General features: G+C 41.3%; 8 protein-coding genes and 4 long non-coding RNA genes across 48 annotated transcripts in view; 9 read left to right on the forward strand and 3 right to left on the reverse strand.

Annotated features, from left to right (window-relative positions):
* The window catches only part of ANK3 (ankyrin 3), a 198,239-nt gene extending 115,694 nt beyond the window's left edge, over nt 1–82,545 (forward strand). The window contains exons 21-47 of the mRNA XM_069019101.1: nt 1–44; nt 3,061–3,133; nt 3,325–3,387; nt 10,999–11,122; nt 14,050–14,152; nt 19,507–19,613; nt 26,476–26,700; nt 29,795–29,949; nt 36,709–36,920; nt 38,506–38,713; nt 39,236–39,332; nt 40,477–40,705; nt 41,258–41,383; nt 42,143–42,265; nt 42,761–42,787; nt 44,518–44,599; nt 47,853–55,544; nt 56,182–56,256; nt 57,126–57,257; nt 58,261–58,404; nt 61,257–61,926; nt 63,850–64,228; nt 67,877–67,975; nt 75,910–75,993; nt 76,118–76,177; nt 77,984–78,076; nt 81,138–82,545. The exon at nt 1–44 is cut by the window's left edge and continues 52 nt beyond it. Coding sequence (XP_068875202.1) covers nt 1–44; nt 3,061–3,133; nt 3,325–3,387; nt 10,999–11,122; nt 14,050–14,152; nt 19,507–19,613; nt 26,476–26,700; nt 29,795–29,949; nt 36,709–36,920; nt 38,506–38,713; nt 39,236–39,332; nt 40,477–40,705; nt 41,258–41,383; nt 42,143–42,265; nt 42,761–42,787; nt 44,518–44,599; nt 47,853–55,544; nt 56,182–56,256; nt 57,126–57,257; nt 58,261–58,404; nt 61,257–61,926; nt 63,850–64,228; nt 67,877–67,975; nt 75,910–75,993; nt 76,118–76,177; nt 77,984–78,052 — 11,402 coding nt within the window. The 3' untranslated portion in view covers nt 78,053–78,076; nt 81,138–82,545. The remainder of the gene's footprint in view (nt 45–3,060; nt 3,134–3,324; nt 3,388–10,998; nt 11,123–14,049; nt 14,153–19,506; nt 19,614–26,475; nt 26,701–29,794; nt 29,950–36,708; nt 36,921–38,505; nt 38,714–39,235; nt 39,333–40,476; nt 40,706–41,257; nt 41,384–42,142; nt 42,266–42,760; nt 42,788–44,517; nt 44,600–47,852; nt 55,545–56,181; nt 56,257–57,125; nt 57,258–58,260; nt 58,405–61,256; nt 61,927–63,849; nt 64,229–67,876; nt 67,976–75,909; nt 75,994–76,117; nt 76,178–77,983; nt 78,077–81,137) is intronic.
* Nucleotides 82,546–90,907: 8,362 nt separating this feature from the next.
* Nucleotides 90,908–142,110, forward strand: CCDC6 (coiled-coil domain containing 6). Of its 2 annotated transcripts, none has more exons than XM_069019102.1 (9): nt 90,908–91,234; nt 110,674–110,823; nt 117,955–118,083; nt 122,563–122,666; nt 124,369–124,529; nt 127,041–127,197; nt 130,389–130,489; nt 134,191–134,315; nt 136,619–142,110. In XM_069019102.1, exons 1-9 carry the CDS (start codon nt 90,923–90,925, stop codon nt 136,808–136,810), a joined length of 1,431 nt encoding a protein of 476 aa, XP_068875203.1. In that variant the 5' UTR covers nt 90,908–90,922; the 3' UTR covers nt 136,811–142,110. The 2 variants fall into 2 exon arrangements, with proteins under 2 accessions (XP_068875203.1, XP_068875204.1); XM_069019103.1 differs by lacking the exon at nt 136,619–142,110 and adding an exon at nt 134,666–136,595.
* Nucleotides 142,111–159,911: 17,801 nt separating this feature from the next.
* On the forward strand, nt 159,912–178,446 carry SLC16A9 (solute carrier family 16 member 9). 4 transcript variants are annotated; one of them, XM_069019105.1, is made up of 7 exons: nt 159,912–160,000; nt 164,097–164,154; nt 165,580–165,808; nt 173,615–173,758; nt 174,630–174,725; nt 176,302–177,210; nt 177,537–178,446. In XM_069019105.1, exons 3-7 carry the CDS (start codon nt 165,613–165,615, stop codon nt 177,713–177,715), a joined length of 1,524 nt encoding a protein of 507 aa, XP_068875206.1. In that variant the 5' UTR covers nt 159,912–160,000; nt 164,097–164,154; nt 165,580–165,612; the 3' UTR covers nt 177,716–178,446. The 4 variants fall into 4 exon arrangements, with proteins under 4 accessions (XP_068875206.1, XP_068875205.1, XP_068875208.1 ...); XM_069019104.1 differs by lacking the exon at nt 159,912–160,000 and adding an exon at nt 160,161–160,866; XM_069019107.1 differs by lacking the exon at nt 159,912–160,000 and adding an exon at nt 160,161–160,810.
* An 8,131-nt stretch (nt 178,447–186,577) lies between these two features.
* Nucleotides 186,578–303,853, forward strand: FAM13C (family with sequence similarity 13 member C). Its single transcript, XM_069020359.1, has 24 exons — nt 186,578–186,755; nt 187,103–187,158; nt 189,815–189,871; nt 190,190–190,364; nt 190,577–190,786; nt 192,529–192,712; nt 197,735–197,870; nt 219,528–219,574; nt 257,081–257,119; nt 262,008–262,064; nt 263,747–263,945; nt 268,484–268,605; nt 275,704–275,767; nt 281,410–281,560; nt 281,933–281,998; nt 287,185–287,395; nt 288,359–288,497; nt 289,848–289,929; nt 291,723–291,934; nt 296,544–296,627; nt 298,911–299,006; nt 300,234–300,433; nt 301,416–301,517; nt 302,293–303,853. Exons 1-24 carry the CDS (start codon nt 186,578–186,580, stop codon nt 302,414–302,416), a joined length of 2,991 nt encoding a protein of 996 aa, XP_068876460.1. The 3' UTR covers nt 302,417–303,853.
* Nucleotides 303,854–303,937: 84 nt separating this feature from the next.
* Nucleotides 303,938–432,663, reverse strand: PHYHIPL (phytanoyl-CoA 2-hydroxylase interacting protein like). Of its 5 annotated transcripts, XM_069019112.1 has the most exons (6): nt 432,550–432,663; nt 432,261–432,424; nt 314,910–315,106; nt 309,852–310,026; nt 308,786–308,903; nt 303,938–305,285 (listed from the first exon to the last, which is right to left on the reverse strand). In XM_069019112.1, exons 3-6 carry the CDS (start codon nt 315,072–315,074, stop codon nt 304,751–304,753), a joined length of 993 nt encoding a protein of 330 aa, XP_068875213.1. In that variant the 5' UTR covers nt 315,075–315,106; nt 432,261–432,424; nt 432,550–432,663; the 3' UTR covers nt 303,938–304,750. The 5 variants fall into 5 exon arrangements, with proteins under 5 accessions (XP_068875213.1, XP_068875214.1, XP_068875212.1 ...); XM_069019113.1 differs by lacking the exon at nt 432,550–432,663 and having other exon boundaries at nt 432,261–432,508; XM_069019111.1 differs by lacking the exons at nt 432,261–432,424; nt 432,550–432,663 and adding an exon at nt 429,809–429,822.
* A 6,692-nt stretch (nt 432,664–439,355) lies between these two features.
* Nucleotides 439,356–531,278, reverse strand: BICC1 (BicC family RNA binding protein 1). Of its 2 annotated transcripts, XM_069019114.1 has the most exons (21): nt 530,934–531,278; nt 497,563–497,609; nt 485,313–485,382; nt 461,953–462,032; nt 460,640–460,798; nt 459,637–459,690; nt 458,626–458,820; nt 457,461–457,712; nt 456,046–456,177; nt 454,940–455,126; nt 453,376–453,534; nt 452,809–453,005; nt 452,372–452,513; nt 451,263–451,419; nt 449,742–449,907; nt 448,497–448,536; nt 447,697–447,851; nt 445,816–445,969; nt 444,030–444,190; nt 443,479–443,578; nt 439,356–442,350 (listed from the first exon to the last, which is right to left on the reverse strand). In XM_069019114.1, the coding sequence occupies exons 1-21, from the start codon at nt 531,133–531,135 to the stop codon at nt 442,220–442,222; spliced, it is 2,940 nt and encodes a 979-aa protein (XP_068875215.1). In that variant the 5' UTR covers nt 531,136–531,278; the 3' UTR covers nt 439,356–442,219. The 2 variants fall into 2 exon arrangements, with proteins under 2 accessions (XP_068875215.1, XP_068875216.1); XM_069019115.1 differs by lacking the exons at nt 485,313–485,382; nt 497,563–497,609; nt 530,934–531,278 and adding an exon at nt 467,691–467,771.
* Nucleotides 531,279–537,518: 6,240 nt separating this feature from the next.
* CCSER2 (coiled-coil serine rich protein 2) lies at nt 537,519–679,548 on the forward strand. 16 transcript variants are annotated; one of them, XM_069019120.1, is made up of 12 exons: nt 617,958–618,036; nt 618,722–618,906; nt 629,812–631,285; nt 632,189–632,391; nt 645,933–646,023; nt 648,931–649,093; nt 649,702–649,888; nt 655,206–655,289; nt 656,072–656,158; nt 657,651–657,749; nt 665,955–666,039; nt 674,308–674,450. In XM_069019120.1, exons 3-12 carry the CDS (start codon nt 629,851–629,853, stop codon nt 674,400–674,402), a joined length of 2,529 nt encoding a protein of 842 aa, XP_068875221.1. In that variant the 5' UTR covers nt 617,958–618,036; nt 618,722–618,906; nt 629,812–629,850; the 3' UTR covers nt 674,403–674,450. The 16 variants fall into 16 exon arrangements, 6 of the variants coding, with proteins under 6 accessions (XP_068875219.1, XP_068875218.1, XP_068875221.1 ...); XM_069019121.1 differs by having other exon boundaries at nt 632,192–632,391; XM_069019116.1 differs by lacking the exon at nt 665,955–666,039 and having other exon boundaries at nt 674,308–679,548.
* LOC138112291 (protein NDNF-like) lies at nt 553,022–557,476 on the reverse strand. Its single transcript, XM_069019122.1, has 3 exons — nt 557,289–557,476; nt 555,450–555,583; nt 553,022–554,540 (listed from the first exon to the last, which is right to left on the reverse strand). The coding sequence occupies exons 1-3, from the start codon at nt 557,474–557,476 to the stop codon at nt 553,189–553,191; spliced, it is 1,674 nt and encodes a 557-aa protein (XP_068875223.1). The 3' UTR covers nt 553,022–553,188.
* Nucleotides 679,549–687,932: 8,384 nt separating the features above from the next.
* Nucleotides 687,933–692,227, forward strand: LOC138112803 (uncharacterized). 3 transcript variants are annotated; one of them, XR_011151848.1, is made up of 4 exons: nt 687,933–688,038; nt 688,422–688,830; nt 689,661–689,791; nt 690,096–692,227. It is a non-coding gene; the product is annotated as an uncharacterized lncRNA (long non-coding RNA). The 3 variants fall into 3 exon arrangements; XR_011151846.1 differs by having other exon boundaries at nt 688,422–689,791; XR_011151847.1 differs by having other exon boundaries at nt 688,422–689,791; nt 690,263–692,227.
* Nucleotides 692,228–705,370: 13,143 nt separating this feature from the next.
* Nucleotides 705,371–794,129, forward strand: LOC138112292 (uncharacterized). 9 transcript variants are annotated; one of them, XR_011151652.1, is made up of 11 exons: nt 705,371–705,555; nt 731,673–731,762; nt 773,624–773,770; nt 775,284–775,468; nt 785,948–786,105; nt 786,922–786,968; nt 790,415–790,996; nt 791,918–791,993; nt 793,149–793,229; nt 793,441–793,603; nt 793,693–794,129. It is a non-coding gene; the product is annotated as an uncharacterized lncRNA (long non-coding RNA). The 9 variants fall into 9 exon arrangements; XR_011151654.1 differs by having other exon boundaries at nt 793,441–793,588; XR_011151655.1 differs by lacking the exon at nt 775,284–775,468.
* Nucleotides 794,130–813,984: 19,855 nt separating this feature from the next.
* LOC138112294 (uncharacterized) lies at nt 813,985–1,110,222 on the forward strand. 3 transcript variants are annotated; one of them, XR_011151665.1, is made up of 6 exons: nt 813,985–814,054; nt 849,749–849,810; nt 972,326–972,449; nt 1,076,597–1,076,680; nt 1,076,754–1,076,911; nt 1,110,054–1,110,222. It is a non-coding gene; the product is annotated as an uncharacterized lncRNA (long non-coding RNA). The 3 variants fall into 3 exon arrangements; XR_011151666.1 differs by lacking the exon at nt 813,985–814,054 and adding an exon at nt 840,524–840,700; XR_011151664.1 differs by lacking the exons at nt 972,326–972,449; nt 1,076,597–1,076,680; nt 1,076,754–1,076,911; nt 1,110,054–1,110,222 and adding an exon at nt 902,165–912,230.
* Nucleotides 827,935–833,824, forward strand: LOC138112296 (uncharacterized). Its single transcript, XR_011151672.1, has 3 exons — nt 827,935–828,001; nt 830,225–830,301; nt 831,447–833,824. It is a non-coding gene; the product is annotated as an uncharacterized lncRNA (long non-coding RNA).
* Nucleotides 1,110,223–1,110,582: the final 360 nt, after the last annotated feature.

Consider the following 1,110,582-nt stretch of genomic DNA (forward strand, 5'->3'; position numbering starts at 1 on the left):
TTGACACATTGAAGGTGGTGACAGAGGAGACCATGACTACAATTGTAAGTACAGCTTAGTTCGGTAGCGAAGGGAAGAATTTTTCCAAAGCCAGAGTGTAACTATAACTAAACTTTGTGTTCTGAGATTCCAGTCACCTGTTTCCTTTTAGCAGTGTAAAGTTGATATTAAGTAAAGCATGAGCTGTCTATTTTTAAGGTAGCAGGCACTGTGAGGATGTACACAGAAAGAACACCAACTGAGCAGAAAACGGCCAGTGTAAAGGACTGGTCATAACTGCAGTGTCTCTCCACACAGTGTTTATCCACACATCTTGTTGTTTAGGGAACAAGTTTGCAGCTGAAAAGATGTTCCTACAAGCTTGTGTAAACAGAAGCTGCTGCTGTCCTTGGAGAGCATTTCCCAACAGTCTGATGCTTAATGGCTTGAATTTGCCCTAAGAGAACCCATTCCAATATAAAAAAAATATTGGAATCTACTTTAAAGCACCTCATTGTGTGGTTTCTGGCTCCTTGCATAGGAGGGTGAAAGGCTGTACTCTGCAAGCAGCCACAGTCAGCGCCTGCAACCCCAAATATCCATTCCCTGATGTGGATGTGAACTCCAGCTTGTCTGTTGTGCCCCTCAGGAAGCATTAGCCAGGAGACACTGAAGGGACTAGCACTGGTCAAATATTGCCTGCTGTCAGAAAAATTCACAGAATCCAAAGTATTTCTCAGAAGGATCTTTTGTTCACTAATGTTTTGCCAAATTGCTCTCTGAAGAAAACAGTTTTGTGAGGTGAGACACCTCCTTGCACTACCATAGTAAAAAAGCCCAAATTGGGTCTGAAGAACATAAATTAAGAATATTGGCTCCAAATTAGCTTTTTCCTTTCAGCAACTATTTTTCTTCTTCTGATTGAGAAGATGAAAATGCACATGTATGTGTTTTTAGACATATCAGGGGTGGAAAACAGTTACCATGTGTGCTCCATGTTTTGTCATCACCCCTTTGTGTGGTCTGTCTGTGCAAGCAGGTGGTTGCAATATGATGATGAGCTTTTTGGATGACAGGCAGATTTTAGTTCTGTCACTGCATGCACCTTTTCTTCCTATGACTTTCCTGGCTGTGGTTTCAGTAGTTTACAGAAAATCCACCACACAAAAGACAAATTTCAGAACAATAAAATGTAAAGGAATATGCTGAGAAGTGCTACTGATTTTTTTTTTTCCTTACACATTTTCTCCATGTTTTCTCAGGAACAAGTTTCTCCTCATAAAGATTTCAAAACGTTCTTCCACACTGAAAAATTTGATAGAGAATATTATACAGGATAGCAAAACTTGAACGACTGCCTAGTACACAACTAGGTAGCTGCAGGAAAATGACACCTTTATGCTAAAAACTCTCAATATCACAAGGTTTTTCTTGGCTTTTAGAACCAAGAGGATGGGTGTGTTTGTGCTGCATAAAGTGACTGACCAATTATCTTCTGTAGATGAAGAGTAGAGAGATGGTGGTTCAGGCTGTGAATTGTGCTGGAGGAAATGTTAGATGCTGAAAGATCTATGCAACCCCAAAAACCTACTCTCAAGAGAAGGCCAGAAATAATTTCCCTTAAAATCAGAATATGCTGCTTATCAGTGTGTCATTTTGAGACTTTGGAAGTCTAGACGTGAAATCTGATTTACAATTAAGGGCCTTAAAAATTCAGTTTGACTGCTGAGACTTACATTTTTGAGGCTTGTGGCTAAACAACTCCCAAAGCTAAATGTAAAGGAATCAGGGGTGAACATAGCTAATTTTACTATGATTTATACTCAAACACCAATTTAAAAAAATCCAGTAGTACCTGAAAAAAAGTCCTGTGATTCTGCTGGTTTAACAATGTGTTAAGAAGCTTTGCAAATAATTCCCACAAAATGAATTGCATGAGGCTTTTTATAGGTTTTGTAATGTTTGAGCATGCAGGAGCTCTTCTGCTTATATCAAGTGATGGCAGTAGCCCAAGAAAAGTGAAATGCCAAGTGAGTATTCATACGGCCAGAGAAAAACTGAAATCTTTCAAAGTAAATGAAACTAGAAAGGCTCTTTCGCCCTCCTGAATCTAATGATTTCTTATTTGTGTAAGAAGCATGAGAAGTAATGGTGGTTAAAAAAATACAATATAAACCCCCCATAAAGATGGGAGTGGGTTTTGGTTTGGGTTTTTCTGTTTTGTTTTGATTGGTTTTGGTTTTAATTCCACTGCACTCCTTGAATGGTAACTCTGCAGAGTCTCTTGTCTGACCCAAACCTTTACCAGTGGTTGTTGTGCTGTACCCCAGCACAACAAGTGTGAAAGTAAAACGTGCGTGTGTATGTCATTCATGGGGTGCAGGTATTCTAGGAACAGATTTCAGGCATTCAGAACCCTTTTTTTTCCACTTTCATTTTTTTTATAGTGGTCTTTGAGTCTGAATCAATACAAACATTGAGATGAAAGTCATCCAACCACTTCTGAGTGTCTTTCATGCACAAATCCCTTCAGGGATGTCATTTAGCCTGCATGTGGTTACAATTGTTCTCATTTGTGGGAAAAACACACAATTCATGCTGAGGCACCTCTGAAAAAAATTCACATAGGTTCAGCCTGCTCCCAAATTGCAGAAGTCTTCTGATGTCAAAGGAGAAAATGTTCCCTCAGAAAGTTTGGTTTTATTAGAGATGGCATATTCCTTGCTCAACATTTAGATGACTCCTTAACTTAGAGTTCTTATTAAACCCCCTAAAATGAAGTTCATTTCAGTATATTTGATTCTTCTTTTGATATCATCATCTAAGCTTTCAGCTCAGGCTTTTTCTGCTATGACAATATGAACAGTTTAAAAACCAAATACAGCCTTGCCTATTTCTGTAGGCTTTTAAATGTATAGTTCAATGTATCTTTAAAATAGAAAGTGAATAAGAAGCTAAAAAATTAAGTCTTGCTTTTCTAACTGCAGATAAAAATCTTACCTTGCATTTAATTTTGAAAATAACTAGAATTGTAAGAAAAACTATGCCTGCACTCTGAAATTACTTTTTTTTCTATTACAGACTGTTACAGAAAAGCACAAAATGAATGTACCCGAAACCATGAATGAAGTTCTTGATATGTCTGATGATGAAGGTATTAAAAATTTTAAAAAAAACCTTTACACTCTTTGTGGTTGCAACAAATGTCTGTTTAAAAAACCCAAAGCTAACACCCATTATGAGTTGGATGTAGTCATTACACATTTGTTATTGTTTACATTGATTTTGTTGACACATCGATCGTCTGTGCTTTTTTTAATTATTTTGTTTATTTAAATCATGCAGTTCGTAAAGCCAATGCCCCTGAAATACTCAGTGATGCTGAATATTTGTCAGATGTTGAAGAAGGTATTTGTGCATTTTTGTATTGCACTGATATTTAACTTAAGCCTCTTCCTTTTATTTCATCCGTCTGAAAATTAATCCTTTCAGATAATTTTCTTATTATCCCACTAACAATAGCTTCTGCTTTACAACTAAGAACGCTTTCAAAAATTCTCTGGGCTATTGCTGATAATCCTCTAACTTTTTTCTGAATTTCTTATGATTTTTAAATCAAATTACCTTCACTTTCCTGGAATAATCATTTTGCTGCTGCTTCTGTAAAGTGAATAACTGATTGATTAAGTGAATAATTTATTGTTTTAACTGAAAAATGAAATACAAAAGAGACAAAAGGGTAAAATAGCAAAACAGTTTGGAAGAAATGGCTGATAGTGGAAGTAAATGGCAGAAAGGATGAAGTTCTTGGTTTTTTTAAAAACAAGTGACCCTGTTGATTTTCTTGGTTTTCTTTAGTCAGTCTCTCTCTCTTCATCCCTATTGATGTATTTACTTTTAATTTTCATAGCAGTCAAGCAGCAAGGTGTAAAAGATATTTCAGTTCTTTGTGTGCAGCTCTTATTTAATTCATGCATTGAGGCTTTTGGTTTGTTTCCCATCTGTCATTGTGTTCCCAGCGCTGCAGTTCCAAATGGATCATGTTCTTACCATACATGTGTGGTTTCCAAATAGCTCTCCTAGGCCATTGTACTGCTCAAAATACTGCATTGTTTCAGCTGACAGGAACACTGATGCATAATAGTGAGTTAATAGGGCAGGAACTTGTTGTGTCCCACTGCACAGTGAGGTACAGATGAGGAACACCCCTGTGGGGGCCTGGGTGCTGGAACTAAAGATGTAAATTGAGTCTTCTAATGTATGGGATCATTTGTAAGGCCAGATCTGCAGAGGGTTTTTCGAGTCCCTAACTCTCAGTTTAACAAAAACCAAACCATCAATTAGGAATGCAGGTAATACAATTGATTCCTTGCATATTGCAGTCTGCATTCCACAGTTGTTGTTGCCAGGGGAGCTGAGAGACTCATTTATACATAAACAGTCCTGCTCTGCATCCTTGTGTCTAAACTGGAGAGATTTGATGGATGGACAACTCTGTGGATAAGGAATTGGCTGGATGGGGCACTCCAAGAGTTGTGTTCAAAGGCTCAATGTCCAACAGAGACCAGTGATTTGTGCCGTTCCTCAGGGATGGGGATTGGAACTGGTGCCATTTCACATCTCTTTTGGCAATGTGCACAGTAGGATCAGTGCACCCTCAGCAGGTTTGCTGATGACACCCAGCTGTGTGGTGTGGCTGACATGGTGGAGGGAAGGGATGCCACCCAGAGGGACCAGGACAGGCTGGAGAGGTGGGGCCGTGTGAAACTCATGATGTTCAGCAAGGCCAGGTGCAATGTCCTGCATCTAGATCCGGGCAGTCCCAAGCACAAATATGGGCTGGGTGGAGAATGGATTGGGAGCAGCCCTGAGGAGAAGGACTTGTGTGTATTGGTGAAGGAGGAGCTCAGCATGACCTGGCAATGTGGTCTCACAGCCCAGAAATAGCTAACCATGTCATGGTCTGCATCCAAAGCACCATGGCAGCTCTCACGAGACCCCACCTGGAGTGCTGCATCCAGCTCTGGGTTCCCAGTGTAAGAAGGACATGGAGCTGTTGGAGCAAGTCCAGAAGAGGCCACAAAGATGATCAGGGAGCTGGAGCACCTCTCCTGTGAAGACAGGCTGAGGGAACTGGGGTTGTTCATCCTGGAGAAGGTTCCAGGGAGTCCTTAGAGCACCTTCCAGTACCTAAATGGGACCTATAGGAAAGCTTGAGAGTGTTTTTACAAGGGCATGTAATGACAGGACAAGGGGAATGGATTTAAGCTGAAAGAGGGTAGGTTTAGATTCAATATTATGAAGAAATTCTTCACTCTGAGGGTAGTGAGACACTGGAACAGGTTTCCCAGTGAAGCTGTGGATGCTTCATCCCTGAAAGTGTTCAAGGCCAGGCTGGATGTGGCTTTGAGCAACCTGGTCTAGTGGAATGTGTCCCTGCCCATGGCAGCAGAGTTGGAACAAGATGATCTTTAAGGTCCCTTCCAACCCAGGTCATTCTGTGATACTGTGATGACAGGGTCTTTTTCAAACCCAGCACTGAAAGGGAGCTCACAAATCAGATAACAGGCATGTTACTAATCTGTGCTGAGCATTCCAGTGTGCAGGGCTTGTGATGAATTACAGGCTACATAACCACTGGCCTGTCTCTCTTTCCTGACTTGCACATCTGTAAGGACAGCTCAGTGACGCCCATCCCAACTCCTCAGTGTTAGTGGGGTATTTATATACAATGCATCCACTTATACCAGTCGAAACAAATATGTTCAAGATGGTAAGGCACTCTGACAAATCTCAGAGCCAGGGAGATGATTTCCAAGTGGGAGAAAGGCACAAATTTAGCAAACGAATCCAAGCTTTCCCTCGCTTGGCTGGCATTCATGTCATCAGCCAGAACTCTTCAGTGAGACAGACTTGTTGAACGGCTTCTCAATGAGCCACAACTGTGGCTCAAGGTTTCTCTCACAAGAGAAATGGAAGACTTGGAAAGTAGAGGCTCAGAGCTCAGGGACAAATGTCAGGAAACCATTTCCTTGTGTTTTGTGTCTTGCTGTGCCCACTAAATAAGTATTTACATGGGCATTGTGTAATTTCTCTTCCCTGCTGAGGACAGTTTGGTTTGGAGTCAAACTGGTTGAGAGGAGAGATTTTTAATTCTTTTTCCTAGACTACTCTGGCAAATCTGCCCATATGAGGTTGAGTGCTGGGAAACTGCTACACCACAAAAAAAGAAATGGTGTTTTTTTTTAAAGCCATGAACGGGATTTTGTGGGGAAAAGAAATGAAGGCTCACCTTCATGCGTAGCAGAGAGTTGTACAAGAATATAGAGACATTCTGAGGCAGAGAGTTGTACAAGAATATAGAGCAATTCTGAGGCAACCAAACATGTGTTGTGCTTTTATTTTTAAAGAGACTTCAAATCTTCTAAATGTGAAACCTGAGTCTGGGAGAACGTAGTCTTTCCTCTCGCTATCTCCAGCTGTGGACTCGCTCCCCGTGCCGCTGGGAGTCCCAGCCCTGTGCCCATGGCCGTGGGGCTGGTGGGCAGCCAGAGCTCAGCCGTGGTAAAGCACAACTCCAGTTGTCTGCAGGAGGCCTGGAAGGAATCCCCTCCTCTGCAGCGCATGCTCATCCTCTCAGCATCCCTCTGGGCAGCTGCAGGAGCTTTAATCTGGTGTAGGGAGCTGGAGCCCTGCTGCGACTGCCACAACCCTGCCATGAGCTCTGTCACAACAGCCCTCCCTGAAGCTGCTGCTGCTGTCCCAGAGGTGAAGGGACAGCAAGCAATGGGAGCTGATACAAAGAGGAGAGAGACTGTGAGCAGTGAAGGGCAAAAAGAATCCAATCCATAAACCCGATGAGGTGTGGAGAGTTTAGACAGTCATTGTCAAAAATCAGTTATTCACGAGCTTTTAATTTTTTTTTTTATTTGGCCTTCAGTAGATAACAAACTTTTGGGTGTAAACCAGGACACTGTTTTAAACCCATTTAATGGAGATTCCTGCCTCAACAGGAATAAGTATCATGCTAATCAATCCCTGGAAGATTAGACAGGTGTCCTAACAGAACATGAATGCACACTGCCTGATCCCTGAGTAGGTGCTAAGATACAGCAGTTTAAGTGCTTTTAAGACAGGTCAGCACATCATCACCATGCATGAAAATCTGGTATTGGTCATTTTGGGAGGGGTTGATTTATTAGATTTTTAAACTCAGTTTTTAGAGTTCCTTTGGCTCCATAGAATTTCACAGGTTCATAAAAGTTTCACTGGTTTGGTGTTGGCTTTTCTCCATACTTCTGTGAGACCAAAACCTTGGCTACAACTTAAAGCATCCTCCTTTTCCCTGTGGCTCTGCCTCTTCTGCCATCAAGACTGCTCTGGACAGGCTGGGATGAAGGAGTGGCAAAATCCTCAGGTATCTTTAGCAAAGCCAAACGACAAATGCTCATCTGGATCCCAGCCTGTGATTAAATTTTGTCTGGGACTTTACCCAAGCCACATGATGCCTTCTCTCCTGCTGCCAAAGAGCCTGTATTTCTCACTGGCCTCTAAAAAGAACACCTGCCCTGTGCTCCTGCAATTCTCAGCTGTAGGAGACGTTCTGGGGGACCAGAAAAACGGGGGAAACTTGGCATGAGAAAGGTGATAAGAGGTAAGGAAAAGCTTCTTGGGGAGAAAAGAGTAAAAACAGTTGAACTTTCTATCCTAGAAAATAAAACCAACAAAACTGCATGAGGGATGAGCTAGAACGTATAAAATAATGGGTAGAAAGTGAGCAGCAATGTCTTCCGCCTCTCCAGAAGTTTAAAAATAGGGGGCATCAGTGAAACCAGCAAGAGGCAGATCCAGCTTAAAAGGGCTGTTCCTCCTGCACCAGGTAGTTGACTTTTATGACTCCTTGCACGGGCCCTCGGTGCGGGGAGCGTAAAAAATTTATACAAGTTCAAAGTGTAACTGGAAGAATTTAAATAGGAAAAAAAAACCAAACCTGTTTGTGACTATAAAACCTCTTTCAGGTTAGAAAATATGTGCTCAAATCAGTGCCAGCCTAGAAAAATGTCCTGGAGGACTTCTGTAGGTCCATGTTCCCATAGTGTCCTGGGAAGTGTGGCTGCTGTCAGAGACAGAGTGCACTAGAACTGATGGGCCCTTGCTTTGACCTACTGCCGCTGTTTTTCCCTGGACTTTGAGCTGTTTCCTCCACTTGTGATAGCTGTGTTTACCCGCTGTTAGCAGGGATATCACCTTTCTTCGACATGGAGCATACTGTGAAGGGAAGGATGGCAAAGGCAGCAAAGCAGTGCAGTATCCTTTGGTGATTTTTCATCGGTGCCTCATATTTGGGCATTTCTCTATTGATTGTGTTCAGAGATGAGTCTTATCTTCACTCTTCCTCTCTGCAGGAATTCCGTGTGCTGTGAGCAAACACTGCTCACTGTTACCTGAAGCGCAGAGGATTAGGCTGCAGCACCTAATTAAACAGAGTGGGATTGCTGAAACGTGCACCACCCATTTTGCTCCAGCCTCCCACGATCACAAAACAATGTCTGGAATTCTTTGAAATTACCACTCCTAGATGCAGCTTTTCCTTTGATGAGAGCATTTCATCAGAGTAATCCTGCCCTGGCTGGATTAGCTGCAGAGCAGGATAACATCTAATGTGTGTTACAGCTCGACGGAAATTATTTTTTATCATTCTCCTTGCCTTTGACAAACGATGCTCTTAAAGAAAATGCCTCCTCTGCTCCTTACAGTGGCGTAGCGCTTGTCTTCAGGTATTGTAAGGGCAGAACTTTCCAAATTTAGTGTCCCAGTTCGTCGTTGCTGAAAGTTGCCCGGATCTCTCGCCCTCCCCGGGCCGCTTCCTCGCCTCCTAGGCTTCGGTCCGGTTTTGTCCCGGGACACCAGCCCCCCACAGGAGGGCGGGGAGGGAGGGTGTGCTGAGGGTGGGCTCCCCCAAGCCCCGGGGCAGCGGAGCGGCCGGGGGTGGGCGCGGGGGAGGCGCCGGCCCCGGGCGGGGAGGGCGGGCGGAGGCAGCGCCTTCCCGCAGCCCCGCGCTCCCTGCGCAGCCCCGGCATCGAGTTACAGAAAAACTACACCCTCGCAGCACCCCTATTTACATACAAATAACTGGAGTGCCTGCATTTATGTCGCCATTCAAGAGGCTTGCCAAGGGAGGCTGTGATCCAATCAGCAGAAGCTTTAAAGGGATGTCTGCAGAGTGATTAAAAGGGGATTTTTTTTTTTTTAAACTTACTATTTTTCGTTTTGTTTCATATTTGCCAAGAACTTTAATCTGACTTGAGAGGACAAAGATGCACATGTCCTAAAGTACATACGAAGAGATCAAGATGTTTAGAAGATCTCAGTTGTTGTGTGGAAAGCGAATATGACCCACAGGGATTAGTTTGCTTGTGCTGGTTTGGAGATTAAGTCTAAATCACTGCTTAAGGACTAATAGGACTAATAGGAATTCTTGGAAACACCAGGGAAAAAAATTCTTATAGACCAGGCTGGTGAAAATGGCTTTCCAAAACAGTAAGACTTTTTAAAGTTTCACTTGATGTATGATGTTTCTGTTTCGGGTTTTTGAATGCTTTCTGGTGTATTGTGGACATTTTAGGTTTTTAACTGCTGCTTAAAGTACTGGTTGTTGCTGGGCTGGAGGAGAAAGTTGGTCTGTTTGTTTGCCGTTCGCAAAGCAGTAGCTGAACGGGTATTTTTAGACTTGATTGTTGGTTTAAAACCAGAGTTCGCCTGTGGTTTCCTGAGTTTAGTGAATGGAAACTAGTCTAAACTCCTTGAATGAAAGCGGGAAGCGTGAGGCTGGGCTTGGGAGTCACTTACCTTCGGGAACGCGCTGTTGTTAAACTTCTCTGTTGTGCAGTTTAAACTTAACACGCCTAAAACGCGTTCACAACAAAGGAGGAGAGTGAATGTCGGCAAGCCATGAGTTTACAGGGAGCGCTCTCTGCTCTGCGCGGGTGCGGGAACGGGGGGGGGGGGGGGAATCCAAAAGCCGCAAAAGGCATATTTTGGACTTGCTCTGTCAATGCAGGAATGTAGGTTTGCATGATGTAATGGCATGCAAATGCTCCCCGCCGGGCAGCTGCTCCGTTAACCCTTTGTGGCGCCTGCCCGCCTCTCCCAGCACCTCACTTTCCTTCCTCTTGGGGTTTTTTTGATGAATAGCTACGGCTGTCCTTGTGTGCGGATGGCCGGTCCACGTGTCCCGGCGGTGCCCGGGGTCCCGCCCCGCTCCGGGGGCTCGGCGGGCCCGGCTTCGTCCGCGCCGCGGGGATGGGGCTGCACCGCCCTCGGTCCCGGCTGCCGCGGGGAGGGAGAACAGGCTTCGGGAAGCACGGACCTTCGGAAATCAACCTGGAGTGCGGAGCAGTTCATTAAGAAAAAAAAAAAAAACAAAAAACAAAAAACCAAAAAACATCCCGTCTTACATTCAGACTTCCAAAAGGTAGTGAGAAATACCCAAGGTGGAAGGCGGGCCTCTTCCTTCCCTCAGCCTCCATTCAAGCTCGCTGCACTTCTCAGGACTGGTGGGCAAACAGGCTGTCTCTCACAGCCAGGGGTTGGGTTGGTTTTGTTGGTTGGTTTGTTGTTTTGGTTGGTTGTTTTTTTTTCCTCGCACGGAATGATTCAACTTTGTCAGCTCGGGCTTTTTTCCATAGGGAAAGCAAAAGTGAGTGCAACGATGCAAAGTACAGAAGAACTCTTTAGCTTGCTGAAAGGATTGGGCAAAAGTCATCCCTTGTATAACTTTATTGGGTTTACGTCAAGGTGGAGTTTTGCTTCTTTCATTTGCCCCCCAATAAAGTTATTTTCTCAGGCACATTCAGAGGGTGGATAATTAACATAGGACGTAGAAAGAGCCTTAGGGAAAGTGGGGGTGACTGGATTGATTCCTTTTTGGCGAGCAGGGCAGGGCGTTATGAGTTACTAAGTACACAAACATCTGCCATACGTGTAGCTCTGATTCCAGCCTGGCTTTTGTCCTGGCAGGTGAGGATGCAATGACAGGCGATACAGACAAATACCTCGGACCCCAGGACCTGAAAGAGCTGGGAGATGATTCTCTGCCTGCTGAAGGATACATGGGCTTCAGCCTGGGAGCCCGCTCGGCCAGGTATTGTATTTGCTGTTTCTCGTGTTCGTGTGTCACCAGGGGTACAAGGTTTTACAAACCAAGCGCACTCTTCCACACAGCACTGGAGTCTGTTCTGAAGTAGGGGGGGTGTACTTCCTTTGAAACATATGTTCATTGCAGTTTTATTTCATATTCTTATTCATGTTGGCTTCTTATGGCAATGATACAGAAAACTTAACTATTCACTTTTTCTGGTCTCTGTTCATGCTCTGAACATCTCCAAGGTGCCTCTTTGCTAGCAGTCTGCAGCTGGTCTAGAAACTGATCTAGGCAGCCAGCAAAGCCAGGTTTCTTTTGACTACTGCTGGTCAGACTGATACTCACAGTAGAGGGTTCCTTAATGGGTATGTTTTGCTGAAGAATGTAAATGCCAGAAAAACTGAATTACAATCATTTTGCTATTTGGTGCTTTTATTTCTTTAAAGGTGTTAGTGAGTAATCCAACTGAGAAAGACAACATTAAAAAAAATGCTCCTCCCCGCCTCAAGAAAGAAAGAAGAAAAAAAAGTCAGGTTGCCCCTAAATTTGTTGCAGGATTTAATTTGACAGGGAACAGATTACATGCTACAAAAAACAGTCCAAAGTTTCTGTGAACCTGATAAAACATTGTAAAATGAATGTGTTGTCTGACTAATGTTAATTTCAACGCAGGTATTTCTAGATCAACATTTTAGATTTCGTTTTTGAATGTTGCTAAAGCTTGCAGTGTGTGTTGCTCAAAACAGTTAAAGCTGTGTGAGCAGAGATTACTTCCATAGTTGTGGATTTGCAGTGTAGTTACTGACAGTTGAATTGTACGAAGCTAATAATTAAACCTCATAAGCTGGAGCCCTGAGGGCTTTTTCCTATGCTGTAGTTAAAAGATCTGTTTTAAAAAGTGAGTTCATTGTCTAACAGCAAATGGCAACTCCCATAAGGTAAACCCTAGATGTCTACCCTTCAGTCTTGTTTGTTATGGCTGCAGTAGAAATGCAAGCATGCAGTGGAAATTTGCTCTTTAGTAGTCCCCAGCCCTGTTGTGCTTGATTTACAATTTTTAGGGAAGTTAATAAGTATTTATGAAATAATACATTCATGAGAAATACCAAAATGCTTTTAAATAGTCCATTAGCCAGAAAGTCAGCAAATTAGATCTGAAGGGAGAATCTCATGTCATTGTAAACTGAATTAACAGAGCTGACATGCTGCTTTCAAATCTGGTGTGAGCAGGGTGATCACACAGTGCTGTTGCTCTGGTCAGTGCTGGAGCAGGGCAGAGATGGGGCAGAAGGAGTGTGCTCTGTGTGCAGAGCCCAGCACTGATTTACCTGACACCTTTCATGCCTTGCAGCTCCCTTCTTGCTCAGAGTGCTCCCTGTGCAGGTGGGAGAGCAGAATTCCTCAATCACAATCTGTTAGGGAGATCTGAGGGTTCAACCCCATGTTATCTTTTCTTTGAGAGAAGTCTAATATTCCCATGCTTCTGGTTTTAGCAGTGCCATTACTATTTGTTGCTGCGTAGCTCATTTTTTGCATTGCCCATGTTATGCTCAGAGGAGACAAATACAGTGTTTTTTTCTGTGAAGTATTTTATTTAGCAAAAAAAGTATTCTGTGGATGTATCTTACTGCTGATTCTGAGTGTAACATTAAGAAATGGACACATTAAATGTATAAGCCATCCAGCCATAACATCTTGCTTTTCCTGTCTGATTCTTTGCTTTCTATTTCTCCTGTTTCTTTTCCACTGTAAATTGCTTTAGTCCAAAAGTCAGGTAAGAAGGCATGGCATCGTGTTACATCTCTGTCATCTTTCTGCTGCTGCCATTGCTCATCTTCATTTTATTCAGCATTGGAAAGTGACATGCTTTTATTTTGGGGAGCAGGGGGTGGGTTCAGCCCTAGAGAATATCCCTCTGTTATAACAAATATAACTTAAATTCTTTATGCCCTTTATCATGTAAAAGTCTGCTTAACATATGCCTACAGTGTGTAATTAAAATCCCAGTTCTGCTTCCAGCACAAGAAGGAACGTGTGCTAAGGGATTAGAGAAATTCAATTAGCAACTACTAAATGCATGAAACACATTGTAGAGTTTTGAGTGTGAAAAGTGTTGCTAGTTCAAAAGTGTAATATGTTGGTGGATGTTGCTTTGTATTAATTCACCTTTTTTACTACTTTATTTTTGTCACGTAGCAAGCATGTCTAGGCCTGCAGCATGTTTTTAGCACATACCATAATGTACCTTCCAGGGTTAAATGTAAAACACTCCTACGTTGGTTTAATTGCAACATGTTAAGAGTGATTATAGTTATTTCTAAATAGTTTAACGTGCACAAAATAATTCCCAGAACATCAGCATCTGTACTTAGTTGTCAATAAAAATTTATTTCTCCTTTCATTTCAAACTTACTATCCTTTCCTTTCTAACTATAGGGAGAACTGTGGTGTTTATAACAATGTCAGAAGTGGTTCAGCCACAAAGAGAATGACATGACATAAAACTTGCTCTTAGTTAAACCTGCTTCAGCAACCTGAGCTGTGTGGGCAGGCACTGTGACCTACCCACAGCTCCTCTGGGACCTGCCCTCGTGGGTCGCCTTCAGGATTAGGGCATGGAGATGTTTATCAAAGTTCATCTAAATACTTGAATACACTTTTCTGGATTTATTCTAAAACCACAACATTGCTGCCAAAGCAGTAAGCATCTGGTGAGATTTTGCTTATGCATATTGTAGGGAAGGGAAGATTTAACTGTAGCCAAATACTTTTTATTCCATTTTCCTCCTTGTATTTATTTCACAGATTATGTATATTTTGCCATCTTATGCTATCCCTGGAAGTTGCATGTATTAATTTTATTATTTTTATTTTCTGTTCATCTCATTGTCACCCGCACTTTCTATGATAAATGGTAAATACAACAGCCTCCGCTCCTTCAGTTCGGATAGGTCCTACACGCTGAACAGGAGTTCCTATGCCCGAGACAGCATGATGATTGAAGAGCTGCTGGTCCCAGCAAAGGATCAGGTATGTGCTGTGGCTCTGCCACCAGCTAGCTGTGCTTTGTTTTTGCAGGGGGTTGCAGTGTGGAGCCCTCCCTCAGCTGTGCTGCCAGAGACTATGGCTGCTCTCTTAGCTGGTGAAAAGGGGCAAGAACGGAGCTGTGAGCAAGAGATGGTGGGGTTACCACTTTGTGGGTTTGATCCTACAAGGGACAGGTGGTGGGGTCCCAAACCAAAGTAGTCTTTAAAGGACCAATGACATTTCTGAGTGTGGGGTTGGTTATTGGCCGAGGTCAATGGGTGCTCCTGCAGGCCTCATGTATCTTTAGAGTGCTTTGATAAGCTGGGAGCAACGAGTTTTACCTTAGCAACCTTTGGACTGCATGGACTGGGAATTACTTTGGCCTGTTCTGTCCACATGGAGGGGACTCCAACTGCTGTCCTTGTTTTTCCACTCTTGGGAAGAATTTGGCCTTGTAAAGATTAAGCTATTATAGACTCTTCAGTTTATGTATCTTCCAAACACTTGTGCAATGACTAGTACAACAAAAGCAGCATCTTTTGACCTGATTATAGCGTGGGAAAGTCTTTCCAAAAGCTGGGGATAATGGAGTACTGTATGCTTTGTTTGTGAGTTCCTCACATTTTCCTTGGTAGACTTGCTTCAGATTTCCAAATCTAACTGAATTACTCAAGAGTTTCTTGATACACAGAAGTCAAAGATCTGCTAGGAAGCTGAATAAAAATTCACATAAAAATCCTTACTTGGAAAGGACTGTGGAGTGGAACTGTTGTTTATATCCTGGAAGAGCATAAGGTGGATTGGAATGAAACAGAGGTTTTCTGCTGCTGCTTTCACAGACCTTTCCTGCACTGGGGGTTATTGATCTCAGAGGATATTTTCATGGGGAAAAGGGTCCACAGAGCAGGACTTGTACATTTTAAACCTTGATTGTATTAGTCTGTAAATTCTGGTGTGGTATAAGCTTTTTTTTACTACAGCTTTTACACACAGTTCTGGTAGCGTTATGAGAATGGCAGAAATTGGATTCTGCCTTTAGCAACAGAATGTTTATTATTAGATTGTTACTTTTAAGCTAAATGCTGTAAACTTCCAATAACCATAATTTGCAGCAGCCATCTAAGGGGGAGTTTCCAAAGCTTGAATAGCAGTGATTTTGTGGTTTTGTTTGGTTTGAAGTCATAAAACAAAATCTGCAGCTACTGGCACTGGGCACAAGAAATTCTGTGTCAGGGCTGAGAACCTAAAGCTGCTTTGATGCCTCCTAATACTAACACTTCTTTAAGAGTTTTTGATATGATGGAAACTTCAGAGGAGAGGAGGACTCCTTAATGTGAGAATATATTGCATTGTTGTATGATTCTGGCTACTTTTGTGATTCCCATTAAAGTGGATGGCATGGATTTAGCAGCTAGGGTGCAGCTTGTCACATAACAAGACTTAAAACTAGCTCTATGCTTAACAAATCTCAAAGAATGTGGTAGTGGGAAAAAATGTCAGTCCTGTCTTGAGAGGTTAGTAAAGCTGTGATTCTGTGCAAAACAAATGTGAAAGTAACAAACTATCTTCATGAGAAGTGGAGACCAGCTAAAACTCTCTGCCATGGCTTCTGCAAACCTCCATGTCCTGAGAAAAATATATCCATCCTTGGAATTGCTGTGGTTTTCTGCCCAGCCCTAGCTTTTGGCTGAAGCAGGAGAACTGCATTTGGGAGATGGAGAATATCCCTGCCCCTCTTTCTCGTTCCTCTGTATGTTAATGGGCTCCTAGATAATCTGCTGTGGCAGTAGAAAGCAGGGGAAAAAAGCAGTAACTTGTGTTCCACCGATGGAATTCACAGGAACAAAGATCACTGTGGGTTGAAACCAATATTCTAAAAGTCCATCTGGGAACTGAGAGGAGTTAAGGCTATTTTGGGAATCCCACTACTTTGAAACAGAGCGTTCCATTGCCTGTCTGTATCTGCCATTTCCTCTCCTTTTGTACAGCACAGACCTGTCTGGAGTTCATGGCAACAGCAAAGTCAGTTATTGGAAATTAATTTTATCACAGACATTGGTATATAGAAGAGTAAGGAGCATTTGCCAACCTCTTGGTCAGGTTAAGATAGAAGATCCCGTGGCCACCTCTCCCCAGGATCCCTGGTAAACTTGGGAGTCTAGAAATAGTCAAATGAGGATGATTGGAAACCATTCTTTACTGAACCTCACTGCCAGCATAACACATGGAGTGTTAGAGGAGAGTTTCTAATAGTTCCTTAGAAGTCCTAATATTCTCCATTGTTTGCCTTTGGTGGTTTATTGCTGACCCTGTTCACAGGGAATTCTGAATCCAGGCCACACTGTACCTCATAACCTGGCTGGAGCAAAGTTAAAATTTCTGTGTCCTGGTGTGTTACCTTGGATGCAGCAACTCGGACTAAGTCCAAATGACTTCTCCATGGAATAATTTGCATCAACCTCTGAATTTAATCATCCAAAGGGAGGATGACTTGGGCTGTCCATTAAATACCAGCTTGCTGAATCACTTCAGTCTGGATAAATTCATCTGGGAGGAAGCATAAATTCTTCTGTTTGCTGAACTCTGATATTACACAGCCTGGATATTCAGTTACGCAACTAGCAGGATCCTTGCCAGCAGAGCCCTCAGTATTTTTATACACTCATTTGCATCTCAGCCTGCCACACCCTTTAGCAATGCATTTTTAATCTCCCTCAGTCCAGGGAGGGAACACTGGGACCTGACCAAACACAGAATGGATCCTGTGATTTGATGTTACTGACAGTGTACTATCTTCTGGACTGCTTATATTGCAACTTACACAGGAACATTTTTTTTTTTTTTTGCCTGCATGGAAAATCCAGCACCTCAACAGCCTGGAAAAATGAGATCCACAGATGTGTGCTGTGTGTAAGAGGAGTGTGTCCAGCTATCAGCTTTTCCTACTCTGCTTCTGCGCCAAAATCATTGGCTGCGGGCTTTGGGCTTTTGCTAGCTCTAAATATGTCCAAAAGATCTGGTTGAGTGCACTTGGTCAGAGAGGAATGCTCTGAAACAAAACAGTCACCTGGTGTACAGACCATGTCTGAGGACAAGGAACTGGACTGAGGAGCCTCACCTACACGTGTAGGAAAACCTACAGCACATCCGTCAGTGCAGTGGCACCTCTGTCTAGCACAGGTTATTTTGGAGTGGTGGTATCTCCTTGGAATTTATATGGTCCTATGTTTAGTTTTCTGTATCCCAGTGCTAAGGGAGCATAAGCATTTTTCCTCTGTTACAGGAAACCTGACCCCACATTTCTTTGTTGATGTGTGTCCTGGTGCATGCCTGGTGCAGTGACGCTGTTACAGCTTAGCCTGCCTTTCAAGGACAAACACCAAACTGTGTTGTTCCTTTTGGCCTGTCTCTTATGTTCCTTTACTTAGGCCTATTTTTGATGATAAAGTTTACCACTGAGCAAAATAATAGATTTATTTTTGCTTATCTAAATTTTTACAGTGCCTGAAACAACCTGTCTGAATCTCACACTGTTTGGTATCAAAAGTAATAACGTGCTCAGTATGAGCTCTTATAAATCACTTGGAATAGCAGAAATCCACAGTGATGGCTTTCCTGCCTAAACCACAGGCTCTCCAGGAAATGCTGGAGAATCCCTAGTATGTTACTGGAAAGAGTAACAAAACTGTCTTCATTAAACTCAGTTACAATACATTTTTCAAATGGTGCTAATTAAGTCCACTTCGGTGGCTTAATTGTCATTCTTTTGACAGCATTCATTGTCTCTTTTATGTCTGATGGTGTATTTTGCTGTTTAACCATTCAAGTTTGGCCTTCATTGTTGTTGTCTGTGCTTGAACCATCAGGCCTCAAGCACATCTGTTACAGCACAGAGTTTAACAAAAGGTCCTTAAATAGAAGTGTTGAGGTAGGGAAAGGAGGAGGCATCGAGCCAGGAGGTTGGACGGGTGGCAGAGCAAAGCTGCACTCTGCAGGGATTTCTGTCGATGGGCAGTAAATTACAGTGTCAATAGTTTTTGGAAGGCAACCTGGGATCCTCATCTCTAATAAAAGAAATGCCTAAAGAGTGCAGTTTTTTGGAAACCCCAGAGTGATGGGAGTGTTGCACATTCTGGCCAGCAACACAGCAACTATCTGACTGCTTATCTTGTGGAGGCTACTCAAGAGAAGTATTTTTGTGTGTTTATGACTGAATTTGCCAGATCTACTTCTAATGCTGATATTTCTATTCAAAAGAATTAATCTGCACTACTGACATGTGTCAGCGTGGAAGAAAACCCCAGTGGAAGTAATAAGATTTCCCCATGTAGAAGCGTGTGCTTGGCTCTGCTCTAACTTGAACCCACTGAATTTGATTTGAAAACAGCCCATGAGATTTTAGTCCAAACAGGCTGCTCTCTCTAGCTGCATTTGCCTCTTAAGCAGCAACCAACCTACTTACAGGAAACACTGACATCTTTAACACCATCTTGGGTGAAGATTGTGTGTGTGTGTTGCTTCTTGACTTAGTTTTGTTGATGTAACTTACGATGGGGCTTCTTAAATTGTGGAGAAGGTTTCACATCCACCCTGGAAATAGGGGAAAACAATATTTGAAGTTTAGTTGGTTTAATTACCTAAGACAGGAGAAACAAAAGAAAAAGAGCGTTTTGCAGGAATGGCTTTGCTGCCCAGTAAGAGGATTTACAGCGTCAGGGATGTTGTGGGGCACAGGATGCATGAATGTCCATGTGCGTGGGCAGCAGGAGAAGCAAATCACACCTCAGTGCCTGTCCGAGGGGAGTTAATTATAGCCTCACAGGGTTAAAGCTATTTCTGTCCAGATGAGTAGGAACAGTGGCACTCCACAAAACAGTGCCCATGTTGGTTGTGTATAAAGACAAACCAACCCCCTCCTGCCTTCACAGCCTCCATGAAACTCCCAGGGAAGTTTTTCACAGGTTCTGCTTGAATAAGGATCTGTCCAATGGCATCGTCTGAGGGGGGGTGTTACACTGCCTGGCTATATGGTGTATGACTGCACTACAAATGGTAATTTTCTTTTCCAGTCTTTTTAACCTGGCACATAAAAGTAAGTAAAGACTGGGGACAGACATACTTGAAACTGAAGGAAGTGCCAGAAGTGGACAAAAGGAATGTTTGAAGAAACAAGAGTTTGTGTGTGTATTTCATGCTTCTGTTACAGGATTTTCAGCAATTTAACTCTGGAGATATCAGCACTGTTAAATGGAAAGAACCAGGTCTAAATTTAATATAATTATATTAACAAGCTTATATTTAAGACAAGTGTTTCTAATGTTAATTTTAAATTTCAATTTATCTGTTTTGTTTTGAAGCACCTGACGTTTCAAAGGGAGTTTGATTCTGATTCTCTCAGGCACTACAGCTGGGCTGCAGACACCTTGGACAATGTTAACCTTGTTTCGAGTCCCATCCATTCTGGGTAGGTCACTTAACAGTTTTCCTTTATCTTTAGATGTGGAACTGTATTGTTAGCTGCAGAATACAGCCTGCTGTAGTGGCTGATAACATGTCTGTTCCTGCTCCACTTGAAGCCAGTGACAAAATTCACACTGACTTCAAGGAGGGTGCTTAATAACAGGAGTTAGTTTAAATTCTTGCATATCAAACCAAAAACTTGCTTCTGCTCTTAATTTTCTGAATGCCAAAACACTGTAATCTGACAGGCTTCTCTTTAAGAGCCCTGTTTTGCTTTTTCTGTTGCTTATGCTTTGCTTTAAGTGTCATGAGATGATTTTGTTTGCATTGTATTAAATTATTTGGAATATGCAATCAGAGATAGAATGTTATACTTTCTGTTCTTTCATAGAGGAAAAAATGGGGGGCTTTAATTTGATTTCTAATTTTATTTATACCTTCAAGCTCCTGCCTAGTCTCCAATATCTGTAGTTTGATTTTAGTGGTGCTATTTGTTTACTTATGAGTCATCTCTGTAATTTAGGTGCTTCTTGACAGTGCCACACAGACTTGATTTAAATGCAGTAGTAGTGATGTCTGAATGCATATTGTAAAAATTTGCAAATGAATGCGTAAGTAATCTTTGCATATTATTAGATTGTCTAGTGTAAATATTTGTTGCTTAGTTTTCAAGATCAGGCCGTAAAATCTCATATCCGTTTTAATTTACTTCCCCATTTTGTGACTAATTGCCTTCTTATCATAAAAATGAGTGTGACATATACCAAACAAAATATTTCATTTCCAATACAGCAAGCCCCACAAATCTAAAGCTACAGTCCCACAATACACATAAGCACCTGCTGAACAGATCTATATGACAGTGGATTTCTAGGTCCCAAGCTGATAAAACACTGCACGTGTCAGTGCTGGCATTAAAATCTCAAAAATTGCAGTATGTAAAGACTATTGGTTGTCATGGAGTGGTGCATTGGCACAGGACCTCAGAGAGCTGGTAGCCCATCCCCTTGCTTTACTGTAGGATAAAATGTTGTCAAGGAATTCCTGAAATACATTTAATGTCCTAATAATCACTAAAAAGAAGAGATTCCATAGGCTCCCAGCTTCAGGAGTCAACTGTCTTTTGTTACAGTATTTCTTCCCCTGATAGTCAGCTTGACATTTCGTTACTGCAGACTAAGCCTGTTTCATGTCCTATCCATAGTGGTCATGGAGAACAGTGTCTTCCTGGTCTCTTAACAGCTGTTTTCTATGTCAGAAGGCATGTAATCCTGTCTTTTAGACTAAAATGCCCCAGACCCTCCTAGTGGTGCTTTCTGCATTTCAGCACATTCCTGCTGCTCTGGCCCAGCTCTCCCCTCTTCAATGAGAGCTGTTTGTAAGCCAGGATCGCCACCTCTTTGGTCTGACACAGTCCCGTAATGAGAGTTATCCTCTTGGTAGTTTCAGTTTCTGTTGGTGGATGTTTGTGATCTGCTACAATTTCTTGGCTCTCTTCTGAAATCCTGAAGTTTGGTTATTTTTTACTGGAGTTGTGCTTAAGTGTTTGGTGTCTCCCCTCAGTTTGCATTTGTCTCTACAGTATTTCAGTTTGTTGGTTCCAGCCCCTTTTTCCGTTTTTTAGCAAGAGAGCTTTTAATTCTGATCCTGTTTTCCAAAGACTTTTCAGACCTTTTTTTCTGTATTGAAATCATGAAGACATTAGCCTAGTACCTGTGCCAGGACAAGTTCCCTTTCCCTTTTAAGCTTCCCTTTCAGGAAAGCTCTGATGGTATCTCTTTTGAGGTAGCTTCTCAGGTGATCCTGCACTTACCTTATCTGTACTATACCTCCATTGCTTGCTGAGGTACCAAGGCAGTACTTCCACACATCAAAGAAGGAATTAAAATTCATTTGACATTAATTGCTCTTGCCACTTATATTTTTGGTTTGTTTTTATTTTGAGGACTGGTGGTAGGCAAGGTGTAATATCTTGATTAATTACCTTGATCCTTTAGGCGCTTGTAGAATGATGATTAAATAATTTATTCCTGAATATTTCCTGGTAGTCTGGGTTAGACTGATTGGTCTGAAATTTTCTGGTTTCTTTTCATCCTGATAGAAGATAAGCCTGATGTTTTCATCCTGCCAGTCCTCTGGGACAACACTTGCCTGCCCTTAGGTCTTCAGCATGCTCACCAGTGGTTCCAGCCCTCTAAACATATATTCTGTGGACATGGGAGCTTTCACACAAGATCTGCTCCCTTGGTACATGAGCCCTCTCTAATGCAGAGGTGGTCTAAGATTTGCCCAGAGGGGAGCAAACTGCGGGGCTGCGTGGCAGGGAGAGGACAGATAATGCTCCAAACAGGCGTAGCTCTCCAAATGGGCGTAAATCAAAATACTCTCCAAACATGTAGGGCTTTTCTGACCCATTACATTTCTTGTTTGACATAGAAAGTGCATCAGAAATGATGCTCTGAGGAACTCAGTTCATGTGTTAGGAAAAAACCCCCAAACCTTACTTGTTATTTACTTTTCAGTTGTGGCCCCATATATTATAATATGATCCTGTTTGATTTTTCTCAGTTATATTCACCTAGAGGCAATCAACAGATGTTCTGCTCTAATCTTCCAGTACCTCTGATATAGAGGATCATGACCTTTCACATCTCTTCTGCCAGTCTTTTCCTGAAAAGCAAATCCTTTTCTGCTTGTTTGGGGTGTTTCATCCCTGTCTTTGTCCCCAGTTCTCTCTGTGGCTGGGGGCAGGGGCTGTCAGTCCTCATGGTGTGGTGGCCCTGTGGCCAGGCTCTGACTCCGCTGCTCTTTGCCATTTCCACCCTCACAGGGCTCCCCAATGTGCCGTGCCAGGAGCTCCACTGCTGCCTCAGGTCACTCTTTTCCCCATTTGCCCACTGTCAGAAGAGAGCATCAATACTTGTTCTCATTTCTTAACCCAGGCAGAAGGGCAGTTCTGGGAGCAGGATGTGGAGATCCAGCAATGTATCAGTGAAAGGAGAAGAAAGAATAAATTGTTGGCAGTGATTTCAACTCTTCTGGTTTTTCCTTTTTTTAAGCCAAGATAATGTTTTATGTTTCTCTTCTTGAGTTCAGATAAGCTGTTTTGCCAGCATATATTTTGAACAGGGTCCATTGTAAGCAGTACACTGAAATGCATCATGAATCTTGAGGCCTCTGGAAGGGTAGAAACCCTCACCAAAATGACCTTCAGCTGTCAGATGTGAGCTTACTCCTGCAGCTTTCCCAGAGTAAAATGTGGGTGTGCTCTCTTTGTGTTGCCTTTTTTAACTCCTTCGTTTCCTTAGCTGAAAGACAGAAATGAGTGTGCCACACTGCCTTCCAGTACTGAGAAACTCAAAAATACTGGATGCAGTCTTGCAAGGTGGAATAAATCAGCTTTCTTGTTGTTGACTATATTTTAAATTGTATTTACTCTAGTTTACGCCCACCTGCTGTACCACAACTCATTTTTGACAGCAGTGCAATGAGTGGCATGGACTGGTACTCCTTTCAAGCATCCTGCCATACATATGTTTATGCATTATGCTTTGGAAAATAAACTGCTTTAGAAAAGTGCAAGACTGGTTTTCCATGGCACAGAGGAGCATGTTTTGGGAATTCAATGAAGAACTTGTGTTGCAATAAATTCTCTGCTGACTAGGTAAACTGCAAATGCTTTTCTCCATGGGCTTCTGCATTTTCCAGAGGAATTATGGAGTTGTGCTGACTAATTAAATGAACACTCCCTTTCAGATTTTTTTCCTTGTGTAGCATATTTTATATGGTATGTCACAATATGTGAAGCAAAAACCAGATAATTTCTAAAGCTGGCCTTCAAACATGTTGCTTTTGTTATTTTTCTGATTGTTACTTTTTCTTTGCACTTATTATTGATATTTTTCTGTTGCTTGCCTCTAATTATCTTACATTAATTTTCCCATTTGCTTTCTAAATTATTTTGCAGCTATTCCTCTCCACTCCCCCAGTATGATTCAAGGTGATAACTCTGTGCTTTCTGTGAATCCTCATTTTATTTTCTTTTTTTGAACTTTTTTTCCCACAGAGTGTGTGTAGATGTTTGTAGTGCATCCAACCACATCCTCATCCCTTCCATGTATTCAAGTAGAAATGCTCATTAGCTTTTAGCATTGTGTTTTAGAGGTCATACTGTAGTTTCCATTATTAGTGCAACATTAATTTAGGTAAGCATCAGCTACTAATGTTTTTAGATAGAAAGTGCATGAAATGCTGTTTGGAGTTGTTCCTGTTTTAAACGGTAAGTTACTAATCAGAAAGTTAAACAAGGAAATAATTCATTAATGTGCTGCTGACACTGCCTTTCTCTGGGAGCAGTGTGCACAAAGGCTGATCTGCTGCAGGTTTTGTCCGTGCTGGAGGCTGCAGTGTGGTGCAGACACCAAAGCTGGAAGGGGCTGGCTCCTGCTCTGGGGCACAGGCTCATGTCAGGGGTTATTTACCCTTGCTGTGAGCAGTGTGCAGTAGCAATGCTAAGCTCTGGGTTGCCAAGGCTGGACTGACCTTCAAATCTACAGCCTAAACATCCCTGGTAACTCAGGGACTGATTTTTGTAGGTTTTTAGTTTTAACTTCTACTGAGTATTTGTCTTAATTATTAATTTAAAACAGTTGATTTATGTGCCTAGAGATTTTTGACAATTCATTTTTACATACTTTTCATCATTTAAATAGTTTGGGTACATAAGAGAGTGTCTTATTTGAGTGTAAGTTTTGGCATTTTTGCATTAGATGAAAGCCCCCTTTCCATTATTCATTCTGAGGTGGCTTAACAAGCTGGTAACAGTGTACACGATAGGCAGCTCTCCAAAACATTGCTTTGTGCTGAGCCATCAGGTCAAGCCCAGCCTTGCCAAGCTCCCCAGGTGGCTCCTGCATGGAGCACTGACCAGCTGTGCCTCCCTGGAGCTGCTGCAGCTTCAGCCCTGGGGATGCTCCAGCCAGGCATCCCTCCACCCTGCACACTTCCAGTCTGAAATGGCCCCATCTCCTCTACAGACAGAAACCATGCACATTTTTAAAAGGCCAGCAAAGCATCCATAAGTGCTAAGATTATAATCACTTATAGAGTATATAATTTAAAGATTGAGTATATTGGTTTTGACACAGGTTTAATATTTGTAGAAAGTGTTTGGTTAGTCAAGATCCTGTCCTACTGAAACAATTCCTCTTGTGTGGAGCTGGGATACCCTAGTGGCAGCATTTGGATTTGTTGGAGTGTACAGTGCATTTATCTAGGAGAGAAATATGGAATGTGGATACAGTTTTTCTGTATGAAAACCACAGTGAAATATCATGCCTCAGTATTGTAAAGTGTCTGGGGCATGAGAAATTATAAATTTGGGCTAGGGTAATCTCAGAGAGCAGTTTTACCCCCCCATCTTTACTGATGGATTTTAATTTGAAGAAAGGCAATGTAGCAATTTCTTGATCTGGAATTCAGCTGGACAACATTTCTATCCTACTTCCTGTATTTTATGGCTTGTGTCCTTACTCACCTCTTTCCTGCAGACCACTAAATACCAAGTGTTGATTTCCCTCCTGCTTTTGTGCAGATTTTTCCCACCCATGTTGGCCAGACTTCTGAATGCAGCTTATTTGCAGGCCTGGCCAGCGCCTGGCAGCTGCTGCTCTTGGTGTCCAGCTGGTCTCAAAGCAAATGGGGCTGTCTTGCACAAATTCCCAGTCACACTTCAGAGCACTTGGGGGCTTTTTTTCAAGAACCATCACAATCCCCCTGGATTATTGACTTACACCCTTAGTTCAGTTTACTGTCAGGAGCCAGGAAATCAAATGGATTCACATTCACCTGTTAGTCATGTGAAGGTGTAGTTCTTAAAAGCTGGAAGTTTTGGCAACAGCCTTGAAAATAGTGAAGCCACATGATAGATGTGTCAGCTATGTCAATGTCTGCCTGTCATACAGGAGGAGCAAACAAAAGCTGTACTGGCTTCAAGACTGAGCTGGTAACTTGTGTCCCTCTTGATACCAGCCTGTCATTGCATCTTCTACCTGAAGCTATTCTAATTTTAATTGTTAATTTTAATTATTCTCTTGCTAATGGAAAGGATTTTATTCAAAAACATACCACTCATCATTTACAAATATAATTTCTTACCCCTGTGTTATAAAATGGAAAATTATGCATTGGAATGACACAAGCAAGTGCAGTTTTTCTTTAATGTCCCCTTTTCTTGCTAATGAATTTTAATCTTCAAAGAGAAGTAATGGCATGATTCCCTCCAGGGAACCAACAGCCTGAAGGAAGTTATGTTCTTGGTAGTCATCACTTACCTTCCCCATCAGTGGAAGCCCTTAGTAGCCTGGACTGACTGTCACCCATGGTGCTGGCACTTGCTCTGGCAGCCATCAGGAGTATTTGCAAATGAGACAGTGAGGAGGTTTTAAAGACTGAGGTTCCAAAAATAATAAGCATTTTTGATTCTTCTTTTTCTACACTATCTGGTTGCTTTATGCATGTGAGGCTAATTACTCTCATTTGTGGACAGTAGAGCTAACAGCAACAAAGGGATGTTTTAAAATTCTAACAAACCACTACTAATACCCTACTTGTGTACACTTTTAATCCAAATTTCTCAGTAGAACCTGGTCATTTCACCATGATGTTGCTAGAGCTTTAGCAATTCCTGCTTTTGATAACCAATAGTTAACATGTAAGTATAAGTGTTAAAAGGATCTTCATGTTCTTTTTAGTTTAGCTGGGATCGGGATGACTTTTCTAATGTTTTAAAGTCTGTGTCTGTTAATTTTTTGCTGATGTGCTTGTTTTGTGACCATTTTAATTGATGTGCTTTCTTTTTCCTGCAGTTTCCTGGTTAGTTTTATGGTGGATGCACGCGGGGGTTCGATGAGGGGCAGTCGGCACCATGGCATGAGGATAATCATCCCGCCGCGCAAGTGCACGGCGCCCACCCGCATCACCTGCCGCCTGGTGAAGAGGCACAAACTGGCCAGCCCACCACCCATGGTTGAAGGAGAAGGATTGGCAAGTCGGCTTGTAGAAATGGGGCCAGCAGGGGCACAGTTTTTAGGGTGAGTTGTTCTGTGAGTTTAATTGTTTACGCTCATGTCGCACCTTTCATTCCCTCTATCCTGTGGATCTAAGTAGTTAAACATTGACTCTACCTCATCTGAGCATGTAACAAAGGCTACTTAACTTAAAACATTAAAAAATGCCAACCTGCTATTCCTTCTGGAAAGAATCCTTGCATTTTAAGGAGAGTTTTGCCTCTTTGATGACTGCAGGAAGGAGATGAAGGTAAGGAAAGCCATGGGAAGGCCAGGTCCCACCCCCATCTACTCATGCAACCTGCCTTGGAAGTCAGGAGTCACACTCTGAAAACCCTGAGCCAGTTTTGACCCTCTTGCTTGTAGAGTATTTAGAGCAACAGCACTGTCACAAAGAATCGTCCTAAGGACACCCACAGGGACCCTGATATTGAGCTCTGTTCCCAGCATATGCAGGGCTCCCTCTGGAGTTACTGGGAGCTGCCTGTCACCGTCTTGTGGCCCAAAACCACTTGGAGTGACAAGTGACAGTAGGTGGAGCACCTACTGCAGAGTGGTGGTACAAGCAGTACCAGTGCTAGGAACTGACTATTTTTAAAGCTTACAATAGGGGAAACAATCCACTATGATGTGGCCTTTTTTTTTCTCCTAATTATAAATTTTGTTCATTACCGTGAGTGGCACCCTGGTGTAAACTGCTGGTTCTGTCGGGAATGACAGCTTGTTCCTAATTTCCCCTTCTCGTTTCTCTTCCTGCTGCATGGATGTTATTCAGTAAACTGCATCTTCCTAAAAGTTCTCCCCCTCTAAATGAGGGTGAGAGCATGGTTAGCCGAATCCTGCAGCTTGGTCCACAAGGAACAAAATTTATTGGGTAGGATATGTACGGAAAAGATACAGAATGTCTACAGTTTTTCTTTTGTTTCCGATTTTTTTGTTATTCCCATTATTTTTTTTAAGTTTCCTGAAACTTTCAGTTGATTTACGTCACTGAAAGGAAATCATAGTGGCTTGATTTAATATAGCTCTGCTACTACCTTGTGCTTATAGGCATGTAAAATTCACTGCCAGCATTCTGCTTTCATAACTTCTGTGCTTTTGTAATTTTTTAAATTTGAAGTGTTTCTACTGCATTAAATACATTTTAATACACAGTGGCAGTCCTTTAAGTTCAACCCTGTGGTAGAGAAGGTATTACAGGCCTCGAGTGAGACTGTTTTGGGAAGAGCATTTGTAAAATGTGATTGCATAAAGTCTATTATTTATGAAAGATTATTTAGGAAAAAAATGTTATCAAGTGAATTAATTGATTCAGCAAGATTGGAGAAATACTAACCTTTTCAACGTTCAAGAGGCATCTTGTTAAAATAAATTTATGAAGCCAAGTATGCTACCCAAAGGAACTGCAGTGTATAGTCTAAACATGTAAGGATGTTTCCCTATGTTTTTGACTGTTGTTTTCAAACCATATTGTGAAATTTATTGCATTAGGTTTTCAAAATATTGGTGAGTGTTTGGTGTTCCAAACCTGTTCAATACCTTCTCACTGAGTATTCTCGTTAAATGTCATGCACAAAATTGTGTGGTTTCTAAATATTTACAGAGACAGTATCTGAAATATTAGCCTGCAAAGATTGTACTACAGCGTTAGTTTTCAGCTTGTGCTCTTTTTGAACTGGAGTGTAAATATCTTAAGCAATGTATTTGAATTTTTGGTATTTTCTTGCTGTGCACAATGGGAGAGAGCAGCTACGTTCCTGATTTTTTGTTGAAGGGACTTGAGACTAGAAAAATAGACTGGGTGTTCCTAAAAGCATCTAAAATATATATTAATTAAACTCCTTTTATCATTTTCATGGGGAAAAAAAAGACTAACTCTTCTCCCTGGAAATTTAATGTGCAAACTGGGCTTCCAGCTAGTTTGTTTTTCCCCATGATGGCTGTTGTGACTTCATGCTCAAGTGATGGATTGGTTAATGCACCCAACACCTGGCAGGTGTACGGTACCCCAGAAATGCTGCACACTTCTCCCATCGTGCGGCGCTGCTTTTAACCAAGTTGTTACAAAGCAGTCAAACCCTTTACAACCTCTGTAGGAAAATAATGATACTGTCTATTTAAATGTCTTAAAGCTGCATAATCCATAAATGTTCACTTACTGTGTGATTTCAGTCGGTTTGTCTTAGCATACCTTAAAATGCATATCCTGCCTGTGAAGTGTTTGGCAACAGTGTCTGTTATGTTGAGGAATGGCACATGAAGTGAATGGTGGTTTCTGTTGGTTGTTCATACAAACTGTTCAGTGATGCACTTGCAGTCCTCTGTTGAAGGCACTTTGTCTGGTGACATAGGTGTATTATTAACCACCTTCTCATTCCCTTCCCTTCCCCCAAAAATGTTTGACAGTAACTAATATAAATGTGGTCGTGATGTTGTTCAACCCAGAGAAATCCATTCTGAAAGGATCTAACGATTCCCCAGTGATGTTTGCTGTGCAGAGGTTGCAGCTGTGATGCTGGGCATGAGAACCAGAAAGCGGAGCTAAAGAAAAACAGTCTCTCTTATTTCGCAGGAGCTGCATCCACAGAGAGCCAGGGAGAGCTTTGAAAACTCTGGAACTTAGTTTGAAGTTCAAAATCTACATAATTGCATGGTTCCTGTTGCAGTCAGTGGCTGTTGCATGCATTGGGATAGCCAGACTGCTTCTGAACTGACTTTCTCCCTTCAAACTCTCTGAGCCAGATCCAAATTTTGACTGTGCTAATGCCACTTAAAAGTCAGCAGTGCTGCGTGTGCTGGAGGCAGGTTGGATCACCTAAACCCCAGGATAAATGAACAGGGAGAACTCTCCTTACTAGAAGTTGTCACTATTTTTTTCATGGTGGCAGGTATTTCAAAAGATTTGCACAAAAAATGAGGTATATATTAGTATTTTCAATTTATCCATTAGTTATAGTTTCAATGATAAAGGATTGTGCAGCTTTGGCAATTTTAAAAACATTTTTACCGTAACAGTGTTAACTGTTTAAAATGACTGTAGTTTTCTTAAGGACCCATAGGAATTTAAGGGCAGTGAGGAAATATAGGGTTAAAAATAACATGATTGCTTTTTCTCTAGCCCTGTCATAGTGGAAATCCCACATTTTGGATCAATGCGAGGCAAGGAAAGAGAACTGATTGTACTCCGAAGTGAGAACGGGGAAACGTGGAAAGAGCACCAGTATGACAGCAAACATGAAGACTTAACTGAAATACTCAATGGCATGGATGAAGGTAAATATTATCTCAAAGCTTTAGCAAGCTTTGCCTTTGTGAAGGCTTGCTAACACGGGCTGACTAAAGCAAACTAAAGTAAAACAGTGCAGGGGATATCTGACTTCAGGGAATACAACGTGTGTTCCGTATTAAAGTGATGGAAAGAGTGTAAGGAGAAATTGTTCCGCAGTGGCCTGGAGACATCCTGGAATGAGTGGTGAATTTTGGTCTGAAGTCTTGCCAAGTTGAAGCAGAGTTGCACAGTTGCTTTACAGCCTGAATTTGAGAATAACGCCCAGCTGGAGGTACACGTGTCTCTGCTGCTCAGGCAGGGCCACGGGAAGGTCGTTCCAAACCAAGGATGAAGTGTAAATATCAGCTCTGTCAGGCTTTCCCACAGACACAGACCTCGGCCCGTAGAGCATTCTTATTTCAACTGGTGTTGTTAGAGACCGCCTCCCACAAGTACACAACCTGCCTTCCTGATGCCCATCTGGGAAGTCTGGCTCCCTTGTTTTGCTTGAACATTGCTGTTTATGTGAGAGTCCCTCAAGATGAACTGTACAACTCCATCAGAAGATGCTGTCACAGATGGTCCCTGAAGACAAATAGTGGGCAAAGCCAGGCTGTGGGGCTGCAGTGATTCCTTGGCACCACTGCTTTCTTCTCCTAGCAAGCGTTTTTCAATACTTGTGCTGATAAACTCTTGCTTGAGCTCTTTGCATCTGAGTGTGAATGAAACAGTTTGTGGTGTGAACTTTGGCTTTCTATAAGGGTTTATCCACAGGATTTTCTCTGGAGAGCCTCCTACAGAAGGTCATAGTGTGATAGGGCACAAGCTGCAGGAAAGTTCTTTCATTATCTGCGAGAGCCTGTGAAGGAAATGATGTGGCTGTGGATGGCAGCTCTGAGAGGTGTTGGTGGGGGAGCTCTGCCTTTGATTTCAGCCTCTCCTTGTTTGACAAGGGCAGCCTCAGGAAAAGGCATTCCTTGGGAACGTGGAGAGTTGTGCTGTTGTGAGGCTCTCCCTGGGCATCTGAAATTCAGCATTTTTACTGATTTCCTGATCATCTGGGAATGGAGACAGCAGGATAGGCTTGACTTCAAAGTATTTGAACTGCACCTGAGCTTGTACAAACACAGTGCAACAGCAAAGATCTGCTTGTTACATGATGATCTATTGGAGCTATTTATTTCAAAATAAACATAATAGAGCCAACCAAACAGGAGAGCAGAAACACTGCAAGTGTTTGTCAGTGGGTTTGGAAAAATAAAATAAACCTCATCACTGAAGGATACCGAAAAGCAGTGGAATGGGCAAGAGATGGACATGGGCCAGGATAGTATGGCTTGGGGAATTATGATTGCTGCAGGATTGAATGCAGTAGTTGCAACCTTTCAGAAAGAAAAATCTCACCTCTGCCCCTCCTTCTCTGCACACTGGTATGAGATCAGAAGTGATGATTTGGTATTTAGGTGAAGTAGTGGTGCCTTGTCAGGGGTGAGGTAGTCAGCACTGATCAGCAGCTTGCTTATTTGCTTCATGTGCTTTTCAAACTGAGCTCAGTTTGATTTGGGGATAGGAAATCTGGGCACAGAAATACTGTTGTGAACTGCTGCAGCTTGCAACACTTAGGAAAGAGTTTGCATATGGATAAATTGACATCTTACAGAGATGAGCTCAATAAATAAAAACACTTTGAGAAAGGTGGGCATGAAGCCCTCAGTGCCCTCAGGGCCTAAAATAATAAGCTTCACAATGTAGAGCTGCAGGACAACTTTCTGATCTACTGAGCGTTTCAGGTAGCTCTTTCCTCCTGGGGAACTGCTCTTTGAGGTTAGTGGGTATAAGTACAGCCAAGTAATCACAGAAAGTATGATGGACATTACTCTGTTAGAGTGAAAATATTTGACACCTTAAAAGCCAAACCTCAGGAATGGCTTTTACAAATCCAGGCAATCATTTGTGAGAGGAAAAGGAGAAAAAATACTGCAGACACATCCACTGTGTTGATTATTTGTTCAGTTCATTTTAGCTTAATCCTTCTCTAGCTAGGAAAACAAAAAACAAACACAACCCACCCTGCCCTAAAATAGTGCAAGGGTTTTGACAAAATTCCACTCTAGTTAAATGACACCTTTTCAGTGTAAAAGGTCTTCAAGCAATGACAAAAAAATTACAAATTTGTAGAATTGAGTGGGTTGGGATCTTTTTCATCTGAACTTTTACTGGTTTGTTACAAAATACCAATTAAACTTGGCTCCGGGGGAGTATCTTGCATCTCAGAAGCCCTAAGTTTGGAAGAAGTTTTATTCCAGGTGTGAACTCTGGAGGCAGAAGCAAGCTCTAATTTCAGTAAAAAGCAGCCTCATATTAATTTAGAGGAATTTAGTGTGTCTTTGTAAGAAAACTCATCTGCATAATCATCTCTAAGTGCCAGGAGGTGCTGCAGGAGTGGCCTTTTTCTTTTAGAAGCAGCTGGTCCGTTCTCTGCCAGACCTGCTGTGATCACAAGTCCTTTCCTACCCATGTAGTGAAGGAGGGCAATCAGACCTTTATTCCCAGCTCCTTAACACGCCGAGTTTTAACGATGCAGTTTGCTCCTCTGTTTTGTCGTGCCTGTTTTGCTCTCCCCCTTAGCGGGCAGGGATGAGAGCAAGGACATCCTGGCTCCTGGCCCTCCGTGGGGAGTGCCGAAAACCTGCTCTGTACTGGAAGCAGCACCATCTGCTGGGAAACCTCGTCCTAGACCCAAAATAATCCCGAGCAGGAGGCACTGCTGCAGGGCTAATGCAGGATTAAATAACAGCAGAACTTTTGGGTTATTATCATGAGAGAGCAATGAACATGATGTAAAGAGCCCGTTTTTCTTTGGTGCAATCAGGCTTCTGCCTAAATAGGTTTTATTTTAAGGATGGTGCTGTACTTAGGCAAATACAGGGCTGAGGGAATACAGGGAACTTGGCATTTTTAGGAGTAGGAGGAGTGTGGCTCCAAACACAAGGGTAGCAATTCACAGCTCTTGGCCATGTTACATTTATTTATACTTGAATCAAATAAAATATATGTATTTTTTGGATTTATTATTTTTCTAGGAAGAAGCTCTCTGCCTTGTAGTTGGTAAATACATTACATTTTCAGACAGGCTCCTTTTAGATACAACTTGTGTTTGCTTTTAACATTCCTGCACCCTTTAGAGATACCCTTAGACAAACTTTGGGCACAAATGCACACATTGGGGTAGATAATCTTTTAATAGTCATTTGCCAACCAGTTAGTGAGCCAAGAAATGCAAATGTTTGTGGATACAGTACGCTTGCAGCTGCACATTGTGGTTTCAGATGGGAAGCAGGAGTCTTTACATAACTGAATCGACAGATCAAACCAGAGTGTGACCTTGTTTATACTTGAAGTTTAAAATACCACGATAAATTACTCGGCAGTGATTTTGCCACATTTCCAAGAAAAGTTTTTGAACATTTTGCTGTTAAACTGTACATTGTGAATGGCAAGATAAAAGACTGCACAAAAATAGACATAAAGGACACTGGCTTATTTGAGGGTGAAACATCCCTGTGGCACTGGGAGTGTCTGGTTATGTATGTGGAACACTGAGGCTGGGAGGGTGGGTCTGGTTACCAGCATCTTCCTGTCCTCAGCTTCTCCTTGCCCCTTGCCATGTGCTCTCCCTGCCTCCATCCCTCTCCTGTATTTTTATCCATGTGGAAGCTGCCTCCTGCATGCCATGCTTTTAGTGCAGCAATTCCTTAATGAGCACATCTCTCTGTGGGGAAAATGGGGATCCTGTGCTCACCCCACCCTGTGGTGCACGGTGACAAGGTCAGCTCTGCTCCAGCCAGGACTGAGGGAGGGTTGCACAACTCTCTTCAGGCTGGGAAGTACAAGTGAGATTTGCTTTTTCAGCGCTGGCAAAATTCTTTTGAGGCCCCAGCAAGGGAAACCAGATACCAGATCACACAAAGACACCTTGAAGCTCGTGAAACAGCCAGGTGTTCTGTGACTTGTCTAGCTCCATTTCCAGTCAGAAGATTCTCATTCAGTATTACCTTATCTGAAAGTAAAAAAAGAAAGGTATTAGATGTGGATGAACTCAATCCACAACTGCCTGTCACCAGACAGAACTGGTGTGATTGCTTTCCTTGACCTGAGACAGCCTGTGTGAGGTCCCTCTCTGCCCTTGGAGGACATGGCTGGGTTTCTCTTCTCCTGTTCAGGAGCCTTAACATTCATGTGGCAGCATGCACCAAAGGGTGGGGAGGTGTGATGTTCTTCTCCTCCCTCCTTCTCCTCTCTCCATGTCCTCTCTCCTCCATCACTCCCCCCAAAGCATCGCAGTGCACCATACACATGCGTGACAGGAGAAGACGTCTTCTCTGTGCACATTATATTCACAGTACCTTCCTCCTGACTCCCTAAAGCTGAATGGCTGTAAGTGTGCTTGGGCTGTAAGCACAAGCCTAGGAGACAGTGACATTGGGAGATTCTTCCCAGTTCTTCCTCTAACCCTTCTGCTTTGCCTGTCCCTGCTTTGCTATCCCTGTCTGTAAGATGGGGTGCGTAGCACACTTCTCTGTGGCTAAAACCCCCTTCCCTCCAAACCCCAACCATCTAACCAAAAATGCTTCGAGGTTTATCAGTGAAACACTTTGCCCAGGAATGAAGTGTCAGCAACTGAGGAAAATAGTAATGATGATATCTCCCTCTGTAAAATGCACAAGGTGTGTTCGGGAAACGTGAGCTCTCCCAGGACTAGTTTTCCCTGTTTCATTACTTCTGTCATGCTAATGCTGCATTTCTCAGGGTAGTAAGAGAGGTGGTTTGATTGCTCATCATCTTTTTCTGTTAGAGGGCAACTTCATACAGAAGCTTGCATATGTATTATCCAAACATAACCTCCCTGTATATAGTCCAACTCCTCTCCATGCCTGACTGCTGCTCTGCCACTCTAATCTTCACATCTTTTTCCTCCTCTGAAGGAGAGTGCCTGCCAGGCTCAAAGGACTTTGAAATGTTTTTTTATAAACCACTGTTTTTCTGCTTCAGGAGAATTTTAATTATCCTTCATCTCTGTGAGCATTTTACAGTGGTTTTTTTTTTCTCTAGCAACAAACAGGAGATGATTAGGATTTACCAGTCAAGATTATACCTGCCTGGGAGTTTAAGAATCCAGTTTGTCTCCTGCACAAGCCATTGCTTCCAGGGGCTGCAGGCAGAATGCCTAACTCATTAGAGGGCTTCAGATACCAATCTCTGAGTCAAAGTAAATGGAAGCTGACATTATGATAAGAAATTATCCACTTCTGGTAGGTACATATGATCCACAGCACCACTGTGTGATTAATCCAAACTACCTGCTGAATGTTTTAAAATGGAAAACTGACATTTTACCAAATTTACATCCTAATTCTTTTGGAACTGTAATTGAGCTTACACATTTAGAGGAGGAAAATGTCTCAGTCACAAAGTATTTTACAAGTGTCTTTTGTCTTATTATTGTCCAGTATTATTTCTGGTCTTCCTGCTTTCTCTTGCTGGATCTGATAAAAATGTCATCTTTGGAGGAACAAACTTTATTTAGAGGTTCCCTTTTTAAGGAGGAAAATAAGAGCTGAAATTTGTGGAGTGCTGAAATGAAGCCAAATTACAAGAGATTAAAAGGCCAAGTGCAAGAAGTTACAAGGAGAAATGCATGACAGTTACATAATTATCTCCATTTGTGTATAGTGTTTATATCACAGGGATTTCACCAGTGCATTTGGGGTTTCACTAGTGCAAATATATATATTTATATACACACATAGTTGCAAAAGTAGTTATATTTTTGTTGTATCGCAGAGTTTTCCCCAGTGCATATATGGGGAAAACTGTCATGTACTTAACTAATTAATAGTACTCTGTGCACCTTTCTGAGCCCTGGTGACCCTACAAGCTGGGAATGTGGCTGAGAGCACTGATGGTTGATGACCTGATTCTGTTTCAGTAGTGTCTGAAGATGCATTAAGGTTCCCTGGGAACTGAGGGGCACACTGCAGTTGTTTTGGGGCAGATGACCAAATGGCTGGAAGCCTGATGTGGAAGGGAAGCTTGTTATTGCTTCAGCTCACTGGTAGTGGTGGGAGACAAAGCCCTGTCACTTCCACAGTTTCATGGAGAATGTAGTCAGGATTTTTTGGATGCCAGTCTGGGAAATAACTGTCTCAAGTGCCTTAGGTGGCCAAGCTCTCGATTGCACACCTGATGTGAAGGGAGAGAGTTCATGAACCGACGCTGATCTCCTGTGGTTTTCTGTATGTCAGTGCTGTATGAGGGAAGAGGCTGGGAATAATTTGAAGGAGTGCACAGAAGGATCAGTGCACTTGAGTGCTTTTAGGTAGAAATGAGAGAGGGAAGAAGCTTGACAGTCTCCTTCAGCCCTCCTTGGACTTCTATGCTGTGTGACAAACCTGCCATTCTGTGGCAGCTGCTACTGCAGAGACTGTCACACACAAGTACTTAGGTGTCCTAGCAAGTCTTTTTGTCTGTTGCTGTTGGCCCTTATTGTCAAGATTTATGCAAAAATTCACAGAAAAAACAGAGCTTGATAATCGATACTACTGAATGGCTTTTTTTTTATCTCCTGTAGTAAATAAATAATAATAAAACCCCCTAACCTTCTTAGGCATTTTAAGGCTTATTCAAAACCTCACATCACAGATGTGTGTGGGATGAACCTGGGCAGGGGATGCCTGAGCATTTTACCTGTGTTGTGCCCCCAGAGCTGGACAGCGTGGAGGAGCTGGAGAAGAAGCGGATCTGCAGGATCATCACCAAGGACTTCCCCCAGTACTTCGCAGTGGTTTCCCGGATCAAGCAGGAGAGTAACCAGATCGGGCCCGAGGGCGGGGTGCTGAGCAGCACCACGGTGCCACGTGTCCAGGCCTCCTTCCCCGAGGGGGCTCTGACCAAGAGAATCCGCGTGGGGCTCCAGGTAAAGATGTTCTGGTGTTCATACCTGCAGCATCTCTAAAGTGCACCTGTCTCGATGCACAGGACTGGAAGCTACAGAGCTGCAGCTCCTCAGCAGTGGGCTGTGACAAGGGGCTTTTCACACCTCAGGTCTGAGTTGGCACCTGTCTGGCACACTCAGTGTCCCCCAGGCACAGGTGGTGCACAGTCCTCCTGCCTGTGGCAAAAGCCCAGTATTGCTTGGCACCCCAGGAATGGAGAGGGGAAAGCAAAGACCTGGAGCCATCACAGCCCCAACAGCTCTACAAGCACTGTGCTGTCCCTGTCTCCTGTGGCAGAGCAGCAGCCTGTGGACAGGGTCACTGGGCTGCCCTTTGCCACAGGAATGTGTTTGGTAGGGATTACATGCAGCTGTTTGACAGCTGTTACTGGGTCAAAAACCTCCCATGCACATCTGCTGTGTCTTAGGACATTCACCACTGGCGTTCCTAGGGATGAATTCTGGGAAGAGCAAATAGCTTAAACTGTACTTAAATAAACTGCACAGAAAGTGCAGAAATATTCTGTAGGAATAGGAGGCATCTTTGAGTTCAGTTAGTTAACACTTAAAATTACCTTAATAGCATGACAAGTCTGGTGGGTTCATGAAAAAAGAGGTGCTGGTTTGGATTGCAGTGCTTTACATTCACTCTGAAACATTTCTGACAAAGATACTTTATATCTCAAGATGATTAATCGTAAGAAAATTGAATTTCTGCTCTTCAGGTTATCCAGTTTCCTTCCCAGAGCTCTCCACCATGAAGGAAATATGACATCTCCACATGCAGTGTTGTGACTGCTGAGACTGCAGTGTAACAGCTTGTTCTCTGCATATCCGAGCACGCTGCAATTTGAATAATAGCAAGTCATGGGTCAGCCTGATTTGAACAGACTTGAAAGCTTAAAAAATTTAAAAATAAAAAAGGCAAATGGATGCAAACTCCTATTACCACGTGTGTTACTTTTGACTGTAGAATATGGGAAATCTACTTACAAGTCTTCTATAACTTCATGATTCTTTATGATTTGGACCCAAACAAGTATTTATATATGCTATATATATTTATATATGCTATCACAGGTGGCACTGAGTACAGAGGTCAGTCAGAGTGCAGTGTTCCTCAAGAGCACGAATCTGTTTGGCAGAAATGTACGAATCATCCATCACCTCCAGGAGACAGTGTCTAGTTCTCACTGCTCAAGTGCAAAAGAGGCCTCTTTTTGCATTTTGAAATTGTACTTCATGTCACTGATCACTGTAAATTAAGAGCAAAACCAAACATGCTCTAAAAAACTTTCAGTAAATACTGCAGAGAAGCTTCTGAGATTTAGCTCCACAAGTTAGCTGTTAGGAATTCAGAAGTAGGTTTTTGAATAAAAGATAAATATGAATTGCACTAATAATCACCCTTGAGAGTTGTAGGAGAAGGCTTCCTGGGAGAGAAAAAAAAAAAGAAATAAAATTCTACAGAAAATATAAAGAAAATAGAATTATCATTTAGAAAATAATTCTGCATGTCTGTAAACAATTTGTAGCTCTAGTTTAAGTATGTTCCCTGTGTTGACAGGCTCAACCAGTTCCAGAAGAGATTGTCAAAAAGATCCTTGGAAACAAAGCAACATTCAGTCCCATTGTCACTGTGGAGCCAAGAAGAAGAAAATTCCATAAGCCAATAACCATGACAATTCCTGTGCCACCTCCGTCAGGAGAAGGAGTAACCAACGGGTACAAAGGAGACACGACTCCCAGCCTTCGACTCCTATGTAGCATTACAGGTTAGAGCAAATCCTGCTCTTTGCAAAGGTTTCTGTGCTCACTCTCACAACTCCTGCCTTCCAGTGAGGGAACCTTGCTGTGCTGGGCCACGGGTTCAGAGCAGCTCTCCTGAGCAAAGGCAGCTGAGGTTATTTCCAAGGCTCTCACTGATTCCCTGAGCTTTGTATCTGGTCCCATGCCATTGTAAAAGCATTGATTGAACACTATTTTATATTTAGCCAGTATGAAGACTTTCAGTCTTGGCTATTAAACATGGATGTCAGTAAAAGTAGTTTGCAGGAGTAATTCTGTCCTAGCTGATAACCAAGGGGGATTGCTGTTGACTTGTAGGTATGTTCTTTGCTTACATCATTGTTTTTTGTTGTGGGACATGTGATGCCACGTGTAACATGGAGCTCAGCTGTTGGAGAACATTAATGTCTAGGTTCTCTTTTTACGTGTGAGATAGAGATATTCTGTATGCAGTCTGTGTGTGCTCAGTGTTTGAAAGGAAATCTCCCTGGCGTGTGTTGTTTGCACAGGAGGCACTTCACCTGCGCAGTGGGAGGACATCACGGGCACCACTCCGCTGACGTTTTCCAACGACTGCGTCTCCTTCACCACCAATGTTTCAGCCAGGTATGGGAACAGACCCTGCCAAAGGCAGCTCGGGAGTGGCTTCCCTTGATCAACACTGTGCCTGGTTGTGGGGTTGTGTTTTGGCTTTCTGGAAGCCTTTCACAAGGCTGATGAAGCAGAAATGGCCCAGATGCTGCTTTGTCACTGCCTGTCAGCATCCCACACACCCAGGGCTGCACACAAAGCTCTGGTCCAGCCTGTGCTGCTGTGCTGGGGTCTCCTGGCAGGCACACAGCCTGTTCCTCTGAAGGCTGCCATGCCACACAGGGCTTTGGTTTTCCTGTAAATGGCAACAGAAAGGGAAAGCTTAAAATGTTCATCCCTTTAAAAAAATGGGGGGGTTCATAAAAATGTATTTGTTTAAAGATTTAAAGACATTTAAGTTCTGGCTGTGGGTTTTTTAGTTGAAAATTATATTATATTGCTCTCACAAAAATATCATTTGTGATATGAAATTAATCTTCATGGACTTACCTGCCGATTGGAGGCATTTAACAGGATCTGTACAAATCACACATTCTAGTGAGAAAATTCATGGTATAGCAGGTAGAGAGTTTATCATTCCATAAACAGCATTGCAACTATAAAAACCTTCATGAAAAGAGGGTGAATTGCTAAAAAACCAAACAGATCAGGGCTGAAATATTGTGGGAAAGACTGATACACAGTATAAACTATTTATAATTTGTATCACACTTGTCTTCAAGCTCTTAATCATAAGATGAGAAAAATAGCAATATAACACCTGTCTCTGTGAAAGTTCACTGTGGGCATATTTGGTTCAGCCTAAATGGGAGATGCAATTTTGCTTTGTGTTTTATAAAGGTGTTTGTTTTAGCAAATCAAATGTATAGTGAAGCATCAGCACATTACAATATATATTGTTTGTGGTCACAAGAAACTGAACTTGCCCACTTTGGCTTCAAATGAGCCTTCAGATAGACAGTTTTATGAGATGCCAGTGTGGGGTCAGGTAAGTTTGTCAGCATTTCATTGCCAGGTATTCCGATTTTGGATGGTTAAAGCTGTAGGACAGTACACATGCAAATGACCAAGGGTACAGGACACAGTTTCTCTTCAAAGGCTGAAGCAATGTTGGAGCACAATGAAAAGTTGATTTACTGGTTTACTTTTTCCCACTCAGATTTTGGCTCGCAGACTGCCACCAAGTACTAGAGACTGTTGGGCTGGCAACACAGCTTTATAGAGAATTAATATGTGTTCCTTATATGGCAAAGTTTGTGATATTTGCCAAAATGAACGACCCCGTGGAATCCAATTTGCGCTGCTTCTGCATGACTGACGACAAAGTGGACAAAACTTTGGAGCAGCAAGAGAACTTTGAGGAAGTTGCAAGAAGCAAAGACATTGAGGTACATTCCTTGCAGCTGGCTTCCTCCTTGTTGGGTGGGCAGTGTGTTTTCCAAGTAGCAGCAGGGCCTGTGAAGGCCATGACAAGCCCTGTTAAATAAAGGTTCATAGCAAAGCTGTGTCATGAAACTTCTCAAAAAGGACAAAACAGGGCAAGACTGGAGGAGCATGAGGACATGTGTTGATGCCCCAGTGCAGTCTGCAGTGGGGTTTGCACTCGCTGCTGCCAAGTAGCCCTGGTTGGGCTTTGCAGACAGCTGGAATTCCTTCTCATTGGTCCTACAGGTCATGAGTAGGACTGGCTTGTGGTGAAATCATGGTCACCAACTTACTGTTTCTTGAAGAAATCTACCTACTCTTACTCTAGAAAAATCAGTCAGGTGCTCATAATACCGTGCCATAATGCACAGGGATATTCTGATTTGTTGTTGAGTGTAACCTGAACGGGGACTTGTGTTAAACTCAGGAACTATGTTGGGGGAAATCATAATACTTACATGCATGAATCTACTGTTAAAAGAGGTTTTATTGACTTCTATTTCTTGCTTTGATAGGTTCTGGAAGGAAAACCTATTTATGTTGATTGCTATGGAAATCTGGCCCCTTTGACTAAAGGAGGACAGCAGCTTGTTTTTAATTTTTATGCTTTCAAAGAAAATAGACTGCCATTCTCTATCAAGGTAAAAGAAAGACAAACTAAGTGGTCCTGCTGATTTCCTCCCTTCCCACACTCCCTCTGCCTATTTTCAGCCATATAGGACTAACTTGCCCCTGGGATGTAAGTGTAGGTTTTTAATACGTGAATTACACGGAGAGGCTGCTTTGCTTGAGGCCACAGCAGAGCTGCTGGCAGATCTGGGAACAGAATACCTGTGATAAGGATTCACAACCTTTTACTAAAACCATATCTCAAATTGGAGCCCTGATATACTACCAGTAGATCACAGTTTCTGAGGGATTAAGCACAGGAGATCCATTCAGTAATGTACTGTACTGCAGAGCAGCCTTCAGAAGGTGTGTGCAGACTGCTTATCTCTGAATGGCCAGGAATGGGTGCCTGCTTTCCTTAGCCTTGTCACAGCTGCTGTGCTGAAGAGGTTGCAAAGCTTTTTGGTAAACACAAGGGCAAAACATGGCAGAATAAAATGCAGGTGAGCAGGCAGTGCCTGGCAGTAATATCCCAGTATGAAACTGTTGGGTTGGACTCAGCACCTTGTCTTGCATGGATTTGCCATCAGAGAGCTTTAGGCTGACATAACTCTTTCACAGTGATGCATTTTCTCCTTCCGCACTTCAGGCTGAGCTCCAGCTCGGTATTATTGGTCTTTACACCCTGGAAAGCTCCTTGTAGAAAGAAATTCTGAGACACATTCCAGAAACCTCCTGTAGGCCTCTGAATTACTCCGTATTACTACCGTGTTGCAAAATTTATTTTCTAGGTAAGAGACACCAGCCAGGAACCCTGTGGTCGATTATCATTTTTGAAAGAACCAAAGACTACAAAAGGACTGCCACAAACAGCTGTTTGCAACTTGAATATCACTCTGCCAGCACACAAAAAGGTATTTGTTAGGAAAAGTAAACATTTTCCTTAGGGTTGGGTTGGATTTATTTTTGTTCCTTTAGTTTTTGTCTCTCTTTTTTCTTTTTCTTTCTGGCTAGTCATAAAGAAACCCTGTGAATTGTCAGTAATGAGAATGCTTTGGAATATGATAAAGGCTTTTAAAATGTATGTTTTATTGGTTTCTTGTATGTAGAACGCTTTTAAAGTCTCTTGTTACTGTGGTGTTGAGTTCCTGTAATTTTTACGATTCTGTTTACAGCTCATGCTTCAGCCTGCAAGTCATAGGTTTATGCTTTCAGTAATGTCACGTGTTTATTTGCTTTGGATGTAAGATTATTTTTTTTCTTTTGTGTTGACATTTTGGATTTGCTTTGCCTTATAAATCAGCTTGCATTTTGTGCTCCCAATTTGGTCCTTTTCATATCCTGATATTCTTTTCCCTGCTGTCCATTATAATATTCCTTGTCTCTGCAATGCATCTTGGGACCAAAAGGAAACAGAGTCAGATCAAGATGATGAGGTAATATAAACACTGTCTTCTGTTTTTATTTCCTTCAGATTTAGTGAAGAAAAGTAGTGTGTTATAGAAAAAAACAAACAGCTATTTTTAACTGTGGCATTGAAATGATACCTACAGAAAAATATAAATATCCTCGACTCCTCACAGTCTGTTGTAAAACAGTAGAAGTGCACAAATGTGGAAAAACCCATGATTATTTATTATGAAATTAAATCAAGCATTGAATAAAAGCAGTTTAAAATTTAACTGATTTTATTCTGAAAAAGAATATATTTATGAATATCAGACCAAGTCAAATTTTGGCAAAATCAAGAAGAGTTTAATGGATAAGATTTTACCTCTTGGAGTAACACTGACACTGCTATGGTAACTTGTATTTCTGAGAAGGAAAAGTGTACTGTTGAGGCCACCATAGTGGCCTTTAGTATCTTACCTCTGTAAATAAACTGGATTCTTTCTAAAAAAGTAAACTAGCCAAGAGCAATTTCTCAATATTGTGTTCAAATCTATTTTCAAATAAAGCTCAGATATTTGCGGCTTAAAAATCCTCTGTTTCATGGAAACTGCAACATTAGATTGTCAGAAAATTGAGTGGGTTTTACTCGTTAGAGGTAGTTACAGATGAGATCATCTTATAAAAGAAACTACATAGATGTTTCCAATTTACCTAGCAGCAATTTCTTTTTTTCTCTTCCTGGTGGCAAATAAATAGCAGTTGTCACCTGCTGGTTAGAATAGCTTAAAAAAAACCCCAAACAATTCAAACCAAAATATCCTTACATGTTAAAAAATAATAATAGCAAAAACATCACTTGGTCTCCACAGCATTTGTTCCTAGTGAGCTATTATATAGCTGTAACAATAGTTTTCTTTCTAAACAAACCATATTTTTAGCCACATATTGAAGTGAGGTGATCTCTGAAGGACTGTTAAAATTTAAGACAGCGCACCAGCAGCTATGCCACTCAACACAGCGACTTACGAGGCTATTTATTAGTTAACAAGAGTAGTCTGCTTTCTAATCCACATCTTTGCATTTTGTGCATATTAAAAAATCCCCTCCCATGCCTTTTTTTGTCTTTAATGTATTCACTTTAAAGCCAGTTGTACATTGTGGTGTATGTGCTTTCGGGACAAACTAATCTGGGGCAAAATACTCAATTGGTCTAAGTTGCACTTTTATGAATGTTTTATGTCTGTACCTGTAGTCTTTTGTGTTGACCTCCTCTTTCTAGCCAAAGGTGGTTTGTTTTACCGAGATTGAACAGTATCACACCATTTCTAGTAGTGTGAGCAGTTTATTAGATGATAGTGGGATAATACAGTATCATGATACTTTAAGGAAGGATAATGAGCTGCTTCTGCTACCTAAGCTCTTCTACCTCCTAAGCAGAGGAATGAACCTGAGGGCTCACTCTTAGGGCTGCAGTCCCTTCCCTGCTTGCTCTGGAAGGGTGGTCACCCACAGCAGTTTCTGTGCAGCCACGCTCCCTGCTCGGCAGTGCCTGACACTCATCACACAGGAGCAGAGACCAGCTCTGCCCCCTCCCTGCCTGCTTGCCCAAATTCGGCTTCAGCATGCCATCCTGAAGCTGAATGGAAGCACCCATTCTCCCCTGTGAGGTTGTGTGCCATGACAAGCGGCCCATCCTGCTGAGGTTTGAGGACTGGTCTGTTCAGATGGGGGCAGTGATGCCCAAGGCCCTAAATCCTGCTGTGTTTTGTTGCAGACGGAGAAAGCTGACCGGCGCCAGAACTTCGTCTCCCTTGCTTTACGTAAGCGCTACAGCTATCTGACTGAGCCTGGAATGAGTGAGTTGCTCTTACCAAAGTACTAAACCATATAGATGTGATTTTTCATAAGAAGAGACATTTTTTCTATAAATGTTGTATTTCGTGTCACTCTGGGAAAAAAAAAAAAGAAAAAATCAAAAAAAAAGCTGTCTGAAACAAAACTCTTGGATGGTCTGTGAACTCTTGTGTTGTGAGAGCTTGAAGAATCCTGACTGGCAAATGATGTATGTTAGTTAAGTTAAAATATAACAGTTTTTAAAATGCCTTGTAGCTCCAGAGTAGGAGGGTTGCAAATTGCTTTCAAAAAGTCTCTTCCTCTCCTCTTTGGAACATTAGAGAGAGGTGCTGTAGAAGGGAATGTTACACAAAAAGTTCAGAAGGCCTCTCAGATAAGTGCTTAAATGTTTAGATGCTTAGCCAAAATAGACTCTCTCATATTTTATATTTTCCCTCTTCTTTCTCCTCCCCTTCCCTTTTTCCTCTGTTACCTGCAGATGCTTTTTATTCCCTGCCACCACACATTGCTTCCTTTTAAACTTGTGTTCCCCTTGATCAGACCTGTGGCATTCCTTTCCTTCCCAGTTAAATACAATAATGTATTTGGCTTAGCTTTTCTTCCTCACTTCTCCTCTCTGAGGTCAACTGCTACTGTTCCCCATTTCCAGGCTTTTTCTTGCCTTTTTTTTTTTTCCCCTTTTGACTCCTCAGTTGCTACCCTGCAACAGACCCTTTGATATAATTCCATAAAATCCATAGACAAACTTCATCGGGTCTTGGGAGTTCCCACTGGATGGCTGCTGCTTATTTATCCTATAAGATCTGTGGCTTCTTTGGATCAGATGTGCTCCAGAATATATTACACTTCTCAGGCCGGGAAGAAGACTTCAAGCATATAACATCTGAAGAAGCTATCAGATCTGCTGAGACATCTTGATGGACTGTTAAGGTATTGTCACAGGCTTGATGGGAACTGAGAGAGAGGGAAAATGAAGCTGCTGGAAAGAAGGTTGATGACTGTGTATATCGCTCACAATAAATTTTTCGGCCCTCACTGGGGGGGAAAAAAAGTCTTATTTATTCACCAGAGGTCCATTAAGTCTCATTTGCAAAAAAACTGGCAGACAGATTTTTTAGCTCTCCAACTGCAAAAAGGAGCACAGAAGCGGCATCTTAAATGTCTCTGAATCTGTGATTTGACAGGCAAAAAAGAAGTTAGGAGGGCAGCCTGTGGGTTTGCTTGTCTCACTAGTCAGTTGTGACAGACATCACAGTGCAGTGGGGTTCCTGTAAAGATATGTCCTAACACTAACTGCTGAACGAGTTATTAGTTCTTTTCAGAATCATTTTGGGGTTTGTTTCTTGAACTCGAGACTGTATGAACTTTTGGTGAATGTTAGCAGCTACTGCTAATTAAATCTCCATAATAAAATCTAGTACATTTAATGAAGTACACTATGGGGGATTTTTTCAGGTGGGGAGAAAGAAGTATATTTGTACTTAAAAATAGTGTAGTGAGGAAAAGTTAATTAGTCTGTGCCAGTCAGGCCTAGTACTCAAGCTCTCTTCAACATAAATGTTCTTATGCAATATCACCAGCCATCCACACTGACTTCTGGGCTTGGATTGGCTCCTATAGGACCAGCACATTTGTCCTTGCAGGATATGGATCTGTGGTACACTGAATACTCACTATTTTGTAGGAGTGTGTGTGCTTTAACAGTTCAGTGTTGGCCTCGTTGAACTTCTTTCACTGTGAATTACCATCTGTCTATAAGACAGATCAAGCAGGTTTGACAAATTATTAGTGTAACTTGAGAGTAAGGTATGTTGAATAAATTCTTTGGATATTTTAGCTCAATTTCTAATTCCAACTTCAAAGAAAAAAAAAAAGTCCTCAAAGTTGCTTTCAATGTCAACTCTCTGAATGTTATTGCTGTATCAGAGGATATGTTTGTGTAATGGGATTCCCAGAAATACTTCCTGACATGAATGCCTCCTGTGATGCAAAATGTGGTTGATGATGATTCTGTTCAAAATGCCTATGAATGAGCTGAGAATTCTGGGGGATGATAACATTTAACAGGTTTGTCCTTGCCAGGAATTTATTTCATAATCTATTTTTCTTTGACTGCTTTTCTAATGTTACCTTTTGAGAACTGTAAAGTTGAACAGGTCTGTCTTTGAGCTGATACAAGAAATCTCCTCAAAAGGTACCAAGACACTACATCTTGTAGAAAAAGTGTACTCTTCTTTTAATGGCCTCTTGTGAAATGATTTTGTAAGGTTTACGTATTTGTGCTTAATACACCCTACAAAATGTATTAATCTGTGTGCTCGTTCTGACATGACATTTGTGCATGAATAAAAACTGATTCAGTTGCTTTGCCTGCTCACGACTATCATACATCATACTTGCTGTATTTCGTTTATGACATATGCTTCTTAAAATCATTTCATGAAAAGTTTTACTTTAATTTTTACCAAACAAAAGGAATATTGCATGAGGGGAAAAAAATGCATATGTTCCTTTCTTTCTTTCTTCTTTTTCTTTTTTTTTTTAAAATATTGACTCAGAAAAGCTCTTGCTCTTATTGGCTTTGTGAGTGTGAAGCATATCCGAATTGTGCATGGAAGATATAGATTTGAATTTATTCCAGTTGCTTCACAGTTTGCACATCAATTGCCTGTCACTTAAAGGAATTTTGGGTTCTGCATGAAATAGTTCTGAAGTGGTTTAAAAAAAGATTTGAGCTACATATGTCATTTTACGCAAGTTTATATTTTTGTATAGGTTCAAATCTGAACAGAACAACAATAGAAATTATTAAACGGATAATTCTAATAGTTGCACAAAGCAGAGACATACCTAAACAGGCAAAATAAAGCTGATATGAATATTTCAGAAGTAGCACATCAGAAAGTCAATAGGAAGTAAGAGAAGAAATTTTGATGTGGCTTTATTTTTACCTTATGGATTCCTTTTGTGTGTTTTCTGTTCCCCATTGTTTGCAGTTTTGGTTGCTATGTGCTTTCTGTCTTTCATTTCATGTTGCTTTTTGGTTTGGACCAGTTACCAGTATATGGCTCGTTCCTAATTTTTTTCTTTCCTTTTTTAAATCTTCTTTTGCCTCCTTCATCCCAACTCATGCAAACAATTGTACTTGCTTTTTGTAATATTACAACGTTTACTGACCAATTTTCTTCTCTGGTCTCTCTGTTTTTCAACCATTTTTGTTGATTTTTATGTTTGATTTTAATTTAACAATTTAAGAAACAGTTGAACGGAGTGCAGGAGCAACAAGATCCCTACCTGCTACTTACTCATACAAGCCATTCTTTTCAACACGGCCATATCAGTCATGGACAACAGCTCCAATTACAGTGCCTGGGCAAACCAAATCAGGCTTCACTTCCTTATCAAGCTCTTCCTCTAACACTCCTACAGCTTCCCCATTAAAATCAATATGGTCTGTTTCTTCTACTTCTCCAATCAAATCCACGTTAGGAGCTTCTACCACATCTTCAGTTAAATCTGTTAGTGATGTAGCATCTCCAATTAGATCGTTTCGGACAATCTCTTCGCCAATAAAAACTGTGGTCTCACAGCCTCCCTACAACATGCAGGTTACTTCAGGCTCTTTCGTCAGAGCTCCCGCAGTCACAGAAGCTGCCGGTCTCAAAGGGCTGGCCTCCACTACCACATTCCCCTCTCGGACATCTCCAGTGACGACAGCAGGATCTCTCTTGGAGAGATCGTCCATAACCATGACGCCTCCAGCATCCCCCAAATCCAACATTAACATGTACTCTTCGAGCTTGCCACTTAAATCGGTCATCACATCAGCATCTTCACTTTTATCGTCCCCTCTAAAGTCAGTGGTGTCACCTGCTAAGTCAGCAGTTGATGCTGTTTCATCCACTAAAGTCATGATGGCCTCGTCTCTCTCGTCACCAGCAAAACATGTAGCTGGGCACACAGATGTACCATTGCTTAATGGGTCTGTGTCACCTCTGAAATACCCATCTTCTGCCAACTTAATAAATGGATCCAAAGCTGCAGCTGTTTTTCAAGACAAGATCACTGCAGCTGTACATTCTGCAACTTGTGCTGCTAATGCAGTTGCTGACACGGCTGAGAGAGTGTTTTCAACAGCTACAACAATGTCATTTTCTCCACTCAGGTCATTTGTGTCTTCAGCACCATCAGCTTTCCAGTCAATGAGAACTCCTCCTGCAGGTGCTTTGTACACAGCCCTTGGGTCAATATCTGCAACTACCTCATCAGTAACTTCATCAACAATAACAGTGCCGGTATATTCTGTAGTCAATGTTTTGTCTGAACCAGCATTAAAGAAGCTCCCAGAGTCGTCTTCACTTACAAAATCAGCCGCTGCGTTACTGTCACCTATTAAAACATTGACTACAGAGGCACGCACACAGCCTACCTTTACTCGAACTTCATCTCCAATAAAATCATCCTTGTTTTTAACACCCTCTGCTCTCAAATTGTCCACACCATCTTCCTTATCCTCCAGTCAGGAGATACTGAAAGATGTTGCTGAAATGAAAGAGGATCTGATAAGAATGACTGCGATATTGCAGACAGATGTCGCAGAGGAAAAACCGTTCCAACCTGACATACCAAAAGAGGGTAGAATTGATGATGAAGAGCCCTTTAAAATTGTTGAGAAAGTAAAAGAGGACTTAGTAAAAGTTAGTGAGATTCTGAAAAAAGATGTGTGTTTAGAAAGTAAAGGGTCGGCTAAAGTATCCAAAAGTGATCAAGGACACCTGTCTGAGGATGACTGGGTAGAGTTCAGTACAGAGGAGATTGATGAAGCGAGACAGCAAGCTTTGACAAGCCCTCCTATATCTGTTCCAGAGAAGGTCCAGATTAAAACTAAAACCATGTCGGAAAAGGATTATAGCTTGTCAAAAGTTATTGATTACTTAGCAAATGATATCGGTAGCAGTTCATTAACAAACATAAAGTACAAGTTTGAAGAGGGGAAAAAAGAAGGTGAAGAGAGACAAAAGCGCATTTTAAAACCAGCCATCGCTTTGCAGGAACATAAACTTAAAATGCCTCCAGCCTCCATGAGGCCTTCAACATCGGAAAAGGAGTTATGTAAAATTGCAGACTCCTTTTTTGGAACAGACACTATTTTAGAGTCTCCAGATGACTTTTCTCAACATGATCAAGATAAAAGTCCCTTGTCTGACAGTGGCTTTGAAACGAGAAGTGAAAAGACACCTTCTGCCCCACAAAGTGCTGAAAGCACAGGGCCAAAGCCACTTTTCCATGATGTGCCCATCCCTCCCGTCATTACAGAAACTAGAACTGAAGTAGTTCATGTCATCCGCAGCTACGAACCATCTTCGGAAGATATTCCAGAGCAGAAGGCAGAGGAACTACCGGCCTCAAAGCCTACCCCAACGTTTATGGAGCTGGAGCAAAAACCTTCTGGGTCTATTAAAGAGAAGGTTAAAGCTTTTCAAATGAAAGCCAGCAGCAGTGAAGAAGATGACCATAAGTGCATCCTTAGTAAAGGTGTCCGAGTAAAAGAAGAAACTCATATCACTACAACAACTAGGATGGTTTATCATAAACCTCCATGCACGGAAAGTACCTCTGAAAGAATCGAGGAAACAATGTCTGTTCATGACATAATGAAAGCCTTCCAGTCTGGACGTGACCCTTCCAAAGAACTGGCAGGTCTGTTTGAACATAAATCATCAGTAACATCCGATGTTAGCAAGTCTGCTGAAACTTCACCACAACATGCAGAGAAGGACAGCAAAATGAAACCCAAACTGGAGCGAATAATAGAGGTCCATATTGAACAAGGTAATCAGGCTGAACCTACTGAAGTCATTATTAGAGAAACAAAAAAGCATCCAGAAAAAGAAATGTATGTGTATCAGAAAGACTTACCTCGGGGAGATATTAACTTAAAAGAGTTGGAAAAACATGATGCTTTTCCTTGTTCAGACGAACAAGGTCAGCAAGAAGAAGAGGAGCTCACGGCCGAAGAGTCACTTCCTTCTTATCTGGAATCCTCTAGAGTTAACACTCCTGTGTCCCAGGAAGAAGACAGTCGCCCTAGTTCTGCTCAACTCATGTCTGATGACTCTTACAAAACACTGAAGCTTTTGAGTCAGCACTCAGTAGAATACCATGATGATGAGTTGTCAGAACTAAGAGGGGAGTCTTACAGGTTTGCTGAGAAAATGCTTCTTTCAGAAAAGCTAGATGTGTCTCATTCTGATACTGAGGAGTCAGTTACTGACCATGCTCTACCCCTTAGTGCAGAGTTACAGGGGACTGATAAACGATGCAGAGAAAAAGTAGCTACTGCCCCCAAAAAAGAGATTCTCTCCAAAATCTATAAAGATGTATCTGAAAATGGTGTAGGTAAAATGTCTAAGGAGGATCATTATGATAAAGTGACAGTGTTACACTACACTGGAGATGTTAGTAGTCCCAAACATGCGATGTGGATGCGCTTTACTGAGGACAGATTAGACAGAGGTAGAGAAAAGTTGATATATGAAGACAGGGTGGACAGGACTGTTAAAGAGGCAGAAGAAAAACTGACTGAAGTATCCCAGTTTTTTCGGGATAAAACAGAGAAGTTGAATGATGAGCTACAGTCTCCAGAGAAAAAGCAGCATAAAAAAAATGGCAAGGAAATACATTCTAGCCAGAGCTCTGCCAGCAGCAGCCCTGAGAAAGTTCTGCTCTCTGAATTGCCTTCATCCGGGGATGAATGGAGTAAGGTGAAGCAGTATGCACATGATGGGAAGTGCTTTCCCAAGGTGGATGAAAGAAAAGCATCCAGTTTGCCCAGCAGTCCTGAAAAAAGGATATATGTGCAACCTGCAGAGGACTCTAAACGAACTATGGAACACAAAGGAAGTGCTCAGCAGGCTGGAGTACCTGAGACTGGATTTCAGCTGAAGCAATCAAAGCTCAGTTCCATTAGGCTTAAATTCGAACAAGGTATAAGTCCCAGGAGTAAGGACGTAACTCAAGAAGAAAAAAAGCTGGATGGTCAGTCCAAAATTCCAGTAAAAAAATTGCAAGAAAGTAAGTTACCAGTGTATCAGTCCTATTCAAGAGAGAAACATGCAAAGCAAGTAGAGGTCATTGATGTGAGCACAGCTTTACAGAAAGAGGTGAAAATACAGGAAGACCTTGTTCCAGGTAAAGGGAAAGCTGTCGAAGACTTTCGTGATTCAGATGCACAAAAACAAAGAACTGAGATGAGGAAAGTCGTGCCAGAATGCTTTTCAGAACCACGGGCAAAAGACCTGGCATATGGCTCAGATGCAACGACAAAGGGACACTGGGACAAAAAAATCTATAGGACGTGGGAAAGTCCTGGAACTTCTAACCATAAAACACAGAAGGAAAAGCTTTCACATGTGCTGGTTCCAGATACAGTAAAAGAAAACCACGTTGATCATGCTGAATCTAAAACTGACCAAAAAAGTGAATTTATCACTGTGACAGAGCACAAAGTGGCCTCAAATGGAATTCATTCAGAAGAAGTGAAGGAACTGACTGTAAAATCTCCCTCAAAAAGGGTTTTATACAGAGAATTTGTTGTCAGGGAGGGGGAACGTAATGGTGAAGTGGCTGATAAAATATCCAAAAGGAAAGAAGAAATTGCTGTGTCCCATATTCCAGTCAGAATTGTTGAGGAGAAGAGAACCATGCTTGATGGTGTCTATGAACTTTCAGCTAAAGTATCCCAATCAGCTGTGATTCAGGAGAAAGTTGAAAGACAGATTGATTATGTGGAAGATGAAAAAGTAAAGCATTCAGAAATCAGAAAAGTTACCAAGCAGCAGAGCTCAGTAGGTCTAAGTCCTCCTGCTGAGGAAGCAGAGCTATCCCCTAGCAAATCACCAGATTCTTTAGAATGTAGCCCAGGAAAGGAATTTCCTTCAAGTGATGTAGTTGACCCCGGTGCCAGTGATTACGTGGATAAAGTTGCTCCACTAGTAAGCACTGAGGGAGTAAAAGAAATTAAGACCTTACCTGTTTATGTCAGTTTTGTTCAGGTAGGAAAGCAATATGAGAAAGAGGTGCAACAAGGAAGTATTAAAAAAATTGTCAGTCAGGAGAGTAAGACAGTACAAGAGACGAGAGGGACATTTTACGCAGCTAGACAGCAAAAACAACCTCCTTCTCCACAAGGTAGTCCAGAAGATGACACGCTAGAACAAGTGTCCTTTATAGACAGCTCTGGTAAAAGCCCTTTAACACCAGAAACACCGAGTTCAGAGGAAGTGAGTTACGAGTTTACATCTAAAACACCTGACTCACTAATAGCTTACATCCCAGGCAAGCCCAGCCCTATACCCGAGGTATCTGAGGAGTCAGAGGAGGAAGCAGAGGCTAAGTCAACATCTGTGAAACAGGCAGAGGTTGAGGAACCACAGATTGACAAAGTGGTACCCAATCTTATAAATAAGGACTCTAACAAAAGACCCAAAGGTAACAGAGTTGCCTATATTGAATTCCCTCCTCCTCCACCACTGGATGCAGATCAAGGCGAGTCAGAAAAGAAGCCTCATTATTCCACTGAGAGTGAAATGGAGATGACTGAAGTGAACTTGCAGGATGAACATGACAAATGCCAACTGGCTGAGCCTGTCATCAGAGTACAGCCACCATCTCCTGTGCCACCGGGAGCAGATGTCAGTGACTCCAGTGATGATGAATCCCTCTATCAACCTGTTCCACTTAAAAAGTACATGTTCAAACTGAAAGAGCTGGAAGATGACCAGAAGGAAACCTCAAAACCCAAAGCCCCTGAAAAGATTGAGAAACAGAAAGAGTTAGGACATCCCACTTCTGGGAAACCCAATGAGTTTGACACTGGGCTTGATTCACCCCAGAATGATGTAGTGCAAAATGGGAGTAACAATGACCAGTCTGTCACAGAGTGTTCCATAGCAACCACTGCAGAATTCTCCCATGATACTGATGCGACAGAGATTGACTCTCTTGACGGTTATGATTTGCAAGATGAAGATGATGGTTTAACTGAGAGTGATTCTAAACTTGCAGGTCCGGCAGTTGAAACCAAAAAGGACGTATGGACTACAGAAGGCATTCTAAAGCAGACTGATCGCTGCTTTAGCCAGAGTAAGCTTGAAGTCATTGAGGAGGAAGGCAAGGTAGGCCCTGAAGAAGACAAGACACCTTCAAAAGGTCCATCTTCTGACAAAGCTGGAGATAAGAGCGATAAGAAGTCAGGGGCACAGTTTTTCTCTTTGGAAGGCAGACACCCTGACAGGACTGTATTTCCTGACTCGTATTTCAGTTACAAAGTAGATGAAGAATTTGCAACACCTTTCAAAACTGTGGCCACCAAGAGTCTAGATTTTGACCCGTGGTCCAATAACCGAGGTGACGATGAAGTGTTTGAGACTAAATCAAGGGATGATGAGGCTAAGGCATTTGGTCTGGCAGTGGAAGACAGATCTCAAGCAACAACACCTGACACTACTCCAGCCAGAACTCCAACAGATGAGAGTACGCCAACTAGCGAGCCCAACCCCTTCCCATTTCATGAGGGGAAGATGTTTGAGATGACTCGCAGTGGTGCAATTGACATGAGCAAGAGGGATTTTGTTGAAGAAAGACTCCAATTTTTTCAGATTGGTGAGCATACTTCTGAAGGGAAGTCAGGGGACAAGGGGGAAGGGGATAAAAGTACAGTCACTGCCATCACACAGCCACAGGCAGGGGACAGCACTGTAGAAACAAACCTAGAGAGACCAGTAGAAACAACAGCAGTTGAAAATAAGCCCGGCAACCAGGCCAGTGGAGATTGCATGGAACAAACACTTGGTAGTAACTCACTGGAGAAATCATCGGCAGCAGTAAACGCTTCCAAAGTTGATCCCAAATTGCGCACACCAATTAAAATGGGAATTTCTGCTTCCACCATGACTCTGAAGAAAGATGGCCCTGGCGAAGTGACAGATAAGATAGAAGCTGTGATGCCAAGTGGTCAGGGATTAGAAAATGAAACTGTAGCAGTGATTGCAAGTTCAGCTTCTAGCCAGACGAGCTGTAGGCAAACAGAAAACACTGATTTTCCAAAAGATAATTTTAATAACAACAACAATTTGGATTCATCTGCAGTCCCTACAGATGATATTACCTGTAATGTAGTGCTAAAAGAACATTTGGAACCGAAATGTTCCCTCCAGAAAGCTAATCAAGCAAAAAGCACTTCAGGAAAAGGTACAGGGACAACACAAGGACAAAGAGTAAGAGATAAGCAAAAACCACATGGAGAGCAGCAAAAGTCGACAGAGTTGGTAGGGGCTAGAGGAAAATCAAAGCTTCCTGTAAAGGCCAGCTCAGTAAAACAAGTCTTTTCACAAAATAATCTCCAAAGCAATACAGGGAGTAAAGTGAGAGAGGCTAGTAAGCCTGACAAAGCAAAACAAAATAATTCTTCTCCCTGTCTAGAAGCAAGGTCTAGGATTCCTGTAAAAAATACACATAGGAGTAATCTAGCTAGAAGAACTCCAGCCCTGCCAAAACAAGAGCAGGTAGAGAAAGAAAAACCAAAACAACTTCCTTCTAAATTACCGGTAAAGGTAAGATCTACCTCCGTCACCATGACAACAGTTAAAGTAAAGAAAAATCAGCTTAGGGAGGTATGTAAACATTCTATTGAATATTTTAAGGGAATTAGTGGTGAGACATTAAAGCTTGTGGATCGTCTTTCTGATGAAGAGAAAAAGATGCAGTCAGAGGTCTCTGATGATGAAGAAGACAGTACATCAAGGAACACGTCCTTATCAGAAGCTACTCAAGTTTACCAGCCTTCCATTACACCGAAGTCTGCTAGAGACATGAGAACAGAGGCAGCATCTATAAAATCAAAGATTGAAAAGGCCGACAGTGAGAGGAGGAGGAGTAAGAGGACTGGTGAGAATGAAGGCAGTCAGGTTTCTGGAGCTCTCATGGCTCACCTCGTGGAGATCAAGCCTAGTTTGTAAAACTTTCAACTTGTTGATCCTAGTGCATGAACTGTTGTGATTGCCTGTGGAGTGACTTAACTGTAGTTTTCATTCTGTCATTGTCATCTGTATGTGCTGTCTTATTCTCTTTTTTCTTCCTTCAAACAAATTCTGTACTGTAGAAAGCTAGTGAAGCATGCCAAAGACATTCATGTAACTCAGAAATTGATGTAACTCAGAAATTGAAAGATGTCTTTTGTGACAGCAAATTTGTTCTGTCGAAGTAGAGAAAATAGGCAATATCTGGCCTTGGTGGTTTTCACCAGTAATTGAACAACTTGTCTACAGTCTAACAGCTAGATTGTCAGCATGTTTGGTTTCATTACACGACATCATGTAGTTTTACATTTTGGCTTTACACAGGTGAAAATCTAAAAGCTGTGAAAAAATTTTGTTTTGTAGGTTATTAGGTCACACAACCATTCTAGTAAACAATATAAGCACTGTCAACTTAGTCAATTAAAGCTATTATTTATAATAAACTATTATCCGGTATTGTGGTTTTCTGTGCAAAACCTTTTTAATTGAGAAATTGTAAATCACAGGTCCACAGAGTCCATGTGAACGGACAGATATAAGGATGGCAATTGTAGCTGATCACCTAGGACTTAGCTGGACAGGTAAGCCTTTCTGCTTTAATACTGAAATCACTCTCTGCTATTGCGTTTTTAGGTATTCTTTTACCAAAAGATGCAGCGAGACTACATCAGGCTCTCCCAAATTCACAGCCAGGCCAGCTTCCCAAAACGTGGAATATATTGCTGGGCAAAGATGCCTAATGGGAAATGTCTTGCAAATGTCTTGCAAGAAATCAAAGAGAAACTCACAGGGAAAATAGCTAAATGGCTCTCCTCTCAACATGTTCCCCCAAGGAGCTGAGAGGCTCTACCTGCTCGGGCTCAGGGCTGCCTCTGGAGTATCTGCAGATCCTGGACAGCAGTTTCCCCCAAGCCCTGGTTGCAGGGGGCCCAGCAGTGCCCCAGCAAGTCAGAGTTGGAGGTGTTCTCTAACTGTGTGCCCATCCATAGCCCCGTATGTTGGTGGGCAGAGCTGCCCTTCCTGGGCTCACAGCTGCAGCAGCCAGCTCTGCCCAGGCTCAGGTGATGACAGCACCAGTGCTGAGCTGCACAGGGTGCTCCCAGGGGAATAACAATCAGCGGAAATAAACAGAGTTTATAAATTAGCACTGATGAGGCAGTCTCCAGGGAGGGCTTTTTCATCATGCTTAAGTGGCTTACTGAGCATAAGTGTGATAATCGCTCCCAGCGATGATTGAAATTCAAAATGATGTCTTAGGAAATTAAAGCATGGGGATTTAATGCCATGTTCATTGTTATCTGTAAAGTTTGTGTCAGGCAGTTTGGTTGGCATCTCTGTGACCTATGAAAGGTAGTATTTTTAAGCTTGACAAGACGATTGAGAGATTTGTGCTTTCTTTGGTGTTTTGGGGTTTGTTTTCTTTTCTCGTTTGCTTTTTTTGTCTTTGTAGAACTGGCAAGAGAACTGAATTTTTCTGTGGATGAAATAAATCAAATCCGAGTAGAAAACCCAAATTCTCTTATTGCTCAAAGCTTCATGTTATTAAAAAAATGGGTTACCAGAGATGGGAAAAATGCTACAAGTAAGTCAAGTAGTTACTTTTGTTGTTTATGAGTTTTAGCTCATTGCATCTGTTGCCAAGTTGAAGAAAACATTGTGAGTGTCCTTCACAAACCATCAATGAAAAAAGAAGTTTCAGTTATATTTTTACCAGGTGTTGGAAATATGTCATATTTATTCGCTCTATATGCAGAAGGAAATGATCCATTCTCCAAATCCATAATTGATGGGACGAGTAGTGAACTTAAACTCCAGTAAAGAAAATAAAAGGGAAAACTTTCCAATAGCAAGGAATGTGAAACATGGAAAATGACTGCCTGGAAAATTTAGGTAGTCTCACAGTATTGCAGGCCATAGGAAAAGACTAAACTTCTTCCTGTAAGGAGTGATGATTCTGGGCTGATACTTCTGAGTTTATCTGTGGATTTCACTTGAATTGCTCAAACTGAAGGAGTGGGGTTGATTTTTGTGTGGGGTCAATGGTGTTGCTACCCTTCTCTGTTCCACAAACTCCTACACACCATTTGAGTCTCCTTTGATCTTTTTCACTGTAAAAGTAATTTCCAGTGTTACTGTGTTCTCACAACAGGATTATTGTAAATGAGATTTCATGATGTACTGCATTAATAGCCTTATATGCATTATTACCTACATGACTGCCTATTCTGTTGTTCCTCAAAACAGAATGGTAGGATTTTTACACTTCCTTTACACTCCAGTAAAAGAATATTTTGTATCAGTAGTAAGTAAATACGTTCTTCAAGAACTATCTGACCTTGTTCTTTGTGCCTTTTGTGTTGTAATACAATTATACTTTGAGAGTGTGTAGACTCTTAATAGATATATATCTTGAATAAGTAGGCAGCTGAATGACTGCTCAGACAGGTGCTGGGGTTTGCTGGAACCAAAGGCATTGGGACATTCCCGCAATTTGTAAGTAATGCGATGTGAATGTAACTGAGAAAAACAAACACACAGTTCTGCAATGCTGAACCTTTTTCTGATGTGTTTTATTTTTTTTTCAGCTGATGCCTTAACTTCTGTATTGACAAAAATTAATCGAATAGATATCGTCACCCTGTTGGAAGGACCAATATTTGATTATGGAAATATTTCAGGCACCAGAAGTTTTGCAGATGAAAATAACGTTTTTCATGATCCCATTGATGGTAATTGAATTCTGTAGTCATATTTAATTCAATGACATGTCCAATAATACAATAATGTTGTATAAACTAAACTTTAAAGAAAGATTGTAAGTTCTACAGAAACAGTAATTTTAAATGTGTGAAGGGGTTTTCCTCTCCTAAAGCATGATACAATAGAATCACAGAATATCCTCAGCTGGAAGGGACCCGCGAAGATCATCAAGTCCGACTCCTGGCCCTGCACAGGACACCCCAAGAATCACCATGTGCCTGAGAGCATTGTCCAAACACTTCTTGAACTCTGTCAGGCTTGGGGCCGCGCCCACTTCTCTGTTCCAGTGCCTGACCACCCTCTGGGTGAAAAACTTCTTTGTAATATCCAGCCTAAACCTTCCCTGACGTAGCTTCCTGCTGACTCACATTCAACTTCCCACTGGCCAGGACCCCCAGGTCCCTTTCCACAGGGCTGCTCTCCAGCCTCTCATTCCCCAGACTCTACACACAGCCAGGGTTGCCCCATCCCAGGTGCAGAGCCCAGGACCTGTCTTTGTTAAACTTCATGTGGTTGGTGATTGTTCAGCCCTCCCTGCCTTGGAGGGTGTCCACAGCTGCTCCCAATTCCGTATCATCAGCAAACTTCCTTAGTACACCTTCAAGTGCTGCATCCAAGTCATTTATGGGGATATGTAGGTCGCACATTAATATCTCAGACAGTAAGCCCAGAGTCCCACAAATGTGTGCCTGAGTAAACTTGTTCCCACCAGCCTCGGTGTCAGTTGACAAGACCAAGCTTTTCTCCTGCAGCAGTTGTCCTTTGAGGCTTGCCCGTGTCTATTTTTTATGTACTTGGTATTGCATGCTTGACAATTTACCTGGAAATGTGTGTATTCTTTGGCTTCCTGTCTAGATATGTAGTAGTAAAAATTCTTGCAGGAGAAAAAGAAGGAAGAAGAAGGGGAAAAAAGTACATAGTATTTGCATGGAATAAATTAATGTGCAATTCACTACCAAGCCTCTTTGAGACCCGTGAACATCGATTGCTTTATGATTTTCACTTGGACCATTTCTACAATGGCAGTAGAAAAATAAGAAAATGTTTTATTAGTGCATGAGTGAATGTCTTTTTCAGTCTGCTAATGGGTAAAAATTGTGTAATAATTTTCACATGGAAGCTGTGTCAACTGAAAACAGAACTGTGAAGGTTAAATTTAAGTCAGATTAAAAGGATAAATGAAATTCTCCTTGTAAAACAAAATTTCCATAGGGATGCTTATTATTTATCAGTATATTGAAGATGCTAAATGTTGGGTTTTTCTTGTTTTAAATGTTAGATAACAGGCACTGGATTATTACTTTGATTTTACTCACTTGTATTATAAATAACTCCTTAAATAAGATTTTTTTTTTTTTTTTGTAAGTAACATTTCCTTTGGGTTTTGTAATTTGTTCAATTATGTTTTGGCTTTCTCTGTATTTTAGTATGTTTTTTTTCTTTTCTTCAGAGCATATGAGCTCAGTGTACCTCCATTATTGAGCAGCATTGCTGGTCATTGAATCATTGCACTACAGAAATAGTTTTCTGTTGACATTTTAAGAAAGTTGCTCTTGAAATGTTGCTTGCGCCTTTTAATAGTAGCATCAGTGTTTTTATGAAAAAAGCGCTTCTCTGCGGTTGCTTTGTGTCTCTCCTCTTCTCTGAACCTTCCTCAAGCTTCCTTTCCTCACCAAGACCAGACCACCTTTGCCTTTCTCTCGGCTGGTTCAGGAAACAACCCCCCTGCCAAGCCCTGTTGATGCACTCCCCTTGCAGGCAGCACAATGTCCAGTTAACCCCACAGCATGTGTTTCTGCCTTTCCTAGGTTGCCCAACCTCATTTGCCAGAATGCAAACTTAAGGTTCTGTTGCCATTTTTTAATGTGTGTATTCAGTTTAATCTTTTTGTATGGGTTGGGTTTTTTTTTTTCATGTTTTCATCAATTTTTCTTTTCTCTTTATTTGATCAGTGTATCTGATTGTACCAATGTCACCAAGATCACCTCAATCTTCAAGATCACCAAGATCTCCTTACTCACCACAGTCCTCTCACCCGTATAACTTCACTGTACCTGAAATATTCATATAGCTCTCCCTTGTGTTTCTGTTCTCTTATCCCTTCGTTAACTTCCTTACTTTAGTTTTTTATCCTGCTGTATATTTAGATCTACTATCTTTTAGTATCCTCTTTAGGATCCATTTCTGTTCTTCATTCTCCAACTAGTCCATTATTGTTCTCTGTGGTTAAATTGTACATATTAGTAACACTGTATTTCTGGTATTGTGTATTTTTATATAAAAGCATTTTAAAAATGTGGACCTGTTTTAGAAATAATACCTACTGACAAAAAAAAGTGGCTGTCCTATTTTATGATCTACTGCTGTCCCTAAAATCTGTTAATTAAACATTCAAATTAAAAAAAAAAAAAACAACCCAAACTTGGAAATAAAGACTTAGACAATATGGCTGCAAGAGATTGTCTTGTATGTAAAGGGACAACCACCCTTGTCCACATTTGATTCATTGCATGCTCATAAGACAATCTGCTATAGCTTGAAAATGTTTAAAGTGGCTGCAAAAGCAATTGCTGAAAACTTTACAGACTATTAAAAAATAGTCAGAAGTACTGGCTTCACTGTACTATTCATGGGCAGTACTCATTCTTTGTTCCATCTCTGTAGGACCAAGTAACAAAATCTATCAGAACTGCATTGGTTCTTATACACCTGCACCTCCTCATATGTTTCATACTATATGTAACCCATGAATCATTTGGCATTTGCTTATTTGTTGCTCCATGCTTCATCCTAGTCAGTCCAAATGTGCTGTCTTCCTTAGGTTATCCCTCCATTCAAGTGGAACTGGAAACTCCCACTGGGTTGCGCTTCGTGCCGCCCACCCCTTTCCACCAGGACGATTTCCTTAGCGACACCTCTAGCCTAGAGTCACCCCTTAGAACTCCCAGTAGACTGAGTGACGTGTTAGTGACCTCCCAGGGACACGTAGATGGTACAGCAGCACCGCCAGTGGTGACTGAAGAAGACACTTCACTGGATGACAGCAAAGTTGATTTCTCAGTGCCTAGAGAAGGAACACCTAAAGATATTTCCGTAGGCGAGAGCCAGTTGGAGGAAGTGGACCTTAAGGATTTTCCGCGGTATCTTGGTAGTTATGGTGGGATATCCAAAGATGCTAAACAAAGGCAGAGTGAAGAGACTAGTAAAAGAGGAGTGAGGACTGAACAGCCTGAGAGAGAGAAGTCTGGTACTGATGAGGAGATGACGGCAGAAAAGTTTAAGTCTCTGTTTGAGGACATCCGTCTGGAAGAAGGAGCTGAGTCTGAGGAGATGACGGAAGAAAGAGTATGGTCAATTCTTAAAGGTGTTCAACAAGCAGAACACGAAATGTCTTCAATTACAGGTTGGCAGCCTGACTCCTCCAGCGTCTCCGAGGCACCGACGTCGGGGCGCAGGATAGGCGGCAGCTTGCTGGATCGCTTGGACGAGAGGTGAGCACCTCTGTGTTGCAGTGTGCGTGTCAGCAGGCTTCCCACGCCGCCTCGGCCACCAGCAGCAGGGCAGAGGCTGTTCTCCGCTCTGTGAGAACAAATGTGTGCACTTATATATACATTTAAAAGAGAAACTTGATTTGGCCTCAGATATATTTGTCTTTAAAAATGTGTATTTATCAGGTTTCATTCTCGATCTAGGCATTTGAGAAATATTTCGTATTATCTTCAGCAGGTAACACTGCTTTTCATGGTCTTTATCTTGTGTATTTCTATTTTCATTTAATCTAAGTGGTGTGTAGATGTAGCTGGAATCAAGAACATTACCTGAAACTGGGATACTACATTACTCTTACTTTTTGAGCACCTTTTTAGCAGTCATCCTTTCCATTTGCATCTCTTTGCCTTCCGTCAGATAGTTGTTACTTTCCCCATAAGCCAATTCTTGAATTGTCACTTTTTATAACACTTGCTTCAAGCCTATTACATCATGCTAATTTACTGGACTTTTAAAAAGCTAAGGTACGAGGCAGAAGAAGGTAAGAATGGTGATACCAAACCCACCTAGTCCTGGATGTTGGCTCCCAGCAGTGACTGCAGAGGATGCTCAGGGAAGGAGAGTGGATGTACGTGCTGTTTTCCCCCTGCACTCCCCCAAGCTTCCCTTGTCTTTGACATAATGACCTGCTGAGAGGGATGCTTTCTATATATTTATCCTCAGTGCATTTCTCTTGCATGAGCTTTTCCAGCCTGCCCTTGGACCTCCTTAAGCCTTCAACATTCACAGTATGTGTTGTCCTGTTCAGCCCTTCTGGTGCCCACTGGGAGAGGGGCTCCTGTGATCACTAATTGAAGGAGCCAGGTCTGCAGGAGCTTTAAAGCAGCACAGAATGATTATCTGCACAGTGATCATTTGTCTGTCAGCAGTTTACATCCTTTTGCATCTTTGACTAAGGATGTTTTAAGGTTCAAGGTAGCATTAGATACTCTCTTACCGAATCCAGTGGGAATTTGGTTGTTGATTTCAGCAAATTCATTGTCTTTCAATAGTGTAAAGCACTTGAACTACTACTGATGTGATTCCTGTTGTTAAGCAAGTGTCGTTATTCTGCATTTTATATTGTGTTAAATTAGTAAAATAGATCACTTTTGGAAGTAAAAGGGCTTCCTTAAAAAGATACCCGTTTCTAGCTGGATGAGTTTACTTTGCTGTCTTTCATAAGAGTTTTGCCAGCAAACAGCTGGCATATTTTCATATGTCAGCATTACACAGTCATAGTGTTTATCAGAAAGTGAGCAAGAATACAAAGGAAAACTGTTTATCAGAAGTGCAGGTTAAACCTGTCCATAGGTAATCTGAGGCAAAATTCTGGTCAGCTTTCTATCTTTTTGTAACCTTGCTTGCCTTTGGCTCTTCATAGTATTGAGACTCTGCAGTGTCTAAGGACTTACTTGCAGATAACAGTATTTTTTAAAAGCATGACCTATCTGGAGTACAGATATTGTACTTTGGGGGGAAAGTAACTGGTAATTGCATGGTAACAGATACTTTCATCACTTCTTTGGTTAGAGAGCGGTTTAAAAATTAGTGCCTTGAGGCTTTAGCTCGTGATTATACAAGAGAACTGGTAGGTTTTGTGTATTGTTTTTTGTCTTTTTCCTTCCCTTCTCCAAGTGGAAGGAGATTACCATAAAACATTTGTCCTTGTTTCCAATTTTCATTGCTTCTGAAATGATGCCATGATGCAGAAGACAAGGTTGTTAAATAGAATGATGTCTGCAAGTGCAGTCTAAAATTTTACTTTTCTCTGTGTGCAACGTATGTGCTCAGACTGAAGGCTCAGTGAGAGGCTTGGTGCTTTGCCCTTCTGCCTGTGATTTAAGCCCTGAACAGCTGTCTGTTGCTTCTGCTTTTTCTTGTAGTTTGGACCAATGTCGGGATTCTGTTACCTCATACGTCAAAGGAGAAGTAGGGAAGCCAGAAACAAATGGAAGCCTATCCGAGTCCACATCAGAGGCAAAAACTAAATCCTACATCCAGGAAGCTTTAAATGATGTGGGAAAACACAGTGACAAAGAAGCCCTGAAAACAAAGTCCCAGATCTCAACTGGTACTGATGAGCAAACATTATCATCAACAGCATATCAGAAATCTTTGGAAGAGACCAGCAAGCCAACAACAGAAGGCAGCAAAACATCTGTGCCTGTCAGTGTGAAGAAGATGGGCTGGAGTACTTCTGAGGATGGCAAGCCAAGAACAAGCATCCAAGAGGAGGAGGGAGCAGTAATGTCTGAACAGAAGGTACAGTATGTCCTGTAATAATTAACAATGTGAGGAGTCCCTGTTGCTTGACATATTGGTTGACAAATTTTTTTGTATGACTTGTAATGTTTGTGACAGGGTTAGGTTTTGGATTTTGTAATCCTTTTTAATTCTTTTTCAGTTTATTACTGACTTGAGAAAAATGGAAGTTACTGGAAATTTATATTTGTGTTGTGAACACAATACAATGGGGTGGAGTCAGGATAGGCAGAGGAGCCAAGCAGGGCTGCACAATCCCCTCCTGGCCTGGCCCTGAGCCCTGGAAGAGGTTAGACAAGCTTCTGGGACCACTGTCCTGCATCACTGGGGGACAGGCCCTTCCCTGCCACACAGCACCTATGCAAACGGTGCCAAACAGCTCAGCTGTCCTCCATCTGTTTCCACTAAGGTGTTGCCACTGGTTTCCCACTCTTCCTGTGGCATTGAAGCAAATGCTAGGAGCAAAGAAATATAGGGACCCTTCAGGCTCTGTCCTGCTCTTTGTCCCCAACACTAACTGCAATTTTTTTTACTCTGTTATTTGCAGAAAAAGAAATTTTGGGTGACATTTAATCTCCTCCTTACGTTTTTTCTTTCATGGCCTTGTTCATCCCAACTGCAAAGTCCATCCAGCTGAGAGGGATCAAAAGATTTCCAAACATGTTAAGCATTTTTCCAGGTGGTGGTTCTTTCTCCTTAAAATACTGCCAAGGGGCTTCTCTTCCTTTCTACCTTGCCTGACTTGTACACCCTTAGCTGCAGATCCCCAGTTATAAGCTGCTTTCTGACAGTGAAGATTCTGATAGCTTTCTCAGTTGCTTCTATTTATTTACCAGAAGCTTAGAAGTAAAGTTGGCTCAAGGAATGGCTTGTAGCCCAGTAGCTGCATGCACCTCACACCCCAACAGTGCGAGGGTCGCCACAGAATAGACCTCAGGGCCAGCAGGGAATCAGGCTGAAAAGGGGAATTGCAGAGTTTCTTCCACATTATTCTCTCTGCTGAGATTGTCTTTTCTTGGGCATTATACAGGAGGAGATTACAACTTTTGGAAGCAAGATATTTCGGTAGAATTGTTTCCACATGATATCGTTTTTTTTTTTATTATAGCACAATAAAAATGTTGGCTGTGGTGGGCTGCAGTAAATCATGCAGGTTTAAATTAGTTCATTTTAAACTATTCTTTCGATTATACAACCAAGAATTCTTTTATTAGATGGTAACATAATCAGTCTCAGCAGTTATGCAGCATATGATTGTTATTATCTTGTTATTAGTTCGTGACACAGTAAGATCTTTCTTAATGTTCACTAATGACTGGAATACTTAAAAAATGTAGGAGCCTTTGCCTTCTTCTAAGGCAGTTAAAGGCAGATGGCAGTGTTCCTCAGTGTTTGTATGCTTTGGGCAGGCCTCAGTCTGGTGGTGCCATGCTCTGATTAAGTGCATGCGTAGATGCACGTGCTGAGGGTGTGCTGACGCGCTGCACTAACCCCTCTGCATTCCCAGCAGTGGGAAGAGAAGTTGTCACCCACTTTTGTGTGCTCTTTACTGTTGGATATCCCATCTGGATTGAGAAGAATAAGCAAGTGCTTTCCTTGGGCGTGCTCTCTGCACCGCTTCGCTTTATTGGTAAAGGCTGATAATCTTATCTACTGAATAACAAGTCTTTTTATAGGCATGATCTTTTAATAAACTGGTATCAGAAAATAATGTCATTTCAAAATGTGGGTCTCTCACCAAGCCTGAGTGGGTAAGAAACTAGCATCTGTTAGAATGACAAGAACTGCTTCTATTATTTTGTTGCTATTTCTTCAATAATGCCTTCTTATCTAATTGAAATACCGTCAGTTTAATTACTAGCGCAGTCCAACTCATGGTGAGATACATCATGTGCTGTCATGAAAACAGAAAGAAAATTTCAACTGCAGTCTTCTGCAAGGCATTCTTCAGAAATGCTCCATAAGGAGAAAAGTATGGAAGAAGCAGATTTATTTCTGTGAAGAAAAAGGGAGAACAAACTAAAACAACTTGCAAAAGGAAGATATTTTATCCGTGACCCATTTGGAAAGAGCCAGAAAGCAATAGTCACCCACCTGCAAGAGAAGGGCTGCAGCAGAAGCAGTGTTCTGGCACAAAGTTTGCACCAAGAGATAAATGCAGACAGTTGATACTGGTCTGACGCCTGGTGACGTGGATGAAACAAATCCTTGGCTTCATCCCAAGACCACGTAAACATTTACAAAAGCAGTGCAGTAATGGTGTAGGTCATATAATTCTTTGCAAATGCTCAAGCATCAGATTCCAGTGATCTTTCTAAATGAGAGGAGCACAGCACAGTTGCTCTGTTGTTCCAGAGAGGATGATGTCCAGCACATGGTCAAGGTGACTCTCAGTGTCAGAATTCCATCACAAATAAACCACTTAAAGCTGTTTATTAAAAATATCTCTCCCTCTAAAGCCTTTGTGCCCTCTGGAAATCTTCTGCTTTCTTGTTACTTCTTCAGGAGAGGATTGGTTTATAATTTTTTGTATCTATATTTGACTAGTGCCAGAGGACTGCAGATGAATTCTGTCATCCTGCCCTAAATGCTTTTTGTTAATATAGTTCTTTTTCTCCTCCACCCACCTATGCCCACTCTTATTTTGCACATAATTTCTGAGAAATGCTTCTTGTTTAGGATGTCTTGGGCCAGATTCAAAAAGAGAAACAGATATGCAGTTCTCAATATCCACTCTTGATGATTTTAAAATCAGTTTGGGGGGCTGTCATTGAGTAACATAGAGGAAATTTTCAAATTTCTCTGCTCAGGAAAATATCAGCTGAATATCATGGGAGGAGGATCTCTGCCTTGCATCCATCACACACAGAGGTCTGAAGCCCTTTGTCAGGCACATGCACACAGAGCTGCTCAGCCCCAAAGCTGAGCTCCTTGGGGGTCAGAGGGGAAACACCAGGGCTGGCAGAGGGTGCCAGGACAGAGTAGACACCTGTGGTACCTCCCAGCACTGGGCTGTGCCCCCTGGGCTGAGCTCTGAAAGCTCCCTTCTTGAAAAAATGCAGAATGGTTGTGCTTCACACTGCAGTTTTGCCACTTACAAAAGCAGATAAATACTGAGCAGGAAAGCCATTTACATGGAGAAGTTCTTCGGAAGGGCTATTTTAAACCTTCTGTGTGGAGGTGCTCCACTGAGTCTTCCTTGTAACTGTCTTCTTTTTATTTATTAGGGAATTCACTTCCCATACCTTGTGAATCTGTAAAACTTGTTTGAAAGAGTAATTTTTATGAGAAAAAAAATTCAGTTAGTTATGACACGGTTTAGGGGGCTTTTTAACACAAAATTTAAAAGAATTATATAAGGTTTTGAAATTTCACAGGTCAGATGCATTCCAAATACCATTTTCTGAGACTTGAGAGCTGCTGAGATATTCCATAGCTGGTGTAATTACCAGGTTACAGCATGCCAAGGAGCAAAAGGGCCTCCTCCCATCATGTACTTCAGCAGTGAAACTGCGAGTCATTATGTACATAACAGAGACAGGGAAAACACTCTGTCCGTGATAACCTCTGTTTCCTTCTCCTAGTCCTGATCAGCATGTTCTGTCTTGCAAACATGCTGTTCAAATGTACTAAAACTGCATTTATTAGGAATTTAGTGACAGTGACAGTGAGACTGAGAGTGCTTCAAGCTCAGATGAAGAGCAGAGAATTACTACAAGAGTTTACCGACGGCGGTTGATTCTGAAGGTACTTTGTGATTTGCGTTCTTGAGGCGACGTTGGCATGGACGTGGGTTTGGTCTGCTGTGTCAGAATGGCAGTTTTGGCATACTGAAGCCCCCCTGGTAGTGTGCTTTCCATTGCCAGTATGGATTTATAACGCAGTGCTAGGTGGCCTTTCCTCGTTTAACACAGGTTTATGGGTGTCTTCTGCTGGAAAACAGCTGTGCTGCATGGAGTGCTGTGTCCTTCACTGCCACTGTAGTGCATGGCATCTTAAAGACTGCAGCTAGATGCAGCATGTTGGTCTCCTGTAGAGCAAGTATGAGCCACAGACAGAGATGGGTAACAGTATTTTTTTTTCCCCTGTTGTCTTTAAAGTATTCTAAGTTACAAGTTAAACATTTGCAGGAATACACGAGTGGGATACAGGAAGTATGAAGCACGTACTCTGGTTGAGACTTGTGGTCCTAAGTGCTTAATGTTTTCTGGAAAACCTCAATACAGCAGATGATCCTCATTTTAAACCTATCAAAGTTAAAAAAAAGTCTTTGCATTGCCTTCAGTGGGCTCTATTTAGTATATTTATTTACAGTTAGCCCTTATTTACAGCACAATATACTTTATATACTGATAACATAATCATATAAATAATTGCATTTGCCGTTACAATATTTTTTATGTGGTCATACAGTATGGCATTATTTTCCTGCAGCATGTAGCATGAGGAAATAATTCTGTATCAGAAACCATTATGTAATTCCTCAGTAACTTACAGGATTTATTAGATTCTTATTAGAAAATCATATAGTCAAGCCATGAAAAAAGAGATGGGCACCTTAGTGCTATTAACAGCACTAGTGCAGTTTGCCTAAGCTGTAATTGTTACTTCAGGAATAATTTGTGACATTTCAATTGCACATATCTGTATCACTGTTGCTTGCATGCTTTGTGGAGAGGAGTCTGCACACCACAAAAGGGACTGCACCTTTTGTGTAATGTGGGTGGCAGATAGGCTGCTCTGCACAGCTGCCAAACAGTCCAAGGTGCAGATGCTCTTGGAAGAGGCAGGGTGACTTTTCTGGCTGCCTTCACCACGATTTCCTCAGTATACCCGTGGTGCTTCCATTCGGGACAAGCCAGGAGTGGCAAAACTGAGCTCAGCAGAAGTGAGTATTTTGTCCTATCCCCCATCTCCCCAGGCAGAACCTGCTGCCTTCAGTGAAAGGCCCTGGGCAGGTCAGGGTCTAACCCTTCCTCAGTAATTCCCCCTGCAGATAAGCCCTGAGTGCTCAGCCTTAGGAATGTGGTTTCTGTTTTCAAACGGGGCAGGCGGCCTGTGGGCGAGTACAGCCCCTCCAGTGCTGCAGGAGTCTGGTAACACACAAAGTGTGAGTGTGCTGCAGTTTCAAAGACTGCATAGTTGGCCTGTGGCTAAGGGCCCCCACCCAATTTATGTCTGAACTATTTTGGTGTCCGTTGGTTTGCAGTCAGGAAATGTTGGAGTAGAAGAGGGGAAAGTGTGTCAAAGGCAGCTTTCTCTTGCTCTCCAAGTACAGCCCCTGTGTTTAGAGAAAGGCACAGAAAATTGGTTTTAAGTGTGGTGATATAATTTGGAATAGGACTTTTAATGGAGCCATGATAAAGCAGCATATTGAGTGTTGGAATCTGCAGCTGGTGCAGAGCCGGTGGGGAGGGTGTGCATGGCGAGTGGAGGCGGCTGAACCCGCGCTCTTGGGAACGTGTCTGATCTCAGATGGATTAGAGCTGTACCTGTCTCTTGATTAGAAAATACATGTGATTCTGTGGTTATTTTCTGATCATTTATAGCTTCTTTTTTTAGCCCCCACTCTGCATCTCAAGACAAGCTTAAAGGAGAACAAGAAAAAGTTTGAAAGCAACAATCATCAGGCCTTTTAGAGAAAGAGTTTGATGGTGGAAACAACTGTTTTGATCAAGTAAAGTTTATGAAATGGTGGTATGAAATGGAAAAATCAGGATTTAACATTGGTAGGGATCGGGACTTTTTTCTGCATGTTCACTTTGGGTGAACTGAAATCTTTGTGAGAGCATGTGCAAACTGAGGAACAGCGCCTTGATCAGGGAAGAGGTCTCAGGATGTAGTGCTCAGAGGCCTGCAGCAATGCTCTGAGCCTGCAGAGAGAAAATAACTCACACTGCTGCCGCAGGGCCCCCAGCAGTGGCTGGGAACAGCAGGTTCTCACCTGCCAGTGCCCCAGTGCCTGGCAAAGTGGGTGCTGTGCCTGACTCCATAGCCCCGGAGCCCCTCTCTGCCAGCTTATGTCCAACAGCAGTGGGGAGGGGATGGGGGTGTGCTTGGAGCCTCCACTGAGCAGAACTGCACGTGGGAACTGTGTTGTTTTACTGTGGCCTTTATTAATAGGATCACAGAATGGCTTGGGATGGAAGGGACATTAGAGATTGTTCAGTTCCAACCCCCTGCCATGGCTGGGACACCTACCACTAGACCAGGATGCTCAGAGCCCCATCCACCCTGGCCTTAAACATTCCACAGGTGGGTCATCCACAACTTCTCTGGGCAACCGGTGCCAGTGCCTCACCACCCTCGCAGTAAAGAATTTCTTCCTAATATTAATTGCTCTTCCTGGTATTCATTACTGCCTGCTTGTTGCATTAAAAGCAACAGAGGTACTCACACAGCCTGCAGGCATAAAGTTTGCTGACACCAAAACCTTGAGGATAAATTGAGTCCCGTGGAAGAAAGGCTTTGCCATGTGCCTCCACAGGTACTGTCAGGGCTGAACTGCTTCATTAGCTTTGCTCTTCTTTCCCAACTTGTTTTTGCTTTCTCTGTCACTCTGCAGTATTGCTAACACTATTACTTCCGTTTAACTGCTACCTTCGCTCTCTGTCCTGGCCCAAATATGGGGAAAGGCTTTTCTCTCCCACAGAGGTATTTTCCTAGCAGTCCAAGAGCTGAGTCCTGTCAAGTGCTCAGCACTCTAGAGCACATTCCCATGGGATTTAGCACTTCAGAGGGCTGAGCCCATAAAACCAGACAAGCAAGGACTGATGCCCATTTCCACATGTAATAGGATCGTATTCTAACCTCAAGGTAGTGCAGATGTTTTTGTTTTTCTTCCCTTCCCCTCTTGTGTTCACATGGTAGATGGATGGGATGAGGCATTGCAAAAGAAATGGGTTTATGGTAGTGCAGGAATGTGAGCAATTAGCACACAAGGGAAAAATAAGAGTGCTTGCCGCAATGTGCACATTCAAAGCCTGATCCAAAGCTCCTTTCATTCAGTCATGGCAGAAATCAGTGTCCAATTTTTCCTGCTTTTTCAGAGGTTGTTAAATCTTTCATGGATACAAATTTTTGGCTAAAGCTGTCATAGTAAGACTGCCAAAAGGTTTATGGTAGAATGTAATGGAAAGTAAAATATATTTCTAAGCAGTGGTTATTCAAATCTGATGTAATTTGGTATCTTGTACTTTCGCTATTTCTTGCCAATTTTTATGAAAGTTTTGTCCCTTTCCATGCATTTTGCCCATGAAATGCCCCATTACTGATCGTGGAGGGTTTGGTTCAGCCTGCACAGGAGAAGTGGCCTGAGCAGCAGTTAGTCAAACTGGAGCCAGCAGCTCCCATGGTCTTGCTATTAAGAGGAAGCTTATTTATGGAAAATGAAATGTGGCCATCCTGTAGTTGATAAGAATTAAGTGCCTGTGCCCTGTGTGGGGAAGATGGGAGGCATTTCCTTTTGTGTAGTCAGCTGGGCACAGCCTCTCCACTGCAGTCCCTGTCTGGCTGGGAGAGCTGCAGGTGAGTGCTCTCACCCTGTCCTGCCCCATGAGAGCTGGAGCTGCCGGCCTCAGTAAGACAAGAGGAAGTAAATTAAACCCCAGACTGCAAGTGCTGTTCTGAGGGTGCTCATCACGTTGTCCTCCATGCCACACATGCCAGACCTGTGCCCCAGCTCCCAGTAGGGGACTACACTCTGTCCCAGTTGCAGCACCATTTGCTCTCAGGTCTCTCTGCCTTGCCTGTTGTTTTGTTGGGATTTTTCTCCCCCTCCTGTGGCTTTAGCAATACATCTGCAAACAAGCAGCTACAGACTCAGCATGGGCGCAGGCGGAGAGTTGTGGCGTCTGATTAACAAGGTCTCCCTGAGAGGCAGAACTCACTAATGAAAATGACCTTAATGGAAGATGTTTGTTTCTCCTGCCACTGCCACAGAGGCTCGAGACCCCAAGGAGACTGAGGCGCAGCTGCTCTTCATGCATTACAAGAATGTGATCTCGAGGCTGAAGGGATTATGTCCTGATGCTGGCTTAGGCCGGTGAGGGAAGAGGCCTGAGCGCTCTGTACAGCTCCTGATCCCATTGCAGCATTGCCTCTGGCCCTTGGCAAAATTAAATATTTAGGATTTTTCCATCTTGCTTATTTCCGCCTGCCTTTTTATCCATGTGGGTAAGACACATCCAGCTGCACCTTTTTTCTCCACTGTTACAACAATACTAGATGTATGGGAGGAATAAAAGGGACTATTATCCCTCTAGTAGCAAAACAAACATGAAAGAAAACCAGAGCTCTGACAAATCTACGGTGAACTTTGGCACAATACTGCAGCACCGACTGTATAACTTCATTTATCTGGAGGTCCCTGGGAACACCCATAATGTGCAAATAACTGCTAAGAAAATCAGTGGAGCTGGCAGAAGACTTTGAGGAAACTGCTCTTTGCTTCTCCTGCCCTGGAGAGCAGCAGAGAGAGGATACCAGCTGGTTTTGGCAGGACTACACTCCAGTGAGCAGGGTGACATTAAAGCACTCTGCTTTGCAAAGCTTCCTGGCATGTTCTGGAGCTGAGGCTTGCAGACTGCAGCCTTTGTATGCTTTAGTCCCAGGGATATAACTGGGCTTCCAGTAATCACGGTATTAAGTTTTCTCCCTGCCTTTCTAAAGCTTTTGGTATTGTGACAGTGATTTTGACTGGTCAAGGGTAAAATGAAGCCCACATAAGTATGATGCAGCGGAAAGAATTTTGTTCTTTAGCTGTGACGCAGATGCACCAGCTTTGTGTTTAAAAACAGCTTTTGTTGACAAGGTCATCTAATGTGCCTTTCTAACCCAATGCTGGTTTGAGATCTTACAACTAAAACTGCCAGTGGATAGGGATTTTTTTCCTAGCAAACATCCATCTTTATAACTGCATAGGATTAGGAAAGTCAGTAAATCAGATCTACCTCCTGCCAGTTGTGAGCCCTGCTGCAATTTGTTTAACTACCCACCAGCAATAGAATTGTGAAAGCTGGATTTCACGCATGCTGACTGCTGAGTATTTACAGCATTTATCCTTAAATTGTGCTTAAAGGAGCGTGTAGCTAATTAAAACCCAAGATTCACCACACCTTTAAAAGTGCATTTTCTTTCAAGAGACATCTTTCAGTGCAGCATCTTAAAGCTGAACATGGTAATTCTCGCTAGGTTGTTTTAAGGGATAACCTTGCTCATAGCTGCTGTAAGGAGTCAAAGAACCAGTACACGTAGGTGGTGTTGGTGTGCCAAGTAGTCTGGTGACCTTGCTACTCACCATGTTGTTTTATTTCTGGTTGTCATGGGTTTTGTTGTAGTGCCTTTGGAGATCCTGCTCATGAGAGGGATCCTTTGTTCTCCATGGGATGTCTGAGCCAGGGTTCCCTCTTGCTCCTTAGGGCCCTGTGTTGGAGCCCACTGGGGAGTCTCTGAACCCACATGTGGAAGGCCAGGAAAGAAACTGTGCAGCTAGTTCCCCATCTGCTATGCATCTGATTAAAGTATGAAGTCTCCAGAAACAGTCTTTCCCCCTCCCATCTCTCTGTGAGTAGGAAACCCCACAGGTTTCAGTTCCCAAACCCTTTACCCAGTCACTGCCCCCTGCCTCGCAGCAGTCCCGTCCCGTTCTTGTTTCTGCCGCCTCGCTCATGAGAAAGGAAGCAGCCGGCTGCTGCTGGGGCCCCACTCGCCGCAGGGACCAACCTCGCACTTCCCTCCTCCTGCACGGAGCCTGGGGCAGTGCTTAGGCAGGTGTGTCATTTCTCCTTCTGAGACCCCTCCTCAGAGACCCTCTGGGGAATGAATTGTTCAGGCTCCATCTGAAGGCTTCAGTAGCTGTTTGTTCTGCCGTGCTTTTGTAGGGATGCCACCGTTCCCTAGCCTGGGCACCTCAGCTAGGTCCCCGCAGCCCCAGGTGTGTCTCAGGCACAGGACATCATCCTTATGTCCCTATGCAGTGCAATCTACCTGGCTGTGGAGCCTGCCCTTCTCTTGGCAATGCTTCCTGAAGCACCAAACTTCAGCAAGTTGTACAGTTTGCTAACAGCCTGTGAAAGCCTGGGGAAAAAGATGTGTAAAATGTCTGAAACCATTCCATTGCTTAATTATCGAGTGGTGACTTCAGTACAGCTTTCAGTGTGAAACCAGCAGAAATTCTGTACTTGTGAAGAACGACAAACGTGGCCGGGGCTCTGCTCTGCAATACTCCCCCCTGGCTCCTGCCCACTGCAGTCCTCCCCAAGCAAGGAAAATGGAAAAGCTTGTCTAGAAAAGACCACAAATGGCTTGTAAACAAAAGGAAAGGTTTGTTTTACTTAGAGCTTAGAAATAGCATACAATCCTAACGTTACAATGTACATATTGAAAAAGATGCGTTAGTAGGGAAAACAGTTTTAAAAAAATACACATGGCATCACTGTTACTTGTTTGTTATAGAGCAGTGCCAGGAGCTTGTGTAGACAACTGTGTAGTGTATAGACTACAGTAAATAGAAACTGTATTTGTCCTGTGCTGTTCAGTACGTGGAAGCATTACAAAAGCTGTAATAATAGTCTCCTTTCAAATATTATTTTGTACTTAATATTGTTATAACATGTTTTATACAATGTTTCTTTCTGCTTCCTCCCTCTAGTTGTAATTTTTCCATAGTGGGTTGAGGGTGAGGGGAGAAGAAAAGTTTCAAGGACTTTTTTGTTTGTTTGAGTTATTCATTTACAAGTGGAAATTTTTCATATGGCCAGCTACATTATCATTATGTTTGCCTTATATGAAAGATATAAGCACAGACAATGAATGTTTTTGAAGCATGAAAAGAAGTGCTTGCTTCAGCACCCAGGTTTGGAAACATGACTTTGTGAGGTGAAGTTAGCAAAGTTCTTCTGGAACATAAGCTCAACTGCCAGTTAGGCTCAGACTCTAAAGTCATGTCATTTATTTATGATTTGAGCAATAATTCCTTAAAGTGGAACTAAGTCACTGGCATAGCAGTTAGGAAACTGCTTTTGCATTTATTTACACTGGTCTTATAAATTGCTGGTACTACGAGAAGTGATGGATGGAGTGCTCCTGATCTCAGTAAGTCATGGACCGAGCTGCCGAGGCTCTACGGCACGGTGGCACCGTGCTGGGCAAAGTGTCACGTAAGATAACTTCCTCCATTTTGTAAGTGCTGAGAAGTCTTGTCTGTCTTCTGTGTGTGTGTAAGACCTCGTGTTTAGCAAGCTGTAGGCAGAGCTGTCTTTTTAAGTCCCAAACTTCCCCCATGTTAGACCATGTTTCTGTGTGTGCTGGGCACTGAGAAACTGTGAAAAGCTAAGGGATGTCTGATTGGAGATTATATCATCATGAATTTCTGCCTCCATCTCATAGGACTCAGACTGACCACTAGATTTTGTTGCCTAGAGAGCTTCCTGACATGCATTAGTTAATAGGAGCATTGTGCTAGAAGCTCCCTGCGAGCTTTAAGGAAACATTTTGTAGAATAAATGCACAGATATCAGCATTGCTAAATGATCAAGGCTTTCATACAATTCGTGTGACATAAAGCAAACTGTTACATAAAGTTGAAGCTAGCATGTGCTTGTTGCTTGGATTGGTGTGGAAATATGTGTGGGTTTGACCGAATATAGGCTCTATTGCTAATCTTATAACACGTTCTTTAGGGTGAGGAAGCAAAAAACATTCCTGGTGAATCTGTAACAGAGGAACAGTTTACCGATGAAGAAGGCAACGTCATCACGAGAAAAGTAATCATGAATTACATCACTGCTCTGAGTCTTTGCATTCAAGTAACTTCTTTTAACATACTTTCTCCCTTTAGAATCTAGGAAAAAAAAAAAATCTATGCTTTTCATGTATTGCTTCCCACAGATCACCCGGAAGGTAGTAAGACGTGTTGTTATCCCCCATGAGAGGAAAGTTGGTGAAATGGTAATGCAACGGGGACTACCAGGAAATAACAGTAGGCGCAGAGGGTTGTGTTGACTGCTAGAAAGTGCTGCTAAAGGGCTGGAGGTTTGCATTTAACAAGAAGCCTTGGCAAAAAGTGCAGTGCTTGCAGTTATTGGCAAGTTGTGTGTTGGGGTCACGGGGCAAGGGCGGTGTCGGGGGCCTGGCTGAATTCTGTCAGCGCAGGGCATCAAGGCCTGTTTCTGTACAACAGGCAGCAGGCCGAAGCCGCGGGTTTGGGGCCTGGCTTGTGCCATCAAGTTGAGCTGTGTCTGTGTGTTTGGTTAAGCCCTTGCAGAATCTGTGCCTTACAGCTGCAGGTGGATTGTGTGGCCTTTCCACCAGCCCAAAGGAGTGAGCTGCAGTCTGATCCCAGTGGCCTCTCACTCACCTGTGTGATACCCCTGGCACTGGGGACTGAGAATTTGCAGGATTCAGGGCAATGGGAACATACCCAAGCCTTGGTATCCTTTCCAAGCAAGCACCAAGACAGGATTTTGTCCCTGGTGATCAAAATTGGAAGCCTTCTGCAGGGCTGGACTATGTCCAGCTTTATCACCCTGAAAAAGAAAGGACAGTGGGAAGAGTAGGACTGTTGTGTGCCAGCACACCCCAGCCCCTCTTGCAGAGGGCTTCAGTGGCAGGGGCAGGAGTGGGGAGGCTGTGCCTCAGCTGTCCCAAGGAGGCCTTGGGGGAATGGGTATCACCTCTGGAAACAAATGGCTTCAGAGGAGCTCATGCTTTCTTCGCCAGCATTTGGCCTTCAGAGGTCTCTGTTCCAGTAAAACTGTCATTGGGGCTAATGAAATTCTTGTCTGAGTGAGAACAGATTCAGAAAGGAAGGTAACAAATACTCTTTATCTTCTGGTAATAAATAAATAAAAGAAAAAAAGAAAGCCGGGCACACACACATGTCACAGAAATAAGAGAATGGAAACAAACTTACTTCCATTCCCTCTCTCCTAGCTGTTCATGAGGAAAAAAAAATCCTGCCCAGCAAGGGGGAAACATTTTCAGTGTGCTGCACCAGATTAGATTAGTTGGAAACTACAAATAGTCACAAATACATCAATGCAGATCACCTGAGGGGTAAATTCTGCCCATAGCCACACATAAACTGATGGCTTTCTCTGATGTGAGTGAGGCTTGTGATTACTGGAGAATTTATTTTTAGATAATTATTGAGCTACTTTTAATGAGCAAAGATGAACTTTATTTTGGGGTTTGCTGTTTTAAGGACTCTGAAACCTGCACTGCTCGTCACTGTCATTGGTTTTACTTCTGCGCTGCTTCAGTGGTGGATTTTTGCTGGCTTTCTTCCTCCTCCCTTTATTCTGTTACTAACCTGCTCACTTTAAAGCACAGACGTTGTGAAACATCATAAGAGCAGCCACAGCCTCTGCTGTTGGGAATGCCCAGCAATCCAGCTGACCTGGGAGGACGGTTGGGAAAGGTGATTTTTCCTTGTCAGTGGCACCAGCTCCCGCTGCAGTTGGCAGCAGGGGCTCAGCCAAGGACTGACTGCCAGCCAGGCACCCCAGCCCAAGGGTCAGGCTGAAATTGTAGAGCTGTGTTTTCTCCTTGAAGATGATATTTCAGACCTGTGCTTTTGCAGCTCAGCAGAGTGGATAAATAGATTGTGCATATCTTTGAAATGAAGTGTTAATGTGATTTAACTGCTTTTTACTTATCCTGTTACAGCAAAATGTGGAGCCTGTTTAGGAAGCAGGTTTACAATTACAAGTGCTCTCTGTAGGCTGTGTTAATGTTTATACTTTTTTTTTAAAGCAGGGAGAAGCTTATAAGGTTAAGACAAAGAAGGAAGTCAGACACGTGGAGAAGAAAAGTTACTCATGAAAGCTGAAAGCCGACCACTGAACGGTCAGTGTGATCAATTTTCTTCCCTTGTTGAAGGCTTTTGCCAGCATGGGGAACAGCACCTGGGCTGCACAAAGGCTTGCCTTTGCTACCCTGACTTTGCTTTTCAGCTGCAGAGCTGAATAGCTGGCCCTTGATCTTGTGAGCAGAAAATGACCTTGTGTTCATGTATAGAAATTAAGCTTTACTTCTTGGAAAATAAAGCAAAGCAATACTCAGGCATGTGCAAGATTTCTGGGAATTATAAAATGTCTAGTGTTTGTAATCCATAGAACTTTCTACCTCTAAAAACTTAAAAACAAATAGTAAAGGAGCTGCGCACAAATAAACCTGCTAGGGGTGAAATGCTTCTTCCACCGTCAGATGTGATTTGAGGGCAGTTATGCAAGTCAAAGTCCTTTTAAGTGAAGTGTCTCAATATTTGCCAACAAATGAGCCCTACCAACTGTTTCTTGTGAATTTTATTGATCCAGCCCTAACGATTGTAGCAAGCCAGCAGCTGATGGTATAAGGGCTTCCCAAGCTAAACCCAAATGCACAGACTACGACACCCTTGCAGGGGGCTCTGTGAAGACATGATAGAGCACCATGAAGCCACAGGCTGCTTTGTCTCGATGACACAGCTACAGTCACAAGGAGATGTGCCTGTAAATATGGGAGGAGCCTATCCACATCTATCAATGCTGGTCCATCAGTCATGGCTCCAAGTGCCTAGGTTTACCATATAGTCATGTCTTTTTTCTGCTCAGAACTTCTCTCAGCTTTGTTGGGTTTCAGGAATTGGACAGAGGATGAGTTTAGGAAATGCTAAACTCATTGTGTTGTCCTTTTACTGTACGTATGGTGTAGGGCTGACTGTAGGATTTAAGAACAGGATAAACAGGACCTGGCAAATAGACCAGATAGTGAGGAAAAGGACAGACAGAAGCAGAGTCTCTCTGAGTCACCAGTCGCTTCTGACTGAGGTAAAGTAAGGTAGCCCCTGCAGCCCCCTGGCCCTATAGGCTTTCTGTGCATGTGAGCAGTGCCATTTGAAACAAACAGCACTTGGTGTGTGGGATCTAGCTGAGGGATTTATGGGATCAAGGCCCGAGGAGCAAGCTCTGTGCAGTGACTGGTGTGATTTCAGTATCTGGTAAGCACCTACTGCATCCCCCTGAATTCTTGCTTTAACTGAGAGCCCTCCCATGTGTGTTAATAGAATAATACAGCTTCATGTGGCTTGCTGCTCAATGTACTCATCAAATATTTATGATTTGGAAAAGGGAGGTGATTCTTTTGACACAGCTTTCCCCTTTATGGAGTTCAGGGATATGGGAATAAAGCAAGCCAAAGGGATGGCACTCCTTGTATGAAATTGTGCCCCATGTTGGGTCCCGTGCTGCTCCACTGTCAATCTGCAGGGGCAAAGCAGCAGAAATGTGTACATTCAGGCATTGAACCCCATAAGCAGTGCAGCTAAAGAGCCTACCAGCATACAAGTTTGATGCAAAAGACACCAGGGATAAGGGAAAAGCATTTCATTTTAAAATGAAATGACATAAATAAGGCAGCCTTTGCCTAACGTGTGAAACAGTCTGACCTTCAGCAAGCCAGAGTCAGAGTTCCTCAGAACCAGATTTGCTCCCATGACTGCTGATGCATTTCTCCTGGGATTTCCAGTAGGCAAGTCTTCCATGCTAGAGCCCCTGAGGAACTCGGAGAGTCTGCCTTAGATAATGAACCTTGGCTCAGGGGGAAACTTTGTCCTGTAAGATGAATCTCTGTGCTCCAAACTTTGATAGGATAAGCATGACCAAATGTGCACTAAGTAATTGTGAGCCTGGTCAAGAGTCCATTGAGAATGTTTAGTTTGGGTGCAAAAGTGGATGTATTTGCACAGGCAGGGGATTCTACAGAAAAACAGTTTGTTTTGTAATCACAAAAGACGAAAACAATCCTGTTGAGGAGGCAGAGGTGGTTCTTTTCTTTGGAGTGTTTGAAAAAAATCACGATGTTAGCTAGGTTTTGCTGTGAAAATGTCCTTGTCACCATTGCAAATAAGCCCATGGTGAAGCCTGGGTTGAAAGGAGAAGCCAAGAACTCTTGTGTGCAGTTCTGCAGGACAGCTCGGTGTGAGCTGGTGTGACTGCTGCAGTGGGAGCAGGCGGCTCTTAGCAGCAGGACAGATTTATGACAACTGTAGATGTGGGCAAGGACAGGTTGCTTTAGCGTGGAAGGAGACATGTGAGTGCTCCTGGACCTGTGACCTGATGAGTAACCAGGCATGTCCGTGCCAGCCCGAGTGCCGCTGGCGCCGCGCCAGCCACGCTCCCGAGCAGGCTGCCCCGTGCCCAGGTGCCGGAGAGCCGCGGGCCTTCCAGCTCCCACTCGCTGGTGTGGTTGTGTTTCTGCTTCCTGCCCTCTCTGCTGTTGTGCAACAAATGTCACAAACTTGCTGTCTTTACGTGCATGGCTCTGGTTTGAGGGCTGAGAGAGCAGGAGCACGACCCTGTCTCCTCCGTGCTGCCCATGCAAGCCAGGCGGGAGATGGATGGGGCTGCTCCTCGTCCTCGCTTTTGTCCTTCACCAAGCCTCCTAAAGGCTGGGCTCTGCGTTCCTGGCTCTGCCAATCACATTCCCTGAGCAACTGGCAGAGGAGAATGTGCAAGGAGAGCAGGTTTTCCATCACTGTGGGGATGCTTGCACACAATGAAGAAAAACGTGCCGTGGAAGCAGCAGCTCTCTCAGTCGGGAGATGATGCTGTTCCTTCCAGGATAAGAGAACCTATTCCTTGTCATCATTGGATCCGATGAGCTGGTGCCGTGTCCAAGGTGATGAAATGCAGTGTGCTGCAAACGTATTTGTAAAGCAGTTCACAAGCAGTGTGGACATCTGCAGCTCCATTTTCCCCTCATGCGGGGAGCTCAGCTAATGTCATTGCCTACCTAGAAACTGTGTGATTTAGCCTACTGCAGAATTCCATCATGCCAATTACAACTTTTCTGTTTAGTCAGGGAAAGGCATGAAAGAGATTCTTAGGAGATATTCTTAAATGATCTGTTCTCTGTTTTCTTTCCACAGAACTGTGTGCTTTTACTGCCAGTATTCTAGAGGGACACTCACGGAAGAAAAATCAACAGGAATTAAACATTCACCTATAAAAGTGTGTGTGTGTTTGCTGCTTCCCCACATTAACCGCATGGTTTTTATGCAAAAAGAAAAAAACAAACAAAAAAAAAACCCAAACAAAAAAATTAATTTAGCATGAGCCAATTTACAGAGCATGGAAATTCACGTTCATTCACGGGATTGGAGGGTGCGCAGTTACCAATGCAGTGTATATACAAGATGCCATGCTGTTAACAGCTTCTCTCAAGCAGTTTGATGTCATCTCAAAATAAATAAATTCCTGTGGCCAGAGAGGATGTGCGAAGACAAAATGGTTAAACCATGGAAAGACACTAAAAATACTAAAATCCACAACAGCTCGCCTTATTTTTCTTGGACCCAAACTGTCAGGGTATAAAACACTATTTGTTTCTTTTTTAAACATCAATAGTTTTGCTGTAAATAAATAACACTGTATAAATTCTAACAAAATAGAATAAATGTTGATAAGGCACTGCCTTTTCGATCACAAACAGAATATTGCAAATGCATTGAGCAGGCTAGGTGTCTCAAATGGCTGCACCTACAGGGATATTCTGGGTGTATCTTCACAGATTCTTGTATATTAGCAATTATAATGTTTGTATATGCAAAAACGCTAGCTTGATTTTAAAAAAATCTTTAAAATCTGCTGCAAATTTAAATGATTCCCAAAATGAGGAATTCTGTAGTTCTGTGAAAATTTTTCTTCAGAGTACTAATATTTTGATGCATGTGTTTCACCTTATTTTGATTAAATCTTTTCCAGTTTTGCAATCACTATACCGCAACATGAAAAATAAGATTTTATCTGTAAACACAAAGCCCTTCATCTAATATTTGTTGCTGTTGCCAATTTTTCAATGAAATGACCTAAGACCCATAACATATACAGTAGTTGCATTATGGGGAGGGGGGTGCTATCTGTTCTCGCTTTATAATGGGGGTAATGCTTGCAGCTTTAGAAGTGGGTTGGTGCTCTAAGGAGCACAAGTTTGGGATATTTTTAAATGAACTGAAGAGAAATTATTAGCTAATAGACTGGCAGCACGCTGTAAAATTATTACTGTATTGTGTACTGGCTATAAGATGTAGAATCTTTCAGTAAGCCAATCATCTGTAATCATCCTAGCAGTGTAATATTAGGTTGTTAAGGCTGCTGTGTTTTAAAGGGCATTTTTATTTGGGTTTTGGTGAAATACTTTAATTTGTTGATTATATTCATATGGAAACAGCATTCATTGATAATAGCTCTAATTACATATGTATGAAAACAACAAACACTGGATGATCTAGTTGATTATTTAAGCATAAAATAAATTGTGTTAAAACTCTTGGATAATGTGTATTTGGCAGTGTTCTTGTACCCTACAGACATGAGGCTTCGCAAGGCCAGCTCTTAACTGCCCCTGGCTTTCAGCTGCTTTTCCTCTCTGTTTTTTTTGTCTGATCCACTTCCTCATCTTCCCAGTGTGACAGGCCATCGTTTGGCAGGCTCTCCCCAGGTCGGGGCAGCAGGGGGAAAACACAGCAGCCAGCAGCACATGCCCAGCAAAGCTAAGGAAAACCCATCTCCCTGGGTCAGAGATGTGGGGAAAGGGCCAGTGCAACAGGGGGATGTGCAGCCCCTTCTCCAGCACATGTGATCTCTGGACTTCCTGTAAATTCTTTTGCCCTGTCAAGAACCAGGGGAAGCACTACCAAAAGCAATTTTCTTCCCAGTGTGTGTAAGTCAGAGCAGTAACAGACCCGCTACCCATGAGGACATTAAAATGTATATGCCCTGTATATTGCGTGCACTTTGTGTATTATGGGTGATGGAGCACTGCGTAAGGGATGTGGCCAAAACAAAGGTTTGTAGGCAGCAGCAGTACACACACTGCTCTGAACTGCAGGCTTCTGCTCAGGTGCAGTAAATACAGTCTATTACTCAGGGATCGGTTTTACCTGGCTTTTAAGGCAACATGAAGATGAGGTATTTCACCCCAGCTTTGGCACCTGAGGAATCACCACTGCTACAGATCCACCTTGGTCTGCTTGTTGTTATCTGCTGGTCCCCACAGGAAGTGGTCCTCACGTGGGGTCAGTCAGTAAAGCTCTCCTGACTGTGATGAACAGCACTTGGCTTCAGGAGAATCTAACAGGTTGGTTTGTCAGTGTCTCTGAGTTACTAGGGCTGCCGCCTTTTGAAGCAGTGACAGTAAATGAAGTTTTCATCATTTCAGCAGCCAGTCTGTGTTGCAGTGCATGTTTTACCTAGGTCAGGATACTGCTGGTACAGTGCTGATGGCTCAGGTCCTTATGCCAGAGCTTGGAGGACAAATGCCACTTACAGTACCACTGGAGAACAACCGCGTCTCATCGCAGTTCACGGTCCAACAGCAGTGATCATCCTCCTGCAGATCTCGCCATCCGAGTGCCTCCCTCCCTCCCTTTGAGTATCCAGACCAGCTGAATGAGAAAGAGTGTTTTCAGTAAATGCTGTGAGATGTATGTATTTAATATTATATCATGACTGTACGCTTGGGAGCAAAGGCTGTGGTCACAACCAGCAGGAAGGCAGGACTGTAGAAGAGCCTCGCTTCAATCTCTAGCAGAATCCAAAAGGCAGCATTTTGTTTGACTCATCCCTTCCTCTGCCTGGTGCTGGTGTGGAAAAAAGCTGTGACTGTACCTGGAGTGGCAGGTCTGGCAGGCAGCAGCGCTCTTTCTGTAGACAGAGAATGAGGCTGCCTGTGCAGGTAGCAGAGGTGTGTAGGTGAGTCTCGACAGCTCTCCTGCCGCTGCTGGTGGTTTGTGTGGCAGCTGCGAGCTCGAGGAGCGGGTCTCGAGTGTGACAGCACACGTGGGTAGCTGCCGGCTCAGCTCGGGGCTCCGAGGGTGCTCTTGCAGCACGGCCCTGTCATGGGCAGCGCTGGGTGTCCGAGCAGGCTGTGACCGCGGCAGACGCCTCTCCTGGGCCAGCACTGAACGTGCCCAGCAGGGCAGCCCCCACCGCTGGCAGGTCCCAGTCCCCAGCTACTGCTGCACGGGCACCTGTGTCACAGCTTGCTTCTCTCTTTGATACAGAGAGACAACAGAGAACAGAACTCTGTAGCTAAATTCACAGAATTTAAAATTCCGTATTAAATGCTGCACAAACAGGATTTTCTGGGTGTTGGTTTTGTTTTGCACGGAGTGGTTCCAACAGTAGCTCAGGATATCTGGGAAAAACATGGTTGAAGTGTAAATGGTCGTTTGAGAAGGGAAACAGAAATCTTGCCAGAACTAACATACAGCACAGACAGCTCTGGAGTAAGTGAGGACCGTACCTAAATGTGCACTTTTGTCTTTTTTTTTTTTTTTTTTTTCTTGTTTTCCTCAGTGAGAACATTCTCCTTAGAGGCAAAATTTTAAGTCATGGGACTCTGATTGCATCTATTAAAATAAACTTGATTGCTAAATACAGCGTTATTTGCATCCTTTGATATTTGATTTAGCACTACTTAATAATGCTCCAGAGTATCCTACCGTACTTTTTCCATTTCTGGAAGAATATCAGTTGCATTTTATTTGTGGCCAATAATAATTTTAATGTCAGAAATTCTAAGAGCTCCCATAGTGCAGAGCTGACATTAGTGGGATAAGTGGCAGTCACTTGCAGGATTGCAGCACCCTGCTAATTAATGCTCATTTCCTGGGGGGTTGTTTAACACAGGCTTTGTCTGTAGCACACAGTGTGCAGGAAATCGAGGTGCTCTGCTGGGGAGGTCACTGCAGCCTGGGATGTGTGGCACATGCTCCCAAAAACCTCTCCATGCCCTCTAGGGAAGGAGTTTATAACTGGGGCTTCTTTGAGCAGCACCAAGTTAAGAATAGTTGATGAAGATCATTGAAGCCCATCAGTGGCAATTTTATCAAATGTTTATACAAACCCAATGTGAGCAGCTTGGCCTGGAGGAGCTGTGCCAGCCTTGCGTGGTTGGAGGGCTCTGCAGGGGCAGCACGATGGCTTTGGGCCAGCCCTCTCTCCCCAGAGAGGGGATGCAATCCAGAGGGCTGGGACTTGCCTGGCTGAGGCTGGTGCAGGGATGCTGGGCAGGGTATTGGCAAGGGGCTTGGTTGTTGTCCTGACCACTTCATGATATATGCAAAAGCTGCTGCTGATCCATTGCATCCTTGGCCTTGGGGTCATGTGTGGGGATTGCCAAGGGACAGGAGGAGGGGGGAACGCAAAGAGGACCTCTGTTTTCAGGACAGATCTTACCAAACTGGGGCTAGAGGAGGAGGAGCTCCTGGTTCAGCTTGCCTCTAACCCCTGAGTGAGCAAGGTAGGGAAAACACAGTCATAGTGCAGAAGAAAATATTCCTGCGTGGTTGAAAGTACAACAGTTTTCTGATGGAGATGTCGACCCTTTAGACCCAGTCTTCTACAAAATGCTTGACAGAAAAAGTAGTCCATTATTGGGAGAGGAAAAGGTTAGTGAAGGACAGAAAAATGAGCTGCTCAAGGCAAATCTATGTATGTGTCATATTTTTCATAACTGCTGATGCTAAAAACAGCATGCAAATTGTGCATGTCTTTATTTATTTGACCCTGAGTCCTGGAGGATGACAAAGATTTATAATAAAAGTTTTATTGGTACTTTTCCCACCACGGTAATGTTCAATTATTGAGAGCTATTTGGGCTATAAAACAGCAAAGTACAGCAATCCCCTTCAATTCACCAACTTCCTTGGAAGGCTTCCAGGGGCTGGATATCATTATGACATGGCCAGACCAACAGAACCAACCTAGTACAAACTCTGAAAAAAATACCCTGGGGAGACCAAGGATACAAAAGCAAAGGCCCAGAGCTGAAGATGCGTTAGCTACTGGTTGGCTACCAGAGAGCACATTTTCATAGATACTACATCCTACCAAGAGACTTCTTTCCTAATACATCATTCTGATTAAGTAATTGTTGGTCAGCAAAGCAAAGCAGCATGACATTATTTTCATCTGAATTGCTTGTTAGGAGACATGTTTGAACTTGCATCAATTGTTGCCTTAATCCATGATAGTAGTGATTTGGGTTTCTTCTGCTCATACAAATATCTTTCAAACCAAGCTTTGTCCCTTTCTACAACCTCTCCACATATGCACTCCATTTCCCCCTTTTAACCTTCCCTTATGTACAGGTCACATTCTTTTTAATGCTACTTCGGTTTATTTTCCTAGCAGTATTTGTCATTAATTGCATTTCATGCAACTTTGTCTTTCCATTCCCTCTTCCCCCCCGTTTCAGTCAGGTACTCTGAGTACCATGCAGACTTTTTTCCCTTGGGTTAATTAGCTTCAGTTGGCCTTTTCCTCTTCAGTCTATAACTACTGAATATTTTAATGAAATTGTATTCTTATAGAAGGCCTTCCAGCTGATTAATGGACGTCTGGAATTATATTAAGGATTACATTAAATCTCTGAACATACCTCTTCTGACCCCTCAGACCTAGAAATGTGTTTTATACAATATTCCTACTGTTGATGTGAGTTTATGGAACACTCTTTCTAATTGCCCATTGCCTCCTGTAATGATATTTTCTGTGAATAAATCCCTGTTTTATTATTTCTTCTTCTTGATTGGTCTGCTCTCCTACTCTAAGGGTGCTGGTGACATTTTCTTATTCTTTATTTCAATGAGCACTTTCCCTGCATTTATTTTTTGTGCAATAAAAAGATACTGAGGCAAGGAGGGTGGGGACCTAGTCCTGCAGATGCTGTGGTGGTGGCAGGCTGGTTGTGGTGGCTTTTCCTGTGGTGCAAAGCCCCTTGCTGCCTGCAGTGGGGACCAGGACCAGGGGCACCTGAGCAGCCCTGTCAGTGGGGCAGCCTCTGCTGTATTCAAAAGGTGGTTTTGCTATTTTTGGTTATACCATATATTTATACTTTTTAATTGGTTTGGTTAACATCCTACAGATGTGAAAAGCATGTGATTTTTTATTTTTTGGGGGTGCTAATTAGGACAACGTTTTCTCTCCCTGTTTAATCTATTAATTTGGAGTAGTTGGCTGTAATTGTAATTACATATACAGGTGCTATTTTTTAAATGACTGAAATGCTGTTGTGACAAGAAAGAAGCCACCTCAGATCCAGGGCCCTTGAGTTTCCCTCCCACTCCTCCACTGACTCAGTGTTTGTCATTGGGCAAGTAACTCAGCTTCCTACCTCCCTTCCTTGCCTTCCAGGGCTATTGTGTGAATTAGATAATGTTTCAGCATGGCTTTGAACTAGAGAGAGCTACAGAAGTGCCAAGTTATAATTTACTGTTATGAAAGTCAGCGTGCTGGCTGGGAGTGAGACCTCTGATGCCAGCCCAGCAGAAAGAGAGAGGGACGGTGAGGCAGCCGGGGGAAAGCTCCCCTCTAGCCTCAGGATCCCGGATCTCCATAGCTGCTGTCTGTACCACTCTAGAAATGCTCTGCTGAAGGCAGCACCAGCAGCTGCCTGGTGTGCTTCCAGGGATGCAGCCGCTGGCTGAGCCAATCCGGCCCAGTTGCTGGGTTGAGGATGTTGTCTGCACCTGCCTGTCTGTTTTCAGGCTAATTTTGGTGTCTGAAGGAGCAGAGGACATGTCCTCTGGAAAATTATAGCGCTCCGAATCAGCAAAGCACTTAAGATTAACACTGATAGGTCTGAAGAGTGGCTTAAGGTTAAGCACGCCGTGGGGCTTGCTGGGTAAGATTAGCCTGGAGCAGATGCGTGTTTTGCTGATTCAGGCTTTCAAAATATTTAGGCCTTGATTCAGCAAGACACTCAAATGTGAGCAGTCCTGCTGAAAGCAGTGGAGATAACTGGCTGATCAAAGCTGGGCAGATGGATGGAGAAAGAACATTAAGTCACAAACCTGCTTGTTTGGAAATGAGTTTGATTTGAGGAACACATGTGCGTGTGCACAGAGACAAACCAGCTTTCCAGCTATCGCCTGTGCCGTGGAGGACGTGCATGAAATAACATTTCCTCGTGACCCAGCAGTGTCCAACCAGTTTCCCAAATACCAGCAAACCTACTTGAAAGCAAGTCTGGTGAATTGCAACTGCCTGTCCAAAACAGTGCTCACTATATTTTTTAATCCTATTTTAATCCCTCAGGGTTTTTATCCCACAGCCTATGCTGGTGGAAAGGCTCAGCCTGGGCACAGCTGCAGGGCAGAGGAGCTGGCAACTGCCCCAGGTTGGGCTTGTCTGGCCCTGCACACCCAGGAGTGCCCAGGGGTTGCTGCAGGGGCGTTTTAGGACAGCACTGAAAAGGTCTCACAAGGCCTCATGGACATCATCATCTGATCTGTGCATCTATGGCAGCATCTTTTGATGACAACGCTCTTATGTTTTGGGAGAAATCCCACCCTAACAAAGCCCAGAGATGGGAAATCCAGCTGTGGGGCAACAGCTGCCAAGGTGGTGCTGAGGGTTTCTCACTGGCTTTATTACATTTTAATGTCATCACCAGGATCAGTATGGAGGTAATGGGATGCAGGTGTGCGGCTCAGTTTCCACAGGGTTGGGTAGGGGATGCAGGACCTTTTCTAGCCTGAAAAGCCCTGAACTGATGCCTCCTGATGGGGCTGAGGCAAAGCTGTGGGTCTCTGCTGGTGCTGGATGAGGACTCCTACTTGACCCCCCCTCCATTCTGAGCTGTGTTGGAGGCAGCATCACATGCCAGGGACAGACACACGGACAGAGATCCCAGCAAACAGTTCCCACTGCTGAGGAGTAGGAACAGCCCTTTTACTGCTTTTCTTGTGATTAAGAGACCAAAAATAAAATGACCTGCACTTATATTCCCAGGCAGGCGAAAAGAATAATTACTTTACAGAGATGGAATTCCTTCATATATTATAGCCATTAAAAAGAGTAAAATTTGAAATTTACTATGGCATGGAACAAAAAGGTAGTGCAGTTAGAGATAATGAAATCCTTACTTGCCATTAATGGAAGAATTACTGTTGTTAAAAGACCCCTGCATAAATAATTGAGAAACCAATTATACAGTCTTGGTGACTAATTTATCCAGGAGCAATACAGACCATGTTTTGCCATAGAATACATGGCACATATTCTCCACTGTAGCTCGTTGCTACTCTGCAAAGAAATAATTTTTTTTTTAATTAAAAAAAAAAAGGGGGGGGGGGGAAGAAACTAATGCACCTACTAATCAGGAAATACATTATCAGTAATGAGAGATGGGTGTCCATATATCTTAATTTGAAGCGGTTTTGCTGATGTATGGAGGCCTGAACGAACACGCCAGCTGGTCTCTGTGCTGTGAGGGGAGCGGGACTGGCGGCCGGGGCTGTTCCCCCAGACCTCGAGGCCAGGCGGGTGGGGGTCCCTGCTCCGTCTGCCCGTGGTGGCCAAACGTGGGGGGCTGCGAGCTGTTCCAGGGAAGGGGCCCGGGCCGGGGGTACAGCCCGGGCAGCGCTGCGTGCGCCCGAACGCCACCTCGGTACAAATACTCTTTAACTAAACAAGGTTTGGGGCTGTTTGGGTCGTGGGTAGCGAACCCCTGGGCTCCCCCACAGCGCTGTCGGGCGAGTCCAGGGCTTCCCCTCACGGGTTCTGCGACACAAGGAGATGACCCCCGCAAACGGGCTGCTCCCCGCGGGTGCCCCGGTGTGTAACAGATCCCCCGGGCACGTCCCGACACCGGCTTCAGTGTGGAACGGAGACCTCCCGGGCACATCCCGGATCCAGGATTCGGTGTGTAGGGAGCCTCCCGGGCATATCCCTCGGTCCCAGGTTCTGTCTGTCCCGGATCCCCGCTCCCGGCACATCCCGGTCTCGGTCCCGGTGTGTCCCGGTCCCGGTCCCGCTGCGTCCCGGATCATCGCTCCCGGTGTGTCCCGGATCCCCGCTCCCGGCACATCCCGGTCCCGGGTCCAGGTGTGTCCCAGATCTCCGCTCCAGGCACATCCCGGTCCCGGGTTCCGGTGTGTCCCGGATCCCCGCTCCAGGCACATCCCGGTCTCGGTCCCGGTGTGTCCCGGTCCCGGTCCCGCTGCGTCCCGGATCCCCGCTCCCGGTGTGTCCCGGATCATCGCTCCCGGTGTGTCCCGGATCCCCGCTCCCGGCACATCCCGGTGTGTCCCGATCCCGGTGTGTCCCGAATCCCCGCTCCAGGCACATCCCGGTCCCGGTCCCGGTCCCGGTCCCGGTCCCGGTGTGTCCCGGATCCCCGCTCCCGGCACATCCCAGTCCCGGTGTGTCCCGGATCCCCGTTCCCGGCACATCCCGTCCTGGTCCCGGTGTGTCCCGGATCCCCGCTCCCGGCACATCCCGGTCCTGGTGTGTCCCGGATCCCCGCTCCCGGCACATCCCGGTCCCGGGTCCCGGTGTGTCCCGGATCCCCGCTCCCGGCACATCCCGGTCCCGGTCCCGGTGTGTCCCGGATCCCCGCTCCCGGCACATCCCGGTCCCGGGTCCCGGTGTGTCCCGGATCCCCGTTCCCGGCACATCCCGGTCCCGGTCCCGGTCCCGGTCCCGGTCCCGGTCCCGGTGTGTCCCGGATCCCCGCTCCCGGTGTGTCCCGGATCCCCGCTCCCGGCACATCCCGTCCTGGTCCCGGTGTGTCCCGGCCGGCGCGGTGCCGGCGCGGGCCGCCAGGCGGCGCTGTGGGCGGGCGCGCGGCCCGTCTCGGCGCCGGCGCGCGGCGGGCGCCGCCCCCTGCTCGGGCGGCGGCGGCGGCGGCGGCGCGCGCGGGGCGATGGCGGACAGCGCCAGCGAGAGCGACACCGACGGCGGCGGCGGCAGCGGCGGCACCGCGGGGCCGCTGTCGGGGGGCGGCCCGGGCGCCGGGCCCGGCTGCGGCGCGGCGGGCGGCGGCGGCGGCTCCTCGGGGGGCGGCAAGGCGGGCGGGATCGTGATCTCGCCGTTCCGGCTGGAGGAGCTGACGAACCGCCTGGCCTCGCTGCAGCAGGAGAACAAGGTGCTGAAGATCGAGCTGGAGACCTACAAGCTCAAGTGCAAGGCGCTGCAGGAGGAGAACCGCGACCTGCGCAAGGCCAGCGTCACCATCGTGAGTGCGGGCGGCGCCGCGCCGGGCCCGGCGGGCGGAGAGCGGGGGTGTCCCCACCGCGGGGTGTCCGCGCAGGGCGGGCCCGGCCCCGGCCGCGGCCTCCCCGCCGCCCCCCCGGCTCCCTCCCGGCTCGCCGGGACGAGTCACCTCGGGCGGGCCCGGCTGTCACCGCGGCCCGGCCGGCGGGTGCGGGGGACACGCACAGGTGGAGTCGCCCCGCGCCTTTCGCGCCTCCTTCGGCACCGGGAGGGCGCCGGGAGCGGAACCGGCGAGGAGCCGAGGCGGTTCTCTCGCCCGGACCCGCGTGGCCGCCCGGCTTCCCGCGGGGAGGCGGCCCCGCCGACCCGCCCTGCCCGGTGTCCGAGCGGCGGTGGCTCGGGGCCGGGCAGGGGAAGGGCGATGCTCTGTGTTCGTTCCCCTGAAGTTTCTCAAAGTAAAGATTTTCTTGGAGTTTAAGTGATCTTCGGAGATTACGGATTAGCTCTTCAGCCGTCACCTCTTCGGCCACTGTGCAGAAGCGGCGAGCTGCAGGAATAGCGTCTTGGTCATGAGGAAGTGTTTGATTTGTCTGTCATGTTATGTTAGCTGTGGTATCTCAAGTTATTTGAAAACTCATTTAAAATAAGACTTAAGAATAATGCGAGTAGCACACACAGCACTCTGTCCCGGCAAGAGCTCAGCTCCTGGTTTATGAGCGTTCTGAGGATAACTTGGAGTTTAGCACCATTTTATGTGATGCTGTTAGGCAGGAATCCTCAGTAAAGTGCATATCAAAATACTACGAAAATACTGTTGTATTGTTCTCTGTGAGTTGGGGAGTTAGGAGTTTAAATTAGGGGGATTTTTGCTAATTCAGTGGCTAGAGTGATTGTTTAGGTGTTGTAATGGTCATGGCCTGCATGCAGAGTAGGTAACTTGCTAAAGACCGATTAAAGGTAACTGATACTGTCCTGTACATCCTTGCCAGTGCAGGTCGAGACATTTTAGGAGAGACCAATCCCACCTGTGTGTGCTCACTCTCATCTCATCTGATTTTTCACAGGGGGCTCTTCGTTATGAGTGTAATGTCTGTTTTACTGATACTCAGCTTTTCCATTGTCAATACATCTAGCCAAGAAATGGAGCTTGCCTAGGCATACCTCTCATCTACTCCCAGTAGTAAGCATTCAGCGTCTAGCAGGATGTGGGCCGGAAGAGTGCATGAAATACAGTACAGAAGTAATTTATTCAAGGATGACAAATATAGTGCTAGTCGGGGAAGTGTGTGCTTTGTTAATACTTTACGAGAAGAGAATGTGCCTTAATTAGGTAGCGGCGGAGTGCCTTCTAATGTTGAAAGGGGCTAAGGCACCTTGTCAGTCAGACATTTTCTCTCTGCCTGTTAGAAAAGCACAGCATCTTTCTGAACCCCTGGTAGGTATACTGTTTGTAAACAACTTGGCAAAAATGCTTGTGTGCATTAAAGTTCTGGCACTGCCTCTAGGGACTGATCATCTTACATTTTCATCAGATTTTAATTTATAAAAAGGAGGTATTTTCCTTAAATCTGAAACTCTGTCTGTTTTTGACATCTTGGATAAAGAGAGGAAAGGTGTTAGACTTTGATGGCAACCTGTAGGGTGTCTGGAAAACTGACATCTTTACGTGATGCTGTGGCTTTGGTATGCTAAACTGTGTGCACAACTGAGTAAACCACTTCTAATTCAGCAAGTGGCGAAATAATGAATGCAGAACATAACTTTTTTTCAGGCCACTGAGACCTTTTGCTGTGGTTTACATAGTCCATAGTAACATTTGCAGTCAGAATACTTTGTTGTGTGGCTCTAGTATGCAGGTGACTGGAGATGAACTTTATTGGAATGTTGAAATGTGTGCCATCTGCATGTAAATGTAATAGGAATAGAAAATTTTCTGATTGTCTCCACTGTGATTCTAAACCTTTGTCAATTTGCTCCTCCACCCGCCAGCTTCGGCTCCTCGCAGTGTTGCTGTGCTGACAGACGGGTGCTGTGTACGTTTCCTGTTGTGGCCATTGTAATGACACAAATCAGCTTTGATTTTTATCAAGTGTTGAGGACAAGCTGTGAAGCACAAATGGAACTGACAGGTAGCCAAAATAGCAGGTGAATGACTAAACCTGTAGGTGAAGGTGACTCCTCGAACCACACAGCTCTTCACTGCAAACCTTTCACTGATCCTGTTGTTTGAGTTTTGTTGTGCAAGGCCACAGAGACTCTTTGCTTTCTGCAGCTCCCACCATTGTCTGTAATGATTTTGAATATTTTCCCTTTAAGGTTTGCCAGTTAGAAGGTGATGGTCTTCCACCTTCCTCTTGTGTTCATGCTGGCGTAAGTGTTAATATGACATCTCTTCGTGTTTGCAGTATTGTTGGTGTCAGCATGGATATATTCAGTTTAGGAATTACCTAAATTGCTTGCCACATAGGATCATTAGTTCTATTTTGTAGTTAACCCTTGTGTCATAGGGTTGAAAATTAGCTTTAATTGAGTGTAGGAGACTTACATTAAGTAGTTGCATTTGGAAGACTGAGAAAAGGTGTTGGCTTGGCAGGCTTGTATGCTCGCTAACTTCTTATGTACTCTCATCTAAAACATGTGAAAACAAATTCTGCTTTCAAGCTGAAATTGGTAAAGCCAGCTTGGACTAAGTGTACGTCCAAAAATATGTGTGAGCTGTACTCCTTCCAGTAGGCTGAAATGCAAATGAAATTATGCTGCTATTCATGTGCAAGGCTGTGAAAGTAAGTAAATATATGTGATTACTTTATCTCACCTGCTATTATTGGTAACGAAGGGTGAGAGGGAGCAAAGCAGGGAGAAAGCTGGGGATATTTCAAGTGTTCTCTGGCAGTGCAAAAGCATTACATCAGAAGATGCAAAGTTTCAGATCAGATATTAAGAAGAAATGACTAAGATCACTCGAGCCATTTGCAGAGGGTTCATTTATATGTATTTAGCAATCTCTATTGTATGATCTCATGGTGTATTTCTGCAAGGTCTTTTTTAGGAAATGGAACGGCTGGTGCCTAGGTTGGGAAAAAACAGGCGCCTGGAGATCTGATATGCTGTGTGTTTGAGATGAGAAATAGTGAGTTTTGGTTATAGTGCTGCACCACCAGAAGTGGATTTCCTGTGTGAATTTGCATAGTTTTTTGGTGAAAAAGGTCTGCCAAGGAGATGTTGTATTTAATGAGCTAAGCCTGGGACAGTGCAACTTCCCTAGTTAAATAAGAGTACCTTCAAACCTGGGTGGTGGGGTGACTGCTTTTCAAAGGAATGAATTGCTGCATGTAACAAAAGCTGAAATACTTCAGTTAGGTGTAGGTATGTCTTGGTCAGGAAGTTTCTTTTGAAGTAGGTAGAACTTGGATTTCTAGCTCCTTTTTTTCTACTCTTCAGTGTTTAACCAAGCCATCCTATTTCAGTGAAAGCCATGTAACCTTTAGCTGATACTGAAAGCATTTTAGTTTTCTTTGTTATTGTTTTGAACTGACAGGCCTCATACAAACGGAATGCTTCTAAGAACAAAAAGGGGTTTAGCCCCTGATTGCTACATGCTTACTCCAGGATATTAGGTTCGGTAATTTAATTCATGTAAATTGTCCTACTATAGTTGGACATCTTCTGTGGAGTGAGAAAATTAAGATGTAATAAACCTTATTCTGTTACTTAGTTTTTTAACTGAGGTGAACATAGAGTTTTTGAGAAGCATTAATTTAAAAATGTTCCCACTCCAAAATGTTTGATGTTGCAGTGTTAATGCATTCTAACATTTTACAAGAACATTTCTCTTTCATTTTCCCCAATTTTGCTATGTAGGTAACGGCATTATCCTAGAAATCTCGATTTGTGGTGCGGTGTGGATCCCCAGCAGGATCATCAATTCAGATGAGCCAGTCTGATCCGAAGTGCTGATGGCATATGCTGGCTTTTGTGAGCTTGCCATGAGTTATCACTGTCTGGTAGCGCCTGCTGCAGCACTTGCTGCCAGGGAACACTGGCACATGGGCCTCCTGTGGGTTGTGAGTGGCAGTATTTTACCGTGAGACCTCTGCTACCCTTTTTTCTGTAGCTAAACCTGCTCTCTGCCCCTTGGCTCCCAGCTTAACTCTTCTCATTCCCTGAATGCTGGCAGAGGGCAGTTGCATTTCCTGGCTTCTGGCCTCCTCTGCGATTCTGCAGAGCCTCGTGAATAGCCTCCCACCTGTTGGGAGGAACAATAGAAAAAAAAAGCCTTACTCAGCTCCTATTTCCTCGCCCCCTACTTAAATCCTGAAGAAAGTTGTTGCTTTCAATAACAGCCATCTCCTGAAAGCAGATAGGATTTCTGGGACTTGCAGATCAGAAAAATCCTGTGTGTTATTGTAGACTTGTTACAGTTTTCTCAATAACAACCAGATTTGGATGCTGGAAATAAATACAATTTTGCATTTTGTCCTCAATGAAGTGTGCGCAGGGATTTGTGTGTGTGCGTGAGATCTGCTGTCATGGGTCTTCATGGAAAATGTCAGCCTAGACAGATAGTTTGGGGAAATGAATGGGTGTGCTGTATTGTCAAAAATCTCCTGAAAAAATGCTCTTTTCTTTTCTGGAGTTTGCACCAGAATTTCAAAGCAGAACACCTGTTCCAGTACAGAATGTGTCTACTAACAGTAGGAGAAAAAGGGCAGGACAGGCTATCTGAACTGAAATAGGAGCCTTTAAAAGGTGCTGATAAGGGCATGGGGATGAATGAAAGAAACCAATTAGTAGCAGATAGAAGTAAAAACCAAACCAAGAAAGCAAAAATATTAATATTTTAAAGTGTACCTGTGAATCTGTTATTTACTCTTGATTTTGAAGTAGGTCTTGCTTGTGTGAAAAATACTCGCAGTTCTGTGATGTCTTTTGTAGGTGTAAGAAACCTGCTTGGGGCTTTTGTATCCAGCTGTGTCATTTATCACTCCAGTTTGTAGCTGGACTAAACTGAAAGTAGCTCAAAAATAATTTAGAAATGCTTTGCTTACCTGCTTTTTAGAGTATAGACAGCATTGTTGCTAAGATTAGCAACTTCATGCACCATGAAGGTCCATCCAGAATTTTTCAGGCATGTTTTTCCAAGAGCCAACATGTAAGAAATGACTGTCTTATATTTCAGTTTTACATTTGCTGCAGATTCTCAAGAAGTTTCTGTTAACTTCTACAAAATGTCTGTAAAGGAAAAAGGAAGTTTAGTAATGCCCTTTGGTGTTAGCTGCCTCGGCCCTTAGGTTAGCATGGTTGGAGCAGTGCTGCTTTTGCTGCATGGATGGTGAGCCTGTAGTAGGAAAGTGTAGTAGCATCTACTTCTCTTTGGTAGTTACACACAGCCAGTGGCATATCAGGTTCCCAGGGAAAAACATTGTCCATGTGCTGTTAACAGAACGTAACTGGGGTGTATTGTAGACCTTCCTCAGTGGTGGTTAAAATGCAGGCAAACAAAAACCACAGAAAAAGTGAATGTTTCTGAACTTAATTCAAATATTAATCAACAGGAATGCTTGTAATTTCAGGGAGTTTGAGGCTTCAGAAGTTTACTTAATCATCTGCTTTGATTTTTGTTACATGGTTTTGTGAGTTGTTCCCACACTGAACCTTGTAACTAACCTTGAAATGTGTCTTTGGGAAGGGTATCCAGTTTTAATTTGAAGACTCTTGAAGGTGAAGAATCACTCTGCTTGGAAAAGCTTTGGTGTCCTGCCCCCTGTTCTTCCCCATCCACTTCATCAAGGCTGAGCTGTTGGTTCCTGCTGTGCCTTTTGGGTGGGTTAATGAGTGTTCTGGATCCTTTTCTTTCTCCTCATGAAGATACAGGCTGTAACAGGCAACTTCAGTTTAAATTGACAAACTAAACTAAGCTCTCAGGCTCTGAGATGGTGGGAATCCAAAGTGTTGAATTACTACGATGCACTGGTCTAGTCTAAGCATCTTTTTCTGCTTCAAATTTGCACAAATGTTTCTAATAGCTTAATTTGGAATTTTACTTATTTTTATAATTTTTTTTTCATCCAATGTGGTCACTTGTCTTTAATGAGGTTGCTGCTTTGTGCTTTGGCTAATTTGGCAGAAATACAGTTGCACACCTGTGCCTCGTTCAGGTCTGATTTGTACTGCTGGGTTGTCCAATAGCACTTGATTTTGTTCAGAGAATTAATTAATTGTGCAGGGAATATTTTAAAGATCATCCTGCTTAGTAGATATTGGTGAAATGGAATTTCCCACTGATGAGTATTTTTGAGGTCAGTAAGCCACTTTGGAAATCCTGATGTATACTTTATTTTATAAACATTTAAAAATAATGTTTGGTGTGTATTACTAAATCAAAAACTCATATGGTGCCTTATACACACCCCACACCTTTGTGGTTATCTTTATTACAAATAGTCCTTGGTTGAAAGATGAATCTTTGCTTATCTGCCACAACCTGTTCTCTATAAAACCATGCTGAATGACCTGTTTAATATTTGTATCCTTTATACAGTAAATTAATTTGTTTGCAGTGTTGATGTTGGGTTGATACCAAACTCTGATAACCACCTAGTTTTGCTTGCCTTTAAATATTATACAACAACTATACCTTTTTTATCAGTTACTTTATTGATGTTCCCATATTTAATAATGGTGGAATGGCTTCAGTCCGTAGGAATACGGGTATATTGCTCTGAATTACCTTAGGGATGAAAGTGAAATAAGAACTGAAATTTAGAGTATGTTTGGGAATTTTTAATAAGGCAAAGTTCTTGGTATTTCTGTGGGCTTGCTATTCTGCATAGAAAGTAATTTTGCTTCTCTCTTAAATGAACTTTCTCATTGAGGTTGTATCATGAATTCTGTGTTAGAACTGGTTTGTAATCAGCTTTTATTTTAAGAATACTCTTTATTGTCAGGTTTGAACATTTACTGAGATAAAGGGCCATTCTTTCTTAATCTATCTCCAGTGACTTAAAAGCATTTTGAAGGAGAGAGTTGCTTTGGTTTTTACTGCACTGTACACCTAACAACAGGTTTGCTTTCAACTGAAGAAAAAATAGTCGTATGTGCTCCTGCTGTATATCTGCCAGACATTTTTCACCTTCTTTTTAGTCACTTGCCCAAATGACTATTGAGTTTTACATTATTCACATCAGCTGATTTAGTAAAACACTGGAGTTTTTAGAGCCTCTAGTGCTGTTGCTGATCCCAGTATTAGAAAGCTAGTATAGACAAGATTTTAGAATAATTTTCAAATCCTGGAAGTTCTGTACTTCATTTTAGTTGTGGTTTTGACTTTAATGGAGTTTGAATTTTAATACTGATTTCAAAGGATGAAGGAAAATTATTTTACTTTATTGAACTCTTTCTTTTTCCAGAGTAGGTACGTGGTCATCTGTGGTTTTCTTGCACTTGTTAATTCTGTTTACTTGTTCTCATTTGCTTGTTTCCATCTGCTGCTGATACTGGCTTTAATGTTGAAGCTGTTGTTTTCCAAGTTTTTAGTTTTAAATGTTGGTATACATGGGGTGTATTTTCAGGCACAGACTGTCAATGCTAAAGCTCCTTGTAGTAATTGAGCAAATAATACTGATTTGTGGCACACAGATATGGTGAGCAAGCTTATGCATCTGCTGGAGACTTCACAAGAGATTTTCTGTCCACTACACCTCATAAGGCGTGGGTGGGATTCCAGGTGGGGACTGGAGGCATTGGAAGCCATTGAAATGGCCACTCTGTGGCAGCTGCAAACAAGACTGATGAGGCAGCTTGTGGGGTGCTGCAGGAGAATGGAATGCCAATGTCTCACAAACAGACCTTGAAATGTGATTGAAATGGAGAAATGAGACAGTGCTCTCCTTCACAGAAATGAAAATTGTCAGCAGTAGACATCTGATGTATTTCAGCACAGCCTTGTAAAAACAGTGAGAGAAACAGTTGCTTTGCTGCTCTTTTTTGGGCCAGGGGGTAGGAGGAAGTTGCTGAATTTAGCAGGAGAGCAAGAGGTGAATCCTTTCTGTCTTCCTCTTAAAGAAAAAAAAGCCACAAAATGGAGGAGGAGAATAGGGACAAAATGTACAAATTGAATTATGCACAGGATTTGGGATCCAAACAGAAAGAATGGAAGAAGAGAGAAGAGAGACAAAAAATACAATATAAAGCAAGCTCCCCTGGATGTGTAACAGAAAACATTCTTGTGATGTCTCGCTTCCAACCCAGCAGCCTGGGGATGTCCAGAAGGGTACATCTCAAGTTCTTCTTCTCCGTCAGGTCCTTCTCTCTGACTGAAGATGTGTCTTGACCTTAAAGTAGGTGGTCTGTTATTGTCCCATTTCAATGTATGGGATGGAGAGCGAAGTAGAAATTAAGGCAAGATAGTTGAGGTGAAGTATTCCACAGTAAAAATGTAAGTGTCTTAAGTAGGGAGCTCCAAATTACAGATGTGCAAGTTTCACATCTCTTTCTGTGGGGTGCAAGGGTTACTTGGTGAAAGCTGAAGCAATTTTTACAGAAATATTGAAGCAGTTTCTTTCTAATCCTGGCACTTGAGTTGTAATTCGGTTAAAATACAGGCATTGTAGGCTAATTGGTGCCTATGGGGACTATCCTTTCAGCTCCTGAGAGTCCTCTATCCCTTCATGCATTCCCTTGCAGCAGTTTTTTTCCTGGAAAAGAAGGTATTCCTTCAGCTCGACTGATAGTCTAATTGATGGAGAAACTCTTCAGATAAGGTTTTTCTTCTTCTCTCAACTCTGAATTTTACTCAGTTTGAAATTTCTAATATGACACGCAATCTGGTCTCAGTTTGGGGAAGGTTTAGTAAGGTGGGTGAGCATCTGTTCAGCCCTGCTTTAGATGGAAATGGCCTAGCAGTGTTTCAGCTATCTGTAAAGTTTCCTCATATGCTTTAAACTGCCTAAAATATGATGTTTCTGCTTATTACTGTAAAGTTAAGACCTTTTTAGTTCCTTGGTGGTGGTGGTGGTGATAATCATACTTAAAACTCCTACCACATACACAAATAATTCCCACAATGATATGCTTGGTCCTGAGAGAAAGTATAAATGTTTCTTAACAAGTCAGAAATGATACAACGCAGCAGTGTTTAGCATGCCACGGTATGAAGTTATGCTTCTTTCTGTGACTTTCAGTTTAATTTCTACTTTCACCAGGTAGTGGGATTTCCACTTTGTTTTGCTTCATTTTCAAATAAACAGCAAAAGCCACTGTTACAAAATTTGCAAAATGTAGTGTTTTAACCACCACTTTTGCAAGAGCTTTAAAGGGTACATGTTTTTCACGTCTGTTAAAAATGAACAGTAGAAATTTTGTTGTGGCTAGTGTTGCCAGGGATTATTAATTAGGCAAAACCTCTGTGCTTACAGGCCCTGAAATCCTGATTGGGTCAAGAAGAGGGACATTCCCAAAGTCCGTTTCAGAGAGTAAATCAAACCTGAAATGTAGATCTGCAAAAAATCCCTTTTCTCTGAATATTGAGACATGTAACTCGAATGTTCTTGCTCTGTGAATGGAAGGGTGGGTAGCCATTTCCTAAAACTTCCTCTGTGTTAGACCTACTTCTCCAGTTCTGTATAGGATGAATATTCAAGGATGATTGCATTCCCCCACATCCTGCAAATCTCTGTTTGTAGGGGCCAGAGACAGAGAACAGAAAGGCAAAGGATGTATTTTTTCGTATTTCTCATCATATTTTCATACACAACATTGATAAACTTGTTTCTCATGTTGAAAGCCTGAAAAGAGATTGCTCTTTGGAATACTGTGATATGTACTGTAAGATCTCCAAACTGTAGAGAAGGAAAAAAAACACAAACAAAAACCTACCCACTGACTCCTAGGAGGGGTAAGTAAAAACATTTGTTTGCTGTGATGGAGCTCAAGCTAATGTGCCTTAACAGTGAGTTGGACAGTGTTGTGTTTGCTTTGTGAATATGTTGATTTGGTTTAGGACAAGGTATGATGGTAATTAATAACAAGTTTCATCTCCAGCTCTTGTTGATCACTGTGAAAGTGTTTCTCTGGAAAGTCAATGTGTGTGAGAGGAAATTGGGGGGAGATTTTAACCCTCTTAGGAGGTTATTTGTATTGAGTGGCTAAGGACACCTTGCTATTGTGGGGAAAAACATTGCCATCCATAATGATTACCTAAGCTGTATTTAAATTAGTCATATAAAACAAACAAAAACCCAACAATAATCCCATTTCCTGCCCTGCCCACCACCAAATAGAAAGGGTTTAAGGGTTTTAAAGAAAATTAAGAAACTACATGGCGAGCATCTACAGTTTGAAAACCCCATAAATGGATCTTTATCTGGTAGTCTTCATCCCTAGTTTTAAAAAATTTAAAGGAGGACAGGTTGATTGATGTAGATATACCAGAGGTTTTACACACTTGAAAGAAGGATCTACAAGTGCTGAAAGCCACTTTTACTTAGAAGGGAAGGTTGATGAATACACAGGCAGTTGGTGCTCAGGACCCAGTCGAAATGAGAAAATTTCTGCCTGGGAACAGGTAGAGTTGCTGATAATACCTGTGGCATGCTGGTGGCACTGCATGGCATGTGCCATGCAGCAGTGGTCTGGCACCTGCTGCCTGGAAAAACTGGGTATAACAGAATTACACCTCAACTCTTATTATGTACTCTGAAGAAAAACATGCGTTTCATATTTACATCCTTGAAATTAGTTACCTGGACTGCATGAACTGAAGTAAGAATTTCATGAAGGTGTCTGTTAAATCTCTGTTCATTGCTTTTGTTTGTGCCCTTTTGTCTTTGAGTAGAGAAACAGTTGTGGCTGCAGAACTACTTGTAACGGGAGTTTGCTGTGGTAGCGTTTTGAGCAGATGTTTGTTATTTTATCACACAACTCAGTGCTTGTTAGCACCCACATACCTCTGAGCAGAAGCTGTGTATTAAGTTAGTCACCTAACAGTCTACTCTGCTGCTAAATCTTTTGCTGTTCCTACTCTGAAACTTTGGGAGTGTGCAGTTTTGAGTTTGCTGATTGGTCTGTCCAGCAAAGTAGACTGGTTAATATGTGGTTACGTTGAAGATAAATGTTGATTTATCAGTGGGCAGAGAACAGACTAAAAAACATTTAAAATACGTTAATTTAAGAAGTGTTTATGCGTTAGACATCCGATATCACAGAGTAATTTGGACTGGGGTGCTACATTCCTTGTCGGTTTTAGTACTAATGGTGGTGTTGCTGAGATTTGACCTGTTGTTGATTATTAGTTTCTAAGAAGCATGACAACCAGATTTTGTTAAATTTAAGTATTGTAGATGTAAGTTAAACAAACCACTGCATTTTTAAAGGATGGTTATTCCAGTGATCACACAGCCTGTGGAAAATAATTAACACGCACCACCTCCAACAAAGCAGTATATGCTGTTTAAATTAGCTATGAGCTATAAGCAATATGATCTTTTTTCTATCTTTCATTTTGACAAGTCTGTGCATTTGAAAATTGAGACAAACGCAACATAAAACATAAAACAAATCTCATTATGTGTATATATGCATCTTTGTGATGTTTTTCAGCAATTTTTATAGAGGCTGAGCAAAAGCAAAACCTGTTCCATGTGCTTCTGTTTTCCATTTGTTTTACACTATTGATTAACCAGCAAACTATTTCCAGTACGAAAAATCCAACAGTAAAACAGCAGTGCCACTAGAAGTCAAAGGGTGAAGCAAAAATTTCTTTCTAGTAGTCATCAGTAAAGGATAAATAGAGAGGTATTTCAAACTTTGATTCAGAGTTTGATACAACAGTGTAGCAGGATTTTCTGTATTGGCTGTCTTTGTCAGTGTAAATCTTTAGCTGGGTACAAGCTAGCAAACTAGCAAAGATGTCCCTGGCAAAGCACCCCTCATCTCCTGGAGATGTGTTGCCAAAGCTTTGCGCTGGGAATGGTCCCTTGCCCGTGCTGGACTGATGAGGGAGTTGTCTCACATTCTTGGTGCTGTCCTGGCCGTGTTTGCATGTGCAGTCATTTTGAAGCAGTATTTTGCTTGTATGCAATAAACTTGAGGACTATGGGGCAGTGGGTTTGTTGGTGCTTATATGCACTATACTTACTTTACACATGCACTGGAAATCAGTGCTGCTGAACATGCAGCAAGTGTAGGAAATGTGTGCTGCATGTGCAGCCTTGGGATGGAGGAAGGGCCTCATGAAATAGAGCTGTTTGGAAAGGTCTGCGGGCTAGATTTAATTTTCCTGCTGGGTCATTCCTGCCTTGGCCTGTGACTTCTGTTGGCTCAGGTTACAGCTCTTGTATGCTGGAAGCAGAGACTCCAGCCCTGATAACCGTCTGGGAGCTTGTTCTACATGATGATGTTTAAGTGAATGAAAAATAAGAGCTATAAAGCACGTGTCTAATGAATAGTCAGATTCTTGAGGTTGTCATGCTGTGTGTTCAAAATAGGAAGTGTTTAATGTGTGCCTGTACAACCCTGCTACTTTTTCCTTTATGGTGCTTTACTACCATATTATTTTTAGTTACATTAAGACTTGCATAGCAATATGTGGTCATGGTTAAACTGTTCAATAAAAGTTACTGATACAGTTTTCTAGGCCCTATCTTGACACTTTGTTGGTCATAGAAAATGTGTTTTTTTCACAAGCTGCATGTTTTATTAACTACTTAATGCCAGTATTTAGATTTAGTAAAAACCCTTGAAGAGACTGCACTATGTTTTTTCCTGTTTTGAAGAAAGCTGTTTAAATTCATTTTCAATTATGTAAGTAAATTCAGGAATTGATTGTATTAATTATGAAATCCATATGGCTTGTTACACTTCATTTGTAATTAGCCAAATGCATTCATTTTATAAATATTTATGCATGTCAGATGAGCTTGTTTTCAAAACTTGCTTATTTTTACCACTTGTGTGTTTCAGTTGTGCAAGGCTTTCAGGTCAACATCAAAATGCAGAGAGAGAAGTACATACAATGGGATTGCATACCGTCAAACAATTTACTTCATTGCTGATGTTAAGAGATTACTTGGCATGAAAGAAGACCAGTGACTTTTGTGTCAGTTCTGAGGGCTTTTCTCAAGTTCTCTTCCCAAACCACAAGATGTATGCACCTGAGTTTTTGCGAGAAGTTCCCATAAGGCTGCATGAGCGATGTCGAGCTGAAAACATTGACTGTGGTTAAAACTGACTTGGGAGAAAAATGTATTTCTAGTGTTGTTTGAGTCAGCTCATTTCTCTAGTCAGTCTGCACCCGTTGTGGATTTGTGTGGCCATATGCTGCATCACTTGGTAGGCATCGAGGGAAAAACTTGCTGTGCCTGGAGCTGGCGGCAGGAGTACTGTGACAGAGGCGTTTTGACATGTCTGGCCAAAACCTAATTGACCTTTTAAAAAGGAGCAGGGTGGGGGATGAAGGGGACAGAGAATTTCCAACTATAAATGGAAATTAAAGGAACTGTATTTTAGTACTTCAAATGGCAGCTTATCATAAAGTTATTCCTTTATTATTATAAGAATAAATTATGTTGTTATTATTATATTAAAAACCAGGTATCTTTTTTGTCTCCTCTTGCAGCAGAACTCATCTACTGAATAGTTGAAATATAATAGTACTTGGGCTTTGAAGCAATTCTGCTTCAGTGGCTTTATGTTACACACATTTATGTAATGTTACACGCTAGGTAATGTTTAGAGTAGCTGAATTTCTCAGGATAAGTTCAAGTAATGAATTTCTTTCTTCCTTAGTGTATTTTGAAAAGAACTTTCGGTAAGCCTGTAAGTTTGTGATTTTTTGGGGGGGTGTGTGTGTGTGGGGGGTCTGTTTATTTGTTTTTAGAAGCCAACCAACCAGAAAAATGCTTTCCTCCTACACTGCCAGGTTTGTGTTTAAAATAAAACAAAAAAACATCCCAGCAGCTTGGGGTTCTGAAGGAACCATTCAAAGGTATCACTACTTGTTTGGGGCTTCTAGGAGATACTGTATGCCCAAAGATAAAAATGCACAGGGGAAAAGAAAACAAAGAAAAAAGTACTTTCATGTCGGAGCAGAGGAAACGACCCTGGGGGTTTGCCATAGATTAGACAGGAAATCACACTACAAATTGACCCCAGAACTTGAATTCCAGCTCACCACTTCAACCACAAGAGCGATCGCTCTTTTCTCTGCAGACAGGCCACCCAGCTGAAAGAAGTACCTTTGCTTGGGTGGGAGGAAAGCTGTACCCACATCGTTACTGGGGCTTGGGTGGGAATTCCTTGTCCTTCAGCCCTTACAGCCAGGAATGTGCTGCTGGGCAGTCGCTACAGCTGGCAGTAGTGGGAGTTCTTTTCTGAGTTGCTGCTGACTTCTGTTCTTGTGGTGGTTCATGTTTCTCCTTGTCTGAAAGGCACGTTGCATGCACTTTGGTCATTTCAGATGCAGCTGGAAGGTTTGTAGGAAAAAAATAGCTGCCCTGTAAAAGTTTCTCCTGTAAGGGAACAGTGTCGGTTCACTGGAATATTTATTGCATTTGTAGATCAGTAGTTTTCGGTGTCGTTTTAACCTGGTGCTAGAAAGTATGGCCAGAGCAGTCACTTGAGTCAGTACTGCTAGAAGAGGAGTGTGCACTTCAGGAGAGCTGGGAAGCTTTGATTTTATTTTATGCAAGAACTGCATATTCTAAAATCATGTCATTGTAACTTTCTGCACTTCTCACCCTGTTTACCTCATCCTGTTTAGTAGGACTTTTGGGAGGGCTGCTTTCTGAAGTGACAGCTTTACTTCAGTGTAACATGTGCAGCAACTGAGATCATCTCTTCCTGAAGCTGTCCCAACCCTTCAGTCTATATTCAGTAGCAAAGATTGAGTTTCTTGTGTCAGATTAAACTGCTCTTCAGCTCCATCTACAGGGTTACATTGTCCACAGGGTCCTGTCAGCAGGAACTGCACCAGGAAAAGACGTATGGAAGGTAAAGAGGTCATGGTGGCTCTTGACATAAAGAAAAAAGACCTTCAAGGGTGGCTTAGATCAAAACAATGCTTGGTAGGCTGTTTCCAACAAGATCCCCTGAAATCTTGTGTCACCTCTACCCTGGATGCTACTGGAGACAGGTGATGTTTGTCAGCGTGCAGCTGGGCATGCTTGACATGTGCCTTGCAGGTGGTCAAGTGTAAGTGCCTGGAGCAGTTTGTGAAACATTTGCTACTGAAATTGTCTGAAATGACACCTGACACTAAAATGCAAGAACATGTTCATGTCAGGTCAACTGATAATGTGCTGATACTGACTATAGAGTAGGTATTAATTGGATTGCTGAACTTGCTTGCTGTGCAGTAACAGGAAGACTTGTGAGGCTTTTAGAAGAGCTAGTGGGGGGAAAAAGGGATTTTTTAAAGTTTGGGATGTTTTTTGTGTTACAGTTTATTTTTTTTATTTGACTGTGTTCAAGTTGATGCCTCATCAGAAGTACTGGATTTTGCTGTTTTATATAATACAGTGCCACTAGAGCAGTGTGGTTGGTGTATGGTGCAGTGGTACAGAAAAAGAGCATATGACCAGAAACAGAAGCTGCTGCTTGTGCTAGAACCAAAACAGCAGAGGGAAATTCAGCAGGGCGAACCTAGTTTCCTAAAGGTGTGTTCACAAGAAGAACTGAGAGAAGGAAAGTACGTTAACAGCAAACCTTTCAGTTTATGGTAGTGTATGCAGCACGTGGAAAAAGAGCTTTAGTGCAATTCACTTCCTAATATGATACTATGTAAAGTTTAGGACAAATATGTTTCTTAGTTCTTTTAAAATTACTTGGATTTTAAGCTCATGAGGACAGGTTTTTAGTACACTTCATGTATATCAGCTCTATTAGTGATCAGGATTTCACAAGCTTCTGCAATAGAAATAGCAGGATTTTTCGTCCTCAAAATATAAGAGGTTTTTCGTGGTTTATATGCATGAGGTGCTTTTTACCTCCCTCTATTCTTGATTTCCTGTGAAGTAACATGATAGCCCTTGCATTTATGGTCTTGACCACAATTACAGATTTTTCTTAGTGGATGCATCTATGGAATGCTCCAGGTTAGCTATGTGTGGAGTTTTGAGACACAGGAGACAGGTGGATATGACTGTTGTTATGTAGAAAATCTGTGGTGAAAGTAGATTGCTTGTTTCAGGTTTCCAGAGACTGACTGATAAGGTGTTATCATTTTGTAGCACTCAGTGCCTTAGCAATTTATTTTGTAATATGGTACACAGAACAGAGTAAATGGCTGTCAGTATTTTGGATGTTGAGTGTGATATGGATAATAGAGGAAAACCAAGAACTCTATGCCCTCATGGAAGACAGTGTTTCTGATTTCTGTATTCTGTTTCCTTTTTCTGCTGATGATATCAAGCCTCTTTTCAAATACAGATACTTAATAAAAAGACAAGTTATCCCTTTGGAAAAACAATTTATTCACATCCAGAAAAATCAGTTTGATTATGGGCTAAATGAAGAACAGATTTCAAGATTTTAGGCAATATTAAGGTAAACATGGATTATTCTATTACTTGAGATAATTGAACTATCACCAAATAATGAGTAACAAGATGAAGGGCAAGTTTCAGAATGAAATTTAGAAGCAATATGGTAATGAATTATGTGCTTTGTCTTAATAACTGTATGATATTTTTCAGCTAAAATGTTTGTGTTGAAAGTGCTGACCCTTGGGTAATTAAATGGACATTCATTATATTCAATATGCTGTGTGGATATTTGGGGCTCACAGTTCATTTGTAGATGTGTAGGGTTGCTGCTGTTGAGTTGAGAAATGCATTCTTTGTGTAGGGGAGGCAGATAAAATCCTACCCAGCTTTTCCCGTGAGCCACTCACGTGTGGGCCAGGGTCCTGCTCGCTGTGGGCGCAGGGGTTGTTGTAGGGCAGTTCTTGAATGGGTGAACTGGGGCTGCTCGTTCCTGTTTCCTGCGTGCCAGCACGCTGCTTGTGTGGCACACCAGCCTGGGAAGCAGATCCAGGAAAGGAAAACGGGAGGAGGAAAGGAAAGGCTTGGTTTCTGGGTGTCTCCTCAGCCCGTGCTGGCCTGCTGCCTGGCCGCATGAGCTCCCGTGTGGGCACAAAGGAGGGGCATTGGCCGGGACAGGGATCTTGGCAGCCTGCGCTCCTCTTGGCCTGGGCACCCATCGTTAATGTGACACCAGGATCTGGCTAACAGTGTTGTGCAGGCTCGGTGCTATAATAATGTGATTTTAGAGCTTTTGACTGGTGCAAAGCATGAGCAGAACAAATCTGTGCAAGTTCCAGATGAATAGAAATCAAAGCAGAAACACCCTCATTCTTTTGTTTTTCAGAACCAAGTGCTTTCTGATTTAATTTTAGGTAAGCTTGGTCTGTGTTACTGTCTTTTATTTTCTGAACCACCGAAAAACAGACACAAGCAGAAATCCTAAGTAGTGAAGGCAGTGGAGGAGTTGATTTTGGAACAGTATGCATGAATTTTAATGATTTGAGGACAATGAGCCCTTGCAATTTGACTTGTTTACTCTGTTCCAGAATGTCTCTGAAGACATAAGATGGTTAGTAGCTCTAAGTAAACCACATTTAGAAGCTGATAGATTATGTTATTCAGATCAGTTAGATTCCAGGAGTTTTAATCCTCTGAGATGTGAGCTGACAATGTAACATTTCTTCAGACCTTTTGGACAACTTCTTATTTTCTTGCTGTGACAGGTAATAATACCACTGCTGAACATTCTGGAGTACCTGTTCTCTGCTATGGAGATGCAAAACATTAGAGAGGAGGTGTTGTGCAGGACCTAAGCTGCTAAGTCAGTAAAGGCTGCCTGATCTTGCTTTTTCTTTTCTTTTTTTTTTTGGTTTTTTCAGGTTGGGGTTGTGCCAGCTCTGGTGGTGACAGGGAGAAGGGAGCTGGTGGCAGATAGATAGTAGGAAAGGGCCATGAAAAGAAAGCAGTAGAGATGGGAGAAGACACAAGAAGGCAGAGACAAAGATGTGAAGAGAAGGACTTGATGGAAGGTGGACTCAACTGAGACGTTTCCAAACCACTGCTTTAGATTTTATGATACTGGTGATATCATGAAGAGAGTTTGCAATTGTCCTATTGTATCACCAAATTGAAAGACAGTTATACTCTTTAATTAACTTTTCTCCTAGACATTGAAGGTGTCTAAATAATTGGCTCTTGTGCCGCTAGGGAATGTATCATTTCAGTTAAAAGATCACTGACATAATGCAATCTTTCAAGCATTTTCTAGTGTAAAATAAGTATAAAGAGATTGTTATTTTGGCACATTTTGGGCAGAAGATTATGGAAAATAAGCTTTCAGCAATGTGTCTGTTTCAGTTCTCAAATTTTCCTCTCTCTAATTTTACTGAAATAAAGCTTGCAGAATGTTTACATAAGGTATAAGCTGGTATAATTTTATTAGAATCAGGGCAAATCACATATGTGAAGTTCAAGTCATGGATTTTTTTGCAGGGAATAAAACTTTTCCTAACAGTATCCTGCCTCATTTGTTAAATGCAGTATTTCTGTCATTCAGTTGTTCCAGGCTTTGGACTGTGGTATTAAGAGTTGGCTCTACAAATTTGTAAGCTGTGATCTTTCATTTGCCTATATGAAGTACTCTTCATGGTCTTTTAGAGCAGGCTTTCAAAAGATCACTTTTATTTTCCCTTTATCAACTTTATACTTAAAAAACATACAAACATCTGAACTATAGGGAATGCAAGAGTGCAGTCTCCCTGGCTGGCTTTCTGTGGAGCAGTGTGGGGTGCTAGCAATAAGCTGAAATGGAAATTGTCACCTCTAGTAATTCTGCATGGGCAAGATTTCCCGAATAGCTTGGGGTAAAGCTACCCCATGGCATTTTTGTGAGTTGCTGCTGGATATAGTGGAGTAGCAGTTGTGAGGAGTAACATACCTGTTTTCCTGGTGGTGGGGTAGGAATTCCTGTGAGAGGAGCCGTGCTGCCTGTGGCTCCACGTACCTGGGTGAAAGAAGGGGAGCATTATTTGGCTCCTGGAAAGCAGAGCTCAGTCTAAGGGATCTGAAATAGAGGCATGCAGCAGTCTGAGCTGTGCTTCAGCTTGTAATGGAGAACACTTAGACAGGAGCTCCTTTTTAGGCATAGAGTAGGTAAAAATAGGTATCTGAATCTGTAATGCTTTTACAAAGTTTATAAGGTTGGGGAGTTTGTTGGTAGGAGGCCACTTTAAAGCACCAATGTGGTTTCTCACATTGAAAGGTTGAAAACAAAAAACGAAGAAGGGTGCTATAATGCTATAAAAGGGAATGGTAACAGCACTTAGATCCAGCCTACAGGCCTCCAGGATGTTAAGCGTTTAAAGGGGAATGGAATAATTGTAGCTTTTTTGAAAGGAAACTTGTTCACTTTTTTCTCAAAACTTTTGTCTTTATTTCACAGCAAGCAAGGGCAGAGCAAGAAGAGGAATTCATCAGTAATACTCTATTTAAGAAGATTCAAGCTCTGCAGAAAGAAAAAGAAACACTTGCAGTAAACTATGAAAAGGAAGAGGAATTTCTCACTAATGAGCTCTCAAGAAAACTGATGCAGGTAATTGGTGCCTTTACTGATGTTTCTCCCAGGAGCCTCAGGACTAACTGGTGACTGAACTTTTGTGTTTGTATGACTGCACTCTGAGAGAAATGGTCAGGTTGGAAAGCTGACACTTGATAAAAGCAAAGTACAAGAAGTGTAGTGAGTGACCTTTTTTTTAACATGTTGCTTTAAAGTTTGCATCTGTGAACTCAGCTTTGAGAACCTGAAAGTTTGTATACTGATGCAAAAAATGGGTGTAGCTTGCAGTAAATGTTAACTGTCTTCCAGACAAGAGTTACTGATTAATTTAAAATGTTAGTGAAACACACTTTTTTTTCTGAAGTCTTTGATATTTAACAGGAATCCTGAAATATTAAACTTTATATACAAGAATGTGCAGCGATGCTTGAAGGAGGCTTTTTCTGTAAGTTTATCCATACTTGTAACAAAACTGTTGCTTCTATTGAATTAAAACACATCAGTTTGATGGCTAAAGTAAAAAGTTGAAGGTGCTGGGACAATTTGTGGCAGAGAAACTTCTTTCATTACCCAAGTTGCTAATTTTTGGAAAGTGGCTAAGTATTTGTTGAAAGCGTTGTTCATGGTTGCTGTGTTCTCACAGTCTTGCCTAAATACCTGCTCTTGGCCCCTGCAGGAGACAGGATACTAAAGTTAGGGGAATGTTTAGTGTGATCTGCCTGAGCTTTTTTCATGCCATTAGTTCTAAGCTATGTCATGAAAAACTAGGCACTTTAAAAGAAGCTAATTTGTATGTTGTAAGCATTGCTGTATTCTGCAGCTGGAGACTGAAGGCATGTTTAGCCCTGCAGTTAGGAAATACAGTGTTTGGAAACACCACTAGAGCTAATCCCATCTGGCGCTTTTGTTACTGAAAACTGGGCCTTCTCTCACTTTGTCTCTTTGGTGCCTGTTATCATACAGGAAGCTCAGTAGCAAGATAAAATATCCCTTACGTGGTATTACTATTTCCCCTTGCTGTTCTTGAGGACTGACAAGAATGTTTCTGACTAAGAGACATGTTTGCTTTCTAAGTCATACATTTTCATGAAAAACACAGAAGCAGATGGCAGTAAAATAGGGGTATCAACTGTTCTTTTCTAATTGAAGTAAGATGTGGATATCACTATAGAAAAAGCTTTCCACTGAAGTCTCTTGCAGTAAAGGGAGAAATGGTACATTGAACAATGTTGTTTAATTGAAAGGGAGATGTAGAAATCTGTTACAGAACCAGGTTACGTGGGACTGTACCATACACTGTAAAGAGGAAACTAAAACTTACTTTAAAAGTAAAAGCATGAATTACACCTGATTTGTTTGAAGAGTTTTGAAGTCGTATGATGACCTTGCACACAAATTTGTACTGCAAAGTTCTGCAGCAAGTAAGCTGTTGTATCAACTAATTGCTTAAAATATGCTTAGCCTTTTCCCTAGAATTCATGAGATTGTTTTAACAGGTTTTTTAAAGTATCTTTTGCATTCTTAAATTGCTAAAATGATGCAAAATAGGTTCAGACATTACAAAGAGAAATATGAATTTCTTGTCAACCTAAAAGTACAACTATTTTTATTCTTTTTTGCTATGGACTTTCAGAAACTACCCTTTGACTGTTGCATCAAATTAAAGAAAAAGGTAACACTCTACTGTTGTGAAAATATCCAAGAGGGTGCTTGTCTTGTAATGTATGCAACAATGCAATGGCATTGTGCTGTTTGTCTCTTGGAAGCCCTTAATAAGTGCAACTTCATTCTCATTTGTGAAAGATTCAGAGAACCATCTGAAACAGAATGCAGACATAAACTGGAAGTTATTCTCGCCTTTTGTGCAGCATTTGGAGAAAATCCTCAGTTTTGGATTCAACATCATTCCATAAATATTACCCAGCTTTCAGCAGGCAAACTGCAGGTTTCTGCTGAAAGAAAAGCCATAACTTACAAGAGTATGGAGGTAAAATTCTGACCACCGCCTGTTTTTATTAAACAGTATCTCAACCTGCAGCCTTATATTTCATTCCATGTGACCTTGCAGTAAGCCTCATTTAGCCTTTGATAAACATGGTTATGTCAATCAGAAGATTTTAAAATATGGCAGTTCATAAATGCACCTGTGTTCCAAATTGTTAGTCCTGAAGCTGTGTCGTTTCTCTCAGCACCATTAGGTAGCAATTTTTTAAAGTAAACTGTGAGTTTGTCCTCTCTGTGAATTAATAACCCAGGTAACTTGAAAAAGAGAACAGCTGTCAACATGCTGGTGGTGGTGTTGGTGGTTGTGTCTGTGAAGGGTGAGTGGCATGGAATTTCTTGCTTAGAGGTTCACCTGAAAACTTCAGTGCACAGAGGCGATAAGGGTTATATGAATGTTCCTCCACAAGGCCAGAGCTGAAACCTTTGTGCCTTGTGCATAGGCACCAGTGGTGTTTCTGTTTATGGCATATGCTGCAAATGCTATTAACCCTTCCCTTACTCTGGTCTGCAGGTTTTGTTGTCCATGCTTCTGGATGACTTTTCATACCTTTACAGTGGCTCAAGTTATGCAGTGTGGGTGGAGGACTTGTTTTAAAGCAAACAGTTTAATACTAAAACTATTTTTCTGTTTGTGTGTATGCTGAATGCAAATCTCATTTCAAGGCTTGATTGTATCTTTGATTTGATAAACTTGCTGTGAAATGCAAAACCAGAATATTGATATATTCTCCTAAACACCAGTAACATGCTTGGAAACTTACAAATGGTACACAGGAAATGGTCCCTTCCACTAAAGAGCTTACCTGTGGAATTAGGGAACATTTGAATATTACTGTATGTTTCTGTGAAAGTAATTTTTCATCTCTTCAGAGTCTTAGTAAGTTGACATTAGAATATCGATGAGTTGCAGGCAATTTTCTTAAGTAGCAAAGAACTGCAAATAATACCTAATGGTTTTTGTTTGCTGAAAGCTTATCCGTTGTCTGAAGGTTTGATTCTTCAGTTGTGAATCCTGGGAATTAAATCCATGTAGACCAACAGATTAAATATTGCAGAAGAGAAACTCCTGATTTTACAAATAAACTCATTTTTTGGAAAAGGGGGCATTACTGGCACACATCACATGGTCAGTTTAGAGTTTATTACAGTATCTTTTCTATAATCGGATAGTCTTCCCATTATACAGGTGTAGTGCTACATTCCTGGCTAATGTTTTTTAGACCAAGAAGTTAAGATAATCACAATTTCTTTTTTTTTAATTTTCTGAGATTTGTGAGTGCCATACTCATGCTAGAGTATAGTACTCATACTACAATACACTGGAGTGTATTGTAGTAGCAATTCTGTCTTCATTAGGAGAATAATGAACTCAATGCCTGCTTCCATTTTTGGCATCTTTGCTCTGGAGGGAATTCTGGTTAAATTAGATGCAGACTTTGGATGATGACTTAACCAGGAATACAGTAGTCTCCAGTTGGTTGCTTCACCGTTCTCTGGAATTAACTCTTAATGTCTGTGTTCACCAGGCAATGTTGGTCTGACCTGGAATGAAACTCTCAGCATTCCTGCTGTCAGACATTGTGCATCAAATGGCTTCCTGCCTTTTGGATGAGTAAGGGAAAAAATTGCATATGAATCTGTTGTTTTGTCTAAAACTTCTCATTTTGGAACAGAGGAGAGGTACTTCTGCTCAACTGCATCTCATTTTCACTCTCAGTTTTTCAAATATTTACAGCTCTATGCCTGTGTCACAATTACTGCCGTATTATTCTGTTGAAAGCCACCCAGCAGAGGGACTTTTTTCATGGTGCCTGTGTGTTTGTTGCTTTGTCAGACCTTTGTTTGTCACAATTGTAGGGGCTTATGCCTCTCATTCAGCCTGGCCTCTGGAATGAGCTCCCAGAATGTTAAAACATTTTAAATGTGGGAGCTGCCTGCCTGAGCTGCAGTGCTCCTCCTAACAGCCAGCAGGAATCTCCCAGTTCAGCACCATGTGCATTCCTGTTATAAAACACAGACTGACATCAGGTTTGCAATGTCATAAGAAATTAATTTTGAAACCTTTTACTATTTGCCAGACTGAGTCTAAACAGACACAGTAGCACATAAAAGGTGGTGTTTCCACTGGAATAATACTGTCCTTCTGGTGCCATAACATTGCTTAATAATACCTTTTTATAACTGTAACTTTCCCTGCCTCTACAAGCCAAATGAATAAATACACAATTTTATTAGATGCATTTCATTTGTTTAGCATCATTATTAATTTTCTAGGTTGAATGTTGCAGGAATGAAGGAGCACATGCACCTCACCAGAGGTCTTACAGTAAACAAAAGCTTTTTATCACATACATCCTTGACAAATTTCTTATAAGCCTTATATCAATTTACTATATTTTCCCGTGTACTTCATGTAATTATATTTTTTTTACCTGATGAAGTCTCTGGAAAGCTTGGAACAATATTTTTATAGCATCCTCAATCCTTAGTCATTATTGAATGGTAGCAGTATTTTGCAGAGTGTCACTGGAAGCATTTTGATACAGGCTCTGTTCTTGCAGCGGTGGACATGGACATTTGAGTTACTGTTTTGAAATTGAAAGTAGTAAATCTTAAAAATTAATCTTTGGTGAAACAGGGCTGCTCCACAGAGAAATTTATTTTTAATGTTGTTTGATCTTACAAAGTCAGTTACTTTAAGTTGTGCACCAGTCCTTTTCAAAATCAAATTCAGATTTTTTTCAACACCAAATTGCAAATTGGTCCAAGTATCTGTCCTTGAAAGTAAGATGTTACAACATACCAAGATAACAGCATAATGTGTAGTCAGGCAAGTGAAGTAATTGGATGTCTGTACAGAAATGTTTCTTACATAAGTCTGATTCTTGACAATTCTTAAAAAAATTATAAGTCTGTAAACATAAGCTATTACTCTTCCTGCTCTCCAAAATATGATGTGTCAGCTCAAGGATGCAAATGGGATTGTGCAGAATAAACAGAGCCAGCTCATCTGTCATTTATTTGATGAACATCTGGACACAAAGAGGAGGTAGACTGCTGATACAAAATTGTTAATAAATAGGACTTTCAGGATGCAGTGAAGGAAGAAGTGGACAGCTTTTGAGGGCCTGGAATACCTAAAAATAGACTGTACCAGGTCACAGTGTGGGGGATAAATGAGGGTCGTTTTTTTAAGGGGGAACTTGATCCATAGGCTCCATTACTTCATAAAAACACTTCCCACTGTCCCAGAAGTAAGCCAGTACAGTAAAGAAGGAAGGTAAATGTGGTCCTACATTGTATCAGGACACTTGTTCCTACAGAGAGAGTATTACTGTAGTTGTTTAGAACTTAGGTGGACTAAGGCTCACACTCCTGCTGCTAAGCTTTGTGTTTGACAGCCCCACTCTCACTTCAAACTAGTCACTGTCTCTCTTGCACCAAGCCCATCTCTAATCTTACGTAGCTGAAAATTCTCCTTCAGTTTTCATACACAATTCAAGGTCTGTAACACATTGGCATCAAGGTGACACGTTCTAACACATTTTTTTCATTCTCTTTAGCTGGCAGGTGTAGACTGTTGTTACTAGAACTGCATATAATTAAAAACAGTTGGAAAAGACTCTCTTACTTTACTAAGTAAAAGAAATACTATCCACCTGTGTTTTACCAGGGGATATTTTCTCATTGTTAGCAATTCTGTTCTTCAGCATTAAGGTTTCAGCAATAACTGGATTTTGGTTGTTTTGGTTTGGTTTTGTGATCAAAAGAAATAAAAGGGAAAAATTATTTTACCCCATATGAGTGACAGACACCACTCATGTATTTTGGGGGTGTTAGTAGTGTTTTTCTTTCTCTTTGTAAAATGAAGCCAATATTGTCTATTCTAAGAGTTTCCTATTCTGGTCTTTATTTTAAATTGTGAAAAATAAAATCTCAGCATTGACAGGCCCTGCAAACACACTTAACCCCCAAACTTTTCCCATATGTGTATTGCCAAGTTGCTGTCTGCCTGGTGCTCTTCCTCCATGAGCCTTTTGGCTCTGATCTCTCTGCCAGGCTGCACTTACAGACCATTTTGTCTCTACATAGCAGCAAAAGGAGCTGATTCAATGAACGAGCAATTTTAGCTTGTTTTAAAATCAAAGTATATTCCTTCACTGTGGATATCCAGCAACCTTGATTTGTGTCCATGACTGCGAGGTCTCTCTCCATGTCCTCAGGTTCTCCTCACACATTTAAGCACATTTAAACCTTACAGATTATGTGCTAGCCAGAAGAACTGGCATAGAAAACAAAATAAGCAGGTGGGAAAAGTTGCCTGCAGTTTCAGTGGATGGTCAGAACACAATGTAATTACACCGTTGTCTTTCAGTGACATTTGCTTTTCCCTGAGTCAGGTTCACGTGTTTGTACCATGGTGGCAGTCACACTCTTTTATCCACAGGAAGATTTGGATCCTTGTCACAGAGGGACTCTACTCCAAGCCATACTTCATGTTAAAATGAGGGGGTTTTTTTGTTTCTATCTGCTTGAGAGCCTTGAGAGTTAAAGATTCTTTTTTTTCATTGGATATACTAAATGAAAAAAATTCCCTTTGGTATTAAGAAAGTGTATAACATTGATTTGAAATAACCAGTATTTTTTTGTCATCTGAGCCGTTTGATTTTGATAGCATAGGAATAGAAATTAATTTTTTTTGGTTGTTGTTTGTAAACTCATTGCACAGCAATTTCATTAGTATGAGTTCAGTCACGATTTTCATCTTTCAGTTGCCTGGGAGAAAGAAGTGCTAAGACCTACATTTTGTGCTTTGGGTGCTCTTGAGATTATGCATTTAGATTAAAATTTTGTGGACATTATGATAGATTTTTTACTTTTGAAATGTCTATAATGCATTATATATAGCAAATAAAATAACCTATTTTGATTTGACTTAATAATTAGAAATGTAATTTTATCTGCTTTGTAAATATGCAGCACAGTTTAAAATGCTCCTTTTTGAAAGGCTTTTGGGTGGGTTGTACATTTTGAAGTCTTTTGAGAAGCATCAGTAGAGAATTTAACGTGCATTAGGAATAAATGTGTAAATAAATGTATAAAAGGTGCCTAAGTTTATGCTTTTGTGTGTTTAAAATATTTACATGTCTCCTAAATTTTTAGCTGCAACATGAGAAAGCTGAACTGGAGCAGCATTTAGAACAGGAACAGGAATTTCAAGTGAACAAACTGATGAAGAAGATTAAAAAACTGGAAAATGATACAATTTCAAAGCAGCTCACCCTGGAGCAGGTAATTCCTTCATTTCACCATTGTGTGACTGAGAAAAAAACAAGTTCTTCTGTTGTATTAGATTTGACTTAATTTTTTAAGTATGTAAGCAACTGGGCAGTATTGAGGTTATAGAAAAGTCAGTTTGACTTTCAAAGCAATAGAAAAATAACATAATTTCTTACGAGAAACTTGGATTCGTTTTTTTTTATGGCCTTTATAACTTTTAGTAGTCTTTCTGTTGGCCTTCATGTCTGCTGGACAGCAGTGACCTTTGCAAGTGCAGCTACCGGTTTTGTATGATTCTCCTTTTTCTATTGACATGAAAAAATTAGTTAATGGCTATCTAAATGATCAAGTGAGTTCTCTTGATTCGCATGGTAACATTCTTTATGGAGAGACCTGTGAAACAAATTGAAAAGTAAAAAGGTGGGGAATACGTCGTTGCCAGCAAATCCTTACCCAGCATGGAAATTAGCATGAGGTTGAAATAACTCTCTTAGCCACAAGGTGGTGGTGGCTGCCACTTAATCAAAATGCAAAGTAAGCTTAACATACTAAGCCGTTGTAGTCTTTGAAATGTTAGCATGAGCCACAGCTGAAATCTTCATGATATTATTTTTGTCTTATTGTTCTGGACAGACAGACTTGTGAAATCATAAAATTTGAAACTTGTTGCTACATCTAAATGTCAATGATGTCTTGTTCAAAAAGCTTAGATGTGCAAAGGTCTTTAGTATCTGGCTTTGAAAACTTTGTGAAGATGTTAAAATTTGGCTGGCGGGCTTGCTTAGAAATTACATGTGTATTTATGTGTGATCACCTCATGCCTTTGTTTTCTCTCACAGTAAGGTAGAGTAAATCTCAGGTTACTTTGGGCTTCAGCATGCTTTCCTCCCTCACACGAATTCAAAGTGCTGATTGTGCTAATTAACCAGCTGAAGCAGCAGCCTGGGGCAATGGGCAGGATATAGCAAGAAGCAAACAAAGTTGTGAGGAGAGCCACTTTGCCTTTATTGCACACTGAGGAATTAAGGAAGAGGGTTTGCCATGATCTGCAACACAACCTTCAGAACACCTGTTAAACAGGGCTTGGAAGGAGGACTCCAGCAATGCTTTGAGCTGGGCTGCATTGGGATCTGTCACTAATCAGTGAGCAGATAATTACAGCATATGTTCACTGAACTGTTGTTTTTAAAATAGAGAGCATGAATTATCTGTGCTTTGTGTTCTTTCTTTCTCCTTTGCTTTTTTTCATCTGAACTGCTTTTGCCACAGGTGATCAGTAGGTAGCTGATTTATGGTAGTGGTGGCTGCATAGAATATTATTCCATAATAAAAAGTTAAGTTGGATCTTAGGGTTCAAATGTGACCTGAAATAATTTCTTAAGTCAGCTTGAAGTCACCAGAGCATTCTTCTCTGAAGGCAAATGGTGAAGAAATTTGCAGCATGTGACTATTTCGTTAACTGCATGCCTCACTTAAAACGAGCAATAATGTTCTGTGTTACAGTTTGGTGGTTTGATAGGAAATAAATAGCTGTCAGTATTGCCCTACAGAGACCAAGTGTGTGTAGACTTGCTGTTATTATTTTTAACTGCTTTCCTATTTCATACAGTATAGTGAGAAACTAGAATTGATGCAGTTAGGAGTTAAGAAATAACAACTAAACTGCTAATAATCATCTCCTATGTCTGCTTTGAAAGGAGAAGAGATGTGTAAAATCTTCAGGAAAGGTCTTCTTGGAGAGCAACAGAATTAAAGCTACAAAGGGCAAGGTGGAGATGAGAAGCAGAGAAGTAAAATGTAGGATAGTGGGTGTAGGCAGAGATCAGCATATTCAACTTTGATTTGGAAGACCTCCATTTCAGGAGGGAACAGTTGTGCTTGTTAATAAGTTGGCAAGACAGTTGACAACGCAGTGATACAGGAGTACACACACAATGGATATTTTAGCTGCATTTTGAAGTAAAGTAAGTGCACGTGTGAAGGAGTGAGAAGAAACACAAATGGGTGGTGAGGAAGGTTAAAAGGAATTTTAATCTTCCTCTGAAGGGAAGTTAAGGTCTGAAAAGCAAGCAATGCTTCCTTGTTTCCCTGTTTTAATGGTCAAAATTAAGTGATGTTTGATTGGAATGTATCCATGAACCCATGCTGAGTGACACTAGTATTGACAAAGCTGCTGGCTTGGTCCTGAGCATAATCCCATCCTGCTTATTTTAGTTCAGAATATTACCACATTTCTAAAAAATTCACTGACTGGAGTACCTTTCAAAGTACACCTAGTACCAAACCACATATACTAATGCTCTGAATTCACAGCTCTGAACAGGATGCTGCAGTTACTTCTGCTGTAGGTGCCATTCAAGGTGTTCTTCCTCCAATCTTTGAAATCCTGACAGTGGGAGAAACTGGCATGATGCTCATGACTAGGAAAGGAGGATCCTTGTTTCCAGTATGTTTCATAATGCTGAAAATGTGGAATTCTAGATCTGTTTCACAACCTGGTTTCTTTGGTGTTTTGTCAGAGCAGCTTCAGGGCACAACACAAGGGTTATTTGTCTATTGTTGCTGATGGTTTGGCTGTGCCATTGTGCATGCTCTTCTATATGCAGATTTATAATTAATGGACTCCACTGCCTTGGTGATGGCTGCTATAATACTAAATGTAATCTTAGATTTTTCAGATACAGATTTATAAATAATTAACTCTGTCTTTAAATTCCAGTGTGCTCTTCTTCCTACCATTAAAAGATAGGGATTTCTTTTCACCTGTATGTTCTTGTGGTTTTGTTTGTTGCTAGATCAAAACATAGTTGTAAAAAGACTAAGAGTGGGTGACTCTAAGCCATGCTGCATTGAAATGATGCAAAAACCATTGCTGCAGAGGTCAGGACCTGCATTCACACTTTTTTCATCATGTGATTATCTAGATAGCTGTGCAGTCTGTCTTTGGTAGTGTTAGAAGCACAGTGTGCAGATTGCGAGGACATTTTCCGTAGTTTCTTCCCTCTGGATGTTCCCAGCCCCAGGCATTGGCCAGACTGGCTAAGGAGCCCTGAGGCAGAGTGCCCTGTGCTCCTGGGGCTGAGCCTTTTGCTTTCCTACCTCTCCAGCTCCAGCCATGTGGGGAATGAAGTGTTGGTCAGGATCCAAATTCTCATCCACGTGGGGAGGCTGAAGCATGTTGCTTCTGACTTCTCTTTTATTGAAATTTAAGTTCCCTGAGCTGTTACGGTACATCTGGAAACTCAAACATGGAAAGATTTGCTAGACAGTGTTTCTCTTTCTAAGTATGTTCCCTATTACTCATCAACATATGTCTGCTTCTCACAGTAACTAATTCCTCTAACCTTTAAAGGAGAAAGTTGTACATTTATTAAACTTGCACTGGTACCTGAAGTGTGTAGGTTTATTTTTTTGGGGTTTCTCAGTATTAACTTGGTGGTTAGCACTAATAGTTTACAGATTTAGATGCTGCAACAGCCCTTCAGCCAGTGATGTACTAAATGGAAATAGTTTCTTTCTGGTTTTGGTCTTTCCATTTTCTAATGTGAGATCATTTGCCCAGCAGAAAAGTGGTGTTAATGAAGGCTTGGCTGGGAAAAATGCTTCCATGCTATTTTCCACCTGTAAAGGTGTTGATCTGTTCCCAAATATTTCATTATTGCCAACTTTTTGTGTTCAGCTACGTTGCTACTGAGTAAGATCAGCTGTGCCTCTTAAAATTCTCCTGTATTAATAATACTTATATTGTATTTCTACTTAAACACTAATAATAGATTTCTTCATGTATGGGTCTACATTATATATTTTATTAACTTTAGAGTAGAAGGTTCTACATTGTATCTTTTATTAACTCGTAGTAGAATCAAGAATGTTTGTTCACACAGTAAGTGAACATTATTAATGTCAAGCTTTTACTTTTATAAAGCCCTTGCTTCATAAAGACAGAATTACATTTGTTTTGCTAGTAATGATTGATAAAGTAACATTTAAGGCAGTTCACATAACTTTTTTTTTTACTATTTTTGTTATGTCCTTTATCTAACACAAGGCACACAAGGCAAACATGGCTTCTCTTCCATTTCTGGATTATTTAACTATCATTCTTCCACTAAAAAAGTCTAAAATTATCCAAAAGAATTGTTGGTGTAGTGAACAGTAAATTCAGTTTGAATTTCATAGATTTATGGAATAGGACATGTCTTTGAATAGGTTTGTCACGTCATCAGTGCCTGCATGTCCAGGGTTCATGCTCCTCCTTATTGGCCAGAGACAAGTTCTGCGAGAAAAACTTGGGTTAAGGAGATAACAACTGTGCAACTACTGAATCTCTTGATTTTTCCAGTGCACTGTGCCTGAATTTTGTCTCTTCTTCCCCTTCTCCTTGCTCTTGTAGAGCATTATGTAAAATGGGGTTGTTGGAGTTTTCCTGATGCCAGTTTCCTTGCAAAAAATACAGGCCCATCATTTCTTCTAATTGTTTTTCCTCTCCAGTTAAGACGTGAGAAGATTGACCTTGAAAATACTTTGGAACAGGAGCAAGAAGCACTAGTGAATCGTCTCTGGAAGAGGATGGATAAGCTTGAAGCAGAAAAACGGTTTGTCTTCTTGCAGTGCACTCCCTACTGTGGGAGAGTTTTAATACCTCATGTTCTGGATTAAATATGTTCATCTCTGTCCCACAAGAGTTGTCTGATCTGTGAAAACCTGGAAGATGAAGCAGTTGTAAAGTTCCTTGTTTGCATGATGGCATATCATTGATTGCTTAAAGTGGATACAACTAACCAGTCTAAGAAATTACCTGGGAAAGCTTGAAGGAATTTACTGAATTATTTCAACTGCTGATAGCGTCTTTCTAAAGCTTCTTGTTTGTGGTCAGCTTTAGGTTCATGGTGTTTTACTGTATTTATTATACGAGAAGCTCTTGGTTTTTCCCTGTCTCCTTAAAGAAAACTTCAGCTTTTTACAGTGGTGTGCACTCATGTCATTGAGACTTCCCAATGCTTCTTTAGTAGAAGTTAAGACAGTGACTCTTTATATTCCTGGAACAGCTACAATTTAAAATATATATGAAAGCAACCATCTCTTACGTGTTATAATACAAAAACTCTGTTTGGGGAGGAAGTAGGAGAGAAAATTGATTAATGATTATTAATACCTATTTTTTAATGTGTTTAAATATTGTTACATTAGTGTGACCCTCTAAATCTTGGCTGGGGCCTCAGAAAACACCTGAGCCTGAATGAACTGCAGGTTTTGTAGTTTTATTTTACAGAGCCCTGCTGTGTGGAGGGTGCTCTGAAGAGCTGCATGTGATATTCAGCAGTGGTAAATCCATAGCAGGATGAGCCTTTGGTAGGATTTTTGTGTATCTTAGATTTAAAGCCTTCTTTAAGGCAAACCATTTCTGGTTTGATTTTTCTCAGTCTGTGCCCCTTCCTATGAGGAGCTGTGGTGGAGTCAGACCCTGCTTTAGTACACTTTGTATGGTACCCGTAAATATTATACCACACAAAAGGTTGTGCTTGCATGATGCTGCCCCTGCTCTTCAGGGCAGAGTTGGATCTGGCCTGTCAACATGTTCCTTTTAAAGTTTCATGCTTTCAGGCTGGAAAATCCTCCTATGTTACCTCCAAAAATCATCATTTAGAAACTATAATATCTACCATGTGCTTATTTCATAACAGGAGTTCATTAATCCTGAATTTACTATCAGTTATTTGAAGTGTTTGAAACCTTGATTATATGGAGCACCTTAATACCTTTCTGTTTGGAAATCAAAAAAAAAAGGGGGAGCCTATTTGACTGTCCTTCAGAAAATGTCTATGAAATTATTTTGGTAGTGGTGAAATGCAGAAAAACCTCTGTTTCAGCATTGACATACTTTACTCATCATCAATCTTCACTATGTGTCCTTTCTCTAAGAACATAAATGTAAAAACTCATTAAATGAATTTGCTTAGCAAAGATTTTGTGTAGTAAGTAGCGTTTGAGTACAAAACTGAGATAACTATTTATAGTCTAGAATTTGTTTTTCCAGAACCATATGTAGTAATATTTCGAAATGTCAGTGTCTGAATATGTTAGAAAATTCATCTGTACTAGGACAACAAATTTTACTTTTTTTATTTTGAGTTAGAGACTAAACATTATAACTTCTCCCAAATTTATCTGCCCCAGAACAGTAGTTAAAAAAAATTCTACATACCTGTCAGAATCCGTGCAGTGGCCTACTGGGGGATATAAGAGGTTTTCATTTCGTTAGAATGGAAGGTAAAGTTTGCACTATTTCTCATATAGAATTTTGCAGGAGAAATTAGACCAACCAGTATCTGCTCCACCATCACCCAGAGACATATCAATGGAGATAGACTCTCCAGAAAATATGATGAGACATATCCGGTTTTTAAAGAATGAAGTGGAGAGGTTAAAGAAACAACTGAGAGCTGCACAGTTACAGCGTGAGTAAACAACTTGTTTCAAATCTTCTAGGGTTTGTGTAATGTAAGATTTTTATATGTACTTTCTTGAGTTTGAATTTAAGGTGGAGAAAAATGGGGCAAGTTTGGATGACAACATTTTCATAATTGCAGTGTTATTGCTTGTTGATGTATTTATACTGTAGTTAAGGGGGTTCTTTAGGTTTACTAAAAGGATGACTGAAAGAATCAAAAAATAATCCTTGAATATTTTGTGCCAGAAAAAGATGTATCTTTTTTTCAGAAACTTAGCAGTATTTCAACATACTAATTTTTCAAAACATTTATAGCCTACTTTGTAGGAGTCGTTGCAAATTGAGAATTACTCAAAAGAATTAAGAGCTAGCAAAATAAAGGTCAGCTGTATGTAAGAATTCCACTTGTTAATGATTGTGGCAACCTGAGGCAGCTGTTGCACAGTATAGCAAGAGTAATTTACTGTGTGCTTTCCTATGTAAGATGGCTTTGAAGCATGAAGAGCTGTGTAGAAGTGATCATGTTCCTGTTGTGCAGGGCTGGGGCCCCTTGCCCAGCAGTAGGACCTGCATTTTGCCCTGCCTTCCCAGGAAGAGACTGCACTGAGCACATGGGCTCAGCTGCCAGGAGGCTGCTGGCACCTTCCCTTGGACTTTGCAATGCCAGTCCTTTGTTCCTTCCTGCTGAATCTAAAATTCCTGTCTGAGAGTCAGCAGTTGTGCCTAGTTCCGAGTCAGTAGCTTTACACTGCAGCTGATAAGTGAGTAGATACCTCACCACATGGCCAGAGGAATTTGGGCAAATGCAGAACAGGCAGTATTATCCTCTGCTGGCCAGCCAGGCTAACTGGAATATTTCAACCTCCATTTAAAGAAGGAGCTTGCTAGAAGCAGCAACCTTCCTTCAAGACAGAGATGATGGATCGAGAGTGCTCTTTTGCAGAGACCTTGTGCACAAGTTTGTAGCATTAATGTGGCTGTTAAAAGAAGATAAGGACAGCTAATCTTTGTACTTGAAAATTCTGCACTGCAGCCGTCACTTACTAAAGTTCAGAACAAGAGCAAGGCCTTAGATTTAGAGTAATCTTTGTGCAAATCCAGCCTAATTAATTTCATTTCAAGTATCTTCTATTTTTAAAGTGGGTTTTTTTTGAACTACTGTGGTTTAGAGTAAAAACATGGAAAGCATATCAAGTCAAATTCTCATTGAAGAGCTAGGTTTAAAAGAACTCTCCCTTTGTGAGCAGGTTAAACAGAACTGCAGTACAAATGGCAGAGCTTATAGGAGTGGTGGATGTGCCAGCCTGCAAGCAGAAGATGAAACTGAAATACAGTTTTCAGATTGGTGTTTGCAACACATGGCCATTAGAGAACCTCTAGTATTCTTAAGTATTTAATGAAATCTGCTTATGGAATTCTGATACTTGTATTACATTTTTTATTTCTGAAGCACTTCTAGGAACTGGTTGATATGATAACAGTGTAAAATAAGTGACACTGTTACATTTAAAAGTGGTATTTCCACAGAAGAGAGATAAATCCCATGTTGTTAATAGTTTGGGAACAGGTTTCTAAAACAGGAATATTCTTTTCCTTGAAGGTTGCTGCCTAGAGGAGTGATGACAAAGCATGATGAATTGTTTTGGGTTTTCTTAATGTCAGGGATTCAATGTAAACTTGATCAAACATTACAAAATCTCACAAGATACACTATGTGTGTCATAAATCTTCATCAGTATTCAATTTTATTTAAGTAATCTGTCACAAACCTTCATAACTTTTCATAATTTGACTTTATCAAGTTGAAGTAATCCGTGATACCAGACCATTTAAGTGTTGTTTGCTGAACTTGCTTAGAATTGACAACTCAAATTGCCCTTTGATATACAGAGTAAACCTCCTGTTGACTTTTAACATTAAAATTGAATACAATTTTAATATTAATATTTTTCAATTGGCACATGTTCTGCTGGACAGTTGCTATGATAAAATGTGTAATTGAAAGAGTGCTGTAGAATATATATAAGGTAGCAATTTTAATACAAGCTTGAGTTTGGAGTTTCAGAACTTGTGTTGTGCTTCTTCCTTCAAAATGAAAATACACCTGTAAAATAGTTTCTTCTGTGTGTTGCAGGAAGATTTTGCAAATGTGGAATAGTATTTTAATGGAGCAGGAAACAGTATTTTTTCTCAATGGTTTTACTAATGCTTTCTTAATGAATTTTTTCTTTCTTTTCAAATTTATTTAAATAAGTACTTTTGCTTCATGGTGGGGGTTTTTTGTTTGTTTTTCTTGTATTTTATTTTCAAACTTGGTGTCAAGCAATAGTTTATTTTAGTAGATACTGTTCTGAATTAGGCTTTGAACTAATGACTTAAAGGTGAAAATTTTCAGTGATCTATCCTGAGCATTTTCTACACCGTCATCTTGAAGTGTTGGAGTAAACTTAGGCACGACATACCTGGCTGCCTGAGAAATTGGATTTTAATCAACATGTAACAAAATGATGAATTTCAGATTCAGAGAAGATGGCACAATATTTAGAAGAGGAGCGACATATGAGAGAAGAAAACTTGAGACTTCAGAGAAAATTACAGAGGGAAATGGAACGTAGGGAAGCTCTCTGCAGACAACTGTCAGAAAGTGAATCCAGCTTAGAAATGGACGATGAAAGGTTTGTATTCCTTTAGCCATCCAGATGTGTGGGACTTATTTATCAGTATTTGTACTACTTTTTGAATTTTTTTAGGATAATTATAGAAGCAACTTGCATGTGGGTTTAATATACATATCAAATTTCAGCATAGTCCAGCAATTGTATCAAAGTTGTATAGAAATTGCATTAGTTTTAACAGTGAGGAAGAAAATATTTATATCTGAAGATTGTTTAGGGTTTTGGTAATATATATTGAAATAAATACAGCTGTGGAGTTGAGAATCAGGATAATTTGATCACAATACCTTTGTTTTGCCCCTAACTTGGTAACTGCAAGGAATTCTGTGAGGTAGGGACATCATCTTTACTTGGGGCTGATTTATGCTCTGCAGAAAGTAAAATATTTTCAGCCAAATACAAAGGGATACTGTGCAAAACCTTTGAGAGAGGAAGCATTTCCAGAGCTGTTGGGTTGTTCTTGATGTCCAAACCACAACATCCTTGATTTTTTTTTCTCCATTGCAAGCTGCTTTGCTTGCCCTGACCTTACAGATAGTCTTGTGTTTTTCATGGTTTTATATCATGCCTTTTAGTGTTTTCTCACATCATAGAAATATGACAGTGTTATATCTTGAAAGAGGATTTTAAGTACATTTTTAATAAAACCTTCTTATTTCTTACCAAATGCTCATTATTTTGTTGTGTTGTTTTATATTATTTTGGATTTATGGTGGTCCTTTAGAATAACTAAAAAAGTTACCCTGTGCTGTGTATTCTTCTGATACTGAGAGATTTCTTCTTGGGTTGTCAATATATTTGTTATGAGATGTAATTTACCAGAAACAAAGAACCAGATATTTTGTGTCAAGGAGTATCCTTAAAGCTCAAAGCAGTGTGTTCATTTTAATGAAGCACTAAGACAACTTGACCTATATTGCATTAGCATCTGGTATTAAGATGGAGTGAATGCTATATAAATTAAATTGATAGAAATACGGGATTCTGAGTTTGGAATTTTTTCTTATTAGGCTTATATTTTCTTCCACTATTTACAGTGTAATAGAAATACAGTCAAAATCTAAAGCTGTGTGAATTACCAGTACGAATCTAAAATTGTAGAGTATCCTCATAATTTTTTATCACCCCCTTGTAAGTAGTGGTAACCAGGAAATGCAGGAAAATTTGATTAACTATTCTGTACTTCTAAGAAATGGTCATGTTTGATTTTTTTGGTATACAAAGGCCTGACAAAATAACTCCAGATCAGGTATTTGCAGTGTAAGTAATACAAAGCAAAGTGAAGGACAAAGCAGGCATTAGTGGTTAGCCTGAGAAGACAAAATATTTTAGAACTATGTGCAATAATGATTTTTAAATGTCAATTTTTGTCAGCTTACATCTTACTAAAAATAATGGTGGCGATGGATGAGATACCCATTTTTTTCAGTTGCATTCTGTTAGCTGATGATAGTTATTGTTTGTAGCTGAGGGTAGGTGAAGATGCTTTCCTGGATGCAAAATACACAGCTCTCCCAAAGCCTCTTTCTCCAGACTAGCAGTAGCTTTGTCATATCAATCCTCCATCCTATTCTTTGGAGCAGCAGGGTAATACCTGAAAGCAGGACGCATGGTAATGGTGTGCTGCTGTTCCACATCACCTGAGCCAGGCAGTGGGATGGCTTACAGGAAACTATTTGTGTAGAATACAAGGGGGTTAAATCACAGGGATGCTGCCTTGCTGGAACACACACACTGGTCTGCATTAGAAGCTACTGTGTGTTGCAGAGGTAGCTTAGTTCAGTTTCACTAACCTTGCCACTGATAGCTCTTTAAAAACTTGTATATTTATTTAAACCCTAGTTTTTCAGTTTGTTAGTTTTCTGTTGTTCTCTATTGCAGCTACTTTTATTACCTGGTCTATCCAAATTCAAACCAGCTTTGGTATCATTACAGTGTAGCCTGTGCTAGGGCATGTGGCTTGTTAACTCTGCATATCCTGGTTAAAAAGCAGCAAGATGCAGTATCCAAATATGTTTCAAATAGTTTAGGAAGAGACCTCAAAGTAGTGAGCTCCATCAAATAGGAGTAATTTTAATGCTGTTCCACGTTACTGTTTTTTTTCTACGATGGGGAATTGAATGCAGCTACTAAGAACTTGTGAGAACACCGTGGTAGAAGAGGAGACAAGTAAGAGTCAAAGGGCTGTTAGGTAGCTAATTTTGCCTGCTGCTTTGCTGTGGCCAGTAAAGAGACACAGCTGAATCTAATTATATAAACCCACCTGCACTGATTTGCAGCCACATGGTGAGCAGGGGGGCGTCTAATCTAGAGAGTGACTGAAAAATCTAAGTGGAGAGTGCATGAGCAACTCAACCTGAGGCTGCCAGCCTAGTGCTGTGGGGAAAAAAAACCCATAAAATCTCTCTTGAGGTAAAACCAGTAAGTGGCAAGTAGGAGCAATTGTTATTATTTTTATCCTTTTATATAGCACTGGATATCTGTGAAGAAGCTTCACTATAGTCAGTGAATGAAGGACAAATAAATATCACTAAAATTATTACAGGTGGGGAAAAATGCCTTGCCTCAATTTCTGATCTGTTCAGTTTATCATAGTCAAGAGTGGGAGGTGTCTTGCAACACAGCCTAAAAGTACCTTTAGTGAGACAGTCCTGGGTTGAAAGTGCCTCTTTAGTCCAGTGGCAAAAGACAGGATGAGCAGATACCTAAATGTTGAGACCAGAGGGGTTCAAGTAGGAAACAGGACATGTTTTTAATGCTATGGCTGATCAGCTGTTGGAACAAATTATTAGTACTTTAATGATTTCTTCCCCCTTTTTCAGGATTTCAGATTAGTGCTGAATGCCTTTCTGGAAGATACACTCCAGCCAGCCAAGTTACTGAGTTCAATGTAGAAATGATGTGTGAAGTGCAAGAATGTAGAATGGGTCAGATTGGATGACATGGTTTATATCTCTGACCTTAATATGTACTATTCAATAATATGCAACTTGTACGGTGTTAACTGCAAATGCCTAAGATAAGTCCAGCTGTTTTCATGGAGAGTTAAGCCAGTGTCAGCAATGATGGGAGTTCCTGTCATGGCTTCCTAATGTGGTTCTTATGGGAATTGAAAAAATCACAGTGAAACATTTAAAACATGGCACATTTTAAAAGGTTTGATCTAATTATTCTTTGCCTTTTTTTGTTAGATATTTTAATGAGATGTCTGCACAAGGATTAAGACCTCGCACTGTGTCCAGTCCTATCCCTTATACACCCTCACCAAGTTCTAGCAGACCTATATCACCTGGTAAATATTTAACCCAGTTTCTAAAATTATTGTATGCATCACATAGTAACATGCCCTATTAATATATTTAGGTCAGTAGCCTTTCAAAGCTAGTTTGGAGAAAAAATCCTGCATCATAAATGCAAGAATAGTTTTGCCTTAGGTGTCTTGTAGTGCAGCATGTTCTTGGATGGTGACCAGATACTCTGTATTTCAGATCTGTGGACAGATATTGAAGATCAGTTAAGTAGCTGTCACTTGAACTTTATTTCTTTTTTGCTCTCTTTTTCTCTCTTGCTGTCTTTTTTTTTTCCCTCTGTTCCCACCCAAGTTGCACAACAGGACACATAATTTAAATGGATTTCTAGAGTTTGGGAAGAACTAGTTATGAGACTACTATTGTGCTCTGAGTCAAAACTTCTTAGAGAAGTTTTATCTTGAACATGTTGGAAAAAAGTCAATTTTCATTTTTCTTCAGTAGAAAAATGGCTTTTGTACTTCTACTGTTTTCTGTTATTAAACAATAACTATAAAATTAAGAATTCCTGTCTCACATTTTGTATAACAGAGGCAAACAAACAAATTTTTCTGAGTGTCTAATTACTGAATATATTTTAAGTCAAATGAAATGCATTTGTGTTACTAACACATTTATTGACTGAAATTTAAAATCCCTTAAAATTGCCCTTGGACATTCATTAGAAGTTGTTGGCAGTGGGTGTTACATGGTGCTCACAAACACTTTGTACATAAAGAAGCGAATGGAGCATGCCCGGCTTTCCCACATCCCCCTCTAGCACCTGCTGGACAGATGAGATGTGCTCTGTGTTGACACAAGGTGGGAATGAGACGTTTTATTACACAGGTCTGCTAGAACATATAAAATGTCTTTAGATCCTTTAATTTTCAAGGTTGACTGTGGTTTCTCAAAGGACTATAAATAGTTTTCACCCAGGTGTTGCACGTGTGAAAACCAGCTATGGCTGTATGCCATGTTCTGGTGCTAGAGATGAGCAGTGTGACTATGAGTTTTCTGAAATGAGCCAAATGACTTGACTTTCAGTGTTTTGCAAGGCGTGTTACCAAGAAAATGATATATATTTTCTTATCCCTTTCCTGTAACTGTGTGTACAGAAGTGTAGTTGGCCAACGGCTGCTCTGGAGTAAGGACTGGGCGTTGGTGGTTCTGTGTGTGCAGCCTTTATGACAGTACAGTATCCAGCTGCAGGTTGGATCTGCAGTCACACGGGGGTTATAACTACAGCTCTGTGGGGGACAAATTACCTGCTGACTTACAGGCTTGCAGCTTACATTCCTTAGCCATGCACCCTGTTTAGATGCTGATGTGTCAGTGCAGAACTGTGTCAATTTATTCCTGCACTGAGACTGAAGCGCATTTCTTGTTCCCTGTGGACTTTACTTCCCATCAGGAGTTGATACAAGAGTGGGAATTTTATCCCACAGACATGGGATGCTGAAACACTCTGAAGCACAGCTGAAATGATAATTTCTAACAGAGTTCATGGGTTTGGAAATGGGTGTGGTAGATGTTCCAGGCTAGCTCGTCTGCACAGGCAGCTGCATCAATCTCCTTTTCATCTGATTAATTAATACCAGCAGTTGGGAAGTTTCAGACTTCAGAAAAATAGAAGCAGCAGTTTGTTAGAGAACTAATGAGATCAATAGGGAATTTTGTAGAGCTGTCTGGAATATATGGATGCCGTAATGGATGAAAACAAATAATTTTTGACAGTATTTTGTATCTAAAGTAGTACAGTAAGATGATTTCAAAAGTATCAGCACAGAATAATAAAAGAGCTGTATGTTGCATCAGGCATTTGCATGACTTGGCGTGTTTCATTTGGGAAATGATGTCCCTTGATTTTGTGGAAACAGAATTTGTAACCAGTTAGAAATGCTATGGTTTTATATGGATAGCTGGTCAGGTTTAATGGATCAGATTCTGTCTTCTGAATCCCAGAGTCTTTTGTGCCTGCATGGCTTGGCATGCTACTTTTGAAGACTTTGAAGCTGAGATACTGCTGAGATTTTTAGCACCGTGCATGGAACTTTGAAGATAGTGTAATTACTGCTGCTCCTAGACAGCTGGGGATTAGTTGTTCTAATTACCAGTTAGTCTTCAGTGTAGATAAACTGTTCTGTGCTTTGCAGCTAGGTTTGGGGCTGCAGAGATGAGCTACCCTGTGAATGTATGTGCACTGCTCATATTTGGCTGCCATGTAGACTTGCATTTGTCAAGCTTGTGGAGCTGGATTATCCCAAAGGAATTCAAAATTGTCATGTTACAAAGGTGGCTCTGTTTTGCCCATTATTTCTAGGCTTTTACCTTTGACTGGCTGCCATGTCACTTGCCTGGACATTGACTTGTTTCTATCCTTGTGCTGGCTGACAAAAGCACTTACATACAACACATGTGCTCTACAGCTAATTAGATTGTGTAGCCAAAAGGCAGATTAATTTTGTTGTTACTCTTGTAGTGGCAGGGATTCCAGTGGAGTAACTCGTAATTTGCACCAGACATACACTGAGGCTGTAACAGAACCAAACAGAACTGAAAGAAGCAAGGGGAGTCTGTTTGTATGACTTCATTAGTGATCTGAGGTTTGGTCTGTTTTCTCCCCAAGATCTCGTCTCATCTCTTGTAGGCAGAGACACAGATGTGTGCAGTCAGGGGTGATGCTGGGTGTTGGTGCAGGGACACTGATCTGTGTTGGTTTAGTGTTGAAGTGTGAAAACTGGTGTCATAAAAGTTTAATATGCCTTCAGAAGTGTTTTTCAGTCATTATTCTCCAAAGCAGTTGCTTGAGTCTAATTGTAAACAGCTGAGAAAAGTCCTGTCTCCTTCCTTATGATATTTTTGTCAGAAAGCAGAAAGAAGCAAAAGGTTTTGGAAAATGCGCTCTTTTGAGAAACTCTAACTGTTCAGTACACTTTAAGGTCTGAACTTGAAGCATTTGGCAGTTGCTGTTTCAGTTTACCTTGGTTAAATAGAGCTATATGGGAACTCTGCATTTTTATAATTGAGTTCTTACAGGAAGGGAATATTTAGATGAAAGAAGTAGATATTTGGAATTTTGAATAATAGGCTTTCCTTAATGTAGATAAAACAAATTGTAATTTTAAATGTTATTTGCTAGCCTAGTCCAGCTAGTAACATTTCCTTCCCAGCGTGTTTTAATTTCCCATCCCCAAAGGTCTTTAAAATGCTGAGGCTGAAAAAGAGGAATCCTCGGTGCAGATCTGGTATGCCTTGGAGGAGCCACCTACATCCAGTTTTTTTGTGGAACCTCGTTGTGGCCCAGTGCTAGATGGCTTCTCCAGGCACAACCTCTTTGCTTCTTCAGACTATATGTAGTTCAGGGAGCCATTTCCTCTCTGGAGAAGTGGAAGGCTGAATAGAAATACTTACAGACTAGAACTAAGCTACCGTGGGAGCCTCACACCATTTATCTTAAGTGAAAAGTTATGTTTAACACTGTGTAATGTATGTTTGAAACGTATGGTAGTATGCTACAGGAAAAGAAAATAAATTTGCATCACACTTCTCAGTACAATTAGTATTTTCTAGATGTCTAATCTGCAGCATTTACCAGTTTTTAGACTATCACTGATTCAGAACCAAAAAATCTAAAAAACCCCCCACACTTCAGTTTCTAATATCAAATGAGAATGTTGATGTTGCCTTGTTTTACCAATTTTAGGTCTGTCATATGCAAGTCACACAGTTGGTTTCACACCACCAACTTCACTGACTAGAGCTGGAATGTCTTACTACAATTCCCCAGGCCTTCATGTGCAACATATGGGACCATCCCATGGTATTACAGTAAGTATTTAAAATAGTAAATACTTGTTACCAATATAGTTTGGTTTTTGGAAGTTATGATTGGTTTTCCTTAAGCTTTTTTGCAAAACATTTTTGTAAATGTTTGTTTTTGTCTCCTTACTCCAAGACATCTATTGCTGCTTTCTTCAACCCTGATTTTCCTCTTCACCCCTCAGAAACTGATTCTTTTTGGAGAGCCTTGTTTTCTGCAAAAGAATAGGATGTATTATCATCTTAAGGACAGTAATAGGTATCATCTTATGGATCAGCAGGCAGGGTGTGAAAAGTGATGTTCTAAGCTACTAAGCCTATCCCAGGAAGTAAAAACATTGCTTTCATTTTTCTCCTAGTCTCCACCATCTGACGGATGAGTCATCTGAGGTTGCTTCAAGCTCAGGTTTTCTTCAGGATGACACACAATGCTACCATCATGTCACTGTAACAGGCAGTTAACTCTTATTTTCTATTCTCATTGGCAAAGAAGAAAGTTAATATAAACATTTGTTAGGGCAATTTCTCATATCTTTCAACTGAATTTATTTCCTTTTTACCTGCGATGTTTGATGCATTTCCGCTTCATCGTGTTTCTTCTAAATATTTGTGGAGTTTATTGAGCAAACAGAGCTTAAATATTAACCATTTGGCAAAATACCTTATGGTTGTTGTATCAAGACCATTTTGATTTTTCTCGGCAGGTATGGAAGTATGTAAATATTCTTCAAGGTTTCCGCTTATATTTGTCATTCTCAGATGTAAAAGAGTTATTTGATAGAATTTTTAGTCCAATGGTAAAATATAGCTGCTTCTGGTTTAGGTGAGTGTGTAATGGTAATTGTTACAATCTCCCTGAGTAAAGGTGGGTGGGAACACTATAATGGTAGATAGAACAGAAAGGAAGCTGGAGCTCAGCAGGAAAGTAGAATTCTGGTCAGGGTTCAGCCTGTGGCTGTGTGTCACATGAGTTAGTCACAGGAAGATTCTTTATGCTTCTGGAAAACATGGAAACTAATTTTATGAATGAGTTTTTCAAGGAACTTGCTCTCTTCGGTCCCTGTGGAATACTACTCTTTCTGCAACTGTAAATGAATTGAGTCATTATGAAAAAGCTCATCTTCGGGACAAAATACTAATTGTTCAGAGAAAGGTGTCGACCAGCAGCTCTTGGCTTTGTCTCAATGCTGATACCAGGTCCCCTTATATTATTAGATGTATGCAAATGCAATAAATGATATTAAGTGTTTCAGAGGCATCAGTCAGTTGTCAAGAATCCCTTGGATTTTGCATAGAACTTGAATCTATTGTACATAGTTGTGCAGAAAAATAGATACAATATATTTGATTTACTAAACTGCAGTTTCATTCTTGACTCTTCATTTTTGATCTCCGTTACAGAATAAATTTGACTTTACCTTTAGTACATTTGGTATAGAACTGTAATCATGCTTTTCCCCAGAGCTGACCACCTGAGATTGATTATTAATTATGGGTGGGTGGTTTGTCTTGCCATGAGGTTCTTGATTAATGCTAATTGGATTGGTAAGTAATAAGCGTTTTTATTTCAAAAGTGCAGAAGTTAGAGTTGTGCAGTGTAATTTATATTTTTGCATTGTTAACATTAAAGATCATCCTTCCCCTCCTGCCTCCCATTTTGTAAAGATAAAGTGGGGTTTTAATCTTTCTGTTTAAATGTACCAGTTGTTGAAAATCTGTGGTTTCTGTTCAGGGGGTCTCTAACAAATGCTTCACTCCTGCAGTGTTCTGCAGTTTTTTGTTCTCCAAAGAGCAACTTGTATTATGCTTTGGTTTTGCTCCAGTGTGTGGGCTAGAGCTTCTGGGCGGAGTTCAAAACATTCCCACCCACGCTCAGGTACCACATACTTGAACCTCATGTGCCAGCAGCATGAAGTTAAAGCTTATCGGCACCTACTGGTTAGGCAGGCACAGCTGGGAGGTGCTGTGCCTGCAGCATCTCATTTCTTTTTAGGTTGCTGGTCATCATGGGTAAACATATCTGCAGGACATGTCTTGTGTTCATTTTCTGCAAGCTAACAGGAAGGAATGCATGTTCTCTTTGACGTCAAGAGTACTTCCCCTTTCCTTTGCTGCTCCATTTCAGAGGAACATTTATTTTATGTAGAAGTTGTATTGTGACTCCTGCAATGTTTTGAAATTTCTTCTTCCCGCATAATTGTTCAGACTTTTTTGTGTGATTTTTTTTTTTTTGTCCTTTGCCAAGATTAGAGGACTTGCACCTAACATTGTTGTGGAGTGTGTTAAACATAATTTCAATATTTGTTCTGCAGAGGCCTTCACCACGAAGAAGTAACAGCCCTGACAAATTTAAACGTCCCACTCCTCCTCCTTCTCCAAACACGCAGACCCCCGTGCAGCCACCTCCGCCACCACCTCCACCTCCTGTGCAACCTCCGGGCCAACCCGCAGCGTCGCAGGCAGCCAGTTTTCAGCATTCAGTGCATCCCTCCTCTCAGCCTTAGTGCATGTGCTCAGCAGTCTCTATGTCAGAAGTGGACTCATAACACGGAGCAGTTTACTAAAAGCCAAAGGCTTACTTGGCATATTTGGATTTGACTTATTTGCACTGAGGTTATATAGGCTTCACTGTTAATTGTGTTGTAAACGTTTGTATAAAATGCAGCCAGTGTTGTGGGTCTACAACACTAACTTAACAAAGTTTTCCATCAGTGTTTACTTGAACTACATGTATGTCCATTCTCTGGCTGGAACATTTGCTACTCTGTTTGGTAATACGGCATTATGTCGTTTTGCTTGGCTCCAAAGCTTCATTTTCCTGGCTTTTAGGTTTGTAAAATTAAAGGGATACCTTTTTATATTTTTTCATGACAATTTGCAGAAAATGAAAGGCACGATGGGCTACATCATAAATTCTGAAATATTACATTGTTTACCAAGCTTATGGGAAATCAGCACTATGTTTCAGTCATTTAAAATATCAGCTTCTAGTGCAAAAGTGAGTCAGACACCCTAATCAGTGCCCAAGACACAAACTCTATGGTATTACATAGCAAATAAGATTAATTCACAGAGGACACATCCATATTTCTCCTGTTTAGAAGCACCTCAAACGTATGGTACAGTCAGGACTTTACACTGAGGGAACTGGCTTGTTGGAGTCTGTGGAATGTACAATTCGTGGCCCTTAAGATTTGATGATGTCACTTGACATTTCTGTTAACCTGTAAGCTGCCCATACCGTGTGCCCTGTCACAGTGACTGTCGGGAAGTGTGGTCCTGCCCACAGGTTACTGAGAGCTGATTCAAGTGTGTGCTCTTGGATTTTTTTGCTGCAGAAGGCAATGTGATTGTAGAGAACAACTGATGATAATTTCTTTCTTGTTAAAATATATTCATTGTGATTCCCCTGAAGCAAAGTTTGAACAGGTATTTTAAATGTTCAAAAGTCTGTTAGAAATGAGCATAGAGGAGTATATTGGCATAACAGCCAAAACTTTGTATTGCTTGGTAGAAACAGAGTACAAGAAAGTAGCACAACATGGCACTAATGAATGCTTATTTAGCAGCCTAAGCCGGTACAATGTATAAAGAAATGTATTCTGAATACATTCTTTCCATTCATTTAGCACAAATAAATTGGTTTCACTTTGCAGTGGAACAAAGCGTCACTTCTTGATATTGACATGTTACTCGGTTACATTTTTCCTGAGGTTTATATATTATTGATAATTTTAAATGGTTTACCTCATATATATGGATATGTGGGCCATGGAAAATGACAAGAGAATGTTTATTTTATGAGAATATGTATCTGGCTATAATCAGAGCAGAACATGAGTAATTTATCTTTTGTTTACAAAAGTTTGTTTGACATGCCTAATGCTTTATTAAGGACATTTTTAAGAAGGAAGTACAGCATTCTGGTAGTATACTAACACTTGTACATATATTGTCATTTTTGCCGCTCACCTATTCAGTCAGAATTGCAAACTGAAAATCTTTATGAAAATAGTGCTCTAAATCAAAGTTGTAAGTTAAAATAAAGTTGTAAAATGTTCTGCTTAAGGCAACATTAGAATTTCTTCACTGTAGTTATGTAGTTTCAGCTCTGAGAGAATTTAGAGAAATGCATTTATAGTCTATTACACTTCTTAAACCAATATGGGATCAAGTGCATTATCAAATTACATTAATTATTGTAGTGACTCTCTGGTCAAGTGATTCTCAAGATTGTGGCAGACCTAAAATTTGACCGGTGCTTCCATTTGAAAATAATTGACCATAGCAGATGGTCAGCTTTCCATAGAGGAAACTCAGCTGTGAGCATTATAATTAAACAGAGCTCCTGAATCAGTGAAAGGATTGTGTGGGAGACAGTGACAGGTAGTCCAAGGTGGGACTAAGGTCAAGACAGGATCAGCTCAGTTTGATGCTTGTCCTTTTGTAAACATAAGACGAAGAAAAAAATATATTCTTTATTAAGCAGGATTCCAGCTCAAGTATCCCAGATTTTGAAATTGTGCCCTCCTTTCTGAAGTGCTTTGAGATCCTTGGATGTACGGCTCTACAGAGGGCAATCTCATGGTGGTGGTAGCACAAATGTGAGTGGAAAAGGAAGAGCCTTTGACGGTGTTTTAAGATCTCAAAATGAAAAATTGCCTAGAATAATTTACATATGAAGCATATTCCAAAACTGAATTTGCATAACCCAAGTTCAGCTGCTGTTATAAAGTGTCTTAGAGAACTCTCCTTACTGTTCCAGTGGGACTGTTACCAGAAGGAAGTAAAGAACTGACAAATGTATACTAAACCTTGAAAGTGTAACAAGGCACTAAGTTGGCCTTACCAAACTGAGAACGTTGAACAAACATTTGCTTGCAATCAGAAGTGTTAAACTCTATTTGTAGACTTTTTGAATAAGATGAGAAATTGTGCACAACCATCTCCTAATAAATGTAAATGAATTTTCAGTTTTCCTTGTGAATGATAGTCATGAATTATGATTCTGCAGCTGTGATTTTATCAGATCTATAGACTGGAGAAACTCACTTGACAGTGAGGTCCAGCTCACTCTGAGGGCTTAAGTGCTTTGTTTGTCTCAGAAGCACATGGGTGGGTTTCTGTCATCCTTTTCATCACTAATGCCTCTCAGTTGCACACTGCATTGTCACTAGTTGTGTAGGGCCACAGAAGCAATTTTTAGCTGTGTGTGGAGCATTTTGTGAGCGTACCCCTTTACAGCTAAAGATTAAAAAAAAAAAAAAAAAAAAATCTACCTTTTAGCTGTTTCACCAGTGCTTTCCTCTCTGACAATCAAGCAGCTTTCTTTTTGTATTTTCTCTCAAGGGATCTGGCTTGGACACTGGAATGCAGCTGATACTCTGTAGAACATTAAGAGTTTATTTTATCCACTATTTGTTCCACAGAAGTTCTTTGGAAGAAGATGTGGGACTGTTTGGAGATAGTCTTGCAGTCAAAAGCCAGATAAGACTGTTTTAATTACATGTACTCTTCTGAGAGCATATTCCCAAGGGCAGAAAGTACATCAAGAGTTTTTCCAGAAAGTGTTAGTGCTTTTCTGTTGGCAATCACTGTACTGGAGCTGAGCAGAACAGGATTCCTTTTCTGTTAAAATGTTTTCATTTAGGAACCCAGCTGCCTGGGTGGAATCCCTATGCACTTCAGCTGAATGAAAAATGCAGTCTTGGAAGCAATGAAAACAAGAGAACGCTTCCTGGGATCTGTGCAAGTTGCACTGCTGACAGGAGAGTATATGGACTCTGTATATTTTGTTAAATAAATGGAAACTGATCATGGAGACAAATAAAAGCCTTGAGTAGTTTGTCAGTCAAAGAAACATGGTCTCTCATCCTCAGTATCGATTATTGCTTGCTAAGAGGATGCAGCCAGGGACCTTGATTAAGTTTTACGCTGTTTTTTCTGATCCTAATGCTTAGTTTTACAAGCAGTACAAGTTCTAATGCTGTTCAACTCTTTTTGATGTTTCCTTTTTTTCAGTCATGGCAATCTATTTCTTTTTGATCCTTGGGAGTCTACAGAGCATGGACTATGCAGAACATATTTCTCCAGTTCAAGCCATCTCATAAGAAACCAGAAGGTTTATGAGTGTAAGCTATAAAACTATAATACATGCATATGTTACAACAACCTCCTTGAGAGGAAAGATCTCTTGTCTTGAAGAGAGGGCAAACAGAGTCCCTAAATACCAAATGGACTATATCCATAGAGACAATCTGGTTTCCTCAGTTCCCTGAGAAGCTGAATTCCTCTCCCAGCATTTTTTTTTTTTAAATTTGGATTAAGGTTCTTAAAATTTTAAATTATTTAGAATTCCACATCTCACTATAATAAGTACTCAGGATCCTTCATGTTCCTTTTGGGTTACAACCATTAGCCCCAGTACAAGCAGAGGTTGAGTCAATGCCACTTGTAGACAGGAGGAAGTCACTGAATATGCCAGACCGTGGCCTTTATGATGCAGTTAAAGTGGGAGTGTGTGCTCATATAATGATTTATTTTTCTAAGCAGCTGGTTTGGGATTAGAGGTGTATCCTGAAGAGGAGATAAACTGTGGAGTTTGGCGCTGATTACAGACAGCTGCTGCTACTTTAGGGAGAAGAGTGCTTGTGCCTGTTCCACTAGTTGGGCTCCAAAGAAAAGTACTACCTCATCTTTCAGTTGGGATAATGTGGCCACAGGGTCAGCAGAAATGTTGTAGCTGTGTTAGGTTTTGTTCTGCATGTATTACCTGGGTGGGAGCCTTTCCTCGCTGGAATGGGGCTCCAGGGATTATAAAGCTTTTGTAGAGGAGGAGTGAAGAGTTAGGACAGATGGCTGAGGGTTGAGTTTGTGAAAATTGTATCCCTATAGTAAATAGCTGCTCAGAGTGCTCTTTGTCTAGGCCCAGGGATTGCCTGTACTAAAACTATTTTGGGGAGGCCTTTTTTTTGGTGTGATTTCCTTTGAAAAAATGCTGTGTTGCAGTTCTTTAAGTTCATGGCATTGGTATCTAATTAAAATACAGCAACAACAAAAAACTACAAAAAGCATTTCCCCTTTCCACAGAGCTATTGGAAGTAGTCTTCTATGTGCAAAGGTGGGTTTTCTCATGATAAAACTTAATGCTGTATCTATAAATTGAGATGTTTTATTCTAGTGGTAAAACCTAAGCTGTCCAAGGCACTTTAGTTTGTGATTGCTGACTTTTGTTTTGGCAGGTGTTTCAGATGAAATCTAAGCCTCCTGTGGAGGAAGAAAAAAATCACCTGACAGCTGTAGACTGTTCCTTTCCTGCAGAAATACAGCAATTTCCTCAAATGCAAGTGGAACAAGCATCCTTGAGCTTTTCTGAAGCTTATATTTAATTTCAGTACCTTGGTGATTGCTCTTGTATATTTAGAGAATCGATGAAGCCTCATTATAGGTTGGTTGGGTGTCTAGCTGTTTGTTCCTATGTTTTTCTGATCCTAGGGAAGGAAGCTTGTTTGAATTTGGATCAAACAATGGCCAGAGTGCAGATTTGTTGAGCATGAATTCAGGTGGTGACTTTAAGAGCGTTAGACTGTGTTGGTGTGGATCAGAGCTTATTGTAAGAATCTCAGATATAAAGAAGTTTTTTTTCTTTAGCAGGTTACATTTTATTCCTGTACTAGCTGTATTATTGCTTTTTTTGTATATCTCAAGGTGTTTACATATATTTGTAATTGTTACAATGTGTCTGTAATCAAGCTCATCTGTGCCTTCATGCAGACTTCCAATAAACACTTGATTTTTTTTTGTATTTACTCGTATGGAAGACTACTGGGTGGATGTATATTTCCTTCTCTCTGTCAGCCTGTCATCACTGGGAAAAAGAGGAAGAAAAATGAGAACTGGGGGTCAGAGAAAGATACGTGTTTGTCTTTGTTTTTGCTGTCTTTGATTCTAGTTGGGCCATTCCTGTTTCGATGTCTGTGTGTAACCTGGGGAATAACCTGTTCACATAATAAAGTTTGCATAGGAGGTGCTCCTCACTTTGAATTAGGTGGAGATTCAAAGTACAATGCATGCTTGACTCCATCAGTTTTGCTTCTGTCTTGGAAGAATGTAGCTATATTTCTTAAATTATTATTGTGGGGAAATTCCAGAGTACTTGTCTGAATTAAACATGCCTGTTTAACCTCTAACAGCTGCCTTCCATAAGAGTTCAGGCTTTTTATTGCCACAGCAAAAACCTGCAGTATTTTTGGTCTTTTTACCTTGAGGGTACTTTTCCTTGGGACGGTGGAGGGGGTTAGGAAAAGAACAGAGTTTCATCTTTTTACCATTTTTTCTCAGTTCATAGGAACTGAGAAATGTATAGAGATGTGTATTTGTACAAAGTTATAGAAAAACATCCTATGTGTTCTGAGTCAAAAGCAGTATATGGCAGGACAGCTATTTTTCTAATCTGCTATCAACTGTGAGAAAGAGAGAAGGCAAAAAATGTTTCCTTGCCTATGCTAAGGGGTGTGCTGTATATTCTGTAGCTGAGAAAAGAGTGCTTTTCCTATGCCTTTGTAGTAGTAAAGGTCATGGGATCAGGTGCTCTTTTTCAGCTTTTCATGATTGTCTTGTAATCACACCTGATTGTTCAATTAAGTCATTCTATGATTGATGGATTCAGTTATTTCCTATTAAGAATCCACCATAATTCTTGCTGTTTTGACATATTTTCTTACTAAAACTTTAATCAGTTATTATACTTAATGATTTTAAAGCATGAACCAGTTGTAAACTTTAAATTGTATGTATTTGTGTAAATTCTGTGAGTACTTTGTTGTGCCATCCCTTTTGATGTTTCTGATTTTGTCACATTTTTATTATGTGCTTTCATTCGTCAGCTTAGCACAGAGCTCACCTGTGATATACTCAGTAGCTTTTCTAAGTATTACTTGCTGTATCTGGCTGTTTTGCCAAGTTTCTGGGGTCAGATCTGAAAGTCTCAGCGCTACTTAAACTTATCCTGCATTCAGTGTCTTGAGTGTTGCTAAACTTGTTGGTTGAATCCACTTGTGTCTGTCTTGCTCAGCTGCCACTCTGGCCTCTCTCTGTGACTGCTGCTCTGCTCAAGTCAGCACAGGCCTCAGCCTGCAATGGAGAGCATGCTCTTCCACTTTGACCAGTAAAATCCTTCTATTCTGATGGCTGCAAATTCCTGGGTGCCAGGCCACGGGTGTATTTCAGCGAATGCTAACCTAGCTGATCCGTCTTACTCTGTTCTTGGAACACAGGCAGTGTTTCTTAAAAAGCCTTTATTCTCCTCACTCCCTGCTGCAAATGCTGAGCAAGCACTTGTCCTGCCCGTCTGTGACTGCCATGGCTGGTGGGTCTGTGGACTGGGGGAATGAGCTGTGCTGATGCCGTCTGTCTTTGTGCGTGTCCTTTGTTTTCTGACATTTGTCTGAACAGAAATGAGCCACTTGGGCACTTTAAGAAGAGCAGAAGAAAAGGGAAAGATGATACATGTGATTGGTTTAAATTCAGGTTGCCTTGTCCAGATGCTCTCCCCTTTAGATGGTTCTTTTTTATTTCTTCTAGTGCTTGTACCCCTTTATAAAGGAAAATATGTTCCCAGCATTGCATGGGTTAACTTAGAAATCCTGGTAAACTGCTGAGAGTGAGAGAAAGAATGATGCATTTCACGGCAAGCAATTTTAATAAGCCTAATCCTTGCTGAATGTAAAGGTGCTGGCTTGGATCTCAGTCTGTTTCACGTGCTTTTGAGGCCATTCCATACCTTTCAAAGCACACAGTACAGCCATGCTACAGAAGCAAAAAGAAGTTGAAGTCAGTCCTGCATTTCCCAGATGGAGACTCAAGGTATGTATAAAGACTGTTAGTTCACTTGGATGCAGAAAACACTATTTTTGCGCCTCAGGACTGTGGATGAGTCCTCTGTGTTCCAAATCCTGGGTATTAGTGAAAATGCTCTGCACCACGTCCTGTACTTTTTTTTCTCTTAAGCCTTGAACATAGCCTGGCTTGTGAATTTAATGAAACCAGAACAGGGATCTGTGGGAGTCTCAAGTATCTGTGGTGTGACCATCTGGCACTTTTGGGGCTGAACTTAGGAAGTAGACGCTGCTACCTCCTTTCTCCCTCAGTCCCTATAGTCACACTCTGGCTTTCCTCCTGTTGCTGAAGGCCCCCTCGATCTGGTGTGAAAAAGCAGTGTTGTGAGCTGGGCTCTTGCCATTCTGGATCTGAGTGCTTTTTGACAGTGCTGAATGAAACAGGTTGTACTTCTGTAGTGAATTTTAACGCTATCTTGGCTGTCAACAGCAAAAAATAAATGGAGAAGAGGTCAAAAATAAATGCTTCTATCTTTCTGCCTTGAGATGGGAATTTTAGATCTGCTGTGACAACTTTGTTTTTCCACACTTCATAAAAATCATCCTAATTTTTCTGTACCTCTTCAACACTGATACCTACTTCTGCTTATTTCTTATCCTTGCTAACCTATGACACAGAGGAAAGAATTAAAACTAATAAAAAACTAATAATAAAACTAATAACATGAAGCAGTTTTGCAGTTTAGCTGTGACTGATACCTGACTTTCTTTGGAATATGCAGATTGCTAATCTGCATCACCACATTAGGCAAATTGTTTTGCATCACTTATAAGTGAATTTTTGCACTTGTTTTGATGTGAAAAACACTGGATGGTTATTGGAAAGATACAAAGCTATTGGAAAGTGTCCAAGGGAGGGCTGTGAAGGTGGTGAGCACCTTAGAGGGGAAGCCATGCCAGGAGCAGGGCTCAGGTCGCTTGGTCTGTTCAGCCTGGACAGGAGGAGACTGAGGGGAGACCTCACTGCAGTCACAGCTTCCTTGTGAGGGGAAGAGGAGGGGCAGACACTGATCTCTGCTCTGTGGTGACAGTGACAGGAGCTGAGGGAATGGCCTGAAGCTGAGTTAGGGGAGATTTAGGTTGGATGTTAAAAGTTTCTTTCCCCAGAGAGTGGTCAGGCACTGAACAGGCTCTCCAGGGCAGTGGTCACAGCCCCCAGCCTGACAAAGTTGAAAAAATGCTTGAACAATGTTCTTGAGCACAGGATGTGATTCTTGGGGTGTCCTGTGCAGGGCCAGGAGTTGGACTTGATCCTTGTGGGTCCCTTCCAACTCAGAATATCCTATGATTCTAAATTTTTTTGTTTTTTAATTAACTGCCCTCTGGGTGTTGTTCTTCCCCTTCCAGGGTACCTGCCTGCCATGGGGCAGTGGCACCATGCTCAGTTACCCCAAGGTACCCACAGGGTGGATCCGAAGCTGTGGGTGGAGCAGTGTAACGGGGCCTTCTTCCATCCACACTTGTAGCTGAGTGTGGGTAAGGTGGAAACTGGAGCAGGCTTGGCAGTAGAGAAATTAAGCTCCTAATATGATGAAATCTCCAGCTGCAGTGGTATATATTTGCAAAATCTTGACTTCCACAGAAACTGTAGCTAGAAATGAGTTTCTGTAGATGAATGATTAAAGTGATTGCAGCTTTTAAACTTAATATCCTCTGTGTTGCTTTTGGTAACTGGGACATGGTTCTGTATCATTTTAAAATTGTTTAGTCACTTTTCCTGCACACAGATTTTTACACAGCATACATAGAGACCAGTAACTCTCGTAAGTTTTATTTAAAATATTTTCTTGGGTTTTCTGTCCAAAACAAGTGTTAGCCATGATAACATACCAAGGCATTAAACCTGTTAAAAATTACTGCATTCCTCATACTATTAAGGAACTCAAGGATTAGTCTAGCTGTTGTCTTGAGTGTTAATGAAGCATTTTTAATGCTTTTAGTTTCTGAAGGTAATTGAGGGGTTTCAAGTTAACTGTTTCATATTTTGAAAAGACATTCCATTTCTTTTAAAAACTTCTGTCTGGACTACAGCATCCCCTACTATTAAATATATATGTATTGACACCATGCAACTGAAATTAATGTCTGAATTAAGAGGGAAACCTATCTTTTTTGATTAACCATTTCAAGAACTTCCCAGAGATGCTCCCAGGAATTCTGTGCCCTTGTCGCAGCAGTCTCCCTGATTTAAGGGGCAATTTATTGCAAGAACAATTTGTGTGAGTCAAGATTGCATGGTAAAGCTTTGGCTTCTCTTTTATGGTATATTTTAGGAATCCACCTAACCGAAATGATGGCCCTTTGCACTAAAATTTGTATTAACTGTAATTCCAGCTGAAATCTTACTTAGATTCGTGGGAACATGTGGTCTCTTGACAGCAATAACCTTGCTGAGCTTGTCTGGAGCATAATCTTATTTTTTTTCTTCTAGAGATTTTTTTTTCCCCCTGGGGCAATCTCTATACATGTGCAAATGGGGTTAGAAATACCATTAATGTCCTACCAGTTGATTCAAATAATGAAACGAATCATTATGGCAATACATGAAGACAGTTTGGGTGCACGAGAGGGATAACAAGGGTGAAGAGAACACAGAGTGAGCAGAACACTTGTTTTTGCATGGCCTAGCGTGAGCGGGAAATTCAGCTTGTTTTCTAACAGGAAAGGGGCCACATTGCAGTACTTGTGTTACAGTTAGAGCTTGGGTTTTTCCAAATACTTTCACTTTACTCGGTCATTACAGAACTCTCATCCTGATTCTGAAACTATTTCTCAGTTTCATGTTTCTGTTAAAAAGGTTTCTGTTTTCCCAGGTTGCCTCTTGGAAGACAACTTTAAAAGCAGGCCAGTTTCTTTCCCCAAAAGTACTAATGTTTGATTGATTAGTCAGGATGCCTCGTGATAGTAATAAAGTTTGCTCAAGATTTGCTAAAGATTTACTAGCTCGAGCCATTCAATGTTGAATAAACTGTACACTGTTACAACTGCTTGTGACTGAGATAGTCTTTCAGGCTGCAAAATTCACATCTTGAATAGTTTATACTGTCATGAAAAGATATTTAATCCTCTTGCCTTCATTATTCAGTTTGAGTGTTTCATTGTGATGGTTGGGGTTTTTTGGGTGGGTTTTGGTTGTTTGGGGTTTTTTGTTAACATGCTGCCAGTTTTATTTGCTTGCTCCTTGCTTCTCTTACAAATATTGCTCTTTGGTCCATATTGCATTTTAGCAATGTCATAAAATCTTTCATTTACCAGTGCAGAACTAAATTTTACGGTTTTAACTTTAATGGTACAAACAGCCTGTAATTTACAGATGATAATGAACTTGAGAAGGTTCTACTGTCATCTGCTGCTGACAGTACAACTTCCATATTCACACATGCTTTTCAGCTATTTCCTTTCTTCCAAATTCCTGGTTTAAAACCTGTTCTGGAGAAAAAAAAAAGAGCTTGTAATGTTTTTATTTTTTGACAGCACTGTCACTTGCATTTATGAATTGCCACCTGATTTTACTTAAAATTTATTATTGCAAGGAATCTGTTATGATGTGATTCAGCAAACATCGGTCAACCTTCGGTAAGTTTTCCAAAATACTTGGATATGTTGAGGGCTGAAATTAGCCCTTACCTTGACACTGTGGGTCAGCTGTTGTTCCCACGAATGAAATACCTACAATGAAGTTGTTTGGGACTTAGAAGGGCAGAAATGATGACTGAGTTTGGTTGCAAATTCCAAATGGATGAGTGGGCTGTGAAATTAGCTGACATCCACACCTTTTTGAAACTGTCACAGTGGTTTCTAAAGTGAACACTTCCTCCAAGCCCCAGATCTCCGAGTTCAATGAAAGGCACAGCACCCTTATTCCCACAGGGGAAGAGGGAGCCAGGGAATTGTTTTCCTGGCAGTTATGCTCTCGTATTAAAGTTGCTCACATGGTGTTCAGGCTTCACTTTCTTCTTCCACAACAAATCCCCAAAAATAGAATAGACACAGAAAGCCTGACACTTGCTGCAGCTTTCCAGTCCAAGTTGGCCTAAGGCTGAGGTGGGGGAAGTCTCAACAAAGAGCAAGGATTCAGCAAAGACTTTTTTGTTTGTTTTTCCTCTCCCAAGTGCTCTGCTCAGAAGCAGGGCTCCTGGCTGCTCCTCTCCCGTTTCCAGAGCAGTTGCATAATTACTGCACGACTTCAAAGATAGGTTAGCGGAAGCCATTAAGGATGTTTTCCATCTCTGGACTGTAGAAACTTAAGGTGGTTTGTCAGCCTACCCTAAAGAAGAAAACGTCCCTTGGAGGGAAATAATTATCTTCTGCAAATGCAGCTTTAATTCACTGTTGACATATTCAAATTTGCAATTCATCTTTGTAAATCTGTTTTGCTTCAACTCTGTTAACTAAGGTAAATCTCCTCTAAGATTATTCTCCTTAGTGGTGGATATATAAAATAATATTTAAGAAAAAACATTTCTGCAACTTGAAGCAATGGCATTCCCTATGAAAACCCCAACCTGGTTATTAAGATGCCATCTTATTGCATATGAAATCTGTGCCAGTTGGATTTTTTGTCAAATTATAGTGACTGCCTTTAATGACCATATGGGGAGGTCAGAGAGGAGAAAACAGCAGTAAGAAAATGGACGAGGAAATGCAAGTGTCAGTTTGCACAAGTATTAACTGTACAGGAATGCTTTGTGTGTTAAAAATAAATTGCAAGCCCTTGCAGAGATATTTAAAAGAAACTTTCTCCAGTGTTTCAACTACTTCTGAAGTGCACAGATAAGTATAACCAAGTAAGGAAGGTCCTTTTCTCTTTGGTCAAATGAACACTGTTTTCTCTGCCTCAAAGACTCTCAAATCCTTTTAGTATCCTTGCAGATCCTGTGGCTCTTTAGAGGGACTTTCCATTACCTAAAAGTAATCCCCATGAGTCAGTGAGGGAATAACCTTTCTCTGACGCAGGCTCATCCCTAAGAGAAGAATCTGAAAAGCTCACTCCAAGCCCACCCTTAACCCTCTGAAAATCACACCCCATTGCTGAGCCTTGGCCTTCGGTCTCATGTCGTGCTCTGACTTTGGCAATCCCACAGTTCAAGGCAGGACTGCTTCCTTCCAGGAAGCACCCTGAATTCCTGCTGAAAATGGTTGGTAGTTGTCTTTAGTACATGAGTTAGCTCAGAGAAAAAAACAGACCAACCAGCTGAAACAACAGTAGCTTCTCCAAAGCCTTGTGAATCCAAGGTAGAGGTGGGCTAATTTCTAACCAAAAAGCAAAAGCTTTTCAGGTTCAACTGTTGTAAGGGGCAAGAGGATCAAAGCAACCCCTAGTCAGAAACTCTCCAAATGAGTTTAGACTGGACACGAACATGCTACAAGATTTCTGAGGCAGACCCGTCTGTGCCTACCAGAGCGAGCCAGTTGCAAGTTCTCCAGTGGCATTGTCTGAATGCCATCTAAATCAGTGACTTGGGGCTCTATGTGTGTGAGGGCACTGGGTTTTCTGAGATTGAAGTCACTGGGCTGGTGGTTCAGCCTCTCTCCTGCTCTCACTGTCTTGGGGGTTTTTTTAGCCTGGAGAAAAGGAGGCTCAGGGAAGACTTTATTGCTCTGAACTTCCTGAAAGGAGGCTGTAGCAAGGTGGGTGTTAGCCTCTTCTCCCAGAAAACCAGCAGTAGGATGAGAGGACATAGACTCAAGCTGTGCCAGGGCAGATCCAGGCTGGATATGAGGAGGAAGTTCTTCACTGAAAGGGTGGTTAAGCATTGGAATCCTGGGATGCTCAGGGACATGGTGGAGTTGCCATCCCTGGAAGTGCTCAAAAAACAACTGGACGTGGCACTTAGTGCTGTGGTTCAGTTGACATGGTGGTGTTTGGTCAAAGCTTGGACTCGATTGCGGAAATCACTTCCAACCTTAATGATTCCATGATTCTAAGGTGGGATTGCATGGGCTGAAACATGCTGGTAGGAATTTGCTGTTTGATGTCTTACTTGGATGTGTGATGCACAGACTTTTTCATCCAGTGTTTCTGAGCCGAGGGATTCCATAGGTTAAAGGAAACCAGTGCATGAAAGATGCACTTTGCACTTTATAACCTTCAAAGGGGAGTGTTCTCCTTGCCTTACTCATGCATCTTTTTGGCCTGTTGTAACAGCAAGTCTTATGACCATCCCTTGTGAAATAAGGATAACACCAACTGTCGAGGGCTCAAATGCTATAAAGAAACTTTTTCTGTCTTGTTCAAATATTGTATTAATGTTTCTAAATATTGACAGCAGTTATGAGGAGCTGTTCATCTGACTGACTGTGGTGCTCCCACATGACTCTAGCTGCTGCTAGCAGGACACATCTGATGCCTGATTTGTGCTCAGCAGCAGATGCTCTCTAAGACTGTCAAAATGTCCCAGCCTGACCATGTTGGGTAAGGAGTGTTATTTGTGACAAGTTTCTGGAGTCTTCCTCAGGTAGGGAAAAAGCCACAGACAATGGCAATTGAAAGTAAATGAAATCCTGGTGCTCACAAAATGGTACAGGAGTTCCATAGGGCCTTGGACATGACCTGCTGTGTGGGTATGTGGCATTAGAAGCGTCACGTGAGAGTAAGGAACCTTCCTTGTCCTGTTTTCAGGTCAGGGATGTAACACACATTTATCTACTGAAGATTTGTTTTTATAATTTTTCTAGTTGTTCCATTACTTGCTGTAATGATTATTGGACAAGCTGGAGTACTTCACATTGAAGTAGATAGCAAGGGTTTGGAAGCTAGATCTTGTTACATAAGGCAGTTGATGGAGGCTGGATGTCAGAGTTGAAAGCCCCTCTAAGTCCAGCTATTACCATGAGGTTTGCAACCATCCCAAATGCTGGCCCTGCACAACTCTGCCTCTGGGTGAGCACAGGAGCACAACCCTGACACTTGGGCTGCAAACCTACTGTAACACAGCATCCTGAGCCTTCTGGCAATCTTTGCTGTAAGCTCTTTAAGTGGCAGAGCCCAAAATCCAAATAAAGTTTAACATAGGTACAGTTAAATATTTATGTCTGGTTTACAGTAAAGTTACAGAGGGGTTCCCAAGTTGTTTCAGTAAAGACAGTTTTTTGTGTTTGTACTTTTTTGGTAAGGAAGCTCCAATAATCAGTAAACAGACAATGGTTTCCAGTTCTCTTCACAGTCACTGGGGAGATGATTCACATAAACTTGGAGAGAGTATCACATTGCAGTGGTAGGACACACCGGATATGTTTACATTGTAGTTGTCAGAGCAAGCAGGTTTTCAGCTAATTTATTGATGGTAAGTTATCCAAGCTCTTTGCAGATGCATTGAGTTTACCAGGCCTTGAGACAGAGGGTGCAGCCCAGCACAGTGTTTATGCTACAGAATAAAAGGATTGACAACTCAGAGGCAGAGCAAGCAGAAACAAGAGGAGGACAGGAGTAAGCAGGAAACCATGGTATGAAAGCCAGGACTTCTGAGTGGCAGAACAATGACCCACACCTGCCCAGCAGAGGCTGCTTCCTGCATTGTCACCTGTGAGCCACTACAGAGGCCCAGGAGCATGTTTGCACAGCCCAGCCTGTTCTTTGCAAACCATGGCAAGTAAAGGAGCTGGGACTGAAAGCTGCAGCCCCTTGATGACATTGCTTCTCATCTTGAGAGCTTGGATGTCAAAAGTGTGATGCCAACAGCAGGAGGCAAGCTTTTCTTGGTTAATGATTCTCTTTGGAGGCATAAACCTACTAACAAACTATTTCTTCAGGAATTGGTTATGATTGAGCGTTACTGTGGGCCTGGGTGTGGATGCAAAACTTGTCTGTCATTGCTGAGTAACTCTGCATGTGTCTGTACTAAACACAGATTAAGGGTGTTTACAGTGGACAAATCTATATTTAGACAAGCCCTGGGTGTCATCTTGACATAAGCTTAAAATAACCTTCTCCCATTGTGGAATCTTGCTTTCCCTTTTTTTCCTCCACTAAGTTTGTCTTGGCAGTCAAAATTAAGAGATGTGTGTTTTTGGGGCTCTTTACAGACATTTGGAGTGATTAATTGTGAACTGTTTTAGCACAGGCTGCATTGCCAACAGATCAATGCATGAGCATAACCAGAGAATTGGAGTGTAATTTGGGATCGTGGTCTCAGCCTGTGAGGATTCAACGCTAGGGTAAGGGCAGCATTAGAAACAATGCTACATCTGAAGTGGCAGGACTGCATTATACAGAAAAAAATGACAGCATTTGCACTGAAATAAGAGAGCAATGAGATGAGTTTGGGTTTCTGGCTCTTTCACACTGCTACTATTATCCTCTCCATTAAATTGACAGAAAATAAATGCCTTCCTTGATACTTTAATATGGTTAAATAAGAGAGGGGGAAGCTAACTCGAGTCTAGTAAATGAACTTAGTACTCAAGCAAGATGAAAAGAGTATGTCTGTACTCTGCAAAGTCTCACAGGAATGCATTATGCTGCTTCCTGCCCTGGTAAATGTGTGCCATTAAACTTCAGTACCCTCTGTTGGCAAGAAATAGATGAATTGTCAGCAGGGGATAGGCAAACGTTATTCCTGAGGAGCTGTCTCCAGGATTCATGCTCTACCTGGTGTCCACCTCAACAGAAATACTTGCCTTTGATTTGTTGAGATTGTAAACGAACAGATGACTTCAGCTCCAGAGCAAAAACATGTCAAAGTCTTTTTTCTATAGTCTTTACAAAGACTAAAACCTACCCACGGAGGGAGAACTGAGGATTCCTGGAGCATCAGACTGTCAGTTGTCATACATGAAATCCCTAATTAGCTTGGTCTTTGCATGTTAAGTGCCTTAATTAGTTAATTTTGAGTTAAACAGTTCTTTTAATTGAATGATAAAGTTGACCCATCAACCCAGGTACAAAAATCAAGCTTTATTATTATGGTTTTCACTATCAAGCTTCATTATTAGTGTTTTCACTTGTTCAAAACAGTGTATTTGCACTAGTCCCAGTTAAAATTCCCAGTTAAAAGTTTCCTAGTTAAAAATCCCTTTTTTTCAAACTTTAAACCACTTGTACACTGTAAGAGTTGTTTCTCCTATGTTCATTGTCTGCTTTTGTGGATGTTTTGGGAGGTATTGGATGTATTTTAATGTGTTTTTTGAGGGTTTTGCTTTGCACTTTAGTCTCGGGACTAACTCCAAAACCCCAGTCCTAACAGCCAATTGCTATTTTTAGCCCCATAGCCCTTATTCTGCAAGTAAGCTCCATAGCAACCTGAATCTTAATGAGGACATGTTACCACCCTTACTTCAGCTGTTCCCACCCCCCTGACAACGAGGAGCTATTGGCAGACAGAGATGATCTGTCAAAAGGAAAACACCGATCACTTTGGACCAAAGGGATGTGCTATGGGCGGGCTGTGGGCGGGCTGTGGGCGGGCTGTGGGCGGACTGGGGCGGAGCAAAGGCACTATAAAAAACGATGCACCCCTCAGAACAGCGGAGAGACCTCTGCCCATTAGTGGTAGGGGATACCAGTGCTGGGTACTTAAGCCTTACTCCTTTTAAGGAGCCTTTAATAATTTTTACCTTTGACTTTTGGATTAGCTAAAAGTCAGCCCAGCACTGCAAGTTCTTCCACCAGAGGTCCAGTGCTGTCTAAGCCTGAAGATCTCTAATCCCTGCACTCCTGGGGCATACCTCCTGAGCCACTAGGATCCCAAATTTTTTATTTTTCTAATTTCTGTAATTTTTCAATTTTTCCGTTTTAATTATTTTAATTTTTACTAAGAGTTGTCTCATTCCTCACACAGTCGTGAATGGTCCAGTCCCACTGGAGGATCAGTAGTGTGTGGTGTTGGTAACAGCCCCCCTTGTCATGTGCTCAACAGGCAGAAGCTGGAGATAATCCTGTGTAAAACAAATGAGTCATTATTTTCTTATAGGACGTTCTTTAATGCCTTTCAGTCACCTCACCGTGCCCTCTGCCACAGCTCTGATTGCTGCAGCCTTCACCCTGGGGGTTGTGGTGTGGGACATTCTGGTATTTGCCTTTTCTAGATCACAATGCTTTTCAGCAGTACTAAGGTTCCAGTTCTCTATTTTGTGTCCATCCACTGCTTAAAGTGAACATATATTTAACCATTTTGTATCATATTCTTCCATAAAGGTGGGTTATTCTAGCCCATTAAAGCAGGAATAATACAAAATAGAACTCAGAGGAGAAATCTGATACTCTGGATTAAGAACAGAAAAGTAGAGCTAGCACAAACCAGTCTGCCTCCCTCTAGTTAAACAAGCACTTTATGTGCCCTAAATACAATAGGTCAGAAAGGGTGTGATGGAGAAAAGGGAAAGATATGTTACTGAGTTATTTTCTGAAAAAGTAATTTATTTATGTACTGTGATTTTTTTAATATGCTGGTATTTTTTCTGTCATCTGGTTCTCTAATGTAGCCATCCCTACTCGTATATACAAGATTTGCTGCTATATGAGATGGCTCTGACTCTTGCCTTTGTCTATAAGGGATCTTCTGATCTTCTGAAGGAGATGGAATTTTTTTCCTAAAACAGTGAGTGCATTCTGAGCTGTCCCAGCATGATGCTGCCCCATCTTAATTGGGGATTAGCTTTACTGTGAGTGGCATGTAACAGGATCAGGAAAGGGAGGACAGCATTGAGCAGCAGAAAATTTGTCCCAGTAAAAATCACATTTGTGGTTTGTACTCGCATTGATCTTTGTGAATTTATGGCTAACCTGAAGGTCATGAGGGACCTATGCCATAATAAAAATATACTGCTAGATATTTCCCGAAAGAAAATAGAACTGATAAATTCCATTGCTTAGAGACACAGGGCTAATTTTATTTCCATTTTACACCCTTAGCAGATGTGATTCATGCTGTCAGCACTTACTTACCATTACATGGTGCACTTTTGTATTTTAGTTGAAGTATACGTGATTTTTAAAATAGCCTTAAAATAATGTGATTTTCCTTAATGTATGAATATGGAAAACTTCATTATTTACCAAGCCCAAATAGTTCCTTTATCAGTTTAGATAATGCAAATATATGCAGCAGATTCAGAAGATTATGTTATATAAAAATTGTTACATTTCCCTAGTTTGTTACAACAAACTTTTACTGGGAAACTGTACCTCTGACATCTTCAAAAAACACTCCTTGCAGCTGCATTGGTGGATTGTGCTGCATAGCAAGAGCATTTAAGTGAGAAGCAAGTTAAAGTTACTTGATTAGATAGCTTTTCTCTCATTTGGTAATACCCTCATGAGGACATACAGGTAATGTCCTACCTATATGGGTAGGTAAAGAGAACCTAAAAAACCCTTCATCCATTCAGTCATGTGAAAGTAGAGAAGCAAAAAAGAAGACATTATAGACTACAATTTTTTAAACCTAGATGACTGCTGCTTTCCTGTTGTTACAAGCTTTGCAGAAGGTTTGCATGTGGTGTTTATTTTGCACATATGTAGGCTTGAAGACTAACATGGAAAACTGATTTGCAAAGCAGCATTTGAATCATAGAATGGTTTGGATTAGAAGGGACCTCGTAGATCATCTAGTTGTAGCTCCTCTGCTATGGGCAGGGACCTTCCACTGGACCAGATTGCTCAGAGCTCCATCCAGACTGGCCTTGAACACTTCCAGGGCTGGGGCATCCACAACTTCTCTGGGGAGCCTGTGCCAGTGCCTCACCACCCTCACATTAAAGACTTTTTTCCTGATACCTAATCTACCTCTGCCCTCTTTCAGTTTAAAGCCATTTTGCCTTGTCTTGTCACTACATGCTCCTGTAAAATGTTCCTCTCCACCTCTCTTGTGTGCAGCTGACCAGTTTGTCAGACATGGTTAGACTGGGGACACAGTTCATCTGAACACAGACTTCAGGCCTTGCCCATGTTATGGGACTTCTGCAGAAGAGGGTAGTGTGGAAACCTTGGATTTCATCTTATTAGTGACAGCCAGACTGTGTGAGAGACAATCCTGCCACTACATCTGCACCTCCCCAGACAAAGTAGGCAACATTCCCTGTGGTGTCACCAGGGAGCTTTGTCGTACTTTATTGGCATTTTCTAGGAAATCTCTGTTCTTTGCAGCTGGAACAGTCTTGTTCCCTTTCACACAAATCTGGGAGAAATTGTAGTGACCCTGCCTAATGTGGTCAAATAGCACTTGACAAGCCTCATGCTTCTCACCTCTCACATGAAGGGTTAATTTATAACCACGGAATTGTTGCCTTCTGTGGCTGCTGAAGACAAATGAGTGTCCTTTAGACTCTGCGAGTGCATCAATATTTAGTATGTCTGCTTAAATTAAACTCCAGTCAAACTACTGATTGTTCTCCTCACCTTGTTCCCCCTTCAATCATTAATGGACATTTTCCACAAGCAAGTTAAGAAACACCTAAGACAGACTTTGCCCATATTAGCCTTGCCCTTTCATTCCAGACTCTCTCCTCCTACGCTCATTGCATAAGGCCTGCAAAAATACAAAAGGATGCTCCCCAGTCTGGACCACAGTTTAAAAAACAGTATTTGATAAAATATTTAGAATTGGGTTATATTTTGAGATTTTCCTCCATTGCAGAATCTGGACCTTCTTTAAAATCAAACAAACAAACAAATAAAACCCCAACCAAAACCTGCCAAACCTGCCCCCCCTTTACCCAGGGTGATAATTGTTTTGATCAGATTTATGGTGTTCAGCACCAGCTGCATTCCTTGCTGGGAAGGACCCCTTCTAAGATGGCTGTATGAATATCCTCTAATTTTCTTCTCTGTACCTTCAGGAGCTGAGCTGCTGCTGGTGCACTGTCTGTGAGGTAGAGAACATTCCTCAATCATCTGTTTGCTGGTACAGCTGCGAGTGACCCAGAACTGCACATCCTGCAACCATGGTGTACCAAAAATCAGGTAAATTTTTAACTAGGATCTGCTCTCATCCCTGGTTATGCTACATGAGTACCTTTATCCTTTGGATTCTTAGACCCCACAGGCAGGGGGGAAAAGTGGCTTATAGGAATTATTCAGTGTTTTACTTCATTTTCTATTTTAAAGTGAGGATTTAAGAATTCTGGTGATGTGTGGGATGAAAGTGTAATGGTGCAGCTATGGCACTGTTATAATTCACTAGGCTTTGGAGGGCCATGTAGGAAGGGTTTCTGAAGAGAAGAAATGAGAAGATTAACCAGTGATCTGAAATCTAAGCCAAGTGGCAGTTGCCAAAATACTGTAGGCCAAGTGAGCAGAAACCTAGACTTGAACAGAGCTGCATTGCTTGTTATGAAACCAGGGACAAAGGAGACATGGAGGAGGGACTCTTCCCTCTAACCCTGTGTTGCTGTGGCTTGTTTTCCCAGTTCTGTCTCTTGCCAGCAAGGCTGCCCTTTCAAAATTATGGTATGCACTTGACTGGCATATTCATATTAAGAATGGGTTTAATTAAAACAGGGGACTTGTCATCAGGAGGACATCCAGAGATGCTAGAGTAAAGCAACTAGGGTCAAGATATATTCATTTAAAGTGCATATTTATTCTCAAGAGGTGTTTCTTGTTCAGTTCCAAAGCTGCCTATGATCTGAACTGAGTCTGGTTTACATTGGACTGGGTTTGCTTCCTGTGCATAAGGATGCAGTGTGTGTCAATGCACTTTGTCACTGATGTGCCTTAACTCTGGCAGGTGTTCCTGTACAGCTAAACCATTGTGCATCTGTGAATACACTAATTTTTTCAGATGCTCATAACCAATTTTGCTAATTTTAGCCCACAAGGTTGTTTTTTAAGCTTCTATATCATCCACTGTAATGGGAACTGGAGATTTATATGCACTTGTCTGCAAAAAAGTTTTGTATTGAAGTGTAGAAAACAGCACATCTTGAGCAGTTAATTCAGAATTGTTGTTTCCCAGCCATTTTTTTGTGGCTATGGATAGATTTCAGTCACCCTTTTGATTTCAGCCTGTGTTCTGAAGCCCAAGAAGCAATCAGAGTAAACAGCGGCTGTTTACTGTCTGGGCAGCTGTCTTCAGTCATTTGTTTCAGCAACCCCAGTGCACGTGTTTCCAAAATGCTGGGCTCTCCCAAAGAAATCTCTGCCAGCAGCAAGCTAGCCTAGCTTTTCCTAATATCTGTAGGAAAATATCTGTAGCGGTTACCTGGCGATGGAATTTAAGCCTACTCACCTCTTTTACTTGTCTAATGTATGTGCAGAACAGTTCCTTCCTTTTGCTTCACAGTAACCTCTTACAGTTCTTGAAGAATGCTATTACGTTTCCCCTCTGCCTTCTCTCTAGGTTAAATGCCATTTATTTCAGTTCTCCTCCCTGGAACAGTTTTCTAGAGCTCTCGGAGTTCCTGTTCTCCTTTCTTCCCCCCAGCCCCCTTCAGCTGGCTGCCCTTTTCTACATGAGATACACAACACTGAACCGTATGCCAGCTGAGATGTCTTAGAAGTGAGGCTTGAGTTCACGTCATTCTTGTGTCAGTCCTTCCAGTAGCAAGTATTAATTTTGATGTTTACCTGAACACTGTGAGGTGCGGATCAAGACACTTGAAGTTCACAAACCTTTGTAAATATTGCATGAAGGAGAAAGTCTGGACTGCAGGTCTGAAAAGGGGAGTGGTGCCGTACCTGTAGGAACTGCAGAGGCTGTGAACATCTGAGGTTTCATCGGAATTTCAGGTCTAGGAATATTTCAACTCTCAGAATTTCATTCAACTTTGGGAATGTTTGTATTTCCACCTGCAGTGTATCGTTACATGAGCTCTAATTGGGCAGAGGTAGCAGCAGAGCTGTCAGGCTGAACACGCCGGGGATAGAGGCTGATGCTTGCTGAGTGTTCAGTCAGCTTCTGCAACAGCCTTTGCAGTCTGGAGGGTGAATATCGCAGGTGGCTGAACTTGCACGCCTTGACGACTACCATGCCGTATGTGTGACAGCGCTGGACGTGCCATGCACACGGATCCGGGTCAGGCCTGTGATGAGACGGCCTCTAAAGGCAGTGGGTGTGCTGATACACGAGTGAATTGTCTCTCGAGTGAATTGTCTCTCCCGAGCTGGCAGGCTGGGGTTGCAGTGCTGCATGTGCGCTGCCTGCATCGCTGTCTGCAGCTCAAGTTTGCGGCCTTTTGGCATTCCTGGTGGCGGGAGCCAGCGCCCATGCCCGTCCTGCGGCCGTTCCGCTGCCCGGGGGACCCGGCCAGGTTCGGCGCCGCGGCGGCGTGCCCAGGATAGCCCGGCCCGGCGGTGCCGCGGCGCCGGTGCAAGTAGCAGGGGGATGGCGGCAGGGGGTCACCGTGCCTCGGAGCCGGGCCCTCGCCGAGGGTGGCGGGGCTGCGCTGGGGACGGGCAGGGGCACCCGGCGGGACTCCGCGGTGAGCGCCGCTCCTCCGCCGCTGCGCGGGGCACGGGGGCGGCTCCCGCACGGCTCCGCTGCGGCCGCCCGGCCCCAGGCTGGGGACGACCCTCGGCCGGGGGACGCGCGTCCGGCTGTCCCCGGGGAGAGCCGGGCAGGGGGAGGCGGCGGGGCGGGGGTCTGCCCCCGGAGCAGGGCAGCGCAGGGGTCCGCGGCAGAGGTGAGTCAGAGCCGAGCGGCGGCCCCGCCTGCCCGGAGGGGCGGGGGTCGGGGCGGCCCCCCCCCCCCGCGCCGGGGCTGCGGGCGGAGGCGGTGGCGGCCCCCGGCAGCTCCTCCCCCGCCCGAGTTACAACCGGTTCGTGCCGGCCGCGGCCCGCCCGCCGCGCCGCGATGCGGGGCTGCCCCGGCTCCCCGGGGGCGGCTCCGGGCCCCCGCCCCACGGGCCGCCCGCCCGCAGGTAACGGGGCCGGGGCCCTCGGGGGGACCCGCGCTTTGGGGGCGGGGGGCGCGGGTGGGGGGAACGGGGCCGCGGGGGGCGGCCGGACGGAGCCCCCGCAGCGGCCGCTGCCCCCCGGTTCTGCCCGGCCCGGCCGCGCTCTGCGGCGAGAGCTGCCCCGCGGGCTGGGGGTGGCAGGGCCGGGCCGGGGGCCCGGGAAGACTCTGCGCGGTCTCCGGGGAGAGGCTTCGGGAAAAGGAGCAGGAGCGGATCGTGCCGCCGGCCCGGAGCGGCCGCATCTCTTGCTGTGCCCGACGACGGCCACCCCTCGGTGTTGGCTGTGGTGCCTCCTGCTGTGCCCTGTTGGCATCCGGTGGGCGCTAGGCGGTGTGCGACATCAAGCACCTGCCACGGGCACATGGCAGCGGGCGCCCGTCGCCATCGGTGCGTGCCCATTGCGGGAGCTCATCGGCCTCGGCGTGTGCCCACTGCGGGCGCCTCGTGGCACCTCGGCGGCTGCCCCGGAGCGGGGCTCTGTGGCTCGACCCTGTCTCGCCGTGTGTGGCGTAGGGACGGCGAGGGCGACCTTCAGTCACCTCTTGGTGCGCGTCACTGCGCGGATGAGCGCTTCCCGTCGAAACCGGCCTGGAGATGGAAGGCGTCAATGTGTAACGCGGGGCTGCGGGCTGGTCCCCCGAGGGCGTGGGGAGAGGCCAGGCGAGCCAGGGGCTATAAGAGGCCATCCATCCCCACGGAGACTCTGGCCAGGGAGCACGGACGGACTGAAGGAGCAGATGCCGGAGGGAGCAGATGCCGAAGGGACCCTCGCAGGTTGTGATGCGTAACGCGACACACATGGTGCTCTCGTTTTGCAGAGGAGATACCTGGTAAATCGTGTTCGCTGGTGGTTTCTAGCAGCGCCGGCTCACATCTGCCTGCACGGATGCGTGCTAGTGTCCGACAGGCAGTTATACTTGTGGGGGGGTTTCCATCCCGTCTGGAGCAGTGAGGCTCTGGAAACAGGTAGGACTGGTTCTGCTGAGCTGACAGATTTGTACAAAGATGGCTGGTTTATGTGCTGCCCCACTGATGCTTCTTAATGTAAACTAATTTTGCACAATAGAAGAACATTATTATATTGTTGGTAAGTTTTGTTCTGGTGTTTTTGTTTTGTTTTAAATGTCACACTTCTTCTGTCATCCGGCAGAAATAGAAGGAAACATTGATATCGACAAGCCTCTTGCTTACCTTACAGAAGGGCAAGTAGAGAAGTGTGAGAACTAGGCAGACGAGAATACTGAGAAGTAGAAGTGAAATAGATATGTTCAGTGTCACACAGGAAGCTACTGTAGTTAGAACATCAGTTAAAGTCGGATGTCATGGGAGTAGAGATGCATTTGCAGTGATTTTAATGCAGTGCTTACACTGTCACGTCAGTACATATGCAGGTGTTTGGATATGATGAGTATGTTAAAAGCAAATATAATGCACCGCTCTCATGCTCAGGGTGTTCCTTGCAAGCTAAGGGTAGCAGAAATTTCAGATGGTAATTGCAAGAACTCGCCTGAAAAATAAACAGAATGTTAGAAGAAATCTGGTTCAGCTTAAAATGAGGGATGTTACTTTTCTGGCTGGTACCGTCTTGATCTGTAGCAGTGCCTTGCAAAACTTGACTAGCCCAGTGTTAATCACGCAGTGTTTCTGCTGACATCGGCTTTCTTTGCAGCCATGTGCTGCTCGCAGAAAGCAACACACTTGCCCAGGCTCCGGCTGCGCGCAGAACAAACTGGAAGCAATCGTTGCTACTGTCTTTCTCAAGAGTCCCTTTGCCATGGATTCATACAAGTTGCTGTGCTGAGGGCTAATGTTCCAGTGGTACTCATGTTCTTTTTTTGTGCTCATCTGTCATCTTTAAGCCAAATTCTAAGATTTATAGGAAGGGAGTTCAGTATTGTGGTACTGCTGCTCAGAGCAAAGCAAATAGTTGCAGCCAGACACTTCTCTCTTTCCACATTGAAACTGTTGTTCAGTTTGTTCTCTAGGGTTTCTTTTTGTTGTGGTTGGTAAAGGCGTTCATCAAGCAGCTCTCTTCCTCTGATTCTTATTCGCAGTGAGTACAACTCACTGAAAAGCTTTTTCTGACCAAATTTCAAGTTAGTGTTCAATTCTTTGTGCTTCATGTCTCTATTTCAGTATTTTTATGTAATTTGGTTTCCTAGAGCCTGAAACAATATCCCTAGGTTTAGTGAACAGTAAGGTTTGTGAGACTGTTCCCACCTGAATCTTAAATGGTTGTTTGTCTGTTACCAGGATCACACAACTCTTCCGGGCTGGTTCTGAGAAAAAAAACAAAACTATTGATCACTCCCCTCTGTGTGGGCTTCTGCTTCTTTATTTTTGGTGTCCACAGTTATCTGTACAGTTTGTGTCCTCCTTCTGTACAGACAGAAAACAGTAAAAGGCACTTTGGATCCCTCCCAAGTTGATGCAGAGATTTGATGTCCATGCAAGTGAAGGTTTAATTCTCACTGTCAGTTCTTTTCCCTGCTACCAAGCTATTACAGTATAACTTGTCACCTTCAGGGAAGCATTAAATACTGTGCCAATAGAAAGTGGATTGATACGGTCCTAGCAGTGGCTTTGTTGTCCAGGACATCTTTAACTATCATAGCAGAGGGCTCTGGGGAACAGGCTCCTCATGCAGGTCTGTCAGCTCCCTGCTGTCTATGGCCTTCAGCCTTCAGGGGAGTTAGAAAATACATCTCATTTTAGGTATCAGGCACACAGCAGTGTGGGGTGAAGGAATAACCTGCAAAAAAAGGGAAGGGAAGCCAGGTCATTAAAAACAGCCCCTGGGATTTTATAGATCTGTTATTCCTCTGAGGATGATTTCTGGGGGGAAAATGATGGTGTTTTTTACTTTTCACTTGACACTTGCAGACTCTAAATGGCTTGGCACATTTAGAAAATAGAGATGGTTTTGATGCCTAAAATTTTGTTATTTAGCTAAAAGAGGTGAAAGAGATGTGTGATACAAAGTAGGAGTTGTCAGGATGTAGAAGGTTGCACTTCTGCTGCTGTAAATTGGGAGCAGTTGGTTAAATTCAGTTATGCTGTGCAGCATTGCATCAGGTGCCAAACTAATCCAGAGGTTTTTAATCTTTCTATAAGAAAAGACTACGTGACTTAAGACTACAAAATCTTTTATCATCTCCTGCCCTGTCCTTGCTTCCTTCCCATCAAGTGTTTAGAATAGCAGAGCTGAACTCAGTTGTCTTTGTGCCAAATTTTAGGGCATCAATATAATGGAAATCAATATAACAGCTAAAATGTGTTTGTTTTCTAAAGTTTATTTTTTAAACAAATATGAGTTGGGGTTATTCACTGTCTACCTCCATTATTGTAGAGTTTTTCTGAAAACTTCCTTGCTTTGTCTCACTGTCTGCTTTTAAAGCTGTTACTTATTTCCACTATTTTTTCCTCTAGGCAGGGACGAAACAAGCCAAGCGATAATTACTTAACTCATGGAGAGATGCATAGGTCATCTCTTGGTGGCTGCATTCACATAGCTCAAATATTTCATGTAGAAATACGGGGATCCCCTTTTGTGTAAAGGATATTGTTATAGGAAAGAGCCTATAAGCAGCTTTTTAATGCTTTGGTACCTTATGGTAGGGAATGACTTCTGTCTATCCCAGCTGCCACCCTTGCATCTCATGGGATCATGGGACATTCACCCGGCACTGGAGTGAGTCAGAGCTTACATTTGTAACTGAAACAAATAACTTTGTAATATTTGTGCCTGGGAATGTTGTATCTTCAAGGACAGTCAGTATGTTAAAATTGTAAATCACTCCCAAAGGACCCAGAAAGTCAAAATGTATTTTACATTAGTGGGCAACGTTTTTGTTATTTGAGGGCTCAAGGCTGCTGTCAGATGGTAATTAATTGCAGGGGATCAGTACTTCTCCACTGAGATAACTTGATTGCTTCTGAAGTTCCTCTGAGAAGATATTAAAAAGAAGAAATTTCATGTGAAGCCACCATTTTTTTCAGAGTTGTGTTAACTGCTGCAGTGATACTTTGGCTGAAAACTTCCTTTGTTCTTTTTCTGCAGGTAGTTGTCACATGAAGGTACAGTTATAGGAAGCTGACGGACTTTTTTTTCATCATCTGTGAGTATCTACCCTCAAAGTAACATTTAAGTGCATCTGTAAGGTACAACTGGCCTTTTTCATGTCTCTATACAATTATTCCTCAAAATTTTATACTGTAATGTTTTTGGTAAGTTTTCCATGCAAATTCTTTAAAATTGCCCAAGAAAATTGAGGCGCTCAAATGGGAATTCTGTTACTGTCTGCTTGTTTTCCCCATTGCTTTCATACAGCAGTATTTTTTTCCATTTCCTCTGGGTTATAAGTCAAAAAGGCAGTGCAATGCATTTATTTTTCTGCTTTGCCTCTTGGGAGACTCCCAGAGCAGAGTTGTTACTGCAGCACTCTTAATGCTTAAGCTGCAGTGTGGAGATGATCCTTGAGAATATTTCATGAAGAAAACAGGGTGAGACCTTATCTCTTTCTATCTTCCAGGATAAAGGAAATAAAACTGTTGAGAATCTTATGTCTGGTTAGTGTCAGAGCCGGGAACAGAGCATGGGTTTTGTGATCATCACTTGGGCAGATTGCTCCCTGCAGAGAGGGAGGGCAGGCTGGTTGTGTGCACAGGGGGACTCCAAAGCAGTGCAGCCTGGAAAACCTGTAAATTCTTTGCTAGATTTTAGAAGTATTGATCCCTACATTCACCTTGAGAAGGTGCGAGGGTGGTGGGTTATTTAAAGCCATAGATGCACAGGTGACGGATCGTGCCATGCAAAGGAGCAAGGTGGTATTTCTGCAGTCCAGGAAGGGATTGCCAATTTGGGGAAGCGCAGAGGGCAGACACTCTAACAGGTTATAGCAGATTTTTGTGTGCATGTTTACTGCTGTCATGTCTTGGCATATAAGCCACACCTGTACCCAGTCTTAGAGCTCACTTCACTAATATATACAAAGTGATTTTTGGGTACAACACTCTACACATCACTTTGTTTACAGAGCAGAGTACTAAACTGTTACTACTGCCCAAAATGTCAGTCTTCCTCTTGGTCTGCCCCTCCCAGAGTGCACTATCTGGTGGCAAACACCCTAATAAGTGGCAAGATACTATGCTGAGATGGGAACCAAGCAGAGATTTTTTTTACTCCTTTTTTGATACTCATGGTTTTAACAGAAGGTGACCATGAGGCATCTTTCAGATGTTACTGCCTGAGGTTTTCACAAAGCCTGTTTAACACTCAGCGCATTGAAGGTTTCTCTGTCATACAGTGCTGGTGTACGTACAACTTACCACGCTTTGGGCACTGTCTGTGTCACACAGCAGAGGTGGAAGTATGGCAGTTCTAATTTTCATGGCCTGTCTGCTGTGCTGCAGCTGTTCCTTGAAGGCTGGCTGAACCCAGCCTCTGTCTGAGTGTGCGCTTCTCTGCACAGCTCCCTCGTGTTCACAGACCTCGCTCAGTCACACTTCTAACGCTCTGTTGTGTTTGGGCTTTGTTTGCACAGGTGCTGCCCCTGCCTCTGCACCCAGCTGACGAGATGGCATTTCGGAAGCCACCAGATGGTGGTTGGGGCTGGGTGATTGTTGTCGTTTCCTTCTTCACCCAGTTCCTGTGTTATGGATCACCACTGGCGGTGGGAGTCTTGTATTTGGAGTGGCTGGATGCTTTTGGAGAAGGGAAAGGCAAGACTGCTTGGGTTGGATCGCTAGCAAATGGAATTGGATTGCTTGCCAGTAAGTGCAGAAGCAGTATCTATCTTAAATTGAAACATTTCCAACTGATGCTTTCATCTGTGTGTGCTCTTGGAATTGTATCAGAGACAGCTGCAAATGAGGGTGCTGCATTTTTGTTTTAGGTCAAGATGAGTAAGAAGATTACATTTATATTTTCACTATGCATAAACCAGAGCAATATAGCAATAAAAGAGCAATAAAGATATTTCCTTTAGAAAATTCAAAATAATTGTATTTGAATAAAGCCACACTCTGGGAAGCTGAATGGTAATTTTGTTGTAATTTTTTTTTTTAATGAGACTTTAAGACTAACATTTACATTATTGTCTTAAAATCAGAGCAAACTTTTAATCTGAAATGGTTCAAATGCTTTATGGAAAAAAATTCAATTAATAAACCAGTTACTAATTTTTCAGCTCTAGCAGTAAACCTACCAGTTAGGGCTGGTGGGGGCTCCTTTGCACTCTCTATTTAAGAAAAAACGCCCTTTGAAGGCTAGAATATTGTGGCTAAAAGTAGCTTTAAATAAAGCAACTTGACTGGAAGCTTTTCTATAATAAGACACTGTCACTTGGAGAGTAATGGCAGAGTTTTAGGGAAATAAAACCCCACCTGAAACTTCCCAGGTTGTTGTTGTTTTAATATCAGGCACGGGTATTTACTGGATCATATAATTAACTTCTGTTTTTCAAAGATTCACCATGGGAACTATTATCTATTTGCTGAACCTGGAAAAAATTGCCTGTCAGCAGGGTAACTGCTACAGGCAAAAACAATAATGTGGTTTAATGGACAAAATGCAGCTCAGGATCCTGAGGAAACTCCTTAAAAGAAAGCTGATATTCCAATAGCAATACAGACCTGAATAAAGAGCACTGCTTTGTATGGCACCAGAACTGAGCAAATACTGGCAGAAGAGAAATGGGCAAGGGCAGGTGGATCACTAAGCACAAGAAGACATATTCAGTCTCAGGGTGTGAGTAAAGGACTGTATATTGCTCTTCCATCACACTTTTCTATTTTTCTGTATTATGGGTATTAACTCCTGCTGTTAGTACATCAAGACCTAAATAAATGAGTGAGAGAGTGAAGTGGGAGGAAAATAAGGATAAATAAGGTGACTACTGAAGGAAAAACTAGGCAGAAAGAAGTTGCAAGAGAAGAACACCCTCTTGTAGGAGATAAGAAGTCTCTGGCTCTGTTAAGAGCCTCAACCCCCTTTCCCTTATGTCAACACTGTGCTGGTTTCCAGATTTCTTAGTGCCCTCTGTCTTGCTACTGTGAGCAATTGTTAGCAGCATGCTTTGTGGCTGTGCTGGTTTTGGCTGGGGTTAGAGTTCATTTTCTTCTCAGTGGCTGTGTTTTGGATTTGTGCTGAATGCAGGGTTGATAATGCAGAGATGTTTTTGTTATTGGTGAGCAGGGCTAAGAGAGCCGAGGCCTTTCCTGCTGTTCCTGCTGCCATGCTGGCCAGGAGTCTGGGGGTGCATAGGAAGTCAGGAGGAGACACAGCTGGGACAGGTGACCCCAACTGACCAAAGGGATGGCCCATGCCATGGGACATCATGCTCAGTATATAAACTGGGAGGAGAAGGAGGAAGGGGGGGATTTTCTGAGTGATGGCATTTGTCTTCACGAGTAACCATCACATGTGATGGGGCCCTGCTCTCCTGGAGATGTCTGAACACCTTTTTGCCCAGCCATGGGAAGCAGTGAACGAACTCCTTGGTTTGCTTTGCCTGCATGCAAAACACGCTTTGCTTTCCCTATTAAACTGCCTTTATCTCAACTCAGGAGTTTTCCAGCTTTTAGCCTTCTGAGTCTCCCCATTCCTGCTGGTGGGGGAGTGAGCCAGTGGCTGACTGGGCTTGGTTGTGGCTGGGGTTAAACCATGACAGCAGCAAATGGAAACTTCTGTGACTGAGTAATAAAAATCAAACTGATTTTGGTGTAGAATGATTAAATGAAGTTTTGACAGGTTAGGAGGAATGGTGTCTGTCCATGTGATTTTATTCTTTCAGTTTGATACTCAGAAGCTTAATAATCATTCCTACCTTTTATGCATTCAAAGGAAAGTACAGGGAAGGTCTTTTAATTACATTGATGTTATCAGAGTTGGCGGAAAACAAATTCTATGTTTCCAGCTTTACCTGAAATGAAAGATCCCGCTGTTTATCAAGGTGGATAATGATAAATATACTAAATTTCCTCCTCGAAAGTATGCAATCTTATGATACAAGTTGTTTAATTTTAGTTTTTAGCTGATGAATAATGTTATCTTTAAGTGGTAGGTTTTGAAGTGCCCCTTGATTAGTGTGAGGGATGTCTAGTGCATTTAATCAAATTGCTTCTAAATATTCTTTAAAACCTGTAACTTGGTACAGTCTTTTTGTCATGGTACAAAAGACTCACACACTTTTATTTAAGGCTCTACTGGAGAGCCATTTAGACTCTTCTGTGAGCTCTCATCAACTTAACATCACCTTTGTGAAGCTGTAGATGCCAGTCTGGATGGGTACTGGATGCCCGTATGGCAGTTATGGTAGATAAGCAGCTACAGACAGGAAATAAGTCTGTGTCCATTTTCTTAGGAAGGCTTTTCTCTTTGATAGCACTGGCAGTCATTTTCACCAGCTTCTCCAACAGAAAAAGTTAGGGCCAGTGACTCTGCTGTATTAGTACTGTCATTTCACCAAACTCAGGAAAACGTGTATGGCATCTGGCACAGAAGAAGGTTCTGTGTCTTCTCCCCTTCCTTCTGTACATGTAGTCTGAAACATTTTTTTAAGCAGCTGATGCTGGTGAGCACTTTCATGTTTGCTGCACTGGTATACTTTCTGAAATGTTTACTTCTGACTTATGTGAGAGCTAAACTTAGACTGGAGACATAGAAACCCAGTACAGCACCTTGTTTATTTGGATTCATTTCCTGGGCACCTGGTGTTCGATTTCTGTCCTTTTGCTCGCAGCACAGACAGTGTTGCTAAGGCCAGTGTCCAGCCGAGCCGGACTGTTCACGTTGTCAGCTGGAGAAGGGAGCAGGGCAGGGACCTGGCTGAGATCTTCCTTGTAGGATGACTTGGGTTATGGCTTTCTGTGATGAAACCTTGCAGAGCATTGGAAGAAATGTGCCTAGAACAGTGAAAGACAAGCATCAGTGTTATTGTAGAGGGTAGAGGTGAGAGCTTCTCTGCAGAATTAGGTGTTACAACATCGATCAGGCTATGGCAGATGTGGCATATGGCTCCAGGGCTTGTTGCACAGGAAGAAATTGGAAAAGCTTAGTAGGTTTCCCTTACTAAAACAGGCCAGAGGAGGATATTTATGTATATTCTTGAACATCATGTGTTTCTTCTGCACCAAGTGTTCTTAATTTTGCATCCATTTGGAGCCTGAAATTAAATTTGATCCATGTTACACTTGTTAAAAGCAAAACAAAGACCTTGGCGCCTGTAATAGGCACCACAGCTGTTTATAGTAAGAGTTGACTTCACAGTCCTTGGCACAGGAGGAGACACCAGCAATGTCTCCATTCCTACTTCCCCTCATTAATGGAGAAAGAACAAAGGGAGGATCCTCTCTTGAAAGGCATGCCTTGATAATTTGATGGGGTGTTTCTGCTGGTCTGAGGCATTCAGTGCTAGATGTTTAAAAAGCTTAATTTTGTGTTTGCAAGCAACAATTTTACTTCTCTATAACTGCCTTTGCAGCATCTACATATTTTTGGACAAAACCCTCACACATACATAGCCTCCACTGTACAGTATGGAAGCTGTAAATAGCTTGTGTGTAGGGGAGAGGGTGTCCCCAAGATTGCTCTGAAATCAGCCCAGTTCATATGACAAATTTTTTTAGAAGGGAACTGTCTTTCCAATCAGCTGGGAGTGGGTTGCTGCCCAGTATAAAAAGCTTTTTTTTCCGATCTATATTCGTATCCAAAGTACAGGCATTTGGAGAATATTGTATTTATTATAACCAGCTTTTAGAAATGCGCTTAATATGCAAAAAATATTCTTGTGTTTTGTCCAGTGGATTTTACATGCCAGTCCATGACCATTTTTTCTACTCTACAGTTTCAACAGGCTTGGACAGATACCCAGGTAGGGTGGGTCAGATTAATGCAGGTGATAAGAAACAGAACTCAGCTGTCCAATACTGCTTGTTTAGCAAAAGGTTTTGTGTTGTGTGTGTGAGGTGAAGGAGGGAGGACCCTTGAGATGAGTGAATGGAAGGAGGGAGTGTTGTTTTGCAGAATTGTTTTCACTTTATGTGAAAATATTGAGGAAGAAAGTGCTAGTTCTTGATGTCCATAAAACAAAACTTTGTACTTGTCAGGAGGTCAGCAAATTGCAGTAGGTTTAAGTTCCTGAGTGAGCAGCAGGTGGTTTGTTTTCGTGTCTCAAGAAGGACTCACTGCCACATCCAGGTCTCACTGAGGGTAAAGTATTTAATTCAAAATAATCTTAATAAAAATGCCAGTGTACAAATGATCCCTTCTAGGTGTTCTTCCTCTTTGGTCTCTCTGTATGAAGATCTGCTGTGAAAACCAATCTTCCTTCTGCTGCTGTTTCCCATTTTGTCTGGGGACCCTGTTGACTGCTGCCCTGATAATTGTGTTGCTGACTGCGACCCGTGACACGTCGTGTGCAGAAGAGCAATGTCTGCTCCTGTGCTCAGTCTTTCTTCCTAGAGTTAGCTGTCATTCCTATAAATTGAGCTGGTATCTTTTTTTGGTAGAGTTTGGTCTAGTTTTAAGAGACATCATTTGGAAAGGAAAAAGCCCTAGGGATTTTATTTGTAAAAGAAGTAAATATTTATCAATGTCATCAAATATTGTACTAGTTCCAGTGCTAACCCCCCTGGAGCTGCTGGCAAACTGAACAAAATGCTGGTTCTTAAGCTATTTTTCGTGCTTACTATTGAAGATTGCCACTGTGATTTTTTTTTATGTTGCTCATATTACAGTGAGAGTCAGCTAATGAAAACCCTTATGCTGCCTGAAGAGCTGTTTCCTGTGTGGCTGTATGCAGACTCCTGCATTCCTCAGAATGCCCACTTCGAGCAAAATCCACAGGGCAGGTCTGAGTCGCACTCTGTGAAAGTTGGATTTTTAGTAGAACTTAGTGCCTTGAACCCATAGTGCTTCAAATATTTGTAAAGAATAACAAGTTTGTGTACAGTCAACTCCTGTGCAAGTACCATGGTAATAACTGAAGGTGCTGTGCTGGGTGAAAAAAAAATGCCAGTGTTATGGGAAACAGAGAAAGGGAAGCAGTGCGAGGAGGCAGGAAAGGACAAAGATGCTGGCTGTCATGGGGATTTTCTTTTGTGACTAATTTTCTAGCAGTGTGATGAGTGTGAAAGTTGTGCCTAGTGTGAAGGGGAAGAGGGAGCTGTATTTCTTCTCAACCCAGAGACCTATAATAACTATTTTAATACTTATATTGGCACTGCTTCTTATAAACAGGGCTGTTGCTGAGCTGCCAGATCTCTTGCTGTGTGAGATGGCAAATTGATACTGAGCTAACTGGAGCAGGTTCTTCAGTTTTGTGCCGGTTGTTTTCCATGTTAGAGCAAAAAGAACTCTTTGTACTCTTTGTTCTCCTTTGGGATTAGATTTTGTAAGTGGGAGAAGCTGAAAGAGCATCTCCTTGGACCCTGTCAGGGATGGTTTTGATCATGTTCCAGTGGAGATGTCCTTGTCAGGTTATGAAGACACATCTTTCACCTGTGTGTCTCTCTTGCTCTGGCTTGGGGTCAGAGGGTCCAGTTTCACCTTGGATGCTCTAGCAGGGGTCAGTGACGTCTGTACCAGCACCACCACTCCAGACTGGACAGAGACCTTCTGAAAGTAGCTGTGTCAAAGTACAGAGAGCAGGCTGAAGGGAAATGCTGTTTGTTTTAGCAAAGTAGTGGGTCAGAAATAAAGAATAGAAAGAGTGCAAATTCCTCTGCTTAATTGAATTATATTAACACTACCTTCTGTTCTTTTAGTGTAGAAGAATTCTTTATGTAATACAGAGTCAATCCTTTGTTTATTTTCAAATCCCGTGGTTTTAGGAAACATACCAATCTTAATTTGTCAGTTCTAGCAATTAATTCTGAGAATCAGCAACAATCTAATGCTCTCAGCTTTTGTTCTCAGCATGTTACTCTGCCCAGGTTACACTGGTCAGCTTTCATTCCCACAGCATGCTGACTCTTGAGAAGCAGCAAGTGCTTAGATCTTCCTTTTTCATTGCTTCCAAAAGCCAATTAAACCTTCCTTTCCTGGAATATTTTCTTGATTCCTCTGTAACTCTGACTCTTTGCCTGGATAAGCCCCAGCTCAGACTTGCCCCCCCTTTCTATTCCCTGGGCAGATAGCTCTAATGTGGGGCAAAATTCTGACCTGCCCTGTCTTTGAGGATGGTTTCACCTGCTGACGTATCTCTGCTCCTGCCTGCCAGAACTGCTTGTCCCATGGCTGGCAACCACAGGAAACCCTTGCCTGCATTCCCAGCTGCTCGCTCCTGTCTGCAAACCTAGGCAAGCACCATGCCCAGGCTCCAACTGTTGACCTCCTATCACCTTTCTGGGCTCACCTCCCTTCTGCTGGGAATCTCAGTTACGTGAGTCAGGGAGCACTAACCTTGACAAGTGGCAGACTCCAAAATTACTGGTTTTGCAGATTGAACTGACCATGGTATGTGTGTGTATCCCTTCAAATGAGATGCAAATGCGATGAGGTGGTTTGGTGTGTTTGTACTAAATAATAGCATTCATGGGTGTACCTAACTTCTAATCTCAGAGTTGCTGAGTGTAGGAATGGGGCTAATATCTAAGTTTATGAATGAATGTTTGGAACTCTGCTGGGTTTCAGATAAATTGTCTCTGCAAACCAAGTCCCTTGCTGGTTGATTACTTATGCAGGGCACCAAGCCTGCATGCTACTTAAGACTAAAAAGTGTATTCCAGGTCACACAACTGAAAATAAGTGCTTGTTTTACAATTTCTGTGTGGAGAGAACTGGCTGAGTAGAGGAGAGTATGAATTCTGCCCCACTTTGTTCTTGTTTTGAAGAACTAGGAGAACTAAGAACTGAGAAATATTGGGGAATAACCCCTCCTGAACTTGAATTTTGCTTGGCTTTTCTCAGTAAGTGACTTTTATTTTCTGTAGTTTTACAGGAGAAACTGGAATAGGTAGTAAAGAGTTATTTGTGGGTATTTAATTCCCTTGCAAATCAGGGAGGAATGGTGTTTGTCTGGTATACCAGCAGATATTCCCTCTGTGTAAGCACCAGGTGGCATTCTTACCATGACTGCGATCCCAAGTTACTGTTTCTCCATTTCAGTTTTATAAATTGCACACCAAGGTACTGCCTTTCTGAAACACAGTTTTTGTGCTCCATCAAAAAACACTTACTTGCTCAAGGCCTGGCTGATGGTCTGTCTTGGTTTGGTGACTCAAGATGAAGATCCTTTCCAGAACCTTTGTACACCTTAGCTGTGTAGTGGCAGTGTTACAGTCCAGTATGTTTTGTATCTTCCTATGTTTCACTTGCTCTTTCCATCCAGCCCGAGGACCCTTTCATGGCCTTGATGTTCAGTTTCTCCTTGAGCAAAAATTTTACAAGCCTGACCTTGAATGTTTTTAAAACTGTTTTAGAGAACTCTGTGAAAAAGAGTACTGTGAATGGTCATTTAATATAATTATACATTTAAATCGTTACCACAAGAAACATTTCCAAAGACAGATATTTTTTAAGAAGTTTTCCTGGTGCTGGTGTTTATTAGGAATGTTTTTCCTGTGTTTTGCTTCTAGGTCCTGTCTGCAGTATATGTGTATCATCTTTTGGCGCAAGACCAGTAGCTATCTTCAGTGGCTTTATGGTGGCTGGGGGTCTCATGATGAGCAGTTTTGCACCTAACATATACTTTCTTTATGTTTCATATGGAATAGTTGTTGGTAAGAAACAGCTTCCCTTCATGTTGAGACTTAGTCTTGATTATTTTGAGTCTTGGTTTATGAATATGAAATGGGAAACTGATTCACAGAGGCAGTGGTAGTCTGGGACTTGATTTATCAAGGAATACTTCACTTTTGGGCAGGGAGGGAGGGGTGTTGCACGGGCAGGCTGTTGCCATGTAATAAAAGATAAAAAAAATGTAAATGTTCATGAGGGATTGAAAACAGTTTGTCCTCTGTTGCCACAATTGTTAAAGATGGAGAAGATGAGGTTTTACCTAAGGGCTGGAATCAAGCAGGTCTGCTGGCATGAAATGCCAATCTTAAAGGAATACTAACTCTCTCTTCTGGAATTTTGTCACATGCTCATTCTAATTTGATAAATTAGAGATCATTAGGGAGCAATGTTGTTCTCCACATTACTGGATTGAACCTAAAATGCTGTACTAGAGGCATGAAAATGCTGTTCTCCTGGCAGGTGGTGACCTGCCCCTCTGTGCTGCTGTGGGTGGCTTATCAAATTAACTGTGTCAGGAATTTGGGCACCTCACTGGCCAGCAGGGCCCTGGCGTCCTGCTGGCCGGGCGTGGAGCCATGGGGAGGCAGCTCCACTGAGCTCTGGGGCCAGCCCTGGGCTCAGAGCCCTGGAGCCCTCCCACAGAGCCCAGAACTGTGCTGGGGAGCTCCTCAAACCCAGCCAGCTGCACTCAGGCTCAGCAGCCAGGGGAGGGAGGCTGCTCACCCTGTGCTGAGCCAGGGTTCAAATGTACCTCCGTACCCAGGGTGCAGGCAGCATCACCTGGGGGATAACAAAGGGCCATTCATTTCCCAGAGGATGGAGCATGCTTTATATCTAACTCTTCTTATGCAGGTCTTGGATGTGGCCTTTTGTACACTGCAACAGTTACCATCACGTGCCAGTATTTTGACAAACGCAGAGGCCTTGCACTTGGTCTGATTTCAACAGGTAGGACTTTTAATTGTCATTCTCTCCAGCTTTTCAACTCTGATACAGCCACCATTACCCTGGCAATAAAAACCAGGGGATTATGTTTTTCTCAGTTACTTCCCAGTAACTTAAGAAAGTTATTAGTTTCTTAAATCAAAATGTCAGTAGCAGTGAAGAGAAAAACTCAGGCTTCAGATAAAATAGTCACTACACTTGCAGGTGTATGCTATGGGTCATTAATATAGATGAGGAAAGGATATTCACTGAAGTGAAAGCAGACTCATGTAGCTTGGGCTGCATGCCATGGATAATGAGAGGAAACATTCCACAGAGTCCTCTTTTTTCTCTTTGTTCTTACCCGGGATCAGAGGTGAGAAAGAGATTGGAGATGCAGGATATAAATGCTGCATCACCACTACCTGACATTAGCTGTACTTTTACACTTTTTAATGGCCCAAGTAGGAATGGTTACAGATGGCTGCTGTCCCATGCCTTGCTTTCTGTGTGCCATGGAGTGTCTGCTCTGACCTGTTTTCTCAAGTGGCTGTCAGTGAGGAGACAGGGTCAGTATAATCAGTGTTGTGAGATACTGATACCACATCCTCACAAGCTGAGTAAAGGGGAGCTTCTGCAGAAATGTTTCTTGGGATCATTTTCAGTGGCTTTTGTTTGGATTCCAGGTAGCTTGCCTTAAAGCCTGACCTTAACAAACTGTACTTAATTTTAGTACCTGGAAGAGAAAACAAGCATGAATTTTGTAATTGATTTTTCCTGTGTTTAGCACTGAAGTATATATATGGCTTATATATAACCTAGAGACTGTCTTCAGGAAATAATTTTAAAGTTTGTCATTAAATTGACTTGAAAAGCAATGCTCTGTGTTTGTGAGAGGACATCCACTAATTACAATGGATCTGTGCTCACTTCAACCAAGAGCTTTTTCTTTTAATTATTGATATTGCATTAAATGCTTGTGTTCATAGTAATTTCTTACTCTTCAGTGTTTTCTTCTGAATGGCCAAATTTCTCAGATGCATTTTTAGTCCTGTAGAGCTTCAGAAATGCCTTTGGAGTAAACTCCCACCCGGCAAACCCCGTTCCTTAAACACCAGGCAGTCAAGGGCTGCTTCTAGGAGGGGTCTTGGTGAACCCCTGGTCTGTTCCTGCTTGAGAGAAGGAAGGTGGCAGCGAAGAGGAGAAAGCAGAAAATGTTGGAGTCTGAAATTCAAACTGTGCTAACTGAAAATGGTACCTGAAGGGATACATGCATGTGAGTGCAGGGCAGAAGGGTGGCTTAATAGTTCTCTGATGTTTTTCATTGGATATAGTACAGGTCCTACTTGTTTCTAAAGTGTCTGCTAGTGTTATTTGTCACAAATTGTTCAGATATTTTGAGATTTTTTTAATTTTATGGCTACTCAATACTGTAACTTCAGGAGGGATGATGACTTAGCAGTTCATGAAAGTGGGGAGAGAGGAGCACAAATGACCCTTCCTGTGACTGAATTCATACCTGCTGAATTGTGGAATTTTGTTAGAGTTGAAGAATGGTCTTGGTTCTTCAGTTTAAACCAAACTTATTTTTCTTTTATAGGATCAAGTGTTGGACTCTTTATATATGCAGCGCTGCAAAGAGAGCTCATTGAGCTGTATGGACTGGATGGGTGTCTGCTAATAGTCGGTGCCCTGTCTCTAAATATATTAGCATGTGGCAGCCTAATGAGACCTTTGGAATCATCCAGTTCTCCTCCACCAGAGAAAATGTGTGTAGACAAAGTCCCAGACCAGTATTTTGTTTACCATGAAAAGGAAAAGACTGTTGAAGAAAACATTAGCATCCTTGAAAAGGGTTATATTGATGAAAAATGTGTGAACAATGTGCCTGATTGCAAACAGGAGAGCATTTTGAGTAAGAATGTATTGAGCTCAATAAATGTAAATGAGAAAGACACTTACAAAAAGAAAGTTGTCGAACAGACAAACTTCTGCAAGCAACTTGCCAAAAGGAAGTGGCAGCTCTATTTGACCTACTGGAAGGAGACCATAGTTCTTTTCAAGAACAAAGTATTTTCAGCTCTCTTTGTTGCCATCTTGCTCTTTGATATAGGTGGATTTCCTCCTTCTCTGCTCATGGAAGATGTAGCAAGAAGTGCAAACATCAGAGAAGATGACTATTATATGCCCCTTATTTCCATTATTGGCATTATGACGACTGTTGGCAAACTTATTTTAGGAATACTGGCAGATTTTAAGTGGGTCAACACTTTATATCTGTATGTAACTACCTTATTAATGACAGGAGTGGCCTTGTTTGCAATTCCATTTGCCAAAAGTTACCTTAGCTTAGCGATGCTTTCTGGGATTTTGGGTTTTCTAACTGGGAACTGGTCAATTTTTCCATATGTAACAACAAAGACTGTGGGGATTGAGAAACTGACTCATGCCTATGGGATATTGATGTTCTTCGCTGGACTTGGGAATAGCCTCGGACCACCAATTGTAGGTAAGGTCAAGGTGGACAGTATAAACTGAATGTGAGCTTGTCACAACCAGACAGAATTCTTTTGCATGTCTAATAATAATGGAAAGATGCAATCAAAATCTGCAACAAAAAATAAAGTCTGTTAGGCTGATTTTGTTCATAATTTGGCTTTGAGGAAAAACACATTTCATGTCCAAGAGGTCAAATTGTACTGTAGGTTTGGCCTATTTTATTTCATTTTATTTAGTTGTTTGGGGATTTTAATTTTAATTTATATGATGTTTCTCTAAGTTACCAGTGCTGTGTTACATTTCACTGATGGTTTTCTCTCTTGTCCCCACCCTCAGGCTGGTTTTACGACTGGACGCAGGAGTACGACACTGCTTTCTACTTCAGTGGCTTTTGTGTCCTGCTGGGTGGATTTCTCCTGCTGTTGGCAGCACTGCCCTGCTGGAATGCCTGCACCAATCAGAGCTCCAAGCTGCCTCCAAATACTTACTCCTACAAAGTTGCATCTAATGCTTAGGTGACAACTGGAAAACACTCTGCGCCTTTTTATATTATATAGCAAAGTATTTTAGTAATTTTCCACTTATTTATGAAGCCCACAAATCCTCTTTCCACTAGAAAAATTCCATTGTTGCTTGTTTTTCAGTTCCTTTTTCTTCTTTTATTTCTTTTTTTTTAATTTTATTTTTAAAAACAGTCTTATTTTGTCTACTATGCACCATGTTTTCAGCCTTTGTCTACTGTAATTTCCTTTCACCCTGTAAAGGAGATGTTCTGATGTACTATCAGCTGTGCTTCTTTTTTAAGGGGGGGTTCATATGGAGGGGTGAACACTTTGAAGCAAAAATGAAGGCCTGTTCCTCATAAGAGAAGGCAGGCATTTCTGCCACCTTCTATAGGTCTCCAAGTTGCACAATTAGGCTTTACAAAACAAGAATTTGCCTTATAAAAACATAATACTGTGGCAAGGTGCTTTTAACATCATGCTTAGATTAACTTTTTTTGTCTTTTTTAAGTTTCTCCAATTTACAATTAAGTGCCAATTGTGGGAGGGAGAAGAGGGGAAACAAAATCATCCTTGTGTTGCATAACTGAAGAGAACATTATGATGAAAGTAAAGATTCTTACTACCACTGCGACTAAGAACCATGTTTATAAATATTGCACATTTTGTGAAGTCTGTTTATAAAACTGTTGAACCAAAACCTTTTAAACCAAGGAATAAATGTGATTGTTGAAACCATGAAAGGAAGTGCTGCCTTGGTTATGCAAGTTCATAGTCTCTTTATCAAGGCTGGAGAGGTGCTCGCTGAAGCCCACAGGTGAGTGTCTCTAAGCAAGTCACTCACAGTCTGGTGGTACTGGGGGCACACAGCCACAGTTCAGTAGGTTGAACCTGCTGCAGAGAGCTTAATCGTAGGGCTTTCAACAAAGTAGACCTGATTAAAAAGGGAAAATGTGTCAGCAGTGTCATCTCTGCTGTCCTTTTTTGGTATGGATACAGCAAGGAGAAAAGTCAGTAACAGAAAACAAGAAAAAGCACGGGGGAGGGTTAACAGAAGAAGTTCAGGGAAAGCTGATGGGGAAAGAGTTGCAACACTTGAACACCAAACAAGTCAGTGAAGAGAGAGCCCTTGAAACCTCCTGCCTCTCTAGCTGCAGGCTACCCCTGTGTGGGTGTTGGGTTTTCCTGGCATGGCTGGGGGAACAGTGTGTGATGTTGAAGCCCTTCCTGAGCCAGGCAGGTACAAAGACAGGGTGACTTGGCTGACTCTGCGCTGCCCTGTGTGCCCTGTGCAATGGCTTTTGCTTACAGAGCTGCTCCCGTGCCAAGCCTGTGTCTGGTTGCTCTTGTGTAGCAGTGACAGAAATATATCCATGCCACGGGTGGCATGTCCTGGGTGCTGTGGCTTCTTGCTGTAGGTTTGAAGTTCACTGGAGCAGGTTGCAAGGCTTGGGTGAGGTAAGAGTTCTGAGTCCTGAGTTACATCCTGCATGGCTGCCTGCAAGTGCCCCAGTAGTTCTCAGCAGTGCTATGGGCCTCAAGTGTCTAATGTGATTCTGGCTCATTAATAATTCTCAAGATAAAAGCCAGGCATGTAACGAGCACCCTGTATTGTCCAAGGGCTGTGCACAGAGTTACTGTGTTTGCACACCCCACTAAGCAAGAGGGAGGCAACATCTGAGTGGGACAGACATATATGCAAGCAATGTTCCCTCTTCTGGTCCAAGGCAGGAAAATCCAGCTTGGCTTCAAATAGTTTTTGCTGACTTTCTGGGATTCACTTTTTTTTTTTTTTGTATTAAAACATGACAAGGATGCTGTTAGTTTGTCTCTCTATTCCTTTCTCTGCATTTGTCAGCCGGGTGTAACTACTGTGTGAGTTTTCTTCCTGGATTGCTTATTCAGTGCATGTGGAAAGAATATTCAATATTTTGGGTAGCCATAAATGCAGCTCCAGTCCTAAACTGGAGTTCAGGGTATCTGATAGGGATTTGCACCCAGTTTATGTGCTCTTCTGGCAGCTGTAGTCAGATTTCACCACGTGTATATGAAAGTAATGCCATGTTTTACACATCTTAAAGAAAGTGCAGGGATATCCTGGGTACAATCAGGGCATGTGTGCCTTCAGGTTAATCTTTTAAAATCTCACTTCCTGCCAGCAGTATGTTCCAAGTTCTTTAAATATGAAACTGATGTTAAATTAGTGGTTGGTCTGAAAAAATGCAGCTGGAATTAATGCAAATGACTGGGTGATATGTAGCACACTTTTGCAATGGAAATGGAGTCTATTATTAGGCAGCCTGATATATGTGGAAATATGGCTAGTGATCTGTAATAGTTTCCTGGTGTAACCCTACCCACCAGTGAGGAAAGAGCCCTGACTGTTGAAGAATTTTATTTGCCACTGCAGGCAATATGTGCTAGGACTCCTTGCCCCAGCCAGCTGAGCACTGTGACTTTATTAATCTCTTTAATTGGTAAACAAGACCTAAGATTTTAAAGTTTTACATTTTACTTTTCTAGTTCTGCAGGGTTCCTTTCCAAGAAGATGTTTCCAGAGATGCTGCAACTTGCATATTATCTGAGAGCCTTTCCTTCTGTCTTCATTCTTCACTCAAATCATGAACCCCTAGGTTCAAATGTTCTTTAGAAGGTGGCAGGAGAGGTACAGTGTGATAATCTGTGCCTTATTTGCTTCAAAAGTAGGTCATCAGCATTGAGAGAGTGGTAGAGTAGGTAGAGGTAGGTAAACACTTCTGCCATATAGAATTCTGGATTTGAGTTTTATAGTCCCTGACAAACAGATCTGGAACAGATGGAATGAGATGCTTAAGTAATTACACATTATTGTACAAGTAGAAGTTATTGTTTATTGCATAAATTATTCATTTACTGTGGAGTCAGTCATGAATAGAACATTTATCTTCTTATTTGCAGATCCTGTGAAAGTTTATGGTAGTTGCCAAAACACAAGACAAACTGTGAAGTGTTATTAGATTTAAAGGGTACTCTGTGCCTTGCTGAACTGATGGGCTTTATCATTAGCTGCAGAAAGAGATTACATTCCTTTGGTAGCTGTTAATTTGTCTACATCATGCTGATCCTGGATTCCTGCATCCAGCACTGACATTGAACAATGTGCTGAGTAAGGGCTATAAAATTGATGGAGATGTTTGCATAGCATTAAACTGACACGGAGGTATTTTTTTATTGGAGAGATATTTCACTTCAGGTCATTCAGGAGGGCCTTTCACATATACATATGGTGAATATGTTGGGCTGAGCCAGATGATACCAGCCAGATTTAAAATGGCGAAATTATAAATTATACAGAAATCCAATTGAACAGGATGGAGAAAGCAGAAAAAGCTGATTTCCTATGAAACAGAATTTCTCAAACTCAGAGGACTCATTTCAGTAATGTTTTGCTGTAGACTCAGTTATGTTGAAGAGCCAAGTTAAGGACTTGCCAGTCTTCATGCAAGACACAGCCTTTAGATGTGTCAGTATGCTCTCTGATTACCAAAATCCATTTAGATTTTTTTTTAACAAAGGTATTTGTTCTTTTAAATGTTGGCTTTTAAACAATCAAAACACCTCAGAGGCAATACACACATGCTCATCTTGAACCGTGCTGTGTCATGTAATGAATTTGTTGCAGGAGCTAAGTCACAGAATCACAGATTTTCGCTGAAACAGACCTTTAAAGATCATCTAGTTTAAACTCTCCGCCATGACATAGTGATTTCAAGTTTCTCAGAGTAGCTGCTGTTCCTGGCTTGCTGTTGCTTTCCTGGCTCCATGGGGAAGGCTTAACTCCTTTGTTTTATGTCCTCATTGGGTATGTCCTCACATTTTCTGCAACAGCACCTTCTGTTAGTTTTCTTTAGTGTGTCCATAGCTTCTCACAACAACTTTGTTGGTCAGCATTAGCCGTCCATGTTCAGTGTGTGGAGTGCTTGCTTGCTTGGGCTTTTTTCATTAGTATTAAAAAATCACATCAGTCCAAGCAGACTTTATTAGCCCTAGTGTCATATTATGTTGTCAGAAACTAGAGGCCCAGATGAGCAACTTGCTGAAATTCTTGGCCAGGGCTCTATAAAGAGAATAAAATATGGCTGGTATGCACACAGATTTCTCTACTCCACCTGCAGATGCTCAAGGCTTCGTTTACTGAGGAAGGGGAGTCTTGTGCATGTGTGATAAGGAAGAGCTGAGACAGGACAGATGCCATGTGTTTGGGGTCTCCCTGCTGTGATTTCTTCTCTTTGGGTCTCCTGTGTCAGGTGCAGGTGTTGTGCTGTGTTTGCTGCAGTTTTGTGAGGGGGAGGAGGACACGTGGCTGCAGTGTGAGGTTGAGCACGCAGCCCCCTCCAGTCTGTTCCCTTAGTGCGGAACAAGGAACATCATGGAATGCTCAGTAGTTTAACATGTGCCTCAGGAGGCTTCAGGGGAGCTGCCCTGCACCCATTCCTCACTGAGCCCCCATGCTGCTGTACAGGGATTAGATAGAGTTGTTTTCCAGGCCGTAGTTTTAAGTAGTGTTTTCTGCCAGGCTAAGTGTTTGCTTAAGGCATCCAACTGCATCACTGGGGGTGCTTTGCTGTAAACGCACTCACAATGCTTTTTTCTTTTGTTTTACCCAAGATGAGCTGGATGTTTCTGTGGGGTGAGCTCAGGTGTAGCTGCTGGCGCAACGTGCTGTAGTGTGCTGCATGGCTGGGAAGGAGCTTGCAGCAATTCCTGTGTGAGCTGCCTTTGCAGTCATGGCCCTGTGCAGTGACACTGCAGCAAACATTCTTCTCCCCTGCCTTTGGCTCTAACCTTAATTTTCCCTGGTCACAGTTAAACTTGCAAGCTCAACTTCACTTAATTCAAATTAATGTTTTTTTCCTCCCCAGTTTCTCTGGTTGCAGGCTGCAAAATTATCTGCCTAACCTCTTCCCTCCTTTCCCCATGTCACAGCTCATGCTGAAAAGTAAACATGTTTTCAGTGATTAGCAGCAAAGACTAGATGCAGCTGAGTAACAAGAGGAATACCTACTCCCCCTGTTTTGTAAATGGTCAGAGCTCTGACCAACTCTATATTTACAGATCGTATCTAAATTGTGTGGGTTTTTGTGGTTATAACTTTAAATTTTGATATATGACACACATATCAGGTTGGACTAGGTCACGCCATCTTCTGTTGGAATCAAATTACTTTGCTTTTTAATTAAAATGTCCCTGGGTTGGAGTGACTGTGCCCCTGCTTTGCATTATTTAGGGGACAATCCTCCCAAATCAGGATAACTGAAATCATCTGGCATGTCTTTCTGAGATTCTGTGAATTAAAATAAATACTTTGTATGAGGTTATGCAAGAGATCAGAAAAATGCTTCATTAAATAACATTTGCTTCAAGTTAAGCAGAGTCATGTAGAGGTGATGTGAAGAAGTAGGGAACAAAAAAATATATTTGTGAGACTAGGTTTGACAGCCTGGTGCCTCCCTGGTGTATCCATTACATGAAACAATTAAGTAGTCACTCTTCTGAGTGTGTGAGTAACCATTTTAGCTACCAGAAAGATTCCTGGGAGAGAGAGATGGGAAGAAGGAATTCCCACTGGGCAGACCATTACCTTGTTGCTTTAGAAACAGGAGACCTGAATTTGCACAAGACAGACTCAATTACTCCAAACAGAGTTTCATCATCTCACCTGAAACTGGGAAGCTTGATGGAGATGCTGCTGCCATCTCAGTTCCTGTGGGGGGAAGGTCTCTGTTTTGAGGGTCTTTTTTTGAGTTTTCTCTAATTTTGTTCAAGAAGTAGTATCACACTGCAGAAGGCAGAGATAACTAAACATAACAGGAGCAACTCTTTTGAAACCATGTTGAACCAATAAGGAGTAGTTCTATGTCACTGGAGAAATACAATTGAAAAACTGCATCTGCCTGGCTTTTACACAGGGTAGGGCAGTGTCTGTGGTGCAAGAGGATGCTGAAGCCTCTACTTATTGTCGTCCTCCTTTCTCTTTTTTATCCCCACCTCAGGTGCTGTGCAAGCTAGAGGCAGAGAGGAGGCAAGGACTAATCCTGTCTTACTTCTTTACAGCTCTTCAAGGAGGCAATATTGTGTTGCAACTGTATTATTTAGGAAAAATGGTAGCATATGGTGCCAGAGATAATTGCTGCAGCAAGAGATTCATACGCCATGAGCTGTCTGGAGCTGAAGCTGGAAACTGAGTTTCCCTTCAGCTGTGGGAAGGTGTCAGAAACCAGCAGCAGTTTGTGGATGGAGCCTCCTGGGAGGTCTGTCTTCCCGGGAGGATGATTTGGGATGCAGAAACTGGCCTGGTACTTGCAACTTTTGCTGAAAGTAATCCAACATTTCAAATTCCCTTTGAAAATGAGCAGACAGGGAACAAACCATGATTGCAGAAATTTTGTGTTCCTTTGTGTTTTTCTTTTCATCTTCCTGTTTCTTGGAGAAGTAAACCTGGAGTCAGCAAATTTCATGATATAGACTGAAAACATAGACTTCAAATAATTTGCAGGGCCTGAAAAAGAGCTCTACTTACTTCATTACAATAGTTTTCAGCTTGTGGCTCTTTTTGCTGATGTTCTGGTCTTTAGCAACAACAGCAAGGTAGTGCCTTTAGATAATGAAGCAATACTGCATTTTGAATGCTGACTTGTTTTCCCTGGAACAGCATCAAGAAAATGAAGAGGTTTAAGTGCCAGGTGGAGATTACAGGAAGAAAATGAAATTCAAAACAGGAAGCAGAGAGAGGAAGGCTGCAAAACAACCTTCATGAGATTTCACTCCAAGAGAGGAGTATTGACAGTTATTGATCTGTCGCCTGCCAGTCACTTTCAGTTCCACAAAACTGCCAAGGAATTGTGCAGCTTTCTGCAGGCTTTTCAAAAGCCTTTAAAAGAAAGATGATGCTAGAGGGTTTAATGGACTGGGAAGACTAAAAGAAAAAAAAAAAAAGGCCAGCAAGCAGTCTGAGCATTTGCCTCCCACTGTTTCATTGGGCAGTTCTCCACATGCCTGTAATTCAGCTGCCTGGAAACAGGCTCTGCTGAGCCACCTCAGGACACCAACACATCCCTTGCCAAAGATGGGCTCAGATAGAGAGAAGCAGCTCCAAGCCTGCCAGGTGCTGTGTCTGCAGCAGGAAGGAACCTAGCCGTGACTCAGGGGATATCTGCTCAGGCACAGCTCTGGGCTCATGTGTGCCTGGCTGCTGGAGAAGGGGCAGCTCCCGTGTGCCTGGCTGGCACTGGCTTGCAGACATACCCATCTCTGTCCCCAGAGGAGATCACCTGAGCAGCTATGAGCAGAAATGGAGTTAGAGGGGACGCTGCTTGGCTGACAAGGGCTTGCCTGGCAGGAGATGTTGGGGCCTGTGTGCTCTTCCCATAGGCACAGCAAAAAGCAATGCAAGTAGCAGCAGGGGAGAGCTGCTTTCTTGTCAGGACAGCAACTCTTCCTTGCTGATAATTTAACTTGGCAAGTAGGCATGGTTGGCAATCAGATTGTTGTGATGAGGGACGTGTGGCAACCAGTCCTTATGTCTGTGCTATGACTTTTACCAGCTAAAATGCAGGAAAACTTACAGTGATACCGTAGCAATCAAGAGAGAGATGCCTCATTTCTTGCCAATGATTACCTAATATGAGATGCATTTTTCCATGTCTACTCTGTCTTGGTTGTAGCTCTTATTGCCATTTTTTCCTTTTGTTTGAGAAGCCCTATAGTTTATCTACCAAGTCCATATACTATAAAATGTGCAAATTTTCAGAACTTACTGAATTTATTGTTTAGAGAGGCTCACGATGAATTGGAATAAAATATACAGATGCTGTGTGTGAGATTAATACCTGCTTTGAAAGCCAGTAAGACAGGTTTGTGTGACGGAATCACAGCCATGTGTATCAGCCCAGACTGTTTTTCGTGATAATTCAGGGATGCTTTTATGGGCTTAGCTCCCAAGGGTTCTCAAGGCTGAGGTGGTGCAACTGATGTATCACAGTATTGACAGTGCCTTCTCAAAGCCTGCAGCTGGCATCAGCAGGGCTGCTTGCCCCGGTGTTTGCCTCTAATCCAGAGCCACCAGTGCCTCTCCAGCTGGATGTGGGCCACGGCAGGACTGCCCACGCCACACTCCACCGCAGCCTCCCTGCACACACTCCCTGCTCGGCTCTTGCCCACCAGCACGGGCTTTCTCGCCTGCTTGGCTGGGTGCTTGCAGACTCCTGAAGCTGAGACACAGATCACCAAGTTAGCAGAGCAGGCTGCTTGCAGCTTTGAAGGAAAACTTCAATGAACTCTGAAGCCTCAGTTAATTATTTTTCTTGCTGCTATTGTTTTTTACTGCTGCCGACAGTGGACTTACCTCACGATCCCTCTCTCGGAGGGATCCTGCTGTTCCTAATGCCGCTGTAAAAAACCTTGTTTCTAAGGAGTAAAACTAAACTTTTCTGTTTTCCTTTCATGTTTATCCTTTCTCTATCTTATTGAAACATCAGCAACCCTCACAAGTAGCCCATTCAGCAGCTGGAGGCCACGGCCCCAGTGAAGAGAGTACAAAGGGAGTCCCTGGTGCTGGTCCAGCCCCTCACACGCCCAGGCTGGGGCACTGCCTTTCCTCACAGCCCTTCCCCTAGGCCGCAGAGTGCTGGCAGACCAAAAGCTTTGGTTTTAATTTAGACGTGGCCCTTGAAGTCAGGCTGGCTTCTCAAAGCACCACACATCCTTTTCATATATCTCAAGTCCTGCTTTGATCCAGAGGTTGTGAAGGAAGGGTTGGAATTTCAGCTACACAGTATGAGCAGTTATCTGTTTAATTTGTGCTGCCTGCAGCCTCCTGCTCTTTGTACAACTGCGATGCGAGGAGAAATCATCCCTCCGACCCGTGTTGTTCGGCACAAAAGGAAAACCCTGCCCGGGGCTTGGGGCTCCTTGCCGTGTCCGCGGTGGGGCTTGCAGGACCACCTCTCTGGCAAGCCTCGTGTGCCCTCTAGCTGCTGCGGGCTCCCAGGGAGCGGCGGCGACCGCGTCCTCCGTGAGCCTCGCTGGAGCGGGCGGGCAGGACTTGAGAGCAAATTCCTCAGTAACTGAAGTCAGAGGAGCAGTTGAGACCAAGAGGTTGATTGCAGTGGCTGCTGCCTTGTTTGCCCTGTGATGAGCCAACAGATAAAATTTGTGTTTGCTGCTCAGGTGCAGAATTTGTTGCTTTGGAAGGTATTTGCCTACAGGTTACATGTTCAGCTGAAGTGGGGAGAGTGACATATCGGCAGGATGACTCCCGCGGCATCTAGTGAGACGGAAAAGGGAAATGTGCTGTGGGGCAGGAAGCAAAGAGTTAGAAAGTTGACAATTTTTTGCCTTAATTTTGTAATTTTCGCACAGGCCCTTTTGTGATGTGTTTCTCTGCAGAGGGAGATTGCTGCAGGCTCACCGGTGTGGTTAGCTACGCTGACTGAATGTGTCGTGCTTTTGTCTGTCCCAAAGAGACCCAGCAGAAGTGGGGGAGCTGCTCGTTCTCCAGCCGCCTTGCAAACACAGCGATAAAGGGTGTGAAGGCAAGGAGGGTGGGGAAGCACCGCTTATGGTGGCTGGAGGGCAGAGGATGTGAATGGAGCAGGGAGGGGATGTCACACCAAAATGCCCCCTGGACCCTCTCAGCCACGAGCACTGAACACCACGCTGCTGTGAGAGGGCATTCACACTGCTGATATGGGAGGGAACCCATTTTCTTGTCTCTTTTAGCAGTCAGTGTTGGGAATACAGCACCATCAGGCCCAGGAGCTCCTGTGAGCACAGCAGCTTGGACAGGCTGAGCAGCCACAGCTGTGGTGAGGGGCACAGGTGGAGCTTGTCTGCAGAGATGAGGCCAGGCTGAGCCTGGGGGGTGGTGAGGAGGATGCTGACTCTGCTGGGGTCAGCTTAGTAGGTAGAGAAAGAAAGCCCTAAACCACGGCATTATTCAGACCTCATCGTGGGATCTTGTGGAGAGGTAAGCGGGCTAAAATTCTGCACTAGTTTTTAAGTGATATTCCTTCTGGTGAGGAAGAGGGAATTATCTCCGCTATCTATGCTGCACCAGTGTGGTGTTGGAGTAGCTGCTGCTTTTCTAGTGCTCCACCTAGGGGGTCTGCCTCAGCACCTCTACATTTTTTTGCTTTGTGTGTTTTGCTTTTGTTTCATGTGTACCTACTAAGTTTGTGTTAAAATCTCCCCCAATTACATTTTACTGCAACATTACTTCCTTCTTTATGGCTTATTTCCCAGGACAGGCTTTATATGTGAAAGAATTATAAAAGGTGTTGGGCTTAATTGCATCTTCGTATTCTAAGAACTGGATGGGTCCTTGCCCATATGTTGGCCAAAATTATTGTGTGTGTGTTACATAAACAAGTAGCTATAATGTGTATGCTGAGGGCCACCTCATAGTATTTTCCTTGCTGCTGTGGCAGGCGGGGTGGACAGCAGGCAGTAGGAATATCTGCAAACCTGCACTGCAAAAACCCACTCGAAAACAAATATCAGGCCCAGGATCAGTGTGCCTCAGGAAGCTGTGGCATTGTGTCTGCTAGGTGCCATGGAAACATCTCCTGGTGGTAACACAGCCCTCAGCTTGTGTACGGTGCCTCCAGAGGGAAGTGCTGGCTGCAAGGAATCCACTTTTACTAGGAGTTAATTTCTACCTTCCACCAACTCTGGAGGGAAACCACTGATTAAGATGATGCCTAGCAATTATACTACGATAAGTTAAATACAGAGTGGCTGCTGTTAGCTTTGGCCAGGCTGCACGGGTTTGTGGAGGGGAAGAAAGGTGATGGTGTCTTGCAAGCTGAAATACTGGCACTCTGCTGCAGTCTAACATGGGAGCAGGCGCCTCCCTTTCCATCTGCGTAAGTGAACTTAAATCTGGCTTCTTCAGTCCTTTCTCACACCCTTCCTCCTTCCTGAGAAGGCTGACTGTCTGCTGCATCGGAAAAGGGAAAAGGGAGGGATTTAGAGTAATGGTGCACAAAGATTTTAGAGGTTTTTTGTAACACCTTGCAGCTCATATATAAAAACGCTGTAAAATATGTTTGGTACATGCTGATATTAGTTCCTTTTAGGTAATTATTTATGCTTTAACACTAACATCACATTCTAAGCTTGCCTATGTACCGAAAGAGCAAAATGGGCTCAGGTGTTTCGAGTGCTGTGTGTGCTTTTGCCATGGCAGCAGGGCTGGCCTGGAGTTCCAGCTCATGGCTTTGCTGCAGGCGTGTGTGAAAAGCAGCTTCACTACAGCAGTTCAGCTTCAAACCCATAGGAAAATCTTTCCTCTTCCTGTCTGAAAACATAGTAATAAAAGCATTTAAGAAGAGGCTGGTTTCCCAGTGCAGTGACATAGTGCTACAAAGTGAAAAAAATTAAAAATGCCCCCCTTAAAATGAGATGTAGATACTGTGCAGAAATGGTCAATCCAGGTGCTCCTGGTTTGGACTTCTGCTCTCATTTCCTGGTAGGAACATGAGGACAAAATGCAGCAGGTGCTGTGGGTAATGTCACCTGCCTGTAAGGCGAGCAGGGGGCTCAGGGGAGGCGGGGAAGAGGCTGGGGCAGCCGCGAGTCCTTTCAGAGTGCCGGGCAGAGTTTCCCCTTTCCTTAAATATCCCTGAGGGATATTATTCTTAAATACATATTTAATATATATATTCTAAATGTATCTAAGCATATATTTAGATAGGTATTCCTAAACACCCGCCCCAGGCAGTCCTGCTGGGGCTGCAGAGCCGGCTGTGCCCACCTGGGCAGCCCCCTGTCCTCACAGGGCCCCTCGGCCGCCCTCAGGGACAGGCACCCCCTGCCAGAGCCCACAAACTTCCCAGCTCACGCTCTGGGCAGCCTCTGCATCCTGGCAGGATGACAAAACAGCTTCCTTCATCAGACAGGATGAAAAGTGTAGGTTGTTTGTGATTTCTTATGTTTTTGCATCTGTTGTTGGGGTAAGAAATTTGGAATAACTGGGTGAGCAGACAGGAACCCCTTCTGAGGCTTGTAACAAGGCTGCTGCTTAAATTCTTCTTCTGGTTCCTTCATGAATACTGCATTTTCCATCCTCAGGAATTAGGTAGAAATTCACAAATTTCATGGGGTTGGAAGGCTGTGCACCAGCACAGGGTAAGCTTTTTCCTGACTTCTGGGGCTTTTTTTGAGGTGTAGTGACCCCTCCCTTTCCTGAACAGCACATCTGCCTCAACATGAGGCCCTATTTTCCCTGACTGTAGGTGTGAGGGGGCTTTACAGGAGTTTACCCCATCACAGGTTTTGTCTCAGCTAAACAGAAGAATATTAGTATTTTAAGAATATACAGTAGGAATAAAATTTGTACTAAGATGCTACGAGGAAGACAAGAATTTTACTGAAGTAGTAGATCTTTGGAGGGTAAAATAATAAAAGCCAGTCACTTTTTATCACTTGTCTGTTTTTATTCCCCAGAAATCATTCTCTTCTATTCAAGTTAGGCACACAACAAATAAAGTTTCACCAGATCTACAGTTTAGTGGAGAAAGAAGCACATTTGGTGTTCCTCTGGAAACCCTTGTACAGGATGCAAAGCAATGTGGGGTTCCTTCTCTTGTGACACAGATGGTGGAGTACCTAGAGGCATTTGGTAAGTTCATATTTTTCCTGCTTGGCTTCTGAAAGCTGGTATCCTTTGTTTAAGCTGTACTTTTCAGCTGTAAATGCTGAAAACATTACAATTGTTACAGTTTTTACAATTATTGTGCTTTCTTAAAGGAGCTCTTGCTTTTTGAACTCCAGTTCTCATCACAAAGATGTGGTAAAGCAACCACTGTTTACTGTTCTGCATTTCTTACACAGGTCTGGAGCGGGTTGGTATATTTCGAATTGGTGGCCCAGCAAATAAAATAAAGGAATTGAGGCAGAAGTACAATCAAGGGGAAAAAGTAGACCTTATTAATGATGGAGATGTCGATTCTGTGGCCAGTCTCCTGAAGCTCTTCCTGAAAGAACTACCAGTGGCTGTTTTTCCAGACAATATTTGTTCTGGCTTGCTAAAAACTTTCCAAGGTACAGAACAGGCACCTTCAAGCTTCTGTCCTTTCTCTGACAGTGACAGATAATGTGTTCATTGCACCTTCTGTAAGCAAGGTTTTGTGTTTCCTTAACCTGAGACTGATGTTTAATTGCTTTGGAGGGACCAGGCATCTATGACCTTGTCTTTTTTTGATTTAATTAAGTCTTTTGGATTCCCTTCCTTCTCGTGGCAATGCATCCTGCAATCCAATCCTGCATTCTTTGAGAAAGCTCCTCTTCTGCATGCTGTCTTCTTAAAATTGTATACCTTACTAGTTACTGGGATAACATTTTTTGCTTTTTAATGTACTCACCACCTTAAAGCTGCTTGTATCTTTACATAGCCACTGCCTCAGTTCTCTCTTTTCCAAGCTGAAGCCCTCTTTTTTATTTAACCTTCCCTGGCACAGGAGGTTTTCTGTACATCCCCGTTCTTATTTAGAATTTCATTTTTAGTTAGCATTTATTTTCCCAGTCCTCCTATAATCTTCTTGGACAGCAGTGTGTGGAGCAGCACGACGCTTTCAAAATGCAAAGCCAAGATGTGCACCCACAGCCGTTCCCTGCCTGGCTCCCCATGCATGCCTGTAATGGCCGAGCTAATGCTCTCAGCCTGCCCGGTGATTTTGACTGATAACTAATTCACGTGTTTGCATACAAATGAGTGGGGTTTGTGGGTTACTTTGCAGGCTGCTTTTGTTCAAAATGCCCGTGTAGGAGTTTACAAAGAAAGAGAAAGGAAGCAGTTTCACGAACTGTGAAAGTCTCCGAAGAAAGACCTACGGGGCTTTTGCAAGCACCTTGTTTTTTCTACTCTGAACAGTCTTGCTGTCCTTTTTAAAAATTATTTTTTCCTCTCTATCCCCGTTTCCATTTCTCTCATTAATCAGTTGTGCCCCACGGGCCTTGACCCGCACAGAATGTATTTTTTAGGGCTAAAATTACCCTCAAGGGCATGATTTGCTTACAAACAATGTCAAAGCTACGAAGATGTGTCCTGGTGATCTACGGCAAATTTGAGCATCAGCTGCCATTTATTGAGCAGTATTTTCATGTCAGTTCTGATAACCAGGAGACTTTACCCTACTGATACTGAACTGCTGATCAAACGGAGTTGCTTGTGAACCCGTTTTCTGCCTTGTTACCCTTCTCTGAAGAATGAGAACCAAGAAAATGTTAAGTATCCCCAATTTAGGTTTTTAAGCATCTCTTGTGTAACTACAGTTGCATATTTATAGAGCAAAGATGTTTTGAATCTGAGAGCTACCAATTAGTCAGGAAATGAAGATGATGTGGGGCTGAAAGGGTACAATTTCTCGTTCCTCTTAATGAGAGCCATAGAGCATGTGTAAAATCTCCTGGGAGAGTCAAGGCTGACAACCTTGTACCATCTTTAAAGGCAGTTTTGAGGATTCAGGTACATGACTCCTGCCTGCAATTTCATTAAGAAAGCAGCCAGTGCTGGATGATTTTTCCATAACAGGAAGAATATCAGAAACTGTGTGTGTAAAACTCGATATCCAAAAAATCCATGGTCCTTAAATATTCATATGTGAAAACTGTTGTCAAAATTTAGTGTATAAAATCCTTGTTTGGGATGTATTTATTCTTCAATTTGTTCTAACATATTTTAAAACTTCCCTTCTTTCTTATATCTAATGCCTATGATGAAATTGTGTTGGTATGAGGAATATCTGTGTCATAAGTTTGGGTTTGGTGGTTTTTTCCCCCCTCAGAGCACAAAGTCAACACAACAGAATGCATAGAGAACCTGAGACAATTGCTCAGCTGCCTGCCCAAAGCCCATCAAAACCTTCTTCAGTTCCTGTCTGCTTTCCTGCTGAAGGTAGCAACCCACAGTGCAGTGAATTTCATGACTCTGGAAAACCTGGCCATCGTGTTTGGACCTGCTCTGTTCAAGTGAGTCCCCTCTATTTAGCTACCTCACACAGCACAGCAAGATCACACCTCACAGTGAGGCTTTCTGTCGTAACTGTGTGTGTCCAGTAGTCAGTGGAGCATTTTAAAAGTTAAATGTTTATATGGTAAGTTATGGGCAGATGACAGGTGACAGGTTCTGAGCTGATCACTTTCATTCTGTTGGGCACTGACTAGACAGGTCCAGCCTCAAGTAAGAAACCATATGAAGAGGCATGAGGGATAGAGAGCTGTTTAAGGAGAACTGCTTCTCTTTTCTTAGCCAAGCTAAGTGCTGGCTGTGGAGGCTTCTTAGTTGTTGGATTTGATTCTGAAAAGCTCACCCTCACTTTGAGTTTGTAATGGCATTTGATATCAGAGAAATGAATCCCTGTTATCAAGAAAGAGAAGCAACTCATTCTGCCCTTGCCACTGAAATTCAAGTTGACATCCAAGCAGAGCCAGCTGAGCTTGCAAGCAGTGAGTGCCTGGCTGCTTGGGGTGGGTGATGGTGAGTGGGCACAAAACTGGAACCTAAAAGGGGAGTGGGACAGCATGTCATGCAAGTCAACGTGGTAAGAAAGAACAGCCTAGTGTGATCAGATAATGGGGGATTTCCCCCTTCATTGTTGACACTAGAGGATGTTAAAATATTTATACCTGTTACAATTTGTAAAGCTTTGTTTTAATGGATCATAGCCGTGCCAGCTTAATATGAACTATAAGCCAATGTCACTTTGCAAAATATATATGTTAACAATTAATATCTTCTATGCAGTAAAAAAGCCTTGTTATTCAGTTGGGTGTTTTTGTTTCTTTTTTTTTGTTTGTGGCAAGCCAAGTTCATTTTAAAAGTAGATATTCAACAAATTTGATCAGCATCAATGACAGGCTTTATTTTGGGGAACTGTAATTTTAAACCTTGCTGCTGTTTCATAGGTCTCTGTATGTGGTCTCTGTTTTCCTGCACTGTGGGTTTATTACCATGTGTACCAGCATTTGACCTTTGCAGGTGATAAAAGTTCATATCTTTAGCAAAAGTACAGCAAGGGAAACGAATCTAACAAGATGTGGTGTGGTTGGAGTTATGCCACTCTGTCCTCTGGGAAAAGGCCTCACCATGAAGGGTATTCAGCACTGGAACAAAACAGTTTTGCAACCAGACCCCAAGTTCCTTAATACCTTCATACTAAAGTTAGTAAATGAGTGGAGACAGAGGAGGTTTATTTATCAGTGTTTGGATTACTTGTGTGGTGACACTCATCAACATTGGCTGATGCTTAAAGGCCTTCACCAAGAATCTGTCCCTTGGCCCCCACACGAACTCAAAAAGCACTTCACTGACTGTCTCTCTTCTGCCATCAGGGGATATTTGCTGTCACCTGAGGCTTTAGTGCGTGCACACCTATGCAAGGAGACTTTGTTCCTTTATCTCCACTCCCCAATTATCCCAACGCGTGCCCACCGATTCCTGTATCTGCACATAAGAGTCCCATATGCTCTCTTACTGATTGATGAACTGCTTCAGTTTTTAAATGTCCCACTCTGCTGGGACATGGCTCAGCTGCTTCTGAACATGTGCCTTTGCCTGGTTTTTAAAGTACATTCAGTGCTAAACTGAGTGCTTGTGGCAATGACCTGTCTGAGAAGCCTTGAAAGCAATCAGCATCGGGTTTCCCTGCCAGTGACCTGTCAAGACAACAGCTCCCATAAATAGAAGTATGTCTGCACTATAAATGTTATCTTCACCTTGTTACAGTCATTCTGATCTCACCAGCTCTGGGAGACAACCCAGTAAATCTGGAGCTCATTTTTTCTTTGTAAAATATTTAACTGGTGCTGTGCTTGGTGAGTTACCTCCTAGGTTTATGAAAAATCACCTTTTTGGTAGTTGGGCAGAGAGGAGAGCCTTGCAATTTTGGCACTGTCAGTGAGATTGCTCTATACCACTTCCTGCTGAGTGACCTGAGGCCTTCAGTGTTTCAGAATAAATCATTTGTGTTATCCTGTACAGCAGTGAAATTCAAGGTAGTCAGCTGTGGCAAATCATATCTGCTGACACAGGGGAAAAAGCCATAAATATCCTTTATGTCTTTCAGAGCAAGAATTAGTGCAATTATCTGGCACATTATGAAACATTTGGCAGCCAGAGTGAAGGAAATTGAGACATGTTGGGTAGTACTTGCTATAGTTGTTCAGTGTAAATGTGAAGGTTATGGAAAAAAACACTTCTAATCTGCAGAAATGTGTGCTCTGTGCAATTGCTGGAATTAACCTTCTGGAGGTAATGTCAGCTCCACTTATGGCACAAATTCATAGCAGGTGTTAAAACTGTTCTTCATATATTCCGGCAATCTGCATTTTTGTGAAATTACATCTTCCCTCTTTGACATTAAACAACTAAACTAAGTTGTTCATGAGCCTTTTTACTTTAAATTTCATATCTATTTATATTTGAGTGTAAATTCTGTCTATGATTATCACCTATTTCAATCTTTTGGCACTTTTATTTGTGGAAACCTGTCATACTTATAGTTCCACTGAAGTGATCAAGTAGGAATATTTAGTAGTTGGAACATGGAACCAATATGAGCCTTGGGAACACAAAAGTAGAATATTAAACTTTGTACATTGTAAGCCTAAACTGCGCATACTTGGTGATTAGTAGCTATTGTTATTGTAACACAAAAATTGTAAGGCTTAGTACAGGTATTATATTGAAAGTCTAGTTAGAGGATCGTGGAAAACTCCTGGTTTTGTCCTCCTAGTATATGTAAATGCCTATGAGAAGGTGTTGCTATACTTTTGTCAGAGATTCAACTGATGTTATTTAAACTTCCATGGATACTTTGTTATGCTTCATCTTGGTAAAGAGATTTTTGGTACTGGTCTCAGAAAGTAATTCTTGCATGAGTGCACAAGGACTCCAGCCAGCCAGCTGTTTGCTTCTACTCGCCTTGACTCATTCTTTCTGTAAATTTGCCGCAAGCCTGTGGCAGCAGGGAACCTTGGCAGACCTCCTGGACAGAGCCAAGGCAGGGGACTGTGTGGACTTTTTAGCCTGTGCTATGTGGCAAAGCAACTTTGAAAGGTTTAGGCTCACTCAAGAAAACCAGTAGCTAATTCCTGATGGTCAAGTTTTACTCGTTTCTTATTCATAGTGAGTGTTCTCCTGTGATTTGTAATACAACTGATTACAGGGCTTTTATGGGGAAGTGCAGAATATGCCTCAGTAGCTCTGCTCTTCCTGGGATCATGTGCCTGGATTTAGCAGTGTGGGAACCTGGTTCCCCTTTACTGTCACCCCAATAATGCAGTTTCTGCTAGCGGGCAGAAGTATCTGAAGAGGCAGGAAGTGATTATTTTGCAAAATGAATTGAAAATCATTGTGGAAGGTGGCTGCAGAGAAAACCAAAAGTGTATTCTCTATATTTGGAATGCACAACTGTTGCCACCCATTAATGTCTGCTGATGAGACATTGATATTTGGAGTCAGCTGTCTCATCCCAGTCTATAGCTTAGATCTGTTTTAGGATGAAATGGGAACTGGGCACCCAAACAGGCTGCTAATCAGGGAAAGGAGGACTCAATGAGTGGGCTGAGAGCCATTTATCTTCCTGCTTGTGCAGTGGTAAGGAGTTAACAGCTGGTAGAGGTGGGTTTGGGAGCAGATGTCTAAGCTAAAGAAAGAAGCTGAAAAAGAAGACAAAGCACTAAAAGTATTGCTTGTCTGGCCTGTGAGCTGAGGGTGTTGATGTTTGGATAAGCAATGAATAATCTCTTAGGACTGTTGTGTGCAGCAAAGGCTATTGCTCAGTCAACCAGGTTTTACAAGCAGCCTTGTTCTTTGTGGAGAAACTGAGTCTGTCCCAAGAAAAATAGGAATCCAAGAAAGAGAAATGTTAGCTAATCCTAAAGAAGGAGCTGATGACACAGTGGTTCATCCTGTAATTCTTTCTACATTGTACCTGGCTATAACTCTGCTTAAACCTTCTGCCTCTAAACTCTAACCTAAACTCTTCTTAAACCTTTCAAAAGGAGCCCAAACTCAAGTTCTTACAGAAACAACAGTAAGTTTACAAAAGAGGAACATGAATGAAAGCAATTGGACTGGGTCCAATGTGTATATTTGTACTTTAAAATTGCAAATGAATAATGAATGTACTCATTTGGCAAACAGAAGACTGGTGTATTTATGCTCCACATTAGTCTCCAGAGTTTATTAATTTCTTGTTTAAATATTAATATTGTCCTGGGTGGAACTGAATTGGTGCAGCATGGCTGGAGAAGCTCCATTAAGGCCACAGCATTTATGTAAATGCTCTCCAAGCTTGCAAACTGTTGTCACAGGTCCTTCAGGGGTTGAGATTAGAGTCTTATATAAAGAATCCCTTCAATTAAATTATTCTGACTTGACAGGGATAGTACAAATTCAACTATTATTTATAAAAAAATGAAAAACCAAAAAATCTGGGGAGAGCAAGCAAGAAAGAAAAAAACCCAACCCAAACTGAACGTGGTTAATGGGAATATCTGGAATTTCCACTGCATGATATGTCTGTGGATTTGTAAATTAATACACTGAAGCAGTTTGTTACCTAGGTTTTTTTCCCAGAGAGTTCTGGTAATAAGACATTCTAGTCATCAAAGTTCACCTTCATAAACGAAGGTAGAACAAAGCCACTCTTTCCATCCCAATGCCAGTGAGCAGTGGCAGATGGGGCTTTTTTTGTCTGTCCTTTTCATCCTTGATTTGGAGAATCTCATGTGCGAGTTCCCGTCAGGTTCTAACCATTGTGCTGTGCTGCCACAAAGAGTCATTGTGTTGTGAACCATTGCAGCAAAGCTGGGGCTCTGTCACTGTGGAGGTCCTGGTGTTGTGAACCCACCAAACTCTGGTGGTCACTGTCCCAGCAATTTCTGCTTTGCTGAATTGTCTTGGGTACTGGGAGGGCTCCCCGTGTGACTCCTGATTAGCCCCTGATCTGAGAGCTCCTAATCTTAATCCATCTCCTCTTCCCTCAGGATTCCTGTCAGTCCCTTGGCTTGTGAAGAACAAAGGCTTTACAATGGCCTCCTGCTGTATTTGCTTCAACACCAGGAGATGCTTTTTGTTGACCTGAACCCTTGTTTCTCATGGAGACGTGCAGATGGCCTTCAGGTAAGAAAGTTACAATAATTGATTCAGCAAGTAATCAAAAGTGTTTCATTAGGTTGAAATCCAGAACTGGAAAAGAATTTGCTTATACACAGTTTAATTAATGACTTCAGCTTGTAGCCAGCAATGTAAATATTCATGATATACCTAAGCTGGAGAGGAAACATGAGTGTTAAAATTCTAATTATGAAAAAAATGCAAGTGCAAAAGCAAAAGGTCAAGAAGAAAATCCCAAGCTGTTCCACTTTAAATATATTAATGTCAGGCTGTGTTAGATCAAAGCCACTGGATTTTTCCCCAAGTGAAGCACTTTTTATTTTATGTGTGTGTTTGTCTATACATTGGTGATGCAGGAAAGCAAAATCAGAGGTTTGAAACCCCTCTCTTCTTTTTTAGAACTCACTGTATATGTTCCAGCCTCTCCTTGAGCATTTTCTTTTCTAAAACATTATTAGCACTTTGATTCCTTTTTTGCCTCTTTGCTGAAAACCTCCTGGTGGAAGAAACATGATAGACAAATCCTGGTTTAGAGAGAGGGTCAATATAAATCTTGTTTTCACTATGTGATGTGGTGTATCATTGCTGCTTAACTTGAAATTGATTTTTGGAAAAAGACATGAAGGAAATGTTATAGCAAACCCTGCAGTTTAATACTGCACAGTGCAGTTTTGTGATCCTTGTGGCTCACAACGAGGCTGGCAGCAGTGTGCCAGGTCAAGTGATGGACTGTGGAGGAGATTTGCACTGCATGTAAATGTGGATGATGCTGTTTGTGTTTATGACTCCTTAATTTTCTGGCTTCTTTCTCCAAGTATCCCTGTTAAGGAAAACTAGCAGACTTCTAATACAAAGTCAGATTCAGTATTTAGAACACATTACATATCCCAAACAGAATATTGGGGCTGTAATGCTCCTTGGAAGCTTTCTTGGAAAATAAAACCCATACAGATGCAGGTGAAGAGAACAGAATATACTGATAAAAGGATATTTCTAAAATATTGCTTCAATTCCACAAGACACAGCTCCAAATCTAACACTAGGATTGTTTCATACTGAGACAGTGTTGGAGCCCACACTCCCAGCTCCCCTTTCTCTCTGAAGAAGTCCCATGTCACTACCACCTCTGGGAGTTTCTGAAATCAGTACTCAAATGAGCACACAAAATCAAAATATTAGCTGTCCCAATATATCTGCTTCTGTTTGCAAAGCTAGAGGAAGCATCAGCAGCTAAAAGAAATTGGAAAGGTATTAGAGAAGCCAGGAAACCTGGCTTTCACTTGCAGTGCTTTTGTTTTAGAACCAGCTTCACTCCCTGTTAATTGTGCAAAATGTCACAGTCTGTCTGGATTTGTGGTGATGTGGGAAAGAATTCTGCTGAAAAGCTCCTTTCAAGTTCTTTAATAAAACCTCAGACAAGGCATAGCCATGGGGCACTCTCCTGCTCTGAGGTAAGCTTATGAAGGAAGTCCCATCTGTGGGTGAGAAGGGAATTCAGTATTCTGTGGCTGATCTTGTTTTTGTAATTTTTGGCAGGAAACCCAGCACACTGGATAGGTACCCTTCATCTTTCATAATGTAACAATTGCTCAAGGTCCACTAAACTAGAAACATCAAAGTTAGGTTTACAAACTAAACATATTAAAAGTCCATGCTTTTCTTCCAGTAAAACAAGCAAAAAGTGAAATGGCAAACCTGGCTCAGATCCCTTGTTGCGTCCTGGAAATGGAACTTGTTTTCATTGGCTTTTACACAGATACTTGCATTTGGACTACTTAATTCCTCTGATTTTGTTGTTGGGGTGTCTTTTTTTTTTTGGTTTTTTTTTTGGTTTTTTTTTTGTTTTGTTTTGTTTTCTTGTTTTGTTTTGTTTTGTTTTTTTTTGTTTTCCACTTCAACATTTTAAGTTAACCTGAGCTCTGTCAAATTAAAGCCATGCCAATCTGGCAGGCATGCCATACAGCTGGCAAGACCTAACCTTCAGTTGTGTTGTTTGTGGGCTGAAGTGGGCAGATTGATTGTTCTGAGCAGAGTTCTTAGTGTCTCGAAGTGCCAGGAGCCATCCCACTTACTCTGTGTGTGCTGGCTGAATCAGACCAACAGAAGAATTCAGACTGGGAGAAGAATTTGCAAGTTTTTGAAAGGCACCAGTTTAATAGCTCAGAACTATTACCCTGGTCTGGATAGGAGACTATTCACAACCACCAATTCTATCTAAACATAGTGATTAAAAAGTTATATCCCAGCCATGATGTATTTTAACATGTCCTTTTTTCCTGTGTGTTGTATATATTTCTTTTGTCCTTTAAAAGAGAGTCAGAATGCTGTAAAATCCTGCCAGGCTGGGGTTTTGTGTCTGTATTTTTTTCTTAATGCATTTTATTTGAATTTTAATTTTATCCCCCCTCCACTCCACCACTCCTGAGAGTTCACTAGCATTAAAGCTGTCCTATAGCCTTCTGTCCTAGCTCAAAAGCTGCACTGGTACTAACCTGATTTTCATGTTTGGCTTAAATAATTCTTTAAAAATAGGTTAGGCACTGTGGTGTTTGTTTTTACCTGGGGCCTCTCTAGATAACTGTGTTTAACCCAAGGAATATCACTATCTGTGTTGGAGGTGTGCAAGATTATCTTAACTTCTGTAGTATAATTTAATTATGAACCTTGCTAATAGCAATTTGTCATCTCTGAATTTTACATTCCAGATAAAAGTTGAACATGGATTTTTTTTTTTTATCTAGTCCAAGAATGTTGTTCTGTATCTTTTCTTTGTACAGAAGTCATAGATAAATCCTTCCTGATTTATGCACAGTACCTTTGTCTTGCAAACAAACAGGAGCATGACTTTCTGGGTACCTACAAGCCACTGCTTGTCTCTGCATTAAAGCATGGGTTTGGTGAGAAGAAATGCCTACACCCTGAGGAAAGGAGTCTCATTTCTTGTTCTCTTCTCTTCCTTTGTCCTCTTATGCATACGTCACTATATATCAGCAAGGCTGCTCTCTACAGTCTTAGAGGCCTTTCATGAAGGGATTGCAGAGATCCAGGGGGATGGGGAAGTGGAGCTGGACAGTATCCTGGACTTGCAGGCTGACCACAGACAACTCAGAAAGAAATTCTGAAACTGTAGTGTGGTTTGGAGCTGGTCAGAAGAGTGCAACTAAATATTTCATGGATACTTTATCTACTCAGTTTATGGCTTTATTGGGAAGGATTTTGTGGTCTGGAGAGTTTTGTCAATCTTGTGGGTTTAGCTTTTTTCCAAGACAAAATGGATGTTTCGGCATTAACTCTGTTCTGTGAAAGAAGTGTGGTGCCTCACTCGCATGTGAAGTTGTCATAAAACAGAATTGTGGTCTCTCAGATGGAATCTCCTTAATGTGGAGGACAGCAATAATTTAACTGAAGTTTTACTTTGCTAATCCCATGACAATTCTTGTTGAATTAACTGAAACCTTTCAGAACAAATGAACAACCAACCAACCAACCAGACATTATCTCATTATCTGAAGTTTCCAGGTTAGACTAAATTGTCTTGTCAAAATACTTTTTCCTGGATAGGGGAACATAGTTCCACTTCCTATTTGTGCTCTTAACGATTTTTCCTAAATTTAAAGTGGTAGAAGTGTTGATTACTTTCTTTCATTTAAGTTTTTTCCTTAGCAATGGTATGTTTTAGTTGGTTTTATGTGTGAACATAGCAAGTTCTGCATTTACCATGTGAAGTGCCAGGAGATTTGTCAGTGTTTCTGTAGGGATTGCTGTTACATTATAGAAGGACTTCTTAATATTTCCAGTTCCACAGAAAAACTCTTTCCCCTAATCTTCATAAATTTGCTAAAATATGGACCCATTAAACATTACATTTTAATTTTCTGTTTGGGTACTGACCAAACCAGAAAACTGGATGAAAAATGCCATTCTTAGAGATCAAAGTAGGACCTATACCCCCAAAAACATTTTGGCCAATAAATTGTAAAGATGTATTTCTTCTCTTCTGGAAAAGCAGAGCAGAGTATGTTGCTGACTGTAGGTATAAGGATTTGATGAAAATCTGCTGTAGGCTGGGGAAGTTTGACTTGAAACAGCTCAAGTGGATGTGGCTGGAGTACTCATTACTCCTTCTAGGTGTTCAGTGCCAGAGCCTTGCTGCTTGTGGGTGGAAGGAATAGAGCTTTTCTGTGCTGTGCCTGTGATGTGCAGCAGCCCGGCCTTTGTACTGGAGATCTGTAACTTGGAAAGGACAAATGTGCCTGCTCTCCCTTTGTGGGCAACTGCAGGGTGTGGAGGAAATGTCACTGGTTTAGTGTTTGCTCCAGCACTGCTGGGGCTTTCTCTTGGCTTGCTGGACCAGTGCTCTGGGACACTGCTGTCACACTTCAGCCCCCCAGGTGGGTTGTGCTGCCCTCTTTCCCTTTTCTCTCTTTCCCCTCCCCAGTACATAGAAGCTTTGGGGTTTTTTTTTGCCTGGGTAAGGCTGCACTAGGAGGGTAGCTCGGCAGGAGAGGGTGTGCACTGTGTGACAAATGAGGACACTGCTGGCTGTGCTTTACTGTAACAAGCAGCTTGAGCACAGGGGAGGGGAGCTGGTCAAGCTGAAATGCTGAGGCTTTACTGCAGTCAGTGGTACAAGAGCAGAGCTTGGGCAGTCCCACGAGCTGGTTACGCTGATCGCTGGCTGTTATTTGATAAGGATATGAAGTGTGGGAGAAGGGAAGGTCTTTCTAAAACTGGTGACTGATACAGGACTTTCCTGGCTTGGAAAATGGTTTTGAAGGCAGTGTGGGCACAGAAACCAGCTCGGTGGGCTCTCACCTTTGTTACTTAGTCTGTGAATGCCCATTTTCAGTTTGGCTGAGAATGGAGCATATCAAAAGCTCCCGCTATAGACTCACAGAACTTGTATAGATTACAGATTAAGGATGTTTATCTGCAGTTTGTGAAGGGCAGCAATACCTGATGTGTTCACAGCAGCAGCCAGTTGCTTTGCTTACAAACATCAGCTACATTACAAGGAAGAGGATTGTAATTAATCTGCTGGTGTAGCCACCAGAATAACACGGATCTCTGCTTTCAGAGGATCTGTGTGGCCTTCCTCTGATGTTTAAATCATTTACCACAGCCCCTGACCCAACTCTTAAGGTTTTCAGGCATCTCAAGGTAGCAGCAGAGGAAGGAGCCAGCAGCGTTTTCTTCCACGTGGTGTCAGCATTGTTCTCTCTCACTCCAGAGCTGTCCTTTCCTTTGAGCGTAACCCTTTAATATGTTCTGAGAACCTGTCTTAAAATTAGGTAGTACATTTCTATTTTTGTAGTGTATCAGAGCATCAGCCTGTTCCTTCCTCAGAAAATTAATTGATATCAGAGAGGCATGAAGGAAGGGTATGAATTCACCTCCAAGCCATTATGAAATGCAAGCCTTTTTTATTTTATGCTTGTGTCACCTTCCTTACCTGAGCAGGACTGCCAATAAAATCTCTTATCACTCTTGTGTTCCTTTTCTTTGGTGAGCCTGGGCAATTTGATTTGTTTGCTGATGATAAAGGCTTATTGAAGGAAACATCAGAAGTGAAGTCTTTGATAGGAATATCAGCCCTTGGGAAATAAGAAGTATTTGTACTGAAAGGCTTATGATATATAAGCATCAAATATTTCAGCATTTCGACTTGTCTTTGGCTGTAACAGTAGGGTTATTTTAAACCCTTAGTGTCTTTTAATTTCATGCAAGGTTAGGGTCTGAAGTGAGAAATGTTTTCAGAAAAAAAAGGCAAGAAATGTAGAGTAAAAAGCCTGAAAAAATATTCACTGCCAAAAAAAAAAAAAAAGGAAAATAAGAAAATCCAACTTTTCTTTTAACAGTAGTTAATTGTGTTCATTTAACTCTAGTTAGTTCCGGAGCTGTGCAACAGTGAATTTAATATGCATGTTCTGAAAGCACAGTTTCCCCTCACGCTGCCTCTCCCACACCCGCCGGTTCCTAGACCGCTTTGTTCCTCTTTAATTAGTTTATTTCACCTACTCGAGCAAATACGCAAACATCCTTAAGCACTTAACGCCAATTGAGAGAAGAATAAGGCTGGCACTTATCGCCTTGCATGCAGAAAGGCTCGGCTGAATCTTGAAAGGATATTAGCATGTTAGAGCCTAATGCAGTTTCCCTCTCTCCCAGTTTATTTGGTTTTCTGCTGTAGAGTGGAGCCTGCAGGGTTTAATTTATTTGCTTCAAGTAAAAATGGAAATGCATGTTCGTGAGTCAGCGTTTTTGCTAGATAGTTTCCAGAACTATCAAATACTGGGTACCCCTTTATTCTGTTATGAGAAGGAAAGGGATGAAATATGCCTGTAGTAAAAATACAAGTGCAATTGAGCCAAAGAATATGAGAAACAAGGAAATGTGTGGTGAAGTTGCGTGCTACACCTGTTCTCTGGGGTCTGTGGTTAGAAAAGTTGAGTCCAAGTTGCTTTGATTTACTGATACATCTTCTTAAAAGAAACTGTGGAAAAAAACTGGGGAGGAATAAGTGAAAAAAGCATTCCAAGACCATTTTTAATTTAAGGGAACATTATTGCAGTTGGCTTTGCATGCATGGGTTGGCTTCTGTGGCTGGTAATTCAGATGGATGCTTGAAGCCAAGGTTCTGCCAGCAACTTTAATCCTGACCTTTGAATTTTCACTGACCATCTGCTTTAATTAGATGTTGCCCTATTCCCTGTGGACTGCAGATGTGCTCACAAGGATTCTGGCTGGTGAAGGAATCATAGTGTGGGCCTTAGGCTGTTCTGCCAGGCGCTGGGGTTGTCAGCTGTGCCTGGAGATGGTTTTGCAAAGAATGCTGCTCAGGACTGAGATTTTCTGGAAGCTGCTAGGAAAATGAAATTCTCGAGGGGTTGATGCTGTTTGATCCACTGTTGCTTCCAGTATGCAACTGGAACTTTGCCTGGGAGCTGCTGGTGTCACTGGGTGCATGTGAGAGCAGCCACAGGAGCTCAGCTTTTGGGTAGCTCTTATGCATGGGAAGCTGAGCAGAGAGCCAGATCTTCTACAGCTTCAAACTGGCCTCTGCTCCTTCTTGCCTGTGGAGGGGCTGAGAGAGGCTGAGGTTTGCCAAGATGGGCAGTGTTGGGACCTCTCTTCTGCCTATGCCAGGCAGGGGTCAGGGAAAGGCTGGTCCCTGTGCAAACCTTGCAGCCAGGGCAGTGGGAAAGCTGCACAAGTAGAGGTCTAGGTAGAGGAGGACAGAAGATGTCGTAGGGAGTCCTCTACAGGCCCTAAGCACTGTAGCTTTAGGAATTTTTGTGTGTTCTTTTACCCTTCACCAAAGCCATTAAGCTGAATGGGACTACATTGAAAAAAAAAAAATTAAAGTAGAAAAAAAGAGAAAAGAAATAAAAAAAAATATTTTGGTCTATTAGTGATTTATACAATAGCTTTAGTGTTTTTGTAGAGTTGTAGTGGAGACCAAGTGAAGAAATTGTGACACATTTTAGTTCCCTGATTTCTAATTTTATTTCCAGACTGTCTGGGAATTCCATGGATAGCCTTGACCGCCATAACTTTTTCCTTGGTCAATACAAGAGGACCACACAGCAACAATAGAGAGTGAGCTGGATTTGGATATAGGGAGAGCACTGCATCTCAAAATCATAGAGAAGCTATAAAAATATGTTTGTCTTTTGCATATTTTCACTAGGAAAGTATAGCAAGCAATCTACCACTTAATTACAAGAAATGATGGATGAACAAAATATTTTCTTGGTTAAACATCTGATCTGCTGCTTTACTTTTCTTCCAACTCTTTCTTTGATGTCGTTAATGTTTAGTTTAATTCCTGGCTATTTTGCTGATCATTTATATTCCATGATGCCTTCCAAGCTTAACCAAAATGCTGGTTGGGGTGGAAGATGGGAGAAGACAAAGACAAACTCTGTTTAAAATTAGTAATTAATGGACTGCAGAACAGTAAAGAGCTGTATCTGTTTAATTATCCTTTGCAACTACCAAGCACAGTTCATGTTGGAAGCCTAAAGAACTTGTGAAAACTGCTGTTTACAGATCTGCAAGTTGTTGTGTTCTAGATAATCAGTGAGTTGAGCCTTTCTCTCCTCAGTAATTTGTGTATTTTACCAAAATCTCCTTCTGGATCTGTCCAGAGCATGAGTTAAATATTAGCAGCAGCAAACACTGTTGACTTCTTTCCCAGTGTTTCTTATTCCCTGCATTCTCATGGTAACAGGCATTGCACTTGCTGACCAGGGAGAGCATAAGTAGATGAAGTCTAAAGCCAGATCCATGAAAATGTCATTCCTTATAAAGTCTCTTTGTTTCCGATGTCTTCAGCAAATCCAGATCCATGTAATTGTCATTCTTTATGAAGTCAGTTTGCTTCATTATAGCAAAACAGGGAGGTGCTTAGTTCATTTGTACGCTTAAAATTCACAGGTATGCTGTTTCTGAGAAGTGTGCTTAGGGATCTGCTAAACCATGATTTAGAAAAAACCCAAATCAATCAACCAAACAAAACCCCAACAAGACAACCAACCAAAACCCCCACACAAGTAACTTTGTGAAGCTTTGCTCTGATTTCTGTTTTCAAACCCTTTGCTGAGAACTTCTACCTGAGACACACATTTCTAAGTTATTCTCATGTTTTCCTCCAGTGAAGCCTACTTTACCTCTTTAAAGTAGAGAAGTTCATATTGAGTCAAAATCAAAGAAAAAAATAAAGAGACAGTTACGTGCAGCAAAGGAGGGCAGCACTTTTTATATTCTTATTAAGCTGTCTCTCCTCAGGAGCTTGGCACTGCCACAGACACTCCAGAAAGAGAAAAGAAACTCTTCAAAGTGGGATATGGTAACTTCAATTACAGGACAGGTCAGCTCCTAAGAATACTGAGGGGAATGATGGATCTCTTCAACTTCTTCCCACTTAATGGATTCTACAATATGTAATCTTTCCTACTTTGAAATCTTTGTATAGCTTTGGATTTCTTTTTTTTTAGTCAAAATGCACCTCAGAGTTAAAGGGTTGCTGCTGTCCCTGTATACTTTTCAGTTGTGGCCTTTCAATTATTGAAAGGGAGAAAAAATGGAAAGTAATGGAAAACAGATGGAAAAATTAATTCTTTGACACCAACCTACACTGCAGTGAAGAAGCTGAGAGTGGCATCCTCATCTCACCCTGATGCAGCTTTTCCACTCTGAACAAAATAGTAATTCTGGAAACAAGGTTTTTAGGTATTCCCTTTTCCGTTTTCTCTTTTGCCCCCTCTAGCAATCCTTCTTCTTGAAGCTCAGTGTGTTATATACCTCTTAGAAACCACTGATGCTACAAAGTAGAACAAATGCTGGGCACTGGGGACATTCTTCATTTTTATTCAGAGAGGTTTTTATTTCCTGTTCCTTGTTAAATTAAAACCAATGGGAGGAAATTTTAACTACTCCTACTCACTTCACACATCATAAACTATTGGTTCTTGGTCTAAAATGACACTAAAGCAAGGAGAAGTCACCTATCTCTAAATTAGGTTTTATACTGATGGAGGTGATGTATATTGCTCCTTATAGAGAGGGATGGCAAAATTTCTTCCGTACTTCAATGCATCTCAAACTGATTCTGCAGGTCTTGTTGCAAAGCATGGGGGGTTTTTTTGGTTTTGGTTTTTTTTTTGTGTTTTGTTTTTTTTCCCTAGGAAGGGAAGCCTGTTCCCTTCCACTTTGAAGCCATTCCCCCTTCTGCCCTATCACTACTTGCTCTTGTAAAAAGGTTCTGTCCGTTTCTCCTTCAGGTATGGGAAGGCCGTAATTGGGTCACTGCAAAGCCTTCTCTTGGCAAAAAAGAACAGATTACTGCTTTCTTCTGCTCAGCACATTCCACTGGGAAATTCCCACCACAGCAGAAGCAGAGCACAGGTTCCATTGTGAATAGAATCACAGAATCATTCAGTTTGGAAAAGACCTCGAAGATCATAGAGTCCAGCCTTTAATAATGTTATGCCTGCCTCACCACTCTAGGTGGTGCTTAGATATTATCATGGGCAGGTGGAATGTCTTCAGTGAAGCGGAACACGTATTTGAATCACATAACAGTGACTTTTTGACATTTTCACAGGGTGTCTGCATTCTTTCCTCAAATAGACAACAAGTCAACAAATTCCAGCCAAAAATGCTCACCGTCCAAGCAGAACTGCATGAGGGCATGGTTGGGCCAGCCCAAGAGAGGTGTGTTATTCCACAGTGATCCTTGGCACACCTTGTGAATTAACCATACATTGGGTTAATTCACCAAATAATAGTGTAGTAGGGGTGGTGCTGTTTTTCTTTCACGAATCTGATGCTCACAGATGCTGTGCAGAGCAGCCCTGAGCTGTGCAGTGGTGCCAGTGTTACTCATGAGAGGGTTAAATCATGTCAGACTATCTATTTTATTAATGTGGCTGTTAATTAAACTGCTAATTTAGCTAATGTAACAGCTTTCAGTTGTTCTGATAGTGTTCTCCTCACACTGGATACATACATGCTCCTCAGTGTGCTATGCAAGTACCAGTTGTTTTTAAATGATGAAGTAAAACAAATTCAGAGCAACCAACTGCACTAGAGATGTGGCCTCTCTTTAATGACTTTTTAAAAATTATTTGTAAGTAAGGTGGACAGGAGTTCAAAAGGGTGACTGCAGTCTCAGCTGAACCTTTGAATAAAAGCCACAAAGTGCCAGGAAAAATACTGGATGAGGTTTCTTTGATATATTCTTTCTTACTGAAGAGAATATTTAAAAGAGAAAAGGGAAGAAAAAAGGTCTGTAGTGCTTAAAAAATTCTTCTTAATCTTGCCCTCGCTCTTTTGGAGACTTATAACATGATCTGAGGCATAATCCAGAAAAACACGTCAAGAGGATTTGTTCATAAGCGTATGGTGTGTTGACATCAGCAAACTCTTATTATGGCTGTCATGTTCTCTATCCTGAAGCCTCGTTCTAATCTCCTGGCAGCATTCGAGCTCAGTGCTTTCCATTTTGATTGAATTAATTAGTGGAGTTTAGATGATTGCCCGATTCTGAAATTGTCAGAATTTTTATAGCAGGGTGTTTTTAAAGGCTATTTTTGCCCTAGTTAATAGCAAGTAGGACATCTGACTGCATATCTGTATTGTCTAAATTGAAAATACATGGCCCATTTGGAAGCAGAGAAAATGGTAAACGAGAGCTATATTTATGTACTTATCTTGCCTTTAAGTTAATCTCCTGTTACTAGTCTTGAGCCTTTCAGGTTGCCATAGAAACTGCCACAGCCTCCAACTGTGCTTCTCCCAAGACTTAATTGCATTCTGAGTTTCATGCGCTCTCTATTAACTGCAGCACCAGCAGACACAGGCACGCTGCAGAACGGGCTGAATTAATGGTTCAATATGATGTATGCATTTTTTAATACTATGTTTCTATATCCCTTTTCAAGTTTTTCTTCACCAGCTGGTTAAATTCTTCTGTAACATTTAGTGATACCACAGGGATGGATTCTCTTTGCTGCCACTGTATTCTATGTTTTCCAGGCTTTGATGCCATCAAAGTTAGCTGCAAGAGTCATTAGCTTTAGGGACTGGTTTCTTTTTCCCCTTGGAGAAGTCAGATATTCCTGAACTACTTTATCTCTGCTGAAGTTTTTCTGAGTCTTCTCCTTCACCTCTGAAGGCAGCATTGAAGTGCATACCTGCTGTCTCAGTAGCTCTGGTAAGCTTTTGCTGACTCAGTGCTCTTTAAGACATGATTTTTCTTGTTCAGTGTGGGTCAAAGGCAGTTGTTCAGCCAGGCTTGATTTTAAGTGAGGAATATAAACTCATTAAAGTAGAAAATGAGTATGTCTGTATGCAAGGTTTGATAAGGCTTTTCTGGGAATTATTTATTATTCTTGATGAAATTTCTTATCAGAAGTGGACTGATAATGTGTCTCATTCAACTAGCAGAACAACATCTCAGAGATTTGGTTTCCCGCTTGGCTCTCAGCACAATGCTGCTCTCAGTGCAAGTACAGTGTTCTTACAGATGCCATTCTGCTTTCAGTGAGCATGAATTTGGGGAACCAGTGGTTAATATGACTTTGTGCTCATTGGATTTAAATCCAGAACTGCATAACTAAAAAAGCAATCCCCACTGTTCTTGTCTTGTGAAAAGAGAGGAGAGAAAACTTGTCCCTTTGTTAAGCCCTCTGCCTCAGCTCTGCTTTGCTTGTGTCTGGTGGGTAAGAGATGGGGAAAAGGACAGACATCTCCATGCACTGTTGCTCTTGGACCCAGGATGTTTCTTTACTTGTATTAATGCAGGCTCAGAGATGTGCTTTTATCCTCAGTAGAAAACACCCCACAGCTGGTGAAAGAACAAAAGCAGTCATGCTGAGAAACATGGCAAAGTGAAGATTTCACCAACATGTCACTTGAAAATGCTCATGCACATTAAGTTACGCTTTTAGACACTGGCCTTCTAAAGACAGCTCAGATATATCCATTGTAACTTTTAAATGTTATAAATATCCTTTAAAATCTGACCTTTTTGCTTATGTTTTTCATGTGGTTCGTATTTTTTATTATTTTTGTAATTCTCCATAAGTGCTACTTTTCTTGAATTAAGTATTGGTGGTCCCCCATAAAAATTTTTGTAATTAAGTAAGCCAAGCTAGCTTGTCTGGCCTCAGCCTTACTACCAGTATTTCTCTGTGAATTTGTGGGGTAATTTTAGCTTTTTCAACCAGAAAGAAGAATTGGGTAAAATATGAAATTATGACAATATTGCCAGGATCAATCTGAAAGCGTGAAGACAGTTTTCCAGCACTTCCCCCCCCGCATTCTCTTTGTTTTTTTCCCCAGATTCCTTTTTGCATTAGCTACCTATTTTATGCTTCTTGCCACAACAGAGTGCACATTCTGTCTCAGAATTTAAATCTCTTCCAACCCATCTCATCTTTTCTTTTTATCTGCTCTGTGAGCTTGCATGTAAAAGAGTGCTGGGTTTCCCTGCCAGCTCTGCTCAAGTTACATTTCCTGGATTGCCCTACAGAATGCCAACATACATTCTCAAAATCTGTGTGTGCTGGAGATCTTCCTCAAACATTCTAAAAACACTTGCTTTGGGATGGGATTCATTGGGATTTGAATATAAAATAAGTATTGTTTGTTGGCTTCTTGTCATTCTTGAGAAGCCGAAGAGTTGCCATGTCTCCAAGTTGTCTGTCTCCACGAGCTGCTTTCCAGGCAGTGACAGCGCTTCCTTTGCAGGAAGCACTGCTCGCACTGTCTCTGCAGGCATTCAGAACAAAGACCTTGCCCATCAGCTGGACAGCCCAATGTGTGAGCATGTGGAAGGCTTGACACCAGTTACATGCAGCTCCTAGAAATCCCAAAAGAGAGAAAAGACTTTTTAAAAGTCTGAGATGTGACAATAGCAGCTTGGTTTACTCCACCGTGGAGTGTGTTGCAAAAGCTTTTTCACATGAGCCCTAATTTCTTCTGATTTCTGTAGTTCACAGTAATTTTAGGATGCTCCCAGAGTGTAGTGTGTTGGCAGGCTTTTCTACAGGCACATGGCATCTTTGGAGTACAGGTGGCTGGATATTCAGGGCATCCCTGGGGCCACATCAGCTCATGCAGTTCCGGTTAGGGATTGCCGCACTTCATTGCAGAGTTGCACTTACTGTTGTACTTTGCTTCTCCTGCCTTGCCAAAACTTTTCTTCAGGTACCTCTTGCTCATCCTTCCTTTCTTCTCTTGAGTTTGTATCACTTTATTTTTTGCTTTGTTTAGTGCAGTAAATATAGATTTCCTCCAGCTTGTACTGAGCAAGATGGGAGGTGATGCTGGGTAGAATGTAGGCTCTGTAGGGCTAAACTTTTAAAATTCTTGAAATCTAGACCTATTATTCCCTTTCAGTGTGATTTATGTCTCTCTACTCCTCATTTGTGCCTCCAGAATCAATCCCCAGTGAAAATTCTGCTTTCTGCTTTACCCCTGCTCACCTCAGTGGCCACTTAGCAGAAGGTTTCACCTATGAGTTAACTAAATGGGGCATTTTGTGTGTCCTTGCATGGCACGCAGTGGAAACATGCATGGGCCCTATTAATATCTGTTCTTACATAAACAGAACCAATTTTATTCAGTTCTGCAGCTAAGGAAGCACTGTGGGAACAAGACAGCCAAAAGCTTGGGAATTACTCTACAAGGAAGGATCTCAGTGTTTCTTGGCAAAAGATGCTTATGCTCAAGGCTTTCTTGGTAAGAGCCAACAGTAACAAGGTCTTATTCTGAATAGGAGTCTAAATAAACAGAATTTTTCTGCCTTTTTTGAAAGCTCACACACAGAAATCCCAAAGTTTATTTCAAAGAAGGGTGATTTTTTATCTAGTTATAGCCAGATACTCAATTTTGAGGAGGGGTTCTAATGAAAGAAAAGAGGAGTTGGAGTCCCAAATGGGGACTTATGGAAAATTCTCTTTTCTTTATTTACTTCCAAATACTGACAGGATGGAATTTTTTTTTCCTCCATTCTCTGTCTGTTGGTTTCCTTAACATAGAAAGACAAAACTGAAAGGCATATGGTGACTTACTTAGCAATAATTGGATTACTAGCATCAGTTGCTATCAGAATTTTATTACAATAGCTACAGAGGTGGCTGAATTGTTGTAGATGGTCATAAATAGAATGCCTTTTTGGGGGGTGATGGAGACTGTAATAGAGGCATTAGATGGCATTAGATTCACAATGTCATAACTTCTAAATGCCTTTGAATTTTTTTTTTTTTTTGCACATGTATATTGAATTTAAATGTTAAATGAGAACTTGTGGCTGGAAGGTCAGTATCTGCAATGCTGTGTCGTGCACACAGGTGCACCAGGGAATGTGGGGAACTCTCTTTGACAATGGTTTCTTAGCTGGGCTGAACACTGATAGCTCTATGACTGTGATATCAGCACCAGAGACTCTGCCTGTTAAGCTGGCACCAGCACAAATGCCATTTGATGCTGGTGCTTTGTCTCAAGGGGTGCTATTTCAAAGGTGTCTCTGGTTTCCAAAGACTGCCTCTGGCTGGATAATATTTCAGTGTAAAGATAACATCATCAGAGATAAGAATAAGGAAAAGATGAATGATACTGTTTATTCTTGGGTTATTGCTGTTTGTTTTCCCTGGGCTGGAAGATACAGTTAGGAGGAAATTCAGAACGAAATCTTGCATACTGAAAGCTGCTGCAGAGCTGGCAGGAACTGATATGAGAGGGCAGGGCTCTGCCTTAAATCCTTCTCCTTTGTGCATTATTCTCCCCCTTCCTTCATGAAATCCTGTCTTCAGCTACCTCTAGCTTTCTGTTCTCATAACATGCTCAGACTGATGGGGAACATGTGACCCAGTGTATCTGTGCACTGCAGAGGAAGAAGGAGCCTGTTCCCCTTGGCCTGTTTTCCAATTGCCCGTTCCCAATATGTCTTCATGTTATCTGTGGAAATATTTGTAGGAAACCAAGCAATCACTACTGAATGCACTGATCTTCAAATAAATCAGGATAGCTGCTCAATCTTTTGCATTCAGTGCACATTGCAACAGCTGATGTGCAACAAGGCCATTTGCTGAGACCTGCATACAAATGCAACAGTAAGGAGACACCAATCTGCAGAACAAAACTGAAAAAATTCACACCATATGTTCAGCACCAGTGATAAAAGTGAGCCATTTATTCCCAGGTCCAAAAATAAGTTTGTAACTCTATTTATGAACTTGTTTTTCTGGATCCAAACATAATAGAATGCAACCCATAATTTCTTAACTGCTCACAATTGCACCTGACCATCTGAAAGATATTTCTGAGGTCTTGGAAAAGCCTGTAAGAATCAGAGAAGGAACAAAAAAGCAGAAAGAAAATCACAATAGTAAAACAATTAAAAGGCAATAACTTTTAAAATAATTGAGGAAGTATTTAAATTAAGAAATAATCTTGATTCCCATTTCCTGGGAATGTGCACTGTGCAAGGAAATAGAAGGTAATTATGCTAAGAAGACCTGTGGTAAAATCTTTAATTATAATCATTCAGAGAGAAGTTAATTAAAAGCACATCTTTAATGTAGCAGAATGGTTTTCCCTACATACCACCATTTGGGACTGACTCTCTTCTGCCCTCTCTGTTATTTAGCTTAAATAGTAACAAATAGCTGTGAATGCAGTTCTAATTTTCTCTTATCTGCTGAATAATGGGTTATGTTCCAGGAGGGGTTGTGCAGAAGGCTGTAGTCTTTCTGCAGGAAAAGAAATAGCCCCTCTCAGTCCCTATTGCTGTGTAAAGAAGTTACAAGAGTAACTGCAAAATTTGAATTTATGAGTTTCCTGGGAGGTGGCTTTGGCCATGCTCCCTTTTTGCTCCTGTTTTCCACCACCAAGTGGGTTCCAGGTGTGCTGGGCAGTATTGATATCCCTGTTGGTGGTCAGGCCCCATAAGCTGCTGGTCTGGCACTGCACTCCCAGCAGCTGCCAGCCTGCCTGAGCTCCGTGGGGTGGGATGATTGGCCATGGAAATAATGTAAGGAAGTAGGAGGTGGAGATGTAAACATGGCCATGCAGTTGAAGTCTGGTGATAAAGGTGGTTTTTCAAATGCCCAGCAGGTTGACACTGCTTTTCTTTAAAGAGGGAACTTTGTGCCTACCTGAATGGCGAGCACTGTCAGGCTGCCACAGCCTTTTGGTAATTAATCACAGCTTAGGAAGGAGAGCAGAGGAGTTTTTTTCCAGAAGTGATTTAAAAGTTTCTCAAAAGGTGAGGAAATTGACCTTGATATGATGCCTTGAAAAATCCGTGGGGTAGGAACACACTCCTATTCCAGACTCTCTTCTCTATGATGTGTCAGTGCCCAAATACTTGGAAAGTATGTTTTGGTGTTTGGTGGTTTTTTATTTTTAAGGCATGAAATTTGTTTCCAAATAATTTCTATGTCTCTTTCCCCAGCTGGGCTGCACTAAATGATTGCTAACAGGGGTAAAGTTTGATTTGGCTGCAGGCTTCCCAAATTAGAGTTTAGTTTATGGTGTTCAAAACCAAATCAGCCCCAACACTGTTGTAGCTGTCCATGTTTCTGGCTTACAAACCCCACACCAGCAGTGAAATGCATCCTCTTTCTGCTCCTTGCCCCCAAAAAGTCAATGCTAATGAACACAATAAGGCAAATCAGTTCTGAAGCTTCTAGGTGAGACATTAGGAAGAACTTTTGAAAAGAGGCTGGCTGAAAGAGAAGGGCTAGCACTCCTGCGTCTTCAAAATGTTTGTCTATCTGGCAGGCAGTGTTCCAAAGCAATTGTGTGCTCTGAGGCCATGTGTCAGCTGAAATTTGAGATGGGCGGAAAGCTGACTGTGAGGCTGGCTTGAACGGTAAGTGAACAGGACAAACACTTCCACCCTGCACAAGTTCTCCTTTCAAGCTATTGTGCAGCAGATGCTTGAAAGCTGCTCATGAGAAGTCTGTGAAGAGCTGGAGGTTCTGGGATGATACAATCCATTGATTTTTTTTTGGCAAAGCAAACCCTCTGAAGATGCTTTCTGAGCACCAGAGTGAAGTGGCATTGCAGGGCTTCATGTGGCAGGTCTGAGATGGGGCAGAGAGGGAGGAACCAGGCCAGAGCAGTAAGGTAACATGTCTAAACTGAGGTTTTAATATGCATCAAACAGCACAAATTGAAAAATGACTAGAGACACATTTAATCAGGGTAATTGGAAAGCCTTTTTAGGAGTTTAGTTTGTATTACCCAGCTCAGTGTACAGAAATGATGAGTTCACATTGTATCAGTTTCAAGAGTTGATAATGCAGTGAGTGATTGCCTAGTTTTTATCACCTCTGAGTGAAATTTTTCAATTTAAAAGTTGCTGTTTCCGTTAAAAGAACAAACATTTAAACATTTAGGCATGTGGCAGGTTCTACAAACTGTCCACAAAATTAAAAATAACAGTATGTCATCAAATTTCTATCAACTGAGATAACCGCAGGCTGCTGGAAATTTCTGATCTAGAAAAGTTGGACTAATATGTTCTGGCCATAGAAAGAGAGAGAAGGCCCAGTCAAAACCTAACGTTTCTGCTTCTACTAATTTTTAATATTTTGTACAAAAGATCCATTAATAAATTTTGAATTAAAGACTTAACTAATTGTGATAGTGAATACTTAAATATCTTCCATTTCAAGATATTTTTTTACTAATCTGTTTCTATCATAGGGTTTTCCTTTGGTAAAATAATGTTTATCAATATTATATATATTCCTTAAGGGTAAAATCATGGATATCTCTGCTCCAAATCTCCTAGGTTCTGTCTACAAGGTGAACTCTCAACAGCAAATGGCACACTAATTTTTCATTCTGCTTAAAATGCAGATAAAATATTGCAATTGAGTAATAAAGGTATAGGTTACATTTGTAAGATATACCTTAGTTCCTTTCATGCTAAAACAATTCAGCTCAAAGCATCTTGCTGGCGCACCAGCAAGATATTTATTACCATGGCAAATTTACTTACTACCTTCTTGATGTTACATGACCTCAGATTATTAAATGACTATCAAACATAATAATAGCTTTCAAAGAGCATAATAAAACTAAACATCTGTACAGTGCTGCGGAGTACTGCAATATAATCTCAATTAAAAAAAGTAAAACTGAAGTCTACAGGGATTCCTGTATGTTGTATACTCCGAGAAGAGTATATATATTGTTGAGCTCTGTTCTTCTTTGGAATGCAAATTCCTAGTTCTTGGAAGTGCCAAGGTAGCTGCAGAGTAGCTGAACCTATCAGTGCCAGATATTGACTCAGATTTGCTGTACCTATAAGAAGCCTGTCTCTAGCAGGTGATCTCTCAAAAGCTGTGTTTTAATAAATTATCTCACAGCAGTTCATTTTGCTGGGAATTTTGAGATACTATATTCAGAAATGTGTGCAGCCTTTCTTCAAGGCTTGGTGTTATATCTTCTCTCCCAACAGTGCTTTGATAATTCTTTAATAGGAAGCCAGAAAAATATTTGCCATAGCAAAGTTTAGCAGAACGAATTCAAGGTGTTATGTCCAAAACACCATTGGGAAGATTTTGGATTATAATGTGCACTTTTAAAAATACTGGCTTTTCTTTAAATAGTCCTGCCACTGAAGACGATGAATTTGAGGCTACAAGCTGGTGTTTTTGTATAAGTAGATGCTAGAAAAAAGTGTCCTCAATGCACTGTATTGATTGAAGTCCTCCTCTTGCCTTGCAGTTTTTTACTTAAAATTTACTGTCAAACGAACGGCTTTTCTTCAGCATATTTTACCCTCCATTCAAACAGCAGTTTGGCAAAATGCAATAGCCTTGTGAACCATCCTGCAGTGGATTAACCATTGGTGAAAGAAGTAAAAAAAATTAGACCCAAAGCCCAACTTTAAAATGGAAAGAAAAAAAATCGATGTATTTGTGGGTCTTTATCAGACACAAAATGTTTATTTTGCAGACTTGTTCTGTCTGTTCTGTGGCTCCAGATTCCTTGGCTGCAAGGGATGTATTTTTAAATTTTGAATGAGTTGTTAATTAGAGCAATTTCTTACACTAATTAACTGCAGAGATCCCTGGAGAAGTCTCTGTTCTTATGCAGAAATCCATGTGAGATTAAAAAACTGTGATGTGTATTTAGGGTGCAGTGACAGAAGCAATGAAGCTGTGAGTGCTGTGTGCTCATAGCTGCACCACTTCCACAGAGAGTGCATTTTCTTTGTTAGTACTGTAAAGTTCAGGAAGCAAACGCTTAGCGCCTCTTGTTGAAAAGGTTCCAGTGAAGACCATGCAATAATTAAAACTGATTTTTCTAGAGGGAATTTGAACAAAAATAATGCTGACTCTTTAACCTAGGGGTACTGCAGGGGAAAGCGGAAGCCTAGGTTAAATCCCAGATGTTTAACAAAACATTGGAGCAAGCCCAGAATAAAATAAGGCAGCTGGATGGGGTGGGATTAAATGTACTCACTCACTGGAGTTTGCAGGGGACGTTCCTAGGTTTATGACTGTAGAATAACTCAAGATAGAAGAGACCTCAGGAATTCCTGAGGAGGAGTTTTCCTTGCCCCAGAGTGTCTGCAGTGCTCAGACAGGTGTATTGGCTGGTAAATCCAGCCCACTGGGATGCTGGAAAGTGAGAAGTAGTACTTTTGGGCAACAGGATTAAAAAATTGCAATTTCTTATTTACAGTCAGGAAATTTATGGTGAAACTGGAATTTTTTAGCATGTATTAGGGCAGAAGATCAAAGAAAGCATGTGAAGAGACTTGGGGTCACAGGTGGGCATTCTCACGTGCCAACCCATTGATCTGAGAGCTCTTGAGCTCATTATCTTCCTTTTCAGCTGAGCATTATCAGCATTAGGGTTGTAAGTGAACGGAAATTGTGTAGTTCAGCACTGTGCATGAAATTCCTCTTGGCAGGCACTGAGTGCTTTGTGTATGTGTAAGATTTGGGTCTTGCTTTATTTAACAAGGCACTTCAGTGCTTGCCAGCCTGCTTAGCATATAGAAGCTCTTAGAACTAAGCACATGCATGTTTCCCTCACTTGGGACTAAACCAGAAGTTTTGTGTTTTCATTATAATTATTCTAAGGTTACTTGAGGCTCGATCAAGGTTACTTGATCACTTTTTGTGCTTGACAGGTTCCTCCTGGGTAGCTCTGATTAGGTAAGTAGTGGCTGTTTCACTGCTCCATGATAACCACGACAGATGTAATTGCAATAACACTTTTGTGTCTGTACTAAAAACTGGTGAATATTTGGAATTTTCTAATTTTCTAGTTGAGGCAGGAAAAAATCACAAGGAACAAAAGGATAAAAAGTGAAAAGGGTATCAAAACTAGAACAGCTTTTCCAGTCTCCATTTTACATTATTAACTGTCTGGGGTCCAGATAATACAAGATCAGATTCAAACCTCTGTTATCTCTAAAATTTAAAATAGCACCACTGAGGTCTTTCAAAGGTAAAATGTAGTTCAATTTTAAATGGCAAAAGCTCCAGCTGGTTTGGGGAGAGATTTTTAAAATCTTTCCCATTTGGCTACTTTGGTGTTTCTTGTAAATGTCTCCTGTATTCAACTACGAACTCTTGCTTCCATTTGTCATATATTTACCAATTACAGGGTTATCACAGCTCTTATATTGTGTAAAACTGTGGGTGCCCTGCACAGAAGGAAATTTAATACATGGAATACATGGCATTTTTGATGACCTCTGAGCCTTTGGATGCCTTTGAGTGACCGCTTAACCTTTTCTGTTACCTCTGACCACATGGGTGACCTTTGAGCTCTGGAAGACCTGTGACCTTTTGGCAACATTTTGAGCTCATCATGACCTTTCAGTGACCTTTGACCCTGCAAGACCATTTGTCCTTTTGCAATGACCTGTGTCCCAGGATGACATCAGAACTTTGGGAATGACCTCTGGTGTGTTTTCTGTTTGAATTTTGTTAGCATTTGTAGCTCCCTCACCAGGGCTATGCTGAGGTCTTGACTACAAGAACATTGCAAATGCTTAGAAGAGCAAGAAGTGCTGTTTATCCTCCCAAAAATAGCCCAGAAAGCACAAGTGAGCAGTGATCAAACTGGTCTGGAATTGCAATTCAGCCTTGTACATTCTGTTTCTTCTCTCCACAGGCAAGCAACACAGAGGATGCCGAAAGAGACAGACTCACATTGCTAAGGTAGGATGAAAACAGCCCTTATTCAACTGCTTCATGGAAACTTTTGATATCTCAAGAGAAATTTGTGTACTATACTACTCTAAGGTAATGACAGTTGGTTTGTTGGAGATTTGCTGGAGGAATAACCTAAACAGTGAAACTTCTCAAAGTCTTAATGCTGATGTGTATCAGCTGTAGACAGATAAATGCAGGCCATTGTCACCAGCTGACTCCCAAACAAATGTATTGTTGATTCCTGGGTGGGTGGTTTGTGTGGGTTTTTCCTCAGTATTCCTCTAATGTTTTATTTTGCTAGTAAATCCCTACATCGTGGGTTGTGTGTTGGTGTGACCTGAGGGGCCAGGAGGAACTGCCTGGTGTCAGAAAGCATTTAATGAGTTTGCACTCATGTGGAGTTGCACCAGTTGGCAGATTTACAATTAGTAAATATAACAATAATTGAAATCCTTTGCTGTGTTTCTGTCAGAAAGACTTGGCTTTTATGAGACTGGCATTTCTCTAAGCAAACACCATTATGTTATGCCCCAAGACTAGATTTCCTTGCATCATTTCTCCAGCAGACTTGTCTGATTTACCATAAGGCCATATCTCAGCAAAACAATTTCTTATGAGGAATATTTTTACTCATAAAATTCTAGATCCACAGTAATATCTTGCACTCCATTTGCATTTTGGAGTAAAAATACGTGGGCTAAGCTAATAGCCACTGGAAAATCATGGTACAAATTCCAGTCTAAGATATTGAGATGTTGTGAGACCAAGTTTACTGAATTCTACAGTAAAACAGCTGAGGAAAAATGTCATGGCTCAGAACAACTTCAAGTATTTCCCAAATATTTTGCACTGCCAGACGCTGCTGAAGTATCCCACTTAATATTCTGTTTGCTTTGCCAGTAATGCAGCAGATTAATAAACCACATTAGGTAGGAAATAGCTTTTTGAGAGAACTAGGAAAGATAATTCAAGGTTTTAGACAAAGCTATTGAAGCAGAAACAGGCTGGCATTTCCCAGAAGCTAATCAAATACTAGCAGAGCAACGAGGGAGCATAACACATCATTTGTAAGTCAAAAGTCAAGAGAGAAGATTTTAAAAGATACTTTAGAAAAATACAGTTTCCATTTGCCAGCAGACAGTACCTCTCCAAGTCAAGCCTCTATCACTATAGAAATCACCAAGCCCTGTTGAAACGATCATCTGTTCTGTGAGGGAGCATCTTCTAAATCACAGTGATGGTTTAGGACTGGTGGAGGACCTGCACAGGCTCCTCACTGCTGGATCTGAGACATGCTGTCAGGTTCAGTAGATAATAGAAATTCTGGGTGGTTTATTTCTACATTTTTTGATCACAGTCAAACTACTGGCAATTGTTTTTTTCTGGTCACACTGAATTTCAGTTCTTCCTGCCATGCACTGTTGATATGTAATGCTTTGGATGTCCATCTGGGTTATAGACAACTGAATTTCAGTGGCTGCAGTGAAAGGAGAAAAAAACAAACCAAAACTGTGTGTGTAAATGTGTTTTATAAACACATGGAGTATACCATCAGGGAGACAGTGAACACTCAGCTTCAACTCTAGTGGACCTAGGGCATTCTTCTCAGGGATTTAAGATCAAATCCCTTTGGATACAGAGTAGAATTAAAGCCAAATTTTCTGTCTTGAGTTTGTGCCATATTTTGGATTTTAAAAAATCATTTAATTCTCAGATATTTTTTGGTAAATTTGTGCGCTATGATTTTGTCTCCCTAACTGAAATTTGTGCAGGACCTTAAGTTCTGTATTCTTGAGACATCCAGATTGACATTTCTCAGAGAACTTCATGTTCACTGGTGTGCATTCTTTTACAACCAAGATCTGGTGAAGGTCAGCAAAAGGCTTTTTTTTCCCCAGGGACTCAACTCGAATATGCCATTCTTGAAAGCAATGCTTTTTTATTTGTTTAAGAAGTACTGTCAAGTGGGCTAATTGCTGATGTGAACTTTCTGACTTGTTTGTATTCATTTCAACAAAACGAAGTAAATGCCATTGGTAAATACTCACTCGGCAAACCCTTAGGCTGGTCAATAAAGCTGTAACCCCAGCCATCTGTTACTGTCACTCTGCTGAAGTGAAAATGCACAATAATTTGTTTCTAGCAAAATAGGATGAACCAATCACTTGGCCATTTAGTTTGAGGTAGTGTCTTGTCTGAGCAGAGAAGGGAGCCCTTGAATGAAGTGAGCTCACCTCCAGCAAGCAGGGGCATTAGTTGCCTTGAGATCCACTGCGGGTCTAAAAGTATTATCCAATGCCAAGGTCACTTCTGAGAACAGCTTTTAGATGTGACAGTCTGCTCCCTGAAAGGTGTGTACTGCACAAAGACCAAAACCCATGGAATAAATGTGTAGGAGAGAGAGCTGTAGCTTCAGTCTGCTGTGATGGGAATAAGTATTGCAATCAAGAAGCTGCTGGGTGTATTGTGAAGCCTCCTGGTTCTAAAGCAAAAACTTGGTGTTTGGTTGCCATAAAATCACCTTTTCCTTAAGTCTAAGCACAAGGAATTGCTGCCCAGTTTCTCAGTAAATACATAAGTAAAGAATGATGCTCTCAAGAGTACATGATTGGGAAAGGACAGGAAGTCTACCTCTCCCAAATTGATGGCTAGTTCTGAACTGAGAGCAGGGCTAATTACCATGCACCTTCTTTCACATCCCTGACATGGCATATGTTCTTTGCTGTTTGAAATGCATTTGTGCTGCTGCTTTTATAATACAGCAGTTTCTGAGCAAATGGGATGATGCTTCCCTTTTCCAGTTACTTCATGTGCTCTTGTATTCCAGAACTGAAACTTGTCCCAGTAATTTAACATTTATCAATTTCCTTTTATCATGAAAAAGTGAGGACAACTCACAATTTAGGCTAGCAAGTTACAGACTTCTGTGACTTTAATTTTGTGTAACAATTTTTGTTTTTCATTTAGTGTTACACCCTTTTAAAGCAAATCAGTGTGATACCACAAGATCCCTGTCAACTGATTTTCTGTTTTGTTTCATAGAGGCTTAAGTTCGTGGTATATACAAATCTCTTATCTTAGGAATCTGACATACAGAAGTGTGTTTGATACATGTCTATCAGTGTGCTTAGCAGGCAGTTTTAATCCCTACATTAAGTTAGTTATTAAGGGCAAATAAAAGTGCTTGTCTGGGGGACAGACTATTAACATATACAGGAATCTCAAAATGTTGCAGGATATTTTTCTTTTCGAAAAAAATAATTAAGGCAGATCCATCCTGTTGGGCTTTGGTTTTTATTGTTTCAGTGTAAAAGCTAATTATTAAATCTAATTAGATTTACCTGCTCTGCTGGCTAGATTTGAGAGTAACTGGAGGTACACCCTGTGTCTCTGTAACCAGGACGGTGTCACCAGGCTGGCTGTGCACTCTGCTAAACGCTGCTGAATCCAGCAGGCACAAATAGCACTGTTGTTGTTATGGGAAAGTGGTCTTTTGTCCTGCCTGTTCCAATGCCAGTACAATCCTGCTGCCTTTTGGAAAGAGAAGTGCAGAGTAACCAGAGGCCTTAGAATATAAAATATTAGTGATACAAAGCTGACATACCTTGTCACATCTATCAAGGATATTTTGTCAGAAAGTGCCTAGGGATTAACAAACTAGCAGGTCCACAAGACAAGTCTGAAATGGATGAAGTGTGTTTTGAAGGAAGGGATCACAAAGCTGATGTTTCACTTCTCCTCCTTTGCTCTCCAGATACTCTTTTCATAAAATATGCAGAGGCGCAATGGTAATTTGTAGTGAAGACCAAACATGGCAAAAATGACAAGCAATGGCAAGTGTGTGATAAAGCTTTTCAGGGTAGTTTTTCCTCTCATCTGATATTTTGTCTGTTCATACTTTATATTTTAAACAGCTTTTTATTTTTTCCTCGATTCAGAAGAGTTGATCAAGGTTTGGAAATCTGTGGTTACACAGTAAGCTTGAGATACTAATGCCTCCCTACAATGGGATTACTTTTAGGGTTTTGCTTGTTTGTTTTATTTTGGTTTTTCTAATTTTTTTTTATCTTTTCACATACAAAATATAGTAAATTAAAAATCTGGTTTTCAGATTTTTCTTGGTAGTGAGGTCAATGGGGAAGACTTATTAATCAGTAAAAGCTCTTGGCTTTGCTTTAGTCTCCCAAAACCACTTTTTAAATTTTCTAGGTGAGAATTTTAGAGAAATTCACTGTTTTGTATGTTTGTCCACATGCGTAGTCATGTACACAGGATTACCTTGGTGTTAGTTGAACTGATGTAAAATTCTACGTGGAGCTTTCTTTCCTTTGGTTTTAAGAGTAGGTTATTTGACTTTTTTTTCTGCTTGGTATGAATTTAACTAAAGTAAACCTGACTAAAGGGCAATACATCCACATTATTTTGCACTAGCTTGACTAAATCAGCTTAATATTCCTTCCCCATGGTGTGCCAGCACTGCCTTACTGCAGAGTGATGTGTAATGTGGTGTGATAACACTCTGTTGGCTCCCTCACATCCATTTAGGATGACCTGTTTCTATCACTGCCACTGCTACTCCACTGCTTACATTGACCTTTTGAAGTTTTGGGACTTTGTTTGTTTGTATTTGTTGTGTGGTGGTTTTGTTTTTCCCACAGTAATGTTTGTAACAGGATTTCTTTCTGTTTATGCAATCAGGCTGGTCAGGAGAAAGCGAGTGCAGTCCTTTTTGGGCACTGCCTGTGGGCATGGAGGGATAGATCCAGGCTAAGCAGACACAGTCACATCTCCTCTGATAGAGCCCATGAATGATTACAGGGAATGTAATCCACTGTCCAGAGCCAACTCAGCTCTGCTGGGTACTAATACAGGGAATTTTTCAAGTGGTTTCAATGGGGATGCAGACAGAAACTATGGAACTACACTTTCTAAGTAGGCATTGTGCCAAAGGTCAAGGTTTCATTTCTAACTTTCATGTTACGATAGAAATTAGAAAAAAAAATATTAGAAAGGAAAGAACTTTTGAGTATTTTTCAACTTAAGAGAATAGTTTTCATCCAGTAAAATAAAATCCAGTAACAAGTGACATGTGCAAAATCCTTGGAAAGTGTTGCTGGCAATCATTGTAAATTGTACCTCAGTGGAATTTTTTTCCAGCTTTGAGAGTTTGAGAGTAAAACCCTGCAGAAATTTTAGGTTACCATATTTTAATCTGCAAGTACAGGTCTCTGAATTTCCCCCATTTTCCCTTAACAGCAGTCATTAAAATTTGCTAACATCTCACCCTTTCTTCAGGGAGCATGACAGACTGAGGAAATAGCAGTTTTCCAGACTTTTTGCCAGAGCAAAGTTTTACCTTAATTGCTGTCAAGCAGTTTGTTTCTCTCCCAGCAGTAAAGCAGGTGTCTGTATCTCAGTAGAGCAGTGCCATGGTAAATTGAACGAGGCAGGCACTAAAATATATCCCTGAGAGCTGAAACTGCTTTGAACATCCTGAGTCATTTCAGCTGTGTGGCTGGAGCTGAACAAACAGAATTACAGAACCTGTTTTCTTATTGATTTCTTATGAAAATAGAACTTATGTAACTCAAGATCTTTGGGTAGTCTATATAAAAAGAGAAGTCAGTCCAGTTTACACCAGGGACTATTTTGAGCTAGAAAATTCATAATTTCTCCCAAGTCTGAGGTTGGGCTTGCTTTGTCTCTCCTATCAAACAGCAAGGTTTCATTGCTGGCATAGCCGTGCACCTGCCCAAACTGCTCTGGAATAACAGGGCTGCATTTTTGATCCAGCTGGTGACGTATCTTGACTGGGAACAGAGTAGAATCACCTTGGGCAGTAGATACTTCAGGGGTGAAAGGTGTATACAGCACCACAGGGAAGCATTCTGTAGTGTGGCTGTCCCTCAGGCAGTGATCTTTCACCCAGTGTGCAAGAAGCAATCAACCCACTGAGCTGTTTGCTTTCACTGCTATTCTGCAGAAGGGGTGCCAGGAATCACTCATTTCTGGATGCAAGCACAGCCTTTTATACAAAAAGCTAACAAATAATGATACAGAAATGAGATTCTCAGAATCCAGAAATGGTCACTCACGCTTACACAACAAAATTCACAATGTGCATGCAGTGGTCTGGGTCCAGTTCATTATACTATCATTTGCACATACAAATTTCCTTAGGAGTGTAATTTTTAGCTTTATAAATGTCTAAGGTAACTTGAGATCATATTTTCATCCTGTCTCCTCCCACGAAGTTATTATTTAACCTTATGCTCTATTAGAGTTTTGGCTTGAATCTATTAATTGTCAATGAAATAAAGATTTCCAGTACTCTGTTCCTGGGGGCTCTTCATTGCTCTGTTGCTCTGGCACCTTATTCTCATGGTTTCAAGACCAGCTCACAGTCCCTGTGAACTTTTTGTGCATTTTTTAACATCATGTGACATCAGTATAAACCCAGGGGTTTTTCCTAACTGGAGTTAGTCGGTAACTCTCATTTGAGTTTTACTTTTGCCAAGTGTAGCTGCTGATCATATTTCTGTTCAGAAATATTTTATGATGGCATGCAACTTGCTAAGATAAAGTTGCATTTGCTCTTAGCTCTTCATAGTTCCTATGGGATAAAATTCTCCTCCAGAGAAACCATAAGCCAGTTATGTCAATGAGGGAAAAAATTCCAGAGAAACAGGGTCAAGAAGCACATTTCCAAGTCAGAGACCTTGTTGAGGAGAATATATTTCAAACGTGTTAAATACACTCTAAATTACAGACTTGGATTCCTCTGGAACTTCAAATACCTTTGAGCCTTTTTTTCTTTTAAATTTTTCATTCTTTTACTGTTGCTGAATCAAACAAAATCTGCCCATGGTGGGAGAATTGCTAATTGGGCTTTTCAATTACTATAAAATTTGTCAGTGCTTTATGAAGTGTGTTGCTGTTATGTGCTGTAGTGATAGTGTAATTAAAGCAGACGCAAAATATACAAGAAGCCGTCTCTTCCTGCATGTGCCATTGCTATGGGCTGTGTGTGGAGCAGCCCTTGGCTCCAGGGAACGGGGTCATTCTGATGTTAATGGAGGCACATTATGCCAGCGTAAGCAGCTGTGGGAATGCAGCCTGGTACTGGGCTCCACTTTTGGAGCTGTTCCTCAGCTTCAGAGGGAGTTAGTGAGCAAATCGTTCTTCACACACAGAGGGGATGAAAGAAAACGTCTCAAAGCTGATTTTATTTGCTGCTGAAACAAAGTTAGAAAGCAGAACTCTTCAACTACTTGAATTCATTTTAGCTTTCTACCCTAAATTTAGCATTTAGCGTTTTTCATGACTCAGACTGCATGGGAAAGATGGAATGCAAAGATTGTTTCCTCAAATGAGAGCTGTCAATATGGAATATTTTAGGTTTTGGATTTGTTTTTGTTTTTATGGTCAAATAGGTTTTTATTTTGCTCTTTGTGGGATATATTATTGTAAGCAGTATTGAAGAGCTGTGTTGTCCATTGACTTTGTTGCTCTCCTGCAGATACATCTTTTAAAATGGCCTAGCCTGGGAAATAACAGATAATGATTTTACAAACTCCTTTCTCAGAAATGGCACTTAAGATCTGTGGTTCTCTTCTAGTGTGACATTAATGCTGTTTGTGGCACAGGAGGACTGTCAAGAGAATTTGAAAATTAGAGATATGAATCATCATAAAAACAGTGGTAATGTTGTTTTCCATGACTGCTGGTCTGTGATGTAACTCTGGATCAGAGCGTGCTTTATTACTGAGAATAGAAATTCAGTGGGATGAGAAAGAAGTTCCCTGATCCTCCTTGATGATTTCTTTGGTACCACAAGCCATCTAGCTGTTTAATTCCATTTAATTATTTCAGAGTAATTTAGTAATTGAGAGTAATGGCACAAAAGCCTCTCTGCACAGGAGGATGAGAATGCCAGTTATTTATTGCAAAAAATTGCAAAATATTTCCAGAGAGGATGGACATGGCCAGAAAGGTGGTTCTGTTATTTCTCTCAGATTGCTGAAGAGGGAATTATTAGGCCAATAAATTAATTGCCAAGTTTCACGAAATATTCTGAATCTAGAGTCTGAAGGCACTTTTACAACACTAGCAATATACAATGCCTCTGATTTTGCCTTATATTTTATTAAATAATTAATAATTTGCTCTAGTATTTCAACATCCCTGGATCTCCAGCATACTGGTTGGAAATGCTGTCTGTTTTCCTTTGGCTTTCTTGTGATCTGAAGATTCAGGTATGGTTAACTTCAATGAATGAACTCAATTAAGTTTTTGGCTCTTTATGAAGTAATGAAATAATTTTGGTGGCCAACAAAAATAATATTTGGCATTGCTTTTCACTGTACACAATACTGTGAATATGTGATAAAATATTTTTGGGAGTAATTAAAGGGATGAAGCCTATAAGGTTTTGGTATGACCAGTGGGGAATGCTATAGAGGCCCTCCCTAATTAACAGGGCAACATTTTGCTTTTACCAATCAGCTGGTTTGAAGGCAAAGCATTTATTCTGCAGAGAAGGCTCAGAAAATTTTTGTTACTAAGTAAAAGTCTCAATAACCTTTCCTCACATACCACAGGCTTGTGCCTGGATGGAATAAGGGAAAGCATTAGTAAAAGCCCAGACTCCTGGTGAGGAAGAAGGAATTCTTCCTTTCAATATGACTTGTGCATGGAATACTTTAAGTGTTGTTTTATTATTTATGGTCAAATGCGTTTTGCATTTTATGTAGTCTATAATTCTGAGAAACAGCTGTGAAACCTTTCTCACATATTGCCAATATCATCAATTCACTAGAAACTGCTCCCTTAGATACCATCCAGCATCTGAGTCCTGCCTGTGCCACTCCAGTTGGAGCTGGTTGTTGTGTAAAGTCACACCAGCATAGACCTGTAATGGTGGACAAGTATACACTAAAATACCCTTTCCAGTTTGTTTGCAGCAGGAGGAAGATTTGATTTTGGTTTAGAAGGGCAATTTTGTTTACTGCTTGGATTCTGAAAATGTTCATGCTCTGTGGTTTTTCCTTGAGGCACTTTGCCACTGAGGAAGCAAACATGGACTGCAGGCTCCAAAGTGGCACCTGGACTGCTGGTGGGCAAGGCAGACACATCCCTGGCAGGGCAGCTGTGGCTGATGAAGGCTCTGGGTGTGGGGATGGTGTGCCCAGGGCCCTGGATCTGAAAGGGGTTCAGACCTTGTGGCCAGGGCAGGAGGGACACCGAAGCATTCAGTGGTCACACCTGGCTCAGAATGCTTTGTGTGTGAAGGGTGGGTGGTGTATCTTGGTCCATCAGCAATTTAGTAGTTAAAGTTCTTGTTTTTTTCCACGAGTGCTTGTTATTTTCCCTGATACTCTGATGATTTCTGTATGAAACACTGACACTCATTTGCCACCACGTTTCCCAAAGAATGTTCCATTTTCATTCAGGGCTTCCCAAAGCTTTGGCATTTTTGTGTCATATATGTTGCATACAATTTTTTTCCAAGTAATACAGAGTTGTAATGAAACTAGAGTATCTCTCAAAAACAAAGATTATTTGCCTTCCATGTCCTATAACCAGGGCTTCATAAGGAATAACATATTTTTAAAAACACCCCCAAAGTGGTCTTCTTCCTACTACTTCACACTATAGCTGCCAAAAAGTGAACTTTCTAAATTTCTGTTTTGGTTTTAGTGTAATATGATGAAATTGGTATGTCAGCAGTGGCATTTTTCTTCCTAGGTTTGAAGTCCAGTAGTTTTCCAGACAAATAGGATATTCCTGAGTTATTGGAAAATTCATGCTGAGGTACTTCATACTGGCTAGCTTTGCATGTCACCTCTCATGTTTCTGTTGGCTGGCAAAAAATGGCTGTTATTTGCTATTTCTATTTTCTATGCTATTATTTCTACTTCTTTGACTCTTTCTCTGCAAAACACTAACTCTAGTAGCCTGTAAGTGGGAGACTTTAAATGTTAAGAGGAAAAGACAGCTGATAACGTTCAATGCAGGCAAACATCCAATCATGCTCCTAAGATGTTTAAAATCAATTGTGATATCTAACTCGTTTTATGATTTTGAGAAATATTTTTATCTCCCTAAGACTGATAAGTGGATAATTTTTTCTTTTGTGAGCACAAATGAACAAATGCATTTCGTATTTTTTATCTTGGCAGTTCTATGAAGCAGAAAACACATGATTACAATCTTGTTGGGGTTTAGATTCAGTGTGAAAAACCTAAGGTGTCTTCAGAGAAAGCTCTGAAAAGTTTGCTGCTTATGCTTTTGACTTGTTTGTCCTAGAGACTATACTAAACTGGTTACAGAAAAGAAAATATCCTCACTGAAATTCAGATCCTAGGTTTATTTTTGCTGGCTTATGACTATGTAGTCTTTCTTCACAAAATAAAATCTGAGAGTTTTAGTTAAGCCCTTACAACTGTCAGCTTTCATCCTTTACCATTTGCAGGTTAAAAACATAATTTAGTGACACAGAATCTTATTAAAACTGTATGCTGCAGATGTTTTCTCACAGCTAAATCTTTCCAGTAAAATCCTCAATGTGCCAAAATATTGCTTTTTTAAAGCTCCTCCCTTAAAAAATCAAATCAGTGACTCCTTCACCGTCTGTCCTGAAGAGAATTAAATTGACAGAGGTTTTCAGAGCTACTGCTCTGAATGCCCTTCTCTCCCCCAGTTGTGTTTTGAATTCTGTATATTGTATTTCTTTTTAATTCTTTGATGCAGAAAGTTTACTACTTTTTTTCAAAATTACAACTTTGTATAAAAAGTACTTCAATTTTTCTCAGCTGTTCAAACAACTGCATCCCTTCATAGTCCATAGCACCCTGTGGGAATGGTCTGCATCATGGTTTCCAGTTTTTCTTGTGAGTTTTACTTTAAAGGATTTGTTCAGATGAGCAAGGACTGCCCTGAAAGGTGGTAACAGAGTTTTAAATAAGCTGTATCTAATTAAAATGGTAAGTGGGAAAATTTGGTGCAATGTTTTTTGAGAATATTTTCAGGCCTCAGTCTGGTCATATCTGAGCACCTCGGAAGATTTTACCAGGCTTGTAAAAGTGTAACGTGGCTCTGCTGGGAAAGCAGATGGTGCAGGAACGCAGTGGGTGGACTTCTGGATAATATCCACCCAAAGCACCCAGCCTCAGGTGTCATGGAGCTCTAGGGAAAACACAGGGTGGTTTTGCAGTCATACTGGTGGATATTTTTGGGCTGCCAAGTAAGGGGTAAGTTTGCACCTCGTTCCTGCCAGGGCTGAGATGAGGTCAAGGAAAGGCTGCATGAGCCAGAGGTGCATTGAATTTATGGGTTCTCTAAGCACACATGCTCCAGGAGGAGAGGAGGTGCCCTTGTCCTCCAATTTAATATGTGATGGACAACTTGTTTAGTCTCCCTTCAGTGGAACTGAAAGGTATGAGGCAAGTTAATGAAAATATTATGAAGGGGTCACCAAGGAAATATGATCTTCTTAATACTTCATTCTCCCTCTTTGAATTAGATTCATTTGTCCATTTCAGTCTTTTTCCAATGCGTTTGCTCAGATTGATGACAAAACAAGCTTCAATTTAAAATACATCTTGAAAGCAGCAAGGCATTTTTTCTTATTATATATTTATAGAGTGCATCCATGACTTGATTTACATGAGATTTTTTTTTCTAAAGGTTTCTGTTCTATGTGTCCACTTGTCTGCTGCCGTCTGGTAACTGGAACTGCTGTGAAATGAAAGGAAAAGGGCAGTTTAGGATTAGTGCAGCAGAGACCTACACAAGTTATAAATATCAAGTTAGGAGCTGATTAAATACTGAGGAAAGCAGCCCATGCTGAGCTCTGGCCTCACTACAGCAAAGAAAGAAGTGACTGTGGTTGTGTTAACGAGTTTAAAATTAACTTTATCTACACACTGCATTAGAGTTGCAGCAGTGACCACAGCAGATGTGGTTGCAGGTTTCCAGGTATGCTAGGAATACTTGAAAATGGCCAAATTAGGAATCTTTATGTTTATTTTTTTGTATTTTTCTTTAAAAGATTGACTTCTTGTGTCAGTCTACAAATATTTTTACATTAATTGAGCTAAAGTCACACATGTACCAGTAACACAATTTTCTCTGCTTCACAATGCTGATACTGAATTGAAAGCAGCACTCTGACAACACTTGAGAGGGTGGTAAACTTTCATTTTGAGAAAGCTAATTACTTATATGTTGTTTATTTTGTTAGCAGCAGTCTCTCCCAGTTCGATTTTAAATTGGCCAAATTATATTAGTTCTTTATTGCCTGGTCATCAGGCTGAGATATTCATGTTTATCTGAAAGCGAGTACTCATGTGAATATCCACTTCTAGATAAATATACTTTTATGAGAAAGTTGCCATTTTTGCTTAATTTTAGGTGGACATTTGAGACATTTGATGCCCAGGCTGTTCTTTGTCATCTGAAATGCTACTGGAATACCCCTTATGTCCATCTTACTGTCCTGGTCAGCACAGGCACCTGAGCCAGTCACTGACTGCTGCTTTTCTCCCTCTGTGCTTCAAACAAGGATGTTCAGGGGAATTAAAATTTCTCATGAGCAGATGGCATTTTTGTTTCTCAATAGCCAGATATTTCAAAAGTCTACTAAATCTTTCTTTCTGACTGCAGGGGAGCTCTGGGCTCTTTCTAAAGTCTCTCTTTCATATCCTGACAGAGAACACAGCGATAGATTTATCCATCTGTGTCTACCTTGGACTTCTTGTTTTGTGTGTTCTTAATGTTATTACATCTTGCTGGTCAGGACAAAAACAGGTTTTTTTTGCAGAGAGATTCTTTCTCATGTTCCTGCAGACAAGGAAGGAACTGTTCTATTGGGGAGGGAGACGTTTTCATTGTCTTTTTTGCCTAATTTGAGGGATGATATTGACATTTCTGAGTATTGATCAGTTCTGCCATTTGTTATATTATTGTTCCTAATGTTAAATACTGGTATTTAGACATATGTCAATACCTTCAGTTTATTTGCAGCTTTCTCTTGTGTATGTTAAGGTGGAGATAATATTTCAGCTTTTAGTGAAGCCTTAAAAACAACTGTTTAGTTGTTCAAGCCATGTTTTACTGTGGCATCTTTTCTAATGCTCTTAACATTGTTGTGGTTAGCTGAAGTACAAATTCCATGAAGAACAACAGCAGAGTCTCCCCCAGCAAAGAAAGGTCTGTTCCAACCTCAAGGAGCTTACAACCTTCTGAAAGTTTCTAAAGTGATGTCTAAAACTAAGGCAATAAAACAGGTTCTCATTAAAAAAATAGACATGTAGTAACACAGTGGGGCCGGAATGCCTTATATTATAAAGGTCTGTCAATTGGAGGCTGTTAAATCTCTCTTGATATCAAAAGGTGCCCAAAATCACTGAATTAATGAGAATCATCTCAGCATCATCAGGCCACACACTCAGGAAGTAAGTGTCCCTCACTGAGCCAGGCTGGTGAGTGACAATGATTTACCACTGCACATTATTCTCTGACTCCCTGCCAATGCAATTTCAAGAATTATTTAGTACATGCTATCAATTATTGTATTTCTGTCTTGCTTAAAAAGGAAATACAGAGGCCAACTTAATTTAGCCTATGAATTGCCCAAGACAAGCAATGAAAATGATATCCCAGCTTGCAAATAAATAAATAGAAAACAGGAGGCTGAAGCCACAGGGGTTGTCAGCACTTTCAGAGGAGCCTGCATAAACCCATGGCCTGCTGTGGGCTGCTTTGCTGAAGGGTTGAGGTGCTGCAGATACATTGGTTGGGGTACTTATTGGGAGATATCCCTCAGAAACAAAATGAAAAATTTTTACAGTGACTTTCTTTAAAGATTATTGGGTTCAACATTGTCATATGAAGTTTTTTTCTATAATATCAAATATGGCGATAACTACAAAGATTCTCAAAAGAAACATGAGTGAGAAGGTAATTTTCTATACTTTTCAAAAAGCAAGAGTCAAAATGCATTGAAATATTGTAGTAAATTTCAGTATGATGTGTGGGATGTAATAAGCAGATTAATACTTAAGAATTAAGCTAAAACAAATTAACAAGTGTAGGCAAAATAAAAAAATAAAACCACCCAAACTTACAGACTTGAATTCTGTCAAAGCTAGGGCTGCCAAAAGTTCTATTACACATACATATATTTTATCTGTACATTACTTTTTCTTAGTGGTTGCTCCTCTTTTATTCTTTTCTCGATTTGAACACAAGGCAAATTGAATTACAGGTTTTTGACATAAGAACTCTTTTCTTATTTCCTTGACCCATTTTTCAGTACTGCCTTGGGTTAATGGTGGGGTCTTTATATGTGCTAACTTCACTGTAAATCTCACTCTTTCTTGAGATGAGGTGGGTATAAGTTGGCTGAATCATAATTAACGAGCTGTAAAATTAACAAACTATAAATTGCTTCTTTAAATTTGGGATACAATAAACCCCTCAATTTATCTATAATAAATATAAGATAAGGAAAAATGCATACCTGTACACATGTTGTCCTGGCTTGTCCTCAAACAGTGCATGATTTCTAGTTTTGGTAAAACTAAAATACCCTCAAGGCGTGTGCTTTTTACTGAGAATCACAAGTGCTGTCACTGAACAACAGATAATTCACGTTGGGATTGTTTCCTTTGTCATTTTATGCTCCTTTTCTACTGATTTCTGAACACTTCAGTGTCTTGCCAGGTGCATTGCTCACATAGAGACAGCAGCCTGTGCAGGGGACTAATGGAAAAATCTAGAGTAGTAGTGATGGCATGGGAGAGTCTTTGCCCTGGAAACAGGAGGGCACAGCTCCTGTAGGAATTGTATCTAGGTGGTACTTTTGCACAAAGAACACATGAAAAACAAACTGGTATCAACAAATGCTTCTATAGTTATTGTAAACATATTTTGTGCATACACTTGCACTCCTGTATTTACACAGAAATGAAATTGATTAAGGGCCAGAATGGGAACATGTAAAGGTCAAATTCAGAAAATGTCAGTTTTCAGAAACTGCAAGGAAGAAGAAATTTCTCAAATAGTTTAGGACAGCTCGTTTTGCTTGGCAGAGGGAGTTATTTTAAAGTGTGTTTATTGTTTTGTCTCATGGAAGAATTGGTGAGACTGTAATTGTATGACTGCCACCATTCTGGCTTCCACTTAAAGCAGAAAACATTTACTTTCTTCATGGTACTGGTAATAGAGAATGAGACACTTTTTGAAGTGTTTCACATTTTAAATACAGCAGTGATTTTTCTTCTCCACAAAAGAAAGTGATTTATTTCTAGTGTCACATTTCACGTTCTCTGGTACAAATATGAACACTAACAAGCTGAGGGGTGCATGCAAGACTATCACAAAGTATCAGTGAGATATAAGTAAAGCCTGATTTTATTAGGTCAGCCAGAGATAAATGACTCCAGGACAACTGCAGAGGTCTCAAGATGTCAATACTTATTCTTTTTTTAAAAAAAATGAATAGAAAAAACTCCAACACCAAACCATAAAAGACAGCACTGCTGCAGTTCAAATGTTTTTCTTTGTCTACTTTTAAGGAGAGGCATTGTGGCAATACTTATAAATGTGCAAAACAAATATCTGCATAATTCTGGATGTAGATTTAGACAATTGAGATACTCTAGGAGTCCCATTATTTTGCTTTGTTATTATCTTTGGCATAAACCCTAACATCTGAGTTGTGTGACAACAGGACATTCTTGGAGTGTGTCCCTATTGTTTAGGAAATCTCAGATTATTTTGCCACTCATCATGAATATTGATGTACTATAGAAATAACCGTACTTTTTCCCCTATAGAGTTTAGCTCCACTGATCAGCAGCACAATGTTTTCCCAGATGTTATCAAATACAGTCAGGTAGAAAACTATTGCCTTGTGCCTGAAGAGCTTTCCAAGGTCTGAAGTACTTAAAAAGGCATTGGTGATCTCTTGAGATCTTCTTTCATTTGGTTTGCATGAAGTCCATTAAAATAATTCTCTTTTGCTGAGAATGTGATGTCTGTTGTGAGGTAGTTTTATGCAGTCAGAGAACAGTTTAGGTTGGAAAAAACCTTTAATGTCATGAAGTCCAACTGTTAACCCAGCACTGCCAAGTCCACCACTAACCCGTGTCCCTAAGCACCACATCTGCACGACTTTTGAACACCTCCAGAATGGTGCCCCCCCCCCCCCCCCTGCCCTGGGCAGCCTGTGCCACTGCTTGACAGCCCCTTCTGTGAAGAAATTTTTCCTAATGTCCAACCTAAACCTCCCCCGGGGCAGCTTGAGGTCGTTTCCCCTTGTCCTGTCACCTGTTACTTGAGAAAAGGAACTGAATCCCCCTGGCTATGCCCTCCTTCCAGGGAGCTGCAGAGAGCCATAAGGCCCCCCCTGAGCCTCCTTTTCTCCAGGCTGAACACCCCCAGCTCCCTCAGTCACTCCCCACCACACTTGTGCTCCAGACCCTTCCCTAGCTTCATTGCCCTTCTCTGGACACACTCCAGCCTCTCAGTGTCTTTCTTGTAGTGAGGGGCCCAGAACTAAACACAGGATCTGAGGTGCCTCACCAGTGCTGATTACAGGGGGACAATCAGTGCCCTGGTCCTGCTGGCCACACTGTCTCTGATACAAGCCAGGATGCCATTGGCCTTCTTGGCCACCTGGGCACACGCTGGCTCATGTTGAGCCACTGTCCTATGGATGTTTGCTCTCAGGTTGCCTTAGGACTCTGGTGTGCACAGTGACACACTATAGCAGGTCATTTCTTTCAACATTTTCCAAAGTACTACTGTAAAATGTTACATATAGAGGTATTTAGAATCCAAAATCTTAAAGATAGACCAAGAGATCTGAAAATTTCACTCATGAGCTACTGTATTTTATGTCACCTGCTGTGAAGCTCTTTGATCTTAAAGGTACTAATCACTTGAATAATTTTCTATCCTGAATTCACTTATATGCTCCAGTGATGCAAAACTCAATGAGAAATAAATTTTATTCCAGCTGCAGTGAGGTAGCACAGGTCCTACTGGTGATCATTGTAGCTTTAAATGAAAAATTAGGGAATAAGTAAGCAGAATAGAGCTCTGAAGTTCTGCTTTATCAGTGGGGTTAAAAAAAGAGCATCAAAAAAGCAGGGAGAATACATATAAGAAACCTAAATATATATGTGTGTACACATAAACAAAAGAATCTAAACTTTTGGCTTATTAATATGATGCCAAAGATACTGGGATGAATTTCCTGAATAATAAAATAATTTTGGTCATTTTCTTGCAGTCTTAGGAACTTGCATTCTGTTTTCGTTTGGCATTATGCTTTTAGGGATTTTATTTCATGGTGTTCAAAGAATTACCTTATATTACTGTCTGTTAGAATGCCATCTATGTTCCTTTTCAAAAGGGACTGTTCTACATTTTATGTCTCTTCAGATGAGAGAGATCTTAAATATTGCTGAAAACAATTGCTCCTAAAGCATTTTTGCCTTTTATTACATTTATAGTAATAGTGACTGTCCAGATATGATGCTGGTCACAGATTTTGCAACCCAATCTATGCCAAAAACTCCCTAATTTTTTCAAAGAGCTTTTATGAAGCTTTGAAATTCTTGGGAATCAATTGACCTAAGTCTTGAAAATGTGAAAAGTAATAAAACCTTTCTAATATTCATATTAATGAAACATAAATTGCACAATAGATTTTGCATCTGTTGGTTTGACAAAGCAGCTGTGGCTTTGACCTCTGCTGCCCACTCTGAAGCATGGCAGGACTTCCCTTAGTGCAGCATGTGCCGCTGTCTTCTTCCCCCAACATTTGGGGCTAATCAGCTCTTACAAACAGAAACAAGACTCTCCTAACACAAAGGAAATGTACACTGCTGCTCTGATCTGACAGTTCATAATGTTTCAGGCAAGTGCTCACTTGAAAGCCAAAAGAGTAAAATGCAAGTACAATCTTGTTTTCTTCTCTCTGAATTGCTCCTTGTTTACTTCTCTCGGTATGTCAGACTATTTTTCTGTTTCATCAGCTGCTGTTTATTTGAGATGTATGGTAAAAGAGGGGGAAAAAAGCCTCTGGAAATACTTTATCTTGTAGTTTTCCTATCACATTTCAAGCCATATTTTAGGTATCATTGAATGAATAGTTTCAGGATAAGGAATTACTTTAAAACTTTCCCATTTTCCCCCAAAGTGCACAAGGATTTCAGTATCAGTTTCTGTCTGCCTGCTCCCCAAAGACACTGCCTGTCTGTGTCTCTGGATTTCTTGCTTGCACAGAGCTGTATGTTCCTGTAGCAGGTCTGCTGTGGGTGCCAAAAGGGGAATTGAAAACCTGTTTCTGACCTGGAAATACTGGGCAGTGAGGAGGTGATAAAAATGAATGCCTGGCTTTCATGGAGTTATTACCATCCTTTAGCTTCTACTAAGGGAACTTTAAAATAGAAAACATCATTTTAGTTTGTATGGTGACAGGATTTTGAGAAGAAGTGTAAGTGCCCCAAAGCAGAACAGAACAGAAAAAAAGATTTAATACATTGAATATCTAAATCTCTCCTTCCCACAGGTTTTTGCACAGATGGTCTTGGGGCAGTGCCAGGAACCTGCAGGTGCAGAAGGCCTTCCCTTAGTCCTCATTCCCTTCAAGCAGATCTCAAACTCACAACTTTTTGAACCCTGAAAGTACATTGCTTTTTCCTTCTCAACAGATGAGGTACAAAGGTTTTGCCAGCCAACTAGAAAGCCTGTTGCTTGAAACACTTTGGAACACTTTGTCTTACCCTGTAAGATACAGCCAGCTGAAGAAAAAGATGTACAAGTTATAGCAAGACTCAGAGCTGTTACCAATTGCCAGTGCTCTGCCCTACAGAAGGAGGTGAAGCAGCTCTGTGGTGTTGCTATAGAAGCTGCAGTTCTTGAGCATCATCCTGAGAGATACAAGGGCCAGGAAGGCTACTGTAAGACAGTGATTAATGCTGCTGTGTTTGTAAACTGATTCCTCACTGATCCCAAGGAAGCCTCTGGAGGTCATCTAATCCATGCCTTTGCCTGAAGGAAAGGTAAACTACACTTAAACCATTCCTTGCAGACATTTGCCTAACCTGATCTTCCCACCACAGATGGAGATTGGGCAACATCCCTAAGGATTTACTCCAGCACTTAGCTAATTTGTGTCTCTCTCTCTTTAATCTTCAATTGCACATTGCCTTTTGTCATCTGTCATAGTTCCTTAGCTTTTGTGATGTCCTTATTTATAAGGCTTGAACTGAAAATAAAACAGGGTGATTTGGACCTCCTAGATTAATTTAATATATGAAAGTGAGGGGCAAAAGAAAATACTTATTTCTTTTGCTTAATATTAACCAAATGATCTCTGCTAGTGTGTGGAATGGGTTAAATAGAGCTACTGTATTTCCAACTACCTAAAGAGATATGAAAAAATTCTGCTTCTGAAGCAAATCATGCTGAATAATTTAGGGACTCTGGGACTGCATACTGTCCATAAAGGTATTGCAGGGCATAATATATCATTAGCATGTATAGAGTCTCTCTGTAATTTGAAATAGAAAATATGTACAGTATCCTAGTAGGAAATACTGTATGCTTGATGAAAATTTCCTCTCTGAGAATTAGGGTCTTTGTCAAAATGACAGATCAAAACTCTAATGTGAAATTTGTGTTTCAATAAAATTAATGGGGCCCATCACTAGGACTTGAGAAAACACCTCCTGATGCTCTGATGGTGTAGTGGTCATAAATAAGTTGGATCAATTTCCCAGGGAACATCTAGACAGGCAGAACAAGTCTGCATTGCAGCACCTGGCAGCCTGGAGTGTGCTGGGCACGCTGGAGCCGAGGGGCCTGGCAGCAGCTCTCTGTGGCTCTGGGGGATGTGCAGGCACACATTGCACGTGGGATGCAGCTCTTAATGCCCAGAGCTGCACAGCTTTGGGCCTGAGCAGTTTCAGCTACCCTGCCATGGCCCACTGTGGCTGTGCTGGGCACAGCTTGCTGGAACTTTGAATGTTTTTAGGCCATGCTGCTTATGGTTTCATTATTTTCAACAAATATTCAGTCAAAAATCTTTATATCTGTTAATAAGCAAATCAGTTTTGTGTTTCTCAGTGCTCGTTGCTTGTAAGAGTGTTTTGTTAAGGTTTTTAGTAGGCGCTGGGAAGATGAGTCAAGGTTTTCCATGAGGGAAAATCAATATGTGATTCATGTGATTCATCCATCTCAGAGGAATTATGAGTGAAATATTGAGTGAAAATGTGTATGGGACACCAGGTAGGCAGAACATCTCATTTATTTAACTCACTGGGAATAAACCATTCACCAGCACTTCTGACTTACTTCTGTTAAAACTAAACTTCCATCCTGAGCTGGTTCTCACTTTATGGCCCTTCTGTTCATTGATCTATGCTAGATTTGCCCTAAGGTTCTTTATGCACAGTGCTACTGATCTCCGTTAGAATTCTAATGAATACTGTAAAATTACTGGTAAAATGATGTTGGTTCTGAAAGTTACTGCAAGTAGTCAGAATATTAAACTCATTGCCACTGAGTTCTGGTGCCAGTTTAAATCTTTGATGCTTTTAATGGCAAATATTAGAAAAATCGGCTGCATCTATATTCATACCTATTTTTGTGACATTCTCTGTGCTTATGCAATGAACTGAGCAGAAGCAACACAATTCCACTGGTAACCTGGGCTTATTACTACTTTCTATGTGACACCAATCTAAATAAAGTATTTCACTCAAATGAAATTATAATGCAGGATTTCTCTGCAAAATACTGTACAAATATCTGTTTAATAACCTGCTGAGGGAGGCATTGGCTGCTTTGTGCTGTCTCTGTTGAATGGCACTGGGCTTTTCATTTTGTCTAACAAAGTTACTGTGGAAAAAGGTTGGCACGTTTTTGTCTCATCCTCGAGAAAAGTATCTACTTGTTTCACGGGTGTGGTAAGACTAGGATGGGAGCTCAGGGCATGACTTTCCCCCCTCATGAGTGATGAACACATTTATTGAACACACTTATATGTCAGGATGCCTTCAGAAAGCAGGAACAGCACCTGAGCTCCTGAATAACTCTTTCAGTTCTAGGTCATCTCCAGCCAGGGGATGACTTGGCTGTGTTTCTGTTCAGCAATGTGTGTCTTAGAGCTCGACTGTGCCTTGTAAAAAGAATGAGAGACTGACTGAAAAGTGCAGATTTATGCATATTGCATTTGGTGAAAAAATGAGCCCCTAACTTCCCAAGTAATTTTTCTTTTCCAAGATCGTTGAAGCATTTCTGTAGTGTTCGTGGGCAATTGGGTGTCACTAAACCAAGAGATGCCTCTAGAGCCCTAATCCTCCCTTGTGTTGAATTAGGTTACAAACTGGAGCAGTTTAACAGGAGAGGTCAGGAGAGATGAAATCTCTGCAGCCCAGAGTTTGGGGTGAATTTGGAGTTAAACAGCTGAAGTTTGTATCCACACTCCAGGACAGACAGATTGAACTGTGGCTCCTGATATAATTTGTGCATGAATTATGGGAATGGTTGGAGGTTGAGGGGCTGAAAAGAGAGGGGAAGAGGGTAAGAATATATTTTCTTACTTTTTCCTTGTAAATCCCTGCATGAACAATTTCTTATTTTTTTCTCTTTAAAAAATCTGCAAATGGAAATGTTTTATTTTGGATAAAAATAGGTACTGTGTTGGTACTTTTCACTTCTTTTTTCATCAGTTTGTCACTGATGACTAAGTGATAGAGTTCTGAGAAGTGTGGTTTTAGTTTAGCTCTAGAAACCCATGCAAGGTTTTCTCTTAAGCAGGTAACATCAAGGCATGATTTATTTCTGTCCCCTGGTTTCATCTGCCCATCTGTCCTATCTGTTTAGCCTCTATCATTGCAGATATGAATTTCTTCCAAACATTGAACATGCCAGAATTTCTGCTTCTGTTTTAGACTGAAAGCCTACAACATCTGCAAATTAGAGCTGGCAATAGGAGAGAATGAATTAAAATGAAATTCTCTCTGTGGCTGATAAAAATCACAGTATAACTCTTATACCCATCTGAGGTAGTTGTACATGAAAAAGTCTTCATGCAATCCTGTTAACAAATTACTTTATTTTTTTTTAAGTCAAACTAGTTTTTATCACATCCAGAAAGGAAAATGGGTGCCAAAAAAAAAAGGTAATTTTAATTTTAATCTGAATTCTTATCAATGCTGTAATTATTTCTAATTGTTTCAAACTCTCAGAGGTTGTTATAAACTCCATAGAATATTCTCAACCCTAGAGTACTAGCAAACTGCCAGAAGATCAAAATAGGCACAAGAAAAGAAGTCAGTTTTCCATACAACTGGCATTAGTTTTATCACGATTTGATGCAAATAAGAATGGCATACATAATTATACATGCATTATACAACCAACTGATCATTTGCACATACAGAAATGCACTTTGATGAAAACAAAAACAAAGGAGAAATGCAGATTGTGTTTTCTTGTTTGCATTTGTTGCTGTCTGTGTATCTATTTCCTAGGCTTGGAGTCCTCACTCTCTGGGGTGCTGAGGTTAAAGAGCAGCCCCTGGGCGCTTGGCTCCATGGTTGGAATTTCCAGATGGCTTTTTATGGTCGAGCATCAATTCAATGAAAAAGATGGCATAATATCCCTGATTTTTTTGAATGGAAGGCAAAATAAATCAAGCATATTTGCCAGCCCAAACCTCTGCTTGGAATAATTACGTTTGCAAATTTTCAGAGATCCTGAAGCCTATTTTTAAATGTAGCTGGAAATGATGTCAAGCAGGGCAGTGTCTTTACACTGCACAGTAAGAAGGGGTCACTCACAATATGTCTTATCTAAACAGTTTGGTTTGCAGGACTTTATTACAGGTTTTGGAAAAAAAATTGATTTCTCTGTGTCTATAAATACTGGAAAGATAAATTACCCTGGCTCTTATCAGTACTTTTTATTCTAGTCTAGTATTTCTGTTATCATAATTAATTCATTCTGTGCTTACAGGAAACTTATCAAGATTCAGTCTTTTCATTTCTCTGTCTCCTCTTTTTCAAGCTCAACATCAGACTGATTTCCCTCTCCTCTGTTTTCTTTCAGTGCCTCTCCTCACTCCACTTGACCAATTCAGGTTCCATCAGCCTTCTTGACAACCATGACCTGAGGTACTCGTGCTCTTTTCAATCTTTCAATGGGTTTTATTCCCGCTCACGCTCAACAATTCATTAACTTTTAATTTTTTTCAGGTGTAAGAGCAGTGCTATTTCTCCTTTCTTTATCTTGTCCTTAGCCTGGCTTTGATTCCACATGTCAAAAGGCTTTTTAACATGCATGGTGTGTGGAACAAGGGGGGCTTTAGCAGGTTGTTGACCTGGTATCAGTAAACCAGAGAGCGTCAGCATTTCCCTGCCAGGCAGCCACCTTTTTTTTTTGTCCCCTTCAGTTTTCTTAGACTGATTTTAAAGGAAGCAACACCACTTTCTTCATCCTTTCATTTATGACTCCAGTTCTTTTCATTTTGATCTTACTTTGAATAGGAACTGGAAAAAAATCTTCAAGCTCATATTCAATGTCTAGGGATTTAGCAGAGTCATGTTAGAAACAGTTCAAAGCAGCTCTACACGAAGTTAAATTCAAATAGTGCTGATATATTTTTAATTTGTGTTTGTGTGAGTAATAGAAGGAAGGCACTTTGCTATGCAGATGCTGGTATCTGAAATGGATTTACATGGATGTTTTATTAGATTAATGACAGGTTTTGAGATACTCATAGCTGTTTTTAATGTGGTTGTTTTTAATCTTACAACTGGATGAATTCTGAGGTCTTGCTGACCTGAGCAGTAGCAAAAGTTATATTCTGAAAACTGTGCACTGTGGAACCTTATATAGAAACACAGATGTCTGGATGGTGGTTTGAGTTTTGGGAACTATGTGGTTCTTCAGATTCCTAGGGTGTTTCATGGCTTAGATGGCTGTTCTGCAGCAAGAAGTGGACTGTGCTGTCAACATCAATGATGCAATGACGATTTAAAATGATGGCAGTGATCCTACACAGGAAGCAGACTTCGTGTTTGTCTCCTTAACACTTGTGGAAGAACCAGGCAGTCTGCTTATAGATGAGAAGTTTTGAGCCTTAAAATCCTTAATTACGGAGAAGACACCTTAAGTAACAACTTCTAAGATTTGTCCTTCTGAGTGCCTGAGGAGACCAGCAGCTTTGCAAGTGGGAGATGAGGTGGGTGAAGAAAATACAATGACTGTGTAGGAGACAGCAAGGCAAATTCAGGATATCTGTACAGCACAGCAGAACTTTCTGTCGCAGAAGGTTAATTCAGCTCTGCGTCTCCTGGGAGCTCCATGGTGAGGAGTCTCCCATCTAATACATGTATGATTCAGCAGCTTTCCAGGGAAATGCCTGGATGAGGCCTGGGACTGAGTGTTTCTGGATATTCTGTGCACATCTCAGGCCTGTGCTGTGGGAGCAGGGGAGCTGCACTGCAGGTGGTGAGTTCCTGTGTAACTCTGTGCGACAGAGATCAAGAATTAAGAGCAAGGGTAGCTGCTGTGACTTTTCCTTTGCACGTTTGCAGACTGTTGCAATGCAGCCAGGTAATAAAAGCCTGTCTGGGTAGTTGGCTGAGGTCCGCAGGAATTCCTCCTTATCTCTCTGAAATTCGTAGTAATTCTCTCGTACGCATGTACAAAGTGTTCTGTGTGTAATCTCACTGCCATGGGAGGGAGCGTGTCCCGACCTTATTCTGGTTCTGCACTTGTGTTGCTGTGAAAATAGATTGCTGCTGATAATAAATATTTCATTTTGTTAGGACTACTTTTAAACAACATCCAAAAAGGGCACTATTTTTGAGATTATATCTGAGACATGTGCTTCCAGTTTTGTCAAACTTTTCCTATTTAAGTGGAAAGTTATTTTTTGCACACAGCAGAGGACATTATGAAAAATGTTGGTGATTACTCATTTCAAGTGGCATCAATGTTGTGACTCACTCTTTCATGGGCATCCTTCCCTACATTCATAATGGATTTTGAAAATTGGAACTGGCTTCTGCCAACAAAATGAAATATTAATGAATGCAGGGTTGCATAATACAGTTTTTGCATAGTGTAATTTTTCCCAGGAAATGAAATGACCACCTCTTAAAAATAAACTGGGGGAAATGCTTTATAGTCTTATTTTGCTGTGAGCCAAAAGGTATTTGGGTGAAACCTTGAATATCTGTGCATTGGCGTCTTTGTTGTATACAGAGGCTCTGCATCAGATTTGATGCATCAGATTAAATGGTTCATTACAATGACTGCTGCATTAGCTGTAATCATTTAATCATCCTTTTGAGTATGGAACAGTTCCAGATCTGTCTAAAAGTATACACTGCACAAGCAAGGGAGTGAGGATGCTGAGGACAGTGGAAAACCAGGAGTTCATCAGCACATGTAAGTAAACAATTTCTGGAAAAAATGACGTGGAAACGTTCTTCCAGACAGCAGACAGAGATGCTTGACTGATCCCTCAGCTCTTGTCAATCAATCCATGAATCAATCAAATTGTACTTTATGTATGGATTAAATTTAATCTGTCCTTGGTTACTGCCTAACCCTTGAAATGACAGCACAAACCTTTTGTTGTTACCTAAGGCTGTAAGTAGGGATTTGGGTCAAGGCCTTCAACAACAACTTGGGGAAAACAACTGGATTTTCCACAATCAAGGGAAGGGTAACAAATAATAGCAAAGCCCATTAATCCTCTTTTCCATTAGTGGCAATGTCAGATAAAGCTGCTTAGTGACTCTTGAGGAATGTTACATGGATGATTTATTGCATGTGTAGTTTTAGATGTAAGTGTAATTTTGAAACGTGGTACCTCTACAGACTCACCAAGAGATAGAGTAGAATAGCAGATGAATTACAGCACCATATAATGGGCAGTTTCTGTACCTCTCTTCAGCTGATTTCCCAGCCTTTTCAGTTAGTTCTGGCTCCTTTGGGTGGATATGAGCCTCATTTGCTGCAGAGGCTGACAGGACACTTTGTGGTAACTGATGAAATTAAAAAAACCCTTTCTTTGATGATGCACTTGGAGAATGGGTTTCATTTGGTTACTTTTCTCCTGCCTATTTCCTGTTTGCTATATGACTGTTTATAAGAATGAGCTAGTAATAAATTAGTCTACACCACAGCACAGATGTAAAGAGTAGTTATGGTTTTATAAACATTTTTAATACTGGGGATTCATTTAATGGCATATAAGGAGGAGTACTTACCCTGTATTGAAGAGTGGGCTGATAATGAATGAACTCTAAACTTCCATCTCTATTACAAATTTAACATCCCTATTGATTTAAAGATGCACACTGCTTTATGCCAGGAGATGACTGTTCCTCAAGCTCTCCTTAAAAGCATTGCTGTTCCTGACCCCAGCTGCATTTGCTTCTGGGGGAGGCCTCAGCTACTTTTTCATTCTGCTGGAAATTCACTGCGCAAAATGAGGATGTGATGGAGCGACGAGCGTCGTGCACCTGCAGGCCTGGTGCAGGCACTTGACAGCAGCATGACTCAACCCTCCATCCTCCCAGCTTGGCATTCAGCTGGATCTGCCTTATGTTTGACTAAGAAATAATCTTCTAGGTTCTAGACAAATGCATCTTCCTAACACTTATTTACTACGTTTTATTTAAAGCTTTAAGATACATTTATGCATCGTTGTGGTTTGCTTAGATCTGCACTGTGATTGTGCTTTGGTAATCACTTTAAAACTGTGCAATGCAAGGCAATTGAGGAAGAACATGCAGAAAGGATTTCAAAACTGGTTCTTTTTAAAAAGAGAGCTGTTAAACAGGTTAGTCAGAACTGTGAGTCACCCCAATTGAGTCATGCTTACTTTTTGGTGGCTATAGATTATCTGGTTTTCCTGTTTCTCCACGCAGCTGTGAGTAATGCTGTGGTAAGAACTGTACTGCTTTGGAGAATGGGTTTTCCCTGCTCTGCCAGAACACATTTATGCATTGGGCAGTTTATAAAGTCATTCTTCGGCCCATTCTCTCAAAACACTTGAGGGGCTGGTTGCAAGATACAAGTGATGACAAATGGGCCAAGTGTGGCATTGAGGGGAGAGAAAAGAGAGCAAGGGCCCTCACTACCAATCCATGATTGCCACCACTTCTGTGGGGTTAGTAGGAAATACTAATAGTTATCCTGGTTGGCATTATCCCTTTTGCACCCACAGGAACTTTGGGGTAGTTAATCAGAACAGAGAAGATCTGTGAGGAACAGAAAAAACGAGGGGGTGGGAGACAAGAACAAATATGCCCTGAGATGGTAACTGGGTTGGTGTCTCAATAACTGTTGGAGCTGAGTTTGGGTATGTTGGAGGATTTTTTTTCTATATTTGTAGTGAGCATGCATCAACACAGCTGTAGTGTTAGGCATAATCCCAGAGCCTTTACAACCATCATCCCAGACACTGAATTAGCAGTGTATGTATTGGCCAAGTGCTTTCAGCTTGGTGGCTACCTAAAATTAGTCTGAAACTGTGTAGGTGCTTAAATGTGGGTTTGAGAGCCTGGATTTGGGTTGGAAAGTGTAGGCTGTAGTTCTTCAAGCTTCAGCATAGAAAGGGAAGATACTGTAGCTCTGAATATTCCTGAATATGCCTACATTTAGACTACAGTATTCATTGCTCTTTTTTAATGAGTACTGTCAGCATTTTTGTTAACATAAAAGCAAGATATCCTTTTCTTGTAACCTTTAAAAAAAAAGATATTACAGTCAGATTTTAAAGGATTATTTATTATTTTTCACTGGCTCTGCTTCTGAGAATTTTTGTAAAGACTCTAATTCTCTCTAAAGATGGATAGGTCACCTAGAAATAGAACTTTTTTCCATGATTGGTATGTTTCTGATTGATGCTGCAGAACTGCTAGATGGAAAATATTATTAAAATTAGAATGAAAATGTCTTTCTTGTATTTACAACTCTCTCTGAGTAGTGTAAAACCAAACCCAATTTTCTCTATCAAAGGGTCAGGGGACTTACAATTTGAGATAGAAAATGCAATCATGTCATTAAGAACACTCAATGTGCTTTACAACAAAGGATTTAAATGCTTTAAAAGGGAAAAGTAATTTACTCTGCCCTTTTGCAAAAGATAGCAAAGTGGTAAAGCTGCTTTCTGCATAAATTTCTTTCCCACATAGTTCTGTTTCCTTTCAGCAGATCTATACTGGAAATATTCAAGTCACAAATAGTTTGCATTGGGACCAAATTTAGGTGAACAAGGTCATTTGTTTGGTGTCAGTAGTTGTTGTGAAGTTGCACAAGGTCTTCCCAGAGAAAATTATTGCCTTCGAATTCTTTTTGAATCCTAAAAGCTAATCTGGGATGAGAACATATTCAAACAAATAACTGACTGAAAGGGAGAACAGTGCATTTTATAACTGAAGGGCTGAGTGCTGCCCTCTGTGTGTGCTACAGCCCTTCAGTGAGCTGATTCTGGACACCCCTGTGAGATGCTCTGAGTCAGGAGAAGAAAGCTCTTCTGCAGAGTCTTGTTAAGTCAGGTTTGTCCTGGTCCCTGGAAGAGGACCTCCTCTTAGGAGTTGGAAACAACTACTAAATTAGTTGCTGGGAAGAGAAGTGGCTGTTGTAGAACCTTTCTGTGGTGCCATGGACAGTAAATGACCTTTGGCCTGGCTATGTCAGGACTCAGATCCTGGGATCTGGGGCAAGAGACTCCGTTGCCTGAGGAAAGGGGATGTCCCAGCGGCCCTGGCACAGGACGTGTCTGCAGACAGGCTTGGGCTCGGTGCTATCTCAGGACGCCCCTGAGCAAGGGAGCCAAGCCAGCCCACAAGATAAACACACACACACACATTTTAGCAGGAGGCAGTGCAGCAGGAGAAAAAAAAGGCAAGAGCACAGATGGTGTGTGGTTATGGGGATATTTCCTCGGCTTTGTGAAGAAATTAGGTCCTGTGTTCCAGTGATTGCCACAGGTTCATCTCCTCCCCAAAGTACCACTATACAAAAGAAAATCCTTCTAAGTAATGAGAAAATAAATTTGAATATGTGTATAAGACATTTATGCTTCATAACACGCCATTTTCTTGTATTTTCACTAGGGTTCTGGTTTTATGCCACAAAGTTGAATATTATGTAAGAAGATTTTATTATTTAATTTCTGTAGAGTGTTGTGACCAGTCCTGGATGTTTTACTGTGTTGAAAAACACAATGTGCTGGGAATGTACATTTGGGTGAAATACAATTTCCTCTGTCTTTCCCTCAATATAAAAGAAAAAAAATACTTTGATTACTGGAAAAAAAACCAACCCAAAACTAAATCCAACAAAACCAAAGCAACCCAAAATATGTTGAAAGTTAAACATATTCTCAGACTTTGGAAGAACAAATTTATATTTATGCTGAGGAGCTATGGATTGCCCTGGTAAATTAGAATAGTACATGATAGGACACAAGCACAGATCATGAGCCTGGATAGAAATAGAAGCCAAACAGAGGAGGACTACTTGCTAGGAGAAGAAATTAAAACAAGGTAGAAGCTGAGCAGGAATTGACCACTGACTGTGGCTGCTAATATTTGGTGGCTTATTCACAGCATTTTGGTGAAATACAAGTGCAGGGGAATATAGTATAGCTGCTGAGACTTTTCTGATGTCAATGGATCATGATATTAGAAAAGGTAATGGTCTGAATCAGTGGGTTTCAAATGTCACTGCCTACACATTTTAGTAAATAGTAATTCAGAAAACAGCTTGGAAAAAAAAAGTAGTATTCGTTACCATGCACTTTTCATGGCAGAAAGGAGAATGAGCAACTGGAGATTTATAAACCCCCACAAAAATGGATGAGCTAATGCCCAGAAGACCTCCCTCAGCTGCCCATCATAACTGTGTTTTACATTGGGGGGACTGTTTGCTTATATTTGATGGATTTATTCTGGATTTTTCTTGTACCTTCCTATTATGTTCCCCAACATGAGTTTCCTTTCTTTTGTCTATCACATTACTTTCTTTTCTGACATGTGGACAGCTTTTCCTCTCTATGAGATTAAGATAGCTGGGAAGAAATATTATGTCTGAATTGACAGCCAGGAGTAAGTTGACTAAATTAAGCTCTTTGTAGGATTTTTCCATGGCTCAGAATGAACTCCAGAGGGGCCTGTGAAAAGTTGGATCTGTCTCGGGTTTATTTATATTTATATTTATATTTATATTTATATTTATATTTATATTTATATTTATATTTATATTTATATTTATATTTATATTTATATTTATATTTATATTTATATGATGCACATAGCAAGTTCAGAAAAGAGCATATAAATAAACACATTACATCAATTTTGACTTAATGACATCAGCTTCTTCTCTGACCATACTTGCCCTTGAAATTAATAAGCACTTGGCAAAGAAGTAACCAGATTAAAATGTATAAAAGTACTGACTGCAGTGAATGGGGTTAAAAACCTCTCTGTGGAATCCCATGTCTTGTACAGTTGCATCTGATGTGTGCAAATGGAGATTCCTTGCTTTTCCCTGTTTCTCATGTAGGAAGTTAAATTCACTGCTAATCATCCCTGTGTTACTGTTCTTTTTCCAAAAGAAAAGTAGTTTTGGTTATTTATTATGACACAGGAGACTTAAGTTATGGGTTATACTTTTGTAACTGCATTTATTGCTATTCTCTTTCTGAACTTCAGTCAGCATTCCCAGTGTCACACAAACAGTAGTGGGTATTCAGAGTTCTCTAAATGTGATCTAAATACATAAATAGAAAGTAGTTTGTTAAGTGGCATAAGCATCATATAATGGTGTAGTTTTACATTTCATGTTTTGGGTTATTTTATACATTAATACTTCATAATCTGTCTGTATCAGATTTTCCTGCAGTGCAACAAAAATAGAAAATAGGAAGTAAGCTCTTGAGAAAGAAATATTCAAGGGCTTGGATGTTCTGTCTTCATACCCAAAATTCAGGCACATCAGGTCACAGGGACCACTCCTATTGGGCTATAAATACTGTGGGCAACATCCTTGGGCGGTGTAATCAGCAAAGCTTTGCACGGCCCTCTGGTACAGCTGCCCAGCCCTCTGAGAGCAGCCTGTGGGTGTTTCCTGCTGGTGGTCAGAGGGTAGAAATACCCAAGCAGGTTTTGTAAACTAGAAAGACGCTTACAGTGGATTCATTGCAAATCTGTCTTTCATGTTAGCTGACCTGTCCCTTAGATATCAGTAGGACTAATCAGTGAGGGTCATGTGGTGCACAGTAACGCCTAGGGGGGAGGTCAGGTGTCCTCTGAAAGCACGTAATTGCTGATAATGGACAATGCTAATTAAAGAGGTGCTTCTATATGTCGCTGAGAGTAAGCTCTGAAATTAGACAGCAGTTGCTTTAGGTTGGTTTTGATACATGTCTTCTAGATTGGTATTGATTTTGTTTTGTATCATTCTGGCTTCTCTGCTGCTGGGAAGATAAAGCTCCAGGTGAGGCAAGGTAGTATGAGCTGGTCTGCTAGTTGTGAGGAGAGTGAGCAAGATCTGCAAAGTACCTCATAGGTGAGTGCATTACTACAGGCAGATGTGCAAAAACACAAATACTGAAGTCTTTGAGGTTTATGATTCTGTGAATGGATGTTTGGAATGAACATAAACATAAAAATTAAAGATATGTGTGTATTTTTCCTCATCTTGCAATGTTCAGAGGAAAAACTGTTTATGAATTAGTTCTGTATTGAGTCTAGCCTGACTGGTGTAAACCTACTGGAAATAGTTTTGTCATCTGTGACGGTATTAAACTCCCTGCAGCTGAGTAGTAGCTCAGTCAGTAGCACCACTTAGGCTGGTACAGCTGGGCTTTTCATGCAGCCCTGTGAGTGCTGGATAATGATCCTTGGGCATCTTTACAGGGATTTTCAGCAGAGCTGATGGGACTTCATAAAACAACTTGTTATTTAATAACAACATTAGAGGCCCGGTTCTGTATTTCCAGCTCAGCACTCTTCCTCAGACCAGAGGCCTGTATGAAATCAGCTGATGCTGATTGAGCAGGGAACCAGGAGTGGTGTAGCCTTCCAGCAGAGCTTGGTGTGGGCTCCCTGCCCCAGCAGTTGCCTGTGCTGGTGGCAGCTCTCCCACTGCCACTGTTGGTGCTTGCTCAGGTATGTGCACCTGGGCTGCAGAAATGTAATCCAGTGATGGGACTGTAGTAGTCCACAATCTGCACAAAACTGTGTAGCTCCATGGTAATTTTCCCTTTAAAAGAGCAGGGATCTGTACCTTTAGAGCTACAGGGTAGATGGGCCCCCCTCAGGGCAAACTTGGGTGTGCTATGGGAGTGTGTATGGGATTCATGGGCCTGCTGCTTAGGAGGCTTGAGCCAGGAATTCTGTACAGTTTGATTGCTCACTGAAATCTCTTCAGAAAATATATATATTCACAGCCCTGAAGGTCTGTGCAGGTGCTCAAAGTTTTACCCAACCCAACAGAAAGGCACCTTATGGGTCTTCCCTGGATTGGATTATGACAACTGTGTCTGCACCTACGCTCAGCTGGAGTCTCTTCCTGTGTGAGCCTGTCGGCTCATTTTAAGACACACAGCAAGATCAACTGAGTGCTCTTTCCCCCAGGCTCCCCCCTCTCAGATGATGTCCTAATTAGGTCACTAAGAAAATCAAAGATGTAGAAACTGGATTGAGGGCTCACAATCGGCTCCTACGTGTAATTGCTGTATTTTAGTTTAATTTCTCCTGAGATGTTTGCTGATGTCTCAGAGAATGTTGCCCATAAAAAGGCAGGCTGCTTGTCAGGAAAGCAAGTTGGTGAACACATGAGTATTTTGAGCCGCAGCGTGTAGCACTCAGTATTTATCACTACAGGAGAGAGCATGTGACTCCTCTCTCACATGGCAGCTCCTTGGTTTATGCCTTACAGATTGGAAAATAGCAAAATACCCTGCAGGATCACTTTTGAAGAAAGGGAAAGGCACTGGGGCGATCCACAGTGCTAATGTTTTGCTGTGGAATGATTCCTGCCCTTATCCTTCAAGCAAATCCTGTGTGTGGGAAGACAACAGACTTGCTGAAGTCAGAAATGAGTTCCTGCTAAACAAAAGTCAGGAGCGTGGCCTCAGAAGTAGCAGTGTGACCTGCCAAGGAGGCATATTCAATCTGCTCCTCAGAGCAGTGGAGCTGACTGTGTTCTGTCCGTGGCAGCAAATGCTGTGCATGCAGGCAGGTGGGACTCGGTGCACCTCCTGGTTGGTACAACTGGAGAGGGGTGAAGGACAGCTGGAGCACTTCAGGGTATTGTTTCTTGGCAGGAGCACCCATGATCCAAGAAAAACAAATTTGCTCAATATTTTTATGAGTCTCTGAGCTCAGCTGGGTCTGGCAGGGATGACTTGACTTCATCCAGAAAGACAGTAGTGGGGAGATCATTCCAAGTTTCCCTTTATTTGGGTAGTGGAACATGAGTAACTTCTTCCCCGAGCTGGAGGGCGTTGCCCTGGGCTCCTCATCCTGCAGTGTGCATCACACTGTGCCTCTCACATCCCTCCAGGGTGCCCGGGGCAGCTCCCTTGTATGGCCTGACTGCACTGCAAAATATAATTGCCTTTGATGCAGCAATTCCAGCACAGGCACTCTGGACTCTGTGGAATAACAAATAATAATAATAAAAAATAGTCTGGCAATAAATGCTAATCACACCCTGTAGGCTTGCCGAGTTTGTCATTAGGTAGTAGATATTACATGCAGAAATACTAACTTTCCCAGAACATTAGAGAGTGTAGAGTTCTTTGTAAATGTAATTTCCCCTTTAAAATTCAGTTTATTTCCCAGTACAAATTCTTCATTATTCTGTAGTTAAGGTTGAAAGGCCTCATCATTTGTCTGAGTCAGAAATGCCCTTGAGAGAAAACAGTCATTTAGTGAAATGAGCAAATTCTGGAAACTCAGGCAAAGGTTCTGTTCTGCAGGTGAACCCAAAGAGCCACAAAACCTGCAGGGATGTGGGCGTGGGGGGTGGGTTTAGACACTTTTTAGACAACTGCAGCTTGGAGAACTTCACTATTCCTCCTTTTTTAATGACATTTTGCTTGTTGTGCTCTCCTGCTCTGCTGAAGCCAGAACTGTTTCTGCCCACTTTTGTCTCACTACTTCTCTCTCCTTTTGCCGTCTTTGTAGGGCACTCACTGCCAGCTAATGCTGTTCTGAGCTTGTGAACATATAATTTATGTTGAATATTGTGTCTGTTACTTGCAAAACCAAGCTGGATGCTGTGATTCCTGTTTCATTCTTCTTCCTGACCTAGCAGTACTTCTCCTGATGATACCAACCAAATAAAGAATGGAATTTCTATGCCAATCTTTTTCAGCCATAAATAGGCAATATATTAGGCAAACTTCCAATTTTAGTGAACAGCAACATATTTCTGAATCTTGGTATCTCCAAAATGTAGGTAGATGTTTTCTTTGGGGATCTCTGACATTTTTGTTGTCAGCTAAGGGCTGTCATGTGATGTTTACATTGGCTTGATCAACATTTGGCAAAAGAGGGTAAGAACAAAACTGGGTATAAAATGGGAAGCTTTTCCACAGAAAAAGTGTTTTTTCATAGACAGGATTTGCAAAAATATGAATCACTAAAACTGTTCAGTAGAAATAAGGAAAAACTGATTTTAAAGCCTTTATTTTCAGAATTTCACAAATACGTATTCTAATGAATTCAAAATAAAAAAATCCTTAAAAGTTTATCTGCTATTCAGTGGGGAATTTCAAAGCTTACTTCACACATAGGTGTAGCTTTATTTTCCTTGAGACTTCATGATGATGACAAGCCTGGCATATCATCTGAATGTGGTGATGAAATACATCTGGCACTGAGAATTTCAGTGTGCTAAAGAGTGATGTTTCATAGCATTACAGCCCTAAATGGCTTGAATGTCATTACTGAAGAAAAGGAGGTAACAGCAGTTTTAGGCTTTCTCTGTGCGTGGGACTTAGAAGGAAGCAGAGATAAAGGTTCAAGCATCTTTGGCTCTCCCTTGTGAGGCCAGAGGCTCTTTGCCTGCTCTGGTCTCACCCCAAGTATGTGGATGGGAAGCACGTGGAAGGAGCTGGGGTCAGCCAATAGGGCCCAAGCCAACATCACTGTTGAAATGAGTGTTTGCCCCTAAAGACAAATTATTTCCTTCTGGTAAAGGAAGAAAAGTAAAGTTATTGTGAGTCTACTGCAGTTCCTCTCTTGTGTTCCCCAGGAGCAGGGTGGCTCCATTTATCTGACTGGGGCATTACTCTGAAACAGGTTCCTGAGCTTGGCTGGACTTTACTTTTGAGCATTTGTTAGTATTATTCCTGTTTGACATGAAATTTGGTTTTTGTTGAATGGTTTCACACCCTCACAAGAAGAGACTCTTCATTTACACTGATCAAGTGCTATCTTTAAAACTAGTGGAAATCTGTGTAAAGAGCTTCCCTAAAGATAGAGCAATCACTGCTCAGCACCAAAGTCTAGACAAACAACAGAAAAGTGATGATGCTTTAAACTTGGTCTCAGTCCAAAGCATCCCTGTCTTACAAACTAATCTTCAATCATGTTATCAGTAATAACATCAAAGCCCTGCAGTGTGTTTGCAATGAATTTGCAGAGGAATAGACCTTAACTTATGCACCCACAAATGGAGAAGTCGTGTTTGTAAGAGCACTCTCCGTTCACTCCCTTTCTTGTGTGAGTGTGTGTAGGTACCCAGTCCTTCTTTAAATTCTACTCTAGCCAAGCAGTGATGCTTATCAGTGTGATTTTGTGATAAAATGTAGTGATTCCTCCATTACACACTTGAAGTGCTAGCTGTGAACCTAGCCTAACCACTGAAAATCAATGGCCAAAAGTCAGGCACTTAAACATTCTGAAATATATAAAAATAATATCACTTATTTTTAATGACACTACTTATTGACCATGTAAATTGAGCTTTTGATTCCCACAACCTCTAGAAGCATACCTTTGTTCAGTTGCTGTCCTGCAAATAGAAGAGCAAATTTATATTTATATATAAATTTATATTTGTATGGTCAGAGCAAAGGAACTGGAAACAGGAGGAGGAAAAAAAAAATTGAAATTTAAGTTTTAAAGCAGGATTTAACTGTTAACCATTAAATTTAGCTTTTCTGTTCACTCTTCTCTCACAAACCCTGCTCTCTGTAGGGCAGAAGTCCCTGCAGACTGGCTGTGATATTCTAATCCCCAGGTAATTCATGCCATTAAACACATTGACAAATATGTACCAATATAAGAAAGAAAATAGCAAGCAGTGTGTGCGAGCAGGTAGGGAGGCTGGGACGAGGTGAAGATGCTTTGTTAGTGCTGTTGGTGAAAGAAAAGCGATTGTCAGGGCTGTGATTCCTGGCTGCCACTGCTGCCTGGGAATGTGTGTCAACACCACGCAGAGGCACAAGCTGCTGCTGCGGGGAGGAGGAGGAGGAGGAGGTGCCTCTCTTTATCCCCGCTCCGCTTGATGCTGGCGTCTCAGAGATGCCTTTATCACAAACAGGAGTGCTCACAAGGCGTTGTTGTCTGCATTGCTTTCTCTCCCCCAGCCCAAACAACAACAACAAAATCCCATCTCTGCTATGTAGCAGTGCGATTATTTGCTGGTTGGTTGTTTTTTGGTTTTTGTTTTTTTTTTTTTTTTCTTTTAATTTTTGCTGCTGTAAGATTTCAGGATGATCCAAGATTGTATTCACTGGATTTGAGGGGTGTTGTTCCAGGGGGAATTCCACTGCTGCCTCAAACCCAGCAGTTTGCAATATCCTGAGCTGACCCTGCTGAATGTATTACATCAGGTCAGAAACACTTTGTTGCAGGAGCACAGCAGTGTATTCCTTTCACAGGAATGGTTTTATCTACTGCTTGCTGTTAGCTTCATAACCTTTTCCTACTTGAACTGTCCTTTCCACCAGATTTTTTTTCGTAGAATGTCTTGGGGTTTGCCCATGAGTAGAGTATGCAAGAGACCACTAAACAAGAAAACCTCCCGACAACTTAGCTGGGCAACCCTATTTCAGTAATAAAACCCCGTGTTTGATGAGCCAATTACGCAGAGCAAACATTTAAAGGATAGAATGCCAAATGCTTGTTTGTAAACCTAAGCTTTTTTTAGCTGCATTGTTACAGCTGTAAAAGATCGTGATCTGAGGTCTACCTGCACCCCTGCCTGAATTCTGAGCGCTGCTGGATGGGCTTTGTGAGTGTTGTAGGACTAATCCCTGTGGTTCCTTGATTATGAGCATGTGCAGAGCAGCCCAAGGTAGAGCCGTGCATGTAGAGCGAGCACACAGAGACGTGCTTAGCAATGCCATGTTTGTGCATGTGTTCCTACAACTGAGGAGGATACAGGGAGCCTGCCTGCCTTGCTGATTTATCTGATGTTTTCTTGTTTCTGTTTCAGCATTCAGGATAAGTCCTTCAACACGACAGCTTTAGCAGAGTAAGTGAACACTTTAAAGATGTCCTTATTTTTAAACAAGAACGATGAGTTTAGGTACTGTACAGAATAATTGTAAGTGGTATGTGAGAAGTCCCAAGCTATCTGTCATATATTTTGATTGTGTTTTCTGTAATCTAAATATATTATTGACTGTATGGGAAGGATTGCATAAAGCAGCTGTCTTTAAATGCTCTGTGACCATTTAGCAGTGAAATACCTTTCTTGGGAGAATATATGCTGGGTGCACATCACACATGTTTAAATGCATGATTTTCAGTGTCGGATAAACCTCCTGTTAAAATATTGCTCCTTGCTGGTACTGATGATCCCGTCAAACACAAGCACGTCTGTTTTCTAAGGACACATGGTCTCTACTTACCACAAGCATTTTTAGGAAAAAAAATTATCAGCAAATATTTAAAAATATATTATTTACACAGGCCAAGTACCAAAGACGTCATTTCTTTGTAATCAATTACATAAACTCTTTAGAAGGCCTTTTGTATATATCATAATCATAAGGATGTATGTGTTGATTTTTCTTGTTGTTTTACAGAGACAACAGAACAGAACAAGGGAGGACATTAGAAAGTTAGAAAGGCAAAGGCTCTAGGAACTATTGCAAATGAAATAGTCTTTGTCTTATTTTAGTCTAAACCACTTCAATATTGGTGTTCTGTCTATTATTATTTTGCATGCTTTTGATTGTTTCAAAAGCTTTTGGGGAGGATTCTGCAGCAGTAAGGTGCCAAGCTGTTTTTCAGGAGGAAAATGATGTATGGATTTGTTTGTATATTAGGTGAGTTTTACACTGCTAAAATGCTCCTAATCTAAACCACTCTGGCTGGACAGTGAGCTGTTTGCTGAGTGCTGTGGGAACAGGGTACATTCTGAAAGCAGGCCAAGTTGTAATCACCTGAGCCATCCCTAAGTGTTGTCATAACCACTACAGGAAAAGTAATATTTCAAAGGGATCTAAGGAATTTCCCTCCCTTATGCTGCTTTGGTTTATTTGCTTATATTTCCTTGTTTTAATTAATATTTAAATTTAGTCACACTTCTTGTGGGACTTGTGATTGGGGCAGATATGGAAAGATTGCACTGAAACTAATAAATCATGGAGGGGTTTTTGTTTGCTTGTATGCTTGTTTGTTTTCATTCCCTGTGTTCCTGTTAGTTAAGTGATGCATTGTGGTCTGTAAAATTCTGGGTTGCTCCCCCTTCACAGAGAAATAGCCAGACAACAGGTAATACATTTTTCATATTTTTTTCTTCTTCCCTTTTCTCTGCCCCTAAGTACATCCATTGTTTCCTGTAGAGATTCCGCTGGAGCGGCTCCCAGGCCTGCCTCATCCCTAAGGTTTCTGGGATCTGAGGGTGATGGCTTTTCTCTGTGGGGGCTTCATGTTAAACCCAGGAGGGTATAAAAGCTAGGAGTGTGATGCCAGCCCTGCCTATGGGGAGATGGAGAGGGGTGCAGGGTTAGAGGCGGCAGAGTGGCAGAGCTGGGCTGGGCCAGGCATGAGGGCTGGATCTCCCTCATTTCAGCTGTTGTTGGTTCTGGTTTGTGGGGTTTTGTGTTTAATCTTATATTTCCAAACAAAGGGGCAGAAGCGTGCTTTTAGAAAACAAAGCAAGTGAACAATGACATCTGAAAAGCGTTGTCCAGTTGAACAAACTTGGTTTCCAGAGTTGCCCTTCCTAGGACTCGTTTGGAGCCTTCCCCCAGATCTTGTTTTTGAGAGCTGCTGAGGATACACAATTCTTACTGATTTCAGCACTCATTGTTTGTGTTGGCCATCTCTGAACACAGATGAAAACAGATTTACTTTTATTTAGCAGAAGAAAGAGAGAGCTTGCCATGCAAATTTAGACATCTTCATTTAACAGTTTCTATCTTTATTTGTGGCAAAGGCAGGGCTTCATGAATGATGTAAAGCCAGTGGCACAGCACTTTCAGGAGCATTTCTCCAGCCAAGGCGAGCGAGTGCCTGGGGGTGCGAAGCTCCCAGCAAGCCATGCATGCAGCCTGGTTTGGGAGCTGTTCACGTGAGCAGCTGAAAGGTCAAATCAGCAAAAGCAAGCAGCTTCCACACTGCTCTGAAATGGCTCCTATGGGAAGGTGAAAATGGAAGAAAGTTAAAGAAGCTGATGCCATTAACCCAGACACCCTGGAAGAGACACAGAGGCAGTGCTATCCGGAGGCAGAGCAACACTCCATCTAGGCTGGGATCCCACCTCTGCCCCAGCTCTGGCCCATGCCATAAGATGGATAATGGATGTGTACTTACTTTTAAGAGCCATATCCATCAGTCAGTAGCTGGATTGGGCACTGAAGGGAAAGGATTATCATCACTGGTTTTGTCAAAAGACAGCTCCTACCCCACGTAAGCTTCAACCCATTTGGATTTCTGACCTGAAGCTGTTGTGGCATATTCTTGGATGGTTTAGGAGTGAGGAAGATGCTGCTGCAGTTTTTTGGTTGGTGGGAACTCTCTCTGCTACGCAGCCACACACTACCAAAAAACCTGCCAAACTCTTGACCATCACCCTATCAATTAAATACAGCTACAGCTGGACAACAAGACAAGTTATTGGTGAGAGGAAAGGAAGGTGTGGATGTTTGTTGTGATATGTGCAGACAAGTGGCATGAACACAGAAGGTGCATTTCTTTAAGAAACCAAGGTAAAACCACTCCATGTTTTAATGATGGATATTTGCACTATATCAAAAATTCATCTTTTTAAAGGTCCTGCTGTGGTCCTAGCCTCAAGCACTCTTGTGTGAGTGAGCTCTCAGCCTCCTGGTTATTATTTATTCTTGCACAGACAAAAATGTCTGTTGGAAATTTTAGAGTGTGTTGCTTCTGAACTTCCTCATGATCTTTTAAATTTTGTGATGGTCATTGTATTCTCTGATTCATTATTGCTTATCTTTCCTATCTACTGCCATCCAGTTACTCAAATACATTTTGTCAAACTCACTTATGTTGTTTATAAGTTGTGTCTTGTTTTATGACTTCTATCAGTTGCTGGATGCTGAGTTAGGACTTCTGCTTCTCGAGATCACCTCCTTACAGCCAGCTCAGCTCCCCCAGTTAAGGAGTGTGCTCACACAGACTGGGCTGCTGGGCTTGTGCTCAGCCATCCTTTGTTCCTCCAGAGAGTGTTCCCCATTGCCAAGGTGGTCCTTCAGCACTGAAGGCTGCCAAGTGAGGTGACTGGTGAGAGGAGGGGGGGAGGGAAATTGGTGGCAGAGCTGCTTCCTCCCACTTCCTCTCTCTAAAGCACACGCAGGAGGGAGAGTCTGTCCCTTTAGGGAATCCCTGGACTTTGCTGGCCATGGCTTGGCCCATGGTGCACACCCCACCTGGTGGCACCTTCCCCTTCTCCCGTGTCTGTGCTGGGAGCTCTGTCCATCCAGCTCCGACCTTGGCACTGTCTCCTCACAGTGCATTTTTTTCTATTGTTTCCTGCCTCTGAAATATCTCATCTAGTTCTACAGCCAGGATCCTGGTTCCTTCCACCCTGGGCTTCCTTATTCATACCCCAGTGTGTCCTGTGCTCACACCTTGCAGGGATAGGCCAGAGGGGAAGGTGTGACTGACATCCAGAGGCAACCAGATTTCTACAGGGAGTTTATCCATTTTGCACATCAACCCCTGTCTTCCACCCATCTCCCCACTTTGCCATGTGGGGAAAGCTGCACTCATGGCAGGAATATTGTGTGATTAGAGGGATCTGCCACTGTTGTTCTATGCTCCAGTTGTGAGCAGCAAATTCTTTCATGCATATGCTGATGTATTCAGGAAGTGTAAACACTTGAGTGGCCCTTTAAATATTTTCTGCTGCAGTCTGGCTTTTGATATAGACACCAGCAGAAGACTGGTGGGAAAGAGGAATACATTAAAACTCTTGCCATCAAATTGTAATGCAGAGCTATGAATGTGTCACTTAATGTACTGTTCTAAGTGGGGCAGTTCTCCCAAAATTTAACAAGTCAGCGAAAGTACAGGCTGCTTCGCCCATAATGAAGAGATTCCTCTGCCAGAAAACTTCAAGGGATCCAGGCCTCCTTAGTGTCTGTGCCCTGTGAGTATGAACTGAGGGTGAGGAGAGGGCCCCAAATTTACCCCAGCAATATCAGGCTGGGTGTTGGCATATTTTAGGAGTGCATGCTTAAGGATGCATGTTTGATTGAAGAAAGACTGCTCGTGGGCTTTGCAGGCAAATCATCCTGCAAAGTTCAGCCGTGCAGCCACAGTGTCATGTTCAGCTCTCACTGGTCATGCTTTAGCATATTTACTCAGACTTCTTTTGATTAGGCAGCCTTAGGACAATTCTGTTGTTTGTAACTCAAGGGGATGTAATTGGTTATGATTGTTCAGGCATCTTAAAAAGTACTGCTAATTCACTTTTTAAGACTAGCTCTCACTTCATAATTTACTTGGGGATTCTTTTTCCTGCTGCACAAAGGGTGACTGCTCTATGATAGTTAATATTTTTGTGAGTTTGAGAGAAAAACATCCTTATTTGTATCTAATTATTTTTGTATCTAATTATTATTATGTGAAGTATACTATAAGCAATTAGAATACAGAATTTCTCGTAATTTTACCATACTTTTTATGGTAACATCTGAACTCCTTGTAATTATTTCCATTTGTCTGAAAATGTTATACCAAACTGTGCACACTTAACATCTCAAACCCTCTTCTTCCTCTGAGATTTAGATTATCATGGAGCAGCTATGGCATTAAATGACCCTAACTAAGCTGTGAGGAGAAGAAGAAATGTGTTTATACTTTGAGCTGCACTGTCATGTTATTAAAAGCTACATTTCTGCAGCTGGCAGAAAATGAGCAATTATCTTGTATTCATTTTCAAGGTGTGACGGGTATTCAGACTCTGTGCATGAAGATCAAGCAGGCAGTTCCAGTCCCAGGTATTCTCCTGTAAACTTTGTCTGAAATCCATTGGCAGCAAATGAAGCCGTGACTGCTTCTGTTAAATCATTAGAAAGAAACCTTTCATCTCAAGTGAATGCAGAATTTCTGGGGTATTCCTGCAAAAGCTGTTAGTATTTCTGGGGAATGCATAGTTATCTTGTATACTTTTGTGTGATCAATATGATTAATTACTGTTGTTATTATATAAGTAAATATATTATGGTCTTTATTCTTAACTTCACATCATACTCCTGTCATTCAGATGCAGCTCTTACGCTTATGCACTGGATTTTACTGTACAGCAGCTGATACAAAGCAGTAATAAGCAGAGTTTTGCAACTGTGCAAGGATATGCTCATTGCTGAGTGTGTCTGGGAAAACAAATCCTTCCAATTGTAATTTAACAGAAGTATTCTTGAGGCATGCCTCTCTCATGGCCATGTTAGCACATATTGATTGCTAGGGTATGCAGCTTAACCTTTCAGGAAGATTTTAAAATCAGATTATACCTTAAAATTAGCAGAACTTTTGCACATTGTTGGAGTGCCCATGGGCTTTAAAAGCTGTAACTATAACAACTGCCTTGGGGCACACTTGGAGAAGGCATGGGCAGCAATGGTATTCAACTCCATAGGCACCCTGCAAGCATCCATCTGGATGCTGATGGGCCACAGATGGAAAGTGAGTTTGGCAGCTCAAAATCGTTAGGAGAAAACATTGAACTAACAAGTTATGCTTTCTGAAAAAAAAAAATCTCTGGGGGATTTAATTCAATGGCCCTTGACTCCCTCAGCTGTGGAAGTTTCACACCAGGAGAGAGGTCATCTCTCAGCTAACCCTTAGGATGTTGCCAGCTGAAGCTAACATCTGAAATCCCACCTGAAAACTGAGCTATGGCCAGGGATTTTGGAGCAGCAATGCCGCCCAGCTCGTGCTGCCAACTCATCAGGCAGCCTTGCCTTCTGCATTGCGGTAACTTCATGGCGCCGTGGAGATGCTCCCGGCAGAAGGCACGAGACCAGGCTAAGGCTGCAGGGACTGGGTGTGGATGAGTCCCCCTGGAAAGACCTTGTACCTTGTAGTCTGGGTGGGGATTGAAAATACCTGTCCCAGATCCCCGATTAAGCATCCATGAGGAACAGTGTCTGTTTAAGCCACCAGGTGTGCTCTTACACAGGAGGAGGTTTTCTCCAAGCTGGGAGCATGATACTTGTCCCTTCCAGCCAAGCACATCTCCGGCTGTTCAGACCATACTTTGAACGGCTCGCTCCCTCCTTTTGTCCAAGGGCCCTCAAAGCCAGAGACTGTCAGAAGGGAAGTGTGCTGTAGGGAGGATTATTCTATGTGATGATATTTTTGTGAGATTATAGTTTACTGTGAATCATTGGGTGGGGGAAGTCTTGTGCATGAAGAAGACAGTTTCAGATTTTATTTGGGGAATGTGTACTGTGGGGCTCTAGCCCAAGAGTGCCTCTAAAGCTAACATTTAAGTAGCTCCACAGTTGAATGTGTAATAATGCTAACACTAGTTTAGATCCATTACTGATGTGTAGACCACTAAACTTAGTAAAAGCAATACGCCATGAATAGCTAGGAACTTGTTGCTCTTCTTCTTTCATAATGTTTTGACAGGTGTCTGAAATCTTGCCTGATGCATTTCAATTTTATTTTCTTACAGAGACGATGATAACAAAGAAAATTACCCGGACAACTCTGCTGGCTTAGAGGAAAGACAGCTGCCTTTGCAAGACACCCAGCAGCACAAGCAGCAGGCTGTAATTGACTGCACTCTAAAGCCTGAAATGGGCAACTTAAAGCTGAGGAAACCGAAGCCCATTGCAAAGCTAGAAAATGGAAAAAGCCATGAGGAAAGTCAGGTAAAGAATTAAACTTAGCAGGGATCGGTTTGTGGCACAATGTCTGAGCAACTTTTGAAATGCAAAGATGGACTCCCTGGTAATTCATGTGATTTGAGACCCCACAATAATCTACCCTGATTTCCAGGGACCTGCAGACTGGAACCTTCCTGTAATAACAGACAATTTCTTCCAGCCAGGGAATTGCAGGGAGGGTTGTGTTGCAACTGCTTTCAGAAGTGAATGGAGAGCCTAGCTGAAGATGTGCAAATATTTCTCTTTAGTTTTCCTGTGTTTCCTTGCACCAAATATAAAAACTTGGTAGCTGCAGCACTTGATTAGACAGCTTCTGTTTTGTTTGTTTGATCAAGGATCTCTTGCACTGGCATTTTGGCTGCCAGTAGAGAGATTTTATAGTTTCCCTTCATCTTCTGTTTTCTCATATTTAAATAGTAAGTCTGTAGCAGTGCTCCCCGCCCCCATCTTCCTAGGCTGAGTTGCAGGGAGCAGAACCATAACTTTTGTAAAGGGTGTAAAGGAAGAGTAGAAATGAGGAAGCTTCTGCTGCTGTCTCTGGAAACACATTTGCAGTGTTGACTCTAGAATTACCCCTCTCAGCAGCTGCTGAAAATGCCTCTGTTCTTCCCTGGTGCTTCCCAAGTCATGTTGGATGTGTGGTGTAAGGGGTAGAGCTCTGATTTAACCCCTCAGCTGGAAACATTCTCATATCCAATATTAATGTTGGTAGATTTGTTGTTCAGCAGTAGGCACAAGGCCTGACATCTGTAAGTACAGATGTCTGTGTTTACATAAAATTGTGCATACCCAAATACAGATGTCTGTGTTTCCAGCTCTTTGATGTATGATGTATGTGGCTACTTTTTGTCTCTCCTCCCTTCTCAGTTGTGGATAGAAATTTACAAAGCTCTTTCTGAAGTGCTTCAAAGCCATCATAGACTAGGATTTATTTTGGACCAAGTTTAGAATGGGATTTCATCATTTTAGACAGAATGTCTTACCTTCTAAGTGAGAGCTATCCTTTTGAATCCCTGAAGGAAAATGAAAAGCAAATGGCATCCCAATGGCATCACAGTCTCTTTCAGAATATCAATGTCAAACTCTTGCCCTAACCTTCCTGCCTGTTCTTCTGGAGCTCATCCCAGAGACGAAGCAATAACTGTTTGGTTCTTTTTTTTGCAATTGTACTGCATTACTAGGAAATATTATTTAACCTGCAGAGAGATGAGGTGTGCATGTTTATGAGCTGAACAGAAAAAATGATGGGAATTTTGCCCTGTGAAGAGCAAGTGGAGGCAGATCAGGAAGAAGAGTCATGAAGAAGAAGTAAACAGGGCAAGGTCTGTCTCGTAGGTCATCTGTTGCTTTTTCAGCCTCTTCAGAGCCTCCTGTGTATGTCTTGCCTGTACCCCTCATCCAATGAAAGCCAACACAGCACAGATTTGCTGCTCTGTGACATTTTACATGGCCCCAAGGGGTTAACTGGAGATGGTGATATTCTTTCATGGGAAACTTTTTGAGTATATAATTAGACTGCCATAAAATACTAGTGCAACTTAGGTATGCAGCCTCTGGAAGGAAAAACAGTGCCAGGCAGATAATTTTCACATGACTCAAGGGCTTGAATTAGGAAGGACAGAAGTGATGGAACACTGTAACTACATGAACCTTCCTTGGTGAAACCCCTTGCCACCAAGCAATTTGCAGGGATAAATGATGTGCTCCCACGCAGCTGATGCCCATGTGACAAACAGCATTTGATGAGCACATGCATTTATGAAAGAAAAGCATGATGCACTGTACATCATGATTAAACTGTTCATCCTTGTTTTCCTGGGATTATTGACAGAGTGCTTTTCCAGCAGTCTCCTACTTCCCCAGCCAGACTTCTCAGTGGCATCAGAAACAGGGACACCAGAGCAGTGACAGAGTCTCTGATAAAGGTGTTGCTGATAAGCCAAGGAACTGTTTGCTATTCACTCCTATGTGTTACAAGCCCATGAGTTGCTTTTACAGAGAATTGTCCCTTTAAAATTGGAAGAGGCTATGGGGAGATGAGTAAGTTTGCTGCATGTGTTGGAAGGATTAAAGTCTGTTTGGATGGGAACCATTTTCCTGTGCCTTTCAGTTGTGAGAATCCAAGGGGTTTCCATTGCAGAAAGGTCCCTGAGGGAACAGAGCACTGTGATCAAGTAGAGGAAGGATGGCCATCTTGGGGATTTTGAGCTTCACAAGGCTTTCAGTCAGCTGAAGTGTGATTCCTGTGCCTCTGATATTTTTGGCACAAGTGTAGCACTGTGCTCATGTGCCCTAGGTCTTCATGAAGAAAAGGTTATTAGATTTACACTGATGATTAACAAACCCAAGTGTAATAAAAGAGCAGCATCAGGTGACTTCACTTGACCACTCATCAGATGGCAAAATGCCACCAGAGTAAAGCTGTACTTTGCATGTTGCCTGCAGTTATTTCCATGGGGGCAGGAGCTGGCTCTGGAAGCACCTGTAACCTTTCCAAACAAAGTATGGGAAGAGAGGGGGCTGCTGGAATGCGGCTGCACCGCTGCACTCCAGCTATTTGGTTTCATCTTTCCCATGCTTCCAGGAGCTTCCTTAGCAATTCTGTAACACTAATCTATAGAAAATCAAATTAATTAGGATTTATTTGACTTCAAGAGGTGAGGAAGCATATGTCCAGAACATACTCCAGGGAGTCAGGGTGAAAACAGATGGTAGGGAATAGGAAGTCATGGTCAGGAACAGAAAATCTGCTTTCCTTGCCCAGTCCTTTCTCCTGTCACTCACCTTTGGTGCACAGTCATGAACATAGATTCTTAAATGAGTCATCTTCAAATTCCCTATTGATACTGAGACATATTTATAAAAGGACACTAAACTAATAGCTAATAGGCAGAGACAGTAAAAGTTCAGTTTTAAGGTCTTATAATCAAGGTAAATAACTACAAAAATGAAATGGTGGCTTGACAATCAGTGCCTAGAGATGAGAATGCTGAAAAGTGCTGAGTTAAGTTTAGTGTTTTGAGTATAAATGAGTGGGAAAATTGCTTGGGTGTCAAAGAACTTCCAATAACTTGACACTAAAACTGTGATTTTAAGTGTACAGTAATCAAAAACTGGAGGTGATGTTGACACATCAGCTGCACAAACCCGTGAACTCATCAGGCAGTCTGCAAGTTTTGCTTTGGATTCTGGGTATACTCTCTTTATGTTTGTTATGATGCAACTTCATTGTAGAAGTCACCCTCTTTAGTGAAAAAGAAACAGAAATGCAGTAGAAGATGGGACTCTGCTGCTGGTGCCTGTGACACATCAGAATTTCACTGCTCTTTAGAAAGAGGTTCCATCGAGGGTGTTTCCCTGGTGTTACTGGTTAACACCCTAATGACATGATTTATCAGCAGCAGCAGGGACATAAAAGAGAAAAAAAACAATACATAAGCAACCCGAAACCACCCAAGTCCTCAAGCATCAAGCCTGCAAGCAAGGGTTCATTGCCAGCACATGCTCTTGTCCTCAGCTTTCCCCATCATCCAGCAGAAAGCACCTGGAATTGCCCTGTTCTCTCTGCCCTGCAAGTTCCCATCTGAACAATCCTATCCAAACTTCTGACTTCCATGCATCCAGCAAAGCTTTGGAACTGCAGCAAGGTCAGGAACATTGCTTTACCAGGGAAGGGAAGTCTGTTGTTTCGCAGAGCACATTGGGTTTTAATTTTTTTAACTATTAGACTAAAATATTGGATTACAAAAGTTAATAAAGATGTAGGGAAAAAGTCTCACTTTGATTATCACATTTTCAAAGATCTCCATTAACTTATTTCATTGCAATGCAAGGGAAATATTACAGCCCATTCTATAGGTAAGGAAATTAGGATGTGCCAAACGCATCTTGTCACAGCCCTACAACTGGTTTTCAAAAGCTTCGAGTTAAATGGATACTTTTTGCATTCCTATTCTTTTACTCAGTTTTTTGGACTAAATTGCCTTTTTTATTTTCTGTGTAGCAGATTGGGTGATGTGACTTTTTTCCCCCTCACTGCCTTTCTCTCCTCCCAGAGTAACACTCCATTCACAAAGCTACACATATTCTAGGGAAGGGAAAGAGGAAAATGGTTAAACTTTACAAATCTTATTTAAGTGAACTGCATTTGCCTTTGTCAGCCAGAATTTTTTTTATGATACCCAAGTAATAAAATCTTACTGACATGTGAGTAAATAATTTCTAATGTATTCTGTGTATAGAACCTCTTAGCTCTGAAGCTGACATCTGTTATTTAAGTAATAAACAGAAAATGGGCTACAGTCTGCTTTTGTTTTCCAGTGAAATAACATACTACTTTGCTTAGAACCTTTTATCCTCTGTGTCTTCCAGTTGTTTCCAGATTATTACCAAAAAACAGCAAGGATCCACAATCAGTATCTGGTCTCACAGAACAATTTTTTTCTGAAGCAAAATATTCAGCTAAGATTGGATTGGTACTGACAGGGAACATTCAATTTTTGTTTTTTTTCCTCTTTGTGCAGGAGCTGGAGTGTGCATTGCCAGGCCTCTCAGAGTGGCAGGGGAAGGCTGCATCCTCAGCTAATAACTATGCACAGAACGTGGCTTTAAAATGCCAGGAAGCAGTCGTGAGATTCCAACCAAGGTAAGCCTTGGGATAACACAGCACATTTCACTTCTGATTAACTGTAGGAAAGGCTAATTCATTTGCTGCATTCTGCATAAAATATTCAGACTCCTGGCTCTCCTTGGCACTTGTATTCTATATTTATATGTCTAGGACTGTTTGGAGAAAGAGGAAGGGATAAAGATAAGAATGCAAATTTCATCATTCTTTAAACCCCTTACATCTGAAGCAGAAAGAACATCCTCAGTTTAGAAACTTCAGTTCCTCTGTGCCAAGTTTCAGAAATACTTCTCCACATCTTTTCTTTTCCCTCCAGTGCTCAATTGCCTCTGTTTCTCAGAGCTGCATTCTCATTGTGAAATGGGAATGGGAACCTTCACACCTGATTATATCAAGGGTGTCTACTGATGTGTAGTTTAGAACTCTGGGTGCTTTGGCAACTGTGCTTGTTCCAGGGCTGGGAAGGGCACCGTGTGTTCAGATCAGGCATTAACCAAGTCCTGATGGCAGGTAACACAGCTGGTGATGAAGTAACTCAGTTCTGGTAAATATTGGAAGTCAGAATTTCTATCCTCATCCTTCATGGCCATGCAAAAGGCTAAAAATGGGGTTTCAAATCACTCAGCTGACCAGTGAAGGTGTGTCCTAAAAAATCTGGGGGCACTGCCTTACAAATTGCCCATGCTCAGGTGCTGGTTTGGCTCTGCTTTTCTGTGCACAGAGTTTTTGTCAGGTGAGCCAGGTCTCTGCTCTTTGTCATCTGTCTTGAGGTGCATGACAGCCTTGGTACTCTGTGGCAGTCTCTGGCTCCCTTTGGAGGGTCTGGAGCAGCAGCAGTCCATCCCAGGGATGCTCAGTGGCTCAGGGCACAGCTGGTTGATGGCTAGAACTCGCTGGCTCCGAGGTTTGTTTGCAGTCAGGACTGGGACAGCAGTGACAGCTGCTGTCCAATGGCACTTTGGTGCTTTATGTGACATGTACTGGTTGCCTTCTCCACAGCTTTTAGGAGGCAACATTATAAATGATCTTAATTTGTGCTCTCAAAGGAAGGTCTAGCAGAATGAAAAAGCATTTAATTAGCTTGGACAACGAAGTGCTTTTGCCCTCCAATGCTTGTATGTGCAGTGGGGACTGCATCTCAGGAAGTGTTTCTAATTAGGAAGCCTGCCTTCTCTTTTTTTGGCATTCCTCATGTGAGGAAAGAATCCCACGGATTTCTTGTGAAGAGGAGTTTACTGAGTGTGGTACCAGAGAGTCAGACCTCCCCAGTGGCTCTGCTGGTGGGATGTTTGTGTACGGGTAGGTAATAAAATAACGGGTTAATTTTGAAAGGAACGTGATAAAAGCACACGGACTTAAACACTAAGAACCAGAGTGGGGTGTGCATGAGTAAAACAGCAACCACAGCAGAGCTCCCCTGTCCACTTCAGCAGTTTGGCCTTTGCAGTTTGCCCAGTATTAAACTATTGTTTACTATGCTGTTTATTCTTGTTTGACACCACGGTAGCTCCTTAGAAAGCCTGCTATCCACAAGGGCGAAATCTGTTAAATAAGGAACTTTAAACATAGAGTAAACAAGCAATAAGGCGTGGTCTCTGGCCTCACGTACACAATGCACTCTTTATTTATTTCAGTTGTCTTAACTGTCCTTGAAAGGACACTCCCACCACCCAGCTGTGGCAGGGCACTTCGAAGTACCCGTGCTGAAGTTCCCAGTTTCAGTCTGAGGGTTGCTGTGTCTGGTAACTCCTCCTAAGGGTCACCACCAGCTGCCCCCTGCCTGTGCTCTCAGGTGGCTTTGGCAGGGCCAAAGGAGAGGAGGAGAGGGGGACACTGCTGCAGGGGTGCCCCTGGGCAGGCTCTCTCTGTATATCAGATGTGTAGGCAGAGGACAGGAGAAGAAGGATTTATTTCTGTCTCAGATGAAGGATCAAGGTTGATTGTTTGTAGTGCAGCCTGTTGGTACTTCTGCTTTAACTTAGCTTCTACAGGGGGCTACAACCTCTGCCATTTGTCTCATTGGGTCTAAAGGTCTCAATACCTCCAAACTCTACAGAGGTTTTTTAAGAAATCTGTTCTGGTGAGTGTGAGGCAGCTAAAAACCAGATCATTTTAACTTGTCTAAATATGGATTAAAGACTGCTGAAATACGAAAAACCTTTCAGTACAGTCCCTGTTAAGCAGAGAAATCTAAGTTTAGGGTACTCTAACAAGGGATGCTCATAAACAGATGTGTGACAGAGAACAGAACAGGCCATGTAAGAGCAACAATCCACAAAAATATGACTTAGAAGTGTGGATTGTTTCTTTGAGGGGGTATTTTGATTTTGTGGTAACCACTGCAATAATAAAGGAAAGATTTTGTGGGATTTGAGGAAAATGGAAGAGTAGACTTGGTGAGGAGATTTGCAGCCAGAAGAATGAGGGAATAGTGTCTTGTTTTTGGCTGAGCTGTACCTGCCTTGTGAAGCAAGGATTTCAATCTCAAGAGGTGTTTATCATGTATCAGCATCAATTTAGTAGATGAAACGTCATCTGCATGGAAGGAAACATTTTCATTTCATTTCCAGAACATGAATTTCTAATACTATTGCCAGTGATTACACTGAATACCACTCTGGTCATTGTGTGTAGCTGGGTTTGGATGGGAGTGCAGTATAATCTGCACCTTTGGTAGATAAAAGTTATGTGCAGGTCCTGGGAACAAATAAAGGAATTGCATTTTTTTTTTAAAGAGACTAGAAAAGCTGGTATGGAACAATACACATGATTACAAACAGCTGCTCCTGCCAATTCCCTTCTGAAAGGCAATCAGCAAAACTGGAGTGGGCTGCAGGCTGTGTGCAGTTACCTGAGCAGAGCCTGGTGCTTTCCTCAGATGCCTGCTACAGAGAGAGGAGGCTGAGACAAGGCACTCCTGGGCAGTGGGAAGGTCAATGCTTCAGCGAAGGCTGCATTTCAAGTCAGTGTGGAATTCAGAACTACACTATGGGGTGAAGTTTTCTGCCAAAGAAAAATTCCTGCAAGTTCCCCATCTTCACCATTCCCCAAATAAATTGGGAATGAAGTGGTTTCATTTAACAGGACTTATCTGGTCCCAGGGTTGATTCCTATTCTGTGATTCTGTAATTCTATTTTTGGCAGAGGCTGTAGAGTGGCAATTATCAGACCTATGATTGTTCTGTAGGAGAAGTGGAAATGCTGGTAGCTCTGGGCTGCCCTGGATCTTGGGGTCAGCCAGAGTCTCCCGAGGTTTCTGTGCCTCCCTGAGGGGAGGCCAAGCTCTAGCAAGGCTTTCAGTATTTAAGTTTGCAAGTCAAGTATCTTTTGAGACCACAGTTCAGGTGGGAACTCTGGTGGTTTCCAGGCTTTCTGCTGAACAGCTACAACTCAGGAATGAGTGGGAGGCAGCAGGGAAGCAGCAGAAGTGCTGATGTCCCCATGCAGACCCACGTGGGTTGAGAGGCTGCATTTCCTCACCTGCACAGGCAGCCAGGTGAGCAGGGAGAAAGCTGGGAAATGATTGACTGGTTCCTAAGAGCAATTTCTTCAGAAATGTTGGCATTAAAATACTGGTATTTATGGTTCCAGTGTTACTTGTATCAAGGCGTGGAAAAGTCTCTGAGCAAGCTTTTGGGCTGAAATGCAATTAAAGAAAAAAAAGCAAAAGGGGGGATGGGGAGAGGATAGAGGAGCAAGAAAAGAGCAGCTCTTGCTGCAGCCCCAGTAAGGACTGTGCCTGCTGAGTACGAGAGCGGCTCATAGTAAGAATAACAAGTGCTGGCTGGGTTCCATAAGGGCTGGGACTGATGGGATGGACACTGCTACACTGGCTCTCTGTCTGACTTCCTATTCCAGCATTCAGGGACTGCCCAGGGAGTACCCCTGGGCCCTTCAAGGTGGATTTTTCATTCCTTGCAGGTGTGGACTTTATGTTCACCCCAAAGCCCATTGCAGTTCTGTATTGCTTTCTGAGGAGTCATAGATGTGCTTTTGAAGCATCCACCTGCAGCCTTGTATTGAGGTGTTTGTAGTTCATAATGCTTTTTGCCATTTGGGAAGGCCTCAGAAAGGAGCCTTCTGTTTTCCTGGTGCTGAGATGTGCTGGTTGTGGGTTCTGCCTTTCTGTGAACTCATGTGGTGTAACTCTGGACAGGCTGAATCAGTCCCCTGGCAGGGAACTGAGACCTTCTAGGTCACCCTCATGGTGGAAAGGGTGGAACTGACTCCTGGACTGGACACATGGGAGGAGTATTGGGCCAGGATAGACTGAAGGTGAATCTGGAAAAGCAGTTTCATCCCACAGAACAGTGTGAGGTTGATGGGCAGGAGCACTCGTGGCATTGTGGTGCATGAACACAAAAATTTCGTGGGGTTGGGGTTAGTGTGATCAGAGCTGGACTGGAGTGACATTTGCAAATTGCAGAATGCAGTGCTCCTTTCTGGGCTTCACAGAGGAAATGGGATGTGAATTTGCTTATGTTATCTTCAAACATTTTTCCTAGCTCTTAAAATGATGTGGTTTTATTTGCATTTTATACAACTTTAAAAGTGGTGTTATGCATAATTAAAAAATTCACGTCCCGGTCTGTTTTTTAAACAGCACAGTGCTCATGCAAATTGATCTCCCCCTTGAAGTCTGGTAGGAGCTCTGTTATGATAATTAGTATTTAAATGGGGTTTTTTTGTTATGTCCACAAGCCTCAAATGTGCACATTGCTTATTGCATCTTTGCCATCTCTGTCATGGAGAAAAGGATAATTCTGCCAAAGCCAGAGTCTATAAAGGAGGGTGAGAGACATATATTTGAGTAGTAGCCACAGAGAGAATTTAATTTTCATTATTTTACAGGATGTAAATTATACAAGATAAGGGTGCCTGCAATTATTCAAAATTTCAGCTAAGGCCTGAAATAATTTTAATGTACTCGGCACAGATGGAAAACTAGGGCTTGTTCCTGCTGCTTTTGAAGTTAATGGATATTTTGTGATTGACTTTTAATAAGAGTAGGATCCAAACCATAGTTATTAATTTGTAAGCCCCGTGTTTCCTGGTGACAATCAGAAAACCTGCATTTGCCTAGCAGAGCAATTAATCTTGGTGAAAATGAAAAAGCACACCCCAAAACTCTCTGTATAGAGTAAGATCAGCTCAGCACACGAGACTGAAAATGTAAATGCTTGTCACACAGAAATATGAAAGCGATTACTCACCTTAATGATTTCAGTATCTCCAGAATCCAATGAATGCAGAAAGAAGAGCATCTTACTCCAGTGTTTTTAGTGTGAAAGGAACAGTAAAATGAAAGATTAAATACATCCCTAAAACAGCAAGCAAAAACATCAACCTGAACAAGAGAGAGGTGGTACTTCATGGCTGCTGTAAACCTTTCTCTCCAGAGTGCAAGACTCATGAGTGATACAGCTCTGAAAGATGTAGAACTTAGTACAGTTCCTGTACAAAGTGTTGCTAGCATTTACTGTTTCTTTTTGTCTTTTCAAAAAATTAGTTTTGTTTTTATTTTATTAAGGAGAGGTGCTATTTGCTGTTTTATGCACCCTGGAAGATGTCATCCAAATGAGTACCAGGAGTGTACAAATCTGACAAGTGTTGTTTTCATCCTTTCCTTCCTGTCTAGCTCCAGTTCAATGCAATAAATCACCCTAAATATTTTTTCTTCATTAGTGAATTAGTTCTTCAGCTGTTTGTAGCCTTGCAGCTGCCTCCTTACATGCTATCAAACCAAACTACAAATACTTCACTCTTTCCTATTAAATTAGTCCTTTTGCTGTTCTCATGACTCATTTCTGTTCCTATGTGAATTGCACATCTTGGATCAGATTTGGAGCCAAGTGCTTGTTCATCCTGGTGTAGCTGTGTCTGGTTTGCTAAGAGAAGTGGCATAGCCATCATTTCAGTCTTTAAATGTCTCATAAATCCAGGAGGAACTACAAAAAACACCTGTGCATTTGTCTGTACTGGTTTTGAAGTCTCTAGAGGCATTTACAGCTACTTGTTTTTGCTGGGATGACTCTGAGCCTGGCAAAATATGAATTATTTTGTGCAGAGGAGTCTGGGTTTTGTGCTGGGTTTGACCACATCTCTGAGTGAGTCTCTAGGGGCCAGCAAACTTCACCACCTTTTCAGCACTGAGAAATCTCATTCTCTGAGACAGGTGCAGTTTTCTTGCTTCCCGTGAGTCGAGAGTCAGCTTGTGGTGCACCCATGTCAGGCTCTGACATCACGTGTGGAAAGCCTCAGCTCGTTTTGGGGAAGCACAGAGCAGTGGTGGGAGGCTATGGAGGTTGCTCACTTAATCTGTGGAAAGCTGATTTTAGACTTCAGTTTCATTCCTTGGTGTAGTGAATTGGTAAGTAATGCTGACACTGGGAGCTGTGTGGGCCACATCTGCCTGGATGGGGCACAGCTCCTTGGTGGCCACAGTCAGAGGGAAGAGATTTGCCCCTTACTCGTGCAGGGCCTTCCTTTCCTCTTCCCACGTGGAGAAGCAGCAATACACTGAGAGAAAACCAGGGGTGTGGACATCTCTGATGGCAGCAAAGTGACAATCACTAGAAAATGGGGACATCTCTCTTGCAGGACTTCCAGGCACCTGGGGCCCTTCTGAAATTTGCAAAAGCAGAAAGCTGAAGACTGGGAACCTGAAATACCATCAAATTGAAATATGAAAAGATTTGTTCTATATGGCTGTGATATGGGAAAACTCTTGTTCCTGATTTAAAGCATGTGGGACACATTCTGCTTAGATTTAAGCATATGTTTGAGCTTTTTCTTGGCTTTGACCCTGTTAGCTCACCAAGACACTGATCATGCATCTGTAGAACTTTTTGACATGACAGAGTGAGCCCAGATATTAATGTCATAGTTTCCAGGACTTCATTAACAGTTTAAATGTATTATTTAGGATTCCTGTAAAATCATTGTTGTTTTGAATGGGCTAGAAAATAGAGATGTTACTTTAATAGAAATGCTATTTTTTTACTAAAACAAACTTATTCTGTAATTTATAAATTATATACACACACAATGAAAAGTTTGAGATATTTGCAGCACAGATAAGCAATCAAATTAATTTTTTTAAATTTTGTTTTGTAGAATAGATCAGAACACAAGCATTTCACCAAAAGAAGCAACTGATCAATTTAACAGCTTAAATGAGGTAAGCTTAACCAAAAATTGAAATATGATGTTATAAATTTTGAGTAGATTTTTAAAATAATTTTTTGGTCTTGGAATAATGTAATTGCTTAATAATCCCAGGTTAGCTTTTCAATGGATCATTGTAGTCATGTTTTTGGAGAGAAGCTTAAAAATGTGATAAGAGACTGCTAGAATGGTTTAAAATCTTGAAGCAAGATATTTTAAAACTTTTTAAAGCCAGCTTTAGGCTGCTTTCTGTTTGTGCTCAGAAAAGAATCAGTCAGTATTGACTGAGTGAAAGAACGTCTTTCAAGAACGTTTGATTTTTTCCTCGTATTACAGCTCAAAAGGGTTCATCCGTTAAATATGTTTTGTTTAAAAATAAGGAGTTCTCAAGGTTGCTACATCCTCCATAAATAAACTATGAACAGCGCAATGGAGGCTGAAAGGTGCTCAGGTAAGATGGAAGGAGGGGAGAACTGAAGAGGGGAAGCAAGAGAAGCCAAATAATACCTGAGACACTTGAAACAAGCTGCTTTCCCAGGGATTGTGCCAGGAGCACAGTGTGAGGGAAGCACAACAAAGCTGTTTGTGTGATTAGGCTGAACAATGGATGAGCCTGGGCGAGGTCCTCTAGGTCGGCAGTATCGCGGGAGGGGCAGGGGGTAAAGCCAAGCTTTGCAGTTATGCAAAGTGGGAAACCCTATAAAACATCTCCCCACACCTGAGGAATCTGCACCCCGGCACAGAGTCCACTCACACTGCAAGGGCAGTGGAGGACACCGGATTTACACAGGGAGCAGTAGAGATTTTTAGTGTGGGCAAAGACAACACAACAACAGAAGCAGTGGGAGAAGAGAGCTGGGTGAAGAGAAGCCCGTTTCTGACAAATCCTGGGAAAGAAAGCTTTGTTTCCATAATGAGCCAGAGAGCATCTGTGTCTATTAATAGATGCCTGACTTTCATTAGGGGAAGACCACAATGCGTCCTTTTAAAGGAATTCAGACCTAATCTTCTCCTTGAAATAAATGGTTTCCTCTGCATTTGTGTCACTGTTGTGCAGCTCACTGTAGCAGATCTCAATGCTGACAGGCAGGGCACATTCAGTGACCAATACAGGGGAGTACACTCAGCCTCTGCCGAGCCACCTCAGGCCCTGGGAGAAATCATGAAGTTATTGTTTCTTTTGAGAAGCCCCTCTCAAATATTCACAGAAGTTTCTGCTTGAAAGCTTCCATTTAAAATCCTTGCAAAAGATTCCTTAAAGGCTAAGATAAAATACTGTGATAAATAAATCAGCATAAAATATTAAACCCGAGGATTAGATCAGAAATTAAAATAAATTGTTAATAACCAATGAGGAATAAGCAAGGGTTATAACCTGATGCTTTCTTTAGCAAAATCTTAGATTGTATTGTGTCTCAGGTCTGCTGCAAACCCAAATGGACCAGTGCCATAAGAAAATAAATCCTCTTTCTGGAGTAGAGAAAATGGTGTCTCTCTTCACTGCTCACCCGTGGCATTATGCAGACCCAGGGCATATCTTGTTCTATCTTATTGTTGCTTGTTTGTTCCCCATAAAGGAAGTTCTGAATTGAAAATGTCACATGCCTCAAGGCACAAATATTGCCTTAACGGCTACTGCAGAGATTTATTTATGTCTGCATAAAATGTGCCTATCTTATTTTAACCTGAACTCTCAGATTAAAAAGCTGTTCCAGTGTGACATATAAAAGCATTAATTTCCTCAGAGTGAGAAAACTGAAGGGGGTGAAATTTGCTCAGTTTCTTTCCAATATGAATCCAATATGAATCACTTCAAAGGCTATTAAATGCTGAAAACTTGGATTATTCTCCTTCTTTGCCCCAGCCTATTTCATAAATCCAGTAAATCCGTCAATAAACTATAATAGAATAGCTGCCTTCCTGTCTGGGAGGTGCAGGAGCAGGCCCAAGGGCAGGGTACAGGCATCCTTTTTATTCAGGAACACCGTGTGTGGGTCAGGGTGAGATCAGTTTATGCAGAAAGCACCAAGCCTGGGCTTTGCTCCTCATCCCTGCTGTCAGCCTCCTGCCCGAGACTGGGCAGAGCTCATGGCTGGGGCACACCTGGGCCTTTTCCCTTTCCCTCAGTTCTTACATTTATCAAACCTTTGGATGTCCACAAGGATGAAACAAAGGATGCTGATAATAGCAATGCTTTATCAGGGAAATAAATTCCTTCTAAGGGCAGGGTCTCTCATTTGTCACATTGTCTTCTGTCAGGCTGTGGCCTCCTGAACATGCTGACCAACACATCCCACAGTGTTGATCCTGCTGGGCATGGCCCCATGCCATGTCAGGGTACTGCCTCTCATTGCCACAGCATTTTGGTGATGAACTGGGAGAATTTGTTCTTTCAGTGTCCCATTCCCCAGGGGGATTTAGCAGTGTGTGGCATTCATCTCTAGATGTAAGAGATTATCTGTTATCTCAGTAATTCCTTACCCTGGGGCCTCCCCTCTTCATTTTCAATAATCACTGGTTTGAAGGAGCGATGGTCAGTGGAGTCCAGGCTTAGCTGTTTGTGGAGAAGGTGTCTCTTATTACAGGTTGAGCTTCCTCTGGGAGTGGCAGTCCTTTTGTACTCTGCTTTCTCCAGCAGCCAAAGGTGTGACACTTCAGTGACTGTGTTTTCTTAAAGCATTATCAAAAATAACAAATAGGTGAGAAGGACCACACTGTTTCTCTTCCCATCTTCCTCCAGCTTCCTATGAATATCCTTATTTTACCATTATTTGGAATAATGTACAGTGCTTTTTCTCTAGTAGAATTGGTTTAGCTGAAGATCTTTGAATTGTCAGTTGCTCTAAGAGGACATGAGAAGAGATAAGAAACCTTCATTCAAGACAATTATAATTGTGTCTTTTTCACACTTTCAGGGTACTCTTCTTAAGAGAAAACAATATGGTTATTTTCCCAAGGCAATTTATGCATCCATTTTAGATATTAATATGTCCTTTCATTTGAATTAGCATGGATCAGGAATTACTGCATCAGAAACACTCGTGCTAGGCACCAGAGTGAAGCTGGAATGAGCACCAAATCTGAAGTATTTGAACTGAGCTCCTTAGCTGATATAGAATGCCATAGCTTAAATTACTTCAGTTACACTGGATTTCCATGGGGAGCTTTCTCAAATTGATGATGGTGCCCACCACAGCCTAACTGTTCCCTCTGTGTATTTCAGCTGCTTGCACTGGATTCTAACTTGTTTAGCGACTTCTTTTGACCAGCCACGAGCAGAGGTGGCCCAGTTGAGATCAGGTCTGGCCATGGGAGAGTTGTGAGCAGTGTGTGCTGGTTCTGCCCCAGTGCAGATGTGCTGGCCTTTGTGCTTGGCCTTTTCTCTAAGCTGTGTCTCCTGCCATGTTTTCCTGTAAATTTGTGGTGACTTTTCCTGGATAGTGCAATGTGGCAGTGCCATAACACTCAGCTGTGGTTTAGGAGTAAGATGGAGTTGGTGGCACCCTCCAGATTCATCTTCTCCCTGGTGACATCAAAATGATCAAATCTACTTAGTGTTTTTCTCCCTACACTAAATCCCTGTCAAGGGCACACTCATGAAAATAGATAAGGTATTTCTATTATTATTATAATAATATGATTTTTTAATGTTTTGGCAGTGGCTGGAAATTTGCTATCCACCCACCTTCCCCAGATGGGTGAAAAATATCATTCAGAGCAACCGAATATAAACCAGCTGGTGAATTACAGCATAAGCATTACTGAAGTATAATGCTTAACAATGCAGTCTCTCAGAATGCTTTTACACTGAACTTCCCATAAATATTAATGTATCATAAGGAATAGTGATACAAAGTGAATGTATTTTCTTGAAATGGGATTTTTCTTGTCAAATGCTTGAAGTAACAGTCCGTGAAGGTCAAGTCCTTTTGTCAGATATTCACTTATGTTTTCCTTACTGGCACATTCTTATGGTTTGTCATCTGTGTTCTCCCTAATTTTCATCAGCTGTTCTCATGATAAGGTCCAGGCTGGGACCAAGAGTCCTCACTGATTTGTAACTAGTATATTCATTGTTTGCTAGATGACATTGATGACTGTAAAATTCTGAATTCTGCCTGTCTGTGATAATTCCACAGCAGCTTTGTTTGGGTTCAGCTGGGATGAGATACAGTGGGAAATGAGGCCTTCCCAAAACAGTGCCATGTGTACGATGCAAGCCGGCACCCTCCCACCCTCCTCTTGACAAGGAAATTCACTGCTGCCTGAAAGATTTTAGGGGCGAGAAGGTTTCTTTAATTTTCCTGAATTCTATAAAATGAATGAAAAGATAAAGGCAGAAAGTCTTCCCTGCTGTTCTCAGACAAACTAGTTTCTTTTTCTTTTTTTTTTTTTTTTTTTTTTTTTTTAACCTAAAGTTATCCTGGGGTTTATAAAAGGAATGCCTTACAATAAAAATAATGCAAAGATGTATTAAACCACTCATTACATAGGTAATATATCGTTACACAAAGGAAATCAGGCCAATAAATGAATTTATTTTTCATTAAATTAATCAATATATTCGTTTCAGGTATTTGACAGAGTGGGGAAAGGAGTTTTCAAGGCATAAATTTGAGGAATTGTTTTTCTCTTACAATGCAGATTATTTTCTTCAGAAAATGCCCTTCATAAATATGTACCACTAGAATGACTTAATGTTATAAGTACATTCTGTGTGTGTGAGCTGTGTGGTTATTAGGACTGCCTTGTGTGGTTTTGTTTTATGTTTTAAGCTGTATTTCCCTTGAGATGGGGGAGCTGAATTCGTGGGGTGTGGGGAGTGACTCATTTTGCCCAGTCAGATGGTGATTAGGGCTTTCACAGCATTTATATCACAGCGAGATGCTTGTGTCAGATCGTGCAGCTCAGTACTGCATGCAGCATTAAAAATTCAAATCAGAGATGGACCACATGGCACAGAGGCTGGAAGGGATGTGATAGATAAGTGTCACTGTCACTGACTTGCCTGCAGCCAGTGACAATGATGTGTTGATTTCACCTTTGCAGCCAGTGACAATGATGTGTTGATTTCACCTTCGCAGCAGATCACAACTGATCCACTGCCCTGTAGAACCGGCAGCAGCCTACATAAAAGCCGTGTCTACATAACGAAGTATCTCTAAAGCAGCCAATTAAAAGATCTCTCTCCCAAGAATCCCATGAGTGAGCGTGTTCTCAGTAACTCTTTGTTCACTGCTGTGTACTGCTCTCACAGGCTGGAGAGGGAGATTTGATTTTTTATGAATGGTAAATGGGGAGGGACATAATGTCATCAGATCGTGATGTCAGCCCAATGAATGAAATACTTCCTTAATGTATTGCTTCAAGCCCAAGAAGAGGGACACCATCTCAGTTTGGCTTTCTAGAATAAATCGTCTTTTGCTGACAAAGTCGTCTTTCCCACGTGCCATGAATAATCCATGTAAATTGGGACTTAAATAACCAGGAGTCAAGAAACTCGTGGAATAGTGCACGTTTGTTCTCCCCACGTCCTCCTGGAGCTGGCAGTGGAACACCCCTTTGCAGGCGCTGCCGATGGGCTCCAGGAGTTGAAGAGCAATTGCTGATCCCTGTTGTTCTCTACCCAGCCCAATGTTCTGCTTTTGTCTGCAGAATTCTTTGTTGAAGCTGCAAGCCCTGGAAACCGATCTGTGCTCTGCGTTTCTGCCAGCCCAGGAGGAAACTCCCCAGCTGCCGGCACCCAAGGACACAGCCCTTTCTCCAGCCCAGAGCAGCGTGCAAGCTGATGGGGCCAGTTGTGGAGGTAAGCGAGCGTGCCATGATGTGTTCTCATTTGCAATTATAAAAAAGCCTTGTGACTTGCACTTTAAAATCAGGCTTGCAGCCCTCTGGGAAACAGTGCAGAGCTAATGCAAAGCACCATTTCCTCCTGCAAACGCTGTGTAATGTAAAAAGGGGTGATACCTGATAAAAGAACGGAAATTAATGGCTGTAACCCTCTGGTTTTCTGAGAGGGAATTTTCCTTTTCAGACAGGTTTTAAGAATCCCAATTCTTTTGTTTTTAGTTTTAATCTATTATTTTTTCCCAAGTAAATTTATGCTCTTCCTATGTCTGTATTGTGTGAGATCACCTGCCATATCATGTAATTCTATTTTTGTCATTCTTTTTGTCAGAGCAATATCACTTCATTTCTCCTATTATTGATTTTAATTTAATGCATCAGCAGAGAGATAGCGAAGGTGAGTTTTACAGCATGTGGATTTTAATCATTCATGATCCTGTATTATTACCCAGCTGGGCAAACTGTGGTGTGTTATTTCTCCCTCTTCCCTCAATATGGAAATAAATAGCCCTAAGGCTCAGCACTATTTTTGTCAATTCATAGCTTGTAGTCACAGGGCTGGCAGAGTCGTGATGCTCAATAGAAGAGGAGTCACTGCTCGTGAAAAATAGGTCAGAGACAGTATGACTAATACATCTCACAGACAAGTGACATGAATACACAAATACCTAAATCGTGCACCATGTATGGTTCAAATGAAGGCAGGTAGGTCAGTAATCCCTTCACAATTGATGTTTCATATAACATATAAATAAGAATAAGAATAAAATGTGGGTTCAGAAGAACTTATTTTAGGAGCTGCTTGCTCAGCATTTTCAGCAAGAAATAAGATTGAGTTATGTATCCAAAAAAAAAATTATCTCACAGATGATAAGTGTTCTACTAAAAAATTCCAAAGTTGAAGCTGGCATTGTAAAATTAAGGAACAATGTATGGAGAAGTCAGATTATTGTAAAGATGAAGGATTGTAAAAATGCTAACGGTCCTGGGTTTTAGTTAAAAAAAGAGAATGCTTTAGTCCAGCCAGGTAAATACCTTAATAGCTCTTGGATACAGGTATGGAGCCTGGACTGGGGCTAACCTTGGTGTGGATCTGAAGCAGAGACAGGTCTTATTTGTGTGCTGCATAGGCAGAGACATTCTGCAGCTCATCCAAAATCTGCACTGATTCCTTTCCTTTGTGGCAGGGTGGGGTTTTCCTCCTTTCCCAGTAGTTTGCTGCGTTATTTTGTTCTGGTGGTTTCATAGGTCATTGTTAGGATGGTTCCTAATTGTTCCCCTTACTTACTTTTTGCTGTTTTGATTGGAGATTTTCTTTTTATTCATGCTGGTAATGACCCCTGCTTCCAATGCCCTCTCTACTCCCATTTCCCCTCTGCAGCCACATGGGGAAACGTTGCATGATGTAGCATTTCTCTCACACTGTTTCAGAGCATGCTCTACCACTCAGCAGTCCAAATTCGTGCTTCAGTTAAAGCTTATCTATTTAATGGGTTTTAATCTGCCCTCATTCCTGCTAACATCTGCTTTGTGGTTTGTGGCATTTTTACTAACTTGCCATTTTGCGCAGACAGAGCTGGTCCTAATTCTGTCTCTAAAATTACTACTGAAATCTTCTGATGCATTGAGCTGTCACATGGGACTATTGGCTGTTTGAGCTCCACCTTGGATGGAAGTCCAGGGATTTGTACCAGGCTGAGAAGAGAGTTTCTAGAGGATGTACCATATATGCTCCATCTCTAGTTACCAGCTTTTCCTCAGTGAATCAGGCAAAACAAACACAATTCTTTTGTTTGCCTCCCAGTCAACAAAAATTAGAAAAGTGTACATCATATGTATGGAGAATGAAGACAGAACAGCCCAGTAAGATGACAGGGTGCTTCAGGATGCAGATTTTAAGGGGATGAACAGTAACTTATCTCTGAGCAAAGTCAGCAATTTCCAGTTTACTTTTGAATATGTGAAAACTGAATTAAAATTGCCAAAGTGAGGTCATAAAGAATTGTGAGGGGTGCCTAAGCTAGTTTTTTAAAAGGGTAAATATAGAAAAGTAGGGTGTAATTTCTGTAACTTTTGGATAGGAAATTACATCAAATATGTGCCTGCAGGAGTGAGCTTCTGAACCTGACTACAGGAAGTTTTAAATTACTTTTAAATTTAAAATCTTGATAGAGGCAATCATGTAATGCGTTTAGGGCTGAACACACTATATCTGCTTATTATTTTTTCTATACAAGAAATTTGTATGTATTATTGTTTTACTTGAGGAACATCACAGACATAAGTACAGACTTGTACCATAGGACTTGCTGTCATATGAAGTCCACCTGCTGAACCATGCTGCAGATCATCGGATACTAGAAGTTGACTTTAATTCATGTGGTGGTCTCCTGTCAGTACTAAGCTGGATGGAGTAGATGAGATGGAATAGATGTTATGGGACAACCCAGTGGCTTGGGTAGAGGTGGCTTTAATTTCCAATTTTGGCAAAAATAGAGGCTAAAATTAGACCAGACACATGAAGACAGGTAGAACTTTGGTCAGTTCATGGGCTACTCGTAGGATAATGTTGAGTGTCTTGTTTGGGATCTACACAGAACTAGAATCAGGATGATGGCCTTAAGTGCTAATAAAAATGGGGTTTGTTAGAACTTGTCATCACCCTGAGGTGTCCCACTAGTATGGTAATTGTGCCACTGAAAAGAATCAGTCTGAATTATTTGCTGACCACTTCTGACCATTTGGTAGTAAATTAACACACTTCTAGTAGGGTTGGAACTAAACCCTTTCCTGGGATACACCAAAATTGCACCAGTGTTCAAGCCTTGCAGAGTTTTCTGTCAGAAGGCCCTGGTGCCCAGGAAATGGAAGTGCCCTGCCCTTTGAGAAATATTCCCAAATTTATACATCATGCAGGTTTTCTCCCTTTCGTTTGCTAGGAGAATAAATGAACCTCCTTGAACTTTGTGTGCTTGGTTTTACACTGGAGCTGCAGCAGCCACTACTTGTCCTTTGCATTTAACTTCCAGGAGTGCTTAGTCTTGAATGTGTGCATTTCTTCCATTTCTGAGACTGGGCTGAGCCTATAAAATTGTCTGGTTGTAGATGGCAGGGGGAGCAAATATCTGTGGCCATATGGTTTATCAGTGGTACAGCCTGTCTCCTGCAAGAAGAGCATTTCTAGGAAATCAGAGTTCAAATGTTGGAAAGTTATTTCCTTCACCTATCACACACAGACTGCCTGATCTTTTTAGCACATTGTTTTCCTTTCACAGTGAGGGCACTGTTACTTAATATGACTATAAAATAATTTATTCCTTGTAATAACAGAACATGAAAAACTCTGTAACTGTTCTTAGTCAACCTATTTCACAGTGATTATGTGTTTCTTGAAGTTCAGAGATGGTCAAATTAAAGCAAGGGAAGCCGGGTTCTTCTCACTGACAATATGTTCTTCAGAAAAAAACCAGCCCAGCAACAACAGATCAAAACCCAATCAAAGGTATTCATTTTTAAAAGTCTTACAGGGTAAGGAAAGAGTACTTTCCAAAAAGAGAGAACACTTTTGTTTGCAGAACATCAATTATTCTAGCCATTGTCACTCCCAGGACTTGTCAGTGCTCTACCCATGCTTCTCCCAGGTGCCTGCCTGGGGGTCTCTCTGTGCGAGGATTTGAATCTCATACAAGATTTAGGAGATTTGGGTGCTGCTCCGGTATTTTGGAGAGCTGAATTTGACCTACAGAGTATGAAGTACTCAGAGGAAGGATGCAAGGTTAGAATTAATAATCAACTAGATTGTTAGAATTAATAATCAACTAGATTGTCTCATTGTGAAAATGCTTAACATAATTATAATTGGTGATGCTGTTAAAAGTAGATGAGCTTATAAATACAAGAGTCGTGTAAATTTTGCTTGACAGACTCAACTGTGATTATACAATATAGAATAGGATTTTTTTTGTTGTCTGTAAAGCAAAAGCAGTTGGATAGTGCCCAATAAAATTAAATTTAAGCCATTGTAACTACTATTTTTTAGATAAACATGGGGTTTTTTGTTGCCATTCAGAGCTGTTTTTTCCCCACCGTCCCAGTGCACCAATAGGGATTTGCAGTTTTGGTATCAGTTGGGAAGAGGGCAAATAAAATGTACTAAAATAAAATGTACTAAAAGGCTCCATTAAAATCCTGAAAGAAATACTCACTCAGCATGGAAATATCATGTCCCATGGGCAAAGGAGAAAATCGAAAGAAAGTGAAGGTGAAAGAATTTACCTAAACCTGCCAGTTCTTCTGAGAGTAAATCCATGTACAGTTGTTTTTCCATGCAGTTTTAGACTTTCAATGAATAAAAAGATTCTGTGAAATGTATTAGGATGCATGACATACAGCAAATATAATACTGGTTAGAACGGACACACATGCTGCCTGGAAATGCAAAATAATAGATATGAATTAAATGGTTGTATATATGAATGGGTTTAGAAAAAACCAATAACCTAGCTGGTGTAAAATATTATGTACTGTGGAAACTGCTGTAGGGGAACCTGAGTCAGAGCAGAAACTTTGCTTTAGCAAAGCAAGAGAGAGAACTTTTGGAAAAGAATTTTTATGAGATTGTGGAGTTTCTCCCTAGAAAGTTTAATCTGTTTTAAATCCCAATCATCTGATAGCAAAAATATTGATTAGGTTAGATCATCCTCATCCATTTCAACTACTGAGGGTGAGGAAGAAGATTCAATGAATATTCTCTTCAGTGTGCTCAGGTACAGCACAGTGAACATGAACCCCTGATATTCTGTAGGTAGGCAATGTAATGTGCCATTTTTTTTTCATGCTTCCCATAAACAGAACCTGTGCAATGAGGCTCATCACTTCCTACCTTTTCTAGCTTGACCATTACTATAAAACAGATGTTGCCTTTTGAGGCACCTGAGGTGAGGTTTGCATTTGCAGTCTAAGACATTGTTGACATTGTACCACTCCTCCAAGGAGCAGCCACTGCCCACAACCTCGAGTAATAAATTGAATGTTCTTGGTGGTGGTTGTTATTTTCATAATTTGTGTTCTTTGAGCCAAGGGTCTGTTACTGCAAAGCTGAACAAAATCCTGCAGGATGCTGCAAGCAGCCCTGGAGGTTCTTAGCACCAGGACATATTATATTCTTGACCTTCCTTTCTCTTTACCAAGGGAGTAAATAATAAATCACAAAATTAAACTTATTGTGGACATTCATTGTCTTCTTCAGGAATGTGGCTTTCAAAAGCAAACAGATCTATGAAAATATAAGTAATGCTTCTATTCTGGGAAACTCTCCATCTTTACTTCATAGTTTATAAATACACTCATCCACCTCCTCCTTGGAACTCAAAAAGGATTTATGTTAAGCCAGTGACAATACTTCTATTTTCTCATCCTCAGTGCTATGTCCACCCTGCATGCAACACTTTGCTGATCTGTTTGCTGTTCACTTTGAATACTTATGCTTGGAATACTTTTGTAAGGACAGATTTTTATTGACCTAGGGAGCTCAACCCCATGTGAGTGACCCTCAGTCCACACTGATTTATACTTTCTTTCTAGAGCCTGTGCCAGCCCACAGGGACTGGCAGAATGACATGGAGAGCAGCCCACAGGAGCATCACTCCCTAGGGACCAGCCGACTGCTGTATCACATCACAGATGGAGACAATCCTCTCTTGTCACCACGCTGCTCTATCTTTAGCCAAAGCCAGAGATTTAATCTAGACACAGAGTCTGCCCCTTCTCCACCAAGTGCTCAACCTTTCATGATGTAAGAAAATCTATTTTAATTATTATGTATTTTTAAACCTTTTTCTGCAGTCCACAACCCTCTACATGGGGCATTTTTAGTCATTGTTGCTTCATAAAAAGGAAATTTTCATATTGTGGCATATTTTGACACAGATAATTTGCAGCATCAGAAATAGGAACTAGTTTTTCCTCAGTTATAACAGTGTACAATATTGTTTAAAGTCTTTGTTAATTATAGTTAGCAAAGACAGTTTTAAATGTCAGTTAGTAATTAGTATGATGAGTGAACAGAAGATAGACAGGGCTATTAAGGTACAATACTGAAAAATTCAGCTGTAATTGAACTATAGCTTGAGTGACTGATGAGAGGTGACAGTGTCATAAATCATATGAACAGTCCATGTATGCAATTTCCAGAAACCAAGTTTGAGTTTCAGAGAGAAATCAAACTTCCTTAAAAGCTTATATACAGAGCTTTAGCTTCAGCTGCATATGGATAATAATCAGCTCTATTGACTTGCAGCTGTAAATAATCAGAAATCAAACTGTCTTCAAAATGATAATGTTTATTCCCAGTAATGAAAAACTCCCTGAGCTTACTTCTACAAATCATGTCACCACAGTCTCCTGTTGCACTTGGAAGACTTGTGAATAAAGGTGTGGGTGTTAAATGTAAATACTGGATCAGGCTTTTGCCTACTAGATTAATTTTTTGAAATATATTCAGAGATCCCAAATTTAATTAAAAAAAAGATAAAATGAAAGACAGATGGTGAACCCATTAGAATACCCTAGGGGTACCTTCAAGCAAAAGCAATTATTTTATGCTTACTTTGTAAAACTAAGCTGTCTCTATCCTGTGAAAGAATAGAATAGCCATGAATTCTGCAGTGCTAACTAAGCATTAAGCATGCCTGAAAACAAGGCATAGTCCATTACAGCCAGCTCTTAGATCCCACAGCTTTGCTTTTGGCTTTTGCAGGCCAAGAAGTTCTTCTAGATGTAGCTGTGAAGACTGCAAAGAACCACAGACAGTAACACAACTTACCAAGCATCTTCAGAGCCTCAAAAGAAAAATTAGGAAGTATGAAGAAAAGTTTGAGCAAGAAAAAAAATACCTGGTAAGACAATAATTGAAAAGGAAAATACTCTAAAAGGGAGGCAAGGATCCCAGTGTATTTAAACATTCAAAACAATGTGAGATAGGGTATTTCTGATAAAATGAAATAGGAAAAACTTCAACGAGGGAATAACTTTTCAGCATCTTTCAGTGTATGCAGTAGTTCTGAGACTCTAATTTACATTTTCTTTGGATTACCCTTGTTGCAAAATACCCATCTTTGAGAAGTGTGAATCAGTGAAACACGGCTGACCGGCTTGTGAGATAAAATGGTGCAAAAGATGAAAAGCTACTTATTGGCTTTGTAGGAGTCATTTGCTTGGAAACTTGTTCTGCTGTGCAGATTCCTTCATTCAGGCAGACTCCTGTAAACCTCCAAAGCCTGGGGCTCAGTTGAAGCTGATGGCAAAAATCAGAGAAATAAAACTTGTGGGGGTTATTTGAGGTCAGTGGTGAGCGCTGTGCTGGGAATTGTGCAGTATAAGAATATCAAAATGTGCCTGATGCTCAGGATATGTACAACATTAAACAGGGAAGTTTGTGACATTTTCTGACTCTATTAAAATTAAGCCAATTATATATTACCTTGTAATCCCATTAATAACTGAAAACTTAAACTTGTGAACTGTATGGCCCTGTGGTCATCATATGCTCCTAGGAGCGCAATTTCATGCCTAAACAACCCTCTGACTATGGCCAGAAAAGAAATTATTTCAGAAGCTTGATTTTGCAAAACTGTTTTGCCATTTTAATGATCTGAGTTCTGAAGATTCAGTGTAAATTCACTTTAATTTGGAGTCAATTTCTAAATGCAAAAAAACCCCCTGATATACAAAGCCTTTGTTGTTTGTTTCTTTTGAAATCACTTTTGCACGGGATTTTTCATTTGATTAATTAAGCAGGTCAGTTAAAATTTTTAAAATGCTGTTTCCCAAGAGAATCCCTGTCCTAAAGCAAGGGCTTATTCCTGCAGAAGACAGAGAGCTTCAGTTACCATCCTGGAAATCACTTAGGAACTTGACTAAAATTAGGTATTTGATCAATCCTTTTGAAGTCACTGAGATTATTTATCCAATTAGTCAGAGATTGAAACGTTCATTGCTGAGTTTTTTTGGGGATCAGAGATATGACACTGAGATCCTTGTAGCACTCTGTCACAACGGGGAGAGCTAAGCCATGACAAATTAATGCCATGATCAAGCCAGATGCTCTGCATGACACTGATAGAGTGCAGTTGGAACTACGGACATTTTGTAGCACACTGGGGGTAGGGAGGGTTTTATCTGTGTGATCTTTTTACTGGCAGCTCCTTCTGTTTCTTTACATTCTTTCCATTTTCCTTTGCGTTCAGCCTTCGCATGGTGACAAGACTTCCAATCCTGAAGTTCTGAAGTGGATGAATGCTTTGGCCAAAGGTCGGAAGCAGCTCAAAGGTACATAATAGCTGGTTGTGTCCCTTTGTTGCTGAAGCTTTTGGAAGTGGGAGTGTGCCTGGAACATTTTAAAGTCAGTTTTGTAACCTCACTGCTCTGCTTATTTTTCACAGTGCGCGGCAATAAGTGTCCCAATGGCAACAAAGATATTATGTGATATGACTTACCTTGATTCCTGAAAGCAGGGATTAAAGTGAGCCAGTTCAGCCTTCATACCAAGGCTAGAAAGGGGAAGGGGGAAAAGCCATCGTCTCTCCCTCATCACTACAAACATTCATGCAAAGGGTGATGCTATTCTGTCTACTTTTATGAGAGTCTGAAACACAGAAAAGTTTCCTTGTAATAGCACAAATGTAGGTGCAAATCTTTCTTTAAAACTGAGGATACACATTTTTAAGGATTTTATTGATTTTGATCATAAAACCAGATCTTTCCTTGATATTAAATTTGGCCTTGAGGGTCAGGTTTTGCCCTTGACTGTCTTCATACCAGTCCATTAACGTCTGTGGGTGTGTTACATGCTTTCCCTTGGGGAGTCTGTAGCCAAGACTGATTGATTATTTTTAAAGGCTATTTATAATTTATCTAAATTTTTTTTTGCCCTGTTATAAATGGATTCTCACTACTAAATAAATTGTAGTATTATCTTTCATCTCTGTTCTGGATACAGCTAATAATGTCGATATAGAGGATGTGATTGTGGTAAATAAAGAAATAGAAACCCATCTTTCAGTAAATTTCTTCTGGAAAGTTCTCCCTTGAGTACTATCCTGTATGATTACTAGATGAAGATGATGATTATTATTACTACAAGTATTATTTCCCCTTGAACTCTGAGTTGCAAATTGAGGAAGGGCAAATGAGACGAAATGGCCAATACACATGGTTACATTTCTGAAAATTATATCTCTGACTCAACCATTGCTTCTCCTATCCAGAGGGTCTGGCTTTCATAGATCAGCCTCACCTTCACACCCCAAATGCCTCAATCCTGTGACAACCCTTGATTTTTATTATCCTGAATAATGGCACTGCTTTCAAGTGAAGCCAGATCCATGAGGTTCACATGACAAGTACAATTGCAATGGAAAACACTCAGATGCTTGTAGGTCCTTCTTCAAGTATGCAAACTCTATGGGTTTACTAAAAATTACTGGTTTTCACCCAAAACTGGCCTATATCCTCAGACTGTCACAGCTAAAAAATTATGTTACTGTTTCTGCATGGATTCCAACAAATTTAACACAGTTGGAGACATCAATCTCCTGCCTTGCCCAAGGTCCTTCACCAGACAGGCGTATGCTTGGAACAAAGTCTGGTTTTATGGGAGCTAATTCAGATTTTAATTCAATTTCCTTGTTGCTCTGTGCAGGTCCCTGGAGCTCCAGGGGCTTTGGCTGGGTGTCAAGTTAATACAGTCACACACTTTATCACATCCAGGCAGGCGGCTGACTGGGAAGCTTCTGTCTTCTGCTGGGGTGCTCAGGTGCTCTTCTGCCAAGGAAAGTCATTTAAGAAAGTGGCTGCTTCTCCTTGTGAGGACCACTTGAGCAACCTGGCTGGCATGGCAGTGTGGCCTCTGGAAGGGGAAGGGACAGTTTAAATTGCTCTAGGGAGCAAAAGATGTTACATGCTAAAGTGAGGCAGAATTACTTTCCTACATGCGTGTGGTACGATAATAATTGTGTGCAAGAAGCAGGAAAGTTTTGGTGTGTTTTTTCCTAGTAGTGTCAGAGGAAACTGCTTTGCAAACATTTCTATTCTATTTATTTGCCATGCAATTTGCCTTTCAGAGCTGAAACTCAGAATGTCAGAAGAGCAAAACTGTACCTCCACAGCGCCCCAAAGAAACGAGCACTGTGAAAGCAGTGGGACCTCTAAAGAGGCTGGCACACTGGAGGCCACAAGCATTGAACCAGCTCCCTCCGTGGAGGAAACCATGGACAGTGTGTTGAGACGACTGAAGGAGAAAAGGCAACACTTCAACCTTCCTGAGACTATTAAGGTATTTAAGAAGCATGGCTGTTCCCTCAGAACTCTCTCAGCTGAGGCAGATATTGGTGTGTGGCTGGCTCAGGGTGTGCACATCCTCTGTCTGCTGGCACTGCAGTGCATTTTCTCTGTGGTGAGGTGGGAGCTCTAGTGCAGCTTCCTGAAGTGACTCTTCTGAGAAGAGTTGCTCAGGTGCAGAGGTGCAGAAGGCTTTTTCAAGCAGTGCTAATCATTTTTTGCTCAGAGATGCACATGTGAAACTGTTTGCCAGGCACTGCTGGACCCTTCCAGCAGTGTGAGAGACTTGAGGCTGTGTGCCCAGAACTGCATATCCTGGTGTACTGAAGATGGTGACAGCACAGGCACCCTGAGCCCACAGAAACTGTGCAACTAAAAACATTCCTGAAGGTGTTTTGATGACAAAGGTCCCCTCTCAGCTGAGAAATGCTAAAGCCTCTGCACAGTCAGTAGCATGCACTGAGGTGACAGGGTCAGCACAACCACCCAGACTGCTTTGCTCTCCTGACCTTGTAAGTTTGTGCTGATCCTGCCTCTGCTCTTCCACATTCTCAATTTCTTTTCTGAATGTAGGAGTAATATTCCATGAAACATGATTGCTTGGCTGGGAAATTAGTTTTTGTTTTAAAATTAGTACATATATTAAAATTTAGCTGTGCCTTCACATTCCTGGCACACTATAGGCTTCTCTAAAACAATACATACCCCCCAAACCCCCACTTTTCAGGGGGCTGTTTTTGCTGTTGATGATGTTGCTGTCCTGATGCCATTACAGCCAAGCAAGACAATAAATTCTGCCCTCAAAGGTACCTAAAATCCAAATGTTGACAGTAAGGTCTAGACTTTGGCTGGTGAATGAAAAAGGGGAAGGGGTAAGAGGGTGAAGAATTAAATGCTAAACTATGTGAGAACTAAGAAATTATTCAGAGTGGATTTCAGTAGCAGAGCGTACCCAGCAGAGATACTTTTTAATTTTTGTTTTGCTTCTATTCTTGGTTCTTAAACAACTAGTTGCTATATAAAAACCAGGACTGTGCATAACAATGCCATGCTTCTCAGATCTTGAGCTCTGCATACATGACTGATTTTTCAATTGTTTCTTTTTATATGCTACTTTTTTATAAAGAAAAATTAAATGGAAAAAGAGTTTCATAACCAGAAAACAAAAAAAGGCAACAAAACCCTGCTGTTCTGCATATAGTTCTAAAATACCAACAGTGCAGACTGTAGGATAATATTTTCAGTCATTAATTTTTTTTATTAATGGAGTGAGATCAGATGACACCAAAACAGATGCCTGTGAGGAAATCCTGTCCAAAAAACTTTCTTATAAAAGTAAGTTGGGTGTGGGTATCTGTCCCACTCATTTTTCAATTTTTTGGACTTCTGATTTTCCAAGAAAACCTTCTAAATCTGTGATATAGCAGTGCTCACTTGAAATGTTCTCACAAACAATGAAGCAATGTAAATTAAATGTTTGCACATGACAATTTTTTTTTTTTTTTAAATCTTATTAATTTTCTTCTTGTTTTCTTGTGGAGAGAACTTGTGTTGTGAAAACTATCTGTTAGCAAAGGTGCTTGGTAACAGTTATCCAAAAGTGCTGGGGAACAGAGGCTTGAGCAGGAATAACATGAAATCAATTTGATCTATTTCAAAATGATATATTTTAGTAGCTCCCTAAGCATAACATTAAAAAGATTGGATTTTGATTATGAGTCATCCTGGACTTTTGGGGGAGGTGAGATTTGTGGCACTAACGATGTGAAATGAATCAAGGATATCTGTGGTAACAGCAAAGATCAAAGGCTTCATTTCAGCTACAAACAACTTTGTTGTTACTGTAGATATATTTTATGTGCAGCATTTTGTTTTCTATATAACATTTAGATCCTGCACTAGAATCTGAGCTAGATTAAGAGTAAGCTAAATAGCAGCTAAACGTTTCTTTTTTGATATTTAGTTATTTTGAGCAAAGATAGCATTTCCATAACAGCCTGCCAAGTTCTCCCCTGAAGGTCACTGTGGAAAGCCTCTAAAGCCTTGCTGAAACACAAATGAGAGAATGTGTGTCCTTAGAAAGGGGCAGAGTAAAATCCCAGTATGTCTAAAAGAGCACAAACCACAAGATCTGAATAGGAAACAGCAGAATGTGGTTTCCAGAACAAAACACCCCTCTTGCAAACAAGCCTGTGAGTAAAGGTATTGAATGAGAAGGCACAGAGAAAATTGGGGTTGGCCTGTGAGTGGCTCAGTAACCCACAAAGGAGTGAGCACCTGTTACACCTGTTTGTGTCACTAGTTCCTTGTGCAGGGAGATGGTGATTTATGTAATAGCTCACCTTGGGTTTAGGTACAAGGCTTTAGGAAAAAATAAAGATTAAGAGCACGAATGTAGGAGTTAAGAGACGCAAGGCAAATAAACACACTTCGAATCGTATTACTCAAAAAGGTGCACCAAATCCCCCAAAAAACAAACCCAAGACCCAACTCCCAACTTTGAATCCAATCCGGGTGTTCGGTGGCTGGGGCTGTGATTGCTGCCTCAGTGCCCGGGGGGGCAGCAGCTCTGTGGTGCAGCAGCTCTGTGGTGCCCAGCTCTGGCTCACCAGCCCTTCCCAGCGGGGTAGGCTCGGAGAGGGCCTGACCTCGGCTGGCGGGAACTGGCACCGCTCTATGGAGGTGTCATGTCACTCGTCGCCTTTCTTTAAACTTTTTCTTTCTAATTTTGTGTTAAATGCTGCTTTGTAATGAGCCACCACACATCCCCTAGTGGCAGACTAAGGCCCTGGGAACCTGACTCTGTGCCTGCATGGAAACAAAGCGCTGCCTTTGACAGGGTCCAGGCAGGCCCAGCCCTCACTGGACTGTCTGTTCTTCTGTCCCCAGAGTTTGTATTTTCTGTCTGGAAAAACAGCACTGAGCTTGAAGGCATAAGCATGCAGGGAACAGAACAGACTAGTAAAGGAGATAACTGTATACAGCATTTTGTGTGCCTCTGTTCCAAGTTATGAAAACCGAACTACTACCTTATCTTTAGGTGAAGTCCCCCTTTTCTTTCTTCATATGTGGCAAACAACTTTTGCCTTCTGTTTGAATGTTTGCAGCCTGTCCCCCAAGGCTTTTCTCAGACTGGTTCCCTTTATGTATCTGTTTTCTCATCACTGACCCACTTCACTTCATCTTCTCCTTGGCTATGAAGCAGTGTTTCTATTTAATTATCATTGAATCTCCTGCTGCTGTATGTAGCCTACAGTCCTAAGATGTCTCAGACAATTCTGTTTGTGACTCCAGCTGCCTTCTCTGATTTTGAAATTATCAGCTATTTCAAACGTAGCTGAATACCAACCTGTCTTGAGATTGCTAATAAAAGGAGCTAATGAAATAGGCTCAAATGCTAAGCCCTGCTGAGATCATTTCTCTTGTGTAAAATCAATATTAATGATCACCCCATTTCTTCCTAACCATTCAGCTGCTCCAGGCTTAATAGTTTTTGAAAGAATTAACCTTGTATTAATTGCAGAACTAACAATAAATAAACAAATCAGCTAATTTATAATACTCCTGCATTCTAGTTAGCAGCTCATCTTTTAACATGAATGACAGACGATTTTACAGTGATTAACTCATGCAGACCTTTTAGGAAAATGTGGTTAGCAGTTCTGATTAGTGGCTCTGCGCTGTTTTTGCGTTTGAGCATCAAACAAAATAGGTTTTGCTCCTCTTGAAGTTAATAGCAAGGTGCTCTAATATTAGAGGGGTGTCACCTCTTCAAGGCTCGATATATTTTTAAAAGTAGGGTCTAATTAGTAAAAGCATTTCTCCAAGTTGTCACTAAAAGCTGCCTCGTCATCAGCTTTCTGCAGAAAGGTCCCCTGTATGTGTGTGCCCCCAACTCCACGGTTCTTCACGTCACTTCATCTCCCCCACACCTCTGAACACTGGGCCCTAATTCAGGCAGCTCCATTGTGATCTGGCAGAGGCTGTGGGAAATGACATTCACTTCATGTGCTCCTTCCTTGGTGTTCTGGGCCAGGTGAAATTACGCAGGTGTCAGGAGCAGACCTTGCTGGGGAAAGGGAGGAGACAAAGACCTGTTACATGGTGTGCTCCCCACAGCAGACACCTGTACAAATACTGGTCATTCACCAACACTGAGAAATCAATGTTCTTTTGGTACCAGTGATTCATACTGCATTTTTGAACAGATATAAGCTATTTACCATGAATGGCTAGGGTTTGCATTGCTGAATCTTTCTGTTCTATATTCCTTATCAGCCAAGGCAAATCTAGCTCTCTTTCTTAATGAATAATTAAAAAGTTGAGGAATGTCCTCTCTGCATTCTTCTATGTTTCTGAGTATTTTATCTAGTATGGTGGTTGTTCTTATTTTTTGCAACTAAACATATTTAATATATACGTAATGTAATTTTGGACTCTTTTCTTGCTAAATTAATGCCAAGTCCCCCTTGACCTCAGTGCAGACAGAAATAGAATTCATTATTAATGTTTATCTGGGAAGAAGAGATTATTAAACAGATATGTACCTGTACCCATGTCATGAAATCCTGACTCACAATCTTATAAATAACTTTTTCAAATAGGATATGACAAAAAAGCAAATGGCTTTGGAAAAAATCAATCTTCAGAAATGTCTACTATATTTTGAGAGTATTCATGGACAACCTGTAAGTATGCCATGGAAAAATAGATAAATTAAAAATTATCTAACATCTCTAACCAATATTTTTGGACTGGTATATTAAATATATTTAGATGAATTTTACACAGTTAACGTAATTTTAGTTATTTCAAACTAATTTTCAGGTATAAATGTTATTTCCTGATACTGATGAATTTGGTTTATATGTCAGAAATTAAAGTAAAATAAAAAGTGGCTCTGTATCTCTCTTCATGATTGAAAAATGCAGGATTTGATGATTAAGTTGGAAGATTACATATTCACAGCAGATTTGGCTCTGCTATCATGTATGATTAGAATGCTTATCAGCTGAGGAAGGTTTTTTATATAAGGCAGCATCCGAGACATGAACTACAAAATCACATGACCTGACATATGTGTTTTGCCTTTACTACACAGCAGGACTTAAACTCTGAATTAAAATCACTTCAAGGGACTCCTTTGCTAAATGTAGGTGCAAACCAAAAAATTGCCTTCGTTGGTGAGATGATGATTTGAAAATTTGTCTACACAGCTGAGGAACTTCTTTTTGATATCAATGTCTGTATTCTTGTGACTGTCTCTGTTTCTGGCTAGTAGTAGTTGTGGTAGAGGAAAAGGGAACTGGACCAGCTTTTGTCCAAAAATATGTCAGCTGTTAAAATTATGATCTGATTCTGATCTCATTTTTGTTCATCTTTGGGCTTGGAATGAGAGCTGAGGGATGGAGTGAGTATATAAGAAGGGTATGAAGAACTTATACTTCCTAAGAAGGAAAACAAAAAAGAAATTATTAGTGCTATGTAGAGGTAAGAGACTTGATTCAGAGATAGAATACCAAGGGCACCTTTGTAGCACAGGGTTCAGAGAGGATGTTTTTTCTCAGGGCTGAAGCAGCTCTCTAACAGCAGCATTGAAACACAGTGGAGTGTGCTGGGGCTGATACGTGCCCAGCTGATGTCTGGTGTGGCTCAGCACCATCTTTATCCAGATTTACCTGAACAAGGTCAGACAGAGGCCACTGACCAGGTTTAAAGCAAAACCCAATCTATTCTGGCTTGTTTGGCGTTCCCTGGAGCCCTTACATGAAGTAGTTAAATGGAACATGATGCCTGGGGAAGAGAAGTGGCCTGGCTGGAATGGGCAAGCCCTAACACTCCGCAGTGAAGTGTGGCTCTAGAAGTGCTCATGAAGCACTCCATCAGCCAGACGTGCAGTATCACCACTCTGGGTTTGCCTACTGTCCCCCTTGCTCCTGCTCACCAGGCATTTGTCTGTCTGAGCAGCTCTGGGCTATTGTCTGTGCCATCAGTATGTGTCTCTTCAGACCTGCCATGTGTTCACTCATCTGAGTGGGTATACCTGGGCCTCTCTGCAGTGCCAAACATCAGTGAAATTGCACCCAGAGGGTGCTCATAGGTGTGGGAGCTGATGAGCAGGGGCTGATGGTGGACTAGTGTGCACATGACGCTGTTTGGACATTTATCAGGGAGGAAAATGTTACTTTGGCAGGGGGAGGGGTGTGGTTGGTTGCAGGGGTGTTGTCTTGCTTTCTTTTCCTTGAGGGATTTGCTATTTTTTTTTTTCCCTTAATGCAGTAAGTCAATCTAGAGCACAGCTAGTTTCCCTAAGGTTCATTTTTGTATTTTTGAACATTTGTGGCTGGACCAGGCTCTTACCACCTGATTTAAAATCATATTCTCTTCCAAATCCATGCTTCAAGTGCTCATGAAAGACTTAGAACAAAGTAAATGAGCAGATGGTAAATCCCAGCTGCGGAAGGCAGCTCTGGTGAGGAATGCACACAGCAATCCTGCATGGAGCCAGCCCCATGTGCAGGCTGCAGAGCCGTGTTCTTGGCACTCTCCATCCCACTGGGCCCATGAGTGTATTGTCCCAGGCAGGCTGAGGCACTCCTGCTGCTGTCATCACAGCTAAGGAGCTGAGCTGGCAACGCAAGGCACAGCGGCAGCGCATCTGAACTCCCACTGCTCTAGCAGCAGCCTCAGGGAGAGAATAATTTACCCTCTGCCTAGGCAGTGTGGCTCAAGAAAGTGAGGAAACCACACTGGGTATTCTCCATTAGAAAACAGATTTTCATTTTCATTTTTAGAAATTGTATGGATTAAATTACAGTTCCCATGGAATATCTATGGAAGCAAAATACACATCTGTTCATACTCTTCTAATACCTTTTTCAGTTTTACAGGAGAAATTAAGAACCTTTAAAATTTACTTTTTTTTTTTTTTTAATTTTTGAGGGCAATGTTTTGTTGTGATTTCTCTTTAGGTAACTAAGCAAGAAAAGAGTCTCATGAAGCCTCTTTATGACAGATACAGAATTATCAAGAAACTTCTTGCCGCTCCATCTTTGATCACAACAATTGTAAGTTGGAAAAATTCACCCATTGTCAAGGAAACATACAAAACACTGTGTTTGATTTGTACCTGTATGTCACTTTGGCAGCAGTAGAATTACTGATGTCCAAAAAACTGCTCATTGGCTAACACAGGGTATTGATATTTCAAACAGAGCAAATGCTCTGTAAAATGCAACTTCTGTGCATGTCAGAGGTTCCAATGTACAGCAGCAGTTTCTGAGGCACAAACTTCAGTGGGCTGGGTAAGACACCAAAGGCTGGCATTAGTTTTCCATCGTGGCAAACATCTGCAATACAGAAGGAAGCTTCTCTCTTTCCTTGAAGGACTCTGCTGCCAATATATCTAACTTCTATATCTTATCAACAGTGCTTTTATCAATTATGTAGCATTTAAATGAGATTTGTTGTACTTTAAAAATATATCAGTGTAATGGAATAGTACTGGTCTCATAGTGGGTGAAGGCAGTGGAATCCGGCTACTTGGAAGTTAATTAGCACGTCTACCAAAAATACTAATTTAATAGTAAGTGGGGCTAGGTTGATTTTAAAAATTATTTTTATTTTTTTAGATGGCAGTGTAACTTTACATTTCTTTGAAAAACCCCAGTGCAAAGCTTTACACATTTACAGATGGGTATTTAATTGAAAAATTTCTCTGAAATTCCCCTTAGTGTTACTTGTTAGGAGCTTTGCCCTATGGCGTTTTTATGTTTAAGCTTTCGTTTCAATAGCTCAAATTTTCTTCTGAGGATGGAGGAATGTGAGCAAGACACCAATATCAGTCTATTTTAGTAGTTAACGTTAGTAGCTATAAAATTGTGGAATGTCTCCCTCCAACTCTTTTTACAGCCAGAACATCTGGATACAATGCACGCTGTAGATGGTATATAAGAGGAGTGCAAGTTCCAGCCAGACTGCACTGCTTACATAAATACAGAATTTTAGTTAAATCTTTGCCATGTATAAGGGCTTTTGGGCAGACAGAAATAAGTTGTTGGCTGGAGATACTTGGGAGCAGGGCCAACTTCCATCCTTTTTACTCCTGGTAGGCAACACACAGTAACCCTGTGACCCCAGGACTGCTTTCATGAACAACCTCAAGTAGACCTGGTATAATCTGTTTCAGTGAATACATCCAGGAAGTCAGATCCTAATTCTTTATGTTGTCATACTATTAGCTGTAAGTGTTGTAATTTAAACAATTAATTTACTAATGTTTTGCATTTCCCAAGCAGGAGGAGGAAGACTCAGATGAGGACCATTCTCAAAGCAGCCACGAGTTATCGTCTGGTCCAATGTCTTGCTTCCCTGTTGAAGAGCACCTGTGTTACTCTCAGGAGGAGAGTGAGCCTGTACATATTTCACCTCTGGATGAAAAGAAAGTTTACAGGCAGACAGCCTTGTCTATGTCCAATCTACATGAGGCAACAATGTAAGTTCTCTCTTTCTTTTCTCCAAGTGTTTTAAAACATTTAATGTAGACTTTGTAAGTGAAATATGAGCCCTATCTGTTGCATAGGAATGTTCTATACCAAAGGAGTGATTCAGTGTTTTCTTATGGGAGAGAGGAGGCAGAGGAGATTCATTGTTTGGGCAGCATACCTGTGGTTTGAGCTGTTTATTCAAAAAACTTTGTGCCAGCTCCAGGAAGAGAAAGGTAACTTGTTGAAGATTGTGCCTTCCAGTAACAGATATGTTCTCAAAGCTTAGGGGGTGGTATCTTTCTTTTGTGTTTTGATTGGGAGGTCTTAGATGCATAAATTAAGCTAACTAGAGTCTAACACAATTGAGAGTAAATAAAAATTACTTAGATTTCTATGTAACTCAACTATGTGTGCAATAGTTTGCTCACAAATAGTGGGAAGATATTTTCCGTGCATTTTATTACTATGCAAAAAAACTATGCTCCACTACCAGGAGCAAATGTCATAACAAAATCCTTTCTTTGCTTAAAATCCTTTTTCTCTGAACACTAGCTAAAACATGGCCTCCAAAAATGATGCTTCTGGGTACCACTAGCCTTTCCACTGCATCACAGTAATGATTGGGAACAGCTGCAAACAGGAGCAGGGCTTGGATGTTGACTTTAATTCAGTTACAGTATTTCCTCCTGTGAGATGCTGAGCCTGTCAACTCCATTAATTCCACAGAGAATTAAAGCCACTAGCACGACTGGCTCCTAAATGCTTCTCCTCCCCTGTAGACCAGAGTCTCTGCCTTCACTTTATTAGAAGGGCTGGAATACCAGTAAAAGGGAAGGAGCACAGCTGTGTGTGGAGTGTGGTGGAATGTCTCAGGGCTCTGGCCAGTGCCTGCCATGGCCCCAGAGCAGAAACTCTTTGCTACCCAAATCCAAGGCTTTTACAATCCTTCCAAGCAAAATGGGGCTTCATGTTCTTGTCTCTGTTTCACAGGCCCGTTCTGCTCGAACATCTCAGAGAAACAAGAGCTGATAAGAAGAGACTTCGCAAGGCTCTTCGAGAGTTTGAGGAGCAGTTCTACAAACAGACAGGAAGGTAACTCAGCAGCTCAGCAGAGCCCTCTCTTATCCCCTTTGGGTCCTGGGCAGGGGTGTTTGTCTCTGTGAGGGTGAGCCGGCCAAAGGGGCTGCACCTAAGGGCTGGAAAATACCCTGGAGCTGTCTGGTCTCTGGAGATGTCCATCTATCTCCCTGCTTAGTCCCTTCAGAATGTGGTCATCCGTGAGGGAAGCCTGGATTTGGGGATCTTTCAGGACACGCCTGCAGTGGGTATAAACCCCACCTCAGCACAGGATATTCCCTGAGCTGAAGGGAGGCTGCTAAAAGACTCTTTCTGAGGATGTCAGTCTGCAGGGAATACACTTGGCAGTTGGGCCATTTTTAAACAGGAGATTTTAAAAACAGAAGCCTCTGTTTCTTTTACCCAGAATAAATACTGGCCATTTTTCACTCTGTTTTTCCTCCTCTTCATTTAGCAGACCTTTTTTATTGAAAACTATGGAGGATATGGGCACGGGTAACAGTGGTAACTGGTAACAGTTTTCAAAGCACTGTGATGATTTCTCTGCATATTTGAGAATCAAGTAGTTATGCTTCCACAGCTGTCAAGAAAGTTGTCTGGTATATGAAAACTCAGTATTTTAAATATTATTTCTGTATATTAGAGCTTTCTGGCCCTGTCAAATTATCTTTAGTCATTTAAAGTCAGTAAAAAAAAATCCAATCCTTATCAGTTGTTGCAGAATTCATTTTTAAGACTGTTTCTCTTCTTATTCATAGAAAGTGATGGTGCTTTTATTTGCTTTTCATAGGAGTCCTCAGAAAGAAGATCGGGTGCCAATGGCTGAGGAATACTCTGAATACAAGCACACAAAAGCCAAAATCAGGCTCCTGGAGGTTCTCATCAGTAAGCATGATATTTCCAAAACGATTTGAAGTGAATGCAATGCTGTGATATTATTCTCTAGGAAAAAAAAAAAAATCCAAGCAAACAAACAAATGTAGAAAAAGAGAAAGTAATTTTACAGGTCTTGGTCTGCTGCACAATTATTTGACACACTGAGGTTTTTGATGCACTTTACCAATTATAATAGCTGGGATGAGAGAGGACAGCAATATGCAAGAATATTAAGCACGGGTGAGTGGACTATAGTATATATTTTTCCTTTTGAAAAAGCTTTGGAGTGCACTGTGAGAATGTTAAGAAATTAAAAGGACATTGAAGTAACGTAGATTCTCAGTTTTACCTGCTCCAAAAATGTGAGGAAGTGCTCTACAGGTTTTTAGTACTTCTTAGTACATGATAATGTGCTACACTTCGTTTCCAGAATTAACATGCACTATAATTAATTAGTAATGTTGGCTGTCAAGGTCTTGATTCACTAGATTAAAAGAAATGACTTAAAGTGAGTGAAGGAAAAACTCGGAACATACTCTAGCTTTCAAGACGAAGTTGCCATTCAATTCCAGTGGCTTCAAAGAAAGGTGCACAGGAAGAACCAGTGCCAGGGCTGGGAGTAGAGCAGAGTGACGCTGCTTATGCAAGAAAAGGCCAGAACACAACAACTGCCACATGGAACTATTTTATGTTTTAGAAATGAGAGAAAGTGCTTGATTAAATGAAATAGCTACAGGTTGCTGAGAAGAGATAGAACAGAGTACTGGCTGCTGTCCTGTTCAGTTGTTCGCAGGACCTGGCTCACAGAACTTAAAAGTCAGTAAATAGATCAACTACATGCTAGTTTTGATTTCTCTATTAACCTTTGCACTTTGGTTTGCCTGACGCTATAACATTCGCTTCTCTAACTACCAAAGCTCGTTTAGGCGCATGCACTTTGTAAAATGTTGAAGTACTTCTTGTGTTATAAATTGCCACATATATATATAAAACCAGGACTAGATTACTGCATTATGCTAAGATATTTTGGATAGATGAAGTACATGGTATATAAGTGAGTGTCACAGTTATCTGATGAGGACTGCTAAACTTCTTGTTTACTGAAAATAAGGTTATAAATAGTTATTTTTCCATTGAAATTACGCATCTTTCTTAACTTTCAGAGCACCACACTTCGTAATATTAAGGAGAATTGTCACTGTTTGTGATAGGCCATTGGTGTGAAAAGTGGACTAGTAATACAAGGATTATCAGCAGGTTTTGTACTAGAAATGAAAAGCAGGGATTCTGGGAAATACCTAGCCCAGACAGAAAGGAGGGAAGAATTACTTAGAGAAAAAAAAAAAGGGAGTGGAACCAGTTGAATCATGTTTAGTGTTTTGCTCTACCTGCCATTTTGTATTGACCACATAGTATAAGGAACCTGTTTTCTATCTTGGTAAGAAGATTTTGATTTTATAAAGCCTATTATGTACCAACCATGTTTGTATTTATGTAGTATGTAATGGCATGATTTGGAAGATGTACACATCTTCAAGTAGTTTGGAGGAAAAAATATGAACACTAAAAAAAGGAATTTTTTATTTTGCAGCTATTTGTTGTTTCAGTGTACTGACTTAATAATTTATAACTTAACTTTTATGAATCAGAAATGGTCTTCATAAATCTGTTTTAATTAAAGTCATCTAGAGCAACAGGAACAGATACAGAGCTATTTGAAGTTTACAAACTACATCTTTGATAAGGGAAAATGATTTAATGACATATGTATACAATTGATATTAAAATGTAATCTATATATTCTATATGATTGTATAATATTTTATACAATGGTACAAATAAAATATTTTTCTATTATATTCATTATGTCAAGACACAGTTTCTGTTTTCAGTTAGCTAATATAAATAACATAAATAACACTGTCAAACAACACGTTGGAAGTGCTGACATTTCTAGGCTCTGAAATTCAAATCATGCTGCAATTACAACCTTTCATGCTCTTCAGTTATCCCAGTACTTGTTCAGTAGTTAAAATGAATGCATATTTAAACACCATTTATAAGCCGTTATTTTTATTTCGCTAAAGCAGTTTATATAGGATTTTGTTATGTTTGGCAAGAAACAGAAAACAATTTTTGCAGCATCTAGGTATAAATGGTTGCCAGAAAGAAATCCTGGATTTCTAATCATTTAAAGCATTGGGGGAACAGAAGGGAAAGAGGGAGAGAAGAAGTACTAAGAAGGCTATTGGAGATTTTGAAGACTGGTGGTTGCTTTTGGTGACAGCGGCATGTGCATGCTTCCGACAGAACCCTCTGACTATGGAAATGGGCAACAGAGGTTTGAAGGCTCCTAAGGAATGAGGGAAGTTTTAGCGTCCAACACTGATATTGCAGGTCTTGCAGCTGGGATCTTTCTTTGCATTTGCAGTAGACAAACTCATTAGTTGGTGACCAGTAATTTCTGCAACTGTGCCAAGGGAGAGATCCACAGGATCAGTGTAAATTACTTCCAAAATAACATCCTGGGCATGATGGTAAACCATGACCCCGTCTTCTTCATCACAGGTCAGAAATTTGTTATCTTTTATGTTTAGCTGAGGAAGGCGCTGCTTACAGAACTCGTCTCCTGGTGACCCCACGGGGGCGATCACGAGGATGACGTAGTGGTAGGCTGTGTACATGCAGTAGAAGTCTCCAAAGTACAAGTTAGTATTTGGGTTGAAGAGTTTTTCAGCTGCAATCTCATACCTGTATCTTCCATAGGGTGAATCTTGGGGTGGCTTCCCAGTGTTAAACTCAGTGTTGCAGCTAAAGAAGATGCCTTCCAGCTTCCCACTGATTGGAGAGCCATGGCTGCCACTGTTATCCTTAACAGAGGGCTGCATAGCATTCCCATGATGCTCTCTACAAATGAAGGACTGGTATTGATTATTTTGTAACACATGGTAAAGAATAAGTGGGAAGTTAGGACATCATGCTGTTTGGAAATAGGACTGGAGGGACACAAAGGAAACCCATTAAACTGAAGGCTGTGGTTAGTGTCATGGTCTTAGGACCAAGAAAATCAAGTGACATCAGACTTGGGAAGAGTGAGAATCACTCCTGCTCAAGGGGAAAATCTGCTTTTCTAGGCTGCCTTCTCTGTCAGCTGTCTGGGTATTTCATGCAGGCGAAAAAAAGCACAAACAAAAAAGCCCCCAAACCACAAATATCTTTAATTAGCTGATTTGTTCAGTCTTACACTACATTTCTAACAATAAACATATGTTGAATATTGCAAGTCAGTCTCCGTATGTTGAATATACTGTTTGTTAATATATATTTTTAGCATAGGCAGTATATAGCTCATGTAAACAACTGCCAGTGAAAGTTATTTCTGAAGGATGCTTTTTAGAGAGATAATAGGAAGGAATGTACTGTCTGCCACTGTCTTTTTTCTCCTCAAATGATCATTTCAATTCTAATTGGTCTACTGCTGACTTCAATCAGAGCAGAGCTGGGACCAGAGAATTAGGCAATTTGGTTAGTTTCCACTTTGGTTGCTATCCAGCTTCTGCAGTCACTAATCCTAAGGGGAAAGAAAGACTAACTTTTTTTTTTTTTTGCAAACTTAGCTCAATTTCATTCCACTGAAAGGAAGTGTACAATGTACAAGTGAATTTTAAAACCCCAAATCCCAAAGTGCACTCAGCAGCATTAGACTGCTAAATTTAGGAGAACACTCCAAAACACCCTATCTAATCCTCCTTAGCACCTGAGATTCTACGTATAGCAGGGCGTTCCCCAGGACTTGTGCCCCACACATCTCTGGAAGTGCCCCAGTGGCAGCTTTGGCTCTCTTTGCACCTGCAACCACATGATACCCGAAAGGCAACCATCCCCTTTTGTAAGTCCTGCAAACACCGTATTTGCTAGGCACCCTTAGAACAATGCCTTTAAACTCACTGACGTAACAGACTACAAATGCATGAGGCTGTGGGGCTGGAGATTCTTATATCCCCCTCTTGCTTTGCTTTTACCTTTTTTTTTTTTTCTTTTTTTCCTTATTTCCTTCTTTTAGGAGAGGGGAAACTACCCAAGAAAGACTGTTCTCTCTCTGCTTTTAACTTGCACCAGGTCCATGCAAAATGGTGCTGTGTGGAAGAAGGTTTTGCTTGGTTAAAATGCGAGGTAGCAGTCAAAGCAAACAAACTCAGTGTGTGCGTACAAAACAGCTCTAAATCAACTCAGTAATATCTCCAACTGTGATTATTTTTTTTCATTATTCGTAATCTCCTCAGCAGCATATCTTTATTTTACTCTAAGATACATTTCAAAAGTTTTCTGGGCCATTCAAATACTACCTAGTTATTGCCTCAAGCCCTATATCATATGCCATTGATTGGAGTGGGGGGTATAATCAGTATTTTATGACTGAAGAGATTACTAGGGAGAGAAAAACAAAAAAAAAAAAAAAAAAAGAAAAAAAGAAAAAAAGAAAAAAGTTGAATGAGCTTAAATAACCACCTGAAACCTCTGCAAACTGAAAAGTCAGGCTTCCTTCGGAGAAAGTCAGTTCCATTTCTGTGGCAAGATACTGACATCCAGTGGCCAATTAGGCTAATTATAGGTCACCCTTTCAGGGGATCTGAGCTGCTTTGTGGCACTCCCAGCCCTGGTATGCTGTGGTGACACGAACACCCCTTCTGAGCTCACATCTCAAACTCTCCATTTAGGGGCTGCTCCTTTAGCACCGGGAACAGCTGCCTGCATGCCGGTGCTACCAGAGCTTTTCCAGGCTGGGTACTAGTGATGACACCACAGAGACCATTGGCAGGCATGCTGACAAGGAATTTTCCCTAATAGGAAGCATGTGGTTAGGGTGTTTAACATAACATGCAGAAGGGTGTTTTGTGGAAGGATTACCCCTTGTGACTGTATTAGCCAATTTCCAATCAAAAGAGGTAACCACCAGCCAGTTACTGGTAGTGTAGCTTCCCACTGGCCTGGTAAAACACAGCTTTTTGCCTCCAGCTCACTGAAACAAACTCATCTCTATTGGTGTCAAACCAAGAAAGACCTTAACAGGAAGAAGGGGAAAAGATACAGTGCGCAATCAATTAGAGTCACATTTGGCAGAACAAAGCTAAACCCACAGCTATAAATGCACCTCAGTGGCAATTTTCAGCACTAATGAACACAAAGGCAGATGCACTATGATTATACAGCTGAAAACAAAGCAACAAGAGAATCAAAACAGCACAGGAATTTCCCTTCTGTGGTATGTGGTATCTAGCCCAGGATGGCAGCAGTGGTTTATGAAGTCCTCAAAGAGCCTCAACAACTGCAATTCATTCTCTACCTCCACTGAGTTTTGCACTCACTTGTTTGAGTTTTTGTCACTATGTGCAATAAAATAATCCTTCCAAAACACAGAAGGGGAAGAGCAAGCCCATGCTCTGCAATATACAATACACTCTTGGAATAAATCAGATACCCGTGAGTACAAAGTAGGAATGTTGCCAAGGGTGGTGGAGTCTGTTCTTTGAAGCTGAATTGCCTGGAGTTGTTTTAAAACCTTTCCATTCTAGGCAGGTACTAGTGTGACACTCACAGAAAACTGAAATTACACGGCCCAGCTGGAGCCCCATCTCCTGATGAATATTAAAGAAGGATAGTCAGTGCTGCAGCCTTCCAACACACTGCTTACCTCTCATCCATGTTCTTCTAACAGGGGAAGGTTACCCTGTGTGGCTGCTCCTGCTCACTCAACACATGAGCTTTGACTCCTATCAAAAAGTCTGCTTTTCTCTTGTACTGACACTTCTGGCTGTGTGTGGGAGGGCACACTGGGTCTCCAACAGGAACAGGGAACCTACCTCCAGCTATCCTGTTTTTTCATTCCAACTGAAGCATGGTGTTGCAAACCTGTCTAAACATCACTCCCTCTCCCTCCTCCCATGATCTATAAATTAACATTCAGATTGCAAAGTCTATATAATTGCATTTGGCTATGGAAATGAGATGGTTGTACGTGGAGAGCAAATATTTGAGATGGAACTCTTACATGCAGGCAAATGCCTATGCACACCATTGTACACTCTCACTGTCAAGTCACCTCACTCTCAATTTCTCAGTACAATAGAAATATTTGGCTACTAAACTATCCATTATGATTGCAGATACTTTAATCAGGCTGGAGGCCCTATGAGTACCTCAGTTTCTGCTTCAAAACACAGACTTTTTTTGCCTAATGGAAGTTCTGCGTTAAGCAAGGTGAAAGAAATGAGTTGTATTTTATTCTTTGCTTTCTGAATGGGCTATAAAGCATACAGACATTCTGCCCTAGCTTTAGCACAGCTGTCTCCATTTACCTATTTTCATTACTCCTCTAATTTGCCAAAGGACTATGTTTAGTTTCTTACCTGATATAATCAAAGTATTCTTTGTGCTGATTCCGATAAAAAACAGACAGTTTGAGCATACGGCCTGCAATCACTTCAGCTTTTTCCAATAGCTGTGTTAGGTGAACTTTTGAATAATCTGGAAAGGAAAGACAAACTGCTAGCACAGGGGGCAGGAAAAACCACAACACTCTCCAAAAGCCACAGAGACATGCAGACTGAAAATCAGGAACTGTGTCTTACTGAGTAATACACATCACATAATGCCCCCAGTTTTCAACAGTGGCAACAAGCATATCAAAGGGCAGGAGCAGGCATTTGTGATTCTCCCCACTCCTTCCCCCATGAAGACTCTGCAAGCCTACAGCAACTTTCAGCTTAGGAATTCCTATGTTAGAGCTGGTTTCCCTATATTTGGGACTGCAGCAGAGCTCAGGACTGCCCTCTCTGGCTCCTATCAGTTGCTATCCTAACTGTTTGCTACAACATACCTCGTTGTGAGCCAACAACCAATGACAGAATGAACGAAGATTGCTCAGGAACCAGCTTAAATGGCTTCCCAACCAACACGGGATTCATACTGAGCTTGCCTCAGTCTTCAGCTTTCACACAGGCATGCACAGTGGCAGCAGATCATGAACATCCAAAGGAAGCCTTATAAATCAAAGACAGGCCAAAGTGACCCTTGGGACGGGGTGTGGATGGTGCTGAGGCTTTGCAGCATGCAGAGAAGACAGAGCAGCAGAATGTCTTAAGCTGTCAGGGAGCTGCTGTTCTACCTTTTCCCCACAGGTGCTGGTAGCCAGCAACAGGCACACAAGTGGCCCTTTCCTAGCCTGGGACAAGCCGTGGTGCCAGACACAGCACTTTAGGACAGCCAAGTTTTGCACAAGAAAAGGGCAGTCCAGCTGCCTCTGCTTGATGTGCAAACCTTGGCACATACAAAGCCTAAAGTTCGAATTCCAGTCTCCAGGGGTGACTATTAAAGGCTACCAGCACAGTCAGCACTGGCAGGTGACCAGCCCAGCCTGGCAGCAGAGGCAGCATTAATTGACTCCAGCCTGTGGAGATCCCTCAGCAGTGTTACCTGCGGTGCAGAACTCGATGATTTCACTCCACTCCGAAACGACGTAGTCGCCATCGACCTGCTTGGAGGCCGTCTGCACGGCTACCGTGTACTCTGTCCTGGGGCTCAGGAACCAGTGCCCGCGCACGGTCATGGGCAGAGGAACGGCTTTGGCCACCAGCTTAGTGGGTACATCCTGACACAAACGGAAGGACAGAACGACACACGAGTCAGCAGTGCAACCAAACCAATCTGCCACCCCTTCCTCCACTGTTTTTGGAATGTAGTCTCCAGCCCCAGGCTCTTCTCTGCAAACCCAAGTTACTTCCCACAGTTTATTGGTGCAGCAAAGTGAGCAGTGGCAGAGGACAGTGGTGTAAGGCCTGTTCTAAGAGACATGGGGATACCTTGTATGTACAAATTAATGATTTGTTCAGTGACTGTAGCATAATACTATTATATATAGCCCTAATAAATAATTCAGACTAGGGCCTTTCGTGCTTAAGCATGCAAACAAAGAAAGACATGCTACAAAAAACAAAGGTATCTTAATTTAAGAGCTTCTTGTGCTCTCATTGTTTTCTTTCAGCCAACATAAACAAAATTCCTCCTGCTGTCAGTCCATCTACACTGCTGCTGCTATCTTCCAAACTAAATATCAACAGAGAAAATTAAAGACATTGCAGAGTAACTACAGCTGGGTTACATCTATCAAAATCCCTTTCTGTACAGGAATAGCCAGAAGAAGCCAAACAGCTCGTGCCTATCCCTGAACCTCTTGCTTTCTCCCCCACTGCCCTTTCAGATCCTCTGTTTTGCTCTTCCAGTATATCATAGCCCCAGGATGCAACATAGAAAAATAGCTGCTTGTTGGAATTGAAATAGTTGATTTCTACAGTACCAAAGACTTTGGTACAGACCACCAAGGGACAGAAAAAATTGAAGAACTGGACAGTCTATGCTAAAACTGTGGGTGAAAGGACTCAGGATGGACTTGAATGATTCTCTGTAGTGTACCTGAGGAGCTGAGATAGAATGAGAGATATTTATTATTGAATATTCACCGGTAATAACAGAACAGTAAGATGGCTGCCATGTGAAAAGTGGGCACTTAAAATGACATCCATAACTGCCCACCTATAAATACTAGTCCATGATCATCTACCTATGAATACAAGCATAGTAGTCCTTTAAGGAAAAAAGGAATAGAAGAGAGATATTTTCTGGTCGTGATCTCTAAGGAAGGTCTGAAGGATTTTTTTTCCTTGTCTTCTATTATGGAAAACGATCTTTCTCCTTTTGTTTACCTATCAACAAAAAATATTCTTCAGTTTCTGTATTAAGAAACTGTAAAATTAGCAGCTTGGGATATTACAAGAACTGATGTAATTGAGTGATAATCAAGGGTAAAATTTTGTTGTCATGATTTCTCTTTTGCCAATTCTCATTTAAATCAGATAATAGTAGAAAACTTTATCTGAAAAGGAGACGGTTGTGCATGCTACAATGAATAACATGTAGAGAAAAATTACAAAGAAAAGAAAGGAAACAAATGACATTTAAAGCTACCACCCTGAAAGGCTTCCCACTGGACTGAGTCTGCTACTGCTAACGCAGTCAGCAGGTGCTACAGTTAACATCATTGGTCTTCCTGTCACCTCTTCTTTGGTTATGGTAAAAACAGCTTCCACCTGGGTCAGATCTCTGTGCTCACACCCCAGTGGTGGCTTTTCCCCCATTAATTTTGTCAGTTTTCATGTAACATTAAAAGCCTTGTTGCCCCCAGGTGTCAAAAGCCTTACCTTCCAGCTGTGCATCAGGAACCTCTTTTAACTGTATCAAAAAAAAGGGGATGTCTACCAAAAAGAAAAGAAAGAAAGAAGCGGGCAGACCACCACATTAAACTGAGGGATTTATGTCTTGCACAGCTGGAGAGGAGGGGCAGGTGTGCTGCTTCTCATAGCTCTAATTTTCTGGTTTTTTTCTAAGCAAACACCTTTTTTTTTTTAAAGGCCACTATACAGAGAAAATGTTCAAATGTTCACATTGAGATCCCTCTGGGAATTCTCCACTTCTCCCTTTCACATCTTTTCTGCTCAGCTCTCATTCCTGGCTGATCCACCAAAGAAGTGCAAAGTAGGTACTATGCCAGCTCAAGGAGAGCCAGGATTCTGGAGTGGCAGATGGCTGCTCCACTAGCAGCACCCACCAGACAGCTCTAAAGGTACCTAGCTGGCAATAATTTCTAAGAACAGCCTGCAAACTTTGAATAACTAAGCATCAAGGTGTATGAGCCACCCTACTCTCCTTTTTGGGAAAAGGGGCACCTTTCAGTCTTCAACTTTTTCCCATTTCATGTTACCCTCCTCTTTGCCAGGTCTGCTCATAGAACACATTTTGTGAACTCAGCACACCCAATTTCTAGTCCTAGTTTTGCTAAATATTTGAGCATTTTTCTTATTACATGGGAGTAGTCATATTTCCATATTTTAAAAAAGACAGGAGTTATACAAAATGAATTGAAAAGAAGATAAAATCTTATTACAGTTCTAGACTGTGCACACCACTACCAATACAAACCTTCTCCTTCACAGAGATGATGACAATAGGCATAAATAATAAGACTTTATGCTCCCTAAGTATGCTGAATATACTTTATATATTTACCAACAGAAATAGTATTGAAAGGAGGAATCACTCACAGATGCTCTCCCAGGTACACAAGAAAACAAACAAGTCCCTTTCCTGAGGAACAGCATGGATGTACCTATCACGTTAAGTCTATATCCCAAGTCACTTACAGCCATCTGAGCAAACTGATATTTAATGTTAATTCTGTATAAGTTAGAAAATGAGCTGGTCCTTTGGGTTATCACCTGTGAGAGAGATGGGCACTTATAGTGCTTTACCCTACCTGTAAGCTAAGTAAGGATGAATTCTCCTTGGACAGCCATCTTCAGGGTGCTGGATGACTCCTGGGAGTAAATCCCAATGCTCTTTTTTATATCTAGGCAGTAGGGCTCACTTCTTTTCTCTCTAAAAAGCTCTGCTAGGAGAAAGGGCACTACTGTCCCTCACCTTTATGCAAAAGCTTTGTTAGGAAGTCAACGGATGGGTGGGGACTGAAGTCAGTTCCCTGCTGCGAGGACTCAGCCCCGAGTGCTGCAGCTGCTGGGATATCAGCTCCTGCTGCTGAGCTTCAGCTGGGAAACTCCTATGGCCGACCTTAGAGGGAGGAAGGATGCTTGTCTCTAACCACACCTGGGCTATACATTTGGAATTTGAGCATTTCAATTATCAACAAAAGTTCGTTCTAGAAGGTGTGTTAAAAATTGCTTAGTACAAAAGATGCATGAAAGCAAACACTCAAGTGCTGTGGCACAGAGTTGGAGTATTCAGTCTGTGCTTCACTACTGACCACCCTCTCTGCTCTCTGGATCTCTGTCATTCAGGCTTGGGAATAAAACCACCAACAAATCACACAAAAAAAAATCTTACCAATGCACTAACAAAATTAGTAGCAAGCAATTTTTAGATAATTCTGACAATGCATCCAACTTATTAATAATTTTAATTGATAGATTTTCATCTCCTGTTCTTACAAAACCAATGACCTCTGTCCTTTGACTAAACATCACTGCACAGTAAAAAGCTAGGGAATTGCTGAGAAACACAAAATAAATCTAATAGCTTATCTTGATTATACTACAAATACAGTTTTCCCCACCCTCTCCATTTCAAGTCTAGTCTCATCACTGTGATAAAGATTTTGAAGTGTATGTGGTGTTTGCTCTACTTGGATGGCTCTAGTTTTCACAAAAATATATGTTCCAATTTTACACCAGTTTGCACATGAATGAAAAAACATGTAGAATAATACAATGAATGAAATTAAAGAGAATCCATTGCAGGAAGCATTTACATTAGAAGGTATATTTCTTCCTGCAGTGTAAAATGGGAATTTCAATTCAAAGGCTGTCAGTCCAAAATTAGTAAGAGTAAGGAAAAAGCAAATGTACCCTACTCAATTTGCTATTACAATTAAAAATGGGGCATAATACATGCCTATTAGAACATTAGGTTTAGTAGTGCTTCACACACTGGCTCCTAGCAACTGCAACACCCTGGCCAAACGTGCAAAATTCTCAATTTCAAGCAATAGTAAGTGATTTTTCGTTACTCTTAATGCATATATTACCTACAAAAAAAAAGAAAAAAAGTCAAATAAGAAAATTATACACCTGCTATTAACAGAAATCTCTTGAAAAATACTCTCACAATAAAAACCCTCAGAGAAATAGGTGGGGGTATTTTCTGTTTATCCCACAGGCTTAGAAACCAATAGTTATTTAGGTGCTGATAAAATTACAGCCCTTGTATTTGTTTGGATGGCTGTTTGTACCTCGGCAAACCTTATCTTTTAGATAATACCAACATTATTTTTAAGTTTGCAGAATGTTCTATCACATTCCATGTTTCTCTAGACATCTCAGTATTTCAACTGTTCTGAGGTCAAAGCAAATTTTGTTGGATTTGGTAAGTACAGATTCTGCAATGCCTTCAATATGTTCCTGCACCAGAGGCTTGAGGAAAGAGGCCAGATGAATATTCAGGTCACAGTGCTGAATGCTGCAAACTAGAATTGCTGGAAGCCTTCCTGAAGTGCATTAGAATTTGTGGCTCTTCTGTTGAAATGGCATGTGTTGCTCTCAGGAGTCTGTCACTGAACAAGGACAGGCAGAGAATACATACATTTTATAAATAATGATGAAAAACTAGTCAGGAATAAAAGTGACTGTCTTGCACTACATTGTCCAGGTTCCAAAGGTGCTTTGAAACAAAACAGAAAAGGTAATGTGCAGTTCTCTGCAAAACAAATGTATTTGTGTGTACATGCACATAGGCTGGAGACAGAAGGTACTTTGAGTAAACCAAAATTCCATCAGATTAATCAAAACCCACCTTTGCTGGGTGTCCAATTCCTGTTTTACATGGCTTGGCTTTGAAAGGTTAATAAAACATGGAGATTCCTCTGTTTAAAATCAAGTATTCATGCCCTGATTTGTTAATGAAAATTACCTTGTGTTTGAATTTGTTGGAATTCTTGTTTTCTTTCTTGTTGAGGTCGATGAAGTAATGAGTAATGCGATCCTTGGATTTAGAATCCATGTCCCAAGAAATCTTGAAGGAATCACACGTGATGTTACTTATTTTGATGTTGTGTGGGACTGGAAGCTCCTCCATCTCTGCAATCCCACTATCTTGTGATTTATTCCCTGCACAGAAAATAAGCACAGTTCATTCAGTCAAGGACCCATTTGAGCACGTTTTGTGTGCTCCAGTACAAGCACATCCCTGAACAGCCTTTCTCAAAGGCTCACAGGGAGTACTCTGGAGCCAGTGAGGTACAATTAGGCAAGTCTGGATGTCAGTGATGGAAAGCATTGGAAAGGGATGAAATTTCTCAGGTGAATAAGCACTAATAACATGTAAGCAGGGTGCACAGAGTGGCTGGTATCACCACCTGTGTGTGTTTGCAGGCTGACAGTACAAACCAGCTGATAGCTGAAGCTATCAAGTGCTCCAAGGTTCAGTTAAGAAGCCAGCAATGTCCACAGTTAACATCATGGCCCTATCCATATCTGTCAGCGAAATGAACACAAGCAGAAAAAATATTCATCCTTAAACCATTTTTCAAGCACAAAGCACAGCCAATCTCTGCAAGGTTTATAGATGGTGGATGCATATGCACATATGTATACACATATTTAAAACAGCAACTCCTTTGAAATGAAACAATTAACATTTTGATGAGCCACAGCAAAAGGTACACACAAGCAAACTTCATTTTCTGTTCTTTATTCTTCCCGTTTTCCCAGCTGAGACCCTGCAGTTTTCTTGGGAAGTTCTTTTTTAATGTCTCTAAGTACATAATGGAGATGAACAAATGACCATTGACACCAGAAAGAATCACTGATTTTAAATTTAGGTCTCCCCTTAGTTCCCAAGGCAACTTTATAGCTCAGCATACTGTGAACATTAGAACTCAGAAACGTTAGGTGTTCTTGCACTTACATAAGACCCAAGCCATAAGTGAACAAATAGAAAAAAACCCAGAAGGCTGAGAAAAAATACTGGGTAAAAAAGAAAAAATGTCAATGATGTAAGAGAAAAAGTGAAGAAACAGAAGAGAAAAAAAATGAATACTGAACATAGATAAGGACAGATAGAAACAAAGGAGAAAAAAAAAAGTTAATGTCTGTGTGAGAAAGAGAGGAAAGCTCCCAAATTCTGGCCAGATGAGGAAGAGGGGAAACTCATGCAGGGATGTGAGGCAATGCATTGTCAGAATTATTCATAGTCACACCTAATTATAGAAAAATATAGTATTTATACTTTCATCGTAACTGGTAAAAAAATGATAAAAAACTAAACTCAGAGGTGTTTGGGCAGTAATAAAAGTAAAAAATTTACTTGGAAACATTAGGAACATTTCAGCCTCTCAACATACTCTGCCAAAGAATTATTCCAGCCCTTCAATGCAGGAATATTACGGTTGGCCTGATTGTTCAAAATTCTCCTCATAGACATGTGAAGTTCAATCACAGAGTCTGCAAAATTCATAGATCTCCAGCTAGTATTGTGAATAATGTATTTTTACTGATGACTTCAAGAACTAATAAAACTATTTTTTATTTTTGTTTTATTTTATGCATTTACATCCAAGAGGTTGTCTCTTCAAATATTCTATTGCTTTTTTTTTTTTTTTTTGTCTTTTTCACCTAATACCAAAATCAGTTAGTTCATGGTCTTGCTCAAAATGCCCCCCTATTTGTGCCATACACAATGACATTTTCAACAGCTGCACTGGCTGCAACAGACTCAGAAATACCAGTCATTACTGAAAGCTTTCTCTTCATATGAAAGATGTGGTAAGTGCTTTTCCCAACATGACATTTCAGAAAGCCAGCAGGGAGAAAATGGCACTGCTTTCTTTTGCAAGCAATTTGTATTTGAAAGATGACTGAAAGCTCTGCCAGGTACACTGAAAAGGCTTCCTGTGATCGGCTCTTCCAAGAGTGAGGCTCTGTGTTTAAGCAGAACATGGAGTGTTGCTGCTGAGGTTCTCAGAGCTGGAGAGCTGGACAGACTGAGACCCCAGCACACTGAACACTGTATAATGTCCTGAACATACATGCAGCCAGGAAACCCAAGCCATAAATCCACAATTCCTTAATGTGCAAATTATTTGCCTAAAATGAGCTTCTGTATTCCAAACCCAGCCAGGGTGGTTTAAGCCTCAGGACACGTGCAAAGCAGGAACGACCATTCACACAAAGTAACAGAGAGAAGAAAACATTTTGGAGAACACCAATGGCAAAGAGCAAAAGTACTTCTGGAAATAGGTATTGTTTTCTGTGCATTTCTTGGTATCAATATCTGGCACACATCTCCAGAAATCTGAACTCCCATTCCTTTCAATTTCCTTGTTTTTGAAGTGAATAAATAGCTTAAGTAAATGTCAAGCAGAAAATCTCTGGATAATTCTCAGGGTTAGGGTAGGGGTTAGGGTTAGGATTAGGATTGAGAGAGTCAAAAAGCCTACAGCTCCAGGAACACTGGGGCACGCCAAGGCCATCCTGGCAGGGTCCCAGCATTGCTGCTCCTACATCTTTCTGGTCTGGATCATCCATGGTGCTGGGGTTAGGGTTAGGGTAGGTGGTGGTTAGGGGTAATTGTTAGGTAGCGGTAGTTAGTGGTAGTGGCTATGGGTAGTGGCTGGATAGAAAATTAGGTGATACAACACGCATATTTTAGGGGAAGTACAAAGACAACAAAGAAAACTAAGCACACCTAACATGATAAGTGCCTGAAGAACCTCCACCTCTAACACGGGCTTTTTTCCCAGGACTGAAAGTTTGCTACAGAAGAGAAAGCCCAGATTCAGTGGTGATTGCTCTGTTCATCCAAACCATGTCTGTCTCTGCTCAAGCACCTCAAGGCAGCCTCTAGGTTGCTGCAATCTTTTTATGGGTGGATGAGACACCCAGAAGCCACTGAATTAATTGGGAAAGACAAAAGCACAGGGAAGCCCTGGTGATATCCCGCAACCAGCGACTGGGAGGAAAGTCAGGGTAACTGTGGTGATGCCACTTCTGTGTTGCCTCAATATTCCCCTCCACTGATGTAATTTCACTCATCTGGGCTGCTGTCACACAGAAGACAGTGCACCAGGTGCTGGGTGTACTGTCTCTGGGAAGACACACAAGGCATTAATCCCTGCAGTTACTTCTGTGAGGTGTCAGCTCCATGAAAACCTAGCAATGTGAGAAGGGAAATGTGACTCAGGTTCATGAGCCAGAAATAAGCAAGGCGAGACTGTACTCATTTAGTACAAAATTAAAAGCTAATGCTAGATTCTTAATATATTCTGTGAAGATACCTGACAATCAAAAGGTGTGTAGATGAGAATGAGAAGCAATTTCTGAGACCCTGAAATATAAGGTTTATATATATACAGATACCAACAGCACATGTAATAAATACACTAAAGGCCACACAATTTTATAAGACTAATCACTTTTTTAAAAAAAATCTCACCTTATTCAGATCTTAAAATGCATGCACTGGGGAAATCAGAATGTGGTTTTCTCAAGGTAACACTTTCAATACAATGAGAGATATTAGCTATGGTATTTTGAAGTAGAAATGTTTGATGAGACGGGATCAGCTTCTTAAGAGCACACAGATAGCATGACAAAAGAAATCCTCTTATTAGATGTGAATGTTAACATGAGAACAACTCATTTACAAACAGGAACTCCCATAACATGAACAGAGAAACCCTTACACCTTCTGAAATACAAAACTTTCTACCTTTTCTTGTCTTGATAATTCAGCTGATAGGTTATATATCAGATCTGTAAAATATTGTAATTACAGAAATCTGATATGGACTGACAATATTTAAGTGCTGTAATTGAGACTGAATTCTCCAATTTACTGAGAAGGTATTTAATTTCCTCAAAAATTCCATAGAAGGAAGAAAACTTCATTCTGTACAACCATCAAAAATGACAGGGAAGTGCCAGGAAATTACATATTTGCATACTTTAAATTTAACTAAGCGAAAATACAGCCTCACATTTTTCTCCTGAGCTCTGGAATTAATGGCTCCCTGTCCAACTGCTGGCTATATAGAATTGTTTTACAGAGGCAGGACAATATATCCTCACCAAGCAAATAATTAACCACAATACCAACAACTTCAATGTTCATGGCAACACCTTGTTCAAGAGAGACAGCAAAAGCACACAGAGGAAATACAAATGCAACGACATTCAAAAAAGTATTAAATCGCTGCTGTTATTTGTCAGGCTGTGTATGTGCACTTCTCTAGGACAGCTATTCTATTTCAAAGCTCAGTCGTTTATCTGTAACCACAGAAGTAATGTTTATGTTTTGTTTGTGCCTCTTTTCAGGTACCAAAAGAGGAGTGAAGAGTGTCAGACTCTTAAGTATCTCTCTCTCCTCTCCCCCAGAATCCTGGCAAACTACCTCCCAACAGAGATTTTATATTTATATAAGCATATTTAGGAATATTTTCTAAGTAAGTAACCTTGTAAAACCAATTCCTAAATTAGATAAAGAGAGAATGCCTGACCCTAGAAATCCTGTTAGAGGGATAAATCCCTCTAAACCTTCTCCTCATTTCCTCCCCACTGTCTGATACTACTGTTGTGTATTTTCTAGTAAGAAATGTGCACTGTGTTCAAAATTTGTAAAAATAGTTTCAAAAACAAAGCATTACTTAACTATAACATGAATATCTGTATTTACTGAGTGCTTTTGAAATGTTCATATACATTCACTTATCAGTTGGTTTTAACAGCTTAATTTAGCTGTTTCCTGCTACTCTAGGACATTGACTTCAGCAGGAATATTCCACATGCAAACCAAGAGAACACAACTGGATTCTGTGAGTAGAAATGTGCCTTCAGTACAGGCATCTTCTTCAGCTGAGAATGCCCCCAAAGTGTGCCCACAGAAACAAAGCACTGAGCAATCTCTGGATTGCCTGGTTTCTGTGCTGAAAAATTTGTCTCAGCCCCTTACAAAGAGCTCGATTCCTCCTCCTTCTCACATGGAGGATGAACGGACTCTACAAGTGGTGCCGTGATTCCGATCAGGAGCAGCCCAATCTCTCACTCCTGCCGTGACAGCGAGAGATGTGCGGGCTCCCAGTCGCCAGCGAGCAGGTCCCGCTCTCTCGCAGCCTGGTTCCTCTGTGCCAGCCTGAAGCCTGGCTCTGCAGGCAGCCCCGTGTGTCCCGGCAGCCCCTCCGTGTCCCGGCAGCCCCCCGTGTGTCCCGGCAGCCCCCCGTGTGTCCCGACAGCCCCGTGTGTCCCGGCAGCCCCCGGTGTCCCGACAGCCCCGTGTGTCCCGGCAGCCCCCCCGTTGTCCCGGCTGCCCCCCCGTGTCCCGGCAGCCCCGTGTGTCCCGGCAGCCCCCCGTGTCCTGACAGCCCCGTGTGTCCCGACAGCCCCGTGTGTCCCGGCAGCCCCGTGTGTCCCGGCAGCCCCCCCGTGTCCCGGCAGCCCCCGGTGTCCCGACAGCCCCGTGTGTCCCGGCAGCCCCCCCGTTGTCCCGGCTGCCCCCCCGTGTCCCGGCAGCCCCGTGTGTCCCGGCAGCCCCCCGTGTCCTGACAGCCCCGTGTGTCCCGACAGCCCCTCGTTGTCCCGGCAGCCCCCCGTGTGTCCCGACAGCCGCCCGTGTCCCGGCAGCCCCGTATGTCCCGGCAGCCCCCCGTTGTCCCGGCAGCCCCCCGTTGTCCCGGCAGCCCCCCGTGTCCCGGCAGCCCCGTATGTCCCGGCAGCCCCCCGTTGTCCCGGCAGCCCCCCGTGTCCCGGCAGCCCCCCGTGTCCCGACAGCCCCCCGTGTCCCGGCAGCCCCGTGTGTCCCGACAGCCCCCCGTGTCCCGGCAGCCCCGTGTGTCCCGGCAGCCCCCCTGTGTCCCGGCAGCCCCCCGTGTCCCGGCAGCCCCGTGTGTCCCGGCAGCCCCCCCGTGTCCCGGCAGCCCCCCCGTGTCCCGACAGCCCCCCGTTGTCCCGGCAGCCCCCCCGTGTCCCGGCAGCCCCCCCGTGTCCCGGCAGCCCCCCGTGTCCCGGCAGCCCCGTATGTCCCGGCAGCCCCCCGTTGTCCCGGCAGCCCCCCGTGTCCCGGCAGCCCCGTGTGTCCCGGCAGCCCCCCGTGTCCCGACAGCCGCCCGTGTCCCGGCAGCCCCGTGTGTCCCGGCAGCCCCCCGTGTCCCGACAGCCGCCCGTGTCCCGGCAGCCCCGTGTGTCCCGGCCGGAGGTGCAGCACAGCGGTCAGGGGACTGTGCGTGTCCGCAGGAAACCACTGGGCACGGGCTGCGAGCCGGGCCATGAGCTCCGACACCGACCCGGCCGAGTGCTCACGTGCCCTTGAACAAAAGCAGGGCTTCGCTTCCTCAAATGTATGTTTTCCGCCAACACCAGTGCGGCAAACCTGCCAGCTAGCAGCGGCAAACAGAGGTACCATGGTATAGTTTGGAACATGGTTGTGCTGTCAGAACTGAAGGGCTTTGGCTCACAGCTCAGTCATTCCCTCAGCGGGCACCGAACGCAACATTATGTTCAATAGGAAATTAAGTGTATCTTTACAGAGAAGGTTACTATACTTAGTAAGCAGAAATTAAATAGCCCCATTATAACATTTATGTGGAATATAAATTTTGGCATAGATACTAAATTCTTAACAGTAGATTTGTGGGGCCATATGTATTCCTCCTAAGTTAATAATAAAACCCAAATCTATCCTAAACATGACGGCAGAAACAGTAACAAGAAAAAATCTGACAATATTTACTCCTGCAATAAGACCATAGATATCTGGAATGACACCTGGAATAAATTTGATACAAAATATGCATCTGCTAATCCCAAAGCAAAGGCTACTGCCCAAAATATTTGATGCCTATGACTTGCAATGATGTTCAGGTACAATTTTCATATGATGTATATGAAATATATATATATACATATATAATATATATATGAATTTTCCAGACCACTGTGGAAACCACCAATACTTTTGCTATGCTAAGAAAGACAAAAACACTATCAAACCCCCTCACCCTTGGGCAGTGAGTCTCCTCAGGCTCACTTTGCATCCTGTGAAGAAAGGCAGTTTCCTAGATGGGATAATCTGAGTACCTACAGGTAGCTCTCACATTCAGCTTTGCCCTGAAGGAATCTAATTCTCTCCAGAGACTAGAGAGGGAGGTCACAGAAGTTAAGAGCTAGCTGAAGTTACCCTTTACAATTATTTCCTAAATTACATTTGTCAATTCTATTGATTCTCATGACGCAACAGCAATTTGTAAGATTTCTGCCAGAGAAAAAAGAAAAAGAACACGGGGATAAAAGGTATGTTTTACACTGTAGCCAGTTTCTGAACTCTTTAGCAAAGAAATCTACATGTCACTGACTCAGAAATATCCTTTGGACTCAAAAAGGGATAAACTTTCCAAGAATAATTTCTCTGAATTTTTGTGTCAAATACATCAGAGTTCAACACTTATCCCCACGATATCTTTTCTGAAAGCACTGATAGGATCAAACATCTCAGGACCATTTAAGCTTGAATGTGGATGAATTTATAGCTTGCTAACTGCAATCATAGATAAATTATTTAATAACTGTAATTTAATTAATTTTAAATAAAAATAAATAATGCATTTAATTGCATCATTAAACTAATTCCTCAGAATAATTGTTTCCTCTCTTGCTATTACCATACAGAAAATTCAGATATATCACTGTACATTGTCCTCTGTTGTTATCAGCCAAATGGTCTAGATCAGTGCCAATTCTTCCTTTGATTTTTGACCTATCCTTACTTGAAGCAAAAATTTAGGCAACAATTAGTGATATCTCCAGGATGTGGAGAAAATGATGTGGAAAAGTCTTTATGAAATCAATGGAATTTAAGCTGAGTTACTCAAGAACTTCTGAAAATGTGATTGCAACTATGTTCGGAAGTTTCACAAACACAAAGCATAACACAAAACCTGACTGCAAATCAGATCAATGGCTAAATTGGCAAGGCTGACCTTATTCTTTCACTAAGATTTAATTCTTATTTGATATCCTGACATCTTGGGAGTATTTAATATTTATACTTTACTCATTCAAAACTAAACCACATTTTCAGAATGTCAATAGCAGCCAGAGCCCTAGACTGAGTACTGAAATGGAAAAAGATGCCAGTCCCTGTTGATACAATTAACTTTTTTACAGCTCCCCTTACGCCTTATAGATAATTTTTGGAAGAATATTTGTATGAAAACTGGATACATCTATTTTTCTATAAAGTACTTGGTGTCTCACAAGGCTGGGCTATTATTATAGAATTTTTCCTCTTTCCTTATTGCAATTTTATTACAAGTAAGTGGAGGAGTGTTAGTACAGTAATATGCTAAACCAAACACACAGGTTCACACAAAATCTAATTTTCACTGTGTTAAAAACATATGGAGAAAATATGAAAAAGGAAGTTTCTTATTTTCAGAGGAAAATATGCAACTGGAAGGTTGCAAATAATCATGTAGGTACATATTTCTTCACTAAGGACCAGGAAAACTGTAAGACTGAAAAACCACCGAGGCTAGAAGATTAAATTGACATCCATGCTGCCATGTCTACCATTCCCTGTACCAAAGATATGGAGATCCTTTGAGATCTACTGACCCTGCCATACTCTAAGAACTGACCAAATCCTTGTGGTAGAGAGCTGAGAAGTGCTGGGATCTACTTTTATGACCCATGAATAACAAAACCAAACAAACTGAATTGGCCAGATAAGCTGAGACTGAGTGCAAATGTCATCACCATCCATCAGCATCTCGCTCCTCATCCTGTCCACTGACTCCTGCATGCAAAATAACTTATACCCACTTCCCTCTGAAGTTCTCAGACTGCTTATATTAAACACGGCTTTATTTTTTACTGTACCTTGTCATGTAAAGCTAAACAAGCTTCTCTGTGACCTTCTGTGAAATGAGAGTTGCAGTGTGTCAAAAATAGCTCCAGCTGCACTCCAGCTCCTACTGGCAAACCATTGGTTTTCATGGCTCTGCCATCAGAGCCAGGCAAGGGCAATTCTGTCTTCTGGAAATTGAACAGGACATTATAGCAGGCCACAAGCACTAAGCCACCCCAGCATTTACTCCTAATTAAATGCTCCCATTTTGTTCAGCACAGCGAGCTCGCCGTACATGGGTGGTAAGTGGCTCTTCTCAGCATGTGTTGGCTACAAGATACATTTGAAAAACAAATTTTAATTAAAATGTGCATTTCTCAGTTGCTGAAAGGGAAAGAAGGCAACAAGGGATGTAAAAAGCTCTAAACCACCATCTAGGTTAATTTAAATGCCATTTAAAAATGAAAATGAACTTTGCAGCCACTTACATATACCAGAATTTGAGTATAATGCATACCTAGAGTTATACAGAATTCCAGATTGGGAAAGCAAGTAAGTACGTCAGAAACACCACTATAAAATCTATCCCAGATCAATCTATCACATGTACTTCATTCATTTAGCAGAACTCTGTGTTATCAGGTCTCTATTATTATCTATCTATTGTGAAATTCTGACCATACTTCAGACTGCACTCAGGCCCATTTTGTGGTGTATTTTTGTAAGGATGCTATCTTGGTGCTGTTTTGCTGAAAACTGGGAGTAAAATTTTTCAGCAGACTCCCACCCTGTTGATTCCTAAAGGGGCAGATTTTGGAGCAGGAAGGGATATGACGCTGTCAATGGCATGAGGTTTGTCTCTTCTGGTGAATAAAATGTACAGCTGCGTCCGAGACTGTGGAACTGCCTATGTCTCCAGGACAAAGGAAAACAGATCTCATAGATGAAGGCACTGACTGTATGACCCCAGACAAGTTGCTTGGGGCCAGATTCCGATCCAAGTTACACTGCTCTGGGTCACTGGCCTAATTGCTCCAGTGCTCTTCATCTAACACTGTAATTGAGGCAAAGCATTGCCCTTAGTTTTCCACTGCTTTTAATATTAACTGTGTATTAGAGAAGTGAGTGGCCTTTCATGATTTGTGTTTCCACATGTCACTAAACAAAAGAGAGAGATAAACAAACACTTCCATTTTAGTTTATTACTGTGAACCTCATTCATTATGGTTTACCTCATTCTTTGGCTGGCAACAACTTGTGCCATTTATTGCAGCTGTGTCTTCATTTAAACCAAAATGTGTTCTCTACTTCAAGTTAAGTCATGTGAGTTCAAATCTAGTAAGATGACGCAGCCTTGTATTCACATGAGCTTTAATGTGACCTGCCAGCTTGCCTGAAAACTGCAAGTGCCTTGATCACACGAGGATTTTTTTCATTTAAAATCCACTTCTTTTCAGTGAAGGGAAGCCCAGACAGAAAGGCAAAACTCGTCACTTGAAGGGCAGCAGAGAGAACTCAAGGCTGGGGAACACAGTTTTACTAAGCATTTTCCTTGAGAAAGTAGGGTGCTCAGCATGAGTGGGCTTTTGTAACTCTCTGGACACCCTGGCAGTCTGCAGCATGAATGAGCATTTCTTTACTTCAGCACACTGGCAATTGCTGTGTGCTTTTCACACACATCTCTTGTAAGGAATGGGATTTGGCTCTGGTTTACACCAGTTTGTTCTTTTTAGCTGTGATTTAAAATGTATTACATATTCACAAGAGTTCAGGAAATTCTACTTTGTAACTTGTACTGGATTTTTTTTACATTTAAATTGTATGCATGTTTGAGAATTGTATGCTGGTTTCAGACTTTCTCTCAGGCCCTGACAAATAAAGGATATAGGGGTTTTGAGAGTCCTTTTTTTTTTTGGCAGGAGTTGTTCTATTTAGTTTCATTTTTAGCTGGTTTACTAGGGCAACCAAACATTGTCAAGGCCTTGTAGATCTGCCACTGGTTGACTGTTCTTGACTTTTGAACCTCTGACAAGAGCAGAGAGCTTACAGATAACTTAGGTTGCTGCTGGTTTCTTTAAGGCTGGCAAGCATGCAGAAATCAGAGGATCCTGCTAAACACTCCCTGTCGAGAGGAAGGCTACAATGAGTTCAAGCTTTTCACCGTTACTAGAATATAAAGATAACACAGTTGTTAATATTGTAGTCAAAAGAAATCTTTCAGTAAAGTCTTCACCACATTGGAATTCACCCCTCACTCAGACACGGTATAGCATACTGACTGCATATTTATTAAATGTCTCAGCTGTAGCTCATCAGCTTCCTGTCCTGATGGCATTAGTGACAGAACTCTCCTGTAGGTTATCTAATGAAAATTGTCTAATGAAGAGGAGAAAACTCAAAGCAAGGTTTTGATGTAATTAAGTTAAAAGAAACCTATAACAATTTTAAAAACATCAGATTCAAATCCATGGTCCTTGATAATTCTCAAACTGCTTTTTAAAAAAAGCACAGCTCAGTTGGATACTTACAATAGTTTCCATTACAGATTTTTCTGTAGTCTTATTATGCAAGCTATCAACAGCCATTGGATTGCAACAATGGCACCAATCATGATCATGGCAAGACAAAAATTGATTAGCTATAGAGGAATAGCTGCATAACCTTCTACAAATTCTCTATGCCAAACAAGTCCCCTTGGATATGGTACTTAAAAATAATTCATATTTTCCTTAGATTTTCATCTTTTGGATTTAGAGAATTTAAAAGCATCTCAAGGAATGCTTTCCAGTTCCCACTCCCTACTATATGAGCTAATCTATTAAGCATACTGAGATACACTGAAGGATTTAGTTTCCCTCTCTGGCTTCCATGTCCAGCACTGCACACTTGCACTAGGGCTGACAGCCCCACCAGGCAGCCCAAGGGGCTCCCTGGTGGTCTGCTCAAGGAAGGAACACAGAAACCAGCTGAGCATTACAGAATATACAAAAATAGAAAAAGGAGAATCACTATTTTATTTTTTCACATGGAGATCCTGGTTCTTCCCTGCACTTGTCCAGTTACGAGAAAGCACAGAGTACTCGATATGTTCCTACCACACAAGTCCTGCTGGGCCACCTGGCTACCTGATGTGTCACTAAACCTGAAATTAAACCCTTGTGCTCTAAAAAGGCTGCTCTACTCAGATCCCTGTACATCAAGTATGATTTAAGAACTCCATGCTACCTAAACAGTGACAAAGTGAAGTACGGAAGTGACACATTCTTTGTGTTGGGGTCCCAAAGCATGGCACAGAGCTGTTCACAGACAGAGGAAACCAAGAATTGTATCTGGAGTTTCAGGTGCCTCCCTCTAGGGGGGAAAGAAAGTACCCTCTACACCTGGGCAGAGCTGAGACAATCACAATAAATGGCATGAGAAGTCTTACTGCCCAAACCTGTCCTTTCATGAAGAGTAAGGTAGTAGCTGTGTCATCAGAGCACAGGTAACACTGCCTAAAATTCCAGTATGTTCCCCACAAGAGGGACATAACTTCCCTGTCATCTACTGGATTCAGACTGAGGGGATTTTCAGTTCCTGTGATTAGAGATATGTCTTGGAATTAACACTGGAAGCGTAAAGGCTAGAAATTCATCAGAAACATTAGCATTCTGAAAGTCACATGTTTACCACTGAACATTTATATTAAATTACCAGCATAAAGTTCAACACGAAACTGTAAGTACATAATATTTACTTTATGTCATCAGATGGAAGATGGACCTTAGTAGCATTAAAAAACACAAGCTGCTGCACACCCTGTTTTTAATTTTATCCCTTCCTTTATATAAACTCACATATAATTTCCCTTTACATAAGTTGCATTAAAAGGAACAACGACACAGCATGAGTCACTCCACAGATACTTGTACACTAGGACTTACAGCTGGCCAAGACTGAAAGAGCCTTTTAACATCTTTTTATCCTGCTCATTTTGAAGTCCAAATGTTTTCAACTATGAGTACACATAGAAGTGAACTGTAAAAAAATGCTCAGAATGATCTTTTTAAAATGTTATTTCTAGCCAAGAAATAAATACAGATTACAAATGCTGGTTAAATATATATAGAAATATATAAATCTGTCTTATAAAAAAAGACAGATTAAATCCAGACAAACTGCAACTTAGAAAAATTCCAAATGAGATGCCTATCTGTATGAAGTAAAATACAGTACACACACCAAAGACTAGGAAAATACAGTAGTAAGAGCTTAATCATGCCACATTATGAATGCAAATTGGTTTTTACATAAAGTCTTACTGAAGCCAACGGAACAGCTCAGGAAAGAAATTTATGGGATACTTCTGATTATTGCAAACCAAATAATTCTCCTAACAAGAAAATTCTAACAAGACTTTTCCTAACAAAGCCTAATACGGCAATTCCTTCAACTGTGCTTCTCCTAGAGCTGCCAGCTGGGTCTGACTTTCTCCAGTATTGCAGAAATAAACTCCAGACTCCACTCCACACTTGGAACTAAGAAAGTGCAACCCTGCTAATACTTTCTGTCACTCCACAGGAATGAAAGAGCAACACCAAACTAGTTTTAAGGCTTCCCTTTCTTGGCAGCAGCTAGGCCTGTCAAGGCTCAGAGAAACAGTTGTTAGGTTATGAAAACAGTACAGCTGATCATTGCTTTTGGAAACATCCATGCAAAACACCTTGTTCATTCAAGCAGAAATAAAACAAGAACACTCTGAGAACAATAAAATAAAATTGACTAATGATTCAACTACAAACACCACTGTGAAAACTGATTCAGTTACAAATGCTACAATGAATTCTAACCAAATCATCTGTGCTGAAGGAAAAAATTTCAAGGTCAAATAAAGAATGCTCCACTGTATAACAAACCCTAGTGAGGAAACCAGGCAAAGTGATCCTGGAGCAGAGCTTTCTTTAGCTCCAACTGCCTAAACACTATCTTTGTTCATAATTTTCTATAGCAGTGATATGTTTTATACACATATCCTGAATTGGCACTGTCGGTATTTAATTGGCAGTATTTCTCCAGATATGCTTAAAAGTTTTTGAAAGTAGTCTGCAAGGAAAATGCTTAAAAATTCTGTCAAAAGAGAACAGAAGACATAGGTTAAGACTGTGGGCTGTGTTCAGCCAGAATTAAATATAGTCTTCAGGTCACAAAAAGCACGAAAGGCCATGCATACTGGCAGAACAGAAGATGTACCTACTGTCCTGAGTGGTCTAAGAAAAACTCAGACTGGACAACTTTTAAAGATTACCTCCTCAGTTGGGGTGAAAGGTACTGCCACTACTTCAGCAGCACAAAGGGGACTGAAAAAGACCTTGTTCAGGAAAGGCAGGGTCTCCAAACCGGCTGTTTAGAAGCCATGAACAATAAAAGATGGAGGAAATTACAAGGAATGGGTAAAGGAGGAGATCTTTCTAGATTTTGGGAGGAAAATTGGAAAACTAATGAGGCAGAGAAGTCCCAGAATGAAAAACCAAGGTCGGGAATACAGGCTTCAGCAAGTCTTTGGAGACAACAGAACACAACAATGCCTGACTGGAACCCATTCAAAAATCAATGATGAAATACTAGAGAAATCTAAATAAGAATATGATAGAGCCTCTCCTCAACACACCTTACATGACAGAAGGGATACTCTGCCTGTTCTAGAAGCTATGGCTCTGGAACCAGGAACCTCACTGCAAAGCTGCTGTAGAGACTGAATTGGCCTTCTGGGTGTACTCTGACCTGGATCATACAGGCAGAACGGCAGGGTAAACTGTGAATTTGGAAACATGAGCTCAGAACACTTCTTACAAGAGGTGGAAGAGCCACCAGATTAGTAGGCTGAGAATAAAATTGCTAGTAAAATAGAAAAATCTAGTTTAAGATGAAAGATAAAAGACATGAATTAGTAATAGCTTAACTTTTCCTCAATAAAAACAGCTTTAGTCTTTGAGATTTACAGAAGATATATGAAATTTTAAGTGAGGGTGGACTTGGCTTCTCCTTCTAGGGGACTGCTTCTCAGAGGTTGGAGGGGTTAGAATTTCTCTTCCCTAAATGATTCCTCCTGCCATTGTACTCACTGAGAACTACTGATCTGCAGGGCTGAACAAGGGCTGGCAGAGGTGAGACTGACATATGGCAAAAGAGGTAAGGAGCTCAGGTGTCCACTGGGCTACCATAGAGCCTGTGGCTGGTTCCAGGCTTTGTGTCTTTTTGAATGATCTAAAGAGAGATCACATTTGTGCACTGCAGACAACATTAAACAGAAGGAGCTGCAAGCACAAATGGCTTAGAAGCATAGGCAGGAAGTGCTACAAGGGATTCTGTTGCAGAATAAATAAAAGAATGCACCTGGGAACTCTAATCTGAAACAAACACAAAGAAGAAGGGACATACACAGGAGACACTGATGATTAAAATGCTTTAAGTATAAAAATGACTAGAAATTAACTACAAAAGCTGTATTATATGTTTGAGTTTCAACCCTGCAATATCAGCACTGGGAAAGAACAGTGTTTCTTTTGGTGAATCTGGCATAATTACACATCAAGCATTTCAGTAGCTTTATAAGGGATCTCGTAGAGTTACAGTGAAGAATAATTGAATGAAAAGGGGCACAAATAGAATGGCAGGCAATATATAAATAGCTAATAATATATAACTCGGTCATTGCCAGACAAAATAGCTCATAATCAATTACACAGGTTTGAGTGTCATAAAGCTCTAAAAGAAGATGAGGAGAAAGAAGGAAGGAAAATAACCCTAAAAATTCATGAATATAAAGGAAGAATTTGGATGAATACATTTCTTGACACCAGGATGTTGAATAGCCAGTTTCCAGCAAAGGCTCACTAACTGGAGACATCATTACTTATGACATAAACCAAGACAGGATGAAATACTTGCTGAAGTGGAAGACATAGGCAAATAATTTGTCTTCTTCTCTTCCACATCTCTAAAGATCATTCATGAAGACTTGTTGCTTGGCTCCATTTAGTATTTTTCTGTTCTACCAGTGAGGAATATTACATGTGAAATCTTAGTCTCTGCCAAGCATGTAAAGCTAAAACAGTAATAAGTATTTTTCTTTGCAGCAAGAGAGCTTTTGAAGTGATGCACTAGATTTTAACTCTTACCTGAAGCAGCATTATTGTTTGTCAGAAAAAAACCCCATCATCACAATGTTCAAGTTCAGCCAGGTTAGATGTAATTTTTTGGAAGAAATACATTTCTTAGTACAGTTTGCATTTTGAAGAGAGTGAATTTAAATCTCTAAATTTGCAGCCGGGGAGAGGAAAAAAACAACAATAAACATAACTCTGAATTTAGTGTCCTATCAAAGTATCACAAATACAAGCACTTCTCTATTTTGCTGGGTACAGAAAACATGAACTGTGCTCAGAAGCGTCATAGTTTTTCTAAAAGCCAAACAACTAATCAGCAACAAAGATTCAGGACACTAAGAATTACTGTGAAATTTGGATCTCTCAATTGTCCTTCATGTGGGAGTCTACCTAGACATTCAATTTTTTCCCATCTCTTAGACGTACATGATGACATTTCAGAAATAGCAGTGATACTGGTCCATAATGCCAAAAAGGGGATTTGAAGATCACATCCAGAGACTGGATGATGCCACTTTATCCCTTCTATCTGAAAGGTGAATGTGTACACAATATGGCAATGAAAACCCCAATTAATGAACTACAGAAAAATCTTTCAGAATCCTCCAATAAGTCCAGCATGATAATAAACTCCTGAAATAAATTAGAAAACATGAGACATGCTCAAATAACATGGAAAGCCAAAGATGCAAGCTGTTTACATAAACCAGAAATGACATCTTAGCTTATATGATGTAATGTTTTTATACAAGCCTTTTAGACTAAACAGTTGTGGTGGTGCCAAGTGTTTGGAAGGTGATGAAATTGATTGAAACTGGCCAAGCCACCAGTTCCAACCCTGATCCTGCTGCCTAAATACTATTTTCAAATATATGAAGACAGAAAACAAGCTTTAAAAACACTTTAGTGAGATTATATAGTTCAAGCCATCAATGGTTAGAAAATACCAGAATGAAGCATAATTTAATAACCTGAAATTGGACACTTTGTTTAGATTATGATATAGCCTTTAACTGCATGGTTACATACTAATTTTTCCACATAAATTCTGACTCATTCAGCATACATAATGAATAGTGCATACATAATGAACTATTTTTCTTGTAACAGTTATTTGCTGTTGTTCAGTGTGTAGTCCCAGGACTTATTTGCTACACATTATTCATATTCTTCTCTGAAGATAAAATTATGAATTTCATCATGGGTTTTTCCATGCACCTCATGTGTTTTCCAGGCTACTACAGTGTCTGTCTGATTGACATTTATTCGTTTATTTTGAAAACATTGCTGTGGGGGAGGCAGCAATATGCTTCCATTTTACACATGGAAAACTGAGGCACAGGAAAGTTACTTAAGGTGGTTAATGTTCTCTCTCAAAGCATTTTTTTTAAAGTCCTACTCTCACTGAAGTCAGCAGCAGCCATTGACTCTGAGTACTCCATGGTACACCTCTCTGCTGGCAAATGAACAAGGAGAATTTGGCATCCTGGGGTTGTGTGTGGCTCTGGAAGATGTCATGCACCGATACACACCGACCCTTCTCTGGTGGTCACACCAAAGCACAGCCTCTTCTGCCCTGGTCCTCGAACTTGTTCCTGTCTCACTTCCTTCTTCCCCAGTCACACTTCAGAAGTCCTGTTCTTCGTTCCTAAGGCTGTCCTTTCAGTCCCAGTCTCTCTGCTCAGCAAGTCCTAGTTCCATTCCTTTACTCCTGAGCTCTATAGTCCAAACTGCCCAGCAGCCCCTTGTCTCTTCTTTTCACGCAGGTCACCAGGTTTACTCCTCACAGGTTCCCAATCCTCATTCTTCAAACTAATCTAATCTGGGTGAACATCCCCTCACCTTTTCCCCCCCAGTTTTACTTCCCTGGGCATGCTGCCTGAACTTAGATTGCCTTCCTTGCTCCTTTATCTTCTTTTCCTATTCTCATTCAAGGGTTATTTTGTCCACTTCTGCCCTCCCATTTAACCTAATCCCCAGCTTGCAAGTCTTTTCTGTTCTTCTGCCCTTGACCAGCCACTGCCTCCAGTCTGTTAGTGCCTCCAGATCCAGTTTTCTTGCCTGACTCCCTTGTCTGTGCGTCCCAAGTTCCAGCATCCTCTTTGAAGGTTTGTTTCTCTGCTCTTCCTCTTTCTGCATTTTGACAGGTGTTGTTTTGATAGGTGTCTTCTGCTTTCCCTCTGTTTATGCCAACATGAGAGCAGGGGGAGTGGATGACGGCGTCACGGCTCTCAGCCGGGCAGGACCCAGCAGCCAAAGTGCATCATCTGTAGCAGGAGCACGGCACAGCCACAGTGCAGCTTCGGGGAATTCAGCTGCTGGCATCCAAGACTGTTCTACCAAGCCTGTGAAAAGCTTGGTTTCTTCCAAGACTTATGGTTTCCTGGCATCAGCTATATTTCCATAGCATTGGTGTGCTCATGACACAAAAGACATCCATCCATCTACTAAAGGTTTAATCCCCAGGTGAGGCTAATACAAATTTTATAAAAAGGTCACCAGAATGTTCAGCACTGATTAAACATTCATTCCTGGCCCAAGTTTATAGAAGTACAGCTACAATGTTCAAATGTGGCAAAGGAAAATAACAAATGCTACACGTTTTCCTACACACAGTGTGAGTCCAGGAGAGTTCTAAGGAACTACACATTAGACTGAGCGTCAGACTAACACTGAGCTGTGCTATTAGACCCCTGTAAGAGAATAAGAGCAAATAATGCAAGATGTCTTAGTAAATAACAGCTCATAACTGCCTTTAGAATGTTGCATTCGCTTAGAACCAAACCTTATCAGGAGATTTTATCTAAAAAGAAATTTCCAAAATGCATACATTTATTATCTCTTATTTAACATTTGTAAGTTTTTAAATTGCTTTGATTCATTAAGAGAGATGACAATGCCTGCAAAAACAATGCTGAAAAAACCCCAGAAAAAATCCAAAAAGAGTTGAACTCTCATGATATTATTAATTGCTTACTCCAGTTTCTAGATTTGTGGCTCCTGTATATATCTCCACAGAAGGTATAATGCACTTTGCTGAATACAAAACATCTCAATATTAATCCTCTCATCTTAGAAAACAAGAGAAATATTTTGCTACATAAATTTTCCATTACTACTTATGTTTTTACTGCAGCATTGCTTGCAATTCCAACTGTGTTGCAAAATTTGTCATAGTTGGATGTATAAAGTTATGATTTCACTGTACAGTTACTACAGCTTAAAGACCAAGGATATTTTCAGAATACAAATCTATCATATTTATAATTTACTATGTGTAATACATTGCTATTTATTGCAAGACTTTGTTTTACCTCAGTGATGCTAATCACCTTAAGAACTTCACTTTTTTCAACAAAGATACCCTAAAATAAATGCAAGTATTTATGATACAAATACACCCATGTAGACACTCGGGGATCTAAATGAATTGCATGTACATTTGTACACTTATCTCAAAGATGAATGCCTTCACCTTTGCTTCCTTGTTTTGTGTTCCCACTAAAACAAGCTTTTTGATGCATAAGTGCCACCTGTAGGAAATACCAGAGTGTGCTCAAGAACAGCCCTGTGCCAACTGAGGCACTGAGATGTCTCTCTCCCATTCCCAACATAGGCACCTCCTTTGGAAATTCAACCACGTATTGAGAAAGCAACAGCCCTGGATGATGGCAGCTGGCTTGATGAATTTAGTTTGTAAAGCCACATCTACAGGAAAGTTGTTGTTTTCCAGTGAAGTCTAATCAAAAAGGAACTGAAATGAAAAATACATTTTTCCATTTGCTTGTCTCTATGGCATTATTCCATAGGAATTGAGAAGTCCTTCACTATTGTATGTTAAACCAAACAGAGTTTGTCATGATAAACATGGACTACTTCACTACCATTACTTAGGGTACACAAATACGAAAGACTGCATAACTTATCTATTTTTATTTGTATCTACTATTAATTAAAAGGAATATATGTGAAAAAGTGTTTTAACCAGTCTAACCTCCACTACTATAAACACAGCTCAGTTTCTTGTGTCCTGTGGCAGTGAGTAAGGCATGAACGGATGGAAGTGCACACATCTAAATTAAAACATTAAAAGAAAAAATCAAATAATTTCTAATGTAGCTAGAAAAAGAATAACTGAGACTTTTCAATACCTTATACTTTTTTTTTCTATTACAAGAAAAATAAAGAGCTTACCAAAATTCAGCTTTTTAAATGTTAGAGTCTGCCTAGGTCAAAAAAAGTGAAATATTTAATCACAATTTGTAAAAAATAACGGAGAAAACTGGCCTGACTCCCTCTATCAGCTTTAACAGTTATGCTCCAAAAATAGACTCACGACAAGGAAATAGTTTCATTAATTCAACTGTACCAATCACTGATACAGTACCTCCGTTCCTTGGTACGTTTACTAGGTAACATAAATTCCACACCCAAAGCACATTTTACATCCAAAAATGAGAAGTTATTTTCAGTAGTTCGATGTGAAATGACAAGAGAGGAGTCATCTGGTATATGAGCACAAATTATATGCCACAAATTATTTCTCTACGAGAAAATATTAGTTCATTGTTTGACAGTCAGTGCGCCTGTTTAGTTTTATCAATCACAGTTGTGTACAAACGACACGTCTCTCTTCTCCCCTAGTCAGCCTTCAGTGTCGCTTCGAGCACGTACACTTGTTTTGGCTGTCCCTCGTCACCACCTGACATTTATCTGCTTGCTTCAACACAGACAACCTTTCACACCCGCACCCGCAGCTCTGAAACCAAACTTCACCTGCCTGCCGGGTGACGGACGGGCTGACAGCCGCTGTCCCCAGGGCACTGCGGTCTCCCGCGGCGGTGCGGGCGCCAGGCGCGGCGCGGTGGGGAGCGGGCGGGAAGCGCGGCTCGGCGCAGGGCACGGCGCACCGGGCCCGCCGGCGCGGTGCTGTCCGCGGTGCTGAACCGCCTCCCTCTCGGCTTCCCCCCGCGCCCCATCTTGCCAGCCCCAAGCTCGGTCCGCTCGCCGCCTCATGGCTCTCACGAGCGACTGGCAACAAGTCTGGCCCCTTGCCCACGTCAGCCGGCACATCCGCCCATGTATTTGAAGCACGGGAATTGCCCTATAATACAAAGGACTTTGGAGACCGCGGGCAACAAAACCCCACCAGGGCCACTACCCCATCCCTAGCTCCGGACTCTCCGCAGCGCGGGCTCTGGCTCTCGTTGCTGCCTCTCCCAGAACAAGCCCCAGCGTCCATTCCTGGCAGGGGCAGGGTTGTGCATCAGGCTTGCCCGGGGTAATCGCACTGCAACGCCAGGCACGGCTTAGGGAGCGGCGGTTTTCCCTCCCTTCCCTCCAGCAAGGTGCAACCTTCTCTTCTTCTTTTGTTCTCAATGGCAGGAGGGTGGCGGCGGTGGAGGGAGGGGTGGGGAACACTTGCACCTACAAATTCTTGGGGGATAACAAAGGACCATACGACGCGGGATTAATTTGCATTAGCATCCATGAGGGCAGGAGCATCTTACGTCTGCAGGGATTAGCCGCGCCGAGCCTGGGCTTACCGTCCCTATCGCAGAGCTGAATCGCCTCCAGGCTGAGGTTCTTGATCACCTCCTCGCAGGGGCTCGTGGGGCTGCTCATGGTGTGCGCCAGGCGCGGAGCCTCCATCGCGCCCCTCGCCGCTCCTGCTGTGGCTTGGCCGGGGGCTGGGGCTGGCCGGCTGCGGTGCAGAGCCGCGCGGCAGCGCTTCCCGGCGCCGCCCGGCTCGGCTGCGAGCGCTCGGCGGAGGAGGCGGGCGAGGAGCGGATTTGTCACCGCAGCGAGCCGGGGAGGGGGCAGCAGCGAGGCGGGCGCCCGGCGCGCCCCGGGATCCGCGTTTAAAGGGGCCGCGGCCGCCGCCGCCGCGGAACCGTCCCTTCCCCCTCCGCTCCTTATGTAACGGAGGCCGCGCCTCCACGGGAAGCCGCCGGGGAGTCCAAGCCCTCCGGGTCAGGCCCTGCGAACGGCCGGTCGGGGTTCCAGCCGGCCGGCCTCGAGCACAGCTGCCCACCGGCGCGGCGTGGTTTGTTTCGAGGTTACTCCGTAACCCGAGAGAGTCGCCCAAGGCAAAACCACCCCCAAGCCACTGTTAGCGACTTCCCCTTCTCCAAGCGCGCAGCCCACCATGACTGCTGCGTGCAATCCCACCCAACTGCAAGGGCTCTGCCGTCCACTCTGATCCTTCGATTATGCAAGTATTTGCAGAAAGAAATATTAGCCGGATTTAGATTGATAAACATAGAAAAGATGGCAGGTTATTGATTGCAAAAGAGGGTATGGGAATGAGCCGTTTCTGGCTATCTGCTATGCACACTTCCCACCCGCCCTTTTTGTGGGAAGGAGAAATAATCCACGTGGTAGCAGTGCCATTCCTATCAAGCTTTTTTGAAAAACACTTATTTATCAGTTCCCAGCTTCAGGAACAAGAACAGGGCCAGAAAAGAAGAAAATTTAAAGAGTAATAGGCTAATAGATTAAACTGGTGTGTACCACTGCAGCATCATCAGGTGTGACAGCTCAGCTCCTTCCTCAGCACAGGCCCGCAGGCTGGACAAAGGAGCAGCCTCTGGGCCTCAGGAGATGCAGGAGTGCACTGCTTTCTCCAGGTCACAGACTGACTCTGGGATCAAGTTCACCGTGGTGGGATGGGATCACCAATTTCCAGACTGGAAAGTGGTTTGAGCCCATTTCCTACCACACATTACAACAAGCATTCCTGGCACCAGTTTGTTGTTTCACCAAACCAAAATTCACACCATTTAGCCATTGATCTTGAGACACCAGCACTGGCTGCTTTGAGAAACAGCAGTTCATTGCACACAGGCTCCCATCAAGACTAAGGCTGTGATGTTTCTTGGTCAGCATTGCCTGACAGTAAATCCAGAGTCCCTATAACTCCCATTTCTCTTTCTGCAGTCCCAAGACCACCCAGTGCCCTCTCAGTCCTCTGATCTGGCACAGTAGCAAGCCCTATTGCACAGCTAGATGTCTGTCATTCCACTACCACTGGACTTTGGGATCCTTCCATTTGTTATGATGGTTTCTGGGGACACTAATCTCAGAAAATGAACTCTGGTGTTGCCTCTCACAAAGCCACTGCCAAGTGCTGCAGCCTAGAAGCAAGGAATAGGTTTTAGGAGCTTGGATTCCTCTGACACCTTCAAAAATCTGTAGTACATCCTGGGGAGAGAGTACAATACTGAGCACCCTTCTGGGGCTGTGTACTCATTACACACACTTACACACACTTTCTCGTTCATCTTTTTTTCCCTGCCCTTTATTTCTCTGATGTTTTTCATCAGGATGGAAAATGTGTGCAGAGGGGTCAGGCAGGGGAGAAATGGAATGAGTGGGAAGGGAACCTAAAGGAAGAGAAAATGAAAAGGAAGTAATAACAGGAAGGGAGAGTGTGAGTCAATGGGGAGGTGGGAAGGGAGAGGAATATATGAATGAATGCGCAGACAGAATGAGGACAAATATAGAATCAGAGAGGGAAGAAATGAAAGTGGGTGAGACTGCATTCATCAGCTTTTAATTTTGTCTCTGACAAGCATTAATTCCCTGCACTGAAGCAAAACCTTTCTCCTTGATATTGCAACTGTTCTTAGCACACAGTCATCTCCTACGTAAGGCTGGAAAATGTCTTTCTCTGAAGATGGTGTATTTAGTCTCTCAGCCTATGTTCCACATTCATTCCTTTCCACAATGTGGCAGACGCTTCAGCAGCTCACACAATCTTGTTACTTCTTTGCTGTAACATTATATAAAGTCCATTTGAAACAGACACTGTTCTTGAATACTGAGAGAATTCCCATTTTATTCTCTCTGCCTCTATTTTATAGACCTTTCTTTCCTCTACTTCTTATTCTATGCAACTGAAATCAGGTTTTTAAGAACAGATGGATTTTGCATAGCTCTTTGAAAGCGGACAGCTTTGGGGGTGTTCCCATTCCTCAAAGGCCTCTCATTTCTCAGCTACCTTGTAGCAATAACCCCTGGCTGAGCTATATCTGTTTCTTTCCCCACACCATTACAGTTTTTTTTTAAAGAAAAGACTGATTAATTCTCCAAATACTGGCACAGACTCCAGTGTAAGTGTAGAGCAGAAAAATCTTTTCCATAGCTCCGCTTTTCTAAATCTGGACCTGCCTGAGACAGTATTTTGCAGAGTCACACTTCAGGCTTCCTTCAGCCTATCACTCCTGCCATCACCTGGGCTAGGGATTAACATCTTTTAAAGCTCAAATTACTCCCAGATGTGATTCCATGCAATCACTTGGCAATGAATTTAGTCCTAGGTATTTCAGTCTCAGAGCACACAATGCTCTCAGGGTGTTTTTCTTACCTGAGAGAACTATACTCTGCTTGTCTTAACAAGGAATAGCATTGTCTGAGGCACAAGTTATGTTTGTGCCAAAGGATGACAGAGTCTCAGCACATAATCAGAAAATTTATTCTGTGACAGATTATCCCTGACAGTGTTTAGCAAAAAATGTCACATACCACAAATATGGGTCAACATTATGTAATGGAAAGCCTGCCAATGGCAGCACATCGTTAGAGACAGCAGAGGGTCATGTGTTTAGAACTGCAAAAGCTTGCAAAGAATTTGCCACAACAGCAACCTCTCAGACTTTCAACATTTAGATAAACAGAATCTTACCAACTTCTGTAGTTCAACAATGTGTCTGTTATTACAGTAACCTCACACAAGGAGAGAGAAGCAGCATTTCCTAGCATTATGCACGTACCAGGAAATGTGAGCTGTGACACACAGCTCTTGCCTGGCAAGGTTCAACAATCTCAGCTCTCCTGCCTCAGCCTGGCACTCACAGTACCCCAGGTAGGTCAGCAAGATCTTGCTGCAGGGCTATGACTCTACAGCAGAAAGGCAGAGAGGCTGCCAGCCAGCTGGAGAGGTGTGTGGCTTCTTTCCTAAAAGGCACAAGCTCATTCATGCCCTAAAGCAAGGGGGAAAGGGGCTGTGTATTCCTTTCCTCCCCGCAAACACCCCCCCCCCCCCCCCCACGATTACAAAGTCCAGCCCCACCTGTGTTGCGCTCTGTTTTGGGAAAACTGCTGTGCATTAGCAGCAGAGCATAGCACAGAGCTGGGCAACCCCATCCTCACTATTTGAAAACTCTTTTGTATTTCATTGTAGCAGGTTTTTATCTTCAAGTTATAAAAGAAACCCCTTTTCTCAGACCTCAGCAAGACTCAGAGTTCCAGCTCTGCCTTCCCACTTGGGAATAAAAAACGACTTGTGTTATTGCTCAGTGGACTGTGCAAGCATAGGGCAAAAAGGCTACAGACATGGTTTTCAGGAAAGAAAAACCAGAGAGGAATTAAAGACAGCATTTTGGGTTTTTTTTTCCTGCTGTTAATATGTCACTTCTGAGGAGAAAAGCAAAATATTAAAGGACAGATAAAAGGAAGGATCAAAATCAGTATGGAGGGACAGTTGTAAAAGGTGCACTGACTAAACTTAGCATCTAATCCCTGAAGTTTCACGGAAATAAATTCTTTGCAATTTTTCAGTCATTCTCTGTCTTTAATGGACATGTCAAGTGTTTCAAGCATGCAAAGGCACATATTTGAGAATGATTGTGTGCAAAATATTCTTGAAATACCACAGAACTGAAGTAAAACCCACAGACTGGTGACAGAAAGACAAAAAACCACCCCAAAACTTCAGACCCTAAGTGAAAACCATGACTCTGTAGAGTTAATGTGCAGTGTGACACAGTATCCTTTGCTAACTGAGACAGACATTGATGTATGACAATTTAGAGCACTAGGCACAGTATCTAACCAGGAACCTCTTTGTTTGTTCTCAGATAGAAAAGCAAGAGCCTCCTCAAATGCTCAGACAATAAGGATGATGGCAGAAGTCCCCCTTTTATACTCTAGGAAAATCCAAGGCAGAGCATCAGTGTTTATTCTTAGCTCTAGAGTGAGTCTCCCTCCCTCTTTCTGCCAGGCACCCTGACACCAAGTTCAGCAGTGAGGCTACAGCTCTCCTGGAAATGTCTCTGCCTGCTGTTTTCTGCTTTGGTGTTGTTTGAGATGCTGGGAAGCCCCACAATTTCTGGGAACTCTCCAGTGAGGTGCATGCAGTAGCTCATACATCTCAAAATGTCTCTCCTTCCCTGTTCAGGGGACTTCATTTCAGCAATTGCATTCAGTTCACGCATTCAGGCTTCTCTGGCAAGACCATAAAGCATACTTTAAAACATCAAAGATACAATTCTGAGGCAATCTTGTGACTTCTGGGGCCAGGGAACCTACTCATGAATCTGGAAAAATGGCTTCATTGTAGGCAAAAGCTAGTCTACTACTTGGATTAAAGGACAATCTGTCTGTGAAAAAGGCAACCAAGGGCATATGAGGTAGGGATTCACTGCAGCACAAGTGGCACAAACGGGGTAACCAGAGTCTGACTCTGCCCAGTCCCCCAATACAGGAATTAGAGGGTGTCAGTTGCAGTTAATAGCAACAGCTTCAGAGCAAACAAAAGGAGGTGGTACCTTCTGCAGTGGATGTAAGAGTTGTAAGACTAAAGGACAGTGCCAGTGCTAGAAATTTTTGTTCATTCAAGGGAAGGCTGGAAAAATTAATGCAAAGGGAATCCTTTAGAGTTACTAAAACCACAAGTGACTCAGAGTCCCTAAGCTGAAAACTAATGAAGTCCAGGAAGGAGTTACTGAAGACTGTTATATGTGCTTGTCATGCCCTTCATCTTCTGTAAACACCCATTTTCAGCCACTGTTAAAGGGACTGTACTGTCCTGGGTAAGTTCTTGGTCTGACCCAGGACAATCACAGAAATGCCCAATATCCAAACCTTCATTCCTTACCACCCACCACTGCCACACCATCCTCATTCACAAGGAAAACTTCAGAGTATGGAGCCCTCTGATGGTACCGGTTGGGTGTGCAAATCTCAACCTAATCTAAGCAACATAAACAATTAAAAGGGAATATTTCTCTCCCATAAGGAAAGATATAAAGGAAATTATAATTTCATTAATGCTATTGATGGTGCTGCTTTCTGATTTTCAGTTTTCTGATTAGCTTTATAAAGTCTGAATAAGCATCTAAAAAAGACAAATTCTTTCATACACAAAAAAATGTAATTGTAGTTCATAAAATTTATTTGTTCCCTAATGGGCACAAAGTACTGTTAATGCTTAGTGTTATCACTTACTAATTTCATTTTATGTTTAGCCTCCCTTTATGAGATCCAGAGTAACCTTAAAGAACAATCTGAACCTCTCTCCTCTGTGCTGTTGTTAATCAGTCTTCCTACTTTTGTAACCACTTTCACATTTAACTAGTGCCTTATCCTCCAGATATTGGACCATATCTTGACCTTTAAAGGATACTACTGTCTGCTTATCCTTGACAATGCTGACTGCTATTCAGATTTACTTTCTGTCTACAGTTCAGTGGCCAGCCTTTGATACCTTTAGATGAATTTTAGCCCCAGCTGACTTGTTTCAGTAATTTCCTTAAGATACTGTGTGGCACAGCATCAAATGCCTTCGTAAAGTCCTGATGCTGTTCTGTCCTCTGCTAATCTTCTGGCTTCATCATAAAAGATGTGGAGGGATAAACATTCTAATTGGCCTGGCTTGGTTTACTGCAGTACACCTGTGCCATATCAGGGTCTTGTTACACTATTCATCTCCATACAAATACATTTCCCCCTTCAGCTGCACTGTTTATAGTATTTGTTTCAATCTGGAGCCATGCCCATAAGACAATAGTTTCCATAGTTACTCTTTTTTCAGTTTTTAAAGACTTCTGGCATGCTGACACTTTATTGGTCTCCTGATACTTCCTCAATTCTCTCTGGGGTTTTTTAGAAACTAGCTGTTCCATCAGTTCTTTAAATACCTGAAGGGACACATCAGATGCATTTGTTCAAGTGATGATATTTCATTATGTATTTCTTAGTTACTTTTTCCCAGCAGTTCATAATTACATCAATGATTTCTTAAGCAAGCCATTATTTAAAGTTTAATCTCCTTCCCAATAAACTTCATGGCAAAAGTCCAATTAGTTTTAGGGAGAATAAGAACTGGTCTCAAAATTTATCTCCTTATTACAAATTAATTACAATTAATATTTTCTTGGTCAAGTAATTTTGTGTTATCATGCCTTCAGGACTTAAAACACAGTATTTTCATGTTATTTTTGACCTCTTGGCAGCTGTTTCAGTGTATCCTCATGCTGTCCCTGTTTCTCTCCTGTGTACTAAACTTGGAATATAAAATCCTGTTTTGGTGACCTTCCAGTTTTCTGTTTCTAGCACAGTTCATATTTTAGTTTTACTTGTTTAAGTAGCCCGCAGTGACCCATTCTCTCTTCAGTGTTTCCCATTTTCATTGGAAAAAGACACATTTCTGCTGGCTTTTCATTACAGTATCTTCTAATGTTCTCCCTACCGCCCTTCCCCTTTCCACAAAGCCTTTTCTGAAACTCTCTCAGATGTGAATGAGATTTTCCTCATATTATTCCTCATATATTTCCTCATTCCCTTTCACTGGATAACCAAAACTCTTCAGATAGCCAAGAAGAAGGTACAGTTCATTGATAAAGTTAATGAAGAAAATCTAAGTGGTTAATTCCTCAATGTCATCTACTGATCTTATTTTCTTACAACTATAGAGCTATAAGCATTTTGCATAAGCACAGAAGATGGGATCTAGGTTGATGTCACTGCTTTTGTACCATCACAATCTGCTACGACTAAGGTGATGTGGCAACACAGGAAAGACACCATTGTCTCATCCCCTGCTGCTGCCACGAACAGTCAACTAACTGCTAAGGAAACACCAGGAAGATTGTGTTAAATCAGTGACAGTAGGAACACCAAGACTTTCCCTCTCCTTAGCTCAGAGACTGCACGAGTAGTGAGACTGATCTTAAATTTCTCTCATTTGACTCAGTCACTTACTACAAGCTCTTATACTGTTTTTCAGATCTATGATGATTTATACATACGTTTTGCATTGACCCAGGCTGAATGCCACGTGCCCACCAAAGCTGCTCTCACTTTCCCCTCCTCAGCTGGGCAGGGGAGAGAAAATATACCAAAAAGCTTATGGGTCGATATAAGGGCAGGGAAAGATCACTCAGCAGTGACTGTCATGGACAAAATGGAATTGCCTTAGAGAAATTAATTAAATTTACTACCAACCAAAATCAGAGTATGACAATGAGAAGTAAAAAAAAAAAATCTTAAAAACACCTTCCCCCACCCCACCCTCCTTTTTGGGTTCTACCTCCTCCCCAACCAGTGGTGCAGGGAGATGGGGAATGGGGGTTATGGGAAGTTCATCACAAATTGTTTCTGCTGCTGCTCAGGGAGCAGAGCCCTTCCCCTGCTCCAGCATGGGGTCCCTCTCACAGGAGACTGTCCTCCCAGCTTCCAGAGTCCTTCCCATGGGCTACAGTTCTCCATGAACTGCTCCAGCGTGGGTCCCTTCCCATGGGCTGCAGTCCCTCAGGAACAGCCTGCTCCAGTGTGGGTCCCCCATGGGGTCGCAAGCGCTGCCAACAAACCTGCTCCAGCGTGGGCTCCCCTCTCCACAGGTCTGCAAGTCCCTCCCAGGAACCTGCTCCAGTGTGGGCTTGCCACAGATTCACAGCATTCTTTAGGGCATCCCACTGCTCTGGCATGGGTCTCCTTCGTGGGCTGCAGGCGGGTCTCTGTTCCCCTGTGGATCTTCACGGGCTGCCAGGGGACAACCTGCCTTGCCCTGGTGTGCACCACGGGCTGCAGGGGAATCTGCTCTGGCACCTGGACCACCTCCTGCCCCTCCTCCTGCCCTGACCTTGGTGTGTGCAGAGTGTTTCTCTCACATATTCTCAGTCCTCCCTTCCCTGGTTGCAATTACTTCTGCACAATAACTTTTTTTTTTGCCTTCTTAAATATGCTATCACAGAGGCTTTACTGCAATTTCTGATTGGCTTGGCCTTGGCCAGTGTCTGTCTTGGAGTCGGATGATTTGGGCTCTGTTGGACATGGGGGAAGCTTTCAGCCACTGCTCCCTTTAGCCATGCCTGTTCCCTCCCTGCTACCAGAACCTTGCCACACAGACCCAATGCAATATGTGATCCACAACTGAAATGTCACAAAATTTCACCAGAAACAATTTCACATTAGAAACAACCATGAGCAGTGTTTTCCATGGGTTTGCTCTGGTAGGAATGCATGTCCACTTGGCACCCATATACGGGCAGATTAGATAACGAGAGTAGAGTATACAAATAGACGGTGAAATGAGCATTCATCTATAGCACTGTTTCTATAACAACATCCACAAGCATTTTAATTAAACCATGTTCTGCTCTGAATTATGTCCTACCACTGTTACTTGTGTTCTGAATAGATGTCAGCCCTACAGTATGATGTTTATTGATAGTGTAGCAATCCTCACAGATTTCCAGTTGCTGTACATACGCAGTGCCCTGGAGTGTTTAAAGTTAGTGGAGGAGTTGTAGCATTCTGTGAGACTTAAAAATCCTAGAACTGACTCAAAATCTGTTAGTGACTGATTCACTGCTCCTGCTTCTTAAACCAGGCTGCACAGGAGGATAATTGCAAAGGCCATCTTTAGCCTAAGGAGTTTATTTGCCTTAGGATCTTTCCACAGTCAGTGGAGAGTGGAAAAATCTTCATCTGTGTCTCAAAGGGAGTTCATTGTAGGTGCTCGGAGTTGCCCCAGAGGAAATGCTTCCTCTTGATTCTACAAGAAGCAGGGGAAGAAAAAGCTTCTGAGGCTAAATTTAGTCTTTGTGAATGCCCCCTAAATTGTTCCTATGTGTGTTTGCAAGAGCCATCTTTGATAACCTGCAATATATTCTGGAGTGAGAAATGAGAACAGCAAAGAAGAATGGCAAAACTCTCTCTCCTGGGCTAACACAAGCTCCTCAGCTCCTTGTCCAAAGTTCAGGGGGCTTTTTCTGCACATGCTGATAGGAACAAGGCTGCCTGCAAAGCAGAACAAGTGTCCATTCATGCAGGCACAGGTGTTGCCTAATGACAGAGGTGTGACAGTGACAGCTCCTGTGTGATGGAATGTGGGTCTGTGTTCAGACTTGTCCAATCACTGCTTATCTGGCACCTGCTGAATTCACATCAAATGCTCATCATTTGTAAATTCTTTTTTTCTCTAATTTCCTCTCCTTCTTCCATGTTAACTGCCAACCCAATATCTTACATTAGTTTTTTTAACCAAATTTACTAGGGTTATTTATGTAATTTTTCTTTTTAATACCAGTATTTTTCTTCTTCTTGATTCTCTCTGTTCTTGCTTTTATTCATTTTCAGTCTAACGTCACCTACTCCCATCTGTCTGAGAGCCAGCTTCTGATTAATGTATCTCCACATAAATTCAATTTAGCTATCGACAGTATATTTTTGGGGTTGATCATGTGACATCCACCTGGTTATTTCTGGGATGAGGAGGGAAAATGAAGTAGAAAGTAACAAAAAATTGTTTTTTGTGTTGAAGCAGTTGATTTTAATTAGTGAAATTAAATTTCATTTGGTTTGTGTGGCAAATTTTTGGTTGCTACAGGGGTGACTCTGTGAGAAGCTGCTGGAAGTTTCCCCCAGGTGTGATGGAGCCAAGGCCAGCCAGCTCCAATGCAGACCCACCCCTGGCAAAGGCTGAGCCCATCCACAGTGGTGGTAGCACCACTGAATAACAGATGTAAGAAGGAAAAAATCCTGTGCAAGAGCAATCAGAAGAGAAGAATGTGAATATGCGAAAGAAACAATCCAGCAGACACCAAGGTCAGTGGAAAAGGAGGGGGAGGAGGTGGTCCAAGCACTGGAGCTGAGATTCCCCTGCAGCCTGTGGGAAGGACTCACTTTGGATAAGTTCAAGGGGGACTGTCTTCTGTGGGAGGGACCCCATGCTGAAGCAGGGGAAGAGTGTGAGCAGTCCTCCCCTGAGAAGGAAGGAGCAGCAGAGAAAATGTGTGATGAACTGACCAAACCCCACATTCCCCATCTCCCTGTGCCACTGGTTGGGGAGGAGATAGAGCAAATCAGGAGTGAAACCAGGGAAGAAGGGAGAAGTGGGGGGAAAGTGTTTTTAGATTTAGTTTTTATTTCCCATTATCCTACTCTGATTTGATTGGTAATATATTAAGCTAATTTCCCCAAGCTGAGTGCATTTTGCCCATGACAGTAATTGCTGAGTGATCTCTCCCTGCCCTGATTTTGACCCACAAGCCTTTCATCACATTTTCTCTCCCCTGCCCTGCTGAGAAGGGCAGTGACAGAGCAGCTTTGGTGGGGACCTGGTACCCAGCCTGTGTCAACCCACCACATAAATGTTCTGGTCTCTTGTCCTTAGCAGGCTACTTATAGTAGCTGCCAGTTGACAAGAAAGTCGTCTGTGTGGATTTTATCAATCTAGAACGTATTGCCTGTCATGCTGTGGAAGTACTAATTTGTACACATAAGTGACAGTAAAGTTTTCCAATACTAGATTGAGCACAGCAACAGAAGTAAGGGTGTGAGGTGGAGCTATCCAGTTTTGTACTTTAAATGCCAATCTAGATTAGCCCTACTATTTTGTAGCAATACTTTTTGCACTGTTTTGTGCCCTACTATTTAGGACAATAGCTACACTACTACAATTTAATTCCTTGCATTTTTAGAACAGTCATTACATTTTTAAACTTATTTTAATGCCGTAGCTCCATCAAATTAATTTAGAGGTTGTACCAGCTTAATTATGCACACTCCTACAGTGATATAGCTACAGTTCATAAAAACTAAGGACAACTTTCCCCCTTAATTTCTGTGTACCACCAAACTGCTCCTGCCAGGAGTGAATTAGACCTGGTATTAAGGCAGTACTGTATGTGTTTTTGGAGTAGAGCCAAATGTTCATGTATATTAAAACCTCTAGAAATGTATCGCTGCATATGTGTTTGCATTCATAAAATTTATCAAGCAAAGCTATTCAGAAAAGGAGGATATGAAACAGAGTCAGCCTAAGGAGAGATTGACAACAGAAATATTTTATCACTGACCAAGGACTATCCTCATTTGTCTAATAGTGCAATAGAAATGAGTGCCAAATCCTCCATTCTCTGCAGTTTGACACCTGAGCAAAAATGCTCCATTACCACCTTTAACATTCTTTCTTGAAGTTGAATAATGTCTCACAATAAACTAGGTGAAACAAATGAGGTATAAATCAAGCTAAGTTCAAGGGTTAATGAGATTAGCAGCTATCAGATCCATAGGCTATCTATAGACTGACCACTAAGTCTTATGCCCTCAGGAGTTAATTACACAACTATCATAAGACCGAAAATGCACATGACTGGCCTCTACCTGAATTACAAACAAACCTTCCCACTCCCAGCACAGGAGCAGTGATGTCCAACAAAAATGTGACAGCAAATAATTCAGAGACAAAACACAGAAAAGTACTCCAGAATGTCTTCAGGGTTTCCTCCCATGCTTAGGAGGCATGAGAGATGCTCGGTGACAAATAAGACAAAAACTGAGAAGCCCAGCTGTCAAAGCAGAGGTTGGTCCCCTCACTCCTCTAACCAGGGAGTTCAAAACTGCTGTTATAATTAACACTTGTAGAAAATGATTTAAAAATATGCAGTGATCATGATGGCTCAGGTGGGGAGACCCAAGCTCTCTGGGTCTTGGTTCTGTTTTAGTGCAGTGCTTCTGCAGCTGAAGCTGTGCCACGCAGCCCTTTTGGGAACAGTTGCTGTCAGCGAGCATTATGAACTCGCAGTCAGTCTGGACAAAGATGCTCATTTCCAAAGTGTGGCTGTTTGGCTGCAGAAGGCAAATGCCTGGAGCTAACAGGAATGTCAGTAAAGAAATAGGAGCGTGCAGTGGGGTTAGACAGTCACTTTGGGGGTTTGAGCTCTCATGCATGACAGCACTATCTAAATGGAAATAGTATGCAAACTATGAATTCACCCTGGAGTAAAACCTCCTTCCTGTATCTTGCTGGCAAAAACACTTTAACAAATACATTCGCACTGAAATGGATCATGCAACCAGCTTTGGAGAGAACATGTAGTCTTATCCCTATTTTCTCTTTTTGGATTTCTCCACCCTCTTGAGGGATGGTGGTCTGAACTCCTTATACTGTCAAACTCCCACTGACCTCAACAGAAAAGAGCTCATCTCAAAACACAGCTGAGCAGAGCAGCCAGCTGCCTTTGCTTGAGCCAGCTGTTCCCAAACCGAGGTTGCAATCCCACATGCAGCTGCAAGGCAGGCAATGAGAGCAGGGTCAGTTCTTCAGCCTATTATGTGGTGCTTCCACAGACTGTGGGAGCAAAAGCTTTGCTACAACACTGATCATGGGTATCTTCTTTCACTGCTTTAAAGTTGTTTTCCCCTCTTCCTGCCCCTCAACTAGTGATGGAGTCTTATTACTGCTTGATCCAGCTGAACCCTAAGGCAAAGTTTTCAGCGCTGGGCACACTCCTGCAGAGAGAGTTTTGTATGAATTATAAAGTCAGGGCATTCAAATACTACATCAATTCACTTCCCACAGGCTGTCTTCATGAATGCTTATTCATCTTGAAATGATGGTACTCTAAGAAGTCACTTAAGCTCTTAAGCTTTCGTGATCTCTTGTCACAACTTCAAGAACAACCAAAAGGAAGAACGCTTGGAAAGACATAAAAACAAAACCCATAGTCAGAAAAATTTCTGTTGCTGCAACTGCTGCTATAAAGAGATCAGCCCCTGCACAGATGCAGCATAACAGTAAGTTCTGCTGTATAGATCATAACAAACTTCAATTCAGTCATTTCTGCCACCAAAAGATTATTGCTGTGGTATCCTCCTTGTTTAGGGACATAGGCAAACATAAAAGCCCCTCTGCACACACCCTTCTGGAGACTGCAAAGGAGAAGCAAAGAGATGTTCCCCACACTTCCATTGGGGGAGGGCTGCTGGCTATTTCTGACAATCAAATTCTTATTCTGGCAGAGACAGCTTAAAAATTATTTTTTGTTGTCATTACATGTAGCAGTATTGGTAACCTCTACAAAGCACTCTTGTGTTTCAAACATAACGTTACCACACAAACATGGGCTGTGCAGTTCCAGAAAGGCTAAGCAACACATTTCTTACTGCCTTAAATCATGTCTTCCAGGCCTTCTGGAGATCAGAGGGGCTGGCACAGGGGAGCAACTAAGTGCAAGTCACTTGTAATGTTCTACCTGCTAACTAACGAGCAGACAAGCCCTGGCAGGCTGGCTGGAGCTGTGGGCACACAGCACTTGCTATAGCTCATTTCAGAAGGGTAGCACTGCTTTCCTCTCTCTCATGCTCTCTGCCACACGCCAGCAAGCAAACAGGAGCATGGGAGCAGCTGACCACTTCTGATGCCAAGGACTGTGTGCACGCACTGTAACAGCCTGTGCTCGCCAGCACTTCTCAAAGGAAATGAGAAGGCAGTGTTCCTCTCAAGCCTTGGGTAAGGGCAGGGAAGGGAGAGGGAAGGAACTCCCCCCCCGTCCTCTTTATCCTGTCGTGGGAGCTAAGCAGAGGAAGCCAGATTTAGGAAAGTGTGTGAATGTGAGACCATGGCAGGTTGTCCCCTTCCACACAACACAGCAATTGAGGGAGTGCTGTCAGGGCCACGGCACCAGCTCTCCATGCAGAGTTCACATAGTCTGGGAAAGTGGGCAAGGTGAAAGCACAGGAACCCCTCTGCATCCTGATGCTGTTCCTTCCCTTCCTTGGGCACAGCACAGTGCCTGGGACAGACAAAGAAGCAAACACAGGGCAGAGGTGCTCTCACAGAATCACAGAAACTGCTGAGCTGGAAGGGAGCCACAAGGATCACTGAGTCCAACTCCTGGCTCTGCACAGGACTGTTCCCACTTTTAAAACCACTTTGCCCTTTTCTTCCCCAAAGTGCTTCCTCCTACTCACTGTCTTTGCTTACCAGAGGTTCTTGGGGAAAAGAAAAAAAAAGGAAAAGACACAATGGGCAAATAAAACTTGCCATTTCCAGAGATCAGCCAGGACATGGTAGGGATCCTCCTCTCCTATCCCCAGTCAGGGACATATAGAGAAACTATAACTCTGAAGAGTCAGGAGACATCTTCTTGCCATGTACAGTCCGACTGAGTGTCCCCTCCCCACGCTGCCATAGCACTGGGTCTGCAGGATCACTGAACAGCAAGAGGCTGGTGGAGAGAATGGACTCCACACATTTCCATTGTTCAGAGGCAGTTTATCAATTGTTTGAGGACCTGTCCAGGTCAAGTTTGGTTCTATTTTCAGAGCTGCATAATGACTGTTGATGACATCTGCCCATGACTAGCAGCACACATTGATGAGTACTGTAAATGACCAGTTTCCAAATGTATAGCCACGTGTCTCCTTTCTGCTCCAGGCAGCTGATAAAGATCCACTGGTGGTAGCTGCTGTCTAATACGGTAAATGATTTTGGAGATTACAGTCTTCCCTTGTGTAATCTTCTTACGTAAGGACTGAGAAAGAAAACATGTGATGTGCAGAATTTGAGCATCAAAACAGCAGTGGATCTGGAGCTCAACATTTTGAAAATCTTTTCTTACTATTCCAAGCTAATAAAAAGTCAACAGAAATAAAATTCACCCTCTTATATATACAAAAAATTTAAACAAGAGCTGCATCTCACCATAGAATCTTGTGTGATAATCCACTACGTGGTATTTAGCTAATCAGATGTTCAGTGAATAATATGGGAGGTAACTAAGCAAGTCAATTTTAATTCTAAGTAAAAACTAAACAAAACTGAACAAAAAGCTTCAAAAACTGGAGCTTAGAGATTGCAAATGGGTTGTTCCTACGGTAGGTTTATGTTGGAGAAAAACATGTTGTTCTTCCTAACCAGCTACCTCATGGTGACACGCACGTTTTGAGACTTTTTGCATGCTGATTTATGATTTTGAGCCATGCTATTCCATTTGGTCTCCTCATGTGCTGTGTCAGAAGCTCCTGCTGTGTGTTGCTTGTAGCTCCTTTTGCTCATTCCTCATAACTTATGCTTGTAGTAAAGACAGAGGGACTGACTTAAAATGTTTAAAATCTTAAAGGCAGAGAGTGAAGAATGTAAAAAAGAAAACGAGATAAAGAGAATGGAAAAAAAGTAAAAGTAGCAGAATGAGTGGAAAATGCTGAGAGGCTCTTTTGTCCTGTTCATTCCTATCGATTACTGTCTGCTCTGTTCCTTTCTTTATCTTTCTTTGCTGTATCATGTGTCATACTGCAAGCTTTGAGAACACTGTGCTCAGATACAATGGCAAAGAGCCAACACATGCAAGACCTGAAAATACCAAAGAGATGAACAATGCTCACGGGTGGAGGCTGTTTGCAGTAATGTGAGAAATTTAATGCCTGGAGAAAAAAGGTCAAGATCAAGAGAGGGTCTGTCCTGTCTTTACTTCTGAGCATGAGGTATAGAGGGCTCACAGATTTACAGAACTCTGTAAGGGATGGAAGTTTTTCATTGCTTTTAGATGAGAGTTGTACCACTTCTTAAAAGAGCTGAGAAAATATTGGAAAAAAACTCTCCACCAGCATTTGCTCAAACTTTTTAATAAACTCAGTCTAGCTGTTTGTCCTTCATATATGTTCTAATGAAAAAATGTGCTGGTGATGAGACTCACAGGCACTGCAATCATTATGCAGATTATTCAGTGAAGGATTTGGAATAATGCATTGGTAAAGACTGGATTCCTAAAAGACAGAGGCAACTAATGAAATTTCACCTCTGCCCTGTTGATGCACTAGTTATAAATGAAAGGCCTTATCCAGAGGAGTTTTTTTTCTATTCTAAAAGCTGTAATTCTGAAATTATTTAATATTAAAATGTTTTTTCCTGCTGGACCTGATCAGCCTCTCAAATGGAAAACACAGCCTAAACATGCATATTTTATCAAAAACTTGTCTCTTTTTTTTGCTGTTTGCATTTTTTTCCTTAAAATGCAAAATCTTGCTTGATGTACATTTCCTTGGCAGTAAGATCAAGACTGAACTCAAGGAAAAACTTGTTAAAGCTCCTAACATTGGCTTTACAACGAAAAAACACAGACATAAATCCAAACACCATAGATGCAGCCATCTTATGCCCTTGCAGAATGGCTGTGGTAGAGACAATGTCCAAAGAGAGAGAGTAAGGAGGAAAAAAACCCCAGACTAGGGGAAGAGCTATTGCATGTTCTTGTTTCATGGTGGAAACCCAGTAATGGCACATTGATAATCTCTAGATCCAGTCATTGAGAAAATGAGAGTTTCCTGTGTTTATTACCAAATGAGTAAATGAGAGCAGCCCTGTGACCACGAGCCCCACTGAGCTGTGTCCCTCTTGCTCCGTGCTGCTCACACCAGGGCTGCAAGTCTGCTTTGCTATGCTGTGCCCACCAAGTGAATCTGTTCCTGTCTCTCACAGGTGCTACATTGGCATCCAAGTTCATCATTCTTTAGATAGACTCCTCAAGATAGCTCTGGAAAGCTTGTAACTCACCGTGTTACATACTCGACTGGAATTTCTAAAAGTGTTCTTTGTGAGGCAGAAAATGACAGCAAAAACAAAACTAAAGCCAAAACCAAACCAACCAAAAACCCCAATCTTTTTAAACGATTTTGCTCTCATCACACAGAAACACAGACCCAGGGGAGTTTCAAGAAGCTAGCTTTTTGCTCAAATCTATCTTTTCTGTTAAAAATTTTCGTAAGGTACTTCCAGCGCTCCTCCTCCTTCCACTTGCTGTGTTGTTTTCAGTCCTAAGCAGTAAGTTGGCTGTCTGGCTCTCTTCATTCACTGTGACATTAGGTACTTAAGCCTAAGGCGCCAGCGTCTCTCAAAAGGTTGCACAGGGTGGCAACGCTTTGATTCGGAAGACAAAATGCATCCAGGCACACAACTCTGAGTTTCACTACTTTCTTGACCTGTGCTGACAATCTACCCTCTTTTTTTTTCCACTCCTAGGAGGAAGACGTTCAGTCATCCAAATATTTCTTTTGGACACAAATACAGCTTAGTTGCAAAAGCCACTGAATGTATATGAACAGCAGACCTTATTTATAACTGCTGTGTTCTGTGTGTGATAGATTGCCTCCAGGAGGGCTCCTCAGATGGAGCTGAGCTGTTTGTGTTGGAGGCAGTGGCTGCACACCAGTGTCACTTGGTGGTCATGAGATAGCTGAGCTTTCTTAGTGCTCCTAGGTACATGCCCCAGTATACACTGTTATTTTAAAAGTCACTAATACTGCTTACTAGAATTCAGAAGGAAAATTTTTTTCTTCTTCAAACTTCTACAAAGTTTTTGCTTTTCCTTCTGCACTGAAGTAAGTCATAGTTCTCCTCCTCTCAACCCTCTTTTGCCAAGTTGCCTTTTTAATTCACTCCCCTAATAACATAGCATACACAATATATTGCTGCTTATTTATAAAAAAATCTAAACATTTTCCAAGTAATAGAGGGTAAGGAAAACTGGAAGAATAAAATCTCTTATGAAGTCACCTAAGACAGAGATTATGTTCTTTCTTCCCAGAATGAGAGCACAAAAGAAGTTCACTCACTCCAACACAGGAGATGAAACAGAGATTCAGCTCAAATACACTCAGTGGATAAGCAAAGAAGGATTGTCACAGGAAAACATCCTAAAAATAGATCTGGAGTTTGATGGCACTGTATTTCAACAGTATAATAATAACAACAATAATAATAATAATAACAACACCACCTTTATACCTGTTATGACACTATCTCAAGTAATTTAAAAATAATATGCCCTGAAATGATAAACAAATAATTTGGCAATGATCTGGAGGAACACTTTTAGTGCAGCAAGCCCAGAATAAATTCAAGGAATGAAGTTATGAGAGAGTCAGAGCAGCAGAAGCCCTTCTGCTTTAAGAGATGTACATGTTGCTATCTATTTCTAGACATGGCTTCTAAGCTATCAAATATGTCCCTAAAATAACATTCCACCAAAACACAGATTAGGTCAGAAGGGAATGTTGGCAAACACCATCACAACACAGAGATCCTCCACGGCTCCACTTAAGAGTAAATAGTTCCACGCAGCCATGAGTACCCAACGAGAACTGCTGAAAGGATAAATTGTAGCCTACTCAGGTTTCATCTCTCCTGTAAATGTCCTACTGAGAGCAATAAAATATTGGATAACAGTGGATTACAAACATCAGCAGTTCTGAAATCATTCAAAGAGTGACACTCCAGAAGAACTCTTCTTGACTCTATACCCAAACTCCAGACAAGAGTGGTACTGTGACATTTTGGAAAGATGTTGGTACATGATTTAGATATATTTTTGTATTCTGTGTTTCTATTTCAAAATATTGGAAAGGATGTACATAAAAAGCTGAAGTTTTTTCCCTCACATTTCAACGATTAGTAAACCACAGTATGATCTCTACGTGCTTCCTGTTCATCACAAGTCTACAGAACATAAAATCCCTTAGGAACAGAGAAAAATTATTATGCAATCACAGAAATAGTATGCACCAAATTAGGTTGATTTATTTGCTTTTTCAATGTGAGAAGTATAACTCTCTTAGAAAATTGTGTCAACATCCTTAGAAGTAAAAATTTAAGTCTTGAATATACCCCTGCAGCATTTTGGAGGCGAGCAGGCAGAGACTATCTTAGATCTGAAATAAATACTTCTGAGGATGAAAACTTATCAGAAATGATCACCCCTTCCAGTTCTATGCACTTGGGAGGGGAATGCAGCTCCCATGCTTTGACTTGTTGGTGAACAGACCCTCATGGGCTGGAGCAGCACAGCCTGTGAACAGAAGGGCAAACCCCCTGTGCACAGTTTAGGTACGAATGCTGATTATGGAAGGCACCTTATCTTGTTGCAGAGAAGCACCATGCCTTGAGGAGCCTTCTGTAGCTGTGTGTCTCCATAGCGACCTAAGCAATGTGCCCTCCAGCAGCCACTGCAGTAACCCCCCTTGGGCGGGATGGGATGTGTGACCTGAGCAGCTGCAGGGAGACCTGCCCCACTGCAGCTAAAAGAATAGTTGTCTGCTGTGTGTTCTGTGTATGAGTGCTCATTTTAATTAAGGTTTAATCTCCTCAATCTCTACACGAATCCTTGGTTCCCTATAATAATATTCCCACAGAGGACTCCAGGGTACTTTTTGGCATCGAACAAGTCTTAACTGATGGGTTTGTTCTGGTTTTACAGACTCCTGTGTATCCATCTTTTTTTATTTTCTGAGAAATATGTCAGGCAGAAAAAAATATCACTGTTTGAGCATTAATTGGATGATAATGGCAATTTATGGATTTGAGGAGGAGAAAAGGTGCCACTAGAGTGTGTAAAGTGGGCAGCTGGCACAGTAGCTTCTGCCAACGTTTGTGTCAGCGTGGGAGTACAGCAATATGGTAGCTGTTAACGTTGCACTCAATAAATATCTCATCATATGTGAAGATGTGACTAGCCTTTTAGAGGAAGAAGCTGAGTATTCTCTGCATCTGTGGCAGGATTTTAAGTGTAATCCCAACAAATCTCAGCAGGCCTTCATGTGTGCTTAAATACTGTACATAAAATTGCTTTCTTGAAATCTAGTGTATAGGGAAGCAGTGACATAATAATGAAATAATTCACACATTGAATTATCCAGAGAAAAACAGTGTAATGCTCAACATGGCACTTTTTCTCAGCTGATTCAAGCCTTAAGGAAAAACACACAGGCCTGCTGTTGTCCAGTGCATGTGGCAGTTTTTCTTACTATGTGACTTGGATTCTGTGTTATATATTTGTGCATCCACAAAAGCATTTAATTATTTCCAACTTTTTTTGTTGCTGTTAGAAATAGGAAGGGCATTAAAATTATTGTTTTAGGACTGAGGAAATAATTTCTGTTACACACGAACTTTTAACTATTGGAGTTAAACAGCAAAATAATGATATTGCAGATAAAAATAGCACTAGACATTTTTGGGGTATTTTTCTACAGCTATTTCTTGCCATGAGGTTTCCTCCTGTGGATTTCCTACAGTCCTTACACAAGGATTCACTACATTCTTTTATAGGGAAAAAATCTGGTGTTAGGGTTCTGTCTTCTACTCACGTTCTCTTTACATTTTGCCATGACAATTCTCTCTGCCCTGCCATCTCCCTGCCTCCATCCACCACTGCTAGTCTTCTGAGTGTCATCCCTACACAACTACTAATTCTGAACAAATCCCACAGCCCCATTCCCTTAGAAGGAAGTTCTCTATAATAAAAATTTATCATAGCATCAACAACTGAAACATCATCATTCTGAAGAGTCAAACCTACTGAGATTTTCAAGAATTTTTGTCTGTGAAGCCTCAAAAAGCTTGATTTATAGATGCAAGTAAAACAAACAGAACTGAAGCAAACTCAAAATATACACTGCATAACAAAACATCCAACCAAATCACTTGTAAAACCAACTGGCTACACGGATAAAGAAAATTTTCCATTCGGTGTTAATGGTGCCTATTCACTCTCCAGCCAGCCTCCAAAATGAGGATTCTGCCCACAGAACATCACCCATGCATTTATTTTTGCATTCACATAAGCATAGACTGTCTTTTATCAAAGGATTTGGGAATGTAAGGTGGTGTATGAAAAAAGACAGTGCTTTTTCAAACTAAAATGACAAATGCCTTACTAAAGTGCTTTGGTTACTATGATGGACAAAAATGTTCATGTATGCATAGAAAATTAAGTTTTATAGTTTCACATGCAAATATAAGAAGGGACATTTACACTTTCTTACTGAAAAGTTAATGACTTTCACATTTCCTAATAAAACACTTTCAACAAGCCTCATTAATGCAGATGTTTACATTCACAGTTATTGGCATAAGCACACAAAAAGGGAAGATACTTTCTCCACCCTACCTCTTAAGCCTAAAAGCTTGACATTTATAGCTGTAGAGAAATACCAAATAGCAACACTGCCTCACAGCCAAATCCCAAGCATAAAATGGCACCTTCTGAATGAAAATGAAGATCCTGGCATGCTGCTCTGTAAAGTGAGACATTAGCTAGCTGATTTTAGCAGCAGGTGGCCAAGAAAGACTAAGGCAGAGGTGGGTATAATCTTTTCCTGCCAGCATGGGGTCAGCCCATCACAGAGGAGTGAAGAGCTCATGAGGATGGGCCAGCCTCAGGAAGAACAGAGGAGTGGGGAACCCGAGCACCCTGCAAAGTCACCACTTCTCTTCCAGTTGAACAGCAAGGCTGTACTGTGCTGCTCCCTCATTTGTATTTACCAAAGAGGTCAAAGAGCAGCCTCATGCTGCCATCTCCAGACTGGCACGACAGCAGAGAATTTGAGGGGTGAATCTTCTACTTGCTGTCTCCCATGGTGTTCCCAGTGCCCCAAGCACACGGGAGAGCAGGAATCTGTGCACTCTCACACTGCTCAGAGGCGGCTGAGATCCAGCCCCTTGTCTGCTGCTTCCAGCTCGGGTTGCTCTGCTCGAGCAGATCCTACCTGGTGAGTTAGGCCCGGCTCGTAGCCAGTCCATGGGTGGACATCTGTCCTGTGGACGCTGGTGTGGGGTTTGTGTGTTTGATAATGACAGCATGAGGCTGAAGCCACGGCTGTGGTGGCCGGCTGTCCTCAGCCTGCCTTCCAAACCCCAAACAAGTCTTGGGAGAAATATCAGTGAGGAAATACTGTGTAACTGCATTTTGCATAGAGAGTACTCTGCCATGACGTAGAGTCTGTTGTTTTGGTAAAGTTTTCTTAATCAAGCAGTAAATAATGTTGTATCAAAATAAAGACAGCTGCAACTTATTACCCTACATAAAAAACTTTCCAATAAGAATTAAAATGAAAAAAAAAAATCCGTAAATCTAAGGATGCTGACCTGTGTGAGATTCATGAAAACGGAAGGTTATATTTACAAAATTTATAAAGCCAAGTACTATTCACTTTTTGTTTTATAGTGAACCACCACTCTGGTGGGGTTTAAAATCTTAAGGGTACTTGAAGCAAAACCACTTCAGCTGCAGAGTAAAAGCACCTATTTCTTAAAACAGGTGCCAAAATAAATAGTCTGACATCCCACCCAGTAGAATAGAGCATTTTGCACATATATAAATAAATAAAACTCCACTCAGAAAACAAGCAACAAATAAATAAATAAACTTTCATCCTTGAGCATCTGTGATCCAAAGGTATTCAAGTCCAAGAAAACAAAGCATATTTGAGCTTTGTCAAATACTCCCACTAAAGAGCAGGTCTAACCATCCCTTCAGAAGAGAGCACCATCTCTTACATCTTATTTCCAAATCGCTTACATTTACTCCCCTCCTCCAAAAATAAATTTTGAAAAGCATTCATTTCATGGAAATGGCCATATTCTTTTGAACAGATGGGAAACCCAATGAACTGGGACACAGTGAATCCCTTATTTGCTGATTTCAAGAAGGGAAACTCCTGGTTTTGAAAATTCAGTTTGAGAGTTTTCTGATTTCATGGCTTAGGAGAAGATCAGCAATGCAGAAAAATACAATTGTATGTTGATAAATTCTGGAGACATGTGGGAACCAGACAAAAAAATGCAAGCAAAGTACAAATTTGAAGTAAAATGCATGTTGCATTTTTCCTCTTAACGTGGGTATTCCCACTCAACTCCCTCAGTCATTGCATACTCAGGATTGCATCAAGCCATTTATTGTTCAGTAAATTCTCCTTTTGCTACCTGTAGTATCACCACTCGCTACTTTCCGCATATCGGAGCATCCCATTGAATCCCATTTTCCCTTCAGGCAGTGGGTCAGGTTCTTCCAAGCCCCTCCACCCTAGGTTCTCTGCTCTCTTTAGCCCCTTCCTCTCTTAGTTGCTTAGTTCCCTCTCCTCCCTCTTTCCAGTCTCCCTCTGCCCCAGGAGTGCTGTACCTCGTGCACAGAGTGGCCGTCTGGTATCCTGGCTTGGGCGCTGCCTTTGCTCACGCTGGAGATGGCAACTTCTCCGTGGGCCCTTCCCGTCACTGAGGGCTCTGCACTGCCCTGCTGGTGCTCCTCCCCCAGCTCCTGCCAGTCCCCTCATTCGGACACAGAGAAGAGAGGTTTTGTTGAAAGTTGTGTTGGGGCCTCATGAGGGAATGGTCCTGCCCACTCTGGCCACTTGCCAGACTCCAAAGACACCTGAAGTGAGGGGTCAGTAGGGATCCTGGGATATTACTATTCCCGTCCCAAAGTCAGATGGGCATGAGCTTTGAGTTCTGAAGGCACTGTGTCTACCAAAATCCCTTTGCAGCCAGTGCTCTTGGTAACCTCCCAGTACCAGAACTGGGGAGGGTGAGCAGGGGAGAGGAGGAGGTGGCTGCACAGCCAGGCTTCCCCTGCTGCCACTGTCATCGCATTTGCATTGCAGGGAGATGATCTGGCTGTCTTTGTGTGGCCCTTTGGCAGGAGCCCAGCAGCATTTCTGTGCCACTGCTCACATTGTACTGCAGGAGTATAAACACAGGCTTGTCCACAGCGCTCTTAACAGCTCTGGAGGAAATCCATGATTGCCCAGGGTCAAATAGGCCAGAGAAGCTGGGTTTTCTGTATACCAGCTACTGTCCCTATCCTAATATCCTGTCTCTTGTAGGAATGTGGAAATTCACTGGTATCAGAGAAATAGGGCAAGGTAATATGATGTGACTGTGATAAATATTCTCATTCAGAGCTTGATGCTACAAAATTGTCTTTAATGCTCCACTGTTCCCAAAGACTCAGGCTGGACAGTGTTTAACATTTATCAAGACCATGCCAAAGCACCACAGAGATAAATAAATGAGGCAGAAAATATATAATGTTTGAGAAGAAAAAAAGAGAGTTGCTAGTGTGAGGAGAAAAATTATTTTGAAGCTAGAAAATACCATCTCAACTAATCCTTTCCCTACACTATAAATATTTAAAAGCATAAACAATGTTATCAATACTCTACTCCTTCCTGTCCAATTTCACTTTGACAGGGAGAATAATCCTGGAAAACACGAAAACAAGAACTTTCATCTACTTAGAAGTCTTAGTACCCTACTGGCTGGGCACTACATAGGAGCTCCTGGACCATTATGCTGCCTTTGCACGGATTTGCGTGACTGCACAAATTTCCAGGCCTGAGAACACAAGAAATAGATCAGAAAAAAATCACCAAGGTTGGTCCTCTCCAAGCTTTGAGATCTCTAGACTGGAAAAAATTCCTCTGTGCTTCCTGAACTTATTGCATGAACTTGAATCCCTCTGGCCTTCCTTGCTGAGCTTTCTGCCTCCTACAGCCCTAACAAAGGCACAGGTCCAGTACCATAAACATGGGATGTCCACCTCCCCCTGGGCCCCGCCATGTTCAGACCAGGAGCTCATGTTGCTCCTGCAGTGAACTCGGGGGAAATTCCAGCAGCTTTAACAGAAGCTGGTGTGTGTCCTACAGCCCCAGATGCTGTGGGTTTCTTTTCAGTTTCTCTGTTATCACTTAGGCAGAGCTGCTTTGCCCACAAGGAAAGCCCTTCCCTGCCTGTAGCATGCGGTACCCAGGAAAGTGTAGGTGGCAAGCAGGGCCTCCATGTGCTCCCCTCTGCTGGTCCCACAGTGGAGCAGGCACAGGGGCGAGGCACACACAGTAACACGCTCTCAGCTACTGCTTTACTTGCCTGAATCACAACATGGCATTTCATGAATAACCCCTTTTCCACAAAGACAAAAGCAGGATTTTGCTGCCGACGTCCCTAATGCTGCAGTGACCAGCTGATTAAACCCTTTGGAAATGCATGCAAATTATCTTTATTGCACTGACTTCAATGAAACTAGACAAACTTATACCCACTAAGAAATTAATCCTTATGTATTACTGCAATAGTGTACTACTGGACAAAGAAATATGTATGAATATGAAAGAAAAAGAGTCTTTCTCTCTCCTAGAAACTGCTACCCCATCAGATTTCCACAGGACTATAAAAGTCTACAGGCTACAGACTTCATTCTCTCTACCTTTCACCTGAAATTGATATTGTTTTAAACAAATGCAATCTTCATAATTTTATCCTATCCCAATTCAGTTACTATTTCCTGCTCTGCATTTAATTTTTAATAAGAAATTAAATATGTACCCTGATCAAAAAATCAATTTCCTTTTGAATTACCCAAATGTTAAAACTGCATTTCTGTGGCAAAGAGATGGCGCTCTGCTGAACAGAGCCATCTACAGAAATCTTTTTGATAATGGTGTCCTTCTTTCAAATCCAAACATTTCCTTGATGTAGAATACAAATTGAGCTCTAGTGTATAAGTCAGCTAGGATTTCAAAGTTGGCCTTTATACTTTGCCATTAATTAATTCCGTCCAAGAAATTCAAACAAAGATACAAACAAAAAAGTTCTCTAAATACATTACATAAGGCATTCAGAATATTCTAATTCATTCCCCTCCAGGAACACAGCAGAGTCAAAGAATAGTGTACACAGCATGTTTTGACTGTATAAAAAGCACTAGAAACTGTAAGAATAGTTTAAACCCCATTTATTTAAAGCTCTCCATTATAAGAGCTATTGTAGAGTATTTGCTAATCAATCTACACTTCTGAGTTCTAAACAGTTGCAGGCTTAGTGAAGTGTACTTTTCTTCACTTTCAGATGCAGGAACAAAGTTTCCCATTAAAAGGGAGGAAATGCAAGCAGAAGGCAGAAACATCTTCCAAAAATTATTGGAACTTCTGAGTAATTTAAATATTGGCTAGAAAGTCAGAAATTCATGTTTGTGATCTGAGAAAGAGATATTCTTTCCCAATACACCTCATGCACAGCTTTAAGTCAGGTAGAACAAGAATTTTCTCTGATACAATGAGGAAAGCCTACAAAATCAGAGGAAATTCATACAAATTACTCCAAATTTTTTAAATCACATTTTCTTGCAATTATCATAAAATAACTAAAGCAGAAGTTGAGAGTATGGGTCAGTGGTCAGTTGGCATAATGAGATCTTCCAAGCTGAGTAATCAAAAATGGTTTGTGCTTAGGAGTAAGTACCACAGCATGGAGTAAGAACAGAACAGGTATGCTTGTTCAGCATGAAAGTACATTAAGAGTTTTCTTTTTCTCAAGATTCACTTAATTCAGCTTGTATAGAAACACAAGGGAAACTTATCCCCTCACAACTTTGGCATAAAACTTAGTAGCACTCTTTCACCTGAAAACCAGATCAGTTAGGGGAAGAGGCAGAGTCACAAATACAGTGTCAGGAAAAAGAAAAAGAAAAAAAAAAAGTGAGAAGTAGGCTTTGTTGTGCTCCTCACTACCCCACAATATGCCAGTGATACCTCCTTCCTTGTTGCTCCTGTGGTGGTGTGACAATTTCTATAAAAGGCCACTGAGCTCAGCTGAGACACGGTGCTATGAGCACCATTAACTTCTATGAGATTTGCCTAGGCCACTATCTCCTACTCTTAGCTCATTATTCTCTGGAGTCCAGAACACTCATTTGTGGCAGCTCCTTCTTTGTGCTAGGATCTTGTATGGTCATTGTTTTTGTGTAGCCCATCTCTCTATTTTCTTGTAATCTGGTTTACTGTGCAGTGAGACCTAGGAAAGTCCCACAGCAAACTGGATACTTTACAGGACTAAATTTCTAGCACTTGATTGTGAACATGCTGCATGAGAAAGCCAGTGTTTGACATCCTCTTCACTTTCAGTTTTGAGACAGACCTACAGTAATGGACAATATTAACAGAGTTTTAGGTTACAATAACTTGGAGCATTGCCTGAGACTGTTTGAAAAGATGCAGTTCCTGTAAAGGACAGAGATTAATTCCAATGCCTATATGGGCATAGAGAAGCACATATGTTTCTATTTTTCTTTTATCATGTTTGATAACTAAGACTAATGAATTGCTATATTTCCATCATGCAAATTTTGAGGAGTTTGGGGGTTGTGTTTAACATGCATTACAATTAGTGCAAGCTGTTTAAATATTCATCAATGCCCTTTAGGCACTGAACCACAGGCACTGAAAGGCAAAAAAAAAAAAAAAAGGCAAAAAAAAAAGGCAAAAAAAAAATTTCACTTTCATATTGTAGGAATCAGCTACTGGGAACAATCTAAATCCAAACCAAGAAAAGATCAATTATTTACTCTTTTCTTCCTGTAAGAAATTCCATATGTCCTGATTCAGTCTTTTTAGTCCACCTGAAAACTGAAGACGCAACTAAAACCATATTGAGATGAGCCTGAATGTATTGTCTCCCTCAACTAAATATCCCAAACCCACAGGAAGCTGATGCCTGCATTCTCAGAGCTTATCTATCTGCAGAGCTTTGTAGTCTCTCATTCAAGAATTTGGATTTTCTCTGAGATATGTGGCTTGGAAATGAGTCTAGCACAATATAATCCCTTTCATTATGTAATTGGAAAGCTTCATACCTTCTTTTAATATTAACATGGGTTTCAGAGAAAAGAGGAAATTCCACTTTTCTTAAGGAAACAAAGCCCATCTGATCCCAAATCTTTGCAACATACAGACATGTACATGAAAATCAGGCTTTGCCATTTGTCCATGAAAAGTAGCATCATGTGATGCTATCTGTATTTTTATTGTGATTACAATTTCTAGACCACATATTCTGGTGTGGTGACAGATGAATAGTTCCACAGCACAGCGTGGGATGATGGCCCATTATACAGCTAAGGGTCTGTAAGGAAGGTTTCCATGACAGCATTCTGTGTATCATTGGTATTTTGGAAATAACATTCAGCTTTGATCTCTGACTTCTACAGGTTTTGCTGTTCCCATGAAACATTATATTCAAGCAGAAAAAAGGCCAGGGCTAGCATGAATATTTTACATACAGCCAGGAATGCCTGGAAGTGATATTCCCGTGATAAACTGTAGAGCTATGTGATAAACCACAGAGCTATTTGTTAAATGCACCTATCAAATATCTTTAATTACCTGTTCTACTCTCTGGCCAGTAACTGTTCTGTCTTGGGACTTATGCAGAAGTTTTATACTGCTGAACAGGTTCAGACAGCTGGCATTTCCAGCCTGCTGTCTACATTAAAATATAGAATTTTTTTGAAAACAAAAACTGATTCAAAGCTCAAGAGAAGCTAGTTTCAACCCCGGGCCAAAAGAAAAGCTTTTCTATACATTAAAACATGATGATTTTTAAAGAACAGTGTCTTGCTTCACAAAGCTGAGGATGAGTTTAGCACTGAATGAGAGGGGAGAGTTGGGACAGGAAGGGCCTTAAGAATACTTCACATTCAGATGTCCATAAAAGTTGTTCCAAGTAAGGTTATAATCTGTTTTGCAGCTGTTTATTCCTTCACATTTGAACAGGGATTTTCCAAGAGGTCTGAAGGAGCTAGCTGCCCAGTTCTTATTGAATTTCAGTAGCATTCCACCTCTTAACCCCAGTGTGCTGCTCTGAAGGCTGTGAGACATGAAACACAGCCTCTGTAATGAGTTTAAATGAACGGTGGGGATCTGTGAGTTTTTGAGAACAAGGCCACAATACAGTCTTATCTGCAGCACAGGGAGAGATCCTGTGCAACTTTCTGCTAGTTTGGAACTGGAGACTTTTCTCAATCCACCCCTGACTCTGTAAAGCAAAATATACTATCACATTATGCATATCTGTCTGTAAGAATGTACTTACAATTTATATTCAATAAAATATCTAACTGTTGCCGTCTGCTTAAGGAGCTTTTTTCTTAGCCATTTGAATTTCAAAGCATAGATAAAATTGCAGAAGGATTTTAATTGTATACAAGATCTGATCTTAGATAAACCATCTACATGGATTGTTAATCTTTTGTGAGCAGCCAGTACTTCTTAATCAGTGTAAAACAGAATTCAATAATAAACACAAACACTGAGTGACAATACAAAGGCATGGATTTTTCTAGTACATTTGAAGGTATAGCACAAAAAATTCTCTCTGATAAGGAAGAGAAGACATACTTCCACATGTTTCCAAAGTGGAGCTTTTATTAATCAATTTCCCCACACGTTTTAGCGGATTATGAGTAAAATCTGAAGATGCCCCTCAGTTCTACTCTCATGGACAGAGAAGAGACCTACTCACATAGTCCATTGCCAAAGTAAATCCCAAAGTGTTTTTCTGTATCAATGTAAGGCAGGAGCATGAGCCACTGGTGTCCTACTTTTCTGCATGCTCCTCCATTTCAAGCTCCAAATAAGCCAATAAAATGTACTAATGTATATCTCCATCCTTACAAATGCTTTCAGTAGTCTTGCACAGTATCAGGAAAGCAGTTTTTCAGGGGACGGCAAGGAAATGAGCCTTTTCCTCCTGTTTTGAAGAATGTACTGATTTATCTTGTGAAAAAGTTGGGTGTAAAGGATCACCTGCTATCTTTTGATAACAGGACACATGAAATCAGAGCTTGCACAGGAATCAACAAGAGCAAGATGCACTGGTGGCACCACAGTTAACCCAGGACAGCACTTACTTTGCACTGAATCATGGTACTGCCTAATGCTTAATGCAGTAAGAATTTGTGTGAGAGACCAGGGCTGGGAGAAAGTCTAAGGCTCTTAGCACAACCCCAGCAGTGAGGGTACTACATGTGATAGAAATTTGCTGCTACTCTAAATTTACAGCAAGGGAAAGGGTGAGATAGAGTCCTGAGGAAAAACACAGAGATGAAGCAGGGAGAGGCTAAGTTTATTGCACCAACCTCCTTCATCCAATGCTAGAGCAAAGCAATGCTTAATCATCTTCAAGGTTGGCTGGCATGCTCAAGAGAGATGCTTGGCTCTGGTAGTTTTCTTCAAAGGGAAAGGTTGTTGTTCTGAACTTGTAGCCAGATCTGCTTTGCTATCAGCTGTTTTCTACCCACAAGTCTCGTCTTACAGACTTGTTTCATGTTCTTAGGTTAGAGTATGGCGCTAATGATGCCAAGGTGGTGGGTCCAATCCCTGTATAGGCCATTCACTTTAGAGTGGGACTTGATCATCCTTGTGGGTCCCTTCCAACTCAGAATATTCTGTGTTTCTCTGATTTGGAGAAGTTTGGTCTTCTCTTTGGGGAAGAGGCAGTCTTCCATTTCTGAGGAATGCTAGTAGTCACAAGAACAAGTGATGGGAAATTACTTGATTGGATGCCCCTGGAACGTGTGTAACTACATGTAGTGCTGTCCATTGCTACCTGAGCCCATTTATGAAGTCCAAGCAGCACTCAATTCTATAGGTAAGGGTTGTTACTTTACAAGAAAGAGCAAATGAAGAGAAGAAAAAGTGCTGCTCAACCACTGTCTTCCCTATTTTTCTCACCAGGCTTTTGTTTATTCTGTGACAGTGTTCCCTATCCTTGTCTTAAGTACAAGATAGCAAGGTTGAGGAGGACATGCATGAAGGCATTTGCAGACTGTTTACAGAAGCTGGAGAATTTCCCAGGTAAGCAGACACTGAGCCCACAGAGAGGGCTGGCACTTTGCCCTGCATCCCCAGCTCCAGGGACCCTTCTCACACAGAGGGGGGTGTGTGACGTGCCCCACCATTCTGACGACTGGCTCCTCTCTGTTCCACAGTCCTCTTGGCAACACCACTTTGGAAAACACATTGTACAAAATGTGGGACGACTATCAAACAAACCTGCAGTCAAGGGCAAAGCAACACCGTGTCAATAGTGAGTTTTGATTAAAAGGTGTTCCCAATCCAGCTGTGAAGGAAGCCAAAGATAATTTTTGACTTTCTGCCTTTCTTGATATCTTGGCAGCTGACAAGCTTTTGAGCTGGAGGAGGCTGCCTTACCTACAGGGACTGTACTGCACAGGGAGGGCTGAGAAAGGGTGCAGAGGTCAGGTACAGGTAACATCCACAGGCAGAAAGAACAGCACTTTCCCACAAATTAGAGCATGTACGTGTGCAAAGCACTTAGATACATAATTTTTTAAATTATGTGTCGTAGGAAAGAGAAGGTGGATAGATCTTGGGAAGAGTTTTACTTCTACTCAGAATGTGTTGGCAGCATGATATTGTGCACTTAGCAAGTTTCTCTAAAATCAAAACCTTAAATCAATGGGCAATGTATGCCAGTATTTCTTCAGCTCAGAGATGGGTTTCTCTTCTATGTTTTCTTTTTTGCTTTTCCTTACTGATGAAAGTTGCAAGGAGCACTTGAGCAGTAGAAAATACATTGCAAATCCTCCCTTTTAAATAGATGCCATTTTATAGAAGCTGGTAAAGTCCTGGGGCTCCCTGGTTGTTTTACTTACTCTGCCTGACTGCAAAGAGAGCCAGCTATGTAACATCTGATGCCTACAATTCACTCATCAGCAGCTATTCTGCTTTATTTTTCCAAAGAGAATACACACAACTCTAATCAGAGTTGATGTAGATCAATGTGAGCCTTTACTTCCATTATATTTAAAGGGACATACGATTTATTGATTTGTGTATCAAATTTTAGCACACGTGTTTTCTCTTTTGTCTACAGTCAATGCAGCAGATCTGTAGATCCAAATGTCAGTCAGTACAAAAACAGAGTAATACCAGGAAGATGATTAAGCAATGATATTGGCATAGGACACATTTATTTTATAATTTCAAGTTTGTAATATGTAAAGATGTCTACTTGAGCACAAAGTTAGAGCCCTGAAAAAGCATTAACTCTGAATGTCCTTGCTCTGTGGGGGGTTTATAACATGGCTGCTTGCTTGATTTAAACATGATGTCCTATTTTTAGATATTTGAAAATAATTTAAAATTAAAAGCTAATTAATCCTGTTGTGTTGATAATTAGTTGAAGCAAGCAAAGAGCTGTTTTTTTTTAAACAAAGAAAGAGCCCACATTCTATGCTGCCACATATCCTTTGCTTAATATGCCTTTTTCTTCTTGTTTGTCCTGAACAATGTGGTCTGACTACACATCTGACATGAGCTTATCACTAGAGTCAGGAATTAGGTAGCTTTCACACCACTGGCCATGTACAGGCATATACATGTTAGAGATTTAGTCTGACAACTGCCTAGGCTCCCTCTACAGTCCAAGCAGTAGGAAGGGCACCAAACTCTACTCCATCCTCAGCTCGAGATCCTCTCCAGTGACCAGCTCCACCTACATGGCTGACTTTAGGGATATACCTGAAATTTATAAAGCCAAATACAAAAGATATGGGTCCCAGCTGCTGGCTTTACTTAAAATCAACTCTGCTTACTTTCACAGGTTTGACCAGGCCCCGGTGCCTCCCTTCAGCGGTGCATTACAGGTAACTTCCGTGAGATTAGTGCGTTCTTACTGTCAGGCAAATGCAAAAGGGACTTGCTGAATCATGTCCTCAGTCTAAAAGACAGACCAGTGTTCACTTGTTAAGCCCCATATAAATTATATGCCGTTCTTAACAGGGTTAATTAACACAGTATTAAGGACAAAGCAAACTGACAGCTGTAGTGCCTCTAACATATGAGAAGGGCTTTTAGCGCTTTTGGCCTTTCCTGCTCCTTCCCTTGAAGTGCAGAGATATCACTAGTATTTCTTTCCACTTGGAAACAAGGAAAAGAAACATGGAAAATAAGGTAATACTTATGATTGACAGCATGATTGTGCACTAAGGAGGCGTCATCAGTCATGAATAATTAATTTTTTCCAGGGCATAATGCACATCCATCATGTGTCTCCTGCATATTAGCAGTGCTGGAGCTGGGGACAGAGAACACCGTTTTTGCTTTTGCTGTGTGAATAAAGCCATGATCCTATGTGAATGACTCACTGCTGTTGTGTAAGCTTGTAAGCATCTTTGCGTGAAAGATGAAGGCATTTTAGATGAGCCCGCTCAAATCAGTGCCATCCTCTCAAGCTTGAGGACATAGTTCTGAAGAAGACAGACTTGAAATGCAACAAGATTTGAGCTAATGTGTTACCGGAAAAGAAATCCACCAAAGATCAGCTAAGAAGTACTGTTTACTTCAATTCACAGTTCAGCTTGGCCATGGAAATGCCTCTGGTTAGGATCTTTTTGAACTACAACTCCAATCATACAGCATTTCTGAGGAAAGGTGTGGGAACCGACAGCTGGACTGAAGGTCTCACAGGTATCGATTTGGACACAATCACTTTGTACCCGTGAGAATTCGGTTTGTACCCATGAGAATTCAAGCATCAACAGAAGCAAGAAACCAAAACAACAGAAGAAGAATGCACAGCTGTTTGTGGGAAGCTGTTTATGGGTTTAGAATGGGTGTTAGTGGTAGGTGACCAATAATTTGTAATGTAGTAACTTAGTAGCCAATGGACACACAGCACGAGTGCCAAGAAAGTGGACAAAAGAGGCTTTGTAGAATTAAAGATGCTTTTTGCCCCAAGCAGTTGCTGTGTGTCTGTATGTGTTGTGACCACCTCAACAGTGACAGAAAGGAGTGGTCATTCTAAGTCCATTTTAGGGAAGTGGTAGGTCTGAAACACACATTAAAGGGAAGTTAAGTTTCATGGTAATATTTTAAAGAATTTGTTTCAAAATAGCAGATGGATTAATTTCTTCAATTATTATTTGCAGTTTTAAAGGGAAACTTTATTTCCCTGCCTCCAGTTTTTGCTGAACTTGACCTTTCAGGACTGATGTGTGCTCCTATGAAACTCCACAGCATTGCTATTGTAGGCTGGGTACCAGCCCCTGCTCCTGTCCTCCTCTGCTCAGCCATATCAGCTGCTTGGACTGACTACCAGGGAGCTATTTGGCTCACAGGGCAGCACACATCACTTGCCTGGGAAACGGCAGTGTGTAGGGAGCCTGGGAAGCAGGGAGGTGTAGAGGTGTCCCATTTGCAAGAGCTGGTACATTCCTTTGTCACAAGACTGAAAGTACATATGGCCTTTATGAACTTAGAGCTGTTATTTCTGGCACTGGTTCCCACTATCTCACCGGTCCTGGAAACCCTATTAGCAGGTACTGCATGGATTACATCAATCACAGCCAAACATGAAAAATCTTGCAAAAATTTATCATCCTGCCTATGTAGTCTTGCCTAAGAGATGACACAAGAAAGATAATACAAACTTGAGAGACAAAACTTGTTCAGCAGGCCCTTATTCTTTCCTCATCCAGGACAATGTGTTTCTCTGTTGGCTTTGCTTCCCTGGGCAACTGCACTGAAGCTGGAACACTTCCCTCACGCAGCCCAAATGCTGGTTTCCATTTTGTAGAGCTATATAGTTCGATTTGCTCTGGTGGTTCAAAAGGTCAGTGGGGAAGGGCTCCCGTGGAGAGGAGAGCAAGCAGCTCTCACTAACAAATGGGTGCTTGCCTTGGAAAATGGCACATGTCTGTTCACACGCATCCAAACTGCTAAAGCATCCCACCGAGAGCTAGCCTGCGACAGGAAGAGACTTTACAGATCTTTCAGTCACCAGGAGTAACACAAACAAGAGCCAGAAAAAACATTTTTCTTTTTTAAAGGGAATCATTATATACAGTGCTTGATAAAGTTTTTTGTACCAATTCGTGGAATCAGGAGGGAAAACAGGACCCAGTTGTTTGAGGAAAACATTCAGATGTAAAATGTGACCTCAGCTCCTTGGTGGTGTTGTGACAGGATAGAGACAAAAGGATATTCAAAACACATGGCTAAGAAAGGGGAAAGAAAAGCTGAATCCCAACTGCTGTGTAATGACAATCACCATGTGTGAGCTGGAAGGGAACCACCCAGGTCCAAGTCCACAGCCACGGAAAGAATTAATACAAAGGCAGCAGTTCTTGGAAAATTTCAATTATTGTGCATTGCTAAGGCAAAGCAAAAGCATTTTCAGAGCAAATGAATAAAGGTAAAACATACTATTCTTTTTCACAAACAGCAGGTCAAAGCAGTGTTATTCCACAAGCACTGTGGATCACAAAGAAATACATTCCTCAGAAGTACTGTCCTGTCCTGCTCCTACTGGAATGAGAGACCTCAGTAAGGGAGAAGAATTAGACCTATACGGGAAGCACCAGTCTGCTACATTTACACGGCATCTCTTATCACGAAGGGTTTGAAAGATATTTACCAAGCTCTGCAGTGTTCACAGGACCATTCAGCTACCGATGAATTCAAGTTTCTCAATTGTACCGCAACGAGAGTAGACCCCTGTGCCTGGAAAGGCTCCCCAGTGGTGGGGCAGGAGAGCCCAGGCACACAGCACATCCTCCTGGCACACACACACTGCCCACTCGGCCTCCCGCGGTCACCCTGGCTGCACTGAGAGCACCCCGCAACATCACCACCATGTGAAATCTTACACAGAAACCCCCGGTGCTTTCACCTGCACACACCTCACTGCTGGGGGACACTTGTGTGCATGGCAGATGTTGGCCCTGCAGATCCACAGCTCCGGGAAGGGCCAAATCCACACTGGCTGGCAGGCAATGATGTCCTTGGTGCTGTATAATCCTCCTGCCCACTTGAAAGTACACCAAAACCCAGCTGACCATAAGACTTTTCTGAATCACTGCTCCCTGGACATGGTTTATGGAAGAAGTATGTGGAATGGTAGATCCCAGAGCACCATGCTGGGTATAACCTACCAAAGAAGCTGCACTACCTGCTGAGCTTGAGCAGGTTATGATTTAGAAATTATTTAGAGCTGAAGTTACCTGGAGGGCACTCCCAGCCTTTTTAGCCCTGTGCTTAAAATGTCTGTTTATGACCTCTTCCCCTCCCACCCAGCATAATAGGAGATAATTTGTATGAAAAGCTAGATGCTGGTAGAGAATATTGTGAGGTCAAAATGTTTTATACATGTGGTTGGAAAATAAAAGGCAGTTACTAAACTGTGGTTTACATAAAGTGCTCTTAGCATTATTTTTTTAAAGGCACAGCAGTCCTAGAAATACTCAAGCTGGGTGGTCAGTATTTTTGTTTCAGTTTCAAGCAACTGGTGGAAAATAGGAACAGACAAGCCATGAAATCTTAAGCCTAACTTTGGCTGCTTTTCTGGCAAGAAATCACTGCTCAGCCTGAAAATGTTGCCATAGTCTACAAGAATAAAACTGCAGATCAAATGGCATCTCAGAGTATGTGTCAGTTTTAATGTACAAGGCCTTTATCATGAAGCAGAACTAGGAAAAAAGCCCAAAACCTCTGAGGGCATTGTGGCATTTTTTTTTTCCCAGACAGTAACAAAACTCCTGAATGGTGCTATTTGTGGTTTGTGTCTGTGCATCAGGAACATGTGAATTTTGGTTTGTAATTATTCAGACACAGGACAGGAAGCCTAAACCAAGGACAAGTTTTATTTCTGCTCTGAAGCTGCCTTTCATACTTTCTTGAGATCGTTGAGGAATGGCCCTCAAATCCTGGAGTGATACTCTGTGTTCTCATATCAAGGTGCAAACACATTAAGAGGAAAATTTTGTCAGAAGCCACCTTTAGTCACTTCACTCACTTTCAACCTTTCTCTTCACCACTTTACAAATTAAAAAAATAAAAATGTTTCTAACATCAGGGAAAGCAAGGTCCTTGAGAAATGACCCAGGAAAGAAACACTGCAGTGTTTAAAGAGAAGCTTAAACAAACACATATCAGAAATGTGTTTAAAGCTGCAGGAGCTCAGCCAGAGCTGCTACTTTGCAGCTGGGGAGCCAGAGGATGGCTGTAAGGCTGTCATGGCAGCACTTGAAGGTGAAAGAGCCCAATATCTCCTTTTCCACCCTCACCAAGACAGGGGCTTGGTTTATGTGCTGGGGGAAGTCCTGGAACTGACAGCCCCTAACCAGCCTAACCTAAAAATTTAGCCCTACCAAGAGATGTTCTGCCCATTACAACAATAAAAACCAAAGGAAGATTAAAAGGAGAGGAATCACCTGTCACCATAGGTTATGGGATGTTCAAAAAGCTTTGTAGGTTCAACTGGGTTCAAAGCTGTGTTTAGCTACCCTGCTGACAAAATTGGGTTTCCTGCTTGCTTGTTTTGGGTATTTGTGCTTCTGCTGCAGCTCTGTCCCTTGCCTGCACGTGGCCATCTCTCTCCACGGCCACGTTCCAACAAAAAGAAAGCTTGTGCATAGGAGAAATGACAGAATTCTACCTTGTCCTCAAAACCTTTCATCTAAAGGCTTGACTGTGTGCAAGAGGTACCTAACGCACCCAGGGAGCCATTTTCTGCACTCAGAGCACAGTCAGAGCTTCTGGGTTTCTAGAGTTCAGCTGTGGTTGATTCCTAATAAATGCTGCCGAGTTCCTTCCTCTGCCTGCAAAGGGACAGCTCTGTGTCCTCATTTTCACTACTAGGATGTTTTTGAAAAACTCCCCGTTATTTCATACTTTGAAAACATGCTGTCTCTTCAAGCATAAAATGTTGGCGCTGATAGACCCTGAGGGCTTTTCTACAGTAAATTGATCAGATTATTTTGTTTAAAACTATTGTTCTGAATACAATTAGAATTTCTGGCTCTTGGACTGTGTTCATTTTGGCCTCATCACAGCTAAATTCTGACTTGAAGCCCATATAAATATTTGCCCTTTTAGCATTTATTTTGATTCTAATTGTACTCATAGTTTGGTTGCCCTTTTTTTAAAGAAGAAAAGTACTTATAAATCAGATTAAATAGATCACTTTGCTACAGTTTTGCCATGAATGCCTGTTCTGCAGAGCAAGACATCACTGCCAGATTTTTCCAGCAACCTCTGTAAACATTTACTTTACTGTCCTGTAATTGCTTTAACATGTATTTTCCTGCACAAGCTAGCTATTCACTATTAATTTTATTAGCAGGAAGATCCTGCCTAATGTTCAAACTCCAGAAATTTCTACACTCATTCTTGTTTACCTAAATACCCCAACTGGTCTGAGTAAATTTAGTACTGTGCTTTGCAAGCAGACTGACCTCCAGCCCCAGAGCTTTGCAATGAAACCCCAACAGGTTTGAGGTGCGTAGCCTAAGCCTATTCAGAAGGGATCCATTTCAGCCTTTAGGCACACAAATCTCTGACACTGATTTATCCAGGAACAGTGTTTTCGTATTCACTTCTGGAGGCAGATATTGGATAAGATGAATGGCTGGTAAATTATTATATGTCTGGCTAATAAAAACAGAGTGCAGGTTTTTCTAACAAAAACACAATTCATTTTTGGATGGACTTCAGCCTGTGGACTGACTTTCCCCACATTCCCAGGTGTGCTTTGGCATTTTGTAGTGAACTAACCCAGGACAATAAAATGGAGCCTTTTAACTTAGCTTGGCTGGTTCAGCTGAATAATTTTTCAGTGTGTTCACAGTGAAAAGTGCAGAGTGCAGGCACTCTCTTTTCACAGTGTATGTAACAAAAGTTAGCATTCACTGTGCTGTGAAGGCTACACGCTGCTGTGCTGTGATGTTTCTGAGAGATAGGCAAAGGCACGGGAGGGGCAGGGCCAGCAGGCCCCAGCCCAGAGCTGCCAGCCTGCGGCAAGGTGCAGCTCCCAATCTGCACACACCATGTGTGCTTCATAGAGGATGTAGCACATTGCTTGAGACCACTTAGTTTAAAACATCGGCACAGAAATTTATCACAATTAACATGAATTATTGCCAGCCTTGCCAGCTTCTGCAGTAGCCAGTGACTGCTTCTGGAACCTATAAAATTGTCTCAGTGCGATGGGTGGTTTATTGTGGTCAAGACAGAAACACTGGAAAACCTACAGTGTTGTTAACTCGGAGCAGCTGCTCTGCAAACCACACATGACTTGGGTGACCTGGCTTTGGTGTTGGAAACACAGGGCTTTGCAGGAGGTGCAAATCCCAAAACTGAAATGTGAGAATCGATGCACCACAAATATTTTTTGCCATATACCACAGGTGCATCATGAGCTATATGAGATTCTCCAATGCATCACTCAAGATCTTATTTGGTGTCTTTGCTCTGAAAATACTTTTAAAAACAAACAGGACACAGGACAGCCCATTTTTACCTCAGCATTTAGGAGAGGGAGGAGGAATTTATCAGAAGCATATTTAAAGGAAGGTCCAGATTTTTCTAACTTTATAATTTTTTTTTACAGAAAATAAACCCACGTTTCAGCCAGGTCAACATATTATACAATAATGAATGTGCTGGAGTTCGTTATTATAGGCAGTGATGTTTCTAGTGCTCTTTACTCAATGTGAGTGTATCTATACTAGAAGGACATAACCAAAGGGCCAGATGGGTAAAAAAGAAGATATTATAGCCAGACCTGATTATGAAAAGCTCCAGAACTGAGTCCAGTGACTCTTTGTTAGACTAATGTATGCTGTGCTGAAAGGCAGACAGTAAGGAACTGGATACTTCAGCAGAATATGTCACTTTCTTGGATATCTTTTTCCAGTTGTGACTGTTACTGTTAAACCTTCCTGTCTTACTACTAGCACTCATCTGGCTGCAGCTTCCAGCTGATGATCCTCCTCATGCCTTTCTCCACTAGATTCAAGAGCCCATTAGAACCCATTAAAGTATTTCTATATTGTAATCAAGTTGCTCCTTAAGCCTCTTCTGATGTACTGCACTTTGAAAATCTGTCCCTGGAAGGCATTATCTCTAGTCAGTCTGGGAGTTCTTACCCTACTCTGCTTGCCTCCCAACTGTTGGGTTTTTATTTGTTTCCTTTTTTTTTTTTTTAATTTTATTTGTCCTGTTTTTAAAACCATGATCAGACTATCTTCCCCAGTACCAACTTACCAAGAGTATACAAAACTGTATCACACATTTTCTCCTATTTGTTATGCCTTCTTTATCCATCTAGGGATTTTTTTCACAGTGCTGAATACATATTAGGAGCTGCATATGAAATACTGTCTCAGTTGCCTGTTATATTCAGCCATAGACACAGTACCCCTTTCCACAGCTGTAGCTGGCAATCCTTGTTCCTAAAGATGAATTCTTCTACTGAATCAGTCAAACAGTTCAGGAGGTGGCTCAGATATCTCGGACACTCTACTCCTCCTGTTATTTAGTATTCTACCAACTATTGTGTTATCCTATTTTTAATGCTTACTCTCAGATTATGGAGAAGCTGCACCTCCCATTGAGCCTGTGCACTAAGGTGCACTTTACAGACTTGATTTTGGAATGCTGATTTAAATATACAGCGCAGTCAAAAGTAAACTTAACCCAGAGGCTGAAATCAGCTTTGTCTGACCACAAGAATTACACTGTTAGACTTCACTTATCTGTGTCAGAAATCTTTTTCCTAAGATTTTTCTTGCTTTTCTATACAAAATGAGAACGACTCCCATTTTTGGAAATGTCATTAAGCAAATTCCCTGCTCTTACAGAATGATGGTGTTTTCTTCTGCTCCTCTTTTGCATTTCAAAACTTTTAATGTGTGCTGTTTGATTTCCCCCCACTTCTTACTTTCTATGCTTCTAATTCCTTACTTTGTTTTCTCCTAAAGAAGATACACTTTTAGCCAAAACAACATTTTCATGTAGCCAAGGAGGAATTTTGGCCATGTAGAAAAATCTTAGAGATCTTTGAGATTTCTTTGACATTTTGTGTGCACATATGTCATATTTGTAATTATTTTTGTTCAGCCCTGATAAAGCAGACCTTGGGGATCAGTCACCATAGACAGCAGTGCTTGGGACTGGTTCTCTCTCCATTGGATCACATCCATTACTGACGTAATCAGAACGTGATCATCAGCTTCTGTGTAAACACTGATTTCTGGCCCACCAAGTAACTCCTTTTGCTCCTTATAAATTAGACTCCAATTGCAGCTATTGTGTTTAAAGAGCAAGAAATTTTGAAATAAAAATGTGCCTTTAGAATTAATAGAACTTTAATAATGCTCCACACTGGGTGCCTAAGAACTATGACATACGAACTTAAGGGTGGGTCAAACTGGCCTTCTCCTGTAAACCTTAATTTTTTCACCACATTTTGGAGAAGAACTTAGGAAATTATGTATCATGTTTTTTCATTTTATTTATTATCCACAAAAGGTTCTCCACCAGTATCTTCTGATGGGCTTTGCAGCAGTAATCCATTTGAATCAGAACTAATCTCTTCTCATTCGCCAATGTAATTATACAAGCAAAGGTCTCTATAATACCCAATTAACAGACACATGCATCATCAGAAAACTAATTCAGATTCATCCCCTTCCAGGTTCCTAATTTTCCCTAAATATTGTCTGATTCTGTGCAGACCAAATGCTTTTGAAAAACTTGGCAAATTAAATGGTTCCAGCTACCTCAGTGCAGATAGCTCCATTCTTTATGGCTTAAAATCCTATCTGCAAAATCCGTATGACTTAGAAACACTGTCATAGAAAAAAAAAGATAAGCTTCTTATGGCAGTTTGAAAGTCATGTTAGATTACAGTGGAATTTGACTGTTTTTCTGGAGGAAATCCACATGTGTGTCAATTGTAGCAGCTAGGATTGGGTCTCCTGGTTATTTCTGCAGTTGGGGTAAAGAGAAAATTCCCTGCACAAGCTAAAGGTGGGAGGGCAGCTGCTGTGTCCCTGGCAGCACAGCAGCCTGCTGGGCTTCTGCAGCCATGCCCTCACCTGTGCCAAGTGCTTTTTGCACAAGTGAAGTGCAACTGGAAAACTGCTAAGCCAGAACTCTCCAAGGAGCTTCCCTTTTACCGTGCCTTGGTGCAAAGCTGCGTAGTTTGTTTTATGAATGACTAGTACATTGCGTGACTGTTTCTATTTTTATTCCCTGTTTCAGTTGACAGATTATATAAATGTGTTAGTACAGCTTTGAGTACAACACAAGAAAACTGAGTTTTCAAGCAGGTTATTCTGGAACATAACAAAGGAAACTGTGATCCCAGGGAAGAGCTAACATGAAGAGGTGAAAGTGGCTCAGATCAGCGTGTGAAGGTAAGATCAGGGAGACAACATGATCTATTTGGAATGTAATTTTTGCCTGTAATTGCCTTCTTTCATTCTCAGCACCGAGTGACACTAAGTGTGTGGAGAGACCTGATAAACATGAGTTGAAGAGAGAAGGAAATACAAGACACAATAGTGTGCACTCACAGCTCAGGGGGCCAAACTATGTCCTGGGCTGCATCAGAAGAGGGGGCAGCAGGTCTAGAGAGGGGATTCTCCCCCTCAATTCTGCCCCTGTGAGACCCCACCTGGAGCACTGGCAGTGCATCCAGCTCTGGGTCCTCAGAACAGGAAAGATGTGGACCTGTTAGAGTGGGTCCAGAGGAGGCCAAGGAGATGATCACAGGGCTGGAGAGGTGCTCCAAAGGCAGGCTGAGAGAGCTGGGGTTGTTCAACCTTGAGAGTGGAAACCAGTGTGTGCTTTGAGACCCTGTTGCCTGGTGAGCACTGGGGGTGATTTGTGTTTGAAAGCAAATTAGTGTTTAAGCACAAAAAATACGCCCTGAGAATTACCTGCTTTTCAGCTGAGACAGGTAAGTAGGGTGCACACAAACCATGATGTGCAATGCTTGTTTTTCTGGAGACTGCATCAACCAGGAAACTGTTTCAGAATACCTGACGTAATCAGGCCTTCAGACAAGGACAGATGTCATCAAGCCGTGTCATGGAATTAAAGTCAGTGGTTAAACTGACAACATAAAATGCAACAAATGGGCAAAGAAAGAGTTGAACACACATAATAAAAACATTATGGGAGATAATTTTATTGTAGCTAACACTGAACAGGAACCTGCATCTGCACTGAAACAGTAAAAGCAGTGAGGGAACACAAGCCCAGTGACTGTGACTGCAGACTTGCTGAACTCATAGAGAGCCATGACAAGAAAGGTATAAGCACCTGATGCAAGATTAATGATGCTGCCTGCAGGAGAAGGTTTGAAGCAAAAACTGCCAAAGGAAGCAAGCAAGAACTAAAATGATATTACTTAAAATGTGTGTAAGCAAAGTACATTGGCAAATAAAGAAGCCCTGGGAATACCAGAGGAAGTACCCTAGACGTTGGATCAGAAAACCCTGTATCACTGTTTCAGCACTTTGCCCTGCATCAGGAACCATGAGGGAAGGACATTGACAAATGACTGCATGCCTGGACAAGTAAATCAAGTTTTCTACTCATGTATGCCACAGAAAGCCTCAGCAAAGAGGTTCTTGTGTATTTTTCACCCTGCTGTGCTGTCTGCATTTTAGCTGGGAAGCCACAATTCAATTCGATAAAAAGGTGAAGCATTAATGTCAAAGTAACAAATTGGAAGTCCTAAGAAACAGGGTTCAGCAAAATATGTGCTGGAGCAGACAGATATCTGACCTAATTTTTAATGCTCCTTTTATGGCTTTCCCAAACCATGTTTATGTATTAGCCAGAGAGAAGACATAAGGTGAAATAAACATGGGGTTTGTTTTTTTCTTTTAATATATGTTCTGATCAAAAATCAAGATGAAATTTCTATGCTGTAATTGGCACTACTCAAAGCATATTTCCCTTTTGAAGTCAGTGATTAGTTGAAATATCACTCTTCTCTATGGTCTACAGTCACTCTCTAGAACAACAAGCTACATGGGTGATTTTCAAGGCTGTTGTTATTTTTGGCTGTTTGCAGAAAATTTTCAGCTATGATTTTTCAAATTGAACTGGACACTTTCAACTGACATGACAAACTTTGGGCAGGATGTCTTGAATCCTCACCTCCTCCAGCCCTCATGCTGTCTGAAGGATTACCATGACCAGAAAAGGCTGATTTCCTTTCGCAAGCTGCAGGCACGACAAGTCAGCACTGATTGCAAGGAATAGGAACAAACTCCTGCTCTCAGGCTAGTTCCTGATGGACAGCAGAAAAGGACTTTCTGAAAAAGCCTCCTATTACAGCAGAGTAAAAAAAAAAAAAAAAAAAAAGCTGTGTTAATAACACAAATAAATTTGTTCTGCACCCACAGGGGAAAGAAAGCATTTTTTTCACATCTCTTGACAATTTTCTGGTAAATGCCTTGACCCCAAATATCACTATTCTTCTGTCCTCTTATGTTCCCTTTTGGCAGGTCTGTGCAGTGTGTTGGTGGTACACCCCTGCTCTGTTTCGTCAACTCTGTCTGTGAATGACAACTTGTTTTACTGGGGTGTGAGCAGCCGGTCATCTGGCAAGGACTCACAGAGACTCCAACCCAAAAAAGCTGATCTCTTCCTAGCTCCAAGCCTGCAAGGCTTTAATGAGGTCTTGTGGAGAAGCAGCAGCTATCAGAGATTCATTAAAGATGAGAACATCCTCACACAGCTACTAATTGCTCTAACTCACTAGATTGTGTTGTTTGTGAAAACTGGAGCCTGCAAAACGATTCTCTCAATTTAAATTTTTGCAATGCATTGTGCCTGTTTTGGAACTTTCCCACTCTGCCCGTGAATCCAAGCACACAACAGATTTCTTTTCTTTTTTATAATGACAGAAGAGAGTTATTCTGTTGGGGTTTGTGCATAACCTTGTCTAGATAAATATTCAACTGCTGAAAGCTATGGTCCTGTTAGCCTTCTGAGAAATAATTATAAAGGTGTCATCAATACTATGTCCTGTATATTGTTTAACTATTGAAATACAACCTTTCTAAATATCCATGTGGAAAATATTTTGGTGCTGCAGGTCTGAATAAAATCAGAGTTAAAGTCTAGCCTTTTAAGAAGAGATGTGCAAGTCACTACTGGATCAAAATGTATTTTCTCAGTGAAGTTAGAAAGCCTCTAGCATATATTGGTTTTGATCTCATTAAAAAACATCCATTCATCTGCTCATGCTTTTTATGAATGCAATAACTTCCAGTTTACCTAAACAGGCCTTAGTTCTACCTTGTAAATTCATTAAAATATGGCACTTGTCATTCATAACCTACGTATTAAAGTTTATGTTTGAGGGTGTTTAAACTAAGGACCGTATAGATCAGAGCTGTTAGCACTCACTTTGCTTAGAATTACATGTTAGAATCAAGCCAGTAGGTTTTGCCTCAAGTGTTGGAAAATTATCTCTCAAGCTGCATTTCTACAGACAGATAACGACCTGTGAAACCAAAGCTTAAGTAATTCCATTAGAAGCATTTGGGGATAATATTAGCAGAGAGTTTTGTAAATTAAACACAGCAAGAGATTTTAGATCTCAGAGGGCCATGTTCAGAACAGGCAAATGGCAAGAGATATGCACTTGCATCTGCCAGCTAAGCACGTGTGACATCGTACCTATAAAAACTTACCTTCCACCCTGTCTTCCCCTCACCCGACCTGCTCACAGGCAGCACATGCACCTGACAGACACAGGGCTGATTGGTTTTGCTTGTTTTCCTGGGTTGTTTTTCTTCTCATGGAAATGTTTTGCAAATATGAATTGACACCCCAACTGGCTTTTTCTAGCTTATTGTAAGAACAGACTTGAAAGAGGGGCAGATTCCCGATCTGAAGGAGGAACAGGGCTTTGCTCCACAGTGCAGATTTGCCTTGAAGTGTCTCACTGGGCCATCTGTGATCTCTGCTCTGAAGCTGAAGATGCTTTTGAAATAGCAGCTATGCAGATGCCTCATTCAGATGCTGAGAGTCTGCACTGGTTTAACTGTTTCTAGAGAAAGAGCTGAAAAGCTCTCCTCTGCTGAAAGGCTGTCCAATATCCATCATGGAGTGATCATGGGTAACACTTTTGCACTACAGGAGGCTCAAACTGACAAAATGGGTGATGTTTACATGAATAGATAACAGTGTGTTGTATGGGTCACAGCTATGAAATAATCCTCTTTTCCCATGGAAAGGGCATCAGAAACCTCATGCCCTACTTGCAAAAAAGTGAAATAAACACATATGTGGCTAATAAAAAATGGCAGAAAAGCAAAACAAAGCTTCTGAAATACAGCTATAAAATATTAAACTACGGTTCATAAAGGTCAGGCTGTCCAGGTAGTCAACAGAAAGACTTGCACTTGTGGCTTTGGTGGCACTGGCTGAGCGTTTAGCATCGGTCACTCACCAAACTGCTGTGTGGTGCTGGGCTGCTGCATCCCCTCAGAGCTGTGGCCCAGCTGTGACTTGGACCCCTGCTATGCTTTAATGACCTCTTCCCACCGGATGATTTTGGTTTCCAGCTAAATCTGTAGAAAATCTGTAATAGCTGAGAACTAAAATGCTTTTCATGGCATTTTGAATGTTTCACAGCTTTTACCAAAGGAGTGACAGGTCAGAAACAACACTCTTTGGAAAAGCAATGGTTATCACTAGCTCTCCTTTCCTTTCCTAGTCGCCGGGGGTCTGATAGTCTTAGGGAAAGCAGGATTTCCTTGCCTCTCTGGGTTTCTCACTGAGCTGCTGCATATAGCCAGAGTGAGAAAAATGCCATTGCTGCAGTGCAAGAGCTGCCTGGTGAGCTCTCATCAGCCATCATCAGCAGGTAGCCACGAGTGGCGTTGCCAGGGTGACCTCCTTGCCAGCAGCCTTGTCATCTGCAGGGAGAGCCACAGTTTAGCTCTTGCTGGGTATAGCAATTAGATTTTGACATTGTAGCACGTTGCCAACATCTCCATACTGCAAGGCTTTAGCGAGCTCCCTGAGAAACGTGAAGTAGTCTCACATCCAAAATGGAGTTTTCAGTCCCATGGGAAGGTAGCCAGAGCTCCCAGGTGCAGCGTCATGCTGTAAAACATGTGTGGACACAACCTGGGGGGGGGCATCCCACAGCAGACACACAGGAGCACCTAAGGGTGAGTGAGCAGCACACAGCTCCCCAGAAATCTCCTGGGAAAATCTGATTGTGTGAGGCATTCAGTCAAAAACAGTACAACAAGCACACTCGCAGAATCAGCTTGCCACTTCCAAAGCGGGAGAGGAATGCTATCTCCCTAAGTATTCTGCATGGAGTGCAGTGGTGTCTTAGCACTTACTAAATGACTTCAACAGTGTTTTACATGCTCTTCTAATCTACTTGAAATGGCACATTTTCTTACAAATATTCAGCAAGGCACCTCTCTTCCTGCTGCAACCTAGAAAGGCATGCACAGTTCCTCAAGACTGGGCTCAGGGCCTCAGTGTAGGCTTTTATTGTATAAAAGTAGGTGACAAGCAAGCAAATACAGGTACTTCCAGAAATTATAAGGCAAAACCAAAAAACCTATGTTTTCAAGAAGGTCCATAAAGTGAAAAGAAACCAGAAAACCTCCATGCTGTAAGACAGCAATGCAACGCAGGTAAGAGTAAGCACAGGGATGTTTCTGGGGAATATTTTAACGTAGCAGTCATGTTTTTAAACCTGTTCTAACCAGTGCTGAGAGAATCAAAACAGAATTGATGCAAAGAGGAGAAATGTGGTAGGATGAGTTAAGGGAATTAACATAGCTAATAAGAAGCATGCAGAATAAATTAACTGTGATAGCTAATTTATCTTCAATAAACACATTTATATGTAGGATTACATGAACGAAGGGGACAAGAAGATTTTAACTCTCTGCAGGTAAATGTTCTCCCATTTGCATTTACACTGATTCTCGTGCTGCTTTATCTACATTTAATTATAAAGAGGATGACAAGTACTTCTCATCAGCAGTGCTACAGAAGGAAGAGAGGTTTGTCCAGTCGCCAGAGATAATCACAAGCTCTGTTGCCCAGCTTCACCGTGCCACCTCTTACATCTGTGCATGAGAGATGGGAGCTCTCAGCCTCCCAAGTAAGTTAGTACCACCACACTACAAATTAGAGGCAGGAGATGCAAAAGTCCTTAAGAAAGAGAAAGCATCTGAAGAAATAAAAAGACAGGCACGAGAAAGTAGAAATTGAACTTCCTTTGTTTCATTCCTTAAAAAGGTTGTGACCAGTGATATTTAATATTCTTCCCATAGTGAGGGACAAAAGCACAGGTTAAAGGCTGCAGCAAGGAGAGCTCCCTCCTGAGCCAGGCTCCAGATGCCCTAGAGCATGGTGCAGGAACCACAATAATTATCACAGACACCTCAAAATACTTCTGTATAAAACAAAGGGAAAATGGTTTTGACAACAACAAGCCTTTGCAGCTTGAGAGTCTGGTGTTCAAAATGAATATTCTGCCATTATAGTGGATGAGCACTTGAGTCCACTCATTTCAGTATTCAAGATACCATCTGCTGTCTTTGTTGGTATTTTTCTCCTCTCTTCTCTCTCCCCTTTTAAACAGTAATTCTGGTTAACGATATGTCACCTTATATCAGTGTCTATGGCAGCCTATACCATGTACACAGTGTGCTGAACATGAGCTGCAGGGTGCAATTCCACCTCAAAACAACCCCTGAGAGCACCATGTCCTACAGCCAGCACTCAGCAGCCTGTACATCACCTTGCAGAATGATGATTAAGTCTTTGGCCACCAGAGGCAGGGTGTGGCCCCAGATGACAAAAAATTGAAAAAGCAGAGCACTACCAAGAGACACCATAATGATTTAGATCATTATGAGTGATCTGTGAATTCACACAGGCAAGAGTAACTTGTCTTTTGGACTGAAGGTGCATGAAATCTGCATTTTGAAGGGCTAACTTGTGCCTGCTCTCCAGAAGACAGCTCTGTCTCCCAGCTGAAAAGCATACGTGGGCTGTCAGTGATCACCAGTTTGGCACGGAAGCCAGACTAAATTAATGGTTCATGAACAGCACATCATGCTCATGTGAATTCACTGCAGCTACATGGTTTCTCTGCTGTACCATTTAGGATCATCCTCCCTGCACAGTAAATAATTTACTGTCCCCTTTTCAAAGAGGACTTCCTATAGTACAGAACACATGGAAAATCATCATGGCTGACAAAAATCTAGATTGTGAAAGAGTTCTTGCACTTTCTGACTATAAATAAGTTATGTCCTATTCGCAGGAACTTAGTGTAACTACAATATTTAGCTGCCGTGCTATTCAGTATCATCTTGCGTGCACAGTAAGTAATTTATCTGTTTATTTCCACAGGGGATGTCCTATGAGCGAGTTTGAATGGCAGCTGATTGCATGCACAGTATGTATAGCCCCAGCAAGGATTAGCAGCAGCCCTGGTTACTGCTGCTGCTGGAACAGCTGAGAAGGGAACACGGTGCCTGCTGATAGGCTTTTGTAGGGGAGCATCCAGAGCTGCATGTGTGCTGGGATAGCCCCCAGGATACCTTCAGCAACCTGCCAGCTCTTCTCAGTGCCTCAGGTGAGGCTGCAAGGGAGAGAACAATGGATCCACTGAGGGTAAAGTTTGCTCGAACCATAGTCATCTTTCAAACTCACTGTGAGGCATCTCAAGGGAGTGTTAGAAAGTCATTCACATATCTCTCAGATATTTGATTTTTTTTTTTTTAATCAGATCACTGCTGTTTTACCAGGAATATCCTCAAGCATTTTGTGTGTTTGGGGTTTCCAGCTCCTAGTTCTCACTTTGCCACTAAGTATATGATCCTAAATAAGGAGCAATTATCTCTGACATGATTATATTTCCTCACTCATCAAGGAGGCTGTGAGTCTGAACTAATGTTTTTAAAGCACTTTGCATGAAAGATTTTAGCTGCAGCTTACAAATTTGCCTGCTACTTCTTTTCCTTTTAACTGATGATGCATTTTTGTGCACCATGTTTGCTGTGTGTCTGTCACTGTCCTGTGTTGGCCTTCACCAAGATGTGTTTTATTCCAAGAACTCTCTCTGTAAACGGGACAAGTCCATATCCAAAGCTGGCTACCCTAAAGGATCAGGTCCCAACTGCACACTTTATGCCTTAAGTGCTCCTGAAATCCCTTGTGGCAGTGCATGGTCTAATATGCTTCTCAGAAGAATTAAGGAGAGTAGATTCTGTTGCTAGATGAGCAAATTAATCTGATTTAGAAACTTCATACATCTCTATTGCTTATAGAACATCACACAAAAATGCACAGTTGAATTAGCAGGTTACTAATGTGCTCCAAATGAGGATTTGTCACCAATGTAGTGCAAGTCTTTTGAACATCTACACGAACTCACAGCATTCAGCACTTTGCATAACTTCTGAGTGTACTGGGTTGGGTTTTAAAACATTAATTTGGACTGTGACTTCAACGACATCTGCTTTCTTCTCACAACAGTTATTCAATTCAACGTAATTCAATTAAGCTACAACTGTTTATGCCAGTGTAATTAGGAGGAGAATCTAGCCTGATAAAATACAACATGACTTAGAAATTTAGTGCTTAGGCTGCACTTCAGAATACAGTTACATGATGAAGTACAGGTAGCCTTGCTTTCCTAGTCTGCCAATGTTACCAACTCAGACAAACAGCCAACACAAAAAATACAATTGTTTGGAGACTTCAGAATTCCTTATTGACCTCCTTAATCAGCAAAACCAGATTTTATACTAGAATGGAAAGTAATGGTCCTGCCAAGTTTATTTTATTGACATTCTACACTTTTACACAGTGTGTGAGTCCCCACTGGCTTGGAAAATTCTGGTGGCTTTTTATTGAAAGCAGTCTCAGTTTATATTAAATCTACAGAGACATTTGCCACTTCATGTACTTTGGAAGACATTTGGATGACTCTATTATTAGTTTCAGAATCATGAAAGTTTTGCCTTACAATGAGATGAATTACACTTAGGATAAGTAAAGCTGTGCATTTTGCAAGCAATGTGGGTTTCTCTTGTTGCTTGAGCAATAAACTACTCATGGAACCCGGGCACAAGTCTGCCTGGAGGACATAATCAAAATGGATACTGTGCAAAAGCTATGCCAGAGTGCCACAGAATGAAAATTTTACTTCTAAGAAGAAGGCAAAATAGAAAAATAAGAAGCAGAGAAGAATGAAAATTTTTCTTTTGGTTTTGATGCCTGCCTGGTCATGTAATTTGAAGTGTTTTGCTTCACCTGAAATGGAACATTAAGCTTTTGTTCCTTATCAGATCTTTCCTTGCCTTTAACTTGAACAGTTCCCTAACAGAATGATAAAAGTGCATTTTATTTGAATAGTCTCAGCCCGTATCCCTCCTTACACATGTTTTCTCAAGGAATCAAATCTAAACTAAACATGGAGACAGTTTTGTTTATGCACAGCTGTTTAGTTTTTTTTCTGACCCTTGTTATCAAGGACGTTTACTGTCTAAGGAAAAAAGGTTTCCTCTCCTAAGAATGCCATAATATACTTGTGCAGATTATAACAGGGACCCTGGTATTAATTGTGGCACCAATTTGTCAGATTGAAACTAGGTGAGCAGAGATGAGCACTGGTTACTGGGCAGTAGAGTTCTAGTCTTAAACCCCAAACAGGCAAAAAGGCAGTCTACATCAGAAATATCCTACAGTCTGATAAACAGAGGGGGCACAAGGAAAAGAGATTATATTCTAGGGGGAACTGGCACATATTGCACATTTCAGTGCACAAGAACCACTGTGCCCTCAAGATCACCTTAGTATGCCAGCCAAGCCTCTCTCTTTGGTATGGTCTACCGAGCAACACTGTATATGAGCTTAAGATGATGTACTTTATCATTTCGAGGCAGTAAACAATTTTTTTACAGATTCACCCCCGAAAGAAAAATTAAATAATTTATTCTTACAATTCCTTCTTTCAAAAACAGTGTTAAAAAGAAATATTGATGTTGATACCGAGGTTTAGCCCAGTTTCTTTAATGTTTTGGGCAAGCTTTTCCTGTGAGACTCTCAATTCTCCCTGCTTTGTCATCCTCCTAGAGATCTTACTCAAATAACTTGGGGCAGGAAAGGAAACAAAAAAACCCACACCATAAACGCACACCAACAGCTATTCTAACTGCATAGCTCTGAAAAACCACTCCCGATACCTGCTTATAGTCAGAAAGCAGAGCTGAGAAAGAAACGGGCTCTTTGTCCAACACATTTTGCATTCGAAGCATTTGACAGGTATTAGCTAAACAACCATTGTAATGCGCCCACAAGACAAGCAATAAATGGTTTTTACAGACAGAGGTAGGGGACAGGATCTGGCTGACTTGCCAGTGGCCACTAGGAGAACGAGCTGCAGAACGCAACACAAACTCTGAATTTCCCTGCTCCACTCACCAGGAGCCCATTAGCTGTTTATTCACACTCAGAGAAAGGATTCACATCTCTTCTGGGTGTCAGCAGGAGTTAAGGCGTGGCAAGGAATACAGAGAGCCCACCTCTCCCCCATCTTTTGGTAGCACAGTTGTCACCAGGACGCCCTTGTCCTGCCCATGCAGGGGGTGAGCCCCTCCCTGCCAGCCCGGCTCTGCTGCACGCACACACCCCTGGGTGCGATGGCAGCTGCTGGCTCGGGGCAGTTTGAGGTACCCCGTGGTACCTCAGCATTGACACAGCACACAGGGACGGGAGAATCCATCCACTTCAGAATATCTTCTGCATGTTTATTTCAGCCCTGAATTATGCAAAGCGGTGGGGTTGAAAGGCTGAACCTGCAGGTGAATTGTGAGAGTCTTTGGAGAAGCAATTATTCTGCACTGACAGGCACAAATTTTAAATTGCCAGGGTTGAAATTATGGTACAATTCCTACTATGTTTCTGGCAGTTCCACACCATCTCACTGAGAAATTTAAAAATAAAAGGTGACAAAGACTGCACATTTTCCCTCAAAATATAAATTATTCAGTAATACTAAAAACACATGAGCAGCAGTCAGGGTTCCCACAATTCTGTGACATTCTTGTCTTTGGCAATTTCTATTGAATTCAACAGGAGACTCAAAAGTCTTCCTACCTGTCTGCTTTTTTTTTGGTAATAGGTGGTTATAGCTGTAATAAAAAATATAACAAAACAGTCAAGCAAATGTGAAAAGCTAACAGCAAAAATAACAGGCCTTGGCACAGAATATATTAAGAATGAAAAAAATCAATGTTTTTGTCTTACAACAGTATCTTGGGAATACTAATAATAGGTGCCTCTTTCCTCTCTGAAATTACTTTTCCCTTCTTTGCACATGATCTGACACAGGACTTTTGTCTAACTGCAATATCTAGATGGAAAGTAAGTGAAAAAAGGAACCTTTGTCTGCTATTTTAAACACAGAAATTCTGTCCGTAGAAGGGATGATTAAAATGCTCTGTGTGGCAACGATACATGAGTGACTGTCTCCCTGACAACAACGATAATGCTGATATGAATAAAACCCCAGGTTTACATAGAAGTTTGGAGTCTCAGGTCCTAGAAACGTCAGAAGCAGCTAAGCAGCTGACCGTTGAGTATGGCTATTGATTCCTTAATTATTAGGTATGCAACGTTGATATTCTGTTTATTCTATTTTTAGTTGAGTTTTCTTTTTCTGTTGCTATTTCAGAAAAATGTAACAATTCTAGAACTGTGACTCTAACAGCCTCATTTTTCCCAGTACGCCCTGTTAGATTCAAAGTCTGATACATTTATTGCTTTGAAATTTCTTAACTGATTCATTACATCAAGGAAGGACATTATTTGCTTTTCTTTATTGCCACAACACATATTTCTGTCAACTAATTGCATTAGATGTTCACATAATTACCCCTCTCTTCTGGAAAAAAAACATACAAAGTTAATGTTGTGTAACTCTAGGCACATTATACAATTAGTACTTTTGAAGAGCTCTGACAGGAAAGGTGCTTTATTTCTGCAAAATATGGGATTCAGCTTCAGAGCCAGTTGCTTTTTTCAAGGTTTAAATCAAGCAGCATGCATCCATAGCTTCATTATGGCTGAGAAAGTATGTGTTTGTGAGCTGTAATCAATAAAGAAGCACCGGTTCCCTGAACTAAAATATATCTATGCATATAAATTGCAATCCAGAGGCTTCTCAGGCTGCACAGCCTCAGTGTCTTGCACCTGCCGGGCACTGGCTGAGGAATATAGGATTGTCTGGGACTGTCTGGTACGCTGGGGTGAGTACAGGCAATGCCCCCGTTGCAGGGGGCAATTATTCAGCAGATAGGGTGTGGGGCTGAGCAGCTGCAGCCAGGGTCCTGCCAAGCCCTGGATGCTGAGATGTTCTGATAAACTAAGATGTCAAACAGCAACTGGAGCAAGGTCTCCCACTTCTTCCAGAGCTATCCTAAAAACTGGGGAGTCAGGCTCTCCTTACAGCTTGTCTCTTATGTCCAAGTTGTATACAAATCAGGAATATAATGCACAAAACATTTGGGGTAAATCCACAGGTCTCCCCAAATGCTGTGCTGAGATTCCACCACGTCCACGCACAGAGAGAGGGATTATCTCTCAATCCCACCACGGTTCCTGCTCCAATCCCTACCTGTGCCAGCCTAACTGGGTTGGTAAAGAAGCACGACATGCAGCTCATAGAGGGAAATGAGCAGGAGCTCTTACTGCGCTGCAGAGTTATAATTACACTTTCAGCAGCCTGGCTTTTAGGAACGTGCCCCTGGCAAGACAAGGAGCCGCTGGGCTGGAGCAGCTTCCCGTGCACTCGGCAGAGCACTGCGGGCACGGCGCTCACCTCGGGGCTGCTCCCAGCGCTGCCCGGAGCCCGGCAGGCTCCGAGAGCTCGGCACAGCCGCAGGAGACACGGCGGCCCCGGGGCTCTGTGCTCAGCACGGGACGGCGGTGAGGTGTGCAGAGCTGCACAGAAGAAGTCCTTCAGCTCTGCCTAGGCGTGCTGGTTGCAAACTACACCAAGCGACCCCCATCTTTTTTCTTGCTTTACATATCACACGTCAGCAGACTGTTCCCAGAGGCCAGCAGGAAATCACACATCGTTTTCTTCCACTCCCAGCAGTGTTAGTCATATACACACAAACACATAAGCTGCAGCAGAAGCAGGCTGACCCAAGACCGCATTCAGAAGTGCCACGAAGACACCGGAGACGGGAAACGGCTCAAGGGGGGCACGTTGGTCCTTGCCGGCTGCAAGGGCTGGCTGCACAGCAATGCTGCTGCCAGATGCTCGCTGCAGCCCAAACCTGCTCTCTGGGCCTTGCATCCAGGCAAGATCTCTGGAGGAGCTGCCTTTACAAAGAAGTTCCTGCAGCGATTGGTGACAAATGAGAAGGAAATTATCCATATGGCATCAACTGTCATTTTAATGGGCTACTTATCACACCATTGCTACTCATGTCTGCTACAGTAGCGCTCAGGTGCCTAATCGTTCTGAGCACTGTGCTAACACAGGGAAAGGCGCTCCCTGCATGCTAATCATCTTTCACAAGTTCTGCTGGATATTCCTTTAGTTATGGGGTGTGGGGAAAACCCTGTCTATAAACGCATTGCTCAATTTTCAGATACAGCTTTGATAGCAAAAGAAAAATAATTAGTAGCTTAGTCCGTGGCACCTGAAAATAATAATTTGGCAAGTTTGCTTTGAATACTTACTTCCAAAGTGTCTATTCAGAATACACTAATTTAATTTCTAGGAGATGACTAGAAGACAGAAAGCTAAAGCTTTTTTTCCCCCTTTGCTATGGAAAGGTACTTCAATCTAAAAAAACCTTGACATAAGAATAATAAAACCATACTAAAATTAAAGTAAATGAAGTTCAATTTTGAAATATTTGCTAGAAACAACAGCAATATATATTAATTTAATGAAATTAGATTTTCATTATTTTAATGAATTTAAATGCTACTGTAAATATTTACAGTAGCATAAAAGACACTAGTATCAAAAGATAACTACAGCATATGCTTGCTTATGTAGCTGGTATTTTCAGTTGATTTTAGCATAACTACTACTGCTTTTCAAACCGTGCATAACTGGGCTTTACAAGGAGGTTTTGGCAATGTTTAGTCCAATTTAGTATAGGAGTCTCTCTCCCAAAAACCTGGAAATGGGAATCATGATGCTTGCAACATTCGTCTCTTCTGCCTTTAGGCTACAACTTGCAGCATCACTTGTAGTCCTCTGGTCTTCCTAACCAGGACACAGTGATGGGACTCAAATCATTGGGATGAACGTCACGACAAAGTAAAAGCAAATGCTTCAGACTTGGAATTTTTTGCTATAAAGCATTTATGAAGGAATTCTGAAGGCTGAATTAATTCATCATAGCCATGTGATCACAGATAATTCACAATAAACAGGAGGAAAACCAGCAGAACAGATTGTTGGGATTTCTTTGCCAGGCTCTGGCCGCAGCAGCCTCATCCCTTCCATGTTTGCCTGCTTGGAGCACTTTGTCAAACTCAGCCGAGGCTGCAAAGTTGACAGGGATGGACGCTCTATTGCTAAATTCCCAATGGAGGACCACTGCAAGTACAGCCAGTGGAAGTTTTCCCACGTATTTCAAAGAGTGGCAGTGTTGTTATTCAGTGTGAACCGTGACACAACCACAGGCTCTGCTATTGCAGACCTATTAACGTTAAGTACATTGGTCCCTTGGGCATAAAAGGTTCTTCAACAAGCAATGAATGTTTTTCAAACAACTGTGAATGTTTTTCAAGAACCGCTGCACCTACCATTTTTTAAAAGAACAAAAAGGCTTCAAGTTTTCCTTAACAAAGAACAGCCATTGAGTTTTGTCCCACTATGCCCTTTGTTCCAGTTGATAAACACTTTCTATAAAATTTCTTATTTGCCCATTCCTTTTTTTTTTTTTTTTTTTTTTTTTTTTTTTTTTTTTTGGTGAAGGCTAGAAATCATTATTTTACTTCCATTTTATATTTGTGGCTACCTTATGCTGAGTTCTCTTCATGACAGGTTTTTATTTGAACCAAAATAAAATGGTTGTTTTATTTCCCTGATTGATCTAATTTAAAATGATCACAGCTCCTCTTGCCCTTTCCAAGCTGCACAAATAAAGCCTTTCTGGTTTGCTCCCATATGATACTCCCCACATGTCAGTCATTACCTCATACCTAATCCTGTTGCACATCTTCTTTCATGTACATGGGTGAAGAAGGCACCATATATTTTTTCAGGCTAACTCTTGCATAGGCTATCATCACACCACACATCTATCACAACTGTATTTTGTAAAACTGAACTATTTCTGCACTTACATTTTATAAATTATACTGCAAGTTTTGTGTCTCCTCGTGCTAGTGGCTGGTGAGATCTATAAGGCAAATAGATTCCATTGATTTTGATGCATTCAGCTGGAGCTTAACTATGAGACTGAACATAGCATTTAAAATATATTTTATTTTGCTAGGGAGGGATTTCCTCAGTCTATTTGTCTTAATATTGGATACAGGTTTTAAGTATTGGTAAAAGACCATTCCTTTTTTGAGCAAAAATCCAAATATCATTTGAGGAAATTAAACATTTCTATTAGAGGCTAGAGAGACACCAGCATCAAAAATTTTGACTGGATCTACTTCTGTCTACAGCCCTTTTCATTTCTCATGAGTGGCATATTTAGATACCCTCCATCTTTCCAGGAAATAAGGGTGACAGTGAAATATAAAACTATGGGAGATCCTCTCATCACCGCTAATATGTAATTTCTGAACATCCTTGGTTAAAACTGCTGTTTTTAAAACAGGCTGTTGCAGAGTGACGAAGAATTGCTTTATTTTCTCTGCTGCAGTGAAGAACAGGCCTGTCTTAATTTATCTGGAATAAACATGCATACAGCCCACATTGTGCTCCGACACCGTTGTTTACAGTTGTTGGCTCTGTGTGCTTTGCTGTAGATGTGGCCTGTTACAGATGTGTGGGGTGTTAGAAAGGCCAGGCTTTGCTGGCAGCAGGAGGCAGCTCTCGCTCTTGTCTCCTAGCTATTTTCATTAGGTCTTATTCATGTGCCCCTGAGAGTGAGAGAGTCAAAGTCATCTGCCCGCTGGTTATTATGTTGCTGCACAAAGGGGTCCTTCAGCCTGCAACAGCAGGCTGAAAACAAGACTTGATAAATTATTGTGGCCCATCCTATTCCTATTTACTATCACTGCAGCTGTCTGAGGCTGAAGTTAACACCCACATCTGCACATTACCAGGGTGTTTTTACACCCAAAACCAGAACAAAAGCTCTATGCATGGAGACCACATATCAAGAAATTCAAGCAAGTCTGAAGCTCTCTCATGTAGTTTCTTCAATTGTTGGAAAGATCTTTCCACTACATTTAAAGTATTACTCCATGTTCAGTGCAATTTCTCTCCCCTGGTTGGTGTCACAAAGCTGAACATATCATTGGGCTCAAGTTTTAGTATTAATTGAGGCTTGTGTCAAAACAAATACTGAAAACTACTTTAGCTAATTGTAACCAATTAGAAGACACTCCTAATCAGAATATAAACCTGTCTCACGGGCTTTTCCTGTATGGCACAAACCCCAAAATTACTGTACCAATAAATGCACAAAATTTCCTATGGTCTGCAATATGAATGTATCCACCTTCAAGTGTGTACTGGGAACAACAGGTCACAGTACCTTCCCGGCACACTGAAAATGAATCTACTGCAGTTATTTATATTTGTTAGAAACAAAATGCACAGCACCTACCAAATGGAAATGAAATCTCTCCGTTGCTACAGGAGCAGCTATCACTGGGTAACTGACTGTACGTTAGAAACTGCATTACTTTCAAAGCTGTATTTGCTTCTGATATGTATCTTTTCTGTCTGACATGATTCAAAGTGTTTTATCACATGCAAATCCCTTACACCAAGGAAGACAAAATCAAATATGCAGTACAACGTCAGTTATGAGTAGTCAAGCAGCAATACATAGAAAGCATTAGGAGTCATCTCGAACTGAAGTTTGCAAAGCAATGCTGATGAGCAGGAGGCAGATTTCATGGGCTGCATTAATAAGGCACGTTATTATTCCTTTTTCTTCAACCTTGATAAAGCCTCAGAATGGGTACAGTCCAGAGCCTGACACACAATTTTCTCTTTTGATTGTTGAGGGAATCTTTGTGTAATGTTTTAAGAAGATGTTACACAAATATTTCTCAGAGGTGAAGTAGATTGGCTTAAAGTTGTACTGAAGACTCTGCAGATGGTCCCTCCAAGTCCTATATAACGCTATTTACATCTGTGAATATTAAGGATAGTGTTCCAGGTTAAGAATAAGCCAAAAGCAATTGTAAGAAAGAATGCCAAAATAAAGCCAGAAAGGTATTGCTACACTAATAGATTTTTGTGCATTAACCTAATACTGGTTTTAATGACTGCTGCATTAAGCCTTTTCACAAAGATTGGTATTTAACAACTGCTTATAAATAACCCACACGTGCTTTAATGTGCTCAAATTTAAGATCAAAAATCCTGTCCTCACTACAAACTCCATCTAATAATGCAGATCACTTTCCAGAACTTAATTATGAGATGACAGCCATATCCCTTCCTGAAAACAAAGGGCTTGATCATCCCGCTGGTGTTCTGCACTAAGGGCCTCTCTCTTTGGGCTAATTTTGGCAGAGATGGATGCTCTCTCTGCCCTGGCAGGGAAGGATTTCTGCAGGACCTCATGCACTATCACAGAGCCAGTCTGCCAGCATAACCCTAAATGGGGCTGACAGCTTTGTGCTCCAGGAGCGCGTGACCTTGTAGAAGCGGGTCTGCTGCGGCTTTCCTGGGTGTTGGGAGAGGCGTGACCGCCCCTAGCCCATCCTGCCCTGATCCTCTGCAGCGCCGAGCGGAGCCCGGGCTGAGAGCACCTCTGCTGAACACACTCCGACACGGGAGCAGCTGCAAGGGGCGGATGGAGCTGATTCATCGCTTGCCTTCGGGATTTCACAGGCGCAGCTCCAGCTTTCAACCACGGCTGTACAGAGGCAAACCAAGCCCTGATGTTGTCTAAATGCACCCTCCCTGCAAGCATCTCAGCCTGAGTCAATTAACAGGTATAGGAGACATTTAATCTATCTCCCTCCTGCAGATCTATCATCCAGCTCTCCATAAACAAGCTCCCCGTTAAAGTGGCATTGTCAGCCCACACACAGTTAGACCTGGAGTTACAGCCCATGAGCACTGGTGAGTAATTTATTTTCCACTTTTACCTACATGTGGATGTCAGGCTATCAGGTAACAAACCCAAAGCAGGATAAGATTGGTGCAGTTAGTCAAACCTGTTAATAGAAAATAATCTCAGTGAGTAGTTTACTCATTGCCTACAGAGGGAGGGAGTAGTCTAAGCAATGTAACAGCACATCTGGATTGAGGCTGCAGTTTACTCCTGGAAAGAAAGCTTGAGGGTGCCTTCCTGGGACACAGCTTCTCGACCAGTCCTCCTGCTGCAGGAAGGACCTGTAGCTGTCAAGAGGCAGGAGGACGACAGGTTTAGTCTTAGGAGCAAAGTGGTATCAGCCATAGGGAAGAGGAATGAATCCTAACAAGACAATATGAGACACCCACCCTAAACAAAATACACAGCATGCCCAGCAGCTGAGCAGCAGGGGACAGAGGCTGGGCTGGTTTGGAGGAAAGGTGGCTCATCCTTGCCCTCATGGCAGCCCCAACAGTGTTCCAATTTCACAGCACTGAGGCTGTGGAGAGCTCAGCTGCCCTGTGACTGTGCAGTATGTGTGTCCACAGAGGTCCTCCTGAGAGGAGATGGTGCAACCCCAAGGTCCCTTAGACCAGGAGCCAGGACAAGCTTTCTGGATCTCTGAGGTTTCTCCTGCCTCCAGTGTCCTCTAAACAAACCAGAGTGATTCCCCTGCTTGTGTGGGCTGCCCTGCTTCCAAGGCTGTGGGCAGAGTGCTCATTTCACAGGGGAACTTGCACAGAGGTCTAAAATCTCCAACTATGAAATCATTCATATTAAAATTCTATAGGAAGAAAAAAAAGCTGAGTGGGAGAGTTGCTATCCCAGATTTTTCAGAGGAGAGGTTTGAACTAAAATAAGACTTCTGGATAAAGCAAAATATGTAACTGGCTCCTTGGTAGGTCAGAGTATACAGTACACAGTAACCAGGTGGAAAGGGCTCCATGGATTCTGTTGCATTTACTGCTCAGCTTCTGAAATCCTGAAGTGGCTTCAGGGGAGCTTCTCTCCAGCTGATGATCATCCTGCCAACACCACAAAGTGAATTTCACCCTCTTTAACAGTACCCGATGCCCATTTTCCAGGAAAGAGCCTCTGTTTCCTGTGTTTCCTCCAGCTTTGGCAGTGCTGGTTGAGACCTGTCCCCATCCCAATGCCCTGGAGAGGTCCCCTTCACCTGAAACACGAATGCAGAGAATGTGAGATGTGGCAGATGAAGCCCACAGGAAAGAAAAGGCTGAGGGAGATGGGGGGTCCTACAGCACAATTTCACCAAGGAGAGTTTTGCACCTTAGAAATGCTGCCAGCCTTTCTTTCCAGCAGGCTTCAGGGGAGGGCTGGCCTGGGCCAGGAGATAACATTTATTACAACTTGGTCCCTTCCCCAGAAAAGTCAAGGATGTTTCATGGACATGCTGAATTACCAACTACTGGTCTGGATAACTCTCGACCTGAAAATCAAATCAAATTTTCATTATCCAGCAGGAAAAAAAGAAAGCCAGCAAGGCTTTTCCAATGCCATGTCAAGGTAGATGGGAGATTTTTGTTAGAATACAGCACACATTACCACAACTCCTCTAGTTCCCACTGAGCTGAAGTGGCCTGAGATAGTCTGTGCTCAGCGTGAGAGATCTCTGTTTACAAAGAACCCGATATCCAGCATTTTCTCTATAAAAGCAATGAAAAGCACAAATTCTGGTTCTTCACACCATTTTCTGGACTTGCAGCTGCTTTGACACTGTTGCCAAAGGTGCAATTCACAGTCATCTCAGCCCAAAAAATGAGCCTAAGTCTCATAAATCAATACTGCTGCTTTGATGCTCTGCACCTTTCTGGGTGTTTCACAGAGATTGCTGTGTGAAGCAGTAAAAAAGGGACACCTACAGTTAATACATCCCCTGTGAAGTGCGACCCCGGCTACAGCTTTGAGGAGTTGTTATGATGATTGTTTGCAGTAATTGAGCTCAATGGAGGCTTTCGTGTTCAGCACACTGCATCATCTCCAGGGAGTTTCCTTTACAACACTTATAAATGAGAAAACAAGATAACTTTAGACTGCACAGCTGCAGGGTGCAGGAGGAAAGCAATAAAATAACACAGAATTAATCCATTCATTCAAAGGCCACTGAGTTGTAGTGCATAGATTTAATGAGGCTGGAACTCTAAATGGCTAACAATTAAAAAAAAATCATTATGCCTTCACACCCCACATCCAGCCTCCTCTGCTAATCTCCCAGGAACTGCAGCAAGCAAGGCTTCCCACATTTTGTAGGTCAGCACCTACTCTAAAATTCATCTGTTTTAGTGAAAATAGAGGGCAGGCACTGGGGACCTGCTCCTTGACCCAACTCTACAAAGCCACAGAGTTGGAGATTATTGGGTTTTTTTCCTAGCACTCTGCATTTTGCACCTGGCAAGGCTGAAGTGCAGCTACACCACACAGGTTGAGCTAATGCTCCCCCTCAAAGCTGTACCAGGCTCTTACTGCCATGCTGGAATGCCTTATGGCTGTTGGGATGAACTAGGAGCTCACGGTTTAGACACATGCACTGCTCATATAGCTGTTGTAACTAAAATCAGGTGAAAGAGCAGTACACCTCCTTGGCTAAGACACCGAGATACTGTAGGGTTTTCAGTTACTGGGAGAACACTGAATAGAGTAAATTTTTGTGTGTTAACATCCTATTACTGACACAAGCTCCTGGATGCTGTGGTGGGCACTGTCCCTGGCCAGGCATGTGGCAGCCACTGGGTACCCAAAGAGCCAGAGCCACCTCAGATACAGCCATTCCTCCCTACCCTCGTCCTCACCTTCCTGGGCACAAAACTTTTGCTTCCACAGAAAAATCCCCACAAATGTGTTTTCCCTCCTTGAGGAAGGGGAGGATCATCATAGGTGACAAGTAAGTGATACAATATTTAGAGCATAAGGCAGTTGTAATTCAGTCTGGTCAACCTAGGATAAGAACCTAAGCAGGATGGAAGTGGGGGAAGAAACAATTTTTTTCTGAAAAAAGTCAAGTTAATATGGCTCTTCAAATAACAGATGTGTATCACAGGAACACTCAGGCTATTGCATCAGGGTGGAGATGGAGCCCTTCATCACATCACTGCAGTGCTGAGTCAGAGCCCACAAGTCACCACACTGCCTCATACTGGGCTGGCACCCTGAGCAACAGAATTCCTGCAGCACTTTCTGCAGGGGCAGCTTTCTGGACAGATTTCTGAGGAACTGAAGTCCTCCTAGGTTTTCAAATACATCATTCAGTCTTCATTTCTGTCTTGTACAGGCTTCTAAAGGTAGCTGATTTCAGTTTGAGCACAGTGACTTTCACACAAACTGAAATACCTATAATCTGCTGACACGAAAGCTGTTTCTATAAAACAGATTATTCCATGCATACCATGTGTTTATTTAGAACTGATACTCTTACATATATATATAAAGATATGAACATTTTCTCTACTGGCAGTATGATTGTCTCTATGTGTATTAGTTATTAGTTTTAGTAGCAGGGAGGGCTACAAGGGTAGGTTCAGTGAGAAGTTACTAGAAGCTTCCCAATGTGCAAGGGAGACCTGCCACTGGTCAAGGCCGAGCCCATTCACAAAGGTGGTAGCACCACTGGGATAACAGATTCAAAAATGAGAAAAAGCCCTGCACAACTTCAAGTTCAGTCAGAGAGAGGAGTGAGAATATGTGAGAGAAACACCCCTGCAGACACCAAGGTCAGTGCAGGAGGCACCAGAGCAGATTCCCCTTCAGCTCATTGTACAGCCATGGCAAGGCAGCTGTGCCCCTACAGCCCACAGAGGTCCACGGTGGAGCAGAGACCCACCTGCAGCCCATGGAGGACCCCCCCCCCCACATACTCAGTGCAGCATCCTGTCCTACATCACCCCATGAAAGGGCTTGGGGGAACAGAGACAACCCCTGCTCCCAGGGCAGCTCTCCAGCTGCCTCACACATCACCCCTGCCACTGGAAGCCCCTAGGCTCAGTGCTTGTGCTTTTGGAAATTAGTAATGCACCAAAGTCTCCCACTGCAACCTCTGCCATGGTCAGGTGCTCAGAGTTTTTCACAAAGCACTGAGTCCTTATGTTTGGCTGGACTTCAACACCAGGTAATATCCCATAACAGAAAGCACCTCACACATATGCACACAACTTTCTCCAAGCTTTTTCACCAACTGGAACAAAACACTGCCTGGTCAGGAAGCACAGCACATCTGAGGGATGAAAACCTCAAGTTGTTTATCTCAGATGTGTATCTTTCCAGTAATTTATCACTTCTATAATCTACTGCCCTAAAAAGGATTATTTATAATCCACGGAGACATTTTGTGAACTCCCAAGGAGCAGGCAAGGACGCATAGTATCCCACAAGTTGTGGACAGGCTGTGAGTAACCTGAATTATCTGAAATACCATAGCACCAAGTGACAACATAAATACATAAAAACCTGCTAGCAGGAAACAGTAAAAATACATAGAATATTTCCAGCATCAAATGAACAAAGCTGAATAAGCGTGCAAAGCCTGGAGTTGAAGGTAACTCAGATCTAGGTTTTGAAAATTATAGATTCTTCATTTCCGTAAGTTTAATCCTAGTTCAGATGGCTAGGTTATTTCTGGTAGCATAGCTTGAGTGTGCCAGACTTTCAGTCCATGCACCCAAGATGTCTTTACAACCTTAGCACAGCAGGTTGCCTAAGATCTGAGCTGGCAGAGAGACAACCCATAACATAATGGCAGTCCCCATCTGGTTTCTAAATATAGTTTAACTCTACTGAAGACTTAAGAACTTTCCTACAGAGGTTAACATCACTTCTGTGCAGACTGCTGTAAAATAGATATATATATATACACACTCACAGAGGTAAACACACTCAGTGTAGGTGCATCTGACTCCATTAAAAAGATGTGCCCACTGGGCTGTGAGTAGAAAAATTAATTCTGCATGAAAAGGCTCTTATTTGTCTTTTTGGTGACAAACCCTCTCAGATAGATGGGAAAGGTATAATTAGCAGTCTGCTATTCGAACACTATCACTCCCATACCCCAAACAACCTTTCTCTTTACTCTCCCTCTAGCTTCCTATTGTCCCAAGAAGTTCAATTCCTGCCATCAATGCAGCTTTACAGATGCCAAAGCCAACCCCACAAAATTAGGGTTTATCCAGATGAAAGCAAGCAAAAAACTGCTTTAAAATCCATTGCACAGTCTGTCCATGGTATTGCCAGCACAGACCTGAGAGGGGTGCAAGGACCCTGAATGAAGCACACTGAATACAACTAGCCCATGGGTGGGACTGACGGGCTGTGGAGATGCCCCAGGAGCTGCTCCCTTGCCTGGTGGGGACCCAGAGCACACAGACCATGACCAGTCCAGTGCACTCACTATACCCAGGGATGTTGCCATACCTCTGCCATCAACACGTCTAAATCATCATGATCTTTAGGGGGGTTTATTTTTTATTAAAAAAAACCCCTAACACCAAGAGTTTAGTTTGTCCTCAGCTGGGATTTACTGTGATTTGTGCCCACATGCTACAGTGGACAGTTTGTCAACACCTGTGAAACACAGAAAGGGACTCAGTGTTTAACACAAGTAACGCTCACTCCAAGTATGTGGTTATTATGTGACAAGCAATATTGCTGCTGGGGGATGTTTGTCTTTAAATGGAGCATGGTTTACACTTCCTAGCAGCAGGCATGATTTCTGTTAAGCATTATATTTGCCCCAAAATTAGAATAATTTACTCCAGAGCACACAGTGATTTACCTCAAACCTACATCTCTTCTGTGTTCTGTTCAGAGGGTGCCTATTTATCCCAGTACTTCTGAGTAAACCTCTTTAAATGAGCCATTTCCAAGAAAGGCTAAAGTTTCCTTTTGGTGTTGTCTGCAGGCTAATCCAAATAAGAGAAATACCAGTCTTACTATGGAAAGAGAGAGACGAGATGGAGAGAGCAGTTGAACACACTTCCCTTAGAGAAAACAAAGATTGGCTTGTTCTTTACAGTATTGTACAGTGCTTAGTGCTATCTTCATCTTGAACCATTCAATCTCTCTCTTCCCAGTGCTCTCTCCTCTTTAATAGCTCCTCACATGTATTTCTGTCTACAGTCAGAAAAGCCGAGACTGAGACACAAGCAACTTCCAGCCTCCAGGTAATGCAACCAGCCACTGTACACTGCCCGATGGGGCAACAAAGGCTTCTTTGTCCTGAAGTGCCTTGGTTTTGTTTTTAAAATATCTCATATGCTAATGAAAGATTGAAGGAATAACCATGGGCTCATCAGCACGTGGTCACATAACTCATTACTGAATGACCATGTCACTCTGGCAAGACAGTTCTTTCCCCAGTGGGGAAATTTTAAGGAGTTGCACAAATTCTCCATTTGCTAAGACCCTTTGGGCCCATGGCTTTGCACTGCAGAGGAACTGGGAGGTTTTCACTCAGGATGACAGGAGGAAATTATCAAAATGCTCCTTGGCAGCCATGGAGCAGCACATCCAGCACCTTGTGGCTGTGTGAAGGGGAGCTGGACCTGCTGGCCCTAAGCAACAAGACAGAAAAGCTGCTTTTATAGCAAGACTCGTTCTTCTTTTGTACTTCTGCCCAAGCTGCTGCCAGCAGATACTGGCAGGGATTTCAATAGCTGTTTTGAATCAGTGCCTGGCAAAAGCACAGGCAGGTTGAACCTGAACATCCTCTATGGAGCTACACTGATGTTTCAGCATATTCCTGGTCTAGCTCAGCCCACAGACAGAGCTGCACTTTCCCATGGGTGAGATAAGGGAGCCTGAAGAATACATAAGCAGTGTGTGTATTTCCTGCCCAGTGCTGTCCTCCTTGTGCACCTTCCACAGTTGCTACCATTGGGTACAGAGTTGTCCAAGTTTACTTCTGCTCTGCATCTATACAGTTGTTCAGATGTTCACTGGAAAATGAGACAAACACAAGCCAACAGCTGGTATTTCCCTTTCAGACTGGGACTCCATTTTCCTCAGACCCTGAGGACAGGGACTGCTTTGAAGCAGATTGCCTTACGTGGAACAGCCAAGGCCAGGTTAATAATATAATTGCTGCAGTTGAAAAGTGTCACTGGCAGTTAGAAAAAGTACAAAACTTCACACTCTGAACACAATTTTCTCCTGAGGAAGTCCCTGTGGTGTGCTGTCCTCTCATAAAAGAAAATGTACCTTGACATTTTGCTGGCTGGGGGAGGCAGGGGATGGGAAGGTGGCAGTTCTTCTGTCCCAGCTCCTTTTTGCCCCATAGGAAAACAACTCAGTTCCTTCACCCCACTGACACTTACTGATGAGAGCAGAGTGTAGGTGGGAAGGTGAAAAATCCTTTTATACTATTTCATGCATAAGTACTGGGATTTGTCATGTTTTGATCATGGAAGTGCCACATCCAGGACTGCAGGGCAGACCCAGTACCGTCTCCAAAGATGAGGTGAAAGCATGCAGTGTAGCTCCCTTTTCCCATGCTGCCATAGGGCTGCCCACATCCCCATCAGGCATAGTTCTTTATGGCTCCCATCCAGGCAATGGTTTCAATTGAAATAGTGATTGCAATGTATGCAGAGTCACAGCAAGACTTGTGTCAGCAGCAATAGCCTTACACACTCACAAAGAGCGGCCTCTCCTTCCTGGCAGCAGTGGTAGGGGCTTCACGTCAGCTGGAAGGAGACAAGAGGCTCCCTGCCCAAGTGCAGAACAGGAAAAAACAAAGGCAGAAGGAAAGAAAACAAAGTGGAAGATCAGCAGAAAACCAGCAGGAGACTACAAAACCAAATGGGTGGCTGCCTGCATCCATGAGAATTTGTTATTCCCTAAGGCATTTCAGGAGTTCCTTCCCTAAAGCAGCACATCGAGGGACTGGATGAGAGCTGCACGGAGCCAGACCCCAGGTGAGCAGCAGCCCCTCAGCCCGGGCGGGCAGCTCTGCAGCTGCCGGTGTGACAGGCGCAGCTGTGCCGCTGCAGAGCCCAGGGCCCCCGGCAGCAAGGGCAGCCGGCAGCACAGCCACACGGGCTGATGTGCGACACTGCCTTTGTGAAGCACTGCAACACCAACTGCTTGGGAGCACAAGCATTACCTAAAATGTCATGAAACTTCCAACCCTCCAAAATCCCATTTTCTTTCCATAGCTGTCTCATTTCTTTTTCATGCCAAGCATAATCTCCAATGGTGGTTTAAAGTCTCAGTTCCTCAAACCATGGGTACACTCATCTAGAAGAGCAATCACTATTAGCTGCTGTGCATCCCTCAGTACTTAATAAGCCAAGTAAGCACAGGACAGGATGCCGAGTGTCACGGCTTCCATAGCAAGTCAGCCAACAGTGGCCTGCCTTTTTCCCCCCCTAAATGAAGGCCAAGATTAATTCCTCACTTCACTGGATCTTCCTAGATGCTGCCTCCCTCCCTGTTCCTCTGCCCATGTTGAGAGCCAACCTGAGAGACTGGTGCCAGTGGTTCAGACCTCTCAAATTCTTGCAAGCCAAAGCAAAATATTTTTCTTCATGTTGTATTTTATATGTGGAATAAATGCCTTTTGTGGTTATTTAATGCTCCCATGATGTGCTGACATTTAACCATCCCTTCAAGCTCTTTAGTTTACATTTTTAGTTTGACATTATCCCTTAATTCTTCTAATGAATTGTGCAGTTTTGTAGTGACTTGAGCAGTAAATCATACAGGCTCTTTACAGCTGGTTTTACAAAATCAGCTTTAAGGACAGCACAGGGAGAGGACCATATTGCAAAAAAAAAAAAAAGAAAAAAAAAAGAAAAGAAAAAATATAGATAGACAGTTCTGTTCCTGCCTGCAGTTTTGACCTGGTCACTCAGTGTCTATTTTCTCCTCTTCCTCTCTGACTTTCAGCCTTTGCCAGGGGCTCATGTGCTTGGAGGCAGCATATTGCACACCAGGCTGGTGAGCACACCCAGCCCTCCCTCCCTCCTGCCACCCAACATTTGCAAGTACAGTCGCCCCGCCTTTGTTTCCTAAAGTGTGCATGGCAGGTATTTCCTCATGCAGTTGGAGGCTGTGCAGTCAGCTTCTCTGTAGGCTCAGCCAGAATGGACAAACAGGATTCCAGGAGACAGAGGCAGTGGCTGTAGCATTGTGGAAACCTGTACACAGCCCAGGAATTGCTGGGTCCAGCACAGCACACACCTGGAGCAACTTCAGCTCTTTCCAAGCACAGCTCAGTAGTCACCCAGATGATGCAAGACAAATTAATTGAGCAGCGCTAGTACTTTGATGATGCCATAACACTTGGTAGAGAATTAATACACTCTTCTGTGCAAGGAAACCACTGAAGCTTTGTATTCCCACTGCAAGAATCAAGCAGAACAAGTTCTCAGTTTGCAAACCACCTTACACTGAATTGCCAAGAAAATTTCTGAGTTTAATAGCAGGGTTAGGATGCAGCACAGCGTGCAAGCTGCCTCCCTTTGATACCCTACAACCTGGGGGGAACCAGGTACGAAAAGGGGAACTATTTTGATCACAAAAGCAAAGAAATCACAGGACACAGAAAAATCTGTCTGAAAATTCCATGAGTAGCCAATCTGAAAGAATTTTGGTTACTTGTGATGCCTAGTATGCGAGCTGGGAAAGAAATTGAAAGTATAAAGTCTCTGTGGAATATTCAAAATGGGAATGTCACGTTCCCTTCTAAGAGCACCAAGCCACACCCTTTGTCCTTAGGCAGGTGGAAAGTCATGAGGAGGTAGCAGATTTTGGGAGACATGAAAATCTGACTGCCTCTGAGCTGTGCCATGCAATATCATTGTTGTATTGGCAAGATTATAGAGCATCCCTGTTCAGCCTGCAGCTGTGTGTATTACTGATGTAATTGAAAGCCAAGCCAGAAAGAAGATGAAAAAAAGGAGAAAAAAGAGAGCAAGAGAGAGAAAACAACACGTTTTAGTTTTGGCCTACGACACTTGGGACATTTTATATCAGAACAAGTGAGCATTTGTCTGGGGTTGGTCTGCATAGACACATCATCGGAGATGCATTTATTATTTATCCAAGCTCTGGGCCTAGAGAAAGCAGAAGGGTTATGTAAACCCCCAATTGGGATTTCTAGATCTTCACTTAGACATTTTCTGTACCAGCTTCCCATGCAGACAGCCCACTCAATTAGAGAGAGAGCAGAAAGGATTCCTTCGTCAGAGAGTGGGTACCATTAAGCGCATGACTTCGAGCTGCTCTTGTGTAGCTGAACAGTAATTTTCCCCAAAGTGGAGATGGGAAGAGCTCTAACTACCTGCTGCTGGAAGGACACTACAGGTATTACCTCCGTCAATACAAAGCTGTCCAAGACCAAGGAGCTCAGGTCTCTGCTCTTAATGGGAAAAGAGAAAAAAAGGGATGCTTCTGTCCACGCAACGCAGCCGTCCTGCTGATGCACCTTAGGCATTTCCCAAAGCCTAGACATTGACCCTTCCAATCATTCTTACCCTGGCAAGGCAGAGGCTAGGGAGATGAAGGTGCACGTTGGATATAGTAAGGGTTTGAGAGCAGCAGAGTCTCAGCTCTTAGGAACAGTCATATGCAGCATCACAATATTTGGTACTTAGCTTTGTAAATGTCAGCTCATGGGAATTCAATCATACTTCAATAATTAAAAGCCTTTTGCTAATAACATTGGCTATGAAAGGGTAGGTCACCAAATGAAGCTCACACTGTGTATCAAAGGTCAAAGAAGCAAATAATTTTTAATTGAATATGTAAATTGCACAAACTTACTTAATGTAAAGAAATTTATAAGCAAAGATGAGAATTTGGTAAGTGATTCCAGAAATCAGATGAGATACATCTAGCCTTTAATTAATTATTTGCAATTAGAGAGCTCTCAAAAGCAACAGGGGACTGTTCCCAACTGGCTTGGGAATTTCAGCCTAAACAATTCGGAGAAGACAAGAAATTTACACTTGCAGACTGAATATAATTTGGGCTTTGAAGGAACATTGCTGTTTACTACAAATCTATCCATTTTCAGTTTTCAGATAGCTCCAGGTACCGCACTTCTGCATTCCAGCTATTTATTTTGTGATGTTACAATCCTTATGGTTTCCTCCACCAGGAATGTAAAAACCCCACAAAACCAAAATCTGACAGACCAGACAGCGAAACAGTAAAACTGACTTTACACAGTGTGTTGTGAAATGCAATGAACTAAACAAATAGAAAAGCAAGTGCTATATTCTCTTAATTTGTTTCATCTACCTTGGGTGTTGCTTAGAAAGCATTAGATAGGCATTTGCTAATAACTGTGTGTATTGCAGCAGATGGTTCTCCATTAAAAATCAGAGCTCAGACAGAGAGCACTGGGAAGCCCTTGAAGAACTGAAGGAACTTGCAGTCATGTATTTGTGCCTCTCCAGCATTCAGTCCATAAAGCCAGCCTGTATGAGCTCTATTACCCAAAGGATAGGCAATTCTCTCCTGTCTCTATCATGCTGAGGTATGGATCCTGTACAGGGAGCCTGTGGTCTGCAGCTTTTTCCTTTAACCACTGGTTGCAAATGGATGGTGGGAAGCAGCAGCAAAGCTCAGTGCTAGTTCCTGTGCTGGCCAATGACTGGCCATAAATAAATCAAGATAACAGACAAAGAGGTTCTTCACAGAGAGCATAAACTACAAGCTACAGCTGTAACAACAACACTTCTATTACATTTCAATCCCAGGGAATGCTGGACTGTGATTGTCTCACCTCCCTGATTTTCCCGTGCTGGCTCACTGATGAATTTTTAAAACTTAATTTTGATGCAGAATCTTTGAACCTCAGCTTCATCAGACATGGTGGGGAGCTGAGGGACATCATCTGCCTCTGCACAAAAGGGCTCTTTGTGGTTCAGGATACAGAGTAACCCCAAATTGGCTGGAAAAAAATAAAGTGCAGAAGGCACCCTGTGCACATCACTAAATGTGAAAGACAGTTCAAAGGTAAGAAAATGCTTTTCAGTGCCATCAGTGTCATGTGACTGGAAGCAGTCTGGCTTCCTGGGATGCCAGACCAGTGCTCAGTTTTGCAAAATCATTTGAGATCCAGCCCTCTCCTGCACTGGTGCCTTCAGCAGCACCACCAGCACCTCCACTCACACCACAATCAGCCCTCCAACAACAGAAAGAAACCCAAAACCTACTCTAAGGGATCAAAGCAGGGGATATTGCTGTTCAGCTACCTTTCATCCAAACCAGCACTTGGTGTAAGGGACTTAGCAGTGAACCCTGCCATGCCATACTATTGTATGTCAAGAGACGAAGACTAAATATACTCCGGAATATTTTCAATCATGACATCAGAGCAGATGCCCTGGAGAACATTTGCCTCTTCCTTCTGTCACTGAAAAGTTCTGAGAAAATGCATTTACCCCATTGAAGCCAGCTCACAGTTTGGGGTGGGGAGGGAGAGGCTCTGTTCCTTTGTGCAGGCATGCACATTCTCTGTCTCGCCATATTTAAGATGCAAATAATCCTACTTGTATCCTGTATAAATGCAAAAGCAGATGGCCTAATGATATAGAAGGATTACCTCTACTCCATGGCACAGAAAGGTATGGCTGCTACTCAAGCACCTTGGCTCCCCTGAGCACACACAGCACTGCTGCTCTTGAACCAGGACTTTCTCAATTTGTGAAGAGCTTGGCCTAAGGTTTCCCTTATGGAAGGATTTCTACAAATCACAATGGAAAAACTTCCACAAATCATCCTTCACCAAGCACATTGTGACATATATGAGAGACTTCTTCTAGCCAAAGTCACAGACGTAAAGAACTCTGTAAAATTTCCTTGATTAGTCAGTGTAGCATCCTAGTGCCAAATCTGGTTAAACATAAGATATCTTCCTTAGCAGAAAACCCAAATCACCCACAGGATGATGGTACCTGCTGCTCACATGCATTTTCTTTTCTTAATGTCTGACTTCCAGACTTCAGCCCAAAGACATAATTTCTCTAATAAAGAACTTGCAGAGTAAGCACACAAATGCTGCTAAAATATTTGGCTCTCTAGTTACTTAGTGGTGATATTTGAAAGGATATAAACCCATCCATATTTTTGGCTAAGCTATTTACAGCAGCTCCAAGTGCCAAAAAGATGCAGGTGTGCTTGTTTAAACACATTCCCGTGGCTTTCTTCTGAGCTGACGTTGTTTTTGGGTAACTGAGCTTTCACAAGAGCATCCATCAGCTGTGACAAGACCCATCATGGTCAGAGCACTGAGGGGGAAACCGGGCCCCATGCAGACCCTGTGTCCCACAGAGCCTGGCAGGGAGAGGTGGGAACAGAGAACTGCACGGACTGGGCCATGGCAGCGTGAAGGTAGCTTCTCATGGTGCAGCTCATTTCCCTGCCTGCACAGGTAGAGGTGTGTGTTTTTATAGCTGCTTTCACGCTGCAATGGCTGCACTGCTTTCAATATCTTCCCCAAAATAGTACAGCAATACCTTTAGAGAAATAAAGCTGCTTTCCAAAGTTATATTATCTGTAGAAAGTCTGAAAAACTTTACATACCTGAGGAGGAGGCACATCTGCTCTGTAAGTAGCACTACATAGAGCAGGTTGTTATTGAATAACTGTAGCACTGAGTCAAAAGCACTGCACCAGGCTGCAATCCCGTCACACACCCTGCAGCAAGGAAAGTCATCCCTGTGACCTGCACTCCATTTTTTTTTTTAAATGCATCTTTAGTTACACAGTGCATTACCGTGTCACCAATCACCTTGTGGACTTACAGCTTTGAGTAATCCAAAATGGACTACAACCAGTCTTATTGCTCTCTTACAAGAAAAAGGGTTCATTATGTCCTAGAAGTTTTTACTTAAATCAGAATGTTCTAATGGTTGAGAACTGATAGTCATCATATTTGAGGTAAGATCTTTAATAACCAACTTTGAAACATTACTGTGCTGACCAAATCTTCTCAATCTTTTCCCATGAATTACTCTGCCCCATAACCAGCAGTCTCCGACCTGCAGGATTGTCAGAGCCAGGGTCACCATACTGGTGTCACTTTTGCCACTCTGTTCAGAAATGCTTTCATCATGAAAAAGTCAGTGCAAAGTACTGAAAGCAAGAGAAGGCCCTGAGCACAGGTTGTCTCATATTTCTGCCTTGAACCTGATGTGAGCTCTCAGATGCCCAGATGGTTTCCTGACCTCAGGAGCTCCCTGTTCAGAAATTTGTTGAAATATTTATGCCCTCTCCCTGTTTCCCGTGTGAAGCTGTGGGGTGCATGCAGGGCTTGGCAGTGGGGCAGGGACCTGCTGGCCCCACTCCACAGAAACCTTTCAAAGGAGGGGGCATCTGTAAAGGTCAGCTTTGCAAATTACCTCCCCAAAAGCACCTGGGGCCCCAGCATGGCTCAGCAGAGCCTGACTCCCTGCAGAGGAGATGCAGTGGCGTTGCTGAAGTGAGGGGCAAAGCCTTGAGTCATCACCACACACCTCTCGCAGATAACAGGCTTGATATGCTTTATTACATCAAAAGCTTCAGCTCAGCTGCCAGGATCCATTTTGCAACCCAAAAATGCAAATGCAATTTCCCCATCTAGTGGTCCAGCAGAGTAAAAAAGCCATTTTTTCTCCTGCAGCTGATGGAGGAGTAGCATCTGGCAGGGACATCACCCAGCTGAGTGCTCATTCATCCACAGCTCTGCCCATCCCAGCAGCAGTAAAAAGCAGCAGAAAAACAGAGATAAACCTTACAGCAGGATGCAGACCTGTTAAAAAATAAAACCCCAAAACAACAAAAATTTAAAAAGCAGCAAAAGTAAACAAGCAAAGTATGTTCTAAAGGATGTATAAAGAAGCGTATTCCTTAGGCGGATGCAGGACTTAGTCCAGTGCATTTTGAAACAATCAGGAAACTGGTCTGACAAAATATCAGAATTACCTTGGAAACTTTAACAAGCCATTAGCTGTGACAGCAACAAAACTGCTTCCTAGAGTTCAAATTCTCATTCACTGGGTATAGGTCTGACAGCCAGTGTCATTGGAGCAACATGCAGAAATAATAAACTAAATCCCTTTGGCGAGGCACCTTTCAGCTGCTGTGAATTACAGGTTTACATGGGCTGTTCATTGCCATGATTCTCCTCACTGCGACGGGATTTAAAGCAATGCAGGATAATGGGGCAGCAGTGCCTGACCTTTCTCTCCTCCTTCACTGCCAGCTGGAATTCTCAAAGGTTTTTGAGGAATGAAGGATGGGGCAAGAGCAAAAACAGCCCCCACTGAAGATGCTGTGGGGGCAGCAGTGCCCAGATACTTCTCTTGTTTCTCCAACTGCCACGAAGATAGAGGGTGGCACAGGCCACTCTCGTGCTTCCCAACACATTCCCTCAACGAAGGGGAGAGGCTGACTTTTGGCATTATTGGGGAAGCAGAAATACTTCCCTTATGGCACAGCCCCACACAACAAGACCCCAGCCCTGCCTCCTGCTTGCCTCCAACCACTCACCTTTTCCCTGTGTCTGGTCCTCATAGCACTGAAACTAAACCCCATGCTGGAGATGTGCCATCCCTTTCCAGCTAACCCCAAGCCACACTCCATTCCCTTTGTTTTCCACTTTCAGTAATTACCCAAACACAGTTTGAGATGAATAATCTGTGACATTAATGACTCAAGGTGCTTATAGCCAAGATAATTTAGTATCACAAGCAATACAACCCAAGTCCCTTGCTTTGCAGAACTGGACTGCATCTGTGCCCAAACAGATCCCAGTGCTATGCAGGATTTCTGACTTGTTCAGTTTTCTTTTGGAAAGAGTAGTCAGGAAGGTATTTTTGCTTGACCCATTATGATTCATAAACTTCCTCCTCTCTGTCATTTTACATCAGCAGCAGAGAAATGGTTTCTTATTTCCCATTTGGTTTTATGGATTTTCCATAGAGAAGATCCAGTGCATGAAAGAATGAGATACACCCACTTCTGTTATATAAAAAAATCCACTTTTAAACATATTTCAACTTATCTGCTCCACACAGTTTATATGTAGTGCTTGATCTGCTCACAAAAAAAACCCTCATAGCTTTATAGAGAATGAGATATCCCCATAAAGATCAGATTTCCTTTTAAGAGAGAAAGTCTAGCTAAAAATCACGAGAGAAAAGGAAATAAATTGGCCAAATGGATCCTGTCTATTCAGAGCTTTTATCTGGGGCTTTTCTGGACTATTCACTTTAATGTAACAGACAGCATTTCTTCATAACAACCTTCAGTTCAAACTGGCCGTAGCTGGGAAATAGTTTGATTCTTCAACAAGCCATGCAAAATACTTTGCTGGCAACTTTAACAAGGGAAAATCCCCTTGAGGTGATCTGGTCTGCACAGCCTGGGGAGAGAAGCTGCTTCTGGCCTGTGACTTCAGATGATTCTGGGCTTGGAGGATGTGAAATGCACATGAGACATCAGAGGTGGGGAGCAATGGGCATCAAAGAGAAAAAATTTCCCTGGCCAGCACATGCTCCCCTGAGCTGATCCTTATCCCCGTGATCAGCTGTACTCATTCCTCACAGGGAGGACTTGGAGAGAAAGAAAGGGAGTGTTGCCAGATAGCTGAAGGGAAAAGCATAGCTAAATCTACATCCATTTTGTTGTAGCTGTAAAGAGGACAAGACAAGCCTTTTCAGGTTTTATTATTATTGGAAGAAGCAGAGGATGGGAACTTGGGGAACACAAGGATTTGGTGGGAACTTCAAGTACAGGAAGGTAATGATGGGAGTTGGGGTGGGGTGTAGCTGTAGTTTTTTGGTTTGGCTTTTTTTCAGAAAATTTAATTACATACAGACCACAGAAGAGAAATTAGAAGTTCATTCATATGCAAGGAAGACAGCACAGCAGGCTCAGCTGTGAAAAGCCCAAGGCCAGTCGAAGCAGCACCTGGAAAAGCACAGGGTGCTGGGTGCCCCCTCATTTGCCAGTCTGGAAAGTGCCTTGAGAAAAGGGAGCTTCTATTCCATTTAGCTTTTAGAGACTCACAGATTCTCTGTATAATTCCCAGCACCCTCACTACTCACCATCTATCTCACAAGCAGGAGGTGAAACCTCTGGGAAGAGATGTCCCCCTGTTTGACAACACAGATCACACCAGGTGGTTTGTACATTTCCAGTACAAGGCAGCTCTGAGTTTCTCCCAATGTTTTTTTGTTTTAGTGCTGTCAGATGAAGTTTTGTGTGATGCTTTTCTGGAAAGTGCTGTCGAAGGGCCATCACCTTACACCTTTGAAACCACCAGGATCTCATTCCCCTCAAGAAGGAGGCTCTTTCCTCCTTCCCCTAAGCAGATGAATAATTCTTTCTCAAACATGCAGTTGGAATCAGAAGACCCACACCACTCTCTCCACAGAACATAAACAACTTAGCGAGCAGCCTGAAAACTTTCCCACACTGAGGTTGTCACCTTCTCCCCTCCCTGTCAGAGGATCACTCAAACCAGGACAGTAATTCAGTTTTCTGGCTCTCTCCCTTTTCACTCCTTCATTTAGTGTTAACAAAACACAACTGTGTGCCAAACACACAGTTTTCTGTGGAGAGGAAATGCATCTGGGACAGACAGAATCAGGAGCTGAAGCTCATTTCCCACAGGCCACGTCAGAGGGCAACACTCCCCCTGGGCCACCAAGCCTGGCCAAACCACTGCCGCAGGCTCAGGGCAGAGCGTCCCAGTGGCTGGGTTGTGGAGGCAATACCATGAAACTTCATGTGACCTACAAACACTGACACCAGCTGCCAGCAAGTGGGCAGGGGAGAAAAGACTGTACACAGTAAATGTGCCAGATGAAGCCCTGCCCACAACACTGCATGTCAGCCGCTACAGACTGATGGTGGTCATGTCTGGGAGTATCATCCAGCCCCAAAACAGGCACTGGGCCCTCCTGGCCTCCATCTTTGCTTTTCAGCTTGTCCTCAAAGAAGCTTAGCAGTCACTCAGTGCCAAGGGGTGCAGAGACAACTTTCTCTCGAGAACTGAAATGTCAAGACACAAGAAAGCCTGGTTGGAGCCTTTCGCAACAGGAAGGAGGTTGTTACAACAGTAATTTACTGTGGTAGGTTTTGCAGCGTGATTGCAACATATCATTACACCAGTTTTATCCTTTTCCATTTGGCAGACGCCAATTCCTCCCCCTGTTCCTTACAGAGCACAAGCCAACATGGCTGCATTTCAAATGGTTTCAAACTCTGCCAATAAAAATATATAAAAAACCCCCAACAACCGAAAAATTCTCACAATTGCATTAGCTTACCCAAAACTAATACATACTTATATACACACACATAAGTAAAAAATATACACAGGTCAGCCAGCTTGAAAGGGTGGCACCATGAAATGGTGGGGTTGGTCTCTGTGAGTAGATAAAACAAACAAAAGATAGGTTGAGTAGGAGCCCGAAATGAGATGGGCTGTGCAGGTCTCCAGGCAGATAAACTCATGCTTAGTTGATAGCCTGCTGCCTCGAATGCTTTAAGTACTTTCCAGGCACAAAGAGAAACCACATGCCCTCTTGGTGAGACGTCTGTACACTGCAGACCATGGAATCAGAAGTCACAGGCCACAGGGAGAGCAGAGAATCAATGTTCTATTGGTACCAGGGGGAGGGAGCATTCAGGAAATAAAATATTTACTGTGATGTTTTCCCCCCACCCCCCAGGATGATCTGAGCTTGTCCTGCAGACCAACAGTCCAGCAGTAGAGAGAGACATGTTCATTAGGAGGCTGTCTGGGAGAGGCTAAAATGAGTATTTCAGTTGCTGAAGCTCATCCCTCTCCAGGCTTGGCAAAACAGAGGTCTTCCCAATGAGATTACAGACCAACCACCTACAAGAGCCTCTGTTGTTTGTGCAACCAATATGTGGGGAAAGGCATTTTCTTCCCTTGCTATGTTTTCTGGAGATGGCAATGGGGCAATTTTTGGGCATATCTCAGCTGGAGGAAGGTGCATGAAAGCCTAAATTCTCCTATTTGATCCCATTTAAGATCATTTGACTTGATACCTGTTTGAGAGAAAGACATTACATTAATCTAAGTGATGGGGAAAGAGAGTTGATATCAGCTCAGATTAGCTCTCACTTAATGGAAGATAGTCCTGAGATATTTTCAGAGGATGGTAAAATTAGGACAATATATTAGTTTCTTAGTTGAAGGAAAATAAATTGCTGCAAGGTACTGAGTTTATTATTCTGAGGAACTCTCTGTAATTGAACTGAACCAATGTAGTTCTCACTCCGGGAAAGGACTCCCTTTTAAAAGATATTAAAGAAAGTATTTGTGACAGTTGCAACCATTCCACAGTTAAGGTCTAGGGAACTGGCAAATAACATACAGTGATAAGGCTGTATTTGTATTCTAGATGTCAAACTTTGCTTGAGCTGCAGTGCAATCAAGAAACACTCGTTTTTGCAATATATTATGTACAATTGGATTCATAGTGGTACCAGACTTTGAGGAGATGGTGGGGGAAGAAGAGAGGAAGAGAGAAGCAGCCACTAATCTTTCTTCTGGTTAAATTCTTGTTTATGATTTCAGAAGTGCAGCATAAGTAATAATGAGGAATGAAAGAGTTTTTGTTTTCTCATTTAACAATGTGAAGCTTTGAAAAAATATTTGCATTAAAAATGGACTTCAATATCTTGTCAGAACAATAAGCCCATTCTCTTAAAGGTCAGGTATTACACTTTCAGTTTAAAAAAAAAAAATCTTCTTAATCCTAAGTGACTACTTCAAATGAAACAATAAATGACTTATTTCTTTCCATCCTTCTGCATATATTATCAGCAAAGAATTAATGAAAAGCAACTCCAGTGAAAAACCCTCTGAGGATTTCTTAAATGTGGATCAGTTCAGCACAGAATAGCAAATGCATCTGTGTGGTCAACAGAGTGAACAAATTTGCAGGAAACAAATGTGCAGAATGAGTAACTGAGCACTAAGAAGGAAAAGCTTGTATGCTGTGTAATATTTCTGTATGAAATACATTTTAATATGACTTCTTCTATATGCAGATAGACCCTTCTTTCAATCATGAAACTGTTCTGCAGTTCATTTCGATGATTACATTTCACAAAGCAAACTATCTACTCCCTCGTGCTTTCTGTACTGTGGTGGGCCCCACTTCTTGGGCACCTGGTCAGCTGCTCTTGGGAAAAATCCCAAAAGCAGTTCCTTGAGCAGATAAATTTCACCCACCCAGCACTCGGGTTTGCAAAACTGAGCTTGATTCCAAGGGGAGGAGGGAGGGGAGGGTGTGTCTGCGCATGTAATGATCCAGAAAAGGAAGATGGCAATTTACCATGTTTGATTATTTTCCTATACAATTCTCAATTTGTTGAATGCTATTGCAGAAGAGTTTCTTGCTCCTGTTCTGTTCAGGAGTCCAAACATAATTTAAATATTCATGTCCATATTACAACATTGAAAAAACTAATTTTTTTAAATAAATACATGGTTTAAGTCACAAGGGAGATGTCAAGAGGTTTTTATACCACAAGGTCCTTTTCTGATTATTTAAGAAAACTTCATTTTAAGCACTGTGCAGTCAATCTCTGAATGAAAGTTCTTAAAGAACTAATCCTTCAGAAATTAAACTTTTATGAAATCAGTGTATTTTTCTTATTAAACAACTGTTTCAGGTGCAATTCTCAAACTGAATGCAAGCCTATTAATATCAAGAGAAAACTGGGCAAACAGAGGCAGGTGTGAATATCTACTGTAGATATTCGGTGTGTATAAAACAAAATGATAAATTCTTTCAATAAAATATACAAATACCACCAAGTTTGCAAACTATAGATCACCTCAACTGTATAAAATCTTTACCAGCGCTGGATCTCCATTGAATTAAATTGAGTGAATCCCTGATGTGGATGGAGTGAAGGTTTCTAACACTAAGAAAATTCTATACAAGCAGATTAAAAGAAAATACCAACAGAAAGCTTTTGAGAAAATTCAGAGCAAAACCTGACATTAGAAACTAGGTTGAACACAAACCGAGATGGCACATTTTAAAATAGGAATGCACGCACTTCCAAATCCCAGAGGACTAAATTGAGAAGCAAAAGGAATGGAAGATGCACTTCATTTACTTTACACAATAGCATTAATAAGATCATTTACTTGAAACAACTGACATTTTATAAGGAAAACCCTACCTGGTGGTCATCAGGGAGGAAAATGCCACTGGATATCTTCATTAGTGGCACTGAGCAGACATTTTCAAACAAGTTGCCATAATGACCAACTCCTACCTAAAAAGGCAAGAGCTCATTTGGAGCCCATCCCTGGGTTAGCATGGCTGGAGCTGTTTCCTACTGCTATTGAACTTAAAATTCATTTTTGATCAATACAAAGTCCTTGCCATTTTCATATATAGCTGCTCAGAACTGTAAGAAGCATAGTCCTACCACTCTGAATAATCCTGAGTAACATCTACTTGAACTGTCCCAAATGAATTGACACCTTCAGCAAATGCTGTCCCTCATTAGTCACCTGTTTTTCCACATAGCTGTGAGCTCATTAAACAGTGGATTGCTCTGCATTCTCAATGGAGATCATCTTCCCATGTGACGACTGGCCATTTGTTCCTCTCTTTTTCTATTTGTGTTTGTAAATCCATTAAAAAAACAACCAAAAGGAAAAAAAAACAAAAACCAAACTAGAATCATGTTATTCTACAACAGCTTAGCATCTATACAAACATGTGTTGAAGCCCTTACAGTAATTTTACACATCCAAAGACACTATATGAAGTAGGTGGTTTTGTTCTTGACACCATCTTAAAAAAACTTAGAAAGTTTACCCTCTCGTGGTGTGAGCTGCCATGCCTGTATGATTTCTATCTTTTTATTACAGCATTCCACTTCTACCAAGTTTTTGATGTAACTTTTATTTCTATATTCTGACTTAAACCGGGTGTTTCTTTTCAAGTCCTTTGTTTATATGTGCAGTATTTGTTTCTTGTCCAGTTTTATGTGCTGTGATTGTAAGGGGCTATTTACTTGTAACAGAATTTGTTATTACCTGACAAATTTATTATATTCTATCATATTTAATCCTGGATTACAGGATTTTCACTATTTCAACTGCTTGTGATATGTCACTTAGATTTGTGAAGTCTTCCATTCACAACGGCTTTTCCAGTTTGAAAAAGAAATGCATCTAAGCCTTGGAGAGTATAATGCCACCAGAATAACTAGAGCCAACCAGGCTCAGCTGAGGTGAAGCCCATCTTTCTTGCAAACAGTTAATCCAAATGCTGTCCCACTTCCTAGGAGACCAAAACCCTGCATCCTAACACTACCTTTCCAATTGTGTATCCCCCACTACTGTTTAGCCTTGGCTCTGCAGCTGGTCACACCCTGAGTGCCTCCGTGAGAGCACCCTTAGCATGAGGGTGCAGTTCTCAAAATGATTCTTACCACCAGCCTTTCTCCCCTCCACCTCAGCAGCACAATGGTCACAGACAGAAATGGAAACACTATCAGATGCTTGGATGTCTTCATAACTGAGTTTAAAAAAAAAAAAAAAGAGAGAAGGTGAGGCCTCCTCAATCTAGGAAACTGCTGGCATAGCAACAGCAGAGAGGGAAATTGGTGCAGAATGTTTTTCTGCAGTAAATCATTATTTTTAAGGAGTCTAAGGGCAACCCTGCCCTGCTTAGTAGGCTCCTTGACAGAGGGCTGTCTGCAAGGGATAAGAAATACTGGTTCTTTGGCAATTTGGAACTAAAATTTCCAAAGTCTCACATGAAAAGTGGATTTTCAACAGATGATGTAGCAACTTCAGATCTGAGCATGAAATGCTAATTGAAAACAAGGTCAAGGTGACTCACGTCTTTACAAAAAAAACAACATATGTTCATTAAATATTAAATGAAAATATTGGCAAACAAGCTTGATTCGAGTTTTTAAAGAAACTGGGAAAGTTACGGACTGAAGAAATGAAATTGAGATAATTTAATGTTTATGGATTTCAGTAAGAAATCTGATACACAGCTGTTTGATATCCCGAGGGAAACCATTAATTAAGTCGCCTTGCTCTGAAATACAGTTAAATCGATACAAAACAGACCACAGAGCTTCAGAAAAAAAAAAAATAATTGTAAACCAGAGTCCTCCTAGCACCTACTAGAGCTTTGACAGAGCAAGCTTAGGTCCTTCTGACTCTGCATAAGGGAACTGAAAAGCCAATTTGGGAGAAGCTTCCATTTTCAAGCAGACATGGTGCTAAATACTCAAGGAACTGCTGAAAACGAGAGAAAGATCTGGAGATAGCAGAGCTAATGAAGCAAGGTTTGTGTGGGACATTGCCTGCACCACAGTGTCTAGGAAACAGGGAATCTGACTGGAACTCTGGCGGTCTTCAAAAACAGTGACAGCAAAGACGATCTGGCTGTGACACCGGAGAACAAATTACACCTCAGTGCACAGGGGGATGCTATCGCCAAGTTACTCAGAAACTGGGCAGCTACAGTTGCCTCATTTTAAGGATTTCTGTGTCCAAGGTCACCAGCTAACGTTGCTGATATTTCCTGCTTTGTGTATGCAAGAGCTAACACCTTCCCTAGCACATACATACATATCTCTGAGTCTGAGCCCACACAGCTCTGTCATTGACCTCGCAGTCAGTACTCAGGCTGCCGATACTCAGCTGTCTGTCAAAAACACTCAGCAGCCAAAAGGCAAATAATTGGAGAACAAGTAGGTGAACTCAGCTATTAGTACTAGCCCCAAACATCTGGAGACTGGTTTATTGCTGAACTACAGCTGAGTCTGTGCCTGAGCTGGGTACAGATTGGGAAGTCCATGAAAACAGGTTTTCCTACCAAAGTTGCAGAACTTCTGTTTTGCAGTCACAGCAGAGAAGGTGGGAAAAATATTTTCATAATTTTAGGACTTTATTCTCTAGCTAGAAGAAAATGGGGAAAACCAGAAAGAGATAAATGGGAAGTGAAGACTGTGTTTCCCCTTCCCCACTTTAAACTGCATTTTCTATAATTATGAGAAAGGCTTGTGCTGGCCTAAACTCTATTTGAGCTTTAGGGATTTATCATACATTTTACACTAAGATTTCTCCTGGGTGAAGAAGTTACACAATTCTGCTCTCAATGATGGATTTCATATTCCCAACCTATGCTCCAAAGCCTTTGACACCAATTCACAGCACACCACCAGCATGGTAGGAATTGCAGCCCCTATTGAGTTGCTTATTGGACTTTCCGTCCTCACCTGGGTGAATCCTTGGCTGGAAACCACCAGTCTGCACCACTGCAACCCTCTGCCTCCCAAACAGACCAGTGCTGTGCCCTCCCCACAGAATCCAAAGCCACTGAGGACTTTGGGCTAGTTTCCATATTTCAGGGAAAGAGCCTGCCCATAAAGGGCAGCACTTCAGCTGAGTAGGCTGCAAAACTTCCTAGATTCCCAGAGCTGCCTGAGGAGACAATCACAAAAGCCAAGTCCACCCTCCTACCCTCCTGGGAGGGTTTTCCCCAACAGCCTCACCAGTGATGAGGAGGAAGGCAAAGCAACAGACTCCCTGTCTCCCTCCACACCAGGGCCATGGCAATCGCCAATGCTGTGGCCATCAACTCCCTCCACAGAGAGAATTGTACCTTGGCAAGCTTGGCCTTGATGACAAGATTAATTTCACTCACTTGTCTCTCTAAAAGTTTAAATACTGTATGTAAACCTTTAGTGTGATCCAGACTTTTATTAACAATATACTTCTAATGGGTTTTCATAAGAACTGAGAAACAATTGCTATTAAGACATCTGTAAATAGCTTGTTCCTTATCCTTGGGATATAATTCATTCCTAGTGCATGCAGGAATGTGGCACCAGGTCCATGAAATTTCCCCAGCATATGGGGGAAACTGGATAAAAACCAAATAGACCAGAAATAATTTTTTTGTGCGTGAAAATGTTTGTACGATGTTCACACGCAGGGTTTTTGTGCAGTTATTTTTCTTCTTCATTTTTGCCAGACTCGTACAATTTCAATTACTCTGAGTATTTCAAGGGAAGCAAAATGCACTAAAGAAACTAATACCGAAGTCCTGATGAAACACAGCGTCTTGCACTCTCAGCTCTATTATGAATGACAATAAAACTGTCCTGGCTGATAACATGGGAATTTGTTCCATCCTTGACATACTTTCTGGAAGTGCAGCAAGTATCCCTCAAAGACCAACATGTTTTCATTGTTAACAGTAAATGTTTTCAGAAGCTGTGAGATCAACACATTACTGCAGTGCACAATTCACAAAAATCTCAAGTTAAAAAAGATCACAGGCTTTATATTTGCTCTGAGGCTTCACAAACACCACCACACTTGTTCTCAGCAATGGGTCTGCACTCGGTCCTGCACCAAGGCTTAGGCTGACTCATGCCCAGTGACACAGTTACAGTGCTGCCACCTTTGGATGCAGGGGCTCCAACGCCTGTTTGCTTTATAAGCAAGTAAATTTAGTTGCTGGTAAATTCCTGTCTGCTCAGGAGAAGCTGCTGCTGCTGTTCAGGGCTAAAGGTGGAAAGCGTAGCAAATGCACCTGCAGCAAGTGCAACTCCAAAAAAATCTCCACTGAGGTCTGTGTAACTGGATTTAAGTTCCTCACATCCTTATTCTGTAGGTGAAAAAAACCCTTCAGAACTTTCTATGCCTTTACAGGCCCTCAAATCTTTAAAATGGTGCAAGGAACAAGCACTCACAAGTAATCGAGCTGCTATTTATCTAAGGGGCTCAGATTGAAAGGTAAATGCAAATATCTTGATGATATTGTTCCTCAGGAAAAATTTGCCTAGTAAGAGTCCTCACCCAGCTCATGAAGTCACACTTGATAGAGATTTTAAGCAGAGAAAAGGTTCCACATGCCCAAATTCCCAAGTTTTGTTTCACTTAAGTTTCAAAACAATTCATGTTTGCATGCATGCCAGTTTGAAAAGTCTCCATTAGAAAAGCCAAAAAAACGCAAACCACCACTCACAGTTCTGCAATGTCTGTTAATTCAAAATCATTTTGTAAACAGCAGTAACATACGAGGTTGCTGAAACTCCATATCAATGGTTTAGTCAAGCTGTCGTTCTCCAAACATATACTGACCAAATAGTTTTGGGAATGAACATCAGGAAGCTCAAACCAAGATGAAGGGAGAAAAAAAATTCAAGACTAAATTCTTGGATTTACTGAGGGTGGTTTATTTTCATTTTTGGGATTTGTTTGGATGGAGTTTTTTTAAATATAAAATATTTGTTAGCTTATTAAATGCATTGATTTATTGCATTAAATTTTATTCTGTTGCCTCTTTATGATAAGGATGATAAAGCAATGGAAATGCAGGCTTGGATAGGAAAACCCTCTTATTTTTTATCACCAAAATCTTCTAAGAAAAGCGAGTTCATTACTATGGAGACAAATCCCACTTCCTCCTGGGAATTAAGCATCTACACGGCTTGAAAGCTGTCTGGCAAATTTCACCTGAGCAGAAGAACTGAGAACAGTTTTTTTTTAAATTTCCTGCTTTACAAAGAAAAAAACCCAAACTATCCTTATATTCATTTATTGCACACTTTATCTCATTTATTTTCAGGTAAGTTCACCTTGTGAGGCCACCAGGAAGGCAGGAAAACAGTGGAATAAGAGGCATATAAAATATATTAAAAGTATATGAGGTGGAGGTCTTTTCATACACATGAGTGCTCCCTGGAACTTGGTAAAGAAATTTGCCTTTTATTATACGGGCACCCTGGATTGTTGAAATAGGGATGTAAGAACATATTTAACTTTTGCTGAAAGGACTTGAATAAATGCTTGAATTGGTCCCAGATTTTAATCTTTCTTAAAACTGTAAATGTTGGTAGGGGATCTGTTGTACCACAGAATTTAAAGAGCACTGGAGGATTTGCCCCTCTCACAGGTGAACAGCAGCCATGTGGTCCCTGGCAGCTTCTGTGCTTTAACAAAACACCCACATCCTGTAACCAAAACCCTGCCCTGCACTTCTGCAAAATATCAGCTCGGATGGCACATGGGAAGGGCGTAAGGAAAGGAGGAGAGAAAAACAACAGGGAAAGTATTTTCCTTTTGACATTAGCTTTCCACCACATGTCACCCTAAGACCAAAACTTTGGGTTTGCTGGGAACACAAAAGCCACTGGCAAGCTCCTGCCTGCACCTTTGTCACTTGCTCTAAGCTAAAAAGCCTGCAGGTTATGGCCCTTGCTGCTGCACTGTCAGTGAACCTTGAGTTACATTTACAGCCTTGGGATGGAACTGGAGTCGAGAACATTTCAGAGAGCTCAGAGGATTGAGCTCACAGACTTTCTCAACTCTGAGTCAGTTAAAATCCCTCATCAATGCTGGGCTCTATGTATATCAATAGGATGCACAACCAGCTCTGAAATACTGAATCTTGTGTCCAGATGTAGATCAAAGGTTTTGCCAAGCTGTGGTGATCTCCAACACAAATGTGGACAGCAGAAGCACACAGCACTGTAGCCTGAGCATCAGTCCTGGCTGCAGGGGTCTTGACTCCATTAGAAATTATTCAGACAAATATTGGAAGTGTGACTGCAGCTGTAGGTAGATGGGATTAAATGGTCAAAGGAGAACAGACCTTTGCAAGATCCAAAATAGTGGGGTCAGGTTCTTTGAAAACAATCTGCTTTATGATGTCATGCAGTCACTTCTGCTTTGCCTTTATTTAGGAGCTGAACAAATGCAGCCCCTGTTGAGTACTGAGGCAGGAGCTTATTTTTTTGGAGCAGACTGAGAAATGGTGAAGGGTTTCTCAGATTCTGGAAACTCCAGGTTTCTGCAGTTAGAGGTCAAGAGAGCCCAGCTGATAAATTCAAGTGCATGTTTTTATCAGCCCCTCAGTGGGTGCAGCCCTTCCCCTCTCACATCAGCCCTCTCCCCCTGTGCTTTCCCCTCTGGCACAGGGAGTGGGGGGGACACAGATTTGCAGCTCTTCAGGGCAGGGGCTCAGCTGTCCCCTGGGGATGGGGTGGCCCTGCAAACACACCACCTCCACACCCTTTGTGATGCTGTCAGAAATCAATACCAAGCAATGCTGTGCCTGCAACCTTGAGATGGAAAAATAATAATAATAATAAAAAAATCAATAGTCTAACAGACCCTGGCCAGTCCTGGTCTGCTGAAGAACAGGGGCAGAGAGAAGAGCTCAAGAACAAGGGAGCCACAGTGCAAAATTTACATTTTTGCACTAAGCAAAGCAGCAGGTAGACTCAGCAAGAAGGCCTGCTTTCCCTGCTTGAGAAAGGCCAAACATCAACAAATCTCAGCACCCAATACCAGGAAAGCTGCCACAGACCAACCCTGGTAAGGAGGAGCACGACAGAGCATTTTCCCAAGGCAGCAGCAGCCCTGCTGAGCTTATAGGAACATTCTCAAGATCCTGCATCTCTCATCTGGCTGCAAAACCATCTGCTTTACTGACAGCACTTTAAAGAGGCACCCAAGACAAATATTAAGACAGAAAAAGATCTAATAAAACAAAGCATTTGAGTTTAAATTTAATTGGCTCCTAACAAGAGCAGATGCATACTGGGATCAGTTTCATTGGTGAGAAAAGGTTAAAATTTTTCCCACTCATATTTTCCATTTGTTCCTTAAAGGTGGCAATAACCATACAGGCTTCATAGTGGTTTTTCTTCTAGAGTGTAGGAACAAGAGGTCATGTGCTGTCCTTCCTCAAAAGCATCATGATGCTTTTGTCTGGAAAGGCAAGTGGCTCCCAGGGGCTGAAGAGACCCAGATGGGCAGTAGTTCAAACTCCAGAGGTTCCTGTCTTGCCTGGCCAGCAAACCAATGCCAGAAACCAGACTTACTCTTCACAGTTCTCATTGAAAGATGGGGTAAAGCCTTGCTCTTCCTGTGGTGAGAGAGTGCAGCTCTGCTGATGGGAGCGCTCAGTGTGCTCATGAGGAGCTGCTGGTTTTTCTCCCGTGTCCAAAGTCCTCTGTTTATTTTGAAACAGTGACAAAGTCTCTGCTGCTCTCCAGACAACGCCGTTGCCGTGTTAGTACAAAACATCCCCCCCTCCTCTGCCTCTGTCTGGCCACCCCTCCCTGCCTCTGCCTGTGTGTGACGGGTGGGAGGAGAGCGATTTCCTTTTGCAAAATTACCCATCTAAATCCTTACCTCAGTTGTTTCTGGACAAGCCTAATGCTGCATACCCCTTCCAGCCACATGACTCTGCTGTTTTCCAAACTATGGCTTCCTTTTCTGGTCTGTGAGCATAACCCCAGAGCACAACACACTGCCCTCACTGTCCCAAATGCTCTTCATCAACCAGCTCTTTGGGCTGGCAGGAACTTCTCCAACTGTTCCCCCAGAATGCACAGGCAGAACTGTTCTGAAGGTGAAGGTCAAGGATTTTATATGCTCTGGGAATGTTTTCTCCTTATGTTCCTAAAATCATTCCACACTAAAAAAAAACCAAACAAACAACAAAACCGAAACCCATTCACAATTTGCAGTTTCAATCCATTACATATTTCCAATGCTGAGCTTGTGGGTGTTTTACCAAGACAGAGATCAGAGCCTGAGTGGAGGAAGGCTGGCAGAGCTGCCAAGCCCTGTAAGAAGCTGTAAATGAGCAAACAAGATTATTCAAATGTCATGGGGCTGAAAGACAAGAGCATTTAAATGACTTAGAAAAACATAAAAGTAATTGAGATTTCTATCTGAGCAAAGCCAACATGAAAATCCTCCGTAAGAGACAGGGTGTATTACCTGCAGTCTCTTTTGGATATTATATCACAGGACACACAGTCTACTCTTTATCACTTTCCATACAGTTACTTAAATTATAAAAGTGAACCAAAGCTAAAGCTTAAGGGAAAAAATTACAACAGCTGTACACATGTATTGGCCAGTGGGATAGAGAAAACTGAGCCTTTCCAGAGTAAAACACGTGAGCTGGGCCAGAGCACAGGGTCCCTGTATTGGGCCATGTTGGGCAACAACACATCCCAAAGGCACATAACCGCTGATGTGGAATTTACATACATCACTTACACACCACTTCCTAAATCACCCTCACTGGGAGGCAACACCACTAACTGTTACCCAAACTCCAGGCAGCAAGGGGCAAAACACTGCACATGAATCTTAATGAAGTTATTTTTCAGAGAAAATATTTTTTATATACTTCATCATAGCAAAAGAATGACTTCAAGGTTTTTAAGGGGTGGGTTGGCTTTCACCCAGGTTGCCAGGGTCCCGACTGCTGTTGGGTGTGGACAGCCTAAGGTGCTAGACTGGCATACAGAGCTCCTTTCCTCTCTTCTCCACAGCTGGCCTGTGTTTGTCCACAGCTCTGCCCCCATGGGAACAACCCTGCCACCGAGGTCAGGTCCTTTTTGGGAACCCTCCCCATGCAGGATCCTTGTCCTCCTGCCACAGGAGGGCATGTTGGCTCCACGCCTGCAGGCTTGTAGCCACTTAGCAAAACCCTTCAGGACCTCCCATTCTCACAGAGAGGCATCATAAGAAACACCTGTGCACCCTTAGCTGATGGCCCTTCACCTCTCCAGCATCCTCTGCCCACAACAGCTTCACAAGGCCTCCACATTGCCAGCCTTTCTCCCAGTTGCCTGCAGGTACCAAGGGACAACGGGATGCTGCTCTGTTGAGGGTTTGAAGCCCTGGAGAAAACCCAGAGCAGGCAGGGCCAGACTTCTGCCTTCACTGGCACGGCATAGCCCATCCTCCCCTCAGCAATGGCAACAGGAGAAATTCAACACCGAGAAATGCTAAACCCCAGCCAAAACCAAAAGCCAACGGAGCAGGCAGCCAGCAGGGTCCTGCAAGTATGCAATACGTGGCAGCGTGCTGTGTTTTATTAAACAGCAAGCACCTCACAACAGAAGAGCCATCTCCAAAACGTTAATTTTCCTGCAGTTGATTAACTGTCCAGCATCCAGACTCACATTACCTCCGAGACTGAGCACGCGTGGGAGGGAAACTGGCAGCAACCGCCGGGAGCGAGTGCCAGTGTGCGATCGTGAAGTGCTCTCACACCACATTTGGGATTATTGCATTCCTTGGGGAGATGCCAAATACTCCCCCTGCCCCCCTTCCTAAGTTTTTCCCTTCTTTTTTGGTGGATGCAGATTAGGATGAGAGGAAGCGGGCGCCTGTTTGACTTTCAATCGGACGCTCCTGCCCTGATTCTTTCCGGCAGGCTGATGGATACAGACGTGCCGCCCACCCCCAAACACGTGCGTGCGAGGCTCTCAGGAGCCTCCCGGCTGCAAACACCTCTTTTTAATAGAAGTGCTGCCTCTTCGGAGCTGCCTTGCCATGTGTTTGAACACGGAAAGACCCCTCACAGACAACAGCATTGCTGTTTTGTTGTTGTTCGTTTCACTCTGCAGACAGGAAAGGGACCAAGCTGTCCCCCTCTCCCAGAGCATGTGGCTGCCACACACAAATGTCAGCCCCAGCAACAGGAACGATCTTGTTCCCGTAAGTCAACAAACAATGTTTAGAAAGGTCTGTGCTGTGGGAGGATTTCCTAACATAATACAAGTCATCAGACTTAAAACACATGTCTACTCTGGTGAATTTAATAAAGCAACAAGGCTGCACAGGAAAAAAAGATACAAGAAAACAAGAACTTTCTCCTGATGACTTCATCCCTCAGGGGTCAACAGCAAATCAAGGGCAGCTTTTGTTGGGAAGATGAAGCTCTGGAGATTCCTTGAAGAACTTTAAAGGAAACTTGTAGTGTTCAATAACAAAACCAATACTTTTCTTATTAAAAAGAAAAAAAAGAGAAACCCATCATTTTCCCAGCATTGTACCACAAGAGCATCACTCAAGCATAGAATGTTGCAACCTGTATCAAGGAAGGAGCAGTTTGTGCCACCTCTTTTTTACCGCGTGGCCAACACAGGAACACGTGGTAACATTGCCTCCCCCATGTATTTTACTCAGGCAATACTATGGGAGAACAAAAAATGTGGTTAACATTTGTAAAGGTAAAAAGAAAAAAAGCTCTCCACAAAAGCCCCCAGACCACAGACCCCAAGCCCCACCAAACCAAGAGTTTGAAGAAGTTACATGAGGGTTGCAGCAGCAATGGAAATTTTCCCCTGCCTGCAAAACAGGCAGAGAGGGATGGACACTCAAGGAAGGGTCACTGCACCAAGTCTGTGTTCACCTCACATGCACTCAGAATAAAAAAAGTCACTTACAAAATCAAATGGCGGATCTTTTTTCCATGTTCTCAACATAACTATCAAAATGAAAGCTGATCCTGTTGTGTGGAAACCTCTGAGTAATTTGCTGGAGCCAAGAGGAAATCCTAGGGGATATTCATGGCTCTTGGCAGCACAGTCCTGGACTAGCTAGACCTTGACCTACCCCAGTACTGCCATTCCCAGGTATGCCACCGCTTGCTTTCACCAAGCAGGGCTTTATAAAGTTAATTTTTTTTAGTACATACAGCTGTATGTACTAAAAATAAAATGAATTTAAATAAAATAGTGCATATTTGTGCAGTACACTGCAGTTATAAATGTTTTCTCTCTCCTCTTTGTATTGCTTGGGAGCACAAATACATTTCTCACGTATTGTCAGGAATATCTTCCTCTTTGCAAATTCAGGTCTTCTAAAGATGAACGATCTGCTAATCTTTCAAATTTAAAACAAGTCAAAAAGTAGCACATTGTAGAAATCTGCATTAAAATCTCACATTCACACATGCATGCAAACAGTATCTTTCTGTGGTTTAAGACATAACAAAAACAAAGCCCACACACGCTATTACTAACTCTTGAAATCAGCTTTTATCACAATACTTAATCTACCTTAAGCTTTTGTGCAAACAACAGGAGATGCACAAAATCTCCAATCTCCAGTGCTACATTTGATTCAATATTCACCACTGAGAAGAGCAGGGATAAATACACTCAGAACACCATCAAAACTCCCTGTGCTTTCTCCATGTGACCAAAGCTAAAGTTATTTAGAACACAACATTTACAGAAATAAAACACTGGTCATTGGCTCTCTTAACCTCAAGTCTTTTACCTGCCTTCCCGAAGTTCCAGAAATCATGTGCTCAAATACAAAAAACGAAGCAGCTGTTACCGAAATTCCACAAGCCATATAAAATGCAGTTATTTAGTATAGAAATTTCTAAACTGTGAAAATGTTTAACTTCTCTTTGGTTAAAAAGAGAGTAATAGTCAACAACACTGACCTACTTCAGCAGCTTAATTTAGAGGATGAAAGAAAGTTTAATAACCACTAGATGATTTTCCTCAGTCTTTACTGGTTGTAAAGACTGTAAGCATGTAATATTTTTATGTAGTCTTGTAAAAGTACGTTTAAAATTCTTTAGTATGTGTAGTTATATTGACCTAATGAAGTTTATCATTTCAGCCAAAGGATGTTGTTTGTGAGGCCGTTACCGGCAGGTTTCCAGACTCTTACAAAATACAGCTGCTTCATGACTCCTGACGAGCCCAGACAGTGCCCCTGGCTACCTGAAAGCTCAGTGACAGATTTAAAAATACAATTCACAGGTCACTGTCCTCAGACAAAGCTTCAGCTAGATCTGCGTGTTTTGTACTAACCCACCAACTGCAATTTTAACATACTGTATCTTTACACGCAAAGTAGAAAAATCTTTCACTTTAATGATTAATCAGTGACACTTTCAGGGAGGTTTCTTTTATTGCTTCTGACCTAAATATGAGCTGCAACTCTCCTGGTGCTTCTCTTTGACTCGAGGAGCTGTTTAGCCTCCCATATAGCAGTCTAACAGCACAGTGGATGTGCACTTCTCATTGCACCATACCAGAGAAAACGTGAAGTCCCTCAATTTCAAGGTCCCTAAAATAAACAAACTCATCAACACAAACCTAAAAAGCAAAGATTTGTACATAATAATCTGACTGTTGGAATGATAATTTCAAGTATCAGTTCTACAGATATCACTTAAAAAGAGTGGTAAATCTTATCATTTTGGATGTGTTGAATGAAAGTAGGCTGCAAGAAAACACAATGCATGGTGTAAAATAACAGCTAACCTATAAGCTTTCACAAAATTCATTTTCTACCAGCTCTGAAAAATCAAGGCTGTAACAGAAAAAAGTGGGTTTCTTTTCTAGCCCAATTAGACATAATTTTAAACACTTGATGGCAAACACAGGTGACAGCAATTAACCGAATGATGTGCTCTCGTATATTTAAGTTTGTTTTGTCTCAGAAAAAACAGAAAGGTTGTGAAGATTCTGAATGTTTTGCAGAGGTTTAAAAATGCAGAAATGCTACCCCTGTGTGTGTGTGCACGAAGGCACAGGTTGGGGGAAAGCCACAGTTATGATCTCTGGCCTTGGAAAAAGCCATAAAAGGTCTAGAGAGAGGAAAACCTCAAAGCATCATTAGGAGTTTTGCTACATATTTGCGGTGCCTTTGGCACCCCCTCCCTTGGCATTTGTCCCCCTTCCCTCAGCCCTGGCTGCCTCAGCGCTGTCAGCTCTGCCAGCCGCGGCTCACCCAGCAGAGCCCGGCTCTCGAAGCACCGAACAAAAGCAGCTCCTCCCGCCTTGCCAATCCCTCCATCTGCTGCCACAGCAGGGGTGCTGGGAAAGCTCTGCTTACATCTCACACTGCATGTTGCTGGAAATTTCTGCCATCTGCTATTGCCTTTCCTCCCATGCCTCACAAAAATATCGGTGACTAAAGAGAAAGCAATTCCTTTATCGGATGTTTTAAAGCGGTGTCAATTTGAATCATGACTTTTTTTGGATTGCTTTTGTATTCATGTGAACATAACAAATCAGCACAGATTAAGGGATAAAGATGCAAGGTCCGATTTATACAGCTAGCAAATAACTAAATATATTCAACAGCCTACCCCAAAACTATTTCTTACAAAAACAATTTTTTAAACTGTGATTTGGATGACTTTTGACCCGTGTGAACAACACATGATTCTCTCCCAAAGCCTAGCCCTAAATTCATCACCCAAGTTATTGCACTGGAATGTAACTTCAAACCACAGAGTATCCTACACAAACACACCCTCCCTGTGCCCAGGCAGCACCCAGAGCTGGAGACCGAGCACGTAGCAGTGCAGGGGACCCTCCTCAGGGTGCTCTTGGATTTCATGAATTTGCACTCACACTGACAAGCCAAGACTTGGATGAGGCCAGATATGTAATTCAAAATACACCTGGCTGCAAAGAAGCATTTTAAAGCAAGGAAAATCAAGCATTTGGAGACTTCAATATCCTCTACAGTCCCTCTGTGGTCCAAATACAGGCAAATACTCAGCCACAAAGTCAAACACTAAAGGCTGTCAGGATGACCCAGCACAGAGACAACATATTGCCGAGGAACAACAGACCCAAACCCCTGATATGAAACACCTCATCATGGATACAACACACAGCACAGAGGGACCACACTGCCTGATGACACACAGCTTTACAATCACCCTGTTCCTTCTACACAACTTTAAGAGAGGACTTACCTTTGTGGGTGCTCTGAGTGCACTGCTCCTCCTGCTTTCCCCTGCCTCTCTCCTCACCAGGACCAACACTCTCCTTTTCCAGGTGACTCAGGCAGGCACTTGTGGCACTGGAGGCAGCTGCTTCCCACACTGTCCACAGCCCCAAACCATCGCGCTGAGGAGCCCTGTCCTGCCCAGGGATGGAAGGGGTTAGGAGCAGCTCGTCACCAGAATGGCTCCGTCTTGGCAGCTCACCAGGAGCCCCTCCAGGTGCATCTCGATTCCCAAATGGCAGCTGGGCCATCCTCACCGGTGTGTGTGCTCAGCTCCCTGGCCTGCAGGTGTGAGGGGAGAGGCAGCCCCTGGTGCTGCGTCTCTTTGGCTGAAGGTGACACCTCTGGCAGTGTCTCCTGTGTCCCAGCTGTCCAGGGCCGCTTCCGAACCCCCCTTGGACAGGCCAAGGTGGGATTTGGGGCAGGAGCAGGTCCCTGGGGCAGCAGCGGGGCTGAGGGTCTGTGTGAGGGGAGCGCGGGGCTGCCCCAGGTGGGTCACGGCCGGTTCCGGCCGGTTCCAGCCGGTTCTGCCCGGTTCTCACCGCCCCTCTGAGCTCCTCGGGGGCTGAGGCGGGAAAACGCTGCTGCGGGCAAAGGGAGGCCGTGGGGGCAGAAACAGCTGGCAACAGGGTTAATGTCCCTTTGTTTCTCACCACCCAAATGTATTTTAATTGTCAAGAAATGAAGTTAATTTTCCCCAGGTGGAGTCCATTTCTCCTGTGACAGTAGCCAGTAAGGGATGTCCCCATTCTTACTGCCACCCACCAGCTGTCAGCCCAGTGTGGCCCTGCCCCACTGAGGTGGGCACCTGACATTTGGCCAGAGCTGGCCCACCACAGCTTGGCCACACCATAACAACCACAGCAATAAACCCTCTGTGAGCAGTGTCCCATAAGACACCCAAATCACAGCGATAAATCCTGTCCTGTGAGACACCCAGCTTGGGGCTGGAAGCCCTGCAAAGGGGGATAGTGAGAGAGAAGGTAAACCAGCCAACCAGGCAGCCCATGAAAAGAGTAGAGAATGGTTACAGTGATTCAAAAACTTCCAGTAAGAGGAGTGAAACCCCATCTAGCCAACCCACAGGGACAGAAATCAAAGCATGACTTGATTGCAACCTAAGTATCTCCTTGGGGAAATCTGAGGTATGATGTCATGTAATTTATATGACAAATATTCAGAAGGGGATTGAAACAGATTCTAACTTCACCTGCATTTAAAGTAAACTTTTTGCCTAGAAGCGAAGCTCTCCATTCCAACCCCCACTGAAGATGGGCCAATCACTGAAAATGAAGAGTGACAATTTTTGTTGTCATCATTAATTGAAAACTTTCCAACACTTTCTCAACAGATGAATGAACCCACACTTATATAATATAGGCTTAATACCTAATGAATAGAAATTAAAAACAATAATGAAACACTGCTCTTCAGAGCAGTGGTTTGGTGATGTTTCTTAAAAGGTGCACCACACAGCCGGTTTCCTCCCCTAATCATTAATCATTACCACTCCAGCTAATAAGCAGTGGCAAAGCAAAGGTTTGCAATATTTTGTGTTCCTTAAAGGCCTGTTGCAGTAACACCTCCCAAAGTCAAATATGGAGACTGTCATCCAGTCTTTCTAATAGTTGTTCATGTTAACCTTTGACCATCCAACTCCTCACTTTGTTTATAACATAGCAATATTACACCTCCAAATAATAAGAAATTGTGCTGGTTCAATTCTTCATTAGGATTATTACATAATGATAGTTGTGAATGCTGCAAAAGGAAAATAAACCATTAAGAAAGCATTTGCCACTACTGGGTTCAGTTATGGGTCCCCATGGAGTAAAACTCACCCTTATGGAGATTTGGGTAGCTGCCAGGATATAAACCATAACATTTGGTTTGACAAATCTGGGGCAGTCCACTTTATTTACCAGGAACTGAAAGAACTCTACTTGTACCAAAGCAGCATAGCAAGAGACAGCTTTTATGGGAAAAGGAAGACCTGAAAATTCATACTATTTTGTGTACTGCCCTTCCATGCTTGAGTATGAAACACACAAAATAATTGGTTCCCTTGGGTACACAGATTAAAAGCCCATTCACCACGCAGCACAAAGCTTCTCATTTCTGAGCAGGTGAACATGTAGCAACTAGACATTTCATACAGCATCTTATCAGGTCTAGAAGCCTGGAGAACTTGTTTCCAAAAACTTCAGACAAGGTCACAGCATGCAGTGAGGAAGTATTGCTCTGCCATGGATTTCTTTTCTGTGCTTAAACACAGAACAATTTCACCAGACTTACGCCAAAGGAAAAGTTGACCTGGTGAAGAGTTAAGAGGTCAAGCAAGAAAGCTTTCAACATCTTTTTGATATTTCTGCACACCTCCCATGTTGAATAGCACACAAAGACACACTGGAGTGTTTATCAGAAAGTGATTTGCCTTCAGGAACCATAAAAAACTGGATTTGTCTTCTGCCAAATTTTTTGAGCTTGGAAAATCTCAATTATGTAAAAAATATGCTTTAAAATGGAACACTGACTTATCTGCTTTCGGGAAGGGAGGTGGAAGGGACACAGCCTCTGTGATTCTTTGTCATAACATTCTGGGGTTTTCTGTATAAACACAAATTCTGAAATGTCTATAAAATTTCACTTAAACCCAAAATAGACCAAGGATACAAAATACGAAAGATTCCATTTCTAGTATAGCTTTGAACAGACAATGCATCTTCATGTAGCATTTGATTTAATGCCCATTTTATCACAGATGGTATAATCACCAAAACTGAACACTTGAAAGGAATTTGACAAACAGAACCAGATGTAAAACATCTTGAAGCTTACAAATTCATCACAAAGATTAAGGAGGACTTGAAAATATGGGGTTTCAAAGCTTCCAGCAGACCAACACATCTGTTCAGCCCAGAAACGCTTTCCTACTTCCTGGTGTGTTTACACAGTGAGAAGATGCAGTAGGAACTAGATCAGAAGCAATTCTGTTTGGGGGGTTTCATTACCTTGTCTCTGTAGCAGAGCCAGGGCACAGAATAACCACACATAAAATGCAGCTGAAGAACATGGATGCATTGGCCTCAGAAGCATTACAGGCAGGTGGGAAGCAATGAAGAAATGTGCTGTTGTACTCCAATATTTAACGTTAAAGTGGAACTGGATGGACATTAAAGAATCCTTCTGCCTATGAATAACTGTGCTTTTATTACTGGTTAAGGGACGGGCCCTGTGGAGTCACTTTGCAAAATCATTTTTAAACTGCAATAATAACACCATGCAAAAGGATTCTCCTTTCTATGAATGTTTTAAAAAAAGAACCAACCAAGCAAACTAACTAACTAGTTTCTTTACTTAATCTTCACAAACAACAGCCCTCCTGAAGAAATTATGCCCTTGTCTACACCAGCCTTGTAACCACAATGTCCTGTTTATGTTGTGCTTACACATTTAATTCCTCACTGGCCAAGGATGATCATTAGCACCTGTATCCTCACTGCCACAGTTTTAAAGTCCACCACAAAAAGCAAACACTAGTCTGCCTGAAAAGTTGAAATGCCTCAAACTTCCCAAAAACACTCCTTTGAAACTTGAGTGCTGATCAGAAGAGAGCAGACACTTGAGCCAAGCATGGGAGAGCCAAGATCTAGGAGAGGTGAGCAGACACCACCAGCAGCCAGAAAAGGCAGCAGTGCCAGAAGTGTTATTTCCAGTCTCCAGTCATGACTCTTAAATCCTTCAAAAAAATCTTTCAAAGCTCTCATCCACTCTAGTGGTTCTGGATACTGTCCACATTAATCACTCCTAGGAAAAGAAGAAAACGTTATGCTTGTGCAAGCAAAAAGCTCATCAAGCTGCATGTAAAATTTAAAAGTTTGCCCTTTCTAGCATTTGGAGTCCAAAAGTATAATGGAAAGAAAGCACTGAGTCAACAGCGGAGCATCTGCAACCACTTTCACTGAAGATGGAAGATAACCAGTGCTGGAGGCATGCTCAGGAGGAGCCTTCCTATGTGACAGATGCCTTCAGCATTCCAGTTTGCTGGCTATTGTCACCATTTGGTTCAAAGAGAAACAGTGCTGGCATAAAGCTAGTTTTAATATAGCTGCACCAAAATATCTCTTGCCCCACAGGGAATAGTTACCTAGCTGTCTCCCATACAGTTTCCAAGCAAGATTCAAATCTGTCAGCAATTCAGCCTCACCACATCAGCTTTGCACTGATTTCTAGATGCTGGGCTACATAAAGAAATCATGCAGTGTGGGAAGAATCAGCACTCTTAGTACTGAACTGTCAGTGCTGAGCACCCAGTGCTTATTCAAGCTACTTCAGAGTAAGGGTTTTTTTGGTACCATACAGTGGCAGCTTCTCTCTGAGGTGAGCTGTGGCATGAAAACAGAAGCATATTCTTGAGGAACCAAAACATTGTTCAGCTGCAGGGTGGAAAAACTCCTGCTAAAGGAAAGGGTTGTGAATATTTTGTTCTGTCTACAGAAGGTTTCTTATGTTCTCAATCTCAAAAAAACTCACATCCTCTTCACTTCTATATTGTATATACACAGCATGAGATTCCAGTTCCTGTGGATGGCTTTAGTTTTGTGACCATAATCTATTACCATGTGCATTTCAGGCCTCTTCAACTCTTCTGTCCTTCATGGGTGACAAACCATGATTTTAATCACAGCAAAGAAGTGTAGCAACATCCATGTCAGCTTATAGTCATAGGGTTATTAAATTAGTAGCAGCATTATTTCTTAGAACATTCATCAACCATTGTTAGAAGTGACAAATTTTTACTTTGTTATATAATTATTTGGGGTTTTTTTTCCCCCCTCATATTATGTTTTGCTTTTTCCATCTCTAAGTTTCCATGAAGTTGCAACACAGTTTTGGCACAAACTGGGTAATTTCCATCACAATGTATTCATCTTTCTTCATATTTTCATCAACATCTGGAATCATTCTGCATTTCTCAGAGAAAATATTCCCCAAATCTTATTCATTAGAAGAGTGGGGAAATTTGACACTAGATGATGCTCTGACTAACACAAAAACGCTCTACAATGTTTGAATCTGTTTCTTTAAGAGTACACTTTCTTCAAAGTGAGAGGAAAAAAATCATCTTTCTTAACCTTTAGCTCCTCCTAATAGCTTTGTCAATATTCAAAATTGGCAAGTGTGACTGTTCTGCTACTTTAACTTTTAAAGTCTGCTTTATTAACTCATGAAATAATGTAAAACATTAAAACTATAAGTACTATATAAAAGTACCTCTGTAGCACAGGAAACAAATGTAAAACTCAAATTTTCTTTAATACAAACCTATCATCTACAAAAAGCCTTTTGTAATTTCTGGGTTCTTGTTACTTCTGCTCCAGATACTATCTTAACCCAAATAAAAATAAAGGAATTTTATACAAGAGCACAAGTTTATTGTGTAGTTTTCAGATTATAAAATATTCCTCACTCACAACTACACCCAATTCAAAGAGTTCTTTTAACCATTCTAAAATACCTCCCCCTACCTGCTCAAATGTCCTTACAGCTCACCACTTTCAAAGCAGCTGTCAACAATATTGCAGACACCAATCATGCATATTGCAAATTTTTCTACCAGTTTCCCAGTTTTTGCAACTTCTGGCATCCTCAAAAATTTTGCATCAACTCCAAATAAAACCAAACCTTCCTTCTGCTCAAATATGTGTGATGCAAACGAAGCTGGTTCTTCAAGGATAAGACATAGCTCCAAGTGTCCACACTTGCCTGGAATCAAATACTCCTTGGCTTACTTCACAGCACAAGCACAAGTTTCTGAATACCCCTGCCCATCACACCTGTACTGACCAGCTTACAACAGAACCCATAAAACTTGTGCAACTGTGTTTTCTAGGGACTTTGGAAAAATAAGTGTCCTCCAGCAACTGTTTGATTGGAGTGGGGCCCAACAGCAGTGAGAGATGCCTCACTTTTCATCTTGACAGAGCTTGGAGGCTCCATCTATTTTCTCTTGTGTATTGGCACCATTTCCTAGAACACAACTTTCTGCTCAGACTGAAAATGACCAGTTTTGTTCCACTGACTGGTAGCAGAGACAGACATGCCCAGTTTGCTCAGGGAGCAATCCTGCTGATGCTGTGCCATGCCAGCTGCTGGGAACACTGCTTCCACCACATGGACAGCAGCCAACAAGCTCTGATGCTCCATCACCTCCTCCTCTCTCCCACACCAGAGTTACACCCTGCTGACTGAAGCCACTAGAAGCAATATGACCAAATAAATTGCCCACAAAGGAAACTACCTTGCTTCAGCCTAGCAGACTATTGGTCAGACATCAGAAACACTGTGCAGTTTGCAAGCCCACCTGCCTGTAAATTTCCATGTAATTTATGTCAATGCCTGGTAAGTTGGTGCTCAGCACCACACCCTTCAGCTGTCCTCAGCAGAACAATTTGCTGACCTATTTCCTTCACAGACTTGCTCCCACACCTGCACTTCTCAGCAGGTACTCAGAAAAACAACTCACAGATTTTTGCAAGGTCAGTGAGCCAGGAACAGCCATTGAAGTGGAGAGCTGTGTCTATAAAACAGAGACCACGTTAGGCTGGGATAACGAGATGCCTGAAAGCACTGAGTGAGGTAGAGCAATACTGAACCTGTACAAGCACTGTGGAGCAAAGAGACAGGACTGACTGCGTTTGTTGTGTGCACATTACCTCAGTGTGACAGCTGTGCCTCTCGCCAGGCTGACTGGTCATGTCCCAGCAGCCCAAAGAAAGAATTCCTTTTTTCCCCCCTACTTCTACACTGGAAGTGACAGTACAATGACCACCGTGAAAGAACATACACAACTCTCTGCTAACCTGACCAAAACAGTCATTAAAATGGGAAGACCAAAGAATACAAGTCATGAGCAAACTCCTAAAACCTGCTATTAACTCCTCTTAGATTAAGGAGAGGCACCCCAAAAAAGCATTTTCACTTAAAAGCCAGACAAAGACACTCTATGTGATATAAAAAGAACAGTAAAACACATGAAACATTAACATGTGAAAGAAACATGTTGCAATTATGTCAAATACTGCTTTTTATATTTTATTAACAAGCAAGCATCCCTGGAACTGGGTCTATATAAAAATATTTCATGAACCAATCAGAATACAAGGGAGTTATATAAATTTATTTTATGCAACACTGATTAGTTTTGAAAATTTCCATTTTTAATGTTTTAATTTCAACTTTTATTTTTTTAAAAAATCACTAAAAGGACACAACCCACAAAAATACAATCTGTATCTGCTCTATATTTACAGATAACTGGTCACTATTAAGGCACAGATTTAAAACTAACATTTTATGTAGCAAGTCAAATATTTGTGCATAATGTAACACTAACAATACGATACACTGTACTGTTATTTTCCCTTTGTGGAATCAAAGTAAGTGAGAATTTTCTTTACTTCCAGTGTGTTCTTTTTTTTTTTTTTTTTAAATGTGAAACCCTACTGAAAAATAATTGTTGTTCATGGGAGATTTTCCACTTTGGTGTAAATGAAATAAGCACTGCTCAGCAAAAGACCACATCAACTTAATACTGTAAGAAAATCAGTTTCTGAGTATAGTACCGTCTGGATACATAGCACGTACTTACAAAAGACTAAAAATCTGAGTGTAAAGCTTTAGGATGCTTTTAGGTTTAGGCAAAATAAGCAAGAAAGGGGTTGCAGAAAATTCTGTACAACGTGTTGCTGAATATTTATTTCATTAAAAATATTTCATAAAATAATGAGTCTGAATACAATTTGATTTGTAAGCACTGGGCTTGCAAATGCAAACATTTAAACGACAGCTTATCTGTAAGCACATAAACAGTCCCTGTGAATGGAACTATCTGCATGCTTAGGAGTAAGCACAAGTGAAAATAGCTTTAGAATGAGAAGTTGTGGCTTCCAAGAGGGTTTCCATGAAGTCACTCTTGCCTGTGTGACACACGTCCACACAAATCTCTCAGACACATGGATATGGACTCTTGGTGTTGGGCACAGGAGCTTGGTGTGAACAACTGTGTGAGTAGCAGATATGGTTTTAGCCAGCCACATCTGCAGTACCATTTTTAAACCAGACGAAGCTGCTACTGGATCTACAGGGGAAGTCACCCAGTTATACACCATTAAGTAGATATGGCTGAAATGAGCACTGAGCAGCAATTTTTAGCTAACCACAAGACTTTATATTATTGCTTGGTCTATGCCCTCAAGTAATAGTCTCTTTAAATTCCCTTTGTGTGTGCAAATTTATCCATACATCATTTTGCATTCTCACCTTAAGAGAAAGAATTATCCATGGAAAGTGTCAAAACTCTCTCACCCATTTTTGCATAAACCCCAACTACTGTAAATATTATTCTAATGCCTTCTGTTAAGAGCACTTGACAGTGGTTTATGTCCATCTCAAAAGGCTTGTACACTGAACATAAATAATACATTACAGTAGAGGTAAGGTAATTCACAATATTTCTCATGGGACTGCTTTTCAATTAATGCTTGGAAACTACACAATGCATTGCAAAAAGAGGCACTTATGGATTCCTTCATTACACTGAAACCCTTCATAAACCCATAACACAACATCTGTAAAGACAGAAGAATAACATTGCCAAATCTTTCGGACTTTCACAGTATAAGAATGCAAAAGTTAGCTCTAGCCACTTATAGCATGGACTCTTTCTGTTGAACATAACTTGTTTCAGAAATAGTTCATCTCCAAAGTTTCAAACACTTCTGCAGCTGACAATTACAAATCTAGATCGAACAAAACAGATGCTATTACACCTATTTTATGTAGGTCACTTCATTGCTGCATGCATAGTCATGTAAGAAATATGAGTCATTTATTAAATGGCAACAGTGCTGTCTTGTCAAATTAGATTAGTTGTCTGTTTAATCAAACTGACAGCCCAGAGCTCTAGTTTGATGAATGCCTTTCGGTCTCTACCATAAATCTGCAGTAGATCAGTTTAATCTGTTATGTATTGTAGATGTATAGAATCTAAAAATAAAAGTCTGATATAAATAAGTGTCCTTTAGTGGCAGGGTACTAAAAATAGCCCTTTGCTTTGAGACAACCATTAAAAACAGTTTTAGCATAACAGGCAGCAGTTAAATATGTTGACTGCAAAGGGTTAATATTGCAAGGTCCATTTTGGTCTTTCATTGCATCTGTTACAGTGAGTATTATTGCAGGCAGCATTAGACTGCTTCATAAGAGCATAACAGGACTGGTCCACTACCAAGTGACTTGATTTTGGAACAATCTCTTCAGATAACTACCGGGGAGACAGAGAGAGGAGAAACAAAAATCTGCGTAAGAACCAGTTTCTAGTACCATTATAGTGAGATGTGACTTAATGTAGGAACACCTGAAAAAATTTGATTAGTGCCAATATAAAAATTGATATGGAAATGAAAGAGAGAAATAAATTTCCACAGGACAAGAAATCAGAACACGTAAAGTGCAGAAAGACCTCAATAATTATTTTAAGCAGTACCAGAAAAAACCATCTTGATAAAGCCAAATCTATGCTCTCTGGCATCCCAGCTCTTCATTCTTCCTTCATTCAACAAAGTACAAAATTCAGTGCATACATTATAGTTATAGGTAATAAAATACTAAACAAAGAACCCTATATTATTATTATTGCAAATTCTGTCCAATCTACATGAGTAAAACATAACCCACATTTGGTGTTTCAAAAGACAACTGACAAAATGTGTTCTCTCTGATTTTTTTTGGCACAGTATTGTGCAGACAAAACGCTTTGGTCCTTGACACCCAAACTCCCAAAGTGCAGAGGGTGGTGTGCAGTGAAGGCTGTCCACAGGATTGCCATGTCCATCTTTCCAGCTGATTTCTGAGCCCAACCTCCTGCTACCAGCGCCCGCTGACACTGGCAATGTCCGAGTGATACTGGCGCGGCAGTCTCCCACTGGCTCCCCCTTCCAGGAACGAGGCACGGATGTTGGATGGGTCAAAGAGCTTTCTCCGGTTTTTGTTCAGTTCTGGAGAGGTCAAGCACACCCACAGAAATCTCCCATCAGAAATTCATTTTAATGTTTTGATCTAAACCAAATGCAAAACTTCTGTTTAAAGGAACAAAGTATTTTAGACAGATACAGTATGCACTGAAAATATCTGTGAGGTACTCCTTCAATTAACAGTTCAACAGGATAATACGAGTGTCAGGTCAAGACTCAGAGGCTCCTTGGGATGCAGGCATCTACTTGGGGCAGTTCTTATTTCTCAATGGTATAGTGTGAAGCAGATCCTTTTTTGCAATATTGATTTAGATCAAATTGACATAGCTGGAACTTTTAAAAGTTTCTGTTATAATACTCAAAGACTGCAATTTTCCTGGAGGCACAACCATGCAGTGTGGACTGAGATTGACAGAAAAGCTTACTACCAACTTGATAATTTCTCAATGCACAATTCTTCATTTCAACATAAAACTGAAGCGGTATTTTAACAAGGACTTTCAGAAAAAACAGATGCTCACCTGTCATTTAAACATGCACCCTAATCTTGTGTTAGTAATAACTCATCCAAAATATTTTTCTTTTCCCCACTTTCCTGTTCTTGTAAACTCTGTGCTAGATACAAATCCCCGAAAGATTACATAGATTTTCATGACTGCTACTGAACTAAGTACATTTGCAAACCAAAAAACAGAAAAAAAACCCCACAAAGCCCCCCAAAAGCAGGCACTTTTTCCCAGTAGGATGACTGCTGTGCTAATGAATAAAATGGAGTAAGGGAACCAAAAGGTTGAAAATGCTAGTTCTGACTGGTATGTAGTGCTGTTCACACCCTGCAGGGCCTGTAATCCCAGAGATTCCTGGACCCTCAAGTTTGGGGCATCAAACTCCTGCTGTGAGCTGAACTTTCTACCAAGTTCCAGCTTTACAGGACTATTCCAAGTGAGCTGTTAGGAGGTTATGGGAAAGCTCTGTAAAGCCTGGGTTTAAGCACCCATCGTGAGGGGCAAGCTAATATCATCTCTGTGGACTAGACCCTTACTTTTCAGTCTTTCCAAGTCATTTTTCCTTTGTCAGCTATAAACACACAATTTGAGTGAGAAGAATACAAACAATGCTTAAAATCAATAAATGGTACTCAGTGTTTTTTACCTGAGATTGCAAGCAGCATTTTTCTTCTGGCACCAAAAGTGGTAATTCCCAACTCTTTCAAATCTTGATCAGTAAGAGTAAGGAATGTCTGCAGATCAATCTAGAGTAAAAAGAAATAAGAAAATTATGCAAAACAAGTCTTTCCACAAAAGTATTAAGTAATACATGTGGCTCAGAATAGCTTCATTTTTTTTTTCCTCCTGCATTTTACAGTTACTCTGCCAAACTATTCTTTGCATGTAAACAGCAATCATGGCTTTTCAATGGCTTCTTCACACAGTTGCTCAATTTGCTACATTTGACAGAGAAGGAGAAATGAAAAAGTAATCAGTTCTGGAAAAGCAGAGAAAAATCAGTTAGTCATATTTATTTATGAGTCTTGAGACTTTTAAGTATTTACAATTTTAAGATGTATGATCCAGCTTTGAAAGAACAGCTCATGAAAATCCTGTCACAAAGTGAGTTCTAAGTGGCTTTTGGTGAAGAGACAGAACAACTACTGCTGGAAAACATCCTACCAACACCAAGGTGCCTCTTGAGGGAACACCAACCTCTTGCTGCTGGAACACATCTGTGTATTTGCCCAAACCAAGCTTGCTGAAGAGCTCAGGCAGATCAGATCCCTTAAACAAACTGTTGAGGTTACAGCCATTGCTTCCTGTCAGTGAGGAGATGCAGTCCATGTAGTTACTGCTACTGAGATAGTGTTCAGCTGAAAGGGAACAAGTGCAATTTTCAGACACATCACAGAAGGGTATAATTTTCCACCAACATTATATTCAGCTAGCTCATTAAATTTACGAAGTATTCAAATCTTTATTTCACAGGGAAAAAAAAGCTTCTCAGTGCTCTGAGAGAATGAACAGTATAAAGCAATTTTTTTGTTAATTAAGTTCCAGTGTTTGTTTTCTATAGACCTACTTTTGTCCAGCCAACTCATTGCTGTTTCTTTTATCCTTTATCCACACATTTTACTCTCTGGGAAAGCTACAGCTGCTATAGAACATTTTCTTTCACTGCCAATGTATTCATGTTTCTAATTTTCTTCTAACACACATGTAAATATACTTTTAATCTTCATTTATTTTAATTAACCTAGAACTTCCATTTTTGTCCAATTAGGTTGAAAACATCAATAGATTGATTTCAAATAAACGTGTCATCTCTTTAGTTCTTCAAGTACTTAGAATGCAATGTGCAGCCATTCACAGCTCAACTAACGTGCTTTTTAAAACCATGACTATTTTCTCTAATTGGAGTTATCCTTTCTTACCATGTACAAATTTTATTATCTGTGTACTTAGAATTTGGGATTTAGGTTTATTCACTTTTAAAAGAAAATGCAACAACAAAAAGTATAAACAGTCACAGTACTTATTTCCCCATAAAGCAGATAGGTAGTATGGACTTACTATTCTCTACCTCCACTTTTCACTCTTCCAGAAAAGCATCTATTAAGTTATTTAAAAAATGTAAGTTCAACTAAAGTAAAATTTTAATTTGTAAACTTCAAGCATCGTTTAAAAAAGTAATTACAAAACATACAGCCTGTGTCCACAGAAAGCAGTATTTAAAATCATGCTAGGCCATGCCAAACACATGGACAGGCTTCTTTCCACAGAATTGCCTGGGTTGGAAGGGACCTTAAGGCTCATCTCATTCCAACCCCTGCCACGGGCAGGGACACCTTCCACTATCCCAGGTTGCCCCAAGCTCCTTCCAAGCTGGCCTTGGGCACTTCCAGGGATGGGTCAGCCACAGCTTTTCTGGGCACCCTGTGCCAGGGCCTTACCATGCTCACAGGGAAAATTTTCTCGTAACATCTGACCTAAACCTATTCTGTTTTCAGTTTGTAGCCATTCCCCCTTGTCCTGTCACTACATGTTCTTGCAAATTTTATCCCCATGAAGAGAATCATACTTTAAAATTCAGTTTCAGCATGGAATATCACTTCACCAGTGAGCAAATAGCTCAATAAAGCCCTGGCTGTTGCTGCACTGGTAACAGAGCAGTATGAGAGCAGTCTAGAAATAAGCCTTTGTACAGGTCTGGTTTCAGTATACCTTGAAAAGCCCACTCCATGACAGCAAAGAGTTTTTAAGCAAGAATATCTGGCATTTAACAAATACCCATAAAAGTCTTCCTTTAGGACCGTTATTTGTATATCATGTTACACAAGCTTGCGCTTCTTTGTAAAAATTTGTAAAAAATGTAATTATTTATTACAAGGTGTCAGTAATTTAAATCCCTAGTGAAGTCAGGATACATTCACATCAAAATAAATATTGATATCAATATGATTATTTTGTTTTAATCAGATGATAAGAGCTTATTAACCTGATTTGTTTTGTTTCCGTTTGGGGCTGCCAATTGAGGAGACAAAATCATGAGCAGTGGGTCCAAGGCCATTCCGGTCTCTCCAGTTATCAGATTCACTGCCACTTCCCAGGTGCTCCCGACTGCTGGACTGGGAGAGAGACATGGATGAACCCTGCAAACAACAGAAAGAAAATCTGGGCTGAAAACAGAGCTTTCATTGTGACTCAGATGTTTTCTTTGAAGCAGCTCAGTTAAAAAGCAGCTTTTAATGCTCACAAACATTCTTTTGGCAGTTGATCAATAGTCAAATAATTACAAACCGGACACAAAAACAGCAGGTGTGCTTAAAACATATGCAGTTTACAGTTCTTAAGCAGGAGTTATTTAAAGACCATGATTCAAAATAAATTTCTCGGTATTTCCAAGTTTGTTTCCAAAACATTCCATGGCATCAAATTCCCACACAAATTCTAGACAAAGCAGTCTATTGACTACATCCCTTCACAGGGAAGAGAACATAACAGAACATTTATCTGAAGATAAGTGGATCAAGTACACACTATTTGACAACAGTCTTGCACATAATAATACAACAACAATTCTGCAATGGCTTGTAAATTTGTAGTTGTTTTGTCTGTGATCTTTTAAAATAGGTTTTCATATTCCTGTGAAATACTTATTATCAACTCTCATCACTGTGGGTGAGAACGTAGCAATACAAGGCAGCAGCATTCAGTGGCAACATACCCAAAAGAAATTGATGTTATAGATATCACATACTTACATGAGCTAAAAATTGTGAAAATGAACAATTTAATTCTATAAACTCACACCAAATTGTGACTGAAAAACATCACTTAGGAGGCAGCAATCTTTTACACTATTTCAGTAAAACTGACACCCCTGAAGAAACACTGTGTTCTTGGTTAGAATCACAGATCCACTTAGAGATTTTAGAAATCAAGGCCTGGGAGAAAGGCCCACTCCAGCTCAACCAACATAGAAAAGTATGCCAAAAAAAAAAATCAAAAAAAAATCACACATTTTGGTTGCATCTTTTTCTTTCCCCAGTTACTACTGCATTATGTGTAGCCAAGCCTACTGCATGTACCTGAATGGCTCAAAAAGTTGACATGTCAAGTGGAGAACACCAAGGCACATTTTTGTCCTGGCTGAATATTTCTTATGCATTAACAGACAGTATATCCTAGAGAACTATGAAGTCCCCTTCTTTAAGAAACATACCATTTACATTTTATATAAGCAGGACAGAAAAAGGTGTCTCTGTGGAAGCTGGGAAGGATTACAGCAAGGAAGCATGCTAAAAAGCAACTTCAGAATGCCTTTGAGAAGAAGGGAACAAATTCCCTGCAAGATTCCCATGCTGGGACTCTTCTGAAGAGACTTGCTGGACTCTGTCTGCCTTCTGCCTGGGAAAACTCTGAACCCAGTGCATAGTGCAAGGAGGGACAGCCATTCCAGTTCTCTGCACAGAAGGAAAGATGAGCTGCTTGTTCTACTGTTCTCCTCCACCATGCAGTGATACACATCATATAGATTATCTGTCATACATACACAATTTTCATTAGGTTACTAAAGCTCTGCTGCTTGCTTGCAACTACTGGGATGTTTGCTCCTGTAAGTTGCTTGAAGCTGCTTTAAACAAAGGTATTTTAAGAAGCAGACCTCTATGCTCTATGACTTGCCTATAAAACAGATCTAACTTGGTGTTGGGCTGAATGTATTCCATATGCCTTAATACTTATGTAAGAAATACTTTTCACCATAAAAAATATTTAGAACAGGTATCTGCAAGATTTTTTTCCGGAAGTTAGAGACATATCTCAAGAGAAAAAACTTACTGAAAGCAAACTTCCAGTACAATATACTTTTATATACCTCATATGTGGTTGTCATGGAAGGCTTGTACGATACATGATTCGCTCTTCTTAGCTCCTTGATAGTTTCTGCAGGCATTGATTTAGAGAACCCCAAACCACTCCATGTATTTGTTGGAGTTCTCACTTCTGTTACCACTGGCTTCTTTAACATAGCTGAAAATACAGAGACAAATCAGTAAATCTCAGCCTTAGTAGAAGTACTGAGAGGATAGTACTGAAGTCATGCTTGCTAACAGCTTGAGCCCAGCACACTCTAAACACCTCCACTTGCTACACAGCTTGAATCCTACCCTTCCTTAAGGCAATTTACTCTGCCAGAAGATAGTTAAGTCCCACAGGGCTGCATGGAAGCCAAAAGAATCATATCTGTTTCAAAGAGAGAAGCTTCTGTTTTTCTTTTAGTGAATGGGTAATTTGGTTTATTATTTAACAGGGTCAAAGATATGGTTAAGCCCCTTACCAATTCCACAACTCAGTTTATCCCTGAAGAGGTCATTTAGCTGATGTGACAAACACCTTAAAGTTAAATTTGCATCCAAATAAAGGGAAGTATTACAGTAATGAGCTCTCTGAAAACAATACTGATCATTTGCTCATGGATTTACTTACACATCCCACCTGCAAGCTGCTTACGCTGTATTTTATACAGCGGTATTAAGAAATTTTTGGAACATAAAGCAGATGTTTCACTACCACTTCCAGATTTTATTAAAAACTGGATTACAAAACTGAAAGTTCAGGAAACCATTTCATTTAAGTATCAACAAACTTTTCAGAAGACACTGTTCATCCACATACCTTTGGTTGCTAGTAGTTTCTTCTGTTCATAGTCGAATGCCTAAAAATGAAACATGCAGAAGATCATTTAATTGCCATTCTAACTAAATGTCACCCCAGTAGTCATCTCTTTGTGAAAACAAAGGCTTTCAAAGTGGCCACTGAATACATCTAGGAGAAACCTGAAATACTGCATAGGAATTTCACAGTAGCCCAGTTAGAGCCCTAGTTACTTAAAGTGTTCATTGAAACATAGATAAAGATTTTAAATAACTATCTGATTTCCATTTGAGTGAGGCTAAAGCAGTATATTTACAAAATGCTTAGGAGGAATGAATTTTTCTTCAAATTTTTTTTTAATGAGACATCTTTCAAGCATAGTTTCTCTCCTTAACCATCTGTTCTTGGCATTTAAAACATTCCTCAACAGTATGAAAAAGGTAATATATCTTAGCAAGTCTAGCCACCACAGTTATTTTTAATAATCTTTCAGGTTTACTTCTCCTTCATGCATTCATTTTGTGAAAGGAAAAGAACTTAAGTTTTGAGATAATTCAAAGAACTTTTGTATGTGTTCTACCTGTGTCAGTGGAAGATGTGAAGTTTAAATACCCCTGATTAAACAAGCTACACTTTGTTGAACTACAAATTAGGAAATCTAAACACACAAAACTACAAAAATGCTGTATTAGCCTGAAGTGTTACATTCTCTACTAAAAATGACTAGAGGAATAACTAAGGAAGAGGGCTGCAAAACACTAATCTTCCTCTTGTTCCACTACTCCATACAGTCTGGTTATGCCCACACTCCAATAGATCTATACTGAAAATAATCCTGTTACTGCTTCCTGACAAAGGGGTCTCCTCTCTCTCTGGGGAGAGTTGCAGTAACATGGCAGTAGTTTGTATTTGTAGGCTGTAATTAACCAAGTTAATTAAGTATGAGAAGGTGTGAAATTTATTTTGTAGCTATAATTCTCTCGAAGCAACAATGTAAGACTTTTTACAGGCAAATGATGGAGCCATCCAATTTTGTGTACTTAAACTTTTCTTAATCAACAGAAATTAAGAGCTTTTCTATTCTCAAGACTTTTCATTGACAAACCACTCCTCAGTTGAAGCAGTCGATGGCTTGGCTGTGAATACTTTTACTGAACTGGTAATGACAATTCACTCTCCAATCCCCAATCACCTCTGCATTCTATGGCAACTTCACTCTGCAGTATCAGTATTTACGCCTCATTGGCTTCATTCAGGGAGACCTACCTGCATATTTACAAAGGAGGGCTGCGGAGCCAGACGCGCTCTCTCCGAGTTCTGCTGGGCAGCTGCCGCTCGCTCGGCCGCCCGCTCGCTGCCCGGGGCCTTCTTATCAGCCACGGGGCTTTCCGGGGCAGCCAGCTCAGCCTCCGAGAGCAGCCTGTCCGCGGTGCTGCGGGGACAAAGGCACGGTTAGCTCAGGCAGCTCAGGCTGCCTCTGCGCCGGCAGCGAGCGCTCGGGGCAGTTCTGGAAACTGAGCTGCACCCGGAGAAGTTTGGCAGCCAAACTCAAGACATGTCCGTACGCAAAGATCTCCGCATTTTCAGCAATATTTCCAAAAGTTTCAGCTCTCCTGTACCTTTTTCTCTGTCAGTGAAGGAAAGTGGTGTTTCTCCTTCCTCTATCACTAAGAGGCATAGTTTACAGATTCAGTTTGGAACTGTCTGGGGTCTGGAAATATTGCATGCAATCCCTACACAGTGTGATCTCCCATTTAGCCTTGCTCAGGCCAGCAGTTCTAACAGGTTCATACTTGTAGGAGAAAGAGAGATTGCATAATAGGGACTAAAAGTTGACATAGGTCCTGCTTGCTTTTACAGCTTCAAAAACTGCAGTCCTACATGCCTACATTGCCTCTTGATGCAATTTTTTTTTTCCTAAACCTCGGCTGCATTTCAGGCCTACGCTAGAACAGTATAAACTCTTACTTCAAAGCAAAGTGATCATGTTTTAGAAGCTGTAAACTACTACCCCCAAGGAAACTGTGGAGCACTATGTCCTCAACAAAAAGAGCAAGACACACAAACAACCAAATTTGGTTAGCAGGATTCCTTGGATTTTTAAACTGTGAAAGCAGAATTAATGAAATACATATCATAGCCTTAAGAGTGTAAATAAATGAAGCAAAAGAAAATATGTGTCTCAGAAGAGTGGTGATAAACAGTTCCCAAACAAACAGTGAGAACATGAGTATGTCTGACAAAAACATTGCATTTAGAACAAAACCTGTGTTGCCAAGATGTACTATGACTCAAATGAGCCTTTCCCACTGCTGGGTCATTAAAGAGCCAACCCAACCAAAATCATTACTGAGACAAGTGTTTGAGAACATGCTGCTGTGCCCTGAACACAGCTTTCCTAAGAAAACAGCCTCAGGTGCACACAAAAGGAAAAAGCTGTCAAATTATCCTCTAAGCAATCAATAAAGAAGGAAAGTACAAAAATGTATACTTTAGAAACAGGTAATGAAAGTTCCTCTGACAAGGATCTCCGTTCTTTTGTGGGACAGAAAAGACATTTTTTAAACCCAAAGACAAATAGGATGAACAAAAAGCATTCAAAGTCTGCAGTTATCAGACAAACTGGGGGCTAAATTAATGCTTAATGTGATGGAAACTCAAGGCCAAATTAAATCAGTTCTTTGAGTAACTTATGACTGAACAAAATGTGTTTGTACGTACAAAAACACGTGAAGTAATTTTGCATTGTGAAAGTTCCACTAATCTGTGTTTATACACTCAGCTTACTGTAAGTGGGAGTTTTTGGTGCCTTGCAGTAATTCCACCGTTTGCCTCTTGGCACAGGCCTGCTTGGAAGAGCTCATCATCTGCTTCAGGTCACTGGTGTTTGCTGAATGGGACGGACTGCGGGGCATGCCCACTTCTACAAAAGCATCGTTGCAACCTACGAGGCCAATAAAAGGAGAGTTAAACAACCACCCTGCTGTGTCCTAGGGAGCTTGCTGCAGGAATGATAACTATGGGAGAAAACCTCCTCCTCCTCCTCCTCCTTTACAGGACTGTCTTCAGGGATAATTCTTTGGTCAAGGTTAAGAAGTCAAGATGTGTATGTTCAAATGCACAAAAAAGGTGTCAGTATTCACATATGTAGTAGTCACACTATGTATTTCCTTTTTTTAAATATTTATTTTAAGTAATATTAATTAATATTCAACGTGAAGACTGACAATTCAAAGTGACTAAGTATTCTGAAGAAATTTGATTTTATACCCAGTTTTAATAGACTTTGCCAGGTGCTCAGGTAGCTTCTGCTGGAATAAGAGCTCCCCCCACTTGAAGTATCTTTAGAACATGTTTTCACAAGCTTCAAGTGGAACTGGCTTTCCCTCCCTCCAAGAATGATGGGGACAGTTAAGCACTTTAGCTTTTAAAAGGCAGCATAACTGAAATGCTGTTGCAAAACATGCAAATAAAATTGTTTCCCAGTGCCTAGGTTAGATCTACACAATTTCCTGCAAAAACCTTCCCAGAGACATTAATTATTTCCTTTTGTTAAAAAGCAAAAATAAAACATCATTTAAACCAGAAGAGTTTAGTTACCCTCTGAGGATTTTAGTATTTTTTTTACAGCAGCTTATCTCCCTCTACTCCTAGGGAATAAGTAAAATGTTGCAAGTACATTTATGTTGACTTAAGGTGTTTCTATCAACAGCACAGCTCACTTACTACAGGTTCTATTTACTTTCTTTGACAATGAATCTGAGATCCAGCAATCTTTTCCTTAAACATGGTTGCAAAAACAATTCACAGAGAATATCTTCACATTTTTGTATCATGAACTGTACACAGACTGTACAAACACTACCAAACAAAGGAATGCAATATCAAAATCTTACCTTCTTCACTATTTGCCTTGGCAGCTACTTGTTCTGAGGCCCCATGAGCACTTGTTTGCCTTACTGCATCACTGTGGTTTGTGCTCAACACATTTTCTCCCAGCGATGTGGCAGACAGTGCAGCATACTTGATATTTGAGGCCTGAAAAGATTGTCACAAATCACTGAGGTGATTTTTATGCTTAAGGAAATATTGAAACAATTTCCCTTTTCTATCTGTGCAGGATAACAAGAAATCTATTCCTGGAGAACAATAAGAGAACAGTATGTTTGAAGGTGCTATTTTTCAATCTTTAAGTCATATTCAAATACACTGCTGTTTATTTTTAAACTTAGAAGCTTTATAAATCTACTAATACAGCTAGTTTTCTCTTTCAGCTTTTCTTAGTAGAGGTCTTGTACAAAGAAATCTGGTTCTCCAGTATAGTATCACTTACCTTTACATGACCATTTAAAGAAGGGGAGCCTTTTTTGCTTTCTGATTGCATGCCATTAACGTGGACTTCAACAGGAGTCAAGCCTGGTGGTGGAGATGGAGTGTTTTGACCATAATTAGGCACTCCAGACAGCAGAATACTAGTTAAGGTTGCTTGGGCAGTAGATGGTATCATTAGGTGTGGAATAGCAGAAAATCCTGTAACAAAATTTGGTTATGTTCTGATTAAGTTTCTCATTTAACTTCCTCAGGCATTACACTACTTTATATAAGTCTTTATGTAGCTATAATAAATTACTAAAAAGTTTCCATTAGAATTGCATGCCAAAACCATAATGCTTTATCTGGGTAGGTTAACTTCATTTTCTACATAAAACAGATGGAAACACTGCATTTGACAGCATGGCCTATATCAAGTCATAACTTTAAATTTGCATATTTATTCATCTGTGCTAAATAAGTGTAGGAATTAAGGTTCCAAAGAATTAATGATTCTGGATTTGACAACTGCCATTCTAATGACTTGGTGTTGCACAGTTCATTTAATTCACATTAAACTTCTACCGACCTGTGGTGTTTGTGTTAGCAAGAGATGTTGCCCATAATGTGGGACTGGGTGTGCCTGAACTTGGACTCTGCAAAGGGCTCACAGAGCTATTGAGGGCATTCAACAGAGAGTTTGGAGCAGTTGAGGTGTTGACTGACAGGGCTGTTGGACCTAAAAGGCCTGCAAAAAATCATGCAAGTGAATATTTAGTTAAGACTTACAGGAAAACATTCTTCATAAAAGTACCAATTGAAAAGAAACAGAACAAACCCCCACGAAGTTGCACCAGCCTGTATTTCACAAACAAATTTTAACATTAAACCTGCTGTTCATTTGGTGCACAGAGCACATTAAGAATGCTTGTTCTTAAACTGGGCATCATATATCCAAGGAGAATTGGAGCATCTTTTATGTCCTTCTACTTCTCTTGTCATAACAAAGAGTCTGCACTGACTGCTTCTCAGCCCTGGCATCCCTTTGCATCCCCTCTGTTGCTTCTGATGGTTTGTTCCAAAGCAGCATCACAGAGACAAGAAAGCACCTGTACTGCACCACCTCACTTTCATTTCACACAATAACGTTTCTCTCAGAAGCTCCTGTCAATTAACCACTACTTGCACACTAACAGCTATTCAATTCCTTTTTGCACCTTCAACACAGGCTGCAAATCATCCCCCAAATGCACTGATCAGTCCCAAAGCATTCCCCCAAACCAGCTCTTTGTGTAAGAGCATTCACAAAGCAGTTCAGCACTACACTCTGAGAAGGTAAAAAAACCCAACCCCCCAAAGTGCAGCATGACAAGAACAGTCACAGAAGTAGCATTAAAAATCACAGTCAAATGGCACAAGCACTTTCTCCTGTGTGACCCTAGGGAAGCATGTGACATGGAACTACACAGCACTCCCGCATGGCAGTCACAAGGGACAACGTTGGTTACATGAGAACTCAGAGTTTCAAGAATTTGTGTCAAGATTTGTCACTGGTTTCCTCTGGGACTGCTTGTTTTTTCTATCTATACACTTCTGGTACAAAGGTATTTGCAGAGCTTGAAAATAAAATGGTAATTCCAGTCTGGACTATGAGCTGCTTGTACAAAATTATGTTAAGATAGGAAGCTTTACTCATTTCTGTCCTAAATGTCAACTGGTAAGTAAGGTCTAAGTTAGAAGCACGTGGATCCCTCAATTACAGTGAGATACTGAACTGAAATGTGGTGTTTGCTATGTTAACTTTCATGGTATTGTTGACAGGCTTCAGTACCCACCCAAATTCAGGACAGCCTGAGACATCATACACCCAAAGAAGCTGTACAGGCCACGTCCTGCCTCACCTGTTTTTCCCTGCCTTACACTTTCAGCTGAGTGGTTTGCGTGCTTCCATAGATTTTTCTACAGGGGTGAGTCCCAAACCTGATTACAAAAGCCTTGGAGAGGTTTTACAACAACCAGAAGCTGTTGCAATTCTCCAATGCTTTAACATGATTCCTTACACAAAACACACATCTGCTCTTTTTTCCTAGTACAAGTGAATTAAGTTTCAAACAAGCCTATATCAAAAAAATAGAAATATAACGAATGCATACCAAGTCCAGTGAGTCCTAGGCCTGCTGAGGACAAAATATCCAAACCAGGACAAGACAGACCAACAGGGCATGAGACAGTAGAGGGATTTGATACTATGGTGACTCCACTACTTTCAAGTCCCAAGAGACATTTCCGTGCCTCGTACATATTTAAGGCATTTCGTTCAACGCTTTTTACAATCACAGACTGCAGGGAAAGAAAACAACACCAACAAAGGAAAACCAGTGAGTAACACTTCTCCTTAGCACAGATCTGCAACACAGACAGTTCTTCATACTCCTTCATGGCTACAACAACCATAGCAGTGTGAGACAGCATGAGCTAACATCCAGTAGCAACTATTCAAATGCAGAAGGTTCAGGACAGTAAGACTAGTGATTTCATAAGGATTTGCAGTGAGAATGATGGAAGACCTCTCTAAGAAAATTAATTACTATTGTATCTTGGTGCTTTTTGGTAGACCAAATGTTAAGCTCCTCAAGAGCTAGAGAACTGAATCAATAATTAATATCTTATCTTCTCTTTTACCTGAGCTTTGTACCTCGATGTGGACAAAAAAACCTAGTTGTTCGTATTAAATTCCCCTACCAAATTCATAGCTGTCTGAGAATAAAGTAATAAGTGCCTGGAAAATGAAATTACAAAACCCCATTGCTTCTAGTACATTCTCTACAGGATGTGTCTTTGTATTGATTTTATATATCCCTACACAGGGGAGCTCACATACTGACACAATGGAACAATCATTTAAAATTTTCAAACTTCTGCCTGCTTGGGCATTGTATACAACACAGATAACTACAAGAGTCCCCTATGTCCCCTATCCATACTGGCCTGAATATTTTTCAATAAACACCTCCCACTGCCTTTATCAGTATATTCTATACAAAAGCTAATTTCTTCATTATTAAGCATTTAATAAAAGTCAAAATACCCTAGAGCAGAGCTGCTGGATCATTTAAACTGATATTTCAAGCATTAAATTCATATGGCTTTCTCAAGTTTATGATCCATTAAACTGGGGAGGAAGAGCACACATATCAACTCATCAGCTCTGAAACTTTGCCACGAAAGCCTAAAAGGAAAATATCAGCTTTGTACAAACCTTGCTTGGTTGCTTTGGCTTAGGCTTAATGCTTATGAAGACATCTAACTGCTCCATTAGCTGTGTTATAAACTGTGGTTCTACTTCAATTTCTTCCTTCATATCAAACATGAGCACGAGGGGAAGGCAACCCTGAAAAGAAAGGCACAAAAAATCCTAGCACTTGTAACTGACCATTTTCTCATGAAAATGTTAGCAATAAACTGAACTGTAGATATTGTAACATTTACACATCATGATGCAAGGAAATTTCTGTAAGTTCAGAAAAAATAGCAAGGATGAAATTTTAGGGAAAGCCGCTTCCTTGTATGCAAGAATACAGGTGTATCTTCCTGCCCTGGGATGCTAAACAAACAGTTTGGTAATACAAGGGTGAAATGATTTACTGAATAGTTGACATTCCAGTCTGCACATATGCACCCTGAGTAGTTATTTATACAGACTTAGAGGTGCCTGGAAGATTCAAATTCAGAAACCACTATTAGTAATTAAACCAGAACCAAGTCTTGTCAGGAACTGATGGCAGGACACTCATACTAGAAGTCTCCCGTCAAACTATTTGAAATAAGGACACACACTTCTACAAAATCTCTAAGTTACCATTGCCAAAGTCCTAACTTTTACCTTTCTCTTCCCCATTCCAGATCAGCTACACAAATATTTTCTAGGGATATGGATAACACCTGTAACACACTTGAAATACTAAAGCTTTAGAGTAAAAACCCCCCAAAACTGAATGGTCCTGTCCTCCCACATTTTGTCCATTAATATTCACATGTACAAAAAGTGTGCACATACATTAGTACTAAAATAATGGCTAAAGGCTCCTGTGAAGCTTAAAGACCAATATATCAAAAATCTCTACAAATAATGACATTCAACACCAGAGCTATTTTTATAAAAGGCCTCATGGAATTGTGGCTATGGTATTATAAAGAAGGTAAGACTGCAGAATGAGTAATTATTTCCTATGGTTTCCCAATTTCATTGAAAACTTGCCTACATGGGAACTAAGCAATTCCTGCCATTTCCCCTCAAAAGAAACCTATTTACCTGAAAAACATAGAAAAGGCAGGTTGGCAAAATAAAACATAACCTGTCACCCAACACCCACAGAACATTTCAGAAATCTGCCTCTACTCAGAGGCATATTGTTATTGTAAATTTAAATCACTTATGTGGCATTTATATTACCAAGGTTATTTTCCAAGTCATGTTACCAGAGATTACAAATATTTTCAATAACTACAAACACTGACAAAACCCTGACAAAAACTGAATGAGCTGTTTGCAGTGTGAATAGCAATCCTTCCTCTCTGTGGCTAATTTACATTTGACTTGTAAATAGATGCAGAGTGAGCATATTTTCCATGAACTGGCAATTTTTTCCCCCAAGTTTCACTGAAAGTATTTACCATGAGATATTGCCTGGCAAGACAGACAGACTCAATTGTGCCCTGGAGGTAGACAGTGGATTTCTTCTGTGGGTTACTAGGGTCAGGGAAGTGGATCTGAGCACCAGTCCTCTGCATGATATGTTTGATGTTGCTGCCGTTTCGACCCATCATAAAGAGATGATGCTGCGCTGCGATGTCGAGCTGTGTGCTCACAGGGATTGCAGAGGCCAGGCTCCCAGCCAGGTGTTCCAGGAGCATGGCTGTTCCTTCCTGGGGGGAACAGGAGAAACCAGTGAAACAGTGCTTACAGGCACACAGAACAACATCTCCGGTTGCTTCCTTGCTCGTCATGCGCTCCACAGGCAAGATAAAGAAAATATTGTTGGGTTTAAAACCAGGATTGATTTGTTAAAGGCAACAAATGCACCAAACTCTACCCACTACTCCCATTTTATGACCAAATGCAGCATTTAATTGCCACTCTGTAAAAGGCAGTAAGACAATGCTGCATGGTTTGGTCCCAGCAGGGACCATACAGGCAGCTGAAGTCAATAGAGATTTATCTGGGTAGGTACACTTGCAAAACTTGGCCTTTCAGCGTTGGGCTCAGATGTTCTTACTGGCTTCAGATACACCCATCTGGGACTGGATCAATCTCTCATACTGCCAGTTCCTAACAAGAGCACTTTTATACTTTATTAAGATGAACAGGCTCCTGGCAGTTCCTTGCCTTGGCTGTCAAATTCACATCTCCCAGTGCTGGATTTGCGAGAGCAGTTTTATTGACTAATTGGGCAACTTCTAAGGTTATTTATTTGTGTGCATGAGAAGAGCTCAGCATGAAGAATTTGAGGTGGGAAGTGTTTTTGTTTGCATTGTTTTTGAATTAAAAGATGGGTAAGATCAGCACATATTCCAGAATTGCTGGAAACCTGAACAAGTGTGCAGGAGGTGAACACCAGATGAAAACCTTACCACAAACAGTGCTAAATCCTAAACTTGAAACTATTTTCTATGCATTTTTACACTTCATTTATATCAATTAATATAGGAAAAGATTCAAACCCTCAGGGTTTGCAAGTGATTATACAATAACATGTACTGATGAGGCAGGATATACCATCTTAGACATCTAAATTATAAATATGTGACATTCAGAAGCCTACTCAAGAGCAGAGATTACCTTCACAGCACTAGTGTTGTTTTGGGACCCTCTGACAATGACTGTAGCACCATACATTCGAGAGCGTTGTTTGAAGGAAACTGAAATGTTGTATGTCTGACATATGTGCTGAATGGTCGGAGAATTAGGATCTGGGATGGGTTGGAGAATTCCAGCAATAGGCAATTCAAACATGAGTACCAATGGAAGCAGCTCCTACAACAGTAATGAAGAGCAGATATTGAAAACCAGAGCCACACACACTAAAAATGCAACAGTTTTATTCCTCAATCATAAAGTACTGGTCAGTGATGATTAAACTGACATAACACATCCTCTGCCCAGAGTTCATTGATAAAAATATCATACTGTCACTTGGAAAAAGGCACCTCTTTTTCCAGGGATACTAGAGTGGGGGCTTTTTGCATAGGCTTTTTTGAGTTTTGCTTGGTTGATTTTTTTTCTCCAAAATAGCAGGAGCATTTGGAACAAGGTTGTGTGACATGTCTGGCTAAAAAAATTGCAGTGAGCTTTTGGTAATTTATTTGATTTTTCATTATCCATGCCAAAATACACTTAGGAGTTGAAACTAGAAGGAAAAGATAGAAAATAGCTACATGTGGAGAATGACACTGAATTATTTACACAAATTATACATGAAAATGGTTAAAACGTAAGAAGCTGAAATTGCCTTTCCCAAGTCACAGATTCACATAGGATGCCTGAGATTCCACAGGCCATCTGTGGTGGGTAAGTTAAGATGTAATTTTCTACACAGTATGGAATTAATTTACATCTTGCTTGGAGTGTAGACTTCGTGTTCAAGACCCACCTTGGGCTAGTTAAAAATTCGGCCAAAATGTGAATCACTGTTATAATACCCTGGGCATGTTTCTCATATGGATACTCACATTTGTTCCTACATTTCTGCTGTCACTACACAGAGGCAGACAACCCTAGGGTTCTCCAAACTATGCATTTTTTCCCTGTCAGATGTTTTCAAGTGGACACTACAAAGAGCTAGAGCATTACCCGAATTCTGACTCTTGCAGACTCCACTCCAGCTGGCTGTCCTGCAATAGACACCTGGAAGAGCAAGAATATAGAAAATATTGCATCACATTTTCAAATGAGGCATGGAAAAGTTATTCAGATAGCTGTGCTCTCCTTAAAAAAAAAATCTAAAAAAAAATATCAATACTTATTTCACACCTGGCAACATCCTAATTGTTCTCTAAACTCTAGCTGAGAACTATAACCAGTATTAAAAAAATAATCTCTGCATGTTACAGCATCTAGGTTACATATGTTTAAGCAACTAGAAAAAAAGATACATCAAACAATACAGTGGTTTAGGTCAAATAATGGAATTACTACTGTATATATGTGTTCAAATGCTAATATTCAACAACTGTAGATTTTCTTGAATGTTTTGAAATTACTGTATTTTGCTCAGCAGCCATTAGGATCCACAAGAGGGAATTCTAAGTACAAGGATGAGAGACTTGACAGTAAACATTCCACCAACATTAGCACCAGGAAAGATGTACAATTCAGGCTCAATGACTTACTCCAATGAAGCTGAACTCTTACAATAGGACTTTCATTTCTGCTGGCTGTCTGCTAAGTTTAGTCTTCAACTAAGTTACACCATAAGCAAAAAGCACCAAAAAAATCAATCAATATGCTGAATAAGTCATGTGTTGAACAGGAAAAAAAAATTACAAAAGCAGATCTTTTCCTACCACTTCCCTACCATTCACACTAAGTTGTTGACTTTCGTATGTGCAGAGTAATTCTAGCTTTAAAAAATTAAAATGATTCATGAGCCATCACAAATTGTTTCCATCTGTTTTTAAAGATTTGCTCACTTAGGAAGCTCTGTGCTTTCCACACTGAGTAAATACCAAAAATCTATTTCCCTGAACATGAACACACCATCCCCAAAAAACCCAAATTGCTGAGAGAAGTTTAGAAATGTTTTATACTCGCAGGAATTGCAATATAAACGAGCTCAGTATTAAACAACACTTACTTGGTTGCTTTTCTCTGCTTGATTGTTCCTATTTGAGTCTGGAAAATGGATATGGCATCCCGTTTCCTCCATCACTTTTTTAATATTATTGCCACCTTTACCTATCACATGAGAATGTTCTGTATGTGAAACATCCATCTTCAAGGTTACCCGATTGCTCTGGAAATCAAGCACCCACGGTTAGACTTGGTCACAGCAGAACCCAAGTATTTAAGTTTTTAAGAGTAATGTAACTTCAAGACTGACACTCAAAACTGTATTTCCAAAGTATTTTTGCCGTTGCTTAACTTCTGCTCAAGGTTGTTTTTAATATTAATCAGTTGGATGTTAATTTGGTCTTGTTTTCTTTCTAGTGAGGAAACAATGTGAAGATTTTGAAGATGCATCTTCAAAAAATGTCTAAGCCATTTAAAATACCCCTGAACTTTCATCAACAGTGACTTAAGTGCCCTTTTGCAATTTATTCTAATTTCTTTTAATTCTGTGTTCTTTCAGCTGAAGCCACGCAGCCCTGTTTGATCTGAAAGGATCACATTATGAAGACTTTGCAAATCAAAGCCATGGGACCAAGTAACGGTGTTTTTTCTTCCTTCAATTTTTTTAGTATATGAATTTTTAAAATACACAAACACTGCCTACAGCTATTCTTAAAAGCTCTATTTTTAACAGCCCATAATAATGTTGTTAAAAGTTGTTCAACAAGTGGTGCTTATCACTTGAGCATTCCCTTCGGCAATCTGCTCAGAGAACCAGGAGGGTGTCATACAACTACACAGGAGCCATACACACTACCCCAAAAGGGCTGCTGATGAATTAAAATAATTTCTGATGAACGGAAGGGACCCCTGGTCAAAATCCAGATGTTTTAGAAATTCTGGTCCTGATGTTTCAGAGTGTAAGAATTAGGCAACAGTTAAACTTTAAGCTGCATAAATGCTCCTAACACGGAATTTCAAATAGGAACAAAATTTTAGGTTCTCTGAAGTGGTTGCATAATCTACTGCTTGCAGTGAAGCTGTATTTCAGATTTTAAAGAAAAACCCCAATTCAATGAACAAACCACTTATGCTTTTAGCCATATGGCTGGAAATATTATTTCTATATAATTCAGATCTGGAAAAGCTGCTTTAAGCATTTTCTTGCAAAATGTTTAAATATGTGGGTATACACCAATATCAACATCTGCAAGGCATATATTGGAGACTTTGCTTCAGAGCATCCATAAATACCTTCTCTTGAAATGTGCCTATTAAAGAGATCAATGTCACCACAAAATTAGGGGCTAAGGTGTCATTCTAAGAAAATTTTCTTACTTTTGTGTCCAAGACAGACATGATTTTCTCTTTTGCTTCTTTAACATTTTCTTTTTTCCCAGAAACTTTAATATGGGGATCTATAAAAGAAATAAACTTGTAAGAAAAATACAGTAAAATATCTATAAAAAAATTTCCTCACTGCTCAAATAAATTTGAGCCCATTATTTATAACCCACCGATAAACTGTACCCCCACAGCCTTTGGGATTCAGCTGAAGACCAAATGTCTTATTCCATCCCTTCAGCCCCACAATTAGGATTACCAGATGAATTTAGTAAACACCAGAACCAACTTAAAATAAATAGAAATCCAATCCCAAATGTATGTCACAGTACCATAAACACTGTCTGCAATACAATTATGCAGCTAAGGTCTTCTCAAACAAAAAGTAACAGTGGACAGCTCAAAGCTTTTTGGCAGCCCACCAAACTCAAACCCTCCCTCATCATCACTTCATTATATTTAATTAGTCTCTAGAAATATCCTTTGCAGTTCTAACCTGGCATTAAAGGTGTCTCCACCCAAAGTCTTCTGATTGCTGTTATCAAATGAAATTTAAATGAGACTCTAATAAAACAAATCGCTGAAGTGTAAAGTACATAAATTAGCAAGAACACCAGCTGATGGTGGGTTTTGACCAGTGAGATCTAAAATTTTGATTCTACAGCCCACATGATAATTTTCAGACCAATTCCCTTAAACAACATAAGGTGTTGGGCTGAGCTACCAGGTGCAGTTCTGATCCCATAATATACACCTGGCCAGAAAGCACAGACCCGACTCTGGAACTAAATCAAGTATCAATTACTCCAAGTGTGAAAATCACACATCAGCCAGTTTAGCAGCACCATCTGGTGTCCAGGAGCACGAAGTGCCACAGTGCAAAATCACAGTCAAAACATTAAATATAAGTTCAGTTAAAACAAACAAAGAAATGCCCAACTACCACCCATATTTCTTATTAGTAGAAACAAGGGTATGATATTGCAGGTGATGCCTCTTTCCCCTGCTCTTGAGTCATCTGCCCTATTGCAGTGATCTTTTCTCCTGTGATGCAATGGACTGCTCTCAAAAAGAAATCCTGAACCCTCTTCTGACTCTTGAAATAATGTAATTCATTATGCTAGACAAATACATACATCTTAGGGAATATAAAAGTAAATATATTCTCAGTGGCAGAAGAAAACAGCTGTAACACAATGTATCTGCCTTTCCCATCATCTCAAGTGACTGAAATCACTTCCCTAGTAAAGAAATGTTGAATAATACAACTTTAGGTTGTAAACCTGTTCTATTCAGTTGAAAATTGAAACTCTAAGTCATGCCTGGATACTGTTTTCATTCCAACAGTAAAAATAAGCCTCTGGTCTTTACCACTGAGAAGTTCTGAGCACATTCAGCTGGGGATAAAAAACACTCAAGGAACAGAGGATTCACTGCCAAGTTTCATGCAAGTAAAAAAAAATGCAGCATTTTGAGTTCCGAGAAACAGATATATTTTATTTTTCAAAATGGAAAAACTGTAGTCACAAAAACATTGTACGCACATAGAATCTACAGAAGCTTCAAAAATCTGCTGCTTCAGCCTTTCACAATGGAGCAAAGTAAAACAAAAACCCAACAAAATAGTCTTAAGGGCAAATTTTCTTTTTTTTAAGTTGACAGGAAGCCATGTGGTTCTAATGCATTTAAGCTGTGAATGATATTTGAAGTGGATGTCGCAGTCAGAAATTCCCAGCAGCAGATTCTAGCACACTGTGTGTGCTCCAAGTGCTCTTTAGATGCAACCAGGAAAAACACAAGGCCAGACCACCACCACCACTGTGGAGCTGCTTTTCATGTATCCACAAACATTCTATTTAAATACACATTTGATTATACATAGGAAAATTACCTGAAATCAAGCCTGGCATCCTCTTAGTACCAAAGGAGATTACTATCATTCCATAATACTATTTGCTCACCCATGGGTGAAAATACATTTCAGAATACCTGTTTTTTCCATTTCTCATCTCAGTTAGACATCTCTTTTCTGTTGATAGTGACAGCTTCAGCCAAACATCCTGTATTTCTACACTTATTGTTTATTCTTTTTAGATTAAAAAACTCAGTTGCTCACTTTAAAAACAAAACCAAAGAAGAACCCACAAAGCAAGGAAGAATCCACTGATGCTGGTGATAATTCTAAAATATGTTACCAAATCTTTCAAAATTGATCTTAAGTACCCTTTCCTTACTTGACTTCTTCCCAAGGACACAGTGGTTGGAAATGTAAATGAAGCAGGTCAGTTTAAGTTAAAGAAATTCTTCCTTTGAGAGCTGTTCACTCTTTCCTTCAGTGAAACACTATTTAAACACAACCTCATCAAACTTTGCCTGAAAAGAGTTACTTGTAACTAAAAGATTTTGAAGCATTTGAACTGGACTTGCATGAGTTCAAAGCACTTTGAAACTACGTATGATCTGCTGGGAAACTCAGAAGTACACAAATAACAATCAACAAACAGATCATGTCAGGGATCAATTAAAAATTTAGAGACACAATTAGATCATAATAACCTGATTTTCTGTGTATTACAGAAACTAAATTTCTTAATATAGCTGTGAAAACAAATAGCTTGTTTGCTTTGCAGCTGGTTCCACGGATTAACAGTTACATTTAATTTAGAAAAAAAAAATCCTACTTGGTCTTAGTACTAAGACAAGATTCCTAGTTGGATGAAGCTCTCCATTTAATATCTGAAATACCTACAGGTGTGATGGCAGCAATGCACTGTCAAAGTCCCCAGAAATATCCCTGGCACACTCAGAAGTGTGAAGAGGACTGTCAGGCACAGAATTGTAACAAGTTGTGATGTGTGTCCAGTACTGACAGTGCAGAGAAGCACAAACTGGCACTCCAGCTGTGATCTACACTGATCCACGTGGCCACAGCACCTGCACTGGCTGGGGCCACAACAACGCCACTTTTTTCCAGGTGATGCTATGTCATTCCTCATCCCTAAGGAACACCTAAGTTTGATACCTGTTTTTACTGGGGGGGGGAGGAATCACACTTTTTTTTTAAGCTCCTGAATACAACTGGAAGTATACTTCATATAAAACTAGAGAGAGAGCAAAGAACAGGTGCCTACCATAAATAAAGACACGAGACACCCCAGCTCTGCAAACTATTTGCAAACACAGAACAAAGGCTTCAGAAGAGGCCTGTGTGCTAGAAGCATACAAGGCTTTAACACTTTATTTAAAGTGTAGTGTCAGACCCTGGAAAAGGTTTTTAACTCTTAAGAAACAACATGATTAGTGTCTTGCAAACTATTAAAAATGCCATTGTATAGTGAACCACCTCTTCCATCCATTTTGAAGGGCAGTATATTTTTCTTAGGAATGGAAAAGAAAAATTTAATTTTAACAGGCTTTTCCCTGTCCTCGAGAATGGAGGAATATTTACACAGAACAGAAAGCTGAAGTTACACAACAGACACTGCTGGAAATTTTTCTCAACAGTCTTCATTTTGCCAGACTCCTGCCTTCAAGTGGTCTTTTATTGCTCCTATCCTCAAATTCCTCACTCCACACTTTGGCAGAGTTTCACCTCCTCAGTCTTTGTCTACAGCTATACCAGCAAGCCTCCAGCTCTATTGCCACTATTGTGTGTGACACTTCAGCAAACAAAATAAAATTCCTCCAAGCAAAAATATGTCTGTGCCAGTGCAAATGCATCTACACCAACTCTTGCCAGGCAAGAAATATTTCAAATAATTAAGCCATTTAACTGTATAGGCCTCTCCTGCAGTCCAATGTACATTTAATATCTGGGGGAGTCTTCAGACCACAGCTATGCATCCAGCTTGTTTACAGGATGAACAGCCTTGATTTAAGCAACACAAATACCACTACTCTAAAAATAGCCAGACAACTGGGCAACACCAGGGCAGATGACAGACATTCCTAATGAGTGGCTGATTAAGATCTGAATAGCCCAAAAGTATTACTGAACTTGAGCCATTCAAACAAAAAAGACAAGAGACCCAGCATTTTTAAGGGACAAGTTATGAAAGTGTCTGACCCAAAAGTACCAGCAAAACACAACAAGTCGTGTGAGAAGTTAAAATAAAGAGAAAAAAACCCAAATTAACACGCAGAAGTTGGTATGTTCTCATCTGAAAGGGCAAGTAGATTGTTTGCCCTACAACAAGATGAAGAAACATAGACCTATAAAACAAGCCAATTTAAGCAAAAAGGTCAAGTAAGGCTTCCTATTAATATGGAAAAAAGCATAATTAAATTGAAACAATTTATTTAATGTTCTTAAATTAGGAAATACTGTGTGCAGTTTTAGGAGTGGGTATTCACTCACCAAAGTAGATGATTGGTAACAGCCAAGACAGACGTGAAATAGGCTCAAACTATTGCTGTGGAAAAGCAACATCAAGGCTAAAAGCAGGCAGTAAATGCTCAGGAGTAAGGGCACACACAAAGGAGCTCGACTGAATAATCAAGTAAATTCCTCACTTGGGCACTTGGTGCTGTTGGCTTACCAGCTTGAAAGAATCCTCACCCTATCTCCAACACAACTCAGGGCACTCACTTCTCTTCCTGATGTCTAAACCACAGAAGGAAAAACTACTCATGTGTTAAGGCAGAAAGCAATGAGCCATTTCCTACTGCAGACTCCTGAGTATCCTCAGAGATATCACTCAATAACAACATGTGGTTTTTTTGTTTGGGGCTTGTCTTTTTTCTTGTTTTTTAGTTGAAATTAGACTGCAGATTTATTGTCTCTGAACGAGATTTCACCCAGCTACTTGGGCATGATCAAAAGGCTACCCAGAGCATCATAAAACTCAATGTGGGCTGCAAGCAATTAATAGTGTCTTCAGAGGAGACATATCCTGAGGCTCTGGGCATTCTGGGGCATCTGTTTGTTGTGGACAAACAACTGATTATGAAATGTCCCTGGGAAGAGCTAAAGCCACTGCCTATATGTGTGCACACATTTGAAAGACTCTTTGTCTTCTCAGCATTTTCTCACTCTTAACTTTCCCCCCTTACTGGCATCTAACTCCATCTTTACAAGGATTTCTGCTCAACTCAGAACACAAGAAGGAAGCTGAGAAAAAGTAAATACTTGTTGCACTGCTCCTGCACAGCTCCAGGGAAGGCAGTTCACACACAACCATTCACTCCTTTTACATTCTGGTTGCTGCCATGCAGTCACCTGAGGAACATTAACTACCAGAGCACTGCTTTTCAACCCTGCCCTGTAAGAACTGTGTGATGTGAAGCCAGCAATCCCCTCCTCTCCACCATTTATAATAATACAATATATACATATATACACACAGGCAGACATACACAGATATTCACAAAGCACAGACTGAGCAACACACTGACCCCACGCACACAGGAACTGAAGAAATGCAGTGCAACATCTGGCAGAGCAGAGAAAAGAATCTTGTTTCTCAAAGATTTCAGTGTAGCTCAAAAGAAAACTTCAGTATCTGCAACAGGCTACTTAAAATGGCTCTTAGAGTGAAATACTTGTTTGATGTAGACTCACAGATTAGAAGAAATGAGATGCCCTTGTACATCAATTATAGCTGAATGCCACATTTGGGTCTCTTAGCAGCTTTAAAACATCCCAGCAGAACACTGAAAATTCATGTTCATAGTGCCCAGAATTAAGTGAAAATTAGCCAGAAACATCAGATAAGCCTTAAAAATTAGATTACCTGTACAACATTATGTTTGGAGAAATAAACTATTGATGACTGGATTTCGGACCAGTGACAGAGGAAATGAAGTTGAAAATACTTCTCTTAAAGCATAAGCAAAGAGGGAAGACAAGGAAGAGGTAACAGATCATATGGCAATTTAAACAGAAAAGTGATGGGGTTTCAAGGGAGAAGGGGAAGGCCAAGGTGGAGAAGAAAACCTGGAAAGAAGAAATGAGAATGAATTAATTGTAATCACCCAGACACTCCATTTCAGTTACACAATTTCAGTTTCTTACCACTGTGATTAACTTAAATTCCTTATTTTACTTCTTCTAAAAAGAGCCTTTAGGGACATTTTGCAAATGCAGTCAGCCACCAAAAGGCACATGCCATGCAGCCCTTCTGCTGCTTCTTGGGCAGTTGCTCTTCAGCCTTCAGCCCAAGTAGCCACCCAAAGCAAGGCAATTTCTCAGCAGGACACAAAGTCTATTTTTTCAGCATGGACCCAACAAATTCACAGTTCATTACTTAAGTGTCTGTTGCCATTGTATTTCAAAGCACAAACACCGAATCACAATGCCTGGGAAAGAAAATAAGAAATAAAGAGAAGAAAAAAGCTGTAGTATTGTAAGATCAGCTTAACAGAGGCCCTAGAAAACAGCCACAACATTCCTATCAGAAATAACACCACTGTATCTCCACATAGCCTCATACTCAGGGTTGCAATTCTGATGCATAAGCCATGAGGTAATTTTAGTTTCTCACACACACATTCTCAAAAAAGTCCTTGTGACTGAGTTTTTCTAAATAAAAAACATCATCTGACTCGTGAGCTTCAATTCACACCTCAGGCTCAGCCTTCCTTGCAGTGCTCCCACATCCAATCCCTGGCTACTGCTGCACCTTTTAATGTCTGATTGCTCTGACTGCACTCCATCGTGTGAGCTGGTCTGGACACAGCCACTGGAAGGGATGAACTCTGTGGCTGGACCAGGAGGATGCAGTTAGTCTTCAGCAAAGACTAATGCACTATACAGGCCTGAGTGAGCAGGGCAAACAGAACTGCCCTCTTGGGAATCAGGATGGAATGAAATGTTAGCAGAAAGATAAGAACAGCTGCCTCCCAACAGGACATCAGACATCTGGTGACTAAAGCCACAGAGTGCTCATAGAATATTTTTGATCACTGTTACAAATACTTTACCTTCTCTGCTTTAGTATCACACTGTGAAATGAATTTTCCACAAGAAAGTTTTCCATTCTCAAATTATTATATTTTTAGAGGTTATTTCAACTGTATTCCTGATGAACACAGTGAACAGGTAGCTTTTTTTGTTTGCTTTGATTTTTCTAAACAAAGAGAAAAATGGCAAGTCCAATAAAGAAACATCTAAACTGTCTTCTTGAGAGTTACTCAAGTAGCAACAGGTACATCAATTAGATGAAAATGATGACAAACCAGATGTCAAAAATGATGAAAACTCCAGTCTAAGTGTCCACAGGAATACTGATTCAAGGGCTTAGTAGGCTCTTATAAAAAAGAACTCCAGTACAAGCAGATCACTTCTGCTGCCTAGTTTTTCTTCCCATGTACCAGACACTAATTTCATTGCTTACAGCAGATAGATACTGAATAAGAAAAACTTCCTGCACTCTTTTTTGAAGCTGTAAGAAGTCATTTTATGAGACAGAGTTAGATCATTGACACACCCATCTCTACCTCTTGGGCTTGAAATTTGATATATCAATACATATTTTAAAGTTATGATAATATTAAGCGTATGAAATTTGACTCAAAAATTGATATGCTATCAAGAAGTTTCTGCTATTGACTGAACAGGACTATTTCTTTTATTACTTTTTAAAAGCACAAGGTACACATTTTTTTTCCAGCCAGCATGGCAATGTATTGGCTTTTTCCATGCACCACTACTGAGCAGGCTGTAGTCACCAGGAGGAAAAAGACAGAGAGATAAGGGAAGTAGTGTTTCCATCTTCCTTCTAAAACCCCTTGGGATGCACCTTATCAACAGAACCATTACCCATCTGGTGACAATTGGTTCTGAATACTAAAACCTTTTAGATGCTTTTATACTAACAGTTTATTGTGTGAATACTGATTCACACATTTTAATCATGTAGTAATTGATCATTTCTTAGCTTTTAGTGTGGCAATATGTATATGGCACTGTAACAGCTGTTACATTAAATCTTACATTAAAAGGTTTTTCTTATTCACAGATATTGAATTATTTTCACCAGTATAACAGGCAGTTTGTAGCTGATTTGGGAAGAGAACCTTCATCTCCTGAAGAACAGTGACCTACTTAAAAACTTCTGCTTTTCTTCTCAGGGAGGGGCTCAGAGCAAGCAAACACTGCCCACACTGCTCCTCTGCAAGGGTAACTTCTTTGTGATAAAGTGAGAAATGAAAACAGCAAACACCTGAAAGATGTCCAGTGTTGCCTTTTAAATCAAGAAATCGTTCCTGAGCTATTCTCAGATGAATTTTCTCTGCATCACTTCTGTCCATCTGTCTCTCCCCAGTATCAGACTAATAGCAAAACGCACCTCTGGGAAATTAATCACCTATTGAGCATCTCTGTGATGTGCATTTCAGCTAAATTGCATTCTGTGTCCCAAAAATTAAGTTTAAATAGCAAGATGGGCATCAGAGTGGAACACTCCGTCAGTCTCTACTTCACATGGAAATGCAGTGCAGAGCACATTGCAGGGTATCTGCTTGCTAGAAGCTCCAAAAAATCCAAAACCAATACATCAACTAATTCCAATTTTCACTGAAAGATCGTGACAAATTTGTACTCTCAAGTAATTTAATTACAGCAATAAGTTTATATTACTACATTCCAGGGCTTGGAATTTCAGTTTTACTACAGTTACTGCCAAGCACACTCACTGGATGTTAAGCCCCTTGACAATTCCCTTCATATTACAACTGTGTTTGTATTTTGCCCCTCCCTTGTCTGGCCAAGTGTAAGCAAATCGCTGTTCTTCACAGAAAAAACAAAAGCAGAGAAGCCCCAAATCTTCCTACTCCTACAGGAATGAACAAAGTTCAAATCACTCTTGTGTAAGTGTACTTAAAGCACAATGCCCACCTGCTGGCTCCTTTGCTACCTACAATTTCCTTCAACCATTCACCAGTGTGACCATAACCACATTTTATCCTCCTCTGAGCCAGTACAAATTCATGACTTTAAGCTCTCATGGCTGCAGGCACACACACCCCGAGCACAGAAACACTGGCAAGACGAGCACAAACGAGATAAAAGGCTCAAGCAAATGTGACTTTCTTTCAAAAGCCTTCTCGCCTGTCACCTTCCCCGCACGCGAAGGCGGAGAATTAATGGCCGGGGCTGTCTGCAGAAGTGGCAGCAGGCTGGAGGCTCGGATAAGTGACTCCAGTAAATGAGGGATTTGCTGCCAGCTGCTGGCACGAGGGATGCTGCGGATTTGTGCGTGTCTGACTGCTCGGATCAGAGAGAACCAACACCAACTCCTGTGGCCGAGTTTCAAATGGCCTGGGATGGTCTTTCTGTCCATTTATTTATTGCAAAACAGGGAGGAGTCAGCTATGCTTGAGTCAGCTGCTCCAGAAACAAAAGAAATAAACAAACTTGTGATCTAAACACAACGGTTCTTTAATTTTTAAAGTACACAGTTGTGGGGTTTGGGGGAATTTTTCTTCAGAATGTAAGAAACAGTATGCACTGACAGTTTCTCATTTGCAGAGAAAGTTAATAAAAAGCAGATGGAGGTCATAATAGAGCAACTACAATACATGCTGTAATTAATCTGGCACTCCAAACAATAAACACAATGTCAGCAAGAGACTCACTTTAAATCTCTAAGTCAATTACGGACTGATTGCCTCAGCAACACATTACAGAAATTATTGACCATTTACAAAGTTGCCTTGGGGGAAGCAATCCTTCAGCTGTTACAGGTACTCTGTAGGTTAATTAGCTAACTTAGCAGCGAGTACCTAAAGTGAATACTTGGAGAAGTATTTAAACTAAAGAGATGCTTTCCCCTCAAAATATTCACAAGCCAAACATCACAAGCACAGAAAACAGCAGAATTTTTCCACCTTTACATCTCACCCTGAGAAGAGCAACCACTGGCCAAAGAAAAACAGGGTAATTCATGTGCATGCACGCATTTCAAATGGCAAAATATGCAAATATAGTCACTCTTGGCAAATTATAAAAAAAATAGACTAGAAGAGAATGAGCACAGGAAGTTTGTGCCTCCAGACAGAGAGTATGTCCACTCAGAAAAACGGTGGTAGTGCTGTTTCATTTGAAATGCTGAGAAAAATCACAGAAAATCATCATTGTTTCAAGTTCTACCTCCGCATTTGGAAGAAAAAAAAAATTAAAAAAAAACAGTGTCAGTTTCCCAGTAACTGCTTCTCTATAGAAAAAAAATAATTACATCCCCTTTCCAGCATCTCCTACAAATATTTCATGTCCCACCAATTTGAACCAGGAAAGTGTAGAGAAACCTTTGTGGACGAACAATGTAAGTCAGCTGAAAATTGTCCCCACAGTTTAGCTGTCTAAATACTTGTGGGAGAAGACAAGCTTTCCATTAACTGTAGCAAAATCAAATTCTAGCTCATGAGTATGACAAAAAAAACCCCTAAAAAGTGATAATTCGATCAATAATCGATTTATATCATATTCAAAAAGTTGCCTTCAACTGATTTCACTTGGGTAAATTTCAACCAGCATTAAAACAAAGGAGTTTTGTAAATATTTGTGTATTATCCCAGGCATGAGAGTCACTTCAAAAATTACCAGCAAACACTAGACTTAAAAACCAGAGAATTGCTTGAAGAGAAACTAAAAAGTATGACCTAACACTCCCCATACTCCACCACACCAGTCTAACTCTTGAATGCCAGTGCTGGGCATAGGTTTTTGTCAACATTTTAGTAAGCAGTTATGGTCATACACACCTCGCTCTCTGGATGACCTTTAGCCTGCCCATGCAAGAAACAAACAAACAAAACCAAAAAGAAAAGCTGCATCATTAGGCTGATTAAGGCACTGGCAATTGAAAGAGGTCAGCAAGACAAAAATTCATCTTAATATCAGGAAGTGAAGAGCACCACTTCTCCCCACAGCTCTTGCTCGTATCTTTTCCCTGCCAGGAGATGAGAACAGAACAGCAAAGGGCACCACCTGCAGACACAGCTTTAGGAGCTGCAATTTAGGCACTCAAATCTAAGTTAGCAGATGTTCATTTTCAGCTGCTGCTGGCAATGACTGGGGTTAAAGTTTTATTTGCAAAATTAACAGGAGATGAAGAAAAAGAAAATATGCAAAAAATATCTGTGTCTGTCATTGTACATTAGGGAGACAAGAAAAAAAGAGAGTTGATGGCCAAGAGTCTATTACTTCTTGACAATTTCTCTGTTTGGGCTGATATGCTGCTTATACTGCTAAGAAGTAATTTTCAATATAATGAGTCAGCTGATTAAAAGCATAACCCATTTTGCCGAAGCTTTCTTATCTTTGTCTGGCATTTTACCAATAATTCATGCTATAAATGGCCTTCTCTATAGTAGTTTCTTTTGGTTTATTTTTCTTCCAACCCCATCAGTCTGGAACTAACTCCATCTTTACTTATGGAATTCAAAATCTGCTCCCCTCCCAAATGCACCCATGTGCACTGTCATAGTTTTTCTACAGGCATCCCTTCTTGCAACATCCTTCAGTAAGCAAATCCACAAGAAAATAAAAGGATACTGCACCCAAATAGCCACTTTCATTATTCCTTCCCCTCAGAGAACGCACATGTTCAATCTGACAATTCAGATTTCTTTGATGTGACCAAATGCGCACCTATGAGCAAGTAAATTCACCTTTGCAACCCTCCACATGACAGCACCCAGAGGCAGGAGAGCTGAATATGAGCTTTACTGCTCACTGCACTCAGAGCAGCAGGAGCAGGAGAGGGGAACTGTACACAGGAATGCATTTTGCACATGTATAGCTACAAACTGACTGCTGGAAATCTCAGTGGGAGCTGTTTGGCATTAGAGTACTTTAAGCCAATTCCACAAAACAGCTTGCACTTTCCTGAAGCCCAATATTTTCTCAGCTTACTTTCTTGGCTACTACTCTCCTCCAGCACTGCAAAACCAAGTTTACATTATTTGACATTGCACTGGACACAAATCCCATCAGCTGGATGAAAGCTGCACTCAAAATTAATCCTTTTTATTGCCATCTTGGTTTACTTGCACACATTCTAATTCTGTTGTGTGATTTTTTAGTAGAAATTGCCAATATCCTCAGCTCCCATGGACCAGAAATTCATGCTTTGCATTCCTGGTATTTTAAGTCATATGTATGTTTTGACACAAGACAAGACATCTGTTAAATGTTTAACAAATTTAAATTGCAGCCATCAAAACTGCATCTTCACGGAAGCTGCACAAAGACCTCAGATGGGAGTAGTGACATATTAGACACTGAATCACTGGTCTAGGACAGCAATGAAAGTACACATCAATACTGTGGTGTTTACCAGCTTTTCCCTAGGATATTAATGAAGTAAAAACCTCAGAATTGTGTTTGATTCAATTTCCAAGACTAGGATATGTATTGGAAATTCATGCCAGGCACCTCTGAACACAATCCTCCTCTCCACTTTTTGGAATATACATTTTCACCCAATCCTTCCACAACATCTTCCTCTTTTGCACATCCCATCTGTTTTTCCATTATCTCTACACCACCTTTGTCACTAACTCTTTATTATTCTATTCTTGCAAAACCCTCATTTCTTTGAGACCCCCACTATATTCTCACTTTTTCTGCCATCCCACTTACTTCCTTCCAACTGGCTTCAGTCTCCTCATCAACCTCTCATTTCCTCTCCATGTCTCTCACTTTCCCCATTCCACTTCATTCCCAACTTTGTCCTTTCCCACAGCTTTGTTCCCATTAACAAGAGCTCATTTGCCTTTCCCTTTCACTGGAGTTAATACAAGGAGAAGATGTTGCCAGCAGCTCTCTGTGACTGGCCTTGGTTGGTAAGCACTGCCAGATGGTTTTGGTCTTGCTAGTTAAACTAACCCAATTCCAAAGCCAAAACTACCGGAGTGCTCAACAAACATTTACCATAAAACCACAAATTTTTTAAACATTAAAGATCTGGACCAAGAAGAAAAAAAGTCACCAAAACACTAGCTATGCCCTGGATTTTGTTCTCTTTAGATCAGACTTGCTTTACAGAAAATGTTAATCTTGCCAAATAATCAAAGAATGAAATGACCAGAAAGTTTTATACAAGGTTAAGTTAGTACAGATGAAAAGCTTAAAATTCAGAAAACTGTATTACAGCCATTTTTCAGATATTCCCTCCTACTGCTATTTCAGAAAAATCATGTGATTCAAATTACCGTTTCCAGAGGAAGTCATTAAAGAGACTAGAATTTCTATCAATGATGGTTTTGTAAGTTTGCACCCGGTCTTTGGCACAGACTCTGTCTATATTTAGAATGCACAATATAAAGAATGCTTGAAATCAAAGTAATTACACAAAAATATCAAAATTTTATTTGTAATACATCAGATTCGCCGGGAGAGGATGATACTCACATACACTGTAATTCCAGAAGGTTTCTAGGACCTGATCAGGGTTGGAGAGGGGAATGCAGTAGCCAGCCCTACCTGCAAGTGCTTCTGCCCCCAGGAGAGCCTCTTCAGGGATGGCAGCTACAGAAACATCGTATCAACAAACTGGAAAGACTCTAATATTTTTGGTCAGCTACCGAATATCACACACAAGGTATCATTGCTTCAATGTATAAAAATGTAGTGTTCTCACCAGTCATATTCAAAGACATATGATTTTTTTTCCCCCTCCAAACTGTGACAAGACTCTTAAGAAGATTTCTGTTATGCACCTTAGTTTCTCTATGCTTTTGAGCACTGGAGGGTTCTGGCCTCCTCCACTCAAGCCATTTTTTGTTCCAAATCAAAACAAAAATTCAAATCATGTTTACTAACCTGACATATCATTGCCACTCACTGAACAATGCTTAATGCATAACTGGTGCGTTGAAATTATCACCCTCAGTTATTCATATTAGTGTCAGATATTTGTACACAGTAATGCATTATTTTGGCAGCAAGAACTTCCCAAGATCCCTCTAAGCCTTCTCAATCATTAGGATTTAAACACATGGAAGCAAGAATATGTTATACTTAAAAGAAGATGAAACATGACACTTGCCCTTTCTTAACACTTTTCCAACCAAACCCAGGAAAAAGTACATGGTGATAAAAGACCAAAAATGTACTATGGACACTTGACACCAAGGGATCATCTTCTCTCATGAAAAATACTCGAGAGGATGAACAATCCCTTCTCTAAAGGAAAAAGTACTAGAGTAATGCAAATAGCATTAGTTTTGCTGTAACAAGGTCAAGCACAAAAATAAGTTTAATGCCATTCTAAGGAACAGAAAAAACTTGTAATTTCCCAGACCATGTACCAGATCTGACTGAAATTTTATGAAGCAACTGCATAGATAAGAAACCATCTTACTCCCCCCACCCCAAATCCTGCCAGCATTCTCAAGAAACATTACAGAGCACCCTTTATCTCCTGGCATGAGTAACTTTCAATTCCATTGCAGAATCCTATGTGCAATTCATCTACTTTTAAGATATGAGAATTTTTTTTAAAAATCTACTTATATACATAGTTATTAGGTGCATAATTGCATAACAGGGTGAATCTTTTTCCCTGTTTTTAGTGAGACCAAATAAGAGCTGCAAAGGAATTCTGCTGCACTTGGAGAGAGCTGACACAGAATACCCAAACCAATGGTTTTGTTGTCATGGGCACCAACAAGGAAAAGGCATTTAAATGCCAAGATTTTTAAGAAAACCTTTACTGAACTGGTATAAAGTCAGACCCACAACTTTATACCTTGGGAACCAAAACTAAACAGCTTTAGGAAAAATTCTGCTGACAAAAGAGCACTGGCCCCCATAACCCAGCAGCCCTGAATGCCCCCCGCATCAGTGGGACTGGCACCAGGGCATGCCAGGCTGCAGGGCTGAGCTGCCTAGCAGGGAGCTATGGAGGCAGGGGACAGGCTGTAAGCATGCACACGGCAGGAGAGGGAGAGAAGACCACAATTGTGCTGTTTGCCAGCAGTGAAAACAATCCTGTCTCCCCTGATTTCATTTCTAGCAGAAGAAGTTACCAGTCTTGCCTTTCCAAGCGCTTGGAAAAGGCACACATGAGTGCACCTTTGTTATTCACAGCATATGGAGTAAGGCTGTCCTGGGGTCTGGTGATCAAAAACCATTGTGCCCACTGCCATCACATGGAATTGTCTCAAACTGGTGCACTGGGATCCCCTTTCTGCTTACAGATGGGAAAGACTCATGAAGTGAATTCAAAAGCTCATTTACAGCACCTTTCTGTTGCCCTCTGTGTAACCAGGTGAAAAGCTCCTCTCCTGAGGGAACAGGTGCCCACAGCAGTCACCAAACCACCACGTTCCTCATCCCACTGCATCAGTTATGGACAGGGGACTATTTCCTTGCCTCTAAAGGTGGAGATCCACATGAACAAGGGAAGCACCCAACAGCTCTATTAGGGCCTAGACCCTGGAGCAGCAGCAACCACTGAGCTGCCAGCAGAGTTCCAGCTGGGATAAAGCACATTACCTTCTCTGCAAGAATAACTCTGTAGGATGACTTTGGCCAATTTGAGCCCCCACTTCCATTGATCTGCACACTGAGATCAGTGCTGAGACTAAACAAATTAAACCTTGATCGTGAGCCAATACAAAAGTTACCTCTGTTTGAAAGTGCTTAACCATCCAGGCACTTCAAAAGTTTAGGTGCTCTCTTCTCTGCATCACCCTACATCCATAGCTAAAGACCACGGAACAGGAGGAGTAATCACTCCATACATTTTAGGTTCCTACCAAGAGTTAGGGTACAGCCTTTCAGGACAGTTGGCACAATTTTCAAAAGCATCTTAGTGGGTGAGAAGCTCAAGTTTGTCAGAAAAACTCCACATATCACTGCAGATCTCCAAGGGCCTGATTAATTCCCTCACCCTTTTTTTTTTTAATTGGAGCTTAAGGCTCTAAACCAATTAAGTGGCTATTCATAGCACTGAATTTAAGGTAGGAAAATTAGTTGATTATATCCTACATTTACTCCATCGTTTTGGTTTTGGGTTGTTTTGGGGTTTTTTTTGTGAGAACAGCAGAAGCCACAATTACTGTCACTAGAAACAGCACACAAAGATTTGGAAGTAGGTCAAGAGCAGGAGTTGACCTGAACTATGTAAAACTACTGTTAGAGTCCTTGTTTCATTAACAGGTCTGAACCATTTGGTAGTCCTGGGATGCTGTGTGACCTTCTCAGGTGAGGCTGATTCAGCATTTAAGACTGATTTGCAAAATAAAACTCAGTGCATTGTTGCATTTACAGAAACATATATTATCAATTCCTTTTACAGTAACTTACAGCAAAGAGTGTTTTTTTCTTGAAAATTGATAAATCAGCAACACAGATAAGTAGTGGCAGGCACACAAACAATTCCAGCACATGAAGTTCTGTTTTGTACTATTAATGACATTTTTATGTACCTTTAGAGGTTACATATGGCTACAAATGAAGAGATTGCAATTTTAGAAGTGAATGAAATTATAGGAGGACTTGTAAATCCTATTCACATGAATACTTTTACCTCACAATTTACATAGGGGTAGTCTTTGGAAAAGTAACAGGATTCACTTCTATATTTAAAGAATTAAGATCAAATCAAGTGTAACTAAGAAAAGTAGCTTCTGTAAGAAAATGTTTTCATGCAACTTAAATCGTCTCTGAAATATACAGTACTTAATTTCTGGAGTTTTTCCACAATACAGCTAGTTCCAAATCACTTTTTAACAAAATTAAAATCAGGCACAATATATATGCATTGTGAAAAAGTGAAAAAATTAACTAATGTTTCTTCAGTCCAGAATAGGGAAATTGTTTAAGGAAAACACTTAAAACCTCTGTTATGACTGCAACTATATTAAGAAGGAGGAACATAGACGTAAAGCCTTAAAGAAAAGGAAAACACCAAAGACCTAAAAAACAAAGCAATCCTAACAGTCATTATTCTATATAGAATCACAGGATCTTTAAGGTTGGAAAAGACCTCCAAGATCATCAAGCCCAGCCTTTGACTGAACACCACCTTGTCAGCTAAACCATGGCAGTGAGTGCCATGAGTACTTGTTTTTTTGAACATTTCAGCAGCTCCACCATTTCCCTGTTCCAACTCTTCACTATTCCTTCAGTGAAGATATGCCCAAAACCACATAGAGCACAGCATTATCTACTTAGGAGTTACATAAGGCAAAGAAGCAGATAGCCTAAACTATTAGGCAATTTTTAGTTGCTTTTACGCTTATTTAACTGAACCCAGACTTGGCCAATTTCTTGGGGAAAATTTCAGGTTATATAACTGCACTTTGCAGACATGCCAGCCTCCAAAGAACACCAAGCCACCTGGTATTTAGAGAAAGATTAAGTGTGTAATGTAAATTTAGTGGCATAGACCAAAATCCTCTCAGTATTTCGGCAATCCCAACGATAATTGAAAGCAGAGAAATCTATTAATTCCACTAAACTTTGCATTTACTATAAAATACCATCAATGTAACAAGAATCTCCTGAAGCAAGGGTTCAAAACCACTTGATGCTACACAAGTCCTTTCACTCTACTCAAAGTTTCTCAACATCTGCCTCATTGAGCCCTTTGCTTTGCTTAGAGGTGTTTTGGCTTGGTGGAGTTTTTGGGTTGTGGTTTTTGGTTGGCTGGGGGTTTTTGTGGCAGGAAGGAGAATCTAGAGACTTCCAGACACACTACAAGAGGTTACAGTGCTGTTTAAAGCTCATGTGACTCCTAGAGAACAGTGCAGTGCAGGGTTATTAACTCTTCCATTGCCACTGATATTTTATAACAAAATACTGGGTTTGGACAGAAGCATTGACAAAGTCCTACCTGCATCCATTAATCCAAGGTGGTTTTTTTGCACTGTGTTTCACTGGAATGGCAGTCTCTCCATTGTACAAATGTGGGATTCAGCTCAGTTGCAGTACCAAGAGCAATATTGCATAACTTATCATGCACTTATGCTTTAAGCAATGATGTAATCCCTCCATGGAACATGTGTGTAAATGATGAAGTGCTCGCACATGGGACACTGAACTGGCAGGCACAGCTCTGAACTGCTCATGTATTAACCACTCCTCAGATATTTTACTGCTAGAGGTTTAGCATTAAAAGCAGTTTGCACTCCTTTCAAAAAAGACTATTGAAAAACTGAGTTGAGAAAATTAAGTCTTTTTGAAAAGAAAAGTAAATTATCTGAAAAGCCTCCAATCAGATTTAAGATTTGTCAGAAAGCCTAAGGCAAAAGAATAAATAACCTGGCGTTTTATTTGCACACTTTCAGAAGCCTGCACGGCCTGATGCCGCAGTTCTTTGTTCTCTCCCTCCCTGTTTCATCTGAAAATATAAACTTCAGCTTCTATCACAGTACTGGGAAACAACTGAAAGTTGATTTAAAGGTCTGAAACGACAAACATTATAACTTACTCTAGATATCCAAGGCAGTAACTCACATCCAAGTTGGCCTTGAGTTCATTATGCAGTGACATTTGTTTTAACAAGAAAGGAGGCTCTAGCTTTTATCACAGTGCCTCCTGGAGCGGGCAAAGTGCTTCCCTTGTACCTAAACAACATTCCAATAAATGAGAGTGAGGTTTTACTAACTTGGCTGAAGTCTCTCTGTAGTTTTTAGCCTCAAGTGTGGTATTACAGTTATTAACTTCATTGTGCACATCACCTTTGCAGCTTAGGATGCAAAGAGGGAAATAGTTGCACTTGGCTTGCAAGATAAAGTGCAAAAGGCAAAGTTTAATGAAAAAGTGTGAAACCAAATGGCCAGGCAATGAATGCCAGCAGTACCCCATGCTAGTTATTGCTGCCTACCTTCCAGTGCCTCCAGTACTTCTATGTTCCTTGCTATTCTCCTTGGATATGAATTTGACATGCTCTGTACCTGTGTTTGAGACAGACTAATGAAAAATAGTATGCAGTGAATGTTTTGGTAACAGAAACTAGCTTAAATTTTTTAAAGTTATAAAAAAAAATGAAAGAATTAGTAAAAAGTAAAATCAGATTAAAAAAGTACAAACAGAACATGGACTAGATTTTTATTGACCAACTTAAAATCCATCAGTGATAAGAGAGGAAAAATAGAAAAACAAATAGCAACACAAAAGACCACAAAGCCAGAAACAGCAAATAGGAGGTGAAATAAAATAATAGCAGCTCAAGAGAGAAAGAAAAGATGTAAGATGGTAACTTCAAGATATGATACAGATAAAAAAGAGATGGCAACTAAAGAAAATAGAAGAGGAATGAAAATATGGGAATAATAGGAAGGAAAAAGAGCAAGAGAAGTCCTTTTTAAAAATGACTGGTGGAAGAGACCCCACAACTATACCTGTTCTCTGTCCAATTTATCCTGAATTTCCCCTTACCAGCTTTTTTAACTTCCCAAAATACTCCCTGCTCCAACTCTCTGAACATCTTCCTGCTTAGGGCCACTAAGTTTCCAGGAGCTGAAGGGATTCTTATGGTGGGTGTTAGCCAAAAGCTATTTCAAGGCTGTCTGCATTCTGAGCACACACGTATCCCATAATATCTTTATGGCTGCTGAAATATAAAGGGACACAGGGGTATGGGGAAGGGAGAATTCAGAAATAAAAAGGAGTAAGGAACATAGGTGAAATGTGAACTTCCATATACCCATTTCCTAAATAGCTTCAATACCCATCAACAAGCTCTGCTGGTGAGTAACATGACATTCACCTGCTCCCAAGGCATTAAGCATTCCAGATCCATACCAACAGATGGGGAAACATATGAGCACATAAAGTTAGGGTTCAAACAGCTAGCAAATGCACAAGGAACTCCCCTTCTCCAACATTAAGAGTTATCCATGGCTAATTTTAAGCCATCCTGGTTCCCCATCAGAGCACCAATGACAGCCCAGCAGAAAGGGCTGGAAACAAGAACAAGACAGATCAGTATTTTGGGAAGAGAGAGGGAAAATCCCATGAGCTTATGCCTGTTTGGAAAGTGTTTGAGGAACTACAGTATCTGACCATTTAGGATTTGGCAATCTACTCATGCTTTTATGCCAGTGAATAAATCTTTAAAAGACAATTAACAGCATTCCTAAGGAGAAGTAACTACAACACAGTGAAAAAGCATGTTGAGAGCAAAAGTAACTGTCTCTCAATCTGGTCTTTAATTCACCAGACTGGAGGAGATCTCAGACCTCCAGACCATGAGGCTTTGGTATACCCTGAACTCTACAGCACCAGCACAAAGGAGAGCAAACCATGCCAGTGCCAATTCTTTCATTACTGATGGAACCAGCCATGAAGTGCTTTAAACTGTTCACTTCCCTCCCTAAATCTTCAGTGTTATGGGATCTCTGTGTCAGCCTGAACAAATGGCTTGCTTTAAGATGCTACAGAAGATTTATATGTTTGTGTGTTTTCTAAACATTTATTTCAAAATACTTTAACCCTCCTCATCACTAGAGCAAGGCTACAGCATCTGGTGTTCGTTAAAACCAGGAAATTCCTGTTGTGCTCTTATGAAACTGTTGAGAGTTGATAATTGTTTTGGTTGTTTTTTTTTAATTTAGCTTTGCATTGAGGTATTTTAGAAAACTCAAATAATAAATACGATTGAGCAAATTTTTTAAACCTGCTTATGCTAAATTCAGACACCAGTCTTCCACAATTCAAAAAAACAATCAGAAAATATTTATCAAGTGTAACTTAATGAATTACCATTATGATACTTATTAGGTAGCATTTTGGACTCATCAGTTTAAAAGCTGTAATCCATATAACAGAAAAACAATACAGAAGTTCACAAGTCATTTACTCTTGGTGCTTCAGCTTCATTATAGCATATTTTTTTTCTACAAGATCATGAAAAGATTCTGCATCTTGTACAGAACTTAATCTTCGTATCCTTGCTGAACCTTACTATGCACACCTTGGCTGTAAATTTCAATACCATTGTGTTTCAATTCAAAACAAAACATGGTGTATCCTTATTGATTTAGTATCAGTGGTGTCTAATTAGAAACTGTCAACAGCAGGGAGAAGAATGATGCATTAAGCCCTAAGCATTTCATGACAGATTGACCAATATTACAGAAAGAAAAGAAATGTTTTCCTAATGACTGTTTTTCCCCTGTATTTGGAGGAAAGCTGTGAATGACCTAAGGCCACAACACACAGAATGCAAAGCTGCTGAAACTGCAGGCAAATTATACTGCAAAATAACACGAAAAATCTGGTATGTCTTGATTATGATCGGGCCCAGTGTAAGGCTGGGGTAAAACACTGTCCACCCATAGATGCTGCTCCCTCACGGAATGACTCAGGCACTCAGTTCCCAGCCAAGGAGACAGGCAGAGATAGCATGTTCCGAGTTCAAGTCCCTAGAGAGCTGGCCAGTTATTTGTTGCAGACTCTCCTCTCAATCACCAAATGTCATTAAGTGAAGCTAAGAGTATGTTAAACACTTGGAATATTTCCCCCTATATAAACAGCTGCCGTAGCTGCAAATGGAAACTTACAGAATTGCAAACAATTGGTATTAAGTGTAAACAGAACATATAAACTACACTTTATTTCACAAGAAATAGGAACCTCAGGGTTAAGGGGGTTCTTTGTACACATGCTGTAATTTACTATCTTAGGTGTATATATACACACAGCTTAGCACACCAGAGCTGGCCACAGAGTACAAATCTCTACAAGAACTCTACAGCCACCCTGAAATCCACAGGCATTTGAAACACTTTTTTTAATAGTACAGCATATTGCTAAAATGTCTAGTTTACAGCCCATCACTATCTCACTATCTAAGGTTTCTTTTGGCATGAAGACTTTCCAGGATAATCATTCCCACTGCAGACACACTCAGTATGCCCAGCTGTAGTATGTGTTCCCTTTCCTCAATTTTTATCAGCTCGTAACTCTCAGCTGTTTAATTTCCCTTGGTATTCAAATTTGTTCCATATACTGATAGAGCTTCACCACATTACCTTCCACTTGAGGTCACTAATAAAGAGGTTAAATTAATCTACTTTAAAGCTGCATCTCCAAGTATCAATGCAGAAACCCAGCCAAACCCCACTCTTACCCCACTTTTCTTGGCCTTTCATACATGCTTTTCATCTTCAGAACTAAGTCCATTTAAATTAGGGAAAAAATTGTGCAGGCACCACTTTATGTTCTTTTCTGTCCTTGGAAGAAAAACAAACTCTCATGCCTGAGTTTCCTGAGGAGCTTTAGGTGTGCATCAGTTCATTGCACCTCAGGTACAGAAAGTACACAGAACTCCTCAGGTCTGCACTGAGACCTTGTCACTCTTGCATTGCTATAAATGTTAGTCCCACATATTAATGCCTACATACATAACACCGGCATTTTTCCAAATCTTAATTCCTTCTCCAATTTTCCCCCCTTAAGTGAGATTCTTTTTCCACACAAGTGGGGATAAGAAAAAATGAAATCAATTTGGACTTCAATACCATGTGGGAAAGTACTTCAGAGACAATCTCACTTTACACCATAAAAATTTTATTAATCCTGCACCTTTCTGAAGAGATCAATTTTCTTCCCATGAGATCTTATTCATTTTCTAAGGGCTAACCCACACCTCCACCTATACATTATGTACGTAACATGGAGAAATTATCTGAAGTTCACTTTCTTGGTTTTTAATATGGATCAGCCTGAACAGAAGAAACATACGCAATGTTAAAAATCACCCCTAATTTAATTTTTTTGGGCAGAAGACAAATTAAGTGTTGCTTTCAATCACAGTTATGACTCCTTAAGAACACAGCAAGAAGGTTTATTTCAAAGAGAGATGTTCCAGACTGCATACTTAGTTCACACGAATAGGCTGGACTTCCAAAAGAAGCATAATTTAAAACACAATACTGGTCATTCCTAAGAAACAGCTCCACTTAGGTTTCTTGGAGAACTCAAACAGTGTGCAGGCTGTCCCTGTCAGGGACACAATGAATATTTACTGTTCTGCTGGGCTTGGCCAACACTCATCTTTGTACTCTACAGAAACAAACATAAAACCACACAGAACACCCACTCATCTCAAATGTTACCAGAAACACCAACTTTGGCTGCTGTAAAATAAAGAAACTGTTCTGATTAGATACAGAATTATACAGCAGAAGGCACACATGCTTAATACATTAAGTACAACAGTATTGATTAAATCAAGTACCCACAGAATTGCAAGCTCCTTAAAATAGCTTTTATATATCAAACACCTATATAAAGCCAAGATAACTTCAATGTGAAATTTCTGTAAGAAACAGTAGACTGAAATGAAAATACTTCAGATGACCAGTGTTGATGTGTGACTAAAAATCCAATTCTTTATTCTGCAGTTTTACTACTCCAACAACTAATCCCACCTTGTAAGAACAAAATAAAATACCTTTTTTCGACTTTGCTCCAATCTTCAACTTTGATGGCCAAGCAATCTGTGTATTTGTTTCTTCCATAATCTATTAAAAAGAAAGCATTTTCAAAAAATTAAGTTTTTGTTTTTCTCCTGCAAAGGCATAAGTTCATTTTATAAAAATACGATGTTTACCATTTCTAAATCTGTTGATTATTATTACTTTTAAATAGCACAAGCCATTAACTGCTTCTCTGGTTTTCCTGAGAACTTTCATCTGTTAATAAGTGTGGCTGAGTTCTGATCATCCAAAAGAATTCCACAGAGCAAACCCAAGATGCTTAACAGCTTCCATGAAGTTCAAATGACCAGTAATAGCTACAGCAGGCTCTATTTTCATCTCAGAGGGAATTTCAGACCTTTACAATTCAACACAAATATTTCTTTGGTTACCTTAAAACGGTTTTTAAGTAAAGCCTATCAAATTTAAATCGAGTCTTTCAAAGTCTCTGTAAGTCAAGATAGATTGGTTTGCCTCACCTTTACCCAAAAGCAGCTTTTCATTATAAGCTTATCCAGACTCCAGAATTTTTACTTCTTGGTTTAGCAGATCAGAGCAGACATTTGACAGCATTTATTTATTATGACACAGTGTGCAACCTATCTGTCCATCTCCAACCAGCCAACAGGGAAAAGCTACCCACACACTCCTATGCTGTGGAAACCATGCAGTCATTCAGCTCAGTGTCAACTCTCATTCTGTTGCTGCCTTTGGCTCAGTGAAAACTCCACCAGCCCTATTACAGACATATTATACTGAAATTTCATCCTGGCACAGAGCTACAGCACTTCACAAACCCACTTATTAGTAACACAGGAGAAGGAACTGCTTGACTTCAGATATATGAATGGAAATGCAGCTCCTAGAAATGCTGTACATGTCTACTGAGGCTCAAGGACTTCCCTTTTATATTGAGATCTCACCAACAAGCATGATGAGCTCATACCTCTCATCTCACTTGAGATGGAATGAAAATAATTAAAATGTCAAAATAATTAGCAAAGCCACTTCCAAGAAGAGAACTAATGCATTAAGAAAACAGCTACCATGCCAGTAAGTTTTCCATAACAGTATCATTCAGAACTAAGGCAGATTGCTCTAACAGTTCTTAATTCTTATCTTCTACCTCCAAATCCCAAGGACACAATAACTTCCAGATTAGTACACCATGTGGAAAAACTGAAAGTGTCAGCCAGACTTCATTATACTATATTTTTGGTTTCAGCAACTATTGGATAATAAGTTACAGCTGAAATAAAACATTTTCAGGAGGGTGAAATTCTACCAGAAACATATATATACTTTTCACCATTTTTCAATCCAGATGTGAAAAAAGCTATTTCAAAGAATTCACTTGTCTCTGATAATAGGCTTTGGGCCAGGATTTTTTTTTTTAATTGTGCAACAGGCAGTGAAATACATACAAAATTGGAAGGCACTAGCTAAAAGGAAAAGGGAGATGCTAAAACAAAGAATGGTGTAGGACTGAGTTACAGAAGATCCAACATGAAAGGAACCACAAGAGAGGAGATAGAAGAAGAATGCATGTCATTCAAGACAAGTGGTACATCCCATCTGTCCTTTACCCTCTCAATAAAGGTTGGAGACTTCAGTCGTAAGAGAAATTAAATCCTCCCTGTTTCTTACACTAAACTAAAATAAAAGGAAAGCCCACAACTTCAGAGATGCACATTCTGGGGACATATGAGAAAGATGCATATGAGATCTTCAAAGGAAAAGCAGTCTGACTGCCAGCCACTGAGATTTGGCTATCTAATATCCTTAAGCTCTTTGCAGAATGCAATGCTAAAAATTGCCACACTGGACCCAAAAGACAACTTAGTTTGGTCACTACAAAGACAAGTTAATCTCCTGTCTTAGGCAAAAAAAGAAGTCAGTATGCATTTAAATGAAGTACATTTACTGAAGTATCAAAATGCTCAGTCTGTGCTGGCTTTCAACTCCAGCCTGTTAACTTTACAATAAACCAGGGCTTTCATAGGAACTCTTAAAAAGAAATTAAACTACACCACTTACTTCTTAAAGCATTATTGTATTCAATTTACTATTTATGTATTGTATTTATTATAACAGCAGAGCACCACAAAGCTCTGGAAAACAAGGAACTAAGCTTTTACTAGAGCACTTAAACTTGAAAGTAAAGATAATACTGAAAACTCTATAGATCACTGTTGCATCAACTTTTTTTGTTCAGTTTTACCATTCAAACCCAGGCAGTTTTAAGTGCCAAGATTTTTTTTCCTGAAATAAATTTGGAATCATTCCATGAAAACCTCAAGTGCATGTTGCAGTGGAACAGCTTTACTAGTGAAAACTCAGTGTGATGCCCCATACCCTGAAAACAGGGGTTCTGCTCTCACATGAACAAAAAAAGAGAACTCACAAGTACTCCAGCTATAATGCATGTGTTCCAATTGTATAAATACTTGAGTTACATAACATTTAGAGGAAATTCAGCCTAGGGATGACTCAGAGTTCATGATCTCTGCAGAACAGCACCTCTGCATAGCTTCCCTTATTTTCATATAAAATAAGTGACAGAGTGAGTACTAATCAGTGCTCTCCTGGCCTTGAGGGATCAACTGACCACAGGGATCAGGCATATCTGGCAGCAAGGTTTAATATCCTAGTAAATAACCTCATGCTTCTTCTCAAAATGAGGGAAAACATAAGAAATTGTCTTTCTACAACTTTCCTTCCTCCCCTTTCCCCAAGTGTAATTGTAGTGTTTATGAGCCAAAATATGTAAGCTATTCTCAGTGGAGAAAAAACAGAAGAGGACAAGACACTGGAAGACACCAACAAAACAAATCAGACTGTACTCTGACCCTGAAAAAACTGGCTCTAGTTGCAAATCATTGGGCCTTCAAGACAAAAAAAATCTAACTGTAAGGCAGCTGGAAGACAAGCTTTTGGCTTCCTTGTATTCCAGCTTGAAAAGTTTATGGTTTAAGCACTTTGGGGAGTTTTTACATTAAGACAGTAAGAAATGATTTTTTTTTAATGCTGTATTTTTTGTTTAGCTGATTTTGGATGGAAACTGGAATGTCCTGAATGCAACAGAACCAACCAAACAAAACTCCCCCAAAGCCCACAAGTATTTCAGAATTCAAAGGAAATACTTCACACACAGTAGATGAACAAGAACAACATATATAACAGACATTTCTTCATTTAAAGCAAGCACATTAAACCAAAGTATTATTCTTTATAGTTAGTGTTGGTAAGTTACCTATTTCTGACCTTCCCATCTTTGGGATTTGGGTATCTTGGTCTTTTCTGGCTCAGTTATTAATCCCAGTGAAAGGAAAAATGGGTCAGACAGGAACCTGTATCTACTACTGTGTTTCTGCAATTTCCCAGCCTGAATTCCTTCCCCACTTTTCCCCCCTTAAGTGAGATTCTTTTTCCACACAAGTGGGGAAAAGAAAAAAATGAAATCAGTTTGGACTTCAATACCACCTGGGAAAGTACCTCAGAGACAATCTCACTTTACACCATAAAAATGTTATGCCCCGACTCTGAATACTTGGTTTCACAGATTTTAGGTGTTCATCTTGCCTCTTCAGCTTTCAGAAAAGTCGTCTTAGTCCCCTCGGTTTGTATGCACCGACAGCTGTATAAACAAGTTTATTCTTATTGTTTATTTGAATCATGGAATATAACTTACATGAGAATTTTAAAAATATGTATTTCCATAGGAGCAGGAGAAGACCTGATGGGAAGAATCACAGCAGACAAGTGACATTCTGCATGGGGTGATCCTTAGCTCTTCCTCTTGCAATGCATAAGGGGTGATGCAGCACAATCTGAGAGGATGACTAATCCCTGAACATGACTTTTGGCAGCAAGAACAGAGCAATGGGTGTAGCTGGAACCAGAATTATTACATTTAATGGTTTGTTGGGTTTTTTTTGGTTTGGAGGGCAGGAGAAAGCAAGGCAAGAACAAGGATGGGAAGGAAGAACAAGATACAAAAGAGGGTTGTGTGAAGTTATCCATTGTGAGTTCCAACTCCAAAACTGGTGAGGCCAGAGGAAACACTTGCATTGCCAGAGCACATCAGTGGGGCAGCATCAAGGACTACTGGTTTGGTGAGGAAATTTGAGGAAAACAAGGAGTTAAATAAGAGATTACAAAACTTAGCCCAAAACCTGGTGCAAGTGTGTAGCTCTTATGGAAGTCTGGCCAACATTTGGGTACAGCAGTGGATTCACATCCCAAGCCCTGTTGTGGTTTCTTTTCCCCTGAGGTGATCTCCATAAGGAATTCCAATCAAGAATTCACTGTTTGTCATAGCTACTACTCCAAGTTAGACAGTACAGCCTGACTCCACAGTGTCAGCACTAATTCTGCAGGTGAGGACAAGGGCCTGTTCCTGAGAAGCAGCAATGGCACGTGGCCCCAGGCCCCCACACATTCTAGACTACACTACCCAGAGTTTCCAGCCTGTACTTCTGCATGGCAAAAAAACTCATCCCCTATGCAGAGTGGCATCAGATCCAAAATTAAAACCAAAAATCACAGAAAATTCTTTAGCAAATTTTTTCTTACTTTAGACTGTCAATACTGATAGCACACATGTAAGCGTGAACTGTTTAAAGTACACAACCCAACGATGCACAGGGAGGACAAGGATCAAACTCCAGCTGTGTGTCTGTACAGAAAGGAGCAGTAGGACAACAGGGCTTTCCCACACCCAAGGACATGAGTGCCTGTGTGTCTTCAAGGCAGGGCTCCTGATTTCCCCATTTTATACTCCAACTGTCAGAAACCCAGACCCATTTTCAGAAAAGTACCTGCAGGTGACTGCTTGGCTGGTCCTCCTTCCCTAATTTCACCTGTCTAGGAAAAGTGTAATATGTCATTATTTTAGATGATACCCTATGGAATAAGCAGTGTGGATAAGGATCAATACTCTCACATATGTTTTTGTCCATGCTTCCACTGCAAGTTATTTGCTTCAATACTACAGGAAATTGATCATCACCTACTCAGTTGTCCATCTCTATTACACCGATTTTTATTTCAAGTTTTTATTAAACACTAAAATAACTATCAAAAAACATTAAAGTGTCTCTGATTGACATATAAAAAGGGAATAGAAGGAAAACTTGCCTGCTTCCCATTCGCATACTGCTACCTAGCTTCATGTCAAGCTAAGCAAAACACCAACGTGCTCCCCTACAACTTCTCATGGCCAATACTTTTGTGCAGACTGAGACTTCCACAGAGCACTAAACAGGCTGTTTGTTGTCAAGGACTGATCCTAGCCCCTACTGACTAACAAATTTACCATCTTCACAGCTATTCCTAAAGACCTTATCAAGAGCTAAGGCAAGCATGTGCAGGATGAAGAGGTATTGAAGCTAAAATGAGAGGTCAAGGTTAACATCATAGGCAACGTATTTACTCATAGTTTTGATCAATGGGTATCAAAACTTATATACTAATGAACAAATTAAATAGAAAAGCAATAAAGGAAGCAGAGTAAAAAACATGACCTTTACAACTCAAACTTTCAGGTTTACACATAAAAGCCCTAAATCACTAAAGATGGAATTGGGAAAGCTGCCTATGTGGCTATGGCTTTGGAATTTTTATTGTTTCCCTTTCCAGTAAGGGATTTTTAGCCTAGAAGGGGTGAGAACACACGCATGTATGCATATACACACTGCATCTTTTTTAACCTTCACTTCACCTGAAAAGAACTGAGATGATTCTTAAAACAAGGGTTTTGTTTAAGCAAATATTGCAGTATTGCTGCTGCATCCAAACACTGCACTAAGTGAACCTTCTGCAACAATAACATTTACAGATCTTTGTACTTAACAAATACAGCAAGTAAAGTTAAGTGAGAGTAAAAATCAATCAATCAAATGCTCTTACTTATGAAGAAACAGTGAAGCCCTTCACTCGATTTGAATGTTTTGTTTACTCTCAATGGAAATATTAGTCAATGGTCACAGGTAACACTTTCGTTTTAAATAAATGACAAACCATAGTCAAAACCAAAAAAAAATATTTAAGCATGCAAAACAATGATCTATAAAAGTATTTGTCTGAACAGCATTCATAATTTACACAATATAAAAAAATTATAAGAAAAAGTATCACTGAAAAATGAAGTCCCCACAGAACACTGTTAGAATACCAACATGCATCCACCTCTCCTCTCGGAAAGCAAAATCAGCAATTCTGTTCCTTACAAGCCAGAAACCCAGTGTATGTTCTTGACTTGTATCATTCTCATACTTGTCTCCTCTTTATTAAATTTTTTTCCCCAAGGTAAAATGTACAAAAATTTCTGAGAAGGAAATCCCTCCTCTATTTAAGGGAGGGTTTAACTCTCAGAATTAAAAGCATCAAGCACCTCAGCTGAGACTATGGTGACAAACCACTTAACCACTCCTTCTCTATTGCTTTACAACGCAAGAGATCTTGCACAGTGTTAAGTATAGCAATAAAGTGGCATAAAGTTGAACTTTATCAACTAAAACTTCACATTACAGGTCAAATCTCAAGACAGCGCCCATTGTAACAGAAGCAGCGCAGAGGAAACTAGAGATGGAATGAAAAAAATAAAAATCCTTGTAATTACTCCATTACTTTAGCAGAACAGTCACTATACTGCAGATGGGACGAATGCCATTTTCCACAAAACTGAAGCCTTCCCACCACTTAGCGCTGCCTGAACCAAGCAAAAAGTTAAGTAAGCATTCTTGATTTACCTTTTTAGAGACACTGATCCAACCTAAACAGTCCCCTTTCCACTGGGTGGGGTTTTGCCAAAAGGGAGACAAATGTCTCAATCCCAAGATTTCCTGCAAATGTTAACTTCCACTGACATTCTTTCAGCCCTCTAATCCACACTGCCCTCTCCAAGCAGTTGCTTCCTCTTCCCAGGAAACTAAATGAGAGGAAGCTCAATGTAAATTGGATGCCAGCATTCCCATCCCAGCCAGGCACTTGAAGCCAACTCTGGAAACGTATGGCCTTAATATATCCTTGTCACATGCTATGAGCCAAGCTCTACATCAAGAGGTTATTTTAATGCTAGTGCAGATACTGATTTCCACCCCGAAATCTGGAATGTGTGCAACCAGTTCCTGCAGCTCCAAACTGCTCCTGTGGTTGAAACAGAGACAAGACCCATGATAATGTCTGATCACCACCAACTCACGAGGTCTCACCACCGAGATAAATAACACGGGGAGAAACCGAGAGCTGAGTGGCTGCCATCAGAAATGGAAATACAGCCCTAGGGGAACTACAGTTATAAATAGGCAGCTTGGGAATAGTCATGGCTGAAGACACATGGAAAGCCCTTCAGAAGTTACTCCTGAACAAGAATAATAATTAGCTTGAGACATCTTAGTCTCAGGTCAATGATTAATATTTTTAATGCCAGAAAATGCCCCAAGCCCCTTGCATTTGAAGCTCTAGATACATTTCATGTTCAGAGATTAAAACGGAAGACTGATCAGTGCTCAGTCTGACCTCCTGCAGACAGAAAATTAGCTTTTAAATAGGTTTATTTGTATCAGAATATTCCAGCTATTCTTACAAACTGCATACACCAACACTGTGTGAATATATTCACATGTAAGAATATTGCAAAAGTTAGGTTTGTCCCAGATCAGCATAACAGATATGTTTCAAAGATACAAGAGAAAACACAGGATGTTGCAAACCAAGCTCTTTTACTGTCTCAGATAAGCAAACAGGGCTTGAGGAAGTTTCCTTGCTGCCTTTGTTGCCAGAGCCTCCTAAACAAATAAAAAGCAATGCACATTCATTAATAGCCATTGCATAGAGGATATTAACAGAAATATGATTACAGATGCAGTTAGATATACCTTTGTTTCACATCTTCAAATAATTGCAGGGGGGTTGGTAGTTTTGTTTGGTTTTGGTGGGTTTTGTTTTCTTTTGCTTTTTGTTGGGGTTTTTTTTGTTGGTTTTTGTTTGTTTTCTTTTTTAGAAAAGAAACAAACTACTACTGTTTCCAAATACCTGTACTGAAAGATCAATTGTTTTTAAAGGATGGTTTCACCACATCATGCTTCCAAAATGGCCTCAGTAACTCCTGAGGTGCTAATTATTTAATAAAACGCGAAGCTACAGTTTAAACATGTTACATGTAAGGACAGGAAGGAAAATGAAGAAAAGAAACCACTAGTCTTCCTTTACACTCCAAAGCTCCTAATAATTACCAGAAGAGATTTTGGTACACACATGAAACATTTGCCCAGTTGCAACTTCACAACTCCAAGCACACTTGTCTCCTTCAGGGAATAACAGAGTCTGCAGTCAAGAGAAACATGAGCACCTAAATAGACTTTTTGCCTAAATCCAGAGATACCTTAAAAACCCCCAAGTATCGGCAACTGGGCAAATGCATACAAACACCACTTCTGTTTGCTTAAAAGAGGTACAAAAGAAAGCCAAAACACAAAACAAAAGAATGTCAAACACCTGGGAACAGTAAAACACACAAATTACAGCTGGCTGGTAGTATTTTGCGCTTCTCACTCTGCAAATGAACTCTTAAAAGCCAGGAAAGCCAGAGCTGAGGAGCCCCTCCAGGCATACTCCCAAAGCCCCTGACTAACCTGTACACACTGAATAATACTGAAATGAAGCACGTGGATGTGACCTGGAGTCAAGCACTTGTGCAGAGCACCATGAGTGCATCACTTCCAGTCACTACCTTCTGCATGTGCAGTCCCAGGTCAGCCCAGGAACTCCACCCAAATTCCACTAAAGCCATGGTCTTCATCTATCACCCACCCTTCTACTCACAGTCCCTTGAGAAGGCTACAGACACACTCTTGCCCTGAGAAGTTTCACAATGAAAGATTATCATCAGTGTCAAGAATCCCGAGTGTTGAAAGAAAAAGAATAAAACCCAACTGATGATGAGAGAGCTAAAAGCAAACCAAAATGATGCATAAATTCCTCTCTGTCCACACGGCCGACCCTCACCTGTTTTGGATTACAAACTCTTCAGGAGAGAAACTTACCACCTTCTTACATTTTATATAAGAGTGCCCTGCCTATCTACAGTGCTACATAAATTATCTGTTCCCTGGAACAATGTCCTGGGCTTTGCTGGGGAAAGGGCCTTGCTTCCCACGAGGCGTGAACCAGATGTTGTGGAACTTGGTGGAAAAAATCCACCATCAACCAAAAAATGGGCTTTGGATCAAGAACATGTAATAACTTCATATTATGTATTCCTCTCACAGAATAAATTAGAACAACAATTTAGAGAGCAAGGTCCACAAGGATCTTTTACATAAATAGTATGTAACACAACAGCAAAGCAATCCGTGTTTATTTAGGATTACCTGTCACTGAAATGCAGATCCAAGAGCTCTACAGAGAAAACTATGCCGTTATTTACTTATTTTTTGCTAAATTATTAGTAGCTCCCAGTGATTTTGAAAAATCCTCATTAGATGATGTTAGTTTTTCCCTCATCTGAAGCAGTACTAAAACTTAGAAATATTAGAAGAAAGTATGGTAAAGTCTTCAGACTTTTAAAAATGACACTACCAAAAGACATTTATCTACTTTTCACTTGAATCCAGGACCAGAGGAAGGGACACTTCATCACCAGACCTTCCCTGACACCACAGAAATACCAGCTGAATTTCACCAAGACTTAGGGCTTATTCTGCAACTCCACCAGCAACTACATTATATGTGCTTGTTTCTGCTAAAATGCTCAATGAAATAATGCATTTTGACATTTACATTGTTATTAAACTCTGAAAGTTGATAGGAACAGTTCAGATCCACTGAGATTCTGCATGATTATGAAAATCCAAGTAATACTGCTTTCCCACATGTTTCAAGACCAGCAAAAGACTGCTTAGCACCAAACCCCTGTATTAACTTAACTTCCTTTAAAAACTTCTCTGCATCTTAACAATCCAGGCTGAGTCCCTGCCAACCCCCCAGTCCCAGCCTCCTCTCTCCATCCTCTTGGTCTGCATGCCTTGGCATATGGAATCACATTCCCGAATTTTTGCCTTGTCATTTGTCATTTCAACATTCATATGAAAACTCCTTCCACCTCACACACACTTCCACCCAAGAGCTAACCTCAGCACACTAAGGCTAGTTCATCAGAATACACCAAACATAGCATTATTTATGCAAATAATACCCTCAGGTTCTACATGTGTCCCTTCAAGGATGCACTTCCCCCTCCCTGTTCCACTCAAAATCCTGCCAGTAATGTCCTGAAGTCTCACTTTCAGAGCTGCTTTAAAAAATGCCTTTGCTGCAGTTTTGAGTTCATATGGAGTTTCTGAAAGTGTCCCGCTGCCTTCGTTTGCAATGTGTTTCCAATGCTACAAATCACTTTCTTCCTCACTGCAACAACCTGAAACACATGAAACGAGTCTTCATTTTACCTCCACATACTCTGCCTTATTCATTTCACATGAAAAAGGAAAAGTTTAACTCTGATTAAAGGAAATTGCACAGACAGAGACGGTGAGTAAGCTTATGAGCAACTGTCCAAAGATTTCTTCCAACAAAAGAGAACTCAAAGGAGATAGTTTCCATCTGGTTTTATTAGCTGTAGTATTGTGTGTATGTGCTTAAAAACTTCAGAAATCTACACTGTGGAGTTGCTGATACTGTAAGAAGAATGCCAGTTAAAATGAAGCAGCTTTAACCCATTGCAGCACCCACTGTGCCTATATAATAATTATACACACTCACAACAAGATCTAAGTGCCGAGATAGCCACTTGGATGAGTGTGGATATGTAGGGCACTCATTCACATGCTTGAAGTTGAGCCCATTTTGCTTTCCTATTAAAGTCAACACAGTATTTTCTGCTATTACACTAATAACTATATAATTGTAAGGTACATCATATCTACAGTAAATAATTGAGTAATCAAATCCATGCATCAGATAGACAAGCCACTCCAGAAGAAATATTTTATCCACATCTTTAAGAATTATGAGCAGATATATTCAAGTGAGAAAAAACACTGTGGAAAAATGAAGAATGTGCAGAACGAAGCATAGGCTACAATGGTTTAGTTTTGTTTCAGCAAGCAAAAAAAACCCAAGCATTTTGATAAAATCCTAAGGAGGAACTATTGACACACTCTCCCCTGTGCACACCAATATCAGACAGATAAGCACAAGTATCACATTTGGAAAAATAACTCTCATTGTCAGTCAAGAACAACAAATCTGAAAACCCAAACATTTTGGCAGCATATATACTCCTCCTCACCAGCCTTTATCAAGGCATTCCACAGTCACATGCAACCTTTCACATCTTCCTGTTTGGAAGTACTATTTAAAATTAAGGAAAACAGGAAAAATACAGCAAACTACTTCAATGGAGAAGTCAAAAAGGAGTTTCAAGGCATTTCAGCATACAGCATCAAAGTTTACACTGTCTTCTCTGTACTAAAAACAAAACAGCTTTTATTAATTTTTTATTAAAATTTTTTCTTAGCCTGCAGCACACAGATTTTCATTAACATAACTCATAAATAATGTTCTTTACATTATTACTGAAAAACAAAAAGACCAACCCCCCTCCCCCTAATACCATGCCACTTTGCAAAAATAATTTCCAAGTCATTACTCTTGACCATGTTCCTCTTTGTAGTTTAGTTGCTGCAGGACTACTTTTTCCAGTCCTTCCGTGCCTCTGTCCAACCACAAACTTTGTTGAATCATTTTGTGGATTGTGCATTTCTTTCTTAAAAGGCCTTTGCATTTCTCAACCAAATATTTATGCTTTCAACAATATCACAGTAAGTTGCGAGTCAGTTTTTTAATAACAGGATGCAGCATTTATCCACAAACAAAATCCTTAAGACCACCTCACAACATCTTCTGGGTTAACCCCCACTATTAAGCATTACAAATGTTCATCATGCATATTTTAAAATTTTCAGTTAAAGAATTGCTAAAACTCTTAAATTGTTTTTCTGCATGGATAACAGTAGCATACACCAAAGAGAACCCATTTCTCACCTCATTCCATGCGTGGCTGGTGGCAAGGAGACACTTTAAATGACAAAATAATTTTTTTTAATTGGTCAGTACAGTGGAAACTGCACATGAAGTTTAATTAGTTGATCACATGCATGAACAATAGGTATATGTTTTGCCCTCTAGTCAGGTGCTGTTATAGAACTGAAATATCTTTCTTACCTTCTGAAAAAAGTCTTCCCCACTTTTTCCTTTGCCCTCTGCAGCAGCTGTAAAACAAAAGCAGGATCTGGTTACTAAATACACAGGAGAAAATTTGCAGGCTTACATATAGAAATCCTCAGTGAGTACACACTACTGTAAAATAACAACTCTGGGTAATTTTTTCTCATGAAAAAAACATTTGTCAACAACTGAGTAATACCCAGACAAACCTTTTACAAATCCCTTTCCATGGCTGAAGTCTGAACCGTTTGTATTTGCATACTGGAGCTCTAAAATACTGATACATATTTTAGTTACAAAATACACATGGTTTAAGTGTAACAATTTAGTCACACTACTTTGCCCTCCAATTCTACCAACAGCAGGATCAAAAGAAAGCTAGGAGGGCACAAGACTTGCTGTATCAAATATCACATTATGCAGGGATCTCAAGAGCAAGACCTGGATTATCTCCCACTTGTATTTAAACCCATAACTGTAAGTTTAGTTAATTCAAATTACTGCACTTAAAATGATACAACTGTTTGCATATAGCTTATGTTGTGGTTCAGTAGTGTTCAACTAGCAACCAGTTCAAAACACAGTAGCTCAAACTGATTATGAAGAGGATAACTTCCTTTTCCCTGGAGAATGGGATGCCTTCAAAAAGAACTCCAAGTGCAGAAAAAAGTTTCCTGAATGGTACAGGATTACCAAAGCAACTTATACTGATGATTGTTCTGTATTTCTCACGTACAAACCAGACCCCTTGAACTCACCCCATTACCCTGGCTTCAAAGCTATGCTTCAACTACTTAGTTCTACCCACTCCTCCAATTATACAAGCAATTCCCAACTCTTAAGAAACTGTTAACTCAGCTAATGCAATGTAATAGCAATTCCAAGTGAGCAGATAGAGGCTGGAGGCACGAGATGACTTCTAGCCCAGAGGAAGCACTGCCACTACATGTGAAAGAGGCTTCTCAAAATCTCAATAACAACACTTAAATACCACAGAGAAAGAGTGTACTAGCAAGTTTTATCTAGAACAGTTCAGAAGTTCATGATTCAGCTCCAGTGTCACCAGAGCAGAGGAAGAGAATGACACCCATCAAGCGTTCATCTTGCTGCAGGGCAATTCCAGACTCCCCAGTTCCACAAGTCTGAGCAAACAAAGCCCTCCTCGCCTTCAAAACCCATAGGTGCCTGGACGAGAAGAGCACACTGGTGCATATTTCACCAGAACAAGGTTTTCTGGAAGCAGAGAAAACAGTTAGGGAAGATTTGTTTTCCAGATTTACAAGCTAATGATATGAGCAGAAAAAACACAACTTCCTTGAAGCAGCCCCTTGATAGGTGCACATTGCTTGACATGTTTTCCATTAACTCAGGAATATCTATAAAACGCTTTTGGGAAGCAAGGAGTACCACAACTCTATTTCAAGTGGAACATGGGACCAACATGCTTTTAATCAGACGGTACAGGAGATAAACTGGAGATGAGAACATGACAGATGTGTGGCTGAAGTTGCAGTTTTGAGAATAGACAGATTTTGATCCAGCTGCAAATGCATGATTTCCAAACTGAATACAAGCAAGAGATGGCTTAAGATAATAGCAGTGATGCTCTGCAGGACATTAAAGTAGAATGCTGACAAAGTGGATTCCAAGCTTTTTACTGTAGGTTTATTTTTAATATGAATCATTCTGGTGACCTGATTTACAGCTTGGCTCCACCAACAACTGATGGCACAACAGATAGAATCCAACAAGTACGGACAAAGTGGGAAAGAAGAGGGAATGAAAACATCCCAAAATGGGTTCACAGGAAAAAAAAAAACAACACAACAGTAGAGACAAGAGGAAAGTTGGAGCAAATGGCACATCAGAAAAATCTTTACGTAATAACTAGTAGGTTTAGTTATTATTGTTTCATCAAACTATAAAGACAGTCTTTCACTAGAGCTTTTCAGCACATAAGATGCTTTATGATAACACATTTGTCAGGTCTCATGATACCTATGAAAAGGCAGGGAAGACTGTATGGTGGTTTTTGGAAAGACACTGAAGTTGAAGGTCTGTACCTCAAAACAGTTCTTCACATGAAGAGAGATAATGCAGTTCTGTTGGTATTTTGTCACTTCGTGTCCAAGATACAGCATTACTAAATCCAGGAAGAGGTATGCCTCTGATCATATCTCATTTTTCTATATTAATCTAGTCATTACCATCTCCATTATGCATTGAACTAATAAAGAAAACAGGCTCAGAATTGTGGCTTAAAGTATTGTGTTACACTTAGAATGATATATTTCACCATAAAAGAAAAAAAATGCCTAAAACCTTGAAGATAAACTACACGAATTAACGTATGCTTCCTTTTAGGTCAGCTATTTTCCAGCTATTGCCTCCCTTTTCCCTCCTTTCTCTTATGATATAACTCTTGGTACCAATTATCTACTTACTTTTTCATTTTACTTCCTAAATTTCCTCTTGTTTTTATGAGGAGCAATTACAGTTAAGAGAATTTACATTCTATCAGTAGTTTATGAATTTTGTGATGCTACCCAAATGACCTACATCTGCATCTATGTTTAGTCCCAAACGAAGTACCTATATTTAAGAAAGCTTCCAACATCTGTCTGAAATGTTTATGATTCATGTGAAATTACCTTGAAGCCTTTCTGCTCTCCAAAGTAGGAAATACAGTCCTAGCACTTCTGAAAACAGCAGGAATAGCCAAAGCCAAGAGGAAATTTACCCATTTCTTTTATAACTGAAAGGATAAACAGATTCTGTTAAAGCAAGACAAGACCAGCATCTTTTGCAGGGAAATGGGCAAGAGAAGCATTCCAGAATTAGGAAATTTATGCAGAAGCCATTAAAATGCAAACCATTTACAGTGTTCTCTACAAGCAGATGCAATTTAGAAAGTCATTGAGGTTTACCTCAAATCAGATAAACTGAGATAAAAGCAAACTTGAATTTGTGTTTAGGAAAAAAATCTCCTAGGTCATCACATCCCAAGATCAACTTTTCTAAACAAATCTTGAGAGTATTAACCCCGACTCTCAAAATAAACTTCAGCTTTGAAATATCATATTAAGAAGCTCACAATATTTACATCTGACAGTACACTCTGGCAAATTATTTTTGTAATCTTAATGATAATAATTAGAGTTTTAATATAAAATCAGGATTTATTCAAAAAGCAGTAATTTTTCAACTTCCCAAACCCCCAAGACAACAAGCCTTTGTGGGAGGCTGAGGGGGCCAGCAGTGCTGTACCTGTGCTGCAGGGAAGGCACAATAGAACCCATCTCTACTAAATTTGAAATAAGCTTTCGGATTTTAAAGGACAAAGTTTCACATTTTCTGAAATTAAGAATTCAAAATAGTACACCAGCAACAAACAACATAAAGGAGTGACACTATTGCCTGGCATGTGCCTTAGGAGAGCACGCCAGCCTTCTGCTGGTGGTCCCTGTCCCCAAAGCAGGTTTGAGAGAAACCACAAGCCAAACGCTAATTAATCCAGTTGTACCTGACCTCTGACTGACAAATTGATTCATTTCTGCCAACTCAGGAAATACTGTTTTCTTAGAAAACAGTATTTCCTTTATGGTATTAAATAATCACTTAACCAACCCTCACAAAAACTAGGATTACTTTTACACAAGATGGCTACCTTGGTTTCAGAAACACAGATGAAACCTATGTAAATGTGCATAACAAGCATTTTATATTTTAAGCTATACTCTGTTTATTGTAATTTCTTCCATACCATGAAATATTTTATATTAGATTTTTGCTTTTCAAGACATATTGGATTGCTGAGGTTTCATCCAATACAAATATAAAACAGTTGGAACAGGTGTTAACTGTTATGGTACCCATGAAGTGCACCATTTGTCTACTTAATCACCAAATCATAAAAAGGCCCAATTGTAATTTCTTCTAGGTTCACGTGGAAAAAATGAATTTGAGCTTTCACTTCAAATGTTATTTTAATTATTAAAAAAGTTATTACAATACAGGTCATATTTTACAGGAACAGAACCCAAGATACACTGATTAAGTCAAGTCTTTTAATGAATTACCGTAACTTTGCTGATCTCACACATCAGTTTTGTGTCTTACCTTCCAAACTCTTAAAGCTGTTATCAAAAACTCAATGTACCATATGTTGATGACTTTGCCTTTACATTGAATAGTGCAAAAACTTCTTCCTCTGTCTGCACTGAAAGACTACATATTTAAGAGAACAAAAAAGCATGTTCTGCTCTTCAGGTGTCAACTATGAGGAAACAAAATCATTCCTTGCATCAAAATAATATTTAACATGACAGATAACTAGATATTATTTTCATAGTATCAAGACAAATCAACTTAAGAGGGTTTCAAGAAACTGTAGAATAATATATCTGAAGGTAAGTGCTCAATTATCCTTCACTTTCCTATCCACTGAATGAGAAATATTTCATAACACTAATGTCAAGAATGTCCTCATGTTATTTTGGTTTGGTTTTTTCTGAAACTGCCATGGAAACATGCTAGCGTACATAACAGTGTTGATTTTTATTTACTGCTAACTTTTTAAATGAAATGGACAGTTATTTATTGAAAGCCTGAGCTATTTCTCCAAAGTTACCAAGCTGCTGTCATACACAAAGAAACCCAACCAAAAACTTCTTTCATTGAACCAGAAACCACCTGACAAAATGATTGTGTTTTCCTGTGCACCAAGTCAGACACTAACCCACACATGCTCTGAAAGCTTGCTTATATCAAGCCAAGATAAAGAATTCCACCCCTATGACCACAAAGTTAAGCCAAATTGCTGAAAATATGCCTTTAGGAATAAAAAGATAGAGCGTACATTGTTAAAGAAAAAAGTCTGACCTTAAATTGAATTTGCTGAAATCCAAACAAAACAATTTTCCATTTTTCTTGTAATTGCAAAGCCAGTCTTACTTAAAGTTTTCAGCTTAGGAACTAAAAAGTCAGAGACAACTCAGCTAAAATATACAGCCTGGCAAAAGAAGTAACAAGGCTTAAACAAGCAAGAAATGTGCATGAAAAATTCAAATATTTGAGACTTTAACTGGCTTTTCAATAATGTAACATACTCTTTTTACTTTGTTATTAACTATAATAAACTTCATCAAATAACCTGCTACACATAGCAGTCTCACTATTTTGGAGCCTTATGTGGCTTCATGGAGTTTTCCAAAGTTGATGAATGAAAATCAGACATTCAAATTTTCTTAAACTTTTATACAGAGCAGTCTTCAGATTTTGAGGATGCTCACTATAGACAGATCAGAGTCAGCTGGAGGTACCAGTAAAGGGGACTGAGCAAAGGGACCTAATTCTTGGGAAATTACTGGAACATTTAACAAACAAGAAAAAGAGCAAACTATACCTGCCTGTACAGCATGCTGACAAATAGTAATGACAAAGTCAGGGCCTGCATGGTAAGTGGAATATTACAGAAACTATCCAGTATCTACATATTTCGTGACAAAGGGACTCTTGGACGGAGGGTGAAAGTGTCAACTTTTATTAACAAGTCAGGTAAAAAATTTTACAAGTCCCAACAAAAACATCCATGATACAAACTTAAAATGTTTATAAGGGAGCATTGCCCCTCTGTTAAAGCAGCCAAAGAAGAACTGGAAGAATTTCAGCATGCTCGGTAAATGACAATGAATAGTCTGTCAAGTATCTGGACAGTTTTGGGTGGGTTCCACTGTATCTCCTCCTGCTAGCAGGAACTCAATACTCAACTGCTGAGCTCTCCACAGAGAGGCCAGACATGCTCCAGTGTCTGACAGACCAAACCAGCACTGGGAATGAAGCAGGCTGAGGCTAGGATGCTTTTCCCTGCTGCTGAAATATAGTATCAGTGAGCCTCCTTGGCCAGCCAGGGTCCATGGCATCTTTCTGGACCCTTTGCCAGCTGGAGGAGGCTCTCTGCATCGAGATTTGTGTCACCAGAATGTAATTGTAAACACAGACAGGTAACACATCCATAATCTTCATTCTCCCCTTAATATTAGGCATATTGACTTATGAGAATATTAACTTTTCAACTCTCCTGAATACTAAATTAAGATTAAATCATTGATACTAAAATTAGGATTGTTGGCAGATAACTAAAACCAATTTTACAACCAACACTCATGAAGCTTCACCCATCCATCATTTGTGATGATTAAAGACAACAGCAACACAGAGAAAAAGAGAAAGCCTAAAATAAACTACCCTTGCTTCCATTAGCTCTGCACACAGAATGCAAAAAAAAACCCCAACACATGTGCTCTGATGGCCAAAAAGACATTGATTGATTTTGAACAAATATTCCTAGAGATCTGCTTGCAGTATTCATAGGGACCTGACAGATTTGGTGACTAAATGCTAAGGGGAAAAACAAATAAAAAACAAAACAAAAAAACCCCTAGGCTATAGAGAAGGCAATTCACCTTGTTCATTCCACCATCAATATTTTTAGGGTTGTGTAACTATAAAACTCTAAACCCAATAATTTAATACATAGCAACTGTAAATTTTAGATATCTGACAGATTTTTCTAATTTCACAAAACAAATTTATCCCTAGGGAGAAAGCTGTCTGCCAAGACTCCGCATAGAAATAAGTCTGCTTGTTTATTTATTTTTAGAGACAAGTCACAGCTTGAAGGCAGGCTGTGAAGCTGGGGTTGCTTTGGGAGCCCCTTTTTCCTGGGTGGAAATCTCTCCTTTCAAAGGCACACATGGGTGCAGCTCATCCCCACAGGCACAGAACGCTTCCTGATGTGATGAGGAGCACAGCGCGTGCATGGCACGAGATTGAGGATTTTAATGAAGATAATGAAGTGACTGCTTTGCTTCCTGCCAGTCACTCCACAACAAAGCCAGGAAAACTGAGTAGCTGTCAGCACTGTATTACCTGATTAAAATTACTCTATTAGCTGATGCACTCAAGGACTTCTGCTGCTTCCTACAGAAGATATGCCAGCTGATGAATCCAAACAAGTTTTCAAAGCCCTTCTGAAGTCTTGATTGCCATGACTGACAGAGACTAAATCAATGACCCTGCTTCTGGGATCAGCAGAGGGCTTCCTGGAAATTGATTAACTAATAAAATTCAACTGAAGTCAACAAGTAAAACAAAACCAAACAAAGCACAACTTCACTTAGGATTTCCTGAAAGCATAAGGAGTCTCAAACGAACACAAGTTTTCCATTTCAAGTTTGTAACCCCTTTGATGGTACTGTGAAAGGAGAATATCCATCCAAACAGTGTACCCAGCGGCCAGATTGTAGGAAAGGGGATGAGAATTCCAAGAAAGACAGACTTGTTAAACATTTTTCACCAAATAATTCCACTATTATCACCAGATTTTCAATTACAAGCAACATTTTTCTTCCATTTTAATCAATGGAAGATAGCTTTTTGACACCTAAATAACAGCTGAGTTGAACACCCTATTTCTAGGTCCTCTTAAGACAAAAAATTTCCATCTGTGCTACTGATAATCACTTTTTTACAAGTGAGCCTATCAAACAGTCAATTATGAGACAGATTTGCTAAGATCCATTAGCATAAGTGAAACCTGATTAAAACCTTACATTAAGTACATTAAACCACTGTACCTCACCCTAGTATCTTTCCCAGTTTTGAGAAAAACATCTGTGAAAATATACTGCAGACAGTAGTAAAAAGGGAAGAGAACAATTCTATGACTGTCATGTTCATAAAGCATTTTAGCTACCTACATATAAAAGAATAAAATATCTGTGACCTCAGTCTTCCTTCACTCTTTGCCAAGCAGCTCCCCCTTGAGAGATGCAAAGTGGAATCAGTCACATCCAAAAAGTGTCAGCTATACTGAGATGTGTAAAGGAAAGGTGATGTGGTTGAGCTTCTATTATTTCAATCAAGGAGTTAGTTAATTGCCTTCCCTTCCTTCAAACAGGCCTTTCAGTATTTCAGTTTTCCAGGAAATTTGGAACCCCGTAGCTGAAATGATTGGCTGGCCAGGAACAATTTTCACATTGTATTAATTTGTTCCAAATCCTTTGTAGTCAAAAACTGAGAGCAGCAGTGCGCAGCCAGCCGTGCAGGCTGCGAGAGCACTCTCCCACTTTAACAGTTTAGATGTTATCAATTCCCTTGACCAGTTATCCAAAGAGAGGTGGTTTTGGAGGAGACAGCTGGAGATGGGCAGCTCTAGTAGCTCCAGGAAAACCTTCCCAACACACCATACTGCTGTTATCATTCTAAGCACAGCAATAAAAAATATGAATATTTATGCCAGCAACTCACTTTTTTCCACTACTCTAGGCTTCCCCTCTGACACAAGGGAGGAGACCAAAGCAGCGTGGTAGGGTGAAGCCAGTCCAGCCCTTCTTTCACCCTGCCTGCCTCAGCTGACTCCCCCATTATTATTAGTGCATGAGGTCCCATGCACATAAGCTGCACTAAATATGGGGGCTATGGTTCCCTAGGAAGGTATTTAGTAGGAAAAATATGGAAGACAAAGACCCAGGACATAGCACTTTGCCCCTTCCCTTCAGTGTGGCCACTCCAAACACTCCAGAAGGGACAGGACAGCTGAGTGAGCTGCCCCTGTGCTGTCACACATCTGGAAATGGGCCAAAGCATCCATGGAAGGGTCAGAGAAGTAAGAGATGTAAAGCCTGGCATTTTTTCTTAAAAGCTCTGCAGTGGGACTGCCTTGAGTCACTGGATGTGACAGCTCAAAAAAAAAAAAAAAAAAAAAAGCCTTTGAGTGCCTCAGGAGGCAGGATCTCCCTTGCTGCCAGTGCCTGACAGCTCCAACTCAGCCTCCAAGCCAGAGTATCCATTTAACAGAACTCCCTGTTTACAGGGGGAAAGAAAATCATAATATCAGAAGTGCCCCAGGGGCTGACAGAGGATACCTGCCAAATACAAAAGCTCTGCTCTGAGCAGATTGATTGCTAGGGATATTCTTTCTATTTGTTTAGCATTCAACTTTCCCTCAATGCACAACCACTTGTCAGGTATGAGTAGAGATACTGCATGATTCATTGCATGGGAGGGGAGAATGTAGCAAGGCTGTAAAAAAATTAGAAACAAAAACCCTACAGATTTGGATAAAAATGTACACAATCTTTTTCTGATGGTCCTGCTTGTTATGAGTCATTCACAGATGTGGAGTTACAGGAGAGAAGCCAAGATTAAGTCAAAGACAAAGCTTTATACAGGAAACCAGTTTAAGTCTGTTGCAGTGCAGGTTACACACTGAGCTACAATGCCTTTTCCAACAGCAAGGAGATGCTGACTGTATCTGGACCCATTATGCTGAACAAGATTCTGGAATACATTTGACAGGGACAAAAAAACCCCATTATTTGGAATTACAAAATCTCCTGCTCTTCTAAAATTCAACCAACCCCACACTCTTCAGCTTCATGGATTCAGTTGGAATATTTTGAGAACAAAACAGTTTCCTTTTTCTGTCCAAAACCCACTCTCTCTTCATTTCTGTCTCTATCAGAAGAAAAAACCCAAAAGCCTCGGAGTTTTTAAAGGACACATATTGTGAACCCTTTTCTAGGCATCTGTGCTCCCGTTTCTGCACGTCCACACAGCTGGTAACACTTGCAAATCCACACATCCAGGCTGCTTGGCATCTCCTTTGCCCTTAACCTGAGAATTTCAAATTTCTGCCTTTTTTTTATTTTGTATTCATCCGTTTTAAAATCTATTGATCACCTTAGATGTAAATTCTTCCCCAGATAAAAATCCAATTCAGGTTTCTCAGTATATTTTAGTTCCAGGTTGTGAGGCATGTGACAATAGAGGAATTCTAGCAGAGGGCTGCTCAGTTTAGAACAGCTAATTTCCAGTTCAGGGTACAACTGAGAGTCACTGCTGTACACTAAATTTATAATATGTTAGACTACTGACAATACTACTGAAGCAGCAACCACTTGACATCAGCTGTTGCCTTGAGTATTTGCAAAAAGTAAATAGGATCCTTTTTGTATCTTTTACTTCTCCTAAATGAAAAAAACACAAGTTTAAATTTACATACAGAAAAATGTAAACCCACTTAAAGACTTCATGAGAAGGGTAACTGAGCTATAAACCAGCTTTAAGTAGCAAAGGACAAAAAGCTTAAAAAGCCAAGAAGAAAAGCATAAGATAAACAGATTTAAGTAAGTACAGGCATAAGCACTGGGGCAAGGCACTGATGCATTCAGCTAATTTTAAAAAATGCAAAGGTAAAAAACACACTTAAACATATAACCCCATTTGCAGGAATATACTGTATGTCTTGATTCATAGCTTTAAAGACAAGAAAAAATTGTGCCAATTTATTCTTAGACACCATCATAACCTAGATAACATTTGAAGAATGCAAGTTCCTCTGCTTGACTCAAGAACCAAAACAATTTATTCAAGTAACATCACTGAGGAAGTTGCAAAGCAGATGTGTAAAGAGAGAGTGGGATGGATCCCCCCAGAGGGTGGAAGCAGAGGAAATAAACTCACCCATGCATCCAGTTTAGAGCTGTGCACCACTACAACAAAGTGTGCACCAACTTGTCACCCATTTTCCCATATACTTGCTAGGCAAGAAATCCAAATTATGTATCAGCACAAAAATACAGTGATATAAGTTACTTTGCCAAACTCAAGTTTACTCACAATACCAAGATCTTTTTGCTTTTAAGAAACTAAGGAAATGAAATAATTGTTTAGGTAAGAAGATCAAAGCACAACAGAAGTCTAGACCCTTCTGGTAAAGGTGAACAAGTTTTATTTTCACAGCTGGTTTTATGTGCACATTTTCATCAGCTACATGAATTTTTCTTATGAACAGTTCCCATGTTAAAAAACACAACTTCTGTATACAGCTGCCAAATTATTCCGTTTATGTGCATGCATGTAAATAAAAACATGCACATTCCCAGTGAATGAAGAATGTCAAGCTGTAGAATTAGGATTTCTAGACACAGCTTACAGTAAAATAAAAGCATTGGTTTACATTACAGTGGTAAAACTTAGCCAGAAGCCTGGCATCCATACCAGCTCCAATCACGCCACATTAGGAGATGTGGACTGCATAAGGTGTTAAGAATAATCTATTACTTTTAATTTAGAATTGTGGACTGCTTAGCAAAAAAGACAGCTAGCTTAAGACAAGCAAAAGCATTCTGATTTTAGGGTGTTAAACCAAAATAAATTAAACCAGTTATGTTAGTTTTAATCTCCCAAGTTAAATTACTCCACCTGGGAAATCCTACCTGCTTCTTCACTGAGGCAGCACTACAGATATAAACAGCTCTGGACTCAGACTTAGCAGATGTACATATCCAGAAAAACAGTGCTCTAAGCTGGCACCAGGACAAAGCCTCTTTGGGACAAAAAGATACAACTCCACAGGAAATTCTGCATTTCCACTGGTAGTATTTCTTTTTATTACCAATGAGTTTTTCAAAGTAAATCATCTTCTATGAGAAGTTTGCTGAATGCAGCAAATCCTTGCAAAATGCATGTAAACAATAATTACATTCTTTTACCATCTATTTCTCGTTAATTTTTCATCAATAACTACAGAAAACCTACAACAAATTTCTCTACAGTGAAAGAGGAGCTGAACAGGAGGATAAATCATGTTGATACTGTGTTTAGTTTGCTATACACTATTTCAGAGAACCTGAGTATTCTTGCCAAACCAAGGGTAAGGTGGCATATACAAGTGGAATTTCAAGCTACACAAGCATGCAGCAAAGTCACTGTTTCACTGAGAAGTGCTTTACACTCCAAAAAATGCATGATGGCACAGGTATTATGAAATCGAGCTCATGCTGTGCGTGACAGAAGCAAAGGAGAAAGACCACAAGTTGTTCACCTAAAGGTTTAAAAAAACCCAAACAAACAACCAAAATCTTATCCAGCAGAACATACAGTGATATTTATTCAAATACCTCAATGCTATGAGATTTGTCCCTCAAAGATCCAAAGCTCTTTCTGAAATTTAACACAGGCATGCTGGAAGCACACATCACTAAAGGCTACACGTGGATGAGAAGTTTTAACTGCCTCTTGACCTTCAAGCACTGATCTAGGTTGTTAGCCCTTTTCACACGGGGACTGCTCCTAAATTTGGCTGATCCCAAGAAAACAAAATTAGTCAAGGATGCAAATTTTGTAGTACTTAAATAAAAATAAATGAACATCTTATAGGAATAAAGATTATCACCAATTTCATGGCTCAGCCATCAAACCCTGTAGGTATTTTTGGGCCATGCTTTCATATACATTAACATGCTCAAGTTAATTTTTCTTGGTTTCCAAACTACATCTTCTGGCTACATGGGAGACACACAGCTCCCCCAGCCCAAGTCAATAAACAGATGAGTTTTTCCAAAGCCAGCTGCATCAACCACTGGATTCCTTGTGATTTCCACCTCCTAGAGGCGAGGTCCTGCCACAGGGTAGCTGAAATGCTCCCAGGGGACTGCAAAGTCCTGGCAACACCTTTGAACTGCTACACTTGCGAGGCAAGAGAAACCTTCATTTGCACTTTTCAGCAGCCAGGAAGCAGCCCTGCAGAGGGGTGAAACCCCCAGTAGTCGCCTGGACTGCTCAAACCTATCCAAAATCTGCTGTGGGCATCAGACTAACTCTAAATAAATATCACTTAGGAGTGTGTGTACCAAGACTTGAAAGCCAGCCTTTGTGGGCTGCTGAACCTTTTATTCAAACCTTATGAAACCGAGCGAGGCGTTTGAGGACCAGGCAGGAAGTGGAGAGCTGAAGTTATGTTGCCTACACAAACAGGCCCAAAATATGTTACTCAAATCCTGAGATTCCTTTCTTTTCAAGTGCAAGCAAATCACTGACTACACTGTACGATCTCAAAGACTTGCATCTGGCCCCCTGCTATCTAATTTGTATTTTTATGGACTCAAAACTATTTCTACAACTGCTGTTTACAAGAAATATATAAGTCAGGAAAACTCTACAAAGCTGCATTTACACAACCTTGTGATACAGTGCAGGAAATGCTTAAGCTAAATTAATGACCACAAGCAAACAAGAAAGCATTGTTTTGTGGTTAGACAACTGGAATTCTGAGTTACACAACTCACTTATCTAGAAAACTTGACTATTTCTGAAATTAAATTCCCCTTTTTTATGTTCAAGACTCAGGAAAGTCCTGCTTAGAAGAGCTGATACTATACAAACCCCTTTAAGTTCATGCAAAATAAACTGGAAAGAAACTTGTAAACTTAAGGGATATAAAATGTCAAGTGTGGGGACGTGAAAAATTAAAACAAAGAATGCGCAATTTCTGCCAAACTCTAGAAAAACAAACAATAACAAGTAAGGAATTAATATTAGACCCACTTCTGCCTCCAGTTCCTGCATGGGGGCTTTAGCTCAAGAAATATCCTATTTTTGCAAACAGAAAGAGGCTTAAGTAGCAAGATGTTAGATGATTTAATGCAATGCTGTTTTCAGGACTAACTTTCTTACCATTTTTGCTCAGTGTTACTCAATTTGGATCTTTTCTGTAAAAGTTTATGTCAGTGTTTTTTTCTCTGTATTATGTCAAGTATCAACTCTTTTTCCAGTAACAAATACACAAACAATTCTTTATCACCAAACACAGAATGACATTACCACCTGTTCATAAAAGCCACTATGGGCTGAGCATTGTGTAACATCTCTCAACATGTTGCACTTGCAAAATATCCCAGTTTTTATAAATATTGCCCATGTGTCTCATGCTTACATAAAGCTTTTGCCAAAACACTCACTTTCCAAGTGACACGGAAATCTCAGTAATCTGGAAGGAATGTCAGTGAACCAAAGAGAAAAATCAAGTCTATGTTCAAACCTTGCTATTTGCCCTGCTACCTGGCAGTTGGTGATCTTTGGAGCAATCATAATTAACTGATGTAATTAATGCACACATCCAGATCTGTTGAGGCTGAGCTGACATAGGACATTTAGCAATTTGATGGTATCTTTTATAATCAAGGAGCATAATGCCACTCTCTGGACTCAATAGTGAATAAAACCAAAATCACAGCCAGTTTTTGGACAAAAAAAATCTTAAAAGTGTCATGTGATAATTAGATAAAGATTAGATTGTTATGGCAGCATAAATTAGACTGGAAACCACAGGAAAGCAAGCTTTTACTAAACCAGTACAGAACTATTGATGAGGTTCTTTTAAAACAGGCCAAGAACTAAGTGGCATAAAGCATCAACTTAAGTATCAAGGAAGCCTGGCAAAAGGAAAAATATTATCCAAAAGTCTTTAAAATCAGCCCAGACAAGAGCCATACACAGGGAACACTAGCAAGAGATTGCTCTTGAGAATAATTCTAGCTAGGAATGATAAAGACAGCCAATACAGGAAAAAGGGCTCTTTTATTTATTTATGGAGCCATGTTTGCTCCTGAGAAGTCCCTGTGCGTGATTCATATGATCTAAAAAACAAGCAGGCACATACATAAGGTACTTCCAATTCAGTTATACAAACAGGGTATTTTTAATTTGCAGGAACCACATCTGTATGCTGGTATGTGGGAAAACAAGAACGCTGTGCAAAGGCCTGATTTCTCAACTCAAACAACAGTTTTGTTTCAAACAGGCAAGGGGGCCTTGAACAGCAAACCTTCCTAAGGAAATACAGTCCACTTGAGAGCTGGGGGAAGTAGCTCAAAGTCAGCATTCCCAGACATAAATAAGCATGTACTGGGGTCAGCTTGCTGTGAAAGAAATGAGCTACCCATCAATAAAAAGTGACTACATGTGTGTTTGCAACAGCCATCAGTAGTTTCTTCAACCAAAAACAATGTGTTTTATGTTCAACAGCATTAACAATAAACCAGGCCCTAAGCACTCAGTTTTGCTGAAGAGTAAAAATATAATGGCACTGTTGCCACTTGACAGCCAAGGGGATCTTAGCTTTGTATTTCAGCGAGAAACAATCACCACCACCACCCTGGAGCACAGATTGGTCAATACCCCTTATGTGCCCACATTTGGCTACTGTTTCCAGTGAACACCAGCTAGTAGTTTATTTTAAAAACAAAAATAAAACATGCAACAAAGCCTTGTTCTAGTCCTGAGCAGATCCAGTTAAGAAATATTGAAAAAAATTGCTTTAGGTTTTCATTCTCTATCAAAATGTGTAGTATGAGTAGATGATGAACAATGAATAGCAGGAGCAAAACCCCCCCCAATAAGAAACACAGAGTTTATGTAAGAGGTGAACAGGCTGTAACTCAGCCTCACTTTCTCTCTGATGACTATTTCAAGCCATGTAATTTTTCAATACCAAATTGCAGTGCATACAGGAAAGTATCACAATCACAGAAAAACCTGTCATTTTCCAAGTCTTCTGTTACTTCCTCTAAGCTTTATCAGGCCCTCAGGACAGAAGTCCTTCACATATTGGGTGAGATTTAGAGTTCTTGGAAGTTCCACAAGTTAACTTTCAAGTTAAAAAAAAATAAAAATAGGTAATAGTAAATATTTAATATATAATAAAACCAACATAATGCCTAATGCTTTTAATTTAACAAAAAACTCCCTCCACAGAACAACATCTTAAACTGTGCTGTTCTCAATATATTGAGCCTCTGACCTTCATTTCAGCTTTTTTAATCACACAGAGCAACTCATGATGGAAAAAGCCAGGTCAGTATTCCCACAGGTTTGCAAGAACTACGCAAAGCCTGGAATAATGCTGAATAAGCCACAAAGCCATCCAGGAGAAAAATAAAAACAAAACAAAGCAGCAGTGTACCACAAGCTGAAAACTGAAAATTTAAGGCTATGTATTTCACTTAAAATTGCCAACCCAACAATTATTTTCCTGAGAAAGGAAGGAGAGGATAGATCACGGAGTCCTTGAATATGAAAATGCCTGCTACTGAAGAACAAAAAAGTTCAAAAAGCTATGACAGCCTTTGCTCTTCGCCATCCAGAAAGCTCTGCTTTGAGAAAAAAAAAAAAATTGTCCACAAAAGATTCCTAACATTCTTCTTCCATTACAATTATATAGATTTCAAGATGTTCCACAATGTGAACCAAAGCTTTGTGCAGAAAGCAGCCAACAGAAAGAAATACATTCTTCCTGTAGTTAAAATGGATTAGCTTTAAAACCAAGGAGAAAGGGAAAAAACTGAGGACTTGCTGCTCTAGTTCCTCTGCTGAATGTTTGGAAAGTTCATGTTTCAGGAGTCTTTAAGCAGAGTAAACAGCAGGAGACTGCACTGGAAGAGGGAGAAGGTTAAACACTAAGTTACACTGGTAGAGTCAGGGATCTTGAATCATAAATGTGTTGAGAAAGGGTAAGAACAAGTCCCCATACAGGGAACTGAAGCCGTGCTCAGCCCTGCTGTCACACAGCACATGCAAACACCACCAGGGAAAATGGGCATTTCCAGTTCAGAAAAACCCTCCCTACAGTGGAAGCGTCCACTCAGAATAAACGACACTGTGCCTCCTGCAGAAAAATGGCAAACACAGCCCTACCCACACATGAGAAGTATTAAGCAAAGCCTCCTACTATTGACTTTATTTAACTGGGTCTTCCTAGAGTTGCAATTAATCCCTAGGAATTTTCCAAGTTCCTAAGTTTGCAGAGACTGTGGGTGATTTTTATATCAAGTCTGTCTTTACAGTTGAAAGAAGTCGATATACTCAGAGAAATGCAAGCCCAGGATTCAGAACACCATCTCCTGATATTGAAATCCGGATATTCTAAAAACAATGAAATTATAAACACATGCACCTTATTTACTCTAAAGACAATATATACCATCTTGAGCACTTAATCTTGAGCTCAAAAATAATACAGGAGTGCAACTATCAACCACATATAGTTTATTGCTTATATGCAATAGCACAGGGATGCCCCATCAGATGTGGCTCCAATCTTCACAATTCATGCTGTTCTTCAGATAAACATGACAGTACTGTGCTTTTTACTGCGCCAACAATGACTTTATCACTTAATTTATGCTTCCTCCTTCCTGCTGTTTTTTTTTAACAGTGCTATTTCAACTATTTGAGCTGTCCCTTTAAAACACAATTTGGCTATTGTTTGCTTTTTTTGGCACATTACTAAAAATAATGAGGCACTGCATAAAATTAGGACTAATTAATTTGTATGGAGACCAGTAGATTGTTCTGTAAGGACAAGCATGTAGGTTTATAAATTACTCTTGTGGAGTAAAGTTCATTGTAACAGCCAGAAGTTACAAAGAAGCTCACTAGATTCGGAAAGTCTCTGCCTATCTCAACCACGTATAATTAAAAAAAAAATCCCAAACCATAAAGAATTAACAGAGGTGAAAGTCTGGATTGGTGTACTCCATTTCTGGAGTTCAGAAGGCATTATTATTAAGACTGCCAAAAAAAGCAATGTTTCCTGTTTGCATTTTTTTCTTCTGTTTTGCTTTTGGTTGAATTTGGGTATTCTGTTACAGGTCAACTGGATTTCACCATAAAATGCTTTTCAGCTCTTTAAGATGTTACCCTGAAATCATGAGACTGCTCGGCTACCACAAACCCACAACCTTGGCAAAACCAATGTGCAGAAAGTCGTACAAATCCTTTCTGTAAGTTGATGAAAAATAATCACCAAATTTAAGGTGTCAGAAGAAAAACTTTGTTTTAGAAAAGAAAAGCAAATTTAGTGCCATTGCCTAAGCTGTCACAGTGAAATGTTAACCAGCTCTCACTGTGCCTACATGAGCCCACCTGACCACAGATCAGAGAGGGTTCTCCAGAAAAGGAAATTATTCTGAAGAAATATTGCTGAAGGAATAGCACCAGGGAGCTGAGCTAGCTCAAGCACCTGTCCCCCAAGGTGTTCAGTGCCCTTCAATCTCTATATTGCAGTAATTAACCAGTTCCTGCCAGAAATATCCCAAACCAGTGTGTACTTGAGCAAAAGGAGTTGACCTGGGATCCACCTGCAGCAGTAACCACCACTTACAGAAGAACAAACAAGTGTCATTAGAGCACATTAAAAAAATTGAATTCAAAGTTACTTAACTTACCAGAAAAGGTGTCTTCCTCCTAAACAGCATCTTCACCTCTACTTCTGTCCTCAAAAATGTTCAGATACCATCTAAATTCAATAAGGTTTAACTCATAGACTACCTCATAACAAAAACTGACTTTGTATTTCTGAACTAAAAGAAATACAGCCCAAGAGCAGAATGTTTGAGAAGACTACATCACTTGGGAATCACAGGAGACCACAAAGATAATTATTTTTTATAATTAGAACAAAGAACCATGTTTTCACTTGTGCTGATGTTAAACTCTTTTGCAGGACATAAAATTACTTAGACATTGTTAAGTGCACATTCCTACTCCTTTGATTATTAAAATGATGGAAGATGGGTTAAATTACAACAAAATGCAAAATATTAAGGACTTTCAAGTGTTTCAGAATGAGAAGCTTCATCTAGAAGTTTACCATTACCTTCACACCACCAGGTAAAATTGATCTACTTTAAAAATGTGTGTTGCCCCAATTATTTTTTAATCATTTGCAAGACATTAAGATGATGAGTAGAAGAGCACAGCACCAATCCCTTACAAAGTGACTACTGAGCTGTATGCAAAACTACACTCCTAAAGTCTCCACTGTCATCCAGAAGACTGCAAAAATTATTTTGTGGCTGTGGCTCTTCTCTTTAGATTAGAACAATGCAAATCCAGGCTGACTGACACCTGACCAGAAGCTCTACACTACAGTCCTCCAGTTCTCATCTTTAACATAGAAGTCAGCATGCACTGAGCCATCTGACTTTGCTTTATTGCAGCAAACAAAATGCACCCAAATATCAAATATCCCAACCATCTTGCCACTGCCTCCATTCCAGTGAGGCAGGCCTGATGAACCAGAGTAGCTGTTTTGTGACACACATCACATGGAAAGAACCCAAGCCGAGGTGGGTACACAGCAAAGCATCTACACCAAAGCCTACACTCAAATGTAATGTTCACCAATGAGCTACACTATGTGAAAGGGCAGCTTAGGAGAGGATGGAACACAGCTGAGTGTTCATCCAGCCCCTGCAGCTTCCCAGCTCTCCCTGCCTGCCCTTGGCCTGCTCTCACTCACATGAAGTGGAGCAGCCCCAAGTCTGGGTACCAGCTGCAGAAATGCCGAATGTGCTCCAAGTGATCTCGATCCATCACGCTGCTGGGAGGCAGCAGAACAGAGCTGGTGAGTAGTTTCTCCTCCTCTCCTCCCATAAAACAGTACAAACAGAAAGAGAGCGGAAGAGAGGCTGAACAGAAGCACTGAGCAGCTCCTCTCCCGACAGCGTGCCTGGCTGCCGTGCGATGTATGGGGAGATCCTTCCTGTGCACATCCAAAGCTACTGGACTTTAATAATCCTCTTAGTCACGTCTCCGTTTGCCTCTTGGGTCCCGAGATTTCCCACTTTGCAAGTATTTCCTATCCGTCTGAAAAACTTGGCTTGGACACCCTCACCCTCTGGTCTGGCTAACCTGCACGGGCAGTTGTGTAAATCTTTCCTTTAACTCAGCCACTCGCTGCTCCCACGCCTCGCTCAGCCCTGGAGTGGCCAGACCCAAGCCACTGCTCCACTTGGAGGATGAACATTCCTTTAACTCACGCAATGCAGAAAGCAGGAGCAGGGAAGAGAGAGACCAAAAGCAGCCTCAGGCAGCACAGAACTGTAGCACGAAGCTGACAGCACTTAATTCTTTAGCACGTTATTAAAACCAGTCTCAAACTCTCTGCTGGCTATTCAAGCCTGGAGGGAAGGCAGTGCCAACAGAAGCTCTGCAGTGATACAGGAGAGACACCCAATGAAAAGATTCCTGCAAATATGCAATTGATATCCTCTGAGGAAAAAAGTGTATTAACATTTTATGTTTTAATTGGTTTGTATTACACTCTCAAAACAACGCTAACCCTCAGCTCTCTACATAAACACAGAAAATGTACTTCCACCTACATAGAAACCAATTAAAAAAAACTTCAGTCAGATACAATTTATCTGTTGTCTGAGTTTGCATCTTTCAGGTGGTAAATACCTAAAACTATACTTAAAATCCAGCAGAATAATCTTCTAGCACTCACTCCCCTCAAACACTTACAAGAACACAGAATATACAGTTTTGTAAATGATTAAATATATACAAAACTTTACAATAAGCCAACCCTACTCTTTTTTTTCCTCACAGCTTAAACGATTCCTCATGTTTTAAACACTGGAATGACTTTTTTTATTTCTGCCAAGTCTCTGAACAATCTAAAGATGTCACTGAAGACCACTTAAAGTAAAAAACCTGAGTGCTGCTAAGCAACCCAGAAAACATCATTACATGTTCAATTGTTTAGTACATTGAAAAATTTCACACATATTGAGAATCCATGTATTCTGCACTCTAATGATGGTAATGTCTTCCACACAGAGGAAGAAAAGAAAATTCTGCAGAATATGTTCGTATTTCAGAAAGGAATTGCTTATAAAGAACTAAAGATTTGATCAAATTTACTCACTGTTTCTGCACATGGAACAGATTAGAAACAGATTCTCTCTTATCCACTATTTTATACACACTCCGGAAGTAAATTTACTAAGGAGAAACAGCACTTGTGTTTGTTTAACTAAAAAACTAAAGACATAGCAGGATTCTTTTCCACTATATAAAACAGTATTTTAAAAATGTATTCCACATCCAGACTCTTTAAATCAATGCTATTTTAACTGCTTCAGCTGCATATAAACAAAGGTCATCTAATGTAATTTAATATTTCACCACTCTGTAGCACTTCTCACCCATGGATGCGCTTACACATCCAGGAAAAGGGAGACCAAGTCTCATATTCCTTCGATGAAACAAAGGACTTCCATATCACAGCAAGGGTGGCATGCAAATGTATCCTTCATTTCAACTACACATAAATACATATGTATAGTTTTAGATTTAAATCTAAGTATTACACACAGAGATATGGTTTTAAACACAGGTGATTTTAACCTCTTTCTGTTCGGCACATGGCTCATCTTTCACTCATTGTGGCTCGGTACCACACTGTTGTGTTCTGTACAAGAACTCTCTTACAACAAAGCTCTTGGTTTAATTACCCTGCATCCCACTTTATATACCTTCAAGGAACACAAACCTCACCGTAAAGGTCACAGGGAATATCTTCAGAAGACAGCAATCTAACTAAATGTAAGAACGTTTCACTGCATCACTTATAATTGACTTTATTTTGGAATTATGGATTTAATTTTTTCCATCTCTCAAGATGCTTGGTCTTAAGTTACCAATCTCACATATTCAACTGCCATAAATTTATTGCAGGCACAACCTGAACAGAACAGAGCCAATCAAAATAGACATAATCAAAGCCCTCCATTGACACCAAGGGATTGGCAATAAGGTAAAAGGCACACTTAAAGGTTAAACCACTAATTCAGACTGGTTACACAGATTTCCCAAACCAAAGTTTGCTTAAAACGAAAAAAGAAATATCATCACCTGTATGTAGGATTAAAAAATGTTTTATAAACAAAAAAGGAAGAGGTGAAAATCTATTTAAAACCTTGAAATACATGGTAACATCATCATGGAACCTTAGACTATCAAAACAATTAAGAAATTTAAAGCTTTACATAGCAAGGTAGAACAAGAGCCAACAGCAGATGCTGATGCCCAGGAAGTTCCACCTGGACACGAGGAAGAACTTCTGATGCCTTGAAATGACTACCTGAAAACAGAGGCTAGACAAGATTAAGAGAATAAAAGCAGGTATTTATTGAAGGCCTTCAAAGGTACACCTTGGGCAGTCAAGAGGCTACACCCAAGAAGGACCCTGGGTCACAGGTTTGTCACACTTTTATAAGTTTGGTCTATTTGTGTATCAGGGTTAATTCTCCAGTTACAATTTCAGGCAATGAAGTAATTACCCCAAGTTTGCCCCCTGTTCAGAGGCTTTAGTGCACATATTTTGGGGCCTGGGACAACAAGGCATCCTTGAAGTGCAAACCTAGAGAGGGTTTGTTGTGTCCAACCAGAATGAGAGAACAGTAGGTAACAGGCTGTATGAAGTTTGAGTTACATAATAAGCAGCACAGGATCTGAAAAATATAAAAGTTAAAACCTAAGGCATCACTTCCTTTCTGTGCAGTGACCGAGCACTGGGACAGACTGCTCAGAGAAGGTGTGGAATATCCCTCACTGGAGATATTCCAGACCCAGCTGGACACAGTCCTGTGCCATATGCTCTGGGATGAACAGGGAGGTAGGAATAGATGACCCCATGGTCCTTTCCTGACCCACTGTGTGACTGTGTGAGGTAAGAACAGCACAGATGTATGTACATGTTCCAGAAAACAAAAGCAGCACTTCAAAACAACAGGATAAGCCACCAGTGTTACCAATTTCTCCCTCCAATTATCTTTTAACATTGCTTCTTTCAGACCAGATTTACTTGGCTTCATATCAATTTTCAGATATGTTGTACTACAGACCATTTAGCTCAACTTGATTATAAAAATGTTGCAAGTTCTCCTCACAAGGAAATCTAGCATAATTCCTTTCTAAGAACCAAGTTTAAACAGATGAAGCCCATGATCTGAGCTGTTCCACAAGCAGCAGAATGGTAATTTGGGTTAGTTCTGCTTGTTATCTCATCACTAGTATGGACAGTCGTTCAAGCTTTTACACATACTTTGTGCCAAGTAAGCGAGAAAACACATAGCTCAATCTTTTAAAGTACATAATTTGAATATGCAGATATATTTCACTTGAATGATCTGGAATGAGGCTTCTTTTTTTCTTTCCTTGGCACTCTTACTGATAATTTTTTGCTTTCAAAACCTCTGTAATATTTTAGCAGCTAGAGAAAAAACCTGTGGCATTAAAACTCCTACAAATAGAAGTTATTTTTTGCAAGTTAAAAAGCTGTAGAGAAGGACTGATGAAAGACCTAAAAAAAATTATCAACCCATAGCTTCTTAATATGTTGGGCAGGCCCACAGGAAAACAAACCAACCAACCAGAAAAACTTTTCTATGAGATGAGGGAAAAAAAGTACCTATAAAAGCCCCAGTATAATAAACATTCCTCAGCATCTACATACTTCAAGCCTGACAATAACCACATAAGCACAATGATTGCTGCTTATTTTTCCTCAAAAACCATTCTTACAGACCTGATTCATATGACATAGTTTTAGGGGGAAAATGGAATCAAGATTTTGCAAAGCCTCTGAGTCCTGGCCTGCAGAGACATTTAGTAAATGGAAAATGGATGGCTCATGCCTCACTTGCATCTACACATGTTCCCAACAGGCAAAAAGCCAAAAGAGGAATAGGGACTCACTGCATACATTCATATTTGTGAAAAAGCTTCTCCATACAAGTTTATCTAATTTTATACAGACTAAGTATTTTTCTTGAGTTTTACTGCAACCTTCCCACATCAGGCAAGCCCTGGAATTGCATCAGAATGGAGAATGCAGATACCTTGTGGCTGGCACCAGCTACACTGACCAGCTTCCTATCTCTGGGAAAAGGCTTAGCAGTCAAATCAGATGGGGCAAAGAAAAGCAATTTTTTCGAAGTCTCAAAGCAGCAAACCAGAGAATATTCCTTCCAGTCCAGTAAAATTTCTACCAGGCTGCATCTGAGCCCTTCTAGAAATGGTAACAGCTAAAACATTTAACTGCATACAAAAGCATCGCTAATCAAAGGCTAACTTCAAAACATCTTCAGATGGCAGATTGTGTGGGCGTCCTGGAAAGCACCTCCTCAAGTGACCAGAGTGCCCCAGAAGTTCACAGTCGCTAAAGGAATGGTCCAAAATCTGATTTTTAAAGTTCTAGGAAATATCAGCCTGGGCAATTAAAAAAAGAAAAAAAAAGAAAAAAAAAAGCGCTAAGTAATAAAAAGAGTTTTACAGTTTTACTCCACAGCATTTATAAACTGTTGATCTCAAGATGCCAAATTCAAGACACAGCTGCTGGCAGCTGGCCACTTGGGAGGTAGTCAGAATGACTGGAAATCTCATGCCTTTTAAATGCATCATCTATTATTGTCCTTCTCACCATAAACAATACATTTATAAAGATATTTTAAAAGCCTTTCAAGCTCGAAGGAAAAGAAACCTGAAGAACAAGTTACCTCCTGTTCTCACTCACATGCACAAGGAAGACACTTCCAGGAAGGATGAATTGAGCAACGTGTACTTCTGTGGTTTACACAACGGCATCCAAGCAGTAGAGATAACAGGACTGCGCTCCAATCCCAGCTGCACTCCCAAGTCCTGTTTTCACAGCTTGCTCACATACCATCAGCAGGAACACAAAGTTTAGTTGGATGTAGTGTGATCCAGAGCACAGAGTCCCTGAACTACACCACTGGAACCAGCAAGGCCTCTCCAGCCCACGGTCAGCTCCCACTGCTCAGTCATCACTGAACATGCAGTTAGTTTATCCCTGGGAACAAACCCTGATAAAGCCTCAGCAAAATCTCTGGCAGGTGAGAAGCACACAGAGCTAACCACAGCTACATCCTTGCACAATGATCATTTCAAAAGCTGTCTGAAGGCAGCAAAGCAGCAGCACTCAAGTGCTGCCACAGCAGATCTGTGTCCCAGCTCAGCCAGCCAGGCTGCAGGGACCTTCCAGTAGTGCTCCCATGGGCCAGAGCACCCCAAAACTATGATCTGCAGCCAAACACAGCACCCAGCATCCCTCGTAGGCATGAGAACCAGGACCCGCCCTGGCAGCTGCCTGTCCCAGCCATCCCCTTCCCTTCTTGGGGGCCAGCACAACCAAATCCTACCAGGACTATTAAAGCTGGGATGCACAGACCATTTTATCCCAGCAGATGTTTCTCAATGCCCTGAGGAAGGCAAATTGACCCCTAACTCAACCACAATTTTATCAACCCTGGAGTACACTTTCAGGCTGCAAACTGATATTTTTAATACTGGTATCTAATCAAGGATTTACTGAAAAAATGTATTTTTAGTAATCTTCAATACCTAACATTAATAAACACTGTGCTTTAATATTACAGTCCAATCCCAGATTTAGTATTTTAACTCAACAATTGAAATTGTACTTAAGAATCCTTTGATTCCTTTGCTGTCCAAAAGAGACAGCAGTGACCTCACCTCAGCACTGAACATTGCAAAACCCAAAAAGTCTGCAGATTTAATGGATTATTTCCTTTTCAGAAAAAGGGGAAGAGTCATAAAATGGCATTCTTCTGCTTGTCCTGTCATTAGGCACCACTGAGAAGACTCTGGCTCCATCTGCTTATATCCTCTGACACACACAATTCATACGGTCTTCCCCGTGCCTTCTCAAGATTAAAGATAAACAATCCCAGACGTCTCAGCCTCTCCTCCTGTGTCAGTTGCTCCAGTCCCCCCTCAGCGTTGTGGTCCTTAGCTGGATTTGTTCCAGAATGCCCATGTCTCTCTGCCACTGGGGAAGCCAGGGCTGCACTCCTGATGTGTCACCCAGCACTCCTGATGTGTCTCACCAGGGCTGCACAGTGTGTCAGGCCCCAACCTGTGACAGTTATTTTCTCCCTTGGTGCAGCACTTCACATTCCCTTTTGGGAACTTCGTGAAATTCCTTTGGGACATTTCTCCAGCTTGTCAGGGTCCCTCTGAATGGCTGCCTTCCATCTTCACATCCATGATTAATTTTTCCTTGCAAGCAAGGCAAAAGCCCAGCAAACCAGCTCCTGCTGTGACCTCCTTGATCCGAAGTTGTCACAAAAGCATTCCAGAAACCTCCTCCATGGCTTGTGTCCTGCCAGGCTCTTGTCCCAGCAGAGAACAGAGGGGTTAAAGTCCTCTGTGGGGATCGAGGCTTGCTAACAGGAGCATCCCTCCAGTTGTCTGAGGCCCCATTTGCAGCTTCTTCCCAATCAGATGGTCTGTAGCAGCCACCTGTAAAACCACCCAGCACTCCTGACCCTGCACTCTCAAACAGCTGGTGGTGTGCTCCAAGACAGAGCTCCCTGCAATCCTGCCACTCCTCCACATCCTCCTCAGCATCCCACTCTGCGCACCCTAAAGACCCTGTGATTGAAGGACTCCAGTCCCAAGAGCTAGCCCACCACACCCCTCCAGCCTGAGGGAGACCACAACCCTGCAGTTCCACCTGCCTGCTATTCACGCATTACCATCGGGTGCTTCAGGGATGTACCCACACACGTGGGTTTCCCAGTAGAGGTTTTCCTGTAACAGTCCTGCAGGCACATGCCTATGGGGTGCCTCCCCAATTGCTACACCCTAGTGTCTATTACAGTAGAGCTGTACAGCAGGACAACATGGGACAGACCAGTGTTGCTACATGCCCATCAGCCTCTCCATGAAATCTGGCTTGCAGCAGAAAAATCAAATGAAGTTATGCTACCAGGCAAGTGACCTATTCAGACACTTAGTGTTCACTGTTATGTGTTTGTTTTCAACCCCCTATCCATCACACCCATCTCTTCCTGCAGAGACATCAAGAGTATCCAAAAACTGCTTTCACACATGAGAGAACTTGTTGATTATTAAGATTCCTTAGACTGTATTATCAAGTGAGGTAACACTCTCGCTCAGGAGCGTTCCTTCAAAACATCAACAAAACTTTAACATGAAACTATTTCTTTTTAAATCACGTATTCCTATTCCAGTAAAGAGGGTATCACTACAAACATCTTTACATAAATCAGCTATAAAAGTCACTGAAACATGAAGAGTTCCTTTGCCTCATGCAATACACTCATATTGGTCCAGGCCAGAGACAAGAAACAAAAACAAATACTGAACAAAAGCTGAAGCTATGTGCAAGGAATGGTTTGAATTGCTTAAGTCAAAATTATTTTAGAAACTACCACTGATCAATAGGTAGCATCTCAAAGAAGAAATCCTTAAATCAAGTGCTTGTTCCTTCAGATAGCTTATTAGGTGTGCTTATTTTCTCTAGCTGAACTCCAACTCGTGTAGTCATACTAGTTTTTAAGCTCAAAGTGCATGAAAGTCACCACAGAGTCTTCACAGTAAAGGTCACTACTGTAAAAATGTTTTTAAAAAAACCTATTAGTTCTTCAACACAGAGGTTTGAAATTAAAGAAAACTAGCATGTTTCATTGTTTGAGAGGCATAAAGCCAAGAGCCTGAAATGAGTACTCAAAATAGGACATATTTTCCAATGGAGGTAAAGATTACAATATAACCAACAGGAATGTGCAAGCCAGCAATACTTAACTCGGCAGCTCATGCCAAACCATGATAGTCCGTTGTACTACTTGAACACTGAAACTTGAGAAAGTGGTATTATTACAATTGTTAATAATGGAATGCAAGAACTACAAGTCACACAAATGCATTTCATGTATTTATTTTTTGTAGAAATAGACTATTCAGCACTTTAGGGATTTGAAAACCTGACAAAACTTGGATTCTTTTTTCCTGCTACATATAAGTTAAAAACCAAATGTAAATGCTATTAGGAAGGTTCCAATTTCCCCACAACTATGTCCTTGTATAGGTTATGCTGACACATTACAAGGAACAAAATATAATAAAAACCACCAACAAATCTCGCAATGTAGTAGAAAAACCCCACATTTTCTTCCTCTAGGAAAAGCAGCTGTGGTTAGGAGCCACTAAAATAAAGAGGGAGATATTTCACTATGCATCTGGTCAGAGACAAAACATAGGTTCACAACCCTTGGAGCTCCAACAGGGACATGGGAACTGTAAACAGAAGTATAAATCAACAGCACTGAGTATTTTTAACTTCAGTTGCAAGCAAGGTACACTAGTTATTTGAAGGACCACAGTAAACTTAGTTTTATTGTACAGATTTCTGCCACCATCACAAACACCCTCCAGAAATCCAGGGGAATATCAGTAATTCCTGCTTAAACATAAAAACCCCAAATAAATGTAACACAGAGCTTGCCCTCCCTGCACAGAAACCATCAGAGTCAGGGCCATTACGATTGCCTGTTAAGCAGCCAACTTGCTCAAAATTCGTATCATTAGGGTCCAGCCTCTAATAAAGCCATTGTTTGTAGCACTCAGCAGAGGCCTGGGTTTCTTAGAATATCTCTGTCTTCTTCAGCACATTCAAATAAAAGTGCTTTTCTTCCCCCCACTCCTCTTTCCCCAAGATTTGCATGCCACACTTATCGATTTATCATTCTCTATAGATGAAACAAACTAGTGGAGGAGGCTGTGAAAAGTACTGGAGTAAACTTTCCAACAGTTATGCATTAAGTATGGAAAATACACTTGTTTAAACACAAGTTTCACCTGATGGATCAGCAAACAAAGCTGGTTATCATCCAGGCATCAGAAAGAGGCATTGCATAAGTACAATCAAGATCAGACAATGGTCTCAGGGGTGACCTTTAGGCAAAGGAATTAACAATCGATTTACAGTAAGTTTCACCTGGATGAAGCTGTGCAAAAAAGTTACCTAAGTATTCATGTCACACCCCCCCTCCCCCCCCCCCCCGAAGAAAAATAGAGCTTGTTTTGGCAGCAAATTAATAGCTGAGCATTTTTCTGGCTCTCCATGACAGGCAAAGGGCACCAAAACAGAGGGAGTAGAATGGAGGAGAGCTCACCCAATGCTGCAATGGCAGGACAGAGCTAAGCAAAGGCATCTCAACAAGCTGCTTGCACTGGCTGCTCATAGGGAATTTGTTCCAGCACTTCTATCCTAACTGCCTGGAAATTAATCAGTGATCCACTATTATTTTTAGAAATTGAGTCTACATGACATAAATTCAGATTGATGTGATTCCTGTAATTCTGGCCTACTGCAGCTACACTGTGACATAACCAGTATAGCCAGTACTAAACCCACTGCTATTTTCCAAGGTGCCCACCTGGTAGCAACACAACCTGCTCTGTAAGATGGGCTCAAGAGCAAAGTGGGTGCTTGTGCTGCTGAGTGCTCCTCAGAGTTCCCTGGGCATGTAGGTCCATGCTTTTCTTCATGTGTTTGTTTATCAGTAAATAGTCAGGCAAATGGTGAATTACCTCATAAGGGAAAAAAAATCCCAACAAAACCAATAAAAACACAGAACAAAAAGCCACCACCCATAAAGTTTTAGATCCCTAATTAAAATTACTCTGAAGAGTCCTCAAAATGAAAGACGATGCATAAAAAAAATCCAAAACAGAACAAAGAAGAACAGAATTTTAACAAGCACAGTTTTGTTTTTTACTGAAAGAGCCATATATAATATGGGGCCACACATCATTGTTAGGTTTAGACTCTTATTAAAAACAGCATGGATTTGGTTTTTTTTTACCAAGCTACTATCGTGTGATAGTGCATTATAAAGTCACAAAATATTTAACCATGTGTGCTTAAACCACACAAATCACATATGTCTGTTAAAGAACATAACAAAGAAAAAGGATTATTTGAAATGCAAGATTGGCATAACATTCTGTAACCAAAAATGAGACATACCACGCAAGCAAAAAAAGGTGTTGCTTTCTTTGGTTTGGGTTATTTTAGTGTTCATGGCCAACCTGTCTAAGCCTACTGATTGCTGCAACATTAGCTGATAGATTATACTTTCTGGACAGCTTTCCTAAGTTTATTGTTCTGCATTTTTACAATAATACTCAGCTGCTATGGTAACAGGCACTCAAACATGCACCAAGTAAATCATCCCACAATATGAAGTCACCTAAGCATTTACCAGAATTTTTGCAATTAATTGGGCTACTAGGAAATACCATCTTCTCTCACTGCTGAGAAGAACAGCTGAACTGCTTTACTCAGATTGGCCTACTAGAAGAAAAAATTATTCTAGAAATATCTGTTTAACAAACTCTGATGAAGACATGCAGCATAAGAGAGCTTACATCCCACTGTAGAGACTGAGATTTGTTTAAGGGACATGATTCCAGTCACCTATGTGCAAGTAATAAAACAGTGGTACAAAGAAGATGGACACAAGGAAAAAAATCATATTTTCAAGGGTTTCACCACAGCTTTTGCAATTTCTGATATTCCAAACAGAACTGTTCAGAAAATACCAGCACAATTATTTTTAAAGGGGGTGGGGGGGGAGGGAAAAAGGTAGCAGAAGCACTCTCAAATCTATCAAAATTTTCTGACACCTCAAGTCAGATTTGATTTCTGCTTCAGATACAACTGGTAGCAAACCACCTGCACCTCTTTTTTGAAAGAGGAGTTCTTGCTACAGCACTTACTGCAGTTACTCTGTATCTCACAGGAAGGTGCCCCAGTCCCCTCCTGAGCTGCAGAGTCTGCTATTCCCAGGTGAGCCTCACTGGGATAAGCCCCAGCCCCCAGGAAACTGTCCACAAACCATCAGCTGTGGGAATGATGAAAATAACCACAGCAGCAACATATATAAAATTCAGCAAAGCAAAAAGTAACAGAAACACCGAGCTGAACACAGACCTGCTGCATATCCTTTCTCCCAGATAGTTTTTCCTTACATTTCATGATTAGCACAGCAAACAACAGATGTTGATGAGCCAAAAAAAAAGCCACCAAGGCACCTCCGAGCAAGAATGAGAACAGTTCCTGGTAAGTTTTTTCAACAGATGCTCTTTCAAACTTGGCTTTAAAGACAACTGAACTAAAGATGATGCATTCTCACTCTTCCAAATTACAGGAAAGGTATGGAGATCACTAGAACATATTCTAAGTTTTTTAATCATTTAAAAAGTAACTTTCACAAAAGCAAACAAGCTCTCTAATAGCTCATAAAAGCAAGAGGAGCCTTTAAGCATCTAATATGAACAAAAAGCTATATTTATACCAACCTAAATTTAAAAAAAACAGTGTAAAAAATTGGCTTTCAGAAATAAGAAATCTGCTGATCACCACTTGGATTACAGAGATGTTTCTCTTCCATAATGCAACTTCTGCATATTTTAAGAACTTCCAGTGAAGGATCTGGTATTAGAAACCATAGGGAACACAACCCTACAAATTATCTAACAGAAGTTTGTTTCTGGAGATAGTTCACACTACTTCCTTTCCATTGTCCCTTTCCTACGAAGGCAAGTCAAAATTTCACTCCCAAAAGATGGACACAAACAAAAGGTGGGAAGGGTGGGAGAAGTTAAAAAAGAAAATCAAGTTTGGCTTGTAATCAGCAGCACAACTGACTCTGAATTTCTGGTTACCAGTTACAGATCTGGCTTCACGGTGAGCTGACAGAGCTACTTGGTGCTTGAGGTGCTTGTAAGCCAAGAGATGAGACAAATACTTACAAAGTACAGAGAGGAAACTGAGAGGACATTGACAGAAAGTAACAATGTTTAACAAACAGTTCGGTTTTCTGAGAGAAAGGACTACTATGTCTGCTTCTTGTTTCCTAATAAGCAGGTTTTCTTTAACACTGAGCCAGACAGTTCAGATAAAACCACTTATTACCAAGTCCAACAAACTTTTGGTCACAACAAGGATAACTATCTGATGCAAAACTTCCTCAAACCATCACCTGAAGCATGTGTATTCTAGACAGGGCACACAGCAGCCTCTCATCAAAAAGCAGGCAGTATTCAGCTTGCATTTACTCACTGTGCTCCATCACTCATATACCTTTTATTACTTTATTCTTCTTATAAAGATAAGAAAATCTGAAAAAGGAGCAAAGAAGATCTTATATTTTGACACTGGCTTCTGCTGGGTCACACAACCTATACAGTATTTGGTTTCTGCTTGGGAGCTTTGTTTACCTCTTCGTGCTTACCACCTTGGGCAGTAGAAGAAAGGAGTGTGTGAGGGATGAGATAATGGAAATTTATTTAGCTATTAGAGGGAAAAATTAAGGCAACCTTCATCTTCTTACTGGACTCTAACTTTTGACCCTTCTCTACCACTTCTTACACAGAAATACCCATGTGGTTTTGGTTTTCAGACACTTTTGATGAGCACATCTTTATAAACACTTGTTGCTGTTCTGTTTCTCCAAATTCCTTTGTCTTTACTGCATTACATAATGAGATTTTTCTACTAGCACTAAAGTATTAACTGATTAAAGATTAACTCACCCCCAGGAGAGAGCATCTCAATTAAAAAAATTCCAATCATTGTAGTCACCAAGTCAAACCGCAGCTCTTCAGTGACCAACCCAACTCACCAGCTCCTGTTCCCCTGCTTGCTCCCCAAGCCTCCCATCCACCGCTGCAGGGAGGAAGGCAGGAGCCTTGACAGGGGATGCTCATGTAGGGAGCACCTAAAACTTCCAGTAAGTGACTGAAATGCCTTCCTTGTGACATGCCACGTGAAACATTTGTCAGGTCTGTTTGTTCTGAAAATGTACACAAATATGTGAGTTACCATGTTAGTGTAACATTAAATGTTTACAAACCAGTAGTTAGAAAGGAAAAAGCGCCCTCTTGAAACCACCACCGTCTCTTCTTGTTGATCCAAACGCACCTTAAGATTTGACACTGTAAGGCCTGAAACTCATCCTCGGTTCTCACGGGCTCCTCAGACCAGACAGCCAGGAATACCCCGGGGGAATTACCCTGCTCAGCAGCATCCTCAACTGGTTCAAACCTACTCATGTGCTCTTTAGCAACAAAACCAGCAATTACTACTCCTGTTTTGTCAAAAGCTGCCTACGTAACTTCCACTGAGAGTCAGATAATTCAAAACATACTGGAGCAAAATATGTAGCCTCAAGGAAAGAAAAAAAACTTCAAAAAAAAAATCCCAGAAAGCGGAGCCAAGGGCCGAGCCGGTCCCAGGGCAGCGGCGGCCGCTGTCAGCTCTGCGGAGCCGTGCCCGCTCCTCCAGCCGGGACGCCCGGCTCCAGCGGCTCCTGCCCGCTAGCCTGTTCCTCGAAAGCCGAGAGCCCGCACCGCCCTGCCCGAGCGGGACGTTATGGTCGTACAGCTGGAATTCTGAGGGACCGGGACTCTGCGAGCCGCAGCCCCGCGGCGCAGGACGAGCCCCGGCAGGGCTGGGCACCGGCACCACCCGCGACGCCGGCGCGGCCCCAAGCGGCATCGGGCAGCCCGGGGTACGGGGCCGGGGCGCTCGGCTCCGCGCCGGGGGCACAAGGAGCCGCCTCCCCCGGCAGAGCGGGAGCAGCCCCGGCCCGGGAGGCCACGACAGCGCCCGGAGCCGGGACCGGCCCGCGGGGCTCCCGCCGACCCAGGCCCGCGTCCAGCGCCCGAGGAAGGAGCTGACAGGACGGGGCTCCCGTTCCGGCGGGGAAGGGAGAGCCAGGACAAGGCATGGCGGGGACCGGGGCCCCCTCTCGCCCCTCCCGGCCGCCGCCACCGCCTCGCGCCCCCCCGGGCACCGCCGCCGCTCCCGCCCTCACCTTGGAGCATGGCCTCCAGTTTCTTCCTGTCCACCCGGAATCGCTCCTCGCCCCACTCGGGGCTGTGCAGGGGCCGCGGCGGCCCGGCCGAGTCCTCCTCGGAGCCGGGCGCGGGCGAGTCGGCGCTGCGCTCGCTGTTGGAGCCCGGGTCGGAGAGCGGCTGGGGCAGGTACCCGCTCAGCGGGTCGCACTGCGCCGCCATGGCGCTGCCCGGCGGCCGCCGCCCCGGGCCCCACTCGGCCGCCTCCCCGCGGGACGCTATCTGCCCCCACAGCCGCCCGGCCGGCGCATCCCAGCCGCCGCCGCACCGAGCCCCGGCGCCGCCCGCCTCTGCCCGCGGCTCCCCGCCGAGTGAGCGCGGCCCCGGCCCGGCGGCGTCCGCGGCTCGGCGGCGCCCCCAGCCCGCCCGCAGCCCGCACAGCATCCCCACCTCCATTGGGCCGCCGCCCGCCGGGGAGGGGCCGGGGATATCCCCGGCGGGAGGGGGCAGCGCTGCGGCCCCGGCCGAGGGCGGGGAGGCACGGAGGGAGGGCAGGGGAGGAGAGGGGAGATGCCACCGCCCCCAGCGGCACCGCCCCCGCCTCAGGGCGCTGGGCAGGGGTCTCCGCCAGCCGAGGTCCCCCGGCCAGCTGGGATCGCCCTTTCAGCCGGGATCCCCCCGCATCCGGCGACCCGCCGACCCTGTGCGCGGGTCGGCAGCGACCGTGCGGTGCCGGGCCACACACACAGGACAGGCGGGTGGCGGTCCTGGGTTACCCCGTGCCCGGAGCCGATCCCGAAACGCGCCGCTGTGCGCGGCGGGACCAGCTCGCCGCAGCTTTGCCGCGCGTCCCGGAGTCACTGCGTGGTGCCCTGGCTGGCACATCCCGTCCCGCGGGGGACGAGGGCCTGGCTCCCCGCTCGGACGTTTCGCTGCACGAAGCCTCGTGACGGAGAAGTGCCTCGTGCCGCAGCACAAGAGACTGGGTTATGCGTCCCTCACGTTCCAGCAGAACTGTGTTTATCCACACCCAGAATCCCAGCTGGATGTACACTGGCACAGTTCATACCGCTTTGCAAACAGTTTCAGCCCAGAAGCACGCACTGGTGTAGAGGAAACATCAGCATGAGCTGCCACACTGGCCTGGTGGTTTCTACTGAATCAGAGAAATCCTCTCTGACAAAAAAAGTTACACAGCACTACCTCCAACGAAAGCTTTCTGTTTCAATTAATCACTGTTTTGTGCTGTTTTCCAGTCTGCTAGATAGAAGATGATCCAGCAGCACTGGGTCTGGAATCCCACAAGGTGTCCTACCCTGCAGTACTGCAGACACCTGTTCTCTCCAGAGTTGGAGCATCCATGCATTTATGGTGGCCAAACCAGGTTGCTGGGTGCACTCTGGAAGCCAATACAGAAATTACAGCTGACGTGATGGTGAACTCACCTCATTGGTAACATCAGCTTGAATTGTTACCATGTTAACATTTGTGAGGAGATTTGCTGGTACTCCAGCTAGATGGGACCTGCACTGTGTCCAGTCTCAAAATGCACTCATTTTTACAGAGTACAAGTTTTGCCTAACTGAGTCTTCATGTATTTCCCACTTAGTTCCATGACAGCATGAATTCTACAACACCCATGATTCCAGTTCTACATTACATGCATGGAGTGAGGTATTCTTAGTGGAAACTTCTAGTATTTAATTGTAGTGTTTAATTCTCCTCGTGGTCTCAGCCTCTGTGGATGGTAGCCAGCAGCTTGCATGCAACTCACTGCTCACAAGATCCTCTGATACTTCTCATGGCCCCGGGAAATAAAATGTCTAAAGTCAAAAACGCTAGAACAAAATACGCATGCAGGTCATGAAATCAGTGCAAACTCCCTTTTTCTTAATGTTTTCTTGTAGTGTGATCTCATTTTAGATGTGTGGGGCAGTCTCAGGAAAGACTCAAAGTCTTTTCCTTCCCAGTTGAGAAGTTTACAGTCATTAAGCACCTTTTTTTTTTTTTTTTTTCAGATGGGAAAGTGAGCACTGCCCTTATCAAAACAACTTGAAATTCAGTGAAGTGTGCTGCCTCACCCCAGACTAACACCAGCTGGAGTTGTGTGTCTTCTAGATGCCAGGACCTGTGCATTGCACAATCCAAATATTCACGAGTCATGAGTGTTGACAGCACCAGTTACAATCCACAACAGCTACAGGTGCTTAGCTCCTCTGAGCAAAACAATTATTTGGGTATTTTCCACTCAAAAATTAGTGAGATTTACAGTCAGAGATCCTCAGAGTAGGAAATCCAGGAGGTCCCTTTCCTTGTGTTTTATCCATTCCTGCAATACAACCACAGAAACCTTCTTTCCCATCAATTGGTTGAACCCAGCAGTATTTTTTTTTCAGCAGCCATATAAATAATACAATCAATCAAAGACCCCTTAAATATAATTATGTCCACAGTTTAGTTTTTATTCACTGAAAATAACCCTTTCTTAATGTGCTTTTAGATTAAAAAAAAAGAAGTAAACTCTTTAATTTCCTATTTAAATCCATATAAATGCTTTAAGAAGGATACAGTGATTAGGCATTATTACAGTTAAATTCAGTACTCTACCACTTCAATTGAATAAATGAAATTTTATTTTCCTAGTATATTGCAGGGGAAGAATAAAATGCCTGTTACACAGAAAACTTGAACTAAGTAGAAAAACACATTTTTAATGGCTACATAATATTAAATGTGGATAAAACTGGGGAAATGGGTGGAAGTTGGCAGATACAAGATCAAATGGCTAGAAAGAACATCAGCTGAAGTTGACTTTGGCACATAAAATTTACATTGGCCATTTTTCTGGGGCCAGGAGCTTGATCAAAGACAAGAATAACAGGATCTTTCTCATTTTGGTGTACCATGCAGGGAGCACCGTTGGATGTGTTCAGGTCTGCTTCGGGGCTGCTCCCAATGCATGGAGCTGATGGCTGGGTGTGTCTGCACTCCACGGGCCCAAGAGGTAGAAGTTAAATATAAATGGACCACTAAGACAATGTAATTTATCGTTAATATAGCACAGTCTGTATTGCAGAGCTTGCATTTATTTATTTTTCTTGATCTCAAATTTCTCCACAGCACCACAATGAAGCAAAGTGCTCTTTTCTGCAGTTCCCTAGGTGGGTGCAAAAAGGGCGGTTTGGAAAGCTGCAAAGTGAGTGTGGGGAAGGAGAAGGCGGCACACAGAATCTTTCATCATCTGTAGTATCTAGAAATGCTCTTCTGGAACGAGTGCTAAATTTGGGGGTTGTTATTTGGGAGAGGTTTATTGCTGGTGAAAATTAATGCTGGTGATGTTTTGAAAGGCTTTATTGCATTCACTATTTTACTGAAGTAAGAGCCCATAATATTTTGTCTTTCATGATGTTATGCCATATTCCCCAAGTGAGTCCCATTAACTTAAATTTCTCAGAATAATATAATGTGGCCTACTGTGTTCTAAAGTACTGTGCACTTAAGGCCCACCAGCAAATAAATAAAACATCCTCCACAGCTGTTATAAAAACTTTTCCACCCCTGGAAATTCCCCAGATAAATTCTTTTTCTAACCATAAGGGCAGAGAGATTCTGAAACACCTTTTTAGCTATACTGAATCATGGAACCATAAAAAAAAGATTGAAAGAGATCACAAAAAGTTTATCTCATTCATCTCCTAACTATGCTGAGTTCATTCCTGATAGATATTTGTTTATTCACTCCTTTACAATTTCTAATGATGAGGTCTTCATGACCTATCCAAGAAATTCCTCTGCTTCACTTACCATCAAGAAGTATTTTCTCCCTTTAATAAGTAACTTGAATTATTCTTGCTGCAACTTAAAGCTATTAGTTATTGTCCTGTCCACCATGGACACAATGAATGAATTATATCTTCTTTCTATCAGACTTTGGTGCTTAGGAATACCTTTATCAAGCATTGATTAGTCTTTGAGCGTTACCTTCATTAAGCTAGACACTCCTAAGTCTTTCAGCTGATTCTCAGAGGTCGTATTTCTTGTTGGTCTGCAAGGAACTCTTTCCATAGTAGGCTACATCCTTCTTGAAATACAAGCACAAAACTGGAGTGGGTACCCTGGCCGAGGCCTGACTAGTGCTGGACGGAACTGCATGGGCTTACCAGCTGCCTCACAACCTGTACTCCTGATTATTCATTTTTATGGAGTGCTTATCCTGTCTGCATGGCATTATTGGCTTGTGTTCATGAACTGGAACCCCCAGGTCTTTTTCTGAAAATGCCATCATTCAACAAATGTAGTTTTTTGATGTACGTTTTTGGTGTTGATTACTGTTGCTCAGCATGGTCTCCTGGTCTTGTCCCAAATGAATTTAATCCTTTTTTTTTTTTCTTAAAGATTGTGTTCCTGGGTTTTTGACATCTATTTGCACTAATGTTGTACTTCTGCAGCTTCAGTTTTTATGCCCCTCAGAAGCATATGTCCAGTTGTCTCATAGAATCATCAATGAAACAGAACAGATATGGGCCCAGGATAGAATATCTGTCTATTTTGATACATCCTTCCATCTTAATGGTCACAACATTAAGTCCTGTGTGGGGATGCTTATTACACACTTTTATGTCATTGACAGTTTTTGGTATATTTTATGGGAATGATACAGGAAATAGGATTTAAATTCTGCTGAAGTCCTGAATTATGGCCTCTGCTGCTGCTCCCCTGTCTGTAGACATTGCTGGTTTGCTACAGTAGCACATTAGTCTGGTAGGATTTATTCTTGTCATAGAATATGACACTTGCTGTGTATAACTCTTGTTATTAGATTACCTATTCCAATTACCTGTTCCAATTACTTTTTTTCCTCCAGAATATTTCTGGGAGAAGAAGTTCAACTGACTAGTCTAGAATTTATTGGTTCCTTTCCTGCATTTTTAAAAACAGTCACTATGTTTGACCTTTTTCAGTTTTCTGGTACCTCACCCATCACCAAAGGATTTTAAAGAGAGCCATTAATGCTTGTGAGAATGAGCAGGGAAATAAATACAGCCTTGGTGAACCTGACAGAAAACCATTGAACCTCGGCTTAATAGTCTGACTGAGCACACATGAGGTGTTAACATTTGGTAACATTCAACGTGCTGTACAACCTTGTATGTACACTGTTATTTATTGGAGCCACGCAGTTTTAAACATCTTAATCTCTGGAAGATTTTTCAACAGATGGACTGTGTGAACCTTGTCTCTTCTGAAATGTTAGGAGAATTAGAAACAAATGTACGAGGCTTAGAAGTCCAGGAATTTTCACTCTTGGAAATGGCACGGGCACTTTCTGGCAAGAGTGCAACCTGTCTGTTTTGGCTCTCGGAAGCAAAGTCATAGTTCCCATTCTAAATCTAATTAGAGAACACTACGATGAGAGATTTAAATATTACCAAACAGAAAAAAAATTACTGATATTGCCTAATTTGTAAGGAGAGTAATTAATAAATAAGAGTATGAGTTAGAATTGAAGATGGCACTCTAAAGAACCAGAAAGAATGAGAACAATAATCCCGCACTGGCAATCTCCTTGTCATGTCAGGTAACATCCTGCATTTCTGTCAAAGGAACTGCATTACAAATCTGTAAATAGGGAAGAGTTGGTTTGTAACCTAAATCCTGAATTTGCTAACCATGTTCTTTCCTTAATTAAGAACAAGAAAAGTTGTCTCTCTTCTTGAGAAGCCACCGGAAAAAAGCTCTCCTGGATTAAGAAAAAATACTTCTGTTTTGAAACTCGCCTCTTGCCACTGTAATCTTCACAGGTGATTTTTAGATGTTTTATGTTCTTTCTAGTCCACTCACATAAAGTGTCAAACAGGAAAAAGTGGTTTTATTGAAGGAGAGGGTATCTGAAATAAATTCTGATATAAGTTTGCAATTGAGGGGAGTAAATACTTCAATTTAAATTAAATATATACTGAAGCAGTTTTCCTCTATATTTGTAAACTAATGGAAATAAAATTACAGACAGGTAAAAGTGTTTTCTGGAGTCAGGTTCCAAATGGATCAACCTTCTTTAGTAGAAATATTCTGGTTATTTTTGTTTGTTATTATTGGTATATGTAGTGTACATTCTTCTTAGCATCCTGCATAGCTAAAATGCTGCATTTAACAATGATGCATTGAGAAAAATCTACTCTTCTGTTTGTCTCAGCTGATAAGATTTATTCAATTACTACAGTAGTCTCTCAACTAAATGAAAATCTCCTTTACACTGCACAGGTTCCTTCAGTCACTCAAGGCTTTCATATTGTATAAAATGGCTGAAGTAATTAATGCACTTCCCCTTTGGTAGCTAATAGCTACTGAGGCTAATAGCTGCTGAGATCAGCCTTGGAGTATCTATCAGAAACTGAACAGAAAAATGGGATTTCAGGGTTTCTTGTTTTGTTTTGTTTCTTTCATACAAGTCTAATAACTGACTTCATTACTATAAAATTGTTTGCACTTGGTGAGTCACTATTCTGTAAAAAGCACCTGGATATATTTAGCACTTAGAACATGGTTGCTTTTATTTCTCTCAACTACTCATCCCTGAGCCCTGGGCAGCCCTTCTCCCGCAGTGCCAGGGCTCTGAGTGCTAACAGGCTTGAACTGCCCTGATCAGCCCCACCTGGGCTGGGGTCCCACCCACACCCTCTACCCATGGGCCCAGGAGCTCCATTTAAGCTTGACCCTGAGCTCTTATTCCTGGTTTGAGCTTCTCTGGGTCTCAGCCTTGTGTTGTGTCTCTGCCCTGGTGGGAGGGTGATTCTGCATTGTAGGTAGGTGGTTTTCTGTCCTGTCTCTTGCTCCTGCGTGGGCTCCCTGCATGGCTCTTTCTGGTATGGATATGCTTGTTCCTTTTTTTTTGTGTGTGCTTTCCCCTGCCCAAGGCCTAGCAATACACAGAGGCATATTTGAGCCATTAGAATGCATCAGAAGACTTCATACAATTAAACATAAAGACTTCCTTCCATTTATTCTCTTTAAATGAAGGCATGAAAGGATAGAGTGCTATAGCCATGTTTCTAAAGGCTTGGGAAACAACTGCTCATCTGTGGGGGTTTTATCATAAGAGTCAGAAAACATTGGCCTTAGACCCTCAACAACTGGCACCTTGTGTGGCTTTGAAGAATTTATACTGACAACTGAGCTTGAATGATTTGCATCAGCCAGAAATGTAATTATTTCAACTAAACAGCTAAATCTGCTCAAATAGAGAAATGGTTCTAGCACACAGCAGAATTAAAACCAGGAGTAGAAGAGGCGCATTGGCAGTTCCTGCTATCCTGAAGACTGCAGCCAAACCAGCAAAGATTTAAGGAAATGACTCACAGTACTCACAAGAAAGAAAAATATCATAGTAATGGCAAGGAAAGCTTGGTTAATATAGCTAAACTGTTCAAGTCAAGTTTACTAGCCCACAGAGGCAGAGACAGGAAGCACTGAAATGACTGAATAGCATTCCTAAAACAAGTCTGTAATAGTGTTTTATCAGGTTAGTGACTGTAAATGTCCAAGAACTTCGGTGGACATGTTGGAATGCATTTTGCTCTTGGACATTTTTACACAGACGTGTTGGAGTAAATGATTTTGCACATATAACACACAAAGATTTGATCCAGAGATCTCAGAGCAATGAATGCTCTTTGACAATGCTATGAAGCATGTTCTTCAGTTTGCCTTATAAATACCTGAGTCTCAACATGTAATTTTTAAAGTGTTACTGGGGGAAAAAAAACCCCTGTGCTTTGTTTATTTTTGGGTAAATTTTTTGTACTGCTCTTAAAAATATAAATTACCTCTAAATGCATTTATTAGTAAAGCTACTTATTTAGGAATGCTTGCTATCTTACTGTGTGAATAGGCTACAAAGAGTAAAGAAAAGGCTGATATTCCAGAAGATTCTATGTCAATTTAAAATTCATCTGAGAAACTTATGCCATAATATAATATTTATTTCCAAACCCAAACAGTTATTGTAATGGTGTTTTTCTGGAATAATTGGTGCTGCCCTCAGCACAATCTCCAGTGGCTCAGGATAGCAGGGCTGCCTGACTGCCTTTCTTTTTCCTTTTTCTGAAAAAACAGTCAGCTGATGACAGGATGGAGGTAGTGGGCACATGATAGTACGCAGTTGTGAATGGATTTTATTGAGAACATGATCACATTAAGTGGTCAGTTACTGTAGCAGTTGTACAGGGGAGAGTGTTACCTTCTATGGTTCAGTCTTTCTGCAAAGCTGTGAACAACATTGGGATTAAAATTTTCTTTTTTGACAAGTAACTGGCTGGGACTACCAGTCACAAGTCCCCATAGGTATAAGGGCTAAAGGTGTCTTTATCACTTATAAAGTAGTGCAAGTAACTTTGTAAATGCACTGTGATGTGTACAGCTTGCCTATACTCTGAGTGCCATACTGTTTCAGCTGGTGCAGCCACCAGAGCAGTTTCAGACATGCAGGTATGTCTTCTATAGCAATCTGAGAGGCTTGGGTGGCTTCAAGGTATGTGGCTTGCTGCACTCTGTCACAAATGCCAAAGTATGGAGCAATATTGTCCTTCTCTGGAAGCATACTGCACTCCTGTATGTGGTTCTAACATGCAGCTCTGCAGGGAAATGCAGAAAAATCTAATAGTTTTCCTTTTCTGTCCTAGTGTGTGCACTTTAACTGAGATGAATAACTAACTTGACTTGGTTAACCCTAGGGGAAGGCCTTTTAATTATTAACTTAAATAGTTCTGGGAGTTTTGCACATTTTGCTCTAAGAATGTTTTGCATTTTATGCTGAAATAGGCCGAGTGTGTCTTATCTGACTCTGTCAGGATATTTAAAATAAATCTTTTGACTCCAGTACAAAGCCACTGACTGAGACCATTGAACTAAATCAATCCAAACAGGTGCAGCAGGGATTTCAGCTGACAAGAGCAGTGCCCTTCCATACAGCCATCATGCCTGAGAAGGAGCTGCTGGAGTTAGGGAAGGGCATTGCTATTTTTGCAGGAGATGTAAGAGCAGGGAGATGAGGACTCTCAGTTATGAGATGAAATATTGTGGTCCAAGGGCTTTTGTACAGGTGCTGTGCTCCAAATGAAACTCACTTGACTAATCAGTATCCTTCCTGAACCTGTTTTGTGTAACAAACTGGACAGTGCTGGGGTGGCAAATGGGATATAGGACTTGAGGTGAGAAGATGAGAAGTATGTGATCTTTGTATATTGAAAAATACCGAAAAATACCCTGTAACAGACAATCCTTCCCCAGTGGATGAACAGCTCCTGCAGTGGTGCTGAACACTGATGTAGAGAACAGACTTCTTGAATGTTCTTGCAGAGTATGGTGGCCTAGAGACACCTGCAATATCCTGTCCTTCAGCAGGTAAGGGAGAGCAGGCTTCAGATCCCTGGGGATAGGCAGCCTGTGGTACCACAGCATCAGTGTTTGGCTAATACCACAAAAACCACGGACACAACTGCTCTGAAATGGCTCAAGCTGACTGGTTGTGTATGCCTACCTTGATTAAGGTAGCAGGATGGTTGTAGACAGTGTATGAGATGATAGAGAGGCCATTGTTCACTTTGGTGCTTAAGCCTGGTTTCATGTGTACAAACAGGTTGACCAAAATCAATAGGCTTAATTGTGTGACTGAAGCCATGTGTCTGCTTAATTGTTGCTGGAAGGGTATATTTCCAACTGTGGTATGTAAAACAATGCACATTAGGAGGAAAGCATAATCCCCAACAATATAGCATGAGAAGGAGATAAAAATTTGTATTTGACTGTTACACACAAGCCTGAGAGAGACAGTCTGACAAATGGAACATAACATGCAGTGGGCAATAATGTTTTGGAAGGTGGATTGTTGCTGACTTAAAATTAGGTGTTTTAACTGGGGTGACAGATTTTGAATACTTTTCCCACAGTTTACTAGGAAAAAGTTGCATTAGGACACTTAGGAAAACCTATTGGCTACTAATATGTATTCTGTTTTTGAGGCAGCATTGCCAGTTAGATGCTACTACCATTCTGGTGAAAACTCACCTTTTTCTGTCATGGAGCTGATAAAACAATAGCTAATCATTGAAAAGCTTCCATGTGCTCACACCAGGTTAAGTTTCACAGGCAGCATTCCTGGGTCTTAGAAATGAGCTGCTGTGGCACTGTGATTCCTGATCTATGAGAAAATGTTTTCTTTGGTTTTACAGGTGGGTTAATATTGGAAATGCCTATGAACAGTGCCAGGTATTATTTGCTATGATAAGGAACAACCGTTTAGTTTTAATCTTGTGCTTGGGAGAAAGACATCAGTCATGTACACTCAGCATGGAGAGAGCAAATTTCAGAGTGACTTTTTGGTTTTTTGGCTCTTCATACTGTAGTTAGAGAAATGTAGGCAGGTCCAAAATGTGATTCTTCACCTCTTGTTTTCTTTCTTATGATGCATTAATTAGATCAGGGTTGTTTTTTTTAAAAAAATGCCTGTTTTTTATGCTTGTAGCTCAGGTACTAGTCTTAAAGACAGTATAATAAAGGAAGACTTTGTTAAATTGGTGATTTTTCAGTTTCATGCAAGTGAAACATGAACTGTTAGGAAAAGATTGCATTTCTAGACTCTTAAACATCTTTTGCACATGCAGTTATTTTAATGTTTAGTCTGTTCTAAGTATTGGGGGATCACTTTCCATGGGTTTTGCTTACTTTGGTTGGAATGGACCAGTCTCCGTCATGATCGGCTTGTCTGGCTGGAAATCATGAGGAAGAGGAGGAGGTTCTCAGGCTTTGCAAGGCTTTTTACTCTCCCTTCACCAGTGGCATGATTTCTTTCAGGCTTTTTGCTCAGCCAGTGGCCTTTAGGGGTTCTCCAGCAGCCTCTACTCAGGCTGTACTCCCCCTAGAGCAAGCCAGAGGTCTGTAGTGTAGTGAATGAAATCTGCTCTGGATTGAGCAACTAAACCCAAGAGGACCCAGGGCTGAGGCTGACCAAAAGGAAAGCATTCCAGTTATTGGCTTGCCTATGGATAATTGGCATTTTGTATGTTTTACTGCCACACACGTCATAAACCTTGAACATTTGCAGTTGCTGGAAGCTAAATAATAAAGGACCTGAGCAGTGGCTTTCAACATGGTGAATTCAAACATAAATGCACCATGAAATGACCTGTGGATGTTCGTCTTCCTTGCAAGATGTGTGATTAAAACAAAAATTAACCCAGAAACATTCTTAACTTAGTGAAGTACATGCTGACAGTGACCTGGATTGACACACTGACTCAGTGCAGTGGGAATAATCCCTGAGAGTTTTTATGGCTTTTAAGATGATGTAATAAATTTTAATACAAATATGAAATATTGTTTGGTGTATGAATGGGTTCCTCATGTTTTTTTCCTTAGAGGTTTTGAGTTCTGGTCCATTGTGAAGATATCTTTGCTTTTCCATCTTGCTGTGAAGTAGAATGGCTGGAGATTCTTTGGTTCAGGCATGGTATGAAAGCACATTGTGTCCACAGGGTTTGGGGCTAAGGACTCCTGTGAGTAAGAGCATGGCACTGGACTCATTTGCTTAATCAGATGTATCAGAAACATGCATAATGCACCAGTGTCCTGGTGTTTATCCAGCCAGATGAGGATGTTGTCTTAAAAAGCAATCTGCAGTTAATATTTTTTTAAAAAAATTGTCAACTATTTGGTATATTTTTGTTTTCTTACGTAAGGAAGATGTATTTCTTTTCCTCTCTGATAAATGAAATAAGCTGTTGCAGGAGTTTTCTGTAGTGCTGGAAAGTAAATGTACCTCTAATAGTTTATGGTGGCTCGAAATCAGCGTTGGTAGAATGCCTAAAAATTCCTGCTTCCTGTTGAAAGTACATTCAGCACACTGGGACACATTTGTCTGGATGTGATCTGTGGGTCTACTTTTTTTATTTACACTAAATTTGCAGTGATTCCTGTTATTTCAAACCACATACACCCACACAGCTATGGTTACTTGGAATCTGTCTTGACTGGAATATATCAGGAGTAATTGGGTTGGTATGCCATCTTTTGTTGATAATTGGAAACTCTTGGATCTGACACAAGAAGTTAACAAATTCCCTGTACTTAGCCATATGCTTTAGAAGTTCTTGCAACAGCAATTTTCAGGTCATTTGTCTGGCTAGAACTTGAGAAGAAACATATGGCTACTGCTTATGTCCTGCCTTATTATTCTTAAGAGTATTATTTCATAAACAGAAAAGAGCTCATTAGCTGGTAAATTATTCATAGACATTGCTGGAATTGCACCAGATATGCACAGAGACTCTTAAAAGGGTCTTTTTTAACAGCCCACATTTGGAGTTGTCTGGGCAGAGATATATTTTTCTTTTCAGTAAGACAAATAAAACCCTACAAAGCTGTTCATCTCAGTTAAATCCAACTGTATGGCAATTTCATGTTAAATACTTCTCATGTGTGATTAAGAATAAAAATCACCTGCTAATAAATCATGGCTGTAGCTGTAACTTGCATTCTGATGAACTGTGTATCACTTATAGTAAGTAATTAAAGAGCTCATATGCATAGCAAAGAGGACTATTTTTTAATTACGTGATTACATCTGCTTAAGACCATCCCAGTTCCAATGGTCCTTCCTGCTATTGTTCAAATATTCTCTGGTGCCACCTAATGGTAAAATGCTCCCGTTGCTCTGGAGTGAGAATAAACAGTGGATGCCCACCACATTTATTGCTGCACTTAGGCCATTGGGATCAGTTCGGTGGCCTGAATATGTATATAATAAAAAACGGCTCCTGACCCTAATTGCTTCCAGTCAAAACATTTCACTGTTCAAGGAAAAAGTACAGTAAACTCTATAGTCCTTCCTTTAACTGTTCTAACTGAACTGTTTTTTAAAGGGTTTGGACACAAGCCTTAACCAAACCAACCAGAACTTAAATCAAAGCTGTGTTCTGACAGTGACCCATAATTTCCTAAAAGCCAAATGCTGTTCACCCTTATTCTACTGGGAGTACAACATTCAGATTTGTGATATAGCTTTGTGTTTATTTTTTTTCTGTATTCTTGCCATAATGCTGCAATTTCCTTGAAATGGAGAAGTGCCTCTTTGGATGTGGGAAAAGCAGTAAGATGGATGTGAATAGTACCCCTCATTCTCACCCTTTCCATAGCACCCCTGAGTGTTTCAGAGCACTGTGCTCTCTGCATACCTCACAGGGCAGGCAGGGTGCTGAAAGCCAGTCTCTTTACCTGCCCAAAGTCATACTTAAGAGACATGGATCTGGCTCCTTCCAGACTGCAGGCTGTAGGTAGTTCTTTCTTAGTTTCCCTTTTAGGATTTGGTCTTTCCATTATTTTTTTGCTTCCATTTGCCTACCTTTAGATATGCTCTAGCAGTGGGAAGTGAGTGTGCTTACAGTTTTACCTTTGGATGTCACTGGGGCCTTGCTATGACAATATACATTCTTTTCTTGGAGTAGGTGGGGAACTGTTCTGTTAGGGAAGAAAAAGCATCTTCCTGCTCTAAATAAAGCAAAAATGCATGTGGCTATTTAGCTCAGTTGGTTTGAGCCTGGTGCTAATAGTGCCAAGGCTGTGGGTTCAATCTCTGTATGGGCCAGTCACTTGAGGGTTGGACTTGATGGTGGATGATCCATGTGGGTCCTTTCCGACTCAGAATATTCTGTGATACTTTATCTCAAGTCAGTAGGGAAAGAAACTGGAGTGAGGCAATAATAGATGTAATTCTATGATTCTTATAAGAAGCTGGTGGGAGAGACAATGTAGCCAAAGGATGTTGCAAAAGAACTACTTAAATGAACTATTTCACAATCCTCTGGAAAAGAATGTTTGGTATGTTTTGACGGATCAATTCTGCTATTACACATTTTCTGAATACCTGGTTAAGATGGAATTAATAGAGTTGAGGCAAATAAACAGCAATACCCTAGAGACAAGGAACAGTTTTATCCAAATAGCTGAAATATTAGGTTTGCTGCCAATTTCTGAGACTCAAAAGGCTATTGAATAATGTAATTGTCATTTATTCTAGTCAGAACTGACTGTGCCCAACACAATGTGAGCTGCAGATTTCCCCTCTAATGTCCTGTTCAGAACCAGACTTAGTTTTTTCATGTTCTGAATCACCTTTCAATGCCATTGTTGAGTCCTTTCTTCAAGAACAGCCACCCTTGCAAACAAAAGCCATTTGCATGAGTGGGAGTTCTGATATCGCTTTTAGAGAAGTTTCATTTCAAAGTGAATTGTCCTGCTGCTTAGCTATAGAATAGCTGTATTTTGGAGCTGGAATTGGCTGCTTTTTGTGGGTAATTATATTCTCTTTTGAATAAGAGGAGGAATAAAAATAAAACACCTTTCTTCTTTCTTCTGGGTATTCTAGAAAGTAATGCTATTGTGCATTAGTACATGTGAATAGCATGGATAAAGTAGTCACTATTTTTCTCTTTGCATAAACATGACTAGGGAGGAAAATATTGTGGGCCAAATTGTTTGCAGATGTAACTGTTGTGGTTTCATTGAGTTACAGGCAGATTTGAAAAGATTTTGTCCCAACAGGAGATAATATGTGCAAAGCAATGCTGATGGTGTGGCCAATTTGTGGGTTCTCAGTCTGAGCTGAGAAACTGGCACTCTGCTTTTGAAATCTGGCTTTGAGGACTGTACCATGTTACAAAACCAGAGGGTTTGGCCCACATATGAAACTGCCTGAATAGAAATATTTGCCTTTTTTTTTGGCCAACCCAATAATAAAATTGTGTTTCCTTCCTTGAGTTGTAGATAAAGAAAAGAATCCCTCTCTGTGTGTGGATGGCTCTTGTCCTCAAAGGCACTTGTCACTGACTGTAGTGCTTAATACTTACTCCCTCTTTGACTGGGATTCTTCTATAGGGAAAAAAGGCCAAAGAATTCAAGTTAAAACTTTCCACCATGTACAGAAAACATCTTAATCCTTCCTGGTTGTCATTGTAAGCAAACTGTTCTTGCTTTCAGGATCTCTCTTGAACTGCAATTCACGAGCCCCAGTCATGAGTAACTGTCAACTCCAAATGCTTAAAAATCATGAAACTGGCCCAAGTCATGACAGAGATACTAAGTCAAGTAGCTCATGCTTATGATCACTTTCTATGAATCAGGAATGGAGAAAGGGAAGAAGGAATTAACTCCCTAATTATGGGGGTTTAGTGGGTGAAACCTCAGGACATGAAGGCTTGTCAGCACTGCAGTGAATAGCAATAGCTCTGTTCTAACTCTGGTTATGTTTGCAGCCTTGGGTGAGACAGCTCATGCCCTAAGCTCAGAGTGCAGATGCATTTAATCTCTTTAAAGCCATCACCTGCCTCCACAAAAAGTGTGGGACCCAGCACTGGTACTTCCTGTCTTTAAGGTGGAAGTTTTCCTTAACACTAGTACCCCCTCAGCTGTGCTGGGTAGCACCTCTTTGGGTGTTGCTGGGCTGATTTTGAACTATATGTCCCAGAGGAAAATGAAAAGCAGGCCAGCTAGACTTTGGCTAAATGTAGAGTCCCTGTTTTGTTTTTGTGGTGTTTTTCATGTAGCAGATATGTCAGATGTGAGATCCAGGTCTAACAGCACATTACCTTGACAGTGGGCTGTGTGTGGTTATTTCCAGAGGCCTCTAAAGGAGACTCAGATTGAGTATTTCCTTAGGATCATAGTCTTGGGACAGACAACACACTGCATGCTGAGTTCTCCTATGAGTCACAGGCTACAGGAATACTAGGGGCTTAGTGGGTTTATATGCTGGCAGAGAGCTCTGGAGACAGAAGTTAATCAGTAGTGAAGCTCAATCAAATATAATCTTCTTGCTGCTGGAAAGAGAATGAAAAAATTGCTGGTGTCAGTTACCACTGTGGTGCTGGTGCCTGGAAAATGCTGCGGGAAGGGCCAGGACAGATGTATCCCACTGGCAGCCCTTATCAGGGCTCCTGCAGAGCCCTTCTGAGAATGAATGTCATTCCAGAGAAATCTCTGTCCAGGCAAAAAGGCTTCCTGTGAGTAGTAGGCAACTTACAAAAATGGGAGCTGGATGCAAAATGTGGATCCAGTTTGGGCCCTTCCTTTGCTTAGAAGCTTCTAACAAACTCAAATTTTACCTCATTACTTTCACTATTTATTGTTTTCTTCTGCTCCTGGAGGTCTCCCTTCCCACTGAGTTCTGCTTTCAGAGCAAATTACCATGGGAGTCTGAAACAATCATTTTGAAACTGAACTTCGAGGCACCTTCTCGAAGCCCCTCTTGTGTCACTGATACCAGCACCTGCAAAAAGAAACAGTATCTCTGATTCTCACCTTCTTGGTCCCCTCTGCTGTCACCTCTGTCCTTGTTCACGTGCTTTTGTAAACTTGAGGTGGAGAAGTAGAATTTCAGAGAACTTTCCTCAGTGCAGAAGCAGTATAGGTCTGCAGTTTTTTGGTGATGGCTCCTGGCCTCTGTAAGCAAATCCTTAGTCTCTCATAGAGGCTACAAAGTCAGTGAGCAAATTCCCCCCAAAATAAGTCCTTGACAAACTGCAGTCTGTTTCCTGTGTCCCAGAGTATAGATGGGATATCCAGCTCCAGTGGGAGGTAAGTCTCTGAGTGTTGTTGGTGGGACAGGGAAGCAATACTCCAGAGAATCTCCCTCAGTACAAGGGCACTACAGGAGAAGAGATGGAGTTGTCATGGGGTGCCTCAGATAGGAACTTGCTGAGCAGGCTTTGTCTGAAATAAGACTCCCCCCTTGAACCTCATGGAATCTGTGACTATCCTCAGTACCACAGTATTTCTTTGTTTTATAGGAGCTTTAGCCCCATTAGTGATTGATTGAATGTTTCAGAGGCAGTGGGAGCACTGGTGTTTCAGCCCTGGCAGCAAGTGCCTGTCTCTTACTGTTCCTTGGCTGCCAGGTTTTAAGTACTTTAATTTTAACAAAACCTCCCCAAACTTGGAAGACTTAATGAAAATTAAATGTGAGCTCTGGATTTTTCTTCTATCTGTTCTGCCTAATAATCTTATCAGAAAGATGCTTGACTTGTTAAATTTGCTGAAATATTTGCTCCCGATAAGGCTTATCAAGCACACTTTTTGCTTCTCCTCCAGCCTGACAGTGCCCTCTCGTGTTGGCAGTTCTGGTGGCAGCACGGCATTCCATGTGCTGCCTGGCATGATCTTCTGGCAGCGTGGGCTGCTGGAGCCCCTGCAGCTCCTGTGCTTGCCAGCCCGGAATCCTCCGGGCTCATCCTTGAGTTACATCACGTTTCCGGGCAGAGGAATGCAATGCAGCAGTGAGACACACTCATTGTTTGCCTCTTCTTGTAAATTGATCTACTTTTTACTATGCTGTTATTTAATATTCCTTGACAGACTTGTCCAGGAAATCCCTGTTTTTGTTAAAGAGAGGCAAATTGACCTGTCTGCTCTGTTATGCTGTTGATTTCTCCATCCTGCATGTGCAGAACAGGTAACACTGATGAGCAGCCACACATCATTTGTTCACCTTCTTCCCCCAAAGCCACCATCTATTTTGTTTTGCCTGGGTTGGTTATTTTGCTGAATGACTAATCTGCTGCTAAGTCATCCATTTTCCTCTAAATGCCAGAGAGCTTCAGCTGCTCTAACAGCACCTGAAAGCCTTTGGCATTTTGAGGTCACTGGTCTGTACTTGCTGTCAGTGCTAATACTATTTGATTTTCAATATTAGATTTTATGCCTTGTGCAAAGCTGCATGTGGCCAGGATGTTTAACTGTAGTGCCCATGGCTCATAAATTCTTAACCCACAAAAACCAACAGGGAATAGTAAGGAAGCCCAAAATGGGGGTTATGTGGGTACTTGTAAACCAACACGTCAGCTCTGTGTCTTTCAAAGCAAATAATGAGCAGGATGTCACCTCAGCATCACAGGCCAAAGTAGGAAGAATATCTGAATGTTGTTTAAGCTAGAAGTGAGTCTTCCAAGTGAGAAAGCATCAGCCAGAGAAAGAAATTGCAAGGTACAAAGATGAAATTGAGAAATTTTTTTTAAAGCTGTGAATTCATCCCTGAACATGGGCAGATAGTGAACAGTTTATTAAACTACCAGATCCACTTGGAAAGGTATTTAAATTTATTATTCAAAGTAACAGGGAATGAATAAATGGCCTGTTAAATACAGGGAAAATAAAAGGAATGACAAAATAGATTATTCTTATTGTCAGTTGAATATTAACTAATAAATGCTTTTAGTCCATGAACCCAGTGTCTGAAACCTCTACACTGGTTTTAGCAGTATCTTTCAAAGTGTATAAATTAAACAAGCAGTTGTTACTGACTTGGGTCACATTTTGAAGTTTCTATGAGTAGCAGTTGTGTGAAACACTGAAAGGAGATGCTGAAGAGCCCCTCACTGTTCTGGTTTGTGGCTAACAGCAACACACAATGGTAGACTTAGGCCCATGCTCTATTATTTTACTGTTTCACATACCAGCACCTCATTTTGCCAATTCAAATTTTGATTTGTGAGGCTGAGCCCACAGGGGAAGTGGGTGTGGGATTAAACCTGCTTTCTCTTATTTGCCTGCTCTGCTTTTGGTACCCTGACCCTCACTTCCCAGGGGTGGCATCGCAGTGGGAGCAATTCTGTAAAAATGCTGGGAGGGGATGAATGGCCTTTGATCTCAGCTCTGACAGGACTTGAGATACATTAGCTGGAAGTACACAAAAAAGCTGGGACCCACTACTGAACACCAGAAAAAATACTTTGGCCTGATAATGATGTTGATGACTTAATCTAAATGATCCACAAGACCAAAACATTGCTCTAAAATGTTCTCCGTGAAAAGATCTGTCTTCTCTTCTGATGTGACTCAGATTCAGCAGGGCTGGGAAGCACATGGGAAGAGCTGACGACAGCTTAGGACAGGCTGAGCTGAAGGCATTGAGCCTTTCTGAAAATCTGAGCAGGAAGGATGGCAGAAAGCATGAAGACAAGAAAGGGGGTGGTTTGGGAAATGTTTATGGGCAGACATGGCCTAGTATGCCAGGACTAGTCAAATGGGAAGGAGGGGGAAAGGAAAGATGCCAACAACTTTGAAAGAAAAGGACTTGTGAGTGCTGAAGATAGGGAGCTATGCACATAAGTAACTGCCTGTGTAGGGGTGGGAAGAGCACCAAGGGTGTAATGCAGCCCTGTTGGGGTCCCTCCCCCCTGCCATGTGGGCCTGGGAGAGGGGCCCTGGGGTGGAGACACGGGGTTTGCCTGCCCCTGGTCAGCCTCGTTCCCCACTGGTTGTTTTGTGTTCCCCTGCACAGGCAAGGACCCTCGGGTCCTGGGATTGAGCGGGTCCTGGGATTGAGCAGTTCCTGGGCAGAGCCCCGGCCATGTGGCTGGAGAAATAAACATCTCTGAAACATCTATCAAGAATCTGTCCATAGATATTTTTTTTTCCACGGGCCTCGTTGTCTGATACACGTGTTGCAGTATCTGCACTGTAACACAGCACCTTTGGTTTTGTTGTGGATAAACCTTTGAAACTTTCAGGACAGCAGTCAGCACTGAGACCCAGCTTAAACCAGTGCACCCAGAGGCCACCTCAGGAGCAGCATCTGGGCATGAGTGAATTGAATACAGGTTTGCAGCCTGGTGCACACAGGCACAATCACAGTGGAAAAATCAGTGGAGAGGAACATTCCCTCCCATTACAGAGCATGGCTGGCTGCACACACGAGCACAGTGGGCTGCTACCTGGAGGGCAGGTACCTGCTCTGTGTGCATTAGAGGTGATGGGTTTGACAGAACAGCGTGCTTCTCTCTACAGCTCAACTCTGTCCTGAGTGCAGGGGCCTTGGCTGATGGAGGACCTGGTGTGGGTGGGAGAAATCTCCTTCTGTGAGTGAGGGACTGGCATCAGCCCTTCCAGCAGCACCATTGGTCACTGCCCTGCTTGGCTGCCAGCCTGGGCTGTGGGACTGGTAAGTTGTGTTCTCCAGAACTTCCCACTGGGCTCTGCCTCAGCCACTCCTCTGCATGGGGAAATGGCCAGGGAGAGGAGGAGTGAAGAGGAGCTGGTGAATCTGGGAAGAGGAGAATCTCCTGGCTCTTTTCAAAGTCCCTCTGAAATATCTACTGTCCCTCAAACCTGAACTCCTTCCTAATAGATTAACTGTCAGTCTACTTGGTGCAATGTCCAGCCTTTGCTTCTGTACCACCTTTGACTGCTTAGCTCTCTGTTGTCTTTCAGGCTCTCCTTCTATCCCTTCCTCATTCTCTTGACTACAGCCCTGAACCAAGGTATTGCTGAGAAGGCTAATTCTGTTGTAAAAAACCTGCTTTAGTAGAAACACTGGTGTGGGTTATGTTGCCAATGTATCGTCCTCTTCCAGGGGACATTTTTGTGGCAATTGTATACAGAGGGTAAAAGCAAGGGTTAATGCTCTGACAGACTGAGGGCAGGGGATTAAGAATATGTTTTATCTGCTGTTAGACAGATCTTCCTGTTCTTCATTATAATTATGGTTGTTAATACAGTCAGTTGTAGGGCATCTAAGTGAAATTCATCCAGAATATAAATGCCTGAAATTGAGGAGGAAGGCAGAAAACAGTGAGATTTCCAAGTGGAGATGACCTTTGTTGCTCTCTGAGCTCAGACTATTTTTGGCAGGAGGCAAATGAAGCGAGAGCGTGTCTTGGAATGACGGCAGAGCAGCTGCCAGCCCCTGTAATTAGCCAAAAGGCCTATGGAGTGTGGACAGGAGGCTGCAGAGCACGTGGCTCCTGCCATGGCACTGCTGAGTCCGGAACAGCGCCTGCAGGAATGCAAGCCAAGCCCAGATATTGCAGCTGATCCCCTGGGAAGGCCTGAGCCCCTCATCTGGGGCTGAATAGTCACAGGGTGCCCTGAACAGGGTGCACAGGGCTGTGAGAGGCTTTGGAGCAGGAGACACAACCCTCGGCCTGCACACAGGACTGATTCAGTCCTCACCAAGGGCCTCCAAACATGCTTGGATGTAATAATTACTCAGAGTAAACTGGAGCTTTGATGACCCTGAATTGCGAGAGAGTGACTCAAATACCCAAGAATGGGTTTAATCATTTATGCATGTGTTTAGTGTAGTTATAGAGGAAAAAGAATTATTGCAAGCAAGATTTATCTGGCAGCCTCTGGGTTAGTGCATCTATTGCATCTCTTCATAGGTAGATTCCAGGCCTGCCACAAGCCTATGTGCAAAATATTTTCTACTGATAATTGAAGTTGAGTGTAACAGTTTTTTATAAAGACTTGATTTTTTTTTTTATACTCATATCATGTAAGAAAAGTAGTCAAGGAAGCAAGACAATCAAAATGCGCCAGAATTTTTACTGCAAATATTTTTTCTCCACGATATTTAATAGGAAAATTGCATTTAATTTTTGTCAAAGCAATGCATTCATTGATATAGGCTGGCTTGAGGATGCAAAGAATGAATATATTACAGTCAGGAGTCACAGAGTCATAGAGATGAGCTTGATATCAGAGGCTATAGATGATAAATCTTTCTATGGCAAGATTTCTCAGTTGCTGCTTTCCTCATGGGCAGTAGCACAGCAGCGTATTTGTACACTCCCCAGAAAAACCAGATCCAGAGCCAGTTCCTGGCCTGAATTTTGTCTGTTCCTAACCAAGCACAGTTTCTCTGTAGGAATGAAACCAAGCAAACATGCGGGCAATAGGGGAAGATGTAGTTCAGCCTGCTTTACTGAAGGAGCTATACATCAGTTCCACTGCTTTTTCAATTTCTTTTTGCCTCCATTCCTGTTCAAGCAGTGAGGAATCTGTTTCTCAAGAGTAGTCTGATTTGTGGGGTCTCTCAGTTCCTCATTAGCTGCATGAGTTATGGAAAGTAGAAAACTCTGGGACTTGAAAAATGATGTGTGCTTCTTGTCAGGCATTTTCCATCACTTCTGTGCTGAATTTCTGGAGCATTTTAGGTAACCAATCTATTTCTCATGAGTTCTCTTGGGCTATTTTATTTCCATGCATATGAGTTTGTTTCACAGCTCCGTTTTTAATGTTTGAATGAGACAGGAAAAGAAAAAAAGCACCCCACCTTACACAGGAGAGGAGATGTAAGTGTAATCATCTAAGGTGTTTTTTTCTGTAGAATCTTCTGCCTTTAAATTTTTTGTGTCAGCATGGTTCAAACTGCAGGGCCTTTGACCTGGAGTGGTGTAGATTTTGATAATAACCTTCATTCACTCACTTCAAAGCTTTCCTTTAAAACCTTCAACATTTTTTCCTGGTCTTCACAACTTTGCTGTGATATCTGACAGGGATGCTAGATGGCCCAAAGAGATAAACATCAAACAAGTAGAATGTCCCTGCCTCCAGCCCTTTGATGGTCTCTGTGGTGACGGCTCGCTGGAGGTTTAGATCATAGAAGTACTTGCACAGCACTTTCTCTGATCTGTGCCGAGATTCAGGCCCGGAGCACCTGTCTGCACTCTGCAGCTCCCCCCAAATCTGATCCTCTTCAATCCTTTTCCTGTACACACAGTACTTGCTCTCCTCTTGTGTTCCCAGCCAGGCAATGGTCACAGACCTGCATGTTCTCAGTTTACTGAAGGATTTGATTTTTAAGCTCTCTGGAAGAAGTGGGAATAAGGGCTTGTGGAAATGTGGGGATGCCTGTACCTTCACAGAAGAGTTAGATTCCTCTGTGGACCTCAGCTGCACCAAATAGGTGTCCAGCAGCTTTCCCTTCAGGGACAAATACCTCAGCCCAGAGAGATTTTCTGATGCCACTGTTTTGCCATTCCTTGTTATGTGAACCCGTATTTGGCCCCGACACAACTGAAAGGTGAAGTGGATTTTCTTGTGCCTCGCCTGGTACTGCAGACTGTAGAATTTCTGCTTTTTCCCATCCAGGACCACATGAATCACTTTGCCATCTTTCAGCTCTGTCACCTTGGGTTCAGGTTCTTCCAGGGTCCTGGCGAATGTCCCGGTGTATGCGGCGCTGGCATTTGTGAGGAGGTTGACAATAAAAACATCAAAGTAATACTGAGTGCTGGGGCTGAGATTGGCCACTGTGTAAGTGTTCTTGGTGCCCATGCACACCTGCCTGACTTCTCCACTGCTCACTTTGTTGATGATGCTCAGTTCACTGTTGGACAATATCATCACCTGCTGTGGTTCCAGAAGGTATGGAGAGAGGGACAGAGCTAATGTGGGTGGCAGCTTCATTCCAGAGGATCTGATTGCTGTCTCAGCAGCACATAAGCTCTTATAGTTGTGCTTTTCATTAACCAGGAGACAGTACTGGATGCTTTCCCTGTGCTGCAAGACAGAAGGGCTGTGTTTCCAGGTCAGAGTCACCGTTGTGTGGCCAATGCCAATCACATCTATGCGTGGGTCCATGGGAAGCTCTGGGTAGAGGTGCCCAGACGTTGTGTCAGTTGTTAAGTACACGGTGATGTGCGTGTCTCGCTCGGTGGATAAGAACTCCAGCAGGTAAACAGCAGAATGGGAAGACATTCCCATGTAAGTCTCTACAGAATTTCCCTTGTAGTTGAAGATGGTGGACACCATGCTTGGAGCCTTCTGAGATTTTGAGACCTCTTGTGTATCATGGTCACCTGCAGGCAAAACACAGACTTGTAACTTCTGTTTTAAAAGATGTGAAATAAAGCACATCATACAAGTTTTACTGTTAGGGAACACTGTATTTTCTTCTTGAAAGAAGCAATTATAACTAAAAATATGTTTTAGTAAAAATAAGTTGCTACTGGCAATTTATTAAAATAAAATTTGAGGAGCTTTTATTTTAGCAGTGCAGCTGTAGAATTATGTTTTCAAAAATACTATAATTATGAAACCACAACTTACAAAAGCTTGGCTTGTATCGTGCCGGATGCCCCTACAATTTTCTTCTTCTATTTGCTGTCTCTTAGGGTACTTTACTTTAAGGACGCTCATTATTTCTATGGTATCTTTTCTTTGGATTAGTTTTAGGCCGTTGTCTCATGAAGAGGGAAAACTTATCAATTCAAAGGAGTAGAATTTGTTCTCATCAGTCAAGTGTATCTGCTTAGGTAAGAACTTGTTAATGGCAGCTTATAGATTTTTAATTTGAAAAATTAATTCCAAAAATTATGCAAGAGAAAGGAATTGCCTTTCAGAGTAAAGGCAATTTATTACCCACTGCTGTGGTAGGTGTGGCAAGAATAAATGGCTAAATCTTCTCTGCTTCACATGGGGAGCAAATGGTTGTCTCAAGCGGCCTAAGCCACAGAAAAATGACTGAGGCAGCAGGGGGAAGTTTGGCCCAGTACCAACACTTATGAAGTTGATCTGTTTGTGCAGCCTGGAGGACCTGCAGTTGTTCCTCTCCCACGTTTCACCCATGGGGACAGGGTCAGTCCATGGCAGCTCACAGGAGAGGGAACCATGGGGTGTTTGGGCTTGTGGGAAATTTCCTATAGCACGGTTATGTATGAGTAACTTATGCTTTCTTTGCCTCTACTTAGGCAGACCAAAGGCCTTACCTGGTGTTGCTTTTCCTGGGAAACCTGGTGGAGACTTGTAGACAAGTATGCTCCACTCGATGGGAACATCACAGGGAGTCACTGTTATTGAGAAAGGGCTAAGGACCCTGCTCTCTTCCAAAACAAAGTAGTACCTGTGAATGTGGATAGAAATAGAGGGAAATGTATCAGGGAATTCAAGTTTGCCCGAAACTCCTTGTAATCAGCCATTCTGATGTGGGTCACTGTGCTCTGGGTAGAAATGACTGTTCTCTGAGGTGTGTCCTCACAAAGGGATGGTGAATGTCTGCAGTCTTCAGATGCAGAATGAAAACATGATGTGGGGTTTTTTCCTATTCCACAAGTATTTGCTAGAAGCTTTATCCACTTAGCTTAGGCAGTATCTTTCCTTCTGAGGTTTTTTTTTTTTTGCACTTCAGATGAACATTGTATCTTGTCTTTAGCTGGTTATTTTGGATGATGGATGTGATTTAGCTGACTGCTGTCTCCAAAACCACCTGTTGCTTGTTCTACCTTAATTACCTCATGTGCATGAGCAGTACAAAGTGACATCAGTCTCCTTGGTCAGGTTTTGATTCCTGCCTTAAGAAAGCCCAGCCTCCTGTCTTGCTCTGTTTTATTTCTGTTGTTTTTATACAGACTGTACAATGTTTGGACTTGGCCACAGAAATGTTTGGATCTGGGTGCCTCACTGTGCACTTAAACAAAGGCAATTGGCAATTCAAGTTTTTTTTTTTTTGTTGTTCACCAGTGAGACAAGCCTAGTCATTATGGATAGATCCTGTCAGCCTGGAGGTCTGGCTTACTTTCAGGGTATGGCTACTAGGCCAGAATGAAGCTTCACTGAAATCAGTTCCACATTCTCAAGTCTTTTACTCTAAGCTAAAACTTGTCATCTCTTGTGTTTCTGTTTGCATGACTGGGGTTCAAAAGAACCTGATCATGCTAAACTGCTTCCTAATTGCAGTCTTAATGTTATGCCACAAGAGTGTAGAAAAATTCCCTTTTCTTTAAAATTTCAGTACCCCTTTTCCTTTAATGAGGAGAGGTGTTGTTCTGTTCTTGTTAGCCTGGTCACATTATATAACATGTGCCATGTTCCAGTTTTTCTGTGCAATGCATATGAAGACTGAGCAATCTGGCTCACCCTCTGCTCCATGACCACTTGGGTATATGTCAAAATCTGTATTTGCTGGTCTCTCTCCAAAGCACATCTCTTCCCAAACAAGTAGCTGCCCAGATGCAGTGCCAGTTGTAGTATCTAGATTACCTACATATCTAGGTATGGCAGAAGACTTTGCAGATGGTTTGGGAAAGTGAAGAGTGGGGAATTTCCACATACAAAGCACTTTTGATCTCAGCAAATTGTATTGCCATTCAACAAAAAGACTTTTAGTGTGCTGGACAGTGGCAGAAGTTTTCCAGATGTCTGTGTGGCTATTCTTCTGATTTTTGGGGGAGTTAATTTGCTAGGTAACATGGTTGTATTTCACCATGAATGTAGGATGGCTGCTGTCTCTGCAGATCTGAAGCCAGGCTGTTTGTGACACAACGGTTTGCTGCTGGAGCCCACCTGTCCTGTATCAGTTCTGCTGCTTCTCTGACAAACAGCACAGAAAGCTGCTGAAATGTCTACAGGAAGCTAAACCTCATCTCAGAGGCTCATTCCAGATTCTGGGCAGTGTAATGACACTTGAGGAGTGGGGCATTTTTCTGACAATTCAGTGTGCACAGACAGAGCCCTGCAGGTGCAGAGGGATTCTTGGCTTGCACTGGTAGCATGTAATTACCAGTGACATGGGAAATATCTGGGAGTAGCAGTGGCTGATTTGCTCTTACCTTTTGGGTATATCCTTCAGCAGGTGAACTGTAGTTTCCTTACCATCTGCCAGTATCAGGGAGTGGTAGAAATTGAAGAGGTTGGTCTTGAAGCTCTGTTGGGAACTGGTGGTGGCTGTTTTTGTAGAATGGCACAAAGAAGTTGCCATGAGAAGATGGAGAGGAAGATAAAGCCAGAGCCAGGACATCTTCAGTACTGCAAAGTGAGATGACAAAAGTGAACAGAAACGGCTGCCATAGGAGAGAAAGTAACGTGACCCTTTCTTTCTGTGCCTTTCCTGCTATTTGTATCCCAGTAATCCCAGTAAGACAGGCATTCAAATATAGTGCCAGTCTCCCTTTTGCTAAATTGTTTAAAGTTCACAGAAATATTCCTCAGAGGATCTCTCTGCAAAGATTTAATTGCAGAAACTATGAAGTCTTTGATTATAGGAAAAAGTATAGTTAATGCAGCACAAGTTCAACATCACAGTTATTCAAACAAATCTTTTTACTGCTTTCAGAATGAGTGAAGAATTACATTTAAAAGATTTTTTTTTCTAGTTTGTGGCGTTCACTTACTAAATTTCAAGGCTGAGCTATTTGTAATGGAACTGTCCCTTTAAAACTCACAGGACATCAGTATATCCCAAACATTGCTGCTCTTGCTGTTCTATCAGAGATCATTGAATTTTTATTTTGTCCACTGTGATTGTAGGTGCATGTAGATAAGAGGATCAGTATAACTTATCCAGAGCTGTGTAAGATACTGTTTGGTCAAAGGTGGAGAATCCTGGATAAGAATCCCCAAACTGGTACTTAGATTTTAAGCTCTGTGTATCTCATTTGGAAGAAGGCTTTATCACTGTAGGGCAGTAATCTTGTTCTTAGAGTTTTGTATTGCCCATCATTCTCATACCTGCACTGCTTCCAGCCTGTCTGAGCTTTTTCTGCTCACTGGAACTGTAACAACTGTATTGTATTCGCTGTGGCAAGAGATTTTTAAAAAATCAGTTATGTCCCTTTTTTTCAACAGGCCTTATTATCAGCTTGGAATCTATGAAAGAAAAGTACAAAACCAGTCCCCAGCAAATACTGGCATTACTTAAACTGGTGTGAGCATTGCCTAGAGCTACACAGAGGAGGGGACTCCAGTTAGGACAAGAAGTTTTGACAGTGCACTATGTGCAGTTATTGATTATGCTTACAACTCTTTTGTCTGCCACATGCAGTTTCAAAAAGTATGCAAGTGGAAAGGGCATAGACCTTTAATGCAGGTGCCAGCTGTAGCTCAGGGATTTGGAAAGCAGAGGGAGCTCTGTGAGCAAGATCCCTTTTTTGAGGAAAAAGTAGCCTATTGCATCTTAGAAGCAGCAAGGAGTAAAGATCCTGGTTAAATCTGATTTTTGGCTGGTGGCAGGAGAAAACATACAGGACAAAGGCTCAATTCTTAAATAATTTTAATTTTTTTCTGAGATTAGCTCTTTCCCCATAGTGCCTGTGAAAGTGGGAAAGATCTTAGGTGGTCAAATCTCCAGTTCAGCAGACCCACTGTCCATTGCGGTTAAAGTGACTTTATAAAAGGACCCCTTCCTTTTAAAATCCATTTCAAACATGCACATTTAAATATAGCATTGAATACATCTGTAGGTTTTTATGTACAGAATCTGGGATTCCCATAGTCAAGCACATCTTTAGTATCAGTGAGATGATTATGGAAATTATCATTACCAGGTCATCTGAATGTCCCTCTCAACATCCAGACAAAGTTGGCTTATTCTCTGCCTGTTTGTAATATTTTAGCACCTGGTTGAATGCAGGCTTAAACAACCATCTGAACAAGTTGAAAGAATAGTTATAATTTCCATATCAATTCTGTTTTAATGCTCTTAGAGCTTTTCCTTATGACTCTGAGTCACTTTGCCACTTTGTTATTCTTGTAGTCTAATTATAGCTTACAGATTTAAAATATAACCCCAAATATTTTGCTTTACCTTTGACAGTGGAATCTGAGTTGCTCTGTGCTTTGGAGAGGATTAAAAAAAAGTCTTTCTGCTGTTTAAATGACAGGATCTTGCAAACCACACTGATACCACAGCAGCTCAGCTTTTCTTCTCCAGGAAAACAAACAAACCAAGCGATCAACAAACCTATAATCGGCTTATCCCAAAGAGAGCATCATCCTAAAGGTTGTTTTCACTCAGTTACACAAACAATATGTTCTCAGACTGTTGGAAATATGTTACACAAAAAATACTGTGCTTACCTATTGTGTTCCTGGCCAGATGATCCTCAGACAAATTGCTTTCTTTGCCAAAAAAGCATAAAAGAACACAGACTTTTCAGATCTCTTTAGGCAGATGAAAATCAAAACTGTGCAACCAGTTTAACAGGACAGGACTGATTTTTCCATATGGCTCCTGAACAGACATAGCAACTAAAATGCTTGCGGTCCTTCAAGAAAAGTAAAAAAAAAAAAAAAAAGGCCAGGATTTTGGTATTTTCTTGAGTTGGTTGTTTTAAACTTGCCCAGTTCTGCAGCCTCCCAAGTCCTGATGGATGTTCCTTCAGTTCTCGCGTTGCTCCTGGAGGTGTGCAGCAGTTGGGGTGTGCTGTGTGCTGAGCCCAGGACCCTGCTCCTGCACCGAGTGTCAGCCAGGCTGCTCCTGCAGCCTAATCCCAGCACTGGCTGGCCAGGGAGCAGGTCTGTGACTGAAATGCACAGTGAGGAGGAGGGGGGTGTGATGGAGAGAGGAGCAAACACTGTTAACCCTTGTCAGCCCTTAGTCCAAGCCAGCCAGGGGTGCGCCACTCTCCTCCAGAAAGCTACTTTTGTGTTAGCAGCTTGATGGCCCACTCCATCCCAAGGAGTGTGGGATCTCCCTGCCCTCAGCACTGTGGAAACTCCAAATAGTTTCAGGTGCACTGAGTTTCTGCTGTGGTGCTTTATGGGCCCAACAGGTGCTGACCTAAAGCAGGGAAGGCAGAAAAGCTGCAAGGGAGAGAATGCTCTTCATTATTAAAGCAGACTGGAATTAGCAGTCCTTTTGAAGGCTGTCAGGAGTCTACTGAATAGAGCTGAGTGGTTTTCTTGGCTTGGAGAGGCTGTGTAAGAAGCTCCAAAAGTGTCTGGGCTGGGGGGGGAGCATTTCTGATGCGAAAACAGTGTGGCTGAGGGAGGAGGCAGCAAAAGGGTGCATGGGAAATGGCTCACAGCAAGCCAAGCACTTGCTTGTTGGGGCTACAAAGCAGTTGTAGCAAAGCCATGGTTCTTTTCAGGCCACTCCTGCTGAGTGAGAGCAGTTTGTGGCCAGGATTCACATGCTGCTTGTACTTCTTGGCCTGGGATGTCAGGAGAGATGCCCTGGGATCAGTACTGTGGGGATGCCTGCTCAGAAAGGCAAGCCTCAGGGTGCTGCATGAGCTTCCAGGCAGGCACTTTGCAGGGGGAAAAGACAGAATATTGTAGGGAGGCTTTATTTTTAAATAAAGTCTCTTGTCCAGTGTTTGGAGAGTGATTTGCAGTAACCCTGTACTACTGTCTCCCTGGATTCGGAGTTAGGTTGTTTAAGCCTTCCCAAGACTAAGAGTTTGCTAAGAAGAGGGGAGCAGATAAGGGAGAAATAGAAAGAGGTTTCAATAGATTTTGCATAGCAGATCCTTCTGAAAATGTAAATTTGCTCATCAGCTAATGTAAGAGAAATATTTACAGTCCATTTATTCTCACTGCAGAAGATGGCAGGAATAATTAAGGTGTTCATGAATTGTTTGGTGAAAAGTTTGGCTCAGCAACTGGGCTTTTTTAAAAGGACAGCACGTGGGAGCCCTGATACAGGCACAGGGTCTGTTAGACAAACCATCATTCTGTGTGAAATCCAGCACAGGTAAAGTCTGTGTAACAGATCTGGCAACTAATGAAATGTGAGCACCTAGCCAGAAACAAACTGTTTCCCTGGTGGAAGAGGAACAGGAGAGAAAGGTGCTGCTGCAAAGTCCAGTAAGGTCCTAGAGCAGGCCTGGAAGAGGGTAATGTAGGTCAGATAAGGTGCATCAAAAATGTGCCCTGAAAGCAGGACATAAACTTAGTTTCACAGAAAAAATATTGGTCACAATGTAGGTGCAGGGACTACAGTCTGTTTTTGCTGGGAATTTGGAGGGACTCATGGGTGGAAGTCAACAGGGAGAATTGTAGGCCAGCAACCAGTGCTAAGTAGGGATACCTCTGGGCAAATCTCAGAAACAGATGTCACTCGTGTCTGGTAAAACCCCTAAATCTGGGCAGAGTGAACATGTGGTAGATGGGATGGACTCCCTGTCTTGTCCTCCCCAAAGCTCCCCAATGCCATCAAAACAAGCCATTACCCACAGCAAAAATCAGCTTCCAGGGAAGGCAATGGGAGTCTTTCTTGTGGCCATCATTTCAGCACTGGAAGGCAAATGCTTGAAGGAGCCCTCTGTCTCCCACGGAACAAAACATGAGCAAGGATGTCAGGTGAAAGAGGCTGGTGGTGTTTTAAGTATGGAAATAATCCAGTTCCTCTCTGGACAATTTCTCACGTACTTCCTGTGTGTGCTTCCAGGCTTTGCTGGAGCAGAATCCATGCACATAAATTTTCAGAGGTTCACTGAAGCACTATCAAAGGGGGAAAAAAGTATTCTCTATGGAGAAAGTTAAGAGCAAAATCCATGACTTGTATAGCTTGACTGAATTCAGTGACGTTAAATAGGGATAAATCAGTCCTTGATCTGGCAAAAAAATTGGTACAATGGCCTTTTCAGTCGACAAAGTCTGTAATGAGCAGGCTCTGCTCCCCTCAGAGCTGAGTCAGTGACTTCAAGAGGGCTGTTCAGAGATCCTACTTCTGTTCCAACCCTGCTGCCCATCCACACCTTTCATAAATGTGAGAGATGGACCACCTTTGACACCAGAGACTTGATTTATACTCAGTTATATAGTGGCTCTGCTAAAAGATCAGTAATGCTAAAACAAAGCACCTGCTTTGAAATGGGAGCAAAACCCCAGACTCGGGGATTTAGCTTGAAGCTCTCAGAGATGATTCAGATGTTCATTTTCTGGAGCTGTAGTCCAAATCTCTGTATTCAGGTGAGGGATTCTGCAAGCCAGGGGAGTGTCCTGCAGTCTTGGCAGCACTGTCCCTCAGCAGGCCCTGCCTGCAGCATTTGGTTGCTATTTCGTGGCATGCCTTGCACAGGGATGCTTGGAGGCTCACCCTGGCTCACCCCACAGAGCACAACTGTGGGAATTGTATCATGCTGCTTTGTACTTGGCAAGGAGATGCAAAAAATGGACCATGGGTATTCCTGATGAAGTAATTTCCATGCCCTGGCAACCCCTCTTTGAGCAGGTTGGGTCATCTTCATTAGGAAACTGTCTGTGGGAAGGGCCAGGAGAGCTCCAGTCCCCCCGTCAGTGTGAGACAGGGGAGAGTAGGAACCAGGGCTGCACTGTCTTCCCATCCATCATCCACCCAGCTGGATCAGCCCCTGGCTGTCCGTTCTGGCAATTCCCAAGCACAGATGATTTCCCTATGCCCCCAGCCCAGCCTCGGGAGTTCTGTTTCATGAAACTCTGTAAGCAAATTAAAAATGCATGGGGAATGAGAAATCTAATCTTTGAATTATGAGACAAGCAGTATTCTCCCTTTCTGTCTTTTACACATGCATATATGTATTCTATGAACAACTGAGGTAGAATTGTTAGTCTTTGGCTCCCAGCTACCTGTCTGCCTGCAAAATGCCTTCTGAATTAATCTTCATGTATAAACTCCCTTCATGGTCCTGAGCAGAGGTAGCTATGGATGTCTAAGGGGGGAATGATAGCATCCAAACACATTCTGCATTTTCAACTGCTTCAAGATGCAATCTATTCTTCTTAGCAAAAGAATCTAACTTGCCCTCATGGCTATGGAAAGGGGGATGCAAATTTCTGTAAAAATCCCCTCCCAAGTGGAGGGGTTGTCCAAATCATTGCTTGATAGTTACTGGAGCCAGTATGTCCTTGATGAGTTAATGTACTTCTGGTTAGTATTATTGCTCAAAAAAAAAATCATTCTAGACACACAGCTGGGCTCCAGCAAGAATCACACTTTCCTTTGAAGCTGTGAAAGTCAATCCTAAGCAAAAGTCTGGCACTTAAAACTACTGAGGGTACTTTAGTGGGGCAGCTGCTTTTATTTCTTCCAGGTTTTGTCAAATCCTGGCAATGCAAAGAACTGTCAAATGAGAAGAGCACTAAGTCTGTTCCTATTCAGAGCCATTAATAAGCAGGAGACACAGGGAATTCCTTCTAAGTCAAAAGCAGACTTGAACTTTTCCTGCAGCCTGTACCCAGGTGAGAATACAGGAATAGGTTGTTTAGGGTGCTGGTGGGTTCTCCTATGTACTGACATAGTGGGTTTGTAGCCAGTGACCTACATTTTGGACCTGTAGCTCCTATTATGGCATGTCTATGTTGAGAAGTTCTCCAGGGAATTACACGGTGATAATTTACATGCACTAACATTATTTGAGTTTTTCCTTAGCAGTCCCTCTCTAGGATAAGATGCTGGCATTTGAAAATGATCATTTTTGTTGCTCTTGAAACTAAAGAGAATCTTGAAGATCTTTTAGTGACCAACAAAATAAATATTACAGACACCTGATTGCTCCTCACAGTTCTTATATTCTGTATTTTTAAGAATGATTGTAATTGCTCAGACGAATCTGTCAAGAAATGATAGATACAATGTTGGGGCTATCTCCTGTGCAAAGCTGATCTTGTAGGATGTGAGATGGGAATATTCCTTATTTTTAGGGTAAATTTGTTCTTCCACAAGTATAAATTCAGTGCAAAAGAAAGATCTTCTAGTACTCAGCTAGGAGTCAGTATTATACTGACAGCTCCTCTATGAATTAAAGAGGAAAACATATTGAAAGTCCTGAGCTGCTGCTTTCATTTCCTTTTCTTTTACCATAGCCCCTGGGCTTCCAGGACTTTAGGTAAAGTCCTGTTAAATAATTCCTTGGAAAACACCTACAGAATTCCCTTGAAGTCATCAAAGCAGCATAACAGTTTGGGCAGGTGTGGAAAAATGAGGTGAGGTTTCCAGTTTAGCTGAGAACTGCTGGTTATCTCGGTTAAGAAAGTCAGAGGCAGAATGGTGTTGTCTGTAATCACACACTGTTTTAATAGGGTAACCCTGTATTTTGTTCTTAGCTATGGTGTTGTTTGTTTTACATGACAAGGGATTAAACTTGTATAAATAGAATTAATCCAGCCTGGTGGACAAGGAGCATTCAAGTGTTTCCTGTGGTGGATGTTCTGAAATGTTGGGTCACTCCTTTCAGTGTCAGGTTAGAGAGGGGCAGGGAATGCAGAGCAGCCAGACTGTTGTCCTTAAATCGAGCAGGGCTCTGCTGGCTTTCATGCATCTTTCAATGCTCTCTGATCCTGTGCAGCTCCATAAGATTTTTAGAAACACCTTCAGTCTGACCAAGAGGCCTTTCATCTTCTGGGTGCTGGTTTCATTTACAGCATTTCACTTTCCTCCTGGACTGCTGGGACCCCTCCTTCCATGGGAGTTTGTAAACAACCCCACTTTCCACCTACATCACTGAACACTTTTCAGAAGGATGTGATAATTGGTCCTTGCTTTGCTTGTCCCCATGGGCTACACCGGTTTGATCCTGAGAGCTTTAAAATAAAAACTGCCTCTTGCAGCATTGGAAAGCAGCCTGCATTTGTCTCCCTGTCCAGCCCTCCTCTGTGGTGGCTGGCACAGGAGGAGTTAACCACTGTCCTCTTTTCTGCCTTTGCTGGCTGGAATCACTGGCATCCCATCTGGTCCAGGCTGGCCAGAGCTCTTCCCCGGCGTTCTCTGGGGAAGGCACTACAATATCCAGGAATTTTAACAATCCTAAACAGATTGGGGGCCACATATGGACTAAAATGATTCGATTATAAGAAATCCAATCACATTTGCTGCCCCAGCCATATATTTTTAAGCATTTGAGATCAGGCTTTTTGCTCAATTACAAATATTTTACATGCAGCATAGATAAAGTCATGATGTTTGTCTCTCCATCTTGTGCCCAGAGGAGTACTATTGATTTTAATGTTTGATTGTAGGAATCTGATGAATAAAATCTGCCCCTTTTGTCATAAATTGTCACAGTAACTTTCTGTTCATGATAGGCTGCAGAGAAGAAAGAATGCTCAACATGGTCATACTTGGCTATAGGAGAGGAAGTGTACTCTCCATGCTTTGTTTTTTCTGCCTTGTTTACTCCAGTGTGTGGGCTTTTTTTCTGTTCAATTGAAAAGAGATGGATATTTCATGACAGACCTTAGCAATAAGAGTTTATTTCTGTGAAACAATTTTTGTTGATCAATGGCCTCAGCTGCGTGGAAAGCCCCTTCACACCCACGTGAGCAGCTCCAGGCCAGTTTTGTTTCCTGTTCTTTGCACTCATCCATTGTGGCCCTCCATGATTCCAACACCTTGGAATGCTGTGCCTGCCCCCATTTGATCCTCAGCTTACCTGACTCCTGTTCCTCCCTGATTGTCACCTGTTTTTTTTTCTGATCTTTGCATGGGATTGGTAAATGCATGCACCAAGGGGCAGGAATACCCCTAAATACCTTCCCAAAGTTGTAGAGGGCCTTGCAAAACGACCAGTGCAGCTTTTTGTGCAAAGGAAAGCTTAAAAGGTCACCAGATAGCAGAAGAGCCCCACAGGGAATCCTCATAGTGGAAATAGGGAGCTATCTGGTCTGGTTGTGCTCGGTTCCCTTCCCACAGAGCAAAGGTTTTGCCTGCGGTGAATTTTCCACTTAGAAAATTTTATTTTAAGAATTGTCTTGCTAATTCTTTTCCTGATGTCTTGGATAAGATGTTAAGTCCTCAAGCACCCCCTGAAGGAAGCAGCCTGCCAGGCTGTGGAAAGCAGGGATTGTTCTACTAGGACAGCCTAAAAACCTCAGAGAGCTTGTCCCTGACACTGGTCTGCATCAGAAGTATTAGCAGGAGGTGCAAGACCTTTCCTGGGGCATAGGAGCACACCTAAGACCAGTGATTAACAGCAGTGGCTGCAGCCAGCTAATGCTTCAGGGCCTCTGTGAAAATCACTCTGTTGATTAAAAAAAAAAAAAAAAAAAAATTACTGCTTTAAATTTACAAGCTATTTTATAGACTCATTAATTTTTCATGGGGGAAGGATAAATGAGTGGCTGGGGAGGAGGTCAGAATATGCTATTTACACTTAATTTATAAATTATGAACTTGAAAGCTGACACTTTATGGTGCTTGTATCATTTCATAATAAAATGGAATGAATCTCTGCCTCTGTGCCGGATCTGGCATAACATTAACATTTATGCTTCCAGGCAGTTTTTTAGCAGCAGTGACTGAGCACAGCTCAGCCCTTTGGTGGAAGAGGGGTTTCCTGTGCATTTTCCTTGTGCTCCCTCTTTCCTGTGGCAGACTGCAGGTTATCCATTAGAGTCCCAGCATGGCCTGGATAGCAATTGTGCCTCTGTCCTGACTCCAGAACCATTCGTCTCCATCCCCAAGGAAAGACTTCTCTAAATCACTCCATGAGGCTTCTGCAGCTCAAAGGGAGAACTAAGGTGTCTCCAGTAGCACATACTGAGCTGTCTGGGGCAGGGATAAGAGAGATGGCCCTTTCTGTGCCTCTGCTGAATTCAGGTGACCCCCAGTCCCCATGGCCAAGTTCCTGCACTCACAGATGGGCATCTGGAGAGTCCTCTGACAGGAGAAGCAGCAGTGATGCCACTGCAAAGGCAGGACCACAGAGGATTTGGAGAACCCCCACGCTTCACATGATGCTTACTGGGACTGGGTTTGCACTGAAGCAGAGATGTATGTGCAGGGAAAGTGCAGCCACAAGCTTGGGGGGACTAATTCAGTGTTCTCCCTTTGCTGACACAGCTACTCATGTGTCAGACTCAGTCTGTGTTAACATACTGTTCCTGACATTGGGTTAGCTCCGGTGTGGCGTCCAGCTTTTCAGATTTATTCCTAAAAGTGGCCTCATTTATCTTACCACTTGGCCAGTGGCCATTTCTTGCTGAGTCTTGTCTTTAGATTTCAGTGTGAAATTAAATTTTCACCACCTTGTTAGTGCTCTCTATGAGTGTACAGCTTTCCAGGGAGCTGCTTGGAGTAGGACTAGGGAGCTGGATTCCATGATCCTTGTGGGTCTCTTCCAACTCGAGACATCCTGTGAGTCCGTGACTGCCTCAGCCCAGAGAGGCCTGAGAAGCCTGTCCCAGTGATGTCCTGCACTGCCAGCTCCTTGGCTTCTTGCTCCCAAGCCCAGTTTCCTCCTGGGAGTTCAGGTAATGTAAGGCCAAACCATTTCAGGTGGAAGTTTTCTCAAAGGCTTGGTGAACGTGTTGTCAAAGAGGAGTGATCGTCAGAAATCCTTGAGCTTTCCTTCTCTATCTGTGAACATAATTTAGTGCCTTGTTCCCTTCCTACATGGAATTGTTCTTGGCTTGGGTCAGACTTGATTCTAATTTATGTCTGTCTAATATTAGGATGGATGCTAAGAATAAAGTACCTAACGTTGTGATGTTGCCAGAACCTTGGCACCTGTAAGCACATCTGGATTATGTGTCAATTGACATCCATTTGTATTTTCTTTGAGCAATGATTAGCAATTTCTTGTTGCTGAATTTCAGCAGCCATAAAACAGGTTGTCCATAAGCATGGTTCAGCCTGTGCCATAGGAAGCAAACCCATTAGGTCCTGACATTCCCTGCATCATTCATGTGGAGAGCTGTTGGTGTTTGGGTGCTGTTTCTCCTCCACGCTGTTGGGATCTTATTTTCATGTTACAACTCAGAGTGAGAGGGGAGCTGGGGGCTGTGTCTGACTCTTCCACATGGAGAAAAAACAGATTTCATTGCTCTGGAGGCACAGGATTGGGAGCAGGCCGATGGTGGAAGGTTCCTGTCACAGAAGGGGCTCCTCTGTGATAGCTAATGAGGAAGTCAGCTGGAGAAGAAAGGCATCACTCCAAGATGTGCTGGGCCACAGGGTAAATAGCAGGCAACCCCTGAGCTTGAGAGGAAAAAAGGAGCAGAGCTTCAGGAGGTGTTTAATTTTCCAAGCAGACATTGCATTGGGAGGAGTCAGGGTCATAAGGCAGGGTCAGGAAATGTCTTTCCCCAGGACCAGCTCCCTGCTTCCCTTCAAATTCAATTAGGCTTGGAGCAATAGGGATGCTGCTCCAGATGGCAGGGGCAGCACTCCCTGTGACATGGAGAGGGGCTGCTCTCTGAGGGGCAAAGGGATGAGGGGAGGAATAGGGAGCCAGAAGGTCAGGCAGAGGAGGGAGTGGGAACAGCCACACCATTTCAGCTCCAGGTCACTGCCTCCAAAGGCTGGGGGGGGAGCATTTTGACAGTCAGACTCTTGGCTGGCACAGCATGCATGGATGTGTGGTCTGTTCTGTTGTTTCCACAACCTGGCATTACAAAGCCAAAGAATACAAATGTGTCCCCTCTCACCTGGCTTCTGGGGCGAGCTTGTCTGACATATGGTATCCCAGATTTATAGTTCTCATTTATGGTAATAAATCCCCTTTTCACAGGGGAATAGAGGAAGAATCATAGAAGTAGAACTAGCAGCTGCTAGGGAAACCAGTGATCAGTGTGCACTCTGGGAGAAAACATCTCTGACCAAAACTGCTCCTAGGAGTATTGTCAGGGAAGCTACAGCCAATTCCTGGAGGAAATAATTTCTTCATAATCGTCTCTGATGAGCATCTTTATCATATTAGCTGAGTGATTGCACTGCTGTCAGCAGAAAACTTCTGCTAATTGATTAACAACCTTTTTCACTTCTATATGCACCTGACTTATTTATCTGATGGAGGGGGAAAAAGTCTGATAATGCATCTTGGCTCAGAGAAAAATGCTGAAAGGAAGTTGGAGTAGAAAGGTGGGGAAATAAAAGTGGATTTTTCTCAAAGGATCTACTTGGAAATACAAAGTAGGTTGTCAGTGAAATGCATTCAAGGGATAATGTCTCTCTGCCATCATATTTCAAGTACAAGACCACAAGGAAATGAAATTTGCCTTCACACTCCAGCATGCCAATCTGATGCAGCCGTAGATGGAAGCAAAGCCAGGGAATGCATACTGCAGCCATATGAAGACATGAAAACTAACAGGCAGCTGAGGAAAGTCAGCAGTCTAAGTGGGCAAGACAAATGAGCTGTTGTTTGGGCCAAGTTGGCTTTGTTCCTGCCTTTCAGAAGCCCACACATGAGCTCTCTGAACTTTGGAGCAGATGATCAGGTTAGCTCCATTGTGCTCTTAGGAACAATCCAACAAAGTATTTTGGAAGTGATGTTGGCTTTTTTTATATATAAATGTCACACCTTTACAGAGCGACCCCATTTTCCTTTCTTCCCAACAACAGTGGAAGTGCTCGAGGGCCTCAATCTGCAAGTGCTGCTCATGAATTATTGACAAGGCTTCTCCTGCCAGGGAAATTATGCACAGGGTGAGTGGTTATGGAGCTGAGCCTTTGGCCCAGGGAACCCATTCTGCCTTAGAAAGGTGCTAAGAATGTGCTCATAATTGCACATTTTACAAAGCCAATTAAGAAATTAGTGCCACAAGCAGCACAGCCTAACCAGAGCTGGGCCCCTCATCTTTGAGGCAGAACCCCCCAACACACACATTTTCATCATCTCTATGTAGCTGCCTAATGCACAAAAGGGGCTGAGAAACCTGGCAGTCTGACCACATATTTTCCACTTATGAAAATGAAACGTGTGTGACCATTTCTCCAAGCTGCCTCAAGAGTTTCTACCTATTAACTTTCCACATAAGAGATTTCCCTGAGATTTTCCACTTCTCCAAAAACCCTTTCCCATGTTGGCAGTCCCCACAGGAGGATCCAAGACTGCAGCTACCTTCATTATTTGGAAAGCCTGAGGGGGAGGTAAGTCTGTATTGCTATGAGGAGAGAGCACAGGTGCAGATTATATTAATGCTCAGGGAAAGAGATGACTTTGATACCTCCGTGAAAAACCTGCTCCCTCTCAGCTCCCCCACAGCAAAGAGCTTTTTTGGGGATAAAGAGTGCCTCAGTAGTTTTGACTTCTCTCCCTGACTGTTCCCGTTAGCAAACAGCCTGCGTTCCACTGACATGTCCTTACTCCCTCCAGCTTAACAGGGAGGAAAAAGACTGGAAACTGCAAGGAAAGAGAGTCAGAAGCTGCTCCTTGCTTGTAGGACAAGCTGGATGTCAAATGTGGCTTGCAAGACATAAGAGTCTTCTTTGAAAGCAGAGGATAAAGCCCTCCTTCCTCCTGGAGGTGCTCTGTAAAGTCACCAGCTCCCACTGAGCTGCTGTGGGCTCCGAGCTCAATTTCTGTCAGGGTCTTTTAGCTGGTGTAGTCCAAGCACTTGTGAGGGATGTGCACTCATTTTATTACACAAGCATCAGTGTATATCAGCATTTAAATATGCAGATGCAAAGGTTTCGAGCTGTGCATGGTTTTAAAGTCCTCTTACAGAGGTCTTCTGGCTAATTAAAATCTGGTTGCTGATGCTTTTTGTTTGATAAAAAGAGAGAGAGCCTCCTTTCTCCCAGATACCTTCCTTAGGCTTTTCTTTCCATGGGCAACAGGGTATGAAAGCTGGGATGGTATGATATTAGCTGGCCAAAATGAGGAAGTACTTTGGTTACATTTCCTTTGAGCCCTGTCTCTTACCTTTTCATTTTCCTATTTTCTCTATGTGTTCACACCTCAGTTAATCTCATTTTATTTTCCTTCTATTCCTAATTTTGTCTCCACTATTCAGGGAGTTTGTAATTCTGGGCTGGTTTTTGTCTTTAGTCTGCCTATCTGTTCAGTGGGAAATACAACACTTTTACCTACTTACTAAACCCCGTGTCAGGAAGATTTAAGAAATATTTACAAACCCGGGAAAAACCACAAACTGCTCTAGGTGCCAGAAATTAAAATCCCTAAATAACCATCTGGAAATAATAGCAATAGCTTCACAGTTAACTTATAATAATAATAGCATGGCTGAAGCTGCTTATATTTTGCCTGTATAAAAATACCAACTTCTGAATCATATGTAGAGAGGTTAGGCTGCAGTTTGACAGTTTGTGCTGCCCTTGAAATTTTTGCCATCAAGCATATTTTTAAAAAGCTAATTGATGATGCCCTGTGTGGTGACAATACCTCTATTTCTGTGTCAGTAATGGACAGCATGTGAGAGGTGGTATATAATTGCATTGTAATGTATATAGTTCCTGCAGCCTGGATTAGGTCTCTGCCTTTGCCCTTGAGATCCCTGAGACAGCAGGTTTCCCTGCTGCTCTTGGCAGGAGGTGACACAGTCAGGCTTGGCTTTAACACTTGGCATCACCCTGATGGGGTTTGAAGACAGGCAGTGATAAGGGTTTAAATGACAGAGAGACAAGCCCTGGGTGTGACACTGGCCTGAAGCAGCACAAGGCCCAAGCTCTGGGTGCTCTGTAGGGTGAGCCCACAAAATAGACCCTCCATATTTTCTGGGGAGCCTGCCTTTGTACTTAACATGCATTTAGAGAACTGTAACATCAAATAAAGACTGTGATCAGATCTGCTCACTATCAGCTTGAATGGCTTTTGTTACTCTGTGCCATGCATGTTTCTTCATGCACAACCCTTTCCCCTCTCCCATGGACAGAGCTGTTTCCAGTGTGAACACTCCCAGTGGGATTATTTGCAGCTGGATCCTTCCCTTAGCTCCCAGCACAGCTTTGCAAACATGTTCTGTGTGTAGGAGTGGGACATGCATGGGGGCAATGTCAGATGCAAGACTTATTCTCAAGCCAGAGTTGCACCAGACAGGGAGATACTCCTCCTGAGAAGTCCCTGTGAGACAGGGGGGTGACCCTTGGTGTGTGGGAAATCTTTGTAAACTCTTTGAACTACAGCAGCTTTTTATGCTAAAATAGAAGAGCACTTAGGCTCTTTGAACACTGGCAGTGCTACTTGGTGACAAATCTGGTACTTTCCCCACTAGCCTGTCATTCAAAAGATTTTAGCCTGGATTCTTGCCTCACCTGCTGTGTCTCTGTATTTTAGCAAAAAGAGATTCCCTCCTTGCAGAGCTGCGGCTATCCAAAGGACAAAATACCAGCCAGCATGACTCTTGTCTCCTCTGTCACAGGTATGAGGCAAGAGGGAACCTTTATTAATGGAAATTTAATTTGTCATACGTGATTTTGCAGGCTGATGAACAGGCTTATTTATAATGCTCTAAAGGAGATGGCTAGGGATGATGCTACAAGAATAAATTTAGTAAATGAAAAAATAATAATTCCAGTTTAACCAGGGACCTCAGCCCCATCCAGCCAGCTCTAAGAGAATGTGTCTATGTAACATCTAATTCTGTACTAAGGAGTATGGGGAGGAATTCCTCATAATTGTGTCTCCAACCCCAGAGCCTTTGGGAAGCATTCTCTTTACTACACTGAGGGAAAAATATTCTACTCTTTAGACAGGAATGAGAACTTGTACACTTAGCAAGGCCACTTGTGTCACAGAGCAGACATAAATAAGAGCTCAGGTTGCCTGTGACCCTCATTCATTAGGCTCGAGGCTTTAAGTATGTGACTGTGCAGCTCCTCCTGCATTGCAGTCAGCTCTTGTTGGAAGGCTGTGACCTGTTTGTCCTTTCTCCTGGAGCAGGGTGGGGTGGGGATCCAGCTGGGACCCAGACACTGTGAACTGAGCTCTTCTGTGGGGAGGCACAGCTGGGAAAAGTTGAGTCACCAATCTGCTCCTCAGAAGAGAGAAGATTCAGTAAGAGGTGAGACTGCTTCGTTAAGACTTTCATTTACAGGTAGATGGATGCATTCTGAAATGAACGATAATCACTTAATCTGCTGCTGCCTATGGTCTGTCTCAGGACATGCATCAGTGTTATCTGAGATAGACTGGTGGGCAGATTTGTACAGCACAGCTTGATGTTGAGAGTCCATTAGATTTTCATCATTTATTCTCTTTATTGATTCACTGTTACACCACACTGCTGCTTCTCAGAAGTCAGGTAGTGCCCTAAAAGAAAAAAATAGTTCCTCAATTTCCTGACCTCCACTGAAGTCCTAAATTTCTGTGCTGTGTTTCCAAACAGGTCCTCAGCTCTTAGATCTTTTTTGTGGCATCAGGTAAGCAACTTGATCACACCTCAACTCTCTACTTTGGACACGCCTGAGTGTACATCACACTGCAAAGCCTTAAATTCAGGCCTTGGCTTCCCAATACTTCCCTCTCATTCACTTATTTCTTCACCTCCCTGGGTGAGAGATCTCTGTATCTCTGTTCTCCTCCCAAAACACCTCTCACTCCAGTCAGGTTTTGGTACTTTTGATAAGGACAGCAACAAATCTGAGGCTGTGCAGAACCTGCTGCCACATGGGAAAAGGGCACAAGGAGGTTATTGCAGACTGGATGGAAGTACCCTGAGAAATATGAAAGGATCACCTTGTATAAACAGTTTAAATAGTTTTGAAGGTAATTTTTAGGCAGTGAGGCTATGCAATCTCATTGCATTGAGTGACTAAAGCCTAAGCAAGCACACTGCTTGCACTCTGTGTGGAGGTGAAGCCACTCCACAGCATGGTCACGGTCTTGCTGCATCTGATGCCATTGTATTTGTCATGTCTTTCTCTGCAGTGTCTGCTCTTGTGCATGGCATCTGCAGAGCTGCCAATCAATAACTTTTATTGATATTCACTTAATTTTTAGGCTAGAGAACAATCACGCTGCCCCAGGAGATAAGGACAAGTCAGTGAGCTAGCTTGGTGTGTTTTGCTGTTATCTCTCTATCCATGTTGCTCTGAGACTCACACACAAAGTCTCTGGAGAGTTCACTTGTCTTTCTGCTGGATACCAAACTGCTGCATTTTGTCGGGAAACTGGTCCTTACCAGTCCCACTAATCAGCAATAATGACCCTGATGAGTCTCAGCAGGGCTCACCCACAGCCTCTGCCACAGCCCAGGTGCTCTATTTAGGCTCAGCCTTGGGCCAGCAGTTCTGGCCAGAGCTATGGTGCAGAAATGCTGGTCTCTGATCCCATCATGCTTCTGCCTGGATGTTTGGGTTTCTGCACTCCACAGGGTGAATTTTGCTCTGCTGTGTCTCAGTGGTACCAGGAGTACTCGTAGAGCAGAACCAGGTTTGCAAATGCAGCATCCTTTGTGTTTGCAGTCAGCCAGGCACTGTCCAGGAGCACTGCACACCACTTTGGAGAGCTGTTGACATGGAGCCTGGAAAGATGAGGCTCTGTAATGTACTCAGTGTACACTCAGCTCTCAGCAGCTGTGGTCCACTTTTGGTCTGACTCCTTACAGGTGGAGAGGAAATGGGTTGTGCTTCTGTGGATTCACAGCTTCTCCTTGCTGGCTGCATGTTATCTGGCAGACTGCTGGGTCCCAGTTTGACAGCTGAGGAGAGATAGAGGGATTTAACCATTCTTTAAATGAAGCAAGAAAGCAAAAATCAAATGTGTAGATCAGCCATCATGACGACAGCTGTGCTGGGCTCCCTCTCAGCAGAGACATGTAAAATGTATCCGTGTGGAAGCAGTTGAAGACACCTATTGGGAATCTGTCTTTACAGCTGGTTCCTAAAGGTCTTCCTGTTTGTCAGCATCCCTGCCTATGCCCTGTGAGCCAGCCCAGCAGGTGTGTGAATGCTGCTTGTTTCCTCTGCCACCAAAACTTGGCACACACGGAGAGTATGCAGTGAGAACCACTCTGGAGTCTGCTGCTCGCCCTTTGTGTGTCAGTGTTTCCTGTCAGGCTGTCACAGGACACAAATAACAGGCAGAAGGGATGCAGACAGGGGCAGTGACCTTGGCAGGCTGTTTTCCCAAAAGGCCTGGGGCCAGCCTCTGCTCTTAGACATTCACCATTTCCAGTGGGATCAACAGGGAAAACTAACAGTGAGGAGGAGTTCCATGAGCAGATGCACTGCCACGGTCAGAGCAAAGGAGCAGTTAAATTTGATATTCAACTTGCCAAATTACCTCATCTGAAAGTAATTTTGCAGCAACTGTGCACAAACTCAGCAGGTAGTGGTCCTGGAGGTGAACTTGAATTACTTGATAAGTGCTTAGCAAGTCTCTGTCTGCCTTTTATGTTTGGAGAATCTTATTCCTAAGTTGCCTTACTCTGTTGGTTGTATGCTTCTTATTTGGGGTATGTACTTTGTAATTGGGAGTGAAGGGCCAGAGTCCTGCCTCTTAATTGGAGACAGATTTTGGTTGTTGCCTTTGAAATTTTCTCCAAGTGGGATAGTGTTCCTGCATGGAGCTATTCAGTATTGTTTGGAAGGGTGGAAAATACTGCCCCGTATCAGCTGTGATTGCAATAACACCTCTGAATAGGGACCAGGTTCTAAAGTTAATTTCTCCTTACTTTTAGGCTTGTTCAGACTGGTCCAGGATTTCTTCTATCAGCTTGTAGTTGTTCTTTCTAGAATTTTTTTTTTTACCAGAACATGTCAGTCACACTTGAATATCTGCAGTTTAAATGCCACAGGGATGGATATATTCACATTAAAAGTCTTTGTGCAATTATCTCTCATGAGATCTAATGTCATGTGGGCTGTTTGAATCATCCCAAACAATCAAATTGGCTTAATCAGCAAAAAAATGCATAATTATTCAGTGTGGTTTATAATTAAGGATAAATGCTTGAAAAAAGCTCCCATGAAGCCTGTGGTGAGGAATGCTGAAGGGGATGGACTCCCTGATGCAGCCTGAGCCACTGTATAGAGGTGGGAGCAGAGTGCTGAAACTGGGAATGTTTTATTTACTATGCCATGCTGTGCATCACACTCAGAATTTTGCTTCCTTTTAATTGCCTTCTGCAGCAAGTCAGGTGTGATGTAAATGATTAATTAGCTTCAAGTGTTACCACTTGGCCCAGGTTTGTCCTGGATGGCCGGGGCTGGATCTGTACTGGCAGCTATGCCATGGTGCCTCCTGAGGGAGCCTGCATCTCAAAACAAAGTTCAGGTGGGACGCATAAAGGTGCTAAAAGAAGTGTAACTCAGGATGGGCCAAGAAAATCATCAAGGGAGGTTAGGTAATTATGCCACAAAGCAGCCATGCTGCAGCCTTCCCCCAGATAAACTTGGAAGGTGGATGTGGAGTGAGGCTGTCCTGTCTGGCCCTTCCCCTGCAGCCTTCCTCAATGTGCAACAGTAGAACGTGCTGGGGGAGCTCAGAAACTGAAGTTGGAAGTCTCCCTGCCCGTTTTTTAAGCAGTGAGTCCCGTTCGCAGCTGAAGGTGAGCAGAGAGCTGCCAGGGCAGTTCAGACTGTACAGTCCTTGCCACACACTTGGTCCAGTGTCTGGTTTGGTGCCTCTGGTGTGCATCCTGTCTGTCTGGCAGCCTTCCCTCCACTCAGTGTCCCACTGTGCTGGACACTAGTTTTTCTAGACCCAGCCTGCTGAAAGGGAAAAGGGGATTAAAAGGAAAGCCTTGTAGTCTTGTTCCTTCAGAGCCTGGCAGCCAGCTGGCTCTCCACTGCTGAGAGCCATGAAGTGGTGCACTAAGTCTGCCCTTAGCTCTGAGCACTAATTCCCTTTCCCCAGTGACAGCATTATGCCCATTTCCTAGAAGCTTTTTAGGGCCAAGAGGTGCCAGAGGGCTCAGGCAGGTACCTGCTCTCTCCCAGCCCTCCCAGGTCTTGCACAGGCACTTGGGCAGCCGGGGCTGGTGCCAGGGGTTTGAGCAGCAGCACAGGGAACCAGGGGCTGGGCTTGCTTTTACTGCTGAGCTTGGATGGGCAGGGAGTGCTGGAGGGAACTTGAGCGTGGGAAGGCTGCTCTCGGATGTGGAGACGGGGGATTTGGGGAAGGGGCAAGGAGAGATCCATTTTGCTGGGTCAGTCCTGTGTTACCCCTTCCTGCAGGATGGATGGTCACCAAAGCATTTTGAAGTGTCTCCCTCTGTGCCCTCCCCATGGGGTGGCAGTACAGCTCCTTCAGGGGATGGGATAGCCACAGGCTGCCCCACAGTGCACAGAAATGAGCATTGGCATGAACAGCTTCACTGGAATCCTGCGTCTCACTTCTCTGAAGCTTCCACTTAACTCCAGTTGGACATGGAGGACTGAGATGTTACAGGCACTGGGCAGGGCTAGCAGTTACAGGAAAACAACAAAGAGGTTTTTTAGATGTTCCACTGGTATCATCCTGTTTCTCTACCAAACACAAAGCTCTCCTAAGCCCAGATGTCCCAATTTTATTTTTAATTCACTTTTATCAGCTTGGTTGCATGCAGAGTAAAGAGAACAGTTTGGGTCTTTTTGAATTCTTTGGATTTTCTAGTCAGTGGCTCACTGAGAAAACTCATACCTGAGCCTCTGGCATTGCCAGAGTATACCAGTCTCCCTTCACTGGCAGCTCATCCACACAGATTAATTTCTGTGGGGCCCTCTTCCTCCCTGTTTGGGGCTCCTGGCTGTCCCCATCTCTGCTGTGAGCAGGCCTATCTGGAGCAGGTCTCCATGGGGATTTCAGCTCCAACAATGTATCCATGAACAAAAAGGCCAGGTACTGGTGAGAGATGGGGCTCATTCTCCACCATATGCTGTAAGTAATTTGCTGAAGCTGGGTGTCACTGGGGCCAGGCAGGGACCTGTGTCCCCAGATCCATGTGCTAAAGGGCCGTGCATGTCACCTGCCAGCCCTGTGCTCACAGATGAGCTGGAGAGAAATGTGGGGTGCTCATGGCCAATCTGGGAGCTCCAAGGGATGTGCTGCACCAGAGGATCCCTCAGGAATCCCTTGAGCCTAGCACTAATGGGAGCACAGCAGCCACGAATGAATAAATATTTCCTCTCCAGTAAAAATTGGGTTCTTTAATGGAGATGCAAGGGAAGTCCTCCAAGCTTCTCAATGTTTGAAACAAGAGCTGCCTGCTTGTTAGCTGTGACTTACTGCTTTTGCTGGGGTCCTACAAATGGAATGGATTCAGAAGGTTAAGCCCAGATGAGCTCATGCTGTTCAGCTGGATGATATTAGGAGTTAATCCCTTTGCGTGGTTCGGTATTTTGTAATACCTCTCAAGCCTGATGATTGCAGCTGTATTTTAAAAGCTTTGTTTTTTAAAGATAATCTGATGGAAGTGTGAAGCTGGCAGAAATAAAAAATATTCTCTTCTTTCCATAGAAAAGACACAGTATTTGTTTCCATACTTAAACTTTTCTTTGAACTCGCTTGCAAAAGAAATTCGAGATTGTCTAGATCCTTCCAGTGATGACTTGTAAAATTCAAATCTGTGATAGAGATGCAACTGGTAATGTTTCCCACAACTGCTGCAAGTAATTAAAGGTCTCCTTTACATGTTTAATAACCATCTTGTTTCCTGGCTACTCAATAACTCTTTTGTTCCCTGTGGTTTGTCTTTGTGCTGCTGGCACTTAGAATGGCTGGTTTCTGGGAGCCCCTGAACTGCTAGGTGTTTTAAATAGCTCATCAGCCAGGTAATGTTGTTGCCTTCTGGCTGTGAGCTAATTAAATATGTGTATAACAAATCTACCCTGTAGACTGAAACTCCAAGGATGTGCTTGGTTGACCCAGGGTTCCCAGCTGGGGTTATTTCTTTGATTCCCCTGTGAACAGAACGTTTTGGGGATTTGCTGCTGATGTGAAATCCTCCTACCAGGTTTCCGAGCCATCCACCAAGCAGCTGATCCACTCATCCCAGTTAACCTTCTTGTTCCGATCTGTGTCACAGGACTCAGAGGATGGAAATCAACAGGAAAATAACAGACTTGCTTTCTTTGAAGAATTGTGGGAACACTGCAATGCCCTGAGTGTTTGCAACATGCCTCTGAGCTAAATATCAGTTAAAGGAAGTTTACTTTTGAAAGCCAGAGGATCGCTAAGTCTGGCTTTCTTTGGAATTCTCATGAGTTTTATTTACAGCTTCTGTGTAAAAAAAAAAAAAAAAATCCATATGGCTGCAGAGAAACATGATCTGAGCAAATCCTAATAACTGGAAAGTCAGAAAGCAGAGTAAAGAGTTTAGCATAGGTAAGCAGGCCTGTCTTTTAAGGTCTAAGTTCAAATGCAAAGGTCTTTAGAACACTGTGGTTTGGAGACTTGGCCTTGGCCTGGTCTATCAGGACCTGTGAGAGCTACCAAGGAGTTCTCTGTCCTCCCTAATAGTTATTTACTGTTTCAGCTGTTACTTTGAGTTCCTTGTGGGCACATGATCTGTGTGAAGAGTTGAACTCTGCAGGCATGGGGCAGTGGGGCTGTTTTCAAGGTCTCTATGATCTGTAAGTCAGTCAAGCAATTCTGAGGGCATGGCTTTCAATTTAGGAATCCTTAGGGCTCCCAGTGCCAGTAATGAAGCAGAAAGTAACCAAAATGGTGTTTGGAAGGGAAATAAGTGATAGAGGAGAAACAGATGGGAGGAGGAAAAAAAATCACAATATTCTTATGTCACTCGTACATTTCAGTTGGTATTTTTTTCATGTGTTTCCTTGATTCTTTTTCCACTCTTTCCTCTGCTCTCCTCTTCTGCTTCTTACCTGCTTAGGTTCAAATATTTGATAGAAAACATTTGTTCCTGCTTTTTATCTGCAGAAATGCATAGAAGAGATTAGAGTTTAAGGCATCCCTGTTCTAGGTTGGAATTTGTGTTACTAAAATAGATTAACAGCATGGAAATTTGGCCAAGAAAATATTGGCTCTTCTGCTGCTAGAGAATAGTTGGTATTAGAGTTCATGAATTTTACTTGACAGGGCCAAAAGGGAGGTAATTGGTGCTAAACATGAGACTTTTGCCTTTTTTTTTTAATTGGAATAGCTGTGACCAGAATCCAGTCCCCCAGCACTGTGCATCTCCCTGGGTGGCTGTGTAAAAGCCTTTAGGGAGTTAATGTTTAGCTGAAAGGTCCCTGCTGTTGTACTTCCAGTCCAGCTTGGAGCTCCAGGAGGTGCTGCTGCCTGCTAAGCACTCAGCACAGCAGCTCTTTGTGTCAGACTTCAGCCCTTCTGAGAGAAGCATGGGGGAGATCTCCAGAGATTTCACCTACAGGAGGTGACTTCTCATCCCCTGGGCCTCAGGTAATGCACCTGGAAATTAAATGCATTGCATTTAAGAGGAGAGAAGCACATCTGGAAAAGGAAACAGAACTTTCTGCCAGCTCAATTTCTAGAAATGATGTGTTTGTTATTTAACAGGAGGGGATTTTCACTGAGATTTAGTGGAAAAGTGCTTCAGCATGCTGTGCCAGGGGCAGGTGTCAATAATGAAGCTTTTTGAGCTCTTGCTGGCCACATGTGTGGTTTCTCTTCTGCTCTGAGGTGTGGACTCTCCACTGTAGTATTTCCAAAAGGGAAGAAAGGAGTAAACTTAGACAATCAAAGCAGTAATAGTGGCAGTTCAGGGATACTCTGTGTATTTTTAAGAATGTGAGAAAGCAAGAGTGATATAGAGATTCAGAGCTGTCAGTCTGACTTCAACCACCATTTGTTTTGGCTGAAGGAGTAGTTGAATAGGTTTTTATAACCATATCCTGGGGGGCATCAGGCACCACCAGCTGGTCAAAGGAGGGGATTGTCCCACTGCTCTGCTCTTGGGTGGCCCCACATTGAGTGCTGGTGGCAGGTTTGGGCACAACAATATAAGAAAGATAATAAAGCTACTAGAAGGTGTTCAAAGGAGGACAATGAAGATGGTGAAGGGCCTTGAGGGGAAGCCTGAGGAGAGGCTGAGGTCCCTTGGTCTGTTCAGCCTGGAGAAGAGGAGACTGAGAGGAGACCTCACTGCAGTCACAACTTCTTGTGAGGGGAAGAGGAGGGGCAGACACTGATCTCTGCTCTGTGGTGACAGTGACAGGAGCTGAGGGAATGGCCTGAAGCTGTGCCAGGGGAGGTTTAGGTTGGATATCAGGAAAAGGTTCTTCACCCAGAGGGTGGTCAGGCACTGGAACAGGCTCCCAAGGCTGGCAGAGTTCAAGAAGCATTTGGCCAATGCTCTCAGGCACAAGGTGTGACTCTTGGCATTGTCCTGGGCAGGGCCAGGAGTTGGACTTGGTGATCCTTGAAGGTCCTTTCCAGCTCAGCTTATTCTGTGATTTTACGAACTTGGTCAAATAATGGCTTCTTCAAAGGAAATTACGTTCCCCTAATTTGCTGAACTTCAAGTACACCATTGAAACAGTGGACAAAGGCATACTTTGCTTGTGATCCCCAGAAAAATCTGTTTCCAAAACCACTTTTAAGAGCTTATCAAAGAACTAAGCCATTATGGATTAAGGCAATGTCCTGGTTTACATACAGGTTAAAAGACAAAGTGATGAAAAGCTTTTTAGTTAAATTTCATCACAAAGCTGCATTAACTATGACATAGCCAAGATTTTAAGACTCCTGTAAAATTGCACAATATGCAAGGAACTTTTTTTTTTTTGAGGTCATGGGAGATGGACATGATAGGAGCTCCAAGGAGCTTTCAGATGTCGGTGCTTTCCAATGGCAAATTAAACACAGAATCAATAAATGCTATATAATGCCAACGGAAAGAATGAATTAATTTAAACCCGGAGCACTGAAAAGTTGTTAACTGATTGGTGAAAGGCTTAGGAAAAGGCTTGAATGCTGCTGTGCATTGCTCAGCAAACTGTGTGACAGGTCAGAACAGAGGTTGCACTGGAGCCCTGCATGAGGAGCTGAGCCTGATAAATGTTTTGCTCTGCTTGGCTGGTGACTCTCTCAGGAGTCAAGCCAGCTGTCCTGGCAGCTTGAAGGGACAGGTAAAGTCTAGGATAGAGGGCAATTGCTTGGACTTCACCTTGCTAATACGTTTGTGATACATCAAAGGCTGCTGGATTAGGGCTGACCCTCGGGTCTGCTCACACTCAGTGGGGATAGAGGGGACCGTCCCTGTCACCTGATGGCAGAGCCTGCAGGGGCAGGGAGGTGCTCCCTGCCTGCTCACTCATCTGCTGGGCTCCTGCTCCAGGCAGTACAGCTCGTGGCAAGAAATCTGCACACACAATAGCTGCTGAAAAATTTCTCACTTAAAAGGTTTTGCTGTAGAAAGGGAGGAGAAGGGACGATGAGGTTACGGTGTGATTCACATACATTTCTCCTTGGCAAGGAGGAGGAAGGAGCAGACAAAGGCCTCGGGCTTTCACCATTCTTTCCAGGTGACTAAGCAGCAATTTTAACAAAAGCCAATGCTAGGCAGGTGAACAGAGCTGATGGTACATCTGAGAGCTCCTGTGTCACTTCCTGCACAGCGAAAATCTGCTTAGGCTGTGGGAGATGCATTGTGTTGTATTGATTTTTCTCCTCCGGGTTGAGTGTGCCTGTGAGCTTTCTCCCCTGTGACAGATTAGGTCATCCCTGCTGAAGGTCACCCATGGTTTTCCAGCATCTTTTTCATTGCTGGAGGTCGAGGTTTTGGCTTCCCCGTCTGTGCTTGTTTTGGCCAGCAGAGGGTACTAAATGAAAGGTTAATATAGGAAAAAGTTTTCTAATGCTGTCAGGCTGGGCTCAAAGTTTAGAATAGAAGCTGTACTTCTGATAATGGAGAGGCCTCTAACAGACAAAACCCAGTTAGAAATGCTGATATCCTCAGGCTGCCTTTCTATGCAAATTTGTTTTGTTTATGATTAAAACATTTGAATTTAAAAATTGCTAGTCATGTAAATGACTGCTGGTTTTATTCAGTATTCAATTAGCAGTGTATGTTGTTTCATGTCCTTGATGACATCTTTTGTAGAAATTAATTAATGATAATAATAAGGCTTTTTGTAAAAATGAAGCTGTAAAAGCAGTCATGAAGTGATTTTGTTGGGGGGGGGAAGGGGGAAGAATTTCCTTTAAAGAATGCATATTTCAAGTGAGTGTTTGAAAGCATCAATCTGAAGTGTTTATCCTGTAAGATTAACATGGAATTTTCACTTGCTATTTTTATCCTCTTGCCACTTCACTTCCTCTTATGTCAGAGCTGGTGTAATCCATCTCTCATTGCCAGATGTTGCCTGTCCTGCACTGGGAGGGGCATCAGAGCCCCCTACTCTGCCTCTTTCCAGCCAGGCTTTTTGCACAAGCTCGAAGCAGGATCAGTCTCTGCCTCTCCCTGCCATTGCTGCCCATTTCTGGGAGCCCCTGGCGTGGCCTCACCGTGTCTCAGTCCCTGCTCTGACGTGCAGCTTCCTTCTGGCTGGGAGGAATGCAGACTGGAGCTGCTGAGCCCATGGGAGGATGCTCTGTGCCAGGAGCACAGGGTCCCCTCTGTGTCCCCTCTGTCAATGCAGCCCCAGCCTGGGTGGCATCTGGAACGTGCTGGCAGTGGGGGCAGGACACAGGGATGCAGGTAACAAGCCTCCCTGCTTTAGCTCATTCTGTGGCAGCTCCATGGGTTTTAGTTCCCCCTGCCCCTGCAAAACAAAGGTTAATACTGTCATATTCCACTGCAAAGTTGTGACCTGGATTAATTTTTTTTTTTTTTAGTGTGTTATTGCCATTTTCTTAACTTTTCCAGTCTAACCTTGTCTTCCCATCTGGGAGTATCTACATGTGGAAGAATGGAATATAACATTTGCCAGGAAAAAATAGAGTTTTCAGAATACATTGTTAGAAAAACAGGCTATAAAGAAATAATGGTGGCCTTTTCCAGCTCGAATTCTAATACAAGTTTATATTACATCTGGGAAATTTTTTTCTCTAGCATTAGAATAGTAATTTTTAGGTATATTTTATATATAAATGTGTTTATCCTTACATCTTCCTATTTTTTTTATGTGTAATAATATGAATAGTAAAAGCGACAACCAAATATTTATCAGGAAATGCAATTTAAGATTGAAATCAGATGGGATTGAAATGGAGAACTGAGGTTCAAATCCCAGGTAGATCCTGTCACTTCTGATCTGACTTGTGACACCACCTCCCTATTGGGTGTTAATTGTCAAACAAATCCTGCCAGCAGCATATGGAGCATGGTAAATCATGGATGTGTGGAGGCATCCTCAGAAATGTAGCACGGTGGGGTGAAACAACCACAGTCCTTTGCTGAGTCTCAGCACTCTGCACCTTTCACCCCCTAAGCTGCAACCAAAGGTGGAAAGCTGCAATCTTTAAGGATTTTGTTTCAGAAAGTGAAAGGGTGTGAAAGAGGTGTTAGAATGGAAGCTGGAACTCGACCTGGACAATGGGAAGCATGTGTCTGCTAGCTGGTAAAATAAACCGGGAAAGAACGTTCAGAAACCTTCCCAAGACCTCTGCCTGCTTCTCCAGTTTCTGCCTGCTCCCCCCTTTGTGCTGTGATGTGGCTGCTGTCTGTCCCTGCTGGCTGGGGTCCCTTTCATCCCAGCCTGGTCCTTGCTTTATTTTTTTCTCTAGTGATTCTCCCCATGCTGCCAAAGCCTCTTGAATACCATAGAGCTCTTATCAAGCACATCTTCTTCAACCTTCTGGGCCAGTCAGCTGCCTTCCACATCCCTCCCTATGCTCTTCCTCTGCAAGTCTGCCCTTTGCCCTCTGTGGTCCTGTCATTGTCTAGCCCTGCAGCAAAGTCTGCTGGAAAGTTCTTCTGGAATGGTCTCAGAGGCTGCTGGCAAGATCACACGAGTTTTGATCCCATTTTCTTCCTCCTCTGCAGCTTGGCTGCAGGAAATCTTGCCTGCAGAGCCCCAGGTAACCACTGCCTTGTGTGTGTACACTTCAGCACCTTTCTCCTCTGTGATCCCTTCCCGTGGCCAGTCCTGCTGGCACCATCTCAGTGTGCACCTTAGCACAGCTTTTGAGCTTTTCCTTTCTGACTGCTGTGGGCACCACCACGTCCTGCTGTGACTCAGGATGGTATCTGTTGTGTGGATACTGCATAGACATCTCAGGATGTCCTTACGTACAAAAAGGGGTCTTCATTTCATAAGCTGACCTTGAATGAAAGCTGTTAAAGGATCCAGTCCTTCCCTTCCACGTGCACTAAACCTCCAGCTCAGAGGATTAGTGCATGTGGAAGGGAAGGACTGGATCAGACTGTAGCCCCTTCACATCTTTGTTAGTGTACCATGCTCCCCTCCATCTTTAGCCAACCTGCCTGCACACTCATGGCACACTGAGGCAAGGACTTGGTCTTGATTTAACTCTGGTTTGAGTTTCCTGTCTTTCCCCCTGCTCTGTTCTAGCACGTGGGATGCTATTGACCTCTCATTTGGCTGTTTTCACGTCTCGTGCCTCTGACCCCTGGGCAGTGAGATGTCAAACCTCCTTTCTGACTGGCCCACAACAACTTTCACCAGCCCTTTGGCTTTGACAAAGTTCTCGTTATGTTTGATTTCAGTACAACCAATTTATTAAATTTCTCTGGGTTTTCCATAATAAATATCAGCAAAAGTTCTACTGAAAAAAACTGTGTGAATTTCCATCTGAATGTTTTCCAAACTGTCCTGTGTCTCAACTACAAATGGAGAGGTATGAGTCAGACAATGCTGATGGTGTGCTGGGATTATTGTGACAGGCAGCAGTCAGTGCTGTTTCACTGGGTCTGAACTCCTTTGCTTTCCTCTGCCACTCCTGTCTTGTTCTGTACTAGATATGGGCCTCTGGCAGACAGAAAGGCTTCATGTTTTCTCTCTGTGTTATACCTCCTTCTAACTGACAGAAAACACAAGAGTAGTGGACAAAATGAGCCCCACTACTATTTCTAAAGTGACCATCTAAACAAAAGCTAGAGAAGTTTACCATATAAACCTATATTGCTAGAAGTGCCTTTGTTTGCAGCATAATCTCCCTGGAGAGACTCCATCAAGGTGTGAGCTGGGAAGACTATCTCCACTGCCTGGGATAGAACAGCCCTCCTGTGTTTGAAAGGTGCTTAGCAACGTGAAAAGTAAAAGTGGAGTGCTTGCTTCAGGGAACAGCACCATGATGCCACGTTGTGACTCAGATCAGGTGCTCAGCTGGTGCACAAACTCACTTCCAGAGGTGGGGCCTTAAGTCACTGAGGGGTGTTTAGGTATCACTTAATAGTACTGCTGTATTATATATTAAACTGTGACATAATCCTTACTGATACTACCTCCTTGTACTGCTAGACTAATTATTGAATTTCCTAGTTTTAGTTGCCTCTTTCAGAGGTTTGTCTGGAGATCTCTATACAGCTCAAACTTTTAAGTGCAGTTTAGGAATTTCAGTGATTTTTAAACCTGTTTTCCCTCAGTTATTTGCACTAAGTGTTCACTACTGCTCTTGGATGCCCAGCGTGCTGAGCAAGTCAGATGGATTTTTCTAATTCCTGGTTTTTTTTCAAAGCCTTACATAGCATTTAAGCCACACAATTCTAAAATCAGTAAAGAGCTGTATGTCTTCAGTTCTGTGTAATTGCCCTGAAAGAGTAACTGTAGCTATTATTACTTCAACAGTATTTTTCTGCCTTTGATTCTTGGGAACAGCTGTAAGTTAATTAAATTATAAACTAAGCTTTCAGTGAGTGATTATCATCATTATTTATTCAGGATTAATAAGGCTGGCAAAAACAACTCCTTCTTATGCTGTGACAGCAATTGCTTGTGTGTCTGTGCATCCAGGACACAGCACCATGAAGCTGTGCCTGCAGTCTGCCATAAATCCCGACAGCTGTGCCATTTATTCTCGTGTGCAGTCTAACACAGCAACACAGGAAAGAAAGATTCATTGTGAACCCCTCCCAGGGCCCTCGTGTGTGCCTGGTAGGTCAGCAAAGTTCAGCTCCCAACACTGGGAGCTTTCATGTGCCAGGAGCACAGGAGGAGAAGGGAATCATGTTGTATAGTGCCACATAATCAGAGAGAGCCCTGTAACTGATACTGCTGCCCCAGGCTTGTTCTTTCAGTTTGGGCTAGACTTTACAGCTAGTCTGCTGTCTGAGGAGGAGCTGAAATGTGAAGCAGCTCTGTCCTGCTCACATTAAAATCAAACAGAATGGTGGCCAAGACAACAATTGATGAGCTTGCCTCAGTTGTGATTTCAGATCCTGAGCTCGTGTGAAGAAAAGCAAATGGAGCTGCTTACTGTGGTGAGGTTCATAGAGCAGCCATGCCATGCACTGCAAAACACTTTTTGGTCTCTTAAAGGGCTTTGCACTGGTAATTGGAGTAACTAATACCTTGTCACTGCAGTGCACCCAGGAGGAACTCCTGCTCTGAGCAGGTGCTCACGCCTGCAGTAGTGCCTGGAGTCTGGAGGAGAGGCTTCATCCATTAACACTGGTCTGAGAATACAAACCCATTTAGCCAGCTGTCAGGGCCTCTGCTTACTTTCAATTCCCATCTGGACAGGTTTGAACCCCAGTGACATAAAGGTAAAAAGTTTGCTATCCTGTTATAAATCCCCTGAAGCTCCTGTTTCACCAGCTCTCCGTACTGGAAAGCTTTTTCTGTAGCAGCTACCTTCACATCCTGGCTAGTTGGGGAGTTCTCCCCCATCCCTGGCCTTAAAATCCATGTGGCCTCACAGCTAAATTACAGTTCCAGACAATCAGTAATGTTTCTAAAATGCCTGGCTGTCTTGAGCATCCAGGCAGGGATTAGCCCAGAGGCATCTCTTAGTCTAATTGGATAATCTCCTTGTGCTGTAAAGGCAGCTAAGAATATGTCCCCCCCACCATTTTTCATATTATTTGCATGTATTTGGGTGACATAATTAGCAAAAAGCTCTAAGTAGCTGTTGATGCTAATTGCACGGCTGCATCTGGAAATACTTCTCTATTTTTGCTATGATTTCCCAATTTGAAAAAAAAACTGTCAGATTTTAAAGCAGTAGATTGCAGCACAGAGAAGAGAATGTGTGAACAGTCCCTTGGGACTTTGCTATTAAAAGAAGCTTTCACAGTTTATGCTTCAACTTTTGATTGCAAGGCATTACTCAATACACTGAAGTATCATTAATTCAGCAGATAGGAGAAAGAAAGCCCCTCCATTTTCATTTCTCTCATGTTAAATTCCTCATCTTAAAAAGTATTTTTTGTATTATTAGGGTGACCTTATTCCTGTGCTGGGGATGTGGTGTCAGGTGCCCTGCAGACTCTGTCCTCTTGAAGTAGAACTTAACACCCCTGTTCATACAGGCAATAAAGCCCCATCAGAGTCCATGCTGCTAAACAGCTCCCTTCATTGGGAAGAAATTGCAATGACTCCACAACAGTCACTTCTACATTTCATTTCTTTTCTGTACACCTCCCTAGGAAACTCTCAGAAACAATTCATACAGATTTGGGTATCCAATAAACTATCTCATTTAACAAAACCTGGAAAGCAATTTAAGGGATATGACTGTGTAAATTATATCTAGAAAATGCTTTTCTTATGTCTGAAAAGATTTTATTTTGCATGAAGGAATGCAAATTGTTCTGGACACTTTTTGTTTAGCAGCTGGCATATTTTGCTTATTTCTTTTAATTAGTGAGTGTTAGAAGTAACATTTTCCATTTTATTTTGTTGGTGTAATGCTAAAGCCTATGTAAAATAACTTATGCTGGAGTTTTAGTTCTTCTGCAGTATCAGGCCATGGTCCTTTTCCATCAGACCCTAAATCTGGCACTGTTGATGTGAGGCTTCTGCAGAGAAAGCCCTGCTCTGCCTTGCAGGCATTCTTTGATTCCTCACCCTGTGGCCCGCAGCTCCCTGCCGAGGGATCACACACTGGGATCAGTTGGCAGGTCAGGCTCTCCTCTTCCAGCCCCCAGCAGAGACCCTGGACACTCTCAGTAAGTACAGAAGAAGAAGCCGTGCAAGTTCTGGTGATTTAGCGTCTTGTTTAGGTGGCTTGAGGCATTTCAGGGAGGAAACAATCACTTTCCCCTGAAGGCACAGTACAGCATTTTTATGGGGTTAAACCCCATAGGCCGGGATTTAGCTGGGAGATAAGAGGGAGCAGCTTCTGTTTATGCCATGCAGCTGCTGAAATGAGCACACTGCTGGCTGGAGGCAGCAGCACAGCTGCTTTAAGTAGCTTATTGAATCTGAAGCTTTGCTGTTTACTGCTGCCCTTTTACTCCTTCTTAAAACACAGACAAAAAAATCGTGTGTGTTCTTACAGAATAAATACCTGTTCCACTCTTTCTCTAGGAAGAAGAAAATTGCTTGCTTCTGAAAAGCAACACGGGGAGTTTAATAAGCATGAAGACTTATCCCAGTTTTCCAGAGCCTGGACAGAGCAACCACCATTTGTGTAGGGAGAGGTTAAGCCCTTTCTTTGCCTTCAGGGGTAGGGAGTTCATACTCAGACACTGAATCACTTCCCACAGCTCCCCACATCACACTTACTGCTTCCCCAATACCATCCAGAACCCCAACATCATCCAGCCCTGGGCTCTGAGGGTGCTTGGGCAGAGCCAGCAGCGAGAGCAGGCCCATGAGAGGGTGCTGCAGCTCAGGTCAGCACTGCCCCTTAGGAATGGGCCCCTTTCCCCCATCCCATACCTTAGGGTAGAGTTTGCTTTGTTTTTTGCTTGCTTTCTTCTTTTTTTTAATGGCTCCCTCCCACTGATCTCATAGGAGGTAGTAGAGGATTTGGGAAGAACAGAGAAAGCCTGGAGCTGCAATTAGGGCACTGAGTGAGCATCTCTGAGCCCAGCCTTGGGCAGGCAGGGTGGAAGATACAGGAGGGAGGGTGGAAAGTCAGCACATTGAACTCCTGCTGTCCTTCACCCCCTCAGAGCACATAGGGAGCACAGTAGATGCTGAGAGGCCCCAGGCTGGTTCCAGTTTGTACTGACTGTGCAGAATCTGGATTAAGACCAGGTTTGTAAAAACAACTTCAAAGCACAAAGGTTTTACAGGGCAACCTCTTTTCCCTGCTCCTTTCCCTGTGTAGAGCCTGGAGAGTTGGGATCTCGCAGGCTGGTTTTTCACAGCCTTTGATACATGTGCATAAAATGCTGTAGTGCTGGTCAGTGCCTCATAGGCAAGCAAGAAAAAGGGAAAAAAAAGATTTCAATTATCTATAAAACTCAATAGAATAATTAAATCCCATGCTGCTGAGGCAATATAAAAGAAAAAAAAAATGTTGGCAGTCACCTGTACTTTATTTTAAAATGTGAAATTATTAAGTAGAGCATACCAGTTTGTTAAATTATTTTGCTATAGATATTCGTGTGCAATGTGAATTCAAATCCAAACAACTGCCTATTAAGGAGCCAGCAACAAAGCAGTTCCTGTATGAGCTTGTGAAAGAAGCCAGCCTTCATTTTAATTTTAGATATGGGCCTGGAAACATCATAAAACTTAAATGGAATAGTATAGAGTGAGTAATTGCAATCACACTGTAACTTTATCTAAAATTGAGGAACCATTTAAATATCTTTCCAGAGAACACCCCATTCTTTTGTAGAAATAAGGTTTCAACAGTGCAAATACTTTAATGAAAGCCCTTATTGAGAATTGAAATTAATTACTGAACTGCATAAAAGGACTTAAATGATTGAATTAATACCGTAGAAAATTTGTAATGTTAATTCAACATTGACTATGAGAAAAAAACCCTTCAAAGTCACTGTTTCAATGGGAATCTTCCATTGACTTCAGGAGGTCTGGGTAGGTCTTTGCTTGTAGCAGAGCAGGAAGGAAGGAAGGACTGAAAAAAGCCAAGCAGTGAAGGAGTACATCAGTGAGTAGGTTTCCTGAAGGTGATGTGGGAATGGGCTCCAGCTGTTGTTCTCCCTGTGCAGCACCAGCTCCTCAAGTCTCCCAGCACAAGGGCAGCTGGGCTTGGCTCTCCACTGGGTCCCACAGCAGATTCCAGCACGAGGAATTGGGGTTAATCACCTGGGCTGGAAGGGGATTGACTGGAAGCCTGTACACCAGCAGGTATAAATTACAGGCCTGAATAGTGTCAGGGTAGGGTCAGATTGAGCAGGGACCTGGCAGGCACTGAGCTGTTCTGGGGCCAATTGGCCTCACCCCAGGGCTTCCCCAGCTCCTGTGGGGCAAAACTGCCCTCAGGGGGAAGTGTCCAGCAAAGTGTAGCCCAGGTTGTGTCCCCGCTGCTGCAGGTGCAGCCTCTGTCTCAGGATATGCAGATTATGGGACCTCTTTGGCTCTAATGTCTCTGAGTGCCAAGGATTTATACATCCTGGCATCCCTCTGTACATAAACCCCATCACAGCACCAGCTATTGATGCAGCTTATCTGTTAGTTGAGGAAAAAATCTCTGTCCTTGAAGCACTTGTGACTGGAAAGTCACTGAGAAAGAAGTGACTCATCCAGAAATCCCCAAAACCTGCACATCCCAGCAGTACCCATCCCACCATGTTTGTAGGGCAGTCTATAAAAATGTCCTACACTGATTCCTGCTGTTTGTGATCAGGATGGTCATTAAAGACTCCCTGGGTGAAAGGGAAAAGGCCTTGGATGCAGTGAGAACTGTTAATCTCCCATCCCTAGGTGCTGCCATGAGCAGGCCTATGGTCTGGGAAGAGGCAGAGCTGGCCTAGGTAGATGGATGTACCAACAGGAGCACGAGGCAAGGGGTACTTAAAAATTAAACTTTTTTTTGCTCACCTAATTAAAAATGGCTGTGCTGTTCATTTAGTGTTTCTGGGATAGAACTTACATGATCTTCTTCAGGCTATTGTACAGCTTGAGACAGTTATAAAAGGAAGAAAGTGGCTATTCTGAATAGAAAAAGCTCCTAAACTCTAATTACTGCATCACCATTTAGATCTGGCAATTTAGCTACATATGTCATTGCAGTAACTCAAGAGCAGTTGCACAGTGTGCCCTGTTCATGTGCTAACTGCTGAAACTTCTGTCCTCTTCTCCTTGAATTTTCCCTTCCCTTTTGTTTAAGCTGGATTTGGTGTTTGGGTATTTTCAAACAGCTCCCATGAGCTCATACGCTTGGCAGAGTTAACCCTGCAGTGTATTCCTCATACTGTGTGTAGCCAGGCTTAAACTAATCAAGGGTGCTTTGGGGAAATAGAGGGAGCTTTAATCTGCTTTGTGGCCTAGGGTGAAGCAGCCCTAATGCTCTGCTCTCCTCCAGAGCTGCACAGTGACCTTTGGGAGGCTGAGCGCCTTCACAGGGTAACAATATGCTCAATATCCACACAGCTCCCGAGGCTACCGGGCAGAAACTGCCCTCCTTGCTCTTTCTTTGGATGGTCAGGAGGAAACTTCAGCACCCACTGTGTTGTTCCTGAACATGGTGTCTCAGAAAGGACAGCCCCCACAGCCAGACGAAGAAAGTAACACATTATGTTCTGGAGTGGATAGGGTCAGGCTTCTAGCACAAGCAGCCTGCTTCTCTGCTGGCTCAGAAGCTGCCAGACTGATAACAAATGACTAAGACAAAAGAGTAAATGACCCTTGTGCAGCTGGCCAGGTCCCTGGAAGATGGCTGTGTCCTTGCCTTCCCACAGCCAGCCTTGTGAGAGCTCCCATTTCAGACCATGGAGATTTTAGGATGCCGCAGGGTAAAGGCTTTGCAGAAATGACTGCTATTACTGTTCTGAATGTTGTTATTACTGCCATAATTATGATGATGGTAGGAGCCAAAAGCCCAAGAGATTAGCCCATTGATCCAATTTGAGGTAGCTTCTCGAATTTTCAAGCTATTTACATACAATGGACAAAAGAGAAAAAAGGAGAAGCTGGTTTATGAAATTGGATCAAGCAGTGTTTGAGCTGAATGCATTCCAGCTTGCAGCCAGTAGTGCTGTTACAGACTGGGGTGGGGGGAGGGGGGGAGCTTTGGTTAATTTTCTATCACTGTCCTGTAGCTGTTGTTCCTTGTATTAAATATAAGGAAAATTCTGTAGCATTTTCAAGTTAAACTTCTGTGTGGCAAACGTTTTATTGATGCAGAATTTGCTGGATGCCCTTATAGAGGTCCTTTTCAGTCTTGTAAGCACATTAAAATCTATTTTAGATAGCTTTATAGAGTGCTCAGATACCAGGAAAATTCCTCTTGGATCCCTTGGGGTGCAACTCCCTCGTTCTGCAGTGTCATCCTGTGGTGCATCGTTCTGCTGTATCACTGCAGACAAATCAATTCCCTGGCCCATTCCATTAACCCATGTGGCTCTGATACCTGGTGCTTCCTTAGCACGTGGAGAAGCTTTTCTTGCTCTTCTGGTGGTGCAAGAGGAGCTCCCTGGTAAGGACAGAACGTTCCAATGGTGAACAACACACAGGCAGCACTGCAGAGCTTGACTTGGTGTACTTAAACTCTGTTTGCACATTCATAAGCAAATACTACTGTAAATAATAGTTTAGATCTTCCGTAAACATTCACTGCCGTGGCCTAGAAGGAAAAATTGGTGCTCTGCACTTTAATATGCAGCTGTGGTAATTGAAAAGTGTGAAAGCAAAGAGTCTTGCTGGAATTGACATTGTGGGAAACATCAGGAGTATTCCTGAAGCTGATGGGAGGTAAAAGCTTTTGCAGTATAAGTGTGCCCTTGGGTTTGCTGGCAAAATGTTTGTCCACGCTCATGCTGGAAGTAATTGCTGACACTTGCAGCTCCACAGTATGCTAATAGTGCTTCCTTTCTAAGGTTATACATGAAACTGTCTGGAAATTAGTGGGGGAAGAACTGGGAGGATCTCTTACTTTTGCAGGAAGGTTTTCCTGAACTTACTTGTTATCCAAAGCTTTGGTTTTGCAAGGGATTTCAGCAAGTGTCCATGGGTATGTTCCGCTGTGCTTTGTTTCCACAGGCTTCTCTGAAAACTGTAGCTCTGTGGCTTTAGATAAAACATTAGAGCAACCCCGTTATTGCCATTCTAACACATGAAGACAGACCCTGAAAGCTATTCCAGTTCTGCTTGGGTAGCTTGAAGCAGTATATTATGCAAATCTGTACCTCCAGACTGCACTGCATTTGCCCTTTTTCGTCACTGGTGCCAGAATATTTGCCAAGAGCCATCTGAAGCTTTTCCTCCAGAGTGATTGGCTCTGAGTGTTCTATTTGGCACTGCTGTAAAGCACCACATTGACTAAAAAGTGTTTAGTGATTACAAGCTCTACATTAGTAAGGTAATGCAAAAAGATTAAGTTAGTGTCTATGTATCTGTCAGGATGAAGCAGAAATATTTAAGCATGGGTGAGTTATCATTGATAGACAAGGGAGAATAACGTGTGTAATTATAGCCATAACAGTTATGGAGAAATAACTCATTAATATTTTTCAAATAAGGGCTTTGGTGGGCACCTCATATCCAGCCTGGGTCAACCCACCAGAGAAAGCCAGATCTTGTTTTCTTCATTGGGTTTTTTTTTGTTAGTTTTTTTTAGGTTGTTTTTTGTTTGTTTGTTTTAGAGGGTACAGTGTGGTAATTCTCTGTCTGAATTAGTCCCAGTTATGGTATCAAATAGTCATTAGGTAAAATAGTTCAGACCTACATAAAATGTTGATTTTATGTAGAAGTTTGAGAAGTATAAATACATGATGTACAAGTACAATGAGATTTCCATTATATGAGTAATTAAGTATAGGTCAAGTTTTATTTTAAGTCATACGATAATTATTCTGGGAACATGAATGTATTTCCTTACAGTACAGTTAATAGAGCTGGATTCTATTACAGGTAATAGTTAAGCACAGTTTTTGAATTTTAAAATCTCAGAGAAGCCAAGAAATGAAAAAGTGTAACATAGTGTTCAAGTCCCAGGCAAAGCCTGCTGTTCAGTTCCTAGAATCACAGAATATCCTGAGCTGGAAGGGACCCACAAGGACCATCAAGTCCAGTTCCTGGCCCTGCACAGGACAACCCCAAGAGTCACACCCTGTGCCTTAGGGCATTGTCCAAACATGTCCTGAACTCTGGCTGGTTGGTGCAGTTGTGAAAGAAGCCATCACCAGATCTGTGTTGGAGCTGGCAGTTGCCATCTATTCCTTTGCTAACTCCAGATTAGAAAGATTGGAAAGAAAATAGTATATCAGGCTGTTAGAAAGCAACTTGTTCTTTTCATAATTAATACTGATGGGACACTGGTGTTCCTGCTGCCATTGGGCTTGTGGGACCCAGGAGAGCCTCAGGCCAGCTGGACAACACTGATCTAATATCCCTTCCTATAAAAATTCATCCCTGGTGCATCCCTTCTGGAGAACTTGGTATGGAATCTGTCACTACAGAATTCCAGTTGTTCATCAGTCTGATCCTGACAAAATATCTGGGGGTTGTTGCTGCATCTGTGTTTTATTGGCAGATCACTGAGATCCACAGATCCACAGAACACAGATCCAGTGGAGAAATCCAGAAACAAGCCTTTTGTTCTTCATGCTCCAGAAGCAAATATCTGGACCTGGAAATTATATTTGAGTTTCTTGCCAAGACCTAGCAATGCAGAGTTGGTTGGAAAACGTCTCACATGCCAAATGCTCCTAAGCCTTTCCTTTGGGAAATGATAGAGGTGATTAATTTAGGGTGAATTATGAGGAACTTGAAAAGCTAGAAGCATCTCTTTTCACTCTTGAGCTGCACATAAAGTCAGCCCAACTGTGTTTTAGCCAAAAGAATGTAACAATTTAATCAATCCTCCCTCTCAGCCACCGGTATAATTGCAGGCCAACCCAGAGCAGCCAGTCTTGAGACTTCAAATCTTCCTGCCAGCATAACTAGGCTGTGTGTCACAGAACACCCTCATGAGGAAAGGGAATATTCCCGTAAAGGTCTTGTGGGGCTGATCAAAGCAGATTTTTTCTGCCACTGCTGGTATGCACAAGTAAGCAACCTCTGTGCAGCTCTGCTGTGCTGTTGTAACTCATTCAGACACCTGGGATCTGCTCTGAGTTAATGGGAAAGGATTTTTTTCTGAGTTGAAGGATAATGTAAAGGATAAGGGTTATTTCTAAATTTTCCCAATCTATCTGTCATTTTCCTAGTTCAAGTTGTCTCCCTGTACCACTACAGCTGCTGTCCAGTTTTACAGTAAAATATTACTTATGGGCAAAAATTTAAAAGCATTATTTAGAAGGGTGTGTGTGCTTTCTTTGCCATCCTTTCAGGAGGCAAATGTGTGGCCAGTGGCTTGGGTTCAAGAAACATGGCCATGGCCTCCAGATTCCCTAAAACTCTCTCGGTGTGGCTGCTGATAGTGTTCTATTCCAACACATGCTCATGGGGATGAGCAGACCTCCTCCAGAAAAATGCAGCCTCCTGCACTGTAGTCAGTGCTGGATCAAATACACAACTGTTTCTAGAAATTTTGAATCCACTCAGTTAATTCCTGAGCTTTTTTCAACACAACTAAAGAAACAGCAATTTGTGCATGAAAGCAAGAAGAAAAGCGTGAAGGGAAAAAATAGAAGTCAATAAACTATATTGAATATGCACAGTTGGGGGGGGAAAAATATAGCAAATCTCTTCTCCCACCAAATGTAGACCTGTGAAAACTGTTTTTAAACCGGATGCAATGTTAGTAATCTAACTGCTGTTGTCCTCTTTATCCTGCAAAACGCTCCTGTCCATCGCAGAATGAGCTGGAATCAGTAGTTAAATCCTCTTTAAATAAGCAGCAGTTTCCAAATTGTTTTTGAGCTTAACACATGGCACGTGGGCCTTCCACAGCGCTCCTGCCTGGAAGGCATCTTTGGTAGGATCAAATGAACTATTCCAGCAGCGTTCCAGGACATAATTGCACTGTGAGGGCTCTGAACATCACTCTGGAAGAGCTGCCAGGATCACATCTGGTACCTGTTGGGGTGATGCTCAGATGCCTCTGATCTAACCCAGGTGTCAAAGCTGGGAGAATTCAGTCTGTAATGGATGAACTGTCTGGAGTTTAAAGTTTGGGGTTTGGATGGACTGCAGCTGTTGGGTGCCCTTCACCTCTCTCCTTCACACAAGACCATCAATTCTCGGCTGAAGAACAGCGCCTGTGCTTTTGTTTGTCGTGTTTAGCTGTGCAGGCTGCCAAAGGTTCTCATGGGAATGACCTTACAAACCCTTCAGTAATAAAATCCTGCAGAAAATCACAGCCCAACCCAGGATAACTGCTCATTTACATCCCAATACAAGGAGCAGCATTTGTGATTGCTGGCTTGTGTGCCATGGTGAATTCTTTTGGTTCTGAGCAGCGGAACGGCCAAGGATATGCACAGCAAGGCAGATGGGATTGATTCATTAGAGTTCAGTAGGTTATCATTACTGTAGGAATAGGTAATGACAGATATTCTAATTAGAAAAAAGGACTCAGTGGTTAGGGTAAATTACAGGCTAGAGCTGATTTGACCCCAATCAGTACAAATGCGGGTACAGTGCTCCATCATGCCGACAGCACCAATAGCATCAGGGTTCAAAAGCCATCTGTTCCTTCCAGCCTTTTCAAGAAGTATGCTCAAGGGTGTTTCTAGGACTGTGGTGTTTCAAACTTCAGTCTATCATACAAATGGGAGTGAGCTGGGCTTCTGCAGGGCAATCATTTTAGTTCTCCTTTAGGTCATTGTAATGTTTGGGTAAATTTTCACTCAGAATTGTCATAAATGTGTTAGCTGGAATCTTTAGCTAAGTATTCTTTCATATTCACTTGCAAGTAATAGAACTTACAGTTCACTCAGATGAATGCTTCATTACTCAAACTCATGCATTGGTTTGGGTGGTCTTGGACTTCAACAGGTGTTGGCATAGTAGCTTCCCCTCTGATCTCATATTTCCAGTCATTTTTGCAAGTCAAAGGACTGAAAAAAGAGTGTTTAAATAATTTCAAAGGAGATGATAACTTTGGGGCATAACTTCAAGGGAATGGAAAAGTGAATGGAGGCTTTTCACATCAACTACAGCAGATGCAGAAAGGGGGAAGGATGTCTAAAACAGCTGGATAAATAAGTGAAAGGGCTCACGACAAATCTGAGAAAACAGGGTATTTCAAGTTTTACCCACCTCTGTATTCAGCCCCTTCCCAGCTTTCAGGGGACAGTGTCCTGTTGCATTCTGACCTCTTAGCAAGGACTAAAGCAGCCTGGGTTCCTTTGTGCCTGGCTGTGGGGGGACATGAAATCAGGGATGTGATGCAGAACTGGGACTCCCAGCTGGAATCTCCCGGGGTCCTGAAAAACTGGAAGCAAGGAAGTGTTACAGTCTTGCAGTGGCTTTTGCAAGTCAAACTCAGAATGTTTCACTTTTATGAAAATGTGCAATTAGCAGTCAAGGTCTTGGTGATAATCAGAGACTTTGTGTTTAAGTATTCCACTTAGGGGTGGAGTCTTTAATTGCTAGTGGAAGTTATATAAGGAAGAACATATATTGAAAAGCCTGACAAACTCACTGTAAATTATTTGATAATGAAAATCTACTGCCATATAAACTGAAATAAGGGGGTTTTTGGGATCTATATGCTATTTTGGAGTATCAGGAATTTTAGAAGAGGAGTTTATTATTACCCAAATCCCACTTCTGTCGAAAAGGAAAAATAAATCAGTTCAGGAAGACTTTTTCATACAGTCCAAATGTGGAAGAAAATTTCTTGGGTAATGTATTGTATGACTTAGCATAATGTTAAATAATGCTAATAGAATGTTACTAATTAGACCTTATATGTTAGAATATAATATTTAATTGAGAATAAGAATAAATGTTTAATTAGAGAACAAGAGATACATTTTTTTGAAATATAACTTTGTAATTTTTTGTAATTTACGGCTTAAGAAACCTAACAGAAATACAAATAAGTAAAAATGCAATCAATACTTCATTAAAGAAGTGACAAGGTCCAAAATATAAACTGAGCAGTATTTGCTTATTCTGTGCAAGAGAAACCCCTCACTGGTACAACATTTATGTGGTTTTGATTCCAAAAATAGGGAAATAACCTTAGAGTAAGCTTTCCATATTAAAGCAGCTTTTTTCAGTTGATACATACTGGCAAAAAGTCTTATGAAAAACACAGCTTTTAAATGAAATAAGATATAGCAATGTGTAAGGTAGCCAACTCTAAAGTACATTGTAAAAACAGTTTGGGAAGATAAACTTCTTTTTTTGTTTGTTTGTTTCTTTTTTTTTTACCCTTTTTTTTTTTCTATGTAATTCTGCACTGTTCATCAATTTTTTCCTAAAAGGATTAGCTAAAGTGGAGTTTAGATTCCCTGCCCCACTTAGTTCAGTTCTTTAAATGTATAGATTGCTAATGCTTACCTCTTTGGTAGAGAGGTCTCTCCTCCTCAGTCAATTATTTTTCATACCCTTGGACCCTGCTCTGCCTAGGCAGCTGTAAAGGAACCCTTAAGCATCTCCAAATGATGCTAAAGTTGGACCTGGATCCCCTCCAGTGAGGAAAAACATTAAATTGAACTAGTTCTGTTTACTACAGCTGTATCCAAGGTCAAAATGCTCAAGAGAAAGGATGTTTCAGTCACAGCCACAGTTTAAAAGAGATTAGAAATAAATAATACAATCCTATGCTTAGTAACTGTTTAAATTCCACTGGCTTACAGTGACATGGAGGACTGAAAGTCTGGTGGGGCAGATTTCCCCTTGGCTGCTTTCCTTCACTCCTTCAAGTGTCACTTCTAACCTGTGGAACGCTTTGATGAAATCAAATTAAAAAGTCCCTTTCTGCTTTGGGCTGTGGTAGTTCAGGTTTTACCTCACACTTTACTTTTTATTATTGACAGCTCAATACCAACAAACCAACAATTATTATAATACCAACAAACAGGGCCTAACCAGTGGGGAATTCCTGTATCAAGCACATCACCTCTGTGAAAGGGGACAGGAGATTTGTATTTCCAAGGGGTGCTTTAATGCTGAGAACTCCCATTTCTGGGTGAGCAGCTTGGCAGACCTGGGTCTAAAGGGCCTCCTGGGCACAAACCACTCCCATGTTCCAGTCACTCCTGTTGCTACTCTGGGGACACCCCTGCAAGACAAATCTGCTGTCTGAAGTGTAACATCCAGAAATGTTGCATGCTTCTGAAGATTTGGCTTTGTGCCTTACTCAAGTTCATGCAGCAAATTTTATAGCAGAAGCAGGATGCAAAATTCTGGACCCCCAACTCTGTGGCCTTAACTCCAGTGCACCACAGGCCATTAATTTTAATGTGACAAAGGGCTCTTTGTCATAATGACAAGAAAAAAATGCAACTAAACAGCAGCATCCTGTCTACTGCTAGGCCATATTTTGTTATTGGAGTATTATGTTGACACAACACCTTTTATCCAGGATGGAAATCACCATATCACATATCTGGAGGCGTGACCTGCAGTGCAGGGAGTTTAGTTCTGAATCATTCTGTCTCTGCCCTGAGGTGAACAATCAGACTTTTAGCCTTACTTTAAGCATTTCTTGAACTGCTTGGACTAAAGGCTTTCTGTTCTGCTCTTGGAAGCATTAAAGTCACACATGAAAGGGAACCACAGATTAATTCCTGTTTCCTGCTTCTTGAAGGCTACTGTGAGAGCACAGAGACATTAGTTTACAAAGCTTTAGGATCATGTTTCCTCTTGTCATGGCTGCTTTTTGATCATAAAATCCATGTTGGTATTCCACCAATGGATTTGAACATATTGGGAATATATTTATTGGCAGTTAAACACGTGCTCATGCAATTTCCATGTATTAAAATTGGAAGGGAAGGGCAGGAGCAAGGCAGGGAGAAAAATTCTGTTGCTTTAAAAAGGTAAGAATGATTTAACACCTTGTTGGATGAACATGACAACAAAAGAAAAGAGCTGGGTTTCAGAGGTTTTTTGATCAGATTAAAAAGTTGTGGTAGGAATCTTTGCAAATATAGTTGGATAATAGAAAATCCATGAAAGAAGAATTCACTTAGAGGGAATATCTGTTAAATTACAGCTAATTAATTAAATAGGTCTTCAACAGCAGGTGTCACTGAAGCCTTAAGATTTAAGAGAGGATTTCGGAAGGCAGAGGAACTGAAGTAAGTGAGCCTTGGTGTCACTTTAACTTTGCTCCTACTTAAGCATGTACGTTACTTTTATTACTCTGAGAATCTCATCTCCTGAAGATGCAACAAATTGACTTTTTTTATTGCACTCATTACTGTTACATTTGACTCTAGCTTCACTAATTTATAACTGTGTTTTAAGTTTTTCTCCTTAAAATTGCCTTTCATATTTATAGCTCAACTTTATCAGCAAAAACGCATATAGGAGACATCGGGATAAAGATTATTCATATTAGTCTTTAATCTTCAGTCCCTGATTAGACTTCTCCTGTTCCATACAGCCCTCAGAGAGGAATGTGTTGTTGTAGCCTATTTAATGTAGCCACGTAACTACGGGTAGAGGCGCTTCCCTGTTCAGAGATCCTAGTGAGAAATGATGCTTAAAAGCCTCCTGCTCTCACAGAGCTGAGGATCAGTGAGAAGCTCTGTGGCCTTGAGGCATCCGTGGGGATGTGTGGCTCAGCTGGGAGCCTGTGTGGCTGCCCTGTCCCCGTGTGGGTCAGCCAGTGGCTGGGACTGGGCTGCAGCAGGCTCAGTTGCCCGCGGTTTGCAGCCTCGTGGTTGTTTTGCTGCCCCAGTGACCTCAATCACTGCAGGACCCAGATCTTCGCTCGCCCAGACAGGGCTGAGGGAAAGGTGTCAGCTGAGAACCCGGAGAAGGAGCGTCCTGAGTAAAGACAGGAGAGATTAGTCTCCACATTGTGTGAGAGTGATACTAAGCTGCTCAGTTGTCCCACTTTTCCAGGCCTTCTTAATAATGCTGCCAAAAATGGAAGGAAGCTTAATATCTGTGTTTGTAGTAGCCCTGACTGGTACAGCCCAGGACAAGGAAGTTGTGTGTAAGCAGGGTCAGACTGATTTTTCTGTGCCTGATTTTAACCTTCCCTTATACCCAGTCTGTTTCATCATCCTGTGTTAACATAATGCAAATGTAATTCTATTTTCTCGCAAGAAATTGACCCAGCCTCTCTGACTGCTCTAAAATAAAGTGAGGGGACAGTCACAATCAATTAGGGCCAGTGTGGATAAGCCCAAAAAATCCCTATGGATGCAGTTATAAAACATCTATATCTGATTATGTATGTTAGGCACTTGCATTTTTAAACACCTTTTGATTAGGGTGTGAGACACTGGGTTATCCAAGCTGAAACTTTCATGGAGGAAGCTTAGGAGAATGAAACTACGACTCTTCATTTCATGCCCTGTTGAGATGATTTGTATAAGAAAGTTTAGATAGTGGTACAAACATCATGTGCTATTCCTGTTAAAATGTATAATGTGAAAAGACTATTTTTTTCCTATTTTCATCTGCTTCTATTAAGCCACTGAAAAGAAGTTGGTTTCCCAAGCTCTTCTGTATACTTTCCTAACCCAAAATATCTGAAAGCACCACTATTCATAACAGTAATTCATTCCTGGTGCGTAAAAATAATGTGGAGCAAGGTCAGAGAAACTCCTCACATTAAAATCCTAGCCTGAAAGTGTAGGAATTGTAATGAGATGGTCTGAACCCGCAGGTAAATGTGCTGGACTTGGATGGGGTGAAGAGGGGAGAAAAAATCCCAGGGGAGGTAAAACCTCCTGCTCCGCCGTGTGAGCACAGCGGGATGTGGCACAAGAACTCCCACGTCCTGGGACGTGTTTGGCATCCCGTGGCTGAGCAGAGCTGCCCTTCTCTCTCCCTGTTCTCATCACCTCACGTGGCAGGGCTGGCTCTGGCTTTCTGGATAATCACACACTGCTTGCTCGCCCAGTGCAGCACAGGGAAGGCTGAGCTCTGCTTGACTAACGTGGATGAATAATGAATACTGTGCTGGAGATGTTCAGGCTCAGTTCCTACACACCTTGTAAATCATTGAAAGCTTTAGTAATGTTCCTGCTTTATTATAAAAATTCACCAAAGGACACTCTTGATGATTCACCTTAGAAATTTCTGAGCTGTTCTGCCTTGTGGAAGAAAATCTCGCTGCACTGAGCTGACAAGATTTCCTGGCACACACATAGGCTGTATTTCATACCTTTGGTTTAAGCTAAGTGATTGCAAATAATGAAGATTGTAGATACTGTTGCCTGTTGCTTGTGAACAGCCACAGGTTGAGAAGACTTCCAGTTCTTACCTGTGCTCTCCAGGGATCACTGGGAATACTCCTAGACAGACTCCATATAAACAAACAAGCAAAACCATATTTCAATTTATACTGTAATATTGTCACAGGTCCTGTAAGGTATTGTTGAAGAGTCTCATCATCTCAATTTTAGCTGTTGGCTTAATTGGTCAGCTCCAAATTGTTCCAAAGGAAAGAGTACTCTCAGGCACAGAAATAAATGGGATGGCATACAGATGCTGACAAGCTACTTAAACATGTCTGTGGAGTAAAACACAACTTCTGCAAAGAAATCAGAGTCAAAGAAGAGGCAGTAGGTCACAGTGACAGAAGAATTACTGAGGGAAATAAAGACACATTACAGCCTATACCATAGTCATTGTATAGGACAGCAATAAAAAAATCACAGCTCTGTTAACAGCACATGATGATAAGTAAGCAAAGACTGGAGCACAGTGTCTGCACCCAGAGGAAGGGATGTGCACTCCTGTGCTTGGAGCTCCTGAATAATGAATGCTGAGCCATTTAACTAGAGAATTTCTCCAAACCATTTCTTTTTCATGCAGTGTTTGTTAACTGGTGATAACACTGGCAGACACTGAGGAAGGAGTATCTGAATATATTCTTTTCCCTTGCTGCTGTTATTCTGCATTTGTTTTAGGCAAATGGCAATTTCAAGAAGCCATTGATGTTTTTTCAAATAAATAAACAATAGCCAAAGCAGAGTATTAAATGAAGCACATACTTTAAAATAAGTATTGATTACTGAGAATGCACATTTCAGAGCTGATCTGAGTGCTGCTATGTCCAGCTGCGACAGCTGTGCTATAAAGAGAGATTGTACCAAATTGCCAGTTGCCAAGCAGAGAAGCCGAGGTGGCCAGGACAGCAACAGCGGCTTCTATGTTTGTTTGGAGACTTGCCTCAGTTCCCAGCACTGCAGAACACTTCTCCAAAGCAAGGATGCTTTGCCTGTCCTAAATTTAATCTAGTGGAAGAAATCTTTTAGATTATAGCTGTGTCCTTTACTGACCCTCAGCTCTTACCAGTAGGTCGTGATGCCAATATCTTAATTTTTCATTTTATGCTGCTTGCTTTAACAATGTGTTCTTTGGCAGGCAGCCATGTCTACAGCACTCTGCTATTAAAATGTCTGCTCTCTACTGCAGCTGTCCATTTACTTTATGAACTGAGCAGCCAGTCGAATGTAATTTAAGAGAATAGGGATAAGTCATAGCTGAGGGCACAAAGTATCAGCTGTATGCAGGTCTGTCCTTCAGAGATTTTTGAACCTAACTTGTCATACTACATGTTTATTTTTTAATTAGTGCAAAACGTGAAAAGAATGACTTGTTGTGCTGCACACAGTGGGTGAATAAAACCAGTCCTGCCCCTGTGGAAATACTCTTGGTACCAGGAGCACTCAGGAGTGACACAGTTGACCGAGTGAACACAGAGCATAATACTTTTCCTACACAAATGTTATTACAGGTCTAGAGGGCAGACTAATTTGACTTTGTAATGGCATTAGCTTTAACATTTAAATAAAGATGGTCGATTCATAGGAGGCACTCTCATACTAGAACTAGACTGTAAGCTGGATTTTTACAGGAGAGACATTTCATAGAATGTCCCATTTGCCTATAACAATGGTCTTGAGAGAGGGTGGAGAGGGTGCTTGCTGAAGGCAAGGAAAGAAAAACAGCTACAGATACAACCTCAGCACTGGGTTGACATAATGTCTGGTAAACAAGGGAGGAATGGAACCAGAAATTAATGGATCGTAATTGATGTGCTGGCAATTAGAACTAATTGGCAGGCAGGGCAGTGGGGGGGGTGACTCTGCTCCTTAGGTTTTCTGGAGTGATTAAAAAGTGTGGGAAGTTGCTGTGGAGAAAGGCTGGGAGGATGGAAGGAATTTTGCTGTCATCTCTGTCATCTTCAGTATCCCTGGGATTTGGAGAAGCACACCTGCTTCCCCCACACCCTCCTCAAAACTGCATCATTATTGGGCCTGATCCAGGGATGCATATCGATTAGATAAGGCAGAGATAAGGAATGCTGAGATTGTGCTCTCATCTCCACCAGCAAACAAAATCTGGGATGACCTCTTCTTTCTTCTCTGCCTTATTTTACTTCTCTCAGCTCTTTTAAAAACTAGGCATTAGCAAGATGTGAGAGACTCTGTCTCAGTATTTCCATGAGCTGCTGGCCTGAGAAGCATCTCAGAGCAATGCCTGAAATGGCTCAGCAGTGGTGTCCCTTTGCCAAGTCTCTGAGTAGCCAATGGGACTGAGTGCTTGAGTTCATTCCTCCAAGAAGAAGCTGCCAAGGCTATCATATAGATAGCCATCATATATATGATGTATATTCTTACAGATATAAATAGATGTAAAAAATGGAGATAGGAAAATGAATGATAAAAACAAGCAGAAAACCAAAATATGGATGTAGCTTTCATCCTTAAGTACAAACAAGGAAGCACCAGATCTGTCATGATGACTTTTGCCCCTTCAGTAAGAAAAGAAACACCTTTGTAGACAGAAGGTCTCCAGTATATTCTTTCCTTCTCCTCCTTCCCCCCAGTTTATCTGTAAGCGAAACAATACAGGATTTACTATGCTATTTAAAATACAGTCTCCTGCTATTGACTGCATTTTGATACAGAAATGTATTCTTACTTGTATATATTATTTTACAGAATTCAGTGTTGCAGAGCAAATATAAACCCCGTTATGACCAATCGGGTTTTACTCTTTCTGTTTACTGTCCACATGGATGAACTTTCAGTGCCAGCTTCATTCCCTCTTGGCAGTGACCAAAGACCATCTAATACAGAGCATTAAACATATTCTTAGCCTTTAAATGAGTAAATTTCATATGAAATTACATGCTCTACAAAGACAGAGGTAATGGATAATAAGATCTTTATCTCAAAGGAGCTGTAAAGGGAACATAGTGAGATTTAATTTGCTGTCACCAACTGGGTCACATCTCAGTGCAGGCAGTGTATTATTTCTGACAGACAATATGGTCTGATGGCTATTAAAAGAGCAACAGAGTAAGTTTTAGTCCTAGGCTAGTCCTCAGAGATCAAAGTACCACTGAAGGATGGTTTTCTCAGTGGTTACCAGCATTTCAGTCTTGTGACTACACGCTCTTCGTTCTCTAAAGTTGAAGGTTATGTATTTTGGCAAAAAGGCCACAGATTAATTAGACATGGGTCCTGAAGTGTCTTTTCCTTGGAAGAGGACTTCTGAGCTCCGAAGAGAGATATGTTGGCAGTGGAATATATATTCCCTAAAGCTGTTTCAAAGTCATGCAGAAATAAAGGATTATGGTTTCCCAGCTCCTTAATCTGGTACGTTTATCATCATAGCTTTCTAAATTTGTAAGAAGCTCAAATCATCCTCTGTTGAATTATTAATCATGGAAATATCTGAAAAGATCCATCAACATATCTGCGGGTTGCTTTTCTTCCAAATTAACTTTTACTGTAAGTCATTAGCTGTGGACCCCTGTAGTAAGTCTTGGTGATAGTAAGCTGGAATCAACATAATTTTTGGGCAACATCTTGGGGAAGAAAGCAGGCAGCTCTGTGATTTTCATGATCCCTAACAGCAGAGAGAGATTAGGTATATATATATATATTTTTTTTTTTTTTTTTTTTTAATAAAGATCTGTTAAGGATGCAGAAAAAATGATTGTGTCTTCCAATACATCCTTAACTAGAATCCTAATGTGGAAAACTTATTTATGAGGTTATGTTATTTTAAACAATAATTCTATATGTTCATCGTGCCTACGCCAAAAATCTTACGAGGAAATGTTTGCATATCCATCATGCACCTACAGGAAATATGTGTTTGGAATGAATTCCTTTAAATAACACTTGAAAACAAAGTATTTGAAATAAAATACTACCCAAGCTGATATTGAATCTACAATTTGTACCCAGAGGAGCAGGACAGAACTAGAAGTGTCAGAGAATTGCAGATTCTTGCTTAAGCTTTTTTTAAAAGCCAGTAACCTTGGTTACTGACATACCAACATTGCCAGGTAAGCATTTCTGCATTTAGAGCTACAATGGCCTTCCAGGACTCATGAAATGGCATCTATTCATTCATTCAGTGACAAAGGGAGAGTCACAGAAACACTGATTTAGAAAGGAGATCTAAGGATAATCATTTTTCCATCACACACTTACATTTTAATTCACTCACTAAATATGCAAAGTGTATATTTAGCTAAGTACTAAAAATTGGCCTCAGGTGTAAAATTTTACAGATTGTACTTGTGGCTCCCCAGTGACACCCCTGTGTATCTCTCTCATTAGGGGATGCCCCAGCAGGAGCATCAGGAATTCAAAGCAACATGGACCAAGTGCTAAGTAGGGGCTTCCACCACTCCAGGGAAACATGACAGGACTATTTTTTTTTCACTTCTCTCTTCAATATTTCATGAGACCTGATCTTCTTTTACTAACAAGGTCATCTTCTCCTTCTGATTGGAAAAACTGTTCTGTGTCTCATTTTGTAATTTTCTGATTCCCCTTCTTCCTAATCTCTTATTTCCCTCTGTCTTCTCCCATCTTTGGACCACTCTGGGCCATCTGCACCTAGAGAAATGATACTTCATGTTACTATCTGCAGCTGCTTCGATGCTTTCCAAAGCAAAATTCTTTCACTGGGACTATAGGAGAAACACAGCTCCAGGGAAAGCTAAGGCTCATTTCTCTTAGCTAGAGCCTGCAATACTGCTCATAATTCAGGTGCATCAGCAGCACAGGTTACTATTTCCTTAATATTTAAATATATTTAGGAAATAGTCACTTTAAACACACATTGTCACACTGTCTCTGCCAGGATGAAGGGTGCAGTTACTTATTTAGGAGATTATACCTGTAAAGAGTTCTTTCCTAAGGAAAATTAACATAAACCCTTTTTTCCCCATTTAATTTCTCTCTTGTGACGTATTTTGGAATCAGTAGGAGAACTTTAGTTGCTCAATTTTCACATCAGTGAGGGTTGTCATCTTGGCAGATTTTCACAGGACTAATAAGGTATCTCTTTTATAATGAAAATGGCTCCAACCCCCTTTTCCCTCTGGACACCACAGTGCATCTCGAGCTAATTATGGTTAGACATTCTGGCTCCAAAAAGAGTTTTTTCCCTAAAGTGCTTTCTGATGAGCACAAGAGGATTATATTCCATGCTAAGGTGTGTAACACTGTGTGTCACTCACACAGCAGCGAAATCACGGGTCTCAGCAGAGATTACATACTCTAAACATCCAGTGATGTGTGTCATTGCATGCACTGGGAAAACCTTCATTCAGGTAGTTCCATTCTCGCTGGGATAAGTGAATCATGCAGAAGAACACTCCCTTTTCACCAAGATCCTTCTTTCCCTATAGATACTGTATTCAAACCCGGCAGCTGTCATTATATTACTGATTTCATTCTCTAAAATATTTGCCCTCACTTTTTCTTGCAACTTAGAGTCAGGTTACCAGAGTACCATCCTGGTCTTGAAAAAGGATGGTGATGGATTATAGAAATGTAGTATAAAAAAAACCCAACAGACATATAAAACATGTTTGCAATCAAATAAACAGCTTAGAATTAGATTAAATGGAAGAAAGCCAGCCATTCCCTAGAATTTTATCCACTTATCTGGGCATTCTGTGTAGGTTTTTAATTTCCTACGTGCTTATCTAATAATACTTTCAATATGTCCATCATTGCAGTCTGAGTTAGTTCTGTACTTCAACTGCCCTCTCAGTAAGGAGATAACCTCCAGCTTCTTCCCGTTGGCCTCTCCTTCTGGGAGCACCTCTGGGACTTCTGGAACCTTGGATTTAACCATCAACATATAGGCAGATATCCAAAAATATTTCTTCTGTTTACTCACAGTTGTTACAGGTAAAGCTTTCTTGCACTCAGTGTATCAGGTTTTATTTTCTTTCTCTACACCAGTTTGGTATGGGATGGATCCATATAGGGTCTGCATGGTTCAGTCCTAAACGTGTGGATCTGGCAGGGAGGAATGGTGGATTACAGCTCTGTCTCTGCCATGAGCTTGCCAGCTTGATCCTGGCACCTTTCTGTTCCTTGCTTTATTTACAATTAACTAGAAGTAGCCCTAACTCTGTCAAAGCAAATTCTGAGGGTACATTCACATTTATAGTGCACCAGGAGTTCCTTGATTTCAAAAGATCTTGAGTGCAAAATATTTCTCACAACTGCCTTGATAGTGAGCCTGAAAGAGCAGCAGCTTTTCTCATGATTTTGCATGTAACTTTTCATCTGCTAGCATCTTCTATTTCCCAGCGTAGATTGAAAACATATTTTTGGCCACTAAAATGCCAGTCATGCTGTTTAGTATTTGTCCTTGAGCCTTGTGACAGCCATGGAAAGCATTATTATTTATTGCATGCATTTCTAAAATAGTTCAGTCTCTTTCCAACTTGCCTCTACCAACAGTTAGAAATTATCAACTCAGAGAAAAACACCTTCCACACCTTGTGATTTAAAAGCACAGCAGAACCTTGCTATGTGCCTTCCTTGACAGAGTAGTGATTGATTCTCTGGTGCCAGTATTTTAGGAAACTCAGAATCTCTTGGGATAAATGCCTTCAGAAATTCATGTATAAGAGGCAGGTGTAATAATAAAATGTGTTGTCTTTGTGAGAATCCAGCTCTCTTGACAGGAAAGCAAGGACTTACCACTCATTACAACTGAACTATGTCAGACTTTGAGAACAGTATCCAGAAAGATTCAGTGTTCAGGAAGGACCCTGGAGACAGACTGAGGGCTCATCCTCTGGCCCATGCTGAGCTGGGCTACCCAACCCCACGTGGAGGAACAGTCACTAATGATCCAGTAAATTCTATCTCCAACTGCCTAGTGTCGGTATTTAGCAATCACCTAAACATCCACTACCATTCTCCAGATGATTCCCAAAAGAATAATTTTTATATTTTTGTATCTCTACATATGTACACACATATATTTACATATATGCACACATATATACATACATGTAAATGAAGTTATATGTAAAAGCTACATTTTATAGCAATATGTTTTTATTTGTATACATGCCCATATATAAGCACTGCTTTCCTGAGTAACCAGAGTTAATAAAATAGGAGGGATAGTGTAAGCATCAAAGAAGAAGAGGATTCTTATAAAACATTTTGTGATATAATATCTCCTGATTTTTCCAAGCTGCTATGATTTTGGGCATATAGTGTGACTGTCCTTGATGTTCCCATGGAGCTCTGAAACATTGTTATTCGGTTAATTACTTCTTGGTCACACATAATTTGGGAAAAGGTCAGCTCGCTTCTCAGTGCACATGTTACTGCCATGTGCCCAGAGAAAAACCAATTGCATCTTTTAATCTGATCTTTGGTTTTCGTTGCCATTTAATACTGCAAATGTAATGGAATTTCAGCTTTCATTTTTTATCTTCTGATGCTTTGACATATTCAGACAAGAAAGATTAGGGTCAAATACATACATGGAATAAAACTATTTTTAAAGTCCTGACCTGTATTTTGAAACCTCTGTGTGCTACTGGAACAGTCTGCTTGTATTTTTCTTTAAGATAATTGAAATGATTTAATTGCATATGAAAAAATAGCATGATTGAAGTAGTATTTGTGGAAACAACATCACTTTGAGTCAATTCCTTTCTGCAATCTGATTCAGCTATGAATCAAGACTTGAGAAATATATGAATCCTCTTGAAACATCTTCCTGTTTCATCTGAGCAGGCAGGAAGTATTCCCTGTGCCAGCTTCTGGTAAGCTGGAATTCTGCACAGGGCATGACTGCTCATAAACCAGCTGCTCAGCCAAGGACTGGCCTGTGCTGCACTGGCAGCAGGGGCTCCTCTGTGGGATTGAGATGAGCCAAGCTCAGGGAGGTGGAATATGGTCTGCATCTATCAGGCCAGAGACTGAGCTGTGACTTTGCCTTTCCAGGAGGATTTGTAGCCTCATCATTTCAGGTTGCTGTGGCCAGAATCCATGTGAAGTACAGCTACAGTGCAGGATCTGTTTTCTTTCCTGTGATCTCATCTATCTGCACTGAGAAGTAGATAATTAAATTGATCAGGGACACATTTTAATCATTAGTGCCTCCTTATAATATGCAAAAGTGTCTCATGTAATACTTTTCTCATAAGTCCCTAATCAGTGAGTAGGAATTTGCCCTAAGAAAGGAAGGTGGGATTAACCTATAAATCTTTCTGTTTTAAGATTCTTAAACTGAAAAAGGGCAGGTTTAGATTAGACATAAATTCTTTACTGTGAGTTCTTTACTCTTGGATCTCTTCCCACCCAAACCATTCTGTGATGTCACTCATCACTCTTATGTAGTCTCTGACCGATTACAGAGTATCTGTCACTGGTAAAAACAGTATCTAAAGAAACAAAATTATAGCACATAAAAGTAATTCTGGGCACTCCTTAAACCTCTGAAACAAAGTAGCAAATGTTACAATGAAACAGATAAGGAAATAATGCAGGTATCTTATTTTAAAAAAGGTTTGAGAGAACATCATTTAATCAAACTATTGTTAGGGTTGCTGAGTTGGCAGTCCTAGAAGAGAGGGGGATACTGAGTGTGCCAAGACTCAAACTGCTCTCTGTGTATCACATTTAATGGTGTGCCAGCAGCACGTAGGAACTGGGTGTTCCACCCAGGTGTCTTGTCCTTTCTAAACATGTTTTGAACAAAAACCAGAAAGATCATGTGTAGTTCTTCACTTCCAGCTGTGACTCTTCCCCATTGGTGCATGTTAACAGGAATGCTGTTCTTTGAGCAGTCAAATGAAAACACATAAATATGACGCTCTTGCTGTATTCTTCTCCCAGAGGCTTTCCTTTCCCTTACATTTTATTTCTTAATATGTACAGCTCTGTTGGTCCATTATGCACTGTGCTGTGTGCTGATTATAAGTAGATTACTACTTCTACAAATCTCAGGATTAAAAACTGTCATGATATTGTAAAATGGAGGACACTGCCTATACAAACAAAAAAGCCATCATTTCATATTCATTAAACATTGTAAGGATTGTAGGATTTAAAATGTTATTAAATAACAAAATTAGCAAAACCGCAAATTATCCACATTAATCAATTCAGGATTAGCATTAATTTAAAGCAGGCTCCTTTTAAACAGTGTTTACATAATGATAAGCCATACAATTGCAAATACATTTTCATCTTTATTACTGATTTCTACTGAGATTTCATTGAATTCCAGTCAACTTTTCTCATTCTGTTAAATTTGAAGGCCATTATTAGAAACATGACTGTTGTCTTTCCTGTTGTGTAACTGAAAGACTTCACAGATAAAGAAAGAATCCCAAACATAGGAGATAAAGTCCCTTAACAATGTCACTAGTAAAAGGCTATTTTTTGAGATCTGAGATTATCAGTCAACCTTTCAGTTATAAAATGCAAGAAAAACATTAATCTGTCCGGATTTAGAAAAAAAATTAATTATATAAAGGAAATAATTTCCATAGCTGTACATCAAGCTGAAATAAGGAGTTTTACTTATGTTCCAGAATCCTCCAAAATCCCACTGAATAATGGAAATACGAGGCATTCGTATTCCTTTCGCCCTTCAGCCTACATGAATACAAATTAAGTTGCAATGAGCAATAAGGAAGAAACTGTATCAGACTTAAATGAAATATATTATACATTAATGTGTTTTAGCAGTCAGACACTGAGAAGCAGTATCTTCTTTAAGAAGAAATGGAAGACAGCACACTTGGATTTTAGAAATGTGCTGCACCATTTTACTGACTGCCTAGAAATGCTTCCCCGTGTTTGTAAAAGTGGTGTGGATGTGCGGATGGCTGGAATGTGGCTGCTGAAGATAGTCCAGAAAACAAAGACTGTATTTTAAAAGCAGCTTTAACTAGGCTTCTTAAATTGTTTAACTAGTCTGTTTAAATAATTTAGATATAAGTAGGTCTAAATTATTTAGACTAATGTAGTGTTTTGAAACATCATGCATGGACAGCCTTAGAAGAAAGAGCACAGCAGCAGCAAGGTGTAAAGATTCCTGAGGCAGGTTTCAATGGCAGATTTTACTGAACTGGTCCAGGCTACTTCTACTCCAGCACCACTGAAAAATAAGAGCAGTTTAGGCCTGTGTAAAATCACTGTTTTTCCTGCATGAACCAACAGTGTCATGCATCCTGAGCATCTCTGAACATCAGCAGCGCTGGCCGCAGAATAACACACCACAGAGTTTTAAAAGCACATCCTGGACTGATATTTGAGTATTCTTTAAGCAATGTTCAGAAGAAGTGTTTGGCCAAAAAAAAACTTTTCTAGAAGAAGGATAAGAAGGCTCACCGAACCCATAAATATACCAACAGTGTCTTTGCAAGGTAGGCATCTGAGACAATTAATTTAAATAACGAAGCAGCTGTCAACTGGCAATGAACAGGTCTTCATTTAAATATTGCCCTGTTAACTGAATGTTATTAAGAAAGTGGTAGATAGCACTAAGGCCTGAAAAGATATCAAATGTTCAAGTACTTAATTTGGATTATTTTTCAAAGATAAGAAAAACAAAGGACTTAGTCTTAAATGTGACAAGGTAAACATGTATTTCAGCAGAATGAGTTTGAGCTCAGGTCTGTGTTTTCCCTTAAGTAAAAAGGGAAGAAGATGCAGTGATGGGGAACCATTATAAAGACCTCAATTTGCACCAAACTGAATCCTTTTATTCTTATACAATTATTTATTGCAGAATGGTACAAAGTTTAATTACTTGTGGATACTATACATGCAAATAATACATATACACGTGTATAATAAAAATAATATATAATATTAATAATACATGAGCACACTCATGTTAAGTATTTCTTTATGTGACATTAGCCCATTGCTTTCCTTATTATCTCAGCAAACAAGTTCATAAACTTGAAATATTCATTTTACTCCATATTTTTAGGGTAGTAGAAAAATGAAATTACCTGTATAGCTTAAAAAGTACAAGAAGTTGAAAAGTTAATAATTCTGGAGACAGTGACTCCTTAGGGTCAAAGTAAAACTTGTAAAATATAAGGGATGTATTTATTCCTTAATGAAAAACATTATTTGTAGAGACACAGATTAAGAAGACAGCTGAAAGTTCATTTTTTATACCTGTTGATGAATAAATTTTACAGAATCATGAGATATATTGAAATGAACAACTACAACCCTTAACCATACAACTGCATACACTGTCATCCTTTTAATCAAAAGTCCACCTAGACCCCCAAGAAGCATATGGCCTCTAATTCTAATGTCTGTTTTCCTTTTCTTGAATGTTGGTGAGTTAGTGAGAGTCCATGCTGCAGTATTTTGTAAAAGTAAAATGCCCACAATTAATAAATTATTACTTGTATGTGGGGGGAAAAAACAGTGGCACCTGGGTGCTTATCCCTTTTGAACTAGAAAGAATGCAAACAAAGAAAATACAGCTCATCAATCAGCATAAAATCTGAGTACAAGCAGAATATTTGAATGCAGTAACAAAGTGGATGCACAAAGTAGAAATGAAATTATTGTGAACAGATTAGTTTGCAGCAGTCACAGCATATGAGCTACCTAGCAAGGATTCTTTTTAAGACCATCATGGTAAAGACAATTTTTATGAAGTGATATAGGAAGCAGACTGTCCTTGCTTTGAGGATAATTTTAACTCAAGCAGACTAACTCAGCTTCATTGTAATGCAGAGAATTAGGAATATCCAGTTCAGATTTTGTAGTGTGTAAGGCTCTGTTACATGGTCAAATTTGAGAAATCCTTCTTTCCTTTTCCACTTGAGTGGCATCCCTGGCCTGTGAACTCTTGGGGCTGGGAGAATATTTGTGTGAATATCACTAGCTGTGTACCCAGCTCTTCTCTGGGTGGTTGTGTCACCCACTGCTGTGTCTCTGGTTTTGGAGGCAGCATACTGCCAGCTCAGTGAGCAAAGGGGATAATAACAAGCTTTTAGTCCATCTCCCAGTGTAATGTAATGTCCATTTAAATCAATTTAATAGAAAATCAATTCAAGGTGAAGACCTCAAGCTAAAAACATCTGATAATAAACTGGTAGGAAAGATGCTGCAGTTGATCATAGCTGGACATTAGTCTGCAGTCTGTCGCTAGGAGGGTTAACACCATTTTTTGAGATAAGTAGACAGAAGCTGGAGTGCTGGATGTAATGCTTCCTTTTTCAAAAACTGTGAATTCTGCTTCAAGACTGGATCTTAATCTTTAGCCTATATAAGCATATGAAAATCTGTTAAATGCCTAAACAGATAGTGGAGGTTCTCAAATCTGTCCTAAAATATCTTGAGGTTGCTTTCTTCTTTTATATATGCAGTTTTCTTTCAGAGCTCTGTTTCATAATTATTTCCAGATTATAAAAGCATGAGCTGGAGTTAAAAAATGTGGTTATACCACCACTTCCAGGTCAGCACACAGAGCTTATGTGCCTCCTTTGTGCTGGTTACAAGTGTTCCTGGTTGTCTGATCTTTATTCCTTGATCTCGTCCACTGTGCCTCAGAGATGCACCAGGGGAGCTCCACAATCACTTTGTGAGAGAGGACTTCAAGTATTGGTGTTGAAGAAACACCCGCCAGTGCCTGCAGAAGGGCAGTGGGAAATATAACTCCCCCAGTGAGTCTGTAATATAATTTCTTTTATTTTGGGGAAGGAAATGGAGAAGAAAGTTATTTGGAAGAAATTTCAGTGGGAATGGTGAAGTTGTTTTGATGAACAAAGTAGGGAAAAATCAAATCTATGTTAATGCAGTTGCTGCTCAGAAGCTGAGAATGACTGCAAGAAGGGATGATTGTGTGGTTAAAGCACTGATGCCTGACTGAGGAAATCTGAGTTCATTTCCTGGCTTTGCTATCTCTTCAGCTTTAAACAAGAGATTTAATCTCTCTGCTTGCCTTTTTTTCCCCCTTCCTGTACCACAGGGGAGTCATTATACTTCAGATTGTTCTAAGAATAAATGCATTAATGTGGCCGGTACATTTAAGCAAAAAAAACACCATATAAAAGCTTCAGTTCTTGTTTCTTCTTTTTTAAAAAAGGTCTTTCTGCTGCCTACGGGGAAAATATACCAAAGTCTTCACGCCCTACGTCTAGAAAGATGAGGAGGCACTTGCAGTGCCTGGGCTGACATCTGGGCACGCTCAGCTTCTAGTCAAGAGGTGAACAAGGCTTATCAATTACAGGGTGTTGGTTTTATTCCTACACAAGCATAGCCTGAGGCGACTGCACGGCTTCCTCCCTCTGGGAGGCCTGGCAAAGCAGGCAGGCAAAAGCTTAGAAAAATTGGCCACCAAAACTTTTGAGAGAAAAGAAACTTTAACATTCGATGTTGAAGCACAGCCATAGAGATGCTGAAATGCTGTGACAACACAAACACGAAGGCCCCAAAGCACAGGAGATGCAGAAACACAAGCCCTAAGGCAGAGCATTGAGATGTAAATAGTGACTCAGTGATCCACCTCACTGGCAAGGAACTTCCTGAACTTTCTGTCAGTGTCTTCTAATTCCTCGCACAGGCAGAAAATTTGAGGAAATTAAACTCAGTTTATTCTGTGAGCACCAGCAGGCACCTGCTATCCTGCAGTTGGCTGCAGGAGTCCTTCAGGCTTTTCGAACAGCTCGGTCACCTGTGAGGCCTTTCCCCAGTGAGCGCTCTCTGCTGCGGTGTGGGCAGCAGGACCAGGGCAGGGATCATCCCAATCCCTGTGCTGGGCACTGCTGAGGCCGCACCTCGAGTGCTGCCTTCAGTTCTGGGCCCCCACTTTACAGTGGACATTGAGGAGCTGGAGTGTGTCCTGAGAGGGGCAACAAGGCTGGTGAAAGGTTTAGAAAACATGTCTTGTGAGGAACAGCTGAGGGAGCTGGGGTTGTTTAGTCTTGAGGAGGTGCGGAGTGGCCTCATTGCTCTCTGCCCCTCGCTGAAAGCAGGTTGTACTGAGGTGGGGCCAGTCTCTTCTGCCGTGTCTGCAGAGAGTGGAGGAAAGGGACTTAGACAGGGGAGATTCAGATTAGATACTAGAAGACAATTTTTTCACTGTTTGGGTGGTTGGGCATTGGAATAGATTGCCCGGAGGGATGGTATAGCCACCGTCCCTGGAGGTGTTTAAGAGTCATTGGGATCCGGCGCTGGGTGATGGCTAGGGGTTACAGTGGCAGTGCCGGGCGAATGGCTGCTCTGGGTGATCTTAAAGGTCTCTTCCGCCCTTGACGACGATATGATTCTATCCTCCCATGCCGCAGGGCCGGGACACCCCCAGGCCCATTCCTGCAATGCTTTTAACAACTCTCATTTGCCCTCGGTTCTGCCAGCGGGCTCGACGATTGCTGGGGCGGGCTGGCAGAGGCGGCCGCGGGCCCTGCCCGCCCGGCGTGTCAGCGTGACACGGCCGAGCTGCGGCGGCTCCCGGGGCACGGCAGAGGAGGCGATGGGGCCGATGAGGGCGGCGGAGCCACGAGCAACGCGTCCCGGCCGCGCCGCCGCCATGGGCAGGGCGGGGCGGCCGCGCTGACGTCAGGGCGGGCCGAGGGGCGCGGGGCGGCTGCGTGTTCCCGCCCTCCGCCCCTCCCTGCGCGGGCCGGGCCGGGCCGGGCCGGGCGGGGCGGGCGGCGGGACCCGAGGGCGCGGAGCGGCCCTGCCCGAGGAGGCGACAGCGGCCCGCGCTGTCCGGCGGTGAGTGCGGGGCGGCCGTGCCGCCACCCCCGCGCTGCCCCCCGCCCCCTCATCGGGGGCTCTTTGCCGGCGGGGAGCGGCCGCTGCCCTCCTCCCTGCGCCGCCGCCCTGCGCCGGGGCGGGGGTCGCCGCTCGGCCGGGGATGCTGCGGCAGCGGCGGCCGCGCGGGCCGCGGGAGGCCGGGGAAGGGCGGGCGGGCGGGCGGGGCGGCCTCCTGCGCGTCCCTGGCGGGCGCAGCGCTCACCTCCGGGCCGGCTGAATGTCACGGGCGAGCCGCCCGCGGTGCCACGGGCTCGGGGGCAGCCTGGCACGGCGGGCCCGGCGCCGGGAGCGCCCCGGTGCCGGCTCTGCGGTGGTTTGTGCGTCCTTTAATTCGATGTTCGGGGAGACGCACCTGCAGGTGCGTTGGGAGCAGCTGCTGCGAGCCCCGGTCGCAGAGGTCTTGTAGTGTGAGGTTTCGTATCTCGAAGGTTTTAATCTCCGAAAAGGGGAAGAAGCAAAAGTACCCAGTGTGTGTTTGTTCAAAGACCACAGTTTAAAAAAAAGAACAGTAACGGTGGAAAAGAATTATAATGGTGGCATTTCTATTTTAGCAGTGATCTGTTGCGATTCATACCAAGGGGATGTTCTGTACGTTGTGGTGATTTCACTTTAATGACACTGAGACTTTGCTTTCGTCACCCAGAGCCTGCTGTTCACTTCACGTTCTGTCAAATGTACTTTGGCACACAATGAAACGTAGGCAATCTCAGCCTTTAACTTTGAGGTGGAGGAGGTCGAGCTGTTTATCTTCAGTTTAAGAAAGCAAAACTGCATGGGAACTTTATGCTGTAGCAGAGCGTTAGTATCCAGGCCAGACAACAAATTAAGGTAAGGATTGTGGATCTGGTACTCCATCTGGTATGTTGTGTAAGGATGTAAAGCACTTTTCAGGGGAATCGGTGCAACATGAAGGGTTAGAACTCTATGTTCATAGTAGGTTTGTTCTTGGTGTCTGTGGGCTTCGAGCCTTGATTTGGTGTGGAATAGAATTTTTTGTTATGAAGGTATTAAAAGTGAAGTGAAGTTGGATCTAAGTTCTCATTGTTTTATGTTTTTCAATTGAGAGCCACTTCACATATTCACTGAGACTTTAGTAAATTTCTCTCTCCTGGAGAAATATACAAAAGTCTTGGGTTAGCTGGAGGAAGTAAATATTTACATTGTTTGCTGGTAATGAATGAAATCGGCAAGATATTTTTCTCATGTATGTAATGATCACATAACTTGAAATTCTGTGGGCCCATTTTGAAATACATGCCTCCAAGCTGAAGAGGTGATGGCCTAACAAATGGAACATGAGTAAAAACCAGCTACCTAAATGTCAGCCAAGGATCTATGTGAATATACAACTTAGACTAGAAAAGTTGTTTTTGGAGTTGAGGTTTAATTTCTGCTCATGCATAGTACTTTTCATTATAGAAATATCACTGTTTGGGCTCCAAAAACTGCCCAGTATTGTCTTTTAACTGTAAAGCTGTTGAAACTGTAGAAGTAGTCTCAATTAACATAATGATCTCATTTAATGTATTGTTATACTAATGAGTAATCCTGTTTAATGGAACTGTTCGTGTAAAAGCTCAATGGAGTAAAATCTATTACTTTTGGAGCTGATCATCCTTTAAGAGGGACTGGTTATTTGGAATAAACCAGTTAGTAGGAAATGTTGGCACGGGCTCTCTAGATAAAAAGCCATCATGCCATCAATGTTGAGATGAACATTGCTCACCTGCAATCTTTAGAAAGTGTGGATCTCTCAAAATGGAAAAGAGATGAAGGAATATAAGATTACAGAAAGTAATATGATAAAATATATCAACAGTGGTTTTGGTGTTCTCTTTTAGCCACCATTCACTGTAAACAGCAGCACCATCTTCTTAATTAGAAGCTTTCAGGCAGGGTTAAGTTCCATGCCAACAGGGATGCTAAGGAGATCAAAATACTAATGGCGCTTTTGATAATTAGGTTTAAAATCCTGTATTGTGTTTCAGTTGGAGCAATAAAAACAGATTATGTAAATCTCTGGATACCTGCACATATGTACGTTACAGTAAAATCCCAACAGCACTGAATAATTGTCCCAAAGTTGAAGTTTTGCTAGTCAGGAAAGGTCTTTGCATTTTTTCATAGCTCTGGGACACACACCCCAGCTCACTCTTAAACTGCTACCAAGTAGGTGCATTTTGGAAGACATTCTGAGAATGTTGTTTACTCCTTAATCAAAAGTAATTTGATTTGCAGAGATGTGGACTTTGCTCAGTAGCCATTCTGTGTTCTCAAAGGAGGATTCAGCTGTGGCAGTTCTGCTGACAATATCCTATAGGAATTGAAGAAAGTCTCCTCAGGGTGGGGGTTTTTGCTTATCCCTGGTCACGTGGGGCACTGGTGTCGCAAGTTCTTGCTAAAATGCTGTTTTCACTGCAGAGTGTTGGGTTTTTCATGAGCACTTAGTCTGCTCTGAGTTGAGGTCCTGCTCTGCAGAGTGCATTTTAATGGCCTTTATTGAAGAAGTACTGGCAATGCTGGCAGTGTCCTCGCTGCAAGGAGGCTTGGCTTCTTAGCCAGAGGGAATGGATGATAAGGATTTACGTTGGTGAGGTGACTGAACAACTTACAGATCAGGAATAACCCTTAAATTGCAAATAATTTCTGTATTTATTCCCTGAAGCCAAAGAAATGCTGTGCTTTTAGGCTAATCAGCGCAGATGGCTTGTGACACACACAGCACAAGGGAAGCATCCCAGGAGAACTGAATGTCCCAGCTTCTCTTGACTCAATAATATGTCTACTTGAGGCTGGAGATTCAAAAATCTCTTCTAGATAGATGTGGAGTTTATCACTACAATGTGGGTTTGGATGATACTTCAATACACATTCTTTTTGTAAATTGTATTAAAGATAGGCTTTACTTAAATGGAATTTTTTTCTGGTTTCATATGTTAAAGTCATTACGTAGCCACATTGATACATATTTTTGATGAGTTCAGGGATGCTGTGGCTTTTGAGTAACCTTCATCTCAGTAAGACAAACTTACATAGGTAGAAACTTGGCAAGGCCCAGGCTGCTGCTGTCGGTAGCAGGAGCCTTGAGGAGAGGAGCACAATCTGTCACCCTGCATAGCCTTGTCTATCAGTAAACAGAGATAAAACCGGAAAAAAATCTTCTCTCTGTAAATCTTTTAATCATGAAAGCTTTCTGAAATGGTAATTTGTGTAAGTATAGCTTTACTATGACTACATTGAGATCCCAATTAAACAAAACAAATGATATGTATCTCCTTCCTGTAAGTTTGAATAAAATACAACATAGATGACTGACCCTGAAAATGATCATGTGACAAACTGTCACTGGTAACCGAAAATTGCATCTCAGTTTCTTGGAGAATCTTGTTGTTTTTTTTTTCCCCTTCAGTTGCAAACCTCTCAGGATATAACAAATATCTGTGTCTTCCACCTTGTAGGAAACTGACCTTGATAAGTACATTCCAGTATAGCTGTTGGTGTGTCAGAAAGCTGGTAGGAAAACACAAAACACGCGTTAAAATACCGGAGGTTGCCTGTCTGTTGTCAAAAACATGTTGGTATTTGTTATGCTATGGCAAACCTGCAAAGTTGTTTGGTACTCAAACATTTTTAGAGAGTTTGGTTTTGAGACTGGGAACTGATAAATAGCTGTGGAATTGTAGACAGAAGCTGTGTTGAGTCCGGCACTAATGAAATGAAACTCAGTAGCCAGAAAGTGATACTTTGAAGATGTGGTTTACAAATAAAAAAGATTAGCTGAAAGCTGTAATACACCAGTGTATGGCTGCAGTATTTTTGATCAAGGGTGGGTGTTAAAGAGAAGCCAAACTTTAAATAATACAGTGTCTTCTTGAAAGCACATAGATATGAAACAAACTGGTGTGTTTGGTAGCAAGGAGAGAGGTGTCAGTAGCCTCTTCTGGCAATGTAGGGAGTTTAGAAGTAGTTTTAGTAGTTTTCCCTGGCAATCTGTGCAAGACAATGAAATAACCTTGAAAGAATTGTTACTGGGCCTCTGGATGGGATGCAAAAAGTTTGGGGGCTCAAGGATAGGTTATGCAAAATAGTGGACAAGAGATCTGTGGAGGGTTCCTAAACAAACTGCATCAGATTTAAGAAATTCTGTGAATTGAAAGCAGTTGAAGGTTGAGGAAGTCACATTCTGTGTTTGCCCTGATCATCCCTTCCCTGGTGCATTTTTATTTTAAGGCAGCCACAGGAGATAATGGGATTTTTGTATTCTTTACCTCTAAAATAAAATTGACTGGCGGACCTATATGGAGAATTGAATCTGGGCAGTGAAGTGCCACGATCCACACACAGTGAAATACCATGATTTACATAATATTTCCAGCTTATCCAGGATTCACTGTCTGTCTCTGATGATAGCAGTGTTAAGGATTTTCTTTGTCAGTCCTTTTTCTAGTATTTTCTTTCAATCCAGCAGTGGCTGACTTAACAATGTGATTTTTTTTTTTAAGGTGCATAGCAATGTGCTGACATGTTCTTGTCTCAAGATCACAATCTTCTGTGAAAACTGAACTATATTGAAACAGCATTGGGAATTTATATAAAAGAAAATCTCAGAACTACTTTTTTCTACCTTCCTTCTGCTTCAGCTTGTCTAACCTTGCTCAGTTATCACGTGTGAACCTCTTCAGGCTTATTGAAGATATCCCAGTACCAGCGAGTCTATGAATTAAATGCAGTCTCTTCCTATTATCTCTGTTTGCCATTCAGCTTAACCTATAACTAGAATTCTTACTCAGACAGCAGGAAAAAGAAAAAAAGAAAGAATGAGTGTATGTGGCTGGAGGGGGAAAAAAGCAACTTCCATATTGGTTGAAAGCACAGCCTCATTGAAGATTTAAACCCATGGAAATTCTTAATCTTAAGATACTCACATAGATAAACTGTTCATCAGCAGTTCAGACAGGAAGTATTGGTTCTGTTATTAGTCATTATTTAATCATTGCAAAATACATACTGAAAAATACGTTTATACCACTGTAAGAGACCTCTTGCTCAAGACAGCTCAGTGTTTTTACATGGAGAACATGCATCAGTTGAATAAGCAAACTAGAGGAGTAGGATGGACAACATGGCAGTCTAAAAAGGGATATTTCCAGTTATAATTAGTTGTATACCAAGTTTCACTCGGCTTTCAGCCTGCCTGTTCTTATCAGCAAGAAAATCCTGCTCCAGCTAACATGCATTACTATGTAAGAAGTAGAAAGCAGTAACTGGTAACCAGCTCTTTGTTACTGAGTCGATGGTGAAGTAAATCTTTCCTAGAAGAGTTAGAGATGGGAATGGTGTGTTTGAATCACTTGGTGACAGTGGACAGTGCTGAGAAAAAAGGGTTATTCCTCTGGCTTTAAGTGAAATATTTGCCAGAGAACAGCAGGTAATTCCTACTGGTTTGCAGTAGGACATTGCTTTTGAGACAGATGCAATCTTTCTGGATTTATTCTTACAGACAGATTAAATTACCAATGTGAAATGCTGTTGCTGAAGGACTAATAGCATCAGCAGAAGCAGGGGCCTGTTTCTGCTGTCAGTTGCTTTGATGCTGACATAATCACAAAATTTTTTAAGGAGAGATCGAGGTCTGACATTTCGCTGGTAGAAAGCTTTAATTCTAGACTGCAACTGATGTTTGGGATTTTTCAGTCAATCTTAGACGCAGCATAAAATTTAATTGGCCTTTATGATGTAAACAGTGATGCTACCTTTAAAACTCTTCAGGAAGGCAGGTTTCTAATTACCTGCTGCCTCATTAGTCATGTAAGAATGCCAAAAAATTACCTGTTTGAGAAACCTTGGAAAAAAGACTCAGGTGGGAGAGTCCCCAACATCTATTGCACACAAGCATATGCTCAATTATGGCTTATCTTCCAGGACAGAAATCTTGCTAAATGCAAGGAAATGTTAAGGCAACATCGGAACCTGGATATAAACACGCTTTATAGTCACAGTACCTTTGTTTGGGGTTGTTTTTGGGAGGCGTTGGGAGGCGGTGCTGGTGAATGATTAACAGGTTTTGGCTTCTTTGTAGCTGTGTGACTTTGTCTTTAGGTTGCAGGGCAGGAGAACTGTAAGGCAGGCAGACAGTGTCTGTCTTTTCTTACTTCAGTTTTCCCCCTTTCTGTTTGTTATCCCTGCAAATTTGGTAACAGTTTTAAGTATCATCAAAGAGAGGAGCAAGTAAAGGCTCTTGTTTCTCCCACAAAGATGTTGAAAACAATGCATCTTTTGCAGTTTAAGACCTATTAAGCAACCCTAGTGAAGAGGCTTGACTTGCTCACTGGGGGCAAATCTCTTGGGTTGGTTCAGTTCACAGGTGCCTGTGCCTTGCGTAACATATCAAGTGAAGTAATCCACATAATTGAATTCCTTCTAGCAGGGGTGTTTCTGCTCTGGAGCCAGATGTATTGGTCATGATTATGTTGTTTCTGATACATGGCAGTATATCCCTCCCACCTCTTGCAGCATTCTTGGGGTCAGCACTTGTAGTGCTTTTATCATCAGGGCCTTGTGTTGTTTGGATGTCCAGTGAACTCCACTGTGTTCTGGTTCTTGTGTTTTGGAGTTGGAGCTTGGAGTATGCAGACTAGCCTCTTGTTTGTATCTGCTGCAGGTACAGACTGGACATTGCTTGCTCAGGTTTAACAGGATCTGCTGAAGAAAGGAATTGATGACTTCTTCTAAGAGGATGCATCAGATGAATAGCAGCTTCAGAGAGGAGTCCTGCATCTCTCAGGCTTTATTCCAGTTTCTAGCTGACCTCTGTCCCTGACAACAGTTAGGCTGTCAGCATAATGCAGGAAAGAGTAACTGTCATTGCATTTCACGTCTCATTTATGAACAACCCATAATAACCTGCATTAACACTTAAGAGGAACATGAAATTGCACTGGCAAGTCTTCCTTCCTTTTCACAGACCCTGATACTCTCTTTCATTGAGAGTTATTTATCTATCCCCCAGTTACCCTCTTCCATCTTCTTTTTTTTGTGCTAAAGTTGCTCCTTGCTGCAGCTGGCTAAACATCTGGACCTTGGCTGCTTTCCACCTTTTTAGTTGTGTAAGAATGCCAAAAATCAGGGCAACTTCACTTGTTTGAGAAACAGGTGTTTAGCAAAGGTCTTTCTTGTAGGTAAAATATGCATTACTTTTTTTTCAATAAAATCTAAAGGGGCTTATGATAACCCATACCCTGTTTTGTTTCAATGTTTTGGTAAAAATTTGGAGTTGAAAAATGTATAGTTTCTGTTTTACTAATATGAAATGCACAACTGGGCAACAATTACAAAGCATCCATGTCTGGGCAGACAGCACTTAGCCCTTTTTTGCTTCCTTGAGATGCCTGATGCTCCGTGGAACAGCATTAATGGCAGAGTGAATTGCCAGTGTGGCCCTGAGGGATGCAAAGGGAGTTTTTGATTCTGGAAGCATTGTGATAGCTTTCTTCTACAAAACAGAGCTGCATTTCCCTATTTCTTTTTCTCCAGTAAGTGCTTATGTCCTCTTGTCTTATCAAACATTAAGGATTTTGATGAATCACAAGAATGCTTTTAGAGATGGCATGGGATGTCGTATTTTCTGCTGTATTGACTAAAGATATTGCTCAGTCTTAAAAATCCAGAAACTCCAATCTCTTTATGATGTATTTCTTGCTTCCTTCTCCCTTTATCTCTATTCATTGTTATGTTCTGCTCATATTCTTTGACCTAGTGTGTTTTGACAGTAAAATTGAGCACAGGAGCAGCTTGGATAACTGGTTTGCTTGGTTTTTGATAGATTAACCCTTGAAAGTGGCTAGAACCCCGTAAGTGTGAAGGAGGAAAAACAGAAAAGGACATATCTTTAAGTTGTCTTGAGATCTGAAAACAGAATCCCACAACTTGGGACACAGAAAAGCAAGGTGATTTCAGAAAAATAGAACAATAAGCATTCACCATCTTGGAATTTCCCCTATACTTCCTGACTATGTTAGCTTCACAAGGCAGTGTGAGGGCAGCTGGTGTTAATCAGAGCAGTTTGGACACAGGAAAGGGAGAGAGGCTAAAATTCATGGATGCCTTCATAAAGCATTGGGAATTGATTCAAGAACAGGTGTCTTGGAGAAAGTGAAGACAGGAGAAGGAAGGCAGGCTTGGGGGAATTTACTGCAGAGCTGATAAATCTTACTGGATCTTGGAGTGGAGGGAGAGAAGGCGCTTTTGGCTAAACTGAAACCAGTCTGTGCAGAGGAAACAACACAAAAACTTGTAAATACTCAAGGTTCCGTCTTGAAGCCATCAGAATTTCTGGTTGCATTCTGATTCATTTGAGTTCATACAGCATGCACAGTTTCCTCAGGATTCATGGTCTTTAATTCCCCAGGGCTTGTCATGCTCAGAGCAGGTGTTTGCCAGCTGGATCTCTTGCATGTTTCTTGTATTCTGTTAAGCTCCCATGGTCTTCTTAAAGCTGAAAATTGACTTGCAGCCGTGCTGCCCATCTTGCAATGTTCTTAAGTGCGTGCTAAAGAAGTCTTTTGCTGCTTCTGTTGCAGGGACCTCCCAGATTATTCCCTGGTGACATTCAGTGCCTCCCTACATTGGTGAAAATAAGATATTTTCACGTAACTGCTCTAATGCATTTTTAATTACATCTTTAAGAAAAAAATAGATCTTAAGTTGTGTTTGTTTCACCACAAATCAGTGGTGAAAAGATCTGCATAGTATTTGTCCTGAAAAACAAATAAATAACCAGCAGCTGCAGTGTTAAAACCCAGAGGTGTAAGAGGTGATTTATAAGCTGTGCACAAGACAGAGCTGAAATACACGTGCACTTTCATTCCTGTGAATGAAACACAGATCTGAAACTGTTGGCATGGCAATAGATCTGCAGAGGGGAATTGCTCTGGCCTGGCACCAGTCTGTCAGATGTGTTTCATCCATTAGCTGGGTATTCTGCACTGCTGTGACAATAGGAGGGGAACTTGGTCCCATTCAGGAATCTGGAACTGGAAAATGCTGTTATCTTCCTGGTGGCAGGGATCCGTAGGGATGGCAGTATTTTCAGGTGCTTAAACTTTCAAATGGATGAATCTTTAACCTGTCTTCTTCTGTAGGACAGAGTCTCAGACACAAAGCTAGACTTTGCTGAGAAGCTGATGTATAGAAACTGCCTTCCTGGTGGAGCTGAAGAAAGCTGTGAATGAAATTAGAGTGTGCTTGCCACTAACAGTGCAGCATTTTGTCGAGGTGTAAATAATCCTGTAGAGAAAGTACCAAGGAGGGCAAGAATGAATATCCTTTTGCTTATCACCAGGATCTTGAATATCCTTGAAGGTAAGGATGTAGCAGCTTTTCAGTTAATTCAGATTATACTTCAGAGAGGGTCTGTGGATTTTAACTCCTTTTCCCTGGATCATTATTTAAGGCTAGGCTCTTTATAATTAGCTTAATTCCTGATAAGGCTTGTGTGCACTAGATAATGAATTTCCCAAGGCAAAGAATATAAAACTTGTTTGCCCGAGTGTCAGTTTTTAAAAATTCCATAGATTGCTTAAGTCTAAAAATACTTTGAATTTCTTTATAGTACAGCAGGCTACAATTTAAATTGTATTGAACCTGAATCTTCTGGGATGCAGAAATCATAACTTGTAGGTACAGTGTTGCTTGATAAGGGAGTTTCATTGTTAGGCTAGTATAATCTTTCCTAGTATACATATGTAAAGATTAAGCATGTTTTAGAGAACTTAAGAAGAAAATTCCCCATTTTCTGGGAAACATCTGCCAGACACGATGCTGTTAAGTTTTAGTGGTTTTTTTGATGACATTGTATTTTGATGAAACAAATGTAACCTGGACTTGAGAAGATGGCACCATAGTTACAGTTAAGTGGCTAATAAAATACAGACAAGTATTGTTTGTCTTTTAATTTAATTATCTGAAGTGTTCTAAGGTATCAGCATAGTTTTCTTGAAGATAATGTGTTGTCAAAAGGATAAATGAGCAGGAGCCCTTCCTACTGAGAACTGAAAGGTCTCCTTTCCAAGTTTAATTTGCAGCACTTGGTGGAGGATTAAAGTAATCTAATTAATGGCCTCGTTTAAATTTTGCAGTTACCTAAGAGATGGTAGACAGATGTGAAAAGGGAATTATCCATAAAGCATGCAAGTTCAATTAGCAGCTTTCTAATTTGACTTTTTCAGTTTGGAAGATTTCTTCACAAGACTTGCCTTTTCTTTAAAGTTGCGTTATCTTCTGAGGGATCTGCAGTATGATGCTTGCTGGGAATGAATTCATCAGCATGGTAAAAGCCATTTTTTATTCATGGAGTTATTAAAAAAAAAGGTGTGCTTTATTGTTTGTAGTTGACATGAAGTAAATAGCAACTTTGATGTTGCTATTAAAGCCTGATGATATTTTCCTGTGCAAGGTATGCAGGTGCACTGTGGGCAGGAGGTCTGACCTGAGACGCTTCAATCCACATGCAGGCAGGTGTCATATGTGGTGAATGAAATGTTCTGCTGGTCCCAGGGGGAAACAGCTGTGTCCTTCTTTGCACACCTGGGGTGAGGGTTGTGCCTCTGGTGCACAAGAATTCACTGAGTGTATAAAAAGTCGGGATTTGTGTATTTCAAAATGGAAATTCACACACCAGTTGCAGAATGTGGATTCTGATGTTTTCACAAGTTAGGAGCCCCTAAAAGCCCTGTCTTCAGTACCTTTCTCTTTCTATCTTTGTAATGTAGATCTGCTTCCAGAAGTACTGCTCTGGGACATCCTATTCACTGACAAATCCTAAGGGTATTTCAATTTGCATGAATTTAATGCCACTTCGATTTTATCTTTGACTTTACCTTCGGTTTTACCTAAGCGTTTTTAAACTAAGCTAAGCGTTCCTTAGTGAGGTCTTGCAACTTGGGGAGTGACTCACTTTGGGATAGTGTTTGCTGTGGTTACACAAGATATTTTCTGTACTTTGAGTAAGTAGAACTTTCAAATTCACTTACTAACACTGATCTTATGTAACTGTTGCACTGTACTTCAGGTCTTGTACATGAATAAGATGATTTTCAAAATAGACTACAGTGTCTATAAAAAGAGGAAACAGTGACTAGGAATGTGAGTCTTGATTTGGGGATGCCAATTAGGTCTGGGAACAAAAAATGTTTTGGTGAGATGCATGATGTCGGGTTATTTCCTACATTTGACGCATTAGAGAAACTGAAAAAAATCTCAAAAAATTAGCTTTTAATCAGATTTTATATTATAGTTTCTGCAGGTTTACGTTGCTGACCACAGGTTTGTGCTATGTCATATTTGTGGCTTTTTTAAAAATACTAAATCTTATATTTATTGGTTAATAATTGCAACACAGTTGAGAGGTTCAGTTTGTTACTCAAAATGGGTAAATGGAAAAAAAAAATCATCCAACCCCTTTTAAAGTTTATTTTACAGATTACAAAAGGAAAACAAAACCAGGATGGTTTATGTAGAAAGTTGGGGGATGGAGCTGTGATCTAAAGCATATTACTGCCAAATAACTGCTGTGACTCTGGAGTTCCCAAAATGTGTCTGGGTTACTTTTTCAGCATGGTGGAGTTAGGCACAGATATGCAGGAAGCCTATAGCTGCAAATGTATAGAAAACTATACTGCTTAATGTGTGGTTGATTCAGGTTTAATGTTGTTTTATTTTATTTTTCTTTCTTAGATTCAAGCACCCTTTAAGGACCAATGTACCCAATAGCTCATGGAAGAAAAAAATCAAACCAGGACATCCTTGGTTTCCAGGCTACCGAAATATGGAACGAAAACTTTAGGGAGTGTTTTGCAACCTATGCCAAATGGGACAGCTGTGAATTTAGCAGGGAGTAATGGTGGCAAAAATTTTGGCAAGCACAATGGCACTGTTGGAATGTCTTCCTTTGCTTTCAACTGGAAAAAATCAAATAAATATCAGCTTAACGATCAGAATGGGAGGGAGGCCAACTCCAAACGCAACTGTAATGAAAAATTAATTGATTCTGAGAAACATTTTCAATCTCAAGGAGCATTGGTCAATGATGAGCTCAGGGTGGGTTTGAACAGGACTGCTTCGGTTGTGTCAAAAGCAGCAAAGCAAACCAATATGTTTGTATCTTCTACTGAGGAATTGAACCCAAAGTCTATACCTGGACTCTCTAGTTCAGCTAAATTCACCAAAGGTACCCTGTCAGGAAGGACATACTCTGGACTCAATGCTCCAAGATCAAATCTAAATGGATTTTATGGAAATCGGCCAGTGGTAGGTTTGCAGAGACCTAGAGCTAATTCCAGTACCACAAGGACAAGTTCAGGAGAAAGCCTGGCACAATCCACAGACAACAGCAAGGCTTTCTCCTGTGACAAAATGGTAAGATCACAAAGTTTTTCACATTCCATTCAGAATTCTTTCCTTCCCACTGCATCTCTAACCAGGTCACATTCCTTTAATAAAGCTGTGGATCTTACAAGGCCTTATCATAGTCAAAATCTCGCTGCCAGGACGTCGCAGAGGTCTACTCTGCTGTCAAGAAATGCATGTCAGTTGGATGTACCCAATGGCAATGAACCGCTGAAGTATGGATTTACCCGACCGTACTCGGCTATGTCAGCTCCTTGTTCCAAGAAACCCCCGCTGTCAAACGGATCTGGGTCAGCACCTTCCTATGGATACAGATTAAGCCGGCCCTCTCTGCTGAAGCCCACCAGGCAGCGGTTTGCTGGGAATACTGGTGTGGATGGCAGCAAAGGCGCGGCTCCGGACGCGCGCGTCGTGGAGAACGCGGATATTTCAGCAAATCTCAATAGAGCCGTTGATAAAAACAGTATTCTAGAGAGCAGTGCTCAAAGAACAGAACCTGGTGAGGGCCTGTATGAAAGTCTGGGCAAACATGGGTCAAAAGTCATGTGTATGAGCGATGATGGAGATGAGATATCTATATCTTCTTTGTCGTCCTCGGAGAAAAACGATCTGAGTGAAGACTTCAGTGATGATTTCATAGATATAGAAGATGCAAACAGACCTGTACAAATCCAGCAGAAGGAGAGCTGCCTTCAGGAATTAGAGCATGGGAGCAGAACGTCCCTCGAGCCATTCACATCTCTCAAGGAAGGTGGAGGATCTTGCTGTAATGCTGATGACTGGCTTGATATAAATGTGTCTGGTAAATACCTTTCTTCTGTTCTGTTTGAAATTTTAGGTGCTAAATCAAAATTCTATGACACTAATTAAGTTATTGACTGTAATTGCCCATTGCTTGTGCATTTTTTCAGAATGGAACTTGGCTCTATGCTGGTGTATTTGTTTGCTTATGCCTTTTCTGCATAATAGTTTTTTCCCAAGCATTACTTTGAAGAGCTCTTTGTGATAAAAATGAAGGTGACCTCCTTTAAACACATTTGTGGTGTGGTTGTGGGATTCCTCATATCCTTGCTTTGCCATTCATTTTCTGGGTTGGTGATATTTTAAGAAAATTTCGCCTCGTGCTCCTTCCACCTCTGTAGGCAGAGAACAGCTGTAACTGCTTCTAAGTAGTGGAAATAAGTGTAGGATGTGTAATTCAATGAGTTCAATTATAAACAGGATTGTTACTGGGGTTTTTTGGTTTTTTTCTGATGCATATTGATTCTTTAAACATTAGTTGAAGACACAAGAAGATGCTTTTGAAAGCCACATTTTCAAGTCTTTGATGGGCTTCTCATGACAAAAGCTTGTTTGAGAGATGTTGCAATTGAAAGATGAGATCCAAAGGATATATTTTTGGACCCACCTTCTAATATGTTAAAGAGATGCAGATTTCTAGAAAGTAGCTTCCACAGTGGGTGAATTAGGGCAGTGTAAAAGGTTAGCAAAGATGTAGGTTGGAAGATTCCTTAGTTGTAGCTGCCAAACCACCTTGAGCTTTTCCCCCTTCTGGGATGAGGGAGCAGTACTGTAGAAGGCTTTCAGGTCTTTGCTGGAGCTGTACTGTAACAGGAAGTTAGCACACCAGTAACAGGCATTTCAGTGTTTATTTGTTGAATATTGGATTGGTTTTGGAATCTTAACAGTTGCTGTTTTCTTTAAGCAGTGGATGACAACAGTGAAAGCACAAAACACACTACTGAGAATGTCATCTCTTCAGAGATGAACTACAGAGCTGGCTCCTCCTTTGAGCTTTCTCCGTCTGACAGCTCTGACGGCACATACATGTGGGATGAAGAAGGGCTGGAACCTATAGGAAGTGTCCATCCGTGTGGAAGTTACGACTCTTCAGAAATGAACAGCATAGTATGTATTTCTGTGCATAACCTGCATAATTAGTGGGGAGTGTATTGCTTATTAAGTATATTTTTTAAATATTAGTGCCTTTTTTAAAATTTGATAATTCTTTCCTCTGTTGTTGATGGCTTTGTGAAACTTCTTGTTTAGGAACTCCTGTTTCTGGACAGGTGACCTCGATTAGGCTGTTTGCACACATTTTTTTTTCTTTCCTTGTTCTGAAGCCAGGACAGAACAGGTCCTTTCTTATGCAGTCTCATAGAAGTGCTCACAAAAAATAAAGGGATTTGATTTCTGCAAAGGATAAGTTCAATACCTCCTGCTAACCTCTAAACATAGGAGTGAAAAAGCCAGAAGATAGCTGTTGCCTTTCTTGTTTCTGTGCTTTGTGCTCATAGGGCCCTCGTGAGCTGGAGCTGATTTTTGACTTCTCAGTTTGTTCAAGCATAGAATCTTTGAGGTAGAGAGCTGGCTGTAGCTCATTAGCAGGGCTCTTCATACATCTTCAGTGGGATACACAAGATGCAGCACAGCCTTTTTCTTGCTGCTAAACTCAAACTGATCTGCAAGAAACACCATTCAGTGTGAGGAGTGGATGGAGAGTTGTTGCCATGCTGTGATCCTTCATCTGAGATCAGGGAGCCAACCTTGGGATTTCAGTGGGCCTGAAGAAAATTCTGTCTATCCTGTTCACCTTCCTTTATCTGCACAGACTTCTGAATTAAGCAACTTTTTTATTAACATGATGTTAACAACCAGAACATCTAACAAAACCAATTTGGTTTAATCAATGTGTGATGCTTCGTGTGTTTAGGTGTGTTAGGTACTGTGTCACCACTGCCAATTTAGTAACGTAGATACCACTTTCAGACTTGGGCACAGATACATAATTATATTCTTTGTGTGTAACTAAATATGAACTCTGGATCTATTTTCAGCTGCTTGTGGTATTGTTTGCTCTCTGTCTTAAATTATGATGTTGGGATATAGTGCATGAAAGAGTTTAACAGTGGTTATTAACTTTTTGTGGCAGTCGTGGCCAGCTTGGAAAAGCTGTTAGAGATTTTTGTAGTATGAGTTTTGTAGCTTTATTGATGTTTATGGGGAAAAACCCAAGTTTAATGTAGGCCACTACAGAAACAAACATTCTTGTCCCCAGGCACATGCACATGCCAGGAAAAGAGGGAAGTTTTTAAGCTTTGTCCTTGGTAAGTTTTAAATACATTTTGATACATACTCTGAAATGTAACAAACAAAGGGAAGACACTTATTTTACCGTGCTTTTGGACTGTATGTGTAGGTTTTGATACATGTAGCCCCTCTGAATTAATTTGTGCATGTGTATGAGTTGATACTGAATCAATGTGTTGATTGACAGAAGCTGTTGTAAGCCATGTGAAGCCGAGGTACTTTAGAAGTCTTTGATATTCTTGTTCACTATTTTGGTTTCTTTCTTTCTTTATTGAAAGTAAATAGCTTTTAGAGAGGGGTTAAAAATGGAAGAAGGTACTACTAGTTTTTGGGGAAGTGGAGAAAGGAGGAGATTGTAAGACTTGATGTTGAATCTAGAAAATTATGTGTTGCTTCCACCCATTTTGATTTTTATCCTGTTAGTGCTCTTCCAGAATTTCAGTGCTTACTGTACTGTGACTTTTATCTGAATGAGAAAAGCATCAATAGCATGTTTTATTTTTTCAAGGCAGAAATGTATTTTCAGTAGCTTGGATTTTAAGGGGGAAAATGTAGCTCTGAAGTGTTGAACTGCCTCTTAGTAGTGGGATTTGTTTTGGTTTTTTTCCTGTACTTGTTGGTTTTGGTAGAAACTATGACATATTCGATTTCTTTAGCCTAAAGATTAAACAGTGATCTTTTGTAATCTGAAGATGCAGAAGAATTTCTGATGCAGTTTTTCATTATTTCTGAAAAACTGTGCTCTTCAGCAGGTTACTGTAAGCTTTTGTTCCATGTTTTTCCTTTTCTCTGCAAGCAAGGAGTATAAAGACAAAAAAGTGAAAGCATTGAGAATAATTATTGTGATTAGTCAACACGTCAGATGTTTTGATTGCTGGGAGATACGTGATCAAATTATGCAGTTTCTATCCTCTAGTGTGGTGAGTTAAAAGCAATTCCTATCTGTGTGTCAAAATCCAATTGATGAGAGTCAGATTTAAGAATTTGGAGTGCTTGGGCTAATGCCAGCCTGCCTGCCTCTTGGATTTAGTATTTCCAGGCCAGTCACCAAAGCTGTAGTTCTGGAGTTCCCGTGGCATCAGGCTGGGGTGAGTAGAAGCAATGCAGCTGAGTAGCAATTCAGGGAACTGTGTGGTGAGTAACTGGTCATGTTTAGTGCACAATACGCTTTCTTCTTCCTCATTTCCGTCCTGCTGTTGTTTTGTTAGTGTTCTAAGCTGTATCCTTCTTACTATCAACAAATACTAAATGCTAAATGCTTTTCCTAAGCTTTTCCATAGATGGCAGTGCAGCTCTCGTTGGGTAATCTTAGGAGTGTTTGGACCATCTTTGAAAGGGCAGCTTTTGGAAGGGGGATTTTAACTGGGCTTCCGAAATGAGAACCAGCACAGGAAGGCAACAGAAGGGACTTGTTGGCCCCTGAAGCTTGCTGTTCCTTTTTGGGGAGCAGAAAAGCCAGTATCTTTGCTATTCTCAGTACATCTTTGTTACAAAGACATGAGGGCAAAGAATAAAATAAATTTGGCCGCTTTTAATATAGTTCTGTTGTTCTTCACTAACTAAGTGAACAGCTATAGAGAAAATGTGCAATCCAGTGCTGGGGTTTTAAGAGTCATACAAATCTATATAATATTATAAGGGGGACTGTGGTGATTTAACAAAACCTGGTGTATATAGGCAGAGGAAAAAAAAAAAAAGAAAAAAAGAAGAGCTGCCTGGCAGGTGGAAATAAGTGAATAGTTTTTTGTGGTGCCTGGTGCTTAACTGGCATCAAACCATGACAGGGACTGAGGACTTGGTAGGAAATGTGTGGGATTTGTAAGGATGAAAATGTTTTTTTTGTCTAATTGCATAACAGAAAATACCTTATTCCACTATCCCTTTTGTTGTTCCATTTCCAGCTTTGAAGTCAACAAATCACTTGGGTCACTTTCTAAGTGCTAAACTCCTTTCAGATTTCTAAGCACTGATTTTGTTGGGGTTCTTTATACTTTTTTCAACAGCTGGTCTTTGCTGCTGAGCACCAAGCCACTGGTGCTGTTTCTGCTCAGTTCTGTGTGAGCCGACTGATGCTTAGCAGAGCAGTTGATGGCTCTGTAAATTAGCAACAAGGGCAATATTTATCTATAGGTGCTCTCACTTGATTTCAGCTGTGCTGTTTGGTCCTGCCCTGGGTTTCAGTTGCTGACCATAATGCCCAGTTCCTTTACTGTTTCATGGCAGAAAGCTGCTCAGCAGTGTGAGGTACAACTCCTGATTGTAGGTTGGTATATCAGCCTTGCTAGATTTTTGTTTTCATTAATTTTTGTCTGAAAATACTGTTCACCATATGTGTAAGCAGTGTAGCCTCAGACAGATGTCCTGACTGCAGTCTCATGGCTCCTTTGCTTGCCCTCTCTTCTTGTAGCAAGGTTTGAGGTGTTCTCTCTTCTCGAGTGTATTAAATAGACACTTAAGAACCAGAAGTTGTAATATGTGTTTGTTCAGAGTGAAGTTTTGAATATTTTTGTCAAGTCCAAGTCCTTATTTACATTGAAAAGGGTAGATAGCACAGCTGTTATTGTTCTGAGGTATTTGCTTGTTTTTAAAGATGCTACAATATTCTAGTGCTCAAAGTCTGCAAGAAGTAAAACTTTAAACTGAGAACATTCCAGTAATTTCAGCTTCCTTCTCTATATTCCTAAGAGAACAAGTTGTTGTGGTGTGATTTGGGTTTTTTCCGTTTCTTTTAAAACAATTTCATTTGGGTCAATAGGTTTGGACAGGAAGCTTTCAGAGTGTTCCCTGTATTATCAGATCAAGTCCTCTACCCCTTTTTCCTATAGGCTCCAGTAGCAATGTGAATCTTTCTGCTGTGTTAATTTTTCCTGGAGTAAATAAAGCCAGTATTTTTGGGTATATGCAGAGTGAGCATCAATGTAATTATAAGGGCATGGGATTATGGAATAATAATTGAAATCTGGCTTGAAGAGACATATGGGTTTTAACAGCTTTGCTGAGAATTTAATTGCTCTTGGGATGAAATCTGGATCTCATTGGAATGAATGAGTTTGACACATGGCCAGAATTTTAGCCTGAGTATGAAACAGTTACATTTTTCTCTTCTTTCAGGCAGTTTGTGAAATCTTGTAAGATTTTTGTTGTTGTTCTGTGTTATAGTTTTTCCTTTTGTGACTGGAACTTGAGAAAGGGCAGGTCTGAATTAGTTTTTGAGACTGGTCAGAATGCTTCTGGGTCCTGAAGCATTGGTACTCAGTGAAATATGCTCTACTTTTTAGAGAAAATGAACTTGCTGAAATAGAATGGTTTAATTCAGTCATTAATGTCTTTCAGTAATTTAGTTATTTACAAGTAATTTAAAGTTAATTACCTTAATTTTTTTTGATAATTCACATCTCAGAATGACTTTATAGTAAGGTTTAAATTACCAGTTTGATTTCTCAAATGAGTAATTTATTAATGTGAATTCAGACTTGTAATATGTGTAGTTCTAATACATTTGTTTTCTTAAAGTGAAGTGTTCTTGGTGTTGTCTTCTACCCATCTTGCTTTCTTTGGCTGAGCTTTCTTTTTGGTATGTTAATGCCCAAACACTGACTCTAGTTCTATGAGAAGCTGGGCTTTTTAAATTTTGGGACATTTGGTTACAGCTGTAATGGAAATAGAAGTGCAAGTAATGTAAAAGTATGTAATCTTTTCTCAACAAACTTCTTTTTTTGCTATAATTTTCTAGAAGAGTAGTCATGAGATGAGCCCTTCAGGTGAAAGCTAGTTACAAGAAGCACATATTAAAAGCCTTTCATCTAATGAGCCAGTTGAAATTTAGTTCTTTTTTTCTTTTCACCTTGCAAAGAACAATGAAGACCTTTCTCAAAGCAGTGAACAGCATTATAAGACACATACTTATTGACAGGCTGTACTCAGATGAACAGTGTTGACTTACTGCATTTCCTCCTTTCTTAGAATACAGAAGGTGAAGTTAATACAGAGAATTAATTGCATTTTGTGCTCCCATGATGCTTCATAAAAGTAATTTGTGTATTTCAGTTGAGCACTTCTTGAAGAAAGGTCTGAGTTTGTTCTGTGCCTGAGAGCAAAGGATTATTTCACCTTAGTCAGTGCCATTTTGAGTAGAATTCATTATGACATTAATAAATACAGATTTAAAATTTTGTTTGTGGTTAGAGATTTTTTTATTTATTTCTTTTGTTAGTGAATGTGGTACGGTGAGAACTGGTGACACTACTAGATACCCAGTACTCTAGTGAGGGTGCAAGATTGAAAGGAGAGAAGACATTATTCTTATGGCATAATTAATTAATAAAGTATAATTGTCCTAGTCTTGGGGAATATTTTTATATACCTATATTGGGGTAATTTGGATTTTGAAGTAGCTGTTGCCTTTTTGCTGCCTACCAAGCCTGTAAAGCTTTGGAGATTTTAGTCTTTCCTGCAGCTGCCAAGTTCATCTGGGCATTGTTGTGAAGAACAGGACCATGGAGGAGGAAACTGGGTAACCTCTCCCTGTAGATGTGTGAGTGGATACCCGGAGTCATCGGTGTGGCAGGGGAATGAGACTGTGAAAATGTGCACGAGACTGTAGTGCCAGGGGAGGAGGAGGTAATTTTATCTGCCCAGGAGGTATTCAAACAAACCAAGGTAAATGCACTTCAGAAATCACCTGATGCAGGTGTGGAGGTGTGTATGGGCAGTGCTGGAAATCCTTAGTGGCAGGTACTCCTCACTGGGTGTGGATGCAGTGTACAAAGTGTCTGTGAACCTCCTGGGAGTGACTGAGAGCAAACCCAGAGAGCGTCAGATGCTTTTCAGTTTGTGTTGTCCCTCCTTCACCATTTCCCTTCACGCCCAACATAGTGGAGAACACTTCTTATGGATAGAGAACACACAGCATCACTAATGAGGAATGGCAGCATGGAGTTCTGTTTTCTGCTTCTGCTCAGAGAATTTTCATTATTTGCCTTCATCACCAGAGAAATTCTATCCTGTAGGACAAATTGAATAATTCATTGGTCCTTCACACTCCTTTACCTGAAAGCCTGACTTTTGGGTTAGGTCAGTATTTCTCTTGGCAGGAGATACCACATTAGCACAGGAAGTCTTCTCTGAGATTTTAGCTTTTACTGATGCATTCTAGGAAAGGGCAAACAACGTGCGAATTTTTACTTGGGATACAGAAGGATTTCTTGGAAATACATGATCTGGGAAGCTGCCATTTCTGTGGTAAAACTTCCTGCTCAGGTATATATAGTGATTCTGGGATTGGAATCGAATACATGTGTCAGCCTTGGCAGCTCTTTTTCATTGGAAGCTGCTTATTGGAAGTTGCTGTAGTTGGTAACTTCCATTTAAGCTCCTAAGTTCATGTCCAAGTTCCAAGCTCTTTTGTCCTAACATGTCCATGTCATGTTCCAGAATCTGACAAAAATTATTCTGATTTACTTAAATTGTACTATTCTAACTCCATAGTTTTCATTTTTCCAATAATACAAGTATAAACATCTGTGGCATTTGTTTTTCATCTTCTTAATTTCTAAGAAGCCAATGCCTAAAAATTTATGTTTGGAAAAGCACTAGACTGCTTTGTTCTGATTTCAAAGCCTCAAAAGTCAGTGTCACCTTTTTGCCTTTAATATTCATTATGAACAGATAATATTTGTGAACACACTCAACATGACTAAAGTAATGGGAGAACATCCTTGATTAATATGTCCAGAATTTGTAGTAGAAAACTGCAACTGCTATGAAAAATTCAGTCTATATTGTTGCTTGTCAATACAGAACTAAGAGCACAAACTCATTTCAGTGTGTTCTGTCAGCTCCTCAGCCATTCCTTTGGTGGAGTTTGCTGGCAGGCAGTTTTCTGCTCATGGCAGAGAAAGGAAATGTCATGAAATTAGAGACTGATTTTAGAGTGAAAGTAGCCACCACCAACTTCAGAGTTTACCTATAACAGCAAGGCAAGGGGGTGAGAAACTGAATTACTTAATGAGATAGCACTTCTGTCTGTCCTGTCTGATGTAGGTGTCCCTGCTGTCAAACATTAAGAGGTTATATGACTGTATTACAGTTCACAAACCTCTTGTGATGCTGGTTTGAGAGGCAGGACATTTTGTGAACAGCCTTTTATGGCAAATTACCTTTTTTCCTTTGGGATGGGAAAGCTTATATGCCTTTGAGAGCTGCTTCCTTCAGACCTGACACAGTAAATCTTCTCATGCTATTTTGGCTGGTAAAACCAAGTAGGGCAACTTCACTTGTACTTACGTGTTCTGTTTATGGCATCCATTAATTGTGCCTTTGGATTTGTGTGGTGAAGAGAGGGAGGGAGCGCAGCAGCTGCTGTGGTGTGTGTGAAATACAAGAGCAAACACTGGTGGAACTTAGCACTTGGTTTATTTCATAGGCTGTGAGGGACGTTTTCTGTATGAGTTGGTAACTGCATATCCATGTGTGAGCTGGTTTTGAGGTTTTATGCTCTTGGTTCATGCTGTTAAAATGTATCAGGGTAATGTGGCATAAATACATTTCTGCAGCAGTGCAGTAAGTGAGGGAATCCTTCCCCTGTTGTTAGCAGCTCATGTAGAGATTGGTCAAAATAGAATCACCCCAAAGTAGTTTGGAGGTATTTGAGGATTGTTTTGGTTTTAATTAGAAACAAGTGTATTAAGCTGGCTGTGTAAGAGTAGAACACATTAATGCTGGGTAATGTGTCATATTCAGGTTACTTCAAAAGTCTCTCTAGGTAGAATTAAAACTCTGGCACAGAGGAAACAACTGAGCTCCTGGTACAGCCGTGCCCGTGCTATTCCCTTGAGGTTATTGTTTGGTTCCTTTCTCAGGTGGGAATTACTGGAAGCCTCCATATTTTCCTTAAACCAAACATTGCATGTTTAATACAAGTGCAAGTCAGTGGAGTGAGAGTCATTCACAATTATTTCTACCTGTTAAGAGTAGCTATAGCAATTACATATTGCTTAATAGTGTAAAATGCTCCATTATTGGTTAGGTAAACTGTAAAAGCAGTGCTGAACCTCTGGTATTGGTAGCCTTCTTGTGCAAACAGACTGGAAGCAGTGAGTAGGAAGGACTGCTTTTCCTCCTCCTCTGTTGCTATTTATGATCACTGCTGACCGTATTCTGTGATTGTGCTTAAAAGTAAACAGGAAACTCTCTACTTAAAAGCACCAGCCCATTTAAAAAAAAATAGGAAATCTTAAATTTTGCTGTAATTCTGTAGAAAGGTGGTTCTGCAGCTTCCCCCCATTCAGCTTTTCTCATTGGTGGAGGCTAGATGGCAGTCAAAGAATGCTGCTTGAGGTGTGTTTGAAAGTGCTGTTGCTTATGAGTTGGTGAAGTCTCAATAGAATGGCTAATATTTCTGGTTTTCTTTAATCATTGTGTTACTGAATTTCAGTTTTTTTACAGTGTGATGTCTGATTTTATATTAAAAAAAAAATTTAAAATGAGCAAGTATAGATCCTTCAGATACAGCATGTAGTAACTTAAGCTAATAATGAATTCCTCTATACCTTAGTAAATCTAGGTAGAACATGCAGTGCCTCTGTAAAAATGTTTTCAGGAATAGTAAATATTTAAGACCGTTTGATTTAACAGTTAAACAAAAAATGTTTTGGATTTTCAAACCCAAGTTCTTGTTACATTGGTTGTCACAGCAACCTTCAGTTACGGAGCATGGGCAAAATTACAAAATACTTGTTTGGCTGTTTGGCTTAATTATCTTTAATGTGACTTGCAGAGTGTACTCCTTTCCTGTCCTGTCTTTGGTAACATGCAGAGTTCTAGTCTACCTCTTCCCTGGGTGGTTTTCTCTGTTTTAAGGACTTCATTTACAGTGGGCTTTTCAGCCCTATGTGCTTTTGCTCTCTGTGTTTTCTGCCTTCACTTAAGAGTTCTGTTCAGTTCCTAAATAACGTTGCCTTTTTGGAGACTTCCTATTTCTTTATTTATCCCTATCTCAGATGTTATCAAATGCTGAAAATAGCATTGAAGAAGATGCTGGAGGTTTCCCTCTTTTCTTCTGTCAGCCTTGAATTGTGTTTGACTTTGGCAGTTATCCTTTAGCTGCCCTTCAGATGACTGATTTACCCAGTCTGTTTTGTGTTTATTTTTAAAAGCCACTTCCTTTTTTCATTCCTCAAGCACTTGAAATGATGGTTTGTTAGTTTCTGTGCTACTCTCAAATGCTTTGCCTGAATTTTATGGCCAGGTTCTCCTGTAGTTCTCTCCCTTCACTCACACTTACCTTCTACTGTGGTCTTTTCTCATCCTCATCAGAAGCAGGACCTAAGTCACTAAATCAGTAATAAAGGAAAATAATTGTTTTTATCTGTCTGCTTCCTAGAGGTGGAACAAATGAGTGAGGTCTGAGGTTGTGAGTTGTTCCTAGTACTCACCACCAGTTCACGACTTCCTCAAAGCAATTGCTTTTCCAGCAAAATATTCTAACTTGGCATTGCTAGTTTGAGCTCAGACTCTTCTCCATTCTGGTAACACTCTCTGAAATTAATTGTTCGAGGGCTGTTTATCTGGAATTGCTTTGTATTTTTGCACTATCCTCAATGCCTGACTTCTTCCTTTGTCTTTTAATTCCACTGTAATATACATTGTGTTATGAACTTCCACTGGTCAACATATTTATGTTTAGTAGGGAGAAAATGCAAGCATCTATCTGTCTTCTGTTTCGGGCGCTTTATGCTTTACTCTGGTTGCATTATAACCTTACAATACTCAGCTCAAAAAATTGGGAAGCTGAGAATCAGGCCTCTTGCCTAGGTCCAGCTGTTAAGCTAAATTGAACTCATATTGGTTGGTGGACTGAAAAATAGTGCTCTTCAGTGGAAGAAAAAGCTTATGATACATGTTGCATGAGGAATTTTTAGAAACTGAACTTTTTGAAAAGAATATTTTGCACTCCAGTTCATTATGGGGAACATGAATTTACAATGAAATCTGAAGTTTTACTTCAGCAAAAGCACTTCTTCTGCATAGAGTTCCCCAATCTTCAAAGCAGTTGAAGCAACTTGATGCATCAAAGCAACTTGATGTTGTTATGGCTCTCCAGAAAGAGGTGCTGAGCTCCATGCATCCAACAAATTGGGTTAAATCCCAAGCTGGGGCAGGTGAGCTCTTCGTGTGTGCTTGGTGAACCTGGGGTAAAACACAGCACTTGAGGAAAATCACTCCAGAAAGGATTTGCAGGACGTTGAAGTGAACCTGCTGAATGTGGTGTAATGACACACAGGTGGTATGCCTTGCCCTTGCCTCTTCTAGCCTTTTTAGCCTCTCCTTAGGAATTATGAGGGTTCCCTACTGTGGAGGTGCTCAAGTTACTCAGTTCTTACACCAGGACTCACAGGTCATCTGTGTCATCTAATGCTTTCCCTGTTCTACTGCAGGAGCAAACAAAACACTACTGCCTGTGTCCAGTGGAAAAGCTTTATGGAGAGAGAACTTGGGGACAGCATTGCAGTTTGACCTGAGATTTTACAGTCCTTAACTCAGTCTCTTCCTGGGTTGTACCAGCTTGAAAATCTAGTGCTGAATCAGCCTTGTGAAAAACATGCCCCTTTTAATATACATTATTCTTTTCACCTATACAAATTGAATGGGATTCTTCTTTTTCTGTACCTTGTAATAATTGCTGAAACATGTTATAGTCTCTAGGGTTGGAGCTGATGCACTTTGAAAGAATTTTTCTATTTCCTGTTCTGTTTGAGCTCATTGCCCTGAATCACTTCATGATGCTAATTGCTGTTAAGCACACATTATTAACTATGTTATTCCCATGTAATTAACTGCAGTTCCTTATGCAGTAAAAAGAGTATCAGTGGCAGTATCTAAATTTTATTTTTTTTAATGCACTAATGTACTGATGAAACTTGTACTTTATCTTACAGCTATTTCAGGAGGACATTGCTGACATCTACTTGTATATTGTGTTTCCCAAGTAGCTCGCAGGGGGAAATGCTCAAAGAGCATTCACACATGGCTCAGTGATTACACAGTCTTGGTATTTGCAGTTGTGGGGTCTTTTCGTAGCATGGAGTTTCCTTTCCTGGAGTTTCCTCAGTGTGGTGAAGAATGTATAATTAGGGAAGCATAATGAAATGTGCTGTTGACAGGAAAGTATGTTTGGAATCTCAAATACTGACCTCCTCTGACACCATTAGGCTTCTGAAGTTCTGATTCAAAGTAGTAAGGTGGCTTATCTAGGTTTATTAGTAAACTCTCTTGCATAGTGTGTTTTTATATTATGCATTTTTAAATGCATTTGCACAGCAGTGGCAAAGCTTTTCCACTTTCTTTTGTGTGTGTGGCCACTGTTCCCATTTTATTTGTCATACTCACCAAAGTTATTGCAATAGAAGAAAATAATGCTTGTTCACACTAATTTGGAAGATGAAAGCATGGCACAGAAACAATTAATCAACTAACAAACCAAAACTGCCTCTCAAGCATGCCTGTGTTTTGCAGAATTGTTTAAAAAAATTCCCATTAGTTAAAAAACTTTTGGTTCCTGTAAAAATGTAAAGAAATAGAAGCAAAAGTAGCAAAAATATACAGGCATTTTGTTGTCCAAAATATTAAATCCATGTTTCATTTAAATGACTTCCATTTTTTTGTGAAGCTTTTCCATAGTTGAATTTATTATTATTCCCAATGCCTTGCTGGGTAAGTTTTCCTGTTTTTTCCTGTAAATGCACAGAATGCTGTTTGTGAACAAAGCATTTCAAATGGGACTTTGAAATATGATGAAAACAGATGGTTTTGTCTCAAGTATTCCATCTTTCCTTTTTATTACTCATGTTTTACAAAGTGAGTATTAACTATTTTCATCTCGTACTCTCCCTCCTAAGTCAACAACTTGCCCTGCCGAAATGCAAAATGTTTAATGTTCTGTGTCACAACCCTATCCCTCCCCCCCAAAAAAATCTCAAAATATACTTAGCTCTTTCCACCATTTATAATAAAATACAGTAGTGCTTTGTGAGCACTGTAGGAAGGCTGCTGAAGAACAGCTGGAGCAACATTTCTGACAAGTGCCTGTTAATGTTCTTCCTTTTCACCTGTGACAAAGCAAATCTAAGAAATGATAGCCAGCAAAGGGGTAGCTTTCCAAGGGAATCTTGTTTTGCAGTGTGTTCGTAACCTGTATGCAAGTATTCACTTCAATATTTAATGATCATGTTACTATGAGAAATAGTTACAAAACACTTATTTGACTTATCATTTGGTAAATTTTTCAATGTTGGTGCAAGGTATCACCTTTAGGGGTAGCTAATAAACCTAAGAAAAATCTGTGTTTCTGCTATTAGGAAAGAGGCCTATGTGAAGTGCCTGAGTCTGGTCTTGGGCCTTAAAGGCCTGACTTTTACTGGGAGCTCAAGAGTTGCAGCTGCATATCCACAGCACTTCCTCAGACCTGCTTCGTGTTAAACTCATTAACACCAAGTGACTACAGTTTTCTTGGAGTAATGAAGTGAAAGAGTGTCTGGGTTCTCTGCCCGGGCTGTTGGGGCTGTTCAGTGCTGGCAGTGTCTGACTGTGCTGTGAGCTGGGTGTTCCACACCCTTGACCTCCTCAGTCCTCTTCCTTTCAGTATTCTTCAAGCAAGAGGGGTCAGTGTCTGTCTTTTTAACACTGACTGGGCTTGCCCTTCTTGCAGTCCTTTAATATACCTGACAATATTTAATATGTATAATTCATTTAGCACTAACACTTCATTACATTTTTCTTGGGCCGTTAGCACACCCATGCAACGTGATTGTTTGTTAGTCCCTTTAGGGACAGCTTTTATATGAACCACAGTCTGAAAGACAAAAAGAAGCAGAGTTTAGTGCTCATAATAGCATGTTTGAAGCTTTATTGTCCTAAAAAGTCAAGATAACATAGGTTTCCCCCTTTCTTTCAATGATTTCATAATAATGAAATAAGGGGATTTAGCATCATCTCGTCACAAAGCTGTTTTTGAATCCTAAGTAAACAAAGTAATTGAGTTTCAAAATGCTTCCAACTGCAGAGAAGGCCAGATGTTAATGAATAAAAAAGTCTGTGGAGTATTCCATAGGCATCAGGCAGAACAATGTTTCAATCCATCTTTGTTTCATCTAGCACTGTTACTGTGACATATTAGCAGAGGTGTGCTGATTGTTGTTTTGTATAGATGGTCTCAAATAGGGCCGATCTTCATCTGTGAGGAGAGGAGCTGCTGCTAACATTGGATGTGTGCACAATAAAAACATAACAGAACTTTTTATGACGGCAGGGTAAATGAAATATCATGGAAGCAGCTGTAGCTCACTTTTCCTTTCTTGCAGGATATCTTGAATAATCTTGATTCATGTGATCTTGAAGATGACGATCTCATGCTTGATGTGGACCTGCCTGAGGACCCACCTCGTGACAAAGGTTAGTAAGGCAGCCAGGCAATCTCACTGTGAAACTGCTTCATGGGCTTAAGAGATTTTTGAGTTGCTTTCTTCTGACTCTTGACTTAATAAGTCAATGCACTCTTCAAATTGTGGTGGTTTTTTTAAAGTAACAGCTCTTTCTTTTCTGAAATACAGGAAGGGAGATATTTCTGTTTTCCCAAGTACAATTCTTATATTTGAAAAATTCTCAATATAGAAGTGTACTGCCTTGAATAAAAGTGCAACCTTGTTTCACTCTGTGTTTTTTTAAAATTATTTCTGTAGTATCCATTTCAAAGTTTTAAGTTAGTCTTTCAGTCTCATGTTTCAGCTGTATTTGGAAATGCTGGGACAGTATTTTTTTTTAGTTTTGGTGAATGACAGCATAATTCTTTGAGATAATTACTTATTCTACAAAATGACAATATCTAATATATATACATACAATTCAGGGTAGCAGAAGATGTAATCTTTAAGATATGTGTTTTCAAAGTGTCTTTTATGTGCTCTTGCTTTCAGTGAGAGTGCTGGCAGAATTTTGACAGAGAAGGTAGTACAATAATATAAATTCAGAATAGAATGAGCATGGTAAAGGAAATTACGGCTGCACTTCCTCAAATCTCAGACTGGAAAGGTTTGAGGCATTTGCTTTTGTTATTCCTGACCTACTCATAGGAATTATGTGTATTGTTATTGTTATGTGCTATTGTTATGTGAATATGGGTCCTAGTTTTACTTCCAAATTCAGTGGAGGCCAATCTATGTTCGAGTGAACAGAAACACTGAATGTGGAGCACTGTCAGGCCCTACCCAGGTTTTTGAGAACACCTCTGAGTTTTTGGATGAAGACTCCTCCATGTATGTTAGATATGAAGCCAAATTTACAGTAAATAAATCACAGTTTTCCATCTACCACGATGGTGGCACATCGTGTTTTAACACTGTGCACATAACGAAGTGCTGTACTTAATCTTTTAAATACCAGAGTGAGTTTTTCAAAGTACTTGTGTGAATTGATTGAGAACATTGCAAGTATGCAACTTTTCAGCCCTGACAGGTATGAATCTTCTACTTTTTTACTCAGTTAATTTTTCAGAATGGGTAACAATGCAAGCCTAGGGCATATTCTTTCAATAAGGGTAATTTAATTCTGTTGGGGAAAACTAAGAAACAATTTTAAAGAAAACTAAGAAACAATTTCTCATAAATTTCCTTGTATATGTGAAACATGCACTGCATTTGCATCAGTAATTCCATTACAAATTATTAATTTAAAATCTGCTAGAAGGGCATGTTTTTAAAGGTGAATGTTTGCCACAAAAATATTAAAAGCTAGTTACTTTGGGCATTTTTTTAGAGGTTGGGTTTCCTTATAAAATTAATCTGGCATAAACTGGGTATCTCTGCTTCTTAGCTTGGAATCACTGTATTTTCAGCAAAGAGGTTCTGAAAAGAAGAATTCAAAAGCCACCTACAGGTTTTTCCTTACATAAACATGACCACCTGAAAAAGCAAAACCTGTTCTTGTTTAATCTCCACGTGTCTTTACTCAGTTTACTTTTCCAAAGCTGAAAATTATAATTGCTTATAAACTTACTGAGGGCTTATTTTGTTGTGAATTTTCATGTGTTATGAGCTGTAGAAAGATGCTGCTAAAGGAAAATAAATCTTCTGTTAGTTTAGGTGAATAAGTTTATTTTATTATGCAATTTTTTGGTTATTTCCTAGGTGATAAAAACTGAGTTGTAGGTATGAGTACTTGTTCTAATAATGTTTAACAGCACTTCTTGCCAACACTTTTCCCATAATTATGTACGCCTTCACTGACGTCAGCCTCTCAAGACTTTCCAGGTCCTCAGAAACTCTCCTGGTTTCACTTTGGAGCCTGGGATGCCGCTTGGCCACTATTTATAGAAACAGTTCTAGCTCAACAAGCATGCAGGGAGTGAGGACGGCCGCTTAAATCACAGGGTGAAGCTGGGCTCGCTCCCAGCCCCACGCAGGCTGGGAACCCAGCAGGAAGGAAGGCCTGTTTGGGAGCCTTGTGCGCAGCGGGGCTGAGGGGCAGCGCGGAAACACTGCTCCCTTGTGTGGAGCTGCTGCGGGAAAAGGACTGACAATGTCAGGGAAAACTTCTTGGGTAAGTGAAGGACAAAGTGTGGCGGCAGAATTGCAGTTTAGGACTCGTTTTGCTGGGTCTGGCTGCCCGAGTAGAAGTTGTTTTGGCTTTCTCTCAGTTGTTTCCAGGCTGTTGCCAAATTTAGCGTTTGTTCCCTGAAGATGTTTGTGGAATTCCTGTGGCTTTGCAGAAGTTGATGTTTTAAAGAGATACTTGCTTTCCTTTTTTTTAAGTCATGCTGGTTGTCCAGGTAAATACAGATTAAATGGCTCTGAATCTGAAAAGCAAACAAGATGAATAGGATGAGGTATATCTGTATTTTAAGTAACGAAACTGTTTTCTTTTGCAATGCAATACTGGCCTCTTTTTATGATGTTGTCTTTCTGTGTTTGTGTGTTGTTAGAGCTTATTAAAGGCCTGGAGATAGCATCAGTAAGAAAGCCAGGAAATTGTTACTTTTAAATTTATTTTGTTCCATAATCTCTACCTCCTCCAAATGACTTTCTACTTAAACTGGAAATACTGTTAAAGCTGTATTCTTTAGTATCTGCTACAGGCTACTCTTATTCTTGTAACAAGTTTATATTTTAATAAAAATGTGACATTGTTATAGAAGTCTCTGTGACACTTCTAAAATGGATACTGTTTTGGATCAGTTAAAAAGAAAAAAAACAACGAACCCCACAGACTTTACACTGCATCTGTTACCAGCACATAGTTAATATTTTATTTGCAAGGTCCTGGAAACAAGTCTTAAAATTTTTTTTAACATTATGCTCTCTGTAGAAGAATGTGAAAATATGAGCCGCTATGACAGACAAGACAGAAATGTGAGACAACATCAGGAGGGATTCTGGAAAAGAGCACCTCAGCAGCGATGGAATACACAGGATCACTATCATCTTGGCCATACTGACCATTATATCCATGGTAAAAATGATTTGAACAGGTAAAGGACTTTTCTATATCCTCACAAATGTTTGAAGCACCAGTGAGCAATTCATTTTTGGCACAAAGGGGTCTCAAGTGATACTGAGTACATTTTCAGAATAGTTGTATGTCTGAGTGGAAGCATCACTGAGGGTTATAACAATTTCTTTTCACAACTTATTCCTTGTTTTTATTCCAAGTACTTGTTGTTTGTGTTGATGCAATATCATACATGTTGATTAAAATACCTTATGTGTTCCATGGAAAGCCACTGCAATGTCTTACTACTTGCATTTTATAAGTTTGGACGGCTTTTTACTTTTTAATTTGTTGGTAAAGTAAATGTAACCCTATAGTCCTTAAAGGGTTGAATGACAGCTTATAGAAATTCTGCTGAACAACCTGGCTTTAGGGTACTGTAGTTTACAGTTTGAGAGAGGTCTCTGGGAGTGGAAAGGAAAACTGTATTTCAGTGAGATAGCACTGACATTTTCTGATTTATTTATTTCCTGCTGTGTGCCACAGAATGTAAGTATAGCCCACGTTGCGTAACACTTTCCTTTTTGCCAAATGCTGGCCAGCTCCAGTTTGTCATCACTGTGGTTTTATGTTTTGGATTTTTTTTAGAGGTTCAAGCTACCTGGAGTCTGCTGTGGGTCACGTGGAGAGCTACGGAGCGGGCAGCGGTTACCAGGCGGCGCGGCCGCTGGCGGAGAACACGGTGATGCTGGACGAGATGACCCTGCGGCACATGGTGCAGGACTGCACCGCGGTCAAGACCCAGCTCCTCAAGCTCAAGAGGCTGCTGCACCAGGTGAGCTGTTCACAGGAGCTGAAGCAGTAGAATAGACTGGGGAGTGGGCCAAGGTGGCCTTCTGCTCTCTTTGGCCTTATTAGGATATCGGCATTTTGTTTAGATATTGAATTACAAAGTTCCAGGAAGTAAGTATACTTTTTATTGCTGTTTCAAAGAGTACTTCTTCTGCCTTGTCAGCATTTTACTGACTACAAAACATACTAAATACTAAAATTTTTAATATTTATTCAATATTAAATTTTATTTCTCTGAGTAAAATTAAAATTAGGAATTGAAAAAGAAAATCAGTGGATGTGAAAACCAGCTTTTATCCAATAAAATTCAAAAAAGCTGGGAGTTAAAAAAACTCTAAAAACATTAAAATTGATCCCATGGATTAAACCTGCATTCAGCAAGTCAATGCTAATAGCTTTTTCTTAAGGCTTTGTTTTCCTCATTCTTTTAATCTTTTCTGTGTGTTTGACAAGAAGCTTAGCAAATCATACTGGGTCATCTCTGTTGGAAGTGTTCAAATTTATCCTTCCTATGTCATGAAATTGTCAAAAGCTTTTAAGGAGCTTTTTCAATGCACCTCAAAACTTGGCAAGTTGTGGGAGTTGGTAAACTGCTAAATGACTCAGCAGAAGTATGGCATTTCAGCTACAAAATTTCCTTTGTTACCATAATAAAGAACAGTCCATGAGGCTTTCTTTGGAGGCATATACAGATTAGCATTGAAAAGTGTTTGTGTGATGTTGTCTTTTAATACCAGATTCATTGCTGTGCTTTTCTAATAGGATAATGTAATGAACATAAGTTTGTGCCTTAAAAGTAAGACACTAAAACAAAATACAGCAAAACACAAAGCAAATCAACCTTGAGGCTAATTCAGTTGTACAGTTGTGCCTTTTAGAAATGTGAGTACTTGCTTCCTGTGGTAACTGAGATGTATTCCTGATTTTGTCAGTAGAAAATCAATTATATAAAAAAAATAATGCAGTGTCAGAGGGGGAAGGTATGTTCTTAGAACCTAATGTCTGAGTGGTGGGCTCCATAAACTGTGCCCCCCCCAACAGCCCCAAGCATTAATACAGAGGTAGCAGGGAACCTTTTTCCAGGGCTTTTAATGTCTTTAACACAAGGACAGTTTGGCAACTTGATGGGTGTTGTGTGTGTGTGGTTCACAGTGTAAAGGTTTGCACATTATAGCCAAGCAGTGTGTGGCCCTGCAAAATACCATATGTGAAGTCTTGATCTAGGTTATAACAGCCAGGTTGCAGAATAAAAACCTTGCTTCAAGTAGCTCAGATTACGTTTTTTAAAAGAACTTAAATGTGCAGAATGAAGCAGTTACTCTTAAATATTTTTCAAAACACTTTTTTTGAAAGTTTTTCAAAATTTTCTGCTTGTCTTGACAGATCCTCTTTCCCTTCTTTCCTGTAACAGTGAGTTTAGTAACAACAGGTGGTGTTCTTCCCTTCAAACTTTTTCAGGCATACTTGGCTTTATTTTCCTGACCTAACCCAACCCTGTTTTGACTCACCACTTCCAAAACTCATCACTGGACTTTTGAATATTTATTCTACTCTCCTGTGTATGATCCAGTCTTTTAATCAAAGAACATGAATAGTAATGTAGAAGTAAATTAGCCTGCTACAGAGGGGCAAACTTCGACCTTTACTACCTTAATTTACTAAACAATTAGGGCAAAACTTGTATGAAGTATTTTTTCATTGCATTGAAGTGTTAAGCCTTTACTGTAAACATTGAGCTTCATGCTAACAGGAGTGAGTAAAAATTCTGCAATTCTTTTTTACTTCTTGAACAGAAATATAGTTTGAAAACAGTTAGTTGAACTTCAGCATTCTGAGCTCTGAACTAGGACTGGATCACAGGCAGCTTCTTGCAAAATAGGAAAAATCAAGGTACAAAGTCAATTGCTTTCAAACTCCAGCTTTAATAGTGGAAGCAGAAGTTCTTCTATTAGCTCCACCAATATTACACATTCAAGTGTATGTGTTGCCTTTCTCCAGTTATGACGTTCAGCAATAATATTTAATTTGGATAGGTAGAAACAGAGCCGTAGTCAGGACTTAGGCACGAGGTCTCAGAGGAACAGTTACAGTAAAATAGGAAGAGTTAGTAATTAAATTCAGTTTTATACAATTATCTAATCAGCTGTAGCATGACTTAGTGTAGAGCACAGCACATAATGAATGTATACCTAGCAGGTTCCTGGGGAGACTTAATGTGCTGTACTGGATTCATTGCTGTGACTGTAGCTCACATAACTGGATATAAATTAGCTGGAGTATTGCTAGCAACATAGCTGCAGCAGCGTGGGGTTGGTACTGCATTCCCACTTCAGCTTGGAAAAATAAATAGTTACTTGAGTAATAGAGCCTTGGCTGAGCTCTGTGTGACCAGGATAACAATGCCAACTCGTGCTGTCTGCTTGCTCCTCACACGCTGCTATCTTCTTGTGCCTTCAAACAGTGCAATCAGCAATAGGAGCTTCTCTCATGCAGAGTTTTAAAAAATGTTCACAGTAGTGAGTATAACCTTCTCTGACTTCCCAGAATTGTTATACTAACCTGTATGGAGTGAAAAATGGAGATTGTCCTTGTGCTAAATGCAGTTATAATTATTTACAGAGAGGTGTACTGCTGGTGAGCATTCTCTCTTTAATGCTTAACTGGAGTGCTAACTCCAGTAAGAAGAAAATGTTTTGGAAGTTTAACTCTAGTAATAATTGACATGTAAATGGTAATGCCTCTTAAACATTGACTAAGGTACTTCATTTGCATGCTTATTAAGAAATAAGTTTTCTTCTGATCTTAAAAATTTCCTCCTCCTCCTCAATTAATTTCATAAACTTGCTGCTCTGGGTGGAGGCTAATGTGTTAATACCATTTTAAATAAGGATGTTCTATTTCTGTTGCCCTGGAGCCTTTGATCTTGGCAAGGATTGACCGTCCTCTGTAGTAACCCAGCAATGGCTTGCAACCACCCTGTTTTATCTCAGATCAGCACTTGCTGCTCTTGCAAGGAGGACTGAAACACAAAGCAGTTCACAGAACTGTGAGATCTGTGAAACTCTTCTTTCTGTGGGAGGCAGCTTTTATGAAAAATGTTTCATTTCAACTTACCTTTCATGAATGGAAATGAAATCCTATTTTTCAAGCACAGATCTTCATTGTAGCTTATCAGATATGTCCCATTTGTATGAAGAGGTGTGAATGAAGACGTGAACCATGTAATGCAAAGTTGTTAAATGCATCAGTACATTTTGCTGAGGCTTTAGATCAGTAAGTCACTTGGGTACCTTTGAAATACATATTCATTTTGTTCTTTTCTTTTTGCATCTGGTGAGATCCACAAGAGAGATTCATCTCTGTTTATGTGAAGCCTGAAGTTGAGAAAGAAACAGACTTAAGAAACAAAAAGCCTTTTTTCATGAATTAAATTGTATGAATTGCCCCTGCAATTACTACTATTTTTTCTTAGCCACAAAATAGTTCACCTCAGTGACTTAAATTTGCTTGAAAGAAACAGAACCAAAAGAAATGAACAAACAATAGCAAATCAAATTGGCAAATTTTGGGTTTAAGCAGTTGTTTAACTGTTGCCCCATCACTGTGACGGTGTTTGACAGTGGGCAGTGAGATTGACATGACCGGGATGAAACTACACTCAGAATGCCAAGCAGTCAGCAGGTGAATAGCACCCTCTGCTTGATGGCCAGTTAACACATCTCCTGCTTGCATCTTTATAGAAATGCCATTAGCAAAGGAGACTGTTCAAATGAGTGATTTGGACTGCAGAACTTGGAATTGAGAATCAACGGTTAGACCTTGGTAAAAATTCAGTAGACCCTGGTAAACTTGCCACTGCTCTGAATTAGTGATTATACTAAAATAAATAATGTATTCTGCTATTGTAAAAATGTTAGAGGTAGTTTTTTATATTGCTTGTTGTGACACCTTTACAAAGTTTATTTTATCTTTACTTAAAATTTTCAAGTATATATTCTCTCCAAGTTTCCAAAATTTGATATCTTGGTATACTTCTTAGTATTTCTAGCCTGCCAAAAATAGCATATGCATATAACCAGTTGCATTTGCTTTGCTAATTCTATCATCTTTTTGGTAATTCTAATTTCGTTTTTGTACAAGGATATCTCTGTTTTGCTGATTGGCCCTGTTTCATTTTAGCAATATGATGAGCAAGAAACAAAAAGCACAAGACAGATTTCATAGATTAATCCTAGCATGTGATCAAATGGAGGCTTGAGTTCCTACTGATAAATGTTAGAACTGTTCCTTTTCCCGTTGTCCTGTGTTCTCTACATGTTTACTCAGGTAATTATGACAGTGGTGAGGGAATTGCTGCAGATGAGCTCTGTTCCTGCTTTGCTGGTGAATGAGTCAGGAGTAGCCCAGGCCTGGAGTACTGATTTATATCACCAGGGAGTGTGTGACATACTAAACTTCTTTGCAATTAAGTCTTAATCTGCTGTTGTGGAATCTCTTATTGCTCCACTTCCCTGCATTGTAATAGCAGTAAAAGGTATACTGGAGGTACAGAGCTTTGAAAAGCCATGCAAGATACTTTTGCTTGAAATAGTTTGTCTTGTTTTGTATTTTTGCCCATTCCCATGATGACTATTTCACAGTTGTAACTGTGACCATCTGTAGCTTTACTTCTGAGTGTGTGTATTGGTTTGAATCATTGCTTAAAATAAAACTTTGGTGAAATTTGTTAATTGGGGAATAGAAGATAAATATAAAATACAATATAAATATACAAAAAATAGTTTGTTAAACTGTAAGTAATTCTAGGATTCTAATTGCTGCACTTTTCCTCTAGCATTTTAGAAATGTTGTGAACTAAATAATGTTTGTGTTTTTATGGTATTATTGTGCAAATTATTTCAAAGCACTCTGTTAGAACTTGTCCATAATGTCAAGTGTAAACTGCTGCTTCATCAGTCTTTCGCCTTCTGGCCATGGGCCTAGATGGGACAAGCAGCTACTTGAGAACTGAATACAGCTGGGTGCTGGACAATGTAAACTTGACTGTTCTCAAAATTAACAGTCTATTTATATAAAAGCCCAAGAAACAAAAAAACCCAAACTGAAACAGTACCAAAAATCTGTGAGATGTAGCATTCTATCCAAGTTATGGAAATTCAATGTAGGTGTCTCTAGCGTGGCCCTTACTTGGGCTCTGTACACAGGCTGCAGCAAGGGAGGCTTTCCTATGGGGGGAAAAAGGAAACATGCTGTTTGAACAAGTAATTCAAGCTTGTATTCTTGTTTCTGTCCCCTGGTAGAATGATGAAAATGTGTCACTCCAGGACATCACATTCTCAGTTCCATCAAGTCCAGAACCACAAGAACCTGAATCAACTTTTAAGGTAAATGACATTGATTGGTTCTAAAGAATAAGAGGTACAAACCTGCTTATGTTTAGAAAACACACCCAAAGCTTGTGTGTTACTGAAGTACTGCTTCTTGCTTCTTTCTTTGTTTAAATGCTAACATAGGTGAACCCCACAAAGTCAGTGGCAAGTTTCTTGTTTTAGAACAGGTATTAAAGGCAGAATAAACCCCAACGGATATTCCAGATGGGATCATCTTTTATAGTCACAGACTTGTAACGTTGTGTTTTCTGTGGTGGTAAGGTTTTGTAGCTTTGCTTGGCTCTTACTGTAAAATCATGATACAAAGATCACTAATTCTGTATTTATGGGAAGGAAACAGTGCTTACTGAAGATATAACAAGGTTATAAATACTTCTTGAAGATGAAGAACACTTAAAACCTAATGCCTGTTCTGAGTTCAGTAATTTTTGTTGTTGATAAAGAGGACTGTAGGTAGTGTTTGCTGACTGGGCATGTTCATCTACATATGTCACTTGTTTGCACAACAGATGAATTACTGTTTCAAAAATGCAGCTGATTTACTTACCCTGGAAATTTAGTGGGTCAGCTGAATTTGGCCTCTCTTAAAGAGACTTTTGGTCAAGTTTCTTCACTCTTTATTCTATGTGCCTGCAGCCCCTCTCTGTGTGAATAGGAAGAGGAAAGCATGTGCTGTGTCACTCCCAGCCCTCCAGGCACGCCTAATGTCATATATCCTGGAGAGGTGTTGATTTAGATCAGTGCAGTCCTTACAGAAAACCACTGTTCTGTTGCAGATGGATGATCTGCTGAACGAGATCAGGCAGCTTAAAGATGAACTGAAGAAAAAGGATGAAACAATCAACCAATTAGAGCAGCAGCTTGTAAGTATAATCCTAAATGTTTAGGAAAATCCCAGATGTGCCCTGCAGAGCAGAACTTCAATAGGCAGTACTGAGGAAGGCTTTAAGAGAGCTTAGACAGCTAATTTTTTTTCCTGCACTTTCACTATAACAAAGGTAGGTTTGGGTTCCCAGTTGTGCTCCTGGGATCTTTAATTCCATAATCTGGTCATGATTTTGTGTGGCACAAAGCAAGGATGTTAATGATGTTGAATGTATTTAATTTCCAAAACAGTTTTGAACACAAAGTTATAGAAACTGCTCAAAAATAACAGTGAGGAAAAGATAAGGCTACATTTAAAGTATTTTAAAAATGAACAAGTATTGGGCCTATCATTCTGCTTAAAGTTTTTGTTAGTTTTTTTTTTCTCTCCCTTCTTTCCTCTAATATCCATTAGCTTAATAAAGAATTACACCATAAAATTTAAAGCTGAGGAAGATAATATTCTAAGTTGATTGGGTTTTTTTTAGGAAACAATGCAAAACAAGTTGAATAGTCAGATTAAATTTTCTAACTAAGGACAAGTTATGGGGGCACTTTCATCGTAAATTGGGTTCAGGGTGACACAAGGCCTCAAGCAAAAATCGTGTGTGTCTTTTAAAGTTTTGCTGTTGGTCTGAGTTTGGATTTTGCCATGTATATCTTTGCATTTGGTTCTGGTAAATTCACCTGCTATGACAATTCTTGTAAAGTATCCCCACATTTTCAAGCCATTTCAAGCCACAACAAGATCCTACAGGCAGGGTAGATGAGATGCCAAGAGGTGCACACCATGTATATTTATCATAGCTGGAGACAGTACTGTGTGACCATAATCTCTAATGAAACATTTAGCATGTGCTTTTGTGGGTGTGTGCACTAAAACTGAGCTGTGGCCTTCATTCTCTTCCTCTCTGTTTTGGGAACATTCCCTCTAAAAGCTGAAAGATGAAGATTTGGCATTCTGCTGTGCTGTTTAAACTGCAGAATTCCACATCACAGCATACCAAACCATATTACCTTGTTTGTTAGCATTTTGCAGTAACTGTTGGTTTTTTGGTACACTTAATCTCACTCTTAACCATCAGCCTTCAAAGATTCCTAGAAGGAAGTTTCTCCTTCCCTGCTCAGTCATGTACCTGATTACTGGAGTAACCTGTAACTGGTGCAGCAAAAGATCTCTGCTGTAGAGATGGGTAAAACTTGTATTTGTAATGATTGAAAGATGACTTGAAGAACATAGTGCTTCAGAAATTCAAGTGGAACAAAAACTCTTTCCAAAGTCAATATTTATTCTGGATCACTTCTCAGTATCCTTTTGGAAAAGCAGCAGTTAAATGAATAGTAGTTTTCTACAGTTTAATCATATTGTGCTCTGCAGTCAAGTAATGCTTGGTATTTGAACACTGGGTCTTGACTGTACTTGTCAAGAGGCTTAGCTGGTTAATTTCTAACTAATTCTTGTTTCTTTTTCTCTTTTTGGGGGTGATTAAGGCCACTAGATGTAACTGCCAGAAGGACAGTCAAAAACCTCCAGGGGCAGCACACGCGTGTGCCGATAAATTCACACAAACCTCCTGGAGGAGGAGTTCTGTGAGTAAAGTGGGCCCTTCCTGCTTGGGTACCTCCTTCTGCCTTTCATTCCCCCCTTCTATAACCTTGGCTCTCACACAAGTCAGCCTTGTTCAGGAGATTCTGTGCTGTGTGTGAGTAGTGTCCTTCCTGCTGTGCAACCCTTGTGTTCTTTTGCAGCCCTATTATGTAAACAAGTATTACACACATTTCTTTAAAAAAAAAAATAAACTTCAGAAGTCTTCTCTTTAAATAATCACCATTTGCAGTATTTAAGTTACAGTCAATCCAAGCTGTATATCTAGTTGTACTTAAGATGTTTCTTATATCCTGATTTCAAAGTCATAGGTATCTCTTTGGGTTTTTTCCTGGTCAAACTTTCATTGTTGATGTTCTCATATTTGTTGAGGAAAAGCAACAGTATATTCTAAGTTTCGGTGCATAAGTGTAAAAGCAAACGTTAATATTGTTTAATGTTTCTTCTTATTATTTTTTTATAATTTATTTTAATAACTTGACTCATTTAAAAAAATTATTGTGTGAAAATCACTTTGACAAAAGACATCTTCATTCCCATATGTTGTTGCATGGATCACATTTGTTTCCACTATGTAAAATTCACATTCTTCATGGAACACCAATAGAATACTTAAGATGGGGGAGGGACAACATATTTGATACTATATATTAAGAAGAAATTACCTTTGAATGCTAAACAAGGCTTTTGTTAGTCACCAGCAAATAGCATTTGGATCTTGAACCTACTGCTCTAGCTAGAAACCCTAGGAGATTTTATTAAAAGGTTAAAAATGGGTTTTAATTATTTTGTTTCGTTGTTTTTATCCTACCTTGACTTACTTGATGTAAGCTTGTAGTAAAGAAAAATCACCCGTTATCCTTCTAAAATGGCTCTTTTAAATATATAGCACTAGGGCAGAAACACCACCGTGCTGTGTGTTCACCAGTTACTGGCAAACAGCCTTATCCCTGTTTTCCAACCTCCTTCTTTCTGTCTGATGAAGAACCCCGTGTCAAAAGATAATAACCTAAAGTAGCTTTTGGTTTGCTTTGACACCTCTGCTCCCCCATGTACATGTAATGTCTTTGTTCATCCCGTTTGTTTCTTCTCCTTTTGCTTTGGAGCTTCTGAGCCCTTGCATTGTTTCTTTTTCCCAAGTTTTAATTTCATGTGTGTGTTGTTCATTTGATGTCTTTGTGCATTGATCCTGTTTCCAGGTTAGTGGCTATTGTTTCCGTGTTCCTCTTTTTCTAGCTCACTTTTCAAATGGCTTCAGAAACAGTCTCATAATCATGGAAAGTTAGTTGCTAACTACACAAGTTTTAGTTTGTGCAACTTGTGGTGTTAATTGATAAGACAAAGGTATTGGAGAAGATGGGAAATTTGCATTGCTGTCTCAAGCACAAGGAGTCACTCAGCACAATTGTCTGTTTTGGTTGGGTTGGCCCATATATTTAAGTTACATTGTAGTTTTGTTAAAAAGACATTTTATTGTCAGGAGGAAGTTTGGGTTAAGGGACAGTATCTGTAAGAAGAGATAAAGGAACCTCTGCTGTATTCATGGTTGGGTGTGTGGATATTGTGTATGATACACACACATATTTCTGGATATATGATCACTACATGCACAATGTAAACATCTCAGTATGTTTATCCATGTGCAAAGTTTCTCATGAAGTTAATAAAGGACTTGGGAAAATTCATGAAATATTGACAAATATTGAAACTATGCTGCTTTTCAGGAGCTTTTGATAGCTTGAAAGTTTGGGGCAGAATGTTTTGGGGTCTTTTCAATGTCTTCACGTGCGTATTTGTAGGTTACAGGCTTTCTGTCAGCCAACAGAAACAGGAACTCCTTAATGTGGCATTTCTTCAAGGAGGGCAATGGTCTGGCTGTTACAGCCAAATTTCAGTTCTAGTGGTCAGACCCCAGCTTTCTGGTTTAATGCTCCTTCTGCTAACATGCATTTGGATGATTCCTTGCATGGTTTAATAGAAGTATAAATGTATGAAATAATTTTTGATCAGGAACCTAATAACAGAAAATGTCTCTTGCAATAGAAAGGAGACACAGTCAGCTCTTATTTTCTTGAGGTAAGAGTACAATAAATAGAAGGAGACACCTAAGTAAAATGTATTCTCACTACTCAAAAAAATCCCAAAAACCCTCTTGAAGAAGTTGCTTTATTAACATTCCTCTTCAGTTTAATTTAATGGTCTTAACCTAAGAATGTAGACTGAGAGAAATCAGGTTTATCAGTCCTAAATGTGATATAAATCCTAAAATGTTGTTAATGTTTATGAAATTATCAGGTTTTATAGAGAGTAGCTGTTTTTTTTTTTTAAAAACCAAATTGTAATTGAAGTCTTGGCAAGGACAGAATTGCTCCTTTGAGGCAGATAAGCTTTTTGCTTCTTTCAGCTTGGTAATGGTTTTCAGTTTTGATGAATATTTAACTATTTCATTTTTTCCTATTTGTGTTGACCTGCCAGTCATTTTAAATGATGGTGGATATGAGGCAGGTTCTTCAGGTATCAAAATTTTCAAGACTAATATGACTGTTTATAAATTCTACAGATTCTATACAAATCAGAGCTGATACCATGTGTTTATTCCTCAGGAGTAAGTACCAGTCTGGGAACACAGTGATTTAGTGTTCCAAGGCATACTTTAAATGCTTACTGAAATGTGCCTAACAAACATTGTTAATGTAGTGTGTCATAAAGAATAGATGCTAGAAGAAACTAAGGAACAGTGAGAGTGGAAATCAGCTGTTTCAGCTGGGAATTTAAGACCATATGAATTGCAGCAATTTGTTGCTATTCAGCTGGCCATTTGAACTGGTTGCTATTTCTGGTTATTTCATGGTTCTGCCACTAAAGTGGGTATCATTAAACATAGTCCTTTTTAAAAGTCATGTTCACATAGTTTCTTTGTTATGAAATATTTCTAGAAAATGGCCCATTCTGATGAGATTATAAACTTGTCTGGTGGTGTTCTCTTCAGGGACCACAGTTTTTCAAAGTACTTTCAGGGGTTTTTTTCTATTTAAAGGTAAATATGTACATAAGTGGAAGCTATGTAACTTTAAGTTAATCCTTGAAACTTAGTATTCCTGTAATAAAAACTAGGGGCTGAAAAGAAATGTTTTGGAAATTGGGCTTCTTAAAAAATGATAGGTAGCTACCTATTGCCTGTCTACCATGTCTGTGACATGGTATTTCTTGTAAGCGTCCTGGCAGGATGCTCAAAGCTTAGGTAACTTCCTACTGTTTGTGTTCCATTCTTGGTTAACTCTCCTTGGGATAAAGGCTTGTACAAGTATTTGCTGGCAGGGTAGACCATGGCATTTCTAAAAGGATGTCTTACAGATCTCCTATACAGAATTTATTCCAGTTAGTGTGATTTAGGATTTTACTATCATGGAAGAAAGTAAGCAAACCCTGAAAGAAGATAAAAATTACCTGAAGACATTAATGTTAATGGACAGCTTACAAGGAAGAAAAATGTGAGCATCTATTGCCACACTTCTCTTGCAGGCTTTGCAGCATTCTTTCTGTAATAGCAAATACTGATATTTTTAAGACTTGAAGGATTAGAAGTCAAGTTTTTGTTGATCAATCATTTGGTTTCTTGGGCTGGAAAGGTTGTTTGCAGATGTTGAGAAGTAAATGACAAGCAAGCAAACTACAAAGCCCTGAATTTGGTCCAAGATACCTGCAGAAGATTCTGACCTGTGAGGACCAATTCTTCTGAGTTCCTGGTTGCTCTTCCAATGCCTGCAAGAGTAGATAGAGTGTACAGTAAAAGCTGGGTATTTCCCCTTGGTAACAGCTTACAGTGATGAGAATGAGCTTTGCTGCCTAAAAGTGTGTTCAAGTTCATTCTTGTCTCTGGTAGAATAACAGAACCTGTCAGTTTGCATGGGAACATGCATGGTCTTGTTCTTTGCTCCATCTTCTCTGCTTTTGCACTGAGATATTCTTTGCCTCCCTTTTGAGTTTTGTTCCAGTTTGTCATTCCAAAGCCTTTCATGTCAATTGTTTTGATGAACCTTTGTAATCCTTTGTCTGTCTTTGAATGCTGTTGTCCTTTTGGTTTTAGTATCTTCTTCCACCTTAGCCTTAAACATCCTGTCTGTGTCAGCTCCACAACTCTTAATTTAAACTTGCAGGTTTGGAGGTCCAGTCACTCTATCAGTGTTCACCTTCATATCCAGCCTTGGTTTCTCTCATTGTGCAATGCTCTGCTGTTTGCTTCATGTTCTTATACATGTTCTTGGTGAAACAAAACCATAGCTGGACCAGGTGGTCATGTTGTGCACATGTCTCTTGTGCTGTGACTGTGCATGACATGTAGGGACTACACAGAGGAGGTCCTTGAACCCTTCACAAACAATTCTTGTTGGTTTAATGTAAACCAGCACATAAAACTGTGTTGGTGGTGTTTTTAATCTGAATACTTTCAGAAGGACTACTGCATGTCAGAACTGCTCATTCATGGTCTCTTTCTGGATGCTAGGCCAGGAGACTGCTGCAGAAACATTTTGTTTGCCTTAATATTGAAGTCTGTCATTCTGGGTTTGTTCATGATGTGGAGCTCTGAGTGTGTATGAAACAACTGGCAGTGCTTGGTGAGAGGCAGCAAAAATCCCCTCTCATTGAAGTGCTCAGAGGCTTCAGTTGAATGGATTAAAAAAAGGATATTTGCTGTATTTGTTTCTGCAGCAGAAAAGACTTTTTAAAGCAGTAGCAGTTTTGCATGTTGGTGTATCCTTGAGAAAAGAGCTGGAATATCTGGCTGTTGGGCTAAAATTACTGTGCAGCAGTAGCTTAGAAATATTTTACTTCTCCTTTTCTGGCAGAAGCAATTGCTTTTGTTCATGTGATTTCTTCTTCTTCTAAGGTTGAGGTCTGCTCATAACTAACAATGGAAAAGTCTGGCCTTAGGCTTCATAGCAGCATTTAAAAGAAGAAACAACCAACAGATTTTTCCAGTGCAGTTAGAGTCAGAACTTCATAAAGCATTTAGTACAACATAAAGCAATAGTACAATTCATCACGATCTTTGAAGAACATTTGTCTTTCTGGTTTGTAGGCTGCTTTATCTCAGCTGCTCTTATTTTTCCACTCCTGAATCTTATGTTGATTTAAAATTCTGATTCCCTTCTCTTTGGGTTGCCTTTGCTGTTTCACAAATCCAGTATCTGAAAATAAGAGGAATGGGATTTAAGAGTAGTGGCTGGATGCACATAATAGCTGTGGGGAGGGACTGTTCCAACTGCTGTCTAATTTTAAAGTCTAAGTGGAAAAAGTTGCTTCAGAACCCAGAAGAATCTCGTCAAATATTTTTTGTTTGGGTTTGGTTTTTTTTAATAGAAGTTGAGGTAAGTCATGTTCTCATCTTTCAATTCTAGCATTCCTTGCTTGAGACTTTTACAGACATTGTAATAAGTAAGTGGTGATTCAGGTTTTTCTTGTTTCTTACTTTTAGTAGGAAACTGCCACTTTATCTGTGTATTTTGAGTATGTACCATCATCTGAGGAGATGTGTTTATTGGTGTGTTTCTTTTTTCCTCCTCTTTGGATTTCTTGGGAACCTCAGTACACATTTCACTAATAGGAGATGAATATGAGTTGTTGATTAAAGGAGAAAGCTTGGTAAATTTGCTGGGATTTTGTACAATAAATACTATTAAAAGAAAATTAATCTTTTCATAAGCCAGGCATATTTGCAGATACTCAAATCATAATGTGCTATATCAATGGGATTGGTTCATCCTTTATAATTTGTATAATCAGTGTAAGTCATAACACTCATCTTAATAAATTCCCAGTGCTGTATCTCCTGATTCTTACATTTTCAATTGAAGTTGATTTTAATTACTTTATTTGATGTACAATTAAACAATTCTTGGGTTTTTTTCTTTATTTTATTTATTTATTTATTACAAAAAAAAATCTGACATTTATTTGATGCTTACTTATATGGAGCAATGTCAACTGCAGCATTTGGGAGAAGGGGGTTAAAATATGCCTGGAGACCAGTTCACTTCAGCAGGCAAAAGATTCAAGGAAGTTACTTGCACTTTCTTCATTTGCTTCTCCAGTCAGAGCAATGATAAAGTAGCATGAAGAATTATTGAGCAGACTGTACTTAGTGCTGTGCTTTGAAGTGCTAATATGGATGCTTAAAAATTTCTGGAACGTGTCAAGACATGCAAATATTTCATTGCCTTTACAATAGTGTCTTAACTGTTATGTAGCTCAGATGGCTTGTGCTTGTCTTAATCTCTCTTTTCAGAGAGTAAAAGGGAGAGGATATAAAATTTTCACCTCCCTTCTTAATGTGTTAAAAATTTCAAAGAAGTCTGAAAAAAGCCCATTGCCAACTCAGATAAGTCTGCAAAATCAGACTTGTGCCTGGTAATAATGTGCTTTCTACTACGTGCAGATTCAGATATGTTTAGAGAATGGAAAGAGTTTTTCTTGGTGTTTTGCTACCTGGATACAATTTTGGATGAAATATGAGCAAACCTGGAAAATGTAGTGTTCCTTTGTACCGTGCTATGAAAATCCAAAGCTTTTTGATAATTTTCTCATCAGTCATTGGTTGATGGATTAATCATGTTCCCAGGAATATTTATGTATTTAATACCTATTCAGTTGATGCAGCACATTATATTATTTTGTCACATTGCTTGACTGAAGCTAGTACTGTTCCAGTACTTCCATTCAACAGTCTAAAAATTGTGATCTTAATGACCACTGATGAAGGACTGTAAGAACACATGAGGTAATCAATATCTCCATCTAGAGATAATCAGGCTGAAGAACTTGTTTCATTTTTTCCCTTAAAACAATTATTGCAGCAAAATCTATCTCAGCTGCCAAAGAACAGTAAAGCAGCCTTGTCAGGCTTTTTTCTTTATTTCCTGTTCTAGATTAAGAGTGTTCTGACTAGCAAATTCAAAGACTTGGTTAAATCTATGTGTTAGGTTTCGTTTTAGCAGTACTGAAACCTGGAATAGTGGTGGATAAAATCTAATTAGATTAGGATAACTGGAAGATCAGGGAAGTGTTTAAATCTCTCCTACGACAAATAAACGCAGAATATTTATTTCTAGAAATAATGTGATGTTTAACATTGTTTTACAAGAAGCATGGAAATCAAATACTTTATTATTTGTCCAGCCATGGCAGTATGATCTGCAGCAGAGAATCTGGAGAGGAGGGGCAAGCTGGGTTCCTGTTTTCTGTCAGGCAGGTGTTGTTCAGATACCTTCAGCCTACTGGCTGACAGAGTAGCCACAATTAGTTGCTGTTGGTCAGGAGGAGTGGGGCAGTCATTATTGTAGTATCACTGTTCCTGGACTTAGAAAAGCAGTTTTCAGCTGCTTAAATGGCAAAAGGATTGTAAATACTTAAGCCTGTCCTGCTGAAATAGGAAGTCAAGATTGTGTTGTTTAAGAGGGAAGTTGCAGCTTGGATTTGCAAAGGTAAGGGTGTGGGGAAAAGGATAAGTAGTAAGAAAATTACTTGCTCTTGTTTTGAGAACACAGCAACCACAGTGTGTCACACTTGTGGTGATCTGAGAGCTCTGACAGGCAAACCCTGCACAGCATGGATCTGCACAGTTCCCTATCCTTTCATGGAAGACTCAAGCTCCAAGAGCAAAGTGCAAGGAACACAGTTCTGTGTTGTCTCTCCTCTACCATGATAAATAATACTGTTGAAATTGGAGTAAAGTGGCCTCTAAAGCACCAGGACTTTCTGGAAGATTTGTTTCTATGCATTAGAAATTTTTTGTTGTAAGCTAAAGTTGACTGGTTTTTCAGTAGATTAGAACTAAGCAAGCTACTACTTGGTGAGGCATTTCTAAAATACATTTGAAAGCTGTATAAATACAATTTTATCATGTATTTTTATCGTGAAAAGCTCAGTTTCTATACTTTTCCCCGAAGACTATCTTGGACAGAAATGTGTGCTTATATATTGAATAAAAATGGAGGTATTTTGTAAGATTTCTGACTAGTTTAGGACATCTGGGCTTTGGTAGCGTGTAACATTTGCTTTTACAAAATAGAACAACTGGGAAATATAATGATACCTTTCTGGGGGAAAAAGAATGGTGTGGCTTTTTGGTGTCTTGTTTTTCCCTGTTCTCTTTTTTTATTATACTTCTCCCCCTCTCTCTTTCTGCACAGGGTGGGTATTCTGCTCCCTCCTTCTCTCCCTGGCAGGGCTCATTCCAGGGCATCCCTCGGAGTGTTCCACCGCACCGCAGACAGAGTGAGTCTGTACCTCTCACTCATCTCCCTCACCGTGTTCCAGTAGAAGCTTCCCCTTTGCACGCACTGTTCATCTCGTAGTCTCCTCCTTCCTCAGGCAGATATCTCTCCAGGCATACACGATAGTCTGTGGCTAACCAAACGCTTCCTTCAGCCAGCCTACGAGCAGCTACGACTTATAGCTTTATAACAGTCATTAAATGCCAATAGACCTCAGCAGTTCTTCAGACAAACCCGAGTAGGCCCTTGTTTCCAGTCTTGTCTTAACATGAGTCTTGCTTGCTGCATTTCCCTGTTCTCCATGGCTGTGATGCACTCTCCCGTCCATGTGTGTGTTCTGTTTGCTCATGCGTCCGCACGCGCGTCTGTGGGCGTATTTACGTGAACGCGTCGTGGTTGTACAGAACAGTGTTGTGGGAAAGTGTCACTTGCATTGTCTCTCACAAAAAGTTTTAACTTTTTAGAATGGCTTCCCTCAAACTAATTTCCGCCCCCCCCTCGGTATTTGTTGTAAAAAGGCTTCTCTTACATTGAAGTGGCTGTTGCACAACTTGCATGTTTATTAATGTTCCTTATGTGCTAGCTACAATGTGGGCTGATGTAAGATGCATTTGTTCACTTGGCTTCGATCTGCAAAACAAAAGACAATTGCTGATTTTAAAAGTGTATGCTTACGTAGACATAGAGAAATGGTAAGTCTTATTTCGTGCTTTGGTATTGCATTATGAACAGATAAGTGTTTGAAGAAATATAACTACTTCATAACGCTAAAGTTATATTTTTTAAATGTACTGTAATTTGAAAATTACAGTGTTTGCCTAGCAAAGCTCAAGAGTGTATTTGGACAAGAAATAAAGGAAAAAAGTAAAACTATGGAAACAAAGTAAGATTTCCAGGGCCGATGGAGATCTGAAGAGTAAGCTGCACCTTGGAAAACTAAGCTTACGTGTATTGCACACTGCGATGATCCTTACTTACATCATCACAAGAAAAAATCGTACATTTTGTGATTTGTGTTTCAAATACTCTCTTGACGTTTCTGTGACAATGTTCATGTAAACAACTCATCGGGAATGCACAGCCTGTTTCATGGGCTTTTCTCTGTGCAATAAGGGATGTGCTTCATTTTTCTGTGGTGTTTGATGTGGGACTCTGTGTGTGTAATGAACTTAGAACCCCAAAATCTGATGATTGTGCCTTCTGTTGCTGAGTGGAGGGCCCAGCAGTAGCACAGCCTGGGTCACTCACTGTCCTATCGAAGAGACTGACTTCAAGGAGATCAGTTTTAGACCTGAGGATCATATAAATGTTATGGTTTTGGGGCTTGGTGACTGGAGAGTCAGAATGGGAGGACGGTGTCCCAAGCTGCCATGTGTGAGCCTCTGGTGCCACATCATTCACAGTGGCTGCTTAGCTGAAGAAGAGTACTTTACTAATCTTGCTAGTTTTCTGAGCCTCCAGCTCATTCCTCCAGTAACAACAGTGGCCTCTTACTTGGGATTCCACAGTAAACTTTTATTGCTAAAGCAGGTTGGATTTTTTAGTATGCATCTTACATATTGCATTCTATGAATTACTAGTAAAGGAAGTAAAGTAGATGAAAATGGGCCCTTGACTAGTTAACCTAAACTATAACTAATGTATTGTTTAGGAAAATAAGTTTCCACTAGTGGAGTGTTCCACTAGCTTTTTTCTTAAAGTCCTAGGTTTACTCTAAAGAGCCATACTGGGAATAAAAATATAGTATAAATTAGGAGGTTCCTTAGACATTTTTAATGAAATCCTCTTCACTGTGTGAAGAGTTCTGTAAAGTAGAACATTACTGGAATGTAACTAGTATTCTTCTTTCCCACTTGGTTCAGTGGTTTCAGTGTGCAGGTTTTTGAGCTGGTATGAAATGCCACATAGGGGGTTTTGAGGCACGTGGTGAGCTGGGCATCACCACTGAGTGTAGGACAGCCTGACACACTAATGTCAGTGTTCTTTTGCAATAATGCAGACCAACAGAGAAGATAATGGAAACATGAAGTAGTCTCAGGTTTTGTCTGGTGGTGTTTTCTGTATAGACTTGGAAGTCAAGCACTTCTTTCCTAACTTCTGGATCCTGAACCTAAAATATAATCTCTGCTTGTGAATTCTGCAGGTTTCTTCACTGTGCTGTTGATAGCTGATGGATACATAGATCACTTATGGGCATTGTAGATTATGAGGGTATAAATCTGTAAACTGTTCATATTACAGTGTATAAACAACTAAAAATAATTTCCCTCCTGCTGTACAGGACAGGAAATACATCCCTGCTAGGTAATATTACACTAGTGTAGGTTTATGGTTCTTCTCTCTATGCATCAGTCACCATGTCAGCAAGCATATCACTGCACTGCAGCACACTTCAACGTTGGATGTATGTTTTTCACTTTTAATGACAATTAATTTTTAATACTTTCACATTTATTAATTTCATGTTTCTTCACCAGCCTTGGAAACAATTCAGCACTTTGCATCTCATAAACGCTTTGATAAAAGTACATTGATTTTGTCATTTTGGGAATAAAAATCTTATTTTGTTCTATTATTCCCACGTGTCTTGAACTAAACTCCCGTGTCATGGTCATTTATTTTTCATTTGGTTTTAGGATATATTTTGATGACATCTCAAACTTTGTTCAATACAATTAAAACCCTTTCCATTTGTGTTCTGGAGCTTTAATGAGGCAGCTCTAGAAACAAACATTTAGAATACACATTGGTAAGGAAGCAATCATGAGCTTGTATTGTAATACAAGAATATTACACCACCTTCTCTAGGCCCCTTACCCCAAGTGCTTCTCCACACAGAAGTGCTGATCAAAACTGCTTTGGTATTCAAGCATTGCAGTTGTTACATCTCCACTTACTGTGCATGATGTCCTGGCAAAAGTATTTAGACTTTTTGTATGTAAGCATTATAGTCAGAGATAATCTAAGCAATTCTAGCAGGTGACACACAGCTTATTATCACCAGGAAGAAAGCTACTCTAGGCAGTGACTATAAATCAGATGCAGGCTGTGCTTTTTCATGCATTTTCTTTTAAATAAAGGCACGTTGCTCAGCACTGAAATGTTTCCAAAGCTTTATTGACCAATACAGCTTCTTTGGAGGGTGTACAAAGTGTTTGTGTTAGAAGAACCAAGTTGCTCCAGAGCATTAGCTGGAAGTTCTGTGACAAATTATTAAAAATGTCCTGGAATCATTACTGTCTTTTTAATGTAATTACTTTTGCTCCACGAATGTTCAGCTATATGAAGAAAAGTCTTTTAAGAAAAACTCTTTCCTCCCAATTTGGGTAGCTGCAGATTCAACTACAAGAGAAATCTCTTGTACCTAACTAAATTTATGTTTGCAAACAAAACTTAATTTTGTATATCGTCATATTTATCTGCTTGCTGCACATATATCCATATTTGTGGATGAAATAACTGCCTTGATTTAGGTATATATTACTTGAAGTAATTTTTATTTGAGAAAATCAAATTTTCTAAGTTGCGGTTTCTGTACAGACTGTGCAGAAAAAAAAATAACGCTGTGCCACATTACCAATTATTTTACTAGTCTCATGGTGGTGGTGAATGGTAGTTTAAAAAAAAATTAGGGTTGTTTTTTGTCATTATTTGAAGTCATACTCCATATGCAGAATCCTGTATTTCAGTGTTGAAATATGGATATAATACAGCTAGATCAAAGGGAAAGAAAAAAAAATGAAGTTCAAAAAGAAGGTATTAGCAAATGCTACAGATTTAAGGTGTGAAATGTTGATGTTTTCCAGAGGTGGAAAATGAGAGCTGTCTGGTGTAGCCTTTCAGCAGGGCTGTGTCTGCACAGGCCTTGGTTTGAAATGATGGCTTATCCTGTGCCAAGGCAGGGAGAGGAGGGATGGCACAACTGATGAGGAAATGAAAGAATTACGTAGCAGGGTTTCTGACCCTTCCCTTCCACTTCTTTCCAAAAGGAACCTGTGGTAGTTGTCTCTTCCAACTCGTGAGTTGCTAGGAAGATGAGTTATTAAAAATTTGGGCAACATGATCCAAGGATAGAATGCTGTGCCTTTTATGACCTTGTTGTTCGTGGTTAGATATTGAACGTATATAAGCATGGATGCAAAGATTTTTGATTTATACAGCTGTAATAATACACAGAAATTCTAGTTGCAGTATTTGGAGTGTAAGAGATTAACTGTGTTAAAAACCTTAAAGTTGTAAGAGCAAAGGTATTCAATGCAGGTCTTGCCATAAATACTTTTATACTGCATTACTTAAACACTGTTGCTACCTCTGTTTCTTGAAGACGGATTAAAAACCAATGGGGGATGTGGTAATTGCAATTGAAATGGGGAAAAGTTGCAGTTCTGTCATGGCAATTGCTCATTGTTTTGTCTTGGTCCTCTGACATCATTGTCCTTGTCTTTTTCTTGTCTCTGCTTTCCATTATGCCATTGGCAAGGAGTTGAGAAGTTAGTCCATTACTTCTGTGATAAAGCGTGGTACAGTACAACTTCAGATTTATTCCCGTCTCCCCCTCACACATTTTCACTGTTGGGTTTTTTCTTTGCCCTCTGCATGATGCATGTCTGTGGGAGATGTGCATGCAGTTCTCAGATTTTCCATTGCATCGCTTCCCTCCTTCCTCAACATACTGCAGGGAGAAAATGTCTTTATTTCATTCTATGGAGGTATTATATAGGGAATCCAGATGGGGATCGAGATAACCAAAGCAAAACTGAAGGGGATTTTCAACTAATGATTTTGAATGAGTATCACTGTCACGACCACATTTTTAACTTCTTCAACAGTTAACTTGTTTACCAGTACAACATGATGGTTCAGTTTTCCAACATAAAGCTAGTACAATCTCAGTAGTTTCATAACTGTGCAGTAGTAGTAATCCGTGTTGTGGATGTCATCTTTCTCTGGATGATGTAACAGCCAGTGTTACTTGAGAGAAATAATAAAAAAATCTCTTAAGCAATGAGGTAGGGAGTGAATTGAGTAATTTTGATTAGCACATCAATACTTGGAAGGCTTTGAAGCTCTTGCCAGTACGGAAAAATCTGTTTCTTTGGGCAGAAAGGAGCATGTGCACAGAGCACTTTGTCTAATGTACTCCAGTTTGAGGAGAACTGATTGTCTCCAGTTACATTGCACTTGAATTGTTTGAGTCCAACTTCGCATTTTAGGAGCATCCCAAAGGAGTGCAGGTCTTTGTCTACCACGTTTCTTTATGGGACATAAATAGAAGTCTGGGTAGCATGGCAGTTTGTACCAAGTCATGGTCTGTCCCAGCCCAGAAATATTTCCAGAAGTGCTCTCAAAACAATGCAGATGAAACCCTTTTTTCATCAAGGACTTGCATGAAATAAAATACTATGCCTGGAAAGCAGAAGGCTTCTTTATCTATTTCTCCTCCTTCAAGTGATGGAATTCACAAGTACTTCAGTCCTTCAGCTGGCTCATTGTTTTTACCTGTAATATGGTCAGAATTTCTAAGACTTTCTTTGTAAAAGGAAAACTTGTATTTAAGGCAAAGATATGAGATGTGGTGACAATAATTCAGTTGTCAGTGTTAGATACCTTGTGAACTGTTACTTGCATATTTTGCAAGTGGCATTTTGCTGCTTTCAGTGTCATCTTGAATGTTCATGCGTGTAGCAATTAGATGAGATTAAAATTTGTAGTTGTGATAATTGGACAGACCTTGACTAGAAATCCACAATTAGAAAGCAGTACAGCACTTAAAACAACTGGGCAAAGCTGATACCAGAGCTTTAGTGTCCTCATAATTCTGAGCACGTAGCTATTTTCTACTTCAGAATCGCTAACTTTCTGAGTAATAAGCTGCTTAGACCTTTTAAGGTTATGAAGGATAATGAGGAAAACATGTATTTGGCCATCTTTATATGTAAAATGTAAAATTACCCAGAGGGAAAAGCTCAAATACTACCTAGTCTTTGTCAGAAGAATTCAAAATAGCATTATTGAAACCTTGATGGCTTTGTTGTATTTCAGATGTGTTCATGTTTAACTCCATTTTCCACACAAATTTAGTTTATTCTGTGACTTACCAGTTTTTTAATTTTGTTGTTTAGTAGACCTAGCATTATTTGATATTAAGTTAGAATTTTTTATTGATCAGATTAGATATTTATCTGTGTTTTCAAAGACTGGCATTTAAAAACCCTTCCTAGCTGAGGGAGAAATGTTTTCTGACAATTATTTTTCCACATTTGACACTATATTGTGTGCTATAAATGTTTTAATTTTTTTTCCTTCAAGTAGGATTAGAAAATATGATTTATTTGTTGTAGTATTTGCATGGGAATTGGGTACATACTGCTTTGGTTTTTGCATTCATTATTAGCAGTTTCGGTTTTGCAGGTGAAATCTCAAATTAGTAAATTGTTTTGGCTAACATCTGCCTGTCAACTTCTAGACTGGAAGGGTAATAACTTCTGTAACCCATATATAAACACTGGAAAATGGAAAAAAATATCTGGAGGACTAATTTTATTTAAGCTGTAACTCTCTCAGTGTACTGAATTATTCCTTGTGTTTAGCATTTCTTACCTGTAGGGTTGTACGGTTAAGAAGGATTCACAAAGTTAAACTAGTTTTGGGTCACATAAGGAATAATACTTTGGTACCCATTTGACACCATTTTGGAGGCTTCTTTGTCTTATTTAAAAATCTTTTTCCTCTTTCCAAAAGAATCATATTCAGACTGTTTGGGATACTTGCCTTCCATGTCTATCACTGATAGGTGATGTCACAGATCCAGATTTTGCCTTTCCTTACATGTAGAACTGTTATACTCTAAAGGGAAAAACTGCTCATAAATTAAAAAAATAGAATGAGAAACCTTGATTATCCTCTGATTATCCATTAAATTTTTTCTTGATGAGGAATTTTGAGGATTCAGTTTTCAGTAGTAATCCTGCCAGGGAAAAGATGAAAAGCCTAAAGAATCCTGAGATGGGCTATGGCCCTAAAAGTTTAACAGGAATCTGGCATGCACAGCTATCGTTGCATTCTTCCCTCTGATTCAAAGAAGAGCTAAAAAGACCAGACAAATAACAGGTTTTTCTCTTTAGAACTTGTGAATAATTCAGGAGAGTGACTAAAATGACACTTTTAGTCAAACCTCCCAAACACAAACATTGCTTCATTTTTATTTGCTCTATTTCACTAGTAAACAGAATAAGCCTGTTTACTGTGTACATGCAACCTGTCAACTGGTGAGAATCCAGGTAGTTGAGTGATGACTAATTTGTAGTAATTCAGTTCCCCTCCTTTGTAAAGAAAAAGAGAAAAATCATCCAAGCCTGCTAAAACTGTAGTTTAAGTTGTATTAGATTTTGGAGTTTGCCAGGAATTGCAGAATTTTTAATAATGCTTCCAAGATCCGTATCCAAGTTGCAGGTCTACGATGTATTGTGAAGCTAGCACACCATTAATCTTTCAAGTCTCTTTACAGGACAGAGCAAAGAGAATAGAAATTACCCAGAAGAGGTACTGGCAATTCTCTTGTGCGATGTGTGTCTGATTAGATTGTATGTTCTGAAAAAATGTAAAATCATCGACAGTTATCTTTATCCTGTGGTTATCAGTGTAGTAGTGCGTGATCTCTAGTTTCCCATGGACTCTGCTTCTTTATCAGCTCGTTTAAAATCAGTTCAAGATAAAACAGTTACCTAAGCTTAGTCTGTAGCCTGATTACCACATACTTCCATCAGATTTTCTGGCCTCAGTAAGGCAAGGAAAAACCCTGTAAATGCATGTGGTCCATCAGACTCCTTTCCTGCCTGGGCAGTAAAAAGGTTGGGATAGTTGGGGTCAGTATGCAGTGAGAAGGAATTGTAGGTTGGACACAGCTGTTGCGTTGGGTTAAGCACTTCATTAGAACTGATCTGCACCGACGTTAATTCTTGTGCTGTCCTGCAGATTTGGGTGAAACCATCAGCCATGCCTTCTTCATGTTTCTTTTTTAAGCCGATCGGTTTCTTTTTGGTCTGTATGTTGTTCTTTATTTCAGTGCTGGTATATTTTTTTCCACTTCAGTTACAAGTTCCATTTGTGCGCATCCCATGACCCATCCTGTTTGGCCACAGTCAAAGTTTTGATTTAAAGACCCAGATATAGAGCCCTTATCAAGCATCCAGTCAGCGCATGTTGGATTCAGAGCGTATCTGGTGTCTTCTCTGCCTAATATATTCTTGTATTATTTTCTCTTCAACAGCCTCAAGTACTACAGCCTTCCAGCAGCCTTCCCAATTCCACAGACCTCGCCCAGGGAAAACTAATAAAAACTCCACATATCGAGGCCCACAGTGAACATCCTAAACCAGATCTGCATGACAATAGAAATCATCAGAATCCAAATGCTGCAAATGTCTCTCTCCCAAATAGCCTGAATGACGTAAACTCTTTAACGAGCATACAGTTAAACACAAAAGATGAAAATGCATCCTATTTGGACAATTTGAAAAACAAAAACACTGAAGACCCTGGAGAGGTGGCTGGTAATAAGAAAGGTACATTACCACCTCGTTCCCACTTTCAGACCTCTACACGAGCTGATGCTCCAGAGGTGCAGACTGGATTATCTGTGAAAGGTCAGCCCTCATTCACAAACCAGGCTTCTCAGCCAAAGACTTCGAGAATCGCGAAACCCCCAACTGCTTTAGTGCCTCCTACCATGGCCGTTCTCGTACGATCTGCAGATCCTTCCGCTGCTTCCAAGGAACGTGAGCTTCTACCACTGAGTAGTTCGACTCAGACACAGCCAACATCTGGGCAGGATAACCTAAAGGGTAAACAGAGTCAGAAAGTGTCTAAACTTCGTCCACCAACTACGTCCTTTGTTAAATCCAAGCAAGTGAGCAGTCAGAAATCCACACCAGTACCTCCAGAGCCTCAGAACACCTCCCTGAAGTCTAACATCCCAAGGCCACCCTCCCAGAGAAAGGAAAACGTGCAAACACACCCCGCTGCTTTGCATTCCGGGGACAGCACGGCCTCCGGTCGGCATTCCCGTCTCCCGAAAACAAAGACGCACTGAGGATGTACCCACATCTCACTGCACGATGCCATGCCATAAACCACTTCCTGTGTTGTGACTGCCTTGGAGCCTGCTGTACCTGCAGCCTGCAAATCCCATGTCACTGTTTGAAATTGCATCTGTTTTAGGGCTTGCATTCTCCATCCTGCCATGTTCTGAGGCTGATGTTACGAGCTGTGCAGTTTCTCTTGAGAGTGCTTTATTTTATCGTTGGTCTGTAATAAAGATGGTATTGCAATCTTAGTCATTAAGCAAATACTGAAGTCTGTGGTGACCACAAATGCCAGAATGCTGCACTATTTCAGGATGGCAGAAATTATTTCTTACCTCTGTTTGAGTTATTAGACAATGAAATTGCTGTTCTGTTTAACTTCTTGGTTCTGAGTACTCCTTAGGTCAGAGTGGTAGAAAATTAGACTGACTAGCAGATGTTTTATTGGCCATAATTCTGACTCTGTATTCCAGAGGCCTATGCAAAAATCCTTGTATTTATCATTCTCTCAAGACTGACATATTTAATGTTATTTAATCTGAGGGATTGGGGTGGGTTGTGTTGTTTTGTTTTGCTGTAATCTGAAGTTGCTCTGTTCTTTATTTATCCCGTTTTCACTGTTCACAGCCATTAGGCAGATTTCACAGGGTGAAATGAATCTTCTCGCTTAAACATCATCGTTTGTTAAACGACTGTGGTATGTTTTTATTGTGTTGAATAGACACATTACCGGGTAGGTTCTTGAAATGCAGTGCTAAGGATGTTTGTCCAAACCTTCCAATGCAGGCTCTTGGGAACTGGTAAGTAGGGAGCCTCTGGGAATAAGGGGTCCAGAACACTTATGTTGAGGTTGCACAACATGCATTTTAATTAATATTTTAAACTTTTATTGTTCTGCTTGTATTTATTGATTTCTGTTTAATATTGAAAGGCTCTGAAGTACCTGACTTGAAATTTTGCACAAACTTTGCCATATGTGTAAGAATTTGAAACTATTTTACAGAATAAAACTTATATTAAAAATGCAACTATTTTTTAAAAAAGGAAAAAATTAACCCACTTATTTGCCTTGAGCAATCCTACTATGTCCTAATCCAGAGCTGGTACTCTTAAGAGTTTTTCAGAGATGTGTTACTTTGCTTTTGGGGTTTTTTTGTAATTTTTTTTTTTTTTTTTTTTTTAATTTCTGAAGAAGTGCATGATAACTGGTAAGGAGCTTTTTGGGGAAATAAATCAGAAAAAAAAAAAAATCAACATTTTTGTGCTCTCTAGGAGAAGTATTTTTTTCTGAAAGTAGTCTTGGTGCACTCTGGGACCATGACACAAATGATGCGAGTTACATGTGTGCATATCCAGAAAGCAGAAGCTTTCCAGAAGTTTGATGTTATGTCCCATCTCCAGTTCTTCCCTTCTTTCCCATGACTCTCTTGGATGTTACTGGTGGGTTTTTTTTTTCCTCCTGTTCTTGAGTCGGTTTTAAAATCAGCAGCAGAAGGTTGCTGCAACAACTTGGCTCAAAATCTGTTTCTGAAGAGCACATAATGTCAGTAAAATGCAACAGTGTTAGTTTGTTCTAGGCTCTGGCTGTAGGACATGGACATGTTACAGTATTTTCTTTGAGAGAATTAAAGTGAGTGGGTGTAGACATTTCATAAATGAATTCAATATTCAGCTTCTATTATATAAGCCCTTTAACTGGAGCTATCCTGATGGACGCTTCAGTTGGGTGAAGGAAAAGAGTTGTCTCACCTGAGTTTTCAGTGCATAGTTGATGTTCTAGAATTATTTTGCATTTCTCACACTGTAATTTTATTTAACTGACGATGAAGTGGAAAAATGAAAAGCTTGGGGGTGAAAAATGGGTAGGGGGAGATTCTTTTTCAGAACTACTTAGTCTGAAATAAGGGACCTGCAGGACTTACTGTGAACTGAGGCGATGACAATGAAAGCAAGACATAACGAGAGATAATGTTAATTGTTATAGTTGGTATAGGATCAGAAACCATAACTTGAGATTGCAGTAACAATTATGCTCCGGGAATAATTTATTTCCTTGAAAACCATTGGATCAGATGGCATTTAGTGTACGTATTTGCTTTAAATAAGAAAATAAAAGTGACTTTTTATATTCCCCAAAACTAGCTCCTGGCAGCTAACTGTTTCTCAGGAGTTTAAAGACTGCTGAGGGAATGATCAGATTCCTGGTTCATTTTCCGGTCCATATAGATTTCTATGGAAGGTGTGTTTTTTAAGTTTACTTTCCTTGAAGAAAAGCTGATTTTATTGTTAGTTGTATATGATTTTGTGTAAAAATACGATTTTCACCTAATGTTATTGACAGAGATCCATCATCTCCTGCTTCTTATACTGGAGGTATCGCCAGCCTGATCTAGTGATGTTTCAATTTTTATGTTTACATTTAAAAGTATAGATATCTGTCTGCACCTTTATTGAAAATTAAGGAGATGATCAAAGCAAATTAAGCAAAGAAAATCGAGATGATCAAGGTTTTTCTCATTAAAAAGACGGTTCCTAATTTTTCTTTCCAGAAGAAAAAAGTTATATTTATATGGGCGTGTATATATGTGTTAAAGGAACATAAGTAGATTATAGTCCTTTTTTATAGCATTTCCCCATTTTGTTCTGACAGATTAGTGAGACACTGAGCTGGAGCCAGCAGGATTTGATCATGGATGAGACAGATGCTAGCCTGGCTTGTGTTTGTGTTCAGCTGCTAACCTGCATCCCTCTAAGACACCTGCATGTTTGGGCTCTTCAGACTTTTCCAGGGAAGGCTCTGTTGCACGTATAGTAAGTCCAGAGTACGGGCAAAGCCTGTCAGGAGATGGGCAGCTGGGAGAGAAGTGGTGAAGTGAGGTTTGAAGCTTCACCTCGGTGAAAGATGGGGTTTGGGGAGTGATGGATGAGAGGGCACTGAGAGTGCTTGTCAAATGGGATTAAGTAAGTATTTTCAGGTAACATATCTACCTTATGAAAGGTGCAGATATATCATCAGTACTGGTGCAGATTATCCAAAATGCATACATTTAAGTATTTGATATCTTCAGGGGTTTTTTTTTAGGTTTATAAAACTGATCTATTGCCATTTTTTTTGTTTTTGATTTCTCATTCTTTTGTGCAATATTCACAAAAGTATTAAACTACTGTTCAGTATGTGTGTACAGAGGCAATTACGCATTTTAACAAGTGAATAAACACAAAAGAAAAGAACAGAATTGCACTTTAAATGAGCTTTATTGCTTGGAGTTGTGCCTAAAATAATCTAGATGCCTCCTGCTGTGTGTGGCTTTTGTTTGAAACAAATTTCCCCGGTATTGTTGCTGTTTCCAAGGTATTTTCACATCACTTTCACAGAATCAATATGCACTGTAGCATGTTTAAAAGTATTCATATAGTGTACTGAGTTTTTGTTGTGCAATGACTTTAATTTAACCGTGGAATTCTAACACTGATGATGCAGCCAGATCATTATTACCTTCCCCTTCCCTGAAGCTAGAACTTCCTACCGCCAATCAAAGCTAATGGCAAGATTTCCCTAGGACTAGCATAGCTCTTAAAGAATAATGGTCCCAGAATATGGTTTTGAGAAAAGAAGTGCAATATTATCTCTCAGACTTTCTTGAAATAATTACGAAGGCCCTGAAAATCCAAAACAACACGATTTTGAAACAGTTCCAAAAAAAAAAAGGGTTCCTCAGCTTTCCATCTTGTAGCAGTGAGAGTAGACATAACAACTAGACTGCATCATAGGTCAGTCCAGTTCATTTCATCCTTGATCTAAATGCTGATTTGTCGTGGCGATGCCTGAAAACTGAATACCATTTGCGTGACTTCCTTTGTTTGCATGTCACAGCCATATGCACATTCTAAAGTGTCATACTGGGGTAGGTTGCATGTTGGGGGGGAAGTATTTCTGGTTTTGCACAGCACATAATCCTCCTAATATGGACATTTCCTTGCTGTACAAATGGAAATCAGTTCTTGAATTGGGCTTCCGTAGCTGTTCCTTATCTTGTTACAGGGGCTTTTTTCTGAGCAGAGTGGATTTAATGTGACCCTGGTGGTAGGGCTCAGTATAGTCATCTTACAACTGTGCTATCAAGGAAATTCAGTCACTGTTGTGGTAAAGCTGCTCACTGCCTACTTAATTGTAAAAGCACCACCATAAACCCAATATAATTCCTGTGTAACAAAATCTTCAATTCAATACTAGCTAAAACAAGAGGTACCCTTGCTATCTGCTTTGTTGTTTTTGGTTTTTTAACACAGGCCAGAGTAAATACTGTATATTGGAATTTGCTTGTAAAGTTGATTAAAAAACCTGTATGTAAAAATTCTTTCCTCAATGTTGCTCTAGTGAATAAAAATAAAAGTCATAATTCTAATAAAGTATCCCTTTCTCTTGACTATTCATTTGTATGTTTTTTCAAGCCATTGTGCAAAATGTAGATAGAACTGTAGACAGAAAATTTGGGAAGACAGGGAGATTAGGCTTATGCTTACAGTGGATTTTTTTCTTGGAACTATCTTTCTCCAACAGAAATGGCAGGCTTTTAGCATGAGGCTGTTATTAAAGGAAAAAAGAAAAGGAGGGAGGAAAAAGACTGAGAAAAGCTAAACATTTTAATGTATTGATTGCAGATGAACATGGACTGACACTGCTAGTTCTTAAAGGTGTGTTATGGCACCTGTAGTGCAGTTGAGAAGAGTATTTATTAGTTCTCTTATGCAATTAACTAGTTAAAATCATCATTGTAAGATACTTAGAGAAGGTTATTTCCCCACAGAAGTCCAAATGAATACAACGTGCAAATATGTAAGTCCTAATTGTATGTCAGTATTTTGCTCATGGTTTGAATGGTTTGCTGTTCTTGAGATGAAAGGAAATCTGCTCCATTAATTAATCTGACCTACTTCAGTAGATGGAAGTTCAAGTTTGAAACTATGATCAAAAAGAGAGGAGAATCCTGGTTTGAAGTAAGAGCATTTTAAGTATACTGCAGGCAGGCACTTGTAATCTTTAACCTCTAATGTTTTATTTTGAGCTTCAAGATCGCCTTTGGAAATTTTCATGGGTTCTGAGGGTGGAAAGAACTCCTGCACAGGGTTTCCAAGCTCAAACACATGTTTTAGGTACCTCCTTAACCGAGGCCCAAGAAGGAAGGAAGGTAGTGGGAATGAATCCTCCTGCCTTGCAGTTCTCCTGGGTAATTGTGCTCTTCATTACTTGGTGGACCAGATTATATTACTGTGGTGTCTAATCCTTATCAATGTGATCATCAGATGTTAAACAGCTGATGCCTGTGGAAATAGTGTCCCTAAAAGCTGTGATTGACAGCTTCCCTGTCTTCCTCATCCAGAGACAAAGGCTTCTTGGCCGTGGTGAGCAATCCTCTGCTCTCCAAACTCAGAGCAGTGGTCTCCTGAGCCTGGAGCAGAGCTGCTTTATTGCTGTTGGGCAGAATGTTACACGTGGGGAGAAAGTGAGACAGACAGGGTAAGACATTTCAGACATTTCCCTTCCTTTGCAACCCAGAATCAACACCCCTGGCACCTTTCCTTTGACAGAAATGTCTGGAGATTTTATGAGCACAACTGAATACAGCTGAACCACAAAAGTTAGTATCGAACTATTTGTAACATCAACTGGATTTGTGCAGTTGCTGCTTATGGATATTAGCTGCTGTTTCAAACAGGAATTGGCTTGTAGCAGAAGGCACTAAACATAAATGCTCCAGCTCTAAAAATCAGTTACTCAGATATTTGGTGCTAATCAGTCAATCTGAAAACTAAAAAGGTGGGTTTCTGTTAGGATTTCCAGGAGTTTTCTCTGAAGCCACAGGCAGTAAGAGCCCTTGGGTCTTGTACAATACGTGGGCTGCCCTGCATGCTTGCTCCAAGTCCTCACAGAAAATACACTATGAGTTCTTAGTAAGATGCTGAAGGCAGAAGTAATTGACCAGAAGCTCTGTTTTAAGAAGGATTTTGAATTTGATCATTCCAAAGGAGAGCACAATCTGAAAACTTGTGAGCTGTTTGAAGTGCTGCCCTCCCCCACAGCCTCTGAGAATTGCTTCAGTTGTTGAAAGCATTTCATGACACAGGTTGGCTTTTAAAGCCTGTTACGGTGCAAGCCCCTGCAATAGTCCAAGATGAGAGGCATTTAAAACCAGTTGTAGACATGGGAAATTCCAACAGTTACTTCATTTGGGTTTGGTTTGGTTTGGTTTGGATTTTTTCTGAAAATTCCATAGAAATGCAGCAATTTAGGAGAAGCATTTAGATTTCAGTGGAGCTTCAGATTCTGACCTGTTGTTCTCAGCACCTCTCTGATCAAAACAATTATTTGGATTTTATTCTGAAGAGACCTGATAGCATCGTTATCTTGGGTGCTACAGTTAGAGGCACCCTTGAAAAGCAGCCCTCATTTCCTCATGAGCATCAGAGTGCCTTTTGTGTACACAGTGGTCAGTCTAGGGGTGGTAAATATATTAATTTAGCTGTATCAGAAGCATGTGCATATTAAACCTATGAGCATTTAAGGATTTGGATCATTTGGTGTGATAGATTTCAGTGCTTAGTAATACAAAAGTCGAGCTAGTCCCACAATTCCATTTTAATTGCTACTCAGTTTGACAAACTGTGCTAATTATCCCATGCTACCTTTAATCTCTCTGCCTTAGTTTCCTCATAAATAAAATAAGAATAGCACCAGTGTTAGCAAAGTCAAGGCTTGCAAGATTCTATGCTGACAGCATGAAAAAATTCCCTGAGGAAATGAATCCTCCCTTGTTTTCTTGAACACTATATTAATCTTCCTGCATTTGCCTGCTCAGGAGTCTTAAAAAATTTTTTTTAATTCCTTGCATGCAAGTTTTGTGGACCTCGTTGAGACTCTTTTATTGGATCCAGTGAATTTCCATCTTGTAAGGGTTCTGTGGCAGTTATTTACAGGAATTCATGACATGTAAATGAGAGGGAATAGTTTCTCTGTGTGAGTTAAATATGGCACAGTGAACGAGTTCTCTGAAGCTCTGTAAGGAAATCCTCATGGAAATCTCTATCCCAAACAGTGCACTGGCAGTCTCATGGGGTGGTAGGAACCTGTGGCCCCATCTTCCAGGAGGATCCCTAAGGTGTTCATCATGTTTATACCAACAGCTGTGTGTGGGATCCTTCCTTTTTAATTCCACTCACCTTTGGCTGAGTGATTGTGCATCACTGAGACTGCTACAGGCAACCCTGAGCTCAGCCCTGGTTTATAACTCTCTGCTAGGTAGTTTCTGGGGTCGTTGCTGTGTTTTCCTGTCCCCCAGTGGCGAGGCAGCAGCCCGCAGTGACAGGGGACAGCCCGTCATGTGAGATGCTGGATCAGGCAGGAGTAGGGAAGCAGTTACTGCTGCAAGAGACAGCAGAAGGTTGTCAGGCTGAGCTGATCTGCCAGGATCTGAGCTTATGTTTCTAGAAAGTCTGATGTTCAAACCATATGCTGATAAGCTGTTGCAGATTTGGTATTCCCATGCAGAGAAGCCTAATGATGCACAAGCTCTCTGCTAATCATGCTCCTGTGCGTTTTATCCTGGCATTTGATTCCCGACTTGAAAGGAATTAGTTAAGGTCTGTGTGTGAGCATTATATCAACAGCTGTTAAAAGCTCTGTGTGTGGCATTTCTGGGACATACAGGGCACTGAAAAAATACTGTATGTTTGGAGTTTGTATTTAGGCATGAAAAATGCGTATTTCCTTTAAAATGTGCTTCTAATGACACTTTTTTGAGCTGCTTTGAGAGTGTTCATTTTCTCAAGGGATTACCTTCACAAGTTATTTTTCTGTCAGGTAATATAGTCTGATATCATAAAAATGTGTTCATTTTCTTAAGGGATTACCTTTACAAGTTATTTTCCTGTCAGGTAATATAGTCTGATATCATAAAAATTTATTTGTTGTAAAGGAAAAAAAGGGTCATGGAAGTTATTTCACAGAGCTGCATTACACTCCTTTTATTGCTGACACAAAAGAACACTGCATCATCATTTGTTTCATATGTTTTCTTGTGTCCCATCCTGGAATGTGCTAGTGTGGGACCAAACTAGCAAATTTGAGGAGGGGTGGGTGTTGGAAATACATGGAGGGCTTCATGATAAATGTTATAGAAGAGCCTTTCAGCAGCTACTGTGAGTAGGAACGTGGGTCTCTGTGTTGTGCTAAGCGCTCTAAGGTCAGTACCAATTGCCCAGGCCTTAGCAAACATGTTTTAGGCAGTGTCTGAAGGGTAAAACCCAAAATCTGATCGTAAACGTTTTCTTGGTAAAGCACTTGGAGCCCTACTGCCAGACAAAGCCAAGAATTAGGATTATTACTTTAATTGTAAATTCATAGCAGGCAGGTGGGTAAGAGCGAACAAGACGAAACGCTTTGTGTGGGAAAAATTCCGTGGGGAAATACTTGGGTCTATCCCCTTTCTCTTTAGGTCAGCTCAAAGCGGATCGGTGTTTCCAGGAGGTTCGTGCGCAGGCTCCTGTGACAGCAGAGGGCAGTGCAATGCAAGCAGCCGGCCCTGCCAGCTCCTGTCCCCGTGTGTCACACACCTTCCCAGGCATAGGTGGGGCTCTGGCGCTGCGACGAGCACAGAGCAGGCGTCTCCTCACCCTGTCCTCCTTGCTCTGATGGGCCAGCCCCAAACTAAGCACTGCTGATTCACTGTTTTCAGCGAGCAGGACCAACGATGCTCAGTAGAAAGAAGCAATCAACTCTTAGGAGGTGGAGGAGGTAAAACAGAGTTTGGAAGCCCCAGCTGAAGAATCTGTGTAATTTGAACTGGAATAAATTAGTTGTTTCCCCTGCTTGGTCTCTGTGACAGGCTTGTCTTGTTTCAGCCGGCTGTATTTATCATTCAGCTCACTGACGGCTCAGGTGGGAAATCCACAAGGGAAAAGTGAGATAAAGACTAAACGCTCAAATGTGTTGGCAACTCTAAACCCTTGTAGAAATCTTTGATTGCTCTTTCAGTGCACAAACCCTGCAGAGCAAATCCTGCTGGGAAGAAGTGATCATTTCACTACACCAACACAATTTGTTGTGCTGGTGGTCACTGTTGGAAAATTACTCAAGGAGAACCTCTGTGTATTTACTTTCCTGTTTAATCGTGTGTAAACTTTCCTGTACGTAGATGAAATAAGCAGAAATCAGTCTCACTATTGGGTCCTGTTTTCACTGCATTTTAAATGAGCCTGATTTCTTGAGCATACTTCTGTTATATCTTTAAACAGAAATAATTACTTACTCATAAGTTTCCTTTAATTTTGTATCCAGTAGGTAACACTTCCTCCTCAGACGTTCAGCAACAGAAGTCATCACTTGTGCTTGGGCTCAAAATTTTATTCGGATTTTATTCCTGTGAAAAATGAGGCCTGTTGTGATCAGATTTAATCTGAAGATAAGATTTCTACAAGTAGAGCAAGTACTAATCAAGGTTAGAAAAACTTACAAATTACACATTACTGCCCTAAATTAAGATAGATGTAAGCAAGCAATTTTTCAGGGAATTCAATTACTGATATATTTGATCTGGGGCTTTACATTGGGAGTCTCTTGTTTGTTTGACTTGTAGCTCTGTGAAACCTTGGACTCAACCTTTTTTATTTTTCTAGCAGTTCCAGTACTCAAGGAAAAGATTCTTAATAACCCCTAAAATGCAACTGTTTAAAAATGTCCCTCTGACCTTTCAGGTAAACTGAGTCCACATTAGCCTGTCCCCATGTTCACATATAATTTTTCCTTTATACTGTTTATTCAGAAAATTTTTCCTGGTCTCTCTTCTCAGATGGAATCCTTATTTTAACTGATAGCAAGCAAATCACTCTTAAATGACAATTTATTTTAATTTTAGCAGTAAGCAGCCAGGGCTTTATACCTTGACTGTTAGCTCTGTGGAAATACAACATGGTACTCAGCAAACATGCTGCTGCTGGATCTGTGTCATCTCTCAGGACAGTTGTGTTTTGTACCATTCTGTAGAATAATTCATTTTTTCAGACTGAATCCAGCAGAGGGAGTTTTTTGGGTTTTGGTTGGATTTTTTAAGTAGTGATGGCTTTTTCTCCTATGTTCCACAGACGCTATAGTATGAGTTATTGTTGGTACCTACCAGCAGCCTGAAGAGCAGGAAGCTGGTGCTGCTTTATGTCAGTGTAGAAGGCTGACTTTTCCTGCCAGTCATAGATTATATTTGGTTTTTGTACTTTGTGATTTGGTTATTGGTAGCTACTTCTTTGTCCCTCTCTTCCCCACTGAGCCGTGAGCATTACTGAGTTTATCTTTTCATTGCCTAACTACAGAGGATACAAACCTTTCAACAGCAGAGTGCAGACTGACAGCGAATTAACCTCTTACTTGTGGAACCAGGAAATGTCCCGAGTCTGCTCCTCAGAGATGTGTCCTTGCTGTCCAAAGCCCTATTGTCAGCCTCTGTGCTATCAAAGATGTGGGAATAATTAATTCTCAGCTTCGGGGTTTGGGTGGTTTTGTGGAAAAACGAAGCACACACTGTCTGAATTCATTTTAAGTCAGCTATTTATGAGTCTCTTTGAAGCTGCAGCTTCAGTATGGATTCCATCTCTGTTTTCTTCCTTTAATTTGCTCAGTTAAAACATGCCTGACCTCTCAGCATACCTTTGGCACTTGCTGTGTTCTGACTGGCTGCAGCTGAGCCTGCTGCCATAGCAGGGCACCTGAGTGAGATCTGGTGGAAATGCACAGCCCTGACTCCCAGAGCAGCTGTCCCAGCTGCTGACAGATCTGTACAGAGCTGTGCCTTCTCTTTTGCTTTTGTTTTGGAAGCTAATGGCCCTGGCTCAAACGAGACCATTTCCCAGGATGGACCATTTATTCTGACATGGTCTTCATGGTTGGTTTTTTGGGGTTCCTTAGGTTCTTTTATTGTTTTGTTTGGGGTTTTACCTGTACTACACTAAGGTGCCTTCCTGCCATGATGGAAGGTACATGGAAATCTCTGGCCACTTGCCCGTGTTGGATGTCCTGCAGACTTTGTTACTTGCCTGTTCAGCAGTTGTTACGTTCAGGTTGGATGCACACTGGTGCCTTGGCTCTCTGGTCATCACAGTGACCACCTGTCATGACTGACCCGATGAATCTCGTGATGCTCAACGTGGCCAGCAGTACTAGTGCCAGGGATTAAGGAAACTCACTCCCTCAGCCCAGGGTCTCTCTTAATTTTGTGCCTCTCTGGCATGTTTTGTGGTCTGGGGCTGATGCTTTGCAGAGGCTGTGGCTTGGTGAAGGCAGCCCTGAGATTTCTGTGATGCCTGGGAGTGTGTTAGACCAGGAGGGAACTGCACACTGCAGCAAGGTCAAGGCAGCACTGTTCTGGTACAAAGATCCACATCTCAGGAGGTTTCTGGAAGGGAATTGCCATTGGTAGGCATCATACCAGTGGGTGACAGGCCCCAACTCCCTCCTCGTTGGCCATTTCACATTTGTGACACAGGGCACTCCCAGGGGCAGGAGCCAGGAGTCTCCGGGTGCTTGAGAGAGTGGGGAGAACTCCCTGCACTGCACTGCACTGCAGAAAAGGCTGTGAATAACCAGCTGCTGGGGCAGTTTCTGGAAGAGGTGCTGTAGCCCTTTGGTCTTGAGGTGCAGAGGTTTTTAGCTAAAACATTGCAGCTGGAGCACCTGGTGTTGCACCAGATTCAAGGAAAGGATTAGTGATGTGTGTTATGGTGCCTGGGTGTGATTCACGAGGGGTTTGAAAGGTACAGAGGGTTTCTCAGCACTTTGAAAGGGCTGTTACCTTTTCCCTCTAAATAAGGGGATTGAAGAAAATAGTTGCTCAGTTTTAAAAAAGGAAATGGTTTACCTTTTCTTGTCTTGGTGCCTCAGATACTCCATGGAAGCCAGTTCAGTCTCTGTTTACCTTGCACAGCATCGGTCATTCAGGTGACATTTCCATTTGTTTCACTGCCAGCTGAACAGCACCTTATGGGCTCTCGAGGAGCTCATTGACATGAGTGCCCTGACTACAAGATGCTCCTTTTCCCTCTTTGGGTGCCAGCACTTTGAGCCAAGCAGATTGCTGAATGTCAGACTTGGTGGTAGATTCGGAGTTTAGCTGGTGTATTCCTGAGGATGAAGCTGGGGACAAAATTCTGACCTGGCATCACCACTTGTGCTTTAGTGGATTTAATTCTGCAAGCAAATGATCTGCTCTATGCAAATAGCTGATGCTGGGTGTCCTGCACCAAAGTGGAATGATTCCTGCCTAACATGAGCTTTCAGTGGACTTTCTGTCTTTATTTGTGTGTAAATGCTTTTGCATCATGCTAATGAGTCATGAATGGCCTCAGTTTTTTCCTCCTTTCCAGAAGGTTCTGCCACAGGAAAAACAAATGCACTTTATTTCTCAGGTACAATGAGCTTGCTCACTGCTCTCTGATAGCTTATTAATGAGTTATGGCTGTGAAAATTAGGGATGCAGCCACTTCCGGGCAGGTTCATGAGCTGTGGTGCTTTGCTAAAGCCCAAAAAGATGTTATTTTTGGCAGTGCTAGAGACATTTTGAAAGAACATCAAAGATCATTAATGCATCTTTTGTAAACACTGTCTCTTACTAATCTCTGTGCTTCTGCTTCTGGCTGGATAAAAGTTGCCTGCTGAGATTCCTGCTTCAGCTGGTGCCCCTTTGGGGTCCGATGAGTGTGAGGCTTCTGAGCTGGTGCTCATTATTATTAATTAAGGAGCAACTCTGTTCTTGGCAACCTGAGGCATGGTTTCATGAATCAAATGCAAACTGTGCTGAGCTGATCAATAAGAGTCTGTTGCTTTCTCTAACTGGCACCACTGGTTTATACTGCAGTGATTTTAGGTTACTTTATTTGTAAGTTCATTGCTATATGATCAGCCATAAAAGGTGGTCCAGGAAGATCCACTTTCTCTTGACAATCATTGCCCTATAATTGTCCTTCACTTTCCATTTGACTGATTTGGAGGCAGATGTGTAGTTTTTAATTGGTTTTTAATTCTCCTCAGCTCTGGGAGGTGGTGACTGAACAGATCTCCAATTTATTTATTGATTTGAGTTCACAGCTCTAAATTATTCTTTTATCAGCCTTTATTGCTGGTTCTTCTCCTAGCTCATGCAGGAAGCTAACACTTTTTTTTTTCTTTTTTCAAGAAAGAATTAATAGAAAACAGTTAAATAAAACAGCAACTGAGAGTTTTGAGCTGGTGCTCAGCTAAGTTCCTGTCTGTCTTTTCCAGAAGCCAAACTCAGGACTGAGCACAGCTTGTATGAAGGAGCCAAGGGCGAGTCACTTCTGGGGCCAAGAACTGAAGGATCAGATCATAAATTCAGGCTGACTAAGTGTTTGCTGGAGTTCCTTTACCAGAAGGTCTTAATATCCTTCCTGACAGACTGTGGTGGCTTCTGCACATGCTGTTTACCACGCTGCAGTTTGAGACCCATAAAGCTGCTATCTGAGGCTCACTCTGAACCCTTGCAGAGCAGGGTTTTCTCAACACAACTGCAGCTGGACTGGAGGCACTGTTCAGAGGGGCTGAGCAGTGCTGGGTCCCTGTTTCAATCCATCCTATCCCCTGCCTTTTGCTGGGAGGTTGTTACTGCTGGCTGTGTTGCAGAGTGCAGGCTGTGCACGTGCATGCTGTAAAGGTGAAAATACAATTGTTTGCATTGTTTCTGTTTTCTGCATGCCTTGCTGTGTTTGATGTGGACTTAGATGGTCCCTCTCTTCCACTACTTAACACTTTTAGGCTGTTTTGAGTCAGGGCAGCTGGACCTACCAGGGATATTCATTCTTCTTCAGGGCTCTGGGCATGATCTCCTGTAGTGAAAGGGCTGGGGCCTGGGATGTGTGGGTTCCTGTCTGCCCCTCTCCCAGGTGTAACTGCTTCCAGGCTGCTGAGCTCCCATCAGGATGTCTGGTCTTGCCCAAGTCCACTTTAGACACCAGCCATGGGCGTGTTTCAGGAGGGGAAAAGCAGACTCCTGGAACATTTGAACTTCCTACCCTACCTTTTGGGGAGTTAGAAGAAGAGAAATCTGAGAACTGGGGGAGAGAGAATCAATATGGACATTGCCCATCAGGAAAGTTGCAAGGATTTTCCTTGCCATCAGCAGCACTCCAGCTGTGGGGTGACCAGCTGTGCCAACCCCTTGCTTGAGCAGGAAGAGGAACAGGCAGAAAGACCTCTCTGCTTCCACCAGCAGCTGCTTTCCCGGGTTGAGTGCCACAGGATGACACTGCTGTGTCATTGAACAGCATTTTTGTGAGAGCTCCTGCTGCAATGGCTAAGCTGGGTCACTCTTGGTGGGAGCTTGGTAATTAAATCTTGTTGTTTCCACCCCTCGCATGCATGTAGTAATTAAAAAAGCTTGTAATTAATGGAGACTGGGGGGGGAAATCAACTGGAACCTGTCAATTTGAGCTCTGCTCTGATGGTGAAGATTTACTCAGCCAAGTAGCTGGTTTTCTTTTACAGCTTTCATGGGTCACAGCTGTACCTGGCCCTGTGAATAGCCAGTGAGGCTTGTGATACTCTCCTTGTCTGACCAGGGGAAAAAAACAGAACTCATTAAGGATTTTAACTATCCCAGACATTTCATTTTACCTGTAAGTATCTGAGACAGCAACTCGATGGTATAAGAACATATATGTATGAATGTTGTGGGAGGGAATCCTTGATTTAAATACATGTATATTTCCTTTAGCAATGAGAAAAGCTACTAAAATAATAATTAAAATAAACTGCATTTGTATTCAAAAAGGGGTACATATATGTGACTCTGAATGGAGCCAAGAGTCTTTAGAAATCACTGTAAAAAATCACCCAAAAGAATTTTTCTGCTGTAAAATAACCATGAAACTTATGCCTAATTTTGCATATTTTGGTGGTTTTCTTCCCTTTTTGCAACAGAGACAAACAAATTCCCCGTATTTGTAGGAGCCATAGCTTGCAGGTTCCAATGGCTCCTGTGTTGGGAATCATTCCTGGCCTTCCCAGCAGTCCTTAAACAACTGAGAGAGTAACCAACCCTCTCAGCAGGAGTGGCCACAATGGGGTTTCTGCTGTGATCTTTCCAGGAACCTGCTGCTGCAACAACAACCTGAATTTGTACTTCAATGCAAATTTTACAGCGTTGTTCCCAGCCCCCAGAAGACTGCATCAATCAGGAGAATTGATTTACAACTACGTTAAGAAAATAATTGATCTGTACTGGCCAGAGCCAAATCAGGCTCCAGGGCAGTGAGAGGAAGAATGTTGGTATTTCATGGGAGTGGACAGACTTGTCTGTATCTGAGATAATTACCTCACTGAAATGACGTGCCACCGCTCTGGGATTTCGGAAGTGTTCTATTGGAAGGCATCCATCCTCCTTGCTCTAAGTGGTCCTGAGAACCAGCTCACAGAATGGCCTGAGCCATGACACGCATTGCAGGGCTTCCAGCTGCTGATCTCCTGCCAGAGATGCTTGGAGGCTCCACCCTGCCCTGGAAGCTGCTGAGGCAGTTTTACAGGCTCAGTGTCAAAATGCAGGATGCAATGGGCAAAAAGCCCAAGCCAAACTGCAAAAGCCCAAATCAAACTGTCTTGGAAGAACAGAACAAACTGCTGCTTCAGAAGCCTCAGTAACTTCTCCCACATCTGGGAAGCTCCGCAGAAGAACAGTACGCTGTGTAATGAGGCACAAAGGGGGAGCTGGCAGACTCTTCCTCAATGTCTTTTTAGAGCTGCTCGTTTCACAAGAGCCAAACTCAGCTCATATATTCCTCCTGTCCCCTTTCCTACTCTAACTGCTCCCTCATTCTTCAGCCTGCCCTCCCTCCTGCCACCTGCTGACTTGCAGAGAGACACCTGAACATTTAGCGAGTAGCTTTCAAAGCCTTTTTAGGGGTTTTAACTGCTCACGTCCTGCTCTTCCTAGTGGAGCCAAGCAGTTAAATCCTGAACTTGAAAACCTGAGAAAGTCAAAGGAAGTTAAATTCCAGGTCTGTGGTGTTCCGAGGTCGCCCCTGTGCGCCGCAGGAGCAATGGTGACTGTAGTACACAAGCTGCCTGTCTGCTGAGCCTTTCCTTAAGCCTCTGTGGCACTGATATCAGCAGGGCCATCAGTCATCGTGCTGCTCAAAGTACCAAATTTGCCCTGATTGCTGTGGGAAGAGAATGCACAACACAAGTTTATCCAGGTAGGCGTGGTTCTAGCAAGTACAACCTTTTGAAAACAACTCAATATGGACTTGCTTTCAGTTTTCTAACTGAAAAGTGTCTTAGCCAAATATGAAGTGAGCTGGAAAAGCCTCAGCTGCTGGATGAATGGCAGAGAGGCTGTTTTGTGGTGTAAGCTGGAAAACAACTTTTCTACGGGAAGAATATTTACAGGCTAAATCTGTACCTTATTAGCATGGAGTGACTTGATTGCAGAAGCACTTGAACAAATTCCCTAGGAATTTATGTGAAAGGGTCAAGTAAGACAGATGGCTTTAGTGAAGGATTTATGTCTTTAAGTATTTTAATTTGCTAAGTGTTTTTTAAAAGAATTACCTTCAAATTCCAATCTTCCTATGGAATTTCTCTCCAAGTTTTTTACAAGTAGTAATGTTATCTCAATTTGGGCCAGCTACTGCTTTTAGCTGGCTGGAATGTGTATTGCCTTGTGATGTATTCCTTGTTTTGCAGTCCTAATTAGACTATTGAAAGAGTTAATAGATGCCCATTTCAGAGCCTGCTTTTGACATCTTAATTGCAGTATAACTAATTCAAGCCTGTTCGAGGTGTACTTATCGATGTAAGGCAATGAAAGCAGCTTGAAAAGTGCTAGTAAGTGTTTAAAGGAGTCTCCCTCTGGTTGATATTATGAATCTTTTCAGTTTGTGTAGGAGTCATCAGTGCTCAGTGTATTGGCAGGTCAAATGTTGTGATTGACACTGTGTGACCTTCCTATCTCCAAAAGCTACTCAATGATTTCCTTTTGGATTTTGAATACTTGGCTACTTCCAGTGAAGTCTCTGTTTGATTTTATTATTCTTCTCTGTCCTGGAATTAAAACAACTGCTCAAAGCTTATTCCATCTTATTTGGTGTTATTTTTATGCGTTCTGTTTGTTTTGTTCATGGACTTCACAGAATTCAGTGGAAGTAAGATGATATATCCCCTCACAGATGAGGATATTTAAAGGAGGAGGATGCTGAAGCACTTTAGTTACTACCAGTATTTCAGACATTTTCAGATATTTTATCACCGAATTTCATTGCATATTTCTTGCCATTTTGAAATCATAAAGAGAACTTGTATAAAGAATGATAAGACAGGAGATAGCAGCTTTCTTTAGTCTTTCAACCATGCACATTCCTTCAAAGATAAAATGTGTTGCTGCTGGTTTTAGCTTTTACAAGCTTGATGGTGGGTACAAATAAGATAGAGATTTAATGCTGTGTCAAAGTAATATGACTGAAAAAAGTTAAAGGGTCAGAAGGAGAAATGTTAATTTCAATATTCTGTTAATCACCCCTTAACAGCAAGCTGATGATATGCTCTTTCATTCACAAAAAGAAATTGCTATTCACCTTGAGGGACTCAGAGCTGAGCATCCAACCAAACAAGATGGGGCTTTACAACTCTGCCACTCTCACTGCATCACCCTGTGGAACAACTGGGTGTACCTTACTCTGTGTGAACTGTGTATACATGTGTTTCCCATTTGCCCATCTGCTTCTAGTCCTGCATTTGGCTCAAGGTACTGACTATGGCACAGATTGGTTGTTCTTCAGTCTGGGAAGTACCTGTTTCTGTGCTTTTAACAGTTTCATGCTTTTAGCATGCTGTTGGCATGGCTGACCTGTGTCTCAGGGCTGACAGCACTGAGAATGGCTTCAGATGCACGGGTCTACTTTCCCTTTTCCAGATGTGTTTCACCAGCCCTCAGCAAGTGCTCCCTATTTTCCCCGAGTTTTGTTTCCACAAACCAAATTGACCAAATTATGCTCAGGGATGCAGGCTTGCTGATTAGTTTTAGATTGTGAAAAGCTGCCAACTCCATAAAAGCCTCAGCAGCATTTTGGACCATTCCCCTGAATTTAAGTCTTAACTGTGGATTAGCTGCTTTAGAGGATTAGGACTGTGACACACCCAACTTGCCACCTTGAGATTCCTACTTTAAGTGGTTATGAACTGAGCCTGGGTCACTGATGAATGTGTTTTGCTGCACGAGGCCTGGGTCCACATGTATCACCTGTGCCAATCCCTTCATGGACAGCTGTTTGCAGTTTAAACCTATCTTTCTGATCAGTGAAATTGCTGCCTAATGCACAGCGTCTCTCAGTCTGTGGCATTTATGCTGCTGTGATAAACAATGCCCTTAATTCTAAGTTAATGAATCGATGTTAATGAGCGCTCATTGTCCACAGACGCCCACACTCCTTCAGAGGGTGGAGAGAACAGTCACTTAACATCCCAGCGGCCACAGGAGGCACAAGGGAGTTCTGTTTGTCTGCAGCTTTTTGTTGGAAGCTTCTAAAAATACTCTCTTTCCTTGCCTTGAGCTGACTCTCCAGCATTTCTTTGTTGTGTCTTCCTTGCAGCAGCCTTCAGCTCGCATGGGCACGTGGGCATCTAACACACATCCAGCCTCTGTGCTTTGTGAGGTACTTCTGGCTGTGAGCCTGCTCTGTGCTTGAGGTTGGCTTTCTGACTCCTGCTGCAGGGTGATGATCCTGGTGAGGAGCTCTGCAGGGCAGTTCTGGGTTTGCTGGAGAGCTTTGTGTGGGAGTTTAAAGCTGCTTTCACAGCTTTGGTAATGGGACTGTGTGGGAGGTACTGCCAAAAGAGATGAGAAATCTGCACCCAGAGCTACCTCTGAAGGATTGGAAGGAGTGCCCCAGAAGATCTGAGCTTGTGGAGCTGAAGGTTCAGGTGCCATGTGACAGTGTGGAAGGGAGCGACCCTCAGCATGTTTGAATCTCTTACAGCCTAATGTGTTGTACAGGAAAGCACTCTGAAGAAGTTAGAAGCACAATATATAAAACCAGAGAGCACTGCTGTTTCTAGGCAGTATGAAACAGCATTCACAAGCCTTGTCTCATGGTTTGTGTGAAGGTTTAGTGCACATCCTAATCTGTGGTGCTGACAGTGCTGACTGTTTTAGACATTTGCATCTCCTTGTTTTGATAGTGAGCACATCCTGGAGTAGGGGTCATTTTTTCTCCGCAGAAACAACACTTTCTCCAACAAAAGACTTCTGAATGCATGTTTATAAAAGGTAAATCTCCCTGGGTTTTATTCTGAAATATTCTGGGGTATGTGCTTTTCTGTCCTAATATCCTGAGTTGGGCTTGAAGAACGAAAGTCCATGATCCGGTTACACTGACTTGCATAGGAAGAACTCTTCCCTATACCAATTTACCAGGTTAAAAAAAAAAAAAAAGAGATCTGTGAAGCTTTTTTTCTCCTTACTGAACTCTATTAGCAAGTCTCTGAGTAATTCTGCAGGTTTTGCCCCATTTTCTTACCCCTGGATCTTTGCAAATCAGCTTAGAGGAGACTTCAGAGGGGCAAGGTTAAGAGCTGCCTGTTAAGTGAAAGTGTGTAGTCAAAGGCTGCCTCAGTCTGTTCACTCTTTCTTCTTTTTTGGGGAAAGAGAATGGAGCTGAGCTCCAGCAGTGATGGAAATGAACACTTCTAAATGAGGGGCTATTATGAACACCGGTGCTTAAAGGAAGATGGACAGTGAGACTTGACTACCTCTTCTAGACCACAATTTTGTAGGTTATTCAGAGTGTATTGATTGCCAAGAAGTAGTCTCTGAGCCAAGTGGATTTCTTTTTCTTTCTTATTTTCAGGTCTGTATTTATTATTGCAATAACAAAGATTGTGAGAACAGCTAATACACTTGTCACTGCACCAGAGTGAAGCCAGAAGGGGTCTTTATTGCTCTGTTTTTCTACTTGTTACTGTGGCAGGGAGGCTGTTTCCAACAGGGCATGTCCATGACTGTCTATTTTCTCACTTAATGTTTAATGCAGTTATTAATTGTGAAGTCGCAATGTTTTTGAAATGTAAGGTAGGTCATGTATTGTTGTAGCTCTGCTGGTTAGACCTGAGGTTGTCTGAGCTGTCAAAAGGACCAGGCCTTGCCTATGTGTGCAGTGGAAAGGAGCTACATTAGAGGCAAGGTGGTGAGGGGATGGCAGCCACGCCCTAAAGATGGAAGTGGCACTGTGGGCTCTTTCAGTCTGCCTTGCTATGGGCTCAACTGTGAAAAGATCATTTTGCAATGTAATGGCAGGGAGAGTGTACAAAGGACAGAACCAACATCTTCCTGGAGCTGTTTAAGGAAAGCAAGAAAGGCTTCAGAGACAAATAACAGCAAGGGAAATTCTCATTAGTTATTAGGAAATAAAAATTGGTCATGACAGTGGTAAAATACTGAAATAGGTTATCCTGAGAGCAAGCTCAGCTGACTAACCTGACCTTAGAGCACCCTGCATTGAGGAGGTCTGGATTCCTCCTGCACTTACTTTTTCTATATTTTTTGCTTCTAAATGTGAGAGTTCCTGTGCCTTTTGAAGAAGTAATGTGAAAGCCCAGTTGAAAAAAATCACGTATCTTTAATGAAGCCTGCTTGTGCCCTCTGAGCAATCCTGAGGGAACAGCCAGTGTGGAAAGCAAGGCCTGCTGCTGAGTCTGGTGTGAGCAGGCTCCAGCTGTTCATTCCATAAGTATTTCTACAAGTTTTGCTGATATAAATCAAAGTGCTCCTTGAAACCCAGCAAATAACAAATCCAACCATATTTTTAGCCCCTACCAGCAAGAGACAATCACCCCCCACAGTTAAACACATCCCTGAGGCAGCTCCCCCAGCATTAAACACAACCCTGTGCTGCCTGGGCCTCACTCACTGCACGCTGTAAATCCAGGAGGAGAGGGAAGGCTTCTGATATTTGCAGATATGCAGTAAAATATGTCAGGACCATCGTGGAACCATGCAAAAAGAAAATTGTGGCACAGAAACAATCTCTCTCACAAGCTTTCTGGATCTGCTGAAACTAACCTGGGCTGGGCATGCCAAGCAGAGAGGGATGCTGCGGGTTAGTTCACGTTGCTGTCCCACAGCACTGCCTTGAGCATTCCTATAGGGAAATTAGTTTCAGATGACTGTTTTCTTTGTTCCCATAGTGAAGGTAACATGGAAGTTGTCCCTCTGAACAAAGTTCCTGAGTAGCAGGTGACAGTCTCGTCTCACTCATGGGGCTGGAAGGAGCTGTGCTGCATCCGTGTCACAAAGCAGCAGGACTTCAGGTAATACTACCAAATCTAACAGAAAGCGGTGGAAACAAAACAAGCAGGAGGGGAAAAAAAGTGGAAATCAACAATTCCAAACCAGAGCCTAAATCAAAGAAAAAAAGGGTATATTAGTTGTGAACGAGCTCTGGTCTGTTGGAATTTCATTTCTGGACATGTTGGTATGGGTGGGGAAATGGATCATAAGGCAGAAACCATAACTTTAATAGGGTTTCTATGATGCCAATTTTGAATTCAAATCACAGAGCACTTCCTCATTGTCAGATATAGAGGACTGTTGACTTCCAGGCCATTAACAAAATTCTATCATGTCCCAGACAGGAAATAAATCATCCTTTGGAACTTGTCAGGTTGGGTTAAACAGCTGAGGCTGGCTCTCCTGAAGGCTCCCTGCAGCTGTGAGGTAGCAGGGACTGGATTCAGAGTCCTCAGCTTCTAAATCAGCCATGGAGCAAGAGAGCTGGAGCACTGGCCCTGTCACTGTGTGCCTGGCAGGGGCTGCATGGCCCTGCCCACCCCTGGTAGAACAGAGGGCTGACAGCAGGGGAAAACAGCCAAAAGCAGTGTTCCCTGGCCTGTCAGGCTTGTCTGCAAGCTAACATGGACTGTCTGTAGCAATCTTCTCCTAAATGCTGCACTTCCAATGTTTTCAGCATGTTCATTTACTTGTTTTGGCCTACGATGTATAAGAAGCAATGTTGTCTTCCAGAGAGAAATGCATCCATCCTGGCTTCAGCTGGAATAGCTTCTCAGTAGCTGATGCAGCGCTGTGTGTTGGACAATTTGTGTTTTAGACTTTATCAACCTGTGATGTTTTACTTGCCGTGGGAGTTGGAATGAGAACCAAACATAAAACTTTTCTTGACCCATTTTAAGCACAGCTGCAGTTTATCACCAGGCAATGGTAAATAAATAGTATGGGGCAGCAGGGCCGGGTGTATAGTGTGGTGATTCTCGCCCATTTTTCAGGTTTCTCAGCACTCAGACACAAGCAGTGTTTTGGAAAGCTGATCAGTATTGTGCAGTGGGTTGAACCTGAGTTGGACAGTCTTTTAGATTAATAACGCTTCCCACAATTTCCATGTTTAAACTGCATGGAAAGGCGGGAATTGCCTTTCCTTTGAGCTTGACTGCTGGAAGGTGGGGGGGCCTTGGGGCCCTGGCCCTTCCCTGCCCCCTTTCCCACTGCCATGGCACGGACCCTGGGTTACTGCTGAGGGAACTGTCCCAGAGCTGCAGACAGCTAACCCCAGCCATGGACTGCCACACAGCTAACCCCAGCCATGGACTGCCACACAGCTAACCCCAGCCATGGACTGCCACACAGCTAACCCCAGCCATGGACTGCCACAGAGCTAACCCCAGCCATGGACTGCCACACAGCTAACCCCAGCCATGGACTGCCACACAGCTAACCCCAGCCATGGACTGCCACAGAGCTAACCCCAGCCATGGACTGCCACAGAGCTAAACCCAGCCATGGACTGCCACACAGCTAAACCCAGCCATGGACTGCTCAGAGCTAAACCCAGCCAAGGACTGCCACACAGCTAAACCAGCCATGGACTGCCACACAGCTAAACCCAGCCATGGACTGCCACACAAACCAGCCATGGACTGCCACACAGCTAAACCAGCCATGGACTGCCACACAGCTAAACCAGCCATGGACTGCCACACAGCTAAACCCAGCCAAGGACTGCCACACAGCTAAACCCAGCCATGGACTGCCACACAGCTAAACCAGCCATGGACTGCCACACAGCTAAACCCAGCCATGGACTGCCACACAGCTAAACCCAGCCATGGACTGCCACACAGCTAAACCCAGCCATGGACTGCCACACAGCTAAACCAGCCATGGACTGCCACACAGCTAAACCCAGCCAAGGACTGCCACACAGCTAAACCCAGCCATGGACTGCCACACAGCTAAACCAGCCATGGACTGCCACACAGCTAAACCCAGCCATGGACTGCCACACAGCTAACCCCAGCCATGGACTGCCACAGAGCTAAACCCAGCCATGGACTGCCACACGGCTAAACCAGCCATGGACTGCCACACAGCTAAACCCAGCCATGGACTGCCACACAAACCAGCCATGGACTGCCACACAGCTAAACCCAGCCATGGACTGCCACACAGCTAAACCAGCCATGGACTGCCACACAAACCAGCCATGGACTGCCACACAGCTAAACCCAGCCATGGACTGCTCAGAGCTAAACCCAGCCAAGGACTGCCACACAGCTAAACCAGCCATGGACTGCCACACAGCTAAACCCAGCCATGGACTGCCACACAAACCAGCCATGGACTGCCACACAGCTAAACCAGCCATGGACTGCCACACAGCTAAACCAGCCATGGACTGCCACACAGCTCAAACCAGCCATGGACTGCCACACAGCTAAACCAGCCATGGACTGCCACACAGCTCAAACCAGCCATGGAGTGCCACAGAGCTAAACCCAGCCATGGACTGCCACACAGCTAAACCAGCCATGGACTGCCACACAGCTAAACCCAGCCATGGACTGCCACACAGCTAAACCAGCCATGGACTGCCACACAGCTAAAACCAGCTATGGACTGCCACACAGCTAAACCAGCCATGGACTGCCACACAGCTCAAACCAGCCATGGACTGCCACACAGCTAAACCAGCCATGGACTGCCACACAGCTAAACCCATCCAGCGCAGCTTCCTGGGACTGGCGGGTCCTTCTCTCCACACAGAGCCAACGGGAGCCGCCGCAGCCTCCTGTCTGCAGCCAGCACACTTCACACTGAACTGAAGAAGACACCACGCAGCCAGCAGCACAAAGGGAGTGAGGCTTTCTCCACCATAAAGCCTGAACAAGAACACTCTTCAACATGGTGGCTTCAGAGTCAGAGAGAAAGAGAAAGTGAGTCCTGTGAGACGAAGCTGAAAATGGTGACGAGAGAAAAGAGGGCGGTGCTGCGATTCTCGCACGTAGCTTGAAAAACTTCTTGCAGGCTGTGGTAAGGAACTGTAATACCACAAACTGTTTGTCTCTTTAATCCATTTGAAGTACATGGGGGGATGGAGAATTCACATGTGGCTCGTGAAGATTGTGAAGAGTGCCTATGCCAGGCTATACAGAAGCAGTGAGAGGCTTTCAGAGACTTGTGGCGAAGAAAGCCTTTGTCTTCAGGCCAAAATAATGCATCCTTAAGAAGATTAATAACCCCATGTGATGGCCCATGTTTTTCAGTGTGAAGGAACTGTAAGATTTTTCATGGGAGAGATGTTTTACACCACAGCAGATTGTTTCTTTCTGGGCAGATCTGCTGTTGGTGGCAGTAAAGCAGAAGAAAACCCTTCTTTTTCCTTAAGCATAAGAAAGATGCTTTTCAAGAATTGCAACACTGACTAACATCCCATGTTCTGTTCTCCTTTGTATGAGTTGGGTAAAAGGAGGAAAGTGCTGGAAGGGGGGGCAGGTTTGCTCTAATTTCTTGTTATTTCTTTCTACTTCTAATTCTAATTGTATCACTAATAAAACTCTTTCTTTGTATTGCAACCATTTAAGTTTGAACCTGTTTTGCTTTCTCCTAATTCTTATCTCACAGAAGGGAAATAAGTAAGAAATGGATATTTTGAACCAAACCACTACATGTTCTTATTGGGTTTTCCCCCATCATTTTAATAATAACACCTTATCTTCAAGCTTCCTGTCTTTGTCCCATCATTGTGCTGATAGTCTCAAACTATGTTAAGACCCCTCTGCTAATATTAATGGCAGGTTTCAGTTCTGTGGAACTGCTCTGGATGCTGGAAGAAATGAGGGTAGAAAATGGCAAAATTGGCTTTCCAGCTACGTTCTGATGAGATGTGCTCAAATTGCTTCTGTGGCACTTGGAATCAGGACTCAGTAGCAAAGAAAAGGAGCAGAAAGGTGTGTGCACACATGTGGGTTGTGGGGGTGGGCCAAAATCTGAGGATGCCTGGAATTAAACTTTATATTTACAGAGCGTGGTCAGGTTTTGCTTTTAGATGTACCTGTTTTGCTGCCTGTTCTTGCCTTTGCCTCAGGGAGTGGTGGAAGACACAATTCTTGTTACTTGAGAGGATGAATTTTTTTGTCTTAGTTTTGTCATTTGACATAATAACATGCAGCTAGAGACAGTAGCTTTCTGGGAAGGAATAAATAATTAGCAGAAATATGTGGGCTGTGCCTCTACAAAGCTCATTTGTATTTCAGACCAGGATGGGAGCAAGATCACAATTGTTCTTGCACCACGGCTGTCTTGTCTCCTTGTCAAAATTCCCATGTCTTTTCTTGGTCCTTCCTCGACTGTGTCTCTACAACAGTTCCTCTGCTGGGGAAAAGAGAAACCTTGGACTTGTGTTTGCGTTAAAGATTTTGTTATACATTTGGAGCAGCTTTTCTGTACAGAATTCTTTACTCCGTCTGCTCTAAAATGCCAGCATTTCTCTTTCCTTGAACTTGTTTCTTTTGAAGAGCATTTTGCAATGTTACAGAGAAGAATGTGACACAAAATTAAACTGTATGGAATTTCCTCAGTGTACTGCTCATCTTGCAGCTCAGACCAGGTTATATTCTGGCCAGGAACAAGGCAATCACATGAGAACCTAGTGCTGACTGTACAGGGTTATTTTTTATTATAGAGAGAATAATAGGCTCAACCTTCTGCCAAATGCCCTTTCTTTGCCACACCCTTCTTACCTTCTTCTGTTTGTATAAGATTAGTGAAGTATAGAGAATGTTTAATTAAGTTTAATTGCATGACATCTTAAAAGTGGGAAGGTAATTACTCATTTAATAATTGTGCTGCTTCGTGCTTGAAGTGTGTGTATAATTGCTCTTTTTATAGGGACAGTCAACTTTGCAAGCTTGAATGAAATTATAACAGCCCTATACCTTTTTAAAATGAAACTAAGCAAGGAGAGAGGTGCATTCTGTTACCCCAGGCATTCCCCCTTCTGTCAGTTTTGCCCTCCCTCCATGACATTTCTGCACAGGGAAGGACTGTAACATTAATCACATAGCCCATTCTCTTTTGCCTATTTTTCATTAACAGTTGTAGAACATGCTGAGAACTTGGGATTCCGGACATGCCAGTGTAAATTATTATTTCCTGCACTGTCTTCCTTAATTATTTCTACCGTGGCAACCCAATATATCATGGAATTTGGCTGTGTTATACAGTCAAAGGTTAAGTGATTCCTAGTTATGAGTGCTAATAGGAAGAGACTTTTCCAGTGTGCATAAGGATTCTCGAAGGTGTCTAAACAACTGCCCTTCTTTGCAACAGTTCAATTCTCTTCTGCCCTGACTAGTACTAGCAGTGAGGCTGAGATACTGAGGTTTGAACAATCCAATAATGCCTGGAGCATCTACTCGAGATGTCCAAAGGATGATTTCCCGGTAGAAGTCACCAGAGTGGAGAGAAGCAGAGCAGTGAAGGAGAAAGCCAGCTACTCAAACACAATCACTTTTGTAATTGCAAGGGAACTCAGTCCAAGGTAGTTGCAGGCTCTAAAAGATTATTTTTTGTTTAAATAGCAAACAGTTAGATTATATGAAATCCCAGTGCAAAAAGTCCCTCTGTAGCCATTAGGCAAGCCAAAGAATTCCCCGCACTCTCTCAAGGTTACTGTCAAATTAATTTGTGTTGATGAGTTCTCTTGCCTTTCGTAAGTGAGAGGCGATGGGGGATTGCCTGTTGTTGCGGTGAACCACGGCCACAGCCAGGGTCAGCGGGATCAAGTGGACCCAAAGGTCCATTGGTTTGATGCTGCCACAGCCCAAAAGCCTTGAGCATTCATAAGGCCGTGAAAAATACATAAATCCATGCCTTACCATTGGCCACAGCCCTCCCCTCCCTTATTTCTCATATTTGGTTGCCTTTCCAGAGAGTTCTATGTTATTCGGTTGTTAATTGGTCCTCATTATTCCTCCCCGCCTACCCCTTCATTTGCTGTAATTCCTTCTCCCCGCCTTGGTAACACCCTGTGGCTGATGTTCCATTGGTTACTGTGTGTAGGTACAAAAATGCTGCTAGCAAGGATTTTCTTGTTATTTTCTAAGTCCATGAGAGACTTTTCTCTCTCACAGAAGAGGTAGCAGGGAATGTAAACAACCCAGACACCTGCAACCTTGAAAAGTCTTGTTTATGGTACAGTAGAAAAATATTTTGACAATGGATGTTTTAGGATTTTAGCCAATCACCCCCAAGGGGTGGCTGGTCCTTTGTCCAATTAGACTATGAAGAAAAAAGTCTATAAAAGAGTTTGTAAAATAATTAAATAAATCAGTCTTGCTGCACAATTCCTGCCTGCTGGATCTTCTCTCCTCCTCCTCCCTATGGCTGTGGGACACCGTGATATACCGTAGGAACCAGGCCTGCGGTAATAACTGTGTGTTTTCCCTGCCCATATTGTGGCAGTACAAGACCCCCTGCAAGCCACCTGGCTTTGGCTTTCTGCATGGATTTTTCCAGTCTGATAAACCCTCTCCCACCACGAAGGAGTCCCTCCGCTCTTTCCTTCCTCCTTCCCGCGCCCTCGCCATTGGCGGGCAAGGCGAACCCGACCCGAAGCTTTGCCTCCCCTCCCACGCCGTGATTCGGCTCCCAGCTGGCCCTTCGGAGCAGGCCCGGTGCCCAGGACAGAGGGCTAGCAGGATGGCACCGAGGCAGCCTGTGGCAGGAGGTCTTTATGGTGAGTTAGTGCTTTGCTGTGGCGACTCTGATGTGACACAGCTGTCACAAGGCCAGTACTGTGTGAAAGCTCCTGCAGGAGCTGCAGACACCCAAAAGACTGTGAATGTCTGGACTGGGGCCCTGTCCAGCCTTCAGCTACCCTGGTGTGCTAGTTTGAAAACAAACCAGGGGGAGGCACCAAGTCAGAATAACAATTTAATGGAAATTAAAGGAAAGGAAAAGAAAGTAAAAGAAAACACTGACAGAGTCAAGACACAACCTGAGTCCCTGTTAGGCAGGGTGGTGGTAGCAGTCCTCTGAAGTAGTGATCCTGTAGTAGAACGGGTCTGCTCTTCCTTAGAAAGTCCAGTGGTAGCTGTATAGCTTCTGTCCTTTGGAAATCCAGTGGAGAGAGTGTCTCTGGTGCTCAGAGTCCCAGATTATATCGATGGGATGCTTGGTTCCTCCCTCTGGGTGGAGCATCTCACAATGGAGTAATGAGTCATGAGGCCAGGTGTTGATTAGGCTCATTAACAGAAGATAGTCTGGAGGGAGTTATCTCTGAGTCATGCAGCAGGGCATTGATGGGCCATTAACAGCAAGATAGTCTGGGGGGAGGAGGCAAGGAAACACTGCCCCACCTGATTTCCACTGCTCATGAGGATGGTAATAGAATACACTGCAACCCAGGACACCTGGTCACTGTTCCGGTGCCTCCAGGCACTTTCCCTGCTTTTGACAGTGAGGAGGTAGTCTGGAGTGATTCGGGCCTGTCCCCTTGGTGCAGTCCAGAGCCCCTGTGGGACCTCTCTGCTGTGCAGAGGAGAATATTCCTTGTCACTGGCAGCAGCTTTCAGCCTTTCCAGTCCCTCAGTCTGTATCCCTGACTCCTCTCCCACCCTTTGATACTGCCAGAGCTTCTCCTCTGCAGCACTCCTCCTGCAGCTCAGGCTTTTGTTTCTGAGTCAGTACATGAAGGAGGTGATTTGGCCTTTCAGTAGCTCTTCAGGAGCTGCTGGCATTCAGACCATATACTTCCCACTGTGAATCCTATGGCTGTTATGGAAACTTTTGTCAGCAAGATAAGGTTTAGTGATAAGGCAGTAAGCACATTTGTGGCATGAGCACTAGGGTAACAAAATTTTAGTTAAAATACATTGCATCCTTTCTTGCCTCATCCTTTTACTACTGTCAGAGGGGAAAAACACTTGCTGTTTCCTGACAAGAAATTAAGAGAGCACCAGATGTGACGTTTGGATATTTCAGCTTTTGTCAGATACTTGAAAGACCTGTAGGAACATATTGCCCAGTGATAAGTAATTCCTACTAGTCTGTCTGCTGCGGAAGTGGAGAGGCAGGATTTAGAGGGTGGTGACCTGAGAAAGCAAGTTCCTTTGTATGGTCTGGAAAAGAGAGTGGGTAGTTGGCATTAAAAGTGGCATAGGGGAAGAGGAGGATTCCAGAATCAGTAGGACTCCTGATGTGTTTGTAGAGACGAGGAGAATTCTCCTTTGTGCAGGGCTGTGCCGGCCTCTGGTGAGGCCCAGCGCTCCTGGGAGAAGCACTCTTGCTAAGGCAGCTCCATTTAAGCACTGGCTCCTGGCACCACAGGATATTGCCAGTTCTCTGCTCTCTGCAAGTCAGCATCTCCCAGCTCTGGATGGGCTTGGAGTGAGCTGTTTTGGGAAATGTCCTCTCAAAGACAGTAGGCTTCAGAGCTAGGAGAGCTGGAGCAGAAACTAAGGCCCAGAAGATCGTAATGTTTACAGCCTGGTACTGCTGTTAAATCTGTGTTAAATTTTTTTCTAGGAGAAACTGTGAAGAGGAATAGAGAGACTCTGCTGTAGAAAAATGAATTTTTTAATTTTATTTTTGGTTACCTAGAATAAAAGCATAATCACAGGGTGTGCAGAGGTGTGGGAGCAACAGAAATTGTGCTTAGTGAATGATTAGGTAATGAGGTAACTTCAGGCAGAATTGACCAAAATGAGTGACATGTGAATGTCATTAATGCCATTAATGTTGAATTAACCTCATATGAAGGTTGTTTGGGTAATCAGCTGCTTCATTTGATGAGCACCAGGTGATCTTGATTTTCTTCCACTGCCACTTGAACCTCATCTGCTGATTTGGAACACCAGGTGATCAAGTGCTAATTTCATCAGCTGTGTGGCCTGGGCATTTATAGTCTCTGGAGGGCTCTGTTGACCATTTAGAGGCTGTGGTTCTCCAGATTTGGATGTTTTATTTGTACATAAGTGCTCTTTACTGTGTTTAAAAAGACTGTCTCTCTCCAGGTACAGCCATTTATCTAGGAGTGTTTCTGGAAAATAGGCATTGCCTGGTGTGGTGGGTACAGCATTACTGCAGAAACAATTACAGGTAAAGATCGGCAGTTGGAAATGTGCCTGAATGCTTTGCCTGAATCCTCAATTTGACTTGTTTGAACAAATGGGGTTTATTTTTTCAGCGGAAGAACAATCAAAATCTTTCTTAATGGGTGTTTTGCAGATAATAACAGTGTCACAGAGTCTATAAAGTTAATAAGGGTGTTCTACTCCTGAGATGCTTTTTGATCAGAAGCTCTGTTGGCAATTGTGATTTTAGATAAGCTGTGCTAATCCTATGCACTTTTTCTCTCCATTATTTTTTCTTTTTATTTGGTGTAAAGAACAGATCCTCACCTCAGTCCAAGTAGCAACATGGCAACTAAGATTTTTTTTTCTCCAAGAAAGGAAAATTTTCTCTTATGCTTCATGTTGAAAGTACAAAAAGAAGTTGATAAATTTAATGCCAGTAATTTGCTTTCTTGGAAATGTCACACAGACTAACTAAAAAATCTTGAGTTGAAAGACCTATAGAAATAAGTCTTGATAGATGGTTTTTATTATTATTATTATATATGGTTTCTTCAAAAATGTAGAAATAACATGCTGGAAAAGGAAAGGTCAAGGGAAGGTGGTTCCATCTAATTTTGCTCTTGGAATACATGAAGCATGACCAGAACTTAAAGCAATCTTCTGGAGGTGGGTCCAGTTACCTAGGGGTCTGAAAAGAGTATAAGAGATGGGATATGTGATGACAGGCTCACTTTCCGGGAGAAAATAGATTAATCTTGCACAATGATTTCTGAGAAGTGAATTCACTTTATAATTTCAGTTCTTATTTTACTTTTTATTCGGAAAGATTTCAGGAACACCTGAAATTTTCTGCTGAAAAACTCTTCTATATGGGAGAAACACACAAGCATAAGAAGCTGAAAACAAATCGATTTACACTACAACTTACTGGATACAGTAGCTTAGCAAAATTAGGTGTTAGGTTTCTCAGATGCTGCTGGCCTGAAGGGTAAACATTATTTCTGTGTGGTCATTGGTGCTTGCCATCCCATGAAGTGTAGGTTTGCTGGCCGAGGTGGTGCAAATGCTGCTTTTATCTAGGAACAAAGCAGCTCTAGATCTCCTGAAGTAGCTTTTGTGTTTCTAGGCTGGCCCGGGCGTTGTTTTGATCTCAACAACTATTTAGGCGCTTTCCTTTGCCTTTCATGGCAACCATGCGGTTCTGCTGGGCAAGTTCTGGTTGCTTTTCCAGACGCTGTGCCCCTCACCAGGAATGTGCCCAGGAACGCCCTGGGCTCCCAGGGCTTTTATTTGTTGGAGGAAAGTTGATATTCCCCTCCCAGCAACTGCAGAGCAGAGAGGGACTTGGAAGGAAAGCTCCCCAGCCAGGGAATAGGCAGGAGAAGCTGGCAGAAAGTGCTGTGCAGCAGGAACAGAGGAGCTGATTTGTTGAGGGAAAGATGAGTGAAGGAGAGGTTTTCAAAGGGCAAGTACTTACAAAGATTAAATGTTACAGAGCTTGATCTGCAGCTGGTAAACAGGAAAATGCCAGGGTGATATTTCTGATGTGAATGTCTCTGCAGATTAACAGTAATTAAAGCTGGTTTTAGTCTTCTTGGGGCTTTCTTTTCCCTCACTATCCACGTGCTTAGCCATTAATGTTAAAAATCAAGTATATTAATACCATTTTAAAATGTCTATGATTTTTCCTCATATAAAAGCTCTAGTAGATTATGGATCAAGTCTGTACTGTGTAAACCCAATTGCTCCAGAGTGACACTTCCTCTGTAATCATATTTCTTTTTAACTGCATCTCTCATTTATAATCCTATATATTTATGACATGACGTCCTTAAACTTCCCCATAGAAACCACTCAAAAATCAATAATATTAGCTAAACTGGTAACATGAGTTGCAGACAAGTTGAGTATCATTACTAAATTCTCCTTTGCTGTAAACAGGAGCAGATTTTTTTTTCTGTTTTGTTGGTTGGTTGCTTCTTTCCTCCCTTCTCCTGCTTTTGCCTCTTTTTTTTCTCTTTCCAAGAATATATTCATTGAGGAAGAACACAGTGGTCTCTGGAAGATGCTCTTTTTATGCAGGATGGCTCGTTCTTGGGAACATAGAATCCATACAGCTGCAGGCTTGTTAAATGTGTGCAGAATTGTGCCCTGCATGTTCTCACTGAGCTGTGTGGGGATGAGTTAATCTCCTTGACCTGGGCCCTGATGTGAGTCCAGCTGAGTGTTTCTCTATGTTCACCCCCTGCAAAGCATGAGAAATAAGATTCTGCCATCCTGGACACAGCTCTCTGTCTATATACAACAAGGCAATTGCATTAAATTCCAGGGACAAGGATTGCAGCTAAAGCCCTGTATTAGCATAATATTGCATATGTACATATTCTAGCACCATCTAGCAGTTTTCCAAGGTAATGTCTGAAATAATAAACATAAAATAATAAAGCAATGCCTAATCAAAGTTCATATGTAGTCTGGAGAGAAAACCCCACTGGGTTATCTCTCATGCCCAAGCTTATGTACAGATGTAATCTTACTGCTAGACTGGGACTGTTGGATCCCATTTGTTTCCTGTTCAGGTGGCATTTGGAATCAAGCAGTTCCAATCTGCCTAAGCTGTTCTACGGATAAGCAAGGTCACACCACCAAAGTATTTGCACTTCTCAGAGTATCTGTTTGGCCACTTTGCTGTCTTCCACCTGAGGGCTGTGAAACATCACGTGAAAGATGAAGTGCTGTTCTGAGCCACAGCAGGGGGAAGCTGGAGTTTCAGCGACCGAGTCCTTCCAGGAGGTGCAGTGGAGTCTTCCTGAAGCCCCGTGTCTCTAATAAAGCTTTTGTGAGAGATGCAGATTGATGACACACCTGGTCTAATGCACAGCTTTTCCCCCCTTCCCTCAGGTGCTATCCTGTCCTACATGTGCAGTGGGGCTCGCTTCCAAGAGCTAAACTGGTAGGATTTAACCTCACAGAAACAGTTTTAGCCTGTGAAGAATGTCAGTGTGCTCAGCAGCTATGCTCAGTGTATCAGACCCATTAGACCATAATTACCTGGTAGTGGGGATGAGTGTCAGTGGATTATTCACTTTAGGCAGTTTTGAATCAAAAAATAAGAAATGCACAAATCATTGCATGTGACGTGATATGAAATGAGACCCGTGACAGATTAAAACCTGTGATTTTTATTTTTTTTACTGAGCATATACCTCTGGGATCCACCCTGTTCTCACTGCATGTAATAAAGTCAAGTAAAGGGCAGAGAGATAACTCAACAGTTGCTGATATAAAAGGTTAGGATATAAATGCTATAAATATTAAGTTGCAAGATTAGGCTGTGTAAAGCATAATGTATGGCTGCATTTTTTTGGAGGCCAATCAAAGAAACAGACAAAAAAACCCCAGCCACAAGTATCAGATTTTTTTAAAAAAAGCCCCAAACATTATTTTAAAATAACTAGTAAAACTAAATTTCTACTGGCTTGAAACAAACAACCTAAAGCCAAACAAACAATAATAGCAAATCAACAAAAAGATAAAACAAAGCCCAAGCAGGCAAATTTTGGGATCTTTGTAAATCACAGCTTCCTCAACTTATTTCTAACAGGCAATTTGAGACCTCAGCAGTTGTCCTTCTGATGAGCCTTTAAATCACTAAGCCCTTATCAGTGCCGAGTAGAGCAACTTTTCTTCCAGCAGATCTATCCTGCCATTTCATTTGGATGCAGCAAGGCACAGCACAGAGTCACTCCCCTCAGAGTTACTGCAGCTGTTTTATATTTGTCTCTTTTTGGGGTGGGGGAGGCTTTACTCTGCTTCTCATGATCTTGTCTGTAATGTTGCCCTCATCCTTATAGGTTTATCCAAAAAAGCAGGTTACAGATGCTGTGCTCCGATTTGGGATGTCTGTTGGCCATTTTGGCTGAGTGTTAACAGGATTTTTGGTTTTGAAGGAAGCTGTTCAGATGTTTCTCTGCATTCTCCCAGTCAGTGTCTTGGATGAGGGTGGAAGCTCAGATGAAATATGGCAGTGTGTGTTTTGACAAAAGGTGGGGGGGTTATGTAGAGGGCATAAAGTTTTACTTAGCTAGAAATAGTAGCAGCAGATTGAAGAACTTTGTTCAGCTTTGTCCTTTGGGCTGGGGTAGAAGCATCTGAGTAATGTCTCTGAACTTTTTCTCAGGCTGAATTGTGGTTATGTGTTGAGGTATGCACCTCAGGGCTTTAGAACCTTGAGACTATCCCAAAACAAGGGCTGTGATCCCATTCATCACTGCAGAAGGGAGAAAACTTGTCACACTTGACCTTATTAGACTGCTCTGTGTCCCTGTAGTCCTAACAGGTATCCAGGATATCCAGGATGCCTTTCCTAACACACTGTCTATCCTAAAGGGGTATATTCTCAACAGTGGGAAGTGAAAGTCAAAACCATGATCTTTGCTTGTACTTCCAGGCTTTCACATCTGACCAAAGATCTCCTTACCTACCACTGCATCTTCCAAAATTACTCAAACCCACTGGATTTTAACTTGCTGTTACTTCTAGTGCAAATGAAAATGTGGCAGGCTTCCAATTCCTAAATTCAAGTAGTGTTGGGAGACAGATGTCTTTTTTTTTCCTGTGGTATCTTACATGGAAAAATGAAAAGTGTGTGTGTTAAATCTGAACGGGAATTGGAAACATATTGTCACCTTAAGGTGTTTTGCCTTTGAGACCAGCTGGTTTTGTCACACCTGTGGTTAAATTCTGACATCAGGTTTAATTAGTTGGTGGGACTTTACAAGATTTCAAGAGGAGGAAAATATATTTCTTTCTATGAATTGTGAAATGATATAATGATGCCTTTTTGTATCAGATATTGTAGATATTCTTCACTTGAAAGGGAATAGACTCAAAGATCCTCTGGTAATCAGGAGAACCTAAGTGTCTCAGCCAATAAACCTGCACACAGGTATCAGTTTTACCTGGGCTCTAGAAACAGCTCTGAGTATTTCTCTGCTGCCTTAGTCTGAGGAAAATATGTAATGCTGTTCCATTTTACCTCCTGTCCCCTTTGTTGAGCTTTTGTGTGCAGGAGGGTCCCTTTATCTATCTCCTGTACAAGTTAAGGAATTGCTCAGTTGCTTTGTGAGAAGGCGTTGGGAGTCGTCTACAGAAGGAATTTCTTGGAGTCCTTTGAAAGAAAGACTCCTGAGGCTACCTGTGCCCAGTCTGAGCTCTTACCTCATCTGCCCTTTAGACTGTGCATTGGCCTGTGGTTGCTCCTCTCTGCCCTGAAAATTACCTCTGTAGCTGGAGTTGTCACAGTGGCTGTTCCTAAGTGCCATGACCTGTTGGTGAACATCATGTAAATGAGGTGAATGCTTCCTGCAGGTTTTCCACATGCCACTGAACTCTACAAACTTGCTATTCTTCATATTCCTCTAGCCCAGTTTTCTTGGTTTTACTGCCAGCTCCTCTGAAACATTCCTCTGGTGCCTCTACTGCCTTTCCAGATAAAGAAGAAAGTCTGAAACTAGACATAATATCCTTTTGCTGTTGTTCAAACTGCAGATTTCAAGTGTTCAGGTAAATAACCTGTTTATCTCAAGTTGCATAGACAATGTACTACTTTCTCACCTTCTACTCTGCAGTTTAAAGGGAAACCAAAGAGGCAGAGCAAACTCCGAGGTTTAGAGTAGGAGCAGTGAGTAGAGTGAACATGAAGGAATGAAGTATTTTATGACAGGGAGTCTCACCAATCACCTTTGTGATGATGTAAAATCACTTTGCCAGCCTTCCCAGCTCTTTCTTTTCTTCCCAGCTCTCCACAGGTCCTGTTTTGGTTGCTGCCTGGTTTGCCTTTGCTCTCCTCCAGCTTAACAGGGTGAGTTTCTAACAGCCAGCTCAGTGGAGAGGGGGAGAGCCACTGACCTGTGTCACTGGAATAACTTTGGTAGGCTGGCCATTGGCATCATTACACTCACATTAACCACTTAGACACACAATTACATGCAATAGGAAGATCACTGTGTAAATGAGAATAAAATTATTCAGGCAATATCAGGAGAGGACAGAGGCGTCAGTGAAGCAGTCACTTCCTGTGAGAGCTTTCTGTTTCAGATACCACGTTAAAGTCAGCTTTGGAAGCTTGGAGGGACAGAGAGAAAAAAAGGGAAGAGGAGATGGCAGGGATTAGTACAGGCATTTTCCAATGCAGACAGAAAATGCACTCTTAAAATGAGCAAAGTAACCTCTGGCCCGAAGATTTTCTGGAGGTTTATGAATGACCCTGTAGTAGCTTAATGTCGAGAAGTGACTGGAAGGAGCCACAGGGAAAATCCCATGGCAGATGAGTGAGCTGATCCATTGCAAATAGCAGAGTTTATTAATTTTCACTCGAAAATGAAAACAAAATAGGAGTAATGTATTTAGTGTCCAATACATCTGGGCCACAGCTTGGGGTAAAATGCTCTCTTATCACCTACTGAGCAGAAGTGAAAAGGCTCATCAGTGCTGCAGTCTGAAGACATTTAGATGAACAGTTGCTGCGAGACTGCACAGATGGTTTCACAGTATCCCAGTGCTACAGCTGCACTTCAGCCTCTGCCTTCAGACACTTGGGCTCCAGGGGAACCTGAGGCTGGCAGTGCAGGATGAGCACCAGCCTGACTAGAGAGGAGGGATGGTTAAATCTTAGGAAGTCAGGCTGATTGGACACATGGGCAACAGAAGATCCATTAGGGTTCTGCCACGTGCCACAGGACTGTGGCTGCTGGTAGGGTTGGGAAAGATTGATTTCTCTTCCATTAAAAATCCGATTTTTGCATTTAGAATTTTTTTCCCCTGGATTCATGCTCCTCATTGGGTAAATACATTTTAAAGGTATGAATATTTAACAAAATTTCTCTCCAGCTCTACAAAAACAAAAGGAGCTGAAGGTGTTTTGGTACTTCTAATTAAATGTTGCACAAGATGCAGAATTTCTTCCTCTTGTTTCTAACAGATCTTATTAATGGAAGAATTTAAAGAAAGGCTTTATTCTTATTCTAGCACAGCAGCTGCCATAAGTTTGGCTGGTTATTGAAACTTGTGATTAAAACAATACTTGCTTTCCAGTGATTTCCTGGAGATGTGAGGCTGGAAGGGAAGGCTGCAAGGATATGATCAGACCTGCCTCACAGCACGGACCAAAGGATATCTCCTAATAATCTCTGCAGGAAACCAAAATTGCTGGTTTGACTAGGGCATTTCTCTAAAAAAGACAGGGTTTTGAGTGTGCTGGTAATCATTCAAGATAGGAATTGAGTTCCCTAGAGTGGAACACTTAAATACACAATGCTGGTTTCTCTGAATACTATTGTAGAAATTCCTGTGCAAAGGGGGAGATAAAAATATGCAAAATAAGCATAAGGCCTAATTTAGTTCAGTTAGAGATGAACACCTTTAAGCACAGAGGTGGGGTTGTTGGAATTGGTGGAATTATTGTGTTTCTAAATCATACATTCTTCCAGGTCCAGCTGAGTGGGGTTTGGGTGGTTGATGAGAAATAGCTTCTTCGTGTGGGAAGGACACAAGCAAAAGGGAATAATCTGAATTATGTTTTGGAGTGGAATAGTTACTTCACACTAATCCTTCTGATAATTCTCTCAAACTTAATTAACTGCAATTTAATTCAGTTGGTGTCGATTTCCTTCTAAAGCCAGTTAAACTAAGCTAGAGATAAACTTTTACTAATGGCTGTAGCTCACATGTTTGTTTAGCAAATGTCTGTGTTGTGCTGTTGCCAAAGGCGACCATTCCTGTCCAGCACAGAGAAAACAAGTGCCTTGCAGCTCTATCAGTCCAGCAGCTCGAAGATGGGGTGATTTGCCCAGCCTGGTAAGATCTGCTGAAACCTCAGCCTCAACTAAAAGCCACTGAGATAAAACCATTATCAGTGGCTCACTTGCTCTTCAGCATCTATTTCACAAAGACTCTTGTGCAGCAGTTTATATGGATCCTTCAGTTGGTGATATTAAAATGATGACTCATTCATTTAAACATTGCATTCAGAATTGGAAAAAAAAAGGGAGATAACATTTAAAGGAAGTTGGAAAACTTTACTGATACTTCAGATGTTCTTACTGATATTTCGGGAAAAGAACAATAATCAATTTTTCAGAGCTTTCCTTCTCTGACTTCTATTGCACCCCAGAAAAAACCAAACCACATATCTCATGTCTGGGACTTTCTGATTCTCTGCATTTTATATGCTGACATGAATATTTTGAGTTAAACATAGATTTTAAAATCTAAGCAATAATTAAATGGGGACATGAACAATCTGTTCTGTGTCTTTTCTATTGCATCTTGAAGTGGATACTTCTCATTTTATTTAATCTTTAAGTGGAGTTGTACTGCTTGGGAGAGGTAATGTGCATCATTCTTAAACTAATGGCAGAATAAATAAAATTAACTAATTACACAATTCCACTTCCATTCTACAGTAGTTAAGAGAAAAATAACATCTTTCAACATTCTTTAAGAGGTTGTTCATCAAAGACTGATAAGCAAGTACTAGCAAACTGAGGCTGCTTAATCATGTCATAAAAATACAGAGAGAGTTTCCAGATGTGTACAATAAACACATATTTGCAGATAAATACATAATTTTAACATTAAAGTATCAATCTAGGAGGAGTAAATTTCTTCAGTCTCTTGTTCCTGTGAAGTTGTCCAGAATGAGGTTCATTGTCAGATAGTTTGCAAATAGAGCCCACAGTGTATTTGGGTGAGAGACTGTTTGCAAGTACTGTTGTTGTAGTCTCCGTTTCTGTGGAAACAGAGGGACAAATGTCACCACTACTACAGGGAAGGCAACTGGATCCTTTCAAAGCTCTGCTATTCTGCCTTGGTCTATTACTTAAGGTCAAAGTTTTGCCATGTCTGATGAACATCCAGTACACAAAACTGGAGCTGGGTTGAAGCTGTAGAGTAAAAGAAAACATTATTAGTGATTTACTTTTTTTCCCCCTTATATGGCTTATGGAAGACTCCGTAATTCCTATTTGGATTTTGTCCCTTTAAGTGCTTGCAGTGCTTTCTCTTTCCTGGTTTTGTGGCTCTAGAGCTGTGGTCTCAGGTGCAAACTGAACCTGTATCAGTGCACATCAACTATTGACCCTGTGACTAGAACCACTGACAAGGTTCTAAGGGAGATCACTGTGCAGAAATGGGCTCAATAGGAGGCAGAAATAGCATAATTTCTGAGAAGGGCAGTCAAGCCTCATAGATTCATCAATTTTTATTATTTTTTTAGTAGCTGGAAAATGAATTGATTGGACATTCCCAATAATGCAGATTGCCTTAATATTGAAAAAGTGCTTTATCTTCACTAAAGGAGCTTCAAGAAAGAAGATTCCCCCTGATTTGCCATAAGTTGCATGTTCTTTCCATTGCATGGATACAAAATTGGAAAGAACATAGAAATGGATGATCAGTTTTCAAGTGGAGAATATTGTTGTTAGAGAGAAGCTTGTATTTGAGTCAGTGCTGATCAACACATAATCTTCAAAATGGTCGCTGTCAAAATAATTCTGGAAGTGCAGTGAATAGACAGGAGACTGTTGACTGTCCTAAGAATGTCAATGTATCAGTGACAAAGGCCAACCTGAAAGAAATGCAGAGAAATCCTATGAGCTGAGGCCATTGAATGAAAGGAATGGCAGATGTAACTCTGTGTAGATAAATGCAAAATGATGAACATAAGAGAACAATAATCTCATCTGTACATATAAAATGATGGATTCTGAGCTGTCTCTTTCAATTAGGAATCAGATTTTAGCACCCTGATGGATGGTATTAGCTCAATTCTCATTACTCTCCTAAAAAACATATATGTTAGATACATTGTGGAAAGAATAGAGCAAATCAAACCCATCCAGAATCCTATGCCTATTCCTGGTTTTCTCTGCTCAATAGGCTTCTGGCTGGAAAAGTTACATAGGAAGGTGTAAAGGAGGTCCTGAAACTTCTGCACAATCAGTGATCCAGAGGAAGAGCCTTTAGGTTAGAAAAGAGGTTGCTGAGAGAGAATATAATGGAGAGGCAAAAATACAGAACAGTTTGGTCTTTTTTTTTTTCCTCCTCCAAAAGAAAAAGTAAGGGATATCAAATGAAATCAGCAGGTGGTCAGTTCAGCACTGATAAAAGCGATGGTAGATTACACAGCTTGCAGAATGTTCTGCATGCTAAAAGCTTACATGAGTTCAGAAAAGCAATGGGACAATTCCTCTGAAGACTTGGAAATATCAAGGCATTGTTTCTGGCTCCAGAAAGCTCCAAACTGCTGTTTTCTGGAGACTGAAAGGGCACTTGGGGGAAGTAACACTGCATTTGTCCTGAACGTGTAGTGTGACCTGCTCCACTGTCAGACAGGCTGGGCTGGCTACTGGACATGAGGGGTCTTTGATCTGTTCAGTGGTTATATCTGGTTGTATATGAAAAAAAAAAAGAAACAAAGTTCCCTGTGTTCTGCTTTGTCCCTTCCCTTTGCAAAAAGTCCCTATATAGCAAAGACGAAGAAAAAAAGCAAAAACTTTGGCTCGTTTAAAGAGAACAGATTGTACAGCTTCTTATGCCAATTCCTTTTTGAAGTGTTGCCAAACAGAGAACTATGGGAACAATGGAAAAGGCTGAGTCCAGTGATTTTTCTCCTTTAAAAGACACACTTCGAAAGCTTGTAAGCATTCCTGATTTGCTGGCTATACTGGCAAATGCTATCTTTAATGGATCGTGGATTAGTGTTTCATAAATTTAGGCTTAAAATTAAAACCTGAAAAGGTAATTTCTCCTATCTAACCCACAAGGGAATGGTGTTTTGTTCAGCCTGCTGGAGCAGTCTTTTTGTGAAAGCATAGCTAATCTGAAATACAATAAGCTGTATTATTTCCCATTCCCTCTGCTAACCATTTTGTTAGGCTGTCCATCCTTTCACATTTCTTAGCAGGCTAAGAAAAAAGAGTTTAATTCTACAAGGGAGATCATTTGCACACAATTGCTTCTCCCAAGAAAATAAATCATTTCTATTCTTCCTGATCATTGCTTCAAGCCTTTCTCTGTGCAACAAGCCTTGTGTACATGTTGGATTTGAACTCCAGAGGCACCAGCCCTCTTGGCTGGTTACCTTGGGTATGAGCAAGGTGTGTTTGCCCCTCACTGCCACCTGATCCTCTGGGGACCAGGCAGCAATTTCTTGCAGCGTGTCAGTATTGAGCAGGGAGAGTTTTTGCTAACATGGCAGGATGGTTCCTCTTCATCCTCAGGCAAGAAGGTGTTACAGGTCAGCCAGGGAAGATTCTCATCAGAGAGAGGGACTGGCTGAACAGAAGTTTTGCAGTGGCAGGAAAAGCCTGGTTTTCCATTAGATTTCAGTGGTACTTCCCAAGTTCCCTGTGCTTGTTACCATTTCTGTGAGACAGCTGTTCTCTAGCTCCTCCATTTATATTTTGTGATTTGACTTGAGGAATCACAGCAAATGAATTAATGAAGAGCTAAACATTTGTCTTCACTATTTCTAAGTTTGCAGAGCAAAAGAATAAGCCCAAGAAAGCCAGGGAATGGCTATAATTTATTGCTGTTGTTATTATCTTTGCTTTCCAGACTCTGCAAACATTTGTCCTACCACAGGGACAGCCTGTCCCTGCCTTCTTTGAGCTGCTCTGTGGGATTTATGAATTTCATTAGAATTGATCCCACTTTCAGGGGGATTTCTTGTTTCTGTGAACAAGCAGGAATGCTTTCCAAGCCACCCAGCAACAAACAGTTTTATAGAAAGTGCTGTGAAGGGGCTTTTTGCTGAAGATTTTACTCTTTCAGTTTTCCTCCATTTTCTCCATTTTTCTAGCTTCCTTTCATGTTTTCCTTTATCTGCCGCTGACTCACAGAACACACAGGAGAGGCAGCTTTTAAAATGCCTGTATGTACTTAAAGGGCCTTACTTTTTCCACAAAAATTTTAGCTGTATTTCAGCAAGGAATTAACAGAATGAAAAAAGGGAGTGAGGGGAAAGGTTGTCGAGTTTTGTTGCTGAAGTTGATTATACCTTATGTTTGGGTAATTTGTTGCAGTCTAAGAAGGCTGAAATGGACACCTTGTTCCTAGTTGTTTGTTTTTTTTTTTTTTTTTTTTTTTTTTTTTTTTTTTTTTTTTTCCATCATGGGCAAATAGTTGATTTCAATGACTGCAAGGGTAATTATTTCTTTGTTTGCCGGGAACATTCAAATTGCCATGGTTTCCACAGCAAATGTGCTCAGACTCCCTGAAAGTAAGTACACAATAGGCTATTACAGCTGCCTTTTCTACTGGAATTGTTTTAAACAAAAATGATGCACAGCAATTAACCCTTTGTGCTTGAGGATGCACATCATAGTCTCAATCAATGGGCACTTAACAGAATAAAGGGACAGGATGAGAAATTTCAAGATTCACTTCTGAAAAGTGTCTACTTGAACTACTGGGAACTTCAATAATAGTAATCTTTCAATAGCATATTGGATTTCTCAGACAGCTGTCTCATGGATTACATCAATAAAATACTTTTTTTTTCTTTTACTCACTTTGAAAAATGTGGAGGTGAAGTTATAACTTGGAAGATTGAGATGCCACATGTGCTGCTGGAGACAATTCTCTTGTAAGTGTAGACTTTCCTGACTTACAGCCTTTGCCTGAAACCTGGCCAAAATACAGGCCTCCACCTAACTCTGCTAAAATCAACCTCCCCTCTTCATTTGCCACACAGATAATTTCTGTTCCCCTGAGAAAAGGGGACCACTTGAACAAACACCTTGCAAGTGTTATTTTTCACTTGAAAAAAATAAGACTGAGATGTTTCAGTCTAAAGCTGAAAATGGTTTTGAAAATTTCCAAGCAAGTGTATTAGGTTACTTCAGCAGACCTGGATTAGAGAGCATGAAAAACTGGTGCTGAAATGCTCCTCTTCAGGGGTTTGAGGCAGGCAGAGAGTCCTGTGCTCTACACAGGAATGCATCTGACATTGGTTAAGTTTTAAGTCCAAGTTAACTTGAGATAATGGAGAGATTTCCATGACTGGTTTCACGGGGATGGATGCAATATTTCCCTGCTTCTGGTACTGGTAAATAAGCAAGCACTGGAAAAGGCAGCAGAGTCTCCTGGAAAATTCATCCTTCTTCAGTGTAGAAGTATCCTAATTTAAGGCATAATAAGGTATGTTAAAAAGATGCTTTCTATTACATTTTAATAGAATTCCTAAACCTGCAGAATTTTCTGCGGGTTTTTTTTTAAATCACTTTAGGATGCAAGAACCTGTAAAGAGACCTCCCTGTGATTGCACCTGCTCTATTAGGATCACAATGGATTTCTTCTTACCTGGTTAATTATGCTGAATGCAAAGAGAGAACCCCTCATTTTCCCTATTTATTGCAAATCGCTGGTGGTGTTGGTAGTTGCACGTTCCTATTTACACTTCAATTTTCTAGAGCACGTTTTTTACAGAGAAAGACTGAGTAAAGAAACACAAAGCCTGGTGGCTTGGCTGGAGTTTTTGCATTGTGTACACATGTGTTAAGTGTACTGACATTTTCACATCTGGTAACTGTAGACTTTAGGACTATGTTTGCAGTGACAGAATTTTTATTTTGATAAAAGAAAAGCACTAAGTTTAATGAATAGAGGGGGAAAAATGGGCAGGAAATGCAGCTGATTTTGACAAGCATTTATCTTTTTAAGCTGAGCATATTTTCCTCTGTGCATCCCAATTCCTCAGCTCTGCAGTGAAATCTGACGCTGCTTTGACTGGTGAGGGAGAGAATAGGAACTGTACATTCATGGGCCCTGTCAAAATTAAACTATTAAATTACTTGATTGAATGTAGTGCAATGACAAAAAAAAAAAAAAAAAAAAAAAAACCAAAAAAAACTTTGAAAGCCCTCTGTGCTGTTAAGGCGCAGGAAAATAGTCAGGGCTCTCTGACTGCATTCAGTATTCCTGCCTCTTCAAATTTAACTAAGTGTTGGCAAAATATTTACTTGATACCTGAGATTGTTCTGTGTTGAGATATAAATCGTGAGGCTGTTCCCACTGATGCTGTTTTCTTAAAGACTTGAAACTCCTCTTGATAAACAAACCCCTTTTACAGATCAGATGCGCCTTGCGCTTGACTGCATCAGTGATTCAGATAATGACTTTGATAGGGGATTTATTGTGTTTTAATGTAACTTACAGTTGGGGGTTCTTTTCCCTTCACTGGGTAATTTATACAGTGTAGTTGTAACTAATGTTGATTGACTGTCAGACAGGATCTTTGGTGATGATGGTGAGAGTGGGTTAGGAGAGAGCTTCTGTAAGAAAGTGTTGGGTTTCATGCTCCACTGAGGGGGTTTGTTGTGTTTGATTCTGTTTGCGGCAGTGTGTGCTTGTGTTGGGGGAAGAGGGCAGGCAGAACAATCAGAACTCCTGTGATTAGAGCTTTCCCCTGGACAGTAAGGGATCCAGAAGGTCAAAAGCCTGTGGTAAGGACTGGAGAGACTTGCAGCTGGATCCTAAATAATACTGCATATTCTTACTGGCTCTTCTAGAGTGTATATGGTTCTCTCATTATGAAAATCGAGGAAAGGTCTTGGGCTTACATGGAAAATTCAGTTTGTGCAGAAAAGCACTGAAAATATTAAACCTTTCTTGTCAGATCTAACACTCAGCACTCAGAAAATTGACTTGAATTGTAAGCAATAATCACTCCAGGAAAATCCTGGGAAGAGATATGTTGGGGGAACCTCAAAAAGGTGTGCAGGCAGGAGATCAAGAAGGTAGAGCCAGGCCATTTGTGCCTGGAAAGATGGAGGCCAGAGCCATGTGAAAAAGAAAGGCATGCAAGAAAGTCCAGGTTCTGCTTGTCAGTGTGAGTGTTGCTGCTCTGGGGAGTCACTGTGAGGAGCAGCAGTGGAGGCACAGAAATCATGGAGACAGGAAGAGAGTAGGCAGGTGCTGAAGTACAAGTGCAGGTCCTGTAGCTGTGTAGCACATATGCCTTGGTGAAGAAGATAAAACACACCAGGATCTCACCAAGGTAACTTACTACAGCAAGAATTTCGAGGAAGAGGATCAGAAGAAATGTTCCCAATAAAGCCTTTGTTTGTATCAGGTTTCTACCTGGGGTGCAGCAGATCAAAATGTGGTGTGTTGGTGCAGCACAGAGACAGGGTAGTTCATGTGCTTGACGAGCAAGTTAGATTGCTCTTGGCATGTGTTTGTTACCTGGCATGTGTTTTACCAGACAGTCAGTGTTTTGCATGTGTATTTACCTTAATTTCTGCATTTTGGCTTACTTGCATTTTATTATCATGAACTGATGATAAAAATGAAGCTTTTCTGAATAATTTACTAACCCTGAATTGCCCATCTCTTTGCTACCTTTCCTTTGCTATATTCCTCTTTTCCATCTTTAGATTGTTTTCTAATAGTTTAGGTATTATATTGCCATTTCATCTCCTAATTTCTATTGTTAGTTCTCATTAGATTCTGATTTTCTATTACTTTCCCTCTTCTCATATAACCTTTTCCCTATTAGATCCCTTCATTTTTTTTGAAAGCAGCCTTAAAACCAATTCTGTGTAATTGGGAGCATCTCAAAATGCATCACTATTCACTCAGTGCTCTCAAAGTTGTGGCTGCTGTTCTCAAAGAAAGATGGCTGCTCTAGGCAGCATCGGTGCTTAGACATGTTGGTGAGGATATGTTGGTGTTTGGATATGGATTTGGGCCTTGTGATGGTATTTTATATCAAAAGGTAGGGTAGAACAGGAATTCTGAGCTCTTCTGAAGTTCTGCTACAACACTCTGCAGTGTCCTTCATGAGGTACTTTGCTTTAATTACTTCTGCTGTGCTTGTCTCTCTGCAGTAACTAATCTCTCCCTGTATTTGCTGGTTAATGAAGAACAGGCACCAAACCTCACAGCCCAGTGGGTTTGGTTATACAGGAGCAGTTGTACCCTGTAAACCTTCCTAATACTTGTGTGTCTGTCTTGCAGGGATTTACTGCAGGATAGAAAGCTCTGTAGAGCAATAGCACTAGACAAACCTTGAATTTAATTCTATGTGTGGGTATATATATAAAGATGCAGCACCTTGATGCCCTGGACCAGTACTATCATGCAAGACCAGGCTTGCAGACAATGAACAGTGAATGAGCATAACCAGAAAAACCAGGGAAGCCACTGATGGTTGCATTTAATCTTTGATTCTGCGAAGATGGCTCTGCTTAATGCCAATTGAAACTGGTTATAAATGCAAACCCCAGACTGCATACCTGATTAGAGACTGGGACTGCAAAGAAGTGAGAATGTGCACTAGAAAAGACATATTAAGGTTTGTAATTTGATTGGGGCTGGGTAATCCAACCTAAATGAGATTTTAAACCAAACAACAAACACAACCCTGATCAAAACAACAAAAATCCCAGCAAAATAAGGAAGGAAATAACCTCCCCAGGCCTAAAATGCGTTGTCTCTGAACATTGTAAGAGTTAAATTTTTCGTTCATCATTTATGTAGCTGCCTGCCCAGACTGGAATGGAAGCAATGAAACAGACTGACCCTCTGGAGAGAAGCAGAGTTGTACTCATGCTTGAGAGATGGAAACCAAGGGACTTTTCTGACAAATAAATTCAGTAAAGTACCTGGAGGTATCGAAGGAGCAGAGAGATGCCCCAATAATGCCATCCAATAACGCTGCTGCTCATCAGACTCCTATTTTGTCTCTGTGATCGATGTCTTCTCCTGGGAGGGGCATTGCATTTAGGTATCTTTCTTTCCATGCATGGCTTTTTGCACAGCAGCCACTTAACCACGCCGGGTAGATAAGAAAAGTCACTTTAAATGAACTGCTCTGTGTCTGAGGTATGAAAATAACTCACAGTGTCTCACAGGTAGATGCATTCAGTTTGTAGATAGTATGAAACTCATTATGGGCCAGCAGGAAGGCTAACTTTCATTCCCCCCCTCTATGGATTAATCTGTGTGTGAAGACTCACCAGCTTCTGCACATTTTTTTTTTTAGGGATCTGGAACTACCTATGCAAAATGCTCTAATTGTATTTTATGAAATAATAAGTTTTCACCTTGAAACCAACAAATACAGAAAAAAAGCAGCCCAAGTGTATATTTTGAGTTGACAAGATAGCTGATTGCTTAATCTCCCAAGAGTCCATGTGCTATTAAAGAATTTGTGTTTTGCTGTTCTTCTTTCAATTACAGAAATAATTCTCTCTCCCAGGCACAGAGTTTGAATCTTTTCCAGAGGTTTTTAATGACTCGAAGGCTGACAGAAATTATTTAACATTTTAAAGTCTCTTTCCACAGCCAAGAGGGTCTTTTAAGAGCCTGTAATAATTTTTATGGTCATGGCATATTACCTCTTGATTGAAAAATACTCTGGAAATGGAAGATTTAGGAAAGGAAGATACAGGTAGCAAAGGAGACATAATTTTTTGTATTTCCCTTGATTATAGAAGGGTTTTTATACTTTGGTACCTGGATAATTTAAAGATAATGGAACTGGTGTTGAGGAAGTGTCCTCTACCAGCCTGGGTGGCATTTTTGTACTTCTAAAGCTCTCTGCAGAAGAGAATGGATTTTTGCACGTCTTGAACATTTCTGTTTCTTGTGATATTTTATAATCTCACTGAAATGTGGTGAGAAATAACTTTGGGTGGTAATCTCTGCTGAATGGCATTTAAATATGTAGATACTTTGTTGGTGTGGAGATTTATTCCATAAAACATTGTTCTGTGTGGATGTTTTGCTGATGATGTGAGTGGCAGGATACTGAGTGCTTAATCTGCTTTTATTACTATAATTTAAGTGGTATTTTGAGATATCAAAGAGTTTTATCCCTGAAGTGTAATATTCTGGATATGGCCCTTGCAATATGGAGATGTTTTTCAGGACTGATTCGTTGTGTGCTCAAGAAAATGCTGGCAACGAAAAAATCTTGCTTTGAGACAAAACCATCAGAGGCTGTTTGTATGCTTATAGAATTTTTTCTCCTGTTTACTTTGCCTACTTACTTTAAGAGATGAAATTGGTTTTTTTTCAGTTTTGATACTGGGGAATTTTATCAACCCTTTAGACAGCTACCAAAAGGAAAAAAAGAAAGCTGAGCTATAACATTTAAAAAGTGTTACCAGAGGAATGGCTGTATTTTGTTACCTCAGTGAGTATTGTAGTGTTTTGCTTTTCCCTTACAGTCTCAGGGATGCTTAAAACAATAAATAATAATGATACTTTGCTCTTACATGGTGCTTTTGTCTGGACATATCAGAGAAGTTTTTGAAAAAGAGCTTGGTGTTATTGCCCTCTTTCAAGATGGAGAAACGCAGAGAAGAATTGAGTTTCTGAAGGTTATCCAATGTGAGAGAGCTGGCAGAGAAATTTCTGTCACTGTCATTTTTCATTAGGAGAAGCTGATTCACTAAAACTGAAACCTTTCATGGAAATTCATTTGTGTCCAGGAAATTCTGCATCTCCAGAAGCCAAAGAAAATGTCACATGCTGTAGCACAGGGGCAGCTAGAAGCCTGGTGGCAAGGACATCTGGTGTGGACAGGGGAGACCTGGGTTTCACTTTTAGAACTGTGGTGAAAAGGGACTTGAATCTGTCTCTCTCAAGGGAATATCCCTGGCTGTAGATGTGAAATGTTGCTTAGTCATCCCCCCATTGGGCCTTTCTCAGACAGCTCAGCCAACAGTGGGTCTGCTGAAGGGTTTCAGTCTTCTAAAATCTGCTTCGATGGTTGATCCTTGGTGAGGGTTGCATTTTCCATGTGTTAAGGAGTGAGTGGATTTTATAGCTTGTATATCTTTAGTGTGTAAGGAAGAAAAAAAAAATTCAGCTAAAACATGTACAGCCAAGAAACTTTTTGAAGGTGTTTATATTTCTACTTTGGTAATGGAAAGTTTTGGAAGAAAGGATGGAATGAGAGCAGAAGAATAGATGGGCACAAACATACTGTAAGGTCATGTATGATATTTTCCTCAAGAACCCCAGGCAGAGTCATCTCAGGGTATTGATTTTATCATGACTCTTCTAGGAAACTTTGGAAACAAAAACCAACCAAATGTTCCACTTTCCAGTCCACTAACTCCACTGATGATCTTGGACAAGGGATCATGTTTACAAGCAGAGAGGGTGGTTGTTTTTTGCCAAGGAAAAGCTGAAAATAAAAATCCAGACTGAACATCTCAGGTTGAGTTTTCATATTTCATATGTCAAATTCAGTCAGACTTGAAAATACAAAGTTCAGACTGAGTGTAAAGTCACTTTTGCATTTCATGCATGTAAGCCTGAAGACAAGAGAATCTGTTTTGCTCAAAAATGCCGGAGCAGCCATTGAGCTTTGGGATAGACAGCTGGAGGCAGCTTGGCTCAGCAGAGAACAAGAAGATAAATAAAAAATAGCAACTTATTTTCAATAATTTAGACTGAAATACTGAAGAAGGGCTTTATTTTTGTGCAAGACTTTTGAGGAAGTGTTGGCAGTGTCACATAAGAAAATTGTTCTCCAAGAATTTTTAGCAACAGGTGCCCATCACAGGAAAGTGCTGCTGGCCCCTCTCTGCCTTTTAAGAGATCCTTGCGAGTACCTAAGTCAGTAATAAACTGCCCAAGATTCAGTCAGTATAACAGCCTCCCTGACTGTGGCTGGGAACCTCATTATAACTTCTTTCCCCACACTGAAAGTCCACCTCTTCTTCATCTTTTTCATATATTTGTAAATCAATTCCTGTCATGGGAGAGTATTACACAAATTTTCAAAAAAAAAAAAATTGTGCAGCTGTATTAATCAAAGGAGTAGTGTGCTGAAGGAAATGTCAGGCCTATTAGCTTGTCAGTGATCAGCAGCAGAAAAGCTGCTTTCAGCTAGTTTGCATTGTTTCTTTGACATTAATTAACAGACTTGCTATCTTTTACAATACAGTAAAAGGGAGAGGAGGGAAGGCCCCAAGATGTGTGTTGCTGTAGTGGGAGTGGAACAACAGGTCTGGCACACGTGAGGATCTTTAAGATGGATGTCCTGTGTCTTTTTTTGTTTGCAGTGATTCTTAGGAAGTCAAAATCTTAGGCAAGTTATCAGACAGGTGTCACTTTTTGTTCAGAGAGGAATTTTGGGTTGCCTGGACAGATGGGGACAGCAGCAAGGGTTCATGACTTGCTATGATTAAGCCGTGTGGTAGCATCTGGCTGTGCTGTCCATGTGGACACTGTGCCATAGGCCTGGCCTCAGCTGTGCCCAAGCAGCAGACAAGAGAATGCTCTTTGATTCATGTTCTCACCCAGCCTCACCCCTGTGTGAATGGTCTGTTCAGTGCATGCAAGGTGCTGTCTATAATCATCTCATCTAAGCAGACCAGAAACCTTTCTGTGATCCTGGGTGTTCTCTACGCTTCCTATTATCAGAAAACCTGAGAGAAAGGTAAACTTTCCACCCTTTATCCACCCCTGCAGTGGTTCATTCTCTAAGCAAAGACAGAATCATGCCTGGTTTCCTGAGCCCTGTGAGGAAAAAGAAATTCATGAGCTGTTTGGATTTAGTGAGTTATTAGGGAAGCTAGTCCACTGAGCACCTCATCCATCATGGGGCTCTTCCCTCAGCCACTGTTTAAATAAGATATCCACACACCTTCTCCTCCCCAGTACTTCATCCAGTAATTCTATCCCAGCAAAGCAAAAGAGGTGCTTGGTGCTTTACTTGGCTCTGGGAAAAGGCAGTGGCTGTAGCAAACCACAGCTGAACAGGACCGTGCTGACAAACAAACCAGCTTTTTCCCAGAAGAGCTGATATAGAAGAAGAAGCCAGGGGTGTCAGGGAGTGGACTTTAAGATGACTTAGAATCAGAATTAGGAACGTGCTTGAGAAAGATAATTACAAAATACTTATATCACTCATTTTGTGGCCACTCAGGAGTCTTCTGTAATCCATGCTTCACTTTCCAGAAACTCTGGTGTTTTCAATATGTGAGCAAATGGGCTCAAGAATGAATATTTTTTGTATTTTTTGTTCTCTTTCACTGAGATACAGACACACACACTGAAACTAATAGTTCAGAGATGAGGCAAATAATTTCAACGGTGAGAAAATCACAAGGAAATCCTCCTTTTGCCTCAGCTAGGATATTCAGTTGTATAAATATTCCTTCAGAGCGAGAATTTTGTTCATGATTACTGCTTACTTTTTAGATGTTGTAGATTCCCGTGGGATTACTTAAAGCTAAGTATGTATTTAATTGCTTTTGCTGGATAAGGATATTCTCAGCTCTGGAACTACACCTGAGCTATGGCGTGTACAGAATGGCTGTTATATTTTCCCATTCAGTTACTGCATTTATTCTTCACTCTGACAACTCATAAACCCACCGTGAGTCACAAGAAGTTTCTACCATTAAGTTCCCCATTTTTCTGATATATTTCAGGGTGGAAATAGTTAGAAGTTACATTACACATTACATACCTTGTAGCCTTGTAGTCCCTGTAAAGATAATTACCAGTTGAAATTCAATGGGAAATGAATCAACATATTTTTTATTACTTCCTAAGAAAGGACAGTATGTGTTGATACACATTTAAAGCTATTTAGCATTTTTAGTAAAGATTGTACCTTTTCAAAGAGTATTGAAATGAGTCCTTCCCACCTTTTGGTGGTCTTTATGTGCCAGGCATTGTGAAGGGTACTGGAAGTGTGACTGTGCTGACAGGTTTTCATTGCCTCTGCTCATGAGAACTCCATACTGCTCATAAAAAGTGCTTCACCTCCGGGGCTGGCAATTTGGCACTTCTAGCTAGTTATTTTCAAATGGGCTTTTTATGCAAATAGACTGGGTTTGATTGAATTCAAGTATAAAAAAATCAGGAAAAGCTTCAGACCCCAAAATGTTCTGTAAGAAGATACTGAAATAGCTTGATTTAAGGGACATACTTTAAGAAGCCAGCCTTTCTCCTCTCCCTGGTTCCTCAGTGGGGAGAAAGAGCTTTATCAGAAGTGATACTCTGAGGGCCTGGTTACGGGTCCTGCCCTGAGCTACCCTCCAGGAGAAATCCTTTCTTTGCTTTAGCTGCATGGATATTAGTCTTTTCATAGAAGCTACCTTTTGGCATTGTAAATCCAAGGCAGCAGGAATACCTCCCAAGGGTGGTGAATAAAGTTGGGCAGATAGGCTCGCTTGCCTGAAAATAAAGAAAAAAATGAATGTCCACATCTGCTTCTGACTTGCACCTGGGCTTAAAGGGATGCCATGTGAAAGTAATCAGTGGTGTTATATGTAGTTCATTTTGGAAGCCTTCTCTAAAATTGTGCAGATTGTGAGTTACATTAAAACAAACACACATGGAGGTTTGGGTGAACTTTGTTATAGATACCAAAATGAGAAAATAGAGCTGGCATGCCTTATTTTGCTCCATATGGTGCATTCCATGTGACCTTTCATTTTGGACATTTGCAAAAAACAAGAGTAGATTTGTTGGAAGTTTTTCCACCTGTGCAGCACACAGAAATGTAGAGTGTGTTCTCTCTTGAGAAGGCTGGGCTAAAGATGACCAGTCTCAAAATTCACCTTAGGCCCCTGATGCTAACACCAGTTAGGGACCAGACAGGGGTTGTATTTGAAGGCAGAAGAGCTTGTGTGTGAGCAGGAAATGTGCACCTTATAGGCATACCTAAATGAGTCTCGTATAGAAGGTGGCAGGATAAGCATTGCCCTATTTATCTCCTGGAATTAATATCTTTTTCCCAGCTTAGTGGCTGCTACAGTTTTAATTTCCACTCAGCAGCAGACTTCTCTAGTGTCTGTCTCTAAAGCGTGAAGGGAAGCTTGTGTCCTGCTGCAAGGAGCAGCATGGGACTAAAGTAGATAAGTGTTGTCATGGAAAAGATGGTCTTGTGACTCTTGATGTGTAGATAGAAAATGGCTGTAATTTGGGGATGTTTTATCCTGGACAGTGGCTGCTGCCATTGTCCAGTAAGTGCTGAGTCAAGTGCTGTAGGTTGTCCAGCAAGTGCTGCTCGTGATTGCTGCCAGGGTCTGGGAGTGCAATCCAATCAATGCTGTGCTTCCAGCTCAGCACTTTCAGCCAACTTCTCTTAGGGTCAGTTTTGTGATGGCCAAAGCATCGAGCCTCAGTGGCAGAAAAGCAGGTTTGACAACTTTCTCTGCTCCTGTCTCAGTAGGGGATTAACTGGTGGCCCGGTGCCCTGTTCCTGTAGCTCTGGCTTCTCAGCTGGATGAATGCTGATTCCTGGTAATCCTTGGTGAGCCTGCTGGGAGTGCAGGTTAGTCCTTGGCTCTAGAGGGGAATTTAAGATTTTCCTCAAGTACAGGGAGTCAAATCCATTGGCCATGACTGAAGCCAGCTGTTCAGCATAATCCATTAATGTAAAACCAGTCAGCCCCACATCCCAGTGAGGAGTTCTTGAGTTGCTGCCCATGGTAACACGTATCTCCTATAATGGGTGTTGTTTCAGTAAAAAGGCAGAGAAAACCTTTACAGCTAACTGCTGTATGAAATTAAGGGGCAGATAAGCCCCTTGCAGAGCAGCTATGAAGGATCTCTGTGTTGTAAATGATGACTTAACGTTTTGGTGAAAGAAAGAAACATTTATTGTTTTTTTTTATTTGTCAGCCTTGCAGATTCAGCCCAGCTGTAGATGAGAGAGCTGGAGTCTGCTTGCAGGTAGCTCCCAGGATCGTTAACTATTTGTGCTCTTCACTGAGAATCATTAACTATTTCCTTGTCTTTACTGTTGCTGAGACTGCACAGACTCAGAGTCTCAGAAAACTCCAAGAGTTTTCAGGGCTGGCAATTAGGAAAAACATCTTTTCTTTGCTTCTAAATCGAGCAAGGTTGATTTGGAAGGCAGGGAAATAAACACATCCCTGATTTTTCACAAGGTCACCCTAGAGAGTCTAATCATATTTTAATTTGGAGCAGTGCCCTTTGGAGGGTGTCAGGCAGCACTTTATGGTACAGTAAAGGGCAATTCCCTTTCATCAATGGCTTTAACTTTAAAAAAAAATCAATGAAGGAATGCTTTCATGAAGTCAAGACATGAAAGAAAAGTAAATAGTAAAAGTTCTCCACACCAATAATCTGTATTACTTTCCCTTTCAGAGTAAGGAAGAATGCCTGTAGAAGTAGCATTTGCTCTCACTCACAGGTGTTGTGTTGCTGAATGGAATGAGAGCAGCTTTCTGAAAGTCTGTGTTTTGTTCCAGGGTGCTAAACAGGTTGGCAAAGGATAAATCAATGACAAGTTCTCCTATACAACTTGCATAAATGTATCCAGCACTTAAGCAGTTTATGTGTAATTCTAATGGATTGCATGACTGGTGAATTAAAGCTTGGCCTCTGCCAAGATTTCAGTGGTGACTTTGGCTCTCAGAGTACCAAGGAGACCAGTGGAAGCAGGAAATCAAACTCAGATATAGTCTGTTACTGAAAACAGTGCAAAGCTGAAGAGGAACAAGGAGCAGATGCACACTGGCAATCCTATTGTAAAAGGTATATTCCAGAGATCTCCTGCTAGTTAGATCAGAATATGAATAAGTCTCACAAAATGCCATGTCTCCTTTGGATAAAGCTGGGGAAAAGCAGCTAATTTTTAAAATCTTAAAATGCTGAACAGGAGGTGTAAGGAAGGTAAGAGATTTGCTGATACACTTCAGCTTTGTCCTGCAGACAGTGTGGTACTTGAATTTTTTAGGGTAAAGCACAGCAATTTTTGTTTTCAGAGTCGTCTAATAATTTGAGTTTCCTTTAGCTCAGAGTGCCAATTCTGAGTGCTCTGGTGGAGCCTGTCCTCAAAGCACTTGGAACATGATTCCCTTTTAAGGCATACAGCTTTCCAACTTGCCTTATTTCCCATTTCTGCTAGTAAGGAAAATGAGCTCTGTCTGCTTATCAGTCCTCACCCCCAAGTTCTCAGCAGATCCGTGAGCCAGGTGTAGTGATTTGGTGTCATCTCTTTCCTTACAGTGGGAGACTGCTTTCTTTAGGCTTTCTTGAAGTTTTAATCCAGGAGCAGCAGCAGAAGCTCAATTGCTCCAGTTCTTTTTAATGACAGGAGATGTTTTACCTGGGATAGTTGCTCAGATGATATCCAGGTGGGGTTGGCCACCTCATGTGCTTATCTTAATGAGCCTGAACCATCCATCAGAGCAAGCAGCTCTCAATTCTGAGCCAGCACTGGCTGATGGAGCAGGGAAGGCTCTTCTCAGTTTCCATGTGTGCACACACTGGAGCACTCAGTGCTGAGCTGCACAGCAATTACCTGCATGTTGCCATTAAAATCCCTGCTGGGCTGCTGTCACACATGGACAGGACTCAAACAAGGCTTTTTTCCTTCTCTGTGTTGCCAGCCTTATGCTCTCATCAGTCAGTCTCTTCTGACAGTGAAAAGGTTTCAAAAGAGTTTTCATCTCCAACTTCTCACGGAATAGAGAGAGAACTGTACGTGTGAAAATCCATATGAACAACTGGCACCACTGGAGGAAACTAATACATGGGAAATTAGGAGCCTTTGAGAAGGAGAACAATTGGCTTACAGCATAGTATTGCAAAGAAATGTGTTTTTCAATAAATATAAGGACTTCTATTATGTTGCAGAGCATTTCTGTCTGTCCTGGATGGTGCCAATGGTGTTCTGTTCTCCTGTGTTGGTCACTTGAACACAGCACTGACCCCACTCTGACATTTTGCTTATCATCAGGGCATGCTCAGAGTTTTGTTTCAAAAGGGGATGGGAGTTGCAGGTCTTTACAGCAAAGCATTTTGACTTTGAGGCAGCAGGTGTAATGCCTCTCTGCTGGAAATATAAGACTTCCCTGTTTTTTTAATTTCAGCTGTGATTTTCATGGGGTTTGTCTCCATTTTATTACCCCACATCTTTGATTTGGTAATAGAGACAATTAGCAAATAGCATTAAAAACTGTTAAAGCATTAATGTATTTACCTTCTTTGCCAATTTTTTTTCACAGTCAAACAGATGGGCCATCTGTGTAAGGAAAAGGAATGGCTAGGGTTAAACCATGGAATCACAATTTTGAATGAGTTTTGACTGATTTTCAAAGCCATTCAAGTCCTTTTATGTCTTTGCAGGCATTTTCTGTGGTGGACGTCTTCAGTGAGTGTATTCTTTTTGAAGTTATCAAGCATTCTGATTGCCAGATGTCTTTCCTGAAATGCTTGGTAAGTATTTCTGTAGATCTGTGGGTTTTTTCACAGTGTCCTAGACCTTGTATGCCTTTCCTTATGTAAAGCAACCAAAGCACTGATCCTGAAGGAACAATCTATATAGTTTAATGGATTTCCTGAGTACCTACACGGTGTTCAATTATGGATTAGCATTAGCTGATGGACATGTTGAAGTGTTATGTTGTGATTTGGGCAGTTTTGTGTGGTTCTGTATTTCCCCCTGCCAATAGGAATACCAATAACAGTAATTTAAGAAGAAGAAAGTGAATATGTTTTTTTCTAGAGAGCACATAAACATTTCTGTAGGTAATGAATTCCCCCAACATAAAAATAAATATTAAATTAGGACCCTGTCACTTAATATGAGTGCAGACTTTGATGTCATAATTTATTCATTTCTTGGCTCACAGTTCAAGTCACTTAAAGTATCACTGATGGACTTTCTGCTAGAGCTTCTGACTTTTGCCCTTCTTCCTGTTTGCTCTGAGCTCCTGTCTGGGTTGATACCAGCAGAGATGTTCCACACAGGTGTGAAGGTTTTCAAGAACGCTCTTGATTGCCAAGTTTTTATCTTGTTCCTTTGCTGCAGTACCTTTATTTTCACTATAGGATAACAGTCCAGGCTGCCCAGCCCACCAGTAGGTGCAGCTGGTGCTGTGTGATCCTTTCCCTGCCCTCTGTCAGAGCAGGGCCTGTGAAGCTGTAGAGTGTTCTGGTCCCTCAGACACACTGGAAAATCCCAGTGATGTAAAACCACTTTTCCTCTGATCTCTAGTTGGAGTAATATCTGAAGTCTTTGAATTTTCTTGGATTGATCTTCTCATTAGCCTTAATTTTCTCTTCATTACGTTGGTCAAGAGGATTGATCTTCCTTCAAGCAATGTCTCTGTGATATTGTTCCTCTGCATGAATGTGCAGCAGTGCATGTTCATCGAGTGCTATACAATTTCTGCATTCTACATATGGATTATAAATAATTGTGCTGCTGTTCTGTGCACTTGCAGAGGTTTAAATGGGAACGATTATGAGCTGCAGATTTTAAAAATTTATGTATAAAAACACTTAGTGAGGGAAACTTGGATGTGTATCTGTATGAAAATCTACCTTTTGCCCATAATTTGTGGAAAGACAGTAGTGATCATATTATCATGCACATATAACACCCAATGACTTTGTCTGCAGCTCAGCACTTCTCAGTAATCAACCCCATGTTTCATGATGATTATGCCCTTGAGGCTTTCTCATCTCAATTTTTCTCTAACTAATATAATCCAAACTATATTATCCTATTAGGAGGCTCATTTTTTAACTCCAACAAGCAGCATGCACCTGTCTGCTTACCATGAGGGAAGCAGTAGCAGTGTTATCCCTCTATTGTTTCAGTGTTAAAGGACATAATTTAGGCTGTAAACAGGGAAGATTGAGCTTGTTGAGTTAAAATGAGCACATTAATTCTTGAACAGAGACTGTTTTATGTTTTTCCCCCTTCATTACTCATTTTACATATCTTGGCTATCTCTGTGGTGGATGGGGAGAGAGGTTGCCTCAGTATATGATTTGGAGCATCTCTCTGAGGCCCCTGTTTGGAATAAACAGGCTGTTCCTGTGCACCAGCTGGGGAACACTGCCCCAGAGCTTCGTGGTGGCATCTCCACTTAGGCACGTCAGCTCCTCAGGGTAGAGTGGAGAGCGAGCAGTAAAGAGGAGCTGCTGTGATTTAAAAAGTGCTCCTACATTACAGTAAGTAATGAATTGCCAGTCAGGCACAATGCCAAGTTTGAGCTGATGGGAACTCTCATCACAAGTAGATATAAATGCAGCTGTGTTGTCAAAACTTGGAGGTGTCACACAGCCTTTTGAACAAGGAGTAGTGTGTTACAACAAAGCAGTTCTTTTTCTCTCCTTTCCCACCTCCAAGATTACATCCTTTCTATTCCTTCAGAGCCAGGCAGCTTGAAATACTCTGCACTATTTCCATCTACATCATAGCAAGTTAAACTTGCAAAGAGAAACGATGCTTGGGAGGTCAGAATTTAGACAATTGAAAAAGCTGAGAGACAAAAATGTTAATTTTAGCTAACATGATGTGCATCCCAGAGCAAATGTTGTTCAGGTTTTCACAGAAGGACTCTGAAAACAGGTCTTTTTCAGGTGTCTAAATAGCCCAGTGTCAGGTTGACAGATGACTTGCCAATCAACAGCATCATTTAATGAACTCCTATAGTGTCTGCATTTCTTCTTCATCTTTTTATGTGAATGGTTAAGCGATCCTGATCTTTGGGCTTTGGGTGTTTCTGTTAAACAGAGCACAGGCTGCTCAGATAAACCTCTGACTGAGAGACTGAAACACCCCTATTGAAAACTGCCTGCTTGCACTGGCCATCTGCTCTCTACCTCTGTGTATGAAAACTTAATGTAGAGATAGAGCTGGTGCCTGAGGCAAAGAACTTTTGAAACAGGTTTGGATGTTTTCACTTTGCAAATTGTTCACAGAAATCTTTAAATACCTTCTTGAACACCCTTGGAAGCATGGATGGTGTTTGAGTTTGTTTTGTGTATAATTTAAACACACATTTCAGCTGCAGCTTATAGCCAACATTATACCGTGTATTTGTTTGGTCAGCAATGACCAGGTTTTTTAAAGATTTCATCCTTCACAAGCAGGACTACAATTTAAAAGGACTGATACAGTTTTCCCTGCTTGCTGAGGTGGAAAAGTTACAACCAGGCTGTTACCTTGTGAATTGGACACCTGGTGCTGAGGGTTAACACCTGAGAATCTGTTTCTCTGCACAATCTTGAGAGGGGGTCTTGAATTTTTTTCCCCCCTCTCCTTTCTCACAGATCAGTGCCCCAGTGCTGTAGAGAAAGCTACCCTGGATTTTGCCTATTGACCAAGTTTATTGCCTTGGCTTGATTTTACAAACCAGAGTTGTATGTCTGCAGCATCCTTCGTGTGACATTCCAGGCGGGTGTTCCTTGGGGCTTGAGAATAGTTGTGAGTCATCTAATGAGACTTCAGATAAAAAACTCCTGAGTGAAATAGTTGGTTTTGAAGTTTGTTGTTTTCTAATAGACTTCATCTTCCTTAAATTTACCTCTACAGAGAGTCTAGTAAAAGTGTGTGTCCCACTGAAAGTTTCAAGCTAAGGTTAATGAGAGCCTCATAAAAACTTACACATCAGCTCCTCAACAGAAAATTTCACCTTCAGAGTCCAGGATCAAAAGCGCCATGGAAATCATTGCTCTGATGTCTCTATCAAAAAGACAGTATCATTAGTGCATTTTTCTAAGTGCTATTTCTCTCTAGTGTACATTACCATTAAAACTTCCAGTACTAAAATGTATATTACTTTCCTTTTGAAATGAGGTTTCCCTCAGCGCCATCCCTGGTTGCTTGAACTGTGAATGATTGGCTCTGCATGGAGCATTTTGTAACCCTCCTCATGGAGGGAGCCACATAAAAATAAGCATTACCATCAAGTCTGTTTTGCATACTGTAGCTTGCTGGAATTCCTGAGCCTGGAATTCACCATTCTGCTGACCCTGACTGCCCCAGCGTGCTCTGGGCAAGTTTTGTGACAGTTTAAACAAATGTAGTGTCAAAGGATTGCAAAGGTTGCAGTTGTTATTTCTGTTATGCAAGACAGAAGAACAGGAAACTGCTATATAATATATACACTGTTACTAAAGTGCGTCCTTCTTTGAAGGACAATCACTTAAGGGCCTGTCCTTATGAAGTTATTAACTCATCATTTTCAGATTATTCTCTATGGATCCCTGTTGGTCTATTAGCTGCTTCTAAGAGATCTGAGAAAGGTAATTAAGAAAGGCAAGAATATTATTATTGTGCTGACATTGGGGGATCCAAAGGGAAATGCTTAAGGGTCTGCAAATCAGCAGAGAGGAAAAATAAACCCTGAAACCCCCTGAATGGGAATTTCAAGGGAATACATGGGCATACCCTGTATTTTTCAGGTCATTCTAACATGAAATGTTTCATCTGCCTCAGCAGATTTCAAATTTTGTAATCCCATCAGAGCTTGGAGGTATCTTAAGGGTAGATGTTGTAAAAGGTCATATTAACTTGTATATTCCTGGCAGAAAATAGCACTGAATGACTGAAATACTGGCCTGGTAACTTATATAGGCTTTTGTGAATAATGAAAACTGGTTTTTTTAGTGATGCTCTTTATAACTGTTCTGCAAAGCACAGGCATCTCAACAAGGTGCCTGGTATGTCTGTGGTAAGGGTGCATAAGGGGAGGAAAGAAACAGTGTCATATGCCCATCTGACATAAATCTGCTGGGCTTTGATGGGGCTTTGTAGTGAAGTGTACAGATATACTCCAGCAGGATTTAACCAGGCAAACTGGAGATTTTTGATTTCTGTTTGTGTGTTGAGAATGTCTGTAAAGAACAGGTCTTACAGAGACTTTGGTTACATCATGTACTGAAGCAGGAAAGTGTCAAATTGCTGACCTCAGTTGTGATCCGTAGTGTTGTCTGCCTAACCCAGAGCAGGTTAGGTGTGATGATGTGTAGCTCTGGCAGTGGGATTCCCAGTGATTCCTGAGAACAGTCTTGTTATTTCTATGGGTAATTTCATGAGGGTCTGCAGTTGGTGTGTCCTGTGGGCATTCCTGTGTGCAGGTGGAAACAGCATGGCTGTGGTTGCTCCTGTTCAGCACTGCTCATGTTAAAGAGTGGCAGAAATGGTCTGGACTTCTCCCAGTCAGCATCAGTCTGGGCTCCTCTGTGGCCTTGGGAAAAAGGTAGATGGAAGTACAGCACACACAGGAGCCATCTGTTTCCAGATTTATAAAAGACTCCCTCCCGCCAAATTTAAACTCCTTGTGTTCTAGGGAGGCTGAGCAGTTTGTGTAGCCCCTGAGTGTGCTTTGCTGGCACAGCTGAACCCTCCTCAGCTTTGTCCTCTCTGTGTTTGCTGTTCTGCACAGGGCAAATTTACCAAGAAGCTCAGCTGGGGCTGGGAGTAACTCCTCTGACTTGGAAAATGCCTCTGAATAAATTACCTCCTGTGAAAGAACAATATATATTCTGCCCAAGAGCCAGAAAAGTGAGACAATAAAGGATGTTCTTAGAATAGTTCTTAGGAACCTGGGTACCCCAAAGGAAAATGGGACTTCTGGAGGGTGTTACAGAGAATCCATTTTAGGAACCTGCCTCTCTTTTCAGTAGCTGTACATGGAGATATCAAACTGGGAATGTCTAAAGTTAAATGGTGTGAACACCTATCAGTGAGCAGCTTTCAGGGTGTTGAGCAGCACAGGGACACTTACTTCTCTGGATATTTTTTGGATGATTATCATGTTTTCTTGTTCTCTTCTGAGAGCAAGAGCTTTCCCAGGAGTTCAACTCTTCTTCACTGCTCGGGCCATGTGAAAGGGCTGTAACATTTCATTTGTTTCCCTCTGTTGTTGTTACAACATTTGTGTAGCTGGATTCAAGCCTGTTTCAGTGCTGAATGCATATGTGTGTTTCTAATAAAAAACCAAGAAATGTTCTGAGGAATGCAAGCACTTGTGGTGAAACTTGTATCATTTTTATCCAGGAAACAAGATTAGATGTTCATAGGAGCATCTTTCGGCCCTGCAGCCAACAGATATGTAGGATTATCAACACATCCCTGCAAATAAATAGTTCATTTTTTGAGACTGATACTGAAAACTCCAAATTAAGGTGCTGAAAACAAGATCTTTATTTTGTGCTGTTTAGAAGTCTGCCTCATAGAAAGCTGACTATTGCCAAATGTCACGGGAATGAGGGACTTAAACATGTCACTGAAGTGTGTGCTGCAAGTTCCTTCATGATGAAGTCTCAGATAAATTGGAAACATCTCAAACGTACATCTTGGGAAAGCCAAACAAATTTCAGATGGAAATGAATGGAAATTAATTCAGGGTGTAAACTTAAACCCAGCCTCTAGGGGCACAGTAATTGTGCCTTTTAGGAAATGGCCTCCTGCTCTTTGCATTTTAACTGTCTGTAATTACTTTTGTGGTTTGTTGGTTGTGGAGGAGCTTGACAAGCTGGGAATTGGCAGATTCAGTGTTGCCTTTATTTACAGTGCCTTTGCCAAGTTATTAAGTCAGCTATAGGAGGTTTTGTCCTGACAAAACTAATCCCTTGGTATGGCCAGACACCACATTTTCCTTTTAACTTTGTGGTACCATTTAAAATTATTTTGGCTGAGGTTTGGATTGGCACGAATTGTAAGAAAACCACCAAAATCAGCATGGATAAACCAGGTTTTCTCTCCTCCATCCGTGTCATATTTTGTCTTCTCTCACAATGCAAAGCTGATTATGTCTCGGGCATTCTGCAGCCCTGGCTGACTGGAGTTGCTCCAGTGAGGGTATTCTGATAGTGCCATAGGGACAGAGGGCAGGAAGTCGGTCCTGCAGGAGGCTTGGAGAAAGCCAGGTAGCCCCAGGAGCTTTCAGAGCCTGTTGGATTCTCTTGCCCCATAAATGCTGCAGTGTTGCACCCTGACCACTCTGTGTGGTGTGCCTGGCTCTGCCAGTGCTGCCTGGGAAGGAGGAGGAAGGGCAGATGCACAAAGTGCTGCTGACCTCCAGGATTGCTGCATGACCACGGTGGGGCAGAGATGGGCTTTGTGAAGTGCTGTGGGGTACTTTGACACTAAGTGTGATACAAATGCTAATCGTTGCTATAATTCTTCCTTAAGAAATCGGGGCATGTTTTTATCATTTATTCTGCAGGTCTCAGTGTCCTTGTACAATTAGGCCCTGACCTCATCAGAATAACATTTGAATTGGTAACGAGCAAATATCCAACATCCTTACACTGGAATTTCCTCAATTTTATTGACCCTGGATACATTAAAAACTGGCATTAATGGTGATTCTCTGGCACCAGCAGAATCTACAAGTGCTTTACACTTTGTGCAAAGTGACTTTTAAACTCTGGGATAAAACCTGTACAGGCTGCTGCAGCTGTGCCTCCTCCTTTCTGCCACAAATCATAGAATGTTAAGCTTCAGACTGGGTCCAGGCTGAGTTAGGGAGAGGAGGAACTTGCTGAAGAACTTTCCTGTCTTCAGGACAAAGCAGTCTTCATGAGTTTCATACAGACCCAGTTCTGAAGCCTATCCAGGTCCCTCTGGATGGCATCCCTCCCCTCCAGTGTGTTGACCACACCTCACAGCTTTGGTCATCAGCAAACCTGAGGGTGCACTGACCACACTGTCCATGTCACCAACAAAGATATCAGTGCGCTGCTCCCAGTGCCAATCCCTGTGGAATGGATTTATCACTGCTCTCCTCTTGGACTTTGAGTCATTGAGCAAAACTCCTGGAGTATGACCATCCAGCCAATTCCTTTTCCACACATCAAATCTATGTGGGTGTGAATCAGCACATAGAGCCAATCTGATTGAGCACCAAGCCCCAGGTGCAATGCAAAGAGCAGATTTATTTCGTTGCCTCACCAACACCACCAGGAGGCAGAGGCACACAGGGACACAGGATCTCTCAGGCTTAGTTTGTCCTAGCAAATACTAGTTTTCCCACACTGATATTCTTAGCATTCCCAGATGCGAGGTCACTTCGAGTGAAACTATTCCCTCCTTGCCAAATCTTCAGGTTTTAATCCATTTCTCCCAGCAATGTCTCTCTGTTTCAGACACGAAGACATCAAACAAGACAGTGTCAAATGCTTTGCACAAGCCCAAGTAGATGACATCAGTTGCTCTTCCCTTATCCACTAACACAATAACTCTGTCACAGTTTGCCATCCAATTTGTCAGGCACCACTTGCCCTTAGTGAAGCCATGGTGGCTGTCACCAGTTACGTTCCCATTACGTTCCCATTACCAGTGATGTGCCTTAGCATGATCTTGCTGGGCACCAAGGTGAGACTGACCAACCTGTAGTCCCCCAGGTTTTCCTTTTTTCCCCTTTTTAAAAGTGGGGTTATAGTTCCCCTTTTACAGTCAGTGGGAACTTCACTGGACTGCCATGGCTTCTCAGATACGATGGATTGTGGCTTAACCACATCCTCTGCCAGTTCCCTCAGGACCTGCAGATGCATCTCACCAGGTTCCAGAAGAGATTTCCATGATGCAGCTCCCATTAGCTTGGCTTGTATTTCAGTGGTAAACTAGTGTTTAAGAACAAATTCATTTTGATTGATATATAAATAACCCACAGTTTCATCCCTGTCTCGGGGATCTTGCACTCTGGGGTAGATTACTTCTGTGAATATTTGATCCTCATTTTCTCAGTGAAATAAAGCTTTGTTCATGCAGCTATGAAGCATTATTAAGTGGTAATCCCACACAGAGTGGTCTTCATTAGAGAGCACTGTTAATTACAAATGCCGGGCAATTTGCAGACCATCTATTCTGATGGTAATTATGATGTTGCTTGCACACCTGTGTCTTGAGAGTATTTTCCTCTCTAACCAGAGCTCATTCTTTTGACTCAGCAAGGAGCCTCTCCTGATTGTGGAAACAGCTCGTTTGTTGTCTCCATGGGCAGAGAATAAGAAGGGAGGGAAAATTTGGGAAACAGCCAGCAGCTGAAGCAGGCAGTGAGCCCTAAGTGACTGTGTGGGCCTACACAACAGAGGGAGCATGTCTTGAAATGTAATATGATTTAAAAATAGGGTTAGAACAGGCCTGTTTGCTGGTGTGCTTTTTGCTCAGTGCAGCTCATGTTAATTAGAGCTTTAGCAGAGCTTCCCAGTAAACAGCATTTTCCTTCAAAGAGAGAAAAACAAGGAGAGGGAAAATTCTGATGCTGGGAATAAGGTACTATGAATATGAATCAGGAACAATGGGTTTAGTTTAAACTGAACTGGAATTTATTGCAGCTTTATGTTTTTATAAAGGAAACCTGTGTGTCAGCTTCTAGCGGTGACAGGGATGCTGAGAGTTGGCATGTGAGGATAATGTGATAATACAGAGACACCAGGGAGCATGTTTACACAAAAATGCATCTCAGCCAGCCAGAAGGCCATGCTGTGATTTCAGTAAAGAGTTGTGACAGAAAATCAATAGCTTTGAGAAAGGCCCGTGGTAAGGCAACAGCATTATCGGTGCTTTCTGCATTCTGCTTCCCCCTTCCTTCCCTTCACAGAGACAGAGCTGCATGAACTCATGTTTGAGTTTTGTTAACTCTGTGCCTGAGTAGCTCAAGCAGCAAGGCAATTCAGGGAATACAAAGCATCTGCAAACCAGGCGGTGGGGATGGAGAATAGGGAGGGATGGGTATGGCTGGGTATTGGTTTATTGACGGGCTCTGATTGCCTGGCAGGCAGGCTGGGGACTGCAATCTCCTGCTCAGTGCTTCCAGCACAGCTGTGTTCTGGTCTTTAGAAAAACTTCCCACTACCTCAGAGCAGCTTCACTCTGCTCTGTATTTTGATGTGTGGATCAACAGCAAGTCCCTTTTCCAGGTTTCCATACCGGGCAGGGCGTTCTGGAAGGATGACCTGGCCATGTAGTCCCACGTTACAGAGTTTACATTAGGCACCAATGTCAAGTGAAGTTTTCTAGGATGCCTTTTTCTTTTTTTTTTCCCCTAGTTCTTCTCCAACTCATTTTTCCCATCTAAAAAGGTAGAGTACGAATTGTTAATGAAAACTAGAGCTAAGAGTGGACTGCTCAGCCTTAGCTGACACATAGCTTGTAATCATGTTATTGTATTTCAGTTTGTGATACTACCTCTGTATTTTGTCCAAAGGCATGCAGTACACTCAGATGGGATGCTGACCTTTGGGCAAAAAAGAGTCCACCAGTAACATTCAAAGAGAGGAGACTTTTATTTAAATGCATGTAAGCCAGAACGTGACGTACAGGGAGTCTGCAGGAGAGGGTAAGTGAAAGGGATGAATCTGTTACCTGATTGGTGAATAGGGCATCGACAGGATTGATTCTTCTTTTCATTGAAGATGATACAATATCTCACTTGTAGATGATGCTTTAAAGCCAGGAAATCTTTAAGATTTCATTATTCTTAAATATTTCCATGTGCTTGGGTATATAAGCATTTTTGGAGTGGGAGACCATTTCCACGTTGGCACAGAGAGGTAATGTTAGCAATCCCATAGCATTAACTAATAATCCACTTGGTTTCTTTTGCTAACTGATAATACTGAGAAATGTGTGGTTTTCCAGAATTAAACTGACATGGCAGCTAGGAGAAAGTGTGTTCTTTTTGCTGACACTTCTGATTGCTTCTCACCTCATCCAAGAACTTGGTTCTTCCTCTATGGAAAACTATGAGAAACAGCCATAGACTTGGCTCATTAAAAAGAGATGATTCTAATTTGATTTTTTCCATGAAGCCTTGTTTTTGTCAGAGCTTAATATTTCAATACCCCAGAGCATAAAAGATTATTCAAAGAGCTCCACAGTGAAAAACTCAGAGGAAGGAGAGGGCATTCTCTGGCATCTAGGAAAATCTTCCATAAGTAAATAGAATTTAATGACTGCTTTTTGCTAGCCTATGAACACTGAAGCTGAGGCAGGTGTTTGTTAGCTGCAAAACGTACTTGTAAGCCAAAGTTTGTTAGGGTTTTGCCCTTAGTGCAGCTGAGCTGCATAAACCACATGAAGTACAAGAAAGTAAGAATATACTATGTATTTAATCACTGAGCTTTCAGGGGTGCTGGGGTTAGCTGGTATCTTAATTGCCCTCCAGTCATAGTTATACCATCGTGTGGGTCACAAATACTTGGAGAAGTGTTTGAGAAACAGAAACACTTTCACAGTACCAAAAGGGTAGGGCTGGGCCTATCTGACTATAAATTACTGATCAATGCCACATTCAGGTTTGCTTGGGCACTAACTGAGCAACTTTTCCAGTCTCCTAAATGCTCTGAAGTGCCCCTGCATCCCAGGTGGGAGAATGGAGCCTGCTCAATTGACTGATCATTTCCTTCCTCAGCCTCCAGACATCATAACTCACTGCTCTTGAGCAGCAGTGGCATGAGGAAAATTAGAACTTGGGAATTATTGTAGCAGGGGAGAGGCACTGTGTGAAAAGTCTTCCTCAGAGATCCCATCACCACAGGCTGCATCACAGCTCAGGTGAATGCCAGCTATAGCAGCTATGAGAGCTTCCTTTGGGAAATGGAGAGCTGAGGATTAAATGCACGGAGAGGCAGCATACAAATCTTCGATTTAACTGGCATGAAAGCCTCAGGGCATTGGAGCATGGCATGCCAGCAGGGTTTAGAGGTCAGGAGGTACTGTGGTGGGACACTGCTCCCTGAGGATGCCCACAGTCCCCTTGAAGGTCCCTTGGGTTTGTTTCCCTGGTCTGTGCTTGTTCATTCATGTTCGTGGCTGAAAGCAGGGACAACTTCTACTGCGTGAAATCAATCACAACTTCTGCAAGCTGTCCTAAAACTTAATGTTTTATTTCTTTTCTTATTTCTCCTCTTTCTGGATTCCTAAACATTCTGTAATTCTTATCCTTGTCCCTGGTATCTTGCTGCTTCAGACTTTTAAAATAACTTGAAGTTAATATAGATATATAAAGTTAATATATACCTAGGTTATGTTATGTTGTTATTAGTTTAAATAATACACTCTTGTGAATTTCAAGGCAAATGATTTCTAAACAAGGAATGCCAAGCTGAAATCTGAGGCTGGTTCTTTAATAACAGCCCAACACTTTTAGAATCAGTGGCAGTTCTGAAACACTTATATTTCTCAAAATAGAAAATGTATCAAAGTGGATTGTGCCCTTGGGGAAAAATTACTTTTGCCAATTTGGTTTCTGCCAGCTCACCAGAAAGCTCTGCCAGTGAGCACTTTCTACAACAGCACTAAATAGCATGGGTAGGAGTTGCAAAATCTTGCACTAATTGGCTTGCCAAGGCCCCAGCTCACTCAGTACAGAAAACTTGCTTTCATTAGGTGTGCAGAGCACTTCATTAATACTTAAAAGGTGAGTGAGTCTGTTCAGAGACTGCAGGCTGGAAGGGAAAGGCTGTCACTTCTGTAGCTGCAGAGCTCCTGAAACCATCTGTGGGGTCTGAGGTAATGTACCTGCTGGCTGGATACCAATACTGAGCTGCCAGTGTCCTTCCTTTGTAGTGGTTACACAGACAGAAGGATCTGTTGAAATTCCCCATCATTTGGGTTTTTTCACCTATATTGTGAAGGTGGAGGCAAAGCCACAGCACTACCATCCTTGCTGATTTCTGACATTTGAAAATAGACGTGGAGAGGTGCAGGGACATTGCAACACCTTCTTTTGATGTGTCACCACGTTTGACTCCACATCCAGAGCAGGTCCGACACACCCAGGTGGATCTGCCCCAGCATGGCCCCACATCAGTGATGTACAGCCAGGGAGAGTCATGCATGGTAATCACTCTGGTTTTATTATGGATGTGAGGGTTTCCTAGGAGGTGGAATCTTCAGGTCACTTATGCCAAGTTCATCACTTGCATAAGTTAACTGCTGAGCTGCAGTTTTCTGGACCTGTGCTGTCTTTGCTAATTTGATACTCTGCCTCTTAGTGGAAACATAGATTTCCTGTCAAAGTTGTCATTATATATTCAGCAGAACTCACCTTTCTTCTTGATGAGTCACAAATTCTTCTGTGCAAAACAATCTCTTCACGGATGTTGTCATCTTATGCTGTACATGGCACGTGTTGGGTGAAATATGTCTTAGGGAAACAAAAAAAAATACAGTCTGCCCCATGCTTTATCAGTTTGAGGAAGACCCAAACCAGGAATGTACAGCCACCAGAAAATGGGGCTGTGCTGTTGGCCAGCTTGCCTACAGATTTTTGGTTTTACATGCAGGCACTATCTCATCTCAGACATCCTGATGTGCTGTTCAGGTGGAGGACCTGCAGCCACGGCCAAATGATCAAATTAGAGTCCCATAACTGAATCCATCCTGGAAGGTTTGGCTTGACACTGAATTTGCATTATGGCAGTGAAAAATGTTGCTTAGAAATCTACACTGCAATGGCAAGTCTTTGAACTGCCTTCCATTTACCAAGGGTCAGGCAGGGTCTGACTGCAGGAAATATCAGCCACTTGCTCACAAACAAGAATGGACTTACTGAAGCATATTAATTTACTGGTCTAAGGCAATTCTCTCTCCCTCAGAGTTCAGTGGTGCAGGTCTTTATCCATGCCTTGCAAAAGTTGTTAGATCTAATTGCAATATAATCTGCTTAAAATGAGCTTTACTTGAAGTCAAGCAGTCAAAATTTAATAAACAAAGTAGTTTTTTATCAGAAAAATCCTGTTGTGTTTAAAAAACCCAACTGTCAGGAGCTGGCAGCTTTCAAAGAATTTTTCAAACAAACTGTTTGGAATGCTAACTGACCTAACTACAGTTATCTCATTTCTGTGATTTCTTCCTTTTTTCTTTTCAGTTTCTGAAATATTTCATTTTGATTCATTATATTTTACTATAAAATGAAATTTGGGATGGCAGATTTTCATATACAGTGTGTTTTAAATTATGAAAGGCAGGAATAAACAGAGGTAAGTACTTCAAGAAGTTTATGATGATATTTTTGACTCGTGGAGTTTTTATTCTCAGGCATTTTTGAGACCTGGAAGTTGAAGACAATGACATTCTCTCTGTGTCTCCGTATCCTTCCTTATCCAAGTGGACGTGTTGCTTTTTTGTACCATGATTTCACCTGGTCTGTCTTTACTTGTGTTCTTACCTACACACTGCTCTGATCCCTGTTTCCATCTGCTTCTCTCTAAATAGCAAAGATCATCATATTTGTTTATATAGTTAAAAATTCAGAACATCACCTGAGGCCTTTAGATGATAATGCTGTGTTTTTAATAGGAACTTCCTAAATACATTTTAGCTCCTGTCCAGGCTGCCATAAACCAGTGCACAAGTGCCTGGAATTGCTCACTGGGAGTATGAAGGGCTTGGATGTGGTTTGTATCTCTTGTACATATGATGGGTAGTGATTTTTTTACTTCCCTGCACTGTAATTGCACTGAGTTACATCCCTTTGAAAAGGAGGTGACCAGGCAGCAGAGGAAATATTTGCCTGGTCTTTTTTTTCTCCTTCAGCTTCTGCACTTTTGGCTCACTGGGGTCTCAGAATGGAGAAGATTGATCTTCCACAATGAACAGCTTTTTGGTGGCTGGGAGGAAAAAACCTAACTCCCCTGGAATTTTATGAACTTCTGAAATCTCAGGGAGTGCTTGTTGTTAAGAAGAGATATGTGGATAGTTTCACTTAATTCTCGCCTATTTATGTCACAGCTGTGTTTTGGTGGCTGCTTGCAGAGTGTCTGATGGGAAAGAAGAGCCCAAGCATTGGTAAAACATCCACCCATGGTGTGTGCTGAGGGTCCTGCGTGGTGTGAGACATGTCAGCCCCAGAACACATCCCACCTACTGCCCTCTCCAAACCCCTCATACTGGTCAGACCTGTTCCATTTGGCTAACCCAGCCATTTCTTCTGAAGCAAGAAGGGCTCTTCCAAGTAGCTCTGCCAGGAAAAATGAGGTCCCCCCAGTTCAGCAACAGCTGTCAGAGGTGGTGGCAAGAAGCTGAGGGCTGAGAGCACTAGATGAAATACCCTTTTTTGTGGTAGCTGATGGTACATCTGCAAATAAAGCAATGGCACAAAGCAAAAGCACATCTGGATCACAGAGCTGTCATGTATTTTGACTGTTCCTGTGTAGAAGATGCCCAGGACGAGTGTGTGTTCAAACCAGTAGGAGAAACAGGTTCAGAACAAGAGACAGCCTGCCATGATTCTGCAAGTTTGGTTTGAAACAAAAGGCTTTTGCCCTATGAATTACTCCTTTGTTTATTGTCAGGCCCTGCACTTCCACATGCAATCAACTCCCTCAAACTTAAATCAAATATGAAAATGAGTGGCTCATAAGCCATTCAAGTGTTAACTGAGCAAAATCTTTTAGCTTGCCCATTTTAACAAACTGTCATCCTGATGCTCCTGGGTTTGACACCTCCATGACAAGTAATTCCAGAAGATAGATGTGTGAGTCCAGGGACCCTGGAGCACTTAAGTTGCCACTGTTATGTTATAAATATAGAAATTCCCAGTACTAAATAGCTCTAATGTGATTCACTCCAACACACACAACTTTGGTCCATTGACATGGAGGTGGCTGCAGGGCAGGTTTCGGATACAGCAAAGCCTGGAGCTGCCCAGGGCAGTGGGCTGCCTTCCCTGCCTCAGCTGGGGCAAGGAGAACAGCTGGGAGAGCAGCACAGGGATAAGCCACCCATCCCTGCCCATCCCTGCCCAGGAAAGGCTCCACACGTGCGCTGGGGCATTCCTGCAGTACCAGTTCCTCCTGCCCTTGCCCACAGCTGGAAATGGCAGAATCAATTTTTCCCCTTTGTGCAGTGGGAGAGGGAGTCTGCATCACCTTGGGGGCAGGGAGGAGGAAAAAGGGGTCCACAGGAGAAGCTGGGCTGTCGGAAAAAAAGATGCTTTCAAAAAGATTCTTTTGTTCTGCTTCCCACAGATCTTTTCAAATCTTTATCCTTTTTACAGTGTTCAGTCTGTTCAGAGTAGCAAGGAGACAATAACAAGGCGTCTTTCATCATGAGCATATGCAGTGTGGAGGGAAAACTGAAGAAAATTAAAGAGCTTTTGTATTTATTATGGAAAGATGTCTGTGCACCACAGAATGAAGGTGTGATGGCAGAATGTGTTGGGACTCCTGGGCCAGAGCGCCCTAGCCAGGGCAGGTGGTGGTTGTGATGGAAGAGGTGTTGGCACAAGTTGTGACACATGTGGTAGCTGCAGCACAAACACCTTCCAGGCACCAGCCACTAGCAGAAATTGGAGTAGGAGCAATGTTTGTGCCTTTTTTTTGATGGTGTAGAAGTATCAGGCAGTGTACCAGAAAGGTGCCTCCAGTTTCTATCCATTTTTGTAGAGAAAAATTACTGCCAGTCCTTACAAACTTTGCCTGGATGTAACGCAAGATAAAACAAAGTCTGCTCTCTACACGCTGGATGCCAAAGAAAACTGAACATAAGGGACACATTTTAATTAACTGCTACAGTAATTTATTGAGGAAAGTGATTTGTTGATCACTACTCACAGTCTTTAAATAAGAATTTGCTTTCTAAGAGGAGTGCTTTTAGTTCAGCCACATTTTATTCCTTTAGGAGTTGCTGGGGACCATTCCACATACACAAGCAGATCTGATTAGGTGATTGCCACAGTTCTTCCTGCCCTTAAAATTAAAAATTGTTAGCATCTCCTGCTCATGTATTTCTGCCTAAAATTATAAGATAAAGGATGGCATGTTTTATGAGATATTGTATTTTATTTTAAAATCTGTTTGTTCATTTCTTGTTGGAGAGGCAGGTAAGGCATCTCCCAGTTTCAGTAGTGAGTTGAGCTTCTCAGCTAAAATCAGAACTTTTTGATCTTTCTGCAAGAGAAATAAAACTTGGTGGGACCAATTTTAACACCTCTGACCTCCCCGGTTCCCCAACACTGAACTTTTATTTCCAAAATCTCTTTCTAATGCAATTAGGGTGGTGGAAATGTGTATGTCTAGAAAAAGGAGTCTAATAACTTGCTGATGATGTCATTTAGACTTACCCAGAGGAGTCACTGCTGTTCATGTCTTTAAAATAGCTGGGATGATTTTGCCAGTATTTTTGTCTGATTCTGCCTCCTGCAGAATGATGCCAGTTGTAGGTTAAGTGCTTGTATAGATGATGTATTAATAGGTTATTGAACAGGGATTGATGTTGATCAGACCATTTATTTCATATGCACTGCTTCAATTATGTTATTACTGTAACATTTCCTATTGGTTAGCTTAGGAGGAGTATTTTCCCAACAGATTATAGGAGCCAGCATGTAATGAATGTTTCTGACATTAAAATACCTTATTGATGGAAATAATCTATGTTAGATATCATCTGGAATAAAATACAGACATTACAGATTACAGATATACCTTTTGATCAGCTTGTAATAAATAGTGAAAAAATATTTATCACATCCTGTCACTTTTATTTGATAAGTTTGCTTAAAATCTGTAAAAGTTCATCTCCATATGCTTGAACAAACTTGACTTGTTTGAGGTGAACTATTTTTTGTTGAGCCAAGACAAAAGAAAAAAAAACAGAAGAAGAAATGCTACTTCAATTTATTCTTATGAGAAATTATTTTTATATTATTCTGTGAAAAAGATCTGGATTTGGCTGGATTTGAGAAAAGAGAAGCCTGCTGTTTATTGGTTACTCTATGCAAGCTGGTAGTTCTATTGCATATGGACTTTGCTAATAGGTGGGTATGATTTTTTTGGGTCACACAGATTGCCTTTTCACAAATTCTGTTTTTTTAGAGTTGAGTGAGCCTACAGAGGTTTTCAAATTTGTGACTGGAAGCTTTTCCCAAACAGTTTTCTTCTCAGCTGGAGAAAGTTGTGTGTTGTTATTTCAAAGTCTTACTGGCAAGGCACTTTGGTCAGTACAGCATGATTCTGCTCTCCTTTGAAAGAGAATTTTTCACCAGATGGGAGCATACTTGTCATTTGAATGTTTTGAGCTCTCTTTGAAATTCTGAGGCAGCTAATTTGCAAATGCAGGGATGCTCAGCTCCCATGCATTCAGTGAGCTATTAGAGCCTCTCATTTTTGGCTGTCTCCCTCCTGTCTGCATCACCAGGTTACTCTGGACATGTTGGGGACACTGTGGAGCTGTTTGGCTGCCTGTGCCTGGTGAAGCAGTTTGGCTGCCCAGACATGTACAGTGGGTCAAGGCTGCTGTGTGGTGGAACGTGCCCTGAGGTAGGGCATGCACCTAACAGAGTGAAAAGGGATGATAATGGAGGTGTGATTGAATAGCCATTGCCTTGCCTGGGCAAGGGATGCTGCTACACCTCTGTTGCAGATGTCCAAGGCAGTTTTCTGTGCTGAAGTTCTGAGCAGTGAATGTACCTGGCACATCAGAGGGTTCAGGGTACTGTTATTTTAATCATGTGAGGAAACTGCTTTTAGCTGTTTTATGCATCAAAAATACATCAATGGATTTTCTCATAATTGTTACCTTTTAGAAGAGACAGGAATTAGAAATAATGATCCATAAAATTCTGCCTTTTCTCAGAATCATTTTGAATAATCCAATATAGTAGAAATCACTTTGTAGATACAGTCTCACAAACAAAAAATCGCATTTATAATCTAATAGTTCCTGGTGTAGACTTGCTTGAGTTTGCATTATCTGTGTAAAAGACTAGGGTGTGCAAAAATAAACGTGGACTTATGGAATTGTAGATATTTATATCTTGGCATTCTAACAAGCCACATATAAATGCAGTCATGTTCCTCCTAGATATTGACCTGTAAACTTATGATACCTGAGAAGGCATTACTGATCTTGGTTATCCTAGAGAACTTTTCCACATTTGTTGCACACTGAGCCTTAGGTGTGTGTACAAGTAAGTAGCCTCTAGAATGAGAGGGAGGAGCTAGAATAATGGAACATGATGCTCTCACATCCTAAAAGTCAGTGAGACTGGATCCTGGATCCTCTCTACATTTCCTCCTCACAGTGAAGAGGATGTTCTTCACTCCCACTGTCTTTATCTTGAGATTCTTTTTCCCTGTGGTGGCCTGCACAACGAAGGAACTTTCCTGGAGAAAAGGAGGCTCAGAGGTGACCTTATCTCTCTCTACAACTTCCTGAAAGGTGGCTGTAGTCAGGTGGGGGCTGGTCTCTTTCTCCAGGCACCATCTGACAGAACGAGAGGACACAGTCTTAAGCTGCACCAGGCAAAATATAGGTTGGATATTAGGAAAAAGTTTTCCATGGAAAGAGTGGTGAAATACTGGAATTGTCTGCCCAGGGAGGTGGTGGAATCACCATGCCTGGATGTGTTTAAAAAGGATTGGATGTGGCACTCGGTGCCATGGTTTAGTTGAGGTGTTAGGGCATGGGTTGGACTCGATGATCTTAGAAGTCTCTTGCAACCTGGTGATTCTGTGATTCTGTAACTTTACCTAGAACTCCAGACATTCACACAGCTGATCTTTCAGTAAACCCAAGCTGCTGGAATGCAGAGGGAAAGGTGTGGAAGTAACCATCTGTTTGCAGCAACCCATCCAGACTGATCCTGGGCAAAGGCTGAGGTGTTTGATGGATCTGACATTCTGTAGGCCCCTGATACAAATCTCTCAGTCCACCTATACCAAAAGAGAGGATCAGAGCACAGTCCTGACAGCCCCCTGTTAAAAAGTTTCTCTCCCTTTCTTTTCAGCAAGTTTGAGCTTTTGTCTTCATCTTTTTTTCAATAGGATCTGGAGAAATGTTTTTTCTCCCCCATGGTGGGGTGGTTTGGTGGAGCAGCACTGTTCTGCGTTCATGGAAACTGGGAAGGTGCTATTTTTCCTTAATTTCATCTGAGTGGTTAATTTGTCTGGATACATCACTGGCTCCTTCCAGCAATGGCAAGTGACATATGCAATAAAAACTGGGTCTTATGTCCTGTTACAAAGATCCAGGGATTTGTAAACTCGCCATTTTGCCAGGCCTCTGGTGAAGAGGGGACTGGTTGCTGTGCTTTGTAAACACTGGCTCTCATTACACATGTTATAACCTTCACACCCAGTTCATAGGAGCTACATTCTCACCACATTAGAAAGGTGGTAGAGTTTTCAGGAGCTGCAGATTAATTGCAAAACAGCCCTTGATACAATAAATCTAATATGAGACAAGAAATAAATAATGTCTTTGGGCTGCCTGCTCAGTGCTCAGGTGCTACTTCAAGCATACATGTTGCTGTTATTAATAATAATCATCACAGCACAGCTGTCAGTGGGTACAGAAATGTCTGCAACCTGGAACTTCTCATCCTTGTGACAAGATGGTGAATTTAATTAGAAAAGCTTTTTTTGTTGTTGTTTGTATTTATATATTGTGAAAAAAGGTAAAGGAACGAAAATAGTGTGATTGGGGTGGTGAACAGGAACTCTTCTCCTCTGGACACTGCAGTGGCTTTATTTTGGGAGAGCAGCCTTGTGAAATGGGTAGGAACTGCTAACCTTGTGCCCTGTGTTAGTCCAAGTCCTGTTTGGGCTTCAAGCTGGTTGTTGTAGAGCAGCAGCAAGACCAAAGTTCCCCAAAATTGCCTTCTAGCAATCCCAGACTTTGATTTTGGTGTAAAGCAGGAGGGGGAGGAGAGCTGGCATTTATTCACACACAGGTTTTTGATGATTTTTTGCTCCACCACTGTGCACACCTGAGGCTTGAGCAGAGCAATCTGTATGCAATCCCACAGACAGCACTGACAGAATCCTTTAGGCCAGTCTGCTAATTCTCATCCACCAGCACCACCTTTCCTGAGGATGTTCAAACAGCCTATTCACACGTGGGGCCTTCAGCGGGGAGAAAAACAACAATAAAGTAGGTTAAAAAATGTTTGTTCAGTTTTAGTTGGGAAGAATGTGGAAAGGATGAGAAGGGTTGAAATATTATGGGTTGTCAGAAACTCAGCAGGAACCTGGGAAGGAAGAGAGGAGGATGTGGATTGAAGAAACTGGAGCCCTGAGGGCAATCCTCTAAAAATATATTAGAACAGCACTGTCAGTAATAGTATTCTCAAGACATGCAAGTCCTGCACTCTTAATTGAAAAGTGCCAGGGGTAAGGTGCTCACCTTGAAACTCATTATCTTTTTAAAATAATTTCTTTCATTTTCTACTGCTAAGGATTTGTTTTAAACTGAAGTAAGAGTTTGAGCCTGAAATGCCATTTTCTTGTTCTGAGGGGCAGTTCTTGCAAAGGCAGAGTACAGCTAATAGAGCCTGGTTTATTTAAGGTATATATTTATGGTTTACCAGTTATTTAGTGCCTCTGAGTTTAATAATACTCCTCATCCCAAAATATGAGGGATTTAACCATAAATCTAGTTTAAGGTGCCCTCTTTATGAGTATGTGTGTGTATTTTTGTATTTATCTTTGCATGTATCCTTGGGCACTACTGTGGTTTGGGGGCTGCTTTAGGGACCTTGTGCTGAAGTGGTTGAGGTCTAACTAAACAAAAAAAGCAGAAAAAGAGAGAGCTATAACTTCTCAGAACAGACTGAGAACAGAAGCATAAAAAAATCCACTGACTTACGTAAAGTCACATACAGAATCTTATACACACACAAGGCTTATTGAATATGATTATTGATTACTAAATTTTTCCCTGATTATTATGAAATGAGAGAAGATTTTGTGCTAGGATTAGGAGTCTGATATTCTGTCCTTAAAGTTCAGAGCAAATAGTTGAAAAACTAGAAAAAGGACAGTTTACTCCCAGGACAGCGATAAAGTCTCTCTGTCAGTTGAAGGCTGAAGCCCAGGGGATGTGGTGATTATTGAGTAATTCATATCAATGTGTTGCAGAGCAGAAGAGAAAGAGAAATTGAAGACTGGGAGGAGCAATAGGGTGTTCCAGCTTTAAGGGCTGCTTTACTTATCTCTGGGCTCACACTTAATCCAGAGTTCAGTTCAGCAGTTTGCAAAATCAATCTCTCTGTTCCCGATTCACCTTGAGATCCTTCGGCATCTCTCATTAACCCTGTGATTCGGGAATAAGGCAGCCATGTGTGTCTGAAGACAGCAACCTGTAGCAGAGTGCTGCTCTGATTTCTTCTGGGCTCTATTTGCACAGTTATCTTAGTTCCACAAAGCAGGAGCTGAGTGAGCCATGAGCTGAGTGACCCTTCTGCAGCTCTGTGCACGGCTGGGAGTAGCAGCACTCATCTGACAGGCTGCTGTTGAGACTGGCAAAGTAATTGGCTCACTCAAAATGATAAATACTTCATGCTTCCTGAGCCATACAGTAACAACAGGAATTAGTTTGGCCTTTTTTTGCCTTCCCTTCAGACTCACCAGAAGGCAGGAAGGTAACTGCCCCACCAAAGGCCGTGGATGCTGAGGCAGGATGCTGCCTGCTTGGCAGGGGACCAAAACCTGACAGCATCCAGCCATGAGCTCAGCAAGGATGGGGCTGGGGCAAACCACTGAGCATCTTTGATGGTTTTGTAACACCCCTTATGCAGGGAGACAAACAGCAATCCATGAAGCTTGCTGTTCCTTCTAGCTTTTCCCGTGTTTCATTTAGTATTTAAGTTACAAATCCAAAGTTTGTTTTGTTGTTTATTTCTTTTTTTCTTGGTGGTATTGAGCAGTGTGGCAGTGTCTGACTGTGTGAAACAAACAGACAAAAAAGAATCCTGACTCATTCTGGGAGGAAGGGAGATGGTGGCTGCTTGATTTCACCAGTGGGAGCTCCTCTCCAGACTTCACTAATCCTTAATCCTGTCAGCCTGGGACAGAAGGAATCATACAGCTCTTTTAGGAACACAAAAGTCATGTAATCCATCATCTCAATACCAGGTGTTGGGCTGAGGAAAAGGGTTCATTACTGGTCCAGAACACACTGAATTCCACAACAGGTTCTTTCACCTAAGCAGTCCCTGTGTCACGTCCTCACTGTGTCAGCGCTTTTCAGAACAAAGCCTGTCCCTGGCACTGAACTACAAGTCTAGGACCAAGACATGTCTAGAATCCCAAGGTTCATTTCTCCCCATCTCACTACACTTCTTCTTTGTGTTTTAGACCTGCTCATGACAGGAGGAAGTAACTTAAAGTTACTCTTTAAGTAACTTAAGGCCACTTTCATGAGCAGCTTCAAGCTATGCTCACGAGGAGCTACCATTCAAGTCTGTGTTCTGTGACTGCTTTATACTTCAAAATCAGTCCTCAGTGAGTCCTTTGAAATCTGTTTTTATGCAGAAATTTCCAATATACTTGAAAGCCTTGGAAAGACCTGATTTTGTGGGATGTAGAGTTGCCTCAGGAAAGCACTAAAGAAAGTTTCAGGCACTTTCTTTGTGTCTCTTTAGCTGCTATTCACACCAAAATATTTTGTGTGGTTTATGTAGATTTTCTGAAGAACAAGACAATCTAATTTACTTAAATATTTAAATAAGCTTCTGCATGTTTACTTCCAAGGGCTTGAAGGTAAATAACTCTTATCACTTTCTAGATCAGTGACTGTTCAGCAAAGAGTGGCTGCATATGTAAGGGATGGGCCAGTGGTCAGACATATAACAAGATTAAACACTGGACAATGGATATATCTGTGTGGTTGAGAGCATACACACACATTTTTTACCCATGCTCCAAGCTGGCTGAGTCCTGCTGTGGAGGCTTGGTGCTGCTCTTCAGCAGTAGGAAATGCAATTCCATCCTGTTGCCAAAAACACCTCAAGAACCCTTGGCTTGATATGGTTAGTCATTGCTGTGGAGGTATATAAAAAGTCACCCAAATTAAATATGCCCTAGTTTATCAGGTTTTTTTCTTTTTATTTTTTGGTTGGTTGGGTTTTGTGAGTTTTTTTCACTCTACATTGAAAATCTCAATCATGGCATCATCAGTTTACATTTCAAATTAGAGCCATGATTTTCTTCTCTTGTTAAAGAGAAATGTTAAAAGGTTTGACCAGACGTATTTATAGAAAACCTTGCATGTTTTTAGTGGAATAATAGGAATGTAACTCTCTCATAATTTTCAAATTATATAGTTTACCTTGGGGCAAGCAGTGTGAGAAAGAAAGAAGCAGGGAGCTGGCATAGTGAAAACTTACCAATAAGGAAGAACAACCATTCCTTTAGCCCTACACATTTCTAAGTGCTCATCCCAGGTTCTGGGAGCTAGTGGTCTGGGGGACATCCTATTTGCAGCCTTGTGATAAGCAGCTGTTTCCTTGGCAAATTCATTTCTGAAAGTGAGATAATCCGATTTGAATGGAGCTGCAGACACACACCCATTCAGCCAAGCCAGGAGAAAAGGGGGAAAAGAAAGATTTTCTTTCCTCTGTGTCTTCCTTCACGCTCTGCCATGATTCAAGGAGAGATAAAAATCTTGGCCTTGTTTCTCTCTGTCTTGTTTGTGGCCCTTGATAGCTTTGTAAGTCTGTTATTTTGCTGGAAAATACAGACTCACTTCATTCTCCTTGGTATAATTCTTGCATCTGTAAAGCTGAGACTGTGCCAACACACAGGATTTTCATTCTGATTCAGCAAGGAATGTAGGCAAATGTTTTAAATTAAAGCATATTTTAAGCCCACCTGTATTCAGCAGAGCTCTCAGGCTATTTGTATTGAGGACTTGCAGTGCCCAAGAGTGGGAAAAACTCACAGTATTGGAAATGTGTGTGCATATGAGTGCTGTACACCTCCAGGAGCCCATCTCTGATTTATCAGATGCCACAATTGTTCAGAAATTTCACAAGAAGTTTTTGGATGTTTTTCGCCTTCATGTAGAAGGAAAAAAAGCTTTTGTATTTCACTATATCTTTCCTCCTACCCCTTCTCTATTTTTACATTTTCTCAAGCTGTCACAACATGCAAGAACTTGAGTGACCCTTTCTCTGGGTGCAGATTTCTCGTACAAGCTGCCTGAGCAGTTTGGTGTGCAAGCCACACTGCTCTTTTATCAGCTTCCCCCAGGCCCTGATCCATCAGCAGTCCCTGGGTTGTTGTGGTTTCTCCTCTCTGCACTCCCCACGTTGCTGTACATGGATGTAAACAGAGGTCTGAGTGAGTCTGAGCCTTGCTTGGTGTGAACTTGGAAATATCCAGTGAGGAACAGACATGGACATGGTACTAAACAATGGGTCAGAGGCAGCCAGGCTTTATGGAAGGTAGACAGAAAAAATTACTTTTCTTTTTTTTTTTTTTTTTTTTTTTTTTTTTTTTTTTTTTTTTTTTTTTTTTTTTTTTAAAGACAAATGGCTCAGAATGTTGTTGGCATACAAGAGAGAGCGGGAGGATGGGATGGCAGCTGGCCAGGCTCAGCTGCTTTACACCAGGACCAGAAGGAGCACAGGATCAAGGTGCACTCACAAAATACTGAGGCCCACTCTGGGGAATGCACATCCTGGTAAAGAAAAGTGTTTGAAAAAGTTTATGGCTAAGATGTGGTTTACTGTAATTTAGGTGGGATGTTAGGAAAAGGTTCTTTCCCCAGAGGGTGGTTGGGCACTGGAAAGGCTCCCCAGGGAATTGATCACAGCACCAGCCTGACAGAGCTCTAGGAGTGTTTGGACAATGCTCTCAGACACATGGTGTGATCTTGGGGTGTGCTGTGCAGGGCCAGGAGTTGGACTAAGATGATCCTTGTGGGTCTCTTCCAACTCAGGATATTCTCTGATTCTATGATTCTTGCTGAAAGAGGCAGTAACCAAACACAACCATCTGACACAGGCTCTGCCACGTGACCTTCACAGATTTGCTCCTTCGGAGTCCCATTTTTGGGGGAAAATTGGTCTTGATCATCATGAGGGCACTGTGCTTATATTTGCCTGACTGTGCTGGGAGCCTTTTCAGAGCCTTTGTGCCTGTCATTCCTGTATGTCTTATCTCTCTGATTTAAATGTTATAAGCTCTCTTCTGTCATAGACATGTTTTTTAGATTAAGGAAAGTAACATTCCACCCTCCCTGCAGTATGTACAGTGTATTTACCATTAGATAACAGCATCCCAAAGGCAGGATTCACCCAAGCCTCTGTCTGTAAAATTATATCCCAGCCTTCCTAGAACATGTCTCTGCTGTGAAAAAAAGCTGCTTCAGTAATGTGAACCCATGCCAGGAGCAGTGAGTGTCTCTACAGTAGAAAAATACATTTGTCCTGCCTGCTTAGATGAGGAACTGTCTGCCTGAGACAGAGTAACATTTCCAGATTTAGAAATATGCTAATTTTTTGTACTTGTAAAGTATTTATTAGCTGTAAGTGATTGAATCTTCTCTCTGGGGACTGAGTGGGTCAGACTTCATGGGAGTAGGGTAGGTCTCTCCCAGCTGTAGTTTCGACCACTTAAATGTTTCACATGGATGCTTTTGTAGCTGTGTAGCAGTGGCAGTCCAAAGGTTAAATGACTGCCTTTCAGCTTCTGCACAGCAGTTATAGGGGATTAGGTTTTCTCAGTGGGTTTCTAGGTACTCATGTATCAGAGTTCCCTTGCTATGATTTCTTCCTTTTTATGTAATCTTTCCAAGGTAGCCAGTGACCTCTTCTCACCAAGATCGTTGCAGATGATATTTTTCTCTGTAGCAAGCCACAAAACTTTTCTGTTGTGTTCTTAGAAGGTTATTGTTGGGGGGTTAAAAATATCCAGATTCTATCTCATGAGAGAGAAAGGTGGTAACTCACTGATTTATGAGAGTCCCTGTTGCTCTCCACGTTCTCCTGGCCCACACGTCCCTTCGAAGTATTTGGTTGAGCCCTTCTTCCTAGCACAATTTCTTTGTTTACTTTCTGAATTTCCTTCTGGAAATACCAGAGTTTCTTTTTGTATAATAAAAAGGATTGAGCAGTTTATATGTGCACAAGAAAGAGCATGGCAAAGGGCAGTGAATAAAATATGTGTCTTTACCCAGCAGCTGGTGTGACTCTGCTGGGTGGTCTGACTGCACTTCATTTGTTACGCTCCTGTGAAAGGATCAGCAGATTTAACACTTAGTTAAATAATTATTTCACAGTTATGCTTCTTACAGGACACTTCTCAGCACCTGTCGGGGGTGGTTTGAAAGTGGAATACACTGGATCGAGTCCAGCCAGTTTACAAGAGATTTTTCTTATGTTCAGCCCATGCTCTCCTCTCAGAGCATTATTAATCTGGTAATGGTTCTGTCTATGATACTAGAGGAGATTCTAAAAGAGAATGTTGCTTCCTTGCCTGATATGTGTGGAAGTCAGAACTAGAGGGCAGAACTGGACTGGCATCAAGTTTGTGGACTTAGACTTGAGCCTGAGAAAAATCTTTAAGGCTCTAGGCTGAATGGTTCCTAAGGGAATGGAAGAGCTAAGGTTTAAAATTCAGAGGCTGAAGGAAAGAAGTTGGCAGCCTGGGCACTTACCTTGGAGGTGGCTGGGAATGCAGGTGGTTCCATGGCTGGGATGTGCAGATTGACAGTGTGTATTTGACAGTTAAGGCTTGCCTTAATTTGTCTGCCATGGCCTGGGATTGCCTCAGATTCTTAAAGCTGGAAATTCTTTGAGAAAGTGTCTATTTCTTGGGAAAAAGCATATTTGTTAAGTCTAATGTATATCACAGAAATCTGCTGGTTTTGAGGAGCTTCTGACAAAATGCATACAGGGATTGCTGGAAATGAACCTGGTTTGCTGCCATTAAAACTGGAGCTGGGCTCTGGAGCAGGGAATTCTGGAGTCCCTGGAGTTCTGCTGACTCCTCTTTGAGCACCAGCTGGTCTGCAGGTGGCTCCTGCTATAATCTGGTGAGCAGACTGTTTGTCACAGGTTTATTTTATTTTATTAAGGTGGTGTGGCATCCAGGGACTAAGAGGTGACATTCGGGTGCAGTTCCTGTTGATTTGGGTTCTGGAAGCAGAGTGTAAACCAGAGAGGACCTGTGATACCAAGCTGCAGGAGGGGTGATGGAAAAGCTGTCGTGGGTCAGCAGATTCCTGCCCAAAACCAGATGGGTGTGACCCACCCAGAAGTCACCAAGGCTGGATGGTAACTTTGGGACACAGATGGATGTCTGATGCTTGCTGGAGGAATTGCAAGGCACCTTGGCATAGAAACCAGAGATGAGGTCTGGGAGTAGTTTCTCCTTTAAAAGGAGAGGAAATAGTGGGCATGATGGTAAATCGTGTCTTTCCTGATTTGAGGCAGCACTAAATCACTTAACTGAAATTATTGTCAAATACCGAAATTGTATATGACAAGTAATGGATTGAAGAATTAACAATAAATGCTGAAAAAGTCAGAAAGGAAAGAACAAAATAACATCTTTCTGGGAAATAAAGATTATTATTTAAGGCACAATAATCTGCATGAACTGATCTTTTTTTGTAACAGCAACTTTAAAAAGAGGTCACAGACCTCAGTCTTTAGAATTAATTAGCTCTCAGGCTGAAAGCTCCCATAATCAAGAGAATAAGAGAAAGCAGATCAGCTTTCTCGAGCTATAATACAGAAAACTGCTGCCAGGCAAGTAAATTGATCTCAGAAAGGAAGGAACAACAGAATCTGAAAGTGCAATAAAAAATGTGATCATAAAACACAACATAAAAACATATGTTTAATGCATTTTTATTCTTTATTTTCCATTTAGGGCTGTGATTATGCCGTAGCTAACATCAGCCATTACACAAATCAGTGGCAGACAGGCTGAAATACTGTTTCAATTACCCTGCTCACAGCAGCTCACCCCAGCCCCGTTATAAATAACTAGTAGATCCTCCATGGCTCCCTGGATTAAGATTAAAGATATGCAGATAATTTTAACCCTCAACATGGATTCCTCCACGGCGGAACGTAGTTTGGAGCCAGCTGCTTGTGTCCCCCAAAAGAGAGCACACTGCTGCAAGGCTCCCATGGAATGAAGCATTAGGCTAATAGTGTTTTATGACAAGGTAATGATAGACTAAAGCAAAGCAATTCATCTCTCTCTCTCTGTGTTGCATTTTGTTAGATAGGTAGGAAATGTGTTTTCTCTTCTCCAAACCTTTCCAGGTTCCTGGGGAAACGAGGCAGTCTGTGCCTGTGTCATGCTGTCTCCACAGAAGGGAGCTATATTCCACCAGCTAGGCTGCAGGGAAGCTTGTTCCTCAAAATTCTAGTGTGTTTAATCTGTTTCAGTTAAGAGGATAACTCATACAAACACAAACATAACTCCTCTAATCCCACTTTCTCTATTTCTGGAGAACCGGTGCGGTACCTGTAGGACACCCAAATGACAAGAGAAGCTAAATTATGCATGGAACAGCATCCCCCAAAAAGTTTTCTTATTGTTTGAATACCTCTGGGCTTAAAATAAACTGGATTGTGAGCTGTGGAAGGGGAAGGAAAGATGAGCCATTCTGGGAGCTGAGTCAGATGTGAAGCCAGGCTGCCGAGCTGCGTGCTGTGAGCGCTTTGCTCGGAGCGAGCGCTGCCTCAGTGCCAGAGAGAATGGAATTGTCCTGGATGGAGCTGGGCAATTCAGGGCAGGATATTGCAGTGTCTACTTTGAGCTGACCAAGCCCTCCTCAGGTCCTTGGCCTTGGCTCTAACGTTAGCTTGGGATTTATATTGATGAACAATTTGCTATGAACAGGTCCTTGAAACAGCTCTTTCTTACTAGGCAAGGGAAAGAAGAGCAAAGCTATTTTCTTTCTACTCTTCAGATTTCACTGAATACATCAGTGTTAAGAGCTCATATGCAGGATGTGAGAGATGTGACTTTGCTGCCCTTAACCTGACAGGACCGCTGCCTGCATGTTGTATGGGCTGGTGAAGTGCCCTAGCCATCAGTCTGCTGAGTTTTTCGGTTTTCAGTGAACAGCAAAATATTGATTGAAGCCGAGTAAGTAAGAGTGAGAAGTAATGTGGTAGTTAACTCCTTTGTTTAGCCGCAAATTCATGGATTTCAGGTTTATTTATCTCACAGTAAATGTCTTCAGATTTAGCTTCTTTCTATTCCAGATGGAACTTGCAGTCAGCATGCAATGCAGTAATTAATTTTCCTTTTTTTTTTTTTTTTTCTTTTTGTTTTCTGTGATTCAGGGAGTATTTTACAACTTTAACAGGGAGGTCAGATAAAACATTTTGGTTTAAATTTTAGGGAATTTAACTGGGATCTTGTTTATAGTCCCCGCAAAAGGGAACATTGAATCTAAATCTGCCACATTTTAGATAAATTTGCCAGTCACTATGCTAAGAGGTAAGAGAGGAAGATTGGAGGAGAGCCATGCTGAGGTGTAAAAAGCAGTGAATTCGTGAATTTGTGAGCTTTGACCACGACCTTCTCAAGGTGGTGTGGATCCTCAGAGAGGCAACATCTATCACACATGAAGAACTTAGATAACTGGGAAAATCCAGTTCCTAGGTTAGATGGGCTAACTCTGACCTTCAGTAGATGTCCTTTTCCTTCATTCCCACCCTGCTCTGTACTACTTGGGTATAATATGTTGTTGACAGTTCTAAATGCTTTATAAATCCTAAAGGAGTTTGAAATGTATACACCATTTACTAATGCACTGATTAATTAATCCTGTGTATTAGCGAAGGTAATTTGCTCAAACATCTCAGCACACATGTGCTGCATCTGTGAATGCTTTTATTCCCAGGGAGTAGGTTTAGATTGGATATCAGGAAGGAATTCTTTACTGTGAGGGGTGCTGAGGCTCTGGCACAGGTTGCCCAGGGAAGCTGTGGATGTCTCATCCCTGGGAGTGCTCAAGGCCAGGCTGGAAGAGGCTCTCAGTAACCTGGGATAGTGGAAGGTGTCCTGCCCATGGCAGGGGGTTGGAACTGGACAATGTTTAAGGTCCCTTCTTTCTCCTTTTGCAGAGAAGTTGTGGTTATTTATATGGTGTGACCAGATGAGTGTGTGTGTGTGCACAGCAGGGAAATGCAGTGAGTAAAGGAAGAAGAGGAAAATAGCATCACAGGAATGGATTTGACTCTTGATTGTTTTCAGTGAGTAAAGGAACCCCCTCAGATATGGCACTGCCTTGTGGGGGTGCGAAATGGTCAATTAGACATAATCTGCTGGAGGACATCTGTGACACTTTACTCCTTTCTTGTCAGCATGCTTGCCAGAATGACGGATGAGACGTTTGCAGGAAGGGAAAGTCTGTTCTCTTGTGTTGGTTTTTGTCGTGTTTTTGCAACACAAAACCCTTCCCCTGTTTTGGGTTGCAATGTTGAGACATCACATTGGAGACACCAGCCCTGTTAGTGGGAAAACAAAAGTACAGCATGTGATAAATAGTTCAGGAATGAGAGAGGGTATTGGTAACCATGACAAGGAATACATCTATGAGGAAAAGAACCAGCACTCTCAGAGAGACCTGAGAAATTTAGGGACCTCACGCTGCTGGAGTTCCTGAAAAAGGCAGTTATGGAGAGCTCCACAATTGCATAGGTGGAGAGCTCCACAGTTGCATTGGTGTGTGTTTAGACACACAGATTTACTTGATTATCAGATGTGGAAGTGTCATACTCACAGATCATTAAACCAAGGCTCCAATACATTGCCTTGTGATGAAATAATTTGCTGTAAAGAGTAACTGTGACTCCTGTACTTAAGACATAAGTGTAACAGCCCTCCAGATGAGGTCAGAAAGTTCTTTTCTGTGCTGGAGCTGGTTTTGTAGTAAAAATAATGCTGTGAAACAGCTATTTACTTCTGTTCCAAATGTAACTTTTAAATGAAAGGGAACTTGTTTCAAAAATAATGACAAGAGGTTTTTTTTTTCCATAAACGCAGCCCCGAACCTTTTGTTGTGGTAGGACCGAGCAGAGCCCAATCTAAAAATATGCTGATCACCTGAAAATCCCAGTGATTGCTGAAAAGTCTGAGCCCACGAGGAAACTCAGTATTCTTGTACTCTTGGCAAACTGAGAATTAACTCTGGTTCTGCGGAGAGGAAAGACCACAGCTGCCCCCTTCAAGGAGTGAAGCTTTCCCCCAGCTGAAGCAAATCCTTGCAGCTCCCAGGCAGAGCAGTAAGGGAGAGGCACCCCAGCTGCTCTGTTTTCCATGTGCAGAGGGACAGCTGGGAAGGAGTCACAGCATCCACAGTACAAGGCAGGGAGAGAAGCAGCAGTCAGGTCTTGCTGAGAGTTCTCTGAACAGCTCAAGATTTTGGCTGCCTCTAGGAAAGGGTTGGTGTCACCTCTGGGTAGATACAGTGAGGGAATAATTCCTGTGGTGGGAAAGCTTAGGTGCCAGAGGGCTCTTTGAAGGGAGTGGTTGAATGACCTTGAACAAAGACAGGCAAGCCAAGTTCCCTCTATTCCAGCTCCCACCGTGCATTAATCTCCTGAAAATGCAGTTAAGTGAGAGAATTCTCTCTAGTCCCTGAAAACACTAACAGACAGTTACCACAGTGGAAAGTGCAGAGACTTAAGAAGCCAAAAGGAGACTGATAGAGCTTTGCAAAGCACTTTTTTCCCCCTAAATTTTGTAGGGCTGAGGAGGTGTTGAGAGTTATGAAAGCTCTCAGTTTCTTTTCTGCCAGGGTTTTAAAATCACATGAAGGAGACACAATTGATAAAGTTTTCCATTACAAAAATGAAGATCTGCCATGTAGAGAGAACCTGGCTTCCTTTTTAGAGCAGCAAGCTAAAGAGGCTGGATACAAAGTGCTTCTTGCTTAGCTATATCGAGGACTTAGCTGTTCCATCCTAAGTGCTGTCACCCACTCCTAATGGCCACTAATGGCTCTGGACCAGATGTAAAAACCATTTGAAAACCAGTCATCTTTCTGACAGATGTCTCTTTTCATCATTTCCTTGAATCAGCTCAGACTGTTGCATCTTTTAATTTCAGGGAACAGAGTAAGGTGGGGTCTGTGCCCATGCGAGGGAATGTTTTGAAAGTCAAACAGCAGACAGAGAAGCCACAGTCTGTGCCTGTCTCTGCTTGGGTGAGCAGAGCCTGCTGTCACCAGCATTTCTGACCTGAATGCAAATTCAAGATTCAGTTCCTGCAAATAGTCTCTACTTGAGCTTATTATTCACTGTTCATTTGCCCGATTCCTGCCAACAGTCACATTCTCTGGTGTGTTCAGCTGGAGAGAACACGCAATGGGTGTAAATACTGCTGATGTGAATTCACTAAGGGATCCAAGTGGCTGTTTCTGTTAGTTCTGTGGCATTCCCTCAGTTCTGTTTGTTGCCATGCAGTCAGTTCTCAGCCATTGCTCCCTGGAGATATAGACCAAGGCTCAAAACATTGTAATTTAATGCAAAGGAAGAATAGGAATAAGTTCCTATCACAAGTCAAATCACTCATTGCTCAGCTGGTGACTGATAAAAGTTTTTAAGTCCTGGCTTTCTCAGCTCCTCATTTTATCTGAGCTGAAAGACCCTCATTTATTCTGCACACATGCCATGAAAGCTTTTGCTCCTTTCACCCCCTTTTTACCCATTGTCTGCTCAGAAGTCTGATGCTGTCCTTCAGTTTGTGGTTTTCCTCCCTCAAAGCAAACCAACAAGGGAAGTGGGGTTCTTCCAATGCCCGCCCCACTGCCTGGTACCAATATCAGACAGACTGTTTGCTTCCAGTTGTACCTGGCAGGATGTAAGCAGTGACCATGAGCTTGTAAAATGGGGACCTAAGTGCCTTTTTAAGTAACTGGTACCATTACCTTATTACTTTTGTTTCTTATACGCTTAGTTTTGAGCTGAAAGCCTGTTCTCTTCTCTTGTTTTCCATACAAGAAACCAATAGTTCTCATCCCTCTGCCCTGAGGCTGTGAGTAAAGAAGCCTCTAGTTTTGTTTAACGGTTGAGTTGTTTGGCAGGTTCCCTAGTGCTGTAATGAATTAGAGTCATTGCAAGGTTGTTTCTCTTTGGTATTTCTGGACCTTGAGAGAATGAAGCCACCTGGTTTAGATGCTTTTTTAGCCTGTTTCTCAGTTGACACTCTTCTCCCCAGTTCAGAGAACAGACAGTTCTGCCATTGCCTGAACTCTCTGTCTTTCACTTTTGACAGCAGCACCACTGTGGGTCAGTTCTCCTGGGATACCATATTTCCACAGCACTGATTTCCTTCTGGTCACTGCAAGTTCTTACCAGAACAGGACTGGGAGCCTTTTTTTTTTTTAATCTGGCCACATCCACTGAAGTTGTCCCAGATCAAAAGATTGTGTAGCAACAGAGGAGTTCGATGCTGATCATCTCAGGCAATTGGTGCGGGGATGGGGTTAGATCAGGCAATAGCACTGCAGGTGGAATTCTGATGAGAACATGATGCCACTGGAAAATGCCAACTCAGTCAGTAAAATGTGGAATGGCAAATGTTTTTCTTTATGAATACACTTCTCCACTCGGAACAAGCGCTTTTCATTGTGGAGCTACTCTTCTGCACAGTGATTAATGTTGTTATCTGCAACTTTTAAAAACTAATTGAAGGAAATTCAAGCTGACATCAAGCTGCCAAAAGCCAACTGTAAGTAGGTCTGGGGCCTGTGCTGGTTGTATTGCTGCTTTCCCTGTGCATGTGTCATCATTCACAGCATACAGTGAAGGCAGAGGTCCCAAAGCTGTTCTTTTCCAGCTTACATGCTGAGATGGGCTCAAGTGGTTCCTCCCTTCCAGAAGCACAGACACACCATGGATAAGTCCAGAAAATGAGATCAAAGTCTGGCTGCATTCTTGATAGTTATTCTGAAACAAACCCATTCATGCTTTTGCCATTTGATCTGCAGCTGAAAAAAGAGTTTGAAGAACAAGTGCCTGTAACAATGCTTTTAATTGTGGCTAATGCATTGTGTGTTATGGCACGGAGTTAGGAAACGTGGCTCTTCTCTGGGAATTCCTCTGTCAGACAGGCTCTGGATGAACAAGAAGCAACACACGGAATTCTTCTCCAAGGGCTGCAGCAGCTGTGGCCATCTGCAGAGGAATAGTGATTCCTACAGCAGTGAACTATTTCTGAAGCAGCTTCAGTGAGCTGCAGGAGCTTCATTTCCATGGAATCCATTCCCAGGAGGTTTCTCTGGATCTCAGGTGGCTGCAGTGTCACTCCAAAGCAATGAGCCTTGTGAAGAGGCTCAGCAGGAACAGCTGCTGTGTGGAGGGAGAGCGTGTGGGGCAGAGGACCTGCAGTGGTCACCACATCAGAACATGTCCAGCACCTGGAAACGTGTGCGGTCCTGGCTGTAGCTCACGTGAGAAGAGGAAGGAACCCAAGGGCTCCTTGTCTGTCATCACAGGTACCTGATTCTTGAAACCTCTTACAGCTCTGGGATTTGATTCCACTGTTGATGTAACCAGCGTCTGAGTTGGGTGCCCATCTGCATTTAGATCTCTGCATGCCTGGCCCTCCTGCCCCACTGAACTCCTTTGTGAACACTGATTGCTTCATCAGAGCACAGTCTCCCCAGCTGCCTTTGGGCTCCTTTCAGATCCTTAAGATCCGTTGCTTTGTGGGAAGAGATCAGTGGATGACTTCTGTTCCATCAGGAAGCTCAGACTTCAGGATTTTCTCATTTGCAAGCAGTATCAAGATGTCACCATTGCATATACAGGTTGTTGCAACCCTTCATACCACTTTTTTAAGATGCCTGTGCAAGGGCAAAGCAGGAATCTGGAGGAGACCCCACAGTGTGCTGGGGCCAGAGATGCAGCCCTTGTGCTAACAGCAAACACACCTCTAAATTAGGAGTGTTGTCTCTGCCTGGCACCTCACACCAACACTTTCCTGCCAAAAGCAGCACAGGGGAGTGGTGTCTAATGACAGCTGGAGCAGTGGCAATGAAAAGGTGCTTCTGCCTTGTGCTCAGTAAACTGAACAAAGCCTGAGCAACTGTGCTTTTGGGGGAGAAAAGTGAATCAATAACTCGATGAGGACTGTCAAGTAATGCTGTTGTCTGCAGTGCCTTTAATGGCTTTGGTCAATAAACTGCAATTATTTTACAAATATGTGTTGTGTTCTCTTCTAAATCTATCTCTTGGCTTCCTATATGAATTTTTTAAATGAGAAATATCCTAAGAGCTTGCATTGTATAAAATCTGTACTTAAAATCAATTGGTATAACAAAAGGCCTGGGTTTGCTGTTCCAAAAAGCACACATATAAAGTGCCATGTCTTCTGTAGTACATTTTCTTCTTTTTTTAAAAGGAAAGTCATACTATATTGTCATTAATAAATTTTCAGAAGCACTTCAGACATATATATTTTTTCTGTATCTATTTTCTTTAGAGGCTGGAATTTGTTTAAGTACCACAATACATTTTGCTTCACAAAATTTAAAAGAAGAAAGTAGTCTCCACACACCTCTACTATATGAATTTCTCTGTCTGAATAATTTTTACTTTTGCTGTGCTGTAAGCTGTAATCTGTACCTGCCTTTATTTTAGAGTAATAACAATATAAAGATTCTTCTTACTATACCTAGAACTTAGTTGCTTAAGGGGAATTTGCTTTTCCCTTTAAATATTAAAAAGAAGCAATGGGGAGGTAGAAAAAAAGGACACAATTTATTCAAAACAGAAACCAAGCTCAGCATAGGAGGCTGGGTTTTGCTGTCTGCTCTTCAAAGCATATCAAGATGAGAGCTTTCAAATATTTAAAGGTCTGCTATTTACTCAAATGTGCAGGTGTCTGTAAAAAAAAACCCAGCAAGAATGATCTTATCCTTAGATAGCAGTGTTCTCCCTCAGTCCTACCAGAGGATCAGCAAGAGCAAGGAAAAGCAAAATATTATTGACAATGAGATGATCAGAACATTTTCAAAGATGAAGAAAGGTGTTAGGGGTTGTTTCAAATTTCCTGGGCATCCAGCTCCTCTGTAGACTGGAATATTTCTCCTGTTTTATTTACCTTTAGTTAAGTGAGTAGTGGACACAAGCCCCTGGCCTTACTGAAAGAAAATATTCTGGTAACAGTCATTGAAGCCTTTTTGCTTTTTTTCTGCACAATGTGTTGATTTCCTAAAGTGTATTTCAGTGGGAGCAAGATCTTCTTGAATATTCTTGACATTTTATCTTTGAAGAACCACTAAAATCTGGTCCCATTTGCCCAAATGGACTAATCAGGTTAAAGTGGGAGGGGGAAGAAAATAGAGAACCATTGCAATAGGCAGCAGCATTGAAATTCTATTGGAAAAGGAGGAGTGTTGGCCCCCTGGGGCATCCAGCCTCTCCCAGCCAGCTCCTTTATGTAGGAATTGGCATCTCTGCATCCAGCCAGCCCTCCTTGGGGCTCTGGCACTGGGGGTTAATCTTACTGAGGAGAACATGCTGACAACAATGCAGAGACTCAGGAGCTCTCAGAGAAGGACAATGTCATACATGAAATCCGTATTTGTGCTTGGTCTTTGCATATTAAGTGCTTTCATTAATTAATTTTGAGTTAAATATTTTTAAATTGAATGTTAAAATTAACCCATCAGCCCAGGTACCAAAAATTAAGTTCCATTAATCACTTGTACACCATAAGAGTTATCCTTCCTGTGTTTACTGTATACTTTTACAAGTGTTTTAAGATGTGTTGGATGTATTTTTTTTAATGTTTTTACTTGTACTTTGGTTCCAAGGCAGATTTCAAAACCCCAGTTCCAACAAACAGCCCAGCCCCCACAGCCATTACTCTGTAAGCTCCATGGCAACCTGAATTTTAATGACCCTATCTCAACTAATACCACCCCTCTGACAAGGATGAGCCATTGGTGGACAGAGATAATCTGTCAGAGGGAAAACACCAATCACCTTAAACCAAAGGGGCGGGCTGTGGGCGGGCTGGGGCGGAGCAAAGGCACTATAAAACAAGGAGTAAGAGAAAGGCACGCCCCTTCTCTCCAGCCTTGAGGTGGAGTTCAGTGCTGGGAAGGCGTACTCCTATCAAGGAACTTTTAGTAATTTTTTTTGGCTTTTGGACCAGCCAAAAGCACTGTAAGCCCTTTTTCTCTACCCGAGGTCTAGTGCTGTTTCAGCCAGAAGATCTAAAATCCCTGCGCTCCTGGGGCATACCATCTACCGAGCCATAGGATCCCAAATTTTTATATTTTGCTAATTTTTGTAATTCTTCAATTTTTCCGTTTTTAATAAATTGTTTCAGTTTTTAACTAAGAGTTGTCTCATTTCCCACAGACAACATTGTCGCTTCAGAACAAAATGTCTCTCCCCAGCAGCCTCTGCTCCAGCAAACATGTCCCAGCACATGCTTGTCTCCATCAGCTGATGGGTCTAAGCTGCAGCACGCTTACCTTTCTGCTTTAATAGCCTGGTAATGCCACTCTAAATTAACAGTGTTCGTTCCAAGTAACCTCTGTGTTTCACACACTGCTCAGACTGTTGCAGTAAATGTAAAGATCTGCTGAGGTAAATAAATTTGAGATTAGCTACTGTGTATTTTGTATCTATTGTATGTTTTTACATAATATGGAAAAGTAACTTGATACCACTTGATACGTCAGGTTTTATTCTGTTTGCAGAAGCAGTCTTGAAAATGTGTGGAATATTTTTAGCATGGACCTTTTGCTTCTTTGCTGGGGAAAAAAAAATAGAATCTACCTACCTTACAACTCAAAGGGTAAGAAATTTGAGAAATGATGATAGAGTTCAGAGTGCATGCCTGCCTGTCATGAGTTCATTCACAGGCTTTTCCCTATTCAGTTTCTTTCCCAACATCTGGCAATAGTGCTGTGAGTTCTGCAGTTCTTTGATATTACTACAGATATCCTTTCACAAAGCTGAGAGTTCAGTGGCAGGAGAGGTGGGAGCACCTCGAGACACCATTTCACTTGGCAGTGGAATGGTAATGTATTTCTGGGACTGCTTTTCTGGAGTTAGGAAACATAGGGCATACAGAAAGGCATTTGCAGGTCTGCTCTTGGAGTATATTCGTGTGTGCAACCTGAAAATACAGCATCAAATTGCATCTTGAGATAGGTAAAGGTGGAAGATTGGCTGTCCAGAGGCACAAGGACAAAAAGGACCCCACATCAAATCATCCCTGTTTCCAGAATGCATGATGTGTTTATGAATCCATAGGATATAGGCATTGCTATTTGAAAACAGCAGCTTAGAGGGTTTTTCCTTATACCCTGTTAATGACATGTTCAAGCTTTGCATTAACCACCTGAGAGACAAAATTAAGGAAGCTTTTTTCAATGGAAAGGAATTCTCTTCATGTTTAGCACTTGTTTGATAGCTTCTTCATGGGTTTCTTCTGAGATAATTTAGAATATGGTTACATAGGTCCTAGAGATGTACTAGGACCATGCTCTAAGGATAGGAAGGGCTGGATATTGCTGTTCTCTTTGTGGTCAGTGGGAATTTTGTTAAAGCTGAGGCTTTCCTGGAACAAATCAAGACTATTGAATTTTTACTGCAGCTTTTAAAACAGTAAGATTTCATAGTTGCTTCAGGGTGTTCAAAGGGTTCAACGATTGCAGTACTGGACTTGCAGGCTTTTGGAAGGTAGCAAATTGATTCACAGAAGAGGGGTGGGAGAGCACAGGGCCTAGTGACTGCCCTCCCTAGAGCCCAGGCTGTACTTTGGTATTTAGGAATTCTCACGATTCATTCCTTTTTGTACACCTAGTCTCTTTAAAAGACGATGGGATAATATTCTTCCCTTTCCAAAAGGTGGATAGAGAGGCAATGATGCTTTCACATGTGCCAGCACTGACAGAGAATGGAGAAGGCTTGAAAATGGTAAGAAGAGGCACATCAGAATAGGCTGAACCCTTTTCAGAAGCCTTTTGAAAATGACAATCCTATTTGACTCCTTTCAAAACTGGAGGAAACTTTCTCGAGGTTTTCTGGCAGGATTCGCAGATGCCCTCAGTATTCACTGGGTACAAATAAAAGACTGAAGGGGAACTTATGGCTCCCTGCTTTGAGTCTGACTTTGTTCTGGTCTTGGCCCAGACTAGAACAGCTTGAGAGCAATCCATTAGGTACGGGCCACCAGAGGCCAGCTGGAACATGCTGTGGCCATGCCTGAATGTGCTCAATGGCTCCATGGACAATCACTTCCATAAAGCAAGATATTTTTTCACATGGAAAGGAGTAATGCTGTCTCTTCTTTACCAGTAAGTGTTGTATGTGTGTGTACACCCACAGGAGTGTGTACCTTCCATGTATTTGAGATGCCCTTTCTGTGTGATGCAGAGGCCAGCGACGCCAGTCACTCTCTCTGGACCCTCTTTATTTCCCTCAGTGACTCAGCTGGCATCATGGTGCCTGTTTCTCCACAGTGATCCTGGGGCACAAAAAAGGAGCTAATGCAAATGCCATGGCTTTTTCATCATAGCAGAAATGTGGAAAGGAAAAACAAAAATCAATGTTGTCAAGTGAGCAGAATCAATAGGGAAAGCAGAGTTAGCATCAAGCTGCTTGGAGAAGTTACCAGCAATATGAGGTCGCTTGTATCCCACAGAACAGCCACAATAAGGTGACTTAAAAACTTGCTAATGAGCCTGGCAGCCCGTAAGGGAGAGGCAGTGTGCTGAATTCACATTTGTGTTGGTTTCATCAGGCTTTACAAGCCCTGGGAGGCTTTTTAAAGGGAAGATAATGTTTTGGCTCTGTGCGCTATTTGCAGCTGAGGAATAATCAGAACAGAGAAGTATGACTTGCCTTAGTGCCTGTGCCTTGCAAAGGTGCAGGCAGACACTGCAAACCCTGATCTTCTTAGTAGCTGTGTTTATATGCTATTTTCATGTTGTGCAAAGGGCACAGTTCTTAAGAGCTGACCTTTTGAACAGAATAGGAGGGCAATAACCCCTCTGGCTTGCGAGCAGAGGTCTGCAAGGAGGGGAGAGGGGTGAGCCACCAGGAGCAGCACTCCAGTGCAAACACTGTGATGCTGCTTTCACAAATTTCTGCTGGGAATTCTTTGGAGTAATTGCAAGAGTTTTGTCATAGAGAAGTAGGCCATATGTTCCTTCGTTGTCTGCCTGCGTGAGTAAAAATTGACAGTCTTAACAGCAAGAAAGAGGAGGAGATGTAATATTCTAGAAAACATGGCTGGTTTTATTCAGAGGACAGAAGGTGAGTGAAATTAAGCAAAAGCTTTCTGCCTCACCAGTTTCCTCCTTTTAAGTAAAAACTTATAGACTGCTGACAACTGTTATGCAAAACCAGAATCAATAGCTCATACTAGGGCTGAAATTTCTAAAGACTGCCAGCTTGATTCGTTTTTAAGTAATGTATCTGAACTGCTTGTGCTGATTCAAGGTCAAAATTTGTAGATCGTATGCAGCATATGGTGAGAACCTTTGAATTGTTCCTAAAGCTCAGTGTCTTGTCCAAACACAATGATAGCACAAATTCACTACTAGTGGTACTCTTTTTATTTGCATCTGCTCATTCAGGTGACAAGTGTAGGATCAAAGTGGCTGCTGAGGCAAAATTTGTAGCATAATGATGTTTAAGTCCATAAATCTTTGTTCAAGAAGACTGTGGGCTTAAATACTTTTTTTTCAAGGATTCCTCATGACTGGTGAGTGGTCAGTTGAAAGGAAAGAAATGTTTTCCTGGAGAAAGATGACCCTGGGCAGGTCTTTTCTTTGGACTTGTGCATTCATAGTCTAAAATCCAAACATCAGTATTATGCTTTTGTAGCACTTTCTGGATGGCATCTCTTCTTTACTAGCTGAATAGACCCTCGTAGATATTGTTGCAATGGGCAGCCTGAAATGTGAGAGAGAAACATGCAGCATTGCTGTGCATCATATTTGTCCTGCCCTGCTGTCAAGTTTGAGCCTAACAATGAGGACATCTGATTCCAGTGTGTGAACATATGTGCTGGCCATTTAGCTCCATGAACAGTGGTATTTGCAAATACTAATTTGGTGTTGAATCTTGTAATATCAAGGCCACTTCTGACTGCAGACACCTTTGACATATCTTCCAATTTAATGAAATAGGATAAAAAACAGAAATTGCTCTTCTTGTCAGACTGAGAATTAGTTTGAATGGTGTTAGGTCAAGCCAGACCCAAAAAATGTCAATAGCTTCTGTTCCCCAAAAACACCGACAGAGTGGTACATCTGAACATCAATGCCTTGGGGTTATTTTGGATTAACATGAGAAGCAAACTCCAAATTCACACTTTGGTTGTGGGAATTCTTCACTAGCCTGTTGATGTCTGTCCACAGGAGCAGAAACTCTGGTTCATGGCACAGACGTTGGAGTCATCTGAAGGATTTAAGCAAATAAATCTGCACAAGCTGCTGACTGCAGAAGAGAGGCTGCTTGCCATCTTGTGCCCCACAGTATACTGGACTTCCATTCTCTTGCCAGCTTTATTTTGATTGTGTTCTGCTCAATGGCAGCACTGAGGAGGAAGAATCCCCTTACAGAACTGTGTTTTAATTTCTGCCACAGGGATACACCAAAATTCCTTATGAAATGAGCAAGAAGGGAAACTCCTATGTTAGCCTGCCTTACTGGAGGCCACTGTCCATCATTCCTGCACAGTCCTGGACCTGCTTCTTCCAGTCCTGGACCTGCTTATTCCAGTCCTGCTGCATGGTGAGTTTCTGTGGCTTTTCTCTGGATCTGTCCATGCCCACTCGCCTCTTCTGAGTCCATATGTGTTTTGCTGATTTCCAGCAGCTATTCCTCTATGTGGGACTTCAGTCAGGGGTTCCTGTCCTCTCTCTGTGTTAGTAGGTGGGGGGGACAGATATTCCAGGGAAACTCTCAACTTTTAATTTGTCAGTAACTGCACAGGCCAAAGTCTTTGATTATTCTAATTCAAGCACAGGTTCCCAAGTTTCCCTGGAATTTAATGGCATTTGAGATGGGGAAATTCAGACTTGGCTATAGGCACAATGCATGCTTGAAAGTTTTGAAAATAACTTTTCTCTGCCTTTGTGTCTTCACTGTTATATTCCTCTCTGTGGAAAGCTCTGCCTTTCTTAACCAACCCTTAGCTGGAAATTGATACACTTCTCTTCTAGAAAATTTGCTCTGTGGGGATTGGAATATATTAGCTCTGAAAGTTGTCGGAAATGTTTTCCATTATTATGGGAGCTTGTCAAATTCACAGTCCATGTGGAATGCAGATGCAGCAGAAACATCGACTCTTGTGTTGATGGCAGTGCATTCCAATTATCCTGGTGCGGTGTAGGGGAGGGTATTTTTGGTCCTTGGGAAGCACAGTGGCATGATGCCACATGTTACAGGATCAAGCCTCTTCCCTGATTTCAGCTGTAAGTGTGGGGGTAAGTGATACATGAAATCTCAGCCTGAAGGAGTCCAGGAGCGAGCGGTGAAAGGAAACTGATGGAATTACAATAGCATATGGAGACAGAATTACAAGACCGAATTTCAATTTCAGCTACGCCTTTCCACCACTCAGGAGTCAATCAGGCATTTTTCATAAGCTAGGGCTCTGTATGGATTGATTTGTTATTGTTGCAAAGCCTTTTGTGCTGGGCTCAAAAATTTTAACCCCTGCTGTGGGAACAGACCATCTCCCATCCCAGAAGCTGGGGATGTTCCCAGATTTCTGCAGCAGAGCTTCGCCAGGGATGGTAACTCTCCCCTGGTCTTGTCATCACTTGAAGGCAGGACCATGACACTGTCCTTGGCAATTACATCCCCATATAGGAGGAGCTGTGTTCCTAGGAATGAGTCCCACTCCTAAAAAGTACTTTTGGAACACTGTGGGATAATGTTCAGTTTTTAGAATTCACTAGGGTTCATAAAGCATTCACTGGATGTTTTGCTTCCAGTCATTCCGACTCTTTTCCTTTTGTTTTTTCCACAAAGGCAATGCAATTTACAATCTGTAAGGGAGACTTCTGGGGCTGCATTGCACCTGCCTGTCAATCACAGTTCAGATCTCACTGAAATACTTACATTTGGGTGCCAAAAGCCAGAGATTTCTGAAATCATTGCTTCATTCTGACAACTGAGTCTCCCAGATTTGCAGTGAGTGAGGAGGCAATCCGATATTTTTATTATAGTGTTAGAAATTTTTTATTAATTTAAAATGATAGTGGCAAATAAGTTTTGTGTGAAATGTCTGTTCTGACAGGTCTGCAGAGGAAAGATGTCAGGAATACGTGTAACTAGAGGATAACTTTCCTAAACTCAGATTTGTCAACAGCAAACCAGAAGGCAGAAACAATGTGAAAATGTCATTTCCCAGTGGAACCAGTTCCTAATTGACACTTGTAGTCTGCAATGCCTGTTTCTCATTCAACAGCTCTCACAGCAGAGGTACTTAAACTTTACTCCATGTTTTCTTGTTTAGTCTCAATTTCTTACTTTGACACACAGCAGAATCCTAAGGGGAAATGAAACAACAACCCTGCTGCTTGTAAGCTGATGAAACCTTTCTGGGAGAATCAATCCAGAAGAAAACTTGATATGATAGACTGCAGCTGGTTCTATGCAAGGTTTACAAAGCAGTGTCTTGAAACATGTTGATTTTTTTCTTCCCCTGGAAAATTCCCCAAGTAGAGTATGCAGTTCATTTTCAGACTGTGATTTGAAAATCTGGTGAAGCAGATCCTTGCATGTTTTCAAAAGACATTACTGTTTCTCTCCCTCCCCATTAAAAAAACTGCAGATGTTGGATGAGCTGGTGACAGTAAATGAAACTATATTTTTGGTGAGAATTTTAAACACTCAGATACTAGAAAGGAGGATAGTGGTGCTTTTTGAAAAGAAGGAAGGAGAAGATTTCCCTCAGCTTTGAAAAATGTGGTTAAGGGAAGTGGTTTTGTGGAGAGGGAACAGGGGCAAGGCTCCTCAAAGCAGGTATATTACTCAAGCTTTTATTTCTGGCAAAGGTGAGATTTTAGGTTTGTCCTCAGGAAATCCCTGCTGGCTCAGTGAGATGCCTCTCTGCTTGGCTGACTCTCTTGGCTCCCAGTTTGTTATCTGGCTTCTGTGGTTCAATTCTGGGATTACGGCAGTCAGGGGAAGAGCCTGGAGGCAACTGTGTGGGGACAATTCCATTGAACACCTGTCCTGACAGCAAAGAACCTCACCTCAGACCTGGGATGACATTGCTCAGGTCAGAGCAGATTCGTTCTTCAAGGGGACTCATCAGATAGTCATGGTTTTCCCTGGGCTCTGTAGGGTTTTCCTGGGATATTGTACCTTTAGTTCTCCTCGTAGGGAGCACACACATCCCACGTAGCTGAACTGGGGCTCCCCTGGACTTCCTGCTTGGCAAAAGTTTGTGACACCCAAAGGTGCTGGCAAGTCTGCACCTTTGATTTCTAGGCCTTAGTTCAGAAGACAATTGCATGAATGATTTAACATGAATCAGCTCCTCAGAAACCTGTTCTTGATGATGAATGTAATTATTTGCCTTTTTTCTGCTCTTCACCTGGCCACTGTAAGGTTTCAAATTATTAATATTTTGTGATCATTTTTTCTCTTCTTTCCTGCCTCTTTCCTTCATCATACTACTTTCTTCCTCTGGTCGAAGGTACTGTAGAGGGTTATCTGGTTTTTGTACTGCCATGCAGCAGTCTGCTGCCTCATATGTTTGTTTGTTTGCCATTAAACTATTCATGTGTTTCATGTGGGCTATTTCCCTGTGCCTTTCAACTCCCGTTTTTTAAATAAACAAGACAGCAACAAGTCAGTGCTAGTTTTTTTCCTGCTTACAGATTCAAAGAGTGAAGATTCAGTTGGTCATATAAAATGCAAAGTTACTTGCAGGTCTTTTCATGTGACTATGCAGGTCTTAAATCCACATGTCATAGAAGAATTTAAAGAGGGTTTTTTCCTAATGATATAAGTAGTGCCATTAGTTTGTTTAGATGAATACCAGATCAAACTAGGAAAACATCTCCAAACTCATCTTCCACACTGAAGTAATTTTGTGTGTGACAGCTCTGTTTTTTCTGTTTACCAAAATATCTTTCATCTTTTTTTTACTTCTTTTACTGAAAGACATTTTAGTTGTTTGAAGGTCCTTGATCACCACATTCAAACTTCTGTAGTGACAGCTTCTGTGCACAGGACTCTAGTCATGTCCTTGTGTGTTTGCTTTGAGGCTCACCTAATTAAAGGTGAAAAAGAGTTTTGGGCTGCACCACGTTTGTCTCTAAACTTCCAGAGCTTGTGTTGTGTGCATTCCTGGAAGCTGGATGGAAGGCAGCAGTGGATAGGATACATGTAGGATGTTTTGGCACAAACTAAACCCACTCAGCACCAAAGGGAGAAGTCTCACCTTTTTTGGTTGGCTTTTAGCCCATGTTTCAAATTCTCCCAGCTGTCAGTGCCTGCCCTCACACATCTGGCTGAAAGATAATCTGTTTCTTTGAAGTTTAGCAGTTTAATCCAGGTTTTAGATTACATTATCTGACCTAAATTTTCATGTTGATTTGGATGTTCCCTTTTAAGGGCTGACCTCAAATGCTGAAGTGGCATGTGCAGCAGGGGCTGGCCTGTGTTTCAGCCCTAGGAAAGCCAAGGTGTGTGTTTGACCACCCCTGACTTTGGCAGGACTCACAAGATTCAGGCAGAAGGGCAAAGCATGTAGAATTAGTCCCTAAATTTTACTCGGGGTTTGTCAGAGTGTTTAGCTCAGCTGCCTGATACTACACAAATCTTTAAAAATACCAGTTCTGCTTTGGTAAGAGGGAAAAAAGTTCTGCAGTGCCACCTTTCATGTGGGAACATTCCCAGTCCTTTTACAATCATAGCTACCTTTAAAAAGGCTCCCTGTGCTGCAGGGAGTCCCAGCAGCAGGCAGGCCTTTTAGCAAATGTATTTTCTCTTAGTCTGAAAGGAGCATGCCAGTTATTCACTTCCTTTTATCAGCTCTTTCATTTTGTTTTGTTTCCCTTATAAAGTTTAGCACGTTTTCATCCCCACATCTTACACTTAGGTATTTCTCTTCACAGCTGCCTTGTTTCCCCTTTCAAATTGATTTTGCATGAAATCTGGTCTGTAGGTGGCCACAATTGGAGCTGTTAAAAATTTATCTTAAAAACAAGAAGCTCCCTCCTGCTGTGAAGACAATTTGTTAAAATAATATGCACAATTGAATATGACCTGGTCCTTTTTTTAGGCAGCCAGAGTTTCTAAACAGAAGGGAAACTGGCCTCTCTTATCCTGAAACAAGGGCATTTTCCAAGGTTATCTTCTCTGTAGTGTGAAATGTCTTGAATTTCACTGAAACAGTCAATTTCAGGTGGAATTCCTTTATACTTTATTTTGACAATCACTGAGGGAAAAGGCTTGAGGCTAAATCTGAGATCTGTATCTTGTGCATTTTAGAACTAAAAGCTCAGTGAATATACTCTTCAGGGAACTTATCCATGTGTGAGTAACACATGAGCAATTAAAAAATGAAATGATTAGCTTCATTTGGTTTGCCTGAGACTAAAAAAGGAGTAGCCGTAGCAAGCAAATGTGATGTCTTAAAGTGCCACAGAGGTCTTACAAATATTTCTCTGGTTCACTATCCTTGAAAAAAATATACAGGATGGCTGTTGCAGAAGTCATTGGAAAAAGTTAAGAAATAACACTGAAATTTGAGATACTCCTTCTGTCTTGGTTTGAAAGACAGGTGTCTGCTAAGGAAGGCAGAAGCCTCCCTTGGAATGGCAGATGCGACCCCCCCTTCCCTCCGAGTTATTATAACTTTGAAATCAAGGGGCTTTTAGGCAAAGATGTGGGAAATAGGAATAACAGTTCTTTACTATTATATATCTATATGTGTATAACCAGTCAAACAAAACAATAACCATGGCAGTAACAGCAAACAGAATCACAAACCCAGTGCCAGCCTTCTCGGCTGTCAGGCCCTTTCCCCTCGGGTGCAGTTCCGCTCGCAGCCGGCAGGGGCGCTGGCGGCTCCCGGTGAGCAGGGCAGGTGCGATGGTTCCCCCGCGGCTGCAGGGGGCGCTCCGGAGCGAGCTCGGGGAACACGCGGCTGCTCTGGTGCCCTGGGATCCCAGGGAAGGGATGGAACAAAGGAGCTTCACAAACCGCTGGGCAGCCGATCCCGGACTCTCGGGAACAGCAGGTTGGAGCGGCAGGGACGAGCACAAATCCCAGGTGCCAGATGTGATGTATCCAAATGGGGAAACCCCCCGGAGGTCGGGGCAGGCAGGGCGAGCAGGGCTACAACGTAATGAAGGCTCGAAGCAGCGGTGGGGCAGGGCGGCCACAGCCCAGCTCCCAGTGGGGCAGGGAAGGCAAGCTGGGGATCCTGGGGTTTTCTCTGCAGAAGGATAAAACAGTCAAGGAAAAACAGCCTCCCTCTCCGGCGTTTGGGGACCAACTGCCCTGCACACCCAGGTGAAACAAAGGAGTAGCCAGATGCACCCCACCCCCATAGGCACCTCTTTTGTTTCCTTAAGTACCCAGCCATTTGTCCCCCTAGCAACATGTATGGGGGGAAATTCCTTTAACAGGAAAAACAAAAACCAACCAGGAGAGCTCCTAAAACCCCAACACCTTCTCTCAATCTTCAATACAGATATAAGTCAAACCAAGACTTTGATTTGCTGATGTGAACAGAGTGGCTCATTTAATTGTTGAAACAACTGACTAACCAAGCAGCTCCCTGCCCCAGCTATGCTGTGAGGGGAAGTTTTACACCCTGTGCTCTTTCAGTTTTCCAGAGTTAAATAACACTGCTGGAAAAACAGAGCCAAGAGCGTTCACATTGTGTATATAAATCAGTGATTTGCATCTGATTTGCCAGGTTCTGATTTACTAATTAGCAAATGCTATTTAAATGTGTCTAAACCACAATTTCAAATTAGTATGCGTGGTAAAATAAACAAGCTAATTAAAAACAGGCAAATTAAAGTTCACATGAAACCGTATCTATTGCAAAAAAAATCTGTTCTCTCAGTCATAGAATCCTTCACCATTTGCCTGAGTACAGAGTCATTTCTGAAGGGGGCAGCAGTGGTGCTGCAAGTCACAGCTCCTGCCTGCATTGGGAATTTCTGGTCCATGGTACCGGTATGAAATGCACCAGTACAGTTGTGTAATACACTCTTGGTATCTGGGTTACAACCAGCTGGGCTTTGCCTTTGAAGTATGCTTGGAAACACTTTCAGTCATTTTCATATATTGAATTCTCAGAGAATATTAATACCATGCTTAATGTTTTACTTATTCATATTATGAAATGAAGTGCTCAAGTTAATTAGAAAATGTCATGAATTTTCTGCTTTCTGTCACTGGGGAGTAGCATCGAGTGTCAAAGAATGTATCAACCTTTATTATCACACCCAAATGGGATTATGGAGCTACTGAGATGCACCTTAGAATTCTGATTTCCTTTTTATTCTTAGTTTTCAACAATAACTGTAGACATGCCATTCTGGCTTGTACATTACATTTACAAATTATCTGTTACAAGAGTACTACAAATATAAGACCATCATTTAAAGAGTTATTTTGGTCAGATGTCAAAGACCCAGCCCAAAACTGTCTTACAAAAATAATGAACAAATTAGGACAGTTCAGTTTGGTATGAAATCTCAATTAATATTCAATCAACTCTTGTAGGCAAGATTCAGCAGAAGCATGTGTATATATTCAGGCTGAAGCCCTGTAATCATCAAGTTCAGGGGAAATCACAGTCCCTCAGTATATTTAATAATAAGTTCTTTTCCTCATGAGCTGATGATGCCAGCAAAATAACCAAAGGAGGTGTTGGGTCATTGAAAAGAGAGTGGGGAGGACACTGGGTCTCAGCCAAAGACAGGAATGATATGCTTGCCTAATTCAGGAAAAAGAAAAGGAGTAAAGGAACCATCTTCCCTGCTTGCTCTGTGAGTTCACAGCTTGTGTTATTCACCCTTGTGAAGGAACCAAGAGTGAAAACATCCAGCAGCACCAAGAAGAAACAGGTGCTTAAGGTTTTCTTTCCTTGGAGCTTTAACCGAGAAGATGAGGGCAAGAACCTCAGCAGCCTGAGACTGCTGCTCACTTTTTTTTTTCAGCAGTGATGAGAAGGGATTTGCTATTGCAGTTTGAACACTTCCCAGGTTAAACATGGGACACTGTGTTTCTGGGAAGGGAGCACCAAAGCATTGGTAAACGGTGGTATAAGTTTGATTGATAGATTTAGCACTCACCATGTTTGTGTTCATCTTGTGACACCATACATGGCACTTTTTGGGGATGTGGAGAGGCTTCCTTGGAGTTTGGAGGGTCTTGATCTCATGGATGTTTCCCCCTCTCAGACTTCTTGCACAGTTCTACTGCAAAAAGGGGAGCTTTGCTCTTTTGTCTTTATTGCAAGGAACAGGTTTAAGAACTTTTGGCTAAAAATTCTTCCTGTTTTAAATTTTAGGACCAACTGTATTTGCCACAGGTCAGTTGGAGTCCCTGTAGAAGCAGAAAATCAGAAAGCAAGAATCTCAAGAAATCTCTATTGAGCACTGGACCCATTTCTTCTTTCCAAGCCCTAAGTTCTATAACTGCAAAATTGCAAAGTTTTGCAGAGTTGATGCATGGGGAAGCTATGTTTGCCACATGGTTTTTTTTTTAATTGAATGTTCTAATCCTAAGGAAAGTAGGGAGACTTTGTTATTTTCATAGCAAAACTAGTGCTTTTTCCCTACCCCTGGGGACAGCATTTTAGTGTTGGAGACAGTATGAAACAAGACTTAAAATACTTGGTTAATGCTGGAAGTTAATTGTGAATGTGGGACCCCTGCATTTGATTATAGTTGATTGGAATATGTGGCTCCCGACTAGCCTGGTTTACAAACTTTGTTTCTCTCAGAGGCTTGGTACTTCTGGGCCAAATTGTGATTTAATTTTTTTTCAGTGTAGACTTCACATGACTTCCCCCAATTCTTTCCACCTCCACAGTGAACTGAAATTTCAAGGACTGATACAGGCCAAGAAATATGAGGTTTTCACATCAATCCCCATGTTTTATTGATTTTTCTGTTGCCTCAAGCAAAAAGTAATTGTATTAAGAACTTTTACAAAGCCTGGGTGTTATTTCCATCCACTATTGCGTGTCATGGGGACAAGTCAGAGCAGCTCAATTCTCCTCCTGCAGAAGTGAACTACCATGAAGGGAAACACCTGTAATGAATGTCAATGAAAGAGGGTCTTTGCCCCTGAGACTGTACCAGAGCAATCAATGAAAAACATGTTCTCAGGGCCTACTAATACTGCTAAGTTAAAATTAAAAGCACCAAAGTCTTGGTGTTGTGGGATACCAAGAGAAGAAACTTACAATGCTTCATACAGTGCGACCCTAGAATAGATCCCCAAAATAAATTTATTCCTTTTTTTTACCAACTTATCTTCAAAGCTTTGCTTTGATTTTGTAGCTTGCCCTTTTCAGCTTCACACTTATTTTCCTTTTTCCTTCCTAATTTTGCCTCTTTAGTTACTGCTCACTGTGGCCCTGGTTAAAAGAGCAAGTGTTCTTTTGCCTCTTGCAGACGTCTCCAAGATCCTGTAATCCAGGCTGTATGGCTTCTTGTGATTCCCAAGGGAAGCCTGCTTAGAATTGACATTGAATGGAGTGTAGTGTGAGACACCAGCTTAGGAAAATTTCCAGAAGGAGAGTCATGAGGTCTGTTGCAGATGGTGTCAGGGCTTAGAAAAATGCCTGCAAAATCCCAGAAAATAGGTGTTGGAACTCTCCAGATGTCATTGGGATTTCCATCAATGCACAAAGGCATCTGGATGTACCTATATATAGATATATATATATATTCACACAATATATACACAATTTACATGAATAATTTTCTGTTGCACCAATGTCAGCAAGTGTTAGCATGACAAGGAATTCACCTTTAAGACTTCATCAGGGTTTGAGGCCATCTGTCCTTGATTTGCAGAAGCGTTTCTGATTCAGGCCACTGTTGAACAAAACTTTCACCATGATTTTCTCTCCTGGGCTTTGTGGTCCTTGGAAGGATCACAGCTTAGGAAGTTAAACTTCTAGATGTTTTCCAGCCACAGCCTTCTCCTGTCAACAAGATTCATCTCCCTGCAAACGAATTTAGATGTCCTTAGAAGGAGGAAAAGCCTTTGGCACAACCTTGAACTGTCTGGCAGCGCAAGGTTGACTTATGTGGAGGATGGTCTAATCTGTTCAGTGTTTCCTCTCAAAAGCTGTCAGACCTGTGAGTGTTCCGAAGTGTAACTAAACCCAGCAGTGATTTGCAGATCTCTTAGCTACAAAGCAGTTTAGGTTTGAAGGGAAGACAGACTTGAGGAGTGCAGTGTGGACTGCTGTGAGTTAGCTGAAGGTCTGTCACACGTCCATGTTTCTGCTTTGAGCAGTGAATTGTGCACACACGTTCCGCAGGTATTCTCCAGCAGCTTAGGGATGCTTCATCTCTCCTATCTCCCTTGTAGCCATGTCCACTTTCATTAGTCCTGTTCTTTTAACTGAAAACTCAGTCTCTGTCTTCTTGAGATGCCTCCAAGAAGTACTCTGGAGCTCCAAGAAGCCGTAATGTAACTCACTAAAGGACACCGTTCATTTCCTCTGTGATTGCTGCTGAAGTGACAACGGATCACCTGCACAGAGGTGGTTTTGGGTAGAATACATGCTTTTTCTTTAATGGAGGTGGTAGAAAGAGAAATAGCAACTTGCTAATGTAATATTTTCAACCCTGTAGGAATGGCACTGAGTGTTTGGGAAGAGTTTCTTACCAGGTATCATTTAGAAAATGTGCTGTAATGGCCCTTTCACTATGAAGGGTATTTCTTGAGTATGTAGCTTCCAGCCTCAAATCAATCACTGGCTGGCATGAACTGTCATAATGATAAAGAATTGAGCACTAAAATAAAACACATATGTTTAAAGGCAAGTGAACAGCCTTGATTCCTGTATATATATTACATTGCAGTACCAATATAATTCTTTACATCTCTTATTCTGCCTTATTTACCTCCCTCACCACAACAAGTACATCAGGGATTTTATTAATTCATAAGTAGAAAGAAATGTTCTCAGAGCTTTCTGTCCTTAAACAGAGAGACATAAATTGCTCCTGGTTGATCAAGACTTGACTTTGTCCTGTTCACAGAACGGAGTCAAGGTATCTGTGTCACCCTGGCCACTAAGTTTGTCAAGTGTAGGAAAGTAACACACAAACATAAGGAGTCCAAAATACTCTTATTGACCCAGAAACATGTTTCCTTATCTTTGTATATTGAGTACAAACTATTTTTGTGATACTCATGTTTCAGAATTGGACAACTTTTTAAAGCTTTAACTTTTTTGCAAGAAGAAAAACGTATTTTCCACCCAGACTTAACTTTTTAATGTGCCATTTAACTTACTACTGGAGGAGAGGGGAACCTTTCCTTGCCCTGTTCAGAAGCACTGTGAGAATCTGAGCATTCTCTTACAGAGAAATGTTACTCAGGGGCTTGTCTGAACACCAGGTATGGTCAGTCATCTGTGCATGGAGGGAGCAGAATATGATACAGCAGGAAAAACAGAGATGCTGCTTATGGCAACTGAATTTCAGAAGGTAAAAGTGAAATTGTGAACTTTGTGTTGAAATAAAGAGAGTCCAATAACCTTTTCACAAAATTGGATTTTTTTTCTGTTGTGCCAAGTGAAATCTTCGACTTTTAATAACTGGTTTATTTTGATTGCAAACTGTGGTACAATGTTTAATAAAACCCTGAGATGAGCTCAGCTGGTCAGAGCATGGTGCTGGTAACACCAAGGTCATAAGTTTGATCCCTGTACAGGCTATTCACTTAAGAGTTGGACTTGATGATCCTTGTGGGTCCCTTCCAACTCAGAATATTCTGTGAAATTATGCAGCAGAGAAATAAGGAGTAGTGATTGAGCCACATGGAATAAATTAGATGTCAGAGGAGCTGCTCTGCTATCAGCAGGTTTCTGTAATGTTATCGCATCCTTATTCATCAGGTTATGCTTCTCACAGCTGTAAGCACTACAGATAGAATGATAAAGAACCTTCAGCTGTACTTCAGGCTTGGAAAACAGTGGTGCTGTTGCAATGATGCTTTTGTTCTGCATGTTTACTGGACAAAATGTACTGTATTTAATTTTTTTTTTGCAGGATAGTACAGTTGTTTTTTTCAAATATCAGGGAAGTTATCAAAAGGAAGTGGTGCTCGCTCAGATGTAAGCTGCACAAATGAAACCTAGGGGTTCTTTTAATGGCATACCTATTTTCAAGATGTTTCTTGCTGTTCCTGTGATCTTATTTGAATAACCTCACAAGGTATTGGAGGGAAAGGCTATTTCATTCTCCCATCTCCACCACCTCTTCTGACACACGCAAACTGTGAACTGTGGTACTGAAGTGTTGGGAACTTTTTAGGTTGTATAGAGGACAGAAGAGAGTCCACATTTCCTCTATAAATAGAGGTCCTGGAAAGTAAGAACAAAAGCAAGTTTACAATCCAAATGTAAACTTGTCTGGCTTTCTAGCAAGAACCAGCTGCCTGATCCAGCAGTCTCTCTGCTCTCCAGACAGTTCTGTTATCACTTGCATGGTTAAACATGCCTTACCAGAGAGCCAACAAAGCCACTCTCTTTCAGAAGCAATCGCTATTATATGCTGCGGGAGGTGAAATGCAGTTACTGCTCTGGCCATTCTGGGTGAGTGCAAAAGGTGCTCTTGTGATGGCCACAAGAACCTGGGCAGTTTCCTCTCCTCCTTTCAAGAGTTGTTTTAGTTTAAACTGCTTTTATATTTGAGCTGTAAACTCCAAGTAACATTTTTCCTTTTTTTCTAGCCTAGGATTCATGGAAGGTGTCTTACCCTGCCTGTGTTAATGCCTCTGACATTACTGAGAATATTCCAGAAGTGACACAGACAGAATAGTCCTGAGCACCCGATAACAGATCTATGGGAAGAGTGCCAAGACACAAAGGGATGTGTTCTTCACTGGAGGTAATTTCTTTTTCATTTTCACATTTCTTTACCTGCCAATTCCAATTGTCTTGCAGCATGTTTGGAAAGATATTTTACAAAATATGGCCCCAGCCCTGAAGTCAGAAACAAGGGTGTGACCTTTCTGTCTGTGTGAGGATCCTTTTTATTCCAGTGACCCTCTGCAATGGTATTGGGGTCCTTTCTCACGTGTCAGACTGACATAGGTGAAACAGAGAACTTGTGAAGATGGCACATTCAGTCTTGTGCTGCCTAGATTCTTTTGGGAAGGCTTCCAAACAAAATTCATAACAAGGAGTTGAGAAAAGTAGGTTGTTCCATCCTGAAAACAACTAGGGATTGCCAGCTTATTGAGGCTACAAAACAGGCACAAATGAAATTCACTGTTCTTGTGCCTCTTTTTCCTTTGTGCAAGGGTCCCATGAAGCAGGGAATGGTTCTCCCTCCCTGTTGGGGAATTCTTTAGACAAGGGGAAGGAAAGTTTGCTGCAAAAAGAAAATTCCTCTGAAGAATAGCTTGGTTACTTTGACAGTAGAATATTGCTGGTGGAGACACAGCCTAGGGCTGATCTAGGCTGCAGCTGGATTTCATTTGCCTGAAGAACTACCAGTGGAAAGAGCAGTTCCCTAGCTGAAATATAAAGAAACTGTGGAGAAGGACTTCTGGAGGGAAATACAACATATTTAAAATGAAGAATAAACCCATATGAAAGAAAGAACTCTCTCCCCTTCCCTACTGTTCATACAAGGGGCACGTCTGTTCTTTGTTCAGCTTTTCTTCTTTCCTTCATTGCATTGTCTCTTCTGCCTTCACAGATGTGTTCTCCAAAGGGTTTGTTGCTGCAGAATTACAAGGAGTTCCTGTAAGTCTCACAGCTGCCATTCATCTAGGCTCTGCTGGTCTCACAAATTGCTAAGATTTAGATACCTTGTCAGAAGGTGTCCTGTGTGGCTGGGTCAGCGTTCTGCCAGACTCTCCTCCCTTCCCCTGTTGCCACCATGCTGAGCCCTGAAATTTCCATGCTGTGCTGGGACAGTGCTCAGCACTTCTCTGCGCAGGAGACAGACTCCAGGGAGAAGGCCTTTTATCTACATGAAGGAGATTAAATAGCACATCACCCCACCCATCCAAATACAGTCTGTTTTCTGAAATGAAGTTCAGAGGTGTTAAGCAGACTGCATTAGAGAATCAGCAGCCCTACGTCAGCCCAAACTTGTTGATCAGACTCCAAAGGCTTCTGATTAGTCCATAAAATAGGAGCTGCTCCTCGGAATCAAGCCTTATTTTGTCTTCCAGTCAGATCAGAAAGCCAAACCCTTTCTGTCTGTCACATCAAAAACCTATGTGTGAAGCCTCAGTTTATTGAAAAGTTTCACTGAGGAGCTTATCTCACCACAGAGTATTCCTTACTACCTACACACCTTTACTGGATACTTGAAAGTTATAGATCTTCTCTTTGGGTCTGAGAAAGGAGTAGACTTGGAAATAATGCCAATCAATGTTTTCTTGTAGCAGCATAAGATAAGGTCATGCCAGGGAATAGACAATACAAAGATAATAGGCAGGCTGGTTTTTATCTCATTGAGAAGTTATAAGGGCAGTTAAACTTTCTAGGGATTTTCTCATAAACCCCAGAAAATGCCACTAATCTCATAATGACTCACATAAAGATAACGTAGAAAGAAGTCTCCTGCAAAAAAAAAAAAAAAAGTAAACTCAGAGCAACACACAGGAGCTTATATTTGGATTGAAATTTGAGTAATTCAACACTGAAGGCCAAACCTTCTGCTGGGAAAATTCAATCTAAAATACAGTGCAAAGTCCATCAGGCTCATTTGGAAGCTGTAAATTAATTCAGTTTTTCATACCGAAAGGGGGCGTGGAGGGAAAAACTTCCAAACATGAACGATGTTGCTGCAGATATGTAAAACTCACTTGGTGTGTGTAACACTCCTTTGGATAATGACTTAAAACATTTAAAACAAGGCCACAGGCAACAGGATCAAATTCATTACAAGAAGAGATAGTGTGCAAATTCCTTTTGAAAGGTAGTACTGCCATCATTAGGGTCACACATGAGAAGATTATTTAGAGCTTTTACCTCCTGCTGAGACCTGGTCTTTGTAGCTGACCAATGAGCAGAAACTCTGAATTAGAGAGAGGGAAATGCTGATCTGCTCTGTGCTATTTAATGGGCTTGGAAAGGTTTAACCTACTGAGTAACTTAAACAAATGCCTTGAGACTTTTCAGATTCAAGCAAACATCAGTCAGTCAATCCAACCTTCAAATTTGCCAACCAATGGTGCAAAATTCACCATTAAAATACCTTCAATACTTGAGTGAATATGCAGTCAGCTACTTTTGCTATTTGTATGTTATCTTTCTTCCATTTCTTTTATTTCATTGGTCCTTGAAATTCCCTTTATCTTATTATGAAAGCTGACAGTACTAAGTAGCTTTATTAATCCTTTCCCCCTGGCTTTCCCAGTAGTTTAATCAGATGTTTACTAGAAAATAAGCACAGATTGAAAGCTTCCTAATCCATATGATACAGCTATCCCTGTCAGAAACACAAAACCTAGCAGGTAAAAGCAAAACCAATGATTCCCTATGGAATCAACTCCGTTGAAATTCCAGGTCCTACTTTTGAGAACCTTTATACAAAATCCTGGTTTTCTGCTTGTGCAGCGAATGAGTTCAAGAGCTCATTTGAGACCAAATGAGTGGCAGCCCTCCCTTCTTTTGCCTTGGTCATGCCAACCATCAAGTGGTGGCCATCAAGAGTCCTGGCTGTTCCATACCACAAGGGACGCAAGCTGGGAGGAGACAAACTGGTCCTCATAGATCACCTGATTTCTGCAACTGGAACCTAAGGGTGACATCTGGAAGGCCGCAGAGGGCAGAACAGGAATAGACATTTACAAAGAGATGTGAAAAGAACCATAACAACCCTAAACACTCACATTTACACAAAAAATTCTCTTGCATGCAGGCACAGGTAGAGTCATATTTCCAGGAATTCATATACAGTGAACTACAGCACTGAAATATGATGCTAACTTTGAATAAATAGGTGGTTCCAATCTCATCTTTCATAAAGGTTAATGACAAAACCCTTTTGAACATCTCAGATTATCTGCATTCTCGGATCTGAAGCTTAGGAAGTGACATTTATGAGATTTTGGCTTGTGCTTGCTATATAAATGACATAATTCAGTTGGCACAAGGTACTAAGATGCAGAAATGCTTTTAATAGTGAATAAGCAAGTCATGCCTGGGATATACACTGCTTTTCATGTGGCTTTGAGAATCTTCAAATTGTTGTTCATATATAATTGCCAGGTAAGGCTGCAGGCTCTCCAGGGTATGGCAGTCACCATATTACTGGCTGGTTGTTGTCACTTCTCTGCAAAAGTTGTGTGACAGAGCCAAATGTAAGAGCAGAGGGAGAAAAAAGGGTGGTAGAAACTGATAGTGAAAGCAGCAATTAAAAAAAATATAGAATTTTCATGCGCATCTCCACAAAGGTTATACATCATTGATGACAAAAATTGAAAGAAATTGCAGCAAAACCACAAAAATAACCAACTTCCAAAATCATATTTGCTTGGTGGTGTTGCATGTTTGATCATATTTTTCATCATCCTCTATTGTCATGACTAGGAAGAAATGAGCTTGTGTGGCAGCAGAGCGATCAGGACAGATGGGGTGTGGACTCTAAATACTTATTGTGTATGGGGGATGAGTCAGGTATTTTGCATTGTTGTTATGGCAAGAAGATCATAGAAACCTTAGAGGGTTGTAGCACAGAGATGAGTGCAGTAGCAAAAGTTGGAAAACATCTTCAGTTCTTTCAAAGTTTTTCCTGCAGCTACCATCAGGAACTGAAGGGCAATTGGGTTTGATTTTTCATTTAGCAATCATGGTTTGAGCAGGAGCTGCCTTTGTCCAGCTTTCCTATTTCTGCAGCAAAATATTCCCATTTCTAATGATGCAGAGCTATGTGGGCACAAGCACTTGGCCAATGCATCAGGTTCCTTGCCAAACTCTGAGCCTGCACACAACTCTTCAAAGACAGCTTAGTTGCACAATGGAGGTGAAGCATTTCTGTGTGTTAGACAAACAGTCATGGCATTGTGGCCATGAGATCTCTACCAGAAGTAGTTTACAGTTTGAGTAAGTCACAGGAAGGGAAAGCATAGTGCAATTTTATTGTATGTTTTCTTTATCCCAGGTTAGATACAAACTCTGTATAAAAAATGTCCTTGTGATTTCTCTTGCTTTGTTTGTTTGTTTGTTTGCTCCAGAAGATGCACAGGACCAATTGGAGTTCTGGTATTGATCTGGAAGTCCTTGTTCAAAACCCCTTCAGACACAACCTTTGCGGTCTGCTGACAACGCAGCCCCTCCGAGGGCAGGAATGAGCGTTACAGAAGCAGAGCATGCAAATATCATCTGCAATTTCTCCAGCGTCCTGCAGCCCTGGCTTCAGGCTCCACCTAGGAATCGAGCATCCACCACCCAGATGTTCAGCCTCAGTTGGCTGCTAGGGATATTGCCTTTAAGCAGTTGCTTGCAAAGTTTGGAGAATCAAGGTTTAATGTGTTCCCAGAAGCTTGCACACTGTCCTGCAGGATATTTGTGCAATATTGCTATGCCAAGGGAACATGTTAACAAATACATCTGGGGTTTTTTTTGTTTTCAGGTAATTTCTTCTGTCTGTTTTTTCCCTTTTGGAAGAGAAACGAACTCTGTGCATGTTTGCAGGTTTCTGCCAGCAAGAGAACCTTTTGAAAGTGGGTGGACAGGAGCTGCACAAACATTAAAATACACAGCGTCACTTTTCTGCTCTCCATCAAAGTTAAGAACCTGTATCTAAACTTGGCCAGGTTTGTTCATCACTGCTACTGACCCCTGAGCAAATTTGCTTTGACAGGTGCTTTCACGTGTACTGAAAGCTTGAAAATGACTGTAACTGTCCTTTGTTTCATGCATGTGACCTGTTGTATCTGCTTAGTTTTGTAGGTACTTATGTTTTGCCACAGCTTGGCGGTGTAATTGTTAAAAAGAGCTTCTTTTAATTACAGCAGGAGAAAAAAACCCCTCAGACTATGCTAAATCTATGTGTTTGCCTGTCTGACCTCAGCAGTGCAGTCCCTGGTTGCTTTCCTTGAACTATTTTTTAGCATTCATTCCCTCCCCATCCTGGTCCTATGAATATTTCAGTCCTCCTTTCTGTGTTTATTCTGTTCTTTGCTTCTCCTCCCTCTTTCATACTTTTGCCCAGATGATTGAATACTAATTTTTTTATGCACTAAACTAATGTTTAACACTCACTTTACAGGCTTATCTCTCTTTTTAATGCAATCTAATGATTTTCTCTGCTTCCTTTGTTCTCACCTTTCCACTTAACTCTCTCTGATACCACACCCCTTACTTCATTCCTCTTCTCAAATATCTCTTGAAATGAAAAGACTTTTGACTTCTTGGCATAGCAAGCCAAAACCTCTCCCTTTTCTGATGTGAGACCTGCAGCCCAAAAGATTCCCTCGCTTGTCCTGCTGAGTCTGGAAAGTCTGCTCAGAGACGAACAGGTGAAGAGAGATAATGGTGCCGTTTCTTTGCTTGTCTGTATTGGATTTACAGAGGAACCTGGGATGATTTAGGTTTGTACATACCTTACCAGCGAGGGAACAGCTCCAGCCACACAGGGATGACCTCCTTAGTCTCTCAGTCTGGATTAAGGCAATTGCAATCACACCTCATCCAGAACTGTCACACCTTTCTTAGCTCTCATTTTCCTTCCACAGTGTGCAGTAATCAATATCCTTTCACTGCATATGGTGTTCCTCTGAAGTTTAAGTGCTAATGGTGCCATTTAGCAAGGTGAGCTGCATCAGCTATATACAATATAAGTATAAATTGGAAATTGTTTAAGCTTTCAAATTTGTTTTATGCCATTAGATTTGCTCATGATTCATTTGTCATTCTAATTGCATTCTAACATGTACTTTACATTTCAAAACTTGAAATTATGAAGACTGCATAACAAAGAATGCTTAAGAACAGGCAGCTCTCCAACCTGTGTTTCATTTACAACAGATGAGTAAATGAGGAAGGTGAAGAGTCACAAAAATACTGAGTAACAAAGTGATGCTGCCTTGATTAATTGCAATGATAATAAGAAGAGCGATTAAGTTGATTTATTTAAATCCTCCTGTAGTATTGGAATAGCTCAGTTGAGCAGAATGCAAAGGATGATTTTTACCCTTGGTCTTCCAACTTTTTAGATCTTTCATCTACTCTTGATTGACTTGACTTTGCACGGGATTACCTGAGGAGTAAATGGAAAACTGTTTCTGCTAGAAATAGAGCAGGACAATATCTTGTTGATTCTCCTTCTAAAAACAGCAGAAGAGCTGTAAGTCCATGTGAGAAGGGTGTGTTTCTGACTGTGGGAATCTGGCTGACCACATTAACTTACAGCAAAGTTCTGTAGAGGATCCTGAGGTCTCCATGGGCCTGAGCCTGTTCCCAGCCATGGGCAGTATCTTCGTGTACTCTGGCAGACTTCAGACTTCACAGACTTTATATCTTCTTTTCAATGCAATCACTGCAGCTGCATAATCATGAAAACTCAAAGTGTATTTTATTCTAGTGCTTTGAGACCTTAAAATACAAACCGTATATGTATCACAGTAGCATTTCATGCTGTATCTTGAAAACAGATAATTGAATCATAAGCTGTTTTTTCAGGCAGCTAGGAAATGGGCAAGTTTGCACTGGTGGCCTGCTCATAGCGGACTAGGGCGTGGATGGCGTTTGTTTCCACTGCCCAGGGTGTTATGCCAGTGACTGCAACACCATCTGTTCATTCTTTCCCAATCTTGTATTCTGAAGTGAAGAAGTCAAATCTTAGAGAACAATGTTCCACTACACTTCTCTGACAGTTAAAAGTACACCACTGAAAAAACCCTATCCCTTGTTTGGGATAGTCCTTTGTCCATTTTTTGATCTTTTTGTTTTCTCTCCTCTGTCCAGCACACCCATCTTTGTGTGAAAACCCTTTCCTTGAAGAACCCAGCAAATGCGTGTACACTGAAGTCAGGGGTACATCAACAGGCAAGCATATTAAAAATTAAATTCCCTTTATTATCTATGACGAATTTTTACAATAAAGAATATTTAGCACTTTAAGCATGAATACAGAAAAATTTACATAGGTGCTGCATGTTTTTAGACCAGATGGGCCTTTTAGGCAAGAGACAAGAACATACTGGATATAGCAAAGCAAATGTGCATTTTTTTAAGGTTCTTTTTTTTTTTTTCCCAGTGTGTTATTTCCCATGAATACATCAACAGAGAGTTGTGCTTCTCTTTCTAAACCAAGTGTAATCCAGGCAGCAGATGTGCTGATATCCCCACGTTGCTCTGCCAAAGCAGTGCTCACCGAGCCATATGGATGGATTGATATTTCTGAGGTACCAGCTCCAGAGGTATCCAGGCCTTTCCCTGTCAGCTGTAACATGACAGAGGAACAACTGTTTATGGTGGTGATTTGAATAACTCTGGTGTTTGTTCCCAGGAGTTGGAATGTGACTCCTGAGCAGTTCTTAGTGAGCAGCAGCTCCTTACCTGGGCTCATCTCAAATCACTGACTCCATAGTGAAGAATCCCTGCAGTGAGTGATTGAAAGCAGCTGAGTCATTCGAAAACAACAGTTCTGGGTAATATTAGTCACAATTGGTATTATAATGATTTCCAGATGAAGGTTCACCATTGTGCAATGTGCTATATAGACCGTGTGAGAAATCACAGTCATCTTCTGTTGCATGAAGGCCTTGTTGCCTTTGTACAATCATGGCTCAGGCCTGTCACTTTGGCTAAGTAGAGAAGGACTATGGGAAAGAGACACAGCTGAATTAGGGGTAGAAAAACATGCTGCATGCTCACATCGTGGTGTGTGGTGATTGGTTGAGTTATGTTTGTTGTGCTTTAAAACTGTATAAACTGATAACCAGCTAAGTGCTTTAAAAGGCCGGGTTTTTGCAATAAAGGGCTCTCCTTTGCACCTGCCTGGGGACTCTGAGTCACTCATTATTGCAACAGTCTTCCGCTTTGGAAGATGGCTTTCTGAGAGGACCACTCATTCCCAGCAACTTGGGATTTTATGGAATACTAAAATGTTTCCCTACATTCATAGTGTTCCCCCCACCACCCATTATCCCCAGCTGCAAAAGTCTTTATTACAGGAAGGAGCAATTTAGTTTTGTTTTTTGTCCAGAAGGACATCACGTCTGCTTTCCCTGGTACTGTGGTTCCCCGATCAGCCAGACAGTTTGTTACAGGGCTGTGTGGTGAGGGAGTTTTTCCAAGGAAAATGTAAACACAAACCAGGCCAGAACATTTTTTATCTTAATTTGCCTTACAAATTGTCAGCTCCTCATCAGAGAATGTGAAGAGCTTCATCTAAAAAGAATTTATTGAACAGATTTTTTAGGAACATGTAATATATACCACGAGAAAGAAAAATTTCATGAAATGTTTTGTTTTGTCAGAAACTCATTTTTCCCTGACAAATGGATTTCAGGGGAAATTTTCCAGAAGGCCCTGCTCATTGGTCTGTGTGACTGGAAAAAAAAATGAAAAGCCTGAACCAAGAGAAGCAGAGACACAAAAAATTTTGTCAGAGAAGTTAATGTCTGATGGCAGCTGGTAAGGGACATAGTTGGAGTTCCTAGATCTGTTGTTTTCAAAGGAAAGCTTACACAGGCACTTACTGCTCTACAACAGTCATGTCTGGTTTTAGGCATTGCTGGAGTCCAGCACATTTCTACAGACTCTTTTAACATTTCACTTGTAATTTTAACTGGAGAAGCAACACCTACAATCTTAACTTTGGTTTCTAAAATGCATAAACCACAGTCAGGAGTTAAGCCGGGTAATTCTTGACCTGTTGAGGCAATTCATTTAACCTTCTTTTAAAAACCCAAAAACCCCAAACAAAACCAACTTTCTGCAAATCCTTTTGACCAATCTTTGGCTCCTGTGTGAAGAAAGGCATACCTTGAAATTTTGAAGTGTTTTTAAAAGCATCTGTGTTTTGAGCCCTGTGTATCTGCTTACCTCTTTATTTTGCAAGAGGACACCTACTATTTGTTTTCATCATGGGAGACTCCTGCAGCTCTGCTGTGCTGTTGGGAACTAGACTCCAGTCTATTTATCTCTTTGATAAAATGAATTTAAAAAGAATGAGAGGCCCTCTTGATGTATGCACACATGTGATCAGAGACTTGGAGAATGCTCTTGATATCTGTTTGATCACGTGGGTTCTTTGCACACTCCTAAAAAGTAAAAACAGCAGCAGAGCTAACTCAAAGGAGAGCACCATAATGGCTCAGACTTAAAGACATCTTATTTTCCTTATATAATGAAACCATCCCACTCTAATATCAGTCCTTTTATTTCCCCAGGAGGACTTGGGGAGGTTGTAACAGAGGTGATTGTTGCCTGTTGCCATGAAACACAGCTGTTTACAAGGCAGATACCTCTCTGATGAAGGGATTTAATTTTTCTGTATATGGATGGGATGAAGCACTCCCCTGCATGTGTCAGAAAGGGCTCTGTGTGTGTGTGTGTAGGAGGCTCCCTCAGTCATGTTAAATTCATATTAGGTAGCACTTCCAGAAATGACTGAAAAGTAGAGCTGTTGTTGATGCAAAAGGTCAGAGACATTAATAGCCTGCAGAACAATTCCAGGGTGCAGAATTATTCACAGCTGCCAAAACACAAAGGAAAAGAATAAAAAAAGAGTGAGGGAAATAAAAGGTTTGAAACAATGGCATCTCTCTGTTATTACTGCTGTTACACTTTGGGTTTTTTAAAAACACTCATCTTGGAGGGGAACCAGGGGGTTAATTCTGAACTGTTTTCTGCTTTCATCTTTTAAACAGCAACAGGAAATGTGTGTCTTTTTTTCTCTGCTTTTGTTGCATTTAGAAGTTTTTGTGGAAATACGAACAGCAGTGAGTCTTGATGAAATGTATGTTCTTCTGCCTGAGAATAGCCTTTAAAGGGGGTCCAGTCTTTTTTTTTTTTTCAAAGGCTCCAGACCAAGACAGAAGAGGTGGAGGGTCAGAAAAGGGAAAGGATGGAAGAGAAGAGGAGGAAATCTGTGAAAAGGAAGGTAGGTTGTTGAAGGTTCAGACAAGAATATAGGCTGTTCTTTAGGACTGAGAATATCTTGCTGCTCAAAGAAAATCAAATTCATCTCTTTTTAAGGCTAGTTGTGTTCTGGTGGCAGAGGCACAGAAGGGAAATGCGTAGCTTTTGAAAGCCTTTCCAAAAAAAAAAAAAGGAATGAAAAGCACCAAGAATTTCAAATGGTAAAGTTATGTCTGTGCTGGTCTCCCTCCCTCCTACTCACCAAGGCTCACAACCCCTCTTCTTTTCCTCACAACCCCTTGCAGGTGGTCAGGGGTTCCAAGCAGGAGAGACAATAACAAAACATCTGTGTTTACAGTCAGATATATAGATGGTAGGATTTGATAGCCCACATAGCTGGTAGCCAGTGCTAGGCATGATCCTCTTCTATGTACACTGGCATTTATTATGCCAACAAAGTCACAGATCAATCATTTTCACCCCTGCTGCTGACAGATCAGGTGTAGGCTTACAGCAAGGGAGGAATCAGGCAGATTAGGAGCAAGGTCTATTGTTTTGATTACAAATCACAAAGTCTTTGATTTGCTGAGTGAAATAAGAACAGACATTTTCTCTTTTTTCTTTCTGACTGAAAAATGGAATTACTGCTATATTTTTAGCCACCCTTTCCCTTCCCACCAGCATTGCTGATCAATAGTTCTGTCCTTTCCAGCAGGTATTTTCAAAACTCCACCAGTCTGCACTCACCCTGTAAAAGGAGAAAGCCCTGGTCCTTATCTGCATTCTCTTAATCTGACAAGTGCACTCCCTGACTGTCTTTATCTGTGTTCCTTCACTGTTCCTGCTACAAAGAAATCTTTGCAGGGATGGCTCAGGAGACAGCCAATGGTCTGTAACACCTTTCCCTTCTACATTTGCTTCCAGCAGTGATTACTGTCTTGTGCTGTTCTGGAGAAGTGAGCTCTCTTCATGCTCCTGGCAGATAAGTGTCTAAAGAATAGGATTCATGGAACTCACGGATGGTAGTTAATGGTAATATGTAGAACTGGAGCTGATATTAGCTGTCTAATGCTCTGAGATATGTATGGACCAAGTACCCCTTCCTGGAGGTATTTGGGTTGCATAAAACTCAGTAGGTAATGGAAAATGATTGTATTAATTTTATACTTTTTTTTTTCTATCCTTACACCATACCTGCTGTGTTTGAGGTGTCTGTGAATTGGCAGAGTGTGGTGTGCTGTTACTAATCCCAGCACATATGAAAGCATGAACTGGCCTCTAATGAGTGTAAAAAAGTCTTACCATATTTGTGCAGAGACTGAATCATCTGGTGTATGGACACTTAATCAAGAACTTTTCCTAGGAACTTGCAATCAGGTGCCTACACAAAATCTAAATCACAAAAACCCAAGCAACTCCTCCAAGCTAAAATAGCTAAAATAGATGTTACTATTGATAAGAAAATGCAATAGCTCCTAATAGTTTAGCCAGTATTCCTGCTATAAATACGGCCCAAGCAGTGTACATTGGTTTGTCCAAACTATTGACATGACACACAGAATCAAATAACTGTCACTCTGAATGAAAAGGGGAAGGAGATGAAAATCCAGCCCAGCAAATCCTCTGTCTTCTCAGGGAGGGAAAGTAAGAATCTGTATTCCTGTTATGTGCCTGCTACTGATGGAAACTCTCCCATCCTGCCCTTTTCTTTCCTCTGGTCACTGGTAATATAAACAGCCAGGGTATCTGAGATGGGCTTGGATGGGGAATTAGATCCCATGTAAATGTTGTCAATGTGCTTGCCTGACTCTGAATATCAGTTTGTACCTGGCAAGGTGATGAAGAAGGCTGGAGAATTTAAATTTAGCTCCTGTTCAAGTGGCTGCTCTTTGCTGGAGCATTGATTGGAGTTGTAGTTGTGGATGTGTGGAAGGGACATGCAGGGTGTGTGTTTGTGGCAATCTCAGATGGTTACCATCTAAGGAGCTAAGGAATATTCAAGGATGGCAGTCAACCCTAACATTTAGCTTATGTAAATTATGACAAAGAGAGTTCAAAAAATCTGTTCTCTGCATCATGCTTCCACTGAAGTTGATGTGGGGTATGTGGGTAAAGATATCAAGGATCAAGTAATAGTCATCACTAGAGCAGTGGAGATTTCACCACTGCTGGCAGTTAAATCAATTTATGCAAAAAGTTACAGAAATATTTCCCATAATTCAACCGCCTCTGTAAGAGTTCCAAAACATGCTCTAAAATGAAGGGTTTTGGTTTGGTTGCCTTTTTTAATTTTTTAATTTTTTTTTTTTTTTTTTGGTAGTAACTGAGAGCTGATTCCGGGGCACAGATCCTGTAGCAAATAGCTGAGGTATCCTGTTGGGGCCCTCCCCCTGCCATGTGGTCCTGGGAGAGGGGCCCCTCCCTGGGGGGGATACACCGGGTTTCCCTGCCCCTGGTCAGCCTCATTCCCCATTGGTTGTTTTGTGTTCCCCTGCGCGGGCAAAGACCCTCGGGTCCCGTGATTGAGCAGTTCCTGGGCAGAGCCCCGGCCATGTGGCTGGAGAAATAAACATCTCTGAAATATCTACCAAGAATCTGTCCATATCTATTTCTTTTCCATGGGCCTCGTTGTCTGATACATGTGTTACAGTATCTGCACTGTAACAAATGGTGGGTAACAGGAGCAGAACAATCCCCGATCCCTAAGGACAGCGACTGATTTGTGAGTCAATTCTGGATTTCTCTTCTTGTTTTTGTTTTGTTGTTCCATCTCTAAATTATGGAGGAACCGTGGAAAGACTCTTGGCTCTCTGAGCCGCAAATGGACATTTATCTTAAACTTCAAAAGATTCTTGAACAGTGATTTGTAAATTTTAGCTTAATTCAAGCTCAAAAGGAACTGAAACACTTCCTGGCATGGTTGTTCAAGAACTTTTTCTATGTTTCTTGGGATTTAATTCTTACCAAAGACTTTTGGAACACCGTTTGGACACAGTTAATTTCTGAGTCAAAATGTATGCTGATGGAAGAATATTTTCGTGAATATAATTTAATTACCGAGACTGTTGAACAATGTCAGCTGTGTCCTGGTGAAGGGAAGCCTGGCTCAGAGTCTGTGTGACCCAGGCCACGTGGACCAAGCGCTCTGCGAGCAGCAGCGAGGCAGTTCCCACATGCGGGCGGAGCGGGGTGAGCTGCAGTGTCGGCAGCACAGGGAGGTGCAGCGGGAACGGCGCGACCCGGCGGTGCCCGCCCGGCCCCGCACAGCGCGTGGTGGAGCGAGCCCCGTGAACGCCCGACCGAGAGGGGCGGCACGCAGGCAGCGGCCGGCGGCGGTGGCGGTGGAGCGGAGCCGCGCCCAGCCGAAACGTGTGCTGGAGCAGGGCGTGGGGGGGTCGTCGCTCGGGGGCCCGGCTGAGACGTGGCTGTGGCCCCAGGCAGCGGCAGCGCAGCTGAGAGCGGAGGAGGCGGCGCGCAGGGAGCTGAGCGGCCCAGCCCGGCCCGGCCCGGCCCGTGCGGCCCCGAATGCGACCCCGGGAAGAGCGCGCAGGCACGAGCAGCCCCGACGGCCCCAGCAGCACTGGCAGCTCCAACGTGGGAGCGAGCAAAAGTGAAAGAGAAAGCAAAAACGCAGCGAGACAGGAAACAGCAGCCACTTGGAAAAAGGAAAAAATCATTGTAGCTAAGGTTTTAGGAATAGTAAAATGGTATAATGTTAAACAAAATTATGGTTTTATAACAGGATGTGACAACCAAGAAGACATATTCGTTCATAGAACTGCCATTAAAAGGAATAACCCTAAAACTTACCTGCAAAGTGTAGGAGATGGGGAAGTTGTACAGTTTGATATAGTGCAAGGAAAGAAGGGTTTGCAAGCAGCAAACCCTTGTGCCTGGAGGTATTCCAGTCAAAGGCAGCCGTTATGCACAAAATTATAAACAATATCCATCCCAGCAACTTCCCTACCCACAACCTACTTTCCCCTTTTACCCTATACCCAGTATGAGCCCTTTCCTAAGTTTCCCCCATCCCCAGTTTATTCCTAATCCATTTTTCACCCCATGGCTTCCCTATACAATTCTCTTTCCCTACAACTCCTCTCCAATGCCGAGGGGGGGATAAAAAGGGGGAAGGAAGAAATTAAACCCTCTCCTGCCTCAGTTTCCCCACAAAGCATGCCCGGAGAGTCCTGTCTCCCTTCTGTCAGCCTTAAGATGTTCCACAGAATCTGTTTGGACATTTAAAGACTCAGGAGGATGGCTTGTTTTGTTTGGAAACTGTTCTTGTTATGTTTATCCAGTTGTTTTCAATGTTAAGTTTCAAATCTCTTTTAGTTAAAAATAAACAGGTGAAATGTTGGAGTCCCTTCCCCCCTGCCGTGTGGGCGTGGGAGAGGGGCCCTGGGTGGGAGACACGGGGTTTCCCTGCCCCTGGTCAGCCTCGTTCCCCATTGGTTGTTTTGTGTTCCCCTGCACGGGCAAGGACCCTCGGGTCCCGGGATTGAGCAGTTCCTGGGCAGATCCCGGCCATGTGGCTGGAGAAATAAACCTGAAACATCTACCAAGAATCTGGGCATATCTATTTCTTTCCGGGGCCTCGTTGATTGATACGTGTGTTGCAGTATCCCCACTGTAACAGTATCCCTTCTCAAATGTCAGTGATCCAAGTGCTACACTTGGTGTTTTGTGAAGTGAATATGAGCCGAGGCTCAGAGTGCACCAGATGTTCCTTGGGATGGCAGGAATCTCATGTATTTGAAATGGCCCTACTTTAGCTATTGCACAAGCTATTTTTAACTTTTTACTTCATATTTATCTGTCATTATGTCAGAAATCATCTCTTAACAGTCTTGGTGTCACCACTCCAAGCTCCAGACTCAGCAGTCCCAAAATTCTGATGCTCTGTTTGCCTGATCTCAGAGACAGTGGATAAAGAAGCCCTGAGGATGTGTAGGCACCACTCACCAGGAGAAATGGGATTGCAGAGGCTTTTTCTGCAGCAGGATTTCCTCCTCAGCATTTAAATGGGGGCAAGGAAACTAGTGAGATTCAAATGTACAGTCCAGCTGTGCTGCAAGCTTTCCTGGCAATGCTAGTACTTGATTTGCTTAGTCCAAGAAGAAAAGTCAGATTTTTAAACAAAAAATCCTTTAAGAAAATTCTGGTCCCCAGTCTTTTCATGCTAGTGTCCCATGAAGTTCACTGAAAGAAGGACAGAAAGTAAAGACAGGAAAGGCTGTGACTTACTTTTGCTTATGTTATTGCATCCTATCTTTCCCTGTTTCCCAGAAACCACGAATGCTAACAAAATTCGGAGAATGCAGGGCCTGACTGATTACATCCAATGTTTTCTCTCCTGCTTTAGGCTGTCATGCAAGTCTTTTTTGACAGTGCTTCTGAGAGACATAAGGAGGGACAAGTCTTAGGTAATGATTTTTATGTTTAAGTTTCATTGAAGTTTCAGCTTACTTGGGTTTGAAATTCACACTAAAGACAATCTAAGAAGAGACAAAGGCATCTGTTGCTTACTGTCAGTATTTCATTCTCATTCAAATCATTGCAGGACAGGTTTGAAACTCAGCTGACATCTTCCTGAGGTGTTGACACTGCTTGATAGTTCTTCATCTCTGTGAGATTAATAGAGGGGGAATACTGTGGTTTTACTTCCCTCTGGCACTTTGCTCCAGCGTTTCTGTTTTTGGACACATGCAGTGCATCAGGCTGAGCCACTGGAAGATGTGGTGCAAGTATTTTGAGAGCACCCGCTCTCCACGAGACTGGCTTTGAGAAACAGCATGGTTTGGAAATTGATCTGTGTATAGCACACCATCTGAGGCATGGGAAGGTTTGCAAAGCATGAGAGGGGTTTTGGTTCTCATGACAAAGAGCCTCCTTTTGCAGCTACCATGCGCTGGCTCATTTTCAGGAGCTGCACAGCCAGAGGGCTCTGGGGGAGCACCCTGCAAGGCTGACCCAGCCAGGGGCTCCTTCCCTCACACACAAGCCTCTGTGGCCTCACTCCTGCCTTATCCTGGCAGAGCCAGGAGCCAGCACCCAGGAGTTCCAAACATCCCTCCCAGCCATGCAGAACAGTGGGTTAGCAGATGAGGAATATCTTTGTGAGGCTGTCCTTGTGTGCAGGCGCTCTCCGAGATGGGTGACCTCAGGGAGACTCTGGAGACAGTAAAAGGCAGAAAATCTTTCAGCTAGTGCCATTTAATAATGAAAACACATTTCAGCTCCTCATTTGCAGTCACATGGATGGGCTGCCTCTTTCACTTGAAATAGAAATCTTCCAGAGAGGAAGAATTAACTGCTGTTTTTGAAAGAGTTTTGCTACATGAGCTGTAACAAACTGACAGCACTATAAAGCTATTTATAGATCCGTAGTTTCAGACCAGGATGCTCAATAAAGGCTGATGAAGTAGATTTGTTATGTGAATTTAAGATAACCTGTGCAAAGGCATTGTTTCTCTGGGAAATCTGGTTCTTTTTTCCCTTTTCTTAAGTAGTTCTTCCAAGCAATACTTTGACACCTTCTCCAGTGCCAGGGAATGAGGAAGGAAGGGATGCCCTTGATTGGCACTAAATGGGAAGTCACACACTGATAAACTAAGGGTGAAGAAAATTTCTTTGGAGAGTTCTGATCCTCAGTAGTGTTTGTACATCCTCTTTGGATTTGCTACTTCCCACATAGTGGCTACTGACACACTTCCCTGCGGTCAATAAACATTTCTCTGGTTCATTTTAGGAATAGAAGCAGTGAGAATTTTCACTGTTTTCCTCCTCTTTTTTTCTCTGTCAGGGATGAGACTTAGCCCATCTTCCTACTTTCAGTGCTTTGGTTTGATCACTAGACAGTGTCCATCTCAGTCAGCTGCCAAAATATGCCTCGTTGAAAATCTGCGTCCCTCCTGTTCTTGAAATCAGGCGCACTGGACTTGTTCTGCTGCTTTCCCAGAGCTCAGTTCCTGGGAACAGCATGGGAAAGTTGTGCCACTGGCAGCAGTACACATCTGCTGGCATGACTATGGCTGTGTAGGCACCCCTGTTCCTCCCCAGGATGCTGCATGCCAGCGTGAGGATGAGCTGCTTCTGCTGGAACTGCCCTCCAGGTGTGCAGCGAGTGCCTCCTGCATTCGGCACAGCATGTGTGTAAAAGCTGCAGGATTTGCAGGTTGGGCATTTTGCACTGAAGGTTTTGCCCACAGGTATGGATATAATGTCAATTCTTTCAGGAAGAGACTTCTACAGCTGGGAAAGTGGTGAAAAATATTATCTTAAACATCTAAACATTGGGCAATTTACTAATAATGAGATATGTTTGGTATGTTGGCCCACAGCTTTTTCAGACCCAAGGCTTGCTGTGAGTATTATACTTCTTCCAGTGTGGGAGTCCAGAATAAGACATTATTTCTTCTAAGTGTGTAGATATAAAAATAAAAGGTCTTTTGGCAAAGGAATGCCATGCTATTCAAGCAAAGAGCTACAGCAAACCGCTTACTCCACCACAGAAACCTAGCAAATGTGTTTCTCAGCAGAGGAATGCATCTCAGTAAACTAAATCTCTTGCCTGCACAGATGCAACAGTGATTAAGAAACTAGAAAGCTGTATAGCTGTGTCTGTTTTACACAGGTCAGAGGGGCTTTGTTCAGTGTGGCTAATTATGTTGATTCTCGGAAATTTAGAGGCAACATGAAAAGAATGTTGGGAGGAGCTGTGATGACAATGGATATTAAGGAAAAAATCCCCTTTGAATGGGTTGTCAAGTATTGGAATAGACTGCTCAGGGAAGCAGTTGAGTCACCATCCCTGGAGGTGTTTAAAGATGTGTAGATGTGGCACTTAGGGACATGATTTAGGGGTGGACTTGACAGTGCCAGGTTAGTGGTTGGACCAGATGACTCAAAGGGTCTTTTCTAAGCTAAATGGTTCTATGATTCTATGACATGAGTAACAATAATTGGGAAATTGTGCTGCACATCACATTTTTCTTTTGGTTGCCTCGTAATTGGTTTTGCATAAAATGTTCCCAGTGTTCGCCTGAAGTCTGTTTACAAACACAAGAAAAGTCGTTTGAAGGCTCGCTGGAAGGGCAGTTTGGATGTTTTGTTGTTACTAAAACCCTCCTGGTTGAGTTTATGCTGGTATGTACAGGCCATTCAAAAAGATACCTTCTAACAGGAAAAAACCTTCTCACAAGGGAAAAAACAGTGTAAAACATAATAAAACCTGAATTGTAGGGGGCAAAAAATCACAGAAAGATTTGTTTTGTCCATTCAAATCAAAGGTTTGTGTCTGGCTTTGTGTATAGCTTCAGGCATCCCAAATTTTCCTTTTAAAAATCCTACCAATTGGTACAAAGGAGGTTTAGCTCCTTGCAACAGGAGAAGTGTGTGAGTAAAGAGTTATGTGAGGCTCCCCGAGTCCATCCTGCCAGAGCGATGACAGGGCAGCCTCCTGGGTGAATGTGTGCAGAGCTCTTTGATAAACAGCCTGAATTTGTGGGGAGCCAGCACTAAAAACTGGCAGATTTACATTCTTTTGAGCACTCAAGCAGTCACCAGGGAATATGTCCGGCTTAAAGCATTTCAAAATTCATGAGCCAGAATCCCAAAATCATTGCGGAGTTTGTGTAAAGTAATGATTAGGAAAAAAGTTGTGATCCTTTGCTTTTTGATGCTTTAAACTATATGTAACCACACTTTCTTTGTTTGTTTTCCACTGCAGTTTGTCATGGCTCACATCTCTCACATTAACACCTAATTCTACCAGAATAATGTTTGAAAATGTGAGTGCTCGCAGTGAAACTCATGAAAAAGTATCACTGGTCCTCTCCAACACTTTGGGGAAGAGATTATACACTGTTTTGAGGACCTAAACTCCAGAGTCAACCCCCAGGTTTTGCAGTGTGGCTTATTCTAATCAGTAAGACATTCATGTTTTTCACTTTTGCCTCAAGTTTGCTGTGCAGTCTTCAGCTCCCTCACTCCAGCCAGGGGCTGGAGATGTCACTGTTGCTTTGACCTAGACAGGTGCAGATATTTCTGTACTAATCTTGCCACTGGCTTTTCAGCCAAAATCTACCAGAAGTCCATAACCATGCAGACTGGGAAAAGCGAGATGGATTCCGTTTGTGCCCAGGTCTGCCCTACATGAGCTGACTTTATGCATGTCCCTGCTCAGTGTGAGCTCAGCATCGCCGCTCCCCGCCCGCATTACCTCCAGCTCTCACTTGAGGGCCACAGATCTTCAGTTTAGCAGCTCCTGCCTCCGTCAGATTTATTCCCTTGGAAAAGGAGCGGGATTGCTCTCTGTCTCGCGGTAGCGTTAATTTTCAAACAGAAGGCAGGGTGATCAATAATCTATTCTTCTGGCAGTTTTACTTAGTTTATTCCTGTGTCAGATACTAGTTTCCTCAGCAATTTTACCACCTGCAGGGTTGATAGCATCTCTTCAGTCTGGCATGACCACTGACCTGTCCCTAACTCTAGTGTGTCACACCAGTCTCCACGTGGCCCTGAGCCACAGCAGAGCTTGGCGTAGCGGGTAAGATTAAATAATTACGAGCTGCATGTAACTGGCCATCCCTGAACTAAGCAATCATTTGTGATTAATCCCAAAGCATTCAGAAAATGGAGCTGTTTCCATCTACCTGTACAGCTCTGTTAAGTGAGGGAGCTGCAGGAGCTGAACCCAGCAGTTCTGCTTGTTACAAGCTGTGTTGTGGCATGTTACTCATTTGCTGAAGGAACTGAAAGGTCAGATTTTGAGGTCCTTATTCAGAAAGGTTAAATACAAAAGGCCTCTCTAGTAAGAACACAGATTTAGTTTCTGTTTTAGCATAAAAAGGGATAGTGTCAAAGTAAAAGCACCTGAAACTAATGAAATGAAGGGCTTAAGGTCATGATTCTATTTTCCTTATTCAGAACAAAATTAGCAAAAGTTGCCAAACAGGCCGAGAAGGATTCCTCTGCAACCACCTAAAGCATGGGCTGTGCCTGGCAGAGGAACTGCATGTACACCTGCCTTTGCAGCTCTGAGCAAGGAAGCTGTCTGTCCCTCATGCTAGGTCTGTCATTTAATACTGTTTCAAACCATAGAACATAATCTAATTTTGTACTGTTAAGCAGCAGCAGACAGACAATGAAAGAAAAAATGGGCAGTCTCTAAACTCTTAGAACAATCACATTTTTGTGGCAGATATTCTCTGTATTTCTCTTTCTCTCTTGTTTTTCAGAGTATTTATGTACATGGAAGAGGAACCTCTGTTTCCTGAGAGATCATCTGTCCCTGCTGCTTATACCCTGTTTGATGTAATGATCTTGGTTGCTGTGGAAATGATTAAGCTGTCATCAACAGATTCAGATAGGGAATAAGCTCTGGGAGAAGATGATAAACATTCCTTCTTTTATGCAAATGTGTGCAGTTAAGAATGGCAAACAAACAAACAAGCAAACTATAGAGGCAACCTCCCTTTCCCCTCCCAATTCACTATTCAGACTGAGCACACTGTTTTAAATAAGCAGATTTGTCCCAGGGGGTGTCAGATGGTGCCTAGGAAATGTCACCCACTGCTGTGGAAGAGGCAGAAGAGAGCTAGAGGCCATTAAGGTCTCCTCATCCCTTGGAAGGGTACAAATTCCAAAGCAGATGCCAGAACCCTTTTAGTCCTGAGCTTTGAGCAGGTCATGACAGGTGCATTAAGTTGCACAGGTAAGTAAAAGTAGCACCTTTTTTGTGAGTGCAACCAAATATGCAACAGGCAGAGCACCAGAGCTGTGTCCTCTGCCCTTAAATAGCTGCCCAGGGTTGTGTTAAGCACAGCAAGTCACAGTGGGAAAAGTGATGCTCCCAGACATTAGATGAGGTTATGTTGACTCAGGAAAATGAAATGCCTCCCAGAAGTATCTCTGGGTTTAATTAATATGTGTTCAGAGTAGATGGCCATTCTCCAAAGAGGACTGGTGTTAACCACCACCTGACTGCATCTGCAGTTGCACAGGGGATTTTTCAGTGTTTGGTGAATATAGATGGCGAGCGGGTCACCTAGGTTGTGTATTTGTAGGTGTAATTAGAAAGACAAACTGTGTGGGAAGAGAAAGTCAACAATGATCCTGATAATTAGTTTAATACTGCTGTGCACGTCTGCTGTGTTCTTTGAAGCCTGCAGTGCTCCTGTCTCAGTGGTGGGTGTAAATACCTCACAGTAAGTCAAACCCAGCTGCTATGACTTTCCAGTCTTGGCAGCACTAATGTCTCAAACATAGTCTATATTCAGGAAAGGGTCAGAAAACACTCAAGAGGAAGCAAACTAGGGTTGTTTTCTCATTGGAGAATTCTCCTAAAGTTTTGGGTTTTTTTTCAGTATCTCCTGGATATAAAGTGCAAAGCCTTTAGCTGCTCTTTACCTTCAGCTAAAATTATACACACAGCATAAGGAAGAGTTGATATGTGACTAAGCTGCTCTTATTCAGATATCAGTAGGACATTATAAGGCATCAGGGTTATAAAGATTAAGGGTGACACCAGGAAAATATTTCTTGAACTTTTTAAATAATTCCTGATGCTTCCAGAAATGTGTTGAGGGAGTTTCCACTCAAGAAATACGTGCTACTTCTTTGTTCTTTCTGATAGTAGCTTCTCAGAGAGAGCACAGCCTGACACGTTCTGAATCAGGGACTTCACTCTCTTTGGATGGTGCTGTGAAACAGCGCAGAGAATTCATTTTGGATGTCATTTTTGTTTCTTGATGTTATTTGGGGGCATTATGGGAATGTTTGGGTCCCAGGCTTTAAAAACCCACCTACATCTTACTCTTTTCCCTCACTGAACATCTTTAAGACACCTCCACGGTAACTTTTGAAATGGCAAAATGTTGTATTGCAGGGTGAAAATAAGCCCATGCACAAAGGGGAGGGGGTGAAACTGAATGTCACACTAGGTTATTCCTTGCATTTCTAGTCCATAGCACACAGTACTGTAATATCAGAACTCCTGCCTCTCTCCAGAGGGGAAGGAGACAGATTGTATCAATGTGCTGTAGAATATTGACCCTTGTCTGTCACGATCTTCACACACCTTCACATGCAAATGCACAAGAGCAGTGAGAGAGAGAGGAATGCAACCACACGGCCTCAGGAGGAATCTCAGTCCCCTGACCCAGAACAGCACCTTGTTTTCTGGTGTCAGCTCCTGTGCATTTTTCTCAGCACAACTCCTCTGTACAGCCACGTAGAGGTGAATTCTTCCTCCCTTGGATGAATATGCAGTTCATATACACACACCACGGACATGGTATTACCCAGTTACCAGGCATGTCTGACTGCAGACATGAGAAATACGTTCTCATTAAATAGCAAGACAAAGCAAAGTTTCCTTTTCTTTGACAGGGGCTGAAAACAGATTTAATCTTGGATTTAGTCGAAAGTGCAAGGCTCTATCTGCCTTTTTGTTTTATGCTATACAGTCTTTCCTCTTGCATGTTTTACAGCTGTGTAATTCCACTGACTTCGGGGGAATTCTTATTTACAGCAAGAGAGGCAGCAGTCATTGGCAGTGGTATGTGAGAAAGCCATAGAGTACGAGGTGGGCTTCTCCTCAGGAGCTGATGTTCTTCCATTAGAAGTATCACAGGGATTTCTTACCCTCCTTGTTCCCACTGCCTTTTAAATGCTACACTACAGTTCTTGGTTAAGCAGTGGGACACACACAGCACTTCCTGTGGCATCCTGGAGAGCCAAGAGTTGTCACTGGCAGGCCAGTGAAGGAGAACAGGAGAGGCTTGGTCCCTTGGCAAGGCTACAAAGTGCCTTATGTTTTAATGACAGAGGCTGTCAAACACTGCACAGATATGCCTCAGAATTAATATATTAGCTGTTAGCACAGAAGGTCCTTGTCCATGACTAGGAGATGTGGTTACAGAAATAATGCAAATATTGATAGCAATTAATCATGGGACTCTCCGTGTAGTTTCCCCTTACCCTTATATCCTTTTTCTTCGTTTTTTTTTTTTCTTGATGATTTTTTTCTTTCACAATGTCATTTCTTTAAAAAATCAGTGGCTTCCATGATAAGTCTTTGCACTTGGAAATTATATCTTCATCATCCTTTAGTCCAGTTGTTTAGTTCTTGGGGGTACAAAGACTGCCCTGTGTAATGATTGCTTCATGTGTTTTAGAAACTATTTAGTAGATGAGTTCAGAAGCAGAAGTTCACCAATTGGCAGGGAGAATGGTCACAGCAATGGTCCCATGCAAGGGGCTGAAGGCATGTGGGTCAGTTTTGGTGGAGTGACTTAAGCGAAGTGGGGTTCTTTGGGGGGTTGCAGACCTCTCACATTCCTCTCCTGGGCAATGTAGGAACAGGTTTGCTACAAAAAGTAAGAGGAAAGCGTTGCTGACACCTAATTCTATGGAGAGTCCATGGCCACTGGTCACTTAATCACCTGTCACCGAATGGCAGGGGGAGGTATTGTTTTACACCTGTGGGGGAGCTCAGCAAATGCTCATTTTCTCTCAGACGCTGCATGTTCCCAAGGAGAAAATATTCACAGTGTCAAACCCTCTTACTGTCTAAGGCCCCAGGCCTGTGGGTGTGGTTTGGGTTGGCTGGCAGTGTTTCAGTGCCTCAGCACCCCTGTTCAGAGCAGTGAACATGGCTCAGATGGCAGGACTGTCCACAGCCCATAAGTCAGGTGCACTTACTTCCTGCTTTTTGCAGCATAGGAGAAGTTTGATGGATTGCCTTTGGTTCACACAGTAAACAGATCCCATTAAAATCACTCTTCTGAATCTAATGTTTTTCTAATAGATTGCTTTCCTCACATCTCAACATATTTAACTCCTACTAAAGAGTTCAGGCCTCTTGGGAGGCCTTGCTGTTATTTGGCATCTTCTTAGCATGAACAGAAACACAGATCTCACAGGGACAGAACTTCCTCTGTACTGGAGCGGTTTTGTCAGATGCTATTCATGCCCTAAAATGGGAGGTTTAATCGGGTCTCCTCATTCTGAGAATCAGATTGAAGAGATAAAGAGCTTATCCCTTTTCCCTTGCTGCAGCCTTGCATTCCTGAGCACTGTCTTCCTTGTGGGTTCCCGTTACCCTGCACCAGAGGCAAAGCCTTGCAGCAAATGCACACGAGAGGGGCCATGTGCCAGCTCTGCTGGAGCCCTGCAGGCAAGCAGCTGGCACAGAGACACTGTTCCTTTTCCTCTCCTCCTCCCTTGCTGGAAAAATACCCATTGAAATCCATGTCTGGCAGAGGGTTGGTGCCTGGACTACCAAGATGTAGGGCAAGGGAGATGGATTGCTAAAACACAGCCAGGAGGCAGATAGGGGCTTTGACAAGATGTAAAATTGTTTGACATCTTGGTTGGGGCTGAAGGACCTCTAGCAGCACAGCACTGGGGACTGGCAGAGCTCAGCAAATGCTGCTGCGTGTCACCCTTGGTTCTTCCACTCCTTCCAGGTAAGGAAAGAAATGCCTCAGGTGAGGGACTGGGAACCTCAGTGGTGAATCCAAGAGACAGAGACATCTAAGGGCACTGTTCTCTCTGCTGCACTCAGAGCTCAGCATCACCCTGGGCAGGCCCTACTACTACAGGCTTTGAAAGTGTTGTTTGTTTGTTTGTTTGTTTGTTTGATTTGAAGAGAAACCTAAAAGACGTAATCACCATACTGCCTCTATCTCTGTTTTAAGCAGCAGCAGAGATGAGTCGATTACACCAATCCCCCTCAAAGTATGGAGCTTACAAGAGAGGTATACAATTATCCAAGGATTTTTTAATCACAGCAAAGTTAATTCCCTCCCTTCAATTTCTTCATTAAAGCAATATTTTTCTTTCCTGGTTTAATCAGGTTTACTCTGTGCTGATGTAGTGTTTATCTAGATTTCACCTCCACAGGGTTGCCTTGCTGTTCTATAAGTATGTCTAGCAAGCGAATATTTATCCTGAGATTTAATGTTTTGAAGACTGAATCATCAAACCACAGCTTCCATGTGTTCAGTGTAGCATCCTAGCCCCATCAGTGTTACGCATGCTTCACTCCAGGAAGCTATTTGCTTCCAGAAAATAGATTATTCGGCCTGAACGTCAGAGGACAGCAAGTTTCCAGATTTGATTACTTCCAGAACTTGATTACTCATTGATGCCTTCGTAGAGGCAGCATTCTGAGGGACGGTTTTCATGTAAATACTGTCTCCTTCAGAGTCCTGGGGGCTTTAATAGCTCACCTTCTTCCAGGTGGAAAACAATGCACTTGGTTTCTGTTTTTCTGGTTTCTATATGTAATAAGGAAAATAGAAAGAGTGATCTTAAAGAGAAAGAAGGTAGAAACCACAGAAGATCTCAGAATGAAAAAAAAATTATGAATTTTAAAATGAAGCTCCAGATGTGTGTTTGTTGATTAAGTAGCAAATATCTCAAGAGCCAGGAATTCATTGTTCATGTGCAGATCCAGAAATGCTGAGACGAAAATCAAGAGATTGCTTAGCAAACGCCTTGCACCAGGTTCAGCTCCAGTCAGTGGATTTGGTGTTATGATCTGTTTTGTTGTCAGCATTTTAATCTGATGCTGAATTTTTTTGCTGTTACTCCACAGGAATCTGCTGCGTGAGCAGTGTGGAGGGGGGCACATGGGTGTGCAGGCTGGTGAGTGTAGACAGCAGTTTGATTATGTTCAGGAGAGATTCATGTGGCTGCAGTGACACAACTCAAACCAGCTGCCGGCTGATTCCACACTCCAGAATCCCCCAGGTGCATGAAGATGCAGTGGGATTCTGGAGTCCCACTGAACAATTGTGGTGGTTTCTCTCCTTTCCCCTCATTCATGCTGCGACTTTGACAGTTTCATCAGGCACCAGAGAGATCTCTGATGAGCAGGGGAAAGCAGAGGAACTCCAGAGGTCTTTACAGAAATCATTCAGATCTGTATGCTATGCCTGAGTTCATTCTGGATCTGGTTTCCCTGTCTGAATGATGCACGGATAAGTAACAAGTATCTCTCTAGAACCCAGTTTATGTGGGCAAGATCTGAGATAATAATGCTGTCCTCCTCCAGAAGGCAACTTGAGAAAAAGAAAACAACCAACCAAACCACAGCCTTATAATAAGCAGATTTTTTTTTTAATCATACCTTGATTTGCCATTCCTTCTTTCCCAGTTTTTTGGTTGAACACTTTATCACCCACACATCTATTAATTTAAAGTTATCTATTTGTCTGCTAATTTCTTTGCAAAAATCCTTGCAAGAATTAGAAGCATATTATTATAGATGCTGGTTAGTGGCATAGTATCTCAAACTGAATAGCTTTGTCCTTTTGACTGAGTCTATCTTCTGACTCAAGGCTATGTGTAGCTGCAGTTGAGAAAGCAAAAAGGAAACTAGATTCCACTGATTGTTTCAATGTAACTGCTAAAATATACAGCTAAAAACCAAGGGAAAAGCTTTCATTTTCTTCAGAGACCCGGAAATCAGATATAAAGAATGAAAAGGTACTTTTCAGCTTTAAATGTGCTTTTTCTGTTCTGATGTGTCTCTTGACAAATGTCAAAATGATGTAACTGCAGTGGAGTTTAAAATCAGGGAGCCATGGAGTGGTTTCGTACAGCAGTAATTGTTTCCTTTTCAAGTTCTTACAGATAATTATCATGAGTGACAGCAATAAGTTTTAGTGGAGATACCAATTGCCAGAAGGGCTATATCATGGCCCTCACTAATGATGATGTTGGACTGGTGAGGTTCAGTTCAAGGTGATACAGTGTAATTGCTGCTTACCCCAGCGGGTGTGCAGGACAGCAAATCGGGAATAAAATGCTGAAGAGAAAACCAGGGTTTTTTGAGCTCACATTCTGTTTAACAGAAAGATTGCTTAGAACAAGAATCCACAGGCTCCTGGGTCAAGCCCAGTGCTGAGCAGAAGAAAATCTCGATTGAAAACTAAAATTGTAGTTCTCAACCGTATGCTGATTGTTGCATTTTAAAACCAATTCCACCAAAAAAAAAATCCTTAGATGGAGCTGCTCTTGCGACAGACAGCACCTGAAAGCTGCAGAGCTCTGAGGTCAGCATGGTACCTGCCCACTTCTCACTGCTGAGCTCTGGGAAGGGCTTTGCATTCTAGAAAAGCCTTGCTGAAAGAGGTGCCCCCAAACCACTTTCTCAGGAAGCCTAAAAGTCAGCACCTATCAAATATGAGGAAAGAGAACTTTGAGGCAACGTGCTTAAGGCCATTAACAGCGCACAACACAGATAAAATAACAAGAATTAACAATGCTGAAAGCAGGATTAATCTTAAATAGAGGGTTAAAAGTGGCAATAAACATGCTGTTTCCCAGACTGACTGAAGTGATCAAGTGAAGAGGGGGAAAACCTTGCTATGTGTCAAGTTCTTCCTAATCAGGGCAGATTACAGCTGGCTCCAAATTACAGGGAACTGAGACAGGTGATCTTGTTACTCTGTAGCTGAGGGGACATGCAATTAGGGACTATTAGTGTATTTTTAAGAACTGTGTCTTCTGCCACACTGCATGCCTGGCTACATGCAGGAATATTAAAGTTGCATTGAGGAGAGGGCAGCACTGATGCAACAGGTGCAATCAATTCTCCTGATTGTGTAAGTTATTAGGAACTTGCTGGTTCTTTTGGGTGAAAGGTCAGGGTGGAGGGGAAACAGCTGTACCTTGTTTATTAATTAGTGGATGATGATTAGGGGAGGAGATGAAAAGCCAGTAGAGCCCTTTCCTGAGGGTTGGTGTTGGCAGGTGACTGGGATAGGGTGAGTACTTTTTTAGGAGGCTTTTTGGTGTTTTCTTGTCTGGGCTTTTTTGTTTGATTTTTTTAATAATGTCTAAGTAATAGGCTAGAGGTATTTACCAAGTGTAAAGTCCCACTGTGAGGGGGGCTGAGAGTCTTGGGTCTCTTTTTCTTTCCTGTGAAGAGAATGCTGTCTCCTCCTGTAATTGGAGGATCTAACTGCTGATGCTAAGTGTTGCTGGAGTTGGTAAGGTGGCAGTCTGCCTGCCTTCAGGAAGGTCTGGGAGCCTTTGTTTTGCTTTTTTGCTGTGAAAAATGTAGATTAGTCTTCTGCCTGTGGCTTCCTTGTGCTAATAAGTTGTGGTCCCTCCCTCCTCTTCCATGGTAGCTTTTCTTTTCTCCCTGGAGTTACCCCAATTAGCAGTGACTGTGTTGGGCCTCTCAGCCCCAAACCACTGCTCTTCCAAGGGCTGTTGGGATGAGAGAAATGAGATACAGCACTAGCTGTGATCCCATGAGCCATTTTTTGGTTTTCTTAGAACACTTTAAACTTCTGCTTGTGTTTGAAAATATATTTTGGCAGACTTGTGGGGAGCAGGGGCAGCCTCAGTAGATGGAAAATATTGCCCATTTAGAGTTCTCCATTGCAGCATCCCTGAGCACCCTGGGCTGCTAACACACTAACTGGATTCCATATGAGTGCAGCTCTTCTGTGTGGAGATTTAGGAAGCATAGCATGAGAGATAATTAGAAGAGGTTAAGATGCAAGATACAAGGAAATTAGCATTTCTGTCTAATAGAAATAAAATTCTTCAGATTAAACTGAAGAACTATTTGTTGTAGGGTTGTCACTAATTTATTATTCTGAGAGAAAAATAAGCTCACAAATTGCATGTAGTGCAGTACTTGGCTTGCTGAGCACTCTCCATAATGACTCATTTGTAATATTCTCCTGGTGCAAGGAGGGGAGGATGATGTTCCTAACTAGACATGGTCTGTCGTTTCCTGTATTGGCAATTGTATTGTAACTCATAAGTTGCAGAGGGAGGACTTGAAGTACTCCACAGCTTTGTGATAAAAGGGGGAAATGTAATGTTTTTATGAAAATAACCTTGAAGGTAAATGAAAACCTACATCCATCCAAGTGCAGGTCTAGTAAATGTTCCCTTGGTGCACATCCCAATAGAAACATTTAAGCAAGCTGTGTAGCAAAAATTGAAAGAAATATTAAGGGTCTGAAGTCACTGTATTACCTCACTTTTTGCAGGGCTATTTTTGTGTCAAGTAGGTTGATTTTCATAGTTTTAGTTGCTGTCTTGGTAGTGAAGCAGTTGTCTTGTCCTGTGGTCAGGTGGAGAAAATATAACTGCAGAGATACAGGGCTTTTTCTATGTAAGAATATTTAATTTCTTTTCAACTTTATAACTGTGCATGCTGTTATGTAACTATGAGCATTCAAAATGTTTCCCTGTACTGCCTCAATTGTATTGCTTACTGTCATTTTGGAAAGGCAGATCTGACCTTCTGGGCTTTTTCTTTAGAAGTGATTTATTTACAGCTGGCTATTAACTGAACATGAGCAGATTTCAAGAAAATTTGAGAGAGGCAGGGGCTTAGGGCAATGGGAGAAGAAGGAACAAGAACCCAATAATGTGAAACTCAGCTGGAGGTGGCGTTTTGGATGTGGGCCCTTTCCATGACTGTTAAGAGTGGCAAGAGGTGTGTGTACATATGTATATATAATGCCTTAAGATCCCTTAAGCAACCATGGTGTGAAATAGCCTAACTCAGGCAGGTAATAGCTGAGTTTATTGGTGATAGAATGGGAAACTTGGAGCCTGAAGGTAAGGATGGAAAAGTCCATTCAAGTTTCTGCCTCAGTACCTGAGAAAGTGCCCTGTCCCTAATGCAGAGGATAGGTGACTTGCACAGTAATTCTCCTGCCATGAGAACTTAGTTGTGGAGAAAACCTTGGAAGGGTGCCTGGTCTGAAAGAAGTTTAAGGACAGGGCCCTGTGAACTGGACAGTCAATTCATGGCTCAGGGTCTGGGAGACTCTGTTAGCAGCCTGAGGGCTCCCAGAAATGTGTGGGCAGCCCCAGGGCCTTCAAGGACAGAGGAATGGGGAAGGCACAGGTGTTTTCCTGCTCTCTGGACACTGATGGGAATCACTGCCAGATCAACATCGGTTGTAGCTTTGTGGAGAGGAAAGGGATGATGAATTATCAGCTTGATGCACCATCCTGGTCCTATATTAGTTTCTTCTTTTAAGTGATATAGATGTGAATTAAAGAAGAAAAGAGGACAGGAAAGGGTCACTCCAAAAGCAGGTGCAGTCTTTTACCTTTCATCCCACAGCAGTGTCTCTAGAAAGGACATTTTCTGTGTTTCTGTATGTTATCTCTACTAAGTTAAACTTTCAAAAGCCTATGGACGGGTGTTTAGACACAAACATTTCATACAGTGCTTTGGGTTGGATGACTTAAAAGTCATCTGGTTACAACCCTCCTGCCATGGGGAAAAGGTGGAAGCATTCTAAAAAATAAGCAAAAACACCATGCTCTTGGCAGTGGGAATGCCTTTCCTGACTGCTGTTTCTCTCCTCATTAAAAAAACCATGACTCTCCAAAGCTTGTTTCAGAATTGCTGCCACCCAGCAGAAGTTGAAGGTAGGTCTGCCTGTCCAAAATGACACTAGGTAGTGCAATTGAAGCAGTACAGGGCAACATTTTAAATGCTGGTATTTAAGTAATGGCACATATAGCTATAAAGTTGAAAAGAAGTAAAAATTATGACTGTCACACAAAGATATCCCTTTAAGGTTGAATAATAATGAAGTGAATGACTTGTGTGAGTGGTGGTAACAATACAATGTTAGCCATGATTCTATGGCAGAGTTAAGAGACACTTCCATATATTTTTCCTAGGAGTACCAAGGCATCTTCTCTGAAGCTAAAATGAATAGAGGAAATTACAAAACAAAACTGATAGTAAATACATTAAAAAGATCTGAGGTGCTATCAAGTCAATGTCTCCTCCCACAAACTATTACTGCACAGAAATAATACATATGAAAATGATGGGGTTTTCTTTTTTTTTTTCTTCTGCCAAGTTCCTGGGGAATGAAAAGTGAAAATCGTCTTCATTGATACATATGGAAGTTTTGAAGCAGCTGTAAGGGCTCAAAATGGCTTGTGCGGGGTTTAAATGTTGCTGTGTGCCCATAAATTTCTGTAAATGGATATGGCCCTAACACTGGAAGATGTGGTCCCAGTAAGAGAGATGAATGTTAGCAATAAAAGTTAATTTTGTCAGCATTAAATTCTTATGTCTCATTGATAATAGTAAATTCCCTAATAAGAACAATGATGAGATTTAGTATCTCTCAGCAGCCAATGCTCTCATGGCAATCATTGAAATGGCCATGTTGGTAATAACACTAGGAAATATTTAGAAGACAGAAATGCAGTGGAGGGTGAAATTTTTGTGTAGAGAAAGTGCTCTGGAAATCACACAATGTTTTTTTTGACTGTTCTCAGTTCCTTGGTATCAGGATATTTGGACTATAGTGATTTCTAGTGGCTTATGATACCTTCTGGGTCATCATGCTGTTAGGATCTCTTACTATCTTGGCAGATTCTCCTAGAACTGGGCACGCTTCTACTTTCAGTGACCTTGGACGTGTGTGTGGGAAATGCACTCAAACATTAAACTACATTTCTAGGTAAAAGACTGAGATGCTGGAGCCTAGTTGCAGTACTTGGGGTGTAGTTTTCATGAAGATCTTATTTTAAAATAAATCAGGCACTCATTTTTCTTAGAAAGCAAGGCAAAGCACTTGTTGCCTTTTGTTTTGTTTCCTCAATTGCTTGTACAGCCTGTTTTCTGTAGAATTTAAATGGTAGCACTTATATTACTTTCTTTCCAGTACTATTCTCAAAAATAAAATTAAGTGTTGTGACTTGAGCTCAGGCTTAGATGGTGGTTCTTAAAAATATGAGCTTGGGTGCAGCCAATATGAAGTATTTGCTTTCAAGAGAGTCCATCTTAGAAAAAGGTAAGGATACTTAAGAGTAGCAGATAACAGAAATCTGCATTTAAGTAGACTCATGATGGGGCAGATTACATGTGTTTTCCTCTGTGTAAAGCTTGATGTTAGTTTTTTTCATAGCTTAAATCTGAAGTTTTGTGATGGAGGGTTAGTGGGTACCTTCAGGAATCAGGATGATTTACTTGGTTATGAACTGGGTGTTGTATTGGTTAGGGTGAGTGGCAGGACCAACAAAGGGAATTGTCCTGAAGCCCTGAAATTAAATCAGATACAGTTCCTGTGTTCTTTTTTTTCAAGAAAATCCTAAGCAAAGGGGATTGATGAATTTAATTGGACCATGTATGTATAGAGCTTGAAGGCTGAATTATGTGGTGTTTTGAGATTTTTCTTTAGTGCTGCTCATGTATATTTGATTTATGTAATTGGGATTGAAGTGGGTGTACTTTCTGACAGCGCACTCTCCAAACAGCAGCACTGTTTTGGGAACCTGATAAAGATGAGCCAAGTGTTGGGAATTTTTCTAAACTCTGAGTTTATAATGAGGAGAGAAGGGAGGTCAATGCCTTGTGGGTCCTAAAAGCAGCCAAAATAAACCCACTTTTTTTTAATTAGTCTTGCTTGAGACCAGAACCTGCTGCTCTGGTCAGCTCATGTCTGTGGCCAGGGACACCTCCTGACCCGTGTCCATCCCTGTGTGGCCGTGGAGGCAGAAGTGCCACCATCTCGTGCCTCAGCGGCTCCTGCCAGTGTCACCTCCCTGAGGGCTCTGAGGGGTGCTGGAACCTGCACACAAGTGGAGTTGGGCAAGAGGGAGGAGAGGGGAGTGTGTGTGTGTGTGTGTGTGTGTTTTGGTTTGGTTTTGCAGTGCAGAGGGTGCCAGGGGTCCCTGCTGTCCCTGTGGGGCTCTGGGAGAAGGTGGGTTTGTGGCATTGGTAGAACTGTGTGCCAGGGCTCTGTGGGGGCACCTGGAGCAACAGGGGGCAGGGGCCCTGAGACAGGGCTGTCCCCACCTGTGGGATCCTGGAGTGCTGGACTGGGAGTCCTGGGGCTGGCTCTGGGGTATTACTCCATGATTTCCTTTACCAAAAGGGTGGCCAAGCAGTGGGACAGGCTGCACAGAGAAGCGGTGGAATCATCATCCCTGGAAGTGTTCAAAAACGTGTGGATGTGGTGCTTAGGGAAATGGTTCAGTGGTCGACCTGGCAGTCTTAGGTTAATGGTTGAACTTGATCTTAGAGGGGTTTTCCAGACTTAATGATTGTGTTATCTCTGGGGAGCAGTGTGAGGTGAGAGGGTGCCGTGGGACAGCAGGGCCAGGGCAGATGGTCTTTGGGTCCTGTCACAGTGCAGCTGCTTTTGAATCTGAACTGGTTCAAGCAGCTCCTTTTATTATTTCCCTCAGTTAACGTTTGCTTACAGGCTTCCTCAGATGCTGCAGAGGAAGTCAGTCATGATGAACTACTACAAGGCACAGGAACAGTACAAAATATCAGGAAAAAACAGTTTCTGTGACAGGAGTGGAACATGAAGCTCTGAAAATATAAAAGGGTAGCATCAAGTGTCAGAAATAATACTACTTTGAACTTTACAGACCTAGAAATTTCTCTTTAAGTCAAGCTGTTTAGGATCATAAACAGTTATTCTGAGTACTGCTGAAACCACTGTCACACTCATATCATCATTTTGATGTCTGTCATGCATCAGAAGGCAAACACAATTACATATCAAGAATATCTCAGAGCTGTTTAAGAAGTCAATGTTAGTCACAGGATGCTTTTGATGCTCCTCTTCTCCCTCATGACTGTAGAGTTCTAAGTGTAGTGAGGATGTTCTAGTTTAAGGTTTGAGAGATGGTCGTTGGAGAAACAGGGCAGACACTTCCACTTACATGTCTAACAAATGACAGAGTCAGTGAGCTCTTGTCAAACTGTGGGGAGATGATCAGTAGTACTGTGGGCTCTGGGAATCTAAGGTGAAAAGGTAACATTTCATTTTGGAAGAAGTAGAGTTTTTTAAATGAGCCTTGTGTTGTTTGGGACATGTTTTGCAGTTACCATGCATCAAAACACCCCTGGTTTGGATCCTGTCCCAGTGATGCAGCCCCCTGCAAGAGATGCTGCTTTGCCTCAGTAATTTTGTTTTGTGGTTTGAAGGAAAATGGCTCCTATGGTGTTAAAACTTCTTCCATGCGTGCTCACATTTATGTGCTGGTGTAAGACAGAACCAGAACTGCCCTTTCATCTTGGCTAAGGGTGTGTGTACAACAGGTGCACTGTGTTGTACTCAGTCTATTGTTTTAAAACTCGGGGGCAGAAAAGGCAAGGACAACATTAAGTCTGTTTTGATTATTAGGCCACAGTTGTTTCAAAGGGACCATTTGAGAACCTGAATGTGTTGAAAATCCTTGAGAAGTCTACAGCAGTCCTTGGCATATTTCCCTCTGCCTCTCTTCCCCATGCCCTTCAAAACCAAGTCCTACATCTTGGTGTTGAGATCATCAGTGGTGATCAGATGCTGCTATTATTGCTGCTGTGTTATTCTTTGGGATTGTTTCATCAGTGTGTAAGGTCAGGCCACTATCTTTCAAATGTTTTCAGCACCTTTTTTGTACACAAGAGTCCCTTCAGAGACAATAGAATGGCTTGGCAAGTGCAGTGCAGCACATGTACAAGCACTTACAGAATGAGCCCATCAGTGTCATTAATATGCAAGATGGAAAAGCAGATCGTGAAAGCTCAGTGTGAAAAGAGAAATGTGAGAAGAAATACATTCACACGAAGAAATATTTCATACACAGGAAGCAATGTTGCACAGAAACAGGTGATGCTCCAGTAGTGAGGCTTCAGGAGTGAAATTGCCAGATATTTGGAGAACCCACTAATCCTTAGAAGTTCTACAGACACAAGAAAATTTCCTTAGCAGTGTTGGGTTTTCAAACTGGTGTGATGGATCATTTAAGCTTTGGCAAACTCCTTGTATTTGTGAGCAAGTTGGAGTTGTAAGTATTGATCTGGATCTTTTTTGTTCTGTTGGGTTTAGTGCTGTGTGCAGAGGAGAGAAAGAACAGCGAACTGGGTACTAAAAAATCCAATGCTGAGGGTGACTTTTGGGAGGAGTTTGAAGCAGGAAGTCAAAAGGTTTATTCAGCTAAAAGTAAAGTATCAAATAATATGAGAGAGATGTGTAGTCAGTCTGCCAGAGGAATTTCCAGACAAGGAAAAGGAGAATGGGTTGTGGTTGGAATACTATGTTTTGACCACTGGATATAATCAAATCTTCCTGATTTAGCTTAGGTTATTTCTCACACCAGTAGTTGTCTCCTTCCTTCTTGCTACCTCCTTTATTTTTACTTGCTTTTTGATGGGGAAACTTTTTGTTTGTTTGTTTTAAATAAGTGGTCCAAAGACTGGATCATGTCTTTGTCAGGGAAGTGTGGAATTCACTTTGGTCTTTAATACTTTTTCTCCAAAAAGGTTGTAACAGCTGTAGTATTTTGAAAACAGATTTAATAATGAAGAGTCAGTGTATCATGATGCATTCCTGAGAAGAAAGTAATAACTAAGGAAGGTTTCTGTTGGAAACCTGGAAATGCTGTTACATGCCAGTGTGCTGACGTGGGATGTGCACTCACTTTATGGCTGTTATGTTACTCATGTACATAGCAATAAATGAAGCTTTTTTCCCTGCTGTAAATCACATATTTACAAGCACAATACAATAATGCAGGTGACTGATAGTTTGAGCATAGCTTTTGTTGGCTGTTGCTAAAAAAAAAAGGCCAAAGAAGTAAAACTGAGCTCAGTCTGATTGAGATGTTTCCTCTCATAGCTGGCACAGGCTATGAACTCTTTATGCCACCATTTAGCAAGTTTTCTGGCCAACCACAGAAAGCGAGAAATCAGCTCCAGCCAGGTTCCCTCAAGACTGATAAAATCAGAAGTTTTTCACCCAACAGCAGGTTATAACATGGGCAGATGTAACCTTGGCTGTTCTACCAAACACAGAGATGTGAAATGGAGTAAGGGGACTTCCTTCTTTTCCCTGTTTGATCCCCTAGTTGTTAATGAATGCATGAAAATAAATGCTGACTACAAACCAAATCCTGTTAAATTTGGAAATTTCACCTCACCAATGCTGCACTTTTGTTGAAGCAGGAAAAATAATACAGAAAAATATTGTGTCTCAAGGCAGTAATTTTATCTGGAATGATATATGTAATATAGGAGACAAAGATGAAAGGGTTAATTAGTGTTCTGCAGACGCAGCTGATAAAGCAGCTCTACTGTCAGCAGAATTAAAGTCAGATTTCCATATTGAATATAGATTGTGGTTCAAATGTTCTAGTAACAACTAAAACATCTTTTGTTTGGAGTTTCAGTAATGCCTCTTCTTTGCACGGAGTCCAAGATCTGCCTATCATGAATTGAGCTCACATTACAGCCTTTCAGGAGGTAATTATTAGGAATTACCTCCTTTGCTAGCTGTAGTTCCATTAAATGTTTAAGTATTTAACCTTGTCAGATCTTGTTGTCAGATTTAACTGAAATTAGCAGTTGGATTCAGGAGATACCCTGTCCCTTGGTCTTGTTATGGAGTGGCTGAAAACACTTGTTTGTTTGTTTCTATGACTGGCCAAATGGCTCTAATATTCACAGCAATATCCTGCAACAGGTAACTTCAGGTGCCAAAAATAACAGGCTCCATTTTAACCAAATTTTTCAGTGATCTCTACTAAGCCCTGCATGTGGAGGAAAATGTACAGTAAGATGTAGGTTATTGCTCCCAAAGCAATCCCTACAAGCTGTATTATTCTGGTACAATTTAATAGTTTTCAGTTTTGTCTGCTGGGAGAGCTTATTGAGATAGTTTTGGTTTTTGTGAAGGTCCCAGGAAAAGGCAGCTGTACAATGTCACTTGTCATACTTAAGCATAATGAAATGCTGGCTGGAGCGCTGCAGTGGCAAGGATAGAGCAGCCTGCTGCATTGTCTGTTCCTGTCTGGAAAGGCCATTCCAGTCTGTGTCCTGCTTCTTCTTCCATAAAAGTGGAAGCTACTATTGTAAAAGCAGCCAAGTTCTTTCAAAGTGCAGCCTGGTTCTCCCAGGGTGGGGTGCACATCCTCTGTCCTGCAGAGATAGCTGCTGCTGGCATGTCGTGGTGGGCAGCGGGGGAAGAAAAAAGATGGATTTGCTTTGTTGTTTTTGTTTTTAAAATTCTTAGAATGAAACAAACCCAAACAAAACCCCCAAATCAAACTGCAAACACCAAAACCTCAAACCCAACTCCCCCCACCCAATGACAAGTCCAAAACCTTCAGCTCTTTCCAGGACCACTTTGTTCTGGCAGTTCCACACAGCACACTGTATTGTGAGAAGTGAGCAGATACATTGGATGAAATTAAGGAGCTGGAGGAAATCCAGGTGTGCTGCCCAGCTGAATGGGGACACAAACCTGTTTTACACTGCAGAGGGCTGTGGTGCTGAGCCATGGCAATTTGTCCAGTCCTGAGTCTGAAGAGCTGCAGACACTCCTGCCTTTTGTGTGCTGTGTCCCGTGGGAGTCTGCTTTATGCCACCAGATGGTGAATTTCTGTTGTGAATGAGTGTGGTGAAAGGAAAATTTGGTTCTGCACCAGCACCTTCACAGCTAAATAATTGGAAAACGTGTGTGCCAGGGATGGGTGAGGGACTGGGAGGTGAAGCCTTTGCAAAGGCAGGGGAGATGGGAGGTTGCAGTACAACCTGAAGCCTAGGTCTCACATTGGTAAACAATTGTTTCCTTAATGTTGATTTTCTCTTGGGACTGCTCTGCTGGTTAAAGGTATCCTGAAGTGATTTGATGGACCAGGGAACTGAATAAGAAGTGATGAACTTGAAGTCTAACTTGGTGTTTGTGTTCTTCCTTCCACATCTGATGGGGCTCAACAGTTGTCAGTATGGCTTTGTACAAACGGGAAGAAAAGCCCTAAATATTTTTAATAATAGGGTAAAGATCTTTTGTGTTTATGAAACATTTAATGCTAGATCTAGCATTTCATAACCACCTTTAGGCCACCCCATGAAAGGCCCCACAAAGCAGTTCAACAGTATGTTTAGGAAACAAAGGGAATGACAAGTTGTCCTGGTTATAGACTGGTGGGTGATAAGACTTGAATCTATGGTGGCTGCTTGCTTTTAAAAAGAAAGCTGTGTTTTTATAACCTAGATATTTCCTACTAACCCTGTGAAGTTTACAGGAACAAAACCTACTCTTTGTAAAAACTTATCTTTTATTTCAATCTAGTGTACAAAAAAAATTAACTCCTTTTATTGTTTCAGACAAATCACACGGGTTTAAGTAGCAGTGTCAGAACTTAATTAGCATGATTAACAGGGAAATATGCATAGACAGTTTTAAAGAACTTAGGTTTCAGCCTCCAAAATCTTTCAGTCTTTTTATTTGAGAAATGTTCTGCCTTAGGGTCTGGATGCCTCTGAGTGACAGTAAAATGCATCAGCCTTTTGCCTTAAATCACTGGTTCAAGTAGTCAGGCAGGGTAGAGGACTGAACCAGTCTGCTTTTCCCAAATGGAGTTCTCCAGCAGCTCTGAGGACTGTTATAGATAGAGATGTAGTTCATGCTTGTTCTCTTGCTCTCTGCCTGGGCAGTTGTTATAAAATGTTAGTGCTGCTTTTAGATTTTTAGAATTAGTCAGGCATTTCTATAGTGGTGTCAAGCCATTAAGGAGCCATCACAGCATTGTGATTTGAATTTCCAGCTTCTGAGAAGCAGCTTGGAGCTGAGAACATTGCTTGGATCTTAGTTTCAGATTTGCCTTCCACCAGCTTTTGTACAAAAGCAACTTCAGCATGCACGCTTGTTGCAGGTGAGCACATGTTCACTGACCACATTTGTAACAGTCATATGCCAAAATGCATTCAGTCAAAAATGTCTTTGCATGACTTCCCCAGAAAAATCTCTTCCCAGCTATCAGAGATGTTTCAACCCCCTTTTAAGGGATGGTAATGAGCTCTATGTCATGTCTGGAAGCCAAAGAAGTTGGCTTTGTTACACCTCGTCCATCTCTGTGGTCCTGGATACTATTTACTTTGTCATTCCTAAAAACACCTTTTGGGCCTTTAGGTGCTTCAGGGCAGTTGTGACTGGTGAGGGAACTGGTCTCTGCTCAGCTGTTTCAGGTGACTTGTGCAGTCATTTATCAAAGGGCCTGTGGTGCTCACTGCTTTCCTTCCCAATGGCTCTGAGAGTTCCCTTCTCAATTAAAATTCCAGCCTGTAGAAGAAATAGTGGCTGCTGCCTTCATGGCTGTAGTAATTCCATGATTGCTTGAGGAAATAGGTGGCCAGCTGGGATGAGGATAAATCAACCATTTGTCCTCCTGTCTTTCAAGTAAATGGTCCACTGATCACCTCCTAATAGTCTTGTTGGACTAAGTCAAGGATCTGAACTGTAGCACTCTACTAAAATGGCAATTCATCCTGCAGCTATGCAGGTGCTGTTAATGACACCAAATGGGAAAGGCTATGAACAAAAAGAATTCTTCAATTTTTTTTTTTTTGTATAAGGCAGAGAGGGAATTCATCCTTAAGAAAGCAGTTTTGCCACAAGTTTTCTTCTCCATAGAAAAACCTCTGACATGGAGTTACTCAGACCTGCCAGGAGGTGTAAAAATGCCTTCTGTAAACAAGCATGTGTCCCACTCTTTTCTAGTTAAAATAGTGAGTTTTTTTAATTCAAAGGTATTATAATTTTGTTCCATCTTCCCTTTCAGTCTAAGCACCTTTTTTGATTGTATATTTTTTCAAACCATTTCAGTTGTGAAGCAGGAGAGGTTACTCTGGGTTGCTATTTGGACACTTGAGTCTTGAAGGTGCAGGAAGACTCCTTCAAAGTTGAGAGCTGCTAAACCTTTCTCCTAGAAAACTCCATCTGTTCATCTGAACAAGCCCTTTCAAAAGATGCAGGATGCACTTCAAATCAGACTTTATCTGGAGGAGAGTGGCTTACACAGAGGTTGCATTTCAGACTTAAATGCAGGACAAGGAACAACAATCACACCTAAGGTCTTCTCAGTGCAGATATTCAGACCTGTTCCTTCCCTTTGTGTTTGGAATTTCCATTAAATTAGCTCAATACTTGGCTTCTTTCCTGATGTCCTATCACACTTGTCTGAAGATATTTTCTGTGATCCATAATGAGCCTTGCTGCTATTCCAATACTAATCACTGCTGAATATCAGCCAGGTTAAGAGGTAAAGCAGGGAGCTGGGTAGTTTGAATTGAGAGAACTCTGGGCCTGAAGAGTTTGTCCCAAGTGCTTATGACTTCATATCTTGTATTTGAGACTGTAGATCTGTGTGGTGGGGAAGGAGTTACTGGGGTTTGTTAAAAAAACCCAAAACATCATATTTATTAGCTTCATTTTACTTTCATTTCATTTTGATGTAGATGCAAAATGGTACATGCTGAGAAGTTAGTGGGGAGGAGGGAGACATTGTGGAAGAATAGTGAATAGCTCTGGGTGAGGTATTTCATCCAGGGTAGGGAAGGGGTGCTTCTCCCTAAGGGGGTTTGTGCACCTTGTTCCTCTTGATACCATTGATATTGTTAGAAACTTTTCATTCCTTCATGACAGAATTTATTTCCTTTATTTCTTCAGATTTACACTGAAAGCAGATGCTGTAGAATTGCACAACTTTTGTCTCTTTATGTACAGCAATAGGATCTACTGACTCTTCTCTTATTTGGGAAGGAATTTGTCAGCCAAAGCCAACCATTGTATATGTTTAATGTAAGTTCCATTTCCTAAAGTGTAAATTAGAAGCTTTTAAAGCAAACTCATCTTGTTTGTTATTTATAACAATTATAAGTGGCCTGCTTAGATGTATTAAAGCATTTATTAGTAATTAAATATTGATGTCTAACAGCTACTGAGCTTCCACAAGGATAAAGGAGACAGATATGGTCTGCAGGGTGTTATCTCAAATGTTGCTGAAATGTTGAGCACACAATTACCATCTTATTAGGATAATAATGTTGAAAGAACTGTTCAGACATTTAATTGGTATCCAACAACATGTGATTGTCTGTTGATTAGATATCAATTGCAACAAGGCACAAGCTGACATTTGATAAGCATGGTGAGTGATAGCTTGCTTTTGTAATGCCAATTAAATGTCTAAATAGAATGATAAATCATTAGAAAATCTCTAATGTGTTTGGCAGCTTGTCAAGTGATCTGTAAACATGGGGGGTTCTGCCTGTGTGTGGGAACTTGGACATTTTCTCACAGATTGAGACTGCCTTTAGCACAGACACTTTGGATAACCAAATACCCAATTTCATTGAAGTTATGCTATTCCTCACTAGAAAATTAATTTGTTGAAATGGAGGTATAAATATTTACAGAATTGAGTTAAACACAGTAAAACCAGACAGTTCACAAGATCTTCTTACCCGGCAGACGTCCTGTCTGAAAGTTGTTCCTTGCTATGGTTTAATCTATTATATCTATATATGTATCTGCCTACACATTGATTTACATTTCTCCATGTAAATTAAGATTTCTTCCTTTGTGAAGTTGACTAGAACTTTAAGACAGAGTAGTCTGAAAATCTTGTAGGAGAGAATGTAATTTTCTTTTGCCATGCAAGCAGGATGTTATTTTCCCACATGCTCTGTAGAAGGATTTTGTTTCAACCTTGAAACCACTTGGTGCATGTTATGTGACAAGAGTTTAATATAAAAAGTAAATTAATGAACGTATAGGAAAGGGAACTTCTGAGGGAAGGAGAGACATCTATGGGCATAAACCTCGATAAGGCTCCTCATTAACTGGTAAAAATGAAAATATTTCAGGAGTTATGTTTCAGCCCAAGGCTTACTTGGTTGTTATGCTCTCATGCTGCAGCACAGAAAGGTAAGGGATGTGTGTTCCTGGGAATCTTGTGGGAAGATGCAATGTCTTGCTCTCTCTGTAGTTAAGTTTACAAACACACCCAGTGCACCTTTCCTCTTCTGAAAGAAACTCCAAAGGGAAAAGGGCAGAAAAGGAGTATGTCCCATCAAGTTCCAGTATAGATTTCTTCTGGCTGCCCTTTACTGTGACACTTCTGAATACAAAGGCAGAAGCTCTCAGTCCTGTGACTGACACTTGGCAGTCTTGTCTCTGTGCTGAGCCAGGTGAGGGTGGCCAGGACAAGAGGAAGTGCCAGTGACCCACAGGGACCACTTTCCCTTTTCCCCTTCTCCGTCCTGAGCTCGTTCTTACTGCCTGGGGTTTCCTGAGACAGCTGATTGCTGACGTGGGTGCCTCTCCTCTTTCATATTTTCTACCCTGCAGTGGCTCTGGCTTTTTGGCCTTTGCATTTGCACTAAAGAATATACATGCTTTATACTATTTTTGTTCTCTGAGTTAACTCAGAAGGAACAAAGGAAGCATTTCTGTCAAATGACAGATGATGGTGGTGTTTGTCTGAATTCAGTTTCCCTGCATGTGCAGCTGTGTAGAGCTATCTTTCAAAATGCCACCTTATTAACTTCTCAAGCTCCTGAAGGTTGTGTCCTATGGCATATTTGCTCAAACAACCAATGCATCTTGCACAGAGCAGTGAGAATAGCTGTGTAGGTAGCATTTTTGGTGCTTTTTTGTCTGTATGAAATGAAATTATATTTACTGCCTATGAAAAAAAATTAATTCATCACAATGCAAGAAGGCTTGTCATTGAAATGTTGTAGATGTCAACAATTGTTTTTATCATGATGTAATGTCAAAATTAACTTAAAATAGCTCTATTACATGCAAATGAAATGTTTCTTTGGGAAATGATCCATTCTGTGTCAACTTAATTACCTAAACTGACTTTGATTACTTTGATGTATAACATCTTGCTGTAATTCAAATACCTTAAATGAGTTCTCTGTAATCACAGTGATGCTTTCAGCAGAGGGAAGATAGATGATTATGTGCTGCAACCTGTACAGCAGAGCAGGTAGCTCTTGGCTATTGTTTGCTCAGCTGGGTTACTGGCATTTGTTTAAAACAATGTTGCTGTCCTGTGGCTGGGAGGATGGGTAGGAGTGTGGTTTTGAGTAAGTTTGGAGTCTTTTGAAAAGTTGTCACTAAAAGAATTGCTGATAACTTTGTATGAAATGTTCCAAGTGCTACTGAAGCCAACAGCAATCTCGCTTTTTGTTGCAGTATTGAACAGAAAGGTTATTCCTTTCCTGTTTTAGATGCTAAATACGCAGTCTTCCAGCTCTTCTGTGCAAAATGTTGCTTCTGGGGAGAGAAATGTGCCAGATGGAACATTACAAAGTTGTTGTGTTTGATGGTTTGTTTTGTTCAGTTTGTTGGGTTTTCCTGGTGGTGTGGTGTTTTGTTGTTGTTTTTGTGGTTTTGTTTTTGGGTTGGGTTTTGTGGGTTTTTGTTGTTGTTTGGGTTTTTTTTCTGTGCTTTAAGGAAAGAAAGAAATCCAGACAGACATGAACTCTATGACTTTTTTTTTTTGTTAGAGAGTCTTGCATGGAATCTGGGCTCAGTCTGTGCAGACCTGTCTACAGTGAAATGCATTATGTGAAACTGTGGTGATTCACTGGTATATAATTTTAGAATAGAAGAAATAAAACCAATCTGATGTTAGAACATTCTATTTCAATGTTTCCCAAATGGTGCTTTATTTTCTTTTGGCTGTGATTTGAATGTTTTGTCTTTAGATATATTGATACAGACTGGAGAAGTAAAAATCAAAATAAGGCTTTCCAATTCCCCTGAAAAAGTGTTTTGATTAGTCAAAAATGAATAGAAATAATCCCTCCTTGCTTTCCCACCTACAATTTGTCTTCAAAATGTTTAATCTATATGGGTTTTTTTTTCTATATTAGATGAAGCAAGAGAGTTGAAACAGAACTTCTGTTGCCTTACTGCTGCTGTCTGCATTGCTTCAGCTGTGCTCTCTGATATATGCCTTTTCATATTGAGTACTTAGTGCTTCACAAATATACATAAAATAAATACGTAACTGCTGTTAATTTTACAACTGAGTACAGCTTGTACTGTAAGAGAGTCCCAAAAGTGTGTTGCTCTGTCAGCTTACTGCACGAGGTAAGAAGTCCTTCATTTCTCCCCCTACTCCTCTTGCAGACCAGATTTTCACCCCCCCTGGGTACTTGAAAGATGTTGCTGTGAGTCCTTTTGACCAAGAAGTCACCCAAAATGAGGTAAAGTTGCCACAGCATCTCACTGTCTCTTCATTATCCTAGGAAAAAATCTTCCCCTCAGAAAACTTTGGAGAAACACTCCTGCTTGCAGCAAATGCTTAATTTCTCCAGTTAATTAGCTTCACTGTAGCTTTGAGCAATCAATCTCATGCTTGCATTGTTGGGGTAACTTCTGTGTCTATCAGAGGATCTCAAGTTTTGCTTGTGGCTTGTCAGGAATGGTTGGGGAGGGGAGAAATCATGTTGTGAGCTGCTGGAGGTAATTAAAATGCTGACAAGGGTGGTAATTCTCCAGCTGGAGACTGGAGATGGTGTTAAGGGGCAAATTTCTGGGCCCATTCAGGTCATGTTTGGTGCCAGTCTGAGGCTGGAGGTGAGGTGAGAGGGGAGTGCCATTTCCCATTGCCTGCTGCAGATGTGAGACAGCCTCACAGCAGGCACTGTGCTCACACACTCTCCTCTGATTTGAAAGGACATGATGAGAACAAACAGGGGTTTAAAGAGCCTTCCCACTTCATCGTTCTTCCTAAGCTGTGACATCCTGATCCACCTTAGGAAAGGAGCCCTCTTTCTATTGTGTTAGCTGAGATGGATGGAGCTGGATTCTGCTGGGATCTTGAGTTATCTGTTGTTTCAATTTGTTTCCTAAAGTACTCGCTTTCCATGAGGAATTTGTACAGAAATGCAATTTGCCAGTGAGTGAGTTTGTGTTTTCAGTTAGCTCTTTTCCTTATAGTATGTGGTATATGACAATGAGATAGCAGTGCTGTTCTCAAAATCACTAAAATGGAGCTGTTCTGGGTGGGGAAAGAGCAATAGCTCTTAAGTAGCTCAACTGTTGATCATTTTGCTGTAGTAGATGTTGCTTCTTGAGAATTTAAGAAGTGTTATCACCTGGATGTCTGCTCTGCTCTAGCTGCACTGTAAATTGGCTGTGTAAGACACAGTGCTTTAAAAGAAGTACATTTATTGATGTAAAGCATGGAGTGGAGATGGTGTGGTGGCATTAGCAACCCCCAGTTTCTCAGCCTGTACTTCGAGGAACATGTGAAGCTTGTGTTCCTGCTCTCTCACTAGGATAGGTGTGACCCTCTTCCCATTACAGATGACTTATCCTCAACTTAAATGCCCTTTCTTCCTGGCAGAGGTTTCAAATGCTCCTTTTCCCTGGTTGGCTCACAAAAGGAGGAGGCTGCTGGTGCATTGCTGTGAACAGTGAGAAAAGCAAACCTGCACCTTTCAAAATGTGTGTGTGGGACTATGGACCCCTGTCAACTTTGGTGGCTCCCAGATCATAGGTGAAACTCTGTATTCATGTTCTTTTGGCTTAGTACTAGCAGCAATACCTCAAAAATAACATAAGTAACAAAAGATGTGGTCATGGCAGACTGTTAATTTGAGTGCTCTGTCTTAACAAAGAATGCTCATTAGAAAACTCAAAATTAAATGTAATTAGCTGAGGTGCTGAAAACTACCTACCAGGAAAGATCTTTCTTTTTATACAACCTGCTTAAACATAGAGAGGGGCTGAGAAAGTGAGAGAGTAGGGGAAAAAGAAGGCAGATATGCCCATTAATCCTCTTTGGATCATAAAAATAAAGGTGGAAATACCATTTACTCAACTAGGATTTGTTTGAATGGTATGCACTGACACTGTAAAACCCATTACACAGATCTGCCTGGAGAGAAAATAAAAACACTTTGTAAGAGATGGATAGGATTCTTTTGTCCAAAAGCAGATTTTTTTTCCCCCCCTCAAAATCTGCTGCCCAAGGAGCAAATTTCATCAAAACTGTTCGATAGTTTGGGATGCTTGTGTGTCACCTTACAGAGCAAACCAAACTCCACTTCCAGAATTGCCACACTACTTGTTGTCATAATTGTACTGAAGTTGAGTGGAATTAGCTAGTTAGCATCTGTTTAACACAGAATTGTATTCTGATAAGTATGTAAGAAGCATCTCTTCTTCAACACAGTCAATTTTGTTCTCTTTTCCTGGAGCAAAATAGCCCAGGTGCTTGTCTTGCATCCTCTGCAGCATGTGTTCCAGCCCAGGAAAAAATGGTTGTACAGAGCCAGAGGAAAGGATCAGAAACCTTGCCATCTGAAAAGTGTATCTGAATAATGAATGAACCTTTTTTTTTTTTAAATAAGTTGTCTCAAACCCAGTCAGCAGCAGTCTGTTTCAAGAAGCTTGCCCTTGAGCTGAGAGTAAGGATGATGAATTGCATAAAGGAGAGCTTTTCAGTTTGAAGTATTTGAAGAGAAACTTTTGAAAAAAATAATAAAGTGTAAATTCCTGAAAACAAACCAGCAAAAAATAGACGATCTTCTGTGACAATGATCAAAGCTCTAGGACAGAAGACGAGCTCCCTGTTCTTCTCCATGCTCCATTTTAGCTCACTGTTTATAGGTAGGTGTGTTGAACCTGTCATCTTGAAGGACTCTGACCCACAAGCACTCAGATCTACTGTTTGCACTCCCTCTCACCTTCTCCTGGGGAAAAGAAATGCATGCAGCTTCATTATAAATACAAGCAAGGACTGCTTAAAGAAACTAAAACCTCACCTTTCAAAAAACCTGGAAATCATAATCTAGAAGCATCCCCAAAACTTGGATTCCCAGTACCTTTCAGTGAGTACTACCACTGGACCAGATTTATGAAGTGTGTGTTACTTTTCCTGATGGAGTCATCTGATTTTGTTGCATTTAATTGATTTGACAGTGCATGTTGCAGTATGGGGACCCAGTTGAATACCTCATGACTTCCATGTGACCCCTGGACTGCTGGATCTCCCTCTGGGATCCACAGTATTGGTCTGGGTAGAGGAAGGAGAAGGCTGGTGCAAATTTAGATCTTGTCTTTATAAGAAATATGGTCATACCTAGGGAAGAAGCCATGTAAAAAAGTTTGGTTATAATACTTGCAGCAAAGCTGCTTTAAAAGTTCAACCTGAGCTTGAGTGTGCAGTGTCTGGGGTGTACTTTTGCTGAGTGCATTTTAATGTTTTCAGTTCTGAAAACATCTGTATCTTTTAGTGTAGTCCTATTAGACATCATCATTCCATGGATAAAATCTGTACCTTGCTGAAGCTAGTAGCAAAGCACCTACTATTTTATTGGGTCATGATTGACTCCCAGCTTATTCTGCATTTTACTGACACTAGATGGCATTTAAAACTCTCATATTAGCTGGAAATGGTCCATTGTCTAGGAATTCATTCCTGTAGTAGTCCCAGTTCAGTGTAGTACCCTTTTCTTTGCCTCTTTTGCTAATAGAAATTGAATTCCACACCATCAGACTGTTTGTTTGTTGTTTATTGGATTTAGTGCTACCTGCTGAAACCCAGATGCATTTTCTCTGCTTTCATTCCTCCTCATGATCCTATAATATTGTGAAAATCCTTAACTTTCCATATCCTTTGCATACAAACAGTCCTCCACACTTTCAGTGGTTGTAACACAGTTGTTATCCCTTGTTACAGTTATAAATTGGGGGGTTTTTTTGACCCCAACATTGTGCCATTGTGGAAGTGGAGTGTTATATGGACAATTCTCACCTCTGTTAAAAAATAAAGCGAGGCTGCAGTGGTTGGTGGGAAATGGAGCTTATGTGTAAATTTATTGGGCCTATTATTTATTATTTCTAGGCCTTGGCTTTTCATTTGAGACACTATTTCTTCCTCTGCTGTGCTTTGGAAGGTGTTCTCCATTCAGCTGATTTGTCTCTTTCCTTGCTTGTCTGCCTGCCTCCAATCTGATGTGAGAAGTGCACTTGGACTGCAAAACTTCTGTTGAAACTTGATAACCTTTTTTACCAAAGAGAGTCCTAAGACAGGTGTTTATATTTCTTCAAGATTAGTCATGATGAAGTGGAAGACTAGAGAAAGATGAAGGCTCTCTGCAGACCTGCACCTTCTAATAATCATGAGGAGTTTGCAAATGCACCTCTCCCACGTGAATGTTTCCAAGTCCAGGTACCACCTCACATCCAACAAAAGCTCATGTTCTGACAGCCTCTCTGTCCCAGTTCCCAGCTTCCTTGGCACTGCCATAGCTATTTGCACTCACTGGTATTTTTAATGATAAAAGAGAAATAGTGGAACAACATCAAACTAGAAAGCAGGGGAAACATTTTGATTTTTCTAGTCTAGTTAGTACTTTGGTTCACTGAGGTTAATATCCCCAGAGTGAAGGTACATGGGCAGAACACCCAAAATTTCTGCAGTGCTGAGACTTGTTTATGCAGGCTACTCTGCTTTGTGAAGCCTGAGTTAGTTTCTCACAAAGCTTTCGGTGTCTTGAGCTCCAATCTTACCATTGCCCTGAAAGTGAGTATCTCTTACTCCACTTTGGGTTCTGAGATCATGAACAAGGACGTGTTGTGCACTGTGTTATGTAACCACCTCCTCTTGTTGCGGCCTGACCCTTGAACCACCCCTGCAGCCTTGGGTTTAATTCATAATAATGCTTCTGAGATGCCCTGGATCCATTTAATAGTAGGAAAAAAGGTCCAAGGCCAAAGGTTCAGCCTTCTCTGAGGCTTCCAGTTGAGTCTGGAGTTCAGCTGAGGGCCTGTGCTGCCTGCTGACCCACGTCTTGTCTCTAATTCCAGTCTAATTCTCTATTTTCCTATTTCTCTAAGTCTCTAATTCTCTATATTCCACCTGTGGTGCTGATGGGGTATTGGGCAGCCTCCTCTTGCCCCATTTACTTGATTTGCTGCTTGCTTTGGTACATTCAGGTAATTTAAATATCTCCACAAGGGGCTCTGAAAGAATTCAAATGCTCAGACACCTCTGAAGTTGAGAACTGCACAGACACCCAGGTGTGTCAGGCAGTGGTGTACCAGACTTAATGAATTCCTAAATTCCATAAGAAGGGAGCGTGCTTCTGTGTCGCTGATAAACGCAACAAACCAAAGGTTGAATTGCAGCCTAGAACTTCAGTCTTCCTTCAATGTGCTTAAATATATACAAGTTGTTGTACTAGTTTGAAAACAAACCAGTGGGAGGCACCAAGTCAGAACAACAATTTAATGGGGAAATTAAAGAAAAGGAAAAAAAAAAAAGAACACTGGTTCAAACTGACAGAGTCAAGATGCAACCTGACTCCCTATTGTAGCAGTCTGGTAGAATGGTGGCTGCAGTCCTCTGAAGTGGTGATCCTGTAGAAAAGGGTCTGCTCTTCCTCAGGAGGTCCAGTAGTGTCTATGTAGCTCCTGTCCACTGGAAATCCAGTGGAAGGGTTGTCTCTGGTGTTCAGACTCTCAGATTATATCCAGGATGGGATGCTTGGTTCCTCCCTCTGGGTGGAGCATCTCACAATGGAGTAATGAGTCATGAGGCCAGGTGTTGATTAGGCTCATTAACAGAAGATAGTCCGGAGGGAGTTATCTCTGAGTCATGCGGCAGGACAATGATGGGCCATTAACAGCAAGATAGTCTGGGGGGAGGAGGCAAGGAAACACTGCCCCACCTGATTTCAACAGCTCATGAGGATGGTAATGGAATACTCTGCAACCCAGGGCAGTTGCTTACATAACCGTTTACCAATACAATGATGGCTGCAGCAACTCGTTGTCAAGTTTGATTTGATGTTTACAGATAAAAATTTTCTTCTGACACAGCCAGGAGATTACGCTGTTTGTGTGACATGGGAAGAAAAAGATTACAGTAATCTTTTCTTGTTTTACAGCTTTACGTAGGAGGAGAAAGATTATAGCATGCTTCTGTAGGAACGTGGAAATGATGGGGGAATTATCTGCAGGGTTTTGAATAGCGACCTGGCGTACATTATAATATTGTCATACCACTGCTTTTGCCATGTAACCAAGTCCCTTGTGAGCCACTAGGCACAGCTCTTGAAAGGGAAGAGAATTATCACTTATTTGAGTGCAGACAGTAGCAGTTTGAGTAAAATCAGGCATTTCAGTGGCATGAAGGAAAAGGCCTGGCTGTTCAATAGAAATGCAGATTTTGAATGAACTGACAAAGACATCCTATTACTTGAATGTGTACATTCCTTGTTTTTTCCTCCTTAAAGAAGTCAGTCAGGAAATAGGGACACATTAGCATTATAAATGGTATTGGCAAGGAAGGGAAAGGGCTAGAACGATTTATTTTTAACTTTATATTCAGTGAAAAGCTGTAGATACCATTTTTTCTATTATTTTCTTGATATTTGGTGTTGTTTTACTAGGGGTTTCAAATGAGAAGTGTGTGGCCTTTGATCAAAGGATCAGAAAAGGGTGTTTGGTTTCAGAGAAGGAATTCTTCCTTTTTTTTTTTTTTTTCCTTCATGGAAAGCTCCTTTGTAAGCTCTGATAGCAGTGCTCATCAGGGGATCTCCCAGACTTTGTTGCAATTACATAAACAAAACCAGTACTAAGCTGAGATGTTCTTCCAGTCCTGCAGGATTGTTTCCTTACAAGTGTCTGAGGTTTCCTCTCTGAGGAAAAACTTCCTTCCTTCCTTTGTTCCCACCCAAAGTCATGGAAGGAATACCTTGGGCCACAGGGGGATAGCCCCATTGCCCTGCATACCTAAGTCACTTGGAACACCATTGTTTGTTACAGCCAAAGCATGAATTTTCTAGTGGGTTTGGGTGGGTTTTCTTTCTTCTTTCCTATCTTTACTAATGCAAAATTCAACCACGTGGCAGTAGTCCAGTTGGTGGATCCCCATGGAGGTTTTGGTGATAGCTTGGTCTGGAGCCAATTCTCCTTGCCTGGGCTGTTTCAGCAGACCTTTGACTGGGCAGTGAGGGATTTTGTTGGGCTGCAGTTACCCATGAGACTTGTTATTCAGGAGACTGGAGGACAGCAATGTTATCACACTGGGGTCTGGTTTCTTCAGCAATCAAGCCATGTGGGAGTTGCTCCCTCTGCCTTTAAAGCTGGATAGAGAATCTCTTATGGAAAAATACTTAGCTACACACCTGGGATTCCTGTATTAACACTATAAATCATCAGAGACTTGAGCTGCGTGGATGATATAATTTTTCTCGCATTTTTTTTTCTGTTTGATATTTATAAAAAAAATATTTGTACAGGAGAGAAGATGGAAATAGGAGTGCTAGTGAGAAGGCCAAGAGACTGACAGCAGGAGTGAAAAGCAGACTGTAACAACTGGTGGAACAAAACTGTGAATATTAAAGAATCTTGTTACCTTGGTAATTTAGAAATGGTGGGCCGCAGTGCAGAGAGGGGAATAAAAGGAGCTTGTAAATATGAGCAGGTCAAGCCAAATCTGAAGCAGGAGAAACTTGTCTATAAATGTGGTGTATCCCAGGAGAATGTTAAAGTCTCTGTTAAGAAAACAGTTAATAAAACTCCTGGGCAGCACAACTGCAGGACTGACATGATACATAAGGTTCCTGCCTGTAGCTGCAATGCCATCTCTGCTCCAGGAGGGCTTGTTAAACACCTTAAGTGCCTGGTGCTGCCGAGTTTGCAACCTAATGTTTGCCCACAGTGGGTTTCCCTTTTATGTTAAGGACCTTTGACTCTTCGGATGTCGCAGGTTTCAGGTTGGCTATTGGGTTCCTTTAATAGATATTTATTAGGTCTTTGCTATTTCAGGATACAGATAGAATTCTTCCTAATTTTCCTTTCTTCATTTTCCATGTTGTTTCTTTATTTCTGATCCCTTCCCAATATCTTGCAGCAGAGGTAAACTAGTATTTTGCTTTCTAGTGAAGATCCAGTTCAGACACTCGAGGGTGTGAGAACCTTAATATTATGCTGGAGCTGAAGTCTGCCATGGAAAAGTCATTCATTGCAGGCCAATTGCATTCAGTAGATTAGACTGTTTTATGCTGATTCTTACCTGGCAGAGATACCACTAGCAGTGAATCCAATCAGAAGTGTTTTTCCTTCTCTACTCTGTTTTTGCTGTCCTGTTCTGCTTCTATCAGCAATAAACTAGTCTGTGACTGAGCCACTCAAATAGCAGAAGTAATAGATTCTCACTAGAATTAGGGACATTTTGTGGTAGTTTCTCTAAGAATTGTATGGTTTTTTTTTTCCTTTTTGCCTTGATGGATGTTTTTTCTGCAGGTTTTTAAGAGTTTCTGAGACTGCCTCTTTCTTGCAGTTGTTAAAACCTGTTTTAGAACAAAACCCAGACACCTTTGAACTGCAGAAGATTCTGGGCTGCCAGAATGTTCCTGTCACTGCAATGTCACAGCTACCATAAGGACAGGCAGCAGTGAGAGAGCTGCTGCTTCTCTTGTGTCTCACCCAAGCTACACATCTCAGAAACTTTCCTTGGGGTGTAGTGGGAAGAAGTGGTTTGGGTTTGTTTTTTTTTTTTTTTTTTTTTTTTAATGTAGTTGAAAGAGAAGGCTATTTTTACAAAAGATCCTAAAAATACACTCTGAAATATTTCTTCAACTCCACAGAACTTTCTGTGATTGAAATGTGTTTTAATCAAGTCCCCATGGAAAGATTATTTCCTCTGCTGAAGAGGATAGGAAGATCAATGTCCCACTTCCATTCTTGCAGCCAAAAGACACAGAGTTGATTAAAGCTGCTTTGTACACCCTGCTAAAGCTGAAGAAAAGCAGTGTTTCCTTTTAATTTGGAGATGCCAGAGGCTCCATCATATGGAATGGACAAAGGGCGGTCTGGGAAGTTCTGATTGCAAAATCTGAGATTTACATAATTGCATTCATGTTTACTTTTGCCCTTCAGAATCCCAAGAACAAGAAGAAAAATGTGCCCCAATGATATCTGTTAAGAGTTGCAAAACATGGTCTACAATTTAAGTTGTTAATGGGCATCCCCATTATGCTGTAATTTTTATTGATTTTTACATGGTATATCCATTTTATGCACAGCACTCACTGAATGGATGCAGTAGTCAGCAAATTTTAAAATCCTCTTATCTGACCCATTTTTATCCTCTTAAGCCAGTTGTATAACAATGAGATTCTAAATTGTCATAAATGAAAATAAAAGTAAGTGGAGGAATGGGCAGAAATAATTGGTAGAACATGCTGTTGTTGTTTTTCCCTTGCACTCTGAAAAAGCATGTGTGAGCCAAGCCCTACCAAAAAGCTTTCATGGTATTTCTGTTTCTTTACAATTGCTTCATTTTCCCAATAGCCCATATAATCTTGCATTCTATCCCACAGAATGGCCATTACCAGATGCGTCAGAGGATAATTCAGAATCTGTCAGGGAGATAATCAGCTAACACTGAGAAGCTGAATTTTTTTAGTCCTACAGGCTGAATGTGAAATGCAGCCTGGAAAAGGAAATAACTGTTTTACATACTAGCTTGTGGGGTCACCACTGGCTGAGTGCCTTGTATTCACCACTAGGGTTTGACCCCAAGATTTACACCCATTCTTACTTCATATCATAAAAAACCCCCCCAAAACCCTCAAAAACTTTGGGAAATATTTGAAGAGCTAGCTTTTTCCACCTCTTTTAAAATTATTTATTTGCAATTTGAAATTTGTTCGTGCAACAATTTCTTTCTCCACTGGGCAGGATAGTTTGCAGTATTTCACGTATGTCTGCATGCACACAAATGTGCAGAATAATTTTATGGATTGTTGGCTCAAAGTAAGCTTCTGTTCACTTTTGGAAGTCTTAGGTTAATAAGAAAATGTGGGTTTGGTATCTAAAGTGATACTGGGGAAGCTATGAAATAGGATTTAATGCTTATGGAAAATAAAGCCTGTTAATAAAATTGACAAATTCCCATCACCTCAACTCGTGGTGGGGCAATTATCCTTTGTGAAGTTTCAAACAGCCCTTGCTTTATTGCTCCCATAAGCCTCTTGACAGACCATGGGGTTTTATAGAAATAAAGCTTGCTCTGCCTTGCCTCTGTCCTTCAGTGCTCTTTAATCAAATCAATGAAGGGACTTGAGGAACTTGCAGCTCTCAGACTTGTTTTGATTTCTCTTTGGTGCTGTGACTGAGGGTGCCCTGTTGCCCTCTGAGGAGCCTGCACAGCGAGTGCAGTCCAAGATTGTTGGCTCTGTGACTTCTCATGTAACTGTCATACATGCTGACTTTTGATGCATATCTCTTGTAAAATTTGCAGACAGGTCCTCTGGGGATCAAAGAAACCTCAAAATAGAAGCAGAGAAGTAAAGTGCTGTCAGGGCAGAGGTCAAAGCCCCTCCTCTTTCCTTCTTCCATGTATATAGGGCAAGAGCATGTTCTTTTACATTCTTTGAAAACTCAAATTCTCTCCTAGGCAGACAGTGTGGCACCATCCTTGTGGGGTTTTACCTCCAGAAGCTGTCACTGAAGACAAATCTGCAGGCTATGAAGGAGAGAGAGCACAGGATCAGCCCTTCAGTGTCCTTGGGGAATGACAAATGTTTTTTGCTGAGGAGGAGGCGGATGACAGAGATTGCCAGAAAGCACTTTTTTATGGTAACTGAAGTAATGAACTCAAATGAAAGGAATAAAATAGAGGTTTAGAGTGGAAGTGCCATTTCTGCTTTAACTACAGTGTTGCTACTGCAAAGCTATAAATTAGAGCAGGGTAGTTAGGTAGGGTGAAATAAAGGAAGAAAGGCAGAGACCTTGGTGATAGGAAACTGAGAGGAGCCCAACCTCTGGTAATTGCTGTACATCCCCCACTGGCATGGTCTGTTCTCAGCTGGTAATTAGTAGGGTTGGCAGAAAGATGCAAGGAACAACTTACACAGGAATGCATGTGTTTTCTTAGCTGGGAAACTTGGTTTTGCTGATGGTTAAGTGCCTGGTTTTCCAATCTTGGACCAGAGATTTGTAGCTGATTCCTACAGCATGTTTTTCTGACAGTGGTACTTAGAGAAATCCATGGGCCACTGTGCCTATCCAATAAACACTCCTCATATTTTTTACCTTCAGCTGTTCCAGGCCTCTATACCCATCTTTGTGACCCAGAGTTGTTGAGATCCTGGTATTATACCATTTTCCTCTGCCCAGGCAGGGAGCAATCTGTGGAACTCATTGGCCTAATCAATCTCAGTATCATCTTTTTTTTCCCCTTCTGCTTTATTTTCTTATGGGCCTCCTTTCTAAGAGTTCATGGAAAGCTGGGGGTGCTGGATTAAGAGAATGGGGAAAACACAGAAACTCTTCTTAAAAATCAGAAAAAAACCTCAGAAAATATTAATGTGGGTCAATTGGTAGTTAATAATGGCTTACAGACAAAGGATGAATAATAGCCAAATCCCACAGAACACAGAGAAAATCCATTTCTTTTGATCTTTTGATCGATTTAGTGTTGCAGCACTGCAGGACATTCAGATGCAACCTCTCTGACTTTTTGCTGCTCTGTAGTTTACCCCTGCTTCATTGATAGTGCTCACAAGTGCTCACTGTAGCTGAGAGGGTACCTATAAATATTAAAAAGAAGGTGAGTTGAGGAGGTGCTAAATCCCAGGGAATAAAGGACTGAGCTCTAGTATGTAAGAAAATGCTTTATTTTCTCTAGAAACCTTTAATTTCCAAGAGCTCTCCTGTATTTCAATTACTTTGGGGGTTCTAGGCCAGGCTTCCATCTTGCCTCCAATCATTAGGCTCTCAAATGAGACTGCTATGCCAATTTACACTTGTGAGAATTGTCCCTGTTTATAAAGTACCAGCTGTATGTTGTCTTACAGCTGCCTGGTGCCTGATACTCGATGAAGGGAAGAATGGAACAAACAGTGATAACCAGTCATACTTGAATATGTGCAAGGCTGTGGGTAAAATTCAATGAGCAGAACTCGGTCAACTTGGGGATGTTTTGTCAGGTAGCTGAAAGGCTCATACATATAAGGATGAATGTCTGTCAGAACTGCTTCCTTCTTGTGGCAAAGCAGAAATGCTTCTATAGTTCTCATGTCACAAATGAAACGTGTGCTGCTCAAGGTTAAGTTGTTCTTGTCACAGAGGCTGGTGAGTGTCTTGTAAGTGGATGTTCCTGGAGGATTGATTGCAGGTAACTTCCTACAACCTCTTACATTCTGAAAAAATATGCTGAGTCACTTAGCAGACAGAGGTCTGAATTTTTTGAAGGAACAATGAGATGACTTCAGTGAGTTTCTGGTGAAATGTGTCATCTGCTGCTGCGTGATTCAAGCAGGATGTCTCTGAATGACTTGTAGTCACCTCATAATACAACACTTGCTTTCCTTGCAGGGGAAGGGTTACAGCCCTCTTCCAACTTAGGTATCCAAGCATTAGTTCTCAACACAGCTTGATCTGTACTTACTTTTCAAGTTACTAAATGGAGTGTCCCCAAAAAAGCTTCTGCAGTTTAGCTTAGACTTTTCCCACTCCTCACCCCAACCTGCTGTAGTCCCCATGCCTAGTAATTCTTTGTAATTATGGCCTGAGATTTATGAACCTGAGTCATAATAGCTATTCAGCTTTGTCTTACAACACAACAGGATAGAGCAATAAGCAGGAAACTTGTACTGAAATGGATGGGTTTTTCTGAACAGAATTTCTGTTCTGGAATTTGAGTAGGACAGGGCTCTTTTCCCAAAATGCATAGAGACTACAGGTATCAATGGCTTTCATTTCTCTCTGCAAATCTACTCCATGGCAACATCTTCCACTTCTTTGCTCAGCACAGGGCTCGAGACATCTCCATCTGTTGTGTCATCCCGATGCACTGGCCTGCACCAGAGGGAGATTGCTTAAAGCCTCCACAACACAGCTGGCAGCAGGGCCTCACTCCTGCCTTTCTGAGAGCTAATGGGATCACAGCCTGGGATCAAAAGGTTACAGTAAATCAATAGTCACAAATCTGCTCTCATAAATCTCTGTGCAGAGAAGAGCTACATTGGGGCCTCTGTGCAGGGTCTTACAGATAGATCTCATTCATAAAAGACTTTGCCTTGTTATTGGGGTGCAGATACCTGTTTTGAGAGAGTATCAATGGGTTGGTGAGCAGCCTTGATCAAGCTGTTTGTGCTGAGCTTGCTGGAGATGATGTGCACCTGCCTGTCATTGCCACAACTTATCCTCCCACCAGCTCTCTTCAATTTAGCTTTTATATTAGTTCTCATACAGTAAAACTTGAGGGAGTGGGAGGGAACACCCCACCTATCACTGCAGGAATTTCTGGGAAAAGTGACATACTTTTTTTGACTGGTCTCGTTGAAGAATTTGGATAGTCATGTGTGAATTATTTCAAGGGACAAAGATCTTAATGTGTGGATGTTTTCTGTGCAACCTCATCTTTTAAGGGAGGGGAGCAATTTTACAGGGACAACTGATACATGAATTAGGTTAACTCTTAGAAGTAAGCAAATATCTTGTGCTCAGATGTTAGGTGTGTCATCACATCTCATCTGGTCCTCTTAAACACTTGTAGAGTGATTTTGTATAATTCAGAGACTACTTTCAAATTTTTGGGTAAGATTCAAGCCTAATATATTCTCTGCTGCTGGAAAGCAAGGAGACAATGTCCCTCCCATGCTTGGTGTATCTGGGGTTAAAAGCTTTCCTCATTGTGCTGCAATGCCAGCTTTATTTCAGTGCTGGGGTTTAGCTGGTCCAGTTCTGTGCCCTGCAGATGGGCAGGAACAGCAGGTGCACTTCCTCTCCCCTCTGTGTCAGAGGGCCTCCTGTATCCCAGGAATACTCTTTATGGAGGTGTAGCTCATATGTGAGGGCAGGGATAACAAACCTGGTGTGACCAAGTACAGGTCAGTGCTGCTTGGGGCACTGCCGGAACAGCTTGCAGAAGCACGCGGCGATCGATCATCCTTTCCTGTCTGCTCCATTTTTCTTGAGGAAATAAATCACTTGGCTGTAGGTGAGAAGCCATGTGGCTTTGACACATATTCACTTCTCTTTTTGTCTTAAAAGGACTGGGCTTATGAAGAGACAGGACAATGCTGTGCCCTTGATTTGTATTGAATGTGGAAGGGATTTAAAATAGGATAAAAGATACACCTAGGAAGTGTGCAAACTGCAATGCACAACTTCATGTGTTTTGAACTGCAATATACATAGGGCATGGACTTGGGTCCCTTTGCAATGCACTTACCACAGAACATGCATGAAAAGTAAATATTTTTATAACTATAGCTTTTTGTTCAGGAGATGAAAATCCACTAAGCTTCAGAAAATGGAACTTTAATTTGGTTTCTTTGGAAATCTTTGCGTGTCACCTTTGGGTTTCCAGCAGTTTATCTCCCACTATGATTTTATTGCTTAGTTCCTGGCCTGGAGTTTTCCAAGGACTTGAGCTGAGACCATTTAGGGAACCTCAGGGTCCAGTAGTTGGTGAGCACTAGATGATAAAAGCCAGAGCATCTAAAAGATTTGGCACTGTAGTTGAAGCTGTACTGATAAGCTAGAAACAGAAATAGCAGAGGAAAAGAGAAAATAGATGATTATCACTGGTGTTGCTGACGTTCCTGATAAATGCAGTTTTTTATAATCTGAATTAAAATCTCTACAGTCTCAATGTTGGGGGTTTTTGGGTTTTCTTCCCTTTATTGAAAAGACTTTTACAATATGGTGGGAGTATCTGTTTACTGCTGATTATCTGAGCCTGAGCAGCCTCTCTTGGCCAGCCTTTCACTATTTCAGATTTGTCTTGTGTTGCCAGCATATACAACTCAGAGCTGGATTTCCTTTCTGAATCCAGCACTGCACTCACAGGTTCTGTAATACACTACAAACATCAGGTTTCTATGATTGTTTTTTTCTGATTTTGTCCCCCCCCCCCCGACTCTTACAGGAGTTGTGCTTTCATGACACAATAATTCAAGTGACCCTCATCTGAACAGGGATTCAGGGATTTGTTCCCTGAATACTGCTTACAGATAGTTTTGTTTCTTGAGTTAGTGTTGCTTCTCTTTAATATTTTTGTTTTGTCAGTTTAAATCATGTCATTTACAAGTACAGAAATCCCTTGTTGTGCTCTTTTCTTTGGCATAAAATGCTGTTTGAAACAGAACTCTGTATTTTATCTCTTGAGATATTAACTTTTTCCCACATGTGCCTTTAGGCACATGAAGAGCCTGCCTGGAGTGGTTCTAGGGCAGCAGGAGGTCTTGTCCTATGGAACTTATTACTCTTCCTTGATTAATCATGAGCTCATGGCAAATAACTAAAAAAGTGAGGGGGGAATTAAGGGTGAGAATTCAACATGCTTGGCACTGCAGGGGCTGGTGCTGAGTGACTTGACTCCCCAGCTAGACCAACACTCTTGATGTCAGTCTGAGCTCCCTGGAGGTGAATTGGAGCATGTCCCTGTAGTCAGGTGCAGAGCCACATTTCAGGAGGAAGGGCAGTTAGCTGGGTATAAGCAATGCTTTGTTTCAATATGTAAAGATGAGTCCATGTGATTTGGCTTTTTCTTTTTTTTGGATGGACTCTTCTCTGAAAAGCTGTGTGACCTCTGTGTTGCTTTGACTGCAAAACCTGACAGATGTGGATAACAGTTCTTGTTTCAAATTCACTTTTCTGTGATTTATTTGTGAGCTTTTACTATGCCTTTGCTTAGGCCAGGGAGTTAAATTACTTTGCTTCTGTTTTTATCACCATGCCAGTGTGTCAATGAGTTGGAGTCTGCACTAACTTACAGGATTCCTGTTTCTGACTCCCTTCACCTTTTCAGTTGTGCTTATAATAGGTGAATAAAAAAGCAGGAAGTGTAAAATTGTTAAAATTGAGCTTCCAGAACTACTGCAGGGATGGGGAGAGAAAAAGCTGCCTCAGATGCTGGAGGCAGTGCAAGTTTTACGTTGGTGTCTCTGCATATATGCAATACTTGAAACTGCTCTGTGTTTATCTTAGTTCCTTCTTAGGCTATTTATGACTCTAGTATGTCTATTTCTGTCTTTGCATTTAGGAATAAATTAGGTTTTACTTTAGAGTGCTAATGGGACTAATGTGTATTTTAAAGTACCAAAGAGCCAAGACATTTCACTAGGCAGACAAATATTATTTTATTAAGGAGATGGGAGTCAATAAGTAGATGAATGCCTTTGCAAGAATTAATTTAATAATGGACAGAGCTATGAAATCAATCAGCTAAAGTGCTAGTGGCAGACATCCTGGCTTAAACATTCACTCTGTGTTGGCTGACTCATGCTTGGAAATGTTGCAGCTTCACTTGGGACAGTATTTTTTTAGTCAAGAATATCAAACAGTGAAATAGATTTGATTTTTTTTTTTTTTTAATTTTTCTGTGCTTTAATTAGTCTTGGGAAATAGTTGTTTTATGATTTTCTGGTGCTGGGAGTCCCTTAATACAGCTAAAAGCTGGTCCTCCCTTTGAGGTTATCCTGTAGTTGTCATAAATATGTCCAGCTTCTTTTAATCTAGCAAACTGCTGTGGGGTTTTTATCCTTTTCATTGTTTTCCTCTGAACTCATAATCATAGCTATTTTTCTAGTTATATTCCTAAAAATTAACTCACTAATAACCATGTAGCTGCTTGAGCCTGGAAGCTTAACTGACACAAACTGGACCATGTGGCATAAACTCAGGAATGAAGTTTAGTTTGTATTATGACACTGATAGCACAGCATTACTTTCCTTCGATATTAAAGGCAAACTAAATATTAAATAAATTTTTGTTAAGGGACAAAATCAGTTTTGGAAAAGTTCAAAATTATTTTTTTGAAAATGGTCATGTTTTTCTATCAGAAAACAGTAGTTTTCTGATAGTCCCATGAGTTTCCTTCTAATCAGAGGATTTCTGCCTGTATATGGTCCATATATCTATATAAACACACACATTATGAACCTATCTGTCTCTATACAGGAATACATACATATATAAACACATATATTGTTTTATTACGTTATCAAGTTCCAGCTTTCCTTAATACAGAAGATGTGCAGACCAGCTTTTTGGATTATTTTGTTCCAGATGTCTTAGCCTATGACTTTGCAAATTTCATTTTGCTGGTAATTTCTGTTCATGTTTCTAATCCCTCTAATCTGGAGTTTTCATTACCATGCTGTTTACTATCTTCCTGATCATTATTAAAAGTATTAAACAGGACTAGCAATGCTGCTTCCAAACCTCAGTCATTTGTCATTTAATATTATCTTTTGTTTGCACAACTAAGCTGTCCTGTATTTTGTAGGGTAGATCTCACCTCTAACATGATAAGAATTAATTGAGAGGAAATTTATGCAACGCAGTTTTGAATCTCTAAAAGCCACATCTTTTAAATCTGCTAATGGCCTCAATCTACTAATCTTGTTTTGTCAATAAAAATAGCAATCAGCTCAGTTCAAAGAATATGCCTGTTGCAAGCTCATTCTCTTTTCTTCTAGAATTTGAGAGTTGAGGTTGCTGCTTGTTCAAAGATGTCTGAACCTGTTTGCTCAAATGAAAAAAAATGAAGCTGTGTCTCTATTCTGTAAGAACAGAATTCCGGTGGCAGAAAAATGTATTATGTGTTCTAAAGCTGCTCTACAATTATTAGCTGTGCCAGAGCATAAAATAGTGTGTTGGCAGATCTCTGGGCTTGTCAGGAAATTTATGAGAAAAGGATAGAAATCTCCACAAGGAATACAGGAATTTAAAAGTATTCAGGTGTATCACCTTCACTTCAGGTGTAACAAGAGAAGTTTGGTCCCACGGTAGTCTTTCCAAAGCAGAAAATTAATTTCAGCAATAGTTGCAGGCAGACAAGAACAATGCAAGATGCTTGAAAACTTTTACAAAAAGGCCATAGTGAAAATTTTACTCCTGCTTGTGAGGATTGACACTCCCTTCTCCCAGCTGCGTTTGCCAAAACTGTTCTGTGGTACTGGCTGTTACTGGTTTGTGAAGATCTCACTTACAGAAGGCTAGTTTTTATTTTTGTGGCTTCTTGCTGATGGTCTAAGTAGTTATTTATTCTCTGTTCATGCAGTGAATGTCTTGTGTCCTTTGGCTCCGTCAGTAGGAGCTGAATTTCAGAACTGATTTGTGTGAACATACTGATTGGGAATTCAGCTTTTCCTGCCTGCTTGCTTGAAGACATTGCTGTGATAGAGCTGTCTGCTCCTCAGAAAAATGCTGCAGAGAAGTAGGATTTCCTTTTTTTTCACCACACTGGGCAAATTTTTGAATTCTAGATCAACTGAAAAATCAATTCTGCCTGGCTTTCACAGAAGAGCATTAGCATTGCTGGAAGGCTCCATTTCTCAGGGACTTCAGCAGCAGCAGCACCCACCATAAGGCAGAGGATAATGTTCTTCTCTGGTCTTTGTTTTCTAACCAGATTACACTGAGTTAGTGGGAGGTTTTGTCTCCTTTTCCAAAACTGAATGTCTCCAGTTTTGTTGGATCAGTCAGAGACCTCAAAGCAGCCAGTCAGGACAAGCAGAATTTCTGTTTTCTTTGTTAGGGTCACTCTACTCCAGTTACTCACTTCTCAGGCCCATCTTCTCCTAATCAAAGCATCTATTACTCAGCTGGAGGTGAAATCTGGATATTCTGTAGTAGCAATGTTCCACATTGAACAGCCATGGCAGGAGTAAGACATCTGTAATTAGTTCATAAGACTGAGCAGAGCATAATGCAGATGTAACCTTCTGAAGGATTTGACCAAAACAGATGTGAAAAAGTCTTCCAGAGCTTTCTAAATTGCAGTTTTCTTCTAGATTATTTGGTATTTAAGAAAGGCTAGAGAAGAAGTAGGGAAAGGAAGGAAAGAACTGATCTAGTCTGTTGCTTCTCTCTGCAAACTACAACTGTAATCACATCAGGAGCACAATTCATCTTCTATTTTCTACATTTTCCATTCTTTGTTTTTCACTGTGTGTGTTTAGACATTTCATCTTGTTTAGAGACTCTGGCTTCAGTTACTTGCTTTTGTAAGTTTGGAGAAGAGGTGAACTTTTGGAGTAATCGATGTGTTGCCCCACTGCAAAGTGAAGATGAGGTGCATTTTGCTCTTATCTCTGTAGATTGAGCCAATTAGTGCTTATTGGTGCTACTTAGAGAAAATCTGGTTTCATTAAAGTTAGTAGTGACAATAATACAGTTAGTTACTGACCTTTTGGGACAGCAGCTATTTCAGAAGAGAAGAGATTAATTTTTAAAGAGCTTCTGATACCCTACAGTACAAAAATTTGTTTCAGACTATACATCTGCCTGGTTTTGTTAACACAATTAAAATGCTGTGCTCAAATAAAAAGTTCTGCTTCTCTGGCTGGTGTTTTAGCATATCCCTAAATCCTTCTGGACAGGAAAGGAATGGCAATGCGTGCTTGCATTATTTTAGAAGCACTGTGCAAGGCTTTTTAAACTTTCCCTTTCCTCAGATTGTTCACCAGGAAACTTTTTCCAGGTTTCTTTCACTCTTGCTTTATTTGCAGGCTTTTAAAGTATAGATATTGGTGTTCTCAACAGTGCAAAGGCTATGGGGGGGAAAAAGTTACTGTGGGTTCCTAATGTTAGCTAAGCATATTTCTGACAGGCCATGGGGGAAATGGTTTTAAAGAATTGTCTTTTTTTTTTGTTGTTTTTTTTTGTAGGTGAGAAGAAAGCAGTGTATGGATGAGTCAACCAGAGGCTGACTGACATCAGCTCAAACAAGGTACTGCTTTGTGACTTACATGAGCTAAAGTCATAGGAGAAGTCAATTTTTGAAGATAAACCACTTTGTTACAGTTTTTGACATGCTGCTGGATTTTGAGTGTTAGAAATGTTTGTATTTTTTCCTTGCCTTTTCACTGTTCCAGGTGAATTCAGTGAAACTTATGTTTATTGTTAAATCTTTGTATTAGGAAGATGCCTGACTGAAAGGTAAGTGTTCCACTAATGAACACAAAAAGGCAGATTGCAAATAGTTGGAAAAGCACGGGATGCAAACTGTTCCTGCAGATATCAAGGTTCTGCCATGTGTGGGATAATAGATAAAATACTGTTTTGTCATGTTCCAGTAGTAACATGAAAATGCCCCAGAAGTGCCTCAATGCAAAGGAACTTGAGTCACAAACAGATTGTCTCACACAGAGAATTGTATCAGTGTTACATTTAATTAATTTAACTTTATCCATACTTGGAAGCTGTGCCTATATAAATGCTTGTCTCACCAGGATAATTTGTTATAATGTGGTTTTTTGAGTTCTGTTTTAGCTTGCTAAATTGAAAGTACCAATAGAAGGATGCAGAATGCTGGGGGGGTGACAGCATAAAACAGAATGCTGATGGCTTGCTAAAGCCCCAAGGTAGCCTTTGAAATATGTGTTCAGATTCCCAGTTCCTGGCTTTGTCTGTATTCATCCTTTCCCTGGCTCAGTAGGTTTCCAGCATGGTTTAGGTTTTGAGGTCCAAAATAATGACTTAATTCAGCCTTTTTAACCTTTAAATTTACCTTCAATTCTTATGAACCTGAAAATGGCTAAATACGTCTGCATCTTTTGTCATTTTGGGTTTTTTCACCTGGTTTTGGACTGTACAGGTTTGAAGTGGATCTTAGTCTATGTTGACCTTGTCTGCATGTAGACAAAGAAAAGGCTGCAATTCAGTGGGAGTGGGTGTGGAGGGAGGCTTCATTTAATTCACTCTGTGGTGTTCAGAACAAGTACAGTGCTGGGAGTTGAAAAAGAAACTAGAAAAATCATGGTTGATAGTCCTTTTTTACAGTCTTTTCTAAAATTGTGATGCAAATCTGTAGGCAGAGTCTAGAGTAACAATCACTGGATGTATTTTCTTATTCCATTATTCATCTCTTTCACAAGATTTTTTAATGCCAAAGACCCCCTAAGTGTTCACTACAAAATAGGGTATTAAGGCAAACTTTTATGTGTCTCAAAATACTATGGAAAACTGTGTCTCTCAGTTACTTTGGCCTTTTTTTTTTTCCCCAGGTTAATGAAGAATGGCCTTTACAAAACGCTGTTGTGTCCCTGTTTTAATTTTACCCTTGTTTTCTTTTGACTTGATACATGCTCTTTTCTTATAGGTATAATTTGTTCTGTGATGTTAATTAGAAGGAGCATACACAGCAAGCAGGGTAATTTAGCTTGCATGTACAGTTAGAAATCAGATTTTCAGGCAAATGACTGCATTTTTGGCATGGAAAGCATAGGGACATATGGCCATGTGACTGAATGTAAAAGAGCTAATTTAGTTTGCAACTCTTCTGACCATGTCTCAGAATTAAGGTGAGAAATAAGCTACAGATTTGTATAAATTAAGGCTGTAAATTACTACAGTGATTATTTTGTGAGCACTGACCTCTCCTGCATGCTGGTTTTCAATCCAATACCTTTGTTTGAATTAGACCAGGTGCTGTGTTTAAACCTATTCAAGTGTGATTTCAAAGTGTGCAGAGATGGAGAATTCTGGGTAAGCTATTAATGAACCTTACCATAACAAATGTATCTCTTACTTCTTATCTGAATATGCCTGTCTTCAGGTTCAGGTATTGCAGCCTTGTTCTCTCTTTCATTATGACATTGAAGAGCTTTCTCTGCCATCAGATTCTGCTGTCCCTGCAGATTCCTGTTACACCATGATGAAACCCTCCCCTAGCCACACCTCTGGGATAAACAACATTTGGAGTTTTTCATTCCAAATTAAGTAATTATTATGGTTTTGTTGCTTTATAAATATTTTCAATTCTTCCACATTCTGTGCATCAGAACTATATGCAGCATTCCAACAAGACTTTTTCTGTAGACAAGTACAAAATGGAAATACTTCTTTACATCTCAGTGTTTCTTTGCTTTAGAGTGTGTAGCTCTTTCAAGCTGTCACAGTCTGTGCTCAGTTTTCCATTTTTGAATGTCTGATACATGTAAATTGGCTATGAAAATTCTGCCCTTAGCTGCACCTTCACTGCTGAAGAAAGATAGGCACGAATAGTTGCTGTTATCAGAAACTTCAAGACATTGGAAACCTGTATCACCATCTGAGGTATTTAAAGATTTGTTCTATCTGTGGTTTTGGTCACAGGTCTACAGCAGTATTTCAAAAGATACAATCTTGGGTGTAGAGCCTTTTGAAAGCAGGCAAAGAGGGAACTAAAGGGAGGAAGATGTGAAAAAAGTTGGTAGCAGGGATGCGAGTTTCATACAGTGATTAAAGTTTGGCAAAACATGATGGAGATTGTGATGCCATCTGTTCTCTCTGTCTCCATTTGATTACATCCTCTTGGGATCAGTGACAGCTTGATATTCCAGTGGACTTGGGGACAGCACTGCACAGTAGATCAGTAGCCTTGATGGTAAATTTTGCTCCTTTCCGTCCTGCTCTTCTCCTCTTTAGTGTCAGATTAAGGGGTGCAAAGCCAGGGATGAGGCATGAAAAACCCCACTTCATCCATGTTCTGTTCTCATGTTAAACTTCATCCCTGCCCTCCTTGTGTCTGTGTTGAGTTGTGCCCCGTCACTCGTGGGTCAGAGGCTGCCTGACTGCAGTCTCTTTGTGATGCTTCATTATTTACCACTCCACTTTTTAGTCACCTGTAGTCTTCATGGTAACAATTTTATGGATAGCATTTTATCAAGTTATTGACAACATTTTAAAATAGATGTTCATTAAGCAATCACTTTGCCATTCACACTTAAAACAGTCTCTTAACAATACTTACTGAACTGTTAAATTTTTATTTTGAGAGCTCTATAATTAGATGGATTTTAATTGATTTATGGCTAGTCACATGCTCTTTGATATTTTTAGCCATATTCAACTACTCTTACACATTAGAGTAAAGTTTATATTTGGTACAGCAAAAGGAAAGTAGGCTTATGTCAAGGGCTTCTGAAAACCCTCCCTCAGAGTTTAAGTGGCTAAAACTGTTGTTTCATTTAAATGACAAACACAAGAAACTAATAAATACAGCTTACCTAAATAAATCAAAGTCAGGATGCTTCTGTTGAAGTGCAAATCTGCTGTCATAAAAGTTTCTATAAAGTTATCTAATTTCCATAAGCAGGCTTTCTATTGGATAATGATTTATTCATCTAATGTTTCTCCAGAGGTCTTAGCTAGCTGAAAGAGAAGATATCTTGAATAAAAATAAATCCTTACTGTTTTTTAATTTCTGTAGAGAAAGTTGATGCTGCTTTCCAAAGATGTGAGAATAAATGTTTAGTTTCTATTATACTTTTGTTTCAGAAAAAAGAGGTATCTCAGTCTATGCAGCTCTGTGGTCCATGAACTGTTACTAGTCATAGCTGTACTTTTGCAGCTGTTTCATCTCTCCAAGGTGTGAGGGGGGACCTTTTAGGTGCCCTGTAAAACTTCCAGTTAAAATTGTGTTTGAGACTACCAGACTGAACGAGAGCTGCTCTTTTGTTTCAATCCTGCAAATTGTATAAAACAAGAGGCAGGTAAATGTTTAGGTTTGCTACTTGAGATTGGTTCTAGTTCTGCAAGTGCATGTCATTCTTACTGAGTGACAGTGGGAAGGGCAGAGAGGTAGGCTGAGGTGAAATCATTGAAATAGTTGTGATTGGGGGAAAATTGTGGTTGCAGGCTTGAGCTGTCTCTGCTATTGTCTGCAATAAAAGAATTTCTTACTTCTGTTTGCTTTTTTTTAAACTTTATTATTTTACTGGTGTTGGTAGTGTACATTGTAATCCTTGTGGTAGACTTCTGACTAAATGCTTAAGTAAAGCTTTTATTGTCCATAAGTGGAGATGAGAATGAGTTCATCAGGATATTTCATCTCTCGGCAAAGCAGTAGGAGTACTTGGAAATAGGAGGAATAGGAGGAATACTGGTAACATTAAGCTTTGGTGCTTTTGGAAAGAGGGAAGGAATCCTGAAGACTGGTGAAAGCACTCAGTGCTCTGCCAGGTGTCATCCTGCTATGTTATCCAAGAAGCAGCAAACAACAGCTTAAAGGCAGAGGCTGGCTGGAATATTAGTCAGATCTGTTTGCAGGCAAAATAACTTTCTAATATTCCCAGGTGGCTGGAAACAAAAGCAGCAGCATATCCACAGGCCCACCCTTTCAGGGTGAGATAATGCACCTCCTTGCTCTTAAAGCCACAAGCTGCCTTCTCAGAGGACTGCTCTCAGAAGAGGCACATGGTTGTGACAAATAATGGACCTGAGGAACTGCCTTTGCTGCTTAAGCACAAGCAATACATGGAGGTGATCTGTGCTCACTGAGCTGTGCAGTGTAACTGCACTTCAGCTGAGGTACCCTGTCAGTGAGCACTAAAACTGCTTATAAAAAAATCCCCCGCTGCTGCAGATAATGTTATGACCGTGCCTTGAATTTGACAGAACATCAATGGCCCTTGCTGAAACAGGACTTCAGATAAAGTAAGCCTCAGGCTATAGGTACTCATTGTTATGGTCCTCTTTCAAATCTGGCATTTCAGAAAGTCATTGCAAGTATTTTCTGAGGTGAGCCCCTTGGCTGGCTGGCATTTGCCAGTGCAGCACTCCTACAATACAGTGCAGCTCCTCAGCTATCACAGGAATGCTTTAGACTGCTGTGTCCTCAATAAGTGAGTAACCTCTCCTCTGCAACGTCACGTCCAGAAAATGTTTCATGACAAAACAGTTCATTTCCATAGAATGTCTGGAATATCTTGTCAATGCAGTGGTCTTGCAGTGAAGTGAGTAATGAAGCTCACTTGAAGGGACTCATTTTCAGAGGAAGCTTTGTATCCCAGGTGAGGGCAGAGAAACCTTCTGAGAGATTGTGCCTGGCATTTGAACACTTGCTTGTGAAACCCTCTGAAATCCAGGCATGGTGAGAAACTTTTGTACACTCTGTCTTCATATGGATAAAAGTTGGGGGGCTTTAGCTCTTTATTAAATGTTGTGGCTTCAAAGTTATGGTCACAGATATGTAGACACTCCTGAAAGGCGAGTATGGGATGTTTCTTGTAGTTGCTTATTCTTTCAAAGGTAATATCCAGGTCTATGTGGAAAGGTTTATTAACTACTTGGTTTCTAGTTATGTAATAGAAATGAAGTTTTAGTGATATACATGCAATTTCTTGAGAACTGACACATATTTTAAAAAAAGTCAGATTATTTTTTTTCTTGATGTTAGGCTCAGAGGCACCTGGATCTTCACAATAAGTAGACATTAAGTTGGATAGCGTGCTGCAGTGGGGCATAAATGTGTTATTTTTTCATTACTTCTTAAAAAAAATAAAAAAGGTGCTTTGTAGAAGTAATTTAAAAGAAAGGGAGTGTGATCAGTCTTCATGGCTTGAATACTATGAAAAAAATTCCAAGTGATATTTACAGAGTCACACTCAACTTAGGATGTGAGGCTTTTTGTGTGTATTTGCTGCTCAATGGGGACAGTAGGAAGTGTTTGACATTATGTAGACAATATTGAAGTGAAGGAAAAAGTTGTTTCTGCACTATATCTTTCTGTGAATTGAATAGCAGCACTGTTGTGCTACAGCATTGTATAAATGACAAATATTATTTAAATGGTGTGCTTGCTACTGTAAGAATAAAACAATGCTACCTACATGATGCTGCTTCTAATAATTTTTAGAGATAGAGGTGCTGCAATTTCTCAGTGTCTTTCATGGTATCACTAAAGAATTTATATGAAATGTCTATTTTCCTGGGATTTTGTCTTTCTTAGATCCTGTATACTTATATTCATTGTATCTGGCTTGGTAATGTCTGTCTTTTATAATCTCTATCACCTTCCTGGCCCATCAGTGCATTAGCTGACTGCAGGGCTGGTGATTTTGCTGTGCCTAATGGAAGGCAAATGCTTTTTATGATCATTTTTAGCCAAACAACGTTGGGTGAGTTGTGAGCTAAGCAATTTGTAGGAGGGGAGATGGGTAGGTTTACACCGAGCATGAGGCCTAATAGCAATCTCCAGGAATGAGCTTGAAAAAGATGCAAGTATTGTGGACATTTGAAAACTTCTTGAAATTGTATTGACCCCAAATTGGATCCATTTTCTGTGGCAGAATAGTGTTCTGCTGGCTGTAGTCACCACACTTTTGGTAAAGCTTCAGTCTCTTTCTGTGAAGAGATTCTTCACTGATCCAAATTTGCCAGTAAGATTTCCCTGGGCACAGGAAGGAAGTCCTTACTGTGGTGGTTGTCTTTATTCAGCCATATGCCAACATTCTTCTCACTTGTTTTAAGAAGGAAAGAAGCTGGAATAGGTGCTGATTTCTAAAAGGCTGAAAATACCAAAAAAGGGTTGGATTAGCTGTGTTAAGTTGATGCCAGGAGGAGGAGGTTTGGTTTCTAGTTCTTGCTGCTTAAAAAAAAGTAAATAAGACTACTTAGCTTGCCTTTTAAAATTTTTTTTATTAAAGCCATTAAACTGTAGATGCAATAGAATTTAGCAAAATTACTCTCTGTAGAGCCAGATAGCCAAGATATAATGAAATAAAAATCTATTATCTTTACACCAAATGGGACAATCAAATGCAGAACTAATCCTCTGTGTGCAATAGTAAATAAAATGAGCAGTATGTATTAGCTGCTGAGGAGGAAAAAACATGTGGAAAAGGAAATTTTGGCATCACATTTCCTGTGGTATATCTTACTTCCTCAAAGGCACTGGCCATCTCCATTTCTGGATCTATAACATTTTAAAGAGAGGAGCCACTCCAACTAATTGATTTTAACTATTCTCTGTCAACTTTCAGGCCTGGAGGTTGTTTCTCTTTTTTTGATACCCTTTATATTGTTAAAAAAATACATAGAACTTTGTTCAATTGACTGCAGTGCTCAAACAGTTTACAGCTTCTCCTAAATTGACTTTACTGTTCTAATTAAACCTACTTCTGAAATCTACTGTATTAGTACAGGCCACATGAAAATGAGACCCTCAAATTACACCTCTTTGACATCTTGTATCTCTTGTTTTTGGTAAATGAAGGCTCAGCAGCAGTGACTCAGAGCTGTGACTGGATGACTGAGAAGCCAGGTAATGTGACAGTGAATCAGTCACCTCTGCTTTGCTTTGCCTGCCTTCCAGGGCAGTGGGGGACAAACCCACAGCAATCTCCCTGCTGGCTTGAGGAGAATTGGTGTATTCCTGTTCCTGTGGTCACACGTGAGCTGCCATAACACATGGATCCCTTGGTCAATCTCTTTCCTGTCAAATTGTTCCCAGAGCTGCCAACTTGTAACAGTGAAGGGACAGTCTAAGAGAAGTGTTGTGGGTTTGATTCCAAATCATTATCTAATTGTGTGCCTTTAAAACTAAAGGGTGATCATTATGGAAACTGCTATTTTGCATGATGCATTAAGCATAGTCCAGATCCTTAGCAAGCAAGAGAGCATCTGGAACCAGATAATTCTGAGGAAGGTGGAAAACCATCTGTGCTAGACAGCCATAAATGAATCAAGCCCAAGACAAAAAGCTCCTCAGAGTCCCAATGGGAAATATTGAAGTCCAGCCTTGAAGTGTCAAGGCTGCTTTGTTTTGCTGGGATCACTGCTTGCTATTCAATGCTTCAGCTCTTGTGGCTCAGATCAGTCACACCAAACACTACTGCAAGCCTTGCTGTATTCTAACTGTCAGCAAAAGTTTGCAATAATAAGTCCCTCAAAGTTTGCAGTAATGAGTTGCTTAACTGTGAAAGATATGTGAGCAGTACAGAAAGCAAAACAACAGGAGGGGAGAGGTGCTTGCTTCTGCTGCTTCACTGAAAGTATTGATGAGGACTGTGATTATGTTGGTACAAGAGCAGCACTGGTCCGAAGGGGAAAAAATTAAGAGATATACCTTTCTAAAACCTGTTTGGAACTGATGAGATAGCAGGTAGCTAAATGCATTATTAAATACCATTTTCAATAAACAGGTTTTGGGGCTAGTTTCACTACTACAGAGTTGGCTTGTATATCATAAACAGTCCTTCACTATAACCTAGAATTAATCATCTCTTCCTTGGAGCTATTGCTTCAAGTACAAAAATAAATACACCAGAACAGAAAAAGGAATGTTGGCATTTATAAGTAATGCATTGTGTGCAGTTCTTTTATGGCACCTGTGGCAAAGTTCCAGCAACAAAAGCTTTGGTGCTTCTGAGCTGCCTGTTATCTCTGAGGGAAGCAATTATGGTTATTTAGTGCAGGAGACTTAGATTTAGAGACTGCAATAGCCATGAGGACTGTGTGAGGTATGTGCAAGTAGGAAGCATGTATCTGCTAACTGTATGGATTATTACTCACGGCATGCACACAAGAAGATCTTTAGATTTTCAGGCTCATGTTTTCTATGAAATGTTTTGATTGTACATTGGGTGTGTGTCAGTAGAAAAGTGATTCACACCCTCTAATTCATGCTTCCCATCAGAAGTGCAGATTGATGGTGCTCTACAGGAGCCTGCATCTTTATCTCCCTGTAGAAATGCCATCACACTCCAAGAGTCCCTTAAATCCTCAGCTTTGTGCCGTTTAGAGCTGTGGTTCTCTTTGCCTGTTGTTTCAAGGCCAGGACAATGCATTGACTGTCTGTACTGCCAAATTGCACTAGGCATGCTTGGGAAGGTGCACCCCTCTGTCCTTCCTGGCTTCCTCCCTCTCAAAAAAACAAAACAAACCCAAAAAAAATCCCAAAACAAAGCAAAACCCCAAAACAAAGCAAAACAAACAAACAAAACCACAAAAAACAAACAAACAAACCCCCCCCCCCCAAAAAAAAAAAAACAAACCAAGAACCAAACAGTAGAGAGAACAAGAGTTGCCATTTCTTACTGCTCTGCTTTCTTGTCTCTGGTAATGGAATAAAACTAGGCAGACTCTGATGATTCCTTAGACCCTATTTTATCTCCCATCTCAGGCTCTTTTGCCCTTCTAAGAGCCTTGGAGGGCCCTGGTTCTTCACAGATTTGGTGAAGTAAGGCCATGCATGTGCTGTGGTCAGACAGTTCACCCTTTGTCCTGCCTCCATGGTCATATTGACTGGAGCCCTCTGAAGGACTCTGTTTCCCTGTCCAGGTTTTCCAGTGGAAACCAGATGTTCTGGGCAGCAGGTAACCACCTTTTAACAGGAAATTAAGACCCTAAAGCTGGGAAGTACTCCTGGGTTCTTTGCTGCTTGCAATAGTGGCCCCTATCTTTTTCTTCAAAAAACACTCTTTCCTGCAATATAGATTATTAATTTTGGAGACCAGAAGAAATAAAAAAATGACTTAGTAAGCACAGAATTAGAGATCAAAACAAATTACTTGGGCAATTTGCTGGAATGGGGAGTTAAACAGATTACAGATAAAGCCTTATTAATTAGTATCAAATCTGCTTTGGTGCCATATGGATCACAGTACTTTCTCCCTTTGCCTCTTCTTCCTGTCATTATCTCTCCATTTCCTTTTCCCTTTCTGATGATTGCAAGTGATTGTGTTACTCTGAAAAGATTAAAAAATGGCTTAATAATATTGAGGGAAAAAGTTATGAATCCTCTTGACTTTAATAGCAGTGAAATCTAAATCCAGAAAAGTGCTCTAATTGGCAGGTAAAATTGTTTGGGTCAAATAATCTTTATCTGATGGAGAAAAGATCAGCAAAGTGGTCCCAATTAATTCTGTGGTTCATTTCATCAGGTCAGCAGAGTGTAGTGCTCTAGTTGTACTGTAATTAGCATTTTATGTTTTACAGAAACATGCAAAAGTGTGCTTGAATACCTAATTTTTAATTTTTTTTTAAAACAATGTCCTACAGGGAAAAAAAAAAACCAAACCCACATAAGTGTAGTACAGGAGTTCAGAGAAAGGCAAAATTGAATTTGTTAAAACAATAGAACTTGTGGTTTGGGCTTTGGAAAAACTTGCTTAATTCATCTGTTTCTCTATTTTTTAACCTGTTTAATTATGTGTTGTGGTAGCAATTAAGCTCAATGCTAGAAAATTTTATGTATAAGTAGATTCTATCTATTAAAATCAAAATGAAACAACACCCCAAGAAAACTTTTATTTCTTGATTAAAGGAGCAAAATTTTGATGAAATTGCCAAAAATTTGATTTTGAAGACTATGCACAGGGGGAGGCATCCATAACTTGACAGCCCCTGTGAGTTTTACTGTTTGATGGATAATCCTCTCACAGCTGCTCTTCCATGGAAAGCTAGAGATTAAGTTCTCCACTTTACCTTTTCCACTACCAGTTTTAACCTCTATAAGAGACAAGAGATTTTCAAGTCTAGGAAAAAATATATGGGACCATATAAATTGGCCAAGTCAAATTATCACAGAGCTGGTGGACTTGCAGCTGTTCCTGTTGCAAAATACATTTTTATCATTTCTGTAAAAGAAATATATAGGTGTAATTCTGCAGCACAGAAGGAAAGTCAGGGAAAACACACAGTTATGGCATTTTTATATGTACACTGATGTATGTATTAAAATATTATTATTGTATTAAAATATTAGACACTGAAATCACACTCTATGCACCCATGATGAAAATCAGCAGATTTGATTTTTATGAATGCCTCCCTCAAGAAGTGAAAGATCAGAAATTAGGTGAACAAAAGCACATGCTGAAATAAAAAAAAAAAAAAAAAAAAAAAAAAAAAAAAAAATCCTCTTTGTTCCAAGTGAAAAGCTGTATCTTCCCAAATCTTGGAATGCTTGGGGAAGCAGCAGCTTCTGTGAGGTGTAGGGTAAGTAGCAACGTTGTTAAAGAATTAGGACAGGGGATATTTTTGAAGGAGTGGGAATGCTGCGTGGAAATAGACAGCCATGATGTAAAGTTATGACATTTGGCAATAGTGTGCAGCACAAATTGGGATTTGTAATGATTCCAGAGAGCCTTCCCAAACCTTTATAGAACTTGAATTAATCATGTACCAGAGAAGCACATCAGAGCTACAGGAAACCAGCAGACATTATGGCTCTGTTCACTTTATATATTGTTTTAAGTTCTGCTGTGGCATTTGAGGGCTGGAATTCAGAAATTGGACTTATGCAGGAGTGTTATATATTTGTAAGCTCTCTATGTGAATGTAGCATAAATTTTTAATCAAGAGTAGGATCTTGCTGATGGTGAGTGCAGACTGGAGTGCTCAGGTGGGCTTTTGGAATTTGTCACTGTGGTAAAAAAATTCCATATATATATGTATAAACAGCATTCAGGCAGCAGATTCAAAGAACTTATAAACCACCTTCTCTTGTGTTAGATTTATCTAAACATGCTCAAAAATATCTCCATATGTAAAATAGCATCTTAATTGACACCGAAGCATTATCTTTTTTGTATTAATTTAGGTTACTTGAAAACTGGGTTTGTGCTCATAAATAGAGCAGCACATTAATAGTATTAGAAGGACTTGTTGATCTGGAAAGATTAGTCAGTCTGGAGACTGAACATTATCTATGCTTCAAGAATCTTGTTCTGCCCATTGCTTCACTCCCTCATTGGAAATTCAGAACACTATCAGCTTGAATAAATGTCCAAATTCCTGTTCCACCTTGGAATTTTTTTTCTTTTCTTCTTCCCACAAATTTTCATAGAACATGTTAGAACAACATGGAGGTTTCTCACACTTTGTCTGGTTTGCCTTCATCAAAAGTATTTGGCATTGCTATGTGTACTGGCACTTGGTTGCTCCTTCCACATCAGATCCTGATTGCACAGAAGCCTGCATCATTCTCCATGCTTCCAGGGCTTGCCCTAAAAGCACACAAGATAGTATGTACTATGTAACACCTGTCTTCTGTCTTAAGCTAAATAAGTGTTAATTAAAAGCAGGAAAGAACACCTTAAGTTAAAAGAAAGAAATAAATCTTTTAAGGCTTCTGGCTTTTGATTTAATTAAAAACAAAACAAACCCAAAACCCAAACAGAAAAAAACCATGGGAATTGCATGTCCAATGTAAAGGTAAGGAAAATAATTACATCATATTTCTGCTTCAATACCCTCTAGTCCATCAGAAATGCTTTCAGTGCAATGTATGTAATTGCTGCTCAGCTGCTCTGATTGCTCATTACATGACAGGCTCTTACAAGGAGAAGGGATCATTTGCCTGTCAAGATTTAGTCACAGTCATTAGCACTCACCTTTATCTTGACAGAGAATAAAATGTTTTACTATAAGCTGCTAGTGATACATTCCATGCACTGCTGCATTTCCTAAACAGGGAATTAAAACTGCTATTACCCTGTACCCTTTCCTGGTGTATGTGGACACTAATTTTGTTTCACTGAGCAGTATTTTTTTATTATTCACCCTTTCTGTCACACTTAGATATGCACAAGCACAACATAATGAGAAGGGCATGAGTGCTATGTCAGAGTAAGGATTGAGATGTGAGATAAATCACAGGTGTTCACTTCTGATGCATTTTGGTCACATAATTTCATTCTGACTGCCCAGTGCCAGAACTGTAGTGCAAAGAATTCAGGCTCTATATAATGAAACTATATAGAAGAAGGATTAAATATATTTTACTCATCTTTGGTGAAACGTGAATGTGTCTGGTTTTTACCAGGTGTTTTGTTCCTGTTTCTAGTGCCTCTGCAGTGTGAAGGTCTCACAGAGGCAGGCACATGAGTAACACTCTTCACAGTCCTGTGATTTCCTTTGGATGGAAATAACTGCACTGCACTTGAGTGCTCCTCCACAGCTCACTGGTACCAGCTGGTGATATTGACAGTGCTCAAACACCCTCGGAGCTGTAATTTCAGAAATGATTTTTGTTGGTATAAACTAATACAGCTCTGATGGCTCAAAATTTTGATTTAGTCTGAAGCCTTCAATTATTAAACAATTGTGTTTTTACACATTGGGAAGTTCAACTCTCAAGTACCCTTAAAAATTTAAAAGGAGTGAAGTCCACTGTGTTAATTTTAGATCAGCCCAGTGAACAGGGAGTGTGTGATCTCCTCCAGTCCTAATTTCAGGGAACTAAAATTATTGCATCAGCAACATCTTCCTTCCTTGTTATATGTGTCCTTTTTTGCCTTTTTCTGTTGACATTAGTACCAAAAGTGCCAGCAATAGTGCTTTATTTAGTCAGGATTGTTTGAGGTTTTTTTAAGGATAGGTCTTGACCCATAGAGAAAATCCATCATGAAAGCTTAGTTGGAGAAAGAGTTTTAGTCTGAGAGAAGGGGGGTATGTGTTTGCACTGGGTTGTGCTTATGGAAAACAGGATAGAAAAATGTAAATACATTTGGAAATCATAATTTAGTGCTGTGCTACACTGAACTAAAACCTGCTGTTGAATCCTTATCCCCAGAATGTACTATTCACTTTACCTGCTGAGCTGGCCTCTCAGGGCTGTTCAACAAAGAGTGCTGCATTACATTTGGGCTGATTTCTTGTTTGTTTTCTTTTCTGATTACTGGAATGAAGAGAAGAATGAGATTATCTAACAGTATTTGACACATATAAAATCCACCCCTTATTTTACTAAGGCTGTAGCACTGAACACAGACCTGACTGGGAAGAGGTTATGGAGAACACCTGATGGTGAGACAGGAGTAAACTCTCTCCCAGAATCTGCACAGCACTGGGCAGCTGTGTGGGATAGTGATGGAAGGAAAAAGGCAGCAGGAGGGCAGGGAGTGTTGTTCCTGTGTTCAGGGCTTTGTAATGATGCAGCTCTTGTATGGACACATGGATCTTGCAGTTTTAGAAGTATTTTAACACTTCCATGGAGTGTACTTTATGCCTAATGTGAATTTGGCCTAGATGTCTACCTGTTTAATACTCCTCATAGTTGCATCTGAGGTAGAGTTAAGGCTTTTGTTTAAATTTTTTTTTGTGTCAGGAGTGAGCCGGGAGAAGGCAGCCTACATAGTATACAGCCCTGGGTGCCTTCTTCAGTGAAATATTGTCAGGCATTCACTGGCATAATACCAGCACTTTCAATTCAGTTTTGTAGATGTTTTCTTCCACTGAGTAGCCAGAAACAGACATACATAATTTCCAAGCGTGGAAGAATGCTCACAGCAACTGAAAGTCTTTAAGAACTATGAGACTAAGTGCTTGTGAGAGTGCCTGGAGAAGGAATGAGATGTCTGCAGCGTGTTGCTTGTGCTCTGTTTCTGTTTAGAAAACTATAGCCAGCCAGTTAGGAAGCAGAAGCAGTGGCAGCTCAGGTGATGAGTCTGAAAAATGGAGTACAGATAGCACAAATAGCTGTTGTTTGATGTATTAGTTGCAGTGGATTGTTTCTGCAAATCTTTGTATTGGTGGTTAGTGGAATAACTCAGTATCAAATTTATTAGCAATAGTTTTTGCTCGTGATTGGTTTGTGGACAGAAAAATGAGCTCTGTTAGTTATGTAAATGGTGAATACCTCGGCAGAGGCATGTTGTCAAACTGCCTCACCACTTTCCAGGTATTAGTCAGAGCAGGGTCTGACCAGTGCCTGCAGGACTCCCTATGGCAGTGGGAGAACTGAAGCCTTCTCATTCTGTAGGCTGACAAGACCTAATTCCATAGAAAGAGTGTGTCCTTAGTCAATCTAACATTTTTATGGTTGCTTTCTTAATCTTTATCATAATCTTCCAGCATTATGTTCAGTTTCATTTTGAAATAAATATCACTCAGTTTAGGTTGAGGTTAAAGAGGGGTCATTTAGCACTTAAAATTTGTAGTAAATGTGTTTCTGATCAGTGGTGCTGAAACCATTGCAGGAAGTCACAACATGCCTACTGCAGGAAGGGTGAGCATCCTTTAGTGCTGACACTGAAACAGCTTGTTTCTCTTTTTTACCCAGCTGCAACCTGGTAGGCCCAGGACATCTAGAAACATTGCTCTGGTGAAAACTCCAAGGAGCTTTCTTCTTTGGTTTGTGCACTGTACCTTCATTCATTTATGTGCTTTGTGTTTCCCTTGCTGCTGTCACTGACACTGCAGGGTATTCAGTTCTGATTTGCCACAGGAATTGTCACACTTTTGTTGCCTCTCACCCTCGTGTGTGGCTGCTAAGAACACATGGGAGGGAGGAGAGTGGGGAGAGTTCTGTGACCCACTGAGCTCTTTGCATGATGCCTTCTTGAACCTGACTCACGGGCTGCCAGGGACGGATCTCCAGGTAAAACAGAAACCTGAACATTTCAGTCTCTGCATACTGAACTCTTAGTGGTGAGTTTTTCCTTGTGTTTAAATGAAGCAGAACTTGAACCAGGGCAAGAGCTATGTCAGTGCACAAGTGGAAATCAGGACTCTTTAAACAGCATAGCAGTAGTCTTCCAAAATAGCCTGATGCTGGGCGAGAACCCCAAAAGTTGCTATTTTCACCATAACTGGTGAGCATTAAGAACATGGATCATTTTTTGTGGATTTTCTTTTCCATTTCTCAACCACATCTGAAGCTGCCAGTGCAGAACAGAACAATTCTTTCCACCTACTCACACTGGATAAGTGGACAAATCTTGTTAGGCACACTTAACTTGTCGTGGTTTGTGATTAAGCCAGAAAGCACTTTTTTCCTCTCTAAAACACACATTATCAAATGAGATTTAAAATTCAATCCATGTAAAGTAATTCATGGAGCCCAGGAGATTATCCTGGGAAATTTCATCTGATGCTGGAACTCTTTGGGCTTCACAACAGCAGCAGTAGAAACAACTTCATAGTAATAGCTATATCTACACAAAGCAAAACAGAAACAGTGGTCTGAACAGAAAAAAAACCCCACTAGATCCAAGTAGCTATGCTATAAAGCATTATTAATCCAGGAATGGTGCATATTTCTTGTGGCAGAATGACATTCTTAATTTTTTCTAGGGAATGTTTTCTCAAAGCCACGTTTAAGGCAAGTAACACTTGTAAACAGATACAGCTGGTAGCATAATTTGCTTGTATTTTAGTTATAGCTTCCATTTCTTCTTAGAAGTTCTGTTTCTGTGCTCCAAAACACTAATGCTAACGCTTTAAAAATAGATTTTTTGACTGGAATACAAGTACTGTTAGGGAAAAGGATTTGTTTTGCCCTGTGAATTCTACAGCAGAGATTAGTGGTGTGCTGTAACAGGTACTCCATACAGTGAAATGGGCCTTGATTTTGTATTGTATGGTAGTATCTGCACACTCTGCTTGATACCAGTCAAAAATAACTGGCCCGTTTTAAGTGTATCCTCCTTAAGTGTATCCTTTTAGTTTTATTTCCAGATCTGAGGTGGAATAAACAAGGGTCACAGTTCCTCAGCAGTCTGAATTTGTGAGTATGTTGAAAAGTTAACACAGCATGAGGAAAGAAGCTCTGAGAGATAAAAATTATGTTCTGTTGAACTGTGACTTCTTTCTCATTTTACTTACAGAACAACAGTCCTGGAATTCCAGCATCTCAAGAAAGATTTAAAGAACTTTAGGATCTTACCCTTTATGACAGAACTGCAAAGTCTAAATTGCTCTGAATCCAACAGGACTTAATTCAGGAATTCTTGGAGAGCATTCTGTGATGTAGATAAAAGCTGGGACACTGCTCAGCTGAGAAAGCATTGACAATATGTCAGCATATGAGCACAGAGATGTGACAAAAGCAGTAGGTGAAACAGCAATGTGTAACTGAGATTGCTAGAGTGAGTAGTCTGAATTCAGAGGGGAGGGAGAATTTGGAAAAAGAAAAGGATTACAATCAGTTTCAACTGAGCAAGCAAAAAGAGATTTCATAAATATTACATGAAAGAAGAAAATGAAGGGATGTGTGTAGTCTTCTTTAATTGAGGGGAGGAATAAATTGGTCTTGGGGAATTCAGGAGAGTTATACTGCTAACAAATCCTGGCTCTTCTTTCAGAGAATAGTGGGAATATAATTTGGACAGCACAGTTTTAGGCACCAAGACTCCCCATAGGACCAAACCCCACACAGTGCCAGTTGCTCTCTTCCCATAGGCGCATCAGCTGAGGCTTCATTTTTCAACACGCTGGTTCCCAGTCCTGACAAAGCAGGAGCTGTGTCAGTGCAGCAGTGCTAATCTGCCTGACAGCTCTCATGCAGGACAGTTGGCATCTCTGAATTTTGCATCAGCATGACCTGGAATGAAATACCAAAAATGGGCAAATGTCTGACAGAACGGAATTAATTGGGACTGAGTTTGCAATCTGTTTTCCTTGGAAAAAAGGAATTTTTACCAGTGCAAATACTACATAATTATTTTTTTTAAAAAATACCTAACTAATGAACTTCCATATGGTAAGACTGTAAAAATTTTCCACCACAGGGATCAGTGTTAATACCAAAGCAGGTCACTCATCAGCCTCGCAGAAATTGAGGAGATGCTTTCTTAGTGTCTCCATGCAATTTCAAAAACAGGTTTACCATTTTGTTCTTTTTAAAATGAGAGTTCTCAGGTCCTCACAGTAAGATTTGCAGGCAACACTTTGTAAGGATGAAATAAAGTGAAAAAGTAATGAAGCATCAGAAAAAACAGCACAGAAAAGGGTTCAGAGTTTCTTTCTTTGTCTCACTTGTTTCTACACTCCTATTTTAAATGCAAAGCAATGCCTTTTCCATATTTCATGCTGACATTATAGTTTTTCTGATGTTTAAAGTATACTGTTTTTACTGTAGGAAAAAAAAAAAAGAAAAGGAATAAGAATTATCTGAGTGAAAAATTATCCAAAGAAGAGTCAGAACTAGAGCAGGTAGTCAAGGATGTGCATGTGGTCCTGGAGATGTGCCCTAAACATGGAAGTTGGATTGGAATCACACACCAATGAAAAAAAGAATGTATAACTAAAACTACTCAGAAGCAAAATCTGAGGGAGAAAGCCAGAAAGGCCAAGACTAAAGAGAATTAAAAACCAACCGAACACATCTAAACAACCCTAGCGAGATTTTATTAATATACTCAAAGTAAGGAAAATGAAGGGAAATACAAGCCCGAGTAGGTAAAAAGACTGAAACATTCTTTCTGTTTTCATTTAAGTCATTCCTACTTATATTGGGTATGTATTTAATGAAAATGGGATTAATGAGAAGACAAAGTGCAGGTCAAATACATGAAATAGTAAAGAATGGTGTAAATCCCCAGGGACAGGACCAAGAAAGTCACCCTAAGGCATTTAAAACCAGGCCAACTGCTAATGAATTCCCAAAGGAATCACGGTATTCACTTATTTAAAGGGACTCGAGTAAATTTGCAGCTGATCATCTTCACTCTAATCCCCAGGAGTGTTGTGTACTAAATTATTACCTAGGCAGTTGTTGTGTAGCTTCTGGATAGAGAGGCAGTAAAGTTAAATCCAGCCAAGGTATATTTATGAGTAGCAGATTACATTAATTTATCCCTCACGCTCCTTTTTTTTCCCCCCTTGGTCTTGTAGTCTTGTCTCCAAAAAAAACCCACCAAGTTTCATTTTTAAAAGACAGAAAAGAAGACAGTGATAAATGGTCATTTTGGCCAAGGGGTAAAGTTACCAGAAGGACTCCATGAGAATATGTTGTGGGAATTACATCATTCCATGCATTTGTAGCTGAGCAAAAAATGAGGTTGAGGATTAAACCAAAAATATTTACAATTAAAAAAAAAAGGTCTGGGTAGTTCAATATAAGTCTGCTTAGGAAGAGCTGCAAAATGATTTTTCAGTGCTGAATGACTAGGTGATGAAATGGCAGATGAAATCCAATGCTGATAAATGTAAAATAAGGATACCAGGAAAAATAACTTCTAAGGCATATGCTGTGGTAAGTTTTACCTTAGCTACTCCCTTTCAGAAGGACCTTCTTTAAGGTCACTGAGTGTAGTTCACTGCAGACATCATTTGTGTGCTCAGTCACACTGAAAAGGCAAATAGACTCATAAAAATTATTAAGGGAAAAAAGGAGAACAAAATAGAAAACATCTTTATGCCATCTATAAATCTAGGCTTTTCCTGGCCAGTGAACTCAACAGGCAGTTCTGGTCACTCCTTGAAAAATGGCATAGGGAAAGCAAATACAGAGAAGGGCAGCAGAGATGCTGAGAGGTAGGAATGCCTTGTTTGTGCAGATCTGGCTAGGCACACCCTGAGGACTTGCAGAGGGAACACAGCTGGGACACACAGAAGGCACACAGGACATTTCAGTGATTCTCATGGTGTAGTCAGTGGTGCTGAGCACTGTTGCATTCAGTTGTAGCTCCTCCTTCGTTCAGCTGGAATTGAGTATGGATATAGCCTCTGTGAAACTACATGCCTTGGTCCATGAAACTTCACTTGTTTAGGCATAAGTATATTTTGGTAGGGTTTTAAAGAAATGTCTGTTATGGTAGGTCTTGAATGTATTTGCAAAAAGTGATCTCTGCCCTATGGGAAATTAGATACTTTAATAGTGCTCTGGGTGCTCCTCAGGCATGACTCACATGAGTCTCAATGTTTTGGTCAATGTTATGATTCTGCAGTATGAGCACATCAGTCCTTGAAAGAGGACTGAGTCCAGGAAGAGGAAAGATTGGCTGATTAATGAGTTCTATTCTATCAAATGTAATGTTATCTTTACCACTGAGTTCTGGGTTGAGTTGTTTTGTTTTTTTTTTTTCCTACTGTGAATTTTTTTTTTTTTTTTTTGCAATAAAGCTGTAATGTCATTATTTTTGGTGTTAGGGACCATAGCTATTAGAATAGAGGACATATGTAGCATAGGTACAGAAGAAATTGTTTCTCATGGGGGAAGTAATTAGCTGAATTAGTATAGGAATTCTAATGATCTAAATATATTTTACAGGGGTTAGGGGTAATTGCTCTTGCTTCATTTGTGGGGATAATAGTGACTGGCCACAGTTCTGTGGTTCACAGTGAAGTCTGCTGTAATGATGCTGCTAAGAAAGTATTTTACTTATTTATGTGAGGGGCACAGCTTTGCCTGGCCAAACCTTCTGCCTTCCCCACTCTCCAGCCTTGCTCACTGAATGTAGCCTGAGAGCTGCAAATCTCACAGACCTGTGCATGAGCCTGTGTCAGTGCCTATTACACCACGCTGGAAAGGTGTCAGCCTTCACCATTATTGCAGAGAAGACACTGAATGCTTCAACCTTCTCCATCTCACTTTCCCCTGAAACAAAGTTTGTGCTAAAATGCAGCAAACTTGGTCTGGACAGAACAACTCCATGCCCCATGCTCCATTCCTTGAATAATGGTAGGAAATTGTGGGCATTTTTCAGGTTAAAAAGCAAGACATGAGAGTTAATTTTTATATTTCACTGCTTGGACTAAAGGTTTGGCAGAATCATTTGTCAGAGACATACTTATTTTTTCTTGACAGTAAGACCTGCATGCAGACACTGAAATCTCAATACTGCTACCATTCATTGATATTTTGAGTTTGCAGCGTCCAATGGCAGAGTCAGGCAGAGAGTCCCTTGGGACTGAGCCATCTCTAAGGCAGGCAGCTGCAATATAGAGGTGTTGGAATTAATCCTGAGAGGTTGTCCTTGTGCCTCACATGTGTCACAGGGACCTCCTGACACTGGAGACCTGGATGACAGATCTTGGAACAGGCATAATCCCAGTTCACAAAAGGCTACGTCCAGTGATGAAAAATTTGTCAGGAAAAATTAGGCTTTGTCCCAGGCACTGCTTTTAGTGAGCTTAATCAGCAGTATGTGATTCTGTGGCACTTCATTTGTTTTAAACCCAAATTAACCTCTGTTATAGAGCTTCTGCTTAGTTTCTGTAAATTAACAACAGGATGTGACTTTTTCCAGCTGAGGTTATGTTAAAAAAAGTACACGTGCAGAAAATGATAGCCAGCTAAATGGGAAGCTTGTTATGCTTCTCTAGCAGTTATGTTCCTAATTACTTATTTTAAAGACAAAGTGAAGCTACAAGTTTTCTGTTACCTTGGTTGAAGCAGCTGTATATTGCTGCCTACTTTTAATATAATATCCTTCTCCTTTCCCTACTGCTTCTTCACCTCCAAAATGACCCACCCCACTCAAGAAAGCACTGAAAACATGGTGCAGCAGGACACCATTGTCCCCTCTCTGCAGTGACTGGGTGAAGTCAAGGCCAGGATCTTGCAGAGCTGGGAATAGTACAGTTCCTTCCCAGGGCTGGTGTGCTGTTTGCTCCAAGCCATCTGGCAAAAGAAGCACTGCAGTTCACAGGAGATCCTAAACCTATAGCTGTGACCTGCACAGGAGTGGGGTTAGAGCATGGCTCAGCTGTGGGGAATAGTGTGGTGTTCTTTTGTCACCTGCCTCTGTGAGACTGAGGCTCCTTGCTGTAAGAGTTATTCCAAGTGCTGGCTTCAATTTTGAGATGGCTCTTCCTGTTATGACCACTTCTTGTCATCCTTCTGCATAGTGAGCTGTTCCTGCTCCTCCCAGCAGTGAGATCAGCACACAGGCTGCCCTTAGAATTGATCCATCTGTTACTTGTCCCATGGATGTCAAAAGAAAGAGGCCAGATATGGAAATGGGCAAGTACAAGTCTTGTACAGTGGCTGTTTGGAGTAAACTGGGGTAGATAACTGGCAATACATGTTAAAAGAGCTTTTCCTTTGACCTTGTGAAGTAAGTAGGGGGAAAAGCATTTGAAAATTAGAAACAGACTAGGAGGGAACAGAATATAAATAGATTTATGGCGGTGTCAGTGAGTGAAGATGGAAGACAAAGTGCTGTTACAATGCTGCTCTCAAGATGAAAGCTGTTAGGCAGAGCGAGTCCTGTGCTGGCCATCTCAGCATGGTAAAGCTGCCAGGACACAGTTCCTGGCAGCACCAGTTTGTAATCTGAAACCCAGAAGCATTGGAAAGGATAATTTACCCATCCTTGTGTGCACTTCAGAGCTGGTTAAGCATGCAGGTGGGCAAATTAATCCTTATGTTGGTATTAAGATTTGTTAAGAATCCAACTGTTCCTTTTTAATCTGTTGTAATGGAGGTTTCTAAATATGCTTGTATTGCAACTGGTTTCCAGCTTTGTCTCATGAATCTGTGGCTCCACAGTGAAACACAAACTAGTTTACAGCACAGCAGTCACTCCTGAACTATGCCTTGAAGTCACATTGTGAGAGTGCAGAACTCCATCAGCTGTAATTCCAAGGAAGGATTGTGGTGATATACAGACACTATCATTGCCAGTGAGTAACAATCTTGAATGCAAAAGGCCCAAACCTTTGGTTTCATTTCATTACAAAATCTTTAAAGACTGCGCTAGTTACCTGTTTAAACTGTTTTCTATGATCATATCAGTAAATGGAAGAAATCCTGAGTCTGCTGTGGACCACTGGAATTTACCAGCATATGCATTTTAAATAAATATTTGCAGAGCAGCTCTTCAGCTTGTGTGAAGTGTCAGAGTATTAAAGGCAGCTTCCCTTAGCTGCATGTCTCTCAAGACTCTTCAATCTCTAGCTGTGAAAAATAAAAAAAAAATAGTAATAAAAAAAAGTTGGGAGGAAGGGAAATGTGCTCAGGCTGTGATTGCTTCCCACCGTAGTGGTGGTCTTAGATACGCCACTAGTGATATGAAGTAGCAAATGCATTTAGATTTCACTGTCTATTACACTCCCTTTGCACTCAAGTGAGTAACAGGGATGGTAGGGAGCCAAGAACCTGTATGTTGTTACTGCTCATGCAGTGTTTTTGAACTCTGCTCTTTGCTGGAGCCACAGGACTCTTATTTCCCACTCAACACACCTGATCAGTGAGATTATGCAGAAACTCATAGGCCCAGCTCTGGAAACTCAGGAGAGAGGTGCTCAGGAACAGCAGAGGGTGCAGGGTACAGTGGAGCTGTGAGATCTTTTCACGGGAGGCAGATTTTAGTCAGAACACTCAAGGGAAAGCTACCCACGAGGGAATGTTTGTCCATTTGGTTGAAGGAGAAATGAGAGGAAGGATGGAGACAAGGCAGTTTTGCAGTTGCCCTTTTGACTGAGATTTCTTTAATGATTCAAGTCTCATCTCTGCTGTGCTGACAGAACGGGATTACAAGAAATGTGGGTGGAGAGAGAGGAGGAAGACACACTGAGTAGATTTTAAGCAGGACAGCTTCAAAGTTTGGAAGAGCAAGCACCTGTAAGTACATTCATGAAAGCATTGAGCATTTAATTTAGAATATTGATAGGTTGCATTTTTCTGCTGAGTTTTGCTACTGAAGTAGGAAGTGACACTGGAGTCACTTCACAGCATGTCAGTAATGGCACGTAATGCAATATCTGAGTCTTGATGTCATGTGTGTCATTGAGGGCTTCAGAAGGGTGGTGAAGAATTAAAGACAAAGCACAGCCAGAGCTCATTCAGTCCCACCAAAGCTCCCCTGTAGTAAGCAAGTGGTATAGTTGGTAAAGAGATGGTGCAAGGCTCTGCCAACCTGTACCTTTCTGTGAACACTGGGGTTGTGCAGGGTAAGCAGGAACTCGTTGTGAACTTCTATTCAGTGGCATCTGCCCTGAGCCCTAGAGGGAAATAGAATGGTAACAATTCACTCTGAGCAGAAACTGAGGGAATAAGGCTGCAGTTGACTCCCTGCCAGCAGCTGCTCAGTGTGATTGGGACCATTTTATGAGATTTTCATGATGTTGGTACAACTGAACTAGTGGGTGCTGAGACTTGTAGGATTTGTTACCTGTTCTTCACTATAGGAGAATTGCAATCAAAACAAGTCAGGTGTTCCTAAAGAAATGTGGGACTTCACTCAGAGAGCTGAAGTAAGATAAAAACCACGAGAGCTCAACATTTCTCAGTGGGATGCCAAACCTGAAAGTGTAAGATTAGATCATTAGATTCAGACAGTGGTTTATGATCTAATAAAAACACTAATGTGCTTTGGTGCAGCAGAAGCAATAGGCGTGGGAGAGACCCTATGTCTTGTGTGAAGCAGCACATAAAAGGATGAACTGTATGGTGTAGCAGATGAAACTTCACAGAGGCAGTCAGGAGCTGTGGACTTTGCAAAGTACAGCTGGAAGGGCCAAGTAGATTCCCCTGCGTGAAAGAGAGGAGATACAATGTGCTTGGCTGGTTAGTGACTGAATATTCAGGGTATTTTTGCTCTTAATCATTCATCTGCTTAGTGTCAATGTCAGCTCTGTCAGCTGCTGTAAAAATATTTTTAACTGGAGAGCTGATCACCAGTGAGGTGATCACTCTGATATTATAAACTGCTAGTATTAGTAATTTTTGGCTGTTTTAGCATCCTTTATATCACAACATAGGTCTGAGAGGGGCAGCATTCTGTATCAGAATAATTCCAGTAAAAAGTTTTAAGTACTTTAAAAGTATTCATTTAATTACTTTTCTTGACTGAGATATCATTAAACGAGGATAATTAAACAGTTGTTTCCAAGCCCAAATTCAGGTTCGTCTGGCAGTGAATTAGAATGAATGTGGTTGTCTTGGTCTAGTTCTCTTTTGTAACTATTCAAGGACCATCTTTTCCTGGCTATATATTCCAGGGGAAATGTACAGAGGATATTCAGAGTAGAAAATGCATTGTAAGGGCACTTAAACAATGTTTCCCTCTCCCCTCATTCTGACTGTAATCATGTGAAATGCTGAGAGACTGTTAAGGTTGAACTGGAGTCAAAGTATGCTTGGATAGTTAACATGCTTACTGTGTTCATTAATGACAGATAAGCCAGTCTAGAATGAAAAATCTTTCTCTGTATTCCTTCCATCTAGGAAAGAAAATGGAAATAAAGTGCTAAGTTTGTATGGAGAGGTTATAAGTAGAAACTGGGGAAAATAAATTATAGAGGATTTTTTTACTCTAAACTTTTTCCTAAATGTCTTTTCTATTTAGTCTCTAAAAATTCTATGGATACAAAGTTTTTTTAACTTAAAAAGTGTTTTGACAACATTTTTCATTCTTACTTGCTGCACAGTTTACAAACACTTTAAAGCTTTTATTTTTATCATCACTGTGAAGGCTGATTTTTTTTTTTCCTGGTAGGTAAGAGGAGAACAACTTCTATCAAAGGCACAGTCTGTTTGCTATAAGGCAGAGAAATAAAATATCTGCAAGTTATCTCAATTCTTAATAATCACTCAGAAAGGACTACAATTTTAAGGCCAAGGGTGAACATTTGGAGAAACTTCAGTGGAGTAAAACTATAAACACCTGATTGGAATTACTGTGTGAACAATTCAGCAGCAGAATTTTCCATCCCATTTTTTGGGCAGAGATGATGCCTTAATTTTTCTGAACGTGCCTAGAACATTTGTGTTGTATTTTTGTAAGTGAACTGGATCTTGAGTCTCCCATGAAAGTTATGGTATTTACCTCCTGACAGGGAGATTCCTAAAATCTTATTACCTAGGCTACATAAACTTTTTCTTCCACTGCAGATTAATCCCATACAAGGAAAGATGACCAAGTCTTCTGTCCAGCACGCCCTGTGATTGAATAGATGAGATGTGGTTCAGGGAATTGTGAGTTTTAACTTGATTTTACTTCTGTGATATGACAAACAACTTGGCAAGTCTGTTGATTTGGGGTTTTTTACCTCACTAGAAAAGTAGGATTGATGCTCCTGCTGTTATCTCCATCCTAGGGAAATATCTCTGTAGATGGCAGGTTTGGACCACAGGCATATTTTCTATGGCTCATTGCTGAGGTCATGGGGATGTATTTGGGCCAGTTCTATGCAAACAGAATTTCCTTTGAGGACTATTTTATATATATAATTTTCTCTTTGCATAATGCTACTTTAACTTATGGTAGTTACCACTATCTTTGCCCACTTTGCTAGTATTTTTCTAGCAGATAAGTACTAGAACAGGACCCTGAAACCATGGCCTAGCTTTGCTTTAAGAGCTGGCGGTTGGCTCTACTTACCGTTCAAAACAGCGTGTCAAGTCAAAGTCAAAGGGAGAGTGTTTTGGATTAAATCACGGGGGGAGCTCTACAGTCTGCCAGGGAGAAAGTCTGATGAGTACAGTGTGATCCTGATGCCTTTCCAATGGCGTGATGTTATCCTGCCTGACATTATCCTATTAGGTACATGATGTGAAATGGCATTGTGTTGCATGCGATAAAACCATGTTGCGTTAAAAGCCAGAACGGTAACGACAAAGCCAAACAGACTAACAGTAACTTCCTTGAAAGCCAACAAATAACAGTTTTCTAATCTAACTATGGATCTTCCCATTCAGCTGAAGTTAATATAATTTCATGGAGGCTTAGCTTTTTACCATTACATGTACCTTCATGCCCACACACAGTTTATTTCTGGTTCTGCTTATGAATTTATAATGTTTAAGGTTTAATAGAAAATGCACTGGCTGAGTCAATTAGTGCTGCAGCTACTACTTGTTTTAGCCCAACTGTAGCTGTTATAAAAGAAAATGTCATAACCTTCACAGCTGTCTCCTGTATCAGTCATGAATAAAACAGGATCATCTGCAAGTTCATCTGGTTTGCCAACCCTCCTGCGTCTTAGCAAAACACACTTGAGTTTGATACTGCTTCTTAAAAGAAATCAGAATTATTTTGCCATCCAGCCCTTCTCCAGGCTGTTGCAGCAATCAGCATGTCCAGACCTTGCCTTGGTCCATCACGAATGGAGAAGTTCTATGACTTGGAGTTGTATGAAATTATCACTGTCATTAGGGGAAGAGGGAGGTTGGCCTGCACTTTTGTAGTACGAGTGTCCCAAGGATTTTCCCATACGTAATCTGCCACATTCCACTATTTGTAGCTTTCAGGATGAACTCATGAGGGACTGATCTTTTATGCATTAATGGCAGAAGCAGAGCACTTTTTTTTTTTTTCCCACAATGTGTGTTTTACAATGTGAGTCGTTCCTCAGTTTATCATTTGCAGGTGTCATGTAATTAAAGTTTAGTCTAGCCTAAGGTTTTTTTAATGGTACTTTTCCCATTCAGACTATCTCAGGGTACTTGGTTGGATTGGAGAATGATTATATAGGCAATTAACTCAGCCATTATGCTCCCAGCAATAGTTCACACACAGCTTTGTACATTATAGATGTACAAAGAATTTTATAGATGAAACTAATGTTAGTCTAGACATCAGGGTCATTTACTCCTCTTTTCGAAGAAGCCCTGTGGGACATTTAAACTTCTACTCAGAGGCCAACAAAGGGTCTGGCTTTATGATTGCTATTAACAGAGAAGAGCAGCTGGACTTGCCTACATGTTAAATGCTGCAGTGTCAACAGCTGGTTATAAAACCATGTCCCTACTCCCTCTAAAGCCCATGGCCTCCTCCCCCAAAAGGAAGAAAGTCAATCAGTGAGCAGGACTGCGATGATTGTTAGTGTGGAATTGTGAGGTTGGCTCTCTTGGATAGCGTTATAGCTCCAGATGCCCTGAAAGTCCTTTGCTGTTCTTTGATGATGAGTATTCATCTGTGATACTGTGATTTTTAGGCCCAGCATTTTGGCCAATAAATTATGCCCATCAGTCACACAGGGTGGATAATGAAGCATTCCCATAAAAAGCCTTCTATGAGAGGATCTCTCGGTGAAACAGTCTTGAATTATATGTGAGGAGCTTGTTTGTGTGATTGATTTTCTGTTTCAAGAATGGCATAACCATGAAAAGATCCTTTTCAGTCTCAGAGTCCAGAGTAAGGCAATGCACCAGATCCTGCTTGCTCTTAGAATAGGATGCTGATGTCCTGATTGACAAATCATGCAACTTATCCTCTTACTGTAAGAACAGAACTGCTCTGTGGCCACGTGGGCTTAAGGCATTTTATTTGGGGTAAGGTAAGGGCTATTGAGGTCTGTACACTTGGGAGACCCTCACTGAGGGCAGGGAACACCATCAGTCCCAGTCAAAATTAATAAAACTCTTCCACATGTTTGAGATGTCCTTTGCAAGTCATCTTCTCCATGACAGTGAAGGAAGCACCAGGAGAGGGACAAAATTAAGTATTTTCTGAAGAGAAGGACACACCTGGAAGGAATGCAGGTTCCTGCTCATTGGCGAGGAAGGGAAAAGAAATTAATTGTGAAATGTGTTTCAAGAGCAAACAGTTCTAGAGCATGAAAAATGGTCAAAACCAGAAAGAGTGGATGTCTGTCCAAGAAGGGGTAGGCTCCACATCCTTGGAAGCAAGTAGAGATGGAGAGAGAACAAACTGAGCATCTTCTCAGCAGTGGACAACTTCTTTCACTTTTTAGGGAAGGGGGAAAAAGTCATTGTAGCTGTGCAAGTTAGAAGGGAATTTATAGCGGTCATAAACACCCACTGGGCCTAGCTAAGATGATTTTCTACTGCATGTCTATAAACAGTTTGAAGACTTGATAGTATTTCTGGCTGTGGTTTTGCAGCAGCAAGGAGCCATGGGACAAAATATATCTGCTGCAATTTGCGACTTGTCAAAAAAAAGTTGATTACCCTGCAGTTCATGTACAATTTAACAGCATTCATTCATACTTTGTGCTTCGTGGCACCTCATCTGTTTTGTGGCTTGTCTCAGGTGTATGTAGGGATTTTTTTTTTTTTTTTTTTTTGCACTCCTGTGTAAATGAACCAGTTCTTTAAAACTTAGCTCATTGACACAGTCCCTTCCAAACAGAGTCCAAATTGGGTTTGTTGACTGGAAGGTGATTGCTTTGATAGTCTCTGCGATCTGGCTATAAATTGGAAGTGCCTGATGAAACCCAGTGTAGTTTAGAAGAGCTGGCATGTAAGAAGTGCTTTCATAAGAGAGGATTTTTTGACAGCAACATTAGGCAGTGAGATTTCTCTGAATGCGTGGATCTGGTACTTGTCTGAGAAATACCAGTGCAGCAGCTCTTGGTAAAACTGTGTGTGTCACCAGCTGCATTAACACATTGAATGGAATATTATTCAAACCTCAACGAGCCCTAAAAAGGGGAAAAAACAACCCACATCCCTCTGGCTTGCAAGTGATATTCTCACAGGTGAAAGTGGATTTGTTTTCAAATACTGTCTGAAGTAAGGATGCAGCTATCAGTGTCCAGCTAGCACCAGCTCATTTTAGTCTCTGGAATTTTTTTGGTATTTTTTTTCAGACATTCTCCTATGTTAAAATATTCTGTCAGGGACTTCTCTTGCCTGACAATTTTTGAAGTGATGTTATCCCCATGCTTGTTTTTAATAGCCATTTGGCACCTGACTGTACATATTTTCTTATGTATCATCTTCCATTCTGTATGCACAATGGTTTGTTTATTTTGTTGCTATTCATAGGAGGGTCTCCCACAAGGCTGTGGGCACTGGTAATGATTTTTAGAGAACAGAAATATCCTTGGAGGAATTTCATAAATGGAAAATAACACAGATGATAAACAGATGCAATGAGAGAGCTAATATATGTCATAAACTGGCTTTTCATGCCCACATCACTCAGAGGAACCTGTCAGTCCACAGCTGAACTATTATGGATCTGTCTCAAGGAATATATGCTTTATCCTCCAAATATGATTATTTCTCTTGCCAAAAGAAAATGGCAGTAGACCTACATTTCTTAGGCAATCCAAGTAGTTTTAATATGGAAAACATGGAAATTTCTGTAATTTACATGCAACGATCATTGCTTTAAGTGCTTTCCATAAAGGACACCATAATCTATATTGCTTTCAAAGATAACAGAGGAGGAATTAATAAGTTTGCTGGGATGAAGCCAGTCATAAAGACTCTTTTTTAAGACGTTGTAGATGTTGTATATGCAGAATTATCATTGAAGAGAATATTACACTGAAATGCTGTTGTGATTCCAGCACGATAAGAACAGTTTAGTGCTTAGCCTGTCCCAAAACACTGGCAGTATTTGAATTCAAGACCAATTGCTCACCTGGCCCCGGGTGACACAAGTCAACCCTCTTCATTTACGCTGGCAAAGTTTAGCAAAGCAAATGCCTCCTTCATTTAGGCTCAGCTTTCAAAACTTTTGTCGTGTACCTCTCCATGAAGAGAACAAGCAGGCAAAGAGCTTCAAGGACCTCTCACTCCTTCCTAACTTTCTCCCGTGGCTGGTTCATAGGGATCCCCAAGCCAGAAGTGCTGGGGCATGCTTTTGTACTCAGAACAGGGATTTTTTTGTGCTGTCTTCTCAGAACACAGCCGTCCCCTATGTAGCTTTTAAATTCTCAATCTGCAGGGCCTGTATTTGTGTGAGCACACAATGTGTTTGCAGTGTAAATGAAGGAGGGCTGAACGGACATCTGCTTGACTTTTAATAATTGCTTACATTTCCAAATATGTTAGTTCTAAAGTATCCAATCTGTACCCAAATCTCAAACTAGGCATTCACACACATAATTATAGAGTAAAGCAAAACATTTAGATCAGGAACAGATGCCTCATATTAAGAGCCGAATTTTGAGTGTGCTGCTTTTCTTGCTTTAAGAGGGCAATTGAGCTGTGTGAGTCATTGTAGCCTTCAGGTCAGGTGTTGGGGCATTATCTCAGGACAGAGCCTTCTTTCTTTCCAAGCCAAACAAAATGCTAATGGCAACTGACTGGTAACACTGGGCCAATCTATGTTTAAGGTAGGTCTTTTCCCTCATAAAGCTCTAGGCCTACAGCTCTTCTATGTTACAGATAGCTTAAGAACACAGGATGAAACCTTTCATCTGGAATAAATGGAAGTTTGTCCAAATGAATTCACAGGTGTGATTTATAACAGCTTCCTCAGCTCTCCAGCACTTTCCTTTTCTGCCCTGTCAGTATTCAAATAAACAAAATTATTTTAGCTGCAGGTTGCATCTCCATTCAGCTGTGTGCCTTAGACAGTTGTTTTTTCAGGTTCTCACTGTGAATTTGCCCAGGCTATTATGTAAGCATGAAAATGTGGGCTGGTGCTTGTAAGCAGTTTGCATACTTTAGGTATCTTATGTTTATGCTGGGGTAAGGCATTAGCAATAAGCTGTCTCTTCCCAAGACAATGAAGTGGGGTTTTTAAATTCCAAACATGGGAGCCAGCATGAAGCAAACCACAACTTTTGTACATTAGATCAATTTTTTTCTGTTTCAGTGGTGCTGGCTGAGATCAAATGTCATGATACTGGTGGGAACTCCTTTTGGATAAGATACACAGTTTCCATTACCAATATCTGTTAGAAAAACTCCTCATCAAAGCTTAGTAGGAATTGTGATTGGACATGTATCTGTGGATATAGGTACAGATATTGGGCAGAATACCAAATGCAGTTAATAATCAGCTCCAGCAAGTTCCTCATAGAGAGGAGCACCTAACAAGGGACAAACGACCAGCAGTCCCCCACTCCCAAACAAATTGGTTGTTTCTGATTTTTATCATGTGTATTCCAATAATAAACCTTTTTTATTTTTTCCACTTGAAACACAAATTTTAACTTCAAAAGGAACAACATTTCCCTGAGCATGGATCAGTGGTCAATCCAGAAGGCACTTTGCATGCACCCACATTTTACTAGATAGAATAATTACATCCTAAAATCTGCAGCTTTTCTAGAGCTGGGAATGTGATTAAACCCTGTTAGTTAAAAGAGAAATATGAGATAATTGGCAATTTAGAAGTTACTTGTATGTTTTGTTATACTGTTTGCATGCTCAATGTATGCTTTCCATAATAACAGTCAATAGAGAGGATCAAATGTGCTGATAAAAACTGGTGAAGCTCTGTTGAAGTCAGTCCAAGTGTGTCCATTTACAAGTGTTTCACTTCTTTGGACTCACTAAAGGAAATTTTCCCCTTTTGTATGTATAAACTGAATGTTCAAAAAAGCCTGAAGAAGATGAACAACAGATTTGATTCAAAACAATAAGGAATGAGGGAGGATTTCTTAAAAAGAAATGTTTGCTCTGGTCCATAAAGCAAGGAGGATTCCAAATTTTCTTTGGTCTTCTGCCTCTCCTAATCTGGTTAGAAAATCCTGATGCATTTTTATGGCAACAGAGCTCTGATGTTGCCAGTGCTGCAGAGTCTGGTGATGAATGGTCCCTGACATTTCACCTAGCAGTTTTTTCAGCAATATTTAGCTAAGTCTTGGAGAAATAACTTTAAAGGATTATTTGGGGTTCAAGGTGACATTCTGCCCTGATGGTGTCTTTCTCTTGCTTGTAGTTAGTTTAACTGGTTGGGAGTGTTGGGGGCAAGGTGTAAAAGCTAGTTCACCCTGCTGTCTGCTTATCGTTCATTTGAGGGAGCATTGGCTTTCTCTGCAGCTTTCTCTTCCCCTTTTGCCTGGATTCCCCACTCTGAGTGGAATTTAAGTATTTGTTTTCACATGTCTCCATCACAGCAGAGCTTGGAAGCTTTGCCATGTTGCACACTTGAATACCATGTAGGAAGTGATAACATCCATGCATGTTTATGGTGTTGGTGCTGCAAAAAAGTCACACATTCTGAAGAGCCATGGCTGGATGTGGTTATTTCTAAGGAGCTTTTCCACATTCCTCCTCAGTTTCCTTCTCTTCTGTCTCCCTTCTCTAGAGGCTGCTTTTGCCAAGTGTGGCAGCAGGAATGAAGTTCTTCGAGCCTGTGCAGAGAGCTTAAACAGCATCACTGGCTTATTAAAGCCTGCTTATTCTGCATCAGAGGCTTCAAATTTGGCTGTGGTCTCTAGCCAGACTGGCACAGAGTTCGTGTTCTCTTTCAAAATCTGCTGGGTGTCTTGGTGGAAACACAATTTTGTCAGTAATAAAACATGTTCTCCCAGCATCCAGGCCTTGTCCCCTGCATTGATTTTTTTTTTTTCCTTCCCATTTGAGAGTCTACTAATCATAAGAACAAGATTATACTTTTGTGCTTACTGATTTTCTACCATCCTCCTGGTGCCACACATAATATCCTTCCACATAATATAGTGGAATATAGTTATTTAATTATAACTCAAATAGTGCAATTCCATTTATAAAGATACTTTCCAGCAACTTACGTGTCAATTACCACCCACAAAAATAAAATAAGAGCAAAGAAAACCCTCTCCAGCAAAACTGGGATTTATGTATCAGCCACATTGTTGGTTTACTGGTGGATATTTGACTAATTGGAATGTCTGTCACAATGAAGAGCTTTTCCTTAGCTGGGCTAAGTTAGAGAGCCCAGGAAACCTGAGGAAGGGTCAGATGTGAACACAATAGATGGAAAGTTTTGAGGGTTAACAGAAACCCTCAATTCTTTATCCAAAATGCTCAGACAATTTTTATTCTATTCCTAATAAGCACTGTGAGTATTTTTGCAGAATCAAAATTGTTTCCTCGTTGTCAAACACCTCAGCTCTTTTTTGTTGATCTGGACTGACTTGGCAAAACACCAAATTGGGTTTAACATTTTTTCTGTTCCTTTAGGATCCATTCATCACTGACAGCTGCAACTACTGAAAGGCTGTGTAGGGAGATAAAAGGGTAGGTGGGGCAAACAATCTTCCCTTGCAAATACCTCTAGGGTGGCAGTGTGGCAAACCTCCCCTCCTAATGCTTTCTAGGAAATTCCTGGTGTTCTCTAAGTAATTTTTAAAGGTCTTGCTTTGAGTTCCTCCACACTGAATGAGAACCTGGTAGACTAGGGAAAAGTATGTACTCCTTCCTGCTGCTCTTACTTGGGACCTATTGTGGATTTCTCTTGTTAATGGTGGACCTAAACCTAATCTCTGCAGCTCCTGGAGCCTTAAAAGCCTTTTATACTTCCTCTGTTTTCTTATATTCAGTGACTGATAGCTGAAAACGGATTAATTCTAATGAAACTCTTGTTTACATGGAAGGTTTCACCAGCACAATTTTTATGAAGGACTGACTAAATGATTAAAAAGCTCCTTTAGAAGTGATTGGTCAAAAATCATAGGTTTTCCAATGCATCAGTACCATGATTCTCATCAGGAGTCTTGCTTTTAATGTTCTGTGTTGCTCGTGGAGGAATCAGCCTCTCCTGTTGGGCGTAGCACTATGCTAAGAGGAGCTCAGGCAGATAAGGCAGATGCCAAGAGCTTTGTAGCTGACTCAGGCTTCTCCACTCCTGGCCTGTTTTGAAGCAAAACCTTTCCAGGATCCTACCTGAAAAATTTTTCTCTTGTGTTGTAAAATAATCTGAATTCCTGGCTCAGTATTTTCATGGTATTGCAGCTGGACAGCTTAACACATCCAAACAGAATTATTTGGAAACTGTATGTGAGAGTTTGCTTGTTTATTCTCATTCTCTTTTGAAACACAAACACATTTCAAGATGTTAGAATTTTCTGGGGAGCTGAAGGTCTGAATTTTGGTTAGTTCTAATGCAGGGAGCATCTGTGGCTCAGTGTGTTCTGTGGGTGCTGCAGGATTATTCCTGTAGCTCTGTACCCCAGTTGTAACATTGATAGCTCTGCTCAGTGCTCAGGCAGCTTCTGTCTTGCAAATGCAGCCAGGCTGTTTTCAGCTGAAGTAATCACATACAGAAGTTCATCATCATTTTTAATAAAGAGAACAGAAGTTTGACAAGATAAGAAATGGTTCATTTACACTTTCCCTCAGAAGAAAATGAAAGAAAAGAAGTTACTTATTTTAATGGGATTAAAGATTCTCTTGAGCATCTGGGGTTAAATTTGCAAAAAGGAACTTAAATTGTGAATTTTTCTTTTATTATTTTTTCCAGAGAAAAAAAAACCTCTTGCAATAGTCTGTGCCCTATACTCTGTGTCTGAAAAATCAGCAAACAGGCAGTAAACAATCCAACAATGTTGATCTCTGGACTGAGGTTTTGGCCTCCATACTGTAGTGTGTCTTTTGTTCCTCAGGTGGGCAGGCTCACTGACACAGGTGCTGTGGGACAGGGACATGGAGAGGTGTTCAAATGGAAAGCAAACACCTTGGGGGTGGATGTCTCTTTGATCCCTGTCCTGACATGCTGGGCTGCATGCTGTAGCATTTCTCCTGCATGCTCCAGTGTTGCATTGATGGTGTAATCTGCTGCTTTTCTCACAATCACTTCTGTTTAGCTGGAATACTGCAAGTGGTCACCACGGGGGGGCTGGCCTGCTGCAGTCCATCCTTTCCTCTTTGCTGTGTTAGACACTGGTTGAAGAGTTTATCATTTAGTGCAAAAGGCAGGCGTCCCCACCATGGCCTCTCAAGGGCTCTGCTTGTGTTTACAGTGCCAAATGTCACCAGATCCAAAGACACCAGGCATTCACCTTGCTGCTTGTTTCCTTGTGCTGAAAGGAGGGAAGGTCAGTCGAGTCAGACCTGTTCAATGCACAGTGGGAACAGCCTGTGGTGGAAGGTTATGAGCTGAACAGGAAACCTTCTTTCTTATTCCTGGGATCCCAGAAATACTCCTTTTGAGAGGGGAGAATATTTACAGTATTGCAATGGTAAAAAAAAGAGAGAAACTATGTTTTGGTAACTATGGTTACCAAATTTTAGTTTGGTTTGGTTTAGCTTAGTTTGGTAACTACGGTCTGTGTCACCATTCTGTGCCTGAGATGTAATCAGTAAGCAGCCCCTGGCAGCAGTGACCTGCAAGACTGAATAAACCAGCTCATTTGAAAGCTCTATGCTGGGCTATGAATTGAAAACATGCTCAGCTGCCTGTTTGCTCTGGATCCTGACTGGCTGGCTTATAATACCAGAATCATAAGCCTGTTTTGTTTTGATTCTGCAGAGGGTGGAAAAAGAGAGACAACAGGAGGAGGCAGGAACTGTTTGTTATTTATGACCATATGTCATTGTACGAGCTATGCAGAAACCAGAACAGTGACTTTAGAAGGAAACTCACTGAAAAGATTTGAAAAGGATTTAATTAATTCCTCCCTCCCTCTCTTTTATCTCTGTCTGAAAAGAGCTGGCCTGAGTGGCTTTTATATGGTTCTGGGCAGGATCAGGTGCCATACTGTGGTAATTAAAATTGGGATTGAGGAGGATGTGGTAAGACAAAAAGGCATTTTTCTTGGCATGCACCACTGTCACAGTATTATAAAAATAATTTGCTCACAATTTTATCCAAATTTTCAAAGCTTCAAAATCTCCTTAAAACCACCTCCTCACAAGAGGAGGGGAAAAAAAAAAAAAGGCAAAATTCTACACATTAATTATCTTCTTCAAACTTGCACATCATTTTAGAGCCTGTTCTCATTATAGGCAGTTCTGAGATGACCTGGCTTCAATAATGGGTAAATCTAGACATTCTGAACGGGGAGTGTTGCTTCTATAAGTTGTTCATACCTGTAACTGGCACATCCCTGCTGTGCAGCATGTTCCAAAGAAAACTGTCACTAAAAGGTGGCAAGCTCAGTAAGTGGCGTTCCATAATCAATATGAAGTGAGGAGAATTTGTACCACCGTGTGTCAAGAATTTGAGAGAAACAAAGATTTGTTCCCAAAGAGAAATGCAGGCTGAAATGATACAGGATAAATCAAACAAGTGCAGAAGCACTTACCTGCACTTCACAATTTCTCTTAAAAGTGACTGTAGTATGTTTTTGACACTGTTGGGGCTGCCCAAGGCAGGGCAGCTGCAGACGTCCTTGGCTTCTGCTGCTGCAGGCAGGGGTCAGCTGCAGCCTGCAGGGAAAGCTATTGGCTGCAACAGGCAGGGGCTGGCTGCAACAGGCAGGGGTTGGCTGCAGCAAACAGGGAAAGCTGTTGGCTGTATCAGGCAGGGGATGGCTGCAGCCTGCAGGGAAAGCTGTCAGCTGCAACAGGCAGGGGCTGGCTGCAACAGGCAGGGGTTGGCTGCAGCCTGCAGGGAAAGCTGTTGGCTGTATCAGGCAGGGGTTGGCTGCAGCAAACAGGGAAAGCTGTTGGCTGCAACAGGCAGGGGTTGGCTGCAGCAAGTGGGGAAAGCTGTCAGCTGCAACAGGCAGGGATTGGCTGCAGCCTGCAAAGAAAGCTGCTGGCTGCAACAGGCAGGGGTTGGCTGCAGCAAACAGGGAAAGCTGTTGGCTGCAACAGGCAGGGGTTGGCTGCAGCCTGCAGGGAAAGCTGTTGGCTGTATCAGGCAGGGGTTGGCTGCAGCAAACAGGGAAAGCTGTTGGCTGTATCAGGCAGGGGTTAGCTGCAACAGGCAGGGAAAGCTGTTGGCTGTATCAGGCAGGGGTTAGCTGCAACAGGCAGGGAAAGCTGTTGGCTGTATCAGGCAGGGGTTGGCTGCAACAGGCAGGGGCTGGCTGCAGCAAACAGGGAAAGCTGCTGGCTGCAACAGGCAGGGGATGGCTGCAGCCTGCAGGGAAAGCTGTCAGCTGCAACAGGCAGGGGATGGCTGCAGCCTGCAGGGAAAGCTGGCAGCTGCAGCTTGCAGGGAAAGCTGGCTCCTTCGCAAGGAGTGAGCCCCAAACAAAGGTGGCATAAAAGCGTCGGCAAAGGATGAGAGCGGGGTCGCTGTGTAGGCTCCAGATGATTTACAGCCTGTAGAGGGTTCCACGAACAAAGACCAGGAAAAAGGGGCGAGCACAGCATTATATATGGGGGTGGAACAAAGGGGAAACAACCAATGGAGATCGAATGAGGGGGAGGAGTGGATAACAGGGGAATAACCAATGGGGATAACTTAGGAGAGGGAATTACATGAGTAGACCAATGGAACATGGAAGAAGGGAGAACTTTCCAGAACTAATACATCAGCAGCTAGGGGAAATACATAAACGTGAACTTACACATAAAACTGGGTGGAGAACTCCTGAACCAATAAACTTAAAACATGTAAACTAAGAACCACTAGGAGCATGGGAACTCGCCATAACCTCGGGGTGAGAATCGGACCTCTGTGTTCTGGAGGCCAGTTCAGCACTCTTCTGAATGCTCTGCTGCAGTGGCCACAGCACCATGCACTGCAACATGTTTTATTATTTGTGGACAGGCTAAACAATGGTCACCATCACTACTCTAGAACAGCGAAGGAAAAAGAGCCTATATAAAAATTAAAAAAAATTAACAGTATACAAATACATCCTTGACACTGTCTCAGCATAGCCAGCTTTGCTATGTTTTTATTTGTGGGAATCTCTCCAAACTCTGTCAGTCTGACTAAAAGCCCTTTGCTATGCAATATAGCTAAAGAAAGCCAGATCAAGCTATTCTGTAGCTTGAATTTCTTATTCTAGTAAGTAAAAGTCTGCAGAAGTGTGTGAAAGGGTAGAAACAGCAGTTTGGTCTCCCAGTCCACCATATGGGGACTGTAGTGTAATAGCATTATAGGTAGGCAGGGGATTTGTCCTCCACATGTAGGGTGGCTGCTGCTTGCGAAGTTTATGCAAAACCTCACGTTTATTTGAAGCAAGAAGGATATCCTGGTTACTTCGTGAGAGTAAGGCAAAGCCTTACTCTCATTAAGAGTAAAAGCACCATTGCTGAGGTGAAAGCATCAGCACAAGTTGCTTAAATAACCCCAAATATTTTTGTCACGTTCTGCACCCTTTCCTAAGAAGTAGTTCACAAGAAGGGTTCTTCAAATGCTAAATAGATTGTAATATTTAAATTCACATTCATATGAAATTTGTCACAGCTTCGACACCATAATGAGCTATTCAGAAAGCACAATCAAGTCATGTTTACAATGCTTTTATTGGCATTCTGCTGTGAGTTACAAGGTGCTTGACAGCTTTTTTCTCCTCCAAGTTGTCCTTTTTGCTGTTTAATAAATACTGATTTGTGTCTCCAGCCAGCAGAGCTTAGTGTACTGTCTCAGCTACTGTGACAGCATCATGTTGCTTTATCTTGATGAGAAAGTGTCCTTTGCAAGCAATCCTGGGGATGGTCACGAAGACAGATGGGAGGCAATGGGTGCAGAGGTGGAGGGCAGAACTCGTGAGTGCTCAGCCCAGTGCTGGTGCTGTTTCACTCCAGGACTGCTCCGTGCTTTGCTGCTGGTGAAGGGCAAGTATAATTCAATGTATTAAGGATATAAGTGGCTTTGCAGGATTAAATTAGTTATTTAGCCATGTAGAAGGAGAGCCAAAATGTCACCCTGCCTTCCACTTGGAGATGAATGTTTATCTGTAGAAGCTGTTGTTGGAAGAATGTTGAGATCCTTACTGAGATGGTATGGGTGAAGTTTTTCTAGTTGGACTCTAGAGAAACAGAAGATATGTCTGGAAGCTACTGGAAATGAACCTTCTTGGTGTCTGACATGAAATGAAAGCTCAAAGGAGATTTAGCTGGGAATAAAGTTGTGATAGAGCCATTGAAATGTCCTCAGAGGCAAATCCCCACACATGAATTTAATGGCTTTTGTCAGCCAAACTCACTGTGTGTGTGTCAGCAGCCTCCCACCACCTCAACAGGTATCTCAGGACTTTGACCCATTCTGGTCACAAAGTCAAAGGCAAGGGGAAAGTAGCAAATGCCCTGGAAAAAAGTGTTTCCAGAAGATATATTTGATGAAGTTGTGCCTGTTTTTCCTTATTTATAGCACTCGTTGACTTCTTTGAATGGGAAGGTTTAGCTTTGTAGCCAGGGATGCATGTGCACCTTTTCATCTGATGTCTCACCCTGTCTGACTGTCTCAGAGGTGGAGACTACCTTGGACTGGTGCCTAAAATGAATCACATGTAACAGGAAGAGTGGGCCAGCACCGGTGTGTTGGTCACAAGCAGGTGTTGCTCCTGGGAGCACACACATCCTTTTCATAACGTGCATTATTGCTGGTGTAGGCACAAGGCTGCCCCCAGAGTTTGTCTGTTTTTCTCTGCCCAGGCAGACAGTGGGAGTGCTGGAGTACCAAAAAGCTTGGTAAGTCAAAGAGCCTAGATATATATCGATGTAAGAAGAGTTTCTCAAATCAAGGTCCAAAAAGAGTGAGAACAAAAACACACTCAAAACCCTACAGGCCATTAAGCATTGTAGGAGAGCAGTTCATTTAGGAACAGCTCATCCAGCAAACACATGCACTGTGTGCATTTGGCAGTAAATGAGAGAAAAATTGCTTCATGCTACACCCCTCTCTCCTCTGCATTAGTTCTTGAAGCACAGGACCTGTGAAGAATGCCAGTGGTTTAGCAAGAAATAGTTCTGATCCATGGCAAATGAAAGAACTCGGCGTACTCTCCACCATGTGTGGTAGAGATGGGTGGAACACATGGGGTGATGCACTCTTGCTTTCTCTGCCTCCTAAATCTACCAAGCTGAGCATTCACTTTGAGACAAGCCAGTGCTTTGTACAGAAACCTAAACACATGGGAACACGCTGTCCTGCGGAGTGACAGGCAGGCGATGAAATCCCCAGAACATGCCTTTGCAGAGAATGGGTCCTTGGTGCAACCTGACAACTCTGTCAAACAGCAGTTTGAAATATCACCAGAGGAGATGTTGTCCTTTGCCTCCCCTACATGGGCAAAAAAAATAAAAAAAAGCTTTATTTGCTTTCTACAGTGACATCTTGCTAGTTGTAAATGCGAAATTTCCAAAGTCTGTAATTCACTGCCTTAAAAGCACTCTCTCTGCGTTGTGTTGGCAGCTCTAGATAGGGAGGTGTGACATGCCACGAAGGCTGACTATCAAATGGTGGTCAAAAGACTTGGGAGTGAGAAAGTGACCCAGACAAGTGCCAGGATTCAGTCAGTTTCAGTCTTGAGTTGTCATTACTTGATGTACTCTACACAATTACTGTGTCTATCACCTGCAGTGACAGTCTCGTATTTACTGAGAATTATTTTCACAGGAGTTTCTGAGTACGAGGCATTAGTTTATTTCAGATTCTCTTATTTTCAAAGAAACCTTCTGCTATCTGGATAGCCCTTTCTGGATTCTCTTCTAAGCTTAGCTGAAAAGGAAGACACTACTTTCTTGAGGAACTCTTGAAGATACCAGCATGTATTGGACTGTCAAGCAACCGAAACAGCTTCTGCTCTGAGCTGCTGGATGTTACTGGTGAACAGGACATGTACCTGCTCTGTCACACTGCAGGTCACTGTCCAGCACAGGAACAGCTCCCCCTTGGGGGTCTTCATGGACATAATATGTTCTATTATGTTCTATTCAGCTGAGAGGGATAACTGCTGCTGCCACTTAGTCAAATATGCTGGAAGGCATTAAACAGTGAGGTTTCCATCTTGCCCAGCAACTAAATTCTCCATTGCCCAGCCAGCAGACAGTCAAAAATGCTGCAAGACTTCCTTTAGTGCCACACCGTGTAGTGTAGTGATCGGTTTGTGAGGAATGTTATTTATTATTTGAATCTACAGCTCATAGGTTGCTTTGTGCTTGCTAGACACTGCAAGCAAGTTTTCAGGAGATAAGAGGCACTGAGGTCTCACACAGTTTGTGAAATTGAGCCACAATTCAAAGTTACAGCGTGGTTGATTCCCATTTATCCAGGTCCACAGGTTTCTTTTCTTTTTATCTCATTGTTCACAGGGGTGCAGAACAGCACATGTGAGAAACAATTTGAACTTGACTTTTGGTGAGACTTTCAGAAATAGATGTAAGCATGTTATCCTGTACTGCTACCTTTCTAGATTCATGTACCCTTATTTTGTTTGGCAGTAGATTTTTTTTATGGCAGAAATGACTCACCTAGCTGGTTCTTCAGGGTAAATATGAATTAAATTAGGTTTTTCAGGTATGTATATATGTTTAAAGTAGTGTATTTAGCCAGAAAGAAACAGTCTAGATGTAGTAAGAGACACATGGACTTCGTGTGGTCCTTCCAACCCAAACCACTCTAGGATGCTACCAATGGCTTATGCAGTTATAAACAGTACTTTGCTTGATTAATAATAAAAATCAAGATTTGTGGAGAACACTAACCTTTCCCCTGTTTGGGGGGAGAGGAGAAGTTTTTCAGGGAGACAGCAGGTATTTTTGAAAGCAGAACGTACACCTGGATAAAGCTTAGCCTTCTTTTCAGAAATAACTGAAGCGCTTTGGCTAATATTGAAAGCAGCAACAATATTAAATTAAAACAATCAGGCCAAGAGAGATGCCAGGAACAGAAATCATCATTCCAGAGGGTAAATTTCTGGCTAAGCTCAACTGCAGAGAACTTCAATAGGCTCTGGTACTAGAAAGCATCAGAAAAGGCCTACTTGTTCCATGATTTTGCCAGCCTCCTTTCCTCTCTCCTACACCTCTGCTTCTGCTCTTGTCAGATGCATCTGAGTTGCAGATTCACAAACCAGTGTGTTTCATGGGTCAATAGATCTTTTTTAGACTCTTTGAGATTACACAGTATTACTAATCCACTTTGTTGTTTTAGTCCAGTGAACCAGTGACCTTGTGAAGGAAAGAAGTGCTTAAAAAAAAATAAAACTCCCCCAAAAAAACCCAACCAAAACAAAAAAACCCCAAGACATTGGCCTCTTTATTACATTTGTAATATTTTAAAACATTTAAATCCATTAAGAATAGAGTTTGGGAGTGCAAACAAGTATAGGAAGGTGGAATACTTGCTAGTAAATTGCTTGGCTTTTGACCCTTAAAATTCCGATTGTTAAGGACAGAGATAAATTTAAAACAGGATCTCAGTTTAAAGGAACCTGTCAAGATACTCTCCCATCATGTGTGGAAAACATCTCCCCTCAGGCTCTTCATTATATAATAATACCTTAAGTATTTTGAAATTAAAATCTGTTTTGACTTTGTTTTTAGTTTTTATTTTTTAAAATGGTTACCTCTTTCTGTTAAATGTAGTCAGTTTGATTATTGTAGGATAACACAGAAAACATCACTCCTGTTTTAGTGTGATAAGATAAAGGAATTCTGAAGAATGTGTTTGAAAGGAAAACCTGGAGAAATAAAGAATGTGAAATCCTGTTTAAGAATGCTGGAAAATTAGAAAAATTATATATATTACATATATTTATATAATATATATTACATTATATAAATTCTGATTCTTTTTTGAGTATGTAATCACATAAGTGAATTCATCAAAATATTTCTTTCTGGTTATGCTGAAATGAACCCAACACATGCTGCCAGTATGCATTGTATGTGCTTGTACAGTTTGTGTGCCTGTGCTCACCTAGAGTAATCCACCTAATAGAACCTGAGAAAGCTGGAACAAAATGTCCACTTTCGTCTTTGAAATTCCTCTGTTAGCTTCACTGAAATTGGCAGGCTCCCTCCCAAACTCCTTCGCTGCAGTCAGAACTTATTATCTGTGGAGGGAAAAAAGAATCAAGCTGACTAATTCTGAATGCAGTTTTCAGGATGCCATATGAAAAAGCTTATTTAACTTAGACATTATCAACATTACGTAGAAGGGTGCAATGTTACTTTCAAAATAACTTTTGCTCTTTGTTTTTGTGCATGCTTAGTTATCTTAATTTCAGAAACACAGATGTTATTTTGAGGTCTTGCCCAGTGCATACGAATATTTATATCTGAAATTATAGAAGAGCTTTAATTTGATTGGTGGCAAAGAAGAAAGGAAGCTCAGGCTGGATCAGGCTTGTATGTCTGCCAGGCAAAGGGTACAGGAGAGTTAAGGGCAAGTGCATTGACTTGTTTGACTGAAAGATAGAAAACATTAGGAGCATTAGCTTTAAAATGTGGTTAGGAGTGCTTGTAAGGTGATATTTCCATCTTACAGCAACTCCTGAAATGAACAGGGACAGCTAAATTTTAGTACACAAACATTCTGCCTTCACGTGTACAGTGATTTATTCAGCTTCTTAAATCACTTTATCACTTCCCTGTTTAAAATATTGAACCCAGATCAGATGTGGTGGACTTTTCCCAGTGGTATCAGTGTTTAGCTTAAACATCAGCAAAAGCAGTCAACACTGGTCCCTGTTAGACTTTACCACTGTGATCCTGAGAGAGCAGAGGCAGGAAGAGCCATAAGCTGTGTGAACAGCTCGGGGGTGGTGGGATCTCTGGCTGGCCTGGTTTTGTCACAGAGGAACCCTGGGCAGGAATTCAGACTTGTATCTGCAGAGGTCCAGCAGCTTGTTGCACAATGTTGCTCTCAAACACAGCCTTAATTTTAATAAGTCTCCTCCAGAAAGTCACTGAGCTGTAGCAGTGTTTGGATGGGCCTTTTTTTTTTATATGTACAAAGTAGAAATTATAATAACCACCCTTTTCAACACCATGAAAAGGAACCATGTCCTTCATTAGCTTACATTAGAAGTATCTTGCTAGCTCAAATATTTTATTTTAGCAACAAGGCAGGGGGTTGAGTTATTTTTGCATTTTTATTGGTGTCCATAATTATTTTTCCCTGGTTTTGCTCGTTTTTTCACCACTGGCCACAGCGTGCTCGTGGTTGCCTGCAGGTCAGTTTGCAAATGAGACAGCTGTTCGGATTTGGACACAGAGTGGACAGCATCTCCGTGGCAACTGGAGCTGCACAAAGGCTGCCTGCATGGCTCTGCCCGATACTTTTGTTTCTTCCCTCATTTTCGTACCCATCACTCACGTGGGAAGGGACACTGCAGGATTAGGTAGGACATAATGCATAGATAAGTAAGGAATGGAACCTAAGCAATGGCATGTGCTTTCATTTCCTGCACAATGGGACCCTGATACCCTTTCAAAACTTGTTTTGTGCTAAAAACGTATTCTTGTGTGCTCAAACACGTATGCATGTGGATGGGCTTCATTGTGGGTGTATGAAAACACTCTCCAGGCACGTGTCATCAGTGTAGGGTTTGCTTTAGTTACCTACAGCATTGAAGCCAGCACGGGAGGCAGGGGGACATGAGCTGCCTTGTTGAATAAGAGACCTTTATGCACGTAAATTATAGTTCTGCTTTTTAAATTCTCTGTTAGAGAAAATTAGCAGTTGTTTTTGTTGGCATAAACCACTTTTGAATTATAGGAGGCCTCTCTTTCCTGACATCAGCATCCCCCCCGATGCCAGCTCCTTCACTCACCAGTGAATCAGTGGCAACTAAACACTTCTAAGCATTCTTTCCTCGCTGTGTGGACACTGTCCCGACCGTAGGAAAGGGAAAACCTGAGGTCACGTGTGAGCTTGGTGTATTGTCTAGAGACAGAAACAAGGTAGTTGTACCTGGAAAAATGTCTTGAAGGATGGACTCTCCATTTGCTGCCAGTGAAGCTATCAGTGAATCCTCTCCACTCTGCCCCTGTATTTCCTTCTGGGAACTCCCAGATGCAAAACTGGAGAGGAAGGATGTAAGTTACCATAGGTGTTACCAAAAACCTATGGTGGCTGTTCCCACAATTAACATCTTTCATCCTGTCGGTTCAATTCTCTCTCCTCATGGAGATTTGCCTTTTAGACACCCTTGAAAGCATTTTAGTTACTTTTTTTCATTAGTTTGTATACACTAGATGGCTTTGGATGTAATTGCTGACAGATGCCTCGTTAGCTTAGGAGTGAAACATACACTACAGGAAATAAAAGCCCTGCCAAGAATCCTTACCTAATGACCCGGCCTCTGCTAATTGCTTGCTACTGCAAACAAGAATTTCACTTGCCCCATATAGTGCTGAGTGGTGCAAAACCTGAAACAAAACCATGCTCGTACAAAATGGTATTTTTGGGGGATGTGGATAACAGCAAACCCAAGACCCTTCACCCTTCTTGCCTCGGGGTGTGATTACTCCTTTCTAGTGCAAGTGGGTGCTAATTACAGCTTTTTGGCAGCGCGCGTGGTTTGGGAAAGCAGGGTCTTGTAGCTTTGCTGCCTGAGAGCGGATCTTTGCTCAGGACACAGGGCTTTTCTGTCAGGAAGAAGTAAGGAAATAGATTTCCCTACAGTCATGAGGTCTCTGGCATGCCAGAAGGCATTGTACCGCTTTATTAGAGAAAGGGAATAAGAAAGCAGCATGAGATGGATATGACTAATATCAACGGGAGCCCTCGGGCCTGGGTTTTTGGTTCGTTCTTTTTTTCGGTAGTTTGACTCTCTCTGTGAAGGTTAACTAGGGAAAAACGCCTCTTCTCTACCAGCAACCTTTCCAGACTGAAATATTGCAGCCATGTCTCCTTGTTCTCTGAAGGCGGCAGAGCCGATTTTTTTGGTTGAACAGCTTTGCGAAAAACAGAGGCAATTCTCCTTCTCTTCTGAGAATTTAGGATTTAAATAGCTTTAGAGTCGCTTCCATGTAGGAAAGTAGCACGCATGTGGGCTAGTCACCTGTGTTATTTTAATATAAAGGTACTGTGTTGGAAACCTTAAATGGAAAGGCAGAGAACAAGAGAGCAAGCCTAGTATAGGATTTTGGAAACCAACAGTTAATACAATTGAAAAGTTGGGGGGAGAAATTTTGGTGGGAGACTTAAAAAATCTAGCTGGGAACACACGGCTGCCATCCATTTATGGAAGCTTTGGAAAGTATCAGCAGAAGAGTAGCAAAGTAAGTCGGTGTCTGTGGCAGCTGGGCTACCTCTGCCTGTGTATCCAAACATGGAACAGGCTAGTTGGTGTAGCTAGGACTTTTTTGGGGGAGGTGGATCAAGTTCCGTGGGCGCTGAGGGCTTCCCAGGTGTCCAAGAGAATGGGTCAGGTGGTTGCTGGCTCACCTATAAAAAGGCTCCTTATTTCCAAGGGCAGAGGAAATGGCTCAAACTGGATGGCTCATATGCTCCTCTCTTCTCACTGTGCGCTGGAAGTGAAAGACTAATTCTCTCGGCATGCCTATTTAGTGTTTCATCTCTCTTGCAGAAGTTTTAGGGACCTTTCTGTGAGCTGGTGTCAATATTTTTGTGCCAGCAGCTGTTGAGAGCTCAAGCTCCTGGGAGCAGGGCTTGTTAAAAGTGCAGTCCCTGGCTGTTGCAGATAGGCTGCTTGATAGAGTGCTGTTTCTTGGTGATTTCTCATTCCTCTGAGGTGGCAAATGGAACAATGGAAATAATTTATGCTTGACTCAGATCCACATCTTTTGTCAGCCCTTGGCATATATCCATTAGGAAACAAGTTGTCCTGGCTGAATTCCCTAGTGGAAAGGAGGTGAGCACTTAATTTAATGCCCTATCAGTGTATATCACAAAAGCAGTCTGGCATTAATTGCACAGCAATGGTTGCAACAAAGCATCTCCTACCCCAGTGACGAGAGGGGGGTGTCACAAAGCAAGCCTGAAGTGCCTGGAGTTTCCTCCTAAACCTAATTAGATTTAGAAGATCTTTCTGTTTGGAATAGGCTTGGATCTGACCCAAGAAGGGCAGCCTGAGGCAAGGATGATCAGTAAAGACAGATTCAGAGAGCTGGGGGAAAACAGTCCAGCTCTTGTCTGTGCTACTCTTGACTGAGATCGTTGTTAGAAGTCCCAGCTTGCACCAACATTAAAGACTTTCTCAAATGCTACAGAGTTTAATTTGTAATCTCTAGTGAAATCTTTTTTTCCATTGCTACTTTTAGGAGGAGGAACAATCAAGAAAAAGTTCTTCATGGGAATGCATGAATCCTACAATATCCCATGGAAAAAGCTCTGTTTCTACCTGCCTACTTCATTTTTAAAAAATGTTTTCTGTCTCTCCTTCATGGATAGGAGAAGCAGGGAGAAGGACTTTAAAAAAGGATCAGAGTTCTCAAACTTTAGTAGTGATCAAAGCAGAAGTCTCCAAAGGCCCCAAGAAGATTATTTTAATAGGAAAAATTTGGTTTTGTAGATCCAAAATTGTTTATTAAGATCCTAGCAGTTGCTTTGCTCCATGCCAGAGAAAATATGTCAGTGTCCAAAAATCTGTTTCAACAGCAGCACTCTTGTTTTTACAATTTTCCATTGATTTACTTCCTGCTGCCTGCCAATCACATAATTCTGGTTACATGCTTCATCTTTCTGCTTCCCAGGGCTCTTTGCATTTCTCTTGAGTTCTTCTTCTTCCTTTTCAACCTTGTGTACGTGTTCTGGTCAGTGAAATCAGAATTCATTCACTTTTCTTCTGGCTTCCCTATTTCAGGCATCAGTATCCTTGTCTTCCATGTTTTTCCTCTCCTCAGAAGTTCAGAGGGACAGTTTTGCTTTACAGTGTGAATGCCTTCCCCTGCTTATTTACTGTTTTTCTGAAATCTCTGTGACTTCTTTTGCTAAGGAATTAAAAGGTCCACAAAGAAAGCAACAATCCTAAAACTTAATCTTTTGAAAATTAGAAAAAAAGATTGAAAACAATCAACTGATTCTGTACTTTTTCTATAGTAGTCTCATTTCTTTTGCTTTTTCTGATAAACTTTATGGATATCTATCCAGCTGTGACAATTCCTCACTAAGTCTTGGGAGGAAAGCTAATCAGATCAAATGATGTAACATGATATTCAGTCTCAATTCTGAAGAGTAACAGCTTTGCAGTCCCTGGACATGCAGCTCCAGATTCTGGGTATTTTTTACTGATTGGAGTAGATAGCTACTTTAGTTTTCAGAGAATTCACCGTGTAGGTATGGAATCGTACTCGCATGTGGTCGGGGATTGCAAGACACCTGACTGTCTCCAGATCAGTGATATGTGAGAGCAGAAACAAGACAAAAGGGCTAAATGCTAAATCATTAAGATTAATCAGTTATCTGCACCAAGTGTAAATTACCTCAGCATGTTGCTGCATTTGTATAGTTGTGGAAAAACCTACTGGTTCAAAGAGAAATAAGCAAAAATGATTGGGGATTCTGGAAGAAAAAGCAACAAACATTAGTCATAGGGAAATAGGATAATCCTCTTTTATTTGCTTTTAAGCAATTTCCTAGAATTTTTTACCAGAAATACAAGCTCACATAAAAGTGGTGTTCCTCCATTGAATTTTAAAAGCGTATTCCCCCCCCTCTAAATCTAGCTGAACTGTGGTTTTCTCCTGTTTTCTCTCAGAATTGTTCTGCACAGCTCATACTGTTACCTTTAGGCAAATTAAGAGCTGGGGAAGTTTCTCTAAGAGGCATTCACAGTCCTCTTTTAAAGATGCAACGAAGATGCAATCTTTAAGGAGATGGAAACAGCACCTCAAATTCTCCAGCGATGTTTTGACTCAAGGAGCAAAACCTATTTTCCCCTCAATTGACTCAGTAATGAAAGGATGGAATCCTGGAAACATTTATTAGCTGCTAGGTGAACTGGAGAGAGACAAGCACTGCGGTGTGGTCTCAAATCTTTATCAATTAGTAAACACCGGTGTCAGGGAGACACGGGACAATACAAATTCTGTAGCAGCAGTGGTGCAGTTGCCATTACCTGCCTGACTTTCTGCAACCTAAACAAATCCCCTGCACGTTAGTTTGGAGAGTTGATATTTTAAAAAGCCATTTTTCTGAAATTGTTGCTATTGACAGGAGATTGGTCTTCTCAAAAGTGTTAGTAACTCATCAAAGCACATTACCAGCTGGCTGGTTTCAAAGATGTCTCAATGTGAAATCTAAGTTTGATTCCACTGGTGTAATATGGTGTTTGCATTTGTCAGAGATTAATTGCAAACAACGTTTCACTTGCTTGTAGTGTTGCTTACAGCAGTTTCAAGTTGGCACGCTCAGACAGGCAGGGAGAATGAGAAGGTAAACTTGCAAAATTTGCAGCTTGGTCGAGTGTTGTGGCTCCGCCTTTTGTCTCTTTTCCTGTTTGTGAAGGGTCAGTCACCATAACCGTTGCCACAGTCTCAGTCTTCTTGGGGTGATGGGCCAGCCCAGAAGCTGCATGCTGGCACCAGCACAAATAATTGCAGTGCTGACATCATCTGTCAGGAAATAAATACATGAATAATGGTAAAAGACAGCATGTCTCAAAATCCAGCTGAAGTAATGAGTCGACCCTTGTCATTATTTTGTTAAATATTTTCCTTCCACTTGAATTTGAAGTGCCCACTGCCTTTCTGTGACCTTACAAGATACATCCCTTGGAAGATTTCTGGCAACATTTTCACAGCTGAACGTTGTTCCTACACCTGGGGAGCCTGACTTTTACAATTAAGAACTATTCTTTACTCGACTTTCTCATACACACCTCTCACTTTACATGTTTGCTTCCCTGCGGGCCTCTCCATGGGCTTCATTCCATGGCAGCTGGGGCAGCACGCCCAAGCAGCCTGTTCACAGTCCCTTTTAGCAATTCTCTGTCAGCCTGAGCAGGTTTCTGGCCACCACACACCCTTTGAGCATGCTATTAGTTTTCCTTTGTTTATTCATCCCTCTGCCAGGGTAATCCTGAGAGTAGGGTACGCGAGAACATATGTTTGGTGCTACTGTATAGAAATCGGAGGTACTGATGGGAGGCTGTTACCTCAGCGAAATACCAAAGTGAGACCATCATTAATCTTTCATTTAGGATCCAAACCGTGGATCGAGGCATTCTGTTCTTTTGCCTGGAAGAGAGAAATGCAAAGCATGGATGCCAGAGATTAGTGTACACTATTTCCCATGTTTCTCTTTTCTTCCTTGTCATTTCCCAGCTCTGGTGTTCCGCTGCAGAGTAAGTGAATGTAGAGTTAAAGGCACTACTATCCTTCTCAGCCTATTGAACAGCACATCTGTAGTTCATTAGCATCCAAATACCTTTAAGCTGATTGTCTCCTTGGTCACACTGCTCCAGAGCTTCCAGGATGAAAGTACCAAAAGTTCAGAAATAATGGGTTGCATTGTTGCTGGAAGGAATATCTGATTAGTGGAGGCTTGCCCATATACTATATAGAGGAAATACAAAAATGCAAAGGATTTTTCTCTTTATTATTCATGTGTAATCACATTTTAAAAATACTAATAATTAGGCAAGTGTTTCTGGAAAACATGAGGCAGTTTATTCATAGTCTTCCCGTATTTTGCAGAGCTTTGATTTTTATGTAGGTAATTAAGAAAGAGGTTATGAACGCTAATAATTGCTAGGCTGGTCTCTTTTAAGGAATTAGTCTGAATGAGGAAGAGAAAGGGTTCTTGCTAACTTCTCTCACAGATTCCCACCTGTGCCAGGCTGGAGTTGAAGTGAGGATGGACTCATTAAGAAGAAAATGGACTAGAATAATGACTGTGTTTGGTTAGCAGATGTATTAATCTGTGGTGATTGAAACACAACTGAAGTGTAGCATTTTTTTTTATCGGGAGAGCAGCTCTACTCATTCAGTAATGGACTAAAAGGAGACGCTGCAGTGTGAGAGTGAAGTGCTTAATGTGAGTGCCGAGCCTGGGCTAGCTGGGTGCTGTGCCTCAGTAAGGAAGTGTTTTACAGATCTGTATGAAAGAATTTCTCATGCCTGTTCTCCCCAGGTAGCAGTATCAGAGGTTCACTCAGCCATATAAAAGTATGGTAACCAAATGGTGCAAAGAGATAAAAGCTGCTATCTGCTCAGAATAAAAAGGTCACTGGGGTCATGAAAAAAACCTTAGCGGGAACCATTTGCATTGTCAGCTCTTTCCGTGGAAATCCCTGACTGCAAAACTTGGAAGTGGCCCAGCCCAGCAGGTCTGGGATTTACCTTCATATGGAAGAATAAGAAAAATCAATCTATTAAAGTGTTGGCATGTCTTGCCCCATGAAAAATTATATATTCTGTCTCCTGCAGCAGAAGAGCAGGGGAAATACCTGAGGTGGTGGGTGGGCGAGAGGCAATACCCAGTGAGCAGCAACACTGATCTGGGGCCACAACCTGCCAGGTTCTCTGTGGCAGCCCCATGCCGCCAGGTGTGGTTGGAGGTTCTGTTTCTCCTTGTTTTGCTGACTCAGGCCCTGGCAGCTCACGCAGCCAGGTTGATCTGCAACAGGAATATACCCAGGACCTGCCAGCCCAGCCTGTGCGAGGAGCACAGCGTGGCCTCTCCTCTTGCTCAGCTGAATGCTTTATGCTTTGCCTGGTTGCACTGCTGGGGCATTCTGTCATTTTTCAGCTTGCTGAACACAGATATACGTAAGTAATGTATACATTTCAGGCCTGCCACTGCCTGGGGTTATTTATGAATTAGTGTTTTCCTTTATCATTAGGTAAAAGTAGTTTAAGCTAATACATACTGAATGCATAAATCTGCCAGCTCCGCTCAAGTAGGGGACAGCAGCTGGAAAATAGCATGCCAATTTAGGCAAATTTCTATTTTCGTGGCCCGGGGTCAACCTGTGTTGAAGGCTCATTTCTGATGCAGTGGTACAGAGGTATAGCTTCTTTAAGGAAAATAAACCAGGATAGCAAAGCCTGCTGAGGGTATCAGAGAATCATTGATGCAGGAGAGTTGATCTGTCTCAAGATGCTCTGCACCAACCCAAACCACATTCAACTGATGCACTGATTTCTGCTTCTAGATAAAGGAATCTAAAGGGGCTGGAGATCAGCTGGATATTTAAAATAAAACCCCATTTTGTTGAGACATTTCTTTTTCTTTCTAAAGCACCACAAATTTAGTAGACAAGAAAGAGAAAGGCAAAGACAGTGTTATAATTTGTTATCTCCATTTTACATACAGGGAACAGAAACCTGGGCTGTATTTACTCCATCTTTTGCGAAGCAGACAGACCTACTGCAAGCTGCAAATTCAGAGTTACTGTCTGTCTAGACAGCTGGAAATGAGTCTCCTGTGCTGACTAAAGGCTTCTCTCCAGCGAATGCAATATATGTCCCCAGAAGTGCCTGGCAGCCTGGCTCTGTATGGCAGCAGCACACAACCAATATACTATTTGCAGAACTTTGGATGTAACCAGTTTTCTGCAATGTGAATTTCCATCATGTGCTGACTGCCTCCCTCATATTTTCAGGGAGAGATGGATGGATCTGATGTTGCACTGTCCACAAGCTGCACCGTGGCATAAACCTTGTCACAGAGATTACGTGGTTTGTTGCTCTGTCCTCAGAATGCAAATTCATTGCCTTAACAAAAGGCTTCTATTTCTTGTCCGTCCCTTCAGCTGTGTCCCTCTAGCAGCTGCCTTTTGCTCAGGTGTAGTTTAACACCTCAGCAGAGCCGGCGTTCAGATGCTGTTAAGGCAGGCAGGTAAATTGAGTGTGTCTCCTTCATGGCACAGTTCTTCCCCAGCGTGTGGCAGTGAGCTATGCTGCTACTTGGAGCTGTAATGCTGTAAAGACTTTGAGACCATCTGTTTGAAAAAATGCCTCTTTTACCTTGCTGGGCATGTCTGATGGAAGCCATCACAGCAGAACAAGGTACTCTAAAGCCATTTATCTCATCTAATGCTGCCGCTGTTCTCCCTTTATCTTTTTATCTTTCATTCTCTCTTTCCTTTGTGAAATATCAAGAAACAATATCAACACATTACACTAATCAAGGAAGCATCTGTAGCACCTGCTTTAGCTTTTGTATCCGGCCTGAATAAATGCAAGATGTGACAGGTTTGACAGATGTAACTGCCACAGAAAGGAAAGCAGGACTTGCACTCTGGGGCAAGCACGGGAAGAAAAATAGGAAGAAAAGAGTGAAAAGGACATCCTTTGTGTCACACTGGCAATTTACATCCAGTGCTTTCCCTGTTAGCATGCAGCAAAGAGGAGGGTTTTGCTCTGGCAATGACTTGGGAAAAGCCAGGGAGCGATCAGAAGGATGCAGTACCTCTCTTCCCCCCACAGTATGGAGGAAATGGACCCGTGGTCAGCTCTCTGAGTCCAGCACTTGTTCTGTAGCACTGGCCAGGAGGTCTTACGGACAGTGTTTTATATAACTGGTGGAGGTCTAGCCCAGGGCCCTGCACTGATTTGACTTGACAAGGCACCCCTGTGGGCAGAGCTGCTGCTCTGCACTTCATCTCAGCCTGTGGAGAGCTGCAGAGCAAAATGTGTGGCACTCTGCAGTCTGTCCCTGCTCCCGCTCCACGCTGCTGCCATGGCTGGGACAGACTGTCACAAGGACAGGCCTGTGCTTGGGAGGAGGCAGCAGCCCAGCTCTCCTCTCCTCACCCTGCCTGTGCTGCTGCCTTCTCCTGCAGGGAAGCCAGAAACACAAAAGTGGGGTTCTGCAAAATCTGTTTTGTGCCATAGAAGTATCAGCCATGTTGTAAACAGAGCAGCAAAGCTCCACTGATCTAGCAGAGAAGCACAAAAAAAGGAGAAAGCTGTGTATGTGTGTTTTGTTTCTTTTTTTTCCTAAGTACCAACCTTAAATCAATCAGATATATTGGGTAGTTACCAGGAGTGGCCAGTGAAAAGACAAAAATTAGTAAGCAGATACATTTCCCTGCTAGGTACAGTGTCATTCCATATGAAAGCAATCATAGGAGATATTCTGACACGTTCATAGCCCAGAATGGGCTGTGCTGGCCCAAATTATCTATAACCCTGTGAAAAAATCCCTTCACTTTGTAAAGATTATGTACTGTTATGAGTAATGAGCATTATATTTGGGAACAGTTAGAAACTTTAACTACAGCAAGCATCTGAAGAGAAATTGGTATGCACAGCCTGGGTTATGTTTCTATTTAAAGGCAAGAGCAAACAAAATACTGCTATAACCAAGTAGTATTAAACTGCACATTAGCAGGGCTTACTATTCTCAAAGGTACTTTATTTGATCAAAACCAGGCTTTTGTCTCTAAAGTTTACGTGTCTCCATCTTTCTTTCCTCAACTTTAATTCATTTTATTGAAATGGAAAAAATCAAAGTGCTAAGGTATCGTGGACCCAGTTCAGTCAGAAACTTTAAAAATATTTTTAACCTTATGCACTAAGGAAATCAATAGATGTGTTGAATCTTGATCTACAAAGTGCATTGGAATGAGGAGGACAAAGTGACTGGGAAGAACGAATTAGAGAAATGACAATTCTGGCTGCCATCAGTTTTCTGCAGAAGTGACATGTTTATCATGGAAGTCACTCCAGCATGCAGCTGTGTACCCAGGGAGTGTCACATATCTGGGATGATGCAATCTCTCTTTCCCTCGTGTCAGATACACACACTAGCTGTAAAATGGCCTTTGGAGACAAGCAGGTTTGGGCTTTTTTTTGAGCTGACAACACATTATTCATGTGTTAGACACTGTCAAGACGGCTGTGATTGCTGTCAGACTAGGGAATCTTCTTCCAATTTTTTTATAGGCAAGCATGAGCAATAGCACGAGGGTCAAGCCTTTTCTTCCCTTCTCCTTTCTGTTGTTTCCCCAGTTCTTCAGGCTGTGTAACTTTTTGAACATGACATTTTGATGAGTAAAATAGAGAATACGATTCGTGAGGAATCCCAAAAGTCAGGCAGAGCATGGTACTTGACTTTTATGTCCTGTTCACCTTCAGCAATAATTTGGTGTCTTAAATGGTTTCCATTCTGTAAATTTGATGATGTGTGATATGGGAAGGGGAGGCAGTGTGAGGGGGCAGGCAAAAAGGAAGGATGAGTAATACAGCAGCTCAAAAACGTGGTAACTACTAGAAAGTCCCCTTGAGGTGGTTGTGATTTTTGAAGGAAATAGTTTCCAAGAAACAAAAAGAATTTTCAGACTGGAAAAAAGAAAAAAAATCCTTCTTTTAGGTTTTATACTTCACAGAACTTGCAGGTGGTTGTAGTAGTTGGTGCAGCATTTATGTTAGATATGAGTTTAGTGCTGCAGGGTCCAGGCCACGGAGTGGAAAGAAAATGGAGTGTGCCATAAGCTTTGAAAGCTCACAGTTGTTCGGGCTCTTGTGGAGATGCAACGTGAGGGCATCACAGCAGGACAGTCTGGTTTTGGCACCAGCACAGTCTTCACCATTTTGTTAGTTTTTCTTCTGTAAACCAGAGATATACTTTAGTGATTAAAGACAAAATCTGTTATGGACTATTAGTTGTGCTCCCTGCTTGTCACGCAATCTACTTACATAACAGATAGTGCTGTCTTTAATTTGAACTAAGTGTGTAAAAAAGTATGTTTGTTGCAGAGTGTAAGTGCCTGATGAACAAAGTCTTGAAAGAAAGCAGAAACTATGTCAAGAGGAAGTGCTTTATAAATAACTAACACATATAAAGTCCATTAATGTCTATAAGTCATTTGCATACAGGCTTAGGTTTCTGAGCATCTGAATTGCTTTTAAAATATATGCCTTGCAAATACTTTGGGGTTTAAGTCGTTAGGGTTTTGTTGTTTGTTTTTACTCCCTCAGGACCGTGGAGCAGTTGGGGGACTACAAAAAAAAAAAATTAACACTGCTGGTAGATAAAACGTGTATTATAGAGGGATAGCCCACACAGTCCTTGCCAGAGCTGGGAATGTGAGACCTGAAGGAGGTGATTTGACCTTTCTGACTCTCTCAATCATTGGCAGACTGAAGTTTGCTCAGAAATCTTAATTTCATTCCTTTTCATGATCCAGTGGTGCTACTAGTCACCCATTTTGCTGAGCAGGGTGCACAAGGCTCAGTTCTTAGAAAACATATCCTGCCAAAGCCAAGAAGAAACAAACAGGTACTGCAAGAAGCATGCCCTGCTGTAAAAGAGCTGTGAAGGCAAATTTTCATCATTTGATTTCAACAGATTTTACAAAAATGGAAACATGTTTACCCAAAGAAGCTTAATCAGACAGAGAGTTGAGTTACAAGTAGGAAATCTCAGAGCTAGTTAAGAATTTGTCCTGGAAACTCTTTGGAATGGTTAATTAAATTGTTTTTTCTTGTCTCTCTTTTTCAGTACTTCTCTGTGGAAGGAAGAAAATTTACTTCAGGGAAATGTTTAAAGTAGTTTAAAATTTATCCAGGCCATGTAAATCCTTTTAGTTCCATTTTTATGCCACCAATGATTTCTGTGAGCTTTCAGTTTGAAATGCACTTAGGCAATGCGTTTGTAGAAATAAACAAAGGAAAGTCCCTCTTTTTGTACATTATCAGTTGTTCTTTTCCCACTAAAGGGGTGCAGAAGAAACATTATATATGAGAGAGACATGGGCCAGATGAACCTGAAAGGGATCAGGATTTGCTATGAGTGTTTGCTGGGCCTAGGAGACATCGTTGAGAATGTATCTTTCTTTTCCATCTTTGTAAATGTTTGCCTTTACAAAATTGCTGATAAATTGATATATAGCCTCTCTTATACAAGTCCACCCTCATTTCAAGACCTGTAGAGACTTCAAGTCCTGTGTAGGAAGCAGTTTAAATTGTGTGGTAAACTTTCAGGGCAGCTCAGTCACAGCAGGACATGAGAGACTGTCAGTTTAAATGGCTGAAAGTGTGGTGGGGAGCAGACAGACATCGTTGTTGAGGTTCTTTAAAAAAAAAAATCAATTCATGGTACTTTTTTTTTTTTTTTGGTTATAGAACTGGCACGAAGCAAAAAAGGATGCCTCAAAAATAAAAAGGCTTGGAAGATATAAAATGACTAAACCATTCAGGGACAGAATATTCAGGCTGTTGGGGAAGTTTTGCAGTTTATAGTTGCATTTCTGTTTCTGAGCTTGTGTCATGAGCCACTTGTCCTGTAGGGAGCTGTGGTGACAGTGGAGGTGGGAATGAGCCAGTGGCAGCAGTGATGATTTGGCAGGAGGTAGAAATGGGTGGTTTATTTAAATATTCAGGCATGGCCATTGAGGTGTCTCCAAGTATGGTGGGTTTATGCCATTTACTCATCCATGGCACAGTGAGGTCTCATCATCTGGAGGCACAGCAGGGCCAAAAACCTAACCAGAAAAGAGAGGATTCCCCAAAACCCAGAGGAGATGCTCCAGCATGGCTGAGATGTTTTCCATTTTCATGTTTTCACTTTCAACTAAGAAATTGAAGTGGCTTGGTGAAAATGCAAGTGTTCAATTGCATGCCTGGAAATTATCTTCAAGTGATTTTGGAGCTAAAATGTAGAAACAGAAGCAGGAAAAGTACAAACTCTGATTTGTCTTAGGATGTTATTGTGGGAAAAATCCTTTTTTCCTTTCCTCTCCTGACCTCATTTGAAATGTTTCTGAACTGCCACCTGTAAAAACAGGGAACCAAGTTGCAGTAGGTGAGAGTGCCTGAGTGTTTGACTGAGTGTTGCCTATGTTTGTTGGTAGAATTACTCTAACTTTGGAAACAAGATGCTGTTTTTGACCTGAAAAGCATTATCTTCTGCTTCCAAAGTTTTGAAAAGAGACAGAGAATTTGGAATTAATTTCAAAACATTATTTCTATTTAAAGTACATTATGGCTAAATGTTTAACAGGTTTGGCATTTTTAAAATAAAAATACTTTGTGAATATTATTAATACTGGGTAAAATGTAAACTATTTTGGCAGCTGCCTTATATATCAGTTTTTCTTACTTAAAAAGAAAAACAACCAAGAAAACCCCTTCTCCACGGAGATTTCTGCTTGTCCAACTCTAAGCCTTGTCAGATGCTGTCAGCTAAGGATAATTGCAGAGCAGCAGGTCAGACAGGAGAGCTCAATATCCATATTGCAGGCTTGTCTCTTTTCCAGATTTGCTCCATGATACCTGGAGTATCATCACAATGAGTCAATCTTGCTTTGGAATTACAATACAGCATTTTTCTTTAAGACCAGAGAACTGCTGTGATAGGGATCTACACAAAACCAGAATAAAACAAAATCAGCTCCCCCAAGGAAACAATCCTTCCACACACAACAAAATAAGGAGCTTGTTTATTGATAAAAATGGGAGTTTGTGTTGGGATATTTTCAATTATGGTGACTGGTTTAAGTTTCCATAAGGCAAGTAAATGCTTAAGTTAAAAATTCTTGCAAAGGCAGAATTCCCTTCTTCTCACACCTGTGCCACCTGCTTTATCTGTATTTATACACATGTGCCATATTTATATATTTTTCTAGACAGTTCTCATTATTACCAGCAACCAGGGTTGGGAGAAAGAAAGTGCAGATGATGAAATAAATTGGAGTGGGGGATGAAAATTCTGCTTTTTCATAGGAAAGCTGTCAGATGGATTAATGGCTGGGCTGAGCCAAATAGCTCCATTATCAGATCAGATAAAGACCTCTCCCCTCCCTGACTAAAATAATTGAGAAAGGGGGCTCTGATATGGATTTTGTGAGAGATGAACTCCTTGAGAGTAAATTAAAGACAGGATAATAGAGTCCCTCACTACGCATGTGTAACCACCACTCTGATAAATTGGGATGAATGTAATCTTATCTAGGCCTGCAACATCCAGGTCTGTCCAAAACCCAGATATATCTGTATCTATCAATACAGATGTGTTTTATTTTCTTGCAGGACTAGGTGGGAAGCTACAGAGCATATGAATGAAATGGAAAATCACTGCAGTGGGTATGCCATACCCACACAGACAGAAAACTCCATTATCTTCCACTCAACCATAAATAACACCTTTGTTCAGGAAAAAGTGTGTGTGGGGAAGTGCAACAACCTCTCCCAACCAAGCACAAGGAACATAGGGAAGAAAGCAATGCAATGAAGGGAATGAGTTCAGTGACCCATCCTGGGGGAAGTGCTTTGGGAGGAATTCTAAACCTCTGTGCCCACAGGGGTCACTCAGGCTCTGAAGTGACATGGAGAGCTGCCTGGATGTGAGCACTGGTGCTGCTGGGTGCTGTAATGGACCGTGTAATCCCTTGGAAGGAGGTGCCTTGCACAGGCACGGTCCTGCCCCTCATGTGGGACCAGGGGAATCAACTCCTCCTGGGTCTCACGGTGATTGCACTGTGGGCAAGGATGGAGAGAGGCTGCTAATCTCTACTTACCTCATGTGTGCTGAAAAATTAATAAAACAAAGTGAAAGGGGAGCTCAGAGAAACTAACTGACAAGATGAACAATTATAAAGGAGGGGGGAAGAACTGGCTGGCTGTGTGCAGAAGGGCTGCAGATGAGATAGGAATGCTCCAAGCAGTGATTGCAAGGTGACTTGGCAATGTTCTGCAAATATTTGAGGGAATAAACATCGCTGAGGAAGAGAAATTAGTACAACAAGTTTTATCATAAAGAGCAGGGAGATGATCTGCCAGAAAAACTTTTTGAAAGACATTAACAAGTGGTGAAATGAGCCTTTCAGGGCAAGAGGAGGTGTAACAATGGGTGAGATTGTTTTAAATGAAATTGGAAATCAGCCGCAGAAAGTACTCCTGCTTTGGGTGAAACAATGAAGGTGTGGTGTGCTGATGAAGGGATTCTCTACTGCAGGCTAACGTAGGTTTTGATTCACCTGTACACCACTACTTCACATGGGTTTGTCCCTCAGGGATGTGGGTTCTAGAAAAATGTAATAACTAAGAAAAGCAAGTTGGACAAAAAGCATCAGCCCTTTGACAGCATGAGAACTGAATGTGTAATCATGCTCAGTCTTGTTCAGAAGCCCAGAATAACAACTGTAGGGGCTTTGTCCCTCATTTGCAGCAGGAGTGCTCCATGTTGAGGACTTTTTCCAAATTGTAGCTGTATAAAATCACTGAAATTTCTTGATGTACACTGACTCTTTAAAACCAAAGTGCAGCACATCTTTGTGACGCTGCTCATCTTCAGAAAAGCTGTGTTAATTCCCCACCACTACATTTATTTGTATCTCCTGATTTTGTTGTTTTTTACAGCTTCTAACAATTTGTACTGTGCCATGCTACAACTACAGTTGTCTCTGGCTCCTCATGCCAGTGGACCCATGGAGGATTGCTCTCAGCAGAGTTGGGTTTAAATCAGAATCTCTGTCAGATTAATAGGTTATGAGCAAGCACAGAGGCAGGAGTTTGTTCTCTGGGGCCCTGTGATTTCTGCCTTCTCTGCCTGGCAGTGCTCCTGGCTGCTGGGGGAGCTGGCTCCCTGTTTCTGCTCACCAGGTGGAACAGCAGATGAACATGTGTCTGAGCATCCCCCCGGCTGGATCTAAACTGCTTCTTTTTCAGGAGTACTTTACTTGTCACAAAAATATTATCTGTATTAAGATCTGAACACTGATATTTTTTTTCTTTCATCTGTGTTCCTGTGTTTTTCTACTGTTTATCTGGGTATGCTGTATGTCATCCCTTTCAAAAGACTGTATCTTCCCTTTTCTTCTGTTGAATCTCTGCTTAGGGATTTGATTTCCCTCCTGATACCTGGTGGTCCAAAAATGATTTATTGGTGAAAGCTCTTAAGGGGGATCTGATTACCTTCAATGAAGTCCACACTCATCATCACAGCTTTTGTTTGCCACTGTATCCATCATTCCTGAGTCATAGTAACAATTCAGAGATCTCACTGAAGACAGAAGAACCTCCTGCTTGTCTTTACATATCATCTCTTTCCAAGCAAATGTTCCATACTATGAAATGTCTTCTCTCTGTTTTGCCTTCATCTGTTTTTTAATTTAGCATAAATTAGTTACGTGGCCTTGGTAAGAAATGCTTTAGCAGAAATCTCTCTTCAAATACAGAAGAATTTTCTCATTATCTACCCTACCTTTATTCTGTTCCCCTTAGAAGAAAAGAAGGGATAGATGGATGTGAGTCACAGTATGCTACAAACTGCCACCGGAATGCTCTAGCAAGCATTTCCTGTACCAGGGGTAGTCCATCTGACCCCTGTTAATTGCAGTGGTGCTTTCCTCTTGCCTGTTTGCAGATGAATGCTTGAAATGAGGTGTAGTGCTATAATCTGTTCTGAAAAACCTCTCCAAGAGGACTGGATTTGTGGATGGTGATTGGCTCTCCCAAGCTGGGAAGCCAAGCAGAACAGATTAACACACTTAGTGGTAACACACTTCTGAATCTCAATGGGTGCAACTTGTTCTTCCTTCTTCAAAGCAATTAACTGTATATAAATTTGATTCTGTATGGTGTATGCCTTTTGACTGTTTCAAGATCTTTTCTTGGGGATGGTGAGGTTTTCAATAAAACATGAAATAATTTACGTGACCGGATTATCCAAGATCCTTTTTCTTACAGCCCAGTGTGAGTAATAAAAATGTGAGACCTGAAATATGTCTGTGATCTCCAAAGCCATAATACCCATGCTACTTAAAACTTATTTAAATTAAAAAGAAAAAAAAAAAAAAAAGAAAGGAAAAGTGAGCTGGTTTTGCTCTATGCTTTTATCTGAGAAAATGACCTGCATAACAATCAGATGCATTTTACTACTTAATTCTTTATTACAGGGTTTTGGAGAGCCAAATTATTTTCTATCTCCCATCCAGAGGTTTTGCTCTGAATGTTCAAGCCTGTCACTCTTTTGTTATCTTGCTTTCCAAGTTCTCACTTTCAGAATATTAAAAAAAAAAATGAAATAAAATTTGCTGCTCTGCATTTATATAGAGGGAAATGGAAGGAAGGCAAAATAACAGGAAAAGCTTGTGGGAAAGCAAAGCAGTGTTCACTTCATCTCCTATTTCTCTGCTGTGACTACATGCCCATTTTGTTTCCCAAACATCTCTCAGCTGGGTTCCCTCTAGGCCATCTCAGATGCATACATCCCTCGGTGTGCTTCCTGCAGGAGCGGCACCGGCTCGTCCCCGCGGATTGTGTGCCGGTGTCACAAAGCATGTCCTCTCTGTTTGTTAGCAAGATGACCAGCACTAGCAGGCTGCTCAGAAATGCCAGCTTTAATTACAAATTTTGCTTTCAAGGGGAGCACACAGATTATGCCTGGGTATCTTAAAAGTGCCTCTCTCCTTTTGAACTCTGGTTGTTATGTTTTGAAAAATAATAAGGCTTCTGTTCTCAGGGTTACTGGTCCTTGCTGTCACCCTGTCCTGGGAGGAACCCAAACAGAAGCAAATGACAACAGACAACCTTGTGCATCTTGAGCTGGCTGATGGTAGGAAATAATGCAATTTCCCATTAAAAAGAACTAAAAAAGCATGGGGAGTGAGCTACTTGTGTTGTTTTCTCCAAATAAAACTGACCCTTTGGTTCTTGAAGTTAACCATTGTAGAGGGTGTCTGAGAAGTGCTCAGTGTGAAATAGAGATCACCACATTCCTCTGCTGGCATGACCCACAGCTATAGACTCATCACTATGCACAGTAATGTGAAAACAACTGGCTACTAATTTCTTCCTGGATGATGAATTACCTTGTGCGTAATCATGCTTAATAAATGAGTACATAATAGTTGTATTAGTTACCATTTTGGCAGAGTAAAGTGAGGGAAAGTATAATGATGATATGATATGATATGATATATAGGCCTATAAGAGTTTTAGAGAAATATAAAGCAAATCTGAGAACTGGGTCACAGAAAAACATATTGCCTGAGGTATGCATCTATTGTATTATCTTAAAAAAAGAAAAAATATATATAAAATCACATACACTTAGCACAACACAGGTCCAGGCATTAGGTGATGACATACTTCCGATTTGACAAACTCAGTACCAATACTGACCTCAAACTCTTACTGGTTTGGGCCAGTTTTACTGCAATATATAACTCAAATTGTTGAGTCTTTCTATGCAATGCTTGAGAAAGATGGCTGGAAATTGATCTGCTTGCTCAGAGTTTATTCTTCAGGGGCTTACACAAAGAGGCATTGTACATGGTGAGCTGACCAAAGAGTTCAAGGTCAGTCCAGAAGCTTGGCAGGGCTGTGTTCTTTCACCCATGTTATTCAATTATCTTGCTGACTGGATGTGGAGGTGAGCCCTTGGTGATTACAAAGGAGAAAGCAAAATTTGGGGATTTTATTAGTCTGTTGACAGCTTTTTTAGACTTTGCTGCTGACCTTGGGTATAATCAAACACACAGAATTTGTAAATCACTGCTTTAAAGAGGAAATAGAAATTATCCTGAAATAGGGGGCTAAGGGTTTCATGGTCAATGATCAGGAGAACTTTTCTGATGTCTTTAAAATTATAGGGGTAAGAAAGGCTGGAGGAAAAAGTCATTTAAGTGGCTTTCTTTCAAACTAATGATACTTAATCCTTCGTAATTTTCTTGGATTCTTATCTTCTCTCTGCTGGTATAATTCCACTAATTTTCTGTAACATCTCAAAAGAATGAATTGTCCCTCACTCAGGAGATACTAAATAAAACCAAAGAAGGTGATTTTCATCATTCTGAGCTGCCTACTGACACTATTTTTAGCCGTGGAAGGTGATGGCTGCACTCCAGCTTTGAGAAAAACAGAGATGAGTGCATTGATTCATTCAAACATTTATGCACATTCTTAATGTTTTTCCTGGCTCTCAAACTGGTCACTCAAAAGCAAGTTGTTGGTGGTCTTTTGGGGGTCTTGTTTGTTTGATTGGTGTTTTGATTTCTTTTTTGGTTTTGTTTTCCTGAGACAGCATAACAGGATGTGCCCCAGGCTGCGTAGGTTCTAGAAAACAAAGTGCAGGGCATATGCTCAAGGGATGAAAATCCACAGCCCTAAATTTGCTTCTTGTTGGTTTATGGGCTCAAAGGTGCGAGAAGAAGAGACAGAAGTCAAGAGACTAAGTTTGTTGCTTGTTTAATTGGTAGGGATGTGGTCAGGTGAGGTACAATTCTGATTTGAACAATTTATTTTTTGTGCCATAACTGTCATTGCATTAATAAGATGAGAAGAAAAAGATTAAATTAATTATTATCGGTTGATTTTCTTTGTGGATCTTTTAGGAACAGGTCTAAGTTAAAAACTGTATATTTTTAATGACCTTCTGCAACTTTTAAAAGAAGGTTTCTTCGCCTCTCCTTTTTTAAACAATTTAGTTCTCTGGTTAAGACTTTTGAGTCAAAGCAGCTACTTCTAGAAGAGTCAAGCTGCCCTCATACATATTCCATTGCAGAATATTGACATAATGTGAAAACAGTGGTGATTAGTCCTAAAATACTCTAGAGTAAGTCACTGAATAGCTACTGCCAGGGAAATTAATTCTAGCTTTGAAAATCTATACTTACTCTGGGTTGAAAAACAGGGAAATGTACTACATGAGATTCAGGCAGTAGAAAAGTTTTCTTTTGAAGGTAAATAATATTTTCTCATCTCCTGCAGTCATTTGGGACTAGTCTTTTAGTCTTAAGAACCCCTCTGGCACTCCCCAAGTTCTCTTCCTTCCCCACAGTCCGTGGGTTTGATTAGTGCCATAGGGGCTGGATTTAGGTCACCAAACACACACTGATCAAAGTCTCACTTGAGAGCCACCAGAAAGAAATAAACACTTCCAGGGCCTGTGTCCTCTCTCCTAAAGTGTCTTTATGAAAGTCAATTCTGTTCTAAAGCATCTCCTTCCTTCTGCTGACTCCCAGGGAGTTTCTGGTCATTAGTGTCATACATGAAATCCCTATTTGTGCTTGGTCTTTGCATATTAAGCGCTTTAATTAATTTTGAGTTAAATGTTTTTAAATTGAATGTTAAAATTAACCCATCAGCCCAGGTACACAAATCAAGTTTTATTATTATGGTTTTCACTTGTTCAAAGCAGTTCATTTGCACCCTTTTCAGTAAAAAATCCCCAGTTAAAAGTTCCCCAGTTAAAATCCCTTTTCAAACATTAATCACTTGTACACCATAAGAGTTATCCTTCCTGTGTTTACTGTATACTTTTACAAGTGTTTTTAAGATGTTGGATGTATTTTTTTTATGTTTTTACTTGTACTTTGGTTCCAAGGCAGATTTCAAAACCCCAGTTCCAACAAACAGCCCAGCCCCCACAGCCATTACCCTGTAAGCTCCATGGCAACCTGAATTTTAATGACCCTTATCTCAACTAATACCACCCCTCTGACAAGGATGAGCCATTGGTGGACAGAGATAATCTGTCAAAGGGAAAACACCAATCACCTTAAACCAAAGGGGCGGGCTGTGGGCGGAGCAAAGGCACTATAAAAGAACAAGCCAGAGAAAGACAAATCTCTTCTCTCCAGCCTTCTGAGGTGGAGTTCAGTGCTGGGAGGGTGTACTCCTATCAAGGAACTTTTAGTAATTTTTTTTGGCTTTTGGACCAGCCAAAAGCCAGCCCAGCACTGTAAGCCCTTTTTCTCTACCCGAGGTCTAGTGCTGTTTCAGCCAGAAGATCTGAAATCCCTGCACTCCTGGGGCATACCATCTACCGAGCCATAGGATCCCAAATTTTTATATTTTGCTAATTTTTGTAATTTTTCAATTTTTTCCGTTTTTAATAAATTGTTTTAATTTTTAACTAGGAGTTGTCTCATTTCTCACAATTAGCACAGATTTAGGTGTCTGTACAACAGCTGCCTGAACCTCCTGAGCTCCTTGTCACTGTGTCTGAGACAATGTCCAGCGTGGGCATTAGCAGGTTCCTTAGGCTGACTGTATGAAAAAGAAATAAGTGGAAAACATCTAAAGAATAAAATGGAAGCATTTGTGCTTTGATGAAAAAAATGGTAACATTTTCTACTTTGGTTAGAATTTTCTCCATAAACAAAATGCTTGGTGGTTTTGTCTGGTTGTAATGCTAAGGATATTGATGCTAAATCTGGTCTTTGAAATATGAGAGTCTGTGGATCAGGGCAGTTGTCACCCTTTTCAAAAAACCAAAATTTACTGCCCTTATTATAGATTAAAGAACATTCTCACAAAAAAAAAAAAAAAAAAAAAAAAAAAAAAACACCAAACCAAAAACCCAAAAAACCAGAAAAACAAAAAACCCCAAACCAAAATTTAAAAAAAGTGAGGGAGCCATGTAGGGTGCTCAGGGTATTTTCTAGCTTATTTTCTGATTAAAAAATGACTGTGGCAGAAGTCAATATTGCTTGATCTTATAAATTCTTTGCTACCTCTACCCAATTTCATCCTGGTTAAACTTCTCCTAGAATAAACATTAAATACTAACTCAACTAAGAACCCACGTGACTGATGGACTGAGTGAAAAGTTGTATTGTCTTGTTTTAGCTAGCCCTGGTTTATTCAGGAGTGCCAGAAGCTGCCAGCTAGAGGGGTAGTAGTTGAATATCCATGGCAGAGACAGCAGGCACAGTGGTAGAGCCTGTCTCACTTGTGCCACCCTCCCAGAGGTAGCTCCAGCTGTAGCGAGAGGGGGAGAAGTATTTTCTCTTCCAGCTCAGTCAGTCTTTGGATCTTTATGGGAGCTGGGGAACAATTAGAATCAATATAACATCAAATCAAAATAGTGGGAATATTAATAGGTAAAACATATTAATCTGTATTAAAGGAAAATGAAAAGGTTTTTTAATAGTTTTGTGACAATGAGCGCACCCAGCATGTGTCAATTTTGACTTCAAGAGAATAAAAGAGCAGCAGCCAAAAGGCATGGAGTTAGCCTTGTTCCAGCATGTATTATAAATAAATGAAAGAAGAAGAAATGGCATGATCATCCTGCTCAGGTACTGAGAGGTTCCTCTGTGCTGCTTAGCAGGACAGGGGAGGGTGCTGGTGTGCAGTGGTGTGTATGACACAAGTGGAGTGGGTTGCTCCAAGCAGCTCTTGTGGCTGGAGCAGAGCATTTCAGAAGAAACCTCTCAGGGCTTTCTCTATGTAAAATAAAATGCTTACAAGTTTTTTCTCTGGAGGAATATAGCTGTGGTCTCTTACACTCCATTCAGCCTGCTGCTTCACAGTGTGTTTCCCAGAGCACGGTGCATGTTGTAGCACTGGCTGGGAGCTGCCCAGGACACAGTGCTGGCAGACAGCGTTCATCTTCATTACATCATCTTAAAACTGCCAGGAGGCCACTGTACCAGCCTAAACATGACTTTGGGTTTTTGAAAATTGAAAGTGCTACTAGTCACCTGTCTAGGATCAGCTTTCCAATATCCTGATGATTCAAAGTAAAAAGACTGATAGTCCCTTTCAGTCTGAGGCTCTGTTTTATCTCACAGTTGAGTTTTTTTATATTTAAAATGTCTGTTTTGCTATAATAGCATAAGTAAGGTTAGACTAGAAAATGGTTCATGTTCTGTAAGGATACAGTTTGATATCACTAAACAGTATGCAGTAAGAATGATATGGATGCATTACCAAAAAATGTTCATGGCAGTTTGCTTCCATCAAGCTAAAAAAGTAATGCAAATATAAGAAACTCTCTGCAGGAGAAAAGTACATAAGGAAACTTTCAAAAAAAATTGTTTTTAAAATAGATCACTGAAGGAAAGATATTTTAGGCATTGGTTGTATTGTTAAGACATAGCATGAGAGTTCATATGCCTGATCCAGGCATTGTGCCACAGAACATCACACTGAGCAGGGTAAAAGAATCACAGCTCTATCTTTTTTCCCTAGGAAATACTAGGGGGTATTTTTTGAGGGGTGAAGCCATGCAGATGGTTTCTCCAAAGCATCCTACTCGAGTCACAAGAGCTATTTGCAGTAATTTGTTTCTCCCTGTGTTGAACTGGTTCTGAACAGGCACAGTGCTCATCTAAATACTTTTATTTTCCTCCAAAATAATAGAGAGATGCATTTAAATGTATGTGACAAATGAGTTCATTCAGTGCTGTTTCTGTTCATTATTCATAACAGGCCACTGAGGATAGGTTTGCAAGCAGTAGCACTTCAGATAGTGCTGACAGCCCTGTGACTCGAAATATTCTCGTGCTGTACCTCTTCCTCTAGTCTGGCTTTTTTTGACAGTCACAAAGCTGAAAAGCTTTGAAGTCCCAGAATTGGACTGCACTTCATCTACTTCTGGCTGTGGCCCATGCTGGGAGTCTGTCCCTCCTAAGGAAGTGCTTGTCTTCACCTGGGCAGTTCTAATGGCTGTAGCTCCACCACGATTTTTCTTGAGAGCCTGGGATTCACTATTTGGCCTTTTTTTGGTGTGTCTTTCATTTTATATCTTCATTTCACATGACAGGAGGATGTTTCCTCTTTGCAAGTATCTGGGCCCAGGGATGAGAATTCACATTTTCAGGCACACTCCCATCACCATGGACGTGTCAGAGGGAGGCCAAGGGCTGGCTGTGTGGGAGGCAGAGCTGTCTGCTTTCTGCATTGCTCACCTCCCCTGGGTCAGGCCCTGGTGGGAGGGCAAGGGGGAGTAAGTGGAGTGGGCTTTGCCTCTGATTATGCTGTGTTGACTTGATGGGTGTCAGATAACAGCATCTCAACATGTGTCAGTCCAGCAGCTTTTAAAAAAGCAGAATTGCTGTTTAAATCCCTATTGGAGATAAAGTAAGACTTGAAGATCAAGCTCAACTATTTTCTTTCTGTAACTTTTGCCACCAATCCTTTTGTCACCTGCTACAGCCTATTTAATTAGTGTAGTACTGGGGCCATTTTTATGCACCCTGCCAGTTTTACTGGTCTGCTTTTTTCCTGGAGTGCAGAAGAGAAGTGGATGTCTCCAACAGAGTGAGATCTGCTTCTCAGATTCTCTGTTTCCTTTATAGCTTCTCTCTAACAAGAAGAGACCTTGTTCTAACTCACATCTGCTGATGGCAGATTTCAAGGGCTTCCAGCCTGGGATAAGGAGTGGGCTTACACTCTCCCAGCACATTCCCTGTGGCTGAGTGTCATTGGAGAGGGCAGCTTCAGGCTGCCGTGAACCTGCTGGAAACTTCTCTCTGTGTTAAGACTATATCCAACAGAGTAGTTTGCCAGAGTTTCCTGAGTGGTTTAAAAGGAGCAGAGTGTGGTAGCTGAAGTCTTGTTCTTGTTGCCACCTTTATTCCATGCTCAGTTTCTCAGTAAATTCATTTGTATTTTAGCTCCACAAAAGTCTGCTGACCTCATGGAACAAGCGAAGGAAAAGCAGTCACCTTTCCAGTTCTGGAAGTGTTGAAGTGGTTCAAACTCCAACCTTGAAAATGCTCTAATCTACTGACATTTTATTTTCTTTCCCTTATTTCTGTCTATCATAGGCATCATAGGTAAAAAAGCTACACTAATTCAAATTCTGATTTCATATGTCTGCCAATGAAAGATTTCTCCCAGAAAATACCTCTTAGTTACAATTAATCTTCAACTTAGTTGTTCTTAAAACAAATTCAAATGAAGTTTCTGCCATTTCTGCTACAAAACTAAAACACAATGATGAATAACTTTGTGTGGGCAGTCCTTGACACTTTTTCTTTTAATATGACGTGTGGCAACTTATCACTACCCATATTTCTGATTGCTTCAATGGCTTTCAATCCAGAAGATAGTATTAGTACAGCACGTTTTTCTGTTTGATACAGAAATTTGGGGTATGGGATATTTGACTCAAACCCAAACACTTGCATCCAGCATGTTCTCACTGATTTTGTCATTGCAATATCCCAATCACTTAGGACACCGTGGTTTTTTTGCTTGAGTTGCTTTTGCTGGTGATAGCATTGCTCACCAGGAAAAAGTTGTGCCTTAGGTGTGCAGTGTCTCAGGAACAGGAAACCTTTCCTGACTGCTGTGGTGAGAGAGGTTTGCATTGCTGTGACAAAGGGGGATCTGATGTGACAGGCTGCTGTACCTGCAAGAGGCAAAGGTCTGCCCAGGACAAGTAGTGAGCATACGAAAAACAAATTATTTCAAAGGCATTTCTGGCATGCAGAGTTATCTTGAGATCTGGAAAACCAGGACCAGGATGAAATGGAGAGTGAAAACAAGCAGCATGAAGAAAAGGAGGCCCTCTGGGCTTGCCTGTCCTGTACAGCCCTTAGGAAGGATGAGTGATGCCTCAGCCTGTGTGGGGACAAGTGTTGCCTGTGCAGAGAGTGAGGTGCTGCCACGACTGGAGAGATCATCTGGGATCCTGGCTGCAACTCTGATCACCCACAGCGCAAACCAGAGGACTCTGAAGCACCACAGGCACAGTCTGCTGCATTGACAGCCCTGATATGAGGAGATTAGAAAGGCTTTGTCTGTTCACTTGAGCCTAATGAAGGCTGAGAGACAATATGGAAACTGTCTGTAAATACATCAGGAAAGACAAGAGCTGTGTGGATGAAAGGAGTGTGCTGGCACAGAAGCCAAGAGCAGGTATGGTGCCTGTGAATAAACATGGCCTGTAACAGACAAGCAAGTTCTGATCTATAAAGGATGGAATTCTGACAAGGTGGAGACAAACTGTAGCTTTTGGGGAGGAATGTGACTGGTTTAGGGGAGAGTTTATTTCCTAGGTTGTCTACAATAGCAAGGGGACCAGGCTCAACAATCTAATCTAATCTAATCTAATCTAATCTAATCTAATCTAATCTTTTTGTCACTGTCCTGCACTTGCTCTGAGTTGGAGCTCACCAGTCAACTCAGTCCTCTCTCTCTTTACCTTCTTCCTCTGCTCCTGCTCTCAGGAGTCTCCTATGCAGGAATGTATACCCTCCTATAGCCAGTGACATCTACAGGAGGGGAAGATGTCCCCTTGCAATGTCTCTTTTTGCCAGTGATTTCATCAGACCCAGTGATGAATCTGCAAAATATTTGGTTTTCTTTCAGTATTTTTCTAAGAAAAAAAGTTGAATCCCACAGGCTGGATTTTTCAGTGAGATCTTCCTTTATTTTCTGTATAGGGAAGCCCTTTTAGCACCTGTGACTCTTTGTGGGTCTCCCACATTGCTTCTGTGATGATCTGCCTGATGTTACACGCTGATAATTTACTAGATAAAAAAAGGAACATTACCTGGCATAGTAATAGGAATATGAAATGAAATAAAATTGATTGACTTGGATTTAGCTATTTGACTATGCATGTAAAGATCCTCTCCCTTACCCTAAAATTCAGCATCCCATTTATTTCAGCTGTGATACTGTATCCTGTTTATTTTAGCTGCAGTACTTTGCTAACAAATAAGGCGTGGGACTTTAGTTCTAGATGCTTCTCTGAAACACTTCAGCTTGTAGCTTTTAATCTAGCTAGTTAGATAACACAGTAATTACAGGAAAGATCAATGCCTCCAAAGCTCAGTGCATCCAAGGAAAAACTTCAGTTATCCTACAGAAGAATATGTTTCTGCATTGACCTACCCAGCAGCACCAGAGATCCTGGTTTAGCTGAGATGGATGAGTGGCTTAGAGGAGTGAATCTGGATTGAAGTGTGGTCTCTCATGTTTTACAATACTAAAATCCCTTTTACTTGCTGTATCATCCATACTGCATTTCAGCTCCAGGCTTTTTCATATTTTGTTTGTAGCTGTATAAAAATCTATTTAGGGTTAAGGAGTTATGCCCAACTCTATGGTGTCTGGTTTTATTTCTCCGCTCCCCATAAAGGCAAAGAAAGGGAAAGTCTCTATTTGGGTCTATACTCTATTTGGGTATATTATGACAGTATGACAGCCCTGTCTCTTAACAGGCATGTGATTTAATCTTAGGTAGCTTTAATATGTGTATACAGCTACTGGCATTGTTTCCAAATAGGTTTTATTGCTTCTGTTCTTACTATTGATCTTAATTATGGTGGCTAAATAGTGCCATATCACCCATATGGTTTAGTTCTTGGAAATTTTCTTGAATTACAGCTGAAGTAATGGTGCAAGTACTGTGGTGATGCCTTTTTCCTGGTCTTAAAATCAAGAGTCATACACGGTTAGAAGGGGAAAAGGGATTTTACCTTGGTATTTATTTTAAGGATCCTTAGGTGTACACGTCCAGGTCATATGCATTGAGATGCACCCCGCCGAGTCTATCTCTCCCTTTGTCTTCTGTCTCCACCTCTGACCCCCTCCCCAACATGGGGTATAACATTATAGGTTTTACTAATTAGCATATCTATCAAAGATTCCCCAATGAGAGACTCAAGTGAGCCCCCCTCCCAAAGGAACCTTCCCCTGGATGGTTCTATCTTGGTTTACAGAATGTGTTCTAGAGAGGACCTTGGGCTCTGGGGCACACTGATCTCTGGCTATGAAGCTTCTAAAATGTTTTGTCTCTTAGCTGAACAAACAAGTCCAAGAATGTAGGCAAAAAGCACTAGGAATACAGAAGTTGTAAAAAGGTATAACAGGGGTATAAAGGAAAGGGCAAAAATCTTCACGGCATCAGTGGCAGCAACTTAAAATCTCAGTTTTATAAAACCAAGGGCAGGGCCGGCTAACAGAATATGAAAGCAGTAGGTATCTGTAGACTCTGCTTTCTCCTCAGCCTGAGAAGTAGCTTCCATCTGCACAAGGGGTTCCCCCCATGCAGTTCTGGTTCAGCTTCACAGTCTGTTTGCTACTTCTTTCAACTTGATTATTGTTCAATTGGACATACTTCACGTAAACGTTTGTTACCAAATGGGACACACAAAGCATTGGAATATGAATTCAAAGAGACAGGAACCGAGAGGGAAATCAATGCTGGTTTCCCAAACTTGATGTTACTGCATCCTTGCTGAAACATTCGGAAGTCTGCTGGCCTCGTTTACTGTCTCACCGGGGTTAAGGGCCACAAGATGTCAGTGTAGTACCAAACATGAAGGAATGGCAAGCGGGTTTTCCGCAGCCCCTTAAATTGTCCTGCTGGTAAAAGCCTGTTGACTCTATCTACAGAGAGAGGCACAGGGGTCAGGAAGTGGCCCATGTGATGAGGAGCCACTTCTGAGCCTGGAGCACGGGGAAGCAGCCGGGGAAGGAAGGCAGAGCAGGCACTTCGTAGGGCTGTGTATGGAGGTAAAAGGCTGCGTGTGCCTGCAGGAGCTGGGCAGTGCAGCTCCCAATTTCCTGTAAAGCACAATCCTCTGGGCTTGCCCAGCTCCGTCAGTCCCACTCAACCTGTTGGATGCTATTAACTAGCAGCAACAGTCAGGAGAAGCGTGTTTTATTTCACAGGTCCTACTCTATTGCTATGTATAAGGTAGTAATCCTTGATACTGTGGGGGAATGTTACTGAATAGTGGTGAGAAAAGGCAAGTGGTAGAAGAAGAGTTTCCTGCATTTTCCTCTGGGTGACTGCTAAAGAAAATCTGGTTCCTAAGTTCTGAGACTGATCATAGCTAAAGAGACATCTCCAAGAGCTTGGGTTTGTTGTTAATTTTTTTTCCCACTTTTCTATTTCTTGGAGAAACTATAGTATGAAAAGTACAGTATGAGTCCAGTACTGAACAACGAAGCTGTTTGGAAAAGGCATCTTAGCACACTGGAACTGTGCTTCTCCAGGAGTGGCTGTTTCTGGATGCAAAAGGAACTGTTTACCTGTATGTATCTGTACCCCCAAGTGTGACAACACAGGAACCCAGAGAAAATGGCACTGAAAACAATGCAAAGGTGTCTGGGTCTGATTCTGTAAGTTAAACCAGCTGTACAAGCTAGTCCATTCCCTCACTCATTTCTTTTTTCTCTTCCCTTTGCTCTTGACTCAGAGGGGGTGCCTCTCTTGGCCTTGCTTAGTTTTCCTTACATGGTTTCCTTTTCCAGTTCAGGTTTGTTCAGTCACAGTGTGGATGATTACAGAAATGAGAGAGAAATTGCAAATCATGGCCTCACTGTCGGCTATCGGATTTTAAAAAATAATTAAAGGAAACCAGATATTTTATGATGTGCTAGATGAATAATTCCAGAACATATTTTATTAAAGAAGATGAAGTGCGGTGCTAATCTTTGGGAAAGTTTCCCTTCATTAATACAGAGCTGTTAGCACAGTTGTGGCCTGGAGCTAAAGTTGTGACTGAGCGCCACTCTGAGACTCAGACATCTGTGTTTGGGATCTGTTTGGCACAGGGGCTTCCAAAATAGTCCCTGTCTCTCTTATGGACTGAAGCTAAAGCCAGTGCCACAGATATGAAGGACTGAGAACCTAAAATCCAATGCTTGGCCACCATTTTCAGTTTGCACCTCATTAAATCTGTTCTTCTGAATTATGATTTTCCAGGCCGTTTGTCCATGAAGACAGGTTATGGATATCACTGAGAATTGGGAAATGGGAGCCATGGCTGGGAAATGAAGACCCCAGTGGGAGCTGCTAACCCCTCTCTGTTTCTCCAGGGCAGAGACAGAGCTTATCTGTAATGATTGGAGATCATGACATGCATTTCTCTAACCCATACTTTCTCACAAAATTTATGTTTGGTTTAAACAAATCTCTCAGTGTTGTGATTTTTAAAGCTGCTTGGGAAATCTGAACTGAGGGTAACAGAAGCCACGGCGTTTCTGTGTCTTTAAGCTAAGTTTGAAGCAGTACTTCATGCAGAGCTACCAGTCTCATCCAAAGCAAAGTAAACTCAAGCAATCTACATGACAGAAATGATTTCTGAACATCACCGAAATGTGATTTCAGTGTACTTAAGTATAGTTTAGTTTCAGTGATGGAAATTGTGAAAAAGGTCAAAACAGATAATAGTGACACTAAGACCAGACTCGTTCAAGCACTTTTTGTCTCTGTGACCATGCAAGCCAGCAGCTACTGAATGTTGCAGGGTGAGTGCCGAGCTCTCAGCTTGGATGTTTTTGTACAAAACACTGGTTCAGTAACAAAATGATGACCTGATCAAACTTGTTTTATTGCTATATTACTCATTCCCTTTTTCATTAGATCTGTGCTATGGTAGGATATAACCCTCAGAATAACCAGGCAGTTTTGTTTTGCACACTAAAACCTAATCAGGCATTACCTAAACACTTAGCATCGTAAGTGACAGCAACATTTGATCCCATTTCTGCCAAAATCAATACATGAAAACTCATAATGATAATTCTTTAAATGAACTGTGGCACTTATCAATTCTTCTCTTCTCTGATTTTATGAACATAAAATATTCATCTTTAGATTGGAACTTTTAGAACACACATATATTTGGACTTTTTTTGTGGTGAGAATACAAAGTGCTAAGTCTTCACTGATGTAGGGGCCCCTATAACAGATGCATATTGATAGATACTCTGGTTTTTATTACAGCTTGTTAAATTATTACTAGTCTGCTCAGCCAAAGTATTATACCTTAGGTAGAGGAATTAAGTATAATTAGCCTGCTTTGTTATCTTCATTATGGTAGTGGAGATGGATGAGTAGATTGAGCTGGAAAATATTCTTGACAATATTTTAAGGTTGTTTCTCTTTACGTACTGGTTAAGGAAAATCTGGTGTTGGTGAAACATCTTATAGCAAAGTGAGCTAGGAGAAAGGAAAATCAAACAGCTTGGCTTGAGGTAACCTTCTTTTCAGTTTTGTCAGATGTGTACATTACACTCCTTTTAAAAGCTGCTCTTTGATTTCACATAAGTGCAGCAATCACATATTGCTATCACCCCAAAGGAAAATGCAAGGAATCTCCTAATCATATGGTAGATAAGAAAAATGTGAGTTACTTTGAAGGCCTCATTTGAGAATGCTAAACTGAAACACGTGTCCTGTGATTAGTATCTATCGATAAATCCAGGCATGAAAAAACTGGGAGTGCTGATGCACCTACAAGAACACATCCAAATGATACAGAGAGAGCTTTATGCAGTGCATTTGTCTGGCAGAGACATGAATGGACTTCTGCTTCTCTTCCTTTTGTATTAAAACACTTTGGTTCACCACACAATCCAGTCACCTTTTGGTGTGAATGGAGGTAATTGCTTCATTGATGTCCTAATTCCCATCAGGTTGTATTGTTTTCAGTGACAGATGATCACTGTATACTTGACCACAGACTTAAAAACCCCTTTGTCCTTCATGTTGCTCTCATATACTTCGCACCTGGCACAAAATCTGCCATCTTCCTTTGTGCTTTTGGGAAGGTGTCCTTTGCAGGAAGGCTGGGATTCAGAGGAAATCTTTGTCATTCAGGCTTGCATTGATCCTTTCAGTTCCCTGTTCCTCTTCAAGCCCATTTTCCCAGCCACTCCAGAAACAAGAAAAAAACCCAAAATCTTCTTTGACCAAATACCCACCAACCCCACCTCTGCCAAGCTGCAGCTCCAGGAGTTAAAGGCTCTAAAAAAAGTTTTGGTCCTGAATTTGAGCAATCTCAATTGCTCAGTAGAACCTGGTTATTAAAAATACACACTGCTCCTCTCAGGGTTAGCTTTGGACTGTATATGATGTCAGCAGCTGCTTGTCCTTCCCTATCTCAGTCTGGTTCTAAAGAAACATAGCTGTGGGCCCCTGCCTGCCTGGCACTGTGTGTCCTGCCAGGTGGTGCAGCAGCTCAGAGATCAGTATTAACGAGTGTGGGAACAAAGCCATAGCTACATGATGCTATCAGCAGGTTGTGCTTTCCTTGACAAGGGATGACAAATTGTCCACGTTGTGTCTCCTCGCTGATTTGCGTGCGTGTGTCACGTTTGTTTCCAGCACAGATGTATTTCAGATTTGCAGTATTCTAATGTGGCAAGTAAACCAGGCTGAATGCCATGCAGATGAAGGCAATCTCCAATTCTTTGGCAGCAGAGTTTTGCAGTATTGGTGTATTTATAAATACTCTGTTTGAAATGGGACACTGAAAACTAATTACTGTAAAAAAATGCAAAAAGTTAATAATGCCCAAAGAGAGCTTATGGAAAAATGGAAGTGCTGTGTTCAAGAGCTCTCCAGTGTAATTGCCCAGATAATCCAGGGCCAGATGATATCAACAATATCAACACTGCTCATGTCACTGCATTGTCCCACTGCCACCAACAGCACTGCTGGGAGTGCTCAGCCTAAGGCTGTCAGCATTGCTGCCCTACAGAGATTCTAGGAAACTTCTAAATGTCATTAAAGCTCTGCTAATCCCCGAGTCACCTCACCAGCAATGCCTGTGGGACAGCTGACTAAATACAGCCATTGTAAACCTGATTTCAGGTACAGTTTATAAGTAAAATTGGATGGATAAAAGTGTTTCTGACATGTGAATTACTGACGACAATGTATTTGTGATTTTTATTTCTTACTCTACTCATGCCGGGCCAAAACCATACATACCATGTCAGGGTCTGTTGCAGATTTCAAAACATGCAAATTTACCTAAGGATAAAGACAATCTTGTGTAAATCAGTTTAGGGCAATATTCAAGTTAATAGCATGAAGAAATTACTACAATGGCTGAGCTAAATTTCAGTGAGGATTCAGGTTTGGGTGGATCTGAAACTTGTTAAAACCTGGATAAAGAAATGGGAATTCTTGTGTAGAATTGCACTGACCTGTATGAATACCTGTAGTCCTGAATGCTGCTTATAACTGGTGTTCTGAGCAGAAGTGTGTGTTCAAGTATAGCTGCAGTTTAATTTAGGAGAAACGCTGAGTAGTAAACTTAAAGTAAGCTGATGTGAGGCTTGTTCCTCCTAGAAGTTTACAGGAAATCGACAGCATGTGTTTTAATAACCCATGTAGTCACTGATTTGCACTTAGCCTCAAATAGAGGCTTTATTTCCTTTATCATTACGTGAAATGCTTTCCTCCTTTTTTTAAAGGAAAGCTTCAAAGTTGTCAACCCAAAGTGACAATAATGCTGTTTGGAAAAATTCTCTGTGGCATGAAATTTCACACCAAATGCTATGAAGTGAATAAAATCATCCTGAAAAATAGCACTTGAAAGGCCATCTCAGCATGTTTGAGTGATTCATGCAAGATATAGTCAAGATTTATTTGATCTGAGTTTTTCCTAAGAGCATAAAAATTCCTAATAGCTAGAACAAAAATTCCTCCAGTAACATCTTTGGGATACTTGGGATGCTTGTTGGGAAACATCCTGGAGATCATTTAGGTTTTATTTCATCACTAATAACATGGCTACATCATTCCTCATCTTTCTTGGGAATCAGGAGGAAGGTAGTCTGCCTTGTGATTTAACCCAGAAGACAGGTTGTGCACAAAGCAAAACCATGCTGGGATGTGCATGTAGGTACTCATTAATCATCACCAGATGTATCTTTAATTTCAAAATCAGCAGCTACAGCCATCCCTTTCAGTGAATTTCAGCGAATGCAGAGTATTTCAGAAATAATCTTATAAACTGCATTTTTACCATGGAGAGCTTTCTGTCCTTCTGGCCCTTTCTTGGACATTCTTTTCAACAGATCAGCAATAAAAAAAAAAAAATCTGTTCTTTGCTCTTTTACTTTCTTTTCTTCATAGTTTCTTGAATAAAGCCAATTAGGTATCTGAATTAGGAGCTTTTTGGGTTTGGGGCTTTTTTTAAATAACAGCCTGTAGAAAGAGGTTTGAACACCTGCCGTCTCTTGATGGAGTGTCACAATTCCCAAGCCCTGATGTTCTTTCCCATTCCTCTCTCCTCTTTGGTGTCAGGCTAATATTTGTACCTTTTTTGATAAGCAGACCTCCACAGGGACTTTTGGGCCTTAGCCCCAGCATTCTCAGGCTGTGTTACCTTTGATAAAACCAGACAGTTTTGTGATTGCTGAAAGCTTTGGAGAAAAATTCCAGAAAAAGTCTTTTTTTCCCTCTTCTCTTTTTTCCTTTTTTGGGGGGATTTAAGGCCCCTTAACACTTCTCCAGAAAAAGGAACAAATTTTTTAAAAAAGAGGGAAAAAAAGGGAACAAAGTGCTGTTCCCTTGGAGCCCTGAACGAAGCAGAGCAAGGAGCACAGAATACTTATGTGCCTGATAAATGGCTGTGTTGCTGCAAGCTAAAACTCTGAAATGGAAAGACAAGGCACTGAGGTCTTATCTTGTATAAAGGATGATGATGTACATATGTTTTAGGGAAATCAGATTGTTAGGCTGACTTAGGGCTTTGACTTACCTGGAACTTGATTAATACCACAGATTACATATAAAATAGTTCACCTGATGGAAACCGGGAATAGTTCTTTGTGGAAAAGCAAAGGCATTTGAATAATCCCCTAACCAGCCTATGAGAAAGAAAGGTTTACTGAGCTGATTCTGATGCCTTGAGAGGCCACCTAAAAACAGAGGCTGGACAAGAATAAGGGAACAAAGGGAGGTATTTATTTGAAGGGCCTTCAAAGCTACACCCTGGGGAGCCAGAGGCTATTGCCAAGATGGACCCCAAGGTGGACAACAGGTCACGAGTTCTTCACACTTTTGTAAGTTTGGTTCATATGTGTATCAGGGTTAATTCTCCAGTTAAAAATTGAGTTAATGATGCAATTTCCCCAAGCTTGCCTCCCCTTTTTAGAGGCTTTGGTTTACACATTTTGGGCCTAGGGATGGTCTGAGTGTCCTTGGAGAGCAGGCGTGGAGAGGCTTTGTTATGTCTACCTAGCATGAGAGAGCAGAAGTTAACAGGCTACAAGAAGCTTCAGAGTTACACACTAGGCAGTACAGGATTTGAAAAATATGAAAGTTAAAACCTAAGGCATGAATTCCCTTCCATATGAATCCAGTGATGTGGGACTACTCAGGGAAACTCTCTTAGTACCCTGTAAAGAGGCCAGCACCTCATTGGAGCCATGCAGCTTCCCTGGGGATTTTAATTCTGGGGAATTTTTTTGCCAGCTTCTCCTCTAATTATATTTGGATAATACTTCCTAGACAGAAACACTGGTTGTTGGGAATGTGGTAAGAGGTTTTACAAGTCCTGCACTTTGATTTATGCCATGTGGAACTCCTGCCTTGTTTGCCTACAGAATAATGCATGCTGTTTTCCTCTTTGAAACTTTAAAAGTATTGCTTACAATTGGAGGGAATGAAGAGTAGGGCTGCAGTAGAGCATGCATGAGACTGGAAATGTGAGCTTTGAAAGGTGGGGGCCAGACCATAGATTGAATCAAATAATGGAAACGTGAGTTCCACCAGAACAGAGCAAAACAGGGCCAGGAACTGGGAGATGTACAAATCCTGGTCACCAGCAGGGACCCAGAAAGCTTCTGGAAATGATCCCTCAGAAGCAGAAGGGACACAAAAAATTGAGAAACCAGCAAGAAAATAACAAGCTTGGAAAAGAAGAGGTTAGGTTTTCATCATGTCTCCTCCACAGGATGGGGATTATGGGTAATGGGGCTGAAAAGGCATGGAATGAGCAGTCCATTTTGAACTGGATCAAACCTACTGATTTTGGACAAAGTAGGATTTGTCAGGATTGTGACAAGGTTAGAATGTGGGCCCTGAACTACTTTAAGGCATGCTCAAAGCTCTGCAAAGTGAGAGAAACTATCCTACTGCTACAGCTCTCTCAAGGAAAACTGCTGTGTGACAACTTCAAGAATTTAGGACAAAATGAGCAGGGAAAAGCAAAAATATCTTTAAAATTTACTTTGCTATTTTCAAAGTCCCATTGTGTTCCAGAAATGCAGGAATTTCTCATTTCCCCATTTTTGCACAGAACTTATTGTCTCCCAATTACAATAAGGCATTCAAATTTCAATTAAAAGCTGGCCTAATAAGAAAAAAACTCAAAGCTTCTCAGAAAATTGAATAGCACCAAAATCATAGTATAGTGAGCGGCTTCTGTCTTTCTTAATTAAAACTCCCAGCAGTTAAAATAAATAAAGTGATTTGTATTTGATCTAACCTTTTTTAAAAGTTATGTTCATCCACCAAAGTAAAAAAAAATCCATTGTTCCCCCTGCCATTCTGGATACAGGTACAGATTTTCTGCCCTTTTTTCTTTTGGTTTCAGCATTTACCCAGCACAGTATCTCTTGATCTGTCAATTTTTCTGAGCCTTAACTTAGGGAAGATAGAGTTATTGTTGAAAAGTCTATTGTAAAAAAAAAAGGATTGATCTAATGCTAACAGAGGCATTAAACCCCAAGGAATTGAAAGACACCTGTGGATTTAAAATAGACCACTTTCTGTGCCAATAAACTGTGGAAAGAAGAGTTCTGTTTACTGCATCTGGCCAGCAGTTGCCCAGTACCAAGGTGTACGCTTCAATGCTGCATCCAGGCAGGAGCCAGTGCTTCAGAGAAAAGCTTGGAGCTTCAGCCCTTAGCCAAGCAATCACCAAGTCATTTAAGCAGCACTTCTGATCCTTGAGACAGCTGTACAGGTTACATAAATTTCCTTCTAGAAAGGCCAGTATAACTACCCAGGGCAGCACCTAAGCTTTCCCTGCGCGATGTCACAGAGACAGACTGGCTTTCTGCCTTACAGAACATCCCCGTTTTCCCTCCTGCTGTGCTCTCCCAGCTGAACCCCCCCAGGCTGCAGAGATGCTCTCGTTTTCCTTCTGCCTCGGTGAATGCCTAAGCACAGAACCTACTCCAACAGAGAGAGTAGGGGACTGTGGACTGGGTCAGGGTGGAATTTGCCGTTCTTAGTGGGCAGTGAGGATTTGCCTACATGTAAAAGTTGCCTTTATGTAGTGGTGCTTACAGGGCAGGAAGACACTTGGCCTTAATACACACTTACTTTGTCCTGTCAGTGCAATAAACCGCTGTAAGGGCTGTGTTTGGAGTGAAGGAGCTCAGAGACTCCAGTCATACTCTGGGATTCTCTCTCTTCCTAGCAAATAACAATTAGTGGTCAGTGCACTTCAGAAAGTTAAACCATTGCCAAGCCTAGCAAATCTGTGGAAAGGCAGAAGACAATTTAATTCTGCAAAATTTCCCCCTACTCTTCCAGATGAAACTCGTGTCTTCTCTCCTTCTCTCAATGTTATAATCTGTCATACACTTGTGGTTCAGACAAGGACCAAGGACCTGAGTGCTGAATCTGGCTGAAGCAACTCAATCTGCTACCAAGCCCTGTGTTCTCCCTGCTCTGTGCCAAGAAGTTGCCAGGTCTGTAGCAGGGTCGGTAGAGAGGAGCATATGCAGCACCTCAGCAATGACTGTAGCAGCTCCTGCATAATTGCAAGCATGTTGTCATTGACTCTTCAGGCTAATTAGGCCAGAGAGGTGAGATCACACTGGTTAAAGAGCCTGTGAGTGGGAATGGCTGAGATGTTTGCCCACATTCACTTCTGCTGCTTTTCTTCAGGCGTTCGGGAGGTCAGCCAGGGAGCAGGGAGGTCAGCAGGGTATGGGAACAGCTTTAAACACTTCAGCTGGTTTCACCAGAGCTCAGGAGTCAAACCCTAGGCTTTATCCTTGTGGGCTTGATCAAATTGCTTATGGTTTCAAGGTCTTTCTTGAAGAGATTTTTTCCTGAAATTCTACTTCTTAAGGAAAAGTTGGAATATTAAAAGTCAGAATTAAAAAACAGTCACACAACAGGAAATTTGCAGGTCAGTTTAAATCCTTCTCTGCCTCACCCTCACATAGAGCAAAAGCCTTTTTTTTCTGTCCCCCCGAGAATACAATACTTTTCAGACACTTTTTTGTTTGTTTGTTTTTAGTTCTTTTAACAGAATAAGTCCTCTTCACTCATTCTCCTTTGTTTAAGAAAATAACATTACTCAAAAACACCGGTGCCAAATTTTCAGCTCCTTGCAACACTCCTCTGTAGCAAACATCATCCTGGGGAATGTTCCATCTCCTTGTGCCTGCTCTGTTAGCTTACCTGATAACATTTGGACAACAGGAATATGTGACCAAGGATTTATGGCTTGGATTACAGCAAGGGATGGGCATCCAAGTCCAAACTTTTAGACTTGCTTCTCTCCTTCCAAGTGAAAAAAGAATGCCATTGCTTTCCCTCTAGTTTTCTGTCTCTAGGAATGCCTGGCTAGAGTTCATGTATTTGTCACTGCTACCAAAGCTGTGTCGTACCAGGCAGAATGATGAAGAAATGAAAAGAGCTGGTTCATTCCTTTGTCGGAGTTACCCGGCTGTGGAGAGGCAACATCATGCTAGAGCATCCCCTGGTAACCTCAGTGTTGCTTGAGCCAGAGCAGATGTGGTTTTTCTGAGAGGCTGAGCTGTGTGACAGGGAACAAGCTGCTGGGATAGTGTGGACATCTGGTATGGGCTGTGCTTCAGAAGATGTACAGAAAAGTGGCTGCAGTTTCTGTGCTGCCTGTAGCTGCCCGAAGCAGCACGGTGGGGGAACTCTCACCCCTAGGATGAACTGTGGATGGCAAGAACAGCTCCTCTCCTGTCTTTGCCAAGAGCAGCAAAACCAGGATATGAGCTGGCAGAGACGCAGGCTCAAATGTCTGTGCAATTAAGATTTTTTACAGAGATTTCTGTGCTTGTATAAAAAACCCACAACTTTTGGAAATGCAGACATAACTCTTCCCCACTACATTCATCATGGAGTGATGAGGCAACTTTTGATTTTTTCTTTCTGATGCCATTTCTCTGATCCAACAAAAAAGGAAAGGAATCAGTAGAGATAATCCCTTGGGAGCACAGTATTTAACACTCATTTGGCTGGTGATATTTACCCTGTTTTAAGAGGATTAGACACAGTCATAGTCCAGAATACTAGTCAAGGTATCTCCAACATCAGCGATTGCTTTGCACAGTCTTTGCCCTTTTAACCACCTCTTTTGTAACACTGGGGGCCACTCCTGGTTCATCCTCTGTGCAGGGCCCAAGGTTTTTTGAAAAATGAGTGTGAGAGAGAGAAGCTCTGCAAACAAGACCTATCAGTGCAGTTGTATTGAAGTTGCTATCAAGGCATTTATTGGTATGCCAATTGCACTTCAGCTTTCCAACAGTACAAATTCCTTGTTTTTCAAATCCGCTCTTGCTTGTAGCATTCGAAAACACGCCGTGGACGAACCATTTAAAGGCAGTAGTGCAAAATGCCAGCAGAAAAATAAACGGGGAAGTAGGAGAAATGAAGAGATTTGTCAGTTCTTGGTTGTTTCTTACTTATTTATTTATTACTTAATTTGTATTTGGAGTGGAAAGTATGTGTAATCATGTGGAAAGTAAATTGACAGCTCACTTGTGGGTGTTAAAGAAACACCTAATTTTTCTGAAAGAGGTGTCTGTTGAGAGATGATAAGGTAAATCACATTTCCAAGCTGAACTCCACTCCAGAACCTTTTGTAGGGGAGTGAGGGTCCCTCCAGCCCCAGTGGTAGCACCGGGGCCAGAAGATGATCCCGACTCTGTGTTGGCAGGGTGTGCTGTGAGGCACAGAGGGGAAGGGGGACTCTTCTTCTTTTTGTTTTCTTTCTTTGCTTCTTTCTAAGCCTTCTGCATGTTCCCCTCCTTACCTCTTCAGCTGAGCTGTCACTGTGCTTACCTGGCTGCCCAAGCAATGCTCGGCTGGCAGCTGTGCCGGGCAAAAGCCTGTGGAGAAGGAGTGTCTGAGACCATGCCTGTGGCTTTTATCTGTGTTATAGAAAGGGAAACTGGTATTATTCAATCAGTTATCTGAATTCATGAATGGGTGATGAGAGCAATGCTGCAGCTCTTGGTTAATGTTCACTGCAGTCAGACCTGCTCCCGTAACTGCACCAAAGGACAGCGTGTTTAGATTCTCTTAAAGCCTTGGCAGAAGGGAAAAGGAAAACCTTTTATCACTATGTCTTTATCTCAAAAGCATGAAAAATGGAGCAGGTTGAAAAAGAAGACTCGAAGGCTGCTACATCTGTAGCAGACAAACGGATGGGGAATACAAACAGAGGAGGGATCAAGCCCAGGGCAAGTGAAGAAACAATCTCCGCTGAATGCGCTTCTTGGTCTGGGTCAACCCTTTTAAGCAAATGTGTCAGATGTTTGAGGCAGTGCACACCTCTTACATCATACATGGAAACTGGGATGTGAGGCTGACTTTGGCTTGAAAGGTTTGTACAGTGTTCCATGTTCAGGACTGTGCTAGTGTGAAATGACAGCTACAATAAATGGCAAATACTGCCTTTCATGCATGTGCTTGCTATTCCAGCTGCTTGAATAAACATTCCATCCAACCTCAGCCTGGGGACTGAACCTGAGCTCGGATTATATTTTGTTTTGCTTACCTTATCCCTGAGCTTCCTGCTAAGGGTGGAACTGGCACCTTGAGGCCAGGCCCAGTCAGTTATTTATCGTGGCACACAGTAATTAGACATCTGACTTAGCAACCTCGAGCCCAGGCAAGGTATCTCCGTGTGATGTATGGAGGGTGAGGAGTCAGTTGTCTCGGAATGGGGAAAAAGGCAGAGGATACACCGAGCGGGGAATTTCAGTCAGAATTCATCAGGCGTCAGGCAGAGCAATAAAGATCCTGGAAAGGTTTTACTGCCCATCAGGGAAGTTCTGCACATTTTCTCAAATCTAAAAAGATACAGTGGGAAAGACTAGGAGCTTAATGGCTCATTTTCTGGCTTTCATTAGGTCATTTCATCCATTCTGGGGAATATTTCCCACCTATTCTTAAACCCTCTTTTCATTTACATTTCATGTGCTGCGTTCTGCAAGCACATCTGCATTAATTATTTTCTTGAGTTGCCCAAATATGAAACAATGGACTGAAATGATGAAAATGTTTCATTGGCTAAGACATGCATTTTCTATTAAATTTAAATATGTGCAACTTTTCTTAGTCTAATAAATAAACTTCTGTTGAAAAATCACTCTAAAATACTTAATTTTAAAAAGATACTAAATTAATTACTTTATCTGGATTTTATAATAAAATACTAAGAAAAAAAACATTTCTAAATGCTGTAATTGTAACAGATTGTTTTTCTTTCTTTTTGTTCAGGCAACTGCTTTGGTAAATATTTCCAGTTAGTCATAAATTCATTATGAATTTGTACTAATAAAATAAGATTTTCTCATAATTATTTAACATTACATGGAATATTTTTGGGAAAAGCTATAGAAACAATAACTGTGATTATGTGAGCAAACAGAAAATCTGAAAGGTACTCAGTGGGTATTTTTATTGCTTGTTGCATTGTGGGTCCTTTTTTGGTTGGAAATGCTGACAGGGAATGTGTGTTTGTGATATGAATGCAGAGTTGTGTCCACAGCCAAGGCTACAGTTGAGTGGGTGGGATTTGAAGTGTGCTAAGAATGTTGTAGGTTTCCAAAGGAAGTTTTTAGCTCTGATAGTAGCCAAGCTCTTAGGATGAATTACCTACAGGGGTGTTGGGAGGCAGTGGGGGTGTTGGGGAGGCTCTTTAGGGGAATGAAAACCTTTATCTCACTTGCCAAATACGAAATGAATTGATGGAGCAATTTTGGCTCTCTGAGTCAGTGAAAATGCCACATGTGCTCATTTGCTAAAATGTACTTTTCTGCCTGCACTTGGAGTGCTGCTGAGTTTGGTGGGAGAAGTAATGTGTATAAACATGCATTTCATGTGCCCCCAGTGCCTCCAGAGCGGGGCCCCCGTGCAGAGCCACACGTGTGCTCAGGCTGTTGTATGTCACCTCTACCTGTGTGAGCATGGGGACCGGGGGAGGAACGCCAGTGGGGTGGTCTTGCCTCTGACAGTGACTTGCCCTACGGCCTGTCTCACTGTCTCTGTGAATTTTATGTCCTTGGGTTCTAAAATGAGGATAATAGTAAGTACCTTGAAATGGGAGCCATGCAGCTTAATGAGGCTGTGTTTGTGAGGTTTCCAGCCACAGAATGTGCTACAAAACTCCGAATAGTCACCAAAAGGAGGATTTGAAGGGCTGAGTTAGCGACACGAAGTACAGGATGCATAGCCTTTGTAACACTGGGTGACCATCTGGAGATGCTGCAGAAGAAAAAGAAGAAAAATCTTACATCATCATTCACTGTAGATTGGGTCTTCTATCTTCTAAACCAGGGGGGCAGGCACACCCTGCCCTGGACATCAAAGGGGATGAGATGTTCCCCCGTGGTTACCCTGGTCTGGGCAGCCTCTCTTCTGGTGCCGAGCTCTGCTGGGCAAAGTTACTCCTATGCTTTAAATGAGAGCTGTATCTGAAGTATTCTGCTGGATGTGAGCTTTTAGAATGAATCTGTGTAGTGCTCTCCTCTATTGCTGATCCACAGCCAGTGATGCTGGAGCGTGGCTGGCAGCCTCCTTTCTGTGCCAAAATGCTTGAAGGAGCACCAGCAGGGCACTGGCCAGCCTGATGTGTTTCCTTTCTGGCTAGTGCCGGTGTCACTGTAACATTAATCAGGGCATAGAAGCGAAATGAACCCTGGAAATGTTAGTAGTATACAAAATTTTCTTTACTGATATGAAATTTTCCTCAATTTAAATAGAATTTTTCATGTAAAAGTTTTGTAGGCCAAAAGAATTTACCCAGTTGTTCTATTGTGCCAGGCAGCTGGCTCGCATTCAGGATATGTTTTTTGCTGTTCTGAAGTCAAATAGGAAAGCCAATATTCCTTATCATATTTAATGTGTCTGCCTTGGGAAAACCAAAAGATTCCTGTACCAACACAGCCTCTACAGCAGGGCTATCTAGGTCTGCTCTTCTGTGAGTTTTAATATGCCAGTGCTGTGCTCACTGCTCTCGTTCTTTACCTACTTTCTACCTGGTGTATCAGGAGGAAGGTTTTTTTCCCTTCCCTTTTATACAGTGCTGAGCTGATAGATGTTTTGAACAAGGTAGCTTTGGTTCAAATTGGGTGTACTGCTAGGGCAGGGCAAACTGGTGAGGTGTAAATGCTGCTTTGGAATGATGTGGGCAAGGCACCGCAGGTCGTATGAACTCTAGGACACCACTGCATCTTCTCACAGAGGAGAAGGAGGAGGGAAAGGAAGAGGTATCTGTAGCAAAAATACCTGACAGTGTTACAGAGCATGATAGCCATAGCAAGAATGAGGGATCTGATGTTAAGCTGGGGGCTGGGGTAGGAATCACCTCACCTAGTGCTGGAAAGCTGCTTTTCTGCTCCCGTGCTGTTAGCCCAAATTCCCTTTCAGAGGCAACTCATTTGGCCTGCTTCAGTGTCAGCCATCAAATGAGATTAATTAGGATCTAGGAAGAAGCTTTGGTCAATACAGACAAGCAGGACATGACTAAGGAGAGCCTGGCTGTTTCTTGGTCATATCAGGTGCTTCCCACCTGGGTCCTGCACTGGGGTGACAATGAAGCAGGGGATTTTTGCACCAGTTTAGAAACACTTCAGCTATTCCAGGGAGTGCTGGTCCTCTGGGCCAAAGGACAGGGACTTAGTCAGAACCCCCTGGGTCAGCAGGCTAAGGGCCACATGGGGAATATATGGACACCACACACAGCACAAGCTGTAAAGGATTCTGTCCACCTGTGCAGTAAAGCTGCTGCTTTTGGGGAGTGTTGACACTGGCACATGTGCTGGCTGTGTGACTGGAAGGGGCTCGCAGACACAACCTGTTCTGACACTGGAAGAAGCTGGATAATTCACTTCAGTGAAGAAGGAGAAACCAGCAGATTTCAGTAGTTCTGTACCACCTTTCTTTATGTACCCTGAGCACAGTTCTCCTCTACTTCACAGTGCATAACACTGTATTTCCCAGTGTAAGACCCTGATCTGAATCCAACTCAAATAAATAGGTACATTTTACACAGAAACATAATTGAATGAAATTTTTATTGCATTTGCTTCTCAAGTTGCTCCAAAATTCCCTTCACAATAAAGTCTTAAAGCTGGAGAATGATTCCATAGGTAAAAAAAAAGGGAGGTGTGTTGGGGGTGTATGTTCCTAATGCAAAATCAGGAAATGTATAATTTCTTTCTAGTTAGGAACCTTGTTCAGGTTTTCCCTTCATGGATTAAAATACTACTACTGTTGTTATAGTGCAGATACTGCAACATGCATATCAGTCAATGAGGCCTGTGGAAAGAAATAGATATGGACCAATTCTTGGTAGATATTTCAGAGATGTTTATTTCTCCAGCCACATGGCCAGGATCTGCCCAGGAACTGCTCAATCCCGGGACCTGAGGGTCCTTGCCCGCACTGGGGAACACAAACCAACCAATGGGGAACGAGGCTGACCAGGGGCAGGGAAACCCCGTGCCTCCCCTCAGGGCCCCTCTCTCAGGACTACATGGCAGGGGGGAAGGGACCCCAATACACTGTAATCAGGCTTTTTGTTTTTATTGTGCATTTAGAAGGTCCATTCATTCGTAGGATTAATTTATCTAACTGGATCTAAAAGCAACGTGTCTTTCGTTATACAAATAACTATGGAGGCTTTTCCTGCAAATAAGTACATAAATGCTATCTAAAATTTCTGGTGTCATTCCTGACTAAGAAATGCAGGCAAAAGCTAACAAAATGGCCAACTTCAAATAAGCTGAATCTTTCTGCTTTGGTTGTTTTTTTCTTTCTTGATCAAAAGGTAAAGAATCAGTGGCCTTCCTGCTCTATGTGTGTTCCACAAGCTTTCTTATTTTTCCTTTGTAACCATTATAAGCATCTGGCAGGGGATGGACACAATTATATCCCTCCTCTTCTTGTGCAATCCCCTTTTTCATTCCCCCAGTTCCCCTCTCAGCTTTCACCAGAGCACCAGCCATCTGGTTAAGAACTGGAATGTGTCTCCCAAATGGAGACCTGGATTTGTAAAGACCAACCTAACTGTAAGTTTTTTGTTTTTTTTTTTTCTTTGCTGCTGATGAATAGAGCATGGGCTTGAAAGTGGGATTTCCTTCCTGCTGATAGACTGCAGGACTTATCTGTAAACAAAAAAGTATTTATGGAAGTAGGGGTTAGTTGTGGCTTTTCATAGCTGCCTTGAGGTATCAAGGAACTGTGGGATTATCTGTTTCAGGGGTTTTTTTTTACCACTCATCTCTCCAGTATCTGTACATCTGCTGTATAAAACAGACTAGGAGAACAAAGGCCATTGAGGATCTCATGGGTGTTTGACTCATCAGAGCTTTTTCTGCTCACAGAAAGTTTGGCCTGGTTGAAAAATATTGTTTATAAGTGGCAGGAAAAGCTTTCAGTTTCTCTGGTCTAGTTTAAGATTTTAAAACTTTTAGAGAGTAAGGAATTTAGAAGCATCTTTTAAAAATACCCACTTACACATCCAGCTATTAGATTTAGAAAAGTGTCAGGGAAGAAACCTTTGATGAGCTAGCAACCAGATTTGTTTCCTGAGCAGCTTTCACTGCAATGTTAACGATGTCTGGTGTGGCAAGATCAACATTCAAACAAAGGTCCAAACCACAAGAAATATCAGTAGGGAAAAATAAATTGTTTCTTTCCCAGAATTTCTTTTGGTGAAGACTTTGCGTGACTTGTGATTTATTGTCTAGTTCTGTGCTCAGAAAATGCTTTGTCTCTCAGTTTTTTTCATATCAGCTCTCCATAATGTATGACTATTGGATTTTATTTATCTCCTAATTTCCAGTCTAGAATCTTTAAAACAAGCTTAGGTGGTTTTTTTCCTTTCCTTGGTTACCACCAGCAATAAAGATTATTCAGGCCAAACTGGAAAGACAAGTCTCAAATTTAACAGAGAAGGAAAACAAAACAAATGAAAAAAATTGAACATTTTAGCTATTCTCTCATATTTACTCTTTAAATGTGCCTGCTAGTTTCACTTCCAGCACAAGCCAGTGCACTCTGGTGCTTAGGAAAATATGGCAAGTAAATAGGAGGGGAGACATGGAATGAAGAAAATGTTTTAATCAAATCAGGTTTGCCTGCAAACAGGTAGGCTCAGCTGGGCTCAACTCTCACAGGACAAAGGAAAGGATCAGGGATGGTGGTTTTGGATCACAGGTCCTCTCTGAGTTGTGAGCTGCCCAATATTGCATCCCAAAGCAGGACTAGCCCTGCCAGCTGACCTGCTCTGGTTGGATAAGTCAGCTTTGCTGAAACATTAGGGTTTGGTAAACACGGGTCATTTTAAATGAAATTGCTGAGGGGATGATTATGCTGGCAGCTTAGCAGCCAGGTACAAGGGACAGTGACTTTTAGAAGGCATGTTTTCAAGCTCTTTTGGGCACAAAGCTGCTTAACTGGGTGGGGTTTTTTTGTTGTTGTTCATAAGTAACACCCTAAATCGGATGTATCCATTTTGTATGGCTTTTCTGGTTCTTTCTGGCTCATTCTGTGTATTAAACAGAGCAGTCATTTTCACTGGAGGCCTAACTGGAAAAGAGAAAATGGTCATGTGGTCTAAACATCCCATTGGGGAAGGCAGCAGTGATGCTCTCAGGTCTCTGAGAAAAGAAGCTGCAAATGTGAGACTGGAGGAGGAAAGGAGAATGATGCAGATGCAGATAACTTGTCCAACTATGGAAAAAGTAATGCTTAGGAGTATCAAAGTCTGTTCTGTGATTAGTCAGCAAGTGAAAAGTGGACATTGGACCTGCACAAGATGATGACATTGAAAACAAAGATTTTGAGTTAGAAAATGGGAAAGGAAGTTTTGCTGACAGTAATGGCCAGATGGTGACATATAAACTTTTTTTTAAATTCTACTGTTCTATTCTTTAATATTGAAAATTTTTCTCATCGTGCCAGGTAATCAAAGTAGCTGCATAATCAGGGCTACAATTAAGACAATTGCACAAAGCTGTTTTTTTCCGGTGGAAGGTGTTCTGTTGAAGCTAGCATGTCCTTGCTCATTACTACTAAAAATAAGAAATACATAAACAAATAAATGTGAGATGTTCCAAAGCCCAAGGCTGGCTGTGTGCAGCACATGGTTCACCTGCTGGCGGGGTGTGTGCTTCTGGGCTGTGTTTACTTTCCCTCCAGTAACAGTCTGCACTGATGTCTTTTTCCAAAGTAGAAGTTAAATCCTCCATCAGAGATGTGCAATGCATTGGAATCGCTGTTTTCTGGCCAGCCATCCTTGCTGCACCTCTGTGTTAGGGGGTACTCACAAATACACTAGCAGGAGAATAATAATTCTTTTTTAGGTATCCCATAAATCAGCAACATTTGTATTCCAGCTTCATCTCTCTGTATTGTTTGCTGCCTATGCAATTATATTTTGTCTTCTGCTGGGGTCACTGTTATTGCAATTTTTTTAATTGCAGCTGATGAGTCGTGGGCTTTTGAAATCATTAGTGGTTCCTATGAGATCTAGAAACAGAATAACATCGTTTCTTCCTTGCTGTTCTTAGTCTTCCATGAAAGTGAAATCTATACAGAACTTAATTACATTTTATATCTTATGTGTTGTTTTAACTGAACTAATATTTACAAATGGATTTGACGAATATCATTGCATTTAAAGGAAGGACCCCCTCTGTGTTGTCTTTTCAAGTTGCTGAAAAGAAATCAGAAAGAATGAGTTCCTCAGCAAACTTTAATTACTAGCTGATTTCATTGACCTGCTAGACTGGTGGCATCTGCCTTCCAGTCTTTTTCAAATCATTTCTCTTTCATTTAGATGTTTAGGGATGCATTAGCATGTGGCCATAATAATTACAAATTATAATGTTTAAAAATTAGGGGGTTTCTGCTATCAAGAGTTTTTCTCATTCCAGCCAAAGGCAAAATACAAGCACAGATTTCTGTTCTCTTCGTTGTACTAAGAGGATGAGATTTGCAGATGAGTGTAGGAGGAAGGAAGCAGCTGATGGCAAGTTTGAGGAAGAAAGGAGCATTTTGTGGGGTCTTTTTGAAATCCCTGACTCGCGTCCCTCTGTTAGAGGGCACTCTGGTTTCTTGTTTCTGGCCGCAGTCTGAAGCAGCTCTTGAGCAGAAAAGGTTGAAGTCTTGGTTTCTGTTGCACTTTATGATTGCAGTTCTCTGACTTAGCCTTGTCCATCAGTTTTATGTTTTGCCTTTGTGTTTCTAAACTTTTAAATGTGTTAAATGAGGTGACTGCAGGCATTTAATTAACAGATACTAACGAGTTCATCTGCTGTATTCAGCCTCTTTACAAGTAACTGCTTATGGCTAGAAAAGACAACTGTGTATCGGTAAAAGCAAACTGTGCATTTTCATAAGTGAATACATCTGTCAATTATAGCAATCCTTGGGGTGCTCCCTGAACCCTCTCTGACCAGTCTTTTGACCCTCTCATCTGCTGTTAGATGTCTTGTTAGGGAGATTGATTTTTTGGACTTTTTTCCAACCTAAATCTTCAGAATATTCTTCAGAAAAGCATCTTACAGCTGCTCTACGTTTGAGATGGGAACCTTCAGCAATTAGACCAATTACATGAAGACGACTGTCCTGTTCCTCTCCTAATGGGATAGAAGGAATTTGGTTAAACTAAGCAGCTGGGAGATGGAAAAAAATTGCCCCTATTCTTTCTCCAGTCCTAGACTTTTCATACACAAGCCCAAGAGAGGAGTTGGGGTAGAAGCTTTGAATTATTTCTCATTCTCTGGCTGTCAAAGGTGAAGAGGTTGGTTTAGCCCAGACAGCCAGCACTGCTAGAGCTTCACACTTTGTAATAAAACTTCTGACTGTTGCAACCCATCTGTAATGAATTCTTCAGTAAACAGAGAAGTCCACGACACCTCAAGTGTCCCTTGCTTGCCCTGGTATTCCTGACTGCAGAGCCCTGCTCTGTTCACACCCTGCAGAAATGGAGGCTTGGTGTGTGCAATGCTCAGAAGTGTCTGTTTGCAAATATTGGACTATGACTTGCATTTTTAACTCTAGCACTTGCTTGTCATTCTCAATTTAATAGTAGCAGCTAAGTAAAAGTTACTTTCTGAATTTTTTAGGAAATATAATGATCAAATTCATTTTTAACCCAGCTGCTTTCTCTGTCCTAGTTTTAGCTTCATACCTTTGTTGCTTTTTTCTTTCCTTTGTCACCCTTGTAGGCAGCTGAAATATTCACTTTCCTTTAGTAATCCAGGCCTTACATTGTACATTAGGCTGAATCAGGAAGGGAAAAACCCCTACACCAACCTGAAGACAATTCTTGCTTGATAAGTGAATTAATATCTTTCCAAGGAGAAGAGAGAGGAAACCAAACCACAATTAATTTAATAAATTTTCCATCTTAGTGTTTCAGGGGAGGTTGATGCCTCTTACGTAACATGGGAACTTGCCTACCTTTGTTCCAACACAGCTGGTCTTAGCCAGATGTGACCAAGGGTTGCCCTCAGGGCAATTTTTTGTTTAATTGGGCAGTATATCTCTTCTGGGGCATGTAAAGTGTGACTGACAAACATCTGCCATGAACATGACTGCCTCTGCACTAGAAATATGCAAATAGATCTGCCCTGCTCCAACAGCCACTGGCATCTTCTGGAAACTTTTCAAACATATTAGTGAATATTTAGAAATATTTCTGACTTGAGTGTTCTATTTTCTCTTATTTTATTCTCTCAGCATCCTTTATTAGCACAGTCATTTACAGGAAAGTTGAGATGCTGCAGGGATTCTTCTGTTGGTTTTGCCTTTGCTGATGCTATTATTGGTGTCTCTTTTTTTCTTTTTCTTAGTATCACTCACCTTTATTACTTAACTAAAATTTGCAGTACCCTGGCTGTGACATCTACTTCATCACCGCTGCAATGTATGAATTTTTCCAAGAGTTTGCTTTTCTTCTCTTTAAACAGAGCTGTGTTGATGTACATGGTGAGAGCTGTAGGCAAAGTAAGCTGTGAGTGTCTGTTATAAAGGTGATTTTTTAATTACTTTTTTTAGTTAGAGTGGGGTGCTGGTTTCTAGTGACATTGCTGTCTTTCCCTGGGAGGAGGATGCAGGTGTGGCTCTTTGAGGAGTTGAATGAATCAAAAATCCCCATTGTCCACATCAAATTTATTTTTTGTTCTGTTTTCTGGTGTGATTCGGAGTGGTTACTAACAGTGAGGCCAACATGCTACAAAGCAACTTGGAAATGGTGTACCTTTTCTAAATAGACCATTTAAGAGAAGCTGCTGTAGTACTGTGCTTTCATTTTTTTATTTGATAATTTGATTTTAAATGAAACAAATCCAGCATTCAGAGTATAGCTTTCTGTGTGTTGGGTTCACTGTATTGTCTGTGCCCACTTAAATCCCAAACTTGTAGCATTACAGTTTGAAGCAGGATGGAGTTTTCTGAATTAAGTGTTAAGGATTGTAGAGAGAGTGAGGCAAATTCAGCAGTCACTACTGCATCAACACAATGGCCATGAAAGTAAGTTTTATTGATCCACACCTAAATAGGTACATAAAATATTTTTTGTTTTATAACTAATCCCTGTAGAAAAGGCTAAGATATATTTCTAAATAAAAATGTTTCCTGAAAGAGATGAGTATAATTCAATTCTGAAATATTTTCCTTTTGCAGCACTTATAAAACAGCACTAATAAAAATCCCAGAGTAATTGGTCACAAAACAACAAGCTGGTTTATGAAATACACACTCTTGTGTAAATAGATAAGCCATAGATCCCGAATGAAATTGCCTTTCCTAATAAAGGATCCCTGTTTACTTGCACTTCCTTCCAGATATCTCCTCTTGCTGGTAGAAAGCAGCCTGTGGCTGCCTTCCACACTCTCTCAGCACTGTGCCAATGAAAGCTGCTTCACTCTTATTCTGTTGTCACTCGCAGGACATTTTGTGGTATAAATCAAACTTTCCTGCTTCACATGTGAAACCTGGATGGAATTAAACCAGGCCTGTGTTTCCTGGGGAAGTGTCAGATGCAGGCTGTTCTGCAGTGTTCTTCTGTGCCAAAGAGTTCCCAAGTAACAAAACAGCTGTGACAGGCTGGGGTTTGTGTGTTTTGTGGCAGGGAATCCATCCTTGTCAGACATTTATAAATTCTGCCATGGCCACTGTAAGGAGTTTATCTATCCAATTTGTGCTCACAGATATGAGGTCTTCAGGGAGGAAAAGGCTGCATTGTGGCTGAAGCAAGCCTGGCACAGAAGCCTTCCTGCAGTGTGAACTCACACTGTCAGAGCTGAACTACGGCTCTGTTCCTGGAGAAGCTGCATAATGCATTAAAATAAGAGCTGGGAAAGGCTGAGCAAAATTTTGACTATTTCTGACACAAGGGCAAAAAGACAATTACACGAATACTTGTTTGAATCTCTGCAAAGGGCTGATATGGAAAAATGTTGTTACATGCAGACAATCACTAATGCTTTTGCTGCTGTTTTTTAATGGGGTATAGACTCCTGGCAATACCCACATCATCTTTAAAGCAAGAATAAAATCAGGTAATATACCATATGTATTCCTTTTTATATTAAAATGTCTTTTGGGATACCATCCTAGACCAAAACAGTTTCTCTCCTATGTAAATTAATTTTGTTGAGCTTGCTTGGATATATACAAAATGAAGATGAAATATCTTTAACCTTTCACAGGTTTTTCCAGTTGTTAGAGTGGAAAAAGACAATTCTTTCTTCTTCATCCCTGCAGAGAGTATTTCTTGAATAAACCAGGAAGCCCTTCCATCTTGTTTACCAAGTAATTCAATGACTGATGAATTTCAAACTGGTATCAAATATTTCTGCAGTTCTGCTCAATGAGTTCAGTCAAAACTCAGTTTACCTCTGCAAAATATTTTAGGTGAAAAATTTCTAATCTGGCCTAGATGTTTTCCAAGTAATAGATCTGACACATTTCTTTCAAGTCCTTATTCTAAAAGGCTGCTGCTTGCTTTTCCACTGATCTCTACATTTCTGCAAATAACTTGGATTAGCAACAAAATCTGTCACTGTGAGAAAATAATGATTTGGTTGGCTTTGGAAGGTAAAACACCCTGTGCTCATGCAAAAGGGGTCCCTACTCTGTCTTCTTGACTTGGTGATTTTATCAACTGGCAGTTGAAGAACGAGGGATGTCAGCAGGTCGCCTGCATCAGCTAAAAGGAAACACATCTGGAAAAGTGGGGGAATTTATAAGGAAAAACTGTTTTGAGGGAATTGACTGTTTTCTCTTTCGTTACTTCTTCCTGAAAGGAAGGAAATGTCATCCCAACATATGTTTCCAGAAATCTCAAAACCAGCAAAATATGAGGTTTATGGGTGTATTTTTGTGTCCACTGCTTTTCTCTAAATACAGTAGTAATAGGCACAGACAAACCTTTTTCAGCTGTAGTCTCTGAAGACTTTCCAGAACAAATATTTAATGTTCCAGTTTTCCTTTCAAAGTTCATCTGAGCATAGAAATCTCACCAAGAGCTTCAAAAATCATGGGGAGTTTCCTCAGCAGTTTTTGGTTTAGCACAATATAATTTCTGAAATTGTGTTTTACAGCTCTCCTCAATCTTACAGACACCAATTTCCTACAAAATGCTTACAATTTTTTTTTTTTTTTTGTAACAATTGGTTTGATCATGATTTGAACAGCAAATCATCAGGCCTTTTGGATCTTGGCCTCTGTGTCCATCTCACATTACTTGTGCTCCACTGTGGGTGTGTAACAGCTTCTCTTTCTGAGACAAAATAGAAAAGAGATACAACGCTTGCATGTATTTTGTGGTAGAAGAAATAGCAGGAAGGAAAGGAAATTTAATAATCTCTTTCAAAAAGCATGAGAGAGAAAAGTTCCACACATCCTTTGTCTCTTTTAGGTGACCTTATTAAATTTTTTGGAAGCTAGAAGGCAAGTTAAAAAGAAAATCTAGCCTACTTAAATACTTGCACTGCTTCAAGGAGAGTTCAAGATACAGTGCAAGGCACAATTAACATTGGCCCTGGCAGTGGCTGTAAAGTGTAAATTTAAAATGAATCACAGAAAAAAAATATAACAAGTAGTTTTACTATTACTGTCAAAAATGCACTTTATTATTAAAAAAAAAATAAGTACACTTAATTTATTCTAATTAGGACACCTGTTTTAGAGAGGAGCATGTAAAATAGTGGCAAAGCACAGCTGAATTTTGACTCGTGTATTACTTTTATTACGACCTGAAACCCATATTTAACCTCCTAAGTACAGGAAGCAGGATAGATGATGTGAGAGGGGGACTTCTGTATTAGTTGTGCTTGAAATATTAATGCCTTCCAGTTGTTTTTTTTTTTTCCTATACACAAGCAAAAGGAAAAAAAAGTGCAGAAATAAGAGATAGTCTGTTAGACAACAAGGAATGAGGTGACAAAACTAGTGAGAACTGTGGTAAGATAAGGGATGCAGCTGGTGAAAGCGTGGCCTAAAGACTGAAAAGAGAATGGGTGTGATTAGTGAGCCAGCCCTGCAATACCAGTTGTGCTAGTGACAGGAACCTGGGGAAAAGTGGAGAAATGGGAGCTCCTGGGGCAGAACCTGAGGGTGGATATCTAGGACGGCAAAACCCACGGTGGAATAAAGGTTTTAATGGGAATTTCAAAATTGATGGACCTGTGCAAATCAGGAGAAACAGAAAATGCTTGTAATGGGATGGAAGCAAGATGGTAAAGCATGGCTGAAATAGACACTTCTGGGCTGAAACTGCTTGGGGAGAGGGTGGTAAAGGAATTTTCAGGTACAAACTACACAAAAATTGTTATCAACTATACAAGTTAAGGAGAATTAGAACAGAAGGATAAAAATTGCTCTGTAAATAAGTAAGATTGAATTGGCAACCCTGCACTAGAGATCTGAGAAAAGGACCTTGAAATGGCGCTGCCCTGCTCTCCCCAGCAAGGCAGCACATAAACAGGGATGACTGGGAGCAGGGTCAGCCTCTGTGGGAGATGGGCATTTGGTGAGCTGGCAGCTCAGAGGCAGGAGCAAAGTATTTTAGGACAAGAGGAAAATATTTGGGGGGCCATTGAAAGAGCTGACTGAGGAGAAAATGACCTGGCTGACAGTAGCAGAGCTGGGAGGGCAGTGTGGAAATGGCAGAGAAACTTTCAAGGAGCTGAGGAGGGAATTTCATGGTGCAGAAACACCTCAGCTTGTGCAGTGGTGGATGTGCCTGGACACAGTCAAGTGCCTCCCTTAGTCATGGGTTAAGAACAACAAATTAAGAGGATTAAGAAGGATGTGTGAGGACTCTTTGGGATTGCTCTGTTATTACAGGGCTAAGTAGCTGAGGCTCTGTGGCATCGCTGTTGAGGAACAGAGGAATGATTAAACAACCTGGGGCAGTGCCCATTGTATTAAGGCTCTTGAGTTCAAAAAAGCTTTGAAAATATGTCAGCTACTCTAAAGCATTTAAATACTAACAGTGTCCTCAAGTTACAGGTAGAAAAGTCATCTGGAGTTTATTTTAGGAACAACAGAAAAAGCCTTCCAGGCAAAGGGCTGTGTGTTCAAAAGGGTTATGAAATCACTGAAATAGAAATCAGGAGTTATGAGTTAAAGTAATGCAGAAGAATCTAACCAGGAAATAAGGCTGCAGCACAGAAAGTCAAGACAAGGTGATAATTATTTCATCACATTGACCTGGACACCAATGTGGCTAAAGAAGGGCAAAAACCTTATCAGTGATATAGGTAGAAAGGAGGAGGGGGCTGCAGGTGTTACTCATGGCCCCAGAATAAAATGCCTGTTTTCAGCAAGGGAGAGATTACTGAACCTGAGAACAAAACAGAATAGCCGATGATGTGGAAATACATTCAAGGCAGAAGAAAACCCAGAACAAATCCCAACAAAGAAGGCAGGGAATGACTGTAATGACTTGGTCATGTGTTAGAAACCAGCTCTGAAGGAGGGCATTGAGCTCAGACTTGCAAGTGAGTTCCAGGATGTCAGCTGGGGTGCCCCAGGAGGCCGGGTGTGTACCTGCAGCCTGCTCTAGTTCGAGATAAAGGCTGTTGTCTCAAAGCACAGGGAACACTCAACCCTCAGAGAAGAAGGGTGATGTTTCCTGCTGGAGCAGTGGGCGCCAGACCAAAAACAATAAGCTTGCTGCTGGATAGTTCAGTCGTCCTAAAAGGCAGGTATGATACCATAGCCTGATCCAATTGCCCAATTCAACAGGGAACTCAGCTCAGAGAGCTCTTTGCTGACTATTTTTCTATTGTAGTCAATACCGACATTCAGTGCGGGTCTAAGATGCTGCTGCTCTGACTTCATTATTCAGTGGCTTAAATACTTTGACCTAAGATTCTTGACTCTTGATTCTGTCCTGTCTAAAATGAAATCTGTACCCAGAAAACACCTTGAAGCATCACTTCAGAGCTCTGTGACAACCAATGAGCCTTATCAGGTCAATGAATTAAAGCTGTAGCAGAACTTGTTAGCCAGAGCCTTGCAATCAGTGATACAATGTAAAGTCAATTTTAGAAAACTTCCTGTGCTTCCAAAAGACACCTGCAGGCTATAAAGTTATTCTAGTTTCTCCTGATTTTTGTACACAAGGTAGCAGAAAACAACTGGAAGGGTTTCTCACATGTCTCGCTTACAATTAATGCATTTGAAGCCTTTTGCAAAGTCCTAAAACTCCACTGGTTATTGAAGATGTTTACTGAATATGAGAAAACAAAACCATACAATTTCCTCAGAGCCTAGCCAGTGGAGCAGTGGGTTAAATTAAATGCAGGTCTCTATGCTAACCTGTTTCTCTAAATCTGGGAGGGAATCCTCAAAGATAGGCTCTTTGTACAAAACTCTGGTGTCGAGTGGGTCAGTCAAAACCAGCACACACACTGTAGGGCAGCCACTGTGTGAGATTGGGGTGGGATAGTTTTTTCTGAATAGTATCTGCATCTTTTCTTGCCTCTGGAAGGTGTCTGTTCCTAGATAAGCTTTGTCCTTTATTTATGTATTCATGTGCTTATTTTTGGAATTTCATGTACTATTTCATGTACTATTTCATGTACTCATGTACCAAAGTTGCTGTGCCTCAGCTGTCGACCATGCTGTACTGGCATTTAGTACTTTTGCCTAAATTCATGCACTCAGAAGTCAGACCACAACAGGATGGTGTAGGTGGCTGTGCTGAAGGGTTTTGCCTTTTCCAAGGAACCAAAGGTGCTGGCTGCACTTGTGTTGCTGCACAGCTCTCTCAGCACTTGCTTCTAGGCAGAAATTTGCCCAGCATGCATCGATTCCACACTAAGGATTGTCTGCCTTCCCTTTTTAGGCAGATATGGGTCTCCCAACTGGTTCTCCAGAGCTGGTTCAGGAAAACTGACTCTCCAAGGAACAGTAAATGCTCAAATACTTTTTGTTCTGAAAACGATGAGACAACAGCTTCATCAGGAATAAAAACTAATCACAAAGAGCAGTAAACAAGCTGATAAATGACCAACTGAGTATTATCTAAGTACTCATTTGATTGTATAACACTGTTGGTCTCTCAGAAAAGCCACACCTTTGGATGAGATCAAATGCCCAAGGTGAAATCAGTCGAGGTAATTAGTGAGCATCTGAGAAGCATCAAGAAGCAGAACTGTTCCATTGTGGTATCAGAGGTTAAGTGCCCTGGCTGTGAGTGTCACAGGAATGCAAATGTGTCCACATCTTAAACCAGAGAGAACATGAAGTATTAAGCATAGACTGCTTAATTATCCGTCTGTGAAATCGCACAAGCTGCTGTTGATTATTGTTTTAACCCTCCCACTTCCCTGTCGATGTCTGTGGGGCTGCTAAATATGTATTGCACTGCCTTATTTGTTTCAGAAAAAGGGAAGCAAAATGGATGGAGTAGAAAAACAGAATAAAGATCCTTTAGGCAATTCTTTTTCTACATCCCAGAAGAGGGCTGAGAGCTAAAGGGTTCTGATCCAGATCAGCAGGATGTTACAACACCGAAATAATACATTGTGTTTTGAACGAGAAAATGTGTTTTATAAGTCAAATTAGAATTCTATGCTGAGTCACAACATTTTAAACCTTTTAATTTAGTTTTGTAAGGTGATCCAGCTCAAGAGACGTTTGACAGCAAAAAAAAAGAGAACCTTTTTGAACACATACTTCCTGTTAGCTGCTTAACTGACTTTTTTCTTTTCAAAGCTGAAATAAATAAAAGATGGGAAAAAATCAATATGTAAACAGGTGGAGAAATTTATTGGCTGAGAGTGTGGGCAGAACTAATTTAGATAAGGCTATGCTTCTGCAGTAATCCAAGGTTTCAAAATAACCTCCTTTCCAAATGTTTGACCTTATGAGTAATCCACAGCTGATGAAGGTGTACCAGAAAAGTTTGCTTCTGTTCTGGTACTTTGATTAAGTAAAAATATAGGTATTACTTGTTTTAACCAAATTTTCTTGTTTGTTTGTTTTGTTTTTTGTGGTTTTTTTTTTGTTTTTGTTTTTTAATTTCTCACTGAAATATTATAATTGCCTAGCAGCTTGGAGAATGTACCTTCTACTGCCTGGCTTCAGGGAGAGCTCTGAGAAGAGTGAAATCTGTTTTTCCATGTGCTCACCAGAATCCATACAGGAAACCATTCAAGCTGCTCTCCTGTGGAGTCCTGGAAGGCCTGAGACACCAGAATATGCTACTGCCCCTGTGCCAGTTGTTAGCCTAAATGTTCTTCCTGAAACAAGATACCAGTTCTTTGACCAGTATCCCATTTAGAGGTTTATCTGAATTATTTGAAATTAGGTAGAGGAAAGCATTTCTGTCCCCATTGTTTCAACTTTATGAAAGTTCAGTAGTGAGGATCTTTTTTGAGACAAAAGTTCGTTAAAAGAACTTAGTGTGATCCTTTATAAACAGTTTTTCCTTTTGAGGATACAGCCTAATTGCTGCTCATTCTCATGAAACAATTGTATCTGACAATCCACTTGTTAAAATGTTTTCAGTTTGGGGTAAAAAACCAACAACAACTACAAAAATCAATGATTCCACAGAAATTGTTACACCTTTCGAGACTCATTACAGACCCAAGGTATCAGACTTTCAGCGTCCCGCCCACAAAGATACTCAGTTCTGCAAAAAGTGTGGGGACAAATAAGGCAAGAATGTTACTTTAGTAGGGCTTGCTCCATAGACCATAAAATCTCTAGGATTTTATTATTTTTCTGTCTGAGTGGCTGTGCAAACTTTATGAAACTTCAGCACTTAAAATTCAATTGAAAATGAGCAATATTTAATTGGTGTCTTTTTCTATACTGTACTGGGCCTGTCACCACTGATTTTAAATAAATGACTAGACTAGCAAAAAACTTAAATTTTCTCACATCCTCTGCTGCCTCATTATAAAGACATTTCAGACAAGAATACCATAATTTTTTTTCAAGTCCTTTTATTTCCTCAGATAGTAACAAACACTGGAGGGGGAGAGGCTTCTTGGATGAACCTGTCTGCCAGATACAGGAGAACGTGAATCTTGACTTATCAACAGAGTTATCAGATCTCTCAAAACTTAAGTTCTGGCCTGGGTAATGTGCACATATTATTTCAGACCACTGACTAGCAGTATATTATCAGAAAAGGAGAGGAGTTTGAGATAGGTTTCCTTCACACATTGGCAATAAAAAAAATCACTGCTTTTTTATGTTCTTTCACACTTCTCAAAAATTCTCTCACAGATGTTTTGTTCAGAGCTCAGCTTGATGGGAAAAGACATATGTGGGGAATACATGAATCAGCATCTCCCCACTCAGACTTGTTTACTGCCACATGCTGTAGAAAGTCTTGGCCAGAAGGTAAGGGGCATCACCACCAGGCAGTGACAAAAGTGTGACTCTCTATGATTGACTGTTTTCCTCTGGTTCTAGTACTAGGAATTTCTGTAGTTTTCTTTTCACTCCTGTACATCTGTGTGATGAGAGACACTCCAGCAGGAGTGAAAGCAGCACTGCATGGCGAGGGTTCAGTGAATTCAGCACTCAGGTTTCCCTGGTGGAGACTGGGCACTGGGAGGGAGGCTGGCTGCTGATAGGAATGTGAGCAGCACACCAATCCACTGCATCCTTTAGAGATGGGTACTTTCAGTTCTTCTTTCCTGTAGCTGTAATCCCAAAAGGAATAATTTCCTGGAGCTGTGCTGTCAGTGTCAGTAATGGGGATGAGATTCTTTCCTGCAGGAATGGTGAGAGCTCGGTTCAGCATGGCAAACCCCATTGCAGAGGTCCCTCAGCAGCAGAGTGTTGCCACAGGCATCACTGAGTGTGGGAGCTCAGCAAAGTTCCCACAAATCCTTTTAGATTAGAAATCCTGTAAAGGTCATAAATCCCAGTCTGGGATAGATGTGAGGATGCCAGTCACAGGTGTTTGCTTTCATACTTCAGCCCTGCTTAGAAAGGGAAAGGTTGCTGCTGATTTGAGGGCCTTTCTGTGAGTGCCCCCATGAAGATGGTGAGGTCTTTCTGAAGAGAGAGCAGCCAGCCACACGGCTGGAGTCACCACCAGGCATTGTCCTGAGTGGCTCTGTGTCACTGGAATTGTTTGGCATCCTGTACCACAGTTGTAAAATCTCAGTCTGGGAAGAGCATCGCTGCATAGTACCCTGCTAAAGTCAGATATTGTTTGTGCTACTTTAGAACCTCACTGTAATGGGTACAGAGCAGGGCTCTGGAGCTTGTGCTCTGCTTTTCTCCTGCCTCCTGGAAAACAGTGGGTGACCTGAGGCTAGGAGGCAAGAGCATCTAAATATCAGCAATTCTGTAAAGTTCCTCTCTGGCCTTCGGTTTCTTTCATTAAATCCCAGTATTAACATTTGCATTCCATCATGGGGAGTTGCAAGAAGGAATTCTAACATTAAAGAACTTGAATATCTGAATTTGCTGTCCTGAATACTCTGTCCTTTCCTAACTGCAATCTTGAGTCTGTGTCTTTCTGAACTGATTGCATTCCATAGGTTATTTCCAAGTGTTTCTTTCTCTTTTCCATCTCCTCTCAGAGATGCAAAATCATGGTTTCCTCTTTGAGAAACTTAAGAATATCATAAATTTCTCATTTCTTATTGTATTCAAGTTCCAGTGAAGTATTTTCAGACTAAAAAAGCAGAAATTTTACAGTGACAGTAAAACTGGAAACATTTATTTGAATCTATATTATCTAAATATTTTACTTCTGGGTTCCAAGACACAAAGAAATTGTTCTTTGTTTCTTTTGCTTGAACTCATAATTATTACACTGATAATACCTCATTTTCAAATTCACCAGTTTCCTGTTAGTAGACTAATTTTTATCATCAGTGTCTGGCCAGTTCAATCAACTGTTCCCTGTAGGATATTTTTCTGTGTTTCTGTGTATTTGTTAGAGAGGAAAACAAACAAACAAAAAAAAACCAACCAAAACCACACATTAAATAATCTATCAGAAATCTCAGGAGGCTGAAAAAGCCCCATATTTCTCTTACTCTTTTGTTTGTTTGTTTAGAAATAAAATACCAGAACAGAGCTTCCTCTCCCCTCAAACTCAATACAATTTATATAATAGGGTATCCTATTGCAAATAATTTAAATATATTGAAAATAAAAATTAGATTTATATAAACAAGGCAGGTTGAGTAGCCTGAAGGGAGCATAAGCTGAAATAATCACAGGCACGATTTAGACTTTGTTTTGGTTTACTTTAGAAGATGTATATTTTTAAGTTATGCTGTATTAGGTATTTCTTTGCACATCATTTAACATTAAAATACAAAATAAGCAAGGTAGTGTCTCATTTAAATATCTGTAAGTGGCTGACTCTGTGTGTCTGTGTGTACTTTCAAAGCTGTGCTGTATCTCTAAAGAGATGAAAAATAATTTATTATTAGTGCATATTCTTATTATCTAAATATCACCCCAGAAAAGGAAGTTTTGGCAACACAAAGTCTGTCTTGCACACTATGCCAGGCAAAGAATTGTCAGGAGATATTTGCTTGTTCTGTATTGTGTGTTCTTAACCTCATGAAAGGCAAGGTGACCATTTTCTCATACCTGGAATGTCAAGGTTTCAAGAAGTCATCAGGAGTCTAGACTATGTCTTCTGGTGGTCACTGTGCTTTCTAAAGGAAATATATAAACTAAATCAGGAAAAACTGGCCTGTCTCTTTACCCCATTCCTGAAATGAAAGTGGCAGCCCATATGCTGCTTTAAGATCAGCTGAAAGTAATGATTATAGTGTATCGTATTTTGTATTTCTGAAAAGAAAAAGTAACTGCACTTGGGTTGTTTTTTTGGGGGGGATAATTTTTTTTTAACCCAGTAGCAAAACAACTCTTCTCTCAAGGAGGATTTCATATTTTTGAAGATGAAAAGCTAAGGGCTGAGAAATATCTTATTTCTTCACTTCAGAGTTGAAAAACCTACCAGAAGAGCTTGGAAAATTACAACATATTCAATGTTTGATCCATTCTGTTCTCAGCCTTAAAAAGAAATGATTAAAAATTCATTTTGAAGTTAGCTTTGCATGTATCCTGTAGATACAAGCCTGGTTGACAGAGTGGGTTCAGATTTGTAGACATCTTTGTACATGTAAGAATAAATAAACAAGAGGGCTTAGAATAGACCAGAAAGTGCAAACCTGTTTGTTGGGTTTTGCTGACAAACTCTCGGGAGTGACATGTAATACATTGCACCTGATGCAAATTTATCATGGGGAGGTGGCTTTAAATATTTAATGTGATTGTACAGGGCAGTTTTTCTCATTAGGAGTTAACACAGATAATGTAGTTTACTTTGCCTGTGCAGCTTCTTTAGATAAGTTACTTCTGAATTTTACTGCTTCAAATACTCATAAGATGAAACCTAGAATAAGCCATAACCTCTGGTAGCTGGAAATCTGACTAATGATCCATTCTTATACCTTTACATGCTACTTGCAGGGCTCTTGTGGATCAATCCTTTTTAGAAGGATGGGTGGTGGAGGCTTGGAACTCACAGTCAGACACAGGAATCCTGCCCTTTGCCAGTGCATTCACTGCAAAGCGAGGGTGCTCTGATAGTGCTGCACTTCTGAGGAGCTGCTGCAGTTCAGAGAACTGACTCAAAGTTGGTTTTGAGGACTTTACATTCTCAGTTAATGGAAAAATGCTATAATTATCAGACTTAGCAGGAGAAAAGCAATAATAACTTGAGAATGCTTTCAAGCAGCTTATTTATTTATTGCTCTTAAAAGACATCATTATACTCCATGAAGTAAGAGAATGTGCCCCATCAGAAGCTTAATATTATTCTATTACAAGACAAATTTTGGCCGTAGTGTTTTCACCTTCCTCTTTTTTCCTGTGGGCTTTCTTCTGTGTAATGATGAGGATTAGTTGGGAGGGCAGAGGCTCCTTGTTCAGATGAATGTGATGTAAAGTCAGTGTCACTCCAAACCCAATGAAAAATGACTCAGGGTTGATGGAGAATTGCCAGTCCCATCTGGTGGTGACACTTATTCCCTAAGTGAAGTCTGAGCTGAGTGTATGTGATTTTATTTGGGATGTACCTTCTGTAATTGAGGCAGAAATGACAGCATAGACATGAGAGCATCTTCATACCCTCCTCGCTGCTCTCTACACTTCAGCCACTTTCCTTCAGCACAGCTTTCTTTTCTCCTTACTCCTAAATTCGGGTTTGAGCGTAGCTAAGAACTGCAGGACATATTCCTCCTCTGCTAGGGTGAGAACTGAACCAATGAAACAGTCCAGAATGCAGGAGGGAAACTGAATTATGGGAATTCACCTGGCACTTCACCTGATACTTCACCCTTTAACGTGCAGGATTTTTCTGACCCAGTAGCCTCATATTCTTCAATTTCCCTTCTTTAGCAGGCTAATGGGCTTGCCTGTATCAGGTAGCAGAAATTAGGATGCAAGAGTGGCCTGTGGCTTCACAGAGTGAATGCTGGTGTGCTTTGTGTGGTGCTGTGCTTGGGAGCTGGGGGATGCTTTCGCTGGAATATCAGCTAAGGCAAAGACAGTAAGTGAGGGGGGAGGAAAAATAAAATTGAGTTTTAAACACACCTAGGCTGTAAGATTTGTTTGAAAATCAGAAAAGATGACTCAGGGCTAAGGGCCCTATCCCTGGACAGCAGTACTGGAAGGTGAAGCAAACAAAACAAACAGCAGTGAACGTTAATTGGGAAGTATTTGATACGTGGGATTCTGGTTCTGTCGTCAAAATAGCTTGGTATCTACAACAGCCACTGTTGCTCCATGTTTTAGTTGCAGCTCTCTGGAGCAAAAGTTCTAGGGAGAAAAGGCCAAGGTAGTAGAAGTTTGGACACATGAAGGATAGATGCATGAAGGGGGGACAGGAATGGGGGACGCAGGATTATTTAACATGTGCTGACAGAACTAACATGGCTTGTGAAATCCCCATTTCAGTACCTGTCCTGAAGCCTCTGGTTGCCATCAAGAATGTACTAAGACCTAATTTTTGTCTAGACAAGCAGTGAAGACCAGCATCTGTGATTTCTCTAACAGTTCATGCTACCATAGTACTCCACTGCATTATTCATGTTTCCCTGACGCATGAAACATTTGGTGTCAAGTCCAGAACATCTTTCAATTTGAAAAAAAAAAGAGAATGGGAGGGAGAAAGAGTGAGAAAGACAAGAAAAAGGCACCAGGCCTTATACAGAACTGTCATTAGTTGTGTTGGCATAACTGCCAGTGTGACTAGGGATCTTGAGTTCCTTACAGAAATAAAACCAGAGCAGTTAACTTTTTGCTTCTTTGCTCTTTTTCTTCCTCTGTGTTTTTTGGCTTCTTAAGGTGTTGCTGAAGAACTCAGGATGTCCTTGAATTTCCATTCTTGATGATGAGGCTAAAATTCCTCTAGATGGGGGAGTTTTTCAGAGCGACACTGCATCTTTGGCTCTCAGCATCATCCTGACAGTGTTGCTTTGTGCCACATTTCTGATGTTCTCCAACTTACTGCCTTTACACGACACTTGGGCACATTCTTTATTTTCCTTTCTTCCTGAAAAACCTTCCCACTCCCCTTTCTCTGTAGGCTTCAAAAGTTAAGGCTGCACATTGTAACATATATGATACTTCTGTATGCCTGCTCCAATAACTGGGCTCTTGAATGGTATTTATCATTAATTTGGCCATTTGGTTCTTCCCTGCTGGTCAGCTGTCCAATAAAAATTCTCACTTTACTATGCATGTCTTTGAGTTGATGGAGATATTTGAGCATTTTCAGGAAATGCTTTAGTGCATTGATTTTATTGTCCATGACTTTTTTTTTTTGGTGATGAAAAATGCCATTCAGGGAGCAAGAGAGACCAAAACCTTCCAAGTTTCCCCAGAACACCACAAAAACATTGAGCGGTGCTAGTGGAAGTATCCTCACATGAGTTCAGCCTTTCTGCTCATTCTAAATCACTTTGACACAGGGCATTAAGCAGTTTCCTGTGGTGGTTTCTCAGTCCTTGGTCTCTGGTGAGACTCCAAATAGAGGTGAGAATTTCTGTCAGCTGTGATTGTGTTTTGGAAGATACAAACGCTCCTTTTTTAAATTCTGTAGTTTCTCTACAGTTTTCTTTTAGCAGTAGCTCACTTTCTCCACTCCCTCCTTGTGACTTGCATGAAAACTAATTAATGATACGGTCTAATTAAGTCTTTTCTTTTTCTCTCCTGGCAAAAAATGAGATTTTTTTTCAGTAATAGGAAGATCTTCAGAAAGAAAAAAAAAATCAAATATAAATATTAGCTTTTTCAACTGTTCTGCTAAGGTCAGAATTATCAGAGAAAGTAAAAGGAAGATGTCTATGTCTTAGTAAGGAAACTTTTTTCATCTTTTTGGTATCAAAACTGGACTGTGAGGTTTGGGTTTTTCTGGATAATTCAAGCCTTCCTCACTTTCTTCAGTATCTTGGGACAAAGTACATGGTGTCTACTTGTTGCTAAATAGAAAAAAAAATAGAGACATTTTGGGGCAATCTTTCTTTCTCTTCTCTTCCTTTCCGTCTTTGTTCTTTTCTACTGCATCTGCTTTGAATTTTATTTTTTTATCTTCATTTCATTCCCAGGCTTAATTTTCTCAGAAAATTAGGGTAAGGCTCAGTCTGTGACCAATATTCTGAAGAGACATCTGTGTTGTAGTAACAGTGGGGACTGTGTTCTTTGCTCATATTAACCAGTTTGTGGTAGTGCAGTGTTTTTAAATTTGCAGGAAGGACAGCAGAGCTTGCAACTTAGAATAGTGATGTTAGGGATTAGCCCTTGTTGGATTCAAGCTCTTAAATCAGGTGAAGTCCACAAATCACCTGTTTTATCTCCTATTTCATTTGACTAAGCCAAGCCAGGTTGTCACACCTGTTCTGTGCATGTGTGGACAAGGAAAGAGAAGAAATGAAACAGGATGAAAAGGAGTTGTGTGTGTCTCTTCTGTTGGGACTATGGTTGGAAGCTTCCTCCTAACACTCTTGCAAGATCAGAAAGCTTCTGTGTCCAAAGCTGAGGTTGCCTGGAATGTTGCACAAGCACTATAATTTAAAGAAGAAAGACTCCATAATTTAAAATTCAAAATAGACAATCTATTAACTTAACTATTTGATTTAACATAAAATTTTGAAGAAATATACAATGGGGTAGTAAAGGTACTTCTCCGCAGTTTATCATTTGATGTGGATCTGGGAAATTGGGGCTATTCTGGTCTCTTATCTTTTCTTCTATTGTAGCTTCTCTAGTTATCTTCTGGATTTTTTTTTTTTTTAATTGTCTGCATAGACAGCTTGTGAATTGAAGAGTTTAACAGCCTAAAAACAGATCCTCCAACATCTGCAGTTGTAGGTGAAGGACAAATCAGCTCTTATTGGAGACTGGAGGGAGCAGGGACCACGATGGTGAGCACAGACTTGAATTGCAGGAGTATCTTTAAAAAACCATTGAATGGCTTCCTGAATTCCCATTTCTGCTTTTCAAGCTTGCTGTGTCACATTAGGAGCCTTTCTCCTTCATCAGTTCATTGCCACGAGAATAAATGAGCTGTCAAGCACTGAGTACTCTGGGCTAAATCCTGCCTTTAGATGCCTGAAATTTTATTTGTGTCAATAGAAGTTTCATCCACATGCACATCCATGCATTTTTGTGCCTTTGGGATGGCATTTGCTTAATTTATGGATTTAGTAGATGGAGATTGGGAGGAGCTTTAATTTTTAAGGGAAAGTCATGAGGTACTCATCTGCAAATGGGATACTCCTTACTTTTTAAATCACCACATGAATTAATGAAAAAATAAGTCTGCAAACAAATTTATGGAGCTCTATAAATAGATGGTCTTTGCAGCAGTAAGTTAGATCAGACTTATTTTGTGTTGCACATGCTTTTTAAAAACCCATGATGCAGCTTTCTTGTGTCAGCAGGTATCTGTTACAGCAAAATGTATTGAATGCAGTATTGAGCATCAGAGGTGGCCAGATGATTAGAGCTGGACTTGGACCTTATTGAATCCAATCAAATGTTTTTGTTGACTTCATTAGAGATTTATTTTTTTAATGATAGACATAGAAATAAGCTGTTGCTATTTCATTATGATATTTTCTGCTTCATTGCTAACACTGAAAATACCAGGATCTATAGCTACTTCCTAGAGTAAGTCTTTGAGAGGATGTGGAATTCTTCACAAGCATTAATTCTGTAAAAATGTATTGTCTTTGCAACAAAGTAAAATCCCACTATCTAGACCAGATAAAATAAAATTTTTTATTACAGCACTGAAAAAAAAAGAAAAATCAACTTTTCTAAGGCTAATGGAGTTCCTGAGATGAAAGTGTTGTATTTGAGAAATAATAGATTTCATGAAAAAGTAAATCATTTTTAGCAGAAATAGTACTCAGTGAAAGATCAAGGGGGCTGGGGGAGACTTTGGTGACAAATTTGTTGTGACAACGCTGTAATAAGGTGTTTTCATTAGTATTGTGTTTCCTCCTTCCCCTTGCTGCCAGAGCATGGTGGTTTTGTGTCTGAAAATGAAAATAAACCTTAACATGATGGATCAAAACTTGGAGAGAATATTTCTATTTACTTTGGGGTTTTTTTAGTTTGTTTGCCTGAAAACATCATCTACTCCAGCCTGAGAAAGTAAACTACCCTGCACCAGACCCTGGCAGCAGACTTGTGATAAGGACACTGAATGTGCTAAACCAACACCAAGATGATCTATAATACAAAGGTCAAAATAAACTTTACAGGGTAAATAAGAAGGATGACAAGTGCAGCTATTTCAGAAACTTTTAGAGTGACTCAAAGCCTGCTGACTAAAATCAGTGGGAGCCAAGGCTGGGGCATCAAAGAATGTGAAGGAAAAGTTTGTTTCTAGAGATTCTCCTGCTCACCATGCTATTCCTTTTATTTCTCTCCCTGCTTTGTAGGTAGGGTAGGACTTTGTTTGTTAATTTGTTTTTTAAAGTTCTCTTCTTCTTATTCCATAGTTCTCCTCTTAAAAAGCAACAATTTGAGTACTGAATTGCTTCCATCCCGTTGGATTGAAAGAAAAGATTATCTGGTTACCCTATACTTTGAGATAAAGTACATTAGTATTGTTTCCATTTTAAACCTAAAAACTTATTAAAGCTGTGTGCAGAAAATTGCAAACAGAAAATATTAGCAAATCCTCCTGAATAACAAGCATATCCCCCAACATTAATTCTTTTTCAAGAAAAAAAGCTAAACAAATCTAATAAATTAATTGACAGCTTTAGTTACATCAATATATATCAGGGATAAACTGCCAAGAAAAAAATTAATCGAGAAATAAACATTGCAATATTTATGCAACTATCCTCAGTATTAAAAACAAAAGGACAGACCCCAGAAAATGTGTGATGAATAATGGAGTTCTCTCTAAATGGAATTAGTTGTTATTTTAAGTTCTCTGTGTCACATCACAGCAGTTTGTTAGGATGAGAAGTGACAGGGAAGACTGGGAGGCCAGTCTCTCCCAGTGAGTGCCTGTCTGCTTCTCATGCACTTTGTAAAGGTAGCAGGAGCTTCATCTGGGAAGTCCTGGCATAAACAACCCTGGATTTTTTTAGAGCTGGCTTGGTTTGAATCTATGATTTCAAAATTTTGGAGGAAATAGAGGTCAGAGAGGGTAAGGCTGCCCAAACTAGAAGCTCAAAATGGAAGCAGCATGTCTGAAATTCGAGCAAAGAAGCATTTTCCACCCATCTTGGCCAGTATTCCAAGTGTATACTTGAAGGACTTGGCAGTATTTTAAGTATCCATTAACACACTTCCCTTTTGGAATTACTGCCACTAAAAGGGTTCAGGCTCAGTGGATATATTCAGTGTACAGCTGCAGAAGCTGACACCAGGGCCACCACCTGAGCTCTTCTCTCAGTGGCAGCACAGAGGTCAGCCTGTCACCCAACCTCGATGGCCTTGGCAGCCTTGGAAACATTCACCTCTAGTCTTTAAAAAGGACATTGTAGCTGAGCTGTGGCAAACAGCACAGGATGGCTAGAGCCACCTGTGTCTCCATACAGTGACACAGGCAGCTCTTCCCCTGTCTTCTTTGTCACTGTCTGCTCTGTTTTGCTGAACAAGGGAGGAAAGAGGAGAGAAAGGAGCTCTGAATTACACATTGCTGGCCTGGAGACTGTCAGGTTTGCACATTGAACCCAATGTATCCAGTATGGTGGCCCCATAACATCCTTTATCAGTTGGGTTCTTAGCTTCAGGGCACAAATAGCATTATTTATGTCACAGGAGCCAGGTGTATAAATAATATTTCTGGAAATTAATTGTGACCTTTTGTAATGTAGCCATTGACAGTAGCCCTAGAATAGATGAATCTGTGGGGTGTTTTTTCTACTTGCAAAGAGTGAGACATGCAGATGTATGAAAATTTTCCATCTTTATTTATCCCTACCAGTCTGTATTTTCTGAATCAACATCCAATTTTCAAAATGTTTTTTGTTCCTCTGAGCATAACCAGGTCCTGTCTAAATACCTTATGGATTATTTGAGTGGTATCAAAAGATATGCTCACTTCCAAGGTGCTTGGAAAAGTGTCAGGTGATTTTCATTATACCACCTACCCTGTTTTGCATGAGGAGAACAGGCATTCAGGAGAAGTTTGTAGAAGTTAAGAGTTCCCAAACTGCCAAAATGGCTTTCAGATTTCAGAGCCTGATTCTGCCTCCTTTCTTGGAACTTTGACATCCACAGGTATTCCTTTGGAGTCTGCAGTATTTCGTGAGCTGGAGCACCTTTTTCATCCATTCTCTGTCTCTGAAACAAGGGTGGATGTGTCTCACTGATTCCATTCCCTGAGAGGAGGGCATGTTATCCAGAACTTCACACGTGCACAGCATGTGTGCCCCACGCAGTACATAGCCAAGGTTTTAGCTGAAGCTGTAGATTTTCATCCCAGGGTGAAAGGCTAAGTTAAGTTTCCTGAAGAACTTGCAACACATTTGAATGATGTCACTGCTATTTTTTTTCCATGTGTTCAGGGACTCTGAATTGCCATAACTTTTTCTAACATTAGCAGCCCTTCAAATTTCTCTCCTCTGTGCCATGAGTTCCACTCATTAATCTCTCTTAGATATTCTAGGGAAAAAGAACATGTTTTCATTTTATTTGCTCTTTCTGACATATGTCAAAAATGTGCTTGTGTTTATTATTTTTTTTTTCTGCAAGGAAAGAAACCTTTTAGCTTTCATTCTTCTCTCTTACAGAAATCAGCAATGTCAAGTAAAGTCTTCCCTTTTTACACTGATGTATGTCCCTCATGATAAAAGTAAGCTTTGACTCATACATAGGGTACTGCAGAAACATCTCTACACAAATGGGCTCAGGTAAAAGCACTCACTGGAAGCTTCTTATGTATGTGTAAGAGATGGCCTGAAGATCCCTCATCTTTGGGATGCAGTGTGTGTCCTGATTGAAAAACTGGCCAAGGTGTGAGTGGGTCTCGTATGGGGCTTTAGCTGAGGACGATTTCTAGTGAAGCTCTGGCACTGATTGCAGTGCAGGGCCACTCCAGGGTCCACACCACAGATATGTGATAGAAGATCCCATCCTAAACAGCTGCATCTAGCACGTAGGGTCTCACAGTGAGACAGGGAGCAAAGATGAGGCAAAAATGTGCCCAACTAGAGGAGCTGGAGAGAGCTGGAAAGGGAGGGATTTGACATCTGGGAGCACTTCAGTAGCTGGGAAACTCTGTGCAGCCCCTTCAGTCTGCTGACAAGGGAATGACAGCTCAGAAAAAGTTGACTAACACCAATTTGACAGAATTTGCTTTTGACAGACCATTTTGTAGTTTTAATTCCTCCTGAGACTCTTTTAATAGCATAAAATATCTCAGTTATGATTTTACTTATCCCTGTAGCAAGCAAGGGATCAGGATATCAGTGCTGACTTCCAGAACAGTAATTGAACATCAGGGTCACCCCTGACAAATTCTGTTCATTGGTAGATGGTTAGGTGCAACTCTGGACTTGTTCTGTATCATTTTATCATGGTACAGTGATCAGAAATGTATCACAAAATATAACCCTCCAGGCTACTCATGCTAAAAGCAACTAAATAGTAATCATATCATTTTTCTCTTGGTGCATACCTAATGGGAACAGAGTACAAGTAATTATTGTACAAGGGGAAAAGCATCTGTTGTGAATACGACATAGGAAAGACAAGTAGTTGAACTGTGTATTTGAGAGTGTTTCCAAGAACAATAAATGTACTATATGTATTCAAGCTTGAAATGTGTTGCTATGGTAGATACATTGGTTACTAAAATAGCAGCACATCAGTGAAAAAAAGGCTTAAAAGTCGTTCTGATATTGTGGGGGGAAGCAGTGTGGAGCGAGGGGGATCTGTCTTTTTAAAGTAAATACGTACCTGAATGCTTTTTGCTGGCACAAAGGCATTTTGAGATTATCTGGACTATTTACAGCTCCTTCTTTACCTGCCTGATGTATGGGGGACTGGGAAGCAGGAGGACAGGGATAACATCTTCATACCTGTCCATACCTCCATCAATCTGTTCCCTTTTTTTCCCCACCTCTGGTCAATAGGCTGTCTCCCATCCAGCACTGAGCAGAGCCTTGTTTCCAATGAAGTGCCCATTCTCCCATTTGACAGCAAGCAAAGCTGTTCTCTGTCACTGAGCTCTGCTGTAGCTGCATATTGAAGAGATTTTTGAGATTTTTTTTATTGAGCCTCACAGTGACCACTTTCTTTGAAAAAGAAATCTGCCGCCTGACCGTGTAAGCAGACAAGTTTCCTGACTCCAGAGGCACTGCAAACTATTAGTAGTGGAAAAAGTGATCTGTCAGTATCTAGTTCCCTGGAAAGCTCATGGTCTGTTCAGGTGTTTAGAGAAAACAGCTGTAATGGAAAACTGCTGGACACTTAAATGGTCATTAGAAATTACTCAGGTGCCCCTGCAGAGCTCATAAGCCTTTGCACAGATGTTCTGAACTGAGAACTTGGTGCCAGAGGTACAATTTTCTCCCAAATTAAAATTAGTGTCAGATCTCATCTTGAATGGCAATCTTAGAAGAAAATGTCAGTAAGATCTAGCTCAGTCCTTCCTTCAGAGTAAAAAGCAGCAGTGTAGGAACCTCTGTGGGGCAGCAGCAGAGCATTTTCTCAGTTGTTCACCTTCCCATCACATGCAGTTTAAATTTCTTCTTTTGAATGATGCTAAGATGTAAAAAGTCCCAAATGTCACACAAAATGTTGGGTTTATGTAATTCTGAGATAAGTGGAAGAAAAAAAATGCCAAGAGAAAATCCATGAGGAACATCTATTTTGTAGTCACAAAACTAAAACACAGATCTAGAACAATATTCCAGATTAAAAATATTTTATACTTTACATAAAAACATGTACACACACACAAAATGTGTCTGATGCCAAGTGTGGTAGTGGTGCCCAGCTTTTACGGATGCAGAGGTTGTGTCCAAAATGTAAAATGACTTTTAATGAAATAAGTTTTGGAAGGGCAGAAAGAATGGCCTCACTTTGTCTCTGGCTCTGAAACATAACAATGAGTATGTAATTGTCAATGAATGATCTGTATTTTTATAGTTTTTTGTTGCTGGATGCATGTGCAGAAACAAGATGGCCCTACAGCACGGCTTGCTTTTACTGTTCCATTCCCTTTCTCCTCACAGAAGTCCACTCTGTAACAAGACTGTTATCCATAGCAGGAAAGCCTCAGGATGCTTCCTGGAATCCTGGACACCCACCTCTTTATCAATAACCACAAAATAATAAATATACCTGTAATCCAAATTCTTCTAATAATCTGTGTTAACTTCTATAATATTTGCAAAATGAAATTTCATATGTAAAATAAATTGAGGGGGAAAAAACCCCAAAGATTTTATGGAAACAGGTACCACAAATAATCAAATACTAAAACAGAGGAGAAAAGACTAAAAAAAGAGAGAAAAGAAGAAAAAGAAGATATTTCTTGCAATTTTTCTTAAAGCTTTGCCATTTCAGCATATGACAGAGCCCAGTCCTCCTTGGCCCTATGTCTCAGGTATTTTCATATGAAGCTGAGCTCTTATAAAGATGCTCAATATTTGTTCGATGATTATTTCTCTTTTAAATACTGTTGTGGTTTCTGTGAACCTTCCATCCAGGTGGTTTTTGAATACAATATAGTAGTTTTATTAAAGGAAAGAGCTGCAAGCAGAACTCTGAAGAGATCTTATTCATGCACAGTGCAAGAGAAGGAACAGAAAGTCAATTAGTTAGCTGTAAAATTCTTGAGGAAAGCAATTTTAGGGGATAAATCCAGAATTGAAAGACTGGAGAGGAAGTGCACTGGGACTGGGTGATTAAAATTTATCAGGGAGGCTAGAGACCAGCAGTTATGTTCCACGAACATACACCATCACCTCCCTAATCCACTCAGCTCTAATAACTACAGCTATAAAAGGACTGTTAATGAGGGGCTAGTCAAACTAGATTGAAGGAACTTGGCCAGACCCCAAAGAGACTTGGTGCAGCACCCTTTCCATCAAAGTTTCTGATTGTTCTCTAGCCAAGCAGTAGCACAGCTGAATATTGTAGCAGTAGTTGGTTCTGCTGACTGTGTTACCCTTAATGGTTCATTAGAAGTGCAGCGTCAGTGGTAGAAAACCAGCAGTGGTGAATGTTTAGCTGGTGAAAGAAAGCTGGTATTTCAAACTCTAGAGAAAGAATGAATAGCTGGTTTTATTTCATTTTTTTCCTCATGAAAGATAATGCTGTAACATTCCTACCACTGAAGGAGGTTAGGATATTAGATATTTGCTGTAATAGATTATACTTCTTTTTCCTTCTTCCTGTTTTCTTTGGGGAAACGGATGTGAAGCTTGCATTTTCACTTACACTGCTGTTTAACTCAGTCATATTTACTCATTGCTTGGTTATTTTGTTTCTTTTAAGATATGTTTCTCTTTCTCTGTCTCTAGTGTCTTGATGTGTTTTTCCAAATAAGTGGCTGTCTGAATGAGCTAATAGTGAGAGTCACAGATGGACAGGCTGCACTTTAGAGTTGGCAGACGGGGACTTGAGACAGGAAGATAAATCTCTTTCAGACTGCTGGGTTTCTGGGGAGAGTTGATTAGGGGGTCTCTGAAGTAAACACACACTGCTACGTATCTGAGGAGTGGAGAGATCAAATGATACTTTTGGTTGGATTGACTCACTGCTGTGGGCCAACGATGGCACAGAGCAGGGTGGCCCATGGGAGCAAAGCTGCTGTGGTCACAGCCCTGCAAAAGCAAGCCATGGAATCTGAAAGCACCAGGGAACAGAGTCAGGGACTTAAGGACTTAGGAGACAGAGACATCCTGCTTTCAAACACACTCTGTCAATTCCTGCCTATTCACATTTATGTTTTCTTCCTTCTTGTGTGGAAGGAAAATACCCTATAAATAGGCAGAATGGCATTTAAATGTCACCACTTGCTGTCCTTTTGACTTGAAAGGAAAATGAGAAAAAGGATTAGTTATACCAGGGCTAGAGGCGGGAGTCCTTTGCCTTTCCCTTCCTCCTCAGTGTCAGAAGAACAGCCCAGAGAGAGCTGTGGCTTGGGCTGAGCTGTGTCTGTTCTGCAAACACACTAACACACCTGCAGACGCAGTCCTTGATGACACTGGCCTCCCAGGAAGGCCTGCAGATAAGCAGGAGACCAATTTACTGGTCTGGTTCTTTTAATTCTGTTTCCCACCAATGCCTAGTGGCAAGGCTCGGGAAATGTTATTTTTACCAAAGCTGAGGATTTTGTGCATATTATTGAACAAGCAAGAGTCGACATCCGAAAAAGAAATTAAATTATTTACCCTCAAGCTTTGCAGAAGTCAGCCAACATGCAAAACCTTGCATTTTCAGAGCTCACGAGGCTATGTCTCTGTTCTTTAACAGTGTTTTATATGTCCCTTACAAACTGCCACTTTCAGAAACATCGTATGTGTTCCTTGGTAGTTGTAATCAAGAAGTTTTGTAACCTTCTTTTAGGAAGATAGAAGAGCGGGAACCACTTGTAGAGATATTTCGTTTTTCTTTTCCATGAGTAAGTCATGGCAATACAAGGGGATGTGGTGGGAATGCTTTTAACAGAGCTGTGTCTCTTCTACAGCATTGTTATGAAATGTGGGAGGTCAGAAAATACCTACTTCGTATATACACCATTGTGCCGATCCTTGCTTGTTTCCTGCGAGACATCCATGATGGTCTCTTGTGATCTTTCAATTTGAAAAAAAATGCAAAGCAGGAAGGTTTTTTTTCTGACCTTTTAAAATATAATTTGTATAGTCTCAAGCTTCCACTGCGAACATATTTTGTGGACTGCACTGCGTTTCCCTCCCTTTCTGTTCAGCTCCAATTTCTTTGCTTTAATGTTCTCTGTTTCCCCCAACAGCAGCATCATCTGTGGCCATACACAAGGATTGGACTTTTCCACCTTTTCCTTGCCTGCATTGGTATTGACAGGCACATGCCTATAAAAAGGAGGCACCTTGTATTTCTTAAGCCATGTCAAATCCTGAGGCAGTTCTTAGTGTCTTAGGGCACAGAAAAGCAAAGGGAAAAAATTAACTTGGTGAAGTGACCACTCCTGTTTCTGAGTCTCACAATGAGTGTTGGGGCTTTGTTTGTGTGCCACAATAAAAGGCAGGGGGTTGGACTTATTTGATATTTCCCCCTGTCACATAATGAAACCCTTAAATCGATAAAAAAGAAAAATCAGTAGAAATTGAACCGAAAGAAAGAGATATATAAGGCTAAATTATATTCTTCATTTTGTTCCTGCTTTGGAGTTTGTTCAGACTTTGGCCTGAGCAGAAGAAATCCCCAGGAAGTTTGGACGTGGGAAGACACCTGGAACAGACACCATGTGGCCTCCTGGCCATCTCTTGGTGGATGTGCCCTCTGTGCAGGCTGAGATCCATATAAACATATTTACTAAGTGGCATTTGTTGTTTCTAAAACACAGAACACAATGAGTCCTGCTGTAGCCCATGATCAGAGAGAAATTTCTTTACTGTTATTATTAGTTAAGCATTACTTCAGTATCAGCTGAATATGCACAGCTTGTTAAAAATTTTTTCATGTTTTAAAAGTAGATGAATTTTAAAGGGTTATCCCTTCAAAAATCCCTTTGCTACCCTTTAGAGTTAGGGTTATCCTTCTAAGGATAAAAGGATAGCAAAGACTCGTGCCTGTCAAAAAGAGAAATTAGTATGTATGGATTTATTGACTTCATTTCACTGGTAGAACCTGCTTTTGTGAATAGCAGTTGTCTCAGCCCCTTGCTGGTCATTGGTTTGTCACATCCTGCTGACAATACCAATGCTGTCCCTGTGCTGACAGGGCAGGTGAGGAGTACTGGGACTCCTGAAGACCTTACCAGATCTTTGGTCTGGGCACAAAAAATTAATCTATTATTTCTATACAACTTCCAGGGAAGTGAGGATAATTCAAACTCTCTTTGGTCCCTATGTGTAGACTTAAATTTGTGATTTTAATATAGGTCTGTGTTCGAGTAGCTGGAATCCTCAAATATAACATTTTTAGGTTCTACCTTTTAAAGGGCTCACAGCAGTAAGCTTTATTATTTATTCTTGGAAAATTGCATTTGGCAAAAATAGAGGGTGAGCTGAGATTTGAAGGAAAATCCAGAAGATGAGTGCAATCTTGAGAGACAAAGCGTGGAAGAGTATATGAGTGTTTTTTGTGTCTCTTCACACATCTTACAGAAGTTAATAGAAAGGTACTCCCATTGTCACCCACTTAACACAAGTGTTTTCCAAAGATAAGGGAAGACTCTGAAAGTTTCTTTCTGAAGTCTCAGAAAGTTTTTTTCAAGCTAATGCCAACCTCCTCCAAGTGTGGTGCATGAGCCTGGCTATAGAGTGAAGACAGTCACCTAGAGATGTCAGGTTACTGTAAAAAAGTACACATTTTTTCAATGTGTATTTATGCCATACTTCTCAAAAAAAACCTGTAAAATTTTTATTTTAATAATAGACTTTTCATTTTCAATGATTCAAACATTTAATGTTCTATCAAACTTTAGTTTCCTTTTTAATAGCATAAACTACATAACATGCATAGTATAAGGGAAAATATTTTTTGCTCTCATATATTCAGGGACACACTTTAAAATGTTTTCAAGTACACTTTTCAGGGAAATAGGAATTGCACAGAATATTAATTTCCCTGATTACGACTCAGAACTCATCTAAACACTTAAAGGGAGGGGAAGGTATATAGAGAAAATGTTGCACTTTGTACTGAACCTTAAATCAGACTTTAAGTGTTTGCAAGTGTTTGTGTTCACGTTGGCTTTCATGAATCTGAGGCCACATTTATCATTCCAGCTTTTTTTAGGATAGCCCTAATGTTACATTGCACCATACTTGAAAGAAGGAAATAAATTTCTAATAAGCAGCCTTGGAATAAGCATTGAGAGCAAAACAGTTGCCTGCCCACTTAAATGAGAGCCAGGTCCCAGCTCAGAGGTGCAGGGAAGGTGTGGTGTTTTCTGAGGATGGGAAATGGCTTTCTCATCACTCCTACCTGAGCTTAATGCATCGAGGGGTTGGCATTAGTTTTCATAAGAGTTCTGAACCAGTGACATGTGCTGAGTTCATCATCAGAAAACAGCCATAAGTCACACAAATGGTTTGCTTTTGTTGTTATTTTGGAGTTTATTTATAGGATTTGTTGTCTGCTGTACAAACAAGCTGTATTGTTTGAGCTGCCAGTGTAGGACATGCAGACAATTCCAAGGTGCACGCTTCTTCCAAATGCTTTTTCTTGGAGCCAGTGGTCATAAAAGTTGCACATAAAAGTTCTTCAGTGTTGACAACACACGATTAGAGTTGCACAAGGAAACCTAAGTGAAGATCTTTTCCTTTTGATATCTGTTCAGGATTTCCACTGGTGCCAAGAGAAATTGTACCTATCCCGTATCTACAACAAAGCAGGCTGCACAGGCTAACAAACATACTTTTTATAAAGGAAGGCAAATTTCTGAAAAATCTGGATGGTTTTTTTCCCCCATTATTTCCTCCTATATCTTTTGGCAAAGTGCACTTGATTCTTCATGAAACAAATTTTCTATTCTTCATTAGTGCTCACGCTTGACTAGAAAAGCCATCACTGTCAGGTGTGTGAGCCCAGGTTGTGTGATGATTAGCAGGAGGGTAATGAATCAGCCTGGGCTTTACATCTGTGGGATAAATGATGGGCTCCAGCTGAATGTAAGCAGTGTGTTGTTCTTCTGTTTTATAGCATTTCTTCCTACCAAAACCTTGTGCTTCAGAAAGAAAGAGGTTACTAAAATCTCCAAAAAGTAAGGATGGGAAAACTTAATGTTGCTTTGCTTTCAACAAAGTCTGGAAACTATTTTCACCAGGTAAGTTTTGTAAAATCCTTTCTTGGTTCATGATCTTTTTTATTTCTAAATATGAATGTTATGTAAAGCTTTTTTAATATGGTGAAAAAGCATTTACTTTTTCTCCTAGACTTCATAAGGGAATAGTGCAAAAACAAACCCAAACCAAACCTTTATATTTTCATAAAAGCTAGATTAAATTAAAGCTTCAAAAGTTTCGAGTTCTGCTCAGAAATTCTGATTTTTATTTACATTGCCTCTTTGTCACCTTGGAAACAGTACTCTGTGCAGAATAGCACAGTGGAAATGTGGGTCCCAATTGCAGTTCTTAATTTCTCCTTTGCAGAGCACCTCCCAGAACCTGCAGATGCAGAGGGAAACTTTACCTATAAGTCTTTCAGTCTTTTTCTCCAATGTTGGTGTTTACATTTATTGTTTACAAAAGGGAAAAATTGACCCTGAAATGCACACACACATCTTGCTCCACAGTCGCCTTCCTGTAGTACAACAGAAACCTTTCCCCATAAGGCAGCAAACTGCACTACATGAGCAATACAGGCTCTTGTTGCTGATGCTGAAGTATTAGGTTTTTCCTGAGACACTGATGGAAGAGAATAGAGAGAGAGACACATATTTCTGCAAAGCAATAATTCAGCCCAGAATTTTAATATAAAGAACACCAAGGCAGTATCCTGTTATCTGAATTTTAATGACTGTATCTTTTTTATTCTGTCAGTTGTAGCAAGGATGTGAGAGGTTTCATGAAACATTAATGGCTCTAACTGCAGTCCTCTCCCTTTCCTTTTTTTCTTTCCTTTTTGTGTTCTCCTGATGTGATGTAAAATATGAATTTGTGCAGTGGAACTGCTTTCTGCACAGGGCTGTATTGCTTGCTTGATCTTGCAGCAGTGACTGTGGTTCCTGTTTGGGTTGGGAGCTTCCACACAGGCTGCCTAGGGAGAGGGAAAGGGCTGGAGGTGCTTGGAGAGGGAGATCTTGCTGATGACAGATCATAAACAATTTTAAATACTGTCCATATTTTAGGGACTTTTAAATAAAGGGCCAGCTGGATGCTCTGCAGTAGCCTCAGTCTCACCTGTAGACTGCTGGTTGGTGGCTGGATGAACTGCCCAAAAGGTGAAAAGCTGCAGGGGATGTCAGATTCTCTCTCCTCCTCAACCCCTGAGAAACAGGACTGAGAATGGGGTAGAGAGGGACTAAACCCGAATAATTTTCAAGGTTCATTGGGTGCAAGGGCGGACCAAAGATGTGGAGATTCCTGTACGTGCCTGGCACTGCAGTGGGGCTGCTGGGCAAAGTCCTGAGGGATAATGAACTCCTCCGACAGCCAGTCTCTCAAACCTAAAACCTGTGCGAGGAGTTGTTGGCATTTGACTGAGTGCTCTCCCATTATAACTTCCAGGGGAGTAGGAAAATAAATAGTTCCCAAGCCAAATGAAGAAACCTAGAGGCAAACAAGCATAGTTTTACACAGGCACTGGGGCCAAGCATGTTTGGAATCCAGTAGGTGAGGTGCTGCAAAAAGCAAATTCAGCACTCTGATCCACAAGATGCATAATAGGAAATGCTCCTATTTATTCAGAGGAAGCCTGCTACAAGCATAAATATGCATTGTGTGATGCCATAATATAGTGACTATAATGTGGCAGCAGCAGATGTAAGCCCTGATGTGTTTATTCTCATCCTAAGACAGTATGACACTGACACGTTCGGTGACAGGGCTGTCACCACGCCACTGTGACATGTTTGTGCCATGCTGTCTGCCATTTCCTGGGACTGGGATATTTGCTAGCAAATGTTCTGCCCTCTGTGAACATCATCCTGAGAAACAAACCCACAAGGCTTTGAGGAGCAAACATACCCACAGTGGCTCTCAGGCTCTGTGCTCTCCTTACCTCCCCATTCCTTAGGCACCTCCATGACTTGGGAATAGCCTGACCTCCAACAGTTTCCCTTTTGTTGTCTCTGGAAAATCGGTGGCAAAAATATGGCTTACTCTTCCAGAAGCTGGAGAGCAGTTTTCTTCACTCTGTTGGAGTTTGTGTCTGTCTGGAGGCTCTGGATGAATTGGGGATATCAGGGATACACTGAATGAGGCTGAGGCCTGCTACCATGAGTACATTTTAATTAAAGCAGAGGTTTATATGGAAAGGTGGATGGACTGATGAAGCATTAGCTGCTTTGTTTTGGTTTTCAATAAGGATTCTTTCAGTTTTCTGTGATTTGCTGCTCTGGGAGCTGTGAGGAAGGTCAGGCAGGTGCACTGGGTGTATCATGGCCTGTGTGCACCAGGTGTATGATGGGCTGCAAGAAAGAGCTTGGGATTTTGGGTCTGCACTGGTACAGCAATATTTTGTAACAGCACAGGCTTTCAGCACTGAGTTTGGTTAGAATGGGCACACTGAACAGCTGGAGAAGCAAATGGTGTGGCAATGTAGTGTGCAGTTTAGCCATGGACCAGTGGAGTCTGCTGCCGTCCACAGAGCCAAACTGATAAATGCGGGTGTCAACAGGTCTGATGCATATTTAGATTTCATCCATTAGAATGATCTATTTGGGAATAAGCTTGCAAACGAATAATCAAGTTATGTTCTCTGTGCAACAGACTTGACTGCTGGTATACTGCAGAGCTTTGATAAAAAGAACTGCAGAAAAAGTAAGGCCCAAAGAAAGTCGATTTGAAATAAAATTCAGTTCACCCTGACTATGCTAATTAAGGGAGCTTACACATTTCACCATGATTAACTGAGATGCAGTGGTAGAGCTCAATATATGTGGGAGTTCATTTAGTTGTCTGTAGTTCTACCTTTTTGTTTAACAAATGCTTCTTGATTTAAATGGAAATCACTAATTGCAAAATGATCTCTGATGCAGCATGTCCCAACAAATACACACATTCTGTTACAAAAAGAAAACTTTGTTTATATTCTTTTCACTATTGTCCCAGGCTTTCTTAATTCTTCCACTTTCCTTCATTCAGCATAAAGTTTACAGTATGTCCATCTGAAACAACAACAACAGCAAAAAAATGGGATGCCTGTTATCAATGAATCAGTGGCATTTAGAAGTGGGATGTAAACAAATCTGGTGTAATAATGGTGCATGGTTGGTTTGAAACCTGAGTTTTCTTCCTGATACAACTAGAAAAGATTTTGATGGAAAACAAATACAGAGAAGGAGACATTTTGTGCTAGGTGACATGAATGCATTTCCCTGGACTTTAAAGAGATTCTCCTTATTGCAGAACCAGGGCCAGAATTAGGAGATTAAGGGTTTATATGACAGGCAGTTAATAGAAGGATGTTCGTGGGAGGAATGTCTGGTTGTCCTAGGGTAAAAAACAGAAGGAGAATATAAAGTAAAGGAAAGGAAGGGTAAAACAGGAAAAGCCAGATAAAACAAAGGGGAAAACCCTCAGAAATGGAGTTAGGCTGGTCTGAGGGCTTCCAGGCACTGCTGTTTTGAGGAGGAGACTGGATTTGTGTGCAGTGTAAAGAACAGTAGAAGCATCCTGTGCCTGGCTTGGTGTGTCCCCTCAGTGCAGCAGCAGAAATCCCTTCAACATTAATCTGGATTCACTGAAAGCAGTACACGCAAGGGAGGGAAATGCTTCTGTTGCTGTAATATTCTTTGGGAAAACGGGAAGCACTTGTAATGGAAAATGTGCAATATGAGTGATAAAGAAGGTCACTGAGGTTCAGTCCTGCAGCAAAATGACCTTCATTTGTTTTCTAAGTATGAAGCAGGAGGGAGATAATATTTCCACTGTGTCAAAGCTGATTGTTCTAGAACTAATGTGAAAACCCCAAATTAAGAGGAAGGACACAACAGCCAAAGAATAGAACACAGACTAAGACAATACTTCCTGTACCATTTATTAGATGCTGTTTGTAGTTTCAGCTAATATACATGCAAGGCCTGATCATATATAGAAAATCACAGTACGCTGAAAAAATGTTTTTCTGATTCTATTTAGGACTTTATTAATAACTGACAGCTTTATCACAATATAAGTTAATTACATGTAGAGCTACATTTGCATAACACCACAGCTACCATTTAAAGCAAAAACACACTCAGATGTTTGGTAGATCTAAGCATTTTGTCTGGATTTCAGAAAACGTGGCTGTTAGAAGATTTAAGTAGACCATGAAATAAGACAATTTCCCTGCTGTTTTTGCCTATGTAATTTATTTAGCACAGGTGATGAAGAGATACCAAATACTGAAGGAGGTATATTCCTATTGCCCTGTGGTCGCTGGGGAGTCTGTTTTTTCCATTTGGCACTAAATTCACTGCAAAGTTACTACTCAATGTGGTATACTTAGAATGTTTAACAGATGTAGGGGATTTTGGGGGTCTCTGTTTTGTTGTTGTTTGGGGTTTTTTTCATTTTTTCCTTCTGCCCAATATCAAGTCCTCAAACAGGAAAATAATGATATAGTATATAGAATTCATCTTTCATAGTGGTCTTTGTCATTACTGTATAAACCTGTGAATTAATGTCCTGCCAGGTGTGTAATATTTTAAATAATAGCTGGCTGTGGAGGCAGGAGGTGTCATTTGCCTCAGGACAGACAGACAGAGGAGAGCTCCAGGTCTGTCCACGATGAACCATTTCCAAGCTCATTTTAGATGCTGTATGGTGCCACATCCTGCATCTGTCACACTTCTTTGCAGCCCTGCCTATGAAGCCTGCATGTAAGACAGGGATCACTGTCATCGCTTCCTGTCTCTGGTGGAGCTCCTACTTCTTCCTGAGTTAGTGTGCTGAAATGTTGACTTTTTAGAAGCTCCTGGCATGTAAGTGCAAGAGTAGCATGAAAAACAGCAGCAGTGTTGAATGCATTGGTTGTTTCCAACTCAGCTGCTGAGTATGCAATGCTGTTGTTTCTGACATACTACTCTCTTGCATAATACATTTGTATTTTTCTTTTCTTTGCACTGAAAATGAGTCATTGTGCTTATGGGCCTGTGTGTAACTGGAGCCTCATTCACCATTGCACAGAGCACAGTCCCCAGACAATGAGCTGAATATTAGGTTTCAGACAGGTTTGGAGTATGTTTGGGGATCTATCATCTTCACACAGCTGCTGCTCTCTGTAACAAATTCGTGTTAAGTACTTGCCCTTAAGTGTTTCCATTGCTGGAGATCCAATTTCCAGAAAGTCAGCTGTCCATTAAATACCAGTTGCACAGTTTTTTGGTCTCAATATCCCTTGTTCAATTTCCATTGAGAAAACTGACTTCAGCGGAGTTGTTCCAGGTATAAATCAGCATGATAGAAGGCAGAATTTGTCCCATTCCTTTTCAGCCAAACTGTGTGCTTTTCAGTGTCTGGAAAGCTATAATCTTCTCTCTTTCTGCCTTGTCTGATGCTTATCAGAATCCCCTGAAATGTACAGCTGAGATTAAATAATCCACTTTAGTTGCTGCCTCAGTGATGTAATCCCACATCTTTAAATATTTGCACTGCTCTCCATCTTGGTATTTCAACATTCTGCTGTTTAAGTACTCCTTCTGTAAGTGAAATACCTGTAAGACTGATGCTTAAAAAACACATATGGGGAGAGGTGCTCTCCTCAGAGACTAAACAACGTTTTTTCCTGTTTGCCTCTTGCCTTTCATTTTTGCCTTGTAAGCAATGTGCTTTTTTCTCCAACCCTTGCACATTATTCATCCTTCTCACCTCATTTTCAAGGCCTTCTCCTGAGCTTGGAATTTTCCCTGGGACTAGACAGTCTGCCACCACTTTTCCCTCTAAGACTGTCAGTATTCAGTGCTAATTCAGTACCATATTTCCACTGCTCATCGACAATTCAAAGCTTTTTGTCCAAATTACATATTAACCTGAAAATCTAACTATCAAATGTCAGCTTCCTTTTGAGTCAGCTGGTAGAAACTGATGTAATAGGCTGGAGCTGGGAAAGTATGGTGCCTGGTGGCCTGGGCATGTGCACTGTATTCCTTTGCACTAATCCAAATGGAAAGCAATGAATGGAGAGCTCCTGAAAGTGAGGTATGGTTTGGGTCCCAAGTAGAACATGCTCTAGGTGCATTCCACATCAGCACATGGAATATTCCATGCTCTGCTCCTTGGGGCTGTCTGGCACTGTAAACAGGCAGCAGTTGCATGTCTGAATTTACACCAGAAGTAGGTTAACTGCAAGGAGAGACGAGATCAGCCCCAGCTAATCCCTGGTCCTGAAGCAGCAGCAGCTCTTACCTTCTTAAAGTGAAAATGGGCTGTGCATAAAACGTAATCTCTGTGTTAAAGATGGTATTTATGTTGAATATAAGTGATGATAAGCCTTGTGGATGTATGTCAGAGTGCCAGGGTGACAGCAGCCTGTTCTTGCTCTGGTAATCAGGAGGGTTGGCAGAACTCAGTGCGGGGCAGATATTTACTCTTCTCATGTGTACAAGAGCCACCCAGTGTTGTTCCACGTACTCTCATTTACTAATGCCTATCCTACAGTGAATGGAACTGACTCTCCCTTTCTCACCAAGTAAACAGGTATGCAAACATGTCCCCTGGCAAACCAAGCAAACAAAAATAAAAATCCTGATGGAATCCGTGTGATGATGGAATGCAGTCAGTTAATGAAACCACGTGGATTTCTGGATTTGTCTAATACTCACCCAACTTTCACAGATGTTTAGAGTTTAGGAAAATTTCCTTGACCTGGGTTCAGATCTGGGTTTAGGTTCCCTTGCCCTATGGATTTTCTAATTTCAGGGAAAGCTATTGGAGAAGATCAGATATTTTAAAATTCTTTTTTACTAGAGGTTTTGGGGTGCAGAAAAATAACCTGTAACCACTTCTGCTTACATCTTTGTTATTTCAGTCATTTAAGCAGCTATTCTTAGGTTCAAGCAAACAAAGCTTTCCTGTTTTCCATAGCTGCATAATTAATCTGTAAGAACTTTGACATTTCAAAGAATGTGCTGTTCCTAGCCTTTGCTGGTATCTGCATATTTCTCTCTAGATTTCTGGCCTGATATTTACACTTAATGAATGAACATGAACCCAGACTCTTGAGGTCTGATTGGGTTTTTTGTGATTGACTAAGCCACAGAGGATAAACATTTAGGTATTGTTTCCTTTATTAATATCTACTCCGGTCCAAACTGCAGTAGTGAAGAATTTGCTGGGTCCCTTAGGAGTTGTAAACAGTTCAGGATTTGGGTCTCTTGGCTGCAATGGTGAGCTGGAAAATTCTCCATTTTGGTGTTGTCTGCTGTGCCTCAAACTGGTGTAAATTTCAGTACAGCACAAAACTTTGTAGCCTTGAGAGGACCATGGGTGAAAGATCAATGAGCCACAGCTGGGCGTTTCTAGGCCCATACAATGAATGAAATCACAGTTAGACCATTGGTTGTACATGTCACAGTGTGTGGTTTTATTGGGAGAGGGCTGAGAAATTGAGAAATTTGCTTTTCATGACCTTCTATCTTGTTTTTTTATGGGAGTGTGAAGACTGGTACTGCTACCCCAAGGCATGTGGTACAAAAATAATCACATTCCCCCAGTCTGTTGAAAGCTCAAAGAAAAACCAGTGTACTTTTTCCCCCCTTTTTTTTTAATATTCTGGTATGCTAAAGGGAATGGTCTATGTGCCCCTCTGAAGAGCAGTTGTTTAAGAACAGTGTTTGGTACCTGAAGCCCAATGGAAAATTGCAATGAGTTGTCCTTTGCACCCTGAATTTCAATCCCCAGGTACCCACTGGGTAAGAAGATAGTGTGTAAGTCAAGGCAAGGATCCAACGAGATATCATCCAGACTGCAACATCCAGGTCAGTAATTATATAAAATCCTGGGTGGCAATTATATAAGATATTGCACTTCCTGGTTAAATTTGGGTTCAACATGTGTAGCTGAAGAAGGTAAATTACCTCAGCATTTATTGGTCTATTTATTTAGGCAGCACTAGTCCCCCCACGGATCACCTCCTGGATCTCTGATATGGCTCTGTTCCACTCAGAATAAAAACAAGCACCTCTTTGAGGTTGTTCCTGTAGGTCTGCTGCAACAAACAGAGGTGATTGGCATTAACTTCAGTGGTCTTTGGATCTAGCACAGGAAGAGCTGCAGGGAATCCCTGGAATGCCAGGCTTTAATATGCTGGGCAGTAGTGGCTGGTGATCAGCTAATGATGAAGTGCAGACTGTGCTTGTTAGCAGTAACATTTTCCTTGGGAGGCCTTAGCAAATCAGCCCTCAGGAGACTTCAGTGCAGCTACAAGAACCACCTCCTCCCACCTGGACACCTGTGGGCTCTGCTCTGTCCTGCTGCATTCCAGACAGGTTTCTGTGGTGCCACACCAGCTCAGCTGTTGGCATGAGCAGAAGGGAGCAGCTCAGCAGCAGCTGGCAAGGGCATCCCAGCAGCCCAGATCTAACCTGGTACCAGACACTGAGCCACTGATCCAGAAAGTGTTGTCATTTCAAGGTTAAGTGCACAATGTGGAGATGTTATGTGGGAGAGCCATTCCTGTGTTCATAGAGTGTGTGCCTAACACAGGTAGGTAAGGTATTTAGCTTTACTACATCCATACAACTTTCCTTCAGTAATGCTGTACAGATTGAGTGCTGAAAGTGTTATTTATGGCTGAGGAACAGGATAAGTGTTTAACAATAAGCCTTTGAGAGTGTGTGTGTGCAGATGCTGGTGTTGAACCATCAGTGAAAACAGTCCCTTAATAAATACGTAAGGTATTTCATTGAAATCACATATAATTTCATACCCTGGTAGTTCCACAAAAGGCAATGGAGTGGTCTGTGCTGCTAGAATAAAATCAAAACGTTAAACTTAATCTACTCATAAAATCAGGGAAAAAATGCTAACTAACTCTCTTTGGTCTCTGTATGTGAAAACCTTCTGTCTCTCCTGTAAATACATACATACATACTCTTCCAGGGCAGAAAAACTGGAATTAAAAGTGGGAAGAAAGTGCTGTTGAACAGAAAACTACACATGTGGCATTTCTGAATATATCTTAATCTTTGACTGTGGGGGTACCTCTCAAGAGTGGTTCAATTTTGGGTTTGTCAGTCTTCTGGGAAGAAGTTGTCACCATCTGCAAAGGCAGCAAAAAGTCAGATAGAATATTTATAAGAGTATGTTTTTGTTTTACTGTATAACTTTGATAAAATCATTTTCCTAATAACATGTAGCAGTTTTTTATAGGCAGGAGGTAACATCATAAAACCTTTTAATGAGAATTAGGTGAAGGTATTTGTAGAATCAGTATTTCATTCTTGAATACAATAGAGAATAATTCACTTTTGATCATTCGACCAACAGTCTGGTTTTTAGGGATTTTTTTTGAGTAAAATAGATGAAATCTTGCATCTGGATGCTTTCAAAACATGATTGGATCTGCTATCTTTTATTTTTTCCTTGTATCATCTTAGGATATGCTGCAGGACTGCCAGCACAGGCTAATCATGAACAAGATACACACACAGAGATAAATTCAGTCAAAAAGGATTATCAGCTGGTCACTGCTAAATTTGAATCATGCTAAAATGGAAATTCTTCAAGTATATGACAATTTTGTTGTTCTTCATAAAGCAATGAAGTAGCAGAGTGTCCAATGCAAGAAGCTTAGCTTTACCCTGTGTAACTGAGCTAAGAATTCCGAGTGAAGGAAAAACTCCCGTGCAGTGACACTAACATCTTTTTCACATGCTGAGACAGAGCTCTAATACAATTATCATTAAACATGTCATAATATTTGCAACACAGATGTTCATTTTTGTAGTCGTTTAGACAGGTTATAAGATGTAAACTTAGAGACCTCATTATTCTTTACTTTCTTTCTGACTCTATTGCAGGTAATAATTTTTCTCCCAACAATAGGCTGTAATTTTGTTATGGCTGGAGAAATTTCTGTATCAATGTACTAACAGGGCATAATTCTCTGATAGCATAATAGATCCATAACAGATTAAGTTAATTTTCTGTTGTTGCACTGTCTCTGAGCTGTGCTCGTTAATTAAAGTGAAACAGCACAGGATTATGTGTCTTCCATTAAACTGCTGTTGCTGGGGTCTGGCCTCATGTAGGGGCTGCCCCAGTGTCAGGTGAAGTCAAATCACAGCTCCCATTAACTTCGCTGCCCAAAGTCTGTGCCAGACAGCTGCTGCTGTCATAGGAAGGTTTGTGTTCTGCCTTAGTGGTAGAGGGGAATGATCTGTCAGGCCCCTGCCCCAAAGAACACCCAGCATAAAGAGCACGAGAAAATAGGCAGAAGCAGGAGGGGAGGATCAGTGTGGCAAGGGCACTTAGATTTCCTGCCAAAAAATGCCAGTGTTTCAGATTGTCCTTCAAATTTTAAAGGATTACATTTGACTTAACAGAAATTACTGAAAATTGCTAATAAATATGGAAATATTTATTTTCTTAGCATTTTAAATGTAAACAAACAGTAAAAAAAAAAATCTCAGTATCATAAATTGGGTTAGGCTGGGGATATGGTTTATGGAAATATTTCCAGTTCACTTTGTTCAAAATCCCCCTCAGTGTCCACTCACTCTCAAGTATCAACATTGGAGTGTTTTAATACCCAATCTGCCTTTCTTGCTGAGATCCTTCAGACAACTTGCACATATAAATTTCAATCAGCATTCTCTACAGGACTTTTTGAAAATACTACCGAGATCAATTTAAAATAACATTTCCAATGAAATTGTAAGCTTCCTACAATTATTTTCAAAAAGTACTTCTCATATACAATTATGTTATTAAATTGTTGTCCATATCATAAAAGGAAAGACAACAAAATTGCTGTTAAGTGGAAATATAGAACAGTTTTGTACTCATTAAAGAACAGGATTGCAGAAATGGGATCTTGATATGACACATCAATTTTAATTTCCACAAAAATGTACCTGCTGTATATTTTGCTTTGTGTGCTTGTTAAGCTCTGAAATTCTACAGGCTGGCCTTGTCTTCAGAAATGCAGGAGTTAGGATCACTGAAATGGAAGTGGGGAGAAATGTGTGGGAAGCAGGTGGATATAAAGAAGAGATACACCCTAACACCCCCCCAGCATAAATAGACCACTGGAAAGAATAAATTGGCTCTTCCTTATTAGATTCCTCTTCCTTATTTTGCTGTCATCCTCCCTCCATCCCCCTAACCCCCCAGCTGCCAGGCAGTTATATTCTACTCTTAAAGAAAAGCTTTACAGCTCTCCTCTGGCCTTCCCAAGCAGAGTCACAACCACCTCGTACAAGTGGCTCTGTTGCAAAGCTTGTGATGTGTGCCAGAATAATGTGCTTAATAACAATGTTTAACTCAACACTTTGGCTGAGGGATGCTGCCAGGGTGATACTGCCTTGGACAGATGAGGCTGGGGGGTTCTGAGCAGCTGATAGAAGCTTCCGAGAGGAAGAATATGATGCTAATGGGATTCTGGGGTTAATTAACCCCAGATAACAAGGTTAATTAACAGGGTAGCAGTCAGAAATAGAATATGACAGGTTACTGATGGCTTACCACGTTCTTATATTGTGTCAGAGACAACTCTGCATGTCAGGAGATGGGATTCCAGACCAGTAACTCATTTAGGCTTGCCTCTCATCAGCAGGAAATAACTGATTAGTTTCAGTGGTCAGGAATCATTTGGGTGACAGTGATTACAAGATGAGTAGGAAAGGAAGGAGTGAGAACAGCAGGACTAGATGTAAAAGTGCTCACAAAGAAAATTTTAAGAAATGTTCGATAAGTTGGGTTTCCAAGGTCATTTTGGGGATTGAAGTGTACAAAATGCTAAACCAAACCAAACAAAGAGATCCCAGCAGTTGTTCCGAGGGACTGGGCCAGAAGAAAATCAGTGACGTCTCTGATGAAAGGGAAAGAGAAACTGAACAAGCATAAGAAATACTGTGGCTCCATCAGGAGTTTAGAAAAGACTGGACAGTGAAGCAAAAGAATAAACATGGTAAAAATGAACCAAATATAAATAAGACACAAGGTTAAGGATGATTGGCATGGACATGCTGAAAGAAAGCTGGAAAAGCTGAGGCCCAGAATTAATTACCAGAACATAAAAACAGAGTAGAGGACTGGCATCCTCACAGAGCATCTCAGTGCAGGAACAGCAGCCAGCCCAGAGCAAGGAAGGACTGAGATGGAGAACCTGTAGGCTTGAAGTGACAGGATATGAGGATTTTCATCAGACTGAAGAAAGATTCCTTTTCGGCCCTTGATGTACTCAAACATCCCCACTGAAAAGAGCAAGCCTGTGCTCTTGCTTGCCTGGAGATTCAGTCTGGCTCACTGGTTAGTGCTGAGCAGTCTGTGTGCAGCAGCCAAGTTCTCTCTGCCTTGGGCCCTCTCCTCCAGCCAAACACTGTTATTCACAACAACAGTGAAGTGTTCAAGAGTTCTGCTTTTCTTTCAAACACGATCTAAATTGTTTTCCAGGTTTGCAGGCTGGGTGTCTGCCAGCTGTTTTGCAGAAGCATTGTCTCTTTAGGAACCCAGGATAAAAAAGTATTGGGAAAATGATAAATCTCAGTTGTAAAAAAATACAAGAAAAATAATTCAGTAAATTTCTTCACACCAGAAGAGTAACTTGTTGAGAAGCCTGCACTAGTCTTCCATTTCATCAAAACAATATCTAGAGCAGCTATGATGTGTTTTCCAGATATCTTCAATTGAACTGTGGGAAAATCTTCAATAAACCCCTGTTTGTGATTTCTGACAGCCAACAGACTTGTCCAGCAAAAAGTGGTTTAAGTAAAAATGCATATATGCAAACCAGCTCTCAGGCCAAATAGGTTGCAACACTTCCAGTGAAATCAGCATGATTTCTATAATCTGTAGACAAACTGCAGTTCCTTGCTTATGCCAAAGACATGGCTTTATATGGTGATCTCTAAGTTCTTAGGAAGCCTCAAGTAATGCTGTCCTGCATGGCTGAGAGTGTGAGGCCAGCACACATCTTCCTGCAGAGGTTTCAGCTTGGGGCTCATGTTCTGTGAGGAGAAAATTGCCACTTCCCAGCTGCTGCTCATGGTCATGTGTGGTTTGAAAGAGACCCAGAGCTGCTGAGGAGGTTTGGGCCCGATAATATCAGGCTTTTTCTCTTTGCTAGTAAAAACAGTTATTCTCACAATAAGATGCAGTGCTTGCCAAAGGAATAAAAAATGGCAGTTTTTACCTCAACAGGAGCAATTTGGGAAACTGGAGTCATTTTAGGAGCACACTCCAACATGGCTGGAAATGCATTAAAGGTGTTGGCATTTGTTGAAAATGAGGAGGGCTGGCAATAGCAGCAGCCAAGTTGAAAGCGAGTGCTGCACTAAAGGAGCTCAAGCACCCCAGCAAACCTCGAGCAGGGTCTGAGCCTTGCTGCAGCCTGAGAAAGGAGACTTCAGGGTAGTGTTGCTTTTGTCCTATCTAAGCATTAATTTTTAATAAATGTGACTTCAAAGATTCATTCCTGTCAATTCATATGTGTACCTTTGCCACTTCCATCCAGCTCTCTCATCCCATGTTTAAGTAAATACTGTTTGCAGCGGTGCTCCTGTGACAACCCTGGTGAGTCAGTGGCAGCAAAGGCCTGGGACTGGGTTGATGTTTATCTATGAGATATTGGAGTCATATCTAGCAGAAAAATCACACTTTGGTGGTTGCAGAGAAGATGAGCTGGTGTCTTGGAGATATTGTTGAGACTGCTGGGAGTGCATTGTGGAGCATTAATACATCTTCCCTACACAGAGAGTGTCTGGTACTACAGGAATCTTAGCAATAGCACAAGGAGTGACTAACAGCTCTGGAAACTGTGATTTCTTTGTCTTCAGCACAGGCACCTCCTAAGCAGTAGCTTTGAGTCCCTTTTCACTGTCCTTGTCATGAAATGGAAGCTCTCTTTTTCTGCCTTCTGCTCATTTGTTACCGTGGCAGGTGACACTCCTGATGCCCCTCCCTGTCCCATCCTTTCTGTGCCAGGGTCACCAGCACAGCCATGGTTATGGGGGGTGATCATTACCTGTACAGATAGGCTGAGCTCTATTCTGTTATTACATTGTTACTATCAATAGTTAAAGCAACACATCATCTTTAAAGTACAGAACCACTACATTTTAGAATCCATTAGCGCTTTAAAAATAATTGGATATCTTCTCATCTCTGTTAATTTGCAGCCTTTGGTAATTCACACTGGGTGATCTAGTCATTAGTGCAAATTATATTTAAGAAGTAAAACTTAAATATATTCCGTTCTACAAAACCTTCCAAGTATGGTAGGAAAACAATTGTGCTGCCTGTTACTTGATTCATGTGGTATTATATTAAAGAAACCCTGGTAGAATTTAATTTGGTGCTCTGGGTTTATGGTGTATCACAGGTTATGTTATTCTCAAAGAAGTAAAATTTAATTATAACTGAAACACTAAAACAAGTATTTTTAAAAAAAATTGTCAAAAAAAAGAGATTTACTTATTTTCTTTTTCTCTTCCAATATCTTGTTGGAAGGAAGAAACCATCTCTCACTGATTTTTTCAGAGTGGAATAATAAACACACAGACAGACTTGCAACACTATTGTTAAAGACCATAGAATTATTGTTTCAAAGAGCTACACAATTGCTACAGTAAAAAAATTCTTGCAGCTCTGGTGCCAGTATAATTTCTTTTTGCCATACAAATAAACAGGTTTTTAGCTACAGAGTACAGGTAATAAAGGCATTGTCAGATCAGAAAAGAGGGCTTTGCATTAGCTGATTCTGAAAATATAAGTTGATGTTTTTCAAATGGATAAAATCAGAAGAAAAAATGCTTCTGCAGCTCTGCAGCTTTGAAAGGAAAGAGTGCTAATGGAGAGAAGGAAACTGAAGTTACAAAATAAGTTGAAGGAGAATAAGATATCGGAGGGTGTTCTTGTACGCGTTTTTCTTCTTATAGGGCTGATGTAAGGACAAAAATACATCTGCAGATCTTTACTTTTGTGTGTGAACCATTTAATACAGGATCCCAAGCAAGGCTGGTGGTAATAAAGTGTAAATTCATAACATACCTCTTCAAATTAGCAGTCAGAAAATGACAAGTAAAAAAGTAGCCCTGCTATTTCCAAATTTTTTGTTTGTTAGTGGTTTGGTAGCTCTAGATCAGACTCAGGGCAGGAAGGGAGGCTGCAAATTAAACCTGCAGGGTTTAGGATGCAAATATCTGTTCTGTATTCTGAAGAGTAAAAGGACAATTTTCCTAAGTAATGAAGCTGGCACAGCAGTGCAAATTCTTCTCTGTTCCTTGTCCTTCTGTTATTTATCAGGGAAATTAACAGCTGTATTTACAGCCTCTGAAGTACTCGGCTGAGGAGGAGTCCTTGGAGACTGCCGAAAGACTCCTGAAGGATGGCATCTCACACACCACTCAACTGTTAATTCAAAGGAAACAAGACATGAAATGAGAGCAGACTATGGGCACAACATCAGCATGGCAGCATCTGCAACAGTATCTGCCACTGCTGTTGGCATGTGAGACCCAGCACGATCAAACAGCTCTGTCACGGTGGGTGGATGCACCAGCTCCCACATGCTGCTGCCAGCTTCCCAAATTGTCACATTCCTCCGTTCTTTATGTTTCAGGACTAAAGGGTTTTTTTCACAGCCTCCTAAAAATGTGGTATGGAGAATCTAAGTCAGCTAAGTGTTTGTTATTTCTATATCATGGGTAAATAATTATTGATGTTGTTGGGTTTAAGTACCACCCGTGCTGTGTTTAAGCTGTAGCAGGGGTTGCTGTAGGTCACAGGGTTGGCAAGGGGAAGGAGGAAACTGGTGACAGCAAATGTCAGGTTTTTTCCACATAGAAGAAATAAGATAATTTACAGGGAGACCCACTATAAATTGACCAATGAATAGACGTAGTATGACCTCCTTTACCCTGTCCTGATTTTCTGTCTTTCTGAGAGAGCAATCTTTCCTCTGCTAACTTCAGTTGCTGCAGCGTGGAGTCTGAGGCTGCCCCTCACCACTGTCCCAAGAATTCACACAGCAAGTGCTTGCTTTTCCTCTTGAACTCAGTAAGTGACAGGTATTGGCCCTTCCCAGCTTGAATGTGTAAGGTGAAAAGTCTTCCAGGATACTTCAGGGAATTTCACAGGGTCACAGAATCACAGAATATCATGAGTTGGAAGGGGCCCACACGAATCCATAAAATAAGAGGAAGGCAACCCTGCTTTTTAGTAGCAATTGTCAATTGGCAGATTAAATCTATAGTAGCTATGGGAAGCTGGCCCTTATAAGGAGCATTTACAGCCCCTTTAACCTGTTCCAGAGGAAGCTCTGTGCTGGCACAAGAGTGGTTGTTCTAAAGGTGTTACAAGCAAGTGTCTCTATAAAGTGGGCAGAGAGGTCAGTAAATGACTGGGAACTATTGCAAGGATGATATAAATTTTGTGCTGGCTTCCTCTAAAGAGTCACCTTCAGAAAGAAACTAAGTTTTGTAATATAGCCCAGTAAAAAAAAAAAAAAAAAAAAGAATTTGCCAAGTCAGAGACTGTTAGAGACAGGAAAACTCTGGTACACTGGACAAAATAATACAGATTTATTCACACAGATATGGGGGATCAAATCCCAGCAGTTTATTTATCATCAGCTAGTGTTTGGCTATGTCTCTTAGCATAGTTGTATTAGAAGATTGTAGAGTTCAGCAGCTGATAGTTTGTACTAAATCTGCTTTTGCTAGCCATGGTAAATCTGACATAATTGTGTCAGACAACAAGATGCCATTTCATGAGCATATGCTTAAGCCATTGCAATGAATTATGGCACAGTACATCCCCATTATCCTCAGTCTAACTTGTTGATTGAAAACAAAATAATAAAGTGTCTACTAAAATGGCAATGGAGCCAGACTCTGACCCATATTTAATGTTGTTAAATTACAGAATGACATCAGTGGAGCGTGGGTTGTCATCTGCTGACATCTTGTTCAACAGAAAACTGAAAACAGGGTTGTCTGGGCTGCTAGAAGTGTGTGTCAGAGTCAGTGGGTATTTGTGGACGTGCAGAGCGATAGATAAGACAAAACAAAGATACCCAGTGTGATTTAAGGCCCCAGAAGCTGCAGCTGCCTCATGAAAATGAAGCTGTGCATGTCTGTGCTGGGCAGCTGTGGCTGTGAACAGCACAGTTGTCAAAACATGTAGCCTTGTCTAACTGTGTGTGTCATCACTCAGGTGTGTGCTGGGGAGAACCAGGTGACCCTCTTCAATCCCAGCAGGCAGGAGATATGATGAACTGGTGCCACAGAGTTAAAATCTCCAAGGGACTGCAATGAACAGGGTCTAGAACAGAACAAAAGCAGAGCAGCTGAAATCAGAAGACAAAAAGGGAGTCGTGCTTTTTTTCTCAGGGAGTCAATGCAACCGCAGTCTGAAAGGGATGACTGTGTGGTCCTGTGTCTGCACTCCTCTGGAAACAGCTCCATGTCATTCCAGAAGAGCTATGCCCAGCTCCCATCAAGTGCATGCTTCCTGTGCCATTGGAAATTACCTTGTCATTATTGGGTGATGCTGTTCCTTACCTTCAGAGGAGTTCTTAATTGTAAAATGGCTCTTTCAGCTTGTAGGAAATGGCATTTTCTCCTCTTTCTGTGGAGTCTGCTTTGTGCAATGGAGAATCAAACATTAACTTTAATCATAATATGTTTTCTCTTGCATACAGTGGCTAGTCTGATATATTTAACTACAGCACCATTTCCTTTTCTGCTCCTCCATTCTCCCCCAAAAAGGAAAGGCGATTCTCAGGCCTGTCATGGAGGTTGAACTGTCAGCTGGTGAACTCCATCAGGTTAGATTATTCTTTGTTACATTTTTCTCCATAGCCTCATACTTTGCAATAATATGCTAAATAAAATGTAGGGACAGAATTAAATCTTTAGGAAGCAGTGATCATTCATTAGATATTTCACTCCTTTCTCAAAAGCAAAGCCTTCAGGTTGTTCCTTGGGGATTTTTGTTGTTTGTTTCTTTTTTTTCTTTCTTTTTTTTTTTTTTTTTCCCTGAGCTTATGTTTATTTTCAGCATCTGGAGATACACAAAAGCAAAAAAAGAGAAGGAGGGAAAGAGAGGAAATGGATGAGACAGGTCTTAAGGTGTACAAACATTCAGACCATGAGGTTAATGGATGCACCAGCATCCTGCCTAGCTGTGCTAGATCACTAACACTGTCTCAGTGGTGCCATTTGAGAGTTGTTTTGGGACATCAGCTTCCTTTAAGAAATACCTCACCTCACCACTGACCTTATTTTTTGAACATAATGTTAGAGGATAACCTAGAGGATAGAAGGTAATGGATAGGAACTAATTTAATCTGAGCAGTTGTGAGTGTTGGATGAAGCTGTTCTGACTGCATGTTGACTTTCCAGGTAGTGTCAAGGTACAAAATTTTGTTCAGATTTCAAAACTGCCGTCAGTTCAAATTGCTGTGACAGCACATCGAGTCAAGTAAGGATGTTCCAAGCCTCTCCCTTAGTCATCCTGACAAAGCTGCTATTTAGCATCCCCAAATGCTGGTGTTCATTTCTTGGTCAAATCAATCTGGGTTTCAGATGTGGCAGAAATGCCATGCAGGAACTGAGATTACTAATATTTTTTGTTGCAGTTGGTTTTTCTTATTTTGCCTTCAAATTATGACTTCAGAGAAAATCTCTTTAAAAATGCAGCTGGGTTCTACTTCATGCCATACTGGTGTAGCTTCTTTAATTTGGTGCTTTTCCTCTGTATTTCTGTGTTAGCATCAAAAGAATACAGCTAATTATTTATGGAGCATGGAAACAATTCTGAACAGGCCACACTTGCCTCTAGCATATCCTCTCAACTCAAACTAAATATGTTTTGATATCTAAAAGAGTCATTAAGAAAAAGTTCCTTTGTTACATGTCTCCATTTTATTGATGTATGAAAATGCTAATGGTGAAATATATCATAAAAGAGTAACTTAATTGTGCTTGTAGTCCAAGAGAATATAGATAATACAGGTTTCCTCTACAAAATGAAGTAGTTTGTTAAAATATCAATGTATTAACGAGAGATCTCTGAGTGGTTTAGTAGCTATTGTGGGAGACTGCTGAGGGTTTCTTGCTTAAATAATCAACTTTCTGCTAATGATGATTACTGCTCTTAGGAGGGAGAAGTAGCATTAGAGAAAAATATCTTTTTTGTCTTTTATGTGTCATTTTCCAATATTTATAAATTACTTTATAGCTCCTAGTTATAAGTACTAGTGATTAAAAATATTGGGCTATAAAGTCAGATTCTTTTTAAATTAAGACACTTTCTGGGGTGGAAGCATATGTAAGCATATTTCACAATCTCTGAAAAAAGGTGAAAATTTGCAAAAATATAGATCTTAATTACTTGATTTTCATGTGCCTGTGATCTATAGTACCAACTGCTTGCCAAACCTCATGTCATATTATGAACCCATATGTAATATAATTGGTTTCAGCTACAGACTGCCCACACAGGGAGTTAGACGTGCTCAGTGCTCTTTTGGAAGAGGACCCACATAGCAGACATGATGGTTCTGGTGCAACAACACAGTTTTTGTGCTCGTGCCTTCAGCCCAAAAGCAAACCCCTACTCACAAGTGTAACTCATGGCAAATACTTGGTTTAGGTTTCTTGGTTTAGGGCCTATTCCAAAAATATCTTCCAGCAACCTCTAATTTGGGTCTCTCTCTTCAATCCAGTCCCCAATTAATAAGTATCCAAGAAGTTTTGGTTGTTTGCTTCTCTTTGTGACATCTCAAGACATTGGCAGGGATAAAAGGTCCACATTGACGGGTTGTGGGGTCTTGTGAGCATCATTTCCCCCAAGCACTCCTGGGAGGTCCTTAGTACTCCAGTGTGTGCTCAGGTGTGGCACACACGTAGGGGACCACGGTATTTCTCAGCCTCCCCTTCTCCTCAAAGATATTAAACTCTGTCATTCCTCTCTCCAGGCTTTCAGTCTGCATCTCTCTGAGTTCCTCAGCCCTCTCCAAGGAACTAAGTTTGCCAGGGACCTTGTGTTTTCCAAGCTACCTTTCACCTGTTGCTGGATGGCATCCTATAGCTCACCTTCACGGGGAAGTGACAATGTATCACGGCACCAAATATTAACGTATCCCGCAGCCGTAGGGAGGAGAGGAGAGAAAATCCAGCAGGCAGGAATTGTGCAGCAAGATTGATTGATTGAATTATTTTACAAACTCTTTTATAGACTTTTTTCTTCATAGTCTAATTGGTCAAAGGATCAGCCCCCCCCGGGTGGATTGGCTAAAATCCTAAACATCCATTGTCAAAATATTTTTCTACTGTACCATAAACATAGTCCTACCAGGTCTCAGGTGTTCATAGTTTATAGAACTTCTGCTAATCTCTTCGTGAGAGAGAAAAGTATCCCACGGGCTTAGAAAGAAGCAAGAAAATTCTTGCTAGCAGCAATATTGTATCCACAACAATGGGTGTCACTTCCTTGCTTATTACGTGGTGACGAGGATATGGAAATCACCCTCACAGAGCATATGCGGGAGTGAGAATCACAGAGAGCTGCTTAGTCCTGAAGTGGGATCCTTTAGAGATAACACAAAAGGAAATAAAAGATTTAACCTGAGGGAACTTATGTAGTTTGGCTCAGGGGATGGGAGAAGGCTCCAGGGCACAGAGGGGAAAACTGTCAGGCTGGAAATAATGGGGTTACAAGGATAAGAAAAGATGAGCCTGATGTGACAGACAGAGAAGGCTTGGATATACATTTCAGCTTTGAGTGCTTGGACAAGCAGAAATTTCTAACAGCTTTTGGCTTTTTCCATTAGCAGGTTTTCAGTGCAGCACTCTGAAAACAAGTGGTTAAACCAGCAGTGGAATGAATATTTTTCAAGCTACATCTGAGAATCTTCATCTTTCCAGGACAGAGAGCCTCCTGCACTGAGTAGAACTGCGGGATCTAAAATTAACAAATGCTTTGTTCCCTGCTGTTTTTGGAGAGAGCCAACAAGGAAAAGCTCTTTTACTTTGCCTAAAAATGGGTTTCAGGTCTCACAGTTGTCTAGAGAAAGGAGAAAGGAGAGGAAAGGAAATGGCATTTGCATTTTAACTACAGACAGGGGAAACAGATGTTGGCAGAGTTGAGTACTCAGAAGTACAAGGGATGTTCAGGCAAAGTTGCTGTGGGTTTCAGTTTGGTTTTTTTCAGAGTGGAAAGAAGGGCTCTTTGTTTTGTTTGTGTGTTTACTCGGAAGGGACAGCACTGGGGGGGCAGAGGGAAGAGAAGGCCTTGAGACAGTACATGAAAAGGAACATGAAATGTGCCTTAGGGTTTGCTCTACCTCCTTACCAACAAAAATTCTGCCTGGCTCAGGTTCTCCAGACTTTGAATGCTTTCAGCAAGTTGAAAGCAGCCTTGAGGGGTGTCAAGTGGGGCGGAGAGACTGTCACCCAGAAATCACCATTTGATTAGTTTGGATACACAAGTGCCCTGAAATCTGCTGACTGTGAGCAGAGACATTAAAGTAAATTAAGATTTCTTCCCTGTTTAACTCTTCAAACCCATAACTTTTCCTTTCCACCCTTTAATTGGGAATAAACCAGCACGCTGTTCTTTGAAATATCACTGTAATCAGCCTTTCTTTGTCCCCTGCCCCTGCTTCTGGCTGGAATACAACCAGTGAAACTCTGTGGTACAGCAAACCAGCGGTCAGCTATATAGCAAATTACTTTCTTATGGACTTGGGGTAAACAGAAACACATTTTTTAAAAAGTGAATAAAGGAAAAGGCAGAAGTAATGTAATGTATTGTATAAATTCCAGAGATTAAAGAAGCTCTTTTACAGTTAGGAAGCAGCAAAAAACTATCAGTGATAAAATTAGAAGAATATTCATAGTACTACTACTAATTAATGTGTGAAATATTCTGAAAAAAAGCTTTTGAATTATGTATGATAGCTCATTGCTTAACTGGAGACAAAAAAACTTGGCTTTTAATTCTGGCAAAGCTTTTATTATGCAGGCTTTTGGTAAATCACTCCCTTTCAGTTTACCCTTTAGTGTCAATGGGGAGCAGAAGAGCCAGAATTCAGATGAAGCCCCAGCCCTTGGCAGGGAGGTTGGAATGAGCTGATCTTTCAGTTGCCTTCCAGCCCAAACTACTCGATGATGAGATGAGGCATCACCCCGACACTCATTTCTCTCCCAGGCAGCAAAGTCACCTCCAAGGACCAGAGAGATGCTTGGGGCTGGCCCCTCATGCTTTGACTCCAAGTGGCTGCTTTCACTGGCGGCAGAAGCTCCCAAGTACGCAACAGGCAGGAGCAGCTGAAAGCACAATTAAGGAGTAAGGCTGGGGCAGCGTTTTGCCCATTCTGAAACCTTGTGTTTCCTTCCCTGGCAGAACCTGCCTAGTGCAGATCAGGACGTTCCTTGCTTGACTTTGCAGCAGATCTGCTGAGTCCTCCAGGCCTGCATCTGCCTATTACCACATTTGTGCCACATACCAGACATGGCTGGATCTGGAACTTTTTGCAATACTCTGTAAGGGACGAATCAGCCACTGATTCCAAAGTGTGTTCGTGTGTGTGACAGGGGCAGCGAAAAATCTGTTCTGTTCTTCCCATCTAAACATAGAAAAATATGCTTTGCTGGTTTGGTCTGGTGTTTTTAACAGGTGAAGGGTCGCAAGACTCTGAGAGATACACACAGACAAGCATTAATGAATAAAGTATTCCATAGTGTTACATCTAAGACCTAGACAAAGTTTTCCCAGCGCTTTGGTTTTCTTTTCAGTCCTATTTTTATTTACATAATTTCTTAACTCCAGTGCTTCTGGGCTCCTGTTGGAACAGAAGGTGTGTGCATCGCACTGGCGTTGGTCACCATAGTTACTGGCTGCTGCAGGGAGGAACGCTGCTTCCATCTCTGCAACTTCGGGGAAGTGAAATTAGACATATTATAACCCGAAAGAAATACACGAAAGCGAGACAATTGAGGTTATGTTGTGCTGGTTTGCAGCGGTGTGTCTTGAATTACAACCATCTTCCAGGTGATTCATGCAGCAGACCATTACTTGAAAACAAGGTGCTGGTGATTAACATTCACGGGGAGTAACAAAAGGCAGGAGTGAGTGTGTGTGCTCGCTGAACACGGTGAGCTCGATGAGGAGTCAGGCTCCGCAGCCCCCACGGCACAGCCCACGCAGGGATGATGTGCACGGCGCAGGGATGATGTGCACGGCGCAGCCTGTCTTAAAGGAAATGTTCTCGTCCCCGTTAACCCCATCTGCTGCTCCAGGGAGTGGTTTCTGTGCCACAGGAGCAGGCAGGCTGGGGCAAGGGAAGAGTGTGCTGCTGTGGGCTGTCCAGAGATGCTGACAAATGCAGCCAGTGCCGCTGCCTCTCTTGGCAAAAATGGAAATATTCACAAACCCTGATATTCGAGCTGGTTTTTTCTCAGCACCTTCCACTTCCTCCTCTGGAGCTGTGTGCTCTAAGCGAGGAGGGTGCCCGGTCTCAGGGAGCTGCACAGAGCTTTCATGTGCAAGTCAAGCACGGCATCAGCAAGGCCCTTCCCACTACCTGTTGCTCTAATAATCCCTCCTTGCTGCTCTGTGCTTTCCAGCCCAAACTCTGGCTGCTGCCTGCAGGGTTAATCATTGCCTGAGTTGTTCTACACACAGGCAAGTGGGTGTCTGGTCAGAGGTTCCCCAGCAGCCAGGCCACCACGAGGGGAATGATTTTGCCTTTGTGCAGCTGGTCAATGGCCACTGGCCAGGCACCACTCTATATTCATCCGATTTTCACTGGGCAAGTCTCCTTGCTGATATTAGTGCTGAAGCAGTAGCAAATCTGCAGCTCCTTCCCTTCCCTAGTGACATTTTGATCTAACAATGCTATCTTTCATTATTTTGGGAGGGAAAGTCCTTTAACTTCTGCTCCTCTTACTCTGTCACTACTGTTTTGCCAGCCTTGTAGCCAGCTCAAGAGACATCTGAGCAGCCAGAGCCTGCTTCAGGCTGCAGAAAGGCAAGGGAAAGCCAACATGGCTTTTTGAAGCTGAATTTCTTTTAATTTGAACTTCATGTTCGATTGGCAGAAAAAAAAAATCTAAGCAGAATTAAAACTAAGTCAGGATTGCCCATCTCCTGTGGATTTGGGAACACAGTGACCATATTTTGCCCTGGTGAGTAAAATAGTGACCATTTGCTTTAAATTAAACTAAAAGATACTCCTATAGAATTTCCCTGTCTTTTGGAAGTAACAGTTTAATTAATACTTTGAAGTCTTATCTGGTAAAATCTAGCAAAGCTAGTTCATTCTTGCTGCCTATTTAGGGATAAAGGAATATTTTATATGGTACAAATACTAAAGCTTGTGTAGGACCACCATAACAAGCTGCTCTGGGTTACCAGGTTCCCCTTTTTGTATTCCCCAAAGCATCTCACTGATGTGTCTGCTTCACTACTATTGACAAACTACTTCCACAGAGTAACCAATTTCTGTCGGTACCTTGAGCAGAAATTTAAGAGGCTTTGCTGTACTGTACAACTTGAATGCTCAGCGTGTATCACCAGGGCTTTTTGGAATTAGTTTCAGCTGAAATTACACACAAAATGATGAGCTCTTTTCTTCCTAAATTCAAACACTTTGAAAGCTAAGGTAAATACTTCTGGATAAAGAGAAGAATGATGGAACCTCCAGGGATACTGACACCAAGATTTATGGCTGAAAAAAAAAAAAAAAGAAACTGCCTTGCTCCTGAAGATGCAGAACACTGAGTTTTGCTTCAATTGTCTTCATTAGTGTGCTGAAAGGAGGGGAAGTAACCAAAATTTCTCTTCTCTCACTTATTTTATTTTTTTCCGCAATTAAAAAGGTTTTCTGAGAAAACAAAAATACATTTAGCGATAAAATAATTATCTATAATTTTAAAAGGGTGATGTATTTGGAAATTCCCAGACTTGAAATTACATTTTGTCCTCTTCATCATCTAGCCTCTCTTTAGAAGTTTTGATTTTAATCAAGTTCAAATACACATAAATGAAAAAGAAAGAATAAGCAGAACTTCAAACTTTAAAAGATGAAAGTATGTAAAAAAGCTAAGCACAAAAACGAATGCAACCTCACTGAGATTTTTTTGGAGAGCAGACTACAGCCTCAGCTGGGTCTCAAGGCAGTGCTGCTCTGAGATGAGGATGATGGAGGAACTGGACCTTGTGGTGCTGCTGAGGGCACAGGCAGCTGCTCTGCTCACAGAGAAGCCCAGAGCAGATGAGAGCAGACAGAGAGGTCAGGCTGTGGCATCCAGTGTGAGACAGGGAAGGAAGCCTTAAATGCACTCCTTGCTGAAGCTGCAGTGCTGTACCTTCAGCAGAAGCTGTTGTAGGTTTGGGGGTGGCAGTGAAGACTATTTTCTGTACATATGTCTTTCTACTCTTTTTGGGTTTGGCATAAACAAGCAAACAATACCTGTTTGTTTGCTGCTAAGCTATTGTAATTTGTCTCTAAGAATTGGAAAGTTACCAGAAACTTGTGTGCAAAACTGATTCTTGTTTTCCTCAAGACCTAAGCAATTAAAGGCTTATCGTTTTATTGCCAATTTTTCTAGAGTCATTCCTGTGCACAGTTCTGAGACCGCTCTGAAATAATTTAAACAGTTGTAATATTCCCGCTTCAGGAAGCCACAGCACTGTGGCAGCTCCACCTTCAGCCTCAGTGACTAGGAGTCCTTCTGCTGCTCCTACAGATCTGTCAAACATATCTGATCAATTTTTTTTAACTTAATGATACCAACTTGGTAGCGTTTAATGAGGATATTTAACGTCGTCTAATGATTTTTCAGAAGTATTTTCTCCAAAGTGTCTAGATCAGTGATCAAAATACACTCTTAGAAAGAATTTTGTTGGCAACAGACATTTTGTAGCTCACCTGTAAGGCCTGATGGTTTTCTTTTAAAAGTATCTGTTTGTACTCTATAATCCAGAATAGGATGAGACTGCAGGAAAACTCCAAACCCTTCAGTTTCAGGAATGAAATTCCTAACCTAGAGCTGGGAATTTTTAAAATTCACATCTCTGGGGTGCAGTAGTAAACAGGAAAATGATACACATGACAAAAGAGATGGCAATGCAGCCATGCCTTTTGTTAGCATCTAGTTTTAATGTAGAATTGATATCCATCATTTTAATCAGTGTATGACATTGCTACAGTAGCAATATCTGGAATATGATGTTCGTTCTTTTGCAGTTTTGGTAAATATTTTGGCAGGTGTCTTCATGCCTGTTTCCATCTCCAGTCTTAGTGCAAGTGCTACCTCGCAGGACCCTGTGCAGTCCAGTGCCCTCTGCTGCACCTGCTGTCTTTCTCCTCCTTCCTCTCCTCCCTGACTGGCCACTTTGGTTTTCCACTTTGCCGGTCCTTGCCCACCAGCAGTTTGTGCCTTCACCCCAAATCAGTCTTGACAATAGGAAAATAATGAAGCTGTTTCTATCACCCTGAGAAGATGTTTTCCAAGACTGCTGTGTTCCCAGCCCTTTCGCGTGCTTGGTGTTTGTGGTGGTGGCTTTTGTCTTGTCTGTTTGGCTGTGAGCTCTTCAGAACTCACACCAGCTCTTGCCCTCTGCTGCACAGTGATTTTTGCATAACAGGGCCCTACACTCGTCATGTCCCTGGGCATAACTGTAATGGATATAATAAACAAAATAACTTATCCACTTCCTTCCACTTGGCTGAGCTTTGCTTTTCACTGTCACTTCTCCATTCGCAATACGTGAAGATAGGTCTGAGCGAAGAATGTGTTCTTTATTACCTTTAAATCCTTCTCTGGAAAAAAGAAAGCCAGGTGGGATATTCCAAATGTACACAATAAACTATGTTCAGACGAGGCTTCACTGGGCCGGTTTCAAGTAGCATAACCCTCAGTTCAGGGCTCTCCTTCTCATCACAAGTGATTGGAAGGATGTTTATTTTTACCATGTCTCCTGATCTTAAACTTCTTACCCTTAATATGACATCACCACAGGTGCCAAGGATAAACATGTATACTTACACTTCCTTAGCATGGGGAACACTGGGAGTGCGACCCTACTGTAGTACAAAAACAAGGGCTGTGTCACAGAGGGATTCATCCTACAGTAGTGGGTCTAGTACAGCCTAGGGTCTAAGTACATGCCATAAGAAAGTAGCAGTCTTTGAAATTCATTATCAGTGGGCCTGAAAAATATCCCAGAGGTGCTTTTCCTTTTTGGTTTGTATCTCTTCCCTCCCTGTCAGCTGTGTTGGCTGCAGTTACTTAAACATCTTTAGGGAGAAACAGATGTCAGCAATAAAGGCAATAATAGAGCTGATTCAGTTTTTAGGTATTTGCCAGGATCTGCAAACACATATCTTGATGATACTCTGCATTTGCCATGATAAATGTGAAAGCATTTAACCTGGAAAGCCTTCAACACAATGCAGCTATTTCCACAGGGATTTGATCTAACTGGACCATAATCATCTTCAAAATCATCTTGTTTTGCCTTTGGCAAAGGTCGGTCTTGTGGTATTGCCTAAAGACAGCCACATCCAGGAATCCTCCCTTGGAAATGGCATCAGTGTGACTTCCAAGATTTTTTTCTCTCTTTTTAAAAATTTTTGCAAGGAATGGAATTTCAGGGGGAAGAATTGGTTGTACATACTCTGAATAATTAATTCTCATACTGAGTACATACCAGTGCTGCATTGCATGGGTTAAACACCACAGGAGGTGGAAATGTATTACTGAGAATAAATTCAGCTTCAATACTGTGTTTATTCTCCTCTTGGGGCTCAAGTGCTCTGTGAAATGAGGTCTCTGAGCCAGCCCCAGCAGCCACCCAAGGCATTTACTGCTTGTGTTACACAGTAAGTCAGGACAAGCGTGAGGCAGAGAGATGGGATGCAGAGCCCAGCTGAGCACCAGCTCTGCCTCCTGCCTGGGAATGAGCTGAGGGCAAAGCCCAAGCCAAGCAGGAAAAGTCTGACTTTTCACCACTTCCCATTGTTTTGGATGTAAGAGGTGCTGCTGCTGATCCCTGCAAGGCAGTAATCACATGCACTCCCAACACGAAGCAAGGTAATCAACTGACAAAGTGAAATAATCTAAGAAACCATTAGCTTTCTAATGACTCTTGGAAGTCTCATTAAAATTGGTCACTTACTGATTGTTCACATTACTGGAAATTTGAGCAAAACGTTGTGGGCTTTTTCCATGGCTGAAAAGTTAGGACAATTTTCTGTATTCTGCAAACAAAATTAAAAAGAAAGAATAATGGATTTTTCTCAAGAGGCTTTAAGAGCTCCATTTGCAACCCCTCCCTTTGTTATTATAGTAATCCCAGTACCAATATTAACTTTTCTCTCTCAGTTCCTCCATTCCAAAACACTCCCCCGCCCAAAGCCAGTCACGTTTAAGTGTAAGGTTTATTACCCATGCTTCTCTTGGCCAAGGAACTTGACAGTTCCCTGAGTTTTTAGTTCATGTTTCCTGATCAGACTGTTTCCTGCTAATTACTTTTTCAGCTTAATCATCACTAGCCAGTTTTACTCCCTGATATAAACTCCCTTCATGGATGGCAAATAATATGGGAAGTGAACAAGAGAGGGCTCATTCTCTCCAACAGGGTGCATTCTAGGCTCCATCAAGGAGAGAGAAAACCATTAGTGCAATACAGAGTTTACAAGTTTTGTGTTTTCCTCAGAACTTAAGGAGTCTCAGTTCTTCTCTGGTTTAGACTTAACTCCTCGATGACTAAATTAAGATAAACATTCTTTGCAGACATTTTGGCCTCTCTATTTTCATGACTGCTCCTCTGTAAGTGCTCAAAACCTCTTTTCCCAGAGTGGAGGAAGGAAGGTCCATCATATTACAAACTAGGGCAGTTCTCCCCAGCCCCACACGGGAGCAGAATGGTCCCAGGGGAGTGAGGGGGACTGTCAGAAGAGTCTGCTTTGAGATTTGGGAGCTAGATAAACAAATTGACATATGTATTCCTGAGTAGCTGAAAAGACCCCTCAGTTTAATGCTTCAGTGCCTTAACTGTCAGTGATCAATAATCAATAGATGTATTTGTAATATTCTTAAAAATAATGGAGACATGCGTCTCAATTTTTACTATCACGTTTTTTATTTGTTTGATAATGGAGTGGAAAATTTTTGTGAGCCTGGAAAATGCTCTCTAATTTGCTAGAAACGCAGAGAATTGCTTCCATCCTGTTATACTGTGCAGCATTGAGTGATTGCATCCAGTTGACTTCCCCAGCTGTTAGATGAAATTTCACTGGCACTGGCTTATCCATGTTGTCTGGCCTCAAGCAGTTCTGTGCTTTGTTTTTGATAGTGTCCATCAAACTGAATCCATACTCTCAGGCAGCAAATGAAGCTTGATCTGTGCCAAATTCATTGTACGTTTACAGGTAGTGAGTGGGCTGTCAATGCATGTTAATAATAGGGAATTGGTTGTTAGGGAGTAGGAATTTAATAATGCCTGGAAACTATCTGCTAGCAATAATGCTGGAAATAAATAACTACCTGAACTTCCTCTCCAGATGAGAACTGTCTGGCATGGTTTGCAAGAACTTTGCTGCTGGGACTATAGAAATTGAAATATTCTGTGTTTTGTGATGTATGCAGCCTGTCTGTGCATGTTACACCTGGAAAGGCCAGCGAACTATAACCCCTTTGATGGCTGCAATACTGAAATCTGGTGTGTAGCTGTATGCCCTCGTGGATAAATACCACAGGATAGGTGACACAAACCCTGCCAGCGTGTGTCATCCATTGCCTGGCTCATGGACCATTCCCATGATACATTCAGACTAAACTCTGCTTTTGCTATTCACTCCAAATAATGCCTGAGTTTGCTGAATTGTTCTTCAACACACAGTGCTACTACAGCCTATGCTGAGTGGTACCTCTTTGCCCACGTGCATTCATTCCAGAAAGCTTATTCGAGGAGCAAAGCAGTATGGTAGGTTTTATTAATGCAGCCTGAACCTTTAGACAGTCTGGAGGCTTTATATTAAAGCAGTCTTTTTTTACACAGTAATGAAATGTAGTCACTGACTATTTTATCTCTACATGTAGTGTCAAATTTAATAAAAGTGCAATGATTTCAGACAGGCAGCTTCCCCAGAAATCTGATTCAATATTCAGATAATCATATCCTGTTGTGTTTCATTGTCAAGTCACAACTGAAATCCTTGGTTTCACTCCTAAACCACAAAAAGATACCTACTGGATTTGGGATTCCAGATAGCCAGGGAAGCACAGGTGTTGCCCTTGTTATGACAGACTTGCTGCTACTGTGCCCTCTTCAGAATAGTTCCAAATAACTTTTGAGGATGTGTCTTGATAAGAGCGACTGGGGAAAACATGCACCAGGCAGGGAGTTGGAGGATCCTGTTTGAGGGCTTTGTTGTATATCTGGAATAAGGATTCTTTCTAGCATTTTTCTTATCAAGGTATTCTGAGTATTACATGAAAAGAAACACAGGCTTTCAGTGATACCCCCCAACTGAATAATGTTTTATTATTCAGCTTGAGCTATCTTTGTCACTAAAAATACACTGTATGTAAGCACGGATACCAAAGTGACTGGATATTTATTGATATTTTATGGTGTAGCTTCAGTTACCAGGCTGAGAAAAAACTTGCAGAAATTGTTGTGATATAAAGGTGGCCCTTGAATCTGAGCTCCTTAAGCAAGTCCAGAACCTTGATCAATGGAGGATTTTCCTTGTTCATAAGTTTAATGAAAGTACAGACTAAGCTTCTTGTGCCAAAACCCAGACTTTTTAGTGAAAAAAAAAATCTACAATAATTTCTACTGCTGGATTTTGAGTAAGAACTTTCCCAAATGCATTGGTTTAGTATCCCACTAACAGTTTCTAAAGTTCTTTATCTGAATTCTATTACTTTTTTTTCAAGAAAGTTGTTTTAGTTTTTTTTTTCTGCTGCATTTTGTGAAATTCTGTTTGTCCAGTTTTCATTGATCCAAAGCATAAAAATCTTCTTTTTATTTCTTTTAAGAAGTTTTTTTTCCCATTCTTTTAAAAAAATCTTCAGGAGCTCTGTATGCACTCAGATAACTCAGAAATAGATTCTCTTAGAACTCCTGTCTTGCCATGAGCTTGCCCCTCAGTAGAGGAAAAGTGGCTTTGACTCAGTTGAAAAAAATGTCTCTCAGTTGTTGAAAAGTCAGTGTTTGAGCAGCTCATACTGTGCATGGGCAACAGATTTGCCACAAAATTAGCAAGATGCTCCTTCAGAGTCCCTGGTGTGGAGGGAGTTCACCAGTGCGAGATAAAGAATTCTCGGGGACTTCTCTCTGAACTACACCTAATCAATTCTAAACCACAGCTGAAACCTTTGGCCAAAATACAACAGAGTAATACCAGAATAACTGGAGTTTGGTTTTCCTCTGGATTTGTATTGTGAATGTCAGATTCTTAGCTTTTCCCTTAGAGCCTCTTATAACCCAGCAGTGAAGGCAGGACAACAGACTTCTTTCTTCTCATTTTTATGTTGTGTGGCTGTCCCTGCCTCATTCTAAACTGCTGAAATAAAAGGACAGTAATAAAATCATCTTACTGTAGAGGTTGTGGTAGATAGCACATTTGAAATACACATAATAGAAACTGGAGAAAGGAGAAAAATAGGAAAGCATTGGTAGCCGAATTCTGAACCTCAAAGCCAGTTTAATTTAGTTCAGGATCCTAATTGAAGGCTTTGCCTTTATTTTGCATTTTTGGAGTTGATATTTTGTCTCACTCTTGCATGCATCACAGTGCCATTTTACCTTTTAAAACATTTTAGAGGTATTCAGACATTTTTAGATAGTGGAAGTACAGTACAGCCGAGGAACAATACCAGTGTACATTCACTTTCAGAGTTCCATTTTTCCCTGGGATTTTAAGGCAATGTAAGATCTAAAAGTTGTTTGTTTATGTGCTGTGCAGACTATGGCCTTGACTTTCAAAAGCAGTTTTGAAAGCTTCTTTTCAGCAGCAGTTTTGAGGTCTGAGAGCATGTCAGTCAAACACACAAAGGCTGTAGCTTGTCCTGATTGCTTCTGAGTGCACCAGCCTTGCTTCTAGGAGTCTGCAACTTGCCCTTCATACGTGAGCTTTTTATCAAAAAGGTATATTTATCTGGAAGCTAATCACAGGCTTTATTTTAATGTGTATGGTGGGGAGCTGAGTAGAGGAACTGTAGCTTGTTGATACTGCCAGAGATTCGGAATAGAAACTATGTGAGGCTTTTTCATCTCCATCCCTCTAGAGAGCTTGGGGAGGGGGAGCTGTAAGAGCAGCCACAATGACCACGAAAGCAGAGAGCCCCTCACACACGTGAGCTTGTGGCTCTGCCTGGAACTGTGTCTGCTCTGAGCTCTTGGTCCAGCCCTGGCAGTTCATTTTCCTGAGCTCTGACACCCTTACTTTCCACTCAACACCTGGCAGCCACTCAGCAACACTTCAAAGGGAAACTTCCCAATGGAATATGTTATTAATTTAATATCCAGTGCCAAGGTTAGTTGTCATTCCTCCAGGAAAAATGTGATAGAACCATGAATCTTGCCATTGTATTTTTACAGAACTGTTATGGTCTGGCATTTCCAATCATGTCCTGGTGGTACAGTATAACAGAACAGAGATGAGATGTTTTCAAAAGCAAAGCCAGGGTTGTTAGCTGATAATGCTTTCCTTTGGCTTGATGGTATGGCAAAGAATTTGATATCAACTGGAGATTAATAATGAACAATATCTGTTCAGCCTTGCCTTTTTTATGATGATGCTTCCAAATGCAAGTGCATCTTATCCAGTGGGCTCAACACAGCAGACATCTCTGTTCTGGCTTCTAGATAGATTACATTTTATATAAAAATATTTTCTTTCATGGTCTTTTTATGTGTTCAACCAATAAAAGTAGACATAAAATTGTATTTTACTTCCCAGAATGCAAGGAGAGGTAACAAGAATGAATGAATGTGGAAAATGTACGAGACTGGTTTTAATATGAAATTAGCTTTTGCAACAAAGAGGTGGCCCATAAAAACTTGAAGTGTCTGAGTTTGGTGGGTATGATACATTCAGGTAGAGGAACATATATATAAGTTACTGATTGTCAGGTAGCAACAGGCTGGGAATATCAGGATCAAAGGAGTATTAACTTGATAAATTCCTGAGTTTTACGGGAGACCACCAAACAAATCAGTGATGACAGAAAACAAATAAAGCTAGTCAAAAATAATTTTGGAGGTGACATTAAAATCAGTCTGTGCAATAGTGATGAATTGGGGAATTTGACAGGCTGAACCCCCAAAAGGTACTTGGAGCAAAATCTATTAACAGAGAGGTGATTTTATAACAAGTGAAGAACATGAAACTGTGGGACACGATGCAAGTGTCTGCACAAGGCTTGCTTCTCCATCCACTCAGGTTGTCTCTGTGCTTCTTAGGGATCCTTTTAACAGATGCCCGATCAAAAAGTTGCTATTAGAAGCACAAAAAGACAGGGCTTGGTTGATGAAAAGGAAATTTGAAGTTTATTATAGCAATTTTACCAAAAGAAATGAAGATAAAAAGAAAATGAACAAGTTTTATACATTTCAAGGAACAGCAAATGCAGGAGGCTTCTTTTTTGATCAAATACTTGAAAAGGGATGAAGTTTATGAAGGAAATGGCAATTTTCCCCCCTTCCCATATTATTTTATAGCCAGATTTGCAAAAGTTTATGCTGTTGATATAAGATGGAGTGTCATCAAATCACTGGATACTGAGGAAATTCAGAGTTTCTACAGTTGGTGAATAAGGCAAGATCACTGGCTTGGCATTTGCTTCTGATCTGGTCACTTTGAACACTTCAAGTTAAGAAGAAAATGATTGTTAAATAAATGAAGCAATGTGGAAAATTAAGCCGAAAATGTGCCATAAACTTTGTATTAGTCAAATTCAGGAGGCAGGTAAGGACAGCGAAGTGGGGCTAGCTGGGTCTGAGAACCTAAATATGACTTTTGGGGGTGAAAGGTTATAGATATTATAAGATATTAGAGATATTAGATGTCTCTACATGTATGGAGGTAGTCAAGACTGTTCTTTGTGTGAACTTAAAATTCAGGAAGGATCTCCCTCCCCTAACTGAAATTTGATTTACTGGACAAGTTTGCAATATTAAGGTTTAAGTAAAATATCAATAATGCTGTTTCTAGGCTAGCCTGCTTTCTCTTCATGTATCTAAAACATGGAAAGCTGTCAAGAAATGGTCAGAATCTTCATAAATACTTTGCTTCATTTTAGTCCTATAAATGAATTCGTTAAGTGCAGTGTGGATTTCTGTTGCTGGAGGTGAAGCATGTATCGATTAACCTAGTAAAAATATTATTCATTGTGCCATTTGAGATGAAGATATAGATCTGGGATGTGTAAAACTATGGATCTGGGCTTGTGAAAATGAAAGTCAAATATTTTCAAACCTTTTGACAGCTGCATTAGCATCAGTCATTTGAGAAGCTTTACATGAAGACCTAACTAAAGAAGCATAATACCACTGGAAAAAAAATATATCCTAAGCAGGCAAACTGGAGAAATAGTTACTTGTACAGAAAAAAACCATAAGGACTGAATACTTTTTGAAAGATTGAATTAGTAATAAAGGTAAATTCAGAACTATTTTTAAAAGTTGCTCTGGAAGTTGAAGTGAAGTATGCTTTTCCAGGGAATTTTTATCATGGGGCCAGAAAAAAAGTAGAAAAACTTCCTCTGGCAGAAGTAAAGTTTTTCTTTACATGTAAGGGGACTCTTGGGAGTCTTCTGAGGCCAAAATTAGGAGGTATGGCAACTTGTGTTCTTTTGAGACAGAAAGAAGATAATAGATAACATATTATAAGCATCATAGTATAGATATTAATAATAAACATGAGAAGCCAGATTTGACTTTGTCAAGTCTTTTATCATGTGGCCTGGGGGCTAGTGTGAAACTTGGTATGAAAAAATAATGTTCTTTTCAAACCCAGTCTTTCAGAAAGTGCTGAAAGTCTGCGCTGCTCTGCACAACCCATGGCATCGACCAAGCCCCAGGTGTGGCTCTGCTTGGCTTCCCCTCAGAGCCAGGCACACAGGGGTGACCTGTCAGGGTCAGACACTGTCAGGGGCCTGGCTGAAGGAATGCCAAACAAGGCTGAACCCTATATATTGACATTATAAATAGATTGTTAGATCTGTAAGATATGGGCTGGTAGCATTTATTTTCTGGTTTGTATTGAAAATGTATTTGTCTCTTTAGTTTCACGGTGTTATTTTATGATTTTCATTTGTTCACATGATTAAAATTTTCTCTGTCTTTTCTCCCTATATACTTTTATTTTAATCTGGGGATGTCATAGTGATTCTCTATTGATGGATCTTTACCTGAGCTTAGACTATGGTGAATGAACCTTCCTGGTAACTCATAGAAGGTTTTCTCCTTGAGGCAGATCTTCATGGAGCTTTTTGAACAGGTACTTAAGTCCGTTCTTTCACAACCTCTCTCGTAATCCGGTCCTCTCCGTGTGGCAGAAGTTACACTCAAAGCTTGGTTCTGTCGCTTTGCTGCTGCTCCAGGCTGAGGTATCTGACACTTCACGTGCTGAAGGTGGCACGTGGCTCCTGGCTCCTAAATCTGGCTTTGATGCTCCACGGGGCTGTGGATCTTTGAGCAGAAATGTGTGTTCCTCCTTTTGCTGCTCCGGGCTTGGGGCCCACGAGTTCCAGCCTGGCACAGAGACAAGAGGGTGATTGTCAGGTTTGGGTCTGTTTGAGAGACAGCAGCTCACCCCTCCTGCTGCCGTTCTTCGCTTCTGCTTTGGGAAAGAAGAGTGCAGTCCAGCTCACTTCTCAGGAAAGCCTGAGAAATTCCGTGAAAATAAACAGGGTTGCAGAGGTGAGGCATTTCGTCTGAGTAGAAGCACAGACCTGTCCTACCTGCTGAGCCTGGGACAGCAGTGCACAGTTTGCTGGGACTTTATTGAATTTCCTGGGGGTGCTGAAGCACAGCCCTTAGGTATGGCATTGATGCTGGCGCTGGAGGCTGCACCAGGATGGTTTCTGTGGGATCACATCCACGTTTCACAAATGAGTCACCGCAGTAAACTCTGCTGTGCACAGAGCAGTCCCTGCGCCAAAGCGGGGCCGCCGTGGGAGGGGGCACCGAGGGCTGCTCGGTGTGTTGCTCTGAGTCCCTAATTTATCCGTGGAAGCAACACATTAATGCCATCAGCAAGGGAAAAGCAAACGTTGTGGCGATGATTTACGTGCTGTGAGAGGAGGTTTCCACAGGTTCCTTTTGCTTAGTCACCCGCAGGATGCTCATTTGAAAAGGAACAAATACGGACCATGATGATTACTGCAGGTAAAGGCTGTTCAGAAGCTGTTAGGTACAAAAATCAGATACACATCCACAGCAGCCTCACACAGCACAAGCAGCCATCTTTTAACATGGATATGTTAATATCTTCTTTTTTTCTCCTGCATATAGAAAAATATTACATGAACATGCTTCTCCTCTCTTGGAGGAGAAGAGAACGAGGGATTTTTTTACCTCTTTGCAGCAAATAAAGCCAGTATGATCACCCTCTTTATTGTACTATATCCACTTATACTCCTATATCCATTTACATACCAGAGATGTGTCTTTATGAAGTTCTTCAGCATTAACCCTCATGTGCAAAGAGCTTGAGTGGGCAGTCTGTCAGTCAAAATGTATCAGAATATTTGTGGTAAAAGCATCCCTTGTATTCAGGGAAAACCTTCAAACAATAAAGAAAACCTCTAAGCTCAACAAAACCCCAAGAGGCAATCTGGCAGGGATGGGGCAGCATGGGATTTGCCTGTTGTAGGCTGAATACCCTGTCTGCAGGCACAGGAGCAGCTGGTGACTGATTCCCTGGGCAGCAGCATCTGTAGGAAAGTGGTCAGTGACAAAGAGATATCCCTGTGAGGAAGCGAAAGTCATGTATAATGCACAAGTAACAGTCTCCAGTTTAGATTATTTTATTTATCTACAGCTTGGCCTCTTATAGATAGGAAATTTTTCTGTTGCTGAGGATCAAAGGTTCACATTTATTTGATAGGATATAGAGCAATATTTACCTTCATATTACCCCACAGTAACATGAAGGACAATAAAGCCAGAGACATGAAATGTGTGAAGACTCCGCCTGTATGCAAATTCATCCATAGATTTCCAAGTCTCTCCTGCGTTCTTTATTTCCACTTTCTTCTTTCTGGCCACAGAGAAACTCCTTTGGGAAGGGCCTTGAAATTACTTAGCAAAATGGGATGCTCTCTTCACTCATTTTTACTGAATAAATGCTGCTTTCAGGCCTTAATGACATCAACTATCCAAGTTCCTACCAACCAGTGTGACTGTAGGCAGAGTTGGCAGAGGTATCTTATCCCATCGAAGGCTTAATGAGGGAATCGGGGGCTGGCTATGGGAGCACTGGTATGGAGCAGAAGGCTATTTCCACACCTGCATTAGAGTAGCAAGGATGGAGCTGCTCAACGAACACAACTGCTCTGCTTTCACACAAGAGGTGCAATTAATGCTTTTTAATGGAAATTAAATTCTATAGCAGCTGGTGATCCAAAATGTTGACCAAAAAAAATGGACCCTAATGAACTGTGCAATCCTCTTAATTCAGTTAGTTTACATAATTACATTTCTACCTCCTACTCAGCTTAATAATGGCACCAATGCCCTATCTTGAAAACCCATCTTTGTACCTTAATGGAAAGGTTTAAATTATGCTGATCCACTCTGCTAATAATAGTGATCAATAGCACTGCTTCATCTCTGTTTGTTTGCAAAGAACTATCTATGTTGCTGTGTTGTTGTCACTGTAATTGGGATCTGCAGTTCCAATCAGCTCTTCCAGGTGTTGCAGAGGTGGGGAGGATTGTTTCTGTTCTGGCTGTTTGGGACAGTTTGAGGTTTGTTTTCTACCCTTTTCCTTTTGCTTCCTCATTGTCTGAGAAATCAGTGAGCAATCCACTGTTGTTCTGTAAACAACTCCTTGGGAGCAGCTTAAGTTTACAAAATAGTAGCTTGATGCCAACCAGCTGGTGAGAGCAGCTCTTCTCGTGCCACGTGGTGACACGTGAAGTCAATGTCAGGTCACTGTTTATACCAGCTGGGTGTCTGGCCTTACAAACCTCCTGGTGCCTCTGTCTACCTGGGATCTCTCTCCTGATGTCAGGCCTGTGACCAACATCAGTGCACAAGGACAGACAATGGTTTTGAGAAGTACAAGGTCACAAAATTGTCCCTCCCATTCAAGAAAAAACCCCACTTTTTACTCCTGAGCTTTGATATGTGTTTTGCTGGTATGAGGGTTTTTTTTCAGACTGTTTCAAGGTGAAGGATTAAAATCTGGAATCTAAAAAGCATTTATGAACCTGCAGACCTAATGTGCTCTGCAGGAAGTGTTTATAATTACTTGTCTTCTTGAACCACTCTGCATGTATTATTGTTCTTGTTGCCTTTACAAACACCAGTACCCCTTCTGTTCAAGCAGCACACACTCACATGCTCAGCAGTGGTGAGCTCATAGGCTGCAGTAGCTTTGTCTATTTATTTAATTTAGAAATGAAAGAGATTTTATTATTTTTAGTGTTGCAAGTCTTTGAAAAACTAGACAAATAATGGTTGAGCTACCAAAGGAAAAAAAAAAAAAAGGACTTGTTGATCTTAAACCCCAGATGGGTTTTTCCTTGGTGTTATTTTTCATTGTTATCCCTGCTCATCCTGCAATGTTATTGGAAGTATCACTCTAAAGGAAGCCAGGAAAAAATCCTGCTAATGATGAAACAGTATGCCATAAATCCTGTCAAATCCCCTTCATATTAACGATACCTTTGTCACTGCCACTGAAGCTTTGCTTTGCTGCTGTTGTTTGGCCACTGTCCCTCTCTTTCAGGGGTCATTTCAAGTCATTCCCTTTTGACTTCTTCACCATGCATGGTGAGCCATGCAAAAGTATCTGCCAAAAATTCTGTCAGCTTTCTTCCCACACGTATCTGCAGTCGCCTGTGCAGGCTTCGGTCGCAGTTTATCGGTGGATCAATCAGTTCACACTCACTGTCTGTGAGAAGTTTCAGTTACACACAGAAATCTCACCAGCCTAAAACATGGCTGTGTGGGATACTGTGAATACTCTGGGAAAATACTGCCACGGCAAAGAGGTTGAGATGTAGGTGTTGAGTTTTCCTTTACTGGAACATATCCAGCAGTCACTGCTGGATAGCAGTGCAGTGATGCTGCAGTTCTTTGTGTGCCCATGAGCTTCCTTCAGTGGACACCTCACATGCTCTTGAACCATGAAGCTGGGCCATCAAACCTAACTGCAAATGGAGACCTTCCAGTTTCAGACGGAGAAACCTTTTCACAAGCTCTGGAACAGTCCGAAGTAGCTGCAGGCAATGGCAAATCACTTCTCTGGGAGAGGCAATGTACAACAGTATTTCAAGGCATGAGGAGAAAGCAGGGCTCCTAATTTGGAAAACAATTGCCTTGAGACATCCTCAGGAAAACCAACAGCTTTTTTCTTAGCACTTCAATGGATGGAGTGAGTTTTCTCTGTCTTTATTTGGTGTGACCAGGCAGTGTGCAGGAGATACTGACTTCTATACCAATGGTAATCCCTCAGCTTTGAAAGGAAGGCAGAACATCTCAGGGGCTCACCTTGTTGGTGCAAATGCCTGGAAACCTGCTCAGTAAAGGTTCTGTGAATGTGAAACAAAGAAGCTACAAAAGCAGCCCCACCTATGCCAGATCATCAGAAATATGCAAAGTATTTTGTTTCAGGATGTCATAGGTTAGCAAGCATAGTCCCGGAAGTGATGTTCTTGCAAAGGGGTGCTTCCTCTATGACCTGACAGAACCTATCAGCTGGCCAGTTTGAATATGGACAATTCCTTAGGCCACTTAAAGTTGTGACCGCCTCTGTGATCCACACTTAAGAATAGAAAACCCCGAGGCAGAGCCTCTCTGTCTCGTTTCCGGCGCTGGGACAGGTGGCTGCGGGGCCCGTGTGGGGGCCGGTGGGCCCGGCCAGGCCCTGCTTGGGCCAGGCCAGGCTAGGCCATGGCCATCCTGGAGCTGATGGGCCCTGTTCCACCCACGGAATGCCCGGCTCCCCCTCTCCAGTGCGGCCAAGATTCAGCTGAAGCTGCACTGCTGTCCAGCAGAGATCATGTGACCAACAGCGATAAGCGAAATTCCAGCTGCAAGGCCTGGGTGAGATTAACCCTTTTAGTGCTGTAAAGAGCTGAAAACCTGTGGGAAGAGAAAGAGGAGATGCTTAAAGCTGAAATTCTGTTGTGAAGCTATGATATATCAGAGTATCCTGTTGTAATTTCATGAGGCATGGGGGGTGGAGTGTTCAACTTGTACTGGTGAGCAAAAGCACCTGTGCTGAGATAGGCAGATGCTGAAGCAGCTGTAATTTCATGAGAAGTTTGAACAGGGAGAGATGGAAGCGATGAGGACTTTTGCTCCAAAGGGAAAAGGAGAAGACATCAGTTCCTAGAGATGCTCCCAGAGATAGTCCTAGAGATGAAGATGAGGAAGACCCTTTGCTCCCAGGGAAGGAGGAGGGCCTCTGTTCTCAGAGATGAAATGCTCCCAGGGATGGGTGAAGAGAACTTTTGTTTCTGAACGGTTCAACCTTAAATTTATACCCCAGTAATTCAAGAGTGGACTCTCGAAAGCAGTTGTGGGAAAAGCCTCAAGTCGTGAGAAGGGACTCTCATGCGAGCAGAGAACCAACCCGGGCGGCTGGCTCGTTGTGATAATGTGTTCATAGCATGGACAAGAGAGACTCCTCTTCCTAAATGGACTGAACAAGGTTATTATGGAAGTGGTAAACAGACTGAACATCTTAAGGGTTGTCTTTCTACATTGTCAGTGGGAGAAGGGAGAAGGGGGGGGGGGGGGAGGAGAAGTGTTCTGAAGGTGTGGTATGATTTTTTTTTTTTTTCTCTTCTTTTAGGTCTGTTAATAAACTTCTTTATATTCTTTCAAGTTTGGGGCCTGCTTTGCGTTTCTCCTAATTCTTATCTCACAGAAGGTAAATAGTAATGAGTATTTTAGACTAAACTACTACACAGGGGAAAAGAAAAAAAAATATATATATATATAGTTCTCATTAGTAAGTGCAGCCCTGATGGTATGAAGAGGATTGTGTTGACTTATTTTATAGGAGAATTTAGTTTTGCAGTATGTGTGCTTGGATGCTAAAAAAAGCAGCAGGTTTCTTCACAGAGTGCATAATTTTGCAAGTTTTATACTTACTTCAGGCTGATGATTTCCTGATTATACTGTGTCCTTTTGCTGCAGAAGCTGTTGATCTTTGCAGGAAAAAAAAAAAAAAAAAGACAAGACTGAAATGTAGAAACTGTAGTGCTGTTATTTTGTGGTGACAGGAAAGATGCACCAGCATGCAGGTTTATTCTTATGTGACACATAATTGCTCAGAAACTATTTTTAAAACCAGGCTGAAAGAAATCACAAGGGTGGCATAGATAAGCTGTCATTTGACAGACCTGCTTAGGTTGCATGCAGGGAAAGTTTTGAGGGGTGTAGGAACCATGACTGCAGCTACCAAGGAAGGAGGAGAGAGGGGAGCAGAGCATCCTTCTCCCAGCCTGCTCAGCTCACATTAGTGACCACATCACCCAGCCTATAATGTCCACTGCTTCCCCACTGCAGCATGCAGTAGGCTCACAACCCCAGGGAAATTCTGAGCAAAAGCTTTCTAGATGCTCTGCAGACCCATCTCATTCTGTTCTAACTGCAGTTTGCAGGCACTACAAGCATTTATAAGTCTCCATAATGCCAAACATTGCCTCTACTTATAAACCTTCCATCACTAATGTTCTTAGACTATTGTGACTGCAGCAACCTTATCTCCGCCGTGTCTTTGGTTTTTGCAATGCTTTGTGCTAACAGGAAGTTTAGAATGCCCAGCTCTCAGGGAAGCCAAGCATGCTTTCTTTAATGCTTAAGAAACACTTTTTAGCTTTTCATCCACTTCATTGTGTTTCCCATTTCCTATGGAAACCCTTGATGTGCAGCTCCAGGAATGCAGGATTCAAAGGCATCTCCTTTATTTCTCATGCATCTGGTAGTCCCTCCTTCAGTGAGAATTGATAATACCTGAGTAGGATTATTTCTGTGTCCTGTATTCTGTGGGTATCTGACATGACAGTCAAATGTCTTTCCTGCCAGCCCCTTTAGCCCTCATGAGAGTGAAATATCCTTACCAAAAGAGCAACAAAATTCAGGTACAGCTGAACATTCATGCTTGTGTCTGCTCGGGGTGAGAGTGAACAGCCTCAGCTCCAAGGGTCACATACCACACTGACAAGGATCTCCCCATGCCAAAGCTCATTTTACTGAGGCTGTCAGTGCTGGTGAGAGCAGAGGGATTTTGCATAACCTGTTGATATGATATTTAAAAAGAAAAGGCTTTGGGTTGCATTATGTCCAGCCTGGTACTCAAAGTCCCTTTAAGCAATCCTAGATTGCTTTAAAGCACAAAGCACACAGAGTGCACCACTGCTGCTGTGCCATTCACAGAGTGACCCTGTGCTGTCCACCCAGAGAGGCAAAAACCAAGCTTAGACTGAAAGCTGCAGTCCTTAAGCTGCAATATGTGACAAGAGACCTTTGCCAGAGATGTGACATTCCCAGGAGAAGCTCATTTCATGGGCCACCTTGGTAACCATGCTGATTTCATAGACATAGCACAAGAAATGTGTCCTGTTTCACAATGATATGGTACATTAAAAACTGATTAGCCTTTATAAGATGCAAAGACACTGTCAGAAAGGCTACCTTTTAGTATCTGTGCAGCTCTGCCACGTTCAGTCAGCCATGATAAACCATCCATCTTGGCTTTCATCTGGCAGCCAGCAAGCTGAACAAATATGTTTATACATAAGGCACAGAACCTCTGTGATGTAACTAAGAAACTGAATTATTACTTCTGTCCCTGAAGGTTGACTGTTGTTTAAAATTCCAAGTTATTGGCTTTTATACACTTTGCAATACAATTTATTCACTTATTCTCTGTGTAAATTTTCAAATACAAGTATCAGAACATGATCAAGGGTACTATGGAAACACACTGATTCAATTTAAAGAGCAAGGAACTAATCCTTATAGAGCCATGCTTCTATAATTATGTACTTATAGTTTCAGAAAGTCATGAGTATACTTGGGGGAAAATGTTCCATTAATGTGAATTACTCTAATTTCTCTTGGGCAGTAGTAGGACAGTCCCTAGAAAGTGTGAAGGATAGGTGGTAACTCACAGTGTCCCACAGAAAGCAGCAAGAGAATGCCCACCCAAAATAGCTTGTTGTCTCTATAGCCAACACTCAGAGAAAAATGGATGAAAAATCATTATCTTACCTACTTTCAAATGTGCTGCTGAGATGGAGAAATGAAGTGACTTGGCCAGAGACATTAAGAAAATCTGAGGAAGAATTTTCCACTGAACTAAAGAAGTCTTCTGAAAAACTTTCTGTTGGAACCTACCTTGTACTAGAAAATTTGGGGGCATTTGTTTGCATTTTTTTTCCTCATAACAAGGGTGTCCTTTCCACATTTGTTTTCTATGAATTAAAAATGAAAAAATCTGACATAATTAGTGTTTCAGCAAAAACGTTTCAGATTTCGGACAACCTTCTTGGAAAATTTACAGAAAAAACATACAAAAGCTTGTTTTATGTCATGGACATTCTCTAGTAAATATTGCTAATTTTCAGTTAGCAATTTTCAGCCTCTGGTATCGAGGCCTCAGAATTTCAGTAATCACCAGGCGGTCTGTAGCCCTAATTGCTTCACCAACAGTGTTCATCCAAAAGCAAGAACGACTGAAACTCAATTCTTGCCCCGTGTGTGTGATCTGTGAAACAACAGTGAATATTTGTGGAGTCACTTCTGTGCAGTCTAGGAGAAATAACGTGCCTGAAGGTTATATATCTATTTATTTTTTAATCTAGGTTGAACATCTGACTGCGGAGTGTGCAATCCACTAGAGGAGAGAAAAAAGAAAACCCACCTTTACCTTATAATTAGCAGAAATGAGTACAGTGGCCTAGGGACAAAAATACTGTGCCAAGCTCTTGTGCCAGTAAAGTTTCTGGCACAGGGATGGTTCCCCAAGAGAAGACCATGTGAATTGGAAAAAACATTGAAATAATTGTATCTCTTATCCCAATCCTTTTCTCCTTCTAACAGTTAGAATCCCTTGCAGACTGCAGTAACACAGTTTTTCCTGGCATGCAAATGAACAACTCCAAGGGCTGCTCCAGCAGAACCCTGCATTCCCTGAGGCTCTGGACCACTGAGGACGCAGCACTGGACAGCTCCGTTGGCTTTGTGCTGCCCAGCATTTGACCCATTGCTGGAGGGGTTCTGCAGAAGGTGGCTCACAGCCTCCTTGCACAAGAGAAATTGCACAACAGTGGCTGGGATACAACTGAGAACTGGGCCAACAGTGACCTGGAGCACATTCAGACAGAAACTGTCTGGTTTCATGCTTGTACACAGCTGTTTCTCGTAGCTCTGGGAGTTATAAAATGTGCTCTGCTTTTGCTGTCAAAGACCCTAATTTAAAACCATATTATTTAGGACCTGGAGTGGCTCTTAAAAAAAAAAAAAAAAAAAGGGGGTGACAAAAAACCCAGCCACCACCAAAAAAAAGCTGGACTAAGATAATTTATGTCTGTGTGCTTCTCTCATCAAGTTAATAACTCATTCTTGTAGTTCTAAATGACACAGCTTCTCAGAGATCATAGCAAGTAAGGATTTAAATGGCTAGCTACAAGGGAGAGGGCTACGCCTTGTAATGCAGTAGTTCACATTTCATAGGCTCTAGAAGATGATTTTTTCAGATTTGTAGGACTTTTTTGCATTCTTGAAGAGGCAGAGGTAATGCCCCCATTTAAAAATAGTGCAACAGAAGAGAGGACCTGTGCTTTTTTGAGAAATGTATTTTGCATGCACAAAATGACCATTAAGTGATTTAGTTCTTTTAATCAACTTATGCTTGCTGTAAAGATACAGCCTGCCTTTGGGCTTGTCATCTAGGAACAGGTGACAGAGTAAAATGCTCACACAAAAAGAGACAGGAGGACAAAAAAACCTCCAGCTTATATAAATTTCCATGCTGATAACACACCGGAGGGTCAGTTCATTGCCAGAAAAAGATAAGGATTTAAGCAGAATAGAAGCTTTTTCCTCAAAATTGCCTAAAACCCCAGTTGTATATACATTCCTACAGGACACAGAAAATACACTTGTATTTTCTTTCATCTTTCTTGGTGCTTCCTTCCTTCCAGTGTCTTCTGCAAGGTAGAAGAGTGGTGCAGGGCTCTATGGGGGAAGCCAGTCTGTCCCCCTGTGCTTACCGTGCATCACTTCTTGGCCTTTCTGTGCTGACACCTCCTCAAAGCTCGGGACGTGGTGGTTTTCAACCACCTCACTGGTTGGAGATGTGCTGCTTTTGTGCATTTCAAGGTAGCTTAGTAAAGAATTCTTTGTGTTTTGTTACTTTTGGCAGAATTGGGTGGTTCCCCTATGGCTCTTCTCTGATATGCATGACACAGGATTCCAGGGATTTTTTTATATGTATATATTTTATTATTTACATCCTCGGGCCCAGATGCATAAAATTTTTTCAGTACCCAATTGATTAGATTAAATTATGAGACAAATATGGAATCTCTTTCAACAGCACATGAAGTCCCATAAGCAAAATTGAATGCTGGAAAATTGTCCTGAGTGAGACTGCTGAGTTTGTTAATGCCTATTTAGCTCAAAATGATTAATGGCAAAATGAGTTTGGGGCAAAGAAGACGCTGATAAAGATTCATATAGTTCATATCTCAAGCTGGGTCATGTGTTAAACACTGCTAAGGCCATTCTGAGCTTAGGAACCGAAGCCACATTTGGTGTCTCTGTTACTGCTATCAGCTACAAGCTGTGACAAGCAAACAAAACCACCACTTACTTTAAATATGAAAGAACAGGAGATGCAGTCTTGGTAGTTTAGCATGGCTTATCCAAGCCAGCTTTAAATATCTTAGAAACTCTTGCAACTTAGGTGTTTATGTTTTCACTGCTTACCTCAATTAACACAGCGATTGGCTGTAGAGAGCCCCGCAGCTGGCACAGCTTTGAGGAACATATGTTAGGAAAACATCAGTTTGCCTGGAAGCTGATTTTAATGGGCTGGTTTTGTGGCTGCTGGCAAGATGGGGAAAAGATTCAGAGCTCTCTTTTTTTGGGCTCTTTTTTGAATTGCAAAACAAATTTCCTTTCCGTGCTTTATGGGAGATAGAAAGGTAGATAGAAACCTCTGATACTGCAGAGGAAAATGCAATTTAATAAGATTACTTAATGTTCTCTGTTAAAGTAAGGGAGAGCTTCTAGCAGTTTTATTCTTTGTCAGGGCTGTAAGGGAAGACTTAAGAGATGTGAGAGGAAAACCAAAAAGACCAGGCAACTATATAGGTAATCTATCTGCCTACAAATAAAGAGAAGTGATCACTTATTCTCAGGGAAAGGGTGACAACTGAAGCCTTAGAGGTGATAGACTGAAGACACTCCAGCAAAATATTTGGAGAAAACATTGTTATTTATAAGTGAAGGAAACTGCTGTGCCTTTTATCAGCAATTTGTGGAACAGGTGGATCATCTCTGTCTGCTGTAAGCTAACCCATGATGAGGTACTTTGTCTTTCTGAGAAAGGGTAGGTTGAATCTGCAGTGTCAGAGAGTTAGAGGGAGGCACCAGCCCTTACTGGGAGGTGTGTTTCTGACTCAGAAATGTGGAAGAAAGTGAGTTTTTGGGTTGGTCTTTCTGCTGCTTTTAATCCCTCTGCCCTGCACATGCTTCTCCATCCCACCCCCCCAACATTTTTTTTTTCACTGAAGTGTTGGTCCTTAAAAGCAGACACTGTTTGAAAACCACTATCCTCAGGTATGGGCTTTCATTTTTTAGATGGTAGGGTATAAACTCTGAGCATGTACCCACTCAGAAACAAAAATGTACTTAGTCCTTCTCGAGTAGCTTTACCATTGCTGACCCAGGGTTGCTGTTGGATAGGATAACAAGGATAGCACTGTCTTCACTAGCCCACTCCACTCTGCAGTTGTAAAAACCTGGCATTTTGGTTTAAAAGGACAAAAGATACTTTATCAATTACTAGTTAGCACCATGTACTTGTGCTACAAATGGTGCCAGAACTGGGGAACTAGTTGCAAGAATTCATGTCCTCTACTTTTAATTCCAGAGTTTGAGTTTAGTTTTTAGCCATATATTATACCCTCTTTCAACTTGGCAAATGATTTAAAAAGTATCTTCCTGATTAAAAGTGATTCAGGGATATAAAATGCTTCAAGATGTGTTTAGATTCAGAGATTATCATATAGTATGAAACCTGAGCAGAATGCGTGGGAATAGCCCTGGTTTGTAGTCACCTGTCCAGTGTGAGAGAGGGAATACTGTATCTCTGTGCTTCATTTAGTTTCTAGAAGGATCCTGGGTTCTCAGAAGTGTTTGCTGAGCCTACTGGCAGTGAAAACAGAAAAAGGCAGTGACTGATTTAATTAAATGATAAAAATCTATCACCACCCTGCCAGAAAAAGGTGCTCAAGAAAGAGGCAGATGGATAGCTGTCATTTCTGCCTTTGACAGGTGCCCCTGGGTTCACTCTGGGGCTGAGGGAAGGCAGCACCAAGGGGTGGCAACATGAAGGGGGACAGCGATTTATTCTTCTTGCTCCGAAGAATTTTTCATGTGTTAAAACTGACCCTCTAGGGACAGTGAATTGAGGGAGCTCAGCAACACAGAGCTGGAAGGACACTTCTTCCCACATGGTGTGGAGTCCATAGGCTGCTGCTGTGCTCTCACATACATCAGGGTAATGACAGAGCCCTTACTTTCTGACAGGAGAAAGAAAAATAATCCTGAAAAATCTGGGGTAAACTTAAGGTTGTAGGTCAGCAAAACAAAATGTTGAAAATACCTTGGTGCAGACTTCAGACAAGCAAGGAAATGGGGGGATTCCCACAGCTGATGAGTCTAAATGAAAAAGCCTCCACTAATCTCTGAGGGGTCTCTAACCCTGGTACAATATGAGGTGGTGGAGACTGAGCTGCTCCATTGCTGATGTGAGGACCCCATGCTCAGGCATTGGGGTCCATGTACCGTGGTAATCACATAGAAGAAGAAAATAATGAGAAAAGCTAGTAAAGCAGCAGAACTTTTCAATATCTCATGCAGGTAGCCAATTACATGAAAATATTTAATGATTGGAATGAAAACTGACGCTTGCCAGTTTTTGGCTGCAATCTGATATTATCCCTTTAAAATATTTTTGTGGAAGGTCAGTGTTCCAGCTAATTTTAGCTGTTTATTTTAACTTTTCCTCCTGAATGAATTTGACTGTGCACACTTTTTTCTTCCTTTAGAAATAGAATGTATTTTTTTTTCTTCCTCTGAAGAAAAGAAATATAATTACTGCAGTAAAATTGTATAATTGGGAAAAAGATGTCTTGACAAACGACTTTAGAGTTGATCAATAGGTCTTGAACAGCCTAATCCCCTTCCATCCCACTGCTTTTAGAACTTTTTTTTTAATGTGACCTTAGATTGATTTGATATGCATGTTTTATGTATATATATATATATATATGTATAGTTAAGAAAGGTTGAGCTGTGAAGTAATTAATAAGTAGAGTGAAGCAGTGTGAGATTTTACACCAGCTGAAGTGAAAGTTGGCCCTTTGGGAGAATTCAGGAGAGCCAGAGAGATATCTTTTCACTGAGCCTGTTTGTGAAGAAACAGCAGTGATGAGCTCCAGCTGTCTCTCTCACTAGAGGCAATTACAGGTGTACTTCCCCACACTTGACATCTCATTTTCTGGATCTGAAAAGCTGGGATAGCACTTAGTTCATTAGCTCCCAGTGGTAGTGTATATATGATTTTTTAGGTTTTAATGAAAGCTAGCCATAAAGCCATAATACATTCTGAGCTTCTCCAGTGCAAGGAGACAGGAATTGTTCTTGACAGATCTCATGCCTGCTATATTTTAATATAATGGGGTAAACACTGCTGTAGCCTATACGAGCACCAAGAGGGAGGAAAAAGTTGGTGTCTATGTGGAGAAGTATGGGATAATATGGCTTTGTAAGTTTATTACAGTCAGTCTTGAAGGAACCTGTCGGGATTGATGTCTTGTTGCGCTAGACATGGTATGCAAAGAGTACCAAGAAGGAGGGATGTCTTGATGAGAAGTGATCATCTCTCTGGATCACAGTGACAAGGAGGAGACAAAAAGACAATTCCCTTGGCACATGCTATTCAGTCTTTCTTTTTCCCCCCTTTTATTATGTCTCCTCTTTCCTGTTACACAGTGGTTTTCCCCAAAGAGTAACAAAAATACGACATACTCACTCATTCTCTTCCGGGAAAGGGTACGATATTATTCACAATACATGGAAAAAAATCTGAAGGGTGCTATTTCTTCGTTTCTTCTGCAACTTAGAAAAATTGAATAAAATCATAATTTTAGTATACCTTTCTACAAAGCTCACCTAGTCCCAGAAGAAGACCTGGAAAAAGGGACACCAAGAAAGAGAAGTAGACAAGTAGACTGAAAACTAGAATAAAGAAAAGTAAGTTAAATACAGTTGGGACCTTAGAACTTCTCTCAAACAGAAAGTTTTCACTAGATTACAAAAAACGTTCCATTTGGTAAGGATGTTAAAGTTTCTTTTGTGGCAAGTGATTTGTGGATGTCAAGGTTTCTTCCCAGTCAGAGCAATTGCAAACATGTTAATAGCGCCAAGTTAATCTCACACAGCTCAAATTGCCTCCAAAATTAGTAGTTAATGTTCATATATGTTAAATAAATCCTCTGTATCATGATGAACTTTTTCTCAACCAGAAATGTTAAATTGTAAAAACGGTGGGAGATCAGAATACAATAACAGAGCTGAGACTGAGGAAACACGTTCTTCAATTAGTGTACTCATGCATGTCCTGCTTTCCTACTAAAACGCTATTGATTGAAAAATACTCTTCTCTGAAGGTTATTCTACACCTCAGTGAAGTTGTTCATGAGTCAGAGATTAAAACCTTAAAGCATGAAAGAGCAGCACAGTTGAAACTGCTGCCAATGGATAGATCAGTCACTGGGAATGCAGTTTGGTCTCTGTCAATAACACCACTCTAAGTAATGTGAAAATTTCATGTTATCCTGGTAGGTACAGGTGAAGCAAACCAATGAACTTACAACTGAGTTTCTTTGCTGAGAAACATGGAAGAGATTACACAGGAAATAATGTAACATCCTCCTGAAATTCCAGCATTAGCTTCTCCCAGCCACCTGGCTCTAGTTGTAGTGCATCCAAAATGGATTTAGTGCAGACCAATACCATTGAATATTAGATACCAGACTTTTCCCAGAGTGCTTTCTGCTGGCATGGATGTCAGGCATGAAAATGAGAACATCACAACAGCAACCACAGCCTAGAACACCTGTGAGCTGCCCACACAGGCCAGGTAAATCCTTGGTATGGAATGTGTTCTGCACAGAGCTGTTTGGCACGGAACAACACACAAAGTCTGGAAATGCACAAGCTTTTCTTTAGATCTTCATGTCTTCTCAGCTTAGCATTGAATGTCGCATCCTGGTTTTATTCTCCACATCACATTTCTAGTTTTCATATGGACTGTGCCTGAGCTCTCACCTACCTCTTCTGTTTGCATCTCTTTCTGCCACTCATCTCCAGGAACCACCACTCTCATCCCACACCCTCCACCCTGGCTTTGGTGCTGGCTGGGGACTTTGATCTGTGTGGTGTGTGGGAGGTTATTCTGTGTCTCCTGAAGAAATCCAGTTCCTTCACTAGGAGAGCCATAACCCCTTCACAGGACATTCTCTCCACATAACTAAGAAAGGCTTGTGTTATTTCTGCACCCACAGAACTGTCCCTGGACCCCCATGTCCCAGAACTTCTCCAGATACGTGAGGAACAGCAGTTTTCCAGACATTTGGAGAGTTCATTTTCCCGTGTGCAGATCCTACTGTGCTACGCACCATGATACCTGACAAAGTTCACACAGCAGCTGCCTGAACATTCTTAAAATTTTTATTTTATCTACAGCTGAGAACTCGCTCATATTGATTTTTGGGTTTCATCTTTACGACTTCTCCGAGGGCCTGGACGTCGCTGTTCAGTTCAGGCGGCTCCGAGCGCGGTGCTCAGAGCTGAGCACGAGAGGCGGCCAGCAGCGCTCGGCGGTGCGTGCCCGCCTGGCCAGCAGGTGGTAACCAGCAGCTGCTGTTCCCAGAGGAGACACCGCTGACTCCAAGGGATGCAGTGTGAGGCACTGATATGCAGTGGGAAGGAGGAGCATGGAAATCAGTAACACCAAAAAGAAGAGCTAGGAATAGCCAGCAGTAAACTAGGTCTGATTTTGTTGGATGATATGTTGGGGAAGGAAAAAAGCCCAGTGGGATTTTATGCTTCAAATGTGGGCTTCTCAACACACAGCTGTGGCATACTTACTCCTTTTTCTTTAGCTCTAGGGGTGGTAATACCTAGAATAATCCACTGGGTTCTGACAATGGAATATACATACTCCCCCAAAGGAAAAAACAGACAGCCCTGAAGAGATCAGGCAGGGAGAAGTGTATTGCTCAGACAGTCTGCAGATGAAAGGCTAACAGAAGTCCATGGATTTGTAGTGGAATTACATATGGGCAGAAAAAGGGGTGACAACCTAAATTTATGTCAGAAAGATGTGAACACTCATCTACTCATAAAGAAAATGAGTAGAATAAAGTTGTTAGTCACACAGGACAAGATCTTCTCAAAGTAAGAAGTCAAATTATTAGAAGTCTCCAACACATTTAAAGATTGGGAAAATTTTTAATGTAGGAGAATACAAAGATGGACAAGCTACCAGAAACACAGGCAAAGAAGAGGTAAAGGTATGATGTCCAGTTGCTTTGTTTGCCTTTTTCTGGGAAAGCAGTAAGATGCAGTGAGGCTTTGTTTTTCAAACATGTTCGGGGAGTGTTGTGTCATGAAGCAGTGCAGGAGCTCAGACATCTGTGCCCAAGTTCACACACAACTGTGCCTGACTCCTGAAATTTGCCAAGTAAGCTGATTTTCTCCTAAAGCATCAAAGTCTTTATAGCTGAGACTTAATAGTCCAGGAGCTACCACTAAAAGAAGAACTGTGAGATATACTGAGAGTTTAATCATCCAAGTAATCAGGACAAAGATGGTATTGCCCTGTCTGTACACAGACATGGTTCTCCTCTTCTGCAAATGTTTAAATGACCAAGTTAAGGATGATGCCTGTTAAATGTCATCAAATGGAACAATTCAATGGCTGACAGAATAATTGAATAATTTAGATTGAATAGGATTTCAGGAGGGCATCTTGTCTGTTTTCTTGCTTGAGCTATGGTCAACGTTTAAATTCAGACCATACTAAGTTTTTAACAAATGCTTAAGTATAAAGTATCTGGACTAGCAAGTACAAGTACTTTTGTAAACAACTGAGCAACAAATCTTTCTAAAACATACTGAGAAATCTGATCTTAATAAAAAATTTCTCCTAAATTCACAATTACTTGACTTTAAATAGAGGAAGTATTTCTGAAAACTGTTAGCACTCACCTTCACCTTCTGCTGAAAGTGCATCTTTTCCTAAACCAGCACAGTTAGATACTGTGCCTGGATAAGAAGTTACTTCAGCATCCCTTGTGGTCAGACATGTCTTTTTTGCCTGAGATGGGAGAATTTTGACCCCAGTTAAACATGGCAAGGACTGTCCCTCATCCCTTGGGAAGAGTGTATAGAACCACAGCTCAAGTTGTCACAGGAGCTTGCAAACCTCAGAGTTTGTAGAAACAGAATGCAGGGAGTTTGTGGTTTGTCTGGTGTCTCTGCACTAATAACCTGCACTTCAGTGTGTTCCCACTGTAGTGCTTTAAGACCTTCTCCTGTGTCCCCAGCTGCACTCGTTTTGGGTTTTGTATTGTTTGTTTTTTCTCTACCGGTTTTCTTCTTTCACTTTTCTTCTTATCTTCGTACCCCTTTTTGTCCCTCAAGGCGCAGCGTTGCAGCCGCCAGCAGAGCCTGATGCAAGGCTACCATAGTACAGTGAACTGTTTAATTCTCCTAGACATTTCCCTATGGCAACTATCCATAAAAATTTGTTTTGCTGAGGGCAATTCATGTCATCTAATATAGAGCCGAAATAGGAAATCTTATTTAAGGTAAGAAGGCTGTGCACTTCCCATATCACAAGCATGATGCTAAACTCATTTTGACTATCAGAGATTTTCAGTTTTTCTCTGAGATTATTTCTCCTTCTTGGCCCTTATTTGAACAGAAATAACTTCTCATATTCTCCCACCCATTAAGTGAGGTTGTCAGTTTAAAGGAACTTTTATTCCTCCTGAGCAATGCTCAAAAGCAATGTTCCTCTCCTCCTTGAGCTGGGCCCATCAGGAAAACAGTGTGGACAATACCCTCTGAGACAGCTGTCTCAGTAAGGGAGAGCAGAGCAAGGGCTTGCATTAATATTGTGAATGGATCTCAGAAACCTTCCAGAATAAGGAAATCTAGTGTTAATGAATTTGCAAGGCCAGTGAAATCATGCTCCATTTACAGCTGATCAAGTGACAGGGAAACCATTCCCAATTTCCCTGCAAGTGAATTTTTGCTTTTATTTTTGTTTGGTTTTTTTTCCCCCCTGTAATACTCAGTCGTTCCCAGGGATGTTGTCTGCAGAGAGCAAGGGCCACTACGTTATTTACTGCCATAACCCCACACATCCACCATGTATCTCAACTACCCATCTAGACTTCTATTTATAGCTACTGAAAATCAACATTTCCAAGGTATAATGTAGCCCATTCTATACAGAGAGCTTTGGTGCCTGCTCCTGTGGGACAGTCTTTGCTCAGGAGGTGTCATCTTATCTCAGAAGCACCCCTCCACCTCTATGGGTGTGTCCCTGCTTTGAATCCTGCCCTGTGCCACTTACAGCCAATAATTTCCTTCAGTCTTAGCGTAAGGAAAAGGAGGCCATGAATCGTTCTGAAAATCTCATTTCTGTTTCACTCCTTGAGTCACATGATGAGTGCCAGCTGGACTTCATGCATTTCAGTGCTTCTCAGAGCTGTGTGAAGAACTGCTTAGTTCCTGCAGCTAAAGAATCATGAAACTGGACATGTTGCTCTTTCCAGTTTGTGTTTGGAAAGAATTAACTTGTGAGTTGAGATATCATGGGAATAAATGCTTCATTGTTCATGGCGTAACAAAGTCATCTTCTTTTTAAGCCAGTATTCTTTTACATGGACAGATCACAGGTATTTTTCTTCAGCTGGGTGAGAGGAGCAAAAATGTAAAGCAGTTTCTTTCCTTCTTGGGAGAAATACTCTTGGAACAAATCTGATGTCACAGGAAATATGGTTGTCCCTCAAACCCATTATAATAACCTCATGGTCCTTTCTTAGATTTTTTATGGAGAATTGGACCAGAAAGTCACGAATGAATGATTCCACCCCTTCTAGTCTATACATAAAATATATCCCAGCTGGCACAGCTCCCCTTGCTTGCAGCCTAAGCTTTTGAAAGCGGTGGTTATCGTGAACTCTGGGTCTGTTTGTTTTTATTTAAGCAACACCCCTCTACCCCCCATACATATTCTTTTAACTTTTGCAAGTTTAAAAGAAGGCTTGGAAATGTAAACCAGGCACAGTGGGAAGCAGCTGCCTGAGCTTGCAGATGACTAAAACACAGCTTTGAAATGTGCAGCAGGCTTCCCAGGCAAGACAACTGGTGTGGTAGAACTTGGAGTACAAGGAACTTGGGAGCAGTTCAGGCCTATGTCTTGTTATGTATGGTCCTACTGCCTTCCAGATTTCCCCTAAAATCAGATATTCCATTCACCTTAGCACACTCTGCTAGATTGTTACTGAGGCAGCAGCTACATGACCAGTGTGAAGATGTAAGAATTATTCAAACTGAGTACATTTTTCCAATAGATAATGGATTTGATTAATGTAGCCTCTTCATCTTCTAACTGAATGTAATGTCCATCTGCAGATCACTGCCTGATTGAGTTAAGTTCTTACATTACTGCCTATCATAGAGCACATATACACATCATTTTCTCATTATTAAAATTTACTTGGCAATTTTTGTTAACATATTTTTCCGTTTCCTTTGGCCTCATGATGAAGAAGTCATTGACTCCACATATCTTGTCTAGCCATGAGGTCTATTAGAAGTTACTGGAGCTTTTTCAGAGAAGATTTATAACCAAACAAAATAACAGAATCTTATAAAATGTCTTCTTTTTATTCCTATCCCCATGGATCTTGCAAAATACTGACCTGTACCCATATTGCAGCTATATTTTAAGTATATATATTATATATTATATATATTATATATATTATATATATTATATATATTATATATATTATATATATTATATATTTTATATATTTTATATATATTATATGTGATATATATCAATTGCTTTAATGACATCTAGTTCGAGAATTTAACATGAAGTTTAGTAAAAACATAATTTTTGAATTAAAATGGCATCAAACGGTGTCAAATATACCATTGCTTTCATTGCTCTGAAATAGCTGTAATCCTTAAACACTCTAACAATATTATGAATCTACCAGCACTCCAAAACATCTTTATCAGAGTGTTGCTGTGTTTGCCCAAGCTGATGGATATTTAGAAAGGAATAAAGGAACAACCCAAATGGTGATATTCGGTGTTCTATAACTGCTCGCCCACACATCAGCCTGCTCTCAAAAGCAAAGCTCTGTCTCTTGTTGTCATGCTTGATGCTTCATTTACAACTGATTTTCTGAAAATGCTTCCATCGACAGTTTTGGAATTCGCTCTCTACAGATCATCATGCAGGTAGCATTCATTTTCTGCCATGTTTCCTGCAGAGCCAGTGTGGATAGAGGGCATGCAGAGCAGCATATGATTGTGCTTCCTCATGGAGAAGCATTCCCCAGGAACTGGTCACCTGGCACAGGGAGCCTGGCAGTGACTCAGTTGTGTCCACTAGAACAAGCCTTCATTTGTTGTGGGTTGGTTAACAAACATCTCTTATAATCTTTGGTGCCTTTACAGGTTTTAATGTTTTTTGGACGTGCCATCTCCTGCTTACAGCCCCTCACATATCTAATTTATCTATTTTAAGCACAGAGCAGTGTGACTTCACTAACTTTTGTATGAGGCAGGTGCATATATCCTGTAAGATTTCCCATTAATCCATGCTTCCTGTTATTAGGCATGAAGCTGCAACTTTATTTCTGTCTTAGTACTGAAGATGTTTTGCATCTCTTTGTGTCCCCCAGTGTTGACTGGAAGGTGACAGGTGTTATCTCTGTGCTTTCCTTTTAATCTAGAAGGTAGCATTACTAAGTTCCCCTTGTGCTGTGTGACATCATTGAAGTTCTCAATTTGTGCAAGGTTGGGGAGCACAAAAAACTTGGGATAAAATGTAAGTGGTTTCCTAGATGGGTCATTGTTTTTAATGGTCTCTTTCATTTTAGTAATCTCATTAAAAGGCAAATGATGGTCAAAACCAGATTACCTTTAAGTGCTAAGACTTGTCAAATTATAATTTCTTTCACAGTGATGTACAATATCAATGCCTTACACTTAATGATATGTAGGCAAATTTTTATAAAAAGGTGTACGTTTCATCAATTTTTAAAAATACTTCAGTATCACAGAAAGTACTCACTTGTGAAGAAATACAGTTTACATAACCAGTCCTCAAAAAGCTTTGTTGGAACTTTTCCAGAGGGGCAAAAGTACGTATTTAATGACACGATAAGAAAGTGAGAGAATATTGCATTAAAAAAATTAAATTCCCCTTTTCTTCTGTACCTTTTTTGACTTACAAGTCAGCAACTTGTCTTCTCAAGAAATATCTGAATGGACTGCAGTCAAATTGCTGAGGTACTGCATATAAAACTCAATATAGGTCTTGATAGTCGCTGCTCTTGCTTTATAGAATATATAGCATGAATTCTTAGGAAATCTTGCATTATTTGAACACAGAAAAAACGTAAATGATTTTATGCAATGGTACAGGACCATTAAAATATTCTTATGTTGGCTCGTATTTATGATGCAGTAAATCTATTAGTGCTCCTCTTAATTCTTCTCCTTCACTCTTCCCTGCTTTTTATCTAATTTGAATCTAAATGTAACAACATGGCGTTTACATATCTATATTTCAAGCACAAGCACGTATAAACATTGCCCTTGCTCCTTTTTCAGGAAGGATTTCTCAGTCTCTGGGGTACGATTACACTCCGTAGTGTGTGTCAGTTAAATTTGTCAAATCTCGAGAACAATGGCAACATCCCTGTTCGCGTCTCCTTGCAAACGCTGCTGGGAAAGGAGCCCTTTCTGCAGCTTGGCTCCCAGGGATCAGCCTTGCGCCCTGCCCCGCTGGGGCTGCTCGGTCAAGTCGCGAGCTGTAACTTCAGGAGCGGTGCCCGCGCCCATCGCAGGCGCCTTTGCTGTCTCCTGGGGAGCTCCGCGGGCCCGCAGCGCTCGAGCGCAGCAGCCAGAGAGTGCCTCAGCCCGTGCTTTGGGCACTGGGCGCTGCAGGGCTCTGAGGATGGAACCAGAGGAAAGAAACAGCCTCCCCCCCCCCTCCCAAGAGCATCCCAGGGCCCGTGCTCTGAGCTCCAGCTCCTCTGGGTGCGTTTCCAAGCGGCTCCATCCCTCTGTTGGCAGCAGCCTCCAGCGCTGAGTGCCCCGTGCAGTGCCTCGCTCTGTAAGCAAAGCAAGTCCCTCTCACCTACGGTTTGCTTCTCCGCTTTCTTTTCGGCCAAGGTCAAACAATAATTCCATGAGCACAGGATGTGCTGCTGGCTTTCTTCTCACACGGCTGATGGAAACATTTATCCGAAGGTTTCTCACTTAGATCACTACAGCAATGGCTTTAATCCAATACTTTTTAAGTCCATCACTAACAGAGGGTTTACAAAGACCCCCATCTTTTCAACAAACTCCCTGCCCCCAGGCCGGTAAAAATGCTGTCAGTCTTCCAATAAATTCAGTTCTCTGCATTTTCATTATTCTCTGCTGCTGTTTTTAAGACATTTAAAGACATTAAAAGCACACCTCCAGTGGGAGTGCTTCCTTGTGTTTTTACTCTTTTGTGTTTTGTTTTAGTTGAAAGGCTTGATAGCTTTAGGGCAGATGTCGTCAATATTTTTGATTAAAAATGTGACCTCTAGTAGATAGCTTGTGCTGTTTTTTCCCCTACTTGACTCAGTTACTGCAAAGATCACATATTGCACCTAAAGAAAAGGTTAACTGCCCGATGTGTTACCTATTGACTTATTAGTCATGATAATCCTGAGCCTTCACTATGAAAGTGTTTCTGCTACAGATCCCAAATGGAATTTAGCTTGTCCAGGGTCCAAGCATGTCTGATTAATGAGTATACTTTTTTTTTTTTTTGAAAACAGTTAATAATTTTCAAGTCATGTGTGATCTTTAATTCAAACTGGGATTGGAAACAGAACTGCTGTGATGTACAGAAGGTCATTTAAATCTCGAAGTTTCAGGGTGTACCAGGTGGTCATATTTAGCACTTGGAGCAATCACCATGAGTGATGGTACTTTTGTACTGAGTCTCTTAGCCTGCAGAGCTCGTGACCTGCTGGACCAGGCCACATAGAGTGAGCAGCCCCTCTGCCCAAACCCCTCAGCTGTTCAGTCCAGCCCTGCCTTGTCTCTGTGATGCTGCTTTTTACAATTGTGTTTAGTCAAAGTATGTTCAGCCACACAACGTGTGAAAACTGAATTTCAGGCACCTGTCCACTTTTTGGGTGCTGGGGAGCTGGATGCGCAGCTCTTCAGGCCAGAGCTAAGCAGCTCAGAGGAAGTTCAGCAACCCAGTTCCTAATGCCTAAAGGCTTCTGAGGTCAGAAGGAAAGGGACTGATGAGTTTTGTTCTTACAAAGGTGAGTAGTCCTGGGGTAGACGTTTTGGGGTCTCTTTTTGGGTTGTGCATTGAAAGTCCTCAGCTGTTTTACATTCATGTGTCAGTGCTCCTTTTTGAATCCCTGAGTCACATCTGGGAACTTGGGCAGAAGCAGCACTGCCTGCATTAAATACTTGGCAGTAAGTTAGCACTTTCTATGCAAGAATATTCTAGTGCATTGCAAACATTAATTACATTTTACAGACCCTCTGAGGAAAGACAGAAAGCTAACTCTGCTTTTGGAAGACATGCTGATTTTGTTGATTGACTGCATGCCAAAAGAAATGTAAAATCAACCTTTATGTTGCCCAAATATATAACCAATGTAAAGTTAAAAGAAAAAACAGCAAGATTCCAAACCCTGCTGCTCCAGTGCCAGAGAGGAAGGAATGAAAATCAGTTTGTGACTAGGAAGGAGTACTTTGATAATTGGGAATATCACATTACATATGCTACCTGATGGGTCTCTTTTTTGTCAGTATATATGACACTGTTTTGTCTAATTATCCCTGACACTTCCTTTTGGGCTTTATTTTTGTTTTGTATATACATATTGGAGAAGAAAGGTCTGTCAGTCCCTGGGAAACATGTATAATTCAGAATAACTATTAGCCCTTTTATGGATAGAAAGCATATTTAAAACATAGGTACAGAGCAGCAAACAAAAAAGGCAGGGGGAAAAAAATGAAATGCAATTAATGTGCTCAGCATATCAAATACAGATCCATGTTCTCGTGTTCAGTAACTGTCTGAAAGCCTTAAATACTGTATTTGGGTATTGGCCAGCATGAAGGAAAAGAGGAAGCTCATAGGAATCCTTCAGGGAAGTGTGAGATATCATAGGATCTTGTCCAAACCCATTCTCACAGCCATGCTCCATTCAGTTTGTGGTGTGGAAGTTGGCACTGCATTCCTGCCACGCTTCCCTGTAAGCCTGAGCCTGGACCAGCTCATTCCTTGCCTGTTGTCATGATCCCTATTCCCAGCCTGCCCAAGTGAGAGATACTTTGATCTTTAGTTTCCAAACACAACAGAGGAATTGGCAGATGTTATTAAGACAGAAAGAGCTTTTAAATTTAGCGTCTGCTTAGTTGTTCTTTTTCTATAGTCCCTTTTGTAACATATTGTTCTCTTATTATAGCTTAGATATTCCTTCTAATGATAATAGAATCCTTCTGGGTTTTCAGCACCTGTGTGAAGGATGTGGTTACTAATTTGGAATAACAGTCAAGCTGCTGGAAAACATCCCACTAGAGGTTAGATCCATGTTGTGTTTTAACAGAAAGAAACAGCCCTTGGTACTTTCGTATTTTTTACTTACAGGAAAAAGATATTACAGAGCTAATGTACAATGATTTTACTCATTTAATTAGAGATAGAATAGTGCATTGGACCAACTGAAATCTATAAACTCTGAATTAGTTACTTTGGATGGTACAAGCACCAATGTAACACGATAGGTGATCAGTCTAAGTGGGGAGCCTGACAAACAATATGATATTTGAGTTGGTTGTGGAATGAGAAGGAGATAAGAGAAGTGGTATTTTTGCTCTGTTTGTGGCCCTATTTTTTTGGTGCGAGGCAGAATGATTGAGGTTTGGTTGAGCAAAAAATGTATGTGTAGCACGGGGCAGCAATCTGTGGAGGCACTTGCTTTGTACTGGGAAACATTTCAGTGGCCATCACTGACAAATGGATTCATGTTGGTCTGATTCCTGACAGTTCCTGCATGGCAGTCAGAGATACACTAGGCATTTATAGCCTAAGCAAGCACTAGCACTATAGCATTTGAAGCAAGCCATTCTTTGTGAAATACAACGTGTGTACAATAATATACAATAAATTATTGTATTGACTTCCTTGGGAATTTAACAATTTCTAAGTTGTTAAATTGCAGTGAGTTCCTATGTTGCTGTGTTTGTAAGCACAGCCTGAAGTCGGGAGTTCTTGTCCCTTCAGACTGGACTTGTGAACTTCTCACCACCTGCCAGCACTGGCCTGATGCAGCTTGAGTTCCATGCAGATTTTATTGTGCCTTTATGTAGGTCCTGGAAGGAAGGGGAAACATCTTCGCAAATTAAGGTTAAAGTAGTGAGATGTTATTGTTTTATAAGAGCAGGATGAGTCCATGCAGTGTCTGAATGTGACTGTGCAGCCCTGATGTTTTGCTGTGGGCTTAGCTGCCATATCACCAGCTTTTGTGAATCCTCATCCCATGGCCTCCAATTGCACTGCTGTTCACAGGACCTGCATACTTCCTGAAGCACGAACTCTGATTTAATTTGGTGGAGAGTTTTGAGTGCTTGTGAATCGTGGAGTGGAGTGGTTGTGAGGCTGAGAGTGCAAACCATGGGTTCTTCCTGCTGTAATCTCTATTATCGAAGCACAGAGCTCAGCCATGGTTTTCTCAAAGTCAAAGCAGGTGGGGGATAGCTGCATGTTCTACAGAACAGCAGTCTCTCCCAACTTATTTGTAAGGCTCGAGATGATAATTAATGAAGAGAGTAACACTGAATTTTAATTGGGCTGTAATTATAATACAGCAATTTATAAAGTGAGACTTTCAAGACTCTTCATCCCCTACAGCATTTTGTTCCTCAGCTAAATCGAACTATAAAAGTTAGAGGGAGATAAATAATTGGTTCTGGAACATACTTATCACAAGTGGGTCAAGTGTATTTGTGTGTGTGGGCACCATTTATTATGATTTACGTAGAGGAAGCATCTCTGTGTCAGATCTGATAGCCTGGAGACCAGGCAAGAGTGCATTTGCTAATAGACAGGCAGAGCTGACACTGGAGCAGCACTGGACTTACCAGAAGTCAGGAGACTTCCAGCTGGATTCCGTCCGTGCCCCGAGACTCAGAGAATCTCAAATATGACCCCCAAAATTTCCAAGAATATGAGTGGGATAGATGCAGGGATTTCCTTCCCCAAAATATTACAAGCTCCATCTAAGGGAAAATTCAGTCCACTTGGATTAGCCAAGAGAGAAAGCAGTGAAGCTGATGTAGTTCTGTAGATAGTGTTCTTCTTAATTGGGCTTTAGATGTTAAGAAACTGCAGATCCAATCTCTTCCCCTTATTTGGATTTTTGTGTTAGCAGCATGAGCAGTGGTGGATTTTTGCTGCTTCAAAAAGGTGTCAGAACTTATGAATGGGAAAATCTCAAAAATGTCCACTGCTGGGCTGGCTCAAGAGATGTTTATTTCAGATACCCAACCATTTGAAGATTTTGATCTCAACTTCTCCTGTGAGATCTCTAATTTTTCTTGCTTCCAACTGGGCTAGAAATGTTAGAAGGGCAGAGTTTCCTGTGGTGTGGAAGAAAGATGTAAGAATGGTGCTATTGCTTGCTTCTGTCTTTATTTGTAAAATTCCAGCTGCAAATGCTGCTTTTCCTCAAGTAAAGGCAGTCTCTAGGAGAAAAAAATCAAAAGATGGCCAGCTGGTCACAGTAGGGGTCGGCATTAAGGATTCCTGCAGGAGGAAGGTAAAAACAATTACCTGTCCTCAGGCAGAAAAAATCCCAAGAAAAATAATACTAGAAAAGTCCATAATCCAGGTTGAATCATTAAATAGGTCAGGTCCAGAAGGCTGTAAAGACCCCTGCCTTCAGCTAGCTCATTAAGAAGCCTCCCATCTCCCACAGGAAACTTCTCTTGTTTACTGAGTTTTCAACCCTGAGATGACAAATAATGGAGGAAAGTAAATGCCTAAGTATGTTGGAGCAGGCTTTTAAACCTGAGCTTGTAAAAGCAAGTTGAGAAGCTGGAATCCCATCACCGCAGAGCTTCAGGAGAAGTTTAGAAAAAAATCTGGAATGAAATAGCAGATATCACTTGGGAGACACCTAAAGTAGTTAAATTACAGAGGACATTGGCAGGCCTACTTTTCTATAGTTTGTGGTTAACCAAAATTTTGCCATTTTATGGGCTATATTTTAAGATGTAACCATTATTTTCCAGCAATTAATAATGAAGGGATTTCTGACTGGGTTTTTCTGGAAACTGCTGTGGGCTAATTTTGGCTAATTTTGCTAATTTCTCAAAAAGAATGAGGACAAAAAGGATATATCAACAAATGCCTCAATTTGAATTAAAGAATGTCATTTTGAATTGTTGTCCTGATAGAAATACAAGAGACCTTCATGAAAGATCTCCCAGAGAGGGAGATCACTCACACATGCAAACTTCCACCACTAATTCTGCATGAGCCATTTCTGCTTCACACAAGGAAATATCCTTTTAGGAGTCTTTGCATATACCAAAAGAGAAAGCTTTGGATACAAGGAAAGCAATATAGGTGGTTATTGCAACTGTTATTTTGTATGGTTGCATTTTTTGTTACTCCCATAGAAACCAATCATTTCAGTTTAATGTGGAGTCAGAGGCATCTTTTCTGTGCAGGAATTGAAAATATCTGAAATGACTGACATTTGGTTGAAGGAAAAAAGAACAGAACATAAATCTCTCAGAGCTGAAGCTCTCTACTCAATAAAGTAAATAGTTTTTAGGAAAGAAAAACATGCTTCTTTTGTGGTGCTTGATTATGATTTCCTTTATTGTTGGCTGGCAGAGGGGGGTTGATGTGTATTGTTTTGTCTGGGAAGGGGTTCTGCCTCTTCTGTACCCACAACATGGAAATTGAGAATTATTGCAGTTTACCACGGAGAACTTAATGAATTCAGGCTGCACGAACACGCCGTTTCCAACGAGGACTTGTGTTTATTTGCTCGGTTCATGGTGTCGTGAAACTGTGTCTATTCTGGAAACTATCAAGGCTATGCAATTTGGCTGCTGATAGAAAAATTTTCTTCCTTTATGTTTCCTTTCTCTCATGTGGAAGAATTCAAAGTTATTGAAATTAGTAAAAATGCTTCAGTTTGTTTCTTCAGATGTCTCAGTTAGCAACAAGTCAATTTGCAGCTGCCACTCATGTTTAACCAAGCAAGTGAGCTAGTGAGGCAAGAAAACAAAATTGTGGTTGTATGCTGACTGGTTAAAATCTGTGCTCTTGTTACAGTTTCCATTCTTTCAACTTCTACAGGAATTAACCAGGCATGGATGCTGCGATACCTAGATGGGTTTTCCACCAAGGGGAAAAGCTTAATTAGGCTGCAGGAAGCAGCAGCATGTATTCCACAGTGCTCCACACATGGTGTCATGAACAACTCTGAGGCTCTGGGTGAAAATTAGGACAGATTTGAGCTCACACTGTCTTTTATGGTGACTGTAAACAAGTACACACTAAACACAGCCAGGTTTATCACATCCTCCCTTACTGGGGCTTCCAGTAATGATATCCAAGAATTGGACTAGGTTGGATACTCTGAACTCAGGTAGTGCTGGGAAAAGCATCAGCTCACTGAAATGCCCTAGGACAGGCCATGTGCCGAAATGCAGCCAGGCTCAAGGGTGCACTGTGAGTCTGTAGCCCCTGGAGACCAAAGCCTTGGTTAGCATGATAAAATAAGATAACAGGACTGCCAGGAGATCTTGAGAAATCCAAAAATGCTGCTTGCAGGCGGTGTAAAATCAAGCCTTAGAAAATGTTTGACTGTGGCTGAGTCGGACTGCTGAGGGAAAGACCCTTTGTACAGAGGGAAAGCTAGGACAGGAAAGACAAGTATGATTTGGAGTTGGAGAGTACATGTCTGATGTCAGACTGCTAACACAGCCTTGAACTTTCAGCCCTCCATATCTCCCTGCTTTTGATCACCTCTATCATAAAAAGGCCAAAATGTTGCACTATTAAAGTCTGCAGTGCCTGTAAACATGGGAAAACTGTTACTTGTCAGCAATTATCATTTTGGTTATTGCAGAATAATCCTGAACACCTTTCAAAATCCATATACACGTAAATCTGGCATGCATATGCATATTTGAAACGGTTACTAATCAGCTTTAATTGCTCAGGTTTGTGGTTTTAGGATGCTTCTTAATGTTGCTTCTTGTTCTTTAAAATACTACAACAATTTGTTGGAAGATTATAGTTATCTTTGACTAGTTTAATGAGCATAGCCCATATGGAGAATCTAATATGCTGCACATTCATGCAGGAAACGAAAGCCAGCAGTAAAACCCAACACCATGGCAACTTTTTAGCAACAGAATATCAGCAAGAATTTTCCAGGATTTTCTAGGACTCTGAAACAGTTAGTCAAGGAAAAATCTCCCCATGACAGTGAGAATTTTTTCTGTTTGTTTCCTACAGATGTAATTTCTCCCTAAATTATTGGTTTTGTTTGAAAGGATTTATTCATTTTTTTGACAACAAGGCTATGACAAAGTGATAGTTTACCTATTCTTACTAAAACAAAATGGCATACTGGATTTATTTTAGTGTGCAAACTTGAATAAAATGAAATTCATCTCTGGAGTTTTAGTGACAATATTTTAAATAGCTTTCTTTTTACTATTACTTTCCCAGAAAATACTGTAGCCCTCAATTTATTGAGGGCTTTGGCATCTTGAAGAAAAATTATTGTAGAAATGCAAGTAAGGAAGCCTTAGACATAGGAATTGTTATACAATAGATTATATGTTAACATACTGAAGCTACTCTATAACTAAAAGGTTGTAATGACCTTGTTAATTTAAAAATTAAAAAAAGTTTTGTATTTTTTTAATTGTTCAGATTTTTACCATGAAGTTTGTGTATGTGTGTGGTTTTATTTTTATTCTTTTAGTTTCTGTTGATTTTGTAATGAAGTGCAAGATTGATTTGTGGTAATTACTTGACAGTCTAGTAAGTGCTGATACTGGTTTGCCATAGACATAAAGAAAGGATTTGTGTTTCTAGAATTGGAACCTTAATATGGAGATCACATACAAGCTTGGAAGTGCTTGAGAATGGAAATAATCATGTAAAACTGAAGTTAGAAAAGATACAAAGACGTGCATGAGGTAAACAAATTCTAAAGCTTTCCTCAGAGCAATGTTTTTGTCAGAAGACTTTCTTGCTGTGCCAGGTCATGCTACAAGCAAAGAAGAATTTGTGTCAAAACCAGGATGGAAAAGTGCTTTGATGATAGAAGATTAGCTTTGTCTTGTTCTTTTGCTGAAGAAGGGCCAAAATAACTTGTAATAATTTGAGGGGCAGGTCAGAATCAAAGTTAGTAAAAGGATCAGAGGCCATGTGATTGGCAGCCCGGGCTCACAGCCTGCGAGGCTCTTGCAGATTTCCCGGATCTGGCTGCGGGGCTGTGTGTTACTGGAACCTGGGGAGCTTAAGCCTCTTGGATGCTGCTCTTTCATTGGGCTGGCTGATACAGTCTGCAAATTAATTAAGGGTATAACCAGATTGGCACTGAATTTGTGTCCTCACAGGAACACAGCCAGCTTCCAAACAGATTGTTTCTGCCCCCAGAAGCTTTGTTTCCAGGTACAGCCCAGAAATCGGCATATTTGCTTAGGAAATGATTTTATTTTTGAGTAGTTGTCACAAGGAGCTTGCTATAAAATTCTGCTGCGAGTTAATATTCTTGGAATTTAGTTTAAGATGCTGGTCTTGGCAGAAACTTGTTATGCAAATAATATCCTCCAGATGTGAAGTGTATTATGGAAAATACTAAAGAAATCGTCTCTATGAGTGCAGCAAGAATATACAAAGTAATCTATGCAATGTCTTTTTATAATAAGAAACATAGAATAGGAATAAGAATTGAGACCAAGGAAATGTACATTATATTGGTCTCACAAAACATTGACCCTACCCAAATTTTGAACAGGGATTTTTCCTGATACTCTTCCTGGAATAAGTTCCTTATAAAATAATGTAAATTTCTCAGGGATGGGTTCACCTGTAGAATCCATGCACTCATACTAGGTGGGCACTAGAAATGAGGAAAGACACACCTTAAAGAGCTCATAATACCATTAGCTTGGTATTAGCCCACAGCGAGTCAGAGAGGTGTGAAAACCATAAGTCTAGGAAATAGCAATGAGATCTTCTGGATTTCAAGATCATTTTTATATAATTTGGAAAATGAAAAATGAAACAGATTATTTGTTTATACTGAAAGAGGAATGCATTACTCAGTGACAGCTTTTGTCTTGAAATAGAGAGGCAAGGACCCTGAAAATATATCCAGCATAGCAATCAGCTTTGAAACCCTCAGAGTTCCTGTTGCAACATGTGAAAATTTTGATCACTTTTTCCAGCAATTATTATATATCAGGAAAATTAAAAAAAAATTTAGCCCTCACTGTAACAGGGCTTAAGGCACAATCATGCTTGATTGAGCATCACCGTGGTGATTTCCACCCTCTACTATGCCACAAAGCCCCACCTCAAGCCAAGATGTAATTTTTAGGCAAGAGGGGTAAAAGTGTTACAGGCTGTGAGGATACAGCAGAAGTGAAATGAAGAGTTCAGCGAGGAATGCTCAGTCCCAGCTCACAACTTGCTTAACAAATCCCAGCTCTGCCACGCTCAGGGCTGCCCCAGCAGGATGGGGATCCTCACCACCTCTGCAGCCTCAGCTTCAAGGGTCATGACTGAGAAATCTTTTTAAGAAGGCTGATGAGATGATGTCAGAAATAGTCCAAGTCCAAAACTGTTTAGCAGCAATATTTACTTATTTTACAAAGATTTGCCAGGTCCTTAAATGGATCTTTAAATTGGTGCTAGAATTAACCAGAACTCATGGTGCACTTTATACAAAATGCTGGATCCTGACCAAAGATGCTCATAACCTGGAATATACCCTTGTCTTCTACCTTAAGAGGGTTTTGTTCCTCTTCACATCATAATTGTAAGCATTTCCATTTGTTTCAGCCTGCTTTATTTTTTATTATTTTAGCACAGAAACGAAGGCAGTTGTAACTCTGAAAACACATTTCTATGCTAGGCTTTTATATCTATCCTATAAAGCTCTCATTTGTTTCTTTCTTCTGCCGGCATAAAAATTTGTTTATTAAATATAATAATAATAATAATAATAATAATAATAATAATAATAATAATAATAATAATAATAATAACAATAATAAAGTAGAGATAAGCTCTTTCTTAGCTGGCATTACTTCAGATTCCAGTGTAATTTTCCCCAGCCTCACTTCATCATAGCTCTATTTCCCAGTGCATAACCAGCATGTGTCACACTGAATGAAGGCTGGCTTTGGAATAACACATCAGTAAGATGATTGCTCTTGGAACACACAATGACCTTACTCTATAATTAAATGCGAAACCTGTGTGGAAAAAAATTATGTTAAAAATCTTAACTTAGGCTCACCAGAGACTGGTAGTGCAGAGACAAATGCTGTCACATTAACCCCAGTTGCTTAGTTTTAGCACCAGAGGACTCTTGCCAGGTTTTGGGAAACCACAGGCTGAAGTGGGAGTGCAACGGTGCAGCTTTCCTGTTCAGCTGAATTTGTAATGGATAGAGCTTTAATCGACAAAACTTTTATAATTTCGTTATCACAAAGGATACCAAACCGTCAGATTCCTAGAATGGCATTTTTAGACAAGTTCATTTGGAGAAAGTTTTTTCTGAGATAAGAAAGAAAAAGGAGGGGATTATGCCAGAATTTCTGGGTGCCAGTGCACATCTTGAACTTTTTCATAATTCATTTCAAGCATGCTGGAAGATACCCTAACAGAATCAGTCTAATTTTAAGCTAAATGCAGAATATATTGCAATATTCTCCACAAGTAAAATGGGTTTTTGAAAAAGGGAAATTTGAAATTTTTTGTAATTTCTTTAGATTCATTTGAAATAGTCTAAAATTAGGTAAATAATTTTAAATAGTAGCTCCTAACCCAACTTTTCAGTCAATACATCATGAACATTTAGATAAGTGAACTGGCTTTCTGCAAGGTGAACAGAGTGAAATTATTTTTTAAAACATTAAAAATGTATCGTGTTTTTCCCTTTCAATTTGCCTTCGCTGTCCCCTGACCTTCTTAGTAGAAGTGAACAAAGTTTATGTTCATCCAGGACAGCTTGTAGACTTCCAGACTTGTAATGATCTATTTTTTTCTTGTAAGGTTACCTTCATCCCTACCAGCCCTTCCATTCACTCAGTTCTCATAAGCCGTAGCCACATCATCCTTCAAATCAGCCCAGCCTTTGAAGGCTGTGAGGTGCAAGCTCCTGAGACAGCCGACAGGATCTGTTTGTCTGATACCCTCTGTGTCCTCTCTTGAACTGGCTCCCCCACTTCCACAGCCATATTTTCACTCTCTCTCCCGAGACAAGACATTCACTTTTGATCTTGTCTGTGTCTTCTTCCTTCACACACAACTTCAGCTTTTCAGAAAGGCCATCGCAGTCACCTGTCAGTTGGAGGAGCCCACCTGATTTCCTTCCCGACTTAGCTTTGGAGTTACACCGTGAAACAGCAAACAGCAAAAGGAGTCACCTCAGTCACCATCTCAGTCAGGACCGAGGCCCTCTGAGATGTTCAGTGAGAGTTTCTGGGTTTTTTTTCTCCCACCATCTTTTAAAATCTTTAATTTCTGCTCTTTGACTGTTTTAAGTTGAGGAAGCCTAGTTCTGTAGCAGGTTCAGCTTAGAATGCTGTGTGTTGCTGAAGCATGGAGTCAGTAGGAAGTGGATGGCTTTTATCAACAGCTTTTTTTTGGCTGATGAAAATAACAAAGAAGTGTGAACCTTGGCTGCGTGTCACTGCTATCAGTGTTCATTTTGGTTTTGACATCAAAGTGCTCTAAATGACCAAGAAAATGATCTGAGAGACACCAAGAAAATGTTATGAAATTTTCTGTGACATTGCCAGCTCCTTTCACTCCCTTCCTTCACGTCTCTGCAGAAATCTGAAGTAAAGTGGTATCAATGGATGAACTCTGAGTGTCCTCTCGGGCAGGTTAGGTAAACCTTGAGGGTCAGACTTTGGTCCTTAAACTGCTTTTCACCAATAACAAATACTGCATTTGGTAGTCTTTTAAAACCCTGACAAAGATTTCTTTTGTAATTTTTATTTTTTACTGCCACTCCAGGCTCTCAGTCAGGGGTCTCCCTGTCCTCCCTGCAGGAGGCTGTCTGAATAGAGGAGCTCACCATGTGGGATGGGCACAGTTGTCACCCTGCCTTACTCTGTGATGGTTGTTACCTGTTTCCGTAGAATCCTCAGGTACCACAAAGCCCAGCTGGTGTAGCCCATATTCCAAAAGGCTTTTGCTGGGTTTGCAATAAGGGAGCTGGGTAGGCGGTACTGCCTTGAAGGTCAGCTGGCTGCTGATGTGTGATCAAACCTCTCAGGAATGAGAGAGTCAGGGTTTGATAGGCCACGTGAAGTTTCCTTGGGTTAAAACTTCACCTCTTCCTATCCAGCCAGCAGCCAGTAGAGAGCAATATTGCACACACATGAGAAATTAGTTCACTAAACTGTATTATTCTAAGGGGAATTAGCCACTATAATTATTGTTTTCCTTCTCAGTACTGCTGTAATAACTAAGCTATACATAAAGGAGTTTAAGCTTTGCTAATTTTTTCATTCTTCTCAATACTTACTTTTTATCTTGTGTGTAGTCAATGGCTTGTCAAACCTGCAGCTGACTTATTTGGTATTACATATTTGAAATGATTTATTCACTAAGAACCCACTAATGGGATGTAACACATAAAAATTAGATTAAAGAAAAAATCCTTTAATCAGCTAGTTGAATAAAGCTTTCTGCTTCTATGATGAATTTATATAGGCTCCCTATTTTGTATAAACTAATATTATTTTCAGAATTCAATTTGGATTAGATTACCACAAAGGAGTCAGAGAATTGTAATGTGTGTACATATTACGTTAGTACATTAGTACTTTGGGATCTCCTTCAACTCATTTTTTGCCATCTCCATTATCAAATTGAGTCCAAATTTTTCCTGATATAATATTTATGATATAAATATATATGTGCTATATATATGCGCATACACACACACACATATAAACATAGATATAAATATCTATATAAAAATGTACAAGATGACTCAATTTCTGAAGCAAAATTACTTATTACCTACATACCTGTCCATAATCATAGTTTTTAATCTGGAATCTTTCAAGTAAAGAACAGATGATCAAACTTGAATAATTTATCCAATATGTCCTGGAGTCTCTGAACATGGTGAAGAAAAAAAACCAATGGATACACACTAAATATATCTATACAGTTTTATAACAGACCCTCTGTTTGAGTGACCCTCAATAAAAATAAAAATCCCAGCCCATAAACCAGCACTGGTCTTCTTTCACACATCTTTTCTCGAGCAGAAATGATTCTGACCCAAAAAATGACAACATCTTTCCTCATTTGGGTCCAGACTGTGAGAATGGCCTCTGCCTCCCTGGTAAGTATTTCAGGTCTAGCTTTAGGATGTGAGCATCTGCTCCCAGGATCTGAGAGCCCGTCCCTTGCCTGACTGGAATACCCTTAATGAAATAAAAGAGCAGTAAGATCAGCTACATTACTCAAGATTATTACTTTCTGCCACATTGTGTATTCATACTATAATTTACCACCACAGGAGATCACAGGAACAAACTCAGGGTTTCACAAAGGCCTTTGTGGTGTTGTGGCTGCAATCAGAGGCAGCTACACCATAATGAGGGCAATCAAATCCCACACTCCAGCACGCTTGGGACTTGCAGAGGGGGCTGAAGGGACCTCCCTCCTCTTCCCCACCCACACACCCAGGAGACAGTGCACAACTGGTTGTGAGTTACATGGATTTAGGATTTTATTCATGTATCAAGAGCCAGGGGCTCCTGAAGGCTAAGGAAAAGACAAATGGGATAAGTGTCCAACAAATCCACAACAAAATTTCCTTTGCTTTGGGAATTCCTCACAAACTGTTGAAGATCTATTGATTTAACTGATCACCTGCCAGAGAGAGCATAGCAGTGGCCTTTGAAGCAGAGATACTGCAAAAGAGGAAAAGAAATTAAAATGTGGGAAAGAGCCAGTATATGTCTGTTAACAGAAATAGACTGGAACATGTTTTTGCTCTTCCCATGGAAATCTTTCACTGACTTCTGAGGCATGAAGTTTTTTATCTTCAGATTTCAGGGGATCTTTCAGCTTCCACCTGTTGAGTCTTAGTTTGGTGGGGAGTGCTGCTATTAGCTTTGGGATATCAGCATAAAGCTCACATATCCAAGAACATCTGACTTGCTGGGAGTGGAGGAAGACATTTGTTTTTTATAGATTCAGTCCAGCTTGTCCAAAGACATAAAGGGTCACAGATGTGCACAACTGGCTGAAAAGAGCAGGGTGTCCCTGTCTGAGTCCTCAGAGCTGGGCAGCAAAGCTCAGCTCTCTGTAATGACTTCCCCTGCTGTCCCTGTGCCTGCTGGCCACCCCCCCTGGGTAGCACATCTGCTGGCCTCTGTTCCTTCAATGTGCCTTGTGGTCAGAAATCTGTACCATATTCTATGCTATCCCTGAATAAAGGCAGCTCAGTCTTTTGCTCCATTTGCTCTATTATTCAGAGTTTTCTTTTTTTAGGCACTGGTCTTTATTAAATTTTAATCTTCCGAGACATGATTGATACAATGACTGGAGAAAATAAAAGAAGACTGCAGAGCTTCCTCCTTAGGTCAAAAAGCTGTGACAGGATGGCTTGGTAACATGAAGCAGAAAAGAGCTAACAAATCTCACTCGCTCATTCTCCTTCTCTCTGATGAAATCTTTTCAAAAGCTCATTAGCTAAGCCCAGATTCTTACTGTCTTCATCAGCCTACCTAAGTAAAGGCCAGGAAGGACCCCAGGAGGTCATGTTGGACACCAGAATGTGAGATGCAGGGTCAGCTGGAATGAGGCTCTGCCATCTGCTAAGGTTTGTGATAGCAGCGTTTCCTGGGGGGGCGTGGGAGCTGGGAGGTGTCTGTGCAGTGGCTACGAGGGAAAAAAATGAAACCTGAAGTTTCTGCAGTGTGCTATTCTCAAAGTGCACCTTTTTGTCACGAGGGGTCCTGGCTTCTGGCTCTTTCTCAACATTTCCTTCTATCAAAAAGAAGGAAACTGAACAGAGAGGTATTTTCAATATGTAGCAAGACAAACGTTAATAGGAAAATAAGTAAAGGGGCATCTGGCCAACTTTTCTCCTACTCCCACTGCTGAATTTTGGCTTTTCTCTCTTTTTGAAATGGTTTTACTATATTGTTTGAGGGAGGGATGATGAACCACTGAAAGTAATTTTGGATGACTTTCTAATAAATCAGATTTATGAAGAGATCCAAGAGTAAATTAGGATTAATTTTTCAGGGAAAATTAATCTTGAAAAAACTGTGGAAAAAAATGTATCTTTCAGAACTTTTTGGAGATTTTCTTCCAATGACAACCTTTTGTTTGTCCTAGGTTCCATCCAGACCATTAGTAATTATGATAACTTTAAAAAATAATAAAAGAAGCCTCTTAAAAAATTCCTACAGCCAAACCTGATTTAAGTTACACACATATGGAGCCACTTCTATTTGAGGAAAGGTCAGGTCCTGTGTGCTTTGAGTACTCCCAATTCGAACATCCTTCAGAGGAAGTGAAGGGTTCTGAGAACCAAACAAAAGCCACCATCCCTCTCAGGAGCCTTCCCTCCATTTAACATCATCTCTTGATATTAGCATGGACTCAGTTTGCAGCCTTGAGAACTCCATTCATTGCTCCAGCGTGGCTGTTTTCAAGCAAGAGTTTGCCTTCTGTCTGAATTTGTTGGGGATTCCAGGTAGATACCCCTGGGACTGAGAGTTTGATGCTCATGATGAATTCATTGGAGAGGAGATGGATGTTCCCATGACAGGATGGGCATCAGCTGTGTTTTTCTGGCCTGCTTGGGATGCCTCCCGTGCCATGGACGTCTCCCAGCAAGCCCTTCCCACCCACTCTGTGTTGCTCAGGCATGTTGTGATGGCTGTGTGCATCCATAAATGCACAGAATTAGCTCATGATGCTCAATTTAAAAGAAATTGCTGTGCAAAGAGTCAGTCAGGCTCTGACCAGCATCCAGGACCTGCTTTGACAAGATGGCAAAGCAAGCAGCAGAAATACCCTGTTGTTTCCTTTGTGTTCTTGAGTTCTTTTTCCTTTGTATGGTTTTTGAAATGTGTTTAACAGTAGAACTGCATCATACTACAACTTCTCCTTGCCTCTGAGGAAAGCTCCAGAGGCTTCATCTAGACAAAAGCAAAAGATTTGTACTGTGAAGGTCTAGGGAGAGATTCAGAGGACTGAAGTTGACATTAAGCACCTACAGAGGTGAGTGAAACAAAGCCTGAGAGGCAGAGAACATCCTCAGCATTAAAAGAATGAGAGAAAAAGAGAGAGATTGTCCCCAGCAGGGATGATATGGGGATATGCTGGGTCAGGTAGGGAGTCAATCCTGAGCAAATTTCTCCTTTTAGCTCATGGTATTATAAAAGGTTATTTTGAATTCTTATTTCGGATTTACGGTAGTTAATCTAATCAAACTGGTTGAATAAATAGAACTGTGCTGCTGTCATCTACTGAACTAAAAAATCTTCTCAGTCTGCCATGGTGATCACCTCCTTACTGGTGTGCATCATAATCATGCACAATTAAAATCATAAACCCAGTACTTGATCTACGTTAGGTGCCGTTTATTTTTCTCACTCCCCCCAGGGCTGCCAGGCCTGTGGGACAATCCTGTGTGTCTGTGAGTGTCCCAAGCACACAGACTGGCAGGGTTCTGTCTGCCAGTGTAGCCCAGCTCTGTCCCTGTACTCTCCCTTGCTGTCAGCGTGGGGCACTGGTTTCTCTGCTTTGTGCATCGTTGTTCCCAGGCTGCTGCAGTGATTCCACAATGTCAGCCCAGAGCCTTAATGAAATGAGAAGAGAGAGAAAAATAGATATTGCTGCTGTCTGAAAGTTCAGAACAGCCATGTTATTTTGACTTAGTAGCAGTATGATGTCAGAAGCCACTTGGATTGCAAAATAATCTATGGACTGGTGTGTGTTTCTGATATACTACTTCATGTACAGCCTATATGTATGGCACAGATACATTATGAAATGGCAAAACAGTTCCACACAGTGAATAGGCAAATGTCATAGAGGAATTTCACATCGATTCAATCCCATTTACAGCTCATAAATTCACTTAACGTTTCCACACCCTTCTGACTTTGCCACTGCCTGGCACGAATGGTCTGATTCCGAGGAGACGCTCCCAGATTCTCCCCTCAGCCTGTATTTATGGCAGTGGGGATGGGAATATGTAAATGGGTTTTAGGCCTTCTTTTTGGTCACCAGAGCACAGAGCTCAGGCAGGGAGCATCCCAGGGGCACAACCAGCAGCCATCCGTGTGTAAATGTTAACGGAGGGGAGCTGCAGCTGGTGTGCTCCTTTCCTGGGAAGGGGCAGTGGCTCCTGCTGAAATCTGCATCCACCATGTGTTGGAGTGAATCCTGGCCATCCAAGGGGAGCCCCTGCCCTCCCAGTGAGCCATATGCTGTGTCTGACACCCTGTGCTGCCAGGTGTCTCGGCACACCGCTGTACAAGCTGGTCTTGTTTTTTGGGAATTCCATTATCATTATCAGGACTCTGGAAATGTGTAGGCTGCGTGTGTACAACCAGCACAAAGGCAGATAAAGCAAAGGTTAATTGGATAAAGCTGTTAGTGGTCGTTATGCAAGGCAGACAGGAATGTTAGTTTTCAGTGTGTGTGCATGTTCTCCTCAGCAGATGCAAAGGCAGGTCCTACCACTTCTGGCTAATAGCTCATCTTGTAGGAAGCATAACCCTGTCTTCCACTTAAGAGTGAGGATGGAAATTGCTAGAGTGAGAGAAAAAAATACCATTATTCTGAAGTTTTCTTTAGGAGGAAAATATAATTGTGTGAATGCACTAATTTATTCAGAATTCTGTATGTAAGGACAGTAGCAAAAATAAGATACATTCTCCTAAGACAATGGGGAGCAGCATGTTATGGATTTAATATGGAATAACCCATAGAATAATCTGTGAAAACTCTGTGTTTCTTTCAAATGTCTCTTACTTGTTATCATAAGATCCAAATACATCCTATATCACAATGTGAATATTATATATTAGAATATTTTAATTATTTGGAAAGGCTACTTTAGAAAAAAATGATGAAATAAACATATGTGATAGTTTTACATTGCAAATACATTTTGCTATTTTATTAGGCCTGTAAATTCATCTCAGCAGCAGCTAAAGCAAAAAACAGAGAAAAGTTACATGTTTATAGCTACCAGGGCAATTAATTAAGAATAGGGAAGTTTTAAGCTCCTTATATGCATGGAGTGAAGGCCATGATATTTCAAGGTGATTTTGAGGGCAAACACTTTTTAGAAAGATTTTGAAATGCCGGATCAAGCTCATGGATGTTGCATATCAAAAACAATCCCTTTCCTTGGAGCTGTCTTCCTCCTACAGTTGGCATCCTTGCTGCACCTTCCTGCTAGCTCACTTTTGCAAAGAACAGATGTGGAGATAAAACTACTTTTTCACCTTCAGAGCTGTTTTTTACGGGTCAAAGCTAAAGGATTCTAATGAAATGTTGTAATGAAAAACACACTACATGCTATGTAAATTCTTAGGTGTGGAAAAGCAGAAGTTATCACTTGCTACTGCTGTGAATCTGGCACCTTTTAACACAATTCTCTTTGAAAAGAAAAAGCAAGAATTACAGTTAATTCTGTGCTGTACAGTGCACTGGGAGTGATATATGAGTCTTATTAGTATATACAGATTTATGAGAGACCATACAGTCCTTGAGAAGAAAAATCTCTCAAATTATTGCATTTTACCTCTCTAACCTTTGCTCTTATGCAAGGTCAGACTGCATATTTAAAATGTGTGCTTGTCACATGCTTTCTGTAAAGATTAAGACTGCTGAAGACTGGGCTGAATTTGCCACCCTAAGCACCCTCAACACTGCAAGCAGCATGAAGAGTTTGTCAGGTCATGATTCCAATTTGCCTGAGAGACAAGAAATGATTGCATTCTCTGGTACTCAGATCCCCACTCAGGCAAACAGAAACTTTTCCAGAGATGGTATTTAAGACAAGTAAACCTTTCTTAACCATTTGGTGCTTCTCTCTTGGTGAAACCAACTAAATATGCATAGAAGTAGCAAAGAAATAGCTAAATAATTGTTATTTGTACTGGTGGAAGAAGAAATGTAGATGTAGACCTGCTGAAGAGAAGGAGACAGTGGAGGCAAAAGGGAAAGGTAGAAGGCAAGAGGAATGGAACTGAATTTCTTATTTTCCTCTCAGTAGCTTGGGTGTTGTAGTAGCCCATTTAAGCATTAAATTTTGCTGTATATTGAAAGTCATCAGCTATGGGTGTGGGAAGATCCAATAAAACGAATTTCTTATTGGCAGATAAAGAAAAACTTTCTGAATCTACAGGCAGGTTGTTAGGGGAGAGTGTCAAAAGAATCACCATGAATAGATTTGGGCAACTGGAGGTTTAATGAACAGGGTTGCTTTTAAAATTGAGCTTTTCATAATAATTTTCCTAAAGAAATGCCCAAGCATGCCCCTCAGCAGTGAAATTAAGCTTTCCCATCCAGTCAGAGGAACGCTGGCAGTGCTGCTGGCTCCTGGGCCGGGTTGGTGCAGGGCTCGCTGCCCACAGGAGGTGTTTGGTAAGAAACCAAGCACAGAGGAATTAGTGATTTAGCAGAGATGACTCCATGACAATTCCTAGGAAACAGCAACTCACTTAAAGGAGTACAAATGAAGAAAGCTATTTCTTATAAGCTTGGCCACTGCTTCTCTTTAATGATCTGGATAATCAATTCATACTAAGGTTAGAATGAAGGAAATCCAAGCTTAATCTCGTTTTGACACAGAGTAATTAGGCACTCCCCAAGAGCAGATGGTTTTGTATTGTAATTATAGTGCCCCCAGATGATCACTAAAACAATACTCACAATTCCTCTGTGACGTGTCTTGACAGATTCATAAATTGAAGAAAACTTTCCTAGGTCCCTTACTGCTGCTATATTCTTAAGTTTAATGTAGAAAATGCACTCGTGTGTATATGTTAATGACTTTTCCTGCTTGAAATCAGTTACTAGAAGTGCCCTGCAAAGGTAAAATCTTTGATTTGTCCTGTATGCAGGCACCTGGGCCCTGCAGATGCGGTGTGGAGAGGATGATTTGCACAGGCCGCAGTGCACTGGTTTCCAAGGAGACACGTGCATCGTGCTTGGGGTAACAGAGACCTTGGGAGAGTGAGGGTGGGTAGAACAGTTCTCTGTTTATCAGTTTCCTTACTGATGGGGAGCTCAAAGTAAGAGCCTGGTAGCTTTCTAATGATGGTCCCACTGGCAGGCGTGACCTGTCAGCTGTGTCAGTGACCACTCAGCACCGATGCTGAGCTGCTTCACATCCAAGTTATTTCCTGTTAAGAGAGACACATGTGGGCCTCCTCGTGTGAGAAGAATCATCGTGGTGTTTGTCACCAATAACATGCAGTGATTAAGGGGCTGGTTGCTCTCTCTGCTGGTCACCCTACAGCTGACTGGCAGTGGGGCTGCAGAGCTGCTCCTCGTTCCTGTGCCACCCACCTGCTTCCAGGCTGGAATAATCTCCAGCAGGACATGGCAGGGCTCAGATTAGTGAGGCAAACAGGAAGATTCTTGCCATCAAGAATCAGAATAATACCCCAGTGTAGACACTGCCTTTAAAGCAGCAAAAGCTTGTGGTGGAAATCCCCTGGAAGAGTGCTGGAAGTGGATTTAGAATAATCTCACTGAAAATTAAATAGAAGTGCTGTCTAGACACCTTGTTCTGAAATAATCTTTTATTCTGTGGACAATTTAAGTGGATTTTCTAGTCAAATTGCATTAAGCCTGAGTTTAACTGTGTGCCTGTGAACATATATATGAAATAAGGTACCAAGCTGGAAAAATCAGTGTTTCAAATTGTATCCAGCAGAGGTACAGTGTAACAACCCAATGTCATAATGGCTTCAGTGACAAGCCATACTACGGCTAAGTGGAAATTTTTTTATTCCTCCTCAAAAAGTGAAGTTATTTGTAGGTTATTTTGGTGGGTGTTCTGAATGGAGTGCACAAAACTGCAGTGATGTAGCTGACAGGTAATAGGAGGGAGATATGGACTATAAAAGCAATCACATTCCCATCACAAGGTAGGTTGTAAAATCTGGATTTTTCCTTATGCTGTGAATTCAAGCAGTAGCACTCTCTGGAGCAGATCAGAAAGTAGCTGTAAAATACACATTCACTATCAGCTGCTGCTTTTAATTCCTTTAATGTAAGATGTCTCTCAGCTTATCCATTCTCATTGCCCTCCAGAATTCAGCTGAAGTGTAGATAATGTGGATAGTCATGGGGTCTTTTTTTTTTTGTCTGTTGATAATAATGTATTTATTAAATGTCTTACAAGAAGCCAGACCTTTCTAATGCATTGTTTCAGTAGAGGAGGTGAGCATAATAACTCCATTTCTTATATGTGCCCTGGTGACAGTGCTGTGAATTCTCTTCTCTCTCAGCTTAATTCAAAGATAATTTTCACAACTTGATTTAGTCTTGTACCTTCTCCAGATGTGTTCATTGAGGTAATAGATGGGCAAAGAAAAACAAATCAATGCTCACATCACAGTATATGCTATATTTGGCTCAGGCTCAATTATATGTAGTATTTTAAGTACATTTTTCTTGCCCTGAAGACAAAAAAGTGGGAAAGACAACCCTTTTGGGGTTGAGTGATTGCATATAGCATTTTCTGTAGGAGATTCTGCAGCTTCTTTTAAAATTCCACAGAAATTAAAGGAAAATCTACACAGAATAAAAGCATGAAAGAGAGAGTGCAAAGAAATGAAAGACTCTCCTAAGACAAAATCTAATTAATTCGGGGCTCATGGTCGAATGTTGGTGTGATGTGTTCAGATGGCACTCGGTACACCAAGTATAACCTGTGTGCCTCAGGGGTGGCAGGAGGCAGTCGTGCTGCATTGTTTGTGAGTTGATGTTGCCTGCCAAGAGCAGACAGAGTAATAGTAAAGGCGTGGGGCATTTCTAATGTAGTAAACACCAACGAGGGTGGGTAAATGTCTCCACGGGGAAGACAGAGGCAATGCCCTGAGGGGAGGAGTGTGGGCAATGCGGGAGAGGAATGTCTGTGTGGGCAGGGGAGGATGGAGAAGAGCAAAGCGAACTCTCTGAATGAAGCACATCAGAGCAGGATTTTATTTCGCAGAGCTCATGTTCCTTTTGCAATCACGCCGAGGCAGCTGAGCACGGTCTGAAACCTCATTCTGGTTATTATTATGTGGTTTATAAACCTGCTGATTTGGAACACATATGGTCATTTCAAAACCATGGCTTTGGCAGAGCACTGTGACCACAGGAGGATGATCATTATTACATTTGCAGTTGTTACCATGCCAGTGTGGGACTGTATGAGACAGAAGTCCCCAGTGCAAATCTTTTATAACCATATTGGAACAGTTAAATAAGAGCATGATTTGAACGTTCTGAGCATTACTGTTCCATCAAAATAGATGGAAAAGTTCTTCAGATCACATAAAATACATCGTGACTACAGGTTGATTTCTTCAGAATTTCGTTGAGAAAAAAGGCAGCATTCCTGCAAGACAAAACATTACAGTTTAGCATTGCAAAACAAACTGCTTCAAATATCATTTAAAGTGGGATAAAAATGAAATATTTATAACAGGGAGGGGAAGAGGCAACATCAGAAGGAAAAGAAAAATGGGATGTTTGGATGAGATGCGAACATTCCCTCATCACTGCCCCTGCTCCCTTCATTGGGAAACATCCTCATATCTGACCTGATTTTAAAAGAGGTCTTGTATCTTCTAGCAAAAAAACAAAACCAAAAAAAGAAAAACACACATTTTTATCTTTAAGAAGATGATGGTATTCCTTTCAGTGTTTTTGAAAATGATGTCACTAGTCTAATCTATGAAGACAGTTTATGGTGGTCTTTAACAGGACAACTCGCTGTGTTTGCTTCCAATCTCATCCTCACAGGGTGAAGGTAAGCAATGTAGATCAGGTCACAGTCCTGCTGCTGCAGCTTGGGTATTTACCTTTCAAGGTAGCTGTCCATGGAGAGCTGGATTTCCTGGCCAGCAGGGCTTTGAATCAATAGGAGGGAGGTGTCCTGCAATGGAGCAGGCGGAAGGGTGCCAGGCTTTCCCTGCTGCTGGAGCACAGGGACAGCCCCCTGCCATCCCCTGGGCTGCCCGTGCTGAGGCCAGGCCAGGCCAGGGCCAGCAGGACACAGAGGACAGGGCACAGGGCACAGGGCAGCTTCCCCCAGAAGGCAGGACCTGCACTACATCACTGAGTTCTGAGAGACATCCCCAGTGTGCAGAGTTAATCAAGTTCTGGCCTAATTAAACCACATTGCTGCTCTTACACTTTCTTCCCGTGGTGTCCAAGACAATAAGCTGCAATAAAGGAGGCCTGGCAGTGTGGTTTTATGCATCTCTTAGCAGGTCAAATAACTGTGGTATACGAGTGCTGATCATACAGAGAGACAAAAGGCTGAGATTTGTTAACTTTATCCCTCCTGCCAAGTTAAATTTGGTACCTATTTGACAGTGCTAATTAAAGCATCTTTCATTCTTTTCCATTCCCTACTAGATAAATACTTACAACCAGAACTATTGAACAGCTGAAACCTATTTAAAATTACTTCTACTTTGTCATATCCAAAATTTTGTAATGTGTAAAATACTTTAAAGTCAAACGGAAAGTCTCCCTTTTAAAGACACTAGAATGTATTTATGCTGTCAGTCTCTCTGAGATCTCTAATGATCACCTAAACACCCTGAGCACCACTAAACTAGGCTTTATTTGTACTTCTGGCTTTGTGGAGAAATCCAGTAGTGTTCAATGACACATGTAAAATTTTCCCTCGCTGCCTTTCTCAGTGCTGTAGAAATAACCATACTAAGCTGCAAACAAGAACTATAACAACACAACATATTTAAGAAAGTGATGTAGTTTTGTACAAACATAGAACTGACAAGCAGAAATCATTAACAAATAATACTTAATTCCTTGTTTATTTCTACTGAAATTAAATTCAGAGCTTAATTTATTTTTTCTCTATTACAAGACAGTGTAAGGGTGTAATGATGTGCACGTTGTGTAATTTTCTTGTCAGTTTTCCATACCTGATATTTCTTTGTAAGTTCAGAATTCATCCAGAACCCCAGTTTGGATTTCTTTTGGTTTTTTTTTTTTTTGTTGTTGTTTTGTTTGGTTTGGTTGGTTGTTCTTGTTTTTTCCAAGCAAGTTTCAGCTTGCTAAAGGAAAGAACTTGCAAACCAATTCTAATAATTCAACAGCTAACAAACTAAAGTATTAAAAGAATTTGAAATACAATCACTTTTTAGTCTGTGATCTCATGCTTTGCAAATAATCTTGTTTGTGAATAGTCACTATTTACATTTACCAGTGTGACACATTCAATGCAAGGCTAGACTTTTTATTTTCAATTGGTGGCAGAAGAGCCCTCTGCCTGGAATTCTTTTTCAGTTTTGCACCCAAAATCATCTTGGAAAAAAATAGAAAGTGCTTTAGAAAATGGACCACATAATGGTCTTGTAATAAAGCAATTCAGGTACAATTAGTCTAAAAGCAAAAGAACAAAAATTTTATTAGCTCTTATGAGAACATAATGTGGTTCTTTGTTTTCATTCTACCTGTGGTATGCAAAGTAAGTAATTTATTATTTCTGTGGTGCATTCTTTTTAGTAACCACTGTTACCTCTTAATTCATACATCAAACACCTGAAGATCTGCTTACTAAAATCATTCCAATTTTCCCCATAAGCTACTCTCCCCTTTTTGAGGAGAACATCAGAAAAAAAAAAAACAACCCACACCAGAACTGAATGACCTAATTTTTTTTTTTTTAATCTGAGGGCAACGAGACTTTATATTTGTTCTTCTTAATCGCCCAAGGAGCAGTGAGCCCCTCTCAGTTCTCTTACTGCTGGAACTGCAAAGCAGAAGCAGCTGACATCACAGAGTGGCAGGAGTAATTTCTGATTGCTTCCACTTCAGGCTTCTGAGCCCTGGAGATTCTTGAGGATTTTGTCTTTCACAGTGCAGCTGCTCAATATTTGAGGACCTGAAAACTACCTACAAAGAATCTGAAACCTTGACACCTGAAAGTAGTACCTTCTGGGAAATGGGAACTCAAAATTGAAGGCTACCTAAATCAAGAGTCTCTTTTCCACAGCTCAGAATCCATACAGCTGCTTTAAACCTTTTGTCCTGGAAAGTCCATCTTTAATTTTTCCACAAATTTATCTCATCTGAAAGAAACACAATGCATATGTGAGAGTCTCTTGCAGGGTCACCATAACTGAAAATTATGATTTCACTGATGAAAACAGTGAAAGCTCCTCATGGAGAGGCTTCAGATTGGCTTCCCCTGAGCAGTTTGGCACCAGGGAATGTCTAGAACCCCTTTCTTGGCTCTGCAGTGTCCTTCTGAATTTGTGTCTCAGAAATGCTGCTCCCCATATCTCAACATTCAGCTACTCTGGAATCCAGGATCTGAAGCACACAAAGTACCCAGATGAGGGAGGGAGAGCGGGCAGGAAAAGAGATGGAATTTTGCCAATGGTCATACAGATTCCCATTTAAAAATCCCATTTTATGTTGGTGAAACTACTGGAAGGGTATATTTTTCTAATGAAAAAGTTTTGGTTGATTAAACAGAGAATAATTGGAATATTTTTTGACCATCTCATTAGACAGAAGGAGAGGCCACCAAATGTTGAGGAATCAATCTGATAATGGAAAGAATTTGCACTAAAAGGTGCCTGAGTCTCATAGCGGCAGAGAAACTGTACATGAAAGTCATGACGATTTAGCAGGTTAGCTCTAAGTATTCGTGTGACATATATAATTTAGAAAGAAACTTTTTATGTCTGCTCTTAGCTAGTTTTATGATGATTTGCTAAAGAAATCTGCCATCTCTAGTTATGCTAGAGGTCCATTCATCTGCCTGCCAACTTCTCTTTGAACCTGATCAGCCTGACAGTAAGACAGACCTCAGAAAACTCTTTTACTATCAATGTACACAAAAACACATGCCCAAATGATTCCATACTCTACTAGAGGGAAGGCTGCAATATCAGCTCAACCGTGCTGGGAGATTCCAGAGAATCAGCTCTTGAGAAACCTGTGGAAAAGTAGCCTGTGTAGATGCTGCTAATTGTGCTAAACCTGCCTTTTTCTTGTCCAGTTTGCTATCATTGATTAGCAGAAACAAATTCATCTCAGACTTGGGTGTTTTGTTCAGAAAGGGGGAAGGTTGCTATGTGGAAGGAAAATCTAAACCAGCTGACCAAGTGCTGCAGGACCCCCCTGGTATTTATGACATGAAGAGGTTTCCAAGGCTTGGCACGTTTGCCATGCCAGCTGTAGGCACGTTTTGGTCAGATTGGTGGCTATCCTGACAAGTCATGCAAACCTTGCAATGACACAAGGGACTGGATATGTGTTGTCAGATGCTATTTTCTGTTCTATTTTCTCCCCTCTTACCCTGGTCCCTTCTCTTGCTTCCAGGATTTTACAACATCTGAAATGACAATGTCAGAAATGACACAGAACTGCATCACGCAGGATGTTGCCACCGCAGGAAAAGATGACTGAGGCAAGCTCAGGCTGTCTGAACATCTACAAGAGCACTGTCATGTCTCATTCATTCCCTGATCACAGCTGCAGGACCAGTGATTTTTCCTAGCACTGTGCTTTATTTCTGGAAAGGAGGCTTATTTGAATGAAAATACTAATACAAGCAAATAAGTTTGGGGCACGCTGAACTGAGATGGAACCATTTGGCTTTCTGATTTATTTCCTGTTCAGTAATTCAGGAGATATATGTGCATTCTGTCTCTGAGCGATTTTTCTTCTGATGGGACTCACAGAAGTGTGCATTTAGAGTGGGTAGCCCTGAAAACTCAGCTTCTCGCACCAGGGTGCTGATACGCTGAGGCCAGACACAATGAGGTTCCTCTGCTCTCTCCTTTCCTCTGCAGAGTCTCTGGTATGGGTCAGAAAGCCAGGAATCACCTTTCTGACCATGCAGCCTGACCTCGGGCATCCCACAGAGCTCTTGCCTTCCCACAATAGCACATCCTTTCTCTCCCATGAGCTGTATTTGTCGCATTGTCACTTTATTCTGTAACACATTCTCTCTCTGTCCTTTATCAGCTGTGGTTGTTGTGGCCTTTCATGGGCTACAGGAAAAAGAACACAATAGACACTGAGAGAGATGTCATGGAACTTCCACACATTCACTCCCAGCACGCTTTTGAGCAAGAAGTGGGGAAAGGGCCATGATCTGTATGAAAAATGCGTGTGGTGGGGGAGTATTATTGTAGCTACCAGGTACAATAGCATTTACTCAGGGAACACTTATGAATCAAGAGGATCACTGCATGCAGTCTATGAGGACACAGATCTCAGGGGTGAAAGGAAAACTGCTGTTAGTGTTATCGTGTTGTTTCCTTATCAAGAAAAGAGATAGCAAGTGTACAGTGTTGAAGGGGACGGAGGAAGTCCAGTAAATGTGGAATAATAGGTGTCTTGAAGTATTAGATCGAATCAACCCACTGGACAAGTTTTGTGGAAGTTATTTCTTATTCCTTGAGTTTGCTGCTTCTGAAAATAGTTCAAGTCCTGTATCACACAAGGCAAGAGGCTGCTGTCATATTAAATAGCCCGAGGAAATGTGAGAATTACAAAAATAAAAATTAAATTAGAAAGACTAAATAAGGCAAGCTTGCATTCAGACTGGGAGTCTTTGCTTCCCTCTTGCTCTGACTGCAGAATAGCTTCAAGTGAAGTCAAGATGTTGATAAAGTTAAAGCAAGAAGGGGAGATGGAGTAATTTCATTTTCTAATTAAGTATGTCCTTCTTTGGAGGTAAAGTATGTTAGTGGTTAAAAGAATAACAGGAAAACTAACCATGAGGTTACAGAAAAGTGTTGAAGACCACCTCATGATTCCAGCAAGCCTGGACAGTGGGTGACAAGGCCAGCAGTCTGTTGTAGGAACTGGAACATGGGAGCACTCCTCCTGCTCTTCACTGCTCCCAAAGATGCAGTCAGAGCCGGATTCTGGCCCACCATTTGTCTACCAGTGCTTCCTCCATCCACCAACCTTCATCTGGTGAAGTTTCCATGGTTTCATTGTTGAAGACTGAAGGCTGCTCTGTGGCTGGAACAAGTAATAAGAAAATGCATTTACAGTGCTGCAGAAGTTTTAGTGGGCACTGTTTGCAAACAGGACTCCAGAAACACAGGAAAAGAAAATTATATAACACTTTAAAATGGTTTAAAAGAATTTATAAGAAGACTTGTATGAAAAATTTTAAACAACTGCTCCTTAAAAAGAAGATACTCTATGATCTGGCGGCAGATGTTTTACTATGTGCTCATACCTTTTGCTCTTCTAATCCTAATTTGTGTTCTCCCCTTGCTTTTTTAGCTAATGTCCCTATTGGCTACTGAGGGAATATTATGAGACTTCATGGCTCGTTCACGAGTTCTACAGGATAAATCTGAGTTGTACTGAGTTGCTACTGAGTTGTAGCTGACTTTCCTCCAGAAAGTAATTAATTTTCTTCTATTTGACACAGTCGCTAACTAATGTTTTTAGGGACTGGATATATTTGAAAGTTACCTCTGTCGAATTTGAATTTGAAATTGCCAGAAATTGTTAGTGAATGGACTGGAACAGACACATGTAGATCGACAGTGCAAGTCTTGGTTTAGCTGGAAACCAGAATACAAATGAAGTAGAAAAGATATCACTTCAAAGAAGGGTCATCTTGGGAACTGCTGACTGTCTTTCCCCAAGTGTTGCAAGTCAGGGCTTGCTTGTCCAAAAAAGAGAGGCAGGTTGTTAAGGAGTTTGCTTTATCTTGCTCATCACATATCTATTCTAGTTAGGGATTAAGATAAAATATTTAAGGTACCAGGAAAACAAGATAACTTGCAGTGGCTGTGTCCCAGCAGATTTCCCCAGCCTGCTCATGTATTTTGGTGAGACAAAGTGGAGCAGTTGCTACAGCACAGAGACTCGGTGCCAGAGGGGCTGCAGGACATGCTGCTGCCTCCCTTAAGGCTGCAGATACCTGCTGCAAGATGTGCTCATCATTTTGCTATCCCTTTCCTTAAATAATAAATGTGATCACTGTTTTTTCCTGGCCTACATGGCTAGGAGTGCTGGGCTTTCATGTGAGTTGGGGTTTTGAGCAGGCTGAGTTGGGCTCCGTTGCAGTGAGAGCTGTGTGATCACCTGCTGTGCTTATTCATGGGACCCGACATCATCCAAGATCTGGATTTTCAATAAAATCATGATACACGTTTTGTCTTCAATGAAAAAAATATATGCTTTCAGGAATAATTTTTTAAAATGCAATTTATAATTCATCTCCTTTTTGTTGCCAGTCATGTATAATTAGTTTGAAATTAATGTAACATAGTTAGTCTAACTATTGGTGAGTCACTTCCAAGAATAATTCTTGGCTTAGGGTTTGTTCCTTTTGTGAAATTCAAACAGACCAGGTAACTGTTCTCTCTCCAGCTAAACTCTTCAGAATGATCCTTCTGGTAAATCCAGGAAAATTGAAAATTCCCACAGAAAATGGACTTTAAAATAGGCAGTTCTCTCTCTACAAAACTAGCATGTTTACATATATTTGTGGTTCTTTGCTGTGCAGGTATACAAAACTTCAACTCAAATGACATGAGGCATCCAAGTAGCCAGCATTTAATCCAGCCAGGTGTGAGATGTGTAAGTCTCAGGTAGCTGCCTAGGATGGACTGTAGCTAGCTAATGGAGAGAGATGGGAATGGCCCAAGCACCCCCTGTTTCCCACAGGGGGAGATGAGCCCCTTCTGTGATACTTTGTTCTTCGCTGACTTGGAGGCAAGCCTAGAGAAACTCCCTCAGGTAGAAATCTGCCCTAGCTGAGGGAAAAGGATAGTTCACATTAAGGCTTTCAACTTCTTTTCAGTGGGGAGAAAAAGAAAACCCCAGGATTGTTTGTGAGTCCTGCATATGCATATTTGCAGAGAGGCACACGTGTGCCTCTGGTATGTTTGCCAGGCTCTGAACCAATTTACTATAATTGTACTTTACAGAGCAGAAGGGCTGGGCTGGTACTTGGGGTTATGGCACGCTGGCACTTCTCCCAGCCTGTCGACACATACAATTGAACCTTATTTTTCATTCCTGCTCCTGCTGTGAAAAATAATCCTTAAAACCATTTATTGAAGTGCAGAGTGATGCAGCAGTGTCCACCCACATTTGCAACCTGAGCCAGAGCCAGTGAGAGATGTGAGCTGGCCCTTCCATTTCTGTGCTTATCGGGGGGGTTATGTGATAGCAGTGCAGGAGTCAATATTAAGTGCTGCTTTGCAAAAGAGTGGGGAGGAATCACATCAGGAAGATTTACACACCTATCTCTGAGTGGTCCTTCATTGCCATGCAGATGGAGCTGGGTAACAGCACCTCTCCCTCTTATGAAGTCATAAATAGCATCCCTGCATATCCCACTCATCTCACATGTAATTTTTAGGCTACAAATAGATGTAAACTCCAGATTTCTGTTTTGTTACTCTGTTAATATTATTTCTTCATCTGCTTGATATGAACAACACTTTTACTACCTTTTGTGTTAGATTTTCTTGTAGCAAAAACTTATCTTTACTGTGTTCCAAATTAAACTTTCATGCCTTTTCAGCCTGCATACATTTTTTTAGTCAAGGATGATACTGGAAATATTAAGGAGTTATTAAAAATTATGATTAATCAATTTTATTACAATAGCACTTAGAAGTCCCTGCTGAGACAGGAGACCTATTGCACTGGGCACTGTAGGGAGACATAAAAGACTGAGTTTCTGCTTCAAAGAGCTGAAAATTGAAGCAGAAAAGACATGTTTCTCTTGGCTTCAAGGGAAACAGAATAAGGGCTTTTGTGATATTCTTGAGCAAGCTGGAAGCCCCATGTTTCATTGAAGCCTTTTCTTTTTCATTCCACTGTTTCATAAAAAATATATAATGAATGAAGCTGTATTGAATTTTCAATTAAAAGGATCTCAGTCTATCTCTGCTCTGTCTCCCCACAGCCTGCTCCTTTTGCTCTCTTCATTCTTCCTGTGCAGGAGCTGTTCAACAGCCCTATGTTCTCTGTTCAGCAAACCTTTTCAAACAGCTACATTTGTGTCTTCTCATCACATTTCTAATATTGAATTTTCACGTTTCAAAAGCCATTTTACTTCTCATTTTTGTTAGCTCTGTAGTTATGTGAAAATAGTCAAAACTTTCAAAGTAGTGAAGAAAAGGAGCAAGAAGGGAATGTCCTCCCCTCTGTCATTCTCCTCTTTGTCAGCTCTGTTAGCAGAGGAGTTATCAAAATGCTGCATGAGAACTGCAATGGTTAAAGACTATGCTCTCTCTTACCACTAACCTTGAGTCAGTTTTTCTTCATTGTACAACAAGAGGAGAAAAAAGGAAGGGAGCAGAGCTGAAGGTTATTGCCTCTGTTGATGCAAAGGCAGAGAGAAATCTACCTTGGGAAACGAAGTAGAGATGGCAAGCTACCAAGTTCACAAAGTAAATCTTCCTTCATGCTTGGGTTTAGCCTTATGCTTCTGAGGTTCCTGCTCTGCATCTGGTGACTTGTCCCTCTGAGCTCTCTCCCACCAGTCTCAGAAGTTGGGAAGAAGTTTAAATGAGAGGGTAAGGAGAGGCTGTGTGTGGGGGGCAGCCCCAGAGGGTGCCAGGCAAACTTTGAAGTGACTGATTAGTGCAGACAGTGACAGAACAAGTTCCAGCCAAGCGTGATGGCTGCTAAGAAGAAACGGCCTTGTTTTAACTTGACTATTGTTCCCTGATAATCTGTGAAACGAGTGGAATTCAAAGCAACATTGGTCTGAGTGTTAATCTAACCAACTTGCTCTGATCTCCAGTGCCTTTAATCTGGCAGTAAATTTTGATTTGGTTTCTTGTGATGATATACCTCCTCATGGAGATGGACAGAGGAGAGCTGAGGGACTGCCCAGGCCAATTAAGTATTGGAGGACCTGCTTGCAGCCATTGTGAAGAAAAAAAGACAGCTTCTCAGGCTTTGTAATCTATTTTCTTTTATGACTAACAGGCTGACTGTTTTAAATAGAGTAAAACAAGTGGCTAAATCACCTTCTGAAAATGAACTACTGAACAGGAACGCAGTATCTCCCATGAATTTCTGTAGACAACAACCAAGCTCCCTGCAGTCTCTCTCTGACACCAAATCCTGTTATTTAGTCTTCTGTGGAATCTGGTGAATTATATTAGCTGACTCAGAAACTCCATCAGGACTCCTGTCTGCTTCGAGGCATCTGGCTTTCTGGTGTGACCACCATCTCCCCCTCTAAGTGTGAGGTGTCGCCGTCCCAAACCAGTTGCAAGGCTTGTGATGCTCTCTCAGGTAGCCTGGGTGGTCCAAACGCAGGCAGCAGGACTGGGAGCCAGCTCTTTCCCCACATTTCTTGCTGTCAACATTTTCCTGCTTCTCCTGGGGGAGGAAAGCTGCAGCCTTCCGTGTGCAACTGTGCCAGGCTCTGGCAGAACTTTGTTCTAGGAGGGGCAGCCCCAGCTTGCCCTCAGTGCTGCCCAGTGGCAGGAATGTGGCTGCGTCTCTCTTCCCTTCGATTCAGCACGTGCTGTTAACAGCCTTGTCTTGTACGCAGCCTAGTGTAAATTTGGGATCAGTCGGGTTCTGCCACTTCAGTGCTTCCTTGGGAAATACAACCAGGCAGCCCCTTGCCAACTGCTCAACTATGGAGCCAAGTGGAGCCTCTGAAAATATTTTAGACTGTGTACATTTCTTTCCCATCCATAAATGCTAGGAAGGTAAAAAAAAAAATAAAAAAAAAAATCTTTATAAATTGAATTATGCTGCTGTGATAATTTTGTAACCTTCTATTCTCATTCTGTACGATTTCAAAACAATGAGCAATTCTTTAATGGAAAATTAATTGGAATCTTTCAACACTTTTTAAATGCTTTCACTGTTTTTCTCCCTCCTGTATCAGGAATTTTATTTTAATTGATATTTCCCATTTCTGTTGGGTGAATTCACATCTCTTTTTCAAAAAAAAAAAGAAAGGGAGTGGGAATATTACTTACTGATAATCACACCTGGGGTGAACCTGTTACTGTTATGCTTGTGGATTATTTAGGAAATAGCACAACAGCAAGGTGGACTGCTCTTAGCTACTTACTCGAATTGGCAGCAGCTGAAGCTCGCAGAGGAGCCCTTGATGCCACATGCCTGGGCAGGGGCTAGGGAGCCATTCCTGTGCCCTGAACACCTGCTGCAGCTCTGCTCTTCTGTCCTGGGGCCACATCAAGGTCCTCCAGTTAGCTGAACTGTCAGTAATGGTGTATTGAACAGCAAGTTTCAATAAACAGGGTAGCTCAACAGATGTCTGGATGAAACCTGAAGCAAAGGTGAAAGCAGGAGGTGTCTTTCAGGAAGAAAGGACAATGAGTATAATAGGAGGAATGGATTATTTTGTTCATTCCTTTGATGCCTTAGAGTGTCTGTGTTCTGCTGTTTCCAGGTTCTTGGTGCATGCCTCCAGTTAAATTTTCATGGTACTCCTCTCCCCACTTAGCCCTGCTGTGTTGCCCTGCCCTGTAGCACCAGGCATCAAAACTTAATAACAGAACAAACACAACAATCACTTTAAACTAATGCTGCCCCTCTTTCATTATTCAATGAGTCACATCCTGGGCTGCTGACAAAGATGATCTTGGAAGTAAATTTAAATGCATATTTACTTAAAATGTCTATGTGTGTATCTAAGTAAGTAATTTCAATGCTCTTTTTCTGTGCACTCAGTTCTCCTCTTAGGAGAAAAAACTCCTCTTTCAGTGAGGACATGAATAAAAGGAAGAGGAAAGAGGCACAAACATGAATTCTTGAAGAAGAACTTTATACACATAATATACATCTTTAAGCTCAGCTTCCTGCATTTTTGGAAGGTTTGCACCAGCCTTATGTTTAACATTGCCTTAATTTACAACTGCAATTTGTGATATTATCCTACTTCAAAAGCAAAGTGCCTTGTGGATGAGTTAAATCAAGATTGTGCTATTATTGTTTGGTGAAATATTTATAATTAGTTAGAGTTGTGACTTAAGAAAATAGCAAGACAATGCTAGTGGTTTTTTTCTCGACACAAATGCTGGGAGAATGAGTGTGAATGGCAGAATTGGCAAAATATTGAGCTTGCAAATGAACACAGTAATGAAATTAACAGGCAAGTTGATCACAGTATGAAGTCATACTGATCATTCACTTGGCATGTGTGGATTTAGTACTAATTATTTATGATACTTCACACTGTGGTAATGAATGTTCTTTGGTACGCTTTGGAAAGCTAATGAAGTTCTACTGCCAGATTCTGACACCTTTATTTTTAATTATCTATCAGTTGTCATGTGCATGGCCTCCATGATTTAAGAAGGAGTACCATGTCTCTCAACATGGAAAAGAGGAACAGCTTTGGCTGTTCAAAAAATTGGACAAATATGTGACATAGGACAGTCTGGTTCAAAAAAAGGGTTTGCACTGATGTTCTATGAAAGTAAGAAATAAATCTATTTTGATTCAGAAGTCTTGCTGGAAGAGTTAATAAAAAAGAGCTCCAGCAGAGGACACAGAAGCATTTAGAAGAGGCACAATGAATTTTGACTGCCTTTGAATCTATTTATCAAAGCCATAGCTGTTCCCATTTCAACGGAGGTGGAACAATAATAAATATCGAACAAAGCAACTCAATCTGTATTCAGAGCATTTCAATACATGGAAAGTTAACTGTAAAAAGAAAGCAAGCTTGCAGAGTCAGACCTATTGACTCCTGCTACTTCTATTCCTCATTGAAAATGAGTGGTGAATGGCGCACAGAGATCTGCAAGATATTTACATTATTGCCATTAACATATAACAAGAAACTCATTCTGTAATGTGACTTTATTATTTAACAGAATCAATAATCTTTTACATCATAGGAACCTAATTCAGCTGTAAACCTTGTCACTTTCTTTCATTTTAAGTGACTAACTTTACATGCCAAATTTCAGGCTCAGTAGGGCCGTGTTATTTGCCTACCTGCCACTTATCCCTCTAGGATGGACTTTTTGCCTTGAACACTGTATGATTAGGAACTGCTTCTTCTGTGGAGGATGGGCAGAAGGAAGACTCCAGTTTCAAGTGGTGAGTTCTGGCTGACACAGCTGCCATCCCCTGAGAGCAGGCAAGTGTGGCACCAGTGACTCTGCAGTCCTCATTCACAATCTTTTTAAGACCATAGTGTCTGCACACCCCCCCTCCCTTGGATTTTTCTCCCACTGTCACTATAGTAGATACTTAAAGAAAATCACTGGAGAGAGTTCCACCTGGCTCAGGCCAGGCACAGCTGAGGCTGATGCCTGCCAGGCACTCAGCAGAGGTTATCCTAAAGAACGCTCCTTCAGAGGCAGCCTGGGGTCTGCATAATTCCTATTTCAACTACAGATCCAAAGCAGGTCCTTGATGACACAAGGGGAAAACAAATGAACAAAACCTGGGTATTGGGTCATTATAAAATGCAGTTGAACACCTAAAGGACATCATCAGATCACTGACAAAAATAGCTAATGTTCAGTTCATTGCTGCTACTGTCTGGACAAAAAAAAACCAAATCGCGACAGCTCTCACCCCACCTCTCCAAAAAAAGCCCAAACCAAAAATTCACTACCCCTCTCAAGACAACTTAATCCAAAATTGTGGTGTATATGTCTTCTGGCCAGATCTAAATTGCTCTGAGACCAGTGGCAGAAACCTCATTGCCTTCAATGCTTCCTCTGGCTTTTGGGTCAAGTCAGCCAATCTAAATGAGTCTTTTATCTGCATGATTAGTGCCTTTCAGCCGATGATAAAAATTCAGTCTCTCTATTTTGTCTTGAAATTTCCAAGGCTTATGGGTTTTGTCTGATTTCACCTGAGTATTCAGCAAACAGCCTGGCACATCACTGTTTGCTTTTGGTGATTTGATCTGTCCTTTGGGCAGCCATTCAGGCGTTTTTCATTTCAGATGTCCTCATTCACAGTGCGCTGCAACACTTCCTCAAAGCTGGTTCAGACCCTGGGAGCAAAACAAAGCAGTGGATTTTAATTTTGAGTTGCAGCTGCTGTTGTCAAAGTTCAGTGCATTAAGCATGGATTTCATTTTCATTGCTCTCTCACAACACCAGGAACTACATTAACTACAAAACACATGTGCTTAAAGTAAGTAAAGTAATGGGGAAATATATTGTTCTCGTTATTTGAAACGTCGCACAAGATCTTGGGCTCATTTCAGCAGCACAATGAAACCAAGCTGCAGTTTCCACAGAGGCATAGTTAGGGATGCTTAAAGTGAATAGATGAAATGTTCTTTTGTTTTCTTTTGCTGTTGCTTCACAGCAACACAGCAACCAACTGCCTCCATGCTGTAGTTATGAAGTTATGGAGCCTTTTTCTGGCTGCCTTCAGTTTTGTGGGAGTTCAGGGGTGAGGATTGGATGATCCCCATGCCTTGTTTGCAGCAATATCCCCTCTATTCAAATTTACCAGCTTTGTAGCATCTTTGACCCATGTATTTTCTCAGCTCAAAAGCCATTACACGGCAACTAATTACCATGTTAAACTGTAACTTGAATAAAATGGAAATGGGAAATAGAATGGGTTGGAGAAGAGCCCACAGTCTTGGCAAAGGATGGCCTGGACGTTAAATGTACAAATGTTAAGGTGTAAGTTCCCCAGCTGGCTTAGCCAGAAAGAAAAGGTGGTGCTGCACACCCCTGTGAGGCTGTCATGAGTAAAGGTGTCCAGGCTGTAATCTCAGTCTGCTCACTTCCCACCCTCCCCCAAATGCTTCTGTTCCCACTGGTAACATTTTTCATCTTTCCTACTCTACTTTTGGAGGGTTTTTCTCACCCTGTTCATTCCCTAGCTGTGTCATTGAATAGGTGAGACAATGCCTGAGACAGCCTCAGTGCCTGGCTGGCAGAAAGGAGGAGGGAAGATTGGTGTTGCTATGGAGCAATGCAAAGGTTACTTCAATCCCTTTAGTATCATTTTGGCTACAAAAGTGTTGCAGGGAAAAGCTGAAATAATCCTGTTATTTTTTCTATTTTTTTTCAACCCTTGACTTTAAAAAATAAGTTATCTAGAAAGAAAAACAAAACACATTACAGAACAATAACGTAAAGTGTTGTAAAGCTCATCCTGTGTGTCTGATTGCTCTATTCCACATTCTCAGTACATCTCTTTCTGTGGCCATCTCTGCCACTAGGGTTGTAATACAAATCAAGAGTTGTTCACCTCCACCCATTTCCAGGCACCATATTTAAGAGATTAACATTATGGAAACCAGTTTCAAGTTTAAAGTGTCATCCTGAGCATTTCAGCCCTGGAATCTCATGCAATTACTTATCTAAATCTTGTTAGTGGTGGATTCCTTTGTTGCCAAAAAAACCCCAAAACCAAACACTATTTGAACTGATGACTACAAATGATGAAATTGATATTATCATATTACCAAGCACAGATATGTAATAAAATGATAGTTCTTTTTGTGTCTTGTTAAAGAGGATTTTAAGGCATCAAAACAGTTTCCAATATGCAGACATTCATGATACAAAGAGAAAACATTTTTGTTCTTGTCACCCTTATTGGAAGTCTCAGTCCAAAAGGCAAGGAATGAATACAGAAGGCAGAACCATACAGGTGGAACTGTGGCACTCACTAGTTCTTCCACCATTTCTGAACTAAATTTTCAACCTGGGCTGCTTCTGCAAGAAGTTTCCTTGGTTGTGGTAGAGCCTTCACCACCATGCCCTGTGCAGCTCATGCTTAGGACTTAGGTACAGAATGCTGTCAATCAGGCAATGTAAACCGGCTTGTAAATCACTCACAAATCAATTAACTCAATGATAAGTTAAATAATATATAAAGGTTGGCCAAATATTAAACAGCCCTGTGTTCCCACTCACTGACTTCTTATCTCCACTTATTGACCTGGTTGCATGAAGTACAGAAACCATCTTTCAGGTTTCAGGGAACCGAAGAGTTTCTTCCTTGTAGAAGGTTTTGAAGACCCTTGCCCATGGGGCTGGGTTCTTGACATTTCCATGGATATTTCTTCCAAATATGAAGGTTTGTTCTCTCTGTAACAGTTTGAAAACTTTGTTTTGTAAGCCTCTATTTTCGTATCTTTGTTGAGCTTTTTTTTCTTTCTTTTTTTTTTTTTCTGAAACACTTCAGAAGTGCCATAAACCAAAAAGCACTTTAAGGCCATAACTGACTATGAACTAAAACCTCCCCTCAGCAGTGTATGGATGTCCCATGAGCTGAATGCAAGACAGCTTTCAATGAATAATCTCATCATCTTTCACTAGCTTTTACATCCTTTTCCAGAGATGGAATTCTGAATGCTATTATTTAATCTGTTCCTGGGATTTCCTTTAATTCTGTCTGTGTGCATCCGGTGGGAGTCTGTCAGTGTGCAGAAGTTTCTCATTCTCCTGCCATCTATTACAGACAATCCCAACTGGAAACTCATTTGGGTGACTTGAAACTGCAGAGATGTGAGGAGAAACTGAGACATGTCCCATATTTGCTGTGAACTGGTCTGAAGTGCAGATGCACAATTAGAAAAAGATATACAGGCTTAACATCCTGCTTTTCTGAGTTACAGAGCACAGACAGACACATATGAAATATGAAGGATGTCTCTTTGCCAGCTTCTGAATAAATTATTAGTTACTCATCTGAATGATTGGTTTGATGCAGTTTTGGATTAGTGTCTCATGACATGTTAGGTCAAAACTGAAAGTCTGATGCCCCAAAGTACTCATGTTTTCAATGCAGCCCAAGGCAGAAGTTTATAGACTTTTCAAATCTGAAATTTGGTGCCTTGGGAGGTTTGTTTTATACAGACAGGCTTTGGAAGCCCGAATTCACAAATAATGAGATACCCAGAAAATGCCAGGGAATTAAACTATTCCAGAGGAGGTTTTCCATAGAATTAATAGCAGAAAATCACATTTGTGGTATGATGCCATTGTCTCAACTAGAATCCCTCAGCGTGAGACAGATGATGCATGGAGAGAGTTGGGAACTGCATAATGCATGAGTTGAGAAAGAATAGTTTTTACTTAAATGTAAGGTTGAGAAAAACTGCACAAAATTTAAGAAAGAATGAAACAAGCCAAAGCTGTTTTTTAAGGCTTTACTTTTTTAGATATTTCCTAACCAAATTAATACACGAGCACAAGTAAACACAGCATAGCATGAAGCCAGTGTGCATTATGAAGCCTGGCAAAAACGATGGCAATTCGTCACTTCATGCTTCATGGCATTTCCCAGCTCACACTGCTGTAGAGGGATTCCTTGTGGAGCAGGGGCGTATGATACCCCTGGAAAGATTGGACAACCCAGGGTTGCTGAGGAAAAACCCCTGAACTGGCCCCTGGCTGCCGGCAGGCCTGGAAAGCACCTGGCTGCAGGCAGCCCTGAAAGTCCTTGGCAAAGCAATGCACTGGTCGGCTCCCCTGCTGCTTAGAGGCTGTCTAGAGGGACTGGGTGTGAATCTTTGCAAAGGTAGATAGAAGCTTGTGTAGGTAAACAATAAAGGGAGAACGATGCTCAAATCATATGGGTCGTTACTCTGGCCAGCTCTCCAGCACTCGGGCTCCCCTCAAAACACTGACATGTCACATCACTGATAGAAACTGCTGTGCTCTCTGCCTGGAATATCTACAACACTGTCCTCATAGATGAGAGAGGACTTTTGCTTCAGCTGCACATGTAACATGAGCATGCAGAGTCAACTTGTGCCTACCAAGTAGCATTTATATGTCATGGAAAGATAATCCAGGCCATACGATGAAGTATAAGCATTGCTTTTGTTTGGTTAGTTTTTTTCCCCTTTTTTCCCCTTGTTTTTTTTTTATTTAGAGTCATCATTGTATTCTTGAATCTTTCCTTTTCACTGTGGTAAATAACATCACCAGTAACAAGCTGAATGTGCAGCTGTTGCCATAAATGGGTCACTATATTGCTACTAGGAAAATATGACAGACTTAAAAGCTGAGGGTGGGGAAACACAAAATAAAACATCAGATGATTCCAAAGGCTTTTACAATGTTGGCCACTCTTTCAAACACCATATGTTCAATATCATCTGTACCCACAAAAAATTCTGATATTTCAAAAGCTGTCTGCAAGCTTTGCAGCACAGATGCTGTACTTTCCCTTGGTATTGCCATGGAAATGGATAAGTTCAAAGGCAGAGTAGCAGCTCAAAATCTCAGCAAACTTGGATAGTCTTTTCTCTTTCCCAGTCAAGACTGGGGTTAGTTATCCTACTGCTGCACCTGTAGCAAAGGAAACCTTAGATGGAGACCAAAAGGATGTATCTCCTTGACAAGGACAAAGATAGACCTGATCACATTGCCCATAAAATCTCAAAAACCTCATGAGTTAATCATATAACTATCATGAAATATTTAACTTGCAGTCCACTGAGCTTATTCATTATCCCAGAAATAGTCAGACAAAGAGGTTACTATTCATGTGTTTGAATTTTGGGACAGTCCTGTGCTGTTATAATTTATTTTGACCTGATAAGTCAGAGCTGCACAATGATCACAAGTAGATAGTAGCAACCTTGGTAGCACGATTTGTAAAAGCACATCTTCCCATAATAATGATGTGCATGCATGTGTGAAGAAAGAAACTTTGGGGTTAAGAGAAGATGTCAGGGAGTTAATGAACACTTTTCCAACTCACATAAAAGGACAGTAACTCTAGACATGGATGATAAAGAGGTTTCCACGGCAATAAGTAAAGTTATCCCCCTCTTACACTTTCATCACCTGAACTCTTCAAAACTGCAAGTGGCACAGGAGGTTTATATGGTAATATATGTGAGAAAAACCCTGACTGAGCAGTCTGCCCTGAGTGGAGCCATAAATGCTCTGTTGCTGTGTAGTCTGCCATAATAATTCAACATTTTTTTCTTTACAGTTATGACTGTTCCTTTAGCAATGCAATAATTTTTTATTCCATCATAAATGCAGTTTTGATAAGGCAGAATACTGAAAGTGTATTCGTATTTACTCCGTATCTTACAAGCTTTATTGGAACTATTTTGGTTTTAGATTTGTCTCTTGCTCCTGTATCCCAGAGCTTTCTTTATAGCACCAAACTTAGAATTGAGTTTTTACTTGGGTTTCTTCCTGTTTTATGCCACTCACCATAATCATCAAAACTGAGCCTGAATGTCTATGGATTCCCCCCACCCCATCCCATATGGCTCAAAATGCCTTAAAAATGAGTAGAATCTTTATGAGTCCTTAACAACTGGGAAGACAGAAAACAAAGAGGAAATATTTAGCCTGTGGTCACAGAATGAATGACAGAGTATGGAATAAAACTCTAATTTTTCAAACCAGCAAGAAGACTTAATGAGTTCAGGGCTGTGTTGTGCAGACACAACCATCCTGCTGGAGCTGGCACGGGCACTTCTGGTTGGATGACAAACACTGTAACTCATCTCCCATGCCTTGCCCACTTGTAGGAGTTCTACAAAAATTGCTTATACTGGGATTAATATTTGCGGAGCTGGTTACAGAATAGGCAAGCATTAAAATATGCCAGGTAAAATAGAGGGATAAATATGGAGGTGAAAAGGAAAGAAAATGAAATGATTAGGAGAAGGTTATTTTTTGGAAAGAAATTCAGATGTTTGTGCTAGTTTGAAAACAAACCAGTGGGAGGCACCAAGTCAGAATAACAATTTAATGGAAATTAAAGAAAAGGAAAAGAAAGTAAAAGAAAACACTGACAGAGTCAAGATACAACTGAGTCCCTGTTAGGCAGGGTGGTGGTAGCAGTCCTCTGAAGTAGTGATCCTGTAGTAGAACGGGTCTGCTCTTCCTTAGAAAGTCCAGTGGTAGCTGTGTAGCTCCTGTCCTCTGGAAAGCCAGTGGAAAGCCTGTCTCTGGTCTTTAGAGTCCCAGATTATATCCATGATGGGATGCTTGGTTCCTCCCTCTGGGTGGAGCATCTCACAATAGGGTAATGAGTCATGAGGCCAAGTGTTGATTAGGCTCATTAACAGAAGATAGTCCGGAGGGAGTTATCTCTGAGTCATGCAGCAGGACAATGATGGGCCATTAACAGCAAGAGAGTCTGGGGGGAGGAGGCAAGGAAACACTGCCCCACCTGATTTCCACAGCTCATGAGGATGGTAATAGAATACACCTCAACCCAGGACAATGTTTTATTTACGTTTGTTATTGTTAGACTGTTAGTTATTGTGTCACAGTGAGTCTTGGCCAGCATAGGTATCTATACATACTCATGCCTAGAACTCAGAGCACCAGTGCCCCTCTCTGTGCAGCATAATGACTTAAGATCTGCCAATGTTTGGCTTCATGCATGAATTTTCTTACCAAAAATGGGCTGTCTGGAAGAGGATGTTTAATCTCACTTGAGATGTTACCTTTGGGAAAGCAGAAAAGAAAAAGGATGGCCCAGCTGAGTCAGATCTGATAGGGACGTGGAAGAAAATAGTGGAGGGTGTCTTTATTCCGGGCTTTCTCACAAAGGCATCTATTAAAAACTAACAGTAATAATAACGAAAAAAGAGAGGGAGACTGGTCCAGAACAAGAGGGAGCAATGGAAGAGGAAATAGTCCAGTGCTTTGCACTTGGATCCTGCTGTGGTCTGGACTCATAAGAAGTATATCCTTGGTCATTAACTTTTATGAAGTGCTGATTTCCCTTTTGGCTTCCACCCGTCCATCAGCCCTGCAGCAAGGGCTGCCTTTCTCTCACAGCTGAGCCAAGCAATTGCTCAGTGTGATCCTCCAGTACAACATTTTCTCTCTACCAACCTCTCCCCATCCACCTAATAGCCCTGAGACAGCCGTGCTCTGTCCGACTGAACGGCCGCTAATGGCCCAACTGTTCTTAGGAAGACATTGCGGGTTTTTGTGCCAAGAGTTTAAATGTTGCTGTAATGTTTAGTACTCACTGGGTACTTGGTGCAGTGGAAAGCCAGCACAAAGCAGCCGGGTGCTCTCAAAGACATCTTTCTTTCCCTTCCTTGTGTGCGTGGCTTCTTTACTCGCTATGAATCACCTGAGGCTTGTGTCTACAGCACTCTGAAACGTGCAAGTCTGGGCTGGTGGAGCTCTCCAGGGCCACTTAGTGTTGGTTTTCAGAAAAAAAAAACAGTTCTGAGATGAGAAAACTTTGACCATCCCATGGAAGTTGTTTTCTGCTTTTTCCAGAAGAGCACAGGGGGGGTCTTGAAGCCTGAGTTGCAGTAGTATAAACCACAATTTCCTTCATAACCTCGCAATTATTCCACAACTCACACCATTTAAAGTATCAGACCGAAAAAGGTTCATGCTGTGTGCTTTGTAAATATTCAAGGAAAGAAAAGGATATACCTGTAAACAGTATTCTATACAGAAGGGGTTCTGACACTCCTCCTAAATACCTAAGGAATGGGGAAACAAAATTACCTGTTGATAGTAGTCAAGGGATTATCTTAAAAAAGAAAAAAAAACAAACCAAAAAAAACCCCAAAAAACCAAACTAAAACTGAAATCCCCAGAAAATGTCAGTCCTTTGATGGATCCATGCGTGGGACCTTGTTATCACAAACTGGCCATGCAAGGGAGTATCCAAGGAAGGCAGAAATTCCTAGACGGGAAGTCTGGGGTTGTTCAAAGTACCTGTATATCATTAAATGACTCTTTAAAAGTCACCAGATCTTTTATTGTCTTTGTTTTTGTCACACCAGGAGTTTTAAAATCACACTTGTGTGGCAACCAGAATGATAATGGGCAGAAGCACAATGGGAGTTGAAAATAAGGCAGCCATTCTTAATGGCCAGAGTGCACAGAAGTGCTGCTAATATTCAGCAACTAAAAAGGGAACTTTGAGCAATTTTCTCTCAGGAAAACAGTCTGTGTTTTTTCATCAAACGTTGTAAAGAAACATGGATTAAAAAATAGGTTAAGCAAATAGAGAGATAGCTTTATAAAAAAAGCATTTTTATTTAAGTGTCTGCTCTAGAACAAACTGGGAGAAACAAAAGAAGGATATGTTTTTATACTATGGAAATCAAATGAAACCCATGGAAGAGATTAGGTTTTTAAAGATCTAAATACATGTCATTTCCCCTACATTTTTCTCTCAAAAAAACCCAAAGAAAACACTTTAATTAGGTATTCTTTTTCAGATTCTCTTTCTTAAATAAGAAAGTCTCCCTTTTTAGACAGAACTAGTTTTGCATCTTAGTCATAAATTGGCTTCTGATTAGCCTGAATTCTAAATCTCTTCACTGAAAATCCAGACTTGTTTTGGGGTTTATGGATTCAAGAAATAAGTAAAGAAAAAAAGTAGTGCATTAAGACTTCAATAAACTAAATACTTTTCCCAGCAATACCTTTTGCAATACTTAAGACATAAGATGAGACAATTTATACTCATTGTGCACCATTTGAGTGTGTCATTTTTGGGTCACTTCACTGCTAGATGTCACTGGACATGACCATCACATCACCCTCACTTTTCCCCTTTAACAGTGCCATGGCTCTGCCTCTGTGTCTGTACACAGTAGCACAGTGTCTGAAATGCAGCAGTAAACATGCCTTTCTTTCTGAGCAGGTATTTCTCCAGGCTGTGCCAGACTGATTCTTAGAAAGGAAATAATTAATCTCATATTTCTACTGAAGACCTCAGTGGCCCCATGTGTAAAGGGGGGTTCTTCTGTCACCCACTTTGTCAAGAAACTCAGCACCTCTTTTTTTTTCCCTCTTGGCAGCACTGTTCTCACAAAAAGGATAAACTTCCAGACACTTGCTGTCAGGGAGCACCAACCACACAAGTCCTTCTCTGAGAAACCTGGCAATAGATTGCTGGAACAGAGAAGGAAGTCAGTGATGCTAATAATCCTCCTGCAGCAGGGAGAAGCTGATATTTTAATAAACATTGCCTTTTAATATGAACTTTTTCTCTCTCATGTTAGGAGGATTGTTTATATATAACAAGGGAAAAAATCCAATTCCCATGTCTCAAAAAAAAAAAAAATTTCCTCCTGTGGGTCATCGGAGCTGAAAATAAACCAAGCTGGCTGCCTCTGGGGATTTGTTGAACTTCAAGTGCCCATGACTCATTCCATGATTACAAAAAGCAGAGTAACTTTCAAATTTGCTACATGAGAGACTGAAACAAGGTCTTCGATGCAGTTGCATGCTGGAGAGAGGAAAAATGGAGAGACCATATCAACTCTAGTATAAAATGTGGCTCTGTTGTACTTCCCTAGCAGGCAGTGCCCACTGGAGCCAGTGGAAAAAGGTTTTTTTAAAAAATCCTATCTGATTTAAAAGGAGGAATCTAAAAGTAGCTGTGCATGCACTTTACAAGGCTCACCATCAGAAAGCAAATGAACTCTTTGTGCGTTGAGTGTAGTGGATGTGGAAACAAAGATGCTGTTAAGAAGAGTTTTTCTGAACATATAAGGAAAGAGCAAAATGTACGGCAAGACTCTTTCATCCTGATCCTGTTGAGGGTGGAAAAGAAAGATAATTTACTGCAAGGAGAGTGGAGATTGAATAATACTCTGGGAGCATTTCCAAAAGTAATGGTAAAAAGTTCTCAGAAACAAGGAGTGCTCTAAACATCCCACCCTTCCTGAGTCAGTCACTGAAGAGTTAATGCTGCTTCTCCCCCCCAAGGTGTGTAATTAGAATAAAAGGTTGCAGCTGTGCCCTGGATAAGCCCTTTTTAACTATGTCCAGTCCTATATGAAATGTAAATGGTGTCTTTCTGGGTTGGAGCTGTGCTTGGTTAGTGCTTGTCACAGCTCTTCTTCCTTAGGGGTTACACAAATATCTTTTTGATTTGTTGCAGTCAGTGAAACCTGGATCTCTGCTCCTGACTAAAGATCTGTTGGGATGATGGTCTTCAGCTGCTTGGAAGCTGCAGGTGAACTCTGTAAGTACCTCCCAACCATTCATAACTCTGCAAGTCGTAGGTGGGACACTGTAACACTTCATTTACACCCCAGATACTGGAAATGTGGACCACATCTACAAGAGAGTGAGAGAGTGCTGCAGCTTGAAAAGAGGATAAATCAGGGAATAAGATTAATGTGTTTGTCTGTGGGGCAGCCTGTATTCTTCAACAAGTGGAGGTGTCTGAGAACCAAGGCCTTCAGCTCCTTTTGTGAGTATATCTGTAGTTGCTTACACATGAGGTGGTCCCTGTACAAACTTCTAAGTCTCAAAATCAATGCCCTGGTAAAAAGGATAATGTAGAGTAAGGCTGCTTACTTCCAGTCCTTGTTGCAGCAGGAGGTACCTTACTGAGAAAGCTGGGAGTTAAGTGAAAAAAAAATGTGGGGGTCTCAGAAAGAATGGCTTATTATTTTATACACTCTTAATGCATTTTTGTCTTTCTGGGAAAATCATGAAGATTTGTTACTCAACAATCAGTTCTTAAGGGAATTAGTAAGTAATTAGTAGCATGATGCTCATCTGTTTCTGTATTTTATGCCTGCATGCCTCAGTGCCAACCCCTGCAGTGGTGTCCTACAATCCACAGCAGTGAATTTGGGGTTGCTGGCCCTGGAGGAGCTGAGTGGGGTCAGTGAGGGGAGGTGCTGATAATGTCCCTGGCCTGGTCAGGTGTGGGAGCTCGTGGGTGGCTGCAGTTCAAGAACTGGCTTTGGGAGTACAAGTGATATGGGTCCCTTCAAAAGAGGTTCAAGTGACTCCTCTTCTGTATAGTCACAGCTGTAAAGTAATTTGGCTTCCCTGTGAAGCCCTGGATTGTTCAAGGAAAACAGAGAGGGCAGTGGAACATTTATGGATCAGGAAGAGCTGTTAGTTGTCATGGTCTGAGTTTCTATCCTTTTTTTTTGTTAGTGTTCTTGATTGTTAAACTGCTGTGCTTGATGCAGGGAGGGGCACAATTTGCTTTCTGCTCCTTCTTCTAGAAAGAATTTAGAGGAATAGGGAAGGAGACAGGGGCAGGGAGACCCATCTTCTGTCTAGTGAAGGTGGTAGTGTCCATGATTGTGGATATCATCTCTAAAAGACTGTCCAAGGAGGATGGGAAGGACTGAAAGAGAAAAGGAAGAGATGTTACAACTGAAATATCTTCCTTCTCATTTCAGCCCAGTTACTGAATCCACTGAAAATCTGCTTTTAACTTCACCTTCTCTACAATGTCTTTATTTTGAAAACCTCACCTCTATTAGATGGTATGATACAGTTTTCTAATGGTTGATCCAATGGGATTGTTCCTTCATGAAGTCTGCACTGAACACAATGCTTTGGGTAAAGCATTCCCCAGAAAGCAGTCTGGCTTTCATCTGAATAGGAGTTGTCTACTCATTCTCTGAGTAATTTCATTTCTAACCTAAATGAGATCTGTAGAATTGGCTACGTAAGATACTATGCATCTGGTGTTAGTAAGAAATCCCAGTTTCTGTACAATTTCAGAGTAAAATGCAAAGTAGTCAGTGTGAAGAGTAGACTGAAAAAAATAATTAAATGAAATTAAGATTCAGGTCTAGCTTTTTCCACGCTTATTTCAAAGTCTGTTGTCATAGCTACTGCAGCATAAAGCTGGCTTAGTTTGTTCACTTTTTCTTTAAAGACATGTTCACCTTTTTAAGAAAATTGAAGTAAGTGAGCAAATACCTGGAGAGAAAAAATCAAAGTTGTCCTTTGTGCAACCATAATTCTATTATGATTTATTATTTGGATCAGGGATAGTCAGCGTTTATCAGCTAGGAGTCCTTTGTTCCTCAGGCCACAAAACCAGAAAATAGTTCAATGAATATTAAAGTACACTGTAGAGCAAAACAGTTGCAAACTTCAGCATGGTTGTGTCCCCTCAGTCTCACTTGTTAGCACAAGTTATCTAAACACACTATGACCTCCAAGTTTTGGTTTATAGGAACAAAATAACATTTCTATTTCTGGACTCAGGAAGTACCCAAGGTTTAGACATATCTGAAAGCATTAACCTTTTAAATGTGGCTTAAGCTGTGACAGATACTATGTATTACTTAGCTCTTTATTTATACTGCTCATCTTATAATATCAATCTTTTACTCTAGAATTAGTTTTTACATCCCATTATTGGACAATTAAGATGAAACATTCTGCTTAGGTGAAATTGTGGTCTTTAGATTGGACTGCAAGTTGGAAGTTAATGATTATTTTATCGCAGGTCAAGTGTAATTTATGTCACCTGTGTGAATCAGCTTGTGTGCCTGGCCTGTGAGCTTGCTCCTGTATCCCTTGCCTCTCTTGTGGCACTGCCCCTGTTCATGGCTCATTTCTTGAGCGAGTTTCCTCACAGCTTAGGGCACTCTGCCCCTTAGCTCAGCTCTATCCTGGTTTACCACATTTGGGGAATTCCCTCTGGCCAAGAATTCCTTTTTATATACAATATGTCAAATAATAAGCACTGGCAGAGATCTTATCTCTCATTGCTGTAATGATCTGACAGATGTGTGTCTTATCTCAAGAAAAGATGGAGAAAGGAATGTGTTGCTGTGCAGATAGAAAATATCTCTAAACCCCAAGTGTCACCCACAACTTGATAACATACCTTGTTTCTGCTTTGCCTGGTGGCAAGCAGCTTTTCCTTGCCCAGTGTGAATACTTTGAATCGTAATTTAGTCTGATTTTTAAATGTTCCTAACTCTATAATTTCATATATGTAGTTTCCTGAAGTCTGCAGTGCCAGTAGCTGTTTTATTCCTTTACAGGGAAACTTTTTTCTATAAAAGTGAGTGAGAAATGAGGAGGAATGAAATGAGGTGTTAATCAGCTTCAAGACAGTTTTCTAGAACTTTCAACTAGGCAATTCTCCGACAAGAGGGAAAACAATGATTGTGCAAAATGCTTGAGGTTGCAGATAATCCTGAACCTATGAGATACCATTTGTAAAAACTGAAACCCATGCCATATTTTAGCTTTCTGCTCTCTTTCAAGGCAGTTATTTTAACTTGTTTGCTGTCCATAGGCTCTCTTGCTGGCTTAGAGATATGTGTATAGTTCACTGGATCTGGACCTAATTAAACAAATTCCATCTGGTTTTGCCCCTGGCTTTTCTGGCTGATCGTGATGCAGTAGTTCTTGGGGGACTGTATTTCCCCACTTTTTACTCTGTTCTAAAAAATGAGATTGTTAACTGTTTTCTTGTGTGCTCTTTCAAGGCACACAGAGTGGCTCTTCAGACAATCTACAGAGAACTAAATGAATGTTTAATGCAGTTTTTTACATGTGGCAATAGTTACATGCTATACATTGCCAGCTATGAAATACCTGGCTGCAAGTGAAAGTTCTTTCATTTTCTTAATTATAATGTATTCGTGTTCTGGAGCTTGGCTCTCCTTAAGCACAGTCCTAGAAACAAGCACACAGTTGGTTAACTGGCTGGGCTGTGCTCCTGCTGTTTTGTCTTTTTTTTGTCCAGTATAAAGCTGAATATGACCTGTTGTTCAATATTTCATGTTTCAAAAAGTGAAGATTCCTATGGCAATAGCAATGAGCGTGGGTGGGTTTGTGTGTTTTGGTGTAAGGGCTGGTTGCTGAAATGCTGAATGATCAAGCTTTAAGAGGATTTTGTGCTGTGATGGGGCTGGGAGGGGGCAATGTGTGAATTCAGGTGAGCAAGCATGCAATTACTCACTGATGTCAAAGTGAAATTTTGTAGAAAAATCAGAGTTTTTGTTAAGCAATTACTTTTTAAAGACACCAAGCCACTTTTTGGTGTAAGACTAAAAGTACTGAATGCACACCTGTTTTCTTCCTCCTAGACACTTTTTGTGCCTAGCATAACACGGATGGATTGGTTTCCCTTACACCTGGCTGCTTGAGGGGTGGGCAGGGAGATGAATTTAGCAGTTCCTATCCCCACCAGGGCCCCTTCATGTTAGCCAGCATCTCTTTAGTATTTAAAGAGCTGTTTCAGCTTTCCCTGAGCTCCCTTTGGCTGGCAGGAAGGCTCTCATGGCAGACTCAGCTGGAATGCGACGGAGAGGCCACGCTGTGCTCTCAGGAGGTTGGGGTTAATGGCAATCCAGCCAAGTCAGAGGGCAGCTTGATGTAAACCCCTTGTACAGCACAAAGTGCTTCCACCTCACCTGCACATGGGGCTGTGGCAGTGTATGCTTGACTGCTGCAGATGGCACTGGGGAGGAGGACAACTGTGCACCAGAGGCCCCCAAGGCACAAGAGCAGCAGCCTCCTCCCTTCCTGCAGACAAGCAGGGCCAGGCCATAGTCAGCAATACTGGTGCATTATAAGTGTCTTAATTCAGCATGTCACACCAACTTGCACTTCACAAAAACTGTGATTTCACTGAAAAAGCTTTGAAGTCAACTGTAACGAGAAATTTTGCTTGCCAGCTGTCTCTGTGTTGCTGTGAAGTTAATATAGCCAGGTATAAAACACTGCTAGGCAGCCAATCGGATCTGGAAATACAAATTTTGGATGTGCCTCCCTTTTCTTTCTCTAAGGAGTCAGTGTCCCCCATTGCTGCTCCAAAAAGGCTCCTAGGAACCTCTCCTCCAGCAGAGTGGTCCATGAGGTGAAGAAATCCCTGCTGAGAGTGAAGATCTTAATGGTGATATGATACTAGGAAAAATTTCTACTATCTTATCTTGGCTCTCTCCCACATAATGACATGGCCAGAGAAAGCTTGGGCTGCAGCATCATGGCCAATATTTTGTCCTTTAAGCAAAATAGAATTGCAGCAATAGCTTTGGTGTCCTGTCTGATTTAGTAGAACTAATACTGCTTGGCTTTATGAGGATAAATGAGTAATCTGGACTAGATTTGGAAGGAGCAAGACAAAGCTCTCTTTGCTGGTAACATAACTGGATGAAACATGCTGCATTTGAACTGTTAGGTGATTCCTGGTCCTGGCAAAGACACTTTGGGAAGTTGAACTGTATTTTTCTGATTAGATCTGTAGATATTGAAGGTTTAATGTTTGATTTAGCTTTAAAAAACAATCTACCTCCCAATAAACATGACTCTTCTTTGGTAGCAAACAATCTGGCTGCTTTCTCCTCACTTTGAAAGCTCAGTCATGGTGTCCCATTTAAGAGGAAAATTGTTAGCTGGCCCAGGTAGGAGGGGGACTCTAAAAAAAGCTATAAAGTAGCAAGAAGGAGGAATAAGGATATTTCAACCTCTTTTCTAAATATCCCATTAAAACTGGAAAAATCATAAGTTCAGAGTCTTAAACTGAGATAATATTTCTGGTTTTGGAATTTTTATTAAGATGTTGAAAACAAAATATCTTCATGTGACTAGCTGTAACTGTTTTTTATAAGTTGCTGTGCCCATTTGGAGGTGGAAAAGGGTGAGAAGTTAAGTTAGTTAGACATGTGAGGGATGAATCCACCAGAAATTTAGTAGTAACAGTCATCATGAAGGTGGTTAATGATGAACTTTTACAGAGTAAAACTCAAACTTTCTGGTTAGTCAGTGAAAAAGACAACTTTTATCTGAGGTGTTCTGAATCACCACTTGGCAAACATCCCCGAGAGGACAGAGTGTAGACTGGTAGCTTAGGTGCACAAGTTAAACAGCAACATCTCAGCAAGTGCTCCCTGAGTTTTTTCAGCAATGAAATATTTGGATGGTTTTATGTGGGATATTTTTTAGGTAAAGTGATTTGTTGTGTCACAGAAATATCTCAGTAGGTGCTCATCAATTTTAGGAGATATTTCTAACTTTATTAATATTTTGTGTGGTTGCTCTCCATAAATTCAAATTCTTTTTCTAAATGACATGTCTCAACCTTTTCATTTTTAATCCTTTAATATCTTGTCGAGGCATTGTGTTCTTTGACCTTGTGCACCCATTAAACGCTGAGAGCAGTTATCACATACGGGAATATTCACCTCCTGCGATCCCTGAGCAGTGTACAGCAGTTGTTCAGGATCATTGTTCATGTCTCCATTTCACTTGCATGTGTAAGCACACCTACTTTTTATTTTTTAGACAGTGCAATAGTGCTCCATCAGTAACTTAGCAAAGCCTGAGTGACTGGGAGACTCCGTGTCCCCGGGCTGATTTCCCTTCAGAAGTTCCCATCTGAGGGTGCCCAAGGGTGGGGACTGCAGGCAGTCCAGTCAGCCACCCTAATGACAGAAATTCAATATCACATTACTCAGGTGTGTGTCAGGCCCTGTACAGGTATTTTGCTTCTTTAACACATAAAAAGGTTTCACAGCTTGAGCTCTCTCTAGGTGGGCAGTGAGCAGCATGGATGACACAGACGCCTTTAGGAAGGTTGCAATTAAAGCCAGCTTTGATCATCCTATCCTCTGTTAATTTCTATCACTGGCAGGTATCTCAATCAAAAGTGTAGTATGAGAAGGAAAAGGAGACTGTGGCATTCATATAAATAAGGCAAAGGCTGTGGATGTTTAACCAAAAGCGCTGCAGAGAACAGAGCTGTGCAGAAGGGCACTGCCGTGAGGCAGGTGGGTTGGCTCCTAAAGAAATCTGCTCAATTTCTAAACTAATTGGAAGGGAGGAAAAAGGTAGATACAGAACATGGATGCTTTGTGGCTGTCTCATGTGAACTGGAGAAATCCAGATAAGTTGTTGATTACTTGAGCTTATTTTTTTTTCTAAAGAATAATAGCTTCACGGAAAATCAATTTTCCCAAGGAAGCAGCCAAGGGATATCCAAGACAACAAATAAGTGTACAGCCATAAAAAATGTCCTTTGCAGGTAGAATTAGGACACTGGAGGGTGGGATCTTGATGGGAAATTTAACATCAGAAAAAAAATCATCAGAATAGCTGAAGAAAGCAGATATAAACAAGTTCTGTAAGAAGTGCTTTGGACATATCTGGTAATCCCAAAGACCTGCAAATAGGAAACCAACCAAAGTCAGTGCACCCCACTGCTGCTGGGTGCAGGAAAAGCCAGGTGTGTTGTTCAGGCAAGCTCAAAGAGATAAAAAATAAAAATAAATTTCTAACTGGTCTGTAAAATCCTCAGCTAATGTCAAGACAAAAGTAAACTGCATGGCAGAGGTGAAAGAGAGGGAAAATTCAGCTTGTAGCTCCAGTATCTGTTTGACATGTGGTAGAGAAGTGGTTTCCCCTGCACAGCAGGGAACAGCACTGATATGCACAAGTGAAAATGTTGCCAGCTAGGTGCTGCGTGGCACATGCATCACAAAAAAAGGCACTGGGGGAAAAAAAAAAGTGTGATTTTTCTAGATGTGTGTTTACTTAGGTTACTCTACTTGCCCACTGCAAAAGCTTCAAGCACAAAACTGACTCTCATTAGGAGTAATGCCAAAAGTGATGGATGATAGCGAAATAGAGGAATTTTTGTGAGGTGATTTGTGGCTATTTTGAGAAATGATAGATGTGATCTAGACACGTGCAAATCTTCCAAAGGAAGAGACTGAAATTACCCAATTTACCCAAACAAATGGAGACTCTTTTGTGCTGGCTTTGGCTGGGATAGGGTTTTCCCTTCACTTAAGCCAGTACAAAGCTCTGTTCTGGATTTATGCTGGAAGCAGTGTTGATAACACAGAGGCATTTTCGTTAAATCTGAGCATCACTTATACAGAGCCAGGGCCTTTTCTGCTCCTCACCCCACCAGTGAGGGGTGGGGGGGCACAAGGAATTGGGAGGGGACACAGGCAGGACAGCTGACCCCAAGTGACCAAAGGATATCTTCTATACAGTGAGGCATCATGCTCAGCATGTGAAGCTGGGGGAAGAAGGAATGGGGAAGGGATATTTGGAGTGATGGTATTTGTCTCTTCAAGTAACCACTGTGCACAATGGAGGCCTACTTTTCTGAGGATGGCTGAACCCCTACCTGCCCATGGGAAGTGGGGAATGAATTCCTTGTTTTCCTTTGCTTGCATGCATAGCTTTTGCTTGCCCTATCCTATGTGTTTTCTCCCTTTTACCCTTCAGATTCTCTTCCCTGTCCCACCCAGGGGTGAGTGAATGAAGGGCTGGGTCATGCTTAGTTGCTGGCTTGTATCAAATCATGACATTTGTCCAGAAGTGTAAAAATATATTTATTCTAAGCTTGGTTAGATAACTCAGAGTCTGCTATTTCATTTGGTTCAGCTGGGCAAAAAAGGAAGAGAATTTACTGCTTTCAAAACTATGTTTGGTAGGTGACATTTCATGGGTTGTCTGTTCAGCAAAAGAGACATTCCAGAGATGATACCATGTAGATTTTGCACATGCCAGGATCTGAGAGAAGTGCAGGATAAAACTACTTGCATGGCTACAAAGAAAGGGAGGTTGAATGTTAAAAGCAATGAGAAGCAAGAGTTCTTTCTGACTCTTGGAAATGAGGTTAGGAATGATTAGACAGCTGTGATGTTACTCTAGATAAGTGGAAAACAAAGCACTTCTGTAACACATTAGGGACAAGGATGTGGGTGTGTCTCTAAGGAGCAGCTGGAACACAGAGAAGACGTTCTGAAGATAACTAAGTTTAGAAAACAGATTGCTAAAAATCAGGTGTCGTAGCTGGAGAAGTATTGTTGCAAAAATCCTCTCTGGTGGGATTTGGCTCATGAGTGCAGATGTCAGCTCTGCTGTCCTCAGCTCTTGTCACTGTCTGCAAGAAACGTGTCAGGGTGCTGCAGGTGGAGTGTGCATTGTGTGGCTGTAAAGTATATAGCTAAATACAAAAAAGGTGTTCTCAGCATAGCAGCAGCTTTTACATTGCTGAGATTGCTGTGTTTGATCTTGAGCCCACAAAAGTGAAGCCTAAGGTGCAATATTGTTCTGGAAGGAATTTCCAGGGGCCAATCAATTCCTGCACTGTTTCAGAGAGATTGAAACAAAACCAACAAGAACAAAAGATAAAATGTGGAAGACTCAAAGGAACAAGTGAATGAAATACAATAAGTGTTCTGTATAAAGATGTTGTCAGAAATAGCAAAAGAAATGGGTGAGGGTTTATGTAATTGTCCTGAAAGCAGCAATGCAGGCAAGATTTCCTGTAATGAGTTCAGGCCAAGGTAATATCCACCTGATGCCATGCCATCTTCATTGTGGTTTGTGGATCTGCATGTGCTCCTGAAAAATTTCAGTGGTTTTCAGTTCATCCTTCTGTGGGCAGGCAGAAAAATAATCCCATGGCCCAGTAAAGCAAGCAAACAAGGCTAGGGGAGAGGCTCAAAACTTTTTGGTTTTGCAGAGCATTCAGACCTCACCTTTATGGCCAGAGTTTCACCCATGCAATTTGACATCCTGAGCACGATGCTGTAGTCGATAACACCTGCAAGCATCTCTCCTGATCCCCAGCATTACCAGCCATGGCAAAAAGAAAGATGCTTGTATGGAGGAAGGCAGCAAAGATCCTGTTATAATAAAATGCCACAGGTCCGGAACCTCTGAAAAGAAACTTTGTAGCAGGAATGGGAAGCTGGTGTATCTGGAGTTCTGTAGCAAAGCAGCTGAATCCATGTGAAGTTAGGGAATAAGCATCTGTCCAAGTGACCTGTCAGACACCTGAGGGTTGATTGTATTACTGCAGCCACACCTGATGATGAAAATACTGGCCTGAGGTGCTGAAGCAGCCGGTGAGGAGAGCACTTGCTGGAGTCCTGAGAAACCATTAACAAGCACCCACTGGGCAGAGAGGACACTCTACGATTACAGCTGCCACCACAGGGTCCTTGGATGCCACTACTGGCCATGTGCTCCCTGCACAGGCCTGCTCAAAGCCTGACAGCCCCGTGATGCTTCTACACAAGATTAATAGGCAGCTTCATTTGTAATGACACCTCCTCCCTGCCTGTGTGCCTACAGTGGATATCCTGTACTTATGCCCACAGTGGTGACTTCAAATTAATGTAATCAGGTCCTTGTTTTTCTGTCACAGCTTTAGATCAGCCTTATTATGTTCAGTACGCTGACGTCTTCTCCCTAACCATGTTTAAGAATCCTGTGATTTCCCAACCAGCTATTTAAAAAAAAAAACCAAACTAATCCTTACCTGCAGACAGCAATGGCTGATTGCATGGGAGGAAGGCAATTCATGGCCTAGGCAATGACTAAAACATCTGCACCTCATTGCTAACAGGCTCTGTGCATTGAGCGTCCTTCCAGTCACTTATAAACTCCTGGAAAACATTTCTGCAATGCTTTCAGTCAGTAAAAATTTGCAGGTCAAATTTGGTAAAAGGGGAAGGAAGTGAAAATAATGATGAAGAGAGCATAGCAATTGGAATAATGAAGGTGCTACTAAAGAAAATAAGAAAGTATGGATTTTTTTAAAAGGAGAAGAAATTTCTTCAAAAGGTGGTTGCCTATATCAATGGTTGCCTGATATTTCACAGAACATGTAATACAGGCTTTCAGTAGTGATGGCCAGGAAAGCAAATGCTGTCATTAGGGATCATTTTACAGTGTAAGGGGTGAAGAGTAGGTAAAAAATTGAATCATGAAAATTTTGAATTTTTTAAGATCTTAGGGATTAAATTAATAGGTTTATGAATATTTTTTCATAACCTAATAAATAAAATCAACATTTAGCTGCTATGCTATGGGTAAATTTAATTTGAAAGATTCTCCTTCATCTCTCCTGCAGGCGTTCATTTACCTGTACTGAAATTAACTTCCCCACCTCATAAATAAGCAAGTAAATAACAGGGCTTTTCACATCAACAGAGGAGAGTGTTGGCAGAAGTGCCTGTGTGCAGTGGGGAAAGGACAGTTTAGAGACAAAAGCCGCCTTCTCCAAGTCTGACTGCAGGGAGAGAGGACTTCTGAGCGCTCCTTCCCTTGTGTTCGGCCAGCTCATGCTGAGAAGTTCAAAAACAAGGTTGAAAGGAGAAGGGAAATGTTGAGAAGTTAGTGGGGAAATGGCTTAGAGTGGCTGAGGGGTGGCAGCTGGACCCACATGAGAGAGATCAGCCCCAGCTGTTTCACCTGCAGACTTGGGGTCTCTCTGCACTGTGATCAAGTGCCTCCCCTGTTGTTCCTAATGAGCTGCCCTGCTGAGGCACATCAGACTCACACTGCCCTTTTCCTTGCCTGCCTTTGAAGAGAGCCCTCATCACCTACTAAAATACCTCTGGACAGAGAAGCTCCTATTTTCAAGCTGGTGCCTGCAAAATTGTCCAGACTGTGTGCTCTGTAAACAGCAAGGTGATTTGGGCATGGAAATGGAGGAATCTGTATTACACACAGGAGTGGATTGCAGTTCTGACTTGGAGTATTATAAGTTGATTTTGTCTTTTTTCTGTACCTAATGCACTTATTTTATCTCACATTTATTTCACCTTCTCCATTCTCCTGCTAGAAAATCATTTGCTGTCTCAGTTGCAGCTCTGTAATTCCCCAAAGCCACGGAAGTTTGCTTCCTTCAGTGCCTGCGTCTATCCGGCCCATGCTGTGTATCCGAGCTATTGAATGGCACAGCAGCTGAGTTAACAGCTTTGTGTCACTTTATTTGAGCTCTAATACTTTATCCACAAACTAAGTATGATATTAGAGGCAACCAACCTGAAGATAATACCTGTAGTTTCAAATAAGCACCCTATTAAGAACAGTTTTTAGCAGTGTCCTGGTATGTGTGTTCTGAGATCAGAACAGGGGAGCCCTTGGGCAACAGTGTTATTGTTAGAAAGGGATTATCTTGGTTTCACTTCTGTCATTTCTCAAGGCTCAGTTCTCTTAGTTTTGTGGTTGGCTTGTTTGTTTGGTTGGTTTTTTTCTTTTTTTGTTTTGTCTTTCTTCCTAGCTAGTCTTTTCCAGCTCATTGTGTTTTGAAGCCATGTTGTGTGAGGAAGCAATGGCAGCACTCTCATCTGATGCCACAAGTACTTTCAACCATTTTTGCCCCTCAGCACCACCCTGGAATCCTTTTCATTGAGTCTCTGGGCTGGTGGTGTTATTCACCACGCGGGCTGCTCCCATTTCTGCACATCTTCGAGCTTTGTAGGTGACTTCCTGCAGTCTCTTTGTGAAGACTTAATTGAGTCCAGTGCTCATGGCTGAGAAGAAAGTACAGAGAAGTTTCTTAGTAGGGATTTGTGTAGGCTCCCAAATTCATAAGATCATTTTCTGAACTCTAAATCAACTATATGTTTGAAAAGCCCCAAAATAGCCAAACATTTCCCCCTCTGTGTCCCTTCCCCCCAAAAAACCAAACAAACCACCCCCCCATCTTGTCTCCTTTGTATGTACAGTCAGCAGTCCCCAAAGTATGGTAGTACAATGTGTTAGGCTCCTAAACACTGTGAGTCAAATCTTTTAATGTACATGTTCCTTTTCTCTGCTATGAAGTCTCCACTTCAGGCCTTCTTCAAGGGCTTTAACCTTCTCTACTCATGGTTCTCACTGATAAATTCTTGTCTTTTTTTTTTTTAATGTCTTTTTTTTTTTTTTTTTTGCCTGGTGTTCCTTCCCCCTCTCTCCTTTCCCCCCAGCTTTGGCAGAGCTGTTGACTGTTCTGAGGGGGTTTTCGTGTTTGTTTCCATTTGGAGTGCTTTCCTCTGTCACGCTCCCAGTACTACTGCCAAGGTGCCCGCCGGGTCTGCTTCATCCAGTGGCTGCTCAGCAGTGCCTGACATGACCCTCCCTGCAGTAGGACACCAGCATTCCCAGCTGCCTTTTGCCAGAGCTGTTTAAAGCACGGCTCTCTGCAGCTGGCATGGAGAGTTTGGTAAAGAGACAAAGCCAAGCCTTAAGGGAGTTAGAGGAACTGGGAGCTTTTACACAGGGAAGCAACAGTTTTGATTGAAAAACTATGGAGCTGATAGACTCCACAGGAAGCCTCTGGGCCCTGCAGCAGTTTGTGGTCATACAGTCTGATCACTTTTTTGGTGACCTGAAGTAATTTATTACCTTAGCATTTCTATGCAGCCTTTTCATGCTGACAGTGATTTAGCTCAATAACTAAAATTAGCCAGTGTTACTGTCACAAATATCTTGGTACTTGCAGCCTAGCAGAATTTAAAAAGACACCTTTCCTTCCCTGTCAGGAAGGCCTTATTCTCCAAATGGAATCCTGAGTTTCTGAGAACCAGGATCCCAAGCCTGACATGAAGCTGAACCACTCAATTATACCTTAGGTGACCAGAACTTAGATGCCTCCTCTAAAGGTGCCTTTCTCTTTTGATCTTGAGTACAGGTCTCAGACCTAGATCCAAAGGACTGAAAACAATTTGTTTGATGATGGGGAGTAAAAAATATCAGTAGGTTTAGCCAAAGAGCCAAGGATTAAATTAACATCGATATGATTTGTCTTCCAGAGAAGGGCTGAGGCATATTGGCAAGAGAGCTTGCAGAGACCTGGCTTGCAGTCTCACAGCTTGGCTTGTGCAGTGCTTGTAGTGCATGGCCACTTCACATTTAGCATTCTCTCATCTGCCAAATGCTGCTATTAGATTTTTTTCTTTTAATGCTGTTATCAGTTTATATATTCCAGTATGTAGCCTGAACATCAGTGGATCTCACTACAGATTGCCTCTTGTTGACAGTATCTATTGCACCTTTCCTAACTCATAACCTGGGAAGGATTGGGACCAGTGCCCTCAGGCCAACCCTTAGAGTGCAACTGTTCTGCAGTAGAGTTTTAACTGGACTCTTGACAAGAAGTGCTTTTATTGCCACAAGGATCCCTTAGTTAGTGCTAAAAGTTTTGTTCTCTCTCTTTGCATTGTTTTGTTTCACTCAGATGGAAAAAAAGGAAATGCATGTTTTCTTTGTTAGGAAATGAGAAGTGACAAACAAAAAATTATATTATTGTATAATATCTTAAAATATTTGGCATTTAACAATTTTTACAAAGAATAATATTATCAACTACCTGTTTTTGAAGAGCATAATTACTTTTACATGTTTGATGAAAAATCAAACAGCGGTGTATTTTTATTTAACCAAATAAGTATTCAAGCATCATTGGATGCACATAGGATTAATAATAACATAGAAAAATATTTCCCTTAGGGAAAGTGTGGAAAGCTGTGGCATTGTTCCCTCTTGCTATTTTTACTTCCTGAAATATTAAATTCTTCTAGTTCTGCTTTGCAAGAAGACACATTACTTGGAATCTGCATGCAGTCAGAGGGAAAACCCTGATGGGAGACAAGCACTTGCCATAAATTAGCAACTTTATGAATATTTGAGTTGGTTGCACTCCTGGAGCATCCTAGTGGGTCAGCTCTGCTGTGACTGCACAAATGTGCTTCTCTGTGGCGTGCAAGTACTGTTGAGAAATGGATCCAGGCTGACTGGAGGCATACTCTCTGTACACTGATTAACATCTGAGCGCGATGTAGGGGAAGATTAAAATGAGGATAAAGGCTATTTTCTGTTAAATTATAAAAGAAGAACATGTTGTATGAATTGCCCTCCTGTAATTTTCACTGTATATGTATGTAGTGAGAGAATGCGTGTTAATCCTCATGAATCAGCCAGCAATATGTTAAAAAAGTTTAACTCATATCTTCCCCTTGTGGTTGGCATTGTTAAAGATTCCAAATACCCTGGACATATGCCTTCAAAGGAGTAAGACTTGAGAGGGTAATAGCTGTGAACTCAGCACTGTATTTCGCCTAAGAAGCTCTGAGTAATTTACAAGCAGCCTGTTCCTAAGGTGTGAAAGTGTTACTACATCACCTAGGACTATATGAGGAACCCATAAGGCACACTGGTCACCATCTGATTTTTTTTGTTTGTTTCCTATTGTGTAGATAGAAATTTTTGGGTTTAGAATGAGAGAGATGACCTGAGAAAGTCAGTGTAAGAAGTCAGGGTCAAGTTCTAGGGATAAAAGGGTAATTAACAGAAGATTGATTAAGTGATGAAAGACTAAAGTTCTGTGTAAAGGGGCCTGGATGACACAGTGAACTTGAAACGCAGAACAGCAGAGGTTGTTTCATATTTACTGGAGGCAAGGGCCTTGAAAGACAATTTTCCTTTTCCTGAACATTGGATTTTTACTAATAAGGCATTAGTGTGTAGGCAGCCTACTCCTGTCTCCACTGCTATGTGATGTTGATCGTACAGCAAGCCTCAGGACTGATGTTGCCAGTGAAAGGAACTGTTGTGAGGGAATTGTGTATCTTTCAGTCTCGTTTTTAACAAAATAGCTGCTACCTTTCTAAGTCTCCTTAAGTCTGGCAGATGTTTTTCACCCTTCCTCCCTAGAGTTATTTACATTGCATCCTCCATATTAGGTAGAGGCATACATAATTCAAAAGACATAATTAGAATATTGAATATAAACATTTAGTGATAACGGTATTATGAATGCTGGGACTGTTACTGTAACAACGTGAAGCGCTGTTCAGTCTGCTTGTAATGCTACTGGTTTCAATGGGAGAAATGGGCTGCCTGACTTGGAACACCAGTCAGATCTGGGGCTTCACGTGGGATTGGCCTGAGAGCAGGGTTGTAGCCTACTTCTGGCAGACCTTTCCAGGCAGCTTTCTAAAGAGGGAGGAGAAAAAGCCAAAATACATAGAATTGCTACTGTGATTTGTCTTAAAAGGAAACACGTGCGTGCAAGTTTATGAAGCACACGGGTATTTCCTTTTTGGAAGAGGTTTTCTTTGTTAGACATTCTTCCCACCTTTTAAAGCTCTTAGATTAATCCTGATACAAAATAGGAAAACCTATTAATTACGAAAAAGCCCTTCACAGGATGGAAAACCCATTTTACATAAATCCTTATTAGACATATCTTCTCAGTGTAGCAGAACTTTACTTTTCATGCCTCTTGACAGGTCTCAGTTTGACAAAGGAAGCTTAGCTTCACTAAAAAAGCAAATCCATTTTTTTGGGGGATTCCAATTAATACGCTGACATTGTGTTATAAAGCTGGAGGTGTATGAAATTATTCCCTGGGAGTTTACCGCCACTGGGAAAGGTGATTGATTCTGCTACCTGGAGAAAGTAATAGATAATGTATTAAGCAACACAGGGATGGTTTTTTTGTTCCACCTGAGCAAAAGACAAATTCCATCTTCATTTTAATTTTTACATGAGAGGCAGCACCACACAGAGGCACAGCTGCGAAACTCAAACTTCTGCTGCTCCATATTGGGACCCCAATGAAGCAGAACATTAATCTGTACAGCAAACAAATGACTATGATTTACATAATTACATTTAGTCACAATTTATAACATATTCATAAGCGCATGAGTGAGAATGATGCATTTGCTGTGTAAGGGATAGGAGGTGTGGATCAGCCTGGGCTTTGCCAGGACAGGAGTAACTAAAAGAAATGATTTTCCGGTGTGTTAGAAAATTCACACTTGTGGTTTTGGGTCCAGCTGTCCTTACCTGTCCTTTCTTTATTTTTGTGAGTGACTGTGGGCTGAGGCTCTTTTGTGTAAACCTATGGTAATTCTTACAGTGGCAAAAATGTGTCTTTCTCCAGAAATGTTTCCATCGACAATTCATGATTTACTTGAAAAGGAAAGAAAAGTGACTGGAAATCAAAGGGACTTCCAATAAATCTGTCTTTTATCTTTATCTATGGCCCTTATGATTACCATAGTTGCACTACACCAGCAATTAAAGAGCAGAGTAAAGCTTTCATAAAGTTTAAGTCCTCTTTCTCCAGAACAGTATCAACTAATAATCTTAGGCAACACTTTTATCCCTACTAATGTTTGCTTTCTCCTGTCTTATGTTTTTTCTTATTTTTCTTATTTTTGGCTCTTTTTTTCTGCTTTACTGTCCTTTTTTTTCTCTTGATTTTTGCAAGTCTAAAGGGAAGCACTCATACCACCAAATGATAGAGCTGGTAGAAATACCATAACAGTTGCTTATATCTGTCTCCATATTTCATGTTTTCCTGTAATTCTGCCACTTTTTGAGCAATTGGACAACTATTTCTGAGATTTTTTTTTTCCATTTTTAACTTCAGTTGTTTCTCTGGGTTTTAGAGTTCTCACATAAATGCGTCACTCTGTAATTCTGAAGAACATACAGCTACAACTCAGATTTTGGACAAAACAGAAAATTAAATTATATAAAAAGAGTCTCATCTGATATAATCAATTAAAATAAAAAGGCAACATTCCACTGAAGCTATTCTTTTGTTTTCTCCTGAAAATTAGAGCCCTGTCAGATAACTCTCTGTCCAGAAGGAATCAGTCTCCTAATCAACATTTTCGTGTGTATGTGTGGTGGGGTTTTTTGATTGGTTGTTTGTTTGGTTTGGTTTTTTCCACCCAGCAACTTGCTGAGGGATTATCACCCACTCAGAGAGCAGATCAGTAACACAACCAGGAGTAGCAGGTGGGAGATTTCACTCCCTTTCTCTGGCTTTGCCAGGACACTTAGCTGACAGGGTGCTCAGAGATTGCACGTTCAGCTCTGGACGTCTGAAGGGTTCAGTGACAAAGGATGGACTCACAAAAAGGTAACACTTTAGCAAATGGGAGCTACTTAGAAGGCTCTGGGATGAAGAAAAATGTCTTGGTTTGGGCTGTACATGACTTCACTTGTCCACTTTGCCAATCAGCAAAGAGCCTTAGATGCTAATCTGTTTCTCATGAGTAGTGCTGCATTTAAACACGAGGCAAGCAAGAGGGCTGACAGTTTTCCTTTTGAATCAAAACCTTAGTCTAAATTCAGCTTTGGGAACTCTGCCTGCCAGGAGGGCTAATATTCCTACAACTCTGAGTTACTCATATCTTTTTAGACTGTTGTGTTGGGAAGAGATGCAGTCAAAGAAATCCCGAAGAGAGCTTTTAAATGCAATAGCAATGTTCATTTCCAACTCCCACCCATTTTATAAAAACTTAAATGTAGTAGTTCCTAGGGTAATTTTCATGCAAATCTATTGCATTCTTCATAAAATCCAAATAGACACATTTCAGTTGCACTTCACATGGCCTCCCTGTTTTCAGAGATTTAAAATCCCGAAGTCTCATAACTCTTCATGCATTCCTAAGCACTGGGTTTGGTTGAGGTTTTTTTGGTTGTGGGGGTGAATGTTTTGCGGTTTTTTTTTGGTTTTTTGTTTTCTTTTTTTGTAAAAATATATATATTGTGAGAAGAAAAACTGCTCCTTAATCAATTTTTTTTTTTTTTTTTAAATCCTGGAATCTAAACTTAGTGAATTAAAAAGACATCTTGGAAATGAATTTGCAATTGGTGTACATTTCAGACCATGGATACTGGGGGTTTCTTTTGTTCTAATCCAAGGAGTTAATCTGTGGGGGAACAAGAGAAAAGTTCTGTGACCTCTGGAGTACTTCTGGCTTCAGCAATTTTTGCTCAAATAAATCTTTTGCCTTTGTGCAACTCTTATTAACTTTCTGGTAGTTCCCATGATATAGTGTAGCTTTATGCAAAGCGGGATGTTATTTTTCCTTTCAGTGGAGTATCTTGTATTGGTTTATCTTGTGCTTAATCTCTGGCCAAAGGCAAGGAAGGAAGTGCTTCCACACTGAGCTACTGCAGTCTGCTGTACATGAGGTTCCCTTGAGGGATTTGGTACTTGCCTCTGGAGTTTTTCTAGGGTAATCCTAATTTATCCTTTTGTTTTATTCTGTTCTTGAGACCGGCAGGCATTCATTTCAACTGGCCACCTGGCCGTATGACTGACCAGGACAGCTGAAATTTGAACCATGAAAGAATAATTAAGATCATGAAAATTCAGGCCAAGCTTTGAAGGCATGTTTTCCTTAATTCAGTTCTTGACAAGAGGTCAGATGACTCCTGGCCTTCCTTTTTTGAATATTGTCCCAAAAAGCCTCAGACAAATATTTTTAAAGTCCAAACTTTGTTAAAACTTAAAAAGAACTGCATTGTAAAACATCTATTCTCTCTGGACTCAGTCCTTTCAGTCACATGTGAATGATGTGATACTTGGCACAGAGGAAATAAACATTACAGAGATATCAGGGGCACCAATGGAAAATGCCAGGATTTAGAAAACAATGCATGAACAAGTGAAGAGAATAAAAAAGGTAGTGAAGGGTAAGAAAAGACCATGAAGAAGGCTGAAGGAGTGGGGAAGACATAACATTACAAATACATAAAAGGCTTCTCTATATAGAGAAAAAAAATCTATGGAGAGAAGAGTTATACTGTGGAAATTGTTTCCTGAAGGAAATGGTAGAAGTTTTGTGACTGAAAATCCTCTTAGGGAAGGTTAGGTCAGCAACTAACAAGGTTTTGAAATGACAATCCTACAATTCAGTCTGTTATGGACCCCTTTATCCCATGGAAGCAATTCCTTTTCTTTTGTCATTGCATCTGGTGCTGCTTCTCTGTCTGGGCTGTGCTTGGTTCTCAGAAGTGTGGTGCAAATTGGACTCATCGTTATGAGAGGGGGAGGGATTACTGTGGCTTCCATAGGCAATGGGAAAGGATCTAATGGGAATTATTAAAATGTGCTTGTCTAAAATACCATTAAAGTTCCTCTGTACTGCCCTACTGTGAAAGGTTTCTTTCAGAGATTCTTATAATTAATCTATGTTTCTAAGTAATTTTTGCTATTACTAAGTTTAAGTAAAATTTAAAAACTAGGGTAAATACTTTTTTGGTGGGGGTAGTAGAAATTAGGTATAATAGAGGTGCATTCCAAGTGATCAGTAACGTTATTGCTTAGTACTGGGTAGTGAATTGTTTTACTACGTGTGGTAACGTGTTATTGGAAAATAGAGATGCCTTTCACCATATGCTTGTATCAATGAAATTGTATAAAGAAAATCCCTAATGCCAATCAACCTGATCATTTAGTGCTAATAAAAAGCTATCTTCTCATTTTCATTCACCATGCAATTACTGAATTGTATTTCAATAGGAAGCTGACAAGCCCCTTGGAAGCAATAAAATAGACAGGTTCTTGGAGACCAGATTCCAACCCAGCCTTCTATGTCTCTATAATCTTTAACAGGTTTTAGAACCTGTGGGATTTCTAACTGACTCTTGTAAAAATGATCCACAGTTGTGAGGATTAAATAACACTTGGAGAGAACTGTGTTCTTAATCTGAAAATGACCAGACCTGGAATGGTGGTGATATCTGTCAAAGAAATGAGAGTAAAAATATAATGAACACTTCTTTTCTAGCCATTATGAAAGGGATGTCCATGCTGAAGAGACAACATCTGTACTGCACAAGAGAAATCCAGACACATAATTTCCTTCTGTACATCAGTATGCTCCAGCCCTGCCAAGAGCCAGGTTGTGGCATTTTGGGAGGATGAGAGTGAGAGGAGGAAGGAGAACATGCTTTAAAAGACTGCTTAAGAGGATTTAGTCTTCATTTCCTGATGAAATGATAAATATTGTTTTGGGCTATTCTTAGAACCTAAATTTGCTTAAAGTATCCCAGCACCCTGATGACAAACTCACAGCTGTAACAAACACTGCAGGATGGCTTTTGGTTTTGTTTATAGAATTTGGGACTTGGCAAAAAATAGTTAAAACCCCCAAACACTGAAATGACTAGGAAAGGCTTACAGCTTTCTGTAAAGCTACTGTGGTAGATGTGGGGGAGCAGCGAAAAAGAATGAATTTACCACACAGTAGAGTGATTAATATCATGAGTCAGTCATAATTTATGCAAGTGCTGTGGCAACTCCTTGCCTCTGAGATTTGTGAACACAGCCTAGGCTCAGCAAGGGAAGTGAGCTGCTCATCAGTCAATTCAGGGTGATATTGTTAGCTTTATCAAATCTCTGGGAGTCACAGGGCAATTTTATAATCCAATCCAATGTGCTGCATGATGGCATCCAAGAGGCATTCTAGGAGGTTGTCTAGGCCTTCCTTTCTTGTAACTTTGAGGAAGAATAATAGGTTTTGCACATTTCTCTCCACACAGCTGCAGTTGCACTTTTTGATGTGGTTATGGTGCCCATCTCAAAACCCAGGGTCCTTTTTCTCCAATTTGCATGAGTGGTTCAGATCATGCTTACTTATGGTAACCTGTGCTGTTTCCTTACTCCTATTTCACAGTTATGTTCTAGCAAATAGAGGGCTATGGAAAATGAGTAGAACCTATGGAAAATGAGTAGAACTTCAGAATTTACCCTGATGTTCAAGTGCATTTGCCCTAATGACCCATGAAGAGAGTAAGGCCTGATGGTTTTTCCTTTGGAAGTAACACAGCTCGGAGTGTACCTGCTTCCCCTCAGAACGCAGTTACAGTGGGATTATCATGCTTGATGGCAGTCTAAAATTCATCTGTACCACATCCTGACCTGATGTGCTGTGCAGCCTCAGTTGAGCCCTGGCCTGGCAGAGCTCGGGCCTCTGACCTGTTCCTATTTCTTCATCCGGTCTATTCCCACCTCAGACACAACACAAAATGACAACGTGTTCACCCAAGGATCAGTTTCCCTTTGTTGTCTATTGACTTTAGACTCTGCCCATATCCTACTCTGTATATTGAAATATTTCCCTTTCAGATCTTAGTACTGAGAAGGCACATGAATTATTCAAGAAACAGGTGTATGCAGCTGCAGTAATCACAAAACTCTTCAGAAGTGGAACACCTTTTTTATTTTTTCGAGTTTCAGTGAACTCTAAAAAAAAGATCTTTTCTAACAAGCTGGCAAGATTGTATGCATTATTGAAAGAAAGCAATAATTCGGTAACAGTATGATAACACAAATTAGAAGTTATCTTTTATAGTACATTGCTGTAAATTATGAACTTTAAAGGTCACATGACAGGCTGATGGAAGATGATGTAGTATATTCAGTAAATGTTTACTGCTCTGGAGGCCTGCATCTCTTAGCTCTGAGGCTTTCTTCAGCCCCAACACACAATAATTGCCATTTTCACAAAGTCCAGCTTGTTAGAGTATCTGAATGTGTCAGGGCAATGGAGGGCATGTTGCAGCTGAAAGATCAGTGGGAAAACAGCTTCCCAGGAAAAGTACCCTGTAATTGAAAAGAATGGCTAGTTACAAATTAATAATTTGCCTTCCCTGGAAATTACTGGGTGTGATTACACTTCAGGCCTGTAGCCATTCCACTTGCTGTTGGCCAACATTTAATGTTTGCTCATCATGATCCCATTAAACCAGAAAAAAACCTGACAGCAGACTCCTGTGATGCTACTTGGTGTGCTTCTCAGAAAGGGGATGGCAAGGTTCATATGGAAATGAGTCTTGAATGTTGGAAAAAAAATTATCTTTGCATGGCTCACCACCTTATTTTGCATGTGTGCAGTAAAATAAATCAGTAAAAATTCAGAGGCAGTCCAAGTGCCAGGATAAGCTGAGAACATTATAGTTTCACTTGAGGTCCACAGAAGTGGCAAGGTGGGCAAGTTTCCTCGGAGCGTTGCCTGGAGATTATCAGTGAAAGTTTTGCCGAGTCTCCACAGCACTGGGCAGATTGAGATGCTGTCTTTAAGGCACTCTTTGAATCTTTTACATTCTGAAGCTCAATATCCATCTATTTTTTGTTACCAGAGGTCTGGAGACAGACATGGTGCAACTCACTGAGTAACTTTTCAGCCTTGAAGCTGCTATCCTAAGCCCTCCCCCTCATTCCCAAACCTTCAGTGCCTTTTGTAAGGCACTACTTTGAGTGGCAATAAAAATGCTTTGCTGTTCAGCAGAATTTGGGAAAACTCAGCAGTGAAGTGCAGCATGTCTGTCCTTGAAGCAGATGTTGCCTTTAGTATGGAAGGGGTATGGAAGCTTCAATTAGATATTTGTTTCCTTGCTTTTCCCTTAGGGTACCAAGCCCCCTGCCAACACAAGGGAGCTAGAGGAGGTGGATGAAAGGCTCATATACACATACTGCAGGAACTTCTTCAGGACTTAGTTTGCACCAATGGAAATCCCAGGAGTCTAATGACAAATCAGTATGGTTGGCATTCTTTATTGACATTATGAACCCTCAGTTTAGAGGTTTTTATGGTCAAGAACCATAATTGTATTTTAAACTTCCTAATGCACATTAGTGGTAGAACCAGTATTCAGGGCCTGCAAGCTGAAACAAAATTCAAAGTAGAAGCAATTTCAACTGAAGGGGCGTTTTTCTTGGGAGTCAATGCACAAAGGAGGAGGCAGCAACACTCTCTCTTAAAGGTTTCTGAACAAGAGAGGAAGAAATGCTTTGGCTGGTTAGAGGCTGTTCTGCTCACTGTGGGAGGAAAGTGTGCTTCCTCTTAGACTGATGTTTAGTTGCAAGGACAGCATGACCCAGCCTAATCTCAAGTCTGTAAACATTTTATCTGTACAAGAGCGCTTGCTGCTGAATCATAGACAAATAGAATGGTTTGGCTTGGAAGGGACCTTAAAGATCATCTGATTCCAACTCTGCTGCCATGGGCAGGGAACCTTCCACAAGCTTCACTGCTGAGGGAGGAAAGGAATACACAAAGAATTGACCAACCAGTGCTGAAGTGCATAGGGCCAGGGAAGCCTCATTTGTCAAGTGAGCCTTCATTGACTGAGCAGAGTCCAAATTCCCCCAGGAATTTTGTCAACAGTTCTTGAAAACATAGCTCTAAATACTGTAATGTGTTTCCTCAGGAGCCGAGTGTAGAGCCTTTGCTACCTTGCCTCTGCTGTGTTGGGAGTACGGCCAACAAGACAGGGAGGCATTGAGTTTAAATATTTCTCTGCAAACTAGATTAACTAAAAATGCTTCTCAAAGCACCTTGCCCTATTGCCTCACTGCAGCTACAGCCATCAAACTGCTGCATCAAGCCTGTGGCACAGCCAAAATTCTCATTCAAAGCTCTGTTGGCCTGGCACAGAGCATGGCTTTCTATTGCTACCTACCCAGTGGTGCTGCCTTACAACCCACCTGCCTCCCAGGAGGAGTTTCAATGAACTCTTCACCACCATCCTGCAGGTATTAGCACAGGAACAGCCTCTGGTTTTCCTCAGATTTATATTTTTGAGGAATAAGAGGTGAATATTGCAATGTGGCTTGGGTACCTGGGCAGCCAACAGTGCTTCTGACCCCTGTGGAGACACATCAGAAGGAGTATGTATACCCATGTGGATGCTGCCTCTCTGCTCATCTTCTGTTGGAAAATTGGATAATAACTGTTGGCTGTGACTTGGGGCACATCAGTAAGTCAGAGTGAGTTCTGCCTCGACAGCCTTAACCTTATGCACACTCAGCTGTACATGGAATACATAGATATTTTAGCAGTGCAGCCAGCTTCTGTCCCTACCCCACCAAAAGGCTTTTGTTTAAGGAACTTGCTGTTTTTCTTACACTGCAAGCAGGGCTCAAGGATGTGCAATAAGGGGAAATCTCTCTGAAGTAATAGCAGAGACCTTTATTGAAACTGGTCCTTTCCTTCATTAACTTCTGCTGAAGCTGTGATGGGTAAGACTTAACTCATAATCTTTTGAAGTTCTGTGTTTTTTCCTTTTTCCACCCTCCTCAGTTATTTATCACCCACTGGACTGAAACTTTGCTGAAAGTTATTTTGGGGAAAAAGTGTTTAATATTTCTATAGTTTCCACTAGATGTGAAGGGATTCAAAAGCTTAACAAAATAGTTTATTACCTTAGATCATTCCTGTTCCTAATGGTTTCCTTTTTGTCCTCAGCATCCCAAATCCTATGGCTTTAAAAAGTCTTTGACTAGATATTCAATTGCATTATGTTTTATAGTACATTAATTTCTCATGTTTTACCAGTAACTTGCTAATTAAGTAAATAATCTTATAAAAAGCATAGAAATGTGTCTGGTACAAAACTGATAAACAGGCTTATTCTACTGAGCAGCACCCAATCCCTGTGTACACAGGCCTTCCTTTCAGACCTGGGTAAACTTTAAGACTTTGGTCCTGTTTTGTGACACAGGCTTCTAGAATCTTTTGTGTGTTTTTAAGATAATTCTTTCCCTTAAAAGCCTTTCCCTGCTTGTTTCCCTTTTTTTATTTTTTTTTTTAATATTGTATTTATTTAGTTGCCAAGCCATATTTATAATTTTGCTTCTGTTTTCATTATTTACTACATTAGCAAATGCTTGGTTCAAATCTTCCCACACATCAAAGTGCAAGTCAAAATATTCAAGTGAAAATACAGCTCAGATTTTTTTTTATTTACGTTATTAAGAACTAAGCCTTGAAGGCAGGAGGTAAATTATTTGAGTAGTTACTGAATCATTGCCTCCTAAATATAATTAACACATGGTAGTGAACTTCTATGGTCAATTTTTAGTGCTATAAGATCAGTGTTAGCAACACTGGAGCTTTCTCTTGCAAAATCTCTTCCCAGTTACTCTGTCACGACTCTGGATTGCATCTGCCCACTATTCTTATGCTCAACTTTGAGCAAGATCACCAGATAAGATAATACAGACTTTGTTACTGGACACATCAGAAAGATGTAGTGAGTGATTACAAATATTTATTGTGGAAATTTCTCCTGACCTTCCGTTGAGCACTCTCTACAGTCATTCTAACACAGATAAAATCTCTATTGTCCGTGTGCTATTTGACTGATAAAGCAGACTTCCCTTGGCCGCAGGGTGCACCGTGGGTCTTATTTCTGGGATTTCTTTCTAATCACATTTCAGTTTTCTTTCACGCTATTAGCTTGCATTGTGTTAAACTCAACGGAGATATTCTTTAAAAACAAAAGTCTTCTGCCTTTCTCTTACAAGTATATAGATACATACATATTTTATCAGGTGGTTTCCTCTCCCTTCTTGTGGTGTTGTGGGGTGACAGCTTAGAGAGGATGTCCGTGGGCACTGGGCAGGCTGCTCACACAGGAGACTTCAGTGCTTTTTAGTTTCTGGAAGGGCTAAAGCAGGAAAGACACACATTCTGCGTGGTTACACATTTTTATAGAGCATTGTAGGTCTTCTGTTAATACAATTTAGAGGCTCGACAGTTTGCTTTTTGAAACAAGTACTTTGGATAAACACGTCTCACCCTTCTAAATTTTCCATTCCTGTGACATACAAGATACAATGAATAGGAAGGAATTTTCTTCTGCAAGTGAAGGGGAAAAAATATATTCTATACAGTTTTTAAAATCAACAGAAAGGAATTTGTCAAAACAATTGAACAGGTTTTTTGGTTTTTTTTTTAGGGAAAAAAAGGGAAAAAAAGCCCAAACCTCTATACTCTGCATTTTTTTATTATAAATAAATCATAAATTCTGTGCTGGAAAACTACGATTTCTTGTCCCTTCAGTTGTCATTGTGGAGCTTGCCTTATGATTGCACAAAGGGATAGCCCTCTTCCCCATATATGCATGATTTATTTTCACATGTTCTGAGATAACATGTGAAACTTCTCCTACTTTTTTTACTTAGTTAGCAAATACAGTGCTCTAGAATTTAAATAAGTAACACCTCTCCTCCAACAGCTTTCCAGGTCACTGCAAATATCCACCACTGCAAAAATGAGAGCACAGGGGGGCTGGTTTGTTTGCTTTTATGTCGAGCCAAGAGTTCTATGTATATATCCTGTGTATGACCCTGCCAGTTAGAAACAACAACAGCCTGTTTTTCATTTGTCATTTGTTTGCTTCTAGAAACTGGGTAATGCTAAAATAGTGGCCTCTTTGCCCAGGTCAGAAGGGTGGTGACACCCTTTGCATGCCCTATCAGTGGCAAGAAAGACATGTTTTTGTTTGCCACTTGGTTGACCTCAGAGCACATGGGATTTGGGAAGCAGGTTGGCACGTGTTGCTTGATCCTTTCTGGATGAAGTCTAAGAGGTGATACAGGTCCAAGTAAGGTGACAAAGGAGTAAAATCCATATTAAAATAGGTCTCAGGTACCCACTGGCTGGGGAGCAGTGTGATTTCCCCAACAAAGTCGGTGTTTGTGCACTGCAGCACACAAATGCTTCTTGTGAGTTGCCTCTGAGTGACTGTAAATGAGGAAGTTCTGCAAATGTTCAGTGGTTAGGGTTGAAAAGAAAAAAAAAAAAAGAGAATACATAGAAGCAATACTCTCTTGGAATGGAGCCTTGTGTCTGCTTCCCACAGTTTCCCTCTGGATTGCCATGGGACAGGGTGGGTGAAATCTGCACTGCCTTTGTTCAGCTGCTTCAGGGCATGCTGCAAAATACCAGAAGTGTGGGTTTAGGAGCTGCCCCCTCCCTAAATTCACCTCTTTATTGTCCAGATGTGCAACACCGTTGAACAAAAGACAGCTATAACTTTTTTCTTCATTTTGTACATGCAGGTGTGGAGAGAGGGATGAGGAAGGTTTTGTTTTCAAAGAAAAAAAAGGCATAGGGCAGTGTTTCTCAGCTTGGTGAAATTTGCACGTATACACACAGATATGTACATGCACAAGATATTCCATATCTTACACTTCTTTGTGACACAACCCTGCATCATCTGAACATCTAAAAAATATTCTTTTATTACAGTAAAGTTGCTGAAGATCCTTTTCTCATTTACTTGGGGGAATGAGGGATGGCAAGGCTGAGGGCCACAGTCAGATCTCCTATAGTATTAAGACAATCTTGTTACCCTGTTTTTGTGTCCTTTGGTTTTAGCAGCAATTTATTGGGCTTAAGGGGAAGTGGATGTTGACTTTTTTGTTTGGAATTTTTTAAAATCATATAAAGGAGTTTAATTTTCAGTGTTTGAAACGGAGAGATTAAACGCCATGTACCTTTGCACTTTAAAGATCTATCTGCAGCTGTAAAACTAATTCTGCAATAAAGGGTGGGTTTTGGTGCATCTCTCGTGTTACTCCTTTCTAAAATTTAATTTCTCAGTTTATGGAACCTGAAGGGAGGTGGAGGTGTGCAATGCAGTGTGAGAGGATAGCTGATCAGGGTGGAATTCATCCTGGGTTTATACCCTTTCCCCATCTATGTAACCCCTTTGACTGCAGCAGTCATGGCAGCATGTGACTAGAGGAACATGTTTGTATAAACTGGATTATGTAAAGTAAGAATTCTGGGGCATGAATTTGTATGGATTATTGCCAGAGTGAGATCAAGAACTCCCACTTTTGTACCTTCCTCTGTTCTTATAGGAAGTGTAATTTTGGCAGGACTGGATATATATGATAACAGAAAATGTGTATTTTTATAAAAGCACTGTACATTCTTGTGGGTTCAGCCTGTTGCATGGCCCTGGCAAACAGATTTGTTTCAGATTTGTTCTGGGAAATCTGTAGCTGGAAGAGGGCTCGGCAGTGTGGTCTTGGCCCATTTGTCACAGCTGCTCAGGATAAGTGAGTGTCACAGCCTCTCGTGGACACCTGCCTGCTGGCTCCTTGCCAAGATCCTTCCATGTGTCATTCCTAATAAACCCTTTCCATGATCCTGTCACAAGAGGGGGGGGGATGGCACCTAGGGCAGGCACTCACATCTGGGATAGGACCCAAAATTTTTGGTTGTAAGTGCATTGACAGGACATTGGATGTCTCTGAATTATGCTAAATTTCTATTCTATTTTGTTAACTGTGCACAGCCTACATAAATGCATGGAAAAAAGATTTTTTTATTTAACAAAGTGGGAGGTTTGCTTTTTTCATTCCATACAGAAGTAGATGTGGGTGGATTTCAATACGTGGGCAGTTTTCAAGAGTAATAGAGGCACAAGAACTGAACAAGGGGAAAACAAGGACACCACCAGTCCATACTCAGCCAAGCAATTTAGGCCATGCCATGGTGGCCACAGCAACTGGACTTGAGCAGAGAGCAGTGACCTCCTTGTTTCAGCATGTTGCTAGTCACACCTTACATTTACTGTGTCAGCTTCAGCACCTGATGGATATCAAACTTCTCACTTTTAGATCAGCCTGAATCATATTCTGTCATAGCCTTGGGGAATATTAATCAGCATTTTATTACATTTGTCTGAAGAAGCTGGAATTCATTATTGTAATTTTCAGCTAAACATTATGGAGTAACAATGAGATTGAACTAACATATACTTACTGATTAGCATTAATGGTAATTAAGAGGAGAGGGAAAAAAAAAATTGCCAGTGATAGCTTTTCCCATATGATTCTGAACAGGGTGGTAACATAGAGCCATCAGAACTACCTTACTTTGAATACTTTCTAAAAGTCGTTGCTCAGCATTTCAGAAGTGTAAGTTCTTTCCTTGTGAAATACAGGTCAGATTGTATTAGACTGAGATCTAATTTAATGTAGCTCCTACTACTCCCTTCATTTCCCAAAGCACTTTACAAAGCAGTAACAGGAACCAGTAGTGTGATACAGGAGCAGGTAAATCTACAACTTATCTGCAGCAGGCCAGTTCCAGGCTTGTTTTTAGCTTGTGTAGCTCCACTACCTGTGTTGTGAGACTGATTTACACTAGTTAGGATTTGGTCCAAAGCCAAAGGTGTGCACATAAAATGGCAAAGAATATGAAATGCTATTTTAAAGAAAAATGAAAGGTTAGCCAGGAGAACCCATTTATTCCTATTACTTTTTAGAGCCTTGTGATCCAACACCCATGGAATTTAATAAGAGGTTTTGGCTCGGGTCCCATGTGAGCCGTAAGATCCTAAATTTTTCCCTGAAAGACACTAGCAAAGGAGATTTCATCCCATCCACTGCAAGCCCCTTTTACAAGTGAAGGTGTGTTGCAGGCACAGAAAAGCACGTGGAAGAACATGTATCATTATATGTTCAGAAGAGGAAAACAAAGCATCGTTTCTAAAATGATTTCTTGTTTGTCACTGGCACTTTGCACTCTAAGTGAGAGGCAGATTTGAGGACAAGAAGTTGATCTACCCAGGTACTTGCCTGAAGTACTTGCAGAAGTATCCTTAGTCTCACTGTCTTTGCAGACCCTCCCTGACAGAGATCAAGAGCTGAATGAGGAGTTGTTCTTGACACCACAATTCATCTTATTTTTTTGCCTCTCTCTTTTTCAAACATCTTCTCCCACGGAGGGCAGCAGATGCACATCTTTATATCATCTGCCACTGGTGTGTACTATCCCAGGGATCCAGCTTTTTTTTTTTTTTTTTCAGAGTTGTGGATGCTAAAAAGCTAGGGGCAGAGGAATTTTCCAGCTGCTGTACAATTCAGTGAAGTTTTTCCTTTCTCATGCAAGCTAGCTGAAAACAGTGTAGAGACTTTTGTAAACTAATTCTCCATCTCTGCACCTGCAATTTGTTTTCCAAGTCTTGTTTTGGTATATGGGAAAAAATATTTTGAATGGGGGTTAGAGAACCTCAGCCAATCCTTCTAAGGGCTGGCTGGTCAAAGGACCAATGACCTCCTGCCACCCTTACATACAAAGGTATATAACCTAGCTTGTAATGAATAAAATAATTCCATATTCTCCTTGGATCTGTGTCATGATTCTTGCCATTTCCCAGTACAACAGTGACTTGGAGTCTCTTCCCTTTTTCACTGAATGAAAGGCTCATAGATGACAACTCTGCTTCCTAATGTTAAAGCAAATCCAGTAGCCACTGCAGGTGAGTTGGAGTTAACAAATTACCTGTCCATTCTTCTGGCCATGAGAAACGTCACGTCTGTTTGCTTAGCACCTTCTGAAAATGTTGTGCTGGACCCCTGGTGCTGTTGATATCTGAATCAAATGCCTTCCTTCTATTGTTTGGACATTTTATTTCTTGACTGGACAGCATGACCATAAGTGTACCACAGGAAGGAAATGTGAGCCTTGTTTAGGAATTGTGCATGATATTTGTTTTTTCATGGACTTCTTCAGTATTATGCGTACACAACAATCTTCCTTTAGCTGTACTTCAGTTTGAACTTTCTGGTTAGAAAATAAGAATCATGTTATTTCATAGTGTACTACATGTTTTGCTTATTCATCTTTTAAATTTTTTGGGAAGGGGAATTGCTTTTTCTGGTGCTTTTTTTTCCCTAATATTGTTGTCCATTTTCTACACTAAAGCATTGATTCAAAAACATTTTTCCTTTTTAGCAAAACTGATCTTTCCATCACTTTTCCCTTTCATATATGCAAAATCTGCTTAGTAATACTTTGTCCAGCTTTCCAAGAGTGTTCTCTTAGCACCTATCTTTAGCAAACTGGAAAAGCTGACTGATTCCTCCAGCATTTCAGTTGGAGGCTTTGGAAGTACTGATTATTTCAGCCTCAGCTTTATCAAAATATCTTCACATTCAGTCAAAAAATATGCAGCACTAGGATCTACAGTACTGCTATGTCTCCAGAGAAATGGGAAGGGAAGGAATCTCCTGTGGGAATTCTTTGTGAACAGACAACAGCAACATATCAGCTATTTTAGCTACTTCTTTGCAGATGGTTGGACAATCTGGTGTAAGTTGTACCCCAAAATGCAGCCTTCCCCTCTCTGCTTTTCTTCAAGTGGTGATGTGTCCAGATATCTAGCTCCAAAAAATATTCCCCTTCGATCTGCTTCAAATGACACTTTTTGTGTGATGAGCTTTCTGCAGATGCCCACAGATCAGCAGGATGGCTCCAAATCCTATTGTAATCTGCCAGGTAGAAATAGATAAATCTATTAGCCCAGACTGGGCTTGTTTCATCATTGTGACAGCTTCCCATGAGCCTGCATTCATCAGATTCCCTCAAAACTCCCAGCTTCCACATCATCTGACAGTTAAACTTCCGTGACTGGATTCTAGGTTACTACATCTTTAATCTGTGTTTAATTGCTCATTAATAATCCAGGTACTTATCCACCCCCACCACCCTCCTCTTTATTTTTAGTTTTAAATTGATTTTGGGATGTTTACTGGGATACCAAACCGATGGCTAAAATTGCTGCCATGAATGTTTTTATGTGAACTTCCTGAAAATTTTGTCAATCAAAATAAAATAAGCTGTTAAATATCTTCTGTTGCCTACTAAAAGATGCTGGGCACATCTAGTTCAGCCTAGCAACCAGTTTTTGTTTAACAGAGGTGGCAGGAAGATTACCATGCTGTTGTACATGCTGCCACAGCCACTCTGGAGATCCTATCAAACACATGGATAAGCACTCTCTCTGCAGATTTAAAGCAATTTTGCCTCACTTTTCCTCCTGTGTTAAAAGAAGGAAAAATAAAAAGGTCAAAAAAACAATGAGGGGAAAAATACTACTTGTAACCATCTAATGATATGGTGTCAGAATTGTACTATGTAAAATACATAAATTACATCTATCCCTGTGTGCTGTGTATGGGACATGAAACTTTTGATTCAGTCATGTGAGAGGACAAGTGACACAAATCAGGTTTCTGCATGGCATCCTGGCTTTCCTGGCACCCAGCACCAGCAGGCTCTCCTGTGGACTTTTACTGAGATATGTAGCACCTTTAACCCTGGTGGGCAAATTCCTTATTAGTCCTTCAGAGCTTTCTCTCTCACCCAAGCCAGAGTCATGAGCCATTTTCTACCTAATTTTCTACAGTTCAAGTCACTGGAGTTCATTTTCCACCTTCAAATCACTCTGTTGAGTAATTATAAAAGCTAAAATAAAATTAGCTCCTTCAGTTCTTTACAGGTGGAAAAATGAGAGGCATTGATGACCAGGGCACTGCTGTGGCTCTTCACTAGAGCTGTGTGTTTAATAGAGTGGCTTTAATCCCACAGCCAACAACAGTCACAGTGGGCTTGGTCACAGCAAAATATCCAGGGTTGTGTGTCAGCATTGCAGCTCTCTGTGGCTGCAAATCTATTCATAATGACATGAGATGATTGCATCAGGCCAGCGTGAAAGTATATCAAGGCAAGACATTTTACCTCCTGCAGAAGAAAGCAGTAGATATCTAAGAGTTGTATTTCCAAGGTATGTTCTCCTAAACTCCTCTGAGTCACAGCTTAAATCTTGAGATGTGTCGAGTGCCTGCATGGAGAGGAATCTCAGTGGGGTTTTTTTTCCAGTATGTTATTCCCAGAACTCACATAAACTTTTAGCATCTCCAGCATCCTGTGGTAATGAGCTCCACAGTTTTAATTGCATTTTGTGTGAACTTTTTTTTATGCTTTCTAAAATCTGTGATCTGTTCACTTAACTCTCCTTAATCCTTGCATTAGAAGAAAAGTGAATAATTGTCTTCTGTGCACTTTTCCACTGCTCCATTGATTTTATAGATCTCTGTCATTTCTTCCTCACTTATCTGTACTCCAAACTGAAAAGTCTCAATCTGCTTAGCCCTTCCTCATATAGAACTGTTCCTTACCCTGGTAAGATCACCATCTCTGCTAGTTTTTTGAATAGACGTTGCAGTAAGTCTAAACCATTGAAAGATTTTTATTTCTTTTTTTTAAGCTGGCTGTAAAGTTATACAAGAGGTAACAGCTCTGTGGTAAATATTTGTCTTCAAAGATTTTTTAGTAATCAATGTCTCTTAAATTTTCTGCACGGTGAGGGGAAGTAGTGCTCCTAGTCTCCAACTGCTGCATAAATATTTTTCAGCCCCAGGATCCTGAACTGATTGAAGGTATAGCTTAGTGTCTGTTGCTCTCTGTATTAATCTGCAGATCTCATCAGATATCACAGTCCTCAGGCAGAAGACTTCCATGGAAGGCAGAGGATGTGGAAGAAGCATTGTGGCCAATTAGCTGAATAAGAATGTCAATTACTTCATTATTAAAGCTACTGTTTCTTCGTAACAGCAGAGGGAACTCCCTCATGAGCAGCAAAACCTGATTCATGGTTTCTGGTGTTTGTAGTGAGCCTCTGGCCCTTGCCTGTTTCTGGTCAATGTGCCAGTTTGTCCCATCTCAGAGCTGCAGTCTCTGACAGCAGTGACCCCCCCTCCATTCCACCCTCCCAGGGCAGCAGATCCTTCAGCTGTGCTTGGTCTCCTCAGGGCAGCTTCTCAAATGAAGTTCATTCTCTCCATAGGTCTCCAGAAATTAATCTGATCCTTTTAAGCCACTCTGTCTTTAAATGAGGTCCACACACCTTCTAAAATGCAAACTTTGCTTTTTCAGAGGTTTTCTTATCTTCTGAAGGGAGGTGTGATACTAACACATGGCAGCATTCCTCACACGTGTAGCCCACCAT

This window comes from Aphelocoma coerulescens, chromosome 6 (assembly GCF_041296385.1).
Source record: "Aphelocoma coerulescens isolate FSJ_1873_10779 chromosome 6, UR_Acoe_1.0, whole genome shotgun sequence".
Classification (NCBI taxonomy): domain Eukaryota; kingdom Metazoa; phylum Chordata; class Aves; order Passeriformes; family Corvidae; genus Aphelocoma; species Aphelocoma coerulescens.

Bases quoted from the DNA above. Each gene is read 5' to 3' on its own strand.
- CCSER2 (XM_069019118.1), top strand. From the start codon at position 629,851: ATGGAAGAAAAAAATCAAACCAGGACATCCTTGGTTTCCAGGCTACCG. The intron at 649,094-649,701 runs GTAAAGGACTTT...GATTTTTTTTAG, and splicing joins GGTAAAAATGATTTGAACAG to AGGTTCAAGCTACCTGGAGT. The intron at 656,159-657,650 runs GTAAGTATAATC...GGGGTGATTAAG, and splicing joins ACCAATTAGAGCAGCAGCTT to GCCACTAGATGTAACTGCCA.
- LOC138112291 (XM_069019122.1), bottom strand. From the start codon at position 557,476: ATGTCCTGGCTCTGGCTTTATCTTCCTCTCCATCTTCTCATGGCAACT. The intron at 555,584-557,288 runs GTAAGAGCAAAT...CCACATTCACAG, and splicing joins CTGAAGGATATACCCAAAAG to GTACTACTTTGTTTTGGAAG. The intron at 554,541-555,449 runs GTAAGGCCTTTG...TTTTGCCTGCAG, and splicing joins CCCAGGAAAAGCAACACCAG to GTGACCATGATACACAAGAG.
- CCDC6 (XM_069019102.1), top strand. From the start codon at position 90,923: ATGGCGGACAGCGCCAGCGAGAGCGACACCGACGGCGGCGGCGGCAGC. The intron at 122,667-124,368 runs GTTTGTCTTCTT...TTTCTCATATAG, and splicing joins AAGCTTGAAGCAGAAAAACG to AATTTTGCAGGAGAAATTAG. The intron at 127,198-130,388 runs GTTTGTATTCCT...TTTTTTTGTTAG, and splicing joins TTAGAAATGGACGATGAAAG to ATATTTTAATGAGATGTCTG.
- BICC1 (XM_069019114.1), bottom strand. From the start codon at position 531,135: ATGGCGGCGCAGTGCGACCCGCTGAGCGGGTACCTGCCCCAGCCGCTC. The intron at 462,033-485,312 runs GTATTTTATTTT...TTTCTTTTATAG, and splicing joins TGGAGCAAAGTCGAAAAAAG to ATCCCCATATTAAAGTTTCT. The intron at 452,514-452,808 runs GTAAGTGATACT...CAATCTTTTCAG, and splicing joins CTTTAAATGGTCATGTAAAG to GCCTCAAATATCAAGTATGC.
- SLC16A9 (XM_069019105.1), top strand. From the start codon at position 165,613: ATGGCATTTCGGAAGCCACCAGATGGTGGTTGGGGCTGGGTGATTGTT. The intron at 165,809-173,614 runs GTAAGTGCAGAA...TTTTGCTTCTAG, and splicing joins TGGAATTGGATTGCTTGCCA to GTCCTGTCTGCAGTATATGT. The intron at 177,211-177,536 runs GTAAGGTCAAGG...CCCCACCCTCAG, and splicing joins CCTCGGACCACCAATTGTAG to GCTGGTTTTACGACTGGACG.
- PHYHIPL (XM_069019109.1), bottom strand. From the start codon at position 360,091: ATGAGGGGACTGGCAGGAGCTGGGGGAGGAGCACCAGCAGGGCAGTGC. The intron at 310,027-314,909 runs GTAATTTTCATT...CGTTTGTGTCAG, and splicing joins CCAACAAATTCAAACACAAG to GATGTACCCACTAAGCTGGT. The intron at 305,286-308,785 runs GTAAGAAACTAA...CTTCATTTGTAG, and splicing joins GAATACTTTGATTATATCAG to AGAGCATCATGGGAATGCTA.
- FAM13C (XM_069020359.1), top strand. From the start codon at position 186,578: ATGCGAGGAGAAATCATCCCTCCGACCCGTGTTGTTCGGCACAAAAGG. The intron at 186,756-187,102 runs GTGAGCCTCGCT...ATTTTCGCACAG, and splicing joins CGGCGGCGACCGCGTCCTCC to GCCCTTTTGTGATGTGTTTC. The intron at 288,498-289,847 runs GTAAGACAATAA...CTTTGCGTTCAG, and splicing joins AGCAAGAAAAAAAATACCTG to CCTTCGCATGGTGACAAGAC.